The 931,451-nt window shown below is 43.6% G+C and overlaps 2 protein-coding genes, 2 non-coding genes and 1 pseudogene across 6 annotated transcripts; 3 read left to right on the plus strand and 2 right to left on the minus strand.

Annotated features, from left to right (window-relative positions):
* Positions 1-22,016: 22,016 nt before the first annotated feature.
* LOC126190739 (solute carrier family 2, facilitated glucose transporter member 10-like) lies at positions 22,017-90,988 on the minus strand. Its single transcript, XM_049931232.1, has 7 exons — positions 90,502-90,988; positions 90,055-90,269; positions 78,154-78,534; positions 75,968-76,298; positions 55,637-55,828; positions 35,814-35,946; positions 22,017-23,899 (listed from the first exon to the last, which is right to left on the minus strand). The coding sequence occupies exons 1-7, from the start codon at positions 90,809-90,811 to the stop codon at positions 23,770-23,772; spliced, it is 1,692 nt and encodes a 563-aa protein (XP_049787189.1). The 5' UTR covers positions 90,812-90,988; the 3' UTR covers positions 22,017-23,769.
* A 413-nt stretch (positions 90,989-91,401) lies between these two features.
* Positions 91,402-538,092, plus strand: LOC126191060 (ERC protein 2-like). Of its 3 annotated transcripts, none has more exons than XM_049931772.1 (2): positions 91,402-93,364; positions 537,964-538,092. In XM_049931772.1, exons 1-2 carry the CDS (start codon positions 92,435-92,437, stop codon positions 538,090-538,092), a joined length of 1,059 nt encoding a protein of 352 aa, XP_049787729.1. In that variant the 5' UTR covers positions 91,402-92,434. The 3 variants fall into 3 exon arrangements, with proteins under 3 accessions (XP_049787729.1, XP_049787730.1, XP_049787731.1); XM_049931773.1 differs by lacking the exon at positions 537,964-538,092 and adding an exon at positions 444,646-446,051; XM_049931774.1 differs by lacking the exon at positions 537,964-538,092 and adding an exon at positions 295,412-295,708.
* Positions 134,484-134,601, minus strand: LOC126089781 (5S ribosomal RNA; annotated as a pseudogene).
* A 164,128-nt stretch (positions 538,093-702,220) lies between the features above and the next one.
* Positions 702,221-702,294, plus strand: Trnat-ugu (transfer RNA threonine (anticodon UGU)). Its single transcript has one exon. It is a non-coding gene; the product is annotated as a tRNA-Thr (tRNA).
* A 119,113-nt stretch (positions 702,295-821,407) lies between these two features.
* On the plus strand, positions 821,408-821,481 carry Trnas-cga (transfer RNA serine (anticodon CGA)). The gene has a single exon. It is a non-coding gene; the product is annotated as a tRNA-Ser (tRNA).
* Positions 821,482-931,451: the final 109,970 nt, after the last annotated feature.

Raw genomic sequence — 931,451 nt, forward strand, 5'->3', positions numbered from 1 at the left:
CGGCCGGGATGATTGGGTTTGTGAATTTTAGGAATAAGGTAGAAGGTAGGGGTGCGGGGTGTCGGTGGGGTCAGGAGGTTGATGAAGTCAGGTGAAAGGTTTTGTAGGGGGCCTAAGGTTTGTGTGTATGTTTGTGTTTGTTTGTGTGTCTATCGACCTGCCAGTGCTTTTGTTTGGTAAGTCTCATCATCTTTGTTTTTAAATATATAACTGCATAGTTCTTTACATATGACAGAAAACATTTTGTTTCTACAAAATTCTAGTAATAATCCTTTCCATTAGTTATCTTTACTCTTTTGTCTGTATGGTTTCAATGAGATAAATTTTTTAGCCCAAGCCGCTTTTTGGATTTAGGATAAACCAATCAGTAGGCATGGGGACGTGGGTTCTCAAAGACCTCAAATGGATCAATAGATATCAAAAAACTTTTCTGACTCAAATGTTAACATTTTAGATTTCTCACGTTATTTAATATTACCATAGTCTCCAATGTTAAACTTAGTGATTTTGACATTATCATGTCTTTTCTTTCATATCTCTCCCTGCTTCTTCGTGGTTTCTCTCACAACTGCTTCACGTTCTTGAGCAGACATGACAGTGCATGGTGGATAATCTACTAATTCAGAGATAAGATTTTCTGGTTTATTGTGAAACATAACTTCAAAAGATGAAAATCCTGTGGAACCATGTTGCGAACTATTCATTACATCTTCAGAATCATAGGGTGTTTGTGGCTACCGTATGTTTGATATAGACAATTAATTTCACACACATCTCTCTCTGCTGGAATGGATGAAGGATTATATACTGAAATTAAAACATATCTAATAGCAGATTTTTCTATGAATGACTTGCAACACTTAGATACAAACTGTGATCCACTGTCTGATAGGATTCCTTTAGGTTTTCCTACATTTTTAAAGTAATCTTTTTCAATTTTAGCAATAATCTCCTTACTTGTAGCATTTCTATGAGGATATAATTTGATATATTTGGAGAAAACATCAACCATACCAAAAACATAACAATAACCATTTTTACTTTTTAGTAAACTTCTACAAAAATCCACAGCAACTAAATCCATAGGTTTCTCAGGCATTGTATTTTGCATCTCACCTTGGCAAGTTCTGTTATTTACCTCGACTCTCTGACACTTGTCACAAGTAGATAGTTCTCCCCTAAACCTTTTAGTCATATTATAGAAATAAACATTTTCTTGTAACTTTTGCGTACATTTTTGAATACCATGGTGTCCATAACTCTCATGTATATATTTAATCAACTTTCCAGCTTCTTCCTCCAGCCTACATAACTTCCAATCTTCAGAATCCACATCTGTTCTCCTGAAAAGTGTTCCTTTGTATACTTTATAATACCTGTTTGTATACTTTATAATACCTGTCCAATTTTTCATAACCTCTTGGGTCTAAAAAACTCTTTACTAACCTCCAGTTTGAATCATGGTTTGGTTCCTTCTAATTTTGTTACACATTGCTCTAATTATTTTGTCATCATGTATACCCTTCATATATCTGATTTTTAAACTCTCTTTCCTCATTTTGATCAAAATTTTCATTACCTCGACCCAATGGCATCCTTGACAAAGCACCTGCAACAACATTGTCTGCACCTTTAATTTAATAATCAAATTGTTGCAAATACATTCCCCATCTGGTAAGTCTGCTTTGATATAGTCTACATTCCTGTAGGTAGCTTAGTGCTTTGTGGTCCGAATATACAATTACAACAAATAGGTTCTAAATGTCGTAAATGTCCAATAAACAGCTAATAATTCCTTCTCTGTAACTGTGTAAGATTTCTCATGTTTTAACAACATTCTACTTGCAAAGACAATTGTGCCATGTATGATTTCCGCATTACCTTCTTTTTCCTGAAATAGTTCTGCTCCCTAGCCATAATCACTAATCTTTGTGTGTAAACAAAATGATAGGCTAAAATCTGGTTTGTGTAACAAATTGTGATTATTCAATTCTTTCTTAATGTTTTCAAGTGCTTGTTGACATTCTTGGGTCCACACCCAATTAGTATTCTTTTAAATAATTGCTTAAACAGGATGCATTCAAACTTCATCCACTCATAAATTTTTTGCTAGAATCCACGTAAACCATAAAAAGACTTCAATTGATTTCTACTACATGGTGCTGGAAAATCTGAGATTGCTTTAATTTTATTAGGATCCTCCAATATTCCTTCCCCTGTAATTACATGATCAAAGAATTTTAGTTCAGGGACAGCAAATTTACATTTTTCAAGTTCAGGATGATACCTCCTTGTCTAAATTTTTCATATACCTGCTTCAACAATTCCAAATGCTCTTCCCCATTTTATCCAGTTACCAAAACGTCATTCTCATAAACAGCAAGTTTTCCTGCAGATCTTGGCCAAGTACGTAATCTAAAGCTTTTATAAACTGAGCTAGAGATGAGTTCAAACCACAAGGTACTACACAGTATTGTTAACATCTACCACTGTAAAGAAAGGCAGTATATTTCTGAGATTCAGGAGCTAAAGGTACCTGATGAAATCCAGAAGTTAAATCCAAACTGCACATAATCTGAATATTTTTAAATTTGTGTAAAAGTGTTCAGGGTGATCTATTTCTCTGTACAAATACTTGTTCAAATGCCTAGAATCCAGAACCAATCTCACTTCTCCATCTCTTTTGGAAACAATGACTAATGGGTTGTTATATGGGCTAACACTTCTCTCAATGATATCACGCACTTCCATCTTATCATCCCTTTCTCAACTGCAGTTCTCTTAGCTATAGGTACACAATATGGCTTTATGAAGAATGGTTGATGTGGTTTTAGTTGTAAAGTACACTGATATTCTCTCACTCCACCTGGAATATTGCTGAACACATCACTATACTCCCATAACAAAGATTCCAATGCCCATTTCTGATTACCAGTTAATTCTTTTGCTTCTGAAATCTTAATGTCTACAAGTTCTTTAAATTCTGCTTCATCTGTATCTAATCTGGAACATCTTTGACTACAAATCCACTGTCTTTTAAACATTGTATGCAGTTCATTTTATCTTCCTCATAAGATATAGTTGACTTTATAAAATCAGTACAAATACAATCTGGTGCACTGATAATCAACTTCTGCCCTCCCCAGTCAAAACCTGGATTCACACTAATTATCCATGTCATGCCAGGAGTAAGATCTTCACAGACATCTTGAATTATTAAACATCCATCGTAAAAGTCACTCCCTCAATTGTAAAAGTTATCGAAGCCTGACTTTTAACCACTTTACTATTATTTCCCAGTTCCACCTTTAATCCTTATTCCAATTACAGGTAATTCTACATAGTCCTCATTATGTTTTAATTTTTTACTTAACAATTCTGATACTCCTGAAATTTGGCTGCCTGTCTGAAGAAGACACCTTCCTTCCCATGATCCCGCTCTGACCTTAATGAATGGACAACAAACTTCAGCACATTTATCAGTCTTAACATCCTCATACAACAGGTATCTTCTATCTCTTCAAAACTAAAGCCTCTAAAATCATTGTTGCTCTTACCATTTTCATTGTCTTGATACACTTTCATTAAATTAACACGGACATCATTGTCACTGTCACTGAGAATTTCATCAATCCATATGCACGTACCTGTTTCACTTAGATCAGCACTATGGTAATTGTCTTTAAGTTGTTTTACAATAACATGTTTAATTTTATGCCACCAGTCTGGGTACAAAGTTATGCAGAAGTTCGAAATATAGTGCTTACTTCAATGTGAGATGCTTTTAATTATTCCCATAGTGAAACTCTGTCTTGGAATCTGGCAGAAAGCCCAAAGAGATTCTAGTCATAAATAAATCACACCAGTGGCAAAACGCAGTTAATACTGCGCAATAGCAATCGTGAAGTCATTGGTGACAGTGCCACTAAAGCAGAATTATTAAACATGGTTTTCTGAAACTCCTTCATCAAAGCAGACAAAGTAAATATTCCTGAATTCCAATCAAGAACAACTGCCAAGATGAGAACATAGAAGTAGATATCCTTGGTGTAGCAAAGCAGCTTAAATCACTTATTAAAGGCAAGGCCTCTGGTCCAGATTGTATACCAGTCAATTCCTTTCAGAGTATGCTGATACAATAGTTCAATATCTAGCAATTACATACAACCACTCATTCACCGAAAGATTCATACCTAAAGACTGGAAAATTGCTCAAGTCACATCAATACCCAAAAAGGGAAATAGGAGTAATCCACTGAATTATAGGCCCATATCGCTAACGTCAATTTGCAGTAGGGTTTTGGAACATATACTGTGTTTGAATATTATGAATTACCTTGAAGAAAATGATTTATTGACACATATCAGCAAGGATTCAGAAAATATCGTTCTTGTGAAACACAACTAGCTCTTTATACACATGAAGTAATGAGTGCTATAGACAGGGGATGTCAAATTGATACCATATTTTTAGATTTCCAGAAGGCTTTTGACACAGTCCTTCACAAGCATGTTCTAACCAAACTGCGCGCCTATGGAATATTGCCTCAGCTGTGTGACTGGATTTGTGATTTCCTGTCAGAAAGGTCACAGTTTGTAGAAATAGATGGAAAGTCATTGAGTAAAAGAGAAGTAATATCCAGCGTTCCCCAAGGAAGTATTATAGGCCCTCTATTGTTCCTGATCTATATTAACGACATAGGAGACAATCTAAGTAGCCCTTTTAGATTGTTTGCAGTTGATGCTGTCATTTACCATCTTGTAAAGTCATCAGATGACCAAAACTAATTGTAAAATGATTTAGATAAGATATCTGTATGGTATGCAAAGTGGCAATTGACCCTGAATAAAGAAAAGACTGAAATTATTCACATGAGTACTAAAGGAAATCCGCTAAATTTCAATTATGCAATACGTCAATTTCAACTAAATACTTTGGGATTACAATTACAAATAAACTAAATTGAAATGATCTGATAGATAATGTTGTTGGTAGATCAAACTAAAGACTGCGATTCACTGGCAGAACACTTAGAATGTGCAATAGGTCTTCTACAAAGACTGCTTACACCACGCTTGTCCACCCTTTTCTGGACTTTCTGTGTGGTGTGGGATCCGCATCTGGTGGGACTGATGGAGGACATCGAAAAAGTTCAAAGAAGGGATGCTCGTATTGTATTATCGTGAAATAGGGGAGATAGTGCCACAGACATTACACGTGAATTGGAGAGGCAGTCATTTAAACAAAGGCACTTTTCGTTATGATGGGATCTCCTCATGAAATTTCAATTTCTAATTTTCTTCTCCAATTGTGAAAACATTCTGTTGGCACCCACCAACACAAGGAGAAATGATCATCATGATATAATAAGAGAAATCAGGGCTCACACACAAAAATTTAAGTGCTCATTTTTTCCGCCTTCTGTTTGAGAGTGGAATGGTAGAGAGACAGATTGAAGGTGGTTCACTGAACCCTCTGCCAGGCAGAGCACCATGCAGGTAATCACCTAGAAGTAGAAGTAGAAAACAAAAGTGTTATGTGCTGTAAAGGGCTCGATTCAAAACTGTTTTAAGCAGTTCAACAGATATCAAGTATCCATTGCATGGTTCTTAAAGGTTGAAAAACAATCAGATGTTACCTCTGCCTGTTGGGACTATCCTCAGCAAAATCTGGAATTCAGATTACATATAAGTTCTCTAGTGCAAATTTCATATAGTACAGTGAGGACAAAGATAACGTATAATCCCCATGAAGACTTATGTGGGATAATGGTATCCCAACGAAATTTCCACGAACCAGGATGAAGCACTTATGGCCAATTTCCTTAGGGCTTGTTGCGAACAAAAGAGAATATGTGAAGTAGGCATTGCTCATTAATGGAGCCACTGCCAGGGGGCTTGCCGCTTCATGTTTGGCTACCAAGGCACCTCAACCTTTGCAGCATCTTCTCCCTTTCATGCTGCATATCTATCCTCTTGCTTTTCTTTTTCCCCTCCCTTGGTGAACATGTCTGGGATGTTTTTTGAAATGTGTTTCACATTTTCAGTGGCTGACACCAGAAAAGTATCACCACTGTTTTTCGGTCCTTTTTTCTTTCTTCGTTCACCGTCTCCTATCCTTCCTCCACTTTGGCACTTGTGGTCCCTCTTTTTCTTCTTCATCCTCCCTGTGCACTCCTGAAAGCCAATCCACACATCTGATGCATAACAGGTGAGGGGCTAACACATAATTCGCGGCTCTGGGTTGACAGGTAGGGTTCGCACGTACCTCCTCGTACAGGCCAAGCCCAGGGAGAGGTGATTGCCTGAGATGCTACATTCGCAAATTGCCAATTGGTCCCTCTGTCAGGTGCTTGGAAGGTGTGGACAATCACCTTAGGTGGGTGAGGCCCCCCTCTGTGGGTGGGAGTGGGGGGGGGGGGGGGAGGGAGGCAGAGGCAAGGAGGGGGGGCAGATTAATCACATAGATGTAGATGTAGATGAACACAGATATTTTTATCATGATTCTCAAGCTTTCATCTCTCTCAATATCATCACTGTTTAACCACATATTATATAAAAAAGATTCATTCTCATTCATTACATTAAGCAGCTTGCTGTCACTGTCATAACTGGCAACTGAATGAGTATGATCATCTATACATACCTCCTTACTAGTGCTTAAATCAAGAGAATTGTTTGCTGTGATACTGTTGTTAATGTCCCTTAATCTTTTAACAGTGTCTTTGGGTATCTCCACAGCATCACAGCTACTATTGCACATTTCCTTACTAATACCTAATGCTTCCAATGCTTCTTTAAAAGAAACAAAATACTTTTCTTCCTCATTACTATTCTCATCGTCACTTACCTTCAATTTATTATATTCAAAAATACCATAAACATCATTAGCATCATCACACAAATTACCATCATCACAATTCCCCACTTCATTACTGTTTAAGTACCCAATTTCAATTAAGTTGCTGTTCATTAATACGGAATTCACTTTTTTCTTACCTGGTTCTTCCATTATTTTCTCAATTCCAAACCCATCATAAAACTCAGTTACTTCAGTATTTGACAAACGGCAAGTCTCTACCAGGTATAGAATTCTGATAAATTAATTTCTCCTGTACCCTCTTTTTCAATTTCTGTGAGCTAACTTACCTTCTTTGCATATTTTGCCTTACCTGGATAACATTTTTCTTTCTAGACAGATATCACATTAACAGGATAGTACACATCTTTAAGATAGCTACTGATTGCTTCACTGGAGTGTTTTTCTTGTGTGTCAGTATTTGTATAATTTCTGGTCCATTTGTTATTTGTTTCATGAGCCCTTCACTTGCAGGCCGACAATGGGGGCCAAGCTACTTTTTTTTCCTGAATTAATATCCCATTCCGCTTCCTTGTGTTTCTATTAATATCTCTTTTCCAATTTCTGTTCCAACTGTTGCCATCTTGATCTCCAATTTGAAAATTGTTACCATATACTCTATTATGTTCCTTCTGATGATAATTGTCACCATTGCGATCACTATGTTCTCTCCTGTTGAGATAATTACTGTGCCAATTTTGATTACTAACTCTCTCAAAATGTGTGTGTCTATTGCAGTTGTATTTCCGTGGTTTTTTTTCCCCCAAAACTCTATCTAATTTATCTACGTATTTCAAAAACTAGTCTACTGTATCATCTGGCCCATAGACTAGTTCCCACTGTACATCAGCGAGTATTCTCCTTTTTAAAGCATCAATCTGGGTGACTTCAGCAAATGATTTGCTCAAATGCACTAATTTTTTAAGATGATTTTTGCAAAATTATTTTGTACTAATACACCCTTCCCTGTAATTTGGTCCATTGAGAAATTTGCTTTTTATTCTTGCTTGTTCAGTCTCTGACCAAAATTTACCTAAAAATCCTTTCTCAAAATCTATATAGGTTGTGCCATAATTAGTATACTGAATTGCCCAGCTTAATGCTTCACCTACCAGAAACTTCTTAACAAACTTGATTTTTGTAATATCAGTCATATTAGACACAAAGTTAGCTTTGCAATGTTGCAGAAAACCTACAGGATGTAAATTACCTTCATCTGAAAAATTTTTCACTGGACTGTTGCAAAACATGGTACCAACATTGTTAACAAGATTTCGATTAACTGCATCATTAGCCAGTTCTTCAACTTTTTTACACAAAACAGAAACACTACTTTCTAGGGTGCTAGTTTTGCTGTTACTTAATTTTACATTTTGTTTGAGTTTTCTGTCTACTGTTTTCACCTGTTCAACAAAACTGCTTTCAACAAGTGCCAGTTTGGTGTCAACATTAGTTTCCAAAGTCAAAATTTGACTATTTACATTTTTGTCGGCAGTTCATATTTCCTCATGCACTTTTTCAAAAGCAATGTTTTTTTTTTCCTAACTTCACTGATCTCATCTTTGACATTTTTAACTTCATTATTTAATTTAAGTTCAATTTCTTCCATTTTGGAGTCCACAGACTCTACTTGACCATCAAACCTCTCAATTTTTTGATCAATATCATTTAATTGAGCTGTATTTTTACAGATACAATCAAAGAACCTCCTATTGAACGACCAATTTCTGTGAACTGATTCTTATAATCATTGCTCATTTTGATTAACAATAACAGCAAGGTACTTATATCATTAGCATCATCTCATTTTAATTAATCCATTAGTTTATCCTGTTGTACCAGATTGTCGCTGTCATTTTCCAATTCTTGTTTCACTATATTACTCTGCCAAGTATGTATTATTCCCTTTTGTTCAATGACTTCAATGACTGTCATTGTTAATAATTATACAACAAAACACTTCACCAAAAATATAAATAAATAAAATATTTCCAGTACCTAAATTTGTTGTTGGATAGTGACATTGTTAATTGTTCACCTCACTTTTTATTTTTTCCATCCTTTTCTTCTCCTTGTTGGTGAACTCTTTTTTTGCTGCTATTGTTGCTGTTTTGTAGCTGTGGTCCATATCTGCCCGATAGTTCATTTAAAATTTTCACAATATCTTTTATTCTGCAACAAGGAAAATACTCCAGTACAGTATTCACATTTAGAAAATCCCGGACGAGTCCCCATGCTCTGATCGTCCCACCCCCTTCTTGCCCAAGGTTGGTTTATTAATGTTCGGAGTAAGTTAGTAACTAGGGCGGCCGATCACATTTTCACAGCACTTACCACACTGAGATTGTGGCACACTGCAAAAAGTGACAGGGGCAGTCTGTTATATCCTAGCCAGTAATGCCAACTGAGCCTGCTGCCAAAAGGTTGGCAGCATCAAAGTCCGGACGCCGTCCGCATAAGCAGCGCCAGCGATACAGGAAATCGCCGCAAGTCTGCGCGTGCCACCGCTGGCTTCTGGCTTCTTAAGCGCTGGAGTCGCGAGCGCTAGGACAGTTCTGTATTCGCCGCTCAGTTGTATACTCGCCACCGATTTGTGTACTTGCTAGTCAGTTGTGTGTTCATCGCAGCAGAGTTGTTGTTTGTCGTCAGCCGATGCTGACCTAGCCGCTCCGACTCGAACTAGACAGATTTCTGTAGACACGGAGTTCACTACTGTGTTTCAGTATCTTCGTTAATAAAGATAAGTACCGGCTTTTATTTAATCAGAGTGTTTGGGTTTTCATCTTTCTGTTCACTGTTCCAGCGGACCGGTCGGCCCGCTATTAAAAGTGTGGTGGTGACTTCGTAAGCCGTTTCTACAGCAAAGTGTTTGTCGCTATGAACCCCGCCACAAAACAGTCAAATTTAAATAACCAGTTCTGTTAACAATAAAAATACTCATCTTTGTTGTATAGTGATGGCTCATTATACATTTCCTTTCTCTGTGGTTTATCTTTCTGTAATCACCTAGGGGATGATCAGGTTGATGTTTCAATACTAATATGAATTCTAGTGGACTTTCTGCAGAATTATGCATATATTTTCAGTTGTTTCACTTCACGCTACAAATCAATAAAACACACATAACTTGTTCTCCATCCTCACACTTCACACTCGTACAACAATCTGCACAAAAGAACAAAGATTTACCTCTAACATGCAGCAAAGAAATTACTATAATATATCGATCTATTTATACAAAACAATCTTTGGAACATAAATTTCATAAATAAAATACAATTAATTGTCTATAGTTTTTGAGAAGTCCATAATCGTCATCGTAATTACTTATAAATGTTGACATTCAAACATTTTTGCATAGCTATGTGGCAGTGGATTTTTGTTTTTTATGTCTTTGGTGTGGTTCTTATAAACATTGACATTTAAACATTTTCGCATGGCTATGTAGCAGTGGACTTTTGTTTTTTATGTCTTTGGTGCGGTATCATTGCCTTCATATGATCCAAGATCGGTCAGTACATCTATCTCACTATAACCAATTTAAATTCAACCTATAGCACATTTTGTGTAATGTTGACCAGTATTACTTCCTGAAAGGTTTTGGACAGTATTTTTCAAAATATCCTGTATAAGCAGTACAGTTTGGTGATAATACCTACTGAAACTGTAGATGTACAAGATTTTCCCACACAATGCAGCAGGACTAGAGGTACAGCAAGATAGCCACACATTGAAGGGCAGCAATAGAATGCCACATAGTGAAAGGTCCTAAAAGTTACTTATCACTTTCATTTTTGTTTTGTTTATAAATATTATCATTTCAGTTTATTTCCAACCACATAAGATAATTATTGCTAAGCTGTAACAGCTTGCCTTAGTATAACATTATTAGAGCTATAATAAAAAAATACTATAATGTAGATGCTATTCAATAATAAGAAAGAATCTTTTGATCGATGGAAAAATTAAGGCATTACCAGACGCTGATAAAGCCTATGTGCAGCAGGAAGCCTGAACCTCATAAGAATATAATTACTTAAGAGGTCAGAGATTGTGGAACAAAAGATTGTTAGGAAGATTTTGGATCTCTAAGCACAGGAGATGGTCTGTATGAGAGATTAGAAAACAAAGAACTGTATACCTGTATAGAAAGGAAAGGAAGTTGGACACCATCACAAAATGAATGACAGTTCTCTGGACACATTTATGGAGCCAACCAAGGAGACCAACTTACTGTAACGGTTCCCATCATGACATGCCGGACTTTTTATTTACTTAATCATTTTAATTCTAGGGAAGTTATATTCTGAGGCACATTCTGAAGATTTCTCATTATGATATGTGAGCTGGGCTGCAGCTGAGAGCCAGCGAATTCCTGCTCCAACTTACACGATAGCATAGGCTTCACTTAGTATGTCATGGCAGATGGTCTTATAATATCTTGTCTTCAAGTTCATTTCCCTTGTCTAGCCCTTCTGTATCTTCCTTCCAGGTTTCAGTCTTCCCTTCTTTGCCTACTCCTGGTTTGGCTTATGAGCTCTTGATACTCGTACAGCTGCTTCTATTTTCTCCATAGGTCTCTTTTTAATTTTCCTTAAGGCAACATCCACCTTTTTGCACAGTCACACATGCTTCTAAGGCCTTGCATTTACCCTTGAACTATACTGAATGTAACAACACTTCCATTTTAGTTTAGTCATGAGCTAGCAAAAACTGAAATTTATCCTTTTTGTGTTTTACATGGCTGATGGGTCCTGTAAGTATATTAGCATACTATTCTGTTCACTGTACATCGATTAATGGCATGATAATTTAAAATTTTATTTCTTTGACTCAATGAGGGTAAGCTACGTTTTAAACATCAGATGACAGACACCACTCAAGAACACTGTGTTAGTGTTGTTTGCTTCTGTATAAAACACAGAACAAAGAGTGCAGTCACAACAGCAGAGCACGCCACACCATGAAAGCAAGAAAGGGTAAGTTTCACTTTTTGATCTCGAGGTCCCTAGAGCAAGTGCCACAGCAGCCATTCATATGGACAGGGTTTGGGAAGGAAACCAACAATGGTAGTGTTGGAAGAATCATTCCGGCAAGTGCCTCAAATTGATAAACTTAAGTTTGAGTAGCTCAATGAGGTTTTGAATTCTGCTCCTTCCAAATACACATGCGGTGTCATAAGGACTGTGCCAGAACACTTTATACAGAACCTCCAACCAGCTCTTCTTTGGAGCTCATACACTTGCAGCATGGTAAAGTGATTGGGTACCATCAGTCTGTGGAGTTGGTGATGGTGATTTTATCTATCACAAATACGAACTGTGTACTTAACAACATATTAAATGAGGAGTTTGAGGGAATAAAGGCATAAGTCAAAAAAGTTCATTCCTGGCAGAAGTGCATTTAATATTCGAGTGTGTATTATCTTACTGAAAACAAATAATCATTTCTTAACTTGTTATATGGAATTAGAAAATACCTTTAGTATGACAAATCATTGGTAACAACTGATGATACTCATTTTATTTACAATATACAACCCAAAATCTGATGAACAGGTTATGTCTTTTCTCCATCAAACCAAGGAAGTCTTAACAAATAATGTTTTAGTTGAAATGTTGCTTTATTTTTCACTAAAGTACAGGGTGTATCAAAATCAATCATCTGATTTGGCACGTCTATATTTCTAAAACTAATAAACATATACAATGAACTTTGTTTTTCGATGAACGGGAAGCTCGAAAAGTTCCCCCCCCCCCCCCCTCCCCACCCCACCCCTCTGAAATATATGTTAGAGCATTACAATAAACACAACATCCTGGGAGATTTTCAGCTTGGTTTCAGAAGTGGTCAAAGCACCGTGACTGCAACATTTCAATTTATGCTGAAAGCTCTTGACAAAATTGATGGAGGCATGCAAGTAGCTGGAGTTTTCCTACACCTATCAAAGGCTTTTGTTGGGGTTGATCATAATGTACTTCTGTCAAAACTGGACAGAGATAGCATAAGTGGAAAACTATTGCACCTCATCACATCATATTTAAAAAACATAAGACAGTGTACCTCAATCTCACACAATAATGGAGAAACATTAAAAAGTTATACATCAAGGGTCAGGAATGTTAAATTTGGTGTGCCTCAGGGATTGATAATTGGTCCCTTGCTTTTTATATGTTATGTTAATGACTTCCCGAAGACAGTAAAAAATGATACCTTCATTACAATGTATGCAGATGACACTTCAGGCCTTTGTTGGGGAAATGATATTCTTAATCTCGGCATAGAGGTAAAAAATTTATAGATATTGCAAAGGAAAATTTTGAAAATGCCAATCTAAAAGTCAACTTACAAAAAAACAAATATAATCCCCTACAATGTTGGTGATTTGCAAACTTGTATTGATTCTCAAGATAGTAATATTTTAGGGAAAATCTGCAATAAGTGTACATTACTAGGTATATGCATAGATAGCAAACTACTATGGACACAAGAAACTGACAACGTATGTGCAAGGCTGTCATATAGCCTATATGATTTAAGAAGAATAGCTCCATACGTCAATACCCAAACAATGAGGATGATGTATTTTGGTTTAATACATCCATTTCTAGCATATGGTCTTTCATTGTGGGGAGGGGCTTCCAAAACTCATGTAGACCGAGTATTTTAACTCCAGAAAAGAGCCTCGAGAATATTAGGCAAAAAAGATGCTAGATCATCATGTAAGGGATTGTTTATAGAATTTAAAATTCTGACTATCTATTCTATGTATATGTTTGAAACAATAGTATTAACTGTAGAAGATAAGAAATATATATGTTGTAATGCAGAAATTCATGATCACAATACTAAACAAGTACAAAATTACCATAAGATACACAGAAAACTGAAAAAAACAGCAAACAGCCCATATATTAATGGAGCAAAATACTTCAATGCACTGCCAAATGAACTGAAGGAAATAACTAGAGAGAGATTCAAAAAACATCTAAAATTGTGGCTCATTGAGCCTACTGTAGAAACTGAAATCTAAAGTATTATTATGTCAAATAATTTGGACTACATTCTGAAGTTCCTATTATAAAGTAAAATTAGATTGTATACTGTTGTATTGAACTACCAACTGCTATGCATGTAATTATATGTTTCATACAAATAAATTACAAATTACCTAGTATGAAAGTCATGCTGAACAATTATTACTGACTTGCACTGCGCAAAATGTAAAACACAAAATGCTTTCTGTTGTTCTGACACCACTGTTACTAGAACTGAAGTGGGCTGCTACCTAGCAGGAACCATGCAAAACTGAAGAGTTTGCTTTTTTCAACAGTATGTTGTTCATGCACGTATCACAAATAACATAGTATTTATAATTGTTTTTAAAACTGGATGGTTCTTCTTGATACCCCCTGTATTATCTGAACTAGAAATTACTTAAGGATTATAAAATACATAATATATCACACTACAAATAAATTGTACAGGTTTCTTCCCACATCACATAAGTTTATTCCTCTTTTTGTTTCCACTCCAGGTCATGTACCTCAGCCATCAGAATCAGCTGTTTGGTTAGCATTTATACTCTCTGTAAGTCCTTCATACCTGGCTTTCACTGTATTAGGAAGAAAACGCAACAGGTTCTGAATGTCTTTCAACTTTGCTGCTGCTATAGATGGTTTCTCAATTTTTCCAAAGAAAGAAATGTCTTTAGGCAGATGTCTGATTTCTTTGTGAATAAAAATGGCCTGAAAATCTTGAAATATGTGTTTGATGCACCAATTTTACCATCTCTACCAAACTGCATTCTTATGTAAGACTGGAGTTGAAAGGGATATTTCTCCTTTAGCTTTGGAAAGAAAAAGTCCATTAAATTTGTCTTGCAGTCTTTAATAATCACACTTCCAACACATACTTGGAATGGTTGAGATTTCTCCCTGCACTGCTGAAGAACTTCTTGCGCATAGACGTTTTCTATTTTCTTTAACTTTTTTCTATAAATGCCGAAATTTGTCACACTGACTATAAGTGGCCACGCACTATGAATATGTGTTTTACTGTAATACTTTCTGTCTTTGCTAGCCAAGTGCAGAAGACAGTCATAACAAAATTTTTGTGTTGGCATCCTGCTACACCAAGAGAGAGAATTATTTTCTCAACATTTAGTCACTCTTGAACATGAAGTTATGGAGGAATAATCAGACAGAGTTAGGAGCCTTTGTAGCCTCAAATTCCATGAAATAGTACAAAGCACTTGAACATTCATTATGACAACATATACCGAAAATCTACAATCAAAGGAGTCTTTTGCAGAACTTTGTGTTAATCACATGATATCCTTTTTTTCTTTTTAATAAGCCTCAGCAACCTTTTCTGAAACTGTAACTTATCTTTAAACTCATTATTTTCTACCAAATTAAGCCTTGTAGTCACTTCACAGCAAAATTCACATCACAGCCTGGTCGCTTGAATTCATAATTCTATGTTTTAAAAAACTTCAAATTTGCAGGGTATTTCATATTCATCTTTCATTCATACTTAACTGGTAGAACTCTTCAAAGAGTGAATACAATAAGGTGACATTCAAATTCTGATTTAGATGCATAACAATGTGAATCTGGCTAAGGAATGTTCAAAAATGACTCGTTTATAAACTCCCAAATATTATCTTTTATTTTATGGGGCCTATTTTCATACCTTCTTTCCTCTCCTTGAACAACCTTCTTCTGGACAGTTCTCAAATACTTTTCTGATAGGTTGAGTACAGTTTAAAAAAAGTGTCTGCACATAGAAAGTTTACAACCCTAGTCAGGCAATGAATAAACCCCCATATTTTCTCTGTTAGTGCAATGGGTGCCTTGACTATCTCTTCTTTTTTGGTAGAAATCCATCCCGTTGGGCTTTACCACTTGAAATATAAAAACAGATGAAACAGTTTCCTGGACATCAGAAGCCACTCCTGCACTACACTCCCTTTGACAGCAACGAATAACAGGATTCCCCCCCCCCCCCCCCCCCCACTATTTCACTCACTTTCTAACACAATTTGCAGCAATACTTTCACTACCAGCAAACTGTAGCAATCGGTAACAAATTGGCTGCACAGAAGCTGACGTTTAGTGTCTTGCACCACCTTCTGAAAGCGATTTCTCAGCCTGAATGAAAGATATCAAGGTGAAATTTTCAAGACGGGTAACTCAAACAATGAGGAATTGGATCAGTACTTATGCCTGTAGTCCATCAAACTCCTCAAACGCAGTTGTCTGTAACAGTCTCTACTCACTACTGTTACCTACATTAGTGCAATCCATCTTTTCTTCATTAGATGGTTCATTACTACTTTACATTGCAGAACAATGTTCAGTTTAATATTGTGCCATTTCAGTTTGAGACACTACAAATATATAGGAGGCAAATTATGTTAATGACTTCGTGGAAATTCATATGCCTGATTTTCATTTTACTTTTTTAAAAAATCGCAAAATACAGAGGATGGAAGAGATAAGTAATCTACACTACAAAATTGAAACAATGAAAGGGGGAAAATGAAACAAATAACATTACAAGTACATTGTGCAAATTAAATGAAAGTGCAATTGGAGTTTCTCATCATGTGAGTCACTGGAAGGAAACAGATAAAAATCAACACAAATTCACTAAAATATTTTTTTAATATACTGATATTCAAAACATGATATTCATATGTACAATAAATGTCACTGTTACTGAAATACAATTAAGCAACAATTATATTGTGAGTTCAAATAACAACTGTCAATACACAACCAAAATTGAGAAGCACAAAATATAAGGTTTTTCATCTGCCAATTGCATTTATTACATGGGAATATTGCCATGAATCAAGAATTTTGTGTGGTTGCTCCAGAGAAATTAAGTATTTTCTTTTTTTATGTATAAAACAAATATAAAAATACGGTGCCACAACTGGAAACAACTCAGCATAGCACATCCATTTGATTATGGCACAACCTCTTTATCCTTATTCACAACCATATCAGAAAGAAAGTTTTATTAAAAAAATATTATTTCATTGGAAATATCAACACAGTCAGGCAGCCCTTTCGAGTTCTTTAAATTCAAAGCCCAGTTTGATTCAATATTAAATATTTACATCATGATTAAAATTGCAAAAAATTAACCACCAGAAATAGAACTATTTAATGTAACAAAAGGAAAATTTTTCAAGCACCATTATCACATTTTCCTTTATGTTAAACAACATATTTTAGGTTTTAACTTTAACTGTTGTTTTATTGAGTGGATGAAAATGGTGAATAACACTGTGTAATAGTCATAAAAACTATGTTTACATTGCAGGCAATAATCTCTATCATTCACTTGGAGCACAAATTCACTTGCAGCAGAAATTAAGTATTACTGTCTCCTAAATACGAGTTTTTAAGTAGAACTTCATCAGATTGGTTATTTTTATTTGTATCCAGTATTATTTTTAATATGCATCCTAATTTACCTTTGCATACATGTTAAAAACTGTGCAATGATGCTGTATAATTAAAGTACATATTGTCAAGCTCATGTGAAATACAAAATATCTATAAAAAGTTACTGTAAGAGCTCTAATCGGTGCATTCACTTTGTCTATAAATTAAAATATTAAGCATGAAGGGGCAGTTAAGAGCATTATTTTTTTTGACAACAGTAAATAACATTAAATACTTATTAAATGCGAGTCAGAGAAGAATACAGACAATATATAGTAACTGATTTAGTATAAAATATTTTATGGGTTATATGCATAGCTTTGCTGAAAGTAATTACAGAATGTACTTTGAAACTCTAAAATACAAGTATGTCATGGAACTTCAAAATACCCTTTCTTCTACAGGAACATTTCTATAGAACTTATCAAACATTACTGAATATTAAAATGAATTAAATAAAACTGACACTTTACAGTAATGGATGTGAGACTTCACAACTACACATTTCAAACAACTGAGACAGGTAGTTAAAAATTATCAATGAACTAAGCTATAGAGACCGACTCCTCATGAGTAATAAAACTATTCTTTGCAGACTGAAAGCAACCCTCAGGAACTAAATCAATATTCATTCCACCCATCCTCTGTCTAGGCTGTGCCAAATGAATAAATAAAATTTAGAATACGAAGAGTCCTGTTTCATACATAACCCCCTTTATGTTTGTTGAAATTACTTCCCTTCTCACTAATGAATATATATCATTCTTCGGAGAGTAGTTCCCCCTGGCGTATGGAAGGGAGTGGAGGAAGGGAAAAGGGGGGGAGGGGTTGAGAGGAGAGAGAGAGAGGAATTGCATACATCTTGGTTGTGGGCATTTAATATCTTACCAGACCTTAACAATTACCTGTGTGTAATTGGCTGATGGTAAACAAAGTGAGTTCAACCACAACTAAAAATATCAACAAAGGCCAGATTGCGATTCGCCACAAACATGAAACATTGAGTTGCAGACAGGAATAACAAAAAGACTGTTACACAATGAGCATCCTCCAGAGCATTGTTCAGAAGTGAAAGGAAAACACAAACACATTCACACAAGCAGGCATACCTAACACACACACATGACCATTATTTCCTATCACTCTGGCCCAACTGCAACTGTTGTGTTGAATGAAAGCAGCAGTCTTGAGTGGGGCATGAAAGGGAGAGGGATAGCACAGGGTACAGGTGGGAGGAGAAAAGAGTGATATCTGTGGAGCACGCACGGTCTAGAAGGCGGCAGGAGAAGACTGGCAGATGCAGTGTTGGGAGGCTGTGGGGAATGGGGCTGGGAATGGGAGCAAAAAGTGGAAAAGATTGATGGGGGAACTGGCAGTGGCGTGCAATGAAGGGGGAATATGAGTTGGTTGGAGGCGATAGGGGGCAGAAACTGTTGGGTGGAGGGTTGGCGACCGTATGTTATCATAGGTTGAGTCCATGATAATTTCGAGAGCTGTGAACGTGCTGTAAGCATAATTCCCATGTGTGCACTTCAGAAAACCTGGTGGCGGAGGGGAGGATCAAGATGGTCCAGGTTGTCAAGCAGCCACTGAAATCAAGCATGTTATGTTCAGCTGCATGTTGTGCCACTTGCTCTTGGCCACAGTTTGGCAGTGTTATTCATACTGATGGACAATGGTTGCTGCCTCCAAATTGTGCCTAAGAGCACAGTGGAACATCCTGAGAGACAACTACAGCTGAACATAATGAGCCTGGTTCAAATGGCTGTTTGACACTGCTTGATTTCAATGGCTGCTTGACACCTTGGGCCATCTGCATCCTCCTATCCACCACCATCTTTTCTGAACTGTGCAGATGGAATTTATCCTTACAACACAGTTCCTGCTCCCAAAATTATCCTGGCCTAAACCTACGATAACTACTGTCACCACACCATCCATCCAGCAATTTCTGTCCCCTCTGTCCAATCACCTTCTCCCAATTCACATCCCCTCAACCTCACTGTGTGCTTCTCTCTGCCAATGCACCCACCAGTCTTCTTCCTCCTCTGCTCCTCTCCTCTTCCACTTTCCTCCTCCCCCCCCCCCCCCCCACCCCCCTGCCCCACCTACAAGCTCCCGATGCTGCACCTCCCACACTTTTCCTGCTGCCTTCTAGCACCTGCATGCTCTGCCAAACAGCGCTCTTCTCACCCCCTACCTATACCCTGCTACCTCTCCCCCTTAACTGTCCAACTACAGATTGCTGCTTCCATTCAGTGCAACAGCTGTAGTGTGGTCAAAGCAGCGGAGATGGTGCTCATGTTTGTGTGAATGCGAGTTTTTCATTCTTTTCTGAATGCTTTGACCGAAAGCTCAGTGTGTAACAGTCTTTTCATTGTGCTTGTCTGCAACTCAATGTGTCATCTTTACAGCGTGTAGCAGTCTATGTTTTTCATAACTGGATTTCCCACTGTTTTATAATTAAAAATATGATTTCTATAGTAACTGTTAATGAGATTTCAAATAATGCTCTGTTTCTTGAACATTAATGTTTTAACAAACTGGATTCTCGTCTTCTGCACTTAAGTGATAGATCAAACTTTATAATCACATGGTTACATCATGGAAAGCAATAATTTGTAGCACTGTGAATTCCTTTGTTGACAACTGTGTAAAACAGGGTTAATTTAATTCCGTAGCTAAAACACTCACCTTACAGAGGTAGTGCTGAGTAGCAGTTTGGCACTAAACACATTTTGATTACTATAACTATTGTTCATAATTTGTTACCAGTGCAAACACATTCCCACAGTTAACGTTATGTGCTCACACACACGAGTGCACAGTACCGTGTTCAGCTATGTAGTGAATGGTTGAGTTTTTTTTTCATACAACTGTTTCAGTTACAGAATTATATTTACTACTCTTGGACATATTGTATGAAATGAAAATTTTCATTGATCAGTTTTGTTGCTTGTAGGACATCATTGAACACATTTTTTTCCTCCACTGAAAGATAAAATATTTACACAATTGGCTTCAAAGAACGAGTATCCCACTACACTGCTGAAGATCAGTACTGAAGGCCATAGAAAACTGAACTGTTGGTAACAAAACATACTACACAAATCTATCATCACAAATTCATCATTACTGTATATTTTAGAAACAAAATAATTATGGACAAACAGAGGCAGGAAGAGGTGGACACAGAGAGGGAGAGGAGGAGAATGTGTGTTCATCAATATGTCTTGAATGCATGCACAGGTGAAGCTGCAAGGAAAAGACAACAGTCTGGTTGTTCTTGGATAGTTGTTGCCCTATTCTGCAAGACAACAAAAGACTCAGTTGGCGGTCATTTGTGCACGAGGTATGCTTGCTAGTGCGTGCGAATGGTGTATGTGTCTCATTTACTGATGAAGGCTGTGGCCGAAAGCTTTATGTAAGCATCATTTAATTGTGCCTGTCTGCAACTTGACGTATCTTTTACGCGGTAGGTAGCAATCCTACAAGTCTCAGCAGGCAATGGAGTCTGCCCCCCACCCCTTCTGTCCAAACCTTACCCTGTGCCTGGTTCTTAGTAAGCTACCACATTTTAAACTGATTAGCAAAGTTTTGTTCTTCTCTATTTTGTGCAAGTTTCATTCTGTATATTTACTGATTGTATGAGAGGGATTCAAATTGCATGCAACACTCACAGACTGACTAAGTTCCATTTGTCACAGTCCAATGATTAATATCTGCACTTTTGATCATCATTATTGAACAGTAGCTACCTGATCTTCTGGTGCATTTATTTGCTATACCGTACATATACAATGCAGATCGTCCTGAAATGTTCTTATGAAATTTACCTTGTTACAAATGCTGGTAGTGAAACAGTTTATATAGAACATAGGGAATTTTACACGCCTGACATTTAACTTCCCATAAAGGAAGTTTACTGTCCTTAACTGCTTTGTGTCCCTACTTTGTCTGATTTGGTGATAGGTTGATGTGTATTTTTCATGTTCCTGAAGTACTTTCCTCTATTATGATATGTAATGTACTTACTGAATAAATAACAACTTGCTCAAACTAATAGATAAAATTTTCAGATACCTGAGGAGACCAGATGTAACTTACTGTAGACATGCCACATCTATCATTTGCAGGAATTCACTAAATTCTGAGATTCCAGACTGTTTACAATGCATCACATATAAATATCAAATACAGATTCATACATGCACCAGCCAAGGCTCACTCCACCTATTGCATTGGAGTAACTTGTAAACTTTGTATTTTCTAAATGCTAACAAGGTCTTGACTGTTAGTTATAGGCAACAACTATTTAAAAAATGAGAACTACAGAGCATTGTGGTACACTAAGTCTGGACATTTGTGTATGATAATGAAAAATTACATTACTTATTTGCAGAAAAGGAAGGAATGAGAGGACCTGTTGAGCAATGAGCACAATCTGTATGTAAAATTTCTAACAACATTCAAATCATCACCTTGTTTTTCTCTTCACAATTCTATAAAATCCCTGACATAACAATTTGACCACCTGCTTGATTATCAAATGAAAAAGAGAAGCCGGTACAGTTAAGGCGGCTGGATGTAGCAAAATACAGTTCATAAATAATAAAAGCAGTAAAAAAAAATGTAAGCGTGCATTCACTGCACGCGCGCGCACACACACACACACACACTCACTCACACACACACACACACACACATACACACACACACACAGAGAGAGAGAGAGAGAGAGAGAGAGAGAGAGAGATGTGCAACAGTACTTGTCATAATCATGCAAATGTTAAAAACAGCAGGTTACTATTGAAAATGGTCCGACTTTTAAAGGTAAAAAATTTCTGTGACAACACTAAAAATTGAGTCAAAAGACATTACACTGACAAAATGGAATAACTGATGAAGTTATAAGAGAACAAAGGTTATACCATCATAAATATTTAGGAAATGTTAAGCTAACTAACATAGTTAACTTTATAGTACAAAATTATATTTTTCTAAATTTGTTTTCTTGACTAAACAAAGTACAGTTCCTAGAAAGGGTGACTTGTATCTGCTGGAATCTGCCTCTATAGATGAAATTCTTTTATGACTAAACTGAAGCAAGACAACTCTTATTATCTGTTTAAGACCCAATTGATTTTTTTTTAAATGTTCATCTATGAGAAACTTGTACATCACTTAGCAATTATTTAAAATAACATACTGCTGACTAAATACAAACAAGAGCTCTAAAATATTTTCACAAAACTTAAAATATAATTAAAGTCTTAAAATTTAACTAAAGTAATGTTAAAGCTGAAGCAATTATCTCCTTACATTCTACAATACTTTTATATTTCCAGTATAAAATGAAAAATAAAAACATTATAAACACAAAAGTTACATTCTTAAAGCAGTATTGATGAGGCAGTGTGCAATAGTGAATAAAGTTACTTGATGAATGACCAAGTCAAAATGTGTCATAGTATAAATTTGTTTACAGTGAATATGAGAAAAATATTTACATTACATAAAAGTTACTTGCCCTTCTGACAGGAAGCACAAAGTTCAGGATATGCCTAATACATAAAGGCTGAAATGTACAGCAAGACAAACATTTTACAAAACTAGTTTATAAGGGGAAGAAACAGTTACCTCAGTATAATATGCAGGAACGTGTACATCATTTACATACAAAATTGGTGCAATTGTTTTAAATATGATTAGAGTGAATGTCAACTGGTTCAAATTACAATTCATTCATGTTACATAAGTCCAGTAATAGGAGCAGATCAGTATGTTCAAACTGTCTATGAATTACCAGCATGTAACATAATGACAGGATATTAATAATGTGTAGCATCAGGAATAATGTTGATATTATTGGAGAGCCAAGAGAGAATTTTGAATACAATGCACTACTACTTCAGTAAAAGATTCGGCCTTAGTAGTAGAGTCCCATCGCAAAATTCGATGAATAGTTGCATTAATGGGAAACTTACTGTATTAATCCTGAAAGAGCATGATTAATTTCCAAATCTATCTTCAAGTCTACATTAGGAACACAGTGTAGCCCCCAAAGAGAAAGCCCTTATTTGTGCATTCTCAACTTTGATTTATCATTATGTCACTACCACATTGTGTGATACAACTGTCATTACATTTTTATTATTCTGTGGTTCTCAAGTAATTGTGACCAACAGCTTCAGCTAGCCTTCAGGTGTTATGACCTTTGGGATGCAGCATTTTCAAATCTCAGCAATACAAGGCCTAATGTGACAGCTTTGCTGGGGGGTTTCCTAGCATGTATTTTTGCATCTCACTGTCCTGAGGATCTCTACACTTTGACAGAAGTTATAAAAGTCAAATAAGCTGCCAAACATTATGAAGCCATATAAAGTCATATGCTGTCATTGTGTTCAAAGCTGCAAGTGGTAAGAAAATAAATTACAATATATATCTTCAAATTACTGTGCTCTCCATTCCAGAATGAGAAACTTGACGATACTGTCTTGATTTGTGCAGAAGCCACTCATTATTACTTAAGCATGGCAGACCATGGAGATTTTGGTACATTCGTGTTTTGGGGGACCTGAAATGAGAAAAGAAAAATGAAGAGCTAATTTAGACTTGTGCAAAACATAAAGAAATATTTCCTAAAGCAAAAATCAAAAGTCAAATACAGAGATTGATGGTATGTGAGACATAGAAGAGGTGCTTACTAATGAATCACTGACACAGTAACAGTAAACATATCTCTATCATTGGAAGGAAATAGCAATAGGAAATATAAAATGCTAAAATAAAAATGTGTATATATCCTGTTCATCTTGCCTACTGACAAGGTAATGTGTTTGAAGTTCAACCACAGAAGAATGGATTTTTTTTTCTCTCCTCTGTTTTAGTACCCCTCACTTACACCACAGTCACCAATATCTCTGACAAGTTTTATGCAAGTATTTTTAATAATGTGTGCTGCAATCACATATGAAATATTTATGACAGAAATTCCTCTACAAAGTAAGTACAAATATATTACTACTAGCATTACTGCAAAAACAAATTTACCACTAGCAAGACACAAAAAAGAAACAAGAAGGATCTAAACCTCTGTCTACTATTCAGTGCCTCCTCTGTGTGTTGAGAGTGAAACCTCTGTCCACTGTTCAGTGCCTCCTCCATGTGTTGAGTGCTAAGTCTATTTCGCACACACATCCTTATTTTGAGTTAGCATTTTTACCTTAAGTAAAAGTCTTTCGCGTATCTACAATGACTGCTTTGTGCAATTAGTGTGTCTTCACACTATGAATGAAAGGGCACACAAAACAACTACTATCAGAAAGAAACTTATTGCATGAACTTCAAGTGCTGCTTTGTAAAAGTAACAACAGAGAAATTGTTACATCACTACATGGCAGAATGGCTGAATTGTGCAGTTGTCATTATGGATGATGACTGAATGAACAATGTAGTGAATCTGAAACTTTCAAAGAGCTGTCAAGTAAGTATCCTCAATAGTACAAAACACATTGTATTGTATGTAAGGAGTATCACAATGAGGGTGATTTAATACACCAAAAAATCTTATTAGAAAGAGAATCATCATCATCATCATCATCATCATCATCATCATCATTTAAGACTGATTATGCCTTTCAGCGTTCAGTCTGGAGCATAGCCCCCCTTATACAGTTCCTCCATGATCCCCTATTCAGTGCTAACATTGGTGCCTCTTCTGATGTTAAACCTATTACTTCAAAATCATTCTTAACCGAATCCAGGTACCTTCTCCTAGGTCTGCCCCGACTCCTCCTACCCTCTACTGCTGAATCCATGAGTCTCTTGGGTAACCTTGCTTCTCCCATGCGTGTAACATGACCCCACCATCTAAGCCTGTTCGCCCTGACTGCTACATCTATAGAGTTCATTCCCAGTTTTTCTTTGATTTCTTCATTGTGGACACCCTCCTGCCATTGTTCCCATCTACTAGTACCTGCAATCATCCTAGCTACTTTCATATCCGTAACCTCAACCTTGTTGATAAGGTAACCTGAATCCACCCAGCTTTCGCTCCCATACAACAAAGTTGGTCGAAAGATTGAACGGTGCACAGATAACTTAGTCTTGGCACTGACTTCCTTCTTGCAGAAGAGAGTAGAACGTAGCTGAGCGCTCACTGCATTAGCTTTGCTACACCTCGCTTCCAGTTCTTTCACTATGTTGCCATCCTGTGAGAGTATGCATCCTAAGTACTTCAAACCGTCCACCTGTTCTAACTTTGTTCCTCCTATTTGGCACTCAATCCGTTTATATTTCTTTCCCACTGACATTACTTTCGTTTTGGAGATGCTAATCTTCATACCATAGTCCTTACATTTCTGAACTAGCTCTGAAATATTACTTTGCAAACTTTCAATCGAATCTGCCATCACAACTAAGTCATCTGCATATGCAAGACTGCTTATTTTGTGTTCACATATCTTAATCTCACCCAGCCAGTCTATTGTTTTCAACATATGATCCATAAATAATATGAACAACAGTGGAGACAGGTTGCAGCCTTGTCTTACCCCTGAAACTACTCTGAACCATGAACTCAATTTACCGTCAACTCTAACTGCTGCCTGACTATCCATGTAAAGACCTTTAATTGCTTGCAAAAGTTTGCCTCCTATTCCATAATCTTGTAGCACAGACAATAACTTCCTCCTAGGAACCCGGTCATATGCCTTTTCTAGATCTATAAAGCATAGATACAATTCCCTGTTCCACTCATAACACTTCTCCATTATTTGCCGTAAGCTAAAGATCTGGTCCTGACAACCTCTAAGAGGCCTAAACCCACACTGATTTTCATCCAATTGGTCCTCAACTAATACTCGCACTTTCCTTTCAACAATACCTGAGAAGATTTTACCCACAACGCTTATTAAAGAGATACCTCTGTAGTTGTTACAATCTTTTCTGTTTCCATGTTTAAAGATTGGTGTGATTACTGCTTTTGTCCAGTCTGATGGAACCTGTCCTGACTCCCAGGCCATTTCAATTATCCTGTGTAGCCATTTAAGACCTGACATTCCACTGTATTTGATGAGTTCCGACTTAATTTCATCCATCCCAGCCGCTTTATTGCACTGCAATCTATTGACCATTTTTTCCACTTCCTCAAATGTGATCCTATTTCCATCATCATTCCTATCCCATTCTACCTCGAAATCTGAAACATTACTGATCGCATTTTCACCTACATTCAGCAACTTTTCAAAATATTCCCTCCATCTGCCCAAGGCATCCACAGGATTCACCAGCAGTTTTCCTGACCTGTCCAAAATACTTGTCATTTCCTTCTTACCTCCCTTTCGAAGACTGCTAATTACACTCCAGAATGGTTTTCCAGCAGCTTGACCCATAGTCTCCAACCTGTTTCCAAAGTCTTCCCAAGATTTCTTCTTGGATGCTGCAATTATCTGTTTGGCTTTGTTTCTTTCTTCAATATAACTTTCTCTGTCTACCTGGGTTCTGGTATGTAGCCATTTTTGATACGCCTTCTTTTTCCTTTTACAGGCTGCCTTAACTGTATCATTCCACCAAGCTGTTTGCTTCATTCTACTTTTACACACTACTGTTCCAAGACATTCTCTAGCCACTTCTAGTACTGTGTCCCTGTACCTTGTCCATTCCTTTTCCAATGACTGTAATTGACTACATTCAACTAACTGGTACCTTTCTGAGATCGCTGTTATGTACTTGTGCCTGATTTTCCTTATCCTGAAGTTTCTCCACTCTTATCCTCCTACATATGGACCTGACCTGCTGCACTTTCGGCCTCACAATCCCAATTTCACTGCAGATTAAATAATGATCAGTGTCATCAAAGAATCCCCTGAATACACGTGTGTCCCTCACAGCCTTCCTGAATTCCTGATCTGTTATTATATAGTCAATGACAGATCTGGTTCCCCTGCCTTCCCAAGTATACCGGTGAATGTTCTTATGTTTAAAAAAGGAGTTTGTGATTACTAAGCCCATACTGGCACAGAAATCCAAGAGTTGTTTCCCGTTCCTGTTGGCCTCCATATCCTCTCCAAATTTACCCATAACCTTTTCATACCCTTCTGTTCGATTTCCAATCCTGGCGTTAAAATCACCCATGAGCAGAACACTGTCCTTGTCCTTTACTCTAACAACTACATCACTGAGTGCCTCATAAAAATGATTCATCTTATCTTGATCTGTCCCTTCACAATGCGAATATACTGACACAATCCTAATTTTCTTGCTAGACACTGTCAAATCTATCCACATCAGTCGTTCGTTTACATGCCTTATTGCAACTACGCTGGGTTCCATTTCTTTCCTGATGTAAAGCCCTACTCCCCATTGTGCTATTCCTGCTTTGACTCCTGACAGGTAGACCTTGTATTCTCCCACTTCCTCTTCTTTCTCACCCCTTACCCGAATGTCACTAACAGCTAAAACGTCCAGCCCCATCTTATTTGCAGCCTCTGCCAGCTCTACCTTCTTCCCAGAGTAGCCCCCATTGATATTAATAGCTCCCCATCTCATTACCATTTGTTTGCCAAGTCGTATCTTAGGAGTCCCTGGTTTGTCAGTTAGAGGTGGGACTCCGTCACCTCCAAAGGTCCGAGGCATTTTGCTCTGATTGTTGCCAGCATCATATTTAAAGTACCAGGGAAGCAGGTTGCTAGCCTTACTTGCCCCGAGTCCCACTGGGTTTTACCCCTAATGGCTGAGGGACTAACCGGTGGATTTGGTAGTCTTTGCCGTATGAGCACAAAGGTGACCACGACTCAGAATATGTCCGAGATGCCCAGCCTTATTCCAAAGTAACTGGTATCCCAACTGTCGGGACCACTTACTTGGCCACTCATACGTTGCCCGTGGTTCATGAACTAGGACATGACTACAGGAACCCACACCATGAACCACTAGAAAGAGAATGTCATATCAAAAAGTGCTGCAGTTTTCATTACAAAAAATCACTAACACTCCTTCAATATTAGTGAATGCAAACAGCTTTATTGCTCAACATTCAGTTACCACAAGTTCTTTATTCAGATAAGCTTACAACTGTTTTTCTCCAAAAACTCAATACTAAACATAGATACTTTATTCAATGCTTAGCTTATTTTAAACTGGTGGAAATTAGGTATATAGATGAGAGAGGGATGAAAAAGCCATGGGAGTTCTAAGCTCTAACAACACATTTAACTTGACAGCATTTTCAATGAAGAAGTAAATGTACTTACAAGTTTAACACTGCTTGATATAAATAAGTATTAAACATCAGTATAATAATAATAATAATAATAATAATAATAATAATAATAATAATACACTAATGAACAACTATTTGAGAAATAGCTGTTGTTTTGGAGAAAAAAGTTCTGTCAACATATCAAATGAAATAGTTCACTTTGTCACGACAGGGGTCGTCAGACCTTTTGCTGGTCACCTGCATGACTGTCAACCACAGTATGGGCATGCAAGCAACATCAACAAATCTGATAATACAAAATTGTTAAGGCTTTTGTGGCCACTTGTTGACAAACAGTCTGTTGGCTTCTGTCTCGGGTTCTTCGGTCGACGTTTGTCTAATGATTTTACTGACATTTCGCCAGAACGAGTGGCTGGCATTTTCAAAGCTTCACCCATCATCGCTGGTGGTGAACTGGATCTGATCATGCCCATGTTGCACATGCCCAACATATAAAATACTCCATTTTTTAGTCAATTTAGGAATAAACCAACACCTCCACGTCAATTGCTGTAGGTAACAGGAAATTGTGACAGGGTGCCATCAACTATCACAAATTGTAACAGCAGACACACTTGCCACAGTACAGAAAACCGCTTTCCAGTTCAATGTTGGACACTGAACCGATATGTTATCCAAACTGTAAGCTATGGGGTAAAGAAGCTATCACCTCCAATATGTGTACCACTGCTTGCAACCCATCTTCACAGAATGGAAAGAAGATTAGAGTTTGATTTCCTCTCAGAGGCCTTGACATCCATTTGTTGTTGAATCTTGAAATATACTCTGAGCTCAAACATAACAAAATATCGCTAACAGAATGACATCCTCCAAGAGAATCAGGAAGATACCGAAAACATAAATCATTTGAAACCCAACTTGTACAAGTCTCACACGATATACTGAAAGCTATGGATCAAGGCAGGCAGGACGATGCAGTATTCCTCGATTTCCGAAAATTATTTGAATCAGTACCATATCTATGCTTATTATCAAATTTACAAGGGTCTTTATAACTGGGCTGAGAATTTTTTGGTAGGGAGAATGGAGCATGGTATCTCAGATGGAGAGCCATTGACATAAATTCATGTGTGTCCCAGGCAAGGGTGTTGTGAGCGACCCTGTTCAAATACTGTATCAATGATCTTGCAGACAATAGTAATAACAAGCTCAGCCTTTCTGCGGATGATGCAGTTATCTATTATCAAATACTGTCTGAAAAAAGCTGTCCAAATATTTAGTCAGCTCTTGATAAGATTTCAAAGTGGCGCAACTTGCTTTAAATGTTGAGCAATGTAAAATTGTGCACTGCCCAAATGGAAAAAAAGAAGCTTAGTATCCTATGACTATAATATCAATGAGCTGCAGTTGTAATCAGTCGACTCATACAAATTCATGCATGTAACGATGTGTAGGGCTATGGAACAGAATGATCAGACAGTCTCTGTCATAGAAAAAGCAGTTGACAGACTGATAAATTGGCAGAATACTAGAGACATGCAATCAGTCTACAAAGGAGACTGCACACAAATCATTTGTGTGACATATCCTAGAATATTGCTCAAGTGTGTGGCACCTCTACCAAACAGGACTAACAAGGGCTTATTGAACAGATAATGAAGGGCTTTGTGTTACCTGTGGGAGACACTATAACACAACTGGACAAGTAAAAAGAAGAGAGATCAATTATGATAATATTGTGTAACAGTGATAGCATCAGTTCTCATGTCTTGAAGAACAAATACGAAAAGGGTATTATACTAATACTTTATCCTATTACCTATTCTAGTGTCTGATCATAATATAATATAAATTATGTATGAGATAGTTAAGAGACACACATCTATTACTGGTAATAGTTCCTGACTCCTAAAGCACTCCATCTTCAGGCCACGAGTGGCCTACTGGGACCATCTGACCACCGTGTCATCCTCAGTGGAGGATGCGGATAGGAGGGGCGTGGGGTCAGCACACCGCTCTCCCGGTCGTTTTGATGGTATTCTCGACCGAAGCCGCTACTATTCGGTCGAGTAGCTCCTCAATTGGCATCACAAGGCTGAGTGCACCCTGAAAAATGGCAACAGCGCATGGCGGCCTGAACGGTCAACCATCCAAGTGCCGACCACGCCCAACAGCGCTTAACTTCGATGATCTCACGGGAACCAGTGTATCCACTGCGGCAAGGCTGTTTCCAGTTCCTGACTCATAAGATATGTAATTATTAATGGGCTCTAATTGGAACTGTTGGTATTAAATGAAGTAGACCTAAGCATCTAAAAAAAAATCCTGAAGCCCATAGGTGTTCAGTGGAGAATATAAAGGAAAAAATATATTATGATAGATAGACTTTGACTGAAATTGTCAATTATTACTGTAAAGCTTCAAATAATTGTTGATTAACTGATGTGCTTAGCATAATGTCGTATAAAATTAAATAATTCAGAAAGACTTTGACCAGCTGTGTCAATTGCGTACAAAAGGTAATTCTAGAGGTGTTGATTTTAATTGTTAAGAATACACTATATGGGCAGGTTGTTTGTGTACAGTTGGTATAGACATTACTGGATCTACGTGACATGTGGCTAGTGGGGAAGCTATTTGATGGTACAGTATGAACCTTTTCTGCCAGATGATACGTGGTACAGTAAGTATTGGTAAGTATTAAAAGCATTATTATTATTATTATTTATGTATTCTGTTATTGCTTACAATTTCATAAAAAATTGATGATTTATTCAAGAGAAAGAACTTCACAAATTGAGCAGGTCAACAGCATGTTGGTCCACCTCCGCCCTTATGCAAGTAGTTATTTGGTTTGGCATTGATTGATAGAGTTGTTGGATGTCCTTCTGGGGGATATCATGCCAAATTCTGTCCAACTGGTGCACTAGATCATCAAAATCCCAAGCTGGCTGGAAGGCCTTCCCATAATGCTCCAAATGTCCTCAATTGGAGAGAGATCTGGTGACCTTGCCGGTTAAAGTAGGGTTTGGTGAGCATGAAGACAAGCAGTAGAAACTCTTGCTCTGTGCAGGCGGGCATTATCTTGCTGAAATGTAAGCCCAGGATGACTTGCCACAAAAGGCAACAAAATGGGGCACAGAATATCAGTGACACACCACTGTGCTGTAAGGGTGCTGCGGATGACAATCAAAAGGGTCTTGCTATGAAAAAAAGTGGCATCCCACCATCCCTCCTCATTGTCAGGCCATATGGCAGGCAACAGTTAGGTTAGTATCCCACTGCTGTCTGGGATTTGTCCAGACATATCTTCAACCTAGAATCCCATTGACAGGAGCAGAATTGTCTGCAGGGATGAGTCCCGCTTTGAACTGAGCCCAGATGACTAATGAAGATGTGTCTGGAGATGCCCTGGATATCGACCTGTCACCCACCATATGGCCTGACAACCAGAAGCGATGGTCTGGGAGTGCCATTTCTTAACATACTGAAATCTCATTAATATCAGACAAATATGTTTCAAACTGTAATGTTTTAAAGTGAATAGTTCCTAGGATAGATGCCCAAAACTCAGACCATTTTGTGTGCCGCACAACAGCGAGAAACTGCATGTGTTTTGCTGCAATGTTCACCTTTTTGCAACATCTGATACATCATTTCTGTACGATAATTCTTGCCCTTTCATTTCATACATGTTTGTACCATGTGTACTTTGTAGACAAGTAAATCAATTTACAAATAGCTGGGCATATATGCCATTTTCTGTTCCATGTGGCTGCAACTGGAACGTATTGATTCTCTGTAAATTGAAGGTGGAGGAGGGGAGAAAGGAAAGGAAAGGGAAGGGATTACTGATGGAAGTTGCATTGGGACATTATGTAGAATCAGTGCAGTTCATCAACCACTGCATCATGGGACACAATGTTACCGCAACTGCGCGGACTATCTCGGCACATCTCATGGCCAATCTACATTCCCTATAAGTGCTTCCTATCCGCAGTCCCTGTCCATTTCCTCCATGCTAGCTGCCATGGGATTCCCCTAGGAGGTTGGATGTACTTGTGCACCCACACCGAGGAAGGTGGATCTACTGCCCATTCATACAAGTCTATCGATTCATTGCAGTGGTATGGAGAGGCACTCTTGTGAAGTACTTCTGAACACATTTTCTTAATATTATCTTGTGCAGCAAGTTCGACATCCCACAAGCCATGGAAATTTTTCAACCTTGTAGCTATGGACAGGCCTGACATTATTGACGGTGTCACTACAGAGATAAGGTTTAGTGATCATGATATCATACTGGTTACTGGAGTTAACAGACCCACAAAGAATGCTACAAGAGATTTTGTACTGGAAAGAATAGATGAGCAATTATTAGCATCCTACTTAGACAATGAATGGAGAACATTATTTCAAATATTGTGGATGTAGAAGAATTATGGGCAGAGTTTCTTAAATAGTGCTCTGGAGAAATGTGTGCCAAGGAAGTGTATTAAGGGCAGAAAAGATCCACCAGGGTTAAATAACAAAAGTCAGAAAATGCTGAGGAAACAGAGACTGTTGCACTCTCAGAGCAAATAAATGATGAAGAAATGGTGACAGGTGAAAGTTTGTAGAAACTTATGTGTCTATAAAAAGATGGATGCACAAAGCATACACCAGCTTCCAGAGTCACACACGATGCACTGAAACAGTTCCAAGACAGATTTTATTTCCGGCATATAAGTGATGTCAATGTGGTAACTACTGTTGCATCTTGAACTAACAACTGTAAACAATAGACGCGCTTTCAACCAGAAACATGTAAGCAGGTAGTGTTAAGCAGCGGACATCCACCCATAGCATGCCAACATTGTTGTGTAACAAATTGCAGTGGAGTAACATGTCTAAATCAGTGTTCAAGACATTCTCCAGACTGTTTTGAAGAAGAGAAAAGTGTGTGTAAAGTTTGTCTCACACACCTTGACTCCAAAACTAAAAAGACACATTTGGATTATATAACTTTTCTACGTGTTACTTACACTTTTGTGTAGATCATGGGTTTGATTCATCAGAATGAGTATGTTACAGAAATGATCAATTAACTGCAGTGAGAAACATTACAAGAAAAACACTGTGCATCAGGAAAAGCCTTACACACGAAATTCCAATAGTCTAAATTCCAAAATGAGTAAATGCAATGATATAAAAGGGGATTACGATGAAAAATAAATTTTCTTTTGTCCTAAAGAACACAGTCCAATGTTCATGATGACTAGCAGATGCGTAAGGGAAGGGCCATTGCCACTTTCTTAGCATCACTCACAAATGGATCTAATTCTGGAGCATATGAATTAGGGGAGATATCTTACCATTCATCATTTTGTAACAATTTGTTTCCATTAATAGGGCTGTACATATCTATGACACTTTCATTTATGCTAATGTTCAATGTCAAGATCCAGGAACATTTTTTATTGGAGATCACGTGCATGAATGTGACTATGGCAACTGTTATTGAAAATCAATTGGTCTGCAAGGATGTTATTTTAAACAAAGCAATTCATACACTATTATTTATCAGTGACCGAAGTGTTACAACTCTTCTGGAGAGGATCTGTTTGAAGTAAAGAAGGAAGATTAAGATTTAATTTTCCACTTACAACTAGATCATTAGACACAGAGCACAAGTCTGGACTGAGAGAGACACGCTATCCTCCTGAATGCGAGTTCGGTGTCTTACAACTGCACCATTTTGATCTGTAGGATTTGGTGGAAACCATATGTCTGCTACATACTCTAACAAAGATGTGTAATTATTAATTTTTCAAAAGGCAAAAACACAGTAATGCCTTGCTTTAATAGTAAATGAACTTAGATTGTGTTCTGCTATGCTGCACACAGTGCCACACATGAGTGTTACAGAGGTACCATCAACAAGTTACTTAAGTTGTTGCAGAAGAGCGACAGAATAGGAGAGTGTAGAAGAACTTTGCTGCAGGTGCTGTGGCGCACCTACCACAGAGTGCCAGCAGCTGAATGTCTGCTGCCCTAAATATTCAATCGCCTATGGCTCCACTCCTACTCTGTCAGGGCAAGGAAGTCAGCGAGAACGCCAGCAGAGCACGACTTCAGCAGTCGCACTGACATCACAATCATCGCACAAATAGAATCAGCATGCACAGATCAGCACTATGTTCTGCTTCTGCAGCCCAGCTCTGCAGCCAATCAAAACAAAGTAATCCTCCACGAAGTGAGGATTTAAGCTCTCGCTGGAGCAGCAGAAAGCTTTGACATTGCCTGCCCAGATGTGATGATCATCACTAGATCCGCAGTGACTGCAGCTTTCGTCATCCATTTCACTGTTCGCCACCGCTGTTCTGACCATGACGTCACGCTACCATGGACCAGACACTACCAGCTAGGAGGGTCTGGACTAGGACAGGATTGTAGTACAGAAATTTAATTTGACATCATTCGTACTCATAAAAGAACTTAGTTTTCAAGACGAATGGCAGAACTAAACTTTTGTTTCCATTATATAGTCTAGCAAGTGACTTCATTCTTGACAGTAGCAAGAGCAACCCTTTATGCCAACTAAGAATTACAGAAGAAGTGTTTGTTTATTTGGTGTTTTTCTGGAAGACTCTCTAAGTACATTTAATTTGGTTGTTCAAATAATCAGAATTGTGTGAAGAAACAGTAAGTCAATACAGTCAAGCTTGTGTGTCTTGTATTGGATGTAAAAGCACGTGTTGAAACCGAATATACAAAAACAATGGCTATTACAATTCTATTGTACAAGGCTGAATCAATAATCTAGAAAGGTCACGGCATCAGTAAGAATAAGATTTCAGAAATGAAATTTCTTGGAGTAGTTCAAGCAAGTAGCATAATTGAATAGATCCTCAACAAGGAAAGTCAATAACAAGAAATAAGGAATGAAAGATCTTCCCAACAACAAAATTATCGACAGATATAAGGTCAACGTTAAATTAAAACAAAAATATAAAATCAAGAGACTATAACAACTAGATCACTATCATTGGAAAACTGAAATAAGAGCACTGTTTAGGAGAATACAAATTCTATGCACACTAGCAGGGCTAAGACGAAGAGACAGCTGTTGTCTACATTCAGTATTGTCATACCTCAGTAAAAAGAATGAAACACTAAAATCAGTTAGAAGAAACATATTACCGAATCAGTTTCTTTAACAGACTGTAACACTAACATTTTAAGAAATTTTTAAAAATGCAAAAAAGCGTAAAAAATGTATACTTACACATTCTTCAGTTCTTGTGCAATCTGATGTAAAGATTTGCCTTTAGTTTCTGGTACAAACAAAAATATCAGTAAAACTCCCATCATGCACACTACACTATTGAGGAGGAACGTTCCAGCCACTGAAAGGGACTCTGAAACAAATGAGAAACCAGTTATAGAGTAAATCAATTGATGATGACATATCTGCTGCACAATAGTAAACTCAACAATTTGTGTACTAAAAGTAAAGAATGAAATCACATGTGACTCTCAGTTTTCCTCTTTAGCTTTAAAAATGTAACTTATATGACAGAAACTAAAGAAAAATATATGGATTTGTAGAAGCCAGCCCAAGCACAATGCTCCTATGTATTGTTTAAATCCCATTTACACCAGAGAAAATGGAAGTAAAAGCACACTAATGAGCAGTCGCAGACAAATTGCATTATTCACTACTATACATTTTTTCCTGTGAACAAGCATTTACACTAGAGAAAACACAAAAGAATGAGTAAAGCATGCCAACCCTATGGAAGCTCACCACTTACAAAAACCAGGGCAAGCCACTCTAATATCTTAAAAGGCGCTAAAACTGAAAATACAAGAATCATGAGAGATAGCCAAAATAGTAACGTAGGTAAGTGTGAATGGCTGAGCAGTTACAAAAAATATGGCTGGGCCATTCACCCTTTAATGCATTAAGAACACTTCCCAAAAATTTTAGGAAACAAGTTGAGCATATCACTAAACCATGAAACTCTATCCACAGCCATTTGAAAGTAACTTAACATAGAGGGCAGATCTGTTGGCAAATCAGCTGCTGCGCTCTGGTCCGAAAATAAAACACATTCTAACAAAACGTGGCACACAGAGAACTATGCGTCACAAGCATCATGCATTGGAGGGTCCTCTCGCCAGAACAAGAAGCCTTGCTTCAGAGGGTTGCGACCTATGCGGAAGACAAGTAAGGAGCACCTCACCCCCCCCCCCCCCCCCACACGAGTGGAAGGAGGTGGAGTGGACTTTACCGGATGCAGCTTATTGTCTGTCACTTCGAGCCACTCTTCTTCCCATTGATGCATGACTCTGCACCTAAACAGAAAAGTGATAGCACGCCGGGAGATGACACACTAAACTACCTGAAGATCACGACATGCCTGCTTGGTTGCTACACCTGCCACTTTATTCCTCGTAAAACCCATGTGACCTGCCACCCAGCAGAAAGACATATTCTTCCCCAGCCTTTATAAGTGGAGAAGGGCACCCTGGATATCCTAGACTACTTTATCTGCTGGATACAAGGGTTGCAGAGGTTGAAGGACATGAAGGGAGTTGGAACAGACGAGGAATTTCACAGGCAAGACACATCTCACTTACTCCAGCATCCTCAAGAATGCAAATAATTTGACATCGACAACAATGAGGTTGGAGACAACCAAATCCTGAGGACATGATCAGGGAAAACAAAATAGCAGCCAACAAAAACTGCCTGGTTAGACCAATCCACGAATACAGTTACTAGTTGTGGAGCTCAGTTAAAACATTGGAAAATATCATTGTAAAAACATAAGTAGGAGTGCAATCTATCCTGTACTGCACTAAATCTAAAATTATTCTTTGCCTCTGCAGTAACCAGAGTCGTAGTTGGTTAAAATCTCCGATATGAATCAGTATATACCCCACAACAAGGGACTGCAGCTCACACTTCACATGGATTCCAAAGGGCCTCATTGATCATGGACGACTGAAGAAAATGCATTCCATAACTGGACAAGCAACAGTGCAATACACTGGTGAATTTGGAGCAGCGAGGAACTTATACGCTTGATGTACCATGATCAGTTTCCACCAGATGGGAAGTGACAACTACCCAGCCTCAGCACAAATACTCTGTACAGGGCATCCTTTGAGCACCCATGGCCAGCCTAAGCCTCTCGTAGTGGATAGCATCAAAGATCTCTCACTGAGATGTATACTGTGCACTCATAGTCCAGCTGTGATCTCATGAAACCTCTATAAAACTGGAACAGGCCCAACCTGTCTGCTCCCCAAGACCTGTGGCTAAGGCACTTGAAGACATTCAATATATTCTGGGTCCTTGCCTTCAGGTACTTTAGACCTGGTAACCACAACAAGATGGCATAATGTTTCGGATCACGAGTAAGGTGCAAAAGTTATGTTTCTATGTGTCTAAAATAAGCTGCGAACTGTCCAACGGCCTTGCAGATGACACAATGTATGCTGAGAAAAATGGCAACAAAGAAACAAAGAAAATACGTCAGAAACAGTGGCAACAATTGTAATATCATGCTATGACATACAGTAAATAAGAATCAAAGAACCCACTGATGATGCAGATATTTGTCACTGAAAATAGTTTGGGGGAATAAACAAACAAATAACAAAAGTGTTTTGCATCAAGGTGGACCCACAACTTCATATTGTTGTTTATGTATGCAAACACAGATAAATGGAAGAATTTCAAGATATAGTTATTACTCTCCAGTCAGTGCAACCATCGCCCTTTCCACCATATGATGAATCGGCTGAAGACTGGGACTCCTACGAGGCATGATTACACCAACATTTCCACATTTTTTCCTTGGGAAATGCAAACCTGTGTAGAGCTTGCTTTCTTTCCAGGCTTTCTCCACACATGTATCAGTCATTGGGCCAACGTGTGCCTTTGCAAGAACCGGCCAGCTTATCATTTGATGAAATGTGCAAGCTTCTCTCAACCTATTACTGTGACAGAACACACGTCATTTCGACGCGTGTAGAATTTCACCATTGTCAGAAATGCCCAATCCAATCTTACAAAGCCTGGGCTGTAGAATTACATGGGTTGAGCCATTGTTGTAAATTAGTCACTGGTACTCACCACAAATCCTATGCTGATCACATGGAACATGATGTTATTATTCATTTGGATCTGGATAGGGAAATCTGCAAAAAAGCACTTCAATGTGAGAATGTGATGCTTATGGAAGTGATCAACATAGCACAGTCCTTTAAAGTGTCACAGGCCAGAGGCAATCAGATTGCTGCATACAGTGAGGTATCAGAAGTTGCTCATCAATCTCCGTTAGGCACACTGCAAGTGTTCAGGATGACGGGGAAGCTGTTGCAGCAGTACAACCTTCAATTCAACGTCGCATGGGGTAGCATTGGTTACGGCCACAGCAGCAACAGGCCGTGTCACAGCCGTGGCCGCATGCCCCTCTTCTGTCTTGCTCGTACTGCTTCATCAAACATGAGCTTGCTGCATGCCCTAAGCGTTGGTCGGTTTGCAACAAGTGTTGAAAGAAAGGCCACAGCGCACCAGTGTGTAACTGCTCCTCAAACATGGCAGACACAGTAGTACCGATGTACATAAACTATATTTCTACAATAACTATTTCTCTGAACAAATTGTTGGTTAACTTGTGTGTGTTTAATACAGCACTAAAAATGCAAGTGGACACAGAAGCTGCAATGACTTTAGTAAACACACAAACATATGTGGATTTGGGCTCCCCTCCCCTCACACAGGTTTCAGAGAAGTTCGTTAGCTCCAATAAACAGCAAATTCTGATACTAGGTCAGTTTTCCACTCCTGTCTCTTATCTTTTGTTAACCCTCTACCCTCCCTTGTCGTGGGTCATTCCTATATCACAGGCCTATTCAGGTTAGATGCATTTAATACTTTTGGTTTCTCCACTGCCGATGAGGTAAATTTATTTTCAGATCAAGTTCCGTATCAGCAACTGGAGTCCCTCTGCTCCGAGTTTTCATCTCTGTCTTCCCCTGGGCTAGGTTGTGTTACCAGCTTTTAGGTTCACATTACCATGAAAGAGTCTGCCCGCCATCGTGTCATTGAATTCGTACCATTTCATTCCACTGTGGAATGAGAGCCAGGCAGAGCTGCAACAAGGACCCCAACCGTGGATCCTCCTTCACCTCCCTGCGTCTGATGCCGTGTCCGCCGGTGTCACTGGCTCCCCGATGGTTCTTCCGGCCAGTTGTACCTGTGCTCATGGATTTGGTCACCGGCCGAACTTGGTTCCTACCATCACTGAGCGTCGCTGGGGCCAGAGTCAATGTGCCATCCGCACTTCTATGGGCGAACATCCCGTCACTTTGACCAGCTGCGGCTGCACACTCGGGGCCTATTCTGAAGAGTTCATCACGTCCCACGACCCCAACGCTGCTGATGCCTGCTCCAGTGCTGCAAACAGTCTGGTTTGCACCACAGAGGGGATCGCTATCTTGCAGATAGCTGGTGTTTCACCTGGCAGATCGCTGCCTGATGTTTCTGCCTCTGCCCCCACTCCATGACTGCCATCACCAGTGCAGCCCCAGCTGCACCTGCTGCCGCAGCCGCTGCCACCACCTCCTCCCATTGCTGGGTGCAGTGAGGCCATCATCTCCAACACCCCTTATGATGCCTCCAGTGCTGACTGCTGACCTCATTGAGGAAATCACTATGGAGAGACAGTCCCTAGTCCTGCCCTATGGTCTCTCACGAGTGGGGGCCAGCGCACCAACCTGCCCCCTCATCACTTTTGCCCATACCTGCTGGTGCCTACCAGCCACATACTGCAGCAGCTGCCTTTGTCCAGCAATGAAATGGACATTGGTGCCGTCACTGGTTTTTTCCATGACTCGTAATTTCAATGCCTTGTGAGTTTTTTTTTTTTTTCCAAGGTAGCAGTGCTTTTTCTTTCTCTGCCATGCATTTAGGTGCATAGTGATTTTGATATATGCATGTACGTATGTAAGTGGTTCCTCCCTCCCCCCCCCCCCCTCCCCGAAGGCAGGTATGACGTACCTTCATTGATGATGTGCGCAGTTTCAGAGCGCACATCCATACAGTTCACAGGTGTGCTTATAGAGGCCACATACATCAGCCTTCTAGTGCACTCTAGGGAGCGGCCAAAGAAATTGCATTATTTAAGCTATCACAAATGAGTGCTTGGCCTATTTTTTGTACACTGTGTTACTGTTGTCCAGTCTAAACGTTCAATGCTATGTACAACCTGTACCTTACATGTTGCTCTATAAAGTACTATGTTCCATAAATCATGTTCGTTCTTGTTGTAACATTGGTCCAGAAACCTCACAAAATTTGTAAAAGGTTGAATGGTTTCCTGCATATGCAAGTTAGGTGAAGTAAAGTGACAATGCAAACAATTCAAATGAACACACACACACACACACACACACACACACACACACACTTATTGGCAGAAAATGTAAAACCCATCTTTGCAAGAACACTCTTAAAACTTCTTCACTGTAAGTTGCAACTGGCAAGTCATTGTTGCAGTACTGGAGCATAAACAGAAAACTGCAAAATCATACACAAATAAGGAGCATTGTCCAGGACTCCTAACCATAAACATCATATTGTTTATGGCTATGGCAAAGATGGTAACAATTATACAACTGCCTTGTGGACCACTACCTTTCTGCTGCTCAAAATGACCCAACAGCACTTAACCAACTCAGTATCTAAATAGGGCTTACAGAGGAAGGGCTGTGAGAATGAACAGGTAGCCACGAGAGCCTCATTGGTGGAGCTGCCCTAGAATAACTTGTCTCCAATAGTATCGCACACCTTACTGATGTCAAAGGATATACCAAAACAGCAGTGGTTACATAGGAAAGCTTGCTGGATAGCAGATATGGTGAGATTGTCAACATTGGATCAAAACCTTCTCAGTGCACATTGAGAGTGGCAAAGGAGTTGCCTTGTCTCTAACATCCAGGGGGGGATGAAGGTTTTTGTTCCAGGGTCTTTCCTACACAGCATGTTAAGGCACCACGCCAGTAACTATCGGGTTCTTTCCTTGTTTTGAGGAGAGATATAAAAATGGCCTCTGTTTAGTAGTTGAGAAAGTGGCCTGTCTGCCATACCCAGTTCAGACATTCGAGGATAATTTTCTTTGGAGCTGCCTGTAAATGTCAAAGCATTTCGTCATGACCAGGTACAGAATCACAAGCCTCAGACAATGCCAAATCCAGCTCCCACATGGAAAAAAGGCACTTATAAGACTCATAATAATTGGCACTGAGGCCCAAATGGCTCCTCTCTATGGTCACACATCAGCAACAGAACATCTGATTGGCATGGCACATCTGATTGGCGTGGCAGTAGTCGTAGCAAAATGCTCTGCCATCGTCTGTGAGATGTCTCCGGGTGTCATTTGCAGATAGCCTTGTTTCAGCACTGCTGCTAATGGTAAGCAACTGTTTTTAATGGAAATCCTGCTGATGGCTTCCTATACTTTTGTAGAGAAGGTAGAATGGTTGATAGAGTCCAGGGATGCTTGTTGTGACCTTTTTTATTGCTCTCCTTAATCTTGTATGAAGTCTTGGCTCTCTTGACTTAAAACAACGAGGGGGAGTGGCGGGGGGGGGGGGGGGGGGGGTCTGCTGTTGGGCCAAATTTAAACCATTATAGAGCCACATGCCTGACCTGGATTGCTGAGCCCCACTAACTAGTCAACCAAGGCAAAGGTTGCCTCCTAAGATGACCTGATCATTTTAGGATGGGTAAGTCAGTGGCATGGCGGATCATTCGTGTGATGTGGTCCACCCATTCCTGGATGCTCCCTCGGTGTTCAACACAGCCAGCTGACTGAACAGCAGCCAGTTGGCTCTGTTGACCATCCATTTCTGTGGCTTTCCGTCTGGTAATAGTCCATTCAGTAGGTGGATCCACAATGGGAAGCAGTCACTGGTACGAAGATCATCCATTGCTTCTTACAGAGCAGAATATGTGAGGGCTGAAGAGCAGAAAGAGAGGTCCATGGTTGAGGATACCAGGTAGCAGCTGAGAAATTAGGGGCATTGCCCGTGTTGAGAATGTACAGCTCACAAGACGTAATGAGAATCTCCAAAATTTGACCCCTAGGGCAAGCTGGGTTTGAGTCCCATGTCCCAAAATACATTACTGGCATTGAAGTAACCCAACAGAGAAATGGGTAAGAGAGTTGTTCTACAAGATCTGTGACAGCCGCAGAGTCTATAGCATCTTGTGGAGGTAAATACAGCAAAAAACAGTTATTCTCTAACACACTAGAATTTCAACTTCAATTGCTCACAGGTCAGTAGCCAGGGGAAGGCAGAGGGGTGGCACAAGTTACTGACTAACACAGTGACCCTACCACTGGCCCTTTCCCCAGTCAAGTCATCCTTGGAATGGAAAATGTAGCCCCTAACATAGGGGCATCAGACGCTTTAAAATGAATTTTCTGCTAGCATAAGCACGTGGGGTGCTCTTCTGCTAGGAATTTATGTTCCTCCACTGGAGTCCTGAACTCATTAATGTTCCACTGTAGTATGGGTTACAATGATCAAGGGGGTTGCACTTTCGCCATGTCTTACCGCAAAGGAGTAGAACCCCCAATGGGTGGAGGTTCAGTCTTGCGCGAGATGAGTGCCACAGGCCAACATCAAGGTGCATCGGCTCAGGAGATTAACCATGAGAGATGTCAGAATGACGTCAACATCATTGGACTGTTTGGTTCACATCTCAATCAGTGATTAACACTTTGCCTTTGGGGTTTTTTTTTTTTTGTTTTTTTTTTTTTTTTTTTTTTTTTGCCTTGGGGAGGTTTCAGAGACAACTGTGGCAGCAGTATGGGCAGCACTGGATGGTGGATCAGACAACCTTTGGAGAGGCAGGAATCTCAACAATGTCGGCAACCACAACCTTTTCTGATGTTCTGGGGGAAGCGCAATGACAAACGCAGATACTAGTGCTGACACTAGCAATCTCAATTTGTGTAGCTGTACTTGTTTTCTGAACAGGCTTTTTATGAGCAGTAGCAACTGAGGTAGCAAATGTTGGAGGGATGGGGGGGAGGGGGAGGGGGGCAGCATGGCCTCATACATCTTTTAGGCCTCACCATATGTGATGCACTTCTTAGTTGTAAGCTCTTGATCTTCCATTCTTCAAGATATACACTGATCAGCTATAATATTATGACCATCGACCTTCTATCAACATAAACTCACCCAGGTGGTAGCAGCGTCACCTGGCAAGGAATGACCACAAGTCAGACACACACATGGTGCATGTAGTACCAGTGAGCATGCTGCCCGTGTGTAGAATGGGGAAGGTGCACAATCTATGCGAGTTTGACAGAAGGCAGATTGTATCATGTTTCCTGACATCAGTGGCATTTTTTAACAAGCTAATGCGCCATGTCACAAGGCCAGGAGCGTGATGGATTGCTTTGAGGAACACATTGGTGAGTTCCAAGTGCTGTGCTGTGCTGACCCCCCATCCCTCCAATTTGCCAGATCTGAACCTGATCGAACACATCTGAGATGTGACTGAACGTGACATCAGAGCTCACTGGCCCCCTTCCAGGAATTTATGGGAATTAGGTGACTTGTGTGAGCACATGTGGTGCCAACTAACTCCAGTGACCTACCAAGGCCTCATTACTTCCATACCATGCTGCATCGCTGCTGTTGTCCATGTCAAATGTGGACATACCAGCTATCAAAGTATGGGGTCATAATGTTTGGGCTGACCAGTGTACACAGCAGTACCTACTACAGACAGGGTCATCCCTAGAGCAATTCACACACTTCAAAGGAGATGAACAAACAACACTTTCTTCGGTGGTCTTACCACATTTATTACACGTGGCTTCTCCTTTACATCTTAAAAGTGATGTTCCCAAAAAGTGCTAGCATTTAAAACAGCGCATAGGGTTGGGGACATAGGGCCACACACTTAAGCAAAGGGAACCTGTTTTGACATGCCCTGGGAGTTTTGTGCTATTGAACTTAAGGATAAAGGAGTCGAATTTTAGCAGATCCCCATCCACCCTCTTCATTATATTTTGCTCACTGACTGTACCTTCTTGAGCCCACTTATCATTTAATTTTTCTTTGAGAATGTTCACAATACATTTGCTGTAGTTTAAGGTGGTGTGTAGCTCAGTTTCAATGACATATTCCTCAAGGCTTTTCACTTCTGCAGGTTTTTCACTTGTTGGAAACGAGAGGTTTTGACCAACAGTGTCCCATTGTGCAAATGTTTAACAGATTTTAATGTACCTGCTATGCCCTCTGAACCCTTTTGAATGTAGAAAGAGAAAACTTTCTCAAAGCTTCCCTCCTTTTATTTAGCTAATGGAACGCACATTCCGACCAACAGTACGTGTTCCCTTACAAAAGTCTTGTCACACAGGGAGGAAATTGTCAGACAAGGCCTCGTGAGAGATTTGGTTTTGATAAATACCAGTGGCCCACCCATTCTGCTGGGAGATGGAGGAGAAAATTTCAAGGGTTTCGTGTCGGTCCACAAGCAGTTAGGGAAATAATGTTCCCATAACACAGAACCCCACTTGCCTGAGTAAGCCTCATACAGCTGAGGTGCAGCAGTTTCCCCAGAAGTTGTCTGCTGCTAACTGTTCCACCTCAACAACAATGCATCTCACTGGCATGCAGCACACTGTGAAATTGAGGTTTTTTTTGTAGAGATTTTTACCATCCTGACAATCTGGGTGGTCAAGCCACGAGCCCCATTCCCTTTGGCACACTGTTCCATCAATGCACAGTGCGGTGGTCACTGAAGCATGCCCCAGAGCTTACAGTGATGAAAGACTGGCAGCACTTACCAGCCCCAGCTCAAAAACACGTGTTGCTACACCCCTACCCAGCAAACAAATGCTGAGGCCCTGAGGACCGTATGTCAGTTGAGGTCTTTCAATGGCTTCTCACTACAACTGAGGAGGAAATTAAAAATCAAAATACTCTTCAAGTATAATAAATGTACATATAAGGGAGATAATATCAATGAAGTATGATTAAGAAATTGATTGTCACATAGGCCATTTGACAAAATCTGCTACATAGTTTGTTATGAGTGGAGATACCATAATTTTGGGAAAATGAATTTTATTTGTTTTAGACACCTCTAAAATAACACTGAGACATCAGTCATGTAATCACAGCTACGTGAAAGTAAGCAACAAGAATAAGCAAATCTTTTAATCAGTATAATAGATACATATCCATACTTGTTTACTTTCAAGAAAATTAATTGTACTGTTCCTTTTTAATAAAAAGTAATACAAATCTTGTGCTTACTCACTGCTCTCTAGCATTTTTAAGTGTCTAATGGGGTTTTGTCTTTCTCATGTCCCCAGTTGGACCATCAAGTACCTTGGTAACTTTCTACCACATTTTTTTTACCATTTTTACAGTGAATCTCTTGGCTGCCACAAGCAGCTATGGTATTTATATTCTTCTATCATCAGCAGTAAATTCCCATCAGACCATTCCATTGGTCACACAATATGTGTCAACAACAAAAGTAGTTTGCATGCAAAACAGCAGCCGAATATACACTTTGTGCTGTTAGCACCAAAGCAGAGAGGATGTAAACTTCCTACGATGGTTCACTAAAAGACTGACAACCAACAGAATATGAACAAGCACCAGTGAATGCAGAATGGATATGACCAATGCTGTTTGCTCTTGTTCACCCACCTTTTATACCAGAGAGAATTCTCATTCACATACACTTGTTTACTTGTATGTGCTCCAGTGTGAACTAAGCTTTAGTGTCTTCAGGTAAACAGTAAATGTAAATGTGAACCCTGTCAACAGGCCCTGGTGGGTATATCGGTACTGACTGATCACCATGTCACCTCTGCCAATGGTGTCACTGGATGCGGTATGTGAATTCAGCACACAGCTTTCTATGCTGCTGTCAGTTTCCGTGACTTGGAGATGCTACTACTCAGTTAAGTAGCTCCTCAACTGGAATCAGGAGACTGGGTTGCAACCCGTTCCAGTCCTCCCACCAAGGAGAGATCCCTAGAGTGGCGGAAATCGAACCCAGGTCGTCCTCATGGCAGTCAGCTAACCACCCAGTACACATTTTTTCTATGTTCACTACACATATCTTTGTTGGAAATTGACCAAATGAGAGATAATACATGGCTTGGGGGCTACGTGAGTTAAATGTCAGTCTTCCAACCCAAAGGTTCAGGTTTCAACCCCCAATCAGTCCTATAACTTTTTGCCTGAAGTTACCAATTTTTTCACATCTTTCAATGAATTGTGTATGCAAAAAATGTGAAGTTGCACTGTGGACCTCCCACCCCTCCCCCCTCTCCCTATAATTGGCAGTCAGTCAGTTCAAAAGTAGTAAGACCATCACCATCACCATCAGGATTTCCGTCCAGCGAGCCGAGCAGGAACTTTGTGAACGATATGCCTCCATTGGTTTATGTCCCGGTATAGCATTTCCCTCTCCACTACATCCCATGTTACTCCTCTCCTGGTCTTTCCATCTCTTTCTAGGCTGCTCAATTGGTCTTATTCCTGGTACCTCCATCTCCAAATACAGGCATGGAGTTCGAGTTGGGGTGCATTCGCTTCACATGAGCAAACCCCTTCAATCTCAAAGCACTCATTCCCTCCTCTGTAGTCAATGTCACCTGCAGGTCTCTCCTTACATAATCATTCCTGACTTTGTCTCTTCTAGTTTTTTGTAGAGCTGACCTAAGGAACGTCATTTCACATGCTTCTATTTGACTCTCTTTTCTCTTATTTATGACACAGGCATCTAGACTAAACATCATGATTGGCAGGAGATAAGTTTTATACATTGTCTGTTTGACTCTTTGAGGTACTTCCTTGTCCCAGATTAGATTTCGTACTTGGTGGAACAAGCTAGATCCTTTTGTTATTCTGTTTCCTAGTTTGGAAACTCCATCACATGGTATGATGCTACCCAGATAATTGAAGCTCTTCACACATTCAACCTTCTCCCCCTCCAGTATGATGTGACAAGGCGTGGGTGTCCTGCTAATCTTCATTGCCACTGTCTTGTTCCTACTAATAGCTAACTTGAATTTTTAAAATTTTGTGTTCCAGAAATCTACCCTCCTCTGAACCTCCATTTCTGTCTCTCTCCAAATGGCAATGTCATCAGCAGAAACAAAAGATCTTCATCTTCTTCTTCCTTGATTTCTTTCACGGTTGTGTCCATAAATATAATGAAGAGCAATGGTGAGAGCGAACTGCCTCGCCGAACACCTCTCTTTGTCTTAAACCATTTTGATCTTCCACCCCTTACTTGTACACTGCTCTCACAACCATCGCACAGCATCTGGACTTTTTTAATTAATGAATCAGGAACATTATGTTTTCTCAAGCATTCCTATATTTTATCCCTTGGTACACTGTCATATGCTTTATCCAAATCCACGAAGACTACTATTAAGTCCTTTGCTTTTTCTCAATATTTCTCCATTAACTGATGGAGGGAGAAAATGAGATCTATTGTTCCCCTATTACTTCTGAACCCATGCTGTTGTTCCTCTAATTGGTGTTCTTTTTGTATGACCTTTTCCATTATCTTAAGGCAGTGTGATAACAGCGTGATTCCTCGGCAGTTGGTGCATTTCTTCCTACTACTATTCTTGAACAATGGTATTACAATTCCTTCCTCCTCAGGGGACACCACCTTAACGTAGCACTATCCGTGTGGGTGAGGAGGTTTCCGTGCTCTGGATTCGGAGGGCTACGTCGGCAGTAGCGTAGCTTGGTACGGCGCAGCTGGCGGAGATGGCACCCTTTCCCTCCTAAGGGCAAATGAGGAGTGGAACCACTGCCTTGTGGTGAAGAGGGATCTTCACAGGCTGAGGGGGTAAATCCTGAAAGAAAATCCTCCAATGCTTTAGGCTTAGCAGGCCAGCAGATAAAAAGTTGTCATTGTTTTCAATCAAAGAAAGACAATGTCTAGTAAAAATCTGTGGTGTCCAAATCCAACTTCAGGCTCAGGACAGCTTTACCTTAAAAAATATAGCACTTAACGTGTTCTGAAGAACATCAGGTATCACAGCCTCACACCTGAGGTGTCAACTGACACTGCATTCCAATGGAGGGGATGAAGACGTTCTTTTTAAAGGAACCCAAAAGGTGTAATTACAACTGTCCAGTAGCACAATGGATGAGGTCACTAATGTAGACAGCAATATAAGATGATATGTTGAGGCCAGCAGTCCCTCAGTCTCCCTCTACAGATACGTGTAGTTTTCCCAGATTGATCACATCTCCATGTGTGTCATTGCTGTCTTAACTGTTACTTGTTCTGTGTACTCCACACCTTCACATTTCTACACTAATTTATTGTAATTAATCACGTGTAAGAATAATTACTTTTCCTGCAATACATCCTACGTTCCCGTAACCCTCCTGGCCTCAACCTTCGTCAGTCACTGTTCTCACCCATCCAGCACCCTCCCTGTTCCCATTCCAGCACTACACAGCCAACATTTCACCGCCACACCGAGTCTTTTAATTTATTTTTATTTTTATTTCTCTCCTTTCCGCTACTTACCCCCTACCACCTCCGCACCCTTTCCCTTGCCCTCCGTCTAAACTGCACCACTTCACTGTCCACGACTCCCACCACACTATCCCTCCCCCTCCCCGAACCAGCCTCCGCCTTACCCCCACCCAGTCGCCACTCCCATCAGGCACTGGTGCTGCTGCTCGCAGTGTAGTTTCAGCTCTCTGACACTGCAGACGTGTGTGCAAGTTTGCTTGAGTGTGTGTGCGCATGTGTGTATGTGTGTCTACTGCTGACAAAGGCCTTAATGGCCGAAAGCTATGAGTGTGTGAATCTTTTTATTGTGCCTATTGCAACTCAGCATCTCCACTATATGGTGAGTAGCAACTTTCCTCCTCTGGTATTGTTACATTCCACCCTGGATTTTCCATTCTTTGATTTAATAATTATCCATTCAAAGATACAAAGAACAGTCCAGGAACGACATTTAGGGTGTAAAACTTACATGTAGCTGCTAACTCACACTAAACAGGTAGTTAATCCTGTTTCATTCTCATTCTCATAGACCTTATATTGCAGAAAACTTAACTGGATGTAACTTCTTAGTGCCACTTAATATAACCCAGTAGAAGTGTATGGCTGAATAAATCTGTTCTATCAACTGTGAAAATTGTGCACGGCAGATGTATCCATTAACGATATTTAAGGGGAATGAGATTTCCACTCTGTGCTGATATGAAACTTCCTGGCAGATTAAAACAGTGCGCCGGACCGAGACTCGAACTCGGAACCTTTGCCTTTAGCAGGCAAGTGCTCTACCATCTGAGCTACCCGTATCAGTGCACACTCTACTGCAGAGTGAAAATCTCATTCTGGAAACATCCCCCAGGCTGTGGCTAAGCCATGTCTCTGCAATATCCTTTCTTTCAAGAGTGCTAGTTCTGCAAGGTTCGCAGGAGTGCTTCTGTAAAGTGTGGAAGGTAGGAGACGAGGTACTGGCAGAAGTGAAGCTGTGAGTACGAGGCGTGAGTCATGCTTGCGTAGCTCAGATGGTAGAGCACTTGTCTGCGAAAGGCAAAGGTCCCGAGTTCGAGTCTCGGTCCGGCACACAGTTTTAATCTGCCAGGAAGTTTCGATATTTAAGGGGTTCGAAAACAGTATGACACACACAAGTAAATCAGAAACACAGTAAAAGGGGAAGACGTGGGAATGCCAATGAACATCTCACTACAACAAGATAGTGATACACATCAATGAAGACTATAGACAGCTAGAAAATGAGGTGAGTAATGGTCTGGAGGTACAGTTGACAGTGGGAGTTAGTACAGTGTAATGAGTAAAAGAAAGTCTGAGAATGAGTGCTGTGATGGGTACTTGCACTAATCCCTATCCTGATGAAACTTTCTGCTCTCCTTTCACCTGCTTTCATTATTTCATTATTGTCTTTTGTCATCTGCATCTTAATTTTATGGTTTGGTCCCTCTTTTATAGTTTGCAGTGCCTATTATTATTATTATTAATAGAAAATCAGCAAATGAGTTCACTATGCTGGATTTTGTAGTTCACAACTTGCTGGATACTTTGCATGTGTCTAGGACTGGGCAATGGATTGGTGGATAATTCATGCAGATCTCAGTAAAGTGGCTTTCTGTAGTTCACAGATGGATAATTTATCAGTTTCAATGGTTTTCAAATGTCAATTAAGATCTTTTGGCATTGCTTCCAGTATGCTGAGAAATGCTGGGACCACTTTCACTGGGTTACACCTGAGCCAGTGTAGTTCGATTTTCAAGTCCTTATATCTGGCAAGTTTTGGTAGTTGTTTCTCGTCATTTCTGCTATCATCTATGATGGCAATGCCAATGATACACACCTTCTTTTTCTCCACAAATGTGATGTCTGGCGTACTGCATTCCGGTATCTGATCTCTGATGGTCTTAAGTACCTCAGAAATTTGACATGTTCATTTTAGACAACATTTTCTGGTTTGTGATCTTACCAGTTCCTCGCCACCTGCAGATGGCAATTTTTTCAGGGGATCATTTGTGCCACAGCTATGTGTCTATGCCTCAAATCAGTCTGAGTGATTTTTTTGTAGCAGCTTCAGATACGGTCCACTGATGCCACTGTTTCTTTCCATGTTGTGTTACTGCCCTACTTTGTCTCATTTATTCTTTAGTTTCAGTATGTTCTTCCCTTACCTGACATGCTGATTCCCCTCTCTATCATTTATATGAGCTGCAGATACTTCAGTTGTGATTCATCTTATGATGTCATCTGTTGTGCCTATTTCTATCTGATCTGCTTCACAAGTTCTGGTGAACACAGAATAAGTTTGTTAGAATGTCAGGATTTATTTACAATGTAAGACTCTTACAGTTCTTTTTTGAATTTTACGCAGTTCTATTCCATAATGATTCCATCTTGTTAACAACTACCTTCCTTCCCCAACAGCTGCTGTCTTGTGACTGACTGACACACACACACACACACACACACACACACACACAGAGAGAGAGAGAGAGAAAGAGAAAGAGAGAGAGAGAGAGAGAGAGAGAGAGAGAGAGAGAAGCACAGCAGAAGGAGAGGGGGCAGGTGGACTTGGCTTGGGGAGGGATGAGATTGGCGAGAGAGGGAGGAGAGGGAGGGGAAGGTTGGCTGGGGAAGGGGAGGGCAGCAGGAGGAAGGTGGGGAGTGCAGGGGTGGGGGGCAGGACAAGGGCAAAGGCAGAGAAGAGGACCTGTTTTTTCCGCCTGGTTTACAAGCAAATATTTTCATGTCACTGAAGCCAACCTACAACTCAGATTCCTCTAAAACAGTCAGGAGTGAATCTCTAGTCCCAGATAAATCCTGCCTTAAAGTGCAGCACTAGGACTACAACTTTCTGAACTCATACCATGCAATTTGACTCCCATCTGCTGACACTACACCAGTGCTCCAACTTAACCCCACTAACATCCAAATCACACCCTCTGCTCCTTTTCAGTCGACTTCTTTGCAATGTAATTCATATTATTAGGACTGTGCTGACTATTGATGAGCCCTCACTGGGATCACCCATGTCACATGCCATCTTAAATGCAACCATTGTCAGTCTCTTGGTCAATAAAAAACCACTAGCCAGTCATCAGGGATGGATGTACACTGCCCATACTTGTAAGACACTGCAGCACAACATCCATAATTTTGATGTCTGCTTCAAAATGAGGAAGATCTGGACTATTCTGTCACCTCAATGCTTCAACTATAAGGCGAGCTGAAACCTTTACTTGTTACATTATTTATCCACCAAGGAATTCTAATTACAATATTCACTTTTAGTTTAAAAGGGATAGAATGAAAATAAGGTTTTGTTCATTTCAATACTTTTTTCCATCAGTAAAGTAGAATTTTCCCCAAGTTTACAGATTTTCAAATCTCATTTATTGATCACATTTCACTGTTTATTTCCAACTGGCCTTATCCTGCTACATATCTCAGTGTCCCAAGTGACTTTTCTCAGAAATTCTTGAATAGCCTTGTTTCCTCCAACTCTTTGCCAGTGTTTGTTTGCATGTAACTGTCACCACCTGATAAATGAAAGATTTTTCTATTCTTAAACCAGAAATAATTGTTACTCTTGATTTTGTATTTCGTTTTCCTCCCATGAAAAATGTGACCTTTCACACAACAACTTTCTTGAAGCTGTTAGGGGGATACATATTCTGTTCACAATGTACAAATTAACAAGACCGTATCATTAGCTGTACTACATGGTACTAAGAATGTAATACTAATAATGCTTGTTTGGGCTAATAAGTAAGTTTGTACAGTGGTTAACCTAATGATGTACTTTCAGGAAGAGCGGGTTTCATATCTTCATACGGCAATCAAGATATTTTTTTCTTTTTTTTTTTTTTATAGTTTCTCTAAATCAGCAGCAGTGAAAATGTTACAGCTGTGTTGAGCCAAACTCAATGACTCCTTTAGCCACCACAGTTGGCCTGACAAAACTGCAACATTTCTTCTAGTACTGGGAATGAATTATTGTGTAAGACCCCATTTTATTGATGGGCCAAACTATTTTGGTTTCAGCTCCTCCAGTTAGTGATGTGCTATGGTACTTTGGTATGAGATTTCAATGTGAACAAGGACTGCAGACATGTAACTGCAAACAAACAAGCAAACTAATTAGGACTGCACAGTCCACTACACCTCACTATATAATGTGCTTGATGAAATAGTTTCATACTGATAAAATACGTTCCTTTCAGAAGTATTTATATGGACTGACTTCCACTCATACTCAATACTACTACTATATAAATAATAGTTGTACAGCATAACTGGTATAATGACAATCTTTTGAATATTATGATCTTCATACATACAAACATAACTGTTGCACACCTTTAGTTAAAATGTCAATATTATGAAAAAGACAGACTGCTATTCATCACATAGCGGAGACATTCAGTCACAGATAGGCATAAAAAAAAGAAAGACTGTCAAACACGTAAGTTTTCAGCCAAAAAGGCCTTCATTGGAATCGGACAACATACACACAGGCACACTCACGCTAACGCAATTCACACACACACACACACACACACACACACACACACGGGCTGACTGTGAGCAGCAGCACATGATGGCAGAAACAGTCTGGGCGGTGGGGGCAAGGAGGTGGCTGGGACAGGGAGGGGGAGGCAATTTGCGCTAAAAGGCGAAACCATCTACTGCTGCATGCAGAACACCACTATTTGCGATCATCCTAGTGAAACTTAGATAATTAGCTACCATTGACATGATCAGTCCTCTTACGAGATCTGAGGGATAGCTGGGTAGGGGTGGGGGACAGTAAAGTGCTGCTTGTGGGAGCACACAAAGATGAGGTAGAGAGAGGGTTGGGCAGCTAGGTGCGGTCAGGAGGTTAGACAGGGACAGGTGGGAGGAGGGTGGGGGGCATGGAAAAGGAGAGAATAAAAAGAGTCTCTTGCTAGCCTCCACAGGCTTTTTACACCACAATGACCGGTTATCAATATGGCAGAAGTAAACACATTACACAATAAGTTTTACTTCATTGGTTTAATACCACAATATAAACTAAGTGGTGTTACCCACACTGGCTCATTCAGCAGTAGTGCTATGTACAGTTTTACAAGCATCTTTTGGGTGTACTCAATTTCATTATGACAACTCACCATTGTGGTTTGACTTTTAATGTGGACATCTTCCCAAAAGCTGAGACTCCATAATCATGGAAATGTGACCACCATAAATCAGAAGACGCATTTATACTGACACGAAACTGGTAGTCACGAATAAAGCTCCTTCATACAGCTATGCAGCTTTTGGAAATGCATCATTTTTTACTTTTTAATTATTATAATTTTTGAAAAAATTTGAGTAGTTATTGAGTGTTGAATGTTGTTACTGTTATTAAGAGGTAAAAAGACAACAGGTGCGTTGGTGGAATAGAGGGCTGTGTAGCACTGGACAGGGAACAGGGAAGGGGATAGGCATGTAGGAAAATGACAACAGAAAGTTGAGGTATAATAAGAACAGCAAATATCCTTGCTTGATGCAACACAAGCAAAATTACTCTTGATGGTTAAATTACTCTTGATGGTTAAATTACTCTTGATGGTTAGCAGTAGCCTCATAAAGTAGTAGTTTATCGTAATTGCTTCTCCTCAGTTTACTTCACTAATATGAACATTTTTCCCTTAATCGTGAATGTACAAGTTAACATATGTCATCAAACCATTTTCACTTTAGACATTTAACTGCCCCCCCCCCAACCCTGTGAAGTACACATCCATTCCCCCCTCCCCCAACCCTGTGAAGTACACATCCATCCCCTCCCCCAACCCTGTGAAGTTCTTATCTGAAAGACTGTAAAGTTTTGGCAACTGAGAAAGAAGAGAATCAAAGTACTTGAGTTGTTGTGTTTCAGTAGGACGATAACAATCAAGTGAACTGATAAAATAATAAATGAGGATGTCCTCCACAGAATCAACAAGGGAAGAAATATGTGGAATACACTAACTACAAGAAAGGGCAGGATGATAGGGCACACGGCAAGACAACAACATTGTTGATGTAAATGCTAAAGCAAGCTGCATCAAATCAGTCAGAAGACTGGCAACAATAAAAATTCTACCAACAACCAGCTACCAGCTGGCCACTTTTTTTTTGGGGGGGATCAGTTGTGCCCACTTGAAAATCACGGATTCAAGAGAAGCCTACCTCTTATTCCCTGACCTGTAAGTGATCTGAAATCAGGTCAGCAACAGTAATTTATATTTTCCCAATGACACTGACAACTATTACTTTTGAGACTGAAAAATGACACAGAACTCATCATTCATGGCATCACTTTGTGTAAATATTACGTAATCAAATTCCTCACATGCTATTTCACTGATATAGGTCAGCATTTTAACATCCACAGTGTTAACCTTTTCCTAAAAACGAAGTAATTAAGTGCATCATGCAGAACAGCTGTACATTATGATATGGATGATTACATCTATCCTGTGACTTACCAACCATACTGGAAAATGTTGAGCGAACAATGAAGTCATCCAACCAGTAAACTCCAGCTGTGAGTGCTAAAGCGCGGCCCTTGGTGGTGGCCGGAAAGAGTTCTGCCAGTAACAGCCATGTCACAGGTCCCAGTCCAAAAGCATATGCTGCCTGGTAGCATAGTGCTGATAAGATTGCCAGCACATGAGCAGCTGTCATGAACATGGGGAAAAGTAGATTACACAAAAATTTTAAAAAATTACATTTCAATCTAAATTACTGCTAAATTATTCCAAAACATACTCACCATATATTATAAAATTAGAAGGAAGGAAGATTAGGGTTTAACATTGACAATGAGGTCATTAGAGACAGAGCACAAGCTTCGACTGTCTCAAAGAAACCGTCCCAGCATTTGTCTGAACCAATTTAGGGACCTAAATCAAGAAGTTGGGACACGGACTTGAAACACTGACCTCCCGAATAAGAATCCAGTGTGCTAACCACTGCTCCACCTCACTCAGTTTATAAAATTAGAAGGACAACAGAATGGACGGCCAGGTCTGACTGTCGAGCTAAATTCAAAAAGTGCCAATAGGTACATTTAAAAGTTGAAAGAACTATAGCTATCTTTCGGAACTGTTTGTTCTCTCCTCAGAGAAGAATCAGGGATTGACTGCAAAGGAGAGGCAGGTCACTCAGATCACAGGTTGAGGGGGTCTGCTCCCCCATCCCACACTGTGTGGATGATAGGAACTTATTATTTTTGTTCTCATTTTTGTTATCCAATGCTACATCGCCGGAGAACCATATCAAGATGATTTACTGTCCATAACAAACAACTTCCACACTCGGACAGTCATTTACTTTCCTCAACACAAATGTAATATCAGTGGTGACAATGAGCAATCTTGCCTTAGATTTCTTAAATAAGTGATTGTAGTGCATAGGTTGTCTTTTTATTTGGAATAATCATTTTTATTTTATCATTAGCGATATGCTAATTTTGCCCCCTTGGGCATTAGCAAGTTACATCACACCAAAACTTATGTTACAATATGTTACGATCCACAGAGCAGGGTGAAAAAAATGTGACCTAAAGTTTATGAGTAAAATGAAAAATGTGCAACCCACATCCCACTTCCGTCACTGTACGAACACAAATAAAACACTGAAATAGGGCAGCTTAACTCTAGAACAGGAAACACAAAATGTGCTCACACTGCAAAATCAAATTAGCTAATCAATAATCAGAACTCAATACCAACACATATTATTAAAGTAACTAAACAATGTGCATACCGATATAACTCGGAAACAGGTCCTAGTATGATTAAGGGAGTTAAATAGCGTGGTAGCCATCCATCCCCCACCCATGAAGAAGGTTCCCACTTATACATGAAGGGTGTGCTTTTGAAGATATAAGGGCTGGGAAGTTTCACCCTCTAGATATTTCTAGAACATTCCAGAACATTCGAGAGTATTCAAGAACATTCCAGAGTATTTGAGAGCAATCCACAACATTCCAGAATGCTCTGGAATGGTCGGGAATAGTCTGGAACATTCATAATGTTTCCAGAACGTTCGGGAACAGCTTGGAGCACCTAAGACATTGTGGAACATTCCAAGCCATAAACTGGATCTAGATAATCAGTGACCAGTACCATATAACACATTACTTTCCAAAATGTTCCAAGCACACATAAATGTAAAATACTGCCATTCCCCCCCCCCCCCCCCCCCCCCCATGAACCATGGACCTTGCCGTTGGTGGGGAGGCTTGCGTGCCTCAGCGATACAAATAGCCGTACTGTAGGTACAACCACAACGGAGGGGTATCTGTTGAGAGGCCAGACAAACGTGTGGTTCCTGAAGAGGGGCAGCAGCCTTTTCAGTAGTTGCAAGGGCAACAGTCTGGATGATTGACTGATCTGGCCTTGTAACAATAACCAAAACGGCCTTGCTGTGCTGGTACTGCGAACGGCTGAAAGCAAGGGGAAACTACGGCCGTAATTTTTCCCGAGGGCATGCAGCTTTACTGTATGATTAAATGATGATGGCGTCCTCTTGGGTAAAATATTCTGGAGGTAAAATAGTCCCCCATTCGGATCTCCGGGCGGGGACTACTCAAGAGGACGTCGTTATCAGGAGAAAGAAAACTGGCGTTCTACGGATTGGAGCGTGGAATGTCAGATCCCTTAATCGGGCAGGTAGGTTGGAAAATTTAAAAAGGGAAATGGATAGGTTAAAGTTAGATATAGTGGGAATTAGTGAAGTTCGGTGGCAGGAGGAACAAGACTTCTGGTCAGGTGAATACAGGGTTATAAACACAAAGTCAAATAGGGGTAATGCAGGAGTAGGTTTAATAATGAATAGGAAAATGGGAATGCGGGTAAGGTACCACAAACAGCATAGTGAACGCATTATTGTGGCCAAGATAGATACGCAGCCCACACCTACTACAGTAGTACAAGTTTATATGCCAACTAGCTCTGCAGATGACGAAGAAATTGAAGAAATGTATGATGAAATAAAAGGAATTATTCAGATAGTGAAGGGAGACGAAAATTTAATAGTCATGGGTGACTGGAATTCGAGTGTAGGAAAAGGGAGAGAAGGAAACATAGTAGGTGAATATGGATTGGGGCTAAGAAATGAAAGAGGAAGCCGCCTGGTAGAATTTTGCACAGAGCACAACTTAATCATAGCTAACATTTGGTTTAAGAATCATGATAGAAGGTTGTATACATGGAAGAACCCTGGAGATACTAAAAGGTATCAGATAGATTATGTAATGGTAAGACAGAGATTTAGGAACCAGGTTTTAAATTGTAAGACATTTCCAGGGGCAGATGTGGACTCTGACTACAATCTATTGGTTATGACCTGTAGATTAAAACTGAAGAAACTGCAAAAAGGTGGGAATTTAAGGAGATGGGACCTGGATAAACTGAAAGAACCAGAGGTTGTACAGAGTTTCAGGAAGAGCATAAGGGAACAATTGACAGGAATGGGGGAAAGAAATACAGTAGAAGAAGAATGGGTAGCTTTGAGGGATGAAGTAGTGAAGGCAGCAGAGGATCAAGTAGGTAAAAAGACGAGGGCTAGTAGAAATCCTTGGGTAACAGAAGAAATATTGAATTTAATTGATGAAAGGAGAAAATATAAAAATGCAGTAAATGAAGCAGGCAAAAAGGATTACAAACGTCTCAAAAATGAGATCTACAGGAAGTGCAAAATGGCTAAGCAGGGATGGCTAGAGGACAAATGCAAGGATGTAGAGGCTTATCTCAATAGGGGTAAGATCGATACTGCCTACAGGAAAATTAAAGAGACCTTTGGAGATAAGAGAACCACTTATATGAACATCAAGAGCTCAGATGGAAACCCAGTTCTAAGCAAAGAAGGGAAGGCAGAAAGGTGGAAGGAGTATATAGAGGGTCTATACAAGGGCGATGTACTTGAGGACAATATTATGGAAATGGAAGAGGATGTAGATGAAGATGAAATGGGAGATACGATACTGCGTGAAGAGTTTGACAAAGCACTGAAAGACCTGAGTCGGAACAAGGCCCCCGGAGTAGACAACATTCCATTAGAACTACTGACGGCCTTGGGAGAGCCAGTCCTGACAAAACTCTACCATCTGGTGAGCAAGATGTATGAAACAGGCGAAATACCCTCAGACTTCAAGAAGAATATAACAATTCCAATCCCAAAGAAAGCAGGTGTTGACAGATGTGAAAATTACCGAACAATCAGTTTAATAAGCCACAGCTGCAAAATACTAACACGAATTCTTTACAGACGAATGGAAAAACTAATAGAAGCCGACCTCGGGGAAGATCATTTTGGATTCCGTAGAAATACTGGAACACGTGAGGCAATACTGACCTTACGACTTATCTTAGAAGAAAGATTAAGGAAAGGCAAACCTACGTTTCTAGTATTTGTAGACTTAGAGAAAGCTTTTGACAATGTTGACTGGAATACTCTCTTTCAAATTCTAAAGGTGGCAGGGGTAAAATACAGGGAGCAAAAGGCTATTTACAATTTGTACAGAAACCAGAAGGCAGTTATAAGAGTCGAGGGACATGAAAGGGAAGCAGTGGTTGGGAAGGGAGTAAGACAGGGTTGTAGCCTCTCCCCGATGTTTTTCAATCAGTATATTGAGCAAGCAGTAAAGGAAACAAAAGAAAAATTCGGAGTAGGTCTTAAAATCCATGGAGAAGAAATAAAAACTTTGAGGTTCGCCGATGACATTGTAATTCTGTCAGAGACAGCAAAGGACTTGGAAGAGCAGTTGAACGGAATGGACAGTGTCTTGATAGGAGGATATAAGATGAACATCAACAAAAGCAAAACGAGGATAATGGAATGTAGTCGAAATAAGTCGGGTGATGTTGAGGGTATTAGATTAGGAAATGAGACACTTAAAGTAGTAAAGGAGTTTTGCTATTTGGGGAGCAAAATAACTGATGATGGTCGAAGTAGAGAGGATATAAAATGTAGACTGGCAATGGCAAGGAAAGCGTTTCTAAAGAAGAGAAATTTGTTAACATCAAGTATAGATTTAAGTGTCAGGAAGTCATTTCTGAAAATATTTGTATGGAGTGTAGCCATGTATGGAAGAGAAACGTGGACGATAAATAGTTTGGACAAGAAGAAAATAGAAGCTTTCGAAATGTGGTGCTACAGAAGAATGCTGAAGATTAGATGGGTATATCACGTAACTAATGAGGAAGTATTGAATAGGATTGGGGAGAAGAGAAGTTTGTGGCACAACTTGACCAGAAGAAGGGATCGGTTGGTAGGACATGTTCTGAGGCATCAAGGGATCACCAATTTAGTATTGGAGGGCAGCGTGGAGGGTAAAAATCGTAGGGGGAGACCAAGAGATGAATACACTAAGCAGATTCAGAAGGATGTAGGATGCAGTAGGTACTGGGAGATGAAGAAGCTTGCACAGGATAGTGTAGCATGGAGAGCTGCATCAAACCAGTCTCAGGACTGAAGACCACAACAACAACAACAACAACAACAACAACTGCCATTTTGTGAAATCCATCAAATATATCTGCAAGTATGTGAACAGGCAGTGACATGGTTGGTTGGTTGGTTGTTTGGGGAAGGAGACCAGACAGCGTGGCCATCGGTCTCATCGGATTAGGGAAGGATGGGGAAGGAAGTTGGCCGTGCCCTTTCAGAGGAACCATCCCGGCATTTGCCTGGAGTGATTTAGGGAAATCACGGAAAACCTAAATCAGGATGGCCGGACGCGGGATTGAACCGTCGTCCTCCCAAATACGAGTCCAGTGGCAGTGACATGGCAATATTTCAAAAAGCCAAAGACAGCAAACAACAAAACAGAAGCAACGAGATCCTCATGAACCAAATGAGAAAAAGCATCAACAGTAACGAATCAGCTCGGTGGAATTTTCGTTTGCCATTCACGAACTCGAACTAATTGTGCAACATCTACCAGTACATTAGGAGAATGGACAGACAGTCTACTACACAAAAGACACTGCCAGAAAAACTGCAAACGATGCATCTCAGAACACAACATTAACAGCTTTTTACCAACTGAGCCAAGTGGATCCATTCGTGAAAACATTTCTATATGTGGAACACAACAAGAATAATCTTTCAATGACAAAAATAAGGAATTCCAGTAGAAGATCATCTAGGAGTCATGAAATTTGGTGCACTAGGCCGAGTAAACACCATTTCCAAACAATGCCAAATGTTTCTATCTCTGGATGTTGCTACACAAAATATGGGGATCAGCAAGTTTCACAGATTTCAAGACTGTTGATGGTTTCAGCATGCTAAACATCAAAACTACGAAAGAAAAAAGCTACAACATCAACGAACTACTTCAGTACATAGCTCATAACAAACCACTCCTCAATGACAATCAAAATTAAATTTACACCGTTATCATGGACCGGATCAACAACATTTACTTGGACACACCATGTGGCACCAGGAAAACGTTTCTAATAAATCTATTGCTGGCGGAAATAGCACTAAACAACACACTGTAAAAAACTTGTTACTTCTTATACTCTAGGAAGTAATTGAGCTGGTTATGGATGCAGACCACCAGCCTGAAGTTAGTTTTATGCAAAGCATGGTGATGTGGAGTAACGGACTGTGAGGGGGAGATACAAGAGAGGAAGAGGGAAGGGTGTGGAAGCAAGACTAATCAAGTTAGCATCAAGTGGCAGCAGTGGAGGTGCAGGTGGAGGTGGAGGTGGGTGTGGGGCAGGGGCTAGGAAAAAGAGCCAGGAGGACTGCAGGAACAGAAGTGGTGTTGCAAGGAAAATGCCCATCTATGTTATTCAGAAAAGCTGTCAACACATGCAAGGATTCAAATGGAACTGTTTCTTCAAATCTACAATTTTTTTATTTTTTATTTTTTTATTTATTTTTATTTTTTTTTACAAAATCTTACCTTTATTACTAATTGCAGTATTAAAATTACTTCACTAGTGTCTCCTAAAACCAAACTGGTTCTCTCATAACCAACTTCAATTTTCCCTTTTATTCTTTGGTGAAGCACTCTTGTGCTTATTTTGACACATGTGACATTAGGCTGATTGTGTGGTAATTATCACATCTATCTGTTTTTTGCTCATTTGAATGTGTATAATTTAAATACTTACTGTTCAAGACCTGGTGTAACATCCTCAATTATACATGTTTCATTCATGAGCTTGTACAGTTCTTGTTCTGATCTTTGGCCTGATGCCCATAACAGTGTCCATGGTATTTCATTGACATTTAGACACTTCTTCCTAACGAGTTCATATAAAGCCTCTTAAAATTCAGAGATATGGACTAAATCACCTCATAACCATCTTGGACCAAGACCTCATTTTCAACCAGCCTAATTTCTTCGAGGAACAGTACAGTTTATTCAAGAATTATTTCCATGTTGTCACTTAGTCTTTGCTTCCATACTTAATTATCTCTTTCATCTCTAATCAGTGAGCTCCCCAAAGTGACTGCTTATTAGTATGTGTACAGCATCTGCACTATCACGTTTCAATTTTGTATCAATTTCCTGGCATCTTATCCCAATCCATTCTTACTTAGCTTTTCCACAATTCCATGTAATCATGTCTTTGAATGCCCAGCATTGTTGATGTCTTCTCATCCACATTCCATAGCTGCGTGTTACCTGCCTTTTTAGATCCTAGTTTTTTTTCTGCTAAATTTACTGCATTTTCTTTAAAGAACATCCCACTAGTTTTCCACACCAGCAATTGACATATTTTACAAACTCACTGATATTATAAAATACAGGGTGGCACAGATAAAAGTGGCCCATGTAAGTGTAAATGAAATGCAGTGAAATTACATAAATGGATGGCTGAAATGGACTTACCATTTATTTACAGTGAAAAATACATTTATAGAGGACATTGAAAGTAGCCCCCTGCTGTGCATGCCTAAGCATATTCAGATACACCTGGCATGAAGTTCAGATATCGATGATGCTGTCTTTCATAAATATTTGCTGACAGTTCTTTCCTCGGTGAAGACATCACGGACTCATTCCAGGAATACCTTAGATGTGTGACATGTTGCCCCATCTTGCCAGATGAAGCAGTATTGTCTTTCATATTAACTGAGTTGAGCACAAAATCTTTCAAAAAATTTCCATATATGCGACCATGTTTGAGGGTAGTGTTTAATGTTGGCTAAATGATGTGTGTTCCTGTTACACTGCACCAAACACAGATTTTTTCATCATGGAGTAGTTTCTGACACACAATTTTAGGGTTCTCCACTGCTCAGTACCTCATGTTCCATTCATAGAACCAAAAAATGAAACCATGCTTCATTACTCATTATGTAATGGAACACATCTAACCATCCAGCATTGATGTTATTCAAAAGCCACATGCAGTAATCTACACCTTTCAGACTCTCATCCTCCTGTAAATGCTGCACAAACATCACATGACAGGGCTTCAAATTAATACTTTTCAATATCCACTGGCAACTCCTCCTACTTACATGCACCTGTTGTGTCAATGTACATGTAAACTTCTTTGGACTCTGAATAATTCTTCGGCAAAGGTCTGCAATAGCCTCTGGTGTGCAAACTGAAGGAGTTCTTTATCGTTTTACATTTTGCACAGATCCTTAGCTGTGCCAATTTTTAAGCAGACTCTGTATTGCTCCCTTTGCTGGTATTCCTCTACCCGGATACTTGACCCTGAAAATTTTGTGAGTTTCCTTAACTGAACCAGTTTTCACATATGCATCCACAATTTCAATCCTTCCTTTTATCGAGAAACCCTTTTGCAGACTTTAATGATGAAATAAACTGAAATTCTGACAGAAGACTGCTATCAATCAATTATTGCATAAAATTGTCTATTGTTGCAGCTGTTTACTCTACTTCAGAAGACAAAATATTGCATTCTTATTCAAAGAGGAGGTGGGTTACTTTTACCTACACCGCCCTGTACTTGTTCAATTCTACCAACATACATACCTGTCAGCAGCATTTATACTTTTGTATGATTACAATCTCTCTGATATACCCACTCAATGTCAACATCAACATTATTTCTGTTCGCTGCAGATAACCCTTTACTCTACAGCCAGGTTTCTATTTATTATTATTCCCACTCCTACTCCATCATTATCTAACCTGGTATGAATAATCCCCCCCAAACCATGGGCCTTGCCTTTGGTGGGAAGGCTTATGTGCCTCGGAGATACAGATAGTGGTACCGTAGATGCAACAACAATGGAGGGGTATTTGTTGAGAGGCCAAGCAAACATATGGTTCCTGAAGAGGGGTAGCAGCCTTTTCTGTAGTTGCAGGGGCTACAGTCTGGATGACTGGCTGACCTGGCCTTGTAATATCAACTAAAACAGCCTTGCTGTGCTGGTACTACAAATGGCTGAAAGCAAGGGGAAACTACAGTAATAATTTTTCCCGGGGGCATGCAGCTCTACTGTATGGTTGAATGTTGATGGCATCCTCTAGGGTAAAATATTCCAGAAGTAAAATAGTCCCCCATTCCGATCTCTGGATGGTGGTTACTCAGGAAGATGTTGTTATCAGGAGAGAGAAAAAAATGGCATTCTACGAATCGGAGCGTGGAATGTCAGATCCCTTAAGCGGGCAGGTAGGTTAGAAAAATTGAAAAGAGAAATGGATAGGTTAAAGTTAGAAATAGCAGGAATTAGTGGAGTTTGGTGGCAGCAGAACAGGACTTCTGGTCAGGTGAATGCAGGGTTATAAACACAAAAATACGTAGGGATAATGCAGGAGTAGTTTTAATAATGACTAAAAAAAACTGGAATGCGGATGAGCTACCATGAACAGCATAGTGAAAGCATTATTGTAGCAGACAGACCCACCACAGTAGTACAAGTTTATATGCCAACTAGCTCCTCAGATGATGAAGAGACTGAAGAAATGTATGACGCGATAACAGAAAATATTCCGATAGTGAAGGCAGACGAAAATTTAATAGTCATGGGGGACTGGAATTTGATAGTAGGAAAAGGAAGAGAAGGAAAAGTAGCAGGTGAATACAGAATGGGGGTAAGGAATGAAAGAGGAAGCTGCCTGGTAGAATTTTGCCCAGAGCATAACTCAATCACAGCTAATACATGGTTTAAGAATCATGAAAGGAGGTTGTCTTCATGGAAGATGCCTGGAGACACTGGAAGGTTTCAGATAGATTATATAGTAAAAAGACAGATATTTAGGAACCACATTTTAAATTGTAAGACATTTCCAGGGGCAGATGTGGACTCTGACCACAATTTAATTGTTACGAACTGTAGATTAAAACAGAAGAAACTGCAAAAAGGCGGAAATTTAAGGAGATGGGTCCTGCATAAACTGAAAGAATCAGAGGTTGTAGAGGGTTTCAGAGAGAGCATGAGAGAACAATTGACAAGAATGGGGGAAAGAAATACAGTAGAAGAATAAGGGGTAGCTATGAGAGATGAAATAGTGAAGGCAGCACAGGGTCAAGTAGGTAAAAAGACGAGGCCTAGTAGAAATCCTTGGGTGACAAGAGATATTAAATTTCATTGATGAAATGAGAAAATATAAAAATGCAGTATATGAAGCAGGCAAAAGGGAATACAAATGTCTCAAAAATGAGAGTGACAGGAAGTGCAAAATGGCTAAGCAGAGATGGCTTAAGGACAAATGTAAGGTTGTACAGGCATAGATGACTAGGAGTAAGATAGATGTCGCCTACAGGAAAATTAAAGATACCTTTGGAGAAAAGAGAACCACCTCTATGAATATCAAGAGCTCAGATGGAAAACCAGTTGCAAGCAAAGAAGGAAAAAACAAAAGGTGGAAGGAGTATATAGAGGGTATATACAAGGGCGATAAACTTGACAGCAATATTATGGAAATGGTAGAGAATGTAGAAGAAGATGAAATGGGAGACATGATACTGCATGAAGAATTTGACAGAGCATTGAAAGACGTAAGTCGAAACAAGGCCCCGGGCGTAGACAACATTCCTTTAGAACTACAGATAGCCTTGGGAGTGCCAGCCATGACAAACCTCTACCATCTGGTGAGCAAGACGTATGAGACAGGCAAAATACCCTCAGACTTCAAGAAGAATATAATAATTCCAATTCCAAAGAAAGCAGGTGTTGACAGGTGTGAAAATAACCAAACTAACAGTTTAATAGGTCACGCCTGCAAAATACTAACATGAATTCTTTACAGACAAATGATCGAACTGCTGGAAGCAGATCTCGGGGAAGATCAGTTTGGATTCCGTAGAAATGTTGGAACACATGAGGCTATACTGACCCTACGATTTATCTTAGAAGATAGATTAAGGAAAGGCAAATCTATGTTTCTAGCATTTGTAGACTTAGAGAAAGCTTTTGACAATGCTGACTGGAAGAATCTCTTTCAAATTCTAAAGGCGGCAGGGGTAAAACACAGGGAGCGAAAGGCTATTTAGAATTTGTACACGAACAAGATAACAGTTATAAGAGTCAAGGGGCATGAAAGGGGAGCAGTGGTTGAGAAAGGTATGAGACAGGGTTGTAGCCTATCCCCAATGTTATTCAATCTGTATACTGAGCAAGCAATAAAGGAAACAAAAGATAAATTTGTAGTAAGAATTAAAATCCTTGGAGAAGAAATAAAATCTTTCAGGTTTGCTGACAACATGGTAATTCTGTCAGACACACCAAAGAACCTGGAAGAGCAGCTGAATGGAATAGACAGTGTCTTGAGAGGAGGATATACGATGAACATCAACATAAGCAAAACAAGGATAATGGAATATAGCCAAATTAAATCAGGTGATGCTGAGGGAATTAGATTAGGAAATGGGACACTTAAAGTAGTAAATGAGTTTTGCTATTTGGGGAGCAAAATAACTGACGATGATCGAAGCAGAGAGAATATAAAATGTAGACTGGCAATGGCAAGAAAAGTGTTTCTGAAGAAGAGAAATTTGTTAACATCAAGTATAGAGTTTAGTATCAGGAAGTCTTTTCTAAAAGTATTTGTATGGAGTGTAGCCACATATGGAAGTGAAACATGGACGATAAATAGTTTAGACAAGAAGGGAATAGAAGCTTTTGGAATGTGGTGCTACAGAAGACTGCTGAAGATTAGATGGGTAGATCACGTAACTAATGAGGAGGTACTAAAAAGAATTGGGGAGAAGAGGAATTTGTGGCACAACTTGACTAGAAGAAGGGGTCGGTAGGTAGGACACGTTCTGAGATAAAAAGTGATCACCAATTTGGTATTGGAGGGAAGCATGGAAGGTAATAGTTGAGGGAGACCAAGAGATGAATATACTAAGCAGATTCAGAAGGATGTAGGTTGCAGTAGTTACTCGGAGATGAAGAAACTTGCACAGTGTAGAGTAGCTTGGAGAGCTGCATCAAACCAGTCTCCAGGGCTGAGGACCATAATAGGAACAACATTCGGCATTTACTATCCACACTGGCTTCAATGTTCCTTTCCATGGCCTCCCTAAGTTCTTCCTTAACTGCAACTTTTATTTACGCTATCTACCCGACTGTTGAAACCCCTTTTTCTCAGGAACTGTTATTAGACATATGAAGTTGAAATTTACATCACATCTGAAGATCCACTGTCTCTTGGCAGTGTAATAAATGTCAGCTAAGTCACTGCAATCAAAAGAGAAAGCTATTTATGTCACATGTTGTGATACTTGCAAACTCACTCATCAAAAACTATTGGGCACTTCCCTTTGACCTGGAATCATGAAATTTGACAAGAAGCAAGGTTTCACAACACAACTGATGGAAAAAAGCAAAAATAATTAAACTGTAATTATATCACACAAAAATACTTCTAACATTCATTATCCAACTCCAATCTTAAAATTAAAACATTCTCAAAACTCTTGCAATACCCAAAACCAACATCTTGCCAGAATCAATGCCGATAACAGGTAAAAATTGTCAAGATTCACGATTCCCGGGATGAATGAACTGGATTGATGAACTATCTGTGTACACAATTAAGTTTGAACACAATCCTTGATAAGTGAGTTCCACTCACACTTATCTGGATTTTTTATTTTACCTCTAATATTTTTACTAAAATTTATAAAAAAATAATTACTAACCATTGCATTGGTGTACTCAGCTTGCATAATGAGAACAATCAGTAAACACAACCTGTTGCATTTTCACTTGCATATGTCTCTTGTGTGTAATTGTACACTTATGGCTTTCTAGTGTGTTGTATGGTTCTATTGCGTGCTTTCTGCATTTAACTACAGCGTTATTGTTCTCCACTTTAAAAAATGTTTTTAAGACAATTTTGTTTCTATGAAGATAAGGCAATAAGAAATCTCAAATTGTGTTTTGCGCAGTTATGCCAAATGTATGACATTTTATATGAGGCACTCAGTTGTGTATTCCTGGTGGCCTCTTTAAACATATTGAAAAGACTATTCTGGCAGCCACTGAGGGAACAGGGTGCAATCAACTGCAGACTGTGGCAAGTGTTGGAACAAATTATGTCTTGTCGTCTGGGCTCAGAGGTCATATACGGACCATTCCAGCAACTGGAGAGAAGGTTGAGAACACCACCCTCGCACATGGAGTTTCAGCATAGCTTACAATTTGCAGCATTGTCCCCAGAACTAATCGTAGCCTCTTGGTTCTGAATCGAGTGGCAGGACTGAACCAGAGACTTCAAAAATTCTGTGACAAATTACACTGTGACTTCTCGGACTTGTGCCACAGAGAACTGTAGCATGCCCCTAAATGGATCAGCTGTGCACTACACATCAGAGGCTGTTACCCCAGTAGCTGACTGTGTGTGAAGCCGACACAAAGGTTTTTCAGATTAGGCAACTCTCCATCAAATTCAGATAATGACAGCTGCAGGAAATCCAGAAGTATCAGTGTAATATCAAAATAAATGCCTCCAATAGGTGAGAGTATTAAAATCCTAGTGTTAATTATCAAAGCATTCACAACAAAGTGCCAGAGTTTGCACCTGAAAGGCAATGAAGCTCACATATACTAGTTACAGAAAGCCGATTTAAACCTGAAATTGATAGCAGTGAGATTTTTGGGGAAAATTTAAGTGTATATTAAAAGGATGGACTAATGGGAAATGGAGGTGGTGTATCTGTAGCAGTGGACAAGGTACTCAAATCCATGAAGATAGAAATTGAAGCTGCATGTGAGACTGTTTGGGCAAGACTCAGTATCAGGGGTGGGCATAAAATGGTAATGGGATACTTCTATTGTCCACCAGACTCATCTCCTGATGTAACTGAAAACTTCAGAGAAGACCTCAGTTCACCTGTAAGTACACCAAGTGTACTTTAATCACTAGTGAAGGCTAGTCATCAAAGAATCCATTGGGAAAATTACAGTGTTATTAGTGGTGGGCAGAATAAGACAGCCTGTGAAACATTATTAAATGCCTGTGCTGAATACTATCTAGAACAGATAATTCGGAACCCTATTCATGATGGAAATATACTGGATCAAATGGCAACAAATAGGCCTGACCTCTTTGAGGATGTCCACATCGAAACTGGTGTCAGCGATCATGATGCAGTTGTGGCAACAATGATTACCAAAGTACAATGGACAGTTGAACCAAGTAGAAAGACATATACGTTCAGTATTATCATTAGTGTCATATCTCGATGAGGAACTTGAAACTTTCAGCACAGGACAGGAGCATATGGAGGAAGTATGGCTCAAGATTAAAACAACAGTTCACCATGCACTGGATAGATATGTACCCAGTAGAACAATTTATAATGGGAGGTGCCCCCATGGTACATAGTCACTGTAAAAAAGTTCCTAAGGAAATAAAGACTACTGCATAACGGGTGTAAAAACAAGGCATAGAACCACTGAATGAGAGAGGCTGAGTGAAACACGTTTGGCTGTCAAGACACCAATGAGTGAAGCCTTCAGTGACTACCATAGCAGAATATTGTCAAACAATCTTTTACAAAATCCAAAGAATTTCTGGTCGTATGTAGAGGCTGTTGGTGGCACCAAAGTTAGTTTTCAGACCCTAGAAAATCAGACAGGAACTGAAATTGAGGGTAGCAAAGCAAAAGCTTTTCAAATGTTCCTTTACAAAAGAAAACCGGGAGTATTGCCCCAATTTTATCCTTATGCCACTGAAAAGAGGAATGAAATCAGTATTAGTGTCAGTAGTGTTGAGGAACAGCTGAAATCATTAAATGGAGACCCTGTCAATTCTATATTAAATTTGGGGCTGAGTTAGCTACTCTTCTAACAATAATCTATTGTAGATTAATCAAACAAAAAACTGTGGCCAGTAGTTGGAAGTACGCACTGGAAACACTGATCTGTAAGAAGAGTTGTAGAAGTGATCCACAAAACTACTGTCCCATATCTCTGACATCAATTTGTTGTAGAATCTTAGAACATATTCCGAACTCAAACATAATGAGGTATCTTGAACAGTATGGCCTCCTCAATGCCAACCAGCATGGATTCTGGAAACTTGCACTTTTCTCATATGATATACTGCAAGCTTTGTATCAAGGCAACCAAGTAGATGCAGTATTTCCTGACTTCCAAAAAGCATTTGCCTCAGTGCCACATGTACGCTTATTGTCAAAAGTTCAATCATATGAGGTATCAAGCGAAATTTGTGACTGGCTTGAGGACTTTTTGGTAGGGAAGACACAGCATGTTATCTAGGATGGAGAGTCATCGTCAGATGCAGAAGTAACTTTGAGAGTGCCCCAGGGAAGTGTGTTGGGACCCTTGCTGTTCATGTTGCATATTTATGACATTGCAGACAATTTAACAGTGACCTCAGCTTTTCTGCAGATGATGCAGTTATCAGTAATGAAGTAATGTCTGAAAGAAGCTGCATGAATCTTCAGTCAGATTTTAATAAGATTTCAAAGTGGTGGAAAGACTGGCAACTTGCTTATAAATGTCCACAAATATAAAATTGTGCACTTCACAAAATGAAAAAAACATAGTATCATAAGAGCATAATATCAATAAGTCACAGTTGGAATTAGCCAACTCATACAAATACCTGGGTGTAACTCTATGTAGTGATATAAAATGAAATGATCACACAGGGTCAGTTGTGAGTAAAGCAAGTGGTAGACTTCAGTTTATTGGTAGAATCGCTGGGCAACGAAATCAGTGTGCAAAGGAGAATGCTTACAAATCACTTGTGTGACCCATTCTAGAATATTGCTCAAGCTTGTGGGAACCATACCAAATAGGACTACCAGGCGATACTGAAGGTATATAGAGAACAGCAGCACAAATAGTCACAGGTTTATCTAACCTGTGGGAGAGTGTTAAACTGATGCTGGGGAAACTGAACTAGCAGACTCTTTAAGCTAGACATAAACTATCCCGAGAGAGTCTACTAACGAAGTTTCAAGAATAGGCTTTAAAGATGACTCGAAGGACTATACTACAATCCCGTATGAATAACTCGCATATGGATTGTGACGGCAAGATTAGAATAATTACAGCATGCACAGAAGCATTCAATGAATCATTCTTCTCGCCCTCCACATGTGAATGGTACAGGAAGAAACTCTAATAACTGAACATACCCTCTGCCATGCACTTCATGGTGGCTTGCAGCTATGGATTTAGATGTAGAGGTTAATACTGCTCCAAATGTTTATAAGAAAGACCATATTCTTGTCATTCAGAGTAACACTAAATATATCAATGACTGTAGGAGGAGCTGAGTGAGTTAACTGTGAAGATATACCCACTGTACTGTCAAAGACTTGCAATAGAGGAGAATCTATATTTGACCAGCAAATAAAATGTTGTGACATAAGTGGAAAGATAACAATAATATCCATTTTCTGACTTAACTGAAAACCAGCTGATATTATTGCAAATGACGCCATGTGAGAAAGGTGGAAGTCAGAAAACTGACCTGTGTTCTGGAGTATCAGATAGAAAATAGGAGGGGTGAATTTGCAAGACCAAATCACAACAGTGTTTCCAGTGATATGAAACACTGTAAAAAGCAACCAAGAAAGTTTTTCCTATATTTTGGACATATTCATATCCCATACCGATGCTGTGCATCACTGACTCACAGATCAGATAAAGAAAATGTGCAAACACTGTGGGGAAGAGTTACTGCAAAATAACTGCACCTCCTGGTAACAAGAGGATGACTTGCTTCAGGATCTACACCACAATGTTCACAGGCTCATTGGTTGATGCATTTTATAACAAGTGAGAAGAGGGAGAATCTAACAAAATTGTGTGCAGTGAAATGTAGCAGAGGAAAGCAAAGTGGAACTGCATGGCAGTACACAACTTTTGTCTTTCTGCACTCGCCATAATGTTTCCAAACCAAACACAACAAAAATTTGTCAGAACCTACATGTATGATAAGTGTAAGGATTCTAAAAAGGCACATACATTTTCAGTTTAATATCTATCACTATTTGGTGTTCAATACTTTTTGACAGAAAAAAATACATAGTTCTTGTACATAAAATGTTACAAACAAAAATATAGGCAACCAGAAAAAGAGACAAATGGAGAAATTAAAGATCAACGTCCAGTTTTTTCCAATCACGTGATTGCTTAAGAAGTACCCTGCCACAGTTCTTTTACGATTCCCACTTGGAGAGTCTTGACATCTACAGATGCAGGGAGTGAAGGCAGTTCTTCATGCTCTACATCCAATATGATTGGATATACACTGGGTACAGTGAGATACGTTGAAATCCAGAAGTTACAAAGTTGGGATTTTGCCTTGCAAGAAGCCTAGCTGGCATGAAGGTAATCACTCTGATTCCCAGGCAGCCATAAGATTCTAAGTCCTGCCTAAGAGGCTCATGGCAATTGTCCAATCCGCTTTACAAAATTTCAGTCAGGTTATAAAACCTTGCTGGATTACATTGTGTATGGTAAGAGACTCATTCTTGAGCTTTCCTTCCATGACCAACTGAGAGCTTGCTATCTTCTTGTGTGAGATGAAGTGATGTTGCTTAGCACCAGGAGCTATTCAAGAACTATAGGGAGGAGTGTACCAGATACAGTGTAACAGATCACTACTGTGTCATATAGCTGAACAGTTCTCAGCTGTTGAATAAACCAAAGCCAATGCTGTCAATCTCAAGAGTGTTTGCATCTGCTACCCATACAGATCCATTTAGTCACTCCAATAAAACCAAAGCTGTTTTCCAAAGGTGGTGACATTAGGTAAGTGATGTACCCAAAGTGAACTCAGGCACTCTGATGTATTGTTGCAGTGTAATATACTGATTCTGATTAACTGCAGACAGTAGTTTGCAAATTTGTCACTTGCTCCTGTTTTCAGTAAATTTGGTTTTAGTTTTCAAGTTATGGAATGCCTACCCAACACACATAGATCTTCTGTCATTTCTTCTGCCTATGAGAGACTGGTCTGTTGGGCAAACGACATACGTCATTACTGTGTATGCATTTGTGGGAGACAGGTTCTGGTAAGTCAGGGGGGTATGGCATCAACTGTGTAGGAAAGAGAACTGTTGTAGCTGGCCAGTGATCAGTTTCTACAATTTAATCTGCATCTATTTGGGGTAAGCCTGGGGCAGTCAGTTAGTCAACATGTTATACAATACGATGGTCTTCAAGCCAGCTGACCACTCATTTAAATTTGCCTCCTGTGGTGGATGTGATGCATTCAAGCCTGAAGCAAATGAGTTAGTACTATCGAAATGGAACTGAAGTTTCACTGTTACACCCAAAAGGAAACTACTCTCCAACATGTCTCTAACATTTATCATCTGTCTTCTTCCTCTTCCTCTTCTTCTTCTTCAGTCTGAAGACTGGTTCAATGTAGCTCTTCATGCTACTCTACCATGTTCAAGTCTCTTCATCTCTGAATAACTACTGCAATCTACATCCAACTAAACCTGCTTATTGTGCTCATCCCTTGGTCTCCCTCTTCTGCGGCCCCCCCCCCCCCCCCACCCAAAACACATTTTACAAAGCCCTCCACAATGACTTAATTTGCCCTAACTTAGTCCTCCTTTCCTCTCTAAAGTCTTTTAGCTACTATTTAATTTGCTTTCCACTCTGCCATTCTTTTCTTGTCCCTCTACTGGTGTAGATTTTCCTTTCCCCCTCGGTAACATGTCGCAACTTTTTCCCCAGATTTTTTTCTGCCTTTACATAACTTTTGTTGTCATTTTAATCATGTTGCTTCTACTATTTTTGAGTTTAAATGTTATATTTAAGCCAACAATTAGCACAAATTCCACTAAAATGGAACTGAAACTCTACTGTTAGTCTAATACCACTAACAGATCATTTCTTGTACTTTCTCTATTATCTGGATCAGTAGTTTTGTGCAAGTTTTCCCTCCCTTCACCACTTGAACAACCTACTCTTCCTATACCAGTTTAATGTTGTTTTTCTGCTATGAATGCTTCTGTCAAAAATAATTCTGTTATTTCTGTTTGGAAATCAGGTAATCAGTTCTTCTTCTTATTTGTAAATACTGTTAACATTCACTCTAGAGGTCAAATGTCAGAAGAATAGAGGTTAACATTCTTACAATGTTGTTATTACTAGCCCATTTAATCTAATTACAAACCCTGATAATATTAGGGTTTACTTTAGGTCCCCCTTTAATTGGCTGATAAATCAGTTAGAAGATCGGAGTAAGGCAATGGCATACCACCTCCTAACACATCCATGCCTAGGAAAGCAAGGCGCTGTTTAAACCAAACTTAGCATGAATGGTAACTTTAAAATAGAACCACAATATTGCTGTGTACGGCAGCACACATTAGGAAGCAGGATATCCATGATGTACTACTGTGCCATCACAGTTCCCTCATCAATACTAACTGTGACCTGAAGTCTTACCTGATGACTCCCCACTTCATGATGCCAGGTGTTTCATGATGCCAGGTGTAACACCACTCCGCCTCTTCGAAACATAGAAAGAATGGGACTTCTCTTCAAGTAGCTGCAATAATCACCGAGAATGGTAATCTGGGGAAGTGCAGAATTGCAATTCACCGCTGAACACAATGTGATGCCTTTCATGAGCAGTCCACTATTTTATCAAGCACCACTCCAAATGCAGCCGTCCATGTTGCTGTGTTAATGTTAGTCAATGCATGAGACGATAACTGGTGATTCCCTATTCCAGCTGCTGCCTGTCTCTGACCACTTGTGCACGATGACACAAAACATTTCAGTGTTTTCAGTACTTGTTTTCGGAAGGCAAGCATGGTGAAGGCATTATGATGTGCTTCGTGCACAATAGGGCAATCCTCCCTTGTGATGGTCAGATGTGGTTGACCGGAATCTTGATGACAAATATGCCTGCATTCATGTTCCCATTCACTCCAACATCAGGCCAATGTCACATATGAACACCCCACAAATCTGAATACGCATGATTAGAACAGCCAGCCAAAATGAGATATACAATGAGGCCCCTTTCACATTTTTAGGTGCTGATGACACTGACTCATATGAGTACACAGTGTATCAGAGTCTTTCTCAGTGAAGATTTAACATCTGATGCTGTTCACAACCCTTTTGTACACTACCAGTCCTGGTAAGAACACTACACATGAACAACATTAACTGCACTTTGGTAACCATTCAAAGAGAATTGCAACTCTAATTATTTACACACTCACCGATGGTGTGTACATGGTCAAAGTTACATTGATATACAAAAAGGTATTCTGGGTGATTTACATTTTTGCCATGGAGTGCAGATTATTAAGCCTGTTTTATAAATTTTCTTAAATTTAAGAATAAATAAAGCAATAAGAAGAGAAGAACAGACAGATGCTACTACACGGTGACATACATACCTGCAGGTGGCTGGGCTTCATGTTGCATGCAGCGTGGTGCTGGTTCTGCAATGAGAGGCACTGGTGTCGGGAGCATCGGAAAGGGTGGTGGTGAACCTGTCGGTAAGTCTGGAGCCACAGCTTCACCGACACTGTACTGAATGAGTTGAGGCTGAGAGGAAATGGAAGGGACTGCATTGCATGGATTTGTCCAGCTTGTTGATGAGCCACCATATGCTGAGAAAGCACCAAGCAGAGCAACTGATAACATTGCACATGTTGTAGCCACTAGCAGAGCAGGACGTCGTCCAATTCTATCCACCAAGCACACTGACATGCCAGTGAAGCATACCTGTAAGTAACAGTATGGTTTTTTCAACAGAACCATATTAAAACTAATTAAAATTTTGTGTAATCTAACATACACAAAAAGAGGTAGCATACCACCAAATGCACTCAAAAGGAAGTGTCTAACAACAATTAAAACAAATATTAAGACTTTAATAACTTGCAAGATACACAGGGTGTTCCAAAATTATTTCTTCAAATTAATACAGGAGTTAGACAACATCAAAACAAATATATTTAGCTATGGCATGTATGATCCCTGACAGCTATTTCTGATGCTAGGAACGATCTACGCAGAAAGTAGTTTAGCATACTAATTATAGCAGACATCTACAGGAAGAGCTTAAATGGGCGACTATTGACCTGTATGCACGGATCATTGAGTGTCATGATTGTTTGAAGATTCTTGGCATGTCCGCAATGGTATCAGCAGTGATAGCAATTCTATCGATGAGGTCTTCTGAACACTGGTTTGGTACACCAGCTGCTTCCTATACCCCCACAGACAGAAGTACAGACATATGAGGTCAGGCGACCTGAGTGTCCAGGGCAGGGGGCCACCTGAGCCAATCCGTAGTTTTGCTAAGGTGGCTCTCAGATCACTCCCCACAACAATGTTGGAATGGGTTCAAGCCCCATCGTGCTGGAAGTACATCCTTTGTCTAACATTCGGAGGTACGTTTTCCAGCAGTTCTGGCAACACACGTTCCATGAAGATACAATATCCATTGAGAGGAATGGAAGAACATACCACAGAGAGTAACAGTCCAAATATTAACACCGAATCACTGTCGATGAGCGCATGGTCAAGTACCTTGTGGATTCACATGTGCCCAAACATGCAAACTGTGGGTACTGAAACAGCCTTCATGAATAAACAAAGCCTCATCAGAATACAGGACCTGGGCACACTCTGTACAATGACAACTGCTACACACTCCCAAATTACTTCTCGTATTCATATGACAGAGGACTTAACGCTACAAGTACAATTCATATGAATAGAAAAGAGCATACCAACAAGGGCTCCCATATGCTGGGGCAAGAGGAGACCACAGCCTACAACCCCAGTTAACAGGTAAAGGAAACAATATTGAGTACTCAGGTGTTTCTCTTTCAATACAACAATTTAAAAGTCAGAATTATGCTGGTTTTTAACAGAGTTGGATCTGGAACGTTTTTGTGGCTACTTACATGTTGCCATTTGTTGACCTGGAATTTTTTCATTTCCTTTATTTAACTGTGTACGGAAACATATTTTATTTTTTATTTCATTTTTTTAAAATGTAAAGAACTAACTGAAGTGCCTACATAAATGACGAAAAAATCAAACTGACTGGTATTAGCCCTGTATTCTACGTAGTTCGTTAATTTGTAAACTCCTATATACACTCCTCTCTCTGTTAGTGGTAAAGGTTTGCTATTGCTTCAACAACTCTTACTGCAGCATTACATAACTTGCACAGATTGAATTTATGTCTCATACAAAAGGAAGTAACTATATTGCACAACTCCAATATTATGACTAAATCTGCATACATTCTAGTTTCTTATCACGTATCACTTATTTTCTTCTATGCCTAATACTTCAGAAAATTCTTAGTTTTAAACCTTAATCAATACACTGTAGCACTCTTTTTATATTCCAAGTATTAAAAATTGAGCACAGCTGATACTACACCAGTTCCTAGTCATTTCACCAACAGCCTATACCAACTGACTATATCTTTCGCTTTTTACAGAAAAATTATTTTGCTCTTGAGTTCCAACTTCTCTATGTAATAAATTCTGCTATTAACCAAATTTTACTACAAGGTATGTTCTAGTTTTATGGAATTGGGTAAAAATTTAATGTTTACCTTCACGATGCCTATGGTAATATTGGTGACAACTCCTGCGCTTTCACTGCAGACACCAAGCAGGGCAAAAAGACGACGAGTGTACAATGCCACCGAGGAGTGTCCGGAAAACTGCACCACAGACACCAAAACCAACGCCAAAGCTAGTGTCTCAAGCAGGCTGCCAGCTGCTGCCACTGAACTACTTGACCCTCTAGTGCTGGGGTCTCCGGCAACATGCCGCAAAATGGTGAAGTGAGGAGACGGAGGCAGACGAACGGCCAGTGCTGCAGCAACGAGTGGTGGGAGAATACCTAAGCTCGCTGCTGCCAGCCAGTGCACACCACCACCTGCGACACTGCCAGCCAGGACTATGCCGGCTGCTGCCCCCAGATGAAAGGCCTGCATAAAGAGAACAACTCAGATATATGCAATGTCACTCAAACATTTTGGTATGTTTCCAGAATGAAATTTTTACTCTGCAGCGGAGTGTGCACTTATATGAAACTTCCTTGCAGATTAAAACTGTGTGCTGGACTGAGACTCAAACTCGGGACCTTTCCCTTTCGTGGGCAAGTGCTCTAACGACTGACCTACCCAAGCACAACTCACAACCTCTCCTCACAGGTTTAATTCCGCCAGTACCATGTCTCCTAACTTCCAAACTTCACAGAAGCTCTCCTGCGAGACTTGCAAGGCTAGCAATCGTGGAAGAAAAGATATTGCAGAGACATGGCTTTGCCACAGTCTGGGGGATGTTTCCAAATTGAAATTTTCACTCTGCAGCGGAGTGTGCGCTGATATGAAGCTTCCTGGCAGATTAAAAGCTTGGAAGCTAGGAGACGAGGTACTGGTGGAATTAAAGCTATGAGAACAGGTCATGAATCATGCTTGGGTAGCTCAGTCGATAGAGCACTTGCCCACGAAAGGCAAAGGTCCCGAGTTCCAACTCTCACTCTGGCACGCAGTTTTGAACCGCTAGGAAGTTTCATATGGTTTCCTGCAATTTCACTGAAACACATGATAGAAGGTTCTGGTAGACTGGAAGACAGAAAGTTACACAATTATCCACACGTCAAAGACAAATAAACATTGCGTCGAGTATTTACAAATAATGTACGATTGTATTCACAGAGCTATAATGCAACCAGGACACTCATTCCTAACTGTGCCCTGGTTCAGAAGTGCTGCAACATCAGGTGTACACTACTCGCAACTCACAGAGGTTAAAACTGAATGTAACCTCTTATAGTTAGTTTTTTAGATTACAAACAAAATAATCATAATTAGATTTAATAGTGGATGAGATGCTATTACAACTAGTTTACTAGTTCTTCCTGTATCTTCACTTTCATTACCTTTTTCCTATGTTTCAGTGAAAAATAAATAAAATTAAGCTGAAGCTGCGATAAACTACTTCTGGAAGGAAGATGTTCAGCACAAAGAGAATATAATCATATTTCAGGTGAATGTATGTCCAGCCATTTAGACAATGTTCATAAATGTGTGTGGCTAATTGAAAGTATACCAGCTACTGACAACAGAAAAATTTCGATGTGTCTGCAGCACTTAGACAAATTTGGGCTATGAATAAGCTTCTCGCACTACAATTGTCGTGTCTGTTAAATGTCAACCAAATGCGTATTTAAATGAACACTGCTCAATATTGTTTGGACTTGTTTTAAACAGAATTCCAGTGAGCTGTTTGGACATTTCATAATCATAGATGAAATACTGGTTCAAAATAAGATGTCAGAGATAAAGGAACAGTCAAAATGCGAAATGACAGAATGTGCCACAGCATCAAAGAAATGAAACAGGGTTCCATAGCAGGAAACCTCAATGCTGTTATTTTTTGCACTCTCATGGAGTAATGCAAACATACAGCCTCCAAAAGAGTAGAACCACTACAAACATTACTACTGGAAACACTGAAGGATGCTATACAGGTTAAACAAACTATATATTTTCAAACTGTTTACAAAACAACATTATCCCTTCAAAATACTCTCCATTACAACAAATACATTTCTCCCACTGGTGCTTCCACTGTTCAAATCATTTTCTGTAGTCATCTTTGGAAATGGCTTACAGCACCTCCTTCATTTTTCTCGATTTCTTCAACATTGTCAAGTTAAGAGTCCTTTCATGCCCTTTTCCATGCGCAGAAATAGAAAAAAGTCACACAGAGCCAAGTCAGGCAAGTAAATCACGTGGGGCAGCGGAACCATGCCCTTTTTAGCCAAACACTGTTTAACAGAGATGGCTGTGTGTACAAGTGCATTATCGTCATTGAAGAACCAGTCTCCTGTCTGCCAAAAATCGGGTCTTTTTTGATTAACACTGTTGTGCAATCTTCTTAAAACTTCCAAATAAAAGGTTTGATTGACAGTGTAACCTGGGGAAACAAACTCTGAGACTCATGCAGTTGTGGACGTCCAGAATGAGGTTTGTCATCAATCGACATATCGCAATTTTTAAACTGAGCAGACCACTCATACATTCAAGTTTTTCCCATGACGTCATCCTGGTAAGTTAAACTAGCCATCATAAAAAAACCAAACAAGAAAAAAAATGGTGCCAGCACAAACTATCACTTCATAGGAACAGAAGCAGCCAGGTAGACAACACAGGCAGTACTGAACTGGCAATGAATTTCGCTATGCACGCCTAGCGGCAGAAATGCGTACTACACAAGCTCCATCCACGGCAATGTTAATCTGATTATTTTGGGTACCCCTTGTATGTTGGTCCCAGTCAAATCTCAAATCATTTCTACAATACTGTATGACTTTCACTTTGATATGTTTCCATATCTGTCATACTCTCCTCTAGTATTTTCCTAAAGCATGTCAAATACTATGGTATCCGAGATCTTGCAGGTAACTGGTTTTCATCCTATCTAACTAAAAGGGCGCATTAAGAAAGTCAGGAAGTGTAAACAATTAAACAGCGTCTTCAGGATGGGGTATCTTCACTACAGGAGTATCACAGAGATTGATATTGGGTGCTCTCTTGTTCCTGTTAAGCGTAAATGATTTTCCATCATATATCCAAGAAGAAGAATTAGTTCTCTTTGCTGACAATGCAAGTATTATGATCAAGCCTAACAGACCACAGTCAACACTTGCAAAAGTAAATAATATTCTCTTGAAAATTAATAATTGGTTCTCTCTCAATGGGATGGCACTGAATTTAGACAAAAAACACTAAATGCAAATCAGTTCTGTAAGAGACCAGGCTAGACAATCGGAAAAATGTGGGAGAGTAAATCATTAAATGAATCAATGTATTCTAAATTCTTGATAAAAAACTGAACTGAAAGTCACATGTTATAGATCTTAAATGTCTACATTCTGCAACTTTTATGTTATGAATAATATTAGATTTTGGAGTTGAAAAAGTAAGAAGATTGGCTGACTTTTGTTATTTGCATTCACTAATGTCTTGTAGCTTCATGACGTGGGGGAACATGTCTCCAACGAAAAATGTCTGTTGCACAGAAGCCTGAAATAAGGCAAATGTGTGGTGTCCACTACAGAACCTCTTATAGACAGCTCTTTAAACAGCTGGGCATATTGACAGCTTCCCCACAGTACATTTATTCCCTACAAAAGTTTGTTGTTAACAGTCAATAGCCATAATTTGAAAAAGAAAAGAAAAACTATAGTAACATTCAAAAATATGCAGACCAGTCACATTCTTGTGACCATGGCATATGGCCTACATCAACATGCAATAACCAGTCACCGAAGAGAGGTGGTAGCACTAGCAGTGGAGGCTACATGAAGCGTATTGGGAGAGGAAGGGACACAATAGAGCAACTTTTCTGACATCCAAAAAGGTACGGCTTTCACGCCAAGGGTAGAAGCATATCTGAAATGACTAATGCCTAATTTTGTAAACTGTCTGTGTGTCGCCATGGTTAATGTGTATTGTGCAATATCTATTGAGCATGACAAGATGGTGCTATCCAAAACCAAAATCAAACCAAAACCAAAAGCAAAGCAGAGGCAACTGTGGTGCACCACAGGCGATAGATGACATGGGTGAATGACAGTTGTGGAAAGGTGTGTAGGCGAATAGTCATTGAACTGCTGAGCAACTGAACATCCAGATGAACCAAGGGGCTACCAACAGTGTCTCCTCAACAGCTGTTCAACAAACACAGCTGCACATAGGCCTCCACTTTGGGCGCCTGGTTTGTGCACCCATTCTGACTGCCATTCATCGGCGATGAATGCTGGAATTTGCACATCAGTACCACAACTGGACATCCACTGAGTGGCAACAGGTGGCATTTTCAAATTAATCATGAATCACATTTTATGCTCAGTCAGACAGATGGCCATTAACGTGCATGGAGTGACACATCTGAAAGCAAATACCCTGCATGCATTATGGTCTGGCAAATGTTTTCATGGCATTCCATGGGTGATCTCATCATACTGGAAAGCACAATGGATCAACACAACTATGCATCTATCCTTGGGGAACATGTCCACCCCTGCAAGCTGTTTGTTTTTTCTTGGCACAATCTCCAGCAGGTTAATGCAATGCGTACCACAGCTCGCAGTGTATGTGCGTGGTTCAGTGAGCACAAGGGTGGATTCACTGTATTCCTCTGGCCATCAAACTCCCCAGATTTAAATCCAGGCAAGTATCTGTGGGACTACCATGATCGGGCTGTTTGCGCCATGGATCCTGAACCAAGAAACCTTGTGCAGCTGCCCATGGCACTGCGACGGAATACCTCCACATCCCTTCTGGCACCTTCCAGAATCTCACTGACTCCCTTCCTGCCACACTCTCAGTGATCCATGCCACAAAAGGTAGTTATTCAGGCTTTCGGCAGGAGCTTGCATTAATGTGCATAATACTAGGACAACAAATTATCACTCACTCAGCCTTAATATGGCACAGAAAGAAGTGAGGTATTCTGCTGTAAAAGTCTCTTGACCAGCTATCTAAAGATATAAAGAATTTAATCAATAACAAAAATAAATTCATACACAAGCTGAAATAATACCTGCGTGACAAATCCTTCTACTCTGTGTGTGTGTGTTTAAGAGAAGGAGAGAGAGAGAGAGAGAGAGAGAGAGAGAGAGAGAGAGAGACTGAACATACTTGAGTATCTATCACTGTATGCATGGGAGGGGGATCAACTTAAGAAACAAAGAAAATGGTCAGCATGTTGTCATCCATACTTTCTGTAGACACAAAGCTGTGGTAGGATGGCTTGTGTGCTCAATGATACAGATAGTTGTACCATAGAAGCAACCACAATGGAAGGGCATCTGTGGAGACATCAGAATAACCCATGGTTGCTACAGAGGGATGGCAGCCTTTTTAGCAGTTGCTGGGCAACCATGTGGATGATTCACTAATCTGGCATTGTTATATGCCTTGCTGTGCTGGTACTGTAAACGGCTAAAGGCATGGGAAAATTACAGCCATAGTTTTTCCCAAGGGCATGTAGCCCTACTGTATGGTTAAATGATAATGGCATCCTCTTGAGTAAAATATTCCAGAGGTAAAATAGACCCTCACTCAAATCTCGGGGCTGGGACTACCCAGGAAGATGCTGTCATCAGGAAAAACAAAAATAGCATTCCATGGGCCAGACCGTAGAATGTCAGATTCCTTAATGGGGTAGGTAGGTTGGAGAATTTAAAAAGGAAAATGCATAGGATGAAGTTAGATAGTGTGGGAATTAGTGGAGTGTAGTAGTTAGATGAACACAGGGTTGTCAACACAATCAAACAGGAATACTACAGGAGTAAGCCTAATGATAAACAAGAAAATATAAATATGGGTAAGGTACTATGAACAGCACAGTGAACACATTATCATATCCAGGATACACACAAAGCTAACACTCACTACAACAGTAAAAGTTCATATGGGAACTAGCTCCACAAATGATGAAGAGTGGAAAATTGCATGATAAAATAAAGAAAATTATTTGGATAAGAGAGACGAAAATTTAAATGCGGTTCGTGACTGGAATTCGATGTAGGAAAAGGAAGAGAAAGAAAAAAGCAGAACATAGACTGGGAAAAAGGAATGAAAGAGGAAGCTGCCTCGTAGAATTTTGTACAGAGTGCAATTTAATCATCACTAATACCTGGTTTAATAACCATGAATGATGGCAGTATATTTGGAAGAGATGTGGAGACATTGAAAAGTTCAGACTGATTGTGCAAGGGGTCCCAGAAACGCTGCAGCAGATATCAAGGGGTTATATTGAAAAACACTGGATATTTCAGAGGTTCCAGGTGAAAAATATACTTCAGACGGAAATCCATGTTTGAAAGCATCATCCATTGAGACAATAGAGTATTGCATTCACAGGTGACAGGGCATCTCTAAAGAGCAGCTAGCTCCATCTTCTTCACTGATGAACATGATAATCAGTTGTGATCACGGAATAACAATCAACATTTCGAAACATTCTGCCTACTGTCCATCAGTGTATAAAGTCAAGTTTGCTGCATAAGGGGTGGCCTGGGGGCAGGCTGGGGACCTACAACTTCGATGCTCTGTAGTGTCATTGGCAGACGTTTCCAGACAGGGGTTCCTTTCCTTGATTTGTTTGTCAAGAAACCCCCTACAACCCCTCAGAGTTTGTCACAACAATTTTTTGGGGGACCGTGTGTAAGGGTAAGACAGAGATTTCAAAAACAAATCTTAAACTTCAAGTCCAAGTGCAGACACAGATTCTGATCATAATTTACTGGTTATGAATTGCAGATAAAAACTCAAGAAATTTCAAAAAGGCAGAAACTGAAGGACCCAGAGGTTGTTCTTAATTTAGAGGGAGCATTAAGAAATGTCAGACTGAAATAAATGCAAAAGACTACAACTGAAGATGAATGGGTTGCTTTGAGAGCTGAATTACAGAATACAGCACAGGATCACATAGGCAAAAAGAAAAGGCCTGGTAGTAACAATCCTTTGATAACACAGGAAATATTGAACTGTCAAAAACTAAACAAAATGGCTAAGCAGGAATGGCTAGAGGATAAATGCAGAGCTGTATAAGCATGCATAAGAGGGGAAAGACAGATGCCACCAACAGACGACATGACAATTCCTCAGAATGATTGAGATCCTTGGGAGAGTCAGTCATCACAGTATTATTCCACTCCACGTGCGAGGTATTCAAGACACACGAAATACCCTCAGACTTCAGGAAGGGCTGAAATAATTCCACTTCCAAAGAAAGCACATGCTTACAGGTATGAAGAGGTCCCTGCAGTCCAACTGGACAAACACAGTTCAACACTGAAAGAAAATTAAATAGATGTTTATATGCAACACAACTGAAGAAGTGAAAAACAATTCTGCAGAAACGAAGATGTGTGTGCAAGTGCAACAATACATTTTAAGTACTGAAAAATGACGATAGGAGCACTACACACAATCTAGCGCAGGATATATCAATCAAGGTATATATTGACTGCCTAGCCATATGTTAACTCTATCATAAAAGAATTAATGTGGTGCAATGTTTACATGGAATGCTATTATGAAATTGCCACTTGTTATATTGACTGATTATGTAAACATGAATACACTAAAATAAAATAAAGATGATAGAAAAATTTGTGGTCCTATAGTAACTCACAAACTTACATTAACAGCGCAAAGGAGGTGTAATTAATCATCACAAATGTAAATTTTGTAAGTCCCAATCCAAAAATTGGTAGGCAGCAATTTTTTCTTCTCGTCTCTTCTCTGTTTCCTGTTAGCCTCTAAACTTCCTCATACAAACATGGTCTTAAAATGTACATTATGTGTTTGGAATATTGCAGTCTACGTCTTCCCCTTCCTCTCATGCCCTGCATTATTCCTCCCACAACAATAACCAGAAAACTGCTGTCTCACTAGAGGTGGAGAATTAATTGGTCTCTTCTGTTCAAAAACTTTGGTAGCAGAGATCTTTTATCTCCTATTCTAATAGTTTCTTGATTTGCAAACTTTGCTGTCATAGAGATCTTTTCTATCCTCCTCTAGCAGCAAATTTCAATTACTTCCACATGTCCATTGTCACATGCACCAAAGGTCTACATTTCCAAGCAACATGAGGCCAGGTTCCAGAAAAATCTATTATTAAATCCTTTGTATCTGTAAATTTGGTTTCTCGACACAAGCTGCACCCTTTTCTTGCAGCAGGCCAACTTTCCCTACATAATTTTGCTCTTTATCTCCATCAGTACTCTGCAAGCCACAATTCCTGTACCGCTACTAGTCATTTCCTTTCCTGTTCCACTCACAAACAGAGCAGGGGAAGGACAACTGTCTATATGCTTCCATATCAGCCCTAATCTCTCTTATTCTATCTTCCTGGTCCTTATGCGAAATGTACATTGGCAGCAGTAGAATCACCCTGCAGTCAGTCTCAAATGCCGGTTCTATAAATTTTCTAAATAGTGCTTCTCGAAAAGAACATCGGCTTCCCTCCAATGATTCCCATAACAAATCTAGCAGCACACCTCTGAACTGCCTCAATGTCTTCCTTTAATCCAACCTGGAATGGATCCCAAACACTCAAGCAGTATTCAAGAAAAGGTTGCAGTAGTGACCTACATGCAATCTCCTTTACAGGTGAACCACACATTCCTAAAATTCTCCCAATAAACCAAACCCAGCCATTTACCTTCTGCAGCACAGCCTTAGGAGCTCGCTCCATTTCCTATTGCTTTGCAACATTACACTCACATATTTAAACAACCAGCCTGTGTCAAGCAGAACACTATTAATGCTGTACTCGAACATTATAGGTTTGTTTTTCCTACTCATCTGCATTAACTTACACTAACTGTCATTCATCACACCAACAAGAAATGTTGTCTAAATCTTCTTGTATTCTCCTAAAGACACTCAACTTTGACACTTTGCCACCACAGCATCATCAGCACACAACCGCATATTGCTGCTCATTTATGTGTATGGAGAACAATGGTCCTACCATACTCCCCTGGGGCTGAACTTTTGTCATTTGAGATGATTTTACTTCCAGAGAAGTTAAACGTGTATAATGCATGCAATTGCTAGCGTAACCCAAAATCGGCAAAATCTGTGAATATTAAATACACTCAGATTTTTGCCTCGTAGTTGAAATAACATAACAGCTCGTAAGTATTTGAAGAGAGAAAAAAATAAAACCAGAAATTTGAGCAAGTTATAGCTTTTACTGAAGTCAGAAGTTAGGAGATCAATTAGATCATTTGAAAACATTGAGAAAAGATGCAAGTGAACCTGCACAACACAAGGTTGCTCTATAGGTATTGCAGACAATATTACACACACAAAAGGAGACAGAAAAAAGCTAGACAATACATATTAGGCTATAATGCAGGGCAGCTACTCAAACTTGAAAAATGTATTCCCTGAGAAATTCACATGTGGGGAGGAATATCAAGTCATAACAAGCTCCTGAGAAATTAACAGCGAGGGTTGGGAGGGTGGGTGTTGGAAGGGGGGGGGGGGGGGGCAGTGCTTGAGCATCTCACAGTAACGACTTTTCTTTTCTCTTGGCTGTAGTTTAACCACAGTTTTTAAACATCGATAACTTATATGGACTAACATTTAAATATATAACATCCTTTGAAATATTAAGTATTTTAAAATTTATGATTTATAAAGCTCAATAAAATTAAATTCCAATGTTGGTAATTCTGTGAAAATTCCATATTATCCAGAAGAATCGCCAACCTGTACTATGGGTGAAGGCTTCTGGGGCCCCTGTCATCTTCAACAAATACACAGCCCTGATAACGGCTACTTGCCACTGTAGCAGAATGCTGGTCTCATAGTAACGTAACTGCTCGACAACAATCATTTTTTGCAGATATAATATAACTGGACACACACACACACACACACACACACACACACACACACACACACACACACACACACACACACACACACACACAAACGTACTCCCAAGTGGTGGCAGAAGAAAACACATATAAAAGTTAAGTGCATACGCACGCTAGGTGAGTAGATTTTTTTATCTATACAATTATATTATATTAACATAACTACTTGGCCAGCTACTTGGACAAGATTAATTGAAAATATTAGAATGTCAAAGGAAGAGTTAGGAATGGTTTACTTAAACTTCCAGGAGTATTCTGACAACAGCAAAAGGAGGAGGAGGAGGATCAAATGACTTTCTACCAAAATGAACTTGCAAGTTCCCAATAACATTTCATAGACTTAATGACTCCAAATAACTACAAACAGAAGTATTTTGATAAAACAGATTGCTCCCCAAAACAAAAAAGTGTTTTCCAGAGTATAGATGTGGATGTTATTATACAACAGTACAGCAAGCAAGGAAGAAAAGGAGTGACCTAGTTACACACACACACACACACACACACACACACACACACACACACACACACACACACACACAATTTCATTGTTCTTTTGCTCTGAACCACCTTTGATCCTCCATCTTCTTAATCATACCACACTTTCCTAGATCCTACTGCACTTTTTTCACCTGTAAGACTGTTTTGGTTCCCTTGGTCAATCAATATCCTACTTGCAACCCTTTCTGGTATTGCTTTTGTAATGTGCCCATAGAAAGATGGTCTTCATTCCTTTATTGTGGTTACAATCTTTCCAGCATTTTCACACAGTTCCTTGCTTGATGTCAAATGAAATTTAAATGCATCTGCTGTCAATTTACTTGTTTTGGCCTCAGGATCTTCTTAGAAATGTTGTTTCTTTTTTTTTTTCTATTTCTGAAAGCGACTCCCTGGCAATAGTCTCTGTAACATACAAACATTCAGGTTTAACTACACTATTATCACCATTTTTTATTTGGCTTTTTAAAGAGCATGTAAAACCATTAGATAGCTTTAGTTTTCTTGCCCTTATCCTTTCAAAACTACTGCTCTTTTTACTATGCGTCTATCATTTTCTGGTGTCCACAGATTTTTGTTTCAGGCTCCCTTCTGCACTGACTGCAATGGTAAAGCTTGTCTTTGGTAAAAATGAATATATTGTTACCCAACAATAATATATATAAGGCGCACTACACAGTGGCATAATGGTCTATGTATGAAGATGATTAGAAGATGGCAATTCATGTTTGCTGAGAATAAATATAAACGATCGGGGCAAATAAACTGCTGTAATAACAAGATTACTTTACACAAATTCAGAGACCACTCTCCCGCCAACAAAGTCAGGTAATCATAAAAATTATAAAACCACTCAAAAGGTACCATTACTTTTGGTAGGTAGTGTTTCTAACACAGTATTAGAACTTCACACTTATTTGATACGACTACTCGAGACAAGTTAACAACCTGTACTTCAAGGCAAATGCACTGAAAGGTTAAATTTTCAATAGCAACAATGATAAACGCTGATGTATTACATTTAAAGAAAGTTGTTTTAAGCACACTAAGGTTAAGATAATTAGTTATTAATACAGCCTAGTTCTGAACAGTGCATGTTCTTCAGCTGACTTTCACAAATCTTGCACTACACAAAAGTATTTATAGAAACACATTCTGAGGTGTAAGAAATTCCAGCAATCAACCTGTGCCACAATCTGTAGCCATGGTAAAACTGAGCAACGAAAAATTTAATGAACATGGAAAGATACAATAACTGAAATGTGAAGAAATATCACATCAAAAGCCATCTCATTTTTCTTAGGTAAAAAACAGGTAATTCTTATAGTGAAGATATAGTTGTGGTTACTGCATAAAATATGATATGCACAATTATATTTACAGCCACCATACCACAAAGTCTAACAGTCAAACAATATTAGCAAGAACACGCTCTCACTTTTTACAAATACCATACACTGAAATATATTACTTGCTAAAAAGAAATGGGTTCCTCTTAATAACTTCTTACAAATAGAAAATATCTGGTATATACCTGTACAAGCTTCCCCCGGGACACAGGAGTTGCCAATTCTGCTAAATAAACATCCAGAGCAACTGCTGACAGTGCTCCACCAAAACCTGCAACCAGGCGCCCACATAACAACATTGCATATGAAGATGAGAGTATAGAGACAGCTGATCCAACACTCAGCATTATGTTTGCACATACGGTGCTCCAACGCCGACCAAGTCTGTCAACGGGTACACCTATAACAATTTTGAAGCTGGTGATAATATTGCTGGTATGATGCACAGTAATATTATGTCAATACCGAATATAACTTTATCATACACTTAATTCCATTGGAAAATAAAGACAAACTTGTTCACGAGGTATGTCTGCTTGAGAACCCTTGGCGTCATAAAACATACATCACAAATATTAATGACTTACTCGATATGTATGTTGCATGGCTACAACGAAGGAAGTATTACTTACCGCCAAAAACAGATGCCATTGCGGCTCCTACAAGCCACATATTGAATGTCATATGCTGCTGAAGGCATGTCAGTCTAAATGAAAGTTCCATCTCGTGAAGAATACTGTCATTTGATCCTATGTCATAACCAAACGCCAAGCCTCCCAGCATCGCCACTGACGAAGCAAGGATGGCATGGCTCTGAGATTTGTCTGTGACTGCATTATTATTGCTTTTTATTATTACCGGCGGAGGTGTAACAGTCACAGACTTTTCCCTTCCCTCTTTTCTTCCACTTAGTAAAATCGTTGTATCTTCTTCGTCGGACATAATGACAGTTGTCAAGGCTCTTCAAGACATCACACAAATCAAAATCAATCTGCAAACCAAATTCACGCCAAATAATGTCGTTCACCTACTTCAGCACTAACAAAGTCGTGTTTTTTAATACAAATAAAATATGAAAACATTGTAAGACAACTAAACAACGAATTTGTCTTTGACTCTGAAGATATTCCACCGGCTAGGACGGCGAAGGGGGAGAGGACGACTCGACTTTGTCTTCTCCCTCCCAGTTAAAGCCACTCCGAAATAGTTCGTATAGAGTGTACTTTGTTGCTTGTACTGCTATAAGGATAGCAGTACATCACACTCAAATAGAAATTATTTGTTTTTATTTTTCCCGTGTTTTTTTTAAAAAAAAGGTTGCGTCAAAATTACGCCATTTCGTTTTAGGAGGATAAATATTTTCTGTCAGATTTCAAATATTTTAAAAATTGTAACTGAATTAATTTAATTCATAATTTTGGGTCCTGAACTCATCAGCACACGAGAAAGAAATGTATTTCTCGTAAGGGCCAGCAGATGGCAGACCTCGGCAATTCGTGCGTGAAGTGCAGTCTGTCGGTGAGCAGTGGAACTACACGATCGACATCGGTATATTTTAAATGACACAGTGAGAGCGGAAATTTCATACTTCCGATTTCGCCGTTGCTTAGGGGCAGTGGAAACATAAGTGCGGCATACACAACTAGTTTCGAATCAGTGTTCTTTGAAGTAACTGGAAAGGTGTTTCATAGTGTAGGGAGAACATAATATTCTTGACTAGAATATATAGTGTGGTCTGAACATGATTTGCTGCTTAATAACAGTCGCCGTTGCTACGAATAAACCGATTGGGATGATACAGTTGACCGACCACAATTACGTCAGCATGAAAAGATTTTCATGCAAGAACCGTAGTTCGGTGACAGTAATGTTATCCGTTTAGGTTATACACTATTGTAAAAGCGACGGGCAAGTGGTGTTTCGCTGTTAAACAACTTCGTTGCATTGTTATAAAAGTGGCTATTACGGTAAAAATGTCTGTTCGTGTAATATGAAGAAGAGCAGAGACAATTCAGAGAGCTGTGCACGAAAAATATTATTAGTAAAATAAAGGCTAACTGTAAGATTGGAAGACGGGCCTTTGAAAAACAAAAGCATCATCGTTGTAAGGAACATTGTTGAACGTTTCCGTGGAGTAGAGCCGACGCGTTGATCGAACGGAGCGCACGAGGATCTCACTCCCGCCAAAAGAGGGCGGACGTCGCGTCGTGGCGCGGCGCGGAGCTGCGCAGCCAGTTGGCTGGAGTACGAGAGCGGTTGGGGGGAGGCCTTCATTGATCAGCGGCCGGCGGAGAAGAGGAGCTGCGGGGCGCTCCGCTCAGTCGGGCAGTGGTGCGGCAGCGGTGCGCGTGGGGCATGTGACGCACGGCGCGGGCGTGCGGTGTGCGGTCGAGAGGGAGCAGGCGAGTGCGGGCGTGCGTGCGTCGATAGCGGAGACCAGAGAGCGATAATGCCGCCGTCTGCGGGCGGTCTCGGACTCCTCCTGGCACTGGTGGCGGCGGCTGCGACGACGACGACGACTGCGGCAGCGACTCGAAGCGGAGGAAAGCGCAGCAGCGGGCGGTCATGTCGTACGGCGCCCCCTCCAATCTGAGCGGGGGCGGCGGATACGGCGCTGGAGGAGGCAGCGGAGCAGTCGGTGCCGGCGGGAACCGATCGCCGCGGAGCTCGCGCCGGCTGGCCGGCGAACTGCCCACCGTAGACCGGTCGCCGTCGCGCTCCAACTACGGCCTGAGCGGCGGCGGCGCCACACGGGGCAGCCCTCTGGGGAGCCGCAAGGGCGCGCGCTCCCCACCCCCGTCGGCGGCGGACGCGCAGCATGCGCAGCAGCAGCAACAGTACCAGCAGCAGCAGCAGTACCATTCGGCAGCGTCAGCGTCCGCCGGCTACATGGGCTCGCCGTACTACGCGACGCGCGACGACGAGCTAGGCTCGCCGGTGATGATGGACGAGCGCGGCCGCGGCCACCACCGGTCGCGCTCCGCCTCGCGGCCCGCCATGGGGGGCGGCGGGGGTGGCGGCGGCACGCGCTACCAGTCGCTGGATCGCAGCGGGTTGGGCGGCGACGCGCACGAGCGCGAGTTCGTGCCCATCCGGGAGCCGCGCGAGCGCTCGCTGGACCGCGGCATGGGCACCGGCCGCGACCGCTCGCTCGACCGCGGGGGTGGCCTCTACCTGGACGACGACCTGTACGGCGGCGGCGGGGGCGGCAGCCGGTCGGCGCGCCAGTCGCCCAACCCGCACATGATGGCCTCGGGCGGCAGCGGCCGCGACATCGTCGCCGAGCTGCAGCAGCAGAACAGCGACCTGCAGCGCGAGCTCGCCAACTTCAAGAAGGAGCTCGAGCTGACCAACCAGAAGCTCGGCTCCAGCATGCACAGCATCAAGACCTTCTGGAGTCCCGAGCTCAAGAAGGAGCGCGCCCTGCGCAAGGAGGAGTCGGCCAAGTACAGCCTCATCAACGACCAACTCAAGCTGCTCAACTCCGAAAATCAGGTCTGTACCGCTCTCTTTTCGTTTTAAGCCTTACTCATCCATCCACATGTATTCCACGTATCCTACCAAGAGGGAGGACACAGGGGACGTCGAACGAGTCAGAGTTTGCATTACCTTAGAAATATAGCTAAGATTAATTGTTCCTGTAGACTGGAATAATAATTAACGTTTATGAAAGGTATAAAGCAGCTTATCCTATCTGTCAAAGGCTTTTGACATACTCTATTTACACTTCTAAATAACCTACCAGAACACTGTCTTCCATGATTGACGAAGACGACGGCAATTCTGAAGAAAGTGTTGCACTGGAAATCTGAGTATCTCTAAGACACTTAGCTTTAAAAAAAAGTATATAAAAAGTAATTAGATGGTGATTCTCTTTGGAATTACTATATCGTATGGTGTAGTAATGTCAATCACGGTTCACTCGAGCACAAACAGAAGCTATGACACCTACGTCTTTTACAATTTGCCTCTAATCGAGACACCCTCCTTTGCTCAGACTTGGGAAACTGTGCCGCAACAAACTTGGAATCGTTATCAGACCGTTCCCAAATTCACATATAAAAGTACTGGAACACTCAATGCACGTATTGATGAGCTGCACACGGTCTTGCAAAAGATTATACACATTATAGCTGCAAGGAGCCACACAGCCTGAAACCTTTTGACTTCATTCACTAACGTCTGCTACCGCTTTGCTTATGAACTGACTGTCAATGTGCACGGCTGAAACTTACTTTCAGATTAGCGTTTGCTTGCACTATTAAAATTGATTACTCAGCCTCACATGACCCCAGCTGAAGTCTGGAGGATGAAGTACGACGAACGAGCTCTACAGATGATAAGTTCTTCAATAAACTTCACCAGTAGATGCACACATCGATTACATATAAACACCATCCTGAAGCCACAAAAGGCTGATGTCTAAATTATGCTTCTTCTAGCATTGAATTTAGGCATTAACTATTGACAGCTATCTTGTAATTATCGAGGCTCAACGTTCTGCCGCCTCGACACATCAATTGTTGGGGCACGCAAGAATGCTTCAGGTACAATATGAGACCTTTCGACAGATCATAGTCAGATGCTTCAGATATTAGTAAAGGAAAGGAGGTAAGGCGATATCGGTGCTCAGAAAAAGGTAACATACAGAGTGTTGATCGTATTTTCTGCAACGAAACCGGTACACTTGAATGAAATCCGTATGGATATTCGGGATACGTCATTTTGAAAGGAAAACCACTATTAAAAGCGATGTTTCGACCGATTTTATAGCGGTCCTTCTCAGGGCGACTATAGTGTTGGTTTCTGGGAATGGTCTTCCCTATAACCTGGCTTAGCTCAGTTGTCACACACAAGAGTCACTCCCATGGTCGTCATTGGACAATGAAAAATCTGGATGCCTGTGGACATGTGGCTCTTCGAGAAAATGTTGTCTGTACTATCCTCACAGGTAACTGGAAGGCAACAACGAATCTGGAGCTTGTACTAATGGGGTGCGCTTTATTGCAATAACCTGCTAGACCAGCACAGGCAAGAGTCTTCCGCACAGCCGCCCGTCTATAGGCATCTAGGCGTGACGTAGGTTGCCACGTGTCAACCGAAATCAAGAACAAGGAATCGCTGTAGTCCTCGCACAATTCGCACGCCAAATGTGAAGGAGCGAGTGTTAAGTCTAATAGAAGGTGATTCTACAACAAAAATGAAAAAAAAAGGCTGCTGAAGGCATAGCCCACGCTCTTGCGTGGTCATTTCTGGATTGGCAGTTACTTTATCCATGTCACTTGCATGGTGTGGAAGTTCCAGCTGCTCCCAGGGTACATACAAGGTCACTACACCATTTTTCAGTCTTGCCAATGGATTCTAAGTTGGAACGTGGAAGATTTGCTGTTCACACTTTGCACTTTATTTACCGACGAGGCGGGATCTACACAGAGTGGAACAATAAAGTACCGCACTAACCATTTGTGGGCTGATGTACATCCTCGAGCGATCAAGGAAGAAAGGCATCAGGTTCGCTTTATACAGTCATTGCATGGGCAGGTACCGTGGATGAAAGATTGATACGGCCGTACACTTTACCACGCGATTTAACACGTGCACTTTATCATCAGTTTCTACGGGACAACCTACCTGCGCTACTGGAGTGAGACAAAGGATGTTTATGATCAATATATTGCTTCTTCCTACAAATACCTCGCGAAAAGACCACCAAGAAGAAATTAGATTCGAGCCCACAGGGAGGCTTACCAGCAATCGTTCTTCCCACGGTCATATGCGACGGGAACGGGACAAGGCAAAGTGGCAAGGGTACGTACAGTACCCTCCGCCACACTGTAAGGTGCCTTGTGGAGCATAGGTGTAGATGTCATCCCATTTTCTACGACTCATACGACAGTACTAAACACAAAATTTGATGAATGATGTATTGGTCGAGGAGGTCTTTCTGTGTTCACTGACCTTAATCGCTTCGAATTTCTAGCTGTGGGGAATTTAAAATCCTTGGTATATTCCCCACCCTCCTGTACAGCCGTGCTTGTTAAAACGACAATTCCAGGACGGGGAGGTGCGCCAGCCCAGCGGATTAATGACGAGGGTTAGTGTGCATGCCAGCCTGGATGTGGTTTTTAGGCGGTTTTTCACATCCCATTATGTGAATGCCAGGCTGGTACACACGTCTCGCTTCAGTTACGTGATTCGCAAACATTTAAAATACTTCTGCTCATTTTCACGTGATTAACACTACACGCAGACAGTTGGGCTACACGTATTCCGTTCTGGGGGTAACAGGTGGCAACTGGAAGGGCATTCGGTGACCTCTTAAAATTAATCATGCCAAATTCGTTACTAACTATGCCAATGCCAAAGGCATTGAAAAGGAAGGCGTTTTCCACACCCATCGACGACACCCACACACTAAAGGAGCACGTGCCCTGTGCAAGTAACAAAATACAAATGCAACTTGGTGGGTTTGCACGAGCTCATGATGGTTGTAAGATATGTAATAATGAGTGGTAACTACATTGGGCAGCTCCTGTTGTGTTAACAGGCGGATGGCTATCGTAGGAGAGAATGACCCATGTCTCAAAAAGTATATGGTTTCAGACATGGGTCTTTAGGACCTTTCCCTCTAGATTTTACTGGTTCCATTTCTTGTAAGAATATGAGACACCTTTTTTAAACACCCTATACACAAACTGTCTGGTTATGTGATATCATCACTTCTTTCACCCACTGGTTGAATCTTCCTTGTTTAAAACCGCACTTAAATGGTATATAAAACTTAAGCTTCTCGCAAGTTGAAACTAGTCTAGTCGAGAATAAAAACTAACTCAGCGCAGTCCCTAACCTCATTTATCTTGTCCGTTGGTCCTAACACAGTGAATGAACCAGAATGTAATTTTTAATATTGGTTCTGTGTAATTTCTAGTATTTGTTCCCTAACCTTCACTACAGCCTTTCACGAGAAGACAGAGCCTTTCTTCCATGGATTCCCATGGAAGTTCCTATCATCTATATAGCAATCGCGCACGAAATTTCTTTGCATTCGAACCTGTCTTATCCTCAATTGCCTGTTGAATAATTCACTTTGTGTTTATCGCGTTCTTCTAGGAGCAAGACAAAACAAGGAGAGGCACTTAGCAGTATTGCAAATGCATGCGTTGCTTAATATTACCAGTGTTACACGTGCAGAACTTGAAAATGACATCCCTCCCCAACGGCGAACATATCTAGTGCAAGTGACCCGAAATAATCCTCAGACGATACCCGAAGAGCCTCAGTGAATTGTTCACGAGCTGAATGAATGGGCCTTTTACAGCGTAGCTCCACGCCCCCCGTACAACTTTGGAAAGGGGGGGGGGCGTTACTAACTCTTGATTATTCAAGACTAGACCGCATTAGTATCTGTTGCACACATTCTTTTGCAGATGTGCTACACTTAGCTGAGGCTCGCTTTTTCCTTCCTTATAGCTCGAGCGAGCGAACTGCCGGTACTGTACTGTGTTCTGCTTGTTAAGGAAATGGGTTGAACCATTTGTGTATTCTTCGCAAACGATAATTGCAGTCCAAAGTGTAATTTTTCACAGTCGATATTTTCCTCTCTACAGAAATAATACTGAAGAATAAGGAACAGCAACGACATGTGAGTACAAGTGAATTTCGTAACACACATCCCTTGGGAAAACTCGACGAAAATTACTGATTAAACTCTTCCACCCTGTCCATGTTTCATAACGTCTATCGTTGTGTCCTAACTGTCGTGTCGTGTAATAAATCAGACGGATTACTGAGTTTGAGCATCTTTCTGAATTGGGTTTTCTTCTGCCTTTGCTTCTGCATTATGCCTGTATATATGCTTCTTTCAGAAACTGGGCAATACTGACTGCATCCGCCGTAGATAGCAGCCGAAAAAGTTCTGTTACACACGCAGTTTGGGAAATTCCTGCTCTTATCGAGCTCTTTGAGGAGGTTATGCCGTTTCTTTCATATCGCGAACATACTAGTATGGAGGACGTTTGCGATCTCTGCCTAATACCATCTACCTACGTTCCGCTACGTCGTCCCCTCGGTCTCTTCTTACCTCTTGAGTCCACGGAAGTATATTCTTTGTCCATCTACTGTCCATTCGTCTGGTTACATATACTCTCCTGTGCCCTCTTCCATTTCATTTTCATTACAGCCCTCTTCCACCCCAGTTTATTTCCTCAGCCATTTACTTGTTCTCTTGTTCCCCCTTGCCCTCCCCCCTTCCCAAACCTACCCTCTCCGGGCGCAGTTTTAGACATGCTTCTCTCCACTGATCGCTAATCAGCCGCCTGCCGTAAGAGCAATACGCTCTAAGGGTTAGCTTTTGTCTCATCTTATTTTCGAAAACCATGTTTACTTTGCCATAAGCACTTGAGACCATTGTTTACTCTTCTGTTTATTTCTTTTGCTGTCCATCCAGTCGTCGCCTTCAACTTCATTAGAAACAAAGTCGCCCCAACTAGCTCTACGGCATATTTGTTAATTTGTAACATTTTCTTTTTGATTTGCCAATTGTAAGTTATTTTGCTGGCCGTGGTGGCCGAGCGGTTCTAGGCGCTACAGTCTGGAACCGCGCGACCGCTACGGTCGCAGGTTCGAATCCTGCCTCGGGCATGGATGTGTGTGATGTCCTTAGGTTAGTTAGGTTTGAGTAGTTCTAAGTTCTAGGGGACTGATGACCTCAGAAGTTAAGTCCCATAGTGCTCAGAGCCATCTGAACCATTTTTTGTAAGTTATTTTAGTCTTCAGTTTTGACTGATTTTAAGGCATACTTGCAGACTCTCTCTATTAAATTCTCCCATTCGTTGTTAAATTTTTCGCAATAAACACAAGATGTGTCAAGCATGTACCATTAATGCGCATTTCTTCATCACGTTCTCAATTGTATGAAAGCTCCCTCCAGAGCTTCTGCGAATAGTTCTGATGATGCGGAATCCCATTGCCAGACTCATCTTTCGATTCAGAATTTCCCACTAGCGTGACAAACAGTCCCAGACAAAGCAATCACTGATACTTATTGCTGCTTTTATTCACGAATTACAAATGATGCACTGTGCTGTAAAGCCAGCATTGTTCACTCAGCTCACGGTAGCTGCAGATACTGGGAGACGCAGAAGTATCATACGAAATGAGAATCTAAGAATCTAACTGGCGGTAGGACGACGCGGTTAGCAAAGAACTTACTTTGTTCACCGAAAGCTGACGCTGTGGTCGCCACTGTTGCTGCTGATCCTTATTTGAACAAATCTTCCGTCTGGTACAAACGGAAAATAATGTAGATTAGCCATGGTATGCCCTATGGATATGTGAAGCGCATACTTGTGAAATGTAATAGCATCAGTGCAAACTACAAATTACTGAATCATATAAGTAGCCTCTGATGGATTCGTGATTTCCCGTCAGAAAGGTCACAGTTCGTAGTAACTGGCGGAAAGTCGTCGAGTAAAACAGAAGTGATTTCTGGCGTTCTCCAACGCAGTGTTATAGGTCCTCTGTTATTCCTTATCTTTATAAACGATTTAGGAGACAACTGAGCAGCCGTCTTAGGTTGTTTGCAGATGATGTTGTCGTCTATCGTCTATTGAAGGATCAAAACGAACTGGAAAACAATTTGGAAAAGATATCTGTATGGTACGAAAATTGGCAGTTGACCCTAAATAATGAAAGGTGTGGGGTCATCCACTTGAGTGCTAAAAGGTATCTGTTAAACTTCGGTCACACGGTAAATCAGTCAAATCTAAAGGCCATAAATTCAGCTAAATACCTAGGAACCACAGTTACGAACAACTTAAATTCGAAAGAACACAGAAAATGTTGTGGGGAAGACCAACCAAAGACTGCGTTTTATTTGCAGAACACTTAGAAGATGCAACAGATCTAGCAAAGAGACTGCCTACATTACGATTGTCTCTCCTCTTTTGGAGTACTGCTGCGCGGTGTGGGATCCTTACCAGATAGGATTAACGGAGTACTTCTAGAAAGTTCAAAGAGGGCAGCACGTTTTATACTATCGCGAAACAGGGGAGAGAGTATCACGGACATGATATGGGGTGGACATCATTAAAACAAAGGTGTTTCTCGATGTCGTGCGATCTTCTCACGAAATTTCAAGCATCAACTTTCTCCTCCGAATGTGAATATATTTTGTAGACTCTGACCAACATAGGGAGAAATGGTCATCATAATAACATAAGGGGAATCAGAGCTCGCACGGAGAGATATAAAGGTTCCTTTTTCCGCGCAGTTCGAGAGTGGAGTAATAGAGAATTACTGTAAAAGTGATCTGCGGAGAAGCCATGTAGATGTAGACGATCGGGAAATCGTTTTCACTGTATTTCTTTTAATTATTTACAAAATTCCGATATCTTTCAATACAGTTCTGGAAAACCCTATAATTTATAAATTATTAAGTTCTATTTCCTCCCTGCATTCCCCCTACTCCCCCCCCCCCCCCTGCGGATAGCCACAGTCGTAATCCGTCAGAATCGTAACAGCCATCTACAGTGTACCTATCATTGAGGACAAATGTGTTGAGGCAACCCTACTTCAAAGACGTGTAATGTGAAAGACAATGCACTTCGCCGTTGCTACCGAAGAGTGGCGCAGAAACTACGCAGCCAGTGGGAGGGTTTAAATAATTGCTGGCACAGTTTTAGGACCGACGAGGTAAACGACTAGAATACAGGTGTCAGCAGTCGAGAATAAAGGTAAGTTAGGATAACTAGATGCTCTAGCTTATAGAATTGCCAAAAACAAGAATGTATATGCTTGTTTGAGTGCAACTGCCGAATCAGATGACACTTATGGACCATCAAACCGTATTTCGCTAGTGGAGGCTGGCTAAAAACGTCACCGAGAAAGTGAAATACCTAAGGAAAATATTTTTTATTTTATTGGTGCATGCAGTTCACTGAACTACTGTTATTCGATAAATTTGTTCCAAAAGAAAACCTGCAATGCTCCGACAATGGAGACACCTGGCACACGAAAGTGTGCTACATCTGAGATGTCTGTCGATGCGTGCATTGTTCTTCGTCTTCTCGTTCGTTTTTTAATGGACATTGCGAGTACCAGGTACATTTCTAGGTGAATCCATTTCATCCTCATATTTCTAGGTGAATCCATTTCATCCTCATCGATATTGCTAATTATTACCGTTTTCACGCAAGTCACAAGCCTTTCAGCTTTTGCACGACGAGAGATTTTGCCCTCGTGTTGTTTAGTGTCCTACTTGAAATACAACACTCGATGACACATCTACTTAGTTTCGCGTAACATTTCGCTGGTCAGCATTCACAGTGATCAATCACGCTGTAATTGAGCCCCCCCCCCCCCTCCTCCTCTCTCTTCCTTTCTCTGCCTATACTCTTCTTCCTCCTTCTTTCACTCTTTGTCGATTGGAGAGGGATATTGAGATTGACATTGGTGACCGTTAATCGAAAAAGATGTATCTTTCTGCAGATATTATGTACTACTGACAGATGTTCAAATTCTTTTCATGTCGAATTCGTGGAAACGAAAAACGGTTTTCTATGCTTAGGGATGCAATTTCCGTTTGACCAAACGTTGATCGCTGTTTCTTCTTTTCCACTGAGTGGTTCTACCTACGTCCTTGGGGGTGCTAACAGACGTCATATAAATGTTATGTTTGCACACAATTCAGGCATTCATAGCACTGCATGCGAGAACGAGGACAATGCGTTTTCCGTTATAGAGACTGGACGCTGCTAAAGATAAATGACATAGAATGTCTGTCAGTAGGATCTTTGCAGGGTGTCCTCTTCTTCCCTCCTATGCGCAAAGTGTAGATTCGGTGACCTTTCCTTCCCTTTAGTCTCATGGTTTTGTGATGGTTGATCCATTTTCTGTTTCTCCCTGTTCCACTTATCTTCTTCACTGTTGTGTGCAAAGTATAGATTCAGTGACGTTTCCTTCCCTTTAGCCTCGTGTTTTTGTGGTTGTTGTCTACAGTTTGACTGTCGTCATATTGATCCATTTTCTGCTTCTTCCTGTTTCTCGTGTGATAAATGGCTCTGCGATGTAATAAGTATCAGCTGATGTCTGCTTCCGACAGCCTATTTCTAACAAGTGGGAAGAGTCGCGACAATAGTAACTAAAACAGAAAGTGATTCTTTTTGGCGGATCGTTTGCGTGACTGATAATGTTGGCAACAGTGGCAATATAACCTCACGGGCTATCACACAGCAGGTAGCGCAGAACAGTTGTCAATCTGTTTAGAGAGAGAATTTTTACACTAAACTAAAGTGTTTACTGTGTCTCAGTTTCATGAACACATTAATGCCCCAGTGGTTTCAACTTTTTATGTGAAATCGAGATTTAGCCTAGTTGGAGTAATTCCTATTTAGAAGAATGCACTATGCAGCAAGGGCCGTTCAAAACTTGTAAGACAGTGGTAACAGCATGGCGTACACACTGGCGTGGTAAGACAGTGGGCGTAACTGACAAGGACGAATTCCACTGGCGGCGGCCCCACCTGGCGGACGATCGGCATTCAGGGCTATGTTTGCGAACTGTTCTGGCTCCCGCCTTGCCTCCTTGGCTGGCTTACTTTTGCGTCGTTGTCGGAGTCTACAACAACTATGTACAGACCTTAGGTTTTCCGAGGTCCCAGAGTAAGGACGGCCAGATGTCAGTACGATTTCTTCTAGACTGTTCACGTTAATATTTTCGCATGTTCGGAAAAGGTCCAGGAAGTAAGCTGTAAAATAGGTAAAAATATGACGTTATCTTGTCAGTACATTACTTACTTGAAGACTACGACTGTGGTGTAAATAGAAGATGAGTCAAGTAGGAACAGCACATGTTCGAGATCTGTTGTTGTTGTGGTCTTCAGTCCTGAGACTGGTTTGATGCAGCTCTCCATGCTACTCTATCCTGTGCAAGATTCTTCATCTCCCAGTACCTACTGCAACCTACATTCTTCTGAATCTGCTTAGTGTATTCATCTCTTGGTCTCCCCCTACGATTTTTACCCTCCACGCTGCCCTCCAATACTAAATTGGTGATCCCTTGATGCCTCAGAACATGTCCTACAAACCGATCCCTTCTTCTGGTCAAGTTGTGCCACAAACTTCTCTTCTCCCCAATCCTATTCAATACTTCCTCATTAGTTATGTGATCTACTCATCTAATCTTCAGCATTCTTCTGTAGCACCACATTTCGAAAGCTTCTATTCTCTTCTTGTCCAAACTATTTACCGTCCATGTTTCACTTCCATACAAGGCTACACTCCATACAGATACTTTGAGAAATGACTTCCTGACACTTAAATCTATACTTGATGTTAACAAATTTCTCTTCTTCAGAAACGCTTTCCTTGCCATTGCCAGTCTACATTTTATATCCTCTCTACTTCGACCATCATCAGTTATTTTGCTCCCCAAATAGCAAAACTCCTTTACTACTTTAAGTGTCTCATTTCCTAATCTAATACCCTCAACATCACCCGACTTAATTCGACTACATTCCATTATCCTCGTTTTGCTTTTGTTGATGTTCACCTTGTATCCTCCCTTCAAGACACCATCCATTCCATTCAACTGCTCTTCCAAGTCCTTTGCTGTCTGTGACAGAATTACAATGTCATCGGCGAACCTCAAAGTTTTTATTTCTTCTCCATGGATTTTAATACCTACTCCGAATTTTTCTTTTGTTTCCTTTACTGCTTGCTCAATATACAGATTGAATAACATCGGGGAGAGGCTACAACCCTGTCTTGCTCCCTTCCCAACCACTGCTTCCCTTTCATGTCCCTCGACTCTTATAACTGCCATCTGGTTTCTGTACAAATTGTAAATAGTCTTTCGCTCCCTGTATTTTACCCCTGCCACCTTTAGAATTTGAAAGAGAGTATTCCAGTCAACATTGTCAAAAGCTTTCTCTAAGTCTACAAATGCTAGAAACGTAGGTTTGCCTTTCCTTAATCTTTCTTCTAAGATAAGTCGTAAGGTCAGTATTGCCTCACGTGTTCGAGATCTACCATCTTAAAATTACCTGTAAACACCCGCCCTCCCCACACCGAATAGAAGCAACGCCACCTAGACTACAGGCCTGCGCCCACACTTGTGACGTCACATACTGATGGCCGGGTCTGCATTGGAACGCTCCTGTTAAGCATTCTGCAGCTATACGAACTTTACGAGTTTTAGAGGTGAGACCGCATAGGGATTCTCGTGCTTTCCTCTTCTACGTGGCCTTGTAATGAAAGTATGGAAATTTATATCATTGCGTAAAGTAACTAAACAAAACTGCCCTATGTTCTTTCAAGATGTAAACTTATTTTGACGATTTGCCTTAAATACGCGTTTCTAGGCTTGAATACAAACTGTAATTTTAAATTCTGTCTTTTACCTCAGGAGCTACGTTTTCTTGCAGTAAAAAATCGGCCATATGCAACAACAAGCAGACGTTTTCGGTTTTAAATAAAGCAGCTGGAGCTCCTATAGAATTTAAGGATTTGCTTCCCCGGTTATTTTCGTAAATTTTCATCTCCACTTCAAAATTTGCTGACCTCACACGAAACTCAGGTCGTTCTACGAAATGGAGCACCTCCTGAGATAATGTTTAATAAATCAAAAAACCCGAAGAAATATTTTATTTCCCTGTTTCTCCAGAACTTTAGAACCTTAAACATGTAAAGATTGTTTCTCCTATATCCTTGACTGAAATTCGTGTCACAGAGTGCTGTTAATTTAATCACAATGCACTTACCTCGAAATTCTGCTTTATATACTGCTTAATCTGTCGAACACCGAATTCATTAAAACAATTTTCAAATGTAGTTTTCTCAAATTGAAATTATTTCCGAATAGCTTCATATGTAAAACTGAACAAAATCATTCTGTAGCTCTTCCAAATAAAAGTACTGGAAACTCAATAATCTGGTAGGAATCATAAGGAATAGTAAACATTTTCGTGCCACACTAATTAATATAACTATTCTGTGTGACAATAGTTGCTTCGTATTAACCTCGCTGCAATGGTCCAGAATTAAGAAACAAATTATACTGGTACATGATACATAACTGCTTTTAAAAACAATTGGCAAATGTGGTGCTATGGAAACAAATAACACGCTATAAATTTTTTGTCATTTACTTACCCTTGTATGATGCCTAGACACAAATTCCTGTCTGGGAATAGCTGCAATCTAGCGATTTCTCAACTTCGCACATTTGGGAAATCGAAACGTGCACTTTCATGCCTTTCTGGGATTTATAATTTCCCTGGCAAAAGGGACGCAACGCTTGTATCCCATATTTCGAAGAACTGTAGGCGAATACTGTATAAAGTCTATATCAGTTTCACGTGACACACACTTTCAACACAACATACACGTCAATAGGACTGCCGACTAAAGATAAGATGGCCAACAGTTTGTGACGTCACGTGCCAATATGGCCGTTGTGCGTAGGCCTTATATCGAGAAGGCTTTGATTGAAGTCCCACACACAAAAGTTTCAAGCGTCTCATTACTTTACAGTGAGTCACGGTGTTAAATAACTGACGTTAAACATGTAAAACTTTTATGGCTGTTGCTTTTATTAATCACGGATTATTCATCCTTAGAGTAATGAAAAAGTCAAAACAAAAATTGGTAAGCGATAAACTATATTCCTTTTCCAGTGTTTTCTAATGAGGTACACAAATGGCAGTTGTCATATGCGAACGTTGTACTCAACCAGGCACATGCAATGCGACATTTTAATGTAGCGCCAAATTGCAATGGCGATCTGTTTGACCAAAGAGGATGGATTTTCGGTCGTTTTGCTGCAGATGCCAAAGTCTCTCCGCGTGTCATCCATAGATTGTGGACATTCTACACGAAGAAAGGTCAGTACAAAAGGCGAGTTGGGCAAGGTCTCCTACGCATTACAATTCCACGTGAAGACCAGTATCTGGCCATCTCTGCTTTGCGGCGTCTTACGGATACCGCTACCTCACTGCAAGTCGATCTCAGAAGGACCACTGGAGCGGCTGTGTCCGATCAAACTATAATGAAAAGGTTACGCGAAAGGACCTAACGACCCAGACGTCCCGGATGAGTACCCCTACTCCCCCCCCCCCCCCCCCCCCTGCGGATAGCCACAGTCGTAATCCGTCAGAATCGTAACAGCCATCTACAGTGTACTTATCATTGAGGACAAATGTGTTGAGGCAACCCTACTTCAAAGACGTGTAATGTGAAAGACAATGCACTTCGCCGTTGCTACCGAAGAGTGGCGCAGAAACTACGCAGCCAGTGGGAGGGTTTAAATAATTGCTGGCACAGTTTTAGGACCGACGAGGTAAACGACTAGAATACAGGTGTCAGCAGTCGAGAATAAAGGTAAGTTAGGATAACTAGATGCTCTAGCTTATAGAATTGCCAAAAACAAGAATGTATATGCTTGTTTGAGTGCAACTGCCGAATCAGATGACACTTATGGACCATCAAACCGTATTTCGCTAGTGGAGGCTGGCTAAAAACGTCACCGAGAAAGTGAAATACCTAAGGAAAATATTTTTTATTTTATTGGTGCATGCAGTTCACTGAACTACTGTTATTCGATAAATTTGTTCCAAAAGAAAACCTGCAATGCTCCGACAATGGAGACACCTGGCACACGAAAGTGTGCTACATCTGAGATGTCTGTCGATACGTGCATTGTTCTTCGTCTTCTCGTTCGTTTTTTAATGGACACTGCGAGTACCAGGTACATATCCAGGTGAATCCATTACATCCTCATCGATATTGCTAATTATTACCGTTTTCACTCAAGTCACAAGCCTTTCAGCTTTTACACGACGAGACATTTTGCCCTCGTGTTGTTTAGTGTCCTACTTGAAATACAACACTCGATGACACATCTACTTAGTTTCGCGCAACATTTCGCTGGTCAGCATTCACAGTGATCAATCACGCTACAATTAAGCCCTCTCCTCCTCTCTCTTCCTTTTTCTGCCCATACTCTTCTTCCTCCTTCTTTCACTCTTTGTCGATTGGAGAGGGATATTGAGATTGACATTGGTGACTGTTAATCGAAAAACATATTGGGTACTACTGACAGATGTTCAAATTCTTTTCATGTCGAATTCGTGGAAACGAAAAACTGTTTTCTATGCTTAGGGATGCAATTTCCGTTTGACCAAACGTTGATTCGCTGTTTCTTCTTTTCCACTGAGTGGTTCTACCTACGTCCTTGGGGGTGCTAACAGGCGTCATATAAATGTTATGTTTGCACACAATTCAGGCATTCATAGCACTGCATGCGAGAACGAGGACAATGCGTTTTCCATTATAGAGATAAATGACATAGAATGTCTGTCAGTAGGATCTTTGCAGGATGTCCTCTTCTTCCCTCCTATGCGCAAAGTGTAGATTCGGTGACCTTTCCTTCCCTTTAGTCTCATGGTTTTGTGATGGTTGATCCATTTTCTGTTTCTCCCTGTTTCACTTATCTTCTTCACTGTTGTGTGCAAAGTATAGATTCAGTGACGTTTCCTTCCCTTTAGCCTCGTGTTTTTGTGGTTGTTGTCTACAGTTTGACTGTCGTCATATTGATCCATTTTCCGCTTCTTCCTGTTTCTCGTGTGATAAATGGCTCTGCGATGTAATAAGTATCAGCTGATGTCTGCTTCCGACAGCCTATTTCTAACAAATGGGAAGAGTCGCAACAATAGTAACTAAAACAGAAAGTGATTCTTTTTGGCGGATCGTTTGCGTGACTGATAATGTTGGCAACAGTGGCAATATAACCTCACGTGCTATCACACAGCAGGTAGCGCAGAACAGTTGTCAATCTGTTTAGAGAGAGAGAGAGAGAGAGAGAATTTTTACACTAAAGTGTTTACTGTGTCTCAGTTTCATGAACACATTAATGCCCCAGTGGTTTCAACTTTTTATGTGAAATCGAGATTTAGCCTAGTTGGAGTAATTCCTGTTTAGAAGAATGCACTATGCAGCAAAGGCCGTTCAAAACTTGTAAGACAGTGGTAACAGCATGGCGTACACACTGGCGTGGTAAGACAGTGGGCGTAACTGCCGAGGACGAATTCCACTGGCGGCGGCCCCACCTGGCGGACGATCGGCATTCAGGGCTATGTTTGCAAACTGTTCTGGCTCCCGCCTTCGCCTCCTTGGCTGGCTTACTTTTGCGTCGTTGTCGGAGTCTACAACTATGTACAGACCTTAGGTTCTCCGAGGTCCCAGAGTAAGGACGGCCAGATGTCAGTACGATTTCTTCTAGACTGTTCACGTTAAGATTTTCGCATGTTCGGGAAAGGTCCAGGAAGTAAGCTGTAAAATAGGTAAAAATATGACGTTATCTTGTCAGTACATTACTTACTTGAAGACTACGACTGTGGTGTAAATAGAAGATGAGTCAAGTAGAAACAGCACACGTTCGAGATCTACCATCTTAAAATTACCTGTAATCACCCGCCCTCCCCACACCGAATAGAAGCAACACCACCTAGACTACAGGCATGCGCGCACACTTGTTACGTCACATACTGATGGCCGGGTCTGTATCGGAACGCTCCTGTTAAGCATTCTGCAGCTATACAAACTTTACGAGTTATAGAGGTGAGACCGCATAGGGATTCTCGTGCTTTCCTCTTCTACGTGGCCTTGTAATGAAAGTACGGAAATTTATATCATTGCGTAAAGTAACTAAACAAAACTGCCCTATGTTCTTTCAAGATGTAAAATTATTTTGACGATTTGCCTTAATTACGCGTTTCTAGGCTTGAATACAAACTGTAATTTTAAATTCTGTCTTTTACCTCAGGAGCTACGTTTTCTTGCAGTAAAAAATCGGCCATATGCAACAACAAGCAGACGTTTTCGGTTTTAAATAAAGCAGCTGGAGCTCCTATAGAATTTAAGAATTTGCTTCCCCGGTTATTTTCGTAAATTTTCATCTCCACTTCAAAATTTGCTGACCTCACACGAAACTCAGGTCGTTCTACGAAATGGAGCACCTCCTGAGATAATGTTTAATAAATCAAAAAACCAGAAGAAATATTTTATTTCCCTGTTTCTCCAGAACTTTAGAACCTTAAACATGTAAAGATTGTTTCTCCTATATCCTTGACTGAAATTCGTGTCACAGAGTGCTGTTAATTTAATCACAATGCACTTACCTCGAAATTCTGCTTTATATACTGCTTAATCTGTCGAACACCGAATTCATTAAAACAATTTTCAAATGTAGTTTTCTCAAATTGAAATTATTTCCGAATAGCTTCATATGTAAAACTGAACAAAATCATTCTGTAGCTCTTCCAAATAAAAGTACTGGAAACTCAATAATCTGGTAGGAATCATAAGGAATAGTAAACATTTTCGTGCCACACTAATTAATGTAACTATTCTGTGTGACAATAGTTGCTTCGTATTAACCTCGCTGCAATGGTCCAGAATTAAGAAACAAATTATACTGGTACATGATACATAACTGCTTTTAAAAACAATTGGCAAATGTGGTGCTATGGAAACAAATAACACGCTATAAATTTTTTGTCATTTACTTACCCTTGTATGATGCCTAGACACAAATTCCTGTCTGGGAATAGCTGCAATCTAGCGATTTCTCAACTTCGCACATTTGGGAAATCGAAACGTGCACTTTCATGCCTTTCTGGGATTTATAATTTCCCTGGCAAAAGGGACGCAACACTTGTATCCCATATTTCGAAGAACTGTAGGCGAATACTGTATAAAGTCTATATCAGTTTCACGTGGCACACGCTTTCAACACAACATACAACATAGGACTGCCGACTAAAGATAAGATGGCCAACAGTTTGTGACGTCACGTACCAATATGGCCGCTGTGCATAGGCCTTGTATCGAGAAGGCTTTGATTGAAGTCCCACACACAAAAGTTTCAAGCGTCTCATTACTTTACAGTGAGTCACGGTGTTAAATAACTGACGTTAAACATGTAAAACTTTTATGGCTGTTGCTTTTATTAATCACGGATTATTCATCCTTAGACTAATGAAAAAGTCAAAACAAAAATTGGTAAGCGATAAACTATATTCCTTTTCCAGTGTTTTCTAATGAGATACACAAATGGCAGTTGTCATATGCGAACGTTGTACTCAACCACGCACATGCAATGCGACATTTTAATGTAGCGCCAAATTGCAATGGCGATCTGTTTGACCAAAGAGGATGGATTTTCGGTCGTTTTGCTGCAGATGCCAAAGTCTCTCCGCTTGTCATCCATAGATTGTGGACATTCTACAGGAAGAAAGGTCAGTACAAAAGGCGAGTTGGGGAAGGCCTCCTACGCATTACAATCCCACGTGAAGACCAGTATCTGGCCATCTCTGCTTTGCGGCGTCTTACGGATACCGCTACCTCACTGCAAGTCGATCTCAGAAGGACCACTGGAGCCGCTGTGTCCGATCGAACTATAATGAAAAGGTTATGCGAAAGGACCTAACGACCCAGACGTCCCGGATGAGTACCACATTTGATACGATATCTTGCTGCTCGCCTTCAGTTCTGCCGTTCCGAAGTCAACTGGCAATTACGTCACTGGTGAAATGTGTTATTCACAGACGAGTCCAAGATATCCTGTAATACAAGCTGATGACCGTGTTCGTGTGCAGAGACCCATGGGCGAGCGGTATCTGCCAAAAGTTGTCTAGGAAATCGACTGTTTCCAAGGTTTTGTGATATTGTGGGGAGCTTGACCCTGAATTCCTACTAATGTCAGGGTCTATCTGGCGAGAGTCAGCAGGGATGTCTTGCGAAGCATGGACATTGAAGTAATGGTGAGTCCCGACCTAAACCCCATCGTACATAAATGGGATATGCTTCTTTGTCAGACGTGTACTTAGTGGTCCAGTTCCTCGACAGACTTTTCATGAACTCTCATGGGCTCTCATGGACGAATGGGATGGATACCACAGGACGACTTCCGTAGACTTATACGGAGAATGCCGCATAGGTGTCAGGCAATGAGTGATAAACCCTCACGGAGGGCATATACGTATCGAAATTCTCTAAGTCCAATCAAAAATACCCAGGATGACGGGATGAATGATTACTTCCACTCTGTTTTCGACATTTCAGTTATCTCCTTGTACATGGTCGAGGATGTGAAGATGTTTTCGTGTGTAGTTAACTTGTAAAATATGAAGGTATGATTTGGTAACATACCAGTCCTCATTTTATTGCCCAGCTGAGTACGGCAGACGCCCAAAATCACAAACCACTAATTATTTTGAGCAGTGTACTTGATTTATTGTGTTACACCTTCAGAGTAAGATTTACCTCTTAATGCGTTGATTATGATACCACTTTAAATTCGATCAATAGTTCCCCTGGAAGTTTTTATATAGACAACCTGCACCTGAGACGTGGTGACCCGGTGACGGTTTCAGCCGTTTGGTGATGTACAGGACCTCCTCTGCTTATCCACTTTTCAGGGAACATCTAATCCAGATGTTAACGAACCCTCGGTCCAAAGTGAGGTGGCGATCAATCACGTTGCAACCGCATCCCTTGACAAATAGCAAGTGGGATATGTTCCAGGAGCAATACTGCTTTGCTGCAGAATTCTGTAGCATATTCTGAGTTCGAATATAAGAAATTTCCTATACAGGGTGTTACAAAAAGGTACGGCCAAACTTTCAAGAAACATTCCTCACACACAAATAAAGAAAAGATGTTATGTTGACATGTGTCCGGAAACGCTTAATTTCCATGTTAGAGCTCATTTTAATTTCGTCAGTATGTACTGTACTTCCTCGATTCACCGCCAGTTGGCCCAATTGAAGGAAGGTAATGTTGACTTCGGTGCTTGTGTTGACATGCGACTCATTGCTCTACAGTACTACCATCAAGCACATCAGTACGTAGCATCAACAGGTTAGTGTTCATCACGAACGTGGTTTTGCAATCAGTGCAATGTTTACAAATGTGGAGTTGGCAGACGCCCATTTGATGTATGGATTAGCACGGGGCAATAGCCGTGGCGCGATACGTTTGTATCGAGACAGATTTCCAGAACGAAGTTGTCCCGACAGGAAGACGTTCGAAGCAATTGATCGGCATCTTAGGGAGCACGGATCATTCCAGCCTATGACTCGCGACTGGGGAAGACCTAGAACGACGAGGACACCTGCAATGGACCAGGCAATTCTTCGTGCAGTTGACGATAACCCTAATGTCAGCGTCAGAGAAGTTGCTGCTATACTAGGTAACGTTGACCACGTCACTGTCTGGAGAGTGCTACGGGAGTACCAGTTCTTTCCGTACCATGTACAGCGTGTGCAGGCACTATCAGCAGCTGATTGGCCTCCACGGGTATACTTCTGCGAATGGTTCATCCAACAATGTGTCAATCCTCATTTCTGTGCAAATGATCTCTTTACGGATGAGACTTCATTCCAACGTGATCAAATTGTAAATTTTCACAATCAACATGTGCGGGCTGACGAGAATCCGTACGCAATTGTGCAATCACGTCATCAACACAGATTTTCTGTGAATGTTTGGGCAGCCATTGTTGGTGATGTCTTGATTGAGCCCCATGTTCTTTCACCTACGCTCAATGGAGCACGTTATCATGATTTCATATGGGATACTCTACCTGTGCTACTAGGACATTTGCCTTTACAAGTACGACACAACATGTGATTCACGCACGATGGAGCTCCTGCACATTTCAGTCGAAATGTTCGTACGCTTCTCAACAACAGATTCGGTAGCCGATGGATTGGTAGAGGCGGACCAATTCCATGGCCTCCACGCTCTCCTGACTTCAACCCTCTTGACTTTCATTTATGGGGGCATTTGAAAGCTCTTGTCTACGCAACCCCGGTACCAAATGTAGAGACTCTTCGTGCTCGTATTGTGGACGGCTGTGATACAATACGTCATTCTCCAGGGCTGCATCAGCGCATCAGGGATTCCATGCGACGGAGGGTGCATGTATGCTCGCTAACTGAGGACATTTTGAACATTTCCTGTAACAAAGTGTTTGAAGTCACGCTGGTACGTTCTGTTGCTGTGTGTGAGAAGTAATAAAATCAGCTCTAACATGGAAAGTAAGCGTTTCCAGACACATGTCCACATAACATATTTTCTTTCTTTGTGTGTGAGGAATGTTTCCTGAAAGTTTGGCCGTACCTTTTTGTAACACCCTTTAGACCGAAAAGCTCATGTCCATGAATCAGCACAGCTTTTGAAAGCATCGCTAGTGTGAAATCCAGCTTGCTCCTTTCTCAGTTTCATACTTCTACATTTCTGAAAAGCATTCGACACGGTACACCACTGCAGACTGTTAACGAAGGTATGTTCATACGGAGTAGGCTCCCAGATACGTGACTGGCTCGAAGACTTCTTAAACAATAGAACCCAGTACGTTGTCCTCGGCAGAGAGTGTTCATCGGAGACAGTGGGCCGGCCGCGGTGGCCGTGCGGTTCTAGGCGCTGCAGTCCGGAACCGCGGGACTGCTACGGTCGCAGGTTCGAATCCTGCCTCGGGCATGGATGTGTGTGATGTCCTTAGGTTAGTTAGGTTTAAGTACACTCCTGGAAATTGAAATAAGAACACCGTGAATTCATTGTCCCAGGAAGGGGAAACTTTATTGACACATTCCTGGGGTCAGATACATCACATGATCACACTGACAGAACCACAGGCACATAGACACAGGCAACAGAGCATGCACAATGTCGGCACTAGTACAGTGTATATCCACCTTTCGCAGCAATGCAGGCTGCTATTCTCTCATGGAGACGATCGTAGAGATGCTGGATGTAGTCCTGAGGAACGGCTTGCCATGCCATTTCCACCTGGCGCCTCAGTTGGACCAGCGTTCGTGCTGGACGTGCAGACCGCGTGAGACGACGCTTCATCCAGTCCCAAACATGCTCAATGGGGGATAGATCCGGAGATCTTGCTGGCCAGGGTAGTTGACTTACACCTTCTAGAGCACGTTGGGTGGCACGGGATACATGCGGACGTGCATTGTCCTGTTGGAACAGCAAGTTCTCTTGCCGGTCTAGGAATGGTAGAACGATGGGTTCGATGACGGTTTGGATGTACCGTGCACTATTCAGTGTCCCCTCGACGATCACCAGTGGTGTACGGCCAGTGTAGGAGATCGCTCCCCACACCATGATGCCGGGTGTTGGCCCTGTGTGCCTCGGTCGTATGCAGTCCTGATTGTGGCGCTCACCTGCACGGCGCCAAACACGCATACGACCATCATTGGCACCAAGGCAGAAGCGACTCTCATCGCTGAAGACGACACGTCTCCATTCGTCCCTCCATTCACGCCTGTCGCGACACCACTGGAGGCGGGCTGCACGATGTTGGGGCGTGAGCGGAAGACGGCCTAACGGTGGGCGGGACCGTAGCCCAGCTTCATGGAGACGGTTGCGAATGGTCCTCGCCGATACCCCAGGAGCAACAGTGTCCCTAATTTGCTGGGAAGTGGCGGTGCGGTCCCCTACGGCACTGCGTAGGATCCTACGGTCTTGGCGTGCATCCGTGCGTCGCTGCGGTCCGGTCCCAGGTCGACGGGCACGTGCACCTTCCGCCGACCACTGGCGACAACATCGATGTACTGTGGAGACCTCACGCCCCACGTGTTGAGCAATTCGGCGGTACGTCCACCCGGCCTCCCGCATGCCCACTATACGCCCTCGCTCAAAGTCCGTCAACTGCACATACGGTTCACGTCCACGCTGTCGCGGCATGCTACCAGTGTTAAAGACTGCGATGGAGCTCCGTATGCCACGGCAAACTGGCTGACACTGACGGAGGCGGTGCACAAATGCTGCGCAGCTAGCGCCATTCGACGGCCAACACCGCGGTTCCTGGTGTGTCCGCTGTGCCGTGCGTGTGATTATTGCTTGTACAGCCCTCTCGCAGTGTCTGGAGCAAGTATGGTGGGTCTGACACACCGGTGTCAATGTGTTGTTTTTTCCATTTCCGGGAGTGTAGTTCTAAGTTCTAGGGGACTGATGACCTAAGATGTTAAGTCCCATAGTGCTCAGAGCCATTTGAACCATTTGGAGACAGTGGTAACATCGGGAATGCCCCAGGGAAGTGACATAAGACGATTGCTATATTCTATATACGTAAATTATCTGGCAGGCAGGGTAGGCAGCAACCTGCTGTTGTTCACTGATGATGCTGTGGTGTACAGGAAAGTGTCGAAGATAAGTGACTGTAGGTGGATACAAGATGACGTAGATAAAATTTCTAATTGTTATGATGAATGGCAGCTGGCTCTTAATGTAGAAAAATGTAAGTTAATGTGGATGAGTAGGAAGAACAAACTCATAATGTTCGGATACAGTAGTGTCCTGCTTAATGGAGTCAAGTCGTTTAAATATCTGGACGGAACGTTGCGAAGCGATATGAAATGGAACGAGCATGTGAGAATTGCGGCAGGGAAGGCGAATGGTTGACTTCGGTTTATTGGGAGAATTTTAGGAAAGTGTAGTTCATCTGTAAAGGAGACCACAATAGGACGCTAGTGCGACTCACTCTTGAGTATTGCTCGAGTGTTTGGGACCCACACCAGGTCGGATTGAAAGAGGACATAGAAACAATTCAGGGGCGAGCTGCTAGATCTGTTACCGGTAGGTTCGATCAGCATCCAAGTCTTACGGATGTACTTCGGGAGCTCAAGTGGGAATCCCTGGAGGGAAGAAGACGTTCATTCCGAAGAACACCACTGAAAAAGTTTAGAGAACCGGCATTTGAAGCTGACTGCAGAACGATCCTGAATGAATGTGAATGAAGTCCCATGCTTCTTTACAGAGCGTAAGGGGACGATGCGGGAGACCCGCACCGCCTTACTAGGCAAGGTCCTAATGGAGGTGGTTTGCCGTTGCCTTCCTCCGACCGTAATGGGGATCAATGATGATGATGAAGACGACACAATAACACCCAGTCATCTCGAGGCAGGAAAAATCCCTGACCCCACCGGGAATCGAACCCGGGACCCCGTGCTCGGGAAGCGAGAACGCTACTGCCGCCTAAATACATTTGGCGAAGGGACCACGAGATAAGATAGGGGAACTAGGGCTCATACCAAGGCATATAGACAGTCGTTTTTCCCTCACTCTATCTGTGAGTTGAACTGGAATGGAAACGACTAGTTGTGGTACAGGGTACCCTCCGCCACGCACCTTAGTTTGTATGTAGTGTAGATGTAGATGTATTCCACTGTCAGAGGTATCGTCCCGATTTTCTCTTACCCTTCCGAACCAGGGTCCCTTACCTCAGACTGATACATTTAGCTTTCTCCATGATCCCTGAAAGTATGGAACATCAACATGGAATATCCTGTAGCTGATTATGCCTTGAGCAGGTGGCTTACAAGCCACAGCATGCTCATCACCTGCGGTGTGTACAAGGCACGGACAAAAGTTGTAGCAGTGGTGAAATCAATTCAATTTAGAGGCAGTCTGCGAAAAGACATACAGTGTTTTTTAGAACAGAGTTGTTATTCTAGAACGAATATTCACTCTGCAGCAGAACGTGCGCTGAAATAAAACATGCTAACAGATTAAAACTGTGTGCCAGACCAGTACTAGAAGAGGGAACCTTCGCCTTTCATCGGCGAGTGCTCTACCAATTAAGTCCCGCGGACATGACTCACAGCTTTACTTCCGCCAGTACCTTATCTACTACTTTCCAAACGTCACAGAGTTTTTAATTTTGCAGGAAGTTTGAGCACTGTTCTTACTTTAATCACTTACGTGTCATAAAACTGAGAAGGCTGAATGAACTTCTGCGGTAAGCAAAGATTTTATGACAAAACCCCACTATTCACCATCGTGCATACACGGTGTTTGAAATGTGCGTGGTTAAATCATCCTGTAGTTTCAGCTCAAGTACTAAAATCTCTAGACCTAAGACGTGGCACTTCACCACATAGCGATGTCTAACGTGTTAAGTTGTTTGCTTTCCGAAATATGCAGGAGTTTCACGTTCAAAAATGGTTCAAACGGCTCTGAGCACTATGCGACTCAACTTCTGAGGTCATCAGTCGCCTAGAACTTAGAACTAATTAAACCTAACTAACCTAAGGACATCACACACATCCATGCCCGAGGCAGGATTCGAACCTGCGAGCGTAGCGGTCGCTTGGTTCCAGACTGTAGCGCCTAGAACCGCACGGCCACGCCGACCGGCAGTTTCACGTTCGATGCACCTCTTGCTGCACGAGGCTTCCTCGGGAACCAGTAACTGGAAGGCAGGTTTCGATCGCCGCATAATCGGCTCGTTTCGCACGCACCGAGCGAAGTGGCGTACTGGTTATCACAATGGACTCGCGTTCGGGAGAACGACGGTTCAAACCCGCGTACGGCCTTCCAGATTCAGGATTTCCGTGATTTGCCTAAATCGTTTCAGGCAAATGCCGGGATGGTTTCTTTGAAAGCACAAGACCGATATCCTTCTCCGTCCTTCCCTAATCCGATGGGGCCAATGACCCCGCTGTTTGGCCGACTCTCCCAAATCAACCAACCAATCGTTTCTCGGGCCCTGACAGTTGGCATATACACCTCCCCAGCAGAATTATTTGAACACCTGTAAGTGGACGTTAATATGGGCTGTGTCCACCATTCGTTTTCTGACGGCTTGAAGTCTGCTGGTGTCAGTACCACGAGGTGGTCTGAATGTCTGCGGAGGAATGGCGGCCCATTCTTTCTGAAGAGACAAAGCCATAGAAAATAGGTATGTGGGACGCTGGAGTCTCGAACCAAGTCGACGTTCTAACCACTCCCAAAGCGGTTCCGTTGGGTTCAGATCGGGGCTCTGGGAGTCCAGTCCATATCCGGAATGCTACTGTGCACAAATCATTGCCTCACAGACCATGCTTTATCACACGGTGTCAGTACCACGAGGTGGTCTGAATGTCTGCGGAGGAATGGCGGCCCATTCTTTCTGAAGAGACAAAGCCATAGAAAATAGGTATGTGGGACGCTGGAGTCTCGAACCAAGTCGACGTTCTAACCACTCCCAAAGCAGTTCCGTTGGGTTCAGATCGGGGCTCTGGGAGTCCAGTCCATATCCGGAATGCTACTGTGCACAAATCATTGCCTCACAGACCATGCTTTATCACACGGTGTCAGTACCACGAGGTGGTCTGAATGTCTGCGGAGGAATGGCGGCCCATTCTTTCTGAAGAGACAAAGCCATAGAAAATAGGTATGTGGGACGCTGGAGTCTCGAACCAAGTTGACGTTCTAACCACTCCCAAAGCGGTTCCGTTGGGTTCAGATCGGGGCTCTGGGAGTCCAGTCCATATCCGGAATGCTACTGTGCACAAATCATTGCCTCACAGACCATGCTTTATCACACGGTGTCAGTACCACGAGGTGGTCTGAATGTCTGCGGAGGAATGGCGGCCCATTCTTTCTGAAGAGACAAAGCCATAGACAATAGGTATGTGGGACGCTGGAGTCTCGAACCAAGTCGACGTTCTAACCACTCCCAAAGCGGTTCCGTTGGGTTCAGATCGGGGCTCTGGGAGTCCAGTCCATATCCAGAATGCTACTGTGCACAAATCATTGCCTCACAGACCATGCTTTATCACACGGTGTCAGTACCACGAGGTGGTCTGAATGTCTGCGGAGGAATGGCGGCCCATTCTTTCTGAAGAGACAAAGCCATAGAAAATAGGTATGTGGGACGCTGGAGTCTCGAACCAAGTCGACGTTCTAACCACTCCCAAAGCGGTTCCGTTGGGTTCAGATCGGGGCTCTGGGAGTCCAGTCCATATCCGGAATGCTACTGTGCACAAATCATTGCCTCACAGACCATGCTTTATCACACGGTGTCAGTACCACGAGGTGGTCTGAATGTCTGCGGAGGAATGGCGGCCCATTCTTTCTGAAGAGACAAAGCCATAGAAAATAGGTATGTGGGACGCTGGAGTCTCGAACCAAGTCGACGTTCTAACCACTCCCAAAGCGGTTCCGTTGGGTTCAGATCGGGGCTCTGGGAGTCCAGTCCATATCCGGAATGCTACTGTGCACAAATCATTGCCTCACAGACCATGCTTTATCATACGGTGTCAGTACCACGAGGTGGTCTGAATGTCTGCGGAGGAATGGCGGCCCATTCTTTCTGAAGAGACAAAGCCATAGAAAATAGCTGTGTGGGACGCTGGAGTCTCGAACCAAGTCGACGTTCTAACCACTCCCAAAGCGGTTCCGTTGGGTTCAGATCGGGGCTCTGGGAGTCCAGTCCATATCCGGAATGCTACTGTGCACAAATCATTGCCTCACAGACCATGCTTTATCACACGGTGTCAGTACCACGAGGTGGTCTGAATGTCTGCGGAGGAATGGCGGCCCATTCTTTCTGAAGAGACAAAGCCATAGAAAATAGCTGTGTGGGACGCTGGAGTCTCGAACCAAGTCGACGTTCTAACCACTCCCAAAGCGGTTCCATTGGGTTCAGATCGGGGCTCTGGGAGTCCAGTCCATATCCGGAATGCTACTGTGCACAAATCATTGCCTCACAGACCATGCTTTATCACATGGTGTCAGTACCACGAGGTGGTCTGAATGTCTGTGGAGGAATGGCGGCCCATTCTTTCTGAAGAGACAAAGCCATAGAAAATAGCTGTGTGGGACGCTGGAGTCTCGAACCAAGTCGACGTTCTAACCACTCCCAAAGCGGTTCCGTTGGGTTCAGATCGGGGCTCTGGGAGTCCAGTCCATATCCGGAATGCTACTGTGCACAAATCATTGCCTCACAGACCATGCTTTATCACACGGTGTCAGTACCACGAGGTGGTCTGAATGTCTGCGGAGGAATGGCGGCCCATTCTTTCTGAAGAGACAAAGCCATAGAAAATAGCTGTGTGGGACGCTGGAGTCTCGAACCAAGTCGACGTTCTAACCACTCCCAAAGCGGTTCCGTTGGGTTCAGATCGGGGCTCTGGGAGTCCAGTCCATATCCGGAATGCTAATGTGCACAAATCATTGCCTCACAGACCATGCTTTATGACACGGTGCATTGTCATGCTGATACAAACAATCACCGTTTCCGAAATGCTCATCTACTGTGTTGTATTCTTCTGCATTTAGCGTTTCGGTAAGTGCAATAGAGAACCACACCCTAACCACGAAGTACACCCCCATACCATAACACTATCTCCCCAAACTTCATTGTTGGCACTACGCTCTCCACGAATCGGCAAAACCCAAATCCTCTCATCGGATTGCCGCAGGTCCCACCACGATTGATCACTCTAAATCACTCGTTTCCGGTCGCCCACTGCCCAGCGGCGTCGCTTTTTACACCACTTCAAGCAGCGCTTAGCATTGACTACAGAAGTATATGGCTTATGAGAAGCATCTGGACAATTGTACGCCATTCTCTTCAAGTCCCCAAGCACAGTCGTTGTGCCAGCTGGACTGCTGGTAGCACTTTGGAGTTTTTACGGTGTGTGTTGTCTTCCTGCAAATGCGTTTTTTGTTGACAATTTGACATTGATGGTTTAGGTTGTCAGGCACAGAGATCTCACGTTAATTTGTGCCTTGAAAAAGACGATGGCGTTCACCTGTCGAAATCTCGTGAGCTGCCGAGGCTGTTACCCGGATGCGTTCTCGGCAACTATTTGAACATTCGATACGTCGGGAAAAGGCTCAAGTTTCAGAAATCATGTTGTACTTCAGAAAATCTTCATCAGTTCCATCAGGAGCTTATGGATAATGTGAAAACCGGAGTGTGGTGCGTAATTAGTGCAACACGAATTATTCGACCGATCTTTTTCCGCCGGTCTATCTTAAGACGGGTACGCGAACAGTACAGTGAAACGTTTTTCCACAGAACGGACCACTAACGAAAAGGCCTACAGTTATTGGGTGGTTCCTATAATCGAAAATATCCCTTGATACTGCCACAGAAGCATTGGCGGTGTGTGCTTTTGCATTGTTCTGCATGAAAGAACCATAGTGCATGATCAAATTGTGCGTGAACTCGGGTAATGTTGGTAACAGTAGGGAGCGTTTCTCTCGCAAGGGACCTGCCCCATCTTGCCACCAGGAACTGAAGACCTCGTTTCATGTCGTCTCTACATCTGTCTCATCTTTCGGAGTCTACTTACTTCTTAGTATGGAGAAATGGTCAATCAGGACTTTTTATGAAGGATTACTCTTATACAGCCAGGAGCGATGGAACGGTATATATCTTGCTGAAGGTAGACATCGCCTGCAGGGTGCTGTACGCAACTATTGTATAAAGCGATGCGTAAGGTTGGACAATGCATTTCTGTATCGTTTTTATTCACAATCAAGTTTGTTGCTTTACAGTTGTGTAACTTCTACATTACAAATGATAACCTCATAGTGCAATACATCTTATTTAACCCTTTATAAGTAATCATCAACTGAACTACCGTTTACTATAAAGCACATGAATAGTTTATCGCTTCACCATCGAATAATCTGAAGGATTCTTTCATCAGTTAACAAAGTTTCATCTAGTTTTCGCTGAAGCCTTCTATACTGTTGAGCAGTGGTTCCCATCCTGGGGGTAATTACCCCCTGAGGGGTAAAATGAAATTTTATGAGGGATGAAAACAAAAGGGTTCAAGGCCCAACGGTAGCGACCGACCGCCGTATCATCATTAGCCAATAAGCGTCATTGGATGTGGATATGGGGGGACATATGGTCAGCACACTTGTCAGTTTTCGAGACCGGAACCGCTACTTCTCAATCAAGTAGCTCCGCAATTGGCCTCACAAGGGATGAGTGCAGCCTGCTTGCCAAGAGCGCTCGGTGGACTCGGACAGTCACCAGTCTAAGCGTTAGCCAAGCCGACAGTGCTCAACTTCGGTGATCCGACGGAAACTAGTGTTACCACTGATGCAAGACCGTTGGTACTGACTACATAAGTTACTAAGAATTACAATTTTTTTTCAAATACTAGTGAACGCATGCCACAGTGAGGTGAAGGTTACACCTTGTGAAACAAATGTATGAACAGCATCTTCCGCACACAGTCCACGCACGCCGGCCGCAGTGGCCGTGCGGTTAAAGGCGCTGCAGTCTGGAACCGCAAGACCGCTACGGTCGCAGGTTCGGGCATGGATGTTTGTGATGTCCTTAGGTTAGTTAGGTTTAACTAGTTCTAAGTTCTAGGGGACTAATGACCTCAGCAGTTGAGTCCCATAGTGCTCAGAGCCATTTGAACCATTTTTGAAGTCCACGCACTACACACATACTTTGTTCCACACATGTATGATTATGAAAATGAGACATTTACATCACATGTGCTTAAATACCTCACGAAAGTCCCTTCTCTGCATGTAGTTTTCGCAACAGAGCAGAAATTGCTTCATTATTCACTTCGCAACAATAAACAGTGTAATTGATAGCACAACACACTGGTAAGTATATAAGCGATACTATACTGCTACAGTGCTAACACTGTATTATTATTATTATTATTTTGTTATTATTAATGGCGATGGTCAGACACAAAGCATTGTCAGACTGGGAACTTCCAGTTTATGTCATTTCAGAAGTAAGGAGTCCAGAAGGCACAAACAGTAGTCTTACGAATAGTGGCCACATTTTAGCTTGCTTGATTTGAAATGGGGGTGCAGGATATGGTTGCGTGGAGGAAGCATGTTTTTTAACAAGTGTCTACCCACAATGTGAATAGGCAACTTCTTTTTCGGACATGCGGAGAAATATTCCATTTGCCATTGCGGTACAGTCTCCAAATCAGCAGCTATCTCTATTTCAGTTACTCACGAGTGTACTTACTTAAACTTTCAATATTCTTTGTCTTTTGGTTGGCGACTTTTTTTAATGTCCGTTTCATTTCGTCAGAACAACATACCATTGACCACAAATGACCACACGAGACTGTACATTTCAAGAACAGAAATTTAAAATGACATGGCGTATTGTTCTGTACAGGACGGCTCGAGTGGGAGATATGGGTGGAACGGAAAAGATGATTGTCAGGAGCGATAAAAAAAGTCATGCACTGAAAGAATATGTCTGCGTTTTTTGCAGGTTCGGGTTACAAAAGGACTCTGCGGGATACATGTAGCTATATGCCGGTTTCGTAGGCAATATGGGAGGTCGCCACAAGTAATAAGATGTTAAAAAGGAACAGTGATATTGCTGTGCGAATGGAGGATAATAGAAAGAGGACAGTTGCGTGTTATAAAAGAGACAAGGGCAGACGGAAATCACAAGAGAAGCAAGATCAGACGACGTAAAGCCGTCTGCCTTGTAACAGGACTAAATTACAAGAGAGCATAATCAGAAGTGCCTCTCTGCAGGCAGATGCTGTGGGTAGTCACAAAGCATCCCTCCCACGCCTTCTGAATGGTTATTAAAAGAAAGCCGGGCACGTGTATTTGGCTAGATCGATTGGGCACGCAATGTAAAGTATTTAGGAGACTCAGGGTGAGCCGTAAGTTACGCAACCCTAAATTAAAAAAATCAAATCTTTATCAATGTACTTACAGTGTTTTGATTCACGATATATATTTTCTCATAACAGATGCTGGGAATGTCCTCCGTGTGCTGCAACACCCATCTCAACAGGATTTTTCATGTTAGCTGCTACTTTTAAGAGGGTTGCCATATTTGTGTTGCATATTTACTATTCGATGTTACGCTTCAGTTGGTCGATTGTGTGGGGATTGTTCATATTATAGACCTTTTGCTTCGAGTGCACTAAAGAAAAATGTCGGAGGGAGATAAAGCCGGAGATCTAGGCAGCCTCCGTTCACTTGAAATGACGTGTCCCCGAAAGAACACAGACATTATTGTCATTGTCCTATTCGCCGTGTGCACCATCTTGCTTCTGTTGGTAGTGTCGTTCATCAATCTCTAGCAATGCTACAAATCGCATGTTAATGTCATAGTAACGTTCAGATGTTATCGTTTCCAAAGAAAAATATAGGCCTGCAATTCTTCTGCGCGAAATTGCACGCCGAACTCCAACATTCTGTGACTGTAATGGGGTGGTAAGCGCGAGGGCTTTCTTAACTCCCAACAGCTGTCGTTCTGGCTGTTTACATAACCATTACCGAGCGAGGTGGTGCAATGGTTAGCACAACGGACTCACATTCGGGAGGACATCCTGATTTAGATTTTCCGTGATTTCCCTAAATCGCTTCAGACAAATGCCGGGATGGTTCCTTTGAAAGGACACGGCCAACTTCCTTCCCTGATCCGATGGGACCGATGACCTCGCTGTTTTGTCCCCTACCCCAAACCAACCAACCAACCATAGCCACTAGATGAAACCTCGCTCCATCAGAATAGAAAACATAGTCTAACACCCGAACACTTAGAACAAAGATACCATAGTAATGCAGTCATTTTGCTCCTCTTGGTACTTGAAGCTCAAGCGTAATGTGAACGCGATATGGACGGAGTTTCTGACCTGCGAACACTCCCGTAAGAGATTCCAGATTGTTGATAGTTATCATATCGACATTCTTAGAGAATGTTACGCGGATATTTTCCAGTGAGGCGTCAGTTAACGCCGAAGTTCGGCCGAAACGTTCCCTTTCATTCATTCATTCACACTACCAGTTTTTCTGAAACGAGCGGCTATGCTTGAAGTCGTTGGTCAGGCATCTTTGTTTCAGGCAAAGCTACCCTAAAGTCTTCCTGACATTTTAAGAACGATTGACATTTCAAGTAACTTTCAAGAATGAATACAGATTCAGCTGGGAAAACACATGTTTGATCGCACACAGCTAACTCAACACTGACATAAAAAGAGCGTGAAACTACATAGATATCACCTGCTGTGCATCTCCCGCAAGATCGATCGTTGCCAACAGAAACATTCCAGCCGGTAAGAAACTTAATTTCCCATCAGACTATTTTTGTTTAGGATTCCTCAACATTTAAAAAGACAATGAGAGTTTTTAGTTTCTCGGGGTCCACGTTGCGACTGAAAACTGAGGATTTACGCTACTTACAACGAACAGGTACACTATCTGATCAAAAGTATCCGGACACCCCAAAAACCATATGTTTTTCATATTAGGTGCATTGTGCTGCCACCTACTTCCAGTTACTCCATATCAGCAACCTCAGTAGTCATTAGACATCGTGGGAGAGCACAATGGGGCTCTCCGCGGAACTCACGACTTCGAACGTGGTCAGGTGATTGGGCGTCACTTGTGTCATACGTCCGTACGCGAGATTTCCACACTCCTAAACATCCCTAGGTCAACTGTTTCTGATGTGATAGTGAAGTGGAAACGTGAAAGAACACGTACAGCACAAAAGCGTACAGGCCGACCTCGTTTGTTGACTGACAGAGACCGCCGATAGTTGAAGAGGGTCGTAATGTCTAATAGGCACACATCTATCCAGACCATCTCTCAGGAATTCTAAACTGCATCAGGATCCACTACAAGTACTGTGACAGTTACGCGGGAGGTGAGAAAGCTGGGATTTTAATGGTCGAGCGACTGCTCAAAAGCCGCACATCACGCCGGTAAATGCCAAACGACGCCTCGCTTGGTGTAAAGAGCATAAACATTGGACGATTGAACAGTGGAAAAACGTTGTGTGGAGTGACGAATCACGGTACACAGTTTGGCGATCCGACGGCAGGGCGAATACCCGGTGAACGTCATCTGTCAGCGTGTGTAGTACCAGCAGTAAAATTCGGAGGCGGTGGTGATATGGTGTGGCCTGTTTTTTTATGGAGGTGGACTTCCACCCTTGTTGTTTTGCGTGGCACTATCACAGCGCAGGCCTACATTGATGTTTTAAGCACCTCCTTGATTCCCACTGTTGAAGAGTAATTCAGGGATGTCGATTGCATCTTTCAACATGATCGAGCACCATTCCGCCAGTGGCGGAGTGATTACACGACAAAACATCCCTGTGATGGACTGGCCTGCACAAAATCCTGACCTGAATCCTATCGAGCGCCTTTGGGATGTTTTGGAACGCCGACTTTGTGCCAGGCCTCGCGGACCGACGTCGATACCTCTCCTCAGTGCAACACATCGTGAAGAATGGGCTGCCATTCCCCAAGAAATCTTCCAACACCTGACTGAATGTATGCCTGCGAGAGTGGGTGTTCAACAGTGGGAAGCAAGAAGAAGCTTAAAACATCAATGTAGGCATATGCTGTGATAGTGCCACGCAAAACAACAAGGGGTGCAAGCCCCCTCCATGAAAAACACGACCACATCGTATCACCACCGGCTCCAAATTTTACTGTTGGCACTACACACGCTGGCAGATGACGTTCACCGGGCATTCGCAATACCCACACCCTGATTTCGGATCGCCACATTGTGTACCGTGATTCGCCACTCCACACAATGTTTTTCCAGTGTTCAATCGTTCAGTGTTTACGCTTTTTACACCAAGCGAGGCGTCGCTTGGCATTTACCGTCGTAATGTGTGGCTTATGAGCAGTCGCTCGACATGAAATCCAAGTTTTCTCACATCCCACCAAACTGTCATAGTACTTGCAGTGGATCCTGATACAGTTTGGAATTCCTGTGTGATGGTCTGGATAGATGTGTGCCTATTACACGTTACGACCCTCTTTTACTGTCGGCGGTCTCTGTCAGTCAACAGAAGAGGTCGGCCTGTGCTGTGTCCCTTCACGTTTCCACTAGACTATCAAATCGGAAACAGTGGACCTAGGGTTGTTTATGAGTGTGGAAATCTCGCGTGCAGACGAATGACTCAAGTGACGCCCAATCACCTGACCAAGTTCGAAGTCGTGAGTTCCGCGGAACGCCCCATTCTGCTCTCTCACCATGTCTTGCGACTACTGAGGTCGCTGATATGGAGTACCTGGCAGTAGGTGGCAGCACAATGCACCTCATATCAAAAACGTTTGTGTTTAATAGTGTCCGGATACTTTTGATCACATAGTGTATGTCATGCATTGCTGCATACAAAGTGTAGCTAACATATTTTTCAAATGTTGGAGGGGATCTATGTCTCGCTCCATTCTCAAGAAAGTGGATTATATAGTGCACTCCATTCCGCTTGTGTGCCCAAATAATAAAACGAGAATGGAATATTCATAACATCCTTCATATTTCATTCATCATTGCGGATGCAGACCTACGTTCGACCTCCTGCGGGAACTTCAAAGTAGCGAGAATGGAGGACATGGACAGGAACTGTAGATAGGTGGCGCTAGGTTGAAATGTGGGTCGGCCGAGTGGCGTGCAGAGATAGTCTACGCACTTCCGATAAACACTGTGTCCGGTTGATCCGTGGTGGCTTCAGAATAGGTTGTGAAAAGTTAGTGAACAGGAGACCCGAATTCGAGTCCCGGTCCGGCACACATTTTCACTCGTCGCCGCTGATTCCGCATAAAGTCTCGATGCATTTGAACTAATAGTTCCTTCCCTTTCCTTTCCTTTCTTCCCCTTCCACCTCCATTTTACGTATTATTCATAGTATTCGTCTACATTTCATTTTATTTATGTTAATTTCATGTACTGGCTCATTCCTTGACCATGGAGATTTGCACCTCAATTTGGGCCCACGGAACTGGACGTGTGAAATAAATTTTTTAAAAAATTACGCTAAAATGTACAGGAAGTTCGAAGAATATAGAATCAGCATTAATGGAGAAAGAATGTAACCAGGATTTAAAAAGTAACTAATCCCATAAGAAAAACGGGGTGTTAAATAACTATAGAAAAAGAATAACTACTATATGAGGATGGACATTGTATTCTTGATAAGCATTATACATAAAGAAAGACAAAATGAAAACAGAATAACGCTATGATATATAACTTGAATTTATACTTGTTTTTTATTTATTTTGAACTTGTTGAGAGCTTGTTTCGATGAAAGTACGAAAATGATTAAGCCTCTCGGAGCATATAAACTGATTTACCTCATTTACCTTCACATTAACAAACTATGTACACTAACAACTTCATTTCATCTGCTTTCTTTGTTGATTTTGTCTTTTTATTCTCGTACTCATTCATTTCCTCCCTATCATTTTTGCCTTGTTTTTTTTCCTTTTTTTTCCAGTGCTCATTCATCTTCTATACATTATTTTTCTTTCTTCACTTTGTACCACTGCTATTTATATTTTTATTGTTTAATACCTTGGTCGTCTTGGAAGGTGAGGACCGTCTTTGTAAATGAGTTTTGGCTCCGATTCCTGATTATTTCGTATTCTTACTTTCCAGTTATTTTCATATTTCTGTAATCCAGGCTGTGCTGAAGCATTTTTCCAGAAATATATGAGTATTTGTTTTGTTAGCTTGTCTTCTTTCACTCGGGAGAGCTCACCAAAAAAGAATAACCCTTCCTTCGTCTTTACCTCCAATAGTTCACATTTTGGTAGATCTCTTCATTGTTTTCAATTTTCCAGTTCTCTTTTCTTTGTTTTTCGTGTATAATTTATTTTTCTAAAGTACCATCTTCCAGGAACCTTTAGACTATCCAACTTGTAGCTCAGAGTTAAGCATTCTCATGCATATAAACATTTCAGCTAGTGCCATTATGGAATAGAATTTTAATTTAGTATTTCTCGGTGTACACATTGTGTTGTAAATGTGTTTAGTTAAGCAATATCTTCATTCTATTGTATTAATTCTTACATCTATTGCAGATTTTTCCAATTTGCCTTCTATTTACAATACTTTAACGCTATTAAGTGTGTCATACTGTCTCTGTCTGCGAGAATATGTGTGGGTTTTCGTTCTCTTTTTTAACTTTCTTTGTTTTCGGTTAACTCATGTCAAGCGTAAAAAAGGGACTGACAATGAACTCATTCGTAAAAGCGAAATGATGTTCTTTACTTGTTTTAACGGTCCTAATAACATTTTTAATTCGTTTCACTCGACTGGTTTTATCCGAGAGTCGCTATTTTTCGTAGAAACAAGATAAAGTCATACTGCGTGGCTGATTCTGTCACATGAAATAAGCTCCGATAAACAGTTTTTCCGTAGAACAGAAGTTCAGGGCGTTATTGAAATGCCAGATCAATTATGGCAGCTCGATGAGATATTTTTCGGCCACCACGACGAGGATGCAACCAGCTTCTCTCTCTCTCTCTCTCTCTCTCTCTCTCTCTCTCTCTCTCTCCCCCTCTCTACCTCTCCCCCCCCAGTCCCTCCCGCCCTCTCTCCCTCCATCCCTCTCTCCCTCCATCCCTCTCTCCCTCCATCCCCCCCCCCCCCCACACACACACACACACTTTGTACTAAATCTGTAACTGGATCTTGGCAGTTCGTGCAAGATTGTTTCACCGATAGTGAAATCGTGCATCCACTCGTCAGATCTGAGAACACGAAAAGCTGCTAAATATAACATCGCTCAACAGTAAAACGCAGAATATAAAGCAAAATATACCGGTATCCGTGTCAGACAGGAGGCAAATGAGTTATTCGATTATGTCTCAGTCGTCTGCTGTTTTCCCAGCTAGTCGATTGAACTGTTTTGCCGATTAACCTAGCGTCTTACCACGTGCAAGGAAAAATTACATGGTGCCAGTTACCGCCAAAGTATAGACGTTCTGTTGAAATTTGTCACGTCTGTCGCCGTTGCCAATATAATAACTGAACGTCGCGCCAGACGGGCTGAATAAACGACTAAAAAACTGATTTGCTGTGGCGGGACACGTCATTACAGTACACCATGGCTTCCTATTAAAGGATATGATGAGTTGGCAAGTTCATGCCCAATTAACATTAGCTACTGTACGTGATGCCACAAAAAATATGCACAATATTGCGATAGATAAACTCCCGTGGTCCTTGCAAACGATCTGTTCAGAACGGCTGCCTAAATTTAATTCATGACCCGTTTGATAACCACTACTGAACGATGGCCTCATCTGGCTCATCATGCATTATGTTCTTCAACTTTACGTGTCCTACTGTCTCTGCCTGTTTTCTTATGTCCTCTATCAAACATTCACTTGGTCGTCATTTTGATATTTCATTATCTCCTGTGTTCAAGCAAAGAATTTTATTGGCCCATCTACCACCCACTCCACGACTGCATGTGGCCGCCCACTTCCATCTAATTTTCGTTAAAAATAGCTTATTCCTGGCGTTTTGATTCAAATTTTTGAATATTATTAATTATTATTATTCATGGATTTGGCATAAATTTAGTGTGTCCAGTATACTTCATGTTGTTTCGCTAAGACAGAAGTGTGCTTCGTTTGAACACTATCTGTGTAAGTAGGCTGTTTATGTTTTCTTTATGTAAGTAGGCTGTTTATGTTTTCTTATTGGCAACGTTACGTAGCGCTCTATATGAAAATTACTGGCTGTGCTGTGTGCAGTCTGTGGCTAGTTTGCATTGTTATCTGCCATTGTAGTGTTGGGCAGCTGGATGTGAACAGCGCGTAGCGTTGCGCAGTTGGAGGTGAGCCGCCAGCAGTGGTGGATGTGGGGAGAGAGATGGCGGAGTTTTGAAATTTGTTATACTGGATATTATGAACTGCTATGTATATTATGGTTTTTCAACACTATTAAGGTAAATACATTGTTTGTTCTCTATTAAAATCTTTCATTTGCTAACTATGCCTATCAGTAGTTAGTGCCTTCCGTAGTTTGAATCTTTTATTTAGCTGGCAGTAGTGGCGCTCGCTGTATTGCAGTAGTTCGAGTAACGAAGATTTTTGGTGAGGTAAGTGATTTGTGAAAGGTACAGGTTAATGTTAGTCAGGGCCATTCCTTTGTAGGGATTTCTGAAAGTCAGATTGCGTTGCGCTAAAAAATATTGTGTGTCAGTTTAAGCACAGTCTTGTATAATTGTTCTAAGGGGACGTTTCATACTGTTCAAAAGTATCTGGACACCTGTTAAAGGACATTAACATGAGGTATGTCCACACTTCGCCATTGTAACAGAGGACACATTCAATGAGATGTCTTGAGGGACATTCAGTGAAATATCTGATTGTACGCTGAAGAGCCAAAGAAACTGGTACACCTGCCTAATATCGTGTGGAGCTCCACGAGCACTCAGAAGTGCTGCAACACGACGTGGCATGGACTCGACTAATGTCTGAAGCAGTGCTGGAGGAAATTGACACCATGAATCTTGCAGGGCTCTCCATAAATCGATAAGAGTATGAAGGGGTGGATATCTCTTCTGAATAGCACGTTGCAAGGCATTCCAGATATGCTCAATAATGTTCATGTCTGGGGAGTTTGGCGGCCAGCGGAAGTGTTTAAACTCAGAAGCGTGTTCCTGGAGTCACTCTGTTGCAATTCTGGAAGTGTGTGTGTGTGTGGGGAGGGGGGGGGGGGGTCGCATTGTTGTGCTGGAATTGTCCAAGTCCGTCGGAATGCACAGTGGAAATGAATGGATGCAAGTAATCAGACAGGATGCTTACGTACGTGTCACCTATCAGAGTCGTATCTAGAAGTATCAGGGGCCCCATGTTACTCCAACTGCACACGCCCCATATCATTACAGAGCCTCCACCAGCTTGAACAGTCCCCTGCTGACATGCGGGGTCAGTGATTTAATGAAGTTAACTCCATACTCGATACAATTTGAAACGAGACTCGTCCGACCACGCAACATGTTTCCAGTCATCCAAAGTCCAATGTCGGTGTTGACGGACCCAGGCGAGGTGTAAGCTCTGTGTCGTGCGATCATGTTTCGTTGAACGGTTCGCACACTGACACTTATTAATGGCTCAGCATTGAAATCTGCAGCAATTTGCGGAAATGTTGCACTTCTGTCACGTTGAACGATTCTCTTCAGTCGTCGTTGGTTCCTATTCTAGCAGGATCTTTTTCGAGCCGCAACGATGTCGGAGATTTGACATTTTATCGGATTAATGATATTCACGGTACACTCGTGAAATGGTCGTACGGGAAAATCGCCACTTCATCGCTACATTTGAGATGTTGACACCCATTACTCGGGCGCCGACTGTAACACCATGTTCAAACTCACTAAAATCTTGATAACCTGCCACTGTAGCAGCAGTAACCGATCTAACAACAGCGCCAGGCACTTGTTGTCTTCTACAGGCATTGCCGACGGCAGTACCGTATTCTGGCTGCTTACGCATCTCTGCATTTAAATATGCATGCCTCTGCTACGAGGTGCATTCAAGTTCTAAGGCCTCCGATTTTTTTTCTAATTAACTACTCACCCGAAATCGATGAAACTGGCGTTACTTCTCGACGTAATCGCCCTGCAGACGTACACATTTTTCTCAACGCTGACGCCATGATTCCATGGCAGCGGCGAAGGCTTCTTTAGGAGTCTGTTTCGACCACTGGAAAATCGCTGAGGCAATAGCAGCACGGCTGGTGAATGTGCGGCCACGGAGGGTATCTTTCATTGTTGGAAAAAGCCAAAAGTCACTAGGAGCCAGGTCAGGTGAGTAGGGAGCATGAGGAATCACTTCAAAGTTGTTATCACGAAGAAACTGTTGCGTAACGTTAGCTCGATGTGCGGGTGCGTTATCTTGGTGAAACAGCACACGCGCAGCCCTTCCAGGACGTTTTTGTTGCAGTGCAGGAAGGAATTTGTTCTTCAAAACATTTTCGTAGGATGCACCTGTTACCGTAGTGCCCTTTGGAACGCAATGGGTAGGGATTACGCCATCGCTGTCCCAGAACATGGACACCATCATTTTTTCAGCACTGGCGGTTACCCGAAATTTTTTTGGTGGCGGTGAATCTGTGTGCTTCCATTGAGCTGACTGGCGCTTTGTTTCTGGATTGAAAAAGGCATCCGCGTCTCATCCATTGTCACAACCGACGAAAAGAAAGTCCCATTCATGCTGTCATTGCGCGTCAACATTGCTTGGCAACATGCCACACGGGCAGCCATGTGGTCGTCCGTCAGCATTCGTGGCACCCACCTGGATGACACTTTTCGCATTTTCAGGTCGTCATGCAGGATTGTGTGCACAGAACCCACAGAAATGCCAACTCTAGGGGCGATCTGTTCAACAGTCATTCGGCGATCCGTCAAAACAATAATCTCCACTTTCTCGATCATGTCGTCAGACCGGCTTGTGCGAGCCTGAGGTTGTTTCGGTTTGTTGTCACACGATGTTCTGCCTTCATTAAACTGTCGCACCCACGAACGCACATTCGACACATCCATAACTCCATCACCACATGTCTCCTTCAACTGTCGATGAATTTCAACTGGTTTCACACCACGCAAATTCAGAAAACGAATGATTGCACGCTGTTCAAGTAAGGAAAACGTTGCCATTTTAAGTATTTAAAACAGTTCTCATTCTCGCCGCTGGCGGTAAAATTCCATCTGCCGTACGGTGCTGCCATCTCTGGGACGTATTGACAATGAACGCGGCCTCATTTTAAAACAATGCGCATGTTTCTATCTCTTTCCAGTCCGGAGAAAAAAAATCGGAGACCTTAGAACTTGAATGCACCTCGTAGTTTCTTTGGCGCTTGAGTGTATATGGAGGAATTTCAACCGATTCTCCCTCAAGACCCGAAACCAGAGAAGGTAGAGGTGTTGGATTCTGGGGTCTGGAGCAAAGTCGACGTTGTGATTGATCCCAGAGGCGTTCCATTGGGTTCAGGCCGGGACTCTGGGCAGGCCAGTCCATTTCAGGACTGATATTGTTCACAAATCGTTGCCTCACATATTGTGCTTTATGACATGGTGCATTATCATGCCGATACTACTCCTCTGCTGTACACAGTAGACAGTACTGTAAAACGCACTCATATCCTTCAACATTTCGCCTTATCACAATATGGAGACCAAACCCTAACCACGGAAAATACCCCCATACCGTAACGCCATCCCCTCCGTATCTCACTGTTGGCACTCATCTGCTGGCAGGTAACATTCTCCAGCCATTCACCAAACCCAAGCTCTTCCATCGGTTTTCCACGAGGTATAGAGTTATTCATCACTCCAAATTTCGAGTCATCCACTTTCCAGTTGCATCGGTCTTTATACCACGTCTAGCATCGCTACTGCAGAAACGTATCAGGAGCTGCTCGACAGTTGTAACCGTTCCTTCTAGCTCCCTGTGCACTGTCATTGTGCTAGATGGGTTGCTGGTAGAACTCGTGAACCATTCGAAATGGGGCATATGTCCGTATGAAGTTCATTTGCTTCAAATAATCCTGTAATATCCCAGAATATTGACCATTGCTCCTGGGACATCCTGTATTATATGACTTATGGGACATCCTGTATTATATGACTTCTTGAAACATACATCCCCGGAGTTTTAACAATAAACTTCTGCGTGACGCATAACACCGTCTCTTCTAGTGTCAACTGCTGTAATTTGATGAGTGTCTCCTTGAGGCTGTCATTGTTACTTAACAAATAGGTGCTGCTCTTTTTTGGATTTTCTCAGTTTCCTTTATCAGTCGTACCCGAAGAGGTCTCCAGAGTCACAAAAAAATCCGTACGAGTAGGCCTTGGAAGGCCCAACGGCACCGACCGGCCGCCAAGTCGGCCTCAGCCCACAGGCGTCACTGATTGCGGATACGGAGGGGCATGTGGTCAGCACACCGCTCTCCCGGACGTCTGTCGGTTTACGAGACCGAGCCGCTACTTATCAATCGAGTAGCTCCGCAGTTTGCCTCACAAGAGCTGAGTGCACCCCGCTGGCCAACAGCGCTAGGCAGACCGGATGGTCACCAATCCAAGTGCTATCCCAGTCCGACGGTGCTTAACTTCGGTGATCTGACGGGAACCGGTGTTACCACTGCGTCAAGGCCGTTGGCCCAGAGTGACAAGCAGTAGTCTAAAATCGGACAGACAAAAGTTCTGTAAGCTACCTGCCTTTATGGATAAATTACATTTACTTTCAATGAATTTTAGTCTGGTACCTGCCTTTTCTACAGTTGGTTGCATGTAGTTCTTCCCTTAAGTATCTCGGGAAGCATACTTATAGCTATTTTACGACTGTGCCTATTTCCAGTGAGCGCTAGCAATCGTGTAATCGAACAATAATCGACTTTTTCGCCCATTTATGCTCAGAATCTAATTTCTATTCACGCGAAGACAAAAAAAAGACGCACCACAAAGGAATAATTCGAATGGGACAGAAATCAGAAGATATAATGTGCACGTACAGACAAACAAATTATTACTACTTCAGCAAAATTGGATGATTCGTTGAAGAGAAAAAGCTTCAAGAGCAAGTCAGTAATACGTTGGTCCACCTCTGGGCCTTATGAAAGCAGATATTCGGCTTGGTATTGATTGACAGAGTTGTTGGATGTCCTCCTGAGGGATGTCGTGCCAGATTCTGTCCAATTGGCGCTTTAGAATGTCAAAATAACGATTTGGTTGGAGGGCCTGTCCATAATGCTCTAAACGTTCTCAGTTGGGGAGAGATCTGGTGATCTTGTTGGTCAAGGTGGGGTTTGGCAAGCACGAACACAAGCAGTAGAAAATCTCGCCCTGTCAAAATAACGAGCTTGTTGGAGAGACTGTCCATAATGCTCCAAACGTTCTCGGTAGGGTTCAAATGGTTCAAATGATTCTGAGCACTATGGGACTATCTGTGGTCATCAGTCGCCTAGAACTTAGAACTACTTAAACCTAACTAACCTAAGGACATCACACCCATCCATGCCCGAGGCAGGATTCGAACCTGCGACCGTAGCAGCAGCAGCGCGGTTCCAGACTGTAGCGCCTAGAACCGCTCGGCCACTCCGGCCGGCCGTGTTGTTGCCCTTCATAGCAAGTCACCATGGGGCTTACATTCCAGCCATATAATGCCTGCCCGCACAAGGCGAGAGTTTCTACTGCTTGTCTTTTTGCTTGCCTAACCCCACCTTGGCCACCAAGGTCTGTCGCCTGATCTGTCCCCAATTCAGAAGTTTGGATCATTATGAGCAGGGCCCTCCAGCCAGCTCGGGATTTTGACGATCTGACGAGTCGAATGGACTGAATCTGGCTCGATGTCCGTCAGGAGGACGCCCAACAACTCTATCAATAAATACCAAGCCGAATAACTGCTTGCGTAGGGGCCAGAGTTGGACCAACACGTTATTGACTTGACCAATTTACGAAGCTCTCTCTCTCTCTTGAATAAATCATCCATTCTTTAAAAAATTCTAATGATTTCTTTGCCTGTGGATTCAAATCACATCTACCGATTTCCATCCTAATTGGATAAGTCCTTAGTGGTGTGTCATTTCCTTCGTCTTCGATTGTAGGATTGGTGCCGGCCGCGGTGGCCGAACGGTTCTAGGCGCTTCAGTCCGGAACCGCGCGACTGCCACGGTCGCAGGTTCGAATCCTGCCTCGGGCGTGGATGTGTGTGATGTCCTTAGGTTAGTTAGGTTTAAGTAGTTCTAAGTTCTAGGGGACTGATGACCTCAGATGTTAAGTCCCATAGTGATCAAAGCAATTTTAACCATTTTGTAGAATTGGTCAACTGTCAGTTTTCACCAAGCGTTGATTCCACGTAAATCTCCCTGTATTTTGCTGCAAATTACTGACGTTGCGATTTAAAAAAATGGTTCATATTGCTGTAAGCGCTATGGGACTTAACATCAGAGGTCATCAGCCCCTAGACTTAGAACTACTTAAACCTAACTAACCTAACAACAGCACACACATCCATGCACGAGGCAGGTTTCGAACATGCGCCTGTAGCAGCAGCGCTGTTCCAGATCGAAGCGCCTAGAACCGCTCGGCCACAGCGGCCGGCTGTGACTTAAAAACAGAACACTATCATGTACGAGCGGCATCGCTGTGCTGTCGTCATTACACGTCAGAGTATTTATATTTACCGTTGCCCTGCAACACTCATGTTTTCATTCGACGATACATCGCTTTGAGCTAAGAGGCCAAAATGTTTCACCTGAAGCATTGACTCTTGCCGGTTAATAGCTGATGCTCTACACTCACGGAACACAGAAGATTTCTTCCTCCTGATGCTAATTTATTTGCAAATACTGTAGATTCAGTTGCCATTTGCTGGACACAGCACACATTCAGAGTAGCAGTGGTTCTTATTTAGTTGCGACGTGCTGCATGATCATATGGGAAAATCCAGTCTCTCAGGTTCTACATCTTTGTTACAGCTCTCGTATTTCTCGTAGAACAGCTTCAAAAATCTGCCCTTTCACACCAAAGGATCGTTAATTGCGAACAGCAGTTCGGGCACTGCTAGTGCTCTCCAGCTTCAAAGTCTAGCTTCCAATTAACCATTCTCGTTTGATATTAAGGTCCTGTTTCTGAAACGTCACACCTCTAGAGTCTAGATGCTCCGATTTCACTAACGTCTTTTCCTGCCAACTACATACGGCGTCATTAAGCCACAGCACACACTGTCATCTCATGTGACCACGCTTGTAGCTCACCAAACTCGCAGAAATTTGCTCGCTGAATGGCGTTGTTTGTCACGGCGATTGGAACACGAGGCTAGCAGGTTATTTAGATAGCATTTCTTCTGCGGGATTCATATACAGTTCGTCGTCATTTATTTTAATCAACAATTTTCGTTGGAAAAGGGTACTTAAAGAAAATAAAGTAATCAAATGAAACTACACTCCTGGAAATGGAAAAAAGAACACATTGACACCGGTGTGTCAGACCCACCATACTTGCTCCGGACACTGCGAGAGGGCTGTACAAGCAATGATCACACGCACGGCACAGCGGACACACCAGGAACCGCGGTGTTGGCCGTCGAATGGCGCTAGCTGCGCAGCATTTGTGCACCGCCGCCGTCAGTGTCAGCCAGTTTGCCGTGGCATACGGAGCTCCATCGCAGTCTTTAACACTGGTAGCATGCCACGACAGCGTGGACGTGAACCGTATGTGCAGTTGACGGACTTTGAGCGAGGGCGTATAGTGGGCATGCGGGAGGCCGGGTGGACGTACCGCCGAATTGCTCAACACGTGGGGCGTGAGGTCTCCACAGTACATCGATGTTGTCGCCAGTGGTCGGCGGAAGGTGCACGTGCCCGTCGACCTGGGACCGGACCGCAGCGACGCACGGATGCACGCCAAGACCGTAGGATCCTACGCAGTGCCGTAGGGGACCGCACCGCCACTTCCCAGCAAATTAGGGACACTGTTGCTCCTGGAGTATCGGCGAGGACCATTCGCAACCGTCTCCATGAAGCTGGGCTACGGTCCCGCACACCGTTAGGCCGTCTTCCGCTCACGCCCCAACATCGTGCAGCCCGCCTCCAGTGGTGTCGCGACAGGCGTGAATGGAGGGACGAATGGAGACGTGTCGTCTTCAGCGATGAGAGTCGCTTCTGCCTTGGTACCAATGATGGTCGTATGCGTGTTTGGCGCCGTGCAGGTGAGCGCCACAATCAGGACTGCATACGACCGAGGCACACAGGGCCAACACCCGGCATCATGGTGTGGGGAGCGATCTCCTACACTGGCCGTACACCACTGGTGATCGTCGAGGGGACACTGAATAGTGCACGTTATATCCAAACCGTCATCGAACCCATCGTTCTACCATTCCTAAACCGGCAAGGGAACTTGCTGTTCCAACAGCACAATGCACGTCCGCATGTATCCCGTGCCACCCAACGTGCTCTAGAAGGTGTAAGTCAACTACCCTGGCCAGCAAGATCTCCGGATCTGTCCCCCATTGAGCATGTTTGGGACTGGATGAAGCGTCGTCTCACGCGGTCTGCACGTCCAGCACGAACCTTGGTCCAACTGCGGCGCCAGGTGGAAATGGCATGGCAAGCCATTCCACAGGACTACATCCAGCATCTCTACGATCGTCTCCATGGGAGAATAGCAGCCTGCATTGCTGCGAAAGGTGGATATACACTGTACTAGTGCCGACATTGTGCATGCTCTGTTGCCTGTGTCTATGTGCCTGTGGTTCTGTCAGTGTGATCATGTGATGTATCTGACCCCAGGAATGTGTCAATAAAGTTTCCCCTTCCTCGGACAATGAATTCACGGTGTTCTTATTTCAATTTCCAGGAGTGTATATTGTTTCAGAGACCTTTGGTTCCAGAGACCTTTTCAAGTTTCAAATATCTATAATGTATATATGCAGACTGAAGTGACGAATGAAAATTTGTACCAAGGCTGGGATTCGATCCTGGGTCTGTTGCTCACTAGGCAGATGTGCTTACCACAGAGGCGTTACACAACAGTCCGCAGCTCGTGGTCGTGCGGTAGCGTTCTCGCTTCCCACGCCCGGGTTCGATTCCCGGCGCGGTCAGGGATTTTCTCTGCCTCGTGATGACTGGGTGTTGTGTGCTGTCCTTAGGTTAGTTAGGTTTAAGTAGTTCTAAGTTCTAGGGGACTGGTGACCATAGATGTTTAGTCCCATAGTGCTCAGAGCCATTCTCCATCAACATCTACGTTTACATCCACACTCTGCGAACCACCGTGAAGTGCATGGCACAGTGTACGGCCCACTGTGCTACTTATTGGGGCTCTTTCTCGTTACACGTATGGAGCGTCCAGTTGTGCAAGCCACTGTGCCCAGGGGGGTATAAAGCACATCTTTCCTGTTTCTCTTTCACCAATACTTCGGCTGGTGCAATAATGTCACGAGAAGTTTCCTACTGCTATTATGTATTAGTGTTTTCTCTCACGAATTAAAAGTCTTTCGCTTAGTGAAGATTACCAGTGTAATATCACTTCATCATTATACTTCTTGCTTTGTTTTTCCGATTACAAGAAAATGTTTAAAACTGTCATTTGGCTTGAAGATTCTTACCTTTTTATCCTCCAGAAATGTCTCGTGAATTCGCTGTGTTGTTTCTTACGTCCTTCTGGTTATCTCTTGCAAGTTAGCTTTCAAGTTTCTCCATGAATTTGCGCTTTATTTATCTACATAATTAACCCTGTGATCCATTGTACTGTGCATGGTGGAAGGTACATAGTACCAATATTACCATTTTTTTCTTGATCCATTCGCATGTGGAGCGAGGGAAAGTGGGTCTCACCGTGTCTCGTTACATACTCAAATCTCCCGTACCTTATTCTTACGGTGAGATGTACGTCGGAGAATTATATCTTTTGGATAATATTATCAACTATCGGTTGTCAAGATTTATCCAACTGAGTTTCGCAAGAATAACTGCACCTTTCTTCCGAAGGCGCCTGAGCATCTCCGATGCACTTTCACGTGGGCTTTATTGATCTGTTTTAACCCTGGAAAAGTGTCTCTTTAAATTCGTTCGACGTCACCTGTCGTATTAACTTTTTAAGGATTCCAAACGCTGGAGTAATATTTTAGAATCGGTCGAACTACTGTCTGGTATGTGGTTTATTCTTCAGATAACCAAATTTCTCCGAAACTTTCTCAACAAATCTAGTGTTCCAACGGCCGCTCGATTTCTCACGATATTTCCTACGGTATTCATTTACCGTAAATATTCCGTATCACTCAATCTATACGTTTCTTGAACTGAGTACTTAAATAGTATTTTGGAGAGTTTTTTCCTGTTAACACGGTAAATATATCCTCATTAGGCCATTTCCACTGAATTTTGCGCAAGGTGTTGTTTTTATTATTTCTGTTCATTGACAGAATACTTTCAGTTACAAATTCCAACATTTCAAAATAATGAAGTTTGCGGAATAAGATTTGCTGTACAGTGTACTGATGACAGAAGTATTGCCTCAGTTTGTTTTGAAATTAGGAAGTGTTAACAGATTACGCTCCTAATACAAGCGCAGCATAACCTACGGAATATCCTGGGAGAGCACCTGGAGAAGGAACGAACAAGCAGCAGCTTCAATTAGTCCACAGCTCATTACAGTGAAATGATTTTTGTAGGAAAGTCATTTAAATTCATATAATTTAAACTGTAATCTGTCTTAAACTCGCCATTATCTGAATGCAATGAACTTATTATTTGAAGAGAATTAACTTTCACCTGGATTTACTCGCAGAATTAGGCCCTGAAACTCGGAACGTTTCTTATTGACCGGTGATTAAGTGCAACGGACGTTCTCCATGCTCTGCCCTGCATCTCGTAAACGCTTACAGCGACAGACTAACCGACGAAAAATTGTTGGCTTGGATTAAAGAAACAGATAAACGATGTAGTACAAATCAATACAGTGTATGTCAAATTGTAAAAGGCGGTGGAGTTCCAGTTACGTAGAGTGTAAACATACACGTGACCAAATACTGAAGGCACGCAATATGTGACCGCATGTTACGGAAATACAAGCTTCAAGAACACAAACATTGATTATAATTACAAAAGACACTAAGAAAACAGGCTGAGAGGAAGTATGAGAAACTAAAAAGAAAGAATACAGTAATCAAGAACGTTCATGTGGTCCTAACTCACACGTCGAATACCCAGTTGCCCACAGGATGTGAAAACTAGTATATTGATGTGATAACAGCAAACTGAAAAGAATATTTTATGCAGCTCACCTCTAGCTGTAACTTTCGCATTAAAATTATTTGATTAAGGTACGTCATCCAATAATTTAAACCTGCCATTACCAGCATATCATTGCTAGTAATAATCGTCATAGTTACACATTTTCTTTTAATTAAAATAATTAATATCATGCCAATGTTCAATTATGCAGAGCTAAGATTTCCATAAGAGTAATGTATCTCAGCATCTTTGTAGTAACTCTGGCCAGTATCCAGAATCCTTGTGGCAGCTAACATCTTTGCATTGTAAGACAAAATGTCGTGATATTGAAGTGTGTGATGAAAAACGCGTACTGTGCGCTGTGGCAGCAGACAGCAAGTATATTCTTCCAGATTTGCTGTAAGTAAATATCTATATACGCATATAAGCGTGTATAACAGTGCTGTAAATTGGCGATACAGTTGCATTACCAGAGTTAGGCGACACATGTGCGTGTTACAAGGAAATCTCACTCTGTAAAACATCTTAATCCACCTAACGGTAATGGCGAACATCAGAAGTAGAAAAGACAGTAACTAAGGTCTCTTAATAAGCGTACCAGGAAAGTAATGACTGGACAAACGAATGTCATCTCATGCTGTGCAACAATATACTGTGTGGATTGTTGTACTTTTTTCTTCTTATTGCGCTTTCTGTAGATGTTCATTTACAGTCAGATGAGTGAAAGGTTAGACGGGTTGCAATGTAATTATTTTGTCGTCCTACGTATTGCACAACACTAAAAAGTAGTTTGAACTGAAACTGTATACCCATGCCATGTCATTTCCTGACAAAGCTTATTTTATAGGTTCTTTAATGCGCCAGTGCTTTTAAAACTTCATATTAGCATAGCACGCAAGTTATGGTAGGAAAACCATTTAATGCGGCCGATAAGCTTCCGATCTATTCTGTGTTGACATCTAGCGCCATGCGTGGCCAAATTGCAAAAGGTGTGAAGATATCAAGTGACTTCAAATCATTCGGCTCTGCGCATGCGCAGAAGAGCCAGGTGGCAACCTGGAAGTTTTAAAAGCACTGGCGGTATTACACTGCGGTATTACTGAAGCCGGTATTACACTGTGAAATTTCCTTGTCAAAGATGTGATCAAATATATTTGACAATGATCTTTGACGTGGCACTAAAAAGGGGTATCACACTGTCATCATAATTTTCGTCAAAGTTCAAGATGGCTGACAACAACTTTTTATTAACCGCAGCAGTCGCATGTACCACAATTGCGCTGTGTGCATATACGGAACAGAACCGGGAACGGGGGAAGGAAACGTACCTGGGTGCATCTGTGGGTTTTACCACGACACGATAAATGTATTCAATAAAACTTGTTACATGAGCTTATAGTGGAAGACGTCAAGTCGTACATCAATTACTTAAGAATGGATGAGCATACATATCTGTATGTGCTCAGTGAAGTGTATCCTCATATCACAAAGCACAATACTCACTTAAGAACTGCTATATCTGCAGAAGACAGGCTCACTGTAACACTCCGATTCCTTGCTACAGGAGAGAGTTTGGTTATGTTATGTCAGGTCTCCAATCTTCGTAATCTATTTTTGTATTCAGGGTGCCTCACGTTGCAAAGCGCCTCATCAGCTTCATACATCTCGATTAATTTTTTAGTTGCCGGTACACACCAATTGTATTTACCGACAATGTTTATAAAAACACTACAGATGACAGAACTGCAGCGATGCCTAGCGCTCCACGTGGTAACATGTCACATTGCAGTGAACAGAAGACAAGCGACTTCTTTGGTCAAATCTACAGCGAGTCCCTAGCTTTGATCAAATATTTGACGACATTTGACAAAGTTCCCTATTACACCATCAAATTTCTTTGACAAAGATATTTGACGAAGATATTGGACAAAGAAATTTGATAGTGTAATACCGGCCTACCGACTGTCAAACATCGCTCTTCGAACAAACTCTTGCACCACAGGTACCGAGAGCAAGCAGAGCGTGCTGCTTCGAGCCGAGCGGTGGGACTGGGAGACGGTCAGGTGCAGCTGGCGCACGCCTGAATGGCAGGTGGCTGGTGGCCGCTGGGGTTGGGGGGGGGGGGGAGGTAGCGGCTAGTTGTTGGCGCCGTGCCCGCTTATTTCTGTCTGTCTCTGCCGCCTCCCACCAGGCAGAGCACCACGTGCCGTCACAAGGGGGCCGACGCCCATGTGCACGTGGGGCTTGGCCTTATTGCCTCGTACCTGCGCTGAAGGGTTTTCTAATTACATGCATTGCCAGTAAAATTATCAAGAGAGAACAATACAGGCATACAAACACGCAATACACTATACATTCGTACACTGGAGAGCTAATCTTACAATACAGACAGAAAATGGCTTACCATAGCTTGTCACGACCAGATTACTGTCGCCGATTGGTAGCGACATGTGTATAGTACAGGGTGATTCAAAAAGAATACCACAACTTTAGGAATTTAAAACTCTGCAACGACAAAAGGCAGGGCTAAGCACTATCTGTCGGCGAATTAAGGGAGCTATAAAGTTTCATTTAGTTGTACATTTGTTCGCTTGAGGCGCTGTTGACTAGGCGTCAGCGTCAGTTGATGCTAAGATGGCGACCGCTCAACAGAAAGCTTTTTGTGTTATTGAGTACGGCAGAAGTGAATCGACGACAGTTGTTCAGCGTGCATTTCGAACGAAGTATGGTGTTAAACCTCCTGATAGGTGGTGTATTAAACGTTGGTATAAACAGTTTACAGAGAATGGGTGTTTGTGCAAAGGGAAAAGTTCTGGACGGCCGAGAACGAGTGATGAAAATGTAGCACGCATCCAGCAAGCATTTGTTCGCAGCCCAGGAAAATCGACTTGCAGAGCTAGCAGAGAGCTGCAAATTCCACAATCAACTGTATGGAGAGTCCTACGAAAAAGGTTAGTTATGAAACCTGAACGTCAACTACCCGAGGCGATGGATCGGCCGCCAGGCAGCCCGTGACAGAGCACTTCATCACTGGCCTCCAAGAAGCCTTGATCTTACCCCCTGCGATTTTTTCTTATGGGGGTATGTTAAGGATATGGTGTTTCGGCCACCTCTCCCAGCCACCATTGATGATTTGAAACGAGAAATAACAGCAGCTATCCAAACTGTTACGCCTGATATGCTACAGAGAGTGTGGAACGAGTTGGAGTATCGGGTTGATATTGCTCGAGTGTCTGGAGGGGGCCATATTGAACATCTCTGAACTTGTTTTTGAGTGAAAAAAAAAACCCTTTTAAATACTCTTTGTAATGATGTATAACAAGGTTATATTATGTTTCTTTCATTAAATACACATTTTTAAAGTTGTGGTATTCTTTTTGAATCACCCTGTATATGGGGGGGGGGGGGGGGTAAATCATCGACCATGCTCTGTACACAAACAAAAGCACTTACACACACACTTTCATATTTTTATCTGGAACATACTGTCCCGGAATGAAATTAAAAATAGCTCATTCCCATCAGCCAGTCCGACAAACGTTTTCTGGAGGTTGTCCTTGGTTGTAAGGCTAAAGACAGAAGACCGAACAACCCACTCTGCCTTTAGGTATAGAAAATGAAAAGTGTAAAATACGCACAAAATTAGAAACATGTTTATAAAAACATGGAATTAAAAAAAATGGTTCAAATGGCTCTGATCACTATGGGACTTAACATCTTAGGTCATCAGTCCCCCAGAACTTAGAACTACTTAAACCTAACTAACCTAAGGACATCACACACATCCATGCCCGAGGCAGGATTCGAACCTGCAACCGTAGCAGTCCCGCGGCTCCGGACTGCAGCGCCTAGAACGGCACAGCCACCGCGGCCGGCATGGAATTAAAAACAGTGTTTAAACAAAGAGTACAGTTTAAAAGAAACTAAAAACAGCGACAGAGGAGAAAGGGAAGTATTATAGTTAACGAATTTAGAATTAAAACTTAATATCTGCAGCTTTAGGTTGCTTGACACTGCCAGAAATTTTTCACGTTAGCGCCAAGAACTTTAAAGAGTGACGGTACCGATTCTACAGGGCACTTTGTATAATAAAACCTTTACCACACTGATATAAAATCAGACATGGCACTCTTACGCCGTAACGACAGGATCGAAACAATGCTCTCTCTCTCCAAAAATAGTATTTCATACGGAGGGCCAGAAAAAAAATATTCCCACTCATTCATAAGTTACTATAATATAAAAATAAATTAAAATTGGAACAAATAAATCAGAAAACTATATATAATAAAACTATACATATCTAAAAAAAGTAAACACATGAAGATTTCCAATGTGCCTCCAGTGCCACACCACATAGCATCTCTCCTCATCTCGCTGCCACCCTGTAGTCAACATTTCCCATAGTCGCTCAGTCAATCAGGCAGCACGACCAAGTCCACTGAACAGTAAGCTTGTCACATGCAGTAAAGTGAAAACTTACCAAAGATATCAGCTACTATTGGTTTTCGTCTGAAGCTTACTGGAGTTAGAGTATTTTTCACCAGAAGATTTTCGCTTTTAATTTTAAATCATTTTCTGTGGACATTCTGGAAATACGGTCTCTACGTTTTGATACATACAGTTTAAAACTTTATAAAATTTGCGTACAGATTACTTACGGTGTTTTCACCTCTTGTTTATATGTTTTGAAATCCACTGCTTTCTACTTCGCTGTTAGCAGAGGTTGAAGTAAAAAGCTGATTGTCCGCTCACTTTTCACAATTATTCGTCCATTTTTGAACCATCTTCTTCTTACGCTGGTAGTTTTTCCACGTTTCTAAGCTTCACTAGAGAAATGAATTGTAGTATCACCTGTTACGCACTCATCACGGTGTTTGTGATTGTCCATTTGTTTTCTGAATAAATTGTAAGTATTGCCAACCTTGTGAATGCTCTGTTTTTCTCTGTACCTTTTCGCAATCGCGCGCGCGCGTGCGCGCGTGTGTGTGTGTGTGTGTGTGTGTGTGTGTGTGTGTGTGTGTGTGTGTGTGTGTGTGTGTGTGAGAGAGAGAGAGAGAGAGAGAGAGAGGGGAAGGGGGAAGGGATGTGTGTGATTGAGTGTAAATTAGACAAATTGTTTCAGATGTTCAGCAGAGATGTCAGTAGAGTTGGGAGGGTGGGGGGGGGGGGCGAGCGTGTTTGCTACAGTTCAGGGAGGAAGGGGGGCAGAAATTATAGGGAAAGCAACTGGGAAAAGGGGAGACATAGGTAGAGGTGTGATCATAGTCCATTTATTTACGTATAATATGGCATGCATCATTATACTGATTAGCCAGAACGTTATAACCACCAACCTACCATCGATATAAACCCGTTCACACGATAGCAGCGTCACCTGGCGAGGAATGACTGCTAGTCAGACAAACATACGGTGCATGTATTATCAGTGAGAGTGATGTCCGTTTGTAGAATGGGGAAGGCGCGCGATCTATCTGAGTTATACCGATGGCAGAATATGATGGCCCAGAGACTCAGTACGAGCGTTTCAGAAACGGCACGACTTGTCGGATGTTTGAGGAGTGCTGTGATGAGTGTCTTCAACATGTGGCGGACGTCCAGACGTCGTTGGGCTAGGCGGCCACCCTTCATTACAGGTGACGGACGTCGTAGGCTGGGCATACTGACAAAACAGGATAGGTGGCGAACTGTCGTGAAACTAACATCAGACTTTAATGCTGAGCAGAATACAAGTGTGTCTGAACACATGCTGCACCGAACACTCCGAACGGTGGGCCTCCGCAGCTGACAACTGAAGCATGTACCATTGTTAACAGCACGACATCGGCAAGTACGACTGAAATAAGCATGTGACCATCGGCACTGGACGTTGGTGCAGTGGCAGAGCGTTGCAGGATCTGATGAATCCCGATACCTTCTTCTTCATGCCGATGGGAAGGCGCGAATCTGTCGTCCTCCAGGGGAACAGCTCCTTGACGCCTGTACTGCGGGACGGAGACAAGCTGGCAGGGCTCCATTATACTCTGGGAACATTCACGTGGGCATTCTTCGGTCCAGTAGAGCTCGTGCAAGACACCAAGACACCGAAGGACTATCGGAGACCCCTTAGTGACGATGACCATTTGGTCAGATCTGAAAACGATCCAACACATCTGGGATGTGACTGAACGTAGCGTCGAAGCTCGTCGTCGCCATTCCCGAAATTTACTTGAGTTAGGTGATTTTTGAGTGAAGGTGTGGTGCTAACTCCCTCCTGCGACCTACCAAAGCCCCATTGCTTCCATGCCACGACGCGTCGCCGCTGTTATTCGTGCCAAAGGGGGACATACCGGCTATTAGGTAGATGGTCATAATGGTTCAAATGGCTCTGAGCACTATGGGACTTAACATCTGAGGTTATCAGTCCCCTAGAACTTATAACTACTTAAACCTAACTAACCTAAGGACATCACACACATCCATGTCCGAGGCAGGATTCGGACCTGTGACCGTAGCGGTCGCGCGGTTCCAGACTGTAGCGCCTAGAACCGCTCGGCCACTACAGCCGGCTGGTCATAATGCTCTCGCCGATCAGCACATATGTAATTCATGTACGTATTACGAACGAAACTTTCGTTAGTTACAAATTGACATCCATACAGCGGATATAATGAATCGCCTTATCTGTTGTTACAAGGAAATCGGTGAAGGGTCCCTTGCAAGCTTGATCTGGACATTCCTACAATACTACACTCCTGGAAATGGAAAAAAGAACACATTGACACCGGTGTGTCAGACCCACCATACTTGCTCCGGACACTGCGAGGGGGGTGTACAAGCAATGATCACACGCACGGCACAGCGGACACACCAGGAACCGCGGTGTTGGCCGTCGAATGGCGCTAGCTGCGCAGCATTTGTGCACCGCCGCCGTCAGTGTCAGCCAGTTTGCCGTGGCATACGGAGCTCCATCGCAGTCTTTAACACTGGTAGCATGCCGCGACAGCGTGGACGTGAACCGTATGTGGAGTTGACGGACTTTGAGCGAGGGCGTATAGTGGGCATGCGGGAGGCCGGGTGGACGTACCGCCGAATTGCTCAACACGTGGGACGTGAGGTCTCCACAGTACATCGATGTTGTCGCCAGTGGTCGGCGGAAGGTGCACGTGCCCGTCGACCTGGGACCGGACCGCAGCGACGCACGGATGCACGCCAAGACCGTAGGATCCTACGCAGTGCCGTAGGGGACCGCACCGCCACTTCCCAGCAAATTAGGGACACTGTTGCTCCTGGGGTATCGGCGAGGACCATTTGCAACCGTCTCCATGAAGCTGGGCTACGGTCCCGCACACCGTTAGGCCGTCTTCCGCTCACGCCCCAACATCGTGCAGCCCGCCTCCAGTGGTGTCGCGACAGGCGTGAATGGAGGGACGAATGGAGACGTGTCGTCTTCAGCGATGACAGTCGCTTCTGCCTTGGTGCCAATGATGGTCGTATGCGTGTTTGGCGCCGTGCAGGTGAGCGCCACAATCAGGACTGCATACGACCGAGGCACACAGGGCCAACACCCGGCATCATGGTGTGGGGAGCGATCTCCTACACTGGCCGTACACCACTGGTGATCGTCGAGGGGACACTGAATAGTGCACGGTACATCCAAACCGTCATCGAACCCATCGTTCTACCATTCCTAGACCGGCAAGGGAACTTGCTGTTCCAACAGGACAATGCACGTCCGCATGTATCCCGTGCCACCCAACGTGCTCTAGAAGGTGTAAGTCAACTACCCTGGCCAGCAAGATCTCCGGATCTGTCCCCCATTGAGCATGTTTGGGACTGGATGAAGCGTCGTCTCACGCGGTCTGCACGTCCAGCACGAACGCTGGTCCAACTGAGGCGCCAGGTGGAAATGGCATGGCAAGCCGTTCCACAGGACTACATCCAGCATCTCTACGATCGTCTCCATGGGAGAATAGCAGCCTGCATTGCTGCGAAAGGTGGATATACACTGTACTAGTGCCGACATTGTGCATGCTCTGTTGCCTGTGTCTATGTGCCTGTGGTTCTGTCAGTGTGATCATGTGATGTATCTGACCCCAGGAATGTGTCAATAAAGTTTCCCCTTCCTGGGACAATGAATTCACGGTGTTCTTATTTCAATTTCCGGGAGTGTATATGTCGCGCTGTTTACTTCTCGATTGTGCAGTCACATTTTGGAGACGGTATCTTCCCTCATTTATGAAGGGCGGCGGCACTTATCTCATGGTCAGCGTGTATTCGGTTTAATGTCGTCCACACTTCACATGATTGATTGAAACCAGGAGGCTTTCTGTAATCGTGAAACTTAATGTTGTTTCCAGACATTGAGAACGCCACAGTTTGAGTTCATCATTTGTTTAGCATTTTCTAGCGCTGGTCTTCTTGAATTCGGTGTTCTTCGATCGCATTCATATGTCTGTATTTAATAAAATATACTAAGTGGTCCGTTTATGTGAAAAGTGTGTGGTTTGCTAGGTTGGTCTGATCATTTATGAATGTTCCTTTTGTGTTATGGTTTTGTGAATGTGGTATTACTATTGGAGGGTGAGAAGGTGTTTTTTGTTATTCATTTTTATGATTTGCATGTCTGTATCTTTGGTGGTATTTTATGTTGGTGTTGGTGTAAGTGTTCGGCAAAAGTCGAATGATGTGTTCTGTACTTCCGTGCTCTTACGTACACTTTGTATTTGTGTGTCAAATTTTTCCCTGTTTTGCCCTATATATATTTAGTTGTTAGACTCTTGATTGCTGACATATATCTTTTTTCTGTCTTTCGGATTGTTGCTTTTAGATTGAATTGTTGGCTAGGTGAGCAATTTTTATGCCTAGTTTCATGAAGGTATTAGATATTATGTGTGTGTATTTGTAACTGTATTTAATTCTAAACCATATTTCGTTTTTTTATCGCTTTGTGTTGTTCCTGTTTTGTCTTGTATGTTTGCGTAAGATTGTGCCTTTCTATTGATGCAAGGTATGTATTCGCTCTTTTCTGTTTGTTGCTTTTATTGCTCAGCATTTTAATAAGTTTTCTTTGTATCCATTGTCTGTGGCTATTTGTACTACAGCACTCACTTTCTTTGGTAGTTTTCTGTGTCCAGGAGTATGATCTGTCTATAAACTGAAAAGTGGGCAACGCTTGCGTTGAGGGAAGTGACCTTTCTCGGAAGAAAGCATGGCCTGCCATACAGGATCGTTAAGAATCAGATTCCTGTCTTGAGCGCAGTGCAGTGTGTGGCGATTTATGCAGATTCTGTTCATGTACATTTCTTCAATTCATTATATTAGTTACTAATTTCTGTAGTACATATATTGCCAATACGTTCTGTAGAAAATAAACATTCCGAGGTATGCCTGAGCAGTGCGTTGCGAATAATTTAAATGCGCACTGCGGAAGGACTGGTATAACATAGGGAATCAGCCTGTAGGTGCTCCTTGTGATGTAGTTGGGGAGCCAGTATAGGGACTCGCTCTTCCGTTTACGGACATACTGTACTGTGGAGCATGTATCTAAGTGCTGCTTGTTTGTGTGAGTTTGGGCGATTTGATGTCTGGTGTTATATTGTATGTTTTGTTGTGGGTTTTGGTATATTGTTGAATGTATGTTGTTTGTTCTGAATCTGCACTGAAGCACCAAAGAAAGTGGTATAGCATGCGTATTCAAAAAATGGCTCTAAGCACTATGGGACTTAACATCTGAAGTCATCAGTCCCATAGACTCAGAACTACATAAACCTTAATAACCTAAGGACATCACACGCATCCATGCCAGAGGCAGGATTCGAACCTGCGACCGTAGCAGCAGCGCGGTTCCGGACTGAAGCGCCTATAACTGCTCGGCCACAGCGGCCGGCCATGTGTATTCAAATATAGAGATATGTAAACAGGCAGAATAAGGCGCTGCGGTCGGCAACGCCTATATAAGACGACAAGTATCTGGCGCAATTGTTAGATCGGTCACTGCTGCTGTAATGGCAGTTAACTTAAGTCCGTGTTGTTATAGTCGGTGCACGAGCTATGGGACACAGCGTCTCCGAGGTAACGATGAAGTGGGGCTTTTCTCGCACGACCATATCGCGCGTGTACCGTGAATATCAGGAATCCGGTAAAATGCTGGGCCATCAACAAGTGTCAGCGTGCGAACCATTCAACGAAACACCATCGATATGGGCTTTCGGAGCCGAAGGCCCCCTCGTGTACCCTTCATGAGTGCACAACACAAATTTTGCGCCTTGCCAGGACCCGTCAACAGCGGCATTGGACTGTTGATGACTGGAAACACGTTGCTTGGTCGGACGAGTCTCGTTTCAAATTGTGTCGAGCGGATGGAAATGTACGGGTATGGAGATAACATCATGAATCCATGGATCCTGCATGTGGGCAGGGGACTGTTCAAGGTGGTGAAGGCTCTGTAATGGTATGGAGTGTGTGCAGTTGGAGTGACATGGGCCACCTGATACGTCTAGATACGACTCTGATGGGTGACAAGTACGTAAGCATTCTGCCTGATCAACTGCATCCACTCATGTCCTATGTGCATTCCGACGGACTTGGGCAATTCCAGCACGACAATGCGAAGTTCCATGCGTCCAGATTTGCTACAGAGTGACACCAGGAACACTCTTCTGAGTTTAAACACTTTCGCTGGCCACCAAACTCCCCAGACATGAACATTATTGAACATGTTTGGTAAGCCTTGCAACTTGCTGCTCAGGAGAGATCTCCACCCTCTGGTACTCTTACGAATTTATGGACAGCCGTGCAGGATTCATGGTGTCAGTGCCCTCCAGCACTACTTCAGACATTACTCGAGTCCATGCCACGTCGTGTTGTGGCATTAGTGCTTGCTTGCGGGGTCGTTACGCGATTTTGGGCAAGTGTGCCAGTTTCTTTGGCTCTTCAGTGTGCATGGTAATATTCAAGAACTTTCTGCTTTGATTTATTTCTATTATAATATTTATCTTATCATGAACAGAACGTATGTATGTCTGTAACTGATCAAGGAGTTTAAATCCAGAGACATACACAGGTTACAAAAATATAAGAGACCAGTCTGCATTCTTTACTAGTAAATAATGTTACTATTAAGTTTACGTAAAAGTGCTGTTACAAACACGAGTGTCTACGTGCCTCAGGACAAAATATTTATAGATAAAGAAACAATTATTGTTTCTTTGATTTCTTGTGACCACTGAAGATGCCTAAAACAACTAGGAGATACATGTTTCGTTAAAACAATAGTAACCATTCGGTTGCAAAAGACAAGTAATTGCTATTCTTATCTACAGGATAAATAGTGTTGAAGTAAATACTGAGAAAGAATGGCTGCGATTACTAGCAACATCCTCTAGATCAGGGGCGGGCAAACGTTGCACGCGGCTCATGAGCACACAGCGCTGCACGTGTGCTGCTCGCGTACAATCGTCGAACGGGACAGTGCCGACAGCCTGCAGGTTGCGGCAGTGTAGTACCAGGCTAAGCTGCGGACGTTGAAGCGAAGCGTCCACTACGTAGTGAACGTTGTATTTCAATAACCGGAAAATGCAGAGTGAATCAAGGAAACGGAGAATTGGAGATTTGCTATCTTTTAAAAAGGAATGGGAGAATCATTTGTTCTCTGTGGAAAAACGTGAAAATTGGAAATGTATAATATGTGACAGTATTGTCGCTGGTGAGCGGAAGTTTAATATTGAACGCCATTATAATAAATTTCAGTATGTTGCCGTTCTTAGTGCGATAAAAGAGGAATTTCTCAAGCGATTTGGGGTATATCTTACTTATCCCAAGGTTTTAATAGTTCTCGAGAGCATCTGGTTTCTGTAGATGATATTCATCTCAGTTTGCAAATGGAATTAATAGATCTACAGTGTAATTCTCGTCTGAGAGACAAGTTCCTTTTGGCAAGACGTGTAATAGATTTTTATCACGACTTTCCACAGCAAGAGTTTCCTCGTCTCCATCGTGAAGCCATGAAGATAGTCAATGTTGGGCTCGACATACTTTTGTGAGAGATTTTTTTCTGTTATGAAAATTAATAAGTCTCGGTTAAGAGCAAACATCAGTAATGAAAATTTACGTAACTGTTTGCGTTTGTCTGTATGTAGAAATTTTGTTCCAGACATTAAACGTATTGTAAACTCCACCTGTGATAATTAAATAAAACGTATCGTAGGTAATAGGTACTCTTTTAAACCATGATTTCTGTCCAGCACTCCTACTAACCTTATTCCTTCATTTAATAAAGCAGGCCAGGAAACAAAACGCATTACAGAGGAAGAAGCGGAGAGACGGTATAGTGGGGAGGGGTGAGAAGCGGGTGGCCAGCTTGCCCCTGTGTGCACGCAGAACACCTGTTAACTGCACACGTGCATGTGCACCGCACACGTGCAGAATTCCTGCCCGCCCCTGCTCTAGATAGTATTGAGACAACTGTCAGTGTAATTTTGATCCTAAAGGTTTGGGTCACCTGGTACGTAGCAGCTCTTTATCTTTTTTGGCCGTTGTCCAATTCTCGCTTTTATAGAGCCGTGCACTCCAGACAGAGGACTGGGCGAACGCCTGTCTGGGTTCGATGTTCATGCTCATTAAGAGACCCCTGTGCCGTGGACCGCGCCAGAGGCTAGTCGCTTCTAATTTCTCCAGCGCACCTCTCATGAGCTGCAATAACGCTCGTAATTAGCAAAACCGGGCTAAACGTAACTAGTAGTCCGGACCTAAGGGAAGTAGGGAACCTTATCCAGAGGTAGTGGAAGCACCTTTTCGGGAAAACGTACAGACTAGCACATACAGGTGACAGAGACAACGAATGTGTTATCAAGATAAGAATTATATTTCTTGCTACGGTGTGTATTTTACGAACTTCGCGATTATAGTTCTGTGTTAGTTTTGTTTTGTCATATTGTTAACATCGCACTGACGTACCTCGAATGCAGTTCTGCCATTTTATGTTTTCGGATCGTTCAAACCGTTGCCAACTGCTATTCCGTACTTTGTATATTTTTCTTAAAAACTCATTTCTGCCATATGTTATGCTACTTATTATGATTTTCAGTAATAAAATACTCTTCTTACCTACAGTACTTTAGGACAATATATTATTATTATTTTATTATTATTTATTTTATGGCCTTCATTGGACCACTCTAGTCAAAAATACAAAGTTGTAAACAAGTTGTTACACAGGGATACAATTTGGCTCAACAATAACTTAATATGATATTTAGATAATATAATTATTAGAGTCTATTCTTATATGAAAGGTGTTTTGCTCTTCTGTCTGCCCAATATTTCTTCATTCTGTCAGATATTTTCTTTCTTTCTTCATCTGAGACCACTCTTCCTGTACTCCTTTTATTGATTTTCATTTGTAGTCTGGTTTGCGGGTCTTGCAGTATTCTGGTTTTCTCTGTCTTGTTTTTTTAGGTAATCTACTGTAATTTGGAGTTCTTTTATATCTTCCTTAATTTCTGTGGTCCATTTAATGTCACTCTTGCTATTCCACGGTTTTTGTATTATTTTTTTACTAATTCTGTTTTCTGGAGCTCTCACCAGATGTCCAAAGAATGAGATGTGTTTCTTCCTGATCGTGCTCATGAGTGGTTCTATTTTCTTATATACTGTTTCATTTGATGCTATTCTCCAATGTCCATTTATTTTATACTGTTTATTTATACATGTTCTAATTATTCTTCTTTCTATTTTTAGTATTCTGTCAATTTCTGCTGTATTAGTTATTTTGAAGATAGTTTCAGCTGCCTACGTTATTTCTGGTTGTGTAACTGTTTTATAGTGTTTTAATTTTGCATCTATAGATAGGCTTTTTTTGTTGTATGTGGTTTTGGTAATGTAATTTGCGTAGATCAGGTTTTTTATTCTATTCTGCCATGATGGCTTCTCATTAAGATTTTGTGTTATTATTTCGCCTAAATATTTAAATTTATAAACAATTTTGATTTCCTGTTCTCCTATTGTAATTTTGTTTGCAAGTGGTGGATCAGTTAGCATAATCTCCGTTTTTTCAAATGATATTCTAAGGCCTACTTTCTCTGCTATTTCTTTTAGTGATTTCACTTGTTGCCTGGCTTCTTGAACAGTGTTGGCTAGGAGAGCTAGATCATCAGCGAATCCCAAGCAGTTTAAGCTAATATCATCTTTTGCATTTCCAATTCTTATCATCTTTCGATTGTCCTTGTACCCATTCTCTCATTATGTATTCCAGTGCCCAGTTGAACAGTTATGGTGATAGGCAGTCACCTTGTCTTAAGCCTGTTTTTTTGAGGAATGGTTCCGAAATTTCTCCTCTAAACTTCACTTTTGATTTGGTGTTGGTTAGAGTGAGTTATATTTTTTTAATTAGTTTTGGATGGAGTCCTAGATTTCTTAAAATTTTTAATACTGAAGGTCTGTGGAGACAGTCATATGCCTTCTTAAAATCTGCAAATGTTATTGCCAGAGGTTTGCTCTGTTTCTTGTAGTATGCCATAATCAATTTTAAACTAATTATCTGCTCTGCACAGCTTCTCCATGGTCTGAAACCTCCCTGATATTCCCTTAACTCCTGTTCTAATTGCTCCTTGATTCTTTCATATAGGATCTTGGATGGAATTTTGTATGTGCAATCTAGGAGAGAGATTCCTCTGTAGTTGTCTGGGTTGCTCTTATCTCCCTTTTTGTGTAGTGGGTGGATGATAGCTGTGGTCCAATGTTCGGGGAATCGTTCTGTTACCCAAATTTTTGTTAGATCCATGTGTAAGGAGGTCTTGACTGTGTCACTTGCATATTTCCACATTTCAACAAAACCCTGATCTTCTCCACATGCCTTATAATTTTGTTGTTCTTTAAGAATTTTTTCTGCTTCTTGGAAAGTTGGAGCATCTAGTCAGTTAGATTTGGTTTTTATTGGGGTATTTATGTTGAGTTATAAGGGTTCTTTGGGTTCCTCGCAACTCAGAAGTTTCTTAAATGCTTTTGCCATGATTTCTGCATTTTCCTTGTTACTGTGTGTCATTCTTCCATCTTCATCTTTCAGTATTAGTGTAGGGGCCTCATATTGTTGTAGTTGTTTCCCAAAGATTTTATAGTAGTTCCTGGAGTTGGTTTTATGAAAATTACCTTCTATAGAGAATGAGATTTTCACTCTGCAGCGGAGTGTGCGCTGATATGAAACTTCCTGGCAGATTAAAACTGGATGCCCGACCGAGACTCGAAATCGGGAACTTTGCCTTTCGCGGGCAAGTGCTCTACCATCTGAGCTACCGAAGCACGACTCACGCCCGGTCCTCACAGCTTTACTTCTGCCAGTATCTCGTCTCCTACCTTCCAAACTTTACAGAAGCTCTCCTGCGAACCGAGTTCGAGTCTCGGTCGGGCACATAGTTTTAATCTGCCAGGAAGTTTCATACCTTCTATAGAGTTTATAATATCTTTATGGAATCCTCTCTTGATTTTTCTAATATTTTGTGTGAATTTTTTCTTTCATTTTTTAGGTTGATGGCATTTTCTTCAGTTTTATGTGTTTGAAACTTTAACCATGCTTGGTGTCTATCTTCATGGAATTTTTCACATTCTGATGTCCACCATGCATGTTTCCTTCGTGGGTTCAAGGGAGCTAGATTCTCTGCTTCTTTTTTAAGATCAGGCACTAGTTGTTCTAGATCATCTGTTAATTCGATGGTTCGTGTTATTTGTTGCTATTTATTATTTTTAATTAGCTGTTGTGGGTCAAACCTCCTTTTTATTTTATTGGTTTTTCCGGTCCTCTTCTTTAACGGAGTAAATTTGATTTTAATTTTAACTATATAATGGTCTGAGCCTGTATGTACTCCTCCCAGTACTTTAACATTGTGGATCTCCTTATGTAAATTTTTGTCCATACAGACATGGTCTAGCTGCCACTCCCCCTTTCTCCAGTCTGAATGTTTCCATGTTTTAAGTTTACTTGGCTTTTTGTTCGTAAATTTATATGGACTCCATTTTCCAATTATATCTTTGTATTTCCTTTCTTTTCCCAACTGAGCATTGAAATCTCCCAATAAGATTTTTACATTCTTTTTATTTACTCTGTTCACAGTTTGTTCTAGAAGGCCCCAAAATTTATCTACCTCTTCCTTTGTTTTTGTTAGACGATTTTTTTCATTTGCTGGGGCATGAGCATTTATTATTGTATAGGTTTTATTCATTGTTTTAAAGCTTAAGAGTCGCAATTCTTGGTGATACTGCTTGGAAATCCGTTACTGAATCTATTATTTTTATGTTTACTAAAAATCCTGTTCCAAACTGGGGACATTATTTCATTGCCCTCGGTCCTGGTTTCCCATTATAAATTCTGTACCCTTATGATTCGAATGGGTCCTCTGTGGTGTTTCTCATTTCTTGGATCCCTGTTATTAAATTTTTTTGTTTGTTTAGTTCAAGAATGAGCTCCTTGAGTTTTCCGGTCTGAAGTAGTGAGTTTATGTTGTGTGTTGCTATAAAATTTACCTGTCCTGTTTAATCTTCTTTTTGTGTTTTAGTGTGCATTTTGATGGTTGCAAACGCTCCGATTCGTTGCTGTCTTCTAGTTGACTACCCACCGAATCCGATGTAGCCTTTTCCTGCCTTTTTGAGCAGGACGGTGGAATTTTTTTCCTAAAAGACCTTTCCATTTTTGACTTTCGAAGGTTGTCAACCATAGTTGGAACAAGCTCCGATTTACAACTACGGTTGTTAACCGCAGAGGGTTTGTTTGGTCCGCGAGAGCTATTTTATTTCACTCAAGTCCGCCGGTAAACCAGTGTGGACTTCCCTATCCGCCACCTGGGACGCGCCACGTAGGAGTATCACCTCTCCTTCTACTACGACAGCATAGTAGGTTCGTGGAGAACAATATATACCTACATATGTCAGTACTTTCAGTTTGAAATCACTTTTAGATATGTGTTTGGGTTTTACTGCTTAACTAATCCGCCAGCTATGTTGTGATCTTGTAGATGGTTTAAGAAATTGACGGAATTGAATTTCAAAAAGCAAAGGAATTCCGGCTCGCACTGCTTCCCCTACCATCAGATCGAATTGAACTCACCTGATAATCTTCTGCTCCCTGGACCGTGCAGACACTGGATCGTTTCCCTTGCTGCAGGGAATTCAACTGCCGAGAAAAATAAATAAATTGGTTAATTAAAGGGACGGTGGTGTCTACAGACCAGTAAGAGACGGACAATGGTAATTAATTTTGATATATTATTAACGAAACACACAAATGCGATGTAGTCTCGTTGACAATTTGTCTCGTGCTAATTTGTCAGCCCACAATTTTGGAATATACGGCGATCCGTAGGTTTGCTGTGGGCTAAGTCAAATCTACTTGAAGAGACACAGAAACACATTAGAAATAATTATCACTTCTTCAGTCCCTAGAGGGAGCACTGATCAGAAAATCAAAGAAGAACCTAGAGAATTTGGAATCAATACCGAAAGTAATGAGCCTCGAGTTATGACGAATTGCGAGCACGCAGACGGGGGCAGTTGCCAACTAAGTTGGCTGCGCCGAAACAACTGTCACCACCGACAGAGGTCATTCGATGTAGCTACTCCCGTCCAGTGAACAAGTAATAGGTGTACTGGGCGTTCTCTTCAGTCATTGTGTGATCACAGAGCATATTTACCACAGCATCCACACTCGCAATGCGTTCGGGCTGTCTTCCATCTACACGACGTATCCTTCCATGTCCAAATCGATTGCAGCATCGAAAGACTACGGCGCTGAAGGATGAAAAACCTCAAACACCAAATTGTCAAGACACTGATTTGCAGCCGGCCGCTGTCGCCGAGCGGTTTTAGGGGCTTCAGTCTGGAACCGCGCGACCGCTACGGTCGCAGGTTCGAATCCTGCCTCGGGCACGGATGTGTCTGATGTCCTTAGGTTAGTTAGGTTGAAGTAGTTCTAAGTTCTGGGGGACTGATGACCTCAGATGTTAAAAAGTCCCATAGTGCTCAGAGCCATTTGAACCATTTTTTGAACTGATTCGCACTCACAACAGCTCTGAAGCCGAAAATAAAGTAACAGTGTCGTATGCAAAAGATTTTTCTTTCATTTATAAGCGATTTTATTAAGCTATTTTAATTATATTCTCTTGAGATGTATCTCTTACATGAAAATATTTTTGTTGACATAACATGAAGAAAAAGTGGTCTTGTTCGGGATTTCCGTCTATCCGTGACACAGAGGCTGAGTAGGAGATGTTCAAAAAAGGCTAAAATAAAATAATGGAGCTAAAAAATCGCAATAACGATGGATTGCTGTTGATGTTTCTTTGTCTCGTGCTCACAAAGAACGGTCTGACTATCATAGGGTGTACCTGGTGTGGTTGTACGGTGGATGAGACTCCGCGCCTTTTCACAGAAGAAGCGGTGGGTGTCCATGTTCGTGTGGGTTTTAAATAAAACCACTCAAATAAGGGTTTTCGGTATATCGTGACAGAAAATGTGTTGTCAGATAAATTACCGAAACGGGTCTGAAAATCTGAAATATTGCTCTGCTGAAAGATAGCTCACAGGAAAGTCCGCCAAAATCGCAACGCCGGTTAACTATGCAATGAAAATTAAAAAGTCACCGTGCTGGAATATCATCGGAAAGGAGAAGCATCTTTATCCTCGCAAATTTTCTGTTGTGATTGAATTAAAGTTTCCAGTTTAACCTGTGCATGTTAACTTCGGCCACTGGTTTCTGAATGGTGTGGTGTCTGGGACATTTACATCTTTAGTTTTTTATTTCTTCAGCTGAAGCCTGCCTGGAAACACAGAATTCACGCCGTTGTGTTATCAGAAATACTTCGAACAGCCGTTACAAAATGTTAAGACTGGCGTTTGGTTCGCAATTTTCGGGCCTGTTTGGTTGTGGCCATTCATCACGTCATGACTTCAGCCGAAAGCAAGCATGGTTCCTTGTATTGCACCAGGACCTATTTTCTCTCCGCCTTTCTCCAGCTGATCTAGTGTTCAATCGCTAACGAGTTAGACCTCTGCGTGGCGTTAAACTCTAAGCCTCCATCTTTCTGTCCGCGTTGGATCAGTTGTAAATTCCGGAAAAGATGATTTCGAATCCTTGTTCGGTGACACGTATTTTGTTTGCCTTTGCGTTCATAATTCGCTTCAAATGAATGCCGAGGTGATTTATTCAACTACAGCGCCGCAGCCTTTCTGCCCCATACTGTCCAACGGAGTTGACGATCCGTCTCTAATGGCCTCTACATGACCGAGAAGTCTAAGTCTTCGATTCAGTGTCTCCATTGTTACCGGTTTACCGTTTCAGAACAGGCTCTTCAGAAAATGAACGGGGCAGCCTGAGTAACGACGAGTGCCGCGCGCCAGACAGCGGAAATGAGCATCGGGATAAGAGATTCTGTGTGGGGACAGCGCACGCGCCACAATGGGTCGGGAGCCGGCACGGCGCTTAGCATCACGCGCAGCCTTCACGCAGAGAATAGGGAAACGAAGCTGCCTAGTCTGGTACGGCAGCTGCGCCGCGCCGCGCTTCTTTTGTCACTGCGAGTTCGTTTGCGCATGCGCGCCCCGCCGCCGCGGGTCCCCGCGCACCGTAATGGACGTTAAATTACTCCTATCCTGTGGCAGGCTGGCTTAGCGCCGCTGGCTCGATGCATCCAGTAGAGGGCGGCTTGTGACAACACCGTCACGTGCAGAACTTACGCAGGTCTCCAAGCGTGGACCGCATTATCTCTCTCTCTCTCTCTCTCTCTCTCTCTCTCTCTCTCTCTCTCTGAGCCGCAGCTGTTTATCACCTGTGTGAGATCACTTTCCTGCTGGGCAAACGGGGCGCTGGTGTTTGTTATTATAGAAATGGCAGCACCGCTGAGGGAAGGGGAACATCAGCACACTCCGTTTTAAAACACTGACACTTATGCTGCAGCATATCACGTGCTTTAAGTCGTAATATTTATCAATAATACTGTACACTGTGTAATATTACCGCACTCAGACGGGGCTGGAGTCTCTCCGTTTACCAACAATAGACAGCTGCGCCACGGGGACATCCTCTTGTCTACAAGGGACACAAGAACCGGCGTTCGACATGCATCGAATCAGGCTTTATTTCTCCTGCCTTGAGTTGTCCGCCTCCATTGCTGAGGCGCCAGCACGGTAGAATGCCACGCTAGGGGTCCGGGTTCGATATTTTCTCAGCTCGGTGAGTGGGTGTTTCCAGCCTTGAGCTGATGGGTTGGTTTTTCCCTAACCCACTGAAATTATGCGTGAGGGAGACACGTTAACACATGATGAGGATTGTGATCGGAGCCCGCTAGACTGTCCTAAGAGCTGGCTTCTTCGTAATGTCTGCTTGCTTTTTTCGTTTCTTTTAACTTGGAAATACACTTACGCGAAATGATGACAAGGCAGCAGCACTCTTTAGACTTGCTGATAGTGCGAGTAGACGACGGCAAACGAGAATACCAGAGTTCTGCCCCTGTGGCTGTTGAATGTAAGTTTGGAATGTCTGAAAAGTTTCGGGGTTGCTTGGAGCGAACATTTGGGCGTTGTCCGGCAGCCCCCTGGGTGTAGGGCCCTCGGGGACCAAGTTTCTGTTTGAAAATGTTGTGCAGGTTTGAGTTCGGGAGTTAGCGATTCACAGCCAACTGTTAAGTTTTTTCTACTAATATGTAAAGCTCAGAAGAATTCGTAAATGCGTCCCCCTGTGTGGGATGTAGTTCTGATTAATCATCTCCATTGTTGAGGTTCAGTTAGCGAGCGCATTATCAGTATGCAGAGGCCTATTATTATCGGGTCGAGAAGTCAATAGCTGCCTCGAGGTTGTGTTTAAGGAAAGAGACGGACTTGGCACAATTTAATTGAGACCAATAAACTACAGTTGTTGCCGTGGAAACTTTTAAGAGTTTTATTTCCAGTGTGACTCTTGAGCTATGTAGCCGTGAACTACCTCATGTGTTTGCCCTTGTGGAAATTTCTGCGGTAGTTGTACTGTAAGGAAGCATTTGAAGGTGGCATGTTGACTGTTACCAGTATAGGCTCTGGAGTCCAGGAGCCGGATATTGGAATCTATCTGGATGAAGTTAGATTGCTATGCGGCCAAAATATCAGTAATACTGGAGCAGTGATAATTTTAGCCTTGTCTCCATTTTCAGAGCTTTCCTGCTGACCCTTGTTAACACTGTTTATAAATGTAGCAGTGCCGAATATTGTTTCGAGATAACCGATAACCGTTTCCGTAGACCCCATGACAAACGACTGGGCATAGGACAATGAAACTTTGTGGAAACAATTGTAAGAACACGTGGAAGAAACACATTTTAATTTCCACATGAGAGGGTATCATTTGTTAATTGGGCATCATGTTTATGTTCCAGTGCTCAGTGTGATGACCATTTGCTTCCGTAACAACCTGGAACCGCACTAGAGACTACATTTCACAGTTGTTTGCAGCACAACCTGGAACCGCACTAGAGACTACATTTCACAGTTGTTTGCAGCACTCTTTCAACGGTGAACCAAGGAACGTTCAGCTGTCGTGACGCAGTTCGTGCACTGCTTGGAGGTCACACATTGCTTTCAGTATTCTTAGCCATGGCAACAATAACTTGTTCAACAATTTGTGGCGTATTTGGCCGTCGGACTCTCCCAGGAGCAATTCTGGAATGCCAGTTAATTTGAACTTCCGAATCATATTCACCAGCACCGGTGCGGAAAGAGGACCTCTCCGTATTCCCTTAATGCGTCGATAACTCGAAAACAGCAACAGTACTACTCCTGTTGTTTTGATTAAACAGCTTTACGAATAAAGCCCAGCTCACCTTGTCCAGATCCATATTGACTATCTGCAACTTTAATGCACACTAATGCTTGTTTATCAACCGTACAGGTAATCGGCGCCTTACTGCAAGTCATGACGCTAATACTACCAACATTGCAAATCCTGCAGCGCACGATCTGAACATCATTCCTACACAGTTGGGTACCCATACGGTAAACAGTTTCCCGTCTAGACTGTCTCAGGTAGCGAAAGTTTAATTATAACAACCCTGTACGTAGCGTAATTCGTCGCGCCGCGCACCGCACAAGGCGTGTGTTCATTTGCAAGTTAACTTCCGTGAGTAATTTCTGCAAGCACTTGCCGAGAAGTTTGCATTACAACAAAAACTTCTGGAATTTTACTTCTGCAACTCGCTTGAGCAAATTAATCTGAGTACTTGCTGCACGTGTTTGCTAAAGTGCTCCGACTAGAGTCACGTCGTGAATTAGGTGAGTGGAAGCTTACAGCAACGTCATTGAAAATTGCAGCAACTGCTACCGTTGTTGCATTATTACTGTTAAAGGAAAATTGTGATGTAAAACCAGAAGTTAAGAAACAAGGAAGTTTTGGGTGGGAAGATGGATACATATGCGTACATATTTAGCTTTCAAGAAACAATGTCGAGTGAACTAGTCAGAAGACTCCAGTCAGATTAAAAACTTCCTCAGAGTGTGGTATCCAGGCTCTGAACGTCTGTTGACTGTCGTGCAGTCAGGCATCTTCATAATACAGTGTTTTGTCACGTTGCTCTTTCCTCCTCTTTTCGATCCCTACTCTCATGTCCATCGCTGCTAGCGCTTATAGTTTAAAACCACCTCCCCATATCGTTCTTCTCATGAACTAATGTAAAATTTGCTTATTTTACTCTCTTTCTGCACTACAGTAATTATTAAATGTCTTGTAATGTAATGTTGTTAAGTAGATGAGCTTACCGTAATCAGAGTGATGCAATATATACACTCCTGGAAATGGAAAAAAGAACACATTGACACCGGTGTGTCAGACCCACCATACTTGCTCCGGACACTGCGAGAGGGCTGTACAAGCAATGATCACACGCACGGCACAGCGGACACACCAGGAACCGCGGTGTTGGCCGTCGAATGGCGCTAGCTGCGCAGCATTTGTGCACCGCCGCCGTCAGTGTCAGCCAGTTTGCCGTGGCATACGGAGCTCCATCGCAGTCTTTAACACCGGTAGCATGCCGCGACAGCGTGGACGTGAACCGTATGTGCAGTTGACGGACTTTGAGCGAGGGCGTATAGTGGGCATGCGGGAGGCCGGGTGGACGTACCGCCGAATTGCTCAACACGTGGGGCGTGAGGTCGCCACAGTACATCGATGTTGTCGCCAGTGGTCGGCGGAAGGTGCACGTGCCCGACGACCTGGGACCGGACCGCAGCGACGCACGGATGCACGCCAAGACCGTAGGATCCTACGCTGTGCCGTAGGGGACCGCACCGCCACTTCCCAGCAAATTAGGGACACTGTTGCTCCTGGGGTATCGGCGAGGACCATTCGCAACCGTCTCCATGAAGCTGGGCTACGGTCCCGCACACCGTTAGGCCGTCTTCCGCTCACGCCCCAACATCGTGCAGCCCGCCTCCAGTGGTGTCGCGACAGGCGTGAATGGAGGGACGAATGGAGACGTGTCGTCTTCAGCGATGAGAGTCGCTTCTGCCTTGGTGCCAGTGATGGTCGTATGCGTGTTTGGCGCCGTGCAGGTGAGCGCCACAATCAGGACTGCATACGACTGAGGCACACAGGGCCAACACCCGGCATCATGGTGTGGGGAGCGATCTCCTACACTGGCCGTACACCACTGGTGATCGTCGAGGGGACACTGAATAGTGCACGGTACATCCAAACCGTCATCGAACCCATCGTTCTACCATTCCTAAACCGGCAAGGGAACTTGCTGTTCCAACAGGACAATGCACGTCCGCATGTATCCCGTGCCACCCAACGTGCTCTAGAAGGTGTAAGTCAACTACCCTGGCCAGCAAGATCTCCGGATCTGTCCCCCATTGAGCATGTTTGGGACTGGATGAAGCGTCGTCTCACGCGGTCTGCACGTCCAGCACGAACGCTGGTCCAACTGAGGCGCCAGGTGGAAATGGCATGGCAAGCCGTTCCACAGGACTACATCCAGCATCTCTACGATCGTCTCCATGGGAGAATAGCAGCCTGCATTGCTGCGAAAGGTGGATATACACTGTACTAGTGCCGACATTGTGCATGCTCTGTTGCCTGTGTCTATGTGCCTGTGGTTCTGTCAGTGTGATCATGTGATGTATCTGACCCCAGGAATGTGTCAATAAAGTTTCCCCTTCCTGGGACAATGAACTCACGGTGTTCTTATTTCAATTTCCAGGAGTGTATATATAGGAGTCTGATTAGATGTAAGAGAAGACCTATGGCCCTAATTTAAAAAACCCTAAACTATACTCCGCCCGACCCGGCCAAGAAGGCCCAACGGTAGCGACCGGTCGCCGTGTCATCCTTAGCCCACAGGCGTTAGTAAATGCGGATTGGGAGGGGTATGTGGCCAGCACACCGCACTCCCGGCCGTAGCTCCTCAGTTTGTCTCACAAGGGCTGAGTGCACCCCGCTTTCTTGCCAACAGCGCTCGGCTGACTGGATGGTCACCCATCCAAATGCTAGCCCAGCCCGACAGCGCTCTGTTACCACTGCGGAAAGGCCGTTGCCCGGCCATAACTTGCCAAGTTAAATAAATCAATAAATAATGCGGCAAGCTATCTAGAACACTTTCAATTACTCTTCAATCTCAACAAAAAAGCCTATGTATTCCTTTTTCAGATTTAATCCACTTATGTTCACGATAACGTTTAAAAAATCAGCTAAAATTTAAAGCTATCTGCATTGCTATTCTGCTTCCCGTTCTAGTGAAGCAAAATGACCGATAAATTGATTTCGCACTTTCTTGGCTGACTGCGTTCAGTTGCGTCTGTTTAGAGATTGCAATGGTGCATTTTTTTTTTCCTTTGCCTCATCTGTCTCGACGCTATTCACCTTTTCGACACTGGCGTTTTCGTACGAGTACTGAACGAGAAAACTTCTGCAAGTCTGAAAAAAGTTCCAGCAACTGGCTAATTCAGCAAGTAATGCAGAGAACTGTTTTCCCGCTACTTGTGAACGTTGACCAGTCTTTCAGAAGTCGACTTGCTAGGAGTTTTTGCACGTTAAAGAACCTTCGGAAGTAGCTTCTGTAAGTTACTTGCACCAGTTTACTCCCTAATGGACACATGCTTCCAGAGTGGCCGCGAGTGAGACACCTCGCGACGCTACACCACCATCGCAGAGAAATCAAAACGTCGCTCTTATCGGAACATATTGGACGATTTGTTTTTTGTCGTATGGTTTTTTAAGCACAATATTAAATACAATACAAACAGTAATATAGGTAATTTACAAACGGTCATCTAAATTTTTTATATAATCCATTGTGTCATTTGTTGTCATCGGGAAATCGTCGAAAATTCCACGATAGGCCCTCTTGGGACATTCTCTAACAACGTGACGAACAGTTTGCCTGGCTGCTCCACAATCGCATTTTGGATACGGTGCCGTACCCCATCTGTGAAGACAGCCCATGCTTCTGCCGTGATTGATGTGTAGTCTGGTAAACATTGACCATGTTCTGAGCGTGTGGTCAAAGGTAGAGGGTTCTTTCTTATGCAGGGCAAGTTCTGGCAGTGTGGAGGGCAAGTCTCTGTCTAGTCTTGTTCCCATGAGTCTGTTAATTGAACTGAGAAGGGTGCAGTTCGATGGCTGTTTTGATGTGTGGTTTTCTTGATATGACCCCGTTTCTTTCTAGGATAACCGCATCTTGATGGATAGGGGGTTGCGGGGTGCTTTGTATGCGCTTAAACTGACGCAGTAGACCTGCGTTTCGTCGATGTCCACGCGGGTGGAATGTGGCTCAGTATGGACAGCCATTCGGTGGGGGTTGATCTTAGGCTACCACTGATAATTCTCTTTGTGTTGTTCAGCTGTGCGTCGAGAGTTGGTGTGAGTGCACTGTTGAGCCGTATAGGAGCACCGTATTCCGCAGTAGAGCAGACTAGTCCAGGTGCTGAAGAGCGCAGAGTTTCAGCAGCGGAGCCCCAGGTTGTTCCGCACAGCTTACTTTGGATGTTGTTCCTAGTTCGTATCTTCGCAGTGGTATTTTTCAGATGCTTCTTTTAGGACAGTGCCCGGTCCAATGTAGTCCCTAGACATTTTGGGTGCTGATTTGTGGTGAAGTAGTCTGTCACCAAAATAGACCTGGAGCTAATCGCCGCTCTGTTGCGCAAACCAATAGCAAGCCTTCTGTGTCGTGGTCCAAGTGGCTCTAAGGACTACGGGACTTAACATCTGAGATCATCAGTCCCCTAGACTTAGAACTACTCCAGCCTAACTAACCTAAGGACATCACACACATCCATGCCCAATGCAGGATTCGAACCTGCAATCGTAGCAGCATCGCGGTTCCGGACCGAAGCGCCTAGAACCGCTCGGCCACAACGGCCGGCTGTCTTGGTGGAATTTGATTTCAGTCTCCATCTCCAAAATTATGTTCCCATTATCGTCAGATCGTAAGATGTAAAGGTAATTTCAGCAATACCCCGAGGAAGTGTGATAGGATCGTTAATGTTTACTACAGAAAATGTCAGAAGCTCCGTAAGGCTATTAAGGCTATTCACAGATGATGCGGTTGTCACAAAGAAAGCTGCAACGCCACAAACTGATGCGACTGGCGAAAGGACCTGAAGGATTGATGAATGTTCCAGGGACTGGCAGTTCATCCTGAACATAAATAAATGTAACATAATGAGCATACATGGGAGAAAAAATGCACTGCTTTAGAATTATGCTATTAGTGATACATTGCTGGAAACAGTTAACTACCATAAAATATCTGGGAGCAACCATCCGGAGCAACCTTAAGTGGAATGACCACGTAAAACAAACAGCGGGTAAAGCAGATGCCAGGCTGAAGTACATGAAAAGAATCTTAAGGAGATGTAATTATCCACAAAAGAAGTGGTTTACAAAACACTTGTGTGACTGGTTGTTAAGTATTGCACATCCCTCTGGGACCATTACCATCTTTAATTAATAGAAGTGAGAGACAACATTCAGAGAAGAGCGGCGTGTTTCGTCACGAGGTCGTTTAGTTTACAGGGAGCGTTACGAACAAAATCGACAAATTCTGTTGCATACGCTATAAGAGGGCCATTGTGAATCACGAAGAGCTCCGCTACTGAAAGTCCAAGAGAATATGTCCTCCGAAGGGTTAGAAAAAATATCACTTTCTCACACACACATCACACGAAATGACCAGAACCAGAAAATCTGAGAAATTGGGCTAATACGAAGGTTTACCGACACTCATTCTTCTGGCGTGCCATTCGCCGAGTGGGACAGGGAATGGCGGACCGGATTATGGTACCTAACAGACCTGTCCTCCGCCATACACCGTCAGGCGGCTTGCAGATTATTGATATAGACGTAGAAGGAACGTAGCAGTGGTAAGCAGTTTCACATGGTCTCTGCTTGCGGTAACCATGTTGGTTGATCTCAAAAAACCTCATGCGCGCGCACGTTTCTCTACAAGAAATCGACGCAAGTAAGATAGATCTGTAGTTCTGCAAGTCGATCTTGTGGCCATTCCTTTAGATCGGAACGACATGTGCCTTTGTGCAGTCACGTGGAATGCTTATCTACGGGAAACTGACGCTGGTTAAAGAGCCAGTTCTTCTGCATATTCAATATACTAAGTACCGGGCACCCCTTTAGGTCATGCAGTCATTTCTCCATCGAGTGACTGGATACGTTTTCGAGTTCTGAGCTCATTTATTTCGATATCTTATTTCTCGTTCGTACCACTGTCGGACGTAAAAAACGCAAAGTGGTCATCTTCAGTGAAGTGGTTTCGTAAGGCGGAATGTAGGGCTTATTTCTTCATTTTATTATCTTATAATTCCTTGTCTTCATAATCAACAAGATTGCGGGCAGATGATTTTCTCCTATTAACTGGTCTTACGTAAGTTTTTTGGTGTTTTTGGCAACAGCGTGTGACGTATGTGTTCGACCGACAACTGACGCTTTTGATCCTGATAATGCGTGTTTGTATCTCATTTTCTCTGTTGAAAGCACGTCGTCCAACTGCGGTGGTAGGCCTGATTTTAGAGACTGTTCGCAATAATGTTGTGGGCCTAAATACGAAGGTACTGCTCGCTTGTTCCTGCTGTTGTAGGACTGCAATTCCAATAAACACTGCTAGTTTACCAGCCTCGGGGGATGAAATGGAGAGGGCTGTCCGTTCCCAAGTACATGAATATTCATGCGGGGTTCATTCCAGCAGCATGATTCCCTGTGGCTGCTGAAGCCAGCTAACCACGTTTCGGTTTCCTGTAGGGAGCCAGTTTCCAGTTTTATCTTTTGGTGCGGTGATTCTGCTTTTAGGCTTTCCCAGCGGCATTATTGCTAAGGTCTGTGTGGCTTTTTAACTTAAGTAGAAATCCCGAAGGTTGTCTTTATTCTCTCATTCTGTGATAAGTCTTCTGTCATTAGCGGTGATACATTCTGTTTCTCCAAAAAAAATTGATGATAGTGCAAAAATTGCACAGGATTAAAATTTACTTCTTTGTGATTGTGGCCGGCTGGGGTGGCCGAGCGGTTCTAGGCGCTACAGTTTGGAACCGCGCGACTGCTACGGTCGCAGGTTCGAATCCTGTCTCGGGCATGGATGTGTGTGATGTCCTTAGGTTAGTTAGCTTTAAGTAGTTCTAAGTTCTTGGGGACTGATGACCTTAGAAGTTAAGTCCCATAGTGCTCAGAGCCATTTGAACCATTTTGTGATTGTGCTTTACCCTCGAGATTAAGGCCATAAAGCCATTCTTGGGTCTTGCAAGGTGACCTCCATACAATCTCCCCGCATGAAGTGTTACACTGAATCCTGTAAATCCTGTATTAGAACATCCGTGAAAAAATGACTGAAGTGAGAGATAGGACATGAGCGAACTGTGATACACAAATACACGGTGGATGACAGTTAAGTGACAATACTGAACATTTATCCTTTTGTAATTACTGCACGGAAGTCTGCATGTCTCACACAATCAGGTGAATTCAACTTCTGTTGCCATTTTGAAATAAACGCTCAGAAAAATGCAAGAAAGTTCAGATTACATCTGTATCAGCACATAAATGTTTCAGCTATCCGCACATTTTCCAAAACTGACTTAGCGGTGAACATTACGTTTCTGTACTCAATCACTTAGGCTAACTAATGGAATGACGACTTCTGAATAACGTCGGAAATTCGCCAAAAAATCGCAGTGACTTCGACCTGTAGGAAATCTACAGCTGGTGCAGAGACGAGCTGTACCACCAGTATAATAAAATACTCCTCCAAGGAGAAGGCAATTCGCCTTTACCGGTCACACAATTAGTTGTTGTCAAGGCCTCATTGGTCTCCAGAGTCTTTTCTACCTCCCAATCCATATGATGATACTTCCTTTGGTATTCTTCCTTCTTTCATTATATTCAGATGTGGGGACCATCTTTCTGTACATTCTTCGATTCTATCTCCTACTTTAAAAATATTCAGTTGTTTCTGCGCACTTCTCATTTTTAAATCTGTCTACTCTAGAGCATCCGCTCGTAGATCTCAGGCGTCTCATTTGCAATCCCTGTATCGTACAAAGATTTTTCGTATTTGTCACTTGTGTGTGTGAGCCATGGAGCAAAACTGGCGCAGCCATCAGTTATAAAACTTGTTACTTTACTCAATTTCCTAGATGACTGACGTTCTTCGGATTGTTCCACATATGCCATGCTACTTTTGTAGTATGTGATCAACATCAAGATCAATATCGTACCCGCCCGGATAGCCTTGCGCCGCTTCCGAGACGGGGAGGTGTGCCGACCAGACTGTTGATGTTTTAGGCGGTTTCCCACGTCCTACTAGGTGAACCGGGCTGATACCCAACTCCTGCTTAAGTAACATAATTCGCAGGCGTTTAGAAAACTTTCCCTCACTGTCACATAATTAAAACTGTACACAGACAGTTGGGGTACACATATTCCGTCCTGGGGGAGGCGCAATGGGGTCGCTACAGGAGTAGCATCCGGCCATCTCTTAAACTAACCACACCAAATTCGTAAAATAACCATGTCGACTCTGTGCCGATGCGAGACAATGGCAAAAGAAAAAGAAGATCATCTTGATCGCTGCCGTAATTTATGCCACTCCCAAGATAATTATTCAGTAGGTCTATTATCTGTCGATAAGTAAAGTATTGGTCATAAATAGACTCAAAGATCCATTAATGTTCGAGTACACGATTCGCCATCAATCACAGAAAACCGTTACAAGCGTCTAATATCTAGAAGTTTAAGTGCAGAGTGATTGAAATTGAACGACCGCGTATAACAAACTGTGGGAAAAGCCAACGCTGAACGGACATTCATTGTTGGAAGAATCTTAACCACATAAAATTAATCCGCCAAGGATATATCTCATAAAACACTTCCCAAATCAAGAATTTATAAAACACTCATCTCAACAAATTTTTAATATTGCTCGTCAGTCTAGGGCCCTTACCAGACAGGGTTGGTAGAGAAGACGTAGAAGATCCGAAGAAGAGTATCACTATCGTGACAGGTACGTTTGGGAAGCGTCGCAGAGATACTTATCCGACATCTGTGGCAGTCGCTAAAAGTGAAGCTTGTGTGTACCGGTAAGATCTGTTGAATTTCCGAAAGCGTATGTTCCAAAAGGAGTATAGCAACATGTTAGATCTTCCCACATACGTCCCTCAAAATGACCACGAAGATAAAATCTGAGTTTTTGTATGGGCTTACTGTCAGTCGTTCTTACTGTTTACATTCACGAATGAGAACAGGCAAAATGAACCGGGGGGGGGGGGGGGGGGGGATCGGATGGGAGGAAGATAGCGGTAGTAAAGCACCAACCGCCAACCGGCATACAACCGAAGGTGGCTTGTTGTTTATAAATGTTGATGTTATCTTCGACACTCTGTGAAATTCTAGAAATTCTGTGTAAAAAGGTTTTCGTTACTGTCCTGACTCAAAAATAAATTGGCGGGAGCTGTTGAATTTCAGATAAATATTTTATACAACATACGCTACAGTTTAAAATAATACCTGACTCATGCAGAGCGTGTGATTACGCTGCCTGACACAGAAAAGATAAGCACCCAAAATGGTAGGAGGAAACGAAATGAAACTTTACAGGTTGAGAGGGTATGCGATGTTATTTCAGTGATTACAAAATCGAGACAAATTTGCAAAGGATTTGGTATTATTACCCACTTATTGGTATGACGGTGCACCCCGTCTGGCTTGAATGCGTGCGCTGATTTTGTTGGAAAGGGTATCATCAAGCCGTTGTACCTTCTCATGAGGCAAGCTGGTCCGCATTTATTGTGACTGCTCCTTGATACCCTGCGTGCTGGCGGTGGGACGGAGTCGACGTCCTAGCTGGTCCCACACATCTTCTATCGGGGACAGATTGGGGACCCTATTGGCCACGAGAGTACCTCACGCAGCAGTTCATACAGACACGTGTCAGGTGTGGACGACCATTATCCTGTTCAAAAATGGCACCACGACATTGTCACGTGAGAAGGAACACATGACGACGCAGTGTTTCCACGACGTACCGGTGTGCTATTAGAGAATCCTCAGTCACTGCCAGCTGTGACCTGACGTCATACCCTATGACTCCACACACACTTCGCCAGGAGTAACGTCACTGTGTCTCTCCAAATATTAGAAGAATGGGACCTCGCTCCAGATCACCCTCATACTCGTAGACAATGGTCATCCAGGACAGTACATAACCGAAATTCAACGCTCATCACATGCGAATCTATTCATCAGCAGCCCATACGTCCCAATCACGGCCACACTCTAAACGGAGTCATTTGTGTTGTGGTGTTAACGTCGGTCCACTCACCAGAAGGTTATTCCTTAGTCCTGGTGTTGCTGTATAGTCTCAGAGCAATGATGGGACATGACACAATGTTACAGAGAGTCCATTGCTTGTTCTCTGATGGCAGGCGTAGATGTGAAGGGGTTACGATGTGCTTGGTGCACAGTACGGCGATTCTCCCTCGTGATGGTCAGACGTGGTCGACCGGAACCTTGATGACCTCTCGTTCCCACGCAGACCAACATCGGAACGCTGTCACATCCTAATGCCCCACGATATTCGAACCGCCGGCCATATGGAGACCGATAATGAGGCCGCTTTCAAACTCTTTATCACTTGCTGATAACGCTGTCTCACACGAGAATACATCTCCGTGTCCTTCACAATGATCACTCAACATCTGATGCAGTTCACGGCCTATATATATCCTACTAGGCTTGGTAACAATCCTGAACACGAACAACACTAATCCACTCTGGTGGGCGGTCCACCTGCCACGAATAATTGCAGCTCTAAATCATTTACATACCCGCTGATGGTGTGTTACACTGACATCCAACCATGTCGGCTGGGTTCTTCCATTCCTTTGTCAGGCAGTGTATTTCACTAACCGCAACGACTTTTCTCAGGCATGGTAGCGAAAAATGTATTTACAGGGTGACAATTATTGAACTATATGAAATAAAATCGTCATAACTTGCGTTAGGACGTTCAAACTGCACGGCTGGCACGGCGCATGATGGGAATTAGTATGCACATGCGCGTTTGGTTTAGCGACGATGCCCACTGTTATTTGGATGGGTTCGTCAATAACCAAAACTAGTGCATTTGGGGAACTGAGAATCAGCATTTCGCGATCAAGAAGTCTCTTCACCCTCATCGGGTGACCGTGTGGTGCGCAATGTGCAGTCACCGAATAATCCTTGATGGCACAGTGACTAACGAACGGTACGTGAAGGTTTTGGAAGATGATTTCAGTCCCATTCTCCAACCTTGACTTCGACAAAATGTGGTTCACACAAGACGGAGCTCGACCCCATCGAAGTAGGAGAGTGTCTGATGTCCTGGAGGAGCACTTTGGGAACCGCACTCTGGTTCTGGGGTACCCAGAGGCCTCTAGAATGGGCATCCATTGGCCGACGTATTCTCCGGATTTGATCACATGCGACACGTTTTTGTGGGGCTATAGTAAAGACAAGGTGGACAGCAACAACCCCAAAACCATTGCTGAGTTGAAAACAGCCATTCAGGAGGTCACCGACAGCGTCGATATTCCGACACCTCAACGGGTGGTGCAGAATTTCACTATTCGTCTGCGCCACATTATCGGCAACGACAGTCATATCGAACAAGTCATAACCTAAATCCGAATATCTGTAGTGACGTTTACATGTTGAATAAAGTGTGTGCACGCCGTAGTTAGTAACTAATTTACGTTTTTTTCATATAGTACAGTAATTGTACCTCGCCGGCCGGGATGGCCGAGCGGTTCTAGGCGCTACAGTCTGGAACCGCGTGACCACTACGGTCGTAGGTTCGAATCCTGCCTCGGGCATGGATGTGTGTGATGTCCTTAGGTTAGTTAGGTAAAAGTAGTTATAAGTTCTAGGGGACTGATGACCTTAGAAGTTAAGTCCCATAGTGCTCAGAGCCATTTGAATTTGATTTGTCACCTCGGAATTTGACTTTAGTTTGCCTAGATTGTGACTCCCTATAAAGTAATTTTTTTACAGTTTTTTTAAATAACGTATTTCAGTTTAAGGTGACAGAAATTGGATCATTACGTTTTATGACTTATTTTTGAGACATCATCAGATGCCTTGAGTATGTTACGTGGTAACTCGGCAGCTTGACGAGTTGATGACTTGCTTGAAAGTCGAAACTGGTAATGATGCCATTTGTGTGACCTGAGGCTGAAATATGTAGTAGTAAAGTACAAGACATTCGTCTTTCCCTAAAGCTGTACAAGTCTAGTCTTCAGGATTTAAATTTCACACACCGTCTGAACATTGGTATACATCGTAGTTTTATTTCAACGCTTTTAAATTACTTTTGTACTTTGTAACGGGCATTCAGCGCGAGTGTTTGTCAGTATGAAGCTGAAGAAAGAAGTTACGTGTCAAAAATTTTTATAACAACTGCTCACAGTCATCTACACAAAATAGGTGCAGCTTTAACTCATAATTTCCAGCTTGGAAAGAGACATCAGCAGCGAACCACTGCCTCCAGGACCTTTCCAAGAAAAGTGCGATGTCTGTCCTTGGCTTGAGTCTCAGCAGTATGGGACCACGCCATACTTTGATGCGACCCTTGTCCTTTCACGGGAAAGACGCTTCTAAACCGAGTTACGACGTGGGCAGCGCTAGTGCTGAAACTAAGATACGCCTTCCCGCGCCCCCTCTGCCTCCTAAAGAGGCCGCTGCGCCCGGAGGCGGACGAGGTCTCCTTTTTTTATAGGATGGCGCCATTGCCCGCGACGATACCGGACACTGCCCTTTTTACGGAGGCGTAAAAATTTACGCGCATTTCGGCGATATGCGGCCGTTGGGCAGAGAAGGCAGGCAGCCAGCTTTTAAGAGGCGAATTGGGCAGAGCGGCCCCTGGCTGTGCTGTGCTGCGCTGCGCTGCGAGCGGACTTGTATTTGTATGGCTTTGGCCGCACAGCTTATGGCGGCTGGCGACCCGGTCCCGCCCCGCTAGCTCCTGTGACGGCTCATTAGCGCGTGGCCGTCAGGGTGTCGTGGATTTTGCGAACCGTGATGTGAGCGTGGAGTTTCCGGCCACCAATATTTTATCAATGGATTTTCCGACCGTCCGAATAATAACAACGTCTCTTCACGTATGTCAGCTTAGGACTGGCTATGTGCTTGTACAAGGACTGTTCAATGAAGAATGATCATTTTTTTTTTTGACAACATACCTTTACTCATCCTCATAATTTTGATGGTCCTTCTCGAAGTATTCTCCCATGAATGCGATGCACTTGTCCCAGCGTTTTTGCCCGTATTCTAATACATGCTGGAGACCATTTTTTGAGGGGTCCTTCAAAATCGCCCCCGCAGCCTTCACCACTGCTTCTAATGATTGATATGCCCTCCCACGAAGACGTTTCTTCATTTAAGGGGATAGAAAAAAGTCATATGGGGCTAAATCCGGACTATAGGGAAGGTGAGGGATACACTTCACGTTGATTTTTGCAAGATATTCGGCAACAAAATTGGCCATATGTAGCCGTGCATTATCGTGGTGCAGCATCCAGCCTGCTTCACGAAAATGTGGTCTTTTGCGCCTGATCTACATCTACATCTGCATGATTACTCTGCAGTTCACATTTAAGTGCTTGGCAGAGGGTTCATCGAACCACTATCATACTATCTCTCTATCATTCCACTCCCGAACAGCGCGCGGGAAAAACGAACACCTAAACCTTTCTGTTCGAGGTCTGATTTCTCTTATTTTATTTTGATGATCATTCCTGCCTATGTAGGTTGGGATCAACAAAATATTTTCGCATTCGGAAGAGAAAGTTGGTGACTGAAATTTCGTAAATAGATCTCGCCGCCACGAAAATCGTCTTTGCTTTAATGACTTCCATCCCAACTCGCGTATCATATCTGCCACACTCTCTCCCCTACTATGTGATAATACAAAACGAGCTGCCCTTTTTTGCACCCTTTCGATGTCCTCCGTCAATCCCACCTGGTAAGGATCCCACACCGCGCAGCAATATTCTAAAAGAGGACGAACGAGTGTAGTGTAAGCTGTCTCTTTAGTGGACTTGTTGCATCTTCTAAGTGTCCTGCCAATGAAACGCAACCTTTGGCTCGCCTTCCCCACAATATTATCTATGTGGTCTTTCCAATTGAAGTTGTTCGTAATTTTAACACCCAGGTACTTAGTTGAATTGACAGCCTTGAGAATTGTACTATTTATCGAGTAATCGAATTCCAACGGATTTCTTTTGGAACTCGTGTGGATCACTTCACACTTTTCGTTATTTAGCGTCAACTGCCACCTGCCACACCATACAGCAATCTTTTCTAAATCGCTTTGCAACTGATACTGGTCTTTGGATGACCTTACTAGACGGTAAATTACAGAATCATCTGCGAACAACCTAAGAGAACTGCTCACATTGTCACCCAGGTCATTTATATAGATCAGGAACAGCAGAGGTCCCAGGACGCTTCCCTGGGGAACACCTGATATCACTTCAGCTTTACTCGATGATTTTCCGTCTATTACTACGAACTGCGACCTTCCTGACAGGAAATCACGAATCCAGTCGCACAACTGAGACGATACCCCATAGGCCCACAGCTTGTGAGGAACGGAGTTCCAATGTTTTCAGGACATTGCTGTAGTATTGCCCAGTTACTGATGTGTGTGCAGGTACAACATGCTGGTAAACCATTCCATGAATATCAAAGAATGAGATGACCATAGCTTTCCCAGCAGAAGCAACCACTTTGGGGGTTGCTGATGAAGGAGATTTCCACACTGAGCTTTAATGTTTGCTCTCAGGATCAAAATGATGTAGCCAAGTTTCATCAGCAGTAATTAGATTTGAAAGAAACTCCGGATCTCCCTCTAACATCAATTTTAACTGCATGCAGACCTGCACGCGAATGTCCTTTTGTTCGGGAATCAACAGTCTTGGAACCCATCGCGCATAAACACGTGTCATGTGTAATTTTTCTGTCACCAACGTGTGGGTGGCACCCAATGAAATGTTCAGTATTTCAGAAAGTGATCTTAAGGTAATTCGTCGATCCTCTCTCACAATGACAGCAGCAGTGTTGATGTTTTCTTCCGTAAGAGCAGTAACTAGAGCACTGGGTCCACCTTCCTTTGAAATTGTTTGTCTCCCCTCTTCAAACATTTTAAACCACCTCGAGCTGTGCTGTGGGGAAGAACAGACTCTCCATAGGCCTCCTGTAACATTGTATAGGCCTCAGCAGAAGATATGTTGAGACGAAAGCAGAATTTCAAAGCTGCATATTGTTCGTCGCGTGTTATCTCCATTGCAGCGGTATGCGATACAGAACATGTCTGACCTTGCCTGCCTCTCACAGGCGGGAACCAGGAGTCCTAACAATGTAACTACTACGGCGTGTTTGGTCATTAAGCTAACAGAACATCATAAGATTAAATTTTAGCGCGAGAAATTATGACCATAAAAAATTATGATCATTCTTTATTGAACAGCCCTCCTACATAGGTCTGTTTAAATGTCTTTTTTATTATTTTTTACCGTGGTTCATGGTGTGGGTTCCTGTAGTCATGTCCTAGTTCATGAACCACGGGCAACGTATGAGTGGCCAATTAAGTGGTCCCGACAGTCGGGATACCAGTTACTTTGGAATAAGGCTGGGCATCTCGGACATATTCTGAGTCGTGGTCACCTTTGTGCTCATACGGCAAAGACTACCAAATCCACCGGTTAGTCCCTCAGCCGTTAGGGGTAAAACCCAATGGGACTCGGGGCAAGTAAGGCTAGCAACCTGCTTCCCTGGTACTCTAAATATGATGCTGGCAATAATCAGAGCAAAATGCCTCGGACCTTTGGAGGTGACGGAGTCCCACCTCTAACTGACAAACCAGGGACTCCTAAGATACGACTTGGCAAACAAGGGGCTACTCTGGGAAGAAGGTAGAGCTGGCAGAGGCTGCAAGTAAGATGGGGCTGGACGTTTTAGCTGTTAGTGACATTCGGGTAAGGGGTGAGAAAGAAGAGGAAGTGGGAGAGTACAAGGTCTACCTGTCAGGCGTCAAAGCAGGAATAGCACAATGGGGTGTAGGGCTTTACATCAGGAAAGAAATGGAACCCAGCGTAGTTGCAATAAGGTATGTAAACGAACGACTGATGTGGATAGATTTGACAGTGTCTAGCAAGAAAATTAGGATTGTGTCAGTATATTCGCCTTGTGAAGGGACAGATCAAGATAAGATGGATAGTTTTTATGAGGCACTCAGTGATGTAGTTGTTAGAGTAAAGGACAAGGACAGTGTTCTGCTCATGGGTGATTTTAACGCCAGGATTGGAAATCGAACAGAAGGGTATGAAAAGGTTATGGATAAATTTGGAGAGGATATGGAGGCCAACAGGAACGGGAAACAACTCTTGGATTTCTGTGCCAGTATGGGCTTAGTAATCACAAACTCCTTTTTTAAACATAAGAACATTCACCGGTATACTTGGGAAGGCAGGGGAACCAGATCTGTCATTGACTATATAATAACAGATCAGGAATTCAGGAAGGCTGTGAGGGACACACGAGTATTCAGGGGATTCTTTGATGACACTGATCATTATTTAATCTGCAGTGAAATTGGGATTGTGAGGCCGAAAGTGCAGGAGGTCAGGTCCATATGTAGGAGGATAAGAGTGGAGAAACTTCAGGATAAGGAAATCAGGCACAAGTACATAACAGCAATCTCAGAAAGGTACCAGTTAGTTGAATGTAGTCAATTACAGTCACTGGAAAAGGACTGGACAAGGTACAGGGACACAGTACTAGAAGTGGCTAAATAATGTCTTGGAACAGTAGTGTGTAAAAGTAGGATGAAGCAAACAGCTTGGTGGAATGATACAGTCAAGGCAGCCTGTAAAAGGAAAAAGAAGGCGTATCAAAAATGGCTACATACCAGAACCCAGGTAGACAGAGAAAGTTATGTTGAAGAAAGAAACAAAGCCAAACAGATAATTAGAGCATCCAAGAAGAAATCGTGGGAAGACTTTGGAAACAGGTTGGAGACTATGGGTCAAGCTGCTGGAAAACCATTCTGGAGTGTAATTAGCAGTCTTCGAAAGGGAGGTAAGAAGGAAATGACAAGTATTTTGGACGGGTCAGGAAAACTGCTGGTGAATCCGGTGGATGCCTTGGGCAGATGGAAGGAATATTTTGAAGAGTTGCTCAATGTAGGTGAAAATGCGATCAGTAATGCTTCAGATTTCGAGGTAGAATGGGATAGGAATGATGATGGAAATAGGATCACATTTGAGGAAGTGGAAAAAATGGTCAGTAGATTGCAGTGCAATAAAGCGGCTGGGGTGGATGAAATTAAGTCGGAACTCATCAAATACAGTGGAATGTCAGGTCTTAAATGGCTACACAGGATAATTGAAATGGCCTAGGAGTCGGGACAGGTTCCATCAGACTGGACAAAAGCAGTAATCACACCAATCTTTAAACATGGAAACAGAAAAGATTGTAACAACTACAGAGGTATCTCTTTAATCAGCGTTGTGGGTAAAATCTTCGCAGGTATTGTTGAAAGGAAAGTGCGAGTATTAGTTGAGGACCAATTGGATGAAAATCAGTGTGGGTTTAGGCCTCTTAGAGGTTGTCAGGACCAGATCTTTAGCTTACGGCAAATAATGGAGAAGTGTTATGAGTGGAACAGGGAATTGTATCTATGCTTTATAGATCTAGAAAAGGCATATGACCGGGTTCCTAGGAGGAAGTTATTGTCTGTTCTACAAGATTATGGAATAGGAGGCAAACTTTTGCAAGCAATTAAAGGTCTTTACATGGATAGTCAGGCAGCAGTTAGAGTTGACGGTAAGTTGAGTTCATGGTTCAGAGTTGTTTCAGGGGTAAGACAAGGCTGCAACCTGTCTCCACTGTTGTTCATATTATTTATGGATCATATGTTGAAAACAATAGACTGGCTGGGTGAGATTAAGATATGTGAACACAAAATAAACAGTCTTGCATATGCGGATGACTTAGTTGTGATGGCAGATTCGATTGAAAGTTTGCAAAGTAATATTTCAGAGCTAGATCATAAATGTAAGGACTATGGTATGAAGATTAGCATCTCCAAAACGAAAGTAATGTCAGTGGGAAAGAAATATAAACGGATTGAGTGCCAAATAGGAGGAACAAAGTTAGAACAGGTGGACAGTTTCAAGTACTTAGGATGCATATTCTCACAGGATGGCAACATAGGGAAAGAACTGGAAGCAAGGTGTAGCAAAGCTAATGCAGTGAGCGCTCAGCTACGATCTACTCTCTTCTGCAAGAAGGAAGTCAGTACCAAGACTAAGTTATCTGTGCACCGTTCAATCTTTCGACCAACTTTGTTGTATGGAAGCGAAAGCTGGGTGGATTCAGGTTACCTTATCAACAAGGTTGAGGTTACGGATATGAAAGTAGCTAGGATGATTGCAGGTACTAGTAGATGGGAACAATGGCAGGAGGGTGTCCACAATGAGGAAATCAAAGAAAAACTGGGAATGAACTCTATAGATGTAGCAGTCAGGGCGAACAGGCTTAGATGGTGGGGTCATGTTACACGCATGGGAGAAGCAAGGTTACCCAAGAGACTCATGGATTCAGCAGTAGAGGGTAGGAGGAGTCGGGGCAGACCGAGGAGAAGGTACCTGGATTCGGTTAAGAATGATTTTGAAGTAATAGGTTTAACATCAGAAGAGGCACCAATGTTAGCACCGAATAGGGGATCATGGAGGAACTGTATAAGGGGGGCTATGCTCCAGACTGAACGCTGAAAGGCATAATCAGTCTTAAATGATGATGATGATGATGATTATTATTATTTTTTACCTCATTGTTGTTGTTGCGGTCTTCAGTCCTGAGACTGGTTTGATGCAGCTCTTCATGTTGTTCTATCCTGTGCAAGTCTCTCTATTTCCGAGTAACTACTGCTTAGTAGATTCATCTGTATATACCAGAAAGTATACATTTGTAGATTTCCTTTTTGAAGAGACAGGCCAATGGAGTCTTTTTTAATTTCAGATGTAGCATTTAATACTTCCTTCGCCAGCTTATTTATAAGAAAGTATACGTTCGTGTATTTCCGATTTATGCAGCAGTTTATTTTTCTGTGCCAACCTTCGACAACGTTGACGATACTGTGCCGCTGATTAAACCATTCCACACTTACATCTACAAATACATCAGTATTTCGCAAGCCACCTCACGGTGTATGGCGGAGGATACTTCTGAGGGTCCTACCTGGTATGGTTCCCAGAGTGACAAGCAATACTCAAGAATCGGTCGATTATTTCGATTGGTACACTAGGACTTCCCAACCATTGATTGACATACAGTCTGCGAATTGCGTGATATCTTCTGCAATGCGCATTTCTCTCATTACTATCATCCACTCCTCATCATTATTCAGTGAAAGAAGAGCAGTTACAGTACATATGCACAAAACAATCGGACTTGTTCTCTATCCCTGTATTCCTCCATTAATTCTAATTCTTGTATTTTCTTCCATAGACAGTGCATGAAATGAGAACTGCAACTGGGATGGGAAATTTCTAGGATGAGGAGATTAGTGTTTAACGTCCCATCGACAGCTAGATCATTAGAGGCGGAGCACAAGCTCGTATTAGGGAAGGATGGGGAAGGAAATCGGCCGTGCGCTTTCAAAGGAACCATATCGTCATTTTCCTGAAGCGATGTAGGGTAATCAAGGAAAGCTTAAATCAGGATGGCCGGACGCGGGTTTGAACCGTCGTCCTTCCGAATGCGAGTCCAGTGTGCTACCAATGCGCCACCCCACTCGGTGATATTTCTAGGAGTACAATTTCCATAGCTGTAATTGTAGCCACTGCCGTTTTAACTGGCCGCCCTGGCATCATATTTTTCAATCCGCGAAAAGTCTTTCAAATAAACTTCGAATTTTGTCTAGGAACAAAATACCTTCGTCTCGTCTTCTGCGCTTCCGATGTCGACGTGTATTGTGGACAGTTGTTTGAATTATTTCGAACAACTGTCAAATGTGTCGCTGATAAGAACACATAGGAATTTCTCCGCTTCTTCACAACCGCACACCAGCACTCTTCTGTCAGGTATATACCTCCGTCAGTTTTCAAAAAACTGCTAGCTTCATTAGGTTTTCATAATCTTTTGGCACATTTATTTTCGTAAGTAATTATTATTACACGCTTTAACTTGCTGTAACTGTGTTTTATAAATTTAATGAAGTAACGTTACTTCTCTGAAGTAACGTTACTTCTCTGTTTTATAAATGTTAGTTCTATGTTTTATAAATCACCATTGCTGTGTAGGCAGTGGGCGGTTAGAAAATTTTTCTACTAACAGGGATACGAAGCTGGGTGGTAGGTAAAAAAGGTCGACTACCCCTCCTCTGCACAACTGATTCGTGTACTTCTGATAATTTTTCATATTTGCAACGAAATCTAAATCTTTATGTTTCAGATTTTGAAATTATACCTTAAAAATTTGGGAAACAGTTTTGTCAGTTCTTCATGGATTCATTGCCTGCAGTTATGCATTCCTTTTTAATCTCCGCATCTGTTTCGTCACGGTGATTACGTTAGGCATGATTCTGCCATTTGCAATTTTTTAACGGTCTCGGCACTTAATCCGTTCGGAATTCACGCACTGCCAGTTGGTTTACTCACCGCGTTTAATTTTGTTTTTTAATTTGGTGACGATGACTTACCTTGTGTAGACACGGCTTTCCTTTCGTTTTTGTAAGTATTTCCATTACGCACGTTGTAGTGAACTCAAGTAGCGTACGAAATTCCACAGAAAAGAAGGCAGTCGACGAGAGCACTGCTTGACTGATGCTGACAACACATCCGCTACTGATGGACGACTAGCGTACATCAACAGCGGGGGTAGCTCTGGTCGGAAACACCACGGTACAAAACCAATTGGTCAGAAACGCCACGGTCGAAAAGGCCACGTAGCCGCACGCACTCGCCAGAGGCAACGTATATCGGCACAGTCAGCGATTCATTTGACACACTAGCCCTCTCAAAAGTACTACGACTGTTATACATTTAAAAAAATATATATATTCGGATCGCTTCTACATACAGAAGAGATGTGAAGTAATATAAAGAAGACCACACATAGAACGAGGTATAGATAACTACGCGGTAAATCAGGTGAACACGGGCAGTGAAACATAAATTAGAGGTTTTTCTCCGTCAAATAACAATTGCTTGACATACTGTGTGACATATGGCATTGTCTTGATGAAAAATGTTGCGATATGACGGATGTTTTCTCCGATTTTATCGATGTCTTGTAGCAAACGCTTTTTCTACAGGGTGTCTCATTTATATTGACATCCTAAATAACTTCTTGTCTAGAAGCAAAATAAAAACTGTATCCATCAGTTGTTCTGTTCTACCAGGGGGACGTTAACCTTCACGATTATAACTATTGTAACTTTGTTCTTTACGAAAATATCACTAAAAGAACGTCTTTTTTTTTTTTTTTTTTTTTTTTTGGAAATAGCACCCTATATTTTCTTATTCGGCAGTCCACTTCCTCTACTCAATGCCTATTCGAATACGCATCACAGGTACCATTCACGTAACACAAATTTATTAAAAACGTAACAGAAAATTGATTTTGACCCTTTGCATCTACGGTACATCTACATATATACTCTGCAAGCCACCGTAAGGTGCACTACGGACCGTACCCTGTACCAAGACTAGTCATTTCCTTTCCTCTTCCACTCGCAAATAGGGAAAAATGAGTGTGTACATGCTTTCGTATGAGCCCTAATCTCTCTAACCTTATCTTCATGGTTCTTACGTGAAATGCACTTTGGCGGCCGTAGAATCGTTCGGCAGTCAGCCTCAAATGTCGGTGCTTTAATTTTTCTCTAAAGCGCTCCTCGGAAGGAACATCGCCATCCCTCCAGAGATTCGCATTTGAATTCGTGAAGCATCTCTGTAACACTTTCGTCTCGTTCGAACATTCCGATAAAAAATCTACCAGCCAGCCTATTAATTACTTCGATGTCTTCCTTTAAACCGATCTGGTGCGGATCCCAAAAACTCAAACAATATGTAACAATGGATCTCACGAATGTGCTGTATACGGTCTCCTTCACGGATGAACCATACTTTCCCATAATTCTCCCAATAACCGAAGTTGAGCTTTCGCCATCCCTGCTACAGTCCTTACATGCTCATTGCGTTTCATATTATTTCGCAACGTTACGTCTAGATATTTAATCGACGTGACTGCCAAAAAGCACACTACTAACGTTGTACTTGAACATTGAGGGTTTGTTCTTTCGTACTCATCTGCGCCAGCTTACATTCTTCTACATTTAGAGCTAGCTGTCATTCATCACACCAACAAGAAATTTTGTGCACGTCACCTTGTATTCTCTTACAGTCACTCAGCATCGCCCTCTTCCCATACAAGGCTGCGTCATTGACAGACAGCCGCAGACTGCTGCTCAGCCAGTCCGCCAGATCGTTTTTGTGTATGGAAAATAACAGCGGTCCTGTCATTCTTCAGTGAGCCACTGCTGACGATACACTTACGTAAGAAGTCTTCGAGCCACTCACATACCTGAGAACCTGTTCCGTTTGCTTGTATCTTCGTTAACGGTCCTGTACTAAGTGTTGGGGTCTGGGCTAACGAACACCTTCCACTTGCTGGAGTTGACAGTAAGCAAATGGCAACGCAAGGAAAATGAACACAGGTCATTCAGTCATCCGTCTTCAGATAGACACATAAATGAGTAGCATTTCTGCCTTCTCTTCGTCGGTGTACATAGTACGCACACAAACCTGCAACTGAAGATGGTAATCTGAATCACCGCTGTATATTTTCATTGTGCTTTCATCTTTCTACTGTCAACTCCGACAAGTGGACAAGCTACGTTACTCTGGATACCCACACTGTGTGCGTTCAGTTTTCAATAACGTCCTGTTTACCTGTGTGGTACCTTGTGATATGTCTTTCAGCAGGTCTTGAGGAGAAGACGTGGATTATCGATTAAAAGTTCCGAGTGCTATTTGAAAAAGAAACTGCTGTTTGTAACGAAAAACGTTACAAGGCAATCATGCTGGTTAATATCGCCCTGCCAGCTAAACAACATATGCTTTGACACATTTTTTATTTTGATTGCGGGCAAAAGTTATTTTTGATGGTCAAGATAAATGGGTCACTCTGTACACCACTTCATTGGTGCAACGGCCGTTCTGATGTGGTTCGGCTCCTCTACATCTTGCATCTCGAGTTCTCGCCGCTGGGAATCTCCTGTAGCTGAAGGTAGTCGTTTGGAGGCCCGGTAAGTTCTCTGTTCGAGAATATCTTGCTGGATTTTAAAGTCCACAGGAGAGACCAAGTAAGGTCTTGTGTTCATCAAAGGTATACTTAAGCGTCTCAGTGTTTGCGTGACCGGCATTTCGGGAGTTGGGGGTCCATAAATCCGCCCTCTTTGTATAGCTAATCTAACGGTAGGGGTTTCATACAGCCGATTATTATAGTAGTGTTCAAGTAAGAAGATGGCAGCGTGATGTGTTCTGCGCAGAGGGGGATAGAGCATACTTTGTTGCGTCTCTGACTTCATCCCACGCCTCAAGCCCCAGATGTCGCCTATCCTAGTAAACGGCAATGCTCGACTAGGCGCGACATGGGTCACTGTTTCTGCTGGTTATATGCTCGAAAAACTATGGCTGTCGCTTCTTTACTCATATTGAATACCATCACCACTATGGTCAACATGATCCATTTAAACTAAAATTGACCTTTTTGGCACGTACACTTCTGGACCACACTGACCAAGCGTATTCTGCCGTGGAGGAGCACAGGGCTGTTTCTCTCAGCTAGCTCCCTTGGTCTAGCTCCCGTTTTGCTGGTAGCTAATTTTCTTAGTACATTATTTCTTGCTGCGATTTTATGACGGGACTTGTCGTAGTGATGTACGTGCGCCACGACCGGACCAGTACAACACCCAGATACGTCCGCAGTAGAGATAACTAGGGCGTCTAGTATCTGCTACAGTAGGTGTTTGCCTGTAAAACAGTCCGTAGGGAGGAAGCCAGTAATGGGCGGCGGACTTGATTTTGTGTGACGGTCGAGACGGCGCCGCGCCGCCAGCGCTGCGCACAGTAGGGTAGAGTAGAGCAGGCCGTTGCGCCGGCCGCGACTCCTCATTACACGAACCATTAGCGGCGCCAGCGAGACAAGACGGCAGAGGGGAAGAACCGAGAGAGCAAGGCGGGTGCTGGGGAAGCACCGGGGAGGGGGCGCAGACGGCGGGGAAGAACCGAGATGGACGGCGCGGAGCCAGACTCCGAGGCCGAGACTGGAGGCGGCGTAATTTTCAGGCCGCCGCTGGGGGCGGCGTCGGCGCGGCATGCGTCACTGCCGCCACCCCGCGGAGCGCGGGGTCGTCGGCTTCACACTGCGGCCTCCGCCCCCCCCCCCTCCCCGCCCACACCGCCCCCCAATCTTGGCCGCACGCCGCCCAGTCGATATCGTCGTCTCGGGCGACGGCCCGTCCCCGATAACCCCGCCTTGTGTCCCCGGCTCCAGGTCAGGGTGAAGCACTGATGGGCCAGGCCCAGGACACCCTCCCCTACCATCCTCCACGTGTCACAGTACCGTGTCCAACGTAGTACAGGACTTCGCAAACCTTAATCGTCAAAATTATGCGATTGGCAGCGAATCCTAAACTGTGTTCTTTTAGATCAGGGCTTAATAGTTGGAAATTAATATCTGGCTTTATTGATATAATTAACTTAACGCCTTCTAGCAACAACGTAAGCTCAGAGTAACTGTTCAAAGTGACGACAGCCAGTCTCAATGTAATCATTACTACATAATCCACTGCCAGAACTGAAACCTGCGTTCAAAATTATTTGGGTCCGTAGCATGCATACGCCGTTTGTCATAGGGTAGCAGCTGCTGCCACACCACTACTACCCACATTGTATTCTACGAAGTGGGATTCCACGAACAACTTCACACGTTCAAGCTGATGAATATTCTCTCAACCTATCCACACCATCTTCTCATATTCTACTTTCAGAATAGTTCTTTGTCGAAAACCTTGACCCGCTCTATGGGCGTTTGCTATCCAGTTTCTCGTTAGTTTCTGTCAACATGACATATATTTTTCACTTACGATGACGCCTGTTGCAATTTTTTTCTGTGGATTCGTCCGATTTCCAGGCAGTACATCAAGCTACACCATAAACTAGATGTATATCTCCAAGTTACTGTAAAGAGTAAAGTTACATCTTCGCACTGCAGCTAAATGTCGGAATGCCTTTCGTCATGTTGGATATAGCTGATGACTGAGCCAGTGGTGTCTGTTCTTGCGGACATGCATGTAAGGTAGAACAGACACCATCCACATATTAGACATATTGCTCACCCTAGGCCGCAAACACTCCGCACCTCCTCCCACTTAATTTTATTTATTTATTTCATTAACAGTACAGAGTAACCCAACGCCTTGAAATGTAAGGTGGGTCTTATTGGTATACAGTTGTTAATGCTTTATTTAATAATGTAAAGAACATAGTATATAAAAATTTCTTTAAAGTTACCGAGAATTGAACAATAAACAATTATTAAAGTGGATCTATACAAATTGTTTCTTCCTAGTTGATGAGAATATAATTTATATAATGCGTATGTCAAAGGAAAAAAAAAATGTAATACAGTAAGTGCGATAAAAATGAGTTGCAATATGTAGCGGGAAGTGATATATACTATATTTGGATGTGTAATGTAGTCTAAGTAGCTTGTGGGTTTACAATAGCCTATGTCTACCTATTTCAGGTGATAAGGTCTTGGTAGAACCTCGAACTATTCTCATCTCAAGTGGTTTGTGTTTATTGTGTTTGTGAGTGTTGATATATTACTTGGAGTGTTGCATTCGGTACACTACATGATATTCAGTAGATGTATGTTTGTCTTAGTGTTGGTAGTTATCGTATATTTTGTGTGGTACCTTAGCTACATACATCTGGTATGGTACAGATTAAATACTGATTGAGTATTTGATAAATAGAATACAGTAATTTTAGCTTTACACTTATGGCTGTAAATTTTTTAGTAGAAATAGAATGTAGTTCATTGCTACTTGAAAGAATGTAGTATTCCTTAAATAAAGTAATACATTAAATTTTTAGTTTTATACATACTTAACACAGAAAATATATTTGATATTTAAAATTCATTGATTGTAGCTTTACATAAAGAAGATGATACGCTTATGTCTGCACAAAATAAGACGAATAATGCTTTACTGCGCGCCTGCGGTATACTTTAAACAATATATACTGTGTCATTTGGGAGGTGGAGCCTCGGAATAAAAGTTCTTCGAGCCTTCTCCACCCATGTAACGGTACCTGATTACTAGAGCCTTAGTATGTGGTGTTAGTGTTTGTTTCATGATTGTTGCTGCCTGTTATGTTGTTTGTGACTGAGTTATGACTTGTAGTGTCATGTGTTGTTGGTTTGGTTCCCTTACGTGTTGATCCCTTTTGAGTCATGTGCACTTTGTGTGTTGGTTCCTTCCTCGGTTTCGGAATCTGTGGTGTGCCTGAGTCCTTCCTCGTGGTTTATTGTGTTGTTCGTGCTTGTCTACGCCTCCTTCAATTTGGGTTTTGGCGCTTGTGTTCTTTATGCAGTGTGTTCGATACAATATCATCACGCTATTCATTGTGTTCCAATCATCGGGATTACATTTTATTCCGGCGATGTCACTGTCGTTCTGTAGTGTGCTAGCGTGTTGCATGGAGTGTGACATGTTCTGGTGTCCCAGTTTTTCCAGAAATGCTTATTTCATAGTTAGTTAGTCCCGTGCGGTTTAAGTGTACCGGATACGTCCCGTGCCCTGTCAGGAAATGGACCATCCCCTGGCTTGGGTTGACATGTTTCAGTTGTAATCTGTCGCGTACGTCAGGAAAGAAAGACTGTACTAGGCGACCCTCGTCGGATGCGTTGCACTCTCTCTGCCATGTGGCCCGCATCTCGTGGTCGTGCGGTAGCGTTCTCGCTTCCCACGCCCGGGTTCCCGGGTTCGATTCCCGGCGGGGTCAGGGATTTTCTCTGCCTCGTGATGGCTGGGTGTTGTGTGCTGTCCTTAGGTTAGTTAGGTTTAAGTAGATCTAAGTTCTAGGGGACTGATGACCATAGATGTTAAGTCCCATAGTGCTCAGAGCCATTTTCTCTGCCATGTTTGGAACCTCCAGTGTTTCATTTTTGTTTTGTTTATAATGTTGGTTCCTATAATTCCGGTGAAATATCGAGTCTGTTCCTCTCAAGCCAGTAAAGTGCAGCTCTATAACGTATTGTTATGTCTATAGGGCATGATGGGAACCTCTCACTTAATATTCAGTTCCGATAATAGGTCACCAAACTCCCCGGCATTAAACCCAATCGAGAATCTGTGGGCTATTTTGATCGGTCTCTTCGCGCCATGGATCCTCAACCGACAAACCTAGCGCACCTCGCCTTGACAATGGAGTCGACATGGCACCACGTCGCTGCCGGCACCTCCCATGACCGCACTGACTCTCGTCCTACACGTCTGGCAGTTGTTCGTGCTGCAAAATGTGGTTTTTCAGTCTTTTGACAAGGGTCACACTAATGTTGCTGGACACTCCATAAATGTATGCGTCTTGCAGATGCTCTCCTAGTCCGACCTTGCGAGAATCAGAGTGAAGCTGCAAGCAGTGAGGGCAATGGACAGGGTACGCTATGTATGTAGTGAGCGACAAGTCAAGAATTTCGACTGGACGAGAAGTATGCTCGGTTCGTCGAAGTTGTTAAGGCGACGGCTCTCGTAATGCGGGAAATCAGGGTTAGAGTCCCGGTCCGACACGAATTTTCACTTGCCGCAACTGAATTTATCCCAATACCCGATTATAGCTAATGTCAGAATTTCAGTTTCGCCACATGCTATATACGCTGACGGGAAAAAGATTTCAACATCCAAAAATAATTGATGTGGAGTAATGGAATTTTTCTAGGTAACATATTTAAGTGATAAACACTGCGAGATCACAGGTTAATGTAAGCGCGAGATAACACATTACAAAAGTAAAATGCCGCTATATAGATAATGCTGATACATTAATAACCGGTATAACGGCCAGTTTGTTGAATGTATGCATGCAAACGTGCATGCGTTCAAAAATGGTTCAAATGGCTCTGAGCAGTTCTAGGGGACTGATGACCATAGATGTTAAGTCCCATAGTGCTCAGAGCCATTAAAAAAAAAAAAAAAACGATTGTGAAAACACACTTCACCTTTCAGCTACACATAATCCTGAACTAATAACGAGCGTCGAAACAGATGCAGGTATTTGTAAAAACAGGGTGGTCGTAGCGAGACTGAATACCGCAATTCCCAAATCCTCCAAAAATAAACGAAAATTATACGTATTTAGAAAAAGCAAATAAAAATTCGTTTGACGCCTTTCTGAGAGAAAATCTCCTCTCCTTCCAAATTAACAATGTAAGTGTAGACCAGATGTGGCTTGAATTCAAAGGAATAGTATCGGCAACAATTGAGAACTTTACACCAAGTAAATTAACAAACAGCGGAGCGCAACCCATTGCCACCCAAACGGGTCAGAACACTGTTGTAGGAACACGAAAAAAGCATGCCAAATTTAAACGAAAGCAAAATCCTCAAGGTTGGCTGTCTTTTACAGAAGCTCGAAATTTAGCGCGGACTTCATTGCGAGATGCTATAATTAGCTTTTACCTGGGGAAGGCTTCTATGAACTTCTCGCTGTTTACAGACTGCTTGTATACAAACTACAATCGCTCGGAAGCCGGCAACAGCGTTGTTCATTTAGCCAGGTTGCAACAGATCATTCCTGGCCGCACGTGTTTCCCCGTCTTGTTCGCTACAGACGCTAGAGCTTGGTTTCGGTATCCGGAGGGACGGGAACTTTTGTCAAGCCTGGAGATGATTGACCGGTCTTTCTGTAATTCTCCTATATAGGTTATGGTCGGCGCCTACCACGCTGTCTGAACGGCGAGTCATTTTCCCATGGTGACAGCCACATTTGAAAAGCTCAGGCAGATGACTTCTGACGATGTCTGATTTTAGCCTATAAATTGAGTTTGTTTGCCTAGAATCTATAAGTTCGTTGTTGTTGAATGATTTTTACCTACTGACGCTGAATTAGGCTTTGTGAACTCCGCCTTCTGCAAAACACAGTGCCGCGCGGGGTAGCCGAGCAGTCTGGGGCGTCTTGACAATGTCCGCGCGGCTTACCCCGTCGGAGGTTCGAGTCCTCCCTCGGCCATGGGTGTGAGTGTCGTCCTTAGCGTAAGTTAGTTTAAGTTAGATTAAGTAGTGTGTAAGCTTAGGGACCGCTGACCTCAGCAGTTTACTACAAATTTCCAAAACACAATGTATTTCTTTTTTTCTATTTAGCCAAACATGTTTCGACATCTGTGTGTTATATTCTGTGGATCTCAATTTATTTCTGAAACTGCGTTAGTTGAAAAAGTGGAGTGGAACGTGTCAGCATGCTTTTAGGCCCTTTTATGGTTTGACAGCATCTCGTATTTTCCACTATGTTGTTCATCTTTAGTGTGCTTTCTTTTTTGTTGTAATTGCATGTTGTCGTTGTTGTGGTCTTCAGTCCTGAGACTGGTTTGATGCAGCACTCCATGCTACGCTATCCTGTGCAAGCTTCTTCATCTCCCAGTACTTACTGCAACCTACATCCTTCTGAATCTGCTTAGTGTATTCATCTCTTGGTCTCCCTCTACGATTTTTACCCTCCACGCTGCCCTCCAATGCTAAATTTGTGGTCCCTTGATGCCTCAGAATATGCCCTTTCCACCGATCCCTTCTTCTAGTCAAGTTGTGTCACAAACTCCTCTTCCCCCCAATTCTATTCAATACCTCCTCATTAATTGTGTGATCTACCCATCCAATCTTCAGCATTCTTCTGTAGCGCCACATTTCGAAAGCTTCTATTCTCTTCTTGTCCAAACTATTTATTGTCCATGTTTCACTTCCATTCGTGGCTACAGTCCATACAAATACTTTCAGAAACGACTTCCTGACACTAAAATCTATACTCGATGTTAACAAATTTCTCTTCTTCAGAAGCGCTTTCCTTGCCATTGCCAGTCTACATTTTATATCCTCCCTGCTTCGACCATCATCAGTTATTTTGATCCTCAAATAGCAAAACTCCTTTAGTACTTTAAGTGTCTCATTTCCTAATCTAATTCCCTCAGCATCACCCGTCTTAATTCAACTACATTCCATTATCTTCGTTTTGCTTTTGTTGATGTTCATCTTATATTCTCCTTTCAAGACACTGTTCATTCCGTTCAACTGCTCTTCCAAGTCCTCTGCTGTCTCTGACAGAATTACAATGTCATTGGCGAGTCTCAAAGTTTTTATTTCTTCTCCATGGATTTTAATACCTACTCCGAATTTTTCTTTTGTTTCCTTTACTGCTTGCTCAATATACAGATTGAATAACATCGGGGAGAGGCTACAACCCTGTCTCACTCCCTTCCCAACCACTGCTTTCCTTTCATGCCCCTCGACTCTTATAACTGCCATCTGGTTTCTATACAAATTGCAAATAGTCTTTAGTTCCCTGTATTTTACCCCTGCCATCTTTAGAATTTGAAAGAGAGTATTCTAGTCAACATTGTCAAAAGCTTTTTCTAAGTCTACAAATGCTAGAAACGTAGGTTTGCCTTTCCTTAATCTTTTTTCTAAGATAAGTCGTAAGGTCAGTATTGCCTCACGTGTTCCAGTATTTCTACGGAATCCCAACTGATCTTGCTCGAGGTCGGCTTCTACCAGTTTTTCCATTCGTCTGTAAAGAATTCGTGTAAGTATTTTGCCGCTGTGACTTACTAAACTGATAGTTCGGTAAATTTCACATCTGTCAACACCTGTTTTCTTTGGGATTGGAATTATTATATTCTTCTTGAAGTCTGAGGGTATTTCGCCTGTCTCATACATCTTGCTCACCAGATGATAGAGTTTTGTCAGGACTGGCTCTCCCAAGGCCGTCAGTAGTTGTAATGGAATGTTGTCTACTCCCGTGGCCTTGTTTCGACTCAGGTCTTTCAGTGCTCTGTCAAACTCTTCACGCAGTATCGTATCTCTCATTTCATCTTCATCTACATTCTCTTCCATTTCCATAATATTGTCCTTCAAGTACATCGCCCTTGTATAGACACTCTATATATTGCTTCCACCTTTCTGCTTTCCCTTCTTTGCTTAGAACTGGGTTTCCATCTGAGGTCTTGGATATTCATGCAAGTGATTCTCTTTTCTCCAAAGGTCTCTTTAATTTTCCTGTAGGCAGTATCTATCTTACCCCTAGTGAGATAAGCCTCTACATACTTGCATTTGCCCTCTAGCCATCCCTGCTTAGCCATTTTTCACTTCCTGTCGATCTCATTTTTGAGACGTTTGTATTCCTCTTTGCCTGCTTCATTTACTGCATTTTTTCTCCTTTCGTCAATTAAATTCAATATTTCTTCTGTTACCCAAGGATTTCTACCAGCCCTCGTCTTTTTACCTACTTGATACTCTGCTGCCTTCACTACTTCATCCCTCAGAGCTACCCATTCTTCTTCTACTGTTTTTCTTTCCCCCATTCCTGTCAATTGTTCCCTTATGCTCTCCCTAATACTCTGTACAACCTCTGGTTTAGTCAGTTTATCCAGGTCCCATCTCCTTAAATTCCCACCTTTCTGCAGTTTCTTCAGTTTTAATCTACAGCTCATAACCAATAGATTGTGGTCAGAGTCCACATCTGCCCCTGGAAACATCTTACAATTTAAAACCTGGTTCCTAAATCTCTGTCTTACCTCATATAATCCGTCTGATACCTTCTAGTATCTCCAGGATTCTTCCATGTATACAACCTTCTTTTATGGTTCTTGAACCAAGTGTTAGCTATGATTAAGTTATGCTCTGTGCAAAATTCTACCAGACGGCTTCCTCTTTCATTTCTTACCCCAATCTATATTCACCTACTATGTTTCCTTCTCTCCCTTTTCCTACTCTCGAATTCCAGTCACCCATGACTATTAAATTTTCGTCTCCCTTCACTATCTGAATAATTTCTTTTATCTCATCATACATTTCATCAAGTTCTTCATCATCTGCATAGCTAGTTGGTATATAAACTTGTACTACTGTAGTAGGCGTGGGCTTCGTGTCTTATCTTGGTCACAATAATGCGTTCACTATGCTGTTTGTAGTAGCTTACCCGCACTCATATTTTTTATTCATTGTTAAACCTACTCCTGCATTACCCCTATTTGATTTTGTATTTATAACCCTGTATTCACCTGACCAAAAGTCTTGTTCCTCCTGCCACCGAACTTCACTAATTCCCACTATATCTAACTTTAACCTATCCATTTCCCTTTTTAAATTTTCTAACCTACTTGCCCGATTAAGTGATCTGACATTCCACGCTCCGATCCGCAGAACGCCAGTTCTCTTTCTCCTGATAACGACGTCCTCTTGAGTAGTCCCCGCCCGGAGATCCGAATGGGGGACTATTTTACCTCCGGAATATTTTACCCAAGAGGAGGCCATCATCATTAAACCATACAGTAAAGCTGCATGCCCTCGGGAAAAATTACGGCTGTAGTTTCCCCTTGCTTTCTGCCGTTCGCAGTACCAGCACAGCAAGGCCGTTTTGGTTAGTGTTACAAGGCCAGATCAATCATCCAGACCGTTGCCCCTGCAACTACTGAAAAGGCTGCTGCCCCTCTTCAGGAACCACACGTTTGTCTGGCCTCTCAACAGATACCCCTCCGTTGTGGTTGCACCTACGGTACGGCCATCTGTATCGCTGAGGCACGCAAGCCTCCCCACCAACGGCAAGGTCCATGGTTCATGGGGGGGGGGGGGGGCGGTAATTGCATACACTGTTTTAATATTGCACCTCTCGAGAAGTTTGGCGACATTTTCTCCAAAACCTCGTTTTGTGTGCAACAACGCGCAATAATCAGGTGAGGATGAGGTTGAAAGGTGTGAAAAACGGTGTACGTACCTAAAACAAAGAAAGAGAACACACTAAATCTAATAGGACGGAAAACTTAACATGCTGTCAAACCACAAAAAGGCATAAAAGCAGGCTGAACTGTGCGTCTATGTTAAAAATGGTTCAAATGGCTCTGAGCACTATGGGACTCAACAGCTGAGGTCATCAGTCCCCTAGAACTTAGAACCTAACTAACCTAAGGATATCACACACATCCATGCCCGAGGCAGGATTCGAACCTGCGACCGTAGCAGCAGCGCGGTTCCGGAATGCAGCGCCTAGAACCCCTCGGCCACCACGGCCGGCTGTCTATGTTAATAATTAACATAGTTTCAGAGATAAATCGATACACACAGAAGATGACACTACGTGTTGAAACACATTTGAGTAAATAGAAAAAAATAAAAACTTTATGTTTTGCAGAAGATGGCGTTTAAAAACCCAAATCTAATTCACAAATGCGGGAAGAAAAACGACAGCAGAAGCTTCTAATCCCAGCAAGACGATTACTGATTCTGAACTTTTTTCCCGATTTTGGTTTTGTGAAGATTGTCGGCGGAGGTTCCCAGTGGCTAGTTGCAGGCGACGAATGATCTGTTTGCGCCCTACGTTTTCCAGTCGTGTGGGGTATCAAGTGAAATTAGTGACTGGGTTGAGGATTTCTTGGTGGGGAGGACACAGCATGGTATCTTGGATAAAGAGTCTTCGACAGGTGTAGAGGTGACTTCGGGTGTGTCCCAGGGAAGTGTTTTGGGTTCCTTCATGTTGTTTATTAATGACCTTGCAGAGAATAAGGTTAGTGATCTCAGAGTTTTCACAAATTATACAGTTATCTATCCCGAAGTATTATTTTTTTAAAATCTGCACAGAGAATCAGTCGGATTTACATAAGATAAAAAAGTGGTGGAAAGACTGGCAACTTTCTTTAAAAGTTCTGAAATGTAAAATTGTGCGTCTTAAAAAAGGAAAAAAAGATAGTATGCTATGACTAAAGCATCAACGACTCATTGGTGGGACGAGTCAACATTTACAAATACCTTGGTGTACATTTTGTGGGGGGTACCAAATAGAATGATTACAGTGGGTCATCCGAAGGTAAAGCAAGTGGCAGACTTTGGTTTATTTGTGGAATAATAGGGACGAGATTGCTTACAAATCACTCGTGCGGTCCATCCTAGAATGTTGCTCAAGTACGTGAAGGAGATTCGTAACAAGTAGGATTGACAGGGGGCGTTGGACATATATAAAGAAAGGCAGCAGGGCTGGTCATAGGTTTTCTGACCCATGGGAGAGTGTCACAGAGATACTGAAGAAACTAAAATGGCAGACAGTTGAAGATAGACGCAAACTATCCAGAGAAACACACTGTTTTAAGAAACAGTTTTACGTAATGAATCTAGGAATACGCAGCAAATACCCTACGTATCGATCCCGTAGGGATTGTGAGGACAAGATTAGATTAATTACAGCGCGCACAGAGGCATTTAAACAACATTTCTTCTCGCGTTCCATACGTGAATGGAATGGAAAGAAGCCTAAAAACTGGTACAATTTTAAATTCCCTCTGCCGTGCACTTCACAATGGTTTGCAGAGCACGGATGTTGATGTCCAGCGGTCCGATCTGTGATTACTTACTTTGGAGTATTGGCTTTCGTAAGCCTGGCTCACGCGTCCAAACGAGACTGGAACGTCTATCTGAGACCGATGTTTATTGTGTACAACTGCAGAGACTTAATATGGATCCACTAATAAAAAGGTTTCCCTGTAAATTTGCGGACTAGTAGGTTGTGTAATTTTCCTTGCTCGCCGCGTATCGCCGGGAGCGTGTGGACTCTGGCAGCGGCCGCAGGTGGGACTTAGCGTGACGCCACGGAAGCTCTGTTTTTGTTTATTGTTTGTTTAATTTTATCCTGCATCACTCCATATGGCCGAGTCGAGGAAGGGAGGTTAATTCAATCCGCTCTTCAGCCAAGGGACAAGTAAAAACTAAATGAGACAAAAATAAACACTAATATAAAGTTGAAATATTTACAATAAATTTAAAAAAATTTAAAGGTGAAATAAAATGGATGTTTTTATTTAGAAGAGACACGAATTCTTCGTTTTTGGTTAAATATAGTAATATTATTAAAAGACAGAAAAGAAACACAAGAAGAGAACATTCAAAACATGATGGAAAGCACTGATGTTAAAAAGAAACACATCACTGTCACTTAAACTGGAGGGGCGTGCCCTGAGGTAGGTAGGCTGTTGTTGAAGGGGAAAAGGTTGGTTGTTAAGGAGGATAGGAGGGTAGTGATAGGATGGAAGACTGGTGCTTACAAGGGAACCTCCCCATCGCACCCCCCTCAGATTTAGTTATAAGTTGGCACAGTGGATACGCCTTGAAAAACTGAACACAGATCAATCGAGAAAACAGGAAGAAGTTGTGTGGAACTATGAAAAAAGTAAGCAAAATATGCAAACTGAGTAGTCCATGCTCAAGATATGTAACATTAAGGATAGTAGTACCTCAGTAGCGCCGTGTTCCTGTGGTTAGCGTGAGCAGCTGTGGAACCAGAGGTCCTTGGTTCGAATCTTCCCCCCGAGTAAAAATTTTAATTTTTTATTTTCAGACAATTATCAAAGTTCAGGCACACACACACACACAATGAACTTCGTTCTCCAAAATTCCAGGACATGTTCAGATTTGCTTGGACATATGCAGGATTTGACGGTCTACACACGGAAAAATTTGAAAACGTTAAAAACATATGTTTTGAAAGAGCACAGGGAAAACTGTGCGACTGTTGCAGTCATTTGTTGCAGTTTATGTGACAAACTCTTATGTTTTCATCACTTTTTTGGGAGTGATTATCACATCCAGAAGAAAACCTAAATCGGGCAAGGTAGAAGAATCTTTTTACCTATTCGCCAAGTGTACAAGTTAGGTGGGTCGACAACATATTCCTGTCATGTGACGCACATGCCGTCACCAGTGTCGTATAGAATATATCAGACGTGTTTTCCTGTGGAGGAATCGGTTGACTTATGACCTTGCGATCAAATGTTTTCGGTTCCCATTGGAGAGGCACGTCCTTTCGTCTACTAATCGCACGGTTTTGCGGTGCGGTCGCAAAACACAGACACTAAACTAGTTACAGTGAACAAAGACGTCAATGAACGAACGGACAGATCATAACTGCGAAAATAAAGAAATTAAATTTTTCACTCGAGGGAGGACTTGAACCAAGGATCTCCCGTTCCATTGCTGCTCACGGGACCACGGCGCTCCTGATCTCACACTGTCCTTGATGTTGCATATGTTGCACGTAGACTACTCAGTATGTATATTTTTCTTATTTTTTTCATAGTTCCACACAACTTCTTCCTGTTTTCTTGATTGATCTGTGTTCAGTTTTTCAAGGCCTATCCACTGTGCCAACTTATAACTAAATCTGAGGGGGGTGCGATGGGGAGGTTGCTTTGTTAGTATCAAATGGCTAGAAAAGGATATTGGGAGACAAGAAGGGAAGAGTAGATGGGGGTATCGGCAGGGCTATAACTTAAGGGAAAAAGGTGTTAGGGAATCAAGGGGGGGAGGGGAAAAGGCATAGAGAAACATGGGGAGAGGAGGGGGTGAAAAGGGAGCCTGATGGCGTAGAAAAGGCGAGTTGGATTTAAAGTTGGTAGAATGGCTAAATGTCGGGTTGGAATTCATGGTCTGGGAGGGGGAGATGGTTGAACTATGTCTGGGAGAGGATGTGTAGGTTGTACAGGTGTAGGATTGGAAATTAGAGGGGAAACAATACCATTATTGGAGTGTAGTATGCGGGTGATACAGGATTTTAGGAGGTGTTCAGTGTCAGTGAGGAGAGGTGGAAATGTTATGAGATGGTAAAGGATCCATGTGGGGACGGGTAAACGGGTGCGGAATGAAGCTCTGAGGACAAGACGGAAGGAACGTTTTTTTTCCTTTATTGAGCTTCGATTTCCCCCCCCCCCCCCCCGAAGGGGGCGGGCTGGCAGCAGCTTAGTACGCCGCTCTTCAGTCTACAGATTTTTTTTTTTTTAATGAAGATAATAAATAATAAAAGCAGGCGATAAATTCAGTGACTTAAATGGTAAAATGGCGGAAAATTGTGGAACTTAAAATATAAATCAAAGGATTGGCGATGCTAATAAAATACACAGGAAGCAGACAGGTAAAATAATAGACAGACAATTAAAAAACACGGCGACAGTCTGGTTTCTGTTCGCAAGTGATGTAAAAATCACACCCAGCGACAGCATGATTTCTATTCACAACACTGGAAAAGACGCACAACACTGAACACTCACTTAAAACACTACATTAAAAAGTTGGCACATAGATGACACACCACAGCCGAGGGCAGATGTTGGGAACCTGGACAGATGATGGGAAAGAAAAAGGGGAAGGGGAGGAAAAACGAAGTGGGGGGAGGGGGGAAGGAGTCGACGGTGGACGAGAACTCATAAAGGGGGGGGGGGGGGGCGGGCGGGCTGGGCAGACGCGAGGGGGAGTGGGCAGCGGCAGAGGAGGGGAATGCAAAAGGAATTGGGGGGAGGGGGGAGAAGGGAGGCAAAGAGAGGGTAGGCGGGGAAAAAACAGGACGGAAGGGGGGGGGGGAGAGGGAGCCCGAAGGAACGTTTGTGGTATAGAAATTAGAATAAGTTTATGCCGAAAGTGAGCCAGAGGTGTTTTACAGTGAACACTATAGAAAGTGCTAACCCGAATACACTGGCGATGGCAGGTGCTCGACATTCTCTGCAGATAAAAGCCACTGCCGTTACTCTAAACTGTAAAAGGCTTGCCGATTCGTACCTTAACGGCGTCGCCTGCTGCCTCGTCTCCGCGCGACGAGTGCGGCGGCGCTCGTAACGATTGTGTGACAGGCGGCGCGGCCTGTTCTGGCCTTTACTGTTATGGGGCAGCAAGATGGCGCGGACGGCCGGACAAACACCTCCGCGCGTCGTCGGCCGTTTTATGTCTGCGCAAACAGCCCCGCCGGGCGATGGCCCGCTGTTTGCTGTGTCGCGGGGGTGGCCGAGTGGACGCGCCTCGGCTGTCATCCCCAAACAAGGGCACATTCATAACGACATCCATCTTCCACTCGTTTACTCAGCCGGGGCACTCTCCTAGACGTAAACCAGTAGAAAAATCTCCGACGAGCCGCGGCGCACTTGCTCGCTTAGGTACCTGTAGGGCTGATGCTGTGACAGGGAGATACAGTTTACCTCTTCTGCGTGTCGGCGCCGCTCTCAGCTGAAGCCGTCCTCCGTGGCAGCTGACGATGACGTGGACGCTGGCGGGAACTCCAGCCTCACGAGACACATCGCCCGCCTGGTTTACGTGATTTTCCACAGCTGTCGGCTGTGCCTGGCTCGCAAACCACGCAGTTTGTTTACGAAAGTGGACACACGTAAAATGCATACGTTAGCTCTGTTATAACACACATTCCCTACCTCCTCCACCTGCTAGTCACGTTATCCCGTCTGCAATACATAAATAAAAACTGCAGTATCCATGAACATGTTATAAGAAAAAAGGAGAATTCCATGTTCAGTCAGAAAGGACATCAACCTATAAAACTGCATAAAAATGAAATCTGCGTATGGAATATTTGGCTGGGAGTCCCCTTCTGGGTAGTCCGGCTTAGTGCAAATCTTTTTGTTTGACGCCATTTCGGCGACTTGCGCGTCGATGATAATGATGAGTGCAACACACACACACACACACACACACACACACACACAGTCCCGCGCGTAAAAAATCGGCCGGGAATCGAACTTGGAACCCCGTGAACGCTAACCTCAAGACACCCCCCGCCCCCCCCCCCCCCCCAGCTGCTGACATAAAGCTTCACAAAATCGGACATACTCTCGCTCGAGAGAGAGTTTTTATATTTACATAACATCGAAAAATGCAGAAATCATTTCTATTACCTTAATAAGGAAGTCACACAACCTTTTAGAAACCGCGAAGATGGAAAAAAAGGAAAAAATAAACTGAAAACAGTGGGGCGCTAACCCGCTACACGGTGTTCCGGAAGTTGACGCCTCTACCAGCTACGCTACTCTGGAGTTACGGAACGAGCGACCCTGTATTTTATGTTACGATCTCCTGAAGGCTTTGCTCGCCGGTATGTTATTAACTGACATTTAATTATAACAAATCCTACAAAGAACGACGCGTTCTTGATGAATCTTCAATGCTCCGTTGCGTTAAAACGGCATACTTTCAAAACACGTGAGTTTAGCACGAAAATAACAAAATACGAAAATTCTTTAACTGCCAGTATGACGTTTTTCGTCATCGTATAACAACAAATAGTGCCAACAACGACGCCTTTTCGACCATGAATGCGTTGGTCCTCCGAACCAGCACATATTCATGAAGTGTGACTGATATTACACTGAAGAGCCAAAGAAACTGGTACACCTGCCTAATATGGTGTAGGGCCCCCTCGAGCACGCAGAAGCGCCGCAACACAACATGGCATAGAGTCGACTAATGTCTGAAGTAGTGCTGGAGGGAACTGACACCACGAATCCTGCAGAGCTGTCCCTAAATCCGTGAGAGTACGAGGGGGTGAAGATCTCTTCTGAACAGCACGTTGCAAGGAATCCCAGATATCCTCAGTAATGTTCATGTCTGGGGAGTTAGTTGGCCAATGGGAGCGTTTAAACTCAGAAGAGTGTTCCTGGAGCCACTCTGTAGCAATTCTGGACGTGTGGGGTGTCGCATTGTCCTGTTGTTATTGCCCAAGTCCGTCGGAATGCACAATGGACATGAATGGATGCAGGTGATCAGACACAATGCTCACGTGCGTGACACCTGTCAGAGTCGAATCTAGGCGTATCAGGGGTCCCATACCACCTCATCTGCACACGCCTCACACCATTAAAGAGCCTCTGCCACATTGAACAGTTACAATATTGAACAGTCCCTTACTGACATCCAGGGTCCATGGATTCATGAGGTAGTCTCCATACCTCCACACGTCCACCCGTTCCATACAATTTGAAACGGTCCAATGTCGCTGTTGACGGGCCCAGGCGAGGCGTAAAGCAGAACACTTGTAGTTGGCCCAGCATTCATATCTGCAGCAATTTGCGGAAGGGTTGCACTTCTGTCACGTTGAACGATTCTCTTCAGTCGTCGTTGAAGCAATTTTATCAGCAGTAACCAATCTAACAACTGCACCAGACAGTCAATGTCTTATATTGGCGTTGCCGAACGCAGCGCCGTATTCTGGCTGTTTATATACCTCTCTATTTGAATAAGCATGTCTATAACAGTTTATTTGGCGCTTCACTATATAAAACCCACCAAATACGGGCATAAAGCGGAAACGAAAAATTGAATATAGCGTGTCGCAAGTTCTGCATGTGACTTAGTCTGCTTTCTTGCTTATTATTGGTCCTACTTTACGTCGTACATTGCCGCAATATCGCAGGTCATATTTTGTGTTTCCGTGACGAAATGGTTCCTCATCGTGAAATAGCAAGAATGTCGTCACAAAACTCGTACAGCTCCCCGTCAACGTTAGCTTAACATGGCCCATGTGAGTACAGCTTTGTTTTTTGTGACTTTCTAGGAACCGGTAGAAGATCGGAATGGCGGTCATGTTTCCTAATGCGGCACTTAATGCTAGGCGAAGGAAATAGTAAGGAGAGATGCGTGCTACGTAAACATTAATTTATTTGAAGTGACCACATATTTCCTAAAAGAAAATTATTACAGTCTTTTTGTATGGTGTCCGCAGCTCGTGGTCTAGTATCTAGCGTTGCTACCTCTGGATCACGGGGTCCCGGGTTCGATTCCCGCGCGGGGTGGGGATTTTCTCTGCCCGGGGACTGGGTGTTTGTGTTGTCCTCGTCATTCGATCGTCATCATGAAAAGTGGCGAGATTGGACTGTGTTCAGATTGGGAATGTGTACGGGCGCTGATGACCGCGCAGTTGAGCGCGCCACAAGTCATCATCATCATCATCATCATCATCATCATCATCATCATCATCATCTTTGTACAGACGTGATGAGTATGATACCCGATCGATTGCCATAACATTGAGCTTGTAACTTCTCTCCGGCTAAACTCTGTTGATATTTGAAAAACAGTTTTCTTTGCTGCTCTCGGGCGTAGATAAGAGATATATGAAGATTGTATCTGTTCTTTCGGACATGTCTGAAAGAAAGTTATGTCCGAAAGAACAGATACTATCTTCATATAGGTAAGGCTTACCGGCCAATGATCTTCTTCAGTGTGGATGCACTCACATTGCTCGAACTCGCCGGCCGGTGTGGCCGAGCGGTTCTAGGCGCTACAGTCTGGAACCGCGAGACCGCTACGGTCGCAGGTTCGAATCCTGCCTCGGGCATGGATGTGTGTGATGTCCTTAGGTTAGTTAGGTTTAAGTAGTTCTAAGTTCTAGGGGACTGATGACCTTAGAAGTTAGGTCCCATAGTGTTCAGAGCCATTTGAACCATTTGCTCGAATTCTTACGGGAAATAGTAAATTGAGTGCCGCGAGTAATGAGTATAGTGTGCAGGGGCACTACAGGTGTAGTGTGCATACAGTAAGTTGGAAGTGTATGTTTCACGGGGAGCGTGCCAGAGATGAGTCCCTGCAGTCGCACTACCTGCTGTGTCCTCGGTGGCTCAGTCGGATAGATCGTCTGCCATGCAAGCACGAGATCCCGGGTTCGAAACCCGGTCGAGGCACACATTTTCAATTGTCCATGTTGACATTTATCAACGCCTGTAAGCAGCTAAAGGTCTGTATTTCATTGTAATCTCATATATAAGAGATAGTTAAAAGGTTCTCTTTTCCTTACGAATATCAGTTATTCAATTATAAGTGAGAAGGGTTTCTTTGAAAGGATAACGGTCCATACCATTTTCTTCGTTTATTTAGTTGGTACGTAGTACACATCCTAACAATGGCTAGACCTAGCCATGCTCATATTAGCTGTTAAATGTACTTGAGTTTTCACATTGAAGTTTTCAGTTGCTATAGTGCTTTTCCAAATTAAATTATCACTCCGTAGCAGTTCACTGCAGCCTTAATAATTGACCAAATAATAGTAATAAAGGCCGCCAACGGCGTCTGCTGACAAAGAGTGACAATACTGATTTGTCCACTGAGTTCGTGTGTAATTAAGCACACCTTCCACTAATCACTCACTGGTGCCCTACCATTCGACAGTTAACTTCAGAACTCATATTTTATAGACATCTCCAAATTGTTCATGTATTTTTGATGCGACTCGACTGCATATGACCGTTCCACGTCAAACCTGAACAACGACTGGCCTCTCTCCGTATGAAGGCCGCAAAATTGTTTGGCGGCTGAGAACTGTTTTCGAATGTAAACCAGGCTTCTTTTGCAGAAGACACAACGAGAAAACCATGCACATGGAAAACTTCAACATTCATTACAAGTGCTGTACATCGCAATACTTATTGTTTTCCATACTTCTACGACCAGTATTATCGTGACTCGTGCAATGATTCATAGGTTTATATGTTATTCTTCTCACAAATATGGATGCAAGAATATTAATAAAATCAATATACTGATTTGAAAGTTCTCGTCTATCCTTTTCTTTAATTTCCAGCCTCATTAAGAAAATTCTTTTTTCCGCTTTTTTCAGGATGAAAATTACGAACATAATACATGAAGCATTAATTATTGATAATTTGCACAGTTATAATAAATCTGTTGTTAGAATTACGTCGGAATAAAAAGCGAAGTACTGGCGACGAGATCGATCCAGAGGCCATGCACTTACGAAACTAAGCGCTTACTCGGTCCGCTGCGGACTCGTTAAATGCAAGCAACACTACAAACTAGATAAGCACGCCTACAATTTTCAAACACGATTTTCTCGAAAATAGTTGAGATTTGTGTCTTCCTGTTTGCATACCTGTATGTTTAAGACCTAGTCGTGCCCCACACACCTTGCAATATGAATGGGATCGGTGAGGAGAAGTTGGTAGGGTCCCTTTGTCAACTCCGAAAGTTACAGAGAAACAGCAGTGCATAAGGGGACGAATGACTACGTCATACCACTTTCGACAGTAGTACCCCTTAAAAGCAGTGCGCCGACAATACGCAGTACAAGGGTTATTGGAAAGAGTAGCCGTGTTACCGTGGTTGTAATAGAGTTATCACGTCCTTCTTCACCGTATTCTCTTGAGTTACTGCAACGCGGACTTAGATGAAACCTGCAATTTGGCATTGGCCAGATTTTAGCCAAATATCGACGCATTTCACGGCTGTCAAGCATGATCTCTTAGTTTATCGCCAGCTAGCAGTGAATTCAAAAATTCTGCAACAAACGGATGTTAAGGATATTGGTCTGTATTTATGCAGGTCCGTTCTTTTACCTTTCTTATACAGGTATTATATAGATCTGCGGTTGCAGTTGTGTAATGAATGCACTCTACTGTTGCCGAATACTGCGGCATGTCTTTGTTAATTTGTTCTTGGTGTTCTTTACACTACCTCTCTATGTGTGTCGCGTGCTATTGTTAGGCGGATTTTTGAGGCTTATCTTTCTGTTGCTGCAAAACTTCATTTTTTGAAAGCGAATGACAGTTTCAGTTATGGCGTTATTCGTGCTAGCCGTCGTGTGGTTTTATGAAGTTATGCTTGCTGCGTGCTCTGTCGATGGTATTCTTAATGTGCTGCTGCCACGAGCTAGTTGTTCCTCTTGGGATCCTCTCATCCATGGACCCAGAAACAAGCAAAACACGCCGGCCGGTGTGGCCGAGCGGTTCTAGGCGCTACAGTCTGGAACCGCGCGACCGCCACGGTCGCAGGTTCGAATCCTGCCTCGGGCATGGATGTGTGTGATGTCCTTAGGTTAGTTAGGTTTAAGTAGTTCAAAGTTCTAGGGGACTGATGACCTCAGAAGTTAAGTTGCATAGTTCCCAGAGCCAAGCAAAATACGACCAATGATATTCTTCTCATTCATGTACTGCAGCCATTGGATTGGAATGAACGGTTGTTTAGTTTCGTGTACTGTACCACAAGGTATTTTGTTCTACTGCCTGCCCTCCCGCCCCTCTTCAACACCGACACAACATAGTAGGGGCGTGCAGGGGTGGGAAGGTGGCGCGATGTCTAGAACATTTGGGTGCGAACGGCCGTCACATTCCAGACAGGCGAGAGTGTGCATGCTGTATTGTTTCCCAACACAAGGGGAGGGCGTGATTTTTGGGTGCCCTGTCTCGCCTTCAAACGTGACCCCTGTGCGTCCGCTAATCTGAAACGTGATCAGCTTCTCATACAGGGGCTATCAGTGGTCCGTTACCAACATGGAAACTTTGTAACTTATTTTCTTGTAGAATGGGTCGATAGTTTCGATAATTTTTTAAAGGATTTCATCGTGCTTCCAGCTGTTAGAATTTTATTTTGCGATTGCAATTTCGGCACTAAACCATTTTCAAGCAACTACAAAACATAATACTAAGTTGGTTGGTTGGCGGGTTGTGGGGGAGGGGACCAAACAGCGAGGTCATCGGTCCCATCGGATTGGGAAGGATGGGGAAGGAAGTCGGTCGCGTCCTTTCAAAGGAACCATCCCGGCATTTGACTGAAGCGTTTTAGGGAAAACACGGAAAACCTAAATCAGGATGGCCGAACACTGGTTTCAACCGTCGCCCAGCCGAATGCGAATCCAGTGTGCTAACCACTGCGCCACCTCGCTCGGTTAACACAACGTAATGAGAACAATTTACAGTAGGAAACTTCCTGGCAGTTTAAAACTGTGTGCCGAACCGAGACTCGAACTCGGATCCTTTGCATTACGCGGACAAGTACTCTACCTCATTATCAGTTTACAGTAGGATTAAAAGTAGGTGCAACCAGTGCGTATTACCTTGTTATATTCGTCCATACGCCAAAATCTTGTGAGTACGGTATATGAATGTAAAAAAAACTGCGAAACTGGTTGTACCTACAGTCAATCCTACTGTAAATTGTTCCCATTACTTTATATTATTTTCTGTAGGTGCTTGAAGACGGCTTGATGCCGAAAATTGCAATCGCAAAATAAAATTCTAACAGCTGAAAAAAGATGAAATGCTTTAAAAAAACTTTTCAACTTGTTAGAGATATGCGTGCATAAACAGTTCATATGTCGAGGAGGCTTCCCTCAGGTTACTCAACGGTTGTGAATTTTCCTCCCGAAAGGTAAAATGATACTACTATGAATTATGGATGGGCAGAAAATTTTGTAGATTGTTAACTTTCTTCCTGACGCAGTCCGCTTTGTTATTTACCCCAAATCGTCAGGAAAAAGTGTGAGATCAATATCAAAGGTGTGAAACTTAAGGAATTTTATTTACATTTTTGAAAGTGGAAATACAGTATGTAAATTATGAGGTAAAATAGTTTATAAATTCATTATAACATTTTTAACACAACACCTGGTTGCAAACAAGAACGCAATTTCCTCATGAAATTGCGATATCTTAAAATTGAAAAGGAGATCCATCGGAGTGGTAGGCATCCGTGTGATAAAAAGGTCTCACCCTCTCATTTTCCTGTATTCACTTTACTTACACTGATTTCCCAGCAGCTTCTCTGCACGCAGCACTCGGCAAATGTGACTTCTTGGCACGTCCAAGTTCCATAGGAACACAGTTCGAGGTCTCTCTCTCTCTCTCTCTCTCTCTCTCTCTCTCTCTCTCTCTCAGTAAACGGCGATTTTGTGGTTGCGGCCGACACTGACCGCAGCACTAGTGCCGATGCTGCACATGTGTGTGAGCCGAGGAGCTCCGCTGTCTGTAGACCGAACGGAAATTTAATAAATCTCGTGTGTGCACATTCTGATTAACCACAAACTGTTTGCTTCCATCATGGGAGAATTTTAAATTTGTTGGCAGTACGGCATAAAGGTGTACCGCCGCTGATTCCTGCATACAGTTTGTAACTAACTGCTTTTCAAAGAAATGCGTGAGCTGTTGATGTTGTGGGGGTGAGTCAAAAGAAAGTGAATTATCTACGCCTCGTCAACTGGAAAACAAATACGCGTTTCCCTGATTACAGACAAATCACGTAATGTGGAAAGGAAGAAACAGCCAGTCCAGACATTCATCTGGAACGTGATACCATACGCTGACAATTGACAGAGCTAAGGCGCCAGTTGTGCTTTGAAATTGATTTTTTTGAGCGATGAAAAAAGTTTTTAATAGTGGCCTACTTTACAATACAGCTGCAAAGGCGTAATGATTACAATTTATATCTTGAAACAGTTATTAAGTGCTATCGGGAAGTAAATTCGTTGAGTTACATAAGAGGAAAACAAATGTTAACTTTGTTGTTTTTTTGTCATAATGGAATGAAAATTATGCAGATGCCTTCCTAATCTACGAGGCATTAACATGGAATGCACTGATAGAAGCCTCAGAGCAAACATTACGAGAGAGAAGAGATAACCCCCTTAGGCTATTACACTATGCAAATTCCAAATACGTCCATTCACGAGAAAACTTTTCTCTGGATAACATGTGCAGGAGTAAGTAGCCTTAGAGAAAAGGGAGAACGGGGATACCGTCGTCGCACGTGTTCTTGTCGGCCGCAGTAGATAAAATGCGTCCCTCGCGTGCGAAAAAGCATAAAAGGAAGTCGCAGTTACTGCATATTGCTGTTTAAATGTCGTGTAGGGTGAGGCGAGGCGGTTGAGGATTCCGCGATAGCGCACTGTTTTTTGTCGGAAAGACAGACTAGACCCGTTACCCCTGGGTAATCGCGTTTGAACGTGCTGTTCTTGCTTCTTTGTGCACCAATAAGGTTACTACTTCCGGACAGTTATCCAGAGTCCGATTGTGAAACCAGCCCACTCACGTTTACTGCGGTTCTCTAACTTCTGTGGATAGAGAAACTTAGATTTTGTGTTAAGTGTCTTTTCCTATACTCTTCCATTTCTCCTTCTGGCTGAAGGAGACGGGCTCGTGGAGGGGTTACTGTCTTTTACTGTTCTAGCTTGCTTAGGTTGTTCCGTTGAGTCTCTGTTAATTTATACTGTAGTGAGTTCCTTTCTTTTTGTTTTGGTGTGTTGCTCCATTATGAGTACATGCTCAATGCAGGAGGATATCAAGAACGTGGGATTTACCTTAATGCCGAGGGAAAACCTCAGACTCGCGTGACTTTTGTCAAGTGTAGACTTTGGTGGGAGCTTATTTACAAGTCAAAATAGTACCTCCTTGGTCATCATTCTCCAATTGGTATGCTCTCACGTTTCTGACTTGATCCGGTGTTGCACTGCCGGCCGCAGTGGCCGTGCGGTTCTAGGCGCTCAGTCCGGAACCGCGCGACTGCTACGGTCGCAGGTTCGAATCCTGACTCGGGCATGGTTGTGTGTGATGCCCTTAGGTTAGTTAGGTTTAAGTAGTTCTAAGTTCTAGGGGACTGATGTCCTCAGATGTTAAGTCCCATAGTGCTCAGAGCCATTTGAACCATTTTGAACCGGTGTTGCGCTCTATTCATTAATCGGTTCCTCTGCGTGCAGAGAAAAAAAAATGGTTCAAATGGCTCTGAGCACTATGGGACTTAACATCTATGGTTATCAGTCCCCTAGAATTTAGAACTACTTAAACCTAACTAACCTAAGGACATCACACAACACCCAGTCATCACGAGGCAGAGAAAATCCCTGACCCCGCCGGGAATCGAACCCGGGAACCCGGGCGTGGGAAGCGAGAACGCTACCGCACGACCACGAGCTGCGGATTGCGTGCAGAAATTCCACGTTAATTTCTGGGTGGTAAGGATACTTACATCTTTAAAAATGAAATTGTTCTGTCGTCAGTTTAATGTCGTTCGTTAGATTTTGGATTTCAGTCCGCGTTTTTGATTTGAAAAATTGCTACACTTGCTTTCTTATTCTGCTCTATTTGTACACTATCGTGCTATTTTTTGGTATCGGTTGTCCAAAGTGCAACTCGAAGTACTCGCTCTTAGGCCTCAAAGAGCCCGCTAATCTGCTGTGGATGAGCCATGCACTTTGGAACCGTGCGCTGTATCGCAGATCGAATGCCTGTTTTGTACTGGTCGACGAATGTTTCGCCTCTTTTGCCATTTGCCTTGTCTCTTGTCACCTCCACGGTGCCGCCACTCTCACGCAGTCAGTGTAGGATTTTCAAGAGAGTCTGTTACACCTAAGTACACAGCTATTTCTTTGGACGCGAACTCTTAGTTTCTTATCTCATTTGTTAACTTCTGCGGTTGCATGTATTAAAACACAAGAAACTAACTTTTTAGGATTTGGTGATAACTTGCGTGGAAACCAGGAGCATCGAATTCCGATAGGACCCTGGAAATTTTCCCTACACATTTTTCGTTTATCTGCAGCAGATGCTCTGTTGAATGAACGTGACACTAACAGCTCATGTTAGCAGCGCACAGCGCCAGTTCCTCGTTCCATTGTTCAGATTGTTGGTTGTCTGCAGTATAGAGCGTATATACGAGGGTTTTCCAGAAAGTAAGTTACCATCGGTCGCTAAATGGAAACCACAGTGAAAATCAGAAACATTTTATTTGCAAGAGTAGCTGCACTTTCCAGACACTTCTCTACATAGTCGTTGCTTCGACTTACACATTTGTCGGTGCATTATACCAAATGTCCAACACCATCGTCATAGAAGGCAGCCACCTGAGCTTCCCGATAATTCTCTACGCTGGTCTATAGCGCGTAGTCTGCGCGCGAGTGTTGTCTTCGTATCCAGCGTTTCATGTGAACAGAGATGATACTCGGGACGAGCCAATTAGGGCTGTGTTGTGGGTGATCGAACTCTTCCCACCGAAAAGGCTGCAGGAGCGTCTTCACTGTCATTGCAGAGTGCGGCTGAGAATTGCCATAAGAAGGAAGTGTGTGGCAGTTGTGTTAGGTGGGGTGCATTCGTTAAGGCGAAGCCTCTCGGCGTGCCCTCCTAGTCGGCGGTCCCTCCTACTTGGCAGGAGACATCGTTGTTCTAGGCACCTTTACTCGCTCACAGTGCGCTCACAACTGAAAAGAGCGTCTTGATGCGATCGACGGTCATACTAGAGACACTACCCAACAAATCTTTGCAAAGCTTCATCGGGTTTTCACTGTGGTGTTCATTTTGCGACCAATCGGAACTTACTTTCTGGACAACCCTCGTACATCGTCCAGTCACGTTAATGTGACCACCTGTCAACAGCCTGAATAACCAGCTTTTGCAGTGTGGACAGCTACCATTCCCACCTGCACTATGTTTCTCGCTTGAGCTCGAGCCATGGCATGAACAGCCCTATCGAGGTCGTCCCAAAGAGTCTCGATTGTGTTTGAATTCAGATAGTTAAGTGGCCGGTCACGTGCAATGCGGTGCTCTAATATCTGTTGATAGAGAAGTTTTGATGTATCCTGGTGCTCCTGGCACCACGAAAGAATATTGTGAGCTGTGTGACACGTTGCATTGCCCTGCCGGTAGATACCGTCGTGCCGAGGAAACACAAACTTCATGATGGGATGGACATGATCCCCAAGGATAGATGCATACTTGTGTTGATCCACTGTGCCTTCCAGAATGACGACATCACCCACAGAATGGCGTCCGGCCAGGATTCCTCCGACGGTTGTTGCAGGGTGTTTGCTTTCAGACGTTCCACGCTGTACACACCAATGGCTATATTTCTGACGAATGTAGCCACTCAGTGGACGTCTAGTCTAGCTGTGGTACTGGCGTGCAAATTCCAGGCATCGTCACCGATGAACAGCAGTCAGCACGGGTGCGTGAACGAGGCACCTGCCCCGGAGGCCCATACACAGCTATGTTCACTGAACGGTCGTTGGCGAGACACTGTTGGTAGCTCCTCGGTTCATCTGGGCGGTCTGTTGCTGAAGAGTTGCACATCAAAAATTTTGCCCGCACACGTACCCGCAGCCGTCGTTCACCCCTGTCATCTGTAGCACCTGGTGCACCACAGGTGACGCCTGTTTTGGGTAGCGCCGTTTTGCCATTGACCATATACTTTAACCAAGGCGGCACGCAAACAGTTTACAGAGTTATCCGTTTCAGAAATGCTTCCAACTTTGGCCCCGAAGCCAATGATCATACCCTTCAGGACGTCGGACAAATCAATCCATTTCCACACTACGACAACGAGTGCACTGTATTCTGCGTCCCCAGACACGCTTTATTCTCCAATGCTAGTGCCGCCAGCTGCCGTCTGTTAGTGGTTATTGCAAGTTGACGTCGAACATAAGCGATGGTCACATTAATGTGACTGGATAGTGTCTGTTGCCGCCCCTTGTGGGACGCCATTGTCCATGTAGAAAACCCGAGACCTGTAAGACGCCTAGCTTAATGCCCATGTTATGAGACAGCCTTTATGTCGATAGACATACCGTAAAGTTATATTTCATGAGCATAGTGTGGTGTCTGGTGCTCTGGTGGTAAAGTGCGTGCCTGGAAACCAAGAGGATCGAATCCCAGTAGGACCAGGGAAATTTTCGGTTTGCCTTTAACCTAGCTTTCACCTCTCAGCGATGTCAGGAGTCGCGAGAAACGACACGTGGTTCAGAGTCGAAGTTAAACTTCAGGTGCCTTTTCACCGTTGGAATACGCGAGTCATCGAAGTAGCCGCCAATTGAAAGACTTGGCCCGGCCGTTGAGTCAAACGAAAATTCATTGTTATAAGTCTAATCTACAGTCAAGTGCGTGATTGAGCAGGGTCTTTTTTGTCCAGGAGATAACACACATTACTTCTTTTAGGCACAGGTGTACCTGCGTCTTTCATACACTTCGTTCAGAGTATTTCAAAGGAAAGAATATGCAACATGTTGTGTTGTTGAAGTGGTAGGAGCTCAAGTAATAATAAAGCCAGACCGTGAATATCAACGAACTAATTAGTTGTAGTCCCGCATAAGATGTAAGATAATGTAGCTGATGAAACTTAAAATAATGGTAAGATTTGACTGCAGGATCAATAAGAGACGTCTGGAAGCACCAGTCTGTGTGGCATGAGGGAGAACGAGAACTTTCAGTCTGTTGTAGGTAAATGAAATGGCAGTCTTCGAATCACTGGTGGGAGACTGCGAAAATGCTGTTGACGTTGTACTGGGTGCTTCTAGCGCAGGTAAAACATCAACAATTGAAGGAACTTAATAGTGCAATGTTGAAAGTACGACTGAAGATGAGTCATAGTAATACCAAAATAAATTCAAATCAGCGAACCAAAAGATAGTACAGTACAAATAAACAGTTAAAAATGTTCAAATGTGTGTGAATTCCTAAGGGACCAAACTGCTGAGGTCATCGGTCCTACACTTACGCACTAAACTAGCTTATGCTAAGAACAAAACACACACCCATTTCCGTGGGAGGACTCGAACCTCCGCCGAGAAGGGCCGCGGAATCCGTGACATGGCGCCTCACACTGTGCGGCAAATAAACAGTTAATTCGTAGAACCAGTCGAGAGTTTTTGTATTTAGATCAGCTGAAGACAATGACCAGTAGAAAGGCAAAAGAAGTAAATATCAAAGTAAAAATGATGTGGAGTATTTTACGTAACTAATTAGGGTTTATAAAACTAAACTTGCGATGTGTCTCTCAAGGAAAGTGTACCATCAGTGTATATTACCAGTTTTGACTTACAGAAGTGAGACATGACGTTAAAATGTGAAAAGCGTTGAAAAATGGGAGGTTTGGCAGCGATAAATGGAAAGATGCATGGTGGGATTAACAAGGGAAGACAGTAATAAAAACATGTTGATCAGGAACAGAGCGGTGTAGAAGATGGTGTTATGAATGTAACGAAAATGAAATGGAAGTGGACGGCAGATGTAGGCAAGTGAACAGGTAATAGTTGGACCGAGGAAGTTCTCTGCTGAAAGTGAACAGATATGAAGTATCCTAAGAGGACGACATAATGGGAGGGCAGACGACACTAGAAAACACAGATGATCCACGTGGATACTTCTAGATAAAAACCGTAATGCCCGAAAAAGTAAGGAGGAGGTCTTTGTCCAGTAGTGATATCAGATGCCTGATAACAATTTTGGTGACCGCGAAAATACTGACTGTTCTACCAAGCAATTGTACACCTTACAGGCCTCCTGCTGAAATGTGTGGAATCCACAATAGATCGGACTAACAAGGAACATCAAGCATATACAAAGAAGGATAGCGCATATATGGATAGGCGACTGAGTGAAACAGAAATACTGAGAAATATGACACAAGTTATCAGACATTGGAAGAAAGAAAACTGAGTATCTCGCGAGCAAGTATCTAGAAACGGTTCAAGTGCTTCTCTTGAGAACGGTTCGTAACATTATTAACGAGCGAGGTAGTGCAGTGGTTAGCACACTGGACTCGTATTCAAGAGGGTTACGTTTCACACCCGCGTCCGGCCATCCAGATTTAGGTTTTCATCGATTTCCCTAAACCGCTCGAGGCAAATGCCGGGATGGTTCCTTTGAAAGAGCACGGCCAATTTCCTTCCTCATCCTTGACACGATCCGAGCTTGTGTCCGTCTATAATGACATCGTTGTCGACAGGACGTTAAAACCAATCTACCTTCCTTCCTTTTACAAACATTATTATTCATATCCATACGTATGATTCACGTAGAGAGTGATAAAATTGGGCCAGTTGCAGCGCACACAGTGGATTATGTGCAATGATTCTTCCAACGCTCCATGCGTGAGCGGAATTAGAAGAAATCCCAATATGTGGCACAATAAGAAGTACTCTCTACCGTACGATTCTTTTACACTGATCTCTCGTATATAGCTGTAGATGTAGAACAGAGCCCTGTCTTTCGTAACCACTCTCAAGGCATACAGATCGAAGTACAGGTGTCTCAAAAGAAAGTTTATGTTTGATACGTCAAAATAAAATAGAGATTGAAGTCTATCGACAAACTCTCTATTTATTATTGAAATGCACAGTTCAGGAATTTTTTTCTTAAAAAAAAGTCATTTAAATGCAATGCATCATGCCCACGGCACTCATTTAAACGACGAACAAAACTTTGCGTGACGGATCGGCATGTAGGCACTGGGATGGCTGGCATTTTCGCCACGAATATTTTCTTCCAATTGCTCCAGAGAAGTCGAATTATTGACATACAGTTTATATTTGACATATCCTCATAAGAAAAATCCGCGGGACTCAAATCTGGACTGTGTGGGGGCCGATTTATGTTATCTCTCCTGGAAATCAATTTGCCAGGGATAATTTCACGAACTCGCAGTGTAGACGCATTGAATGTGTGTGCTGTGGCACCTTCTAGCTGAAACCATGTTCTCTGGTTATAACCAGAGAAGTTTTGCAATTCAGGCACTAAACAGTCATTTAACATCGCCACATGACGTTCCGAAACCACTAAACAGCATGATTACTCTCGTCCACCAATAAATACGGGCCAATTATTCCTCGAGCCGACATCGCAGCCCATAGAGTAACTTTCGGGGAATGAAAGTGTTTCTCATGCTTCTGTTTAGGATTCGTTGCACTCTAGTAGCACCAATTTTGCTTACTGATGTGACCGCTCAGATGAAAATGAGCCTTGTCAGAAAAAAGTCGTTGTTAAACGACGGATGCTCAGTCACATCATTAACGAACAGCAGTCTACGTTTTGCATTCCGAGGCTTTAAATCTTGTATCAACTGGATATTATAAGGGTGCAGTTTCAGGTCTTTTGGCAGAATTCAGTGCACTGATGATCTATACACATTTAAACAACTTGAACGCTTAGGAATGGAGAGGTTAGCATCGTCACGAACTGACCGATTTACACTCTCCGTGGATTCGCCCGTACTTTATGGCCTTGGTCCGTCGGATTTCGGTGGGGCCAGTGTTGAATCAGTCTCCGCGAAGGTCCATTTCTGGGTAAGGGGAACATTTGGAGCTTCATTTACATCATGCAATCCGCGATCACTGCAGAATGTCCTCTGTGCTACAGTCGTCGAATCACCGCTTTTGTAAAATTCACACACACAGAACTCGTTGTCCGTTCCAAAGAAGCGTTCTGTATCCACTGAATTCCTAAAAGGCCAAGCAAGCGATGAACGTAACCTCCAATATCCTCCGATTTGTTGCGCTTGTGCAGAGAACTCTTCAGATATAAACTTTCTTTTGAGACACCCTATATTACTGAAGTCCACGCTCTTGAGATGTGATTGATATTCACCTGCCAAGGGCAGAATCCACCTCCGATCAAAGTGGCAAACGTGTTCCTAATTTCCTTATTTGCCAAAGCTGTATTCCATATTGTTGACTGAAATTTTTGTGCTATTATTTGGTAATCGTTACACAACCATCCTCCGCGACTTGTTTCATATCCTGATGTAGTACTAAATTACATTTGAAACAGCTCTAGTCCAGTGTGATAATGACAAGATTACCTTCTACGTTGGAAGGGCTATTTTTGCAGTTTTCAGATAAAAAGCTTTTTCATTGCGTCCAGTATCTGGCGAACAAAGATGCTTGGTTACATATATCTTCTTTTTCACTGCATAAATAACGCCTTCGAGATTTAATATTCACGAAAAGCAGTTAGAAAGTTAATTTTAATTTAATCGCATGTCGGAAGTCTTCCATTCCAGTTAATAAATATGGAGTCACAGTATCTCGTTAATCAATTTCAATTGTGTGATGTCCAAGTACAGACACGTTGTTTATCGCTGATCTGTTCAGGAGATCAAGGCTCTTAATCTCGTTCGGCGGAAAAATTTCGAAGCCCCACTGTCAATCCTTTGCTTCATACTTCAGACTGCAAGGGGAGTCTGCTGTTAACATTTTTGGGTTCCCGTTTACTAACTAGACAGTATATGGAACCGCCGTTGTCGTTATTTGTGGAAAACAAACGACAGATCGTAAGTTTGCGGTGAACTTCAGTGCGTGTAAAATATCGGGGATGACAAATCTTCGTTGCAGGTTTATGCAAAGTATGTCATGTGGCACCTGTGACGATTGCTCTGCACGCGTGCCGGGCCACTGTTGCTGTCGTATGTCTTGCAAGTAGTAATAGCTTCGTGTCTTGGACTGATGTACTTGCGCGACCGCTACGGTCGCAGGTTCGAATCCTGCCTCGGGCATGGATGTGTGTGATGTCCTTAGGTTAGTTAGGTTTAAGTAGTTCTAAGTTCTAGGGGACTGATGACCTCAGAAGTTAAGTCCCATAGTGCTCAGAGCCATTTGAACCATTTGAACTGATGTACTGTTCACAAAAGTGAACGTGCCTCTACAGCTCGGTTCGCTAACGCACACCTGACAGTCGGTTCTAATTCTGGTAGTAGGAGAAATTATCATCAGGCTTTGCACCAATATTCTGAATTAAACCTCAATCTTTTCCACAGTGTCTCACCGAGTGAGGGCGCGGAACAGTGTTGGTGCTGATACGTCTGTCGGATGGAAGCGTTAAGCTCGGCGGCTACCTCGGAGTGTTCTAGAGGAATTGGCTGTGTGTCGTCACCGCGTTCCATCCTCTCCCTTCTGTTCATCCATAACGAGACAAACACTAGCCACATTCAGCCAGCGTTCATCAGTCATTTACACGATCCACATACGTACACTTCACACCTCGTAGAAGGACTGAGGAAGGCGGAACAAACTGCCTTCACCACGTCTGCAATGCTCCTTTCTGGGCATTGCACCGATTGTAATAGCGTCAGTCTAAAATTATGTGTCTGGCTGGAGCATTAATTTGAAGCCAGAACGTAAGGCTCTTCCTGTTTGGTTTGTCAAGTACGTCTGACGGACAGGCGCAATTATTCTATCTGCCACTGGAATATGTATCGTGAATAGCTCTAAATATGAAGAAGAACATAAAGCAGAGAAAGGACTAAAGGACTCTTAAGTGGGAAGGAGTCAGTGGCGTATGTGAGGGAATCGTGTCGAGATTCGGGTTGGACCGTGTTGAGTAACGATTCAGTAAGACCTACGGGTCCCCAGTTCAGAGAAGCCTGTGTCTAGTTTCCAGCTACTACATGGAGTCACTGCAGTGAGCTAATGCAATGAAAGTGTAAAAAGCATGTTTTGTGTTTGTTTTGTTTCTCATGGCTTTGCACTAATCGTCAATAAAATACTGAAAAACGATATTGCAATATTGTTGCAAGCAGTTTTTCTTTGGACTAAGTGTTGGCATGTTTTAAGTGTATGATGGAAAAACGATCTATTGAAAGGCGCAACTTTTGCTTAATTATTAAGTTGTGTTGATCTCAACAAACGAATAAACGAGCTAAGACGGGTAAGCAGCGACGACAAAAAAAAAAAAATAAAAAAAACCGCAAAATTACCCAGAGCACCAGTTACCATAGTAACGCCACTACACTAGGTGGAGGTACTAAAAACATCGTTTCTGGATGACACAGACATGCTGATCACATGAAAATAATGGAGGCACCTAGAGAAACGAACACTGGCCGTTTATTTTGGTTTTCAGACGTGTGTGGTGCAGTTTAACCCCGTTTTACACGAGTGACTTTCTGGTCAAAATCGACTGCTTGAAGTGCGTGCGCCTTTCGTGCCTGCATGAAAATCAGCATCCAACCACGACGCGAGTGTGTCTGTGACGTCAGTGACGTTGCCGAGTGTGGAGTTCTACATTTCCAAGTATGCTGCACACTGCGCATGCGCGAAAACAGAGAACTATTGCCGGCGTCCGTTAACTTAGGAAGTTAACCTGTTCTGACAGAACTCACTCCTGTTATGGAAATTTGATATTGTGCTTTCGGACATTTGGACATTCTTGGCAAGCACTATGGGACCAAACTGCTTAGGTCATCGGTCCCTAGGCTTACGCACTACTTAATCTAACTTAAACTAATTTATCTTAAGGACAACACACACACCCTTGCCCGAGGGAGGACTCGAACCTCCGACGGGGAGAGCCGCGCGAACCGTGACAAGACGCTCTTAGACCGAACGGCTACCCCGCGCGGCTGCGCTTTCGGGTCTTCTTAATCTTAATTGTCTTTTCGTAACACACTGATAAGGTTGCATGAGGCCCTGGTGTTTTCCCTACTACCGTTCTACAAGAGAGACGAAATACCTGAAAGCAAAAAGGTAATTTACGTTTTACAGAGAAAAAGGCTGTGCTATTCGTAAATAAGGACGTAAGTAGACAAACGTGTTTTTATGAATATTATCCAAACAGTGAAAAAGTCAGAATTATTTGATGAGAAAAATAATTTTTGATGTTATTTGGCACTAGGCAAGAAAATAAGGTACAAAGAATAAGAGAAAGAGGCGCTATTTACTGCGTTCTGTGTTTGCAAGTGTGTTTTTTCTCGAGCAAATGAAAATACATGTTCTGAAATGTTTGCGTGACATTGTCACTGTTCTTTCAGTTCTCAAGAGCATAAAGAATTTTACCACACGGCCTTTGGCAAGAACTTCCGCTATGAATTCTGCTTTGGTCTTTAATGAACTATTATCATCTTTGTTCCTATTTTGTTACCGTATTTCGATTCTTTTCATAAAAAGGGAAGTCGCTTATAACTTAACTTTCACAGTTCAGGTGGCAACATGCACAGCAGATAGCTCTCACAACACACGTAGTTTTGGCGCTGGCGTGTAAACGAAAACGGCCACTTCAGACACACGAGACTGTTGGGGAATAATACACCAGGGTCTTGTCCTTAACACATTGTTTCCGACAGCAGCATGCAGCGACGCGAGGCTGCATTTGCTTTGGAGTAAGCAGTCCCGGTATCCATCGTATACGTCCTATACATCTGCAAATGTTCTTTAAAGTTGTGTAAGACCTCCCAACTGATATCCCGAGGGTGTGTGCAAGCTGTCTCACTGTCAGCGAGATATGAATCATCACAAATAATTACACCTGCTGTGTTGATTGTTGTTCCTTTAATGGCAGTAACAGTTGCGTCTGACCTCCTTGCTTTTCCCGGCCTTTTTTGAAAGCCAACAGAAACGTGTTCGACGAGATTTCGCAGTCCCTATAAGCTCTCTTCAGATAGTCATAGATTTCGGTAGCGTTTTTCTTCAAGAGAACAGAAATTTTTATTGCATAACTCTGTTCAGGAAAATCAGTTATGACGATGTTTAGAGCCGTTTATGAAACACGTTCTCTCTACAGACTGGCAGGTTCAAGTGTCAGAGCTATCACTTTGAAATTTGCTAGTCTTTATGGAACGTCCCTCGTAGAAATCGAAAAGTACCGAAAAGTAGCATCCACAGAAATCACTGATATCGGAAAGTCACAGTTTAGCCCATCCCTGTAGTCCGTCAACAGCTTTTCATAATACACCACTGCGTCCTTCAATCGTGATTTTGATAGATCACTATGAATGGATTCTTCAGGAATTTCTTCTCCTATTCCTGATGAGCCAGCAGCTTCTTCAGTCGACATGTTTAACCTCGGATCGGAATAACACGTTGAAATTTGAAACAGGCACGTCTGTTCACGACAAAATCGAAAAACAAACTGCCATTTACTTCTCACGGCTCTCGCACAGTCCTATGTGCAGATGACCGTTATAATCCCAAGGGGACTCTTACAAAGCCCCTTTAAGCCTTGACACCCCATAAAAGAAATAGAACAACGAGCACGAATATTTTTCAGTGAATGAAAAACTTTACGTTCTTGAGCTAAAATGATGTTTTAAAAATAACGAGGGTTTGCGAAGCGTTTTGAATAATTGGTGGAATAACAAAAGAAAATGAAACAGAAGAAAAAAAAAGTGCCAGAGGAGAAATCGAACCCGAGACCTCTGGCGTAAGAGTCCGAGCCCTAACCATCTAGGCCAGACGGCGGCTCGGCAATGGATTAACATTTTATACTCATAAGGCACGTAAGAAACTTTGGATCGATTTTTCTCGGGATTTTCCGAGTAGTGGGTCCTGATATTTTAACCATGTGATATGTCAGGGGTCCTCTTTCACCACACAAAATTTCGGACAAATCCCCGACCCCACGGTCGTCCCGTCTCCTTGTGAGACAAACAAGTCGGTCGTGTAAGCTGACTTCAGGGCGGATAGGCAGACTGTTTCCTTTGTCGAAGCCGGCTGGTACTTGAACTCGCTACCTGCCGCGCCGGACTTCCTGCCAGCTGGCGAGAGGCAGATGTGTGGCGGTGGTGGCCCTGGGCCTTCCCTAACGCCGCTTTCACACTATACGGTTTTGACCGTACGGCAAAAAGCCGTACGAGTTTTAGCCGTGCCTGTGTTGCTTTCACATTACACGGCTTTTTGACGTGACCAGTTGTTGGTGTCTATTCAGTTTGCTTAATGTGTGTATCAAGATGAACCGTAAACGAGTTGTTGCTTTGTGGTTGCTTCATCGTCGCCGCAAAAGAAAAGGTCGTCTTTTGTGGGTACACCCCATTAACCAGAGAAGAGACGAAGTGGGTTTATTTTATACACTCTTTGAAGATTTGAGGAACGACGGAAATAAATTCTTTAACTATTTCCGAATGTCTATTACCTCGTTTGACGAATTACATAGAAAACTAAAGGATGTGTTACAACGACAAAACACACAATTCCGCAATTGCATCCAACCTGTTCAAATGCTGGCTATCACGTTAAGGTAATTTAATACATAAAAACTAGTTCTGTTTATTTACTTATTTATTTGTGTTTTACATTTTTATTACGCTCAGATTATGAAGTAGAAAAGTCAATATCAATATCAGCAGTTGAAACCAAAGAGTTTGTAGCAGGACTGACTGTACTGTCACTTTGTGGCGACAGGCTCTCTGCAAAAACGTTGTAGAACTGCGTTGTTGATGGTGGGCCTTCATGGCTACTTGTGGAAGGCGAAGGGTATGGTGGTGGCACTTTATTAATTCGTTGATAAGAACTGCGACCTTGAGAAGTCTGTAATGGTTGTTCGAGAAAAGTAGTTGGGTTTGGTGCAGCTGGAGGAGGACGAATCTGATGCGTATGGTAAGAGGATATTGGAGCAGCATTTTCCATAGGTGAATAAGAATAAGCTTGAAATCTATTATTATAGGGCATGGGAGGTGTGTAATGGGTAAATGGAGGAGGTTGAGCTGTCAATATATTTCTCCTTTCATATATATTTTCTATAACTTTGAGGACTCCCATCTGAAACTGAAGATAATCCTGTTCATCAAATTTTTCCAGATGAGGCTTCAGACTAAGTAAAAATGACATTTTGCTGCAAGGTTTGTCTTCTTCCAGAGCTCGTAATATTTTCATTTCGATTGCATCAGGTTTTCTATGTTTTCTGTTTGTATGGCACTCGCTTTTGGATGTTTGTTGTGTGGGTGCTGTATCAAATGGCCCAGAAACATTCTCAGTATTTTCGACGGAGCCCTGCGTTTCTATATCTTCTTCCAGTCTGGCGGTGCGTTCCGATTGAAAACTGTCCTCCGTCTCTCGAGCATCATACAGCTTTTTTAGAAACTGCAGCTGATCAGAATATACATACTTTTTCTTTTTCTTTGCTGCTGAGCCACTTTTTTTCGCAGCTTGAATTTTTATGTTTGACTTCACAAAGGAGTCTCGTAGATTGGTCCACCTCCGTATTACTTCTATACCTACATCAAAAGGAAACAAAACTGTATGAAAACATTTTAATTTTGTATAGAAAAAAGCAAAACTGTAACAAAAAATGTCCACTGCAAACTAAATGTCACTGATTTTTTTTCGTTTTGTTCAGGTATCTGGCAAGCGGTTGTTCCTTCACTGACTTACATTTCCAGTACAGAATTGGGATTTCTACAGCAAGTAAAGTGGTTAATGATGTATGCACAGCAATTTGGTCATCACTGCGGGAAGAATGTATACAAAGACCGACCAAAGAGGTATGGGAATCAATAGCGGCTGGATTTGAACGTACTGCTAATTTCCCCCACTGCTTAGGAGCGGTGGATGGAAAACATATCCGTCTTACTGCCCCATTTAATAGCGGATCAATGTACTTCAATTACAAAGAATACTTTTCTGTGGTTCTGATGGCTGTAGCGGATTCCAACTACAGGTTCATTTATGTCGACGTAGGAAGTTATGGCAAAGACTGTGACTCTTCAGTGTTCAGACGGTCCAGTTTATGGAAGTCAATAGAAAGTAATTCCCTGGAATTTCCAGACGTCCAATGTCTGCCTGGTACGGAAGGTCCAAAAGTACCCTACTTCTTCGTGGGAGACGCAGCATTTGGCCTACACACGCATTTGCTCCGGCCTTTTGGGGGAACAAACTTGACAGTTGAGAAACGTGTATTTAATTACCGTTTGTGCAGAGCAAGGAGGTATGTGGAATGTGCTTTTGGCATCCTCACCAATAAGTGGCGGTTGTTTCGCCGACCTTTAAATGTTCATCCAGATTTTGCAGTAAAAATGGTTAAAGCTTGCATTGTTTTACACAATTTTGTACGTCAGAGAGATGGATTTATAATTGAAGACACCACATCCTTCACTGGTTTGGAAGACTTAGCCCAAGATGCCAACATAAGAGGAGGACTGACAGCCAACGCCATAAGGAACACTCTTTGTAAATATTTTATGACAAATGCTGGAAGCGTGTCATGGCAGATGTCAAAGATATAAATTAACAAGCCTTTTCCTTTTTGTAGATTGTTTGTGAAAGCCTGCGACTGTATAGTAAATAGTTTTCTTTATAAATAAATTACTGCTACCACTCACGTTTTTAATCGTTTTGTTTATATTTTGTACGACGCGTTTCGGGAAATAATTCCGATCTTCAAGTGCGTTTTTTTCTCTAAGTTTTCATTATGTGTAGTGTTTTTTTATTTGTGAGGTCTTGTGCGTGTTTCTCTTATAAATTACAGTAAAGAAAACAGAATGCAAGACCTGACACATAAAAAGACACCACACATGATGAAAACTTAGAGAAAAACGCACTTAAGGATGGGAATTATTTCCCGAAACGCGTCGTGCAAAATATAAACAAAACAAAAAAAACGTGACTGGTAGCAGTAATTTACTTATAAACAAACGATTTACTTTTAGAATAAAATTTATAACGTTAAATAAAAACTGTTTAAAACGTATTAAATGTAATATTAATATATTAAATAAATACTTACCAAACGCATTTTTATCTTTGTCTTCCATCTCATCAAAATCTTGCTTCAGTGCTACGCAAACTTCCCGCCAAGCATTCTTTGTAGCAATACGATCTCTATACGCATCTAGAGTTTTGTCCCACAGAACAGGTCTTACTTCCACCAAGGTTATCAAAAGTTCAGTATCAATTTCATCCATTCTTCTACACTTTTCAGTAAACAAGAATAAACACAAATGAATAAAACGACACTACAACGAACTAGTCGACGCCGTACGGCTCAAAACCGTCCAGTGTGAAAGCATGCACTTAGTCACGTAGGCCACTGTTGTCGAACTTGCCGTACGGCGACCGTCTGTTGTAGTGGCAAGACACGGCTGCAGCACGGCACGGCAGCGGCATTTTGCCGTCGCCGTATAATGTGAAAGGCGCCATACATTTCTTCACACCTACAGCCGTACGGCTTTTTGCCGTACGGTCAAAACCGTATAGTGTGAAAGCGGCGTAACGCCGCTTTCACACTATACGGTTTTGACCGTACGGCAAAAAGCCGTACGGCTGTAGGTGTGAAGAAATGTATGGCGCCTTTCACATTATACGGCGACGGCAAAATGCCGCTGCCGTGCCGTGCTGCAGCCGTGTCTTGCCACTACAACAGACGGTCGCCGTACGGCAAGTTCGACAACAGTGGCCTACGTGACTAAGTGCATGCTTTCACACTGGACGGTTTTGAGCCGTACGGCGTCGACTAGTTCGTTGTAGTGTCGTTTTATTCATTTGTGTTTATTCTTGTTTACTGAAAAGTGTAGAAGAATGGATGAAATTGATACTGAACTTTTGATAACCTTGGTGGAAGTAAGACCTGTTCTGTGGGACAAAACTCTAGATGCGTATAGAGATCGTATTGCTACAAAGAATGCTTGGCGGGAAGTTTGCGTAGCACTGAAGCAAGATTTTGATGAGATGGAAGACAAAGATAAAAATGCGTTTGGTAAGTATTTATTTAATATATTAATATTACATTTAATACGTTTTAAACAGTTTTTATTTAACGTTATAAATTTTATTCTAAAAGTAAATCGTTTGTTTATAAGTAAATTACTGCTACCAGTCACGTTTTTTTTGTTTTGTTTATATTTTGCACGACGCGTTTCGGGAAATAATTCCCATCCTTAAGTGCGTTTTTCTCTAAGTTTTCATCATGTGTGGTGTCTTTTTATGTGTCAGGTCTTGCATTCTGTTTTCTTTACTGTAATTTATAAGAGAAACACGCACAAGACCTCACAAATAAAAAAACACTACACATAATGAAAACTTAGAGAAAAAAACGCACTTGAAGATCGGAATTATTTCCCGAAACGCGTCGTACAAAATATAAACAAAACGATTAAAAACGTGAGTGGTAGCAGTAATTTATTTATAAAGAAAACTATTTACTATACAGTCGCAGGCTTTCACAAACAATCTACAAAAAGGAAAAGGCTTGTTAATTTATATCTTTGACATCTGCCATGACACGCTTCCAGCATTTGTCATAAAATATTTACAAAGAGTGTTCCTTATGGCGTTGGCTGTCAGTCCTCCTCTTATGTTGGCATCTTGGGCTAAGTCTTCCAAACCAGTGAAGGATGTGGTGTCTTCAATTATAAATCCATCTCTCTGACGTACAAAATTGTGTAAAACAATGCAAGCTTTAACCATTTTTACTGCAAAATCTGGATGAACATTTAAAGGTCGGCGAAACAACCGCCACTTATTGGTGAGGATGCCAAAAGCACATTCCACATACCTCCTTGCTCTGCACAAACGGTAATTAAATACACGTTTCTCAACTGTCAAGTTTGTTCCCCCAAAAGGCCGGAGCAAATGCGTGTGTAGGCCAAATGCTGCGTCTCCCACGAAGAAGTAGGGTACTTTTGGACCTTCCGTACCAGGCAGACATTGGACGTCTGGAAATTCCAGGGAATTACTTTCTATTGACTTCCATAAACTGGACCGTCTGAACACTGAAGAGTCACAGTCTTTGCCATAACTTCCTACGTCGACATAAATGAACCTGTAGTTGGAATCCGCTACAGCCATCAGAACCACAGAAAAGTATTCTTTGTAATTGAAGTACATTGATCCGCTATTAAATGGGGCAGTAAGACGGATATGTTTTCCATCCACCGCTCCTAAGCAGTGGGGGAAATTAGCAGTACGTTCAAATCCAGCCGCTATTGATTCCCATACCTCTTTGGTCGGTCTTTGTATACATTCTTCCCGCAGTGATGACCAAATTGCTGTGCATACATCATTAACCACTTTACTTGCTGTAGAAATCCCAATTCTGTACTGGAAATGTAAGTCAGTGAAGGAACAACCGCTTGCCAGATACCTGAACAAAACGAAAAAAAATCAGTGACATTTAGTTTGCAGTGGACATTTTTTGTTACAGTTTTGCTTTTTTCTATACAAAATTAAAATGTTTTCATACAGTTTTGTTTCCTTTTGATGTAGGTATAGAAGTAATACGGAGGTGGACCAATCTACGAGACTCCTTTGTGAAGTCAAACATAAAAATTCAAGCTGCGAAAAAAAGTGGCTCAGCAGCAAAGAAAAAGAAAAAGTATGTATATTCTGATCAGCTGCAGTTTCTAAAAAAGCTGTATGATGCTCGAGAGACGGAGGACAGTTTTCAATCGGAACGCACCGCCAGACTGGAAGAAGATATAGAAACGCAGGGCTCCGTCGAAAATACTGAGAATGTTTCTGGGCCATTTGATACAGCACCCACACAACAAACATCCAAAAGCGAGTGCCATACAAACAGAAAACATAGAAAACCTGATGCAATCGAAATGAAAATATTACGAGCTCTGGAAGAAGACAAACCTTGCAGCAAAATGTCATTTTTACTTAGTCTGAAGCCTCATCTGGAAAAATTTGATGAACAGGATTATCTTCAGTTTCAGATGGGAGTCCTCAAAGTTATAGAAAATATATATGAAAGGAGAAATATATTGACAGCTCAACCTCCTCCATTTACCCATTACACACCTCCCATGCCCTATAATAATAGATTTCAAGCTTATTCTTATTCACCTATGGAAAATGCTGCTCCAATATCCTCTTACCATACGCATCAGATTCGTCCTCCTCCAGCTGCACCAAACCCAACTACTTTTCTCGAACAACCATTACAGACTTCTCAAGGTCGCAGTTCTTATCAACGAATTAATAAAGTGCCACCACCATACCCTTCGCCTTCCACAAGTAGCCATGAAGGCCCACCATCAACAACGCAGTTCTACAACGTTTTTGCAGAGAGCCTGTCGCCACAAAGTGACAGTACAGTCAGTCCTGCTACAAACTCTTTGGTTTCAACTGCTGATATTGATATTGACTTTTCTACTTCATAATCTGAGCGTAATAAAAATGTAAAACACAAATAAATAAGTAAATAAACAGAACTAGTTTTTATGTATTAAATTACCTTAACGTGATAGCCAGCATTTGAACAGGTTGGATGCAATTGCGGAATTGTGTGTTTTGTCGTTGTAACACATCCTTTAGTTTTCTATGTAATTCGTCAAACGAGGTAATAGACATTCGGAAATAGTTAAAGAATTTATTTCCGTCGTTCCTCAAATCTTCAAAGAGTGTATAAAATAAACCCACTTCGTCTCTTCTCTGGTTAATGGGGTGTACCCACAAAAGACGACCTTTTCTTTTGCGGCGACGATGAAGCAACCACAAAGCAACAACTCGTTTACGGTTCATCTTGATACACACATTAAGCAAACTGAATAGACACCAACAACTGGTCACGTCAAAAAGCCGTGTAATGTGAAAGCAACACAGGCACGGCTAAAACTCGTACGGCTTTTTGCCGTACGGTCAAAACCGTATAGTGTGAAAGCGGCGTAATCCTCCCACGGGCTCCGGTTACCTCCTCCTTCTCTTCCCTCCTCTGCCTGTTGATGTTCTCCAGTCCAGGCCTGCTCAGTCTAGCTGAAACTTTTACATGTTTACATTGCGGATCGCTTTACGTGCAACGCGCTGCCTATGTCTTGCTCATCTGATTACCCGTGCAGCAACAAGTCACCGGTTATTGTCTTTAAATATTTATTCCAGCTTTCAAATCACTGCACCCTCACGTCACATTGTAATGATATTTACAGAAGCGAAATGCACGTTGCCAGCAGCGTCGTGAGGCTGATAATAACTGTAGACCTTTTGCAGATGTATACATGCACTGGCATTGGCCTCTTACTTAGCTTGCAATTATCGCGGCTCTCTCCGAGCACAAAGTCCCAAGCAACTGGAAAATGGCGCAGGTGACTACTGTATATAAGAAGAGAAAATAAAGAAACTGCAAAATTTCAGACCAATGTCGCTAACATCCGTTTTCTGCACAATCTTTGAACATATTCTCAGATCGAATGTAATAAATTATATTGAGACCGAGAAGCTTATGTCCACGAATCAGCAAGTTTTAGAAGCATCACACGTGCGAAACTCAGCTTGCCATTTTCCCACATGAATTATGGAAGAAGGACAACAGACAGGCTCCATACTTCCAGATTTGGGAAAAGCATTTGACGCAGTGCCCAACTACAGACTTTTGACGGAGGTACGAGCACGTAGAATAGGTTCCCAGATATGTGAGTGGCTCGAAGACTTCTGAAGTAACAGAAACCCAGAACGTGTCCTCGACGGCGAGTGTTCAAACAGAGACAAGATTGTCATCAAGAGTGCCCCAGGGAAGTGTGATAGTACCGCTATTATTTCCTATATACATAAATGACCTGCCACACTGGGTGGGCAGTAATCTGCTGCTGTCCGCTGATGATGCTGTGGTGTACGGGAAGATGTAGTCGTTGAATGACTGTAGGTGGATAGAAGATGACTTTGACCAAATTTCTAGTTGGTGTGATGAATGGCAGCTAGCTGGATACTTATGATCAGAGTATATAATTATGCTGCCGAACCCAGAAGTGCTTCGCAATTGCTAAATATGTATGGAAATTGGATATACCCCCTTAATGTGCTTCTCCTCCATCTCTCCGTCCGTCACCCCCATCCCCCTTGCCCTGCCCATCTACTCCTTCCCCATCTCTATGTCCATCCCCCCCCCCCCCATCCCCCGTCCTTTTCCTCTTCGCCACTGATCTTGAGCCCTGTTTTGTTGGTATTGCAAACCTTGACTGGGAAGCGAGGTCGCTTAAAATGAATGGGTAAATAGTTTGGGAACATTACTACAAAGAATATGAGACAAACCTCTCCAATTGCTGTGTCTATGATGAGTAGTTTCAATGACAACATTTCGCATAGTTTTAATTTTCTAACGGATAGGGTTACAAAGTTATCCATAAATACACCTTTCCTGATTTCTGTTAAAACTTACTGCAAGGAAGAAATCAAAACAGTAGATCGTTGTCCATACAATTTTTGTGTAAAATTATATATAAGGAAGAAGAATGTATATGGAGGAAGTGATTTATATAATGGTTTGAATGCCCTGCTACTGTAGTTACGACTGACTGCGAGAAAGAAAATTAAACCACACATTTTCACAACACAGCATAGCATATTCTTTCTCGCAGACGGTTTTAACAAAAAACCTGCACTTCCGCGTTTAAAAGAAATGTAGCACATATCTGTCTGAACAGTTACTAGAGTATCGGATAAATATATGAAGTAAACCGGTGAAGAATTTTTCGAGACTTATGGTAAAAAATTTAAACGGCAACTTGCAACAAATCGTCCAGAACAAAGTGCTGCGCTGGATCCTAGTGGCCCCACCATGGGCACGCACCAGACACCTCCACGAGATCATGGAGATGGACATGCTAGACGAAACAGTCAAGAAATTAGCAACACAGGTTCACAACAAACTAGATATTATAAGAGACAACTGTAGGCATCTGACTAACGTAGGCACCAGCAAACCCAAACATTGGCACAAGCAACGTGTGCCACGTAGCATAATCGACGAACCAGCAGACCAAACTGACGACTAGTACAACAGAGCAGACACAAACGCCGCAAATAGTTCAAAATCATCAGCCACCCCTAGTAGATTAGAATTAGCATATAATGAGTAATTAGATTAAAATATCAACCATCTCTCAATATAAATGTGTAACTAGTAACTAGAAAAATCCGTAGCACATAAGGTTAGGTAGGATTAGAAATTAAATGTGTGGAAATTCACAGTGTATAAGGATAGGTAGGATTAGCATTATAAAGAACTAAGCAACTAGGACTCACATCCACAACCAAAGTACGACAACCCAACGGCAAACACTAAGAGGAAACCAGAAGACAACGAGAACCACACAACTCCTGAAGAGGAAGAGCGGACCACCACCCAAGGAGGCGGATTGGCGGACGCAGTCCGGAAAAAAATAACATTCCTGTCCCCCAAAGTCTAATAAATAGTGCCACCACAGCACAACCACCCAAACATACACAAAAATACACGGTGAATCGGCAAAGCCGATGGGCCTTTCTTCAACAAAGTGACAAAACAAAAAAAAAACAAAAAAAAAAAACATCCTATGCCCATCCCACTGTTTTGGGAGTATCTTATAAAATTTTTAAGTAAATCGCTCAAAAACCTTTCGAGATTTTTGGCAACAATGTTAAACAACGACTTGTCTTTATACACTGAGGTGACAAAAGTCGTGGAACACCTCCTAATAACGTGTCGGACCTAATTTTGCCCGCCGTAGTGCAGCCATTCGACATGGCATGGGGAAGTCCCCTGCAGAAATATTCAGCCATGTTGCCCCTATAGCCGTCCATAATTGCGAAAGTGTTGCCGGTGCAAGATTTTGTGCACTAACGGACCTCTCGATTATGCCCCATAAATGTTCAATGGGATTCATGTCGGTCGATCTGGATGGCCAAATCATTCCCTCGAATTGACCAGAATGTTCTTGGAAGGAATCGCGAACAGTTGTGGACCGGTGACATTGCGCATTGTCATCCGCAAAAATTTCACCGTTGTTTGAGGATATGAAGTCTATGAATGGCTGCAGGTGGTATCCAGGTAGCCGAAGATAACCATTCTCAGTTAATGATCGGTTCATTTGCACCAGAGGACCCATTCCATTCCATGTAAACACACTCACACTATTATGGAGCCACCACCAGCTTGCTCAGTGCCTTGTTGACAACTTGTGTCTATGGCTTCGTGAGGTCTGCACCACACTCTAAACCTACTGTCACCTCTTACCAACCGAAATTGGGGCTCATCTGACCCGACCACGGTTTACCTGTCGTTTAGGGTCCATTTGATATGGCCACGAGCCTAGAAGAAGCGCTGGCGGCGACGTCGTGGTGTTAGCAAAGCCACTCGCGTCGGTCGTCTGCTGCCGTAGCCCATTAACGCCAGATTTCGCCGCACTGTCCTAACGGATACGTTCGTCGTACGTCCTTCATTGATATCTGCTGTTATTTCACACAGTGTTGGTTGTCTGTTAGCACTGACAACTCAAAGCAAACGCCGCTGCTGTCGGCCGTTAAGTGAAGGCAGTCGGCCATGCGTTGTCTGTGGTGAGAGGTAATGCCTAAAATGTGGAATTCTCTGCACCTTCTCGACACTGTCGTTCTCGGACTACAGATTTCCCTGGCGATTTTCGAAATGGAATGCCCCTTCCGTCTAGCTCCAACTACCATTCCGCATTAAAAGTCTGTTAATTCCCGTCATGCGGCAACAACCACGACGAAAAGCTTTTCACATCAATCACCTGAGTGCAGATGACAGCTCCGTCAATTAACTGCCCTTTTTTCCTTGTGTTCGCAATAGTACCATCTGTATATGTGCATACCGCTATCCTATGACTTTGGCACCTCAGTATATGTATTGTCTTAGTACAATCACATCAAAGAGATAACGTGATGAAGTGGTGGAATAATGTCGGACTTACTGCCTTAACTTTACCTTGCTCCCATTATCTCCAGTTGGGTAACAGCTTACCTGAAGATCCTTCTGTCTCCTAGACCGTAACAGCATTAGAGAACGAAACCTACAGCAGATATTTTAGCCAGAAAATGTTGCAGAATGAATTATAGGGGGTAGACCAAAAACAAGTAAGAGAGAGGCAGAAATTCAACTCATTTTTCTTTATATATTGAACCATAAAAGCAAATGATGACGGGATTATGAATTTATAAAAGAGGAATACCAAAGACGAATAAAAAGTTCGACCAAACCCTAGGGGCTGCTATTAAAAAGTGTGGAAAACCGCCATGATAGGAAGATGGGAGATATTGTTTAGCATTGAGTGAAAGATGTTTGAATTCACTTTTGGTGGCATGTGCGGCAACTCATAAGTAGCACTGGCTTGTGCTGTTGTGACGGCTCGCGGAGCAGACTGCATTTCGACACCCCTGAGCTGAATCGCGCTATGTCGCTGAACTAGCTGCTGCTGGATGCATGCGAAATCTTAGGATTTTCGAAAGGGATGTCTGTCACACTGGCGCCTAGTAATCAGTGACTGGCTCTGTCTGTACAGGTACATTCTTCAAGTGCTCAATAGTGGTGCTGTTGCCGAGCTAGAGGGTCTTAGAGGGACCCTTTGCCATTTTATTCATGCTTGCGACAGTGTCGCCTCCGCCAACCCCCCCTCCCCCCTTGTGGATGTGGATGACACCACAGAATTATGCGAAACAGGAGGGCTGAAAAAGCATAAACTGCCTTTGCTCCTTCGTATCACGGTCAAATTCCGCCGAATGGTTTTGAACGGTCCGCAGTGGTCCCAGTCTGTCTACCATAGTAAAAATTGCGGTCGCGCCTACTCCAAAGAACTGCTATCACGTTCATTGGGGCTGCAGGCCCACGCTGTCCTTAAGAGGAGGGCTGAATCTTACAGTGGGATGTCAGAACTGTCGACGGTTGTCATGAACGTCCTCCTGTTGCTCATCGCACAGTGCTCCGTAGGGAAAAGGTGGTCTCGTTGACGCCCTTGAGCGGCGATGTGTCTGAAATGTTTCCCTCGACCATCTGTAAGAAAACCGCGTCATTTCAACTCTAGCTGTCGCGGTTCTGGCTTCCATCGCAGAGGCGTCTGAGGAAGGGATGAATTGTGGGGCCGCTCGGGGTAGCAGCGCGGTCTAGAACATCTTGTCACGGTCCGCGCGGCTCCCCCCATCGGAGGTTCGAGTCCTCCCTCGGGCATGGGTGTGTGTGTCGTCCTTAGCATAAGTTAGTTTAAGTTAGATTAAATAGTGTGTAAGCTTAGGAACCGATGACCTCAGCAGTTTGGCCCCATAAGACCTTACAACAAATTTCCAATTTTTTTTTTGAAATTTGGGTAAGAGGGGGTGTGACGATTTTGCCATCACGTGACTCGTCCACGGTAGCGTTGGGTAGGACTGAGGTGAAATTCCGTGCGACTGTGACGTCATTAAACCACCTTACAACTCATATGAAAGTATTGCCGAGCTCGAGGGTGACATCGCAGGGTGCCGTGCTTTTGCACCCTTACAGAGGAAGGCTGTTCGCACCTTTGAGCAAAATTTCAAACTTCATCGATGCAGTTGGAGATAATTACCAGGCTTCGGAAAAGTGACCGTTCAGTTGTGTTGCATATGACGAGTGGATTGTTTTCAGAGGGAAACTGCTTCCATTTGCAATTAATGTCCGATCTTTTAACATACAGAATTCTGGGTCCTTTATAAACTAACGAGCTTTAGTGTACCTCTAGAAAGCGCAACAAGACCGTTACGTTTTATAATGTACACTGGAGAACCAAAGAAACGGTACATCTGCCTAGTATCAGCACGCAGAAGTGCCGCAACACGACGTAGCATGGACTCGACTAATGTCGGAAATAGTGCTGGAGGGAACTGGCACCACGGATCCTGCAGGGCTGTCCAGCTGTCCATAAATCTTCAAGATTATGGCAGGGGGGAGGGGGGGTGGAGATCTCTCCTGAACAACACGTTGCAAGGCATTCTAGATATACTCAATAATTCCCAAGTCCGTCGGAATGCACAATGGACATGAATGGATGCAGGTGACCAGACAGGATGTCTACGTACGTGTCACCTGTCAGAGTCGTATCTAGATGTATCAGGAGTACCATATCACTCCAACTGCACACGCCCCACACTATTACAGAGCCTCCACCAGCTTGAACAGTCCCCTACTGACAAAAAAAAGGCTCAAATGGCTATGAGCACTATGGGACTTAACAGCTTATGTCATGAGTCCCCTGGAACTTAGAACTACTTAAACCTAACTAACCTATGGACATCACACACATCCATGCCCGAGGCAGGATTCGAACCTGCGACCGTAGCTGTCGCGCGGTTCCAGAGTGAAGCGCCTAGAACCGCGCGACCACTCTGGCCGGCCCCTGCTGACGTGCAGGGTCCACGGATTCATGAGGTTGTCTCCATACCCGTACACATTCATCCGCTCGATACAATCTCAAACGAGACTCGTCCGATCAGGAAACATTTTTCCGGTCATCAACAGTCCAATGTCGGTGCTGACGGGCCCAGGCGAGGCGTAACGCTTTGTGTCGTGCAGTCACCAAGGGTACAAGAGTCGGCCTTCGGCTCCGAACGCCCATATCGATGATGTTTCGTTGAATGGTTCGTACAGGGACACTCGTTGATGGCCGAGCATTGAAATCAGCAGCAATCTGCGGAAGGGTTGCACTTTTGTCACGTTCAAGATTTTTATCAGTCGTCGTTGATCCCGTTTTTGCAGGATCTCTTTCCGGCCGCAGCGATGTAGGAGATTCGATATTTTACCGGATTCCTGATATTCTCGGTATGTACACTCGTGAAATGGTCGTACGGGAAAATCCCCCCTTCATCGCTACATCGGAGATGCTGTGTTCCATCGTGGCTCTGAGCACTATGGGACTTAACATCTATGGTCATCAGTCCCCTAGAACTTAGAACTACTCAAACCTAACTAACCTAAGGACATCACACAACACCCAGTCATCACGAGGCAGAGAAAATCCCTGACCCCGCCGGGAATCGAACCCGGGCGTGGGAAGCTAGAACGCTACCGCATGTTCCATCGTGCGCCGACTATAACACAACGTTCAAAATCATATAAATCTTGATAACCTGCTATTGTAGCAGCAGTAACCAATCTAACAACTGCGCCAGACACTTGTCTCATATAGGCGTTGGCGACCGCAGCGCCGTAGTCTGCGTGTTTACATATCTCTGTATTTGAATACTCATTCCTATGCCAGTTTCTTTGGCGCTTCAGTGTATAATTTTTTTGTTGAATGATAAGAACTTTGAAGGATGATGGAGCAGGACAGATATGTCAATGTAAGATAAGGAGCCTTGGACTGGAACAAAAGTTACGAAATCAAACGTATTGAGGGCAAACTGTGCCAGCGAAGTATGAGAATCTTCCATTCGTTGTTTGTACAGTGTAATAAGCTCATTTATTATGGGCTTCGTTCCCAATATTGTTGAGTAGATAAACGTGACCATCGTACAGGCGTACTTCGTGGAGCGTGGCAGCAGGAAACTCGACTGATGTACTGCACATGACGTGATTTGATATGTACACGGACATGATCAGTCCCGATGTAAAGGCCTGTAAGAGTACAGTCGATGCTTACGAGTGTGCAGTCGATCAGCCGTAGTGAAACGGCGTGGTACTCCCTCACAGAATTAGCAGACGCAATTTTTGTGTACGGACGAATAATTAGAAACAAAGGGAAGCTGACAGCTATAATCTAGCCAAGTACTCACTAGGAGACTTTCGACTCATACCGTGTCTCCAACAGCGTTACAGCGCATAAGAGAATCCGTCATAATCGTACTGCAGCACAAACGACGTAGAACAACAAGGAACTGTGCGGACTCTATGTTCGGAAGATGCACAGATTGGATGATGTGGAGCTTTCAGTCAGCAAATTTTCACTTATAACAAAAATGGTTCAAATGGCTCTGAGCACTATGGGACTTAACATCTATAGTCATCAGTCCCCTAGAACTTAGAACTACTTAAACCTAACTAACCTAAGGACATCACACAACACCCAGTCATCACGAGGCAGAGAAAATCCCTGACCCCGCCGGGAATCGAACCCGGGAACCCGGGCGCGGGAAGCGAGAACGCTACCGCACGACCACGAGCTGCGGACATCATCACTTATAACTTTCAGTTTCGAGAAGATTTTTCAGAGTAAAGAAAATTTTTGGAAATTTGTGGTAATTTTCTATGGGACGAAACTGCTGAGGTCATCGGTCCCCAGGCTTACCCACTAATTAAACTATCTTAAACTGAGGACAACACACACATCCATGCCAGAGGCAGGACTCGAACATCCGACGGGGGGCGCCGCGCGAACTGTGACAAGGTCAGAATAAAGTTACCTTTGACAGTTGTAACACGGTTGGAAACACAGAGGCTAAACTACATACAAATAACTGTTCCCAGAAGATGTACATATGATAAAACGAAATAGTAGTCTAAAACATACATTTTTTTTCTTTTTTTTTGCATTTGTAAGTGCATTGCCGCGCGGGATTAGCCGAGAGGTCTAAGGCGCTGCAGTCATGGATTGTGCCGCTGGTCCCGGCGGAGGTTCGAGACCTCCCTCGGGCATGGGCGTGTGTGTTTGTCCTTAGGATAATTTAGGTTTAGTAGTGTGTAAGCTTAGGGACTGATGACCTTAGCAGTTAAGTCCCATAAGATTTCACACACATTTGAACATTTGTAAGTGCATTTGTAGTGTTATTCGTCGGTATCGTATCCTAACCAAGTTCGATTCACGGGAGGGAGGGAGAGATAGAGATAGCGGGGGAGGCGAGGGAGAGACGATTTGAAGAAGAGTACGTCTGAGATTTGTTTTTTCAGCGTGCGAGTACCACAGAGATGTTCACCGAACTGCACTGGGAGATGCTGCTAACAAAGCGATTTGCACAGCGGATAGCCTGTCTCGCAAAATTCCGAGAACCACAATTCATATCTCGCGTAATGATCACGGAGGTAAAATCATGTGTATACAATGGGACACCCACCGGTTCTCCTAATGCTCGCGCCGTCCACGAATAGGGAGCAGTGGAAAATAATTTTGATAGACTTTGTGCTGTCCGCGTCGTATAGTACGATGCCATGGGGAGTGCGGATCTTGATGTAAGGAAGTGTGCTCAAGTCGGGTGTAATGGTGCCATTTTAAGTTCAGTAGAGTACTCACGATAAAATAACTGCCCAAGTTTAACCCTTAATTTTAGAAAAAAAACATTGTCGGTGGCTCGTTCGTGTATGTAACCCAAATTTAAAATCAAGCTCAAAATTGTTGATAATTTCAAGGCCGATTGTGTGTGTGTGTGTGTGTGTGTGTGTGTGCGCGCGCGCGCGCGGCTGCTTCCATAGAAGCAGCGCGCGCCTCAGTTGAAACAGTTCCATACATTGTGTTGTCTGACAGCTCCCACTCCGCTCCGCTATCTGTACCAGACACTGACAGCGCCATGATTCTCTCGCTACAGGTTTAATAACTCCAGGGCAGTTGTCGGCCACGCTATCTAATCAAGCGGCTGCCTTCCCCTCAGCGGTGCTCCGATAATGCTTAGCCAAGTCCTAATGCTGCTTGTTCCGATATCTGCATACAGTATTCAGCTAGTCAGTTTACAGACTACGTAAGCGTGTTTTGCTGGTGTGTAGTTTGTTGCTGCCAGTCTACAATGGCTTAAGTTAAATGAAATGGACATATTAGTGAAACACGTTTACATATCCTTAAAACTCGACGGTAGGAAATCCATTTGTCAGTTTGTATTCTTCGTTCTTTGTTCTTACGTCAGGGCCCAACACTCTCCTCCGTGAAGGACTACAGTCACTGCTCAAAAAAATGGTTCAAATGGCTCTGAGCACTATGGGACTTAACATCTATGGTCATCAGTCCCCTAGAACTTAGAACTACTTAAACCTAACTAACCTAAGGGCATCACACAACACCCAGCCATCACGAGGCAGAGAAAATCCCTGACCCCGCCGGGAATCGAACCCGGGCGTGGGAAGCGAGAACGCTACCGCACGACCACGAGATGCGGGCTACAGTCACTGCCATGGTTCTACAAAATTTTATCGTTGAATAACACATGCCCATCTAAGGGTTTTTTTTAATTGTGCCACGTAAGCTAGAAAATGATTTATTTTTGGAGTCAGTGTCACTATAATTGTCTATACTCCAACTGTAAACGAGGCATTTGAAAACAGATCTATTCCACAACTTTGTCTCCTATTAAAATTATTGCTCTTGTCAACTGTTAATGCTTCTACCTTAGTTTTATATACACATGTTTCAAAATTATGTGTTTTGTTCGTATTCGTAGACTGACTTTTGTAAATCATTTTTTTTAATTCTGTTACAATTAATTAATCATGTGCAAAAAATAAATTCATCATTAGTAACTCCCTGTTATATTCGAGAGCCAAGCAATTTTTCTAATTATGAATCACCTGATCCACATAAAAATCAAATAATGTAGCTGATAAAGGACACGCTTGCCAGGCACATTAGTTTACAGTTATTTGCTTGCTTCTCTGTGCACTTACCTCCTTTCAGCTTTTTGACGGTAAAAGCGTTTAACAGTTATAAGCATTTTCTTCTGGGTGGGCCCCCAGCCTCAACAAATGTGAAGAACGACATTATTCTACCAGGCTGTCTTCAAAATATTTTATTTGCACTCCTAGTTTTCAAATGCATCTACAATAACAGATGTATCCATAGCAGTTACTATAGATGTACTTGAAAACGGTCAGTACCCGAAACTCGCAGTGCATAACACAGCCTGGTTGAATAATGTTCTTCTTCGAAGTTATGAGCAGATCGTGGGACTCCTTTCTCTTCCGTCATTTCACGTAGTTTATCTCTAACTACTCTGTCAAAAGCATTATCATTATCTATGAAGGCTATAAATTTTATTAATCGTATAGTATTATGGCGGCTTATAAAGCCGTGTTGCTCGTCTACTGCATTTTGTGTAATATAACCTTTAGTCTTCTTGCTAATATTTTGCCATAGATTTTGTATTGCGAGTTATGTAAGATGAACATTCATTTATTCTCCCAGTTATTTTTGTTTTTTAACCTTTTTTCCTAAGGTCGTCATACCAGTCATATGGTATATAAACAATTTTCCAACGAAAATATGTAAACTCCAGTAATATTTACAGGAGGAAGTTACTTGAATATAGTGCCAGTTTCTGGTAATTATTTTCAGACTCTTTGAGAGCTCGTGAGACTACATCCACAGTTATCAAATATACTTATGGGTTATGCTCTTTGATAGTAATGTTTGTTTTGTTGTCCCAGCTCAAAATTCTAACTGGTGTTCTTCCATTTCTCCTAGTGATATGGTTTTACATTGTCTTTTTGTTTCTATTGAGGAATTAAATTATTTTATAAGCCTCATTTTCGTGTCCTCGTCTCTATTTCACTGAAATATTTTTCCCGGCTCTCTCGTTTTCGTTCTCTTATTTCAAGAGTACTGTTGTAAATTGTCTCTGAGATACGGTAATATTCAGAAAAAAAACAGAACACCTTGAACGAACGAATAGAGACAGGACGTACATATTCACAGGACATGTAGCCGGCCGCGGTGGTCTAGCGATTCTGGCGCTGCAGTCCGGAACCGCGGGACTGCTACGGTCGCAGGTTCGAATCCTGCCTCGGGCATGGGTGTGTGTGATGTCCTTAGGTTAGTTAGGTTTAAGTAGTTCTAAGTTCTAGGGGACTTATGACCTAAGATGTTGAGTCCCATAGTGCTCAGAGCCATTTTGAACAGGACATGTACAAGAGAATGTTTTGCAGAAATGATTATCATTTGAACCATGTCGGCATGCGAGGTCACCGTCAACATCGATATCGCAGACTAACACCACCTACTGGTACAATGTACCTGTTGCTCACGTTGTTGCTATAAACCGAAGGTAGTGGATCAATGCGACTTGGAGCAGACGTGCAGAATGCCTCGCGGACGTAACCGCGAACCGTACAGCCAGTTCAGAGAGGTTGAAAGAGGGCGCATTACTGGCATGAGAGACTGCGATGCATCCATTCGGGAAATTGCTGCTCGTGTGGGACGAAGTGTTTCGGCAGTGCAACGAGTGTGTACAGAATGGTTCACGGAAGGCCGTGAACACGAGTTGGATCGGGTCGCACCGTCCAGACCCCCTCACCCCTCCGCACCCTGCCCCGGCCCAAGGAGAACGAATGGCATTTCCGGACAGATCTGCGTCTTCCTCGGCTCTGGCGCAACAGTGAAATAGTGTATCATATCGTACACTATCAGTGGCGCAGCCGTTTATTACGGCATGCGCGTCGTCCATTTCTCCGCCTACCTTTGACGAATGTGCAGCAACACGCTAGACGGCAATGGTGTATGGAACGACGCCACAGGGGGCAAGAATGGCATCAAATAGTTTTTTCGGACGAATCCGGGTTCTGTTTGTTCGAAAATGATGGTTGCACTTTGGTTCGTCGCAGACAAGGGAGCCGCATCGTAGTGATTGCATTCGCGCAAGACATATTGCGCCAACGGAAGGCCTTATGGTGTGGGGTGTTATTGGGAATAACCACAAATTACACATGTGGCGTGTCCAGGGCACTGTGACCAGTGTGCCCCCACGTGACTGACATCCTGCGACTCGTAACCATACCATTTCGGCACAGAATAGCAGACGCCATTTTTAAGCCAAACAATGCACGACCACATGGTGCTGCACGAACACGTGCCCTCTTGGTGTCGCGGGATGTCAGCCTTTTGCCCTGGCCCGCCAGGTCACCAGACTGTCGCCAATCGAAAATGTGTGGGAGACATGGTGAAACGACGGGTGCAGCACTGTGATTCACTGCCATTCACTACAAATAAACTTTGGAACCAAGTGAATGCAAGGTGAATGGCTATACCATAGGACGCTATTCGCGCCTTATACACGTGGATGCCATCACGCATGGAACAATGTATCAGGGCCTATGGCGGAGCCGGCCGGAGTGGCCGAGCGGTTCTAGGCGCTAGAGTCTGGAACCGCGCGACCGATACGGTCGCAGGTTCGAATCCTGCCTCGGGCATCGATGTGTGTGATGTCCTTAGGTTAGTTAGGTTTAAGTAGTTCTAAGTTCTAGGGGACTGATGACCTCAGCAGTAAAGTCCCATAGTGTTCAGAACCATTTGAACCATTTTGAACCTATGGCGGACCCTGCGCCTACTAGGCAACAGGACACGTGCTGAACCGAGGTGACTGAAATGCTAATCATTTCTGCAGACCATACTAACATCATGTCTTGTGAATACGAACGTTCTATGTCTAGTCGTTCAAGGAGTTCTTTTTTCTGAACATGAGTGTTCTTGGCAACATCATTATTCCATATTCTAAGCCCCCTTTTTCTACAATTTCCTCTACTGTCGTAATGCTTAAAAGGCTGCAGTGAATACTATTCTGATCGCGTCCGAAATGAAGATATAAAATCAGATTACGTGTAAAGCGTGTATTGGGAACAACTGAACATCAGATAAAATAGATAAATCAAGCTGAAAGAATTGTCGATAGTAGCCATCCAAAGGTAATGTATAATCACAGTGCCCAGAGGGAAACATGGCAGTGAAGGATCACAGAAAACACTGAAAGACTAATGTGCAATCCTCCAAGACTTAACGGTGTTAAGTAGACTAATCGTTCATGTTGATGATTTTTATAAACAGTAGCAAAGGCAGATAAACGTTTGTGTTATGAAGTAGAACAGAAGTTGTGCAGACGAAAGCAATTCGGTTTGGTTTGCTTCCTGTCAGTTGTTTAAGCTACTGTGCAAATGATCTAAGATATTTGTGCCTGCATACTGGACAACTTTTTTAGCTACTGACACTTTTTATGATACGTGATGAACTTATATTTTCCGTCAAATGGCCAGACATTCAGCGATTCTCAGTTGCTAAGTATATTCACTTTTATTTACCTCTTACAATCGTGTTTTCTTGTTGACACTGACTCTAGTGGTGTCAAAAATTACTGTCATCACCAGATGGCATTCTCTCCACCAATCCTCTTGTAATGAATCCATGCGAAACATAAAGTAGTCAAACAGCAGCTGGTCGTGAGTTCTGCAATTTGAGTTTTCCCCGAGTTCAGTTGAAGCATCTTCAGTGGTTGTATGCGTTGATATTGCACTATACGTAAGCCTGCCTTACTTTTGGTGTATTGTTATTCTCTTTCTAATACTCTGCTTGTCAGTCAACACAAAAACTGTATTCTCACTGCACCACGTTATATAACTAGCAACTGAGGAGCGCTAAACAAATTAACACGTTTTTCGATCGTTGTATCAAAATATTATACCACAAGTCATTAGTGAGTGGATTTTTATAAGTATGTCACGAAGTCGATTTCTTTCTTTGCGAAACTAACGACTGCGCAAAGAGAAAAACTTGAACGTAGCTATCTGAAAAGCCCAATTTTCTTTCTTTCGATTCACATTTTCGGCGGTCAGTACTTCAGCTAAAAATTTGCCCTACTCACTGACCTTACTTATGTGTTACATTTATCGTTGGATTTATTCATTTTGTTGAACAGGGATGAGTACACTGAGATTTTACTACGTTACGGGATTGTCCATTTCTAGAGCACTATATAATAACTTTAGAAAGACATTGTTTGCATTTTCTTACAGAGCTCTCTTTCTCTCTCTCCTCTCTCCTATATCCCCTCTACTGTCTTCCCTCTTCTCTACCTCTCTGTCCGCCTCGATAGCTGCGTAGAAGCCGGTACGGTAGTTCCGTCAGAGGGTTAGCCGCTCTCTGTAATAAAAAAAACTGAGTTATCGATCGACGATGAACTTGAAAAAGCGTCATGGGACGTCTGCCCAGAGCCAACAGAATGAACAATAACGAACAAAATAAGATAGAAGAAAAAAGAAGTGGTCAGCGCGACGAAATGCCATGCAAAGGGGTCCGGGATCGATTTCCGGCTGAGTTGGAGATTTTCTCCGCTGAGGAACTGAGTGTTGCGTTGTCTTCATCATATCATCTCCATCGACACGCAAGTCGCCGAAGTGGCGCCAACTCAAAAAACCTGCACCAGGCGATAGGTCTACCCGAAGAGAGGCCCTAGCCACACGACATTTCGTTTCTCCGTCTCTCTCCTCTTTCTACTGTCTTCCTTCTCTCTCTCTCTCTCTCTCCTCTCTTTGCAAGGATTAGTTATGACACTTCTGACATCTGTGAAAAAATAACAACTCAACAGTATTATTTTTGTTGTTATGATTCAAACCAGTTGTTTGTAACATTATTCCATATAAATTCGTACAAATGATATTCTTAGATGGGCAACCGTTCTGGTACTAGAAGTGAGATTTTTTTTAAAAAAAAAAGTTCTGTCTAAATCCTACGGTATTTCTCACTATCTCGAATACTTCAAAGGATCGCAGCAGCTCTTAAAATCAGTTATTATTGGTTTTTCTGTCTTGAGGTTACTGCAATTATTCCGTAAAGAGAATTTTGCACCAGATGCGTTTCGCTTTTATTTATAAAGTAACTTCCATGGTTATTCTGAAATTTGGATACATATGTCTGTACATTTTTAGTTGTTTTGGATTAGAAACAGCGTTTTGTTTATAAAGTTAGAGTGCGAGCTGCTTACGGTGGTGTTTCTCTACATATTCTTCAAACCACTGCTTCTTCCCGCCTTGCTAGCAGCGGTCGACGTCGAAAGACTTCGTTTCACATATACGCTTGGCAATTTTTGCCATTCTGCATTACTTCTTGCACCGCATTTGTGTTATTTACATTTCACCTTTGTAACTCGAACTGAAGTTATGTGTGTTTCTCACTCTACACAGTATTAAGCGGAGACGGAAGGTAATTTTTATCCATATCCTGCCAATGCTATTTTATCCTTTGAATAGGTACACTTTTCAAAAGAACTATAAGTGATAAAACAATGAAATTTTTACTGCATGTATATAACACATATGCCTCAATTTACAAGTAAAACGAACATAATACCTCTTATGGTTTTGAAGGAAAAAAAATCTCTTTCCCTAGCAAAATTTAACTTTTTTGTACATTAATTATCATAAAACAGTTTCTGATTGTTTCGTGGTTCTCAATTTACTTGTAATAACTTATTACCATCTGCAGTACAAATTGACCAAATTTCATATTTCTAACCCCATTAGTTTATCAAATAATGGTACCTTAAAATTTAAAAAATGAAGTTTTGAGAAAAATCCATTTAAAGTTTAATATTGCAATTCTAGTATAGTTATTGATGAGAATTACTTATCACTAATATTTTCCTGCACCATACTGAGCATCATCTGAATCATACTGATCTTCTTTTCTTCTCTTGGTCCCTCTTCTTTTCTGTCTGGCTTCTTTTGTGCATTTTAAATAAGCAATATCTGCTTTGCGGATTCTCTCTTTGTCTATTTGCACCAAGGATTTTGCAGTACTTCCACTAGATTTTATGCCCAATAATTCCAAAACATCCAGTTTTCTAATTACACCTCATTGAAGCATAAAATAGCTTCATAAACACCAAATTTGAGAGTTGTAAGCTGAACAAATACAGTTTTCGGTAACTGGTTCCAAATGACAGAGTTCACACATTCATTTAAATTTAGGGTTTTCCCATGGAGACATTTCTTCAACAATGCATCTTTACAAAGGTATCTAAATATGGGTTTAATTTCATTCATTACTGATGCAGTTAAAGAATGTTTCTGGTCATATCTGGCACTTCTCCTGCACTTGCACCAAGTGTCAGGATCACTTGGGCAAAGACCGTGCACTGGATTTTCATTTGTGGAAAGCTTGTGGAAAAAGATAGCCCATGCAGCTTTTTTCATGTTTTATAAATTCCCTACATTTCTCCTTATCGCCAAGTCGTAATAATTCTGGAATCTATCTATTTCAACATTTGTCAGGCGACCTTTACCACCGATCTTCTTACCATCTTCCAATACCATTTTTGACTTGTCTTTCAATAATCAGAAATTGTGATATTAGGACCGTAGGTTTGTTCTGCACATACCCTGTCATAAGCCTTGCTGTCACCGTCCCCTAAATACTGTGTGTATCTGACACCTCTGTTTGCCACTGAACGATTAAAATCCTGAGAACTCCCTCCACTTCCATCTCACCATTTGGACCAGTATAATTTATCTGGTAGTTATGTTCATGCTCTTTCTCAGTTCCAGTGCCATAAGTTTTACAGTACTTGCTTAGAATCTCTACATCAATTACCTTGCCGGTATCAAATGATGTAGCTGTCACGGCACCATTTAGTGAAGTATGTCCACGTTTCTGCCAGCTACCATCTAAACATGCACAAATATCACCACTTTCACTGTCATCACTTTCCCTGAGTGCTTCTTCAGCTACTTCCTTCATTGAGATGTTACAAACTTCAGCAACAGCTGTACCAATAACATTATTGTAAGTCATAAATTTTGCAGGAGGATTTGGATTGTCAAGTAATGCACATGAAAGTTTGCCTGCCCCCATCCCTTTACCAATAGATCTGCGACCACAAACTAGCCTTATGTTGTTTTCATATAAATTATTATTTGCCATTATTGATGTCGTTGTTGTAGCAACTGCACCACATTTTGTACAACTCAATGTCAGGTTTGACACAATCCCCTTACGAAGACGCTGATTCTCACCCAAAGATACGTCACCACCACATATTCTGCACACAGTATTTTTGGAAATGAAATCACAGAGCATGCTAAGGTTCACCATAATATTTCCAAACGAATGTTCATCTCCACAAGCTGACCGGGAGGAAATGCCTTGAAGACACTGCACTTTCTTTCTTGATGTGCTGATTTTCTTGATGTCTTAACATTCTTGGGTACTTTGATCCACTGACCTCATTTACCTCTACGTATTTATTTCCCCTGAATTTTAATTGAGGCGAGAATTTCTTTATTCGCGGCGTTTTTATGAAAACACGCGGAAGCAAAGAAAATGAAAATCAACACGTACTTCACTCACAACAAACGTCACTAAGTACAGCCATTAACGCTCGAAAACAATAACGAACACGGTCGGAAAAACGAGTATCGATAGTAGATACAGTGTAGGGAACATTGAAGCGATAAAACAATAGAAGCATGAAATAATATACAAGGAGTAAAAGAGTACTGTGCATTATCTGTGCATGGCGCAAAAAGGAAGGCGTGGCATTTAAATGCCAGATTGTACCGAGCGTCAGGAAAACCATCATATCTCACTAATAAATTGTCGTATTTATATAAAACAAAAACTGTTTCACACATGAAAGACCAGGCATTTCAGATATGCTAAAATATAAAAATCGAATTTTTGAAGCCCACTTGCATTCCGTCTCCCCGTAAGTGTTTGTGCCTGTTCGTTTGTTTTCGTGCAGGTTGTGAGCGTTGCGAACCTATGAAACTACATTTTTTTAAAAATCGTATGTGTGTGTGTGTGTGTGTGTGTGTGTGTAAGAGGGTGATGGGGAGGGAGGGGGGGAAGAGAGAGATGGAGAGAGAGAGAGAGAGACGGGGGGCGAGAGGGAGGGAGAGAAGAGACAAGGATAGGGACAGAGAGAGAAAGGGAGAGAGGGGGAGGAGAGAGAGAGAGAGAGAGAGAGAGAGAGAGATTAGAAGGTGGGGGAGGTTATCTGTCTGAGAGGAGATTTGGGGGGGGGGGGGCGCAGGTGATTGTGGGTTGTATCTTTTTTTCTGTTTTTGGGAGGGGCTAGATGGTGATTACAGGTCAGAACCTGGGAGGAGATGGTAGTGGTTAATGGAGCCTGTGGTTATTTGTGTATATTTAATGTTACATTAAGTGGTCATCAGTTTGAAGAGTGTGTGGTTTCACTGATCGGTCTGATCATTTATGAGTTGTTTCTTATCTGTCATGGTTTTTTGAATCGTGATGGTATAGTAACGTGAGGAAATGTTTTTTGTTTCTGTTTGTGATGCTAATTTTATGTTGGGGTTGGTGTTAAGTGTTCTGCAAAAGTTGAATGATTTGTCCTGTGCTTCACAGCTCTTACATGTTCTTTGTGTATTGCATTTTAGGTGGTATATTCCTGTTTTCTGCTATAGATCAGTTTTACCACTTGTTTTTGCGATGTGTTTTTGAATTGAATTGTTGGTTTGGTGGGCAATTTTTATGCGTTGTTTTTGAAAATATTGTATTTTCCGTGCGAATATTTGTGGTTGTATGCCACTGTGTACCATATTTTGTTTTCTGTTTCTTTCTCACTTTGTGTTGTGCCTGTTATTTATGTTGTGTTTTTATTTGTGTGTGATTCTCTCCTTGTGTTGGTGACTGCTGGGTGTATGTTACTTTCTGTTTCTTGATTTTATTGTTCAACATTGTTAGTAAGTTTTTTATTTGTATTCATTGTTTGTGGCTATTTCTATTACAGTATTCGTTTCTTTTGGTAATTGTATCTAATGGTACTGTGTTTAGCCAGTTGATCATGTATCAAAGTGCTGCCTGCTTTTCAGAACTGGGGTGTTGTGATGTCTCATGTATAATTGTGTCTGTTTTGTTGGTTTTCGGTATACAGTATTTCGAATCTGTGTTGGTTGTTTTGCATCTTTATGGTTATGTCAAAAGATGTAACTACCTATTGTGCCCTTTCTCTGTTGTAAAATGTATCTTACCATGAACATAATTTATTTCTGTGTGTAATTGGTCAATTTTATTGCTTGGTTCATCTATGAGGCACAAGATCACATCCATATACCTAATTCAGTATAGGATGTTGTACCTACTTGGCCCTATTTTGTTAATATAATCTGTTCTGCACTCATTAAACTGATTGACCACTTAATATAACAGTACATATACAAATGTAATCTCATGCTCCATTTACCACTACCATCTCCTCCCAGGTTCTGTCCTATAATCACCATCCAGCTCCTCTCGCTCCTACCACACAAAAAAAGGAGAAGAAAAAAAACACAACTCTCATTCCCCCGCCACCAATCTCCTCCCACATTTTTGCTAAACATGCAAGACATTTCACTAATTTACACTAACTCTCTCTCTCTCTCTCTCTCTCTCTCTGTCTCAATCTCTCTCTCTCACTCACTCTCCCCCTCCCTCCCTCCCCATCACAATCTTACACACACACACACACACACACACACACACACACACACACACACACAGCCACACACGAATTTAAAAAGAAAATGTAGTTTTAAAGGTCGGCGAAAACAAACGAACAAACGTAAACACTGTAATCCTGTGCAGAGTGAGAAACGCATATAACTTTAGTTCGATCTAAAAAGGTGAGGTGTAAATAACCGAAATGCAGCGCAAGAAATACTGCACAATGGCAAAAATTACCTCGCGTATACGGGAAACGAAGTCTTTCGACACCAGCCGTTGCTAGCAAGGAGGGAAGAAGCAGTGGCTTGGACAATACATAAAAAAACACCGTAAGTAACTTGCACTCCAACTTTATAATCAAAACTATGTCTTTAATCTGAAACAACTAAAATGTGCAAACATATGTATATAGTTTGCAGAGCAACCACGGAAATTTCTCTATAAATAAAAGCTAAACGCATCTGATGTAAAATTGCACTTAATTAAATTGCTCTAAGTTCAAGACGGAAGAACTAATAATAACAGACATTATTTACATCTTTCCTGTTACCTTGAATGGAAAGTAGTTTAAAAAAAGTCATATTGTAATGTGTCGGAAATAATTTTTTGTGTTATTGGTGGATTTTATACAGGCGAATCATAAATGAGGAAAAATGTTTTGTGCATAGTGTCAGGCACTGGAATACAAACACAAAACTGGTATTCCCAAGTTCCAGTGTCAGTAAATGCAAATGCGATTAATTTCATAAAATCCAGAAATGTGAAGGGAACTTTCGAATGCTGCTGTGCGTCTGCGTAAGCCAAAGGAGAAAGAGTGAAAGGACTGCACAACTTACCAGCATGCTTCCTTGAGACAGTGGCCGCTCTTTCCGCTCACAGCTCCGGCGTCACCAGTGGCACGATATTGTAAACTCTTGTCTCTACTGGCATCGTGTGATTCACGTGTTCTTATACTATTGCTCGCAGTCTGCGGTAAAATGAGTTTCTCCCCATGTGTTTCCTGTGCTGGCTGATGCAAGTAAGGACTTCGATGTGTCATTTGAGGCATCTGTAGGAGGTTACTGTGACCACATCTTTAGGTTCTTCTGTGTCTCGTTAGATGTTTAACTTCTGTTTATTGTGTGCAAAGTAAGTCCAGGAGAAAAAAAGCAACGGTTCATGCGTTGTTGTGTACAGCAGCATGCCACCCTGTACTTCATTAAGTGCGTGACTTGTAAAGCTAGAGCAATTCTTCAGATTTTTTTTCTAGAATATCCTAATCTCTTAATTTCAGCAACTGATGTCAGTGTTATATCCACTCGCTTAATTTTTTTGAAATTATTTTTATCTCTCACAGTGTTGTCATTCAGTTGCATTGTAACATCATTTAATGCAGATGCGTATACAACTCAGCCCATCTAATACAGTAAGTTTGTGATGATTCCTTTCGAAACCAATTCCTATATGAATTGACTACTTTATTATTTCTTTCTATCAGTTTTCGAATAACTAGAGTATTTAATTACGTGTGACAGATTCGAGCTGTGTGTCTCATTTCCGTATGAACTTCAACAAGTATGCTGCTTTCAGTGGAAACTCGTTAGATTGAAGTTTCGTGGGTACCATTCTATTTGAAACGCTAGTTACATTTTCATTCTGCTGTACTGGAGGAGTAGTTTCAATTTTTCTTAAAACAACCACTCAGTAAAGTTACGCATGCCGTGCTGCGACTGAAGTGGAGACATGCTCGCGAACACTGAGTCAGCAGCGGCCGTGGAATAGAACGCCGCAGAGGAAAGCACTGTGAATCAGGCGCCTCTTAAATTGGCTGCAGTGGATGGAGTCCACCTCCCTGAATCACAAGCTGAGCCCTCAGCAGGGGCGCCCCGCACAGGACGTCGATCTCGGTCTGCCAGCGACCGCACAGCTTCAGCATTCAGGGTTTTCCGCTAAATTTTTCATTTTCGGAAAGTATTATTGTCACCAGGCAATCGCCTAACTTCGTCGTCGTCTACAAAGAGAATAATTCGTTACAAGTATTCATAAAAGCTGCTCAAAAAAGGTTTTGCATTTGCCTCATGAGAGATAGGTCATGTATACACTCCTGGAAATGGAAAAAAGAACACATTGACACCGGTGTGTCAGACCCACCATACTTGCTCCGGACACTGCGAGAGGGCTGTACAAGCAATGATCACACGCACGGCACAGCGGACACACCAGGAACCGCGGTGTTGGCCGTCGAATGGCGCTAGCTGCGCAGCATTTGTGCACCGCCGCCGTCAGTGTCAGCCAGTTTGCCGTGGCATACGGAGCTCCATCGCAGTCTTTAACACTGGTAGCATGCCGCGACAGCGTGGACGTGAACCGTATGTGCAGTTGACGGACTTTGAGCGAGGGCGTATAGTGGGCATGCGGGACGCCGGGTGGACGTACCGCCGAATTGCTCAACACGTGGGGCGTGAGGTCTCCACAGTACATCGATGTTGTCGCCAGTGGTCGGCGGAAGGTGCACGTGCCCGTCGACCTGGGACCGGACCGCAGCGACGCACGGATGCACGCCAAGACCGTAGGATCCTACGCAGTGCCGTAGGGGACCGCACCGCCACTTCGCAGCAAATTAGGGACACTGTTGCTCCTGGGGTATCGGCGAGGACCACTCGCAACCGTCTCCATGAAGCTGGGCTACGGTCCCGCACACCGTTAGGCCGTCTTCCGCTCACGCCCCAACATCGTGCAGCCCGCCTCCAGTGGTGTCGCGACAGGCGTGAATGGAGGGACGAATGGAGACGTGTCGTCTTCAGCGATGAGAGTCGCTTCTGCCTTGGTGCCAATGATGGTCGTATGCGTGTTTGGCGCCGTGCAGGTGAGCGCCACAATCAGGACTGCATACGACCGAGGCACACAGGGCCAACACCCGGCATCATGGTGTGGGGAGCGATCTCCTACACTGGCCGTACACCACTGGTGATCGTCGAGGGGACACTGAATAGTGCACGGTACATCCAAACCGTCATCGAACCCATCGTTCTACCATTCCTAGACCGGCAAGGGAACTTGCTGTTCCAACAGGACAATGCACGTCCGCATGTATCCCGTGCCACCCAACGTGCTCTAGAAGGTGTAAGTCAACTACCCTGGCCAGCAAGATCTCCGGATCTGTCCGCCATTGAGCATGTTTGGGACTGGATGAAGCGTCGTCTCACGCGGTCTGCACGTCCAGCACGAACGCTGGTCCAACAGAGGCGCCAGGTGGAAATGGCATGGCAAGCCGTTCCACAGGACTACATCCAGCATCTCTACGATCGTCTCCATGGGAGAATAGCAGCCTGCATTGCTGCGAAAGGTGGATATACACTGTACTAGTGCCGACATTGTGCATGCTCTGTTGCCTGTGTCTATGTGCCTGTGGTTCTGTCAGTGTGATCATGTGATGTATCTGACCCCAGGAATGTGTCAATAAAGTTTCCCCTTCCTGGGACAATGAATTCACGGTGTTCTTATTTCAATTTCCAGGAGTGTATATGTGTGTGTGTGTGGGGGGGGGGGGGGGTGTTTTACTGGAAAGGTACAGGAACCGAAAGGCTCTCTACAACTAGTAAAGAAACCGGACGTCGTTATAAGAGCGAAAGGACATGAAAGGGAGGCAGTAGTTGAGAATAGAACGAGATAGAGATGTAGCCTATCCCCCATATTATGAAATTTGCACTTACTGCATGCAATATAGGAAATCAAGGAGGAATTCTGGAAAGAGTAATTTCGTTCACGGGGAAATAAAACGCTCAAGGTCTGTCGATGAAATACTAATTCTGATCGAGACGGCAACAAACTTGGAAAATGGTTGAACGGAAACTGAGTTGACAGTCATGAAATGTGACTATTAAGATATCAAAAAATTAAATAAGGTGGATAATCGAGTTTGGATGAATTAAGTCAAGTTGTTATGGTGAGACGAGGATAGGGAATGGGAACACTGAAAGTTGTGGACGAGTTTTGCTATTTTGGGAGCAAATTAACGGTCAAAAGCAGAAATATAAAACATATAAAATGCAGACTGGCAATAGCAAGAACAGATTTTCTAAAAAAATTAACACTGGATAGAAATTTAAAGCTTAGGAGATCTTTTCTGGGAGTGTTTGTCTGTAGAAGATATGGAAGTGAACTGTGCCGGCCTTTGTGGCCGAGCGGCTCTAGGCGCTTCAGTCCGGAACCGCGCTGCTGCTACGGTCGCAGGTTCGAATCCTGCCTCGGGCGTGGATGTGTGTGATGTCCTTAGGTTAGTTAGGTTTAATTAGTTCTAAGTTCTAGGCGAGTGATGACCTCAGAAGTTAAGTCGCATAGTGGACTGAGCCACTTGAACCATTTTTATGAAGTGAAGTGTGGACGATAAACGGTGCAAACAACTCCTACGGGAATCAATAATTTGCGGGTAGGGGGTTAATGGACGAGGGACACTGCTTTGTATTGTGCCATAAGTTGATATTTCGGGCGGGACGGAAAGCGTGTCCAGACGTCGAGGTGGTTTAAGGTATCCGTTCTTGAGAAGCACCCGGGTTAGATTCCCGGCCCGGCACAAATTTTCAGCTTTCGCCATTGCATTACCACATTGCTCTGTGCGGTTGGAAGTCACAAGTTCCCACGCCTCCTTTCGCTTTCTTTCCCCGTCCTCTGTTTCATATAAAAGAATGAATTCGTTTGAAAAGTGTTTTGAAGAAGAGCGATGAAGATTAAGTGGATAGATCGGGTAACTAATGAAAAGGAGTCGCATAGAATCGAGGATAAAAGAGTTTTGTGGCAACACTATACTAAAAGAGGGAATAGGTTGACACTGCATGCCCTGAGACATCGGTTGAGGGGAACCACGGGAAACCTGGATGACTATATGGGGACTTGAACAACTGTTTTTCCAACTGCAAGCCCGCTGTTGTACCCCAGCACTACCTCTCTTGGTACCGAGAATTATGTTTCCAGCCCGTTTGCGTTTCATGAGTTACATCATCGCTATTGTGGTCTCTCACTATCTCTTTCGCTATTGCATTCATGAGCTTTTATTGGTTTAGTCATGTTTCCTTCGTGCATCCTCTGTACATGTTTCGCCAACAGCAGCTGCTTGCAAAAATTTGCTTTGGAATGTAGTAGACCGCGTGCTCTGACTTCAAAAACGTACGATTATTCAGATTTATTGTCATCGTATTTAAGAATGTTTATTTTTTAAATCTTTCAGTAGTGAACATTTGTTGAAAGTTCAAATTTTTTCCCGCATTGAAACGGGTGAAATGAAGGGCCCATCAGGAGGGATTACAGTAGTCTAAATCGGCGGTAACGCTAGGTGCCAGAAATATGTGAACAGTGTGTTGAAATACAGGCATCCAACACAGAAATATCACCTGGAGAAGACAGCTATAATGTACACTGAAGAGCCAAAGAAACTGGTACACCTGCATAAAATCCTGTAGGGCCGCCGCGAGCACGCGGAAGTGCCGCAAGACGACGTTGCATGGAGTCGACTAATGTCTAAATTAGTGCAGGAGGGAACTGACACCACGAATCCTGCAGGGCTGTCCATAAATCCGCAAGAATACGAGGGGGTGGAGATCTCTTCTGAACAGCACGTTGCAAGGCATCCCTACATGCTCAATAATGTTCATGTCTGAGGATTTTGGTGGCCAGCGAGCAGTTTAAACTCAGAAGAGTGTTCCTGAAGTCAATCTGTAGCAATTCTGGACGTGTGGGGTGCAGCACTGACCTGCTGGAATTGCCCAAGTCCGTCGGAATACACAATAGACATCAATGGATTCAGGTGATAAGGCAGGAGGCCTATGTACGTGTTACCTGTCAGTGTCGTATCTAGATGTATCAGGGGTCCCCCATCACTCCAACTGCACACGCCCCACACTATTACAGAGTCTCCACCAGCTTGAACAGTCCCTTGCTGACATGCAGGGTCCATGGATTCGTGAGGTTGTCTCCAAACCCGTACACGTCCATTCGCTCGATACAGTTTGAAACGAGAGTCATCCGACCAGGCAACATGTTTCCAGTAATTAACAGTCCATTGTCGATGTTGATGGGCCAGGCGAGGCGTAGAGTTTTGTGTCGTGCAATCATCAACGGTACACGAGCGGGCCTTTTGCTCCGAAAGCTCATATCGATGCTGTTTCGTTGAATGGTTCGCACACTGACACATGTTGATGGCCCAGCAATCTGAAATCTGCAGCAATTTGCAGAAGGGCTGCACTTCTGTCACGTTGAACGATTCTCTTCAGTTGGTCCCGTTTTTTGCAGGATCTTCTTCCTGCCGCAGCGATGTCGGAGATTTCATGTTTTACCAGATTCCTGATATTCACGGTACGTACACTAGTGAAATGGTCGCAAGGGAAAATTCCCACTTTATCGCTATCTCTGAGATGCTGTGTCCCACTGCTCGTGTGCCGACTACAACACCATGTTCAAACTCACTCAGATCTTGATAACCTGGCATTGTAGCAGCAGTAACCAATCTAACAACTGCGCCAGACACTTGTCTTATATAGGCATTGCCGACCGCAGCGCCGCATTCTGCCTGTTCACGTATCTCTGTATTTGAATTTGCAAGCCTGTACTATTTTCTTTGGGGCTCCAATGTGTATCAGAATAGCAGAGCAAATGACCATGGAAGGGGGCAATCTTGTGTTTTCCACGTGTTGTGTTTTGCGCGGTGCCCGCCTGCGCTTAATGGCTACGGCAGCAAGAGCTGTAACATTCGGTTCTCAGTTTTGCTCATACGTTTCACGCTAACATGCAGTGCTAAGTTCACCTCGCAAGATTGTAACAGCCTGAACACTTTTCCATGCACTTCCCCCGCTAATTTCAGACCTCCGCTCTGTCAAATAAAGAAAATCAGCATAGAGAAACACAGCCAGGCGATGATAATGCCACGCAACAAAATGTGTGAATTCCTGAGGGACCAAACTGCTTAGGTCATCGGTCCCTAGACTTACACACTCACTGAACTCGCATTCGGGAGGACGACGGTTCAATCCCGCGTCCGGCTATCCTGATTTAGGTTTTTCGTGATTTCCCTAAATCAGTCTAGGCAAATGCCGGGATGGTTCCTCTGAAAGGGCACGGCCGACTTCCTTCCCCATCCTTCCCTAATCCGATGAGACCGATGACCACGATGTCTGGTCTCCTTCCCCAAACCAACCGACCAACCAACTTACACACTATTTAAACTCATGTATACTAAGAACAAGACACACATCCATGCCCGAGGGAGAACTCGAATCTCCGGCGAGAGGGCCCGCGCAGTCCGTGACATTGCGCCTCTAACCGCGCGGCCACATCGAACAGTTCAGATAGCAGCAGTGATTATTGTCTACATCTGATTGTTGTAACTGGGACTTGATGATAGGTTGCCATGTCCAATGTTGGAAAGCCAGACTTCGCTTTTTGTTTAGATGGACATTTTGCTCTAAAAGCCAGACTACCTTTTTAAATAGAAATAGAATTAAGATTTGGTGTGTGTTCGTTCGGACATCTCCAAAACGAACAGACGCCATTTTGATTCAGTAGCCACTACGAATTAAGACACAAAGAAATTACAGACATTGGTTGCTAGTGATTATTGATTTAAATCAATGGGGAAAGTTCAAAATTTGTGCCAGACTAAGATTCGAACCTAGGCCTCCTGCTTCCTAGGTAGATGCACTGACCACTGCGCCATCCACACACTGTTCTTCGCAGCTGCACGGACTACTCTAGCAACCTAAATCGCTTCAGGCAAATGCTGGGATGGTTCCTTTGAAAGGGCACGGCCGATTTCCTTCCCCATCCTTCCCTCACCCGAGCTTGCGCTCCGTCTCTAATGACCTCGTTGTCAACGGGACGTTAAACACTACTCTCCTCCTCCTCCACTACTCTAGCACGCCTCCGGTCAGACCCTAAATCTCAACTCGTGCACATACTATTAATGTAGTGCCCCTTGCCCATTACCCTCATTACTCGCGGCATTTCGCCGATTTCCGTAGGAGTTCAAGCCTGATGTGCATCTGCACTGAAGAGATCATTAGCTCTCCACGTCTTATGATATAAAGGGTGTATCGAGTTTTACTTGGTTCCCGCTAGGTAGCAGCAGTGTGTGCCCACTTCAGATCTATCAAAAACGGTGCCGGAACAACAAAGAGCGTTTTGTTTTCTACATTTTGTGCAGTGCGGGTTAGTAATAACTGTTCAGCGTGACTTAGCGCAGAGCATTAGACAATGGCATGAACAATTCCGAGAAACAGCTCGTTTGTGTAAAGGCAAATCGCCGGGCCTCCCCGAGTGTATGACATAGACGTGAAACAGTTCCGCCATAGTTTCACAAGGAGTCCGCAGAAATCCGTTCGCTGTGCAACTCGGCAGCTTAAGATGCCCCAGATGTCCATCTGGCATGTGTTGCGTCGACGTTTACATGTGAAACCATTCAAAATTCAGCTACTGCAAACTGTTCGTTAAGGTAACACACAACAACGTATAGAGTTGTGTAATTTCGTTCTTGGCAAGATGGAGGATGACAGTTTTCTTCCAGGCTTAGTGTTTAGTGACGTGGATGGAAAGGTGAACTGTCATGATGTGAGGATATGGATTACGGAACAACCACATGAATTTGTACCAATTGAGAGGGACTCTGCAAATTGTAATGTGTTCTGTGCAGTTTCACGTGAAAATGTGTATGGTCCCTTTTTCTTTGCCGAGAACACTGTTATGGAAGCACATATCTCGATATGCTTCGGAACTTTATTTTCCCGCAGTAACTGTCATCAGGAAGTGCGTGAATTTTTAAATCAAAGGATTACTGAACAATGGATCGGTCGCACTGAACCAAATGATTCATCCTCACGTTACTGCCTCCAAGGTCACCGGACCTGACTGTATGTGATAATTTCTTGAGGGTGTTTATAAAAGACTCTGTTTATGTGTCTCCGTTACCAGTAACAATGAATGAACTGAGACACATAACAGCAGCTGCGGAAATTGTAACTCAAGACATGGTCGCTGCAGTGTGGAACAATTTGAATACCGCAGTGACATATGCCGTGCATCTCAAGGGGGGTATATTGAACGCCTATGAAGAGGTATGAAAAAAAAAAAAAAAACTTTTTGAGTTTCTTGTTTGTCAAAAGCCAAAATTCATTGTATGTGTTTATTAGTTTCAGAAACATAGACGTGCCAAATCGGATGATTCTTTTTGATACACCCTGTGTATATGTGGTGTGTGTGCTTTCAGACATGCCCGAAAGAACACAGACCATTTTCATCCAGCAGCCATTGTAATTTAAAACGCAAAGGATTGACAGACGTTGGTTGCGAGTGGGCATTGATTTAAATCGATGGGGAAAGTTGAAAATTTGTGCCAGATCGGGATTCGAACGGCTGCGATCAGCGCACCTGCCTAGTAAGCAGGAGACCCGTGTTCGAATCCCAGTCCGGCACAAATTTTCAAGTTTCCGCAGCGATTTAAATCAATGCCCACTCGCAACCAATACCTGTAACTCCTTTGTGTAGAAATAGAATCACTTGGGTACTTTCAGCCGTTTATAAATAATAAATTATTGCCAGTTCTTTGCGAGATCAATATTAAATGTGGTTAAAAAAAGTAATCAGAAAGCAGCTTTATAATTAGACAATTATGATAGCAGCTAAGTGTTCGGTCTTATGAAGCGCTCAGTCTTGTTCCTAAGATCATCTTATGTCAGAATAAACTAAAAGTTCTTCAGTAAGGAAAATAAACAATTATCTGTTGTTATGGGAAGGAAAAATGGTTCAAATGGCTCTGAGCGCTGTGGGACTTAACAGCCGAGGTCATCAGTCCCCTAGAACTTAGAGCTACTTAAACCTAACTAACCTAAGGACATCACACACATCCATGCCCGAGGCAGGATTCAAACCTGCGACAATAGCGGTCGCGCGGTTCCAGACTGAAGCGCCTAAAACCCGTCGGCCACTCTGGCCGGCTACGAGGCAGGCCTTCTTGAGGAAGCAGAGCAGTGTGACAGACGGCGAGCAGAGCGGAAGGCGCGACCGAGCTCATTCCGGCGTTTGTTGTTGCTATGACAGCTGTCATGTGAACAAACAGCTGTCAACCACTTCGTCGTACTTCTCAGGGTGTAAGTTCGTCGTCGAAATAACGTGCGGAAAATGGAATCGTCGACTGGACGAGAAGCCCAAAATATATCGTCGGCATCAGGGAGGATACGCTATTATAGATGGGGACCACATCTAGTGCCGTAACTGGATGAAGGCTTTGTTAACTTTTCACGCCGTAGTCTCAGGCTGACAGCGAAACCTCCGGCCTCAGGGCACTTCGGAGTTGCAGCTGTCGATACGGCAAATCCAGGAAGAGTGAGTGAGTGGGTTAAGCCGGCGCCGACACCAGCGCTCTAATGTAGTTTCGTGGTACTGTACTGTAGCGCGGACGCACGCCCGCTGCAGCCGGATGTCGACGGTCGCCACCGTGCGTCATCACACGCAGCTTATCCCCGGCGGGGCAGCGCGGCGCGAGGTGTAATGCCGCGTTTAGCGGAGCCAGAGCCAACCCTCGCTGCTTAGTACACAGTGACAGTAATTCCGTGGTTTTCATGGCCGGGGTGTGATTTGCTTGATTTAGACATCAAGGTAACGTTCGATACACGTGTCTGCGAGGTACGCAGATGGCAGTTGTCGCCGAAGACGATATTTCTGTGCTCTGTTCTCAGCTAGGATTTTAGATTTTAATTCCAGTAATGACAGTATATGTTGTTGATGTTATCTTGATGCGATGCAGCTTTACACGCTTATAAGTCCTGTGCAACTAAGCCTCTTCGTTTCTGCAAAATTACTACAATCTGTATCCATCTGAACCTGATTGCTGTAGTCAAGGGATGGTCTTCCTCTACAAAATGGCCCAACGCTGTGGCCGAGTGGTTCTGTGCGCTTCAGTCTGGAACCGCGTGATCGCTACGGTCGCAGGTTCGAATCTTGCTCGGGCATGGATGTGTGTGATGTCCTTAGGTTAGTTAGATTTAAGTAGTTATAAGCTCTAGAGGACTGATGACCACAGATGTTAAGTCCCATAGTGCTCGGAGCCATTTGAACCATCTACAAAATGGTTCAAATGGCTGTGAGCACCATGAGACTTAACATCTGAGGTCACCAGTCCCCTAGAACTTAGAACTACTTAAACCTAACTAACCTAAGGACATCACACACATCCATGCCCGAGGCAGGATTCGAACCTGCGACCGTAGCAGCAGCGCGGTTGCAGACTGAAGCGTGTAGAACCGGTCGGCCACAGCGGCCGGCTCTTCCTCCACAGTTTTCACTCCCTATATACGTACTTTCCCGTTATTCCCATTTCCCATTTACGATTCCATGATCTCTCAGGATGTATCTTATGAACCGAACCTTTCCTTTAGTCACCTGCATTCCACGCATTTATTTCCTCCGCTGTTCACGTCAGTTTCTGTCTGTTGCACGTCAGTTTCTATTCATTACTTATATGATCTATTCATCTAATCACCAGCATTCTTCTGTTATACCACATCTCGAAAGCTTCTATTCTCTTCTTGCCTTAAATATTGATCGTCTAGTTTTCACTTGCGTACAAGCATACATTCCTGACAAATATCTTCAGAATAAACTTTGTTACACTACATTTATATTATATTTCAATGAATTTCTCTTTTCCAGAAACACTTTACGTGCTGTTGCCAGTCTATTTTGTATATCCTTATTATTTTGATACCCAAATAGCAAAACTCATCTACTGTATTTAGAGTCTCATTTCATAATATAATAATAAATTTAATTCTATTGGGTTACATAATAATTCGATTACTACATTATTAATGATTTATATAATTACTGAATTAACATTTATGTAATACAGACCTACGATACGTGAAGTGAAAGTGAAATACTTTGTGCGATCAAGTACTATATATTGTTTTTGTCTCCCATCAATTTGTGAGTTCATCTTATTTCTTCTGATATGTCGAACAAACGTGTATCCCATGTTGTCTATAACGATCAATGCTTCATGTAACATGTGAAATAACGTATGTCCCTTATTTATACTTTTTGTCTTACGGCAGATTTGAAGATAGCTGGATCTAAACGCGTTTTCAAAAATAATGAACTGCGATCAACACAGGACGATTTTGTGTGTAAGTAGAAAAAGGAGTATGATTCGGCGATCAAGCCCAGATAGCCATTGGACACCGTATGATACTCTGCCAAATGGCATGTTCCGGATACGTTTTGCAGGATCACGGGGTCAGCACACTGCTCTCCCGGGCGTTCCGATTTTCTAGGCTGCTACTTAGTCAAGTGCTCCTCAGTTGCCATCACGAGGCAGAGTGTCCGGCGTTCCAGACCTCCTATCAAGGAAAATCCCCGGCTGTATCGATAGTAGAATCCAGTCCTCTGCATGGGAGTCAACACGCACTGGCCGCGCAGCTACCTAGACCTGTAGAGTGAGCAACACTCTTGAATGGTTCGCTGACTAAGCTGTTGTTTACAGCAATAAATTCGTCGCCGGATGATCTTAAGGAAAATCACAATGACTTAGAATTTCTTTAACTGCTCATAAATTCAACAGTATGCACTTGCAAGCTTAGTGCTACACTTCTGGAGTCTGTCAAACGGTTTAAATTTTTAGGAGTGGTACTGCGAAGCGCTATAAGATGAACACGTTAAGTCACTTGTGAAGAAGGCGGGTGGAATACTTAGATCCAGTGGGAGAACTCTGGAAAACTGTGGTTTGTCTGTGTAATAAAGAGCGTAGAAAACGGTAATGCGACTAACTACAGAATACTGCTGTAACACTTACAGTCCTCATCCAGTTGGCACACAGATGTCTAAAGAACTCTAGATGTTAGGATAGTAGCAGGTCGGTATAGCTCATATATCTGCAGGTATATTCTGCAAGCTACGGTGCGTGGTGGAGGTTATTTCAGGTACCATTATCATTTGCCCCTTCCCTGTTACGCGAATGGTGCGGTGGGAGAACGACTATCGATAAACCACCGTATGAGCTTTAATTTCTCCCTTCGTGGTCGTTTCGCGAGAGGTTTGTGAGAGGCAGTCGTGTTGCTTTATTCAACTTGGAACGTAGCTTTCGGAATATCTATATAAATAAAAATGCACATGTTCCTTTGTTCAAAATCGTGTGTTTCCGAAAGATCTTGGCCAGTGCTTTAAAATTTTGACACAGCATTGAATTATAATACGGGACTTTCGTTAGGTACCTGATTATATGTATGTTCACCGAGCGAGGTGGCGCAGAGGTTAGCACAATGGTCTCGCATTCGAGAGGACGACGGTTCAGACCCCCGTCCGGCCATCCTGATGTAGGTTTTCCGTGATTTTCCCAAACCGCTTCAGCCAAATGCTGGGATGATTCCTTTGAAAGAACTCGGCCGATTTCCTTCCCCATCCTTCCCTAAACGGAGGCTGTGCTCGGTATCTCATGACCTCGACCTCGTTGTCGACGTGACGTTAAACACGAATCTTCTCATGAAAATATCTCACGAAATAAGCGTCAAACGAAAAAGCTACAAACAACGAAACTGCTCTAGCTTGAAGGGAGAAACCAGATGGATCTGTGGTTGGCCCGTTAGATGGCAGTGCCATAGGTCAAACTGATATCAACTGCGTTTTTTTAAAATAGGAACCCCCATTTTTATTACATATTCGTGTAGTACGTAAAGAAATATGAATGTTTTAGTTGGACCACTTTTTTCGCTTTGTGATAGATGGCGCTGTAATAGTCACAAACATGGCTCACAATTTTAGACGAACAGCTGGTAACAGGTAGGTTTTTTAAATTAAAATACAGAACGTTGGTACGTCTGAACATTTTATTTCGGTTTTTCCAATGTGATACATGTACCTTTGTGAACTTATCATTTCTGAGAACGCATGCTGTTACAGCGTGATTACCTGTAAATACCACATTAATGCAATAAATGCTCAAAATGATGTCCGTAAACCTCAGTGCATTTGGCAATACGTGTAAGACATTCCTCTCAACAGCGAGTAGTTCGCCTTCCGTAATGTTCGCATATGCATTGACAATGCGCTGACGCATGTTGTCAGGCGTTGTCGGTGGATCACGATAGCAACTTTCCCCACAGAAAGAAATCCGGGAACGTCAGATCCGGTGAACGTGCGGGCCATAGTATGATGCTTCGAGGACCAATCCATCTGTCATGAAATATGCTATTCAGTACCGCTTCAACCGCACGCGAGCTATGTGCCGGACATCCATCATGTTGGAAGTACACCGCCATTCTGTCATGCAGTGAAACACCTTGTTGTAACATCGGTAGAACATAACGTAGGAAATCAGCATACATTGCACCATTTAGATTCCATAGATTAACCCGCCAAGGTCGCTCATGTTCCACTTGTCGCAGCCATCGTGGTTTTTCCGTTGCCCAATAGTGCTTATTATGTCGGTTTACGTTACCACTGTTCGTGAATGACGCTTCGTCTCTAAATAGAACGCGTGCAAAAAATCTGTCATTGCCCCGTAATTTCTCTTGTGCCTAGTGGCAGAACTGTGCACGACGTTCAAAGTCGTCGCCACGCAATTCCTGGTGGATAGAAATATGGTACGGGTGCACTCGATGTTGATGTAGCATTCTCAACAGGGATGTTTTTGAGATTCTCGATTCTCGCGCAGTTTGTTTGCTACTGATGTGCGGATTAGCCGCGACAGCAGCTAAAACACGTCCTTGGGCATCATCATTTGTTGCAGGTCGTAGTTGACGTTTCACATGTGGCTGAACACTTCCTGTTTCCTTAAATAACGTGACTATCCGGCGAACGCTCCGGACACTTGGATGATGTCGTCCAGGATACCGAGCAGCATACATAGCACGCGCCCATTGGGCATTTTGATCACAACAGCCATATATTAACACGATATCGACCTTTTCCGCAATTGGTAAACGGTCCATTTTAACACGGGTAATGTATCGCGAAGCAAATACCGTCCGCATTGGCGTATTGTTACGTGATACTACGAACTTATACGTTTGTGACTATTAGAGCGCCGTATATCACAAAGTGAAAAAAGTGGTCCAACTAAAGCATTCATATTTCTTTACGTACTAAACGAATATGTAATAAAAATGGGGGCTGCTGCTTTAAAAAAAAACGCAGCTGATATCCGTTTGGCCTAGGGAAGCACCAGCTAGCGGGCCAACCATAGCGCCATCTGGTTTCCCCCTGCAAGACAGACGAGTTTCGTTCTTTGTAATTTTTTCGTTTGATGCTTATTTCGTGAGATTTTTGGCCCCGTCACTATCAATGGACCACCCAGAGAGAGGTGACGAGGAGATGAACAGAGCGGTGGTAGGAAATGGACATAGAAAACAAGTAGGAGAAGATAGATAGGGAGGGTAGAGAAGAGAAGGGCAGAGAATGGGGGAGGTAGTGATGGACTGAGAGAGAGGAAGAGAGAGGGAGTTGGAGGAGATCGAGTGAGAGAAGAGTGTCAGAGAAAGGGGGAGGAGTTGAAGGACTGAGTGAGGGAGGAGAAGAGGGACAAAGGAAGGGGGAGGGGATTGACGGAGACAGAGGAGAAAAGGAGATTAGGACTTATATCCAATTCCCGTACATATTAGAAACGTGTCCTTGCACTTTTCTTTATTTTATGCTTAAGCGGACTGAGCCACAGCAAAGCGTGGCCGGTTACAGGTAGTTAACGATAAACTTGTCTGTGATGCATAACGCCTCCCATGTAGCGTTTGCCACTGGAGTTCGTTCAGAATCTCCGTAACACCTGTGTGCTTACTAAACGATTCCGCGACACACGCGTCACTCTTCTTTCAGTCTTTTCTATCTCTGCTATTAAAGCAATCTTGGAAGGATCTAGGACTGACGAGAACCGTTCAAATGAACGTTATGTAATCTAGTTACTTCCTAGATGCATTACATTTTCTTAAGACCCTTCCAATGAATCTCGACCTGGCATCTGATTTTCCTGCAAGCAATTAAAATGCTACGAGATGCTCAGGGAAAGTAAGTGAGAGTATTTGGAAGAGAGGCAACCTTATTTTCGAGAATTCTTGTGTAGCACTTAATAGATAACGTTTATCTAAGGAAGACTTCGCAACAATTCCACCGCCAAGATTGTAGAAATTAGAGCGCTCACCGAAGCATGTAAGTTCATTTTTTTCTCTTGTTCCATCAGCGAAAAGAAGGAGACAATGTGTGGTTCACCGTAGCAGATCATAAAGCAGTTCCTGCTTTCGGCATCCCACAGATGCAGAAATAAAGAGACAGAAATAAGTGAGCATGGTACTGAAAGCCAGTTGCTCGATGGAGAACCGACTATTGAATATTACACTGAAGAATCGAAGAAACTAGTACACCTTCCAAATATCGTGTAGGGCCCCCGCGAGCACGCAGAAGGGCAGCAGCACAATGTGGCGTGGACTCGACTAATGTCTGAAGTAGTGCTCGAGGGAACTGACGCCATGAATCCTGCAGGGCTGTCCATAAATGCATAAGAATACGAGGAGGTGGAGATCTCTTTTCAGCAGCACGTTGCAAGGTATTCCAGATACGCTCAATAATGTTCATGTCTGGGGAGTTTGGTGGCCAGCGGAAGAGTTTAAATTCAGAAGAGTGTTCCTGGAACCACTCTGTAGCAATTCTGGACGTGTGGGGTGTCGCATTGTCCTGCTGGATTGACTAAGTCCGTCGGAATGCACAATGGACATGAATGGATGCAGGTGATCAGACAGGATGCTGTACGTGTCACCTGTCAGAGCCGTATCTAGACTTATCAGGGGTCCCATATCACTCCGACTGTACACGCCCCACACCATTACAGAACCTCCACCATCTTGAACAGTCCCCTGCTGACATGCAGGGTCCATGAATTCCTGAGGTTGTCTCCATACCCGTACACGTCCATCCTCTCGATGCAATTTGAAATGCGACTCGTCCGACCTAGCAACATGTTTCCAGTCATCAACAGTCCAATGTCGGTACTGACGGACCCAGGCGAGGTGTAATGCTTAGTGTCGTGCAGTCATCAAGGGTAAACGAATTTCGTTGAATGATTCGTTCGCGGACACTTGTTGATGGCCCAGCATTCAAATCTGCAGCAATCTGCCGAGGGGTTGCACTTCTGCCACGTTGAACGATTCTCTTCAGTCGTCGTTGGTCCCGTTCTTGTAGGATCGTTTTCCGGCCGCAGCGATGTCGGCGATTTGATGTTTTACCGGATTCCTGATATTCACGGTACGTACACTCGTCAAATGGTCGTACGGGAAAATCCCCCCTTCATCGCTATCTCGGAAATGCTGTGTCCCATCGCTCTTACACCGACTGCAACGCCACGTTCAAACTCACTTGAATGTTGATAACCTGCCATTGTAGCAGCAGTAACCGATCTAACGACTGCGCCAGACACTCGGCGTCTTATATAGTCGTTGCCAACCGCATCGCCGCATTCTGTCTGTTTACATACCTCTGTATTTGAACACGCATGCTTATACCAGTTTCTTTGGAGGTTCAGTGTATAACGGGCCGTTAGATTCCGTTCCATATATGCGGAAGACCGGGTTCTCTGGTAGCAACCGTGTCTCGCAGAGATTAGAATTTCGAAGAAAAGAGGGGGAACTTGAAACAAATTGAATCTTTGAATCCATTGTGTTCGTTTGACATGATCGGTAGCGCATTGTATGTAAAAACAAGGAACCAATTCGACCCTGGTGCAACCTATAATACTAAATTATCACTCATATTCATTTTGTAACAGGTCATTAGATAAACTAAACGATTCAAGTGACTAGAAAAAGGCACCTTTTCTTCCACTGCGTAAGAAGCGTCGCAGAACTGATACACATAAGTATATAGACGTATCTCACTGATGTCAGCACCTTGTAGAATAATGCAACACACATTTTGTGCTATCGTCTGAAGACGTTTTAGGAGACGAACAACTCGTCTGTAAGAATCAACATGGTATGCGCAAATACCAGTCGCCTGAAAATCACTTGCTGTGTTCGGTCTTGAGATCAAGAAGACAAGAGAGAACGGAACACAACTTGAGGCCATGTTCCTTCTCTTCAAGGAAGCAGTTTCGTACCCTTACCTAGTAAACAGATTGCTCTGCAGTGGAATATGCGGACCGATATGCGACTGGATTGAAGACTAGCTATTGAACGAAACACAGTGTGCTTTTTAATGAGGATGCTTTATTAGGGGCGAACTAAATAATTATGAAGAACTAGTACAGTTCACAGTACACTGCCTGACCACAAAAATTTAAGCACTCAGAAGACATGGCCGGATAACAATTTAAATTCCTACAAGTACACACCATCTAAGGGAGTGTAAACGATTAGAATTGTAGTCCCCTGTGGCAGATAGAACGGCCACCAGAGTGCAGGCCGGTCGTAGTGACCGAGCGGCTCTAGGCGCTTCTGTCTGGAACCGCGCGACCGTTACGGTCGCAAGTTCGAATCCTGCCTCGGGCATGGATGTGTGTGATGTCCTTAGGTTGGTTAGGTTTACGTAGTTCTAAGTTCTAGGGGACTGATGACCTCAGATGTTAAATCCCATAGTGCTCAGAGCCATTTGAACCATTTTTGGACCAGACTGTAGTAATGTTTGTGTTGTTACCAGGCCTTGTACACCGATACGCCAAACAAACTGATACAGGCATGCGTATTCACGTACAGAGATATATAAATAGGCAGAATACGGCGCTGTGGTCGGCAACGCCTATATAAGACAAGTGTCTGGCGCAATTGTTAGATTGCTGCTACAATGGTGGGTTATCAAGATTGAAATGAGTTTGAACGTGATATTTTAGTCGGCCCTCGAGCAATGGGACATGGCATCTCCGAGGTAGCGATGAACTTGGGATTTTTCCGTACGACCATTTCACGAGTGTCCTTACGGTTCAAACTGGCCCTGAGCAGTATGGGACGTAACATCTGAGCTCATCAGTCCCCTAGAACTTACTTAAACCTAACTAACATAAGGACATCACGCACATCCATGCCCGAGGTAGGATTCGAACCTGCGACCGTAGCGGTCGCGTGGTTCCAGACTGAAGCCCCTAGAACCGCTCGGCCACAACGGCCGGCTCACGAGTGTTTCGTGAATATTAAGAATCCGGTAAAACATCAAATCTCCGACATCATTGCGGCCGGAAAAAGATCCTGCAAGTACGGGACCAACGACGACTGAAAAGAATCGTTCAACGCGACAGAAGTGGAACCTTTCCGCAAATTGCTGTAGATTTAAATGCTAGGCCATCAACAAGTCTCAGTGTGCAAACCATTCAACGAAACATCAGCGGTATGGCCTTTCGGAGTCGAAGGCCTACTCGTGTACCCTTGATGACTGCACGACACAAAGCTTTCCGCCTCGCCTGGGCCCGCCAACACCGACACTGGACTGTTGATGTCTGGAAACATGTTGCCTGGTCTGACGGGTCTCATTTCAAATTGTATCGAGCGGATGGACTTGTACGGGTAAGAGACAAGCTCATGAATCCATGGACGCTGCATGCCAGCAGGGGACTGTTAAAGCTGGTGGAGGCTCTGTAATGGTGAGGAGCGTGTGCATTTGGAGTGATATGGGACCCTTGATTCGTCTAGATACGACTCTGATAGGTGTATATTGTCTGATCACCTGCATCCATTTATGTCAATCGTGGATTTCGACGGACTTGGGCAACTTCAGCAGGGCAATACGACACCCCACATGTTTAGAATTGCTACAGAGTGGCTCCGGAAACACTCTTCTGAGTTTAAACACTACCGCTGTCCAGAAAACTTCCCCGACATGAACGTTATTAGCAGTTCTGGAATACCGTGCAACGTGCTGTTCAGAAGAGATTCCACCCCCCCCCCCCCGCCCCTTCTCGTATTCTTACGGATTTATGGACAGCCCTGCAGGGTTCATGGTGTCAATTCCCTCCAGCACTACATCAGACATTAGCCGAGTCCATGCCACGTCATGTTGCGGCATTTCTGCATGCTCGCGGGGGCTCTAGGCAGTTGTACTTGTTAGTTTTGCTCTTCAGTGTAGGCGTGCAAAGGGTCTGAAGAGCATTAGCTCTTGAGTGATCGCCGTGAAGGACACGGAGATGCCGCTTACCCGTCTGAGACAGCATTGTCAGTAATTGACAGAGTTTGAAAGGTACCTCGTTGTGTGTCTTCAATTTGCCGGCTGGTCTAACCGTGCAGTTTCCAGAGTTTTACGTCATTCAGATGTGACAATGGCCCGATGCACACTCGTTGTGAAGGTTTGGCCGAACACGAGTGACCAGAGGGACCACTGCCGTTTTGCGCACGAAGCACACCATAACCCCGTTCACACTTGCGCCTGGCCTCCTAGAACAAGTAATGGACTCACTGCAACGTTTTTGTGTCATCCCGCACCATTGGTCGGAGACTAGCAGCAGCCGGACTCAGGAGTTACTGTCGCACGCATAGGCTGCTGTTACACCACAACACAAACAGCTGCGTTTAGAGTGGTGCCGTGATCTGGAAGTACGGACTGCTGATGGATGGCGCCCATTGTGTCCAACGACGAATCGTTCTTCGGCACACCCCGGGATGTCCATTATCGGCGAGTATGGCGATAACCTGGCGAGAGGTCCCATTCTTCCAATGTTTTGGAGATGCACAGCGGTGTTACTGCTGGCATGACGGTATGGGGAGCCATCAGCTATGACTTCAGGTCAGTGCCGATAGTGGTTGAGGGATCTTTGGCAGCACAACGGTATCTCACGGACATACTGCGTCCTCCTATGTTACCTCTCGTGCGACAGTACTCGTGGTGCCATTTTCCACCGGGACAGTGCTCGTCAACACACGTCACGTGTCTCTATGAACTGTGTGCGTGCTGTTGAGGTACTCACGTGGCCAACGACATCCCAGATCTGTCCCCGATAGAACACGTTTGGGAACACCTCGTGCATCAACTCCTTCCCACTGCTAGCATGCAGGACATCAAAGAATAGGTGCAACAGTTGTAGGCCACCTTGCCTCAGTAGAGAATACATTTTTTTTGACACCCTTCCCAACCGAATTGGTGCATGCAACGAATGATTGTCTTCTGCCATATTGCCAAAAAACATTGTACTACGGCAAAATCGGATAGTGCTTCATATTAGCATTTTCCTTGGAAATTTTTTCTGACCATGACACCGAGCGAGGTCGCGCAGTCCTAAGACAGACTCGCATACGGGAGGTAAGTGGATCAAATCCGCACCTGGCCATCCAGATTTATGTTATTCGACATTTTCCTAAATCGTTCATAGATAATGCATGGACGGTTCCGTTGAAAGAACAAGGCCACTTTCCTTCGCAATACTTCACCAATCCCTGCGTGTGCGTCGTCTCTAATGACCTTTCTGTTGCTATGGCGCCGTGCACTGAGAAGCTCAGAACTTTCGCCCTGCCTTAGCGTCTCTCTGCAAATTCAATTAGGCCGGTTTTATTTTGCGCTTTTTGAACTCATGTGATAACTGAGACTTTGTTACTTTTATTTTTGCTGCAATAAAGCCTACACGTCTGTTAGCAAAAATTTGCTTTATTCACCGCGAATCAGGAACGTATGTGAATGCCGGGAGAGAGGAGAGATTGGGGGGGGGGGGGGAGAGGTGCGTGTACGTGTGAGATGAATCACAAAGGCTCCGGCGGAGGGCTTGGTGCCTCTGACCGCTGAAAAGACACGGAGGAGCAGGGTGTATACCGGTGTAACCGCATCTGTCCGTCGAGTGGGAGGCCGCTAAATACATACTCCAGCGCCTTACGCGCGCGGCGTTCTCTTTTTGCTGACTCAGATTCCCGCCCTGGCAGCTGCGTGGCGCGTCACGGCCCGACACAGGGTTGCCACTCGCTATCGGGACTGCGTAGGAGCCAAATATACTTGCAACAGTTCTGAATACGGAACAGAATTTCTGAGCCAGCAGTCTCGAGTGCTTAGTAAGTGGCCCATTCACATCAGCCAACCTTTGCGGAATCATCTGTACTGGTGACAGTAACACTTCTATCCTCAAATCAGCTCGGATTTGGAATGCAACGCTCGTGCGAAACTCAGCTTGCTGTTTTTTGACACGATATCTTGCGAACCATGGAAGAAGGGCAACAGGCAGATTCCTCATTCCTAGGTTTCCGGAAAGCGTTTGACAGTGCGCCACACTGTAGACTGTTAACAAAGGTCCTAGCTTACAGAGTAGATCAGCAGATACAGGGTGTTTCAAAAATGACCGGTATATTTGAAACGGCAATAAAAACTAAACGAGCAGCGATAGAAATACACCGTTTGTTGCAATATGCTTGGGACAACAGTACATTTTCAGGCGGACAAACTTTCGAAATGACAGTAGTTACAATTTTCAACAGCAGATGGCGCTGCAAGTGATGTGAAAGATATAGAAGACAACGCAGTCTGTGGGTGCGCCATTCTGTACGTCGTCTTTCTGCTGTAAGTGTGTGCTGTTCACAACGTGCAAATGTGCTGTGGACAACATGGTTTATTCCTTAGAACAGAGGATTTTTCTGGTGTTGGAATTCCACCGCCTAGAACACAGTGTTGTTGCAACAAGACGAAGTTTTCAACGGAGGTTTAATGTAACCAAAGGATCGAAAAGCGATACAATAAAGGATCTGTTTGAAAAATTTCGACGGACTGGAAACGTGACGGATGAACGTGCTGGAAAGGTAGGGCGACCGCGTACGGCAACCACAGAGGGCAACGCGCAGCTAGCGCAGCAGGTGATCCAACAGCGGCCTCGGGTTTCCGTTCGCCGTGTTGCAGCTGCGGTCCAAATGACGCCAACGTCCACGTATCGTCTCATGCGCCAGAGTTTACACCTCTATCCATACAAAATTCAAACGCGGCAACCCCTCAGCGCCGCTACCATTGCTGCACGAGAGACATTCGCTAACGATATAGTGCACAGGATTGATGACGGCGATATGCATGTGGGCAGCATTTGGTTTACTGACGAAGCTTATTTTTACCTGGACGGCTTCGACAATAAACAGAACTGGCGCATATGGGGAACCGAAAAGCCCCATGTTGCAGTCCCATCGTCCCTGCATCCTCAAAAAGTACTGGTCTGGGCCGCCATTTCTTCCGAAGGAATCATTGGCCCATTTTTCAGATCCGAAACGATTACTGCATCACGCTATCTGGACATTCTTCGTGAATTTGTGGCGGTACAAACTGCCTTAGACGACACTGCGAACACCTCGTGGTTTATGCAAGATGGTGCCCGGCCACATCGCACGGCCGACGTCTTTAATTTCCTGAATGAATATTTCGATGATCGTGTGATTGCTTTGGGCTATCCGAAACATACAGGAGGCGGCGTGGATTGGCCTCCCTATTCGCCAGACATGAACCCCTGTGGCTTCTTTCTGTGGGGACACTTGAAAGACCAGGTGTACCGCCAGAATCCAGAAACTATTGAATAGCTGAAGCAGTACATCTCATCTGCATGTGAAGCCATTCCGCCAGACACGTTGTCAAAGGTTTCGGGTAATTTCATTCAGAGACTACGCCATATTATTGCTACGTATGGTGGATATGTGGAAAATATCGTACTATAGAGTTTCCCAGACCGCAGCGCCATCTGTTGTTGACAATTGTAACTACTGTAATTTCGAAAGTTTGTCTGCCTGAAAATGTACTGTTGTCCCAAGCATATTGCAACAAACGGTGTATTTCTATCGCTGCTCGTTTAGTTTTTATTACCGTTTCAAATATACCGGTCATTTTTGAAACACCCTGTATGTAAGTGGATCGAGCTCTTGTTAAATAATAGGATCCACTATGTTGTTCTGCAGGGCGAGAGTTCTTCAGAGACAGGAGTGCTCCAAGAAAGTGTGATAGGACCGCTTTTGTTCTCTATATACGTAAACGATCTGTCGTATAAGGCGAGCAGTAATCTACGACTGTTTTCTGATGACGTTTTAGCGTGCAGCAAAATGTCGTCGTTGAGTGAATGTTTGAGGATACAGGATGATTCAGACATACGTCCATTTGGTGCGATGAATAGCTGCTTGCTCTAAATGTGGAAATGTGTAAGTTGTAACTCTTAAAGTTTTATGTTGTGTTGAACTAAACTGAACTGGATTTCTGTTTTTAACTTCGCGCGTGTCTGTATTGTGATCCTGAACAATGAAAGTGGTGTGATTACGTAAACGCTATCTGATAAAAGGTTTCGCCAAACCTCTCTGGAACTGTATAATTGTATTTGAATCAACTTTTAGAAAATGTAAAATGTGTACTAAATAAAATGTCCTGTGAAATTCTGTACTGGGCAGTGCGTGAACAGTACTACAATGCGTGCCGTCACAGCTGCAATACAAAACTAACAGAGCAAACATTCAACATAAAATCACAAATCAAATTTTAAGAGTACAGATGTCCAAAATGCTTCTCTTACAATCCCATGTAAATTTACGTACCAAAATTGACTAAATTAAAGTCCAAAAATTAAATGATATACACGCGAATGTAACACTGCACTGTGAGAATAAGACTGTCTGCATAAGAACTGAGGTCTGGACTGAAATTTACCTAAATGAACCTGATATTAATTTTGAAATGCATTGCTTTATTGTGCGTCATTCAAGTGTGTTCTGACTGTAATGTTTAACTGTCCTTAACAAGTCTTTTGATTTACCTTGCGGAATCGGGACCGGCGACACACAAGTAGCAAATAAAACTTTCGTGTGGAGACGATGGAAGATATTGCATTTACTGAGTGATGTTGAAAAGACTAACGTTCAAAAACTGCATTGAAACTTTGATTCCTTAACAGTTGCAACCATCTTTACAAAAGTCACTTGTACTAAATTTATTGTGTGTGTGAAATCTTATGGGACTTAACTGCTAAGGTCATCAGTCCCTAAGCTTACACACTACTTAACCCAAATTATCCTAAGGACAAACACACACACCCATGCCCGAGGGAGGACTCGAACCTCCGCCGGGACCAGCCGCACAGTCCAGGACTGCAGCGCCCAAGACCGCTCGGCTAATCCCGCGTGGCATACTAAATTTATTACTCTGCCGTTGGATTAGTTGCTCAAATGGTAAAGGAGTGGCGGATCTGTAGCTCTTGAGAGCAAACCATGTGAACAGATGATTTTACTAGACGTCCTCTCGACACTGAAACTAACTAACCCATACCAATAAAGAAAAAATCGGTAGGTTTCTCAAACTCATGATAAATTATGCGCGAGCAAGCGATGCAACGACAAAATTACCTGAAAATCTTCACACTTCTCAAGGCAATCGTTACTAAACTAAACTCCGTCCGAACAGGCCTTGAAAGACCCAACGGTACCGACCGGCCGCCGTGTCATCCTCAGACACAGGCATCACTGGATGCGGATATGGAGGGCATGTGGTCAGCACACCGCTCTCCCAGCCATATGGCAGTTTACGAGAACGGAGCTGCTACTCCTCAATCAAGTAACTCTTCAGTTTGTCTCACAAGATCGGAGTGCATTCCGCTTGCCAACAGCACACGGCAGACCGGACGGTCACCCATCCATGTGCTAGCCCAGCCCGACAGCGCTTAACTTCGGTGATCTGGCAGGAACCAGTGTTACCACCGCGACAAGGCCGTTGGCCCAAAGCAATCTTTACCAAATCATATTTCCAAACTTTAGTATTCTTTTGCATTTTTATCTCTGTAGACCATTCAGTAGCGTGATCGAATCCGACTCCCTCACTTAACTTCCAGTGAATGCTACTGTCAACAACAATGTTACTGACCACCAAAGGTCACATTTCTTGTACTCAGAACATCTGTGTCGCAACATATCGATTGTTGAAGAATTGCGTTTGAAGGATATCCTGTGTGCAGATATAAAGAAGAAACATCGAATAAAAAGAGAGCTCCCATCACTTTCATTGAAAACAAAAAATAAACTAGAAACCTTACAAAGTTAATGCACAACGACAATCCTGTAATGTTCGAATACAGTAATAGTGGGGTGCTGCTTCACACAGTCATGTTGATTAAGTATCTGGACGTAGCAGTGCAAAGCGACGAGAAACGGAACGACGACATAAGGTCGGTTGTAGGGAAGGCCAATGGTCGACTTCGGTTGATTAGCGGAATTCTAGGAAAGGTTAGCTCATCTATAAAGGACACCGCGAGTAGAACGCTAATGTGACCCATTCTTGAGTACTACTCGAATCTTTGGGACCCCACATGGTTGGATAAAATGGAGACATCGAAGCAGTTCAGAGGCACGTTGCAAGATTTGTTACCGATAGGTTCGATCAATAAGCGAGTATTACGGAAATGTTTTATGAACTCAAATGGGATGCCCTGGAAGGTGGACGACGCTCTTTTCGTGAAAGGCTATTGAGAAAGTTCAGGCAACTGGTATTTGCGACAGACTGCTGAACGATTCTACTGCCTCCAACGTACACCACGCGCAAGAACTGCGAATACAAGATAAGTGAGATTAGGGCTCGTTCGGAAGCATATAGACAGCAGATTTCCCTCGCTCCACTTGCAAGTAGAACAGAAAAGAGAATGACGGTTTGTAGAGTGTAGATGTAGATGAAGAGATAGAGATCCTCATTCGGAAGTCCCCATTACACGACTAATTTAAAACTGTTATTTGACAGGAAACATATCAATTTATCTTTTACTTTGGATTGACCTATGACGATAGCGTCCCACCTTACAACTGCTGTTTGCTATTAAAATCATCTCACATCTTTTCATGTAGAGACACTCTATATACTAGACAGTATGTAGTGTGTCTCCATACGGATAGAGGTATATTGTAGTATGTAGACAGAGATTAAAAACTGACGCAGGATGACTTTTATGTCATTTGACACAAAAGTTCTAATGTTGTCATGAATAAAGAATTATTTGCCAGTAACTCCTGGCGACTGAATTATAGTGTTTCCCAAATACACTATGTGATTAAAAGTATCCGGACACTTGGCTGAAAATGACTTAAAAGTTCGTGGCGCCCTCCATCGGTAACGCTGGAATTCAGTTTGGTGTTTGCTCACCCTTGATGACAGCTTCCACTCTTGCAGGCACACGTTCAATCAGGTGTTGGAAGGTTTCTTGGGGAATGGCAGCCCATTCTTCACGGAGTGCTGCACTGAGAAGTATCGATGACGGTTGGTGAGGCCTGGCACGATGTCGGCGTTCCAAAACATCCCAAAGGTGTGCCATAGGATTCAGGTCAGGACTTTGTGTAGGCCAGTCCATTACAGGGTTGTTATTGTCGTGTAATCAGTCCGCCTCAGGCCGTGCATTATGAACAGGTGCTCGATCATGTTGAACGATGCCATCGCCATCCCCGAATTGCTCTTCAACAGTGGGAAGCAAGAAGGTGCTTAAAACATCACTGTAGGCCTGTGCTGCGATAGTGCCACGCAAAACAACAAGGGGCGCACAAAAACATACGTTTTTCATATTAAGTGCATTGTGCTGCCACCTACTGCCATGTACTCCATATCAGCGATCTCAGTAGTCATTAGACATGCAAAAGCCCATAAAAGGAAAATGTGGTGCCGAATTCATAAAACCTGGACTGTGAAACAGTGGAAGAATGTCATTTAGTCGGATTAATCTAGTTTTACACTTTTTCCAACATCTGGCAGAGTTTACTTCCCAAGACTGAAACATGGCGAGGGTTCAGTGATGATTTGGGCAGCCATATCGTGGTATTCTAAGGTCCACATTGTTACTCTGCAAGGCCGCGTTACCGCCAGGGATTTTATGACGGCCGGCCGCGGTGGCCGAGCGGTTCCAGGCGCTTCAGTCCGGAACCGCGCTGCTGATACGGTCGCAGTTTCGAATCCTGCCTCGGACATGGATGTGTCTGATGTCCTTAGGTTAGTTAGGTTTAAGTAGTTCTAAGTTCTAGGGGACTGATGACCTCAGATGTTAAGTCCCGTAGTGCTCAGAGCCATTTGAACCATTTGATTATGTGACCATTTTGGCTGATCAACTCCATCGTATTGTACAATGTTTGTTTCTCAACGGTGGTGCTGTGTTCGAAGACGACAGGGTCCTTCTTGACGCAGATCCCATCGTCCAGGACTGGTTTTGTGAGCAGGAGGACGTATCGTCGCATGTCCCCTGGCCACCTCTGTCACCAGACCTCAATATTATTTAGCCTTTGTGGTCTACTTTGGAGAGAAGGGTGCGTGACCACCATCCACCTCCATCACCGTTACCTAAACGTGCCATTATTTTGCACGTTAATGGTATAAGATTTGCTTGCAAACCATACAGGACCTGTATTTGCCGGTTTCGATACGAACGGAAGGTGTTTTGAATGCCAACAGGTTTCCTGTATCGTATTAGACATGGTAATGTGCTGTATCCTAGGTGTTTCTACACTTTTGGCCATCCCTTGTTGTAGCAATAAGCCAAACGAAGAATGTTTCTTGAAGTGCAACATATAATTAACAATTTGTCCAAATATGTTTCAAAGCAGACTGTTACGGCACGTTCCACTCTTGTATACGAGCGTAACTTTTCAGGTTGTCTGTTAATTTTGATCGCAAGGTCGACAATGGGGTGAGTCTCTTCTTTGTATGTTTGCACCACAAGTCACTTGATGACGATCTTAGTACCTAGGCGGAAATGACAACAGAGCACTGTGTAGAACAGTAGCCGAGCTGGTTATTTACGTGTTTATTTTATGTTCTAAACAGCACTGTGGTCTAATGCATAAAATCATATCGAGAAGTAAACACTGATGTTAAAATTGTTGACGCCGTCGACCTGAATTCTGGGCTTGTTCGAATTTCTATAAATTAGCCGGTGCGTCTTTCCCAATACGTCAGGACTCACTGTGTGGCTGTGTATTGCAAAGGAAACTGTAAGACTGATTTACAACTAAGGTAAGTCTTTTTGTTCTATTACTGGAAACGTTAATTTGCTCTGTGTTTGGGATTTTATGTTAAGTAGTAAGTTGGGTGATCCGGTACACAGATGTGAGGAGGGTAAGATGACCATGTGAAGTAAAGCACTCTGATTCTTGAATAAACATTCTTCTTCTTCTTCTTCTTCTTCTTCCTCCTCCTCCTTTCTTCCTAGTTACTGATCATCAGACTCTTTATTAAAGTCTTCGAGTGAGGGCAAGTGACACTGTCGGTAGTGGTGCGTCCGTTGGGTGAAGACATTAAAACTGGTGCTTTTCATGAAGATTGGCCAGTGTGTTGGTATAATGAGCAGCGGCGCCATTAGTAGAATCACAAACACGACACTCCACTGTACGCATGGCGACACAGTTACACTCAAGACTGATCCACAAGAGTCCGTTCGCTCATCCATCCACTCATTTATTCACTAGCTCGTATCTGGCTCAGCACCATCATGCAGTCATCTGTCTCTAATCTGAGCAGGTGCAGCGGACTAATCTGGTGCAGGCTACATAGCGGGGCATCCTCGTCAACCGTAAGTTATTTAAGAGGACAAAGAGAATTTCAGCGCAGTAGAATTGCACCGTCAGCTGCCTACTTCGAGAACGTGCGAAGAGCCCCGTATGAGAACAAAGGACTGGGTCAACGGGGAATTACACGAGTTGTTTTGCAGCAACCGAGATTTGTTCTTTTTCTGCCCCCTCTGTGAGGTAGATTTCTGAAAGTAAAAAGGAAAAATTCGGTACTCCTGTTGCCCATTATGTTTAGAATGTATGTTGCTACAGAAGCTTACTCGTCACTTTGAGCAATTGAGTGTAGCTAGCGCTAGTCATTTTTACTAAAGTGCCATACATGCAAAACTGCAGTGCTCGTAGTATGTCCGAAGACATCGTCAGTGTCAAAGCAATGTGCATTCCGCGCAGCTTTTCTCGTTTCCCGAAGCAACAAAACTAAATGCTTAAATGGGAGTCAAATTTTTCCTTTCTGAAAATGAATCAGCACTGTACTTAGATTTCCATTTACATTTGTATATCGCAAGCTATAACAAGCATTGCGCTGGATGTTTCTCGGGTACTACAATCGTTCCCCCTCTTTTCTGTTCCTTCCTTGAATGGAACAGTTCTCAGTTCAGGTGCAGTAAATTTTATTTGGCACAGAAAAGCTTCTGTCCACAAATCAGCGTGGACTGAGAAAGCATCGCTCGAACGAAACTCAGCTTACTCATTTCTCTCATGATGTCCTGCGAACCACGGATGAAGGACGACAAGAAAATTCCATAGTCTAGATTTCTGAAAAGCATTTGACACGTGGTTCCACTGCAGACTGTTGACGAAGATACGAGCATACGTAGTAGGTTCGCAGATCTGTGAGTGGCTCGAAGACTTCTTAAGTAATAGAGCCCAATATGTTGTCCTCGACGGCGAGTGATCATCGGATACAAGTGTGTCGGCAGAAGTGCCCTGAGGGGAGGAGGTGGTAAGTTCCTATGGGACCAAACTGATGAGATCATCGGTCCATAGGCTTACGCACTACTTAATCTAACTTGAACTAACTTACGCTAAGGACAACACACACCCAAGCCCGAGGGAGGACTCGAACCTCCGACGGGGGGAGCTGCGCGAACTGTAGCAAGGCTCCCAAGACCGCCGGGTACCCCACGCGGCAGCCCTAAGGGAAGTGTGAAACTACGGATCTTATTTTCTATATGCATAAACTATCTGATGGACTGGGCGAGCTGCAATCTGCGGTTTTTGCTGATGATGCCGTGTTGTACTGGGAAGGTGTCTTGATTGAGTGATTGTAAAAGGATACAAGGTGACTTGGACAAAATTCGCAGTGATAAACTGCAGCTTCCTCTAAATGTAGAAAAACGTAACGTAATGCGGATGAGTAGGAAAAATAATCCCGTAATTTCGACTACCTAATTAGTAGTGTGGTGCTTGACACAGTCACGTCGATTAAATATCTAGCCATGATGTTACAAACTGATGTGAAATGGAACGAACGCGTAAGGACGATAGTAATGAAGGCTAATGGTCGATTTCGATTTATTGGGAAAATTTTAGGTAGTTAATAGTTCATCTGTAAAGGAGACTAGTGTAGTACACTACTGTGGCACATTCTTGAATACTGCTGGAGTGTTTAGGATCCCCACCAGGTCGAATTAAAGGAAGACATCGAAGCAAGGTTAGAGACTGACTGCTAGATTTGTAGCCGGTAGGTTCGATCAACACACGAGTAGTACTGAGATGCTTCGTGAATTCAAATGGATATGAGTGAAGGGAAGACGACGTTCTTTTCACGAAACACGATTGAGAGTATTTAGAGAACAGGCTTATGAAGTTGACTGGTGAACGATTCCATTGCCACCAACGTACAATGGGCGTAAGAATCACTGCGATTGGGTAACACAAGTTAGGACTCGTGAGGAGGCATGTAGACAGTGGAAGGAAAGGAAATGACTAGTAGTGATACAAGGTACCCTCCGCCATGCACCATGGGGTGACTTGCGGAGTATATATGCAGATGTAGAATGGTGCACAGAAAGTGTGACTATTGGCATGCCTCCGTAGAAGATTGAATTTGTCTGATTTTCCCGTCGTGATCATTTCGAAAGCTCTATGTGGCAGAAAATAACACCTTGCTTTCCTCTTTTTTAACATTTTATGTTCTCGGAATTTCGACGCTAAAGGTCTAGCTGAAATCTTGCGTTTAGCGACAGGTACTGTAGTTGAATGGACATCTCCGTAATGCTGCCTAGCTTGTTAAGCGAATTCGTGACCAAACATGCAGCTCTCCTCTGTCAATTCTACCTGGTGAAACTCTCAGATTGACGAGCACTACTCAAGAATGGGTGGATCGAAGGTTCCGATGGACCTCATTTTGACATTTACTTGGCTTAACGCTAGGTTTATGTGGTAATTCCACTACAGGGCTGCGGCTTTGCGAATTTTACGATTGTTAGTTCGGTTGCCAGTCGTGTAATCGAACATTAAGAGCTCTTTTTTCCTAGTTGAGCGCACTGTGTCAGATTTATGTATGTTAAGAGTCTGCTAGCAGTCGCTGAACGAAGCGTCGATCTCCTGGAGCTCGGCCTGTACTTTGCTGTAGTTTTCTGCCATTCGCAGGTAATCTTATTTCCTTAAGTACTCTCGAAGTCTCTGTTGGAAGGTGTTAACGAGATGAACTTTAAAAAAAATAAAACAAAGGTGATGGAGTGTAGTCGAATGAAATCAGGTGATTCTGTTGGAACTAAATTTTCCGTGAAACACTAGAAAAATGGTTCAACTGGCTCTGAGCACTATGGGACTTAACATCTGAGATCATCAGTACCCTAGAACTTAGAACTACTTAAACCTAACTAACCTAAGGACATCACACACATCCATGCCTGAGGCAGGATTCGAACCTGCTACCGTAGCGGTCGCGCGGTTCCAGATTGAAGCGCCTAGAACCGCTCGGTCACACTGGCCGGTGAAACACTAGAAGTAGTAGACAAGTTTTGCTTGTTGGGAAGCAAAATATTTAGCTGTGGCTGAACTAAAGAGTATATCAAATGCAGGCTGGCAGAAGCAAGAAAAACTTTTCTGAAAAAGAGAGATATTTCAGTATCCACTAAAAATTTGAGTGTTAGGGACTCCTTACTGAAATTATTTTTATGGGACGTAACCATGTTCGGAAGTGAAATATGGATGATAGGCAGTTCAGACAAGTAGAGAGTACAAGATTTTGAAATGTTGTGCTACAGAAGAGTACTGAAGGTTTGATGGGTAGATTGGACGACTAATGAGGAAGTACGAAATTGAATTGGAGGGAAAGGAATTTATGGCGTAAGTTAACTACAAGCAGTGATAATTTGTTAGAATGCATTCCGAGGCACATGAGAATAAATGATTAATTTGGTGATGGAGGGAGATGTGGGTGGTGAAAACTATACAGGGAAACCAAGGCTTCACTGTAGTACTGTGCTGATGTGGGTATAAACTGTAGTAGTTGCGTAGAGATGAAGAGGCTTGCTGAGTGCTAATTAGCATGGAGAGCTGCATCAAACCAGTCTTCGGACTCAAGGCTACAGCAGCGGTAACAGGAAGTCGGAATTCAACAAAGCTTTTCCGATATCTCGTAAGCTCGGATTTTGCACATTGGGCTACTGTGTGGGAATGCTTCGAATGTCGTCCGGATGTCTAAGCTCACTTCGTCTTCTTGGACTCCGTTATCTATTGTTTTCTGGATCTCTAGGACGAGGGGAATATGCTGATGTTAGAGTCGTAACATTTTCGTGGAAATCTGCGAAAAATGGGGAATACGTGCCGGATGCCGCGGTGGAGACGGTACTGCCCAGTAGAGTGTTGTCCTACGTCGGCGCGGACTCCCTGCGCCGCAGCTGACGGCCGCTATCTAATCGCAGGAATCCACGGCGTGCCACGGCCCTCGTGATAACAGGGGTGAGCGGTGTTCCGTCGCTGCACGGTTCAGCAGTCTGCACCACGCAGATAAATTTGATTATTAAGGCAATAGCTGTGAACTTCCAGAAAACTACTCTTCCTGGCACTGTCTTTTAAGTATCTCGTGAAAAAATATTTCATCTGTTCAACGGCCGCGCTGAAATTGACAACATTGTAAACGACGTAGTGGGAAACATTTTCCACTATGTTACTAACTTTTTCTTGCTCGTCTGAAACATCTTTTAGGACGCAAAGGAATTAAGGACATTAGATGCCATTGGGCATTGATTTATATCAGTGGAGCAAGTTGAAAATTTGTGACGGAGTGGGATTCGAACCCGCGTCTCCTGCTTACTAGTCAGATGCCCTGACTACTGCGCCATCCAGACAAAGTGGTCACCACGACCGCACGGCTCCCGTCAGAGCCAAATTCTCACCCTATACCACACACACTGCTGATGTAGTTCCATTGCTCATTAGCCTCATTAGCCGGTCCCCGTAAGTGCTCGAGCTTGGTGCGTCCCAAAGAACAGACACGATATACAGGGTGAGCACAAAGTCTTGCCCTGATTATAACAATTTATTACAGAATAACCGTTTGACATAATAATTTACATTTGATGTCGTTACATAGGTTAGTGTTACTACACTACTGGCCATTAAAATTGCTACACCAAGAAGAAAGGCAGTTGATAAACGGGTATTCATTGGACAAATATTATATACTAGAACTGACATGTGATTACATTTTCACACAATTTGGGCGCATAGATCCTGAGAAATCAGTACCCAGAACAACCGCCTCTGGCCGTAATAACGGCCTTGATACGCTAGGGCATTGAGCCAAACAGAGCTTGGATGGCGTGTACAGGTACAGCTGCCCATGCAGCTTCAACTCGATACCACAGTTCATCAAGAGTAGTGAGTGGTGTATTGTGACGAGCCAGTTGCTCGGCCACCATTGACCAGACATTTTCAGTTGGTGAGAGATCTGGAGAATGTGCTGGCCAGGGCAGCAGTCGAACATTATCTGTATCCAGAAAGGCCCGTACAGGACCAGCAATATGCGGTCGTGCATTATCCTGCTGAAATGTAGGGTTTCGTGGGGGTAGAATGAAGGGTAGAGCCACGGGTCGTAACATACCTTAAATGTAACGTCCACTGTTCAAAGAGCCGTCAATGTGAACAAGAGGTGACCGAGACGTGTAACCAATGACACCCCATACCATCACGCCGGGTGATACGCCAGTATGGCGATGACGAATACACGCTTCCAATGTGCGTTCACCGCGATGTCTCCAAACACGGATGCGACCATCATGATGCTGTAAACACAACCTGAATTCATCCGAAAAAAATGACGTTTTACCATTCGTACACCCAGGTTCGTCGTTGAGTACACCATCGCAGGCACTCCTGTCTGTGATGCAGCGTCAAGGCTAGCCGCAGCCATGGTCTCCGAGCTGATAGTCCATGCTGTTGCAAACGTCGTCGAACTGTTCGTGCAGATGGTTGTTGTCTTGCAAACGTCCCCATACGTTGACTCAGGGATCGAGACGTGGGTGCACGATCCGTTACAGCCATGCGGATAAGATGCCTGTCATCTCGACTGCTAGTGATACGAGACCGTTGGGATGCAGCACGGCGTTCCGTATTACCCTCCTGAAACCACCGATTCCACATTCTGCCAACAGTCATTGGATCTCGACCAACGCGAGCAGCAATGTCGCGATACGATAAACCGAATTTCTCTGCCTCGTGATGACTGGGTGTTGTGTGATGTCCTTAGGTTAGTTAGGTTTAAGTAGTTCTAAGTTCTAGGGGACTGTTGACCATAGATGTTAAGTCCCATAGTGCTCAGAGCCATTTGAACCATTTTTGGTAAACCGCAATCGCGATAGGCTACAATCCGACCTCCATCAAAGTCGGAAACGTGATGGTACGCATTTCTCCTCCTTACACGAGACATCACAACAACGTTTCACCAGGCAACACCGGTCAAATACTGTTTGTGTATGAGAAATCGGTTGGAAACTTTCCTCATGTCAGCACGTTGTAGGTGTCGCCACCGGCGCCAATCTTGTGTGAATGCTCTGAAAACTTAATCATTTGCATATCACAGCATCTTCTTCCTGTCGGTTAAATTTCACGTCTGCAGCACGTCATTTTCGTGGTGTAGCAATTTTAATGGCCAGTAGTGTAGTTTTTTTTAAAGAGCACTTAGGTTAGTAAACCTCAACGTGTGCTCCGTTTGTAACTCGGAGAATGTTGAGGCGGTATTCCAGTTCCCGCCAGGAGTTTCGTAACATGTGTTCTGTCACAGTACCCACAGCAGCCTGTATCCTAGCCTTCAGTTCGTCGACGTCGGCAGCTGGTGTGACGAAGACTCTGTCCTTGAAATAGCCCCCCCCCCCCCAAAAAAAAAAGGTTAAGGGGCGAAATGTCTGGAGAGCGGGGTGGCCAGAGTGTTGGACCGTTCCTTCCAATCCACCGATCCGGAAATGTTTCATCCAGGAAATCACGCACTATCAAAGCCAAGTGAGGGGGGAGGGGAGGGTGCTCCATCTTGCTGGAAAAGTATCCATGGTTGATATTCTTCTAACTGTGGGGCAATGAATTGTTGCAAAACGTCTAAGTGAATGTTAGCGGTAATGGATTTTTCCGCGAAGAAAAACGGTCCAAAAACCTTGTTATGCATGAGGCCGCACCAAACATTCACTTTTTCGCTGTCTCGCTGTATCTGTACAGTAGCATGTGGAGACTCTGAACTCCATATACGGACATTTTGCCTATTTACCATTCCACTGACATGAAAGGTGGATTCATCGGTAAAGCATATGTGATTTAAGTATTCGTTACCGCCACCAGTCCTGTTGAGAATCTCAGTTGCATATTCAGCACGGTGTCAGCGAATCATTCGGTTGCACGATTTGCACTTTGTAAGCATGCAACCTAATCCTTTTTTGAAGAACCGTCACCACACTTGCTTGCGGTATGTGAAGTTCACATGATGCTTGACGAGTTGATTTAGACGGACTCCGTTGAAACGATTGCCGAACAACATCAACAGTTGCGTCACTCACACGAGGCCTGCCACTTCGAGGACGATCTTCAACGCTGCCTGTTTCGTTAAACCTTGCATACCATCGCTTTATTGATTTAACTTCAGGAGGGCTGCGTCCATAAGAAGCCCGAAATTTACGCTGAACACTGATGGGCGATTTCGTTTCGTGAAACCAAAGCACACATTGCGCTTTCTCCTGCTTCGTCGCCATTTCGCCAGCAACTAACGTGACCTAACAGACCGCGTCGGTTTTGTGGAGCACTAGCGCCATCTATTGGTCACAACAACTAGTAACACTAACCTATGTAACGGCGTCAAATGTAACTTATCATGTCAAACTATTATTCTGTTATAAATTTTTGTAATGAGGGCACGACTTTGTGCTCACCCTGTATATATGATTACAGCGATAACGGCCAATGATTCCTTCAGTCCAGATGCACACCGAGCTGGAACTCTGACAGGATCCAGCGAGATGCAGCGAGTGATGATGTTAGTGAGTTGGGAACTACATCAGTAGTATGTGGTATAAATTGAGAATCTGGTCTGACGGGAGGCGTGGTAGGGTAATACATGTGGTTGTGGTGACTGCTATGTCCGGAACGCGTAGTGTTTAACGCAACTACCTAGTAAGCAGGAGACCCGGGCTCGAATCCCGGTCAGTTGCAAATTTTGTACTTTTTCGATTGATTTAAATCAATGCCCTCTGGCAGCTATTACCACTAATTCCTTTGTGTCTTGATACATAGTGGCTGCAGGATTAAAATGGCGTCCGTTCTTTTGGACATGTCCGAAAGAACAGGCACCACATATACACTCCTGGAAATGGAAAAAAGACCACATTGACACCGGTGTGTCAGACCCACCATACTTGCTCCGGACACTGCGAGAGGGCTGTACAAGCAATGATCACACGCACGGCACAGCGGACACACCAGGAACCGCGGTGTTGGCCGTCGAATGGCGCTAGCTGCGCAGCATTTGTGCACTGCCGCCGTCAGTGTCAGCCAGTTTGCCGTGGCATACGGAGCTCCATCGCAGTCTTTAACACTGGTAGCATGCCGCGACAGCGTGGACGTGAACCGTATGTACAGTTGACGGACTTTGAGCGAGGGCGTATAGTGGGCATGCGGGAGGCCGCGTGGACGTACCGCCGAATTGCTCAACACGTGGGGCGTGAGGTCTCCACAGTACATCGATGTTGTCGCCAGTGGTCGGCGGAAGGTGCACGTGCCCGTCGACCTGGGACCGGACCGCAGCGACGGACGGATGCACGCCAAGACCGTAGGATCCTACGCAGTGCCGTAGGGGACCGCACCGCCACTTCCCAGCAAATTAGGGACACTGTTGCTCCTGGGGTATCGGCGAGGACCATTCGCAACCGTCTCCATGAAGCTGGGCTACGGTCCCGCACACCGTTAGGCCGTCTTCCGCTCACGCCCCAACATCGTGCAGCCCGCCTCCAGTGGTGTCGCGACAGGCGTGAATGGAGGGACGAATGGAGACGTGTCGTCTTCAGCGATGAGAGTCGCTTCTGCCTTGGTGCCAATGATGGTCGTATGCGTGTTTGGCGCCGTGCAGGTGAGCGCCACAATCAGAACTGCATACGACCGAGGCACACAGGGCCAACACCCGGCATCATGGTGTGGGGAGCGATCTCCTACACTGGCCGTACACCACTGGTGATCGTCGAGGGGACACTGAATAGTGCACGGTACATCCAAACCGTCATCGAACCCATCGTTCTACCATTCCTAGACCGGCAAGGGAACTTGCTGTTCCAACAGGACAATGCACGTCCGCATGTATCCCGTGCCACCCAACGTGCTCTAGAAGGTGTAAGTCAACTACCCTGGCCAGCAAGATCTCCGGATCTGTCCCCCATTGAGCATGTTTGGGACTGGATGAAGCGTCGTCTCACGCGGTCTGCACGTCCAGCACGAACGCTGGTCCAACTGAGGCACCAGGTGGAAATGGCATGGCAAGCCGTTCCACAGGACTACATCCAGCATCTCTACGATCGCCTCCATGGGAGAATAGCAGCCTGCATTGCTGCGAAAGGTGGATATACACTGTACTAGTGCCGACATCGTGCATGCTCTGTTGCCTGTGTCTATGTGCCTGTGGTTCTGTCAGTGTGATCATGTGATGTATCTGACCCCAGGAATGTGTCAATAAAGTTTCCCCTTCCTGGGACAATGAATTCACGGTGTTCTTATTTCAATTTCCAGGAGTGTATATGAAGTATCTTTATCGGCAGCAAACACTTGAACCGTTAACGACGAATGTTCCTGGATACATTTGCTAACGGTCTATAACCATTCCACGTTGCGCCTTTTTCCAGATTGAAACTTAATTGAACCGCAGCGTTCATCCAAAAGTTCCGGGACTGATTTTATTCTTGGAGCACTATAAGCGACGTCAGGATAGTAATTATGGTGGAAGCTTGAACTAACAACTGTAAATTACAGACGTGCATTCGACCAGTCAGTTGTGAGCAGGCAGTGTTAAGTAACGGGCGTGCGCCTGTAGTGTGACAACGTTGTTCTGTAACAAATCGCAATGGAACCTCTCCAAATGCAGTGTTAAAGTCGTTCTCCAAAATGTTTTGAAGAAGAGTAAAGTGTGTGCAGATTATGTACCACACACCTTTACTCCCACACAAAATGAACGACGCATGAACGCCCGACGTGACTTGGTGGAAATGCAAAACGGAGACAGTTCTTTCCTGGAAAAAAACTATCACGAGTGACGAGACTTGGTGTTATTAATATGAACTTACCACAAAACGACAATGTGCAGAAATTCACGTGAAAGGTTGACGCTTTGACGACATAACCGACATTCAAGCCAGTGTGATGCACGATTTGAACAACATTCTGAAGACGAACTTTTCTGACAGTTCCCCGTGGTTGTATGAACGTTCTGTGCGTTTTACTCAAGTGAAGGGAGGATAGGTAAAACACCTGAAGCATTAATACCGCCATCTTACCTTTTCTCAATTTGTTATTTAACCAGTCTCGAAAGTTTTTGGATTGGCGAGTTCGGTTACGAAGACATTTTTGTTTACACACTCTATCGATAGTCTGCAGCGCAGTGCTTGCACTCTCCTACGCCACCTCACCCCACCCCCAAATAAAAGATTGGTCCTAAATGTGTTTTCAGATACGATGTTCAAGTCTTCCATCTGAATAATCCGAAGATAGTTCTCCCTACACGACAACATTGTCTACACTGATAAAAGCGAAGAAAACACAAAAGATCAGAGATTTACTACGTTACTTACGAATGACAAGGGAAGTAAAATGATTGTTAAAGTACAGGGCTGTGTGTGTTCTACCATCCATCAAAATTCTTTATACCGTATGTTAAAACTCTGCAGCTGTGTGCAACCTATATTGGAAATTTAAGCAGTCTAAAGACTACAGAAGCGAAAAGTCGCTCAAGAATCAGTGCCGTGTAGCAGAGAACTACGGCAACAGAGTCACGAGAGTCATAGATGGAACGTTGTTTAGCAAAAGCTGACCACTTCCATGAGACAGTATAAAGAAAGTTAACACATGTAGTAATAGTGAAGTGTGACATGCTCACATTAAAGTAAACAACTATTAAGTGTTTAAGAACTTACGAAATCTGATATTCCGTAGGCTCTTACTTTGTTTATCAGGCGACAGTGCGGAACTGTATCGAACGCCTTCCGGAAGTCAAGAAAAATAGCATCTACCTGGAAGCCTGTATCTAATATTTTCTGGGTCTCATGAACAAATAAAGCGAGTTGGGTCTCACACGATCGCTGTTTCCGGAATCCATGTTGACTCCTACATAGTAGATTCTGGGTTTCCAAAAACGACATAATACTCGAGCAAAAAACATGTTCTAAAATTCTACAACAGATCGACGTCAGAGATATAGGTCTATAGTTTTGCGCATCTGCTCGACGACCCTTCTTGAAGACTGGGACTACCTGTGCTCTTTTCCAATCATTTGGAACCTTCCGTTCCTCTAGAGACTTGCGGTACACGGCTGTTAGAAGGGGGGCAAGTTCTTTCGCGACTCTGTGTAGAATCGAATAGGTATCCCGTCAGGTCCAGTGGACTTTCCTCTGTTGAGTGATTCCAGTAGCTTTTCTATTCCTTGGACACTTATTTCGATGTCAGTCATTTTTTCGTTTGTGCGAGGATTTAGAGAAGGAACTGCAGTGCGGTATTCCTCTGTGAAACAGCTTTGGAAAAAGGTGTTTAGTATTTCAGCTTTACGCGTGTCATCCTCTGTTTCAATGCCTTCATCATCCCGGAGTGACTGACATCGAAATAAGTGTCCAAGGAATAGAAAAGCAACTGGAATCACTCAACAGAGGAAAGTCCACTGGACCTGACGGGATACCTATTCGATTCTACACAGAGTCGCGAAAGAACTTGCCCCCCTTCTAACAGCCGTGTACCGCAAGTCTCTAGAGGAACGGAAGGTTCCAAATGATTGGAAAAGAGCACAGGTAGTCCCAGTCTTCAAGAAGGGTCGTCGAGCAGATGCGCAAAACTATAGACCTATATCTCTGACGTCGATCTGTTGTAGAATTTTAGAACATGTTTTTTGCTCGAGTATTATGTCGTTTTTGGAAACCCAGAATCTACTATGTAGGAGTCAACATGGATTCCGGAAACAGCGATCGTGTGAGACCCAACTCGCTTTATTTGTTCATGAGACCCAGAAAATATTAGATACAGGCTTCCAGGTAGATGCTATTTTTCTTGACTTCCGGAAGGCGTTCGATACAGTTCCGCACTGTCGCCTGATAAACAAAGTAAGAGCCTACGGAATATCAGATTTCGTAAGTTCTTAAACACTTAATAGTTGTTTACTTTAATGTGAGCATGTCACACTTCACTATTACTACATGTGTTAACTTTCTTTATACTGTCTCATGGAAGTGGTCAGCTTTTGCTAAACAACGTTCCATCTATGACTCTCGTGACTCTGTTGCCGTAGTTCTCTGCTACACGGCACTGATTCTTGAGCGACTTTTTGCTTCTGTAGTCTTTAGACTGCTTAAATTTCCAATATAGGTTGCACACAGCTGCAGAGTTTTAACATACGGTATAAAGAATTTTGATGGATGGTAGAACACACACAGCCCTGTACTTTAACAATCATTTTACTTCCCTTGTCATTCGTAAGTAACGTAGTAAATCTCTGATCTTTTGTGTTTTCTTCGCTTTTATCAGTGTAGACAATGTTGTCGTGTAGGGAGAACTATCTTCGGATTATTCAGATGGAGGACTTGAACATCGTATCTGAAAACACATTTAGGACCAATCTTTTATTTGGGGGTGGGGTGAGGTGGCGTAGGAGAGTGCAAGCACTGCGCTGCAGACTATCGATAGAGTGTGTAAACAAAAATGTCTTCGTAACCGAACTCGCCAATCCAAAAACTTTCGAGACTGGTTAAATAACAAATTGAGAAAAGGTAAGATGGCGGTATTAATGCTTCAGGTGTTTTACCTATCCTCCCTTCACTTGAGTAAAACGCACAGAACGTTCATACAACCACGGGGAACTGTCAGAAAAGTTCGTCTTCAGAATGTTGTTCAAATCGTGCATCACACTGGCTTGAATGTCGGTTATGTCGTCAAAGCGTCAACCTTTCACGTGAATTTCTGCACATTGTCGTTTTGTGGTAAGTTCATATTAATAACACCAAGTCTCGTCACTCGTGATAGTTTTTTTCCAGGAAAGAACTGTCTCAGTTTTGCATTTCCACCAAGTCACGTCGGGCGTTCATGCGTCGTTCATTTTGTGTGGGAGTAAAGGTGTGTGGTACATAATCTGCACACACTTTACTCTTCTTCAAAACATTCTGGAGAACGACTTTAACACTGCATTTGGAGAGGTTCCATTGCGATTTGTTACAGAACAACGTTGTCACACTACAGGCGCACGCCCGTTACTTAACACTGCCTGCTCACAACTGACTGGTCGAATGCACGTCTGTAATTTACAGTTGTTAGTTCAAGCTTCCACCATAATTATTATCCTGACGTCGCTTATAGTGCTCCAAGAATAAAATCAGTCCCGGAACTTTTGGATGAACGCTGCGGTTCAATTAAGTTTCAATCTGGAAAAAGGCGCAACGTGGAATGGTTATAGACCGTTAGCAAATGTATCCAGGAACATTCGTCGTTAACGGTTCAAGTGTTTGCTGCCGATAAAGATACTTCATATACACTCCTGGAAATTGAAATAAGAACACCGTGAATTCATTGTCCCAGGAAGGGGAAACTTTATTGACACATTCCTGGGGTCAGATACATCACATGATCACACTGACAGAACCACAGGCACATAGACACAGGCAACAGAGCATGCACGATGTCGGCACTAGTACAGTGTATATCCACCTTTCGCAGCAATGCAGGCTGCTATTCTCCCATGGAGGCGATCGTAGAGATGCTGGATGTAGTCCTGTGGAACGGCTTACCATGCCATTTCCACCTGGTGCCTCAGTTGGACCAGCGTTCGTGCTGGACGTGCAGACCGCGTGAGACGACGCTTCATCCAGTCCCAAACATGCTCAATGGGGGACAGATCCGGAGATCTTGCTGGCCAGGGTAGTTGACTTACACCTTCTAGAGCACGTTGGGTGGCACGGGATACATGCGGACGTGCATTGTCCTGTTGGAACAGCAAGTTCCCTTGCCGGTCTAGGAATGGTAGAACGATGGGTTCGATGACGGTTTGGATGTACCGTGCACTATTCAGTGTCCCCTCGACGATCACCAGTGGTGTACGGCCAGTGTAGGAGATCGCTCCCCACACCATGATGCCGGGTGTTGGCCCTGTGTGCCTCGGTCGTATGCAGTCCTGATTGTGGCGCTCACCTGCACGGCGCCAAACACGCATACGACCATCATTGGCACCAAGGCAGAAGCGACTCTCATCGCTGAAGACGACACGTCTCCATTCGTCCCTCCATTCACGCCTGTCGCGACACCACTGGAGGCGGGCTGCACGATGTTGGGGCGTGAGCGGAAGACGGCCTAACGGTGTGCGGGACCGTAGCCCAGCTTCATGGAGACTGTTGCGAATGGTCCTCGCCGATACCCCAGGAGCAACAGTGTCCCTAATTTGCTGGGAAGTGGCGGTGCGGTCCCCTACGGCACTGCGTAGGATCCTACGGTCTTGGCGTGCATCCGTCCGTCGCTGCGGTCCGGTCCCAGGTCGACGGGCACGTGCACCTTCCGCCGACCACTGGCGACAACATCGATGTACTGTGGAGACCTCACGCCCCACGTGTTGAGCAATTCGGCGGTACGTCCACCCGGCCTCCCGCATGCCCACTATACGCCCTCGCTCAAAGTCCGTCAACTGCACATACGGTTCACGTCCACGCTGTTGCGGCATGCTACCAGTGTTAAAGACTGCGATGGAGCTCCGTATGCCACGGCAAACTGGCTGACACTGACGGCGGCGGTGCACAAATGCTGCGCAGCTAGCGCCATTCGACGGCCAACACCGCGGTTCCTGGTGTGTCCGCTGTGCCGTGCGTGTGATCATTGCTTGCACAGCCCTCTCGCAGTGTCCGGAGCAAGTATGGTGGGTCTGACACACCGGTGTCAATGAGTTCTTTTTTCCATTTCCAGGAGTGTATTTGGGGAGCAAAATAACTGATGATGGTCGAAGTAGGGAGGATATAAAATGTAGACTTGGCAAGGAAAGCGTTTCTGAAGAAGAGAAATTTGTTAACATCGAGTATAGATTTAAATGTCAGGAAGTCGTTTCTGAAAGTATTTGTATGGAGTGTAGCCATGTATGGAAGTGAAACATGGACGATAAATAGTTTAGACAAGAAGAGAATAGAAGCTTTCTAAATGTGGTGCTACAGAAGAATGCTGAAGATTAGGTGGGCAGATCACATAACTAATGAGGAGGTATTGAATAGAATTGGGGGAAAGAAGAGTTTGTGGCACAACTTGACTAGAAGAAGAGATCGGTTGGTAGGACATGTTATGAGCCATCAAGGGATCACCAATTTAGTATTGGAGGGCAGCGTGGAGGGTAAAAATCGTAGAGGGAGACCAAGAGATGAATACACTAAGCAGATTCAGAAGGATGTAGGCTGCAGAAGGTACTGGGAGATGAAGCTTGCACAGGATAGAGTAGCATGGAGAGCTGCATCAAACCAGTCTCAGGACTGAAGACCACAGCAACAACAACAACAATGGCACTGATGGGTGGCGTAAGAGACACATCTCTGTATTTTAAAATCGTTTTCATACGGTTTCAACTGTTCGAGTTGCGGTGCCTCCTCTGCTAGTGCGAATGCTTTTTGCTAGACAGATTGTGACGTCAGGTTTCGTAGTTTAGGGACACATACGTTGACAGAAAGACAGTATTTTTTACTTGAATAAATACCAGTGCGCCGGCCGGAGTTGCCGAGCGGTTCTAGGCGCTACAGTCTGGAACCGCGCGACCGCTACGGTCGCAGGTTCGAAGCCTGCCTCGGGCATGGTTGTGTGTGATGTCCTTAGGTTAGTTAGATTTAAGTAGTTCTAAGTTCTAGGGGATTGATGAGTGATGACCTCAGCAATTAAGGCTCGTAGTGCTCAGAGCCATTTGAACCCAAATACCAGTGCATTACACAGGATGTGTCTCACGGATTGCCGCTTCTGGCAAAATTTATTAAACTACGTTGACTTGGTGGCGGGGAATATTGGTGACGTTCCTAACTAAGTATAACTACAAATTGATGAAAATGTAAACTAGTAGTTAAAGTGCCGTTGGTATTTATATTGCTGGACGCAATTTACTGTAGATTTTGTGTCTGGAAGTGACTTTTAACCATGTTCGTCTTCCAAGAATTATTAATATCATTAATAAGATAATTATATAATCTTTTGACTGGATCTGAATGTCTGTGCCGTATATGTACCTGTACTGTTCCTACAGTAACAAAAATGTTCAAATGTGTGTGAAATCTTATGGCACTTAACTGCTAAGGTGATCAGTCCCTGCCGGCCGAAGTGGCCGTGCGGTTCTAGGCGCTGCAGTGTGGAACCGGTCGCAGGTTCGAATCCTGCCCCGGGCATGTATGTGTGTGATGTACTTAGGTTAGTTAGGTTTAACTGGTTCTAAGTTCTAGGGGACTAATGACCTCAGAAGTTGAGTCCCATAGTGCTCAGAGCCATTTGATCAGTCCCTAAGCTTACACTCTACCTAACCTAAATTATCCTAACGACAAACACACACACCGATGCCCGAGGGAGGACTCGAACCTCCTCCGGGACCAGCCGCACAGTCCATGACTGCAGTGTCTGAGACCGCTCGGCTACCTACAGTAACACAAAACTTTGATTTCTTTGTGGTTCTCATACAAAGTGATTAAATACGTCGTATGCTAATTTTTGTATTTCAGGTTTGATCGGATTAGCACACTGAAGTAGTCATCCACGAAATATACTATCAGTATATTACAAGAACTTTCCTATTCTAATTGGAAATTTTTGTTATAAAAGACAACGCTTTCCTTCAAAAATTACACAATTTTATGTTGCAAATCAAAGATACTCCATTCTGTAGGAGTTGGTGAGCTATCGACTTGCACATGCAGTCGATCTATCTTGTGACGGCAACTGGATAGATATCCCAGGTGCGAACTCGGAATGACTTTAGAAGGAACAGAAAAAATGATGTTTCATTTCGGATGCTAGACGATTCATTAGCTATCTGTCATCTGTCGTAAGATTTAGAAATTATTTCTTTTGTTCCATTGTTACTAATGAAATAAAGGGACGCAATTAACTTGCTAGCACGTAGAAACAGAAGAATGTACGTAATTTTTATCCTACCTCTAAAGATTTATTGTTTTTGTGGAAGACGTTCGATGAATTTTTCCTCAGCCTGTGCTACCTACTTTTCTTGGTGCGACATATCGGTTGCATGCAGTATCTGTGTTTTTAACTCACGTTTTTATCTGCAACAAAGGTTGCTGTGGGAAATCGTAGACTGATTCGTCAGTGGAGAAGTATGTTATCTGTGCGAAATTACGTTTTTTTTTTTTTTACATTCCGTTGAAATGAAACTTACTGGACTACCGCCAATCCTTTCAAAACTCGTAATTGCTAACGACACTTAATAATTCTTCTAAGTAACTACATCAGACACAATATCTAAATTAATGTTGTTTTTTGTTTCAGGTAAGGAGAACATCTAACGTCTTGTAGCTGCTTCGCTGGAGCAAAAGTAAGTGTATCGAAATTTTCGACGAGTAGAGAGTCGCTCCTGTTTCCTAGCAAACGTAGATTCGTTTGTGTTAATCTTAAATGTTGGTTATTATATGAAATGCTGATCCTTTCTATCACGAGGAATGGGGGCCTCATAGGACTCAATATGAACTTCCTCTTTAAGTGTCGAATGCTTTGCTAGAAAGTGACCGGCTGCTGTTCTTTTTCATTGACGAAGAACGATGCAGTGTTGAAATTGAACAGATTTGTAACAACATCACGCACCACATTCGAAAACGGTCTGAAATTATTGTGTTGAACATTTTTTTGGAATACATGAAATGCTTTCGCAGTTGCATATTTGGACTACTATTAGCTGTATAATGGAATGACGACAGTGAAAATTTGTACCGGACCGGGACTTGAACCCTGATTTCTCGCTTGTCGCGAGCTTTCGCCTTACCATTTGGCTATCCGAGCACGACTCACAGCCTGACCCAAACTTCCACAAGTCGTCAACCACGTCCCTATAACCTGTACACATACATCCTTTATGTATGTTCCCGTACAGGGGAGACATTCTACTTTAAAGTCGCTTGCCCGGTGTCGGCGGCCAAATACGTTATTATTGCAGGGCGTGTGTCATTCCGAATTACGATGCGATGTTCCTTCGGACTTGCATGCATGTGTGTCCGAAGGAACTTTGCTTCGTAATTCGGTATAACACAGGCACTGAAATATCGTTGTTTCTTTTTTTTCTTTTTTTTTTAATCCGCCGTAAAAAAATCGTTAATCTTTCAAGAATAGTTTAAAATTCGTAATATTGGGCAATTTACCACACAGTATGTCAGTGTCAGCTCATGCTAAATAAAGCAATAGGACATATAAAACAAGATAAAGTATATTCATGCTAACCATTTGCAAACCATTCGTTTGCCATTTCATTCGATAACTTGCGCTCGCCATCACAGTTATGATATTGCGGGAGTCTCTGATCCCAAGTAGCCTACTTCCGTTTATCGGTTTCATACCAGCGGTGACACGAGCAGTGTGCCGAGGTTGTCTACAGCACCTCCACAAGCAACGCCTGCTAATGAACACACGACATGAATGAATGTCAATGCGCGTGCGTGTGCGCGAGTGTGTGTGTGTGTGTGTGTGTGTGTGTGTGTGTGTGTGTGTGTGTGTGCACGTGTTTGTGCGCAGAAAAAGGTAATCAACACACAAACATTAAACATTGCGGTTGATATAACGCTGACTACCATAATACTTCGTAATCTTTCCACGGCTCGCTTCGGAAATATTAAACGTGCTGAACGACGCCGCACAGTGGGTTTGATATTCCGATCCGGCCCAGCGCATAGCAAACTCGGCTTAGACCCTAGGGACAATCTGCGTATTCCTATGTAAAACTTTATCTACACTTCCGGAAGCGTTTATTAGAAATTGTGGAACACCGTTTATTTAAGAATTTCTATAACTGTAATGTATAAAAGGTGGTGGGTAGGACTTACTATCCCACATCTGTATTTTTTTCTTTATGTATTAAAAAATACGCTTATAAATGTTCAGAGTTTAACAGTATGTACAAATAAATTTGCGATGTGAATATGAAATAACTTGTTCCACACCATTATGATCTGCCGTGCAAAATGATCTATGGAACATGTAACTGACCAACTAACTAACGTCAAACTGCTGCTCGCTGGACGCACGCGGCCCGAATCAAGAATTCATGCGGCCCACGGTCCTCAGCCGTATTTTATAATAATATCCTTCTAACAGCCAATAGCCGAGTCCAAAAACGTCAGCTAACATTGAGAGATGCTTAAGAACGTATTTTCCTTGCCTATTAACAAACAAAAATACAAAGACAGTAATATTTCAAGATGTGCTTAATTTTTAGTTGACATAAGTGAATTTGGACGTGAGCCAAGTAAAGTCCGCCACTTACGTCAGGGGCAGAATGGTACGCAGCGCGGCCACCGCGGGGGCTTATGGGAGTGAGCGGGGGAATATTTTAACTCTTGTCTTCCAGTGCTCAAAACTCAGTAGCGTGCGCGTCTAGCACCGATTAGTTGCTATCGTATAAGTAACATCGAATAGTGAATGCCCTTATAGAAACACTCAAATTCAAATGCGGTATTTGTTTGTAGGAAGTAATATGAAACCGTATTAAGGGCCGCGCGGGATTAGCCGAGCGGTCTAACGGCGCTGCAGTCATGGACTGTGCGGCTGGTCCCGGCGGAGGCTCAAATCCTCCCTCGGGAATGGGTGTGAGTGTTTGTCCTTAGGATAATTTAGGTTAAGTAGTGTGTAAGTTTAGGGACTGATGACCTTAGCAGTCAAGTCCCATAAGATTTCACACATTTTTTCATATTAAGGTTCAAAAATGGCTCTGAGCACTATGGAACTTAACATCGGAGGTCATCAGTCCCTTAGAACTTAGAACTACTTAAACCTAACTAACCCTAAGGACATCACACACATCCATGCCCGAGGCAGGATTCGTAACTGAGACCGTAGCAGTCACGCGGTTCCAGACTGTAGCGCCCAGAACCGCTCGGCCACCTCGGCCGGCTCATATTAAGGCTATTTTGATACAATGCAATGGCTAAAAGAGAAACAACATTCAAAACATTTACTAACATTCGTGACCGTGTTTCGTATTGCAAATACTGTTATTAATTCATATGAGTTACTAATTTGTGGAAGTGGCCATGGCGTATTTTTTTGCCTGAACAGCACTGCCGAGAAGAGGTCAGACTAGTTCTGATATACAACGCCATTGTTGTCAGTGAGACTAATAGTGGAAGCTTGTTCCGTTATTTTTTAGTAAAGAATTTTCTTGTTTTTGAGTCGCCTGATGCATGGTAAGTCATTTATATTACTCTTGTTACCTCAGTTCTATGAAGAGTAATAATTTTCTACAGTATCAATGTTTGAACAACGTCTTGTGGCCTACAAATGTACCGATCTCCTTTTTATTTATTTTAGTGTGATAGTTTCTTCTGTGGATCACTAATGTCGACGTGCCGTACGAACGGGAAAATGTGGACAAGGAGTTCGCACCATTAAGAGTTAGTTACTTCCAAAAAACACGCACAATACGAGAAGTAAAATTGGCTTCGAAACCCTTTTATATACAAAACTATAACGGACCATTCTGTCACTTTGCGACAATTTTGAATAAATTGAGTTATATTATTTAAAACCGCCTCCGTTCTATTATTGGCCTATACATTAGTCCGACTGAAAATAGTCTGATTAAGCCGCTTTCAGACATTATGGTGTGAAGATGTCTAGAGAATGTGGTCGGAAATCAGAAAAAGACTCATAGAATCTTGTTGCGATAGCTCTGGTCACAGTACCCGCTTCGGTATGGAAAATTGGTCACTCTGTAAGCCTTCGGAAAAATGCATGTAGTTCCAATACGTTATTTTGTTTTTCACTTAAAAATAGCAGTTGTGGTAGCTTACCACATGTAAATTCAAAATTTGTAAGTGGTAAGATTCTATCAATGACCACGGTTTAGCGAAATTTCAATTTCTGTTTTATCGGCTGCTTTATACCCCCCCCCCCCCTTTCCTATACGGCCCAAGGTGTCGCCGTACAATGTCAATATTGGTTCTTAAGCAGAAAAGTTTGACGACCAGTGCCGTGCATGCAAGTACACGTGAAGTTACAGTGTGGTGAGTGACAGGGGATGCACTGTGTACAACGTTCACCCTTCTTAGTCCATTCACGGAAAGAGCGATTTCCGATATTCCCCTTCATAATCCTGAATCTCTTTAACTTTGGTGTTGTGTACATGATGCATGATTCAGGGTTCTGAAGGAAATTAATGACGTGATGACTGGGTGTTGTGTGCTGTCCTTAGGTTAGTTAGGTTTAAGTAGTTCTAAGTTCTAGGGGACTAATGACCATAGATGTTAAGTCCCCTAGTGTTCAGAGCCATTTGAACCTTTTTTTGAAATTAATGAGTTGTGACTCGTCTTTGATCGCCCCTTCTCGGATTTTGAAGAGTAGAACTTTCTGCGATTCTCTGTGCCTTTGTACAGTCTCCCATTCGACAGTGTCGAACACTACTATGAAGCTCTCATACTGACTGAACAAATCCCTGACGAATCCCACATCTCTTCTCTGAATTCCTCTATCTTTTCTTTTAATCACTCTCCGAGAAAGATCTCAGACTGATGAATAATATAAAAAAATGGCTCTGAGCCCTATGGGACTTAACATCTGAGGTCATCAGTCCCCTAGAACTTAGAACTACTTAAACTTAATTAACCTAAGGACATCACACACATCCATGCCCGAGGCAGGATTCGAACCAGCGACCGTAGAAGTCGCGCGTTTCCGGATTGCAGCGCCTAGAACCGCTCGGCCACCAGGCCGGCGATGAATAATATACTAGAACAATTATTTACGATATATAATATTCGAATTTTTGTTTCAGTTCGTGTCTATGTAAAATACAGAATAATCTGTGTTTCGTCGAAAATCGGTATGCTTGCCATGCTGCGGCATGAGACTGCAGTGGGATTTGAGCGCCTCGCGAAGTGCTGTTCGTCCTTTCTACTGCGGAGCGTCGTATTTGCCGCTGGAGCAGACTGTTAAAGAGATTTGGCGGGCGCTGTCGGTTCATCAATATGCAGGAGCCCCGGACGGAGAGCAGTGCTTAAATCCCCTCCAGGACGGTGGTTATCGCCGCGCGTTTACAGCCGGATCGCCCTACATTCCCAGCCATCGGCCCGGGGTGCGGCTGCTATCCGTCCGTTACTGCGCTTCCTGCCGGACGGAAGTACAACTGGCCCACACTGTTACCCCGAATAAAGGGCCTTAAATTTCGCTACAAATTATCCTTCAAAGTACACTTGTCGCGTTTTTCTCTTCAGTTGCCCTGCTCATAGCTCTCTGTTGACGATAGATCCAGTAGTTTACAAAGCTGTCATAGCGGAATTTAAAGCTCTGTTCCCGTGCTTGCAGAAAATAATAATGAATTAAGGAGGGCCCACCTTCTTCCGAGAGCACAATTTCTTTTTATGTTTAATGTCCAAACGTGTTTCACTATAACAGTGGCATCTTCAGTGGAGTTTTATTTTTTTATTGCTTCTGAAATGTATTCATACAAATTGTAAAGAGGTTAGGAGTATGTTGATACTGCATCTCGTTGTAGTTTAGATTAAATACGTACGTACCTCTTTGAACATTCTCTATGCCCTGTGGCTGCCAACAGAAACCAGCCTTAACTCTGTATGACACTGTTTCGGAGTTTGGTGGCCAGTGGAATTTCTTAAATTCAGAAGAGAGTTCCTGGATCCACTCTGTAGCAATTGTGGACGTGTGGGGTATCGCATTGTCCTTGAATTACTCAAGTCCGTCGGAATACACAATGGACATGAATGGATGCAGGTGATCAGGCAGGATGCTTACGTACGAGACACCTGTCAGAGTCTATCTAGACGTATCAGGAGTCCCATATCGCTCCAACTCCACACGCCCCACACCATTACAGAGCCTCCACCAGCATGTATAGTTCCCTGCTGACATGCAGGGTCCATGGATTCATGAGGTTGTCTCCATACCCGTACACGTCCATCCGCTCGATCCAGTTTGAAACGAGACTCGTCCGACCAGGCAACATGTTTCCAGTCATCAACAGCCCAATGTCGGTGTTGACGGGCCCAAGCGAAGCGTAAAGCTTTGTGTCGTGCAGTCATCAATGGTACACGAGTGGGCCTTCGGCTCCGAACGCCCATATCGATGATGTTTTGTTGAATAGTTCGCACGCTGACACTTGTCGATGGCCCAGCACTGAAATCTGCGGCAATTTGCGGAAGGGGTTGCACTGTTGTAACGTTGAACGATTCACTTCAGTCGTATTCAAATACAGAGTCTTTCAGGATCTTTTTCCGGTCGCAGCTATGTCGAAGATTTGATGTTCTACATGATTCCTGATGTTCACGCTAAACTCGTGAAATGGTCGTACGGGAAAATCCCCACTTCATTACTACCTCGGTGATGCTGTGACCCTTCGCTCGTGTGCCGATTACAACGCCACGTTCAAAGTCACTTAAATCTCAATAGCGTGCCATTGTAACTGCTGTAACCGATCTATCAACTGCGCCAGAGACTTGTCTTATATAGGCGTTGCCGACCGCAGTGCCGTCTTCTGCCTGTTTACATATCTCTGTATTTGAATACGCATGCCTATACAACTTTCTTTGGCGCTTCAGTGTAGTACAGTAAGTGATCTGAAATAAGTTATGTAAGGCTAAAAGCCTGAATTTCATGAACTGCGCGTGGCTATTATTTGCCTGCTGAATGTGTTGTTGTTGTAGTTTTTGTTTCTATGTTTAAAGTGAACTGTGAGAATCGGTAAACCTTCGTGACGTTTTGGTTGGAAGGTGCAGTTTGCTATTTATAGAATTGTAACGACACATTTAGCAGCAAAGTAATAACCAGACACAGCTCACTAAAGCTCAACCACAGCTATGGCAAGCTATAAAAAAAAAAAAAAAAAAAATAAAAAAAAAAAATAAAAGTCGTCGACTTTCAGTGACTGTAAGAACGATACGGGATGTCTCAGACAGAATTTCTGTTTGGTGTGAAGATTGAAAACATGCTCTAAAGTCGGCCGCTGTGGCCGAGCGGTTCTGGGCGCTTCAGTCCAGAACCACGCGGCTGCTCCGGTCGCAGGTTCGAATCCTATCTCGGGCATGGCTGTGTGTGATGTCCTTAGGTTAGTTAGGTAGTTCTAAGTCTAGGGGACTGATGACCTCAGATGTTCAGTCGCATAGTGCTTAGAGCCGTTTGAACCATTTTGAACTTTCTCTGAATATAGAAAAATGTAAGTTAATGCGGTTGAGTAGGGAAAACGCACTTGTAAGGTTCAAATACAGCATCAGTAATGTGTTGCTTGACACAGCCACGTCGATTAAACATCTATTCGTAACGTTGCAAAACGATTTGAAATGAAACCAGCACTTAAAAACTGTGGTTGGGAAGGCGATTGATAGGCTTCGGTTTATTGGGAGAATTTTAGGATAGCTTAGCCCATCTTTAACGGTGACAGCGTACAAACCACTAGTGCGACCCATTCTCGAGTACTACTCGACTGTTTGAGACACACATCAGGTCAGATTAAAGGAGGATATTGAAGCAGTTCGGAGACGTGGTGCAAGATTTGCTACTGGTAGGCTCGATCAACAAGCGCGTGTTACGGAAATGATCTATGAATTGAAAGGGTGGGCCCTGGACGGAAACGACGTTCTTCTCGTGAAATACTATTGTGAAATGTGTGTAATTTTATGACGGCGAAGTATCTAATGTGTGTACCGCCCGACGGCAAAGACCAAATTCCTTTTAGGAACAGTAAAAGACGACCTGCGACTCGGGAAATCTGCAGTATATTAAATACAATGCAAGTGCGGGAATGCGCATGTCGGACAAACGATTCGCACTGTGGAAGAAAAGTGCACGGAACACAAACGGCACGCAGACTTCCAGCAGCCCACAAAATCAACAACTGCTGAACATTGCCTTGAAACCAACCACAAAATGAAATACAAAGATATAAAAGTTCTGCACAACACGTCCCACTATTGGGACTGTGTATACAAGGAGGCTATGGAAATACGGCTACATGAGAATCTCAGCAACATGGACAATGGATTTCAGTCAAGCGTGGGCACCGGCACTAAAACTTCTCCAAACCTAACGGAAACGGAATACCGAGCTCGGCGAAGGCGGAGCGCAGACTGAGGACCCTCTCTCGACTCCCGAGCGCGAGCCAACCCCACCACCGCGGCCGGCGCGCCGCGCTGTCCATACACGGGGTCAGTGGAAGGGGGAGAGGACTGGTTTACATATCGCACCCACTGGTTCAGGCGGCCACTAAGTAGGGGTACCTCATGATGATGGCACAATACGCGGCGAAAATTCGTTCTACAACGATCAATTAATCCGGCTGCATGCCCCAGAGACTTTCAAGCACTGTTGAAAAAGTTTAAAGAACCGGCACGTGCGACAGACTGTACAACGATTCTACTGCCACCAGCACACTTTTCGCAAGCCGACTGCGGAGACAAGATAAGAGAAATTAGGGCTCGTTCGGACGCATATAGACAGTCGCTTTTCACTCGCTTCATTTGTGAGTGGAACAGGGAAGGAAATGTCTAGTAGCGGTACAAGGTACCCTCTGCCATGCACCGTATGGTGGCATGCAGAGAGCAAGTATATACATACAGATGTGTAACTATTTTGCCAGAATACATAGTTTAGAGGTTATAGTCTAAACAAAAGTTCCGTTCATGTGTTGCCGTAACATCCCTTTGTTGCAGAACACAATGTGCTCTCGAAAGTGGGCAGACCTTCATTAATTCATGATTATAAAGCACACTAGCGAATCGAAGTGCCCAGTAGCGGTCGGTTATCATGTGCTAATGTGCTACAGCGCACCGTAAATATGTCACTAAAATTGTCATTTCTCTTCGAATGCGACTTGGAAATCGCGCTAAAATTACGCCATTTCTCTTCGAATGCGAGTCGGAAACCTCTTCTAATGTGTCCTGGTATGCAAATAAAACGTACGAAAACATGTTTTGGAGCGCTCTTTCCTCAGAGACTAGAATCCATTGACGAGTGCTGAAGTGATGGTCAGCTGCTCTAAGGTAATTCAGAAAAGGGACGCAACTGTCTTGTTTTCAACTACTCAGGCCCTGATGTGACGTCATCCCTTCTGACAAGGAGTGCTACGTTGCTCACAGCACCCAGTTAATATTTTTCTTTAAAACTGCGGGTAACATACTGTGCAAGCGTAGCATATGAGGGGTTTTTGAGGAGGAGGAGAAGGGACATCAGCAGCAGTAACGACTCCTTGGCCGAGCGGTTAGTACTGGTGATACGGCCTTGTCTCGATGGATGCGCCTACCAACATTTTTTTTGTTTTATTTTCTACGTTTCAATTTAAGTAATTGATTATAAATTTAAATTTATTTAAACGGTTCAAATTATATAAATAAAATTAATACATTGCGTTTACTTATTGTTAACACCCTTGCAAGTCAAGAGGGTACAGAAGGTCGTGAAAAAGTGAGTGTACGAGAAAATTAAGTTTGAAAGTTTGCTTTCCGTAAAGGATATCACAGCGACGAATTTAGGGTGTTGTTTCCACTTTTGTTGTATTAAATTTATTTGTTCACGACTAATTTTAGCCTTGTAGGCCATTCTCAACTGATTCTGTGGTTTTGCATGATAATTATGCCTTATAATTCGAAATGCACATCTTTAAATTTGTGTTTTCTATTCTTTTTGGTTCATAAATGCTGTCTTTTTGGTTTGGCAGCTTGACATTTACAAAAGTACACTTTCGGCTGACCACATAGAAACTTCTGCTGTGTGTAAAGAAATTTCCAGTCGAATTCAAAATGATGAACCGTTTTATCAGCTATAAAGCACGAAATTTTATGTGTTACGGTTGACGAAACTTCAGATGTGGCAAATAAAGCAGAGTTTTCTGTTCCCCTGCATTACATATATGAAGGAGAGAGAAAGGTGGGATTCTTGAGATTCTACGATGTAAGCAGTGACAAATATGCGCAGGGCATTTCAGAACTTATCCGGCACTTCATATCAGTATTCAGATGCAATGAAGAATTAATTGTATAAATGTTTGATGATGCGGCGACCATAATGGGAAATTCAAATGAGATTCAAACATCCTGAAGCCATATCTATATTTATACCTACATGGATACTCTGCAAATCACACTTAAGTGCCTGGCAGAGCGTTCATCGAACCACCTTCACAATAATTCTCTGTTATTCCAATCTGGAACAGCACGCGGAAAAAACGAACACCTATGTCTTTCCGTGCGATTCCGATTTCCTTTATTTTATTATGATGATCGTTTCTCCCTACGTATGTCGGTGTCAACAAAACATTTTCGCATTCTGAGGATAAAGCTGGTAATCGCAATTTCGTGAGAAGATCCTACCGCAACGAAAAACGCATTTGTTTTAATGGTGTTCACCCCAATCGTATATCATGTCAGTGACACACACTCCTCTATTTCTCGATAATACAAAACGTGTTGCTCTTCTTTGAACTTTCTCGATATAGTCCGTTAATCCTATCTGGTAATGATTCCAGACCGTGCAGCTGTGCTCCAAAAGGGGACGGACAAGCTTAGCGTAGGCAGTCTCTTTAGTAGGTCTGTTACATTTTCTAAGTGTTCTGCCAATAAAACGCAGTGTTTGTTTGCCAACCTCTCAACATTTTCTATGTTTTCCTTCCAGTTTAAGTTATTCGTAATTGTAATTCCTAGGTATGTACTTAAATTTACGACCTTTAGATTTGACTGATTTATTGTGTAATCTAAGTTTAACGGATTCCTTTTAGCACTCATGTGGATGACCTGACCACTTTCATTATTTAGGGTTAACTGCCAATTTTCGCACCATACAGATATCTCTTCTAAATCGTTTTGCAATTTGCTTTGATCTTCTGATGACTTCACTAGTCGATAAACGACAGTGTCATCTGCAAACAACCTATGACGGCTGCTCGGATTGCTCCTAAATCGTTTATAAAGATATGGAACAGCAGAGGGCCTATAACCCTACCGTGGAGAACGCCAGAAATCACTTCGGTTTCTCTCAGTGAATTTCCGTCAGTTACTTTGACTGGAAATCACGAATTCAGTTACATAACTGAGACGTACTCTCGTAAGCACGCAATTTCACTACAAGCCTCTTGTGTGGCACAGTGTCAAAAGCCTTCTGGAAATCTAGAAATATGGAATCAGTTTGAAATCCCGTGTCGTTTGTATAAAGAGCTAGTTGTGTTTCACAAGAGTGATGTTTTCTAAACCCATGTTCACTGTGTGTCAATAGACCGTTATCTTCGAGGTAATTCATAATGATCGAACGCAATATATGTTCCAAAATTCTGCCGCATATAGACGTTAATGATATTGACTATTGTTTTTACTGTTAAGCCACATTATTAACCCTCGTTTTGTCTCAACGTTCCAGCCAGATATCGGAGTGTAAACTATGTATTCATTCGCTTAATGGACATGCAGATTTTTTTACAAGATCTCCGAAAAAGGTTTAAATTTTTGGGATAAATTTTTGCGACGTCGTGTTCCACGCATCTGTCCAACATGGTGGAATTACTCATTAAGGCTGGTAAACAGTGTGTGCACTACCAGAACTCAACTTTGTGATGTGTTTAGTCCTATTCTAGAACATCCTGAAGAAATTGATCCAGATATTTTAGCACCAATTAACGCCATTTTGGTACTTTTAAAAGAGCCGGCCAGGGTGGCCGAGCGGTTCTAGGCGCTACAGTCTGGAACCGCGCGACCGCTACGGTCGCAGGTTCGAATCCTGCCTCGGGCATGGATGTGTGTGATGTCCTTAGGTTAGTTAGGTTTAAGTAGTTCTAAGTTCTAGGGGACTGATGACCTCAGAAGTTAAGTCCCATAGTGCTCAGAGGCATTTGAACCTTTTAGAAGATTTCAAATTTGTTTTTTTCTTGACCACATTCGACAAAATATTTACCTTCACCGGTGTGTTGTATATGGTGATGAATCCTTAACCGTCGGGCGGGCGCGTGCATGCTTCTTATGTTAGCAGGCGCGCGGTATACGTACTCGTACTTTGTGCTCCACACCAGTGTATCACGTACCCAACACTTAAGTGGAGCAGTACTCCGCGAATACCTCATTTGTTAGTACTAGGAGAATTATGTATTTGAGCCCATCTCTTTGTGTAAAAGGCGGTGTCCCGACTGCCTGACTCACTCACTGACTCATCATTGCCCAGTCCAAACAGTAATCTGTAGATGGTGTTGATATACTTTACACGTCGTTTAAGAAGGGATTTTCGAAATTCCACCCCTAAGAGGGTGAAATAGGGGATCAAATGGTTTTTTTTTTTGAAAATATGTTTCTATTAAATCAATTTCGAAGCTACAACTACGAAAATTCGCATTTTGCATCAGCATTTTTCGAAATTTAACACTTACGGTGGTGAAATAGTGGGTGGCTTAACATGCCTTATTAAAGAACTTCTAAAGCCTTTTTAAAGCCACATCTATGAAAATTGCTATTTACTTCTCGGTTAGAAATTAAAAAAAAAATTGTGTTTCTGTACTTTTGGAAATTCAACACTCTAAGGGAGTGAAGTAGGGGATGAAAAGTTTTGTGAAATTATTTCGTTATGAAAGCATTTTGAAACCTAAATCTATGAAATTATGCCTTCTCGGTTAGAAATAAAAAACAAGTGTTTCACTGTTTCTCAAAATTCATCCATTAAGGGTGTAAAATAGCGCCAGATTGATTCACTGAGTCACCATCGCCCAGCCCAACCCGCCAAGAGTAGAAACCTGAAATTTAGAGAGGGTGTGGATCTTATACTGTAGACATTGTGTAAGAAATGACTGTTCGAAATTCCGTTCCTAAGGGGGTGAAATAGGGATGAAAAGCTTGTTGAAAATATATAGCTATTGGGGCAATTTTGAAAATAGAACTACAAAAATTTTTATCTGGTTTCTCAGTGGGAAATAAGGAAATACGTGTTTCAGCATTTTTGGAAATTTAATCCCTATGGGGATGAAATAGTGTGTGAAAATTTTTTTGAAAATAAATGTTTATTAAAGAACTACTAAAGCATTTACAGCTACATTATGAAAATTGGTATTTGACCTCTCGGTTAGAAATTTAAAAAAAATATGTTTTCATTGGTTTTGGAAAGTCAACACCCTAACGGAGTGAAATAGGGGATGAAAAGTTTAATGAAATTATTTCATTATGAAACCATTTCAGAGGTAAATGTATGAAATCTTGCTTTCCGTGTTAGAAATAAAAAATACGTGATTCACGGTTTCTGGAAATTCAATTCCTAAGGGGGAAAATATTTCGGTGTAGTAAAAAAATTTTAAAGCGAAATCGTTTTTCGTTTCTCGGCTGGATATGAAGACATATGTGCTTCTATTGAAATATCATCACAAGAACGCAAAGGGCATGGCTGACAAAAACCTTGGTCTCCAGCTACCAGAGTCGGTTTTTGCTGAGAAGTAAATTTGGAAAAGAGCATGTTTCTATGGCTTTAACTATCGCAATTTGTGAACAATATAAAAATTCGATTAAAGAAAAAAAAATCAGTGCAGGTCACAGTCTACGCGAGTGAAGCAGCGCGCATTAAGCTAGTAATATATAAAAGTCTGATAAGTTTATGAGATAAAGCATTTTTATTTAATGATTTATTTTGTTAAGTTTCACAATTTCTAACTTTTCATAACGTTTTTTCGTTTTGTTTTGCTTTTACTGACGCTACAGATTTTCTGCATTTGTTCTGTTTCTCTCTTCCTATGAAATACACCTCACTTGCAAGCCCACTATTGCCTTACTACACTCATCTTCGGGATGGTATTCCTGCCTGCTTTATAAATCGTGCTCGCTGTAGTCAGTGGCTTTAGCTTCTTCATCAGAACTGTCCCAGTTTTTGTCCAACTAGTGTTTCTGTCCTTTCCAAACAACAGATAATACCAGCGAGACACCGCATTCAGGTGACCGCTACAACTACCGGTATACCAACACAGGTGTAGATGTAGGTTCAGTGACAGTTTGATGAGAGTGACAGTATTTTTTTCAGCGTTTTCAGCCACCTCCTTGCATGGAATACCACTAACAGGACACACACATGTCCCAGACCACAGTCACAAGAAACCACCTTTGGATTTGGCTAGGGATGTGTAGTTCATGTACGAAAATGATGTCTTTCGGAAAAGGAACTGTTTGGAGCGGTTTCTCTTTTAGTAAATCATCTTACATTTATCTCTCGCTTCCCCTACCAATTAGAAATTAGAATACTCATGCACAGATCTCCCCTCCCTTGATACTGAGTACATCCCACTCCCAGGGTCTAAGCGTCCGAAGTTCTAAACTCTTTAACTATGTACTGTGCGAACTGCGTCTAATCGAAAGACCGAAGCCATTCCGTTATTTCACTTGGTTCAGTTCAGGTTCCAGTTCCAGTCCTCCAATTTATAACATATTAGTTTTATCGATTCAGTATCTGTGATGTGTCTTAGTTCCACTTCCACTTTCGTACTTTCATTGTGTGTAGACAAATGAATCAGCATCGAGTCTTCCAGACTCGCCTTTGTCGCCTCTACTGTCTTAAAGGTAAGACGTCCATCGTGATACTCTTAAGTAAGCTGCTAATAGTTACCATAATTCTGACACATTTTGAGTTTATGTTTATTACGCGTATCTGTCCTATATCCATGAATATTTACATGCTCGCTTTTTATGTTTCAGCAATTCATTTCCGCTGTGAAGCATACATAAGTTCGGTGGTCTGATAATTACACGCCATCTGCGTACTGTTACGATTTATTACTTCATTTATTTCAGATCCTGCAGTCCGATTTGCCTTAAATTCAAAGTCCGCTTTTTCTTGCTGTGCACTGCGATATACATCAACGCATTGTACTGCCATTTCAGACGGACGCAAATCACCCAACTTATTGCTGTCCAGCAGCGCATTCTGCGCCGGCATTAACCTCATCGCAACGTGAAAAGGAACGGTAATAACGCGCAGAATCAGCTACAGAGGGAATTTTAATCCAGTGTACCTCATTTTAAAATTACCTAGAGTAATTTCCTCTCCCGTGCAGCTCTTGTAATGTATTCCACCCCGTCAGCGGGCAAAAACAATCTTTACACTTTAATTTATCCGACTTACGGGATGTATTACAGGTCTTACCCAATCAGATGACAGAAACAACTAGGAAGCATATAAAAGCTCTTGATGAAAATGAAGATAATTTAGTGGTTTCCACTACCCAGCTTCCCAAGTAAACCGAAAACACTCAGCCCATCCTAATGAAAAAGATTGCATGTACAAAGAAAGTTATTAGAAGCATGCAGACTGGGCTTGTTACTAAAGTTCATTCAGTTTCTGTAGACTGTAAAGATTTGCTCTCTTATTTATTGGTGTAAGGGTATTTCTAATTGGACTGATTTATTGGTACCTTAATACTGCAAATGAAGTATGTAGTTCATTTGAACTATTTCGTCGAACTAGTTCAAGAGGAAGAACTTTCTCGAGACGAAGCGTTCCGTAAAAAGAAAGACTTTGCCCATCTGTAAGTGTGTCACTTTGAATTCCTTCGATTGTCGTTATAACAATGAAACCGATGGCAACCTTCAGTCAATTTTTTTTTATACGAGGGCGGTGCGTCGGTAGGGTCCTCCCACACTTTATGCCGCCGCGCCGCGGTAAAGGTCATTTGAGTATCCACGATTTTTATAGTTACGGCTATTTTTCAAGTAAAGTTTGTGCATACAGATCGTGAGTCTATACCTCTGGTTTGGGTAAGACACCATAAGTTTACGTTCTCGACTGATTCCTGTGTCCTATTAAGGCGTCTGAAGATCAAGGTATCGAGCTTAGAAATCAACAGCGTTTAAAATTAATACCAGCAAATACAGCTGCACGAAAAAATGTCTTTCGTCAGATATAGGCCTGTTGAGGTATGATCTGGGATTTATTTGGTAAGACTGGGTTTAGTGGGTTGATAAGTATGCGTGTGCCATCAACAATGTCCGACCAAATATATACAAGTCCGCTCTGTCTGGCTTTTGTTAGGCTTTTTAGCGATGAAGCAGAGAATGCACAACTAAAGCCCGTTCCTAGCTAATAAGACATAGGAATAAGTTCAAATGGTTCAAATGGCTCTGAGCACTATTCGACTTAACTTCTGAGGTCATCAGTCGGCTAGAACTTAGAACTAATGAAACCTAACTAAAAACCTAACTAACCTAAGGACATCACACACATCCATACCCGAGGCAGGATTCGAACCTGCGACCGTAGCGGTCGCTCGGCTCCAGACTGTAGCGCCTAGAACCGCACGGCCACTCCGGCCGGCTAGGAATAAGTATGTAGAGGAATAAGGAGATAAACCTTAAGTACATTTGGATATGCAATCCAGTGTTATTCTAGAAAAGAATATGAAATTGGACGGCAGTAAATTCTTTGATCAGTCAAAAGTGCATGAAATTCAAGGGGAAAAAAGCAATACTGCCTTTAAAAAGCTTTTGACTCATGAAAAATAGACAGCTTATATCCAATCACGCCCATATGAAGAATTTTATTCAGAGTTAGTGAAGTTGGCAGAATATTAATTTCATTATTTCCTCCATTTTGGCTGAAGAATGCCGCAGCTTTTCGTAAATTACGCTGTAGGAAATACTGCCACCAGGTAGAAGTTTTCCTGAAATCATTTCATTGTACCATTACTAATTTGTGCCTGAGCCCATCGTCAGATAATAGCGTTGAGTCCTTGCAAGCTATACATTTGTGTTCTAAAAAGTAACAACATTTTTGTGTTGCATAGCTTACAAAAGATTTTACATTTCCATCCTAAAATTTAACAAAGTTTTTGTGATTATGAAGTTTTACACTTAGGTATGCTCTATACATTGTACTTAATTCTTGAAAGTCGTTTACATATTATCGGACAAAGGTTTGATTTTTGTTTAAAGTCCATACTGATCAATGAACTGAACTAAAATGTATCCGCCATCTTGTTTTTAGTTCAGTTCATTGATCAGTATGGATTGTAAAAGAAAATCAAACCTCTGTCCTGTGTAAAGGAGAGCTTTTCAGGAAATAAGTACAATGTACAGAGCACATATAAGTATAAAGCTATGCAATCACAAAAGCTTTGTTGAATTTTAGGACGCAAATGTAAAATCTTTTGTAAACTATGCACCACAAAAATGTTATATTTTAGTACACAAATGTAAAACTTGCAAGAAGTCAGTGCTACCATCTGACGATTGTCTCACACCCAAAACTAGTAATGGTCCAATGAAATGATTTCAAGAAAACTTGTAACTGATTGCAATATATCCTCCAGTGGAATGTTAATTTGTAATTCCAAGCCATTTCTGCCAACCTCGAATAGGGGTTCTTTTTCATAAACGTTCAGCGAATAAAAGAATGAGTAAAATGCAAAAAGACACAAGCATAAAGGTAATGATATTGTTGTGTAATTTAAAATTATCCTGTTAAGAGTTCCACGAAATGATTTTCAGAAAAAGTAACGTTCTTGATAAAGCTGTGTCCAATTGAGAAATATTGATACTTAAATACTGGGTACTGTAATTTCTTTATAGATGTAATTGAAATGGCCGATGTTACTGAATAGCTTTTCGTTTTCCCTCCCGGAAGAATAGATAATCGTTTGTTTCGTTTAATGAAGAACGTCAGTTCATTTCGACGTAAGATTATCATAGCAAGAAAACCTGCGCAATTAGCTGCTAAGTTATAAAGCAATTAGTTGCTAAATTATAAAGCTTTTTACTCTTTTTTTAGTTTAAGCACGTTCAATGTTGATATCGAGGAAAAACGTACATTGTTTGATTATTAATAAACCACTGAAAAAATCCAACTGACATTATTTCCATTTAAGATTTTTATCCGGCTGTTAGGGTAAAACGTCCAGCTAAATATAGCACCGAGTCCGACTTTCGCATCTTTGGACCTGGCAACGCTGGTTACAGTTTATGAACCGCCCTTTGAAGCCACCAAAAGATCTTTTATGCAGATCAAGAACAAAAGCAGGCCCAGTATCGAGCCCTGTGGGACGCCAGAAATGATTACCCCCACTCTGCGTTTACTTCCTACCTTGCCGGTGAATGTCCAAGGCTACCTCTTCACCATTGCATGTCCTTGTGTTTATGACCATTTACAATGTGTAGAAATTTTTGTGTGTGTACGAATAAATCCTCTTTTATGTGTGAGTGTTGCTTGAAAGTGTTCGTTCTGCGGGCATAACGTTATGATGACGCTCTAGCCACTCCGTTTGGCGCCGCACTTCAGCGCCACCTGCATTACGGCTGGGTCAGCCGCGGTGGCAGATGGGCGGATTTAGGCCCTCGCCAGTACTTCCCCTTCCCCTCCCCCTCCCCGCCTCGCAGGCCGCTGTTCTGGTCGGCAGCTGTCGGCCGCTCGGCCACCTAAACTGAGTTAGACGCCCGCTGCTCTAACGAGTTTACAGCCCGCGCATTTCGGCTGTGGCAGGGGCGGGAGAGGGGGTGTGGCGGCCCTAAGTTTTAATCAAGGAGGACGGGAGGGGAAGGGACTGCCTCGCCGCTTTCACTCTGCCCCGCCAGCCGCTACTTCCTGACGATGCCGCCGCTCACTCATCAGGTGTCCGTCTCAACTACAATGAAATTCTATCAGTTGTTGTTTAGACACTATCAGTGTGTTAAGGGGACCCGTCCCTGACGGACTGGGTTTTTAGCACCATCTTTCCACTCACAGTATTACTGACGTATAAAGCAGAGGCAGCTTAAAATTTGCTCAAACAATTAGGGTTATTGGTCAAAACATTTCGGACAAAATCGGTATCAATATTATCATATTGTGATGTTGACAGCAATATTTATAGAAGGCTAAATAACAAAACACTGTTTAATTGACATACAGTTTTCTTTGGCACCGCAGACTTCAGAGTGTAGGAAAACAGTTAGGTTACAGTTAACATTAGGGAAGTATACTATGCCTCCAATTTCCTCTTCTCATGCTGATCTGTGAAAAATATACAAATATTACTACGAGTAATATATCTACGAGGGCTATTCGGAAAGAAAGGTCCGATCTGTCGCAGAATGGAAACCACAGTGAAAATTAAAAATGTTTTATTTGGAACACTTTTCTACACCATCCAGCTACTTCTCTACATAGTCGCCGCTCCGACTTAGACATTTGTTGTAGGGTTGTACGAACTTTTCAATACCCTCGTCATAGAAGGCAGCCGGCAGGACTTTCTGTCAGTTCTCAGTGCTGCTCTACAGTTCACTGTCTGTGACGAAATGTTTTCTTTATAGCCAGCGGTTCATGTGAGGAGACGTACAAGTCAGAGGGGGCCAAGTCCGGGCTGGGTGGTGGGTGATTAAACATTTCCCATCGAAATCGCTCATTGCCCCTGTAGCGTGTGGCCGAGGAAAACTATTGTCGCAGGACGTTGTGGCCGAGCGGTTCTAGGCGCTTCAGTCCGGAACTGCGCGACTGCTACGGTCGCAGGTTCGAATCGTGCCTCGGGCATGGATGTGTGTGATGTCCTTAGGTTTGTTAGGTTTACGGAGTTCTAAGTTCTCGGGTACTGATAACCTCAGAGGCATTTGAACTTTTTTTTTCTTTCTTTTTTTTTTAACTATTGTCTTGAAGAAGAAAATGTATGACAGTTTCGTTGTGTAGGCTGCATGAAATAGGCAAAATCTTTCACAGGCACTCGTACTTCCCAGAAGACACTATTTTCTTGGCGTTCTCACTGTGCTCTCAGACTGTAAAGAGCGACGTGACGCGATCGATGGACATCCTAGAGACGCTGTTCAACACATACGTTCATAGCTTAATCGGATTTTCACTGTGATTTCCATTTCGCAATCCATCGGACATTATTTTTCTAATAGCACTCGTAAAAATTTAGATCATAAGCATTGTCATATTTTAGAATTTTCTGAAAATAGTAGGCAAGGGAGGTAGAGAAGGTTATTCCGATTATATGTATCAATTTTGGTGAATCCAACATCAGTCATTTAGGAGAAAAGTGTACCTGAATGATAAAAATTCAGGTTTCCAGTAAATCACAAAAGAAAATTCATAAACGTATTAGCTACCACTATGCAGTTTTACGTCATTCAAGCTGCATATCCCTGTTGGTCACTTGTTTCTTTATGCTTCATACTCTTTCTTCTAATTCTTTTATTTATCCTAGCCTTTTGGTAGCAGTTTCTGCAGCTATCTCCGCTTCGGTTACTTGCAGCCAATCAACAACGATTAAAGCTGAAACCACATTCCTTCCAGTCTGTATTTAATTTTCTCAGAACATGAATGATAGAAATTGCACCTATCTTCAACACTATCAGCCCGGTAAATACCGTTTCCGGTATTCGCTCCCTGAGCAGCTGTTGAAGATTCCATGGTATACTGTGAGAGATCATGGGCATATCTCCTAAGAAGATTTGTATTTTCCGGATTCCTTACTTCAGGCTTAGTTGCCTCCATAACGGCAAGATGTGCTTGTAAGTGTATTATATGCCTGTACACCCAATTTCTGTAGGTGATTGGTGAACGAAATGTTATTCGATGTTGCTTTGAACTGGTTGCCTCGAAACTTCCATTAAGCCTTCTAGATACGCCTGTGCTTAGGTTGCGGTAGATAGTGCCTTCTAGAATACTTCTGTGTTTATGATCACTATGTAAAAGCCGAAAGAAGGGAAAGGAGAACACGTCACGTACTCTGACGGACTTCAAAATGACAGATGGGCGTGGTACAACATTATTTTCAAACTAACTTTACGAACAAACAGGAAATGCAAATACCCATAAACATGCATTTTATAATCAGCATGAAATACTCTTTTCTATAGAGCAGAAATATTGTTTTTCAAATTTTTGATCATTTTTCACTTGCAGGTCTCGTTACGAAAATTAAGGGAAATTAGAGTGTGACGACCAGCCTATAACAAGCGCAACATTCTTCCTGGTCACCCAGGTGTGCTAGCCCTGTTCGCCATTTTCTACTTGCGTGAGGAAGGGGTCTTTCTTCGGCCTAAACATGATGGGCTAGGCTTTCAAAATGGTTCAAATGGCTCTAGGCACTATGGGACTTAACATCTGAAGCCATCAGTCCCCTAGACTTAGAACTACACATCCATGCCCGTGGCAGGATTCAAACCTGCGACCGTAGCAGCAGCGCGGCTCCAGACTGAAGCGCTTAGGACCGCTCGGCCAAAGCGGCTTTCCCTGATCCTTCTAAATGGATGGTGCTCGGAGCAGACTAGGCTGCTTTTAAGGGCGAGTAGTTTCCCTATGACGGCCAGTATTTCCAAGATCCCCTGCAGAAAAAAAGTTCTTGAAGTCCTGCCAGTAGACAGCACCATCAGAACGCTGTAAATAGGAGGAGGAAATGGCCAAAGAGACTGTCAACATTCTGCTGCTGAGTCTGAATGCTAAAAGTCTTGTACGTTAAATAATTTCATGCCGCTTTTGGTGCTCAACGAAATCTAGGAGCTAGTCTGCAGCCGTCATGGGATTGAAATAGCAGTTCGTGGGTCCACTTGGGCCGAGTTTATGTTTGAAAGTGGTTATCATTTCGGAAGTCTGGAGTGTGTAGTCTTTCCTGATCAACGAGGCTACTTTTCCGGCAAGGAAGACCTACGAAGTACTCGCAACCCTGTTCCCGTGCGCGGGCGTGAAATTCTGCTTAGGTACTGCTTTTCTCGGCGAGTGTTGCGGGTTAGTGAGCGTCAGCGTGATCGGTAGAAAGGGGGCCCAGGCAGAGAGTGTAGCCATTAGCTAGTTGGAGGTGGTGTAGGATAAAAGTGACGGACTTGACTAGGGTTAATTTATTTCAATAAATTTCATTTGTGACCGTCTAGATCTGAGAGTGATGCTTTTGTGCGACAGTCCCTGTTGGCTTTGTACTGTATCGCTGTTCGTTGTTGTGATGATTATCGACGAAATTTGCTAATAGCTGGCTGGAGGCGGTGTGTGGAATTTAGCAGTTAACATTTTCCAATCCAATGGTCGGATGTCAGGATCTTTCTTGAAGGTATAAGACAGACAGAGAGAGAGAGAGAAAGAGAGAACGAAACTGAGACAGATGGAAGAAAAGTAAGTGCAGTGTTTGAAAGTACAACACATTGACAAGACGGTCAATGTCTTCATGGAAAAATGTGTATGGTTGCCTACGAAACCATGATTGAACCCAGGCGCACACCTCTTCGGCCGAAACAAATCGACAGCCACGAATGTTTTCCGTCAGAGCTTCAGAAATATGGAAATCGCATGGGGAGATACCGGGACTGTATGGAGGATGTGTAAGGGCTTCCCTGCGAAACTTCTGCGACGTAGTCGTAACAACCTTGGCAACATGTGGGCGGGCATCATCGTGCAACAGAATGATGCCGCCCGTCAACGTTCCTGGGCGTTTTGACATGTTTTCACGAACGGACTGACCTCTCGTCTCACAGTGGGATAAATGTATTAACAATTACGACCATTACTTTCGACATAATAAGAAGTTTACTTACTTTTTTAGAGCTCTCTCGTTTTCATTTGACTGTTTGAGAAGTTTAACCGTGTCCCGCGGCTCACAGCGGAGCTGACGACCCTTTTTTTGGAATGACTAGTTTTGCAGCAGAGCAGCGAACTAATTTGACTCCGGCACTAACCGATTCCGACTAAATCCACAGAGCAATGCGGCCCATAGTTTGTTTCGCGCGCGCCGCACATCGCCAAGTGTGTGCTTTCGCTGGCCGCAACGGAAGTTCCAAGCTGTTGACGACAAAAAGGTTTCGCGAGAAATGAAGCACAGGCCACCACTGAACAAGGAGGGGCAGGAGATCGGCAGCGGCCTTTTCGAAGGAAAAACATTGGCACACACGCAAAGAGTGATTTTGGAAAACCGCCGTATCCTGAATTTGGGTGACTGGATGGGAGGTTTTGAGCCCCTCTTCTCGCTGCCGCTAACAACTGTGCCATCTCGCCCTTTCCTTCCCTGTACTGCTCTTAAGTATCACAACTGTTGTGGACTAAGGGCGAAATCTCGCTGCCGCTGAAAGAGAGTAATACATGTGCCCTGGTAGGACGTATGCGGTGGTTCCAGGGCAGCACACACACGATGAAAGTAACACACAATACTGAGTAGTAAAATATATTACTCAGCTTCGGTGACGCTGGTTACAGCGACTGTAGAATGCAAGTTTAGCCTATCTGTCCTGCGGTGACTACAGTTCCATGAACACAAACTAAATAATGTTTTCTGAACTAAAGTCGGAAGAAAACGAATCTTCTGTATTGATGATCTTCAGTACTCAGTTAACTCTCTAGGCATGCCGTCTCTGTCGATACAAGATTATTCACTGGTCTGTTTTTACAGGAGACTCACTACTGTCTATCCATCGGCCACTGTTTCTCACTCGACGGCTTGAAGACACGACGAACGTTGTGCAGGGCAAGAATCGGACTGACTTACAACTTGCAACTGACAACGTCTGCTTGTGCACAGTTTCTAACCGCGCTCCTCTCTCTCGTGTGGCGCTGCCTCGGTACGATTTGTGCGCAGCGATGGTCCTGCTGCGGAATGACGTCCACGGTACCTGTGGTACCAGCTGTGTTGTATCTATTGTTGTTGTGGTGTATCTCAGCACACTACAACAATCATACAGATGGCAGAGAACCCTGAACTGACTAGTTGGGATAAGGAACTGTTGTTTTGGTCATCAGCCACATGTTTCGTCTGGTACACCTCTCCATTCTCGGCGCTTGAAAGCATAAGTGCTGCATGCTACGCCATCGAAATAAACGGAATTCAGTATTTTACTTAAGCTCTTAGCTATTGTTCAAAATGATGATCACCAGTCCCAGTACAAGCATTACAGTAGCGCGTAAAACTTTTTCCCATTCTCTGGTCTCCCTATTGATTACTCCACAATGAGGCAGGCGGCTAGGACGCTGCCAACTAGTTAATCTTCAGTTCCAATTGGAATTTCATACGCAAACGATTTTCTTTAATTCCGCAGGAAAAATAGTTTCCATAGCAGTGAGATCTGTAGATAGCGTGGTTATGGGATATGAACGACCACTCCAAAGTGGTGCTGAGGATATTTGTTGAGCAGCTGCTCACGGACGTTGATATCAATGTGGGGTCGTGGCACCGCAGTTTTTAAACCATTTCCTTTCTTGTAAAACAGACGGTACAGTCTCTACCAAATATGGCAGCACGTATCGAATGACGCCAGGTAAGGCTCACCATTAAAATGGGGTGCAGTGGATAAAAACCCGTTAGTTGGTTTTGTTCAATTCCACCCGATATGTTGATAGAGACTTGTTACAGGGGATCTGAGACATGTTGATAGAGAATCGTTACAGGGGATCGGAGACAAGCATGGCGTGTATGGTTCTCATTACTCCGGACGTGCCTATTCCGGCAGTTGGAAACACACTCAATGTTAAAAGAAACCTCATCCATGAACGATACCAACGGAGTGTAGGTAGTCTGGTAGTTTTGAATGTGAGGCGGTATTGCACTGGACAGTCCAACAACGGCACTGAATTTTGGGTTCAGAACCATTTGACACCATAGCTTGCACATATTCTTTGTGATATAGGGGTGTAACTACTCCTCAGTTCGTACTATCCGTACTCTGTTCTTCGAAGTGTGTTTTCACAGGCAAATTAACAGCTACTTAATCTTTTCTCACACGATTCAGTACCATCCCCGAAGTTCTCCTTCACAAACAATCCTTTATTGGTTCAAATGGCTCTAAGCACTATGGGACTTAACATCTGAGGTCATCAGCCCCCTAGATTTAGAACTACTTAAACCTAATTAACCTAAGGACATCACACACATCCAGGCCCGAGGCATGATTCGAACCAGCGACCGTAGCAGCAGCGCGGTTCCGGACTGAAGCGCCTAGAACCGCTCGGCCACAGCAATCCTTTATTGCGGACCTTAGCCACCTCTCTGTGGCTTGAACGAAAATATTTAGTAAGTTTCTATCCGATTTCTGCCAATTATGATGAAGCCATTTGCGAAACTGTTCTCTGTAAATTCGTTCAGCTATACAGCCGCGACAGTCTGCTACGCCATATATTAAATAAATCTCCAAGTAATGCTCAATCCTCAACAGTTAATCGTGAGTTTTTTACTGTACAGTGGACGCGTAAAGAGACGATTGTCTTCTAACGTCACTGCGCTTACGCGATTGGAACGCGAAAATGAAATATTCATTTCCGATCATCATTTTCTTATCTCAAAGTTCCCTGTTTAGGTTCCTCAACCGCAGTGGTTCTCAACCTTTCTTAGACCATTACTCCTCAATGCAACTGGACGTCAGGCAGTACCCCGCCCTCCCCCATCCTCGTCATCCGTTGCCCCCTCCCGTCCCCTCCTCGGCATTACCACCAACTTTAGAACCTAACTAAACTGTAGAATGAAAGGTTTTCCTTGGAACAATTTTATTTTTAAAATGTTGAAAGATGAATGACATTTAGTTTGTGTGTGTGTGTGTGTGTGTGTGTGTGTGTGTGTGTTTTAGAATGAATGACGAAGGAATTCGTGGTGCATCGCAAGTGCCATCCGCAACTCCTTCTCAGATAAAGAAGGCTAACTATCCACAGTGCGGGTAGGCACTTGTTACAAAACATACTTCCCCTGCATTACGCCTCTCCATTGCGGCACTTGCTTGACCTCCACACTGCAGCCCCATTTAAAATGAACCAAGTTAAGATGTGTGCACTATACTTACTTGATTGCTGCAATTCTTACTTCTGAACTGGCAGAAATTAGAAGACTTCAGGCTGTTAATGCTTTTTATTTGACCAGATCCACTAACAGTAATAATAATAATAATAATAATAATAATAACACATACAGCACTATAGTAGCCCTTATCTATTTACTGCTGTGTCGTGCTGTCAATTAATTCTCTTATCTGTTTCGAAGCGAGTAATGAAGCAATTTCTGGACTGCTGACAGGTACTATGTACAATTTGGAGACGACATTTTCTTCAGATATGTAGCATTTTTACATATATATGTCTCACTTTTATCATCAGTGATGTACGGGACAAAGCACAACACATGCATGTAGTGAGTGGTCTATGTGAGGAACCTGTAACCTCCACCACATTAATGTTACTAATTTAGAAAAGGTAATTATTGATAACTTGAGTAATCAGTATTAGAGTTTTATAGTGGCGATTATCTTCAGAAAATAATTTAGCTTCTTGAGTGAAACAGAATCGAATCGTTTAGTTTTAGTACCTCAGAAAATTTCATTTTACACCTCAGGAGGTAATTACCCCCATGTTGGAAACCCCTGCACTTTCGTCAGCGTGGACTAACTCTGACACAAAAGGTTTGGAGCATACTGCGCACAACCGCAGATGTACTTTATCAGTGTATATGATTCTGTGAGTACACAAGTAGCGACAAGTTTCAAATCACGCTGTAGGTATCGCGTGGTCTTGCTTCCCCCGGAGCAGTGGATCCCGCCCCCTGTATAAAGTTTCGCTCAGGGCTCGCTGCCAACCCTGAACAACGGCGACATGTACAGACAGCATTGGCCAACAGTTGTCGCGCAAGTCCAGCGCGCAGCGTGCAACGTGCTGATGGTGTGCGCTAAGCCCGAACAATGATTTAACACGTGTCAATAGGGCAGAGCCGGTGTTCCCTTCATTAGCACACGATTAATATTCGACCGGACAGTCTGTTTTACGGCTGTCTAACGCTCGATTAATTTGGATGCCACAATGCTGCTCTGGCCTCGAGCGAGTTATGATTTTGTTATACCAATATCGCCATCGAAAATTTCTACAAATCTGGTAGGCAGGCGTGTAAATTCGTTTATAATCTCGAGATGCGTTTTGATAGGTATTCTTAGTATTGTAACTTTATATGTACGTGATTAAGGAAGTGACACGAAAATTCAAACCGACAAAACGATATACTGCTTTTTCCCAGTGGCGATTTAACACTGGCTAGTTTGAAATTCATTAAATCCGCTGAAATGAAATGAATGGATCGATGTGGCTGAAGTTAGTGGAGACGCAATGACGTGAAATGATATCGGTGCAAACAGTTCAGCTATGATGAGCCTGTAGCGTAGTGAATATGTAGTGATGAGTGAAAATGAGTGCCATTTCAGGATCCAAACCAGGACGACCAGCAGATTACGAGCGGTTGACTATGACTCTTTCTCCCTCTCAGATCTTACACCTGGAGGATGGCTACCTGAGCACCCCTCCCAGCGTACACAAACTTTCATTGTCAGTGATTTCGCGCCTATGATTTCCAAACACTACCGACACAAAGTTATTGAGGCTGTCGTGGCTACTTGTTGCCTTTAATGCTTTTTAATGCTTCGGGTGCTTTGCATAGTCTCTCCTCACATAAGTACAACGCACGGAACTAACATACAACGACGTGAAACTGTAAGAAAAGTCCTTCTTTGGGATGCTGTTCAACTCGCGTTTGACATTACTCTGAATGTCAGTTACGTTGCCAAAGCGTGGACAGTTTATGTGAATTTGTGCACTTTGCCGTTTTGTGGTAGGTCTGTATCTTACGTCAAGTTTTGTCACCCGTTATCATTTTTATTTTTTTTCGTAGAAGAACCCTGCCTTTTGCATTTCAATCAAGCCGAGGCAGGCGTCCACACATCGTTGTTTTTGTTCAGTAAGTCAAGGTGTATGAAACAAACTTTGCAATCACTTTTCTCTTCTTGGAAACATTCTGGAGAATGTCTTGAACCCTAGATTTTGAGGTGTTGCACTGTTGCGATTTTCTACGCAACTACGCTGACATACTACGGCCGCACGTCCGCTACTTAACACTCCCTGCTCGTAACTGATTGGCCGAATACTCATCGCTTGTTTACAGTTGTTAGTTCAAGCTGCCGCCGTCGTTACTGCCCCAGTGTCTGACCGTTTTATTTAACTGAAGCCTTAAAACTTTAAATATAGCTCTTCATCAGAATTATTTATATTACATACTTAAAAAGTTGAGCATTACAGGGCTCGTCATACATTTAAAATTGTATGACGAGAGCTGTAATGCTCAACTTTTTACGGATGTAATATAAATTCTGATGACTCCCTTAGTTTACAAGTCGAAACCATGGTCAATCCGACTATAAAATCCATTGCAACAAGTGGGCTGTCTTTACTAAAAAAAAAAAAAATAACTTAAGCCATTCTGATATTTAAGCCAACGGGTTTGCCGCAGTGGTAACACATGTTCCCGTCAGTTCACCTAAGTTAAACGCTGCCGTGCTTGGCTAGCACTTGGACGGGTAACCGTCCGGTCTGCCGAGCGCTGTTGGCAAGCGGGGTGCACTCAGCCCTTGTGAAGCAAACTGAGGAGCTACTTGATTGAGAAGCAGCGGCTTCGGTCTCGGAAACTGACATAAGACAGGTGTATACGGGGTGTTCAAAACAAAGTATCGAATACTTTGAGACGTGGTACTACTCATCGAAACAAGAAAAATAAGTCCAATAAACATGGACACGGAAATACGTACTTTCTGAGATAAGTCCAGCAAACACGGATCCGGAAATGCACACATTCCGCGACAAACACGTGTTTACAGGACGTGTTCAACGTGGCGTCCATTCATGAAATTGTCCGCCGCTCGTGGTCTCGCGGTAGCGTTCTCGCTTCCCGAGCACGGGGTCCCGGGTTCGATTCCCGGCGGGGTCAGGGATTTTCACCTGCCTCGAGATGACTGGGTGTTTGTGTTGTCCTCATCATTTCATCATCATCCCGGAAAGTGGCGAAATTGGACTGAGCAAAGATTGGGTAATTGTACGGGCGCTGATAACCACGCAGTTGAGCGCCCCACAAACCAAACATCATCATCATCATTCATGAAATTGCACTCCTCTGCCCTCAGGCGTAAATAATGACGCATCCTTTAAGTATACCCGGTTGTTGTTGAGCCTGCTTTCAAACACTGAAGAACGCAACCCTGCAGTGTTCGCACATCGATGATTGGCGTGGCCTAGACCAATTCCTTCAAGTGTCCCCAGAACGAAAAGTCTAGGGGATTGAAAACTGGGGAACGAGCAGGGCAAGGTGTACCCTCCACCCCTCCTACGACCAATCCAGCGATCCAGAAATGCATGCGTTAAGTACGCCTGCCCATACGGTGATTGAGAATCGGTGTTGATGCCCTCTTTCCTAAATTTGTTGAGGATCTACATCTGCCCATACATGCTGGTTATGGAAATTCACAACACCATCTCTTGTGAACTCTGCCTCATCGGTAAATAAAATCTTGGATGTGGACAGTGGATCTGCGGTATACCTCTGCACAGCCATTGATACAACCGCCGTCTACTATGATGGTCGTATGGCCTTAGAGCCTGAACGCGCTGTAGACGATGTGGGTACAGCAACTCTTCACGAAGTACCCCCCAGATAAAAGAGTGAGACACGCCTTCTGCTGCTGCTAATCGTCGCACACTGGTCCCAGGGGTTTCTTCCACGAACGTAGCACACGCTCCTCCATGTCAGGCATGCGAAATGTGCGGGACCTTCCACTGTCAATCTTCCGAGGTGTAAGGGTACCTGTGTCTCTCAGACACCGGAAAAATCTGACGAACAGTTTATCAGAGGGCACTCTGTGCTGTGGATATTTTTCAGCGTAGAGGGCACGGGCTCTTAGGCTACTTCCATTTGATAAACCGTAGCTGAATATCACATTCGCCATTTCACTTGTCGAGTAGTAGGCTTCCATTGCTAACAAGTGGTGGAAGAGAGAAAACGTAAATGTACTACACCAAAACAGCGCAATAACAGATTAAAACTGTGTGCCCGACCGAGACTCGAACTCGGGACCTTTGCCTTTCGCGGGCAAGTGCTCTACCAACTGAGCTACCGAAGCACGACTCATGCCAGGTACTCACAGCCTTACTTCTGCCAGTATCTCGTCTCCTACCTTCCAAACTTTACAGAAGCTCTCCTGCGAACCTTGCAGAACTAGCACTCCTGAAAGAAAGGATATAGCGGAGACACAGTTTTAATCTGCCAGGAAGTTTCATATCAGCGCACACTCCGCTGCAGAGTGAAAATCTCATTCTGGAAACATCCCCCAGGCTGTGGCTAAGCCATGTCTCCGCTATATCCTTTCTTTCAGGAGTGCTAGTTCTGCAAGGTTCGCAGGAGAGCTTCTGTAAAGTTTGGAAGGTAGGAGACGAGATACTGGCAGAAGTAAGGCTGTGAGTACCGGGTGTGAGTCGTGCTTCGGTAGCTCAGTTGGTAGAGCACTTGCCCGCGAAAGGCAAAGGTCCCGAGTTCGAGTCTCGGTCGGGCACACAGTTTTAATCTGCCAGGAAATTTCATATCAGCGCACACTCCGCTGCAGAGTGAAAATCTCATTCTGGGAGCGCAATAACAGTTAACACATAACTGAATCCCCGTTTGGAAGAAGCTAAAACACCATGATCCATATTCAGGGTTGACAATGCTGTACAATAAGGCACACAAACACGACGAAAACTAACGTAACGTACAACACGACTCGAACCACGCAACTGACTGCAGGCCACCTAATGGTAGGTAGAGTACTGTGAGTAAGACATCATAGCGCGCCCGGTTGGCCGTGCGGTCTAACGCATGGTTTTCCGGGCGGGAAGGAACAGCTGGTACCTGGCACGAATCCGCCCGGCGGATTTGTGTCGCGGTCCGGTGAGCCGGCCAGTCTGGTATTCAGGCGGTTTTCAATCTGCCTCGGCAAATGCGGGCGGGTTCCCCTTATACCGCCTCAGCTACACTATGTCAGCGATTGCTGTGCAAAAAAGTTCTCCACGTACGCGTACACCACCATTTACCACGTAAACATAGGGGCTACACTCGTCTGGTGTCAGACGTTCCCTGGGGGGGTCCACCGGGGGCCGAACCGCACAATAACCCTGGGTTCGGTGTGGGGCGGCGGAGGGGTGAAGTGGACTGCGGTAGTCGTCGTGGTATTGCGGACCACTGCAGCTGCGGCGGGGACAGAGCCTCACCGTCATTTCTAGGTCCCCGGTTAACATAACATAACATAACATAAGACATCATAACACCAGGCCACACATTTGACGGAGTGCCAATACAACGTCTGTGCTAATATTCCCAACCAAGCGTCGCACCGCCCTTCTTATAAGCACGTGTTTATCTCGGAAAATATGCGTTTCCGGGCCCATGTTTATTGGACTTATTTTTCTTGTTTCGATGAGTACTACCACCTCTCAAAGTATTAGAGACATTTTTAACACCCTATATAATCAAAATGTTCAAATGTGTGTGAAATCTTATGGGACTTAAGTGCTAAGGTTATCAGTCCCTACGCTTACACACTGCTTAACCTAAATTATCCTAAGGACAAACACACACACCCGTGCCCGAGGGAGGACTCGAACCTCCGCCGGGACCAGCCGCACAGTCCATGATTGCAGCGCCTCAGACCGCTCGGCTAATCCCGCGCGGCCGTATATAATCTCTCGTCTATGTATACAGTAATTAAAGACTTCTCACCTCTGTACCAACACTCTACTTAAACTCTGTACCTTTTGAAATGTCGTACCTCATTCTTGTCTCCTCATATCGCCCTCAGTCAGCCCCAAACTACCGTCAACATGTTATAAGTAACATCTATCAAAAATTTCTCAATCAGAAAAAAGCAACTAAATACAAAATAAAAATGGAGTATTATAGAATTATAATAATCTACAAATGACTCATATTGTAAAATTAAAATAATGTCTAAACGGATTTTGCACTGTACTTCAATAAGAAGAAAATAAATAAAATGGTTAAACAAAAATTGGTCGAAGACGGTGAGACATCCTTACTTTCCAGCTCCTCCCGCTGAATATGTGGGAATAGCACAGTGGGGGGAAGTCAGAATCGTTGAAGGACCTTGGTCAGTTGAATTAGATTTACTGAAATCAACTATATGGGTCAATGGGGATTGAACTAATGAAGATGCAGTGACACGCAAACAGTGAAGATCGTTTATAAATACTGAACTTGCAGTGTAATAAATAAGTCGACAGAGAAGATGCCTCGCGTGGTAGCCGTCGTGCGGTCTCAGCCGCCTTGCCACGGTTCGCGCGGCTCCCCCCCCCCCTCCACCCATCTCCTCGTCGGAGGTTCAAGTCCTCCCTCGGGCATGGGTTTGTGTGTTGTCCTTAGCGTAAGACAGTTTAAGTTAGATTAACTAGTATGTAAGGCTATGGACACATGACCTCAGCAGTTTGGTCCTATAGTAACTTACCACTACGACGGAGAAGTTATGACGGTAGTGTTGGGAAGTTAACAGGAGCAATAGATCGATGACAACGAAGGTTTGGGTCGGACAAGGAGACTTGCTCAAGTAGCCTAATCATTGTGAACACTGCTAGCGATAAGCATGAAGTCTAGATTCGAAAATGTTAACTATCTCTTTATATTCACTGGATGCTTCATTCTCTGGTTGCAAAATAATTATGCTTCTTTCCGGCGTGCGCAGAGGCACTTAAAAAGTCATTCTTCCCGTGCTTCAGCCGCGAATGAAACCGGAAGAAACCGAAAAATTTGGTACAGTGGGAAGTACCTCCTGCCACTTGTATAGGATGAATGTAGATGTAGGGAATCCCCTACAATTAGGCCCATTTCACATTCGTCCGGCAGCCGTCGAAACGGCTCTTTAGATGGCATGCCACGGCGGTTTCACATTTAAGGCCAATTCACTCTGGCCGTCAAGTCATATCGCGTCATGTCAATACATTCCAAAATGCATTTCAAACGGCAGCATTCACGCAGACCATCAGCGGGCCGTCACGTCACGTCACATCACGTCGCGTCACATTACGTTATGTTATCTTACGTTTCGCTACGTCACGGTCAAGGTATCTCAGGAAGAAAGTTTTGGTGGTGTCATTGTCTGCTAACATCGGAGGTTAAACAATTTTCGCGTCCGCCTTGGTAGCTGCGTGGTTAGTGCGGCGTATTGTCAAGCGAAGGAAGCCCGAGTTCGATTCCCGGCGAGGTCGGAGATCTTCTCCATTCGGGGATTGGGTGTTGAGTTGTCCTTACGTTCCTGTTGTCATAATTGACATTCCATTGTTGAGATGAAAAGGTCACCTCCTGAAAGCAAATAAACTAAAAAAAGAAAGAAAAAATCGCCATGCTCACTCATTTTATAGTAGTGGAATTCATCCTCTTGTGTGTTTTCGTGGCAAATTGCAAATGTTCTGTGACGACTTGAATATTTTTTCCATTGATGTTCTTCTTCCACAAGCAAGGTCAGGCATCTGAAAGCAAAAAATTATTTACCTTCTAGAATAACGGAACAGAGCAGACGCCCGCACTGTATATATTGATGAAGCAATTTTCTTTAAAGAAGATTTCATATGAAAAAAGTTAGCACTAACGAAGAAGAGAAATACAGTTATTTATGACGTCGATAGTTATGTAAGAGAAAAAGGTAACAAATAAGGTAAAAGGGCTTTATTCATTCACTGTTACATATAAATATCGTTTGATATGTTTGTATGTATATATTTCTGTTAACAGATAAACGTCAATGTTTTGAAATGTTTCACTTCCAGTGCTTTACCACACAAAACTGATTAAGAACGTATGTTATGAAATCTGCGTTGGGCATTAAAAACTTTATCGTTGTTAATTTCCCAGTTTCGGTACTATACTCCTGTATCACGGATGGTAGCTCGTAACTTCACTTTCACCATTCGGTACTGGGCTGAGCGAATTGTGATGTGACGTGGCGTGATGTGACGGACAATGTGGACTGGTCTTTTTCCGGCTACTGTTGCGCAGGGCACGGCACGGGGGAAAGAAGAAAAATCTACTTCTCCGATTTTCAAGCTGTAAAAACACACACCGGTATGTAAGACTACGCAAAATCATTTTCTGAACTTATTTTTTCATTAAAATCTTTCCCTTCCTTGTGAAAAAATAAAACGCCTGGTTTTAATATCGCGTGTTTTTTTTTTCTTTGTTCCGGATAATTTCTCAGTCGATTACGAAGAAAGTATTCGGTCAAAAAATCTAATTTTTTCACTTTTGGTTGTGTGAAATGTGAACTTCTTAATAAACCATACACCTTCTCATAATTCTCAACAGGCATAGAGAGACGATACTATGTGTCAAACACGTGCACTTTATTTACAAACAGTGAATTGGGAAAGTGCGATAGCGTGTAGCTTACAGTTCGCTAAGTTTTAGGCCATACATTTTGCGACTGAAATGTAACAAAAAATACAAAAGAAATGGTAATGAGAGTTATATTTGTCTTCTTCCGCCAATGAAAACGAGGTACTGAGTGGAGTCAATGCCGCGATCGCAAGTGACGGCGTTCGCGTTGGTTTAGTGCAGTGTCAAACATTGCAGGATAGAGAAACCGATTACTGCGGGCCAAGTACGGGACCCACACGTAACATAAAAAAAGGCAGGCAATTAATTTTTGTCTGTGTCGTACAATTAAATAGGATATACATTTCGTATTTGAAATAAGAAGAAGAGACTGAATTAATGCAAGATGTAACTTTGCTTTGGATGGACTAGCGGCATTCGATTTACTTCGTTTCTGCTTGGAGATGAAAAATTAATTCGTCCGTGGTGTTGATGGCGACATGTTCGTATCACTGGTTCATATATGTCGGTATTGGAAGTTATGGGAAGGATTGTGACTGAAACATATCCAAAGCAGTTAGATGTGGAAATCACTAATAACTAAAGAACTGGAAATTCATGAAGATAAGGATCCAATATATCTTACATTTTCGTGGTGGTTGAAGCTTTTGTGTTGCATAGAAACCTTCTTCGACCATATGGAGGAAATACGTTGACAGCTGGCATTATAATTTCCAATTACCGTCTTTCCAGAGCTTGAAGCCACGTAGAATGTACATTCGGAATATTGAGCAATAAACTGACAATTTTTCAAAGACCTTTGAACTTTCATCCGGATTTTTCTGTAGACTTGCGAAGCCTGTGTCATTTTGCATAACTCTGCGTGGCAGAGACGGCTGTGAAACTGAAGATACGTTATCAATAATTGGACTACAACGAGTGCAGACAGCTAAACAGGTACTTGGAGGAATTTCAGTAATTAATGTGAGGAATATAATGATGGATTCCTTTTGACTCTAGCTGTAAGTTCTCTAAAGTACTATATATTTGGAAAGATTGTTATAACTCCATTCAGTGTAAACAAATTTTTGAAAATGATACCATAAAACATCTTCAGGTGTTGCCGAATACATTTTTTCCTTGACGTTCATGTTTTGAAATGATCGCCTCAGTTCCTTGAATACCTCGACCCATGCATTTTTTGTTTGAATCTTGCACTTACAATTTTCTAGAGTTTTGTTCCACAAAACTGTCCGTTCTGCCACTAAAGAAATTAATCGCTCGGTGTCTGTTTCCCAAGCCAGGAGTAGGCCTACGGGCGGTTACAAAGCCAAAAAGAAAGGCAAATAACAGTAGAACGAATGATCTGGTGCGCGTGCTGTTGCCTGAGAGGTATAAATTCGCCAGCGTTTACTGAGCCCCCACTACTTCTCGTCTCCAAACTCTGTATCATGTAAAAATTTGAAGGAAATCGGTCAAGAACGTGATTTGGGGTAACAGCTTTACAAAAATATATAGCTTATTTATGTCCGAATGTTTATTAAAGTTTCATGTAAAAATTTGTAGCAAATCGGTCAAGAACTTCTCGAGATTTTTGGTAAAAATGTTTCCCCTTTGTGTATTACACATACATTTATATGTTGTATATATAACTGTCATTCACAATCGATTTTCATTTCCAGCATCTCCGGTGGATTTTCCAAAAAATTTCTTTCATACAAATTTTGTCCTGAGAATAACGAACCCAAAAATGTCGGTCAAGCCATTCTCAGGTAATGATCTTTGATCTTCCATACACGAGGCAAGTGATTTTTATTTATACAGTTACTAAGTGTTCATAGAAAATTCTTTTTCGTTGTAAAGTTTAGTTTGGCGATAATGTAGGCGAGGGCGGGAGATGAGGGGGAAGGGGGCACTACTAATATCTGATTGCACTCAGAGGTAATGGTCTAAAAAAGGTTGGAAATAACAGGTGCAGACGATGCCGTGCAAGCGGCTGCCGGACAAGTGTGAAATCATCCTTAACTGTAAGAATTGTCGATGTTGTACACAGTTCTAAATTGTAATAGTACTGGTTATGTATTAGGAATACACACAGAAAGCTAACAATTGAGAAACGATATGGATAAAATACCAGGAAAAGATGGATAAAGCTGTTAAATCAGAACAGTGCAGAATAGGTCTTCAGTAAGCAGTATATAATGGCAGGAAGTGGCGACGAGGAGATATAAAAAGTCGAAAATGACGACGATGCTGAACTGGCGTACCTCCAAACGGTCATGTTGTAGGTCTGCTTCCTGCTTGGCGCCAAGTCGTCCGACAGAACGTCTTTCTCAATGCGTTTGCCGTTTGCCTTGGAAGAGAGTGATTTACAAAGAGCGGGACGCGGCCGAGGCGTAATTAACCGAACAACCGCGGGATTAATTGAAAGCATAAATGGTTTAACGGCAGGATAGACGGCAGCCCGTGGCTCGACGACGCGGTTAAGAGAGCGCAGGTCGTAAGAAATTAAATTTGCTTATCTGAGGGCGACACTTTGAAATGTTGCTCCCCGCGGATGCGGCGGGCTAGGGGCGTCCAGCCTCCTGCAATCTTCCGTGCTTCCTGCGTTGCTCGATTTCTTTTATTCCTCTCTCTGATAACGGTCGTTATTGTCGTCTCACGGCGGGAGCTTAGTCGTTCCTGGGAACGGTGCCAGTAAAATGGCCATACCTGCGGTGATTCTTCGTTAACTTATGTGCAACGTCTGTGAAGCTGCGAAATGGCGGAGATGATGTGTTCCAATCATGACTCTGCATCTGTGCTATGGAGAACAGATGCATTGTTTTATTGGGCTACATACGACACGCGACATATTGCTATTATTTCTAGACTTATTTGCAGAGGGCACGATTACGCGGAGTGCTAAAACTAACGTAGACTTAATTCTACGGAAGTCATGTTCAGTATTTCGGTAACTTAATTAGCTGAGTTATGTAACTTATTCATATTATCTGATGATGACTTGGCATTAAGTTGAAACTGGCAGTGGTATTATTTTTGTGACCTAAGGTTGCCGACCACCTTGTAGCGTAAGAAATGTCCCTGTTTGACGGTTAAGAAAAATTATCCCATCTGGGCCTTGTACAGGACACTAAAATGCCGTATTTAAGATTTTCTCCGCTAATCTGTCTTTTCGGGTAACTCATTTGCTGAAACTACATTAACGTTGGGCCTGTGCGACACTGTACCAAGTATGAATTTGTCTGCTGCATTTAAGATTGGATTTGCCTTTTTTAAACTTCAGCTTGGGTCTGTTCTCTAAGATACCTGAGTAACTCAGTCTACGTATTACTAAACAATAATTTGAAGTTTGAAAAAATGGGACAACACTGAACAATTCTTTATTATTCGCTACAGCTTTTTTTTATTTCTCTTCATATCCTCCCTCTGAGGGAGGAGGGCGGGTTGCTTGGGAGTGTCTTGTTTACTCTTTTCAGTCAGTTAGGTTACACATTTTTTCTTTTGTTTTGTTTACATTTCACAATAATCTTTGTGGTACATTTTATATTTAATTTTATGTTACATTTAAACATCTAAATTCACTACACATCCGAAACAACGACAATTACGCGAAGGCAATACACGTCAATTGTCAATGGTCGACACGCGACATTAGTTGTTTGGCACACGAATACGAACAAAGTCGAAGTAGTCTCTATTAGTAAGCTACCATCCCGGAACCCAGTACAAGATTCAGGTTGCCTCTCTAACGACTTCCAGGCGCAAAAAATAAGATTTTCAATATTTGCCTAATTATTGTTGTTGTGGTCTTCAGTCCAGAGACTGGTCTGATGCAGCTCTTCTGCATGCTACTCAACCTGTGCAGGTTTCTTCATCTCCGAGTAATTACTGCACCCTACATCCTTCTGAATCTGCTTAGTGCATTCATCTCTGCCGGCCGGGGTGGCCGTACGGTTCTAGGCGCTACAGTCTGGAACCGCGTGACCGCTACGGTCGCGGGTTCGAATCCTGCCTCGGGCATGGATGTGTGTGATGTCCTTAGGTTAGTTACGTTTAAGTAATTCTAAGTTCTAGGGACTGGTGACCTTAGAAGTTAAGTCCCATAGTGCTCAGAGCCATTTGAGCCATATTCGTCTCTTGGTCTCCCTCTACGATTTTTATCCTCCACGCTGCCCTCCAGTACTAAGTTGGTGATCCCTTGATGACTCAGAACATGTCCTACCAACCGATCCCTTCTTATAGTCATGTTGTCCACAGATTCCTCTTCTTCCCAATTCTATTCAGTACCTCGTCATTAGTTATTTGATCTTCATCATTCTTCTGTAGCACCACATTTCGAAAGCTTCTATGATTTTCTTGTCTAAACCATTTATCGTCCATGTTTCACTTCCGTACATTACTATACTCCATACAAATACTTTCAGAAAAGGCTGCCTAACATTGTATCTATACTCAATGTTAACGAATTTCTCTTCTTCAGAAAGGTTTCCTTGCCATTGCCATTCTACATTTTATATCCTCTCTACTTCGACCATCATCAGTTACTTTGCTTCCCAAATAGCAAAACTCATCTACTAATTTAACTGTCTCACTTCCTAATATAATTCCCTCAGCATCACCTGATCTAATTCGACTACATTCCATTAATCTCGTTTTGCTTTTGTTGATGTTCATCTTATATCCTCCTTTCAAGACACTGTCCATTCCGTTCAACTGCTCTTCCAGGTCCTTTGCTGTCTCTGAAAGAATTACAATGTCATCGACAAACCTATAAGTTTTTATTTCTTCCCCATCGATTTTAATTCCTACTCCAAAGTTTTCTTTTGTTTCCTTTACTGCTTGCTCAGTATACAGACTAAATAACATCGGGGATAGGCTACAACCGTATCTCACTCCCTTCTCAACCACTGCTTCCCTTTCATGCCCCTCGACTCTTATAACTACCACCTGGTTTTTGTACAGCTTATAAATAGCTTTTCGCTCCCTATGTTTGATCCCTGACACCTTCAGAATTTGAAAGAGATTATTCCAGTCAGCATTCTCAAAAGCTTTCTCTAAGTCTACAAAAGCTAGAAACGTAGGTTTATCTTTCCTTAATCTATCTTCTAAGATAAGTCGTACGGTCAGTATTGCCTTGCGTGTTCCACCATTTCTACGGAATCCAAACTGACCTTCCCCGAGGTCGGCTCCTACCAATTTTTCCATTCGTCTTTAAAGAATTCGTGTTGGTGCTTTCTTTGGGATCCTAATTATTGACCAGATTTGAAATGGATTCATAATGTACTATTAAGAGGTGTAATCGTCTGTTAAAAGTTTAACACAATAAAAGAAGATAGTTTACTACATTTTCGCTGTTTGCGCAGTAAACGTGAGCATCACACATGTTGTTTTAATTTATTATGTGTTTACTGCCGATTCTGTTCCTAACACTGTTTGCTGAGACTATCCCTATACAGGGCCAGGAGGAATGGCCAACATTCAGACACATAACAGGAACGATCATTCGAAGAGGAAAAGTCTAGGAAACATGGACTTCAAAAGACACACTGTAAGAGCCGTCAGCACTTTCTCAGCAGAAGAGACGTGCTTCTCAGTAGCGAAGGTTAACGAATGCTCGTAGTTTATAAGGTATGCACGTAAGGACCTACGTTTACTGGACATTTTTTCTTATTTTCGTCCAGATTATCACATTTCAAAATGTGGAAAGAGAAGAGCTTGCAGTAGAAGAGATTTTTTTGACAGTATTGAAGCTGAAGAGGGCCCATAGCTCTTGTGGTATCAGTTCTAGAGCCTGTGTTCACTAGAATTTTTTGCTTCGAATGATCATGTCTGTCAAATTACTGAATGCCTAGTATTCCTCCTGGGACAATCTGTGTATCACTGAATGTACCTGCAAAATTATGTCATTGTAAGACACATATTTTCGGAGATAAGTCGTTATAAACATGGAGATGCTTGAAAAACTTGCTTTTGCTTAAAATGCAATGCAAATTACCCAGACTATAATCCAGTGCTCCAAAATGAGAACAGTTAACAGCTTAGCTCCTCTCTCTAGGGCATCTCCAGATTCGTTTTTGCTCGTTATGACAATTCCAGTCAATGAGATTCTGGCCAAAAACATGTCTCGAAACACCCCAGACAGCGGTGGGAGACCACCCCGACTGTCGCCCGCCATACGGCCAGACAACCTGGTGTGACGGTCTGTGGTGCCGTTTCTGTTCATAGCAGGACCCCTTCGGTTGTTGCCCTTCACGGTAAGAAATCCTGGGCTCACATTTCAGCAAACAACTCGCGCGCGAACACAATGAGAGTTTCTACCGCTTGCCTCCGTGCCTGCCAATTCCTACCTTGTCCAGCAAGATCATTGGATCTCTCCCCAATTGAGAACGTATGGAGCATTACGGGTAAGGCCCTCAAACCATCTCGGGATTTTGACGAGCCGGCCGGAGTGGCCGAGCGGTTCTAGGCGCTACAGTCCGGAGCCGCGCGACCGCTACGGTCGCAGGTTCGAATCCTGCCTCGGGCGTGGATGTGTGTGATGCCCTTAGGTTAGTTAGGTTTCATTAGTTCTAAGTTCTAGGGGACTGATGACCTCAGTAATGACCTTAAGTAATAGAACCCAGTACGTTGTCCTCGATGGTGAGTGTTCATCGGAGGTGAGGGTGTCATCTGGAGTGCCCCAGGGAAGTGTGGTAGGTCCGCTGTTGTTTTCTATCTACATAAATGATCTTTTGGATAGGGTGGATAGCAATGTGCGGCTGTTTGCTGATGATGCTTTGGTGTACAGGAAGGTGTCGTCGTTGAGTGACAGTAGGAGGATACAAGATGACTTGGTCAGGATTTGTGATTGGTGTGAAGAATGGCAGCTAACTCTAAATATAGATAAATGTAAATTAATGCAGATGAATAGGAAAAAGAATCCGGTAATGTTTATAAAACACTAATACGACCTATTCTTGAGTACTGCTCGAGCGTTTGGGATCCCTATCAGGTCGGATTGAGGGAGGATATAGAAGCAATTCAGAGGCGGGCTGCTAGATTTGTTACTGGTAGGTTTGATGATCACCCGAGTGTTACGGAAATGCTCCAGGAACTCGGGTGGGAGTCTTTAGAGGAAAGGAGGCGTTCTTTTCGTGAATCGCTACTGAGGAAATTTAGAGAACCAGCATTTGAGGCTGGGTGCAGTACAATTTTACTGCCGTCAACTTACATTTCGCGGAAAGACCACAAAGATAAGATAAGAGAGATTAGGGCTCGTACAGAGGCATATAGGCAGTCATTTTTCCCTCGTTCTGTTTGGGAGTGGAACAGGAAGAGAAGATGCTAGTTGTGGTACGAGGTCCCCTCCGCCACGCACCGTATGGTGGATTGCGGAGTATGTATGTAGATGTAGAAGTTAAGTCCCATAGTGCTCAGAACCATTTGAACAATTTTTTTGATTTTGACGATCTAACGCACCAGTGTGTCAGAATTTGGCACGTCATCCCTTAAGAGGACATCCAACAACTCCATCAATCAGTGACAAGTCTAATAAATGCTTGCGTAAGGGCGAGAGGTGGAACAATGCGTTATTGACTTGCTCAGTTTGTGAAATTCTTTCTCTTCAATAAATCATCCATTTTTTCTGAAATTCTGATCATTTGCTTGTCTGTACATGTACATCATATATACTGATTTCTGTCTCAATGTGTCTTTATTTATTTTTTAGCGTAAAACTATGCACGTATTGCCTATAGTTTTAATTGTTGCATGGAAATCGATTACAAACAAACAGTGATGACAGTTTTTTGTAGACTATATGTTGGTGGAATTCAAATTACTCTGCCTGATGACTGAAATCAATTCGTCTGCCATGGTACTGATGTTCGGCTACTTACTGTAGAACCAAGATTGGGAAACACGTTTTATTCTTCACTCCCAGCCAGGTGATGGACTGCGAAGGCCATCGAGCGTTTCTCGATTGTCGGACGTGGAATCCGTCCCTATCTCCAAGCCTGAAGCTCTACCCTGAATGACCAGTCTTGAATCTAGCATGAGGATGAGAGTAAAAGTTAAGGCTCTACCACACCTTCCCTTGCGATGTTCCCAAAATTACAAGTAACCCAATCTGAAGAATTGTCTCACCCTCGGCTAATAAGAATTTATCTCTCTAACATTTCTCTCTGTTATGCAGAATTTTTGTTGAGACTTTAGCCAGTGGTATCATATTCATTGGACTAAGCGGTTAAGGCGACCTCTAGCCTAAAGCGGGAAATTCGGGTCTGTGTCCCGGTCCAGCACAAATTTTCGTTTGTCGGCACTGAATTCGTTTCAGTGTCCAACTGCTAGCGATGTCAGAATTTATTTAATTTCATCATAGTTATGTTTTACGGTTGCTGGAACGAGAATGGTGCTGTTCTTTTGGACATGTCCGAAAGAACAGACACCACATACATATAATATTCAAGATGTTCCTGCACAACGAAAACCATTCATGCTACCGATGCAGTAACCTACTTCCGATCTCCTTCTTCTCGGCCTGCTGCTCGCGCCGTTCACTTTTTTCCCTGAATATTCATCCTGGGTCGAGAAGTATGAGAGATTATTAAAAAAGGTACTCTGGCTGAATGGTTTGCAGTACTGGGACACAAATACTCCATCGCCTTGCAGAAGTAATCAACGCAGATTCCGCCCGGAAGGTTTGGGTAAAGCACAGAAATTTGATTCGAGATTTAAATACGGCACACCCCAACGTTATCCTAATACTCAGCACTGAGTTGTTGTTTCGATGATGCCGTGCGCCAAGTTAAGCACTACGTTTCCAGAATTGAACGATCTGCTTATTTGTTTCTATTCTGAAGTAGTTTTCTGCACCCACTTTAGCTGATTAGCTTATCAGTCTTGACACGTGATCACTAAGTTCCCCGTCTGCTCAACAAAACTTGATAATATGGGATGCTGCATAGCAAGGCCGACTGGGGTGGCCGAGCGGTTCTAGGCGCTGCAGTCTGGAACCGCGCGACCGCTACGGTCGCAGGTTCGAATCCTGCCTCGGGCATGGATGTGTGTCATGTCCTTAGGTTAGTTAGGTTTAACTAGTTCTAAGTTCTAGGGGACTGATGACCTTAGAAGTTAAGTCCCATAGTGCTCAGAGCCATTTGAACCCTTTTTTTTTTGCATAGAAAGAAACAACCTCTATTTCTTCTTTCACATAATCAGAAAATTCGTGTTCGTTGTTGCCAGTATTTTTCTGGATTAAAACTCATCACGATGCCAAATTGTGTTGTGCATTGTTGAATGAGAGTCAGGGTAAAGATTAAATACCGCCACTGATACTCAACTATTTTTTCTTATATATTTTCATTGTTGGTTATCAAAATTTCAAGACGGTTATGGTATAGCCGTAGCACTTCGAGTCTGCTGTTTAATTACCTTTTTTTCAGTAACCGTTCAACAGTATTTCTCTCACTGGAATGAAAGCCTCTATATTCATAACGGTTTAATTTCCTGCAGACATAGGCTAGGAATATGTATGGAGTTAACATTCAGATGCCCCAAAACAGAATTTTTGTCGACAACGTACGTTGCCTCCGAAAGTTACCTGTCTGGCACAACGTAAGCTCTGACCGTAAGCTGTGTGCAGGTTTTGAAAGTCATTACATCTCTCGTACAGACAGATCCAGTTGAAAAGTATCAACGTACACACGATTAATAATTTGCACTCGATATCTGGAATGAAGTTGGCTTAAAACTCTGAAGGGATAAATGCAAGAGCAAAGCGTGGTATGGTTGCAGATTTACAGTTTTTGGATTTTTCCCTTTGGTTGTGTTGTGAACCTTTCCTTTCTGCCAAATTTCTTGATTCTATGCTCACGGGAAGTAGGTTTCGATGAGAGAGTTTGCGAATAAGAAGAAAATGTGACATAAGTGGCGTATCTCTTGATTGCATTGGCTTAGAAGCTTCAATTTTTTTTTACACCGCCAAGAGACCATAGACCTCAGTAAGCGACGTAAGTTTCAGCTCGACAGCCGGCCGGTGTTGCCGTGCGGTTCTAGGCGCTTCAGTCTGGAACCGCGTGACCGCTGCGGTCGCAGGTTCGAATCCTGCCTCGGGAATGGATGTGTGTGATGTCCTTAGGTTAGTTAGGTTTAATTACTTCTAAGTTCTAGGCGACTGATGACCTCAGAAGTTAAGCCGCATAGTGCTCAGAGCCATTTGATTTCAGCTCGACACGTTGTAAGTAGGCTGTTTATGTTTTCTTATTGGCAACGTTACGTAACGCTCTGTATGAAATCACTGGCTGTGCTTTGTGCAGTCTGTGGCTAGTTTGCATTGTTGTCTAACTTTTGAAGATTTTCTTCCATTGTGTCTAACTTTTGAAGATTTTGTTCCATTGTGTCTAACTTTTGAAGATTTTGTCCCATTTGTTTCTGATTTTGTTCAAGCGTTGTGTCTAACTTTTGTAGCCTTTGTCCCATTTGTTGCATTAACTGTAACAACAATGCACTGGTGTCTGAAACATGTTCCTCGGTGCTTTTCGGCAGTGAAGTTGCACCGGCAACATTCACATTTGGACAAGCAGAAAATGTGTCTTGACGTATTTGAGAAAACTGTGAGGACCCAAAACCTGAATCTACAGTATTTGCAAGATTGTGTTCTGTCATTTCGGATTCCTGGGGCGAGCTGTTGCCGACCGATCGATCGATAATGCTTCCCTGTTCACTAATTTTTTCACTGCCTACACCATTATTTGCAGCCCGCTCCATTTCCCTATGCACAATTACCAAATTACTATGTTGAACATTAGTTAATTCATTACACGGTGGCGCTAACACACTGCTTTCGTCTTCACTGTCATTTCTCAGTTTACTTTGGAGCCTAGTATTACGTTTTTCACACGCCATAATTGTCACAATATTTCACACGATAACACAGAAAAGCACAATTTGAAGAGCAAAAATGAGAAAACACATTAACATAGCACTGAAAATAATATCTAGTTAATCGCAAGCGCAGCTGCGAAATACTTGGTGCAAATCTAGATTCATGCCACAACTGTTTGCTGTACAAAAATGAAAGACTGCAACTACAAAGGAGATTCTCTCTACAATTACGCGCTAGCAAGAAACAAAAGCTACACTAATTACGCAAACTACAAGAAAAAATCAGAAGATTCCAGTGAGGTATCCTCAGCTGAGGGTCGACATTTGAAACGTCCCCTTTGAAAAATTATTGAATTACTGTGCTGATAAACCTCTTACATTATTTGCTTTTCAAACAGCTGAGCAAAACTGAACGTACTCAAACATTCACTAAAGTGACACACAATACTTTTAGCGCAACGCAATCTGACTTTCAGTAATCGCTACAAAGAATGGCCCTGACTAACATTAACCTATACCTTTCGCAAATCACTTACCTCACAAAAATCTTCGTTACTCGAACTACTGCAATACAGCGAGCGCCACTACAGCCAGCTAAATAAAAGATTCAAACTGCTGAAGGCACTAACTACTGATGGGGATAGTTAGCAAATGAAAGATTTTGATAGAGAACAAACAATGTATTTACCTATAATAGTGTTGAAAAGTCATAATATACATAGCAGTTCATGACACCCAGTCTTAAAAATTTCAAAACTCCGCCATTTCTCCCCCCACATCCACCACTGCTGGCGGCTCACCTCCAACTGCGCAACGCTACGCGCTGTTACCAGCAAACTGTCCAACACTACAATGGCAGACAACAATGCAAACTAGCCACAGACTGCACAAAGCACAGCCAGTGATTTTCATACAGAGCGCTATGTAACGTTGCCAATAAGAAAACATAAACAGCCTACTTACAACGTGTCTACCCGTTCCAGGGAAAATTGGTTTTTAACAGTCGGACAGATAGATAACAAAGCGATCCTGTAAGAGTTCCGTATACACCGACTGAGTAATGAAATCCTAAAAATTAGGCAGTTTTTAACCGCAAAAACTGAAGTTTGCTGTATTAGGACTAGGAAGTCGAGAGATTAAGAGCAAACAATAAGAAGAAAAGGATGTTACAGTTTCCTGTAAAGGCCCTTAGATTTTGAAAGCTTTGCTCGCAGTACAGCCACCATTCATTTGCCACCGCGTCCCTGGCTCTCCGATTTCCCCGCCTTCGTCCTCTTGACAGCAGCTCCTGGACTTGCTCTTAGAGGAGCGGTAACTCAGGTGGGGAAGCTCAACTTGTGCAAGACGGACGGCCGTGTTTTCCGTGCAGAGCAGCGAGTAGCACGTAGCGCCCCCCTAAGTGGGTCAGCCGGGAATCTGGGCCGCCGCTGCCCCCGCCGCCCCCGCGTCGCGCTGAGCCACTCGTCATCTGCCGCATCCACTACCTGCGAGCGTAATGGGCCCCACCCCATAAACGTCCGCCCCCGCCGCCGACACGTAATTTACGTGTGCGGCCAGTGCCGGCGCCTCCGGTCCCAGCGTCGCGACGCCGGCGCTCCAGGGCGTCGCTGCCGCCGCCACTGTGTGTGTTCGCGGGCGGCGTTTCGGCGAGGACAGGATTTATCGCCGCTGTCGTTTCGTGTCTCTTTATAGTACTGTTTTCCTCCCAGGAATCTGTGGCGCATTCTTTTCTCCCTGCCTTGCAAAGGCGCCAGTGTCGTCGCGTAATACTGGTTGGAACTTGCCGATTGCGTTATCACTTTCGCAAACTGTCAGAAACGCTCGCTTTTTTCTACCGAATTACTTATTTTCCTGATAAACTGACATCTTGTGAGCAATGGAATAGTTCTGCGACTCGAGGTCGACGAAAATTTTTTCACGGAACTAGATATGACGAAATACGAGACATCTGTCTTAGTTTTTTTAGTTTCTTGTTTTTAGGGAGAGTGCTGTGTTGCTCACATCGTTAATGTTAGACAGATGTGTCCCATTGAAGTAAAGTGTTTGAGAAGCGATGTTACGCAAAGAAAATAGACTTTCACCGTGTAACTAATGTGGGTAACATTTTTATTTAACGAAATATTGAAGAAAATGCTTATTTTATGTGACTACAGACATGTCACTGAAATATACATCTGTTGGAAAGAGAAATGCGGTTGTATAACATACGGTTGCAACGAAACGTGTCGCGCGGGTAGCTGGTAAATGTGATAAACCAAGGAAACTGTGAAGCAAGGTAGCTAGTTGCTTTGTTTTAAGTAACTGGAAAAGGGAGAAAATAATTTAGAGAGATAATAAATAGCATCAACTCTTTTGTGAATTTTAAAATCTTCCCGGTGAACTGGATGTTCAAACAAATTCCGGGCTTGCAGCCGGTCGTCGTTTAATATATCCTATTATATTTCAACTGGGCGCCTGCCAGTCATCTTCTGGTGAGACATCAAAGACTGACGAAGACTTTTTTTTTAATTTCAATTCCCCACAAAGGAGGCAGGCTGGCTGCGGATAAAATCCGCTCTTCAGCTAAAAGTTACATAAACTGTATTTAAAACATGGATGAAATACATAAAAAGATGACGATAACAGATGATTTTGAAAAAAAAAAACACATTGCTTATGATAATTCCGATTTTTACATAAAATAAATAACAATAAAAGAGGTTTTTGTAAAATACGTATAGACAGAACATATTAGTGGTTTTAGAAACTCCTTTGATGATTCTTTTATTACAATTAAAATATAGTCATTGAGACAGATTAGTCAGGTAAATAAGTTGGTCATCGATGGAATAGTTGGGACGAAAGGCGTATTGGGAATGGGTAGGTGGGTTTCAAGGTGATTATGGATTCGTTGGGCAAGAATAGTTTCAAAAACTTTGCTGAAAACCAGTGTGAAGCTGATAGGTCGATTGATGAGGTCTGTGAGGGTAGTTTATCAGGCTGCAGTAAGAGAAGGACTTTGGGTGTTTTTCACTGCTCTAGGCAATAACCTTTGCAGAGGACGATATTGTAAAGGATGGCAAGGGTTCCGTGATAGGCTCTTGGACCTTCCTTAAAGGGGCGGTAGGTAATTGTATCGTGACTGGCCGCAGTGTGTCGCTTTTTAGCGAGGGTTTGTATAACGTCGTCACCTGTTATTGGCGTATTTAGTCCTGTTCGTCATGTGCTGTTTAAGTACTGGAAGTTTGATGTGATAGGTGGGAGCGTTGTGTTGGTACGTTCATACACATAGGGGTCCATCGAGTAATCAAAGTTAGGATTATGTGGGATGGTGAAAGGGGCTTGCAGGTAGGATGCTAAGTAGTTGGCTTTAATGAGGTTGTCTAAAAGTGGTCTGTTGTTACGTGGGAGTGGGGTTGTTTCTTGCGAGTCTACGGAATGCTTTCCAGTACTTCATGGAGTTAACTGGTTTTTCTTTTAGCTTAGTGCATGTTATGTGCCAGTTCCCCAGGCGTTTGGCTTGTAAGTAACTGCAAACATGTAGCTGGAGCTGTCGGTACGTGCGAGAGTCTCCCGATCACGAGTACGAAGGAATTCTTTGTATTCACAGTGGGAGAGGAAGACATTCGTAGCAGAGGGTTTGAAGTGGGATATAGTTGACACTTGCATCCAAGATGGTGTGTTGTAGGAAGTCAGCCTCACTTCGGATGCCGTCAGGGTTTTGAAGGTTGGAATCATGGGTTTCGCTTATGTTGTGAATTTGTGCACATTATACGTTCCAATCTGCACGACAATAATCCTGAGTATGTCAGGATGGATGGTTAAGATTGGAGCCAGTTTGGTTTGGTACACAGTATGAGTTCTTGACAAGAACAAGTAAGTGACCACTCCCAGTTCCATCTATGACTTCTACAGTAGTGAGCCTCAAAAAGGGAAGGGAGACAATAATGGCTTTGGGGGTGGCATCTGTGCCAGAACTGATGTGGACAGGGGTATGGCTGTCGTGAGCATTGAGGATGTTGATAAACTGGCGCTACCGCTGTCTATTGACGGCTGTGCGGGAGTGAAGGCTAAGTCTGGCTGCCATAACGTATGTGGTAAAGGTTCGGTCTACATCGATTGGCTAATCGTAAGGAATGGAATGGTTAGGGCGGATGTAGATAGTGGCAAGGATTAATGTGAGTTTTGGGTGGAAGATGGTTAGATCGTTTAGGAGCGGTTGGAGAGTAGATGGGATATTTCGGAGATAGGCGATGGCTACACGGCCACGGGTAATAGGATTGGGATCAGCAGTGCGATGTAAGATGTAAGGAGGCATACGTATGGAATAGTGTAGTTAAAGAAAGGTCCAGTTGAGAAGGTATAGATATTGAGATGTTTATTGGAGTAGAGGGAGTGGATATTTTGGTACAGGATGTACGCCTGCTGCGCCTTTTCAGTAAAAGAAGGAGGTGTTTGAGGAGTAGGTAATGAGATGGAAGATGGTGTGGATGGCGACGATTATTTGTTGTAAAGTGGTGGGTCTTTCAAACAGATGTATGTTTTGCAGGATTAATGTTGCAGAGCAGATTGTATTTTCACAGTGGGTGGAGGACAGAGGGATTTATGTATTTGGAGTGGTGTATCAACTGTGCATATGGATTCAGTGAGCTCATGCTTTTGGGGAGAGCGTTTGAATTTCCATTTGTGAAAGTACTTGGGTTGAGGTTGGCCACAGATATTGTACATGGATGGGGAGTTTAGATTCTGGTATTGTTTGTGAAGGTAGCTTTGCTTGCAGCGAAGGCAATTGGGTGGGTTCCTGTAATTTTCTGTCGGGTGATCATTTTATTGGAGGCTTCACTGACATCTGTGCGCTTGTGTCGTGGATCTAGATGCTTCTACAGGATGCTTATTGAGGTAAATCAAGGCCCCATGCCTGAATAACTGTCAGGTGAGTCTGAGAATATTCGTAATAAGAAGCGAGGTCCATTATCATTTTGAATCCGGAGTGCCTTGAGGACATTGATTCCTGGCTGCAACGTGAGTTAACTTACGACCTCTTAATCTGTGTGCTCCAAGTTATCCTTTTTGATCACTTCTGTGAATGCTGGAGATCGATGTGCAGGCTGGGATTATTTAGGTGGAGGGTTTGCAAGGGTCGTATTGGTGGCATTTCCTTCGAAAGAGGGTATAATTTGGAGGAGCGATGATTGCGAATGACGATCTTCGTTTTAATGGTGATAGAATCTCTCATAGGGAGGAGTTGCTGGATATGAATTGCTGGTATGTAGCGCTGAATGTGAATTAGGAGTGCTTTTGGATTTAGAAATTTGGGGTAATATGTACTGAACAAAAAGAATGAGAAATGTACTTGGTGTTGCTGATCTGGGATGACTTCGACCTGCATGTCGTCATTATCTAGAAGAGATAGCTGAGTCCTTTTAGTTCCACCTGACGATCACTGGTACTCGACGTTTTGTTAGTTTTAGTGATAGTTTTTTGGGGCTAAGGAATATTCATCTGCTGGTATCGGTGTATGCTTTGTAGCTCGTTGTGTGTCTGTCGGCGTTGGGGCTGTTGCTGGTGATGGTTTGGCTGCTGCTGTTGCTAACCATGCTGCGGATGATGAAGTGGCTGGAACTGAGAGAGCAGGTGGTGATGGTAATGGTGACGGTGTGTATCCAGGGCGGCCGGTAGCCCCGGTGGTGGTGCTGGAGTGTTGTTAAAAGTTCTCTGGACGTTCGACAGGCAGTTGCCGATGTTGTTGTCCAGGTAGCAGGCGGTGTTCATTCTGATAGCTTCGTCATCTTAAAGCAGTTCCGTGATGCAGGCAGAGTCCATATGCGGCAGTAGAATCTGACCTCTTGGCGTCGATTTTGTGAACAGTGCTGGTCATGGGTATAGCGGCAGCGGTAACAAGATGCTAAGCCAGGTGGGTGTAAAAATGAATGTGCACAACGGAAAATACTGAACGCGAAAATCAAGATTTGGCCCTGTCTGACTACCCCCTGAAGCAAATCTTAGGATCTCTTAGTTGTGATATTATTTACTCCCTCTTACTCTTTAACATATAAATTACAACATGAACATAAATGAATGGTTAAGGGAACTAGTAACTACAGAAATGATAAATGTTTTTCCTGCTTATACATTTATTGTAGATTGCAATCTCTTTATATATTACAAATGTTTATATATCAATGTCCAGTGGACATAAAGAGACACAAGTGAATTTCCTAACTAATATGATTGATCGAATTGCCTAAATCTGCCCCTTTTTATGGCAATTCAATCTAATATAAATAACGCGAGATGATTGACATCATCTACGTATCAAACACTAGAAGACAATACTTTCAAAGATGATCTACAGTGGTGTGCAGCCTCAGTGGAAATACAACTTACATGACCACAGCTGTTTAGTTTTATAGCCCTAATAAGCCAAAGCAATTACCAATATCACCATATGTATTGCATTCGGTGCATCGGGGTAATGATTCTCGTACATGTCTGCGACGATGGAAGAACTCCAGCTACAAAGTAAAAAACTCTTTCAAACACTAGGACGGCAGAAGGCGGTCCTCTGACTATTTTAGTCTAATACTGTCTTCTCCTCTCTGTGTTCTGCAGACAAGAAACGCGAACTCCCAGCCACGAGGACGGAATTCATATAACGTCTCTACGTGAGTATAAACAGAAGAAGTGCTCTCAATCACTGAACACTGCGTACTCAATGACGACTCCCTACCCGGAGGCGAAGTCCAGATTCGTACAAGTTCACAACAGTACAGTGCCTAACCGTTCTAACTATAAAATCTTCTGAGAGCAAAGACAGAAAGTCCGTTTGTATCAACAAAAGCTGATACCAAGCGACCGTCAAACACAGGTGCTCAAAACGGAAGACCTCTTTCTCCCCACTGCTGGCTTTACAGCAAAGCTCGGCTCCCCTCCCTTGTAACTGCAGAAGGTGAATCATATTCTCGAAACCACGGAATATTCTCCCTCATTACAAATTCTTCCGAATGCCGACCAACCATATTTTAGTCTTTTCTCATCTAGTGCAGAAAGTTTGCGAGGAAATACCTATACCTATTAATTAGGAATACATACAATGGTACACTTCTCAGAGTAAAAAAACCTCTGAAATAACCCAGCCTGCGTGATTTGCAAGGTAACGCTACCTCGTTCCTCTCTGTGGCGTCCATGATTTTCAGAGTTTCCGAAGTATTATCCGGTTATCCTTCCTGACCCGCTAAACCACCGGCCGGCCGCCGCTGTATTGTGCTTCAGCACTCAGGTGCCCCGACCGTCCGTCTTGGGATACTTCCTGTGTTAAGCAGACCAATACACTCGTGCGGGATTTTCCACCCAGGGCCTGAATTACGCTTGCTGTTTCATTTCCACTGGCGTTCCAACCTCTGCTAGTAAAGGCAATCATTCATTACGCCTTTTTGATAATAAAGACAATCCATCACCTTTCATGCAGTAAGCGTTAACAACTAATTACAAGGTGTACGTGACAATGTCAGTCTTCTTCAAATATTCATATATACGATCTACAGCCTATCAAATAATACCTAATTCCGGTTTTAAATCCCGGCAAAGTATGTAGATGAGTGCTTGTAAGGTGCGAAATTATCGCCACTTTACACGATAACAGAGCGCTGCTCGCCGTGGCTGGTGGCGCACTCTGTCGTCTTCGATTAGAACAAATCGTGGAGAGGATCACGTTCCATGCACTACCCAACTGGTAGTCGCTATCACCGTACATCGGCTCTTCCGTCAGGCCATGGAATCTTAAATAATGGAGTCCCAAAAAGGTTTTGGTGTAGTCAGAATCGTAGCTTTATCATACTCCATTGAACGTCCAGTGACAATATAGTGTTCGGCAAAAGCGGACTTGCTTGTTTGCAAAATGCGAGTGCAACGTTGATGTTCAGTTCAGCGTTCTTTCACAGTGCGTATGGTATGTTCTATGTAAGCCACACCACATTGACAAGGTATTTTGTAAATTCCGCCTTCCACAATAACAAGTCGTCCTTCACTGATCCCGAAAGGACTGCAATCATAGATGTTGGAGGAATGTTGTCCACAAAAGGAATAAAGGCTAAAGATTTTGCCAGCCTTTTCTCCTCTTTAACCACTTCCTGACTTTGGTTTGGACTGACATTGCCCTATTAATCTGCCGGGTGGAATATTCGTTTTTCCTGATCAGTGTCTTTAAGTGGCCGAGGTCTTTAGGCAAACTATCTAGACTTGAGACAGTGTGAGTCCTGTGTACAAGCGTTTTAAGCAAGCTAATGGCTTGCGACTGATGATGGCATCTTGACGCTTGCAAATACAAATCAGATGGAGTTGTCCTACGATAAAATGAATGCCCTAGAGGGCCATCTTTCTTTCGTCTACCCAAGGCATCCTAGAAAGGCAGACAACCATCTTTTTCTGTTTCCATAGTGAACCGAATATTGTTATGAATGGAGTTGAGGTGGTGGAGAAACCATCAATTTATCTTTTCCATGAGGCTACACTGTGGAAATATTGTCCACATATCTCCAAAATGCAGTTGATTTAAGGAGAGCTGATTCATGCGCTCTCTCCTCGAAATCCTCCGTAAAAGGATGGCCACCAAGGGAGACAGAGAGTTGCCCATGGCGACACTGTCAGTCTATTCAAAATATTCTTAATTGAACATAAAGTGGATTGAGAATAGAAAGTACCGAAACAAAGCAGTGATGTCCATCCGAAACTTGTTGCCAGTTAGTACCAGAGAGTTTGCGAGAGAGAGACCTTCGTAAAAAGTGGTACCACATCAAAGCTAACTAGACGGTCAGACCTGTTGAGACGGACAACCCCTAGTCCACTGATAAAGTCAGCTGAGTTACGGATGTGATGTGAGCATTTACTCACCAGCGGTCCCAGTAAAGAAGCGAGATGCTTGGCTAAATTACATGTACGAGCTCCAATGTTGCTCGCTGTCGGGTATAATGGAACACTTTCCTAATGAATTTCTGAAGGCCAGGCAGTCTTGGTGGTACACAACCATGTGGTCTTAACCTCGTAATGGTCTCTTGAGGTAAAGAGGAGAAATTCAGCAGCGCAGACGTTTTCCGTTGCACATATCCTTTAGGGTCGTAATCAGTCCTGCTGTAGGTAGAATCAGTTAGCGGGCTATCATCATCAGGGTCCTCTCGTAGATTTCATAGTGTGGGCCCTTTCTGCGGAGGTTAAGTTACTACTCTGAGGAGGGGTTTTCAAAAGAGCCCAGCAGGTGTCCCTTGTTATTGTTTCTGCAGCATCCGAATGCAGGTAGTGGCACCGTTTTGCTGCCTTGTAGTGTGTGTGATGATAAGATCTGTGGTCTGCTAAGTGATTCTACCTGCAGGAGGACTGATTACGACGCTACAGGATGTGTGCAACGGTAGACGTTTGCACTCTGTCTTTTTCATTTACTTTTTTTTCCCTGGCGATGGTACTGATTTTCCGGTAAACTGACACGAATTTTTGTCCTGCATACGCTAATAACAGATCAACGCCTTGTTGTGCGTGACAAAACTTGAATGACATGCATAACACTGTATTCTAAAGGAAAAATACCGATCTGTTTATAGTAGAAGACTTTAGGTTCGGCTTTAATTTTTTTTGAAATCGTCGAATAGTTCAATGATAATGTGTAAACTGAACAACCAGCACCAGGATAAAGGGGAGCTTCCTTATATAGAGAAATATTGAGTTCATATTTGACTTGAAAAAACACACTTTTCACCCTCAGGTTGTGAACTTTTCATTTTGACCTCGTAACAGTGATGACAATTCGAGTGCTGAAACACAACCGAGCTAGACTTTTTTTTCCAAAAACATCCACTGTTCGCTGTCTTCGAAAACACCGTTGCAACGCAGTGAATTTCCACACGTGACGTCGGTCCGCGACCACGCTCAAGAGCGCGAAATCTGGCAGCGAGCCATCTGCGCAGCAAGCAGACATGTGAGCGACAGACGTTGCTAGGAAACGCGGAACACGTGGGCGGCATCTGGCGGGAGTCGGGACTCCCTGCGGTCTGCGAGACGCCACCGCGAACCTAGCGTGCAGGGGAAAGAGCATTGGGTAGGGCCGCGTCGTACACGACACTGAGTAACCCTCATTACTGTCAATGTAGCATTTACGAGTCCTCCATGTGTACAATATGAGGCAGTTACGTAGGCAACATGCAGAAGACCCCTTTTCTTAAAAATTTAATGATATGTTTAGATTTGCAATAGTGTCTAAAGTACGCACGAAGTAAAGCTATGCCACATAAAGCGGGTCACGGAGGCGGAGCTGTCGCGCCAACTCGACTGCAGCATTGGAGTTCCTACGATTGAATTGGGACTGAGTAAATTCGAAAGAGCCGACCTCGCCATAAAGTCGACTCCTAGAATCTCCCATATAGCGTAAGGCGTCTACACTGAAGAACCAAAGAAACTGGTACACCTGCCTAATATCGTGGGAATGCAAGACCTACTCGTACTTTTCGTGGATTTGTTATCACTTGAAATGTGTTTCACATTTCACAGATTTGAAAACCCACTGATGATGGCACAGAGGTGCTGAAACATGTTTGGGTCTCATGAAAAACTGTTCTGCATAACAGGCGGGCCGTGTATTCAATAATTTTTATTGAAACTCAGCAAATGCAAGAGCAGCAACTACAAATGATGAAAACTTTTGATGTTTGATGATAACATTGAATTCTGTAAGAAAAGGCAGAGGTCTTGGAAAAGCATTTGAACTGAATGGTTAGTACCGTGAGAAGAGGTTATTGGACGAACATCAGTAACAGTAAAACAAGGTAATGGAATGGGGTCGAATTAAATCAGGTGATGCTGAGGGAATTAGAATAGTAAACGAGACTCTAAAACAGTAGAGCAATTTTTCTCTTTGTACAGTAAAAGTTTAGTTTTAGTTTAGTGCTACCTTGTAGAGAAAAGCGGACGGTAAGTAATTCAGCAAAGAAGAGAGCAGATGCTTTTGAAATGTGTCGCTGCGGAAGAATGCTGAAAGTTAGATGGGTAGATCGAGTAACTAACGCGGAGGCACAGAATCGAAATGGGGAAAAAGACATTTATGGCACAACTTGGCTAAAAGAAGGAATCGGTTGTACAGTAAGAGGTCCACGTGGATTTAGTTTGCAGCAGTTAGGCACAGATGAGGAGGCTTTCACTGGGTAAACTATCTTTGAACTGGAGAGTTTCGGACTGGAGACCGCAACAACGAATGTGAAATGCTACTGCTTAAAACGACACCCGAGAGCTTTAGCGCGGCGCATTGTAGACAAAGTTAGTTGAGGGTCTATACTTCAGTCAACCGGTAGTTTAAGTCATGGTCGTTTATAGCTCAATGAGCTCGTGGTTCAAGTGGTGGGGGTTTATAGTACATTCAGCCCGGGGCCTGTACAAATATTTTTCGAGCTCCGGATTTTCGGTCTTTTAATTCATGATTGAAATCTTTATTAAATAACAAATTAACTTGTGATTGTTTCATTTGGACGTCCTTAAGAAATAGTTCTAGTCTCCCTATAACTCTGTCGGCCGCAAATCTTACATTAGTGTATTCCACACTGTAGGAGCCAATATTTTTGAGTTCGGCGATTAATTCACAGCGATCCTCGCCTGGTAATCTTTTGCTTATTAACCCACTTATTTTTTATGAAGTTTTGTTACTCATTTCATACACTGCTTCACCTTGTGCCTCAAATGCTGGTAGTTGACTCGGCATTTTAACATAATGGCACCTACCACAACGAAGATGATGATGATGATGATGATGTTTGGTTTGTGGGGCGCTCAACTGCGTGGTTATCAGCGCCCGTACAATTACCCAATATTTGCTCAGTCCAGTTTCGCCACTTTCCTGGATGATGATGAAATGATGAGGACAACACAAACACCCAGTCATCTCGAGGCAGGCCACAACGAAAATCCTAAGCGTAGTTTGTTGCGACTCTCCACGTAGTCTGTCTGTCCTGTCCAAGTCTCTTTATCTCTGCATAAGTACTGCAACTTACATCGATGTGAACAGGCTTACGGTATTCAGGTTTTGGTTTCCCTGTAAAATTTTAATCCTCTTCTCTCCTGCCCCCCTCCTCACCCTCGCCTCCCCCACCCTACCTTCCCCAGTTCCGTCGATTTCCAAATCAACCATTTATTGATACCTCAGGACATGACTTACTATTGTATACCTTCTTGCAATCAATTTTTGCCACAGTACTCTTTTTAATCGATTCAGTTCTGTAATTAATAATTAGTTATATAATATACCTAAAGAAATCTTCAGTATTCTTATCTAACGGCACATTTCAAAACGTTGTGCATTCTTTTTTTTCTATTCTCTCATCACCAATATTTCGCTTCAGTTTAAACTTATACTCTGAACAAAAATTTTCAGACTTCTTAACATCTAAATGTATATTCAACGCCTCCATATTTCTCTTTTCCAGAAAAGCTTTTCTTGCATTACCAGTTAGACTTTTATACTCCTTTTAGTCGGCTGTAATCAGTTATTTGCTGTCCAAATAGTATAACTCGTCTCTTTTAGCGTCTGAGTTTCGAACATCATTTCTCCAGCATCATATGACTTAATTCCGCTACACTCATTTATTCTTGTTGTGCAACAAACATATAAATATTTAAGATAATTCACATTTATTGTCCCGTCTCAGTTGCACATTATTAATTAGATGACATGTTTTGATCACTCAGGATCATCTTCAGATATGAGTAGTTGCGTCAGCAACGCTTCTTGTCTACTCAGAAACACATATCAGAATACTATGATAATTATCTTAAATATCAATAAAATTGCTGAATCTCTCAAGACACATTACGATTGGGCTTAACGTCCCATCAACAGCGGGGTCATTAGAGATGGACCACAAGCTCTGATTGTGGCAAGGATGGGGAGGTAAATCGACCGTGCCCTTTCTCAGGAAGCATACAGGCATATTTGCCTGGAACGATTTAAGAAAATCACGGAAAACCTAAATTTGGATGGCCAGACGCGAACTTCAACTGTCATAATCCCGAATGCGAGTCCGGTGTCCCTCAAGACGAATATGTCAGCTGTAGTGAAACATGTAAGCCACCAAAATTAAATAGAAAAGAGCAATTTCCAAGACTAAGCTAAATGGCGAAATTTATAAATACAAATGACCAAAATACTAAATAAATCGTGCAGCTGACAAGAAGTGCAGAGAGGGTGCCCAAAAAATTATGTGCATCTTCTCTGAAGAGTCTAGTAGACTGGAAGACAGGCAAACTGCGGCCTTGCAGTAGCAGGCCTGTGCTGTACGTGACACCTACCACGTTTCTCTCCAGTTTCCACTTCCTCGAATCCTGTGCTGCTGCGGGGGGGGGGGGGGGGCGGCGCTTTTGTAGGCCCATCTGCACGCACCTGGCTTTGCGTGCATTCAGCGCCACAAGGCCAAGCAGAACAGCAAGGGCGTTGGAAACCAAGGTGGGGGTGGAGCTGGGAGGAAAAGAGGGAGCAATACACGCGAGGGGAACCGGAATAGTGGGCACATTCCGGGCGGATCAGTGGCTGTGGATGGAGACGACTCACCCTCCCCACCCCCGATACACCCTCTGACTCTCTCTCTCTCTCTCTCTCTCTCTCTCTCTCTCTGTCTCTCGGTACAACAAAAGGACGCCTTTGCCGTAGCCAGCCCTGATCACATGACGCTAGCTGACTTTACGAACCGGAGCGGCCTTGTCCTCCTTGTATAATGAAACGCGGGAGGTCTCCCTGGTTGCAGAGGCCGCTCTTCAGAGCAGCGCCCCGAAAGCGTGCTGTCACTTCGAGCTACGTCACCGTAAACGGAACAAGTCGGGGCTCCCACGGCTTGCTATCAGTTATACCATTGTTGTGACTGACGAAACTACTTTCGTCCAGCCATAGCTGCGGGTTCTATGATTGCTCTGGGAGAAGGCTCATCAAACTAGAACACATGTATGTTTTTTCACTTTATTATATACAGGGTGAGTCACCTAACATTACCGCTGGATATATTTCGTAAACCACATCAAATACTGACGAATCGATTCCACAGACCGAACGTGAGGAGAGGGGCTAGTGTAATTGGTTAATACAAACCATAAAAAATGCATGGAAGTATGTTTTTTAACACAAACCTACGTTTTTTAAATGGAACCCCGTTAGTTTTGTTAGCACATCTGAACATAAAAACAAACACGTAATCAGTGCCGTTTGTTGCATTGTAAAATGTTAATTACATCCGGAGATATTGTAACCTAAAGTTGACGCTTGAGTACCACTCCTCCGCTATTCGATTGTGTGTATCGGAGAGCACCGAATTACGTAGGGATCCAAAGGGAACGGTGATGGACCTTAGGTACAGAAGAGACTGGAACAGCACATTACGTCCACATGCAAACACCTTTTTATTGGTCTTTTTCACTGACGCACATGTACATTACCATGAGGGGGTGAGTTACACGTACACACGTGGTTTCCGTTTTCAATTACGGAGTGGAATAGAGTGTGTCCCGACATGTCAGGCCAATAGATGTTCAATGTGGTGGCCATCATTTGCTGCACACAATTGCAATCTCTGACGTAATGAATGTCGTACACGCCGCAGTACATCTGGTGTAATGTCGCCGCAGGCTGCCACAATACGTTGTTTCATATCCTCTGAGGTTGTAGGCACATCACGGTACACATTCTCCTTTAACGTACCCCACAGAAAGAAGTCCAGAGGTGTAAGATCAGGAGAACGGGCTGGCCAATTTATGCGTCCTCCACGTCCTATGAAACGCCCGTCGAACATCCTGTCAAGGGTCAGCCTATTGTTAATTGCGGAATGTGCAGGTGCACCATCATGCTGATACCACATACGTCGACGCGTTTCCAGTGGGACATTTTCGAGCAACGCTGGCAGATCATTCTGTAGAAACGCGATGTATGTTGCAGCTGTTTGGGCCCCTGCAATGAAGTGAGGACCAATGAGGTGGTCGCCAATGATTCCGCACCATACATTTACAGTTCACGGTCGCTGTCGCTCCACCTGTCTGAGCCAGCGAGGATTGTCCACGGACCAGTAATGCATGTTCCGTAGATTCACTGCCCCGTGGTTTGTGAAACCCGCTTCATCGGTAAACAGGTAGAACTGCAACGCATTCTCTGTTACTGCCCATTGACAGAATTGCACTCGATGATTAAAGTCATCACCATGTAATTGCTGATGTAGTGACACATGAAACGGGTGAAAGCGGTGACGGTGCAGTATGCGCATGTCACTACTTTGACCTAGTCCACCGGCTCTCGCAATGTCCCGTGTACTCATGTGTGGGTTCATGGCAACAGCAGCTAACACACCAACTGCACCCGCTTCTCCTGTGACGGGCCTGTTACGGACCCGTTTGCGTGCTACGACCATACCTGTTGCATACAGTTGGCGGTAGATGTTTTGCAATGTGCGGCACGTTGGATGCTCTCTGTCCGGGTACCGTTCTGCATACACCCTGCAGGCTTCAGCTGTATTTCGTCGACACTCGCCATAGATGAGTATCATCTCCGCCTTTTCAGAGTTCGAATACACCATGGTCACAGTTCCTACAACACTACACTATCACAGACGTCTGGTAACACGGTGTACTACAGTTGGTCTGCGTGCGGAGACGAATGCAGAATAACAATAGCAGCAAGCGCTACATGCAGACACTGCGACAGCTAGACCAAACCACAACAGTGCACTACAGCCACACTCGTAAACACGGTCGTCATCGTAAACATGTCCCTGCTGATGCTGCTCGCCGACCGTGGCCCGTGTTTGTTACAACACGCAACTGAACGTCGGAGGTTTCAAGCGTCAACTTTAGGTTACAATATCTCCGGATGTAATTAACATTTTACCTTGCAACAAACGGCACTGATTGCGTATTTGTTTATATGTTCAGATGTGCGAACAAAACTAACGTGGTTCCATTTATAAAACATACTTCCGCACATTTTTGTATGGTTTGTATTAAACAATTACACTAGCCCCTCTCCTCACGTTCGGTCTGTGGAATCGGTTCGTCAGTATTTGATGTGGCTTACGAAATATATCCAGCGGTAACGTTAGACGACTCACCCTGTATATGAATCGAAAAGTCACTTAACTTTGACACCCGTCTTTGCGGCAGGAATGCTTGATAATTTACAACTGTTATTGACTATAAAAGTATGACGTGATTCATAGACTTACAACTGTTCTCTTCCAGTACAGTGTTCAGCTTTTATTAAAGTACATTTCATCAGAAACTTCGACAACTGTCACTGTCCTACACTGACTACTGTAGCTGAGGTCACGAGGGGGAGCTCTGGCATGGTTGGTTAGTTGATTTGGGGGAGGTCACCGGTCCCTTTGGATTAGGGGAGGAAGTCGGCCGCGCCTTTTCAAAGGAACGATCGTGGCATTTGCCTGAAGCGATTTAGGTAATCACGGAAAACCTAAATCTGTATGGCTGGACGCGTGTTTGAACCGTCGTCTTCCCGAGGGTGAGTCCAGTGCGCTAACCACTGCGCCACTTCGCTCGGTGCTCTGCCATGCTGGACATTCCAGTGCGAGGGCGGTGCTATGCTGAGGAGGAGGGCGTGTCTTCTGCAGTGTCCCCCATTGGTTAGTGCGGATTGCAACGAGCCCTCGTTAATGTCTGTGGTATCGATTTGCATTACCGACTTTGGTGTGGCAACGTCATTTCTGGACGATGCCACAGCTGTAGCTGTTGATCAGACAGCTACGAGAGATTTCCCAGAGCAAAAAGGAAGCATGTTGAGTAGTTTTGCCATTTAACGTTTCTCGATGCTCGTAACATATCATTCCTGGACCGCGCCCGTCAGCTACTTCTGGTTGTTATTGTGAACATCAGCGCAGGTTTCCAGGCATGGGAACTACTCTGTGGCCCAGAGATAATAGGCTGGTCTTCCCAGCCTGGGGCTAAATGGCTGATTTCAAAGGCAAATGGTTTCCGCAGCGTGACTGGTGCTTCAAAATACCTTTTGGGAAAGAAACTGCTGAAAGTGTTGACAGAAGCGACACTTTACAGCAGGTACAAGGTGGGGCAAATAAAAATGGCTCGAACGAGTGGATATGACTGGATGTGAATGTATGCATATAACCACACCCCGTGACTCGTACAGCACGTGTACGCCCGTCACGTGATCCACATCGGTTCAGAGCGTAGCGCAGGTTGTGTCAGGGTGAGTGGAGCAGTGCAAAGAGGACGATGATACAGTGGAGCAGCGGGTGTTCGTTGTGGAAAGTTATGTAGCAAGAAAGTCGTGGGAACGGTGTGGTCAGTTGTTTGGTGAGAAGTTTAATGGTGTCAAAGTGCCACCAAAAAGTGCCATGCAATGCTTAGTCCGAAAAGAGCGTCAGACAGGATCTGTTTTTGAACAAGTCAAAAGACATTACGAAACGTACCCGCACTCTAGAACATGTGGCTGCAGTTCTCCAGAAAATGCTTCAGAGTCCTACCAAATCAACCGCGCGCCGGTCACGAGGGAGTGGTATATCACGTGGGTCATGCGGACGAGTACTCCATCTGGACCTGCACATGCATCCCTACTGAATGTCTGTGGTTCATTCATTAAAACCAGCAGGTGCTCCTCAGCGCCTCCAGTTTTGTGAGTGGCTTTTCACAGAGAGATTTGTTCTTCACGTTTGATGAAGTCCGATTTCACCTGAGTTGTTATGTCAGGTCACAGAATCACAGGTTCTGAGAAGTGGAGAACCCGCATGACTTCTCGAAACACCAGTAGGTTGGGATTTGATGTGCAATGTCTGCACGGCACATTATTGGTCCCGTATTCCTTCATCAGACCTGACTTGGACGCGTTACGTTGCCAACATTTTGAAACCATATGTGGCAACATTAACAGAGGGGGAAAAAGACCCGCAGTTACTTCCAACAGGATGGAGCTATTGCCCATACAGCTGACCGAACATTGGAGCATATTTACAAAATCTTCACATCTGACAGAGTTGTTAGCAGAATTCAGTCTGGTCGCAGCCCTAGCTGGTCACCCTGGTCACCTGATCTGTCAAGCCTAAGGAGCATCGCAACAACCCTCATAGTCTTCAAGAACTGCAACAGAACATTTCGGATGAGACTGCAGCAATTCCAGCAGGCCAGCTTCGATCAGTCTTCAGCAACTTGCTGGCCAGAGCCCAAAATTGCCAGGAGATGAATGGTGGTCACTTTCAACATCTGCTACAGTCAGGTCAGTACCGTATTTCATTTCCCTTTTGTGGTCCTTTATAGTCTGGAATTCTGTTCTCTGGTCCTATTTTATTTTCCCCACCAGAGTTAGCAGCAAATAGCTAATTGAAGTGCCTAAATTGGTAGGTGAATGGCCGAAAAATCTGAATGTTAAAATAATCTAGTGAAGCGGTTTGGTAGCTCGCGAACTGGGAATCAGCTGGCAGTCTTCGCGAGGGAAGGACGTGAGTTGTGAGTCCTGTGGGTTGGAGGTGAGGTTTTGAAACTGTCTGGTATATGAAGTCTGTAGCGAGTGGTCCTCAGACTTAATCAGCGAACATGTGCCAGATCGATATAGGTCTCATATTAGAACTTGGAGACATCAGCTAGCTGGAGACAGTGTTTGATAATAATGAGGTGCATTTATCGAGGTGTTATAGACAATCAATTCCATCTGTTCCAGTTGAAACTTGTGTTCTCGTGCGTGTCCTTCTGCCTTTTAACTTGAGACTGTTGTCCGGATGTGTTTACAGAGGAGATACCGGTTGGAGACTGTGTAGTGCCTGCTTACGATGCTCGTTTTACAAACCAGTGCTCGCATTTGGGAGTCTTTTGAGAGGAGTTGGATTGCTACAGAGTAGTGATCTGTGGTATAGAAGAGGTGGTAACTGTAAGCCTTTCTCACGCGTCTGGCGAGGTTGGCGACCTTTATTTAGCTTGATAGTACCGGTATATGTGTAGCAGCACACAGAAACAACCCGTGTCCACCAAAAAACGTCTCCAAGGAAGTCTACGAAGCAATACGTCGTATAATTTGTCTCGTGCCCCGCACGGTGCTAATCATAAGCGGCGTGGATTCTGCCCGTCTTCCAGACGCTATGGAAGCTGCGAGACGACAGACGAGAAGTAACGTTTCAGGCAGACTCTGGATCAATGGCGGTAGGAAATATCTTCCTGAAGGTGTTAGGAAGATAACTCCAGCTGCTTGAAATTACTCATTAATCTCTGACGACCGGTTTGGACCTGAACACTATATATCTGGACATAACGTGAAACTGAACTAAGTTACATTAGTAATATGATGCGACGAGTTCTTACTGTTTGTTTATACCCGTTTCATTGAAGACCTGCCCTTGAAATCTCTGCAGTAAGCCTTTTGATACACACGGATGAACTATCTCAACATTTAACCGTGCACAATTTAAGACAACAATTCTACAGGAGATACATGTGCGATAAATTGAAAGCACTTTTACTGACTGGAGTTAACCCACCGCCAACTAAATGAAAAATACTTAACCTGATCTATGTGCTGCACATTCATTTCTGTTCTAGACACGATTACGGTTTCATGGAGTTCTCAGAAACACTTAGTTTTGACAGCTCCTTGCCTTGTATCCTAGCCTTATTGACTCTACTCTATTTGTTATCAGTATCTCTTTCTTCTTAAGTTCGTACGACCTGTCGCTCTTGTCATTTTAACACCAAATTCTACGATTTACATACTCTAGAAACGTGCTGGCAACAAATACGCGTTGTCCTCTTAGGTAAACATTGAGATGTACTTTAACGTCTGTCAGTTCTGTCGAGAACACGTCGCCTCCATGTGTAAGTCAACCACGTTTTACCAACTGCCCCCTTTTGTATCTGTGTTAGTAGTAAATTTTTCTAATGGACTACGGTTCCTGAGTAATGATGTTTTGTAATGTAGGAAGTCATTTTACGTTACAAAATTTATGAAGCAAAATTACGGCAAGTTAAAAGATATAATAATAATTACTTACAAAATACTGTATGTCAAAATTCTATGAAGAACCAATGAAAAGGTTTTTAAAACCCCAACTGCCTATTGTCCACCGTGAAGGCTGGAACGCCCGAAAGTTAGCGGTAGAGAACTGGCTGACTATCAATGTCTTCAGTGTAGTTCACAGGTTTCCAAAAATTACCCACGTCCCCTTTCCAGAAAAACAACATACAGATCAAACAATCTTTTTAAGTAGGTACATTTTGATGGCCAACGAACTTCTGTGTGCCGTGGTAAAAGATTGTAATCTTCGTCCGTTTTTGCACAGAGCTAACGAAAGAATCATCATTGAGAGCACTCCTGCTGATTTTGTTAACTGCCACCAAGTGCTGTCGGTGAATTACAAAATGCGTAGCAGCTATGTTAGGAACCCCCTTTTTGAAATATTAAATCAATCCACAGTATCGCCCCACCACCGCCGGACTGCCGTGTGTAGCAAGAGACACGATATTTTTCACAGGAACACTTTTTTCTTTAAAATAGTGTTCCAGTACATCAAATATAGATTTTCCTTAGGTATCACTCTCTGAATTCCTTTGCAAATAACAGTTCTTAACAATATTTTTTTCATGCTTTGTGAAACTAACATAGGCAAGAAGCAAGGATTCATTATCTAGTAAACGAGGTTCATCGAGCCGAAAAGAAAAACTTGATAGTCTTCAAAAACTCTGTTAGAGAAGACTCCCAATCCTCAGACATTTGGTCGATTCCGCCCTGTACTGTGTTACTGCTTAATGGGATTTTCTTGATAATACCCGTGGTTGCTGCGGTTGTACAGTGCTCAGAGCCTCACTCACAGCTGGCAGTGTCAATTATTTCCAGTAGCATGAGGTTAATCTGATTTAGTAATAAGCAAGAAAATAAGCAAGAAGCACGGAAGCACGTTGTTTTGATGCCGCTGAAAGTATACCATATATTACAGAGATTCAGTTTATACCCAAGTACATGATTGTTGGCATTCTGTCTCCCGATTTTTTCCTGTTATTCTCAGTGTCGTTTCTAGTTTTCGACCAAATGTTGGGGGTTTGGGATATGAATAATGTACAACTTGCCAGCGTAAACCGTACTGATCCTGCCGCCGCCGCCGCCGCCGCCGCCGCCGCCGCCGTCGTCGTCGTCGTCATATACGTACGTATTACCACAACATAGTGTAACCCGACCAAGCGAAGTTTGTTTCTGTTAGAACAGCTGTACGGTTTGGTACTACCGTGTCTCAAATGCACTGTCCTCAATACGTTTCTAATTTTATTCTTTTTTGTTCTTTTCACACGAAAGGTGTTGAAAAGGCCAGGTGAAAAGAGATAGTCTCTGCAACATAGTGATCTCACCTGATTTTGTAAGCTAGTATAAAGAGCACCGCGTTTATAGCTTTGTGTGTACCATTCAAACAACCGAGAGATCCTGTAGGTAAGTCACTGGACCCGTTCCTTTGTGGAGCGGGATTCTCGATGCCCATTCGGCTATGCTGATGCGGTAGCTTTTCTGAGTTACTTAGGACGCTTACCGACGATTTTTACAAGGAGGTCACGAGTGGTTTGCTCCCCGTCCTTTGCCCAATTGGGCTCTTTCGCGGTCTGTAATCAGATAGAGATGATGTTAAATTCTGACCATTATTGCTTCCAGCATCATAGTGATTATTTAGAAATTTCATAAAGCTTGAATCTGAAATTAACTTAGTTACCTGAATATGAGTTGAATAAAGTCAAGTGACAACAAAGATTACAAGAAATGCTGATAGCAAAAGCTGTGACATTAGCGGAAGTCCAGGAAATCACACATCGAACTCCTAGGCCGTAAAAGGAAAAGTCTTTGTGAAGAAGACTGTATTCAGTTTATGAAAACCAAAAACAAAAGAAAACGTTATTTACCTTACGAACTGGGATGTTTATCTTGTGACTAGTCTAAAACCGGAACAAAGAAATTTTTATTGGATAACAAAAACGAGACGTAAGGAGGTAACTGGTCGATGGTAGGAACAGTACTGCCTTAATGGGCCAGAGTATTTGATGGAGCATTGAGCTGCCTAGCACGCGCGGAGCTTGTGTTAAGATTGTTCTCGACTTTGCAGGGTGCGATGTTTGTGTTGGCAGCCACAGGCTGTTTGTGGCGCCTGCAAGTGTCGAACGGTGCCGAAGAGTGAGGGATGGTGTTTGTAAACAGAGCGTCTTCCGGGCGCCGTGTGAGGTCGCGGCTGCGGGAGCACTTGCTGTTGGCAGTGCGCAAATAGCCGAGCTGCACGCAGCGGTGTGTACGGCGCCAGCGGGACGTGCGACCATCAAATCAACCGACAGTAGACAATTAACGAAGAAGCGTAGGAAGTTTCGGGTTTAGCGACGTCATTAGAGAAGGAGCATAAGCTCGGACGGGCGGAGGACTGGGACGGAAACAAGCCCTATCATTCTGAAGAAACCATCCTGGCATTTGCTTTAAGCGATTTCGGAGAACCACTGAAAACCTAAATCCGGTTGCCGGACAGGAAATACAGTCGCCGTCTTACGGGATGAGAGTCACATGGCTTATTTACCACTGCGGAAACTTGCCCTCTTATAGCGTGGGTATTACAGGCTAGAAATATTTCTAGTTGTGTTCTCTGTGTTTCCAGGTGTGTCGTAGGAAGTGATGGGTTTGTTAAGCAGCTTAAACTAAAGTCTGTAAGGACTCCCGGAAAACACGCAACATCTATTGATCGCCGTGTCGTGTGTTAGCCATTGCTGTCATTTGTACGTCAGTATGGCGAGGTCTGAGGTTAGAACATCGCTCTCCGGGTTGCTAATGTAGGCTTGTCAATCCGCAGCCTCTACTCGTTGAAAAAGCACTTCCTCTGTTATCACGAGGCGTACTACACCCTACTCCACGCCTCCAAATGGTTCAAATGGCTCTGAGCACTATGGGACTTAACATCTGGGTCATCAGTCACCTAGAACTTAGAACTACTTAAACCTAACTAACCTAAGGACATCACACACATCCATGCCCGAGGCAGGATTCGAACCAGCGACCGTAGCGGTCGCGCGGTTCCAGACTGAAGCGCCTAGAACCGTTCGGCCACACCGGCCGGCTCCACCCCTTCCACCAAGAAAAATCGTGAACTTGGAATCGAAGTCATATCCTTGGGTTCGCATTCAGCCACTGAGGCTACTGCAGACATACTTAAAGTAGTCCCAGAAAACTGAGCCCGCATCTCGTGGTCGTGCGGTAGCGTTCTCGCTTCCCACGCCCGGGTTCCCGGGTTCGATTCCCGGCGGGGTCAGGGATTTTCTCTGCCTCGTGATGGCTGGGTGTTGTGTGCTGTCCTTAGGTTAGTTAGGTTTAAGTAGTTCTAAGTTCTAGGGGACTGATGACCATAGATGTTAAGTCCCATAGTGCTCAGAGCCATTTTTGAACCAGCCAGAAAACTGAATTTTATATTGAGACTAATTTGTGAGTCCCTAATCACATAGACCATAAGTTGTAATTTGACTGGTATTTCTCCACTTATTCTATAACTAGTCTAGTACCAGGCGTTGAATGAGGATGTATTTATTCCAGTCTTCTATTAGTCCATCTCTTCCTGCCCCCCTCTCTCCGTCCATCTCCTGTTCTCCCCCCTCTTTCTCCATCTCTTCCTCCCCTTCTCTGTCTGTTTCCTCCTCCCTTGCTGTCTCTGTCCATATCGTACTCCCGCTCTATCGATCCATCTTCTCCGCCCTCTCTCATTGTCCACTTCCTCCACCTTTCTCTTGCTGTCCATTTCCTCCTGTCCTTCTCTCTGTCCATCTACTCCTCTGCCTCTCTCTGTCCATCGGCTCCTTCCTCCTCTCTCTCTCTCTCTCTCTCTCTCTCTCTCTCTCTATCTATCTATCTATCTCCTCCTCTTCCCTTTCTCTGACCATCTCCTTCTCTTTCTCACCCCCATCTCTCTCCACGTTCACCTCCTCCCTCCTCTCTCTGTCCATCTCCTCTTCGCCTCTGTGTGTGTTCATCGTCTCCTTCCCTCTCTTTGTCTCTCCGTCTTCTCCTCCGCGACCCTTCTCTGTCCATCATTCCCACTTCAATACGAGGTTGATGGTTCTTATCCCCACACTATTTATTTCCAGATAGGAAATAACATGTGCACCAAGTTTGGCTGAAATCGTTCCAGGGGTTTAGGATGAGCTTTTCACCCGCGGCTTCACTGGCGTACCCACATTAACATATATTTCACAGTTATTTAACATTTTTCACACATTTTTGAGCACTTATTTCACCTGTATCTCTGGTGAATTTCGTCCTGCAATTTCGTTCTCTCGCAGCTCAATGTTTATGAGGTCTTATCTCTCGAATTATATGTCGTACAATGATATAACTTTTGATGTACTTTCAGCGGCATGTGTGCATACAGTCTACAAACTGTGCCGTGAATAGAGTTGGTAGTAAGAAGTAATAAATTAAAACGTCATGCCTGATGTGGCAGTTTTACGACATGAACAGCGAAAATGAAGTAAACGATTAACCTTTTTTTCCTTTCAGAATTTTGCGAGAAAAAGTTTCACCCTTAATTATGTATAAAGTTTGTTGCAAGTGACTAAGCGCGCTCATTTTGAAGCGCTGAATGGATGAAGTTTGGGTATTCGCGCGTGGTGCGCTGCACACCTTTTCCGATCACACTCTCACCCCTTTGGTAGGTTAGCGGTTCTTACCTCCACAGAGCTTCTTTCCATACAGTGAGTGATATGTGTACCAAATTTTATTCAAATCGACACAATAATTTAAGAGGAGATGTGAAACTTATATACTTACATAGTGGTAAGTTCCTATGAGACCAAACTGCTGAGGTCATCGGTCCCTAGGCTTACACACTACTTAATCTAACTTAAACTAACTTACGCTAAGGACAATACAAACACCCATGCTCGAGGGAGACTCGAACCTCCGACGGGGGAAGCCGCGCGAACCGTGACAAGGCGCCCGAGACAGCGCGGCTACATTTTTATAGTATGTATGGACGCAGTATTGTAGTTAGTATCGCTGTAGTCTTGTTTTTGGGCGTTACTCGAGCGGTCCTCTGTAACGTCACTGTAAGAGTGATCAGAGACGTCAGTGGATAATTCGAGGCCGCAGCATCAAGCGGATGAGGAAACCAGCAGTATATTTATTCCTGGAGGCGGTTAGACAGACATCTACATCTACATGGATACTCTGCAAATCACATTTAAGTGCCTGACAGAGGGTTCATCGAACCACCTTCACAATAATTCTCTATTATTCCTATCTCGTACAGCGTGCAGAAAAAACGAAGACCCGTATCTTTCCGTGCGAACTCTTGATTTCTCTTATTTCATTGCGAAGATAGTATATCCCTGTGTAGGTCGGCGTCAACAAAATATTTTCGCATTCGGAGGAGAAAATGGGTGATTGAAATTTCGTGAGAAGATTCTGCCGCAACGGAAAACGCCTTTGTTTTAATGATGTCCACCCCAAATCCTGTATCATGTCTGTCCCCTATTACGCCATAGTACAAAACGTGCTGCCCTTCTTTGAACTTTCTCTATGTATTCCGGTAGTCCTATCTGGTAAGGACCCCACACCCCCCAGCAGTATTCTAAAAGAGGGCAGACAAACGTAATGTAGGCAGTCTCTTTGTGGATCTGTTACATTTTCTAAGTTTCCTGCCAATAAAACGCAGTCTTTGGTTAGCCTTCCCCACAACATTTTCTGATGTTCCTTCCAGTTTAATTTGTTCGTAATTCCAATTCCTGGGTATTTAGCTGAATTTACGGCCTTTACATTTGAGTGCTTTATCGTGTAACCAAAGTTTAACGGATTTCTTTTAGCACTCATATGGATGACTTTTTTTAATTTAAGGTCTAGTGCCAATTTTTGCACAACACAGGTATCTTTTTTTAAATCGTATTGCATTTTGGTTTGATCTTCTGATAACTTTACTTGTCGATAAACGACAGCATCATCCGCAAACAGCCTAAGACGACTCCTCAGATTGTCTCCTAAATCGTTTATATGGATAAGGAACAGCAAAGGGCCTATAACGCTACCTTTGGGAACGCCAGAAATCACATCTGTTTTACTCGATGACTTTCCGTCATTACTAGTTCATCCTCTCGGACAGGAAATCACGAACCAGTCACATTACTGAGACGATATTCCATAAGCATGCAGTTTCACTACAATCCGCTTTTGTGGTACAGTGTCAAAAGCCAATGTTGGAGATTTTGCGTCCGTTTAAATTTGGCTTGTTTTTTTTTTTTTTCGTTGTTTCTGCAACAAGTGATCTGACCCGTTTTGTGTACCAAGGAGGATCAGCTCCGTCGTTTCTTAATTTATTTGGTATAAATCTCTCAATTTCTGCCGATACTATTTCTGTGAATTCAAGCCACAGCTGGTCTTCACTTACATTGTTAATTTGGAAGGAGTGGAGATTGTTTCGTAGGCAGGCGTCAAGTGAATTTTTATCTGACTTTTTCAATAGGTACATTTTCGTTTACTTTTGGAGGATTTGGGGGTTACAATATTTTATCTCGCCACTACAACCGTGTCTTCACTAATGCCTTTACACTTGTTATTTGCTTAGGATTACTTGTTGCTAAGAGGTCAAGTGTGTTTTCACAACTGTTTACTATTCGCGTGGGCTCATGAAGTAACTGCTCGAAATAATTTTCAGAGAATACATTTAGCACAATTTCGGATGATGTTTTATGCGTATCTCCGGGCTAGCAGATTTGATGCGTTACTAATATACCACGCCTGGATGGCTCATAAAGAATGCAGCATCTTTTTTGGTCGCGAAAATTAATTTCCAAAAAAACCCGTTCTAGTTCATCATAGGTGAAGGAAGTGAAGGTGATCTTATTGGACCTTTTGGTTCAGGAACAAGAAATGAAAGAGGAGATTTGCTGTCACAATTTTGCCAGGAAAACAATCTGTCTATTACAAACACATTTTTTAAACTCCCTAAACGAAGACTTTATACTTGGAAATCACCAAGAGACTGTAATGAAGAAGTTTGCAGAAATCAAATCGATTTCATACTTATAAACAAGAGGTACAAAAATTCTATTCATGGTGTGAAAACATATCCAGGAGCTGATATATTTTCTGATCATAACCCTTTAGTAGCAAAGTTCCGTGTGAAACTGAAAGCCACACAAAAGAAACAAAAGAAGGACTATATAAATACAACTATTCTAAGAGACCCCTTGACTAAACAAAAGACTTCTGAAGAGATTAATAAGGAATTAGTTAGGATAAAGAATAATCAAACAGAAGACATTGATGGCAAATGGGAACTTATAAAAGACACATTAAATAATGCATGTAAAAACACAATGGCGACCAAACACGACAACATGAAAAAGAAGTGGATGACAGAGAAGATATTACAATTGATGGAACAAAGAAGAATACTTAAAAATAGAGATGAAAGTGAGTATAAAAGATTACATGCAGAAATACGAAAAGAAATACGGCGAGCAAAAGAAGAATGGTACAAGGAACAATGCTCTGAAATTGAGAGTTATGAAACAAGACATGATAGTTTCAACTTACACAAAAAAGTTAAAGATTTAGCTGGACTTAATAAAAAGAAAAGTACAAGTTTATTGTTAGATAAAAATGACAAAATAATTCCTGATGTTAAAGGTAAACTGGACAGGTGGACAGAATATGTCAAAGAACTATTTGAAGATACAAGAAAAGATCAAAAATTTTATGATAACATGATCGGAGAACGAGGACCAAGCATATCGAAAGAAGAAATATTACATGTTATCAACAAATCAAAGACAGGAAAAGCCCCTGGACCGGATAAGATACCAAATGACATCCTGAAACTCATAGGAATAGACCATATAGATATATTTGTACAATTGTTTAATGATATTTATAATTCGGGAATTATTCCTAGGGATTGGTTGACATCTACCTTTGTTACATTACCCAAAAAGGCTAATGCCAAAACTTGTAATGATCACCGTACAATAAGCTTAATGAGTTACACCTTAAAGATATTTCTAAAAGTTATACACCAACGAATATACAAAAAAGTAGAAGAAGGTATAAGTGAAACACAATTCGGTTTTAGAAGTTCCCTCGGTACAAGAGAAGCATTGTTTGCTTTTAACATATTAGCGCAACGATGTATGGAGGTTAATCAGCCACTATATGTGTGCTTCCTGGATTATAATAAAGCATTTGACAAAGTTCGCCATGATCATCTCATAGAATTGTTAGAAAAGAAAACACTTGATAAGAAAGACATCCGCATTATATATAACCTCTACTACAATCAAACCGCAACCGTGAAGGTAGAAAATGAGTTATCGAATGATATAGAAATAAAGAGGGGTGTGAGACAAGGTTGCGTTCTCTCACCCTTATTGTTTAATATGTATTCAGAAGACATATTCCAGGCAGCTCTATCAGATGAAATAGCTGGCATTAAAGTGAATGGGCTAAACATTAACAATGTTAGGTTTGCTGATGACACTGCACTACTAGCTGGAAACCTCAAAGATCTACAATTACTTCTTGACAAAGTCGCAGAAAAAAGTGAAGAATTTGGCTTGACTCTTAACGTCAGCAAGACTAAGTTCATGGTGATATCTAAAACACACCAACAAGAAAATCTTACAATCAATAGGGAAAGAGTCGATCAAGTACGTAAATTTAAATATCTCGGAACAATTGTAAATGAGGAGATTGAAAGCTCAGAAGAAATTAAATCGAGAATAGGACAGGCCAGAAGTATCTTTAATAAGATGAAAAATGCATTCTGTTCGAGAGACATTTGTTTAAACACAAAAATGAGGTTGCTAAGATGCTATGTATTCTCAAAATTACTATACGGAATGGAAGCGAGGACATTGAAAAAGAAGGACATGAACAGTTTAGAAGCTTTTGAAATGTGGGCATATAGAAGAATACTTAGAATTAGTTGGGTGTCGAGGACTACTAATCAAGATGTCCTAAGAAGAATGGGAAAGGAAAAAGAATTAATTAAAACTATTAAAGTAAGGAAGCTACAATATTTAGGCCATGTTATTAGGGGAGTAAATTACAAAATATTGCAAATAATACTAGAAGGGAAAATTTGTGGGAAGAGAACGAGGGGTAGAAGACGGACATCCTGGATTGACAATTTAAAAAATTGGTACAACTGCTCAACGTCAGAACTCCTTAGATCAGCCAAATCAAGATCAGAAATTGCCATGATGACAGCCAACCTTCTTAGAGGAGACGGCACATGAAGAAGAAGAAGTTCATCCTGTCTGACTGCCCACAACTGCACAATTACGCGAGCCGTTACTGGTGAGGGGCGACTGCCTGCAGTATTGAGTCCAATGCACACTGGTTTTTATTCGCCATCGAGTGGGTGCTGCACTTCAGTATTAGTGTATAATATCTCACTTGGGACGGCTACAAGACGGGACTTGAACCGACTGCTTTACTAATAGCCGCTGATATTCTCACTCAAAATCCTAAGCTGACAGCGTTCGAAGGAAAGAATGACTTGAGCCACTGGCCGCCTTCTGGTTTAATGCTGCTATCCAATCCACCGAAGACGACGGGTGAGCCTATACAGCAGATAACTGCCTAATAAACTCAAAATTCGTAAAGGAAGCCCGATGCACTATTTACCAGCGTTTTAGTTGTTGTTGTAACACAGGTAGTGGTCATGGGGTAAGACACAGGTCTTCAAATTGTGAGGGGCAACTTGAATCATGTCATGACACGCGTCTTGGTTCAGGTACTCAGTCGCAGCCCTGATGTAGTGTAGTTAATACTCTTGAATCATCCCCACATAAAACATCAAGTGAAACTGCAGGCCATGTAACCGGCCCTACTCGACGTATGCGATGTAGCATAAAGTAGGGAATTATCTGTGCTTGCGTATTTTTTTCCCATTTAGTAGCACAACAGTTCAGTCATTATACAGCAACCATATGTAGAATACTTGTATTGAAAACTGTTCTGGCTGCAATTTATTCTTTTGCTAACAACGCGTTTCGCCTTCATGAGGCATCTTCAAATTCTCTTAAATTTTTCCTTTTACGACATTTTAAAAATAAAACGGCTCTGTGCTAGATTGAAGCACGCATCGAATCAAATGAATCCGGAGAGACTCTCTCGTTTTACGTTTTAAAAACAACTGTGACTGAAGGTGGTTCTTCTTTACTTTACGAAAGTAATACAGTCACGGGAGAAACACTGACAGAAACGGATAAAATTAAGAAACCTGAATATCCCCCACAAGGCGAAACGCGTTGTTACTAAAAGAATAAATTGCAACCAGGACTGTTTTTAAATCAGATATTACAAACTTTCCTCATTGACATGGTGGGAATATCGTTATGTTCAGTGTTGGTGAAAATACAGCCATATGAAATGGACCGCAAACTTCTAACCAACTCTGCTGTCAAAACAGTCCTCCTGACAATATCTCTGTGCTTCAGTTAAAAGGTTTGTATGTTTCTGTCTAGGACCGCTAAATAGAAAGCTGTTGTTGAGGGAGTATTGGAAGTTCTCCTTGCAGCATAAATATATGTGAGATAACTTCGTGTGTGTCAATACAAGTAAGTCACTAAACGTTGTTGTGTAATAAAGACTGACTGTTACCCTGCAATAAACTTTTCTCAACCTTGATTGTTCTTACACTAAGCGTACTTGCTTTTGCTCGTCTATTACGGTAACTTTGCATAAAACGTCTGCCAGCTGTTACAGTTATTGTGTTTGTGTACGTTGTTTTCGAATCACTGAAGGTTTATATCGCACGATTACAAGTAAACATTGCAGAGACAGATGCTATTGCTGTTCATGTTGTACGTGGCGAATCAGTCGAATCCAATTCTATTACTGGATGCGTGATATTTAGTTGACTCACCAGCGCTTTCATATCGTTTGGTGCGCTGACGAATCAGACCCGAGTGACTAACTGCTTGTAATCTGTCTCCTGGGCGTGCAGGCAGGCGACGGCTTTGTGGCGGTTTAATTCGGATGTAGTCGATATCAGTGTCACGTCTTACGTCAGTCTCTGCCATGTAGTCTCTAAGAGTCCTGAACGAATCTGACTTGCTGGGTTGTCAGTGGAAATGAGCTGGATTAGCACAGGAAGATGACAGGAGTACATATCAGTTGCTTCCTGCATGGAGAACGGTCTTTTCTATGCGGAAGATTGAAACTTCTAGAGTAATCCAAGATCTTGGAAAAGTCAGTAATTAATTCCACCTTCCTTCTTTACAATTGTATATTCTACTTCGGCATTGCACATCTGGAAGCACGATTTCATCATCATGGTTTTCTATTGTTACCGAAGTGCGTTCATTACGATGTCAACGTGCGAGAAACGCGTATCTCTGAATTTTATGATATCGTAGCTATTGTTGTTGTTGTTGTCTTCAGTCCTGAGACTGGTTTGATGCAGCTCTCCATGCTACTCTATCCTGTGCAAGCTTCTTCATCTCCCAGTACCTACTGCAACCTACATCCTTCTGAATCTGCTTAATGTATTCATCTCTTGGTCTCCCCCTACGATTTTTACCCTCCACGCTGCCCTCCAATACTAAATTGGTGATCCCTTGATGTCTCAGAACATGTCCTACCAGCCGATCCCTTCTTCTGGTCAAGTTGTACCACAAACTTCTCTTCTCCCCAATCCTATTCAATACTTCCTCATTAGTTATGTGATCTACCCATCTAATCTTCAGCATTCGTCTGTAGCACCACATTTCGAAAGCTTCTCTTCTTGTCCAAACTATTTACCGTCCATGTTTCACTTCCATACATGGCTACACTCCATACAAATACTTTCAGAAACGACTTCCTGACACTTAAATCTATACTCGATGTTAATAAATTTCTCTTCTTCAGAAACGCTTTCCTTGCCATTGCCAGTCTACATTTTATATCCTCTCTACTTCGACCATCATCAGTTATTTTGCTCCCCAAGTAGCAAAACTCCTTTACTACTTTAAGTGTCTCATTTCCTAATCTAATACCCTCAACATCACCCGACTTTATTCAACTACATTCCATTATCGTCGTTTTGCTTTTGTTGATGTTCATCTTATATCCTCCCTTCAAGACACCATCCATTCCGTTCAACTGCTCTTCCAAGTCCTTTGCTGTCTCTGACAGAATTACAATGTCATCGGCGAACCTCAAAGTTTTTATTTCTTCTCCATGGATTTTAATACCTACTCCGAATTTTTCTTTTGTATCCTTTACTGCTTGCTCAATATAAAGATTGAATAACATCGGGGAGAGGCTACAACCCTGTCTTACTCCCTTCCCAACCACTGCTTCCCTTTCATGTCCCTCGACTCTTATAACTGCCATCTGGTTTCTGTACAAATTGTAAATAGCCTTTCGCTCCCTGTATTTTACCCCTGCCACCTTTAGAATTTGAAAGAGAGTATTCCAGTCAACATTGTCAAAAGCTTTCTCTAAGTCTACAAATGCTAGAAACGTAGGTTTGTCTTTCCTTAATCTTTCTTCTAAGATAAGTCGTAAGGTCAGTATTGCCTCACGTGTTCCAGTATTTCTACGGAATCCAAACTGATATTCCCCGAGGTCGGCTTCTACCAGTTTTTCCATTCGTCTGTAAAGAATACGTGTTAGTATTTTGCAGCTGTGGCTTATTAAACTGATTGTTCGGTAATTTTCACATCTGTCAACACCTGCTTCCTTTGGGATTGGGATTATTATATTCTTCTTGAAGTCTGAGGGTATTTCGCCTGTTTCATACATTTTGCTCACCAGATGGTAGAGTTTTGTCAGGACTGGCTCTCCCAAGGCCGTCAGTAGTTCCAGTGGAATGTTGTCTACTCCGGGGGCCTTGTTTCGGCTCAGGTCTTTCAGTGCTCTGTCAAACTCTTCACGCAGTATCGTATCTCCCATTTCATCTCCATCTACATCCTCTACCATTTCGATAATATTGTCCTCAAGTACATCGCCCTTGTATAGAACCTCTATATACTCCTTCCACCTTTCTGCTTTCCCTTCTTTGCTTAGAACTGGGTTTCCATCTGAGCTCTTGATGTTCATACAAGTGGTTCTCTTATCTCCAAAGGTCTCTTTAATTTTCCTGTAGGCAGTATCTATCTTACCCCTAGTGAGATAAGCCTCTACATCCTGACATTTGTCCTCTAGCCATCCCTGCTTAGCCATTTTGCACTTCCTGTCGATCTCATTTTTGAGACGTTTGTATTCGTTTTTGCCTGCTTCATTTACTGCATTTTTATATTTTCTTCTTTCATCAATTAAATTCAATATTTCTTCTGTTACCCAAGGATTTCTACTAACCCTCGTCTTTTTACCTACTTGATCCTCTGCTGCCTTCACTACTTCATCCCTCAAAGCTACCCATTCTTCTTCTACTGTATTTCTTTCCCCCATTCCTATCAATTGTTCCCTTATGCTCTCCCTGAAACTCTGTACAACCTCTGGTTCTTTCAGTTTATCCAGGTCCCATCTCCTTAAATTCCCACCTTTTTGCAATTTCTTCAGTTTTAATCTACAGTTCATAACCAATAGATTGTGGTCAGAGTCCACATCTGCCCCTGGAAATGTCTTACAATTTAAAACCTGGTTCCTATATCTCTGTCTTACTATCTGATACCTTTTAGTATCTCCAGGGTTCTTCCATGTATACAACCTTCTATCATGATTCTTAAACCAAGTGTTAGCTATGATTAAGTTGTGCTCTGTGCAAAATTCTACCAGGCGGCTTCCTCTTTCATTTCTTAGCCCCAATCCATATTCACCTACTACGTTTCCTTCTCTCCCTTTTCCTACACTCGAATTCCAGTCACCCATGACTATTAAATTTTCGTCTCCCTTTACTATCTGAATAATAATCGTAGCTATATGACATTACAATGAAGTAAGTTCACAAGGTTTTTAATTCTTTATATAAAATTTTTTATTGGCTTTCGGGTCGTGCACACACAGCTATCTTAGTGGTGTAGTGTTAATCGTGACCATTCGAAAGTAAGGGCAACACAACACCCAGTGCATGAGCATAAAAAATTTTCGACTCGGTCGGAGAATCGAACATGGGCCCCTTCTCTTACCAGTCCGCCGCGCTGGCCGCCGAACATGAAAGTGTATATTTATATAACAGTGTAAACAACATGTAGAAGTTAGTACCCGGACAGTATATAGTGGCAGTCGGCCGCGAGCGTAAACAAACGAAGAATACGGCCGGTTGAGGGGAGAAGAGATATGCGAGGGGACTAGCTCCGCCTCGCTCTCGTAGGGCAGACAGCCTACACCCGTGTTTTGCACTTCAACGAAAGCAGATCTGAAGCCTGGTGAAAGAGAATGCCGGAACCAGTGAAGACATCTATTGCTACGAAGTGCGTAACAGTTACCAGAAATGATATGGAATTATAGCTAAGCTCAACGTCATTTAGGAGACCAATGCAATTAATTAACTGGGTTTCGAAAAAGACGATCGTGTGAAATCCAGCTCGAGCTATTCGTCCACGAGACCCAGAGGGCCATAGACACGGGTTCCCAGTTGGATGCCCTGTTTCTTGATTTGCGCAAGGCGTTCGATACGGTTCCCCACAGTCATTTAATAAAGTAAGACCATATGGAATATCAGACCAATTGTGTGATTGGATCGAAGATTTCCTAGATAACAGAATGCAGCATGTCATTCTCAATGGAGAGAAGTCTTCCGAAGTAAGAGTGATTTCAGGTGTGCCGCAGGGGAGTGTCGTAGGACCGTTGCTATTCACAGTATACATAAATGACCTTGTGGATAACATCGGAAGTTCACTGAAGCTTTTTGCGGATGATGCTATGGTATATCGAGAGGTTGTAACAATGGAAAATTGTACTGAAATGCAGGAGGATCTGCAACGAATTGACGCATGGTGCAGGGAATGGCAATTGAATCTCAATGTGTTGCGAATACATAGAAAGAAAGATCCTTTATCATTTAGCTATAATATAGCAGGTCAGCAACTGGAAGCCGTTAATTCCATAAATTATCTGGGAGTAGGCATTAGGAGTGATTTAAAATGGAATGATCATATAAAGTTGATCGTCGGTAAAGCAGATGCCAGACTGAGACTCATTGGAAGAATCCTAAGGAAATGCAATCCGAAAACAAAGGAAGTAGGTTACAGTACGCTTGTTCGCCCACTGCTTGAATATTGCTCACCATTGTGCGATCCGTACCAGATAGGGTTGATAGAAGAGATAGAGAAGATCCAACGGAGAGTAGCGCGCTTCGTTACAGGATCATTTAGTAATCGCGAAAGCGTTGCGGAGATGATAGATAAACTCCAGTGGAAGACTCTGCAGGAGAGACGCTCAGTAGCTCGGTACGGGCTTTTGTCAAAGTTTCGAGAACATACCTTCACCGAGAAGTCAAGCCGTACATTGCTCCCTCCCACCGTCAGGTGGCTTGCGGAGTATGGATGTAGATGTAGATGTAATTATAGGGTATGCAAAATTTACATATTGCATGAAAAAGTTTGACCATTTTTATCAGTTGCGTCCGTGCGGGACGAGCTCTCGCGTTCAGATGAGTCGTCACCAGAGTCATTAACACGTATTATAATGTCGTCAGTTGCAATTTCCATTACACCAGCGCACCTCCTATGATCAAGCTCAACCTGTTGCACATTTCTGCAGCACCCTTCCCCAGTCATTTGGAGTGACAGAACTGAAGGCATCGTGTGTCAGTTTCTCGAGATTTGTTGCAGACATGTCGCCATACACATTGTGTTCCCATACGTAACGTTTAATTTTCGTCCATGCAAGTTCAGCTGCGTTCAGGTTGCAGCTTACAGCGGTATACGAACCATGTGGCCTACACTCTTAGCTAGTTCGTCTACTACATACACTTTCATCATTTGGCATAATTGTCAGCACCATAGCGTACAGCTTAGCCTTTGTCATGCTGTCATTACCTTTAACTTTCGTTTTTCGTAGCCATTTTGTCATTGCCATTGGGTAGTATATTGATGGTGTTTTTCCACCTGCCTACAGTCACGTGACGCGTTGTCCATAACAGTTACAGAATTGGGAGCATCATCTCTGAAAACCAGTTTTCGAAAGTCCTAGAGTTTATTTGACCATGTTAATCTCCCTGCGTCGATTTCGTCCAGAACTTCAGGTCCGCTTGCTTCACAAACCCGTTTTCCGAGCCAACACTTGCCACAATCATTCTTCTGGAGGGACTTCCCTACGCCATAACACGCATTATATCTTGTCGTCTCCGCCAGCATTTGTCGCATGTTAGATAGCGGGCATTCCACGACTCGTCATGATTAAAAAAAAAAAAAAGAAAAAAATGGGCTTCCCTAATGCTCCTCAGGTTGGCAAGAAAACGACATCGCCAAAGAACAATGTCACAACGTTCAAGCAAGAGTTTTCGTTTGTTCAGTACGGATTTCCATACGAATCCCATCGACTTAGTAAACTTTTTAATGAGGTCCTGCCCCATCTCCAGTTTACCTGCTTACGCAGCACTGGAAGGAGTTTTGCCACGCTAGCAACTACTTTCTGTTGTGTGCAGAGTTCCGCAATGGTATTCTTATTCCTTTTTTTATTAATTTACTAAAGTCGTCGACTTCTTTTTCAATATCACTGCTTCTCTTCCTAAATGAAACAAAATAAAGGAATTCGAACCTAACAGCTGCCTACATGGAATCATTGGCGAGTATAGACAGCTTTACGTTTGTACATTACAAATTAGGACCAAAACTGACATTTTCTTACCAGGGATACCAGGCGGTTCGCCTGGATGCGAGCTTGCAAACTTTCTAGCCCTGTCCAGGGATCGTACATTTTCGCCGGTGCAAGTAGCAGCTCTCTTACGAGCCTGAGCGATAGGGTGTAGGAGCTTTTTGCATTCGTTTTGCACCTCGCAGCACCACGACACATTATGCACTATTTTACGTGAACCGTTTCGTACTACGAATGTGCATTTCCTTTTAGGGGTCGCGGGAGTCGTATTCGAACCCCGTAATGGACCTGGAGTAGCGTCTTCACTCCCATTTCAAAATCTGAGACGAGCAACAAGCAAAGCACAACACAAAGCTGAGAATACATGAGGCATTCGGTACCGTTGGGCCTTTCGAGGCCTATTCGGGCGGTGTTTAGTTTAGTTTTATTCGGTAATGGTTGGCAGTGAAAGCGGTGGGACACGCCCGAACTCTACCGGTTACTTCAGCAACCATAAATCAAAATACACCACACTTAAAACTGCCACGATACAGCCTCCGAACGCTACTTCATTGTGATATCATATACTAATTCATAAATCAGACAAATTCACAGATACATGATTGTGATGCCTTACATCGCAATGAAGGTATGTGGAGAACAGCTCTAATGAAATAATTAAACTGTGATTTGTAATTGAAGAGACAATAGCTTGAATTTTTAACAAAGTTTTCCATTTATTTTATTACTTCGGTCTCGACAAGAACAGCCACTATGGATACCATAAAAGTCAACATTTTACTAACAAGCAAGTGCCTGAGTTATCCAGGCGTCATGAACATTTATGTGAAATAGAGAATGGTGAGAGAAAGAGAAGGGATGGGTGGGAACTCGTGACTTCCATTCGCTCAGGAGACTGTGGTAATGCAATGGCGAAAGCTGAAAATTTGTGCGGGAACTGCACACGAAACCGGATTTACTGCTTCGCATGAGCAGTTGCCTCAACCGCTTCAGCCATCCGGAAACGGTCTCTGATCGACAGAGATTTTGAGCTCATCGAACGCTGCAACGCAGTGTCCCTCGTCTATTAACCCCCTATTCGCAGATTATTGATTCCCGTAGAAGTTCGCACGATATATGCATTGGCCCTGAAATAGACGTCAAGGAGTCGTCGTACTCTTTCAGAAATGTACACTGAAACGCCAAAGAAACTGGTATAGGCTGGCGTATTCAAATACAGAGATGTGTAAACAGGCAGAATACGGCGCTGCGGTCGGCAACACCTATAAAAGACAACAAGTGCCTGGCGCAGTTGTTAGATAGGTTACTGCTGCTACAATGGCAGGTTATCAAGATTTAAGTGAGTTTGAACGTGGTTTTATAGTCCGTGCAAGAGCGATGGGACACAGCATCTCCGAGGTAGCGATGAAGTGGAGATTTTACCGTGCGACCATTTCACGAGTGTACCGTGCATATCAGGAATCTGATAAAACATCAAATATCCGACATCACTGCGGCTGGAAAAAGATCCTGCTAGAACGGGACCAACGACGACTGAAGAGAATCGTTCAGCGTCACAGAAGAGCAACCCTTCCGCAAATTACTGCATATTTCAATGCTGAGCCATCAACAACGTGCGAACCATTCAACGAACTATGATCGATAAGGGCTTTCGGAGTCGAAGAGCCACTCGTGTACCCTTGATGACTGGACGACACCAAGCTCTACGCCTCGTCTGGGCCTTTCAACACCGACATTGGACTGTTGATGACTGGAAATATGTTGCCCGGTCAGACGAGCCTCGTTTCAAACTGTATCGAGGGGATGGACGTGTACGAGTATGGAGACAACCTCATGAATCCATCCATCCTGCATGTCAGCAGGGGTCTGTTCAAGCTGGTGGAGGCCCTGTAATGGTGTGTGGCGTGTGCCGTTGGAGTGATATGGGACCCTTACACATCTAGATACGACTCTGATGCGTAAGCATAAGCATCCTGTCTGATCACCTGCATCCATTCATGTCCATTGTTAATTCCGTCGGGATTGGGCTATTCCAGTAGGACAATGCGACAACCCAGACGTCTAGAATTGCTACGGAGTGGCTCCAGGAACACTCTTCTGAGTTTAAACACTTCCGCTGGCCACCAAACTCCCCAGTCATGAAAATTACTGAGCACATCTGGGTTTTCTTGCAACGTGCTGTTCAGAATATAGCTCCACCCCCTCGTGCACTTACGGATTTATGGAGAGCCCTGGAAGATTTACGGTGTCAGTTCCCTCCAGCACTACTTCAGACATTAGTCGAGTCCATGCCAAGTCGTGTTGCGGCACTTCTGCTTGCTCGCGGGGGCCCTACACGATATTAGGCTGGTGTACCAGTTTCTTTGGTTCTCCAGTGTACATATGTGAGTGGTGTCTGCTCTGTCGGACATGTTCGACGGAAGAGGCAACACCCGCATATATGCAATCATGTAGTCGCGCGACGCCAGGCCGATACTGCTACAGCCATGCCGCACCGGATGACGCACACGGCGTGATAATATTTTCGCTTGACAGGCGTCCTACTGGCCAGGCGAAGTGGGCGGCGCGTTTGCTTAGCTGCAGCCGTGGCACGAGTGTGATAGCGCCTCCCACACTGCGCCAGGCAGAAGCCCCGCTGTCGCCGGTGGCGGGGGCTGTGTTCCGGGAAGGTTCTGCTCGCCGGCTCGCCTCGGCTCGACTTCCCGGCCGCGGCAGTGCGCTGGCTGCGCTATGTTTAGCCACCTCGCCGTCCTTTGTGGTGGGCCGCCCTGTCCTGCCACGGGCGGGAGATATCTGCAGGCCACGCCGCCCCGGCTGGCCCCACCCTCCATCGCGTCCCGGGAGTCGGGATCGCGGCTGACACAGTTATACTCCAGACCAGACCGAACAGTCCCGGCCGGCCTAAAACCCAGACGCAGCTGTCTCCCAAGTATAGCAACAGGCCCAGCTACTGAGAGCAACGCACCGCAGCCTGCTACGCCAGGATCCGTCGTGTGATTCGCGTGTACAGGAGTTGGACAAAATATGGAAAACCGCGATAAATGCACATCTGAACATAAATTCAGATGCCAGCCAAGCCTGCAAGTCGCACTGTTGTATTTCACCAAGAAATCGACATATGCTATCTCCTCAACACATTTCAAGTGTCAGTCGTGGTCAGAACAGTATTCTGTGTCGTTGTGAATGTATTATGTCTGAGCTAAGTCAGTTCGAGCGAGGACAAGTTGACGCTGCTCGTGTAGTTGGTGCTTCCGTAACCAAGGGAGCCGAAGTGTCTTAAGCACTGTATCGAAAATATATACCGCAATACAGAGGGAGCTAAATCACAACGTGGACGAAGGTGTATGTTTAGTGATCGTGCAGACAGTGATTGAAGAGGATTGTGGCAAAAAATAGTAAGACGAGAGCTGCAAAAATCACTGCAGAACTGAATGTCGCATTCGCGAGTCCTGTCAGCACTAAAGCAACACGACGGAAACTGCATGAACTGGGAACTGCAGGGCAAGATGGAATTCCACATATTACTGACGCAAATGCACGAAACAGAAAAACGCGGTGCCGAAACCATAAAACCTGGACTACAGGTCAATGGAAGAAGGTCATTTGGTCGGACGAGTCGTGTTTCATAATGTTTACAACTTCTGGCCGAGCTTACATCTCAAGAATGAAACATGGCGAGGTTTGGGTGCTGATTTGGGCAGCCATATCGTGGTATTCGATGGGCCCCATGATTACTCTACAAGGCGGCGTTACTGCCAAGGCTTTTGTGACCATTTTGGCTGATCAGATCCATCCCGTGGAACAGTGTTTGTTCCCCAATGCTGATACAAGGTTCCAAGACGACAGGGCCTCTGTTCCCACAGTTCGCGTCGTCCATGACTGGTTTGTGAGCACGAGTACGAATTGTCGCCCCTGTCCTGGCTGCAACAGTCTCCAGATCTGAATATTATTGAGCGTTTGAGGTCTGATTTGGGGAGAAGAGTGCGTCATCGGTGTCCACCTCCACCACCGTTACCTGAACTTGCCACTGTTTTGGTGGAAGAATTGTAAACATTATCTTGAAAACTATACGAGAGCTGTATCTATACGCTACGGTCGCAGGTTTGAATCCTGCCTCGGGCATGGATGTGTGTGATGTCCTTAGGTTAGTTAGTTTTAATTAGTTCTAAGTTCTAGGCGATCGATGACCTCAGCAGTTAAGTCGCATAGTGCTCAGAGGCATTTGAACCATTTTTTGTATCTATACGTTCCGAGACGACAAGAAACTGTTTCGAATCCCAGTGGGTTTCTTCTCCCGTAGCAGGAGCGAGTAAAATGTGCTCGTGGTGTTGAAGTTACCCCTTTTCTGTGTTGTGCTGCAGATGGGAAACATATTGAGCTATACTCAGATGAAAAGTCGAATTGTCATACGTTTCTGTAGTCTGTAGTCACCTACATCGTCTACCGGTTAGCTTTCGCTGGCTACTAAGGATGAGGTCCCAGGTTCGATACCTGGGGACTACTTCAGATTATTTTCTGTGTTGCAGATATTTCGATCGAGGATCACTCAGCGTCGCTAGACGAAATGACAATCTTCTTGGTAAAACGAAAACTTACCCAAGTCGCCGACGCGGTTTTAATTCTCATCAAGTACCCGTGGCTAGGAGCCACAGGACACTTATTTATTTTTTTGGTTCATTACTCCTTTCAGATTTGAGGGAAATCGGAACACGAAAATAAATAAATACGCCTTACAGCACTCGAACACGGCATCTAGCGCCATTTTGCTGTTCAGTCAACACAGTGGGAATGGACGAGAAGTCTACTGGATGCGTGTTCTGCGTTCCTCTGAAGACATCAGGCATAAGCACAAAATAAACATGGCCGATGCTGCACATTTTGTGTAGTTTCTAAATATTGTCAAAGCAGATTCAAAAATAACGTTTTTAGAGTTGGTGGAACGAAGCTTTTGTAGGCGATCTTCGACGTATTTAAATTACACTTTCTTTTAATTCATGCAATGAATCTCCGATATTATTGTTTAAAATGAAATCACTCCGGATCGTTAATAATTCGACTGGATCTAGTGATGGATCGACATGTAGTGTAATGAAACACCAGGTGTAGCTGCCCGTATATGCAAATTTCATTCCTTTTTCTTTAAAACTGATAATCAGCAGTGGGCCCTTGTACCAGGCGTCTACAGGTCTTACACAATTTCGCAACTATCTTCTAATTATGTAATTGCGTTTATATAGTTTCTTTATTCGCGAATAAACTTACGGGAAGAAGTCATAAAGTTTTAATTATCAACTGGAAAAAGTAAAGGTATATAATTAATGTTTGTTTGTTTGTAGGTACATGTTTGCACTCTTGACAATGCACTGCACTACAGTACTGCAACTCAGTGCTAGAGGAGGCAAAACAAAATGGCTCCTTTAGCGACGTGCTGGATACTGTCCCGCACGGATTTCAATATGTACCAGAACTGCAGACAAGTACCTAAAAAAAAAGTACCTTTTTTTCGAGATCATAATTAAAACTTTGATTACCCCACGTAAGAGCGCAACCCACAGTATATATATCTCATACATCATGAACAGAAATTACTTTTCTTTAAGACTGAAGTACTGGTATTTTTCTTCTTCTTTTCCAGGGTATGGTCAGTCTAGTTATCAGTAAGACATGAAATGCCGTTAGCACGCGTTTTGTTTGCTAGGAAGCAGGCGGAAAATATATCGAATGTTGTCTGGAAGTCAGGAAGCACAGCATCGACTTGGGCTGCGCTATCTGCCGCCGTCTGGCTCTCGTGAACGTCTCTGTATTCATTTTGAAAGAATCTTTCAAGTCGTGATCCGACTCCGCATCTCGGGTTCTGCTCTTTCGCGCCGCACTGAGCTCCTCTAAAATTACTCTGCTATTTCTTTTTCTTTTTTTTTTTTTTCCTTTCGCATTTGCAGAGCGTTTTCGTCTTGCGCGCTGCCACGTCCTTCTGTCGCCAGCGCTTCCGCTTGTAAGCTCGTCAGACTCTCCGGGAGGCGGAGGGAGGGGCGGAGGGGGTGGGGTGAGATACAGCGCTTTGCCTTAAAAAAAGGTCTGGCAGCTGTGAATAATGAACTGAATAATTCAGCAAATACATTAACGGCTTTAGCCGCTCTTTTTCCTCGCTGTTCCGTTTATAACGCGGCGGCCCATCTGCCCTGCGCCGTGTCTCATGTCTTGACTCGTCTGAATAATAGAAGGCGGCGTCAACGAGTCTTCTGCCGCGGTTATTTATACCCTGGCGAGCGGCTGGTTCGGTTTGATTACAGCTGATTGCAGTCACGCTTCACATATCTCGCCGAGGAAACGGCAGCTTTAAAGGCTTCATGTGGCAGATAGCCGATCTGCGGCCTTTGGTTAAAATAACTAAATAGGTGAAAACTTAAAATGGTTGAAACTCGATGGAATACCAGTTTGAAAAAGTAGAAAGCTTCTGTTAGTACCTCGAAGGTCTGTTACATCGGTCAGGATCAAAGCAGGCACCAAGGCACAGTTTACAGTTGATAAATTACTCAGCATCAGTTTAAGGACAACTAAGTTGAAATTGTACAAAACAATACTCCATCTATAGATTTTGTATAAAGATGGCACACGGACATTAACTCGAAAAACAGAGAGAAAGCTTATGACCTATCAAGGTATTAAGGAAGAAGGCACGAGGACTCGTCGAGAACAAGGCGAAACAGCGGGATGCAAAAAATGCGTGGAACACCCGAGATAGCAGCACAAGTGAAGCAGAATAGACTAAAATGTAGGGTACAGCGGGACTATCCCGTTCATTTCAACTGCAAGTCCTATATAGTACGACATGAAACTTTTTAAAATATCTGTCAATGTGTTACAGTTACGGTATTTTAACTGTGACACGCTTCAGTACATAAAAAGGTGAAATTCCTTTCCACGAAACAAGTATTGAACAAACATCTGAAGAAGGCAGAAATCACATTTTATAAAAATGGTGAGAGTATTCCACCCAGTCAAGAGGCTATTCCGCCCGATGTATTTCAGTCTCAAAATCACAAGCATTTACCACAACTAAACACTTTTCGTCCTTTAGCGCGCGCGCGCGCACACACACACACACACACACACACACACACACACACACACATCGTGAAACAATCTGGTACACTTTGGCATATTATCAAGAGGAGCTGCGTATCAGCCTCGTTTCTGCTTCTTTCATGTCTTCCTCGGACCATGAACCACTTGGCTTTTTCCTTTAGTATACACGGACCATCTGAAAAGAAACCAAGAAAACGTATCTCTAGAGTTTTGCTGTAATACATTAACTAAACCAATAATTTAACTGAGCGAAAATGGCTCCACGTGTACGTAGCGAAATAACCCCATGTTCAGACATTTCGAAAGACAGGACAAGTCAGACCTTCGTGGAAAAAGCCAGAAATACTTGTTGATACACACACTGCATTACCTGTGTTCTTGTACATCTAACAATAAGAGTTTAAAATTTCACATTATTGTGCATAGTATATCTTAATTTGGGAGGTTGTTTTGTTTAACTATGGTAAACATCCATCATAATTCGCGTACCTCTGGAGTTTCTTCTTCTGTCCTGTCAATGAAACAGAAAACACGCTTAGTACAACCAAATGCGGCGACACAGAAATACGGGCGCGCACTGAAGGCAAAACGACCTTGACTCTGTGAGGGACTAGTGCACTGTTGCAACATTTCTTATTTCAGGCGGATTGGCCCCGTGATCTGAACAGCCCCGCTGTACCCTTAAGGACATGTAATGACAAGAGCTGAAAAACTGTAGAGCGAATGTTGAAGGTAAAAATGGATGGAATGAGAGAGGGCAAGACAGACAGAGACGGTTAGATAACATTAGAAGACACATTGCTAAGTTAGAATTAGAAGAGGAGGAATGCACAGACAGGAAAACATTGCGAAGGCTCATTGATGAGGCAAACGACCGACTACGCTTCAGATTACCAATACTGTGGTAGTCAAATTGTACTGGATGACATAAAAACGATGAGTTAATAGGTGATGAGATGTTTCTAATGTGCATAATTCTGTGTCATGTGGGATTATGATGACATGTGTTCCTTGTAAGACTTTGCTGTGGATCAGATTAGAGACGATGTTATTTGAAGAGACATGGGACATATAAGGGATAATGGACTGAGAGATGCGACGCATACAGCAGGCCACACCTGTGTAGTGGGCTGTCATCATCCATCAGATGATCTCCAGGTCCATATCTATCAAATGTCATCACCACACGTCGTCCCCATTGATCTCTGCCGTCTCCATATCCCTAGGAAACAGAGGCATTGTGTATGTGTTTCTAACGAGACGCCGCCACAGGCGACAATACTGGCAGCGCCATATGTTTTCACGTCTTTCACGAAGGTGCAATGTGCCATAGGAGCACATCACAAGATGGGGTCTATGAGGAAATAGCTATCCTGGCTAAAATGCGGTTCATCCACAGGCTGGACTGTACTTCTCTGTTACTGAGTCCATTCCGAGCAACTTGGTGCCACTGTGTGAGAAGAATTCATTTCGCATGTTGCTGGTAATGCAGGCCGACGTCTCGGAACCGGTACTCGCTCTGATTGGAGACGAGTGGCGTGAGATTCTGGCAGGAGCATGTGCTGTGCTAGTTAAACATCTTTGGTCACTTGTGACAAGATGACTTTCCTGGCCTTAAGTTGCAGCATGTGGTCGCTCTTTCCCATACTGCAGCTGAATCTTGCATTCCTCCTAGAATCTTCTTTACAGCTGAGGTGTGATGGTACAGACGCAACTTTTAACTCCTGCCCCACTTTTCGCTGATTAATCTAATTTACTGGACACAGTTCTTGCGTTTTCCTTCATGTCTACAGTAGAGTTCCGTAGCGCATGTCGATTGTCCTTGTTTGTCTGTGTAGTTTAGTTTTCCACGGTCTTTAATATGAATAGAGGTGGTGTTTGCTGTGTGCGGATGTGAGCCGAGCTGGTGACATTTCGCTCTCAGCTCCAGGCTGTGATGGCTTCTGTTACACAGCTTGAAGCTGCAGTGGATGGGCGCCACTGTTGTGGGTCGGCCGTGCGGATCCAACGGACGTCCATCACGCCTGAGTCCGCCAATCGATCTGCACTGGTGACTAGTCCAGTTGCTGCTCGCACTGAGGTTGACCCTTTACCCGTGGTCGAGTGAGAGATCACCTCGGGGCGTGTCAGGTGGCCGAAAGACTCCTCAGGGGCCCACACGTATAGCATCCCCAGTTAGTCTGACAAATAGGTTTTCAGATGCTGTCTGTGGCTGACACTATCCCTCAGCCAGATGCAGTCGCTTGTCCTGCTTCAGAGGGAACCTGTCAACCTGCAAGATCCAGGCAGTCACAGAGGGTGGGATTATTGGTAGTTGGGAGCTCCAATGTTAAGCACGTTATGGGGCCACTTGGGGACATGGCTGCCAAGGAGGGGAAGAAAGTCAATGTGCATTCCATGTGCATACCGGGTGAAATCATTCCAGATGTGGAAAAGGTCCTTCCGGATGCCATGAAGAGCGCAAGATGCAGCCAAATGAAGGTGGTGGCTCACGTTGGTACCAATGATGTGTGTCACTATGGACTGGAAGAGATTCTCTCTGGTTTCGAGCGGCTGACAGAAGTGGTAAAGGCTGCCACTCTTGCTTGCGAAATGAAAGCAGAGCTCACCATTTGCAGCGTAGTCGACAGGACCGATTGTGGACCTCTGGTACAGAGCCAAGTGGCTGAATCAGAGGCTCAGACCGTTCTGCGACCATGTAGGCTGCAGATTCCTTGACTTGCGCCATAGGGTGGTAGGGTTTCGCATTCTGCTGAATAATTCAGGAGTCCACTACACGCAGGAGGCGGCTACATACGGTACATGCGGTAGCATGGGCTGTGAGGCATGGACTGGGCTGTTTCGTAAGTTAGAACTCTTAGGGAAATACAAAAAGGGCTTCAGTCTCAAAGGGTGCAGGTGGAACAGAGGAAGAACGTAGATATAGGAATCATCGGTGTAACAGTTGTAAATTGTCGTAGCTGTGTTGGTAAAGTACCAGAGCATCAAGTGGTGATAGAATGCAGTGATGCTCAAATCGTTATAGGCACTGAAAGCTGGCTAAAGCTGGAGATAAATTCGACCGAAATTCTTGCAAAGAACCTAACAGTGTCCTGAAAGGATAGGCAAAACACAGTGTTGTTCTTAGAAGTAATTAATCTTGTAGCGAAACTGAAGCAGATAGTTTCACTGAGTTATTATGGGTAGAGGTCATCCTTGGCAACCGCAGTAAAATAATAATTGAATCCTTTTACTGACCTTCCAACTCAGATTATACAATTGCTGAAAGGTTAAGAGAAAACCTGAGTTTAATTTAAAACACATATCCGACTCATGCAATTATAGTTTGTGGTGGCTTTAATTTACCCTCGATATATTGGCGAAAATACATTATTAAATCCAGAGGTATGCATAACTAAACGCATTCTCTAAAAATTATTTCGAGCAGTCGGTTCATGAGCCCACGCGAATAGTAAACGGTTGTGAAAACACACTTGACCTCTTAGCAACAAATAATCCTGAGCTAATAACGAGCAGCAAAACGGATACAGGGATTAGCGAACATAGGGTTGAATATTGTAACCCCCAAATCCTCCAAAAACAAACAAAACATATACCTATTCAAAAAACAGATAAAAATTGACTTGGCGCCTTCTTGAGGGACAATCTCCCTCCTTCCAAATTAACGATGTAAGTGTTGTCTAGACGTGGCTTGATTAAAAAAAAATAGTATGGACAGCAGCTGAGAGATCTATACCAAATAAATTAACAAACGATGGAGCTGATCCGGCTTGGTACATAAAACGGGTGAGATCACAGCTGCAGAAACAATGAAACAAATTTAAACGAACACAAAATCTCAAAGATTGGCGAGATGCGTACAATAGTTTCCACAACAAAACTTTGTATCGAAACCTGGCAGAAAATGCAATGAGATTCTGGTCATATGTAATGCTAGCAGCAAAACGCAGTCAATGCCTTCTCTGCGCGATACTAACGAAAATACTATCGATGGTAGTGCTGATAAAGTAGAGTTACTAAAGACAGACTTTTGAAATTCCTTCACCAAAGAAGACGAAGTAAGTATTCCACAATTCGAATCAAGAACAACTCCCAACATGAGTAACTTGCAAGTAGACTTCCTCGGAGTAGTGAAGCAACTTAAATCACTTTATAAATACAAGTCTTCAGGTGCAGACTGTATACCAATTAGGTTCCTTTCGGAGTATGGTGATGCAATAGCTCCATACTTAACAATCATATACAACCGCTCGCTCGACGAAAGATCCCTACCCAAACACTGAAAAGTTGCACAGGTCACACCAAAATTCAAGAAAGGTAGTAGAAGTAATCCACCAAATTATAGGCCCATATCATTACCATCGATATGCAGCAGGATTTTGGAACGTGTATTGTGTTCGAACATTATGAAGTACTTCGAAGAGAACGGTCTATTGGCACACAGTCAACATGGATTTACAAATCATAGTTCTTGTGAAACACGACTAGCGCTTTACACACACGAAGTGCTGAATGCTATTGACAAGGGATTTCAAATTGATTCGGTATTTCTAGATTTCCAGGAGGCTTTCGACACTGTTCCACACAAGCGGCGTGTAGTAAAATTCCGTGCGTATGGAATAGCGTTATGTGACTGGATTCGTGTTTTCCTCTCAGACAGTCACAGTTCGTAGTAACTGACGAAAAATTATCTAGTAAAACAGATCTGATTATGGACGTTCCCCAAGATAGTGTTATAGGCCCTCTACTGTTCCTTATCTATATAAACGATTCAGAAGACCACGTGAGCAGCCGTCGTAGGTTGTTTGCAGCTAGCAGCCGTCGTAGGTTGTTTGCAGCTGATGCTGTTGTTTATCGTCTAGTAAAGTCATTATAAGATCAAAACAAATTGCAAAACGACCTAGAAAAGATACCTGAATCTAGAATTTTCCAAATCTATTAAAAACTGTGGTAAAAATTTAGATAGTTAACTATAAAATTTGAGCTTTTTCTGAACACGAAGTTTAAAATGTAACAGCTCCATTCATTTTTTCATAAATTAAATAAATTCTAGAGTTTCATACACCTGTAAGTATGGTTTATGTGCTGTGCAAAATTCATCGAAGAATCTCTCTTACTTATGAAGAAAAGTGTACCTGTAACGACAAAGGCAGCCAATAATAAGTGAAAAAAAATGAAATTTCACATGTAAAAAAAATTATTTTGTTGTGTTTTTGAACTTTCACTGCCATGAGTATGAATCCTGAATCCTTCCTGGTCAAGCTGACAACGTTTTATGAATTTATTTGTAAAAGTATAGGTAATGGAAATTAAAATGTCCTGTGGTGCCTCTCCTGATCCAAGTCGGCCCGTTTGACGTCCTACCCTCGTAAGCTTCCACTGATCTCGTACTGTAACATAAGCTTCACACAGTCGTTTGTATATTGCTCTCTTTTGCTGTCATGCTAAATTCGGGGGAAAACTGTAACTCAAGACTCGCCTTTGAAATCATGAATAATTTCTTTGAGATCATGCTGATAGGACAATTTCCATCTTCTTACGTTCATAGAGACGTTGTATAAACAGTTCACGTTCTTGCCTTATTTAAAAATATTTTGAATGAAATCACAGTTAACTTAGTTTTCTAGCTCTGGCGCTAATTGAACATTACTTAGCCAGTACTAGTCAGGACTACGCTGGTGGCGACCCTAGTTTGTATTTCTGCGTTATTTGCTCTTTGGTATGTGTTATAAAGCCAATGTCTAAAAATTGTATTTTGCATGTGTTATTCATGAACTAGATGTATACTACTAGCAGATCGAACTCTATGATCCAAGTATTTAACCTACCGTCATTATTAAATTGCCAACGCTCTCCAACCGTAATCACTTACGTCAGGTTTATTGGTTATATTGATAATCACCCTTAGAGTTCCATGGGGATATGCTACTGCTTTGTGATCTGCGTTGGTTAACCACAGTAAGGCTAATATATATATAATCGTTATATCGAAGACCTAACTGTGTGGATTGACAGTGAAATTATAGAACCAGCTGATAACTTTTTGTATTTACGCCAAATGAAGACGACTGAAAGGACAGCAAGAGAAATAAACAAAAGAGTAAGAATGACGTGTAAGGATACTGGCAAATGAAATAGATTCTATGAAACAAATTACTTTTGTGTCTGCCGGCCAGAGTGGCCGCGCGGTTCTAGGCGCTACAGTCTGGAACCGCGCGACCGCTACGGTCACAGGTTCGAATCCTGCCTCGGGCATGGATGTGTGTGATGTCATTAGGTTAGTTAGGTTTAAGTAGTTCTAAGTTCTAGGGGACTAATGACCACAGAAGTTGAGTCCCATAGTGCTCAGAGCCATTTGAACCTTTGTGTCTGAAAAAGAAAGTTTACAATCTGAAGTAAAATCAGTTCTAGCTTAAGGCTGCAAGACATGAAAATTCATTGTGAAAACCAGACAAAAACTAAGAATCGCTCAACTAACAACGGCGAGGTGCATGTTGGGGATTACCAAAAGAGACATAAAAGCAAGCAAATGGATCAGGGACAGGCTGGAGTGGGAGACACAATTTTGACTATTATAGAAACGAAATTGAAATAAGCCAGACGTACAGTCAGGCGAAAAGATGGTAGATGAGCAAAGTAAGATCTTATCTTCAGTCCAAGAGTTAAGAAAATACCGAAAACGCGGCCTACTGGAAGCTGGATCGGTTATAAAAAACTTGCAAGATCAACATGGATGCGTGTAGCTGAAGACCGTACTAATGTGAGGATAACTCTGGACGGGAGCCGTTTATCTAGCAGAGGATTCAAATGCCTTCTGCTCTCCAGACGTAAGCCTGTCAACAAATCCTCAGTGCAGCCGGTTGTGCCTCGGACAGGAAGCGAGATTGGTGAGGAAAGACCAGAGAGGAAGAACACGCCATCAGCGGACGCCTGTCAGCGCCACCTACCCCTGTCTGCTGTCAGCGCAGCCGCGCCGTAAAGCAAGCCGTGCAGCAGACGACGGCTCTCGACACGTTGGTGTCACTCCAAAGGTTAACCAGCCATAGTTTGTGGGCGCATCAGGCCGTTCGCTGCCAGAGTGATTAATAATTGTGCACAACTTTCTCTGCGATAATAGTGGCATATATACACTGAAACGCAAGAGAAACTGGTATAGGCATGCATATTAAATACAGAAATATGCAAACAGGCAGAATATGGCGCTGCGGTCGGCAACGTCTGTGTAAGAGAACAAGCGTCTGGCGCAGTTGTTAGATTGGTTACTACTTCTACAATGGCAGGTTATCAAGATTTAATTGAATTTGAATGTGGTGTTATAGTCGGCGCACGAGCGATGGGACACAGCATCTCTGAGGTAGCGACGAAGTGGGGATTTTCCCGTACGGCCATTTCACGAGTGAATATCAGGAATCTGGTAAAATATCAAATGTCCGACATCGCTGCGGCCGGAAAAAGATCCCGCAAGAACAGGACCATCGACGACTGCAGAGAACCGTTGAACGTGACTGAAGTGCAACCCTTCCGCAAATTGTTGCAGATTTCAGTGCTGGGCCGTTCACAACTGTCAGCGTGCGAGCCATTCGACGAAACACCATCGATATAGGCTTTCGGAGCCGAAGGCCCAGTCGTGTACCCTTGATGACTGCACGACACAAAGCTCTGCAACTCGCCTGGGCCCATCAACTCCGACATTGGAATGTTGATGATTTGAAACATGTTGACTGGTCGGACGAGTCTCGTCTCAGATTGTATCGAGCGGATGGACGTGTACGGTTATGAAGACAACCTCATGAATCCATGGATTCTGCATGTCAACAGGGGACTGTTCGAGCTGGTGGAGGCTCTGGAATGGTGTGAAGCGTGTGCAGTTGGAATGATATGGGACTCCTGATACGTTTAGATACGATTTTAGCAGGTGGCACGTACGTAATCATTCTGTATGATAACTGCATCCATTCATGTCCATCGTGCATTCCGACCAACTTGGGCAATTCCAGTAAAACAATGCGACACCCCACACGTCGGGAAATTCTACAGAGTGGCTCCAGGAACACTCTTCTTAGTTTAAACACTTCCGCTGGCCACCAAACTCCCCAGACATGAACACTGTTGAGCATATCTGGGATGCCGCGCAACGTGCTGTTCAGTAGAGATCTCCATCCCTTCGTACTCTTATGGATTTATGGATAGCCCTGCAGGATTCATGGTGTCAGTTCCCTCCAGCACTACTTGAGACATTAGTCGAGTCCACGCCACGTCGTGTTGTGGCCCTTCTGCGTGCTCGCAGTGGCCGTACACGATATTAGCCAGGTGTTCCAGTTTCTTTGGCTTTTCAGTATATATTGACTGAGAAGATCGCAGTACCTAAAACTGATTAATGTAGAGCAATCAAATTTGGGAATACATTTTTCTAAGTAACGTATTTAAGTGATTACCATTGCAAGGGTATTGGTTAACGTAGCGCGGATAAACCATTGCAAATGTGAAATACTGGTACGGTAATAGGCTAACGGATGTAACGCCATAACGTTGAATGCAAGCACGCAAACGCTAATGCATTGTGTTGTACAGGTGCCGGATGTCAGTTTGAGTTTGTGGGATAGAGTTCCATGCGTGTTGGCTGTTGCACTGGGTTGGTCAGTACATGGACGGTTAATGCTGATTCTGGATGAGGCTGGAGTTGTCGACCGATGATGTCCCACATGTGCTCGATTGGAGACAGGTGTGGTGATCGAGCAGGCCAAGGCAAAATGTCGACACCCTGTAGAGCATGTTGGGTTGCAGCAACGCTATGTGGGCGGGGTTGGAAAACACCACGTGGAAAGCTGTTGAGCTTCGATCTTGCCCTCCAGAGAGCTCTCGCTTGACACTACTGAAGTCGCAAATGACTTTGGTTTGGCTCAGTGGAGTGCACGCTACAGGGCCTCTGGCTCGGAGCTGTCCTTGAAGTAGCTGGTTTTTAACAGTTAGTTGTGTCACTGTGGCGCTAACTGCTGCTCAAATTACAACTGTAGATGCAGATGCAGTACGATGAACCAGAGACATAGGCCGAACACGATAGTCTTCACTCTCGATAGTGCCATGTGGCCTTCCGGAGTCCAGTCTTCTTGCGATCGTACATTTTCGTGACCACCGCTGCCAGCAATCATGTGCTGTGGCTACGTTCCTGCCAAGTCTTGAAGCGACATCGCAGGAGGAACATCCAGCTCTTCGTAACCCAAGTACACGACTTGGTTCAAATTCGCTGAGGTGTTTATAATGGCATTTTTGTCTTGAATGAATTCTTGACTAACTTCAACTCACCACGTCCAAACTAACGCCACGACCGTTGGAGCGTGTATTTAAAGCAAAGCTTACTTGCGTCCTCGTTGTGGTGCTTCTACCTCCGTTCGTACGTGACTGGCATGAAATTTGAGTAGATGTTGGCTATCAGATGTAGAAACACGCGTACCAACTTCCGTTTACGTCTCATTTCATATCGCTGCTCAGTTCTCGTCCTAAACATTTATACGCTATAATTCAGGTAGAAGATATACGAGTAAGAGCAGATATAAGATCAGAATCGCCTCCGTAGCCCAATGGTTTGCGTGGGTTGATTTCCTGTACCTCCTCTGAATTTCCTTTGGTTGGGTGGTTTGGTACTAGGCCTAATCCGTGATGGTGTTTACCAGACACCTCGTTGAAGAAAAACTGTTAGAAGAACAGTATGGATTTAGGTAGCGAAGATCACAAATAATTTAATTTTTGCTCTCCGCCAGTTAATAGAAAAATATTGTGTATACAACCAAGTCCTGTGGTTAGCCCTTCTGGACATAAAGAAAGCGTTTGGTGCTGTTAATAGGGAATAGGTGTGGGGAACATTTACGAAAATTATAATACAGGATGACATGGTACACAGGATCAAGAATTTGTACGAAGATAGCCACAGTAAAACCATACCACCCATGGGAATGACTGAAACCTTTGACATGAAATTTGTGTTAGGGCAGGATGGAGTTCTATCTCCTCTTCTTTTCTTTATTATAATGAACGAGATCCAGGAAAAAAGTACACCCAAACATCGGAGATGAAGAAGAGGTGACATATATCTGTGGGGCGACTCTAAAGAAGAGCTCCAAGATATAATAAATACCTGAGTAGAAGCTGCTGAACTGTATGGTCTCATCTTCCGCCACGATAAAATGAAAATGAGGTGACGGTCATGAAAAGATACAGACAACCGACGGGACACGTCGAAACGGAGGGGAAACAGCTATAGATCTACATCTGTACTCAGCGAACCACGGTGAAGTGAATGACAAATGGTACGTCCCTCTCTACCAGTTATTATGGTAGTTTCCCGTTACATTCATGTATGGAGCACGGGAAAAGAGATTGTTTAAATACCTCTGTGCATGCTGAAACTAATCTAATCTTATCCTCACGATCGGTATGGGAACAATTTGTAGGGGGTCGTAGTATATTCCTAGAGTCATCATTTAAAGCCATTTCTTGAAACCTGTGGTAGTAAATTTTCTCGGGATAGTTTCCGTCTATTTTCAAGAGCCTGCCAGCTCAGTTCTCTCAACATCTCCGTAACACTTTCCCCCAGGTCAAAACTGTGACCATTCGTGCTGCCCTTCCCTGTAAACGTTCAGTACCCCGTGCTAGTACTATTTGTTATGGGTCCCACACTCATGAACAATATTCTAGGATGGGTCGCACGATTGATTTGTAAGCAATCTCCTTTGTAGACTGATTGTATTCCCTAGTATTCTACTTATAAACCGAAACCTTGGTACCTGCTTTGCCCATGACTGAGCCTATGCAACCATTCCACTTCGTGTCCCTACTAAATTTTACACCCAAATATTTGTATGAGTTTTCGGATGCAACCTGTGACTCACTAATAATATATTCATAGGGTACTATGTTTTTTCGTTTTGTGAAGTGCACAGTTTTATATTTTTGAACATTTAAAGGTTTGCAGTACTTTGAAATTTTATCAAGTTCTGACTGCATATTTGTACAGCTTCGTTGTAGATAATAGCATCATCTGCGAAAAGTTTGAGGTTACTATTAATATTGTGTGCAAGATCATTAACATACAACATGAATAGCAAAGATTCAACACACATCCCTGGAGTACACCCGAAGTTACGTCTACATCTGTTGATGACTGCATAGATGACCCATCGTTTCAAATATCTTGCGAGTGTTATCCGCGATACTGGTACGACAGCCAAAGAAATCATTTACAAAATTTAAGAAGCTATTAACTTCCATCAAATGGTTGAAGATATAATATGGAACAAGAAATTACCATTAAATCGTAAGAGGCATCTATGAAACCTGTTACATACCCATTTTGATATATGGTTGTGGAACATCGACGATGAGAAGTAAAGACATCAGCCGAATTCCGGCAGCTGAGATTAGGTTTGTTCCTAACATGGTCGGAAGACAGCGAGGGATAGAATCGGAAATGAGGAAATGCGAAAACAGGCCTAGATTGTAAGACTACAAGACAAAATAACTTCACAGCGATTGCAATGGAATGGATGTAGGCGACACAAGGATGCTAACTGGCTACCAAGACTAAGTGTGACATGAAACTCAGATATAGATAACAAAGACGAAGACTAAGACTCCGATACAGCAATTTGGTGAAATACTGACATCGAACAGGGAGGACGTATCTGGGACAGCATCAAAAGAGGGAGAGAATTTTATGGATCGTAATGGCTGGAGAAGCCTCGCTTGGCGGCCCATCGGATAAGATGGAACTACTTGGTTGCTGCGAAGATGGTGAAGAAGAAGCACTCAGATATTCGCGGATATTTTTGTAAAGGGACACTGTCGCCTTTTTTTGCACATTTAAAGGAAGCCGCCATTCGTTACACCAGGTGGAAATTTCCTCTGAATCTTTCAATTCTTAACGATCATCGAACGACGATGCTTTGTGCAGACATCAAAATCGTCAGCGAACAATCTTGTTCTTATCCAGTGTTTTACTGTACAAGACAAATATAGCATGGAACTGGACAAATGCTTACTTCAGTCATCTACAGGACGTTGGTACGCATTTAACACATCATTAGGTCAATGGAAGGAAATATTAAACCACACACCCAAAGATTTTCCCGAGGACAACCAAAGTGGAATTTTTGAGCTGTGTTAAACGATCGTTGAAGAATAAGAGCAATTTCCAGCAGTACCTCTTCTCGATAACTTTACCTTGTAACAGAGAAAAGACGTGTTTTCAGCCTATAAGTACCGGTAATGGGATTAAACGACGCCGAAGGTCCCCTCCCCCACTTCCCCTTCTCTTCTGGCTGCTTGCCAGTCGAATGAAAAACCCGCTGCCCAAGTTCTTGGCTTTCGCTCTAACTTCAATTTCATTCACTTTTTTTCAAGAATTAATCTGCCCGAACATATAATGTTAGTAGCCTCACTGGTAAAACCATCTCGAAAGTCGTGTTGAATGTCCCATCATAGTGTAACATCCTTTCCTTTAGGGATGATAGGAGAACACAGTGGTTTTGAACGCTAGCCCTACAAAAAGAGAAACATATCTTGGCAAAGAAAACAGATAGCATTTCACGGGCTGAAGATGATTTTGTATATGTGGTTTTCGTTAATTTAGGGTGCTCAGCATGAAGGTTTTCTGCGCCGTCGCTAAAATTGTCGGAAATTGTATCGTCAAATCGAGAAAAAAATACAAAGGCCTCAAACGGAACCTTAGTAAAACTTTCTTTGCTGTGTCCTATTTTCGCTCACATTCACTCTCACAATCACACGCTACCATCCACCATTTAGGAAACAGACAAAGCCTTGAAGTCGGATCATACTCGTATGTTTGTGTAATCCGGTCAACTGGCCACTGCCCTCTTGTCTGAATATGAAACACATCAGTGTGGCGTACTGAAAGCTGTTGGCTACGATTACCACGCGTTAGAGAATCGTCTCTTTGGAGCGGAAAACTACGCGTCATATGACTATCTGCTATCCGTAGACAGGGAGGCGCGCCGCAGCCATCCACCTTTCTTCACATCGACGGTTAATTCCGTGCCACTGGAGAGAGAAGATAGTGTGCAGGGGAGTGATGTACTGAATTACGAAATTTAGTTACCTACATACACTCCCGAAAAAAATCGCAGTATCAAGAAGGAATTGTGTGACGTAATCGAAAGTTCATAGGCGTGTTTCCACATCTGTTAGATGATGTCTGTTCAAATTTCGCCAGTAGCGCCACTACGAGGATGACAATCAGCTTTGCTTTAAATACACGCTGTGACAGTCGTGAGCGTCAGTTACCTTTGAGATGGGACGCGCTGAGCTGACGTTAGTCAAGATGCCTTTAAGGCGACAAAGACGCCATTATCAGCACCCGATTGAATTTGAACGAGGTCGTGTATTAGGGCTACGAGTAGCTGCGGTATTCCAGAAAAAGTGGCAAGAATTAGACACTGTACATAAATGCTGGGAACGGTGGTCACGTGAATGTACGGTCGCAGGAAGAACAGCCTCTGGACCGCCCTTGGCACTACCGAGAGGGTAGACCATCGTGTTCGGGAGCAGCAATTTGAACAACATTTGGCACAACAGTGATACAACGAACTGTTACAAATCGCCGGCCGCGGTGGTCCAGCGGTTCTAGGCGCGCAGTCCGGAACCGCGCGACTGCTACGGTCGCAGGTTCGAATCCTGCCTCGGGCATGGATGTATTTGATGTCCATAGGTTAGTTAGGTTTAAGTAGTTCTAAGTTCTAGGGGACTGATGACCACAGATGTTAAGTCCCATAGTGCTCAGAGCCATTTGAACCATTTGTTACAAATCGATTATTTCAGGGTCGCCCTGCAGCGTGCATTCCACTTACCCAACAACCACCGACATTGGCGACTTCAGTCGTGTCAAGCGAGAGCTCATTGGAAGGCAGGGTGGAGCTCTGTTATGTTTTCTGATGAAAGCTGGTTCTGCCTCGGTCTCAGTGAGCGTCGTGTGTTGGTTAAAGGTAACACAGTAGAGGGTCTGTAACCAACCAGTCTGCGTGCTAGATATTGGACCTAAACCTAGATTGGTTGATATGTGGCAGGGGACCAAACAGCGAGGTCATTGGTCCCATCGGATTAGCGACGGATGGGGAAGGAAGTCGGCCGTGCCCTTTCTAAGGAACCATCCCGCCATTTGCCTGAAGCGATTTAGGTAAATGACGGAAAACCTAAATCAGGATGGCAGGACGCGGATTTGAACCGTCGTCCTCCCGAATGCAAGTCCCGTGTGCTATCACTGCGCCACCTCGCTCGGTCCCTACACCTAGAGTTATGGTCTGGGGTGAGATATCGTATGATAGCAAAAGCACTTCAGCGGTTATCCCACGCGCCCTGGCTGTAAAATTATACGTCAGTCTGGTGATTCGACTTGTGCTGTCATTCATGGACAGCATTCGAGGGGATGTTTTCCAACAAGATAACGGTCGCCCACATGCCGCTGTTGTAACCCACCATGCTCTATGGAGCGTTGATATGTTGCCTTGGCTTGCTGGATCACCAGATCTGTCGCCAGCCGAGCGGATTTGGGACATCATTGGGCGACAACTCCAGCGTTATCTTTAAATGCGAACATTTTTAGTTTATGCTTTACCGTGACTGTTACTGACATTAAATGAAACAACAAGTTTACTGTTACCAGTCACCGTTAACGGTGACTGGTAACTGTAAACTTGTTGTTTCATCCAGCGTTATCCACAAACAGCATTAACTGTCCCTGTATTGACCGACCGTGTGAAACAGGCATAGGACCAATTTCACAAATTGACATCCGACACCTGTACAACACAATGCATGCATTTTTGTATGATTACATTCCACATTCTGGCGGTTACACTAGTTATTAATGTACCAGCGTCTCATATTTGAGTGACCTATCTCACGCTTGTATTAATTTGTGATCTTGCGACGTTAATCACTTAAATATGTTACCAAGACAAATATCTTCCCGAAATTTCATTACTCAACATTAATTATTTTTTGGTGGTGCGATTCTTTTTCCGTCAGTGTATGTCATTGGCTGTCACATCCCCCAATTTTTTTCCCTGAGTCTCGTGTTTCCTGTTATGGCATTACCTTCTTTCGCCTTCGTAAATGGAAAAGATAGTATTGAGTGTCCTGTAGTATTTCATCTGCTGGGTGTGTGTAGAGTATAGTATGAAGGACACGGATGGAAGACTTTTTTGTTATTACACCGATGATTACCAATGCAGTTGAAACGCGTAGGTTCTGTAACTCACCATGTTTATCGTCTTATACAGAGTTTGTTCGCGTAAGTGTGTATGTGAAAGTTTTCTCTGGCAGAAATGGTAAACCACTCAGGTATGTGTCTAGTAAACGTGGAAATAGCTTAAAACCCAGAGTCAGGATGGATTCAACTTGTCTTTGGCTTACCTCTATGTAACCCAAGCCAATGCGCTTCGCATTGAGCTGCACGAATAGATCGTACTTGTCATATTTTTTGTGTTGCGGTATTGACACACGAATGGCTGCAGTTCTTTATTACAGTGAAGCAAGTTATTTCGCACTACGCTAAAAACTCCATTCCGTATTCAGCTATGAAGCGATCCAGACTGAAGTGACGCAGTTTTGAATATCTCATGCATTCAACAACGGTAGATCGTTTAACCGCGACGTATAGAAGGCCGACACTGTGCTAAGTGTATTATAATGGCGTTGATGTAACACACGCCTGGTGAAACGTCTTCTCAGTGTTCCACAACGCGAGACGTCAAAGAGGGTTGTCACAAAATAATAATAATAATGGCGTGTGACGATGGCCTCCCTTCGGGTAGACCGCTCGCCTGGTGCAAGTATTTCGATTTGACGCCACTGCGGTGACTTGCGCCTCTATGGGGATGAAATGATGGTGATTAGGACAACACAACACCCAGTCCCTGAGCGGAGAAAATCTCCGATCCAGCCGGGAATCGAACCCGGGCTCTCAGGATTGACAGTAAAAAAAAATGGCTCTGAGCACTATGGGACTCAACATCTTAGGTCATAAGTCCCCTAGAACTTAGAACTACTTAAACCTAACTAACCTAAGGACATCACACACACCCATGCCCGAAGCAGGATTCGAACCTGCGACCGTAGCAGTCCCGCGGTTCCGGACTGCAGCGCCAGAACCGCTAGACCACCGCGGCCGGCTTTGACAGTCCGTCGCGCTGACCACTCAGCTATCGGTGGCGGACTGTCACAAAAAAGAAGACGTACCGCTAAGGAAGTTGGGTCTTTAACGGCACAAATTTGTCTGTTTGCAGCGCCTCCGGCACTTAACAGGGCGGTAGCGGCGGGAGACATTTAGGTCACCATCATTTGACTGGCAGAGGACGGAGAGGTGTCATGGTGAAGTTCCTAATCAGCAGTCGGTGCACCAATCTGCGATGTCTCGTGGGGTGGTGGGACGTGACATCGTGGTTTCAATATGTGATTGCAGGCTTTCTCGGCGTATTCCAATGTTCACCCAAGGAGATCGTCCGCCGCTCGTGGTCTCGCGGTAGCGTTCTCGCTTCCCGAGCACGGGGTCCCGGGTTCGATTCCCGGCGGGGTCAGGGATTTTCACCTGCCTCGAGATGACTGGGTGTTTGTGTTGTCCTCATCATTTCATCATCATCCAGGAAAGTGGCGAAATTGGACTGAGCAAAAGAATGGGTAATTGTACGGGCGCTGATAACCACGCAGTTGAGCGCCCCACAAACCAAACATCATCATCACCCAAGGAGATTTCATCATTGTGGGTGCTCATTCGTCCTCCGCGTAGGAACGGTAAGCTCTGCTATGGGAGGGGAGTAGGCTGTGTGTCAGTTCCTTGCTTCCTCCTTTCTTCCATTTCACTCCCATCTATAACTACAGAAATACAACACTTCAATTAACAGGCACTCATTATAGTCGTCCAACCAAAGCCAGGAGTGCACAAGTATTCCACAGCAATGGTGTGTAATAAAAGGAAAAAAGAAGTCTGGTAAGGGTGTATCGCTGTCCGCTGTGGCCGAGCGGTTCTAGGCGCATCAGTCCGGAACCGTGATGCTGCTATGGTCGCAGGATCGAATTTTGCCTCGGGCATGGATGTGTGTGATGTCCTTAGGTTAGTTAGGTTTACGTAGTTCTAAGTCTAGGGGATTGATGATCTCAGATGTTAAGACCCATAGTGCTCAGAGCCATTTGAATTTGAAGGGCATATCCACAACATCCATTCAGCGCAGAACGGTCAGCAATGTATCCCGTTAACAGAGTCTGATTTCCCATTTCCTTACATGCAGCAGTTATGCCCGTTCATTTTCTCACATATATACGCTGATAAGCCAAAACATTATGATCACCACCCACCGCGGCGTTGATTGCCGCCTGGTGGCGTTGTGGGCACGTGATACAGTAGCAATTTAAAAGTGTGTAAGCGGAGCAGGCACGAACGGGGGTCATCCTAGCGAAGATATGGGCTGCAAATGGGGAAGTCCATCGAGGTAAGAGACTTTGCAAAAGGCAGATTATTATTATGCAGAGCCTGTGAACGAGTATCTCGAAAACGGAGAAGCTGGTAGAATGTTCACGTGCTACTGTCGTCAACATCTACGGAATGAAGTATCAGGACAGTAAAACTACCACTAGGCGCTAAGTGGTTGGACGTCCACGACTCTTCACAGAGCTTGGGGTTCGGAGGTTTGTCTGCGCTGTAAAGTAGGATAGATGGTGATATGTGGCATCTCTGCCGAATGAGCACAATGCTGGTGCGCGGACAAGTGTTTCGGAGTACACCGTTCATCGTACATTGTTGCCATGGAGCTCCGCGGCAGACTACGTACACGTGTCCACATGTTGGCCCAACGACATCATCAGTCACGATTGCAGAGGACACGGTACCATCGGGATTCGACCGTCGGTCAATGGAAACTTGTCGGCTCTTCGGGTGAATTACATTTTTGCTACACTATGTCGATGGTCGTTTCCAGAAACGCCGTGATCGAGGTGAACGGCGGCTTGAAACGTGCAGCGCGACACGGATGCAGGCTGGTGGGAGCAGTATTACGCTGTGGGAGACGTTCTCTTGCGCTTGCAATGGACTTTTTGTAGTAATGGAAGACACCCTGACAGCTGAGAACCACCTGCAGCCCTTCATGCTTGATGCCTTCACCGAAGGGGATGTCAGCTTTCAGCAGTATAATTGTCCGTGTCTCGGAGCCAGAACCGTGCTGCAGTGGTTTGAGGAGCATTATAGTGAACTCACTTTGCAGTCTCGGCGACTAAACACGCCTTATGTAAGTTCCTTGGAAGGCATCTGAGTCACTATCGGGCGCCATCACCGCGTACGCAAATCAGTGGCCCGTTTCTCACGCGAATTACAGGGTGTTTAAAAAATGACCGGTATATTTGAAACGGCAATAAAAACTAAACGAGCAGCGATAGAAATACACCGTTCGTTGCAATATGCTTGGGACAACAGTACATTTTCAGGCAGACAAACTTTCGAAATTACAGTAGTTACAATTTTCAACAACAGATGGCGCTGCGGTCTGGGAAACACTATAGTACGATATTTTCCACATATCCACCATGCGTAGCAATAATATGGCGTAGTCTCTGAATGAAATTACCCGAAACCTTTGACAACGTGTCTGGCGGAATGGCTTCACATGCAGATGAGATGTACTGCTTCAGCTGTTCAATTGTTTCTGGATTCTGGCGGTACACCTGGTCTTTCAAGTGTCCCCACAGAAAGAAGTCACAGGGGTTCATGTCTGGCGAATAGGGAGGCCAATCCACGCCGCCTCCTGTATGTTTCGGATAGCCCAAAGCAATCACACGATCATCGAAATATTCATTCAGGAAATTAAAGACGTCGGCCGTGCGATGTGGCCGGGCACCATCTTGCATAAACCACGAGGTGTTCGCAGTGTCGTCTAAGGCAGTTTGTACCGTCACAAATTCACGAATAATGTCCAGATAGCGTGATGCAGTAATGGTTTCGGATCTGAAAAATGGGCCAATCATTCCTTCGGAAGAAATGGCGGCCCAGACCAGTACTTTTTGAGGATGCAGGGACGATGGGACTGCAACATGGGGCTTTTCGGTTCCCCATATGCGCCAGTTCTGTTTATTGACGAAGCCGTCCAGGTAAAAATAAGCTTCGTCAGTAAACCAAATGCTGCCCACATGCATATCGCCGTCATCAATCCTGTGCACTATATCGTTAGCGAATGTCACTCGTGCAGCAATGGTAGCGGCGCTGAGGGGTTGCCGCGTTTGAATTTTGTATGGATAGAGGTGTAAACTCTGGCGCATGAGACGATACGTGGACGTTGGCGTCATTTGGACCGCAGCTGCAACACGGCGAACGGAAACCCGAGGCCGCTGTTGGATCACCTGCTGCACTAGCTGCGCGTTGCTCTCTGTGGTTGCCGTACGCGGTCGCCCTACCTTTCCAGCACGTTCATCCGTCACGTTCCCAGTCCGTTGAAATTTTTCAAACAGATCCTTTATTGTATCGCTTTTCGGTCCTTTGGTTACATTAAACTTCCGTTGAAAACTTCGTCTTGTTGCAACAACGCTGTGTTCTAGGCGGTGGAGTTCCAACACCAGAAAAATCCTCTGTTCTAAGGAATAAACCATGTTGTCTACAGCACACTTGCACGTTGTGAACAGCACACGCTTACAGCAGAAAGACGACGTACAGAATGGCGCACCCACAGACTGCGTTGTCTTCTATGTCTTTTACATCACTTGCAGCGCCATCTGTTGTTGAAAATTGTAACTACTGTAATTTCGAAAGTTTGTCCTCCTGAAAATGTACTGTTGCCCCAAGCATATTGCGACAAACGGTGTATTTCTATCGCTGCTCGTTTAGTTTTTATTGCCGTTTCAAATATACCGGTCATTTTTGAAACACCCTGTACATGACCTATGGGTAGACATCTAGTGCCACATGCCTCCAAAAACCTACTGACAAACTGTCGGGTCCCTGATACGCAGCATTAGCGGTGTATTTCGTTCCCAAAACGGACAGAATAGCTATTAAAAATGGTCATAATGTTTTGGCTTAACAGTTTATGTATGCGTGTTAGAGAGCTACTTTACCCATTCGCTGTAGTAGATCTCACTAAAATGGCGTAAATCTATTTTAGCTCGGAACACAGTAAGTGTTTTGTAGGAATACGGAGTCTCCTTGCGTGTTTTGCCTAAAGGAGCCTGTAAAGGAAATGCAGAAGCTGATAGACAGATGACGGCGCCAACAAACCATTATCATTTATTCTGTACAGTGACAGAATTCATGTAATTGGTTCCAACAGTAGTTAAGTTCAAATGGTTCAAATGGCTCTGAGCACTATGGAACTGAACTTCTGAGGTCATCAGTCCCATACAACTTAGAACTACTTAATCCTAACTAACCTAAGGACATAACACACATCCATGCCCGGGGCAGGATTCGAACCTGCGACCGTAGTGGTCGCGCGGTTCCAGACTGTATCGTCTAGAACCGCTCGGCCACTCTGGCCGGCTAGTAGTTAAGTATTCACTTCTAACCAAAATGAAACAGACATATCTGCAATTGCACAGTTTTGGAGATTTTAAACTCCAAGAAATTTTTGGCAAAATTATTGTGATGTCCTGTGGGATAAAGACCTAGGTCTAACATTTACAGGGGATGGTTAGTAGTAGTAACTGCGTTGTTGGAATCGTTAAGTAAACATTGGTAGTAATTCTGGAATCACACGTTTTGGAGGCCCGGTCACTGTGAGGATATCACTGACTATTTTGCAGTCAATGTGCGTGAAGTATCCGTTCGCTACAGCATCGCACTGAACAGATATGTAGACGTTCTGAGGACGTAAGTTGGAAGTGTCTGGATACCACTTCTGTTGATGGTAACAGCGCAAGCAATATTGTGAGTGCGCGATACGTACCGGAACGCATATCGTTTAATGGAGACTACAAGTCAGGCTCTAGCGAATGCTGCGGCCAGCCATCCTTTCGTGTGCGCGCTGTAGTCGGAAATTGTGATTTCTCTAGTGGCCAGGGCAGTAAAAGGAAACGGACGTCACATCTATTGCACAGCATTCCGCTACGAATGTGAACCTACTTACAGATTCCGAAATACACTGGTATCAGAAAAGCAGTGTAAGATTAAGAAACCTCGTTATTTTCAGTAGTGAAAACAAGAAAACAAAATCAGATCTGGAGCGTTTTACCAATCGTGGTTAGTCTGTGGCTAGAACTCTCATTCTGGAGGAACAGGGTCATTCAGTTTCAGGTCTTCCGTGATTTCCGTACATCAGTTAAGGTGAATGCCGAGGTGATTTTTTCAAAACGACGGGGCTAATTACTTCCTCGTCGTTGTCCAGTGGTAGTTTGTACTCGGACTGTAAAGACGTCGGCGAAACGTTAAAATGCCTACGTTCTTCCAGTTTTACACACCTCTGGAGGGCAAAGCTTTAAAACTGAATTCGTGGTACCAAGGAAAATCCCTGTGTCCAACATGTGTCAGTATCTTCTTAGATGCCTGCAATAGGAGACCGGCCGCTGTGTGTCGCAGATACTCGTTGCTGAAAACATTTAGCTCCACACTTCGTAGTTATCGACAAAATCGGCGTAGATGTTTTCGTAATGCGTACTCGCCTGTAACTAACTATAACCAGTTGTGGGGATCGTCCGATCGGCAAATGGTGATGGCATTGTGCTACAGGTATCCACGCTCGGGCTGCAGAATCACAAACAGCTCTATTCGTTTGATGCTGAAGAACTGTCGGTTCGGGTCACGTAACTACTTTTTTGTGATCTGTCGGGCAAGGACTTGTGTTTCTGACGTTTGCGCTGCAAATTCCACCTGAAGGTTCACGAAGCTCATCAAGTATTAAAAACTGGGCTATTGTCATAGAGAATGCACTTTCCCTTAATTAACATATGCTAAATCAGAGCCATTATAATTTATAATGACGAAATTAAATATCAACTGCTAACGAAATGAACTTCCGTTCACAAAAACCAGTTGACTCTGTCGTTCAGCAACTACATTAAAAAAAATTCCGTAACTATAAATTTATAATATTACTTAGTGCCATTGCAGTGTAAATTTACTATAGCGGACAGAATTCTCGAGATCTCTCGCCTTGTCGTTTTGAAGGTCTGAAAAACTTTACTGTCTTTTGGCCGCGTAACAGTAAGGAGACTGCTACCGACATATTGTCAACCCGCATGTGTCCCAGGTTTTCCTTACAGGAATCAAATGGTGATATACCAGTTAGGCCAACATTAGAAGTTAATACAAAGGAATTTCAAGAAAAAACAGTTGATGAAATACCATAACACACGGAAGGAAAATAATCATCTGCACCATATCACAGCCACTAATAATAACTTTCTTTGCGTTTTTTATTTTTTAATGTTTTAATGAGACTTTTTGTGCACCTTATTAAGGAATTTTCAACTGATTTGCAATTTTATTTTCCCATTGCATTTTATGATCTTCATGACTGATACATTCTTTCCTACATCTTTGTCATCGTGAATTCAACGAACGAAGATGGCAGTAATACTTGAGATTCTGCAGTTTAGAACATTAGTCAGACATTTCTGACACACTGGAATGGAACTGTGCTTACATCACGTGCAATTCCGCAAATTAGGTGGCGTGATGCAAACTATCGACCGTTATTACCGCTGCAAGTTTCTGTCACTTCATTACTCCAGATACAAGATACGAACGTGAGATTGGTTGCTAAGGTACCGTTGGCGATATATTTGGATAAACGTGATCGGAAAGCCTTGAGAATCTTCCTTTATCGGCAATAATATGATTCTACACTGAAGCGCCAAACAAACTGGTATAGGTTTGCGTATTCGCGTATTCAAGTACAGGCAGAATACGGCGCTGCGATCGGCAACGCCTATATTAGACAACAAGTGTTTGGCGCAGTTGTTAGATCGGTTACTGCTGCTGCAATGGCAGCTTATCAATATTTAAGTGAGTTTGGCTCAAATGGCTCTGAGCACTATGGGACTTAACAGCGGAGGTCATCAGTCCCCTAGAACTTAGAACTACTTAAACCTAACTAACCTAACGACATCACACACATCCATGCCCGAGGCAGGATTCGAACCTGCGACCGTAGCGGTCTTGCGGTCTCAGACTAAAGAGCCTAGAATCGCTCGACCACGCCGGCCGGCTTAAGTGGGTTTGAACGTGTGTTATAGTCGGCGCACGAGCGATGGGAAGCAGCATCTCCGAGGTAGTGATGAAGTGGGGATTTTCCCGTACGACCATTTCACGAGTGTACCGTGAATATCAGGAATCCGGTAAAGCATCAAATCTCCGTCATCGCTGCGGCCGGACAAAGATCCTACAAGAACTGGACCAACGACGACTAAAGAGCATAGTTCAACGTGATAGAAGTACAACTCCTCCGCACATTGCTGCAGATTTCAATGCTAGGCCATCAACAAGTGTCAGCGTGAGAACCATTGAACGAAACACATCGATATGGGCTTTCGGACTCGAAGGGCCACTCGTGTGCTCTTGATGACTGTACGACACAAAGCTCTACGCCTCGCTTGCGCCCGTCAACACCCACATTCGAATGTTGCTGATTGGAAACATGTTGGCCTGTCGGACGAGTCTCGTTTCAGATTGTATCGGGCGGATGGACCTGTACGAATATGGAGACAACCTCATGAATCTATGGACCCTGCATGTCAGCAGGGAACTGTTCAAGCTGGCGGAGGCTCTGTAATGGTGTGGGGCGTGTGCAGTTGGTGTGATGTGGGACCGCAGATACGTCTACATACGACTGTGATAGGTGACACGTATGTAAGCATCCTGTCTGATCTCCTGCATCCATTCATGTCCATTGTTCATTCCGACTGACTTGGGCAAATCCAACAGGACACAGTGACACCCCGCACGGCTAGAATTGCTACATAGTGGCTCCAGGAAAACTTAGAGAGTTAATACTCTTCGATCATCAAGCTCACCAGACATAAAAATTATTGAGCTAATCTGGGATGCTTTCCAACGTGCTGCTCAGAGGAGATCTCCACCCCTCGTATTCTTACGGATTTATTGACAGCCCTGCAGGATCCATGGTGCCAGTTCCCTCCAGCACTACATCAGACATAAGTCGAGTCCATGCCACGTCGTGTTGTGGCACTTCTGCTTGCTCGCGGGGGTCCTACACGATATCAAGCAGGTGTACCAGTTTATTTGGCTCTTCAGTGTATGTTTATATGCGAATCTAGTTGTCTCTGAAATTCATTCGCATAGTTGTACTAAGATTCAGATAAACCTGTTCTGTTGTTCCTAATTATCAAAAGTTTTACTAAAACGAAAACCGCTAACCACTCCAAAGTTCGCCTGGGACTGGATGAGAAAACGTATGAAACCCACTCTCGGGTCGAATTGCGTAGTCTAATCGAACGACATAGGTTCTATCCGAGACTAAAGACAGGAAGGTAGATTAGGGTTTAGCGACCCGTCGACATCGAGGTTATTAGAGACGGAGCACAATCTCGCAATGTTGCAAGAAAAGCGAAGGAAATCGGCCGTGCCCTTTCAAGGGAACCATCCCGATGTTTGCGTGTAGCGATAATCCGAGACGTCTTTCGCCAATCTAGCCTTGTGGACCGGTACGTTAAACTATGCGGCCACTTTAGGGCGTCTCTGTAGCTGCGTGGCTCAATTTTGGAAGTGATGGATCACATACCGTCCACCGGAGGAAATTTGTGTGTCGATCCCACGTACCATAAAAGAGCCGGTCACCAATAACCGAGTCCACTCATTGTGTACATATTATTGCCATACATCAGTAATCGCAACTACAAATTTTGACAATCGTTTTTCAACATCTCCAGCTGCGTTTAACAGGTGCAAAATCGGTGTTTTATGGAAACAGTTAATGATAATCATACTATAGCATATCTGGGCCTAATACGGACACCCAGGAAATGTGTGAAACGAAAACTCAAACCACTGAGTTTTGTTAAAAATGTAAGCTTATTAGCCCGCATCTCGTGGTCGTGCGGTAGCGTTCTCGCTTCCCACGCCCGGGTTCCCGGGTTCGATTCCCGGCGGGGTCAGGGATTTTCTCTGCCTCGTGATGGCTGGGTGTTGTGTGCTGTCCTTAGGTTAGTTAGGTTTAAGTAGTTCTAAGTTCTAGTGGACTGATGACCATCGATGTTAAGTCCCATAGTGCTCAGAGCCATTTTTATAAGCTTATTTATGAAGCTAGATTAGCTTATATATGAAGTCAGACCAGCTCACATACACACACTTATTACTCCCCTCTTACTCAATAAAATGTTTACCTTTCACGATCGCTATTGAGCGAACATCAAGAAAATCCTCTTCCGGACAAAAATCCACTCCAATCATCGTTTTAACAACGTGTTTTAACTTTAGAATCAATATATTTCTACATGCGTCGTATGTATAAAGTACCTTAGCATTGTGAGACTGTTTTATATAGCGTGAGACAATATATTGTTGGTGATCAGTTTGTCTCTTATGTTTATCTGTTTTGCTCAGTTTTGCGACAAAAATATAGTTTAGTAGAACATGAACTATCCGTAACACGAGCTTGCCCAGACAGTGACGGATTAGTAAGATTTAATAAAAAGTTAGACTTAAAAGTGGTCTGTGTCTATGAGCACTCCTGTGTCATACTCAAGTAGCATTATAGTCCTTCCACAGAGGTACTGAAACGTAGCAGTGGGATTAATCACTTCACGGAACGTAGTTAACAAATTATTGTGCCACAATAACATCAATTAAATTGCGTCTTCTCGAAAAACTTGATAGCGAGATTACTTACGATTCACAATTTTTTAAAGATTTCCTTACCAATTTTTATGCCAGTAATGACAGTTCTAGGTAGCATAGTAACAGGAAAATACACTCCTGGAAATGGAAAAAAGAACACATTGACACCGGTGTGTCAGACCCACCATACTTGCTCCGGACACTGCGAGAGGGCTGTACAAGCAATGATCACACGCACGGCACAGCGGACACACCAGGAACCGCGGTGTTGGCCGTCGAATGGCGCTAACTGCGCAGCATTTGTGCACGGCCGCCGTCAGTGTCAGCCAGTTTGCCGTGGCATACGGAGCTCCATCGCAGTCTTTAACACTGGTAGCATGCCGCGACAGCATGGACGTGAACCGTATGTGGAGTTGAAGGACTTTGAGCGAGGGCGTATAGTGGGCATGCGGGAGGCCGGGTGGACGTACCGCCGAATTGCTCAACACGTGGGGCGTGAGGTCTCCACAGTATATCGATATTGTCGCCAGTGGTCGGCGGAAGATGCACGTGCCCGTCGACCTGGGACCGGACCGCAGCGACGCACGGATGCACGCCAAGACCGTAGGATCCTACGCAGTGCCGTAGGGGACCGCACCGCCACTTCCCAGCAAATTAGGGACACTGTTGCTCCTGGGGCATCGGCGAGGACCATTCGCAACCGTCTCCATGAAGCTGGGCTACGGTCCCGCACACCGTTAGGCCGTCTTCCGCTCACGCCCCAACATCGTGCAGCCCGCCTCCAGTGGTGTCGCGACAGGCGTGAATGGAGGGACGAATGGAGACGTGTCGTCTTCAGCGATGAGAGTCGCTTCTGCCTTGGTGCCAATGATGGTCGTATGCGTGTTTGGCGCCGTGCAGGTGAGCGCCACAATCAGGACTGCATACGACCGAGGCACACAGGGCCAACACCCGGCATCATGGTGTGGGGAGCGATCTCCTACACTGGCCGTACACCACTGGTGATCGTCGAGGGGACACTGAATAGTGCACGGTACATCCAAACCGTCATCGAACCCATCGTTCTACCATTCCTAGACCGGCAAGGGAACTTGCTGTTCCAACAGGACAATGCACGTCCGCATGTATCCCGTGCCACCCAACGTGCTCTAGAAGGTGTAAGTCAACTACCCTGGCCAGCAAGATCTCCGGATCTGTCCCCCATTGAGCATGTTTGGGACTGGATGAAGCGTCGTCTCGCGCTGTGGCACGTCCAGCACGAACGCTGGTCCAACTGAGGCGCCAGGTGGAAATGGCATGGCAAGCCGTTCCACAGGACTACATCCAGCATCTCTACGATCGTCTCCATGGGAGAATAGCAGCCTGCATTGCTGCGAAAGGTGGATATACACTGTACTAGTGCCGACATTGTGCATGCTCTGTTGCCTGTGTCTATGTGCCTGTGGTTCTGTCAGTGTGATCATGTGATGTATCTGACCCCAGGAATGTGTCAATAAAGTTTCCCCTTCCTGGAACAATGAATTCACGGTGTTCTTATTTCAATTTCCAGGAGTGTATTAAAACCGAACCTAACGACACTGGTAAATTTGTTATCTCAGGGTAGACTTCAAGCCGAAGTAAGTTTTGTTGACGTACCATCTTCGGTGATATAGTAATGCAATAATACGTGGAGAAAGACACTATCTTCATGAATTTTTCTCCCAATATTCGTAAATAACTTGATTTGTCTCTTGTAGTAACAGTTGGGAGTAGTTCAGATTGTTAGTTTAGGCTAGGGATGCTCAGACCCCGGCTCGCGAGTCACATACGACACGCCACTGATCTGATGGCGGCCCGACCATCACCGCTCGTTCCTGTAAACTGACAGAAGTTGAGCCAAACATCGAAGCAATTATGAAGTTAGTGGAATGCCATGTTTCAAATTAATCTGTGTAAATAATGTTTCTGTAAAAATAATACATTTTCGCAGTTGTGTTTGCTAAACAAAATGAATATTTGTGAAACAAATGATGTAAACTTTCTTTTCCTTGCGGCCCTTACGCAGCCACAGTGAGGGATTTGCGGCCCCGTCTACTAACAGTTCTGTACACGCCTGATTCATACGAAGTGAAGGCCACAGTGGTAAGAAGCTGAATTCGCATCTGGGAGAACAGCGGTTCGGATGCTCGTCTGCTCACCCAGATTAAGGTTCTTTCACTTCCCTAAATCGTTAAAGGAAAATGCCAGAATGGTTACTTTGAAAGGACACGGCCGATTTCCTTCCGCAGCACGATCTTGTGGTCTGTCTCTAATGATCTTGTCGTCGGCGGAGTGTTAAATCCTAGTCATCCTTCCTTCATGTTTCCGGTTGATGAAGACTGCACAGCTATGGCCGATTTACCAGCGTGCGTCTGTTTCATGGTGCAAAGAAAGTTGCACGACTGTGCTTGTGTATAAATAAAATTTATTCGTGCTGATTTACTTGCGGCGTTCACCTGAAGACGAAAAATTTGATAGTGAGTTTTTGCTTAAAAGAGCCACTAGTCCGGCTCACACCTGAAGGCCTGCGGCCAACAAGGCGCACCAGTGGAGCGGGCTGCCTGCCGGGCAGGTGCGAAGGCGCCAGAGGCGTGCGGCGCTCTCGACTTCTGCAGCCATACTCTACAAACCAAGTGGAGTACATGGCAAGGGCTACTTCCCACTATACCTCGTATTATGGAATCTTCCCGTTGCATTCTCGTATGGGATGCAGGAAAAATGGCTGCTTAAATCCCTCTGTCCCTCTGAACGCCCTGTAATTCGTCTTAACTTGTCCTCGCGGCCCGTACTGGAGCGATACGTAGAATGCTGAAGTGTGTTCCTGGATTCCTCACTTCATACGGTTCTTAAAATTTTGAAAGTAGTCTTTCGTGCGATGGTTGCCGTCCACCTGCAATTCAGCTTTTTCACCATTGCCATGACATGTTCCGAGAGCAAACAAATCTTTGACCATTCGTGCTGCCCAGCTTTGTATACCAGTATGCCCTATTAGTTTGATGCGTTACGTATACAATACAGCTGAGCAATATTCTAGGATGGGTCGGATGGCCGTTCGTTAAGCAATCTTCTTTAAAGACTGATTGCATTTCCCTCCTATCCTATCGGAGCTTGCTATCTAATTTACCTTCTTTTCAGCTCTGGTTATCATTCCATTTTATATCCCCACAAAACTTGCACCCAGCTAATGATATATTTTGCGTATTGAGAAGCACACAATTTTACATTTCTGAAAGTTTAAAGCGACACTTTGAAATTCTACCAAGATCTGACTGGATATTTGTGCACCTTTTTCCGCTGTAAATGACTGAATCATCTGCGAAAAGGCATCTGCCATACAACTTAAACACAGCAACGATCCGAACACTCTTCTTGGGGCACGACTGAAGCTAGTTTTACGTCTGTAGATGAGTCTTCCTCCAAGGTAACATGCTGCTTCCCCCCTACCAAGAGATCCTCAATCCGGTTTCGTTTGATGCCCCACGCGATTGTACATTCATTAAAATGCGTTTGTTTCGTGAATGCTGTATCCACGTGTTTGCCTTGACCGATAATTTTCAGGACGTCATGTTGGGTGGCCTGTGCTTTCGGACAACTATGAGTGATATTGGACTGCAGTAATTGAGCGGGCGCTTCAGTGGCCGTTAGGGGCAGGCGACAAACAGGAGAGAGATACGGCCGGCCGGCACCGCACTCAGCGCGGCCGCAGAGATATTCCGGGGCGCTCCGCGGCATAAATCGCCGACGCTTCGCCTCCCGCGGCCCTTCTGCGTCTGCTGGCGCCGCAGATTTATAGCGCGCTTCTTGCGCGGGACGGCCGGAAAAGTCGGGAGAGCGGAGCCGCTCCTGACGCTGTGCGAGCCGTGTGCAGACTGCGAATGGCTCCTCTTCTCGCCAGACGCTGCCCGCGGCTGCTGCAGAGGGGCAACTGTCTGTTCCTCGGTGTGGAAAGGGGATTAGTTTCCTGTCCAAGGGTAATGCGTAGCTAAGGGCCAGTGTGGCGTCTAATACAGATTTGCTTGTCGGCCGCCGGGACTAGTCTTACCTTAAGTAACTCTTTCCCCGCTAGTGTCTCCTTCCATGTAACCTTTGTCTCTCGCGCGGTGAGGGGGGGGGGGGGGGAGTGTCTCCTTGCTCCCGTCTTCTCCGTCTTATTGCCTCGTGTGCTTTCGAGAAACGATCGCTGGAGATCTGGAATACTGCCCATTCTGTCCGCTTCATTCTCATTCGCTATAGACAGCACTTTTCCTCCAGCTCCCTGTATCGTGACTGTGCCTAATGTGGGCACTGGACGAATGAAAATCCTCGTGGTACGATTCTTGATAGGCACCAGGGGTTGTTCAGAATTAGTGTGTGGAATGAAATGGTAATTCACTGCCTAAAACAAGAAGGAAGGAAGACTGCGTTTAACGTCCCGTCGTCATCGAGGTCATCAGAGATGGACCACAAGTTCGCATTGTGTCAGCGCTGGGAAAGGAAATCGGCCGCACCGTTTCAAAGGAACCATCCCGACACCTGCGTGGAGATATTTAGGGAAATCACGGAAAACCTAAACCTCGATGACCGGACGCGGATTTGAACCGTCGTCCCCCTGAATATGAGTCCAGTGTGCTAATCACTTCACCACCTCGCTCGGTAACTGACAGCTTGTTTGACCTATGTGTTTTCCCAGAATCTGTCGTCAGTACCGTCTGTCAAGACCTCTTTTTCAGAACGCCGTAACAGTTTCGTTATAAATGTGCCATTTCAAAAAATACGAAGAATCCATGATGCTCATCTTCCTTGCTGAAGTGACGCTATTGCCAACAAATTTATACATTGCAGTTATTTGCTTCAGCTGAGGCATGTATACCTTGCAAGGGGACAGTTTTTCTGTTAGGGGGCCGTTGATTCCTTGCACTGTCTTTAACACTAGTAGAGTCACCAAATGAAATGTTAATTCTCTATTTCCTGAAACTATTGTATGTTCATTGTCATGTACTGGGTAGTTATAATTACTACTCACAGAGATCCAGTGTGGACTACAGTTATCGCATGACAGTGAAACTTGGAAGGTATTGTAATCTGTTAATACGGAACGATTTACGATGGAAAAAAATAGTTCAAATTTTGGTCTCCAGATGCAAATATGGAGCTGTGAATGCAAGAAAGACGTATAGAAAGGTTTCCATATGTAATGGTTTAGGAACGGGGCGTGGGCGGGAAGTTCAAATAAGTGAGAAAGGCATAATGTTGATCTTATTATTGACGGCCAATTACGTAATTTGTTCAATATGAGAATCGGAGACATCGACGAGATGCTGAACAGCACCAGATTTGCATTTGGTGGCGAAACTGGAACTAATTTTTTTTCCGCATTAACGCATTAGCATATCCACCAAGTTTCGCTGCCATGCGATAATTACAGCCCACACTGGACCTCCTTGAGCTGCTGCAGTTTAATTATAACCACCCAGTACATGGTCCAGATGGTGTTAAACATGTGCTATTTTGGTGTGTCAGCTAGTTTTACCTCAGTTGGTAAAAAATACAGTTTATGAGCGGACGCAATTCACTTTCCGTACGCCTGTACTTACGAAATTATTTTCTTCAGGATCGACAGCTTCGTTTTCATCCATAAGATCAGCTTACTTAGATAAAATTCAAACACCATTGATGTGCTCTCTGGTTGCACCCCTAAAACGCATGAACCTCCCATTGGAACAGAAATTGTACGCGACTTGGTTCTGCAGCAATACGATAGTTCTCCGCAGCGGTCTCGATTCTCTGTACAGAGGTACGAGGTCTGTTCAAAAATTCCGAACATTCGTAAATTCTTACAAGTGGTGTAATAGAGCGAAGTGCCATTGGGCACCATGCACACGCCTCTGTTTAATGTGTAATGCCGAGATTTCATTGTCGTATGTCAGTTTTCTATTGTTCAGTGCTGTATTGAGTAGGATGTTGTGCGCACAGTTTGCGAATTTCGAGATGGCAGAGTTAGAGGAAAAACGCCTCTACATTAAATTTTGCATTTTGAGGTAGGAGTTGAGCTTATAACATGATTTTTTGATGTTCGTCTTGGTAATCAAAATGGCTTTCAAAACTGCGACATTTAACTGTGTTTTTGCACTTGTCCGTATCTTATTCATTAGAGAAGAAACACTTTCGACAAATGCGTTACTTCCAGGCAAACATAAAACGTATTTAAAAATTATGCGTAATTTCGTATAGCTCAGATTGTTGTCGCGGAAATGTGTGAACAACTCCCCCCAACGGTCTTCAGCAGCAACATTTTTAGTGTTCCAGCTTGGTATTTTTTCATCTGTGATCTGTTTGGAAATAAGCGAAAACTCACCGAATACGTCCATTATCTGCTAAGAAATACTTTTGTAATCAGCAAATTCTGTAAGTGGGCTGCCTCTGTGTTGGTGGCGCTGTGTAGTGCTTTGCATTGGATCTCTGACTGCGCTTTCTTTGTAAGAGACTCTATGGCTGGTCGGACTCGTTGTTGTAAGTTAGTCGCCAGCAGTGATGGAACATGGAAGTACTGTTGCGCAGTTGGAAGATAGTCTCCAGCAGTAATGGAAGGACTGTTGGGCAGTTGGAGGTGAGTAGGCGGCACTGATGGATGTTAGATGTGAGAAGTTAGCATTGATGGAGGATAGAGGTCTGTAATGTTAACGTAGGCTAACGATCTGGAAGTATCTGACTTGGAGACTGAAAATTATTCATGATTATATATATATCTTTGTACTAGATGTCAATGACGATTTATATTCGTGTTTGAACTGGATTTCACATTATTTAGGTAAAAATACATTATTTGGTTTGCAACAAAATCTTTCCAATGCTAACCACATGCCTATTAGTAGTTAGTGGCTTTAGTAGCTAGAATTTTTTTATTTAGCTGGCAGTATTGACGCTCGCTGTATTGCAGTAGTTCGCGTAATGAAGATTTTTGTGAGTAAGTGGTTAATGAAATGTATAGGTTATTGTCAGGATTGCTTCTCATTCAGGGCCATTCTTTTGTATTAATTATTTGAAGTCAGGTTGTAATTTTTTTTGAGTAGTCAGATTGTGTTGCGCTAGAATATTGTGGGTCAGTGTTGACATGATAAGAAAAAGTAAAGAGAAAGTAGGCTCAGTACGTTCCGTTTTACTTAGCGGTTTCAGAATCAAATAACGTAGCAGTTTCATCTTCTCATTCATTCAGCAATTTAAGTACAGATTCACACAAATTTAAATAAAGAAGTTTCAATACGTCACATTCTGTATTTCTTCCCACGTAGGTACTTTTGCCAAAGTTGCCCATTCAAACACTTCTAACTTTGCTTTAAACTGATAGCACTGATCCGAGTACTCTTTACTAGTCTGGTATAATTCAGTCGCCGCGGTTTCTACACCTTGAACAAGAGCGTCAGTTTCTTGTAATTTTGTTATTAGATTACGGACGGTGTGAGGAAGAAAAAGCGAACACTCTTATCTTGGAGACGCTTAATTTCCTTTGTAGCTTTTACAACAGACAGACAGTGTCTTTCAGTTTTTAACACCTTTTGATGGAAAGTAACTGCCTGTGCATGCAAAAAGTGTGATCATAATTCGGAGATGGGATTTTCGAAGAGTGTTTTTAAAATATTCGGGCATTTATCGATGCTCAGAAAATAGCTTTTCAAGTGCTGAAATATTTTTAAAATTCTTTCAAGAGCCGGTATTAACGCGAGCCACCTGTTTCTAATACTCTGTGTAATTGGAATCATAGAACTCTGAGAGCTTCCACTCAAACGCTGTAAAAAAAAAAAAAAAGTAAATTTTCAGAATGATAATTTCGAACTCCACAGGGAGACAATGTGAAGCTGTTTTAACCGCTTTGTGAACTATATGGGCGCCACAACCAATCCTAATGGGCGCTGATGACCGCGCGGTTGAGCGCCCCACAAACCAATCATCATCATCGTCATCCAATCCTAATGAGTTGCCTTCCGAGTGATAGGTTCAGTTTTGCATATACATTATTACTACCTTCTCTTTTCTTTCCACCAAAATTGCAGTTAGTATTATCTCTTCAGAATGCCACAGTTTTCTTATTTAAATGGTTGCACGATAATATCACCTTCAAATAATCGACAACAATATCCAATGTTTCACCAGGGTGCTCTCTAAACTCTAAAAATCTTGACTTTCTCACCTTCGCAAGGTAAAAAATATCGAATCAAAACAGGAAATAATTTTACTGAGCCATGATTTGAAGCATCCTTTAATAAAGATATGTAGCAGGCTTCAGAAAGATGCTCTTTCTATTCATACATCACCATAGGTGACAGCACATTTACAAGAATAGCCTGGGATTTTATACGAGCATGTCTAATTTTTTTCTCAAAACACGTTTGAATTAAATTAGAGGCACAGGGATTTGAGCGAAAGCTGTGGTTTTCTTTCAAAGTCGGCAAATAGGTTACCTTGAAAAAAGCAAGCATCGACGAGCTGTAAGCAGCAGCTTGATCGGAAAGCCCGCATTTTTCCGATTTTAAATATTTCTCAGTATCGCTGCCACCACCATGATCAACACTAAGATCAATAAGACACTTCTTACTCGTAACATCTGATTGCACCACTTCTTTGTTTTATAAATGGATTCTTATTTTGCAAAGTGATAGTAAGGGTACACTTAGGTTTATGTATTTTTCTGATATTACAAACACACAAACACGAAAAAGTTGAATTAGTTGTTTGATGATGTTGTCGCACGTCAAGTTGCCACTCGCGCGATGTGAATTGAGCGCCAGCATCTGTCTCGCCCTCGTATGTTACTCTCTCTCTCTCTCTCTTCTCCACGCCGCCCGCGCTGCCGCCGTCACCGTTTCGAATGTAATGAATATAAGCAAGTAGGGGGTACGTCTCATCAATTATCGTTTGGTCTGTTTGCAAAAGTGGGACATTTTTGCTCTGGCTCGGAACACCGGGACAGACAACCCGAAAGCGGGACTGTCCCACCCAAAGCAGGACGTAAGGTCACTTTAAGTTGAATAGCGGGTTCCAAGTAGTCTTCACTCCCAGCTCCTTCAAGACTTTCAGTCTAGCAGTATTACCGTCATTAACTGTGGTTCAAATGGCTCTGAGCACTATGGGACTTAACTTCTGAGGTTATCAGTCCCCTAGAACTTAGAACTACTTAAACCTAACTAACCTAAGGACAGCACACACATCCATGCCCGAGGCAGGATTCGAACCTGCGACCGTAGCGGTCGCGCGGTTCCAGACTGTAGCACTAGAACCGCTCGGCCACTCCGGCCGGTCATTAACTGTGATGAGAGAGTCATACACACCAAGCTTCAATGTATGGTATCCCACAAATACATTTCTAGGTACTCTTGTCCACAGTACATTGTTGATTGGCTCAGTCACATTTTGTGTTTTCCCTATCAGATATTTATTCAATAGGTTTGGATTTGCCAGATCTCTGTAAACTGGCTTCATAACCAACATAACAGCTGGAGTTGGAGCTATTGTGGGTAGACTTACTTAAAATTCCAGCAGATTCAGCTTTATAATGTTTGTACCATTCACCTGAAAGAAGGTTGTGGATCTGCTTGTCATCTGTTCTTATTTTGTGGAAAAACAGTCTTATTTTCGTTGCTACTTATGGCTTGACCATAGTAGTCTGATAGTTACTTGGATAAAGAGTCATCGACAGACGTAGAAAACTTCTAGTGTACCCCAGAGAAGTGTGTCAGGTCCCTTACCGTTCGTGTTGTATGTTTATGCTCTTGCGCGATATATCACCAGTAACCTCAAGCTTTTCGTAGATTATGCAGTTATCTGCTAAGAAGTACAGTCTGAACGAAGCTGTATAAATATTCAGGCAGACCTTGATAAGGTTTCAAGGTGGTGCAAAGTTCGAAGCTTGCTTTAAATATTCAAAACCATAAAATTGTGCACTGCTCTAAATTAAAACTATCAGTGTAATATTAGTGAGTCACTGTTGGAATCTGTAAACTCATACAAATACTTGGATGTAACACTTAGTAGGGAGTGAAGTGGAACGAACACATAGGCTTAGTCGCAAGTAAAGCAGACAGCAGACTTTGCTTTATTGGTAGAGTACTGGGGAAGTGCAATCAATCTACAGTGGCGATTGCTTACGTATCACTCGAGCGACCCATCCTAGAATATCGCTCAAGTATGTGGGACCCCTATCAAATGGGACTAGCAAAGGTATTGAATGTATTCAAAGAAGGGCAGCACGGACGCTCGCGGGTTCGTTTGACTCGCGAGAGAGTGCGCTGAGATGTTGAGAAAACTGAACTGGCAGTCTCATGAAGACAGACAGAACCTTTCCTGAGAAACTCTACGTACAAAGTTGCAAGAACCGGCTTTAACTCATGAGTCTAGGAATATACTACAACCGCTTAGATATCGCTTCCATAGGAATTGTGAGGATAAGGTTCACTTAATTACAGCACACACAGAGGTATTTAAACAATCGTTTTTTCCCGCGCTCCATACGTGAATGGAACGGGAAAACGCCACACCCTTCACAGTGATTCGCAGAGTATAGACGTAGATATAGACGTACTGTTTAGCAGACGACTCCTAGTAGACGTACCATCACACAGCCGTGTTTTCACAGCTCCTGCTTCCTCCGTTATATCGAGAATATAACACGCACAACGTAAACAATTATCACATCTGTTTTGTCTTATGCGAGTCCTATCAACTTATGCAGCAAGGTTTCTATTAGAATTTACATCATCCCACAGCTGTGTAGACCTTATGGTTGTTGAAATGTTAATTTTTAACTGTCCAGCGGCTTATGAAATCCCAGAATGTCCTATGCAACTAACTGAATTAAATTAAATATACTTCCAGTCAGCCAAATCTAATAAATCATGCACTAAATTAATCAGCAAATTCCAAGTAATTTTTCTACGTATTAACAAAATTTAAATTTTCGCAACAAAACGGTCACATATTCAATAAATTACAAGTAATGTTTCTACACAGAAAGAAAAATTAATTTTTTTTATCAAAATGTCCATTTTATCTTATTCATTCCAATTATCTTTTAAGAGCGCTGGAAACGATTCTGTTGAGTGGTATGGTGCTCATTACCGTAACTACTTCAGAAGTGTTATCAGTAAGACGCAACAGCGAGCATTTAAGCATTAGGCTGGACATTTGATGTTGTGTTTCTATCTGATGTAAGGAGGACCTGTACTTGGTGCTGAACGTACCCGTGTGCGCTACACAGAAAACATGCAACACAAGGGACGCCCTGACGGCAGTTCGAGCGAGAGCGCTGGAGAGCGCAGGGTGGCAGCCCTGCGCCACCGCCCTTCATGGAGCGTGAAACGTAGCATCTGAGGCGGGGGTTCCCGTGCGTAGCGGTGATTTCTGGGGAAGGCGCCGCCCGCGAGATAAGAGCTGTCGTGCTGCCCGGCAGCCGGCGGCGCACGTCAGCGCCAGAGTACACTGATACCCATGCTGCGGCAAAATGCTCTTCTTGTAAGCACACTGCTCCGTGCTCAGCCATATTTACACAGCGTCAGAACATCGTGCCGTGGCAGTCTCAAAGTGGGTACTGCACGCTGCTCACAGCTGTGGTAAACCCATACAGGCACTTCATCTTAAACGCGCACCGTGAAAGAAACGCAAATATGAACGAAACGCCAGCTGTCCATCTGCGCTAACGATAGAGGTACCGTTCACTCTTGTCTTTCTGTACGTAGAGCAAGGTGGCGAATGCAGAGTACTTTTGCAATACTATACTAAATTCCGTATGGCTATCTTAGAATTTGAATGCTTCTAGCTGACAACTTAGTCGTAAAGTCATTTCGTCCAAAAAAGAAATATATAGGGTGGTCCATTGATCGTGACCGGGCCAAATGTCTCACGAAATAAGCATCAAATTAAAAAACTACAAAGAACGAAACTCTTCTAGCTTGAAGGGGGAAACCAGATGGCGCTATGGTTTGCCCGCTTGATGGCGCTGCCATAGGTCAAATGGATATCAACTGCGTTTTTTTTTAATAGGAACCCCTACTTTTACTACATATTCGTGTAGTATGTAAAGAAATTGAATGTTTTAGTTGGACCCTTTTTTTCGCTTTGTGATAGATGGCACTGTAATAGTCCCAAACGTATAAGTACGTAGTAAGTATCACGTAACATTCCGCCAGTGCGGACGGTATTTGCTTCGTGATACGTTACCCGTGCTAAAATTGACCGTTTACCAATTGCGGAAAAGGTCGATATCGTGTTGATGTATGGCTATTGTGATCAAAATGCCCAACGGCCGTGTGCTATGTGTGCTGCTCGGTATCCTGGACGACATCATCCAAGTCCCCGGACCGTTCGCCGGATAGTTACGTTATTTAAGGAAACAGGAAGTGTTCAGCCAAATGTGAAACGTCAACCACGACCCCCAAAAAATGATGATGCCTAAGTAGTTGTTTTAGCTGCTGTCGCAGCTAATCTTCACATCATTAGCAGACAAATTGCGCGAGAATAGGGACTTTCAAAAACCTCGGTGTTGAGAATGCTACATCAACATCGACTACACCCGTACCATATTTCTACGCACCAGGAATTGCACGGCGACGACTTTGAACGTCGTGTACAGTTCTACCACTGGGCACAAGAGAAATTACGGGAGGATGACAGATTTTTTTTGCAAGCACTCTGTTTAGCGACGAAGCGTCGTTCACCAACAGCGGTAACGTTCAAAAATGGCTCTGAGCACTATGGGACTTAACTTCTAAGGTTATCAGTCCCCTAGAACTTAGAACTAATTAAACCTAACTAACCTAAGGACATCAAACACATCCATGCCGGAGGCAGGATTCGAAACTGCGACCGTAGCGGTCTCGCGGTTCCAGACTGTAGCGCCTAGAACCGCTCGGCCACCTCGGCCGGCAGCGGTAACGTAAACCGGCATAATATGCACTATTGGGAAACGGAAAATTCACGATGGCTGCGACAAGTGGAGCATCAGCGACCTTGGCGGGTGTGGCATTGTTGGAGGAAGGATAATTGGCCCCCATTTTAGCGATGGCAATCTAAATGGTGCAATGTATGCTGATTTCCTACGTAATGTTCTACCGGTGTCACTACAAGATGTTTCACTGCATGACAGAATGGCGATGTACTTCTTACATGATGGATGTCCGGCACATAGCTCACGTGCGGTTGAAGCGGTATTGAATAGCACATTTCATGACAGGCGGATTGGTCGTCGAAGCACCATTCCATGCCCGCACGTTCACCGTATCTGACGTCCCCGGATTTCTTTCTGTGGGGAAAGTTGAAGGATATTTGCTACCGTGATCCACCGGCAACTCCTGACAACGTGCGTCAGCGCATTGTCAGTGCATGTGCGAACATTACGGAAGACGAACTACTAGCTGTTGAGAGGGATTTCGTTACACGTATTGCCAAATGCAGTGAGGTTGACGGACATTTATTGCATTAATGTGGTATTTACAGGTAATCACGATGTAACAGCATGCGTTCTCAGAAATGATAAGTTCACAAAGGTACGTTTATCACATTGGAACAACCGAAATAAAATGTTCAAAGGTACCTACGTTCTGTATTTTGATTTAAAAAACCTACATGTTACCAACTGTTCGTCAAAAATTGTGGCCCCGCAGGATTAGCCGAGCGGTCTAAGGCGCTGCAGTCATGGACTGTGCGGCTGGTCCCGGCGGAGGTTCGAATCTTCCCTCGGGCATGGGTGTGTGTATGTTTGTCCGTAGGATAATTTAGGTTAAGTAGTGTGTGAGCTTAGGGACTGATGACCTTAGCAGTTAAGTCCTATAAGATTTCACACATTTGAACATTTTTTCTAAAATTGTGAGCCATATGTTTGTGACTATTAGAGCGTCATCTATCACCAAGCGAAAAAAGTGGTCCAACTAAAACATTCATATTGCTTTACGTACTACACGAATATGTAATAAAAATGGGGGTCCCTATTAAAAAAAAAAAAACTCAGTTGATATCCGTTTGACCTATGGCGGCGCCATCTAGCGGGCCAACCATAGTGCCATCTGGTTTCCCCCTTCAAGCTAGACGAGTTTCGTTCTTTGTAGTTTTTTCGTTTGATGTTTATTTCGTGAGATATTTAGCCTGGTCACGATCAGTGGACCACCCTGTATTATCGTGAATGAATCTGCTTGAGAGTGTCTGGACCAAAATGTAAAGGAACTGACATTTTTTTTTTAAATTGTGAAATTGTAATTAAAGGAATCGTCCGATATTTCCATGTCTAGCGCAGTTAACTCGTGTTCTACAACTAGGCGTTACAGTTAGTGTTAACAGCAGATAAAGGTACCGGAATATTGCAATCTCAAAGTACCTGCAGTTTATGTTAGTTTGTATGTTAATATCGAAGATGGCCGATTATGTAACATACTACCTGTTAAGGTGTATGTTAAAGGAGTGGCGTGAGAAACATCTATACGCACTGCGACAAGGGACGTCGAAATTCAGTCACCTGTAGGAACCCATTATTCAGATTTCCAAAGTCGGCTGCTGGACGTACCCTCGTGTGGCGAGAGGTGGGAACACGTAACGCACCCAGGACCGTTGTCGAATTTGATCGTTTTGGTGTCTAGGTATTATGGTGTGTGCATGCATAATGTTGCATGGCCGTACTAAGCTCCAGACCTTTGAACATGGTACACTCAACGGTCAAAGTTATGGTGACAAATTTCCTTCTTCCCCATGCTCGTCTTTTCATGAGTGCATTCGGCCTTGACTTCCTTTTTAATGATAACAATATCGATCAAATCGAACAGCACAGGTGGAGGATCCCCTGGGGCGAGAGAATATTCGTCGAATAGACTGCCCCGCCGGTTCCCCTGACTTAAATCCCATCGAGCTCGTGTGGGATGCGCTGTGGAGACGTACCGCAGCGCGTCCATAAGCACCAACGACCATCCAGCAGGTGTCAACCGCTTTGGTGGGGGAGTGGAACGCCCTGCCACGAGAACTCCACACCAACCTCGTGGTCAGCGTGGGCCACGTTGCATTACTACCGCCCGTGGTGATCACTCTCCCTATTAACAACCATGTCGCGCCCTTTGTAAGGTCCTCGGGACGTCATAATTCTCGCAGACTTCATTACAATTACTGTTTTTGAATACAAGTGTCATTTCTGCTCGTCTCGTTGCGTATTTAAGTCAGTTACCTTGTGTACGGTACTGTACCGGTCCTTCCTGTGAATGGTCCAAGTTTCATCGAGCTACGTTATTTGACAATAATACGTAATGTGGAAGTTACTTCCGTCCGTAAGTTTTACACAGCACTGTATTTAGGGTAGATGAAGAGAACGAGCGAGTGGACAAGGAAGTTAATAAACCTAAAAATAGAATTGGCCTGGATTGCTTTGGTAAACTAAATTGTTTTCAAAATGAAGATTCCGATATGTCTGAAACGGAAAGTTTATATTCAACGTGTATTACCAGTTTTAACTTACGGCAGAGAGACAGAGGTTTTAAACGCGAAAACCATTCAGAAACTGTGGATTGCTCAATGACCAACCGAGAAATGCATGGTTGAAATTAGTGGGAGTGACAGGAGAATAAACAATCAGGCTACAGAATCGAGTGGAAGATGTACTCGTAACTGGCGCTATAATGAATTTAAGTAGAATTGGTTGCGACACGTACCAGGTGAGTGGTGGTAGATGGACCAGTAAAATTCTTCGTCGGCTTCCAAGAGACAACAAAAGGCTGAGACGTCGATTTAATGCAGGTGGATGGACTACATTATGAAACATCCAGAAGCGACAGGAAAGCATATCACTGAAGGCCGTAACACATGCTACTGTTTAGGGAAGGCTGCTGCTGCTGCTGCATAAGGAATGACTACATTGAAAATTTGTGCCGGACCGGGACTCGAAACGGTATATCCCGCTTATCAGAGCGATAGGCTTGCCATAAGGCTATCCGAATACGACTCAAGCCGACACCCAAACTTGCGTATGTCGTCAACCATTTGTCTACAATCTGTACTCGTACACCCATTACGTACACTCCCGTACAGGCGAGACATTTTACGTGAAAGTCGCTTGCCCATTGTTGGCAGATGAAAACGATATGCACGCAGGTCTGAAGGAACATGGCATCGTAATTAGAAATAACAAAGGCACTGAAATATCGTACCTATTTGCCGACACCGGGCAAGCGACTTTCACGTAAAATGTCTCGCCTGTACGGGAATACAAATAATGGCTGTACGACTTACATGTTAGGACACGTGGTTGACGACATATGGAAGTTTGGGTCTGGCCGCGTAGCGTGCTCGGATAGCCTAATGGTATGGCGGCCGCTCGCGATAAGCGGGAAATCCGGGTTCAAGTCCCGGTCCGGCACAAATTTTCATTGTCTCAATTCATTACACAGTTGATGTTTGTCCATATTCGCAACTGCGAATATGTTTCACATATATCACAACGGCTGTAGTCGCCGCAGTGCCTCTTCCTTTGGACACGCAAGCATGTCCGAGGGAACATTGCATCGTAATTCGGAATAACACAGGCACTGCAGTATTGCTCCTACTGATGATGATGGTGATGACGATGAATATGTATCCAGTATACGAATCTGTCCCAAAATTTGGCATCGTCACCTGTTGATGTCACCTGTTGATGTTGTCAAGTGCCACATCCACTGTCTTTATAAAAGTACGAGGGACATTCCAATAGTCAGTTTCGTCATTGTTTTTGAAAGAGAAGATGGTACACCAGTGACACAAACGGACATCATATCACGCCACACCCGTTGCTTGTTCAACGACGGAAGGGACCTCAGCGGATGTGGACTAACGCATGCGCAGAGCTCCGAGGAAGAGGGTTTAGCAGGATACGGGCGTGCTCGATGTTATTCGAGTATACATCATGATGGCAGACGAATGTGTACTGACAACATGGACGCCAATGGAAGTGCACTCTGTTATCCGGTATGAGTGGGCACCTGGGGCTAGTGTGTCCGTCATTCCTGGACACATACGAACCGTGTAAGGTAGTGAGGCTAGAAGAATATTTGTGTATGGTTCAGCTAAATTTTTGTAATTTCTTTTACTTAAAATTTTTCGAATATTGGTACTATATTTTCTGTAGCTGTAAAGTGTGGTATACTGGAGTCTGTTTGCGTTGTATGTGAGTAATGTATGTAAAATACTTTGTAAATTGTTTATTACATTAAATAATTTTCAGATGACATTTTGTATTGAAAATATTTGTGTGTGTAAGCTGTTCATGTTGACGTAAATTTGACAATTTGACAATTTAAGAAAGGGTAACGCTTAGGAACAATGTAAGAAATAGGTGTTATGTAAAAGCCAGCGTGCTTTTGTTTGAAACGAAAGTACCTCTGGGGAGTGAAAAGGTGGCAAGGGCAAAATGGCGCGCTACCTAGAGCAAGCGCGGGAAGTAAGTCCACAGTCTGTAGGCAGCAGTGATTGAGGCAACACCTTTGTGGAGCAGGAGAAGCTTTGCCTGTAAATTTGCACAAAAATGCCTCTGATGAAGTCTGCAAACGGCTTGTGGCGTAGCTGCGAGTTGTTGGGCTACTCTATGTAAAACTGAACGACGCCAAGAAGAGAAATTGATCCCATACAGCAAGATACTTGCAGGCCGTACTGTGGGTAGTGTAGCCGTCATAATTGTTCCGTCACATCCTAGCCTACAGCCACCAGATACGATTTTTTTGTATTTCTACTTTTGTACAACGTGAACCATTAATTTAAAGTGTGGTTCAATAATCATTCTTGAACTTTAAAGAAACTGCTTCACCCTGTTATTTCATCCTAATCGTACACCGATATAGGGTTCCTTCCTGATGTTTGATTAACCCAAGTATCCTGTTTTGCAGACTTATGAAGTGCCAAGTTAATATAAAGAGGCACCATTTAAACTGTTTTTGTGTAAACAATGAAACATTTTTTCATAACTATTGCAAAGTGTAATAGTAAAAGTTTGCTTACGTAAAATTCAATCAGAGTGAAGCCAAGTTACTAGAATCTGTTAAATGACTATAAAGAATTAGTTCAAAGAGTAATAGCTTTTGAAAGTAAATTCCAGCAAGGAAGAGGTTTTATTGAAGTGAAATGATCAGCATAAAACGTGTGTGCTTTAGTACCTAAGTGTTTTAGTATTTAAGTTTTTTTTGTTATGCAAAGTGCTTTTCTAAAGGTCCCCCATGACCAAATTTTTTTAGCTTCCTTGAAGTTATCTACTGGGCTTTTTCCTCTTTTAAAAACTAGTTGTATAGGGGTGTGTCAGCCGCTGTGACCGAGCGGTTCTGGGCGCTTCAGTCCGGAACCGCGCTGCCGCTACGGTCGCAGGTTCGAGACCTGCCTCGGGCATGGATGTGTGTGATGCCCTTAGGTTGGTTAGGTTTAAGTAATTGTAAGTCGAGGGGACTGATGACCTCAGATGTTAAGAGCCATATAGGGGTGTAGTCCAACATTGTTAAAGTGGAGTAATATTTATTTGAAGAAGCAACTTGAACAGTAGCAAGAAAGTAGGCAAAATTCATACTTATGCTTTTCCAATAATTCACTGTTTCATTGCCTGGATAGGCTGGCGACCGTTATTATATGTTTTAAACCAATAAATTAACTTGGAACAGAGCTGTACTAGCTTCAATATAATATTATTCATACTGCGTTTCTATCCAACCGCTGGGTAAGATCTTAGGAAAAGAATTGAATAGTATGATTAAGTTATCCATTAGACACAACACAGTCAAATCCTGTAAAAGGAATAACTCTATTGATTAGCTTTCCCTATTAAGAGGACTATCCTCCCATAGTGTACTTTATTTGGAAATTAAACTAAATTTAATAAAAGCGTTATACGTGGCGACATAGGGACAGGGTTTCTGTTATTTAGGTAAAAGCATACTATATGACAATAGTAGTGGTAGGGTTATAAGGTCATCATCATCAAATGGTCGGTCGCTGGTGTTTCATGTTCAGAAATAGAAGGCAGAGTGGAAGATGCAGGTCGAAGGGGACGCCTCTCCACATCCAGACCAATGCAGAGTTGGAGCAGGCAGTGCGACGGTTCTTTGAATCATCGCAGGGTACCTAGTTTTACCAGAGTGGCATCTTCAGACTGATTGCACGCTACGACGAACGTCTCAATGTCGTTGACGACTGTGTCGATAACTAATGCAAGTTTTATATTTCATGATGCCTTGATTTGGGCAATGACGTTTCCGTGTAAAAAAACAATGACGAAACATACTTTTGGAAAATCCCTCGTATTTAATTGATGATAATAGCGTTAATGAATTGTTTTCCATTGTGCGGCGTTTTATGTACCCTTTTTCTAGAGATCTTGTCGGCTTCAGCTTCGTGTGTCTGGGCCGCGACGGGTGTAGAAAGTATCCAATGCTCTTCGCCTCCATCGCGGTGTTGAGCAAACGGCGGGCGAGCTCTCCGGTGCGGGTAGTTCCGGAAATTGAATTCGGCTCCGGAAGGCAGCTTGCACCGGCAACTGGCTGCTGGCTGCTGGCAATCACACCAACAATCGGCTCACCAAGGGGCGCCCGTCCTTTTTTCCATTTTTCCTTTTCCGCTCACTTCACACAGGAGCGGCGCTCTTTGAGCTGCCGCGTTTATGCTCTTCAACCTGCAAATGTTAAAGTAAAAAAGCAGATGATACTTCCGGAACCGGTTTAATGAAGGATTAGGAAACAATAAAATTCAGTGTTTAGCTGAGGAAGATTTTATAAAACATTCGACAGTGACTTTTTAAAATTTTCGTTGATGAATTTATTTGTTTACTTTTTATTTACTTTTGTATTAAGTTGGTAATAGAAACCAGTGCCTGATAGAGATTTTGCTAACGATGACCGACTGATGTCGGATGATGCTGGTTGACACCATCTGGGTCTCTTGCTCGATACCTCCCCTGAAATTAGTTATCACTTAGCGTTTGTGATTTCTACAGAGTTGTGGGACTTATTTATGGAAGTACTGTAATCTGATGAGCTATTCTATGTATGTTTGAAGTAGAGCACACTCGGCTGAGACAGGCAGTGGAGCTCCATGTATGCCTTATCGTGTGTCCAACTAACGTGCCTTCAGTGTGAAATTTTAGTTGTCTGGATTCCGGATTCGACGGAACAAAACGAATGTATGCACTGGCGGATAAGGGAGGATAAGGGATATGAAGGTGAGGAAAATTCTGAATTCAATGTCTCAGCAGGAACTCATTTATAAGCGAAGCGTCACTAGCTAATCCAACATGTATGCTGTCAAACAGTCTCAGCATTAGTTTTACACCATACAAATAAATAACGAAGACACTTAAATCAGGAATGTCGTACAAGGATTTTAACAGCGGTCGTCCCGCACTTGAGCCTAGCGTCTTCCTCAGTGTGCTACCTCATTCCTATATAAAGGGCGTTTCTGGTTTCTCCACACAAACTTGAAACGCAGCCATGCAGTGACGAATGATTTCGATGATACAAGAACAAACATTTAAAACAGTGCGTTCCATTATCCAGCATCATCTGCTGGACGAAAGAGGGATAGCAGTTTTGCGTGACTCTGGTTGTAATTACGTATTTAACCAACTAATTGTTGTGGTAGAAGTGTCAAACACTAACCACTTTGACCGCAGTGGAAAAGTATGCGGAGCATTACTGCAAGAAGAGACATTAGACATATAATGAAAAAATGAATGCTCCACATATCTCAATTTCCTTAGCATTGCCCATTTTTACTCTTCGTACAAATGTAACTACCGTCAGAGTGGCAGTAAATTACTGCCGGTCTTTTATTCAACAGACACGGGAGAGTCGAACAAATTATTTTACGTGTTTATTCCTCTAGCATGCAAACGTGATATCTCCTGAAATTCGTTTCGGTTCAGATCAGTATCTAATCGCAGCATTCTCCATATCGTGGCGTTTCTAAAGACTACTGAGAAATGCGTTGTGCAATATGCAGACTAAGTAAAAAACTTTCGGGAGTGCATTGTTGAGATCTGTAGAAGGTTTACAATGGAAGTGGTGAGAGTGAGTGAATACGTAAATGTCTGGGTGTCACAGACAGCTTTTGGGATCAGGAACACGGAGAGTATTAAATTCAGTCTGAAATAGAATGTCGAGTAGATTGGTGTTATAGCGTTCAGGAAACTGTAGTGGGTTCTTAAGAGACATGGATTTGCATGTGTCATGGAACCGGCTGATGGGAAGTTGCAATCCCTTCATTCAATGGTTTCAGTTAAATGTGGTCTGTGTGTTGGACGGTTAGTAATTGAGATTCCTAGTTTAATTTGCAGTCGAATTGCTAATAATCTGGATGGTATGATTGTGCATGGTAAGATCGGAATGGTGTCGCTGGAATTTCTTCAGGACTGACTTTCTGGTTCCAAAGGTTAGAAGTAAAGACTGGTTAAAGGGCAGATGAGGTTGTGTCCTCAGCGTACTGAAATAGGTGGTGGGGGTGGTCGGTTTGGGTGTATCAGCAGTATTAAGGATTTAGGGAAACTGGTATTGGACAGAGCCCTCTAGAAACAGATTGAATATGCAGAATTGTTTTTGGTCCAAAAAAACGGTAAGGGTGGTACATCAGGAAGTGGTCTGTCAAATGTGCATAACTGATTATAAAACGTAGGTCTTCTGTTGATGAAAGATCGAAATGCCGTACTCGATCAACGATTTGAGACAGACGAAGATGGCGGGGCAACGTTTGTTCAGTCCTAAGATAGATGACATACTAGACAGAATTGCTAGTTGTCGTCAGTAATATTTAGAACAGGAGTCACGTCAGGACACACGATAGATAGTGTTGATGGTGTTTATCGACTCATTGAAATGCAGTGCACAGCCCTTGCTGATTTGCTAACCATTTTATTGGAACCTGTGATATCGAAATTGGAACAGCGGCAGTTGGTGACACTTCAGGCAAATGCCGGGATGGTTCATTTGAAAGGGCGCGGCCGACTTCGTTCCCCATCCTTTCCTAATTCAATGGGACCGATGACCTCGCTATTTGGTCCCCTTCCGCAAAGCAAGCAAGCAACCAAAAACTTGTGAGGGTGTTTCGGGGTCGGTTGTGTTGAGAAATAGCTGTGAAGAAAAAATTCCATACGTTGAGCCGTTTCCGAGTTAATTAGTACGGAAGCTAGCTAATCAGGCTGTTGCGCAGGCAAATTCAAGCGACCCGCCATAGATGGTGTCGCCAAACGTGTGCTTCGTCTGGTTTCCTAAAACAGAACAAAAGAACGATACAAAAACTGGATATGGGACGCCAGTAAGGTTCGAACCCGGCCCAAAGGGTGAGCAGCCTCGTGCGCTGTCATTTACGCTATGAGAACAACTGACGCTAACTGTGTCTGGCGGGCCGCTTGAATTTGCGCGCGCAACGACCTGATTGGCTAACTTCAATGCAAATTAGCTTGGAAACGGCGCAACATGTCGAACTTTTTTGTTGACAGTTATTTCTCAGTACAGCCTACCCTGCTTCCGCCCCCCCCCCCCCCCCGGTAGCTGAATGGTCGGCGCCACAAAATGTCAATCCTACTGGCCCGGGTTCGATTCCCGGCTGGGTCGGAGATTTTCTCCGTTCAGGCACTCGGTATTGTTTTGTCCTAATAATCATCATTTCATCTGCATCGACGCGGAAGTCGCCGAAATGGCGTCCAATCAAAAGACTTGCACCCGGCGAACAGTCTACCCAACGGGAGGCCCTAGTCACACGACATTACATTACCTACCCTGCAACATCCTTACAAGCTTTTCACACTGTTTTTCACCACCCTGTCTAATAAAATGAGAGGTAAGTTAAGAAAGTCGTAATGAATGTAGACTACTGCGCTTGAAATAGAAATTTCGGGGGAACAGCCAGAAGAGCAGGCTGCATTTTACCATATGATATAGAAGCAGATAATCCCCTTTTTGATTTTGCTAATGAAGTAAGTGGATACTTACTATTGCAGTGAATCCTGTATATAGGAGGACACTAGAAAGTAGTTTACACAACGAAAAGGAGCCAGCACAAACTGATTCAGAACATCTCAAACATACATAGCGGCCGTTGTGCCGTTGTGTGAGAAAGACACACAGCACAGACTGATGGGAAAGCTGACGCTATTTGGACGTGTCGAGTACCTCCGAATATTGGAACGTGTTGACAATGCGTAGTATACGTAATCTATATTTATTTCAATTTCTAACGCGAAGAATGGAGAAGTGTCTGCTTCATCCTTCAGTACAAAATAATTTATTTTTCTGTTCTTGGCAATCACTATGGCACACAGTTCATATGTAACATTTTCTCCGTTTTCGGTTTTAATTATTTTAAGCCTGATACAGTGGTTAGGGCGTAATCTACATGCACATGACACATCCCGCCAACGAAACATGCGAGCTCACATTTACACGCACTCTTTACTCTTAACAAGAAATTGCAGAGACACCAGTCGAAGAATCTCTCGTGGCGGAACACGTTCGGACAGCAACGGAAATACTGTAGCTTCTTTAATGCTTCCACCTAATTCGAAGATAAATTTTAATTATCACAGTCGCATGGGAATGCTATACATTGGAATAAAACCTATTACGCTGCCTCTAAAACTTCAAACACTGTTGGGTGATTGAATGTAGACATTTTAACAAGAAGTATCCGGGAGTGGCGGGCTCAAAATTCCATAATATACCCGTGTTACTTGTGATATCGTAGCAGAAGCGAATTGGAAACACTGCACAATGGTCATGCCCCAAATGTGACGTAGTCAATTCGACATTTTGATCTCCAGCCATCGCCAGCCACTGAAAAAGTCGATCTGGTAAACCACTTATCCTCCATCATCCGTTGCTTCTTACTGAAGAGCTCCATCATGTTCCGGAACTAATTCGTCTGACATGACTGATGGACCCGATCGGCAGTAAACTGGTCCCGTCTTCTGGACGGCTCTACAGAAGCCACATGTCATACTGACAAATGCTACGCGTAGCCTGTGGAGCTCTGGCGGAAGAATTCTTGGCTGCAGAGTGTCTGGCAAATTTTATCTCCAGGCATGTGTAGCGCCTCCAGTGAAATGTGCGGGTGGGGGAGTTAGGAGGTGCTCTCACTTCTCATGTATAGTTGGTACTCTGGCCGATTACCTGATATCTGGTGCAAACGTGGCGGCTGTCACTGCGAAAGAGCTCCGTTTCGTACGGGCGAGAGAGGCGGCGCAGTCCTGAGGCCCTGGACTCGTATTTGAGAAACGGCGGATTCAAATCCCCGTTTGGCGTTTCAAATTTAGATTTTTTCCTTATATCCCCGTCCTTCGCCGATCTGAAATTGTGCTCCGCCTCTAATGACCTCATCATCGACAGGGCGCTGAATCTTAATCTTCCCTCCTGTCTTACTGCTGAATTAGTGTAGTATCTTCATTCTCAATGGCATGCGAGCCACTTGTCCCACCGAAATGGAGCACATCACCTGCTGCACCCACCCTCATTGGCGGGTGCACAGGGGCACGAAAGCGTGCCTCAGCTAGCAGCCATCCAGCAAAACCCGTCAGCTTTTAACTGTCTCTATACAGGGTGTCAAAGGAAAAGGTTTTCCATATTTTGAGGGGTGGTACCATAGATAAAAAAAGCTAAAAAAAGCTTCAGTTAACATGGGCCCTAAAATGCATATCTTAAGAGCTACGAGTACTTGTTCATCTTCTCTACTGTGAAACGTATCTCTTCTGCTGTAAGCTCTTTGTTTTCTATATTTCTAGAGGTGGCAATATGGACCATACTACCACTTTTTAAAATATGCAATACTTTAAAAAAAGCATTGCGCCTACTCGAGGCTGCTTTCGAAGTCATCACAGTCATGTCTTACTGCACCATCGACGCCACAACTGTGTATTGCACTGTCGGAATCGTTCCCAGAACATTTGCTGCCTTCTGATTACCCGTCCTGTCTATACCTCAATTTAAAGCCATATTGATTCTCACTGAAACGAAACTTTTCTTCCAACCTTCATATTTGCCCACTAGAATCAGATAACTTCAGTTCCTCGTCATTCTTTGTTGCTGCTTCCTATCTTTCTAGTATGTGCTCATCGTCTCGCCATTTGTCTTTTCGTTTCTTCTGTCCATGTTATACCTGATTGATTATTTTTTCTGCATTGAAAGTCTTCTAAATTTAGTATGTTATTCTTAAAACAGTTTCAACCTGTCATTCCGGATTACATTATGTTTCTTCCTAGTTATTTTTTATTTCTATGATTCATGCTGTTGCTGAGCGTTTTCCAGACATACGGGAATATCTGTGTCATTTGCGTGTTGTTATTCATTCGCTCGAATTGTCCAGAGAGAATTAACCTTCACTTTGCTAAGACTTCTGACATATTCCATACATTTTGGTTGATCTTCCCATTACTCTTCCTTTCCCAATCACCTGTTGTGTGTATTGCATTATTTTTCTAAAAATCCGCCTCTCAAGTAGGCCTGTCTCTATTCTGTCCATGTTATACTTCATTGCTTAGCATTCGCATGCATATAAAAATTATAGTCTTACCATTGCTGTGCAGTGTTTTAGTTTTGTGTCTCTAGATATGCATTTCTAGTTGTAGATGCTTTTAGTTAAACCACGTACTCCTTCAGTTTACTGACTCATACATCTATTGCAAAATTTCTAGTCCATTCTGCTCTATAGGTTTTCCAAAACAAACTTACTCATGATGTATTACCTGTAGGAGTGGAAAAAACTGTGGCAACACCGCGAGAAGTACACACTTGGACATAGACGCAGATGCTATCCAAGCCTGCAGGTTACGACGTTGTATTGGACAACGAACTGCACCTGCGCCGTGTCCTCAACACGTTGGAAGTGTCAGCAGTGGTCAGTGTAGTTGTGAGTGCATCATGTCGGAGCTAACGTGGGCAAATTGTTGGTGCTCGCATGATGAGTGCTTCTGTAACAAAGATAGACAAAGTGTTTTGTGTTTTAAGAGGCACCGTATCAAAGATTTCTACCGCATATAGAGACAGCGAAGAAACATCCACCACTAACTCAACAACGCGGACGAAAGTATATGTTGAGTGATTGCCAGCGACGGACATTGAAGAGGATTGTGGTGAAAAATAAGCAGCAAAAGCCACTGCAGAACCGAATGTCGCACTCGCAAGCCCAGTCGGCACCAAAACAAGGGAGAAGAGAAAGTTGGGAATTGCAGTGTGAGCTGCAATTCCAAAAGCACTGATTAGTGATATAAATGCCTGTAACAGGGAAACGTGGTGCCGAAGCCATAAAACCTGTGCTATGGAGCAATGGAGGAATGTCATTTGCTCGGATGAGCCTTGTTTTACTGCTTGCGACTTTTGACGCCTGGAGTACGCCGCTCTAAGATTATGATGCAGACTGCTCGCTGCCAAGAATGACACAATGTTGGGATTGCCTTTAAATATTCTTTGTTTAAAGGGTGAATATTTTTTGTTTAAGTTGCTTAAGTGTTTTAATTAAAAATGTTGTTTTGTGGAATGCTCAGATTTGAGCAGCCGTATCGTGGTATTCCATGGGGCCGATGGTTACTCTGCAAGGTCTTATTACTGCCAAGCATTATGTGACCATTTAGGCTGATCACATCCATCCCAACAAAGTTTGTTACCCAATGGAGATGCTAGTGTTCCAAGACTACAGCGCCCCTGTTCAAATAGCTCGCACCGTTTGTGAGAACGAGGATGAACTGTCGCATCTACCCTGGCCACCACAGCCACCAGACCTCAATGTTATTGACCCTACGTGGTCTCATTTGGAGAGAAGAATGAGTGACCGCTATTCACCTTGCGGCGGCGCGTTTCTTTCCGTCCCTTTCCGACGAACCTGTGCCTACCTGTGAACATTGTCTCAGCAGATCATCAGTAGGAAAGCCGAGTGAAACCTACTGTACTTCGACGTGAACCAGGCTGCAATTTAAGTCTCTAATCTACGTTTCGGGAGAATATTTTCACACAAATGAAAGTTTGGAAATTTTGTCCTCAGTTAATATATTCTGAAACTCAGGTGAACAAGTATCACTGCCAAGCCCGTGCTACTCTTAACCCAGTCACTCATAATCCCTTTCACTCAAGTTATGGTGTTGCATTTCCCGAAACCGTAATAGCTACAAAAATACTGATTGTTTTTGATTGAGAATGCTCGCCAAATATTAAGTCTGTCGGTACCAAATGCAGTCACAGTTTTTAGCCACCGACCTGCTCAATGCGCCACGCGGAATTTATGTCTTTTCTCGTCACAAAATCCACTTAAAAATTCCGACATTTCTACACACACATCGGAATAATTATGCCGTCACTTCACCACATTTTTGATGTATGAAACACTGCTAGATCGGGCAACTTATCGTTTCCATCGGAACTACTACTACACACGTCCGAACTGTTTCATGGCTAGGCTCCCACTCTTCTCTAGAACACACTATGACTTCTCTACCAGCAGAGAAAGGCGCGCGAAGAATGTCAGTTTACTCAACAGCCAATAGCAAAACAACACTCTCCCGCGTCAGTCCGAGCTTTTCATCCATAACGAATCGCAAAATAGTAAACCTCACGACTGCACTTTTTACCGACGTAATTATCTAATATGCTGAAGTTTTGTTTATGCATAAAGTTATTTACTGTTGTTATTTATACCTGAATTAACTTTCCCTTTACCATAAACTTACTTTACAAATCTGTTCTACAAAAATCCCCTTTGTTCATATCCATACTTCTTCAAAATGTTCCCACACTGAATCCTACTACATAACTCGTTAAACAATTATCTTCATATTAACCTTAATCCACACACTTTATGAAAATACTAGAACAGTTTATGAAAAACATTCTATTACCTAGTGCACTCTAGTGGGCACAATCGAAACTAAAATCAGTCCCCCTATCCAATATTGTCCTCTATCGGCTGATACATAAACTACGTGCGCGTCCAGTCTCGCGTCACCATCTGTCACTATCCAGCTCTGAGTCTCATCTCCCTCTTAACTGCCTCCAAGGCAGGACCGTTATACGGCGCTACGCCTCAACCTCCATTATCGTTACGTGAACTTGCCACTATTTTGCAGGAAGAATGGTGTAAGATTCCCTGGAAAACCATACAGGACCTGTAGTCATGCATTCCGAGACGACTCGGATCTCTTTTGAATGCTAACGGTTTCCTACACCATATTAGGCACGTAATGAGTTGCGTTTTTGTTATTTCCATACTTTTGACCAACCCTTGCATTGTGTTCCTATATGTTTTACTGCATCTTTTGTGTTTGTCATAATTTTCCGAGCTGAAATTCCAAGACCACTTATGTTAACTACTTTTTCAATCGAATTTACATGAGTAACTGCTTCTGTCAAGTTCTGTGACAGTGCAGTAACATTGTATAAGCTTGTCATTTTGCCTTAATTGCATTCAAATTGCGTCTAGAAGCGCCGTTACAGCTTTGTGAATTTTATTTACTAAAAATTCCATAAAACAATTTATGTGAGCATTGACTGAAATGACCTATATATTTAAAATAATAATATGCTCACTGGTGCTCGTTGCCAGTAACATGACAGTGACCTCAGAGCTAATCCACACTGAAAACTCATAACACTAAAGACTTTTTTATGTGTGTGGCAGACTTATCACTTGTTGCAAGTATGTCATGTGTGTCTATGTTGCAGCTTTCGTGTTTTTAACTTTTATCCCTGCTGACCACTTCATTTTGCCCTTAAAATGCTGGAGTACGTAGCTCAATGTCAAACGAGACAGAAAATGGACAGAAGGTGACGGATTCTGCTACTAACAGATCGTTATACGAGAAAATACTTAAAGCCGAAAGTGGAATTTAAAGCTACATACAATGGTAACACATTTTATAAAATAGCATATTTATGCAAAAATTGAAACAATCCACGCACCCAGAAAATGCTTCCAGCACATTTGCACAACAGATTCACTGCTGTGGGAAAATGCTAGACTGACTAGAACTACAATCAACGAAAATTATTAACCGGTTACGGTTACAAATTACCCGTTTCTGGCATCAGAATGAATATTCTGTACGATACACTTAGATGAGATCTTGAGGACCAGTGAGCGCCTATAAATTCTTCCACTGTCAGCGGTAGTCAGAAATAAATATATACACAATAATACGAACTGCTAATGGCGGTGCCTCTTATGCACACAACATGTAGAAAAGCTAAGTTGCAATCTCCATTTTATTTCCGTGATAAGTAAAATGGCAGTCTGCGTGCAAGTGTTAATGTTGTCACTAAGATGAACGAAAATGAATTTATGAGCAAACTTCAACTGGGTGTCCAGGTTCGATTAGTTACATGGGATGGACAGCACAGATAACAACTAGCTCATTCGTGACATTCTCGAAACCAAGCGAACATTTTGTAAGTTACGCATATTTTACTTTTGTGCGCTATGCAGTATGTTTAGGAGATTTGAATTTCTAATTAGTCTACTTTTCGTAGGGGCTATGACAGTGTGCTGATACCTATTGTTTGTATAAACACGAGGCGGACGGCATAACCAAATCAATAGCCGTCAATGTTGCTTGCGTTAGCTGCTATTGACAGCCGAGGTTACACTCCGCATCACAATGTTTCGGGTCACAGATCAGCAGAGCTTACAATGTGCTGTTGTAGTGTGACATGACTGTGGAGATAGTTAAAACGAAGGGAACGCAAGTTAGAGACCAACATCAGGCCGAGATCACTATAGACGGAATATTAGCTTGACTGGGAATGATGGCCGAAGGAATCGCCTTTGGTATGTATGAGAAACAGCCTCAGGGCTTGGATCCTAAAACTGAGCTGCCAGATGGAGATTTGAAAACTGCCGCTGCCGAATATACGAATGTATAGGGGTTGGACAAACATAGGAAAACACCGAAGACACAACACATTAACATGTCTGATACGGTGTTGGAAACACGTAGACATTCAAAACAGCTTCTGGTCGTCTCAGAATGGATATATACAGCTTCTGTATGGTTTTCAAGCGAACCTTATACCATTCGTCCTGCAAAATAGTGGCACGTTCAGGTAACGATCACTCATACTTCTCTCCAAAGTCGACCACCAAGGCTCAATACGAGTGTGATCTGATGACTGGAATCATGCTCACAAAGCCAGTCAGGGGTGATTCGAGCTCTGTCAACAGGGGCCCTGTCGTTCTGCAGCATCACCATTGGGGAACAAACAGTGTACTGTGGAATGTACTTGACCTGCCAAAATGGTGACATAATCCTTGGCAATAATACGAGCTTGCAGAGTAGCCATAGAGCCCATGGAATAACACGATATGGCTGCCCAAACCATCGCCGAATCCTCGTCATCTTCCACTGTTGGGACATTAACTTGGCCAGAAGTTGGAAACATTATGAAACAAGACTCATCCAACAAAATGACTTTCCTCCATTGCTCTGTAGTCCAGGTTTTATGGCTTCGAGACCACGTTTTTCTGTTACACGCGTTTGCGCCACTAATATGTGGTTTTGGAGTTCCATCTCGCCTTGTAATTCCACCTTATGAAGTTCCTTTCGTGTTGCGCTGGTCCTCACAGGGTCCGCGAGTTTGACATTCAGTTCTGAAGTTACTTTTGTAGCTGTTGACCTCTTATTTTTCGTCGTAATCCTCGTCTAAGACCTCTGTCACGATGACTCAACATACATTTTCGTCCACGTTGAGACTTTAGTGCGCGCTGTCACTTAGCAGATGATGTCTTCCACGTTTCCTGTGTGCGGCATAGACCTTCGACACGGTGACTCTTGAAACACCAAAGACTTCGGCTACCTTGGTTACAGAAGCACTTGTCATACGAGCACCAACACTTTGCCGATATTCGAATTCACTTAGCTCCGACACAGTGCACTTACGACTACACAGAATAACGTTCTGACCACTGCTGACACTTGCAACGTGCGCAGGACATTGCACAGGTGCTGTTCGTAGTCAATTACAGAAGCGCAATCTGCAGGCATTTACGTTCAAACATGTAGTGCTCGCAGTGTTTCCATGTTTTTGTTCGCACCCTGTAAGGCCAGTTTCTTCAACCAATACGCGCATTGGTACTGAAACCTCCGCGGCGGACAGGGCCGTTCTTGTAGCATCCCATATTGCGGAATGTTAAGCATTTACTTGAAGCTTTCTCACGTACACAGCAAACAGCTGTTTTTTCATCACTTCCATTAATTTAACTTGTCAAGGGCCCCGGATTTTCCGTCTCCGCATGTAGGCGTGGTCGTTCGACGCTACATTGCTAGAGATACAGATACTCTAACACACTTGACGAATAGGAGAGTCGCTAGTGATGTTCGTAGATCGTGTTGTCAAAAGGTGTAGGATCTTTTTGTGTATTTACGCCCATCTTATTACAAAATGGTTCAAATGGCTCTGAGTACTATGGGACTTAACTTCTAAGGTCATCAGTCCCCTAGAACTTAGAACTACTTAGACCTAACTAACCTAAGGACATGACACACATCCATGCCCGAGGCAGGATTCGAACCTGTGACCGTAGCGGTCGCGAGGCTCCAGACTAGCGCCTAGAACTGCTCGGCCACCTCGGCCGGCCATCTTATTACATGTAGTGGTGTTTAGCTGCCAGTATTTGCACCAAGAGATAATCATCTTCGCGTGACACAGCGGTTTGTAACAATTTTTTAACCACGTGGTTCTACTGTATGTAGATGCGTCATCTGAGAACAGCACCAGAGATCTACATACGTGTTCTGCAGATTAGTAGTAACAGTGACAGGGCTTTTCATATTTCTTAGAGCAACATACGAGATCATCGTCGCTTCTGACGCTGTCTCCTCGTCAAGCACGACGCACCGAGTTGTGTGTGCCAGGAAGGTTTCGGTTTAGTCAGGTACCTGTTGCAATATTCTGTAAGCGGATATGTAGTTTAATAGGCGTCGCTGCGAAACCGTATCGAATGCTTTTCGGAACTCAAAAAACGCAACAACCAGGGCTCCGCTGTTTGGGTACCGCGAACGATTAGAATGAGACGAGAGTGAATCTTTCATTCTGTAGCGGAGTGAGATGTTTTGAAACTTTTGGGGGGGGGGGTATTGAAATTGTATGTCAGACAGAGCGTGGAACCAGAAACTTGCTTTTCGCGGGCAATTGTTTTACCGAATGAGCTATACAGTATAGGCAGTAATCACGGCCGGTCCTCATAGCTTCACTTCCGCCAGTGCCTCACAAGATACAGTAGTAAAATGACCCAATGGATAGCCCGTCAATAACTGAACACAGATCAAGCACGAAAACAGGAAGAAAGTGTACTGTACTGCGAAAAATAGAAGCAAAATAGAAACTGTAACGGTCCAAGCTCAAGATGTGCAACACCGAGCGAATTGCAAAAATCACGGCCTCATGGTTGTGTGGCTACGGCGTTGGACTGCAAAGTGGGATATCCACGTTCAGATCTCCCTCGTGCCCCATTTTTTTTTCACAAAATTATGAAATTCCCATCCGGTGGTCATTGACGTGTCTGTTCTCGCTCGCTCTATGGTCTTGGCAACTGTCATACTATACATTGGTTATAGAATTTGAGTCATATGGTAAGAATATATTAGCGTCACACGTAAATGTAATGAATAATGAGAACAGGCGAGATGTCGCATAGACCTCTCACAGAAACGTATACAACAACACTTTCGGCCTAGTTCCTGCAGAATGAATAATTTCACAGACGATTAGTAAACCTGCAGACGGGTCGGTTTCAATTACTGGCTGTCACTTCTGAACCGAGCCTGAAGGACCTGACCGCTGACAGGCAGCTGACGGCGACAGGAGGAACTGTCAGCGCGCTGCTACGGCTGGCCCACGCGCCACTGCGGTGTGGCGTGGACACGGTCCAGACTGCTTGTGTCAGCGCAGAGCGCTTCCAGCGCTGACGTCACGGTCGCGTGACATCACCGCCCGTCCCACAGGCAGAAACAGCTGAGCGCGGAGGCCGCGCAGCCTAGTCAAGAGGCTGCAGCGAGAATTCTGCGTTATTCTCTTACACCAAAACACGATTAAGAACATTACGTGCTGCCTTCTGTGAATAGGTGGTTCATTTATTTATTATATCCACTGTGGATGACGAACTGCAACTGAGTGTGGGTTTTCTTTTTCTTTTTCTTTTTTTTTTTTTTTTTTTAAATTTGTGCTAAGTTAGTTCCTATGGGACCAAACTGCTGAGGTCATTGGTCCCTAGGCTTACACACTGCTTACTCTAACTTACGCTAAGTACAACACACACGGCCATGCAGCCAGAAGCTGTGATCATAGTGCTGGTGAAAATATCGGTCATTTAGGTATAATTAGAGAAACGCACACGGAACGAAAATATCTTTATACGTTTTAGGATATTTGCATTGCATCCTGATATCCATGACTAATTCATTCCGATAATGTACGTTTCAGCCAGCTGACATGCACGCACAAACATTCCGAACTTATGTTCATTGTTTGTTTACGGTGTGTGTGTGTGTGTGTGGGTGGGTGGGTGTATGACTCAGTGTGTCATTTTGGTAATATCGAAAAAGCGAAACGACGCTTTGATGTTTACTGTAAAGAACACTATTCATTCATCTTTGAGAAATGTCGTAAGAACACCGTTTAAATTAATTCAGTTCCGGAGATTTCTCTGATTTGAAAAAAATGTATCGCAAAATCGCCTCTGAATGGGTGAAACATGCAGAAGAGAGAATTTAACAATACAGTATAATAGACGGGGTGTTACAAAAAGGTACGGCCAAATTTGCAGGAAATATTCCTCACACACAAATAAAGAAAAGATGTTATGTGGACATTTGTCCGGAAACGCTTAATTTCCATGTTAGAGCTCATTTTAGTTTCGTCAGTATGTACCAATTCCATGGCCTCCACGCTGTCCTGACCTCAACCCTCTTGACTTTCATTTATGGGGGCATTTGAAAGCTCTTGTCTTCACAACCCCGGTACCAAATGTAGAGACTCTCCGTGCTCGTATTGTGGACGGCTGCGATACAATACGCCATTCTCCAGGGCTGCATCAGCGCATCAGGGATTCCATGCGACTGAGGGTGGATGCATGTATCCTCGCTAACGGAGGGCATTTTGAACATTTCCTGTAACAAAGTGTTTGAAGTCACGCTGGTACGTTCTGTTGCTGTGTGTTTCCATTCCATGATTAATGTGGTTTGAAGAGAAGTAATAAAATGAGCTCTAACATGGAAAGTAAGCGTTTCCGGACACATGTCCACATAACATATTTTCTTTCTTTGTGTGTGAGGAATGTTTCCTGAAAGTTTGGCCGTACCTTTTTGTAACACCCTGTATAAAGAGGGATTTTATGTCCATAGTAGTTACGGCAGAGTTGATGCAAAAGTGAGAATGAAACTTCATAAGGCAAGAGAGTGGTCTCACAAACTTCAGCAGAAGTTCGACCTGAGGAAGGAACGCTTAAGCCCACTGTACGATTCGCCAATCTATGTACGACCGGCGGAATTGAAAGATTTACAGTCTCTTCTTCCGCATGTCCTGTTGACGTGCAGCACTTGCCGTACAAACATACTACAGTACTAGTAATCTAGTTTTTACAGTGAGGCCACACATATTTAGGTGTGACTTCATGATGACGTGTACCTGGATTACGACTGACCTTTACCTCCACAATGGTTTTTGTTTTTCTTATACTTATTGATCTTTATGTGCAACCAAATGTTTCGAATGTAAGTAAACTGTGGAATCGTATACAGTACTTAATCAGTTGTTGCTGAGCTCTCACAAATATGCGATTTACTCGAAATATGCAGTTGCTGAGTCTGCCCTGAGGGCTTCAGAACCTCAGTTGTTCTGTTCCCTAATCTGCCGAAGAGCTGTAACCAATACAATTTTTAGTTGTTACACCGGACGATGTTCGCAAGAACTATACCTAGAGAATTTGGAAGAGACTGTTCCCAGTTAAGGACGACTTTAAGTGACTGTACGTGTCTAATGGGTCATGCTTTCTACTGTCGCTATTAGCACCTTCTCAAACAAAATAATTCTTTTTCAGAAAGACACCAGCGGAAAATAAACTGATGCATCCATTTTTCTCTTATGTTGCAGGTGCGTATCGTTGCGTGTGCTGGCAGTGCTTTTAATCAGCGTCTATATGTGTAAGTACCAAATACACGCAGTATCCTGAGTATAGCTCTTTCTGCCAAGAAAAGAATTTAGACATTTTAATTCATGTGGAGGTGACGCCGATAACCGCTGTAGAGACACGTATTTTTTTATTACTTATTTATCAGCACGATTACGAATGCGCTTTTCCCTAGCAACGTATTTTCTATTCTGTTTTTATAAAGCATCACGGGTAGTTCTTGGCGGCTTGCGTTGGATTTACTGTCTGTGTGCATGCGGTGGTTCGGCTCCGTTTGTGTGTTCCAAGAGCGTGCCTTGCCTTGTTATGGAGTTACCGGCTACTTGCATACTCGCTGTTTTAAATACTTACACACCCATCGGTTTGTGCTGTTACGTGCGTCCCTTTTGTAACTAACACCAATAGAACTAGCAAAAAGTGTGGCAGTCTCATGAACACACATTACCGAAAAAATAACTAATTGCCCTATAGTCTTGGAGATCCGCCATCGGTCACTAAATGTTTGTGCTGCATAATTTATTCCATCGCTGTGGGTGCTTTGTTATTGTTATTACTAATGTGAAAACTACGTGGTTCCTGCGGATGCTCTGACAGAACAGAAACATTGTCGATTGAAAGTTCGTCCACATTCGTTGAGCCAATATTAGACAGAAAGAGATACTTCCCCGGTAGTACGGTCAGTTGCGAATTGGTGCGGCACTTTCTGGAATAAGAATTTGGAAGATGGTGCACGAATTGGCTATCTGGAAGTTGGCCGTCAATAAGAAAGGCTGACACACACATACACACACACACACACACACACACACACACACACATTTGCAGAAATAGTCATGTGAGCATGAGTTGCCGTTTTGTATATGACGGAACCTAATTTTGTGTATGTCTTCCAGTCTAGAGAAAATCGTTAATATTAGAAAGTAGAAGTATACATGGATGAAACTGGAGGCTTGCGTTCCGGGGTCAGGGGAGAGGAAAATAAAGCTTTTAGCGGGAACAGGATACCATCACGACTTGTAGTAGTCACGTCAACGGGGATTTCACTGAAACATTTGGATTCTCTCTCTCTCTCTCTCTCTCTCTCTCTCTCTCTCTCTCTCTCTCTCTCTGTGTGTGTGTGTGTGTGTGTGTGTGTGTGTGTGTGTGTGTGTATGACAAATCTCATTAAAAGTGCCTACTAAAGATGAACTACATGCGCGACATTTTCCAGGTAGTGATACTCTCATCACAGTTGTGTGAAAGTGGCTAGTCCACGCGTTTACGGTCGGCCGTAGTGGCCGTGCGGTTCTAGGCGCTGCAGTCTGGAACCGAGAGACCGCTACGGTCGCAGGTTCGAATCCTGCCTCGGGCATGGATGTGTGTGATGTCCTTAGGTGAGTTAGGTTTAACTAGTTCTAAGTTCTAGGGGACTAATGACCTCAGAAGTTGAGTCCCATAGTGCTCAGAGCCATTTGAACCATTTTTCCACGTGTTTACAAACGTGGTATGAAACGTGCTTAAACTGTGTAACATATGGAACTTCGTATGCTGTCAATATCAAGCCTCAACAATTTTGTAATATCTGTTGTATTTTCCAGTAATATTTGGTAGCCAAAACAAACCTGGGCCTGAAAGTGTACTCGGAACTTTGTAATCCAAACAGCGAAGAACGACGGAACGGATATTTTCAGCTAGCTAAAGCAACTGCGTACACCGCTCAAGCTACATAGGCACTAATTTACGAATTGTTCTGGGGATTTTTTTAAAACTTTGATTCTTAATTTGCATATAATTGTCCACCTAACTACAATTTTTGTTTGATATGTTACACGTAACGTGATACGCTTTCGGCACACCGCTCTCAGAGTTCTTGATTACGAATTGTCACTCCGAATTGCAACGCAATCTTCGTTATTAGTTCTTCATCGAGTAAAGGTGACTGTCATGTGCTGAGACTGTATCATAGTTAACGGTCGTGTGACATTCGTGGTAGAATTTTATGGAGCTCATTACTCGAGATAACTAAGTAATGGAAACTTAGGATTAAGAACGTTATTAAGCACACCATGTAAATGACTACAGATTGTTTTTTTATTTTTGTAGCAGTTGGCCACTGTGTGCCTATGTTGATTTCAATTAGATATTGAGGTTTCTGTGGCTCGATGTCTTCCCATATAGGAAATTTACAGCGGAATGCCTGTTTCTTAAAAATCTCTTGAAATATGTACATACATTGTAGGTTCTCGAGCAGTGTTTGTGACACTTTCGGGTGGAGCAATTCTGAGTATGACGATAGTTTTACTGAGTTTGGCCTGTAGTCTGGCATAATAATAACTGCTGAGTTATAAGTGGTTTGGATACGCAAGTTCTGAGAAGTGATTTTCGTAAGTTCTGGCGCTGCAGTCCGGAACCGCGGGACTGCTACGGTCGCAGGTTCGAATCCTGCCTCGGGCATGGGTGTGTGTGATGTCCTTAGGTTAGTTAGGTTTAAGTAGTTCTAAGTTCTAGGGGACTTATGACCTAAGATGTTGAGTCCCATAGTGCTCAGAGCCATGATTTTCGTAATGCATGGAAGTGAAACGTGGACGATAAACAGTTTGGACAGGAAGAGAATAGAAGCTTCTGAAATGTGGTGCTACAGAAGAATGCCGAAGGCTAGATGGGTAGATCACGTAACTAATGAGGAGGTAGTGAATAGAATTGAGGAGAGGAGAAATTTATGGTACAACCTGACTAAAAGAAGGGATCGATTGGTAGGACATATTCTGAGACATCAAGGGATCACCAATTTAGTACAGGAGGGAAGAGTGGGCAGTAAAAATCTTAGAGGGAGACCAAAGGATGCATACAGCAAGCAGATTCAGAGGGACGTAGGTTGCAGTAGTTACTGGGAGATGAAGTGACTTGCACAGAATACAGTAGCATGGAGAGCTGCATCAAACCGGTCTTTGGACCGAAGACCACAACAAGAACAGAGAGGTTAAAACTTTGATTCTGTGAAGATGTACATGGGAACCCCTGTGTGCATTTCGTATTCTTATCACTGATGTCATACGGCGTAGAGCGAGTCTGAACTCTCAGTACCATATGGTTTTATGGATGAACGGTTAAATTCTTGCAAAGTGTCTTCCGTTCAACAACTGAGAAGTTTTCCTGAATCCAAACGATACACTAAATGGTGCTTTCCATGTTGTGGGTTCAAGCTCTGAATACAGCAGAAGTACCAAGAACATTATTCCTTGTATGATGCGTGTCTCTTTCTAATTCATCAACTATGCCATTTCCAGAATGACCTTTGCTGAGGTATTAGGTTAAGGGAGGAGAGCCGGTAAATACAGTGAAATGTCTTGGCCTCCTAGAGCGCCTGATCTCTCTGCCTCTGATGTTAACGTTCGGTACACTTAGGAGGAGGAAGGATACTCAGGTAACCCACACACACTGGCAGAGCGACTGCAAAACCCTGGAATCGCTGCTGCTGGGAGAGTAGCTGTGCGTCTCTCACAGTTCGATGAATCGCACACAGCGCCAAGGAGCAGTTCTGTTCATTAACTAGGTTAATTTACTTCGAATCACACCTGTCAATTACGTCCAAGCCAGTGTTGTTCTGGTCACTCTATGTAACTGAGCCTCGCACGATGACAGGAAGCAGAAAATGCCCAGATATTCAAGTGCAAAGTAAAAGAACACTTCATTGACCACTCCTACAATTTTATCAGAATATTTTCATCCTGGGGTATAAATTCCGCACGGCACCAATGTTTCTGTGAAACAAGTGATGAGCCAAAACATTATGCCCACACGTTTAACAATTGTTTGTCCGTCTTTGGAACGAAATACGTAACTGATTCTGCGTGTCAGAGATCCGACAGTTTGTTAGTACGTTTGTGGAAGTATGTGACACTAGATGTCTTAGCACAGGTCAAGTAATTCGCGTAAATAAAGTGCCACTGATTTGCGTACGCGGTGATGAGGCCCCATAGCGACCCAAATGGGTTCTATAGGATTTACATCAGACGAATTTGATCACCAAGGAATCAACGTGAGTTCACTATAATGGTCTTCAAACCACTGGGACACGGTTCTGGCTCCGAGGCACGGACTATTATACCGCTGAAAGACAACATCAGTATCGTGGAAGACATCGAGCATGAAGGGATGCAGGTGGTTCGCAGCTGTCACAGTGTCCTCGATTACTAGCACAGGTCCCACGTACGTGCAGGAGAATGTCTCCCGTAGCATAATACTGCTCCCACCAGCCTGCATCCGTGGCGCGCTGCGCCTTTCGTGCCGCCGTTCATCTCGATAATGGCGTTTGTGGAGACGACTACCGACATAGTGTAGCAAAAATGTGATTCACCCGAAGAGCCGACAGGTTTCCATTGATCGACGGTCAAATTCATTTGGTGCTGTGCCCACTACAATCGTAATTGACGATGTCGTTGGGTCAACATGTAAACACGTAGGGGTGGTCCACTGCGGAGATCCAAGTTCAATAATGAACGATTAACGGTGTGCTTCGAAACACCGATGCGCGCACCAGCATTGTGCTGCCACGGATCACCATATATCTTACTTCACAGAGCAGACAAGCCTCTGAAGCTCAGATTCTGTCAAGAGTCGTGGACGTCCAACCATTTAGCGCGTAGTTGTAGTTTCACTGTCCTTCGACCGCTTTCCGTGTATGCTGACGACAGCAGCACGTGAACATTCGACCAGCTTCGCCGTTTTCGAGGTACTGGTTCACAGTCTCTGCGCAATAATAATTTCCCCTCTGTCAATGTTGCTTATCTCAATGGATTTCCCCATTTGCATTCTATATCTTCGCTAGGGTGATTCCACGACCGTGTTTGACCCACTTACGTACTTTCCTTACCGCGTCACGTGGCCGCATCACCACCAGGCGGCACGCAGCATCGCGGTGAGCAGTGGCCATATTATTTTGGCTCATCAGTGTGTAATTACAGACTGGGTGGGCAAAATAAAACTGAGTCTCAAAATATTTATAAGACTAACGCGGAATTGACATTTGTTGTTGGAGAGAATTGACCATCACAGAAAATGGTGGAAACCGAGATTTCATGCACCAGTCAGTTCCTGCATCTCCGGTTTGCTAGTGACCCGAGTACTTCACTGCGTCATTACGTCTGACAGAGGGAGAGGAGCAGACTTGTCTCGTCACCGGCTGCATGCAACTCAACATGGTACTCACAGTGAAACAGCGCGTGTTCGTAGTCTAGTGCTATCCGAACTTCAATTTGTAGAAAACGTGTGTGGAACGTTTTGCGCAAGAGTGTGGAAGTGTTTAGACGATGTGTCCAGCAACGTCTGCAATGCAAAATTTACAATTAGGTGGCAAAAGCCATGTTATAGCACTATGCACATGTACAGATAGCGGTGGTATCGCGTACACAACGTATAAAAAGGCAGTGCGTTGGCGGAGCTGTCATTTATAGCCAGGTGATTCACAAACAGAGGTGTCCGACGTGATTATGATCGCACGACCGGAAATAACATATTTTGAACGCGGAATGGCCTTTGGGGCTAGAGGCATAAGACGTTCCGAGATCCATAGTGGCAAGAGTGGGGCGAAAATACCAAATTTCAAGCATTACTTCTCACCACCTACAACACAGTGGCCGATAGCCATCACAGAAATCGACGTGGGGCGTACGATGAACGTATCCATTTAGTATCCATTTAGTGCGGCAGAATTTGGCGTTAGTATGTCAGCAGACGACCGACGCGAGTGCCTCTGCTAACAGCATGACACCGCCTGCAGCGCCTCTCCTGGGCTTGTGACAATATCAGTTGGACCCTAGACGACTTGAAAACCGTGGCCTAGTGAGATGAGTCCCGATTTCAGTTGGTAAGAGCTGATGGTAGGGTTCGAATGTGGGACAGAGCCCACGAAGTCATGGAGGCAAGTTTTCAGCAAGGCACCGTGCAAGCTAGTTGTGGCTCCATAATGCTGTTGGCTGTGTTTACATAGACCTGAACCGATCATTAACTGGAAATGGTTATGTTCGGCTACATGGAGACCATTTTCAGCCATTCATTGACTTCATGTTCTCAAAGAACGATGGAATTTTTATGGATGACAATGCGCCATGTGATCGGGCCACAGTTGTTCGACAGTTCGAGCGAATGATTTGGCCACTCAGATCGCCCGGTTTGAATCGCATCGAAAATTTATGGGACATAATCGAGAGGTCAGTTTGTGCACGGATTCCTGCACCGGCAACACTTTCGTAATCATTGGCGTCTGTAGAGGTAGCATCTGCAGGGGACGTCCAACGACTTGTGAAGCCCATGCCACGTCGAGTTGCTGCATTATGTCGGGCAAGAGGAGGTCCGACGCGATATTAGGAGGTATGCCATAACCTTTGTCAACTCATTGTAGCGGCAGAATGGCACAGGACGCCTGAAAACTTAGCTCGAGTGATGGAAAGCTTCGAACGAAGTCTGGCGAAATGACAACACCTTTTATCTGCGCAAGGGGCAATTACGAGGTCATCCTGTCGAAATATTATCGAAAAAACCTGCATCTCTATCCTTACAGATTAACTGTCGTTGCTGACGTAAAGCGCCCAGACGAACTTTCACATGTTGAGTTCTGCCAGTGGTTCCTGGGTGAAGTGGAATTAGGACTTTCGGAAACTCAGTTTTTCATTTCTTCAGATGAGGCCTAGTTCAGCCTGTCAGGGTCTGTGAACTCACAGAATGTGCGCCATCATGAATCAGAAACTCTCCATCAGTACTTTGAAGAGCCATTGTGTAATCTCAAGAATGGGCAATGTCTCCCTTTCCCATGGTAACACTTCTCTCTTACCAAACTGTTGAAATCAACTGGTACGTACAGAAACTGTTAAATCCACATGTGCATCAGCTTACAGAAGGCGAACGACTGTATGGATATTTTCAACAAGATGGAGCAATGGCGCTCAAAGACGACCTTGTAACGAGTGCATTAGTTTTTCGGTGAAGAGAGGTCAATCAACAGGTGCAGTGCAATCTCCTCTCACCTCAATCGCCTGGTGTCTCTCCCTGGGATTTCTTCTTGGGGGTGTAATCTTCACATACTGGAAGAGCTGCAATAGAACACTGAACCGCTATTGTTGGTATCCCTCAGCTGCTATGATTGTCTCACAGTTCGATAAATCGAGCATACCGCTACATCGACGTCAACGATGGCCGTTCCCGGCATCTTCTGTGATGTTCCTCAAAATGGTTTAAATGGCTCTGAGCACTATGGGACTTAACTTCCAAGGTCATCTGTCCCCTAGAACTTAGAACTACTTAAACCTAACTAACCTAAGGACATCACACACATCCATGCCCGAGGCAGGATTCGAACCTGCGACCGTAGGGGTCGCGCGGTTCCAGACTGTAGCGCCTAGAACCGCTCGGCCGCCCCGGCCGGCTGATGTTCCTCAATAAGAATCAATCCTGCCCATCCAATTTAAAGTAACCTAGAAGTAACCCCACAATTAGTATTGTGAGGAGATTAGCACTAGTCATAATTTATCGTGTACTAGCTGAGATCCTGGCGTGGCCCGAGTATGTAGTCGTATTTATTTTAGCCTCATATTAGTGCAGCTCCTCCTTTCCGATCTCTCTGTCCACATCCTCCACCCCGCCTCCACTCTCTGTCTATCTCTTCCTACCTCTCTTTCTGTCCATGCGCTCTCTGTTAAACTGCTTCTGCCCACTCTGTCCATCTTCTCCTCCCCCCTCTCTTTGTCCATCTCCTCCTCTTCCCACTCAGTCCATCTCCTCCTCTTTCCTCTCTCTGTCCAGCTCCTCTTCTTTCGTTTCTCTGTCCATTTCCTTGTCCGTGTCTCTCTATCTCCCCTTTCTGTGTATCTCTTGCTGTCTCTGTCCACCTCCTCCTCCCACCTTCTTTTTCTCTCTCTCTCTCTCTCTCTCTCTCTCTCTCTCTCTCTCTCTCTCTCTCTATCTCTCCGCGTTATCACCTTCACTCCAGTAAGAGGCTGGGGTTCTTATTCCCACAGTATTTCTTTCGCGATCTTAACTAATATGTGTACCAAACTTGGTGGAAATCATTTCAGGGATTTAGGATGAGCATTTTAACCGTGGTTTTGCTACATGTCAAAATTTATTTCTCGTATGTTTAACGTACTTCAGACGCACTTGCACACATATTTCACTTGTATCTCTAGCGCCCTGCATTTTCAGGCAGCTCAGTGTATATGACATTTTTCCTGAACTATGAGTCATGCAGTGATATAACTTCGCTGATACATTCATCGGTATGTGTGGATACTGACTGCGGGAAGTCTCGCAAATACAGTTAGTAGTAAAGAAGTAATAAATTAAAACGTCTTGCTTCATGCGACAGTTTTACTGCATGAATAGCGAAAATGTAGTAAGCCACAAACTTATTTCCTTTCATTATGCTATTGGCGTTGTCAGCGAGAAAAAGTTTCCTGAAAGTTTGAAATTATGTGTCAAATTTGTTGCAAGTAACTAAGTGCTGTCATTGTCAAACATGGGGTGACCAAAACGAGGGCATTCTCGTGTCGTTGGCTACTCTGTTTTTAGACCCCCTCCCTTTTGATAGGTAGATGATTATTACCCCCACAGCGATTCTTTCCGTATAATAAGTGACATATGTACCAAGTTTAACTGAAATCAGATTAATGGTTTAGGAGACGATGCGGAACATACAATCGTACTTATATATGTACACTCATGTTCATGATAAATATGGATTTTACAGAAACAGTTACTGATTCTGCCTGTTGATGAATAATTTGATTCGTTCTACGCCAGTAAAGGTTCGCTTTCACGATAAGATTTACGGTACACGGTGAATGAATTCATCAGTACACGAGTAACTCTCATTATTGTAGGAAGACACTGGTGTTTCGAGTCGGTGGTGAAAAAGCGTCCATTCTTCGAGTTATGAATGGGTTTCTCATCTCTCCTCGGTACTTCCCCTACCCGAATGTGATGCGAGACTGACTCCCCATGTGGAGGCAGGCAGCGGCGGCGCGGAGCACACAGGGGCTCGTTCACCGGAGTACACTCCGCGCTCTGTCAGCGCGTCGATCAAGCCAGTCTGGCTCAGCAGCCGAGCGCATCGCGCTGCTCCGCGTGCCGCTGCTCTCGGCAGCGTTCTTTCTTCCTTTATTGGCTTTTGGTTTATACACACCATGCCGTCCACACCGTATTACGCATTTGGCATACATGTGCACGAATCTACAGTCCACCGCAGTCTACACTTAAACTAGCATAACTTAAAAATGGACGATAAATATTCGCTTTCCATTGTCTGCGGTAGGGAAGAACACACGAACGAAACAAGATATGGCGTAAAAAACGTGTCAAAGTATTTGTCTACTGTGGTAAAGTACACCGTTAATGATACTCCTTCCTATATTGTTGTATTGTAGTTCCGAAAATTCTACAGCTCATTCACTGTTGCCCCAGTTCACATTTCAGAATGGAAGCACGTCATAGGAGCAGCGGTACCCTGTTTCCACTCGTTCAAGCTGCTGCTCCACGTCATCCACAAAAAGTCACTGTCTGGTGCGCAGTAAGTGTACAATGCATTGCTGAGCCGATTTCTATCGGGAAATCTGTCACAGAAGACGAATACAGACAAGTCCTGGAACATAGATTTGTACGACTCAGCCGAATGCTCTGAAACTACTGGTTCATGCAAGGTGGAGTACGACCACGCTATCGGGCGGACGTCATCCATTTCCTTCAGACGACATTCAGACTTAAGATGGTTGCTGGATATCTCAGCATTCATTGGATAAGGTGCGGAATGGCCCCCTTATGGCGACGATCTCAATCCGAGTTATTATTTATTATGGGGCTATCTAAAGGACAGAGTCTTAAAGATATACCTGGAACGCCCCAGGATCTTCGTACTGCAATTTCCAGAGAGATTCGTATAGTAGAAAATGATGTTCTTCAGAAAGTCATAATGAAATCCAATTTCAAGGCTTTACACACTCACTGCTGCAGACACACACATACACATACACACATTTACGAGCCTAACTCCTGTAGTATAGAGTATTCAACAGTGGCATACTTTCGGCTTTCTAGAAGATTTCACGATTTCATTTTTGCGTGCAATATATAGACGACTTATGTAAACGTCTTCTTCAGGTACTCCAGGCTGTCGCCTTTGTCACAACTGCCACCTTAGCTTATTACTTATATTTCATGACACAGATGATATTCAGTTCATCCACTAGTTCCGCCCTGTGAGCTCTGTGGGAAGTACATACAATAATTACTTTCTGTAAAGAACTCATCCCTTGGTTGTACAATAGTTAATAAGAAATGGTATTCTTCTCAAAGAATGGCGCACTCGTATCAGCCAGATCAACCGATGTATATCACTAAGCTCTTCAATAACAAAAACAAAAATGTCCTATCTGCAATTATCATCTACCTCCTCCTTCACTGTATCACTTTAAAGTGGATTAGGCATCAATGATACTGGCATAAACATGCTTCTCTGGGCGATAACTGTAAAGTAACGTAATCACAAATAAAGGGTAAAAACCATATAATCGCGAAACTAAACTGAAAGACCTCCGTTTCCGGCAGGGGCGGCTATAATACATCCTGTGCGTGCTGGCTGTTTCGACTCAAGCAAAAAAAAGGCGGGCGGCTATAATACATCTTGTGCGTGCTGGCTGTTTCGACTCAAGCAAAAAAAAGGCGAGCCAAGTAGATTTTTTTCCCTCCAACAGCCGACCTGTCAGTGGCCGGTAGAAGGTCGAGGGGGGGGGGGAGACATTCATAATTGTGAATATTTGGAAGGATATTTATAATTCCATCACTCCCCTAATGACCAAGGGAATCGCTTTGGAGTTGCAATTTTTTTTTAACTTGTGGAAAAAATTTCAAATCACTGCGCAGTCAGCTGCAGAACAGAAACTCAGTCTGAAGAAAGAATCTCATACAACATATGTCTCCAGTGATCCAGGCAAAGCAACCTCGGAGACGCTTGCTCAATGAGCTACCGGTAACTCTTCGTTTTCCTTTTAGTCATTCAGCTGTAAATATTTTTTTAACTTTGTTTAAAAGTCTAGAAATTTGTGGTAAGTTCCTATAGAACCAAAATACTGAGGTCATCGGTCCCTAGGCTTACACGATACTTAATCTAACTTATACTAATTTACGCTAAGGACAACACATACACTCATGCCCGAGGGAGGACTCGAACCTTCGACGGGAAGAGCCGCGCGATCCTTGGCAAGGCGCCCTGGACCGCACTGCCACACCGCGGGACGCTTTGTTTAAAGTTATTAGCGACGTCTCCATACATGTATTTACCAACGCTAATGTTTCATTGCCTGGTACTTCACATTTTCGCATCACATTCCTATTATCTGTCTTTCGGGATTTCATCTATACTATAGCATGTTTCAATAGAATTGCAGATACTTGAATCGCGCCAAACTCAATTAATCAGGCATCGGGCATAAACTAACTCCATAAAAAAATTAACTGTTTTAAAAATTAAAGTTTCGATGTGCATGTCGTTACATTAGAATTACAAGTGTAAAATTTTAGCACCCACAACGTGGGACGAGGCGTTGCAACTGCATGTCCAGAACTGTGGACTGCTAGAGTCGGACCAGAGCCCTTGCCAGTGGACGGAATTCCCCGCAGCAAAACTGCAGGGAGTCACTGGCTTTCCCGACCCTCTCCACGCCCCCTGCCCTTTAGGGAATCGCCGCACAACTGTTTTACGAGAAGGCGTGTCAGCCCAGCAAATGGGCATATCGAGGCATCGCAGTGCCAGTACTAGTTGGCCAGATTTACTGAATAGATGATCAGCATGTATTGGATAATGGAGTTAAAGAGATCATAACTAAAGGCAACCAGATGAAATACACAAACCATGGGCTAATCAAATTATAAGAAAAAACCGGAAGGTTATGAACTTCGACCTCTCTGAAGAAAGGCCTACAAGGATTCCACCGAGTGAGAAGTATTTCACAGTATGGCTAGAGCCTAGGTAATAAGCAAACGTAAGGACTCAGTGCCTTAAATAGAAGACTAGGCATTTCTTTGAACTAGTGTGCGAAAAATGCAATCGTCAACTCGATGAGGAAGAAGCAAATGTACCACCAATCAATTATGTCGAGAAAATCAAAAGATACAGATTTTTGAAATGACAACATCACCGCCTTCGACTGTAAGTATTGTTTCCTTTACACTTTCGCGCCAGTTTCAGCTGTTATGCTGTTGAAAACTCAAGCAGCAGTTGACGAGCGTGAGGGGAAGCCACCATGCTGTCCAGCCACCTACATGTGACGGGAAAACATATGTTATTGGCCTCTTCTGGAGTATTGTTGCGCGGTGTGGGATCCGTATCAGATAGAACTGACGGAGGACATCGAAAAAGTACCAACAAGGACACTTCGTATAGTATGTTCGTGAAACGGGGGAGAGCGTGTCACGGATATGGTACGCGAGCTTGGATGGCAATCATTAAAACAAAGGCGTTTTTCATTTCGGTAGCATCTTTCACAAAGTTGCATTCGCCAGCTTTCTCCTCCGAATGCGAAAATATTTTGTTGGTGCCCATCTACGTTGGAAGAAATGATCATTGTAAAAAAACAAGAGAAATCGGAGCTCGCACATGAAAATCTAAGTGTTCATTTTTCAAGCGCGCTGTTCGAGAGTGGAACGGTAGACAGATAGATTGAAGGTGGTTCGATAAACCCTCTGCGAGGTACTTGAATGTGAATTGCAGGCTAGTCATGTGGATTTAGATTTGCAGTGGCGAAAGAGGCTGTAAGGGATTGTGGATTGAGTCATGGACGTTTTCGTTTCGTGGTTTGACATTTACACCCTTTTATTGAATAATGAAACTAACTCACAATTTTTTTTTGTTTTTTTTCCCGGCCGTTGTGGCCAAGCGGTTCTAGGCGCTTCAGTCCGGAACCGCGCGACTGCTACGGTCGCAGGTTCGAATCCTGTCTCGGGCATGGATGTGTGTGATGTCCTTAGGTTAGTTAGGTTTAAGTAGTTCTAAGTTCTAGGGGACTGATGACCTTAGATGTTAAGTCCCATAGTGTTTAGAGCCACTTGAACCATTTGAATCACAATTTTTTCTTTGGGAGATTACTTAAGCAGCTACAGTTGCAGGCGATAATCGTTCTAAAATTTAATTATAGCTGCGCGTATTAGAACGCCTAAGTTCTAAATGAGTTATTGTACTAGCGTGGAACTGACGATTCTGTCTGCTTTTCTCTTAAATCTCTCAGAACCTGTGTGCTTTATGCGGTTCTTGTTGCACGAGAAGAGTGGATGATCGGAGTCCTTCTTCTGCTGTTGTGTCGCATGAGGAGCTAGGCAATTATCTGATGCCTGTCGGACGGAGGAGATGACTAGGAATTTTCTGTGCTGGAAACGCATTCTTACCCCGAACGGTATTTTTTCGTCTATTGCATTTTCATTCAGTAAAGGTAGACTTTCTAGGATGCCAGACTTGTCTATTGTGTACCGACGATCTTTGTTCCAACTCGTTATCTCTCACTCTCCTCTCCTCGCTACATATCCTCCGGTTTTCAGTTTACCTATGTTAAAATCGACGCATGGCAGTTGTTCTCTGTTCTTTGTTTCTTTTGCCAGAAGATCAGTCATTCATTTTGGTGATTTTCTTGGTACACTTTTAACATTAAAATCTTGCTGTTTCCTACTGAAGACATTCATCTACTTTAGCTTATTGTTCTTGAAATGCGAGGTGCTGCTTAACCGTGTTTCAAGTGCTTAAAGTGTCATTACTACGCTTAATGAGTCGGCTGTTACCAGAATTTCGTGCAACGTTAATGTTCTCACAAGCTTAAGAACTAGCAGGATAATCCACTGCTTCTGCGCTAGCGAATGACGTTTGTTAAGGCAGGTTCCGACCAAGAAGTCCGGAAGGTTACCCTTGATTGCTAAGCGAATGCCGGAATTGGGAATACCCTTCCAAATATTAACATTTGGGAAACTCTCAGCATCACTACCAGCCTGTAGGCATATTTGGATGAAAGAAACAAAGTCCCGTAACAGACCACACCTTCCTCATTAGTACGGAAGCCACCCAAATACTTTCAGTTGGAAGCCCCTCTGCCTCATTTTCAGCTCGCTGGGATTTGCCCGAGAAAGAAAACGTCCGCATAAAAAGATCCCAGAAGAGCAAGATGTTTTTCACTCGCAGGGAGTCCTTTAACTGCTGCGGCCCCTGTATCTGCAGGACGCGTAATGTCTCACAAAGATGTAACTATAAATCTGTCCCATACTTCCCGACGACCCTTCTTTCTCCGTAAACTCGACCTGGTCTGTTATTTCGCTTTTCTTCCATCATATAAAATTTCACGTACCAGAAGAGCCGAGTGTTTCAAAATAACTGCTGTGCAACTGCCTCCAGTCTTTTTGTACTGCTGGACATTTCCGATGCCACGACGGAAGAATCACTACTGGTCTGTGTGAAGATCGCGACCAAATCTGCTTTTAGCGTTTTATACCAATTTCAGTATTGTCGGAATGATTACGCTCTTCAAATCGCTGTTAATAAAATATAAGTAGAAACTTTCCATATTTTCTACATCCCCTTAACACAGTTGTTTTGAACATTAAGGCCTTTGTCGCGTTTGACTTCAGGTAAGTTTTCTCTAAAACTTTATGAGAGGTTACAACGACTTTTAGGATCGAGACATGAACCCAGACCCTTGTCTCCCAGGAACATTGTCCTTAACGGTTGAGCCATACAGGCAAATCTCATGGAATAACTCAATGCTCATCTTGTGTAGCTTTCTGGACTGGTCTCCGTGGGGAAGGGTGTGGAGGAGAATGGTTTAGCCGCTGCCTAAGAATTCCTTTCGAACCGGAAGTCAAAGGTCTGGATTCGAGTCTCGGTCCACAAAATTGCTGTCAAGATGTGCCAGTAGAATATATTCCGCCGGAGAGTGAAAGATTTGTTCAGAGTTACTCCTCAAGATGATTTGCCGGCAATTCCAATCAATACGCGTTATTTCGGAAGGTATCCTTGATCTCTCTGCGTGATGAACGTCTCTTCGGCGATCTAAGAATATTAATCACGTCTCTTGCTGATCGGCCGCACGCCCAACACATTTCTCATTTACCGCAGAAATCGATCTTACGTGTTTATCACAGGGTGTAACACTATTCACATTCTAAAGCAGCGGCGCAAGCGTATCTTCAATGCCGACGTGGCTCGCAATTGTGCATTTTCACAGCTCAAATTTTACTCTTTATTCGTGTCGTGCCAGTACCACTTTTATTCATGACGGAAACAAATTTTTCATTAGGCCAAATCCGATATTCAGTGGCTGTATTCACAAATGATCGCAAATACCCATGTGTTCCACAGTGTCATCTTTTCCGCACAACTTGCCACCCTGACTTCACTCTAAGAACTATGCTAAAAATGCCCGCATAAACATACTGAATACAGAGGTAGAATTGACGGCTGCCACAAAACAGCTGCATAGCACCTGTACTAGAATGTTTTTACATCTGCATCTACATGCCTTATCCACAAGACACCGTTCGGTTCGTTGCTGTGCCTATTTGTACAATACGATTTACCACTTTCGTAGACAATTTATGATTACAGCATGGAAAGAACCACTGCCGATATTTTTCTAAAATGGTCATTATGTGACGTGTACCTCTTTCGCGCATTTTGGAGTCCATTACACGGTTGTATACAAACGCTATGCTCTTCAGTTGCTCACTGAAAGTAGGTCCCCTCACGAGTTAACAGTAATAATACTGAAAGTGAAAATATTTGTAATGTTGCTGCCTTTTTTTTATTTACGCCTCCGACGTTTCAATAGGCAAAAGTCCTTAAATATCGAAGGGCATAACGCAGGAATAACCGTTGTATTTTTGTTACACAGGAAAAGAACAGTTATTCTGAATTCTTGCAATCCCGGAACGGGCACAGCAACCTTTTAACTTCAGAGAACAAACAGTACCAATCATTTGATCAGAGCCTCTACAGTGAGGCGGTTCACTGTAATTACGGTATAATGAAAGTCTTGACAGTCTGAACTAGAAACCATATGGCGATGCGATAGTGAATGTAAGGACTGTCAGAGACTCCCTCCAGTCAGCTACCGCTTCGAACAGTAGGCTAGGAAAGCCACCCTCGCTATTATTTGTGACACGCGGACAACAGTTTTTCCTCAAATATTCTCAACTCTGAACTCACTCTGGCCATAACAGGAAATGCCTGGCCCATCTTTTAGATTGCATCCATCTGAGTTATTTCACTTTCTAACACCATAACCTTCTACAGCTCACCATAATCACGAAACGAATAGAGCTAAACGAGAACTGATACTCAAAAATTCCGCTTTCACTTACTTTGTCGTCTCAAAACTCCCTGGAAGACGGCGTTACTAAGCATTAGTGACTCTCCACAACGTTAAAATCTTCAATGCCACTCCGGTACTCGGCTATGGCGCGACCCTGCAGTCGCCTCTGTCCCCGGAATTGCTTCCTCACTGCCGACTAACGTTGTTCGCCCAAGCCCGCTCCGGGACTCTTAACTTTCACTGAGGGCTCTCGAAACTTGCGGTACACGTCCCGCAGGACCCCTTGCGCTCCACGGCTCGCCGCTGAGATCACACCAAGACTCTACTACGAGTCCCACAGGACCTTTCTTCTTCATCCACACCCTTCCAAATCCACCTTAAGACTGGATGTCAAGTCTGCTTCTTGACATTCAGCGACTGTCCAAACTCAATCCATTATCTGACTGCTCAGCCATTTTGACTTTGCACTGATATGATTTATGAGACAATAATAGACGTAATCATTTAATCTGTATGCTTTTTAGCCAGCGACCTCCTGAAATATGCTGCGCGCTAGCGTCAGCATAGGAAGCCATTAGGAAGAAAGTTAAACGTGTCAGTTTCCAATTATGTGTTGGGAAACTGTCATAGTAAGACGGGATCCAGGTGTAGGGAGAACCTATAAAATATCCTCTAGAGTAAATTCACATTTTTTCCTGTCAGTATAGAATTATTTGGTTGCACATCTAAGGTTCACTTGTGTAAAGTCTCCCTTAATCAGCGAAATACCTGGTATCAGACTCTCTGCTGTGGTTAACACATTAGATTCGCATTCGCGAAAAGTGGGATTAAATCTCCGTTTGGGCATTCCGGATTTAGGTTATCGTGGTTTTTCTAATTCGTTTGCGGCGAATTTTGAGGTGGTTCCTTTCAGGAAGACACAGTCAGTTCCGTTTCCCACCTTAGTCCAACCCGACCTTGGGCTCCGTGTGCCTGCTGACCTACTCGTCGACGAAACGTCAAAACTCTCTCCTTTTGAGCGTCGAAGGACCATTTCGACCAGCAGGACGTCTTGCATTGTTAATGATCTGGAAGCATATGCTACATTTTCGTCACTCGTGGACAAGGGGTTCACTTAATATGGAATAAACTTCAATGGATTGGAAGAACCAATTCAGATAATTTGAAAGATAACAAATTTTCCTTTCACCCTAGGAACATAACTGTTGTAGTCCACAATTTATCTTTACGACGAGCCCCAGACGGTATTGGTGGACGTATGTCCGTCGTGAAAAAGAGAGGCATGCCATGCAGGGTGCAATGCATACGTCAGTTTAAAATAAGTGTTAGCAAGATCTGGGTTGTCTTCAAGATCAGTCCAGCTGATGTCTCAGAAAACTTAGAATGGCTTAATCTACGTCTACAGCCCGGAATCCACAGTATGGTACCATTATCATATCCCACCCCCCACCCTTCATTGTTCCATTCGCAAATGTTGGGTGGGATGAATGACTGCTGGTATATTTCATTATGAGCTTTAACTCCTTTGACTTTCTCGTTGTGATCATTTCGCAAGATGTGTGACAGGAAGTAATATGTTGTCTGATTCTTCTTTGGAACGTACGCTCTCGAAATTTCAACGGTAAAACTCTCCATTGGTGTAGCATCTTCCGCTAGAGTTGGTTGAGCATCTACATAACAGTTTAGCACTTGTTAAACGATCACGCACGGCCGGATTAAGGATAGGGGGCGGGGGGGGGGGGGGGGTTAGGGGGAGCACTAGACCGAGGCCTCTAGGACGATGGGCCTCCACTCTGATCGAGTTCTCAACTGGTGCCTAATAAGGATAATTCAAGATACAGTCATCATCATAAAAAAAATATTGACCAAAAATATGAAACAAATTTCTTTGTTTGTTACATCCACGATCTTAATAAATTAGCATAAACCAGAATGAGATTTTCACTCTGCAGCGGAGTGTGCGCTGATATGCAACTTCCTGGCAGATTAAAACTGTTTGCTGGACCGAGACTCGAACTCGGGAGCTTTGCCTTTCGCGGCCAAGTGCTCTACCAACTGAGCTACCCAAGCACGACTCACGTCCCGTCCTCACAGTACAGCACTTGCCCGCGAAAGGCAAAGGTCCCGAGTTCGAGTCTCGGTCCGGCACTCAGTTTTAATCTGCCAGGAAGTTTCTTGGGATAAACCAGTTTTTAAAAAGAGGTCGAAAATAGTGCATAATAATCTAGATCCATATTTTCTCGTTTAACAGAAGTGTTCTGCTGTCCCATGTAGTTGTAGAATACCCGGTCCCAACCGAAGGGAAGTTAAGTCACTGCCTACTTGCGCAGTAGGGTATATACCGATCAGCCAGAACATTACGATCACCTTCCTAATAGCCAGTATGTCCACCTTTGCCATTGATAACATCCGCAACGTGTCTTGGCATGGAAGCAGTGAGGCCTTGGTAGGTGGCTGGAGGGAGTTGGCACCACATCTTCACACACAAGTCATCTAATCCCGTAAATTCCCCTTCTGCGCATACAAGTCACCTAGTTCCCATAAATTAGCTCAGATGCCACGTTCAGTCACATCCCAGATGTGTTCGATCGGGTTCACATCTGGCGAGTTCAGGGGCCAGCACGTCAATTGGAACACGCTACCTGTTCCTCGAACCAGTTCATCACACACTCTTTGCCTTGTGACACGGCGCATTATTTTATTGACAAATGCCTGTGCGTCGGGAAACATTGTTCTGAGGGGGTATACGTGGTCTGCAACCAACGTACGTGGTCTGCAACCAGCGTATGATACTCCTTTGCCGTCATGGTAACTTGCACGAGCTCCGCTGGACCCATGGACGCCCACGTGAATGTTCCCCAGAGCAAATGGAGCCGCCGCCAACCTGTCTCCGCCCCGCAGTACACGTGTCAGAGAGCTATTGCCCTGGAAGGCTACCAGTTCACGCCCTCCCATCGGCATGATTAAGACGTTGTCAGGATTCATCAGACCATGAAGTGCTCTGCCACTGCGCCAACGTCCAGTGCTGGTGGTCACGTGCCCATTTCAGTCGTAGTTGCCGATGTCGTGATGTTAACATTGGCTCAAGCATGGGTCGTCGATTGCGGAGTGCCTTCGTAGGAATGTTCGGTGCACCGTGTGTTCAGACACACTTATACTCTGCTCAGCATTAAAGTCTGATGTTCGTTCCGCCACAGTTCACCGCTTGTCCTCTTTTACCAGTCTGCCCACCCTACGACTTCCAACTGTAATGAGGGGTGCCCGCCCAACCCCCCGATGTCTAGACGTGGTTTCACCTTGGTTTCGCCACATGTCGAAGACACTCATCACAGCGCTCCTCGAACATTCGACAAGTCCTGCAGTTTTCGAAAAGCTACCCTCGGTCAAAAGCAGACAGATCGCACGCCTTCCCCATTCTACACACAGACAGCACGCTCACTGATACTACACGAAACGTGCGTGTGTCTGACTAGCAGTCACGCAGTGACGCTGCTATCGCCTGGGCGGGTTTATATCGATAGTAGGTTGGTCGTCATGATATTCTGGATGATCATTGTATTCCTTTCATGGCGACAATTTCATGTATTTATAAACTGCGTATGCGTGGAATCGGGTAGAACGTTTTGACACATCAATAGGCGTGTTACTTCAAACACTTTCGTGCATTGTGAGATACAATCACCCGTCGCCTCTTCCTTCTTTTGTTCGCTCCTTTTCTCTCTTGTCTGTTGTTGCAGAGCTGAATGGTCAATTCGTGTGGCAGTCTTGTTTAGAGCGTTGTAATTTGCAACAGATTTGCAGACTGGCTGTTAATACGTGGGGTGACATCGCTTATTCTAATCAGTTAGTGTGTAAATTATACGAGTATTTGAGTTTCATTTCTGGTTTACGGGACGTGAATCTCGTCGCATGCGAAAGTTTTCCAGTGGTGCCAGGAAAAGAAAAACACAGAAAGAAGCACCTGAATTTGTGAAGGAACTGCCAAAAGTGACTTCGTATTTTGCGAAGAAAGATTACTCCATTAGTTACTGGCCGGCCGGTGTGGCCGTGCGGTTCTAGGCGCTTCAGTCTGGAACCGCGTGACCGCAGGTTCGAATCCTGCTTCGGGCATGGATGTGTGTGATGTCCTTAGGTTAGTTAGGTTTAAGTAGTTCTAAGTTCTAGGGGACTGATGACCACAGATGTTAAGTCCCATAGTGCTCAGAGCCATTTGAACCATTTGAATCCATTAGTTACTGAAGTTTGTACAGAACCAGAACCTCGTGCACCTGCGCCTACTTCTTCTAGCTGGTGAATCTGAAATTGTTGTGGAGCAGTATTTTGGAAGTGAGGCGGTGAGAAATGCGAAAATTGAACTAGGCGGTCATAATACCGAAAACGACGACAGTACTGACAATGAATTAGTGAGGTCCCCAGTACTGGAGAAAGTTTCGGCGAAATGGAAAAACCTGAGAAACGAACTCGTTGAACTGTGTATAGCGAAAGGTTTAGACTATTTCAAGAACAATTTAGATGATCTAAGTAAATATGTTAGATGATATAAGTAAATCTGAACGTGTCTAGAAACTACAAAAAAGGTACGCATCCAAAACCTTATTCTTTAGAAAACTGCCAAATGGAGAGAAGAATGAAAGGAAGTAGCTGTTGTGTTCCGAATCTACAGGAAATGTATTTCGTATTTTCTGTAAATCATTCAGTGACAGCTTGACTTAGAAAACATGCGTACTACATTTTCAATCTTTGGATTTTCTGACTGGAGGAAGGGGGAAAAAGTGAAGTCTCCTGAAAACAGAAGTGAAGTAAGGTATCGACAGTGAACTGCAGCATATGATTAAAACAGAGGAAAATTATTACTTTGGCGCGTAGTAGAAGTAATTAAACATTTGGCAGTAAGAGGACTTGCTTTTTGTGGCGATAACGAAGCTTTTGGAACCCCACATATTGGTAACTATTGAGGTTCTCTTGAAGTAATTGCTCATTTTGACCCATTTTTGAAACAACACATCCAAGGCCATGTCGCTAAAGGCCATAGCATTCAGTCATGTTTGTCGAAGACTACTTCTGAAGAATTCATTGGCCTTATGGGAAACAAGGTATTGAGTAAAATACTTTGCGAAATTCAAACAGCAAACTGCAGACTAGTTGTAGCTTCAGCAGCAGACACAGTGCATTAAGATCAACTGGCCGTTGAAGTAAGGTATTATTTCGAGGGAAGAGTTCATGAAAGATATTTATTTTGTTCCCATGCACAGTCATATGGGAGAAAATCTTAGGAAAGTTACCCAAGATCTCTTTGGAAAATACAATATTAGGATAGAAAATAATCGTTCGCAATCCTATGACAATGCGAGTAATCTTCTTTTCATCTTTTGCTTGAGCCTTTGTCCCGCAATTTGCGCAGGGTCAGCACTGTTACTGTCGGATTTGGCATGGGTAATTCGAAGGGGTGGCCGGATGCCCTTCGTGCCACCACCCCGAACCCCCCTGGGCCAGAGCAGTGTACACCAGCTGTCTGCGTCTAGCGTAAATCATGACATAGTGCGAACATGTTTCAGATGTCTGCGAATCGTGTAACTCAGGCGGGACGTGGGGACCAGCCCGGTATTCACCTAGTGTGATGTGGAAAACTGCCTAAAAACCACATCCAGGCTGGCTGGCACACCGGCCCTCGTCGTTAATCCGCCGGGCGGATTCGGTCCGGGGCCGGCGCTCCTACCCGAGTCCAGGAAGCAGCACATTAGAGCTCTCTGCTAACCTGGCGGGTGACAATGTCAGTAATATGAGTGGAAAATATTCAGGTTTAAGCGCAAGGATAAATGAATTGAATTCATTAGCTTTTTATGGGCCCTGTATTGCGCACTCGTTAAATCTTGTGGTCCAAAATAGTGCAGAGGAATCGTTAGAATCAGTTTTTTATTTCAAGTTTTACAACCATATGACGTTTTTGTATCTTCTACTCATCGTTGGCACATTCTTGTGAAGAATAATGGGCGACTTCAGATATTGTCCGATACTAGATGGCCATGCCGTGAGGAAGCAGTATCAGCTGTTCGACAGAATTTCGATTTCGTTCACGTATCACCTGAAGAAATTGTCGAGGACAAAGAAGAAAAGGCAGCGTCAGGAAATGAGGCAGAACCCCTTCTAAAAAAACTGCAGACAGTAATATCGATTGTTGCCTGGGATGACGTGTTGTCTCGAATGGACAAAAATAACAAATATTTGCAAAAGCCAGGACTGGACTTAGTTAACGGGTGTCAGGTGTTGTGATCATTGATTTTGTTTTTCAGCCGTGCCACTTAAAGTTTTGATGAATATGAAAACCAAGATAGGAGCTGACCTGAACATGTGTATCAAGAATATAGTGACAGAAGAAAACACAAAGTAAGAAGATTCCATGATGGAGAAAAATCAGAAGAATTGAGTGGACATGATAAACTTCGTGTGGCACTTATTGCAGTTGGTGATAAACTATAAGCAAAACTAAAAAAGCGAAAAGTGTTGCGAAGTAGTCAATCTTTTCCTACCTGTAACAAGCAATATACGAGGGCTATCCACAAAGTACATTACATTTTGGAATTAAAAATAAATAAAGTATTGTAAATTTTTTTTATTATATACAGATGAAAGCTACACTTAAATATTACTTTTCTACATAGTTGCCATTTAAATTAAGGCACTTATCGTAGCGATGGACGAGCTTGGAAATTCCTTCGTCGTAAAATTCGGCCGCCTGCGCCTTCAACCACGTGGTTACTTCTTCTTGAAGCTGTGCGTCGTCATCAAAACGCTGCATAGCCAACCACTTCTTCATTGCTGGGAATAAGTGGAAGTCGCTTAGTGCCAGGTCGGGACTGTACGGCGGATGAGGAAACAACTCCCACTTAAAAGATTCGAGAACTTACACACGAGTGGCATTTGCCGTGTGGGCCCGGGCGTTATCGTGAATCAGCAAGATCTTTGAGCCCAACTTTCCCTGCGTTTGTTTTGTATTGCTCTTCTGAGGTTGTGCAGAGTTTGGCAATACCTTTGAGAGTTTATTGTAGTGCCTCTTTCCAGGAAATCCACAAAAATCACACCTTTTCTGTCCCAAAAGACAGTCGCCATCACCTTCCTTGCCGACATTGTCTGCATGCATTTCTTGGGTTTTTGAGGGGAATTTGTGTGCTCCCACTGCATTGACTGCAATTTTGTCTCTCAGTTCACATGCTTAACCCATGTTTCATCACCAGTAACGATGCGATCGAGTAATGAGTCGCCATCTTTCTCGTAAGCGTCCAAAAACGTTAACGCTGCAGCCATTCGCTGATTTTTGTGAATCTCTGTCAAGATTTTTGGTATCCATCTTGCACAAAACTTGTGGTAACCAAGCTTTTCGGTAATGATTTCATGCAACAAACTTCGTGAAATTTGTGGAAAACTCATAGAGAGTTCCGTTATTGTGAAATTACGGTTTTCACGGACCGCGGCATCGACTTTTTCGACAAGTTCGGCAGTCACTATGCTGCGTCTTCCACTTCGCTCTTCGTCGTGAACGTTAGTTCGGCCACTTTTAAATTTTATGACCCATTGACGCACTCCACCTTCAGTGATTATGTTGTCCCCATACACTTCACAAAGCTGCCGATAGATTTCTATCGGTGTACAGTTTTTTGCACTCAGAAACCTTATTACAGCACGCACTTCAAACTTCGCGGCATTTTCAATTAACGCTGACATTTCAAACTGTCACAGTAACTCAACGGAGTACAACACGAACCTCTCACTAGCACGGCAGGATGCCGACTGAGCGGCGGAATGCCATGACACCAAGATGGCCCCGCTAGCCCCGCCCCTAACGGACACAAACGAAAACGTTATGTACTTTGTGGATAGCCCTCGTAGTAAAGCAAGAAGCTAAAGAATTTTTAACAGAAACGCCAGTACTTTGCGAAAAATGCCGAGGTGATCTCGATGACGAAAATTTTCGTTGTGAAGTTCTTCATTGTAGTTAATATTTGAAGTGTTCCCTCAAAGAAAATGCTTCTAACCGTTTTACGCGTCGCGTGATATGAATTAATGGTTGAAAATGATCTTGGTGGATGTTTTTCTAAATGTGATGATTGCTTACCAAATTTTCCTCTCAATACCAGTTGCGAATTGTAAAGCTGAGAGAGAGGATTCTCGAAACTAGCCCTGATCATGAGCAAATTACATGCTAGGCAGCAAGAAGAACGCATTTCCACTCTTGCCTTGTTATCAATCGAACACCAGGTGACCAGTTCTCTTGACTTCCAGGATGTGGTAGAGGACTTCGCTAGACGAAAGCGTGGAAAAGAAAGTTTTGAGGTACTCATTTTTTATTTATTCCGTTTATGTAACAGGGTAACTGTTTGTTTTGTTTAAATGCAATTGAAAGTTTCATTAGGTATAATATCACCTAATGATGTCATATAAGTACTTGTATTCCCTTACCTTTCCTATTGTATTTTCACAGAAATGTATTATGAAGCAGGACTAACACATTTTTGCCAGCCCTGAGTCTCCACGTGGCTTAACCCAGCCCTGAGATCACGTCACGAAACGCAGCTCTTTTCGTTGGGTCTTTTCTCTCTCTCTTCTACTAATCAAACCCGATAAGGTTCTTAGGCTGATGACAAATGCTCAATAAAATTGGTCGCACGAATGTTTCGTAAACCTCTTGTCGTTTTGGATCAATTTCGTTTCCTTATGATTTTGTAAAGAATCTCAGCGTATGATCTGCTTTTCTACACCTAGTTTTTTGTAATCATCACGCCTTAGGGTGCTCTAGGCGGTTACTCTTGCCTATTTTGCGATTGTAACTGTTTACTGTGATTTATAGCCAGTAGGGTAACTGAAGTGTGATGGTTTTCTTTGCTTATATGTGTGCTATACGTTGCATTTACTTATGTTGAGGGTCAACTGCTAGCCCGTGCGCCAATCAAAGATCGCCTGTGGTCTTCCTAAATTTCCCTAGAGTCTTCTGGTTTCAACCTTCCTGTCAATAACAGCATCGTCCATGAAAAGTCGCACGTAGCTTCCGATGCTATCCAATTGATTATTTATGTATATTGTAAATAAAATATATAAATATAAGAATAGCACAAAATTGTGTCCATGACTGTAATAAGGGATGTAAATGTGTTCTATTAAGCTGAAATTGAATTATCGTGCTTGCTTGCAACACGTGATATGAGCAACATTGTTGTAAAATAATCACACTTGTATGATCAGACTCGATAGTCGCAGCGCACTAAATGTCCACAGGAACCATGTGGAATTTTACGATAGTAATAGGTTAATGCGTAGAAGAAATTGTAGTTAGTACGACCTCAGAAGGCTCGAGTACTTCCAAGGTAACCGATGAGAGGTTATTTGTTAAAAATTTAAGATGTACCTTAAGGTTTAAGTTCATTAGTTGGGAAATTTTTCTGTTTTACCCAACTTTTTTGTCTGTGTTAGATATTAAAAGTGTAGCTGGTGAATGAGTGAGTGAGGTTTAGATAATCACGAACTTCTGGGCTGCATTCCATGTCGGCCCTATGGTGTTTTCCCTGCCACCTTTCACTTATTTCACCTTGGGGACTGGTTCGTCTATCTACAAAATTACACAGCTGCACTATGGTTCGGAGTACACTTCAAATTATTGGTCCCCTTGTAACTGCCTGAGCAAGGACTTTTCAAAGGACGGAGGAAGCTAAAGGTCCAATAGGACCATATCTAGTAATGCTTTATGGTGTTGTTCTTTTGGTCTGAGAGCAGCTTCAATTAAGTCTCGAAGCCGTGAACTGAATGGAACAGTTGTAGCTCTCCTGCGGGTAAACCAAATATTAACTATCCCGTACCGAAGTACAAAATCTATTTTCACACAAAGGAAGTTCATACCTTGAACATTTATAAGGAAAGAACAGCGTTCAAATCACTATCAGTTCATTCTGATTTTTGTTTTCTGTGGCTTTCTTAATTCATTGGGATAAAGTCAAGAAGATTCCTTAATCATGCCTCCAAAGTTTTGTCCAAGAGGTTCTGGTCAAATTGGGTTAAGCAGATGAAATACATTGCGAAACCAAATGCGCAAACTACGTAAGTGCCATTAGAATACCTGTAGCACTGTCAGAATATCGTGCAATATTTCCCAAGGCAATATGCCACTCTTAACCGGAGTGTAAACCCATTTACAAGGGAACCACACACCCGACGAATCGCTGATTTTGCTCCTCTTTCACACAATTGTAGCACATATTTAGATGTGACAAATACTGTTCTGGTACGATGCACTTCACGTGCGTTTTCGAGACATCAGTGTTCAGAATTTTACGAGCCTGTTGAATGACATACGACAGCGCCAATCGTGGAGTACCAGTGTTAGCGCAACCACCTAAGGAGGCAAAGCTGGAATTTTCCGGATATACATTCTGCCAGTTTTCAGTTAGAAACAAAAACAAAAATGAACTATGTTTATAGTGAATATCGAAAAAATTTAATTTCCTTGTATTCGAGAAAACCTCTTTAAGCCAGTCGGGGTGGCCGAGCGGTTCTAGGCGCTACAGTCTGGAACCGCGCGACCGCTACGGTTGCAGGTTCGAATCCTGCATCGGGCATGGATGTGTGTGATGTCCTTAGCTTACTTTGGTTTAAGTAGTTCTAAGTTCTAGGGGACTGATGACCTTAGAAGTTAAGTCCCATAGTGCTCAAGGCCATTTCAACCAACACCTCTTTAAAATTATGAAACAGTCCTGAAAAGTGGTGTACATTATGTACAGATGTATAAGTATAGTATCCAAATTAAGAAACATGGTCCTGGACATTTTCTGTACTCTGCGCGCAGCTGCTTCGCCTGTCTACAACATGATTTTGGAAACGTCTCAATTCAACGCCGCTTCATACCTCTGCAGGCGGCTATCAAAAAATGGTTCAAATGGCTCTGGGCACTATGGGACTCAACTTCTGAGGTCATTACTCCCCTAGAACTTAGAACTAGTTAAACCTAACTAACCTAAGGACATCATACACACCCATGCCCGAAGCAGGATTCGAACCTGCGACCGTAGCGGTCTCGCGGTGCCAGACTGCAGCGTCTAGAACCGCACGGCCACTTCGGCCGGCTGCAGGCGGCTATCACTTTCGCCAAGAACCGTTTGCGCTTCACAGTGGAAAGCTGTCAATAGCGCTGCCAGATGTCAGAGAATTCCTTAAGTTGACTCGACTGTAGTGGTGTCGTAGTAGTAAAGAGTAAAGGTATTAAAATTTCATGCATTACGCAGCATTTGTTAGCGTATCTCAGTGTCCATGACGTCATATCTCCTGAACTAAGTTTGGTAGGTGGTTCTTACCCCCACAGCGATTGTTTCCTGACAGTAAAGGATATGTGTACCATACCAAGTTTGGTTGAAATCGCTCCAGTGGTTTAGGAGGGAAACATAAGGAAGGATAGGTGATAGTTCTACTGGTATTCATACTAGGTATATGGATTATTATTATTTTTCATGTCACCATTTCTCCTTTCCGAACAAACAAGATCCGTCGGAGCGATAAAAGTGCTGGTTGGAAAGCAGAAAGAAAATTACGAGACTCTAACGCAGTAAGAAGTGACTTGCACACTGCCGCCGCAGCCACTTGAGTTTACGGCGCTGCTCATCATCTGGCGCTTTCGTGCGGTACTCAGCAAGCTTCTAAAACTTGAAACTTGCATTTCTCTAAAGCGCAAGGTACTAGGGCATCACTAGTTAATCTACGTACCTACTTGAACTGTGCGAAAGAAAACATGTAACTCTTTTGGTTATATGCGTGTGTTGTTAGTGCCGAAGTACATACTGTCCCTCGCAATCTGATGTTCGCATAGCATGCCGAATGAACGTGTTGCACAGACGTTCTGCTCAGCTGAACCGCAGATCGTGAATCTACAGACGGATAAAGCAATCGCTGACTCAAAATTTGCAGTGATCAGAAACAGTTGTATTTTCTATGCCAGTTCTTTCTCAAAATCAAGTAAATCATGTCTCTGAGCACTTTGGGCCTTAACTTCTGTCATCAGTCCCCTAGAACTTAGAACTACTTAAACCTAACTAAGGCCGGCCGCGGTGGCTTAGCGGTTCTAGGCGCTTCAGTCCGGAACCGCGCGACTGCTACAGCCGCAGGTTCGAATCCTGCTTCAGGCATGGATGTATGGGATGTCCTTAGGTTAGTTAGGTTTAAGTAGTTCTAAGTTCTAGGGGCTGATGAGCTCAGATGTTAAGTCCCATAGTGCTCAGACCCATTTTTTAAACCTAACTAACCTAAGGACATCACACACATCCATGCCCGAGGCAGGGTTAGAACCTGCTACCTTAGCGGTCGCGCTGGTCCAGACTAGCGCCTAGAACCGCTCGGCCACTCCGGCCTGCTCAAGTAAATCATTGTATGTTCCGGTCTAACTTCTGTGAAAGTTGCAACATACAGAAGAATATTTTTTGCAGTATAGAGGGAGGCAAAGTAGATACTGCCTTACAAGCTTTTTCATTTCTGTCAAAGTTGCAACATGTAGAAGAATTTTTTTTATCGTCTGGATAGAGACAAAGTAGATACTGGTGTACAAGCTTTTTGGTTTACAGCGAGATCTCATTTGCTCTTTCCACGATGTTTCTGTTGCGGCGTAAAGTCAAACGCCGACACGCCAGTCGCAAACGAGATTGCAGAGAGGGTTCTACATCTACATCTACATTTATACTCCGCAAGCCACCCAATGGTATGTGGCGGAGGGCACTTTACGTGCCACTGTCATTACCTCCCTTTCCTGTTTCAGTCGCGTATGGTTCGCGGGAAGAACGACTGTCTGAAAGCCTCCGTGCACGCTCTAATCTCTCTAATTTTACATTCGTGATCTCCTCGGGAGGTATAAGTAGGGGGAAGCAATATATTCGATACCTCATCCAGAAACGCACCCTCTCGAAACCTGGCGAGCAAGCTACACCGCGATGCAGAGCGCCTCTCTTGCAGAGTCTGCCACTTGAGTTTGCTAAACATCTCCGTAACGCTATCACGGTTACCAAATAACCCTGTGACGAAACACGCCGCTCTTCTTTGGATCTTCTCTATCTCCTCCGTCAACCCGATCTGGTACGGATCCCACACTGATGCGCAATACTCAAGTATAGGTCGAACGAGTGTTTTGTAAGCCACCTCCTTTGTTGATGGACTACATTTTCTAAGGACTCTCCCAATGAATCTCAACCTGGTACCCGCCTTACCAACAATTAATTTTATATGATTATTCCACTTCAAATCGTTCCGCACGCATACTTCCAGATATTTTACAGAAGTAACTGCTACCAGTGTTTGTTCTGATATCATATAATCATACAATAAAGGATCCTTCTTTCTATGTATTCGCAATACATTACATTTGTCTATGTTAAGGGTTAGTTGCCACTCCCTGCACCAAGTGCCTATCCGCTGCAGATCTTCCTGCATTTCGCTACAATTTTCTAATGCTGCAACTTCTCTGTATATTACAGCATCATCCACGAAAAGCCGCATGGAACTTCCGACACTATCTACTAGGTCATTTATATATATTGTGAAAAACAATGGTCCCATAACACTCCCCTGTGGCACGCCAGAGGTTACTTCAACGTCTGTAGACGTCTCTCCATTGATAACAACATGCTGTGTTCTGTTTGCTAAAAACTCTTCAATCCAGCCACACAGCTGGTCTGATATTCCGTAGGCTCTTACTTTGTTTATCAGGCGACAGTGCGGAACTGTATCGAACGCCTTCCGGAAGTCAAGGAAAATAGCATCTACCTGGAAGCCTGTATCTAATATTTTCTGGGTCTCATGAACAAATAAAGCGAGTTGGGTCTCACACGATCTCTGTTTCCGGAATCCATGTTGATTCCTACATAGTAGATTCTGGGTTTCCAAAAACGACATGAGCCGGCCGCGGTGGTCTAGCGGTTCTGGCGCTGCAGTCCGGAACCGCGGGACTGCTACGGTCGCAGGTTCGAATCCTGCCTCGGGCATGGGTGTGTGTGATGTCCTTAGGTTAGTTAGGTTTAAGTAGTTCTAAGTTCTAGGGGACTTATGACCTAAGATGTTGAGTCCCATAGTGCTCAGAGCCAAAAACGACATGATACTCGAGCAAAAAACATGTTCTAAAATTCTACAACAGATCGACGTCAGAGATATAGGTCTATAGTTTTGCGCATCTGCTCGACGACGCTTCTTGAAGACTGGGACTACCTGCGCTCTTTTCCAATCATTTGGAACCTTCCGTTCCTCTAGAGACTTGCGGTACACGGCTGTTACAAGGGGGGCAAGTTCTTTCGCGTACTCTGTGTAGAATCGAATTGGTATCCCGTCAGGTCCAGTGGACTTTCCTCTGTTGAGTGATTCCAGTTGCTTTTATATTCCTTGGACACTTATTTCAATGTCAGCCATTTTTTCGTTTGTGCGAGGATTTAGAGAAGGAACTGCAGTGCGGTCTTCCTCTGTGAAGCAGCTTTGGAAAAAGGTGTTTAGTATTTCAGCTTTACGCTTGTCATCCTCTGTTTCAATGCCATCATCATCCCGGAGTGTCTGGACATGCTGTTTCGAGCCACTTACTGATTTAACGTAAGACCAGAACTTCCTAGGATTTTCTGCAAGTCGGTACATAGAATTTTACTTTCGAATTCACTGAACGCTTCACGCATAGCCCTCCTTACGCTACTTTGACATCGTTTAGCTTCTGTTTATCTGAGAGGTTTTGGCTGCGTTTAAACTTGGAGTGAAGCTCTCTTTGCTTTCGCAGTAGTTTCCTAACTTTGTTGTTGTACCACGGTGGGTTTTTCCCGTCCCTCACAGTTTTACTCGGCACGTACCTGTCTAAAACGCATTTTACGATTGCCTTGAACTTTTTCCATAAACACTCAACATTGTCAGTGTCTGAACAGAAAATTTCGCTTTTATCTGTTAGGTAGTCTGAAATCTGCCTTCTATTACTCTTGCTAAACAGATAAACCTTCCTCCCTTTTTTTATATTCCTATTTACTTCCATATTCAGGGATGCTGCAACGGCCTTATGATCACTGATTCCCTGTTCTGCGCTTACAGAGTCGAAAAGTTCGGGTCTGTTTGTTATCAGTAGGTCCAAGATGTTATCTCCATGAGTCGGTTCTCTGTTTAATTGCTCGAGGTAACTTTCGGATAGTGCCCTCAGTATAATGTCACTCGATGCTCTGTCCCTACCACCCGTCCTAAACATCTGAGTGTCCCAGTCCATATCTGGTAAATTGAAATCTCCACCTAAGACTATAACATGCTGAGAAAATTGATGTGAAATGTATTCCAAATTTTCTCTCAGTTGTTCTGCCACTAATGCTGTATTCCAAATTTTCTCTCAGTTGTTCTGCCACTAATGCTGCTGAGTCGGGAGGTCGGTAAAAGGAGCCAATTATTAACCTAGCTCGGTTGTTGAGTGTAACCTCCACCCATAATAATTCAAAGGAACTATCCACTTCTACTTCACTACAGGATAAACTACTACTAACAGCGACGAACACTCCACCACCGGTTGCATGCAATCTATCCTTTCTAAACACCGTCTGTACCTTTGTAAAACTTTCGGTAGAATTTATCTCTGGCTTCAGCCAGCTTTCTGTACCTATAACGATTTCAGCTTCGGTGCTTTCTATCAGCGCTTGTTGTGAAGAAGACGTCAGCCAATTGCGCGCTGACCGACCCCTCTCCAGGACGACAACGCGACGGCAGCGGCCTCTACGCGGAGAGGACATAAGCGCCGCGCTGACTGGTCGCTGCCCAGTTCTACAATAGCTTCAAGACGAGGCATTTAGCTTGTCCTATGTAGCATTGTCTATATTGAAGGTACTTGCTTATTTTGTCTGTCGCCATTTGCTTGCGAAACATCTGTGTACTTCTCAAAGTTAAGTATTATCATGTTATTTTCGTAATACGTAATACTCAGCTTGAATTGTTTTCTATCAATACGAGAAAGCAGGTTTCCTAGACTCCACATATTTGACGTAAAGGCAGGAATCAACAGTTTCCTCAACTTTACATTCCTGTTTGAGGGACGAAATCTATACTCGACATCTGAGGAAGACAGGTAGGGTAGCTGACGAAATAATGTGTACAGAGGAAATTACAACTCGACCGGGAACACAATAACTTGTCATTCATCAGTTTCGCCGACAAAGCGTGGGGAGCAGTATATACTGTTTCTGAAGCCACTTAAGGTCCGGGGGCGCATTCCAAGTACGCTTCTCTGCTAAGAGAAGCGTGATGTGTCACCTCTTGGGCGGTAGTGCTCCAGACTCATTAATATTCCGTACTCGCGCCTCACGGCCCACAGTCTCATCTCGAGCGGATCTCCTAAGTGATAAACACGGCTGCGTGCCAAGAACGGCCGTCATAAATGTACTGTGAGGGGCGTGATTAACTGCGGGCCTTGACCAGCACCACTGTGGACAGAGCGGCTGTGTTGACCACGAGATCCCCAGCTGCGAGAGCGGGGGTTCCCCCGGCCGCCTTTGTGGCAGGCGCGCAGATGTTGCTCGCTGCTTTGTGGCGCCGCTATTGTCGCGGGCCGCAGCTGATCCCCACTTGCGGTCCGCAGAGGTGCCGGGCGGTGAGCCACACCCCATTGTCTGCCAGGGGCGCGAAACCTACACCGAACCGCGCCTCGTTACGGCTATTGCGGAACCGGCACCAGTGTTTCGCCGTTTACTGACACCGTCAGTGAGTGTATAGCTTTCTCTATACACTATAAGTGAAAAGGCAAACGAAGACTCATTCAATGTGGTGTCGATGTTCAGTCAGCTGCAACACACTCCTGCCAAACTGTGGGAGCAGCTCCCAGTCTGACATGAGATGACGTGACGTCCTTCTACACTTCAGCAGAGCTTAAGAAGCGATAAGCATTTGTGAAAGTTAGACCTGCGTGCGTCTCTGGGACTAGGGTTGCCAGGAGTCCGGCCTTAGCCGGACATGTCCGGCTTTTAAGGTCGTGTCCGGCCAAATACGTATATTCAAGTCTGGCCACAATCCGGGTTAGGCTCTTTAGCGATGAACTGGAGAACGCATAACTACGGCCCGTTCCAAGCTAATAATTTAAGCGTAAGGAATAAGCAGTTGTGCCATAAGGGTAAGTACAATGATGTGACAAAACTCACGGTATACCGATGTGCACATATACCGATGACGTTAGTATCGCGTACACCAGGTATAAAAGGGCAGAGCATTCGCGGAGCTGTCATTGGTATTCAGGTGGTTCATGTGAAAATGTTTCCGACGTGATAATGACCACACAACGGGAATTAACAGACTCTGAACGCGGAATGGTTTGTTGGAGCTAGACACACGACACAATACATTTCGGAAATCGTTATGGAATTCAGTGTAAAGAGTGTACCGTGAATACCACATTTGAGGCATTACCTCTCACCACGGACAACGCAGTGGCCGTCGGCCTTCGCTTAACGACCGAGGGCACGTTTGCATAGAGTTGATAGTGCAGACGGACAAGAAACACTGCATGAAATGACCTCAGAAATCAATGTACGACGTACGATGAAAGTGTCCGTTCGGACAGTGCGGCGAAATTTGGCGTTAATGGACTGTTGCAGCAGACGACGGACGCGAGTGCCTTTGCTAACAGCACGACAGCGTCTTGCCTGTGTTCGTCGTCACATCTGTTGGATCCTACACTACTGGAAAACCGTGGCGCGGTCAGGTGAGTCCGGACTTCATTTGGTAAGAGCAGACATAGGGTTCGACTGTAGTGCATACCCCGCGGAGTCATGGACCCACGTTGTCAACAAGGCACTGTGCAAGCTGCTGGTGACTCCGTAATGGCGTGGACCGACTTTGCATGGAATGGATTGGGTCCTCTGGTCCAACTGAACCTATTATTGACTAGAAATGGTTATGTTCTGCTATTTGGAGACCATTTGTAGCCATTCGTATACTTTGTGTCCCCAAACAATGATGGATAGCGATGCGCCGTGTCATTGGGCCACCGTTGTTCGCAATTGGTCTGAAGAACATTCTGGACAATTCGAGCGAGTGATTTGACCACCCAGAACGCCAGACATGAATCTCATCGAACATTTTTGGGACATAATCGAGAGGTCAGTTCGTGCACAGAATCCTGCACTGACAACTTTCGCAATTGTGGACGCCTATAGAGGCAGCACGGCTCAATACGTCCGCAGGGGAGTTCAAGTGACTTGTTGAGTCCATGCCATGTCGAGCTGGCGCGCTACACCAGTCAAAAGGAGGTAAGACACGATGTTAGCAGGTACCCCATCACTTTTGTCCCTTCACTGTAGATGGACCAACCACAGCTGTTGTTAGGTGTGTGACCTAAGGTTTTGTTTCCAGGCAGAACGGGCCTAATACACAATGTCACAAGCACGCTACACGCAGAGCGACTGAAATAAAATAGAATGTGCTGATTATCCGATGTCAAATCAGGCGGAAGAATTAAGAGCAAACATGATTAATACGTACGTAATTGGCAAAAACTACTTAAAATCGTGAGTATGTGAATTTAGAACCCAATTGAAGCACTTTCAGTGGAAGACATTTGCTGAAGTTCCAAGCCTAAATAAGGAGCTGAGGTACTTTTCTACAAAAAAACGTAAAGTTGAATGACAGTAAATTCTTTGACAGTGGCAAAATTCCACAAATGTTATGCAACAAAAAAGACGTCTCTCTTTTAAAAAGGTTTTGGCACTTGAAAAGTGTAGTCTGTTTCAAATCACAGCGTAATGAAGAATTTTATTCGGTTATACTGTAAATGGCTGAATATTACTTTGCAATTCCTGGCCCTAAGGGCAACGTCGAATGGGTGCTGTTTCATACACGTCCAATAACGAGAGGAACGTAAGAAATTGCAAGCAGACACAATCACAAAGATGTTGGCGGTGTTGTCGTTTAATTTAAAATTATCTTCTCAAGAGTTTCACTAAATGACTTCCAAGAAAAATTGCGTTCTTAATAAAGTGGGTTTAAACGAGAAATGTAACTGTACTTTATTGTTCTTTCTTTATAAGTCTAATCAAAATGATCAAAGTTATTGAAAAGCTTTTCGTTTACCGTCCCAGGACAATAGATAATTGTTTATTTTATGTAATGAAGAACTTTTAGTTTATTTTGACATAAGATTATTTTAATAAGAGGACTGAGCAATTAAAAAGATTTAGCACTTAATTCCTGTCGTAACTGCCAAATTATAAGGCTGTTAACTGATTTTTTAAAAAGTTGCTGTTGTGTCGGCAGATTAGCCAACACAACGCACAATAATTGAGAGAGGAGGCCGAAACGCACGCGTCAATTCACGCAGGCTGGCGTTTGGTCTGAAACAGGATACGTAATGAATGCTATAAAGAAAAGTACGTAGCTGCTGGAATACTTAACTTTAATTCATCATTTGTATACAGCGTTCTTGGTGATACAAGTGAGACTCTCTCTAGAAATGGTTAATGGCGCCTTGCTAGGTCGTAGCCTTGGACTTAGCTGAAGGCTATTCTATCTCTCGGCAAATGAGAGAAAGGCTTCGTCAGTGTAGTCGCTAGCAAAGTCGTCCGTACAACTGGGGCGAGTGCTAGTCAGTCTCTCTAGACCTGCCGTGTGGTGGCGCTCGGTCTACAATTACTGACAGTGGCGACACGTGGGTCCGACATGTACTAATGGACCGCGGCCGATTTAAAGCTACCACCTAGCAAGTGTGGTGTCTGGCGGTGACACCACAGTTGCAGCACATTTAATGTTGATCTCGCAAAAACTGAGTGACTTGACTATTAATAAACGATATCCAAATCATTCTATTTGTATTTAAAATAGGTAATCCGGCTTTTAGGGAAAATGTCCAGCTAAACGCAACGCAGAGTCCAGGTGTTCAATTTTTGGACCTGACAAATCTTTCTCGGATTCAAACCTGGATCCAAGCCTTTCACGGGCAGAGCACTAGCAACGCCTTCTCCATCGGATTTCATTCTCGTCACAAGGCAATGAGGTGAAGTATTCACGATGTACAAGCGTCAAACTACATCTCGCATCATCCACTGTGGTGAAGGTTGTTCTCATTACGTATTCTTCCTGTGGTCCATGTACTAACGATGATGCTTACATGTATCGGGTCGGTGTTGTGTGTTCGTTCTTCTGGTTAGAGGGTTATAGGCAGAAACTAGATGTTGAATGCCGAGTTCTGTCTCCTAAAGGCGTAATGGTCTCGGTTGAGCGCGTACGATGCACATGGCCTCCAGCTGCGCAAAAGGCGCTTTAGAGATGGGGAAAACGGTAGTGGTGGGTTCTCTCTTGCGAACAGAACAAAAGGCAGGGGAGGTGTAATTCTATAGCTGAAACCTTCACACAAACGCATATCACACGGAACTTCTAACTTACAGCTAGCCATTCTGCAAACAATCTTATTGACAGGTTATGCCAGTACGACGAATAATTCGACAAATTAACTGTTTATTATTAAAAACACAATGGGTACGGCATCATGCTGAAACTGCAACAAGAGAGCAATTTATTTTAGCCTGTCTTGTACGCCTTTTGTTCTTTCTATTGGTTCCACGTTAAGATGAGCTTCTTTGACCACACCACAGCGGGGTGTAGACAATTTTACCTCACTAACGCGCTATAGCAGTTGCAATTCTGACAGAATCTTGAAATAATCTGCTATTAATACAACACTTGTGGATAGGTGTCATAGCTTATGCTCGGTATAAAAATAAAAAAGTATGATTTCTTTATTTTTGTTGTTACAAACCTATACTAATTCTCATTTCTCCAGCTATCGATGGGCCTTAAAATAATGACATTATTTTCTTAATTTTATCCATTGTCTTTCAGTGTTTCGTCTGCGACTGTTTTACTTTCGTAAAATGAAGAACAAACCACCTTCAGTCACAAGTTGGGCTTATTTACTGCACTATGAATTTCGAGCCCTGGAGGCTCATCTTCAGGTGCTTTTTAGTGATTTACATCAGGTTTTTTAGTTGTTTGCCTGTTGATATTACATTTTTGTGTTACAACATGGTATATTGTAGATATAAGTTTAACAGCGTTAATAATATGAAACTAACTTACAGTTTAAGATTGTATGATGTCTGCTTCTGTTGTGCAGTTGGTATACACAATACACATCTTTAATTTTGCAGTACATATTGGGATATATACATAGTCACACACTTTTTCGCACATTGTAGTAGCAGAACGTAAACATGCCAAAGATTCTTGTTCATACAGATGTTCTACTTCTAAATATAGATCAATGTTGAACAGGGCACATACATTACCTTTAAAACCCAAAGCACTAACACAAGAAATAGATACTATCAAAACAGTTGCAGTAAATAATGGTTACTCTGTAAAATCAATTGATTTGCAGTAAATAATGGTTACTCTGTAAAATCAATTGATAAACTATCTAGAAAAATTTAGACCAACATCACTCACAAAAACAGTGAAAAGAAACCTACCGACACAAAACAAATCTTCACAAGCATTCCATAATTAGGCACAGTATCACAAAAATAGCTAACTTATTCAAAAAAACCAATATTAAAATATCTTTCTCCACAAACAGCAAACTTGGATACCACTTACCTCACACAGTGAACACAAACAAGCCAATAACACAACACAGTGGAATATATAAATTACAGCGTAACAGTTGCCTGCATTTTACATAGGAAAAACTGGAAGAACCTTCCACACACGGTATGAAGAACACACCGACGCCTTTCGACTAAACCATTTTGAAAACTCTACAAAAGCTAACCGCATGTATATTAATAAACATAGACTTGACGACATCCACAACAGCTCAACTGTACTTCACACAGAACACAACAGTAAAAAACTTAATCTACTAGAGCAGTTAGAAATAATGCTACACAAAGAAAAATATTCCGAAAACTTGTTGAATGAACAAAACAGAGTTTAACAGCCACAATTTTTTCTACACCTTTAAAAGTTTTTTTTCCCTGAGGAATCAAATCTATAATAGTACAAACAGCTGACAACCTACAACATGGTGCCAAATAATTATTTTAATAATGCCTGTGTACTAGTAATATTATATCATATTATTTTCTGTGAAACAAGAAAATCGATTATACTTAGAAGTCGAACATCTGTATGAACGAGAATCTTTGGCATGTTTACGTTCTGCTACTACAATGTGCGAAAAAGTGTGTGACTATGTATGTATCCCAGTATGTACTGCAAAATTAAAGATGTGTATTGTGTATACCAACTGCACAACAGAAGCAGACATCATACAATCTTAAACTGTAAGTTAGTTTCATATTATTAACGCTGTTAAACTTATATCTACAATATACCATGTTGTAACACAAAAATGTAACATCAACAGGCAAACAACTAAAAAACCTGATGTAAATCACTAAAAAGCACCTAAAGATGAGCCTCGAGGGCTCGAAATGCATAGTGCAGTAAATAAACGCAACTTGTGACTGCAGGCATTATTTTCATTGAAAAAATCTGTAGTCACTTTTATAATGCAGTAAATGAGAAACTTACGCAGATTATGGTTCAAATGGCTCTGAGCACTATGGGACTTAACATCTACGGTCATCAGTCCCCTAGAACGTAGAACTACTTAAACCTAACTAAGGACGTCGCACAACACCCAGTCATCACGAGGCAGAGAAAATCCCTGACCCCGCCGGGAATCGATCCCGGGAACCCGGGCGCGAGAAGCGAGAACGCTACCGCACTATCACGAGCTGCGGACTACGCAGATTATCTATGTGGCAAAATATTCTCCGCTTTGCATGCTACCATGTGTCAAAAATTTCTTTCGGTACCTCGAACTGTTTGTGAGATATGATATATATTTATTTCACCTCCACTCTGTCGTTTGCTCACACGATGTGAAGATGCGCACTACATACAAGCCTTTTTTTTCGAGACTGGCGATAGATATAGATGTCGTCCCAAGTTTAAAGATAAATTCAATATGTTAGTTCCATTTCATCCGCAGCAAAATGTAAACACTCACCAAACCTAAACTCATAGCGACCCATATTTTTCATTACAAACTTTTCAAATTTTGCACAGTCTCGTAATTAGTGTAGAAATATAACAATATTTATGACCACTAACGAAATGATAGGCAGTTCATCATTATATGTGTGAGACTCAATGTTTTTTTATCGAATAGTTCGTTAAAATCGTTTGAAAAAGAATGCAGTGCAGCCGGCGTACGCGCGCCTCTGTTCCCGTGATGTAGACGTGGCGGGCAGAGAGCGTTTAGTTCGTAACGACAGAACGCATTGCTCAGCAGACGACAGCAAATTAAAGGGGCCACCCGCCGGAACAGAGGGATGGGCTCGGCCAGTGCTGAGAACGAAACTGCGTGCCTTGCTCGAGCTGTACTTCAGCTGCTCTCCCGAGTTCTTTGTAGTTGTAGTCAAAGCCAACTGCCGTTTGAGCCCTATACTGTAATGTCCCAGTCTTTTAAAACTGGTGACTGCATCCTATACTGTAACGACGCAGTCCTTTAAAACCGATGACTGTTATTCTTTTTATTGATTTCCTAGCAACAGATAAGTGAACAGCTTGACATTGGTGACATTGGACTTCAACGTAGGTAACTCCAGTAATTACTAAATGATGGAATAACGGATGTGTTTCGAATTCTCTCGTTCTCTCCGTACACTTATTCTAACAGAAAAAAGTCATTTATGTTGATATACCCTTTAAGTATCTAGCCTCATGTAAACAACTGATTTCGTGTAAAGTATCTCTTTAAGGCTACTCAGTGTAAGTGTAACTGTAAAGTTTGATTGCGAGCACCATTATAGTGTTGCATGTTTGTTGATATGAATGAGTGTGGATTGCAAGGAAGGGAGAAGGTGAAACCACGATATTCTTGAATTGCACCAAGAAAAAAAAGAAGAGTGGAATCATCTCTGAACTTTATTTCCGTATCCAACGGACTGGACAGTGTCAACAGTACGACATGTCCTCGTTATGGAATACTGTAGACATTGCCTCAGAGTCTTCTTCTTAAGAACTCTATCATGTATACTAGTCATGCAACTGATAATGAAAATTTCTTTTACCCAAAATCCTAAACAGCTTCGAGTTGTGAACACGTTGCTTGGCAAGGACAAGAAGCCCATTTCAACTCGCAGAAAGGTTATGGCCAATATTTACTGGGCTTAACAATGTATTCTTTTTATTAATGTCCTTAGAACGGGTAAATGAATAACGTTTGACTTCTACACAAGTGTTCGGAACAAAGTAGATGAAAAATTACACAAAAGTAGTTCCGTGCCACTGAATACCTCCCATATTTGTACTACGATATTTGTTACGATACTACGAAATCATTGTGATTATATTGAATACTGAAGTTGTTGTGTAGTCCAAAAACTAGTTTGGTGCAGCTCTTCAGTCCAGTGCAAGACTTTTCATATCTGTGTAACTACAGCAGTCTATATCCACTTGAAGCTGTTTACTGTAGCCAACCCTTATCGTCCCACTATAATTTTTATTCCGCATACTTCTGCCCCAGCATGTGTATTGTCAACAAATCCTTCTGTTAGCCAAGTAGTAACGTAAATTTTTCGCCCCAAGTCGATTCAATATCTCTTCATTAGTTACCTGACCTACCCTTCTTTAACATTCTTCTGTAGCAAAACTTTTCAAAAGGTTCTATTCTATTTTTGTTTGGACTGCGTATCGCCTAAGCTTCACATCTCTACTGGGCTACAATGCAGAGAAAGACCTTCGGAAAAGACCTCCTAATATTTAAATTTATATCTCGTGTGAAAATATTGCTTTTTTCAGAAGTGTTTTCTTTCTATTGCCAGGCGCTTTATATCCTCTCTAAGTTGGTCATCGTCATTTATTTATCTGCCCAAATAGCAAGTTATATCTGCCCCCCCCCCCTTACTTTCTATTTCCTAATCTAATTCGCCCAGCATCGCCAGAATTAATTCCATTACCTTTGTATTACTTTTGTTGATGTTTATCCTAAAAACGTTTAATTAATCCACACATTGATTTCAGCTACACTTCTAATGTATGTGACCTTATACATGAGTTTGTATTTATGGATGATAATATGGCTATATAGTCTTCAAATCTAATACACTCCTCTACGATACATTGTCTTTTCTAGGATATTTATTTTCAATTACGTTAAAGTTGAGACGGTTGGACTCACTATTCCAAGAATATTACGAATAAGACGTTTCACAGTAGAACATCGTTCTTGTAGTAAAACCGTTCCACAAGTAAGCAATCTTTGTACGCAGATACATGGTACCTTCCGTGATAAATATCGCTGGGTATGTATATTGTCCAAATCTTACGCAAACCAGCACTAAAATTAAATACTGTCTGTCCGAGAAATAAATACTATTCCCCAAATCAAAACAAGTACAGCTACAAAACTAACTAAAAATTTATTTTTTATATCTTTGTTTCTACAACTTAAAAACATTACAGTTTGAAGATGAACGTAGAACATATGAAAAAGCTTCAGTTATTATAGTATTACAAGAGCGTAAATAGATTCTATGCGAAAGGGGGTAGGGGGTGGGTAGGGCGGGGATGCAGAGAGTAGTGGCTCGGAGGAATTCAAGCAGCTCGCTGAAAGAAATCTTCTAGAAACTAGCTATAATATGTGTACTCATCACAAACCCTTTCCAATCTCCATAAACTCCTCCTCATCGTTTCGTATCGGACCTCGTTTTCATAATTAAGTACCGCCGGGTGAGAAAATTCGGAGACATTTTGCCATTTGGGCTACCAATGACAGAATTTCGAGCTAATTTTTTTAACTAAATGCAACCATCGCCGTTTGGGCGATATTTTTGTTGAGCAACCAGATGTTTGGGCAACACATGCAAATTAAAGGGTAATGGTAATTTAATGTTATTTGTAATGGTGTTCACCGCTCCGCTGCCTTGTGAAATACTGAAATATTGCAATCCCAAAGTTTTGCCAGTCTCCAAATAACGACGCCAATGCTGACATTACACTGCTGTAGATAGGTAATTGGGCTATTACAGTGGCGCGTTCATATTTTCAACTTACCGTTACAGTAGTGAATGAATCAAAATTGGTTTTCCTTTTGTTTCTTGTTACCAACCTAACCATAATTAGAAAATGGCACAACAGCACACTGCGCAAAAGCAGTAAACGGCAACACTTACTTTAAATTCAATTGCAGGTATAACTGCAGTGATTAATAAAACAACAACTGAGCTCAATAAGGCAATACTGTAAAGTATTGGGTTTTGACTAAAGTATGGATGGACTATAGCCTTAGTGCTGTTGACATGTCGGTAGTTTTAAGTCTGTCGATGGCCATGTTGACTGTCAATAGTGCGTATCGCTTTATCGTCTCATGATTGAAAATCAAAACATATTTCAATTTCTCTACATGGCAAATAGGTCCTGCGTAATTTCATTTAGGTGATAGCGGGAGTTCACCTCCCCCGAACCCACTGTGTGCTAGGTCCTTGATCCATTCTATTCAACTGCTCATCCAAGAGGTCTGCCGCCACCTCTGACAGAAACCTCAGAATACTTATTCTTATCCCTGAACCTTAATTCTCTTTCCAAGTACCTTCTTGGTCACGTTGACAACTTGATCAGTGTAAAGATTGAGTAACATGGAGGATGACATCGACAGCTGTACCATCCAAGTACTTACCGATATCAGTACTGTGGGGACGCCCCCGCGTGTCGACGGCGAGACCTTTCCGGGTCGCCGGTACGCCCACGGCTACGTCGCCGCTAATTAGAGACGTCTGGCGTACTTCGGCGTCCCATCTGCTTTCTGCACCTGCCGCTCATATCCATTTAATGGCCGCCGCTTCTTTAGCGCTCGGCTCTGCAGCAGAGTAGAGGCGCTCCGGCTCGGGCTCGCTTCCGCCTCTTTGTCGCCACGGGCGCCCCGCGCGGTTATTTGTTATTCTGGCGCCGTAATAGTTCCCACCGGCTGCCTACCTGCTGCTCTTTTCTGCCCGCTCGGCGAGGCCACGGCGGTTACCGTGGCGCTTTTCTCTCGCCGAGACTTCACTCGGCGATGGCGGTTTATACAGCCAGCCATCCAGCCACATTCATACCGCGCGACCCACATCCGAGCGAGCGGCGGCAGCGCAGTGCTTCACGTGCCTCCACTGTGAAGGACGACCTCATACTCAACGTGTATGAAAGAGAGTCGTTACGTGCTGCTGAATGTGCTGTGGTGTTCCTCACTTCCGTATCTATAATGAGTTATATTGTAGATATTCTTCCAGTGGCGTTTTGGTGCGTGTCAAATGTCTTTACCGGTGGCAGATACTGGAAATAAGCGAGCGAGCGGACGAGCTCGGGAGAGGGGGAGGGTGTTTATCACGCTATTATTTTTTCTTCTTTCCCTTATGTGACTCGGTAGCTTAAGGATAGGTGTCATATTATAAATCCAAAGGTCTGGAGTTTCTTTACCTATCATTTATAGGATTTCTTCTAACATTTTCCGCTTCTTTCGATTTTGGCAATGAGTTGTCTATTAGTGTGAGAAATACCGAATTGCACCGTGCTTTGGAGTACACGTTAGGCTGTACGTCAAGATCTTCAGGTAAACTCCACAAGGTACGTCATGGACAGCACATAATCAACAGGTCGATGCCCGGTATTTCGAAGATTGCGATACCCTGCATATGTGAAGCATATTTAGTTTTGTACACTTTTTAACAATGTTATTCAGATGAAAAGAGACAGATTAGAATTTGCTTCATTGATTCACACGTTGGCCAGATACGGCGCACTGTTAAAAGATAGATGCGCCGAACATAGACAGCACAAGAGACTGGGTCAGCCAGAAAAATCTCCTGTTGCTGAACACTGTCTTGACACTTGACTTAGCATGAACTGTGGACAGATGAAGGTCTTTTCATCTCCCTCCAAGTATTGGGACTCCGTTAGCAAAGAAGCAGTCTAAATACATATAAGAAATGGGATTTCAATTCAGCAAGGAATGGAAACGAGCATTGCCGACACTAAGACATCGTCGGCCGCAGACGAACAAGTCCAAGTCAACACGGACGGGGAGTCAGAGTCCGCATACTTAAACTGGGCGCCAACACAGTGCCTGCGCGCGCGCGCGCGCGCTGCGCCGCGATTTGCAGCCGCGCTTTTCCCGCGAAGACCGCATGCGAAGACTGTGGCCCGTTTCTCCGGCAGGGAGAACTGGATGTCGTCGTTCGCAACGATTCGTTTACGATCACGTTACAGCCCCACCCCTTGGAGCCTGCGCTTTTCTAAACAGCCAGCGTATGTACTGGCGAGCCACTGCAGTACCACGTCAGTAAGCACCTGAAGATGACGAGCAACTGTCTGAACATTATCCGCCGCGACGCCCGTGAATCAATGAAGCAGTTACTACGTCGGGGAAGTCTCAAACAGCACAGATTGGAATGTGATTAGTAAACCTATTATATATTTTCAATGAATAAAGATGCATCCTGTACTTCAAAGAACTGCCGGAAGGAGTGGCCGAGCGGTTCTAGGCGCTACAGTCTGAAACCGCGCGACCGCTACGGTCGCAGGTTCGAATCATGCCTCGGGCATGAATGTGTGACGTCCTTAGGTTAGTTAGGTTTCAGTAGTTCTAAGTTCTAGGGGACTGATGACCTCAGCAGTTAAGTCCCATAGGGCTCAGAGCCATTTGAACCATTTGAACTTCAAAGAACTTTGTAGTTTTTCTCTGCCTCGTGATGACTGGGTGTTGTGTGATGTCCTTAGGTTAGTTAGGTTTAAGTAGTTCTAAGTTCTAGGGGACTGATGACCATAGCTGTTAAGTCCCATAGTGCTCAGAGCCATTTGAACCTTTTTGAACTTTGTAGTTACCATGTGAAGTAAACAAACACTGTTCGTGCTATACTTAATATTTTTGTGCCAGTATTCGAAATGTATTAAATATTTCGAAATTACAGCGAAAACACACCAAGAACAAATACTTTCATATAATATTGGACCAATTAAGATTTTTGTATGAAGTATTATTTGAACAGATGAAAACACATAGTTAGGATGTGTTTCTGTTAAATTATTCACACACATGAAAATTCATTCAGAATCGAATGTGAATTTACTAATGAACTATTCAAAATTGTAAACCCTTAATTATAATTTATAAAATGTTTTGAGATAACAATGCACACGTTTGACCTCTATTATTCTAACTTTTACTAGGCATCAGTGGCAGTAGCTACATTGTGTCAGATTTAGTGGTGTCAGGACTCTGCTGCGTGTTGCAAAACATTTCGTAATAAATGATTATAAGCTAAATTTTTCGTTTCGCATAAATCATTTCGTAATTAGCGCGTCACAGATTGCCTTTGATTGCAAGAAAGTGAACCTCAGGCAACATCTTTGATAGAGCAACTATAAAATCAAAGATACACTTCCTTTTATTTCGACGACAGATTGTAAGTTAGCTTTGGTCTGTTTCCTTCAACCTGGGAACGTTACTGCGTACCACTGTCACTTCACCCCTTTTCTGTTCGTTCCGAGTGGTAAGTGAGCAGAACGATTCTTGGTAAACCTCCATGCGAGCTCGAATCTCTCTGATTTCTACTACAAATGTTTTTCACTGTATTGGCTTTCGGGCCTTACCGATGCAGCCATCTCTATGGTGTAATGTCAGTTATGAAGATACGAACGTAAAGTCAACAAACCCCCCATTGCCCGCGACCCGTCCAGGAACTGAACCTGGACCCTTTGCTTAGCAAACCGCCGCTCTGACCACGTATCTACCGAGGCGGACGTACTGCAGGTACTTTCCGCGAGATATAGATAGGAGAAAGCATTATATTGGTTAAATCTGTGATCTTGCAATATTAATCATTTAAATGTGTTATACAGACAAATGTATTCCCGAAATTTCATTAATCTACATTGATATTTTTTAATTTTCCTTTTTTTCCATCAGTGTAGTTCTCATACCTGCTATGACTTCATTATTTACTTCTTATTTTTACTTACATTATTAAATTCGGATTATAATTTAAAGTTTTGAAAATGCGACTCGCTGTCGGACAGGCAGTGCGACGCATCAGGAAAGAAAGAACATATGGAAGAATCGGTACCGTTCTCATTATGACCTAACGTCTGTGCGTCATATTGTGTTATGAAGCTTGTTATGTTTTGATAGGATGGCAACCCATAAGCTGGCTGGGACTTATCCTTACCTTACATAGGCTCAGCCGTAAGTAAAGTAGGTTTCAGGCTTCGTTTCATCGAAGGGAAATGCAATCGGTCTACAAAGGAGATTGCTTACAAAACACACGTCGTCCAGGAACATCACTCAAGTGAGAAGCAAATAGGATTCATACAGAATAATGAACTTATACAAAGAATGGCCGCATGAAACATCACAGATTTGTTTGATAGAGGAGAAAGTGTCACAGAGACGCCGAAAAAACCCAACTGCAAACTATCCCGAGAAAGTCTTCTTACAAAGTTTCAAGTACTAGCATTAAATTATATATCTAAAAATGTTCTACAACCCCGTAGTGATCACGAAAACAATATTAGATAGTTACAGCGTCCACAGAGGCGTTTAATCAATGGTTCTCCCCGTACTCCATACGTGAATGGAACGGAAAGAAGTAACTGGCACAATGGAAACTCCTCCCTGAATTTAATAGTAGTTTAAAGAGTATGAATTTAGATGTATATTTAGGAGAATGCCATGGCAGGTAGATTTTTTTTTTTGAGCACGCAGCTACTTCCAAAGATAAACTAGGTAGCGACATTCACATATACAGTTGGCGGTAGTATCGCGAACGCAAGGTGTGAAAGGGCAGTGCATTGGCGGAGCTGCCATTTGTGCTCAGGTGATTCATTTCAAAATGTTTCCGACGTGATTATGGGCGCACTACAGGGATTCAAATGGTTCAAATGGCTCTGAGCACTATGGGACTTAACATCTGTGGTCATCAGTCCCCTAGAACTTAGAACTTCTTAAACCTAACTAACTTAAGGACATCACACACATCCATGCCCGAGGCAGGATTCGAACCTGCGACCGTAGCAGTCGCGCGGTTCCGGACTGAGACTACAGGGATTAACAGACTTTGAACGTAGAATGATAGTTGCAACTAGACACATGAGGATATTCCTTTTCGTAAATCGTAAATACTCAGAGATCCACAGTGCCAAGAGTGCGCCGAGAACACCAAATTTCAGGGACTACCTTTAACAACGGAAAACGCAGCGGGCGACGGCCTTTACATAACGACCGAGAGCAGCGGCGTTTGCGTAGATTTGTCAGTACTAATAGACAAGCAACACTGCCTGAAACAACCGCAGAAATCAATGTGCGACTTACGACGAACGTATCCGTAAGGACAGTGCGCCGAAATGTGGCGTTAATGGGCTGTGGTATCAGACGAAGGACGCGAGTCCCTTTGCTAACGGCACGACATCGCCTGCAGCGTCTCTCTTGAGCTCGTCATCACTACCGTTGGACCCTAGACTACCGGAAAACCGTTGCCCGGTCAGATGAGTCCCGATTTCATTTGGTAAGAGCTGACGTAGGGTTCGACTGTGGCGCAGACCCTTCAAAGCCATGGACCCAAGTTGTCAACAAGACACTGTGCTCGCTTGTGTTGGTGCCAAATTGGTGTTGGTTGTGTTTACATGGAACGGACTGGGTCCTCTGGGTCCAACTGAACCGTTCATTGACTGGAAATGATCTACATCTACATCTACATGGTTACTCGGCAATTCACACTTATGTGCCTGGCAGAGGGTTCATCGAACCATTTTCACACTACTTCTCTACCATTCCACTCTCGAATGGCGAGTGGGAAAAAGGAACACCTAAATCTTTCCGTTCGAGCTTTGATTTCTCTTATTCTGTATGATGATCATTTCTCCCTACGTAGGTGGGTGTCAACAAAATATTTTCGCATTTGGAAGAGAAAGTTGGTGATTGAAATTTCGTAAATAGATCTCACCGCAAAGAAAACCGCCTTTGTTTCAGTGACTGCCACCCTATCTCGCGTATCACATCAGTGACACTTCACCCCTATTGCGCGATAACACGAAACGAGATGCCCTTCTTTGCACTTTTTCGATGTCCTCCGTCAATCCTATCTGGTAAGGATCCCACACCGAACAGCAATATTCCAGCAGAGGACGGACAAGTGGAATGTAGGCTGTCTCTTTAGTGGGTTTGTCGCATCTTCTAATTGTTATGCCAACAAGCCTCAGTCTCTGTTTCGCCTTCCCCACAATATTATCTATGTTGTCTCTCCAATTTTAGTTGCTCGTAATTGTAATTCCTAGGTATGTAGTTGACAGCCCTTAGATTTGTGCGATTTATCGTATACCCAAAATTTATCGGATTTCATTTAGTACCCATGTGGCTGACCTCGCACTTTTCTTTGTTTAGTGCTGATTGCCACTTTTCGCACCGTACAGAAATTCTCTCTAGATCATTTTGTAATTGGAATTAATCGTCTTTTGATTTTACTAGACAGTAAATTACAGCGTCATCTGCAAACAATCTAAGGGGGCTGCTCGCATTATCACCTAGATCATTTATATAAATCAGGAACAGCAGGTCAGTGATGTGGGTCTGTAAGTCAATGGGTTACTCCTATTTCCTTTCTTGAATATTGGTGAGACCTGTGCTACTTTCCAGTCTTTAGGAACAGACCTTTCGTCAAGTGAGCGGTTGTATATGATTGCTAAGAAAGGCGCTATTGTGTCTGCATATTCTGAAAGGAACCTGATTGGTATACCATCTGGACCAGAAGACTTGCCTTTCTTAAGTGATTTGAGCTGTTTCGCAACACCTTTGATATCTACTTTTATGTCACTCATGCTAACAGCTGTTCTGGTTTCGAATTTTGGAATATTTACTTCGTCTTCTTTCGTGAAGGAATTACGAAAACTGTATTTAGTAACTCCGCTTTAGTGGCACCATCATCAGTAACATTTCCATCGCTATCGCGCAGTGACGATATTGACTGTTTTTGCCACTGGTGTGCTTCACGTACGACCAGAATCTCTTTGGATTTTCTACCATATTTTGGGACAATATTTCATTGTGGAAACTATTAAAAGCATCTCGCATGTACGTCCGCACTAAATTTCGAGCTTCCGTGAAACTTAACCAGTCTTGGGTATTATGTTGGAAACCATTTGCAGCGATTCATGGACGTCTTGTTCCCAAACAATGATGGAATTTTTACGGACGACAGTGCTCCATGTGACCGGGCCACAGTTGTTCGTGACTGGTTTGAAGAACATTCTGAACAATTCGAGTGAATGATGTGACACCCAGATCACCAGACATGAATGCCCTCAATGATTTGCAGGACGTAATCGAGAGGTCAGCTGGTGCAGAAAATACTGCACTGGCAACACTTTCGCAGTTATCGACGGCCAAACAGGCAGCATAGTTCAGTATTTGTGCAGGCACTTCCAGCGACGTTTTGAGTCCACGCCATGTCGAGTTGCTGCACTATGCCAGGCAAAAGAGGTCCGACACGATTAGGAGATATTCCATGACTTTTGTCATCTCAGTGTATGTGGAAGGTTGCTTAGCAGTAAACTTTGAAATTACGTAGTTTTATGGCTCTTTATTCATCTTTAGAGTTCCTAAATGTATGAGTGCCCCTATTTTTAATTGTTGGTGTCTTTTATTAATGTGAATGTAATTTATGTATTACGATCCTGTCCATTTTTGTTTCTAGGCGCTAATGACGTCTCCCTCGTGCTCCTTTAACCTTCATAACAACAAAGTAGTGATTAGTGAGTTCTGAGGGTCGGCAGCTGTATCTTGGCTCCGGGAAACGACAGCTGAAAAGTGTGCAGACAAAGTTATGCAGTGTGTTACAACTGTTGTGTGGGCAGCCTGTTTGCCCTGCTCGCGGATGTCCGCCAGCTGACAGATCGATGTGGACATGCACAGCCCTCTTCTTATCGCAGTCTCAGCCCCGGTGGGCGGTGGCCAAAGAGGTCGCCGGTAGACGCCAGCCGACGCTGCGCTGTCGATACGCGGGAGTCCCGCTGCGTCGCGGCCGGGTATTCCCCGAAGAGCCCGATGGCACGCCATCGAAATATCAGTGGAATTTGACAGTCGTGAACCCAACATCCGGCGGCACTGGTGTCGGCCTTGGCGGCTCCGTAGAGCTCGCTGAACATTAAACGAAGCCACTCAGTGGCTCGCACCTACCATAATTATGTTCCAGGTCACCGAGTTATGGGAGAGGAAGGCAACCGCTGTGTCTCTAACATATGTCTCCGTATGTAAATCGAAGGTGGAAGGTGGAGAAAGGAAAAGAAAGGGAAGGAACTAATATCAGCTGCACACGAACTTTGTGTGGAATCAGTGGTGAAGAGTGAAAAGGTGCGCAGGACCGGGACTCAAACCCAGGATCTCCAGCTTTACTAGGCAGTTGCGTTAAGCACTGCGCTACCCGGACACAGTGTTTATCGCAACTGCGCGGACGTTCTCGGCACCCTTCCCCACTGACTCATGTTTTCACCCAGAGACACCTGTCTGCACTCGTCGCCCATGTCCTTCGTGCTCGCTGATTTTAGATTCCCACTGGAGGTCGAAGGTAAATGTGCATCCACATTGAAGGCTGTGGAGTCATTGCCCTTTACCGAGCGAGTTGGCGCAGTGGTTAGCACACTGGACTCGCATTCGAGAGGACGACGGTTCAATCCCGCGTCCGGCCATCCTGATCCAGGTTTTCCGTAATTTCCCTAAATCGCTCCAGGCACATGCCGGGATGGTTCCTTTGAAAGGGCACGGTCGATTTCCTTCCCCGTCCTTCCCTAAACCGATGACCTCGCAGTTTGGTCTCTTCTCCAAAAACAACCCAACATTGCCCTTTGAGGAAAACTGGTGTCTGTTCTTTCGGACATGTCGGAAAGAACATACACCACGCATTCATGTATCATCTCCCCTTTCCTACTTCACTTTGTGATGAGAAGAGTGACGGTCCGTACACTGACGTTCCTGATCCTATATTTGTGTGGTACATGTCATTGTATGGAATGTGTTAGAGGGTAGGTGATGCATTGTAGTCATTTGTTCCCATCCTAATGTATTCACGGAGGTTATGTTATAAGAGCGATCATCGGTATTATTGTGTTAAAGCCCAAGTGTCTCTAAGTCTCACTTCACGGTTATTAAGCGTGAGGCATTATAGACAGAAAGAAAAGTGTGGCACTGGGTCAGTCTTGGAGCATACACTTTGTAATTTGTAAAATTAAATATTTAACTGCTACCCAACGTCATTCCAGAAGCATTTCGCACTCTAGTTTGCCTACCGTTTCTTTGAAGGTCTCGCGCTGACTAAACAAACCCGTGACAAACGACACAGCATTCCTTGGACCTTTGTGCAGTGTGTTTACTGATTATACAAGCTGTGAGGGAAGATCGACGATGGAAGATTATCAATTTGGTATACCGTTCAGTGGTTTGGAAAGAAATGAGCCTTTTTTTGCATACCATGATAAAAGTCCAAGAAGACAAATTTTCGTTAAGATTTTGTTTTATGTGCATAGCTTCACAATCTATCACGCTCACAACCATTCTTTAGAGTGGTGTCTCACAGCTTCTACGCTGGTACAAAACATTGTCGTACTTGTTCGATAAACCTCTGTTGTTCAAACCGTGTCACACACAGCGAGAATTTTTAGCAAGAAATTGTCTTTAGTCTCAACAGGTAACTCGTACATAAGACTTTTCATCTAACCACCCAAGCGAAAATCGAGCGGAGTCAAGTCAGGTGTAGGAGCTGTCCCCTCTCCGTCACGATGCACGCGGACGTGTTGTTCAGGTTTCTTTGCCCTACAATGGTAGCAACTACGTACACTGTAAATCATTTTTACAGCATACAAGCAATGAGTTATAGGTTCTTATACGCCACTGACAGAGTTTTCCACAATGTGTTTTTCGACAAGTCATTCCCGGACCAGTGTTCCCTATCTCAAACCGATGCGTTTGTCCTTCTCCATCACTAGAGTCTGTACCACCATTTCTTCTGCTTGTCTAACATAATACAGATCCTGCGCTGAAGTATAGGTCCCAAGAGGGTTTAGAAAGTAATTATTTCGTTGATGGGGTACATTTTCTTATGATTCTATCAGTCAATCAGGCTAGAATTTCCCTTTCCCCCAGTAGTTCACAAATATATGTGGTCGTTCATATCTAAATGTTCCGAATGAATACCCCTCCTATTTAACTGGTGCGAACTTATGACTGATTAAAAACCATTACGTTTCATTTCCATATTTGAAGGCCAGCTGCTGAAAACGTTTCTTACAGTCCTACTCTCCTTTATCGGTCGTATCAAACTCATCTCCGACGGACGAAGAGAAGTGAAGCGTGCATTGGAAGTGAGTTGTGAACGATGGCCTGTTTAAATGAAATTCACCGTCTGAGATTGTTTCAGCGTGTTGGAGTCTGTCACTTGCTTTTTCCGTTACTGGGCTCGTAATGAGTGACGTGCCACATTGGCTATGCACCGGGCTCGCATACTAGAGGAGCAGGTTTCAAACCCCGAGTAAGAATCCGGACATAGGTTTCCCATTATTTTTCTACATCACTTCAGGCGCAAGTCGAGATGGTTTCTCAAAGGAGGCTTCTCCCTACCTCCTTCCTCGTCTACTGAGGGCTGTGCTCTGGCTCGGTGTTTCATTTCTTCTTTTATTTATTCTTTTCTTGATGCGGACGCGAGATGATCGGTGCATGAGGCAGAATTGTTGCGCACCCCACTTCTAACATCGTTGTTTGCATTTACCCAGCTATGATTTCCCGGAAGAACTTCGTTCTCCCAAGCTCACATTGGTATGGGCTATACTGGTTTCATCCGATCCTAGCAGCCGAACACTGAGTTCCTTCACTTTTCCTCTACGTTGGCCCTAAAACTGGAGCAGGGCTCTAAAATAGGTTGTGCTGTAGTTTGGCAGTCTCCTAACAGATAAACAACATTTTGCCATAATTTTCCTGGCGTTCCAAACATAGCATTCGCTATTCGTACTATTGATTTCACGTGTTCGTTTTATTTCACTTCTCTCGTAGTGTTATACCAAGCTATTTAAACATTATTACTATTGATGTAATTTGATACTATAGGGAACTTCTGTCTGTGCGTGGTAGACAAGCATGGAGAACTGCATCAAACCAGTCATCGGACATAAGACGACGACGACGACGTCATCATCATCAACAACAACAACAACACGCGCTGCATCTTACATTTATCCACATTTGTGGAGAACTGCCACTCACTGCCACTCACCTGCGTCGTTTTCAGTTTCTTTACAATCGTCGAGAAATTACTTTGATGCCGGAAACGGTAAGGCCAGCCCAAATTCTGGGACGGCTTCTGACCTAGTTGACAGATGTTCTGTTTATATTGAGCGGTTCTTCCCTGGTGCCCAGCCCACTTTATTAACACTTCTGTTGAAATTTCTCCTCCCAGTATGGTGTTGTAGGGTTTTTCAGTCAGTTGTTCTATACAGTCACATGTTTAAAAAAAAACCGTACCATCGTATCTCAATTTCAATTGGAGTGTGGTACGATGCTGAACGCTTTTAGAAAGTACAGAATGATGAAAATTACCTCTTCAGCTGACAGTTCTTTTTGGCAAGATATTGTGTGTGGGAAAAACAAGTGTAGGAACTGGGCTCTTCCTGATAATTCAGATAACAAAATTTCTTCTTGCCCAACACGTTTCAGCGGATGTTGTCATAATCAGTGAGGCATTATTTTTAAATTCAGGTCTTAGTATCTAGAAGGACATTTTTTAAATTGTCCTACACATTTTCATGTATTTTTTCGTTATCCTTGGCCTCGTGTGCATGCTTTTGTCTTGCACAGAGAAGCACAGAAACTCGGTATACGTTGTTAAGTGAACTGCTTTTACAAGCTAAAACACAGCAGTTCCAAAAACGCAACATTTATTATTTTTTGTCTTGCTTCTCGATGTCTTTTGGGCTGAGTTTGCATACTCAGGTGGAACCCAATTCCCATAACATAGTCTACAATCACGGCTGTTGTGTGAACATCAGACACCAAATAATGAGGAAGAAGCAAGAGGTTTTTATCGCAAGTGATGTTTCTGTAAATCGACGTGGTCGATCTGAGAGCAAGGAATGAAAGAGTGTACAGTATTTCAGTGCGTGCCTTGTTTGAGCTTATTTACAAATGACTGCACCGTGTCGTCTTTTACGGAGACGCGAGGCTTGTCCGTGCGAGAGATTCTCGTTGAATGTGAACTAGAAGAGGTGGTCATAGCAAATATGAAATCTAACAGAAACCCCATGGTGGCTCACTCCTTGTTGTCTTTCAATACTCAGTTGTAGAGTGACGCTTCGGAAGAAAGAATATTAGGGTTTAAGATCTCGTCGACGGCGAGGTTGTTAGAATCACAAGCTCGGATTGTGGACGAATGGGGAAGGAAATCTGCAATGTCTCTTCAGAGGAACCATCCCGACATTCCCTTTAAGCGACTTGGAAAAAGCACGGAAAACGTGGGATTTGAACCACCGTCCTCCCGAATGCGATGCCAGTGCCTTACCGCTGCTTTGTTTTGCTGGATGTGACGCTTAGATTTTCATGCAGTCCTTTTGAGATGATGTGCTTTAAGTCATTTGCCTGATAAAACAGTCGTAGCAGACGAGAAATAGTGTGGCAGTAAATTCCTAACGAACAACGCCGTAATGACTGTAAGTGAAGATACTCCCGTACGTGTAGGTAGCGGCTTAATCAAGAAGCAAATGAAACCATGGTGACGTGAAATTTGTTTAGGAGCGTCGTACTGCGAACAGAAACATTGCAGATATAAACTTGTTAAATCTTCTTTTCCTTAGCGTTTATGCCGTCCAATGGGCGGTCTGCTTTTTCAGTACTTGTCAAATTTGTATTTTAATATTTAACATTGTGGCCAGGTGCCGTTCCTGACTCCACAATCGTCAGGGCAATGTAAGGGAAAGAAGACGGGTGCGCCGTATGTCTGTTGAATCGTGTAAACTTTGTTCTGTGCATTATCGTATTTTAACCGTTTGGGTATCGCAGTTTATGAGGCGGCAATTGGGGACAAGTTGTAATGCGCCAAACCGTCTTCAGCCCGAAAATAGTGCAACATTTGTTTGTATCGCCTCAACTTCCTATCGATTTTTATGTGCTAAAGGAATGAAGAGATTAATATACGTTGCTGTTATTGGTAAAGTAAATACATCATTCCTACTCCCCGTAGACCCTCGCATTTAGTATTTTTCTGTGATTGATTCTAACTTTGGTGGTAGTTTATCTTTCGAATCTAGTGAACCGTGATAGATGCATTGTTGTAATTAATGTCCAGATAGTTATCATGGACCCCATTGTACCACAAAAAGTGTTATTGTGTCCATCCTTTCGTACATAGTGATGTCGTAGCCAGCGGTAGTGTAATTTAAAGCGTGAGAAGCTGAATATAAAATCTTACGTGACCTCGTTGTGTTTGTACATACGATTATTTCAACTCACTCAGATTACGTCGTTGAGTGTAGGCAAGATCTTGTCAGGACAACTAACTGTAGTATTACGAGCGTAAGCTACGTTGGCCGACGTTGCTTCTTGCTTACGTATTTGTGCTTGTTCTTGAAGTATACCTCCTACGATTGAAACATAGTACGAAGTTGGCGTTAGCGGTATCTAAAGGGCAGCGCAGTACACAGTCCAGCATTTGCCTAAGTGAGGGGGGAAACTTCCTAAAAAAACAGTACAATACTCAGGCTGGCCGGCCCACGATTGTTAACCTACCACTCGAAATCGATTCGCGTCTGACTCACCTTGCTGTCTCGCTAGCTAAAACGCTGCGCGTTACACTAGACGACCGACTCCATAAACCTGTTGAATCCTGTGAACAATATGGTATTATCACAGATGTATGGCATTTATGAAATGCCTACTTTAAGCGTTCGGTTTACTAAATCAAGACTAAAGGAAAAACGTTACTAAAATCTGTCGTTTTGTTTTATGTTCAAGAACGAATATGCGCTGTTGCTTATTTGTGGCTGGCAAGCGCGTGTGTTGGTAGTTTCTCTCATCAGTGTGAACCGATAACATGGGCTTTGCGAAGCACATGTGGAGCCCAAGCTGAATAGCGAGATTAATGGGGAGTGGTCTTTCAGCTATCTGTGGACAGCCTTTGAGATCATTTATCGCTTTAATGCCTTTGATGTAGACAATCTGATGTGGTTGGCTGTATGGCAGGGTTTTCAGCTCGCAGGCTGTACTTCCACTCTCGATGCTCGTTCGGAATACCATTTACCAGGGTGGATTCATCAGTGAAGCAAATTTCTCCTGCGAAATAGCAGAGAATTTTGTTAAAGAGCATGTTTCTTACTTCGCATGATTCGTCCAACGGTTCGGTTAAAACGGATGCTCTGTGCAGTTTTTCGCTGCCAGGGTCGTGTGTTGCACTTAAGCGGATAAACGTTTCTATTTACAAAAAAGAGGACTGAAGCTTACTGTTAGTTTTAACTGAAGGATCGGTGTGAAGTGATCGTGATCATAGCAGGGTGATGCAGTTCTTAGATCAGTAGTTCTCAACCCTCCCGACACCACTACCCCTGAGAGTAACGAGTGCTCAATATAATTTATTACTGCATGTATAAATTTACACTTCCGCGCGTGAGAACTGTTGATTTAGCCCGAAGCGAACGCCCGATTTTTTTAATGGCCGGTATCTTTCCTGAACAGGACCAGAATATTCTGCATCAATTATATGTCGTAAAGAACAGACACTACGCAGTCATATAATTGGTTCGCTTCGATGGGCAATGAATTTACCAAGTTCAGTGCGGATGCACAATTACGTTCGACCTCCTGCCAGAATCTCGAAGTAGCGAACATGGAGGACCTGGGCGCAGACTGCTGATAGATGGCTCTAGGTGCGAGTGTGGGGTCTGCCGTGGGGCCTACGGAGATGGTCCGCGCAAGTGCGCTACACACTGTATCTGGGTGGGGCAGAGGTTAACGTAATTGTCTAGTAAGCAGGAAATCCCGGGTTCGAATCCGGGTCCGGTACACATTTTCACTCGTCGTAGCTGATTCCGCAGAAAGTCCCGATGCAGGTGATCTATAGTTCATTGCCTTTTCCTTCCACCCCCATCCACTTTCAATTTACATAATGCTGAATAAAGTTGTGCATGTGAAAGTGCCAAGTGGGTGATGCGTGCAGCATTTGACTCCAAACAAAAACCTATGACAAAGGAAGTTTCAAAATCGTGATCTGGATGGTTCATAAATAATCCAATGGATTTAGGAAGGTTAATTACATAATCCGATTGATTTCTCCCATCATTGCGTGACTGCAGACGAAACACGAACCGATCTATTGTGAAAACAGTGCAATGGTTGCATTTAAAGTGCTCTGAAGAACGCTAACTCCGTCTTGCTGGTGTGAAGTGCAGATCATAGCAAGATGATACAGTCCATAGGTCCATAGGTCAGTGGTTCCCAACCTTTCTGAGACCTTTACTCCTGAGTGTGAGTAGATATTAGCGAGTAGATATTACCCCCCGCCCTACCCCCCACCCCCCCACCCCCCGCCCCGCCTCCTCCATCAACAATAGCACTTAACTACACTTTATAATCAAAAAGCATTTTTAATGAACAGTTTTAGTTTTAAAATGATGGAAGATCATATTTACTTTTGTAGGTGTTTTATTGAAGAATGGACTAATGAGTCGGTGAGACAATTGGTACAGTTTATTTCTAACAACCTCTTTTTATAGAATTATGAAGTAATGTTCAGCGCATTGTGAGTGCTACTTACAGCGCCTTTTTAGGAAAGAAAGCTTAATATCCACATTGAGGGTTGACACTTGTTAGTAAACATGCTTCCTTTGCACCATCCCTCTCCCAAGCGACTCTTGTTTCCACCATATCCTCCACCCCATTTAAAATCAACGGATTTAAAATGTGTGTATACAACATACCACTTGACTGTAAAGCACTTGGTTGTTAGTCTCCTTATTTCTGAACTGATAGAATGGGAAGGCTTCAGACTGCAACTCTTTTGTTCAGTATTGACTGTACTTATATCATGTAACTTCGTCGTCTTCTTACGCTTAATGTGACATCTATGTCACCATGTTCTTTTGCTAAGCGTGTATATAAATATTTATTTATATTTTCTATCAGTTTATCTCACTGTAATTAATCTGTGCACCTAAGTGTCAAATCTGTGTTCTGTTTGAATGCTGTTACGTTAAAATAATATTTGTAGAACTGGTTCAGGCATAGGGTACGTAGGTTTCTCATTATGTAAAACCTGAAGGGAGGTCCCTCCGCTAAGAAACCCCCATGACAGTAATAGAATACGTAAATTCGGCGGTGGGACCGCAAGAAGTCTTTATGACACAGTCAATCGGTGGCTAGCATGAAAACTGATAACACCTTGTATGTTGAATGATGCTAAAAAGCAGCGAGATTGATTAATAATGCCTCGGATGAGGAAAATAGTTGACTAATTATTGATGGTATTCATTTGGCGCCAAGCGTATAATATTCAGAGCACTTATACATCAAGACCCATGAACACATTTTGCCGCCTTTACTTTAGCCACAGAATGTTGCTACCTCCACTATCAGCGTCTCAAGTAACGGCTCAAAACTATATTTACTCACATGGGCTAGTTATTTGCTTTATTTGCAAATAATATTTTTTTTAGTTCAAGTTTGTGTCGAGAACCTTGAATCACTCCTCTGTCATTGTGGTATCGATAGCTACGATGCCACGGCGTAGGTGCGAGTTCTTAAGTTGGCACTACGACAGACACCGACGACAGCACGCTCTAGCCGGCGCTTTGGAGCTGTACGAGCGTCGCTCCGGACTCAGCCCATTTGATGAAGAGCAGACGGTCGGGACACTTCGCTTCATATAGAGACTTTGCACCGTGCTCCTCTATACAAAGTTATGTATACCTCTGTATATATTCATGCACCAGTAAACCACTTTTACTTACTTGCAGTACCGACGTGTTTTACCTCACCTGCTCCTACTCGCTTCCTTCATTCGGTCAACCTTTCAGTTTTCAGGAGCAGATCCACGCGCCGCCTTCCAGGCGGGATACAAAAGTCATTAGCCTAGACGGGATCCTTTTCCTAGTGAGGCAATATATCAACGTAATTGAACTGCAAAGTACTGTTTATTGATTCAGTAGTGCTCTTTAACTTTAGTGGAATACTGAATTCCTTAAGTATTTAGTTGGTCTTCTTTCTGAAATACTCCAAGTAACTTTTCGTAAGTGAAGAGCTAAAGTTTTGTGTAAGTGTAGATGCAAAGCAAAAACTAATTACTTTAAAAGCTATAATCAGTATTAAAAGTTACTGAATAAAACAGTGATCTTAATAAATGGTATTTGGCTATTGCAGTTTAAGGGCTGACTCAATGAATACCTGCTTCACTGGTTTGTTAAAGTGTTTATATCCGTGTATTAGTTTAAAAGCGATTCCTCATTGTGCCTTGCCTGAAGTGCTCAGTTTGAACTTGGGGAATTGGTAGGATAGTTTCTGGATCCTCATGCTAAATGCTGAAATAGTATTACGACCATTATCACGGTGCAAGTACTTATGAAGTGCTGGAATCAATTTAACAGCTTGTGTTCTGTAAAATTTAACTGACTGTAACTGTTTGCCGGCCGAAGTGGCCGAGCGGTTCTAGGCGTTACAGTCTGGAACCGCGCGACCACTACGGTCGCAGGTTCGAATCCTGCCTCGGGCTTGGATGTGTGTGATGTCCTTAGGTTAGTTAGGTTTAAGTAGTTCTAAGTTCTAGGGGACTGATGACCTGAGCAGTTAAGTCCCATAGTGCTCAGAGCCATTTGAACTTTTGAACTGTAACTGTTTCGATCATAGCAGTTTCAGGAATCCCATGATTTATTTATGATCTACTGAATGCAAAGAAGTAATTGCCCCCTAAAAAATTAGTAGTCAGTTCAATTAACATAACCATCTAGAGATCAATTCTATGCTAGTGGTTTTTCCATAATTAATATGTAAATGCACCTCACATACAAATCACTTGTGCTACTTTCTTGCGTGGTGGATTTTAGCTTCCTGGTGCTGAATACAAGAAGGTATATGTTAGAGTGAGGTACTTTGTTGTCATAACATAAGTGTTGACCTATGTTGCTCATAACAAACTGCTGTTCCAATACTAGCTAGACTGTGCTGCTGTTTCATGTATGCGTGTGAATTCCTAAGGGACCAAACTGCTGAGGTCATCGGTTCCTAGACTTAAACACTACTTAAACTAACCTGCTAAGAACAACGCACATACCCATGCCCGAGGGAGGACTCGAGCGTACTGCGGGAGGAGCCGCGCAATCCGTGACATGGCGTCTCTAACCGCGTGGTCACATCGCGTGCCACCTGTTTCGTGTCCTATTTGCAAATACAGAGTTCAGTGCCGATTAAAGTCATATATAGTAGTTAATTTTCTTAATGAATAAGATAAGTACTTGATACCACTTAGTCTAATTAGGCTGCAATCGTTCTTTCATTTACATAATTATTAGTTTACTTTAAAACTACAACCACTTTGGTTCGATTCTCTCTAGTTCCATTGCCTTTCCTATTAAAACTGTAATCATTCGATTAATATACTTTGGTTCGATTCTCTCTAGTTCCATTACCTTTCCTATTAAAACTGTAATCATTCGATTAATACCATTAACACACAGTCACGGTCAAATTAAGTTCCTTTCATAGGGGTAGCATTATCGGGTATTGCTCTTGCAGTCGTAGACGATAGTTTTATAAGGCTGCCAATATTTTCTTTCTGACCACTGCCACTGATAATAATAATAATAATAGAAACAGTAGATCACATCACAAGCGGATGTACAATACTAGCAAATACAGAATACACCAGAAGACATGACAATGTAGCAAAAATAATACATTAACAACTTGCCGTACAACATAAACTAATAAAACAACACGTTCCCACATACAACTATGCACCACAAAATGTACTGGAGAATGATGAATACAAATTATACTGGAACGGAACCATTATAACAGATAAAACAACACCACATAACAAACCTGACATCTTACCAATAAAAAGAAGAAATTAACACAACTAATCGAAATATCCATACCCAATACAACAAATATACAGAAGAAAACAGAGGAAAAATTGAAAAATACATCCAACTGGCTGAGGAAGTCAAGGACATGTGGCATCAGGATAAACTTGACATTATACCAATCACACTATCAACTACAGGAGTCATACCACACAATATCCAGCAGTACATCAACGCAATACAGCTACATTCAAACGTATGTATACAACTACAGAAATCTGTAAATATTGGTTCAATTACCCGAAAGTTCCTAAATGCAATGTAACATACACCGTACCGTACCGAAGTCACGCTTGATCAAGGTCCACGTCACCTTCCGTTTTTAACCAGACATAACGTCTGAGAAAGGAAAGAAAAAATAATAATAATAATGTGTAGGCCGTACAGCAATGTAGTAGCCATTACATAATTACTGTTGTGTTGTCAATAGTTGGTTTATCTGTTGCGAAGCAATTTCTTTTCCATTGTGGGAACTACCTGCAACTCGGATAAGTCATTTTCACGAGATATTTAAACATATGTGACTTATACATCTCAATTTTATCGTCATAGATATATGGTACGAAGTATATGTGTAGTGCATGGTCTATGTGAAGAAGATATTGTTCATACATTCGTTTCACAGGCTGTAACCTCCACCGTATTGTGCCACGTATTAATGTTGTTACTTGAAAAAAAAATTATTGGTAACTTGTATAATCAATGTTACAGTCTTATAAAATAGTGATAATAGTAATGGTCTTTTAAAAATAATTTAATCTGTTGCCCAAAACACAGTCAAACACTTTTGGTTTTACTCCTCAGGAAGTAATTACGCCAGGTTGAGGGCCACTGCCATAGATAATGTTAATCAGAGGAACTGGAACTGGAACGTTAACACTGTTAGATAAAGCAGAAAAAAGCGAGATGAACTTCATATCTGACTTCCGTACGTCAAAATTGGTAATACACATTCATTGTAAATCAGACATTGTACTAGTTTGTTGAAAAAAATGTGAATTCAGTGAACAGTACTGTCAATGGAGGTTGGTAATCTGCGGTCTGCTACATAGGATCTAATATTATGGCTAAAGCTGCTTAATTTCATATAACAAGCTCCACAGGCACCGTGTCTACGTATGATTCTTGTCACAGTATAGCGTGTGTTGTCTTTATTTAAGATATACTTTACGATGGGACGTAGTATCTCTGCAGCAGTATGTCAGATGATGACCAAAACTCACGGACAGCGAGTAGCGTTTTCATGTTGTTATAATTCAACACCTAGCGAGGCGTCGCAGCAATTGGGACTCTGGACGCGCTTTCGGGAGGACGACGGTTCAAATCCGCGTCCGGCCATCAAGATTTAGGTTTCCCGTGATTTCCCTAAATCGCTCCAGGCAACTTTGAGATGATTTCTTTGAAAGAACGAGGCCTATTCCTTTCGCCATCCTCTGAACAGTCCGAGCTTGCGCTTCGTCGCTAATGACCTCGATGTCGACGGGACGTTAAGCCTCAATCTTCCTACCTTCATAATTCTACATTGTGATGCCTGTGTTTGACAGATAGCATAATTAATAAATAATGGGAACCGAACCCAGACCCTTCTCTTATGTGGTAAATGTTCCTTCGTACTGTTACCAAAACAGTGTAAACACTCCTCTCCGAATTTGTAATCTCTGGTATAAATAGGAAATAAAAAAACATCCACTTTATCACACTTAAATTGCGACAAGACCTTCAGCAATCGGTTAGGCAAAGCGCTTTGCCGAGATGGAATGAAACCAGCTTTCCGATCTGGACGCAGAAGTCTCAGTTTTGTAGGGTCCACTAAAGACGCCGTAAATGCCCTCAAGACAGCAGTTGTATACGAGATACATTGTTCAGTGCCGTGCCAACTACAATAGGGAAAACCCGAGACATTAAGGTCAGTATGGTTGTTTTTAAGTATGGACGGTTCAAAAAGTGTTCAGAAGTGCGTTCCCTTCCGCGCGAGTGGGAAATGTCTTCGTGTATTGCCTGTCTTCTAGGTGAGTGTTGCATTTAGCGTACACTGACTGTTCAGAAAGAGACCGCTTAATAGAATGTGGAGCAATAGGCTTGCTGGTGACGTTGTCTAACGAACGAAGCGGACTTGGTGAGGTATATTAGGAGAGAATAAGCAACGTTTTGTTTCAGTGGAAATTTGAACAGTGGATTTCTTGCGTATGTCCTTACCTTCTTTAACTTCATACTGTAATCCTATGTGGTTTACAGAGGATCAGGGAGAAACCGGTTGGTGACGGTGCAAAGACTGATTGCGGTGTTTGCTGTACAATCCATGAAGCTTTTGTAAGTAATCAGATGGTTTCAGGGCGTTGAATAGTGTTATAAAGTTTGGGATTATTTTAGCCCTGTCTCGCGGGTCTAAGCGAGTCTGGCGATCCTTCTTTGGCTTTATAGCGTATATTTAAGAGGGCCTATAAATTACCCTGGTCAGCCAACATACGTTTGGAAGGAAGTCGGCGGAGCAATACGTCGCGTGATTTGCGTCGCGCATCACACGATGCTAAGAGCTCGTGGATTGGCTGTGGCCTCGACAGGACTTCACCAGAGAGACGAAGGACGAGAAAGAATGTTTCAAACACTAAAGCTCAACAGCCAGCCAAGCTGGTACATACGTAAGGAAAGAGGGTAACATATAATTGGTAATATCATAAAGAAACAAGGAACAAGTATGACTTACTAAAGTAATATTGCAGTACAAGTAGGTTTAAAGGAGGAGGATGACACTGCAATATACATATAAAAATGGGCGTTTAGCGACTTCAATATAACAGATAATTTTAAAACTAGGGCAGCCACAGCTAAAACAATTACACGCAATTTATTGACAATACATACAGTACAATAGATTTTTCAATACAGGTGTTAAAACTATTAAAATATAAAACTCAATAAAAAGTCAAATTGTCCACTGTAGCTGTAGTTATTGAAGTCGATTAGAGACCCTCACAACCGGTTTCGCAACCTTTAAGTTGCGTCTTTTATGTTGTATGGTATAGAGAGTTGCTGGAGAATACCGCAGAGTAACTGTTGATGTGGCTAGGCAAAGTTCTGAGTCCTCCTCAATTAATAAAAACCATCGCCAGTGATGAACGACCAGTCTGTGTTAAAATTACGGGAAGCCTCAGCTCGCTAGGCATCTCTCCGTACCGAAAGGAATAGCGATGTGTGACGTTGAGGAAGCACTTGGGAGGCGGAGCGGCGTGGCAGCGGCGACCCCGCGTATGTGTGTCAGCGCGCGACGGCGCGTAGGTAGGGTAGGGTAGCGTTTGAAAGGGAGAGCGGCCGGGCCGCGCTTGCCGGTGGCGACGTTGCCGCGCCTGCCGGGCTGGCAACCCGCGAGGCGGCCGCCGCCGTATCGACCCGCTCTCTGCTCAGCTCGGCGGGCGCACCGAGCCAAAAATGGCCGTCTGCTCGCTACTCGTACCGGATCTTCAGTCTCGGCCACACTCGAGTCAAATGTCGCCAGGAATATAGCCCCCGAACTACGTGCCAACCCTGGCCGTCAGCAACTACACGTTAAACAACCAGCGACAGTAATTCGCAAAACCTTCCCGTCGCGCCGTCTTACAACACGCTGTATGCCAATCCTCTACAGTATGCCATCTCTGTGTGTTGTAATCTGGTTTGATGCAGCTCTCGACGCTAGTCTATCCTGTCCGAGCCTCTTCATCTGTGCATAACTACTGCATTTAAACCTGCTTGGTGTATTCATCCATTGGTCTCCATCTACAGTTTTTTACTCCCCAACATTTCCATCCATTACGAAACTGACGATTTCTTGATGCCTCAGGATGTGATCCCTTCTTTTGAACTTCTGCACAAATTCCTTTTCTCTCCAATTCGATTCTTTTCAGGATTCTTCTGTAACACCATGCAACACCGAAAATGCACATAAAATAGATCCTACACCATCCAAAATTTTTCGCCGCGTAATATCCGTTGATAACTTGTACTGTATTTCTGATTCTGAATCTGTAAGCTTTGTTACAGAAACTATATTTAATACGTAATCAGTGTAATAGTTTATTTATTTCCGACTGTATATATTTAACTGTAATTATAATGAAAAAATTGTAAATTGCTGGGAACTTTATTTTAATGACAAGCTGCGACATTGTCGCGAATAAAACAGCGTACCCGATATAGAATAAATTGGAAATTTGTGGCAAGATCGTATGGGACCAAACTGCTGAGGTCATCAGTCCCTAGGCTTGCACGCTACTTAATGTAACTTAAACTGACTGACGCTAAGCACAACACGGACACCCATGCCCGAGGGAGGACTCGAACCTCCGACGGGGGAAGCCGCACGAACCGTGACAAGGCGCCCTTAGACACTGTGTTTTGCAGAAGGCGTGGCAATATAGAATAAATTTCCTTTACTTTACGTCTATGGTCACAAACTTTTTGTCAACAGATTACCGGTTTCGGTCTATAATGACCATCTTCAGGTCTGTTTTATAAAAACAATGTCCTAATGTACTGCAGCCATTATTCTAACGTATCGATGCAACGGCAGTAGCTGTGCCGTTGTTTATCTTTGCGTATGAAGAGTCCCTATCGTGCTGCGAGCAGAGAGGACGCAGAGCACCTTCAGTCATGAAAGGGTGCGGAAGTGTTGGTTGGGCGCTCCCGCAGACGTGGGGTGCAGCTATGATAGCGCCAATGTAGGCGCACCTAATTGGTTAACCCGTGAGTATTGAGAGCGCGGTAGGAGTGGTCAGGTGTTGGAAACTGCAATTCCAACTGTTGCCTGTCCCACAGTTATCCGTGGTTCTGGAGACGACTCGAGGTTCTCATCCAGCAGCAGCACTAGAAGCAGCTCAGCATTGTCGTCGGCTATATTCTTCGTCGTCCGCACAGTTACAATCTCGTAAGAGTATTAAATGAAAAATCATAAACTTACTTAAGCATTACCCAGTGATATTTCTTTCACAAAGTTTGACTAACTTGAATAATAGCCTACAACAGATAAAAGTTGTAGGGATTATGTGTTGTCATTGTCCTCAGACATTATTACCAAGCAGGGTTCCCTTTCCTTTCCATGCAATCACCGAGTGTCGTAAGAACATGAAAATTGATTAACTATTTACTGCCAGTTTTGCGTGCTTGCCAATGACCGGTTTCAGTCTAAATTTTCTGCCGCAGTGACAGTTCATTCATGCATAGCATAAAAGAGCCTAAACTAATTTGCAGTTTTTAGTATTAACTTCATTGACTTAAAGTGGTGCAAAATTTCACTGGCAAAACTAATAACTTGAGATACAGCACAAATTAAGAGTGCACATTTCATTTATTCTGTGTTTTGCTTAGCGAGTGACTTCTGCTGGCTTGGCATAATCAAAAGTAAATTGCTTGCCCTTTTCTTAATTTTGCGTTACGATACTCTGAGGTTACTGAAAGTTTTTTTTTAATATAACGAAGTTTTTGTTACATTTATTTAATCAGTAACCCAACTTAATCTTACTTTCAAAATTTAGTATTTAAGAATAAGCAACTGCGAACTCAGTGCTTTCTGATTCATTTATTTTCTCGTGAACTGTTGTGCTGTGAAAAAATGTGAGAACCTTCTGTTGCCACGCCAGTGATTATTGCTTGAATTTATTTGCCATTACCTTTCTTCAGATTCTGGAGATTCATTGCCCTAGCAACCGTTTAATTAACCCCTTTTTAACTAATCTGTGTTTTCTTTGTATTATCAGTAATTTTTGTAATAAATATTACGTGGTACCTTTTGCCACTGCGTAGTTCGTGAGCGATTGCACTATATTCCACCCTTTTCAAAATTAAATAGTGTTTAGCTTAAGTTTAGAATAGGTTCTTCCTTCAGAAGAGTCTGTTGCATACCATCTTTCAACTAACCTGTGTTATTTTCCTTCGGTAACGATAGCCTTACTCACTGTAAAATTTCATTAGGCATATGCGATCACGGTCAGTTATATCGCAATCCAGTAGGCCGATTAGGAAGGAGGAGTTTACAACCACTTTTCAAAAACTTCTATTCTGACCTGCTTATCACCTTGCTTCACATCCGTACAGGGCTATACCCCCCACAAGTAACTTCACAAAAGACTTTGTCATCTAAAGTTATAATCAGTGTTAACACACTCTTTTTCGGAAATGTTTTTCTTGCTATAGCCTTTCTCCATTTTATATGCTCTTTGCTTCGCCCATCGTCACTTGTTATGCTGCCCAAGTAGCTCATCTATTCAGCTTCGCCTGGTTCGACTACATTCCATTACCCTTGTTACCTCATTTCAAGACACTATCCATTCCATTCAATTGTCCTTCTAAATCCTTTGCCGTCACTGACAGAAGTGAAATGTCGTCTGCAAACCTAAAAGGTTTTATTTCTTCCTCCTGAAATTTAATCCTCTTTCCAAATTTCTGCTTCTTTTCCTTACTGCTTGCTCAGGGTACAATAACATCGGAGATAGGATTCAACCCTGTCGCACTCCCTTCACTACTACTACTTCATTTTCCTTGGACTCTTTATAACAGCTGTCTGGTTTCTGTGTAAGTTATAAATTGCCTTTCGCACTTTGTAATTTATCTTTGCTACGGTCAGAATTTCAAAGCATGCATTTCAGTGAAAATTATCTACATAGTATATGTGTAAACTAATTGAAGTAATAAGAAAATTGTGACTCCTTCGTAACATCCATAAGTGCACAAACTAACGTCCCGTGATTGAACGTGTAACTTGTGGACAGTTATTTGAGTTCTGCAGTGTGTCATTAAATGATCAATTCTCGTGAAGTGAAAGTATGGCGTTCGCGAAAGAAATTTGGCGCCCTACCATAGAAATCAGTTGCTGCATTAAGGTGGCCTACCTGGACGCTGCAGCTGTCTGGTCAAAGGGCTTTAGTAACTACAACACAATTGAGGTTGGAAACACGGTGAGAAACAATCAATGATCATTTATTAAAATAATATGTATTACGCAAATAATCACTCAATTTCAGTTTGATGAGCGGGTGTCACACTGTTCTAAAAATTCTGAACACTGGTCTGACATAAATCAGTGAAGTCTCTGTATGTTCATCTTTTCAGAGATGGTTGCGGGACCCGGCTGTTCGATACAGCATGTCAAACACCTTTCAGCCGTCTAGTTTCCATACTTATTTTATTTGGCTACCAGTTTTGGCGATTTACTACGTCAGCTTCTGGCACCTGGCCGACGTGTAGGATCATTCCACCTAGGTTCTGGTCAAACCAGGGACCACCATTCGCATACTGGTATCTGTAGATTTCTGCTTGCTATAGCGATCACTTCAACCATCACCTGCGGCGACCAGATGGGTCGTTTTTCAGACGAACGTTAATGGCTTACTTTTACAATGAGCTGGTGTGTAAATGAACTGTGCACCAGAGTACCACATAAGCTGTGCAGGACTTGATAATTTATCGGGAAAAAGCACTCTGTCCGACACATGAGCTGAGAAACTGCGTAGGAAAATTAGAATCTTTATGCCAATGAGGAAACTAAAAAAGAATATACTGTGAATCGTCGGAAGTTCACCAGCGGAAAGAAATTTAGGATGCAGCACATGCTAATGCTTTGAATATCGTAACTGTTGAAGAAGACAGTTGGTTCACTATCACTCAATGGTTGAAAGAAGGTCCAAGGTTGATGCTTGTAATGAATCGCCAGTTATCTTAGAAGGAGAACTTCTGAGCTAGCAGAGGCAACCGAGTGTATCAAATGTGTGTGTGAAATCTTATGGGACTTAACTGCTAAGGTCATCAGTCCCTAAGCTTACACACTACTTAACCTAAATTATCCTAAGGACAAACACACACCCATGCCCGAGGGAGGACTCGAACCTCCGCCGGGACCAGCCGCACAGTCCATGACTGCAGCGCTCCCAAGACTGCTCGGATAATCCCGCGCGGCGACTGCATCAAATATGGAATTCAACCAGTCAGTAAGTTTTATACGTAGCTAAGTACTTATGATATAAATTTTACACATAAAAGTCGTTTGAAAAATAGTAGAGATGAATTAATCGCTCATTCAGTCCTGGAATTTTTAAGTATGTTTAGGTCATGTAACTTACTACAGAAAAGAAACGATGAAAGTTGTCTTTGGCACTCTCGCGGAACGGTGTTTTCAGTTCTAAGTTAGAACATTAATTTTGCATCCAACAGCATCAAATACTAATATTGTTAAAGGTCCATGCGTTTTCACTGAGTAAATTGTATTTACCTTGCAGGCTCCAGATACACGAAAACATTTTCAGCAGCATTTCCGTTTCCAGAAACGTTTTCAACTAGAAGATAAGTTGGAGAAACGTGCGATCGAATATACCAGTTCTTAAATGATGAAGTTTTAAGTGAACTACGTTGTCTTTTGTCAAAAAAGTGGTTCAAATGGCTCTGAGCACTAGGGGACTTAACTTCTGAGGTCATCAGTCCCCTAGAACTTAGAACTACTTAAACCTAACTAATCTAAGGACATCACACACATCCATGCCCGAGGCAGGATTCGAACCTGCGACCGTAGCGGTCGCGCGGTTCCAGACTGTAGCGCCTAGAACCGCTCGACCACCCTGGCCGGCTGTCTTTTGTCGAAGCAGCATTTTTGTAGAGGAACGTACCGTACACCGTATGTTCCTCTTTTCAGAGATGTTGTGGGACTCGGCTGTTCGATACAGGATGTCAGTCGCTAATAATCTAAGAAAGAGAACTTCTGAGCAAGCAGGGACAACCTAGTCCAGCAAGTATGGAATTCAACCAGCGCCAACGTGGATGGGGAAAGCTATTTATTGCTCGAGAATAGTTATATACCTTGAAAATTTTGTATTATGACTGCAAGAAGAGTATGTGTTATTTGTATTTTTCGTAACACAGCTCGTCAAGCATGGTTCTTTAGTCTTCCTGACAGCAAAATATCGTCTTTGGATATGATTTATTGTATCTTTTCTCTGTTCTGTCGCTGATAGGAATGATAGAGGAACTAGAGAACATCCAAAGAAGAGCAGAGCGTTTCTTTGCAGGTTCGTTTAGTAAGCACAAAAGCGTCACGGAGATATTCATCCACCTCCATTGCAGACGCTGCAAGAGAGGTGTTGTGTGTCATGGTGTGGCTTACTGTTAAAGTTCAAATAGCGTATGGTCCTAGAAAAGTCAGCCAATATATCTCTTCCTCCCCCACGTCTCACGAAAAAGACCATGATGGAAAAATTAAAGAGATTCGAGCCCACACGGAAGTTTACAAGCAGTCGTTCTTCCTGAGAAACATTCATGACTGGAACGGGGAAAGGCGGAAGTGACACAGATACTCAAGTACTCTCCAACACACACTATAAGATGGCTTGCAGAGTATAGATGTAGATGTAGACGATAACATGATTTCTTATTTGTTGCCGGCCGGGGTGGCCGAGCGGTTCTAGGCGCTACAATCTGGAACCGCGCGACCGCTGCGGTCGTAGGTTCGAATCCTGCATCGGGCATGGATGTGTGTGATGTCCTTAGGATAGTTAGGTTTAAGTAGTTCTAAGTTCTAGGGGACTGATGATCTCAGAAGTTAAGTCCCATAGTGCTCAGAGCCATTTGAACCTTATTTGTTTAGACCAAATTCTTTACTATGTTGATACCTGACATGCTCGTCTCTGAAATTTTTGGCGCTTCTGGTCGGTGGTATTTCGCTACTGTTCAGTCGCCATCACTGTGCTCCGTAAATAATAACAGTCTGAACAACTGCAAAACTGGCTTCAGTAGTGAATTTTCCTGTGAATTGGAACAGAGCAGGAAGTAGAGAAATAGGGTACCTTTCCTTCACCGTGCCAGTCTGTTTTGTCAGTCTGTCTACTCCTTTAGCACTCTGATATATAGCTTCCAATTGACTTACATCCTGTAGTACTGAAGTTTCCTAGTTTTTGTTTTTACTGTGGTGCCCATCGCAGATACAACTGACAATTATTTACGTCACTAAACTGTGAAAATTTTCATCAGTACAGCTTTCGGTTAAGTAGCGGCAATCAGCGCCCTCCATTGTTACATGGTAAAGCGTGGGCGTTCGCCTAACGAACTTCGTTATAAGCGGCTGCATCAAGGGCTTACTAGCTATCCAGTATTCTTCTGTCTGGGCTTCGCGTCATGTTTATTATACGATTGCTCTGGGGAGAAGATGGCAAGCGAGAGAGAACGACAAGGACCGTAGTCTCTAAATAATTATTTGAAATGGTGTTCAACGTGTGGTGTCCCGGACAACCAATTGCCAACTGAACCTGACGCTGGACATGATTTTTCCAACCACATTATACACGATGGGGCCTCGGTGTGGACAGCCTGTGACTGTACGATCACCACAAGCAGCCCATGCCACCCACACGCCTGCTGAGGGGTGGACGTGATTGCCTCGATCCCCCGGGCGCTTCACTGCTGACTTGCTGGTGTTTGGCTACTCATCCACGGGGCGCCGCAGTGCGGCAAATTTGCAGCTAACGCGCTGCCGCCGCCGCGACGTTGGTGTCCGTGAAATTGCCGCCTGATTGATGGGATTATTTCCCCATTAGCGCCCCTCCCCACGTCGGCTTCCAGCGGCGTCCGACTGCTGCGGGGCACAGCCACTGTTGTCCCGCTTCTCGCAAGCAGTCCCGACACCGGTTTGGGCTGTGGAATTACGTTTTTTGACGGCAGTGGTTGTGCAGTTCAGAATGAGGACCACGCGGCTGTTCTTTCACACTCGAGTCAAAACTTCGAGGTAATGGCTTCTGCGAGGAAACGGTGGCGACTGTAGAGGTAGCGAGCGACTACACGGCTGCAGGGACCACGGCCAGCTCCGACAGCACCGCGAGACATTACCGTAAAAGCTTCCTCTGCAGAGACACGAGGTACAATGCGGGTGGGCAATGACAGTTAACCGTGGAGGGACGATGTCCAGGACACTGTGCACTGGTTTCCACGCGGGAAGTGACATTTATTGTAACTTCGCGTCAGATTTTATCTCTCACTAGTGAACACGGGAGAGCTTCGAAATTGCTAAATGCGTATGGGAACTGGATACACGTCCTAATCTCCTTCACCTCCCTCTCTCTGTACTTCTCCTTCTCCCCCTCTCTTTGTCCATCTTCTCGTCCTCCCCCTCCCTCTGTCCGTCACCTGATCTCTCCTCTCTAAAGCCATCTCCTCCTCTTCGATCTCTCTTCATCTCCTCCTTTCTCTGCCCAACTCCTACTTGAGCCTTGTTTATTGTTATACCAAGTTCAGATTCCGTAGTAATATTTTAATTATAAGGTGATGAGCTAGAAATACAACTTTTCTGTATTTTTGTGAGTACCGTCTGAGAGGAAGAAAATAAAAGAGCACATCGTTGTGTATACAATTCTTGTTTACAACATGAGGTGCAGTCAAATGAAAACTTAACACGCGCCGCAGTGGGACGATGGAATGGTTCCGTTAAAAATAATCACCACACTCCTTAAGTAATTTATCCCGCTGACAGACGAGACAGTCAGTTCCTGTTTTGTCGAACGCGGTCGCCCGCTGAGGGATCCACAACAGCACACACACATGCACTTCCTCGTCGGATTGAAACCGACATCAGCGCAAGTCTTTCTTCGGGTCGACAAAGATGCAAAAAATCACTTGGTGAAAGATCCGGACTGTATGGAGGATGTTGCATTGTTTCCCAACCAAATCGCTGAAGTGTAGCGTAGGCTTCATCCGATTGGCAGTGTTGAAGCGGGCGTTATCTTGCAACAGAATGATTCCGTCCGGCAGCACTCCCACATCCCGAGAGCAAACGACAAAGTCAGCAGTGGAAAAATCCCACATATACTTTGCCAAAGGAATTCAAAGCTGTTCACGCAAGTTCCGGTAAGGTCATGATGACCTCCTTCGAGCACAGGGGTGCTCTACCCGTCGCGTTCCTTGAGAGTGGAACCACAGTCAATGTGCAGCGCTATGAAGACGCTTTACAGAAAATACGCCGTAAAGTCAAAGCGCCCAGGAATGCTGTCGGACTGAATCGTCCTGCTATACAACACCCGCCCCACACAGCTAATCAGGTAATGGCTACGCTACAAAAAATGGCTCTGAGCACTATGGGACTTAACTGCTGTGGTCATCAGTCCCCTAGACTTAGAACTACTTAAACCTAACTAACTTAAGGACATCACACACATCCATGCCCGAGGCAGGATTCGAACCTGCGACCGTAGCGGTCGCGCGTTTCCGGACTGTAGCGCCTAGAACCGCTCGGCCACTTCGGCCGGCGCTACGCTATACTTCAGCGATTTGGTTAGGTAACACTGCAACATCTTCCATACAGCCCGGAACTTTAACTGTGTGGTTTTCATATCTTTGGCGACTTGGAGAATGACATGCGTGGATGTCGGTTTCAGTCAGGAGAGGAAGTGCAAGGATGGTTGCGGTTGTTGATCAGTCAGTGGCCGGCCGAGTTGTGCGAAACAGGAATTGATCGGGTAGGTGTTCGGTTGTCATTTGACTCCCCTTTAGATATAGTGATCACCCAGAACTTAATGGCCACTGACCTACTATCGATATAAAAGCGTCCAGGCGGTTGCAGCGTCACCTGGCGAGAAATAACAAGACAAACGCACGGTGTGTAGATTGGGGAAGGTGCGCGACTTAACAGAGTTTGACCGAGGGCAGACCGTGATGGCACGGAGGCTCGGCACGACAATTTCGGAAACTTCACGACTTGTCGGTTGTTCGAGGAGTGCTGTGGTGAATATATTCAACACGTGGTGAACCAATGTCCAGACGTCGTGGGGATGGGCGGCCATCCCTCATTACAGATGTCGGACGTCGTAGACTGAGTGGACTGGTAAAACAGAACCGACGTCTGTCTGTGGCGGAACTAAACTCAGACTTTAATACTGGGCAGAGTACAAGTGTGTCTGAACACCCACTGCACCGAACGCTCCTAACTATGGGCCTCCGCAGCCGATGACTCATGCATGTTCCAATATTAACACCACGACATCAGCTACTATGACTGAAATGGGCACGTGACCATCGGAAATGGACGTTGGCACAGTGGCAGAGCGTTGCATGGTCTGATGAATCCCGGTACCTTCTTCACCATGCTGATGAGACGGCGCGAATCCGTCGTCTTCGAGGGGAGCAGCTCCTCAACACCCGTGTGGCGGGACGGAGACAAGCCGGCGGCGGTTCCATTTTACTCTGGAGAACATTGACGTTGGCATCCATGGGGCCAGTGGAGCTCGTGCAAGGCACCATGACGACAAAGTATCGTACAGTGATTGCAAACCTCGTACACCCCTTCATGACGATCATGTTTCCCAACGGCAGTGGCATTTTTCAGCAAGATAATGCTGCGACATTTCACAAAGCCAGAAGTGTGATGAAGTGGTTCGAGGAACACAATGGCGAGTTCCATTTGATGTGCTGCCCTCCCCCCGTCTTGCCAAATCTGAACCCGATCGAACAGATCTGGGATGTGACTGAACATGTCGTCAGAGTCATCGCCCCTGTCCTCGGAATTTACGAGAATTACGTGACGTGTGTGCAGGTCCCTCATTCTTTCCATGCCACGAAGCGACGCAGTCGTTATCCGTGCCAAAAGTGCACATAGCGAGTATTAGGTAGACGATCATAATGTTCTCGCTGAACAATGTGTTTATTTATAGAAAGAAAATTACACCTGAAACTGTTTTCTAATGGTTAAAATGCTTTGCTATCGTAGTTCTCTCTGCGAGAAAGAAAACAAAGCTGCACATATTCACAGCAGAGCAAGGTACAACATTTTCTTTCTCGCAGTCGGTTGTAAAAGGAAACCTGCACATTACTGTTATATGTAATTTTATTAACGATAGTGTACAAGTTCTGTATCCTATTCTATCCAGAAACGCACTGCTTGGGCACTGGAGAGCGCCGAATACAGAGATGGGTGTGAGTACCACATTAGTAGCTTACAGCACACGCTTAGAACAGATTACCTCCTGCGTCAATGCAGACAGATTACCTCCTGCGTCAATGCAGAGCCCCCATCGTCCGCACTGAGCCTCACGCATATGAACCAGTGCGTGAGTGAGTCAGTACGAGAGGTTATCTTTGCAGTATTTCAATCGCTCCGTGAACTCGACAAATAAGGTCCTCCACTGACGTTACAAGTGTGCCATGCACCACACTCTTCATACTACCCCACAGGAAATAGTCGAGAGGTGTCAAATCTGGCGACCGTGCTGGCCATGGAACTACCAATCCATCAGCTGGGATATGCGACTTTAAGGTGATTTCGCACGTCGATATCAACGTGTGCTGGAGCTCCGTCGTGTTGCAGCCACATGTCCATCCGAACATTTAGTGGTATTGCATCCAGTAAGACAGGCAAAATATTTCTAATAAATGGGCAGCCGGGCCACGGCGCTGACGGCGGCCACGCTGGAATGCTGGACATCCCCGGTAGCTCGCGACGTGCGCGCCACTGCCTGTTGCAGCACGCCGACTATAACACTACGTTCAAACTCACTTATATCTTGATAACCTGCCGTTGTAACAGCAGTAATCGATTTAACAACTGGGCCAGACACTTGATGTCTTATATAGTAGTTGCGGACCGCAGCGCCTTATTCTGCCTGTTTACATGTCTCTCTATTTGAATAGGCATACCTATACAGTTTCTTTGGCGCATGAATGTAACAAAGCAACGCTGCTATACTGAACTCGTAGTTAAGTTGATAGTGTCGTGAGCTGTGAAGCGCAAGGTAGCAAGTTTCCTTCCAAAAAATTTTTTTCACCCTTTTTACGACTTTAAGCCGTCCTCGAACGGGACGAGGAAGCGTTCGTGGATGTGGAGCTGTTCGAATTATATAATGTCACAATTTTGAATTTCACGTTCCACAGTGTTGTGTAACGTGAGTAAGAGAAGTCAGATTTTTGCTTTGTGAAGAGGGACGTGGCCAGTAAGATACAAGGTCGCATCTAAGCCACAAGCAGAACTTGGAAGATGACATGTTGGATTTTGTCGCTTTCAAAGATCGTACTTGGTGAATTTTGTATTGTAAGTTGCGGTCTATGATGACATTCTGTCCCAAAGCACCAGAACGCTGAGGATCTATCGAAAAAGCGTTGTTATCGGTACTATTTACTGTAGAAAAATGACGGGAAATGTCATATTGGTGGTTAAAGAATTTCCGTAATTGGTTTTCTTCGTAGTATGTTTTGCATGTTATGAAAGTATTTCGTTTCGAAGCAGTAGCACATTGAAAATTCATAAAAAGACGTGATGTTCTTGGTGCAATTTGTAGTGGTTAATGTCAGTTAAAAACATTTCGGCGATTAAAGTCCGGGACGTCACATAAAAAACATGATCGCATTTTATGTAAGGTCAGCGTTGTATGTTGGATAGAGACGCGGAGTCACAATGTGGAGGTAAACAGCAGCTCATTCGCGCCCTACTACAGTAAAAAGTTTTCGTTTACCTTCGGATTTTTAAAAGGTTTTGAACTTACTTATTAATGTACTAGAAGTGCGTTCTGCAATATTTTATGTCAAGTAAATATAAGAGCACTCTCTCACAAGAGTGAGTTTGTTCCATTTTGTGAACATGCCAAGCAGCATGGACCAGTTAATTGCTAATCTTCTTTATACTTCAGTACCTGATTCTATTCGAATTCAGTATTTGTCTACTGTAATAAATATTTGATTTTTAAAAATGTTTGCTTTTTTATACAAGAGAGCGTGTACTATTTGCGGTAGGATTTTTGCGCTTTCTTGTTTCAAGTCTTGTATTTCACTTGTCTTGAAAATTCTGCTAACGATTAAAAACAGTGATCTAGTAAGTATCACCTTAGGGTTTTATTAAAATGTGCGAACGATGAAACAATTTGTCTTATGTGGAAGACTCGTTCAAATTTGTATCACTCTGTTTCCAAACGAAATTTTTAAGCTGATATTGTTACTGACTGGATACTGTTGTTTTCATGCATATATACTAAAGGAAGAACAACATTACTAACGTATTTACAAAGAGGAACTGTGCGAGTAATAGAGCCAACATAGGAATTTTACGCCTGTGCATATTCGCAAACAAACAGTGTGAGTTGCGAGCCAGATACAACCGACAACTTAAACTGAAGAGCGCTCCAGCGCAAATCATGCTGAGGAAAGCGTTCCGTGTGTTGCGCCAGCTCGGTTGTCGGCGTGCAGCAGCCGCGGTGTAAACCACGTCTGGCGTGCTTAGCGATGAGAAACACGTCCCGTCGGAGGACGGCTTACGCGCGGGGCGCGAGACAAATCACACGACTTATTGCTCCGTAGACTTCCTTGGAAACGTTTGTTGGCTCACCCGGATTAATTCCCCACACTGCTAGAAATTTACAATCAAGGGTCACCAGCCTAGCTTTGATCCGCGAGATAGGGTTAAAATAGTCACTAACCTGTGTCACTAGTCATAACCCTTTTGCCATCTAACTTCTTTCAAAAGTCTCTCAGACCCGACCACTGGATTGGAAAATAAGCACCACAGATAGTCACTATACCGTCAACAAACGGCCCCTACCATCTCCTCCCTACAAATAAAACAGGGAAACAGTTTAAAGTTAAGAACGAGGACACCTGCAAAAACGCCTCAAGTTTCCGCTGGAAAAAATGGAATGTATTATCTTCCGTAATAACTCATTCCCGATTTCGCAGACGCAACACTTTTCAAACCTCAACTCCTCCCCACAGGGCCCACAAATCCCGTCCTACCCTCGCGAGGGCTGCCGGCTGATTCTCGACTTCGCGTGCTGCAAAACCGTTCCACAACGTTATTTTAATATTTGGGCTTTTCAGCCAATCAGCACTTTATTTGGCCATTGCTGTTAATGCTCATACTACTTGCGGTAATGTACTGCTTCCTCCCAGGACGTTCAGAACTTTCTTTGCCAAAAGTCCTTGGAAACAGCGTGGTCGGTCCAGGCAACCAGCGCCGGCCGGAGTGGCCGAGCGGCTCTAGGCGCTTCAGTCTGGAACAGCGCGACCGCTACGGACGCAGGTTCGAATCCCGCGGGCATGGATGTGTGTGATATTTTTAGGTTAGTTAGCTTTAAGTAGTTCTAAGTTCTAGGGGACAGATGACCTCAGCAGTTAAGTCCCATAGTGCTCAGAGCCATTTGAACCAGGCAACCAGCCATTTAGCAGGATTAAGGGAAGACCAGAGCATTATTTCCAGGCTGGAAAATATCCCCCGCCGCTGGCGTTCACAATAGCGACCACCACTTGCCTACGGGCGTGGCCTTGCCTGGAAATGAGACGTCTTGTTTCTGCACAAGTTGTATAACCTTTCGATCCCTGTGCTTTATTCCTGGAGCCTTCAGAATTTGAAAGAGCGTATTTTAGTCAACACTGTCAAACTCTTTCTGAGTATCTTATCTTTTAAGATAAGTCGTAGGGTTAGTATTGCGTCGCATGTTCCCATACTTATCCAGAACACAAACTGATCTTCACCGTGGTCGATTCCTACGTCTTTTCTTCTTTATATAATTATTAACTGATAGTTCTGTAATGCACCCACCTGTCACTGCCTGCTTTCTTCGGGGTAGGAGTAGGAGTAGGAACTGTTACATTCTCCTAGATGTATGAGGGTATTTCGCCTGTCTCAAATATCTTGCCCACCCTGTGGAACAGTTTTGTCGTGGCTTGCTCTCTCGCAAGGACGTCAGTAATTTTTAGGGAGCCTTGTCTCGGTTCAGCATTTTCAGTGATCCGTCATTTTCTTCTCGCAGTATCATATCTCCCATTTCATCTTCATCTACTTCCTCTGGCTTTTAAGTTAATTTCCCTTGTACAGCCCTTCTATATACTCGTTCCAACTTTCAGCTTTCCCTTCTTTTCTTAATATTGCCATGTCATCTGAACTGTTAATATTCATACAGCTGTTTTCTTTTCTCCAAAAATCTCTTTAATTTATCTTTAGATGGCATCATCTTTCCCGTAGACGAGTGGTCCTCTAATCAGTCTTTCTTTCTCAATCCCTTCGAAACTTTGAACAACGTTTGGATCTTTCAGTTTACCGAAAACGCATCTTCTTGTTTTCTGCAGTTTCTTCAGTTCATGGCCAATAAATTATGGTCACATTCCGTATCTGACCTTGGAAAGTTTAAATTCTGGTTCATAGATCTTTGTCTTGTCTTTACATTATCAATCTGAAACCTTCTAATGTTTCCTGGTCCCTTCCACAATGCAGTCTACTTTCGTGATTCTGAAACCAAGTGTTGGCAGTGATTAAATTATGCGCTGTACAAAATTGGCTCCTCCTTTCATCCCCCGCCTCCTTTCTCAAATTATTCCAGTCCTTCCCTCCCCCACAAAGGAAATTTAATTTTTATCCCCCTTAAGTATTTTGCCATACGATGACTGCTTATGCTTTACCTTTATTTATTATTTCTTGATTCATCCAGGGATCATCTCACAGTAATAAAGGATATCCAGTTTCTTAAATAGTTCTTTACAATGAGACCGACTACTAATTTTAGTTATTAATTTTATGGCACTTTTCGGCGGTTTGATAACTTCTCCGTCGTTTATGCATTTGATCCCCAAAAAAGAGTCCCCTAGTTAAGAACTGAGTGCACGTAAGAATAGTATGTCGCAACAAGACACTAGGCAGTTACAAACCGATGCTAGAACCTTAAGAGCATAGCACTCTGATGACATTCTTTATGCCAGTATGTTTGTGTGTTCATTTCATGCTAATTGAAAATCGATATTCATCTCTAAAAATGTTATTTTTTTTACGAAGTCTACAGGTTTATCATATATACTAAGTGCATGCTGCTTCCGTTTTCTTTACATTCAGTGTTAATTTAATACTGCTGCTCAGTTGTAAACATCCTTGAAGGTTTCATTTTCTCTATTACAAATTCTGTTGTTTTACCGGTGCCTATAATGTTGCTGTCATTAACAAAGAGAATTTTTTCTTCATGTTTTATACTGTCTGGAGAGCCATTGATGTACAAGCAGAATTGGACTGAATACGCTACTCTGAGGGACATCTGTGTTTATATGTTTCTTGTCTGATAATAGTTTTACTAAAAATTTATCGTCAACAAGTGAGTGAACTATGTCTACCTTTTGCACCTCATCTTTCACGTAAGTACGGAACCATACGTTTGCTATTCCTCTTACACCTTATCCGTTTAGTTTGTGTAACTCGTAGGCTTTTGTGATCAACAGTGTCAAAAGCCTTTGACAAGACAAGTACCGTGTTTGACACAATAATTCCTGTCTAGAGGTTCAAGTACCACTTTTGTGAATTCTGTTATGGACGATATTATACTTATTTCACTTCGGAAGCCAAACTGTACTTCGTTAAAAAGGTTATACTTAGTGATGTAAGTCATTAGTGTATCTTTCGTGATTGATTTAATTATTTTTGAGAATGCTAACACTAGTGAAACTGGTCCGTAGTTTTCTATACTCTCTGTATTACCTTTAGGTTGTAAAGGTACAACCCGTGCCTGCTTCAGGTACTCTGGAAAAATGACTGAACAAAACGACGCATTTGTTATGTTTGTTAACAGAGTTTGTATACTGTCTGTGCACGTCTTCAGAACAGAGACTGGAACCTCATTTATTTCTGCTAACTTTTTATTCTTTAATTTTTGTATTGTCTTCCTGACTTCACTTGTGGGAACAGTATCATTGTGCATGCAGTGTAATTCATTGTAAGTGCTACACGTGTTTTAGGAAGATTTTGTTGCAACTTCTCCGCAATATCAGAGAAATAGTCATTTACAAGATGTGCTAGTTACTGAGGATATTCTACTGCTCTAGTCGTATTTATTACTAGTATGTTACTATACTTGTCATTATGTTACCATTGAATGATTTTTTTAGCAAGCAGTACCACCCTGTTTATCTTTTTGTACCTTTGGTATTAATTTTTGAACTATGGACTAGTGTGGTGCTTTTGCAAAGAACTGAGAAATTGAGGCTTCTGGGAGGGCTTTCTAATACCCGCAGCTATGCATCTACTTTCGGAAATGTCTCCTCAAAAATTAATTTAAATGATGTGCAGAATTTATAGAACTTAAAATCTAATTTTTTCCGTACACACTTCATACCAGGTTTGATGTGCCAATACCTTAGAGAAAGTATGTATTTTACTTTCAGAAAAGATCCTCTTGTGGGCCTTACCAAGTGTGTCTTTAGCTTTATTATCTGACAGTAATGATCATATAGGCCGAGATCTTTTATAAATAATTTACCGTTTTCCCTGCCGATATCTGTAAGTACATAGTTTGAGACAGATGGTAAACTTCTTGAGACCCTAGTAGCAATGTTTTCATTTCTGCGATGCCAAAAGAGTTCAGAATGTTTAGGAAATTGTTACTAATTTCACTCTCAAAATCTGTGTTAATATTAACGTTTCTCCATATTGTTATATCAGTTTTATGGCTTTACACTCTTTCTAGGACGTCAGTTAATTTGTTGAAGAAAGTGTGTTCACATTACCATCACGTGAGCGGTACAGGCATAGAATGATTTACTTTTTATGGAGGCCTAGCTTTGTTAGTTCAATAGCTGCTAATTCAAAATGTTTATGAACAGTACTTTGGATCAAGTCTTCTCTAACTTTAAACTATGTCACACTTCTGATATAAAGGCAGTTGTGCAGTAGCAGCTTGTACTTTGACGGTACACGATATGCTGTATATCAGTGTTTCTGCGTAAGTGCTCCGTGTCGCAACCACACGAGTATAGAATAGCCTGTAACGCCGGAAATGCATATCCTCCTATTTCCATCTATTGTACTATAATTTTTTCCCTTGTTTTGTTACCTCAAGATATGACATTTCTGTCTCTTTATATATTGTAATTGTTTTACTGTTTGTATATATATATTTATGCATTTATGTTGGTTTGTTTTGTGAATATTATTTGTATTTATACGCTGGGTCTGGCCTAGGGAAAACTATGCTATCGAACGAATACGTCGATAGGTCGTGTGGAGAACCAAAGAGTTGAGGATCCTTGGTAGTGTTAACTCTGTCGCGTGGAGCGCGTGCAGAGGGGTCTGGCTGGGGTGGTGCAGTGGAGCAGGTGTGTTGTGGGAAGCTCCCGCGAGTTGCCGCGCTTTCGGGGTTTGGCAGCATGTAATTGCGCTCGACTTGCGATGATAGTTTCTGACATGGAGTCGCGGACGAGAAGCATTAGCTGGCGCACATCAAGAGCCCGTTTCGTCTGGTGACCGTGTCGAGAAGAAGGCGCGCCAACATCCAGCTTCTGCAACAGCGACGGCCGACAATGAGTGACTGTCGCCACCTCCTCGATCGACGGCTTCAAACCTTCAATCAACCAACAAGGAAGACTGGAAGCACGTAAAGTTTTAGAACTGTATGGCAGACCTCAGCTTTTCAAACTTTTAAAATTGTTGCATCACAAAATTACAGCAACTTAACATGAAAGTTTGTTGCTCATTGTCGCAATTGCATTACCCAGCAGGGTCCCTTCCTTTTCCGGAATGAACCCGAGTGTCGTTGAAATTCAAACGCCAGCATCATTCTACTTCACTGCTTTAATTTCAAAGTTCAGTTAAGGTATTCATAGCTGGCTACAATATTTATATTACACAAGCACAAATTAAGAGTGCGAGTTTTGTTACCGTATTTTAGCTTACCTGTGACTGCAGCTCAGCTTGGTACGTACTAAATTTTACTATTGTTAATTGTTCAGAATCATTTAATTCATCTTTCAAAGTTAAATCTCTTATTTATAAATTGCATTGATTCAAGTAGCTTTTGAAATGATTGTTGAGGTAGTCCAATACTAACCGTATTTTACTGAATTTTGATGTGCTTCAGAAAGAAAGCTCACTATTAACTTCAGTCACTAAATTAACTTTAGATTTTCCGGTTTTATTAATTCTTTTGCTAAATTAAGTCAGAGTGTAGCGAAATTTATTACTTCTGACAAACTTTCAGTTTTCACACTACACATGTCAACCTTCAGTTGCCACGCTTCTAGTGCTAGTTATATGTGTAATAACCTTTCTTTTTCAGTTACTATAGTAATTATCCTTAGGACTGGCGACCGTAATTTACCCCAAATCTCAAATATCTAATTACCGCTAGTTAATTGTTAACGTAACGGCCGCACATTTACTTTCTTTATTAACTTTACCCCTTTTCAAAATTTAGCATTTTTCCTTTCATTTAGATGTAACCCTTTCCTCCCTCTTTACCGACAAATTAACTTCGGTGACGATTGCTTTTCCCAAATTTCCATTAGGTACACGCGGTTTAATTTTTCACTGTCATTAAGGTCGATAAGTGAGGGGGAGGTTACAAGCCTACCCCGCAAAATCAGAAAAGTTATGATTTTTTCCCGAGCTTTAAAAACAAGCAAGTGATTGAAAAATCCGGTAGCTTTTCATTCACTCCTCGCTGAAGCAGAAATCACGGTAATGTGCAGTTTCAATGTTGTTACCCAAATTCTTAGAGACGATGTAATTGATGGCGTCCTTTTTCTCTTTCTCCTTGTCGCTAGTTTATTTCCTTTTCTCGTTTTTTTATATTTATAACATTGAATTAAGATAGATATTTAAATTAAGATAGTTACAATATGAATGATGTATAAACTATCATGTATAGTATTATTGAATGTGTACAAGGGTTGTTTGCAACCGATTTTTGAGTACCACTCAAGTGTTTGGGGTCCTGCCCTGGCCGTGTGGAGGTAAACTGTTGAAAGAATTCAGTGAATTGCTGACGTGAACGGTCAGTTGAGCTACTCAGGAGTGAGACGGAGATGGCTCAGGACCTTCATTGAGGGTGAAACTCCCTGACAGATGAAAAGTATATACCTGACCGGCAGCTGAACCAGGATTCTGAACTTCCGCGGGCAGTGTTATAACCAAATGAGCTGATCACACACCACGGTTGGGAATCTTTGCACGAAGAAAGGCTTGGATTTCGCGAAACGCTGTTCGATAGACGTAGAGAACCACTGGCTGCTGCTGCGAAAAGATTGTACCATATCCATTGTGTGTATGTCTCGCAGAAAGACGTTAAGGCCTAGGTTTGAGAGATTAAGAAGCGTACGGATACATAGAAACATTATTTCATTACCGAGGGGAACAGGGGAACTTATGGCAAATAATGGTAAAAAGCGCACCCCGTGCCGCGCTGGACAGTGGTTTGCAGAATATATACGAGGGAACTTGAAAAGTGAGTTACACGGTATTCTGGCATGCCAAGCAGCGTTTATGAAATGCTGTACTACATTTCAAAGTGACACAGATACATGCCACTGTTTTTCAACATGGTCACCAAATCTCCAAGCCCCTGTATACAACGCTTGGAACGTTCTACCCATCGTCCAGTTCCTCGACTGTAGAAATCCGCTCCTTGGTCACGGAGCCATTCGAGAACCGCTGTGTGAACGTTCCCACAGCTGAAAAATCTGTGACTGCTGCGAATCAGTTCCTCGGCTGGCTGGAGATAGTCGTCTGTGGTTGCTGACCTTTCTTCCCTATCAGCATCACGCAGGTTTATGCGGCCTTGGTCAGATTGTTCGCACCATTTCACTACAGCTTGTGAATCAGTGTGTAGTTTTGACGTTTTGGCCACAAGAATTGTACCGTCCCGCCTACTTTAACGGTGGAGTGGGTTTAAAGTTGCTGCGCCATCTCGTTCCCACACTATTGTGCACCTGTTAAGGCCGATTCACACTAAACATCAACGGAAGGCAACCGACCGTCACGTCACTTCACCGTCAAATGGTGGTCAACAGGACGTCAAGCCGCGTAACCCAATACCGAACGGTGAAAGTGAGGTTGGAGACATCATCCGTAATACAAATAGTCGCGGTATAGTGTCGGAATTTGAGGATCAAACAACTATGAAGTTTAGGCCAAAGCAAACTTTATAACCGATATTCTTGATAACTATTGTATGGTAAATTGCTGAAAAGTGAAATAACGTTTCAAAACATCGGCATTTATTTGCTGGCGAAAATATATACATACAAACAATTCAATCAATATTTATAAAGAAATACATAGCGTCTGTTTACGGTACCCATTACGTTGCTTTTTTTTCTTGTAGCATATAACGTCATAAACAACTGTATTTTCCTCCTTCTATAGAGCTGACTATTTACTTAATGGAAGGTTATTTAACAAAAGTTGCTTCAGCGATTATTATTTATACACACTGTAGGACACAGCTCCGTTCTGTCATTTTAAAACTTAAATGAGTTTTTGCTTTCAGGAATCTGGCCTCGCTTAAGCACGAAATCCATTAGAATAACATGAGTGAGCGCGAGGAAAATAGGTTTACTTCCGATGTTAGCAGATGACGACACAGTTCCCCATACCTACGTCTGCGCAAAAACCTCCTTCCCGAGAAACCTCGACGGTGACGTGATGTTGACTTGGCGTCCATGCCGTTGACGGACTGTGTGAACGGCGCCATTGGAAATGCATTGTTGAATATTTTGACGCCGGCCGGAGTGGCCGTGCGGTTCTAGGCGCTACAGTCTGGAACCGAGCGACCGCTACGGTCGCAGGTTCGAATCCTGCCTCGGGCATGGATGTGTGTGATGTCCTTAGGTTAGTTAGGTTTAATTATTTCTAAGTTCTAGGCGATTGAGAAGTTAAGTTGCATTGTGCTCAGAGCCATTTGAATCAATATTTTGACGTGACGTGACTTGACGTGACGTGACTTGACGTGACGTGACTTGACGTGAAGTGACGTTCCGTTCCGTCAAGTGTGTATCGGCCTGTATCTGTACTGCAGCTTATCTGTGTCCGCAGGAAAACTAGAGCGTGTACTCTCTTTGACAATGTGGGACTATTGTTGCACAATAGTGTGAGACGACACGAGTAACTCACTTTCTGAAGTCCGTACGTAGGCGTGGGCCGCGCCACGCCCTCACGTCCGCCTCGCTGTGCATTCCATGTTGTGGCGGGCGCCGCTGAGGCGTAAGGCTGGAGGGAAGTCCTGTGAGTGTATAGCAGCCACTCAGGCCCTCGTACCTAATAATTAACGGCTGTCGCGTCGCCTGAGGGTGCGTGGCGTGGCGTGGCAGGGCCCGGAAGGGCGCGCTTTCCGAGTGGCTTACCCCCGCGGGGGGCGCACGCGGCCGGGCGCCGACCCGCGCTCGTCCATCACGCCACCCCTTTTCCCAGCTGAGCCGAGTGTATTATGCCGCTGACGGGGCAGTAAAAGCGAGCCAACCTATACTCCAGCTTCTCCGGCAACACGGCAGCCGCATAACGCCAACTTTCCAGGCTGCGGCGGCCACGTGCAAAAGTCGATTTGGCAAAAGTGTTACTGTGTGGCTGTTATGTGAAGGCCACGGCGGGTAGTTCCAGCCTCGTAAATGTTTTTGCTCAGCTGACGGGATCAGAGTTCCGCATGTGTACACGTTGTAATAGTTCGTGGTAACTAAAGATTAAAAAAAAGTCTTTTAGAATTCCTCCGTTACAGTTTTTCGTTGATTTTGGAAATTTCGACAGTCGCAATTCTACTTGCAACAGGTTCAAATTCTCTTAGTAACCGCAGTGCTTTCAGCAACCGTTTTGATTTGTTGTTGTGGTCTTCAGTCCTGAGAGTGGTTTGATGCAGCTCACCATGCTACTCAATCCTGTGCAAGCTTCTTCATCTCCCAATACGTACTGCAACCTACATCTTTCTGAATATGCTTTGTGTATTCATCTCTTGGTCTCCCTCTACGATTTCTACCCTCCACGCTGCCCTCCAATACTAAATTGGTGATCCCTTGATGCTTCAGAACATGTCCTACCAACCAATCCCTTCTTCTAGTCAAGTTGTGCCGCAAACTTCTCTTCTCCCCAATCCTATTCAATACCTCCTCATTAGTTATGTGATCTACCCATCTAATCTTCACCATTCTTCTGCATTTCGAAAGCTTCTATTCTCTTCTTGTCCAAACTATTTATCGTCCATGTTTCACTTCTATACATGGCTACACTCCATACAAATACTTTCAGAAACGACTTCCTGACATTTAAATCTATACTCGATGTTAACAAATTTCTCTTCTTCAGAAACGCTTTCCTTGCCATTGCCAGTCTACATTTTATATCCTCTCTACTTCGACCATTATCACTTACTTTGCTCCCAAAATAGCAAAACTCATTTACTACTTTAAGTGTCTCATTTCCTAATCTAATTCCCTCAGCATCACCCGACTTAATTCGACTACATTCCATTATCCTCGTTTTGCTTTTGTTGATGTTCATCTTATATCCTCCCTTCAAGACACTGTTCATTCCGTTCAACTGCTCTTCCAAGTCCTTTGCTGTCTCTGACAGAATTACAGTGTCATCGGCGAACCTTAAAGTTTTTATTTCTTCTCCATGGATTTTAATACCTACTCCGAATTTTTCTTTTGTTTCCTTTACTGCTTGCTCAATATGTCAGTTCAGTTCAATGATATCAAATTCCAATTCACATTCTCTGCCCTGATCGTTAATTCCTTATCCAGTTCGTTACTGTTACTCCACAACAATCCTTCCACTATTACAGTTCTAGTGCTCTTGTTTTCTTTATATTCTTGTTTCTCACATCCGCATTTCTGTCTTATATGTGTTAAAGTAGAAGTTTGGGGGAAAGTAATCCTTCACTGACCCATTTAGTGAAATTGGATTACTGATTCCAGTTCTGTCAAACAACACACATTGATTAGGGATAGTGCACTATGACTAGTGCACTAGTGCACTATGACCTTCACGCCAAGAAGTAAGGAATGTGAACCATGGCTCTAATAACAAAACAGTCGTACTTCGAAAGTTGCATTTATAACCTATAGTCTGAAAACATGGTCATATTATGTAAAACTGTGGCGGCCACGTGCAAAAATCGATTTGCGAAAAGTGTTACTGTGTAGCTGTTCCCACCAAGGACGTGCACCATAGCACTTTGAGCAGCACAACACATTTTTGTTTTTGAAAAAGCATCTCAGAGTCTGACGTTTTTGCTGGTAGTTGCACTTGAGGAATCCCTGGCCGTTTCCCATCGACTGAGACGTCGCAACTGTCCTCATGGCAACAGTTTTCTCTGCTGGAACTTCCTCCTCTGAGATTATTCTTAGAGAAAAAGTACTGAACTGGGATCTGAAACAAAATGTTGTTGTAGCCGCAGTTCCATATCGTATCGTCCCTTCCATAATTATTTAAAAACAAACAATTTATTACCGTGCGTATAGTTGTCTCGGCACACCATCTCTCGTCCCGATTTGGTAGAAGCCATCGGCCGTTGTCTCGAGGACAACACCCAAGATCGACCAAGCATCTCCTCTTCCTCTGTCGCAGTCGGAAACTGGAACTCTCACAGTACAGCCCTTCTCCACTGTTGGGAAGCAGCGATCTGAACACCGCCGCTTTCTTTGCGGTTGTTCTTCTAAGCACTTGTACGCTCCAGTTCCGTGTTTTTTAATAGCACGAGTTGACACGTCTAATCAGTCACGCAGTAGTCATTATCCTCACGAATACTTTCTTTCTCTCTGTTCTCAACCTCTGTTCCTGTTGGTATGTTATCCTCTTGCAATGGAGATTTGTTGTGATCAGTATGCTGCAGCGTTTCAGTCCCTGTCTCATTGCTAACACTCACTTGATTTGCTGTCTTTTCAAGGTAATCCTCAGAGTGAACGTTCATCAATGCTTCAGGAGGTAAACTTGTTGAGGACAAACCATGTGTAAGAGGGCAGCCAAACATAGCTTCGTACGGAGATCTTTTAATTCCCAAATGTACAGCGCTATTCTTCATTAGGTGCACAAATGTCAATGCACGGTTCCACTCCGCGGTGTCGTCCTCCTGCATCCATGCAATTAACGTATTTTCTGTCTTGATTTGCTCCCTCTACGCTGCCTTGGCTCTGACTGTGTATAAGTTTACCGTGGACGATCTTAAAATTGGGCCATAGTTCAGTTAAGCTGCTCATTACTTTGTTAACGAACTCTCTACCATTGTCAGACTGCAATACTGAGGGAGCGCCTAACAATATAAAAATGTCAATAATGTTATCACATACCTCTTTAGCTGTATTGAACTTAAGTGGCCTGAGAACAACGAATTTAGTGGGGTGGTTCTGATAAACCATTATGAATTTGTTATCTACGTCTGGTTACGATTGGAAGTCGATGAGATCAACTTGACATCTGGACTTAAGCTCATTGAGCAGCACTGGCTTCACTGCTATTCCTTTTTTCTGACCTCTTTGCTTTTGTAAACAAGGCTCACACAAACTAAGATAAATTTGAACATCTCTGTATGTTATATTACAGAACTTTGACTTCAAGCATTTCATCATTCAGTTGTGTCCACCTTGGCTAGTTATAACATGAGCATCATGCAGAATATCATACAGTTCTTCATCATCAACATAGTATTTAATCTTACCTTCTTCAGTTACAGGTTGAATTAATTTGGTTACTCCATTCACTTCCAGCACTTCACATCTCTTCAAAAACTTGTAGTCGTTGCCATCCCACATTCGTCCAGATTTTAGTGACTTAGTCTTGCTGATAAGTGACTCGTGCTTTTCTCTGTCCATGAAGACAGAACTGTAACTGAGATTTCCCCGTTCTACTCTAAGATGTTCGGAGAACTTCACTGATTCAACCATAGCTGCACTGATGTGAACTGTAACTGCGCTACTGTCAACCATAGCTACACTACTGTAAACTGTAACTGCACTACTGTCAACCATAACTGCACTGCTGTATAACATAGCAATAACAAGCTGACGACAATTACATTCATGCTGACGAGTGGTAGCATTGTTGACGCCAGTAGTGGATAATATGCACACTGTACACTTTCCCTAGCTGATTACAGTGATGATTCACCTTCAATAGTGAATGTGTTTTCTTCAGCTTATGATAAGTTCTCCTTGATCATTTTAGTGATGGTGTACATCCACTTGGGAAGGTTCACCTTTCCTTGTCTTCCTCTTCCACTATAACATATGTACTTGTACTTTCATCTATAGTTTTGTAAATCTCTGTCGTATTATTGCTTCCCTATCTTGTTATCAACTGTCCTACCTACGTTATCAATTTCTATTTCATTCTCTCATTTTCTGCTTCATGTGTTTCTTTACCCACGCACAAGTAATTGGTAGATGACAATTACAAACAATCGACAACTTAGATATTTATGTTTTCCCACTAGAAATGCAACGTATAACCATTTTTAACATATTCACAATAACCACCATTCCGCCTTTCACAAGATTTCACTTTGCTAAAACCGTCCTGCCCGTTATCATGTACGTATTACGGATTTTAATTTCGGTGATCACAAAGAAAATTTTGCATCGTAAATACGCCTTATAGCAATTTATATACATTTCTATAGATTACACACATTTCAGTAACAACCTTTAACACGGATAATTGTTGCTTCGTTTGAAGATCCGCCCCTGGCACACTCGTCTCTACTGCGTGGTTTTCCACTGCTCTGGACATTCCATAACCTGCTTATTACTATATAGCAGAGCTGCCCGTTTAACTTCATTAATGCACAGTAATTGGCCATGTACAACATATTAATTAAATGTTCATGGATATTTTGCAAAATTATATTCAACAGTTTTCCATTCGCTGGCCATTTGGCGGTCAAAACTGGAATTATCTTTGATAGCAAATTACAACTCACTGCCGTCCCGTAATTAGCCACGTAAATTTTGTGTACTTACTTTCTTCTCTTTCAGTGCAGTGAAGTACTTTCTTCTCTTTCAGTGCAGTGAAGTAAAAAAAAAAAATTCCAACTTGAGTTCAATAGCAATATGAGATACTCATATGTTTTCTTTACTGCTACCATATATACCTTGAAGAGCCAAAGAAACTGGTACACCTGCCTAATATCATGTAGGCCCCCGCGAAAATGCAGAAGTGCCGCAACACAACGTGGCTTGGATTCGACTAATGTCTGAAGTAGTGCTGGAAGGAATTGAAACCACGTCTCCTGCAGGGCTGTCCATAAATCCGTAAGAGTACGAGGAGGGGGGGGGGGGGAATCTCTTCTGAACAGCACGCTGCAAAGCATCCCAGCTATGCTCAATAATGTTCATGTCTGTGGCGTTTGGTGGCCAGCGAAAGTGTTTATACTCAGAGGAGTGTTCCTGGAGCCACTCTGTAGCAATTCTGGACGTGTGGGGTGTCGCATTGTCCTGCTGGAATTGCCCAAGTACGTCGGAATGCACAGTGGATATGAATGGATGCAGGTGACCAGACAGGATGCTTATGTACGTATGTGTCACCTGTCAGAGACGTACCTAGATGTATCTGGGTCCCATATCACTCCAACTGCACACACCTCACATTATTACACAGCCTCCACCAGCTTGAACAGTCCACTGCAGACATGCAGGGTCCGTGGGTTCATGAGGTTGTCTCCAGACCAGTATACTTCAATCCGCTTGATACAATTTGAAACGAGACTCGTCCGACCGAGCAACATGTTTCCAGCCATCAACAGTCGAATGTCGGTGTTGACGGGCGCAGGCGAGGTGTAAAGCTTTGTGTCATGCAGTCATGAAGGGTACAAGAGTGGCACCGGGCGGAGTGGACGCGTGGTTTTAGGCGCCATGTCACGGACTGTGCGACCGCTCCCGCCGGAGGTTCGAGTCCTCCCTCGGGCCTGGGTGTGTGTGTTTTGACCTTAGCGTAAGTTAGTTGAAGTTAGATTACGTAGTTTATAAGCCTAAGGATCGATGACGTCAGCAGTTTGGCCCCATAGGAACTTACCACAAATAAAAAAAATAAATATAGATCTTGTGTTGCTCTTTTCAAGCGTCTTCCGCATACAGATTCAAAGTGACACAAAGATACAAGCCACATAACGCAAATGCAATTAACTACGAAATTATGAAATGTAATGTATGTGAAATATACTTTTAAGTGAGGTATAGATGAGGAACGTGTGATATGAAGTAGTATGTTGAAAACATATCGTTGTTACTATTTTTTTATGGATTCGAATGTGCAGTCATTTGTGTAGTTGTACGCCTCGACCTGCGTGTACCGAAATAAGATACGTTTTTGGTGGATTGTTGTTGCACAAATTTCTACGCGTCGAATATACCTCGTACCACTTTGACTGTTAGTCCATCGTCACATTTGTACTGCATCGTAAGTCCGAAATGAACGGCTGAACTCGACAGTGGTACACCTTGAATCTACTTGTAAGGAATGACTTAAGAAATTTAAGCACTGAACTTTTGAACACCGTTATTTCATTGAGAATATTGTCCCCTTCCTTTCTAATATATTCACATATTTCTATATCCTCCGCCTCAAACATCCAGCACTTTGTATTCTCAATGTATTTCTAATTGTTTGTTGTCGTTGAAGGTCCAAGAGCAGTCTACACCTATAACATGTATTCCTGCAACTTATTCTCTGTATTTTGGCAGTGGTGTGGCACTCTCGAGTATCAACAAGATTGGGACCACCCAGGATTCTTAAGCGCAAAGCTTTGAACTCTATAACTGAGCTAAAAGAGCCGCAAATTACAGCTCCTTCAGCCAATGAACATTCCTGCCTGACGTAATAAAAGCTTTCTTGTTTTTCTATGTCTGGTCGTAACTAATTAATCTCCTATTTCATCGTAAGAGCCGGCCGGAGTGGCCGTGCGGTTCTAGGCACTACAGTCTGGAACCCTTGGCCGCTACGGTCGCAGGTTCGAATCCTGCCTCGGGCATGGATGTGTGTGATGTCCTTAGGTTAGTTAGGTTTAAGTAGTTCTGAGTTCTAGGGGACTGATGACCTCAGAAGTTAAGTCCCATAGTGCTCAGAGCCATTTTTCATCGTAAGAGGGACAGTAATAATATGACGTTCTCTTGTCCTTGCAGGTAAGGAGGATGCCTAAGGTTTCTTGCAGCTTCATTCAGAGCAAAAGTAAGTATAATTCGGGGAAGACTATTTACTTTCTCCGTGTTATTTGGATGTACATACAGGGTGTCCAGGAAAGGGCTCCCTGATTTCAAAGTGAATATCTCGAAAACAAAGACTTATAGACGAATGCAGTAAACAGTATGTTTATTGTGAAAGCTGTAAGAAGTTTATACAGCAGTTCGAAATAATAGTTACCAAAGCTGCTAACAGATGGCGCTGTACGCTGTACAGCTCATATCAGCATATATAAGTGAAATAATCGTATGAAAACAATCTTTGCAAACAATCACATCACAATGTTTTCAAAATGTTCACCATTGGCACTACAGAGGTGGCGCAAACGAAGAATGAAATTCGCCATCACATTTCGTAGTGTCTCAACCGAAATGGATTCACATGCCACAGAGATCGCCGATTCTAGCTCTTCCAGCGTGGCGGGATGCTTCGGGTAGACCATGTCTTTCACTGTGCCCCACAAAAAAAAGTCACAGGGAGTCAAATCCGGCGAATATGGAGGCCAATCCATGCCTGCACCAGTAAATTTGGGATATTCCAAAGCAATGAATCGATTCCCGAAGTATTCCTCAAGAAAGCGAAACACTTGTTCGGTCCGATGTGGTCGGGCTCCATCTTGCATAAACCATTCAGTACCTGGTCGATCCTCTAACGCTTGCTGTGTGGCGATAAATTGTTCCAAAATTGCAACGTAACGTGCACCAGTGACCGTGTCTCGAATGAAAAAAGGGCCAATAATGCCTCTGCTGTATACTGCAGCCCACACAGTAACTTTAGAATACAGGGGTTTCGCTTCACACCAATATGGCTTTTCGGAACCCCAAAATCGCCAGTTCTGCCTATTCACGTATCCATTCAGGTGGAAGTGTGCTTCATCTGTAAACCAGATGCAGCCAACATCAAATCCTTCACTATCAATCATTGTGAGCATCTGATGAGCAGAGGCAACCCTTTGTTGCACAGTTCGTACGAGTGTGGCCTGGTGCGTTTGAATTTTGAATGGAAACATGTGTGGGCTCTTTCTCAGTATTTTCTGCGTGCTGGAACGCTTCAAACCAGTCTCAGATGCAATTCTACGGACGGATGACATTGGATTTCGCTGAACAATTCCAGAAACTATGGCGATATTTTCAGGTGTAACTGCGGTTTGCTTGCGGCCAACATGCCCCATTAGATCATCAGTTACGCTGCCTGTTAGTTGAAATTTTGCGAAGAGCGTACGAATGGTTTTCGCATCGTGTCCTTTTGGAACATTAAATCGTGCTTGAAAACTTCGCCTTGTTGCCGTAGGACTCTCTTCTAACCATTGGTAGTCTAGCACCAGAAAAAGGCGTTGTTCAATGGAGTACATGGTTTTAATCTCTTCCTTCGGTACGCTAACCTCCTTTCACCTTTCAATAGTGGAACTGATGGCTCTGGGCTTCGGATCACTATTTATACTAGGCATTACGTATGGCGATTACAGCGCCATGTGCTAGCAGCTTTTGTAACTATTATTTCAAACTGCTGTATAAACTTCTTACAGCTCTCATAATAAACATACCGTTTACTGCATTCCTCCATTGATCTTTGTTTTCGAGATATTTAATTTTGAAATCAGGGAGTCATTTTCTGGACACCCTGTAACATAATTCACTTAATGACGCCAGAAGGGCAGCAGGTTACAGTTTTGTGTCGATATTTTCATCAGAAGTTCACATTTCAATCACTCTTTGTATGTAATAATTAAAAGAGATATCGCTGAGAAGAAATCGGAATTAGTTATAACAGTAGGAGCTACTGAAATTGGAAAGTTATTTGGTCCAATATAGGGAGTTGACGAAACGAGAGCTGGGCCACCACAGTTCAGTGCAGAACAGTATTGTCGTGTCATCGAGCTAGCAAGTAATGTGCAAGCTAATGCGTAGTCACTCTTGACATCTCGGTTTCTAAATTGGTGAGTGGAATCATCTATGAAAAAGAAAGAAAAGCAAAGAAAAATGGAACAGAAATTTATGTGAGTAGTAATTTTCCGCAGTATCTGTATCAATTGCATCCTCGTTTATAATGGAATAAACTGCTTTTTGCGTGCCGAAGTGTGGGTAGTTTTAAGTCGGGTGCCTTTAACACTCTATTTAAAATAACTTTTTTGATTTATTTAGTCTGCGCGCTTGCCAACTTTTTTCGAGTATATAATGTGCGATGCAACAACGGCTATAGGAGTTCCAAGGGATGCTATTGTAGTTGTCTTATACCATTAGCGTACGCAATCAAGCGCTCGTTTACGAGGGCCCCGCGGTATCGTAAATGTTTATCTGCTGTCTACCGCAATCAACGTTTTGTTATCTCGCCACGTTACTGTTCCCGACTTGTAATTAGGTTGCAAAAGCACACTTGTCGTTTCCTCGCCGCATTTATTTCGCATCTGGTGTAACCCAGGCAATAAGAGGCGTCGACAGTGAGGAACTGAAAGGAATGTTGTTAGTATCCTGTAAATTTCAGACGAGGTAAAGTTGTTGATTACCTTTGCCTCGTAGGTGCTCGAATTTCGGATCATGGGCTTTTGGTTTAAATTAAGTTAGTAACTTAAAATTCACTACTTAGTGCAAATTGAGCGGCCCACTGGCATTCAACATGATTTATCGAACTCACGTCCCTTTCGATGGCTGGAATGGAACGTATCTCCGTCTCTCATTATAGAGCCCACTTCAGTGACATCACATTCGCTGTAGTATCTCTTTTCAATTCATAGATTAATACCATCCTAAAATGTAAAATGTTACTGTTCTTTTGGTTGTTTGGTTGCGCCTTGCAGTGTCAGGGACGCCTATAAACACGCAAGCCATCCGAAGTTTGTAAATAAAATCTCTGTGTATCGCACTTTCAGCCTTCTAGCGTACTGTGACTGACCACCTCTGTTCCTGCAGTTGTACGCGCAGGAAGTGGAACTAAATATTTACAAACTGTGAAAAATGTTATTTAAGTTTGTAAGCGATGAATCAGAATTCTAGCCTATGGAATTTTCTTTTTATCTTATGATGTATAGCCCCCCTTACTGTAGAACTTTTGTAACTCCCTGATTGTAGTGTTTATGGAATCAAGACAATTTTTTTCAGCTAATGAGACTCCAGCATAGCGGTAGTGTGTGTTTGCTCTGATTATGGAACCTAAATGCCGCAATGAACTGGCAATAGAGAAAATAGTTTCGTGAGCTAATCGACCTGCAAGCAGAATCTATGTATACACAAAACAGTGTTTCTGTCGGCATAATTCTCCCACATTAAACTCTCTATGCCTAAATGACTTCGTGCCGTAACATATCTTGTAGGTTCCCAAGTACGTTAGAACCATATCAGTACAGGCATTTGTGCATTAAAACAGAAAAAGAATAATTGTCCAAGTACTTTTTGTGAAGTGTCAGAATACTTGTGCGTCTAAATTGGACGGCTGTGTCTCGTATTGGGAACAAATACGAGGAGTATTCGGAAAGTAAGAGCCATTTGTTGATATATAATTTTTGCTAGCTCAGAAAAAGTTACAGGGTGCAGCGTCACCTAATAATCGTTTACGAAGTGACAGAAGTCATTGTCTTAATGAATTAGTTGTGTTACTGGCTGGAAACACAAAAAAAACCAAGTTCGTAAATCTTTACTCTCGACTGTTGCCGAGGCCGTGCTGTAATTTGATTTTTGTATGCAAAAGGAATTACAGTTGTTCAAATGAATTAGGACTTGTGCTTAGTTCGTGGGCCTACAGTGATGCGTGGAGGAACTGTTGGAAAATGGAGTCAAGACTTTAAAAGAGGCCGTGTAAATGTCCACGTTGGAGAGAGGAGTGGCAGACCCAGAATGCAGACGGACGAAACTGCGGTACGAGTGGGCGGAAACTTCGGTCAGATCAACGACTGGTGCTCTAGATGATGAAGTTTTTCGTGTTGGACGCACCACTATTTACACGACTGTCATGGAAAAGCCGGGATTTGCCAAATGGTGTAGGAAATGGATATTGAAAATGCTAACCAGTCAACATAAAAAGCAAGGGGGCGATCGTTTTCGGCGATGCACTCTACACTTCCGACCTTTACAGCTGAAGCAGTGCCTTGTTAGGCAGTAGTTTCATAATGACGAAGAATCCAGGACGCCGTTGTCAGTTGATTCAGTACCCTGTGCAGACGATCAGAAGCCAGTGCAACATTACGATTATTATTTTGTCGGAAACTGACTTTTGAGACAGTGGCTGTGTACAAAGTAGAAACTGATATTGAACCAGTCGCTGTTAATAATCGTATTTATTTGCACAAATAGCGCCGATACCGGTTTCGAACGGACAAGTCCATCTTCAGGCAGCTGTTCAAGTTTGGATTAAATTCTTTGTTGTATGTATTACTTGTTGGCTATTTTTCCCTCTTGTGGCGAAGGTTCCTTGGGGTGATGGTGCCCTAAAGCAAAAAACGACATGAGAAACGGCCTATTTAGCTGTAACTGTACCTGATAACGAATTAAAATAATGTAAACAGATCTATGAGGTAGAACTGCTTGGGTTTTCGAAATTTCCGCGTGACTATGTTTTACTATTTTGTGAAAGAATTAGTCAATAGTGCAACATAACGACACGAGAATTTAGACGTATGTAACCTCAAATGGAAACAGTTCTACCTTAGAGATTTGTGTGCATTGCATTCATTCGTTATTAGGTAAAACTGCAGTTAAATAGGCAATTTCTATCCCCCTCTCTCTCCCTCTCTCTCTCTCTCTCTCTCTCTCTCTCTCTCTCTCTCTCTCTCTCTCTCTCTCTCTCTCTCTATCTTAAGAGCATCACAAGAGGGAAAAACAACCAACAAGTAATGCAAGTATGAGTAGTGTAAGCCTAAAGATCAAAAAATGAAATCTAATCGTGAATAGCCCCCTGAAGACGAACCTGTGGGTACGAAATCGGCAACGGTGCTGTTTGTGTACATAAATAGTGTTATGTCCGTGAGTAGTTGCTGTTTTGGCCGGCCGCGGTAGTCTAGCGGTTCTAGGCGCGCAGTCCGGAACCGCGCGACTGCTATGGTCGCAGGTTCGAATCCTGCCTCGGGCATGGATGTGTGTGATGTCCTTAGGTTAGTTAGGTTTAAGTAGTTCTAAGTTCTAGGGGACTGATGACCTCAGATGTTAAGTCCCATAGTGCTCAGAGCCACTTGAACCATTTTTTGGTTGCTGTTTTCTTCTTTCAAGAATCAAATTGTATAGGCTGACCAGATTTCAGAGAGAAAAAACCAGGACACTTGTGTTCATACTTTATACCTAATTTCATTGCTGCAACTGCGGTTACGTTCGTTGTCAGTTAGCGTAACATTTTCAAATCGATAATAGGCCTGGGACGATGCAACAACTGAAAAACCTATAGCAAGAATGTATCTTCATTTTGTGAATTAGAAAGGAAAACGTGGGGACACTGCATGTAGATACAATTATTTTCTTCAGAATTAAAGAGACTACTTTTTAATTATAACAGCCTGGATGTATTTTCTGCAATGTTTATTCACGTACTAGGTACTTAGGTACAATCTGTTAGTCCTGAAAACTATGTAATTTTACTAATAACTAATCAGATACAAATTTTACATTTCATATTAAAATTTAAGGTTTCGGGTTGTTAGGACAAGCGTGCACACATGACAAACAATATTCAGCAAGCACTGCTAACACACGTCGCATCGCTCACATTCGTCACAAAATTAACTTCCACAAGGCTGCAGTCCCGTTGGGAGAAATGATTTAAGTTAAGTAATGCTGCTTTATACGTACTTTCGTTTTGTTTTTACTTGTCTTGAGGGCAATAGAATGGAAGAGCGGAAAGTTAGAGGCTGGGGTAGGTAATACCTGATTTTCTTTTAAAATTATCTTTTACTCTTTTTCTAGGCGTAAGACGAGTTAAACCAAATGCGGTAGATCTGTGTACTGTGAAAATATATATTTCTATGCCGTTCTGCTTTTATGAAACTTGTTTTTCGCAGATATTTATTTAAATGAAAATAATTAGTGCACGTATTTTGTTTCTCGAATAAAAACCGGGGTAGTTATGTGTCCCAAATGATTTACTCGGAAGGAAAGAACGTTTATGTGAAAACCGTCCATGCAAAATATGGACGTCTTGTCAACCTAAGCTTGTATTACGAAAAGTACTCCGAAGAGAACGGATATTACATGGAGAGTGAAGATGGTCTGTAGGGAACTAAAACCACCGCTAAAAGCTTTTTCTAACATTTATTGCTTTTCGAATTCACCTTGTACTACACGCGTCTGAAATCTACAATGCACGTCATCGTCAGCAGAATGATACGTCTCATACAGAAACTTCAGTATTAAGGCATTTACTTATGCAGTTTCTTATTATATTCACTGAACTGTTTTAAGTTTCAAACCCTCCTAAATAGCATACTTCAACGTATGTAACGCATCAAACTGTGCTTGTCAGAATTGTACGCGAATCTTGTGGGGGAAGTAACGCGGTGCGAAATCTCATTCACGTCCCCGTCCCGATGCAGCGCACAGTAGTTGGCGTCAGCAGGTAGGCTAGGCTGCCGAGGCTGGAGCGCTGCGTGAGCAAGCACTCGTGCGCTCATTATTCCCCCAGAGGCTCGGCGTACGCGGGAGATCAGAGAAGTTCCCCTCCGCCGAAAATACGACTAAAATAGCGCGCCGGCACGTGCTGGGGGTGGGGCGGTGGAGAAGTGGAGGGGGGAGTGGCAGCCAGTGGCGGCCCTGCCCAGGCAAACTGGGCCGAATCGATAGCGGCAGCCAGCGTCTGCGGCCGGCCGGTTCCATTCATACGGCGCCGGGGCGAGCCGCCTCGCGCTGCCCACGACGAGAATAAACCTGCTGGCTGACGGGGGTCACGGCCCTGCACCAAACAGGGTGGACCCCAACTACGCCCACAAAATGTCGGAGTTTCCTAGGGGATATTTTCTGAGTATTTCGCTGTAAGGGACCCGTGCGTTGCCCTTCCTTTGACTGCTTACCCACATTTATCTTTGTATCTACATTGCACGAAAAATAACTGCACAATAGTGCACAAGTGGAGGGTTTTCTATATGTGTCTTATTTGGAGCGCAATCCGCACAGTTTCTTTACGAATATGGACGCGCATGAAATAGGTGCGTCAACTCTGTTAGCGATTGCCGAACAAGAGCGGAGAAAATAGCGAAGGCGATTCTGGACTCGTAGTTGGCTTGAACAGCGAATTACTGGTAGGGGAACACTACAGAATGCTACATAAAGACCTGAGATACATACTAGTAGAAGTTATTCGTTAACTCAGTTGAATTTTCATCCCATTTTCGGTTTTAAATTAAATGTAGTTAAGATACAGTGTCTAAAGTCAGTTTGCAAATGCTTAACACCCATATTCTCAATGTTGCATTGACTAACAACGCTATGAAATAATATACCTCATCACACAGATTTCAAGATCGAGATTCGTTTCGTAATTTTATTCGAGTGGAAGGAGAGATTTTTTTCTGAGCTGCTCACCACCACTGAAAAAGATATTTAGCAGCAAGATACATACATGAGCCATTCCGTTAACCCAGAGACAGGTATTTGTATTTTACAGACATTTTCATAATAGCAAAAACTTTCAATGTGTAACAGACATAGAATGCCAGTCATGTTACGATTTCTGGTCACTGGGGAAACATCCCAGTCGTTGGCCTTCGCAACATAAATTGCAGCAAATAGGTTTTTATAATAAATAACATATACTTTTGAGATAATATTTCTATTAAATGAGTAAGAAAGACCCATAAGAAAAGGAAAAAAAAAAAACATAGAATGAGGTGGATTGGAACCTACTAATATTCTTTTCACCACTCACAAGCCACGACGTTACCAAGTGCGCTCCAGTTTCGACACAAGTGCTGAACCTCTGTCTACACACTGTACTTACAAATGTCATTGCTTGATATTTAATATGCAAATTGCACCAAAACGCCGCGCTTTTGATAGATCGTCATTGAACCGTAGCATTGAAACGGTGTACTTACGTAGCTCGCAACGTATGACACTAAAAATGTCTACTTGAAGCCGTTACCTGCCGATTAAAACGAAGCGTTTTCGAGAGAGTCTCAATTTTCTGATGCTTTGAAACAGTTTATATTCAAACCATGTCGTCAGTGAGAAAGCAAACCCACTAAATACGATGTTTAGCTCAGTGAAATATAGCGGCTCGTATGTTCTGGTTGTGACGTAAAGTGACGTCGCATCAGAGTCTGGCCACGAGGAAAAATGTAATAGGAGGGTAGTTCGGAAAGTAGGTTCCGTTTGATAATAAAAAAGTATCGAATACACACAAAGACAGCAATTTATTTCACAAATATCTATAACACCTACACAACGTTTCAACATAGACCCCATAGTTTCCCAGGCGTTTCTCATAGCGTGGTATAAGTTTATGTATTCCTTCGTCGTAGAAAGTTGCCACCTGTGTTGTTAGCCATTTTGTAACATGTTCTTTTACGTTTTCATCAATGTTGAAGCGCTTGCCACCGAGGAACGACTTCAGATGCCATAGAGATGAAAATCGCTAGTAGCGATGTCGGGACTGAACGATGTCGAAGGGCTTACCACCAAGAAACGACTACAGATGCCAGAGATGAAAATCGCTAGGAGCCATGTCGGGACTGACGGGAAATGCCCAAAAACATCCCAGGCAAGGCTTTGATGGAGTTGTTTTGTCACATTCGCAGTGTGTGGTCGGGCGTTATCATGAATGAAAACCGCACCTTTTGAGAGCATGCCTCTGTGCTTGTTCTGTATTGCGCGAGGCGCAATTCCTTTAGCGTCTCGCAATAAACATCCTTGTTGTTTCACATTGTGCTAAGAAATCAGTCCGTAAAATGACTTGTCTGTCCCAAAACCCTGTGCGCATGACTTTTCGGGGTGTCAAGAATAGCTTAGATTTAACCTTTCCTGGAGACGAGGTGTGCCTCCATTCCATCGATTGCAGTTTCCCTTCGTGGGTGTCACAATCAACCTAAGTTTCATCCCCCGTGACAATCTCGGGTAAAAATTTCTCGCCATCGTCATTATAACGTGTCAAAAAATCAAGTGCGCTCCCCATCCGTTGTTACTTGTGTTGTTCACTAAGAACTTTAGGCACCCAACGAATGCAAATCTTATGAAAACCCAGTTTTTCAGTAACAATCACGCAAATTACATTCATAAAATTTGTGGAAGTTGACGAGCAATACCATTAATCGTAAACCTACGGTTTTTCTCAATCATTCCTTTGACTGCACTAACCTGTTCATCAGAAGTCACAGATGGACGTACACTTCGTCGTACATTTGATCACTCCCTTCTTTAAATTGTCGGACCCATCTTCTCACCACTGAAGCACTCATTGCATTTTCTCCGTAATCCTTGCAGATTTGTCGATGAATATCACTTGGTTCAACGTTCTCAGCATTCAGAAAACGTATCGCAGATTTCACTTCACACGCGGCGGGACTTTTGATCAGCGATGCCATTATAAACAATCTCTACGAACGACACACAACACAGCGAGCTCGAAATGGCGTCATTTCGTTCTGCTTGAACCAATGGTACTACTGCACATGGGAGGGACCGCGATCGTAACAGTGCCGCGGAGAAAAATCGAAATGGAGCTTTCTTTCCGAACTACAGTCGTATGATAGGTTCTTTATTTCACGCCCCGCAATGTAGTGGATCGTGGAATTCCACGCTCCAACGTCACCAGCTGCTCGTCCACGTGCGTTTTCATGTCCCTTGAGAGGACGGCTTAAGGATGTGTTCACACCGCACCGGGCCGAGACGTGCCAGTCCGGGCCCTGAAGTGCCCTGGTGTCAGACCCATTTTTTTGCACTGCGGCGTTCGCAGCGCGGCGAACGGCGAGAGCGTGGAGGCGCCCGGCCGGCGACATCCATAGTGTCTAGTATTTACGGTCCGAGCCGGCGGCCGGCGCAAGCCTCTCAGCTACGCTTCAGCTTCTGCAGTACACGCGTCAGGCATTTCTCATCTGCCTTTATCAGAGGCGTCGTTGCATGAGGGTTTTTTTTTTTTTAAATTAAAGAAGAAGCCCTTTCACGATTCAAAGTCAGGGAGAAAAATTTACGGGCATTGTAATGACACATCCAAAATTATTTAATCCATTTATTTTCATACATCTGTAACAATAGAGAACTGGAAATGGAAATGAAGTCCCATGCATCTTTACAGAGCGTAGGGGAGGGACGCGGGAGACCCGCACCGCCTTACGAGGCAAGGTCCTAGTGGAGGTGGTTTGCCATTGCCTTCCTCCGACCGTAATGGGTATGAATGATGATGATGAAGACGACACAACAACACCCAATCATCTCGGGGCAGGGAAAATCCGTGACCCCGCCGGGAATCGAACCCGGGACCCCGTGCTCGGGAAGCGTGAACGCTACCGCGAGACCACGAGCAGCGGTTAATAGAGAACTAAAGAGCCACATTTCTTGCACGTTTTTATTGTTACTCAAATTAAAATGGTGAAATTCAAATGGAAACACCTTAGACGCAGTTACAGAGAAAAACTTGGAAAAAATCAGGTTAGATGATTCAGCGAAAAATCCATCGAAAAGTAGTTTTACTTGGTCATGATTTCATCACAATTTCTTAAAAGCTGTCGCAATGCACAGTTCCTTGTCAGTGGAAACAGAACCAGTGAGCCATTTGCCTGTCGGTGTGTGTCGCAAGACAAAGATCATTTTGAGAGATCATCATTGGCTCAAGTCGGTGCACTGCCAACTACCGCATCGTTAAGAAAAAAGAAAAGAAACCAGTGCGAAGATTATTGAACTTTTATAAGTCGGAACGGGCAAAATACCTCTGATGAAGGGCACAGCAGAATATCGAAAATGACGACGCGAATTACTTCCAGATGTGTCTCATATCTTGAATGTTCTGCAGCATATCCTGAAATGTATTATGATTCATTCAGTAGTGCGAATAAAATTTTTCAGGGGCGTTTTTACTTCTTTATGTAAAGTAAAAAGATCACCTAAATGTCTCTCGCTATTGCTGGGATGAGTCCATAACCTCCTATTTCTTCTGTGCTTGAAGACTCGACTAGTCACTTGACTGTTAAAGTTACTATGAATGTAATTCTATTTTATGACATCTGTCGCTTTTCATCTTCATCTAGAAACCAATTAAGTAGAATGTTAGAAGCTTTTAATATAGTCCATCCACAGTAAGGTCTCACATTAATTACTTCTTCTCTTCTAATTCCATATACGAAATGTACATTCCATTGATTGTAGATGTTGACAGCGAATAATTGCTTGTCTTTTATAATGTCAACTGTGACCTATTGTAAAACATAGCAAGCGCAATCAGTCGTCTCCCAGAGTAAAAATCGTATATATTTGGAGTTTCCTGGACATGGATCAGTAAAATTACACGACACTAGGCCTGCAATGATTGCCAGTAATTCGATTTTTGTATCCTGCAGTGTTTGGCACTACGCTAAACACGGATGAACTCGGTAGGCTGGCGATCGTGTCATTGACACCATTAAATAACTCGCATTTACTTGTGAACGGAGACTACCCTTTCAGAAACATTTTTTTTAAATTTTAGCTATATTTCATTCATAATAGTGTATGATCTAATACGTATCAGAGAGCAGGCTACCCGCTATCAAAGTTTCTCCCTACAAGATTCGTATATCAAGTGCACATGTTTGACTAATAGCGTCATTTCGCAATTACTGTTACGAATTATGAAAAAGTATATGGTTTATTAAAATACTAAGACGCTACACTACTACGTGTACAATAATTAGGTTTTTAACCGTGTACTTTCTTCAAAATCGATTGATAAACGTTAGAGACTAAAAAAATCACGCGAGAAATTAGACGTTTAGGAAAGTAAAATTTTTAAGGAACAAGTAAAGTCATGAAACGATGGGACGAAGTCTTAATTATAGCACCGAGAGTTTTTACAACGAGAAAATTGGCGAACTGGATTTTCGCCCTTTTCGTCGTCCCGGCCCGTAGCGTAATGTAACCCACGCCCACTTTACTCTTTGCCCTCAGACTTCCATTACTTATTGCTCCGTACCGTTTCGGATTTGTTTTTAGCGCAGTGATGTATGGGTAGGTTTATTGATATAGAGTTTCCCAATATGCACCTCGTGTATGGGTTCACTGAATGGAGTGGAAGTGCGTCACAGCGACGGGTATGTCATCACAGTTCTTTTGCATCTGAAGGTTATTGCATTACTCTCTGTTCTGTGTTTTCCATTTCAGCGACTGCTTATTACAGACTTAAGCAATGTCGTGAGGCTATTTTCACAGAAACAAAGTTAATTAGGATAATAAACCGAATAAATTAGAATTACAGTATTACTCTGTAACGAGCCAATGGATACCACGGGTGTTTGATTACACAATATTGAAGAAAAAAAAAAAAAAACATCCGTCGGAATTCTTGTCGATGGAGGTCAGGTTCTTTCTGGAGACGTCCCACCTACCGCTGTTCGGCGACTGGTGCCTGTAACATAACACAGTTTTCATGAAAAGCTATCAGCTCAGAAATTACGAGTGATATTTCCTTCCTTTCCGTGTGCCACGATAATGCATGACGTTTCCAATAGGTTGACAGGTTTGATGGTGCCTTTTCACTTTGTTTCTTCGCACTTTGTTCCATATCGTGACGTAATGGAACCATCGTTGAGTGATTTTGGATGCTGTCGTCCCAAGAAGAAGAAGTACAGTATCGTTAAAGTGCAGGAATACAAGAGCAAGACATTGAGCGTTCTGGCCGTAGCCCGAATGAGACCCGGAGCTCACGCCTGGCGTTATAGCGAGAACCTATCCAACTGTCAACGTGGACAACTCAGTTGTGCGGAACGGACTCTTGGCTGTCAAAAAAGGAAAAAAAAAACCAAAACTAAGTTACAGACGTCTCTTTAACCGCTGTTTCACAGGAGTACGCACAAACTCAAAGCTTGCACCGGACGTGGCATTCGAGCGCACGACGGGCGAGACACGCGATGGTAGCGGACACTTCCGAGTGCCGGACGCGGACGCTTGCTGCAGAGGTCGTGGCACCTTGGCAAGGCTGAACCCCCACTGCCAGTCAGCTTCTGTTGTGTCAGTCCAGTCTGCATTGTTTCTTAAGGGAGAAGGTCGTTTCATATCAGTTTCTCGGCGACTATCGGATTTACCTTTCAAAATAAGGTATGGAAATTTATATTTTTGCTATAGAAAACATGTCCCCGCATTTTACGGGTATTGCCAGAAATCTCTTTTCGCTGTTTATTAGCAGCGTGTTTTATATTACTACGTTATTCGTGGCACTCCCTCCTACCACTGTACAAAAATTTCCGACTACACATGCTATTTCCGATATTGGACCTTTTTTGGTGTCTATTGTTTAGGCGACTACGCCACCAACATAGTCGGCTACTTCGTTAACATCATTAGTTGAGGCCGCCCCGGTAGCTGAGCGGTCAGCGTGGCAGACTGTCAATCCTAAGGGCCCGGGTTCGATTCCCGGCTGGGTCGGAAATTTTCTCCGCTCAGGGACTGGGTGTTGTGTTGTCCTAATCATCATCATTTCATCCCCATCGACGCGCAGGTCGCCGAAGTGGCGTCAAATCGAAAGACCTGCACCAGGCGAACGGTCTACCCGACGGGAGGCCCTAGCCACACGACATTTCCATTTTTTCATTAGTTGAAATGTGCCCCTGAGGGCTATGAACAAGAAAGCACTTTGTAAACGTTACGCGAAAAACTAATTACGTTCATAACTCGATCCAAACTTAACCCTTCTCAGCACAGTAGTTTCGCAGTCAGAAGGCCTGATGGATACCGCGGTGTCATTATTTTATGCTGTTGAAATTCACAAAATTGTTAGGTAAGATTTACACAAACGTCAATTTTACAATTTGTATGTGCTCGACTATACCGGTGGCATAATGAGGCCCATCAGGGAAGACCAAAAAAATTGAATGTGGGAAATAATTCTCGCAGTCGCAAATATTTGTACAGTAGTAGGAAGGAGTGCCATGAACAACATAGTAGAATTCCTGACATGTGGGGACTGAGTATGGGGGTGCGCTTGAGCTCACTTTAGTACGCTTTTCTTGCATAACTCGAAAATTACGGCTTTTAGCGAAAACATATCCCTGTGCAGAAGTTTACTTCTTTAAATTTCCTACAAAAAGTTTATGTTAATTTTTTTCTGTAAGAGTAATAGTTTGTGCGTAGCGAGTGAGAGACTATGAAAATCTCGCGTGTGGTTTCTCAAGCACAGCTATAACGTTGTGGCTTGCATAAAACGACAGCGGTAGGGGCAGCTGAATCGCCCTGTATATACAACATACTAGTTCTGGCAACATCCATAAAATGCAGGGACACGTTTTCCACAGCAAAAATATAAACTTTTACATCTTATTTTGAAAGATAAAGCCGAAATAAAACGACCTTCGTCCTTGAGAAACATTGTAGACTGGACTGACACAGCAGCAGTTGACTGGCAGTGCGATGTCACCTGAATCCACGGCTCAACCCGTGCCACTGTGCCACGAGCTCTGTACCAAGCGTCCGCGTTCGACACTCAGAACTGTGCGCTGCTGTCGCCATTCCAGCCGTTCCCGCGCTCAAATGCCATGCCCAGTGCAAGCTTTGACGACCTGGCGGTCACGCCACACACCTAAATATTTTATTTCTCGCGGGGAAAGGAATCGCCTCTGCCCAATGCAGCAGCTGTCGCCGATTCACTTGATTGTAAGCTTATGTGGTCACTGTATCCTTGTCTGTATATGCAAATGAAGTTCTGTTGTTAGCTATATGTGTTTGTAGATGTGTATGTAGAATCGTCTCTCTTCCAGCATTATTAGAAAACAGTGATATTTTCTCTTCGGCGTATGTATCTTTGATATGTTCTTGAACATGTTACACGCCTGGGAGTCTGAACAGTTTGGAATCTGTGGTTTCACGGTACAGCGTGTCCATGAAAGAATGTTCCATATTCAGTGGTATATAATAACAGTTTAATTCAGACCATTTACAACAAATCATACATCAAGTTGAAGGTAAACTAACCTAGTTTTTCTTACAAATTTTCAGTATGGGCACCATCAGTTATACTGTACACATCCAACCTAAAATCCATTTCTTCCCCCACTTTTGGTTAACAAGTCGGAGTAATGCAAGCAACAGCCCCTTCAAATCTGAAGTTCAGATGTGGCAAATCATTAGGTAGTGGCGGAACATAGACACGATCATTTCTAAAGCCCCAAAGGAAAAAATAGCATGGCGTGAGGTCAAGTGACGATTACGACCAATCACACGATCAGAGACTTTAGTGCTCAACCACTCTTGTATAAAGAGATGCCAGAGAGAAGGGCTCCATCTTGTTGCAAATAAAATTTTCAATTTCATCCTGTAATTGGGGAAAGAGCATTCTTGCAACACATCACCATCTTAAGCTTTCTCTAATATTTTATTAATCCAGTCTTGAAACTATTGGACAGACAGAACGTATACGCTGCGCAGCAAAATAAAAGAGTAATTTTTTTGAAATATCGTCATTTGCAAGTACGGCTCCTGAAAGTTGTCCACATCTGACATGCACAGCTGTCGGAAGTACAACGCATCTCCACTCTACAAAAGTGGTGGTGTCTTACGTCATGGTTCATAAACACACTGCAAAGGCTAGTGGTGTGAGGTGTCACATGTACCTGTGTACTGGAATGATTAGAAATTGGCTGAGTTAAAGTTTGCCGTAGAGAACCGTGAAAATGTAGTCCACAAACAAAATACAAATCACGTAGCACTTATGAAATATCCAGTTAATGTTTCCACTCTACGCAACCTACCCACGATATGTGATTAGGCATCTGTCGTCCGGACAGGTCGAGAAAAAGACTTATATAAAACAAACCGGAAGGGGCACAAAGGGTGATGAATAAGTACAGCGCGGCGATACCATCCAATCACGCTGCGGCCCTTCCTCAGGTGAAATGTCAGGTGCTCCTAGCGCCCAGGGCAGAGGTCCCCCCTCTCGCCCACAGGTTTTCTTCAAATCTAACGAGCATGGATGATCTACGCCTGGAAGAGAAACTGCAGTCAGCGCAAAACATATTTGAAATCAGAACGCACTAGATGAGAAATTTGTTCTCGCATCTCTCGAGTAGCACTTTAGTTTCATTAAGTTATAACTCGTTCATTAAATAAATGTAAGGTAAGAACATAACCCGCTGAGTAGCCGTTGTACCCCCAGATACCCCCATGCCTGCTCTCTCAGAGAGAACGACATTTCGGCCAACTCGTTGTGTCATTCGGTTGCCGTACTCCGGAGGGTAAAGACGTGCCCTTGATGGAGTGAAGAATGTAGTAGTTTGGTTGTATAGTTACTTTTACAGCCCTTATAAGAATGCCTCAAGAGTAGTGAGTTGCTCCCTGGAATATCTGAATATCAAGTTAATTGGATAGCATAACACATAGTTTAAGAAATATTTTGTAAGGCCGTTGCTAGTGACTAGCGGCTCTCTTTAAATGTGGATGGATGCAAGATAATGCATAAAACAAACAGAAGGAGCCCGGTAGTACAAGATTAGTGGTGAAGGCCTCGAACATGTCACATAGTAATACACTTACGCGCCAAAGTAACTGCTACAGGCGTCCGTATTCAGATACAGAGATATGCAAACAAACAAAATAGTGCGGCATGGTCGGCAACGTATCTATAAGACAACAAGTGTCTGGCGCAGTTGTTACATTGGTTACTGCTTTTACAAAGGCAGGTTGTCAAGATTTAAGTGAGCTTGAACGCGGTGTTATAGTTGGCGCACGAGCGATGGGACACAGCACCTCCGAGGTAGCGATGAAGTGGGAATTTTACCTTACGACCATTTCACGAGTGTAATGTGAATATCAGGAATCTGCTAGAACATCAAATCCCCGACATCGCTGCGGCCGGAAAAGAACCTGCAAGAACGGGACGAACGACGACTGAAGAGAATCGTTCAACGTGACTGAAGTGCAACGCTTCCTCAAATTGCTGCAGATTTCAGTGCTGGGCCATCAACAAGTGTCAGAGTGCAAACCATTCAATGAAAAATCATCGATATGCTCTTTCGGAGCCGAAGTCCCACTCATGTACCCTTGATGACTGCACGACACAAAGCTTTACGCCTCGTCTGGGCCCGTCAACACCGATATGGGACTGTTGATCACCGAAAACATGTTGCGTGGGCGGACGAGTCTCGCTTCAAATTGTATTGAGCGGATGGACGAGTACGTGTATGGAAACAGCCTTATGAATCCGTGGACACTGCGTGTCAGCAGGGGACTGTGCAAGATGGTGGGGGCTCTGTAATGATGTGGGGCATGTGCAATTGGAGTGATACTACTGATGCGTCTAGATACGACTCTGACAGGTGAGACGTACGTAAGCTTCCTGTGCGATAACCTGCATCCATTCATGCCCATTGTGCATTCCGACGGACATGGGCAAATCCAGGAGGACAATGCGACACACCAGACGCCCAGAATTGCTACAGACTGGATCCAGGAACACTCTTCTGTGTTTAAACACTTCCGCTGGCCACCAAACTCCCCAGACATGAACATTAATGAGCGTTTCTAGGATGCCTTACAACGTGCTGTTCAGAAGAGATCTCCACCCCCTTACGGATTTATGGAGAGCCCTGCAGGATTCATGGTTTCAGTTAACTCCAGCACTGCTTCAGACATTATTCGAGTCCATGCCACGTCGTATTGTGGCACTTCTCCGTGCACTGGAGGTCCTACACGATTTTAGGCAGGTGTACCAGTTTATTTGGCTTTTCAGTTAGCATTTAGAGGTGACACTAAGAAGAGATTTAAAATGAGACCATCATGTACAATCAGTATCTGTGGTGGCGAATGGCTGCCTTAGATTTGTTGTAAGGATTCTGGGCATATTGAGTGTATCTATAAAGGAAATAGCATTCAAGTTACTGCGACCAGTTGCAGAGTATTATTCAGGTGTCTGTTTTCATCACCAAGTGGGGCTGAGACGTGCTGGTAGGAACATACCAGGTCAGTAATATCCTTACGAAAGTGTAACAGGAACACATGAAGAACTGATACGGGAATCCTTGGCAGGAAGACTATGTAGGTGTTACGAGTCCTAGTAGGGTAAATTTACAAAACCTGTATGCGAAAAAGCTGTGCGATCATCGACCATTATGCTGGCACCATCGTATATCTTACTTACTGACCAAAAGAACGAGGTAAAAGCGATTAGGGAACGTACAAACACACATGTGGTGGATGTTCGCGAGCCTTGTTGAGGAGTCTGGGAATTCTGACACTGGCCTTTCAGTATTTAACGTGTCCAGTCGAATTAATGTCTAACTGTCAGTAGCCCGAATAACTACCTTTTGCAGCGCGGACCGCTGCGGGACATACAGGAAGGGAGTGACTGAGGTTGCAGAAGTTACCGACAGCGACGTGGAGCCATGCAGACTGCAGTGCCGTGACCAGCTGCGATAGGTTTCTCGGTTGAGGATACATGGCGCGAACAGCCCTATCGAGTTGGTCCTACAGATTCTCGACTGGGTTTAAATCCGGGGAGTCTGGTGGCCAGGGGAGTACAGTAAACTTATCCTGGTGCTCCTCGAACCCCGCGTGTACCCCGCGAGCTGCGTGACACTTTGCACTGTCCTGTTGGGAGATTCCATCGTGCTGAGGAAAAACAAACTGCATGTGGGGGTGTGACCGTTCATGGTCCCCAAAGATAGATGCGTACTTATGTTGATCCACTGTGGTTTCCAGAATGACGAGATCACCCAGGGAGTGCCACAAAAACATTGCCGAGGCCGTAATACTCCCTTCTAGTTGCACAGTGTTTGATTTCAGACGTTTCACGCCGTACACGCCATTGGCTGTTTGCTCGACGGAGTATAAAACGTGATATATCTGACAAGCCCCCTTTCATCACTCAGTGGGCGTCCAGTTGCTGTATTGGCGTGCAAATGCCATCCTTCGTCGCCAGTGAACAGCAGTCAGCACGGGTGCATGAGCCTGGCGCCTGCTGTGGAGGCCCATACGCAGTAACATTAGCATTACGATCGTTGAGGAGACACTGTTGCTATCTATCCCCTTGCTAGATCTGGGCGTCAGCTGCTTATCAGTTCCACGTCTGTTCGCCTATACACATCTCTGCAGCAGTCTTTCACTCCTGTCATCTATGGCCTGTCGTGCACTGGCTCCGGGTTTGTATAGAGCCATTTTGCCACGCACGGTATACTTCAACAATGGCAGCACGCGAGCAGTTTACAAACATAATCGTTTCGGAAATGCTTCCAGCCGTGGCCCGAAAGCCAATCATCATGCCTATTTGGATGTCACATCGTTTTCACCGCACAACAACGACTGCGCTGTCCGCCCCCCCCCCCCCCCTCCCCAACCCCGACACGCTTTATAAACCTTCCACTGCTATTGCTGCCACTTGCCCTCTGTGGGTGGTTATTGGACAAATCGAACATAGGCCGTGGTCACATTAATGTGACTCGGCCACGTATTTTCTTAAATGTCGTTTGTTGTTAACAATATCAGCTTATTACAAAGAATTAGCAGTTGTCACTCAGTTAATACTAGACAGAATCCAATCTGCATTAGGATCGGACCACCTTAGTTTTTCGCAGAAAGGCGTGCAGTATTCTGCTGAATCCATTTTCGACAGTCTACCACAGGAATTAAAAAATGTCAGCAGTAATCCTTGATCATTCAAGTTTAAACTGAAGACTTTCGTCATGGATCACTCCTTCTGTTCTGTTGGGAAGTTCCTGAAACAATTAAGCTAATTCCTGTTTTATATTGTTGATTATGGTAATGTACCGTGTACTCGCAGCTGGTCGTCTGCACAGTATTCATCTAGATTTTATTTTATTTACGTTAAATTAATGTACTGAGAAACTTAGGCGATACCATTACTCGTGAGTAAGAGGTCAAGGACGATAAGTAAAAGTAGAGCACATGGAGAGCTCTTACACTTGTAAGGTAGCAGATTTTGCACCTTACATGATGCTAAATCAGTACTAATACACTGAGTAATAATTGATAATTGGCCCACCGGCAGGAGAGAATGGACACAGAAAAGGAAGTTGTGTGTGTCATGTCAGACTAACGAGATGGGCTCAGAGGCTGGAACACGGCCGGAACCCCTAGGGAAGGTGTTTATGTCATGTCAAACTATCGGGATGGCCGCGGCCGGACCCCTTTGTCGGTTGGCACTTCAGACCACCAAAGACGTTCGGAGAGGCTGGGCCATCACAACAAGAAGCGAGAAGGAGCTATATGCGAAAGAGAGAAAGACGATTTCGCGCCACAATGGAAAATTTGCGGAAGACTGTGACGGGATTGGCGCAGAGCGCGTAGAGATACGTGTTAAAAGTTTGGCGGTAACAGTAACCGCGGGAGAATTCTGTGTCGTGGTTGGGCACAAACACGCACGGATACATGGAAGTCTGTGTCGTGATTGGCTACCAACGCGCACGGATCCTTGCGGCGAAGAACGGCCAGGTTTGCAAAAACTCTGAAGGGGCACTGGGGTCGGCTGTGGAGGAGAGCAGTCGGGGTGTCTGGCTGCCCTGCTTGGGGAGCGTGGAGAGAAGTTACCGGCATTAAGTCCAATGGTTACTCTCCAAGTCTGAATAGTTTAGAGCATACGACTCCACATACGTAGCGTTATCTGTTGCTCTGAGGAGAGAAACAGATTTGTAGTAACTTGTGGTGTCCAAATGTAATCTGAAGTGTACCTTTGCTGCCGCGCACTTGAGTCGACCAACTACTCTTGGCATATGTGCAAGTAGCTTGAGTATTGACTACTGACGGACTGCGTAATTGAACACTTGTGTACGGGAGTTTACGGACGCAAACCACGTCCACGTTGGAGATTAAAGCCAAGCTCGCTCACGGGAAAGACGGCATCACGACGTTGGCTGGGCCGACCGTCGTAATCATCACAGAGAATTACGGTGATATCAGCAATCATCAACCAAAGTAGGGTACTGTAATTCTAAATGAGTTCGTATGTCGCTAGCTCTTTGACTGGCGCTCTCTGAGTCTGTGTCCGTTCAGGCAGAACTTGAACAGAGTCACTTGCGGGTTCAGTGTTGACTTAAGTAGTAGGAAAAGAGGATGTATTGTGCCAATGATAGACTAGTTAGGTTAGCGAGTGTATTGGCTAGAAATATTGCTCATCCTGTTCTGAATAAATCTTAATTTGGTATCATATGCTAATCACCGCATTATTGATTTCGTAGCTAGCAGTCACCATATTTTGATTAATAATTAAGTGTAATGATAATTTCGATGCAAATGATACTGGGGGCATAACCGCGCGTTTAAACAGAGCCAGCTTTAGTCAGATAGCAACTTAAGGTCTTCTAAGACTACCAATAGATATTTTTCAATATATCGATGATTTTACAATTAACTCCGCGTACGTTGCACACTTTCATTCACGTCAGATAGGTGCGGTGTGCAAGAGGCGAATACCGGTGGAGTTCCTTACGCAGCTCCCAATGGGACTGTACTCCCGCGGACCGGAGCCGTCAACAGCCGCGGAGGGAGCCGTCAGGCGGGCAGTAATAGCGGGCGGCAGCAAGTGCCGGCGGCGGCGGCGAATAAATGAGCGACGCGCGCGGCCGCCAGTGAGCGGCAGGCCGTAGTATCGACGTACGGGGGCGGCGGCGGGGGCGGCGGCAGGTAGTACGGCCACGGCCGTAGTAGCCGCGCGTGGGCGGCAGTCCCCCCTCCCCCCACCGCCCAGCGCGCAGCCGCGCCGCCTGCGGTCGATACGCGGCGGGCCGGCTCCCAGCTGCCCGGACGCACTGCCGGCGGCGGCACACGCACGTCAAGGCGCGGCACAGCGCGGCCGCACTCGTGTCTGGGGGCAGCCGGCCGGCTCTGCTCCCTACTGTCCGTCTGTCAGCTCGCTGAACGCCCTGCGTATCAGCGCAACGTCTCCCGTAAAATCCCTCGGAGCGGCAGTAGTGGCGGCGGACTGGCACCCATTGAGGCACGTCCGACACATCCCTGTCGTCATCCAAAAGTCACGAGCATTGAGAACAGATGTACGAAAATATCAGCACTGTCAGTACTCTGCCGAAGTTACTGAAGAGCTCGTGACGTAGCGTGTTTTCGGTAACAATGGCTCTGAGCACTATGCGACTTAACTTCTGAGGTCATCAGTCGCCTAGAACTTAGAACTACTTATACCTAAATATCCTAAGGACATCACACACATCCATGCCCGAGGCAGGACTCGAACCTGTGACCGTAGCGGTCGCTCGGCTCCAGACTGTAGCGCCTAGAACCGCACGGCCACTCCGGCCGGCTTTCGGTAACAGTATAGGCGCGTAACGGAATAAGTTTCGCGTTACAAACACAAATCCTTTGCGGCGCCACATGATTTCTATCACCCCTATACCTTCATTGACCTCTGTCAGTGATCTGTTAACGTGAAAATCTCAAAGTGCATTCTGGTTCGGAGTTCACGTTAAACTTTAGGTCCCTATGTAACTGGATAAGTCTGATCAAATGTGGGAGGAAGACAAAGGCTTATCATCATTTCAAACAGCGGCGTGTCTAGTAAAACAATGCAGCGTTCAACCCTGCCTTGAGTTTGAGGATGGTTTTTCCTTATATGGAAGATGTCAAAAATTTCGCTTACAATGTGTCAGGAGTAAAACAAAACATTACAACAGATACATCTAAGAGGAAACATAATAGTCCAGCAGCACAGCCTAAAAAACTACTAATTAGGTACGATTAGTATGCGACCAAAAGTGATGGGCGAACTAACATTTAAACCACGTAAAAATCTTGAGTACTTGAAACTTCGTGGCAGATTAAAACTGTGTGCCGGACCGAGAATCGAACTCGGGACCTTTGCCTTTCGCGGGCACACAGATTTAATCTGCCAGGAAGTTTCATATCAGCGCACACTCCGCTGCAGAGTGAAAATATCAATCTTCAATACTTGGTTCCCTACAGCTTTCAGATACTTACTAAAGGTTGTCTTATATATGCCACAAGCTCCACTAGAAATCTTTTATTTACCAAAACCGGTTCTCGGGTTTCATAAGTGACTTGTCAAAGGAACTACATACAACTGTCTCATCCTCTGTATCAGATGCAACTGATGCTGGGCTGTAGATCCGAAAACCGGCATTGGCAAATAAAACATTTTTAGTGTAGGTCATAGATATAAGATAGTGTCCTTTAATAGTTAAACCACTTCTTACAAAGCGACCAAAATACAAATATATGTTTCTACTGTGCGCACCATCACAAAACTCACAAAACACGGGCACTCCCATATATATACTTGTTGCCTGGTCGGACGAGTCTAGTTTCAAATTCTATCGAGCGGATGGACGTTTACGGGTATGGAGACAACCTCATGAATCCATGGCTCCCGCATGTCAGCAGGGGACTGTTCAAGCTGGTGGAGGCTATGTAGCGGTGCGGCGTGGGTGCATTTGGAGTGATATGGGACCACCCTGATACGTCTAGATACTACTCTGACAGATGACACATATGTAAGCATCCTGTCTGGTCACCTGCGTCCACTCACGTCCATTGTGCATTCCGACGGACTTGGGCAATTTCAGCAGAACAATGCGACACACCATACGTCCATAATTGCTACCGAGTGGGATCAGGCACACTCTTCTGAGATTAAACACTTCCGCTGGCCACCAAACTTTCCAGACATGAACATCATTGAGTATATCTGGGATGCCTTGCAACGTGCTGTTTAGAAGAGATCTCTACCCCCTCGTATTCTTACGGATTTATGGACAGCCCCGCCGGATTCATGGTATCAGTTCCCTGCAGCACTACTTTAGACTTTAGTCGAGTCCATGGCACGTCGTGTTGCGTCTCGTCTGCTTTCTCGCGGGGGCCCTACGTGATATTAGGCAAGTGTACCAGTTTCTTTAGCTTGGGTTGGGTTGGGTTGGGTTGTTTGGGGAAGGAGACCAGACAGCGAGATCATCGGTCTCATCGGATTAGGGAAGGATGGGGAAGGAAGTCGGCCGTGCCCTTTCAGAGGAACCATCCCGGCATTTGCCTGGAGTGATTTAGGGAAATCACGGAAAATCTAAATCAGGATGGCCGGACGCGGAATTGAACCGTCGTCCTCCCGAATGTGAGTCCAGTGTCTAACCACTGCGCCACCTCACTCGGTTTGTTTCTTTAGCTCATATATATATACAGGAAAACAAAGATTAAAGGATATATCCTACCATCGTTTACGATGACACAAAAAACATATTCCAATTTAGGATATATGTTGAAACGTCTTAACAGAGCTGTTCCATAAGAACCTCCCGCTAACTAAAGCAATTACGAATTATGTGGCCCACCGTGTAACTGTGGTTGAGCGTATGAACCGCCCCAGAATGCTTGAGTAGTTGAACTGACGGTAGAAAAATATTTGCTTACCACAAAACGAAGTATTTTGCAAAAGGTCATCAGTGTTTGATTATATCATGTCATTTATTATGTTCCACGTTTCCACATATAAACCTATTCCTTTCCCTGAACCGTCTTCTGTGTGTGAATGTGGACAAATATTTCAGGCTATTTACAACGGATAAAACGCAAACTTCGGAAGTTCCTAGCGGAGCAAAATAGGACTAGGTCTGTACTCACCAGTAACCTGCAGCAGAATGCCTTCCACTTCACGAAGGTTCCACCGACTACCACGTGAAAACTGAAATCAGCGAGAGCTTCCGTCACCAACCTGACAGACAGACAATACCACCTCCAGAAAGAATAGACCTCTCTGCCCAGGTACAAGGATCTGGAGTTGGTCATCCTGCTCTCCCCTCCAAGCAGCGAGCACATAGCCCTCGCTGTAGTAGACGACGATCAACTCAACTTCCACCATAAATAGATAGAAAAGACATTCTAACGATCATTTGTTCACATTCACACACACAAGAGGATTCAGAGAAAGGGATAGGTGTATATGTGAAAAGTGGAACATAGTAAATGACATGGTATAATCAATCGCTAATGACCTTTTGCAAAATACTTGGTTTTGTGGCAAGAAAAAAACATTTTTCTGCCGTCAGTCCACCTACTCCAGCCTTCTGGGGCGGTTCATACACTCAACCACAGTTACACAGTGGGCCACATAATTCGTAATTGCTTTAGTTAATAGGAAGTTCTTATGGAAGGCCTCTGTTGAGACGTTTCAATGTTCAGTAGCATGGCTGCCGTACGGAACGAAAAATAAGTATTATAATTTATAAATAAGACGAAAAGTCGTAATTTTCGGCAAAAAAATTAATATTTTTTTACAATTTCTGGAAACAGAGTCGACAGAGGTAATTAAGCATTTGGATCTCCTTCATCAGAGTAAAAAGTGAAACCTGTTAAACACCGATTAGTTTTCGAAGGAATTTAAATGTTTTGGTACTATTCATCTTTTAAAGCAGAGGAACCGACAACTGTAACTGATTTTTAAATAACAGTTACTGTAATTTCTGCTGTCCGATATAAAGCTTGTACTCGTATGTAAGATATTATGAAGTAGACGTTTTCAAGTTTATAGTCCTATTTTACTAGCAGCCTGTATAACATTTTTGTGCCATGTTATGAAATTAACAACAGAATTCAAAATTTGTGTAGTAATCATCATAACTTTAATTTCCTGTCCACAGAGAGAAAGATGTAATAAGACTCTTGCCACTGCTAGTCACCTAGAATCAGGAAATGAGCTGGTTTCATCTCCTGAGGTCGCGTAATTCATCTTTGCTCATATGATAATTTGTTACAGCTTCTTGTTGAGTGCAACACGTTCAGTGTTTTCGGTTAAATATTATCCCACAGTCCGGTACTACGTCTCTTTCATCTGCCTCTTTTAACCTACTACACTTATCACGGAAATGATTCCAAGTTTCTTAATGTATTGCATTTGTTTTCAGTATTTCGCCTTTAATATTGTTAGTAGGTGTCCATATCATGTACCAGTAATCCGTTGTTTCTCAACAGCTAAGTTATTTTATCGTTTTTGCTATCAGTCATTTCATTGGTAATACATTTTTTTCTGATACTTATAGGAACTATTGTTTTGACTCTATTTTAATTTAATTTTATTTCGATTTTCCATCTCAACTATGTTATGCACTTGTTTCGGAAACTGTAGTCGACATTACAATTTACACCTCCGTTTAGTCTCACAAAACCGAATATCGATTCAAAAGCTAAATTGTAGCACTGCAGATGATACATTTTCTTTGCGGCTGCGGTGTCTTATTAACGAGTCAGATGAGATTCCACCCCTAGAAGCCTTGAGAACCGAGCCGTTCATCAGGCGTTTTAATGAAGACATAAATCTTGTACGATCTGCAAGGTGGCACGAAGGATGTCGCTTCAGAAAGCAAAGTTCGACAAAATACCATGGAAACTTTAAGAGAAGAGTTCTCTTCGATGCTGGGATACATACAATGGAGTTCTTGTCAAGCAGAATGTGGGGAAGTACGCCTGAAGAGGCGACGTAGAGATGTGGCTGGAACGCACGAAATGTGAAACGCAGCGCTCCTTTACTTTAAACGAAGATGAATACCGCAAACGCCGCTGACGGGATGGCTGGTATTATTTTTTAGTGTGATGTACGTTGACGCGGTTCTTAACGATATATTAGATCTGTATTCCGTAGTGGGTTTCGAGCCCGTATTCACCATTTCGATGGCATTTTGACCCTCTTCATGGATGGATAAATCTTCAACCTGCCAGAAGTTATCTCCCTAGATTCTGAACATCATCGAGATTCTCATCAGTGGCTACACGCTATCCCCTTGAGGTGAATATGTATTTGTCTGTCTCACTGGCAAGAGCATTGTACGCGAAAGGTAGCTATCCAAGTTAATGTGTTTCTTACCTTCACGGCAGCATGCTGATCAGTAAAATAAATCTGATGTGTTCTCCATCGTGCCGTTTTTGCCACACACACTGATTCTCCAAGAACCCTAGAGATGCCAACTTTTCAATGGATCTGCAAAGAAACAGCAGACACAGCGATGTCAAAGACGTATTTCATTTCTTTATCTCACTCACCATGAGGAAGAAAGTAATTTTCAACCTTTGCAAAACTCTTTTTCGACCTAATGCAGAAGTAATGACAAACGTGTGAGAGAGGACAAGTTACTCTCTCACCTACTTTTCGTATATGGAAAATTATTAAATATTTTGTTACAACCTGACGCACTTTGAGCAAGACTCTAGAAAGTTAACGGTCTGAGCAGACGTTGATGGAGCCTGGTAGGGCGCTAAAAGCATGAGGTATTTTTATGGTTCTTAGCTCTCATAAACGGCATGTTGGAAGTTGAAAGCATCTGGCGGCGAGCCCATCCCTCAGTAAATCTTGTCAGACAGGTCCACAGCTGTACAGGGCAGATAGAGCAGTCCCTCACTGAGACAGGTCTCCAGCAGAACAACGCCGCGATACCTGCATTGGTGCCAGCCGAAGCCTGGGCTGGGCCGACAGACTGAAGGAATGCGTCTACACAGTGGAGTCGTAAACCAGGCATTGTGTGCAGAGTCACATGTAATAAAAATTCACAAGTTTTCGTGTTTGCCGATACCGCAAATAGGCCTGTGAACCACTTCTATCGGTCACCTCTGTTGTATAAAAAACTCTGGCGCCTGAGAAACGTTTGGAGACAGAATCTGTAGTACACCTCATAGCTAGGACTAACAAGCTCCAAGGCACAGGCGATTTAGATAAAGAGCTTTAAGACTGTATCTGTTCACTTGTGGGAAGCGACATGACTTTGGAGAAAATCATCTTCCCCCTCCGCGAAAACTTAAAAAAAGCCAGTAATTGGCGGTTGCCTTTTCTTTCAGAGATGCAGATTTCTTAACTCTTGCCCAGGTTCGTCATGAGTTTGTACTGTCGTGTGGGAGGGGAGATTTAGCGCCTCCAGAGCCCAGTAATTGTCTGAAGACGCATGAAGGCGGTGTCGTTCGTGCACTTTGCGGGAAAACGGATTTTTTTCTTCTGGAGAGGTGCGAAGCACTCGGTTGCTGGACTTTGGTCTGGTAAGAGCACCTTCTGGTCGAAGCTCTAGCATGTGTGGTGAAGTTCTTACTGTACCAACGGTGTGCCTTCAAACGTCTCGGATTATTCGTTTGCCGAGGGTACACTTATTCGTTTTTGGTTTATTAGTCTTGATGTTTGGTGTCCTTGTGCACTCTGTCGTATAAGTGAGCCAAACTGGTCCTTGGTATGACCAGCGAATGGGTGTGTCACACACTGAAATCTACCATGATTTCAGGGCTCTGGTAGAGAGTAAATTACGATCCGTCTGCCTGATCGCTAGACCGTGAGATTTTTGCATTTCTTTCGTGGCCGCGATCGATTCACAAGTGCCGCCTCACGCCTCTCCTCCGCTGCACACATCTCGCCAGCTGCAAGTTACATCGCTGCACGAAGCAGACAGGGTAACGTACTGCTGCTCCGGCCTTGTCAGGGAGTACAGATCTCAATCGCCACTTGCTCTCAGGTGCACCTATATAGAGAAACTTCTGTAGACTTGAACAATCAAAGTCTGCTCAACATCAGAACAATTCAGATTGCGTAATCCACATTTTTAGGGCCAGAGTACTTGGCTCACTTCTGCCACCCAGGATCCTTGTCCATTGTGGTCTTAAACCACCTGTTAATTGTTTACAGTATTCAATAAATAACTTGTTTAGAATAACTTATGTCTGTTTTTTTCTTTTGAAAAGTAAGTGTTGTTAGAACTCTAGTAAATTTTGCTTCTTTCTCAATCATTTATAACAGCACCACAGGGTAAGCTTTCACGTGTTACTGTCAGTTAGAGAAAACGATGGATGACAGTTACAATGTTGGAGGTAATGGCAGTGGATGTGCAAGATGGACGGGAGGAGGAGGAAAAAGGATGGTTAGAGCTAAGAGAACAACCACCAGCAAGTCCTGCTACTCTCAAGATACGAGGGATATTTCATAAATAATCCACAGTTTGATATTACTGTGGGATGTATAATGCAAGAACAATGAAAATTACGTCAGATGTAGTTGGGAACGTGATGAAGAACACGTTTGTGATTGTTCAAGATCTGAGGTCGTACATCTAGATCGACACCTTACGCATCAAAAACCCGACAGATATCCACAGTGAGTTAAGTGAAGTTTGTGGTGAGTTTACAGTGGAGCGTAGAACATTCGCACATTGGGTTAATCATTTTCGTGGTGGTCATATAAGCATAGGTAATATTCCAAGAGCAGAAAGGCCAGGAACGTCGGTAAATGAACGAAGTGTGACACATGTGGCAGGTGTTCTTGAAGCAGATCGCAGTGGGACTTGTGAAGAACACTCTGAAGAGCGACGGGAATTCCACGAACATCAGTATTCTGTATTCTGACAAATGATTTGAAGAAGAGAAAAATTTCTGCGAGATGAGACGCACACTGTTTGACGACTGAAGACAAGCAGAAACGCCTGGACATTGCAACCTTGCTGAAACAACGATTCGACCGGGAAAATCAAGGACACTCTTGTCGAATTGTCACCGTTGATGAAACATGGATTAGAGACTTTGACTCGGAGTGGAGAGCTTTAGATTCTACACGTTCAAAAAAATTTTTGACGCGCTCAGTCAAAGTATAAGGAAATGATGATTTTTGCTTATCATCGTCAAGGAATCATCATGGCAGATAGAATCTCATGTGAAACAGCAGTGTGTTATCACAACGTCATGCAAAAGCTGCACAAACAAATGCACAAAACCCGATCTCAGTTGTTCGAGGCTAGGCCACTAATTCACCACAAAATGCTGGTCCGCATATCGGCAATGTTATAGACTAAAAACTGCGCGAATGCGGATGGCAAGTGTTGCCGCATCCTCTCTACAGCCCGGACGTGTGTGCACCAGACTTCGACTTGTTCCCCTAAGTGGAAAAAACCTATGCGTGGACGTAGTTATCTTTCTCTCGAAGAGCTTTCTACCATCGTTACCCGAGCCATTCGATAGATAAACAGATGTGATGTCCTGGATGGAATAATAGTGCTTCAAATACGTTGGGATTCAATAATAGAGAAGCAGGGAGACTGTACAGAAGGACCGTAAAGAGACATCGAAAAAAATAAACGTGTAATAAAAAAAAAGTTGTTTGCGTTATTTACGAAATGTTCTTCGTACACTAGACGCCACCGAAAAGCTAACAACATTGATACACAGTTCAGGAGTCCCAACTGCTTGTACGTTTGTTAACTCAAAAACATTTGTTTAAAGCAAGTGCGTGTCTGGAGAATTGGAGAAGGATATTATTACGAGATACATTCTTATAATAAGTGTTATTGGAGATGCAAACAGTCTCACAAAGCGTCTCTTGTAACATGGATTTTTGTAACATTTGCTTTTATGCGAATAGCGTGTTACCACACACAGATGAATGAATTCGCCTTTTACAATTTAAACAAGTTTGTGGTAAGACAAACATAAGAGATGGTCAAAGCATGGCATAGCAACTGTCTTTAAAAATAAGAGATTGCGAAGGGGAGGAGGCAACTGTTGTGAAAGTACTGGACAATAGGTGTACGTCTAATATTAAAAAGATCAAAATGTTATTTTATCAACAATTACGAAAAGGATAGATTGCTAGTCAACGAAAAGATGATACGTTGAGTTGCAGATAAGCACAAAAAAACTGTTACCCATTTACCTTTCGACCAAAGCCTTGTTGCCTTGCTCGTTAGAAGAGATATATTTCACAGTAGTGAAGATGAACGAGTGCTCATCACTGGAGGGTTTTGATTTGTTTTAATTCATGCTGTCACCTCTCGAAAAGAGGAACTCTTTATTCAACACGTTGCATTATTTGCTAATGAAGGAAGACAATATGTAAGACGTTAATTTCTCCCGGCATGTACAAAGTTCAGATAACTTACGGAAGCGCAGCCGGATGACATTGGCGACAACCGCTGATATTTCGATAGGAATCATCCTGCCATTTTTTGCCTTGAAAATGGCAGGGTGTGCTCCTGTTGAAATATCGACGGTTGTCGACGACGTCACCCGGGCACATACCGTCAATTATCTGAAGAAGAAAATACGAGGGTTGCCCAGAAAGTAATACACCGCATTTTTTCTTCGACAGTGCTTTATCGTACATAATGAGAATTACACACACGAAAGAATGGTGTTTTATCTACATTCCCTATTTTTCTACGTTATCTCCATCCAGTTCTATGGACTTCCTCCAGCGCGAAACAAGGATCTGTATGCCCTGTCGGTACCAATCCTTGCCCTGGTGATGGAGCCAGTGCTACACTGTGTGAATTACTTCCTCGTCGTCCTCAAAATGTCTTCCACGAATGCGTCTGTCCTCGCGAGTGGCAATATCAGCTCGTTGCAACATGTCAAGTGTGGTAGCCGTGGATGGTCTTCCCGACCGTTGCAAATCGTGGAGCTCCGCCGAACCGCCTTCTGATAACATCACCCTCCGTGCCCAGCGACTAACTGTACTTGTATCGACAGCAGGTTCTCCATAGGCTTTGCACAAGCCTTTGGAATATTCCCCTGCAGTGAGAAATTTAATGACGCCACAACACGTGCAGAGGCCATTTTGAAACTGTCCTGCAGCAATGCTATCTGTCGGAAGTGGCGGAAACTTGGGGCGCTCACTCAGGAGACTTCGAATGATACAAACGTAACGTTTCTCATTCGTGGCAATGTTTTCCGTTGAGAAAAAAATGCGGTGCATTACTTTCCTGGCAACAATCGTATGTATTCGTTATATTGTTTTTATTTCGGAACACAGTATCTAAGAAAAAATTTGCAAATTAAATATAGCCTTATTGCCCACGGTACAGAGCCGACTACCATTGTGATAATATTTGCAAAGTAACTTTGTACCATGCCCATTGCTCGTCGGCTCTGTTCTAGGAGTTAAACCTTGGTAAACTGCGCACATGAACTTCATCTTCAAAATGAAAACTGCAGTTTTTTTTGTAAAATAATTATGCACTAAATAACAAGTCATTGCTTCAGAAGCTTATACGACAGAACCGACATCAACTGCACAACGAAGCTTGCGCCATTTATTGCTTAGTATACAAAAGATGGCTTCTACGAAGCGACGAGCACGAGTTAGTCTGTAATTGAAAATTCTTATTATCATTGTCAGATTACGTTGTGGGTACGGTGTTAAAATCAGTGTCGAGACATCTTCGACTAACACAACAGGCTCAGTTTCTCTGTCCTCATCTGCAAGCATTGTCGATTGGTGATGTTTAATGGTATTCGGTTGCTTCGTGGTAAAATTTGTATTCTTCAACATTCCTGAGTGGCAGGAGAAAAGTAGAGAGAGGTGAGACAACATAGTTCCCTTCTTTCCTTGTTTCACCCCTCCCTGCGCCCAGAACGCATGCTGCACCACATTTGGGCACTTCGTGTATATCTCTTGACGGGCAGAAAAAATATTTCAGTTTGTTCAGTTCGAACAGGACGGGTCACCGGAAAATCTGCTAATATCACGATGTTAGTCAAGCGTCTCGCCACTCTTAGAAACTTTTACTCTTAATGCTCGCGGCGGGGAAAATTTCGGAAAATTCGCGATTTTATGGTGAACTGCGGCGAGTTAAAAACTGATAATACATTGTTCGTATCACTGTCTTTAGGAAGAATGAATGTTTTTAGCGTTAGATTTTGGGTCCTCGAGATGGCAACAGATGTTTCCCCTACACTAGAGAGACGTGTGCCCGCCAACATGCCAGCGCCCGGTGTCTCGGAGAACGCGACCGAGTTGGAGAGGGGTGGGGGTGGTAGCGGCTGCTGGGGGTGCAGGCAGAGGCAGGCGATCACTCAAAGGGTGCTGTGCGGGAGGCTGGCGAACCAATTTCCGCAGCAAGAATTCAATTTGCCGGTAAATAAGACGGAGTGTACGAATAAGGATAGGGAGGGCGCGCCGACCCCGGGATTCAGCGTGGGCGGCGGCGGTGGGCGACGCGCTGTGTGGCTCTGCCAGAGGAATGGAACGGAATAGAATAGAATAGAATAGCATGGCCGAGTATTGGGTAGTGGGTCCACGACAGGAGAGGACAGCTCTTATTACGTCTGAAGCGAAAGTTGCTCCCACTTCCTGTGCCGAACTAAACACTGGCTGGTCGTGCTACGGGAGTAACATTACATCCACTTGTGGTGTTTCTCGTCACGGCACCCAAAAATTTTTTCTCGTGGTCTCAACACCGCGCCGTCAGAAGAATGTAACCGGTTGCGCTTCTTTTCGCCGTCGCTTGCAACTAGCCTCAAGAGGACACGATTCAGTGATGAAAATTGGCCGCCTCTTTTCTGTTTGGCCAATGATTGAATTATTAATTAACTTCAAAGTATTTTATTTATGGGAACGACTATGGGAAACTGCCTGTAGCAGGCGGATGTCGGAAGAGGCGGCCGACCCGCGCAGCAGACTTCTTTGCTGGCTCCTACAATACGCGGTAGGTACTATAAGTACAAGGAAACGTACGTCGCGTACTCGAGACGGCATTCATCAAGTAGCGCTGGCTGCGAACCCAGGAAAAAAGTGTACGATGTTTCCTAGCTTATAACCCTCTTTTGCGTGTTTCACTTCCGGAACTTTTCGTGTATTTACCGACTGCTGTATTTTGTGTAGACGAAGCAACTCCATAATATGTTCATAACGTTATTATTTTGGCCGGCCGGAGTGGCCGAGCGGTTGTAGGCGCTTCAATCTGGAACCGCGCGATCGCTACGACCGCAGGTTTGAATCCTGCCTCGGGGATGTATGTATGTGATGTCCTTAGGTTAGTTAGGTTTAAGTAATTCTAAGTTCTAGGGGACTAATGACCTCAGAAGTTAAGCCATTTGAACCATTTTTGTGATTATTTTGTTATGTACGGCATCGCACACAATGGTAAGGCGAGGCAGGCTACGGAGTGTTGCGGCAACTGCCGTCGTAGGAGAGAGGGTCAGCAGCAGAAATGATAAGCGAACAAGATAATAGAACAAACAGAAGATTTACTTTACTCGTATTTCACCACGCAAAGACTCATTACAATTAATGCAGCAAGAAATAAAGTTCATGGAGCGCAATGTACCTTACCACTGATGACAAACAGCTGGGGACAGAGTCTGCCGTAAAATATCTGGGCGTAATTATCCAGAGCGACCTTAAGTGGAATGACCACATAAAACAGATAGTGGGAAAAGAAGATACCAGATTAACTCATCCACGAAAGAAGTGGCTTATAAGGCGCTTGTACGCCTGATTCTTGAGTACTGTTCATCTAACTGGGATCCATATCAGGTAGGGCTGCTAGAGGAGATAGAGAAGATCCAACGATGAGCAGCGCGTTTTGTTACGGGATTGTTTAGCTGACGAGAGAGCGTTACGGAAATGAAAAACAAACTCCACTGGCAGACGTTACAAGAGAGGCGTTGTGCATCATTGAAAGATGTACTATCGAAATTTCGGGAAAGCACTTTTCAGGAGGAATCGGGCAACGTATTACTTCTCCCTACATACATCTCGCGTATTGACCACGAGGAGAAAATTCGAGAAATTAGAGCCAATACGGGGGCTTAACGACAATCCTTCTTCTCACGCACTACTCGCGAGTGGACCAGGGTTGGAGTAATCAGACAGTGGTAGCGAAAGTACCCTCCGCCACACACCATTAGTGGCTTGCGGATTATGATGTAGATGTAAACAAGGAAGGGTCTCGCTGTATTTATTGCGAAAGATGGTGCCATAGCGCAGGGGCTCCAAGTGCAAGTGGGCGAGTGGCTGCCGCCGGCCGTCCTGTATTGTGGGGGCAGGGGGCGCCCGTTGTACAGAGCCACTGGAGGCGTGGCTCAGCCGGTGTGCATCACTGGGTCCTTCAGATTCCACGCGACTGCATTGGGTGTCAGACGGAAACTTGCAGTTCCCTTGCCATGACGCCTGTGGGATGGTATCGATAAATGATACCACACATTTCACAAGTGGATTACTTAATTCTGTATTATTCCGATTGTCGTTTGTCAGATGTGTGAACAACAACTTATAATCATTGAGATTAAAGAAACTCTTTCCGTTCTGGAGGAGAAATGCTAATGTTGCACCTCTGTATGGTAGCGAACGGTTCTGCCATCTGTCTGTATAACTGTTCCCTTTGCAGAGTCATTGACAGACATTGTAGGCATCAACCACGGAAAGTACTGATCTGTGATAGATCCAGCCAGCTTCAAAGCGTCAATAAAACTCTAGCGTTGCAGTGCTTGAGCAATGGATCCGGAGACTACACAGATCTTCCTGCAGCCAAACGTAAGAAGTGAATCTTAACTCTCCGATCTGAGCGAAAACGTAACAAACTGTCCTAAACTCAGCCACGATACTCGTTTGCGGTCATGAGACGGTGGGTGTGTCTCGCTACCAAACTCAGCACTTAATCCCTTCAAAAACTTCTCCCACATTAGGAAATGTTTTCCTGTTCGATCGGAGTTACACAACTATACATATCGAGGAAATCGTCGACTGTTACCCACGATCATATAGTTATTGGTATTTGTTGTTCCACAGACGAAAATGAGTCCAATCGCTCATCTCCGGAAGATCCCTCCTAAAAATTCCCAATCAGGAATCCCTCTGGAACACCAGCAGCTCGCTGGCGTTTAGCAGAAGATTACCGAGCTCCATAATGAGTCGTATATCGAACAACCCACGCCGACCGTGCTGCCAGATTAACTGAACAAATAAAATGTTGCACAACAGGCATGGGCGCTTTTGCTGATCTATCGAGATAGGTAAAGTATCTACATCTACATTCTACATCTACATTTATACTCCGCAAGCCACCCAACGGTGTGTGGCGGAGGGCACTTTACGTGCCACTGTCATTATCTCCCTTTCCTGTTCCAGTCGCGTATGGTTCGCGGGAAGAACGACTGTCTGAAAGCCTCTGTGCGCGCTCTAATCTCTCTAATTTTACATTCGTGATCTCCTCGGGAGGTATAAGTAGGGGGAAGCAATATATTCGATACCTCATCCAGAAACGCACCCTCTCGAAACCTGGCGAGCAAGCTACACCGCGATGCAGAGCGCCTCTCTTGCAGAGTCTGCCACTTGAGTTTGTTAAACATCTCCGTAATGCTATCACGGTTACCAAATAACCCTGTGACGAAACGCGCCGCTCTCCTTTGGATCTTCTCTATCTCCTCCGTCAACCCGATCTGGTACGGATCCCACACTGATGAGCAATACTCAAGTATAGGTCGAACGAGTGTTTTGTAAGCCACCTCCTTTGTTGATGGACTACATTTTCTAAGGACTCTCCCAATGAATCTCAACCTGGTACCCGCCTTACCAACAATTAATTTTATATGATCATTCCACTTCAAATCGTTCCGCACGCATACTCCCAGATATTTTACAGAAGTAACTGCTACCAGTGTTTGTTCCGCTATCATATAATCATACAATAAAGGATCCTTCTTTCTATGTATTCGCAATACATTACATTTGTCTATGTTAAGGGTCAGTTGCCACTCCCTGCACCAAGTGCCTATCCGCTGCAGATCTTCCTGCATTTCGCTACAATTTTCTAATGCTGCAACTTCTCTGTATACTACAGCATCATCCGCGAAAAGCCGCATGGAACTTCCGACACTATCTACTAGGTCATTTATATATATTGTGAAAAGCAATGGTCCCATAACACTCCCCTGTGGCACGCCAGAGGTTACTTTAATGTCTGTAGACGTCTCTCCGTTGATAACAATATGCTGTGTTCTGTTTGCTAAAAACTCTTCAATCCAGCCACACAGCTGGTCTGATATTCCGTAGGCTCTTACTTTATCAGGCGACAATGCGGAACTGTATCGAACGCCTTCCGGAAGTCAAGAAAAATAGCATCTACCTGGGAGCCTGTATCTAATATTTTCTGGGTCTCATGAACAAATAAAGCGAGTAGGGTTTCACACGATCGCTGTTTCCGGAATCCATGTTGATTCCTACATAGTAGATTCTGAGTTTCCAAAAACGACATGATACTCGAGCAAAACACATGTTCTAAAATTCTACAACAGATCGACGTCAGAGATATAGGTCTATAGTTTTGCGCATCTGCTCGACGACCCTTCTTGAAGACTGGGACTACCTGTGCTCTTTTCCAATCATTTGGAACCTTCTGTTCCTCTAGAGACTTGCGGTACACGGCTGTTAGAAGGGGGGCAAGTTCTTTCGCGTACTCTGTGTAGACTCGAATTGGTATCCCGTCAGGTCCAGTGGACTTTCCTCTGTTGAGTGATTCCAGTTGCTTTTCTATTCCTTGGACACTTATTTCGATGTCAGCCATTTTTTCGTTGGTGCGAGGATTTAGAGAAGGAACTGCAGTGCGGTCTTCCTCTGTGAAACAGCTTTGGAAAAAGGCGTTTAGTATTTCAGCTTTACGCTTGTCATCCTCTGTTTCAATGCCATCATCATCCCGGAGTGTCTGGACATGATTTTTCGAGCCACTTACTGATTTAACGTAAGACCAGAACTTCCTAGGATTTTCTGTCAAGTCGGTACCTAGTATTTTACTTTCGAATTCACTGAACGCTTCACGCATAGCCCTCCTTACGCTAACTTTGACATCGTTTAGCTTCTGTTTGTCTGAGAGGTTTTGGCTGCGTTTAAACTTGGAGTGAAGCTCTCTTTGCTTTCGCAGTAGTTTCCTAACTTTGTTGTTGTACCACGGTGGGTTTTTCCCGTCCCTCACAGTTTTACTCGGCACGTACCTGTCTAAAACGCATTTTACGATTGCCTTGAACTTTTTCCATAAACACTCAACATTGTCAGTGTCGGAACAGAAATTTTCGTTTTGATCTGTTCGGTAGTCTGAAATCTGCCTTCTATTACTCTTGCTAAACAGATAAACCTTCCTCCCTTTTTTTATATTCCTATTAACTTCCATATTCAGGGATGCTGCAACGGCCTTATGATCACTGATTCCCTGTTCTGCACTTACAGAGTCGAAAAGTTCGGGTCTGTTTGTTATCAGTAGGTCCAAGATGTTATCTCCACTAGTCGTTTCTCTGTTTAATTGCTCGAGGTAATTTTCGGATAGTGCACTCAGTATAATGTCACTCGATGCTCTGTCCCTACCACCCGTCCTAAACATCTGAGTGTCCCAGTCTATATCTGGTAAATTGAAATCTCCACCTAAGACCATAACATGCTGAGAAAATTTATGTGAAATGTATTCCAAATTTTCTCTCAGTTGTTCTGCCACTAATGCTGCTGAGTCGGGGGGGCGGTAAAAGGAGCCAATTATTAACCTAGCTCGGTTGTTGAGTGTAACCTCCACCCATAATAATTCACAGGAACTATCCACTTCTACTTCACTACAGGATAAACTACTACTAACAGCGACGAACACTCCACCACCGGTTGCATGCAATCTATCCTTTCTAAACACCGTCTGTGCCTTTGTAAAAATTTCGGCAGAATTTATCTCTGGCTTCAGCCAGCTTTCTGTACCTATAACGATTTCAGCTTCGGTGCTTTCTATCAGCGCTTGAAGTTCCGGTACTTTACCAACGCAGCTTCGACAGTTTACAATTACAATACCGATTGCTGCTTGGTCCCCGCATGTCCTGACTTTGCCCCGCACCCGTTGAGGCTGTTGCCCTTTCTGCACTTGCCCGAGGCCATCTAACCTAAAAAACCGCCCAGCCCACGCCACACAACCCCTGCTACCCGTGTAGCCGCTTGTTGCGTGTAGTGGACTCCTGACCTATCCAGCGGAACCCGAAACCCCACCACCCTATGGCGCAAGTCGAGGAATCTGCAGCCCACACGGTCGCAGAACCGTCTCAGCCTCTGATTCAGACCCTCCACTCGGCTCTGTACCAAAGGTCCGCAGTCAGTCCTGTCGACGATGCTGCAGATGGTGAGCTCTGCTTTCATCCCGCTAGCGAGACTGGCAGTCTTCACCAAATCAGATAGCCGCCGGAAGCCAGAGAGGATTTCCTCCGATCCATAGCGACACACATCATTGGTGCCGACATGAGCGACCACCTGCAGATGGGTGCACCCTGTACCCTTCATGGCATCCGGAAGGACCCTTTCCACATCTGGAATGACTCCCCCCGGTATGCACACGGAGTGCATTTTGGTTTTCTTCCCCTCCCTTGCTGCCATATCCCTAAGGGGCCCCATTACGCGCCTGACGTTGGAGCGCCCACCCTCTGCGACTGCCCGGATCTTGCAGACTGAGGGGCAACCTCTGGAACAGGACAAGCAGCCATGTCAGGCCGAAGATCAGTATCAGCCTGAGACAGAGCCTGAAACCGGTTCGTCAGACAAACTGGAGAGGCCTTCCGTTCAGCCCTCCGGAATGTCTTTCGCCCCCTGCCACACCTTGAGACGACCTCCCACTCTACCACAGGTGAGGGATCAGCTTCAATGCGGGCAGTATCCCGGGCAACCACAGTCGTAGTCCGATCGGGGGATGCGTGGGACGAGCTGGCCGTCCCCGACAAACCCCCATCCGGACCCCCACAGTGATGCCCATTGGCAACAGCCTCAAGCTGTGTGACCGAAGCCAACACTGCCTGAAGCTGGGAGCGAAGGGATGCCAACTCAGCCTGCATCCGAACACAGCAGTTGCAGTTCCTATCCATGCTAAAAACTGTTGTGCAAAGAACGTCTGAACTAATCTACAGAGAGCGCAAACAAAACGACACAAAATTGAAACGGTTATTAAACTACAAGATTGCCTAGTAAATGCAGTAATGCTGCCACTTGTGCACTGCTGACACACTGCTCGGCGGCGGAAGGAGACTACGCGATTTAACACTATTCGAGTACTAAAACGCAGTGCTACAACTCTCAAATACTATAATACGCGCGAAATTTATGAATTAAACAATGCAAGTATCAAAAACACGCAAAGAAATTAAGAATTAAACTATGTAACAAATGAGTGAGCTAGGAGTATAAGACTTGCTGCTGCAGCTGCTTATCCAACGGCGGCAGGGAGCACACTGACTGTGACCAACCGACACTGGCCGTTCGAAACAAAAACAGATGACAGACGACTACGCGAATTTACACTATTCAGGTACTAAAACGCAATGCTACAACTCTCAAATACTATAATACGCCCGAAATTTATGAATTAAACAATGCAAGTATCAAAAACACGCAAAGAAACAATTCCGCTGCAGTTAGCAGGGTTAACGTCTAGAAACAAGTGCGCGGAATTAACACCGTGGAGCCATTCTCTGCCAGTAGTTTTCTTTTGTACAGGCTCTACGACTGACATTACCTCTGTAATCTCACTTTATCCCCGTGGCGGGTAAATGATGAAGCGCTGTGCCACGGCGTGCTCCCCACATTTTCCGGGATTACGGCCGATGTATCACCTCTTATCTGGCTTCACCACTTTGTCGAGTTTGTCTCTAAGTGTCGATAGCCTTCTGAAACTACCCGCTGAACTTTGGCTTTTCTGAACGGATAGTCAGCTTTAAAAATGCTCGCGGTTGCTTAGTGGCGGCGTTAGTCCTCTTATTGACATCAGCAGTTTCTGGTCCCTGCATGTGAGTTCTAATTCATGAAAGAATAAACATCAGATCGTAATACGTAACTATTTAATGTCTTCAGCGAGTGAAAATATTCTGATGAAGATCCAGTTTTATCACTTCGTTTCCCGCTGAGAAGTAGCGAAATTTCTGACTACGCGGGAAACATGTAGCATGTAGCTAGTGGGAGAACATAGAATTTTGTTGTAGTTATTGTATGAGGTTGATTATTTACATTCAGATACGGGAGCAAACGTCGAAGGCATATTTTTCAGCAAATGTTTCTTAATATAAGCCTCTGGTCTGATTCTGAGTAGGACGTTTCTGAAACTTTGCTTGCAGAATGATCTATGGCATCCGTGTATAACTTTGAAAGCACAAAATTGGTGAGAAAAGTAACTACAATCGCATAGTAATGGAGAGGCACCTGGTTCAGGTGAGATACCTGTAAGATTCTAGATAAATTATCCGAAAGAACCCCCTCGCCTTCTAGCAGCAGTTTATCATAGGTCGTTGGAACAAAGCGCAGGTCATTCCCGTTTTCAAGAAGGGTTGTAAGAGAGTTGTACTTAATTGTAGGCCTCTATCGCTGACGTAAAACTGTTGCGGAAGTCCGACATAGGCTGAAGGCTGTAGTGATGGAGCAGTCACTATTCACTCGAAAGTAGCCCAAAGAAGCAAAAAGGTCCGCGGGAACGGCGTTCTCTAGCAGCGTTCACGATGCCCCCTGCTGGTGTAGTCACCGTATGTGATTGAAGTTCTGTCATCTGCTGACGTAACTCCCTTGAGTTAGGTTACTCGAATACCACAGGTGACAGGGGTTTGCAGACCTACCGAGCGAGCCGTTCATACACCAAATATCGCTCCCTCCCCCTGTGAAAAATGAGAAGATGGTGCCCATATCAATGACTCAGGAAGCGTACGCCCTCCCTTGGAATTAGTAACCCAGGAGACTGTGAACGATGTTGATCGGTATGGAAGCCGGGGGAACAATCCTAGTGAGGCAATGGCAGGTTGGCGTTGTCCCTGGCATTGGGAGGTAGGAAGCGCAAGGCTGGAACAAAAGTTAACGAAAATCTTCTGATAAGGACGTATCGGTATTTGCCAGGGATGCACCAGGTTGATGTGACTGGAAGTATGTGGGTCTGGCGTGCAGCGTCACATTTCCTGTGGCCAGACCCAACAGCAGCGTGATCACAACTGGCGTCCAGTGGCACTGTCGAGAAATGGAGGTGTCCAAGATGCCCATTGGCTGAGCCTTAGGCTGTGATCTTGGCCCTGCTGCGAGGCTGGTATGGGTGGACTCAGAGTGGCTGGAACACTGGCAGCAAATCAGCAATGAGCTGTCTGGACCAAACATAGGAATAGAGCTATGGGATGCAGATAGCTAGAAGTGGCGCTAAAGCACTCTGAAAAGAACATAAACAAATTGTGCCCAGAAGATGGATGTGAGAGCCGTAACACTTGGAAAGAAAAAATGCAGAGTCCAGAGGGCGGAACAGAGCGTGGGAGCACGTGAAAAGTTACCTGTTGGGCCCAGAGGCATAAACGCGTGCAGAAACATGCGAAATGGAAAATGAGGATCTGGGAGGGTAGGAGTGGGTTCGGTAGCACTTAAGATGAACAATATTTATGCCCAGAGGGTAGAAGAGTGTGCTGGGAGGGCAGAGACGCATGCTGGAGCACTTAAAATCGAAGAGTATTGTTCTTGGAGGGCATAGATGGGTACGGGAAGGCTTGGGGTGGGGAAATGATTGTGCCCGAAAGACACAGTTGGCTGCAGAAGCACCGAAAAACAGTTATATAAGTGCAGTGATAGTTCTGGGAAAAGAAATTCAAAAAATGTGCGCTGAGATGAGATACAGTAAAATGAAATAGAAGTTGCGTGTATGGATTAGGCACATGCTAAGCCAGCTAGGAGAGAATAGACACGAATACGGAGGTACCGGTACACACATAAGAGTTGATGGCAGGACTATAAAAGAGGACAAATGTGGTATAAGGTTAAGATGCAGTGCCAATAGGATAAAGATGCGTCGTTACTTTCCACCGGCAGTTGACCTTGTAGGAGCTCTTTGGATGGCAGCTGGGGCCATCCGATGTCGTGATGCCACTAACCAAGGTTTCCTGTACCATACAAGGAGCAGGAAGCTGTGGCGGACGCATCCGAAGGTGGCTGACCCTGGATGGGCGTTAGGTACGATGGCTGGAATCGTGATAATGTTGACCAAGGGTTCTGGTGCTGTGCCAGAAGCAAGAAGCTGTGGCAGACATTTCTGGAGTTGATTGATGTTGAAGGTGCACCTGAGACGATGGATGGGTAACTCTGGTGTCGTGAAGGTGCTGGCCAACAGTTCTGGAATGCGTTGCATCGACTGCCGTATATTGGATGGTAAAGACAGAAGTTGAGGTGTTGCTTCCATGTTGATGACGAACCAGTGGTAAATAGATATGTTGGTGCAGAAAGTCACTTCGAAGTCTTTATGACATACGAGCCTCATACAGAGAGACGTTGTCTACCTGTGGATTACATGTGAAGGTTTTGATTCACAGAAAAATTCTGGAGCTAATGGAGGCACTGGGGCCGCAAAAATGGTTGTCGCGAACTGATGTGTCTTGCGCCAGTAAAGGTGCAGTGAGAACACAGCCCAGGTAAACGATGTTGAACAGAGTTGTTAATAAATGCATCAACCAAAACCTCCTCTTTGGAGAAAAAAGAATCACTACAATAGTCCGTGAAAGTACGTGATTAGCACTGAATTTACACAAGTCTTACGTAAACTGATGGCCACAATTTTGAAACAGTGGAAGTTCAGTATTCACTTGGAAGCAGAACAAATTAACGTAGTTTCGGTAGACACCTGATACAAGGTTCCTGATTGTGTCTGATGCTGAGGCCAAGTCCTAGTGATGGTAATTGCAGATATTGGTGGCTCCTTCAGTTGGTGGTGGCTGATGCGGAACAACATCATATGCAGCAAAGATTCCGAATGAGACTCTGAAGAAGTGCCGGTGCAGTCAGCGCCTCGGCCAGAACTTGACTGAAGGCTGGCTTGGACAGTATTGTGTCACCCTAAATACCCAGATCGCATAGAGCAGGCTGTTCCAGCTCGTGGGCTCCGTTGTGAGCCGCGGAGCGCTCCCTGCTCCAGGGAGCCGTGTCGCTCGCTGTGACCATTCAAGTGGGCCGGCACGGCTGGCTGAGGCAGGCGGCAGGGCAAGCGTTTTGACGTGCCAGCTGCGTCTTACAAGATCGAGAACCTCATACTCTTAGGTGCTAAGATGTGGTGACATACTACACCACGAAATACGATGTCCAGAAAATAAATAAGAAACAACTGTTTTACAAGAAATTGCATACTAAATTTATTGGGCCTCTGCAGCTTGAAACTTTCTTTTCATTACAAGATCGGAAATATCAGTCGTCAAAGTGTTCGCAGCGTTAACGCGGAGGATGGCCTTCATTGTTGCATCCTGAAGAAACGATCGTTCCTTACTTTTTACTCTTTTCATTGCTGAGAAAAGCTGCTCACAATAGTAAGTAGATCCAAACATGCACATGATCTGAGCCGCATTGTTGTGTAGCTTGGGAAATGTTTTTTGCTGTAATTAACGATACCATCGTGACAAATGCAACGTGTTGTAGTACCTCAATTTCAACATAGTTGAATTTTGCAAGTCAATAATCTCCAATTGTACTGACGATGACATGTCATCGGAGGAAACTGAAAAATGAGTTCTGAACACCTTAAGTTCTATTTCCAAACTAGTGAGGTGTCGGAATCGTGTTTCAAACGACGTGATGAGCTGTTTTAACTTTGCTTGGTCATCGCCGAAAGTAGTACCTTCACGTAGTTTTAAAGAAGCAAGACTATTGAAGAACGTTAAATGTCCATTACTCATCTGCCTCTCAAATAAACGTAACTTTCCCATGAACGCTTTGATTTGGTTATGCATGTCAACGATTAGCTGCCCTTTGCCCTGCAATGACAGATTTAAATTATTCAGATGCATAGTTAGGTCAGCTAGGAACGCCAGGTCTGATATCCATTTTATATCTTTCAGAAAACGCATTTCTTCCTCTCATTTCGAGAAAAAGGGATATTTCATCACGAATGGCAAAGAAAACATCAAGAACTTTTCCCCGACTCAGCCAACGAACTGTACTGTGGTAAGGTATATCCCCATACTCTGCTTCCATATCTTTCAGGAATCCTTTGAATTGGCGATGATTCATACCGTGACGCCGCACAAAATTCACACACTTCACGACATCTTTCATTACGCCTCCTAGCTCTACTGTTTCAGCACACAGTGCCTCTTGATGAATAAAACATTGAAGAGTCAAAATGTCTTTCCCGAATTCGTCCCTGAGTTTATTTGTCAAACGAGAAGAAAATCTTGGTGACGCCCGATAATTTGTGGTGCACCGTCTGTCGCTACAGAATGGAACATATCCCACGGCAAATTAATATTGACCACTGATTCACAAACAGCTTCAAAAATGTCATGTCCTGTTGCGATGTAATCGAGTGGTACCACATCCAAGAGTTCTTCAGTTACTTGAAGACGTGTATGATGTCGTTGTATGTTGTACCTCTTCGCAGAATTAAATACTTTATGACATACAACACGACCTTCCCTCTCAATAGGTAGAAAGGTATCCTCCAATAGAAGTACAGGGCTCCCACGGCTAGTCATAACTGTCATTGAAGACGGATTATTGCGTCAGTTGCGGATGTATGCGGCCAGGGGGCAGTGAGTTCGCTTTCCCCCTCCACGCGGGCTCCGAGCTGTCGCAGTGAGCGCTCCGGAGCGCTCCGGCTCCCTGGAGCTCGGTTGGAACAGCCTGGCATAGAGATACTAGAGGAATAGTTTGCGATCAGGTGACGCGTGGAAGCCAACAGGTGTGCGGGGCCGGCGCACTCTAGCAGGGCTCATGCTGCTGCCTGCTGGCCCAGCCACCGTGCTTGATTGAAGTTCTATCGTCTGCTGATGTAATCCATTCCGCTCGCATACCATAAGTGTGACAAAGGTTGCAGTTCTGCTGGGCGAGCGGCCGGTACACCACACTTAGAGTAGTTACTCCATACCTACAGTGCACTTTGCCGACGAAAGACTTGGAAGTTCAATTGAGCGGTATGCATAAGACCAGCTGCCTCTCGTTTTGCAATTTTAAAATCGAAGGACCGCAAAGTTTGTCGAAACCGGTTTTCTTAAATAAAAGAAATATTTAATGCGTTCTAGGCAGTTGAATGTTTTTTGCAAGTAAAACATATCGCTTCTTCAGTACTCTCAAAATGTGGAAAATCAATAAAACTAGGGTAACGGACTGCCGCTGAATGAAATGAGTTGATGTTGAGGGAACCTGATTAGAAAATGACACATTAAAATTAGTAAGTCAGTCTTGCTATTTGGGCAGAAAAACATCTTGGCTGAAATCGAGAGGAAATAAAACGGACAGTGGGTGCAACAAGAAAAGAATTTACGAAAAAGAGAAGTTTGGTAACATCGAATATAAATTTAAGAGTTAAGAATTATTTTATGAAGGTTTTCGTCCCTACGGAAGTGAAATTTGGACGATAAATAGTTCAGTAAACAAGACAATAGCAGCCTTTTAAATGTGGTGGTACAGAAGAATGCTGAAGATTAGATGGATAGATCAAGTAACTAATGCGAAGGTGCTGAACTGAACTGGGGAGAAAAGAAATATTTGGCACAACTTGACTAAACGAAGGATATACACTGATAAGCGAAAACATTATGACCACTGCCCACTGCGACGGTGGATGCCGTCTGGTGGCGTTGCGGGGACATGATGCGGTAACAGAAGTACAGGGCTATTACAAATGATTGAAGCGATTTCATAAATTCACTGTAGCTCCAATCATTGACGTATGGTCACGACACACTACAGATACGTAGAAAAACTCATAAAGTTTTGTTCGGCTGAAGCCGCACTTCAGGTTTCTGCCGCCAGAGCGCTCGAGAGCGCAGTGAGACAAAATGGCGACAGGAGCCGAGAAAGCGTATGTCGGGCCTGAAATGCACTCACATCAGTCAGTCATAACAGTCCAACGACACTTCAGGAAGAAGTCCAACAAAGATTCACTAACTGCTAACTCCATTCGGCGACGGTATGCACAGTTTAAAGCTTCTGGATGCCTCTGTAAGGGGAAATCAACGGGTGGGCCTGCAGTGAGCGAAGAAACGGTTGAACGCGTGCGGGCAAGTTTCACGCGTAACCCGCGGAAGTCGACGAATAAAGCAAGCAGGGAGCTAAACGTACCACAGCCGACGGTTTGGAAAATCTTACGGAAAAGGCTAAAGCAGAAGCCTTACCGTTTACAATTGCTACAAGCCCTGACACCCGATGACAAAGTCAAACGCTTTGAATTTTCGGCGCGGTTGCAACAGCTCATGGAAGAGGATGCGTTCAGTGCGAAACTTGTTTTCAGTGATGAAGCAACATTTTTTTTCTTACTGGTGAAGTGAACAGACACAATGTGCGAATCTGGGCGGTAGAGAATCCTCACGCATTCGTGCAGGAAATTCGCAATTCACCAAAAGTTAACGTGTTTTGTGCAATCTCACGGTTTAAAGTTTACGGCCCCTTTTTCTTATGCGAAAAAAACGTTACAGGACACGTGTATCTGGACATGCTGAAAAATTAGCTCATGCCACAACTGGACACCGACAGCGCCGACTTCATCTTTCAACAGGATGGTGCTCCACCGCACTTCCATCATGATGTTCGGCATCTTAAACAGGAGATTGGAAAACCGATGGATCGGTCGTGGTGGAGATCATGATCAGCAATTCCTGTCATGGCCTCCACGCTCTCCCGACTTAACCCCATGCGATTTCTTTCTGTGGGGTTATGTGAAAGATTCAGTGTTTAAACCTCCTCTACCAAGAAACGTGCCAGAACTGCGAGCTCGCATCAACGATGCTTTCGAACTCATTGTTGGGGACATGCTGCGCCGAGTGTGGGAGGAACTTGATTATCGGCTTGATGTCTGCCGAATCACTAAACATTTGTGAATGCCTAAAAAAACTTTTTGAGTTTTTGTATGTGTGTGCAAAGCATTGTGAAAATATCTCAAATAATAAAGTTATTGTAGAGCTGTGAAATCGCTTCAATCATTTGTAATAACCCTGTATGTAAACGGAGCAGACACGGGCGGAGGATCACCCTAGCGAAGATATGTACCGCACATGCGAAAATTCATTGAGATAAGTGGCTTTGACAAAGAGCAGATCGTTATTACCCAGAGCCTGCGAACGAATATCTCGAAAACGGCGAAGCTGGTCGAATATTCAAGTGCTACTTGCGTGAGTATCTACGGAACGACGTCGGAGACAGTGAAACAACCAATAGGCGCTAAATGGCTGGATGTCCAGGACTCTTCACAGAATGTGAGGTGTGGAGGCTCATCTGCTTTGTAAAGTAGTATACGATGTGGGATCTCTGCCGAAAATGCGCAGTGCTGGTGCACGCACCAAGTGTTTCGGAGCGCACCGTTCATCGTTCATTGTTGAACACGGAGCTTCGCACCAGACCACTCCTACGTGTCCACATGTTGAACCAATGACATCGTCAATTACGATTGCAGTGTGCACGGGACTATCGGGATTCAACCGTCGATCAATGGAAACGTGTCGGCTTTCCGGGTTAATCACATTTTCGCTACGTTAGGTTCATGGTCGTTTCCACAAACGCCGTCATCGGGGTGAACGGCGGCTCGAAACGTGCAACGCGCCACGGACGCAGCCTGGTGGGAGCAGTATTATGATATAGGAGGCATCCTCCTGCCCTTGCTTGGACCACTGGCAGTCATCGAAGACACGCTGACAGTTGCGAACCATTCCTCGATGGCAATGTCATCTTTCAGCAGTATAATTGTCCATGTCTCCGAACCAGAATCGTGCTACAGTGGTTTGACGAGCATTATATTGAACTCACATTGCTGACTCAGCAACCAAATTCGTCTGATGTAAATCCTATGGAACGAAGCGCCAATGAAACTGGTATAGGCATGCATATTCAAATACAGAGATATCTAAACAGGCAGAATACGGCGCTGCGGTTGGCAAAGCCTATATAAACAACAAGTGTCTGGCACATTTGTTTGAACAGTTACTGCAGCTACAATGGCAGGTTATCGAGATTTAAGTGAGTTTTAACGTGATATTATAGTCGGGGGACCCAGCATGTCCGAGGTAGCGATGAAGTAGGGATTTTCCCGTACGACCATTTCATGAGTGTACCGTGAATATCAGGAATTCGATAAAACATAGCTGTGGCCGGAAAAAAATCCTGCTAGAACGGGAGCAACGACAACTGAAGAGGAGCGTTCAACGTGACACACGTGCAACCCTTCCACAAATTGCTGCTGATTTCAATGCTGGGCCATCAACAAATGCCAGCGTGCGAACCAGTCAACGAAACATCATCGATATAGGCTTTCGGAGCCGAAGGCCCACTCTGTGCCCTTGATGACTGCACGGCACAAAGCTTTATGCCTCGCCTGGGTCTGTCAATGCCGACATTGGTCTGCTGATGACTGGAAACATGTTGCCTGATCGGACGAGTCTCGTTTAAAATTGTATCGAGTGGATGGACGTGTACGGGTTTGGAGACAGCCTCATAAATCCACGACCCTGCATGTCATCAGGGGACTGTTGGAGCTGGTGCAGGCTCGTTAATCGTTTGGGGCGTACGTAGTTGGAGTGATATGGGACCCTGACAAGTCTAGCTACGACTCTGACAGGTGACACGTACGTCCATTGTGCGTTCCTACGGTCTTGTGCAATTTCAGCAGGACAATGCGACATCCCACACATCCAGAATTGCTACGGTGTGGCTCCAGGAATATTCTTCCGAGTTTAAACACTTCCGGTGGCCACCGAACTCCCCAGATATGAATATTATTGGTCATATCTGGAATGCCTTGCAGCGTGCTATTCATAAGAGATCTCCTCCCCGTCGTACTCTTACGGATTTACGGACAACCCTGCAGGATTTATGATGTCAGTTCCGTCCAGCACTACTTGAGACATTACTCGAGTCCGTACCACGTCGTGTTGCGGCATTTCTGGTGTTCGATGGGACCCTACATCGATATTAGGCAAGTGTACTAGTTTCTTTGGCTCTTCGTATTATGAAGCAGGTGGTCACAATGTTTTGGCTTATCAGTGTAAGGACATTCTGACGCATGAAGGAAACCTGAATTTGATAATGGAAGGAAGTGTTTGAGGAGGGCGGATGTAAAAATATATAGAGAGAAAGGGCGTAAGTAGAATAATGAGGTTCAAATTGATGTAGGTTGCTGTAGTTTTGCAGAGGTGAAGAGGCTTGCACAGTATAGTCTAACGTGAGTAATTACATGAATCCGTCTTTGGAATGGAGACCACAACAATAGCTACAACGGGAACATAGACTACTTAAAGTGGCAGTGTGAGCGAGGCGAGTGAAGGAAAAAGTGTAAAGAGGATAAAAGGTTTGCATAATTCTGCCCTTCCGTCTGTCTCGTGGGTGTTGGTCAAACACTCGGTAATGATTTTCGTTTTAATATTAGTTTGTTGATGGCTAATTTATGATTGCGGCTATATTGTCATCTTTTTCAACCATATTCTTTTTTTTATTTGGTTGCAGTGAATGAGCACTCTTCTCTTACTATTTCTGTTCAAGTATGTTGTTGTCCCTAACCTGCTGCATATCCAGACCTCTTCGTGTTACATTGTTTTTAGCGTGATCGATAGACCTCTTCCTTTACTGTCCTCTTGGTCTCTTGCTTCCAAATTCTTCCTCAAACGAGCCTATGGGTGTTCTTTTTGGGGCCGTAATTCTTCTATCCACGTGGACAAGATGGCGTACCTCGTCAGCCTTCCATGTTTTCCCTCCTCGTTTTCTCTATCATAGTTTCACAGAATTACTGAAACACATCATTCGATGTGGCAATAAAGACTCTCTCTTCACGTTACTCACAGAACACCATCGCTGTTGCTTCTTTCTGTATGAATTTGTGATAGAAATCGTCTCTTAATATGACTCCAGCTCTGCCTTCCACGTCTACATCTACATATTCTACATATACACTCGGAAGACATTCTACATTGCCTTGTGGAAGGTCATCGTCATCATTTCTCTTCAATATTAGCAGGTCCTTCGCGTCTCCATTTCCTTCGATCCATTTCTTCCTTGTTAATACTGCTGTCTGTGTTGCCGTCCATCACATCATCCTGGATCTAAAATCTGTTCCTCCCTCGCCTCCTCCCTTGCACCTACTCCTCTAAAACTGTTCTTATAAGTTCCCCCGTTTTTAATATATGTCCAATCCAGTTTCTTTTCCTTATTCTTATTAAATTCAGTAACTGTCTTGGTTCTCCCACTCTTCTCGGTACATCTTCATTTTAATATCCATCGAACCTATTCTCTGCATCCTCCGCCGTGACCACATCTCAAAAGCCTCCAACCTTGTTCGATCTTTCCTCATTAGTGTCCACATTTCAGCACCATACGAAAGGACACTGTATACAAAATAGTTTATTAGGCTTTTCCTGAAATTTTTATCCGTGTTGCTGCAGAAAATTCTCTATTTCTTATAAAATGTCTCTTCCGCTATTGCCATCCTGGTTTTAATTTCTGTGCTCGGTTTCTATCCAGCTTCCGAGGTATTCAAAGCTTTGCCACATGTTCTAATACTTTCCATTCAGCATTCATCTTTTCCTTTCTGTTTCCTCCCAGTGCTATTACTTTTGTTTTCTTTATATTGACTTTCATTCCGTAACTGTTTTTTTTTTTTCGTTGCTAGAAGGATCATGTCGTCTGCAAATTTCAAACACCATATTCTTCTCCCTCCAGTTTTTACTCCCTTGGGAAGTGGTCAATTATATTTTGTAAATGTACTCTAAGAAGGGTAGAAGACGGATAGCAACCTTGTCGTACTCCTTTTCCTAGTGCTATCCATTTCGTACTTTCTACTCTTACTTTCACTGACGCTTATTGATTTAAATATCATGAGCTTATAGCTCTCGGATTTTCCAGTCTACTCTTTTGTTCGTCATTTTAGTCTCTAGCTTATCCCAAGCCACATTATCTGATGTTTTTCCATGTCTGTGAAACACAAATATACACTGAGATGGAATAGTGATATGCACTTACACAGATGGCGGTAGTATAGCGTACACAAGGTATAAAGGAGCAATGCATTGACGAAGCCGTCATTTGTACTCTGGCGATTCGTATGGAAAGATTTCCGATGTGACCTGATCGGTTGGCGGCTGGAAAACCGTGGCTTGGTCAGATGAATCCCGACTGCAGCCGATAAGAGCCGATGGTAGGGTTCGAGTGTGGCACAAACCCCATGAACCCAAGCTGTCAACAAGGTACTGTATAAGCTGGTGGTGCCTCCATAATGGTATGGGCTGTGTTTACAAGGAATGGACTGGGTCCTCTGGTCCAGCAACTTCTTGGAAACCAACTGGGGCCATTCGTGGACTTCATGTTGCCGAACAACGATGGATTTTTTTGGATGACAGTACGCTATGTCACCGGCCACATTTGTGCGCGATCGGTTTCAAGAACATTCTGGACAACTCGATCGACACGTATCCCACTGAAAATTTACGGGACGTGATCGAGAAGTCAGTTCATTCACAAACTCCTGCATCGGCAACTGTTTCGCAATTATGGATGACTATAGAAGCAACTTGGTTCAATATTTGTGCAGGGGAGTTCCAACGACAAAATGAGTACGGCCGCGTCGAACAAAAAGACGCCAGACACGAAATTAGGAGGTATCCCATTACTTCTGTCAACTGAGTGTATGTCGAAGCGAAGTGTCACAGTTCTTTGTTCGGGTATCGGTAGTACAATTAAGCTGAAGTTTCGGAGAGCAAGTTTTATTTTGCACTCGCGTGCCGCGTGACTGCATTAGGCGACCCTCCGCTAAGTGCGGCTGTCTGTAGCGGTCCCTGGGAAGCGGGGGCGCGCCAGGTGTGGTCACAGCAATTAGCGCCGTGTTCGTCGCTTGCGGGACGCGGGACGCCCGCGGCTAATGAAGTCGCCGCAGGCCAATTTCGTTTGCACTCGTGCCCCCTCTACGGCCAAGAAATTTCCAGCGCCGAGGAGCGGCGCCGCGCAATTTGGGTCGTTCGACGCGCAGCGGGGAAAAGAAAATGAAAGAACGAGAGCGGCAGGAGCGGAAAGCATTCGGCGGAAAATGAGATCGCCGTGGGCTCGGCTGCAGAAATGCCGCCGTCTCTGGTCGTTGGCGCTTTAATTCTCCGCCCACACTCATTCGCGTAGGAAGGTCATGTATGTGTGTGTGTGTGTGTGTGTGTGTGTGTGTGTGTGTGTGTGTGGTGCGTGTGTGCACGTGTGTGTGTGGGATTAACCTCCTCTCTTCCTCATCGTTCCGACACAGTGTAACGACCCGAATAAATACTCCTGGTAACGTTATACAGCGATTGTCATTCACACTGCCATCAAATATCTCGCTATTGCCCCAGCGATAAGAGGGACGCTCCGACACAACTTTTTTTCTGCACAGTTTTCAAAGACCCACAGTGAGCAATACTTTTATTACAGTGAGGTTTATTTTAACGATACTGTAACGTAGTGGTGCATTAACCATTTGTCTACTAATTTTATTTCAAAAACAATATATGATTATTTTATCAATATGAAAAGAATTTTTCCTGCCGTTTCATTTTCCATTGGGGTTGGATTGTGGGGGTAGGACATAAAGAATACGGAGTACGAGGGCTATTCGGAAAGTAAGGTCCGATCAGACACGAAACGGAAACCTCTGCTACAATTAAAAACGTTTTGTTTGTAACAGTCAGCTACAGCTTCCAGCTACTTCTCTACGTAGTCGCCGCTCCGACTTAAGGGGGGTAGGACGTCAAACGGGCCGACTTGGAGCAGGAGAGGCACCACAGGACAGTTTAATTTCCACTGTCTACACTTTTACAAGTAAATTCATGAAACTTTGTCAGCATGACCAGAAAGGATTCAGGATTCACACTGGTAGCAGCGGAAGTTCAAAAACATAACAAAATAATTTTTTTTAGATGTGAAATTTCATCATTTTTTCAATTACTATTGGCTGATTTGTTACTATAGGTACAATTTTTTTCATAAGTAAGAGAGAGTGTTAGATGAATTTTGCACAGCATACAAACCACACTTACAGGTGTCTGAAACTCTAGAATCTATTTAATTTATGAAAAAATGAATGAGCTGTTACGTCTTAAACTTTATGTTTAGAAAAAATCAAGTATTGTAGTTAATTATCTCAATTTTTACCACAGTTTTTAATAGATTTGGAAAATTCTAGCGTTTCATACACCTGTAAGTATGGTTTGTATGCTGTGCAAAATTCATCAAAGAATCTCTGTTATTTGCGAAGAAAAATGTACCTATAGCAACAAATGCAGCCAATAGTAAGCGAAAAAAATGATGAAATTTCACATGTAAATAAATTTATTTTGTTATGTTTTTGAACTTCCACTGCTATGAGTGTGAATCCCGAATCCTTCCTGGTCATGCTGACAAAGTTTTATGAATTTATTTGTAAAAGTACAAAGTATAGACAGTAGAAAATAAAATGTCCTGTGCTGCCTCTCCTGCTCCAAGGCGACTCGTTTGACGTCCTAGCCCCCTTGAGACATTTATCTTAGCGTTGTACCAACCTTCCCATATCCTCGTTGCAGAAGGTAGCCGCCTGTGCTTTCCACCAATTCTCTGTGTTGGTCTGGAGCTCGTTGTCCGTGCCAAAATGTCTTCTTCATGACCAACGGTTAATGTGAGCAGAGATGAAACTCAAGGAGAGCCAACTACGGTCTGTACCGTGGGTAATGACACACATCGCACCGAAAACGCTGCAGGAGCAGCTCCACTATCCTTGCATAGCTCGGCCTAGAATTGTCAGGAGGGTGGTAATACAAGACAGTTATGTTATGTGGGCTGCATCACATCAGGCGAAATCTCTCACCAGGCGCACGTGCTTGGTGGGAGACACTATTTTCTAGGAATCTTTAAGTGCTCACTGTGCGCTCGGAACTGAAAAGAGTGGCATGACGCGGTCGACGGGTATGCTAGACACATTTCTCAATACATCTGTGCAAAGCTTCCTCGAATTTTCACTGTGCTTTCCATTTCGCGCCCGATCGGACCTTACTTTCCGAGTATCCCATGTACCTGCTGGGTTTCGGAAGACGACTGCGCAAAAACTACAAGACGTAATGAAAACAGAAAGACACTAGTGAACAGAGCGTCTCTCAAACTGTGTAACTCACACTATAGTTGCTCAATATGGGCTTCATTTGTGATGCAGCAAGCGCCGGTTCGTAGGTGCAGATCGTTGTGATATGTTCGCGAAGGCAGGCCGCTTTGCGAATCTGGTAACTGGGTTGCCTATCTGCTGGTTCGAACTAATTCGATGCTACAATACGGTGACGAGGGTTAACAATGAAACGTTAGAACGGCACAGCCTACAGTTGCAATTTGTAATTATAACAATTCTGCTGGTGATTAGTAGGTTTCCCTTTACCAGTGGGACACTGGTACGTAGCAGTAACATGCAACTAATTTCGATTGGTTCCCTAATAACCTATCGTGGGACACATACGCTCCGTTAGTGGTCAAAGGGTTAATCGAACAAAGTGTATGGTGGCATACGCTCTTCGTCCTATCTGGTGGGAATATTTTTAATGAAAATCTGATTTTTGTAATTAATACAGCTAAAATTAATCTTCGGCAAAATTTCGTTTCCGAAGTTCAGATCTACGTCACTTACAGCGAATGATCATTAAAATTCAAAGAAAAAACGGACCCACAACAGAAAGCAAGTTAATGCATCAGGCGTTATAAACTTCAAATATTTGAACTTTTCTCCGGTCTTATGTAGGTAAAAAGCATTAAGTGCTCTGACTTAAATATCTCAATGATGGGTTGTTAAATCACAAAAGCTAACACCAGAAAAATCTTCCATTCGTATTTTTATTTGAAGACGACAATTACAATACATGGGTCAGTCAAGCAGTTAACTCAGATCGTACGACCGGGAAGTGACAGAATGGTAACCGTACTGCATGCAGAATCGCAGAGAGCGACGAGTGATAAGCAGTGAGCAATAATCGTTTTCAGCTCCTGTCTTCTGCTTTATCAACTCAGAAACCAGCAAGTGGCTAAGAATCACAGCGAAACAACGTAAGTCTATCAGGACTTAGCTGCTTTGGAGAGCAGAAGTTCGAAGCAGAGATTAAACAATAGCGCAAAGTGCAAAGTCGTAAATGATACGTTGTAACAATCACACTACGCAAGCCCTACCATAATTAATAACGAAAACTGACATGGATGAAAGGATACAATAACAGAAGTAAAAACGTCGAACCGTTTTTGAGAAAGTTCTGAATGTATCGTTACGAGCTTCCTGTGATTTCAGCATCAAATATTGTCGTAATGAGTACAACTTTATTTGAAACGTAAACTTTTAAGTCCCCATCTAATTGGGCTTAAATTTCACTCGTTTCTCATGGCTGGGGTATGGGGTGAATGCGTGCTGGAAAAACGGCACATTTTTATTGGTGATGGCATACGGTGTCCAAGGACGTAGCGAAAGTTACTCTGTACCTACTTGCCCTGTATTGAAATTGAAAGTTATTTTGATTCTCAATGATACAACGAAACAGTGATAAGCACTGCAGATAGTCAACAAGACTATCGATAGATTTAAATTACCAATATATTGATATCACTTTCAACTATCGCCCATCCATACTTTAGCGAAGACCAGATACTGCAAACTGTTGACCTCACTTCAACTCGGTTGCTGTTTTGTTGATCAGCTCAGTTCCTGCTTGCAGCTGAATTTAATGTAAGTGCTGCCGTTTATTTGTTTTGTTCTGTGTGCTGTTGCGATAGTTTCTAATTACAGGTAAGTTTGTAACTAGAAAAAAGAGGAAAACCGATTTTGATTCGTACACTAGCTTTATCGTAAGTGAAAAACATGTCTAATTAACTATCTACAACAGTTTAACGTTAGCACTGAAGTCGTTACTTGGAGACGGGTAGAATTACGGGGTTGCAGTATTTCGCAAGGCAGCGGAGCGGTAAACATGACTAAAACAACATGAAATTAAAATCAGGACATACAGGTACACTTAGATTTGCCTGTGTCGCCCAAAAATTGCGTTAATCAACAAAAACATCGCCCAAGCGGCGATGGTTGCATTTTTTTAAAAATTTTGCTCAAAATTCTATTTCTGTTCATCCGAGCTGACTGCTCCCTCCATTTAGTCCAAATTGTGTAATACCCGAAGGGTTTTCAAATGTTCTGTGATTATCTTCAAACTGTAATGTTTTTAAGTTATAGAAACAATTATATAAAAAAGTAATTTTCTCGTTACTTTTGTAACATCCCTTCTCTTAATTCAGAGAATGGTTACTTGTTTCTCGGGTAGAGAGAGTATAATTTTAATGTTAATTTGCGTAATATTTCGATAATATGCGTAGTTCAGTGATATTTACATTGGAAGGCAGCTAGCGATCGTCATTTTATAAATGTATCTGCGCGCAAAGCCGGCTCACTTGTGGAAAGGTGAGATGTCTTCAAGTTTTGCTACAAGAAAGATGGCCTACTGCTAAATGTTCTATTCGTAATGTCCTTGGTACAATGAGTCCAACTGTCAAAATTCTAGCATATTAGTAAATAAACAACATATACGCGATAAAGTATTTTGTACATCACAGAGGAGTTTATTAGCACCAAAGACTGTATAACCATATTACCATAGCTAAACATCAACTCGTTTGTGACGTCGCATGCATTACAAGTCAAGCTGAAATCAGTGCCTGAATCTGTGTTAAGATCCCAAAGTGTAGCTCATGATATTTGTGTATTCTGTTTTATTTTACAAATAAATTAGGTTGCTATAATTTCAAGTTCTTGTTAACCTAAGGAAATCTAAGAATTTTAATGAAATGAAAGAGACAATTTGAGATTGAATTGAGGAACGTGGGATACTTTGATGTGCTGAAGAAATTCTGACGTAGTTTCAGATTGTCAGAAATTTAAATACAGGATTGTTGTTAGAGGAAGGTAGGTATCGTCAAAAGAGGCTTGAAGTCTTTAAAATTATAAGTTATTCAGTCCAGTGTTAAGATTCTTCCGCTCTACGATAGTGAACCTTACATTAGAAGACTGAGCTATGTTTTGTTAGCAAAGAGGCAATAAATCATTTTACAGTTTTAATTCGTATGGCGATAAAGTGATTTTATTCTATTGCCAAACAAATAAAAATTTAATTATACAGGAGGCGGTCCGGCGGAGCTCCACGATTTTCAACGGTCGGGGAAACCACCCACGGCTGTCACACCTGATACACCTGACCTAGCCCCTCGGACTTCACTTACTTGGGCCATTAAAAATGGCTCTGAGCACCATGGGACATAACATCTGAGGTCATCAGTCCCCTAGAACTTAGAACTACTTAAACCTAACTGACATAAGGACATCACACACATCCATGCCCGCGGGATTCGAACCTGCGACCGTAGCAGACTTAATAAGAGTTTTTCTTGGTTTATTGAGTAGACCAAATACTATTTGTATGAAGGCCTCCCAAAAGCAAATTATGTACATAAAATTAAAAAAATAAATTAATTTGTTTTCAGAATAAATAAAAAATAAGCCTTTTTAAGGTGCTCTTTAACAAATCAGACCCCCCTTCCCTCTTTGACAAAATCCTGGCTACATCCTTGTGATATCTAATGTGCCAGAATGGTCAAAAATTGATAGATCGATAAAAGTTATTCGACTACATTCCATTACTTTTGTTTTATTATTTTTTTCTACATTCTTGAGTGTAAATTTACACAGCGTTTGGAGAAATGAGTTTGATACAGTTTATTATTTGATAAACGTAGTTACGAATACCGTACAGATTGAAGCTTCATTAAAAGTACTTCTATGTTACTTCATTTAGCAATGGCAGTTCGATAAGGATTCCAATAGTGAGTGTATGGTGAAGCCATCTCCGCTCATTAATTGATTCTTCAGCGATTTTAAAATTGTAAAACGAGAGGTACCTGGTTTCATGTAAAATAAGCCTAGCGACCCTAATTTTCCCGCCAGCCGGAGTGGCCGTGCGGTTCTAGGCGCTACAGTCTGGAACCGCGTGACCGCTACGGTCGCAGGTTCGAATCCTGCCTCGGGCATGGATGTGTGTCATGTCCTTAGGTTAGTTAGGTTTAAGTAGTTCTAAGTTCTAGGGGACTGATGACCACAGCAGTTAAGTCCCATAGTGCTCAGATCCATTTGAACCATTTGAATCTAATTTTCCCATGTAAATTAGTAAGTAAATAAACAAGTGCTGTACCCGCTACACTATTTACACTTGAGTGTTGGTGCCAGGAGACAAATTGAGACATATTTCGATTTTACTGCAGGCATAAGGTGTCCCTGATCTTTTTTCCATATTCACGATATCCAACTAATGCGCGGGGCCAGTGTCAGTGCCAGTGGCGAAATAAATTATATTTCCCAATGACCAAGAATTGTACATCTTGCTGAATGAAAGCTAAGTTTTCCAAGGTGCGGAAATTTATCGCAGCGTGCTGCGGAATACGTTTGCGTCCTTCGCTGTCCGATGCGGGGTGGAGGATGCTGTGTGAAATGTTTTCCTAGGCGCGGAGTGCTGCGCGTCAGGACGTAAGAAATTAAAGTGGTATTCTTTTATAATTGGATAACTGTTCTTGATAGAGTGATACTAGGACTACCGTGTGACACCTTTCTGTAATTCGATGAAAGTTTTGTGCTATTGAAATAGAAAAATATTTAAGCTTTTAAGAAAAGTTGGTTTCTCGTGCCGCTGAATATTTATGACGACATATCTCCTAAGCTACCTGTCGTATAACAACATAATTTTACTGTCAGTATCAATGAAATTCTCCAGTAGTCGTGTAACTAAGATGTTATTTTATTTTATTTTGAAGACTTGATAGCAACTCTATTAACTCTGTCAAGTCTTCGAATGAAGCACTAGTGAAACAGTTGAGTTCACGACATCCAGGGAGTTAGGCACAATATAACTTTATCGTTTTTTCGGAGATATGCATATGGGGCCTGAAGATGGCATGGTGGAATGCCGAAACGGGTAGCCTTCAAAATAACATAAAATAGTTGATATTCACAATTACTTAACCAGCCGATGTCGCCTGTCCATGGTGGATCAAAAGAGACATAATTTTATAGTTGTCTTCAGCAGTTTATACCGATAACGTATGCAAACTTTCTGGCGAATAGAGTCGCTAAAGGTGAAGTAATAAATTAAAATCTAAGGTATGACGCGGACTTTTTAACAAAACAACATTTAAATGTAATAAGTGACAACTTTTTCCCTTTTCACTTTTTGTGGGGAGTCAAAGTGAGACAAAGTTTCCGAAAGGTTAGAATTTATTTTTACAGTTTGTTTGAACTCGGTGGGTGCTACAGTTTCCTGTAAATGAGAATAGTTTTGTGTGGTTCATTGGCGCGACGTGAATTCCAGCGCCTTGCGAGAAACATTTTGCTGTTTTTTTTATAGAGGCGCGGTGCAGTGTGGCGCGACAATAGTAGCGGGAGCGACGAAGGCAAAGCACGCAGCGCAGTGATCGATCTAGAAACCCGCTACTTTTGGTACTCAGAAAGTAAACAGAAGCTAGGGAATAGGAGGAAGAGTGTGTATTATTGGGAAGAGTACTCAGGCAGTGCAAGTCAGTCACACAAATGTTCTTGCGTCGTGAAGAAAAGCCTTTAACATTTTGGTAGCAAAACACTTGCTCAACGATTTGGAGGAACACCAGTTCTCGCTGCCTTATAACGCAGACGTATCAGGTAATAATTAACTGACAGACGACAGAGGGATAGAGAAACAAAATCGCTCAAAAGAGGTAAGGTCGCTGGACCTGATGGGATACCAGTTCGATTTTACACAGAGTACGCGAAGGAACTTGCCCCCTTCTTGCAGCGGTGTACCGTAGGTCTCTAGAAGAGCGTAGCGTTCCAAAGCATTGGAAAATAGCACAGGTCATTTTCAAGAAGGGACGTCGAACAGATGTGCAGAACTATAGACCTATATGTCTAACGTCGATCAGTTGTAGAATTTTGGAACACGTATTATGTTAGAGTAGAATGACTTTTCTCGAGACTAGAAATCTACTCTGTAGGAATCAGCATGGGTTTCGAAAAAGACGATGGTGTGAAACCCAGCTCGCGCTATTCGTCCACGAGACTCAGAGGGCTATAGACACGGGTTCTCAGGTAGATGCCGTGTTTCTTGACTTCCGCAAGGCGTTCGATACGGTTCCTCACAGTCGTTTGCTGAACAAAGAAAGGGCGTATGGACTATCAGACCAATTGTGTGATTGGATTGAAGAGTTCCTAGATAACAGAACGCAGCATGTCATTCTCAATGGAGAGAAGTCTTCCGGAGTAAGAGTGACTTCAGGTGTGCCGCAGGGGAGTGTCGTAGGACCGTTGCTATTCACAATATACATAAACGATCTTGTGGATGACATCGGAAGTTCACTGAGGCTTTTTGCGGAAGATGCTGTGGTATATCGAGATGTTGTAACAATGGAAAATTGTACTGAAATACAGGAGGATCTGCAACGAATTGACGCATGGTACAGGGAATGGCAACTGCGAATACATAGGAAGAAAGATCCTTTATCATTTAGCTACAATATAGCAGGTCAGCAACTGGAAGCCGTTAATTCCATAAATTATCTGGGAGTTAGCATTCGGAGTGATTTAAAATGGAATGATCATATAAAGTTGATTGTCGGTAAAGCAGATGCCAGACTGAGATTCATTGGAAGAATCCTAAGGAAATGCAATCCGAAAACAAAGGAAGTAGGTTATAGTACGCTTGTTCGCCCACTGCTTGAATACTGCTCAGCAGTGTGGGATCCGTACCAGATAGAGTTGATAGAAGAGATAGAGAAGATCCAACGGGGAGCAGCGCGCTTCATTACAGGATCATTTAGTAATCGCGAAAGCATTACGGAGATGATAGATAAACTCCAGTGGAAGACTCTGCAGGAGAGACGCTCAGTAGCTCGGTACGGGCTTTTGTTGAAGTTTCGAGAACACACCTTCACCGAGGAGTCAAGCAGTATATTGCTCCCTCCTACGTATATCTCGCGAAGAGATCATGAGGATAAAACCAGAGAGATTAGAGCCCACACAGAGGCATACCGACAATCCTTCTTTCCACGAACAATACGAGACTGGAATAGAAGGGAGAACCGATAGAGGTACTCAAGGTACCCTCCGCCACACACCGTCAGGTGGCTTGCGGAGTATGGATGTAGATGTAGACTATGGACAGCGTGATAATCATGGTAGGTATCGGGGGTTGTGTCAAAGCTGGGGGATTCATTGTGAGGAGCGGATTCACTGAACACTTCAGCGGGCCGAATTTTAATCGTCGTTCACAGTAATGATCACAGTAACAACATTTAACTCATTATAACTTTGGTTAAAGACTCAGTACCAATAAATTGACAAATGTGTTACAGTGGACGTAATCAAAGACATTTCTTCGTACATGTCTCACGATTTCTAACCACATTAAGTCCTGCATTTAGTTTCTCAACACGGCGTCAGCCGCGTTCTTCAAAATATGCTGTTTGGATACGTACTTGATAAGCTGCTCATCCTCTGAGGCAGAGATGCGGTCAGCCGACATTTCTGGTGAATGTTGCAATAATTAGATCGGAAGAATTAACCTACTCTCTTCCTGCCCGTGCACGTGAAACAAATACCGCAGCTGTCACCTAACAGTCCCTGTTGTTCAGTTCGACTTCCCCCACTCCTCCAACGGAGAAAATCGCTGCGACGTGCGGAACGGACTCCTCCCGACGAACGCAAGCGTTTCCCGCAGGTAGAGCCCGCAGCGACGCTGCGTTGCCCGCACACTAGGAAAACTTTCTGGTATGTTTGCACTGTGCGAGTGGTGAGCGCGTCTCGCGTGCGTTTTATGCGACACTTTGCGGGAAATACCCGCAGCTAGGACAGCGTAGCTCGAGGCAGTGACGACACGAGCGTGCTTTGCGTGTAGACGCAGTGGACTGAGAATCTGATTTCTGCGTGTAGTCAGACGTGTAGAGCAATCCTGTGGGTACTTCATTAGAGCCCTCTGCGTTGACAGCCGCGTTTCCGTTGGTGTGAGCGGGGCAGCACGTGGGAGTAGCGGGGAGCCGTCGCGGAATGCCAGGCTTCCCCTCCCCGGGGCGACCCGCAGGCGCCACAGCGCAGTTCCGCCACCCTCCCCCCCCCCCCCGCTACCCCTTCCTCCCCCCCCCCCTAGCGCGCACAACCGCTTTAATTAAATTCCGCAGCGTCGTGCAGCCAGGCGGCCACCCTATAAGCTTTTAACGCCGGCGCCGCCGCTTTCTCGCGGTCGGAGGTACTGCGGCAGTGACGGCTACGCCAGCCCCCAGCAGCTAGCTGACGGCAAAAATACCCCGCGCCGCCCGCTGGTGTACTGAGTCTCCGAGTCACGCGGGTACTCACAGCGGGCTTTGTGGCGCTGCTGCCGCGCTACGCGGGCGAACGGTTCCCTCTGTGTGCTAGCATCCAAACTACGTCAGCCGCCAACACTGGCACTGTTGGAGATCGTGTTGGCCTGTCGGGGGATAATTACGTAAAGTGGGAAACGCGCCCACAGGACGGAATGTGTAGTCTGGCACTGTGTGAAGGATGTCATTGCGTAACTGTGACAGTGAATTAGCTTTATTGCACTGTCGACGCAAATCAAAATTTAGTGCCAGACCAGCGAAACGAGGGCCCCTACGTCAGCCTACAGTACCTCTCCATTTTATGAAAAAAGTGACAATGTGGAGCCTGACCAGACCCTAAATCTGCCACTACCTGTTTCCTTGTCTTCCAGTCACTATGACCCTTTCCTGACTGTGATTTTTAATATGATACTGGCTGAATTTTGAGAACGCTTCTGGTAATCCAAAAGACATAGCTTCTGACATAGCTTATGACTAAAGATGAGATGTCCATACAAGTACATGTTTTTCAAGTTCAAATGGCTCTGAGCACTATGGGACTGAACATCTGAGGTCATCAGTCCCCTAGAACTTAGAACTACTTAAACCTAACTAACATAAGGACATCACACAGATCCATGCCCGAGGCAGGATTCGAACCTGCTACCGTAGCAGTCGCGGGGTTCCAGACTCAAGTGCCTAGAATCGCTCGGCTACCGCGGCCGGCTTATACATGTTTTTACAATTTGTCGGGAATACGGAGTGGTGTAAAAGTTACCGGAAAGTTGGTTAAAAGTAAAAAAAAAGTAACAGCAAGACGTAGTACAGTAGGAAGTTTTAACCTATAAAGTTGTAATTACCAAGTGGTTATACGACGGCCATTCGGAATGTAAGCTCCGATCGGTCGCGAAATGGAAACGACAGTGAAAATCCAATGAAACTTTGTACAGATTTGTTGAGCACTGTCTCTAGTATGCCCGCCAATCGAATCACATCGCTCTTTTCTGTTCTGAGCGCACAGTGAGCACGTAAAGACTCCTAGAAAATGGTATCTCCCGCCATGTGGGAGGGTCTGGTGAGAGATTTCGCCTGATATCATGCAGCCAACATAACATAATTGTCATGAGTTTCCGTCTCCATGACAATTCTCGCCTGTACTCTGCAAGGGCAATGAAGATGCTCCTGCAGAGTTTTCGATGGGAACTGTTTGATTACCCACAATACAGTCGGTAATTGTCTCCCACTGAGTTTCGTTTCAGCTCACATGAACCGGTGACTATGAGGACAACATTTTGGAATAGACAACAAGCTGTAGATCAGAGTAGAGATTTGGCAGAAAGCAAAGGCGGCCGCCTTCTATGATGAATCCATTTGAAAGTTGGTATGAAACTCCGACAAATGTCTGAGCCAAAGCGGCGGCTATGTAGAGAAGTAGCTGGAAGGTCTAGCTAACTGTTGCAGATAAAACCTTGTTGATTTTCACAGTGGCTTCCATTTCGCCACCGACCGGACCTTTCCAAATAGCCCTCGCAATTACTTCATGTCAAGTTGGTATACAATGAAATGACAAAGAAAACAAACACAATAATCAAACTAGTGAACTCCTGAAAGCGTGGTCCGTGAGAAGTGTTTATAGCTGTAGTTTACGAATTGTCACGATGTTAACGAAATAAGAAAGGATTTTCGCGTTAAAACATTTTATAAAAGTGGTTAATGAATGCGGAAGACACTTTAGATCAAACCTACCGTCTAGACAAAAAGAGTACAACATCCGAGACAGGTTTGAAGAACATGGATTTGTTATGGATGCACCAGGATCTGGCCGCCCAACAACACACACAACTGAGGAAAAAGAATTGCTGGTGTTTTTACCTATGACCCAAAGTCCGCGAAAATCAACCAGACGATTAGCAACTGAGGTGGATTTATCACGAAGGCCAATGCAAAGAATGTTACACAAACAGAAGGCCATTACTGAACTAAAAGACTACAAACACGACGCGTTTCATGATTTGGACAGTGATATCGCACTATGCCATAGAGTATGTAACGGTGTTCCAAAAAGACTTCAAAGATGTTTTAACGAAGATGGAAAATAGTTTGAACACAAAAAAATTAATTGTAAGTATTGTTTGTATTTGTAATGAAACATAAATTCAATCTTTTGTTTAAATCAGTGCCCATGCCGGCCCATAGTGGCCGAGCGGTTCTGGGCGCTTCACTCTGGAACCGCGCGACTGCTACGGTCGCAGGTTCGAATCCTGCCTCGGGCATGGATGTCTGTGATGTCCTTAGGTTAGTTAGGTTTAAGTAGCTCTAAGTTCTAGGGGACTGATGACCTCAGCTGTTAAGTCCCATAGTGCGCAGATCTGTTTGAACCATTTTTTCCAGTGCCTATGCCCAGTATCCAGCCTTTTGCGCCACCCTGTGCATAATATTTATATTTCATAGTATACAATATTTATAATATTTTATATAATATTTTACAGGATCATTGGATAGAGCCCAGATGTAATACCTATCCATTCCACATATGTATACTTTTTCCGTACATGTTTGCTTAATTTGACCTTTTTGGGTATAAAACACGTATAATGCATATGTAAGGAATTGTGAGATTAATTATGGATATTGTAATGGTTTTGAGTAGTCACGCCAGTTTTTCGATTTTTATGGTCATTATTTTTGCTTCAGAAGTTAGGATTGACGAAAGAAGGGGAGGGGGGGGGGAGGGAAATAGAAAGTTAAGATTCTCAAAAGTGAACGAGTTTTCCAGAATTTTACCGTCAACACTCTGCAGAGCTTGTGTCATAAACAGATTTATTTACCACAACAAACACCGGCAAGACTTTGATTTCGCGACAGTGGGAATTTAGCCAGCCTTCTGAGCAAGGGGTGGCGGATACGGGCAGAAGCTGTAGGGGAAATGGCGAGCGCCGGGAAGCGCCGTTCTAAACTAAGACCTGCGCTCAAATTTTTTGTGAATATCAAGTGGAGCCTCTCCACGCGCACCCTTGCATGGTGACCATTCAGAAAGATCTGTCACCTCTGCTTTAGTTAGCATCTAAAAAGAATTCCACTGAAAATGCAGCGATTTATTTTCGCTTGGCTTGATAACAAATTGTAACTTCCAGAGAAACGCCATGAGTGACGAATTTTGAGTAAAATCCAAAAGTTTCTGTTACCGTGTTAAAATTTGCTTCTTTTCTCGAAACACAACCCAGTTTACTCGGAGTAACCTCATTAACATGTTGTGTAGACGCAGTTGTGAGAGAATTTTGAAATATGGTTTTTTAAGTTTATTTACTGAGGAACTGAGGAAAAGTAAGGTCAGTAGCTTATGTAAAAGCAAATACTCAGTACAAATTAATGTCTTCACTTATGCTGTTCGAAAACCCATATATTATCTCGTTTCACCATCATAATTTTTCCCGAGGGCATGCAGCTGTATGGATAAATAATGATGGCATCCTCTTGGGTAAAATATTCTGTAGGTAAAATAGTCCCCCATTCGGATCTCCGGGCGGGGCCTACTCAGGAGGACGTCGTTATCAGGAGAAAGAAAACTGGCGATCTACGGATTGGAGCGTGGAATGTCAGATCGCTTAATCGGTCAGGGAAATGGAGAGGTTAAAGTTGGATATAGTGGGAATCGGTGAAGTTCGATGGCAGGAGGAACAAGACTTTTGATCAGGTGAATACAGGTTTACAAATACAAAATCAAATAGGAGTAATGCAGGAGTAGGTTTAATAATGAATAAAAAATAGGAATGCGGGTAAGCTACTACAAACAGCACACCTAACGCATTGTTGTGGCCAAGATAGACACGAAGCCCACGCCTACGACAGTAGTACAAGTCTATATGCCAACTAGCTCTGCAGATGACGAAGAAATTGAAGAAATGTATGACGAGATAAAGGAAATTATTCAGACAGTGAAGGGAGAGGAAAATTTAATAGTCATGGGTGACCGGAATTCGAGAGTAGGAAAAGGAAGAAAAGGAAACGTAGTAGGTGAATATGGATTGGGGGTAAGAAATGAAAGAGGAAGCCCCCTGGTGGAATTTTGCACAGAGCATAACTTAATCATAGCTAACACTTGGTTCAAAAATCATAAAAGAAGGTTGTATACATGGAAGAAGTCGGGAGATACTGACAGGTTTCAGATAGATTATATAATGGTAAGACAGAGATTTAGGAACCAGGTTTTAAATTGTAAGACATTTCCAGGGGCAGATGTGGACTCTGACCACAATCTATTGGTTATGAACTGTAGATTAAAACTGAAGAAACTGCAAAAAGGTGGCAATTTAAGGCGATGGGACCTGGATAAACTGACTACACCAGAGGTTGTACAGAGTTTCAGGGAGAACATTAGGGAACAATTGACAAGAACGGGGGAAAGAAATACAGCAGAAGACGAATGGGTAGCTTTGAGGGATGAAGTAGGGAAGGCAGCAGAGGATCAAGTAGGTAAAAAGACGAGGGCTAGTAGAAATCCTTGGGTGACAGAAGAAATAAGGAATTTAATTGATGAAAGGACAAAATACAAAAATGCAGTAAATGAAGCAGGCAAAAAGGAATACAAACGTCTCAAAAATGATATCGGCAGGAACTGAAAAATGGCTAAGCATTTATGGCTAGAGAACAAATGTAAGGATGTAGAGGCTTATCTCACTAGGGGTAAGATAGATACAGCCTACAGGAAAATTAAAGTGACCTTTGGAGAAAAGAGAACCACTTGTATGAATATCAAGAGCTCAGGTGGAAACCCAGTTCTAAGCAAAGAAGGGAAAGCAGAAAGGTGGAAGGAGGATATAGAGGGTCTATACAAGGGCGATGTACTTGAGGGCAATGATATAGAAATGGAAGAGGAGGTAGATGAAGATGAAATGGGAGATATGATACTGCGTGAAGAGTTAGATAGAGCACTGAAAGACCTAAATCGAAGCAAGGCCCCGGGAGTACCCTCTGCCACACACCGTCAGGTGGCTTGCGGAGTATGTATGTAGATGTAGATGTAGATGTAGAGTAGACAAGATTTCATTATAACTACTGACAGCCTTGGGAGAGCCAGTCCTGACAAAACTCTACCATCTGGTGAGCAAAATATATGAGGCAGGCGAAATACCCTCTGACTTCAAGAAGAATATAATAATTCCAATCCCAAAGAAAGCAGGCGTTGACAGATGTGAAAATTACCAAACTATCAGTTTAATAAGTCACAGCTGCAAAATAATAACGCGAATTCTTTACAGACGTATGGAAAAACTGGTAGAAGCCGACCTCGGGGAAGATCAGTTTGGATTCCGTAGAAATATTGGAACACGAGAGGCAATACTGACCTTACGACTTAACTTAGAAGAAAGTTTAAGGAAAGGCAAACCTACGTTTCCTGCATTTGTAGACTTAGGGAAAGCTTTTGACAATGTTGATTGGAATACACTCTTTCAAATTCTGAAAGTGGCAGGGGTAAAATACAGGGAGCGAAAGGCTATTTACAATTTGTTCAGAAACCAGATGGCAGTTATAAGAGTCGAGGGACATGAAGGGGAAGCAGTCGTTGGGAAGGGAGTGAGACATGGTTGTAGCCTTTCCCCGATGTTGTTCAATCTGTATATTGAGCAAGCAGTAAAGGAAACAAAAGAAAAATTCGGAGTAGGTATTAAAATCCATGGAGAAGAAATAAAAACTTTGAGGTTCGCCGATGACATTGTAATTCTGACAGAGACAGCAAAGGACTTGCAAGAGCAGTTGAACGGAATGGACAGTGTCTTGAAAGGAGGATATAAGATGAGCATCAACAAAAGCAAAACGAGGATAATGGAATGTAGTCGAATTAAGTTGGGTGATGCTGAGGGAATTAGATTAGGATATGAGACACTTAAAATAGTAAAGGAGTTTTGCTATTTGGGGAGCAAAATAACTGATGATGGTCGAAGTAGAGAGGATATAAAATGAAGACTGGCAATGGCAAGGAAAGAGTTTCTGAAGAAGAGAAATTTGTTAACATCGAGTATAGATTTAAGTGTCATGAAGTCGTTTCTGAACGTATTTGTATGGAGTGCAGCCATGTATGGAAGTGAAACATGAACGATAAATAGTTTGGACAAGAAGAGAATAGAAGCTTTCGAACTGTGGTGCTACAGAAGAACGCTGAAGATCAGATGAGTAGATCACATAACTAATGAGGAGGTATTGAATAGAATTAGGGAGAAGAGGAGTTTGTGGCACAACTTGACTAGAAGAAGGGACCGGTTGGTAGGGCATGTTCTGAGGCATCAAGGTATCACAAATTTAGCATTGGAGGGCAGCGTGGAGGGTAAAAATCGTAGGGGTAGGTTGGTTGGTTGGTTTTGGGGGAAGAGACCAAACAGCGAGGTCATCGGTCTCATCGGATTAGGGAAGGACAGGGAAGGAAGTCGGCCGTTCCCTTTCAGAGGCACCATCCCGGGATTTGCCTGGAGCGATTTAGGGAAATCACGGAAAACCTAAATCAGGATGGCCTGACGCGGGATTTAAACGTCGTCCTCCCGAATGCGAGTCCAGTGTGCTATCCACTGCGCCACCTCGCTCGGTTGTAGAGGAAGACCAAGAGATGAATACACTAAGTAGAGTCAGAAGGATGTAGGATGCAATAATTACTGGGAGATGAAGAAGCTTGCACAGGATAGAGTAGCTTGGAGAGCTGCATCAAACCAGTCTCAGGACTGAAGAACACAACAACAACAACAGTTTCCATAAAATTGTTTGAGAAAAACTGCTGGACGTGTGTCTCGATTCTGTTATCGCCGACCGGCCAGAAGGCGGCAGACACTGCGGCCTCCCCTTCCGACCAAACTGATGAACTCGCTCTGTCCTCTGGACGAAAATTTTCCACTGCACATCGGCCACTGTACATCCTGCGCGGACTCGACCGCAGCTGACGCAAACATGACACAGGTAAAGCGCTACTGTGGAATTTAAACAAACCTCACTAGCAACACTGCTTCACTGTGTGTGTGTGCGTGTGTGTGTGTGTGTGTGTGTGTGTGTCCGTGTCCGTGTCCGGGTGTGTGTGAGTCTCGGAATCTCGTAACTAGTAAATTTCTGTGTTATTATATTTGCGTTGTCAATGTGCTTCCAATATGCCTCCAGTTAAGAGTGCTGGAAGTGTAATCCTTGCACAGTGAATGAAACGAAAGGATTCTATAGGATCTGATGGAGATGTTGTTTTCTGTGATTGTTGTAAAAATGTAAGTTGTCCTTTTTCCGAAAATTTTCTATGATCCTTTTCCTGTGTAAAACATTACATAATTTAAGATCTTTTATAATTTTAGATAAAATGTACTAATAAATTTTAATTTGAAAAGCATTTCGCATATGCGTCACATATTGCAAGAATGCGAAAAGCAAAAGAATCAGCAACACACCGAATACAGTCATTTATTACTGCCCTCGCAGTAAACGCACGGCGAAATAATGTTTACATGCATTTGTGCGATGATTTTGTAGGAACTAATATACCACTTGGGAAATTCAGAAACCGAACTCTTAAGGGTTTTTGTTTGTGGTGAAACCATGAATGAAGAACTTGACCTGACACTGTCAGAAATATGTTCATTCATATTTGCACCTTTAATTTCTTGTAATTTAGAGAGGTCTTCTTTTGCCTACAAAGATATTTTGACTAATAAGTGCAAGAACCTCACAGAAAAAAATTATAAATGTCGTCAGTTATTTACTGTGCAAAAAGTGTAGTAAATTAATAAATTAATTATTAAATTATGATGGATACTTTACTGTATTTTTCTCTTGATCGTGCATGTGTTTTAGTTTGATAATACATGAAGTCATGCGTATTTCGGGGTTTTATAACGCATGGGATTCTCATCTTTACTTATGACTAATGTGGTGGAGATTGTTAGCGGTCTGGAGAACGCCTGATGTCATTGTACGCTGAGCGCCATTTTCTAAGGTTACACACGGCCGCGGCAGGTGCCCTTGCCTCTAGGTGTGAGGTTATTCCGAGCAACTGCTTCACTTCACAGCGGAACTTAAACCGGAAGGTGAGCAGTGCTCCGGGTGTGTGGCACTTGCTGCAGGTGTCCGTGTAGTGGACTGCCTTTTTGTCTGTTCTTATCGATTGACGCGGGCAGTCACGAATGCCTCTCCTGTGCCAACCTCTTCATCTCAGACCAGCACCTACTTCCAAAGTCCGTTATTTGTTGCAGACATTATAATCCTCGCTGCCCCTACAGTTTTCGCTCTTTACTACTTCCTCTAGCAGGTTCAAATGGCTCTGAGCACTATGCGACTTAACTTCTGAGGTCATCAGTCGCCTAGAACTTAGAACTAATTAAACCTAACTAACCTAAGGACATCACACACATCCATGCCCGAGGCAGGATTCGAACCTGCGACCGTAGCGGTCGCTCGGCTCCAGACTGTAGCGCCTAGAACCGCACGGCCACTCTGGCCGGCTCCTCTAGCAGGGTTAGGGGCTCTCAATTCCGTCCCTGCTCCTGATTTCGTCCTCCTAGGAACTTCCAGTTCCTACAGTATGTAACTAACATTAAACTGCGTGTGCAAACGTGACCTCGATCCATAGCCTTGCCGAGAGAGTCTGTACAGCACGTTGAGCTTCTGTGTTCGAGGGAATTCATTTTTTGTTTGTTTTTACGCTAAAGCAAGTTAGTGCAGCCTGTTTTTCTAGTGTGAGCAATGATTAGGGTTCATATATTGGGCTGTACTTCCGTAGCATGTTGTAATTACTGACGTTTAATCGTTACGTTCTAGGGTTTGGCATCGGTTTCTGTAGTGGCCATTATAATGAATCAGGGATGATTCTTAATTTCGTGCCTCTTGCAGTTCCTGCTTTCGTCTCGGGGACAAAATTTGGAACTCTTATCAAAATTTAATTTTGTTTGGTATTTATAAAGGTTATCTTACTACTTTCAGATGGGAAAACGAAGCGGAAGGCAATGTATTCGTTGCATAAAATTCTTGGTCTAATATAACGAAAAATGATCTCCTACACAGATATGCCAGTTCATATGCGACACATGTTTAGAAGGCTGAAAATAGCTTGAAAACGTTGTTCATTCATAGCCATCAAGTGATTTATAATAGTGCAATTGTCTGACAATGTTAGAATGGAAAAATGCATTTAAATTAATTGCACTTGTGAGAACTTTTATGTGGGATGAAATTACGAACACTTTTTTTGTATTTCTGTTTTTACAGTGTTAATATTTACTACAAATACTGACTGTATTACGATATAACAAATTCAATTGTAATTTGCCTAAAACTGGAAAATTAATTCAGGAATATTACGTATCAATTTTCAACCCTTTATTATAAACTTTCAAAACTTACACAGGTCCTAACCTACTAAGGTGACGAAATTTGGCCCCCACGTTACTGTAGCTGTTATTCAGGGATATCTTAATACAACATCTTGTGTAACATATCATTATGACTACGCCGTAGATCGTCTTCTTACCGGTTAGTTTCCGTTGTTCTGATCTTTGTCCAACAACCAGATGATGGGTTGCTCTTTCCATGACCCATCTGAAGTAGTTTGTGAGTCGACCCTACTAGGTTGGCTTAAGCAGTAGTGACACTCCCATAAAGGTAGCTGTTTTTCCGTACCTGTTGGCAATAAACTTCTGAAAAATCTAGACTGGAAGCAGCAGCTTGCAGAGGAGTTCTATTAGCAGGATCAAGAAATGACCAATAACAGCTGTTACCTTCCGCATCTCGTGTTGATTGGCTGAATCGCATGAATGTCTCAACAACAGTTTCCGGGAGGTTGAGAAATCGAGGAGTCTGTCATGAGTCCTCCTGGGTGTTCGAGACAAGTAGCTTATTCTCTGAGGTGGAGTTCGTATTTTAAAATGGTTAACATGTAAGAAGTCAGGAGCTATTAAGCCTTCGTGCTGAACAAGTTCATTTTTCCAGCGCTGAAAGGCTACACAAAGTAGAGAAAAAAAATTCTGCTTGCTGCTATCCGGTTTTCCAGACGAGCTTTGCAGCTACTGGGTGACCAAGTACCTTGTAGAAAGAGGTATGATATCAGAAAGTGGAACCATTGGATAGCTGGACGGTGGTGTTCAATGAACGAGACGGATTTGGCGAGGCCTATTGCAGGGCAGTAAATTACGTTTGTTTCCGTGGAAACTCGTTGTTTGGTGTTTTTGCGTGATATTTGACATGTTGATTATGAGTTGTTACCCTATTTTTGTTTTGTTAAGGTTGTCGGTGGACTTTGCTAGGAGTCAGCTGGAGGCGGCGTTTGAGCTGCTAGCGGTGTACGTTTCTTAGTCCAGAATATTAGAGCTGGTCTAATTGTCTGAAGGTTTCACGCTACGTCTGCGAAAACATTCCAAGACATTGGGTTCTAAATGATGATATCGAGAGGTACAGCGAGGAGAATGCACTGTGCAGAGAAGAGAGTCTGGCATATAATGAGAAATTTCCAACAGACGTGCCCAAGAAGTCTGTAACTGCAGTCCTGATCGGCCAAAATGTCGGCGCTTCAGCAGTTTTATGGATTCGAAGTGTTGTGGATTTTGTTGTGAGTTGCGTTAGGTGGACAGATTTCACGCACAGTAAAATGAGAAGCAAAGACTGTTCGAGCAAGAAATACGCCGGGAGAAGTTGAAGAATCACAAGCTCAATAATGTTCATGTCTGGCGAGTTTGGTGGCCAGTGGAAGTTTTTAAACTCATAAGAGTGTTCCTGGATCCACTCTGTAGCAAATTGTGGACTTGTGGCGTGTCGCATTGTCCTGCTGGAACTGCCGAAGTCCGTCGGAATGCACAATGGACATGGATGGATTCAGGTAATCAGACAGCATGCTTACGTATGTGCCATCTGTCAGACTCGTTTCTAGACGTATCAGGGGTCTCATATCACTCCAACTGCACACGCCCCATACCATTACAGAGCCTTCATCGGCTTGAACAGTCCCATGGTGACATGCAGGGTTCATGGATTCATGAGGTTGTCTCCATAATCGTACACGTCCATTCGCTCGATGAAATTTGAAACGAGACTCATCCGACCAGGCAACATGTTTCAAGTCACCAACAGTCCAATGTCGGTGTTAAGGTGCCCAGGCAAGACGTAAGTTTTGTGTCGTGCACTCATCAAGGGTACACGAGTGGGACTTCTGCTCCGAAAGCCCACATCGATGATGTTTCGTTGAATGGTACGCACGCTAACACTTGTTGATGGCCAGCATTGAAATCTGCAGCAATTTGCGGAAGGGTTGCACTTCTCTCGCGTGGAACGATTCTTTGCAGTCGTCGTTGGTCCCGTTCTTGCAGGATCTTTTTCCGGCCGTAGTGATGTCGGAGATTTGATGTTTTGCTGGAGTCCTGATATTCACGGTGGTATCGTGAAATGGTCGTACGGGAAAATCCTGACTTTATCGCTAAGTCGGAGATGCTGTGTTTCATCGCTGGTGCGCCGACTATAACATTTGATTGAAACTCAAATCTTGATAACCTGCCATTGTAGCACCAATAACCGATCTAACAATTGCGCCAGACACTTTTCTTATATAGGGGTTGCGGACCGCAGCGCCGTATTCTTCCTGTTTACATGTCTCTATATTTGAATACGCATGCCTATTCCAGTTTCTTTGGCGCTTCAGTCTAGATTGGTGAATAACCACTAGATGGAGTCACAACCAACACTTTTGTGGGAGAAGGAATATGGAAAGGTTTAAAGTATAACGACAATTCCAGGAGAGGCACATGCCTGACAGATTCAGTGGAAGAATCATCAGAAAGTGTAGTTCTTACACGAAGGAGGTAGCTTAAAAAAAAGTTTGTTCGACTGTTACGTGAGTGTTGCTGCTCAGTTCAGGACCCACAGCAGACAGAATTGATAGGGAAAATAGGAGAGGAATGCGTTTCGTGACGGGTTCGTTTATTAAGCACGAAAGAGTCACCGAAAAGCTCGTCCAAATCCAATGGCAGACGTACAAGAGAGCCGTTCTGCAACTCGGTGTGGTGTACTTTTGAAACTGCGCAAAAAGGAAAAGGTAAAATGAGAGATATACGAGCTCACACGAAAGCTTATCAGCAATCGTTTTTCCAACTCCTTATTTGCGACTGGAACAGAAAAGAGGGAAAGTGACAGTGGACCACACTCTGTGAGAGGTGGCGCTGTGTCATCCGAACAACATACAGCCAGGGCAAAAAAGCACCACAGGCGCAAAGATGCGAGCTGGTGCCAGCGCCGTAGACCCCCTCCACTTGCACGAGTTGCACCAGTGCCACGGGCGGCGCTCAGGACGAAGATACCGACTTCGCCTCGGCCACGTGCCGGCTGAGTACAATCCGCCAGTGACCGGACGACGAAGGACAGAAGCCTACGTGGAAGATAGAAGAGCAGCTCTCGCCCGCTTGGTTATGGATCATCGTCCAGGGCCGACTTAGACGGGGAACTTCGTTTAGTGAACTCTTAGAAGTGAACTGACAGTAGTAAACTGCATTTGATATTTACTCTGAAGTTTGTCTACGATGATTTGCACTCAGCCATTGAGGGCCTGTTTAGTGTTGTATTACATGCATTGCTGTAGACTTAATAATTCAATAAGTCACAAAGATAAGTAAACCCTTTTAACTCTGTAACTAACCTGTTTCTACGGGTTATTACGCTAAGATTAGGGTCACCACCGACTCTAAACGTACAACTAATCAAAGGTTTGGCCGAGTCGGAAAATAAATCTCATAAAAATGCATACGTAGTGATATCGCTCATAGAGGATGCGATGTAATTAATAGTATTGCCCGTGCACTGTTCACGAGAATCAAACATTTAAAATAAACTGGAAAATGCATGAACACTGTGCATAAGATCAGCTCCCAGCAACATACCTGAAAATAAGACTTAATCTAAAGCATTTGCTTTAAAATAAACGGGGAAACTAAACACTGGACCTGTGCGTAAGGAAACGCGTTGGATGTGCCAACGGGAAAGCTATGAGCTGAGTGGCTTAGTTGCAGAAACGTAACCTCGGAACACAAGAGAAAATTGTGGATAAAATCATTTATTCTTAAGATATGGATGTGAGGCATGTACACAATTCCGGACAACATTAATTCCTAAAACATTAAAGAAAAGCATCGATACATTCACCGTTATGATCTACACCTGAAATCATTGGTGTGAATCATTCATACAACTTCTGTTGCCTGATAACTGATCGCAATAACTCGTAAAGCGGTACACGTTTCGCAGTACACCCGCGTGCCCACGTGGTTTGTGGAGACGCAATTTCTAGATATCGTGGCCAAGTTCCAACAATATCGCATCATACAATCATGAACAGTTAGCATTCTTTAAAACAAACACGAGATTGGACAGTTAGTGATGACGGTAGCCCAACAAACTCTAATGTTCAACCACGTGGTTGGTTCCCCATGGACGAAAGATACATAAAGCAAGAAAAATTTACGAGACGGCAAAGCTACTAATATTTAGAAAAATGAAAGCGTATACAGGCACAGCTGAAGACAAACAGACATTCATACAGAAGCGAGCGCTCACTTCTTATCGACACCTTTGCGTGGCGCTCTTCCGGCGGATCCAAGTCTGCTATAGAAATTTACTAAAAGAAAAATCTGCCAAAGTTTTGCATTCATTGCTGCGACAAGGCAAAGCAATCTTTCAGAATTGAAAAGCGAGACCATAAGCTAACAAATCTTTCAGAATTCAAAAGCGAGACCATAAGCTAACAGCTCTCCTCCCGCCAAGTAACAACGCGCTACGCAGTCAGTCTAACTCACCCTTCTTCGACTGGAGCACAGCTGTGGACGCTTCGCGTACCGGCGGCAGACTGCCTCCCTTTCTCATCTCCAGCCTAACGCAGGTGGATTTCTCACAAGTAGCGCGAACCTCTTTGCCTACTTGACCACTACAAGAGTTGGCTATTCTGTACAACTGCTGCTGAATCTGTATGACTATCGCATTCTTTCTGCAGCAGACTACGCCACCGTGTAGCAACGTGACACACAACCACATTCATTCAATTACACCACTTTGAGAGTTGTGAGAAAAGAGAAACAAGGAAAAGAAAGAGAAATGGTAGTGAAAATGGGCTACCGGACTAATGAAAGGTGGCTACAGGACCCTTTCAACTCATTTGTGTGACTTTGTTATTAATTTGTTGGAGTGTGTAGAATCTTCGTTATCCTAACTTGTTACCTTGGACTGGGGCGTAGTTGTGAAATACTGGTAGGGAAAATTGTCCTAGCGATGTACTGCACCAGAAGCCGTTTCACGATCTCAGAAACTCGGCCTATCATAACAACAGTGGCAACTCAGTCTCCACAGCAGTAGCGGCGAAACTTTCACAAAACTGGGACGAGTATTTACAAAAGGTGGCCTGTGGGGCATAGATGTAAACGCAGGCAAAGACATATGCTCTCGCATTTCTCTCATATTTGAACTGACTCACATAGCCAGTTATGGGGGAACGTACAGTTTAACGTCGACATTGAAACGCGGTGCAACCAGGCTATTTTCACATGTGTTAGTCGTATACAAATTTGAAAGGAGCGATGAGTGACGGGGAAGACCTTAGGACTGGCCTGAGCATTGGATTTGTAGTCTCACAGTTACACACTGAGCTACCGAGCCATACTACACATTAAATTTTGACGCAGGAATCTATTACGCTACGTAGTTAGTTTAAATGATTGATAATACTCTGCAGCAGTGACCTATCACTCCGATACAAGCACTGTGCTGGTCGCTACCTGAGCTTCGCAGCACTGCTGGTCAGTCGCGTGGGCGTCCCTGCGGCAGCCACGAGGGCCTCCGAGGCCAGCAGTTTGGTGGGCGGGCCCCCAGGCCGGCGGAGGGCGTGCCGGCGCCGCCCCCGCGCCAAAACTCGGCCGTCCGCCTCTGACAGGAGTCTGGAGCGGCTAGCCTCCCCTGTAATTAGGTGACCTGTCTCCCATTTGTCGCACTTCCACGGACCACCTACAGGTAGGACGCGGTGTTGTGGAGAAGGCAACCTTTGCCCATAGCAGTGACTCCCGACTTGGCAGCAGCAGTGCGAGGGGGACAGAAGCAACACCACCTAGACTACAGGCCTGCGCGCACACTTGGACGTCACATACTGATGGCCGGGTCTGTATCGGAACGCTCCTGTTACGCACTCTGCAACTATACGAACTTTACGAGTTGTAGAGCTGAGACAGCATAGGGATTCTCGTGTCTTCCTCTTCTACATGGCCTTGTAATGAAAGTATGGAAATTTATATCATTGCGTAAAGTAACTGAACAAAACTGCCCTATGATATTTCAAGATGTAAAATTATTTTGACGATTTGCCTCAAATACGCGTTTCTAGGCTTGAATACAAACTGTAATTTTAAATTCTGTCTTTTACCTCAGGATCTACGCTTTTTTGCAGTAAAAAATCAGCAATATGCAACACCAAGCAGATGTTTTCGGTTTTAAATAAAGCAACTGGAGCTCATACAGTATTTAAGATTTTGTTTCCTGGCTATTTTCGTAAATTTTCCTCTCCACTTCAAAATCTTCCGTCCTCACACGAAACTCAAATCATTCGACGAAATGGAGCACCTCCTGACATAATGTTTAATAAATAAAAAAACCCGAAATAATATTTTATTTCCCTGTTTCTCCAGAACTTTAGAACTTTAAGCATGAAAAGATTGTTTCTTCTATATCCTTAATTGACATTCGTGTCACAGAGTGCTGTTAATTTAATCATAATGCACTTACTTCCAAATTCAGCTTTCTATACTGCTTAGTCTGTGGAACACTGAATTCATTAAAGCAATTTTCTAAGGTAGTTTGCTCAAATTGAAATTATTTCCGAATAGCTGTATATGTAAAACTGAACAAAATCATTCTGTAGCTCTTCCAAATAAAAGTACTGGAATCTCAGTAATCTGGTCGGAATGATAAGGAATACTAAACATTTTCGAGCCGCACTAATTAATATAACTATTCTGAGTGACAATAGTTGCAAATATGAGAGACATTTCACAGCCAGCTTCGTATTAACCTCGCAGCAATGGTCCAGAATTAAGAAACAAATGATACTGGTACATGATAAATGGTTCAAATGGCTCTGAGCACTATGGGACTCAATATCTGAGTTCATCAGTCCCCTAGAACTTACAACTATTTAAACGTAACTAACCTAAGGACATCACATACATCCATGCCCGAGGCAGGATTCGAACCTGCGACCGTAGCGGTCGCGCGGTTCCAGACTGAAGCGCCTAGAACCGCTCGGCCACACCGGCCGGCGGTACATGATACATAACTGCTTTTAAAAACAATTGGCAGATGTGGTGCAATGGAAAAAAAATAACACGCTACAAATTTTTTGTCATTTACTTACCCCTGAATGATGCGTAGACACAAATCCCTGTCTGGGAATAGGGCAATCCAGCGATTTCAAGACTTCACACATTTGGGAAATCGAAACATGTGCACTTTCATGCCTTTTTGGGATTTGCAATTTCCCTGGCAAAAGGGAACGCAGCACTTGTATCCCATACTTCGAAGAACTGTAGGCGAATACTGTATGAAATATATATCACTTTCATGTGTCACACACTTTCAACACAACATACACGCCAACAGGTCTGCCGACTGAAGATAAGATGGCCAACAGTTTGTGACGTCACGTGCCAATATGGCCGCTGTGCGTAGGCCTTGTATCTAGAAGGCTTTGACGGAAGTCACCAAAACACAAAAAGGATAAAGATTCACAGCAGCACATATCAAGAGGTACACAAAAATCAAAATACTTCACGTTTCCTCGGAAACAAACACCTTTTATTTTTTACTCCAAATGAAAGTTAACAAATTCATCTTTGCCATCAACACCACGCCGTGCTAGTTCCGGAACGATCCTTCCATCGTTCTCCGTAACGTGGCACTTCGCGAAGGCTCGCGTGCTTTCAGGGACTGGAACCGCGCTTTGTGTGTTACACAACTGATTAGATGGGAAATGTTTGTAGGAGAACCTGAATAACTTCTCGGACCTTTATCAGTTTAAAAGAATTTTAGTATGGGTCACCAGCATCCCTTTGACTGACGAGACAAAGGTAAACTTGTTAAACTCCAACATCTATGTTAATGCCCTGTAGCAATCTAAACACATTTGAAAGCATTCCGAGATCCGGCCGCTGCACTGAGAAACGTAAACCGCTAAAAATCTTCTTCAACCTGAAACGTATCAGCTTCCACAGAAATCACTAAAAACACAGAAAGGATAATGATTCACGGCAGCGTAGGCCAACAGCCACATAAAAATCAAAACAGACCAAGTTTTCTCGGAAACAAACACGTTTCATGTCGTACTTTAAATGCACATCAGCAAATGCATCCCTGTGTCAATATGACCTCGAGCTAGCCGATAGTTCTACAATATGATATAAGACGTCCACCGACTAATCATGTGTGCACACATTAAGGCGCAATGTTAGCCTACAACAATCGGAATGCCCTAAGAATTCCACGCCCGCAAACTACAAATGCACTTGCGAATTCATGTGAGCTTTCATTATTGAAATAATTACTTCATCGCTCATTGTGGATTAGTAATTTCCGAGATCAGATACATGTACAGCGTTTAAACATCAGCTCCACTACTCGCCTTATACACGCTGGAGGTCTGTTCAAAGCCACTGCCGAAATTGTTTTATCGTTGAGATGTGTCCGTAAATCAGACTGGAGGTGCAGTATGATTTGCTATTGGGTTAGTAGCGAACGTTCTTATTTAGTATTGTAAATTGCGTCTACAAACACGTGATGCATCGAGGTACTGGCGCGTTGATCTATGAAAGTCTCGTCGCTTTTGCTACAAATTGGAGTAATAAAACGCCGGTAAATGAGTTACTGACTACAAACAGTGGATACATCACTCACTGTATCTTTGTTTAGTTGCATTTTAATGCTACACGGAACTAAGGCCGACAATGAGACATTCGCCCAAGAGGCGCCGTACCTTCAGCATAGAGTAAACGGCCATTGTTTTACGAGGCCGAAACAGTGTACAACAAGAAATATGTTTCTACACTATTGCTGTACGACGGGAGTAAGCGCTGTCAAATAACCAGGGTAGAGTATGCCAAATAATTTTTGTTTGTTTGTTGCGAAGGAAGTATCCTGATTCTAGCGGCTAAAACCGTATAAAAATTATTTTAAAATACAGATATGTATCTGTTCTACAATCTGTCAAATACGTTTATCTGTAGAACTCTGCATTTGTGTACAATAGACGTTTGAAAGATAACAAATCAGATGGTCAGTGAACCACAAGTCGCTGAGTGACAACAGTCACAAATGAGGTATTGTTTGTCAAAAAACTGAACGAATAAGTGGAGGACATACGAAAGCACAGTAACTTCTATTTTGGGGAATATGACTTGAGTATTGCATGTGTTGACGTTGATTGTTTCATGCAAATGAGCACGTGGTGCTCCTCGGGCGGTCACACATCCGTCCATCGCCGATGATGACTTCGCTTGTCCCACGGTCATTTGCGAGGGTTTTAAATTAATGCCTTTTGGGCGGCTTCCACGTGACTTGTTCTAAGTATTACTGTCTTCCCTCGGTAACTGTGATGGGTGTCTGGCTAGGAGAGTGTCATGTGTGTGGTTCCCTCACTTGTACCGAGGCAGGAGCCAGGTGCCGACACGTAGCCTGGTGCCCTCGAGAATAATCAAGAGGGCAGCAGAGCTTAATGTTTCCATCTGTTAGACAGATCACCATCAGCACATGCTCTCAACGGGGACTCTGGCGCAGAGTCCGACAAACTCGAACGATATACCGCTTCCATTCGCTGGCCAGATATTGACAATAACAATTGTTTCACCACCAAGATGTGACCTGGCTATCTACGAGTCCAGTCCCATCGCACAAACGTACGAGGGTTGTCCAGAAAGTAATGCACCGTATTTTTTTTCTCGGCCGAAAATAATGCTACGAATGCGAAACATCACGGATGTATTATTTGAAGTCTCCTGAGAGAGTGCACCAAGTTTCCGTCACTTCCGACAGATAACGTAGCTGCAGGACAGTTTCAAAATGGTGTCTGTAGGTGATTTACGTTACAAGCAACGCGGCGCCATTACATTTCTCACTGCAGCGAAAGAAACTGTGGGGAATATTCATAAATGCTTGTGCAAAGTCTATGGAGAATCTGCAGTCGAGAGAAGTACAGTTAGTCGCTGGGCATAGAGGGTGAAGTCATTAGAATGCGATTCGATGGAGCTCCACGATTTGCAGCGGTCGGGGAGACCATCCACGGCTTTCACACCTGACATGCTGCAGCGAGCTGATGTTGTCATTCGCGAGGATGAACTCATTACGACTCGTCAGCTGGCGCTGCATCTGTCAATCAGCAAAGGAAGTGTGGATGCAACTATCCGCACCCTTGGATATTCGAAAGTGTATGCAAAACAGTCCCATGGTGTCCAACGGTGGATCACAAATCGCACAGAAAAAACATTGGTGCCGGCCTGGGTGACCGAGCGGTTCAAGGCGCTACAGTCTGGAACCGCACGACCGCTACGATCGCAGGTTCGAATCCTGCCTCGGGCATGGGTGTGTGTGATGTCCTTAGGTTAGTTAGGTTTAAGTAGTTCTAAGTTCTAGTGGACTGATGACCTCAGATGTTAACTCCCATAGTGCTCAGAGCCATTTGAACCATGTTTTGAAAACATTGGTCTTGATTTATTGCAATGTTTTGAAGCTGAGCGGGAGGCCTTCTTGTCCGAAATTGTGACAGGTGATGAAACTTCGGTTCACCACTTTGAGCCTTAAACAAACGACAGTCGATGGCGCCATTCCCACTCCCCACAGAAGAATAAATTCCGGTAAAATCAAGATCACCGTTTTCTGGGACTGTGAAGGTGTGATTCTCATTGATGTGATGTCAAGAGGCTGTCCTATTAATTCAGAAGCATAACTTAACACATTAACAAACCTCAAGACGCGCTTCCGGCGACTTCAGCACTACAGGAACCCAGGAGATGTTTTCCTGCAACACCATAACGCTCGGCCCCACACAAGTGTGAGGATTGCTGAAGACATCGCAAAACAGGGTTGGACAGTGTTACCCCATCCACCCTACAGCGCCCGTACAATTTCCCAACCTGTGCTCAGTCATGAATGATGATGAAATGATGAGGACAACACAAACACCCAGTCATCTCGAGGCAGGTGAATCCCTGACCCCACCGGGAATCGAACCCGAGACCCTGTGCTCTGGAAGCGAGAACGTGACCGCGAGACCACGAGCTGCGGACGGGGGGCCATTAAAGGATGCCATTCGCGGTAGATATTTTGATGACGATCAGGAGGTGATTTACACGTTGGAGCACGGGCTCCGCCACCAGAACAAGGATTAGTACCGACAAGGCGTACACGCACATGTTTCGCGCCAGAGGAAGACCATAGAACGTGATGGAGATTACGCGGAAAAATATGGTGTTTGGATAAAACACAATTTTTCTTTTGTGTGTAATTCTCATTATGCTCAATAAAGAACTGGTGAAGAAAAAAAATGCGGTGCATTACTTTCTGGGCAACCCTCGTACTTTAGCGAGCTCGGCTGTAACAGCGGACCGAGGATCGCCGATGCAGCATATTTGAAGATAACACACACTTGCGAAACGTGGGGCATGATACACCAGAAACTCGGAATACGGTGTATTGCTTTGCTAGTTATCAATCACATCTCTGCTTTTAAATTTGCCGTACTGGAATCCTTGCACTCTGCTGCACGACCATAACATAAAAGTTAAATATAAAACGAACGCGAATCTGAATGTATCTAGAAGTTTCTGACACTCGTGCAGCCATCTTATGGCCAACGTAAGCTTGATTGAGAAACAGATCTCCTGATGAAAGACACAGCTCTATCAATTTGACAACAAATTAAGTCCAGTTTCTCGTACAGACTGAATATGCAGCTGGTTCTACAAGCACTCTGTCTCATTTACCTTATTAGTTACACACATGCCATAGCTGAGTCATCGAGTTACTTGTGTGATGACATCCTAGCTTTCTGATGTCAAGTGCCCTCCCTCATGTTGTCTCATGCTATCGTGCGTAAGGAAAGGTCGGTTGCACAGCATTTTGACGTTCGGGACGATACGTTGTGAAGCCCATACCCCATGGCGCCTTGTGGTAGGACTCTTAAATCAGTGGGTAGTGAGCATTCACACTTGGAAGGCAAGTAATAGCACATATATGTGTTTGACGAAGAAAACATCCTAGAGCTGTGAGCACTGGGTGAAACTCCTAAACCACTGCACTCCTCTGCTGTTTCAGAAGTTTTGTACGTACAGTCTGTGTACGCAGACTAAAGGCAATACTTGGATACGACCAACCCTCAGCACGAAGGAAAGCCAGCACATGCAACATAATAGCGCTCAAGCCTATTACATATCCCCGAAGATCGTGTGCTGGATTCGTGCTTCAAGCAGTGAAAACGGCATGCCTCGCACTACAATCACGGCAGATTTGGCGGTTGATGGGTGGAAGAAAGCGGCTCCTGCTGACTGCCGGCAGGTTTGCCTTGTCGTGAGGGCGATGGATCGCCGAGCCACCTCGGCGCATGCGTTACTGCCGAAACGCCCACCCAATGACAGGACCGTAGCCTGTCTTGGGTGTGCTGCCTAATTACTGAGTTGCGCGCTCTGTACTTCGGATCAATTTGCAGGGTGCACATTATAGGCTTACGGTGCCTCCGTATCCGAGCACGCGCTTGTGTGGCGGCTGTCGAATCACAAATAGCTGATTCGAATACTGGTGCTGGAAGAAATTTTCGCTGTTAGTATTTGGCCCGTAACAGACGCTGAGGTGGTGACTATCCTCATTAGCAGACGCTGCACCAACATCCTGGGTTACACTCCAGACCTCTTGGCAGTACTCTTCGACTGTGGACGTGTGATGCTGTTAATAGTGGACCTTTCGCCAGTGCCCCAGTGGTACAATTCGGGGTGAGCAGCTTATGTGTCAGCAAAGGTGTCACCCTCTTTCATAGACATCAACAGAAACATGGCATCATAACTCCACATTAACTCATCACAGTCATCTACACTGCACAGATACGCTTAAGAAACAACGCACTTTGCACAGGAAAGGAGTCATTTTGTGTGAGACCCACAAGGCTCCACTGTGGGACCAATAATTTTTCTACTGTGTATGGGTGAATGACTTTTATCAGTTACACTTCCAAATTCTAGTTTGTTTGTTTTATAGACGGTACAAATACAGCAACCTAAGTAGTCTATAGTATTAGAAGATGCCGCTAAAGAAATTTCTAAGGAAATTAATAAATGATCTGTAGCCAGTTCGCTGTCATTTAACTTTGAAAGTACATTACCTGAAGTGCATGTGGGTAGATGGTACAGTCTTGGGACTATAACAAGATAAATAAATTCTGTTGGATGGAAAATACAGCACAATTGCAGAAATGCTTAAACAAACTTTTAGTTGCATTTAGAATAGTCCCAGCAATGAACAATAAACTTACAGTTGGACTTAGCCGCTCTGCGAGGAACTTCGTAGTTGCACAGTCTCCATGATGAACTTTCTAGTTGACTTAGCCCATTGATGTTTAATCAATGCTTCATTCAGACTTTACTGAAAAAAATGAACATTTTGTTTCCTCTTTTGAACTCTGGCTGAGAAGATAAACCCTTAAGTAAATAATTTTTAATTGTGTAGACTTGTGTCCGAACCAGCTGTGCGCACTGATTAACTGTATGCACGGTGACTAAAAGAAAACTGTTTGTTGTTTTATGCTATCTGGGAATATCAGTTAACTCATGTTGTACCGCTTCGATCACAGCAGAGACTGTATTGTGTAAGGTGATATTGTAAAGCCAATAAATAAAGAGACAAATAAGTGTATGCAAACAAAACGATTGGTACTTCACTTGTACATTTACCCATGTTTTCTGATCTGAAAGAAATTTAATTCCTAGACTGTGGCAGCAGGTTGCATATTCTCAGTTTTATTATGAACTCAATAAGTGGCATCTGTGTGGCCTGGATTGTAATGACCTTTTATTTGTCTGCGGAAATGGCTGAGCTATCAAATCGTTTTTGATTTATTGAACCACAGTGTGGCATATGCTGTTCGGAGCTCGGAATGCATGCATCATAAATAAGAGATATTACGATTAACGGACGCATTTCCGATCGCGGCCGGCCTTCACCTGCGCTGGCAGTAATTAACGTCTCTCTGAGCAGAGCGAGCGCCAGCTCTGCCGCAGGCATCTGTTTATCGGGGTTTTCATTCGTTGTGTGACCCCACTACTACTGACGGACATTCTGCACTGTCTGTTAACATTTTCAGGCTTCGATGAACTGAACACTAAATGTCGAACGCTACCCCCTGTGATGGTTACTTATTTTATTCTCTCACTCTAGAAGGATAAAACGTGCACTGGGCTACAGTGGTGCTGTGCTTCAAAATTTTCGTAGATCTCTTTTTAAATGTAAATTCGGTGTTAACAGCAGGTGAAGAAAGGCATCCATGCAAATTATCTATCAAAACTAGTGCCAATTTATGGAACATTATCTTTTATCTTTATTTACGAGGCATATTCCGAAAGTAAGGTCCGATCGGTCGCGAAATGGAGACCACAGTGAAGATGCGATCAAGCTTTGCGTAGGTGTGTTGGACAGTTTCCTTAGTATGCCCGTTGATGGCGTCACGTCTGTCTTTTCTGTTCTGAGCGCACTCGAGCACGAGAAGATGCCTAGAAAACAGCGTTTCCAGTCAAGTACGAGTGCCCGTGAGAGATTTCACCTGATTTGATGCAGCCCGCAGAACATAACTGTCATGAATTTCCTCCTGCATGACAGTTCTCGGCCGCATTATGCGGGGGCAATGAGGACGTCCCTGCAGCGTTTTCGATGGAAAGTGTTTGATCTCCCTCCATACAGTCCGGTCTTTGTTCTCTCTGTTTTCAATCTCTGCTGACATGAACCGCTGGCTATGAAATCAACGTTTTGGCACAGACAACGAACAGCAGGTCAGCGTGGAGAATAGGCGAGAAGTGCAGGCGGCTGCCTACTATGACGAGGGTATTGACAGATGTCTCACACTACGTAGAGACGTTGCTGGAAGGTGTGGCTAACTATTGCAAATAAAACACTTTTGATTTCCACTATGGTTTCCATTTCGCGGCCGATTGGACCTTACTTTCGGAATACGCCTCATATCACACAAGAAAACACACATTTTCTCTCTTTCATAACTTAGTATTTTACATCTATCTATTTAACTTATTGTCAATTTATTGTAGAGAGACACTGTTTCATCATTTAATTCTTTGTTACGCAAGATGTATCAAAAAATATACCGGCAAAGTTCGAGGAGTTGTGTAAGGGGCAATCAAATGGTTGGTTCAAATGGCTCGGAGCGCTATGGGACTTAACTTCTAAGGTCATCAGTCCCCTAGAACTTAGAACTACTTAAACCTAAGTAACCTAAGGACATCACACACATCCATGCCCGAGGCAGGATTCGAACCTGCGACCGTAATGGTCGCGCGGTTCCAGACTGTAGCGCCTAGAACCGCTCGGCCACCCCGGCCGGCGGCAATCAAATGAAAGCCGAACACCCACCATAACAGGGCCACGGATTGGTTCTATACAAAAAAAACACCTTAAGCGTTACCATACTTATCATACTTATACAACTGGGAGATGGTAGATCAATTCCTGTTTTCTAGAAAGCGATCGGCCGCTGACGGATCCACGACAGCACCCACTCTAGCACCTCCCCTTCCGACTGAAACCGACGTCGACGCATGTCTTTCTTAAGGTCGCCAAAGATGAGAAAGTAACACGCTGAAAGCCCCGGGCCGTTCAGTGTTTCCCAACCAAATCGGTGAAGCGTAGCTCTCATCCGACTGGCAGTTCAAATGGCTCTAAGCACTATGGGACTTAACATCTGAGGTCGTCAGTCCCCTAGAACTTAGAACTACTTAAACCTAACTGACATAAGGACATCACACACATCCATGCCCGAGGCAGGATTCGAACCTGCGACCGTAGCGGTCGCGTGGTTCCAGACTGAAGCGCCTAGAACCGCTCCTGACTGGCAGTGTGAGCGGGCGTTATCGTGAAACACAGTTCTTCCGTCAGAGAGCAATCCTTGGCGTTTTGACTTTATGGCGCGTCGCAGTTTCTGCAGAGTGTCTTCACAGTGATGCACGTTGATTGTGGTTCCACGCTCGAGAAACTCGACGAGCAGAGTCGCACGATAACGCCCACCCCCACGCTGCCAATAAGGACGATGGCTACGCTTTTCAGCGGTTTGGATGGGGAACGCTACATCGTCCTCCGAATAGTCCAGATTATGCACCGTGTGATTTTTACACCTTCGGCAACCTGAAGACAGCAATTCCTGGATGTCGGTTTCTGCCGGACGAGGAGGTGCAAGAGTGGATGTGGTTGTGGATCCACCAGTGGCCGACCGTGTCCTCCAAAACTGGAAATTATTATCTCGTCTGCCAGTACGATATCTCCCTTAACGCTGTGGTATTACTTTTGTGTGGAACCGTCCCGTGCTCCCATTATGGCGGATGTTCGGCTTTCGCCTGATTGCCCCTCATAGTGGGTATGTTGAGGAACGAATTCAGTATGTGCACTCTTGATCGGAAATATCCAGCAACACTGCAGAGAGTCAAAGTTTTATCTTTTCATTTACACTCCTGGAAATGGAAAAAAGAACACATTGACACCGGTGTGTCAGACCCACCATACTTGCTCTGGACACTGCGAGAGGGCTGTACAAGCAATGATCACGCGCACGGCACAGCGGACACACCAGGAACCGCGGTGTTGGCCGTCGAATGGCGCTAGCTGCGCAGCATTTGTGCACCGCCGCCGTCAGTGTCAGCCAATTTGCCGTGGCATACGGAGCTCCATCGCAGTCTTTAACACTGGTGGCATGCCGCGACAGCGTGGACGTGAACCGTATGTGCAGTTGACGGACTTTGAGCGAGGGCGTATAGTGGGCATGCGGGAGGCCGGGTGGACGTACCGCCGAATTGCTCAACACGTGGGGCGTGAGGTCGCCACAGTACATCGATGTTGTCGCCAGTGGTCGGCGGAAGGTGCACGTGCCCGTCGACCTGGGACCGGACCGCAGCGACGCACGGATGCACGCCAAGACCGTAGGATCGTACGCAGTGCCGTAGGGGACCGCACCGCCACTTCCCAGCAAATTAGGGACACTGTTGCTCCTGGGGTATCGGCGAGGACCATTCGCAACCGTCTCCATGAAGCTGGGCTACGGTCCCGCACACCGTTAGGCCGTCTTCCGCTCACGCCCCAACATCGTGCAGCCCGCCTCCAGTGGTGTCGCGACAGGCGTGAATGGAGGGGACGAATGGAGACGTGTCGTCTTCAGCGATGAGAGTCGCTTCTGCCTTGGTGCCAATGATGGTCGTATGCGTGTTTGGCGCCGTGCAGGTGAGCGCCACAATCAGGACTGCATACGACCGAGGCACACAGGGCCAACACCCGCCATCATGGTGTGCGGAGCGATCTCCTACACTGGCCGTACACCACTGGTGATCGTCGAGGGGACACTGAATAGTGCACGGTACATCCAAACCGTCATCGAACCCATCGTTCTACCATTCCTAGACCGGCAAGGGAACTTGCTGTTCCAACAGGACAATGCACGTCCGCATGTATCCCGTGCCACCCAACGTGCTCTAGAAGGTGTAAGTCAACTACCCTGGCCAGCAAGATCTCCGGATCTGTCCCCCATTGAGCATGTTTGGGACTGGATGAAGCGTCGTCTCACGCGGTCTGCACGTCCAGCACGAACGCTGGTCCAACTGAGGCGCCAGGTGGAAATGGCATGGCAAGCCGTTCCACAGGACTACATCCAGCATCTCTACGATCGTCTCCATGGGAGAATAGCAGCCTGCATTGCTGCGAAAGGTGGATATACACTGTACTAGTGCCGACATTGTGCATGCTCTGTTACCTGTGTCTATGTGCCTGTGGTTCTGTCAGTGTGATCATGTGATGTATCTGACCCCAGGAATGTGTCAATAAAGTTTCCCCTTCCTAGGACAATGAATTCACGGTGTTCTTATTTCAATTTCCAGGAGTGTATATCTATACTCTGTAAGCCATCTTACGGTGTGTGGCAGAGCTTACTTCTCGTAGCACTATGTGATGCCTTCCGTGTTCCATTCGCGAATGGCACAAAGGAAGGATGATTGGTAATGGATCTCCGTACTGGTTGTAATTTTTCGGCTTTTCTCGTTGCGATCGTTTCGTGAGTCGTATACGGAAGGAAGTAATATATTGGTCGACTATTCTCGGAAAGTGCTCTCTCAGAATTTCGGTACCAAAGCTCTCTGTGTCGCACAACGCCTCTCTTGCAGCGTCTGCCACTGAAGATTGCTGGGCATCTCCTATAACGTTGTCGAGCCGACTAGATGATGCCGTGCAAAATCACCGCTCTTCTTGGATCTTGTCTGTCTCTTCCATTAATACAATCTGCTAAGCGTCCCAGTCCGATGAGCAACACTCAACTTCCGCTAGGCCATCCCTTCCAAAGCGTTCTCTAATGGCCTTCATGCCGCAGAGCCTATTGCTTGAAGTTCTGGTTGAGCTCCTTCACAGTCCAAACTCACGCTTGCTGCCAAAGGGGTGGCCTAATGGTAGGTATTGATCCCTGAAACTTCGATACTCTGTGACCTCTATGGATGACGCTGCCAGACAAACAGTAATAGCCAAAGCTTTATGACCTTCTGTTTAATAAGATGTTGGTTCAGTTTTGGAACGCAGTACCGCAGCGATTATGCGTTTCATGGGTTTGACAAGTCTTTGGTAGGCTTTCGGAGGTATCTGGCAAAAGATATCTGTGCACAGGAGCAGGAGATCAGTGTTTAACGACCCGTCGACGTCGAGGTCATTAGAGACGGAGCACAAGCTCGGATTAGTGAAGGATGGGGGAGGAAATCGGCCGTGCCCTTTCAGTGGAACCATACCGGCATTTGCCTGAAGCGATTTAGGGAAAGCACTGAAAACTTAAAGCAGTACGGCAGGACGCGGGTTTGAACCGTCGTCCTCCCGAATGCGAGTCCAGTGTGCTAACCGTCTATGTCCAAGTCATGCAAATTCCCGTAAATAAATGGATTTCGGGAAGTGTTCCATCGGGTTCAGATCAGGTGAATTTGGTGGCCAAGACATTAACGTCAGTTCAGTATCATGCTTCCTAAATCACTCTAGCTCTATTCTGGTCTTGTGACATGTGCAGTTCTCCAGCTGGAAGATGCCATCGCTGTGAGGGAAGGCATGAAAAACATGAGGTGCTGCAAGTGGTCCGCAACAATGTTCACGTAGTCGACATCTGTCATGATGCGTTAGGTTACTCCCACAGATCCTATGAAAGCCGTATGAAAGTATCCCATAGCATAATACTGCCCCCACTACTCACTGTCCGTTCACATGGATGACGGTATTTTCGCAGAAGACCATTGAGCTGATGTTTAAAGAAACATGGTTCATCCAACCTGGCGGCATGTTTCCATTGATCCATAGTGCATTTCGACGGTCCTGTGTCGATTGCAATCGTAACTGACGATTTCGTTGAGTCAACAAGGAAAAACAAAGGTGTCAGCTGTTGCGGAACCCCATATTCAAGAACGTGCGATGAACGGTGTGATCCGGAACTCTCACGCCTCACTTCTGACTGTTTAGTGAGACGTGGAGATGCAGGCGTTTCGTTGTTGAGAATACGCTCAGCCATTTGCTTTGTGGTGTTATTCGAAATTCGTTATCCACAATGTTCAGCGCTTCCTGCAAGTGTGATTTCTGTTCTTCAGTTGTTGTTGCGAAGATCTTTGCTCTGCACAGAGGGTCCGCTGACAGATCTATGGTTGTTTTGATGTCTTTTCGCCACGTAACCAGCCGCCATTCATCTCATGTTTGTAGTAGGAAGCTGGACGTAGGCTAGCTAGTCTGGCTTTTGTATCCCATCGGTTTTGTACTCAACTGCTGTGTTAAACTCCTCAGGCGTGGTGACGGTAACCGTAGGACAAATGTTGTTGCTTACGCAGTGTAGCACTGATTCCAGTTTGTTTCCTTCTGCATCCAGTTGCGTGGGATTGTGGTGGCTGTGGCTAGAACATCAAGATGATGGCTAACTAACTTTTCATTGGGGCGTTCGGTCTTTGGTATGCCGCGATATACGTTATCCGCCCCATACTCGTCCATGTTGTAACTGATTCCCCATTCGTCTCTGCACTTCTTATACAGGGCGTTGGGGATGGTGACTGAGAACGGTGTACTCAAAAACATTACATCAGTATTTTTATCGTTTGCAGACTAATGATTATAACTATTACAAGTCATATGTTTTAGGGTTGGTAGTACCTCGAAGCACATGCGGCAAGAGCAACCGATTAATGTTTATTTTCCTTTGGGCAGCAGTGCACGTGCAGAAATGGACCAATGGACCACGTGTAAATGTTGATGGCCAGACGAGCAGCTGAGAATCTTGTTCTTTCTGAATTTGAATCCAGTGCTTAAACTACGATGCCACCTCGCACCGGCGAAATGCTCGATTCGTTCGTATTTTTCGCCATTTATGGCATGTTGAACTACATCGCAGTAGTAGAGAGTCCGCTAGAATAATTTTTATTTTACTTTATATTGAAATTTCTTATTGCGTATAGGCAAGACAGATTTTTTGCATGTTGTGACAGGTTTGTCTGTTCTCTTTAGATGCTCATCCAAGGACATGCTTAAGTCTTTAGTGTCTTTCGATAGACGAACGAGGAGAACATCACGGAAAGTGCCATAAACGAATTTTGCGGAAGGTTCGGACAGTGGAAGAAGAGTCAAACTAAGCTAACACATGTCTTTGGCTCATCCGTAGATATTCGATCGTCTCCGAGAAAATGACAGTTAAAGTTTTCTAGGTAATTTATGTGCCTTTTAGCGAGTAAGTGCTTCAACCGAAGCAGTGGCACAGTTGCAACGTCCCTGCTTCACAGTTTTGCGCCATGTGTTCTAAACCCTATTGTTATTCTTATTTTTGTTTTTCATTTTTTTTATCCGTGTCCGTAGAAGAGTACTGTACGAATGTTTTCCTATGCACTGCATACCGAAATAATGTTGTTCTCATTCGTTTACTAATTGTATGTTTGATGAATCAATTTAAAAAAATGAACGAGAAAATTGTTTCAAATTGCTTTCGGTGAAATTCCTGTGATTCATAATGTTGATTCATAATCAGTTTGAAGCGCTAGTTTTAGGAAATGTAATCCGTTATGCGTGGTTTGTAGTGAAATTATTGCCAACACGTGAAATCGTCAGTAATGTTATCGAAGTCTCTTTTCCGAGTGATTTTCGTATGAATCTCAGTCACTGTGGCAAACCTGCCTTCGTGCGATGCTCGTGGAGTTTCGAATTTGTATGTTTCGAATGTTTCTACGATCCGTATCATCCAAGGGACTGCACCAAATCTTCCTGAAGAATAAACCTAAGAATAAAATATAAGAATTAAAATAAGACTTGATCTAAGAATGAAATGTAAGAAAATATAATTCTGAAAAGATTGTAACTAGTGAAAATACCATACACACTTCTACTATATAATAAGCGTATGACGTTGTGAAACCCAGTTGTAATTTTATAATTAATGTAACGTCCTTGTGTCGACTACCATGATAAGGGACATCCGTGTAGCAACCTGTCGTGAACATGGGTAGATAAATAAAAAAAATACTAAAATAAAATAAATAAAAAGAATAATCGGGTTTAGAACACGGGGCGCAAAAGTGAGATGCTACGACGCTAGTTACCGTGTCACCATTTCAGCTGAGATTATCGCGCGCTAAAAGGCATGTAAATTACGTCGAGAACTATCACCATCGTTTTCTCAGAAACGGTCGAGTATCTACGGATAAGCCAAAACACGTGTTCACGTATTTAACTCCTATTCCACCCAGCGAAGTTTCTGAGAAATCAGGTTATGGTACTTTCCGCGTTCTCCTCGTAAGTGTGCTGCACCCGACTTGCAGTCCACCTTGTCTTATATATGGCCCAAGACTGAGAAGAGAGGTAGGTGGAAGATGCAGCAGTCACCAAAAGAGAAAACTTGTAACACCACAGCTTAGACACTACCTACCTGTTGTTGATTCATTTAGCTTCCTGTTTTGTTCAACATCCCATCGTTGAACTTCTGTAATTAGTGTATGATTAATTCGATACTGTAATGAAGTGTAATCTCTGTAATATGCACAATATGAGCAAATGATATGTTTTGTCTTTCCCACATAATCTCTTTGGTTGTCTTTAAAACTGAATAATTTTATTTAAATAATTTTGTGTAGAACTACCAATATGTGCAAATAATATGTTTTGTTTAAAGTGATTGGTTGCTGTTATGTAAACTGCTGACGTTCACTTAGGGTTCTTAGTTATTTTGTATGTAAAACGTGGTGTGGTTCCCCTCCGGAACGGAACTTAGTAGCGCGCGCAAATTGTGGTTGACATAGGTAGAAGAGGTGGAACCAAGAGTCAGCCGGGGACGAGCTACCAAACTGTCAACTGCTCATGTAAAAGTTGTGTATTGTGCTGGTGCCGAGAGAGGCTTTTGGTGCTGTTTTCCAAGGTGCTAATGCCTCGGATGGATAGAGAAAGATCTGGAACTACTCTGGAATTGGTATCTATCATCACCACCAAGAAATGACAGAGTCCATCATTTCCGCCTGCAAATCCACCCACCAACATGCACTGGCCACCACGTTGCGCGCAATCACTGAAAAGGAACCATGGAATTGTAGAAATGCACAGTGAAGGATCAGCTCATGTGGATAATTTATTTGTTTTCAATTATAAGGTAAACGAAAAGACTATTTATGAAAACTTACCTTGATTTATCCTCTGTCACTTTTCCACTTAGGATCCTTCCCAAGCTAAAGTAATTACCGAGTGTCCTTATTGAAAGAACATTAAAGCCCAGTGTCTTACTAATTAATGCCTCTTGAACGTAGTAAATAGAAAGTTAAAGTTATTGTGGCAAAAGAGTGAGCTAAAGTAAATAATGTTTGCTGAAAGTAATTTTGCAATTGAAACTGCTTATTAAAAAGTTTGCGGGGTTGGTAAAAAACTAAAGTGAAAAATACAATTTAAAGTAATAAAGTAGTACAAACAGGTATTATAACAGTTTGCTGTCAACTGCAAAATTAAAAGTTCTTAAACCTGAGGCTTATGAAAGTTTTGCTTAGTAAAAGATCATATTGCTGCCAGTTGTAAATCGCAAAAGCTGAGTCAGTATCTTACAAATATGTCAATTTTGTGTCTCACTGTAGTAAAAGTTGAAAACTGCGATTGTGGAAAGTTATATAGTCGTGCTTGCTAAGTACTTGTTTGTCTGGTGTATTGAAAGTACATATTAATAGTGTGACAGGATCCACAGTTTGCACATTGTGCTCGTGATAGATAACAATTAACAGAAAGACCACTTTCTATAAAAACAGTAACGTCTATTATCCAGAGGACAGTGAGAAATAGTTTGCTAGTGAAGTTTTGTCCCATGTCAGTTAGAAAAGTAATTGGTAAAAGAAATACTGAACCTATGTCCATTTTATGATTCTACAGTGAATATTGATAGTAATATTATTGAGACCATTCAGTTTGACTAAGCCCTGAAGATAATAGTGTGTATCGTTATCTGTTATATTTATGTAAATAGTTTGTTCTGCTCTAACTGTCAGCTCCAACCTTAACGTTAACATATGCAGGTGCCAGAGTTCATTGCACTCTCGTGTGGCAAAGTATAGGTTGTGTTTGTCCGAACAGAAAAAATGTTACTTATTCTTATTCCTAATTAGGCTGGCGACAGTTTTCTTTATCATTTGGAGAGTGTGGATAGGCAAAATATTGTTTGCTACTGTTTAAATATTTACGTAATTCTGACTTTCATTTCCGATAAGCCACCTCCGTTAGGTATATCACGGTCAACACAACTAAATTCCTTCCAGAGGGTAACACTGCACTGTTGCTTTATACCATAATAGTTTTAACAGGATAGTTACATTATACAATTTGCCTCCAGTTTTGAGGTTATGGCATAACGGTAGCAGACAGAAGTGTTATAAACTGGAGAATCGGTTTGGATATAGATGACGAGAAACGTAGAGGTTCGAGATACGGAAGAGAAAGGAGCTTTTGGGATGGCAGCTTGTGAATATAGGCTCCAGACTGCGATTAACAGCGCTTAGCCCAACAGACACCTGCACGTGTATTAGGGGCGGTCACCAACTTGCTGTCTGGTGTGGAAATGCCGTGTGGTTAAGGCCTTCCGTCGGGTAGACCGTTCGCCTGGTGCAAGTCTTTCGAATTGAGGCCACTTCGGCGACTTGCGTGTCGACGGGGATGAAATGATGATGATAAGGATAACACAGCACCCAGTCCCTGAGCGGAGAAAATCTCCGACGCAGCGGGGAATCGAACCCGGGCCGTTAGGTATAATATTCCGTCGCGCTGCCCACACAGCTACTAGGGACGGACTGCTGTCTGGTGTCGAGAGGACTTTTGGTTCGGTCAGCTGCACGAGGCACGCATCGAGTGGGTCCATGGACACCAATAGCCACAGTTAGCTAGCAAGCCAATTCCATTTCAACCGTTGTAATTCCACCCGAGTCCAGTTTATAACAAAGGAACGTTCGAGGATATAACACGAACGGCTACTATTACATTAGTAATTTGCAGATAATGTTAGTCCTGTGAAAGGATTTTTATTTTTGTGACCGTCATTGTATGTAATGGTAAGATATCGAACTAATTTTGTGTTCCTAAAGATTGCTATTGAAAGGAAGCATTAACGAGGTTCTGTTAGCTATCAAGTAAATTATAATTACGTAACAGCAAACGGTCGCCAGCCTAATTAGGCAAAGATGTTTCCAGTATTAGCATCATTCATAGAGAATGATAACTGTTGGGATTGATTTTACTTGATACTGAACTGCTGTTTGGCTGATAAGGTTCAATTTAGCAAGTGATGTACCAGTGATTTGACCTGAACTACACAGTAGGGGTATTAATACGATTAGGCAACAACTGGTTCTCATTAAAACTATCTTACATTACAATTGGAAGACAATGATAATTATAGGTAAATGATAAATAATGGTGGAGCACTTGTGAGTTAGACAAAAGGTTCTTTTCTCAGTTTAATTATAGAAATTACTACTATTGAAATAGATATGAAGTAATTATATCTTTTGTACTTATTATTATTTACATTCTCATGAAACATTCACTTCCTTACATTATTTAGTGCAAGTGGAAATGTGATACCTGGATGTAGTATAGTTGGAATATTCGTAGCCAGTTGATTATCCTTGATTGCTGTTATAGTAGAATGAGATTTAAATTTGGCTCAACTATTAGTATGAGGACCCAGAAACTGATCCATCGATAGACTCAGATCAAGGCTAAACACACTAGTCGCGACACAATATGGGAAACACTGTTAACTCACTGACACATGAAACTGCAAACACTATAATTTCAATAAGACGAATCTCTGAAGTGAATACTGTAAATCTTCCTTTAATCATTGCAGTTTTAATGAAACTTTAACCGTTCATTTATGAAAACTACGTTTAGTATTTCAGTACTGATGGTCTCTACTTAATTATATACTTTATAACTCCACAAAATTTATTAATTTTTGTTAATGAAGATAATTGATTTTCGGTTCAGTAAAATAGACTACTCGGATTTATGGTAGCACTTGGGGTAGGACCCTGTCTAGGCAAACGAATAAGGATAAATTATGGTGGTTCAACACAAAGTTCACAGAACACAAAATTATTAATGAAAACGATATCACATAATTGGTCCATGCAGTTATATCGTACTCAACTGGTTATTTGGGCTGAAGGTGGTGGCAGCGTCGATCTTTTGTGCTACTCAGAAAAGGCTGTAGATTTTGTTAATCTGAATCGTTTTTATGCAACAGCCAGCTTCTCTCATGTTGAGACTTCCCAACTGCCACAGTTTTTTCTGCTTGGAACACACGTGCCTCGATAATCACAAAATTACTGTTAAAGCGATGATGTTGATCAGTGTGCCGTGATAGCACTCTGATGAATCCGTGTTGACAGTCAGGCCTATGTTTTCCTGATACAATGACGCTACCTGCTGTTGGTGATCATCCAGTTTACATCGCCCTGAAATCGGACGCTGTACCTGTGGCGACGCCATTGGATCGGAGCACGTGCTTCCTCCCAGCACCCAGGCCGTCGCTGAGGGGCGTCCCGGATCGCCCCCGTCTGGTATTCCGACCGCGTACTCAGGCTTCACGGCGCGGCGCCGCCGGAGAAAGTTATTCGGGTCGCGCGGAAGGGGAAAGGCCGGCCCGCGACAGTAATTTTGGCGACAGCTCAAGGCCGCCTCCTCTTCCTCCTCTCCCCCTCCCGCCCCCCCACCCCTCTTGCTCGTGCTGGGTTCCTCCCACGCCGAGCCGCCCGCCTGCCTGGGCGCGAGCCAAATGTGTCAGTGGCCTGGCCGATGTGGAGGGTGGGAATAGACTGGGCAGGGGGGACGGGGTGCGATCAATAGTTCGCGCGCCCGCCGCCAACGGCGCTGGAGGCGCTTTCGCCTGTTTACTCAGCTCTCTGTCGGGACGGGACGTGGAGTCTCCGCGGAAGAGGGCAGCAGGTGCGGCAAACTGCCTTTGTAATTACTTCCGCCAGTAACACTGCGAAGCAGTTAGCCATCCGGCGTCCTCCGGGAAGCTCTTAGACTGGACGTGAAATTGCGATGTCGTGGAAGTTGTGCAGCTGACGCACGTGTAGTTACTGCAGTTCTATTAAAATAACAGTAGACCGTAATTTCTTTCGAAGTTAACTAATGAATCGTTCATACATCCTTCAGTTTAGCAAGCATATTGAAATCACAGTGACTCTAGTAACTCAGGCTTAATGTTCTCTTCAGTAATACATAAATAATTAGGAGAAAAGCGCCTCCTTGAAAGAAATATTTTGGTATTGGTTTTAACACAGACTTATTTCGGCACTGTCGAACTTTGTTCCTTACGCGTCTCCTTATATGCTGAAAATGACAAGTAACTGCCACTGTGCTAGGTACAATAATATATTGAACATATTGTGTAGTAAAGCACAACAGCTTGTGTCTTGCAAGGAGAACTAATTAATTAATATTTTTAATTAAGCTCGGATTTTGTCACAATTATTTTACTTTTCTTTGTTACCCTAAAACTAAAAGTATTCTTCTGAATCTATTTCTAAACAGTCTCATTCTCCTTGCATTTCAAATCACAATCACAAGCTATATCGCATGTACATTGAAGAACCAAACAAACGTACACCTGCCTAACATCGTGTAGGGTCCCTGCGAGCTCCACGACTTGGCAGAGACTCGACTAATGTCTGAAGTTGTGCTGGAGGGAATTGACACCATTAATTCTGCAGGGCTGTCCATAAACCCGTAAAAATACAAGGGTGTGGAGATCTGTTCTGAACAGCACGTCGCAAGGTTTCCCAGATATGCTCAATAATGTTAATATCTGGGGAGTTTGGTGGCTAGCGGAAGTGTTTAAACTCAGAAGAGTGCTCCTGGAGCCAGTCTGTAACAATTCTGGATGTGTGGGGTGTCTCATTGCCCAGCTGGATTTGCTCAGGTACGTCGGAATACACAATGGACACGAATGGATGCAGGTGATCAGACAGGATGCTTACGTACGTATCACGTGCCAGAGTCGTATCCAGACGTATCATGGGCCCCATATCACTCCAACTGCACACGCCCCACACCATTATAGAGCCTCCATCAGCTTGAACAGACCCCTTCTGACATGCAGGGTCCATGGATTCATGAGGTTGTCTCCATACCCGTACACGTTCATCCGCTCGATACAATTTGAAACGAGACTCGTCCGATCAGGCAGCATGTTTCCAGTCATCAACAGTCCAGTGTCGTGTTGACGGGCCCAGGAGAGGCGTAAGGCTTTGTGTTGTGCAGTCATCAAGGGTAAACGAGTGGTCCTTCGGCTCCGAAAGCCCATATCAATGACGTTTCGTTGAATATTTCGCACGCTGACACTTGTTAATAGCCCAGCATTGAAACCAGCAGCAATTTGCGGAAAGATTGCACTTCTCTCACGTTGAACGATTGTCTTCAGTCGTCGTTGGTCCCGTTCTTGCAAGAACTTTTTTGCGGCCACAGCGATGCCGGGGATATGATGTTTTACCGGATTCCTGATATTCACTGTAAACTCGTGAAATGATCGTACGGGAAAGTCCCTACCTCATCGGTATATCTCGGAGATGCTGTGTCCCATCGCTAGTGCGCCGACTATAACACCACTTTCAAACTCACTTAAATCTTGATAACCTGCCATTGTAGCAGCAGTAACCGATCTAACAACTGCGCCAGACACTTGTCTTGTACAGGCGTTGCCGACCGTTAGTGCCGTATTCTGCCTGTTTAAATATATCTGTATTCGAATACGCATGCCTATACCAGTTTCTTTGGCGCTTCAGTGCATATTGATTGTACAATTACAAAGATAATGGATATTTCAGTCATGTTCGTAGTGCGTTTTTTCATCTATGTTATTTCCAGGGCCGGCGTTGATCATACCGTTTAAAGCAAATAACAATCTCTTAAGTGCTAACAGAAGGTTAGAAATGTTTACTATCAATATGCTGAGAGCGTACGTTCCAAGGAGATCCATGGAAACACAAATATTTCGTGATCGAGGAGATTTCGGGATTGTAGCCGGTATTTCATCTGCACACCTGCCAGTCATCTTTAGGTGAGCCACCGAAGACTGACGATGACGTTCTCCGCTCCGCCTTAGCTAGCGCGCTGCTCGCTGCAGTCATCGGAGTATTCTGGCGTCCTCATCTTGAGCAAATTTCGGAGATGACGGGATTCCACGCATTATGCAGCTGGTAGCCGCAGTCACGGTTCATTAGATTTTCCGAGATGCGTATATCACCGGAATCTTTTGTAATACAGTCCCAAAAACATGTTGCTGTGACCAGAATTAATGTTTTGTCACACTCATTGAATGTCCGTCGGAAATACAATGTTCCGCAATTGCAGACTTTCTGTTTTGCAGGAGGCGAGAGCAACTGTTATGTTCTGTGCTACGCTCTTCCACTGTGCCTGTTGTGGTCCTACACCACACTGGAGAGGTATTTTGTAAATTCCCGACTTTCGCAACAACAAATTATCTATCACTGATTCACTGAACCCCTCAGCTCCGAAATCATAGATGACGGACGGGAAAAAAAAAAAAAAAACAAAAAGAAGGTTCAAATGGCTCTGAGCACTATGGGACTTAACTTCTGAGGTCATCAGTCCCCTAGAACTTAGAACTACTTAAACCTAACTAACCTAAGGACATGACACACATCCATGCCCGAGGCAGGATTCGAACCTGCGACCGTAGCAGTCACGCGGTTCCAGACTGAAGCGCCTAGAACCGCACGGCCACACCGGCCGGCGGACGAAAGTCACCTTCACATAAAAATTATCAAGGATTCTTGCTATTTTGAAGGAAATATTTCCAACGAAAGGAAGAAAAGCTAAGGACTTCGCTGGTGCGTTGTCCTCTTTATCCACTTTCCGGTTCTTGGTTTTAGCTGAGAATGTCCTGTTAATTTGCCAGGTCAGGTATCCAGTGTCTGTTACTATCCGACACTATATGGGTCCTGTGTACAAGAGTTTTAAGCACACTCATGATTTGGGAGGGTAATGGCAACTTGAAGAGCGTGAGTGGCCTTACGGTAAACAGTGTGTCCCAGAGAGCCATCAGTCTTCTGTATAACCAAAACATCCAGGAATGGGAGACAACCATATTTCTCTAATTCCACAATAAGGCGAATGTTCTCAGAATGGAGTTAAGATGATGAAAAAACTCCATTAACTTTTCTTCTTCGTGGGGCCACACTACGAAAGAATCATCCACTTACCTCCAAAAAACAGTTGGTTTAAGAACCACTGATTTAAGTGGTCTTGCCTCAAAATCCTTCATAAAAAAGTTAGCCACCAGGGGAGGCAAGGGGCTGCCCATGGCAACGCCAACAGTTTGTTCAAAATAATCTTGGTTGAAAATTGAATAGGTTGACAAAAGAGCGTGCCGAAACAAAGCAGTGATATCCGACTGAAACTTTTTACCAATTAGTGGCAAGGAATCAGCAAGAGGTATCTTTGTAAAAAGAGATACTACATCAAATTATTAAAAGATCCAAACTACTTAGGTGGAGAACCCCCGGTCTGTTGATAAAATCGGCAGCCTTCCATCTATGAAGTGGACATTGGCCAACCAATGGTCTCAGTAAGAAAGTAAGAAATGTGTGTGTGGATTCCTAAGGGACCAAACTGCTGAAGTCATCGGTCACAAGACTTACACACTACTTAATCTAACTTATGCTAAGAACGACACACACACATGCCCGAGGGAGGACTCGAATTCGCGTACATGGCGCCTCAAACCGCGCTGCCACTCTGCGCGGCAAGAAAGCAAGATGTCTGGCTAAATCTTAGGTGCAGATGTTGACTTATTTAACCACTATTGTCTTGCTGTATCAGAATATCCGTATTTTGTTAGCTGCACGTCATTCTCATTATTATACGACAAAAAATAGATAAACATAGCATGATTATCGGGACATAAGAAATAGTTTATTCGCTTCGTTGTGAAATAAAAAATGGCTCTGAGCACTATGGGACTTAACTTCTGAGGTCATCAGTCCCCTAGAACTTACAACTACTTAAACCTACTTAAACCACAACTGGGTGCATAGGCCCTAAGAAATCAGTACCCAGAACAACCACCTCTGGCCGTAATAACGGCCTTGATACGCCTGGGCATTGAGTCAAACAGAACTTGGATGGCGTGTACAGGTACAGCTGCCCATGCAGCTGCAACACGATACCACAGTTCATCAAGAGTAGCGACTGGCGTAATGTGACGAGCCAGTTGCTCGGCCACCATTGGCCAGACGTTTTCAATTTGTGAGAGATCTAGAGAATGTGCTGGCCAGGGCAGCACTCGAACATTTTCTGCACCCAGAAAGGCCCGTAGAGGACCTGCAACATGCGGTCGTGCATTATCCTGCTGAAATGTAGGGTTTCTCAGGGATCGAATGAAGGGTAGAGCCACGGGTCGTAAGACATCTGAAATGTAACGTCCACTGTTCAAAGTGCCGTCATTGTGAACAAGAGGTGACCGAGACGTGTAACCAATGGCACCCCGTACCATCACGCCGGGTGATATGCCAGTATGGCGATGACGAATACACGTTTCCAATGTGCGTTCACCGCGATGTCGCCAAACCCGGATGCGACCATCATGATGCTGTAAACAGAACCTGGATTCATCCGAAAAAATGCCATTTTGCCATTCATACACCCAGGTTCGTCGTTGAGTACACCATCGCAGGCGCTCCTGTCTGTGATGCAGCGTCAAGGGTAACCGCAACCATGGTCTCCGAGCTGATAAAGTAGTCCATGCTGCTGCAAACGTCGCCGAATTGTTCGTGCAGATGGTTGTTGTCTTGCAAACGTCCCCACCTGTTGACTCAGGGTCGAGACGTGGCTGCACGATCCGTTACAGCCATGCGAATAAGATGCCTGTCATCTCGACTGCTAGTGATACCAGGCCGTTGGGATCCAGCACGGCGTTCCGTATTACCCTCCTGAACCCACCGATTCCATATTCTGCTAAGAGTCATTGGATCTCGACCAACGCGAGCAGCAATGTAGCGATACGACAAACCGCAATCGCGATAGGCTACAATCCGACCTTTATCAAAATCGGAAACGCGATGGTACGCATTTCTCCTCCTTACACGAGGCATCACAACAACGTTTCACCAGGCAACGGCGGTCAACTGCTGTTTGTGTATGAGAAATTGGTTGGAAACTTTCGTCATGTCAGCACGCTGTAGGTGTCGCCACCGGCGCCAACCTTGTGTGAATGCTCTGGAAAGCTAATCATTTGCATATCACAGCATCTTCTTCCTGTCGGTTAAATTTCGCGTCTGCAGCACGTCATCTTCGTGGTGTAGCAATTTTAATAGATAGTAGTGTAGTTGCCAGAACGTGAGCGAGCTGTGCAAACCAGGAGCAATGTTGCCACACAAACCATGTTAGCGGTAGACATCCGGTCAGTAGCAATCGTTTCTTTGTGGTGCCGCCAGAAGGAAACGACGCTGCGCAACGTGCGCTAACAGTCGCAGTGCGAGGGAAAGGCTCCTTCTAGTAAATAGGAGACAGAAATACGAGGGGTGGGGGAACTCACGCACCTCTGCCAATAAATTCTTAAACTGTCTTTATTTCTTGGTTTCGTGTCTGTTCCGTTTTTGCAGCTCGTCTCTGCCTGCTCGCTTGGCAGGGACCTATCTGGCCATGTACTCGGCACCGCTCTATACGGCTACTATTGTACAATACCTTCGTAGTAGACTACGTGGAACCGTCGAGACAGACAGGACCAGTCTACCGGGATCGCGTAGCTATATCGCCAGAGGTGGCACGCATGGCGGTATACGACGCACGCGATGCGGTGGCGCTTTCCTGAGGTGTCACGTCGCGGTTAAAAGCCACCGTCGCAGCCTGAGCACATCACTTCATCACGCCGCTCACTCCAGCTCTCCCCTGGTATGCCTCACCATCGCCACTACACTATAATCCGATCCACGAACGATGGCGGTTCGCGCATGTCGAGCCACGGACGGGAACGGCAGTGTTGACGATTCCAAGCGACAGTTGCGGTACGCGCATGCGCGTGATTTCCGCGTTAAGGAAGCGTATATCCTGCAAATTATACCTCTCGCTTGCTCGTGTAGAATTTATCACTTACCACCACCATCAGCAATGACAACTCGCAACAAATGAAATACAAGTTTACTAAACAACTCGCTACGATCACTTTTAATGCTCGCATTGGTTATGGCATTCAGAGCAGAACGCTACTGAACGCTGATTGGCTGTCGGAGTATACGTGACGTAGGTGCGTAGTACAGTCCTAAACTGGACCACCATCGTTCATAAGTCCAACTACAGTGGGCGTTGGTCCCAAGGCGACCTTGCGCTGCCTGGACTACTGTTGTGGACATTATGTGGATTGTGACCGCGATATTAATGAACAAAGTAAGAGCATATGGACTATCAGACCAATTGTGTGATTGGATTGAAGAGTTCCTAGATAACAGAACGCAGCATGTCGTTCTCAATGGAGAGAAGTCTTCCGAAGTAAGAGTGATTTCAGGTGTGCCGCAGGGGAGTGTCGTAGGACCCTTGCTATTCACAATATACATAAATGACCTTGTTGATGACATCGGAAGTTCACTGAGGCTTTTTGCGGATGATGCTGTGGTATATCGAGAAGTTGTAACAATGAAAAATTGAACTGAAACGCAGGAGGATCTGCAGCGAATTGACGCATGGTGCAGGGAATGGCATTGAATCTCAATGTAGGCAAGTGTAATGTGCTGCGGATACATAGAAAGAAAGATCCCGTGTCATTTAGCTACAATATAGCAGGTCAGCATCTGGAAGCAGTTAATTCCATAAATTATCTGGGAGTACGCATTAGGAGTGATTTAAAATGGAATGATCATATAAAGTTGATCGTCAGTAAAGCAGATGCCAGACTGAGATTCATTGGAAGAATCCTAAGGAAATGCAATCCAAAAACAAAGGAAGTAGGTTACAGTACGCTTGTTCGCCCACTGCTTGAATACTGCTCAGCTGTGTGGGATCCGTACCAGATAGGGATGATAGAAGAGATAGGGAAGATCCAACGGAGAGCAGCGCGCTTCATTACAGGATCGTTTAGTAATCGCGAAAGTGTTACGGAGATGATAGATAAATTCCAGTGGAAGACTCTGCAGGAGAGACGCTCTGTAGCTCGGTACCGGCTTTTGTTGAAGTTTCGAGAACATACCTTCACCGAGGAGTCAAGCAGTATATTGCTCCCTCCTACGTATATCTCGCGAAGAGACCATGAGAATAAAATCAGAGAGATTAGAGCCCACACAGAGGCATACCGACAGTCCTTCTTTCCACGAACAATACGCGACTGGCATAGAAGGGAGAACCGATAGAGGTACTCAAGGTACCCTCCGCCACACACCGTCAGGTGGCTTGCGGAGTATGGATGTAGATGTAGATATTGACGGCTTGCTGTGAACTTGTTTACGGAATGCCTTTTTAGCCCAGTGACTGTGCAGAGCACAAACTAGAGAAACGGACACGGCCTCTGTTGGCATTACATCCATTCAATTCGTGACGCAGTTGGATGAGCTCTTGTAACGAGAGGGTGTTCGGCGAATAGACTGGCGTGCTCTTTCGCCCAACTTAAATCCCACCGAGCACGTGTGGGATGCACTGGAGAGACGCGGCGCGTCCACATGCACCACGGACCATCCGACAGTTGTGAGCGGCGCTGCCGGAGGAATGGAGCGCCCCACCACAGGAACTCCTTGCCAACCTTGTGACCAGCGTAAGAGCACGCCGCAGAGCGTGTATTGCCGTCCGTGATGATCACAGACCCCGTAAGAAGTATGCCCCGCCTTTTGTAATGTCCAGGAGAGCATCATGAATCGAGGGGATAACAGTGTAACTGTAGTCTTTGGACAAAAGTGGCTTCCGTGTTTCCCTTATTGCGTATTTCTTTCCTTTACGTCATGGGCTATGCTGTAGCAGTTCTTTCTTTGCATGGTCCAAGTTTTATCAAGCTATGGTACTTGGTAATGACACATCATGCGAAAATTACTTTCGTCCTTAAGTTTTGCACACCATTGTACTTGCAGGGGATCACAAATAATTCGGAGACCGAGGGAAGTGCATGGGGTATACATCTATAATTAAAACAGATGAATATTAAAGAATATATATATGTTCTACTAAAATCTACAAACATATAGCCGAGAGCAGCCTCCACTGATGGAAATCAGTGAACACAAGAATCAACACAAATAATTCATAAAAGAACTTTATCAGCCCCTGGAATCTAAAATGCAGGAGAGAGTAAATTTACTAGAGTACCTTAACCTATTACATAGATGAACCCACTGACGTAGCGATCGAGGTGACGAAAACGGGGTGGTTGCTACGACTGCTTACCAACACGGTGGGGTGTGTTGTCTCACAGCAAGCGCCCGACGTAGTAACGCTCTTCTATCGTAAACAAACGCGCCTGTACGCGATCGACATTCCTACACTACGTGATCAAAAGTATCCGGACACCCCCAAAACATATGTTTTTCATATTAGGTGCATTGTGCTGCCACCTACTGCCAGTTACTCCATATCAGCGATCTCAGTAGTCATTAGAGATCGTGAGACAGCAGAATGGGGCACTCCGCGGAACTCACGGACTTCGAACGTGGTCAGGTGACTGCGTGTCACTTGTGTCTGTATGCGAGATTTCCACACTCCTAAACATCCCTGGGTCCACTGTTTCCGATGTGATGGTGAAGTGGAAACGTGAAGCGACACGTACAGCGCAAAAGCGTACAGGCCGATCTCGTCTGTTGACTGACAGAGTCCGCCGACAGTTGAAGAACGTCGTAATGTGTAATAGTAATAGGCAGGCATCTATCCAGGCCATCGCACAGGAATTCCAAACTGCATCAGGTTGCACTGCAAGTACTACGACAGTTCGGCGGGAGGTGACAAAACTTGGATTTCACGGTCGAGCGGCTGCTCATAAGCCACACATCAAGCCGGTAAATGCCAAGCGAACCCTCTCTTCGTGTAAGGAGCGTAAACATTGGACGATTGAACAGTAGAAAAACGTTGTGTGGAGTGAAAAATCACGCTACTCAATGTGACGATCCGATGGTAGGGTGCGGGTATGGCGAATACCCGGTGAAGGTCATCTTCCAGCGTGTGTAGTGCCAGCAGTAAAATTCGGAGGCGGTGGGGTTATGGTATGGTCATGATTTTCATGGAGGGGGCTTGCACTCCTCGCTGATTTGCGCGGTACTATCACAGCACATGCCTACATTGATGTTTTAAGCACCTTCTTGCTTCCCACTGTTGAAGAACAATTCGGGGATGACAATTGCATCTTTCAACACGATCGAGCACTTGTTCATAACGCTCGGCCTGTGGCAGAGTGGTTACACGACAATAACATCCCTGTAATGGACTGCCCTGCACAGAGTCCTGCCCTGAATCCTATAGAACACCTTTGGGGTGTTTTGGAAGGCCGACTTCGTGCTAGGCCTCACCGACATCGGTACCTCTCATCAGTGCAGCACTCCATGAAGAATGGGCTGCCATTTCCCAAAATACCTTCCAGCACCTGATTGAACGTATGCCTGCGAGAGCAGAAGCTGTCATCATGGCTAAGGGTGGGCCAACACCATATTGAATTCCAGCATTAGCGATGGAGGGCGTCACAAACTTGTAAGTTCACTTTTAGCCAGTTGTCCGGATACTCTGATCACATAGTGTACCAACAGCTCAAGGCAATGCGCAGGCAAACATTACCCTGGTTCAAGGCGGCAAGTGTCGAGGGCATAACGCATACGAGTCGGAGTCGTCTTGCTGCCACAGTTAGTCCGAAGAGACACTCGCAAGTTCGGGATGGGGCGAATGAGCTCTGAAGAGCTATGGCCTCTGAACGGTCGCACACTGGTGTGCTTATGACCTCAGAAAATAGGGCTTGAAAAAGACTGCTGGAAGGGTCAGTGGTCAAGGACTGCCTGTGGGGACTTAGAGGACAGGCACCGTCTTTTGTTCACAACGGTGTCGCCTCCTGATTTGTCTTTTTAGCACTGCGGGGTATGAAAGGTTTTTCGAAAATATGTCGCTATTAAGACAATTTTGACGCTACACCTACGAAAATTGGTATTTGGTCTCTCTTTCAGAAGTAAAGAAATAAATAATAAGTGAAAGTTTTTTTGAAAGTAAATCATTATTAAACAACTATTAAAGTATTTTTAAAGCTACATGTATAAAAATCGGTATTTGATTTCCCGGTTACAAATGAAAAATACTTGTTTCAGTATTTTTGGAAATTCAACCCCTAAGGGGGTTAAATAGGGGAGCAAATATTTTATGAGACATTTCATTATGAAATCATTATGCAGATTGCTTCACTGACTCGTCGTCGCCCAGCCCATATCGCTAAGGATACAAACTTGAAATTTGGAGACACTGCGAATCTTGTACTGTAGGCATCGTTTAAGAAGGGATTGTTCGAAATTCCACACCTGAAGGACTGACATAGCGGATGAAAGGATTATTGAAAATATGTCGATATTAAGGCAGTTTTGAAGCTAGAACTTCGAAAATTGGTATTTTTATCTCAGCCAGAAAGAAATACGTGTTTCAGCATTTTTGGAAACCACTAAGGGGGTAAAACAGTGAGTGAAAGTTCTTTTGAAAATAAATCATTATTAAGGAACTTCTGAAGCATTTTTAAAGCTACATCTTAAAAATTAGTATTTGACTTCTCGGCTAGAAATTAAAGAACTATGTGATTCAGTGTGTTTGCAAATTCAACCGGCTAAGGGAGTGAAATTAGGGATGAAATGTTTTTTGGCATTATTTCATTATGAAAGCATTTTAAAAGCTAAATCTATGAAAAATTGTATTTGGGTCCTCTGTTACTACGTGTTTTATTGTTTTATGAAATTTAAACCCTAAGGGGGTTAAATAGGGGATGAAAAGTTTTAAGAAAATAGTTCGTTGTATTAGAAAAATTTAAAAGCTACATCTACGAAAACTGTTATTTCACTTCTCGGTTAGACATAAAGAAATATGCGTTAAGTAATGAAAAATTCTGTGGAAATATCACCAGAAGAACGGAAAAAGGCATGATTAACAAAAACCTTGGACTCAACCTACCAGAATCCCTTTTTGGTCAGAAGTACATTCGGAAACGACCACGACCTTAATTAGCGAGAAAAGTTTAGGTGTTGCAGTTTGTGGAACCATAAAAATCAGATTAAAGCAAAACAAAAGGAAAATTGTGCAGACCATACAGTCTATGCAAAGGAGGCAGTGGGCGCTAAGCTAGTGCGATATATTCCTCTAGAATTTACAGACATATAGCAAAGAATAACGTCCACCGATCAGATGAATTCCTCACATATTGTAATCAGTGAACTCAGGAACCAACATCCGTAATTATCAAAAGAACTTAAACGAACCCTGGAGTTTAAAGTACAGGAAAGAGTTGAATTCGCGTGAGAATTCTAACATACTACAAAGAGAGCTGAACCTATGGGATAGCGATAGAGGTGACGTGAAGGGCATTGTTAAGTTTCCTGTTTAAATAAAAATGTTATCTATTTAGTCAAAGAGTCTTTTACTACACTTAACATCCTTGATGGAGACTATTTCTTTCACGACACATCATGTTTTCAGAAACAATAAAAACGATATTCTTTGACAATTCAAAGCACGTAGTTCTGAGACTGAAAGGCGGCGGTAATGAAAGCTGTCAGTAACAATTTAGCAACAGTGCCAGTGTGCCATCTAATCTGTGCTACGTGAAACAGTTTTCAATCTTTTGTGATACTGGAGCAATGGCCAGTGCCTAGCATTTTGAGTTATCAACAGGTATGTGAACCTCTGCGTTGAAGATAAGACTAAAATTTCTCGAAACTAGTGCCTAAAATAAAACAGTTAATTAAGTGATTGGTTGAAAAGACTTTTATCTGTGATTGATTTAATGTACAATAACGGAGTTGGTTGCAAAGTATACAGGTTGAATATTAATAAAACCAACAAACCGCAGGTACGTATTCCTGACTGGAAATGGAGGGAAAAAGGTCATACGAACATGTGTCCGGAGATGGTCAGTGCGCCTGCAACAAAAATCGTCCCGGAACCCAGTACAGAGCTGCATCGCATCCACGTCACAACAGATGTTCCGAGTGGCCGCCATGGGACTGCGGGTGACAGGGATGGTAGCGGTTGTCCTGCAGGATACACATACACACGATCGTACTTCGGCTGACACCATGTTGGCGGGCCACTTGCTTCGAGCACGTACTCGGGTTCGTCTCAATATCCTGTAGAACGCGGCCCTCCTAAACTGGTCTACGCACAGTCCGTCGCCCCCCTGCATGTTGCCCTGTCTGAAAGACCCTATGATCACACAAACGCCCAAAAAGGGCTTGAAATCTTGTGTGATGTAGTTGGTGTCCGTGCTGGTACTTGTTTTGGTATAGCCGTCCTGACTCTCAAATGTTCAAATGTGTGTGAAATCTTACGGGACTTAACTGCTAAGTTCATCAGTCCCTAAGCTTACACACTACTTAACCTAAATTATCCTAAGGACAAACACACACACCAATGCCCGAGCGAGGACTCGAACCTCCGCCTGGGCCAGCCGCACAGTCCATGACTGCAGCGCCTAAGACCGCTCGGCTAATCCCGCGCGGCCGTCCTGCCTCTCGATCGTTTATATATGCTTGGCTGTACATAAGTACCATCTCGGCTTGTGACCGACATGAATGTCGGACCATTCTGCTGCGCCAGTCACACAGCCTGCCAAACGCAAGAAACACAGGGCACATTGTCAGAGAAACTTCCATTTGTCAGTGTCACCTATCGTGGCAACGATGCATTTCATAGGACATTTTTTTCCTCCATTTCCAGTCAGGAATCTGTGTTCATTTCATTGTAATTTCATTCTAACGAGCTGCTTGGTCACCGATCCACTTGACCATCTTCTTCTTCTGTGCGAATGCACAAACAGTGCCCGAACTCTTACGGGAATCGGCAACGCGCCGCGAGTAATGAGTATAATGGGCGGGGGCACTACGAATGTAGTGCGGGACAATACGTTGAGAATGTGGGTTTCGCGGGAGGCGTGCCAGAGATAAATCCCTGCAGTTGCGCTGTCCTCGGTGGCTCAGATGGATAGAGCGTCTGCCATGTAAGCAGGAGATCGCGGGTTCGAGTCCCGGTCGGGGCACACATTTTCATCGGTCTCCGTTGACGTATGTCAACGCCTGTAAGCAGCGAAGGGTGTTCATTTCATTGTAATTTCATTATAAATGATTACCTGTTTAAGATGGACAAACTTCGAAGCAAATACAGGACGATAAAATACCGATATTTCTCCCCGTTAATTAGTGGACTGAAAGGTAGGGGAAAGAACTAACTGCATTTCACGGTATCGGAAAGCACATTGTGTCAACGATAAAATCAGTGGATGTGTTTGAATTTGATCCAGTAATTCCCAGTGTCTGCAGTAACAGAAGCTTTGCGAATAGACACTACCAGCACATCGTAGCATTGAAATTGAGAGCTATGAACCGTGATCATTTCGTTGCGCCTGGGTAATGCGCCAAATGCACTCTGTGGCGCTAACAAGTCACGCAGTCACTGGGTGGCGTACGTTAGAGTAGACCATTTGAGTTTTTATACTTCCGATATAGTCAAAGGAAGATGATTGGCACTCACAGCCAGATATGAAAGTGATAAAAAATAGTGCTTCACACACACACACACACACACACACACCCAGAGAGAGAGAGAGAGAGAGAGAGAGAGAGAGAGAGAGAGAGAGAGAGTAGGAGCGCAGCATCCTTTTTATGTTCCTCTTCGTGATACTTAGGCCTGACATAAAATGTAAAAAGAGATTTCAGACTTTACGCCTCTCAGGCTTTTGCTTGTTAGCGGGTATGCTGATATTTCTTACGCGAAGGAGCTTCAGGACGAGGTTAAAGCAGAAGAGATCCTAATACTGTCCGCAGCAGCTGTTTTAGACACTACTTCGATAAGTCTATCGACTCTCAGGTTGAAGCGTCATGTGAACGCAGTTTTAGAGTGGAATGTTGTGAGGAGCTTGCCTACATATGTACCCACAATCCTTCTTACGATGTGATCGAGCGAGGTCGTTAGTACAGTAAATCGCTTACGGAAGGTGCCGGGGTAATTCCTTTGAAACGAACAAAGTCGTTTTCCTCCTCTATCCTTCCTCTATCTGAGAGTTTTTAATCTTAACATTCTTCTTAAAATGTATGGCAGTGGACACATACTGTATAGCGCCCCCCCCCCCCCCCCCTCCCCTCGAGCTTCTCGAGCTCCCATTCGCACTGTTTAGTCTAATATTGCCGTCATGTTCTTGGCACGAATCGTTACGAAGAGCAATATTTTTTGAGACCAAACGGAATCGTGGATAATGGATTACTTCAGCTACGATTCATATCTTTTGTTTACTTTGCGACAGAGCAGAGGTGTATCAAACGCCTTTAGTCGATAAATATGCTTTGATACGATATTTGAGTTTCACAAGCACAAGAGTTTATGAAATATACACTGTTTTATTTACTGACTGACATGTCACCTGTTTATACATACATCAAAAAAGTTTTGCATCACCCCGGTTCCCAGAACTCCTGAAGATAGACGTTGACTGTAGATATTGTATCACATACACAGTCCCTTTGACTATTCAGAGATGTCACGAAACCCGCCCAAAGATGTAAGTAATCAACCATGCATGAACAGCGCATATTGGACGAAGGTGGCCGACAGCCAGTCAGTTCCAGTCATTCCACCAGGAAGTAGGTACATGGCTCGTGCTGCCTGTAGTTCAACCATGGCTAGACGGTCAATACCGCAGTTCGAACGGGTCCGCATTGTTACTTTGTGCCAGGAAGGGCTCTCATCAAGGGAAGTGTCCAGGCGTCTCGGAGTGAACCAAAGCGACGTTGTTCAGATATGGAGGAGATACAAAGAGGCAGGAACTGCCGATGACATGCCTCGCTCAGGTCGCCCAAGGGCTACTACTGCAGTGGATGACCACTACCTACGGATTATGGTTCGGAGGAATCCTGACAGCAACGCCACCGTGATGAACAATCCTTTTCGTGCAGTCACAGGACTTCGTGTTACGACTCAAATTGTGCGCAATAGGCCACATGATGCGCAACTTCACTCCCGACGTCCATGGCGAAGTCCATCTTTGCAACCACGGCACCTGCACGCGATACAGATGGGCCCAACAACATGCCTAATGGACCGCTCAGGATTGGTATCACCTCTTCACCGATGAGTATCGCATATGCCTTCAACCAGACAATCGTCAGAGACGTGTTTGGAGGCAACCCGGTCAGGCTAAACACCTTACACACAGTGTCCAGCGAGTGCAGCAAGATGGAGGTTCGCTAATGTTTTGAGGTGGCATTATATGGGGCCGACGTACTCCGCCGGTGGTCATGGAAGGCGCCGTAACGGCTGTACGATATGTGAATGCCATCCTCCGACCGACAGTGCAACAGTATCGGCAGCATATTGGCGAGGCATTCGTCATCACGGACGACAATTCGCTCTCCCATCGTGTGAATGACTTCCTTCAGCATAACGACATCGCTCGACTAGAGTGGCCAGTATGTTCTCCAGACATGACCCATATCGAACATGCCTGGGATGGACTGAAAAGGGCTGTTTGTGGACGACGTGACTCACCAACCACTCTGAGGGATCTACGCCGAATCGCCGTTGAGGAGTGGGACAATCTGGAGTGCCTTGATGAACTTGTGGGTAGTATGCCACGACGAATACAGGCAAGCATCAATGCAAGAGGACGTGCTACTGGGTATTAGAGGTACCGGTGTGTACAGTAATCTGGACCACAACCTCTGAAGGTCTCGCTGTATGGTGGTACAACATGCAGTATGTGGTTTTCATGATCAATAAATAGGGTGGAAATGATGTTTATGTTGATGTCTATTCCAATTTTGCGTACAAGTTCCGGAATTCTCGGAGCCGAGGCGTTGCAAAACATCTTTGTTGTGTGTATAAAATAGGTGCATGGGTATGACAGTAATTAACAACCAAACAAGTTCAAAAATGGTTCTAATGGTTCTGAGCACTATGGGACTTAACATCTGGGGTCATCATTCCCCTAGAACTTAGAACTACTTAAACCTAACTAACCTAACTAACCTAAGGACATCACACACATCCATGCCCGAGGCAGGATTCGAACCTGCGACCGTAGCGGGTGCGCGGTTCTAGACTGTAGCGCCTAGAATCGCTCGGCCACGACGGTCGGCCAACCAAACAAGTGATGGACTTTTTAGATGGTTGGTTGGTTGTTTCGGGGAAGGAGACCAGACAGCGAGGTCATCGGTCTCATCGGATTAGGGAAGGACGGGGAAGGAATTCGGCCGTGCCCTTTGAAAGGAACCATCCGGGCATTTGCCTGGAGCGATTTAGGGAAATCACGGAATACCTAAATCAGGATGGCCGGACGCGGGATTGAACCGTCGTCCTCCCGAATGCGAGTCTAGTGTCTAACCACTGCTCCACCTCGCTCGGTGGACTTTTTAGACACTAGAGTTGTACACACGAGTAGCGGTGTTCAATTCCCTGTTTCAACGAAGTGGTTTAGGAGATACGTTTTCCCCCAAAATTATTCCAGGCGAACGTCGGGATACTTTCCTAAGTAGGCCACGCCTCACATATACACCCCCCCCCCCACCCCGTAACCCTCCTGCTTCAGAGCTCGCCTAACGATGTAAACGCCGAGAAGACATTAAACTTTTTTCTTTTGGAAGTTACACGAAATAAAATATAGCCAGGCTTACTTAATTTTAAACTAAATCGTATAAATTCTTTACCTTCACAAAATTACGTTTCTATGAAGAAGCGTGTACAAGTTGTATGGCAGATTTGTTAAGGTTAAGGGCGTTTGAATAATTTTAAAGATGCATTTCGGATACCATTTTCCTTCAGTGAATGGAGAGATCACATATTAAAACTTCGATCTTGACAGGTTATAACAAGGCAACAGATAATCCAGTATTAATTTACATACAAGGAAACGAACAAGAAGTTAACAATGTTTAGAAAATGGGGTTAATTTTACTTATCAGCAGGCACTTAAAGTTTCGTTATTTGCTAATTCCTATGGCAAAAAAATGATACCATCACAAAAGGCGATTGATTGCAGTTATCGTACTGACAGTTCTACACAATCATAAGGGATAGAAGTTATGGAGATAAATACTTTCTCAATTTGAAGGTTGTGTTTGAACACTACAGCGATGGGTCTCTTGAAGATGGTGTGCCTTTACCTTCCTGAACGAAAATAAATGTGACATACTGCTTATGCATAGGAAAAGAAATCCATCATTGTACTCAACTAAACCACTGATGACGAATTGCTGGAAGCGGTATGTACCGTAAAATATCTAGGAGTAACCATTCGGAGTGCCTTAGGTGGAATGACCACAAAAAAATATTCTAGGGAAAGCAGATGCTAGACTGTGATCCATGGGAAGAATCTTAAGAAATGTAACTGATCTGGGAAGGAAGTGGCTTGCAAGGCGCTTGTTCAACAGATTCTTGAGGACTGCGCATCACTCTGGACCTATAGCAGGTAGGACTAATAAATGAGATGGAGAACATTCAACGAAGACAGTGCGTTTCGTCACCGAGTTGTTTAGTCGGCGCGAGAGAGTTAGAGAGATGCTCAACAAACTCCAGTGGCAGGCGCTACAAGAGAGGCGTTGTGCACCACGGAGAGGTTTGGTACTGAAATTCCGGGACAGTACGTTCCGAGGAGAGTCGGACGTTGTGTTGCTTCTCCCACATACGTCTCAGCGAGAAAAGTTTAGAAGTTAGAGGTAATACAGAGGTTTACCGATAGCCATTTTTCCCATGCGTCATTAACGTCTGTAACAGGTAAGGGGGTGGATCAGACAGTGGCTCCTGAAGTACTCTCCGCCACACACCGTCAAGTGGCTTGCGGAGTACTGATATAGATGTATCGTATCATACTGACATAGGGAGCTGTTAGCTTCAGCTCTAAGATTTGTTTACAGTACCAAAATTAATTTTGACGCAACCAAATTTTAATAGAAGCACCCGCTGACTGGGACTGTTTGATAGGACTACAACAATGCTACAGAGGTGGACATCTTGTATCAAACAAGACTGCAGATAACTTGCAAACATGCTCCGAGTGAAAGAAAATCATTCACACATAACTCGGTTGGTTGGTTGGTTTTGGGGAAGGAGACCAGACAGCGTGGTCATCGGTCTCATCGGATTAGGGAAGGATGGGGAAGGAAGTCGGCCGTGCCCTTTCAAAGGAACCATCCCGGCATTGGCCTGGAGTGATTTAGGGAAATCACGGAAAACCTAAATCAGGATGGCCGGACGCGGGATTGAACCGTCGTCCTCCCGAATGCGAGTCCCACACATAACTCGATGCAAGTAACTTATGGCGAGGTAATTCCGTTCATCCCGTTAGTATTTCAAATTAGAGAGTAAGGGACTGTTCTTCTTGACCTCTTCCTATGTATAACTGTCCTGTGCATTACAACACGGTAACGACGTCAAACAGCAGTGACATGACCACTGCATGCGTGCCGGCCGCGGTGGTCTAGCGGTTCTAGGCGCGCAGTCCGGAACCGCGCACCCGCTACGGTCGCAGGTTCGAATCCTGCCTCGGGCATGGATGTGTGTGATGTCCTTAGGTTAGTTAGGTTTAAGTAGTTCTAAGTTCTAGGGGACTGATGACCACAGATGTTAAGTCCCATAGTGCTCAGAGCCATTTGAACCACTGCATGCGTGTCGGATGGAAAAGATCTCTTATGTTACCACAGATGAAATAGATGGAACCATTTCTCGCGACATTAAGTGAGTGAAACAGTGCAATTATTTACTGCGGCACTCGCTTTAAATTAGGAATCAACCAGTTTGGTAACAATATACATTTTTTTATTTTGGAAACAGAACTTCCACACAAAGGTTTTTTTTATTTTCTTTATTTAAATTTCATTTTTTGCTACTAGCTTCGCTGTCGCAGCCCCATTCTTAGACGCACTTGTATAAAATACATGTATACTAATACTCAGTATCGTGTATTACATAAATTAATGGAATTATAATGCTCTTGCAATGCAATTCACAAAAATTTGTTTCCTTATGATGTGACTCACTATATATTATTTTTATGCAGGAGTAGCTGACTGGGTCCGGGGGACCTCTAAGTCAGTAAAAGCGATTTAGGAATGGGACTTGCATTTCTAGGCAACTTCTTTATCAGCTTCGGACCCATTAATAAAATTCTGCAACGTAAATAACGAAGAAAATCATGAAGAACTATACACAATGTAAAGCGACAAACGAGGCGTACAGTATTAAAATGTGTGTTATTGTACACATTCTGTCTCTTCATCGACTGATGATTCGCATCTTGTTCCATTGACACATCACATACACTCTAAGACAAAAAAAAACCGACGCAGTACCAAGGAATCATCCGAATGGGACGGAAATCGGTAGACGTGATGTACATGTATAGACAAACAAATGATTCCAGTTGGATGATTTATTCAAGAGAAAGAGCTTCACGAATTAAGCAAGTCGAAAAGGTATTGGCCAGCCTCTGGCCCGTATGTAAGCAGAGTTGTTGGATGTCGTCCTGAGGGATATCGTGCCGAGTTCTGTCCAGCTGGCGCGTTAGATCGTCAAATCCCCAGCTGGTTGGAGGGCCCTGTCGATAATGCTCCATACGTTCTCAACTGGAGAGAGAGATCCGGCGACCTTGCTGGCTAAGGCAGGTTTTGCCAAGCACGAAGACCAGCAATAGAAACTATCGCCGTGAACGAACGGGCATTATCTAGGTGAAATGTAAGCCCATAATGGCTTGTCACGAAGGGCTAAAAAGCGGGTCGCAGAATATCGTCGATGTACTTCTGTGCTGTAAGTGTGCCGCGGATCACAACCAGAGGTGTCAGCTTGGTGTTCCGACGCTGTCCGGGATTTCTCTAGACATGTCTTCTCTGGTCATCTGAGCACAGTTCGAAGCGGGGTTCATAACTGAAGACAATTCTGTTCTAGTCAAATTCCAGGCTGAAGACGTCTGGAGAGACCCAGACAGCGGTCCCGCCATATGGCCCAGCCCCCGTAAGTGATGGTTTGGGGTGACATTTCTTTTCATACCAGAACCCCTTCGGTTGTCATCTGCGGCACCGTTACAGCGCAGCGGTACGTCGACGATATTATACGCGCCACTTTGTTGCCCTTCGTGGCAAGCCAGCCGGAGCTTACATTTCAGCAAGAGAGTACCCGCCCGCATGCGGTGCGAGTTTTTACTGCTTGTCTTAGTGCTTGTAAAACCCAACAAGGTTGGCGGATTTCTTCCCAGTTGATAACGATGGGAGCATTATGGGCAGGGGCCTCCAGCCAGCTTGGGATTTTCACAATCTAACAGCATTTGTCACGGTATCCCTGAGGAGGACATCCAACAACTCTTTATCAATCAACGCCAAGTCAATAACTGCTTGAATAAGGACCAGAGGGAGACTAACGCGTTACTCACTTGCTCAATTTGCGAAGCTCTCTCTCTCGAATAAATCGTCCAATTTTTTTGAAATTGTTATCATTTTTTCGTCTGTACATGTTCATCACATGTACCCATTTCCGTACCATTCGGATAATTCCCCCGTGGTGCGTCGTTTCTTTTTTTGTCTTAGAGTCTGTTAACGTTGTAAAATGTTATCGTTAGTTTGTTGCAAATGTAACCCCCAACAGAACTATACTAAACTACTACCAGTTTTTCGCGACGCAGACAGTGGAGACTGAGACGCATTGTTTCACACGTTTGTTCCTTCAGTTCGAAAATGGTACATTCCTGATGTGAGTTTCTATTCGAAATTATACCATCTTTGTCCCATTTCAGTCCTTCAGGATGCAATACAGGAATGTAGAAACATTCTATACACTCAAGGTATCCCAAATCTTTACGGTCAAAATTATACATACTGTAGAGTGACGTAAGCTGTGTATTTTGATGTGGTATGGAATGAGCTTTTCGGTCGGAACATCTTGAATTAGAAATGCATGTGAGGTACTTTTTTTTTATGTTATGTATGTTTCATAACGTACCCTCGGTGTAATTTTCCAATATTGGTTGGTGAAGGTGGAGCGTTACTCGGTAGGGGAACATGCTGACATGCGTTTTAATACGAAGTACAGGAGAAAGTAATGGCCGAAAAGCCAAACATATGTACAGAGAAAAGATTTCCAACAGGCATTATACTAAGTGCAAGAAATTTAACGGCGCAAATAAAATACTAGAACTGTTTGCGCGGTAGAATTAGAAAATACGGTGACGTGAGTGTGGGAAATTATCAATAATCATCTGCAAACTTGCTTGTGATATGCACACACTCAATGATTTATGTAGAGCACTGGTGGAAGAGCAACTACAGCCCTATCATAAAAAGACGTCTGAAAGCAATAGGGCCAAATGATTTTTAATCCAGAAATTTGTTCTGTCAGTGGATGCATGCACCTAGACTGGCGGTTGGTATAAACTCCTCTTGTTACTGTAATGTGTAAGTAGTTCATGCCCATGAAATCTTAATACTCATTTCTGACAATTAGTTCCTTACCTCTAGGTATTCAGTATAGGATTCTCTATCGTCTTTATAATTCTGGTCGTATAGGTTTGATAAGCCCTGTGTAGACACAAATGACGGTTCTTGTAAACCTGCCGTCCGCTGTGGCCGAGCGGTTCTAGGCGCTTCAGTCCGGAACCGCGCTGTTGCTACGATCGCAGGTTCGAATTCTGACTCGGGCATGGATGTGTGTCATGTCCTTAGATTTGCGTAGTTCTAAGTCTATGGGATTGATGACCTCAGATGTTAAGTCCCATAGTGCTTAGAGCCATTTGAACCATTTTTGTAAACGTGATGGAACGCTTTAACTCAAACTGCGTCTTGTTTTCGATAGACTACCAAGAGTAATTCACCCTTTTTGTTGTTTGGTTAGAGTAAACTTCTTCAATGTTTCTAAAATTATGATAAAATTAATCTGCAGGGAATCTGCTGCAGACCTGCTGGACAGCAAAGGCCTGAAAACTTACACGTGGCAGTTTTAGGAAGCATTCACTGTAACCGGGGGGAAGAGTATCTATTCCGAGACGACTGGCGGTATTGGTGCACTTGGGCAGGAACGCGTTACCGTGTTCGCAGGCACGGAACGGTGCTGGTCTCTGCTATCTGACGTAATTATTTAAATTGGGACGTTAAGTCTGGAACTTCTGACGTCACTCTCATAATGAATATTCATTGCCTTGCAGCAACGACCTACACGCGACTTTTGCTTTGAAACCCCTGACGCGATTGTGCAAAATGCTCGTGTGTCACTTTTAATTTGCTGCTGCGTTATCAATATTTACAAGCACCTGATTATGCGTTCTTTTCTTGTAATCGTGAGCGCTCGGAACAATTGTCTAAGAATTTGCTCGTAAGGGATCCCTTACGCCAATTTACCGATGGTGGGATGCCTTTGCATTCAGTATAGACGTTACCTGAAAAATATTGATTAATGTTGATATTAATGACTACACTGCTCAACAGTGTTCGTGTTGTACGATGTGTAAAAGTCCTGCAAACATTCATAATTGTTTCAGTGCTGATCTTCAGGCGGGCAGCTGTCTACAGATACACGGTGCGATCAAAACGTTTCCCGCGTAACTTTTGCGTTATGACGCTTGGGATATGGTGACATGGGTTATCGTGAAGCAACAGCATCTCTTGTCGCAGTATTCCCGGACGTTTCGCCTTAATTGCTCCCATGCATGTTCTTCATTCTCCGATGGTTATTAACTGTGTTTGTCCTTCAGCAACCAGAAAAAGAAAAACAACACGTTGGTCCTGTTTGGACGCATTTGGCAATATCATCGTTATAGTTAACGTTTCAGCATTTAACGCGGGCACGTCGCAAGTCAGGAATGCCACATTATCCCTTGCAAAAATGTCGGTGTTTATATACCTGCATCGGAGGCGCGTGCATGGGAGGCGCACGACGTTACATGTACGCTGCAGCAACGTCCTCAAACGGAAACTTTTTGATCGCCCCTTATACATTGGCCTTTGCACAATAGTACTAATTAACTTAATCGCATGTTGACTTATGACTGTCGATTTTGTGAAAACTTAGGTGTTATGTTAATTTAGTACATCGGTACGATACTTGTCTCAAGACAAGAAATATATATTCATTACGAGATCAACACACACACACACACACACACACACACACACACACACACACACACCTAAACATTTTGAGTCTCTACTGTCTTCTAAAATTTGAGACGTGACGTGGCTTTCTCTAAATCTACAAATGCTAGAAACGTAGGATTGCCTTTCTTTAATCTAGCTTCTGAGATAATTCGTAGGGTCAGTAATGCCTCACGTGTTCCAATATTTCTACGGAATCCAAACTGATCTTCCCCGAGGTCGGCTTCTACCAGTTTTTCCATTCGTCTGTAAAGAATTCGCGTTAGTATTTTGCAGCTGTGACTTATTAAACTGATAGTTCGGTCATTTTCACATCTGCCAACACCTGCTTTCTTTGGGATTGGAATTATTATATTTTTTTTTAAGTCTGAGGGAATACATCTTGCTCACCAGATGGTAGACTTTTGTCAGGACTGACTCTCCCAAGGCTGTCAGTAGTTCTAATGGAATGTTGTCTACTCCCAGGGCCTTGTTTCGACTTAGGTCTTTCAGTGCTCTGTCAAACTCTTCACGCAGGATCCTATCTCCCATTTCATCTTCATCTACATCCTCTTCCATTTCCATAATATTGTCCTCAAGAACATCGCCCCTGTATAGATCCTCTATGTACTCCTTCCACCTTTCTGCTTTCCCTTGTTTGGGTTTCCATCTGAGCTCTTGATAGTCATACAACTGGTTCTCTTTTCTCCAAAGGTCTCTTTAATTTTCCTGTAGGCAGTATCTATCTTACCCCTCGTGAGATAAGCCTCTACATCCTTACATTTGTCCTCTAGCCATCCCTGCTTAGCCATTTTGCACTTCCTGTCGATCTCATTTTTGAGACGTTTGTATTCCTTTTTGCCTGCTTCACTTGCTGCATTTTTATATTTTCTCCTTTCATCAATTAAATTCAGTATCTCTTCTGTTACCCAAGAATTTCTACTAGTCCTCGTCTTTTTATCTACTTGATCCTCTGCTGCCTTCACTATTTAATTCCTCAAAGCTACCCATTCTTGTTCTACTGTATTTCTTTCCCCCATTCCTGTCAATTGTTCCCTTATGCTCTCCCTGAAACTGCGTAGAACCTCTGGTTTAGTCAGTTTATCCAGGTCCCATCTCCTTAAATTCCCACCTTTTTGAAGTTTCTTCAGTTTTAATCTGCACTTCATAACCAATAGATTGTGGTCAGAGTCCACATCTGCCCCTGGAAATGTTTTACAATTTAAAACCTGGTTCCTAAATCTCTGTCTCACCACTATATAATCTATCTGAAACCTTCTAGTATCTCCAGGGTTTTTCCATGTATACAACCTTCTTTCATGATTCTTGAACCAAGTGTTAGCTATGATTAAGTTATGCTCTGTGCAGAATTCCACCAGGCGGCTTGCTCTTTCATTTCTTAGCCCCAATCCATATCCACCTACTACGTTTCCTTCTCTTCCTTTTCCTACTGTCGAATTCCAGTCACCCATGACTATTAAATTTTCGTCTCCCTTCACTACTTGAATAATTTCTTTTATTTCATCATCCATTTCATCAATTTCTTCATCATCTGCAGAGCTAGTTGGCATATAAACTTGTACTACTGTGGTAGGCGTGTGCTTCGTATCTATCTTGGCCACAATAATGCGTTCACTATGCTGTTTGTAGTAGCTTACCCGCACTCCTACTTTTTTTTTAATCTTAAACCTACTCCTGCATTACCGCTATTTGATTTTGTATTTATAACCCTGTATTCACCTGACCAAAAGTCTTGCTCCTGCTGCCACCGAACTTCACCAATTCCCACTATATCTAACTTTAACCTATCCATTTCCCTTTTTTAAATTTTCTAACCTACCTGCCCGATTAAAGGATCTGACATTCCGTGCTGCGATCCGTAGAACGCCAGTTTTCTTTCTCCTGATATCGACGTCCTCCTGAGTAGTCCCCGCCCGGAGATCCGAATGGGGGACTATTTTACCTCCGAAATATTTTACCCAAGAGGACGCCATCATCATTTAACCATACAGTAAAGCTGCATTCCCTCGGGAAAAATTGCGGCTATAGTTTCCCGTTGCTTTCAACCGTTCGCAGTATCACAACAGCAAGGCCGTTTTGGTTAGTGTTACAGGGCCAGATCAGTCAATCATCCAGATTGTTGCCCCTGCAACTACTGAAAAGGCTGCTGCCCCTCTTCAGGAACCACACGTTTGTCTGGCCTCTCAGCGGATACCCCCCCGTTGTGGTTGCACCTACGGTAAGGCTATCTGTATCGTTGAGGCACGCAAGCCTCCCCACCAACGGCAAGGTTCATGGTTCATGGGGGGAGGGGGATGGGGGGATGACCATGTATAGTACATTATCCTACTTACAAGCATTACAAACTACTGTCTTTATTACTTTATATGTACACGGCCCACAAACATATCTCTTGCATTTACTGCACACTTCATTTGTCTTGTTTCTGCATTTCCTCGTTTGGCATAGTTTTCTTACTTTCGCAGGAATTTCCGCTTCTTCTCTTTCTTCATCACCATCGTCCTTTTCTTCCTTTTCTTTTCCATCCCTTGGCATCCTTTCCTGATTTCTGGTTTCCATATAGGCTCTATGTAATTTTTCTGCTAGATTTAGGATGAAATTCCTCCCACTTATTTTGATCCCTGTCACTTGCTTGAAAATGATTCATGCGTTGATGGCTGCTGAATCAAGGATATTGTGAAATACGTGTACAGGTCATCGACGGGTACCAGAGCGGACAGAATATTTCCTCGTCATTTGGTCCAAGACATCTACAGCAAATTTTGTGCGATTGTAGAAGCTCACTGTTTCGGGAAGGTGTTTCGAATTATTTTGTATTTCAACATCTGTGTGCATGGTGCTGTACAGAAGAACATTTTTGTTCTTTTTCCGTTGGTAAACAGTTAGAGTGCCACCTTCCCTTTTCAAGAGAACAGACATATAAAGAGGTGTTTTCATTTTTTTATAGTGTTCGGAATTTCTTTTCTTGCGCGGTTGATAGTGCCAACAAGACTAGTTTTCTCTTTTCCAGTCTCTCCCCAAGTGTGACCGTAGTGAAAAGATTGTCAGTAGTCACATTTCGCCCCTTATTGCGATATGGAGCTACCAACTTCATTACTACTTGTTCTGTAAGTTTCCCATTAGGTGCCCTCTGTTCGTTCTTTCCTACATAAGGGAACTCTTTACAAAGATATTTTGTTTCTACATCCGCTAGAAGCCAGAATTTGATTCCGAATTTATCAGGCTTATTCGGCATATATTGCAAATACGGACACCTGGTTCTGCTGGGGAAAAGTTGTTCGTCCACAGTGACATTTGATCCAGGTATGTAAATTCAACGGACAGTTTTCTGTAAAATGGTTCCAAGTAGTTGATATAAGTGCAAATTTGTCACTTTTCAAACGTTCCGACCGTGTATTTTTTCATCCAAACGCAGATATTTCAAAATTTCTCGAAACCTGTTTCTGCTCATTGTGTCAGTGAAAAATAGGGCTCCCCACTTTTTCGACCACAACTCATTTACTTCAATAGATCTGGCACCTAATGCACCACGAACATATAATAAAGCAATAAATGCATCTAATTCTTCTAAATGCAAACTCCAGGAATCATTCCCAAGAAGCCGTTGTGCCTCTGCTTCTGTGCATTTTTTTATGTGTTTCAACATTGATTGATCAACTAAAAGGCGCCAGGCACTCGAAAAATTATCATTTGAGACGTGGCGCTTTGCCTGTTGAGTAGGTCCCCGTGTTCCTTTCAATATATTCTGTTGACCTATCCTACCTGGTGTAGTAACACCGAAGTCTGCTACAGTCCACTCCGTGATCCCGTCCTTCCACAGGAGTTTTGAGCCAGGTTCTGGAAGTGAACCCTCACTTCGTTCTCCTCTTCTACGTCGATTCTGTATTGGTCCACTTACAGGAGGTGCAGTTCTTTTTTTACCCAGGGTAGGTCCTTCTCTAGCATTGTTTATATTACTGCTTGGTCTTGGTTCAGCAACTGCGTGAGGAAAAAGACAATTAGAAAGCTACAACTCATTAAAAAAATAACATACCACACAATAAAATAGCAGTAATAGAAGTAGCAGTAGAAGTGTCAGCTCTATTATAATAGTGATCATTATTCATATAGTTACAATAATAATAATAAAAATACACTAATAATAATAATATAAGTGAATGTTAATTACCTTCATCTTCAGTCCCGGAGCTGTCACTCTCCACATTAGCGACAGGTTGGTAATCTTCATCTGTAGAATCTTCCACAAGGTCCTCAACTTCAGGATCATTTTCAGAATCCGATTCATACAAAAGTGTGACAATTTCTTCATCTGAAATTGGCCATGGCCGTGGTTTGTATCGCTGTGACATCTGAGCCACGTCTACTGCACTGAGACCAGTACTCAAATAAGCAGTCTTGTTTGTGCGAAACCCAATAGCAAACAATAAATGACATATTGCATTGTTGAGCTTTTAAATTCAGACAATGCGAATAAACTTCAGTAACGAACATATTTAGTACATTGTTGACGAGTGCTAAGAATAAATCCGGGGAGTGACGCACAACAATCTTTAAATAATGTGTTTTCAAATATACATGTAATGTGGTCAAAGTAACCACTCGGTGGTTTTAAATATAAGTGGTCGTTCAAAGTAAACTAATGAAGATAAAATAAATATTGGACTATTTATATGATCTACATAAACATTTAGGAAAAGTCATTAACTCACAACAGCACAGATTAGAAATTGACCGAATAATAACATGTTAAAATGTAAAAAGTGGTCAAATTGACCACTCGGCGGTCCTAGTGTTAACACTTTCGTGCAGGCATGTATTCAGTTTCGTGCAGCATACTAACTATGACAAGTAACGAAGATAAATTCAGACCCGTATCGAGCAAACATATCAAGCTGTAATATGCAGAAGAACCAGATTTTTTCACCGAATAGTTTCCTTAAAATCGGATGATAAGTATTTCATAGCTGCCAGCGCGTCCGTTCCGCTGCTTTGCTAGGAAGAAACGCACCTGTCGCCCTCACAATCGCGCGTGCTGCAGCGACAAGATTCAAACGCGTTTGACTTCAAACGTCGCCCGTTGTAGCAGAGGAGAGGCAGCGCCATGGACGTCGCCCACGTAGCACATCTCCGTAACCGTATCTGCGGTGGTGTTTCGTCGCCTGAAGCTGTCGCGCGCTTACGTAGACACGGGACGCGGCCTTAGCGTTGTCGCAGCGCGACCTTCGCCGATGTTACGTTCTCGGGGCGTATCAGTGTGTCGCTTGAGAGACGGGGTTCTGATAGCGATGCTGCCCCCGGTCAGCGGTTTGGCGCCGAATGCGGGCGGAGGGCGGCGGCCGTACCCTGGTGGACGCGGGCAGAGCCCCGCGCACACGGGAGAGCTCGGATTGTCCGGGGTCAGCGCGGCGAGCCCGCAAATTTCCGTCGGCCGTTATCCCATTTCCGCGAGTCCGCTGGGACGGGCCGAGCGGGCCGTTGCGGACTTGGTGTATGGCGCACCGCCCTCCCTCTGTGGAACACAGCCGCAGCAAACATATCAGCCGCGCGTCGCCTGTGTGGCTGCATTTGGGCGTAGCCTGTCCTCCGCTGAGCTACTGTGCATGTATGCCCCTGATGAGATGCACGAGGAAAATGTAGCGGAAAGTATATGGGCCAGCGTATGAAAACGGTCAATAGGGGTTGTAGACAGAATGGTGAGACGAATACTAATGCCCAGTCGCGATGATATCGTGAGCGGTACAGGCTTTAATCTTTGTTTACCCGTGGCTAGTGTGCGGAACTTCCCTTCTTAAGGGGGTAGGACGTCAAACGGACTGACTTGGAGCAGGAGAGGCACCAGAGGACATTTTAATTTCCACTGTCTATACTTTTACAAGTAAATTCATAAAACTTTGTCAGCATGACCAGGAAGGATTCAGGATTCACACTCGTAGCAGCGGAAGTTCAAAAACATAACAAAATAATTTTTTTTACATGTGAAATTTCATCATTTTTTTCACTTACTATTGGCGGCATTTGTTGCTATAGGTACACTTTTCTTCATAAGTAAGAGAGACTGTTCGATGAATTTTGCAGAGCATACAAACCATACTTACACGTGTCCGAAACTCTAGAATCTATTTAATTTACGAAAAAATGAATGAGCTGTTACGTTTTAAACTTTATGTATAGCAAAAATCAAATTTTGTAGTTAATTATTTCAATTTTTACCACAGTTTTTAATAGATTTGGAAAATTGTAGAGTTTCATACACCTGTAAGTGTGGTTTGTATGCTGTGCACAATTCATCAAAGGATCTCTCTTACTTGTGAAGAAAAATGTACTTATAGTAACCAATCCAGCCAACCGTAAGTGAAAAAGTCATGAAATTTCATAACTAGAAAGAAAATTATTTTATTATAGTTTTGCACTTCCACTGCTATGAGTGTGAATCCTGAATCCTTCCTGGTCATGCTGACAAAGTTTTATGAATTTATTTGTAAAAGTATAGACAATAGAAAATAAAATGTCCTGTGTTGCTTCTCCTGCTCCAGGTCGGCCCGTTTGTCGTCCTACCCCCCTTAAGGCGACTACATAGCTTACCAGAGGTGTGATATCGAAACCATGACTTTTACTGATAGCTACTGGCATCTTTCCGTCACCTGCAGTTCTTGGTTTTGGAGCAGAGTATGTTTACCGCCCTTTCCGAGTTGGATATTGTCACCTCCTAGAGGCTCCGTTGTCTTTAAGTTACCCTGGTTTGTGATCGTACAATTCAAAGAACTTCATAGTTGATGTTAAGTGTTGACGGTTCTTCGAAAGTACGTTTTTTGGGCCGCAAGTAATTACTACGAGACAGCTTTAGTGATAGACAAGATAATCACGTGCAGTTTTAGTTGGTACCTGTTGGTAAGTAAAGGTCGAGTCGTGTCTCTTTTCATCAACAAAATCGTGGCATATGCGTGCTGCTGATCTGACAAGTATTGTGCTGTAACAGCTACTGGATGACCTACCAGGTGACGAGAAGTCAATAACCTCTGACGGTGAATCCGAAATGGTGGCATTTCAAATGGGGCATTTTCTTGACGTGACTGTAGTCATTGCCAGCATAACCTTAAGTGAAATTACTGCAGAAAATAGGGAATGATGCAGAAAATAGCGAATGTATTGGACAGAGTTTAGATTTGCAATCATTGCAGTATTTGTGGGGCGTCAATCGTTTCACCAACAGTAAAAGCATTTAATGCACATTCGTTCCATAAGTTAAACGGATAAATGAAGCTACAAATATGCCTGCAAGTGGAACATTTAGAAGGTGTGTACTGTGCAGCGCAACGAGACATCCCTATCGTACCATATGGACGTGCCAGACAAGCGGTGTTAAACTCTGCTTGAGTAATAATGAGAAATGTTTCGCAGCGAACCATAATAAGTAAGTAATCTAATTTACTCTTTTTTATAAAAATTCTTATACTTAAGTTAATTTGGCACCTAACTGATTGTGCATCAGTTAAAATAATTTCTAACAAAAATTTTACTGTTGCATTAACTTGCACCGAGACATTTGTTCCTTCGTCAATACTGTACTTCACTATGAAGTACAAGCCAGTTTTTCCCCTATTCCATACACATTAATTAATGGAACTCAAGAACATTACTCTAATCGTGCTCGTGGTTCTAGTTTTTACCAGTATCTGTAATCCGGCAAAGTCGTTTAAATCGGCAGCTTCTGCTATAGCCCGTACTCAGAGAGGACTGAATGATTTCTTTTTACCACCGATTCCTTTATATACATTTTGTATCCCGTCATGTGCTCTCCATGTGGCCTAACTGAGTCGTATGATTGATCAAGACGTTCGGCTGGCCAGTGCACTGGCGAAAAGGTGTTTAAGACAAGTAATTTTGACATTCAAGGTGTATTTATCACACTTTATTGTCTGTACCCTAAATGGCACAGCTGTATTATTATTATTATACATTTTGCCCTTAAGACAGTGATTGAACTTGAATATTACATGTTGATTCAGTTTTCCCCCTTTTGTGTTTTCTTCTTTTTCTCTTCCCAAAACCTCCTCATTCTCTGTGTTCATGTTTCCTTTGTTCTGTCCATACATTTCCCAGTCTCTTCCTTTCCTTCCCTTCAAATTTCGTGTCCATCATTTTGTTTCTGAATTTGTCTCGTTCATTTATCGTTTATTTATTGACTCCTGCTTGTTTTAGGTCTTCTTCTATTTCATAAAACCAACTGGTTTTTTGATTGAGCTGTTAACTACACCAAAAATCCTCTTTGTGAGTCTGTTGTTGTTCATTCTGTGTATGTGTCCAAAGAATGTTAACCGACGTCTTCTGATTATGTCTGTGAGTCTGTCTGTATGTTCGTACAGTTACTTGGTTGGTCTCTTCATCCATACACCATCTCTATGTACTGATCCAAAAATTCAAAAAAATGGCTCTGAGCACTATGGGACTCAACTGCTGTGGTCATAAGTCCCCTAGAACTTAGAACTACTTAAACCTAACTAACCTAAGGACAGCACACAACATCCAGCCATCACGAGGCAGAGAAAATCCCTGACCTCGCCGGGAATCGAACCCGGGAACCCGGGCGTGGGAAGCGAGAACGCTACCGCACGACCATGAGATGCGGGCGATCCAAAAATTTTTCGAAGGATTTTATGTTCTATCTTTTCTGTCTATGTGATGCCTGATGCCGCGATTGTGGTCGTTTCTGATGCATAAAGGGCTTCTGAAGTACAACTGTATTGTAGTGCCTGAGTTTCGCTTGTCTTGAGATGCTTCTTTCACTGTAGTGCGTCAATGTAAGTTTGTACGCTTTCTGAAGTTTTTCTGTTCGTTCTTTATTGGATGCCTTGTTTATTCCTCCTATTTGTATGTATTCTCCAAGATACTTGAATTTTTCCACTCTGTTAACCAATCCGTATTTTGTGTGCACGACTTGTCTATTGTTGTTCTTTCCTTCCATGTATAGTGTTTTCTCGTATGATATCTGTAACCCCGTTTTACCAGAGACTTCATGTAAATATTCCAGGGCTTTTTGCGCTTCTTCTCAGCTGTTGCTGAGCATTGCCAAATCATCTGCAAATGCTGGGCATTTTTTGATTGTCTTGTTTGCATGTGTCCTTCCTAACTGAATTCCTTTTATTTTTTCTTCCCACTGCTTGATAATTTTGTCGAGGACTATGTTGATTAGAAGTGGCGAGAGACCATCTCCTTGTCTGACCCCTGTATGTGTCTCAAATGGCTCTGAGATTTCTCCCATAAATTTTATTTTCGTTGTGGTGTCTGTGAGCGTCTGTTCTACCCATGCCTTAGTTTTTTCTCTCCATTCCATATTCTTCTAGTGTCTCAAAGAGAGTCTGCCTGTCAGTGGAGTCATAGGCCTTCTTAACGTCCACAAATGTAACTACAGTGTTGTTCGCCTGTCTGACCTTCAAGAGTGTTCGCAGGTACCAAATTTGTTCAATACAGGATCCTCCATTTCTGAACCCTGTCTGGTATTCACCTATCTTTGTATCCACTTGTGGTTCCAGTCTGTCCAGTAACACTTTGTACATAATTTCGTAAGTGACCGGTAATAAAGAGATCCCTCTAATTATTAGGGTCTGTCCTGTCTCCCTTTTTGTGGAGTGGGTGAATCAGTGCGCATTTCCATTCCCGTGGAATTTTCTCTGTACTCCATATTTCCAAGAGAATTTTATGAATTTTCTTTCAAATATTTTGGTCTGCGAGTTTCCATATCTCAGTGATAATGCCGTCTTCTGCTGGGGCTCTGTTGTTCTTTAGTTGTTTTATAACCTCCTCTACCTCTGTGATTGTAAGCGTCTTCGAGCCTGCGTTTGGAAGTGTTTTCGTGAAGTGTAATTTTTCTTTGAGCTTCTCACAGTTGAGGAGTGTATCAAAGTATCCTTTAAGAATATTGCAATTTTATTTAGTGTTTGTTTCAAGATATCCATTTGTTCTTCTGAAGCAGATATTTGGAGGCTCATAACCCTTTATATTTTCCGTGAATATTCTGTTGAAATTTCTCGCATTATTTTTCTCGAAGTCTTCCTCGATTTCATTTAGTCTATTTTTGTCATATGCCCTTTTCACTGCTCTAATATCTTTCGAGGAGTGCTTTTGGACTTTGTGGAAATCCTGCCATGTTTCTGTTGTTTTGTTGCAGCTAAACTTCTTCCATGCCTTAACTCTTCGTTCAACTGCCTGATCACATTTTGCATTCCACCATCTATGCACAGCTGTATTATTATTGCCTTGAGAATAATAATAAGTCGTTGCATTTTGGCTTCGCTAATCTCTGATTTTAGCTATAGGCAGATGTCTCTCGTAGTTGCAAGATGTGTTATCAGTTCTCTTTGTTGCTGGACCTTTGAGAATGAAGGGTATTTACCCGCCGGAATGCTTGCTCTCCTGTCGGCTTTTCAAACGGTCGCTACGTCGGGAAAAGATTAGATTTCACAGTGGAATAAATTTTTCTCTCAGCATCTGATCGCCGCCCCACAAAGGAATGTTATGATATACATTTAATGTGATCTCGGTGCTTACTTTGCTCTGAAGTTTTCAACTGCATTGAATAATAACATTACTCTGTTCTAATTCAAATAAAACTTTAAAAAAGAACAGCGAAAAGAGAGAAAGTAAAAATGATAAGCTCTGTGTTGAAGCTATTGTTTCATATGAAGTGGCTGCCATTTATGCAGTGACACGTTTTAGCACAGGAAACAATATTTCATATGCTTCATACTAGCGAAAGCACTGAAGTAGCCAGTTAGGGGACAAATATCTAAAAATAATTACTGGGTGGGTATTTCCGGAGCAGGCGACTTAGAATCCACATACACTCAAAATTTCTAGGTTGTACTTTTATGTGAAAACTAGAATTTTTGATAACAGATGAACGAAGCCGAGCAGGCTCTGCTCCGATCCACACAGGCTAAAATCCGTGAATTCTCTACACCAGTAATCCAGATTGTGATATTTGTGTTTCCCAGTATCCTCGTAGGTACTTGTTGATTTGGTTTAACATTTCCGCTCCAACTCTATGTGGATATTTTCTATTTCATTTATCCTTAAGTAACTGTCTCCTACAAAACACAAACAGGTTTCTTCAGTTTTATCACTCATACATATTTCGGCATGTATGTGTCATCTTGTGTAGGTATTTATTTATTTCTGAGAACATACAGTTCGTGTCTAGAGTTTTGAATGTTGTTTGTTGTAGACCTGCATTATAGTGATGTGCGCGTAAGTGGGCAGATGCTAGGGCATTGCGCATTACTAAACCACGTGCTGCACCAGTCAATAGCGTCATTGTGTCGCGACTATCTGTAGCGTGCCCATCGGGGTGCACGTAGAACATTTAGCGCTCAGTTTCATATTAGCTGCTTGGCCACTGTAGAGTTGAAAGTGGGTGGCACGTGGGTAACATGACCAGGATTACGTTTACAAGTCACAGCGAGAGTTTTCCGAACAGTGGCCCAACCAACTTGGTCCTTACGCACGCGTGGGCCAGTTACTAGGGTTGCCAACGGTTGAAGTGTGTGGCGTGGAACAGAGATAGACATTGGTCACGCCACGAATTCTCCGTCTCTCTTTGCACGCTTGCGCGAGGAACCCGTCTACTAATTTACATTCCACTATAGTACATGCACAGCCACTGTTGTTGTAACTTTCCTTAGCCAGTGTTTTCTTCGTATTAACTTGATCAGCAGATGGGGACATATGTGGAGGCCATATGCGTCCGGAAGGAGGGGGATGTTAGGAGGGGTAGGGAAACAAGAAAAGGGGGCACTTGCGTCTCCTCCCCTCCATGGAATGTCCAGAGATTTTATTCATTACAGAGAGCCCGAACACTTCTAGAAGTGACATCCCGTGATACTGCTTTTGTCACTGGCATGACACGTCTCTAAACAACCCATTTCATATATACAGGGTGAGTCACTAAGTATTGCCACCTAAAATAACTCCGAAAGTATGATAGGAGCTGAAAAGTTTGTGGGACAAATGTTGCATGGAACAATGGGGGCCATAATATGACGTTGGTTTTTATGTTTCTAGGTGGGGTCGCGTCAGAGATATGAAGGTCAATTTTGTTTTTTTTAAGGGATGCTATAGATTGGTACTTATTTTCTGATAGCGGCTATCGAGAGGAATCCAATGATGTGTAACAGTAAGGTCTTTGAAGGTCAACGAAGGTCAAAAAGTGGCCATTTACTGAAGGTGTTCGAAGTGATGACCATTGGTATCAATTGCAGTGCTACAATCTTATTATCATGGATTAAGTGGTATTCCTTATCACTTCGGCACTTATCGAAACACATGCTCTGAAATTCTGTCTCGTATATCGAGCAAATAGTAAACAGTCGCCGAATACAGCGTATCCATCTACCGTGCCATTGACATGTAAACACCATTCGACGGTTTCGCAATACAACACTAATAGGAACGGTAAGATTACTATCGTCAAATAAAGCGAACGTGAATGATGTATTCCTTCGAAGAACAAGTCGATATGCTTCTCATTTACGGAGAATGCCAGCGAAATTCAGTGAGAGCTACAAACTTATACGCTGAAAATTATCATCATGTAATGACCGTACACGTCGTACATTTAAATATGTGTATGATAAAGTGAGAACGCATCGGAAATATATCCGGCAAAGGAAAGTTACTAACGAGGAAACGGAAATTGGTACTCTTGCCATTGTGGTTCGAGATCCTTGTGTTAGTTCGCGTCAAGTCGCCAGGGAATCTGGCATCTGCCAGAGTAGTATTGTTCGTGTTCTGAATCGCCATAAATATCATCCTTACCATATCAGTTTCCACCAAGAATTAACTGATACGGATTGGCTCTGAGCACTATGGGACTTAACTTCTGAGGTCATCAGTCCCCTAGAACTTAGAACTACTTAAACCCAACTAATCTAAGGACATCACACATATCCATGCCCGAGGCAGGATTCGAACCTGCGACCGTAGCGGTCGAGCGGTGTCAGACAGTAGCGCCTAGAACCGCTCGGCCAGCCCAGTCGGCTGGTACGGATTGCATGAGTCTCGTTGAATTCTGCCGATGGGCTCAACTCCAGATTCAGAGGGATGACACATTTATTAATTTGATTTTATTTACTGACGAGGCTACATTCACGAGCTATGGAAATGTCAAGCTGCCTAACATGCAGCATGGCTCGTGGGAAGATTGATTGACGGTAAACCCCTGTATTAGCTCTAAGTTCTCGAACTTTCTTTTTATGATCGCTTCGCGACACTTATGTGGGAGGAAGTAATATGTTGTCCGACTCTTCCCAGAACGTACTCTCCAGGAATTTCAATAGTAAACCTTTCCGTGACGCTCAACGACTCTCTTGTTGCGTCTGCCATTAGCCTTTGTTGAGCATCTCCGTAACGCCCTCGCACCGACTTAACGATCCCAGGACGAAACAGGCCGCTCTTCTTTGGATCTTGTCTATCTCTTCTATTAATCTAATCTGCTGTGCACACTCAAGGATCTGTAGCCCAAATGTTTTTTAAGCTACTTCTTTCGAGGATGAGTGATATTTCCTTAATATTCTGTCGACGAATCTCAGTCTAGCATCTGATTGTCCTACTATGTGTGGTCATTCCACTTAAGATCGCTGTGGATAGTTATTCCCAGATATTTTATAGTAGATACTGTTTCCAGCAATTCGTCACCAGTGGTGTAGTTGGACAGTAGTGGATTTCTTCTCCTATGTATGCGCAATGTGTCACATGTATTTACGATCATGGTGAGTCTTTCCATCATTTACCAATCCTCTGCAGGTCGTTTTGCAAATCGCTTCAGTCTCCTAGCGTTGCTTTCTTCTTATAGGGGAGCGCATCATCTTTCACCCGCCTTATGGAGCTTCTGACGTAAACAGTGGCGCACCTATCACACTTCTTTGTGCTACTGCTGAAACTACGTTTACACCGGTCGCTTTTGTTGTGCTAAGAGCGATGTGTTTAAGTCTTTTGCCACTAGTCATTTCGCTACAAAAAATGGCTCTGAGCACTATGCGACTTAACTTCTGAGGTCATCAGTCGCCTAGAACTTAGAACTAATTAAACCTAACTAACCTAAGGACATCACACACATCCATGCCCGAGGCAGGATTCGAACCTGCGACCGTAGCGGTCGCTCGGCTCCAGACTGTAGCGCCTAGAACCGCACGGCCACGCCGGCCGGCATTTCGCTGCAAGTCAGCTAGTTTGTGTCATTTCTTATCGTACTATGGCACTGAAGTCTTACAATATAAATGATAACAAAGTTACTTTCAAGATGTTCAAGCAAAAGATACAATGCAGGTTGCTACATGTACCCATTTGTATAATATATAAAAAGACAACAAAAATACTCTTGAGATTATACGGGTATAGAATGACAGTGCCTCGTAAGTGAAGAGCATTACCATCTTACGCTGTCAATTAAAGATACAGACAACATGCATATAACAGTTAACGTCGCAAGAAACTTCTGAAATAAATATAGCGGTATTTAAAACAGGTCTTAGCGCTTCCCACTTCCGGTGGACTGTGGCTGTGAAAATAAAACTCATGAATTATGTTCACAAAATCACTGTGTTTATCCAAAACAGTCTCCCCCTGAATCAATACAGAGCTGAAATAGTTTTAAAAGTGTTTTGAAACAGTCACTGTAGTCCTTCTTTGGAGTTTCATTTAGTACTGCAGTGCAGTTTTCTTGGATATTGTTAAGGGCATCACAACAGTGTCCCAATATTGCCAGCTTCAATTTGCGGAACAACGAGAAGTCGGCTGGGGTCAAATCCGGCGAATACGGTGAGTGATTGATCCAGAGCTGTGATGCGTTCGCAGGCCAAAAAACGCGCCCACAAACTTCTCTTTGTGAGCCGGGGCGTTGTCGTGAGAGAGCAGTCAGGGGCCTGCCCCCTGTATTCGGGCCGTGTTCGACGAATTCTTGCCCAAAAGTGATAGAGGACTCAAAAAACTTGACCTTGCCTGGCTGCTTGAGCGCTATTTTCTGGCATGTCTCAGATGTATACTGTAACATTCGTAGCCAGGGCGCATGCTGCAGCAGTGTTAGCACTTTGACCTTCTACACGACTGTTTTTGAAACTGCAAGGATTATAAGCTGGAACTCGCCACGAGTATACAGCTTGGAATTTCACACAAGCAGTCCTAACAGAGCTGTGTATACACATGTTGTGGTCTTCAGTCCAGAGACTGGTTTGATGCAGCTCTGCATGCTACTCCATTGTGTGCAAGCTGCTTCATCTCCGAGTAACTACTGCAACCTACATCCTTCTGAATCTGCTTAGTGTATTCATCTCTTGGTCTCCCTCTACCATTTTTACTCTCCATGCTTCCCTCCAGTGCTAAATTGATGACCTCTTAAAGCTACAGAACGAGACCTACCAGTGGATCCCTTCTTCTAGTCAAGTTGTCCCACAAATTCCTCTTCTCCCTAGTTCTATTCAGTACCTCTTCGTTAGCTACGAGCCGGCCGCAGTGGCCGTGCGGTTAAAGGCGCTGCAGTCTGGAACCGCAAGACCGCTACGGTCGCAGGTTCGAATCCTGCCTCGGGCATGGATGTTTGTGATGTCCTTAGGTTAGTTAGGTTTAACTAGTTCTAAGTTCTAGGAGACTAATGACCTCAGCAGTTGAGTCCCATAGTGCTCAGAGTCATTTGAACCATTTTTTCGTTAGTTACGTGATCTACTGATCTAATCTCCAACATTCTTCTGTAGCACAACATTGCGAAAGCTCCTATTCTACTCTTGTCCACTCTGTTATCGTCCATGTGTCACTTCCATACATGGCTACACTCCATACAAATACTGTCAGAAGCGGCTTCCTGACACTTAAAATCTGTACTCGACGTTAACAAATTTCTCTTCTTCAGAATCGCTTTCCTTGCCATTGCCAGTTTACATTTTATATCCTCTCTACTTCGACGATCATCAGTTATTTTGCTCCCCAAATACCAAAACTCCTTTACCACTTTAAGTGTCTCATTTATTAATCTAATTCCCTCAGCATCACCCGATTTAATTCGACTACATTCCATTATCCTCGTTTCGCTTTTTTTGATGTTCATCTTATATCCTCCTTTCAAGACACTGTCAATTCCGTTCAACTGCTCTACCAGGTCATTTGCTGTCTCTGACAGAATTACAATGTCATCGGCGAACCTCAAAGTTTTTATTTCTTCTCCATGGATTTTAATACCTACTCCGAATTTTTCTTTTGTTTCCTTTACTGCTTGCTCAATATACAGATTGAATAACTTCGGGGATAGGCTACAACTCTGTCTCACTCCCTTCCCAGCCACTGCTTCCCTTTCATACTCCTCGACTCTTATAACTGCCATCTGGTTTCTGTGTAAATTGTAAATAGCCTTTCGCTCCCTGTATTTTATCTCTGCCACATTAAAAATTTGAAGAAAGAGCATTCCAGTCAACATTGTCAAAAGCTTTCTCTAAGTCTACAAATGCAAGAAACGTAGTTTTGCCTTTCCTTAATCTATCTTCTAAGACAAGTTGTAGGGTCAGGATTGACTCACTTGTACTAACATTTCTACGGAATCCAAACTGATCTTCCCCGAGGATTGCGTCCACCAGTTTTTCCATTTATTTGTAAAGAATTCGTGTTAGTATGTTGCAACCATGACAAATTAAACTGATAATTACGTAATTTTCACACCTGTCAACACCTGCTCTTCGGGATTAGAATTATTATGTTGTTCTTGAAGTCTCAAGGTATTTCGCCTGTTTCACACATCTTGCTCTCCAGATGGTGGAGTTTCGTCATGGCTGGCTCTCCCAATGCTATCAGTAGTTCTAATGGAATGTTGTCCACTCCCGGGGCCTTGTTTCAACTTAAGTCTTTCAGTGGTCTGTCAAATTTTTCACGCAGTATCATATCTTCCTTTTCATGTTCATGTATGTCCTCTTCCATTTCCATAGCATTGCCCTCAAGTACGTCGCCCTTGTATAGATCCTCTACGTACTCCTTCCACCTTTCTGCTTTCCCTTCTGTGCTTAGGACAGGCTTTCAATCTGAGCTTTTTGTATTCATATAGGTGGTTCTCTTTTCTCCAAAGGTCTCTTTAATTTTAATTAATAATATACACATAGAGTTCACAACATGCATACGATAACGAAGCTTTTTAATGGTTTGGGCAATAAGTTCTCGTTCTTTAAATTTCAGTCTCTAAAGAATAGAAGCAATATAAGTAATTGTATATCACCCGGCATGCTTGAGAACCTGTGAACAAATTAGTGACTGACACAGATAGTGTTTCAAGGCGTCTTACCTGTGATCCACAGCTGCATTTTCGAAATCACAGACCAGTACGAACGATGTATGGTAGCATAAGTTGTTTTTAAAAAGAAAACTGTTACTAACCGGATCTTCCGTTATCCAGATGCGCCAAAGTACTGCCTGGCTCTCGTAGAAACCCTGTCGGTGTGCGGCAGCTGGGCAGAGTTGCGTTAGCCGGTGAGCCCTCCCTGCTGCTCTGGGGAGTTCCTCCGCTCCCCTTCAGACCGTGCGGCGCAGCCTGCTGGCGGACATCAAAGATCAAGGGTCGCCACCGTCCGGGCATCAAATGCCACCCCAGTGCCGGCAAGTGCCCTTAACGGCGCACGGTGAATACACCAGGCCTCGTGCGGCACTCTTCCGCTCTTGTTCCAGCAGGCCACACACCGTTTGCGTATATTTGTCCGTTAGCGTACCCTCACTACATAACAGAGTATAGGTCGAATGAAAGAGCGTCGTGTTTCAAAAAGAGCTCGCAATTTTGCGAAGCAGTATTATTCATGAGCAGAAGAAACAAGCGCCCGGAAATCGTTTCCCAGTTACTTCTGGGATACGAGAACTCGAGCATTACAATAACTATTGAAAGCGAAATGGATTCGTTGTAGCACATTACTAATATTCCGATAAAAGAACTATTTTTTATGAATGAGTTTGTGATACACTGAAGCGCCAAATCAACTGGTATAGGCATGCAAATTCCAATACAGGGATATGTAAACAGGCAGAATATGGCGTTGCGGGCGGCAACGCCCACATAAGAAACAAGTTCAAATGTTCAAGTGTGTGTGAATTTCTAAGAGACCAAACTGCTTAGGTCATCGGTCCTTAGACTTACACACTACTTAAACTAACTTATGCTAAGAACAACACACACACCCATGCCCGAGGGAGGACTCGAACCTCCGGCGGGAGGGGCATAAGAAACGAGCGTCTGGTGCAGTTGTTAGATCGGTTACTGCTGCTACAATGGCAGGTTGTCAAATTTAAGTGAGTTTGAACGTTGTGTTATAGTTGGCGCACAAGCGATGGGACACAGCGTCTCCGAGGTAGCGATGAAGTGGTGTTCTCCTGTACGACCATTTCACGAGTGTACCGTGGGTATCAAGAATCCGATAAAACATCAATCTACGACATCGCTGCGGCCGTAAAAAGATCTGGCAAGAACGAGACCAACGACGACACAACAGAATCGATCAACGTGGCAGAAGTGCACCCCGTCCGATAATTACTGCAGATTTCAATGCTGGGCATCAACAAATGTCAGCGTGCGATCCATTCGACGAAACATCATCAATATGGTCTTACGGAGCCGAAGGCCCACTCATGTACCGTTGATGACTGCACGACACAAACCTTTACGCCTCGCCTGGGCCCGTCAACACCGACATTGGGCTGTTGATGACTGGAAACATGTTGCCTGGTCGGACGAGTCTCGTTCCAAATTGTACCGAGCGGATGGACGTGTACGGGTATGGAGACAAGCTCATGAATCCATGGACCCTGCATGTCAACAGGGGATTGTTCAAGCTGATGGAGGCTCTGTAATTGTGTGGGGCGTGTCCTGTTGGAGTGACATGGGACCCCTGATACGTCTAGATACGATTCCGACAGGTATCACGTACGTAAGATTCCTGTCTGATCACCTGCATCCTTTCGTGTCCATTTTGCATTCCGACGGACTAGGGCAATTCCAGCAGCACAATGCGACATCCCACACGTTCAGAACTGCTACAGAGTGGCTCCAGGAACACTCTTCTGAGTTTAAACGCATCCACTGGCCACCAAACTCGCCAGACATGAACATTATTGAGCATATCTGGGATGCTTTGCAATGTGCTGTTCAGAAGAGATCTACATCTCCTCGTACTCTTACGGATTTATGGACAGTCCTGCAGGAGTAATTGTATTAATTTCCTCCAGCACCACTTCAGACATTAGGCGAGTCCATGGCACGTCGTGCTGCGGCACTTTGGCGTGTTTACGAAGGCCTTTCACGGTATTAGGCAGGTGTCCCAGTTTCTTTGGCTCTTCAGTGTACTTTGCAGTAGAGTATACGCTTCTATGAAACCTTGCGATAGCGGGCCGGATTTGTCCTGGATCTTTGCTGTTTTCAGGCAGTGTTCTTGAAATTTGAGCTATCCATGTACGACTCACATCCCAGCTTACAGATCGAGCGTCCCTCTCATCCACTTGGAAACGTGACAGACGCTCTCGTGGATTGTCTGTTTTAACATTTGTGGATGTTTCCGACCTGCACTCACTCCAGTGGGTAGGTAACCCGTTTCACGCGTATCTTTTTCTAGCAATAGTGGCTTATCCGGCTAGGGATGCAGGATTTGGAAAGTACGATAATTTAAGCCGTGAGATCAGCTCGTTAGAAGTGGCGGTATAGCTCAGTCAGTAAGAGCATTGTACGGGGAAAAAAGCGAGGATAGCGATTGGTATCTCCAAGCGGCACTTGTCTGTCATCTGTCACTAAGTTTGTTTGGCATTATTTTCGGTAGATAATATCTGAAATTTGAATGTACAGAATAATTCGACGAAGGTTACAGGAAACTGGTTCAAATGGCCCTGAGCGCTACGGAACCCAACAGCTGAGGTCATGAGTCCCCTAGAACTTAGAACTACTTAAACCTAACTAACCTAAGGACATCACACACATCCATGCCCGAGACAGGATTCGAACCTGCGACCGTCGCAGTCGCGCGGTTCCGGACAGAAGTGCCTAGAACCGCTCGACCACAGCGGCCGGCTTACAGGAAACTCTCTGAACCCACAATTCTATTAAAAACATTGTATGGCCTCACCAGAGGCTTGTGCAAAATATTTTCTCACATTTTCATAGTTCAAATGCGTCCGCCTACATACCTCACGAGGCAGCACTACACATTTTTTGTGTCTTAGGTGGCTTGCGAAGACATTATCGTTACGAGAGAGAATTCCCTGCAGCTAACAATGAACGGTTAAACTGTTAGGTACGGATCCAGATGTCAGTTTCTAAATGCCAAGCTACGACGTTGCAGCTGTCATCTACTCTCTTCTGCCTCATGCCTCGCTTCCTGATACTCGTAATTTCCAAGTTCCATTGTTCTCTTGTGAACTTCCCAGTAACATCTTCTGGATCTACCATTAAGTCTTTTTTCTAGCACTTTTGCTTCACAGAATTTTCGCAAGCAGTGTGATGTGTTTCAGAGCTAGGTTATCATTTTCGTTTTCCGTCGCTCCGTTTCGTTAAGAAATTGCGTTTTTTACGTAATTATTCCAGAACTTCTTCGGTGTATTAGTTTTGTGCTCTGGTCGTTTTGGTTATTTTCCACAATATCCACCTATCGTTACTTCCAGATAGTTTTTGTCTACCTCGCCTGTTGTCCAGTGTTACATGTTGAAGGATACTGGTTCGGTGTTTGATATCTATACGAATGTGGGTGATGTAGACTGCTGTATCCGGAACCAACAGCCTTCCACTTACGACGCTCCTTGGAGCTTGTAGCGTGTCAGATGTTGGGTTGCGGGTGCCCCGTCGTGCTTCTACAATGCGGACACGGACTTTGTAGTTCGTATAGCAGGTTCACTACTTCCTGTGCTGACTTGTAACGCCCGTAGAAACCAACCACGTGAGATCCCCAGAGCACATAGGGACGTCCTTTAATTACGTGAGCACAGAAAGGGGAGAGGGTAGGGGGGGGGGGAGGTTCCGGTCAGATCTCATTTAAAACCGGGGGGGGGGGGGATGTAATGAAAATCTCACAATTTTTAATTCAGAGAATCTACATTACTATAACGTATAACATATTGTTTTATAAAGTTAGTCCCGAGCACAGACAGTATTACAGTGACCGTAATTACAGTTCCGTTTGCGAGGAATTCTTCCTCCTAACTGTGTACCCTTGGGGTAGGCCTATTTCACATTCGCGTGTTTCGTTGACTAAGCAGAACTAGATTAAAACCTTTTTTTGAGCCAAGAAACACGACATCTACCCGAGTTCTGCAGTCACCTACCTTCTGGATGTCACGAACAAAAAGAGCAAGATGAGTTTCAGGGGATCGGAGATTGTGGAAACCATGTTGGATCATATAGAAGAGGCGTTCTGTCTCCAGATCAGTCATCTTTAGGGAGCAGGGAATCAACTTTAACGCAACTGAAAGTTCTATATGGGAGAAGTCTTGGAGACTGAATGCGGTTCGTGCACGAATTTGTATAGGTTCCTAATCTGGCAACTGCACACAGCAATCGGCTGTCTCGGAGATAGTGTTGGCCATCTGCGTATCCGTATAGGCGGTATTTATGGGGCGGCCCGTGATAAATACTGGCTGTGGTATTTCTCCTGCGTCGCCCCTTGAGTGATTAACTGCTAGCAGGCATACAGTTTTGACATATATTACATTTTAAAAGCACGGTCCGGCGTGACGGGCGGACAGTACGTCACTGTGACACAATGTGGCATACTTCCCCCAACCCACTTTTCCACCGTCCCTCCCGCGGCTTTGCGCCTCCGGCGGGAGAGAAAAAGGGACATAAAGCACCGGGCTTCAATGCTAAGCCGCGTCCGAGTGCGAACATCAATTACGAATGCCGGAAAAAAACAAAGAAGAGGGGAAACATGGAGCGAACGATGGCATTCGGTTGTCGTTCGGGACACGCCATCGCAATTAGTGCGAAGGGCTTAACGAGGACGAGCCGATAAATAGCGGGGAGGAGGAGGGGGGAGAGTGGGCGAGTGCGCGGCAACTGAAGCCGTGCCTCAGCGGGGGCGGCCGGAACGCGTGCGTGTGATGGCCGCGCCTCCCGAGAGGCGTAATTTGAGAAAGTATAGAGCCAGCCCGCCGGTATAGTGGCGAAGCAGCTCGTCGCTCAGTCTGAAAATGTGGCAGACATAGCCAAACACTAGTTAGGCGTGGCGTTCTAAATACTAAAGTAAGTCAAATACACAAAAAAGCCATAGAAACTGGTACACCTGCCTAATATCGTGTAGGGCCACCGCGAGTACGCAGAAGAGCCACAACACGACGTGGTATGGACTCGACTAATGTGTGAAGTATTTCTGGGGGGAATTGACACCATTAATCCTGCAGGGTTGTACATAAATCCGTAAGAGTACGAGGGGGCGGAGCAGCACGTTGCAAGGCATCCCAGATTTGCTCAATAATGTTCATGTCTGGGGAGTTTGGTGGTCAGCGGAAGTGTTTAAACTCAGAGGTGTGTTCCAGCAGTCAGTTTGTAGCAATTCTGGAAGTGTGGCGTGTCGCATTGTCCTGCTGGAATTGCTCAAGTCCGTTGGAATACACAATGAACATGAATAGATCCAGGCGATCAGACAGGATGCCTACGTAAGTGTCACCTGTCAGAGCCGTATCTAGCCGTATCAGGGGTCCCATATCACTCCAACTGCACACGCTTCACACCATTATAGACCCTCCACCAGCTTGAACAGTTCCCTGTTTACATGCAGGGTCCGTGGATAGATGAGGTTGTGTCCATACCCGTACACGTCCATCTGATCGATACAATTTGAAACGAGACTCGTCCGACCAGGCAACATGCTTCCAGTCATCAACAGTGCAATGTCTGTGTTGACGGGCCCAGGCGAGGCGTAAAGCTTTGTGTTGTCATCAATGTTACATGAGTGGGCCTTTTCCTCTGAAAGCCCATATCGATGATGTTTCGTTGAATGTTTCAAATGGTTCGATTGGCTCTGAGCACTACGGGACTTAACATCAGAGGTCATCAGTCCCCTAGAAGTTAGAACTACTTAAACGTAACTAACCTAAGGACATCACACACATTCATGCCCGGGGCAGGATTCGAACCTGCGACCTTAGAGGTCGCGCGGTTCATGACTGAAGCGCCTAGAACCGCTTAGCCACTGCGGCCGGCTTAGATTGTTTCGCACGCTGACAGTTGTTGATGGCCCAGCATTGAAATCTGCAGCAATTTTCGGGAGGGTTGCACTTCCGTCACGTTGATAGATTCTCTTGAGTCGTCGTCGCTCTCGTTGTTGCATGATCTTTTTCCGGCCGCAGCGATGTCGTAGATTTGATGTTTTACCGGATTCTTCATACTCACAGTACACTCGTGAAATTGTCGTTCGGTAAAATCCCCACTTCATCGCTACCTCGGTGATGCTGTGTGCCGTCGCTCGTGTGCGAACTACAACATCATGTTCATACGCACTTAAATCTTGATAACCTGCCATTGTAGCAGCAGTAACCGATCTAACAATTGCGCCAGACACTTGTCTTATATAGGCGTTGCCGACCGCAACGCCGTATTCTGCCTGTTTACATATCTCTGTATTTGAATACGCATACCTATACCACTTTCTTTGGCGCTTCATTATATAAAACGTAACTGATAAAAATGTGCTACTTCTAATAGACTCCGCATTTAGGCATATCCTTCAAATTAGGAAACACTGTAGACAGTCTCTTTTTTTCTAGGAAAAACATGAAGTGTTGCCTCGACAGTAGTTGTACATAATTTCTTCTACAGCTGGAGGGTCGATAAATCTCTCTCCACTTATTTCAGTCCAGTGTGATGTATGTGTACGACGTTCCGAAAATGACATTAACAGAATTGTTCTGCTAGAAACGCTGGCTGTTACTTTCTGCGTACTTATTTTTGCTGACAATGTTAAGATCATTAAGGCTCTGTCTTATATCTAGTCAGACTTTTTCAAATAGTTCCACTACTTATCACGGCAAACTGGTTACATGAAATAGGGTGAATCACCTAAACTAGCACCGCAAATATTGCGGAAGTGGAAAGTGCTATTGATGTGCGGGTTTCGCAGAATGAATTGATTGACAGCAACAGACTAAAAATAGGGTAAATTAAATGTCAGAGGTGTTTGTTGGAAGATTCTAGTGCGAGTCGTTTACGAGATATCGTATTTTTTTGAAACTTGTTTGTGCTGCTCAACCTACGTATTCGTTTTGTACGATGTTGTTTTGTTTTCCTAGAGTGTGCTTGTGTGTGACCTGAGTGTATTGCGATTTGCTTGTCAGTTACTGTGTGACAATCCAAGCAGTAGGTCGTGAGTGGACGATGGGATTTACCAGTACAGAAAAAGCCGACCTGCTGATGGTGAGTGGAAAGTGTAGGAAGAGATTCAGTTCGGTTTTGCATAGTGCACGTGGCAAGATATCCCAAAAGAGGTCAACGATCTCGGAAATTATTGATCGACCTCTTCATCTAGTTACGTGAAAATGGTAGTGTAACACCTAGACAACGTAACAGTACGAAATAAGTAACGACAGAAGAAGGGGAAATTAATATTCTTACTGTTGTTGCAGTCGATCCGCACATTGTTCCCGCGCAATCGCACGAACAACTGGCATGAGTCAGGAAAGTGTCCTACGCGATCTCCAGCGATATAGGTTCCACCCCTATCACATCTCTCTCTATTAAGAGGTGCATGAAAACGATTATTAGCATCGTGTTAACTTCTGTTCAAATGGTTCAAATGGCTCTGAGCACTATGCGACTTAACTGCTGAGGTCATCAGTCGCCTAGAACTTAGAACTACTTAAACCTAACTGACATAAGGACATCACACACATCCATGCCCGAGGCAGGATTCGAACCTGCTACCGTAGCGGTCGCTCGGTTCCAGACTGTAGCACCTAGAACCGCACGGCCACCCTGGCCGGCCGTTAACTTCTGTAAAAGGACATTAAGACAGGATACTCCAAATGTATCATGTATCTTGTTTAGTGATGTAGCCACATTTACCAATCATGGCCAGGTAAAGCACCAAAACATGCACTATTGGTCTGTTGACTGTCCCCGTTGGCTTGATCAGGTGGAGCGTCAGCGTCCATGGTGTGTAAACGTTATCAACACTATGGCTGTCCAGCTTATAGTGCACGAATTACTACACCATATCTTCACAAATCGTTTCCAAATCGTTGGACTGGACGCAGAGGACCTGTAGCGTGGCCAGCCCGTTCCCCGGATTTGACGCCTGTATTTTTTCTGTGGAGAAAGCTGAAAGACGCTGTCTACAAGGAAATACCAACTACACGCGATGATATACAACGACGTATTACTGCAACCTGCTCGGACATCTCCGCTGAAATGCTAGCACCTGTACAGCAGTCGTTCCATACCAGACTGGAAGCGTGTATTGCCGTTGCCGGTGTTCATCTTGAACACAACTTGTAATGGCCAGTTGTCTCGTTATTGGTCAGAATCCACGTAACTAGTGTGTACATTAGTAATGTTATTTAGCGTGTGCTACCACAGGTGTTGTACAAGTTTAACTGTGGGAACTTTTCAAAATACAATATCTTGTGAACGACTCGCACTAGACTCTTGCAACAAACGCCACCAACAATCTGTTTTACCCTACTTTTAGTCTGGTAGTGTCAATAGGCATTGACAGATTTTAAAAAAAGTATTTTTGGACAAAAAATACCCTTTCTAAGTATTATCTCAATCTGTTTACTGATTTACAATACGAGCCCGTGGCTACCAATCCATTCTGTGAAAACCGCTCGTCAATAACTCTTTACATTTCCGCAGTATAAGCGAGGCAGGTTTTAGGTAATTCACTCTGTATACTATATGTGGGGTGCACTCTATAATTTTGAAATAATAACGACAAAAAGGGTAAGAGATAATTGCAGGAGAAAGCGCTGTTTTCATACGTTTACGAAAAGGAGATTAATATAACTAATTTGCAGATAACGAAGGTTTAAGTCTTGGCCCGTAGGTTTCATCTACATCTACATCTACATTTATACTCCGCAAGCCACCCAACGGTGGGGCGGGAGGAAAGATATGGCTGTTAGAGAGATAGAGAAACTTGGAAAATTTATAGGAAACGCGTACTTAAGAGAGGAAAAAACACGAATCAGTAACTGGAAAGGATAGGAACGAAACAAAAACGTTGCTGACGATGAAGAGACTATTTACTTCACTATTGAGCTAAGAAAAATGCCTACTTGGTTAATTTCTGGAAAGGAAATTATGCAAAGAAACGGAATCCCTTCATTTCTTTCTGAAATGAAACAGGATATTGAATTGCGCGTGCAGTGCAAGGTGACTTGTCCCAGTAGCGGACAGCGGCAATTGAGGGGGTGTTAGGCATGTGTTCCTTTGGTGGATGTATACATGTGGGGTAGATGAGACCTTGTGTTGCGAGTAGATGACATAGTAAGTACCTGATGTGTGCTACGAGATACTGAGACGCGTAGACTCTGAGAAAATTGTTTGATTGCACTGTTCCTAACGGCGTTTGAGCAATAGCATTGTCAAAAATGAGCCTGGTGCAGACTTAACGCACAGACACATACCTGGTTCTAACAGTCCACTGCAAATGACGGACATCTCTTTCTAATTCTTTGTTACTGCTCTGTGGGTCTTAGCGACAACTTCTCGACTGTTCTGAACTTCTTGATGAAGACAGAGGAAAATGACTCTCTAGTCTTACAGATTTCAGTAAGATTCTTGGTGACGCATTCTTCACAGTCCTTCCCGTGTCTCGAGCAGTCAGGGATTGTGAAAAATTCAAATACTTGTCTGCTTTGCTGCAGGATGATACTTCCCGTTTGGTTGTCCAGCTGTCTGCACAAGCAGACGGGCGGTAACGTTGCCTTCCGTCTCATACACCTTTTGATCACCCAATTACTCCATACCTCAATGGGTGAAAACGGAACCCTTAAACAATCACTTTGTTATCTGTTTGTCTGTCTGTCTGTCCAGACAGGAGCGGGTAGAGGAATCAAATTGAATTGTAAGTCAAATACTAAGGTCTACGGTCCCTCGGCGGCGAAAAAAATTTAAGCTTTTAAGTCAGTGCAACCAAAAGATACGGTCCTACATGTCACATATAACGGTACTTGGCAACTCATTTATCAAAATCTGTAGATGAACTATCTATACATGTACGAGGGCTATTCGGAGAGTAAGGAACGACCGGTCACAAATGGAAACCACAATGAAAATCAAATTTGCAATAGTTAGCTACACCTTTACGTAGCTGCCGCCCCCATTTAGACATCTGTCGTGCCGTTGTACCAGCTTTCCAATAATACCCTCGTCATCCTCTTGTGATTTCCGACAAGTTTCTACTCTGAACTGCAGCTCGTTGTCCGTGCCATAATGTTGTCTTCATAGCCAACGGTTCATGTGAGCATAGATGAAAAATCAAGGAGGAGGCTGGCTGGCTCTGAGCACTACGCGACTTAACTTCTGAGGTCATCAGTCGCCTAGAACTTAGAACTAATGAAACCTAACTAACCTAAGGACACCACACACATTCATGCCCGAGGCAGAATTCGAACCTGCGACCGCAGCGGTCACGCGGTTCCAGACTGAAGCGCCTAGAACCGCACGGCCACACCGCAAGGAGGAGGCAAGTTCGGGCTATATGGTGAGTGATCAAACACTGCCCATCGAAAACGCTGCAGGACCGTCCTCATTCCCCCGTCAGTGTGCGGCAGAAATCGTCACGAAGACGATGAAATGTGTGACAAGTACATTATGCTGGGTTGTATGAAATCAGGCGAAATCTCTCGGTAGGCACCCATACTTGGCAGGAGACGCTATTTTATAGGCATCTTTACCCGCCGACAGTGCGCTCAGAACTGAGGAGAGCAGCATGGAGCTATCTACGGGCGTACTACAGACACGACCCAACATATTTGTGCAAAGGTTCAAATGGTTCAAATGGCTCTGAGCACTATGGGACTCAACTACTCAGGTCATTAGTCCCCTAGAACTTAGAACTAGTTAAACCTAACTAACCTAAGGACATCACACACATCCATGCCCGAGGCAGGATTCGAACCTGCGACCGTAGCGGTCTTGCGGTTCCAGACTGCAGCGCCTTTAACCGCGCGGCCACTTCGGCCGGCTATTTGTGCAAAGCTTCGTAAGATTTTCACTGTGGTTTCCATTTCAGGACCATTAGTTCTTACATGAGTGCGCGAGTCCCACTTCTATTTACAGCTACGGAGCGAGATGGCACAGCGGTAACACTCTGGACTCATATTGGGGAGGACAGTGGTTCAAATCCCATCCGGCCATACAGACTATGATTGTCAGTGGTTTCTGTAAACTGCATAAGGCAAATACCGGAGTGTCTCCTTTGTACAGGACACGGCCGATTTCCTTTCCTCTCCTTTCCCAGTCCGAGCCAATGTTCTGTCACCAACGACATCGTCATCGACGAGGCTTTAAAAGCTAATCTTCCTTCCTTCTACAGGGGTCAAACTAAAAACATAGAACGTTTGTTTTACGGATGTTTTCAGGATAATGAAATAAAACTTATTTTACAACATATTTTGATATCTTTGTTGTTTTTCTACGTACTCGCCGTTCTGATTTAAATACAGGGACGGAAAAAAATCACGACACCAAGAAGAAATTTTGCGATACACGAAAGTTGGTAGGTGTATTTCTACATCTGAAAGGTGATGTCTATTCAGATTTCGGGCCAGTCGCATAAGTGGCACCACTATGAGAATACAAATCAGGTTTGCTTTAAGTACACGCTGTAATGATCGTGAGCGTTAATTACCTTTCAGAGTGGACGTGGCTTGCTGATGTTAGTCAGGAATGCCTTTAAGACGACAAAGAAGCTCTTATCAAAATGTTCCTTCTGCGACAGTGCAGAAAGACGTGACAGGAATGGAACCACTATACATGATCGCTGGCAGCGGTCGCCTCGAGAATGTACGCTCGCAAGAAGACCGGGCACCGGAGTCTGGACGGCCACGTGGCACTACCGAGAGGGAAGACCATCGTGTTCGGCATGTGGCTCTGGCGTATGATACTGCACCTGCAGCAGCAGTTTGAGCAGCAATTGGCACAACAGTGACTCAACGAACTGTTACTTTAAGGAGAGCTGCGTTGCAGACTCCCTGGAAAGTGCATCCCACAGTCCCCAGACTTCGCCATTTGAGACTTCAGTAATGTCAAGCGAGTGCTCAGTAGAGGGTTGGCTGGAGGTCTGCTGTGTTTTCTGATGAAAGCTGGTTCTGCCTCGGTGCCACTGAATGGCACTGTGTTGGTTAGGAGGAGGCCAGTTGATGGCCTACAACCAACCTTTTGCATGCTAGACACACTGGAGCTACACGTGGGGTTATGGTCTGGGGTACGATGTCATATGACAACAGGAGCACTCTCATGGTTATCGCACGCACCATCACTGGAAAGCGGTACGTCAGTCTGCTGATTCGACCTGTTGCACTGTCATTCATGGATTGCTTTTCAGAGGATGTTTCCAACAGAATAATGCTCGACCACATACCGCTGTTGTAACCCAATATGCCCTACAGAATGTCCTCATGTTGCCTTGGACTGCTCGATCACCAGATCTGACTCCAATCAAACACATGTGCGACATCATCAGACGACAACTCCAGCGACATCCACAACCAGCATTAACCGTCAGTGTATTAGCCGACCAAGTGCAACAGGCGCGGAACCCCATCCAACAAACTGACACCCGACACATTTACAACATAATGCATGCATGTTTGCATGCTTGAGTTCAACATTCTGCCGGCTACACCGGTTTTTAATGTACCAACATTTCACATTGGCAATGGCTTATCTCGCGCTTGCATTAACACGTGATCTTGCAATCTTAATCACTAAAATATTTTACCTAGACAAATGAATTCCCAAAATTTCATTACTCTACACTAATCATTTTTTAGTGTTAGGTTCTGTTTCCGTCAGTGTAAAAATTTTCAAATGTGCGTGAAATCTTATGGGACTTAACTGCTAAGGTCATCAGTCCCTAAGCTTACACACTACTCAACCTAAATTACCCTAAGGACTAACAAACACACGCATGCCCGAGGGAGGACTCGAACCTCCGCTGGGATCCGTCAGTGTGTTTGTCGTAGCGCACCTCATGATTTCCTGTTATGCCTTCTGCATGAACAATTGCTGCCACGCTGTCACTAACATCCTGTTTCAAGTGCTTTCCGTAAAAAAAGGAACCTTCAGTTTGGAAACAAATGGTAATTACTCGTTGCCAAGTCCGCGCTATAAGGCACGTGTTCAACAACTTCCCACTTAAAGAGCGGCCGCTCCAGACAAACTGTTTTAGTTACCAGGAGTCGCCTCGATTCGGTTTTGTATCCAACACTACAGTGTGCGTCCAGTATTATTAGTTTGGAGTACTGACGAATGGAATCGTTCCTGTGCACCAAGCGAACAGTTCTTAGCATTGTTCGCTGTACTACTGTACGTAACAGTAGTGTCTCTTTCTGTACAGTGTACCTGTTCATCCGTGACAGGGGGGGGGGGGGGGGGGGGACTGAACTTGACCTCTGTTATATCGCAACTCAGTTGTTATTTGACTGCTTCATACTTGAAACAATTCGGCCACCAAGTATCGAATAATCACGTACTATCGAAACCTGCCACAGCTGTGGCGATTAATGGTAGTTAAGTTATTGCTTAATAAAGTGTGTTAATTTTGTACACTGATTTCTGTCCTTAGTTCGTATGCAACGACCTGCAGAAGGCAATCTTCCGACAAGTAGTGGAATGCAGGCGACTGTTAGCGTGAAGAAGCACAATGCCAAATGGTTCAAATGGCTCTGAGCACTATGGTACTTAACATCTGAGGTCATTAGTCCCCTAGACTTAGAACTATTTAAACCTAACCAACCTAAGGACGTCACACACATCCATGCCCGAGGTAGGATTCGAATCTGCGACCGTAGCAGCCACGTGGTTCCGGACTGAAGCGCCTAGAACCGCTCGGCCACAGCGGCCGGCACAACAAAATGCCACTGGACAATAATCCACGCCAGCTGTTTTGAAACGCGCGTCGAAGTCGGTGAAGGGTTCGACAGTAGGACGCTGCGTTTATGGTCTCGCCTCTTACCGTAAAACGCCCTCACCACCTGAAAATACTGTGGCCATAACCTGTACGATGCGCGGAATTTGTTTGTCTTTTTTTGTCGTATCGTGCGAGAAAAGCAGCTGCCATTCGATTTTTTTTTTTTTTTTTTTTTTTTTTGTGTTTGTTCCTGGCACACACTTCTCTGCAGTTCAGATCACCACTAACAGTTTGATATAAAAAAAAAAAAAACACCTGATCGTGAAATTTCAGGAAAGTACAAGCTCAGTCCATCATTAATTAAACGTCTGTCATGTTGAATTTTTTCCTCAGTCCTTGATTTGAGATCATCAGTTACAACTGAAGGTTGTTTTTCCTCCACTAAACATTATTCGTCATTTTCGTACTGAAGCTTCACTCATCACATTATACATAGAGTTCATTTACCTGTCTGTACATTACGACAAGGCGGACTGTTTTGTATTCAGAAACCGTATTACATTACGAAACTCACCTTTGGCGGGGTCGTTAATGGCGTTACACATTTTAAAATCGCACAAATAGCAGTTAACGACCATTCCTGTTAGCTATTTGTGTCATTCTGATGCCAACGTAAGGTCTTTTGCAGGGCAGCGAGGATGGAGGGAGCATTGCGTTGCACGTCAGATAAACGCGTTCTCTTCATTAGGACTGTCAATGCTGTTTATTGTGAATTTCTGTGGCGTCCACTACGCTGCTTCATAGAGTTCGCAGTAGAAACCATTCTTCCGCACTGGTTCTGTGCCGTCACGTTGTCACCATCAGATGTACGAGTGACAGTGTCACTAATATGCAGTACATGTTAATCTCTTGCAGCCATCAACAGCTAATGGTTATCCTGCAGTGATAAACTTCCCTCATACCGTCATCATCAGACACTGATAATATTGATGTAGCTCATGCCCATTTACGAAGCGCTTAATGTCCATAGTTGTTTAAAACGGCCCACGCTTAAACTTTTAGTGCACGTACGCACATGTTTGTTTTGTGTCCTCTGTCAACACCCCAAGTATTCCTCGCGCCTGGTCACCGTGCGCCGCACGTTTCCGTAGACTCAGACAGCCGACCGCGGGGGCGGAATGCCAGGGGCCGCCGGTGGCGGGTCAGCCTCACCTGTTGGCATTCAGAGGGTGGGGCTGCCCGCCGTGTAGGTCGCGCCGCCCGTCACGGCCCGCCAGCTCAGCTCAGCTCAGCGTCCAGGTGGCGCCGAGGTCTGAGCGCCGGCGGTTTAGAGGCCGATTCACGCTAGACGTGAATGGATCGTCACGTTACGTCACGTCACAGCACGTTACGTGACGTTACGTCGCCGTCTCGTCAGGGTGTATTCACCCTAGACGTCATCTGTTCACTTACCCCAGTACCGAGTGAAGGTGAGGTTATGAAACACCATCCATCGGAGTTGTTGTTGTTGTTGTCGTCTTCAGCCCTGAGACTGGTTTCATGCAGCTCTCCATGCTACTCTATCCTGTGCAAGCTTCTTCATCTCCCAGTACCTACTGCAACCTACATCCTTCTGTATCTGCTTAGTGTATTCATCTCTTGGTCTCCCTCTACGATTTTTACCCTCCACGCTGCCCTCCAATACTAAATTGGTGATCCCTTGATGCCTCAGAACATGTCCTACCAACCGATCCCTTCATCTAGTCAAGTTGTGCCACAAACTTCTCTTCTCCCCAATCCTATTCAATACCTCCTCATTAGTTATATGATCTACCCATCTAATCTTCAGCATTCTTCTGTAGCACCACATTTCGAAAGCTTCTATTCTCTTTTTGTCCAAACTAGTTATCGTCCATGTTTCACTTCCATACATGGCTACACTCCATACAAATATTTTCAGAAACGACTTCCTGACACTTAAATCTATACTCGATGTTAACAAATTTCTCTTCTTCAGAAACGCTTTCCTTGCCATTGCCAGTCTACATTTTATATCCTCTCTACTTCGACCATCATCAGTTATTTTGCTCCCCAAATAGCAAAACTCCTTTACTACTTTAAGTGGCTCTGAAGATGGCTCTGAGCACTATGGGACTTAACTTCTGAGGTCATCAGTAGTGGTAAGTGTCTCATTTCCTAATCTAATTCCCTCAGCATCACCCAACTTAATTCGACTGCATTCCATTATCCTCGTTTTGCTTTTGTTGATGTTCATCTTATATCCTCCTTTCAGGACACTATCTATTCCGTTCAACTGCTCTTTCAAGTCCTTTGCTGTCTCTGACAGAATTACAATGTCATCGGCGAACCTCAAAGTTTTTATTTCTTCTCCATGGATTTTAATAACTACTCCGAATTTTTCTTTTGTTCCTTTCACTGCTTGCTCAATAACCTATCCATTTCCCTTTTTAAATTTTCTAACCTGCTCGATTAAGGGATCTGACATTCCACGCTCCGATCCGTAGAACGCCAGTTTTCTTTCTCCTGATAACGACGTCCTCCTGAGTAGTCCCCGCCCGGAGATCCGAATGAGGGACTATTTTACCTCCGGAATATTTTACCCAAGAGGACGCCATCATCATTTAACTATACAGTAAAGCTGCATACCCTCGGGAAAAATTAGGCTGTAGTTTCTCCTTGCTTTCAGCCGTTCGCAGTACCAGCACAGCAAGCCCGTTTTGGTTAGTGTTACAAGTCTAGATCGGAGTATAACATCGGAACTGAGCAACTACAACGATAAAGCTTTCGTAATGGTCAAAGCAACCTTCATACAAAAAGGACTTTACTACTTTAAAAATTCATAGAAATTTATTTAAAGAAAATATAGAGCTGGGTTTAGTGTTGTTTTGTAGGGAAATACATATATTTTTTTTTACCTTAAACTAAAGATGTTGTATATGGCTTCCATTGTCTGCACACATCTCATTGGAAGTCGTTTTCTTCCCTAACTCGTTGTTGTATTTCAGATGTGACTTGCTCAGTGGCGGCGTAAATCCTTGCTCTAAGTAGAGCTAAAGAAGCCGGCACAGGAAGTACAAGCACGATATCCTTGATGAATCCCCATTAAAAAATATACATATATCCAGTGGTGTCAGGTCTGGGGAACGTGAGGCCACGCAATTGGCGCATCACGGCCAATCCATTGACCTGGAAAGCAGTCACTGAGAAAATCCCAGATGTCAGTCACATAGTGGGGTCGTGCACCATGAAATAAACATTCCGTTCTTGGTCATTCTCATCGATCTGTGGTACCAAAAATTGTTGTAACATATCCAGGTACACTTTCCCATTGATGGTTATCTCACGGAAAAAAAGGAGCCGTACACTTCGTTCTTGCTCGATGCACAAAAATCGTTCAGTTTAGGGTTGTCACGACCATGTTGCAATGTTTGATGTGGATTTTTACTGCCTCAAATCCTAAAGTTTGTGTATTAACCTTGCCACTTAAGTGAAAAGTCGACTCGTCGGAAAAGATGATTTTGTTCAAGAAGTTTTCATCCTCATGTAATAATCGATTTAACATATCCGCACAGAAGTTCTTGCGAGCAATTTTATCAGTGTCTTATTGCTTGTACGATCGTCAGTCTGTACGGTTTCAAATGCAAATGGTTCCTCAACACACGCCAGACAGTCGTATGTGGGATTTGCAGTTCGCGAGCTCAAAGCCCGGTTAATTTCATAGGATTGTTGACAAAACATTGTCTCACTCGCTCAACGGCGTCGTCATGTGTGCTTGGGTGACCTGATAATTTCCCATATATTACCGAGCACCCTGTGTCTACAAAACATTTATGCCACTCATAAACTGTAGGCCTAGTAGGAGGATCTTTAGCGTACTTGGGACGTAAATTTCGCTGAACTGTTGTCGCCGACTTCGATTCTTCAAACCAAAACACACAGCTAGCACGCTCGGGTCCAGTGAAGGCAGCCATATTTAACGCAACTGCCGCTAGCGCTCCTTACGGTGCGATTCGTCACTAGCGAAATACGCGAGACAAAACTTTATGTACTTCCCTACAAATTGACACTACAATCACCTCTGTAGGCACTATGAATTAATTTATATAAATTTTCAAAATTGTAAAGTCCTTTTTGAAACATCAAGTATATGTTATTGAACAATTTTGTGTGGTAAAGTGATGAGAAGTGAAACAGCATTTCCAACTATCGACATTTATTTACTAGCGAAAATACTTATTTACCGATGCGTCAAACAATAAGGGGATAAGTAGACTCTTTTTATCTTATCCATTATGTTTTTTCCTTACGTAACTAATAACGTCATAAACAGTTGTATTTTTCTCGTTCGTTAGACCTGGCTTTTCGTAGTCCTATTCGTTCAGTTACTCTTCAAAACTAGTATTTTTGAGGTTACCAGTTCGTCCATGGAATAGAAAGTTATCCAGAAGAAATTATTTTAGTTTGGTTTAAACATGTTTTGCAACCAGTCAGACATTTTACGTTGTTGGGCCAATGATCAAAAATTTTTTTTGCTGCTATTATGTATTCCTTTGCACGCTGTACGGGTCAGTAATGGATACAGGACCGAGTAACACATGCTGTTCATGAACAAAGAATTCAGATATTAATTTATTCTACATCTAATATCAAATAATAAAAGTCATACATAACTCTGTAGCTGTTGCTGGGGCGTCAGTTGTGACAGTACTAAGACTATTCAGTAAATGACGAACGCTGGCCTCTATGAAAGTCTGTACATGTTATTCAAGTGGCAAACACACAAAATGGGGTCAGTGGATCAATGCTGGAACTTAAGTACACCCGCTGCTGGAGCTCCGGAGAGGGGATGCTTGTATTTCATTGGCAGCGGGTAATCGTTCGTGGCAGAGCCCTCGTGCCGCGGTGGCGGCTACAGGGAACGCGACGGCGTAACTAGCGGCGCGCCTATTTGAAAGTGCGTCCGACCGAACAGTGACCAAAATACCACAGCTGCATATTGAACTCCTTTCTGAGCCGCTAGCAGGTTTTGTAGGTCATTTTTTCGATTAGTGTTGTAGGTAATGACCTCACTATTCTTCTCAAATTGTGGAGACTTACTTATGACGAATTTCATTAGCGAATATATTTAATGCGATGATGTAGTTGAAATCCGTAACTCCTTGAAGAGGTACTTAGAAGACGGCCACAGGTTAACACCAATAATTTTTCTCACCATTTGCTTTTGTGCAGACAGTTCATTCGTTCTGAGAGATTAGTCCGCAAGCCATGATTGAGTGGAAATATGCAAAATATTTCAGGAGGTTAATTCGCTTGTTTTCAAGACTATCAGTTATACAAAGAGCAAAAGTAGCTGAAATTAACTGAGTAGATTTCATTTCATGGTTCAAATGGTTCAAATGGCTCTGAGCACTATGGGACTTAACATGTGAGGTCACAGTCCCCTAGAACTTAGAACTAATTAAACCTAACTAACCTAAGGACATCACACACATCCATGCCTGAGGCAGGATTCGAACCTGCGACTGTAGTGGTCGTGCGGTTCCAGACTGGAGCGCCTAGAACCCCTCGGCTACCGCGGCCGGCTTTCATTTCAAGTACACACAAAAATTTGGAGCAGTCTACTCTGTTTACTGACTGTTGTTCATGTGCTACCTAACTTACTGGTATGACTATCTGCTGGACAGAACTGAATCTAGTGTGTGTTCTCAAAATTTGCAGACACACCATTTTGAGGGAACCACTAAATGATTCTTTGAAAAACTTCATTAACAATCTCTTCAGTTTCTGTCTAGTGGGATTTGTTGTAACACTAGTGTCGTCTGCAGAAAGTACCAATTCTGCTTGATGAATGTTAAGTGGAAGGTCTTTCATGTTTTATTAATTATTAGCAATTAAAACAGCCTCTTCTAACTAAAACCAATTATCAGAATCAGGTTTTTTGATGACAATGATTCAAATGATGTAACTGTGGTGAGAAACGGATATTATTCGAGTTCTGAACACAAACAGGAATCGGAGCTGGAGATGTATGTGTAATATTCAGAAAAGGCATCTTAATATGAGCGAAGTCAGCGAAACGTCCTCTCATGTTATGTTAATAATATCTATAGACTCGATTTTGATTTAATATCGGAGCGAGTCGAAAATAAAAAAAAATCGTAACAGTTTTTAACGATTTCATATAGCAGGACGTTTTAGATGTATAGATGCATCATATAGCTATCACCGGCTACAACTGAACAATACTGTTTGAAGCAGATACTATACTGTGACATGTTTTCCGTTAGTTATCTGAGAGTCGTTCTGTGCATTAAATTTATAGATTTGGATATAGATACTGCTTACTGTGCAGTGCTAATTTCAATACTGTTACATTTGTTTTTAAAAAGTGATACTATTTCGCTACTTCATCCGAGTATGCATTTTACGCAGTTTTAGAGGTAGTCAGTATTTTCCAGTGAAGTTCCCAGAGACGTTTCAAAACCATACGTGTAACGATTGAGTAGTGTGGCTCGTTATAATTTCCATTATTTAAATCAATTTAGAAATATGACACGGTACTTGTTAAGTTAAACCATGCATCATAGAAAATATTTTGTTTGTATTTCTGCCAATTTATATGCTACTTATTAAAATAATTTTAAGCTCTGCATTTTACAGTTTTGTTCTTTTTTTTCCCACAGGTAAGACAAGATGCTATGTCTGAGGAATCGTTCAGTTTGTGAACTACAGCAAGAGACAAAAACCACACAATTTGTCGAACTACAAAGGAAACGAGAACCAGTACGAATGAATCTGTTCATCATTTAGTGATGGTGAGTACATATTCATTGGCCGTGTTGCTGAAGCAGATAGTGCTCAGAACTCACTGAAGCTGATTTTTTTTAAATTAGCGACAAAATGCAGGGAAGTTTCGCTTGGAAAGTCGTTCAGTGCCTAATACGAAGTATCCTTAAGGTCAGCATAACTAACCACACCAATGCGTTCGACTTAGAGCATCGTCTCCATAAAGTTTCTTCAGAAGTTGAAACGCCTGCGTAAATCTTTTCCCCACTTTCACGACAATTTCATGTTGCATCAATATTACGATAAAAAAGGCTTTGTCAGAATCGCCGCAGATCTTACACCACCTTTTACTCAAATGACAATATGTCGAAAAGAGAAAGAGTATACCGGCAATATGATACAATGTGTTTACTTGAGAGTGGAGAGTGTGAGACAGATACACTGCTGCAGTTTGCACGTCGCTCATAAAAATGAAGTTAAGCAATTTTCTGAAATTATTTCCATATTTCATGCGTGCTGTCGTGATGTTTGCTTTGGCCTGAGTGCCAATAATGGAACTTTGTTGAGTGACTGAAACCTATTCTGCATCATCGATGTCTCTGCTTTTTTCCACCTGTCTACGGGTTCTGGCAAATACTGCAGCTAAATCGAACATCCTCAGCGAGTACATACTCGTATGAAGAAATGAGGTATGGAGTGTTTGTCTTACAACGTACATTACATTGGTCCCCTCTCCCCTCTCTCCCGTACTTTCTCCCAAGAAAACGGGGTGCCCCAGGGCTCCGTGCTAAGTGTTGTACTGTTTGCCATTGCCATAAATACAATTATGGATTGTCTCCTTCCTGATGTCTCGGGCTCCCTCTTTGTGGACGATTTTGCGATCTACTACAGCTCTCAACGGACCAGCCTTCTTGAACGACGTCTTCAAGGCTGTCTCGATCGCCTCCACTCTTGGAGCATCGAAACAGGCTTCCGCTTTTCTCCCAGTAAGACCGTTTGTGTTAATTTTTGGCGTCGTACGGAGTTTCTTCCACCTTCCTTACATCTAGGACCTGTCAACCTTCCGTTTTAGAACGTCGCTAAATTCTTGGGTCTTATGTTTGACAGAAAACTGTGCTGGTCCTCCCACGTTTCCTATCTTTCGGCTCGCTGTCTGCGATCCCTCAACACCCTCCGTGTCCTGAATGGTACCTCCTGGGGAGCGGACCGAGTGGTCCTTCTCCGCCTCTGTCGCGCCTTAGTGCGATCGAAATTGGACTATGGAAGCATAGTTTACTCCTCTGCTCGGCCGTCTATTCTTCGGCGTCTCGACTCTATCCACCACCGTGGATTACGTTTAGTGTCTGGAGCTTTTTACACCAGTCCTGTGGAAAGCCTTCATGCTGAGACTGCTGAACCTCCGCTGTCCAATCGGCGAGCTGTCCTTCTAAGTCGTTATGCTAGCCGTTTGTCTTCCATGCCCGCTAATCCGGCCCATGACATTTTTTTCGACGCCTCCTTGGATTTAGGGTATGCATGCCGCCCTTCCTCCCTACTACCACCGGGTGTCCGCTTCCGTCAACTGCTCCATTCTCTTTCCTTCCGCTTTCCTAAAACTTTCTTGACAACTTGGGGTACAGCACCGCCTTGGCTCCGTCCCCGGACCTGCCTGCTCCGTGATCTTTGTCAGTTTCCCAAGGTTGGTACCCCTTCACTTGTTTATCGTCGGGCATTTTCTGCTCTATGCGCACAAATGAAGGATGCCACATTTATTTACACTGATGGCTCAAAAACATCGTTTGGTGTAGGGAGTGCCTATATTGTTGGCGACACCCCAAATCGATTTCGGCTTCCCGACCAGTGTTTGGTTTATACTGCGGAGCTTTACGCTGTTCTCCAGGCTGTCCAATACATCCGTCGCCATCAGCGGATACAGTATGTCATCTGTTCAGATTCTCTCAGCTCTCTCCTCAGTCTCCAAGCTCTCTACCCTGTTCACCCTCTGGTCCACCGGATTCAGGACTGCCTACGCTTGCTCCACTTGGGGGGCGTCTCGGTGGCGTTCCTCTGGATCCCAGGACACGTTGGTATCTGTGGAAATGAGGCGGCCGATATAGCGGCCAAGGCTGCAATCTCTCATCTTCGGCCAGCTATTCGCCCGATTCCCTTCGCCGATCTACGGAGTGTTTTATGTCGTCGTGTTGTTCTTTTATGGCATGCACATTGGTCGACACTTCCCCATAATAAATTGCGGGACGTGAAAGCTCTTCCCTGTGCTTGGACCTCTTCCTCCCGAACGCGTCGTCGGGAGGAGGTAATTTTAACTAGACTCCGGATAGGGCACTGTCTTTTTAGCCATCGACATCTTTTAAGCGGCGATCCTCCCCCACTCTGTCCCCACTGCTCTCAGCTGTGGACGGTAAGACACCTTTTACTTGAGTGCCCCTATTTTACTCCGTTACGCGCCCGTCTACAGTTGTCGCCCGAAATATCGTGCATTTTAGCAGGTGACACGCGCTCAGCCGATCGCGTTCTCGAGTTTATTAGTGCCAGTGAGATGACGTCAGTCATTTGAAGCTCTTTTTGGGGACAACCAACCCCTTTCTGTAGTGGTTTTTTAAGCTTTCCTTTTGCTTTTAGTTTCTCCAATTTTTTGAGTTTCGTTCCCATTGCTGCTGGTTTCCATTTTCGTATTTTACCTTTTCCTAAGTCACGGACCGGGCGCTAATGACCATAGCAGTTTTGCGCCCTAAAAACAAAAAAACAAAAAAAAATCCCATCAACGCTCAGTTCGAGTCAGAGCACTCTGCGTGAAGGTGGGAGTGTGCGGCAGCTTGTTGACGGTAACCCTTTTTCACCTGCCGTCGGCATGGAGTTCTCTTTGAGGAACAGCGCGTTAACATCAAGTTTCTTGCAAAGCTAGGCAAGAATGGCCGTGAGATTTTTGAGTGTTTGAAACAGGTTTACGGAGACAATTCTCTGAGGGAACCAACCGTGAACAAGTGGTTAAAAAGGTTCCGGGATGGCCGAGAAGAAGTGAACGATGACCCTCGCCCAGGACGTCCGTCGACATCGAGTTCCGATGCAAATGTTGAACGAATTCGGGCTTGTGTTCTTAAAGACCGTAGATTGACAGTCAGAATGATTGCTGACGAGCTGTCAGTCCCCAAAACAATCGTTCACGAAATCCTGACAGAAACTTGAAATGAAGAAATTGTGTGTGAAATTCGTACCTAAGTTCTTGACGCCAGAACAGAAAGCAAAGAGGGTTGAGTGCTGTGAGGATTGGTTGGAAGCAGAGGAACGAGGGGACATTCTCAACCGAGTCATCACTGGAGACGAGTCCTGGTTTTACGAATTCGATGTGGAGCACAAATCTCAAAGCAAGGAATGGAAACTAGCAGGAGAATCGAGAACAAAAAAGTCGCGAAAATCAAGGTCCAATGTGAAGACAATGTTGATTGTTTTCTTTGATTCTAGGGGCATTGTTCACAAGGAATTTGTCCCTCCCGGCCAGAGTGAACGGAAATATTTACGTTGAAGTTCTGACACGTCTCAGAGCTCGTGTGGCCCGAGTTCGACCGGAGTTGGCAAAAGGGGGCAGGTGGATCCTTCATCACGACAATGCGCCCGCTCACACGCCGCTCGTTGTGCGCGAGTTTTTGACCCGAAGCTCAATCACCGTGACAGACCTCCCGCCTTATTCACCCGATTTAGCCCCGTGTGACTTCTTCATGTTCCCGAAATGCAAAATGGTGCTTCGGGGGCGGCACGTGGGAGATGTGGAAGCCATCAAGGCGGAAACGACACGGCAACTGAACATCACAACTGAAGACTTTCAGCAATGCTATAAACAGTAGAAACGGCGTTGGCAGAAGTGTATCGCGTCTCAGGGCGAGTACTTTGAAGGAGACTATATTGTAATACCTGAATAATTTTAAAATAAAGTTATTATTCAACTTTTATACGTATTTTCCAGACAAACCTCGTATAGTTAAGGCTAAACGGCTGATGACCGTCTTCAGTGCGGATGCACACGATTTGCCCGAACTCTTACGGGACTCGGTGATTGTCTGCCGCGAGTAATGCGTATACTGGCAGGGGCACTACGAATGTAGTGTGTGGACTAAAAGTTGAGAATGTGGGTCTCACGGGGAGCGTGCCGGGTTAAGTCCCTGCAGTCGCACTATTCTGTGCCCTCGGTAGCTGAGATGGATAGAGCGTCTGCCATGTAAGCAGGAGATCCCGGGTTCGAGTCCCGGTCGGGGGACACATTTTCAACTGACCCCGTTGATATATATCAGCGCCTGTCAGCAGCTAATGGTATTGATTAATTGTAATTTCACAGCAGTCTATGGTGGTCCGCTAGCGCCGTATGTCGGCCACTTGCCGGCTGCCACTTGCGGCTCTGCGCTGCCCGCAGGCGGCGCCTTGCGCGCCTTCCGCTGCCTACCTGCGGGCGCAACGCCGTAACACCTCCGGCTCGCTCAGCCCACAGACAAGGAGAGCAACAGCGCGGTTACGCGGGTCAGTCTAACATCCAGGCGATTTGTCGCGCTGCATGAGTCCCGGCGCCGAGACCGAATGTGAAATTTGACGCGACCACAGCGATCGGCATGTCCAGGTGCCCATTTCCCTTCTCGTGCAGTTGGCGCAAAAAAGAGTCATCACTTGAATTCTTTACCATCGTATCAGTTCCCACTCCCGCTGTAACAGTTACGTTTTATGGTAAAACTGTTTGCCGGAAAACGGCAACCAGTCGCCCCCCTCAGCGCACTGTGAGAGTAGGTATGAATGGGATGACTTCTATTGCACGAACGGCATACAGATGGATAACAAACTAAGGTGCCACTAGCACATGGATAAGTCAACCATAGCTCAGTTGCTGATCTACAGAAGGGATTGTCAGCAAACTTCCACTCAATACTAACCTCTGGCATAATTATCCACAGAAGCTTTCAGGATGAATGTTATACAGGGTGTCTCTCATAAGAGTTCAAATGGTTCAAATGACTTTGAGCACTATGGGACTTAACATTTAAGGTCTTCAGTCCTCTAGAACTTAGATCTACTTAAACCTAACTAACCTAAGGACATCACGCACATCGATGCCCGAGGCGACCGTAGCGGTCGCGCGGTTCCAGACTTAAGCGCCTAGAACCACTCGGCCACAGCGGCTTGCTCTCCTAAGAGTCGTCATCAGCATTTCCTCTGGTTATTCAGCAGATATTTCAAATTTCGTTTTTGCTTTGTTTGGCTTGACTCAGTAGTGCTCATCACGTCTTTCATGCAAAGCCCATTGTCAACAGAAAGGATCGATTTGTTTCCCGTTACAAACTGAATGCTTCTTAAAGCATAGTTTTTCGTGACCGTTCGATACAGTGGTCCCAGATTAGTCTAATGCAAGACCCGTTGTATTCAATCCCGCGTCCGGCCATCGTGATTTAGGTTTTCCGTGATTTCCCTAAATCGCTCCAGGCAAATGACGGGATGGTTCCTTTCAAAGGGCACGCCCGACTTCCTTCCCCGTCCTTCCCTAATCCGATGAGACCGATGACCTCGCTGTCTGGTCTCCTTCCCCAAAAGAACCCAACCCAACCCGTTGTATCGATATTTGTTAACAGGGACAGTATAACTCGAAGGATAACCAGTACTTTAATAGCGATAGCATTGCCGCGGCCCACGCTGACTGCTGCCGTCCAGCATGCAGCGCTACTGAGTCGCTGCCGAACTGTTGTTTATTCCTCAAGTTTCACTGTCCCTGTTAACACATATCGGTAAACACACTGGGTTAGAGTAATTTGGAAGCGCTTTATCAAATGGACACATAAAATTACAGTTTAAAAATTATTTTGTTTCTAGTCGGAAACAAACCGTCGGTTTCTGTTGAGACTGAGCGTCACAAGAATGACGCGACGAGCAGTAATTGTCTGGGTTAACTCCAGCTACACGCTGGAAAAATGAAATTGCAAATATCTGCCGAAACATTAGAGAAAATGGGCCTAACGTCTCGTAGGAGGGTCACCCTGTATATAGGTGATCATCGAAAATATTGCAGCAGCTTGTTCAGAGAAGTACAGCCATATGTGTGCACATTTACCTCCAGATGATGTTAGTGCTTAATAATAAGGGTGAACTTAGAATGAACGGCGAAATTCACAGCCATAACAGTAGTTCAAAAATATTTCCAAGTAGAAAGGGTGTCCCTCTCTAGATTTGAGAGTTTATATTGTGGTGTAAAACACTTTAACAGTTTGCCTGCAGACGTTAGGCATGACACTGGAAGTTCTCAAATATTCAGAATGAAATTAAGGGAGTACCTTATTAGCCACTGCTTTATTCCCGGAATGAATTTTTCATGCTGTGCGCTGTTTTGAAACTTCCAGGTAGATTAAAACTAAACTGTGAGTACGGTGTTAAATTGTGCCCGGATAGCTCAGCCGGTATGAGCGTACCCGCAACAGACACGGTTCTATGATCGAGTCTCCGTACGGCACCATGGCCGTATGCAGAGATTTATCCAAGAGTGGGCAAGATTCTGAAACTACCCTTTATGATATAATTGATTCGATTAGAACGTGTCATAGCCCAAGAATTAAATTTTGCTGGAGATGACGAAAACTTATGTTCTCTCAAAGTACTTGTAGATATCCACTCAGATTATTGTGCATCCCAAAAGGTAAACATAATTTATTAGGTAATGCCAATCTTTTTAGATTACTGATTTGATTATAAATGAGACCTTTCTTGATTTACTGGCCCTTATATGATTACATCCAGAATATTCAACAAATTATTAAGTAAAGCTAGAAAATATGCATAAAATATATCTGCATTAGTGTACCATTAACGTTAGGTTTATAACGTAAAATGAAGAATTTAAAGTCGAGAAAACTCAGAATGACTAAAGAAATCCTGTTGGATATCAATAAAACTAGCAAGAAATACAATTGAGTAAAATTTCTCAAAGTGCAGGAACAGAAAATAACTTCAAAAAACGTTCGTTTAACGTTGACGTCGTTTATAACGCGTAGTTGAAGATGTCGATTTTTAGTACCTACGGCAGCAAAAAGCAGCTCCTGCACTGAGGCAATGAGAAGAATGGTACATCATGAAAAAGCAGCTGCAATTAAATTGATCAAGTTGCTGTAGGAAACGAAATTGCCACTGTCCAAAATGAAAGTGGTTATCACTTTGACTTTTCGCACTGTTTTTTACGGATGTGAGTCGTGGACGGTGAAAAAAGTGCATGATAAGAAAATCAATTCTTTGGAAATGTGGATCTGGAGGAGAGCCTTGACGATTTCAGTAAAACATTTCTGGAAAAAAAATATTTTTGGAGACCACAGTAGTTCAGATGCAATTAAGGTACGTTGGTCATATCATAAGAGCATAAGAGTCATTGGAAAACGTTTGAAAGAATAGAAGATCAAAGGCGTAGGAAAACCAGGGAGAAGATGGATACAGGATATTAAAAAAAGCAACGGAGTGACCCTGAAAGAACTGAGGACCAAAACATCCAGGAGTGCATGAATGGACATCGTTCACAGGAGTCGGAGGGACTTGATGGAGTCGGAGGGACTTGATGGATCATAACATCAGTAACAATTACATGTCGCTTACGCACAGAACTCAACATCTGATCATGTTAATGAATTTACTGTATTACTTTCATGCCTTCTATCTTTAATGTCGACCGACATAATTAAAACTTAACCAGACGTGTTTCGGAAGTTAGGATCAACGTTTGACTACATCAGTGTGGGAAACTTACCAATACGAACTGCAAACTGGCCTGTAGAACCGACCTAGGACTGGACCAAGACTATCTTTTTCTCCTCAGTTTGATGCCATGACTGCTTGTTGCTCCGTTGTGCTTCTCTTAGAACTGAAAAGTTGCCAATTTCTAGATGAGAAATCTTTCCGACATTGAAATTTTACTCTTTTCTTATTTTCTATAGAAGAAAATGTCGTTTTTGCTTTCCGGTTATTGAATTTTGGTACACTGGTGTGGATGGCTGAGCACACCTGCAGTATAATATGGCATTTTTCCCCACAGTCTGTTACAGCCGTCCTGTCGTGTAAAACCGAATGTAGTCCCAGCAGCCCAGCTTGGGTTTTACATTTTTGTGTCACTGCTGACTGGGAAGAGGAGTGTGATGACAACTGGCGATGGACGGCGCGCCGATTGTCGGGCCAGTACTTCACTGTAGTTCCATAAGGGCCGAACCAACAAGCGACAGAACGTAGTTTCGGGAATTTGTTTTGGCAATTTTCTGTGAAGTTTTTCGTCCACATTGACTGCCGGACGGCGCCAAAAGCGAGGATACGCCAAGAAGACGGCATAGGACTGCACCAAGACTATCTTTTTCTCCTCAGTTTGATGCTATGACTGCTTGTTCCGCCGTTGTGCTTCCGTTAGAACTGAAAAGTTGACAACCAACCGAACCCAAGTACACTGGTGTGCAAAATTTAAGGATGATAGTAACTTTCTCACTACCAAATAACATGTCTCGATGAAACTTGAACCGTGCTGTAGTACAGTACAGTACAGAAGATAACTGAATGAAATACGCAATGAGACGAACAGAAATGACGCTTTTATTCAGAGACAATCAGTACACTAAAGTCAACGCGATTCATGAAAGTCTATGGTGCATGTGGACGTGCTGCGATAGGAGTGCTCGATGGGATCTAAGTTGGGGGAACGGGCGGCCAGTCCATTTAGCGAATATTCTCTTTCTCTCCAACAGCTTCTCCTCTTCCTCCCCCTCCTCCTGCTCTCCTCCTGCGGTGTTCGATGCTGTCGTGCCCTGTCATCCACAAAAATGAAGTCAGGGCCGAATACACCCTTGAAAAGATACACATGGAGAAGGAGTACAGTATCAAACGTTGACAGGTGACTGTACCGTGTTAAAAGATTTGAAGGTCAGTACGTCCATGCAACACTATTGCTCCCCACACCATAACACATGGTACACCAAAACAATCATGTTTCTCGATGTTCCTGGAGACATTATGTGTTCCCACCAGTCATCATATGAGAGTACGTCCAGCATTTTCCATCATGATCGTTTTGGTGGTCCAGATGTTAGGATGTGGAGAGTCATAATGTTGCATGGACGTACTGACCTCCAAATTTTTGAACGCGATGTAATCACCGGTCAACGTTATTGTGACACTGTAGCCCTTACCTATTTATGTCGTTACAGTGGTGCATTTGGCCCTGGCTTCATTTTTGTGGACGACAGTGCGCGACCGCATCGAACAGCCGAGTTGAAGGATGATCTCTTGGAACGAGAGGATATTCGGCAAATGAAGTTGCCTGCCAGTTCCCCATAGAGAACATATTGGATGCGCTAGAGAGACGTCCACGTGCACCAGCGACCATCCAGCAGTTGTCTGCCGCGCTGGTGAGGAAGGAACACCCTACCACAATAAATCCTCACCAACCTTCCAACCAGCATGGGAACACGTTGCAGAGCATGCATCGCCGTCCATGCTGATCACTCTTCCTATCAATAACCATGTCCCGCCTTTCGTAATGTCCAGAGGACCATCACGAATCGCGGTTGCTTCAATATAATTAATGTATTGGAATAAAAGTGTCATTTCTGTTCATCTTATTACGTAATTCTTGTATTTGCCTTCTGTACTACACTGTAGCAAATCTTTCTATGCATGGTCAAAGTTTAATCTCGGTATATTACTTGGCAATGACACATCATACGGAAGTGAAATGATAATTAAATCAAGACCCTACGCTGCCGACAGGCGTTGATATACATCAACGGAAATGTGTTTCCCGACCGGGACTCGAACCCGGGATTTCTTGCTTACTTGACAGACGCTCTATTCAACTGAGCCACCGAGACCACAGACGATAGTGTGAGTGCAGGGACTTATCCCCTTGCACGCTCCCCGTGAGACCCACATTCCCAACTTAATGTCCACACACTACATTCGTAGTGCTCCTGCCCATTGCACTCATTACTCGCGGCAGACAATCTTACCGAGTCCTGTAAGAGTTCGGGCAATAAGTGTGCATCCGCACAGAAGAAGGTCAATGACCGTTAGCCTTAACTATATGAAGATGGTGTCTGTTCTTTCGGACATTTTATATTGGAAAAGGGTTTTTGCAACACTGCTTCTTCAGTGACTGGCTAACCAGGTTGAAAAAGCTGCTCGAGACTTAGAGGAGACTTATCAGGTTAAATAAATTTGACAGTAAAAATAACTTTTTACGTCTTTAATGAGGCCAGTTCTTGGGGTAGTAAATAATTAAAAAAACGGTACTCAAGTTTTAAAGTACATTTTTAAATAAAGTATGTATTAAGTAGATAGCCTGTAGCCGGTGTTTTTAATTGCGAGTATACCACACTACTGCAAAAAAGCTAAAAAGTTGTTCTCAATCACTGTACCTAACTCAAGTACTTTTTTCAAATCCTGAGGGCACTTGAAACCCTTTATGATATGCTTTTCCATTTTATTGGAATTTGACTGTTTGTATTACTTAAAGCAATATTCACAAGATAATCCTTTCCATTTTAAACTGAAAGAGTTCCAAATAGGTCCTTTTTTTCTTAACGATCTTCCAACTGTTCAACAGCCTATTGTCTATAACACTGTAAATAACCCAGAGACGAGATTATGTTGTTTCTCAGTTAACCACATAGTCTTGAATGACTGTCAGTGTCAGACCAATGTTGTAAATTCCAATTAACTGCCAACAAGCTTAATTTCTTTTATAATTGCATGACTTACCTGAAATTATCAGCCACTCACTCAAGATTTCGTCTACTACCTATTTGCAATAATAGCAATAGCACTAATATTTACTTGTAATAATTGGAATTAGAGTAAAAAAGTTTATGCGTAATGATTTTAGTTAGGGATGTGTCACCTACTGATTTGAATTCCACAACGCCAAAAATCTATGGATTCTCCAGGAAGCTACTAGTATCGGAATAGAACGATTCCAGTGTCTTGGGCATCGATTCTTTGTTATTAAAACTTTTTTATGTTAGTGTTCTCATTTCACATTGACAGAAGTGGAGTCATACGAAAGTAGATAAAGAAATAAGCAAAACAGAAAACTTATAGTCTGTCACAGATCTGGTTAAATCTGACAGTAAATCTTTGTTTTTTCACTGAATACAATTTAACATTTAAGAATCCATTTATCACCAGGAAACAAATGCCAGCTGCTTAATTCATTCAGTAATAATTTTGTTATCAATAAATATTCTTCAGTAATATTCAGAGATTTGACATGGATCATGGATTATTAAGCGATGACCGAAGGACAACGTTCTTATAGCAGCGTATCACAACACGGCTGTTCAACGCGTTGTGTGTGTGTGTGTGTGTGTGTGTGTGTGTGTGTGTGTGTGTGTGTGTGAATGCGAGAAAGAGAGATCGAGAGTGAAAAGTAGAACTGGTAAAAATAAAAGCACATTGTAAATGATACGCAGCTGTCAGCAACATGAGCTCTTCCTTGGTACAGCAACTTGGAATGCTAGTAAAAAAGTTAAAAAACGTCTTCTCCTAAAGGCAAGGCAAACATTTACTAACTTTTAATACTGGGAGTAACGTCCCATTCCCCTGTTTTAATTGGTATATTATACATTCTAACAATAAAAACTTTAAAAAAGTACTTTTTTATAAATTCTCAGATTTAGAGAATTTTAAAATTGCTTTGGGCAAATTTCCGGGCAAATGCGTCCATTTATAAATGTCCTGCCCAATGGGCATTTTCCCTGCCCACATCACTACTGAAGACTCACCATTCACTTTGCGTTCGAAAATAAGTCTACAGATATGCATGATCACAGACAATCATTTCTCATTATAGAAATGCGTCACAATTCTGAAATAAATAGAATGTCTGTACTCCAGGTTCCAGGAGGGGGCAACTGACCGTCGAACCCCTAACCCCCCTCCCCCCTCTCCCACCTCACCTCAACCCATCTTCCCTTGTGGACTCCAATGTCCGGAATATCGCTACAGTCTGCCAACAAGCTTAATTTCTTCTATAATTTGTTATAATATTTTGACGCAGGGTTGTAAGCTAATGTTCGTGTTAAACAGGTTCTGCTTTACCAGCAGGTATACAGTTGCTAGTCTTCCGTGAAAAGTCACGTAAATGCTTCTGCATCTACATGGGCACTCTGCAAACCACACCTAAGTGCCTGGTAGACTGTTTGTTGAACCACATTCAGAATAATTCTCTATTATATCACTAACAGCGCGCGGGATATCTTTCCGTATGAAGGACACCACAGAAACAGCAGCGATGTAGTGTAAGAGGAAAGGGAGTGACGTTTTTGAAAGCAGCTGCTCTATTGTCAGTGTATATTAGAGTAAGATAATGTAGGAGCACTGATTTCTGTGTCAGGTAGCTGCAGAACTGTTGTCTCTGAACATAGAACTTCCGCGCGCCTGTTCATTACTGTGCCATGTTGTGGATGGGCAAAATGAAAACCTTATGTTGTGGACTGTAAGAGTAACTTGCGAAAGGAATTGTCAGACCAGTACAGTATTGCAATACTTCATTAGAAGAGGTGTACATAACCGGAATATTCGCTTTCTTCACGTTTCCTAAGTCTTCTAGAATCTCTCCCATGGTCTTAATCATGCATATTGTAGCAGAACATTTAGCGCTTCAGAAATATTTCGTGTTTATGGTGAAGAAAACTGACAAGAATTTGCAACATAATTACCGAAATCTGTCAGTTTGTACATTTATTTGTGTCGTGCAGATAATTGTCCTTAAAACTCGATATTTAAGCCCCGTTGAAGGAAATGTACTGTCTCACTTGCAGTACGTGTCTCTATGACACTGATTGGCAACATAAATATTAGTAGGCAATGCATAACTTCGGATACCAAGTATGTAAAAATTAATAAGTACAGCTTTTGTTTGTATGTAATATTTATTAGTAGTGACGTGGCTGAACAAAGAATGTCAACCATTTTTAAGCGGCGTCTGCGTTGTTTACAACAATTGATTTACGAATTACACATATTTAAATGTTTGGATAATATGCTACCTAATTTATTGGTTTCTGCTGTATCTCATGACGTTCTTTTGTACGAAAGTGAAGTAAACGAGTAAAATATAAGTGAAATAAAGATAATCAGTTTCCTGGTCATACTGTCAATTTCCAGATCACAAGAGGTATTTGAAATGACACAGCAGAATATTCACATTCTTTTCATCGGTCTTGAAAACTGTAGGCATTGTTTTCTCCCGAAATTTAGGAAATACGATGAAATAGGCTCATGTGAGCGCAGAATCTGAAGGTATTTCTTTTGCATTCTTGTGACGACTTCATGACCACCGAATTGTAGCTGGACGAGATAACCGCGTGAGCATGTTTGACCGGCACTCTTAGATAGCTGAAGTTCTGTATCCAGTTTATATACAGATCACTGCCTAGGAACAACTAGCGTGGTTACCAGAGTGAGCAGTCTGGTGTTACTCGTAATTGTCTTTTAGTAGCCTGGCGTGGCTCCGTCTGTTAGTTAATATATTCGGATATATTGATTGCATATCCATCGGATATTCAAAGCAAAAATATAAGAGTAGTTGATTATACACTTTTTCTATGTTGCCTTTTTTGTGGGATTTATGTGAGTAAATACTGACTGTCTAATAAATGCCACCCAGAATTCCAAGCAGTGCAGACCATGAAAAGCACGACCTTGTTGTGAAATCACTCATCAGCAACTGTGGAATGCAATGCCTCCGTAATGTGGTCATCACTGAGATGAAATTAGACAATAATTGTTACGGCCTATTTTCAGTACTCAATTACTGGTAGATTTACTGCTCATATATCCCTCGTTGGAGGGTAATGGTTTATTCAACGATTGCGAGGCTTCCCGTGGTACGGAAGGCTCCTCTCGGTTCTACGTCTAGGGCCGGAGCAGCCAGGATTAATTCACAGCCGTGTCTGTGTTGCGGGGGCGCCGTTGCCGGTCTGGAGTGGGCGGGGGGGGGGGGGGGGGCGAGGTCTCGGAAGCGTCGTATCTGATGGAACTCGCCGGCCTGCAGCTGGACGCGGCGGCCTGTGTTGTGGCGAGTAATGGCCGCGGTAATTGCCGTGCTCTGGCTAGCACGGCACACAGTGGGGTCTCGTCGTCCGTCCGTTTATTCTGACGTAACGAGCCGCTGCGTCCTCTCCGCGGCCGACACAGCGCACGCAAGCCAGGGGGCAAACTACTGAGTGTCGCCGCAGATAGCCAGTGTCTCGAAAAAACTATTTGTGTTCCTCTTTAAGCAAAGAACCATACAGTCGCAAAAAATGTACACTCTTATTCTGGCTAAGGATCTAATCGCTGTAGTCAGGTGCTGGTGCGCCCTTCAGTCCATAGACTTGTTTGTCGCTGCTATCCGAGATAGTCTACTCTGTACAAGCCTCTTCATATCTGAACCCACGTCCATTTGAAAATGCGTACTTTATTCTTCCCTTGGTCTCCCTCTACAATTGCTACATCGCATACTTCCGTCCTTTACCAGTATAATGGTTATTTGATGCCTCAGGACGTGTCCAGTCAACCGACCTTTTCTTTTACTCAATTTCTGCCATAAATTTCTTTTCTCTCCAATTCGACACAGTGACTCCCCATTACTTAGTCGATTACCCATCTAATTTTCAGCACTCTTCTATAGCACCATATTTCAAAAGTTATTTTATTCTTGTCTCAACTACTCACCTTCAACATTTCACTTTGGTACGTACAACGCCACGCACTACCTACTTTCAGAACGCCACGCACCTACCTTCAGAAAAGGCTTCCTAACATTTAAATTTACATTAGATGTTCACAAATTCCTCTTTTTCAGAAACAGAGAGAGGTGGCGCAGTTATCAGCACACTGCACTCAAATGCGAGAGGACGACGTTTCAAATCCGCGTCCGACATACCGATTTAGGTTTTCAGTGATTTCCACAAACAGCTCCAGGCAAATGCCGAGATAGTCCCTTTTAAAGGGTATGGTCAGTTTCCTTCCCCATTCTTGCTATAACCCGATCTTGTGTTCCATCCCTCACGACCTCGATGTGGACTAGATGTGCTAATCTTCCCTCTCTCATTTTTCAGAAATGCCTCCCTTGCTACTGCCAGTCAGCACTGTATATCCCCCGTTCTTCGACCATCAAAAATTTTGCTACTACTTTTAGTTTCTCATTTCCTTTCCCAATTCCCTCGGAATCACCTCATTTAATTAAGCTAAATTACATTAAACTGGTTTTATTATTGTTCATGTTCTTCTAACCTCTTTCCAAGACACTATCTATTCTAGTTTTTGTATGTCCACCCTTTCGACCGGCGGTCTATTGTAAGAAAATAAAGCTCCTACAGCCGCCCTTATGATATCATTTATTGTGTAGGTACCAGTTTCGGCGCTTCAGTGCACCGTCTTGGGTTGGAGAGACGGCGTCCGAGTTACAGTGTTACTGCGTAAACCAGTCATATTGGCCACTGATTCATCGTAGATATGGATTATGATAACCCTTTCAGCATCAATTGAGGCCTGAAGATGGTGCACTGAAGCGCCGAAACTGGTAGCTACACAATAAATGACATCATAAGGACGGGAGTAGGTGTGTCGTTTTGTTACAATTTGTTACTATTCTCTACAGCTGTTCTTCAAAACAAAAACAAAAAAAAATGGTTCAAATGGCTCTGAGCACTATGGGACTAAACATTTGAGGTCATCAGTCCCCTAGAACTTAGAACTACTTAAACCTAACTAACCTAAGGACATCACACACATCCATGCCCGAGGCAGGATTCGAACCTGCGACCGTAGCGGTCGCGCGGTTCCAGAATGAAGCGCCTAGAGCCGCTCGGCCACCACGGCCGGCGCTGTTCTTCCCAATCCTTTTACCGTGTCATCAGCAAACCGCATTTTTTTATTTCTTCTCTCCGAACTTTAATTCTCTTCCCAAATATCTCTTTGATTTCCTTTACTTCTTGCTCAACTTACAGTCTGAATAACACTGAGGATAGATGACAACTTCGCTAGTTGTAAATAACCTCTCGGTCTCTCTATTTCATCCATATTATCTTCAAAATTTCAAAGAGTGTAATCCAGACAGTACTGTCAAATGATTTCTCTGAATCTATTAATGCTATAAACGTAGTTTACCTTTCTTTAAACTGTCTTTTAAGATAAGACATATGGTCAGTATTGCCTCGCGTGTTCCTACGTTTCTCCGTAACCTAAACATCTTCCTCAGGTCGACTTTTGCTAGTTTTTCCGTTCTTCAGAAAATAATTCGTTTCAGTAATTTGAAGTCCAAGGACACTTCACCTGTCTTATACGTCTTGCACGCCGTGTGTAACAGTTTTGTCATGGCTGGCCATCCCAAGGATTTCTAATTCTGAAAGTATATCGTCTACTCTAAGGGCCTTATTTCAGCTTAGATCTTTCAGTTCTCTATAAACGTATTCTCTTAATATCGTATCTTACGTCTCGTTTTCACCTACCTCCTCTTCTCTTTCTATAATACTATCCTCAAGTTTGTTTCTTTTGTATTCACTCTGCATATATTCCTTCCTTTTTTCCAATTTGTCATTGTTTGCTTAGTATAGTATGCCATCTGAGCCGTTTATATTCATACAGCTGCTTCTCTGTTCTCCAAAAGCATCTTTATTTTCCTATAGGTGCCATCTATCTTTCCTCAAGTCATGCATGATTCTCCAGTCTTATATAAGTTCTCTAGCCCCTCCTGCTTAGCCATTTTGCATTATCTGTCAATCTCATTTTTTTAGAACTGTTGTATTCCCTTTTGGCTTCTTCATTTGCTGCATTTTTGTATTTTCTTCTTTCGTCAACAAACGGCTAAAACTGTCTGGGAGAAGGACTGGAAGACAGATGATCTGCATAACAGTATCGTTTACTAACAAATTCAGTTGAATATACTAAACTGCTGCAATGTTTGTTGCTCGGTGGCGGTTACCTCCGGAATTCTCACCAACTCGAAAACCTTCGTTACTGTATTACTGTCCGGAGGGTTCTCTGACTCTAGATCCGTTTCTCACTGCACGGCTGAGTGCTAGGGACTACAGCGTTCACCTGAAAATTTGTGACGTCGCTATGAACTCGTCATTCGCGCTATTCATCTATTCATGGGAGAAGGTTGTATACGTGGGAGAGACCTGGGTGAGACAGGCGCACCTCCCTCCAATATTTCAACAAAGGCTTAATCAGTCTTATATCAAACAATTAAATATTATATGCGGAGATAGGAAATCACGGGAACAACTGAAATAGCGCATCACTTCACTGCAATTTGCATTAATTGTAGCACTTGATAACAGACCAAGAAAATGTAGCGTGTTACACTTGACAGATAATAGCACTAGAACAAAAATAAACACCTGATTCAGTTTTCTGCACTTTAGATAAAGTTCAACAGGCGAACACAATTTAAGTTCTCCCATAGATATAAATATGCGCGTAGGCTCGTTAAGGAACTGGTTATGAAACAGTCACTTATAACATCAAGGCAGGCACACTCCATTTAAAGGGAAAATAATTAGCAAGTTTACACATTGACTAGAACATTAAGGTGAATAACAGGATAAATTGGAAAATGACAAATCTATACCCAGAGGAGCCGCACTCCATCCTAACACCCTAAAAATAGCAACTTAATAGCTACCTAGAGTAACAAAATTAAGAATAGCATGGTTATAGATTGACTAGAATAAAGGAATAAATGACACACACACGGCTTCTGAAGGCCGACAAACTGTGTTGGGCTATTGGGCAGTGATTAATTTAAGCTAGCCACAACATACGCTAACCAGGTTGGCGGCATATTTAAAGACAAGTGTCGACCAAGAACCCTGATCAGAAGGTAATGAAATCAGTACTAATTTACAATTAACTGCAGCATTGAAATCAACTGATGACAGGTTGACCGTCACCGATGTGGCGTAGATGGACAGTCAATAGGTTGAACACCCAGCTGAAACCCAAGTGTAATTCTGAGGGGCGAAACGTCCAGCTCAAAGCATGTTTAGCGCAAACACCTAGTTTGAGAACAAAACAACCATGAATCAAGAAGATGATATTGCAGCTTGCAGTACAAATGCCAGAGCCCGAATATAGCCGTAACCCAAGGCAGGACTAAAGCACACTAGTTTCTCTCTCAATTAAAGTTTCCAAAACAGTCAAAGCTAGCAGAATTCCCTTACACGGCAGACGTGCCAACACTTCCGTTCATACCCCTAGCGCAACATAAATCATTGACACATTTCAGAAAATATTTTAAAACAACATACTTAAATACCTTTGTTTGCCACAACCCTTAATTAGTTAACAGGTTTGGCCCTGTTATTGATGCCACGCAAATGAGGTAGCAAGTTAAGGTCTACAATTCTACTTTGCAATTTAACACGCGTCATGACGAGGAAAGAAAGTTAATTAATTGAAAGTCACTACTTTGATTCATTATTTGACGATGCGCTTAAAATCAACAGACAAAGATGAGAGTCAAGTTTATACTCGCAGGCAGCACACGCAGAACACGAACATACGGTGAGCATTAAACAAACTGCTCCTTGTTCAGTCATTTACACACCGACAAAACAAATCATCTTCGCCGAATTACTGCAGACGCCGGAATCCCCAGTTACTTGCAAATGACGCAAATAATGGTCGAAACGTCTTACTGTACGTCCGATGACATCCGTAGGATAGGAGTTTCAATGGACAACCAGGCCTCATCTCCTTGGATCCACCCACGACCAAGACAGTAACATTGGCTGCTATCAGGGCTTTAATGATCCATCACACCTGACACTAGTCACGCCACACCTTCAACAAAACGGCGTGGCCTCCTGTACACTCCCAGACGTCCACAATCAGAGTTCCTCCTCCCGACCGACGCTCTCCCACAAACACGGCAGGCAGCCGGTCGCAGCAACGCCACAGCGCCCTCTCTAGCTAGGGTAAGAAAACAGCAGAGCGCGAAGCGGGAATTTCAAAAGGAACGCGCTACAGACGAGGAGGAAACGCAGAGAACCAAACGTGACATTTCGTCACGGTTCACTGGGGACACTAGAAGGTTTCAGATTGATCATATAATGGTAAGACAGAAATTCTAAACAAGATTTTAAGCTGTGGGACGTTTCCTGGAGGAGGTATGACACTCACCATAATTTATTCGTTATGACATGCATATTAAATCTGAAGAAATTGCAGAAAGGTAGGAAGTTAAGAAAATGGGACCTACATCGACTGAAACGACGAGAGGTTCCTGAGGGTTTCAGATGGAGCATTGGGCAACACTGAACGGAAGCGGGGGAAAGGAATACAACAGAAGACGAATAGGTAGCTTTGACAGATGAGATAGTCAAGGCAGCAAAGAATATGTAGGTAAAAAGCTAAGGCTATTAGAAAGCCTTACATAAAATAGGAGATACTGAATGTAATTGACGAAAGGAGAAAATATAAAATTCAACAAACGGAGCAGGCGAAACGGAATACATCCATGTAAAAAATGAGATTTAAATGAAGTTGAAAATGACCGAGCAGGATTGATTAGAGGACAGCGCAAGGCTGTAGAAACATGCTGAATTGGGAAAGATAGATGCCGGCTATAGGAAAATGAAGAGACCTTTGGAGAAAAGATAAGGAGCTATATAAATATCAAGAAGATCTATGTGAAGCAGACAAACTTGAGGACAATATAGTGGAAATAAAAAAGGAGGTAGATGAAAATGACATACGGAGATAAGGCGCAGTGAGAGGAATGTGACAGATCACTGAAAAGACTTTAATGGGCAGAGCGCTCCTGGAGTAGACCAGAGTCTCTCAGAGTTATTGAGATCCTCGGGAGAGATAGCCATGACAAAACTATTCCACCTTATGGGCAAGTTGTATGAGACCGAGGAAGTATCCTCATACTTCGGGAGGTATGTAATAATTCTAGTTCCAAAAAAGGGTGGTGCTGACAGCTGTGAATACTACCTAACCATCAGTTTGATAAGTCGTGGTTGCACAATATTGACTCGAATTACTTACGGAAGAATGGAAAAACTGGTAGAAGGCGACCGGAGAAATGTAGTACACGCGAGACAATATTGATGCTTCGTCTTATCTTACGAGAGATGTTAAAGAAAACTAAACAGACATTTGTATAATTTTTAAATTTAGAGAAAGCTTTTGATGATGTAGACAGGACAAGATTCTTAGGAATTTTGTAGCTAAAACAGAGGAGTCGAAAAGATATTTACAACGCGTACAAAAACCAGACAGCAGTTATAAAGAGTCGAGGGACATGAATGGGAAGCTGTAGTTGAGAAGGGAGTGAGACAGGTTTGCAGCCTATCCCCTATGTTATTCAATCTGTCCACTGAGCAAGCAATAAAGAAAACAAAGCAGAAATTTGAAAAGTGATTAAAGTTCAGGGAGAAGAAATAATAATTTTGACATCGTAGTTCTTTTAGAGTCGACCAAGGACTTGGAAGAACGGTTGAGCGTGTCTTGAAAAGAGTTTAGAAGATGAACATTAACCAAACCAAAACTACGTTCACGTAATGTAGTTGAATTAAATCAGGGTGTTCTGAGGGAATTAGGTTAGGAAATGAGACACTAAAAGCAGTAGATGAGTTTGGCTGTTTGGTCACCAGACAAACTGATGGTGGCCAGAGAAGGGACGATATAAAATGCAAACTGGCGGTGGTAAGAAAAGCATTAACGAAGAAGAAGAACTTGTTAACACCTGATATAAAGCTAAATTTTAGGAAGTCAGTATTTGTGTGTAGCGTAGCCTTCCACAGTGGTGAAACATGGACGATGAGCCGCTCAATCAAAAACAGATATGAAGCTTTTAGGGTGTAATGATACAAAGGAATATTGAAAATGAGATGGCAAGTTAGAGTAACAAATGAGGAGGTACTGAACGGAACTGGGTAGAAACGATACTAATGCCACAATTTGACTACAAAACACTTCAGTTGATGAATACTTTCGGAAGCATCGAGGAATAATCATTCTGATAATGGAGTAAAGCGTGGGGGTTAAAAATTATAAAGGGAGGCCACGAATACAGTAAGCAGGGTCAAATAGATGTACACTACTGGCCATTAAAAGTGCTACACCAAGAAGAAATGCAGATGATAAACGGGTATTCTTTGGACAAATATATTATACTAGAACTGACATGTGATTACATTTTCACGCAATTTGGGTGCATAGATACTGAGAAATCAGTACCCAGAACAACCACCTCAGGCCGTAATAACGGCCTTGATACGCCTGGGCATTGAGTCAAACAGAGCTTGGATGGCGTGTACAGGTATAGCTGCCCATGCAGCTTCATCACGATACCACAGTTCATCAAGAGTAGTGACTGGCTTATTGTGACGAGACAGTTGCTCGGTCACCATTGATCAGACGTTTTCAGTTGGTCAGAGATCTGTAGAATGTGCTGGCCAGGGCAGCACTCGAACATTTTCTGTATCCAGAAAGGCCCGTACAGGACCTGCAACATGCGGTCGTGCATTATCCTGCTGAAATGTAGGGTTTCTCAGGGATCGAATGAAGGGTAGAGCCACGGGTCGTAACACATCTGAAATGTAACGTCCACTATTCAAAGTGCCGTCAATGCGAACAAGAGGTGACCGAGACGTGTAACAAACGGCATCCCATACCATCACGCCGGCTGATACGCCAGTATGGCGATGACGAATAAACGCTTCCAATGTGCGTTCACCGTGATGTCGCCAAACACGGATGTGACCATCGTGATGCTGTAAACAGAACCTGGATTCATCCGAAGAAATGACGTTTTGCCATTCGTGCTCCCAGGTTCGTCGTTGAGTACACCATAGCAGGCGCTCCTGTCTGTGATGCAGCGTCAACGGTAACCGGAGCCATGGCCTCCGAGCTGATAGTCCATGCTGCTCCAAACGTCGTCGAACTGTTCGTGCAGATGGTTGTTGTCTTGCAAAATCTGTTGACTCAGGGATCGAGACGTGGCTGCACGATCCGTTACAGCCATGCGGATAAGATGCCTGTCATCTCGACTGCTAGTGATTCGAGGCCGTTGGGATCCAGAACGGCGTACCGTATTACCCTTCTGAACGCACCGATTCCATATTCTGCTAACAGTCATTGGATCTCGACCAACGCGATCTCGATAAACCGCAATCGCGATAGGCTACAATCAGACCTTTATCAAAGTCGGAAACGTGATGGTACGCATTTCTCCTCCTTACACGAGGCATCACAACAACGTTTCACCAGGCAACGCCCGTCAACTGCTGTTTGTGTATGAGGAATCGATTGGAAACTTTCCTCATGACAGCATGTTGTAGGTGTCGCCACCGGCGCCAACCTTGTGTGAATGCTCTGAAAAGCTAATCATTTGCATATCACAGCATCTTCTTCCTGTCGGTTAAATTTCGCCTCTGTAGCATGTCATCTTCGTGGGTGTAGCAATTTTAATGGCCAGTAGTGTATTTTGCAGTAGTTATTCAGAGAGGAAGCGGTTTGCATTGCACGGAGTAGCGTGGAGACCTGCTTCAAACCAGTGTTCAGACTGAAGCCCACAACGACAGCGTAGAACTTTTATAGTTTGCGAGAAATGATGGAGAAAAACCAAGATATTTGTTGTAAAGTTTTTCAAATTTTTCGGATGTGTAGTTGCCGCGTCAGTAAATTAGTGTGCAATTTGTAATATGTTTACTTTAGACCCAGTGAAGGAGGGAGGAAACCTGGAATGCCAGAAACTGTTACTTCAAATATCAGTAATTTAAACATGTTTTGGACACCTGTCGTATCTAGCACACAATTTTTATTGTATCAGAGGTCCGTAAACGCGCATTGTGTTGCGACAGCATCCGAAATGGCAACGTAAACGCAATAAATGATGTTGTTTAAAGTACGTTCATAATTTATCATTTATTACAGTCGGATTCTACTGGTAACAGATCACCTTTCTTTAGCTGCATTTACGTTCAGTTACTGACAATACTAATGTTCGATCACGGATAATCACTCTGTTAAATGAATTTAGAATGTGAATAAGCTCCGCTTTGGTTGCTAATAACTTTGCTTAATTATATATCGTGCGATTATCACTTCTGTGGGAGTTGTTCAGCTCGGTGGCTTGATGGGTAAGTGTTAGAGTACAAATCCAAGTCACCGGGATTCAATCTTGTGTCGATGTTAGCATTTTATTTGTCGTTTTCTTCGCCTATGGAGTGACGTGTTAATGTAAAAAATGGCGAGATGCATCGTGGGTGAGAGTCCTCTATAACCGTAGGTCCCACTATAACTGGCTGGGTAACATAGCTCAAATGTTGAAGGAAGGCGACGACATACCGCCTCCAGTAAGACCTAGCGTAACATAGCACTGCGGTAGTCAGACCAACCTTCGTGTTGAACGCATCTTTACGTGCATTACTTTTGCTGTACTGAGCTATGAGTTTCATGTCTGTGGGTGCTCACCAACACTCCATTTTACTCCGGTAATCATATCGTTCACTTATCCACACTGGGTTGCGGCACCTCCCTGTCTCGGTCCGTAACACGCCCACACAACTTCGCTTCACTACAGTGAACCTTTGGTGCCCTACTGCAAACTCCTCGTTGTTGGCCGTCGCCGACAACTCCCGTGTACAAGTGGCGCGTGACCGGTCCGATATGATTTTCTCGTTGCCGTTCGTGGATGGCAAAAAAAAAAAAGAAAACGAATGAAAAGTGACTCCTTAAATACAGGTATGACGTGTCATCATTTATTTTTTCTTTTATGCTGTGACGAGCTGACAAACCTGGCATTGCCCAGGTGTTAATTTGCCAATTTTCCATTACAAACGAAAAAAATGAACTTATTTGTTGAGTAATAGCAAACAAATTTTGTTTCCATGTGTTGGCAAAAACACCTGTGAATTATGAAACCGTTTCTGCACGCGGAACACAGCAGTTTCGCGTGTGTGCAACGCGATTTTGTAAACGTGTCCATGGCAACGTATCTTCATGACTGTACAGACGGTTACTGTTTTCGCGTACACCCTTTTGCGTTTGACAACTGAAGACTGTCAAAAGCGCTGCCAAGTGTCAGAGACTTTCTTAATCTAACTCGACTGTAGGAAGTGTCGCCGCGTGGGATTAGCCGAGCGGTCTTAGGCGCTGCAGTCATGGACTGCGCGGCTGGTCCCGGCGGAGGTTCGAGTCCTCCCTCGGGCATGGGTGTGTGTGTTTGTCCTTAGGATAATTTCGGTTAAGTAGTGTGTAAGCTTAGGGACTGATGACCTTAGCAGTTTAGTCCCATAAGATTTCACACACATTTGAACATTTTAGGAAGTGTCTTAGTAGTAAAGAATAAATATTGTAAAAAGTCATGCACGATGCTGCAATTTTTTACGAATCTCAGTGCTTATGACATCATATCTCTTGACTTAGGGTGGTACCATGATATAATTTTGTAGGTACCTGCGAAATTTATTGCCAATAGAGTTTAGTAATAAATTCAAACTTCAAGCACGATGCGGCAGTTTTTCACGCGTCTCATTGTTTATGATATCTCCTGATGTATGATAGGCAGGTGGTTCTTACCACCACACCGATTGTTGCTTGATAGTATAGGATGTCTGTATCAATTTTGGTTGAATTCGGTCCAGTGGTTTAGGAGAAAAATGTGGAACATACGCACGTACATACATCCATTTTTATATTGCATTGAAGAGGCAAAGAAACTGGTACACCTGCCTACTATCGTGTAGTAGCCACCAAACACGTAGAAGGGCCGCAACACGACCTGGCATAGACACGGCTAATGCTTGAAGTAGTGCTGGAGGAAACTGACGCCATGGATCCTGCAGGGCTGTCCATAAATCCGTAAGAGTATGAGAGGGTGGAGATCTCTTGTGAATTGCACGTTGCAAGGCACCCCATATATGTTCAATAACGTTCATGTCTGGGCAGTTTGGTGGCCAGAGGAAGTGTTTACGCTCAGAAGAGTCTTCCTGGAGCTACTCTGTAGCAATTCTGGACGTATGGGGTGCCGCCTTGTCGTGCTGGAATTGATCAAGTCCGTCGGAATGTACGATGGACATGAATGGATGATCAGACAGGATGATTTCGTACGTGTCGCATCTAGACGTATCATGGGTGCCATATCATTCCAACTACACACGTCTCACACCATTACAGAGCCTCCACGAGCTTGAACAGTCCCCTGCTGACATACAGGGTCGATGGATTCATGTTACCTGTACACATGCATCTGCTCGATAGAATTAGAAACGAAACTCGTCCGACCAGGCAACCTGTGTCCAGTCATCAACAGTGCAGTGTCGGTGTTGACGTGCCTAGGCGAGGCTTGAAGCATTGTGTCGTGCAATCACCAAGGGTACACGAGTGGGCCTTCGGCTCCGAAATCCCTATATCGATGACGTTTCGTTGAATGGTTTGCACACTGACACTTATTGACGACCCAGCATCGAAATCTGCAGCAATTTGCGGTTGAGTTGGACTTCTGTCACGTTGAATGGTTCCCTTCAGTCGGCGTTGGTCTCGTTATTGTTGGATTTTTTCCGGCCGCAGCGATATCGGAGATTTGATGTTTTACCGGATTCCTGATATTCACGGTACACTCGTGAGATGGTCGTACGGGTAAATCCCCACTTCATCGCTACCCCGGAGGTGCACTCGTGCGCCGACTGCAGCACCACGATCAAACTCACTTAAATCTCGATAACCTGCCATTATAGTAGCAGTAACCGACCTAACAACTGCGCCAGACACTTTTTGTCGTGTATAGGCGTTGCCGACCGCAGCACCGTCTTCTGCCTGTTTACATATCTCAGTAATTTTCAGTGCGATAGGGTCCACAGCTGCGATGAATTTTTGAATGATTTCTTGAAACCTTCAGCTGCCATTTTCTTTATTCCCTGTACGATTGTACAATTTCGCCCTTAGGCCATTTTAAGCTATCTAAAATGGAAGTTTCATACATTGGATACATTATCGACACTTGTGTGTTTTTGATATAGGAGCAAGTAATATCTGTAGATATACTAGCCTCATTATAACTTGCTTTACTAATGATTTTTTTGGTAAAAGATTATGTTATATACGTTGTTGCTCCTATGACATCATATCATGCTTATAAATTAGTTCGAGGTGTTCACTCTACTTTTGGAAGCACGTTACTTTCGAGAAGTTGTTGCAAAGCTCTTATATATAACGTACTTAACACTAAGATGATTTACAGAATTTTGCTAGTTAACCTGCATATGCTTTTGTTCTCAGTCATATTTAATTATCGCTCATTATTGGTATAAATATCACTTCATGTAATTTCTTTAAAATAACTTGTAAGTATTTGTTCTGTTATTGCAGGAGCACGTCATTTTTGAATAGTTGGTACTAAGATCTTATGTGTCACATTTATCACACTATTCTAATGAGAGAGTACTGAGAACCACGAGAGTCTAGTAAGAACTGCTTTATGGTTGCTTTATGTTTAGCATTACAGTCATATTTATTAATGAGTGCAGCGATAATTTTATATTCTATGCTTCAGTAACGCTTTACCCTGGAACTGGTAGAAAATTATCCAGGAATTTCCCATTTCACAGGTCTTTTTGGTCATTTAAAACTTTGTCTGGCTGATCTTTTAGATATATGTAGATTTCAGTTTCTTCCATTACATCCACGACTTTTAATTTCTGTAGCTTATGTAATATTTGAAGTAATCCGTCTGTATAAGATATGACTTGCTCCTATATTTAACCCGCAAGTGTCACTAATGTAGCCACTGTTTGAAACTTTCCATTTTAGATAGGTGAAAATGACCTAAGGCCGAAATTGTACAATCCTACAGGAAATAAAGAAAATGGCAGCTGAAGGCTTTAAGAAATCATTCAAAAAATTTCATCGCAGCTGCGGATCCTATCGCACTGAAAATTATAGAATCACTGCCCAGCCAGACACAGAGTAAAGTACTTCGGTATCAACGGATCAAATTGAAGATATAGAATGCCACGGAAGCCATCAAGTTTAACAAACTGTATATACGAGACAGTATCACGCAAAATTTGACTGGATCAAAATTAGAAACAAATCTAGTGTGGCACAACGTATATATATAAAACCAGTGCGAACGCAGCTGGTTGACCAGTGAAATCCGTGATAAATTTGAACGTAAGAATAATTTAAATGTAAAACTATATTTAGCTCATTTAGATCTTGCTAGTGTCCTAACACCTTACAAACAAATCACATTTTATCATCAATTGATAAATTTATGAGATATATGGGTTCATACATTCGACTAAGATATAAAAAGAAGATATATAGACTCATACAAGAAAAAGATTTAAATAGACTCAATGAAAATAAATATCATATGCAGAGTAACTTCAAATTCTTCCAGAAGGTTGAAAATCTGACCAACATTAGATTCACTCCCCCAGAAATGAACGTGGCAAAGAAAGGCTGAATTTAATGTACCACCACGCCTTAGAAATTGGATGATCAAAAATATTATTGCAAACACTAAAGTATCGCTTGATATGGCCCAGTTGCCACCTCATAAACAAAATCACATTACTTGCAAAATTGCAAAAATAATACAAACACAAATAAAACGAGAAAATAGGACCAACATAAAAGGGAAGGACAGTAGTGTTATACGTCACATGAATAATATCCTTCAAGAAAATAATGCAATTAGTGTAAAATCGGACAAAGGAAATATATTGACGATAATGTCAGAGAAAGATTACAACAAAAAGGTACTAGAATTTTTCTACCAAAATAAAATCAAAATTATCGACCGAGATCCAACTAACAAATTTAATGCACATATAAAGAAAACTCTAAAAAGATGTAACTTCATATTCACAGAAAAAGATATAAAAGACTCCATTATAATGAAACAAACAACACCATCATTACGTGCTCAGCCCAAGATACATAAAGAACAAATCCGGATTCGTCCAATTGTTAGTATGGTTAATAGCCCAGCACATACTGTCAGTAAAAAGCTCAACATACTCCTTAAACAATATTACATATACGAGAAAGAATACACTACAAAAGCTGTTACGATATTGTTAATAAAATTAAGAATATAAAAATACCAGAAAATGAAATACTCTTATCACTCGATATATCTAAGATGTACACAAACATTCCAGTAACAGTAACTATAGAAATCGTAAAAAACAACTTTCTCAAATATAACACAATTGCTCAAGAAGAAATTTATAAAATAATAGAACTTCTACAATTAATCACTTCCTTCAATTATTTTTAATTTCAGAACAAAATTTATCTCCAAAAAGATGGTGTAGCAATGGACTCGTGTCTAGCAGGTACATTAGCTGATATCTTCGTTAACACTTTATAAGAAAAATTTTTCAACAGGTTCACTCAAACAGCCAAAAAAATCGTTTATTACAATAAATACGTCGATGACATCTTAATCCTGTTCGAGGGCACAACAGATGAGCGCAACGTCATGCGTTCACAATTCAACAGTTTGCATCCAAAAATAAATTTCACTATGGAAAGAAAAAAAATAAGAGCATAAGCTTTCTGGAGTTAAAAATTTCAAACGAAAAATATGAACCAGTATTAGATATGTTTCCTAAACCAACGACAACAGACATACTTATCTATAACCAGTCATGCCACCCGAGATCACACAAGCTCGCATATTTTCATTCTATGTTGCATAGATTCAACAACTTACCACTGAAAACAGAAAATATTGAGAAAGAACTACATCTTCTCCGGAATGTAGCTGTAAGCAACGGTTATCTTAAAGAGTTAGTAGACACATTATTCAAACAGAAAACCAACTAACACATGGAAGTCCCATACATGAAATAACTTTAACTAGAGACAAAAACGAACCACAGAAAAATAAAGTTCTTGTATGGCCATATCTAGGTATTATTTCCGACAAAATCACTTGTTTTTTCAAGGTTGCAGAACTATACACCAGTTACAGAACCAAAAACAATCTAAACCGATTGTTAAGACACATACCACGTAAATAAGAGCCGTTCTCGCAATCAGGAGTCTACAAAATTAGCTGTGAAGAATGCCCAAAATTTTATATTGGACAAACAGGAAGAATATTTAGTACACGATTTAAAGAACGCATGACAAAAAGCGACAATGACCTATCCACATTTGCTGCACACTTAGAAGACACCAATCACAAAATACCTTATATAGATGGATCACTTCAGATATTACATAAGCTACAGAAATTAAAAGTCATGGATTTAATGGAAGAAATTGAAATCTACATACATCTAAAAGATCAGTCAGACAAAGTTTTAAATGACCAAAAAGACCTGCGAAATGGGAAATTCCTGGACAATTTTCTACCAGTTCCAGGGTAAAGTGTTACAGAAGCATAGAATATAAAATTATTGCTGCACTCATTAATAAATATGACTGTAATGCTAAACATAAAGTAACCATAAAGCAGTTTTTACTAGACTCTCATGGTTCTCAGTACTCTCTCATTAGAATAGTGTGATAAATGTGACACATAAGATCTTAGTACCAACTATTCAAAAATGACGTGCTCCTGCAATAACAGAACAAATATTTGCAAGTTATTTTAAAGAAATTACATACAGTCATATTTATACCAATGATGAGCGATAATTAAATATGACTGAGAACAAAAGCATATGCAGGTTAAGTAGCAAAATCCCGTAGAATAATCATAATCTTCTTAGTGTTAAGTACGTTATATATAAGTGCTTTGCAACAACTGCTCGAAAGTAACGTGCTCCTAAAATAGCGTGAACACATCGAACTAATTTATGAGCATGATATGAAGTAATAGGAGCAACGACGTATATGACATAATCTTTTACCAAAAAATCATCAGTAAAGCAAGTTAAAATGCGACTAGTATATCTACAGATATAACTTGCTCCTATATCAAAAACACAAGTGTCACCAATGTAGCCACTGTATGAAACTTCCATTTTAGATAGTTGAAAATGGCCTAAGGCCGAAACTGTACAATCGTACAGGAAATAAAGAAAATGGCGGCTGAAGGCTTCAGGAAATCATTTAAAAAACATTTCTCAGTTTTTGAATACGGATGCCTGTACCAGTTTCTTTGGCGCTTCAGCGTATGTATGGATTTAGGCAGTTCCAAATGAAAGACTTTTTACTTGTAGCTAACTTCTATTGGCACAGTAGTTCAGACGGACTGCTGATTGTTGTCACTGCACCCACAGTGTTAATTTGGTCTCAATATTGTATTCAGAAAAGGATAAGCAGTGAATTTTCTTGATATTGAATGTTTAATAAATGTAAATAGATTTTACATTATTTACTTGCGTTATCGCTAAAATTAGAACCTCACATTACCCATAACTGCATCTCCCTGGAACTCTGCTTTAACCCATACCAGAGTATTCCTGTGCATTAAGACATTTGGCGGCGTATGGGTGCATACTTTAGGTATTACCTCACGCTCAGTCCTCACAAAGTGCACAGCCAATCCTTAAAATACTGTATGTTGTAGGTGCGCTCGTCAGTGATCAGGCACAGAACGGCTGTGAATAACCACTAGAAAAGTGACATCACAACTTAAGACCAGAGGATAAGGATACATATGGTTTTACAATGGACGCCTCCTATATTGGATGGCCTTTTCGAGATATGAAAACAGTGTTTGAACGTGTGTTGTACGTAAAGGGGCAAACGTTTTGCTACGTGCCTAACACTCAGTCTTTTCATATATCGCAGTATTGAAGCAACCATAGTTATCTTAACACGGAATAAACGAAAATTTAAAGAGCTACAAGAAATCTGCTATAACGAAGAGTGTCGTTGTCTGCAGTGATAAATTTTGCAATAATTAGCGACAAAAGCTGTAAAACTGTGGACTTCAGATGCGACATGGTGTAAATCCACCTCGCTTTAGACGTGGACGTTGCATAACAAGGCTCGAGACGACTCTTATGGTATCACAGAGAGTTCCAAACCGTTAGAGTGGTAATTTTACAGACTGCGGAGGATCGTAATTTGAAAATGTGAACTAAGGCCAGAAATCAGTGTTCCAGATGGCATTAAGATCAATTCGTGTGAGGTATGTGTTTATAAACTGCTTACGTTTCGTAGTAAATACCTGCCTTACGCATCGACATTGGCGTCACTAACTTGAGAAACAGTATGCTGTCGTCTAGGATGTGGCCACGTTGGAGTTTCCCGTGGAGGTTCGCGGCAGGTTGTCTAACATGGAGTTTTACTGGATACTCGGTATTTGCACATGCGTGTTTCGTGTTCCTGGTTCAGATGGTTCAAATGGCTCTGAGCACTATGGGACTTAACATCTGAGGTCATCAGTCCCCTAGAACTTAGAACTACTTAAACCTAAGGACATCACACACATCCATGCCCGAGACAGGATTCGAACTTGCGACCGTAGCAGCCGCAGGGTTCCGGACTGAAGCGCCTAGAACCGCTCGGCCACCGCGACCGGCCTTGTTCCTGGTCTCAGAAGTATTCACTCTGGTATCCCCTATTATGTGCCTATATATTTTTCCCTGAAAGCAACCCGCTAGACTGCTAAAAGCATTGAAAAGCTACCAAAGATTATGTGAATGTCATTTATGTACCGGGTGATCAAAAAGTCAATATAAATTTGAAAACTGAATAAATCACGGAATAATGTAGGTAGAGAGATACAAATTGACACACATGCTTGGAATGACAAGGGGTTTTATTAGAACCAAAAAAATACAAAAGTTCAAAAAATGTCCGACAGATGGCGCTTCATCTGATCAGAATAGCAATAATTAGCATAACTAAGTTAGACAAAGCGAAGATGATGTTCTTTACAGGAAATGCTCAATATGTCTACCATCATTCCTCAACAATAGCTATAGTCGAGGAATAATGTTGTGAACAGCACTATAAAACATGTCCGGAGCTATGGTGAGGCTTTGGCGTCGGATGTTGTCTTTCAGCATCCCTAGAGATGTCGGTCGATCACGATACACTTGCGCCTTCAGGTAACCCCAAAGCCAATAAACGCACGGACTGAGGTCTGGGGACCTGGGAGGCCAAGCATGACGAAAGTGGTGGCTGAACACACGATTATCGCCAAACGACGCGCGCTAGAGATCTTTCACGCGTCTAGCAATATGGGGTGGAGCGCCATCCTGCATAAACATCGTACGTTCCAGCAGGTGTTTATCAGCCAGGCTGGGGATGATGCGATTCTGTAACATATCGGCGTACCTCTCACCCGTCACGGTAGCAGTTACAAAACCAGGATCACGCATTTCCGCAAAGAAAAAAGGCGCGACAACGGTAGATGTGGTAAATCCAACCCATATCGTGACTTTCTCGTTGTGCAATGGAGTTTCCACGACAGTTCTAGGATTTTCCGTAGTCCAAATTCTGCAGTTGTGGGCGTTGACATACCCTCGGAGCGTGAAATGAGCTTTATTTATTTATTTATTTACATGTCAAGTTCCGTAGGACCAAATTGAGGAGAAAATCTCCAAGGTCGTGGAACGTGTCAGTACATGAACTTACAACATAAAAGTAATAACAGATAAAAATAAATGTTCATGAACCTGAAAGAAAATCAGTCCATAAGTTTAAGCAAACGCTATCAGCATTACAATGAGAATCAGCTTAATTTTTCAAGGAACTCCTCGACAGAGTAGAGGCAGTGACCCATGAGGAAACTCTTCAGTTTCGATTTGAAAGCGCGTGGATTACTGCTAAGATTTTTGAATTCGAGTGGCAGCTTATTGAAAATGGATGCAGCAGTAAACTGCACACCTTTCTGCACAAGAGTTAAGGAAGTCCGATCCAAATGGAGGTTTGATTTCTGCCGAGTATTAACCGAGTGGAAGCTGCTTATTGTTGGAAATAAACTAATATTGGTAACAAGAAACGACAATAAGGAATAGACGTATTGAGAGGCCAATGTCAAAATACCCAGACTCGTGATCAGAGGTCGACAAGAGGTTCGTGAACTCACACCACTTATTGCCCGAACCGCTCGTTTCTGAGCCAAAAATATCCTTCTAGAATGGGAAGAGTTACCCCAAAACATAATACCGTACGACATAAGTGAATAAAAATATGTAAAGTAGACTAATTTACGTGTCTAAGTATCACTCACACTCACTTTCGATACCGTTCGAATAGTGAAAATGGCAGTATTAAGTCTTTGAACAAGATCCTGAACGTGGGCTTCCCACGACAGCTTACTATATATCTGAACACCTAGGAATTTGAACTGTTCAGTTTTACTAATCATATGCCCGTTCTGTGAGATTAAAACGTCGGGTTTTGTTGAATTGTGTGTTAGAAACTGTAAAAACTGAGTCTTACTGTGATTTAATGTTAGTTTATTTTCTACAAGCCATGAACTGAGGTCATGCACTGCACTACTTGAAACCGAGTCAATGTTGCACACAACATCCTTTACTACCAAGCTAGTGTCATCAGCAAACAGAAATATTTTAGAGTTACCCATAATACTAGAGGGCATATCATTTATATAAATAAGGAACAGGAGCGGCCCCAGCACTGATCCCTGGGGCACCCCCCACTTGACAGTACCCCACTCAGATCCCACAACACAGCCGTTATCAACATTGTGAATAATGACCTTTTGCTGCCTGTTGCTGAAGTAAGAGGTGAACCAATTGTGAGCTACTCCCCTTATTCCGTAACGATCCAACTTCTGGAGCAATATTGTGAGATCAACACAGTCAAATGCCTTTGTTAAATCAAAAAATACGCCAAGCGTTCGAAACTTTTTGTTAGGCCATCCAGTACCTCACAGAGAAAAGAGAATATAGCATTTTCAGTTGTCAAACGACTTCTAAAGCCGAACTGTACATTTGATAGCAAATCGTGTGATATAAAATGATCAATTAACCTTACATACACAGCCTTTTCCATAACTTTTGCAAACACTGATGGCATAGAAATAGGTCTAAAATTATCTACATTGTCCCTTTCTCCCTTTTTATAGAGCGGCTTTACTACTGAGTACTTTAATCGCTTAGGAAACTGACCCTTCCTAAAGGAAAAATTACAAATATGGCTAAATACAGGGCTAACATGTGCAGCACAGTACTTTAATATTCTACTAGACACTCCATCATAACCACGAGAGTGCTTAGTCTTCAGTGATTTAATTATTGACTCAATCTCCCTCTTGTCTGTATCACAGAGGAGTATTTCAGACGTCAATCTCGGAAAGGCATTTGCTAAGAAATTTATATGATTTCCTGTAGAAACTAAATTTTTACTTAATTCACCAGCAATGCTCAGAAAATGGTTGTTAAATACTGTACATATATCTGATTTATCAGTAACAGAAATATTATTACTGCGAACTGACTTTATATCATCAACCTTGTGCTGCTGACCAGACACTTCCTTCACAACTTACCATATGGCTTTAATTTTATCCTGTGAATTAGCTATTCTATTTGCATTCCACATACTTTTTGCTTTGCTAATAACATTTTTAAGCACCTTACAATACTGTTTGTAATGGGCCACCGTAGCTTGATTGTGACTACTTCTAACATTTTGATATAATTCCCGCTTTGTTCTACATGATATCCTTATCCCACTAGTCAGCCAACCGGGCTGTCCATTACTGCTAGTACCCCGTTTAGAATGTTCTAATGGCAAGCAACTCTCAAAGAGCATGAGAAATGTGTCATGGAAAGCGTTGTATTTATCATCTATATTATCGGCACTATAAACATCTTGCCACTCTTGTTCCTTGACAAGTTTTGAAAAACTCTCTATTGCTGTTGGATTAACTTTCCTACGTAGTTTGTAATTAAATACGACGTTGGTTTGAGTACAAAAACCTTTTAATGTTAAAATTTGTGCATCATGGTCTGAAAGGCCATTGACCCTTTTACTTCGTCGGTCCGCAACACGTTACTCAACCAATCGTCATCTTCCACCATCTTTTGAAACGCCCACACCGCAAATGCCCTCCGCTTCACTAAATCGCCAGGTAACAGTTCATGGTGCCGATGGATTTTGTACGTATAGCATCGGAAGGTACGCCTAAGTGCCAACCAAACAATAGTGTTTGGAATGCCGGTGCGACGTGCGACTGCAGGAGCTCTGACTCCTCCGTGCATAGACGAACCCGCTACAGTCTTTATTTCTTCCTGAACTGTCTCAGCAGCATTACGCCTTGTGCTCGGTCGGCCACTACGGGATCTATCGTCTAAACAACCCGTGGCTTCAAACTTCGAAATCATTCTCGCCACAGCTGCATTTGTCAACGGACCTTTACCCGTTCGAATCCCCTTCCTATGGCGATAGGATCGTAACGCTGAACTAGCACATTCCCCATTCTGATAATACAGCTTCACTAAAAGTGCCTTTTCAGGTAACGTCAACATGCTGCGACTGTTGGCGCATCTGATTCTCTCTCTCAGTACAGCTCCTTTTATACACGATTGTCATGCGCAGTCACTGACGTTTTGCTGTCCAGCACCATCTGTCGGACATTTTCTGAACCTTTCTTTCTTTTCTTTTCTTTTCTTTTTTTTTTTTTTTTTGTTCTAATAAAACTTCATGTCATTTACCTCTCTATCTACATTATTCCGTGGTTTATTAAGTTTTCAAATTTATACTGACTTTTTAATCACCCGGTATATCGCGAATAGTATAGGACTGTGGTAATCATAATGATAATGCGTATGGCTAGGCCGAGCTTTCCGGCCGGGAAGGCGTGCCGCTCCCCGGCACGAATCCACCCGGCGGATGATACAAAACCAGTGTACTACTTTATGAGCCTGTAACTAACAGTACAACTTGTGCTGACTGATAACTAGCACTCGCTCCACTGTGCTGTTCGGCAATCACGACTCGACTGACTCCCTCCGTCTCACTTTGCCTGCACTCAACTTCTGTTCTCCACCTTTCACTCTGGAGTCCATATGCGTACCTAGTTTAGAGGGACTCCCTCCTTGTTTTTGCTTCCCTGATATTACATATCAAATGCTGTTTATAAATCCTGTGCATGCATCAATAAATTTACAGGAATAGTTATGAGACATCACACAAAAACGTGATTAATTTCCAGTAATTAACACCAAATTATCTTTTACAGAGCTCAACAAATTGTATAAAAAGTTTTATCGTCTTTACGTGTATATATAACATGTGACGCATGTGGTAGTTGATTGGCGACTCCATGTTGTCTTGTGCACTACGACCAGGTAACAGGTATACTTGAAAAAAGAGACAGCATTGGTCGTATATTTTTTTCTATTGCAAAATCGATTTTCTGTCACTGAGTGACCATCTTCAGTGCTATATTGTATAACAAATTGGGATGCACTGTTGTCACTAAGCTTACGGCAATCACATGTGATTGCCGTAAGCTTAGTGACAACAGTGCATCCCAATTTGTTATACAATATAGCACTGAAGATGGTCACTCAGTGACAGAAAATCGATTTTGCAATAGAAAAAAATATACGACCAATGCTGTCTCTTTTTTCAAGTATGCATGTGGTAGTGTTACAGTGTTTTACAGTACGTTATTTCCCCTGAAGACTAGCAGAACGTTTACATTCTGCCGTATCTATTGTCTTTAGATGAAAAAACTGGTGAGGAAGCACAATTAAGATCACATCAGTGTTAACACAAGGACAGATAATGCGGCTGCATCAAACGGAGAAGGGAGGGGGCTGGAAATGTACACGAAATTACTCGCTTAGCGCCGCGGGAAGTGGCGTTAAATTTGTATGGGCGGTTGTTTGCATTGGAACGTTCTACGCAGCTGCGACCACCAACGTGGGTGCTTTGCTGCTGTGGCGGTTTCGTTACGGTACGCCACCAAATGCTGTAGTTATCCGCACCTGGAAAACATGGGACTGTGTGGACAAAGGCTACGTCGCTTAACCCTGCACCGTTGAATGATTACTTCCGGCTCTATCACATGACGCTTGAGTGTCACTGGCAGTCATGTTTTAACAATGCAAGGACCTAACAAGTAGGAGAAATTCTACTTCTTCGACAACTCGTACGATTTTTCTGTGCAGTAAAACGTGACAACATCATTCCAAATTTGACACCTTGTACATTCATAAAAGATACTCGAAATCTTTAAGGTCAACATTATACAGACAACAGAGAATTATAACCTGAGAATTTCGTGGTAAGAAAGTAATGTTCAGATGTTAATATTTATTTTTTTTTCCTGATATAAACAACTTACACATGACATAAGACTACACAAAACAACACATCAGCCCTTAGAAACCATCCAAACCTACAACCGACACTCTTAGTGCATGCGTTACAAAATTGTTCATTGACAGAACTGCGCTCAGGGTTGAAAATCGTGTGGTCCCGTTACTGGCACATGTTGTTATCGATGGAGGCATAAAGGTTGTTTTTTAAATCTTATGGGACTTAACTACTAAGGTCGTCAGTCCCTAAGCTTACACACTACTTAATCTAAATTATCCTAAGAACAAACACACACACCCATGCCCGAGGGAGGACTCTAGCCTCCCCCGGGACCAGCCGCACAGTCCATGACTGCAGCGCCTGAGACCGCTCGGCTAATCCCGCGCGGCGATAACGGTTGTTCCTCTACTGTTCCCCACTATAAATTCTTTGAAGTGCGTATTTCGCTTGTCAGGGTGACACTTTATGATTTTTAGGGTTGTTTTTGGTGGTTTATTTTTCAGGCGTCGCCATGCCCTCTCGTCAAGCTCTATTTTGCAAGAACCTTGCAAATCTCTCTGTGTTTTTTACGATCCAGTTTCCTGTAGGTTTAATCCAGCTCTATAAAGAAACATCTAAAGAAACAGAGTTTACTTCATAATAGGCGTAAAACAAAATATGGTGCTATAGACATAGAGATTCTAAATGAACCACGTATGGCTGTCAAAAGGGCACTGCATGAAGCTTTCAATAACTGCCGTAGCAGAGTCCTGTGGAAGGACACCTCGCAAAAACCGACAGCAAATTCTGGTCATATGTAAAAGCTGTCAGTGACATTTCAGTTGGCATTCAGACGTTCAGGGATAACTATGAATCAGAACTGAAGGTAGTCAAGAAAAAGCAGATATTTCCAGATCCCATTTAAATTCCTGCAGTACTGCCCTATTTCAGTCCTCGCACGATTGCAAAGGTGAATTATGTGGATCCTAGTGTCAATGACAATGAAAAGTAACTGAAATAGCTAAAAGTGAACACGTATTCAGAACCTGGTGGATTTCTTGACAGATTTTATACTGAGATCGCTGCTCTCTTGACCATAATATACCGTAGATCGATTGCACAAAAGTTATGTCCAGTCACGGGAAGAAAGAATAAGTCCGGTACGTCTACAAGAAGGTAACTGAAGTGATGCAAAACTTCACAATAATCAATTATAAATGTCGTAACATATTCTAACCTCAAACGTGATGAGGTATCTCGAAAAGAATGACCTCGTGCAGGCCAACCAGCATGGATCCGAAAACATCGGTCACGCGAACACAAGACGTTCTTTTCTCACAGACAGGGAAAGGTGTCATGCAGAAGCACGTGACAGAGCAATTGGTCGTGCGTAGGCGCCGGGATATAGTGTTGTGCGAAAGCACCGCGGGCAGAGTAAGATACTGCGTATATGAAGGGGGCACGGAAAGGAAAATTGTAAGACATGTGCAGGGATGAGCAAAACGTGCTTTCTTGCAGTAGAGAGTGTCTGGACCAGGCGAGAAACGACTGATTCTTTCTGGAAAAAGGAACAGGAAGAACCATAAAGTAGGGGTGATGTAGACGAAGGTGTCGGTGCTGCATCCGGAGGAGGAAACCGCAGCATTGTAGGCCGGGGGCAGCAGACCTTGGCGGAATACAGGGAGTGTGGTGGGAAGCGTCCGGTGTCGTGGCGAATTTGGCGGTGCTGGTCTTGGAGTGCAGTGTCATCTCAGAAGCTGGAAGTAGTGCCGATGGTGTCCAGAGCCCTGGTGGTGCATCGGGAGGAGGAGGAGGAGATTAGTGTTTAACGTCCCGTCGACAACGAGGTCATTAGAGACGGAGCGCAAGCTCGGGTGAGGGAAGGATGGGGAAGGAAATCGGCCGTGCCCTTTCAAAGGAACCATCCCGGCATTTGCCTGAAGCGATTTAGGGAAATCACGGAAAACCTAAATCAGGATGGCCGGAGACGGGATTGAACCGTCGTCCTCCCGAATGCGAGTCCAGTGTGCTAACCACTGCGCCACCTCGCTCGGTGGTGCATCGGGGGGCGATGGCTGGGTCCCGTGAAGACACTGGCTCCAGGTTCGTGTGCTGTGCCGGGAACCGGAAACCATGGCCAAATCTGGAGGCTAGTAACCCAGCAGGGCAACTCCGACGTCACGGGGACACCCGCCAGCAACTTCATAAGGCGGCTTTGCATTTGGCAGTAGTCACACAGTAAGGAGACGACATGAGGGGTCTCCGCTGCCACAGTAGATATGTTGGAGCAGGCGGAAAATACTACCTCTAAGTACTGTGGTGCAAATGAATTAGCACGAACACTGCAGATCCGATGACAGAAGCTAGTGTGCGACAAACAGGCGGAAAGTCACATAAAAAAGAAGAGCGACACAAGAAAACATCCACTGTGTGCGAAGGAAGCACATGAGAAGTGAAGTTCCACAAATACCACGTCGCCAGACTGTGGGATGAGAAGCAGAAAGGTGGTACAGGAACCACAAAGCAACAGAGGAAAACGAAAACACACATAAGAGCACTGTCTAACTGGCCTGTAAGCACACGTGTAAGCACTGAATGGCCCAGGAAGCCCTCTTGGAGTGAAATTCCTCTCAGGGCCCATGCGCCGGCCTAAGCGTAGCCCTCGGCCCCAGGATACAGTCGCCCTTGCTTCCTGTCGCGTGGCTGGTGTAAGAGGTCTGTGGCACCAGCAACCTCTGCAGTTTGCCGTCTAGTGGCCGTGTTTAGTGTGGCAGCTCTCGAATTTTGTCTTCTAGGAAGCTGACTGCCTACGTAACTTGGATATAATGTGGATTGCTGGCGTAGTGGGTGTAAGCCCACGATACAGCAGAAATATCTTCAGACATGCCCAGGAGAAGTGAGTTGCGACCCTTGTGATTCATGTTGAATATTAATCATCTTGCACGCAGTAGTAATAATAACCTCAGACTATTCGTAGATAATGCAGTTATGTTTAATGAAGAAATATCTGAAAAGTTGTACAAATATTCATTCGGATCTTGATAAGATGCCAAAGTGGTGCAGATACTGGGAACTTGCTGTGAGTATTTAGAAATTTAAAACCGCACACGTCACAAAATGCAAAAAGATATTATTGTAGAGCTACGATATTAACGAGTCACAATCTGAATCAATCAACTTATATAAATAGCTGAGTGTAACTATATGTAGGGATATAAAATGTAGTGATCACACAGACTCAATCATAGGGAAAGCAGATAGGTCCATTGGTGGGATGCTGGGAAAATGCAGGCAGTCTACAAAATAGATTACTCTCAAGATACTCATCTGACCCATCATGTAATACAGGTCAAGTGTGTGGGTGTCCTATCGAATAGGGTTAACAGGGAATATTGAATGAAGCAAGGGCATGGGAGAGTCAAAGAAAAATTCTGAAAAATCTGGTCTGGCAGAAGCTTGGAAAAGAAAAAAAAAGTCAATTGCAGAAGTTTACGTACAAACTTTCACGAACCAACTTTAAGTAAGGAATCTAGAAGTATTCTAAAGTAGGACAAGGGGAAAATAATTACAGCGTGCATTGAGACATATAAACATTTATTGCTCCTGCACTGCATACGTCAACGGAAAGGGAAGCCACTCTAATATGTGATAGGACAGGAAGTGTCCTGAGCCACGCATTAAACTATTTTTGAGAATATGGACGTGAATATAGATGTGGATAGCGATAAATGTCGTCCAGTTTGCATGATCCCTAGTGTCAAACATGTCCATTCATTCAGCTCTCATGGCAGTATGTCATGTTCTGTTTTTTTAATTTTTTAATGTACGTGCACCAGCTTTTATGCAACATCTATTTGCTTGTTATGGAACATAAGCAGTTTTGAAAAGTGCCACGTGTAATATTGGTGGTTATTGGTTCGTTATTTGAAAATTCTCACTATAGGATTCTCTACTTTTTTTAAAAGAAAATCTAAATTATCATAGAGTGTCCATAGGACATTAAAGAATGGAAGCTTGCTAAAGAAATTAATTTGCTGATGTTCTGGTTACGGAAATACGCAATCACAAACACAGAGCACTAGTTACTTAGATTAATGGTCCAAGAGTGTGAAAGACTTTAATGGAAATATTCGATTGTGGAATTGTTCACGAAATCAAGGCATCAAAAGAGACATTGGAGTATACGGTGCAGCTGAGGTTGTAGTCTTGTGGAGAACTTAGGAGAAAGACACCAGTCGTGGAATACCGAAAGGATCCATCTTGACATTCACCTTGAGATAATTTATGGAACCACAGGGAAAGCAACATCTGGATCGCCAGATAAGCATTTGAACACCACTCAGTCTCGAATATTTGGCCGTTGTCTTAACAACTACGATACTACTCAAAAGTGAACTATTTATTATAAACTTAAATTTTTGTAGTGTTTTGATTTTATTCTCAATTTATGCTGGTAACTTACTGAACATATCATGTACAGCTGAACTGTTAGATTCCATCAAATGTTGTGGGAACCGAGTCGTTGGATACATTTCTTTTTAATTTCTATTTATTTCTCGCCGTTTTTCTGTTGATATTGGAGTGCGTTAATACGTTTTCTTGATTTGATTAGACAAAATGATCTTCTACTGCCCATCCGCATAGTCTCGCTTGCATGTGTTTCGTGGACCTGCAGTGGTAGCGAGGAGGTAGTAGTTTGGCGTGTGCGTTGCGGCTGACGATTGTGTTGTTGTCAAGTTCTTGTGTAAGCTGAGTGTAGTGAGAATGCTTACTATTGCAGAGCGAACATTTTTTTTTTTTTTTTTTTTTTTTTTTTTTGTGGAAGAGGTTTCCCGCGCAGGAGGAAATGGAGGAAATTAGGGAGCGTGTGAGGCGGCGATTCAGACTGTTATTTCCCTGCTCGAGGTGTCCACATCGTGACACTGTACGTGATTTCATTCGCAAATTCCAGACAACAGCTTCAGTTCGTGATGAACCAAGAACTGGTAGGCCCACAATTTTAACAGAACAGAAGCTTGACGACATTTCGGACACCATGTTGCGAAGTTCAATAAAAGCAGTGAGGAGATTAATGCAAGAGGCTAACGTCTCTCTATGACAGCACGTAAGGCTATAACCAAACAACTAGGTATGTACCCGCGTAAAATTACTGTTGTGCAGCAATTACATTGTGTGGACGATGCGAAACGTATAGTGTCTTTGAATAGTTTCAACGTGAGGGTTGGTTTCACTTGACAGGCCACATTAATTCCAAAATCCACGAATCTGGTCATGAGAAAATCCACATACCGTAAGAGAAACGCCATTGCACACAGAGCAAATCGAAGTGCGGGTTGCCATTACACGAGCGCGAGTTATAGGGATGGCCTTTTTCGATACTACGGTCACTTCCGATCTCTATTGTTCCCAGATAATTTATTCATTTATTGCCCTGCTCAATCATTCATTTTTCCAACAAGACAACGCTACTGTTCATCCGGCACAACAGCAGTCGCTGCGACTCTTAGACGAAATCTTTGGAGACAGAGTAATTACGAAAGGTCTCTGGTCACCGCGTTTACTGTATCTGTCTCCGCTCGACTATTTCCTTTTGGTGTGCGGCTAAAATATTTGTGTATCAAAACAACCCAAAGACGTTAGATGAACTGGAGACAGCGATGATTGACTATCTGCTTTCGATTACACCTGAAACATTGGTAAAAGTGTTCGCAAATAAATGTAAACGTGTTTAACTATGTCTTCAAACAAGAGGTAAACATTTTCGGCACCTACTGTGATACTGGTGAGCACAGTGATTTTAACTTTAATTAATGTAATTAATTAATTTCATTGTTTTAATTTTAATAACGTTGAATCCCATCTCACAACTCAACTGCAGCCACTAGCAGTTAATCCCGGCGCCTAGCTTATACAGCGACACGAATGCGCTGCGAAGGTTACGCGGCCCGCAAGGCGACGCAAGCGGAGCTCGCCGCTGCGGAGAGACTTTGCGGTCGCACTGTATCAGAGACATAGTAGCGGTCTTTTACGTCGGTGATTTTAACGAAAAGGAATCCTGAAGCTCTCGCCCTACTTCCAGAAAGTCACAGGACCACTAAAAGCTTTAATTCTTCACTTTGTTTTATAGCGCAGCCAAGAACTAAATTGCTATCAGGCGGGCAGGAAGTTTGGGGACACGGTAACCGGCTTAGCGGCAGCGGCTGCGATTATTTTTGCCGGAGCGGGCGCCCCACCCCTCCTCGTAATTGAGTTGAGAGTTGCGTTTAAGCCCGCCGTCCATGTATTATGGAACGACTGGCCCCTGCCGGCCACCGTCCAGGTGGAGAGAGTTACGGGCGCCGTATACGCAGGATCTGCGCAGTAAGCGCCCCTTCCAGTGCGTCCCGGGATACGGCTGCACGCAATCACGTCACTGGTCCGGCGCAGCACAGCCCCCTGGAAAAGCGCCACTTCTCTCTCTGCTGCAGCGTCTGTTATACGGTTACGTGAACTGTACTTAAAAAGGCCGTCACAGTCAGTGACCTGCCGGCAGTCAAACACTGGTAAACTTCGTAATGGTTACGTCGCACTGGAGAATATTTCTTGCTGTGGCTACTTCTAGAGTGCTACTGTGCACTTTGGTATCCCATGCTGATACAATCTAACAGAAAATATAACCACACTGGATAAGAAATTAGTCACACCCCAGTGGACATCATGCAGATGCCGTGTAATACCGTCTGTAGCGCTGATAATGGCTTCAGTTCGGCGAGGGAGAGAATCTTTAGGTGTCTTCAGGTATCGCATATCAAGCTTAAGCCACTCACTGACGATTAGGTCGCGTAGACCTATCAAATTGCGGAGATGCGACGGCTACGTTTCGCCCGCAGTTCCAGATAGTTCGAGACATTTTCTATGAAATTAAAATCGGGTGATTTAGAGGAGCAGTCGAAGTCAGATTGTGTGCCTGAGAGTTCATGAAATGAGGAACGTCAACACGGCTGATGTCACCTCGGAAAACCGGGGTGTCCATAGTACACTCATCGTCAGGATGTAGAAGAAGGAGAAACACCTAGTCATCGAAAATGCTGAAATAAACGCCCTGGTCATGTTCACGTTAAACTGAGTACGGGGGCCTAACATATGGTACGGAAAACAGCTCGACGCGCCTCATTGGAAAGTCGAGGCACTCGACGTCCCGCATTACTCAAATAGAGGCAAAATCGCGAATCGTCAGAGCACTCGACACGGCTCTAATCCGTCACTATCTAGTTTGTGTGATGTTTGCCTCACTCAGTACGTGTAGGTTGAGGAACCGCTGTGAACAATGAATGCCCTTTTGGTAGGTACTCGACTCCAGGTGTCCATTGCATACAATTCCCTTCGCATTGTTGTCTAGAAAACTGGTTGTGGTGGACCTGCATTCGCTGACAGAAGCAGTTCGAGTCGGGTTTGAAACCTATTGTCGCAGACAAAGCGTGATATTCGTCTTCGGGCGCTGTCGGTTAGTATCTTACGACCGCTGATCCTGCCTCGTGTTATAAGGCTGCCAGTAATTCATCATTCCTTGTACACAGGTTGGACAGCCAGCATTCATGCCCCAGCCAATCTGCCTTTCTGTAATTTCATCTTCTTTAAAAGGAATGGGACTGCGGCTGGTCGAAGACTTGAAGATAATAGAGACCCACTGCCGCAATTTTATTTAATAATTTATGCAAAAGAAAAATTTGGAGTAGTAATTAAAATCCATGGAGAAAAAATAAAAAAACTTTGAGGTTTGCCGATGACATTGTAATTCTGTCAGAGACAGCAAAGGACCTGGAAGACCAGTTGAACGGAATGGTCAGTGTCTTGAAAGGAGGATATATGATGAACATCAACAAAAGTAAAATCAGTGTAATGGAATGTAGTCGAATTAAATCGGGTGATACTGAGGGAATTAGATTATGAAATGAGATACTTAAAGTAGTGAATGAGTTTTGCTATTTGGGGAGCAAAATAACTGATGATGGTCGAAGTAGAGAGGATATAAAATGTAGACTGGCAATGGCAAGGAAAGTGTTTCTGAAGAAGAGAAATTTGTTAACATCGAGTATAGATTTAAGTGTCAGGTAGTCGTTTCTGAAAGTGTTTGTGTGGGGTGTAGCCATGTATGGAAGTGAAACGTGGACGATAAATAGTTTAGACATGAAGAGAATAGAGGCTTTCGAAACCTGGTGCCACAGAAGAATGCTGAAGATTAAATGAGTAGATCATACAACTAATGAGAAGGTATTGAACAGAATTGGTGAGAAGAGAAATTTGTGGCACATCTTGACTAGAAGAAGGGATCGGCTGGTAGGGCATGTTCTGAGGCATCAAGGGATCACCAATTTAGTATTGGAGGGCAGCGTGGAGGGTAAAAATCGTAGAGGGAGATCAAGAGATTAGTATAGTAAGCAGTTTCAGAAGGATGTAGATTGTAGTAGGTACTGGGAGATGAAGAAACTTGCACAGGATAGAGTAGCATGGAGAGCTGCATCAAATCAGTCTCAGGACTGAAGTAGACATTTAGGTATCAGTTTTGGCGCCATCTTTAGGCCCCTATATAAGTCATTTAGTCCTTTGTGCTGTTATAGGGACCATTATAGTCAACTGGTTTCCGTTGACTTCTAAAAACTTCTCGATCGACGTGGACCCTTCACGCCTCTGGTTCATCGCGCAGATTCGCTTAACTGTAAACCAATAACCCTGATGTCAGCATGTAGTAGAATCATGTAACATGAATGAAAACGTCGTATATAGGATTAGTCATGGATTCGATAAACATCAGTCTTGAGTAACGCAGCTTGCTTTGTTCATATATGAGATCCACATGCCAGTGCCGTGTGCCTTGACTTCAGTAAGGTTTCATATGTGTTACTGTATTGTCGCCTAATGAACAAAATACTGCCTTACGGAAGATCGTACCAGCTTTGTAGTTGAATAAAATAATTCCTAGCACCACAATTTTCTGAACGGTATGAAATGGTCTTATATATAATTTACTACGGAGGTATCCCACTATAGTTTTACTGGCCTGTTACTGTTTACATTTCATATAATTATTTAAGTAAAAAACCTTTTCATATAAAACTCTTTAAAACGGACTAAAAATATAAAATAATTTCTCCTAGCCCCGTACAGATTCCTAACACCATACAGATAGTCCTGAAAATTTGCACTTGTGATATTTTAATAGCTGTAACAATACTTGTAAAACTTAAAACGAAAAACATGGGGCACAAGCAATAGGTAATTGATGGATGAGTAGTTCGCTTAAGACCGTAACATTTTTGTGGCACTGCAAATGATGTGAACTACTCAGTGATTTGTCTCGACGACAGCTACTGTCTACACTTCGTATCATTATTTACTGCACTGCAACCCGCGTTTTTTGTTCTAAGTATTACAGGTACTATCGTAGCTGTTAAAAAAATTACAATCACAAATTTTCAGGACTATCTGTATGGGATTACGAATCTGTATGTGGAAAGGAGAATTCATTTTATACTTTTTAGTCAGTTTCAGAAAAGTGTTGTATCCAAAAAGTTTCTTTATTTAGATAATTATGTTCTGTTTCGTAGTCTTGTGTGTGAAATTTTTCAATCGATTCCGACATTTTGATGAGATTACAACAGAGACATGTAGTAAATCCCAGGTTTATTTCAGTTTCTTGTCAACTGAGTCAGCCAGTATAGTGCTGCTTCCTACGTATGCATTGCGAAAAGACCGTGAAGGTAAAAATTAGAGAGAGTGAAGCTCACACGGACGCTTATTGCAATCGTTCTTAGTGCGGAACATCCGCGACTGGTACAGGGAAACGGGGAAGTAGCAGATCTCACAAAGTATCCTCCACCACACACCAGAGAAGGAAGCGAGTTAATGTTGCGTTGTCAGCCACTCTTGTCCTATCTTGAAAGTTTCAAGTCTCCAGCTCATCAGAAAGTTAGTTCGAAACCAGCTGCAAAATTTTTACCGAACGAACAGATAATTAGGCGATCTAATAGACATGTGTCAATGAATGATGTTGCAGATGGCAACGGACGCTTGACAGCCAGGTCGCGGATGGAAGATACCTTCCAGAATGCAGTAGCAAAATGTAGTAAGACCAACAGAGAATAAATGCTTGATGCAGAGATTAACAGATGATCCTCCGAATAAGGAAATGTAACACATTGCACATCATTTGGTGAAAACACTCATTATTGTTTTATTAAACGATTGGTGATAAGTCATTGAAGCGACAGGCACTACAAGAGAGGTGTTGCCTGTCGCTGGGTGGGTGGGGGGGGGGGGGGGGGGAGAGAGGTTTACTGTTAAAAGTTCCAAGAGTATACATTCCAAAAAATTGTCAAGCGACATATTGCTTCTTCCCACATACATCTACCGAAATGATCACTGGAGTAAAATCAGAGAAATTCATGGTCGTACAGAGGCACAAGGACAGTCCAATCGTTCGTCCCGAACACCGTAGCAGAATGGAACAGGACAATTTGGAAATGAGACAATGGTACCAGAAATATCCTACGCTACATATGGTAATGTGGTTAGCGCAGTATAGATGTAGATATCAACAATAATCCGTTTTGCTTTGGTCGTCTTTTCTACCGTTAGTGTTAAGTGTGTTATTGTGGCTATTACTTTGTGACAACAACTTCTTAACTATTTAAGATCGTCAGATGTGAAATTAGTTTGGCGTCGCAGACGTTCGGTATCGTGAAGCACATACACGTGCTATGTGGGACGGGGACCATGTGGCACCGTCAGGACTGAAGAGAGAACAACTCGAACTGCTGCGCATGCAGCCGCCTTAGTGAGCTTGAGGGGCCGTAGTTGGTACCTGAGCCGCACGCCGCTATTTCGAGGGGGCGAGATCGATCCCGTAATGAGAAGTGAAGCTGGCCACGAGGTTCGCGTGAGCCGGCGCGGCACCTGAACCCTGAACTTTGAGCGCTTGCAACTCCGTGCCCACGCGGGGCCAACTTGCCCGCTCGGCAAACATATCGACCGGTCGATAGCGCGCGACCCAGTAACAGGTAGGCCGGCAGGCTTCATCTCGGCCCGCGGTTCGCGTGCCGACATGCCGCCCCCCGGACACGCACGCGCTCCTCTCACACTGGGTTTCTTCTCTCTGCTCCTCCCCTGCACTGAACGTTTTGAACCCTCAAACTGCGTAAGATCTTACTCTGTCGTTCCTCGGAGCATTAACATGTCACTGCAAACGTGCATCAATTGTTCTACTCCTACAATATGCAAATATGAGTAATATATCAGAATGATCCGCACGACGAACAATGTTTGGAATGTTTCTCAGCCTCTGTAGTGTTTTCGGCTGCCACATGGAGTACCTAAGTTCTACCCACAATATTAACGATTTTTCATTAATCTAATGAAGTTCAGAAGACATTGGCCCAAAAATCGACGACCGACTATCGAAATATAAGTTTTCAGGTGGTTTCGTAGACCGCTTAAGTGAACGCCAGGATGGATTCTACCTAGGGACGTTCCAGTAGCTGATCCTGCACTGCATTTGGTATTCTTACAAGCATCTGAAATTGTGTCGATACCACTATAATATCGGATCGAAAGTGTCAATAACGACAGTGTTGCAAGATACTGATTGATTTTCTATGTATTTTAATCACATTTCTAACACAATAGAACATTACAAGGAGGTATATGGTAATTGTTTAACGTTTCCATACCACGCACAAGCACAGACATGAACGGTAAAGGACAAATATTTCAAACACAAACACAGAGGCCTTAATATAAATTTTGCGCTACACATAGATATCACTATTACAACGCGTTATCACAAGCATTCTTCTAAGATAAACACTCTTATTTCTAGATGAGATAGTTAATGTGATTGATAGACTTCACTGAAATCTTATATTTTCGTTATAGTCTTCATCTGATAAGTAATTTTTAGTACAACACTTGTGTGATTCATACATACCACATTGGACAAAAATATTCAAACACCAAACACACAGCACATTACCATGACAAATACGGTGCAGGAAACCCATAGACATTCAAAACAGTTTCCAGTCGTTTCGAAATGGGTAAATAGAGGTCTCGTATGGTTTTGTATGGAATTTTATACCATTCTTCCTGCAGAATAGTGGAAAGTTCAGGAAACGATAATGGAGGTGCTTAGCGATAACGCATCCTTCTCTCCGAAGTAGACCATAAAGACTCAATAATAATGAAATTTGGTAACTGTAGTAACCAGGGGAAAAGCGACAATTCCTCCTTGTGGTCACAAAACCAATCCTGGACGATGCGAGCCGTGTGAACAGGGGCACTGCAGTCTTGAAACATAGCGTGACCATTTCGGAACGTAACATTGTACAATGGGATGAACCTGATCAGCCAAAATGGTCACATATCCTGGCAGTAATACGATCTTGCACAGTAATCATGGGGCCCATGTAATACCACGATATGGCTGCCCAAATCATCACAGAATCCCCGCATTGTTTCAGTCTTGGGATGTAAACTCGGCCAGAAGTTGGAAAGAGTGTGAAACAAGCTCATCCGCCCAAATGAATTTCTTCCATTGCTCCATAGTCCAGGTTTTGTGGCTTCGGCACCACATTTTCCTGTTAGGGGCATTTGAGTTCGCTGCTTACCTAGCTCCGTTCGTGTTGTTTTTCTGCTGACAGGACTCGCGATTGCGACGTTCAGTTGTGCGGTGACTTTGGCAGCTGTCACTCTCTTATTTTTCGTCACAATCCTCTTCAATGACGGTCTCTCGCGATCACTCAGCACGCTGCTTCATCCGCGTTGTGACTTAGTGGATGATATTTTTCCGCATTCCCTGTGTGCGGTTCTGCTCCATTTGATACGGTAGCACCAACCATACGAGCGCCAACAATTTTCCCACGTTCGAATTCAGTTACCTCCAACATAATGCACTCACAACTACACAGGACACTATTCTGATCACGGTTGCAACTTACAACGTGCTGAGGACACTGCACAGTTGCCGTTCGTGGTCAAATACAACAGTGCAACCTGCAGGTTTGGTTAGCATCTGCGTTTATGTTAAAACATGCATTTCTCGCTGTGTTTCCTTATTTTTGTCCAATCCCTGTAGACACTATTTACATTTCAAGCTTCATCAAGCAAGTAGTGAATCGCTGTTCTTCTCCTTCTCGATCCTTTCAATACTTACGATGTCAATAAGCTTATATGTGTCGAATCAAAAGGATCCACAATTACTCATATCTGCCATACTGGAACGTCCCTACTTCTACACGAACCGAGCCACCGAGCGAGGCGGACCAGCCAGTGACGAGGCAGGAGTAAGGCGCGGCGGCTAAAATCCCCGTCCAGCCATCCGGTATTTAGGTTTTCCGTGACTTCCCTAAATCACTGAAGGCGAATGTTGGGATAATTACTTTGAAAGTAACTGTCGGTTTCCGTCCCTATCCTTCCCCAATTCAAGCATGTGCTTCGTCTGTAATGATCTCGTCGCTGACGGAACATAAAAACTTAATGTTCCTTCCTTCCTGGTAGTACGAGCCAGCAGTCTGTCTCTAATGATCTCGATGTCGACAGAACATTAAACTCTTGTCTTACTTCTCCGACCTCCCCCCTCCCCCCTCCGACCTACTTCGTTGCTTGTTGGGAGGACTAGAATGGGGTCCAGTCAGCATCGTAAGGATGTATGTGGAGAGATCTGAAGATGAAGAAAAATCTCAGGTATCAAAATCTGACACGACCACGAGAGCTGTTTTATTAATACGAATCTTTCGAATAGTAGTGTTCAGTTAACCCTCAGGCGGAGGAAGGACAGTTATTAATCGACGTAAAGTGTTCTCGTACATCATGTGAGCGTGAAGTTTGTTTACCTTCGTGTGGTATGAGATTGAGGCTGCCTCTTACCAGTATCAACTAAGTTTCCTTTCGATCCCGTTCACGAATGTTGTGAAAGAAACAACTCTTCAGTATTTTTTCTGACGTCTTCAATTCCATCATTGTGCTACTAGTGGGATACGGACGGAGTAGTGATTAATATGGTAACCGGATACTCGTTTTCAACGCATCGGCAAGAATTATTTGTGTCACCCTGGGTCACGCTATGAATAGTATTCTTAGAATCAGTAGTATCTGTTGTGGGCGGAGTAAATGTCGAAAATTCTAAGACACATATGGCGTCAGCTTACCACATATTTTATGGGTTTTTCAGACTGCACAGCACACGTCCATTAAGTAAATATGGATAGATTACTGTCCTGGCCTGAAATACGAAGGTTATCTGACTTACATGCCACCAGAGTGCTCAACACTGCTGTGAAATTATGACCTATGTTATAACTGTTGTTATTCGCATTAGTAGTATTACATTAGAACAGTAATACAGTAGCAGCAGTGGTTGTAGTAGTTTTTGTATTGTTATTCAGATAGACTTCCATGGCAAGGAATGACAGGAAACATCTAAAAGTGTTATGGATCAAAGTAATACAGCAGCAAACAGAAATCTGTCTCGATCGAAGCACAGTATTGTACGTAGTATCTGTGTGTGTGTGTGTGTGTGTGTGTGAGAGAGAGAGAGAGAGAGAGAGAGAGAGAGAGAGAGAGAGGTGATCAAGAAAGGGCTTGCCCTTTTTAATCCTTAGTTTACGTTTCATCCTCATGAGTAAGGCTTGAAAGCCGTAGTACGCAACGCGCTACAACCATTTCGGGATTAGCAGTTGCTCTGCTTGTAATCTTTCAGTGTGCCTCACCAGTTGTTGTTGATTTAATGTCAGATTTTCGTCCTAAGAACCACTGCCAGATGCTCCATGACAGGGACGTAAGAGATAATGCAGTAACCTAATAGGAACCTAGAGTGCACAACTTACCGGCCGAGTTTTCTATGAAGAAGTGGCGGGCTAGTACTAGTCGCTCAGCAGTGGAGCTTGTAACCCTAGCTGCGCTAACAGACAAATCTTTACCGTAGTTAATGTGCCTGGCTATCGCGATGGATTCTCAAAGTTATTAAACTAGCTTTTTACCAGACGGCCAACGTGTGCCTTCCCGAAGATTCATTTTGATGAGAATCCGTTTTAAGCCGTCATGGTGGCGTAACGAACTGTGAAAAACGATTTTTTTTAATCCGTTTCCGTCAGTCGTAGGCGTGATTAACACATCATTATCGTCTACTAAAGGCAACGCTTCCTTGCCGACGTAGCCATCTCTGTGTCTCGCTTATGTTCCATTCGATTGAAATTGTTGCGGTTTATTCCACCGAATATAGTTCGCACTAAGGACGTTAGTGGGCTGCCTCTTGATTTCCTTCCCACAATCTTTCCTTCAAAGGTGGTGTCTAGAATTCGTCATGCCGACGTAGGTGTATAATTAAGCTTTCCTTTTCTGAAAGGTGTTAATTGATTTCCTTTAGCACTAGCTCTTACTATTTTCTTTCAATCCCAGATTTCTTGGTGTAGTTTATGTATATCCACAATGCTATTCTCGTTCCTGTGCAATTCCCCTCTTAAAATGCTATAAATAACTGTCTTGTCGAATTTCTTCTCTATTTCTGCGTTAAGGCTGTTACATTTTGTGTTTGTTTCTCAAGGTTTCTTTTGTCAGTGCGATTTGTCTAACACTAGCTTCTCAAACTTATGCAACAATGGGTTATTGTGCACCCGAGTAGCAGAAGTCGTTTACGTGCCTTGTATTTTCATTCCTTACCTCCTTGCTGTCTTCCACAATAGTTTGATTTTGTTTCTGTTTCTCCTGAGGTTCTAGTGCTTTGTGCCACGACTCAGTATTCGTAATACGTATATACTTAATGTTTTGATTCTCCTAACATTATAGTACTATCTTTAAATACATTGCAGTGTACTTACGAACTATTAATTGGTATTATTTTTTGTGTTTTTTTTTAATTTTTGCTGCACGTCCTCTAAACAAATTAAATGTTTAGCGTCTGTAATCTTTTTTTACAAATTGAGAATCACTCTCTGTCAAAAGCCTTTTCTAGGCCAGTGAAAATTGCACATTTCCTTGTTCGTTTCAGTTCTTCTTTGTAAAATAAGTCATATTGTTGTTATAGTATTTCTCGTTCCTTTTATCAAAAACTTGTTAAACTCAGAGGTTAATATTTTTGGTAATTTTAAGTAGCCTTTTCAAGCATGGGATAGTAACGCCAATGTTCTGCACATAGAGCCCTCATTGGCATTTTATTTATTTTGACATGATAGTTATTTTCTCCTCAAAGTATTTGTACATAAATCTACACTCCTGGAAATTGAAATAAGAACACCGTGAATTCATTGTCCCAGGAAGGGGAAACTTTATTGACACATTCCTGGGATCAGATACATCACATGAGCACACTGACAGAACCACAGGCACATAGACACAGGCAACAGAGCATGCACAATGTCGACACTAGTACAGTGTATATCCACCTTTCGCAGCAATGCAGGCTGCTATTCTCCCATGGAGACGATCGTAGAGATGCTGGATGTAGTCCTGTGGAACGGCTTGCCATGCCATTTCCACCTGGCACCTCAGTTGGACCAGCGTTCGTGCTGGACGTGCAGACCGCGTGAGACGACGCTTCATCCAGTCCCAAACATGCTCAATGCGGGACAAGATCCGGAGAACTTGCTGGCCAGGGTAGTTGACTTACACCTTCTAGAGCACGTTGGGTGGCACGGGATACATGCGGACGTGCATTGTCCTGTTGGAACAGCAAGTTCCCTTGCCGGTCTAGGAATGGTAGAACGATGGGTTCGATGACGGTTTGGATGTACCGTGCACTATTCAGTGTCCCCTCGACGATCACCAGTGGTGTACGGCCAGTGTAGGAGATCGCTCCCCACACCATGATGCCGGGTGTTGGCCCTGTGTGCCTCGATCGTATGCAGTCCTGATTGTGGCGCTCACCTGCACGGCGCCAAACACGCATACGACCATCATTGGCTCCAAGGCAGAAGCGACTCTAATCGCTGAAGACGACACGTCTCCATTCGTCCCTCCATTCACGCCTGTCGCGACACCACTGGAGGCGGGCTGCACGATGTTGGGGCGTGAGCGGAAGACGGCCTAACGGTGTGCGGGACCGTAGCCCAGCTTCATGGAGACGGTTGCGAATGGTCCTCGCCGATACCCCAGGAGCAACAGTGTCCCTAATTTGCTGGGAAGTGGCGGTGCGGTCCCCTACGGCACTGCGTAGGATCCTACGGTCTTGGCGTGCATCCGTGCGTCGCTGCGGTCCGGTCCCAGGTCGACGGGCACGTGCACCTTCCGCCGACCACTGGCGACAACATCGATGTACTGTGGAGACCTCACGCCCCACGTGTTGAGCAATTCGGCGGTACGTCCACCCGGCCTCCCGCATGCCCACTATACGCCCTCGCTCAAAGTCCGTCAACTGCACATACGGTTCACGTCCACGCTGTCGCGGCATGCTACCAGTGTTGAAGACTGCGATGGAGCTCCGTATGCCACGGCAAACTGGCTGACACTGACGGCGGCGGTGCACAAATGCTGCGCAGCTAGCGCCATTCGACGGCCAACACCGCGGTTCCTGGTGTGTCCGCTGTGCCGTGCGTGTGATCATTGCTTGTACAGCCCTCTCGCAGTGTCCGGAGCAAGTATGGTGGGTCTGACACACCGGTGTCAATGTGTTCTTTTTTCCATTTCCAGGAATGTATATAACTTCACTCATTTTACGTTATCCCTTGCTTTCTGTAGTACTGCAGCAGATATATTTTCTGTTTCCATTGCTGTCTGATTGTACTGGTTGTTAAAAAATAATGAATTATAATGTATAACCGAGAGGTCCGTAAGCGCTCCTATTTCTCTATTTCGACTATATTTATGCAACTTTTAATATCATTAAAATCGTCTCCAGCTCAAAATACTTCGAAATATTCTTCATCGAATGCGCCTCATTTTAATACATTTGGAGAGACTGCCACCTTTTTTGACGTTAACAATTGATCAGTATATTTCGTCTGTGTTAGCAGATACCACGGCTTTGGTGTGCCTGGACTGCAAGAATATTTTGTAGATTGACTGTTTTGTAGACTTGGTACTCCTTTCTAACATCCTTCCTGCGATTCGCAATCTAATCAGTGCCTGTCGACAGTAGGTTCAAATCTTATTACCTCTGGAACTTCGTGTTACTGAACCAAGCGCCCAATGGAGAGCTCGTTTGCTGTGCATGCTTTGTATCGTGATATTGTTTATCTTTAACCAGTTTTTGAGCTGCTGCTTACGTTAGGTAGTACGGAAACATATCGATCACGTAATAAATGTAGAACGCGACCTCAACTTGCTGAGTATCGATTGGGAGAACTGGGCTGTAAACACAGGCCGTCTTGCGCAATAACGCTGAACACACTCTCCGACGGCTGTCTCGAAGAACACGATCGACTGTCCACACAGAACAGAAATATTGAAGGTGTTGGGTCACTAATCAGGTAAGTAAAATTAGGCCTAACTTCTCAACTGTGACATTGTTTTCTAATTTAATGTTTCCTAAATTTTACTTCATTTGTTGACAGCTGCGCATTATTTCGTTGTGTTTTGTACACCGGTATTGTGTGGGCTATGCACGAAACATCAAATTCTGAAACAATGTTTACGACAGATACACAAAATTTTTCAGAAATAGTGGAAAAAATCATACACATATCAATAACTCAAAAGTACACACAACGTGATTAAAGGGGTGGTAAAATGGAACTTCATACGGAGTGAATGCCATTTTTGTCACACAGGCACTTTGAGAGTCTAGGAAGGGGCACTGCGAACCGCACATGTCCCCTGTCGACGTCGCAGACACGTTCTATAGGTCCATCGTTCGATCCATTTCGTTAAGAATGTTGATTACACTCAACGACGTCAGTTCTCCAGAAGTGTACCGTCTCAACTCCATGTGGCGCACATTAATCCTTGTCCCATAGATAATGAATACGACATTTCGTAGTGATGTGGAACGTGTCACTTAAACATAAGTTTTCTTTACACGAAATAATTAATTAAGTAATTTTTTACAGTTACTACTTTATATGTAAAAATTCATCTATCGAGTAGAGGGAGTTGTCATACAGAAAGTCTTTTAATTTGCTTTTAAATGTTGGTTGGCTGTCTGTCAGACTTTTAATGATGTTTGGCAAATGACCAAAGATTTTTGTGGCAGCATAATTCACCCCTTTGTGTGCCAAAGTGATATTTAATCCAGAATAGTGAAGATCATCCTTTCTTCTAGGGTTGTAACTATATGCACTTCGCTGTTGTTTTTGAATTGGGATGGGTTATTAATGACAAATTTCATATGTGAGTATATGTATTGCGAAGATACTGTGAATATCCCGAGTTCCTTAAATAAATGCCTGCAAGGCAATCTTGGGTGGGCTTCAGCTATTATTCTGATTACACGCTTTTGTGCAATGAATACTTCCTCTCTTAATGACGAATTGCCCCAAAATATGATGGCATATGAAAGCAGGGAATGAAAATAGGCATATCAGGCTAATTTACTGATATGTTTATCACTAAAATTTGCAATAACCCTAATAGCATAAGTAGCTGAACCTAACAATTTCAGCAGATCATCGATGTGTTTCTTCCAATTCAATTTCTCATCGGTGCACACACTCAGAAATGTTGAATATTCCTGCCTTAGCCACAGACGTCTGTTCATAGTCTATATTTATCAATGGTGTTACGCCATTTACTGTACAGAATTGTATAAACTGTGTTTTCTCAAAATTTAATGTGTCCATTTGCAGAGAACCACTTAATAATTTTCTGAAAGACATTATTTACAATTGCCTCCGCTGATTCTGCCTTGTTGGATGTGATTACTATACTTTTATCGTCAGCAAAAAGGATTATCTTTGCAAGCTAGTTAGTGGCAAGTCATTGACATATATTAAGAACAATAAGGGACCCAAGACTGAACCCTGTGGGACATTATTCTTGATACTTCACCAGTTAGAGGACTCTGCTGATTTTTTCAGGCTATCTGTACTGTTGATTTCAACCTTCTGCATTCTTCCAGTTAAATATGAATTAAACCATTTGTGCACTGTCCCACTCATACAAGAATACTTGAGCCTATCTAGAAGAATTTCATGATTCACACTATCAAAAGCTTTTGAAAGATCACAAAATATTCCAATGGGTGATGTTTGGTTATTCAGTGCATTTAATATTTGATCAGTGCAAGCATACATAGCATTTTTTTTTTGTTGAAAAGCCTTTCTGAAAACCGAACTGACATTTTGTTAGTACTTCATTTTTACAAATATGTGAAGCTACTCTTAAACACATTACTTTTCAAGAACTTTGGGTAAAGCTGTCAGAAGGGAGATTGGGTGGTATTTGTTAGCATCAGACCTATCCCCTTTGTTTTGCAATGGTTTAACAATAGCATATTTCAGTGTATCAGGAAAAATGCCCTGTTTCAGTGAGCAACTACAGAATTCTACTTATTTGTTCAGAACAAGCTTTTAGTACTCTGTTGGAAATGCCATCAGTTCCATGTGAGCTTTTGCTTTTGAGTGAATTTATTATGTTTCTAATTCAGTAGGAGAGATGGGTTGAATTTCGATATTATCAAATTTCATATTGCCTTGGCTTTTCTACAGAATAGCTGGATCATATTTTCTCTACAACACTTAAAAAATGACTATTAAAAATGTTTTCTGCTTCTGATTTCTTGTTAACGAACTTTTCATTGAGTTTGATAGAAATAAAGTCTTGCCTGTGCTCTCAGTTTCCTTGTTTCCCTTTTAACAATATTCTAAGTTGCTTTAATTTTATTATCAGATGTGCTATTCTCAGACATAATGCACATCCTTCTGGACTTTTCAATAACTTTTCTTAATACAGAACAGTAGTTTTTGTAATGTTTCACTGTTTCAGGATCATTACTCCTCCTAGCTATAAGATACATTTCCCTTTTCTGTTTACAAGATATTTTTATCCTTTTATGGGTTTTTACATGATTTCTTAAAATTATGTTTCACTGTTTTCTTAAGGAAACTGTTTTAAAATACACTCACAAAGGTATCATGAAACAGGTTAAAATTTAAATTAGCATCAGGTTCCCTGTACACCTCATCCCGTCTAACTGTTGAAAGCTTTCCCTAAAATTTTGAATTTTTAAATCATTAATTGAACGCACTATTTTGGAGGACTGTTTTGTGTTACTGTATGCAGCTATATCGTATACTGTAACTAGCTGTGCATCATGATGAGACAGACCATTCTTAACTGGAAAAGCTTTTATTTGATTAAATTTATCTTAGTCTATGAAAACATTATCTGTCAGTGTTCTACTTTCCTGTACCACCCGAGTAGGAAAATCAATAACAGACATCAAATTAAAAGAACCAAGTAATACTTCAAGGCAAGCTTTCTGTCGGACTCTTTTAGAAAATCTACATTGAAATCCACACAAACAATAATTTGCTTTCCTCTGTCTGATAGGCAGCACAACAAAGAATCTAAGTTTTTCAAAACTAGTTGAAAATTTCCCAATGGGGACCTATACCTATTCATGGCTACAATTATAAAAGTACCATTATTTTGTTTAAGCTCACAAGCACATGCTTCTATATGTTGCTCTACACAGATTTTTCTAGTTTCCAAATTTATCACACTATGACAGATTTTAACATATATGGGATCTCCTCCTCTCTCCATAGTGTCTGTACTTACAAGTGCTGAAAGCTTACATCCACTTACATGTACCATTGTCCTCTTCTGTCCATAGTGTGTAGACTTACATGTGCTGAAAGCTCATATCCACCTTTACCATTTCCATACCTGTGACTATATGATGTTCAGACAGGCATAGTACATCTATTATACCCTCAGTCTCTAAATCTTCTAAACCAACAAGAAGCTCATCTACTTTGTTTTTTAATTCCCTGGTATTCTGATGCAATGTACTAACATTATTTTTCACTATGCTTTTATGAGAGTCTTGTGACATACTAATATTATTTTTCACTGTACTGTTATGAGACTCTTGTGATATTTTAACATCTGTAGTAACTGCCTGTCTCAACTTCTCATTAAGCTTAATTTCAATCAATGTTAAATGATTGGACACTGATCCTAGCCTTAAAAAAGTACTCCCACGAGTTTTAGTGCCCCTTCCCCTGTCATTTTGCTATCATGCCAGCCAGTTTACCCTTCCCTTTTCTACTTAGATGCAGGTCATGTCTTGTGAAGTCCCACCGACAAATACCATCAACAGGAACCAAACCTATGCCTGACAAAACAGCCGCCCGAAGCAGCTGATATAGCTCCATATTGACTCTAGTGACAGAGCTGCTCAATTGGGGCCGATCATACTGCATGAAAGCAGGACCCAAGCCAACCTTCGTATGATTCGTTGCAGATGCTATTTTTACCAGGTAACACTCAATATTGTAGCCCTGATCCCTATAAATACTGTTTCCCGCTCCACCCACTACCACAACATGATCCTGCTTTGTAAAATCCTTTCACAATGATCCTACATCCTCTTTCACTTGGCTAAGACATGCACTGGGTGTGAAAATACTTGTGACCTGGTACCTGTCACCTAATTTTTCCTCCAAGATCGGTCCACACTTCTTCCATGACTACTACCTAACAACACAACTTCCCTACTACTTTCTACTTTTTTTGAAACAGTTGCTTTTCTAGTGAAAGTTTCTTGAGTGCTGACCACACTTACATCTACTTGAGCCTCTTCCTCAGTTAACTGAGGTACAAGGCAAATCTATTGTTTGTGCCAATGATGAAATTGTCAGACTGTTCTCTTTCTGTGGCTCCTATTCCTTGCTACCACTTTCCACCTGTCTTCACCCTTCTCCCCCTTAACCTCATCAGTTCCTCCCCAGCACTATCCAGTTCAGCCTGAAGGGCTCTAATGTTCCCTTCCTATTCCGCTATTTTCCTGTCCCTTGAACATAATCAGCAATACCGTGGAAGAGGCCCATTTACTTCCCTGATTCCTATGACACTGCATTCATCCCAATGTAACCATCTGCCACAACAGCTGCACAGAACCCCAGAACTGATTTTCGTACGGCAGCTCAAACACTTATCGCTCGTATTTGTTTACAATATTTTTACAAAATTTTTCTTGGCAATAACAATAATATTCTATTAACTTCAGATCACAGTAGCCACTAAAGTAATGTGGAACACTAATGTACGTGTATACTATCAATATAGTAACGCAATGCACTTAAACTAACGCTAAAAATCAAAACTTGTATATCCGAAAAATTAAGCCTAAGATCGTGTATGCGCGACAGGTACTTTAAGCGTTTTGAAAGGAAATAAAAGATAGAATTTAAAACCTTTAATTCCCCGAGTAGATACGGCACTACTAAATATATGTTTAATGAAAACAACCTAAATTCTTCACTTAATACTTAAAGAAATGTCTTAAATTTGTATGTAAGCCTACGTCTAAAGTACGCAGAAACCGGCCATTAGGTCATGTTGTTTTTTTTTAATTTTTTTTTTATTCCTCGAGAATTACTTTGAAACGAGTGAAACCTTCAATAGATAATATGAAACAGACTCTAATTAACTTACTTACGGTGTAATAATACAGTCTGGAACCACGCGACCGCAGCAGTCGCAGGTACGAATCCTGCCTTGGGCATGGATGTGTGTGATGTCCTTAGGTTAGTTAGGTTTAAGTAGTTCTAAGTTCTAGGGGACTAATGACCTCCCCCCAGGACGAATGGATATGACAGGAACGTTCATTTGAAGCAAAAAACTTCATATGGACACATGCCCTCTACCTAATGGGTTCCTAGATTTATGCTGCATTCTGATTTATGTAACTGTTGGCTTTCCACACATCTGTTTTGAATCATAATTAACAAACAGAATGCAAAAAGTTGTGCTGAACAATTCAAACAATGTTGGAAAGGTATAAAATGTTGGTATGAAGGAAGGAGTCACAAAGGGAATCCCACACGGTTCAATTTTGGGTCCACTCCGATTCCTAATGGAACAAAGACATCCCGAGCAAAGAGGTTGAAAGCAACGAGGTAGGCTGGGTAGAATACAACATCAAAGAGTTTGGGTGGGTAAGACACATACTTGCTTGCCAGTAGCCCAAAAACAAATGTACATTAAACGTGCTCTATCTCGGAAAAAATTCGAAATAGGCCATATGTCCGTGTGAAGGTTTTTGCTCCAAATGCGCTTTCTTTTTATAGCCCCGAATATTGACTATTCCTCCTGGGACATGCTGTATGTAGATTATCTTCTCCCGATGTCATTCAGTTCGTGAATGGCTGTTGGGTTAAAGTGATCATACATTATTTCCAAATCTAAACGTATCTGTTGTCGCTTTTCGTGCTAACCAAGGAACTCTATTTGAAAAGAAAGGTTTTCTTTTGATTTAAAGTCAGACAAATGTGTGGAATATCTACTACAAAGTCTCCTCTTTGTGACGAGTGAGGAACATACAGGGTGACCATTATTCAACTATATGAAAAAAACGTAAATTAGTTTCAAACTGCGGCGTGCATGCACTTTATTCAACATGTAAACGTCACTACAGATATTCGGATTTAGGTTACGACATGTTAGATATGTCTGCCATCGTTGGCGATGATGTGGCGTAGACGAATAGCGAAATTCTGCATGACCCGCTAAAGTGTCGGAACATCGATGCTATCGATGACCTCCTGAATGGCTGTTTCCAGCTCAGCAATGGTTTTGGGGTTGTTACCGTACACCTTGTCTTTAATATAGCCCCACAAAAAGGAGTCGCATGTGTTCAGATCCGGAGAATATGCCGGCCAATCGAGGCCCATTCCAGTGGCCTCTGGGTACATCAGACACTTTCCTGCTTCAATGGGGTCGGACTCCATCTTGCATGAACCACACCTTATCGAAATCTGAGTCACTTGGGATAATGGGGATGAAACCATCTTGCGATACCTTCACGTACCGTTCGTTAGTCACCGTGCCATCGAGGAATGTCGTACCGATTATTCCGTGACTGGACATTACACACCACATACTCATCCGTTGACCGCGAAGAGACTTCTCGATCGCGAAATGCGGATTCTCAGTCCCCCAAATGCGCCACTTTTGCTTATTGACGAACCCATCCAAATAAAAGTGGGCGTCGTCGCTAAACCAAACCATGCAGCGCATACTAATTCCTTCCATGCCCCCGTGGCCAGCCGTGCAGTTTGAACGTCCTAATGCAAATCGTTCAGAAGTTACGACTTTTTAATTTCATATAGTTCAATAATTGTCACCCTGTACATACTACACTCATGAAGCATTCTATATAAAATACATCGCTCTTTTGCAATATAAGTGCGACTGTTGCTGCCCGTCACTATGACTGATTAATGTATGTTGAATGTTGTACGCGAACGTTCAGAGCTGAAGAAATATTTTCCTGGTGAGGTCTACATAGTCTACATATTAATGACGTGTTCTTGTCTATCGTTCAGATCGAGCTAGGCTCTTCTACGTCCACATTATTACCCCGCTGTTCGCACTTAAATGCTTTGCAGAATGTTCATCCAACCTATTTCAGACTATTTCTCAACCAGTTCACGTCCGAGTTGCACTAAGTCCTCTGATTTCCCTTATTTTATTACGTCGGCTATTTCTTTCTCCTAAATCTCTCCGCGCAAGCTCTAATTTCTCTTATATTATTACGGTATCCATTTCTCCCTGTGTAGGTGGGCGTTAACAAAATATTTTGGCATTCGGAAGAGAAAGTTAGCTATCAAAATTTCGTGAAAAGGCCTCGACGAACGAGGAACGCCTTTGTTGCAGTTGGAATACCTAGGTACAATATGCAGTTGAATATACAGCCTTTAAATTTGTGTTATTAATCGTGTAAGCGAAACTAAACAGACTTTTTTTAGTATTCCAGTGGAGGAACTCACACTTATTATTGTTCAATGTCAATTGTCACTTTTCGCACCATACAGATATCTTATATAAATCATTTTGTAATTCGCATTGATCTACAGACGACTTTACCAGCCGATAAACGACAGAATCACGTGCAGATAATCTAAGAGGGCTATTCAGATTGTTTCCTAAATCATTTACTCGTCTGTAGGTTGGGAGGGCTTATAACATTTATTCGGAGAATCCCAGATATCACTTCGGTTTTGCTAAAAGACTTCCCGTCAGTTACTACAAACTGATCTTTCTGACGGGAAATCACGAATCCACTCGCACAGCTGAGACGATATTCAATAGGCACACAATTTGATTAGAAGCCGCTTGTCAGGAACGGTGTCAAAAGCTTTCTGGAAATCTAGAAATGTGAAATCAACTTGACATCCTCTGTCGACAGCACTCGTTACATCTTTTGAACGAAGAGCCAGTTGTGGTACACAATAAAGATATTTTTTTGAATCCGTGTTGGTTATGTGTCAGTTCTTACTTACCGGACAGACTGTTTTGTTGCTAGTGTTATACACTCATACGCAAACTCGACTGGAGACAACTGTAATGTAGGGGAAGTGGTCTTGTCACCCTTACGAATGCAGTAATTGAGCACGCCACATGCCTGGGGTGTGTCATCAGACCTTCTGCTGGCCATATGACCGTCTGTCGATCTCAATATGGTCATAACCCGTGGCATCTGTTGATTTGATCGCGGGCAGATGATGAGTTCCTGACGTAAGTCCTACCATATACATAGATGTAAATCTTTGCTATGAGGTTAAGAAGCCAGTGCCTCCGACATTCGGCTTTGTTCACCGCACGTCGCTGGTCAGTGAGAGCGGCAAGGGCACTAAGACACCGCAAACAGAAATTTGACGCTTAAAGCAAAGGAAACTGTCGCCGACAAAAGAGTCGCTGTAGACACCGCTGCATGCCGATGGGAGAGCGGGGATGCGTCGGAAACCATCTATATCTACATCTACATCCATACTCCGCAAGCCACCTGACGGTGTGTGGCGGAGGGTACCTTCAGTACCTCTATCGGTTCTCCCTTCTATTCCAGTCTCGTATTGTTCGTGGAAAGAAGGATTGTCGGTATGCCTCTGTGTGGGCTCTAATCTCTCTGATTTTATCCTCATGGTCTCTTCGCGAGATATACGTAGGAGGGAGCAATATACTGCTTGACTCTTCGGTGAAGGTATGTTCTCGAAACTTTGACAAAAGCCCGTACCGAGCTACTGAGCGTCTCTCCTGCAGAGTCTTCCACTGGAGTTTATCTATCATCTCCGTAACGCTTTCGCGATTACTAAATGATCCTGTAACGAAGCGCGCTGCTCTCCGTTGGATCTTCTCTATGTCTTGTATCAACCCTATCTGGTACGGATCCCACACTGCTGAGCAGTATTCAAGCAGTGGGCGAACAAGCGTACTGTAACCTACTTCCTTTGTTTTCGGATTGCATTTCCTTAGGATTCTTCCAATGAATCTCAGTCTGGCATCTGCTTTACCGACATTCAACATTATATGATCATTCCATTTTAAATCACTCCTAATGCGTACTCCCAGATAATTTATGGTATTAACTGCTTCCAGTTGCTGACCTGCTATTTTGTAGCTAAATGATAAAGGATCTATCTTTCTGTGTATTCGCAGCACATTACACTTGTCTACATTGAGATTCAGTTGCCATTCCCTGCACCATGCGTCAATTCGCTGCAGATCCTCCTGCATTTCAGTACAATTTTCCATTGTTACAACCTCTCGATACACCACAGCATCATCTGCAAAAAGCCTCAGTGAACTTCCGATGTCATCCACCAAGTCATTTATGTATATTGTGAATAGCAACGGTCGAGGCGATGCGTCTCTTTTGTCAGCTATGCATTATTGAGACAGGTGGAAGTATTCTCGTGAAAGGAATGTTTGCACCGTATGGAATGGGGCCTGCCATAGTATATAACCGGTAAAAGAAGCAGTACATAGCCTATTATCTCATCATGTGCATCAGTTTGTTCCGTTTACAGCACCCCGAAGCCAACGTGTACTTTCAGCAAGACAACGCATCTCCCCATCACCTCCGAATGGTATCAGATAGTTTTGAGTAAGTAATAGGGTTTTATGTGGTCCGCCAGGTCATCTGAACCCTGTCCTGTGTGTGCAGATTTCGGACGACTTCAACCGAGATGTACACGCTTTGGAAGTAACATTCTTGAATTGTGCACACATCCATCAGGATGGCTCCCCAGCACTTTGGGTGCCTACCGGTGTACACATCACGACTCGTTGCCGCCGTCGCAAGGGCGAACACGGTCCTAGGTAGATGTGTCTAAACTACGTTGGGTACCATCGGTACGAACCCATCAGTTTACTCCTAACTACACTATCTGATCAAAAGTATCCGGACACCCCCAAAAACATACGTTTTTCATATTAGGTGCATTGTACTGCCACCTACTGCCAGGTACTCCGTATCAGCGACCTCAGTAGTCATTAGACATCGTGAGAGAGCAGAATGAGGCGCTCCGCGGAACTCACAGACTTCGAACATGGCCAGGTGATTTGGTGTTACTTGTGTCATACGTCTGTCGCTAGATTTCCACGCTCCTAAACACCCCTGGGTCCACTGTTTCCGATTCGATAGTGAAGTGGAAACGTGAAGGAACATGCACAGCACAAAAACGTAAAGGCCGACCTCGTCCTTTGACTGACAGAGACCGTCGACAGTTGAAGAGGGCCATAATGTGTAATAGGCAGACATCTATCCAGACCGTCACACAGGAACTCCAAACTGCATCAGGATGCACTGCAAGTACTACGACAGTTCGGCGGGAGGTGGGAAAATTTGGATTTCATTATCGAGCGTCTGCTCATAAGCCACACATCACGGCGGTAAATGCCAAACGACACCTCGTTTGGTGTAAGGAGCGTAAAAATTGAACGATTGAACAGTGGGAAAACGTTGTGTGGAGTGACGAATCACGATACACAATATGGCGATCCGATATCGGGGTGTGGGTATGGAGAATGTGCGGTGAACGTCATCTGCCAGCGTGTGTAGTGCCAAAAGTAAAATTCGGAGGCGGTGTTTTACACGGAAGGGGCTAGCATCGCTTGTTGTTTTGCGTGGAACTATCACAGCACAGGCCTACATTGATGTTTTAAGCACCTTTTTGCTTCCTATTGGTGAAGAGCAATTCGTGGATGACGATTACATTTTTCAACGATCGAGCCCCTGTTCATAATGCACGGCCTGTAGCGGAGTGGTTACACGACAATAACATCCCTGTAATGGACTGGCCTGCACAGATTTCTGCCCTGAATCCTATGAATACCTTTGGGTAGTTTTGTAACGCCGACTTCCTGCCAGGCTCACCGACCGACATCGATACCTCTCCTCAGTACAGCGCAGTGTGAAGAAAGGGCTGCCATTCACCAAGAATCCCCACCACCTGATTGATCGTATGCCTGCGACAGTGGAAGTTGTCATCAAGGCTATGGGTGGGCCAACACCATATTGAAGTCCAGCATTAGCGATGGAGGGCGTCACGAACTTGTAAGCCAATTTCAGCCGGGTGTCCGGACACTTTTGATCACATAGTGTATATTATGTAGGAACCAGACACTCGCATTCTCTGAATGTCAGATTAGTCAGATACATCTGTGCCGAGTACAACAGTGCGAAAACTGCTAAATTCTGAGAAAGAGGCTGATTTCATACATCCTTTGCCAGGGAAACTGTCATCGCTAAATTAGGTTGTAAAAGCTCCGTTCAGTAAACAAACTTCTGCTTCTACAAACTACAATTACTTCACATTTGATTCGTTACGAGAAGAGAGTACCGTCGAAGGAAACCTGTTTTTATGATTAAAATTTCTTTATAACAAGCTTCTGTCTTACATATCATTTCCGTATCACTCCTGTGTGCTCCTCAGTTGGCTATTGAACGCGCCAGAGCCAGTTTTCGCGAGATGGAGGTGTGCTCCCGCCGGTCTTCTGCTAACCCTCCTAAATGAGCTGTGACCGGCTGCAAGCTGACCTGGATTCACGTTTTGTGATTTCCCGCACCTTACAGAAGCGCTGTAAGTGGGAGGAGGAAGTGGGCACTAAAACTGACTACATTGTGCTCTTGATTCTGATCGTCTGAAATTCCTAAATGTTAAATAATTTTGTGGAGAGGTTTGGAGCAGCGAGCTCTCATGAGATGTAGAAGTCGTCTGCCCTCTGGTGTAGAGGTGGTGTTTTTGTAGTTTATTGAAGAAGTAAGTAGTGGGCGAACCTTTGTGATCAGTCGAGTGATTTTTTTGCACTAAGTAAAGTCTACAAGAATCGAAAGTGCATTCCAGAGATCCAGCGTAGAATTTTGGTTAGGCACATACCGTTTCCCAAGGTGAGTGTTGCCTGTAAGTGAACGTACACATGCCCGGTGGGCAGAACCCTCACGTCAGATCACGGAGCCACTAGCTAGCTAGAGGGCGATGTTTTAGTGAACGATACTGGTCTGTAGAGCAGAACGTCGCGTAATTTATGCATGATGGCCAGCACCGTTGTATGTCAGTTTCGATTTCTACTTTTTAATGATGTCTCTAACAAGTTCTGGTTATGAAATGAGAAATCTGTTTCATTTACTACACGACGTTTCTTTTCCTCGGATTAATCACAGGGGATCTTGGCAGTTATTGCCAGCGCTCTCGGCCTCGTTGGCGATGGGCGATCTTATGCGGCGCGTGATTCCTGGGCGTGTCTGTGTATATATGTTGTGTGTGTGTGTGTGTGTGTGTGTGTGTGTGTGTGTGTGTGTGTGTGTGTGTATGTGTGTGTGTGTGTGCTGCGTCCACACATCGGGCGGCGATAACAGCCGGGCAATCGTGTCGAGTCAGACGAGCTCGTCTTTACGATGCGCAGTAAAAAGAGTCGCAAGGATCCTCCGTAATGGCCAGCATGGCTAACAGAGACAATTCCTGCTCGCCAGCGTAAAAGGATCCAGCGCCTTACTGCTCTGATGGGTGTACTCGTTATTCACGAACATTACAGAAAAGTTAATTGGTAAATACAGGAACGAAGACTTGTCCTCCAAGGCGATTAGCTGAAATTTATTATGGCGTTTCTTCCATTCACATACTCGTACAAAAGTAATTCGTTGGTAATATAGGAAATGCAACTAATCCATCGTCATACCAGAATATTGTGTTGTTGGTGAAAAAATTTCATGGTATCATTAACAACTAATATTTACTTCTTAAACTCACCGTTCAGTTCTTAATGCGTTGAATATTCTGTTCACATCAGAAACAATATCTGATGTCTTCGTACTGACCTCTGTTGCTTAGTAAAGTCTGTGTCAGCGTAAATGCTTGCTTTTACAAAGTAGCTCAACCACGGTAACACACTACACTTAACTGTCCTGCTCGAATCCTGTTCACGGAAAAAAACTATCATCAGCATTACTAGGTCACTGATTTCTGATGATTAATTCTCTATATCTGATCCGCCTACATACTCGCGAATCATTTCTCCATCGGCCACTTTCATACAACTACGTGAAGACTGAAAATGGGAATAGAGTATGTAACGCCAGTAAGTCAATTTTTCATAAACATCCCGAAAATTGCGAGGGTTACCCTGTATGCATGATCCGCCTACATAGTCGCGAACCATTTCACCGTATGTCTAATTCGGGGCAGCGACTATGTAGAGACGTCGATGGAAGGTGTATCTAACTGTTGCAAGTAAAACAGTTCTGATTTTCACTGTGGTTTCCATTTCGCAACTGATCGTTCCTTACTTTCCGAATTTCAAGAAGTTCTACATGTTATAACACTAACTGCCTTCACGTGTGCTATCATTTATCAATTTTGGCTTACTACGCACAACGCCCCAACAGAACAAAACAACGGGAAAAGCCACGTATAACACTATACTGCACCATTTAGTATACTGATATAATATTTGTAACCAATTTAGGTATTTAGATGCAGCTAATGTTACCCTCTGGGAGGATTTTTATGGGTTTAACCGTGAAATGCCTAAAGGATTTTGCTTATGGGACTTGAAATTAAATTTGCGTAAACAACACAGAAAATGTCAGAACCAATTTAGATAATGTTTTAGCTAATCACGTTTATTCAAATGAAACAATACGGTCGCCAGCCTAATTAAGCATAGAAATGTGTAACATTTCTTTTAAAGAAAAATCACAAAAACAAAAGACACTGTCACACTCGTCAATTTTAAATTCTTTGTCGAACCTGAGTAACTTCATCAACACAAACAAATGCAAGCCAATATTAAACTGGAATTTGGGCATAGGCCTAGTCTTATTTCATCAGATATTTTCTACACAGTACAAATTTAAATAAAATTCATATCCTTTAGAATCATAGAAGTAACTGTTTTCATGGATAATGGCATTCATAGAAACTTTACCTTCAGTGAGAATACAACAGTAAGTGGGTGCTCCTAAACTGATATTACACCTTTTTGGCACACAATGTGCACAAAACTCAACATAAATTTCAAGAGCAGTGAGAATATTCATTGATCCATTTACTTTATGTATTTTCAACAACTCTCGGGGGGGGGGGGGGGCTTAATCTTGACCACTGTCTTCAGTAACATCGTCTGTCTTATCTTGTTTAGTACGAGCAATATTCATGGCTTTTTGGATCTGTTCATTTAACTTCGAGTGAAATTCTATGTAGTTTAGTTCGCGCCTGGCAGTATCTATCAGTGCGCTATGCGAACTACTGTCAGTCGGCACATTTCGCTCACTCCCTTTTTGCTTGTCTGGATTCATTTCTAGTTTTTTGTCCATTCTAGTTACTATTATATTAAGATATCTTTCACTTTCAATCTTAGCTAACTTCTTACAATTTATTCAAAAATGGCTCTGAGCACTATGGGACTTAACATCTATGGTCATCAGTCCCCTAGAACTTAGAATTACTTAAACCTAACTAACCTAAGGCCATCACACACATCCATGCCCGAGGCAGGATTCGAACCTGCGACCGTAGCAGTCGCGCGGTTCCGGACTGAGCGCCTAGAACCGCCAGACCACCGCGGGCGGCCGCCAACTGAACTATGGGAATAACGTTCACAGTCTTTGTGAACATCTTGCATGGATGATAATGTAGGAAAATGAGCTAGATTTCCTGTTTCCAGCTGACTCACCCAAAGTGTCAATTTCATTTTAAAAGCTCGTATTCGATCTATGAAATGAGTAATTAGCAGATCTTTACCTTGTAGTGGAATGTTCAAAGCATTCAGATGGCTAGTTAAATCTGCTAAGAATGCGAGATCACATTTCCATGAAGGCTCTTTCAATTCAGGAACACACATGTTATTTATTTCCATGAACATATTTATCTCATCCAATAGGCAAAAAAAAATCGATTTAATAATTCGCCACGACTAAGCCAGCGGACCTCGCTGTAATAAGGCAGGCTGCCACACTGGCTTTCTACATCCTCAAGAAAGTTTTTAAATTGCCCGTGTTGTAGCCCATGCTTCCTTATATAATTGGTTGTACGAACAACAACACTCATTACATTTTTTAGAGTGATACTCTTTGCACATACGTTTTCCTGGTGGATCACACAGTAAACGCCCCATATTTCATTCGGCACGGTCAGTTTTTGCATTTTCTCCTTCAACAGCGCAACGAAACCTGATTATTTCCCTGTCATCGCTGGTGCACCGTCTGTAGACACTGAAACTAAAGAATTCCGCGACAGTCCTATATTTTCAACACTTTCTTCAATACTACTTAAAATATCACCTCCGGTTGTAGTGTTCTTCATGGCTACTACATCGAGGAGCTCCTCCCTCACCTGAAGATCTCTTTTAACACCTCTTATAAATATGGCAAGCTGCGCTGTTAAGTGATATCAACACTTTCGTCCAGAGCTATAGAATAAGCCATAAAATCTTTACAGATATTTGCAAGCTTGCTCTGGACGTCGTCTGCCATGTTCTGTATCCGACGCATAATGGTCATGTTAGATAATGGCACAATCCGAAACTGTTCAACTTGAGATGGACACAAATGTTCCGCTGCAACTACCGAACATTCTTTTATTAAATCGCCATCAGTGAAGGGGCGCAGGGATTTTGCTAAAAGCAAAGCAATTTTGTAACTCACTCTGAGAGCTGCCTCAGTTTATTTTTCTTCGTCGTCCAGCTCTTCTTCGGATAGCTTTCTTTTAAGTTTAATAACTTCCTGTGCATGATCTGGTCCATCACATTTTCCAATTCCGTAGTCTTTCGCGTGGTACGACATATAAGTCGCTGCAAATTAAATTTCCTAAAAGAATTCAGCGTTTTGTGACATACTAAACATTTTGCAACACCATCTTTTTCTGTAAACAGATACAATTCCTCCCAACTGCGAAAGCATGGTTGGGGTTACACAACGGCGACTTGACATGATTCTTAACCAGCGAAGTGACTGTTAGAGCTGATCGTAGTACTTTAAACGTTACACAGTCGTCGCGATTTCAATAGGCAAGCTGCGGTCCTATTCAAACGTGCGCGCGCATTTCCCCTCCCTCCCCTCCCTCCCCCCTACTCCGCGACCTTGCACCTGCTCGCGAGCACGTGCCTGAGCAGACGCGAGTACTCGCGCTCAAAACCGGCCAGTTGTTAAGCCCTGGGTTAGAGGGTCTCAGGAAACCACAGAAAGGGCATCCGTCTAAAAGGTGGCAGGTAAAACACAGTAAGGTCGTTGTAGAAACCATCAGTATTGTGGTTGTAAATTGTTGTGGCTGTGTTGGGAGAGAACCAGAGCTCGAAGCCATAATAGAAAGCACTGAAGCTCAAATAGTTATAGATACAGAAAGCTGGCTAAAGCCGGAAATAAGTTCAGCCGAAATTTTTTCAATGAATCTAACAGTGGTCAGAAAGGATAGATTAAATGCAGTTGGTGGTGGAGTATTTATTGCTGCCAGAAGTAGCTTACCTTGTAGTGAAATTGAAGGAGATAGTTCCTGTGAAATAGTGTGGGCAGAGGTCACACTTGTCAATCGGACTAAACTATTAATTGGATCGTTTTACCGACCCCCCCCCCCCCCCCGAGATATAGCTGCTGAACAGTTCAAAGAAAACTTGAGTCTCATTTCAAATAGGTACCCCATACTCATACAATTATAGTTGGTGGTGAACTTCAATCTACCCTCGATATGCTGGAAAAACTATACATTTAAAGCCGGCGGCAGGCTTTAAACGTTATCCGAAACTGTACTGAATGCTTTCTCAGAAAATTATATTCAACAATTAGCACATGAAACCACTTGAAGCGTAAATGGTTGCGAAAGCATGCTTCACCTCTTAGTAACAAGTAATCCTGGACATATAGGGAATATCTTGACGAATACAGGGACTAGTGACCACAAGGCAGTTGCTGCTAGGCTGAATACCGTAATACCTACAACCATCAAAAAGAAACGCAATGTATATCTATTTTGAAAAAGCTGATAAAAATGCTCTTAACGCCTTTTTAAGAGACAGTCATCACTCCTTCCAATCTGATCATGTAAGCGTAGAAAAGATGTGGAATGTTTTCAAAGAGATAGTATCGACGGCAATTGAGAGATATATACAACGTATGATGTCATTATACAACATATAATGCCATTTAAAGACGATACCAGTGGTTCAGAAGGCGGAAAACTTCTTACCAACGATAAATATTTGAGCTACAAATGACATCCCTGGCATATACCCTTTGTTCTGCTCTCGAGTAACGGAAGTATCAAAGACACAAGTGTGTGCATCCCACTTACGGAACAGACAGGCCAGGAGGAAACTGAGCATAACCTGGGGAGGTCAACAGTTAACTCACTGCGATTCTCCAAAATATCTGGGAGTTAAATTGGACCGTTCCCTTACCTTCAAAGACTACTGAACAGTTATAAAAATGAAAATCCATGCTAGGAACAACATTGTTCGAAATTGACACGCAACAATTGAGGAGCTCATCCGGACGTCTGCCCTTTCTTTGTTTTTCTCCGCTGCAGAATATGCAGCACCTTTCTGACAGAACTACAGCCATGCCAAGTCGGTAAATATTGCCCTAAATGAAATGAGACGCATTGTGACAGACTGCCTGCGGGCAATCCCGGCTAATAAAATCTACTCTCTCTTAGGTATAGCCCCTCCAGATATCCAAAGGAGGACTGCAGCGGAAATGGAAAAAAAGAAGCAGGAGACAGACCCAAGACATCAAGACATCCCCTGTTTGGACATGCACATCAGTCACCAAGCGTGAAATCAAGAAAAAGCCTGCTGCTGATAACACAACCAATTCCGACACCACCTGCAATACGTAGAATACAACTCTGGCATAGTTCATCATCAGAGGAGTATTGGGAGGACCCCAAGGAAGAACTTGCTGCAGGTCACCACCTGCCACACGAGATATGAATGATTCTCAATGGACTGAGAACTGTAGTATCTCGATGTAAGGTAAAAATGAAGAAATGGGGATATATCTCAAAGGACGAGCTATTTGAGCGTGGTGATCCTCAAGACCAACAAAACCTGCTCAACTGCAGGGAACTGGCAGAACCTGTCTCGATGGACGATCTGGTTGTCGCCAATGGTAAGGCAGGTCGTGCAGCGGAATTCTGGGTACGACATGCAATATAATCATGTGAATATAGCGGCTCACGTTCTTGCCGTTCATAACTTGGCGTCTTGTAATAGCGATAGTGGCGTCTCGTTTCCTTCTTACGTTAATGGCGCCACTGAGTTGCTAGTATTGTTTGTCCGCGAGTGCCAGCAGCAGTGGTTATCGATAGCCAATACTGTGGTACTATCTTTGGTGCGACCGCTGGTATTTCCAGGTCGTTGTCAGTATCAGGCAGTTGGGCTTCGGACGGAGCAGTGAGGAGGTCCGCAGCGCGAAGCCAGGCTGGAACCACTGGTGGCATGCAGGCACTGTCGGATCGAGGGTCTGTAGCCGACGACCGAACCCAGGATGTTTGAAGTTGAGTGAATCTTATCCAGTAGTGAAATCCCCACTGTTTGAGATCTCGCTATTGTTTGCATGTTGCTGCTCCCAGGGTCGGTGAGACCAACCGCAACAAATATAGTCTGTCGGGTTGGCGGAAGCTATTAGCCACCTTCTACTGCTTGATATTAGTTTGAATTTGGTGTTGTCATTGGTGAAATGCAATCAGCGATTACTTACTGCGTAGTGGCCGCTAACGCCCCAGTTACCTGACCTGGAGGTTAGCGTAATTTGTGGCAGTGTACTTTTCCTCGTCTTGCTGATGCTGTCTGGCATGGCGTGTAACTTGACAGCTTCCTTGATTGGGGTATGGATAATTGTTTTCATTGTCTACCTAGGTTATAGTGGTTCGTTCTGCCTTTTGGTTTCTAAGCACCAGATTCTGGAGACGCAGTGCTATCTGTCACTCTGTCTTCACCTGAATTATACCACCATTGTACTGGTTATCTGGCCTTGGGTGGAATTGGCGTTTCCAGATGAATCACATGTTATGCTCCATTGGACAGATGGCAGTTGGCGTGTACGGTGTGAAACGACTGAAACCGAACACCCAGCAACAATTGTCGGAACGGTCCAGACCAGAGGAGGGTTCCGTAGGTAACCTCATCATTCTGGAAGGCACAGTGGGTCAACGCAATTATGTATCTATCCTTTGAGACCATGTCCACCGCTGCATGCAGTTTGTTTTGTTCCCCGGCACGATGGTATCTACCAGTAGGAAAATGCAATGTGTCACACAGCTCGCAGTGTATGTGAGTCATTCGAAGAGCACCAGGATGAGTTTACCGTACTCCGCTGGCCTCCAAACTCCCCGCATAGAAATCTAATCGAGTATCTGTGGGACCACCTAGATCGGACTGTTCGCACTATGGCTCCTCAGCCGAAAAACCTAGCACAGATGGGCACGGCACTGGAGTCAGCATGGCCCCACATCCCTGCCGATACCCTCCAGAATCTCATTGACTCTCTTCGTAGACGTGTCAGCGGCCCGCGCTGCAGTAAGTGGTTACTTGCGCTTTTGGAAGGAGGGCACATTAACGTGACTAGACAGTGTATTACCAGATTTGACACTTGCCTATGATCTAGGGGGCACAGTGGTTGGGGCTGCGAGTCACGAAGCACTTTGGGCTGATTCGGCCCGCGCACTGCTGGCTCCCGCTGTGCAGATAAGAGACACGCCGAGCGGCAGCACGCGACGCGTTGTGGCTGTGCGATGAGGCGAGGCGGCAGCACGCCACTCGTTAGCGCGCGCCGCTGCCCACAGGGCTCAGTGCGGGGCCGCCCGCCCGCTGCTGAAGACGCGCGCCGCGCTCTGCTCGAAACGTCGCGTCCCGTCCGCGTCGCGTGCGACACTCACGTTCTTGCTCTCTAGAACGACTCGTTAACCGTCGCTGTACGCGCGTTTGTTGGCGCTTGCAGCGGAGAGGCAGTCCTGTCTCCTTGCGTTGTGTGAGCTGTTAATTGTGCCTACCGGTGTATTTTCTTCTACGGTGCAGCTTATTCACACAGGTTATTTGCCACACCACTCTCTGTTTCCGTTGAGCTGGGAAAATTTCTCCATTTGTTACTGAATCTAGAACAGTCAGTTTCTAAGGTATCAGTCACCATTTAAGTGTCCCAACGGACGCCATTGCCTAGGAATTCTCTAAATTTCTCAATACAAAAATGTGTTCTCGAGCGGCGTGGATTTATTGTGTGACAATGTCGAATTGGAAAGTCCTGGCTTCGAATGGAAGGTCCGTCACGGATTTTTCGAATCTGAATTGGGCGTACATGCTTTTGGAAAATTCTGCGATGTTTGTACCCGTGTAGAGGTCTTGGCGATTTTCAGTTCTCGCTCGATTGTATCCCACGTTTTCCAGTTGAACTGCAGTATGTGGCCTGGGAACTATTCTGAGAATTGTGGAGCGACATTTGTTTTAGTCTAGTGCATTTTCTTGGTGCAAACGAACAACGAACGTGTTCTTATATCGTTCGCCGGTGTGAGGCAGTGGCAAGAGTGGTAGGAGTCCTGTCTCATCGTATGTAAATATCCGTCTGTCCCCGCGTCAATACCTCCCCCATTTGCTTGAATGACCCCCTGTTGTGAAACGGAACGCATTGCCTCCTGTGTGTGTGTGGTTTTTTTTTTTTTTTTTTTTTTTTTTTACGTACTCCCAGCCCTATCATGGACGTGGTGCATCATGTTCTACGACCTAACAGTAAAGGCGACCAGCTTTAATATTTCAATAGCGGTGCCGTTCCACTGGTGGCTAACCTCCGAGGCCTGTGACGTGCCGTATGCAGAGGTGCACACATGGGAGGTGCTTTATCTATCCCACAAGCAGGAGTTTTACTATATGGAACGGCTACTCGCGGATTGCAGTTGTGCGACACTGAATCGGAGAGTGGTTTGCCTTACTGTGGCCCATCTATCCGAGGAAGTCGACGGCAGCCCCCTGACGTCAGCAACTTGATGCCCACGGCAGATGGCTGTGCCAGAGACGATGTCTTCTGTGTCGCCGTACTCGCTGTTCGCAAATAAAGTAGTGACACACGGAAAACTGAAACGACTGCACGACGTCGGAGATGGAGGGTACCCATGACGTGGCCGCTATCGAATGCGCCGACGCCATCCTGCACTTCACCTCCACGTCTGCAGTCAGTCATTCAGTCTTTACTGAGTGTGGTAATACACGGTACGCCCAACTAATGCTTCCGCCTTGGTCACATGAGCGGTTTTAACCTAAAAAGCAAGACCCCTGACACTTGTTTGAATTGCCGGCCGAAGTGGCCGTGCGGTTCTAGGCGCTGCAGTCTGGAACCGCGAGACCGCTACGGTCGCAGGTTCGACTCCTCCTTCGGGCATGGATGTGTGTGATGTCCTTAGGTTAGTTAGGTTTAAGTAGTTCTAAGTTCTAGGGGACTAATGACCTCGGAAGTTGAGTCCCATAGTGCTCAGAGCCATTTGAACTTGTTTGAATTCGCCAGAATTTGTCCCATTTGAACACCTGTGCTACAATCTCATTCGTTGTGTTGGATATCTGAATTCTTCACTACTGTCTCTTCTGCAGCTGTTAGGATCAGAGCAGACGGCGTAGCTCCAGATACTAAGGGAGGCCGGTATATGGCGTAGCCACTCATAATGGGTATGGTTGCTATGTGTGCTGTGTTCAAATGGCTCTGAGCACTATGCGACTTAACGTGTGACGTCATCAGTCGCCTAGAACTTAGAACTAATTAAACCTAACTAAGCTAAGGACATCACACACATCCATGCCCGAGGCAGGATTCGAACCTGCGACCGTAGCGGTCACGCGGTTCCAGACTGAAGCGCCTTTAACCGCACGGCCACAATGTGCTGTGTAAGCGGCGATTACCAAACAGTGTGTGGCACGTATGATGGCTCCTGCACTTCGATTAAAATAATTTCATGATCGACGTTTCGACACGTCGAGTGGTAGGTCCAGCAGACAACCAGTCGTAGTTCTCTCTTGACCGCCAAATGCTCGCTGCGTTGCCTGTTTTCTAGGTAGCTGCAGTCCGCAGTACGCGCGGCTACCTGCGTGCCGGCAACGCTTCGCCCCGCCACTGTAGTCTGTCAGTCCCAAAGTTATTTCATGTCAGCTGTGGACGTCGAATACGGTTAGTGTTTTAAAAACTATAGTGACAGAAGTGCAACTCCAGAGTTAAAGGCTATGCAGGATTTTCTGTGCAGAATGTTAATATTAATTGCGGAGAGATCGAAAGTCGTAATACCAGTCGGTGGAATGCGACACGTATCACGCAAAAGTTTTATTCCATCTGGCATTACTATCGCTCTGCTGCACATCGTGGAAACAGCCAGCAGGAAAACTTCGATTGCGAGTTGATCTCTGAATCAGAAATGTACATATTGCGTGAACAGTGCGTTACGTTATAATACGATCGTCACAAAGGTATACTGCTCTGGCAGCTATAACACGACTTTCATTCGTCTTCACTCAGGTGGAGTGCGGTTCTTAGGCTTTCAGGCAATCGGCGTTTGTGCAGCACAGGGTATGGACTGCACTTCTCGCTGTTTCGTTCTGATGCTGCGTGTGATCTGTTTCAGTGACTAAAGTTTACAGCCAGTCATGATCTACAAAGGTTGGGGGTCACGTTGTTATGACTGGTAGCTAGCTGCCTTTGACGACGGCATTTCACAGCCCATTACGTGTAATTGGCCATCGAAATAACAGCAACACCAGCCGTTTGCAAGCTGCAGCCTCCGTTTATTATTGCAGTAGGGAAGCTGGTCTACAATACATTACACTCGTGTTATGTACTCCCCCGTTCAGCTGGCCAGTCTTTGATCAGGCAGAATAGGATGCCTGTCACTTTGAGTGTTGGGGCACTGTTAATTGGAGCATGCATATCGAAACTGACAAGTGCGTTACGAACGTCGAAAGTGTCAATGTGCTAACTTATGACTGTATACACGACTCCCTTCAAGACATAGTCAGCTTAGTATAACCCATTTTCAGTACTGAGTATCGCTATATGTTCAAAAGGATTTTCACGAAGAACTCAAAAAATGGTTCAAATGGCTCTGAGCACTAAGCGACTTAACTTCTGAGGTCATCAGTCCCCTAGAACTTAGAACTAATTAAACCTAACTAACCTAAGGACATCACACACATCCATGCCCGAGGCAGGATTCGAACCTGCTACCGTAGCGGTCGCTCGGCTCCAGACTGTAGCGCCTAGAACCGCACGGCCACTCCGGCCGGCTCACGACGAACTGCAAAAGTTGTTTTCACAGAGTGCTTCTGTTTTTATGATACAAACTTTCAGGTACGCTGGAGAGGAGCAATTTTATCAGTTTGAAATGTGGAGCTCTGGTATGGAAACTGACAAATAACAAGGGAACATTTCTAAATTTACGCTTGTGCTACTAATGATGATATGAAACTAAGTTTCCGCGTTAAGGTGGTAATTTTATAACAGTTATTCAAACTGGTGCCCGCTTCGAATAAAATCCAGGAGTACTCGTCCGCGGAAACCCAGTGTTGTTCGAATGGTGTCATGGGCTTTTCAGAATTTTCATGTGAACGTGCAATAGAAAAGTAATGGAGCCATATCAGAGAAACGAGCTGACCACGAAACACGACCCCCTGTTCCTGTTCATCTTTCAGCGAACTTCTGACACAGATGTTCAAGAGCAGAATGTGCAAAGCGAGTTGGGGATCCATCATGTTAGAAGCACATATGTATACGAAGGTCAAATGAGATATCCTCCAACGACGTGGGGAGTATGTCTTCAGAAACACTGTGCACATACATGTAATTAAACAGGAAGGAAGCAGATTAGGACCTACTAACTAATTAGTGACTAAACCCATCCAAAAACTCCCTACAAATGGATGTGGACACTATAAAAAGCTGTATCGTGGCTATTTCAAACGGTCCATTATGCGACTGCTGTGAATTCCACTCTGATGACACAACGTTCTACTAGGAAAAGTATATACCGAGGTACGAATTCAGCATGAGTTGAAGCTTGCACATTATGCGAATGGCACGAGTACAGTTGCTCGTCCCCTGTTATTTTACACACAGTAACGAGTGCGACAACTGCTTCACATGTAACTGGTAGAGTACTGGTTGACGGCTCCACACCGACTTTACCGCCCATTTGTGCTCTGTTTCCCTAAACCGCCGGAACTACTCTGTGGACATCTTGTACGTCGGATTTCTCCTACGGGGATACTTATCACGATACTACCTGCCACCTCCCCTTTCATTTGTTCAGTTGCTTGTACCTACACTGATTTGATATGATTTATGATTCTTTCATCTCTTATGCCATACTCTTCGTCTCTGTGTAACAATTACGCGCAACGTACTGTACAATATTTGGCACCTAAGAGAGGCCATACCAAATATATCCAGAATGAATACACAAATGAAGATGCAGTTTTTGCCAAATTATAGCCGAAAATATGGCGAATTTGCTGACTTTCGCAAGTCATTGTTATCGTTTATTGTCGCCGAATTACGATACCGGCTCTATTTATTTTTTCTGGTGTAAGTGCGTATTTTTTCTATGGCATTTGAAAGAAGCTTCTAAGAGAATTTCAGTGACATATCAGTTATGGGACTTGATCAAATAGTATCAATTTAAAAGCGCCGCAAACCACTGTCCCGCCGTCAGGAAAAGTGGTTCCACAAACGCCTGTCCTCTCAGGCCTATAGCAAGTGTAAGCAAACACGAGTTCGTCTGTTTACTATCACGGTTGTCATGCCAAGTGGTCAAAATGTCAGCTACACGCTACAGAGTCTATAAGTTCAGTTTCATGTGGAGTTAACGACAGCGCGGGGCCGTGTTATAAGGCATTTCCTGCATTCAGGAATCGTCGGTGTTTCCTAATGTTAATTTCCTAATTTCCTGATTTTAATTTTCGCCACAGATAAAAGTGTAGAAATGTTATGTTTCGTGAGCGTGCAGATCATAATGAGTTATTGTGATCGTTTCTCAGTTTTGGTTACTGATAATAACATGACACCAATGCCTATGAGTTTAATTTTTACACCACAGCACTGAAGATGATCAGTATGTGATTGAAAATCGATTTTGCTATCAATAAACCATCAATGTTACGGCCAACGCTGACTTTCCTTTTAATTTAAGATATATGGTTGTTGTGCACACAGCACTCCATGGAGTCGCCAATCAGTTATTTGATTGTTACAACAGCAAAACACCGACGGATGCGCTTCAAGCGCACAGGTAAACACAAAAACCATACCTGAGTTACATGGTTGCTTACATTTTGTGTAATAGGACAAACGTTTGTGGAGCCTCTTCTGCTGACGGTGGAACAGCGGCTTGTGTCGCTGTTATCTTGATACTATTTGATCAAGTCCCAGACGTGTTATGCGATGAAGTTCTCTTAGACGGCTGTTTCAAATGCCACAGAAAAGAGGTGTAGAGCTCCGTTAGAATAAAAGTCGGTGTCGTAATTTGGCGACTGTAACCGATAAAAAGACTTGCGAACGTCAGCAAATATGCCATATTGTCCGCTATAACTCGGTGAAAACCGCACCTCGATATATCGATTCATACTGGCCTGGATTGGCTGCTTGACCATGTGTAAACTGATCCCTGTCTTTTCTCACAATTTTTGCCCTCTGTGACTCATTCTAGTGCTACTGACGATATTCCCTGGTATTTTAACACAGATCTTATCGTTCTATCGCTTCTTCTATTTAGTATTTTTTATGTTTTTCTTTCTTCGTCGTTTCTGCGGCGAACCCGCCCATTTCTTATCTTACTAGTCGACCTAATTTTCAACATCCTTCCGTAGCACCCCATCTCAGATGCTTCGATTCCCATCTTTTCTGGTTTTTTCACAGTCCACGATTCACTTATATGCAATTCTGCGCTCCAGACGTGCATTCACAGAAATTTCTCCCTCGTATTAAGGCCTCTGATACAAGTAGACTCCTAATGATGAATGCCCTCTTTGTTCTATTCTGCTTCTAATACGTTTCTTGCTTTGTCCTTCGTGCATTATTTTCCTTCCAAGGTGGTGCAAACTCTTCACTTCGTTTATTTCATTGTCCCCAGTTTTAATGCTAAGTTTATCGCTAATCTCATTTCTGCATTTTCAGATTACTTACGCCTTTTTTCGGTGTAGCCTCAACCCACAGTCTGTGCTCAATAGATCGTTCATACTATCGAATAGATTCTGCAATTCTTCTTCACTTTCACTGAGGACAATCTGTCACTAACGAATATTGACGTTGTTGTCCTTTCACTCTGTTTTTATCCTCATCTTCAGCTTTTCTTTCATTTACTTCATGACTGCGTACGTCCCTTACTCCATTTTCAATCCGAGCGCTTCATTCCGACTTTCTTTCCTACATTTCCCTCTTGTTTCTTGTACGTATTGTATATTATCTGTGTTTCTCTGTTGTGCATAGCGGAACCAGGGGCAAGACAGTAACGCTAATATTAAAAAGATGAGAGTTAAATTAAAATGACAAGGAAAAAGCTAAAACATTTCTGTGTGACATATAATATTAACTTTAAACAATGAAACAAAGAGATCAGATGTAAAGACACAGAGCGAACGCTATAAAAATATTAAAAAAGGCTGAAAATCGGTACGTTGTGCCCAAGGTCTGGGGCAGACTGGAAACGCATTCACAACTCTCATATACAGTAGTATGAGGGCAACTCCTAATTTACATTTCCTTACAAGTTTAACTTTAAAATGTATCATTATACATAAAACATTCAAAAACACACTAGGCATAGTAGTTTACATGTGGCAGAACCTTAGATGCCTCGAAAGCGACGGAGTCATCTGGCCTTGCCCGCCATTTTCATTCCTTTATTAAACTGGGGCTTCAGTTTGTTATTTTTTGCCAGCTGAGAAACTAACGCTCTGATCTCCTTCGCAGTAGATCCAAAGAATTTGCCATCCATGTCTTTTAAATAACCGACAATCTCTAACTCTTGCTCATTCCAGAAAATACGATAAAATTTTCCCTCTGACTTGTCAGTTTAAAAATTCTCATTTTGAAGTCTATTCTGAAGTGCTTTTGGGAACGTTGAGCTGAACAGTGGCTCTCCTTTCCCATTTCCTTTTTCACAACATGCGTCATTGTCTCTTCCGTGTGTTCTGTAGACCACATATGACAATCAGTTTTGCGTTCGTATCGTCTAACCATCTATGAACGAAGAAGCGTTGCCACTAGTATCAGTATGAAAAACTTGAAAATGCAGTAATGTATCTTACAGGGGGAACTCCCCGACGCACCCCCCTCAGATTTAATGGTTAGCTGGCCCACTGGACAGCCCATCAAAACTGAACACAGATCAAGCATGAAAACAGGATGAAGATGTACCGTACTGTGGAAAAAGAAGCAAAATAGAAACTGTGAACGGTCCAAGTTCAAGATGTGTAACATCGAGCGTGATCGGATACCTGTGGCGTCGTGGTTGTGTGGAGACGGTGCTGGACTCCGAAGGGGGAGATCAGTGTTCAAATGTCACTCTTGTACTGTATATATATTTTTTTTTCACAAAATTATGAACTGCCCGTCCGCTCATTGACGTATCTGTTCGCCGTATTCAAATTTCTGCCTGTGCCGTGGTGTTGCGTCCGTTTGCCACAGCGAGGTGTACGGAAGAAATCTCCAGACGTACGTACCTCCTATTTGTCCTACACAAGTATCACATGTTATGATTCTTGCGTTCCGTTTTGGAAGTTCTGAGTCTTGAATATCTTTGTTGTAACATAATTCATAACAGTTTATTTGTTGTTTTCATTTCTGTGAGAGGGCCATGCGGGATTTCGCGTGCTCTCGCTATTCATCACTTTTACTTGCTACGATAATATATTTTTACCACATGACTCATATTCTATAACCAGTGTATAGTATGACAGTTGCCAAAAGTGCGGAAGGAGAACAGACACTTCAATGCCCTGATGTTGTTGTTGTCTTCAGTCCTGAGACTGGTTTGATGCAGCTCTCCATGCTACTTTATCTTGTGCAAGCTTCTTCATCTCCCAGTACTTAATGCAACCTACATCCTTCTTAATCTGCTTAGTGTATTCATCTCTTGGTCTCCCTCTACGATTTTTACCCTCCACGCTGCCCTCCAATGCTAAATTTGTGATCCCCTCATGCCTCAGAACATGTCCTACCAACCGGTCCCTTCTTCTTGTCAAGTTGTGCCACAAGCTCCTCTTCTCCCCAATTCTATTCAATACCTCCTCATTAGTTATGTGATCTACACATCTAATCTTCAGCATTATTCTGTAGCACCACATTTCGAATGCTTCTATTCTCTTCTTGTCCAAACTATTTATCGTCCACGTGTCATTTCCATACATGGCTACATTCTATACAAATACTTTCAGAAACGACTTCCTTACACTTAAATCTATACTGGATGTTAACAAATTTCTCTTCTTCAGAAACGCTTTCCTTGCCATTGCCAGTCTACATTTTATATCCTCTCTACTTCGACCATCATCAGTTATTTTGCTCCCCAAATAGCAAAACTGCTTACTGCTTTAAGTGTCTCATTTCCTAATCTAATTCCCTCAGCATCACCCGACTTAATTCGACTACATTCCATTATCCTTGTTTTGCTTTTGTTGATGTTCATCTTATATCCTCCTTTCAAGACACTGTCCATTCCATTCAACTGTTCTTCCAAGTCCTTTGCTGTCTCTGACAGAATTACAATGTCGTCGGCGAACCTCAAAGTTTTTATTTCTTCTCCATGGATTTTAATACCTACTCCGAAATTTTCTTTTGTTTCCTTTACTGCTTGCTCAATATACAGATTGAATAACATCGGGGACAGGCTACAACCCTGTCTCACTCCCTGCCCAACCGCTGCTTCCCTTTCATGCCCCTCGACTCTTATAACTGCCATCTGTATTCTGTACAAATTGTAGATAGCCTTTCGCTCCCTGCATTTTACCCCTGCCATCTTTAGAATTTGATAGAAAGTATTCCAGTCAACATTGTCGAAACCTTTCCCTAAGTCGACAAATGCTAGAAACGTAGGTTTGCCCTTCCTTAATCTATTTTCTAAGATAAATAGGAAGTTCATAATTTTGTGAAAGGAAAAAAGATCAGGGTCAACGGTGATACGAACACGAATCGCTCGCTTTGCAGTCGAACACTATAACTACACAACCACGACGGCGCGGTTCATGCAGTTCGCTCGATGTGGCATATCTTGAGCTTAGAGCAATCCCTATTTCTATTTTGCTTCTTTTTCCACAGTTTGGTACATCTTCTTTTTGTCTTCACGCTTGATCTATGTTCAGTTTTTTACGTGCTATCCACTGTGCCATTTTACCACTAGATCTGTGGGGTTATGTGCAATTTAAAGCCCACAAAGCGCTCTGAAAAATAAACATCGTCTAAACCCACTAACATAAAGGGTCTTGCAAGCATTTTGAGATGTTAAGGAAGAGAAAACTAGTAGATAAAGTGAACTCGCTTACCCTGCAGATAAAAAGTTACTAATATTGCAATACGTACATGAAAAAGAAGCGCAAACACGTTACTGGATTCTCGCTTGGATAACAGTTTCTGAAAGTGATTCTTCAGTGCACTACCTAGCAGCCAAAAAATATCCGTACTTCCGTTCTGCCCTGTGGTTCTGTCCTGCCGCAGCTTCCGCTAACTGTTTTTTCTGAGAGTTACAAACATTTTGCACAATTTTAGTTTGTTGAAAGGTTTTTCGAGGTCGAGAAATCCTGTGAAAGTGTCTTGATTTTCATTAACTCTTGCTTCCATTATCAAGTGTAACACTATAACTGCCTGTCTGGTTCTTTACCTATCTTAAACCAAAAGTAACTGGCATACAATATTATTCTCCATTCTTCTGTATATTTTTCTTATTAAACTTGAATTAACCATCGTTCAAGCTGAGTGTGCGATAGTTCTCGCATTTGCATGCCCTTGCTATATTCGGCATTGTGTGGAGGAAATTTTTTTCTGGAAGTCCGGGGGCACGTCTCCTGTCTCATAGGTTCTACGCGCTAATTTGAATAGGCATTTGGTCGAAACTTCCCTGGCGATTATGTTAATAATCTCATGTTTTGTGCATAACAGCGCTCCGCAATCTACAGATGCAATTTTTTCGGAATTCCGTCCCACTGCTTTAGAAAATCAGTGTCACCGTTCTCCTAATCATCAAATCGCGAAGAGAATCGAAGTGGGACAGTCGGTAAGGTACCCTTGCAAATGCTCAATTCGAGCATGAAGTCTGTTTAGCGGACGAAACTACTCCATCTGAGTTCGTCAACATGTTCTCTTACTCAGTGAAAACAGGTTTTTACGTTACTGAGCAGTAGTCTTTCCGTATGTTTTGCTAAATATTCTTCGCTTTATGTCAGGTTAATGCGAGATAATTATACACTGAGATGATGGGACATTGTAACAGATGGTAACACAAGGCGTAACCCACAGTGGAAAAACGAATGAAATGTTCAGACATTGTTGATGGAATGTCTGCTTTGGCGCCGAAACTTGCCTTAAGAGTCGCACGAGAGTCGTAAGAGAACTTGAACACAGTGCCGTCCTTGAGTCCAGGTGCGACTTTACATGCGCCAGTCACAATATGGCTGGTCGACCATAAACCATAATGCCGTGCATCGAGGTCAGATTCGTGTAAACTTATGTAAAGTCGTATGGTAAGAAGGACAGGGACACCCCGAAGGGCAGGTTCAGACGCCTAATTGCAAAGATTTTCCCTATCCTTCGCGTTCGCAGACACCTTTCTAACGCGAACCATCAGAGTTGTGTGCGTTAAGTGTACGCGACTGTCGTGTGTGTGTGTGTGTGTGTGTGTGTGTGTGTGTGTGTAGTGTCATGCCATGTCCGCACTGGATATGATGAGAGAAGAGAGAAGGTGAATCCCATTGACAGTACATAGCCTACTCTCCTCGCAGAGCACAAAGGGGGCCACCGAGCTTAAGGTCCCCATCCAACGGATGGATCACCATTCACAGTGTCGCGTCCTCTCACTACATGAGACACTGTTGGGAGATTTGGAATTTAATCCAGAACACTGGTGCAAAGACTGGCGATCAGGCACTTTACGCGTACGCCCTTTCTGTCCTCTCTGCCGTAAAACCAAAGGTTAAAGTTTCAACAGCACGCGGTGTAGCCGCCGGTCGTCCATCCAGCTACTGGCCACGCCTGATGGTGCTTAACTTCGGTGATCTGACGGGAACCGGTGTATCCACCGCGGTACCGCCTTTGACACAGATTTCTGTAGACAGTGACGGATGGATGTTGTGCAGGTTGACGAACGCAGTGCTATCCCCACGGTCTGCAGTACGTGCGTGAGTGGGGCAACAGCACCCGCTACAGCACGTCTATCATGAAGCCTATCCCTCTCTCTCTCTCTCTCTCTCTCTCTCTCTCTCTCTCACTCTCTCTTCCTCTTTCTCGCAGTATATCTATCGTGTCCGCACCTGGATTATGTGACGTGCTATGATCCTTTATTCCCTCCGGCGAAAGGCGTGTCGCAGCAGTAGTGGAATGGTTCGTATTAAGGGTTGTACGACAAGTTGTGAGCTTCTGATTTGGTGCTTGCTGACGATATGGACCTGCACAAAGGTATAAAACTGCAGATAATCCGTTAGAACTGCGCTTACGCTACCATGACGTCCGTTTGATGGTGTATGTTTTCTCGTACTTTTGATACGTGATAGTTCGAGACTGTTTGTTTCGTGTTGATGCAAGGTGTTCCCACGTCCATCAATGTCCATCCTATGTGAAAAGATGAAATTCATATTTAACGCCCATGGTAACACCTGCAAATTTCCATGATAATGGACATATTCATATGAGCAGTTGTTCCAGCATAGCACCTACGTTTTGGGGTGTTACTCGCTCACATATACGATGTTTTCCATCTTCTTTATGCAGATTCTCTTGTGTGCTTTTGTGCCGTCCGTGTTTGGTAAATTAGTGCAGTTACGGATGGGGACTGATCATGGTAGAATTTGCGTAACCTTTCGCTTTCATCGCTTTTCATATCTGCGACATTTCTCCTCAAAAATACTGACACCAGTATGCCTAAATTGTCGCTAGAATTGATTCTCTTTCGCAGGTTAATTATGTTAATTATTTTCATTTAATGTTTAGGCTGGACCTTATAAAGCCCCAGAGAAGAACTATAGATTCTCGAACCGGAATACGGTTCATCATAAACCAACTGGCGAGTGCGTCTGGTATCACTCGTACAGCAAACATCTCAACTGAGGTTTCAGTATTGCCGATGTTTGCTCTGTCTGGGATTTGGGTGTTGGTGAAGAAATCCTCCACTACAACTTCGTGCTGAGTCGATGTATCTGCTGGCGTATACGCTGAAGTTTTTTACATTTCGGCAGGTGAAAGTCCAAGTTTGACCAATATGCAGAAGCAATGGAATGACATCTTGATTTAAGTGCGTGCAGTCAGAACTTTATTTATGAAAACTCGACACATGAGTTTTCCATAGGTTGCATGAACTATACAAAACAACTCCTCCACCTGTTGTTCACAAGGACTGTGTTTGCATAAGAGACCACCTTGATACTTACGTAACCGAGATGTAACGCGATCCACTGTCTTGGTTTTTTCTTCCTCCTTTTCGCCTGCGATCCTTTTCGCCCAACGGCCTCCCTTGTGATGAAACGAAGTCAGCGTAATGGGGACGTTTGGTCTGGCTGCTGTAAAGAAAGCGCTACAATTTCCTTTCTACTACAGGTGTTCCCTCGCCTTTCCGCTACAGTCCGTCTGCTTTGCCGTCAGCAGGCATTCGCCGTTGCTCCTTTGTCGTGCCTCAGATCAAAGAGAGGCGACCGCAGAAAAGGAAGGAGTTTCCCCAGCAGACGACGTTAAAAAGGGACTCCACAGAACGAATTGCCGACGGATGTTAATCCCCAAAGCCTTCGTCTCTGCATTCCGACTGTACGTCACAGAACCCCCCCCCCCCTCCCCTGTCCTCTGTTGCCGCGGATACGAGTTTTCGCGAGCGAGCGCCCCGTTTAATCCCTTTTGTCAGCGGGAGAGACGCTACAACTCGCTGACAATAAAGCCAATTGCGCACAACAGGCCGATATTGTCGGCGGGCAGAGTGGATGCAAAGAGCCATCAGCGCGGGCGGTGTGACACCTATTGTGTGTTCTCGAGCAGACAATAGGATCCTCGCCAGCAGCTTGTTGACACACCTGCCGGCAGTGATCTCTGCGCTCCCTGATGACGCCCAACACGGCAACATAGCGTACGCCGGACCCCGTGCTGGCAGTTCCTGACGCCTATAGTGGGAAGGCTGCTCGGTTTCGAACCGTTCTGCGCATCCCCCTCTTTTGACAGCCGGCATCCAGTGCCATTTAGTCCTCCTCCGGACGTTTTGCCGTAGTGTTGGATGGCGACCACTGCACTGTTCGAGGCTGCGCCGTGGCCACGCTTCAGTGGAAATACAGCATTGATCGCCGTTGTGCTCAGCAACTTGTCGAATTCTCGGCATCGTGGAAGGCGTCTGTCTGCCTCTCGACCGCCACACATAAACAGACAGCACCGCCACTGTGCTTCCCCATCAGTCTCGTAAGCCCTTTTCACACGAATGGCTTTCTTGTGTCAATCGACTACGCGTGGCTATTGATTCGGCCCCGGGCTGCGCCACCCTCGAGTATTGTTCCTGTACTGATTTTCCTTATATTTACAGACGCGCGAGGCCAGTGTCACGACGTCAGTTTCCTAAACCAGTACAACGGATTTATAAAAAAAAACTCGAAAAAAGTAGCCTTTGAAGATTTCCGATCGTTGCTATGTACATTATATGTTTATCAAATTAAAGTAGTCGCTGGTACCAGAGATTTTTCATTTATTGTTGAGGGTTTCTTATTTTTCGCTCATCATGTGTCCCTCAACGTCCGTTATATACCCTCCTCCAGCGATGAAAGCGTAGTTTATAAAACAATATGAACCATGCGAGTGTTTTTGCCTTAGATGCTGGAAATTCTTTGACGTCCATGTACATTATTTTACTGCTGTTTATTTTTTTGACAGTCGTTGATCAGCGAGTTTGCTATCAGCGACTGTCAACAAAATAAATAGCAACAAAATAATGGGCAGTGACTTCAAACCGTTTCCAGCATCCAAGAAACAAGCTTCGACTGTCGGAAATTCGAGAGTCAGTTCCCCCTGCTGTGCGCTGTTCCTTTGTTGCAGCGAGTTCCTTGAGCATTCTGTGACGTTCTCGAGCTGACTAAACTAACCCAAGACAAGCCGGCAGACCTCGCAACGTTTCCGAGACTGACGAACGTTAATCAAGAACTGACGGAATGAGGGTTTTGTAACAAACGTTCGTGACGGGTGAATTACACTTGTATGGAATTCCTCTGCCATCTGTCACCCAGACACCGGTAGCCCGCACGACTAGTTTTACTTGGTCCTTTGTACTTACTGCTAGGTGCTTTCCAGTAGCTATACTTCTCTCCTCTTATACGTTACCTCCCGAACGCACGTCCTCCGCGGTCCACTGGCTCCAGGTCTTCGCGACACACACGACCCAGTTTTGTGACGTAATCGCATTACTGTTGGGATAAGAGATGTCAATTCATCTCTCTGCATTGCCGTAGTAGCTTCATAGCTTTTGATATGGGTCGACTATATCACTTTAACTTCGAGACAAGGACAGAAAGATAAAGACTCTGATCACTACCTCGCAGTAACCCAACTGCATCCTGATAAATTTCAAGATCCGAACACTGGTGCTCGACACGTGTTTCGCTAACCGTACGTTTGCCCTTCAACTGCCTCTTTTTATCTCAGTGAAGGAAACATCTAAAGATAACGGTTCAGAGATATGAAGGTCATAACGTCCATTCACAATCACACACCCCGATTCTTCACAAACATTTCCCACTTTAATAAACTTAATAAAGTTCGTTTCTCCTACCAGCACTTCTTCCAGCTAACTACGGGCTTGCTCGTCTCTGTATCTGAGCGGTCACTGATTCAGACTGCCTTGAGAGGACTGAGTTTAATTTCCTGCATTGCCTTGTATTTTTCTTTGGCGGAAGTATTGGAACGGATTGGAATTAGTCTCTTGAGTCCAGATGAGGTCACTTGAAAGAGAAATAGCAGTTCAAAGGTCTGGAAAGCTGACAACATCTTGGAGGATGGTGTGCTGATCCCTCCCGCTCCCTCCCATGCCCATTCATACCACATCCAAATAGTATAGGATGACGAATCGGTCCTCAGGGCCTGATGTCTGATTCATGTGTAAGAGCATAGTCCCCAGCTCTAACACCAAAACAAGGACAAACAGTAACACCAGCATGGGATAAGTCATCGTATACTCGACTTTCAAAGCCGCAGCTGTCGATCCGGTATGACCACACCGAAGCTGTTGCCGTAAAATCACACAAGCCTAATTTGACGAGCTAATGACCAGAAACGTTTCCGGTACATCACGGGATACTCTCCGAGTATTCCGCCCAGGAAAGGTTTAGCGAGTTATACCAAGCTCTTCTCCAAACCTTCATCCCACACCGCCCTCAGGGTGCCAGTAAAGGGAATAAGTATGCCAGTACCTGTGCATTTCAGAACGTGTTCCAAATATCCCAGTGGTCGGAACGGATGTAAAGTGATACTGTGGCACTGGGTTACAGATGGAATTAATAATCTTGCGACAGCCTCTCCCTACCAATTTGGAGAAGATGCAATTTCACTATCGTGACTGTTTCCACTGACTGGCTTCCGAACATTTTATCAAACGATCGCTGTACATAATCTCTATGCATGTTACACTACGTACATCTATGTTACGAGTTAGATGTCAAAGGTGAAGTCTTCCTGGATCTTGCACAAAGTTTCTAACAGCATCTACGACCAATACACAACATAGCATTAAATCGTATTGTTTACACCATTATTACGTCACGTGTGACTTTTCAATTACAGACTGGAAAAAGAGGTATACACACATTTTGTAAAAGCGCTATGTAACCTTAATTGATACAACATAACATAAATAGTCAACGTCGACTCTACACTGACCATCCTGCACACTCTGTTTCCTACCACCAGCATCCAGACTTTCTCCTTGAACGATGCCTATTGTAGTGTCCATTGTGAAAGGAAAGGAAGATTAGGAAAGGAAAAGGAAGATTGGGGTTTAACATCTCGTTGACGACGAGGTCCTGAGAGACATAGCACGAACTCGTATTGGGGAAGGACGAGGAAAGAAATCGACCGTGCCTGTTAACAGAATCATTCAACACTCGCGCCAGATGATTTAGAAAATCATGGGAAACTTGAATGTCGGTGGCTGGACTGAGATACGAGTCCAGTGTCTTACCACTGCGCAACTCTCCCGGGAAATGGATTCGGGTTTATTTACGGTTTAACGTCCTGTCAGCCACTCTATCATGAGCAGAGGTCCAGGAACTCGTATAGGACAAAGATGGAAAATGAGATATGTCTTGACCTCCTCAAAGAGAAATCGTTGTGATTACGTTAATCGAGTTAAGGAAGCCACAGAAAACCTGGATCATGGTCTGTTGAGCGTATCTGCTGCTAAATTACTGTAGGGCCACCTCTGTAACGTCGCTGCCTTAGGATTTATCTACCGGAAATGACCTATGTTGGCGATATACTGATCACCTGTCCTACGATCATAGTTCGCTCCTCGTACTGCCTTATAGGCAGCAGTTGTTCAGTTGGAACAGTAAAGTTCAGCTGATCATTTTGCGGCTGTAGTTGTTCTCTAAGCCGTGACACATGTCTCAAAGAACACAACCAGTGAAAAAAACCTTACCAAGTTTGTCTGCAAAGTTTATGTCGGCCTTGCAGATGTGATTATTCATTCAAACTGTTTGCAATGCGCTGTTGAAAAAAGATCTAAAATCGACTGTCGCGTCAGAGTTCGACAGGTGACCTGGATCTGAAACCGATTCTGTAATACATTACCGCTTTGCTGTAGTAATGGGCTCCATGTGGTGGGTGCCTCTTTGCTTTAAGTGCATTATTCTAAAATTCTCTGTGAATTTCAATAATCCATCACCATACTTGGTATTTGGTGCATCAACATCACCATCATCAATGTTGTATCCTAGGGCAGGTCTTCACATGTAGCTCTCCATGCAGTCCTGTCATTCGTTGTCTCATAATTGTTTCCTATTCTTATATTGTCCACCATCTGGTATCTCCTGCGTCCTCCTCTTCTTCTTCTTCTTCTTCTTCTTCTTCTTCTTGTATTCACCGTTCCTTCCATAGCGCCCATCAGTAAACAATCTCCTCTCGTCCAATGTTCAAGCCAATTCTGTTTCCTCATCGTGATTACTTTTAAAATTTCTCTCTGGTGCGCCGTTCTTCTCAACACCTCTTCATTTTTCACTTTGTCTACCTATTGTATCGCTTCCATCCTCCTCCAGCAGATCAGAGCTTTGACGTAACTTAACATTTCTTTGACAGTATTTAAAATTATCCTCCTGTTGGCTTGTAGATGTCGCTAGAAGATCGCGTTTATCAAACTTTGCACACGAGTACCTTCTTGTATCCCGTCCTGCGCCACCGAATCTCGTGTATTATCCACTTCAGTACAGCGGCTTTTGATTAAATATGGTGGCTATCGTGGGATTCAGCAAACGGTTTTCAAGTGATATTGCCTCTGTCTCTTAATCCTGGGGGTCCATGCGTGGGTATAGGATATAGTTGGGGAGGGAGGTAAACAATTTCGCAGTGCCCTTTTTTCTTTGTTACGTGTAAGAAAGGAAGTCTCCAGCAGTAATCAAGTGAGATTGTTCCACGTGAAGTGATCATTTTGACTTGCTGACTCAGTCACTTTATTTTTCATTGTTACGAAAAAGTGTCCTGTCTATCCTGTCATCGAATCTTTCCTCTTCCGCAGCGAGAGCCGTGGACATGTTTTGAGTGCATTACATCTGTTCGCCTCGAGCTCCGTTTTAAGTATACTGAGGATGTGACTCGGAAGCATGTAATATAAGACACACCTCTGAAGACGATCCTGCTTTTGCTAACAGCTTGAGGATGAAATCCGCTCCAACTGAGGACAGTTTTCTCGTACCATTGCGTTAACTCGATTGGACTGAAGAGTTGCTTTATTATACTGAAACCGCGTCTCGGATAAGACCTCCGCAATGGACGCGGCCAAAAGGCATCGCGTCAGACCGATCGTCCGCATCGTGGAGGGCGGGCACGGGCAGTCGCTGGAGGAGTCTGAGTTCCCGGAGACGACTTCCTACCTGAAGCACCTGCTGCGGGAGAGCGGCCGGCTGCGCGCACACCTGGAGGCGCTGAAGGAGCAGGCGCACCTGTACAGCGCCTGCAAGGTAGGCTGACACCTGCGTCTTCACCTCCTGCAGGCGGCAGCACCTGTCCTGTGTAACGCTTGCAAGGTAGGCTGCTCTGCACACCTGCAGACCTTCAGTAAGCACGAATGTGCATAGCACCTGCTAGGTCCACAGCTGCAGTAGGTTCAAAATTACTCTAACACTGACAGCTAATGTTGGAGTAATGGGATGAGATCAATGCACGAGGCACCGTACGTATTCCGCCAATCCTGCGAGACCTGTAGTCGCAACAACCACTCGTAGTTGCCAGATCGTCGCATTTCCCGCTTGCACTATGTTTCATTTTAAGTCTACTTCCTGTCCCGTGTAATTGTTCGTTGCACCCTGTGATTTCGCATGGTTTCTTTTTTGCCACTGCAGAACGTATTTTATTTCTTGTGCCTGTTATTTATTGTGTGGTACTGAATAATATCAGAAGCAACTTTGTCGAAACTATGAGTGGAAAAATTCGACATTGTTCTTTTTGACATTTTAATAAGAAAGCTATTTGTTAACAAAGGAAACAAATGTTCGCTATGAGTCCGTGACCGGCCTGAATATTTTATCAAAGAACCATCTAGATCGCCAACTAAAATGTCTTTATTCATTAAGACGTTTCGTCATCTGCCGTCATCGGGTATCAAAGCTTTCTGATATATGATAATGGCAGACGCCGAAACGTCGTAATAAATAAAGATATTTTATTTAATGAAATAGATAGTTTTGTTAAAAAATAGAGAAGGCCAATGTTTTATGTTATTAACAAGAAGGTCGGTCAGGAAGTTAATTGTAAACTTAGCTATCTGTTTCTCGTAACGAAACCACGCAGGCAACGGTGTTGTGCCTGACGCATTACCGAACCATTGCACATCACATTTAACATACATTACCTCGTGTTAGAGATTTCTAACAGAGTCCCAGTCTGAAGTACATGAAATGGGGACTAGTTCGTAAGATTTCATTCACGCAATGTGTTCACCTAACTTCAACAACAAAAAAGATTGTCGCACATCCAAAATCCGGTAACAGCATCAGGAAATGCATTTTCGTAAGCTGTCGATGTAATGAGAAAATAAAATACTCACCGTCAAAAAATAACTGGACTGGTCATCCAGGTTGCGGGTTACTAAACGTCAAGAAAATGCCTCGGAAAGAAAGTAGATACAAGGAATATAGAAAATAGCTTACGAAAAAGGACTTACGAGTTGCAACGTGGAACATTATGCCTTTGGCAACACCTCGAGCTCTCAATATTCTGTCAGAAGAATTCGAGAGATATGGAATGGATCTTGTAGCACTGTAAGAAATTAGATATCCAGTAACAGGAAAACTGGAAACGGACAGGCACATTCTATACGACAGTGGATCGGAAGATGGAAAGTTCCAGGAATGAGTAGGTTTTATGGTGAGCAAAAGTTCAGCAACGGCAGTAATTGGTTTCCATGCGATTGATGATAGACTAGCTATCATGAGACTAAAAGGTAGATTCACAAATATAACAATAGTGACACTATATGCTCCGACCGAGGAAGCAGAGGACAGTTTTTTTTTTGTTTTAAATTCTCGAAGAGGTAATCAGTAAGACACCAGGATATGATATGGAGATGCCAATGCTAAAGTTGGAAGGGAGATCATCTGGAACGGAACAGCTGGGACTGAAAGCTTACATGTTGAAAGTAACGATAATGGAGTGAGGCAACTAAGCTGTGCAAGAGCAGCCAAAGGGTTATGAGCACACATTTTCTCAGAAGGTAACTTGGATATCACCAGACGGAAGAACAAAAAACCAAATAGTCCATGTCCTGGTAAAGAAAAGACATAAAAGCAGTATAATGAGCGTGTAAACCATAAGGGGAACCGAAGCAGGCACAGACCATTATCCAGTCGTAGCAGAGGTGCGCCAAAGAATAGCCATAGAAAAGCCAAGGTGGTGGAGGTGGGGAGGGTGGAAGAGGAAAAGACCGTAACATTGACATAGACAGATTGAAGGATAACGGCAAAGCGTAGGAGTTTGGCATTAGCTACAAAACAAATTTAATGTTCTAACAATGGAAGACAACCTTGGCATTGAAGATCTCTGGGACATGATAAAAACAAATGTGGAAGAAGCAGCACTAGAAGTATGCGGAAAAAGAAAAAAAGTAGGGAGAAAAATCCATTACATGGAAAGTAAGCGTTTCCGGACACATGTCCACATAACATAATTTCTTTCTTTGTGTGTGAGTAATGTTTCCTGAAAGTTTGGCCGTACCTTTTTGTAACACCCTGTAGAGGGTCTATACAAGGGCGATGTACTTGAGGACAGTATTATGGAAATGGAAGAGGATGTAGATGAAGATGAAATGGGAGATACGATACTGCGTGAAGAGTTTGACAGAGCACTGAAAGACCTGAGTCGAAACAAGGCCCTGGGAGTAGACAACATTCCATTACAACTACTGATGGCCTTGGGAGAGACAGACCTGACAAAACTCTACCATCTGGTGAGCAAGATGTATGAGACAGGCGAAATACCCTCAGACTTCAAGAAGAATATAATAATTCCAATCCCAAAGAAAGCAGGTGTTGACAGATGTGAAAATTACCGAACTATCAGTTTAATAAGTCACAGCTGCAAAATACTAACGCGAATTATTTATAGACGAATGGAAAAACAAGTAGAAGCCGACCTTGGGGAAGATCAGTTTGGATTCCGTAGAAATATTGGAACACGTGAGACAATACTGACCTTACGACTTATCTTAGAAGAAATACTAAGGAAAGGCAAACCGACGTTTCTAGCATTTGTAGACTTAGAGAAAGCTTTTGGCAATGTTGACTGGAATGCTCTCTTTCAAATTCTAAAGGTGGCAGGGGAAAAATACAGGGAGCGAAAGGCTATTTACAATTTGTACAGAAACCAGAAGGCAGTTATAACAGTCGAGGGGCATGAAAGGGAAGCAATGGTTGGGAAGGGAGTGAGGCAGGGTTGTAGCCTCTCCTCGATGTTATTCAATCTGTATATCGAGCAAGCAGTAAAGGAAACAAAGGAAAAATTCGGAGTAGGTATTAAAACCCATGGAGAAGAAATAAAAACTTTGAGGTTCGCCGATGACATTGTAATTCTATCAGAGACAGCAAAGGACTTGGAAGAGCAGTTGAACGGAATGGACAGTGTCTTGAAAGGAGGATATAAGATGAACATCAACAAAAGCAAAACGAGGATAATGGAATGTAGTCCAATTACGTCGGGTGATGCTGAGGGAATTAGATTAGGAAATGAGGCACTTAAAGTAGTAAAGAAGTTTTGCTATTTGGGGAGCAAAATAACTGATGATGGTCGAAGTAGAGAAGATATAAAATGTAGACTGGCAATGGCAAGGAAAGCGTTTCTGAAGAAGAGAAATTTGTTAACGTCGAGTATAGATTTAAGTGTCAGGAAGTCGTTTCTGAAAATATTTGTATTGAGTGTAGCCATGTATGGAAGTGAAATATGGACAATACATAGCCTGGACAACAAGGGAATAGAAGCTTTCGAAATGTGGTGCTACAGAAGAATGCTGAAGATTAGATGGGTAGACCACATAACTAATGATGAAGTATTGAATAGAATTGGGGAGAAGAGGAGTATGTGGCACAACTTGACAAAAAGAAGGATTCGGTTGGTAGGACATGTTCTGTAGCATCAAGGGATCACAGATTTAGCATTGGAGGGCAGCGTGGAGGGTAAAAATCGTAGAGGGAGACCAAGAGATGAATACACTAAGCAGATTCAGAAGGATGCGGGTTGCAGTAAGTACTGGGAGATGTAGAAGCTTACACAGGATAGGGTAGCGTGGAGAGCTGCATCAAACCAGTCTCAGGACTGAAGACCACAACAACAACAACTGGCAAAAAGACTCTTTTAATAAGCAAATGAAGCTGGATTAGTAGCAAATGACGAGAAAACAAAATTCATGAGGGTAGAAAGAAATTACAGAACAAAAAGACGGGAAACTGCGCAGCCATAACCAAAAGTGTGAAGAAGTAGATAAGTTTAAATATTTGGGTGTAGTAGTAAACAAAAAAAATTGATGAGAAACAAGAAAAAGAGGCGAGGATCAGAGCTGCTTACAGAGCATAATACACACTCAATAAACTACTGTTATCCAAAATGTTTTCAAGAGGAACCAAAGTAAGAATATATAAAACCATTATCGTACCAGTACTAGTATATAGGGCAGAAATATGGAGAATGGATAAAGATACGGAGAGAAAGATAAAAATTTTTTTGAAAATAATATCCTGCGAAAGATATTTGGTCCAATCTATGAGGGAGGAGAATGGCGAAGAGGAAAGAACAGTGAGCTATACAATGAACCAGATGTAGTTGCGGAAGCCGAGACAAGAAGACTAAGATGGGCCGGTCACGTCTATAGAAGAGAGCAGGGATCTTTACTGAGAGAAGTCTCAGAGAATAAACCGAAAGGACGAAGATCTCTAGGCAAGCCGGAAATGAGATGGAGAGACCAGGTTGCCAAGGATCTCCAGGTACTGGAAGCAAGGAAAGAAGATGCCGAAGAGAGAATACTGTGGAGGAGGCTACTTGACGAGGTCTTAAACCGCCAGTGGTTTGCAGGGCCAGGAGAGTAAGTGAATAAGAAGATTAAGTAACTCAATGTATCGCCTTAATAACTAGTTGCATTAAATAAGCTGAAATGAAAACATAGTACAGCTCTTTCAGAACACTCTGATGTCAGTTTCATATTTGTATATTAAAAAGTTTGCGAGTTCGAATGAGCTAAATGAAGTGTGCAGTTACGTATGTGTTCTGTATAGGACGTGGCAACTCGCTCCGCACCTCCATATCGATAGTAGGTAGTGAAAACCTCGTAACTCCATTTTGTTAAATTCTACAGGAGAAGGAAAAACGGTTTCTTAAAAAATAATAGGTACGGGTAAAGTTGCCACATGTGTAACTATATAGTAGAAGTCTCTTTATTGACAGATTAGAGAAATCTATGCACTTATCTCTGTGATAATGGAGTTGCTGACTTTGGAAATACGTAGTTTTGACGGACAGATGGAGCTACAAGTTTTCGTTGCCTATCATCGATATGTTCCTGCGGAAGTGTCAATCCTTAAGTAATGGTGAACAGACCACTGGTGTACACCCGCTGCAGACAACAGCTCCTGACCTGTGTAATGCTTGCAAAGTAGGCTGCTCTGCACACCCCCGCACGTGGAGTAGCACACATGTACAACGCGTGGAACGTAGCCTTAAAACACACTTTTACAATACTTTCGTCTTAAAGAAAGACTTCGTGAAAACACTAAGAGCTAACTTTTTCAAAGTTACGATCAGTTATTTACAAATCTTCGGATATGATAACTTTTAAGCAGTACTACTGTACTAGTAAAGACAACTAACGTAAGTCGGTCCAGCCTTCTGTTTACGGCACAACTTTGGTATAATAGCACGCTTAATAGTATAATAGTCTGTCGATTTTTTGGACTTGTTTTATTTTTAACTATTTCATCTAGTTGCTGCAAGTAAAAATCTATTATGTTTTTGACACCAAAGACCCGCCCCTCGTGTTAAGCTGCGTATGTCTGTTACGAACAATGGTCCCGTAATTATTTTGGCATATAATGATTCTTACCTTTTTGTGTGTATATAGGTGACTTGAAGTGAATCTGAAACTAAACTCCGCCCGAACGGGCCATGAAGGCCAAAGGATACCGACCGGCCGCCGTGTCATCTTAAGCCGACAGGCGTCACTGGATGCGGATATAGAGGGGCATATGGTCAGCATATCGCTCTCCCGGCTGTATGTCAGTTTACAAGACCGTTGATGGGAATTACTTGACCGGAAAGATAATCATTAAAGTAGTTTTTACTAATCCCACAATGTCATTCTTTAAATACAGTGAAGATATGAAGCACTGTCTGCAAAAGAAAACCTTACTTCTTCGATGTAGGTCACCTCTGTTAAATCAGTACGCTTTTTGTTTAGCACTCGTTCTGTACTTCATAATCGAAAGAGTTCGGTACACGTCAGGCCACTAGTGTTTTACGGCCGCTGCACACGTCAACAATCGTGCGGTACTAGTCACAGTATTAGAGCCACTTTGAATGCTGTAGCGTATTCCTTGACTTTGGTATAGTAAGAGAGGAAGCCCATCATGGCATTATGAACAACTTTTCTAAACGCGGTTCGAATCTCATTGCCACTGTTTACCACTCGAGGAAAAGTGAATCATAGTACAGTACAATCCTTGCAAGGTAAATCAGTAGAGCACACGTGGCCGTGGCCAGTTCTACACAGAGAAGGCGCATCTTTACCGACATGCACTGTAGGCCACCTGCAAACAGGCTTGGATGCCTTCAAGACTGTGCCAGTGCCTGTTGTATAAACCACAGTAGACACACGAGCAAGCATAGCGTGGGGATGTAACTCAGTGGCCTCATAAGATCAACCGTCATACAGTTTCTGTCTGTCCTCAGTGACGTATCCCCAAATAAGGTACACAGTCTTCGCATTCAGGAGGAGCGGAAATCAGATCCGCGTTGTGGAAATGTTCAGCATCCCCTTCAAACCCGAAATCGTGCTCTGGCGTTAATGAACACGTCGACGGCGCGGCATAAAACGTTAACCGTCCTTTCTTCCCATCTGAATCACCCGGAAAACTTGTTTTTGGCAGAATGTACCGAACTCTTATTCAAGGAATCCCTCACAGTTCGAGACATCCAAGTTAATAGACTTCGGCCACGAAGCACATTGCTCATGGCAACTGCTCATCTACAGAGAGTGAATTCCGTCTATGCACACTGTTGGGACTGGTGGTCACCTCACTCTTCCTATCACTGTCAGTTCATGCCTCGTTAGTCTGTGGCTTCCCAGGGCCTCGGCGCACAGGGTGTGTGAATTCAATAAAATAACAACTGGACTTAGGAACCTGGACGTACGCGGAATAGACTGGGAAAATTCACCTCATCAGAGAGAGTGGCGGTAGTATGAGGGAATCAGATCACCAAACGTATTGTCGAAGAGTAGGCGTTAAGATCGTGCCTTGGTGTTTCTGCGGACGCTGAAGTATGTCACACTGTGACTGGTGATCTACCAGGAGGATTGGGAAGACATGTTTAGTGGTCCACTAGATGCTATTCTGGAGCTGGAGGTTGTTCACCTCTCTGATGTTTGATCTGAACCTGTTTTTACAGTCAGTCAGTCAGTGTTTTCTAGTATTTTCTACCGAGTTGTGCGCCGTAGTTGAGAATGGGCGTTCTAGAGCCCATCGGCATTGTTTTTGTTTCATCAGCCTGCGAGTGTCAAATGTTATTAATTTTTACAGTATTTGCTCGTTTTCGCAGTTTATGTTTTCTTTCTATTGTTTTAGAAGAAATACAATATCAATATGTATGTCTTGTTGACTTCGTGGATAATGTCTGGTCTGTTATATGGAACTGTCTCCACAGTAGACAGTCGATCATTCCAATACAGGAACAGAAACTGTAGTGTATATATAATAAGGCGGTTTGTAATCCACGTCTGTGCTCAATCGTTAGTGTATTAATTTTGCTAGCTGGCCGGCCGGTGTGGCCGAGCGGTTCTAGACACTTCAGTCCGGAACCACGCGACTGCTACGGTCGCAGGATCGAATCCTGCATCGGGCATGGATGTGTGTGATGTCCTTAGGTTAGTTAGGCTTAAGTAGTTCTAAGTTCTAGGGGACTGATGACCTCACATGTTAAGCCCCATAGTGCTCAGAGCAATTTGAACCATATTTTTTTGCTAGCTGATTATGCTTGATTGCGTATGCGGTTTTTGAAAAATTGGGAGGAACCGGCTGTTAACTCCATGTTTAATTAATTGTTATTATGACGAATCCATCTTAACAATGAATCCCACGGGAAAAAATGTACCGAGATATAGGTGTCAGTATTTCCAAACTCTTGACTTCGTCGTCAACGGGACCTTCAACGCTAGTCTTCCTTACTTTTCTAAACTCTTGAATGTCCATTTACACGCAGCTGATAGACTAACACCCTGGCATCAGAATATCCTTCGGGAATATACGTTACGGTACGATACCCTAAGTCATAGTAGAACGAAAATAAACAAAATAAATAAGCCTTGACGATTCAATACCATTAACAGCGGAGCATGTTCAGATGATCAGCACAACAGCTGACAGTTTCGACACAGGATCTTGGATGCGAAACTTTGAAATGAGTATCCCTTTTGCCTTCAGCCCAATAAAAATATAAGAATCAGCTTGGCTTTTGAATTTAAACGATGGTGTTATGTGAATTGTGTGACAGAAACTGCAGCCCGTTTTTATGTTTCAGTTGAACGACGATCTGTATTGTGCAAGGTATACGCTCACCGTACCTACCCAGTCGGTAGTTGAGCCTAGTTTACACGACGCCGCTATCTTACCACTGCGCATGCGCGGCGCACATTTGCGCAGCTCTTTGGTGAAACTAAGTAGTTTCGGTTCGTTGTAATTTTGGCGACACTACTTGCACGAGTTTTTAGTTTAGGTGTGTCAGTATAGTGTAAACAAGCTGAAATATGAAGCGGAGGAACGGAACAAATTCTTCACTTTTTGGACATCTACGCTATGCGTAAGTGTGTTTATGGGATTTCAATGATGCTGACTACAAAAACAAGCAGCGACGTGCTGCTGCATTTGAGGCCGTCCTACGCGATCTGAACACTGCAAGACAGGCACAATACAGGCACAATACATTCAGTTAGGAGTACATATACAAACGAACTGAGAAAAATGCAGGCAAGCAAAACATCTGACTGTGGAACAGCGCACGTCTTCAAGATGAAAATCCCATGATTCGAGTTGGCTGGTTCGTTTTTTAGGAAAACTGTGTACAGGAGAAAAGGATACACAGGTCTGGTAAGCTGAATTCTATAATGAGTATTCGTTTATTTATAAAGTCATATCAGTCCTTCACATTCACAATTTGTAATACTGGTACATATTTTTAAACTCTTAAATTTTGCCAAGGTACAACTCCATCTGTAAGAAAGTTGTTGGAAAACCATTCCCTTCTTAATGCGGGCTGCAGCTTTGCGTCTATCGGCCCCACGGTATTTATGTCTCTCCACACTCCTGGCTGGCAAACGCCACTTTCAAATTTTTTTGGTCTATCAGTTGGGGGTTGTCCGTATTGTTGGTTAGCTGTGTTACTTTGCCAGCTATGGACAGGACATGTAGTCATGGCAATTTTGTGCACTATTTGCGGGCGAAGTGGTATTGAATTTCCAAATACACGAAATGTTGACACCAGAATTCCTAACGCGTTTTCCACAACAAGGCAAGCTCTCGAAAGTCTGTAGTTGAAGATATTCTTTTAAATTCAGTGGGCCATGGTTTTAAAAAGGATAGTTTTAAAAAGGTATTAATGGGAAAGCATCGTCCCCAACTAAAACTGGATCTTCTGGCTGGCTGAGAGTTCTGGATTCATCGCCAATTTTAGTATACAGCTTGCAAAAATGCCACTATCAGATGTCGTTCCATCTTCACTTATATGAACGTAAGTGAAACAGTAGTTACTGTCTGCACCAACAAGGAGAACAATACCCGAGGTACCCCTATAATTATGGAACTCAAAGACACTTTTTGGTGGAAATTTAATCACTACATGTTTCCCAATTACTCCACTAAAGCATGAAAAATTCCATCTAATTTCGAAATCCTTCAGCATATCGCTCCATTCATCTTCACTCCGAGATATCTGTAAAAAAGTAGTCAAGATTACTGATCCAAACATTGTAGTTCATTAGAACAATACGAAAGTATGATCAGGTATGCTACAAGAACGTATAACAATCTTTCTCTCTCTTCCAGGACGTTGATGAAGAAAATTAAGAAGATGAAAATGCGCCCATGCATTGGAGGACACACTAATAAGTGATCCTCAGTCTCCACCCACATCAGGCATGAACAGAATCAATGACAGCGGGATTGTTCAATCTTTCAGTAGCAGCTTGCAGTCAGCAGCAAAACACAGTACGCAGAAAAGGCGTGTCGAAGGCCCTTTCCAGCATTTCAGAAATGCTGTCGATGCGCTAAAGTCAATTACATATCAGCCTAAGGAGAAGTACGAAATTGTCAGTTTTCGCAAGAACTTTAGAAAGCAAATGCAAAAATTGCCAAAAGAATACAACTTAGAAATAATGGAGGGATTTAAGTGTCTAATTGCCTATAAGCGGAAGCTTTTTTTGGCCGAAAGGTAAAATAAAGAACAGGCCCAGTCAGAACAGTTGATTGCTGACGATGAAATATTAGGCGGGGAAGAAGGGCTGTGGCAGTCCGAAGCCATCATCTTATGCTGTCACACCACAACGAATTAAGTTTAATTGTAATGGTGCCTCCTTACTGCAAATGTATTTTTTTGTTCTTTAATTGGTTCTAGGCGCTGTAGTCTGGAGCCGAGCGACCGCTACGGTCGCAGGTTCGAATCCTGCCTCGGGCACGGATGTATGTGATGTTCTTAGGTTAGTTAGGTTTAATTAGTTCTAAGTTCTAGGCGACTGATGACCTCAGAAGTTAAGTCGCATAGTGCTCAGAGCCATTTGAACCAATTTGTTCTTTATTTACAATAAATAACTAAACACTGTTCTGATTTGCAGTAATGTATTCTGGAAGTCTCATGTAGGTGCCGTCATAAACAGTTGGAACAAATTTGGCAGTTGTAGATTTAAGATTGGTTCAAATGGCACTATGGAACTCAACTTCTGAGGTCATTAGTCCCCTAGAACTTAGAACTACTTAAACCAAACTAACGTAAGGACATCACGCACATCCATGCCCGAGGCAGGATTCGAACCTACGACAGTAGCGGTCTCGCGGTTCCAGACTGCAGCGCCTAGAACCGCACGGCCACTTCGACCGGCGTAGATTTAAGAACACGGTATAGGTACTGTAGACAAGGATATGAATCCCTATTTTCCAGGAAACGCTATACGCTTTGTAATTTTAGCTTTGGCGACGCTGCTTTACACATTATAGTATCTTTTTTCCTTATTGCATTGTTAACTGTATTTAAAAAAAGTGTACTGGTCTGGGAACATTGGAAGATAGTTAAAATAACTTCTGGAGTCGTCCACTACATTGTCTTTCAGCAAGGTCGCTGAGCAACCGGGCTGACGTCTTTTCTTGATCCAGTCACGAACCCAAACAATTTTCTTAACTTTTTTATTTTTTCTGTTGCGCAACGATTTGACGCAAAGAAGCATTAGCTCCGCCACAGCTGCCAAAAATTTCATTTTAAAACTCCAGAATATACGGCACGCACAGACGACGAAACTGAAGTGTACACCGATGCCACCGAGTCTACAGACATGTACAAAATCATTTGCGTGCAACTTGTTCCACGGAACGAGAGGCGCCAGCCAGTGCCGTCGTGTAAACAGGGCTTTACTCCCCACAGGTACTGCCGCGTCAGCCGAAACTACGCCGTGTGGCGGCGCGGCCCGCTGCCGAGTTTAGCGCCGAGACCAGCAGCCCGCGACGGCGGCTCCTGCTGTCCGCGCCTTCTTTTTGGCCGTCTATCGCGGCCGCTGTTTTCAGCGACCGGCTCCGCCCGCCGGCAAGTTTCGCCAATACGGGAAGCGCCGGCCAGCCCCTTGGAAGCCCGACTCGGCGAGTTTCCGCCGTCCTCCCCCCTCTTCGGGCGCCAGAACTTGGCGCAGCCGCCGTCCCGCCTCACTTTTTAAAGTCGCCATAACGGCGGGAATTTTTCCAAGCCGAGGACGCAGCAAGCGGGCGCTTGTCCGTTGCGGCGAGGCGCCGCCAACTCGCTGCCGTCCCTTCCATCGGCCTTGCACCACCAACAACGCCCAGGCTCCAAAATCAACTCAGCCATTGTGTTTACAGTACTGCTCATCTCATCGGTGAATTACAGCCTACCACAGCAGAGTGGCCTCGTCCTCCTCAGTGGATGTCCTGCCATTATCCGTTATTCACAGTTACGGCTAATGTGTGGAAAGCTGAAATGGACCATACAACTTAACATTTTGTATATAATAAAAAGTGTATATAATAATTGTTATTATTACCTGGTTCTTACAAATACAGGATGATCAAAAAGTCAGTATAAATTTGAAAACTTAATAAGCCACGGAATAATGTAGATAGAGAGGTAAAAATTGACACACATGCTTGGAATGACATGGGGTTTTATTAGAACAAAAAAAAAAACCGAAGTTCACAAAATGTCCGACAGATGGCGCTAGACAGCAAAACTGCAACCGTGACTGGTGAGAGGTACGCCGATATGTTACAGAATCGCATCATCCCCAGCCTGGCTGATAAACACCTGCTGGAACGTACGATGTTTATGCAAGATGGCGCTCCACCCCATATTGCTAGACGCGTGAAAGATCTCTTGCACGCATCGTTTGGTGATGATCGTGTGCTCAGCCGCCACTTCCGTCATGCTTGGCCTCCCAGGTCCCCAGACTTCAGTCCGTGCGATTATTGGCTTTGGGGTTACCTGAAGTCGCAAGTGTATCGTGATCGACCGACATCTCTAGGGATGCTGAAAGACAACATCCGACGCCAATGCCTCACCATAACTCCGGACATGCTTTACAGTGCTGTTCACAACATTATTCCTCAACTACAACTATTGTTGAGGAATAATGGGGGACATATTGAGCATTTCCTGTAAAGAACAACATCTTTGCTTTGTCTTACTTTGTTATGCTAATTATTGCTATTCTGATCAGATGAAGCGCCATCTGTCGGACATTTTTTGAAATTTTGTATTTTTTTTTTCGTTCTAATAAAACCCAATGTCATTCCAAGCACGTGTGTCAATTTGTACCTCTCTATCTACATATTCCGTGATTTATTCAGTTTTCAAATTGATACTGACTTTTTGATCACCCAGTACATACTACCCTAAGCTAAATACCATACTACTAGTACCGCTAAACTACCACTTTTGTGAGCAACACTGGTGCACTTCCCTTTTGGTTCAATCGTTAAGGCACGTCTACGTCTGTATTTACATACATACTTCACAAGCCACCGTATGGTGCGTGGAGAGGGGGGAGGGGGGCTCTGTACTGTTACTGGTTATTTCCTTCTCCGATTCACTCGAGGGAAAAACGACTATCTATATCCCATCGTACCAGCCTAATCACCCTAATCGTACCTTTTCACGATCCTTACGCGAAATGTACACTCCTGGAAATGGAAAAAAGAACACATTGACACCGGTGTGTCAGACCCACCATACTTGCTCCGGACACTGCGAGAGGGCTGTACAAGCAATGATCACACGCACGGCACAGCGGACACACCAGGAACCGCGGTGTTGGCCGTCGAATGGCGCTAGCTGCGCAGCATTTGTGCACCGCCGCCGTCAGTGTCAGCCAGTTTGCCGTGGCATACGGAGCTCCATCGCAGTCTTTAACACTGGTAGCATGCCGCAACAGCGTGGACGTGAACCGTATGTGCAGTTGACGGACTTTGAGCGAGGGCGTTAGTGGGCATGCGGGAGGCCGGGTGGACGTACCGCCGAATTGCTGAACACGTGGGGCGTGAGGTCTCCATAGTACATCGATGTTGTCGCCAGTGGTCGGCGGGAGGTGCACGTGCCCGTCGACCTGGGACCGGACCGCAGCGACGCACGGATGCACGCCAAGACCGTAGGATCCTACGCAGTGCCGTAGGGGACCGCACCGCCACTTCCCAGCAAATTAGGGACACTGGTGCTCCTGGGGTATCGGCGAGGACCATTCGCAACCGTCTCCATGAAGCTGGGCTACTGTCCCGCATACCGTTAGGCCGTCTTCCGCTCACGCCCCAACATCGTGCAGCCCGCCTCCAGTGGTGTCGCGACAGGCGTGAATGGAGGGACGAATGGAGACGTGTCGTCTTCAGCGATGAGAGTCGCTTCTGCCTTGGTGCCAGTGATGGTCGTATGCGTGTTTGGCGCCGTGCAGGTGAGCGCCACAATCAGGACTGCATACGACCGAGGCACACAGGGCCAACACCCGGCATCATGGTGTGGGGAGCAATCTCCTACACTGGCCGTACACCACTGGTGATCGTCGAGGGGACACTGAATAGTGCACGGTACATCCAAACCGTCATCGAACCCATCGTTCTACCATTCCTAGGCCGGCAAGGGAACTTGCTGTTCCAACAGGACAATGCACGTCCGCATGTATCCCGTGCCACCCAACGTGCTCCAGAAGGTGTAAGTCAACTACCCTGGCCAGCAAGATCTCCGGATCTGTCCCCCATTGAGCATGTTTGGGACTGGATGAAGCGTCGTCTCACGCGGTCTGCACGTCCAGCACGAACGCTGGTCCAACTGAAGCGCCAGGTGGAAATGGCATGGCAAGCCGTTCCACAGGACTACATCCAGCATCTCTACGATCGTCTCCATGGGAGAAAAGGCAGCCTGCATTGCTGCGAAAGGTGGATATACACTGTACTAGTGCCGACATTGTGCATGCTCTGTTGCCTGTGTCTATGTGCCTGTGGTTCTGTCAGTGTGATCATGTGATGTATCTGACCCCAGGAATGTGTCAATAAAGTTTCCCCTTCCTGGGACAATGAATTCACGGTGTTCTTATTTCAATTTCCAGGAGTGTATGTTGGCGGCAGCGGAATCGTTCTGCAGTCAGCCAAAATGCCGGTCCACTACATTTTCTCAGTAGTGCTCCTCGAAAAGAACATCGCCTTCCGTCCATTGATTCCATTTCCCGAAGCATCTCCGTAATACTTGCGTGTTCGAACCTACCGGCAGCAAATCTAGCAGCCCACCTCTGAAGTGCTTCGATGTTTTCCTCTAACACGACCTGGCGCGGATTCCAAACACTCGGAGCAGTAACTCAACAATGGATCGCACTAGTGTCTTGTATGCGGTCTCCTTTACAGATGAACCACACTTTCCTTAAATTCTCCCAGTAAATCGAAGTCGACCCTTAGCCTTCTTTAAGACAATCCCTACATGCGCGTTCCATTTCATGTCTCTTTGTAACGTTTCGCCCAGATAGGTAATCGAGGTGACTGTGTCAAGTACTAACGCTGTATTCGAACATTACGGGATTGTTTTTGCTACTCATCTGCATTGACTTAACGTGTTTCTACGTTTAGAGCTAGCTGTCAATCGCACCAACCAGAAATTTGGTCTCAGCCATCTCGTATCCTGCTACAGTCACTCAACGACGACCCCTTGGCATACACCGCAGCACTAATAGCAAACAACCGCAGACTGCTGCTTACCCTGTCCGCCAGGTCATTTATCTGTATAGGAAACGACAACGGTCCTATCACACTTCCGTGGGGCACTCCTGATAATACCATTGTCTCTTATGAATACTCGCTATCAAGGACAACATACTGGGTTATGTTCCTTTAGAAGTCTTCGCCCCACTTGCATACCTCGGAATCTATTCCGTATGCTTGTACCTTCGTCTGTCGGCAGTGTTGCACCGTGTCAAATGCTTTACGGACGTCGAGGAATGTGAAATCAGCGGGATTCCGCCTGTTGCTCTTCAGCCATGGTTCGCAGGATGCCATGTGAGAAAAGGGCGAGCTGAGTTGCGCACGAGCGATGCTTTCTAAAACTGTGCTGCCCTGTGGACGGAAGCTTTCACTCTCGAGGAAATTTAGTATTTCCGAACTGACAATATTTTCAAATGTGTGTGAAATCTTATGGGCCTTAACTGCTAAGGTCATCAGTCCCTAAGCTTACACAGTACTTAAACTAAATTATCCTAAGGACAAACACACACACCCATGCCCGAGGGAGGACTCGAACCTCCGCCGGGACCAGGCGCTCGGCTAATCCCGCGCGGCATTTTGCAACAAACCGATGTTAAAGATATTGGTCTGTAATTTTTGCATCTCCGTTCTTTTACCATTCTAAGCTGTGCTCTTCTATTGGACCCGCACCCAAAATACCTTAGTCAACACCTACTGTCTTCTGAATTTTATGGGCGTAGGGTACCAAGTCAGCAGCTTTCCCTCCGTGATAATCGATTCCACGGTTCACTGTAACTTCTTGGAATTCATTGTCTTGTGGGGACGGCAGTATGCTGAGGTGTGTGACTGAATGTCTCGTGAAGTCCTCCTTCGTCTTCATGGATACTTCGGCTACAGTATCGTCCAAGATGTACCAGACCTACATGTTCCTCTGTGTTGCTTTGGGAACCACCGTCCTTAACGCCCGACGACCATTATCTGCTGCTCTTCGTAGGGTGTGTGCTTCGGAGTGCCTACGCTTGTGCAGGTGTTCTATTCATATTGCCACAGCTGTAAAATCAGATTTCGTATTAACTTTTTTTTTTATATTTGCTCAGTTCGGGTGGTCTTTGTTCTTGCGTTTGACTACCTTTTTTTTGTCGAACATAACTAAAAGTTTTCTGTCGTCAGTCACTGTTTATTTTTTTTTTTTTAAACCAATGCAGCTCTTCTGGTTCCAACGAGCGTATCCCTAGAATTGCCAACAATACGTCATTCGGGATCGTACGTTAGGTGTCCGTTAATCTCAGCGCTACATCTCATTGCACTATTCTGTCCGCCGCTCGTGGTCTCGCGGTAGCGTTCTCGCTTCCCGAGCACGGGGTCCCGGGTTCGATTCCCGGCGGGGTCAGGGATTTTCACCTGCCTCGAGATGACTGGGTGTTTGTGTTGTCCTCATCATTTCATCATCATCCAGGAATGTGGCGAAATTGGACTGAGCAAAAGATTGGGTAATTGTACGGGCGCTGATAACCACGCAGTTGAGCGCCCCACAAACCAAACATCATCATCTCATTGCACTATTCTGACTAATGAGACTGGCTTCATTAGCTGTAATCTATGGACGTAAACGCTCGTACCTTGTCCTGCAACTGATGCTACCATAGACTCGTAGTACGCCCTGACTGTTTTCTAAGAAACTCGAAGTCGCCTATTAGCGAGGCTTATAGTTTTGAGCATCGCGTTTTAACCTTTTCTGCAGGACACCTCTAATGATGTGTGTATTGTGACGAACAAACTACGCAGTATCTTTCCTCTGCAGTTTACATCCCTCCTCCTGAGAACTCCAGAATACTGGCCATCAATTCGCCATCTTGGTCATTTGTTCATTTGGTATATTAGACAGTGAAAGTTCTTCAATTAATATACGCGTGAAGAGTTTCCACTCTGCGCATTGAAATAGTCCTTTTCACGAAAATACCAATAAACATATAGCAGTGACGTCTTATTTAAGTAATCTAGTTGTTATTGTGATCTTCAGTCCAAAGACTGGTTTGATGCAGCTCTGCATGCTACTCTATCCTGTGCAAGCTTTTTCATCTCCCAGTACCTACTGCAACCTTCATCCTTCTGAACCTCCTTCGTGTATTCATCTCTTGGTCTCCCTCTACGATTTTTACCCTCCACGCTGCCCTCCAATGCTAAGCTGGCGATCCCTTGACATGTCCTACCACCCGATCCCTTCTTCTAGTCAAGTTGGGCCTCAAATTTCTCTTCTCTCCAATTCTGTTCAATCCCTCCTCATTAGTTATATGATCTACCCATCTAATCTTCAGCATTCTTCTGTAGCACCACATTTCGGAAGCTTCTATTCTCTACTTGTCTAAACTGTTTATCGTCCATGTTTCACTTCCATACATGGCTACACTCCATACAAATACTTTCAGAAACAACTTCCTTACACTTAAATCTATACTCGATGTTAACAAACTTCTCTTCTTCAGAAACGCTTTCCTTGCCATTGTCAGCCTACATTTTATATCCTCTCAACTTCGACCATTATCAGTTATTTTTCTCCCTAAATAGCAAAACTCATTTACTACTTTAAGTTTCTCATTACCTAATCTAATTCCCTCAGCATCACCCGTCTTAATTCGACTACATTCCATTATCCTCGTTTTGCTTTTGTTGATGTTCATCTTATATCCTCCTTTCAAGACACTGTCCATTCCGTTCAACTGCTCTTCCAAGTCCTTTGCTGTCTCTGACAGAATTACAATGTCATCGGCGAACCTCAAAGTTTTTGTTTCTTCTCCATGGATTTTAATACCTACGCCGAGTTTTTTTTTTTTGTTTCCTTTACTGCTTGCTCAATATACAGATTGAATAACATGTGCGATAGGCTACATCCCTGTCTCACTCCCTCTCCAACCACTGCTTCCCTTTCATGCCCCTCGACTGTTATAACTGCCTTCTGGTTTCTGTACAAATTGTAAATAGCCTTACGCTCCCTGTATTTTACCCCTGCCACCTTCAGAATTTGAAAGAGAGTATTCCAGTTAACATTGTCAAAAGCTTTCTCTAAGTCTACAAATGCCTGAAACGTAGGTTTGCGTTTCCTTAATCTGTTTTCTAAGGTGAGTCGTAGGGTCAGTATTGCCTCACGTGTTCCCACATTTCTACGAAATCCAAACTGATCTTCCCCGAGGTCGGCTTCTACCAGTTTTTCCATTCGTCTGTAAAGAATTCATGTTAGTATTTTGCAGCCGTGGCTTATTAAACTGATAGTTCGGTAATTTTCACATGTGTCAACACCTGCTTTCTTTGGGATTGGAATTATTATATTCTTTTTGAAGTCTGAGGGTATTTTGCCTGTCTCATACATCTTGCTCACCACATGGTAGAGTTTTGTCAGGACTGGCTCTCCCAAGGCTGTCAGTAGTTCTGATGGAATGTTGTCTACTCCCGAAGCCTTGTTTCGACTTATGTCTTTCAGTGCTCTGTCAAACTCTTCACGCGGTATCATATCTCCCATTTCATCTTCATCTACGTCCTCTTCCATTTCCATAATATTGTCCTGAAGTACATCGCCCTTGTATAGATCCTCTATATACTCCTTCCACCTTTCTGCTTTCCCTTCTTTGCTTTGAACTGGGTTTCCATCTGAGCTCTTGATATTCATACAAGTGGTTCTCTTTTCTCCAAAGGTCTCTTTAATTTTCCTGTAGGCAGTATCTATCTTACCTCTAGTGATATGCGCCTCTACATCCTTACATTAATGTAGTAACGTGATGTATATAGGGATGTTAGTGAGGAAGCAGCCCTATGTAGGTTCCAGTCATCTCGAGTGCGATCAGAGGGCGAAGTTCCGCCTATACCGAGTAGAGTGCTCCGTGCTAGGCAACAAGTGCTCCATCCAAAGCAGCGGTCGTCAAACCTTTTTGCTCAAGAGTCAATAGCGGTATGGGGGGCGAAACCTCGGGATGTGTATGTACCGATATTATTATTAATTCTTAACTTACTACCATTCATCAAAACAGTTTAGTTACGGTTTCGACCTTAATAAACAGCATCCGGAGATACGTCCAAGGTCCACGCCGTGTCTCAATATTTTTTGACGAATGCTACTTTTGCTGAATGCGTTATTAAATAATCATTATTTTGGAAATAAAGCCAAATGAGTGGAAAAGATTTTACCTACACAAATTAGTATTTTTATTTGATTTTAACAAAGACCGTTCTGGCTGTAGGAGGTTTATTAGAACCACGAATGGTTTCACTCCAGTGTAGCCGCATCCTCAGGTGGTATACACTCATGTTTAGAGAAAACGACTAGAGATAGAACGTTCATATTCACAGGACATTTACATTAGTATGTTCTGCAAAAATGATCAGCATTTTAACCATGTCGGCCCACGGGCTCAGCCTCAACATCGATATCGCGGCGCAACACCACCTGCCTGTAAAATGTGCCTGCGGCTCTCGTTGTCGCCATAAAGTGAAGGTAGGGGATCAGCGTTACAGGAGCAGACGTGCAGGATGCCTCCCAGACGTAGGCGCGCAGTACCGTCAACTACGTGAGTTTGAAAGAGGGCGCATTATTGGCATGAGAGAATATGATGCAAACATCCGGTAAACTGCTGCTCGTGTGGGACGAAGTGTTTCGCCGATGCAACGGGTGACTGCAGACTGGTTCACGGAAGGCCATTGAGAACGACAAGATGGGTCATGTCACACCACCCAGACCACACCCCGAGAAGATCGACACCTCATCAGAATGGCACTGCAAGACAGATCTCCGTCCTCCTCGGCTATGGAACAACAGTGGAACAGTCTAACACACCGTACACTGCCAGGGGTGGCAGCCTGTCGCCGCTTGTTACGGCATGGGATACGTGCGCGTCGTCCACTTCCCCGGTACCTTTGACGAATGTGCAGAAACATACTAGAAGGGAATGTTGTACGGAACGACGTCACTGGGGACACGAATGGCATCAAATATTGTTTTTGGACGAATCCAGGTTCTGTTTGTTTGAAAATAATGGCCGCATTTTGGTTCGCCGCAGACAGGGGGAGTGGCATCTCAGTGACTGCATTCGCATAAGGCATACAGTGCCATCTCAAGGCCTTATGGTGTGGGATGCTATTGGATAAAAACACAAATCACAGTTGGTGCGTGTCCAGAGCATTGTGACCAGTGTGACCTAATTTAATGACATCTTATGACCCGTAGCCATACTCTTTCTGTACAACACCCCAGACGCCGTTTTTCAGCAAGACAATGCACGACCACCTGTTGCTGCATGAACAAGCGCCTTCTTGGTGTCACAGGCTGTCAGTCCTTTGCCATAACCCGCCAGATAACCAGATTTACCGCCAGTCGGAAATGTGTGGGATATGTTGAAACGACGTTGCAGCGCTGTCACCCAATTTCCAACCACCACAGATCGACTTTGGAACAAGGTGAATGCAGCACGGATGGCTATACCACACGACGCCATTCGCGTCTTGCACGCGTCGCTGCAGTCACGCATGGATCAAGTTATCGCTGCGCCTGGCGAATCCATTTGCCTACTAGGCAACGGGACACATGCTGAACCGAGGTGATTAAATGCTAATCATTTCTGCACACCATACTATTCTACATGTCCTTTGATTATGAACGTCCTATCTCTAGTCGTTCGAGGTGATCCGTTTATTCTGAACATTAATTTAGTTATGTCTACAATATTATTTAACGCTTTTCTTGAAGCCTCATCCCGTCCTTCAAGAAAAGCATTAAGTAATATTGTAGACACAATTGTATGACCTCAGGATGCGCCTAAACTGGCCGGTTGTGATTTAAATAAACTTTCTACAGCCAGAGCGGTGTTTCTTGCCTTCATATAAAAATTGTGCATTGTGAACATTTGGTTGCTGGTACCCGCAATTCAAGATAATATGTATAAATTAGTATCCTATGAGTTTCATTAAGGGCAAGAGAAGTGGGCCACCGGCCTCTTTGTACTGGTCTTTAAAAGACGGCACCATTCGGAACATTTCGTTTCGAATCTTCTCTCTGTATCAGAGTGCTGCCACCTTCAGCGACCCCAAACTTGTCACATTATAATTGTCTGTGTTGTGTTCTTTGCGTGAGCTGATAATTAACTGATTAATAGCAGTAACTGTACTGGTATTTAAATGCCTTTTGCAGTATGAGACACGATCACAAATGTTTACTAAATATCTTGAATCTCATTTTTCGTCTTCTCATTGCGATGTATTGCAACAATATTAATTTCATATTCGTTAATACAGGTGCGTACCGCACTTGAAAATGATCGTCTATATAATGACCGCCGGCCGGAGTGGCCGAGCGGTTCTAGGCGCTACAGTCTGGAACCGCGAGACCGCTGCGGTCGCAGGTTCGAATCCTGCCTCGGGCATGGATGTGTGTGATGTCCTTAGGTTTCTTAGGTTTAAGTAGTTCTAAGTTCTAGGGGACTGATGACCTCAGCAGTTAAGTCCCAAAGTGCTCAGAGCCAGGTGAACCATACAATATGACCATTCATGGAGCCATGTTACTTCCTTTTCATTTATACTGTAGCAGCTGATCAGTACGAGGCGCACACGCCCCAGAGTTCTCAGAACTGGAAGACAAACAATAAAATATGGTCCCTCTCAGATCCTCTTAACCCCGCTGTGGTCGAAGGCGAACCATACTTCGCTCACCAATGTCTCTTAAAATTAAACACACCTTAAAATATTACTGCCTATTTAAGCATTTTTGTTTGTTACTCAGCAGGAGAGCTACACTCTCATGAGTGTCTTGAAGTTAGTTGCCTTTTTTGGATTCTGCAGGTAGTTGCTAGTTTCATATTATTATAAAATATGGCTGAGGACCGCGGGCCGCAGTTTGACGACCACCGATCCGGAGGTCAGGCCTACCTCGGCAGAAGGCGGTGTCAGCAGGGCCAGGCAGGCGAGCGACCCGCTGCTCGTATCGATTGTCCAGCTCCGCGCCTGCCCTGCCCTTTGATTTTCGGAGCGTGATGGCAGCCAGCGTGTTGTACCCGCGGAAGCCCGCGGCCGTCGACCTCAGGGTCGCCGCCGGCCCCAGAGGCGCGAATCAGCCGCGCGCTGCACAAATGTCAGCGCCGGCGCCGTGATCCGCGTATGCACTGCGAGTCTGGGAGGCGGGTGCGAAAATCCAGCGCCGTCGCTACAGTGACGCGACGGCTGCAAGGAAGAGAATACGGAAATCTGTGCAACTGCGTTTACATGATGAGGCACCTGAGATAGACTACCTGAGATACATCAGTGGCGAGTAAACAGCGAGGTTTTGCTTTCTTTTAGCAAACGATGTCGCGAATTTTCTGACGTATGCCAGTAATTATAACTGCCTTGTGATAGCTTTAATGAACTTGTCGTCGACAGGACATTGAACTCTAACATTTCTTCCTTTCTTCCTTCCGAATTGTAGCACGAACTTTGTTTCTTGATCGAAATATTTTTTTTTTTTTTCTGTAGCATTGGAAAGAGCCATTAAAGGTAACTTCACTGACATAATATGTTGTATCACTTCATGGCCACGCATGTTTGCTAGCCGTGTCTGCTACTGTTGTCTCTTGGTACCAGTGTCCGAGGGAAGGGAGTTTTACTTCAGCTTGGGGTTGAAGGACTGCACTTTTCTAATCCTCCTAAATTGGTTGTGCTCATGGCCGATGACGGTCGTTACTTCAAACATCCGTTGCAGAAAAAGTTCCTAATATCTCACAAGTAGGCAATACCGTGCAGAAAATGGTCACTGAGAATACATGCTTTCCTCCTTCTGATTCTGATTGGCTAAAAGGTCTGCACGTTAGATAATTTCGTAGAGAGCGGTCTGGGGCACGCGAAATCGAGGCCTCAGCCGACAGCTCTCGTGGCGCTGAGGTGGCAAATCGTAGTCCCTCTGTGGCGAAATTTCTATTTTGAAGTGGTTGTCATTTCGAAAGTGACCCTTAGAGAGCAACGAGAAATAAGAACCGCCTGTATGAATATCAAGAGCTCAGAACGAAAACCAGTCCTAAGCAAGGAAGGGAAAGGTGGAAGGAGTGTATAGAGTCTATACAAGGGAAATGTACTTGAGGCCAGTATTATGGAAATGGAAGAGGACGTATATGAAGATGAGACGGGAGATATGATACTACGTGAAGAATCTGACAGAACACTGAAAGACCTAAGTCGAAACAAGGCCCCGGGAGTACACTATATTCCGTTAGAAATACTGATACCCTTGGGAGAGCCACCCGTGACAAAACTCTTTCATCTGGTGAGCAACATGTATGAGACAGGCGAAATACCTTCAGACTTCAAGAAGAATATAATAATTCCAATTCTAAAGAAAGCAGGTGCTGACACATGTGAAAATTACCGAACTGTCAGTTTCATATGTCAAGGTTGCAAAAAATTAACATGAATTCTTTATAGAAGAGTGGAAAAACTGCTAGAAGCTGACTTTGGGGAAGATCAGTTTGGATTTCTGAGAAATGCAGGAACACATAAGGCAATATTGACCCTCCGACTTGTCATAGAAGATAGGTTAAGAAAAGGCAAACGTACGTTTATAGCATTTGTCGACTTAGAAAAAGCTTTTGACAATGTTGACTGGAACACTCTCTTTCAAATTCTGAAGATCGCAGGAGTAAATTACAGGGAGCGAAAGGCTATTTACAATTTTTAAGGAACTACGCGGCAATTATAAGAATCGAAGGGCATGAAATGGAAGCAGTCGTTGAGAAGGGTTGTTTCCTATCCCCAATGTTATTCAATCTGCACACTGAGCAAGCAGTAAATGAAACAAAAGAAAAAATTTAGAGTAGGGATTAATGTTCAGAGAGAAAAAATAAAAGCTTGCAGGTTTGACGAGACATTGTGATTCTGTCAGAAACAGAATGGAATGTAGTCGAATTAACTCTGGTGACGCCGAGGGAATTAGATTAGGAAATGAGACAAAGTGGTAGATGAGTTTTGCTATTTTGGTAGCAAAATATGTGATGATGGTAGAGGATATAAAATGTAGACTGGCAATGGCAAGAAAAGCATTTCTGAAGAAGAGAAATTTGTTAACGTCGAGTATAGATGTGTCAGGAAGTCTTTCCTGAAAATATTTGTATGGAGTGCAGTCATAAATGGAAGTGAGGCATGGGTGATAAACAGTTCAGACAAGAAAAAGAATAGAAGCTTTTGAAATGTGATGCCACGAAATAACGCTGAAGATTAGGTGGCTTGATCACGTAATTGATGAGGAGCCACTGAATAGAATTGCGGAGAGAGGAACTGAGTAGAGGAAGGGATCGATTGATAGGATACATCCTGAGACAGCAAGGGATCACCATTTTAGTACAGGAGGGAAGTTTGTGTTGTAAAATTCTTACAGTGTGACCAAGAGATGAATACAGTAACCAGAGTCAGAATGATGTGGGTTACATTACTTACTCGGAGATGAAGAGGCTTGCACAGGATGGAATAGCATGGAGAGCTGCATCAGTCTTTGGACTGAAGACCACAACTGCTACAGTGATCAACGAGGCTACTTTTGCGGCATGGAAAGCCTAGAGAGAACTCGAAAGCGCGGGCCCCTGCGCGGTAATAGAATTCTGCTTAGGCACTTTCCTGATTTTCTCAGCGAAGGCTGCGGATTGATGTGCGTGGGCTTGTTCGGTAAAAAGAAACCCCAGCGCAGAGCGTAGATACATTAGCTACCTGGAGGTGGTGTTGGATAAAAGTGACGGACTTGTCTGGGGTTAACATTAATACAAATAATTTTCTTTTGCTGCCGTGAAAATTCGAGTGTAGTAAATTTTTAGACTTTTTTCTTTATTGAGATTGAACTACATTGCTGGTTTACGGTGAGGAGATTATCAATGGGATTTGTTGGGTGCCAGTTGTCGGTGGTGTCTGATCTTTCAGTGGTGAATATATTCCAGTCCAATTGTCGGGTTTCGGCCTCCGTATGAAAGAAGCTGGATTGCTACAGGGCTTTTAATTATTAGCTTTGGAGTGGCGAGAAGTCCAATCCCGTCTCGCGGGTGAAAGCGAGGCTGGCGACCCTTGTGTATACGGATCTCACATGTGTTGCAGTGCAAAGAATTAGTCCGGTTCCGCCAATAAACGTTTGCAGTTATGAGCGGCCATTGATAAGTAATGTACCTTTATTCTGCCAGATTCGACTGAAAACGTGCTGAATTTGTTGTGAGACATCGTGGAATATTCCCGCTTCATCCACTATATTGATGAAGGTTTTTGGTAGTCTAGTTGGCGGCGCTATACGTAGTCTTCAAAATGGCGCCTTTAATGGAGGTGCATTCCAAGGAGAGAGCTGTCATTGAGTTTTTTTTTTTTTTGGCGGAAAACCAGAGCATCGCAGGTATTCATAGGCGCTTGCAGAATATCTGCGGAGACTTGGCAGTGAACAGAAGCACGTCGAGTCGTTGGGCGAGGCGTCTCCCATCATCAAAATGCTCAAATGTGAAATCCTATGGTACTTAACTGCAAAGTTTATCAGTCCCTGAGCTTACACACTACTTAACCTAAATTATCCTAAGGACAAACACACAAACCCGTGCCCGAGGGAGGACTCGAACCTCTGCCGGGACCAGCCGCACAGTCCATGACTGCAGCGCCTAAGACCGCTCGGCTAATCCCGCGCGGCCTCTCATCATTGAAACAAGGTCGCGTAACCTGTCCGATGTCCCGCGTGACTTGCAGTGTTGGAAGATGCGTACATTCTCATTCGAAGTGGTCGACGAATCACAGTGAAACATCTCGCAACTCATCTGGGAGTTTCTGTTGGTATTACTGACACCCGGCCATCAGTTGAGGTACTCAAAAGATTCGTCGCCGCCTAACAGAAGGCCATAAAGAGCTTCCATCTGTTTGGCCCAATGTAGGGTGCACTACGCGGGAAGCAGTACGTGGGTAATGGGGAGGTTACTGATGCTGCGAGACGTTAGCATCGACGTCGAATTAAAAAATAGGGTTCAGCAGTGAAAAGAGTGGGGAATAACACGGTGTATTGAAATCATGAATAAAATGAACCTGCTTTCAGAATGTGTTGCATTACTTATTGAACGCCCTTCGTAAATCCTCTGAGAAGTAAATCACTTAGTTTGTTTCGCCCGCCGCACATCGCCAAGAGTGCGTGGACTCTTGCCGCAGCCGTGCGTATGATTTCTCACGACGCTACGGAAACTCAGAGGCACAGACGAAAGGAACGTTTCAGTGTGTGGAACTTGATCGAATAGTTATAAGATGACAGTGCTGTAGATCACTGCCCCGCCGGCAGGTGAACATATTCTACTAACACCTGCCGGCTGTACCAAATGTAATCAGACACGAGACTGAGCTACAGTTCGTGTGTCTACCTGTCAGTCTTCGCAATATGCACTATTGGAGAGCAGAAATATACGCCGCTTGAGAGAAAGTGGATAAACAGTGACTTTGTCTTGTCAACGTGTGGCGTAGCATTTTCCAGAATCTTATTGTTCTTCCCTATTTTATTTATGGAACTCTAAACAGCCGCACATATCTACAGTTCCTAACAGATAAGTTGCGGCAGTTGGAAAAAAAATACGTGTATGACATTATTGGCCAGGAGACCCCATCTGTGATGTCCACCCGCCCTGGTACAAGTCTTTTCATTTGACGGCCACTTGGGCATCGATGATGATGAAATGATGATGAGCCCATACAAAAAACACACAAGCGCACGAATGCAGCGGAGAAATTCCGCGACCCTGCCGGGAATAGAACCTGGGGCTTCGTGTTCGAGAGTCAGCAACGCTAACCACGTGTTGTTAACACTTGTTGGAAGACATCCCACTGAAAGTAAGTCTGTCCATGTGGTACCAAGATGGCGGATGTTTTAGCCACTCCCCACAGATGATTACAAGGCTTCTTATCAGAACATTTGGAGATCTTTGTGTCGGTCGTTCGGAAAACACAAAATGATCTGCATGTTCACCAGATTAACACGCCTGTACTTTTATCTGCAGCTAAAATTAAAGAGGGCTTCAAGGAAACTCTGACGACTTCTAAATACGTGAAATGGCATGTCATATGGACCAGGTCTAATTAAATGAGCAGTACTTTCTGACTGGAATATCTTTATGACATGTATCAATCTTTCTGGTCAACATTTTGAGTACTTGATATGACAGAAAAACATATACTTCCATTAAGAAACAAAATCATTGTGATAATTCTACCCTTACAAACGTTAAAAATTACTTGCATACGCCACAAGAACCCCCACATTGTCCGCTATAGCGTGGCGAAAACCACACCTCGGTATATTTATTCCTTCTGGATATAGAGGGTGGGCGGAAACGTTCTGAAACTGTGGCCAACTATTTAATAGAAGCCGACCGGTGTGGCCGTGCGGTTCTAGGCGCGTCAGTCTGGAACCGCGAGACCGCTACGGTCGCAGGTTCGAATCCTGCCTCGGACATTGATGTGTGTGATGTCCTTAGGTTAGTTAGGTTTAAGTAGTTCTAAGTTCTAGGGGACTGATGACCTCAGCTGTTAAGTCCCATAGTGCTCAGAGCCATTTGAACCATTTAATAGAAGAGTTTGAGGAAGAAAGCACTACAGTCGACAAGTCTCCAACGTTCCTGCCTCTAGCAGTATATAGAGGATACATTTGTGATGAGGTACATTACCCATGCTTCTCCGGTATTGGAACTCGCTGTCCGCAGCTCTTGGTCTAGTGGCTAGCGTTGCTGCCTCTGGATCGCGGGGTCCCGGGTTCAATTCCCGGGCGGGTTTGGGATTTTCTCTGCCCGGAGACTGGATGTTTGTGTTATCATCATTCGTGACAATGGCTAGAATGGATTGTGAAAAAATTGGACTGCGTAAAAATTAGGACTTTGTACGAGCGCTGATAACCGCGCAGTTGAGCGCCCCACAAATCAAATATCATGATCATCGGAACTTGTCCCATCCGAATATACAGTTCTCCACGGAAGTGGAATTAGAAGAAAAGCCAATTCCACACTGGGACATGGTGTGCACCGCAAACCAATTCACGCAAGGTTATACTTGGCAGGCCACATGCTGTCATCACCCTGCACCATGTGACCGTGTCTTGCGCTCTTTGGTACATAGAGCACACGGTCTCTAGATACCGACAGTCCGTCTGGTGAGCTACAACACCTCAGAACAGTATTCCAACAGCACAATTATTCTCGGATAAACAGATACGCCATGCAATCCGTTCTAAGCAAGTTCAGAGCAGGTATGTAAATGAAGAGAGCGGAGGCGCCAGTTACAACGGCGCTCTTACCGTATTTTCGCGGCATGTCCTCAAGAATAGAAAGAATCCTCAAGAGTCACAACATCACGTACGTTTTTCGACCACCAACAAAACTGAGGAATTTATCGTGTTCGGTCGAAAACGATCTTGGCCTGAGGAAACGTGGCGTCTATAAGGTCCCATGCCAATGTGGGAAATATATTGGGCAGACGTGTCGAACCGTGCAAGAAACTTGTATGGGCCTATCTGATAAATCAGCGGTAGCGAAGCGTTGCCTGGACGCGGGAAATCGCATGTTTTACGACAAGTCTGAGGTTTTATCCTCAGCGTCATGCGTTTGGTACTGTGTTCTTAAGGAGGCCAATCTTATCAGCGGGGATGCAGGTTTTCAATAAGCGCCGCCTGGAATCTAGCAGTGGCTGCCAATAAATTAAATAAGAATTTCTGCTTCATGACTTGACGTAGCGCGCTGCTGAGATTTCATTCAGTTTTTAGCTACAAGAGGGTCCTGCAGCACAGTCGCTGCCCACAGCCCACACGCGGATGGCCTTTCTTTCTACGGCTCCCGGCAGGGGGCGCTATGAGTGCTGCTTTCCTCCAACCGCAAGCGTCTTCCCGCGCAAGTGTATCGCCTGCTCGTGGCCTGACAAATGTTGACGCCGCCGCTCGATTACCATCAGTCGCGTATTGTAGCAGTGACAACAGCAGCTACCACCTCCTGAAGATGTCGAACAGTTGTATCGAGCAAATTGCACAATATGACTCGGCGGCAAGCGCGAGAAGTGTATTCACACATTCTGAAAAACTTGTAAGAGTGTTCCCAGAATGAGGTTTTCACTCTGCACTGGAGTGTGCGCTGATATGAAACTTCCTGGAAGATTAAAACTGTGTGCCGGACCGAGGTAGGAGACGAGGTACTGGCGGAACTAAAACTATGAGGACGGGGTGTGAGTCGTGCTTGGTAGCTCAGATGGTAGAGCACTTGCCCGCGAAAGGCAAAGGTCCCGAGTTCGAGTCTCGGTCAGGCACACAGTTTTAATCTGCCAGGAAGTTTCTTGTAAGAGTGTTTCAGGATCAGTCGCGCTGAGAAATAATTGTTAAGACGAAATTCGATGCGTTCGCCGTTTCGGAGTTAATTAGCCAATCAGGCCGTTGCGCGGGCAGATTCAAGCGGCCTGCCAGATACAATTACTTCTGTCAGTTGTTATCATAGTGTAGGTGATAGCGCAGGAGACTGTTCAGCCTCGGTCTCTGGTTCGATCCGTACTACCGTCCAATCTCCCCTAACTGTATCGCTCTCTTTTTCGGTTTTAGGAAACTAAACGAAGAACACGTTTGGCGGCATCGCACATGATGGGCCGCTTGAATTGGCTCACATATTGGACTGACTGGCTAAGTTCGATGCTAATTAACTCAGAAACGGCGCAGCCAATCGAACTATTTTTCTTAACAATTATTTCTCATCGCACCCTACCTTGTACCACTCTTACAAACTTTCCAGACTGTTTCTGAGTACCATATACACTGAAGAGCCTAAGAAACTGGTGCAACCGAGCGAGGTGGCGCAGTGGTTAGCACACTCGACTCGCATTCGGGAGGACAACGATTCAATCCCGCGTCCTGCCATCCTGATTTAGGTTTTCCGTTATTTCCCTAAATCGCTCCAGGAAAATGCCGGGATGGTTCCTATGAAAGGGCACGGCCGACTTCCTCCCCGTCCTTCGCCAATCCGATGAGACCGATGAGCTCGCTGTTTGGTCTCTTCCCCCAAACAATCCAATCCAATCCAAATTGGTGCACTTGCCTAATATCGTGTAGGGCCCCCGCGAACACGCAGAAGTGCCGCATCACGACGTGGCATTGACTTGACTAGTGTTTGAAGTAGTGCTGGAGAGAATTGACACCGTGAAACCTGCAGTGCTGTCCATAAACCTGTAAGAATACAAAAGGTGAAGATTTCTTCTGAGCGGCGCGTTGCAACGCATCTCAGATATGCTTAAAAATGTTCATATATGGAGACTATGGCGGCCAGCGGAAGTGTTTAAACTCAGAAGAGTCTTCCTGGAGTCACTCTGTAGCAATTCTGGACGAGTGGAGTGTCGAATTGTAATTGCCAAGTCCGTCGGAATACACAATGGACATGGATGGATGCAGGTCATCAGACAGGATGCTTACGCACGTGTCACCTGTCAGGGTCGTATCTAGACGTACCAGGGGTCCCATATCATTCCAACTGCACATGCCCCACACCATTACAGAGCCTCCACCAGCTTGAACAGTCCCCTGCTGACATGCAGGGTCGATAGATTCATGAATTTATCTCCATACCTGTACACGTCCATGCGCTCGATACAATTTGGAACGAGTCTCGTGCGACCCGGCAACATGTTTCCAGTCATCAACAGTCCAAGCCAGCCGGAGTGGCCGAGCGGTTCTAGGCGCTACAGTCTGGAACCGCGCGACCTCTACGGTCGCAGGTTCGAATCCTGCCTCGGGCATGGATGTGTGTGATATCCTTAGGTTAGTTAGGTTTAAGTAGTTCTAAGTTCTAGGGGACTGATGACCTCAGATGTTAAGTCCGATAGTGCTCAGAGCCATTTGAACCATTTTCAACAGTCCAATGTCCGTGATAAGGGGCCCAGGTGAGGCGTAAAGCTTTATGTCGTGCAGTCATCAAGGGTACACGAGTGGGTCTTCGGCTGCGAAAGCCCATATCGATGATGTTTCGTTGAATAGTTCACATGCTGACACTTGTTGATGGCTGAGCATTGAAATCTGCAGCAGTTTGCGGAAGGGTTGCTCTTCTGTCACGTTGAACGATTCTCTTCAGTCGTCGGTAGTCCCGTTCTTGCAGGATCTTTTTCCGGCCGCAGCAATGTCGGAGATTTGATGTTTTAGGTCGTCCGCGAAAATCCCCACTTCGTCGCTACCTCGGAGATGCTGTGTCCAACGCGTCGACTATAACACCCCGTCCAAACTCACTTAAATCTTCATAACCTGCAGTAGTGACCGATCTAACAACTGCGCCAGACACTTGTTGTCTTATATAGCCGCTGCCGACCGCAACGCCGTATTCTGCCTGTTTTCATATCTCTGCATTTCAAAACGCATTCCTATACCAGGTTCTGTGGCGCTTCAGTGTATTTGGGATGGTCTGCCTTAGTTGCCTCATCCTATAAATGACCTGGCAGTTACTTTGATAAAGGCTGCCATATGTTTCTCAGAAAACTGGAAAGTGTTGTATAATACTATCGGCAGATCACTACAAGAAATAGCAGAGAAATTAGGCCTTAGAATATCATTTGAAAAAACGGAGATTATGCCAACTGAGCCACTACTTGCAAACAAAATTACAATAGGAGATCAGGAAATCAAAATTGTTGATAAATTTAAATATTTAGGCGAAATAATAACATACAATCTAAATGAGAAGCCATCATGGCAGAATTGAATAAAAAAACTGAACTACGCAATTTACATTACCAAAACTACATACAACAAAAAAGCCTATCTATAGATGCAAAATTAAAACACTATAAAACACACAACCAGAAATAACGTACACAGTTGAAACTATCTTCAAAACAACTAATACAGCAGAAATTGACAGAATACTAAAAATAGAAAGAAGAATAATTAGGACATGTATAAATAAACAGTATAAAATAATGGACATTGGAGAATAGCATCAAATGAAACAGTATATAAGAAACTAGAACCAATCATGAGCACGATAAGGAAGAAACGCATCTCATTCTTTGGACATCTGACGAGAACTCCAGAAAACAGAATTAGTAAAAAAATAATACAAAAATTGTGGAATAGCAAGAGCGACATTAAATGGATCACAGAAATTAAGGAAGATATAAAAGAACTCCAAATTACAGTAGATGACCTAAAAAATAAGACAGAGAAAACCAGAATACTGCAAGACTCGCAAACCAGACTACAAATGAAAATCAATAAAAGGAGTACAGGAAGAGTGGTCTCAGATGAAGAAAGAAAGAAAATATCTGAAAGAAAGAAGAAATATTGGGCAGACAGAAGAGCAAAACACCTTTCATATAAAAATAGGCTCTAATAATTATATTACCTAAATATCATATTAAGTTGTTGTTGAGCCAAATTGTATCCCTGTGTAACAACTTATTTACAACTTCGTATTTTTTACTAGAGTGGTCCAATGAAGGCCATAAAATAATAATAATAATAATAATAATAATAGTAATAGTAATAAACTATCGGCTGAGCCCTCCATGGGGTTACTCGTCTCTACAATTGGATATTCCTCAAGGAACACCCAATGCAACACGCGACCAGCTCCATGAGTTAAAAAGAACGTTTGCGTTGCTAGCCAACATGAAATTGGTTCCTCCGTGTCACACAGCGAGCAACACTTGAGTAATGTATACAGTTTATAAGCACTTAGCGATGTTGTAAGCTGTGGATTAGACTAGGCGGGTAAACAGACGAGAGTGACAGGTTGTGGCGCGCGGCGATGCATCGGCAAAATTGACCACCGCCAGTCCATGCGTGAATTGGATACGGCTAGCGTCGTGTGGGGAAGTTTAATGTCCACCGCCATGCCACTCGCAGATGTGGCGCCATGGTATGACCTTCAGTTGCCTTCAACGGCTGTCGCGTTTGGCATTCGTTTCAGGCACCAAAACAATAAGCGTGTGTGTTGAGGAAACGCTGTATCTCGTTTACCTACCGTTCTTCCTCCCGTATCCTCGCAAGACTACGCCTGATCCGAGGCAACTGCCGTATCCACACACTACGTACAACATGAAGCCGAAACCCCTTCGACTGGCGAACTCAGCAGATCTTGCCCCAGATGTAATTGTAGGGGATAGTAAACGACGCGCATTGCATTACCCGCCTGCACTACTATTCGGTAACTGTACGCTGCTAGTAGTGTACAGTACCTAGTGTAGGCTGTTCGCTGTATGGGAATAATTTCAACAGAATCGTAGATATCTGTCAAATTCCATCCCATCTAGAGCCGTTTTTCCGCGCAGCTGTTTCCTTTTTGTTTCTTTCTGAATATTTAATCAACAGAATAGCTCGGCAGGGAACGTGTATGAAACATGAGATTTCGTTTGACCCCGAGCGAAGACAGTTTTGAATTTCCTTTTTTCTATTTTCTCTTCTTTAGTACTTCGTAAATAATAGTATTTATATAGTTTTTCTTTTCGTCATCTACAATTTCCAGAACTCACATCTCTTTTGCCGTTTGTAGACGCATTGATTTGCTGACTGCGTGTGTTACTAACAATTTGTGGGTCAAGGTTAGCGGCCGGCCGTTGTGGCCGAGCGGTTCTAGGCGCTTCAGCCTGGAACCGCGCGACCGCTACGGTCGCCGGTTCGAATCCTGCCTCGCGCATGGATGTGTGTGATGTCCTTAGGTTAGTCAGGTTTAAATAGTTCAAAGTTCTAGGGGACTGATGACCTCGGATGTTAAGCCCCATAGTGCTCAGAGACATTTGAACCATTTGACAAGGTGAGCGACAAGGGCATTTTGAAAACCCTGTGTGGTGTTTTCAAACGGAAAAGATTTTTTTCTTAAACGCCCGAATTTGGATGACAAAATTTAAAGTGCACAGCTGAAATTTCAAGACAGTGTAAAATTTTAGAAAAAATGTACTGTGGCAGTATTCACCAGTCGATCCTTTCATTCCTCAAACTATTTACAGTTTAGTCTTGTGAATAGAGTTAATGTACCGGCGCCACGTGTGATAACGAAAGGACGATCTAGAATGGCTCAGAATTCACAACTAGACTCTTTCATTTCTCAAAATATTTCTAGCTGAGTCATCTGAGTCGAGTTAAGGTATCGATACACACACACACACACACACACACACACACGCACACACACACACCTACACCTACAGTAAGGCTCGTTTTTGAAAGGCAGCTTGTAGTTATCATTAGTGCTGTAATTTGTGTATTTTACAGGTGATAGGTAAGATGGTAACACTTCCTTCCGTGAACTCGTGAGTTTTAATTAGGCGTTGCAGTCGCTGCTTAAAAAGCAGTACACAAGACAGTCATTTCAAAACAGTGCCTCACAGTGCCGGCGTGGCTTAAAAGGCGTTTTGAACAGCCGCATCAAAATTTTCGGCAACACGACTACTTCCTACTTCCGTTGGAATTTGTTGTAGGTGTACTCTAAGCCTTGTCCTTAAGAAAATGTAGTACACAGAAATCTCGAATGAGAACCATGTGGCTTGGCAAAAATTTCATCGAAACTAGTTGCGATGAAACAAAGAAATCGAAACAGAAATGAGTAGCTAACTGCAGTTTCCGTTTGCTTTGTCTGCGGACGTAAGTTGCACCAGGCGAGGGGCTTTCTCCTTGGAGTGAAAAAAGAATTACGTATGTCCTCTACCCTGTAACATCGGCATAGCAGAACTGATTAACCGAGAATTAGATCGGATGTCAATAAGAAATTATGAAAGAAGTGAAAAGGGTTCGTTTAATTCTTTCGAATTATCATTAATAATTCACGCAGCACTTTCTTGTTCTTGTCCATAGACACGGTATAATAACTAATGATTTGTTCACTTTTTTATATGCTCCAAGTAGAAACACATTTTTCAGTACTGAAGGAAAACCCTTCTTTTATGTTCCAGGTAAGCCGTGCTGGACTGTCGTGGCGGTGCGACGACAGGTGGAAGCTGTCTACATGGTGAAGTGATCCTACGCATTGTAAGGTAGCTGCCACTCTGTTTTGTAGTTTTCCGGAAGTATCCTCTTCCTAACCCTTTGACAGGTACACAGCATGCTCAAAATAATCAAAATGCCATGGAATTTTCAAGATACTGCCCGGAGGGCTATTGTTATACTCAGTGTAGTAGATTTCGAAATGTGTATCTATGCGTGCTTTGAAATAGACGAAATAATTCCTGTGTACACAAATGCGCGCAAGCCATTATCAGCTAAGAAATACATCAGTTCTAAATTATAGGCAAAAGAGAACTTTTAAAGAAATTGGAAAAAAGCGTTGAGCTAATGAACATCTTGAAAGACTTTATCCCATAAAACAGCCAAACAATTCTAATCAGTCCAAAAAGCCAAATTTTTTGAAGAAGCTGTGCAAAGAGTAAGCCAGTTACTTCCGCCTCTAAGACACAATCTCGGAAAAACAAAATCCTGCATGTATGATAAAGCTCTGAAGTTTTCATATATTCTAAAGGACTATCTTTCAGGATATTGTCGGTAGATGAACTGCCTTACGCCCACATCCATCGCGGTTGTCGCTACCAATTCGCAAAAATATCGACGTTGGCATGCTACTGACTCTTGCTGCACTCTGAGAGTATAACATACTGGCTGCAAGTCAGCAGATGTCTTAGAGACTCTGTCATCACAGCAAGACCATCTGGGAGTCAGTCCCAACACACACAGTCGTAGATGTTCTGTCTTGTTTTGGGAAACTTGTTTCCTTTTCAGCTAAACACGGATCGTATTTCGGCATCAAATTGTCATCATCAGAAGTTTAGCTTATCTTCGTGGAAAATTAAATTGCACACGCTGTTAGTTAGGGTGAAAGAGCTGAATTGACCCCAATGCAATACGAAAACTGTTGTTAGCTTTATGCTCCAGTTATGACGATCACTGTAAAATATTGAGTTTCCGCCATCATGTTTTAGGAGCTTACCAAACGAGTACATACAGAATGCCAACATACTGAGCGCGTCGGGAGAACAACCGTCTAGCTAGAGACTCAGATGATGGAAACTATTCAACGATCGATAAATCTACGCTCATGATGTACACTAGCGATACACGTTGCTGAGCAACTGGACTGGAGGTACCCGCATAGCAGCCCTGGTGATCGGCAACGCGTCGTCAAACGGACTCCAAGAGAGCATGAAAGTGTCTCATGCTGAGAACGTGGTCCTTTTTTTTCTTTTTCTTTTTACATGGTGTCTTTACAGGTATCTAGCTATCGTAAGTGTTTTCATCCTGAGAGTGTCTGATTAAAAAGTGTTAGATTTTTAGCAATCTCCTGTATCTCGGTACATGCCGCAGTCATAGAGAGAGACAACCTTTATTATAGATCTGTCAAGGATATCAGCGGTATATGGAAAATAACTTCCATTAGTAATACTGGAATAGTGAAAGTACAGTTGTTAGAAAATTGTTAAAATACCACATTTTGCATAATCACTGTGCGGACTGGAGCACTTATCACACGTCTTAAACAGTTGACAAGTTCCCCGCGCATAAAATTCTGCTGTCATCCCGTGACGGTATCCTGAAGTGCTTCATCGAGGACAAAGTATATTGACAGCGAATCCACCTCATGTGCATGAACTTGTGGGTATTGTCTGCAGCTAATTCTGAGCTGTTGGGCGGTTGTCCAAAAACGTCCTGTTTGAGCTGACAGCAACAATGCTTGCGTTTGCTGGGCAGAATGTCCCACAGTAGACTTCAGAGTTGATTAGTATTCCACATTCCAGAAACAATATTGCTTTAGAGTGGAATTATCACTCTACAGCGGAGTGTGCACTGGAAGATGAAACTGTGTGTCGAACCGAGTCTCTAACTCGGGACCCTTGCCTTTCGTGGGCAAGTGGGACTTTGATGTAGTGCACATTCCGCTGCAGAGTGAAAATTTCATTCTGGAAACACCACTCTTTTTTTTTTCAGTGTGTGCCTAAGCCATGTCTCTGCAGTATCCTTTCTTCCAGGAGGTACTGGCGGAAGTGCAGGTGTGAGGAGCAAGGAGGGGGCGGGGAGGGGCAGTTGTGAGTCGTGCTTGAGTAGCTCCTGTAGAGCACTTGCCCGCGAAAGGCAAAGATTCCGAGTTCGAGTCTCGGTACAGCACACAGTTTTAATCTACCAGGAAGTTTCAACATTCGTGTAGAGTCCCAAAAACTACGTTAGCCATAACAATTCCCTCTGTCAGAGTTCGGCGATCTCTTTTTGATTATTAGGTGAGACGGTATGACTCAATGCCGTTGAGTCCTGTTCTGTCTCCTCGTTATCATAAGAAACCCATGTCTCGTCATTGGTCGCCACTGTGTCCAGTAGGTTTCCTCCTTCGCCTTCTAACAAGAAAGAAGATCCAGAGAAGTAATCATTTGTTTTTGTCGGAGAGGAGTTTTAGTGCACAACGAACACTGAAATCGTATTTAGTACTCTAATTGTTTCATCACGATCTCATGCAAAACACTCCAAGAAATCTGCAGAATACGTCCGAGTGCAGAGATATTGCGAAAAGTCGGTTTTCACGAATATTCCTGAAAATGTTCTGTGCCAGTTTGTTGCGTACTACAGACAGATGGTCCTTTCTGTTATTAGCTCTTCCACTCTTAAATAAACGACATGATTGACATAAAAGAGCCTCACTCACTAGATTCGGTCTATAAGTAAAGGTCTTCACAGTCCGAAGTTGGCTTGTACACGGTAGTTCTTTACTAGTGATGCTTTTATTGAAGGTGCTGGACCGTGCCTAACTCTCCCGCCTCTGAATTGTTACAGAGGTGCCTGTGGTTGCTGACCCCAAACCAAGGAGGAATTTTGGCATTTTTGACATCAAAAAATCGTTGCTGAAGATGAAACAGCGATAAGAGAGAACGAAACCCGGACTTTTCGATTTGTACTCTACACCTTCCCACTGAGCAGCCAAGGCACACATACAGTATAAATTTCGCATGTATACAGTGTAAAACTCAGCAGCTTTAAGAACTGAAGCGCGTATTGCAGAACAGGTTTTACATTTGGTAGAATTTTTAACCGGAAAATGTGTCCGTCAAGCTGAGAAACGAAACGAAATAGCGAGGCCACAGCAGCAAAGCCGATCAGAGAAGATATGCGAATCTCCGCGCCGCACAGTGCTCCCGCGCGGTCTGGTGCATGAGCGCAGCTTCCGGATACTGGAAGGCAGACGAGGGACGGCTGAAGATGGCCGCTCCGGTATGCATGAAACGCGAGCGGCGTGCGCCATATTTTATTCACGGCGCGGCTGGAGCGCTCTGGCGGCGGGATTCGCAGCTCGGCGGATTTCCTGCGCTGCCGCCGCCACTTTATGCTCGCCACGTTCTTAAGGCCGCTACTGCGAGCCGGCTATACCTCGAGCGGACTGACTGCTTCACGACTTTTCACTTCTCTCTCCGCTGCGGGCCGGTACTGGGAGCGAGGGATTGAGCATACGCGGTTGCTCGCATCTGCTGCGCTCACTGTGCCTGCGATGTACACAGTGTCTCCCAGTGCCGTTAGGACTGCGTCTGTGAAACTCCAAACTGCAGTGGTAGTTCGTAGCGAGTTGCGGCGTTAAGACCCTTGAAGTTTCGAAAACAGCTGTGCAGGAAGTCAAAGCTGCAGCAGGCATTGTAGCCGCGAATGTAACAGCACTCGTTCATGGCCGACACTCGTTGCAAAATGGCAGTGGATCAGTGAGCCAGCGTCAAGTTTGTAAGTTCTCCAGCGTTTGTGGGCTAGAATTCGTCGAATTCAATCCAGAGACCGAGAGGCAGGTGCCTAGTTGCTGCTCCATGACAACACCCCCAGCCCACAAAGCGAAGATAGCGCACAGATTTTTAGCCAGCAAATGCATCACAGTCCTGGATCACCCAACATATTCGCCGGATTTGGCCCCGGTCGACTTCTGGTTGTTGACCAAATTGAAGCTGGCAGTGAAAGAACACCGCTATGACGCAATTAAGAACATCCAAGAAAACTGTCCTGCAGAACTAAACGCAAATCCAAAAACGGAATACGGTGACTATTTATAAACAGTTTCAGCCATGTTTTGATTCAGGTGGAGGCTATTTAAAATAAATACAGTAATTATGTGAACATAATTCACGACTTTTATTATTCATAGCCATAGTCCGTTGGGACAAACTGTCTATGCTGCATACGGCCCACCGTTGCTGTCACTGGTTTTCACTCTGCCAGTACAGAAGAGGATTCTGCAAATTCTGAAATAAACCTTAATGGCAGGTTTTGACGCATACCTCCATATTATGCTATGCACTTTACAGTGTATGGCACAGCATGCTTTGGGTACCACTACTATTTTATTTCATCCCCTTTTCCCTCTCATTCGTGAATGCTGCTCAGTTTTTTTTTTAATAGTCTAAGGCATACGTGGCTTGTGCTGCATTTGAGAGCTGACGTGGGAGTTCCATCAGAAGTTAACCAGTAAATTTCTCATCCCCTGTCTTTTAAAGATTCGTACTGTCACGTACAGTGTATCCCAAAAATCACGGCAAACTTGAAAGACAAGTTGTTTATACGGAACTAAGTAAAAAATGACTGGCAAACATAGGCTCCAAAATGCATACCTTAAGAGGTGACCGAGCGAGGTGGCGCAGTGGTTAGCACACTGGACTCGCATTCGGGAGGACGACGGTTCAATCCCGTCTCCAGCCATCCTGATTTAGGTTTTCCGTGATTTCCCTAAATCGTTTCAGGCAAATGCCGGGATGGTTCCTTTGAAAGGGCACGGCCGATTTCCTTCCCCATCCTTCCCTAACCCGAGCTTGCGCTCCGTCTCTAATGACCTCGTTGTCGACGGGACGTTAAACACCACTAACCTAAGACCTTAAGAGGTATGAGCGCTTGTTCGTCTTCGTTACTATGAAACAGGTCTCTTCTACTGTATGGTCGTTGCTTTCCGTATTTTGGGGGGAGGAAGTATTGAACAATACAAGAAAAAAATGTCTAGTAAACATGGGGGTCTAAAACGCGTACTTTAAGAGCTGTGAACATGCGTTCATCTTCGCTGCCGTCTAACTCATCTCTTCTACTGAGCAAGTACTCATAGCTCTTAAATGTGCATTTTGGAGCATATGTTTACCAGACTTTTTTTCCTTGTTTTGGTCAATACTACCACCTCTCAAAGTTGCCTACCCTACAATCTTGGCAACAACAGTACCAGTACATGTATTCCACATCATCCTAGAAAGATTGCAACATCATCACTGAATCATCCTGTATATACATACATTTACAGACGCCGGTGGCCTTAACTCTGATGTTCTGTAGGGTCGTTTGATGACGTTTCCGGACATGGGTTCCTGTGTGAAACATTATGTACTCACTCCCCTCTACAAGTCCTATCGGAAATTTCCGAACACCCTGTATTTGCACCGCCTATATTATCAGAAGAAGCAAAAATGTAGATCATATTTTAAAATCAAACTAAATTTGAAAAAGTGGAACATTTTAAATATTTGAGGTGGTGGAAAGGGTATAGGCGGAGGAAGGATGGGGAAGGATATCGTCTTTGTCCTTGGAAAAGGACTTTGCCATAACATAAGCGTCCTATAGAAAGCATACAAAACTGAAATCAGCGTGATCAGGGAGCCATCTCTCTGGGGTTAAGGGTTACGCAGTGACGCAAAACAGAATATAATTATCCCCACCTTTAAAACGTAACGATTTCGTGTCGTATAATAAGAACGTTTCGTCAGGTAGCTTGGAAGAACGCTTTCCTGAAATTCTGTGGTTTTATGTGTTTTAACAGTTTTATTGTGACGAGTGAAGCGTGGGTTTATTGGAGGTGGAATGCAAGGAAATTTGGGTCGCAACAGCAATTGAAGGTAGCGTCCTGAGAGCTAGAAAAAGTAGTGTCGATGTAAGACGTGAACTAGGACGGAAAGGAACAACGGAAGACAAAATCAATAAGAGACGGTTCTGCAACACATGCAAAGGACGGCAGACAACTGGCTGCAGCGGGCGGCGCTGCAGTAGCAAACTAAAGGAAAGAATGTAATTGGAGGACGGATAAACATGTGGAGTGAAGATGGAATATGGAACGTGTGTATTGCGTAAAGAACTAGGTAATTTTTTGAACTCCCCAAACATTTGGGACGATTTTTTTTAAAAAAGGAGCTCCACCAAGTTTTAAATATGTGCTTGCAAACTAACTGTGTGTTGCAGTACTGCAGTAATCAAAAATTGCTAAGCTCGTAATGTATCCGTTATAAAACTACAAACCTAAATCTGATGCGCATTATCAGCCTCTATTCTGTCGTGAAGTAGAATTCAGATGGGCAGTGGGGCACAGAAGCTGTGCGCGGTTTTTGCTGCTGAGTTTCATTAGGGAGAGATAGTTCTCTCCGCCCCTCCATTATCTTCAGCGTTCGCTGTGGGAGGGGCGGGGTCTTTTTAATTGCCTGTGTCGCTCGTAATTCTTTATTACGGCATCCTGCTTATCAGAGCTCTACAGAGTCGGCGAAATAAAAAGCGCTTTTCCTTCTTGTCGTACGCAGCCGCTTTAATTTGAAAGAACAGCCTTCGAGGCCGCGACTAGAATCGCCTAGTGGGAGTCCCTGGCACGGCGCGCTGGACGCGGCTGGGGTTGAGGACTTTGGCATATTGTATCCCGTCCCACTGTAGCCGACACCTCGTCACAAGCGCTCTGACGTGCTCATTTCGAGACGCTCATGCAGTTTCTATCGCTGTCATGAACACGAAAATTATGCCGTCTCCGCCAAATGTCGCAGCTCGGAGTGCAGAGGGCCTTAGATCTACATCTACATCTGCGTGATTACTCTGCTATTCACAATAAAGTGTCTGGCAGAGGTTTCAGTGAACCACCTTCAAGCTGTCTCTCTACCCTTCCATTCTCGAACGGCGCGCAGGGAAAACAAGCACAAATTTTTCTGTGCGAGCCCTTATTTCTCTTCCAGAATGAGATTTTTGCTCTGCAGCGGAATGTGCGCTGATATGAAACTTCCTGGCAGATTAAAACTGTGTGCCGGACAGAGACTGGAGTTCGATTCCCGGTCTGGCACACAGTTTTAATCTGGCAGGAAGTTCCTGATTTCTCTTATTTTATCCTGATGATCATTTGTGCCTATGTAGGTGGGTGCCAACAGAATGTTTTCGCAATCGGAGGAGGCAACTTGTGAATGAAATTTCATGAGAAGATCCCGTCGCCACGAGAAACGCCTTTGTTTGAAAGATTGCCACTCCAAACCACATATCATGTCTGTGACACTATCTCCGCTATTTCGCGATAATACAAAACGAGCTGGCCTTCTTTGGAATTTTTGAGTGTCATCCGTCAGTCCCACCTGATGCGGATCCCACACTGCACAGCAGTACTCCAGAATAGGGCGGACAAGCGAAGTGTAAGCAGTCTCTTTGGTAGACCTATTGCACCTTGTAAGTGTTCTGCCAGTGAATCGCAGTCTTTGGTTTGCTCTACGCACAATATTATCTATGCGATCATTCCAATTTAGGTTATTTGTAATTGTAATTCCGAAGTATTTAGCTGAATTTACAGCCTTAAGATTTGTGTGACTTATCGCCTAATCGAAATTTAGTGGATTTCTTTTAATACTCACGTGAATAACTTCACACTTTTCCTTATTCTGGCTCAATTGCCACTTTTCGCATCTCAAAGATACCTCATCAAATCATTTTGCGATTCATTTTGGTCATCTGATGACTTTACAAGACGGTAAATAACAGCATCATCTGCAAACAATCTAAGACGGCTACTGAGATTGTCTCCTATGTCGTTAATATAGATCAGGAACAACAGAGGGTCCATAACACTTCCTTGGGGAATGCCGGATATTACTTCTGTTTTACTCGATGATTTTCCGTTAATTGCTACGAACTGTGACCTTTCTGACAGAAAATCACGAATCCAGTCACACAACTGAGGCGATACTCCGTAGGCACGCAGTTTGGTTAGAAGATGCTTGTGAGGAACGGTGTCGAAAGCCTTCTGGAAATCTAAAACTATGTAATGAATTAGACATGCCCTGTCGACAGTACTCATTACTTCATGAGTATAAAGAACTAGTAGTGTTTCACAAGAACGATATTTTTTGAATACGTGCTAAGTGTCAATAATCGTTTTCTTCGAAGTACTTCATAATGTTTGAACACAGAATATGTTTCAAAACGCTACTGCAAATCGTCGTTAGTGATATGGGCCTGCAATTCAGCGGATTACTCGTATTTCCCTTTTTCGGAATTGGTGTGACTTGAGCAATTTTCCGATGTTTAGGTACAGATCTTTCTGTGAGCAAGCGGTTTTATATAACTGATAAATATGGAGCTATTGTATCAACATACTTTGACGGGAACCTGACTGGTATTTTTTTAATTACTTCATAAATAGCATAACCGCAGAAATTTTCTAGTTTTATTTCTTGAAATCACGTTACATTACGGATGCAGTAACAAATAATAATTGAATGCGTACACCATCTCCTTCTTTAAACGTTCAGAGTGATAGGTTTTCAAGTTCATTCATCTTGCGAATAGTTAGCTACATGTCTTACATGTTTGTCATTCACCGAAAAGGTGAATAATAATATTTATTTGCTGTGGACCGCAGTTTATAAACGCTGACTGGGTTTAATTTACGAGTATGTACGAGTGAAATATGTATATCGCTTTCGTTCAGCTGCTGTTTCTAGAAAGTCATTGGTTACATGCTGAAAATATTACATAGTAGAGGGAAGTACACTGAGGTGGCGAAAGTCGTGGGATAGCGACGTGCACCTCTACAGATTACGGTAATAGAGCGTACATAAGATGTTAAAGTGCAGTGCGCTGGTGGAGGTGTCATTTGTACTCAGATGATTCATGTGGAAAGGTTTCTCACGCGATTGTGACCGCACGCCGTCTGCGTAGAATTGTCAGTGGTAACAGACAAGCAATACTTCGTAGATAACCGCCGAAATCAATGTAGGACGTACGACGTCTGTTAGGACAGTGCGGTGAGTGCCTTCGCTATCAGCATATCGTCACCTGGGCTCCTGACCATATCGGTTGGATCCTATACGAGTGGAAAACCGTGGCCTGGTCAGATAAGTCACGATTTCAGGTAGAAAGACTGATGGTAGGGATCGAATGTGACGCAGACCTCTCGAAGCCATGGACCCAGGTTGTCAACAGGGCACTGTGCAAGCCGGTGGTGGCTGCGTTATGGTGTGGGCTGTGTTTACTTGGGACTGACTGCGTGCTTTGGATGTTCGGCTACTGGGAGACTATTTGCAGCCAGGCATGGACGTCGTCTTCCCAAACAACGATGGAATTTTATGGACGACAGTGTCACCGGACCACAATTGTTTGCGATTGGTTTGAAGAACATTCTGGACAATTCGAGCGAATGATTTGGCCACCCAGATCGCCCGACATGAATCCTGTCGAAACTCTTCGGGACTTAATCGAGAGGTTTCTTCACCCACAAAATCCTGTACTGACAACACTTCCGCAATTATGGACGCCCATAGCGGCAGCATGGGTCAATATTTATGCAGGGAAGTTCCCTCCGACTTGTTGAGTCCATGCCACGTCGAGATGCTGCACTACGCCGGACAAAAGGAAGTCCCACACGACATTAGGAGGCGTCCTGTGACTTTTGTCACCTCAGTGTACTTTGTGGGTGAATTTAAAAATGAATTGTTTATGAAAATCTAAAAACCCCGTTCAGATACCAATTTTCTATTTAACGTCTTTTGAAATGGAGCTGTTCTTGCCACGCGGAATTAGCCGAGCGGTCTAGGGCGCTGCAGTTATGGACTGTGCAGCTGGTCCCGGCGGAGGTTCGAGTCCTCCCTCGGGCATGGATGTGTGTGTTTGTCCTTAGGATAATTTAGGTTAAGTAGTGTGTAAGCTTAGGGACTGATGACCTTAGCAGTTAAGTCCCATAAGACAACACACGCATTTGAACATTTTTGGAGCTGTTCTTCCCTTACGGAGGTATCAAAGTCATTAAGCACCATCTTACATTCAACAGGCATTGCATTTAATTTATTATACAGAGAATATGGCATATAATTTCAATGAGATTATTGAAATTTATAATAGATTGGATGATGTGGAAGAATAATTAATAATAGTAGTAATGAATTTAATAATAATAATAATAATAATAATAATAATAAACTGGTTTCAGGCCAAACGGATCGTGCCCAGAGCAAATTTTAAATCTAAAATTAATCACAAGAATATCTACATCTACATCCATACTCCGCAAGCCACCTGACGGTGCGTGGCGGAGGGTACCTTGAGTACCTCTATCGGTTCTCCCTTCTATTCCAGTCTCGTATTGTTCGTGGAAAGAAGGACTGTCGGTATGCCTCTGTGTGGGCTCTAATCTCTCTGATTTTATCCTCATGGTCTCTTCGCGAGATATACGTAGGAGGGAGCAATATATTGCTTGACTCTTCGGTGAAGGTATGTTCTCGAACCTTCAACAAAAGCCCGTACCGAGCTACTGAGCGTCTCTCCTGCAGAGTCTTCCACTGGAGTTTATCTATCATCTCCGTAACGCTTTCGCGATTACTAAATGATCCTGTAACGAAGCGCGCTCCTCTCCGTTGGATCTTCTCTATATCTTCTGTCAACCCTATCTGGTACGGATCCCACACTGCTGAGCAGTATCCAAGCAGTGGGCGAACAAGGCAGATGCGAGGCAGTCCTACAGTATATGTCTTTGTCGACTTCAGAAAGGCGTATGACTCAATCCACAGACCCACACTATTTAGGATTCTCGAATAAAAAGGACTGGATCGGAAAATACAGAAAATCATTCAGCAGACATTAACAAATACATCATCAGAAGTGAAATTTATGGGAAAAATTTCCAAACCATTCGAGATAAAAACTGGGGTTAGACAAGGTGATGGGTTATTGCCTTTGTTGTTCAGTGTAGTTCTAGACAGACTCATGGAAGAATGGGCAAAGAAAGTTTAAGAAGAAAATTTCTGGAAACTACACAACTGGCCATTAAAATTGCTGCACCAAGAAGAAATGCAGATGATAAACGGGTATTCATTGGACAAATATATTATACTAGAACTGACATGTGATTACACTTTCACGCAATTTGGGTGCATAGATTCTGAGAAATCAGTACCCAGAACAACCACCTCTGGCCGTAATAACGGCCTTGATACGCCTGGGCATTGAGTCAAACAGAGCTTGGATGGTGTGAACAGGTACAGCTGCCCACGCAGCTTCAACACGATACCACAGTTCATCAAGAGTAGTGACTGCCGTACTGTGACGAGCCAGTTGCTCAGCCACCATTGACCAGACGTTTTCAGTTGGTGAGAGATCTGGAGAATGTGCTGGCCAGGGCATCAGTCGAACATTTTCTGTATCCAGAAAGGCCCGTACAGGACCTGCAACATGCGGTCGTGCATTATCCTGCTGAATTGTAGGGTTTCGCAGGAATCGAATGAAGGGTAGAGCCACGGGTCGTAACACATCTGAAATGTAACGTCCACTGTTCAAAGTGCCGTCAATGCGAACAAGAGGTGACCGAGACGTGTAACCAATGGCACCCCATACCATCACGCCGGGTGACACGCCAGTATGGCGATGACGAATACACGCTTCCAATGTGCGTTCATCGCGATGTCGCCAAACACGGATGCGACCATCATGATGCTGTAAACAGAACCTGGATTCATACCAAAAAATGATGTTTTGCCATTCGTGCACCCAGGTTCGTCGCTAAGTACACCATCGGAGGCGCTCCTGGCTGTGATGCAGCATCAAGGGTAACCGCAGCCGTGGTCTCCGAGCTGATAGTCCGTGCTGCTGCAAACGTCGTCGAACTGTTCGTGCAGATGGTTGTTGTCTTGCAAACGTCCCCATCTGTTGACTCAGGGATCGAGACGTGGCTGCACGATCCGTTACATCCATGCGGATAAGATGCCTATCATCTCGACTGCTAGTGTTACGAGGCCATTGGGATCCAGCACGCCGTTCCGTATTACCCTCCTGAACCCACCGATTCCATATTCTGCAAACAGTCATTGGATCTCGACCAACGCGAGCTGCAATGTCGCGATACGATAAACCGCAATCGCGATAGGCTACAATCCGACCTTTATCAAAGTCGGAAACGTGATGGTACGCATTTCTCCTCCTTACACGAGGCATCACGACGACGTTTCACCCGGCAACGCCGGTCAACTGCTGTTTGTGTTTGAGAAACCGGTTGGAAACTTTCCTCATGTCAGCACGTTGTAGGTGTCGCCACCGGCGCCAACCTTGTGTGAATGTTCTGAAAAGCTAATCGTTTGCATATCACAGCATCTTCTTCCTGTCGGTTAAATTTCGCGTCTGTAGCACGTCATCTTCGTGGTGTAGCAATTGTAATGGCCAGTAGTGTAATTTTATTAGCAACAAAAACAAAAATAAATAACCTACGAATCCCCTACTTGCCCTTTGCAGACGATCTCGCAATAATGGCAAATTCTTGTGAGATGGCTATAAAGCAGATAGAAACTCTAAAAGAATGCGCAGAGAAAGTCGGCCTGCAGATATCATTTGAAATGATGGTGTTTGCAACAACAAATTTAGAAATTTTCAAATTACAAATCAAATATGGAGAAATTAACACAGTATCACACTTTAAGATTAGTGCAAATCCTCTGTAATAGAAAATGCTTATCTTTAAATGCCAAAATTAGACATTACAAAACAGTAATTATACATGAATGTCATATGCCATCGAAACCTTGGCACTAAACAGGAAAACTGATACAGAAAATCTAAAGAACGAAGAAAGAAAAATAATTAGGAAAATTTTGGGACCAAGATGGACGGATATAGACTACAGAAAACGTCCAAAATTGAAGAATATTCTAACATAGAGACAGACGTGAGCAAAATACGCCTCAAATTCTGGGGCCAGAAAACAATGCTTCCCGAGCACAGACTAGCAAAAAGAATAGTTAAAAACGTAGATTCCCTCGCTAATGGAAGAGAATGGATCCAAAATGTTAAAAAGACTTGCAATTAACCAAAATCATCAAAGAAGAAATATACGTAAGAAACAATTTTAGAATAAAAGTAGAAAAATGGAAAGTTAAACCAGAGACAAAAGCCCGAAGAACCGGAACAAAATGGAGCGAAGAAAGTAGAGCTAATTTCTCGCAATCAATGAAAAACTGGTGGGCAAATAAAAAGAACCAGAAGAACAAGAAGAATGGAAAATGAACCATGTTTACTTAGCTTCTTCCACACTGGGAGCTTTATGACTAATAGTAATAATAATAATAATAATAATAATAATAATGGAAACAGTCCAACAACGAAAGGAAAAGAAAGGGGGATTAGGATTTAACGTACCGTCGATGACGAGTTCACTAGAGGTGGAGCACAAACTCAGACTGGAGAAGGAAATCAGCCGTGCCCTTTGAAAGGAACAATCCCGGCATTCGCCCTGAGCGATTTAGGAAAATCACGGATGATATACTTTAGATCTGGACGGCCGAACTGGTATTTGAACGGCCGTTCTCCAGAACACGGGTCCAGTGCCTTACCACTGCTCTAGACGCCTTGCTCCATGTCCATCATCAATCACTCTCTCGAACGAAATAGTTAGTTTTTAAACATTACAGGAAGAAATAAGAAAAATTGAAACTTGTCGCTGATATTCTGGAAATTAGTGCGGAAAACTGTCTTACTTGTGCCAGCAAATTAATGGTAAATACTGCCTGAAAGTGATAACGCTGTATAATATCGCATGAATAAATAACTTCCTAAAAAAAAATACAGGAAATATTGTATTTCAGATGACGTTTGAGAGAATTAAACTTACACCAAATACCGAAACGGGGTGTAGGTCATTAGTAGTTAAATATGGAAAAGATTATAAAATTAATGAATTTAAACAGATTGACGAAATTCTACAAATCGATGTGCAGGGCGCTACGAGTGAACCGATGCTTCCATAGGCCACAGACTGCGATCACTACACGGTGCTGACGTCCACTGCTCGGAAACCTGTGGCATACCGGCTGCACTCAATAAACACGTTTACATCTATATTTACATACATAGTACCTTGTACCATAGCTAGTCATTTCCTTTCCCGTTCCACTCGCAAAAGGAGCGAGGGAGAAACGACTGTTACTAGCCTGCGAACGAGCCATAATTTCTCTTGTCTTGTCTTCGCAGTTTTCACTTGAATTGTACTTTGGCGGCGTTAGAATCGTCCTTCAGTGAACCGCAAATGCTGGTTCTCTAAATTTTCTCAATAGTGTTTCGCAAAAGTCGTCTTTCCGCCACGGTTTCTCACTTGAGTTCAAGGAGCATCGGTGTAATACTCGCCTGTTGACCAAGCCAACCGGTAACAAATCTAGCAGCACCCCCCTGAATTTTTTCGATGTCGTCCTGATAGGGATCCCAAGCACTCGAGCAAATTTCGAGAACAGGTCGTACAGGTGTTCTATACGCGCAATTCTTTGTAGATGAGCCACATTTTCCCACAATTATCCCAATAAAACGAAGCCTTATTTACTTCCGACCTTACATTCTCGTTCCATTTCATTTCGCTTTGCAATGTTACGCCTAATTTAATCGACGAGTAAATGAGTTTTGCTATTTGGGGAGCAAAATAACTGATAATGGTAGAAGTAGAGAGGATACAAAATGTAGACTGGCAATGGCAAGGAAAGCGTTTCTGAAGAAGAAAAGTTCGTTGACATCGAGTACAGATTTAAGTGTCAGGAAGTGGTGTCTGAAAGTATTTGTACGGAGTGTAGCCATGTATGGAAGTGAAACGTGGACAATAAATAGTTTAGACAAGAAGGGAATAGAAGCTTTCGAAATGTGGTGCTACAGAAGAATGCTGAAGGTTAGATGGGTAGATCACATAACTAATGAGGAGGTATTGAATAGAACTGGGGAGAAGAGAAATTTGTGGCACAACTTGACTAGAAGAAGGGATCGGTTGGTAGGACATGTTCTGAGGCATCAAGGGATTACCAATTTAGCATTGGAGGGCAGGGTGTGGAGGGTAAAAATCATAGAGGGAGATGAAGAGATGAATACACTAAACAGATTCAGAAGGATGTAGGTTGTATAGTAGGTACTGGGAGATGAAGCTTGCACAGGATAGAGTAGCATGGAGAGCTGCATCAAACCAGTCTCTAGACTGAAGACCACAACAACAACAACAACAACAATCGACGTGACAAGCTGCACATCACTAATATTATTATTCTCCGTAGCTTGTTAGTGGGACTAGTTCTCCTGTCCGCATCTCGTGCCTCGTGATGGCTGGGTGTTGTGTGATGTCCTTAGGTTAGTTAGGTTTAAGTAGTTCTAAGTTCTAGGGGACTGATGACCTAAGATGTTTAGTCCCATAGTGCTGAGAGCCATTTGAACCATTTTGAACTAGTTCTCCTTTGCGCAGGTATTACCAGATTTAATCCTACTGTACGTTCGGAGCAAGCTACCACTGATCTCATCTAGTGGAAATTTTGTCGAAGCCGTCTTGTGTCCTCCTACAGCAGTGGTTACCAACCTGGGGAGGGGTATAGGGGGCCGGAATTACCCCCTGAAGGGTAACATATAATTCTCTGAGGGGTGACTAGGTTCAGTTGTATTTCGATCAGGAACATACATTATTTTTTAAAGATTATTTTATTAGGTCTTGTTACTGATTACACAAGTTGTCAACACTTTATTCAAATCCTGGAATTAATGCATGACTTAATGCATTGGTTACAGCTCATGAAATGAATGTATGAACATCATCATCCCTACTTAGACCACTCACTATACACATACTTTGTGCTTTGCACCATGTATCTATGAGAGTAAAACTGTGAAATACACGTCACATATTCTTATATGTTTAACGAAAATTCCTTCTCTGTGTTATCATCATCATCATCATCATTATTATTAGTAGCAGTAATCGGATATAAAAGTATTGGCAGCTCGAAGTCCCCTAATTTTTGCCAGCTCAGAGGTAAAGAGTCGAGCAGTCAAGTGATTTACAAACTGTAGGCCTATGTATAGTGCACACATTTTAATCTGGTTGTTTTCAAATGGGGGTGCAGGGTGTAGGTAAAGCAAATATCACTAGGGAGAAGAATGGTGCAGAGGAAGCATGTTTTGTAACCCCACTGTGGATAGTTGGTTGTCTTTTGTGAGGAGTTGTAGGAAGCAAGCGCGATGCACAAATAATTTCTTCAGTCTATAACAAATAGGATTAAAAATAAGCAGTACCAATTGTATTTTTGACTCATTAGTTCGTGAATCAATAAAAACCTACAAAAACTAAACATTCATTTTATTTTAAAAATAAGCGTTCAAACAAAAATGTTTTTCATTCTGAAGCTTTGTTAGTCGTTAACGTTGATGTCGCGGGGGAGAGATGGGACTAGCTAATATGTAATCGTACTTAGGGTTCATAGTCTCAGAATGATTGGGAACAACTGTCCTACAAGTCAGTCAATGACGACACTCTCCCGTGCAGGACAGCGCCAGTAGCAAACAGTCGCAGATTGCTCTGGGCTCTATTGCTTAAGAAGGCTTCCAGCCACTCACAAATAAGTGAACCTATTCCGTATGCTTCGGCCTTCGTAAATAATCTTCAGTGTGGCACTGTGTCAAACGCTTTCAGGAAATCTATGAATATGGAATCTACAAGTTCTCCTTCGTCCATGGTCCACAGGAGATGGAGCTAGAAGAGGGCAAGTTGACTTTCGCACGAGTATGATTTCTAAATCCGTGTTTGTTTGTCAATAGGAGCTTATTTCTCTCAACGAAATTTATTACATTCGAACTCAGAATATGCTAAAAAATTCTCCAGCAAACAGGTGTTAAGGATTTTGATCTGTAGTTTTGCAGGTCCGCTTCTTCATCCTTCTTATAGACAGTAATCACCTGCGCTGTTTTCCAGTCACTTGTGTGAGAGATTCACGATAAATGCAAGCTGAGTAAGGGGCCAATGCCGAAGAGTACTCTCTGTAAACCTGAACTGGCATAACATCCAGAATTGGCGATGTACTTGGTTTGAACTCCTTCAGCTGTTTCTCAGTGCCATGGATGGCTATTTCTGTGCCCTCCGTACGAGAGTCTGTGCCACGATCTAACGATGGTGTGTCTGTACGACCTGCCTGCGTCAATGATTTTTTAAACGCGAAATTTAAATCTTCAGCTTTTCTTTTTGCCGCCTTTCGTTGCCACGCCAGACTCTCGACGAGTGACTGAACAGAAACCTTAGACCTGTTTAGTAGTTTTACGCAGGGCCAGAATTTTCTCGCGTTCTCGGTAAGATCCTTCGCTGATGTATGACCCTCGAAGTTCATTGTATGCTTCGCACATCCGTCTTTCCATAGACGTCCGAATTTCTGCTAACATTGCCTGTCGACATTTCCGCGTTCTTCTTTGAACGGAGAGTGCAACAGTCTCCGCTCCCTCAGTATTTTGCAAATTAGACGAGTTAAGAACGACCTCGACATTCTTGCGCTGATAGCATTTCGGATGGATGTGTGAGTAGCTCATAGTGCTGTGGACAGGTTTAAACTGAAACCTCACAGAGCAATGATATTGCGTCGAGTGACCCCTCTAGGCACTTTTGCTCGACGTTAGTTAATACAGCTGGTTGCTGCAGCCTTTGCACGATGAAGAGGTGATCCTGAAATGTTCTCTTTTTTATAGTGAAGCATGATTGGCATACGTACGAGTATGTGGGTACTTCAAGTCTCAGAACAATCGACATTCAAATTGTGAAAATCATCATCAGGCCACATCAAGAGTCTCGGTGTGAAGTGGAAACGGGAGTATTATTTGAAAATAGTGCAACATGAATTATTAGGTCGATATTTTTCCACCAAGTTAAAACTTCTGACAGGTATATGGAGATAGTATGTGTCTTTTAGTATTGCGAGGTGTTTTTGATGATGTGGTAGTTATTTATAAAATAATTTTAAAAATACATTTAATAAATTTAGGGATACAAGAATACACAATACAAAATAAAATGTCACTGACAAATATTATATGACATTTAAAGTCAGCGTGAAGGAAACAGAAAATTAAGGCTCTAGTCGGTGGTAAAGAGGAATAAACAAAGTGAAAAAAAGAAGAAATATTGCAAAACGACAACTGAAAAGAGAACAAACGAAAATTATACGAGATTCATTCCATGTCATTGTAACTTCCGTATACACTGCGTTAATTCAACAACATTCCACGATGTACGGACCGGTAAGACAATGTGTACGTGAATGCAACATAAAACATGGCTCCAGTGCAGGAGGTCACAGAAAAGGTTTAAATGAAACACACGCGTTGGAACTCTGTGTAAATTTATTGTGCACGCGTACAAGTGGAACAAAACTGAATGAAAATCAACTACGGTCCTTTCAAATGTGAAATATTATGGGACTTAACTGCTAAGGTCATCAGTCCCTAAGCTTACACACTACTTAACCTAAATTATCCTAAGGACAAACACACACACCCATGCCCGAGGGAGGACTCGAACCTCCGCCGGGACCAGCCGCAGTCCTTGACTGCAGCGCCTGAGACCGCTCGGCTAACCCCGCGCGGTTACTGTCCTTTAAAACAGTACCCGCAGGACATCCACACAGCGTTGCCAATGATGGGGAAGACTCTGAATGCCATTGGCATTGCCATCGGTGTGTGTCACGTGTCGCCTAAGTAGCCTGTGGATATTCACCCTGTTGCAAAGAGTCTCGAACGCAGTGATTACCTCAGTTGTGGAAAGAGGTCGTAGTCGCATGGACTGAGGTCTCGGTACTGTCTGCCGCGGGCTATCGGATGTATTTACTGCGATTACGATGATGTCACATGATCGCACGATATACCATCGTTTTCATGGCTTACAGTATGACTCTCATAGCACTGGGTTATCTTGTGACCAAACCCTGAAGGTGAAGACAGAAAACAGACACAATGCAGACGTTCGGAAGATAAAAGTTGCCTTGATGTCAGTGCTTTAGTTACATAATAAATAAATGTGAAATTATTGAAGACTCTTGATTAGTAACACAAAAATGAACGATACAAGCAAACTCCAACGAGGTAAAAATGAACCTATTCAAGTCCTAAATAACCTGTTAAGCGTTTTCCTTTTTCCTGTTTGTGTTGTGGATAATAGTGGCGAATTTCAATTCTAAAAGACAAATACTACAGATTTTTATTTAAAAGAGAAACAGCATTGCAAATAGAAAACGAAGAGGAATGGGTGTATTTTCCCCTCGTCTCTTGCAGAGACGATATTTAGATTTTCTTTTTAATTACATCGTCTGTCTCTTTCTCTCAGTCGTTGTCTGTATTGCTTTCATGTTCCAAAATATTCGGATATGAGATCCGAGTTTCCAATCTAATGTACTCACGCCTCGGTCTGATAAGCACGTTGCATCTTACGCTTATACTGTCGCGGCGGCGTCCTCGTTCACGAATGCAGTTTCTCTCTCTCTCTCTCTCTCTCTCTCTCTCTCTCTCTCTCTCTCTCTCTCTGCGTCCTGTTTTCTCTCCGTTCTCATCCTGTGCAGGATTTTCTCGCTTCGGTTTCATATTGAGACATTGCAGGATCGCGTGGAACAAATCTTACGCGTTTTAATATTGAGCAAAAACCACGGAAATGATGAGTTTCAGTCGGGCCCTACCCGCGCGTAACAGCAGATGCGCCAGCCGGCTGCTCGGTAAACACGCGGCGATTCACTCACGCGGCTTAAAGCCTGCATTGTGTTTTTATTTCGCCGTTGTGACTGGCTACCACGCACGAGTGCTCTTATACATGTGTGTGCGTCTGTATGTGTATGTGCGTACGCATTTAATTCCCTCCCGTATTTTTCTTCTTTTTTTGCTCGCCGCTTGCTATTGGGTAGCGGAGCGAGTTCGCCATCACTCTAGAAAAAAGCAGTGCAACACTAGGAAATGTAAACAAAAAGGGAACAATAATTTGGCTTGTAAATGCCATTTCATGGACAACAATGTCTTTGCCTTTATACAGTTGGTTACGTTGTTTCACCCTATGATTATGCCCTTGAAATGGTGACTAATTTCTTGTTGTAGTTAATATACACTGTTCAGCCAGAACATTATGAGCACCTATCTAATAGCCGGTATGTCCACCTTCAGCACGGGTAACCGCGGCAACGCGTCGTGGCAAGAAAGCAATGAGACCTTGGTGGGTCGCTGGCACCACTTCTGCACACACGGGTCACCTAATTCTAGTAAATTCCGGGAAACGGGGACGATGAGCTCTGACGCCACGTTCAGTCACATCCGAGATGTGTTCGATCGGGTTCAGGTCTGGCGAGTTGGAGGCCAGCAGATCAACTGGAACTCACCACTTTGTTCCTCGAACCACTCCATCATACTCCTGGCCTTGTGACACGAGGCATTATCTTGTTGAAAAATCCCACTTCCAATGGGAAACATGGTCGTCGTGAAGGGGTGTACGTGGTCTGCAACCAGTGTACGATACTCCTTCGCCGTCATGGTGCCTTGCACGAGCGCCACTGGATCCATGGATGCTCACCTGAATGTTCGCCAGAGCATAATGGAGCCGCCGCCAGTTCGTCTCCGTCCCACAGTACACGTGTCAAGGAGCTGTTGCCCTGCATAACGACCAATTCGCGCCCTCCCATCAGCACGATAAAGAATGTATCGGAATTCATTACACCATGCAGTGCTCTGCCACTGTGCCAGCGTTCAGTTCCGATGGTCACGTGCCCGTTTCAGTCGTAGTTTCCGTTGTCATGTTGTTATCTCTGGCACATGCATGGGTCGGCCGGCCGCTGTGGCCGAGCGGTTCTAGAGGCGCTTCAGTCCGGAACCGCACTGCTGCTACGGTCGCAGGTTCGAATCCTGCCTCCGTCATGGATGTGTGTGATGTCCTTAGGTTAAGTAGTTCTAAGTTTAGGGGACTCATGACCTCAGATGTTAGTCCCATAGTGGTTAGAGCCATTTGAATCATTTTGCATGGGGCGTCGGATGCGGAAGCCTGTCGTTAGGAGTGTTCGGTGCAATGTGTGGTCAGACACACCTGTAGTCTGCCCAGCATTAAAGTCCGACGTTACTCCCGCCACAGTTTTACCAATGTGTCCTGCCTATGACGTGCGACATCTGTAACGATGGGCTGGCGCCCAACCCCACGACGTCTGGACTTGCTTTCACCGTTGTTTCGCCACTTGTTGAAGACACTACCACAGCACTCCTCGAACACCAGACAAGTCATGCAGTTTCCGGCATGCTAGTGCCGTGCCCCCGGGCCGTCACAATCTGCCCTGGGTCAGAATCAGATAGATCACGCGCCTTCCCCATTACACAAACGGACAGCACTGATACTGCATGCACCTTGCGTGTGTCTGACCGGCAGTCATTCCTCGTCAGGTGACGCTGCTATCACTGGACGGGTTTATGTCGATAGTCCGATATGGCCGTTCCCAAAGCTGTTCAGTACTTCATAATCTGCTTTTGTATGGCTCGGTGGATCAGTGATTCCTTATTTACATGTATACTCTGCAAAAAACGCTTAAGTGCCTGGAAGAGGGTTGATCGAAACAGCCGGCCGAAGTGGCCGTGCGGTTAAAGGCGCTGCAGTCTGGAACCGCAAGACCGCTACGGTCGCAGGTTCGAATCCTGCCTCGGGTATGGATGTTTGTGATGTCCTTAGGTTAGTTAGGTTTAACTAGTTCTAAGTTCTAGGGGACTAATGACCTCAGCAGTTGAGTCCCATAGTGCTCAGAGCCATTTTTTTTTATCGAAACACTTTCACAATAATTCTCTACTATTCCAATCTCCAACAGCGCGCGGGAAAAACGAACGCCTATATCTTTCCGTGCGAGTAATGATTTTCCTTATTTTATTATGATGATCGTTTCTCCCTATGTAGATCGGTGGAGAAAGTTAGTGACTGAAGATTACGCCGCAACGAAAAACGAATTTGTTTTAATTATGTCCACCTCAAATCCTGTATCATGTCCCTCCCAGATTTCGCGATGTACAAAATGTGCTGCTTTTCTTTGAAGTTTCTCGATGTACTCCGTTAATCCTATCTGGTGAGGATCCCAGACCGCGCAGGAGAACTCTAGAAGAGAACGGACAAGCGTAGTGTAGGCAGGCCCAATAGTAGATCTGTTACGTTTTCCAAATGTTCTGCCAATAAAACTCAGTCTTTGATTTGCTTTTCCGACAATATGCTCTAGGTAGCCTTCCCAATTTAAGTTGTTCGTAATTTTTATGCCTAGGTATTTAGTTGAATTTACGGCCTTTAGATTTGACTGATTTATCGTGTAACCGAAGTTTAACGGATTCCTTGTAGAACTCATTTTGATGACTTCACACTTTACGTTATTTAGGGTCAGTTGCCAGTTTTCGCATCATTGAGACATTTTTTCTAAATCGTTTTACAATTTGCTTTGATCTTCTGATGACTTGACAAGATGATTAACGACAGCATCATCTGCAAACAACCTAAGACGGCTGCTCAGATTGTCTCCTAAGTCGTTTATATAGGTAAGGAACGGCAGAAGACCTGAAACACTACCTTGGGCATCTCTAGCAATCACTTCTGTTTTACTCGATGACTTTCAATCAGTTACTACGAACTGTGACCTCTCTGACAGCAAATCACGAATCCAGTCACATAACTGAGACGATATTCCATAAGCAAGCAGTTTCACTGTTTAAATGCCAAATTCTGGGTTCGAAAGGTCCGGATCTAGATCCCAGGTCTGTACGAGAATTTTTGTGCCTCTTGTTACTTTTCTCATTTCCTGAAATATTGATTAGCGCGAACAGTGCCGTGTTGCACCGTGGTTCGGCGTCCATGGTAAATTGTACGTTCCCCTAAAATTGACTAGGCGGCCTAAGTCAATTCACTTGTCAGAGAAAGGCAGTGTCACACAACCTGGAATGTGGTGTTCAAACTAGCTTTCCTACTGGTGTCAGCCGTAATTTCTTTTTTTTAATTTTTAGTAAATGTCTGGCCGGCCGGTGTGGCCGAGCTGTTCTAGGCGCTTCAGTCTGGAACCGTGCGACCACTACGGTCGCAGGTCCGAATACTGCCTCGGGCATGCATGTGTGTGATGTCCTTAGGTTAGTTAGGTTTAAGTAGTTCTAAGTTCTAGGTAACTGATGACCTCAGATGTTAAGTCCCATAGTGCTCAGAGCCATTTGAACCAGTAAATCTCTTCGTATTAGGACGTACCGCATTACGAGCCAATGTTATTGAATCTCTGCTGATCCATATTGGATACGGAACAGCGACCGGTCAAATATTTACCTAGGAGAATTGTCAAATGACCGTATCTTTTGAGAAGTTATTTTGTTTAGGCAACAGGTTTCGGCATCTCTTTCTCCGACTTCAGGTGAGCACATTTGTTGTCAAGTCTTCGAACGAAACACTCCAAAAACGAATTCACAAAATTCAGATATGGATGGTTCCAGTATGCAAGTATCGATATATCTGATTGTCTCTACATGGAGTTCGTAGGGGCCTGAAGATGGCATTAGTGATTTGCCGAAACTGGTTGTCTAAATAAAATAACTTTTTCAAAATATAAGGACATTTGGCGATTATCCGTGGTAAATAATGAGTTTGAGTACAGGTCTAATGGAATTAGAATTAAATTAATTTAAAAAAGCGGCTCGATGACAGTTTCCAGCGGGTGACCAGCTCGTGGGCACTAACATCAATAATCTCTTGTCCCTACCAAGCAGGGGCGGGTTAATCAGCTCCTTCCCTCACTTCTCTACTTCCGCGTAGCTGGTGCTTATTGATTAGAGAAAATGATTCGGTGCAGCTACGAGAGGACAGAAGCGGCGGCGGAAGCCCGCGCTGGCGCTGCGGGACGTGTAATGGCCGGCGCCGGCGCCCTTTTATCTGTTCGTGCGGGGCCGCGAGCGGGCCGCAGCCCTCTGTGTGCTGCCGGGGCCCAGATAAGCGGCCAGATTTACTGCGCCGCCGCGTCTCCATGCGACAACGTGTGTTTATTTTCTTTTTGACGGGCTCTGTGGGCTAGTGGTAGAGTGCACGTCTGGTAACCGAAAGATCGCGGGAACGAGTCCCGGTCGGACTACGGATTTTTCAGTCTGCATTTTAACCTAGCATTCGCTTCTCAGTGATGTTGAAATTCTCCAGAAACGACATGGGTCTCGAATTCTACGTTAAACTGTTGGTCCCCTTTCCCTGGCTGGATAACTGAGGTAGGCTACAGACACGCAATCGCTATTACAGTACTGGCCATTAAAATTGCTACACCAAGAAGAAATACTGATGATAAACGGGTATCCATTGGACAAATATATTGTACTAGAACTGACATGTGATTACATTTTCACGCAATTTGGGTGCATAGATCCTGAGAAATCAGTACCCAGAACAACCACCTCCGGCCGTAATAACGCCCTTGATACGCCTGGGCATTGAGTCGAACAGACCTTGGATGGCGTGTACAGGTACAGCTGCCCATGCAGCTTCAACACGATACCACAGTTCATCATGAGTAGTGACTGGCGTATTGTGACGAGCCAGTTGCTCGGCCATCATTGACCAGACGTTTTCAATTGGTGAGAGATCTGAAGAATGTGCTGGGCAGGGCAGCAATCGAACATTTTCTGTATCCAGAAAGGCCCGTACTGGACCTGCAGTATGCAGTCGTGCATTATCCTGCTGAAATGTAGGGTTTCGCAGGAATCGAATGAAGGGTAGAGCCACGGGTCGTAACACATCTGAAATGTAACGTCCACTGTTCAAAGTGCCGTCAATGCGAACAAGAAGTGACCGAGACGTGTAACAAATGGCACCCCATACCATCACGCCGGGTGATACGCCAGTATGGCTATGACGAATACACGCTTCCAATGTGCGTTCACCGCGATGTCGCCAAACACGGATGCGACCATCATGATGCTGTAAACAGAACCTAGAACGTTTTGCCATTCGTGCACCCAGGTTCGCCGTTGAGTACACCGTCGGAGGCGCTCCCGTCTGTGATGCAGCGTCAAGTGTAACCGCAGCCATGGTCTCCGAGCGGATAGTCCATGCTACTGCAAACGTCGTCGGACTGTTCGTGCAGATGGTTGTTGTCTACATCTACATCTACATCCATACTCCGCAAGCCACCTGACGGTGTGTGGCGGAGGGTACCTTCAGTACCTCTATCGGTTCTCCCTTCTATTCCAGTCTCGTGTTGTTCGTGGAAAGAAGGATTGTCGGTATGCCTCTGTGTGGGCTCTAATCTCTCTGATTTTATCCTCATGGTCTCTTCGCGAGATATACGTAGGAGGGAGCAATATACTGCTTGACTCTTCGGTGAAGGTATGTTCTCGAAACTTTGACAAAAGCCCGTACCGAGCTACTGAGCGTCTCTCCTGCAGAGTCTTCCACTGGAGTTTATCTATCATCTCCGTAACGCTTTCGCGATTACTAAATGATCCTGTAACGAAGCGCGCTGCTCTCCGTTGGATCTTCTCTATGTCTTGTATCAACCCTATCTGGTACGGATCCCACACTGCTGAGCAGTATTCAAGCAGTGGGCGAACAAGCGTACTGTAACCTACTTCCTTTGTTTTCGGATTGCATTTCCTTAGGATTCTTCCAATGAATCTCAGTCTGGCATCTGCTTTACCGACAATCAACATTATATGATCATTCCATTTTAAATCACTCCTAATGCGTACTCCCAGATAATTTATGGTATTAACTGCTTCCAGTTGCTGACCTGCTATTTTGTAGCTAAATGATAAAGGATCTATCTTTCTGTGTATTCGCAGCACATTACACTTGTCTACATTGAGATTCAGTTGCCATTCCATGCACCATGCGTCAATTCGCTGCAGATCCTCCTGCATTTCAGTACAATTTTCCATTGATACAACCTCTCGATACACCACAGCATCATCTGCAAAAAGCCTCAGTGAACTTCCGATGTCATCCACCAGGTCATTTATGTATATTGTGAATAGCAACGGTCCTATGACACTCCCCTGCGGCACACCTGAAATTACTCTTACTTCGGAAGACTTCTCTCCATTGAGAATGACATGCTGCGTCCTGTTATCTAGGAACTCCTCAATCCAATCACACAATTGGTCTGATAGTCCATATGCTCTTACTTTGTTCAATAAACGACTGTGGGGAACTGTATCGAACGCCTTGCGGAAGTCAATAAACACGGCATCTACCTGTGAACCCGTGTCTATGGCCCTCTGAGTCTCGTGGACGAATAGCGCGAGCTGGGTTTCACATGACCGTCTTTTTCCAAACCCATGCTGATTCCTACAGAGTAGATTTCTAGTCTCCAGAAAAGTCATTATACTCGAACCCAATACGTGTTCCAAAATTCTACAACTGATCGACGTTAGAGATATAGGTCTATAGTTCTGCACATCTGTTCGACGTCCCTTCTTGAAAACGGGGATGACCTGTGCCCTTTTCCAATCCTTTGGAACGCTACGCTCTTCTAGAGACCTACGGTACACCGCTGCAAGAAGGGGGGCAAGTTCCTTCGCGTACTCTGTGTAAAATTGAACTGGTATCCCATCAGGTCCAGAGGCCTTTCCTCTTTTGAGCGATTTTAATTGTTTCTCTATCCCTCTGTCGTCTATTTCGATATCTACCATTTTGTCATCTGTGCGACAGTCTTGTCTTGCAAACGTCCCCATCTGTTGACTCAGGGATCGAGACGTGGCTGCACGATCCGTTACGGCCATGCGGATAAGATGCCTGTCATCTCGACTGCTAGTTATACGAAGCCGTTGATATCCAGCACGGCGTTCTGTATTACCCTCCTGAACCCACCGATTCCATATTCTGCTAACAGTCATTGGATCTCGACAAACGCGAGCAGCAATGTCGCGATACTATAAACCGCAATCGCGATAGGCTAAAATCCGACCTTTATCAAAGTCGGAAACGTGATGGTACGCATTTCTCCTCCTTGCACGAGGCATCACAACAACTTTTCACCAGTCAACGGCGGTCAACTGCTGTTTGTGTACGAGAAATCGGTTGGAAACTTTCCTAATGTCAGCACGTTGTTAAGTGTCGCCACCGGCGTCAACCTTGTGTGAATGTTCTTAAAAGCTAATCGTTTGCATATCACAGCATCTTCTTCCTGTCGGTTAATTTTCGCGTCTGTAGCACGTCATCTTCGTGGTGTAGAAATTTTAATGGCCAGTAGCGTGTATGCTACCCTACATTTAGAAGATTATTTGGGGCAAATAAATAGGGAAACATAAAGTGCAGACTTTTCATGGTCTGGTCACAAGGTCTGCCACATGTCTGCTGCAGCATGGCCGAGCTCAGTAACAAAGGGAGAGGGCATTAAGTAAATTAAATCAATACCCTTGACATCAGTTTCCAGTTATTCATAAAATTACCTTTCGTTTGATATGCATCTCCAGTTGATTGATGGTTTTTTTCAGAACTCTTCATAATTATTCTACAGTTATATAAAACACTGTCCACCTCCAGTGGAAAGGCTTTTTCGTAATCGGCATCAGGCAACAAGTCCCTATGGGATTCGCGCACAGGATTGCCTTTTAGAGAGAGTGTGGCCATCGTTTTACATCCCTGTTGGAGCAGATTTCCACCTTGGATTCTCCACAGGCCCAGTCTTATTTTAGACTTGACCAGCTTTAAGGAAGATTTCAATCTTTGTTTTTTTTGACATTTTAGACATGAATCACGGTTTCACTGTAGTATACACTGATGGCTCCAAACAAGGGAATTCCCTTGGCTGCTCTGTAACCTTCCCCGACCATGTCACCAGGATTCTCCTTCGTGATGAGTATACCGTTTTCTCAGTGGAGCTCCACGCAATCCTGCAAGCGCCGGAGCACATGCGACGTATTCAGGGCAAACGCTTTCTCATCTCCTCCGATTTCCTTAGTGCCTCACAGTCGTTACAGAACATGTACCGTGCTGAGAAGTTGGCCGAACTATACTTGCTCCAAAGGCACCCGCCACGGTAGCCGAGAGCGGTCACGCGCTGCTTCTTGGACTCGGGTAAGCGTGCTGCCCCAGATCGAATCGGCCTGGCGGATTAACGACGAGGGCTGGTATGCCGGCCAGCGTGGATGTGGTTTTTAGGCGGTTTTCCACATCCCACTAGGTGAATGCCGGGCTGGTCCCCACGTTCCGCCTCAGTTCCGCGGCTCGCAGACATCTGCACTCATTCGGACTATTCCAGGGATTACACTAGACGCAGAAATTCTGCTGGGTGCCAGGACATGTAGGCATACGGAGAAATGAACAGGCCGATCGGTTGCCAAGGAGGCCTGCAGAGGACAGAATGTGGCACAGTGTCCTATTCCCCTGCAGCCTGTCGTTTCCGCACTGCATAGGAAGTTCATGCAGCTGAGGGATGAGGAATTGGAGAACTATATGGCGTGGTGTTCCTCCTGCCAGTTGCTCAGGCGGGTTAAAGGGACCCTCACACGTCTTCCAATTGGGCACTGCCCCCTTACATATGGCGTTTTACTGCAGCGAGAGGATCCCCCATTTTGTAATGCTAGTGGCGTGAAAATCTCTGTACGCCATAGTTTAAAAGAGTGCATTTTATACCGTGATGCAAGGGCTAGGGCAAAGGCAAAAATCGTTGGGAATCTGACCTCTATTTTAGCTGTTTATGCGACGAATGTGACTAAGGTTTTAAAGTTTTCGATGTGTCTGGACTCTGGCCTAACCTTTTAGGCTGGAGGTTTTATTGTGTTGCAGAGTGGCTGGTTCCTGTTTTATTCTTGTGGTCAGTTAGCCGCGTCCATCTGCTATATTGTTTTAACTCCACTACCTTCCGCTTAGTTAATGTTTTAATATTGGCATGACACTTCGTTTCGTGCTTCCGTGTGGTTACACACATAGTTTTCCACATTTTGTTGCTTTTAGTTTCGTGCTGTTTTGCACTCCTGTTTAGTGTCTTTTTCGACAATCGTCTCAAACTGTTTTGGCTCGGGCGCTGAAGACCTTGCAGTCGTGCGCCCTTCCCAACATGTCCATTCATCCATTTAATTATTCAGCATTAGGCTAACTTTCGCCCGACGATTTGAGATCATCGTCGGCTTGCCTAACTACCGGACTAAGGGCTCGTGTCAGTCGAAAGAATTTTCTGGATCCTAATTTGATTAATTCTACAATATCACAAGATGGCGAATACTGACAGAGGCTAGACTATCGTTAGTTTCAAATTCAGGCCATGGCTACTTGCCGCGGAAGAACACGAGAATGCCCGCCGTTTTCGCAGTAGTTGCTGCCTCTTCAGCATTGCCAACCCCTGGGCCGTGGTTTCTGACCGCTGCACACTGGAGCTAACGGTAACCGCAGCGCTGGTTAGGTTGGCTATACGGCCCTCTTGTCGGCGGAAGCTTGCTGTGTCGAGGGCTCCTCGGCCACAAAAGCGTCGAGAGACGCCATGATAGCGCCAGTTGTGACTAGTTGATCGAGCTGAACGGAGGTGTACAGTTATGACGGTCGTCAGTTCGGGACCAGTCGCCATCTGGGAGCCAGTGAGCATGCTTTGTGCACAGTTTCATGCCATGGAGGATTCCGCTCGCGAGGTTGCAAATAGTTAAATTCATGTCTGAGTTCACGTTCAGATAGTTAAATTCATGTCTCAGTTCACGTTCAGCAGCGTTGGTAGATATACTGCTAACCGTTCAATACGCTATAAACCGGGGGTTATTTAAGGTAATACTGGACTAGTTGTTTGAAGTGCCCTGCCCGAGCTTCCGTTACTTTTCATGCTAGTAAACAAAGTTCTCCATGTGTTCTCTAAGCAGTGTAATGCGCCAAGCCCGCTTTTCAATGTACCAAATGGAGGAAAAATTTTATTGCAGAATTTGGCCTGTGGACGTAGAAAATACAGAAGGCTGTGATTTTTTGTATACATAACAGCAATGTTGTAAAGAAAGCTGTGGAGCCATTTTCTCGTTCAATCTATGTGGTATAGAAGGCTGTGGAGTGTTGTAAACAAGTTTTGTGCTGTTCAGTGGAATTCGAGTGATGCTTGATTTATTGTGCCATTCTTTGTGCAAGGTTGAATCTGTTGATCCCTTTTTACAATGCCTAGGCCTGGTAAAGTATTTAAAAAATATAGTAAGTCCCATATTTCCGATATAAAGCGAATAACTGACATTGAGGTTAGGGTCGCACCTGCAGGTGCAAACATTAGCTTGTCTCCAAGTGCATCTAAAATAAAACTTGGGACAGGGATTGTGTCAGAAGAGACAAATCATGACAGAAATACAGGTTTCAGAATTGTGGATCTGGAAATGGTGACAGAAGCACTTAGAAAAGCCTGCAAGTGCTTTGTTTGTGGAGGAAATGTGGATTTGGTTGATGATGGAAAGAGAGAAGGTTTGGTTTGCACATTGCACATTTTGTGTCAAAACTGTGATGACGACAGACCATTCAAGACATCTAAGGTCAGTAATAGAATCTATGAAGCCAATATGAGATTTGCTTATGGACTAAGATGTATAGGGACTGGAAGAGATGGTGGAAACCTTTTATTTGGTATAATGAACATGCCTGGTCCTCCCCTAAAATTTTCTGCAATGAATACTGCTCTCCTCAATGCAGTTGCAGAAGTAAGTGAAGAGAGCATGAAAATGGCAGTCCTGGGGGCCATTCAAGAAAATTGTGAAGCAACTAATAGCAACGAAATAGCAATTTCCTGTGACAGTTCCTGGATGAAGAGGGGGCATACTTCACTGCATGGAGTTTCAACAATCATTAGTGTCGACACTGGAAAAGTATTAGACTTAGAGGTAATGTCTAAATATTGTTCTGCATGTTCCTTGCACAAGAAATATATTGATGCAGGTAAAGAAACAGAATGACAAGAAGCCAATAAAGCTGTTTGTAGCAGAAATTATGCAGGCTCCAGTGGTGGGATGGAAGCTGCAGGCATGAAATTCATTTTCGATAGATCTTTGCAAAGGTATGGAGTAAGATACGTACAGTATTTAGGAGATGGAGACTCTTTTGCTTTCAAGAATTTAGTTGAAAGTCAGCCATATGGAAAAGATTGCAATATTGAGAAATTGGAATGCTTAGGCCATATTCAGAAGAGGATGGGTGGACGACTCCGAAGACTTGTTGCAGACAATAAAGGCAAGCTACTAGAGGATGGGAAGCCACTGGGAAGTAAAAATAGACTAACAAAGAAGAGAATTGACAGCCTACAAGTCTATTATGGTGCTGCAATTAGAAGTAACCTCACAAGATTGGACAGTATGAGGAAAGCAGTATGGGCCATTTGGTTTCATTACTTGTCGACAGACACTACACCTCAACATGGCCTCTGTTCTAATGAATGGTGCAAATTTTTAAAAAGTAAGGAAAGTGGGGAAGCTTATACCCATAAAAATAACCTTCCTTATGAGGTTTCAATGGCCATTAAACCAACTTTTAGAGCACTGGCTTCACCAGAGCTGCTAGAAAAATGTGTGTATGGGAAAACACAGAACCCAAATGAAAGTTTCAATGCTCTTATTTGGAAAAGATGTCCAAAGACTGTCTTTGTTTCCAATTTGGTGGTGAAGATTTCTACTTTGGAAGCTGCAGCAGTGTTTAATGATGGGAATGTGACAAGACTTCACATCCTCAGCAAGTTGGGCTTTACACCTGGAGTCTTCACTGAGGAGATACTGCAGATCATCGATAAGCAAAGAATCGCGAAGGCGGAGACTTCAGTCCAGAACATACAAAAAATTGCTAGGTAAAGGAGCAGAGAAGCTAAAAGAGCTGTAGAGGATGATGAGGAAGAAATGGAATATGGATATGGGCAGTTTTAGCTAAGGTATGATAGATTTTTTTTTTTTTTTTACATTTCATCCAAATTTTAAAATGATTTTTCTGCAACTTAAGGTTTTCTGCTTTCAGGAACAAATATATCAGAAACTACTGGAAGGATTAAATGTGATTTGAGACTTTCTCGAAGGAAGGATTGCAATGAAATTTGGCACACCTATTCTTTTACTTTGAAGCAACATTTAAGTGGAACAAAATTTTAATCGAGATGATATACAAAGTTTTGTGGTTGATTATGTATTGAAAAGTTTGCTTGTAAAAAATGTTCGAATCCAAAATATCACAGAAAATAATAGCATTAATTTACCAAAAAGTTACTGTACTTAATTGTACACCTACTAGTGCAGATTATTTTACCATTAAAAAAATTTGCCAAATTTGCCTTGAAATTATGAAAAAGTGTACCTTAAATTAATAATGCAATAAAAAAATTCAAAATTATCTCACTGCATTAGATTGTTATTAAAAATTCCGAATTTTTTAAAAAATCATATTAGATCTCTATACATAAGTGTGCAAAATTTCAATGAGATTGAACAAAAAATGGCAAAGATATGGATTTACAAAAATATCAGTGCAAGACTGTCACCGTCTCCCCTTAAACCTAAGGAGATCACACACATCCATGCCCGAGGCAGGATTCGAATCTACGACCGTAGCGGTTGCGCGGTTCCAGACTGAAGCGCCTAGAACCGCTTGGCCACAACGGCCGGCCATGTGTTCTCTCCTCGCACTCTCGTAGTTCAAGAGCTCGATTGTTTTAATTCAGTGCTGTTCATACTCTGAATGTTTTATATTTTTGTCCTGCAGCAAGAATTAGAAGGACCAGGCTTTCATAAATTTACCGTTGTATTCGTCTATCAAGCCATCTCGTTAATTTATCATGTGTTACTGGAGGAACAATATACTAGATTTTAACAGGTCAGATCCATTTTCTCTTGTCTACCTTCCCTTTTTTGTCCTACTGATTACTTCAATTAACCATCAACTGAACTTCTCTTAGAAGAGAATTAGTTAGGTACCACCCAAGGTGGGGACAACAGCGTGCAGGTAGGTAAATGATAAACCTCACCATTATTAGGGAGAGAGAGAAATCGTCTGTACAGGTAATCACATCTCTGCAAATTAAACTTTATTATTATCATTATTATACACGCCATCATCTACAGCAGCCAATAACCGCTAAAACATGTGCACAGGGCAAGGTCCGTTGGGATATTTGATAGAGCCAGGCACCGCGGAAGCGTTGACCGTAAATGTGTTGTTAAGCTACAAATTGTAAACCACCAGGGATAAGACAAAGAAATTTGGCACACGTGCAGACGATCACTAGACAGTTTGTCACTGAGTATGGAATTACGAAGGCTGGAAGCCTTGTACGAAGACTAGAAGCCTTGTTGTTTAAACAGGGATTCGCAACCAGGAACTGTTTATAACTGTGTAACCGTGGAGTTGAAGTAAATTCACATGACGAGTTAGTAAGAAGCGTACAAAAAAACATTGTAAATGGTTCCTTCGTAGTAACCGGTAATCGTCGCTGTTAACGCACGAATTTCATTTTTTTATGTGGAAAGTGAATATCTCGTTGCCTGGGAGATTGGTGCCCTGCGTCACACTCCTGCATGTTGTGTGAACTGGTATCGCGTCTAATGTCCCTTCCTGTAGGCCTTCCGCACACGGAGCAACTCGAATGAAAGACGTTGACGACGCGAGTTGGTGAATGGTCGCTTGTGAATCATTTTCTGTGTAGTTGAACAGATTCAGCAGACGGCACCACTGTAGAGTGGCGCCACTAGTAAATCGTTAGCATCGTGTTCTTCTATCGACCAGTGCCAGCGACTTGGCGTGCGCGTTGCCAAGCAATCTCGTCGCCTAGTACAGAACTCTGTATTGTACTGTTTTATTTTGAAAATGAAAGAGGAGATGTTGAACATTGGCTTTGTACGGTAAGAGGAAGAACATCGCATTTTACACGGCTATAAGCTCCCAGATTAAAGAGGGAGGATTCGATACGTATGGCGTGGTGTGAAGTGGGAAAAGAAGTTCAAATGACAGATATACAATGTACGGTACATCTATAGTTTGGAAAAGGGAAAAACACGTCAGCAGGAGCAAACATACAAGAAAAAGTAGATTACACAAGGTTCAAATGGCTCTGAGCACTATGGGACTCAACATCTTAGGTCATAAGTCTCCTAGAACTTAGAACTAATTAAACCTAACTAACCTAAGGACATCACACACACCCATGCCCGAGGCAGGATTCGAACCTGCGACCGTAGCAGTCCCGCGGTTCCGGACTGCAGCGCCAGAACCGCTAGACCACCGCGGCCGGCAGATTACACAAGGAATTTTCTTTTGTGGGATTAGCAGCGTCGGAGTAGTTTTGTAGAATTATGTTAATGTGTGCAAACGGACAGTAATAACGTCGGGAAAATAACAAATGAACCACAAATCTGCCAGAAGTGTAAATGAAATCATGTTTACATCCACTACCACTACGTTTCCTCGTGTGTAAATCTAAAGATATCTGAGTTTTCAAGATAAAGGTAATCGACGGATGATTTTGTTTCGTTGTCTCAATAGTGTGCAATGACACTGGAGTATTTTATTTTCCTACGAGCTTGGATGTGTGCTCGTCGAGTTGAAAATAACGAGAGGAGGCTCTCGGTTGCTACAAACAATACTGCCTCTGCCCCACGTTCGCACACAGCAACTGCGGTTTGTCATCACAGAGCTGCGCCGTGTGCGGACTTATGTTGGCACCCCGTCGAGAACCAGTCACCGATATTTAAATCACCAGCCCGAAGCGACCCTTCTAAGCTGCTCCGTCCGCTGACGACCTGAGGCAACAGGCCTAGAAGACTGAGAAATTAATACAAGCAAACGCACCCGACTGGAAGGAAGCGTGGAAGGTAAAATTCGTAGAGGGAGACCAAGAGATGTATACACTAAGCAGATTAAGAAGGATGTAGGCTGCAGTAGTTACTCGGAGATGAAGAGGCTTGCACAGGGCAGAATAGCATGGAGATCTGCATCAAACCAATCTCTGGACTGAAGACCGCAACTACAACACAACGCACCCTCCCTTATCTGTATTGTATCACATGGCGGCTAGGATGCTTATACAGCGATAATAGTTTACACAACGGACAACTCTTCACTTCCGTGGGTGGCAGAATAGTCCACTTGATAAAAGGATAAACATAGTAAAGAAAAGACTTGCTATGGAACAGGTCAACGAGGAACTGAAACATACGTATCTCACATTTGGTGAAGTGGTGTGTAATGCACCAGAAATGCGTCTTTGACGAATAGCTCACACTATGAGCACATGTTGTAACTTTGTAAACTTTTTGCATTTGAAATAATGTAAATACAGTGCTAATTCTGGACATAGTTACCAACATTTGGATAAAATCATGTGCAGTGCAGTATGGCGCATTTAAAATTTATCTTATTAACCTGAAGCTGACCTCCGGAGAATGTCTGTGATACTTGGAACTTTGTAATGTAAACAGTAGGAAGGTTAAAGTTCAACGCGTGGCGCCAGCACAGGAGGGATGTTTAGTTGGTAGCAAACTCCCGCGAAACGGTTAGTTTTGAGCCCCAGTGCTACTCGGAGTTTATCTGCCGCAGACCTTCTCCAGCACAGTCGACCTCCACTGTCGAGATAAGGATTTCATGCAGAAAGCAGAATACAGTTAAGAGCTCATAGCAAAACCACTGTGCTAGCTGCCGTCCTAGCAGAAATTCAAGCCTCCTTTACACGATCAACTTTCTTGTCCTAGCTGACAACTCGAGACAGGTGCGTATACTGCAGCGGCCCTGGCGTTTTATTTCCGTACTGAGTCTCGTCTGCTTTGAGCAATCGTTTCCGTTTACACGTCAGCACCAAAATTTCCGGTGTTGTGATAGTTGTGTACTGTGCAGTTTGTCATCTGAATGGTGAAAATTGGGCTATGAGTGACTACTCTTTTTACGGAAAAATCGAAATTTAGTAACAAAATATAGGAACAAGCAATGACAATAGAGTTTGTCAATGACTAAGAAGAATTGATGATAGAAGTTCGTAACAAAGGTTATGTGGTAAACTGTTCACACTCCTGAGAAATGAAAGAATGGGGAAAATGTCATCCATACTTTTCAGAACACATACACTTATTTGCTCCAAAACTATATACATGCAAACATATCAGACAAACTGCATAACACAGTAAATGGCGACTTTTTGTTTTATCGTTTATGTCATGTTTTCTTGATAAATGCCAAATAACAACGAAAATTATTTTTCTCGTCCAGTAATCCTGACTTTCTCGGTGTTGAAATAAATTTTATTAAAACAAGTTTGCTTATTTCCTTCTTATTTACGCACGGTGTTGGCTTTTTTCTCTGTAAATACTTCTTGCTTTCATATCTTCTGTTTCTCTTGTTGGAGAAAACTATTTGTAAAAATACGGCTCTAAACGGCTCTGAGCACTATGGGACTTAACAGCTGTGGTCATCAGTCCCCTAGAACTTAGAACTACTTAAATCTAACTAACCTAAGGACATCACACACATCCATGCCCGAGGCAGGATTCGAACCTGCGACCGTAGCAGTCGCGCGGTTCCGGACTGCGCGCCTAGAACCGCGAGACCACCGCGGCCGGCTTGTAAAAATACTAGCACCTCGTGCAACCTTTTCAAACTGTCGCGAAAACAAAGTAAACAACAGAGTAAAGATTCAGCAAACATGAAAGCACAAAGTCCATTCCTATAATAGGAGTAAGCTCGACCAGAATAGGTTGCAACTTCCGATGTTAGCAGACGCTACAATAGTCCCTTGTCTCTGCGCATGCGCCCCGTGCAGCGTACTCGGAAATTAGAACTTCACACTCGGCACAATATATAGATCATTGAGTTATAGACACACTCGCGTCGTGGTTGGTTACTGATTTACAGGCAGGCATGAAAGGCGCACGCGCTTCAAGCAGTCGGTTTCGAGCAGAAAGTCGCTCCTGTAGAAAGGGCTTCAATTATTCGAGCGAGCTCCGTGGACTGCATAAGCACGTATTTCCGTAGATGCTAGAGATAGGACTATCGAACCCTTCGTACTGACACTCTGTCACGAAGAATCTGTATTTATCAATCTTAGGAAACCACTATCATCCAGTAGACGACTGCAATCGTTATTGCAGAAGACAAGCTAAGAAATTCCCTTAAATTCACGTTCCCGTCACGCATAATAATATTAATTTAACTTTTCTTTTGCGTGCTGCATCATTTATTACTCCAGAGGCGTTTCGCCTTTTATTTAAAAGTTTTTTTGAAATATTATTTTTCACTGTAGTTTTACGCATAGATATACAACAATAAAGGTCAAGGGAAGTGAAAGTGGAGAAACACGATAGGGGCTGTATGCAGGAAGTGTAAGGGCCTCCCAACGAAATTTCTGCAGAGTTGTTGAAACAAGCTGTCAATAAAATGTCCGCCCACATGTTACCAAGGTTGTTTCGACTACTCTGCAGAACTTTCGCTGGGAAGCCCTTATACATCCTCCATACGGCTCCAACGCCTTCCCATGTGATTCACATATTTTAGGAGCCCTGCAGAAAAACATTTGTGGCCGTGGATTTGCTTCGGTCGAAGACGTAGGTGCCTGGGAAAAATCACGCTTCCGTAGGTAACATCAAACATTTTTCCGTGAAGGCATTAACCGTCTTGTCTCACAGCGGAAAGAATGTCTTAATAGGGTGACTACTTTTGATATAATAAACAGATTACTTACTGTTCTCCCATGTGTGTCGTTTTCGTATGACTGTCCCTTATATTAAAGTAAAACACAATAACAAAAGAATATCCGAAGCACTTCTATTGCTGCGTGAGTCATTGGTCTGTCTCTCAGACCGAACAGATAATGTAACGGATGTAATTAAGGGGGGTAGGACGTAAAACGGGCCGACTTGGAGCAGGAGAGACACCACAGGACATTTTATTTTCTACTGTCTATACTTTTACAAATAAATTCATAAAACTTTGTCAGCATGACCAGGAAGGATTCGGGATTCACACTTATAGCAGTGGAAGTTCAAAAACGTAACAAAATAAATTTTTTTACATGTGAAATTTCATCATTTTTTCGCGTACTATTGGCTGCATTTGTTGGTACATTTTTCTTCACAAGTAACACAGATTCTTTGATGACTTTTGCACAGCATACAAACCATACTTACAGGTGTATGAAACTCTAGAATTTTCCAAATCTATTAAAAACTGTGGTAAAAATTGAGATAGTTAACTACAAAATTTGATTTTTTCTAAACATAAAGTTTAAAACGTAACAGCTCATTCATTTTTTCATAAATTAAATAGATTCTAGAGTTTCAGACACCTGTAAGTATGGTTTGTATGCTGTGCAAAATTCATCGAACAGTCTCTCTTACTTATGAAGAAAAGTGTTCCTATAGCAACAAATGCAGTCAATAGTAAGTGAAAAAATGATGAAATTTCACATGTAAAAAAATTATTTTGTTCATGTTTTTGAACTTCCGCTGCTACGAGTGTGAATCCCGAATCCTTCTTGGTCATGCTGACAAAGTTTTATGAATTTACTTGTAAAAGTATAGACAGTGGAAATTGAAATGTCCTGTGGTGCCTCTCCTGCTCCAAGTCGGCCCGTTTGACGTCCTACCCCCCTTAAAACATATAATATTAGAACTGTGTGCCAGACCGAGACTAGAACTCGGGACCTATGCCTTTCGTGAGCAAGTGCTCTACCAACGCAGACTCACGACCCGTCCTCACAATTCCGCCAGTACCTCGTCTCCTACCTTCCAGACTGCCCGAGAAAGGCAAATGTCCCGAGTTTGAGTCTCGGTCCGGCACACAGTTTTAATCTGCCAGGAAGTTTCTTATCAACGCACACTCTACTGCAGAGTGAAAATTTCATTCTGCACATAATATTAAATTCTCACGTTCTCTTCTGTAGTTTTTGAGTCGAGACGGACATGCATGATATATGGGTCAGGCCAAATACCTTCAAACTTTAAGAACAATGTAATAATCCCAATGCTAAAGAATAGCCACGGTTTCAAAATATTTATTCGAATTAACAGCTGAAGAATTGAAAGACTTGCAGAAGCCGAACTGGTGGAAGATTAGTTTGTGTTCCAGAGAACTGTCTGAAATCGGGAAGCAAAACTGAGCCTGCGACTTGTCTAAGAAAAGAGGCTAAATAAAGACGGACTCATCTTTATAGCAATGTAGAATTATTAAAAAAACTGACAAATAACTGATAAATTCTGAAATTCTGCAGTTGTCAGAGATAAAATACGTGGATCGAAAGGTGTCTACAACTTGTACAGAAACCAGATAACAAAATATAATTAAGAAGGAAGAGTGAATATCCCCAAGCTTTTATGTCAGATGAAAATACGTTAGCATCGAATATAAATTTAAATTTTGCGAAGTTTTTCTGGAAGCGTTTCTCTGGAGTGTAGCGTTAGGCCTATACACCGAGGTGACGAAAGCCACGGGACACCTCCTAACGTCGTTGTCGGGTCTCCTTTTGCCCGACGTAGTGCAACATCTCCACGTGGCATTAACTCAACAAGTCGTTGGAAGCTCCCTGCAGAAATATTGAATCGAGCTTCCTTTATAGCCGTCCACACTTGCGAAACTGTTGCCGTGCAGGATTTTGTGCGCGAACTGACCTCTCGATTCTGTCCCATTAATGTTTGATGGGACTCATGTCGGGCGATCTGAGTGACCAAATCATTCGTTCCAATTGCGCAGAATGTTCTTCAAACAAATCGCCAACAATTGTGGCGCGGTTGCATTGTCATCCATAAAAATTCTATCGTTGCTTCGGAACATGAAGTCTATGAATGGCTGCAGATGGTCTCCATGTAGCCGAATATAACCATTTCCAATCTATGATCGGTTTACTTGGACCAGAGGACCCAGTCCATTCCATGTACACAAAGCACACGTCGTTATCGAGCCACCACCAGCTTGCACATTGCCTTTTTAACAAGCTGGGTCCAAGGCTTCGTGGAGTCTGCGCCATACTCTAACCTTACCATCAGCTCTTATCAACAGAAATCGGGACTCATCTGACCAGGGAACGGTTTTCCACTTGTTTAGAGTCCAACCGATTCGGAGACGAGCCCAGGAGAGGCGCTGCAGAGGATGTCGTGCTGTTAGGAAAGGCAATCACGTCGGCAGTACGTTCGTCGTACGTCCCACATTTATTTCTGCAGTTCTTTCACACAGTGTTACTTGTCTGTTAGCCATGACAACTCTGCGCAGTCGCTGTTGCTGTCGGTCTTTAAGTGAAGGCCGTTGGCCAATGCGTAGTCCGTTGTGAGAGGCAAAGCCTGAAAGTAGTATTCTCGGCACACACTTGACTCTGTGGATCTCGGGATGTTGAATTCCCTAACGATTTACGAAATGGAATGTCCCATGCCTCTTGCTCCAACTACCACTCCGCGTTCAAAGTCTTTTAATTCCCTTCTTGCAGCCATAATCACGTCGAAAACCTTTCCTCGTGAATCACCTGAGTGCAAATGACAGTTCCTGCACTGCACTGCACTGCACTGCAAATCTCTGGTTACATCTACCAGGAGTGAGACAGGCTAAGCAGCGAAGCTGCTGTTCCTGTGTGGACCTCAAGAACTATTGTTTGGCCTCAAGGTTAGGATTGGCCTATGTGAGCGGCCGCGTGGGGGCGGACGCTGCGTCAAAAGCGTCATAGGGGCTGCGGAAGAAACTACTCCCGCAGCAGATCAGGCCAACGCGTGGTCGGCCTGCGGTGGACTTGGTGTCCCAGTCCGCGTATAAGACGACTGCCAGAGTGTTCTGTACAGGCATAGAACACCCTGGCGGACTGCCTGAAGCGATCCCGCAGCAACGGGGCGCCAGCTTCTTGATGAAGTAGCCTCGTGGAGTAACGAGGCGGCTTGTGGAGAGCGAGTCGCAGCGCCCAATTCTGGACACGCTGGAGCATCGCAACGTGCGACGGAGCGGCATTCCCCCACACTACGGCGGCGTACTCGAGTACCGGCCGGACGAGGGCCAAGTACACGGTCAGGCCGTGCCGAGGGGGGAGGGTGGATGCGGGGTTCAGCAGCGGGTAGAGCGCCCGGAGACGCCCAATCGCCCGTCCCCTGATGTCTCGGATGTGCGGCAGCCAGGTGAGATGCCTGTCCAGCGCCACTCCGAGGTATTTGCCGGTTGGTGACCACAGGATGTGGCCTCCCGAGATCGAGACAGGCGGCAGGGCAGGAGGCAGCCGTCTCCGAGTGAAGACGACTGCCTGGCTCTTGGCGGCGTTAAATTTGAGTCGCCACTTGGTGGACCACGCTCCCAGGACGTCACACGCTAGTTGGAGTCGGCGGCACATCGCGACCACGTTCATGCTGCGGGTGAACAGCGCAGTGTCGTCGGCATAAAGAGCCAACTCCACGCGCGCCACCCGCGGTGCGTCAGCGGTGTACAAGGTGTACAGCAGGGGGCCGAGAACCGACCCCTGCGGTACACCCGCACGAAGGGGACGGTCGGTGGAGGTGCTGCCGGCGGCCCGGACGTGGAAGCTGCGGCCCGCGAGGTAGGACCGCAGCAGAAGGGCGTGTGACGTCGGGACCCCATGTACAAGGAGCTTGTACACGAGGCCCTCGTGCCACACGCAGTCGAACGCCTTGGAGACGTCGAGGAGTACCGCCCCAAGGTACTCCCGCGACTCCAGCGCCCGCATCACCTGTTCCACCAGGCGTAATAGCTGTTGCGTGGTCGAGTGGCCCCGCCGGAATCCGAACTGCTCCGCTGGAAGGAGCCCTTCGGCAGTGACGTGGCGCCACAGCCGCTCCACGTACAGTCTCTCAAAGATCTTGGAGAGAGACGGGAGCAGGCTGGTCGGCCGGTAGTGCTCCGCCCGACGCGGGTCCTTGCCGGCCTTGGGGATAGCCAGCACTTCCGCGTGTTTCCACGCGGGAGGGAAGATCCCGGAGCGGAGAACGAAGTTGAAAGTGTCCGCCAGTGATTGATGGAGTGCCAGCGCCAATAACCGCAGGAGGCGGTTCGTGACACCATCGGAGCCACCCGCCTTCCTGGGGTTGAGGCGGTGGAGCTGGAGTCCAACCTCATCGGCGGTGATGGGTGCGATCACATCGTCAGCGGCCCTGGCGGCGAGGAAAACCGGCAGGCGGTCTTCCACCAGACGGACGTGGTCGGCATCGAAGACGTCCGCGATCGGGTGGAAGTTGTCGGCGAACACGTCGGCGGGGGCGTTGGCCTTGGCGTCCGGGGCGCAGACAACCTCGCCGCCGACGTGGAGCGGAGGAACAGGCTGATGGCGGTGGAGGAAGCGCTTGGCGGTCCGCCAGGCACTCCCATCAGTCGTGTTCAGGGTGGCCACAAGGCCAGCCCAGTCACGGTTCCGGTGTTGGTCAATAGCGGCCCGGATTTCGCGCCGTGCCCGATTGAGGCGGCGCTTGGTTGCAGGCTGGCGAGTGAGCTCCCACTCACGGAAGAGACGGTTTTTGGCCGTTATAGCCTCCAAGATGTGCGGCGGAAGCTGCCGGGTCATCTCACGAGGCCGCCGCGCTTGTCGGGGAGACGCAGCGGCAGCAGCGCTGAGAGTGTGCCGCGTAAAGAAGGCCAGCGCAGCATCAGCCCCCTCCAGGGCAGGATCTTGAGCACCGTCGAAGCGACCGAGCAGTTCAGCCCGAAATCGGGCCTCGTCAATGCCGCGGAAGGTACGGCGGTCAGGCGGCAGGGAGGCGCCGACGATGTCCATGTCGTAGACCACCGGAAGGTGGTCGGAGGACAGGGTGCAGCGGACGGTAGCCGATGTGAAGTGCCTGACGCCTTTCAGGACTGCGACGTCGAGCACGTCGGTCTGGCCTCTGTTGCGGAAGAAGGTGTGGTCAAATGGACCTAGGACGACAGCGCCGTGACGGTGAGTGATGCGAAGAAGGCGCCGCCCGCTGACGTTGGTGACTCGAGAGTTCCATTGCGCGCTCTTGGCGTTCAAGTCACCCGCAGTGAACAGTTTCCCATGCAGCATCAGCAGGGCATCAAGGTCGGCCTCCAGGAGGTGGCCCCTCGGTGGCCTGTAGACGGCGACGAAGGTAATGACCCTCGCCGTGGTGGTGACAGCCACCCCAGTGGCCTCCACTGCAGCTAGAGGCGGCATCAGGACTGCATGGTGCTTCAGCGAATTCTTCACATAGATGGCGGTGCCTTCGCCATGGGTGGGCCGGTCGGTACGGTAGGAGCGATAGTTTGCCACCCCGACGGCCACACCAGGTTTCAGAAACGTCTCGCAGACGAGACAAATGTCTATCGCCTCATCCCGGAGGAATTGGCGGAATTCCCCTTGTTGGGGAACCAAGCCGCGGGCGTTAAAACCGCACACTGTGAGCCCATGGACATGCTCATTATCCATGGCGGTCAGCAGGAACAACGCCGGCCTGGAGGGCGGACGTGACGAGCACTGGGAGCTGCTCAAGCAGCTGGCTCAACGAACGCAGGAGCGTACGGAGCTCAGCTGCATCAGGAGCCGTGGGGGCCCTGGGGCGGCCTCCAAGGCAGGAACAGCAGGCTGCGGTGGGACCACAGGAGGCGATGGTTGCGGGGGCACAGCGCGAGGGGCAGACCGCCGTCGCGCCAGCGGGGCATCAGTGGCCGGACGTGACGCCGCGGCCTTCGTCGGCGCCGGCGGGGGGCGGCAGCTAGTGCCTGAGGCGTGGGTGCAGGGGCAGCAGCCGCTGCGGACGAGGCAGGCTGCAGAGGGGAGGGGGCGGGCGCCCCCCTCCCCCCTTGGCGGCATCAGCGAAGCTGGTGCCAGGCTGTACCTTGCGGGAAGGGGCAGCCCGCCCACGGTGCTGATGTCGGCCACGCTGGAAGGCCGAACATCCTCGGTAGCTCGCGACGTGCGCGCCTCTGCAGTTGCAGCACGTCGGTTTATCCTCTCGTGGGAGCGTGCATTCCTTGCTCTGATGCTGGGCCCCGCACTTGACGCAGCGGGGCGGCATCGAACAGTAGCGAGACACATGGTCGAGCCGTTGGCAAGAGAAGCACTGGGCCCTCCTGCCTTTGGCCCGCAGTGGCTCCACTTCGACGTCGACCCGCCCAACCCGCCGCACCTGAAAGATCTTGCGATTTTCCAGGTTGTCGACAAGAACGACCTGGTACAGCGGCTTGGGGCGGTGGGTGCGTGGGGAGTTCATGAGCCCCGTGTGGCGGATGCCGAAGCCCATGTCCTCCAGTTCTTCACGTAGGTAATCCGCCCCAAACTGGAGGGGGAGGCGGCGGAACACCACCTTCAACAGCTTGAGCGGTTCCGACGGGTGCGTGTAGCAATGGAGGCCATCTTTGCAGATGACATCCATGACTGCACGGTAGTCCTCGACAGTGGTCATGGAGAGCCGGTAAAGATCATTGCCGGCAGTCCTGACGCTGGCAGTGGGCGCCACCTGAGTGATCTTCTGCTCGAACGGCTTATAAGGGCCGTCCCATTGGACCACAATCGGCGGGGGGCGCGGCGCTGCTTTCCGGGGCGGAACCCCTGTGTCGTCCGGGACGTCATCAGACGTGTCCTGGAAGGCGTTGGCGGTCGGCAGCGGCAGCGCAGGCTGTAGGACAGCCGCCCTCGCCGTGTGCCGCCTGGCAGGGGTGACGAACCCGTCCTCATCAGGGTGGCGCACGGCAGTAGGCCCTATGGAGGACCGCTGTTCGCTCGCGCGCATCGTCTTCGCGACCGCCTGGGCCGCGGTGGCAGCAGCGGCTCGGGAGGCCTTTGGGGCCTTCTTCCGCGGCCGAGCAGTGTCGGAGGCTTGGGAGCGGACGTCAGAGTCGTCAGCCGTGTCAGCACGGCGCTTCCGGAGCGCACGAGCATCGTCAGCGTCACGTCTGTCTGCGTCAGCAATGGCCTCCGCAAGATTTGCGTTTGGCAATTCGTCGTCGTCGGCAATCACGGCGGCCTCTTGAGCTGGCTTTGCACCCGCCCAGACCGCGGTAGTGCCATTCGCGCAGGGCGGGGCAGAAACTGGCGTGGCTACGGGTTCTTGCTGTTGCAGGGCCGTAGGAGCAGCCACAAGCAACCGACCTCTTGCATGGCCGGCCACTGTGGCGCACCCAGTGAGACCGCCGTCGCCAGGGACGCAGACTTTGCGCCTGGCGATATCCCCACCGGCGCACCTGCCTCCTGTCGCCCCGTGCCCCGCAGTGCAGCAGCCTTCCGGATCCTGCAGTATGCAAGCACGGCAGCTACGTCGTCCTCACGACCGGGGTAGTCACCCCCATGCGCAAGCTTGTGCATGCGCACGAGCATGCGCTCCTGCGAGCGAGAAACGTCACCAGAAGAGACATCCAAGTCATTCTCAGGTAGTCGGCGCCGGTTCGTCATAAGTGGGGGGCCGGATGGGGCCGCCGACGGGAGCAACTCAGGCGCCTGAGCTGACTCCGCCGGACAGCGATCCGCCACACCCTTCGCTAGATCGTCAAACACGTCCTTTCGCCTCGACATCGCAACTCGGAATGCGTGCGTGAAATGACAGTTCCGTCAATGCACTGCCCTTTTATACGTTGTGTACGCGATACTACTGCTATCTGTATGAGAGCGAAATGTGGACGATGAACAGTGCGGACAGGCAGAGCATAGTTGTTTGAAAGGCGTTCCTTCAAATTACAGCCCAGAGATCTGTCATTACTTCCATAATTGTGCTCCCTGCATTTTGCCTTAAGGGAGGGATTTTGAACCCAGGTTCAGGAAGCACAGTTATGCAAGTAATGACATTGCCTTGGGCTGTCATTTGAAGGAACATGATCACCAGTTACGTCGTACTGAGAACAGTTAAGACATGCTACATTTTGAACCCAAAGACAGGGATTTGGACATTTTAGAAGACCTTGAAATGTATGCTCTTCGTCACACTAATAAAGATAATATTATCAGTGAACAAGTAACAAGTAAAAGACAACAATCTTTTTATGTTTTTGATGAGCTGCTAGCTTAATTTCTCTTAAACATTTTTCGGTAGTACAAAACAATTTACTATCCTGTTTTATTTGTGACATTCACATAGAGTCAAATAATACAAGATATTTTGTAGTTACGATTTTACGAGTAGGTTTCATCTTTTCACTTTAATATTTTATGTTTTACCATTTGTCTTAAATAGATTTTACTTTGCCTGTATGTTGGGGTGAAATACACGCCACTTTAAAATTTGTGTAAATATCTGTTCAAAATTTTTCATAAAATTATTATCATAGAAAGCAACAAATACAAGAAGAAATTGGCAAAAAGTAAACCAACAATTGTTTAAAGGAGGTGGTTTCACTTTGGAACCACTGGAAGATCCAATTTACAGTCACCCGTCATTTCATATTATATATTTGAAAGCATTTTCACATTTTTCCTAGACACAATCCTTCATCTCGAAACTTCCATGAATTCATAATGCCTAAAACAAATTGTAGTTCCAAATCATAAGCAAAAAGGGGCCTACAATTTAAAGACTTTTTATAAAAAGTGCATACTGCCCGCATAGTTTCATTTCGAAGCAATTCATATAAGCAGTAGCACAAACTCAAATTTACGCTACAATAACTTCAGATATACTTAATATCACTATCAATGATCTCATCAATATGATCGCTACACAAAGAACCTCACGTCATACTCTCCTACAATCACCTAGCACAATTTCCATGCCTCCTGTTGCTTTGACCACTGTATTAACAGTACCACTTTACTTTCATAAAAGTACCTCAGTGTACCACTAAATGTCTCTTGTCTTGCAACAGCATTAGTGGTTTCAAGCGAATGGCACTGATAATTAAAAAAATAATATTATGGTAGTTTGAGTCCGAAACCTCTGGTGCTCAAAGGGTTAAACAGATATCGGAGTGTTTCCTTTGAAGATGATGCGACTTCCAGCAATCTGAAATTGTGACTTTTCTGTAGTGACTATGTCTTCAGCAGGAAGTTAAATCCCAATTTTGCTTCCCTCCTTATTTGTCTTGTTACAGGATATTATAGGTTTTATCGAGACAAATGGCGAACTGTATTATCATTTCCACCTAAGAAATACGACACACGAAACTGTAATTTACGAATACTCACAAAAGAAAGTTGTGCCATTCACTGACGGAGGACGCACACTTTCCCCTCTGACTATAATGTGACGATTGTCAGTATATGAAAGTCATTCGGCAACAGAATTAAAATAAAGTAACTGCCATCTTTCTATGCCAAGAAAAGCATCGAATTTAACGAAGGTGAAGGTTCAACTATCCCATTCACGAATGTCATTGACACGTACTCTTGCTGTTCGTTGAAGTGCAATCCGCCTTTTCCATCTTCTTTTCTAGAAACTCGTCTTACAAAATCGCGTGTCCTTTGGCCAGAATTTCGTGAACTGTGACGCTGCGTAACAAAATGCCGTGGCTGTCGGCGCGCGGGTGGACAGTTGGCACTATTGGAGACCGGAGACAAGTGACGGGCGCTCGGGGCGGCGGCCGGCCAATCGCATGAGTGGCCGCGTCTCCCGTCGCCATGTTTTATGCAACGCTATGGATTTGCGGTTTTTCCACAGCCGCGGCCGGCGGCCAGGGGCGCGCTTTCACGCAGATAGCCGCCCGCGCAGTGAGCCTGCTTTAAATTCGCCCTGCCGTGCGATGCCGGCGACAAACACGCCTCTAATCCGAATTTACCGACTGGGCGCCACCGCACTACAAATCCCTTATCCTGTGCGCCTGCGCGTGTAGTCTGGAAATTCCAAGCATTTGTCTGTGTTTGGACTGGTTGCCTTTCCGACATTCACGTAATATTCCGCATATATTGTGCGCTTCTTATGTTTACAAATATGTAATTAACATGTAGGGTTGTTTCGCTCCTCGCAGACATGTAAAAACATGGTCCTCCGTGTACTCAAGGGATGCAAATAAAATAAGCCGTACGTTCTTTTTTTTAGTTCTTTATTAATTTTGTATTTCTATCAGCGTTGATATCCTCGTCTGACCGCCGTTTCCTTAATCTATCTGAGTTGGACGACGCAAGCAGACCACGAATGATTCGACACCTCAGTACATCAAAATCGTTTTGTGTCTTTGGCCCTCGATATCGATGAGGTTCTAAATTCAAATACTACTACAACTACAGTATCGGTACTTTGCAACTGTTTTCGTGCCTCCTCATCAGATGCCAGCGTTATACATCTCACACCGCTGTCATTGCTTTTGATTACTCGTGCATCTTCATCTATAATTGAAACGCACTAGCGAAGGACTGATCAGCCAGAATATCATGATCACTTATCGATTAGCCCGTATGTCCACCTTTGGCACGGATAACAGCGGCGACGCGTCGTGGCATAGAAGCAACGAGGCATTGGTAGGTCCCTGTTGGCACCATATCTGCACAGACAAGTCACCTAATTCCCGTAAATTTCGGGAAGGGGGGCGATAAGCTCCGACGCCACGTTCAGTCACACCCCACATGTGTTCGATCCAGATCATATCTGGCGAGTTGGGGGGCCAGCACATCAATTAGAACTCACCACTGTGTTCCTCGAACCACCCAACACACTCCTAGCCATGTAACATGGCGCATTGATTTGTTGAAAAATGCCACTGCTGTCGGGAAACGTGATCGTTATCGTTATGAAACGTGATCGTTATCGTTATCAAGTGGTAAAGGTGGACTGCAAACAGTACAGGATACTCCTTGGCCGTCATGGTGCCTTGCACGAGCTCCACTGGACCCATGGATGCCCACGTGAATGCTCCCTAGTGCGTAATGGAGTCGCCGCCAGATTATCTCCCCTGGAAGACGATTGATTCGCGTCCTCTCATCTGCATGATGAAGAAGGTATCGAGATTCATCAGACCAAGCAACGCTCTGCCACTGCGCCAACGTCCAGTGCCGATGGTCACGTGGCCATTTCAGTCGTAGTTGCAGATGTCATTGTGTTACAATTGTCACAAGCATGAGTCGTCGGCTGCGGAGACGTGTCGTTAGGAGCCTTCGGTGCACTGTTTGTTCAGACACACTTATACGCTCCCCAGCATTAAAGTCTGATGTCAGTTCCGCCACAGTTCACCGCCTGTCCTGTTTTACCAGTCTGCCTACGACGTCCGACATCTGTAATGAAGGGTCGGTGCCCAATCCCACGACCTTTGGATGTGGTTTCACCTTGGTTTCGACACGTGTTGAAGACATTCACTACAGCACTACTCGAACGCACAAGTCGTGCAGTTCCCTAAATGCTCGTGCCGAACCTCCAGGCCATCTACACACAGACAGCACGATCACTGATACCTCATTCACTGTTCGTGTTTCTGACTGTCATACCAATCGCTTAGACGGGTTTACATCGGTAGTAGTCCGTTCGTCATAAGGTTCTGGCTGATCAGTGTACACTGAGGTGACAAAAATCATGGGATAGTGATATCCACATATACAGATGATGGTAGTCTACATTTACATCTACATCCATACTCCGCAAGCCACCTGTATCGGTTCTCCCTTCTATTCCAGTCTCGTATTGATCGTGGAAAGAAGGATTGTCGGTATGCCTCTGTGTGGACTCTAATCTCTCTGAGTTTTATCCTCATGGTCTCTTCGCGAGATATACGTAGGATGGATCAATATACTGCTTGTCTCCTCCGTGAAGGTATGTTCTCGAAACTTCAACAAAAGCCCGTACCGAGCTACTGAGCGTCTCTCCTGCAGAGCCTTCCACTGGAGTTTATCTGTCATCTCCGTAACGCTTTCGCGATTACTAAATGACCCTGTAACGAAGCGCGCTGCTCTCCGTTGGATCTTCTCTATCTCTTCTATCAACCCTATCTGGTACGGATCCCACACTGGTGAGCAGCATTCAAGCAGTGGGCGAACAAGTGTACTGTAACCTGCTTCCTTTGTTTTCGGATTGCATTTCCTTAGGATTCTTCCAATGAATCTCAGTCTGGCATCTGCTTTACCGACGATCAACTTTATATGATCATTCCATTTTAAATCACTCCTAATGCGAACTTCCAGATAATTTATGGAATTAACTGCTTCCAGTTACTGACCTGCTATATTGTAGCTAAATGATAAGGGATCTTTCTTTCTGTATATTCGCAGCACATTACACTTGTCTACATTGAGATTCAATTGCCATTCCCTGCACCATGCGTCAATTCGCTGCAGATCCTCCTGCATTTCAGTACAATTTTCCACAGTTACAACCTCTCGATATACCACAGCATCATCCGCAAAAAGCCTCAGTGAACGTCCGATGTTATCCACAAGGTCATTTATGTATATTGTGAAAAGCAACGGTCCTACGACACTCCCCTGCGGCACACCCTGAAATCACACTTACTTCGGAAGACTTCTCTCCATTGAGAATGAAATGCTGCGTTATGCTATCTAGGAACTCTTCAATCCAATCACACAATTGGTCTGATAGTCCACATGCTCTTACTTTGTTCATTAAACGACTTTGGGGAACTGTATCGAACGCCTTGCGGAAGTCAAGAAACACGGCATCTACCTGGGAACCCGTGTCAATGGCCCTCTGAGACTCGTGGACGGATAGTGTGAGCTGGGTTTCACACGATCGTCTTTTTCGAAACCCATGCTGATTCCTACAGAGTAGATTTCAAGTCTCCAGAAAAGCCATTATACTCGAACATAATACGTGTTCCAAAATTCTACAACTGATCGACGTTAGACATATAGGTCTATAGTTCTGGACATCTGATTGACGTCCCTTCTTGAAAGCGGGGATGACCTGTATCCTTTTCGAATGCTCTGGAACGCTACGTTCTTCTAGAGACCTGCGGTACACCGCTGCAAGAAGGGGGGCACGTTCCTTCGCGTACTCTGTGTAAAATCGAACTGGTATCCCATCAGGTCCAGCGGCCTTTCCTCTTTTGAGCGATTTTAATTGTTTCTCTATCCCTCTGTCGTCTATTTCGATATCTACCATTTTGTCATCTGTGCGACAATCTAGAGAAGGAACTACGTGCAGTCTTCCTCTGTGAAACAGCTTTGGAAAAAGACATTTAGTATTTCAGCCTTTAGTCTGTCATCCTCTGTTTCAGTACCATTTTGGTCACAGAGTGTCTGGACATTTTGTTTTGATCCACCTACCGCTTTGACATAAGACCAAAATTTCTTAGGATTTTCTGTCAAGTCAGTACATAGAACTTTACTTTCGAATTCACTGAACGCCTCTCGCATAGCCCTCCTCACACTACATTTCGCTTCGTGTAATTTTTGTTTGTCTGCAAGGCTTTGGCTATATTTATGTTTGCTGTTAAGTTCCCTTTGCTTCCGCAGCAGTTTTCTAACTCGGTTGTCGTACCACGGTGGCTCTTTTCCATCTCTTACGATCTTGCTTCGCACATACTCATTTAATGCATATTGCACGATGGTTTTGAACTTTATCCACTGATCCTCAACACTATCTGTACTTGAGACAAAACTTTTGTGTGAGCCGTCAAGTACTCCGAAATCTGCTTTTTGTCACTTTTGCTAAACAGAAAAATCTTCCTACCTTTTTTAATATTTCTATTTACGGCTGAAATCATCGATGCAGTAACCGCTTTATGATCGCTGATTCCCTGTTCTGCATTAACTGTTTCAAATAGTTCGGGTCTCTTTGTCACCAGAAGGTCTAATATGTTATCGCCACGAGTCGGTTCTCTGTTTAATTGCTCAAGGTAGTTTTCAGATAATGCACTTAAAAAAATTTCACTGGTTTCTTTGTCCCTGCCACCCGTTATAAACGTTTGAGTCTCCCAGTCTATATCCGGCAAATTAAAATCTCCACCAAGAACTATAACATGGTGGGGAAATCTACTCGAAATATTTCCCAAATTTTCCTTCAGGTGCTCTGCCACAACAGCTGCTGAGCCAGGGGGCGTACGCTAGGTATAAAAAGGTACTCCATTGGCGGAGTTGTCATTTGTACTCAGGTGATTCATGTGAAAATGTTTCCGTCAGGATTGTGGTCGCATGACAGGAATGAACAGACTCGACGTGGAATGGTATTTGGAGCTGGACGTATGAGACATTCCAGTTTGGAAATCATTAGGGAATTCAGTATTCCGGGATCAGTAGTGTCAAGAATGTGCCGAGAATACCTAATTTCAGGCGTTACCGCTCTCCACAGACAGCGCAGTAGCCTGCGGCCTTGCCGGCCGGCGTGGCCGTGCGGTTCTAGGCGCTTCAGTCTGGAACCGCGTGACCACTACGGTCGCAGGTTCGAATCCTGCCTCGGGCATGGATGAGCGTGATGTCCTTAGGTTAGTTAGGTTTAAGTAGTTCTAAGTTCTAGGGGACTGATGACCACAGATGTTAAGTTCCATAGTGCTCAGAGCTATTTGAACCATTTTTGAGCCTGCGGCCTTCACTTAACGACCGAAAGCAGCGGCGTTTGTGTAGAGCTGTCAGTGCTAACAGACAGGCAGCACTGCGTGAAATAATCGCAGAAAGAATGTGGGATGTATGACGAACGTATCAATTAGGGCAGTGCAGCGAAATTTGGCGTTAATGGGCTGTGGCAGCAGACGACGGACGCGAGTGCCTTTGCTAGCAGCACTATGTCGCCTGCAGCACCTTTCCTGGTCTCGTGACCATACCAGTTGGGTCCTAGACGACTGCTAAACCATGGTCAGATGAGTCCCAATTTCAGTTAGTAAAAGCTGACGGTAGGGTTCGACTGCGACACAAACCGCACGATGCCATGGACCCAGACTGTCAACAAGGCACTGTGCAAGCTGGCAGTGGCTCCGCAATGGTGTGGGCTGTGTTTACATGGAATTGTCCAATTGAACCGATTATTGACTAAAAACGATTGTGTTCGGCAACATGGAGACCATCTGCAACCATTCTACTATGGAATTTTTATTGATGACAATGTGCCATGTCGCCATGCCACAACTGTTGGCATTGGCAAATGGTTTGAAGAACGCTCTGGACAGTTCGGGCGAATGATCTGGCCACCCAGATCGCCAGACATGAATCCTATCGAACATTAATGAGACACAATCGACAAGTCAGTTCGTGGACGGAATCCTGCACCGGCTACACTTTCGTATTTATGGACGGCTAGGGAGGCAGCATGGTTCAATATTTATGTAGGGGACTTCCCGCGACTTGTTGAGTCCACGTCACGTCGAGCTGCTGAATTACGCCGGCCAAAAGGAGGTCCGACAGGATATCACGAGATGTTCCATGACTTCCGTCGCCTCACTGCAGTGCGCCGGTGTAATCTTGCGTCATTCCTGTTCCTTTCATAGAATGTTACGAGGGAAGAAAGTCTATCGGTACCGCTCTCTCCGAATATCCCTGATATTGTCGTCGTAGCCATTGCGCTAGATGTTTGTTGAGCAAGTAGTATGTTTCTTAACTCTTTTTGGAGTTTCGTGAATAATTCTGTCCGCTACCTTCCTTCTAGGGGCCCCGCTGCATAGTTTGTTGAACATTGCTGTAACACTCATAAGCTGACTAAAAATCCCCGTGACTAAACGTGCAGCTCTTCTATAAATCTTTCCTGTCTCTTTACTAAATCCAAGTTGCAAGCTGTCCAACACCAATGAACAGTTAGTATAGTTCCAAAACATCCGAGTCCACCATCTGCCTTTGGCAGTTTCATTTATGTGGTCGCTCTACCGTATGTTGCTACAGACAGATAATACTAGGTACTTAAAGGTTGCTTTTATTTACTCTTACACTCCATTCGTACTGCCTTGCCACATTTCATGTACGCGGTCATCACTTTGAACTGTGTCGTTCTCAGAACATCACACATGCTGACCGTCTTATCGAAAAGATCTTCAAATAATTATGCACCAACAATACGCCCACACCTATAGCTAGAGAGCTCATCGATTTGGATACGTGTAAGTCTGAAGTCTGGCAAACACATCTCCGTCATTGCAGGGACAAGAGACACTCGCGCCACACAAAAGTGTGTCGCTGCCAACTTACAAAAGTGCTGTAAGCAAATAAGTAGTTCTGTGCATTAGTCTGGAAACCACCAGTATTTCTGGGACTGGAACGTATGTGACTGCGTCAGCTTGAGGCTCTGTAAACGCTACGAAATTTTTTAATGGGAAGAAAAGTGGTGTAAAATATTGCGAGTTGGTTTCGCCAGTCCCTGATGGAAGTCTACTGCATTTTACATCTACTACTCTGCAGGGGCGGTCACATTCTTAGCCCATATTTATCGAATAGTCTCAATAAGCTCCTTGTGATTGGAAAATTGCGATCACGTTATAAGCTTCTGAAAAAAAAAATGCAGCACCAGCATATCTACGAAGGCATACGGGTTCTTAGATTCAAAGGAAGCATGATTTCTCGGTTATTTCACACAATGTTGCTTGTCTGTTAGCAATGACAACTCTACACGAATTTCGATGGTCTCGGTCGTTAAGTGAAGTCAGTTGGCCACTGCGTTGTCCGTGGTGTGACGTAATGTTTGAAATTGCCATAATCACGTCGGAAACCTTTTCACGTGAATCACCCGACTGTAAATCACAGCTCCGCCAACGCACTGCCCGTTTGTACCTGGTGTCCGCGATACTACCGCCATCTGCATATGTGCAAATCGCTATCGCATGTCTTTTGTCATCTCAGTGTACAATCCATTGCCAGAGGCGTGCGTTGAATACGTGCAACTGTCTTTGAACTCTAAAGCACCACTTGATGCCCATAATTACAAACTCTTCTCTTGAAATATTTACAAAAGTACAGTTCGATTCGTCTTTGCAGTTTGCAGGAAGACATCGCTAATCTCTGTGGTATCGATGCACGTTGCTGACTTTGGTGCGGCACTGTGATCTTCAGACGATACCATAATCAATTAATGCGACCATAAGAATAAGGTACGAGATATTCTCAGTTGGGACGTCCATTGTCCCACTACCAACCTTCTTGTTATTTGGTTGAAAAGCCCACTTTACCTTTAGGGATAGAGAATGATAAGTGAAAAAAAAATTCCGATACAGTGGGCGGTGAGCGGTCTCGGGGGTCTAAGTGTGCCCCCTCGACGACGGCCGCTGCCGCGTGCCTGCAGTGGGGAGGCGGCAGTGCCGGCCCGGCAGTCAATGCGCTGCTAATGCATTTTTGATTACGCCAATAAATCGCAACTGCGGCAGTAAATTGGCGGGGAAGACCGCGCATCTGACCCCCACGAGCCTTCCTTTTATTCGGACAGTAAAAATCGATTCACAGAGGGACAGAGCTGGAAGGCACAGCGTTGTTGAGACTTAATGTTGGAAAATTAGTGTGCAACACCCCGCTCCCTTTGTACCAAGCTCTACATTCTGCCATACAGAACACAGACTGGTACGCAGAGAGAGAGAGAGAGAGAGAGAGAGAGAGAGAGAGAGAGAGACACTGCCGTCAACAAGTACTGTACCAAAATTAAGTCGCTGTGTTGTTTACAGTTGAGGACACTGTCTGTAGGCAGCTTCTATTGTGTCTGTCACCAGTTATCACACCATAATAACAGAAAAATAATCCGACACATCAGAGACATGAAAAACGCTATAAAATTTAAAACAAGCACTCCAATTTTGCTGTAACATAGTTCCTTTAAGAGACAACAGGAGAAAAATTATAGCTCTCACACAGCAGTTACCCTAAGCTCTCTGAAACTGCCTCCCAAAAAATTGCAACTTCCGTATAATAAATAAACTGACAGTAAAACAAATACTTAAGAATAACTAAAATAAAGCGACATTTGTCATGTCAAAATCTGCTGCAGGATTAAGTCCAAAATTATGTACCGTGTACTCCACCTCGTGCGCTGAAACACGCTTAGATTCCCCTCGGTATGGTGTCCACAAGGTGGTCGAGATGTTGCTGCTCATTCAGGTGTGTCCCATTCGTCAACGGCGGCCTACATCTACATCCATACTCTGCCAACCACTGTCAAGTGCATAGCAGAGGATTCGTTCCCTATACCAGTTGTTTGGGCTTTTTTCCATTTTTTTTCCATTCCATTCACGTATGCAACACAGGATGAGTGATTGTTTAGATGCGTCTGTGTGTGCTGTAATCAGTCCAATCTTGCCCTCACGATTCCTATGGGAGAGAGGTTTAGTGGGTTCCTATAGTCATCATTTAAAGCCAGTTCTTGAAACTTTGTTAGTAGAGTTTCTTGGAGTAGTTTCCGTCTATCTTCAAGAGTCTGCCAACTCAGTTCTTTCAAAAACTCTGCGACACCCTCCCTCGGATCAAACAGGCCTGTGAGCATTCGTGCTGCTCTTCTCTTTATACGTTCAATATCTCCTGCTAGTCTTATTTGGTATGGCTCCCACACACTCTAACAGTATTCTAGGATGGGTCGCACGAGTCATTTGTAAGCAGTCTCCTTTGTAGACTGATTGGATTTCCCTACTATTCTATCAATAAACCCAAGTCTGCTGTTTGCTATCTCCTTTACTCGTGACTGAGCCAATGTGATCGTTCCAGTTCATGTCCCTACTGTCTGTTACACCCAGGTATTCGTATGAGTTTATCGATTTCAACTATGATTCGCTGATATTATATTCATAGATACAGTTTTTTTTCTTTTTATGAGGTGCAAATTTTTTCCAGGTTGTGAGGCAGGTTGCTACAACGAGTTACTGCAAGTTTCAACAGGTGCCAAGACAATCGGCTTAATATCATCTGATACTAGAGACCATTTTATTCTGTTGGTCACTGTCTGCTGGAGGAAGGTCTTCATGCTGTGTGCGTGGTGCGCTGTTGCGTTATGAAAGACGAAGCCATCACCGAAATAGGCTTAGTTTCTGTCGATCGATCGCTGATTTTTATTACTTTTTATTATTTCGTGATCGATTTCGGGTAATGTCGCGCACCCTCATATTATTTCTCGTGGGTACGGCATAACCAGTCATAAGTGAACTATCAGTTTCACTGTAATATAATCGATAGTTCCTTAAGACTGATTACTCCGTAACTTCGAGAAATGATCTGAAGATGGTCGACTGTTCCCGAAACCAACCACGAAATAACAAAAAATAAAAATTGGCCAGGTGCAAGTAGAACTCGCGCTCTCAAGATTCCGTACAAACCTAATCACGTATACAGATAGTTAACGTTCTCGACGGTTTTTCTTTGTATTCGACCTTGATACTGCCAAGATATCGGCCCCGGGAATTCCAAGACTTTCGACAATACTTTAAGTTTGAAGTCGGATGGAAAATGAGAAAAGAAATATTTTTTTCGTGTGATGTAATTACAAATTAAAAATTTTGAACTTTTTGTCCTTGCTTGTATTGTTATACCTTACTTATTGCCGAATTTCATGATTCTAGTTAACGGGAAGTACCCTATAGTTTTTTTTTGAGTGAGTTAGCGAGTGTCAAAATATGTGGCATAAATTGTCATATCTTTTCACGGGAAAGATTAAGTGTCCAACATCGCCAAGGAACCACAGACCTTGGTATGTGACACAAATTTCAACTTCATACGTGCGTCCATTGCTGAGGAAATGGGTCTTTATCCGTCGGACGGACAGACAGGCAGACAGACAGACAGACAACAAAGTCATCTATAAGCGTTCCGTATTTAGCGATTGAGGCACGGAACCGTAAAAAAAGGAGGGCGCTCGACATACTTTGAATAATGTTATTTTGTACAAACAAAGATGGCGCAGAACTCCGTGTGACAAGTGTGTCCGCTTTTAATAAACACTGCCGATATGTTTAGTGTAGGGCTGGAAAATAGGGTGTAAGATCTTGGCCCGCTACTGCACAGCCCTCAAATTATCCTCTATTGAGAGGAGAGGCATCCGACAAACCGTACATGGTATCGGTTCAAACAATTAATGACCCACCTCGCTGCTGAAACCGTGGATCTGAGCAACTAAGGCGCGCACTGGTACCTGGCTGACTCCACACTCTTCTACAATAACACCAGGCCTCAGACAAATCCTACACTTGTTGCGCAAGAGAACTCAACGCCACTTTTCCAGGTGTTCCTTTGCCCACCTCCTTTGCGCCTCACGATGCTGGGTGCTTGTACTGTTGTGTGCGGTGGAAGCCTAGAGGTCAAATCGGTCGTGCGGAGACCATTGCATCATGCTTGGGCCGATACACCCCTCTCATCTGCGTCTAGAAAGGTTGTACTCCATTCTCCTTGGGCAGTGGTCGGCAAACCGCGGCTCGCGAGCCGTACCCGACTCTTTGGCCTCTCGGATGTGTGGCTCCTTCACTAAATACCACCTGTGGGCGCGCACGTACTGTGCGACTGAAACTTCGTGGACCATCAGCGTAACATTAGTACTGTAGTTTAAATACGCAGCCCTGTTTTTGGAAATTCCACCTGCGTCTGTCCGAGGCGTTTTGTCTGCCCTCTAAGGTGCCCCCACCAGCTACCGTTCTGCATATTTATGCGTCACGAAGTTCCAATCGGCCTTTACGCGAGGAGGAGGCGTGAGCGTTTGATGTACGTGTTGAGTGACTGAATCAGTCAGTCGGCTGTTTCATTGTGCAATGATGCACTCTCCAATAGCGCTAGTATTGAAAGCATTGTGGTTAGTCAAGAGACTGCTAAGAGAGGAAAACCGTATACAGACGGCGAATACAGTACATAAAAAAAATTGTTTTTTAGATGCATCCGTGGAGCTATTTCGGGTTTTTAAGAACTAAGCAGATGTTCTAAAAAGTTATTGAATTACCATTCTCTGCTAAAGCAGTAAATGTTAGAACGTCCAAAAGTCTTCAAATATAATCGACCAGCAGGTCGAAGATATTAAATTGGTTTCGATTTTACCAGTTGCAGCTCTAAAAAAGAAATTTTCGATTATTGTCACTGAAAGTTCAAATACGTTGAGAGGATACATCAATTGCTGTAATATGAGTGCACTGAAAAATATGTTCCACTCAATAGTCTCTCAGTTTCAACGGACGAGGTGAAAAATATGACCAGCGTAAGAAATGGGTTTGTTGCGGTTTTGAAAGAAAAAATTAATCACGAGGTATTTAGTTACTATTGCAGCATTCATTAAGAAGCTCTCCTGGAGAAGGAAGAAATGTTGATTTGCAACACCCGGCGTAGTACTCCTGACTCATAAAATCAACTGAAAAAAGTCTTTGCTGTTCTTTTCTTTTTCAGGTCTACATATTCATGCGAACAATCATTTTCAAGCATGAATCTTATCAAGAGTAAATTGAGACGTCGTCTTACTGATGAAAACCTGGAATCATGCCTAACATTAAAATCAATAATATACAGATGTGATTTACCCTATCTTTCCAAGGAGATGCAAGGCTGCTGATCACATTAATATTCGGCAGCCATTGCCATGATTTAGTTTTACGGATACCTTACAGTTTTTAATCAATAAAGATTATCATTATTGTGATAAAGATTTATTCCGCATGCCTTTAGTTTAACTGAGACTTAAAAGTTTAAATAAAGTTTATTAATTTAATTTTAGGGAAAGCTGTGGAATGAACAAAGATGTAGTGTCCTGTATTGAGAAAGGTATGGTGAGATGCTTTGGACTTACGGAGAATATGAATAAAATGAGAAAGAGGAAACAAGCATACAAGAAGTGTGTGAGTGGAATAGTTGAAAAGAGTCAATTTCACCGAACTTAAAAGAACCGGATTGAGGAATTTTTAGCAAAGACCAGCACAGTAGTAAGTTAGTAACAATGTACTTACACACAAAGTTTAAGTTTTAAAAATATGGCTCTTATAAAAAAATTTCAGTCGTTGCACTGTTGATATTTGGCTCTGTTGACTAATGAGTTTGCCGACCACTGTCCTAGCGGTACCTGTGAGCCACACTTCGTAGGTAGCGGTCATCATTCGGAGCTCACCAAGACTACTACGAGGCAGATCTTCGATATTTTCTGTTTTACGATAGCGTCTCAGTACTCGCATGACGTCACTGGAGTTGAAAGGTTCCTTGCCTTGGAGCTTCCGTAGCACTGGGCGAAGTCCCACTCGCGGCCGACCTGAATCTACGCACTCTTTGGCGCTGTGCGGTGCATGAAACAAATAACGCTGTTGTTTATTGGCGACCTCTTATTAATTCCTTCCACTGCAGCGTATGTACTACCAATATATAAACAAGGGTCGCCAGCCTACCTTTCACCAGTGAGATAGAGTTAAAATGACACTACTCATACGTACACGGTATTGCTGTAGCAATCCTGTAGCAATCCAGCTACTTTCAAAAGACTATCAGGCTGGGCAACTGGCTTGGAAAACGAACACCGCAAATAGTCACAACACCGTCTGAAACTTATTCCTAGTCTCTACAGCCGATAATCTGATTCACAAACCGGACAGCATAACTGCGTAAAGTGAAAACCGTCTGAAACTGGTTCCTGGTCCCTACAGCCTACTGTTGACTAATGAGTTTTCCAACCACTGTCCTAGGGTTCAAATGGCTCTGAGCACTATGGGACTTAACATCTATGGTCATCAGTCCCCTAGAACTTAGAACTACTTAAACCTAAGTAACCTAAGGACAGCACACAACACCCAGTCATCACGAGGCAGAGAAAATCCCTGACCCAGCACTGTCCTAGGGGTACCTCCACAAATTGGACAGCATAACTGGGTGAAGCCAAACTGGAGCAGGGCACACAGAATAGTATCACCCTTCAAGTTTCCACTGGAACAAATGGAATTTATTGGCTACGCTAAGAATCGGCAAGTACGCCTCGATCTTATCAGACGCTACATGCAACTAGCTGGTGTCTCCGCTTTCTAAGCGAGGCGTCTGCTCAACGAGGAATTGCTCGCTTACTACATCACACTGTTGCTCACATAACCGGTAAAGCGCTGAGCCCTTCAGTCCGAGCAGGGGCCATGCACCTGCCAATTCAGTTTTCCGTAGCAGAACGGCTTTATTGTTCTCTGATGATCACTTATTCTCGACAACACACACAGTACCTTTGAATCGACAGATGTGTGCCACAAGGTCCAGGGGCTGCGACTGACCCAAGGATTCAGCGAATTCCGAATCGCTCCACGAAAATAGTTCAACATTCTGCTTCTACCGAATATTAGGAGGGTTTAATGCTTCCTATTTAAATTAACCGACGTTTAGCGGCATTTTTCTCCACACAAGGGATGCCAAGTGTTACGAATATTAGGGTCGGTGGTAAAATGTAGTCTCACAGTAAACGCGGATTTGATCCCCATAAGCTACATAGTGCGTTACAGTAAATGAAACTTCCCATCTTAAAGATGTGCCGGGATTAACAAACACTACGGATTTCAGCAAGAAATGCCTGCGATCTCCCTCCCTAGCACAGCTGGAGGCAACTTGCTCACCTCACATCTTCTAAAGATGTCCCGTAGCCGTTTTCCCTCTTGGTTTCTTCCCCGTCGGTCGGGAGCTCTAACGCTTGTGCCATAACCAGTGTATAATAACATGACACGTGGATAGCCTTAGGTGCTAAGCATAATAAGAATTGTTAAATGTTAGGATGCCAACTAATTTTATTTCATTAATCGTGAAGTAAGTGAAACGATTTCTAGAGCTAGTCTGTCGTTAATATTCATAATAAGGTTCCCGCCCAATAAACATTAGTTCCCGAGCACACCAAAACTCACGAAACTTCTTCAGAAGATCTTAGAATCAACATTGGATCGCACAAATATGTTTTCCTAGGCAACTTTAACGTTAATTCCGTCTCTATGCGGAACCAAGTTGCACTTCACACAAGTTCGTGTGTTGCCACCTCGAAAAGCGATCGTAGACTGCCTAGAATTAACACAAAATCGCCCAAGTACGTCATCCGGGGCAATATCTCAACAAACTGTTCCGTCTTTACATGAAAGAAGATTTCATACACGGATTCTTGCATTACCTCCTCGAAACCTACCGTAGAGTGATTGTGAGCTACCTTAGCAGTTTGGCGCCTGCCTTCTCAGGGCGCGCTTGTCATTGGTCCATCCTTTCCATCAAGAAGCACTGACAGTAACTAAAATTTGTAATTGTCATGTCCTGATGAAATGAGTAATATTGAAATCATTGTTAACCATTTCTCAGTGCAACTAACGCCATCAACAGGGTTGGAGCCGTATATTAACGTAAACAGTAAATATAAATAATAAAAGATTCGTGACTTGATGTCCAGCGTTGTAGGTGAATCCGCACTGTCTCTCTACTCCAGTACGATACGACTGTTGCACGCCAGACCGTTCTGTCGCTGTGTGGCCATCCGGCGTGTCGTTCGACGAGTCTGCCTTTTGATCCTACCTACTCACTAGCCTCCCGTAACAAAGTCTTCTTATACCGTGCGTTACAACGTACCAACAAAATGTAATAAACGTGAGTAGTGATGTGACATAAACGCCACAAGCTCTTCCTGCCACTCTGCTTGAGGAACAAAATTCAGACATTTCGACTCGCCGTTTCCTGGAAAAGCTCATAGTACTTGCTTTAAGTACTGCCTCTTGACGACGCTTTTGGGTGTTACTTCTCAAAGGGTGTTAGGACCCGCCGGTCGTCCTGTGGTAAAAACGCGCCTTTGAAAAGAGCATGGTCGGCCGAGACTACAACTCATTTATCCGGTTTAAGGAAAACCGTCGCATTATCTCCAGGCTGGAGAACACTCCTCGTCCCTCGGAAACTGGGAAACCGGCGCTGGCGTTCAGAACAGCGACCAGCATTAGCCGAAGGGCGCGGCCATGAAATGGTATGTTGCGGGGCGTGTGTCAATTTGTGGGGCAACTTACCGTCCTGACATCTTTCTAACTGTAGTGTGACATTCCGCACACGTTCTGTGTTTGAAATATCGCATCGAGGAATGTTGAAATAGGAAAGAGTGTAAGAAACGCATTTTGCCTTTCACCACTGGAGACACATGCGCCTTTCTGAAGAGCACTTACCTCCAACACACATGGGTCCGAACGTAGCGATTTCCCGTCGTCAGAGGAGTATTAAGAAAGAAATTTCCGATAAAAAAATACCATCTCTACCAGTCAACAGAAATTTGCAAAAGTTGTTTGTTGAGCAGTTCAGTTTGTACTAGTCCATATTCTCAATCGCAAGGATAACTTGAACGTTCAAACTGAAAAAACTGAACAAACAAAGGAATGTAAATATTTGCGGATATTCTTCAATGAAATACATCATGTTAAATTTGAAACTAGAATTAGCATTTAGAGCGCGAATAAAACATACTGTATCCTGACATCTTGAAGGACAAAAATGTCTCTAGTAAAATTAATCAATATATTCATCAATATATGCGTCTATAATATGCATGTGAAACCTGGACTCCGACGAAAAAGATATTGAAATCCTCAGCATATTCCAGAGGAAAATGTTAGGCAAAATCTTTGAAGCTGTCAATGACCTTTTACTTTGCCATCTGCCACACGTAGGGGCTTTGTAATTGACGTATCTGGTGACGTGAAGTATAACTTTACTGAAATAGTAATCAGGAAATGTATCAGCTGCGATCTGGGCATTAAAACTGCCATTTTTGAAGCCCTTTTCTTTTTTTATATATATAACTGAAATAGAGATTGCTCTCCTTTTGACAATGTCACGTAGTTACAAGCTTAAATGTTGAATGGACTGATCAGGTAACATAAGCACAAGATTCGTCAACATTTTGATGGAATGATCCCTTTAGAAGGAAGACGAGCGTCAGGACGACCGAGAATGAAACTGCATACGAAAATGATTTAAAATTTAAGAGGCCGTTGTGTAAATAGATAAGGTTGGAAAAAACTTGTTAAACAAATACGTTACCTGTCTGATATATGTTCACCAGTGGCAAATGTGGAAGTAAATGCACGAGATGTTGTGAGAGAGGGAGTGGAATGACCACTCGAACCCCTGTCAACGGTATGTATTGTATACTTCAGACTGTCTGTATTTCACTAGTCCAGCTGTTGTTCTCATTCCCTGCAGAGGTTGTACTTTTTTTGTGAAATATCTAGAACGAAGTCACCATCAAATAAATTTCTGCATGCAATGTGATCGCAGTGCAGAAAAGTGGTGTAAAGGATTTTTAAGTTCCGTAAAGAATTTTAAAGGCTTCACCATTCGGTAACAAAACTTGATGACATTTTACGTTAACTGGATGAAGAAACGACGTGTTCCAAATTCCGAAATAGATGTAGTCATGTACATAACAGCGCTCCATGTCAGTGAGTTCAAGAAAATGAAGCTCCCACGCTTGGTTGCCAGGAAAAAAAAACGCGTTTCAACGTTGAGAAAAACATCTAAGTGACTGAAGAAGTGACTATGTGAGAAGTTTCACAAATACACGGATGGTAAAAAGTAGCAACGCCAAATAAAATTAATGAAGGGTAATGAACTTTTCGGGAATACATCTCTCAGTGTCATAGGAATTTTCAATTATTTTATAGAGCAAGGTAAATGTACTTAAAAATTTCATATTTATTTTTAAAATAAGTATATTATTTTGATGGAGGACGACTTCTGTATTTGTTGGTAATGGTTAATAAGACCTCATAAATACTGTATTACACCACTTAGCTGTTTTTCATACATTTTACACTCGAAACAATATGACTGATATCTCCCACGCTTACAGCATTACATTCACGGTAAGATTCGATGAAGATGGCTGGCGTATCTCATGCCTTAATTATTTGCCTTCAAGGGAACGTTTAACTGTATTTGCCCATAATATTTCCATTTTCTGCATGTCGATAATTCATATTCGTCTTCTAATTGGCGTCTTGGTCTTGTATCTAATGCAATCTTAAAGTGTGATGGCTGTGACAAGAAGTTCTTAAATATGCCGTTTAGCGCGGTCGTCGTCGACTGTTTCTGTATACTAATATTAGCGAGTCCATTGATCCACATAAATTTTACCTTCCCTCTGACATTTTCATTTTCCTTGGTGGCCATCATAATCCCATTACCAATGATTTAGGAAGACGTTCTACTGATACTTCAACAGAATCCACTGATACAGGTAACAGGTGAAAACTGTAGTTTAAAGATTTACAAGATACTTCAGAATTTTCGAAGGTGTACAATATTCAGTCAAAAGCATTATTAGTGAGACGTCTGCTTGTTCTTGCGATTAATCATGCAATATTCAGACATTGTTTTTAACCTGTGATGCGATTTCTACGTCAACAAATGTCACGCCCTCCCCCTACCTGACACATGTTACTTTATACCAAATACGTGGTTTACAATTCGCATTTAATAGTAAGCATGGTGTCCCACCGCCTTAAAAAGTTTAATACGAGGGGTGTTCCATAAGTACCACAATACATTTTTTTCTGAAGGTTGGTTTTATTCAGGATTCCAGTACAACACATTATTCCACGCTCTTTTGACTGCGACATCCTATTTTTCAGCATAATCTTTGTTCATTGCGGCGGCCTTACGCCACCTTACAGGGAGGGCGTGTACGCCTGCGTGCTAACACTCTACCTGTCGACGTTGTAGAAAACGTCTTGCTGCATCAATAACCCTGCCGTCATCTATGTACTGCTTCCCGCGGAGTGCATCCTCCAGTGGGTCAAACAGGTAGAAGTCGGAAGGTCCGAGATCCGGGCTGTAGGGTGGATGAGGAAAAACAGCCCAATAAAGTTTCATGAGCTCCTCTCGGGTGTGCAGACTTGGGTTGGCCCTCGAGTTATCATGGAGATTGAAAAGTTCGTTTGCATTTTTGTGGCGACGAACATGCTGATGTTGTCGCTTCATTTTCCTGAGGGTAGCACAGTGCACATCCGAGCTGATCGATGCGCGGTGGCGTGGCATCTTCTGTGAGGCGCGGAGTACCCCAACTGGTGGACGAGTGTGTCAACACTGCCAGCAGAGACGTCCAGTTTTGTAACGAGGTGTCTGATTGTGATCCGTCGATCACCTCTAATGAGGTCATAGCTGTTTTCGGGCAGCAGGCACGGGGGAGATCGGACGGGTTGCGCGATATTTTTGCGATGGTGACGGACGCCTCGCCCAACGACTCACTGTGCTTTTGTTCACTGCCAAGTCTCTATAGACATTCTGCAATCGCCTGTGAATATCTACGACACTCTGGTTTACCGCCAAAAGAAACTCAATGACAGCTCTCTGCTTAGAACGCACCTCAGGTACAGACACCATTTTGAAGCCCACGTACAGCGCCGCCACGCATCGGAACTTCATGAAACTATAGGAACTGAAGCGCGAATATTCCACGATGTTCCACAACAAATTCCACATTTTTTCAACCGAAATTGACCGAGAAAAAAATATGTTGCATTACTTATTGAATGCCCCTTGTAATTGTTCTCGAGTTCCTCTTGCGACAGACAAGAACATCGTTTGCGGTTCCTGTCATTCGTATTTTCAAGAGAATCAATTTGGAGGGCGGAATCCCGTGGTCGGTCCTTTACAGTGCGGGGCGGGCTGTAAAAATCGAGACATCTACCCAGATAGAGGACAGGACAACGCCCAGCCTCCCCCTCCTATCCCCCTTTTCACCCCTCACTCTATGTTTCCCCGGCATAGCTGCCGCGCGCCCGCTGCTGAATATTTGAGGCGGGCTTAAAGCCCAGCTGGGGCTCGGTCCGCTCACCTGTTTTACCGCTTATTGCTTTACTGCATTTAAATTTTAGATTAGCGGTTTCCGAACACAAGCCGCCATGTGCCCAGCCCCGGTGTCAGCGACGCTGCTCTGCAAACAAACTCCACACGCACTGTCCTTACCATTCGGCCGTCGTACGCTATAGTATTTCTAGAGACTGAGCTGTACGCCTGCTGAGGTGTGCGTCTGAGATGGAAAACGATTTCACGGCTTAAATATGTGGAACGCATACAGAACTCGTTGTTCAGTGTCAGTAAGAGGTAAAATGGAAATCCTGTGTGGCTAGGACCTTCCGTCGGGTAGAACGTTCACCTGGCGCAAGTCTTTTGAGTTGACGCCACTTCGGCGACTTGTGTGTCGATGGGGATGAAATGATGATGATTAGGACAACACAACACCCAGTCCCTGAGCGGGGAAAATCTCCGACTCAGCCGGGAATCGAACACGGGCCCTTACGATTGACGTTATGTCACGCTTACCACTCAGCTACCGGGGGCGGACAGTAAAAGGTGTGGTGTTCGTCTTTGAAAATTTCACACTTTAGTACTGGAGTAGATTGATTACAGTGCGATTGGAATTACTCGACAGTTGACGTTCTCACTTGCTGCTACAGTCTTGCCACATCGGCTGCCCGCTACCGCTCGGTTGCTGGAGACGCACAAACACGCCGGGTCACTTCATAAATACTGTTATACTGGAAGCGGCCGCCACGAGGTATGACGGAAGTGCGAGATGCTCTGTCGATAGTTGATTTTAAGTGACCAATGACTGAACTGTGGCAGATTAGGCGGTTGGTAGGCGCGAATATAAACTCTTGTCCTAACCTAAACTTCATCTCGTAATGTGCAATGGATCCGAGAATACGGCAGTCAGCAATCTGCGGTAGAACTAAAATCACGATTGCTTTGCGAACGGCGATTACAGCTAACCTCTATCAACAAACTCAAAAGAGAAAAATTTCAGTTTCAACACTAAGAGCGAACTGTAATTTCTCGCTATTATTGGTTACCTGAAACTATCCTCACAATGGCTACAAGAGCTGCCGCATTACCAACCACGAGCACTCCTAGTTGGCACTTGGTTGCAAATTATAGGCAACAAAGGCAGATTACAAACGAAAAGCGAATGATAGGAAAAAAAATAGCCGGCCGCGGTGGTCTAGCGGTTCTGGCGCTGCAGTCCGGAACCGCGGGACTGCTACGGTCGCAGGTTCGAATCCTGCCTCGGGCATGGGTGTGTGTGTGCTGTCCTTAGGTTAGTTAGGTTTAAGTAGTTCTAAGTTCTAGGGGATTTATGACCTAAGATGTTGAGTCCCATAGTGCTCAGAGCCATTTGAGCTATTTTTTTGAAGAAAAATAAGGGCGAATAAAGAGTCAGTACGATCATAAAAAATGATGCGGCAAAGTATTAGAAATAAAAAAATACATTTTAACAAATTAATTGACTAAAAATAATAATCGAAGGATGTAGATTAGATTGGGGAAAAAAAGTTCACTGCATTTAGCGAGATTCGAACCTATGACCTTCTGCGTATAACGCTTATACACTAAACACTGCGTTACACCAGTAAACTGGTTCAAGACGTTAACTGTTTGACTCTGGTGACCCAGTCACAACGATGAATTGCAGCCTTAAAATTCGGTTTCATACAGTGTCGTGTGAAGCTTATCTAATGTAAACCTATCTCTGTAATAACTCTAAATGTGACGCTGAATAGTGTCTTGTGTGGAAGGATACAGTACAGTTTGGTTAGTGCCGTGTATGAAACGTGCATATTTCGTTAGCATCATTGTGTGTGTGGGGGGGGGGGGGGCGTTTGGTGTGATTATCTTGTGTGATGAAATAAAAAAAGGGCCAGACCCAGGTTTGGGATCCAAATACATCAAGAAAGAAACCCGGACAAGGAACTGTAAGTGAATTGACCAATTTTTGTGGCAACAGTGTACGGTTCGGGCATGAGCGCTTTGGTTGCAGAAAATCAGCTCCAATACGTGAAGTGTCAACTACCAAGTAGTTTTAATTGCCAGGTCTAGTAATGCTTCAGTTGAAAGCTTGAAAAGGGTGTAATGTTGAGATGTTAGGTGTCAGTTAATTTGAAGTGGTTAGTCTGACGTGTAGCACAAAAGTTAAAGGAAAGCTGTTTTCATGCTCTTATTGATCATTTTACTAAGCCTCAGACAGCTTGTGAGTGGTGCCTGTACTGCAATCAGATTACAACTTTCCATAACGTTGTTACAGCATTAATGACTATTAGTGTTAAAATAAATGTTGGGAAGTGTAGCAAAATATTTCTGCTTAACTTGTGCAAAGGAAACTCAGTGCATATTAACTGAATAGCAAGTAACAAATATTTGTCTGTGGGGCTGAAAATGTGCAGTACTGAAAAAAAATCAAGAGGAGTTTGCAATACAGTTTTGAGAGGTAACATGTCGGGCACGGTTTTGAGGGTTGAGAGAGACTTGCTGCGATTCTACAGCCGTGTTACAAATTTGGTACAGCAGCACCGAGACATTCGCCACAGTTCTAAACGAAGCCGACGCCTTGTTGACAAACAAAAAGCTGAACGTAGCTAAAGTGAAAGTAACGGGAACAATGCGAGAACCGCTCAGGGAGTTTCAGTGCTCTTGAGCAGTGTTTTACAAGGCAAAGGAGATGAAACATTGCAGTGCAAACAGTTTTTGGATTCACATGTGGCAAACTTATTGACTCTCTCTCTCTCTCTCTCTCTCTCTTTCTCGGCCGGCCGCGGTGGCCGAGCGGTTGTAGGCTCTACAGTCCGGAACCGCGCGACTGCTACGGTCGCAGGTTCGAATTCTGCGTCGGGCATGGATGTGTGTCATGTCCTTAGGTTAGTTAGGTTTAAGTTGTTTTTTCGTAAACTTTCGAGCGTGTAAGAAAAAGTACATCGTTCCATTGAAAAGAATTATAGTAACTTGTACACGGTTTTCGCGTGATGATGTTCCAAACTTTAAGGCACGAATAGACTAGGAACACAGTAAGGAAACTGAGTCGAAATTTATAAAGCCAAACATCTTGCAAGGTAACTCTGCCAGTAGAATACAAGAACCATACGACGGAAGTGAAACGTGGACGATAAACAGTTCACACAAGAATAGAATAGAGGCTTTCTGAAATGTGGTGCTATAGAAGAATGTTGAAGATTAGGTCAATAGGTGGAATAACTAATGAGAAGGTAGTGCATCTAATTGGAAAAAAATGTACAACTACGTTAAAAGAAGGGATAGGTCGATAGGACACATCTGAAGCACCAAGGACCTATCGATTTAGTTATTTATTTATCGTGTGACAATACGTATAGAAAGATTACTAAACTGCTAAAACACACGCTGTCAGGCAGTCTTTGTAGCCACGTGTGGGACATTTTGGTGCAACAGGAGCTGCCTGTCGTTTCGCACCAGTCACAGCACGGTGATTTGCCCCGCTTGTGGAAAGCGTCTGCACATCTTCTATGGACCATTCTGATGCAGTTCGGAGCAAACCAAATTGCCCGAGGTTGATCAGATCCAGGGGGTTCTACCGGATGGAGGGCAGTTTCAGCCATTGTGATGGACAGTTTTGTTGCAATGCAAGCAGCGTTTCCATTCATCGGTGGCACTGAATTCAGATTCCGTAAGAGTCCTGGCTGTGATAAGAGTGAAATGTCTTGACCTTAATCTTCTTCACTCTGCAAGAGGCCTTCGTTAAGTCGTACATCTATCTTTTTTTTATATGTGGGCTATTCAACCAGAGAGTCATACAGAAGAGTGCTGTTGAGTATAGCAATCACAGTGCCGGTATTCGAAGAGAGTCTGCTGACGATCCCCAACTAGTGCCACAGAGTTTAAGGAGAATGTTCTTTCTGCTTTTGAGCGTAACAGATGTTCGTGTAAGTGCTCCTTAAATTTAATGCTATCCCAAGGTATTTTGGATGCATGTTGTGATGAAGTTCGTCTCTCTCAAAATAGATATCAAGGGCTCTGTGTACCAATCTACTGGACGAATGAAAACATGTAGCTTCTGTTTGATTTGAGTTTGGTTGTAATCTCCATTTACGTAAATATTGGCTTAAGATGTCTAGATCAGCAGTTAGGATTTCTTCAGTTGTTTCAAAAGTTTTGTGTTTGGTAGCTGTTGCCAGTCGTCTACATAGTTAAGCTTTCTAAACTGTGTACCTCCAACACAGTTAGAAAGGAGCAAGGATGGATTCATCTGGTAAGGTATTATTAAATACACTGAAGCCGGCCGGAGTGGCCGAGCAGTTCTAGGCGCATACAGTCTGGAACTGCGCGACCGCTAGAGTCGCAGGTTCGAATCCTGCCTCGGGCATGAATGTGTATGATGACCTTAGGTTAGTTAGGTTTAAGTAGTTCTAAGTTCTAGGGGACTGATGACCACAGAAGTTAAGTCCCATAGTGCTCAGAGCCATTTGAACCATTTTTGAAATACACTGAAGCGCCAAATATTGAAATACACTGAAGCGCCAAATAAACTGAAATAGCCATGCTTATTCAAATACAGAAATATGTAAACAGGTAGAATACAGCGCTGCGGTCGGCAACGCCTATAAAAGACAACAAGTGTCTGGCGCAGTTGTCAGATCGGTTACTGTTGCTACAATGGCAGGTTATCAAGATATAAGTGTGTTTGAACGTGGTGTTATAGTCGGCAGATGAGCGACGGGATACAGAATCTCTGAGGTAGCTATGAAGTGCGGAATTTCCATTACGACCATTTCACTAGTGTATCGTGAATTTCAGGAATCCGGTAAAACATCAGTTCTCCTACATCGCTGCAGCCGGAAAAAAAAGTGCAAGAACGGGACCGAAGACGACTGAAGAGAATCGTTCAACGTCACAGAAGTGCAACCATTCCGCAAATTACTGCAGATCTCGATGCTGCGCCATCAGCAAGTGTCAGCGTGCGAACCATTCAACGAACATGATCGATAAGCGCTTTCGGAGCCGAAGGCCCACTCGTGTGCCCTTGAAGACTGCACGACATTAAGCTTTACGCCGCGCGGGAATAGCCGGGCGGTCTAGGGCGCTGCAGTCATGGACTGTGCGGCTGGTCCCGGCGGAGGTTCGAGTCCTCCCTCGGGCATGGGTGTGTGTGTTTGTCCTTAGGATAATTTAGGTTAAGTAGTGTGTAAGCTTAGGGAATGATGACCTTAGCAGTTATTTCCCATAAGGTTTCACACACATTTGAACATTTGAAGCTTTACGTCTCGCCTTAGCCCGTCAACACCGACATTAGACTGTTGGTGACTGGAAACTTGTTGCCTGGTCGGACGAGTCTCGTTTCAAATTGTATCGAGCGGATGGACGTTTACGAGTATAGAGACAACTTCATGAATCCATGGATCCTGCATGTCAGCTGGGGACTGTTGAAGCTTGTGGAGGCTCTGTAATAGTGTGGGGCGTGTGCAGTTGGAGTGATGTGGAACAACTGATACGTCTAGACACGACTCTTTGACATCGGACATGTACGTAAGCATAGTGTCTAATCACCTGTATCCATTCATGTCCATTTTTCATTCCGACGGATTTGGGCAATTCGTGCAGGCAATTCGACACCCCACACGTCCAGAATTGATACAGAGTGGCTCAAGAGCACTCGTCTGAGTTTAAACACTTCCGCTGGCCACCAAACTACCCAGACACGAACAGTATTGAGCATATCTGGGATGCTTTGCGACGTTCTGTTCAGAAGAGATCTCCACCCCCTCGCACCAGGGATTTATGGACAGCCATGCAGGATTAATGGTCTCAATTCCCTCCAGCAATATTTCAGACATTAGTCGAGTCCATGCCATGTCGTGTTGCGGCACTTCTGCTTGCTTGCAGGGGCCTTAAACGATATTAGGCAGGTGTACCAGTTTCTTTGGCTATTCAATGTAGAACACATGTAGTAAATACACCTCCTAGTGCTATTTATGAAAGTAAATTAAACTGTCTACTAGTTTCGCATTGGCTCAGAGCATACTGCGTCAAGCCGACGCCGGTACGATGGTGAATCGGCGCCAGTGAAGTCACGGTTGGTTAGTGGGCAGCCGCGACCTCGACACCGGTCACGTGCGACTCGCCGGCTGGCGTGAGGGCGGCGCGTGCCACGCAACACTTGCGGCGCTAATTCTCACCTACGCTCGACGCTGGAGCCGGTTCTGCCGGCCGATGGCCGTGGGCGTGGGCATGGGCATGGGCGCGGGCGGCGAGAAATTACAGAAGAGTGCCAGCCGCACGCGCAGGACCATCGTATAGTCGGCGCGCCGCCCGACACCGGGTAGCGCTCGCACGCCTATTTTTTACCCGCGCGCAGGCCTGCCGTTCGCGTAAACACCAGAGGCCGTGTTTTATTCAGGCGCTTTTATTGTGGGCTCGTGACTGCGGGCAGTAAAGGCGAACCGCGGAAGACGCGGGTGCGCCGTAGTGGAACGGTTCGCGCGGGCCGGTAAATCCGTGGGACCCGTCGGCAGCCCGGAGAAAATAGGTCAGAAAATGACGAATAACGCAAAAACAGTGGACAGAAATGGAGTTAAAACAGTTATTTTGAGCAGGCAATGATTTCAGCGTTTTTGTACTTTTCTAAATTGTGATTTGGCAAAATATGTGGATGTCACATGTTTATTGGAACTCTAGTCACTCTAGTCAGCACTGGTAGTCTAGTGTCAAAGCGCGTGCCTGGAAACGGAAGAACCGTGGTATCGAATCCCTGCCAGTCCACCGAAATTTTCTTACTGCGTTTAATCAACCCTCCACCTCTCAGTGATGCGGAGAGTCACCAGGAACGAAAGTTAGCTCGTAATCCATGTTAAACAGCAGGTTTCCTCTCCCAAATCGTACAACTGGAGTAGGTCACGGACACTCAAGTCGCCGTAGTCACGTCCATTTGGAAGACTTGCACTCGCCCACTGAACCACAAGAAATTGTATAATCATTAAAATATTGGAAATATTGATGAAACAACAGACCATACTCTGGAATCTACACTCAAGAGCCAAATAAACTGGTACACCTGCCTAGTAACGTATAGGGCCCCCGGAAGCACGCAGAAGTGCCGCAGCACGACGTGGCATGGACTCGACTAATGTCTGGAGTAGTGCTGGAGGGAACTGACACCATGACTCCTGCAGGGCTGTCCATATATCCGTAAGAGTCCGAGGGTGTGGAGATCTCTTCTGAGCAGCACGTTGCAAGGCATCCTAGACAAGATCCGGGCAGTTTAGTGGCCAGCGGAAATATTTAAACTCAGAAGAGTGTTCCTGGAGCCACTCTGTAGCAATTTTGCATGTGTGGGGTTTCGCATTGTCCTGTTGGAATTGCCAAAGGAAGTCGGAATCCACAGTGGACATGAGCTGATGCAGGTAATCAGACAGGACTGTGGTATACACCACTTCTAACAAACACCGAACAACGCGCTCCAGTACGCGGCCGCCAAATACATCGCTGGCCGCACTTCTCTAGGCGGCCCGCTGCTTCCATCGCTGGTCGTCTTCACACGCACGCTCCCTTACGTGGCCGAGAAATACATCGCTGGCCGCACTTCTCCGGGCGGATCGCGGCTACCATCGCTGGCCGCCTTCGCGCGCGCGCGTTTGTCAGCACACAGCAATTGGCTACGCCAGGAAACATTGCGATTGGTTTTCCTTGGAAAACAGCGACCCCAGCCGACGGCTCCAATAACTCATCGGGAAGTGCAGTACGCCGTGTTCCAGCTGCTTGTGGATGACTCGCCGCACCACTCAAGGTTACCTGGCTGCTTGGCGGAAATCTTGCGACTTCACTTGGAGAGACTGAACTTCATTGGACCTTGGAATAATTACGGGACGTGCATCCCACCATGCACATTTGGACATTGGTATAACCAAACTTTAATTATGCCTTACTTCTGAGTGTGAGCCTGGGTAGACGCTCGGCTAGCATAATTGTTAAAAAGTGATTTGTGATTTAATAAACCAGACTGAAGAGGTTATTGTGTTATTCCTGGTTATAACAAGGACGTTTACGTACGTGTAACCTGTCAGAATATTATGTAAATGTATCAGGTATCCCATATCGCTCCAACTTCACACCCCGCACAGCATTACAGAGCCTCCACCAGCTTGAACAGTCCCTTGCTGACATACAGGGTCCATGGATCTATGAGGTTGTCTCCATACCCGTACACGTCCATCCGCTCGATACAATTTGAAACGAGACCCGCCGACCAGACAACATTTCGAGCCATCAACAGCTTAATGTCATTGTTGACTGGGCCAGGCGAGGCGTAAAGCCTTGTGTCGTACAGTCATCAAGGATACAGGAGTGGGCCTTGGGCTCCGGAAGCCCATATCGTCGACGTTTCGTGGAATGGTTCACGCTGACACTTGTTGCTGTCCCAGCATTGAAATTTGCGGGAATTTGCGGAAGAGTTGCACTTCTGTCACATTGAGCGATTCTCTTCAGTCGGCGTTGGTCCCGTTCTTCCAGGATCTTTTTCCGGTCTCAGCGATGTCGGAGTTTAGGTTTTACCGGATCCCTGATATTTACAGTACACTCTTGAAATGGTCGTACGGGAAAATCCCCACTTCATGGCTACCTCGGAGATGGTGTATCCCATCGCTCGTGCGCCGACTATCACACCACGTTCAAACTCGCTTATATGCTGATAACTTGCCATTGTAGCAACAGTAACCGATCTAACAACTATGCCAACGCTTGTTGTCTTATATAGAAGTTGCCGACCGCAGCTCCATATACTACCTGTTTACATCTCTGTATTGGAATACGCATGCCTATACGAGTTTCCTTGGCGCTTCAGTGTATATGCAGTGAAATAGATTGTAGGTCCATTTAGGAACAACGTGTTCACCGATCAAAAACCAGAAACAGCAGCATATAACAACAAAACCTTTACTTGCTAACAACGATATTGATTACGGGTTGACGGCCGGGGTTGCCGAGCGGTTCTTGGCGCTACAGTCTGGAACCGCGAGACCGCTACGGTCGCAGGTTCGAATCCTGCCTCGGGCATGGAAGTGTGTGATGTCCTTAGGTTATTTAGGTTTAAGTAGTTCTAAGTTCTAGGGGACTGATGACCTCAGAAATTTAGTTGCATAGTGCTCAGAGCCATTTGAACCATTTTTTTTTTTTGATTACCGGTTGTAGTGAAACAACTCTCGAACAATGTGTAAACTACTATACGAATTTATTTTAAAATTTCTATTGAAGTGTACCGTAAGCTGCACGTAATGTAACAGAAGGAAGGTGTTCTTAAGCTAACGCTAAATTGCCTCAGACAATCGTGAGCTATTTTCGCTACTTGTGCGTCGTAAGTTGCAATTACTACAGTGCAGTGTCATACATTTGATTCTATTTCTCACCTAAAAAGTTAATTATTGATTGCAATCAAGCTATTAGCTGGACTGATTGTAGTCCTGAATTTCGACGTTAAATAATCAGCTAAGAAGACCCAAAAATCGTAAAAAGTTAATCCCCTTCAAAATCATGTACACGAAACATGTAAAAAGAAAGCAAACAAATTTTGTAACACACTATCCATAAAAATGTGAACGCAAGTCTGAAACGCCGATTACTCACAACGTAGCAGTATCACAGCAAATGAAAAGCTTCAATAAGACCAAGGAATCAGAAACACTTGCACTATTTATATTCATGTCAGCGGAGTCACGCTGCATTGCTATACTCGCAGTCATACTACACTCACCATAAATAATTGAAACAACGGTAACTGTGTAAGTGCAAGGTAGTGGCAAAGAAATAAATAGTAATTCTATTATGCAAGTTGCCAGGTGGAATGCAACATACTTTCTTCTGTATAATTTTGGACCATTACTATGTAAATGAATTTTTGACTAATTCATCAGGTGACTGAATACCGAAACACGCTCATAACGCTAATTCAGAACAGAGGCACAGATTTTAGTCTCGGATAAAATTCATTTAAGGCACTGTATTATCAATTGTAATGTGTATGAAGTTACTGAGCGGTCAATCTACGAAACTGCGTGTGGGATAATTGACGTATAGTTGTTACCCAGCGTATTACGTGGCTGCCGACTCGTACGAAGATGTAGCCCCCAGTTTCTGCGATTAGCAAATACACATTTGCTCAGTCGCGTTGCATCTCCTCGACTAATGGTATGGGCATCTTCTACTCACACAAAATCCTCTTCAATCGGAACATTTACAGATGCTCAGCACTCCGCAACACGTTCGCTCATACACATAGCTTCCCACTGCAACAGTTACGCAGTTTCATAGCTGCTACTACGCCCGATTGACTATATGCAAAATAAGGGTTGTTTACAAAGGTTTTGCCAGATAAGACCTCTAATTACTATACTTTCATAAGAATGATTCCATATGTATAAACATTTACAAAATCCGAGTACAACAATTCACAAAAAAACAAAATACTTTCAGATAAACGACCAACACATGGTATTACAGATTTGTCAAGTAACGCGTATAAACCTTCAATACAGAAAATGTAGCTTGGAAAAAAAACTATCTCTTTAGCCTTGTATTACAAGATCATGCGCCCAAACATTTTCGTTTGTATCGAAATTATTGAAACACTAGAATCAAAAGTATAAAATGTAAGAAAGCAACTAAGTTACCTGTTATATTCACCAATGCTCTTGGTGCTCTCGGTGTTACGTATAAATATGTGGTAGGTAGAGGATCCTCTGCCATCGAAAGTAGCAGCTGTTATGAGGTGGCTTGCTTGTGCACAGCTGCTATACAGCCTCATCACAAGGCCGAATAGGGTTAGGCAACATCTGTGGCAAAATTATGGCAACACTGATTACCAATAATTCACGATAATACGTTGACACATACTTCACAAATAATTAACTGTAGTATGAAGATGGTGTGTGACTTGATTCAGAGTTCACTTGCACTAACATCTGGTCTAGTCCCGAATCCAGTGAACAATAACTACGATTACCTGTACAATGATCAGTTGGGATCTTGTTGCCTGTGGCTGTAGTCGACTTCTGACGCTGCCGAGGTATTGATTCTGTGCTGAAAGGCGCTGTATGTCGGCTTAGACAGGGTGAGCCAGCTGCCCTTACCCACGGGTTGTATGCTACCCGCAACAACTTCAAATACCACATGCAAGAGTTTCAAATTCTCTCGCTTGCTATGTGCAAACTGTTAGTCCTACAGAAAAAAATGAATAGGGCCTTTTTATAATAAATTTTATATTGTTAAATTTTATAAAGGGTACGTTTTCACTGGACTACTTTGATACGTTTTTGAACTGGAGTTGAGGAGAGGAACTGGATTACTGAATGAAAAGACGAATTTCTGGTCATATATTCGTAACGAACAAAGTAAAACAGTCATGCTACTAGATGTCCCTTTGTGAGCTAAACACTATTCGCTTGATGCATTTTGTATTTTTGCTTCTGGACATGGATGGATTTATGCACTGGACAAAAAGTCATTTGGGGTGGTTCTAGGCGCTACAGTCTGGAACCGCGCGACCGCTACGGTCGCAGGTTCGAATCCTGCCTCGGGCATGGATGTGTGTGATGTCCTTAGGTTAGTTAGGTTTAAGTAGTTCTAAGTTCTAGGGGACTGATGACCTCAGAAGTTAAGTCCCATAGTGCTCAGAGCCACCATTTCATTTGGGGTGGTCAAGGTCAATGGGACACCCCATATATTGGTTTTACGTCACGCCTTCATGTTTTTTTAGGTTACTGTAGGACTCTGTGCCTTGCAGTTGTGGCTAAGGAAGTGACGCAGCAAGGAAACACAGTCATCTGCGTACTCTCTTATGCTTGTTTCACAGCCGCAACAGAATGAGACAACGTGTTGAGCTCAGTGAGTCTTTACCAGATGGTTCTCTGTGTTCAGCAAATAATGCAGGTCTTTGGAGGCAGAGCGCCTGGTGGCCGCGGATTGGCCGCTACGGGGCTGGGTGGAGGGTCAGGCCGGCGGCGACGCCAATGTTTGCTCTCGCATCGCCGCCCTTGTAAACGTGTGCGCGCAGTCCGCGGTTCAGGAGGAAATCTCTTGAGTCCGGCGCCGCAGCTGCAACCGAAGCCGTGGTCCCGGCATGAGGGAAAGTCCTGCCTGTCAAGTCCACGCACGGATTACTGGGCCGATAGGCGACTAGTTGCTGCCGGAATTATTCATTATCGGAATGAGTGTTTAACGAAGAGAAACGCTTCACACTGAACTAGTCAGATAACTAGGAGATCGGACTAGGCGTCACACACCAGGTAAAGAAAACTTGTTCATTCACTGTTGTGGAGTATGCAGGATGATTTAATTTTCAAAACAAAATAACGCGCTGCAGTGATCGCTTGCTTTTGCAGGGTGTCCGAAAACTTTAGGGTTAAAGTCACGTGGACGGTACAGGATCTTGAACTGACTGCTTTGAGGCAACGACACAACGGTCGTAAATAAATATCTCAGCCCGGATGACGTCTTGAATGAGCAAAGTACGTGAGGCACGTGTGTGGAAATTGCGTGTTTCATTACAAACAACTGCATGACGCATCGACGTTGGTGCTGCTATCTTGAGAAACAATAAACATATATCTGCGACGCGTTCACGGTGGGATTTATCGCTGGGTAGAGTTCATGGCTGGTTGTGAAACATGGAGCATTACTCATACATGAGGTGCAAAAAAAAAAAAAAAAAAAAAAAAAAAAAAAAAAAACGGCTCTGAGCACTATGGGGACTTAAAATCTTAGGTCATCAGTCCCCTAGAACTTAGAAGTACTTAAACCTAACTAACCTAATGACATCACACACGTCCTTGCCCGAGGCAGGATTCGAACTTGCGACCGTAGCGGTCGCGCGGTTCCAGACTGAAGCACCTAGAACCGCTCGGCCACCAGCGGCAAGCCATGAGGTGCAGAAGTGCATTTAATGAATGACGCAACAGGATGCAATTCCTGGAAGGCCGAATAAATGAAAAAAGTTCCGCAAGCGGGCATCGCCCTGCCTGGGTAGAACTTACCAAGAACTGGGTCACTTAAGCCACGGAGAGCTGGCAGGGTTTGAGGGAGTGGTATTCGATCGTGAGGGGCGAGATTCATCAGTAAACACCCGTTAACTTGTCCATGGAATGCACGCTTCGAGGAATACGAGGTGTGATGTACAGATAGGGCAGGAGCTGCAATTATACCACTGCCATAAAGAATACGTGCAAACAGTGGAACCACGTGAGCCTAGAGTTGAGTACTGTCAATGGTTTATCCAGCGCAGTACTGCTACGGCGAACTTCCTACAGGATAGAAACAACTAGTACAGGGTCGAAACACGTTTTGATGTTAATGTCGCTGTAAGTAGTCCAATTATTCACTTTTAAGTGCAATCGGACTGATTATGGCTGTGATGAATTGACTAGTTGTTAGGGAAGAGCCGGCCGGTGTGGCCGACCGCTGCGGTCGCAGGTTCGAATCCTGCCTCGGGCATGGATGTGTGTGATGTCCTTAGGTTAGTTAGGTTTAAGTAGTTCTAAGTTCTAGGGGACTGATGACCTCAGATGTTAAGTCCCATAGTGCTCAGAGCCATTTGCACCATTTGTTAGGGAAGACATTACGAACTTAACACAATGAAAGACGAAGGAATTTTCCTTGAAAATAGGTACGAATTAATGTAGAAACATCCAGAAGATCTTTTGGCATAAAATGAAACACAATGACCACTAATAATAATTCAGTGAGTACTGTAATACGCCGTAAATGTAAACGTTTCTATAAAAAATCTTCACAGCCGTAGTTATTTAGGTAGGTATGAACGTATGCATGTGTAAAGGAAAAGAGTTCTATTTTAAGAGAAACATATGGTAACAGATCCACAATTATTGTGCTGCCATAAATATTAATGGTAAAATTTCTATTGCCTTTTTATAAAAAGCTGTAACTAAAACTGTCATCGGGACTCAGTCTCAAAATATTATTGTAAGATTCCAAGAGGTTTATAGTATCACTAAAAAGCTATCATTAATTAATAACTGAAAGTTCTAAATTTTGCACAATCAATAGTAAGTATATTTTGCCAACATGGAACTATGAATCTGAATTTAATTAAAGGATATTATGTTTCTGCAGTTCCAGTGAGACAACAATATGTCTTGAAAATCTTCTGAAAATTTCATACTCAGCACTATGGGACTTAACGTCTGAAGTCATCAGTCCCCTAAAACTTAGAACTGCTTAAACCCACGTAACCTAAGGACATCACACACATCCATGGCCGAGGCAGGATTCGAACCAGCGACCGTAGCAACTGCGCGGTTCCCGACTGAAGCGCCTAGAACTGCTCTGCCACCTCAGTCCCCACACGCCGCAACTAATCTGCTCGCGAGCAAGACCGTTAGCAGGCGCGAGTGCTCACGCTCAAAATCAGGGAGTTGTTAAGCCCTGATTTAGGTGGTAAATAGCCTCGCTTCTACTTGAGTATTTCGTACATGGCAAGAAGCTTGCGGTCATAGCCACTCCACTTATGCTATGACGGTGACAGTTTAACTAAAGCTAAGCGTGCATCAAGCTTGGGGTGTGCGAGATGTGCAGCCGTCGCCATTCTCTGTTTTGCTGCGTCAGAAGCGGAGCACATCGCATCAGTCCAAGAAGTGAAGTACTGCCTCTAATCTTTGGGCCAGCAAGTGCTGCAGTGAATGCTTCCCGTGTTCCCGTATTTCTGCTGAACGCAGTACATGGCGACGGCTTGGAACTGGCGTGTTTCTTTAATGGTATTTCGCTTTGGTATCTGCAGGATGGCTTCAACGTTTTGTTATATTACAAGAGAGTCTGCAGAAGTTAACTAATGACCAAGGAAGGTAATCTCGGATCGGCCGAACATACATTTAGCCGTGTCCAAGACCACACCAGACTGCTCTAAGCGCTCGATCACTTCAGTAAGCGGTTTTTGGCATTGCTGCTCGGTGGCCGAAAAATATCATAAAGATATTCAAAACAAAATGATAGACCTTGCAGGACTGAATAAATGAATCGTTGCCATGCCTGAGCAGCATTCAGTAAGCCATGGTCATATATATACTCTCAGATAACCCAAATGGAGTGATAATAGCTGTTTTTGGTATGTCTTTCTCTGTTACCGGGATCTGAGTATAGACTTCGGCACAATAGAGTGCAGTGAATATGATTGCACAATGCAAGGTATAATTATATTCCCGCAACAATTGTACTGGGTAGCGGTCTGGCACAGTTCTGGCGTTAAGCGCACGATAATCTCCGTATGAACGACACACTCCCCTCTTGTTAGGTACTAGGTGTAAAGGACATGACTGTCGTCCACTTGATGATCGGATAATGCCTTCTTTGAGCATAGTATCTAACTCTGCTTCCGCGGTAGTCAGACGATTGGGTGCCAAATGCCTAGACCTGCATGATACCTATCGGCAATGAGTAGTTTTAATATGGTGCACCGTGCTGTGTATCAATTGTTTAGGAGCGCCTGGTAGTCAAAGCTGCTAACTGCTGTAACAGAGAGGCGTACTTAAAATCACTCGCTCGTGTTGGCTTCGCGCTGCGCACTGCTGCGCTGTGGCGAAATCCTGCAGCAGTCAGAGCAGTAGTTGCTGAACGAGCAGAGCATCCGCCGCATCTGGCAGCAGGTGGTAATCAGCCAGGTCAGCACCTGTTATTGCTTCGAAGACGTCGGCGACGGTGAAGTCCCAGACGAAGGAGCGACTCAGTCCTAAATCCAATTCCGTTCGCTGGGTTCCGTCCCACGCTATGGAAGAGTTGTTCGCTTCTGACAAACGGAATGCCGTCGATGGGCTGCAGCAATGCGCTGATGTTCGTGGCAATATGCGTAAGTCAGAACCAGCGTCCACCAGATATTTTTGGCCTGACATCCTGTCGCTGATAAACAGGCGCTGCGATGTTGACAGGCAGTCTGCTGCGACTACTGCCGACTGCTGCTGGTGTTTGGGAAGGAATACGACGCAGTACACATCCGCGCCTGCTCACCGAACTTGCAATGGTAGCAGCACACGGGAAATTCTTGATTAGAAAACGTAGCGTTGGCCGAAGTACGACTCCCTGATCTTCTTTTGTATCGCTCTCTATCATTGCTGGTACCACTTTGAGGTAACAGCTTGCTGATTTGTGTACACAGTAAATCAACCTCTGCCACTAGAGATTCTGTCTTAAGCTTGTCGTAAGGATTTGCCGCCGGTGGCGCAGCTATGACGTTCTTCAGCGGTGAAGCAGTGATCTAGCTGGCTCACTTCTAGGGCAAAATTTGAGTCAGCCATGATGCCGGCGCAGTAAAAACTCGCTCAGTAGAGGTAAGCACTTGCCGAATTTTGATACAGCTGGATCGTCTTTCATCTTGTGAAGTTTTTTCAACTTATGGTTGCTGCTTCGTTCTCGTCGGTTTAAAATCACGTCGGCGTCGCCACATGCCGAGTGCAACTGGAATTAGGGTGGTTGTTGGGTTGTCTGGAGGAAGAGATCAAACATCGAAGTCATCGGTCTTAGCGGATTAGGGAAGGACCGGAAAGGAACTCGGCCGTGCCCTTTCAGAGGAACCATCCCGGCATTTGCCTGGAGTGATTTAGGGAAATCACGGAAAACTTAAATCAGGATGGCCGGACGCGGGATTGAACCGTCGTTCTGCCGAATGCGAGTCCAGTGTGCTATTAGTCGAGTGGTAGTGCTTGAAATATCACTCTCATGATCCCTGAAATGTATAAACTTTATCAGAATAAACTCACTCAAATACATATCAGCTCCGAGTAATGAACAGATTAGGAGTCGTTATACGGGAAAGTAGACTCGTTCCTGTATGTTAAGCATTTGCTCGTAACGGGGAAATCCTGTAACTACGTACATATTACAATTGAAGAAGTATGTAAAGCAAAAAATCAAAGAATAAACTGTCACTGGCTCTGCTGCAAACGGCTTCACTGGCTGGCACGTAATTAAACCTGACAGCCGCAACAACAACACACAACACACGTAGCAGACGACGGCGATCTGAAGCTAGAAACGGACGTACGTGAAACCTACGTTTCGTAAACACAGCTCTACCACCTCCCATTATGTAAATCTGTTCACTTCCACATAAATGTTTTGCTAATTCAGTTACCACGTACTAATATGCGTTCGTATCGTCAAAACGTAAATAACCACATCCGTGGAAGTTTTAGCCAAAGATATAGATCTCAGACAAAGATCTGACTGTTAACCAAAGATATCGGAAGGAAAGAGCCATGACATTCACAAATATTCCGCTGAACCAAGCAGTGTCGCAAATATCTAAAAACGTGGCCATGAGTGTGAGAGTACAGACAAACATTTTCATATTTTACAGGCATTTCTACTGCTGCTATCAAGATAATATTTACATAAAAATACAGATTAAACTCTGTAGATTAAATTTTTTTTCAAAAGCCTTTTGTTGGAAACTTTGGTGTCTTCACCTGCAACTGGAGGCCGAATCGGCTGAGGTACCTCATTGCGCCGGGCAAATACATGCTTTACTAGCAAACTAGCAGCTCTAGGATTGTGATGCAATAGACAGGATCTCGCTGTGCCCTGTAAATGTCAGTGTCGTGTCCAATTTGCAGTCCTTCTGTTTTATTAACGTTCTGTGTCGAATATCCCGGACAAAGTAATTCATGACATTTGATAGCTTGGAAGCCTGATAATAGCTGGCCAAAGATGGATGGATTTATGCACTGAAAATACATTTATCCACGAACTGCTTCAGGTAACGATTAAAGTTTGTCTTCGGAGGCTGGGCGCTGAGATGTTACTCAGTGTTAGAAGCCGAACTGCAAATGTGTTCTTTTGTTAGCACCGTTCGACAATGTCCGTCACTCATTGAGTGATCCACTTTGAGAGAGCTTGTGCACATCCAGTCGGGTCACAAGTTGATAAACGGAGCGAGGTGGCGCAGTGGTGAGACATTCCACTTCAAATCGGGAGAACGGCGATTCAGACCCCCGTGCGGCCGTCCCAAGTTAAGTTTCCCCAACCGCTTATGGTAAATGACGGGATGGTTCCATTTAAAACAACACAGGCAGCGTAGTTTCCCATATTTCCCCAGTCCGAGCTCCGTTCCATCTCTTAATGACCACGTCGTCGACGGGACGTCAGTAATCAATTTTCCTTCGTTCACGATTGGATATGGAAATCTGTAAGATCAAGCTTGTTCCTTGTAGCTCTGTATTAAGTAATTCATAGCTATTATATGTAAGTCATGGCTTTTTAAACAGCACCGATAGCGTGCCCAACGTTACAGAAACTGTAATTAGCGAATTTAAGTGAGCCGCTATCACGAATTGCTGTCTGGTTGTATTTTTGTGTATTACCACCTCGTCTTAAGCGCGTGAAGTTCTAACTTCGGAATTATACACGTGACCGTGACCTTTCACGTATAAAAATAACCCTTTTGCCCGCGGTCTGTGAGGTCGCTCATCCGAGTTTTCAAAGGCCCTCCGCGCCGCTCTGTGGTGTGTTGTACAGTGCCTCTCATTGTGCTGGTCTACCAGCTGCAGAAGTGCACAGGGACGCGATGAAGTTCCGCGTGAGCGCTTGTCGCCTTCTCACATTGCTAAAGCGCAAGTACACTGCGTCCGGTTTCTAGTTCTGCTCAGGCACACAGCTTCAACCAATCCGTATGATGTTATCATGTGTATTTCGTGCTCCATCACGTGATTGACGTATTGTTCATAATGTTTTCTTTAGCCTTGAAGAGGAGGAGGAGGAGGGGGAAGGGGGGGGGGGGGAGGAACGGTGGCGGAGGCGTCATAGAGTTGATCGTATTAGGTCCGCCTTGTAAAACAGAACTGCTGTGACGATAATAGAAAGGTGGGGCATAAAGCTCCATCTCGGTACTGCAACACTGTGAACCTAAGAAATAACTCATGTGTTTTTAACTTCCGTTTATATTAACTTGCCTGCAGAGGCAACGAATACATAAAAGTTTCGTGTAACTTGAAAGATCAGAAAGTTTGAAGGTAAGTTAAAAATTATTTGCAATGAAACAGAATAATGTATAACGAACGCGTCAAAAAATAATATGACCGATTAACAGTAACTAGATGAAGGCAACAACTCGATGCTGGCCTGTAGGAAAAGAAAGTAACTAACAAAAAAACAAAAACAAAAAAAACAAAAAAAGTGGAGTCATTTCGGTGACAAAATTGATTTTTCAAAAGTAAGTTTCCCGATGGTTTATGATTGGTGTTTGTTTCTGATTATTATGTGTAACAGTTAGACGTAGATTTTTAATGACGAAAAACATTCAAAAGGTACAGGTCGCTAAGTGAGGAATGGAGAGACACATGTTCAGAACCAGTAAGAGAGACAGGGGAAAAAAGGTAATGGATCAGGGAACAGACTAGTGCGCAGACTGCGTTTTTCCAAAGCAGATACTGTGCGATTTTTGGGAGCCAGGAGCGTTAATCACCTAGAGAAGTCAAAGAAAAGAACTACCACAAATAAACAGGTGCTGTGCGCATTCCAGTCTCTCTTAGCATTCGTTAGCTATGCCCTTTTATCTCCTGCAGTGTGCACGTCTCTCTAGAGTAACTGTTCCTGTCATGGGACCAGCCTTGTCTCTAAAAGCACTTCTACCTCTTTCGCGTAATTGTTCTTCCAAGAGCACATAGAGGCCGCTTGACAATAAGCGGGAGCTTGAGGTATTCAGCCTCATTGTCATCGGTCATCCTTTGTTCACCTGTTCACCGCCTGTAGTCAAAATGGTTCAAATGGCTCTGAGCACTATGGGACTTAACAGCTATGGTCATCAGTCCCCTAGAACTTAGAACTACTTAAACCTAACTAACCTAAGGACATCACACAACACCCAGCCATCACGAGGCAGAGAAAATCCCTGACCCCGCCGGGAATCGAACCCGGGAACCCGGGCGTGGGAAGCGAGAACGCTACCGCACGACCGCCTGTAGTCAGACAGCCCAGCTTGTGCTGGGGAGACAAAATGGGAGAACATCAGTGCAAGGTGAAATGTTCTCTCTCTGGCATAGGGATGAGTTTCATATGAGCTTTTATCTCGTCGTTACATATCAGGCAATAACTTACTTCGTACGTCTACTAGGTCTGCCTAATGTTCTTGTGTACATGGTTTCATAAAATAGTTGTGCTTGTGTTACGTTCCAGCAGGTGAACTAAATATCCTGACCGTGTTACATATTGGGGCTGCATGATTTATCAGCAATGGAAATTCAAACTTACTGACGAGGTATGAATCTGCACCTTAATTTTTAACAGCCAGAAATGGGTAGCTGAATTAAGATGTGGGCATACTTCTGTAGAAGAGGACTGAAAGGAAAGCACAGATGGAAATAACCAGGTGTGCACGATCTTTTATTGAACGTTCATAGAATAAACGTTTGCAAAGTTACCTGACGCCATTGGCATGTCAGTAGAAATTGGATGATACGTTTTCCATAAGAAATCTTTGTCCAACATGGGTATCGCATTTGTTCAAAGCTGACGCAAAGCTGTTGCGAGAAATAATTTCTCAGCTGTGGTTGCTTCGCTTTACAAATAATCTAACTGATTTTATGCGACGATTTGCTGCTGTAGGTGAAACACGAGAAGCTCTTCAGGCCAAGAACAAAAAGCAATCCAGTTAGTGCTGACAGCAGGTGAACCAGAGAAAAAGTTTTGTTGAAAACCGCCTTGAAGGTAACGGTCACTGGCTTTGCGATGCAAAAGAGTTTCATACGTTGATTATCTTACAAAGACTTTAACACTAACTGGCATATACTACGCAGTTCTTCTGAGCCTAGTGGATAAATAAATATCTAAGAATAGTCCTGGACTACTCAAGTAATAAGAAATGTTATGTTTCATCCAGGACAATGAAAGGCACTGTCGCGGTGGGAAAACTGATGAAGTTAAATTAGAAATTATTGAAGCTCCCTCTTTGTTCACTATGTTGAATACCCTCTCACTTCCACCAATAAGGAAATCTACAGCTGGGAAATGTTTTGACTCCACTGAAGACATTCTGACAATAGTAGATGTGTACTTCCTAGGGTTTCCGAAATCGTACTTCAAGATGGAAAACTACTCACTGGAAATAAATATTGTACAAAGTTAATTTCTTAGAAGGGGACACTGTGGGAAAATTAGTGCGTTTTACCAGAAAAAAGTTTTTCATTGCCAGGCGCCATTATTTTCACTTTACTGTGATTACGTGCAATTCGTTCGAAGCTTCGATGAAAATTGATAGGTTCATTCAGGTCAAGAGCAGATCTTACGGTGTGCATCGAAATATTCAGTCTGACACGAACTTTCTGCTCTTCAAGTGCAAAAGAGGTACTGACAGACTAATACGAATATCCGTCAGATCTGGATAGACTGCATAGTTGGTGCTTCGCCGACAGCGAGCGACGTACGTTCAGGTTCGAACCTTGTTGACAGCATTGTTCATCATGGTTTCCTAACTACAACTGTGAAACAGCCCTCATAATGAGTTAGTATTTTGCGTTTTATCTCGGCGACCTCAGCCTTTTCTAAGGTCTTCTCTGTGGCTTGCCGTGCACAGACGGGAATAACAGGCAGTAATACAACTGCTCAACTGGAAAGGACGGTGCCATCTGCACCGCCGGAGGGTGTAATATTTCGAAGCGCTCAGTTGGGAAACTGTTGCGGCGTTCTGAAAGCGGATCTAATTAAGAGAAGCGCAAGAAAGAGAGACAAGGCGCACTTTATGGTTAGCGCGCGCGCTCCACACACACACACACACACACACACTCCTCACAGCTGTCTGCTCCGCAGTGGCACTGGCGCCGCCTGCAGCCTTCTATACTGTCTGCAAAAACTCCGGCCGAGAGGCGGCCGCGCAACTGGCTTATCGTGGGCCGCGGCTTCCACAGGCTGGCTGAATGTTCCTGCCTCAGTTACCCAGGGGAATTTCAATGTACCACTCAGCTTGTCCCAGTTTGAAAGATACTATCGTCACCATCAGCATCATGAACAAAAAGATAATGCCTTCTTGATGTAGTCTCATTTCCATTTACTGCCATTTGTAGCAGTGTAATTCTGTCATTCGTTCCACTGAACCTACCACTCAGTATGGTTGTTGATAATGAATCGTTGCTGGTCGCCACTGATATTGTTGACATCGCGATTGTCCTCACTCCGGACCTGGCTGTTGCGGCTGTTGAAAAACACCATAACGGGTGAATGAGGCCTCATCCTTGAACAATACAAACTGTACTAAGCTCGGCACGGCAGTACTGCAATGAATAATCCATTGACAGAAGTAAACGCAGGGCTCAAAATCCGTTGGTCCCCTTTGCTTGCTTACGTTCTTTATGATAGGAGTGTAACAGCTATTCCAATAGTAAAATGCTTCAAATGGCTCTGAGCACTATGGGACTCAACATCTGAGGTCATCAGTCCCCTAGACATAGAACTACTTAAACCTAACTAACCTAAGGCCATCACACACATCCATGTCCGAGGAAAGATTCGAACATGCGATCGTAGCGGTCACGCGGTTCCAGGCTCTAGCGCCTAGAACCGCTCGGCTACTCCGGCCGGCTTCCAGTAGTACTCTCCGCACTATATCCTTTGTAGTATCCATTTCACGAGCAATTTGACGCGTGGTGTTTGGAGATGTCTCTGGCGGTAACCTTGCCTGGCTCTGTGGCGTGAACGACCTCGTCTCTCGTAAGTTCGTATCCACGGAGATGAATTTTTTCCAATTAGGATGATGCTTGCTGGGAAATGTTCTCTATACATTCGAGCTGCTTTGAGTGCACTAGATTCAGCAGCACTGTACATTACATGCATGACCGCCAACTTTCGTGACGAGTAATGTACCATCTTTGACTATGCGTAATGCTGTGTACGCAGTAACACACCTCACTACGGACACATCCCAAGCTGTCTGGACAGCTGACGCCACACATGCTATGAGCTAAGCTGTATACAGTATGTCAGGAATGTACTGCTGTTTACCACCTGTGGCTGTCCCACCGTACAACGAACACCCTGGATCTTTGCGAGAGTGCGGTGGAACTGGATGCGCCGTTCCAGTACAAGCACTGAGACTGGCTGTCGCCGCTTTGAACAGTTACTGTCAGCTACCTTGTTGTTATGCGGTGTACGCTGTGTATGTCCATAACACAATAAATATGCATTTCCGATCACTGGTTCCTTATCTTAAATGGTTCAAATTGCTCTGAGCACTATGGGACTTAACTTCTAAGGTCATCAGTCCCCTAGAACTTAGGACTACTTAAACCTAACTAACCTAAGGACATCACACACATCCATGCCCGAGGAAAGATTCGAACCTGCGACCGTAGCGGTCGCGCGGTTCCAGACTGTAGCGCCTAGAACCCGTCGGCCACCCCGGCCGGCGGTTACCTATCTAAATATAATTGCTAAATATAATTGGTTCAATTTGACACCTTGTGTATATATGAAATGTCTACACTCTCAAGCATGACCATAGTCATACGTTATTGTACTGCCACGCCATTAATGTGATCTGGGGATGATTGCTATACAGTGAATATTTGTGCTTTAAGCTGAATAAGCATTCTACGCAGGAGCAAAACACAGTGGACAAACGACACAGTGCCGCACTTTTCAAAGTAGTGGATGTTGTCTAGGCAGGAGTGAAAGAAGAGAAACAGTGTTATGATGAAGGCGGTGAAATCGGATTTATTATGACTAAGCGAAGTAGTAAGCTTCAGAGGCCCCATATTATCGCATTGTTTTAAATTGTTAGATTCAGTACTAAAAGAAGAAAGTTTTGTTGCAGAGCATCCAAGAGCAGCCCGAAATGCGGCGAGGGACGGACGTTAGGGCTGTACGCGTGTGCGCGGTCGTACCGAGCAGCTAGCTGCCTCGCGGCGTTCGCGATGCCCACTTGTAGAGGCGGGCAGCGCGCGTGGCGTGGCGTGGCGTGGCGTGGCGTGGCAAGGACGAATCCATTGGCGGCCGGCCCGGGCCGCTCTGCCCTGATTCGTAGGCGTTCTCTGCTCGAGAAACAACAGCCGAGCCGCGCCGCACCAATCTGTACGGCTCCAGCGGAAGCATTCTCACATCTCTCACGTCTGAAGAAAACAGCAATCTTTGAAAGGACAGCGCGTCCTTCCTTCCCTTGTGTACAGGCCCTCAAAACTACAGCAAAAAAAGCGTTCTCTCTGTTCGTCTCGAGAGAATCAGAACTAGAGGGAAGTCAAGGACTGAAACGCGCCGAAATGATGTTTCCGCAACCTTTTAAAAAGATACTACATGTTATTCTATAAAATCGTGCCCTATATACACTGAAGAGCCAAAGAAACTGGTACACCTCCCTAATATCGTGTAGGGTCCCCGAGAGTACGCAGAAGTGCCCGCAGCACGGCGTGGCATGGACTCGACTAATGTCTGAAGTAGTGCTGGAGGGAATTGACACCATGAATCTTGCAGGGCTGTTCATAAATCCGTAAGAGTACAGGGGGGGGGGGGGGGGGGTGGAAATCTCTTCTGAACAGCAAGTTGCAATGCATCTCAGATATGCTCAATAATGTTCATGTCTGGGGAGTTTGGTGGCCAGCGGAAGTATTTCAAGCCAGAAGAGTGGTCCTGCAGCTACTCTGTAGCAATTCTGGACGTGTGGGGTGTCGCATTGTCCTGCTGGAATTGCTGAAGTCCGTCGAAATGCTCAATGGACATGAATGGATGCAGGTGATCGGACAGGATGCTTACGTACGTGTCACCTGTCAGAGTCGTATCTAGACGTATCAGGGGTTCCATATCAGTTCAACTGTACACAGACCACACCATTGTAGAGCCTCCACCAGCTTGAACAGTTCGCTACTGACATGCAGGGTCCATGGATTCATCAGATTGTCTCGATACAATTTGAAACGAGACTCGTCCGACCAGACAACATGTTTCCATTCACCAACAGTCCAATGACGGTGTTGACGTGCCCAGGCGAGGCGTAAAGATCTGTTTCGTGCAGTCATCAAGGATACACGAGTGGGCCTTCGGCTCCGAAAGCCCATATCGATGACGTTTCGTTGAATGGTTCGCACGGTGATACTTGCTGAGGGCCCAGCATTGAAATCTGCAGCAATTTGCGGAATGATTGCACTTCTGTGATGTTGAACTATTGTATTTAGTCGTCTTTGGTTCCGTACTTACAGGCTATTTTTTCTGACAGCAGCGATGTCGGAGATTTTATGTTTTACCGGATTCCTGATACGCACGATACACTCGTGAAATGGTCGTATGGGAAAATCCCCACTTTATCGCTACCTCGGAGATTCTGTGTCCCATCGCTCGTGCGTCGACTGTAACACAACGTTCAAACTCACTTAAATCGTGATATCCTGCCATTGTAGCAGCGGTAACCGATCTAATAACTGCGCCAAACACTTGTCGTCTTATATTAGCGTTGCCGACCGCAGCGCTGTATTTTTCCTGCTTACGTATCTTTGTATTTCAATATGCATGGCTATACCAGTTTATTTGGCGCTTCAGTGTAACTGCATTAGACACAGCATCCTTGTGTGGCATGTAATCTTCAGAAATGTTTCAGAGTTTTTTTTCCACGCTTGATCTCGCAAGATACAAAAATTTGTAACGTATCATATGTGGACGCGCCTGTGTACTCATTTTGGTGGCTGTTGTGAACGACAGCGAAAGAGATTTTCTCCAGAGTGCAGGTAATGTGCTGATCTTCCTTAATCCCACCTAAATGGGCAGGGGTCGGGCCACATGAGGCCGGCTCCATGTCGAATGATTTCCCCATGACGGCCGTTAATTTTCATCCGTTGCACATAAAGTTATTAAAGTTCTGCCGAAAGGCACAGCCTACGGAGGCGTTGTAAGCAGGAGCAGGAAACGACCAATGAGAATGCCTTCATTCTGCTCCTGATTCTGAATGGCTGCGAGATCTTTAGGTTAAACAATTTCGTGGAGCCGTGTGGGAGCTCATAAGGGATGGCGTGGCAAATCGTGGACCCTCTGGCGAGGAGTTCGTGATTTTAAGTGTTAGCATATCCGAAGTCTTAAAAGTTAGTGATTGTTCTTGACCTACGAAGTTACTTTTCCGGTGCGGAAAGGTTACAGAGCATTCGAAAGTGCATGGCCGAAGGAACTTAGCACTGTAATTCAGAATAAGACGCACTGGCAAGAGACGTTCAAGTAAAGTGTCTCACCTATATGGGACTACAAATAAGAGGTGTGCGAGTACAGGTTGTAGACGCAGGGTTGACGACATATGGAAGTTTGGGTCTGGCCGTAGGTCGTGCACGGATAACCAAGTGGTAAGACGACCGCTCGCGATAAGCGAGAAATCCGGGTTCGACTCCCGCTCCGCCACAAATTTTCATTGTCGTCATTCCATTCTACAGCTGATGGTTGTCCTTATTCGCAATTGCGAATACATTTAATGTCTCCGATAAGAAGTGACCTTAATTATAGAGCGTGGAGACAGTAGCTAGCTGGAGATGCTGTTAGATAAAAATGATGAATTTGGCTAGAGTCAGTTGATAGTAGTAAATATCATTTGTTTTCGCGGAAATTTGACAAAATTGTTTTATGTGTTTCTTTTCCTTATGAAACTGAAACTTTTAAGCTTGTTAATTGGAAACTGTGACAGCCAAAACCTGTCGCTAGCAATGTGAAAACATATGCCTTTAAATTCCGATCACAGTACGGCCCTTGTAGTGGGATCTAGAATAGCATCTGATACTCTACTGTGGAATACGAACATTAACTAAGTAAATTACTTTCAATGTGTGTGATATCAGTTAATTTAAACTCAGTGTAACAATTTATAAATGAAATTAAATACAAAGAATGGTTATCAATAATATGCAGAATGGCGTCCTCATCACACACAATGGCCAAGTGTTGCGTATTCAGATAATGCTCTGTTAAAAAGACGCGTCTGCTGAATTTACATGAAAGTTTTGCAGAAAAAGTTCCTAATTTCATATCCAAAGGTTTGTTTACGCCCTACAGTTGTTTCTTACCTTTGCAACGGATAACTCAGCCCTGCTCTTTCTGCATAATTCAGGAATATTAAGCATTGAACTGCATGACCCTGAAGTAAATCACTACACGGCTGATTGCCTTATCTTCCTTTACGCTGCTTTTGCAGATGAGAATTTTTGTGCCATTCCAACAATGCAGCTAGCTGTCCACGCAATAGTGCAAGATGTGACAATTCAGTGATGTTACGATTGCATTCAAACAGTGAGGATAAATTTTAATGAAATGTTTGCAGATAAAAAAAGGATATTTTGAAATTATATTAAATTCCTTTTAATAACAGAGAAGTGACTCCTACTAACATGAACTATGATTTTTTCCTAGCATTACCATAAGCCATAAAAATTAACTCACACAAATAGTACTTAAATTACGTAAAATTTAATGTTTGCTTTTGTAACGAAATACTTAACAGAATGTGTAGAGTGAAGAATAGTAATTAAGATTCTGAATAATTGACTGACCTGTTGTGGCTGTGCCCCATTGTCGTGTTTTCTGGTTCCCTGCTGCATGAGGAGAGGGTGGTATGGTAGGTGATTGGCCGGTTTCCTCTCACTGCAACACAAAATGCACACGTGGTTAAAGTACACTTTATTAGAGGAACCAATTGAGTATTTATCTTCAGTTATGTCCAATCTGAATTTACAGCAATCACATAACAAATCCCGATTCTTGAATCTTGTCCGTGTCCATATCACAATGACTAACGTTCCCTAACAGCTAGCTAAAGTGCGAGGCGACGACTATCACTGCGGAAGACTAGAGCACAGTGCGACGTATTGGGGTGCAACGTGAACTGAGTCCCAGTGCGACGTACTGAACTACTGAGATTGAGACAGGTCGGTCGGCGGCTGCGGCGGCCTATATGCACGCTGCTCAGGGAACTTCATGGGCGCGTAACCTGGGGGCGTGTATTGGTCTTCTTTTGTCATAGGTGCGCCTAGTTCAGCGCCTGCTACACAATGCTTCCTAGTGCCGATCGGTATGCTGGCGAAGGCGTACGCCAGCACATGACAAAAACATAGATACTGTTAAACGAGATGTAACCTTTGCTCTACTATAATTACCAGGCTAGCTCTTGCAGAAAAAAAGCTCTGTGAATATTACCTCGTCCAAAAGTGCCCTCTCTCTATAAAATCCTGTCAAAATAACTCCTCTATCCTCATTACACATCAAGGAGCATCACAAATTCATTCAGTGTACGGCACGGCACGTCCGTCATCAAAACTCCTAGCGGCGACCCAACTCTCTCTCTCTCTCTCTCTCTCTCTCTCTCTCTCTCTATTTATCTATCTATCTATCTCTCTGCAGCCGACTCACTCACTTGCTCTTCTTCCACTAATAGTACAACTTCTGGTATCCAAAGAGTCGGTATCACTCATGTTTCAGGCATCCAAAGACTATCATACTAGTAAAAATTTCAAAGAAACTGCCATGTCTCATGGTATATACATCTTTAAGCATTTAACTGTATTCATGTTACGTTGTTGTGATCATCAGCAGGAGTTGGAGTAACGAATTGGATGCCACGTATAGAACTGTTAGCGGTGAATATATTCCAGTTCAGTGGTCGGATACCGGAATCTTTCCAGAAAGTATAAATAGCGATCAGTAAGTTCCCGTTGAAAGGCCGTGAAGTCCAGGATCGGTGTGCCAACCGGGCAAAATCGCCGGGAGCATTCAGGCACCAGGTTGAAGAGGCCTGTTTAGTAAAACAGCGTGTCCTGCTGCGTGAAGAAGTCCGTAACTGCCTGGTGCACATCCTCTTCCGACAGGAACCGTCGACCCTTCAAGGTCTCTTTTAGGGGACCGAAGAAATCTAATCGCATCGGGAGAAATCAAGACTAAAGGGCAGGTGCTGGAGGCTCTTCCACTTGAGTTGGTTTCATTTCTGTGTTATGACATTTTCGATATGGGAACGTGCGTTATCACGAAGCAGCTGGATCCCTTGGCGCACCATTCCGCAGCGGTGGTTTTCGACAAGCATTCTACCCCGCACACATTCTTAATTCTCCGATGGATGTGTACTTTTTTTTAATCCTTCGGAAGCCAACAAACGAATAACAGCACGTTCGTCCAGTTCACGTTTCCGCATTTACCACCGCACGCACGTCGGAAAGACACGAATACTACACTAATCCCTCGTTATACGTCGGTGCCTAAATACCTACATTGGAGTCGCGCTATGTTGCATATACGCCCTCAAACGGAAACTTATTTTATCGGGGGCTTTTAATTATTGAATTTTGAGTAGCGAAGTTGAACCTTGTGTCTCGGATTAAAGCCAGGGCTGGCAACACTTATATAAACTGATTTTATATGTGTGGCAGTCTAAAGAATTAATGCAGTTCCGCAAAAGACGTTTCTGATTGATCTGTGAAGCATTACGTCACGTATTTTGTCTCGCGCGCAGCTCGACGTTGAAGAGTACGTGAATTAAGGCCGCGGTTACGTGTATGACGTCATGCGACGCCACGGAAGCTCTGAGGCGCAGACGAGAGGAGCAATTCATAACTAGGAGGATCAGGCTTACAGCAACCCGCAGCTCACTGACACTTGTTTAATTCTTTTTTCGTTCTTTTAAACCGTTTGCGAAATATTGTGTAGTCTACGTTTCGTTGCTAATCATATATTTATTTTATGATATCTTTTTTCGGGGAAGTCATAGTTTCAGACAGAACTACTTTTAAGTTCCGAGCACTCATAATATTTATGATTTCATAGTACTGAGAACATTCGTGATCATGCTTCCAAATTTTAAATACGCCATCGAAAACAAGAACAATAGTGCGAATTTGTCTGAACTGGTACCTGACTAAGATAGTGGCGTATGTTCTTTGTTCATATGAATAATGATACGTTTCTAATACAGCCAAAGACAATATAACTGTGTGAATAATCTGAACATGTATGTCACCGCTAATCTTACGTCATGAGGTTAACCTCGAGAGACCATATTTACACGGTGTGGCGAATGAGATACTTGCCTTTTAGGTACCACGCTTGACATCCAATCCGGTTCCACTATTTCGACAGGCAAAATTACTTAGTTCGTTCCTGCAACGAATACTTTTACCTGGTAACACCTTTAGCAAATGAAGTTATAGTGAAACGTGGACAACAACAGATTGCGCTCATAAAGACAATGTGCACATATCTTGAGATCCGAGGAATAACATCAACATATGCACAACACACTGCAGCTTCTTCTCTACCCGAGCGCTATCTGGTCAATTTATAAGCTTTGAAAATGTTCATAGCGTATCGTACTTATTCGGTAGCACTAACTGTTTTCAAACATCAAAATATATTTTTTATTGATACTACAAAGTATTTGAGAGGTATCAAATTACTGTAAACGTATTTAAACGCTTTCTGTCACTGTCTTTGACTACTGACGTCTTTCGTTAATAATCAGCAGTAATCATTTGTAACGTGAGAACAGCTGCCGTCTTGACTGATACACAGCCCTACTTACTAGTTTTTAATGGAGCGCAGCTGTCTGCTCCAAATTAATTAACTAGTAAAACCGTAACTTGAGAGTCGGTGTGACCGGAAACATTACCGACTATGCACTTCTTTCGTTTTTTACTTGTACCTTTAATTTATCAGAAAAACACCATAATCCATTTTGTGCTGGAACAGTTTGACGTCATACGTTACTTGTGCGTCAAGGACCAAATGACGAAGGTTAATGGCCACTCCATCTAGGTATACTGGTTCTTTTGAGTTCTGCATTTAATAGCCATATTAACTCATGAGAATGGCAGTGTATCATCCTGCCATTTAAAAAGGTTTCACGTACAAATTTTTAATGTTGACGCCACCACATCTTATGTGATTATTTCAAAATGGAATTATTATTTCGGTAATTCTCATAAAACAAAGAAATTATGTAATATGAATGAGGTGGAACCTTATCAAGCATGCCTGCATATGGAATAGGTGTGATTTTATTACGTGTCTTACTTAAAAGTCTTGCTGGTGTTACACTATTACACTTACTACAGGTGTTTCACAACGAAATTTTGAATTACCCCCGACATCATTATTATGGAATGTGGTTATTATTACATAAGAATTCTCAGTAGCTCGTACACTAATGCAAAATACCTGGAAGTTAGTACATCTAATGTAAAAAGCAAAACTGATTACTCATATATTTCTTGTATATTTTCAACAGGTACACTGCCGGAAAAGAAGTTAGTTCATCTGGAAAGACGTCGTCGATTTTGATCCTTTAGTGGCATATGCCACCTAGAAGATAGTAGATGTACTGATAATAGTTTTAATGTCGTCCGCCGACGGATAGCGTAGTGCCTAAGCTACCAGAGCGTCATTTGTGTCTACCTTGTAACAGAGAGTGCTCACAGCTTGAAGGCTCTTGTGATGAAAACGTGTGAAGCAAGGACGCAATAATGCCACGGATACGCACTCGTGTTTCTTAAAGCCAACTGAAAGAGTTTTAAAGGGGTCAAATTGGAGCTTCCGAGTGGCCGGATGGTCCTTTCGGAGAATTGCCACACATGTGGGACGTGCTGCGTCGGTTGTGCAAGGATGGCCAGTGGCCACGTGAACATTCTCACACCCGCAGATGAGGTTCTGGACGTCCACGAACAACAGACGCGCGCTAGGATCGACGTATTGTAAGGGCAGCTGTGGCAGATCGCACAGTGCCACAACACAGATAGGCCGCGCGGGGTAGTCGCGCGGTCTAGGGCGCCTTGCCACGATCCGCGCCGCTACCCCCGTCGGGAGGTTCGAGTCCTCCCTTAAGCATGTGTGTGTGTGTGTGTGTGTGTGTGTGTGTGTGTGTGTGTGTGTGTGTGTGTGTGTCGTCCATAGCGTAAGTAGTGTGTAAGCCTAGGGACCGATGACCTCAGCTGTTTGGTCCCATAGGAACTTACCACAAATTTCCAATTTTGCAACACAGCTAAGAGGGGTAGTGAGTCCGGACGTGTCAACACGAACTGTTGCTAACAGCTTATTAGCAGTGGGACTAAGGACACGCACACCTCTAGACCGTCTTCCACTCACGCTACAGCATCGACATGCACGGCTCGACTCGTGCCATCAGAGGATCACTTGGAGGATGGAATGACGCACCGTCGTGGTCTTCAGAGATGAAAGGAGATTCTGCCTGCACATGACTGATGGTCGTTTGTGCGTACAACGTAGTCCTGGTGAGCTCTGTCTCGTGAAGTGCATTCATCCAAGACATACTGGCCCCATCCTAGGCCTTAAAAAAAAATGGTGTCGGTGCTGTAAGCTACAACTCTCTTTCACCTTCGGTGTTTCTGGAGGTGACACCAGCACTCGGTACGTGCAGAATGTTGTTAGACCGGTTCTTCTGCCGTTCTTGCAACAAGAAGATGTGTTGTTCCAACAGGATAATGTTCGTCCACACATTGCCCGTGAAACTCAAATGTGCTCTGCAAGACGTGCAGCGACTTTCTTGGCCAGCACGATTTTCGGACTTGTCTAACACGTGTGGGATATGACGGGACGACAAGTGACTCGCGCGACTCGTCAACCAACAACACTTACAGAGCCACGTGAACAGGTCGAGCAGGTGTGGCATAACGTATCCCAGGAAAGTATTCGCCTCTCTCCGATCGACTGGATGCCAGAGACAGCGTGTGCATTACCGCCCGTGGAGGCATGGGTCGATGCCTGGTACCTCAGAACCGGTAGTGCTGTTGATCTGTAAATGTAATCATTTCATGTACTCCATATGCACTGTTGCAACAATGAATCTTGAGTGCATTGGAAACCTTTAAAGGAGTGTACTATTTTCTTGCGGCAGTGTATATTGCAAGAGAAAAGGAACAAAGAAAAGTCCTTACTGTTGTTACTGAAATTAACTACGTGGTTAAGTCAAGAAGTATCACTTGGTTTTTGTAATTTGTTCTTCTCGGGTTATCTGTGATAATTAATGTTTCATCTCCAGATATGATTCTCTTCAGAGTCACTTACCCTAAAGGCTGTCCTGTCTTGGGTGACAAAGAGAGTGTTCGCTGAGTGCGAAAGACAGTGGCTGAAAGTGGCCAACGACAAGCTGCGGTCGGTCAAACCGACGTTTCGACAATGGCGCACTTCTTTTCCAACTCCAAGAAGGTACGTAGTGGTTCTCACTCGCCTTAGAATGGGACGCTACCCAATGACGCATGAAGACCTGCCGGAATGCAGGGTTTGCAGCGTCACACTCAGGATACACCGCGTTTTCACGCCGTGTGTGTTGTATTCTGATAGGACGGAAGTCTTTGGTTTGCCGAGGTATTTACCCTTAACTTTATACGATGACGTAAGACTGGCAGGAAGACTTGATATTGCCCGATTTAACTGGACGAAGAATTTTTTTTTTTGATCATCCTGTTAGTTCCGTTATGAAATAGCTGTCTTAAAGCTATCCACTGTTTTGTTGCTATTATTAATATATGACAGCGGTATGATCTGATATCCTAGAGTTTGTATGTGAAGTTTTGTATTTCTGTGGTCCGTTACTTTTTGTTTTAACAAGAGTGACTAGTCATACACCAGTACTACGATCTTGAGAAAGGTCGCTGATGACCACGGCGTTCTGCGCCCAACAGTTTTAAATCCACTCATTCGTCCACTGTGCCAAAGAGAAATATTGTCCAAGTCTTTCTGCATTTTGATTCGTGCGTCCAACGACGATATTTTGCCTCATACAACAGCTTCGTCAGCGAGAAACCTTACAGGCTGTTGATCCTCTCTGATAAAATGTTTGTACTTATTGAGCACGTTGGAAGTCCCATTACGCTTCGTTTGGGCACACGAGAAGAAATCTCGCCTTCGTCTAACATTCGATGTCCGGTATATCGTACTGGGTTCTATTAGTCAAATATTCCTTGAGGCAGTCGCTTATTTGCGAAGACACTCGTTATGTTTTAGGTGGGAGTCGACGGAGTGGTACAGTGTCGAACACCCTTCGCAGATCTGCGAAAAAGGGATGTACTTGTCCACCACTTGTGTGCACTTCACTTCCTCTAGCTTTAGAACCGACAAACCCAGCCAGTTCTTGGGGACTTGCAGTTTGATGTGAACTCCGGACAACGGTTTAGATAGGCATGTCGCATATGTACAAACTTTACGAGAGTTAAAAGAAGCGATAAGTGACGGCAAAAGTGCCAGGATGAACACCGCACTGTGACGTTTGTATTCTGACACGTACCCACTTAGCCACTGAGTGATACCGGCGCGCCCTACTCCCTGTGTATGGGAAACATAAGGGTCCTTGTTCATTCAGGAGCCTTCTGACGTGCATGACACAAGTGTGCCGGCCGGAGTGGCCGTGCGGTTCTAGGCGCTACAGTCTGGAACCGCGTGATCGCTACGGTTGCAGGTTCGAATCCTGCCTCGGGCATGGATGTGTGTGTTGTCCTTAGGTTAGTTAGGTTTAAGTAGTTCTAAGTTCTAGGGGACTTATGACCATAGTGCGCAGAGCCATTTGAACCATTTTGACTCAAGTGTGAGTGAGGATTTCGTTGCTGATGAGGTGGAGAGTGAGACTTATGTGGACCAATACTAATAAGAGCACTTGGAATACTCAGTATAACGGCGGCAGCCCAGAATTGGATTTGTTTGGGGCCGACTACTATTACAAAAATTCATCTACACATACGAGGTTTCCCTTGAAAATAGCTGGTACGTTTTTTGAGACCGCCTACATTTTTTCAATTTTTTTCAAAGTGATATATTGACGGGTGTTGCATGAGTGTGCTCCTATTTCCAAAAGCTGTAGAATGCAATTGGAAGGAAGTACTCTGTTTCATAGAAACTGTAATTCGATTGATAATCAACTGTGCTGTTCAGTTTTCGTCACTTCACATGGTACTATTTATCGAAGTCATCGTTTCTACGTATGGGATATACACTAAGAACCACGTAACTTGGACATCTCTAATACACTGGTGTACGAAGCTTGAGGACGAAAGTAATATTCGCGATGTGTGTCACTGCGAAATAACGCAGCTCTGTGAAACTTGGACAACAGAAGACTTAGCTGAGGAGTGCGTATTTCTGTATGTTGCATTTCTGACGATGTTTAACGATTAGTGGCGTCAAACTTCTTAGAATTTCTTTGGCCCTAAAATGCCTCCAGTCAGTGCCAATCTCTCTCGCATGAGAGTACGTTTCCCCCTCTATCACCCCATGCTGTTTGGGCAGGAAGAGGGGAAAGGAGGGGAAACTGCGGACGTGCTGCATGCGGAAATTGATTTTGTTTCGTATTTCATATTTTTCAGCAAATTGGACCATAAACAAAACAAATTTTTGTATTATTTTATTATTTTTGGCGCGCTGAAGACATAATCAGATTTATATCTGATAAAAACTGTCAGCATATGGACAGACGCAGAAAATTTCGCAGATTTTTATCGTTTGGTTTGCCACTTCATTATGGCTCAATTAGTTTCATAATAGAAAAAAACCTTTCATGCACATATGTTAATCGAAACATTGTATTATACCACGTTTGCAACCTCATTATAAAGACGTGGAAACTCTTCCCAAGGAAAACAATGTATTACTCCTGGGCAATTTTAACCTAAAGAGATTTGTCTTTTAAACGGCTAATTCCATTGCAGATCAAACAGTTCCACCTGCAGATACACAGGGGCACTTTGAACTGAAATGGCAAATGGTCCCAAAAAGTGCTCAGAAGCAGATGTAAGATTGGCATTGTTCTCAAACTTTTAGAAAATGATTCGTGTAATTCGTTCAGTGCCACTACGGATTGTTCAAAATTCGCGTTTTCTTTAACGCCAGTGTGCTTAGGGGAATGGACGGCGTTCCTTGTCAGAAGTTATCCCTTACAAAATGCGTTTTCTTTTTAAATGGATTCACTGTCGCCGTGAAATGGCAAAGTAGTTGTTTCCCACCTTTGAATGTCTCACTGACAACAGCCTGCAACCAACGCTATTTAAAATGCAAGGTCCGCAATCCATTCCGGATCTTTTAATTTTCGTTCTTGCTTTCCTTTTTGCTTCAGTAATTCAACAATAGCGGGTCTTAAATCGAAATTTCTTCCAGGAATCTCCTTTGACTTTGCGACTGACGATGCGTGTGACTTGAGAAAACTATTCGAGCCACCAATTTCATCACGTTCCAAGCCTCCATATTTGGCACAAAGAGCTTTTTGATGTACAGAACAATGAATCTCGTACAGATCGTCTGTTGATCGCTATAATTTCTGCCTCTTTATCGTCGACTAGATCATTAAATTCTTTCTGTGTGGTCTTGTAATGTCGTTTCGTACCATATTTGTGATAGCCGTCGATGAAGCGACTACACATTAGATAGTGAGAGTTCTCATTCTTCTCCTCTGTGATTCCCATTCATTTTTAAAGGGTTACGACAGTACATTTGTAGATTGCCTCTTTTTGCACAATCGCTAGACTTGTGAGCTTACTTTAGACCATGAAGAAATAGCGAAGGATATACAGTACTTACACCAAGATTCTGACGAAATGTAGTGCCGACCAAAATAAGTCGCACCAAATGCTGGAAGAGAGTATCGCATCGCACTGCTAAATGATAAGTCGAGCTGTACCGAGAAGGACCGAGCAAAGCCGAGAAGTACCGAGTAGTTCCGAGACAGGCCGAACCTCGGCCCCCACCCGGGCAGCACATTGAGCACGCAAGATATGTAGCCCGCCTTGGTCAGGCTACTACAAAATTTCAGTTGTCTCTCTTATTTCGCGAGTGCTTGCCCACGGCTGCCTTGCAAGTACTCGGCTTCTTGGGACTTTGAACGGTGCTCACTATAGCAATAGTACCCCGCTAGCGCCGATTTACTCCGCCACTCCAACTGACTGCGGCACTCGTGATGTGCTGTACTGTTGGTTACAGGCCTTTCTGTTTTCCCTCATGTAGGCGGCACCGCACTCCGCAGTCTACCTTGTATACTCTTGTGTCGTTGAGTGGGCTCTGCTAAAGCCTGGATCTTGTGGCTGCTTCGGGAAACCGGTTTGGTGCCTCGTCGGGAGATCACATTGCTCACTCGATCACTGATGGCCTTGTACCGCTGGGAGAAATAAAAGAACAGCTCCCGATGGTGCACTTGTGGCTGATTCGTGGCGGGCTACCAATTACCAGTACCCGTGTAACCCATAGTAATTTGCTACGTATCTCCTCCCCCTCTCGCATCACCGACCAGGGCGTTTTAGGGCCACCCTAAAATTCTAAGAAAAGTGAACTCGGTGGTCTTAAGACAAAGTTAGAAATACTATATACAGAAGCATCTCTTTCCCAGCTAAACGGTCTATGCCATGAGGAAAGGCGCTGCAACGTTGTCTAAGCGTTGTTTATTTTAGTATTTTAGAATCTGATGTATGTTTTGGATGACGCGGCAGTACACGCAGAAGGATTTTAATGAGACTGACAATGACCTTATAAACCTATCTGTTTATATCCGGTACCACTGTTTTACTTCTGTTAATGTTCATATTATAACTTCCTTGAAAGACGACACCCACACAAACATATTTCTGGGCAGCAGCCATGTCAATACTTGAAGGGGCAAAGTCTGTATCACTGATTGATCTGCCCTTTTAACGTTAGTCAACATGGCCTGGCTTCGCTGATACTGCGAACGGCTAAAAGCAAGGGGAAACTGCAGCCATTATTTTTACAGAGCGAATTCAGCTGTTCTGTATGGTTAAATTATGGTGCCATCCTCTTAGGTAAAATATTGCGGAGGTCAAATAGTCTCTTATTGGGATCTCCAGGTGGGGACCGCTCATGACGATATCAACGGCAGGAAAAACAACACTAGCATTACATGTCGGAGCGTTCAGATTTTAAATTCCTTAATGAGTTATGGAGGCTAGAAAATTTAAAAACGGATATGAATAGTTTAAAGTTATATACACTGGTAATTAGTAAAGTGCAGTGACAGGAAGAACAGGACTTCTGATCAGG

Source organism: Schistocerca cancellata, chromosome 6 (genome assembly GCF_023864275.1).
Source record: "Schistocerca cancellata isolate TAMUIC-IGC-003103 chromosome 6, iqSchCanc2.1, whole genome shotgun sequence".
Taxonomy (NCBI): domain Eukaryota; kingdom Metazoa; phylum Arthropoda; class Insecta; order Orthoptera; family Acrididae; genus Schistocerca; species Schistocerca cancellata.

What these genes read in the sequence shown, in the direction of transcription:
- LOC126190739 (XM_049931232.1), bottom strand. Translation starts at nt 90,811, where the DNA reads ATGTCCGACGAAGAAGATACAACGATTTTACTAAGTGGAAGAAAAGAG. An exon ending in AATGGCATCTGTTTTTGGCG is followed by an intron (nt 90,270 to 90,501) that starts GTAAGTAATACT and finishes AAATTGTTATAG; the next exon opens with GTGTACCCGTTGACAGACTT. An exon ending in AACATTTTCCAGTATGGTTG is followed by an intron (nt 35,947 to 55,636) that starts GTAAGTCACAGG and finishes CATTTGTTTCAG; the next exon opens with AGTCCCTTTCAGTGGCTGGA.
- LOC126191060 (XM_049931772.1), top strand. Translation starts at nt 92,435, where the DNA reads ATGTCGTACGGCGCCCCCTCCAATCTGAGCGGGGGCGGCGGATACGGC. An exon ending in TGCTCAACTCCGAAAATCAG is followed by an intron (nt 93,365 to 537,963) that starts GTCTGTACCGCT and finishes TTGTCCTTGCAG; the next exon opens with GTAAGGAGGATGCCTAAGGT.